The 1,153,433-nt window shown below is 40.8% G+C and overlaps 2 protein-coding genes, 1 long non-coding RNA gene and 3 pseudogenes across 10 annotated transcripts; 2 read left to right on the top strand and 4 right to left on the bottom strand.

Moving 5' to 3' along the window:
• Positions 1-25,486: 25,486 nt before the first annotated feature.
• MTNR1B (melatonin receptor 1B) lies at positions 25,487-46,093 on the bottom strand. Its single transcript, XM_057508188.1, is given in 8 exon segments — positions 25,487-25,724; positions 25,726-25,904; positions 25,907-26,002; positions 26,005-26,110; positions 26,112-26,218; positions 26,221-26,400; positions 38,972-39,253; positions 45,862-46,093. Coding segments are annotated over 8 exon segments (1,374 nt in total). The 3' UTR covers positions 25,487-25,532.
• Positions 46,094-72,115: 26,022 nt separating this feature from the next.
• LOC118931136 (elongation factor 1-alpha, oocyte form-like) lies at positions 72,116-74,645 on the top strand (annotated as a pseudogene).
• Positions 74,646-88,272: 13,627 nt separating this feature from the next.
• On the bottom strand, positions 88,273-691,621 carry FAT3 (FAT atypical cadherin 3). Of its 8 annotated transcripts, XM_036923269.2 has the most exons (29): positions 691,468-691,621; positions 561,586-564,894; positions 425,742-426,056; positions 278,099-278,160; positions 219,782-220,096; positions 217,500-217,710; positions 217,014-217,082; positions 208,712-208,851; positions 195,522-195,797; positions 192,933-193,143; positions 183,943-188,016; positions 180,538-180,734; positions 179,390-179,543; positions 177,261-177,494; positions 147,887-148,276; positions 144,721-144,935; positions 143,338-143,475; positions 142,222-142,365; positions 139,184-139,381; positions 135,658-136,456; positions 126,916-127,050; positions 124,954-125,111; positions 117,937-118,405; positions 104,920-105,073; positions 102,428-103,083; positions 99,192-99,305; positions 97,129-97,188; positions 96,516-96,551; positions 88,273-95,895 (listed from the first exon to the last, which is right to left on the bottom strand). In XM_036923269.2, exons 2-29 carry the CDS (start codon positions 564,875-564,877, stop codon positions 95,273-95,275), a joined length of 13,839 nt encoding a protein of 4,612 aa, XP_036779164.2. In that variant the 5' UTR covers positions 564,878-564,894; positions 691,468-691,621; the 3' UTR covers positions 88,273-95,272. The 8 variants fall into 8 exon arrangements, with proteins under 8 accessions (XP_036779164.2, XP_036779165.2, XP_036779166.2 ...); XM_036923270.2 differs by lacking the exon at positions 217,014-217,082 and having other exon boundaries at positions 88,274-95,895; XM_036923271.2 differs by lacking the exons at positions 96,516-96,551; positions 97,129-97,188 and having other exon boundaries at positions 88,274-95,895.
• LOC118931152 (U4 spliceosomal RNA) lies at positions 143,936-144,060 on the bottom strand (annotated as a pseudogene).
• A 192,788-nt stretch (positions 691,622-884,409) lies between the features above and the next one.
• LOC118931094 (6-pyruvoyl tetrahydrobiopterin synthase-like) lies at positions 884,410-884,974 on the top strand (annotated as a pseudogene).
• A 134,416-nt stretch (positions 884,975-1,019,390) lies between these two features.
• LOC130684708 (uncharacterized) lies at positions 1,019,391-1,038,025 on the bottom strand. Its single transcript, XR_008999072.1, has 2 exons — positions 1,037,792-1,038,025; positions 1,019,391-1,019,637 (listed from the first exon to the last, which is right to left on the bottom strand). It is a non-coding gene; the product is annotated as an uncharacterized LOC130684708 (long non-coding RNA).
• Between the last annotated feature and the right edge of the window lie 115,408 nt (positions 1,038,026-1,153,433).

Raw genomic sequence — 1,153,433 nt, forward strand, 5'->3', positions numbered from 1 at the left:
CTGGGGGAACAGAGGGATAAGGTTGTGTTTATTAAAATTTAGATGCTTGAAGAAGAGCCATAAGTTAGGCCTCTGAGGAGGGGGCGCTGCTCAGCCGGTTCTGGCATTGCTGCACTTAGCAGAGGGGCCCCACAGACCTGAGCCCCACACTTCCTAAGAGGAGGCCCTGGTTGACTGGTGCTGGAGTCTCTGAGGGGGTACAATCAGTCTGGCTCTATGAGTGCTGGAAAAGCTGCTGGTTCTGGAAAGAACTGTTACTCCTGGGCAAAAGAGGACACATGACTGGGGGGCCCTGGAAGGAAGGGACAACAGGCCATGAAGAATGGTGGTTACAAGAACCTGCTCTGGATTCAGAAGAACTGCTTTTGCAACTCAGCCCTGCCACTTCCTAGCTCTGTGACCTTGGGCAAGTTGGCCTCAGTTTTCCTGCACATAAAATGGGACTAGTATCCTTTATCTGATATACCTTATCTGACAATCAAAAGTGACAGTCTATATAAAGTGCTTGGCAAAGAACCTTGTATAAATTGCTCCTATTGCTACTAATAAATGCAGGGGCTCTAAATCAATGCCTCTCAATCTAGGATGGTTTTGTTCCCAAAGGGATTAAAAAAACCATATTTTTGATTGTTATGTTTTGGGGACAGTGCTGTGGCACCTAATGGGTAGAGGCTGAGGGTCCTGCTAACACTCTATAGTGCACAGGACAACACAGAATTATCTAGCCCAAAATGTCACCCGTGCTAAAGTTAAGAAACTCTGGTTTAACTAAAGACAAAAATTATGTTCTAGCAACTATGAAGGAACAGATTCAGAGGGAGGAGAGCCCAGGGAGGATCAGTCGTCTAGGCACACTGAGCACACTGCGGACGAGGGCCTGCAGGGGTGGATGGATTCCGCTTAGAGTGGGGCGAGGAGGGCGTTCTGGAACGGGAAAAACCTCCCACGATGAGGGGAGACAGATGAGGAGCTGCAGCTGCCTTTACAGAGTCCTGCCTTCTCAAGTCGTTTCTCTTCTAGAGACGTGATCACCTTCCAGGGCCACGGTCTTCCCAGGAAGCTCATCATTCTGGCTAAACCCAAGCTCGGCAAATCAGCTGGGCTTTGGACCCCATATTCCACCTCATGCAAATAACCTTACATAGTCACTATTTAAGAGACAATGATTGCAATGATTGAGTCTCACTTGTTTGTTTTTGGTGTCAAATCCAAAAAGTCATTGCCGAGACTGATGCCAAGTTGCTTACCCTCGATGGTTTTCATAGGAATTTTACTGTTTCAGGTCTTATGTTCAAGCTTTTAATCCATTTGAGTTGATTTTATCTGCACCCCCATGGTCACTGCATTCTTATTCACAATCACCAAGATAGGGAAACAACCTAAGTGTCAATGGAAAAATGGATAAAGAAAATGTGACGTGTATATATATATAACTGACTATTATTTTGACATGAGAAAGAAGGAAATTCTGCCATTGGCAACAACATAGTTAGAACTTGAGAGCATTATGCTAAGTGAAATAAGAAGACAGGGAAAATATGGCATTATATCACTTTTACATGGAATTCAAAAGAGCCAAATTTATAGAAACAGAGACTAGAATGGCAGTTACCAGAGTCTGGGGTGTAGGGGAAATGGGGAGATGTTTATCAAAGAATACAGACTTCCAGCTATACAGTGCATACATTTGGAGAACCTAATGTACAGCACAGTGATTATGGTTTGTTCCTGTATTATAGCTTGGAAGTTCCTAAGGGAGTAGATCTTGAATGTTCTCACCACAAAGAAGTAATGGTACTAATGTGACATGATAGATGTGTCAGTTAATGCTCTGGCAGTAATCATTTGGCAATACATAAGTTTATCAAATCTACACTTCATATCCCTTAAACATACATAGTGTTACATGTCAGTTATATCTCAATAAAGCTGGAGGGGGGCTGGGGGAACCCTCATCACAGTCAAGCCTGAGCCATAAATCAGTTGCCTGAGAGTTACTGTGTTTTAGAAGACCTGAGATGACACTCAACCAGGAGTCAAGGAATTGGGTTGAGGGTCCATCTCTGCTACCAATAAACAAGGTGATTTTTCTTGAAAAAGTCCATGCATATTTCATTTTCTTGGTTTCCTCACACTGAAAATAAGTTATTGGAAAAGGGCTTGCTCAGATTATTTCAGAGTGTGAATTTCTAAGGTTTTATCTTGCTATTGCTTTTTAGAAACTGAAATTCCCAGGTGTGGGGAAAATGGAAGTTCCTATGGCCAGGATCCTCACCTGCCCGTAAATTACCTGATGATGTAACTGGCCTGCTGCTAGTCTAATGCTTCCACACCCATAGACAATAAGCTATTATTGACTGAGTTGCTATACAAAGAGCTCTGCCCAGTATTTGGGCAGAGGCAGAGGCAGAGATGGATTACAGACTGCAGACTTCGGGATTCTAGTGCTCAACCTACCACTGTGAGGATAAAGTGAGGTACATATCTTTTTACCCCAAGAACATTCTATTGTCATTTTTTAGTCTCACTGAATCCATGGTGAACTGGCCTGTGACTGGAACCCTCTGGTGAGACACCAGGTCTTCTTTCCTAATGGTAGGAGACACTATGGAGCTGTGTGCTTTCATTTAGCCTCCTTTACCTGTTGGAGAGGAGACTCCACGAGAACAGGGGCTTACTGTTCATGGCTGCATCCTCAGTACTAGAGAAGTTCCTAGCTCACAGAAGGCAATCTGTAAATATCTGTTGAATGTTGAAAGATCTCAAGTCACTTATGGTCCAGTGGTAGAGATAGAAAAAGCAGGGAGGAAAAGAGAGAAAACAATAGCTGTTGGAGAATTCAGACTAGAGAGAGGGTAGGAAATAAGGGAAAGCTTAAAGATACGTTACTTGAGTGAGTCTTGTAGTATGAATAGGAGTTTGAATGGGAAAAAAGTGAGGGAGAAGCTTTTGGAACAGAGTATTAGACACACAATGGCTCAGAGGGCATGAAAATGTGAAGCTCTTTCCAAAAACTGCAGTTTGCCACAGCTTAGCTCTGGCTGGGCATAAGATTACAGAGGGCAGACATCAGGAGATGATCTGAGACCAAGGCCAAATAAGAGGGAGCCTTTTGCATCTGCTGGCTCTCATTTTCAAGGAATGGGGAGCAACCAACGGCTGTGATATGAAGAAACTGAGATGTGACAAAGCTTTCACTGATGGCCATGGGGCAACAGTTGGGGCCAAACCAGAGGTGGGTAGTGTGATTAGGCACAATGTCTGCTTGTGGCTAAGAGGGACATGGTAGAGAGCCGGTTAAGGTCTCTCCTGTCCACCAGATCTTCTGAATTAGGCTAGGTGAGTTAAAGTAACCATTCACCAGGGGTTTTTGCGCTTTTAAAGACAATATATAAAGTTCTCAAAACTCCTTGTCAGAGATTAATCATTGCGTGTATTCTGCTAAACTCAAGGGAGATATTAGTTGGCATTCCATCACTAACAGTTCCTTATTTGTGATATGTTGACTGGTTTTGACAGCAATGTGTTGACAGGCAGGTGCCTGTGTTTAGGTCATTTGATAAACGTTTCCTTGGAAATTTCAATAAGACATCCTTTTCATCATCATCAAATTATCTGGTAGGTTTTTATATAAGTATATGTGAATTGTTTTGAACTTTGAACTGATGATATAATTACTAGACTCTTTATTTCTGGAAAAATATTTGCAATATAATTATTTCTTACCAGGTAATATCAATATTATCAAATGTACTTAATAAAAACAATGAAGAAAAGGTTTCCTGTGTTCTCATTATTTTGAGATTGAACATGTTCTTATGGGCAAACAGATTCATGTTGCTTATTAAAACTTGATGTTTTCCTTTTTCTGTTGCAAATACACGCTTGCCCTTTTGAGGTCTCTATGTTCTTGCTTTGCCATGTAAGTTGTTTTTATCTTTCCATGTATACCTGTCTTCATATCAAAAAGGGAAGATTGACCATTAGGGCCCAGATACAAATCACATCGTTGGATTTATCATTCATTTTATGTAAGGTGTGGGGCAGGAAGTTTTTACCTTCCAAGACTCCTTCTGTATACACAGTTGTGATGTTTTCAAAATAAAAATGCCAAGACCCCTTTGTATTTAGCAGAACATATGCTCTTCCCCCATCACAGATGAAGCACAAAGAGCACCGCGGACTGGGTCACAATGAGGATCATGTCACAAGTGCTTAGTTACCTCATTATTGTTTCAGTCCTCCTATAATTACTTTCAGCTGCTGCTAATGAGCTTTGCCTGCCTAAAGAAACACACCCTTAACATCCTGAAGAACTTCACTTGCTCACCTTTTCAGGTCAGCAAGGGGACAGATTAGCAAGCTTCTTGGTAGTAGAAGTCATGGTGACTTTTTTCCTGTGGAAAAAATCATGTTGAACTTTTATCAAACTGATCGTTTTCACGTTACATTTTGGGCCTGGTTTTTACATGAGTTTTCTCTATCCAGGGGTGAGAAACCCTCAGTCGATAGCCTAATTTCAGTCTCCGTTTAATTTCATTCAGCTTACAGAAGTCCAAAGTTTTAGCCAAAAGAATAGTTTTTCTCCCTGGTGAGCATCTTCAGCTCACACATTCCAGATGATTGTGTAGATTCTTTACCGACTTGGTAAAGCATATAAAGAACTATCAACAGAGTTTGTGCCTCTAAAAATACCCCTTCTGTTCCATTCTTCAGACATCCCGAGTACTATATGCTTCATCACATCACATGGCTGCCGGAAAATTTTCAATGGTGCTCCGTTGCTTATAGAATAAAATCAAAACCTCTAAGCCTAGCATTCTAGGCGTTATAGGGTAGTTCTATTCCCATCTTCTCACCAACCTACTAACACACACACACACACACACACACATCTCCAAATATAAGTCTCCAAACATGAATATATTCCTTCTTTTGGACCTTTGCTCATGATCTGGCTACTGCCTAGAGTCTTCCTCCCAACCCTATAAATATGGCTCCTCACCATCCTTCATGGACATCCATTACAGGAAAGCCATGGTTTGCTGGTAAATATTTCACAACCAGCTCTCCACAAGGGAAACAAGCAAGCAAACTGATTTGTAGCATTTACTAATTTCCATAAATACTCCCACTGTAGCAAATTGCAATCTCCCAGCGTGGTGCTGTGAAGGGTTGGGAAGAGATGACCAGTAGCACACTATTGTAAAGTATTTCTATCATCACCTGTGATAAAGTCAAACGATCTCAGGAGCATAGTAAGAGAAAGTGAAATAATTAAGAAACTACGAGTCAAGTTTTAATCAGCTTTATTTTCAACATAGTTTAATTATAACTTCATTTAACTTAATTTTTAATAACGGCTATATTTAACAACTGCAAATTTGACAGCTGTCTCTTGGGAGCTGGTTTAAGCCAGTCCCAGCACAACCGTGGACGGACCTCACCATCACTTCTCTAGCCCACAGAAATCCCCCTCTGTATCCACGTACCGACTAGATAGCTGTTTCAACAATTTGTTCACGCAAATACATATTGAGTATCTACTCTGCACCAGTCATGCTCATTAAGGGATTCAGGCAAAAAGCACATAAGGAAATAAAAATACAATTTCGGGTGATCAGTTCCACCAAAATGACAGTAACTGGGAAGCGAGGGGTACCATTTATAAGGATGAGAGAGACTAACGGAGGTGAGATAGAGGAATAGAGGCTTGTTTTTAGGTATGTTAGGTGTCAGATGCCTGTTAGACATCCAATGAAGAGAAACAATTAGGCAATTTTTTATGTAGTTTCCATAACATTTAGAAAACAGGTGTTATAGGATGAACTGTTGACCCCAGAATTCTTATGCTGACGTTCTAAGCCCCAGTGCCTCAGAACGTGAGTGTATCTGAAGACAGGCTCTTTAAAGAGGTAATTAAGTTACAGTGAGGTCCTCTGGGTAGGTAGTTCTAATTCAATGGGAATGTGTCCGTGTAAGAAGGGGAGCTAGAACACACAAGCATGGGGAAATCACGCAAGGACGCTGGGAGAAGAAGCCTCAGAAGCAACCAGCCTTGCTGACACCTTGATCTCAAACTTCTTCCCTCCAAAACTGTGAGGAAGTAAATTTCTATTGTTTCCATTACCCAGTCTGTGGCCTTTTGTAATGGCAACCATAGCAATTTAATACACCAGGCAAAGACATGAACTATATTCTGCCTTCCATAAACTTTTCACATATGTACATCTTCTTCCCTCAGCTAAACTATAAGCTGCTTGAGGTCAGGAACCATGTACCCCCCAGTATCTGTCACACAGTAAGGCTCACCATGCTTGCCCTTGAAGTGGTTTAATTAGACCCCGTGACAGCAGAAGAGTGGCCGGAGCCCTTTATACAGCAGTGCCCAGGCATTCACACCATCTCTGCGGCACTGCGGCTGTGCCACAGGAACGTGGGAATGTCTTACATATGCATTTCATTTTATACTTACTGCCCTTTCCCCTGACCAACGGCCTGTGAGGCAGGCAGAGTAAGCATTATCACTAGATTCTGCAGCAGAGAAAGCAAGCCCAGAGCGGGGCAGGGGCCAGCTTAAGGCTAAGTCCCAGGCAGGTCCAGGAATCAAACTCAGCTTTCCTGTCCCCCTTCGTGCGTGGGGTACAAAGTCTGAGTCCTCAAGGGGTCCAAAAAGGTATCAAAAGTATCTTCAGGAGTGTATGGCGAAGACTTCCCCAGAGAACAAACAGCACTTAAACCGAGGAAGGAAAAAACAGTCTTGGTACTGAAATCAGAAGTAAACAAGCTTGTTAGGCATTATTCAAGTAGACATTCCACATCATGACCCATGACTTCCCTTTACTAGGCTGGGAATTGATCATGTTAATAATAGACTCAGGGTTTCTGAGGCAAGAACATTTCCTGCATTTGTAAACACAATGAAACTTCCTTTTGTTCAAAAATGACAGAAATGCAAGCTTTGGGTACCAACGAGGTAATTAACATCATTTGCTCATAGTCTTTTTCTCCAAGGACAAACCTGGAATGCATACTCTATTCTGACATTCTCTCTAAGCCCTTGTCTCTCCAGACACTTGAAAGAGTGAAGGCAGACCCATCCGCAGCGTAGTCAGCGAGCATAAATTGCTTTTTCATCTTTGCATTGCACAGAATGTAATCCTTACACAGCTGATGAACTCACAAGTGCCTATTTGTCCCTCCAATCAAGTCTCCCAACTCCCAGTACTCCGCTTCACAGGAAAGAGTACTGTTGCATTTAAAAATAAAAAGCAATTATTATACCAGAAAAAACAGGTTTATTCAGGAATAGCAGAGCATTGCAATTTGGGACATGCAAGCTACAGCAAAGCCATTGGCAACTGCAATGACGGGGAGGAACGCTGTTTCATGGAGAAGGAGGGGAGAGTCGGGTGGGTTGTTTGAATGGAAGTCCTTGGGAGAAAAGCAAGAGTTCAAGGTGCTGACGGTTTCTCATTGGCTGGGTTGCTGGGGTAGTGGATCTCTGGTAGGAGATGCAACATGCGTCTTTTCCTGTTCCCCTGCAACTCTTGATTCTTTCCTGTTGAAGGTTCTTCTGTTGGGGTTTGTAACGATTGACCTCAAGTGGGAGCGTCGGGGAGCGCCCCCTTCTGGCCACCCACTCCACTTTAAATGAGGTTTCCCTTTTATTAATTTCATTACCTAGCTACCTGGAAGCCAGAACCAGAAAATTTCTGCACATAAAACTGGTTTGACCATTTTAGAAAGAAACTGACTGGAGCATTAACTTTTTTGGTTTTTTTTTTAATTTTAAAGCCACATTAAGTTTGGTTTTGCTTATGGAAGTGATGAGCCTAGTCACCGAAAAGCTCTGTGGGATGCCTTGAAGAGGCCAAGCCTCACTAATCTCTGGAAATTTGTCTGTCACTTCCAGCAGTGCCTCTGTCCAACAGTATCCTCCAGTACAGCCAGGCCCTGCTCTGGCTTGGGACGGGTTCAACTGAGCATGGCCTGAACGCAGTAGGACACCAATATTAGCCTTCCAGTCCTCCACAAGGACAGGGCAGGAAAACATGTCCATTCCAGGGGATACAATTTGACCTTTTCCAGACAAAAGTATGCTCTTTAGTTCTGCAAAAATTATCATAATTAACCTGTGAGTGCATTTCATCTTATTCCTGGAAGTATTATAAACTCCAGCTATCAGAAAAGGGCACCATCCCACCCGCCTTTGAACTGCGGTGTAAGCAGGTAGCATTCATCCAAGCCCCTTACCCACACACTGTGAAGAGGAATCCTTGGGGTCCAGAGGCAGGCATAAAGCACGCTGCCTCAGCCAGCTGATCCTCAAGAGACACGCTCTGGAGGAAGTGACTGACCACAGTCCTGGTGTAAATCATCTCACAGGTCGCTCCAAACACAGCACTGTGGTCATCCCTCTGAAGCAGGGGAGGCAGCCATGGAAGAAAATAACCATTAAGTTCACAGGCCACTCTGGCTTCCATAATTGCGGCCCCCATTGCAGCAGGTGGGGCACCTGGACATGTCCACCTGGTGCTCTGATGTCTGATGACCAGGACGGAATCAGAACGCAGGAAGGAAGCAGAGTGGACGGGGAAACAGAGGCAATATTTGGTTACATAATGGTTGATGGTTTTCTGAAACTGATGAAAATCACCAATTCACAGATTTGGAACTCTAATTCCCAAGTAGGATAAACAAAACAAAATCCTATTAAATACACCTTAGTGATACTGCATACAGTTTTTTTTTTTTGAGAGGGCATCTCTCATATTTATTGATCAAATGGTTGTTATACAGTTTTTGAATATAAAGAATAATTATTAAAAGCAACTAGGAAAAAAAGATAGCTTACCTTCAAAAGAGCAATAGTTAGACCATGAGCTGACTGCTGAGGAATGTCTCTGGAAGCTGGGGACAGTGAAGTGAGGACTTCTGTTCTTTAAAAAAAAAAACACCATAAAGAGAATAAAAAGGCCAGCCACACAGAGAGGGAAAAAATATTAATATCACATCAATAAACTACGAGAATCCAGAATAGAGGGTAAACTCCCACAAATCAATAGGAAAAGACAGACAACAAACCAATAGAAAAATGGACAAAAATCTTGACTAGGTACCTTACAAAAGAGGAGCTCCAAAGCACGATAAGCATTGGGAAAAAGAGCTCAACATATTAATCATCGGGGGAATGCAAATTAGGGCGATAACATGCATGTCCTCCTGTTTGGCCAATTAAAGCATCTCACACTATCAAATGGTGGCCAGGAGAGGAAGTAGAAGTTGACACCAAGTGGGCATTATTCAGTCAACTTGATGATGCATGTAACCTAAAACCTAATAGGTCCACTCGTAGGAATATTCTCTAGCAAACCAGGTGCTGTGCACCAGGACACCAGGATGTTTCTGGCATGGAAGAACACATACATTATGATTCCTCTGCATCAAATGCAAAAACAGGTAAAACTAAGAAGTGTTATTGGGGCCACACACGTGGGTTATAAAATAATAAAGAAAAGCAAGGAAATGATTACTACACAATTTGAGGCAGTCGTTGACTCTTTAAGGGGTGGAGAGGTTTGTGATGGAGAAGGGGCACATGGCAGGCTTCTGGAGCATTGACAATATTCTCTTTCTTGACTGGAGTAGTAATTACCTGGGTATTTGTTCTAGAATTGTCACTCAATCATACATACACGCTTTATGTACTATTTTGTGTGTAGTACATTTCACAATTGAAAAAAGAAGCAGAGCACGTGATGTATTGATTTTGAGTAAGCGCTTTGTTGCTCCTGATTAGTCTCCTAATGCGCTCCTGCGCTGGGCTCCTGTGATCACCAGCAGATAAATAGTCCCTGATTTTCTCTTTCTCATTTGCCAAGAAGGGCAACAAACATCCCAACAACTGGATTCTTCAAATACTTACTTCAACAAAATCATTTTCCTGATGCACTATTGTAGTAACATAGTTCCTTTTAATAATTTCAAGGTCTAATTCAAACTTTGAGCTTATTTAATGCCGTGTAGTAGATGCTCAAATTTGTCCAATGAACGCATTCCCATGTGTACCGTTCTTTTCACTAAGAAGAATTATCTCTTTGTTCCTTCTAGGAAGTATCCCCCCCTTGACTCCATGTTGCACAATAAAGCCTCTCTAGGGACTTGTAAAAGTTGTTAAAACAACTCGTAAAAGTCGATTCCAATTTTCCTAAGGGGGAAGAAAGTGGATTTTACAAGCCTCCAACAGATAAGGATGAGGTCAATTCCAAGCAAGATTCTGGGAAGGGTTGAATGTGAGCATAAAGATTTGCTTTTAGTACATTTCATAAAACAGAGTACTAACATTTTCTTTTAGAACTAAATAGTAGAAAAGGCTTTTTTCCTACAAAGTACCCAGCATGAACTTTTTTTTCCATTTTGGTAAGAATTGATAAGAAAATGTACTGTCTCAAATTTTGCTCTCAGCTGCTGGGAAACAGCTTCGGACTCAATCATACCAATTATGAAAACCTTTATAGTCTGCCTAATTGGATTCTATTTTCCACGCTGGTCATTCTTCCTATTCTGATTTAAAACTTCTTGATCGTGCTAAATAGCGCTTGGTTGTGCTTTACCATTGTATCGTATGTCTTCCCTGTAAGACATGTCAAGTCCTTAGGAAGACAAGGCAAGGGCAGCAGGAAGAGAAAGCAGGGCAGGCGACATAAACCTGGAAGAGGAAGAAGCTATGGTGATAAGTGTCAGCATTGTTTCCTTAAGGACAAAGTCACGGTGCACAACTGAATTTCCTTCTTTAATAAAGGAGTTAGGTTGGACCAATCGACCAGGAAGATAGGAGGACATATACCTCTGTTTGGGCAAGATGCTACATGAACTGCCATGATACCTTTGTAGTCAGCATGCAGAAATCTGGCTTAATAGCAGGTGCCGGGAGAACTCAGGCATTCAGCCAGGAAGGTGACCCAGGGGAGGCTCCCGAGTGGCAGTCCTTGCGTTTGGGCCCAGGTCCTGGCCTCAGCACAGCATCTTCATCAGGTCTTGGGTGAAGACCTCAAGAGCAGCCTCATCTAAGTTGCTCATGCAGCATATTGTAACCTGGACAAGGAATGGGCTTCACTATAGTGAAAAAACTGGTTTCAAATTGCACCTCTGCCCACGTGGTGATGTGTCATGGATGCGCCTGAGTTTCATGACCTATGAAGTGGGGATGTTAGTAATACCCTCAGGCTTGCTCTGAAATTAAAGGCAATCTACAAAGTACCTGGTGAGTAGTTGATGCTCAATAAATGTAGAATATTTTATTGCATGATGAAAAGGAAAAATCAGGCAAGCTGGAGGGATGCATGAAATTTAATAAAATGTTGCAGGATGGTTTTATTTATAATTTTGAATTTGGTGAAAACAAGTAAAAAAATAAATGAACTAAAGTAAATTCCAAACGTCCAGGGAGGGGGCGCTATGGCAGCGGCTGTCTCTACAAACCTGTCTGCACTGGACTCTGACAGGCTCACTTTGGGTCCATCTTTTAGCCAAAGCAGAGCCATTGAGGAAACTGGGAGCTTTCAGTCAAAAGCAGGTTCCCTGCATGTCAGTTTGCGTGGGCTTGGCCCACCCCAGTGATGCAGGCTGGTGGCTCTTCTCCCGGGAAGCCTCTGCCTGGTCACACCCCAGGGACGGTGCCCACAGATCCTCCCTCACTCACTGACAGCCCCCAGGGCAGCAAATGGGAAGCATTTGCTAAGTGGCATCTCTCTCACTCTGTGTTTCCTAACTCCATGTCTTCTCTGCTTTCAGCACAGCCTAGGACAGGCCCTCCATAGAATTCAGAGGCAAAATTTATCCTTGGTGAGGATCAGAGATATTTTGGGTTATTATCTTATCTGGAGCAATTAACAACAGCTCCCACTTCATAGAGAAAAGCACAAAACATAACCTCATAAATTTCTTTTGGTGCCTGAAAAGATCAGGAGGGACGAGAGCTCTTCCTTAGCAGCTCCTTTCAACCAGGTCCGAGTAGAAACGTGAAGTTGGCCTTTACTCTTCAGACCAGCTAAACTAATCTGTTCATTCAACAGGATTTGGTGAGTAGCTACCACGTGTCATATCAGGAATACAGAATGAACAGTGGTCTCTCTTGGTGGTCCCCTTCCCTAGTCATGGCATGATCTTGCCAGTGCCCACAAACGTCCCTTAAAATGTTACCGCTCATCACCAATTCTGGCTCAGTTCCTTTAAGTTCATCTTCCCTTCATCCACTGAGACATCAATATCAGTTCTCGGAGTTTCCCCACCTGCTTGCTTACCTCCTCATCTATTCTCACTTGATTGGCATCTTTGTCTCGAGCTGTTACCCAGGCTCAGACCCGAAGCCCACAGAAGGCTGCATCTAGTCTTTGCCTCTCCACCCCATGTCCTATTTCACAGGTAAGTCAAACCCGGGCCAGGGTCACTGCAGGCCTTGCTGGCAGCTCCCTGCACCCTCCCCACTCAGGCAGGGAGAAAGGGCGAACTCAGTGGATCTGTCAACCTGCAAGGCCTTCCTTACCCACCTGCCCATCCTACAGCCAGCCCAGCTTGAAGGCCTACCTCCCCAAGAACCCCCAAGTGCAAGCTGGTAGTCTCTGAATTCTCCTTGGGAAATAATCTGTGCAAATGCAGTTATTTAATGGTGATGTTCATGGTGTTCCTGGAACCTGAATGGGAGAGAAAACCTGGATCTCTGGTTGCTTCATCTGTTGCCCGATGGATGACAACCGTGCACCTGCTTCAAAGGCAGCCTCACCTCTGCTCCTGATGCCCCATGGCCTGGCTGCTCAGCCAACTGACAGGCCACCCGGCTGGGCCCCGGCTTCCAGGGGACTTCGGCTGTCAGCAAGTTGCAGCAGCATATGTTCGCGCTGGAATTAACGAGCCCATCATAGAAGCCCAAACCGTGACTGCATTCACAGCAATGTATCTCTTCTCTTCTCTGTCATTAACCTATATCATCAAAAATGAGAGTGTTATTACCCAGGCTTGAAGGGGCTGGCATGTGTCTGTGAAGAGGAATTGTGTAGCGTAGCCAGAATAACTCTGGAGCAAGGGGAGAAAATGAAAATTTATTGGGTGCCTACTATTTCCCAGTACTTACTCTTCATCACGATTCAGTTAGCTAAATACTTTTGTCTCCATAATCCTGACGAGGAAACTGCGAGATTCAGACAATGAAGTAACTTGCCCTTCTATTACATATTAACCATGTGTCCTTCTCATGACATGATGATTATGAGTCATGGGAACCGTGGGTTTTTTTGCATGGCTTTCCGATTGATAGACATCCTGAAATGAACAATGCAAATTCAGTAGGGAAGAGGTGAAGGGCACACAGGGTATGAACTCCTTGAGGGCAAAAGCTCTTATTTTCTATGTATTGTGATTACCTTATACAATGTTGGACAAATAATAGGTACTTAATAAATGTGTGGTGAATAAATGAAAGAACAAAACAAAAAAGGAAAGAGAGCAGGAGTAGTACAGAGGTTCTTTCTCATTTATAAAAACCTAGAAACCAAAATAGTACCTTCCACCAATACCAATGAGGAAGTCCCCGGGAATTTTGTCCCCTCCCATTCCCTATCCCTGTAGGCCCTGCTGCAAGGCTCTGGCTCCAGAAAGTCACATCCCTGCTCTGCTTAGGAAGCACACTGCATTCTAAACCGACTTCTCCTTTCCTCTACCACGACGATGAACTGCCTGCGTGACATCTGGAGCCTTGCTCGATCACTTAGTCACTCCTCGGAGTACAGAGTAATGATCTTCTCCTAATGGCAGGGGCCAGAGTAACTGGAACGGCCGGTGCTAGTCTAAGTGCCTTTCCTGTGCAGCATTTTCATCTCACATCCAATTCCATTTTCTCATCTCACATCCAATTCCATTTTCGATTCATTTTCTCTGTGCCACATTGATTCATGAGACCTCCCTTTGTGTTGCATGAAACTGTGGCAATGTTTCCCCTGGTGAACAAAATAATTAAAATGATGGGTCTCGTTTTTGAGCTAACTTTTCTAGTGTAGAAAAAGGATGGGGAAAAGCACCAGGCATCATGGAGTCGATGGAGTTAAACGCCTCCTCTTCACGCTGCCTCGGGGAGTGCCGTTACCCAGCTAAGCCGGGTCAGTGGAAAATGACCTGCTTAGATGTTTTCTTTCTCTGATCCGTGCATATACATGCAAGAACTGAGCAGCCAGAACACAGTAGAAAGAAGAAGGGGAAAGGAAGGAGGAAGAGAGAGGAATTTATTTACTGAGAACCTACTGTGGCCAGAACTGGGCCAGACACTGTCCCCAAGCCACCTCTCCTGAGTGGTAGGTGAGCTGAAGGACGTTAATAGCTTGTTCAAGGCCGTAGGCAGCCAGGAAATGTCAGGCGGGATTTGTAGGTCTTTCTGCGACCAAAGCCAGTACCCTGAATGCCACACGGTCGTGCCTCTGTTCCTAAGCTGGATAAAAAAGACTTTCACCTCCAACCTCTCAGGGCTCACCTCCCACAACTCTACCTTTCCAGCACATTCAGTTTCAGGCACAGTAGACTATTCCCTAAACAAATCATACACTTTAAAGTTACTGGAGGCTACATATCCAAAGAAAATGAAATCTGGATCTTGAAGAGATAGCCATACCCTCATGTTCATCGAAGTGTTCTTCACAACAGCTAAGTTATGGAAACAATTTAAATGCCCACTGGTGGATGAGCAGATAAGAAAAATGTGGCATACATACACAATGGAATATTACTCAGCATTAAAAAAAAAAAGGATATCCTGCCATTTGCAACAACATGGATGAATCTAGAGGACATTATGCTGAGGAAAATAAGCCAGACACAGAAAGACAAATACTTGTATGTGGAATCTTAAATAGTCAAACTCAGAGAAGCAGAGAGTAAAATGGTGGTTGCCAGAGCTAGGGGGAGGGACCAGTGGGGAGCTGTTGGTCAAGGGGGACAGAGTTTCAGTTTTGCACACATGTGACTATAATTAGCAATACTGCACTGTATACTCAAAATTTGCTAATAATTTGTTAAGTGTTCTCCACAAGAAGAGAAGGAGGAGGGGGAGGAAATGGGAAATGTGAAACCATTTCCACAGTGTATATCAAAACAGCAAATGGTGCACCTTCAATATATACAATTTTTATTTGTCAATTATACTTCAACAAAGCTGAGGGAAAAATGAACCATTTGACAAGTAATACAGTTATATTTAAAAAGTACATTGTGAATATCCTTCTGTCCACTCCTGCACCTGGCCTCCCACTTTCCCTCCTTTGAGGCAACACATTGATAAGTTTCTGGTGCCTTTTCAGAGACATTTTATGCATACGTTCTGAATATGTTTATTCTTTATTCTATAAAGAATATTCTTTATGTTCCTTTGTCCATTTGATTTACACAAATAGTAGTCCTCCATAACTGCTGTTCTGCACCTTGCGTTTTTCCGTGGTAATATATCTTGGAGGTCATTCCACCTCAGATGACAAAGAAACTCCCCAATCTTGTATGGCACCACAGTGTTGCATTGTGAGACCATCCTGATGTCTACTTGCCCAGTCCCCTGTGACAGACACTTAATGTTTCCAGTATTTTGCTATCAAAAACTATGCTGCAATGATTAACGTAACAGAGTCAGCACAAGGATGTGTCTCTAGAACAACGTCCTAAAAGAGGAATTGCTAGATGACACATTAGTACATCAGTAATCATGAGATCTGCCAGATGGCCTTCAGCAACCAGCAACACATGGGAGGGCTTGTTTCTAACACTGTTGCCTGCACAGTATCACCAGCATTCTTTGATCACTGACAATCTGATAGGTTAAAAAAGATCAGACTCTACATTTCATGCCTCTAATGCCTTTGCTTCTATAATTCCCTCTGCCTCACATGCCCTTCTCCTCTGACCTGCTCTCTCCTCTGCCCAAGGCCATTCTCTCTGTGAGGACATCTCCAATTCTTACGAGCTTATGAAATCCTCCCACAGCATGTTGTTCTTTCTCTGTTATTGCACCTCCCATATTATTTGTTTAGGCATCTATCTTCCTGATGGTTACTTTCTCCAAGAGAGGGATCTTGACTTATGCACCCTGGTGTCCTCAGCACCCAACATTAGACTTTGTAGATATGTGTTCATTTAATGAGTTTTTAAAATACTGATTGCATATCAGATGGTGACAAAATGAGCAAACTATAGTTTGGTAGTTTGAAGTAATTTCTCTTCTCTGACTTACTTGGGCAATGCCCTGCCACACCGGAAGCTCTCTAGGTCAGGATCCTTCTCTGCTCTGCCACGGAGCGCCTGTTCCTTGCGGAGAATGGGGAGATGGCGACTGGGAAGGAACGGTGGAGCTGATCCTCAGACCTGACTCCATACTTCCTGGGTTGGTTTGGCTTTAACTTCTGAATGTGTGTGAGCAAAGCTGGAAATATACCATATCCTTTCTGCTGTCATGTGTGCCAGGCTTGATGGGTGCTTATTCCATCCAAGACTTAACTGGAAAGATATAATGGCTTTACTATTTCAGCTGTTGACAATTTCCCTCAATTTTCTTTGCAAATCTGTGTTGCTAAAAATAAAGGTTATTTTATTGCCAGACCAAACAAGCCAGATTGCTTTAAAATGAAACATGGAACTAGTTTGTACACTAAATATGAATTTTAGGTTCATAAGAACAAGCCCTGACTACTCTGAGAAGGAAATGAATGCAAATTTATCACCGACTCTGCCCAGTTTTCTCATTGATGCAATGCATTTTTCTCCTGCCCCACCTCTCAGCTGGGTTGAATGAAGAGGAATGAAGATATATCATATCTACTTACCTTAATTGTACTGTCTCTCATCATAAGCAGTTTATATGAGGACTGACATAAAGTAATTCCAACTTCATGTAACAGGTCGTTCAACATTTAATCTAGTCCCAAGCATCAGATGAAAATGTAGTATTCTGAATTTTAGAGTCCTTACCTTGAGTGAAAAAGGAGGTCATAAATCTAAGGCAGTGTTGTGTCTTTTCCTTTTCCCTGTTGTTCCATCAACCACAAGTAGATAATGACTGCAGGTAAGTTCGGGAAAGAGAACCATCAAGATCAATGGGTGTAACCCCAACGTGGGATTGCATGTGACCATGATCAGTTCCTTGAGTCCTAAGGATCCTCAAAATAAGAAGCCTTTTCTGAGGCCTTCACTTTGAGCCGATAGCACTTCTAATATTCCTTTAGGGTGTGTGTGAATTCCTGCCTTTGAACCACAATCTAGACTATTCAGAAGACATCTTAACACATTTGGAGACCCAACCAAGAGGCCAAGGTCTGGGGCACTTTCTTAGTTACCCCAAATGGCACCAATGCCTGCCTGTTTCCCCTACAGCCTTCTTAGAGCTCAGAACACCTGACCCTCAAATGCAGGCTTGGCCCAGCCCCACACACTGGTCAGTGGTCATGGTTTAAGTGAATGGCTGTCTTAGCACTGTTCTACAACTGGGGTCCACCTTTCTCTTTATGGATGCCTAGCTCAGCCCTGACCTTCTCTCTCATTCTAGTTTATGTGTTCTCAGAAGGTTCTCCTCTGCTCCACCCTGAGGCCTGAGGCCCATCCCTGCATTTGAGGCTTTTGGCTAGGCCTCTGATTCCTGCTGCCAACTACATTCCAGCCCCCTTTCCTAATCAGCCACCTGAGAGTGGGGATGTCCTGTAAATCTCTGGGACCATGGGCACTGGCTCCTTACCTTGATCTGTTACCTCTCACCATTTTCCCGGAATACCTGCTCCTACAGTTGGATATACTTCCCAGCCTTGTTAATGAATCGATGTCTGCCTCACCCCACACCCCTGTTAGTACTGGTAGACTCAGAAGGGTCATCCAGACCCCACTCTGTCTGTCCCTTTGTGCTGTGGTTAAACCATCCTTGCCCAACGATATCACAATAGATGACAAGAGTCCTGGTACACCTAAAAAAAAATGTTAATCTTTGTTATTTCCAAAAATAAGGCATGCTCAAGTTGCAAAAAGTAATAACAAAGAAATAGATAAAGACTGAGCATCTCTCACCAAACATAGTCCATCCCTTTCCCCAAAAGTAAAATTTTGGTTACTACATCTCCAAACTTTTTATTATAATAAATAGACACAATTCCATGCTAGCATACAAACCTAACTTATGCTTTTGAACACCTACATAGTATTCCATAGTTTATATCAACTGTTTTCTTTTAAGTCACGATCTGTTTATATATACTTTAGCTGAATTGACCTGAATTCAATTTTTCAGCACTACAAATCATGAGGCAATATACATCCTCATACCAAATTGTGCAAATATCGCCACAATTTAAATTGCCAGGTATATACATTTAAAATTTTGATGAGCACAAAAAAATTACTTTCCAAACATTTTGTAGACACTTGCACTTCTATAATAGCGAGTGATGAGGTTCAGATCCTTGCCAGTAATGAGTATCTTCAATCTTACAAGTTTGCCAATCTGGTGAATGAAAAAATGATATCACATTAATTGGCATTTCTGTGATTTTTAATTGAGTATCTTTTCAGAATTTAATAGTCATTTCTATTTATTCCTCTGCTCATTGTCTATTTGACTTTTTTTACATTTTTTATTGTAACTTTTAAAGAAACCGTAACTTAGCTATTATTTTTGATGTGTTGCAAATATTTTGTCCTAGTCTGTTGTTTGCTTTTTAAACTTAATTTGTTATATTTTGCTAAGTAGTGGTTTTAAGATTTTATATAGTGAAGACTGTTGATTTTTCCCTTGAAGGCTTCTGGATTTTTTGCCATTCTTAGAAAGGCCTCCCCTAACCCAAGATTATAAAAACATTCTACTTTATTTACTTTGGTACTCTCATAGTTTCATTTTATATGTTTAACTCTATAATTTATTTGTGTGTGAAATGAATAAGGGCTCTTACTTCACTTTCTCCAAAATGAAGAGACAGTTATCCAAGAACAATTTACTAGATACTCTCTTATTTCCTTACTGATTTGTAGTAACAGTTTTTGTATACTAAATTCCCAATATATATGGCAGTCCTTGGAGTCATTTCTGGCCCACTGATCTACTTGTATATTACTTTCATGTGCGTTATGTGAACCTAGTATTAAATGGCTCATTCTATATTAAGGGTGAATGGTGGCCCGTAATTTATATTTGTATACCAAAGAATACAAGTTTAGTGTTCTGTGAAATTTTTAAAAAGAGGATTTGAAGTGGTTTTCTTTAACACTGCTCCCTCGAGGTCTATACTAGCTTTAGAAGAACATAAGGAAAAGATTCTGGGAATCTGAAATTTGAGACAATTTAAGATTCATTCTCTAGATTCCATTCCTTATAGCCCATCAAAAGATCCTCAAGACTTCTGCTCATCCATTCAGTTTACATATATCGCACACTTACTGTATGCTGGGTATTAGGCATAGGAAAGACAAAAATGATTAAGACCCAGATCTTGACCCCAAACAATTACATTACAGCCACATTAAGGAGACAGAAACATAAACAAGTATGGTTTAAAAGCTATGATGAAGATAGGTAGAAGATAGAGTGGGGACCTAAAGTAGAGATAAATGTTACACCTGAAACCAATATACTATTGTATCTCAAATATACTTCAATTTAAAGAAGAAACCAAAGTGGGTATAGATGAGCTCAGGGAAGGGAGTAGATAATTAGCTGGGTACTAAAGGATGAAGATGAGCTCACCAGGTGGAAGAAGGCAGGCCAGGCAGGCCAGCAGCACCAGCACTCACAAAGGCCAGGCCAGAGTCAGCCCGGAGCACTGAGGTAACGATGAGGGCTTCCAGGGGCTGGAGGTAGAGAAGGGCCCACAGGAGCAGCTGATGGTGCAGTTGGAGAGAAAAGTAAAGAAAAATCATGAAAGCTTCGGAATTTCATAAATGTGAAGAGAGAATGATTTTCTTAGGAAGATGAAACTACCATTTTTGCATTTGGAACAATCTCCTTGGCTGGGGTAAGGAAAATCAATTAAAAGAGAGTGACATTAGAGCCATTGAGACATTTAAGGGATTGTTGTAATATCTTGGCTGTTGTGATAGACAGAGAGAAATGTCACACATCATATAATAGCTTAAACAGCCACTTGTTTTCCCTTCAAGCTACATTAATAATGATTCATCATTTAAAGATGCAAAATAATTAACCCACATGTACAGTGATAGCCTATTAAGAGATTTTTATCGGTAATGGGAGTAAACCAGGCAACAGAGTATGAACTCGAAAGTTGCCCACAAATAAACTCCTAGAAAGATTTTTATGACTCATTAAAATAAAGGAGACTTTATTCCGGACTACATTTTAAATTCCATCCAATCTAATCTCCCTCACTGAAAGTTTGAGAGAGGACCTCCGTCTTTTTGAGGTCTAAAACATGACTTTAAGTCCAACCGTTCCAAACAACCTGACTGTGTGACTGGTAAGGTGGGCAGTACTGTTTGTGTGATCTTGAGAGGGGCTCCAGTGATGGCGGGAGCGGGCATCCCCCCGTCAGCAGCAGAGACCTGGAAGCCAAAGGGCTTGGAAAATAGTTCTTCCCCCCTTGTCCCCCAGGATCCAACCCACTGTCTCTCTGTTTCTTTATGGAATAAAAAAAAATATTCATTTCGCTTTGTCTTAGAAATATTCACCTTTGTCTTTATCCAAATACATTTACTATCAAGTTGATCAGTTAATATTTGGAAAGAATTCAAAGAAACACCTCCTATCTGGTCCTAACATGTAGAATAAAGCCCAGACCGAACTGGGAAGTTTCCAGTGATCCATGGGCAGGCGTCTTCTATCTCATGGTCCTAAAGCTCCCAGAAGAGAATTAGACGGGAAAGGTGAGGCTACATTGAATGTGAGAGTCACTGGGCAGGTGTGTATCTTCTGTCTTTCTTGATAATGGCTCTGCCACTTATCATAGGATGCGGTTGTTATGGTAACAAAGTAGAGGAGAAGGGGGTAGAGTGGGTGAACTCTGCCAATAGAGTGGATTGTGGCAAGGCGAAAGAGCTGTGGGCATGTTGGTTTGTACTTATTTGCCCTTGTTACAGTACTTAGACATCCGTAGCCTGCTGCCATGATGGGTCCAAGAAGGTCCAGCACTGGTTCCTATCCTCCCCGTCTGGGCACTCAGGCATTCTTGCTGAGTCTGTCCCACTGTGCCTGATTCATTTTACTCATGTTTGATGATTTTTCTCTCAAGGTTTCTGTCATCCCCTGATGCTATCATGCTTCCATCAAGACCATGAGGGCAATCCATCAATCGGTGTCTGTTTATGCCTAAGCTTTCATTAGAAACAGGGTACCTGTGCAAAATAGGAACGTGTCTAGATACTGGTGACATGTGGTCACCTGTTTCCCATGGCCGTGCATCCAAACCTGAGCTCCACCCAGGTAGGTCCCCACTACATGCATAATGCACCCAGCACAGTGCTGGGGACACCTTTCCAGTAGGCTTTATAGTAAGAGAAAAAAGTAGACAAACATCTCAAAACACCACACCAAAGATACAAGACAGAAGAAAGAAGACTGCTGTAATAACAGGACAAGACAGCCCCAGGAGACCTAAGCTGATGTGTCTATTTTATAATGCCAAATACAATTCTGAATTAGATATCTTACTCTTAGAATTTTCCTTATGGGAAAAAAATAAGGATTTTTACCTTCCCTTTGGCCTCTCCTCCAATGCCTTGGGAATCTTTAATAGCACTTTTAGAATGAGCTTGTTAAGCCCTGGTTATGAGCAAGGCACGGTGTTGGCATCTTTACCTGAAATACAGCTGGCTCTGCAAACAGCAAAACAGCTCTAATATTTTTCTCTTTTGTTCTGTTAATATTATAAATTACACTGACAGATTTTCAAATGTAAAGTCAACTTTATATTCTTTGGGAACATCTGCCCCCACAAACCTTGGTCTTGATGTATTATCCTTTTTTTTGTATATTTTTGGAACTGATTTGCTAATATATCATTATGGATTTTTGCATCTTTGTTCATGAGGCGTATAAGTTTTTTCTTGCATGTAATTTTTTAAAATGACATTATAATGCTACAAGCGTTATTAAGCTGGTCTCACAAAATACACTGGAAGTATTTTCTTTTCCTTTGTCTTGAGAGTGTGTGTAAAGTTGGTATTATTTCTCTCTTAAATGTTTGATAGAATCACAAGTTAAACTACATGGTCCAATGGTTTTCTCTGTGGGAAGATTTTTTTGTGGTAAATCCAATTTATTTAATATATACAGAATTATTCAAATTTCTTATTTCACTCATCACTTTTGGTAATCTCTGGCTTTCATGAAATTTATCCATTGCATCTAAGTTGTTAAATTTATTGGCACAAAGTTGTTCATAAAAGCCCTGGACACTCAGGTCCAGGCAAGGTCTGCTGGTAACAGCACTTCACATGCATATCACAAATCGTGGCTGGAATAATTGCTTTCTGTGTGGCTCTACTAGGAGAGGATTCTTGGCAGTTAGCCCCTCTTTTTCTCCAGGTTTTCCCCCATGCTTCCTTTCCTCCACCAAATTGTTCTGTTTCCTTTTCTTTGCACTGTCCAATTTCTGTTCATCCCTTCAAATAAACTTTTTGTATCTGATATCATATTTTTTAAAATTTCAATATTCCTGCATTACAACATTACCTTTTGAGGCATAGTTTTCATTTCCATGCTAAAATTCCCCATCACACATGTTGTTCACCCTTTTCACTACCTTCTTTAATATACTTTTCCTGGTTATTTTAAAGTCTTTATCTTCTAATTCCAACATTTGCACCGTCTATGGGTCTCCTTCCACTGAAGATTCTTCTCCTGTCCAGGATTGCATTTCCTTGCCTGTTTGCATGTTGTATCATTTATTAATATTATTTTATTATTGTGTGCTGGCCACTTTGTGAAAAGCACAGTCAAAACTGAAGAAAGGCCATTTATCTGTAGAAAAGGGCACACCTCTTCTGTCAGGCCTCAAGTGTGTGTGGGGGGCCTGCCTCAACCCATCTGCAGTTAACCTGGGCCTAGTCCTTGCTGCAGCTTTAGTTAGATTCTGTGAACACCGACTTTAAACATTTTGGAGGTAGGAACAGGACTTCCCTTGATTAAGCCACCCCCTCAATATACTTTCTCATGGTGATCCCAGCAAACTAACACAGATGGGAGGGTGTTGCAAGGTGGTGCCTTTGACCAGATTGCCCAGAGGGAAGGAGGCAGAAGATGTACAGAGTTCCCACACTATTGCTGCAGAATCATCTTTATTTGAAATCTGGCCCATGGCATGAGACCATTCCACATGAGCATGTACACGGCCCTGGGTTTTCTCTGCGCCCCTCATTCTCTCGGCTCCTGGATCGTCACCAAAACCTATGGAAATGAGAAGTCCCAGTCAGTGGCCTGTCAGTGCTGAGCCCTGGCAGACCTGGTAACTGTGGACCCAGTAAAGACAGCTTTTGTTCTTCAGCCCGTGATACTGAACCTGTGCTGGGCATCAGCTCAGACCTAAAAGACTGGGATAAGACGAGCAGGGACACCCCTTGGCCCTCAAGTGAGGGGTGAAGGGCAAAGCCCTATAGTGGTGCCTGGGGGAGGAGGCAGAAGATAGAGGGCAAACTTGTGCCCGACCCAGTCGGTTCCCGCTCTGCCTAGAGCCCAAAAGGTCTGCAGCTCAGGGAGAAGCCCAAGGCCTTGTGTGTTTCTCAGAATTGGGCGAGACTCTCTCCACACCACCAAACCGGGTCCCAGTCAGTAACCAGGGAACACCTACACTCCTAAAGGTTTGGACCCGGACCTCAAGGGTCAGAATTAGATTCCTGGAGCCTGCCCCCGATCTCAACAATCAAAGCCTTCTCGGTGGGGCCCAGCATGTTGGCATGTTTAACAAGCTCCCAGGTGAGCAGGTGGCTCGGCTGCTCCCACTGAGTTCCTCACATTCCAAGGGCCTGGAGAGCATCTGGCCAGGTGCTGCGAGGTCAGCATCTGGCTCTTCGCTCCACAAAGCGGCCGAATGGCTGAGGTAACTTCTCTTCCTGGAGCCCCAGGCACCTTATGTACTTGGGGTACTTACTCCACCCCACTTTGTTCCTGCCACACATTCAAAGGTGTATGTATGGGTTGGGGCAGAAGTGGGGTGCTGCCAGCAGAGACTTGAGCTCCACCTAGCTTTGAACTCAACAGCTCCACAGACTTGGGAAATCATTTCATTTCTTTGAGTTTTTTCTTAGTATTAATATGGGTAACAATACCTTTTCAAGGAGTTCTGTAAGGATTAACTGAGATAATGCCCATCAAGCGCTCACCACAGTGCCTGATACAAACCAAACACCCCATCAATGTCTGCTGATGCTGCTTATTAACCAACCATGACCTCCTGATGGACAGGCCACCTGCCTTTTCTTTCCCCTGCTGGACCTGGCTCACAAAGGGCACCCAGTTCATGTGGGTGGCATTGAAGAAGGAAACCCCACCTGCTGGTGCCAGATGAAGGCCTGGGGTGTCTGGAAATATAAGGCCCATAAGTACACACAACCGTCGGTGAGAGACGGGATGGGGCTGCCCTCCCCACTCCATACCCCCCTTCCTGTCCTATCTCTCCCTGTCTTTCTGTGTCATTTCTTCTCTCCTTCAAGGTCATCTTTCATTTTGTGTCTTTAGAACAATAAAAGCTAATTATTACAAAGTGCTAGCCATGTGTCAAGTGTTGTTGTCAGCTCTGCAGCTGTATTACCTCAGAGAGTCCTCAACCCTGGGAGGACTGATCGCCATGTTCAGGGGAGTAAGTGCGGAAGCAGAGCTTAGGGGACCTGCCCCAAGATGCACAACCTGAGCACGGTGGAACCAGAAAAGGAAGCCAGGCTGAGTCTGCGGTCCGGATGCCTGAGGAGTGTGTATGTGTGTGTGTGTGTGTATAGTGCATATGTGGTGGAGTGTGTGTGTGCATACGCATGCACGTATGCAGAGGGAAGATCAAGGACGAGGGTGTAGAATGCTCAGCTCTGCCACGCTAGCTCTCGGGGCCCCTGCAGTTACCCGCCTTCCCGTCCTGCAGGATTTGCTCTTTCACCCTTGCTAACAGGGAAGATGCCCATTCTGGGGCCCCTCAGGGGAAAGAGAAAGCAGCGAGGAGGCCGAAGCAGGAGGGTGAGAAGACGGCTCCTGGGGAGGAACCGTCCTCTCCTGGCCCAGGCCTTTCCTCATTCTGCTCCTTCCTGGGTCCTTGCACGCCCCAAGCCCAGCGCCCCACTCATTCAGAGTCTGCCAGGCCGGTGCTGTGCTCACCGGGATGTGGTGCCCAGCATCTGCAGGCATCCCCTGATCAGCCTCAACCCCGGGTGCTGACGGGCTTCTTGTCCACAGGATGAAGTTCCACCAGCCATGTACAGTCACGTGAACAAGACAGGGTGGCCCAGCAGCTGCCTGAGCGCACCCTCGGAGCAGCGTCACTCCTACCGTTTCATGCGTCTGCTGCCCAGCAGGTGAACCCCACATCTAGCTACAGGCTAGATGGCCCCTGCCTGGACAGGGTGCTGGGCATCAAGAACATCTGGGGCTTGGCTGTGAGGCCCATGCCCTTGGAAGCCTCCTGAAAGCCGATCCGAGGGTTCCAAAGGGCAGAGACGGTCCTCTTGCATTCCCTGCAGAAGTTCCGGTTCAGGAGCCCATAGACGATGGCACTTGCGGCGGTTGTTGAACTAAACCAGGAAGCAGCTTGTGACAAGGAGCCCCTCTGGGACCTGCGGAGCCATTTCTTCTGGGTCAATGGCCACAGCGAGGCCGATGCAGTTCAGCGGGGCCCAGCAGATGGCAAAGACCACGAGCGCCGTGAACGTGGTTAGAAAGCTCTGGCGTCCCTGGGCCACAGGCAGGGCTTGCCCTCTGACCTGGCCTTCCGACGGGCCGGGAACGCCAGAACCCAGAGGGGCAGGTAACAGAAGCACACGACAGTGATGGGCAGGAGGAAGCAGTGAGCGCCACTGCCACCGGGTACCTGGTGTCTGCCATCTGGAGGAAGGTGCAGGAGTAGATGCATGGGTGGTGCTCCAGGGACCGCAGGAAGGAGCTGGGCGACAGAGCTCCTCACTCCTGTGGGGAGGAGCCAGGGGCGGCAGGTGTAGACGCGGGTGTACCAGGGCCGGCGGACCAGGCGGTAGGCCTCGCTGCGGCCGATGTAGCAGTACGGGTAAGGGCCCTGATGGAGAAGACAGAGCCGATGACGCTCAGGCCCATCACGGAGGCTCGGGCCTTGCAGGGCGCCTCCCCCAGCGCCCAGCCGTTGTGGGAGATGGCCACGAGGATCAGAGGGCAGGGGTACAAGGCCACCACCAGGTCAGCCAGTGCCAGACTCACCAAGAACAAATTACCTGGAACAGGAAATAGGGAGCAAGAGTCAGCGCACGATGCCGTGTGTCTACAGACTATCCTGTCCTTTAATCAGTTGCTTACAAGGAACTGGGTTGCTGTTAGCTTTGAGAATGGCAACCTGGTGGCTTTTAGAGACAGAGTTCAGGGGTCAGACTGCATGTGTGCTGCTCAGTCCCTACACGACTGAGGCAAGTGACTCAGTTGCTTCCAGCCGCACTGCTCTCATTCACGGAATGGGAATAAGGGCGTCTGTTTGCACTAGAGCTGTGAGAATGTAATGACGATGTCAAGTGCTGGCGCACAGAGAGGGTGCTGACAAATGACTGCTATTTTCATGACAGGCACAGATGCTCAGTGGCTTTGCATCATTTCAGCTCTGGCAAGGATTCTGGGGGAAGAGAACCTGATAATCAGGAATGTGGGTTTACCACCCACCCTCCCCACTTCGTACCCCCACCTCCCAGCATATCTCTAACTCTCTTCTTTTGCATCTTCTCCCCACTGGTTAACAGACTACTTTCAAAGTGTCTTTAGTTCATTTTTCTAAATGTGAATTGCATTTTGTAGGTGGGACAGGAAAAGGGTTTTGAGAGTGGGAACCATGTGTTCTGTCTCCCATCTGTCTTGTCTTGGGCCTGCACGCACGGCCACATGGCCATGTGGGCATGCTGGCAGACAGCTGGCATGCTGGCACAGAGTCCAGTCCTGTGGAGCACGGGGGAGCTGTGGGTGTGGCCATCTCGCAGCCTCCAGGGGCCTCCCTGCTTGGCCTGCACACTCCCAGCTTCCTGAACCGCCTTCCTCTTCCGAACGGAGCTTTCTCCAGCATCACCCACCTCAGTCAGCCTGAGAGAGTCCCAGGAAACCCAAACAGCCACTGACTGATGCGTCATGCATGTTCTGGGCCAGAGTCCCAGGGAGGAGACAGGGTTAAATGCAAAACGAACACAGTCTCTGGTCCTAAAGCATTCGCATTCTAAAACCAACACTGACTCATGAATAAAACACCAAGAACCTGAAAATTTAGGCAAATGAAGCTCAAGGCATGAGCAGCTCCATTCCTCGTGCCATTTGTTTCATTCACTAAGTGTTGGACTTTTTGAGCACCTACTGTATGCTCAAAAGATACTCTTCCACCAACAGAGGCCCTCTGGGACAGAGTGGGCTCCAGACACAGTCTTCCAAGTCTTCTGGCCTCTTGTCACATGGTGAAGTACAAGCTGGCAGCTTTAGAGCAGCTGCACAGAGAGGGCAAATGGAAGGGATTCGCGGGCCGGACTCTCCAAGAGGCAAGGACACTGCCCCTCACCACCACCATGCATCTGTCCTGCACACTAGAGAGGCTGATGTGCCCACCTCAGGGCTGCACAGCATCAGTGGACGCAGGGTCCAGAAGTCACAGCAATCCGAGAGGCCAAGTCGTGGTGTGGCTTCAGGGGAGTGTGGACAAAAGGGAGGTGGTGGCTTGGAGTCATCCCAGCTGGGAGTTCTGGGGCACACCCTTAGGAGAGCAGACTCCTCATTTGCAGTTATAAACCCACAGGGAGAAAAAGGACTGTTTCCATCCCCTGTCCCGACACACATTCTCACCCACCCCAGCTCAAAGACAATTGCCCAGGACGGGCTCTGGGTGGGGCTGGGAGCCTGGAAGGCCCACAGACAGCCTTCTTGAAGTGCCTGCTTTGGCCTCGGAGGCTTGGAGTTGACAGCACTTAGAACCGACAGAAAAGAAGTCTGTTAGTTCCCAGGGAGTTCTTAGGGCCTAAGTGTTCCTGAGTTCAGAGCTGGGCTGAGGGAGACAGGATGCTACTGAACAGGAAGACAGCTTAGATGGAGCACTTTCAAGGTGCCGAGCCTCCCTGCCTCTTGAGGCATTCAGGTCAAGGGAAGATGGGAAAGGAATCCTGCTAGATTCCTTCCTGTCCTACTATTTTGAGGATCTATTTACTTACTGGGATCAAGCCCCCTCATATTCTTTCCAGTCGGTACTATAAAACAAGAGATGCACATCTGAGGACCTGTTTGGGATGTGGAGGGAGTCTCCTACTTTTCTACGGAATTCCCAGCCTGTTTATTGTCTCCACTGGTGGACTTCAGTCTCTGACTGTCCTGGGCAGCCCTAACTTGGTCCCAGGAGAGTAAGGGATTTCCTCTCCCAAATTTCTACTTTTCAGCTAAATCAGGAGCCCTCATTTCTTCCCAGAATTTTAAGTGTCCTTTTGATATTTGGCGGTGGTGCTGGAGGTTAGAGTGACTTGGAATAATCTCATTTCTGCCTCTTTGAACTTGGCAGGTTACTGAACTTCTTTCTCCATGATTATTCCTTCCTTGGTTCCCTGCGTTTCTTTGGAGCCCTTCTTCCCTTTCCTCGAACACATTCCACATGGCTTCCTTGGTGAAGAAAATCACTTCTTTCCAACATCGGAATGTTGGTCTGTGCAGGGCCCACCGGGCTCCTGGCTGAGCGGCAAACACGCTTCCGGCACTTGCAAGGCATGTGTAAAGTCAAGAGCTGCTGGGAGCCGGTGCCAGCTTGGCCAGCTGTTTGCCCAGGAAAGCGAGTCAAGCTCTGCCGTATTAATGTGGCTCATCCCCTGATAACGCCCCAGAGGCTGGCAAACAGCTTGTAAATAGTGGTAAGAACACATTCAACTCCACGTGGGAAGTGGTTCAATTACTCTCCCCTATTACTCCGGCTGTTACTAAAAGGCTGAAATCAACCAGTTTCTGCTGCAGATTCATCGGCCCAGACATCATTCTATCTCCTAGACTTCTTGACACATTCCCAAATTAGGCAAATAAAATTCTGACATTGTCTCCCATCTGCAAGAAGTCAGACCCTGCCTGGGTGCTAGTCAAGGGGAGATCCAGTTCTCTATCTACTCCTTCCCCAGACAGGTCGGGAACATGAGGACTCCCCACGCACTGATCATCACCTTGTGCACAGGCTCCCGATGAATATTTATAACACAAGTCCTGGTGTGACATGTGTCCATGTGCCTCCATTCAGACAGGGTGTATTAGTGGAGACAGGCTTCAACTTCAGGGCTCTATGCACTAATATGGAATTCCTTCCTGATATTCATATGCAAAGCACATCCTCTCCTCGGCCTTTCTGGGAGTTCTATTTCTTAACAAGAATCTGATCATCTGGAAAAAAGCCAACAAGTGTTGAGTTATCTGGCATTCATCAGGAGGGTCAAAGCTACCTCTATCCATTTACCCCCTGCCCGGTGCCCACCCTGCATCCCCAGGAGGAGTTTGTTAGATTTAAACTGTCCTTGGTCATTGAGCTAAAAGGTAACGCTGAAATAGACAGCCATTGAGGCATTTACTCAACAAATGTTGTAGAGTATGCCCTAGCTACCATGCTGGGCTGCAGAAAGCATGGTGAGCAACACAGACACAGTTCCGCCCCTTGCAAAGCCTGTGGCCTCAGAGAGGAGACAACTAAATCAAAACAAGATGTGATGAGGGAGGGTTATGATTGGGAGGTCAACGGACGATCTATCATTTCTATCAGGGTTAAACTTCCTGTGTCTGGGGTCCTCTCCCCCTCTCCACCCATTCAAACATGTCATATATTTATTGAGGGCCCAGGATGCTCAGGCAGTGCACGGTGATGGATGAAAGACACATGGCACCTGCCTTTGGGATGCCAAAGGGGACATGGAAAAAGTAGTCCTTTGTATGGAGAGAGCCGGGAGGGAGGCCAGAATAAGGTGGTGGGAGCAGTGGGGAAGACCTTAGTTGGCTTAAGAAAGAGCAAGAAAGAATGAGAAATAGGAGGAAACAAGGAAAAAGGGGCCAGGGCAGTGGCCAGGGACGGGCTGACTAGGCAGGACAATTCACCAAGGCCCTTACAACAGTCCGTCTCCATCCCAAATGGCTGTCTTCCTCAAATGGGACCTTGTAAAGGAAAGGGTTTAAGAAATAATAATCTCCAAATGATTGTGAGTTACTTTTACAAGTTACTTCTAGTGATAGGCATTCTGAAGTCTTTGAACAGATCATTTATTAAAAACTTGACTTCCTTACAAATACTAAAAGAAGGCACTTTTATATTAGTGTAAGATCCAAATTCAATTCCTAAATTATTTGAGGACAGGGATTGTTTTTCCTCCAAAATTACATTATTTATGAAAATCCCTGGAGTATGTGGATGAATCCTATAAGGGCTGAGTTGAAATTTAACTTTGCTTTAATTAAAAAAGAAAAGGATTGCCAAGCAAGCTAATAGTGTAAACAAATAGAGAATGGGGGTATTTCAACCATTTAAAAATAGAAAATTGTATTTAAGATCATCGGCATCCATTTTTTAAAATAGTGAGTTGCTTACTACAAAACATCAGAAGGGATCCCGCAGAGACTCTTGGGAAGCATTTTATTGCTTTAATTACACAGATTATCACATCAAAATAGTATAGCCATCTTAAAGTTTGTAATGTCCATTTACATAAATTGGCTCAATTGTTTCTCACAAGAATCCCTCGGGCTGATAGCGTGATTTCCATTTTACAGATCAAGAAACCAACACTTGGCTTATGTGAGTTGCTAATAGCCACAGCAGAGAAAGAATGATGAGAAAACAGGGGAGAAACAGTAGGAAACCAGGAAAAAGAAATGTCAGGTGAACTAGGGGTGGTGGTGTAGAGTTTCTTGGTCATCCACAAAAGTGAGAAAGAACAGAAAAATGCCCATTTAAACTTGGCTGTTAGGAGGCCAGCGGTGATTCGGCGAGGGCGATTTCCGTTGTTGCTGGAGGATGAACTTCTGCACTGCAGGTTGCCCTCCCAGTCAGCTTTGCCTTCAGGAGAGAAACGCAGCAGTGCTTGGAAAGAGATCCTTTGATGGAGCACAGTGTAGGTTTTCTTTCTCTTTTCTCTCTCTCTCCTCTTTTAAGTGAGAGAGACTTGTGTCTGACACATGATAAGCAGAGTAACATTAGTCATTGTTTCTAGTTGTTTTTATAGTATTATTAGCTGCAGAGAAAGAACAGGAAAGAGATTCATAACTGTTGGACTAGGATCCCTGGGAAATAAGATGGGAGAGGAGAAGTGGTGGTGGGATGAGGCCAGTGAAGAAGGTAGGATGTTGCCCCTAGGGTGTAAACTCCCTAAGAACTGGGACTTGACTTCCCAACCCCCTATTCTTTCAGCAATAAGCACTTTTTTAATGTATTTATTTTTTACGGATGTGCATTTGGCATGCTACTATATTAGTTTTAGGTGTACAATAGAGTGATTGGGCAGTTGCAAAGGTTTCTAAATGCTCAACATGATTAGTGTAGCAACCATCTGTCACCATACAAAGTTATAACAATATTATTGACTATATTCCCATGCTGTACTATCATCCCTGTGACTTAATTTTTTTTATCACTGGAAGTTTGTGCCTTTTGATCCCCTTTACCTATTTTGTCCAGCCCCCCACCCTTCTCCCCTCTGGCAACCACCAGTTTGTTCTCTGTATTTATAAACCCGTTCTGGGATTTTGTTTGATTGATTGTTTTTTATACAGATTTGATGCAATCCCTATCAAATTACCAACATTCTTCAACGAACTGGAACAAATAGTTCAAAAATTCATATGGAAACACCAAAGACCCCGAATAGCCAAAGCAATCCTAAGAAAGAAGAACAAAGTGGTGGGGATCTCACTCCCCAACTTCAAGCTCTACTACAAAGCCATAGTAATCAAGACAATTTGGTACTGGCACAAGAACAGAGCCACAGACCAGTGGAACAGATTAGAGACTCCAGACATTAACCCAAACATATATGGTCAATTAATATTCGATAAAGGAGCCATGGACATACAATGGGAAAATGACAGTCTCTTCAACAGATGGTGCTAGCAAAACTGGACAGCTACATGTAGGAGAATGAATCTGGATCATTGTCTAACCCCATATACAAAAGTAAACTCAAAATGTATCAAAGACCTGAATGTAAGTCACGAAACCATTAAACTCTTGGAAGAAAACATAGGCAAAAATCTCTTGGATGTGAACATTAGCGACTTCTTCATGAATATATCTCCCTGGGCAAGGAAAACAAAAGCAAAAATGATCAAGTGGGACTATATCAAGCTGAAAATCTTCTGTACAGCAAAGGACACCATCAATAGAACAAAAAGGTACCCTACAGTATGGGAGAATATATTCGTAAATGACAAATCTGATAAAGGCCTGACATCCAAAATATATAAAGAGCTCACGCACCTCAACAAACAAAAGGCAAATAATCCAATTAAAAAATGGCCAGAGGAGCTGAACAGACAATTCTCCAAAGAAGAAATTCAGATGGCCAACAGACACATGAAAAGATGCTCCACATCGCTAGTTATCAGAGAAATGCAAATTAAAACCACAATGAGATATCACCTCACACCAGTAAGGATCACCACCATCCAAAAGACAAACAACAACAAATGTTGGTGAGGTTGCGGAGAAAGGGGAACCCTCCTACACTGCTGGTGGGAATGTAAATCAGTTCAACCATTGTGGAAAGCAATATAGAGGTTCCTCAAAATGCTCAAAATAGACTTACCATTTGACCCAGGAATTCCACTTCTAGGAATTTACCCTAAGGATGCAGCAGCCCAGTTTGAAAAAGACAGATGCACCCCTATGTTTATTGCAGCACTATTTACAATAGCCAAGAAATGGAAGCAACCTAAGTGTCCATCAGTAGATAAATGGATAAAGAAGATGTGGTACATATACACAATGGAATATTATTCAGCCAAAAGAAGAAAACAAATCCTACCATTTGCAACAACATGGATGGAGCTGGAGGGTATTATGCTCAGTGAAATAAGCCAGGCAGAGAAAGACAAATACCAAATGATTTCACTCATCTGTGGAGTATAAGAACAAAATTAAAACTGAAGGAACAAAACAGCAACAGAATCACAGAACCCAAGAATGAACTAACAGTTACCAAAGGGAAAAAGACTGGGGAGAATGGGAGGGTATGGAGGGATAAGGGCAGGGAAGAAGAAAGGAGGTATTATGATTAGCATGTATAATGTTGGGGGTGGGGGAAAGGGGAGGGCTCTGCAACACAGAGAAGACAAGTAGTGATTCTACAGCATCTTGCTATGCTGATGGACAGTGACTGTAATGGGGTTTGTGGGGGGGACTTGGGGTAGGGGAGAGCCTAGTAAACATAATGTTCTTCCAAAAAATTAGAATAAATAAATTTAAAAAAAAATTTCACATAGAAGTGAAATCATATGGTATTTGTCTTTTTCTGACTTACTTCACATGGCATAATGCCCTCTAGGTCTATCCACATTGTCACAAATGGCAGGATTTCATTGCTTTTTTAAGCTAATATTCCATTGTGTGTGTGTATATATATATATATATATTATCCATTCATCTACTGATGGACACTTAGGTTGCTCCATAGCTTAGCTATTATTGTAAATAAACAGTGCATATATCTTTTTGAATTAGTTATTTTCATTTTCTTGGAGTAAACACATGAAAGTGGAATTGCTGGATTGTATGGTATTTCTATTTTTAATTTTTAAAGGAATCTCCACGTTGTTTTCCTTAATGGCTGCACCAGTTTAACAGCAATAAGCATTTAAAATTTTAAGATCTACTAGCGGCACCAGTATCTTCAGAGTTTTGTGTGGTATATCATGCTAAATACTGAAACCAACTTTCTGTAAAAAGGGCAATCCGACATGAAAGTCTTCATATCCCTGAGCTACTGAGAGCTCCATGGAGGAATTCAAGAGGGCTGTGAGCTGTCTTGATGGCTAAAGACTTAACTATGGAATTTACAATGTGTTCATGTTTGCTTGGTCAGGAGATAATAAGGTATTCAGAGCTGAGACCTGAAGCTGAAAAGCTCCAGCAACATCAAGGGACGGAGTCCACAGTAGCCCAGTTTGGTCTTTGCTGATAAGCACTCCAGACCCCACAGGCTCAGTGGGTCAAAGACACCTGCCACCAAGTGGCATGTCCGTGAGTGATGGGTGGCAGGAAGCCTGGATGAAGGGGACTCCACCTCACCCCCTAACGCCTGGCAGACAAGGACTGTGGGTCTGGCAAGTGTTTCCTCCAGGCCTTCCAAGAGCCTCGTCCAGGGCCAGCCTGTTTATTCATTTATCATTTACCCACTCGATTTACAGGTATACGGAGAAGGGACCACATGGTGGGCTCTCCTCTCATCAATCCAGTTGGGGATGCAAAACACCTGCCAGGCTGAATATTTCATCAGGAAATGTGCAGTCACAGCTTCTGGGGAAGAGATGATGCGACTGAGTCTCTGGGTGCCTGGAAGAGGAGCAGCCTTGCTGGGAAGAACAGAGAGCCAGACCCTGGACAAGGACCTGCATGCCCAGCACTGAAATCCTCCATGTCTCCCTGGGCTACCCCAGTGTCAGATATTTCATATCCTTCCTCCTGACATATCACAGAAATGTCCTAGAAATGGCCATGCATCCCGTCCCTCATGACATCCCCTGACAGCCTCTTTAATCCTGTTGCAGCACAAGGATATGGGCTCCTGGCTGCTGCTTGGGAAATCAGGGTCACCGCACCCGTGGGCAGCAGGCATAACCAGTCTGGTGAGCTTCCCCTCTGCTCATGGAGGTTATCTCCCTGTGACAAGAAGGATACAAGGATATGTTTCTCTCAGCTCTCCTCTGTGTGGCTGACTGGGTGGTACACATAATGGCAAGAGGCTCACATTTTACAGGGTGGGGGTGGCGGTCCACCTCAGGCCAGATGAGCAAGGGACAAACTCCCTATGGAGCCACTCCCTGAAGGACGCATGGCCCCACCACTGCGGGAGCCACTGCATAGCTGGAGCTCGCTAACTGTACAGCTGCAATCAGGGAGCAGGCTCACACGGGCAGCCTCTGTGCAGATGGTGCCATCTGTGTTCAAGGACAAAAGTGAGGTGTACTTTGGGTTTTTAGCATCCAAAGCCTTTCAGTTCCCTGAGATTTGCACTGACTGCGTGACCAGTGCTGAGTCCTTCACTGGTTCCTGAGGAGGAACACCCCCCCTCACAAAGCACAGCAAGCTCCTTCTGTCCCACGGCTTTCCTGGTATCTTGTCCATTTTCAATTTGTTTCAACAGACTTGTATTCAGGTCTTCCCTGAAAATGTACCTGGCTCTGTGGAGAGAAATGGAATAAAAGTCCCTGCTCTCAACAAATTCATGGTCCAGTGGGAAGTGAGAGAAAACCTAACCACAATACTGCGGGGTGGGTGCGGTGTGGGGAGGGCACGTGGCCGCCCAGGAGGGAGACAGTGGCTATGCCTCTCGTGGCATTAATAATAAACATCAACCTCTCTTGGGGGCATGGAGGAAGGGGCTTTGCAGAGGTATTTGCCCGCAGAAAAGAGGGACAGAGCTTCCGAGGACGAGGGGAGTGCATCAGAGGGCACAGACTACATGCAGGGTGGTAGCAGCCCCTGCCGAGGGTGAGAGGAGAGAGACGGGCTGTGGCATTAGGTGGGTTCGGCCGGCCACGAAGGGCAGGCTGTGCTCTGGAGCTGGGCATTGTGTAGCTAGGGGACAGCCACTGAAAGCAGGGGGGACTCTGGCAGTGGTAAGAGCCCCTGGGGGAGGGAGCAGAGAAAGCCATCTGGAGGCTATGGCCATAGTTGGCTCAAGAGACAGTAAGGGTGTAAATTGGGGCAGCAAGAGTGGGAAGGGTAGGAAGGGGGCAAATTGTGAAACACTGTAAGGCAAAAATCATGAGGACTTGGGGGAATGAAGGAACCAAAAATGAATCCCAGGGAGTCTGGGAGAACAAGAGAGGAAGGAGATCCAAAAACCAGCATCGGGTAAGCCAAGGGAATGCCAGGCCCCAAGGATGGAGTGGCTCCCCGTGTCACACACAGAGGGGCACCCCCCAGTGGCTTAATAATAAGCCAGACCCCGAAGGGCTGAGGGGGAAATGGGGAGCAATGAAGTAGTCAGTGGTCACAAACTGTTATGTTAAAATGTCTGGCTGAGAAGGGAAGGAGAGAGGTGGCCATGAAGTTAGGAGGAGACATACAGTCAATAAAAGATTGTGTGTGTGTGTATGTGTGTGTGTGTGTGTGTGTGTGTGTGTGTGTGTAGGCTAAAGGGAAAGAGACAGATACTGAAAATACAGAAGAGAGAGAAGAACTTGATGGAGGAAGGTTCCAGAAGAGCAGGAAGAGAGAGAGATTAAAAAAAAAAACAGACAGGTGATTATTGGCAAGGTCTAGACCAGGGCTAAGAGTGACAGTCATGGGCACAAGGAAAAATCCTCAGACACTGTCAGGAGAGTCCAAAGTGTGGCAGGTCCCCAAGAAGCCCAGACTGAGAAGAATGTAATGCCACCCAGTGCCAAATGTGGGCAAGGCTGTGGGAACAGCAAAGACTGAAACACACCCCTGGCCTTCCTTTCTAAGTTGGGTCAGTGCCCTGAATCCATCTCCCACCCGTCCTTCATCCCTCCCTGTCTGCCTTTCTCTTAGCACCATCTCTGAAAAGTCCACCCAGTGAATATGCAGCAACAGACATTGCAGACAGGGTGGTCCCGGGAAACAGCTAATCTACTGCTTCCCCTGCATCAGAAACATCCCTGCTATGGATGACAAGGGTTTGCCCCACAGAGAAACTGGGTTTGTCTCAGTCAAGAAAGGAGTAAGGATGTCTGCTAAAAAAGGTGCTATGACCTGAACATGGGCCAAGCGCCTTCGTTATTGGAAATATATGTGTTCTCATTGTCCCTGTCTTCTTAAAGCTGATAAATTAAGGAATCAGACTTAATTCCAGAAAGGTCTGAGATAAGTTTCCTCAAGTAAATCCAAACTCTTCAGTAAAAAAAGACCTGATTAATAGTGTAATGGGCGCTCAATGGTCAAATAAGAACTGGCTCAATTGCATGACCAGAGCAGCCACCAATATGTCAGGAATTCATGTCATTTAGATAGAGTGTTGATTTTTTATTTTCTTTCTGGTGCCAGGAGGCAGAAGACTCAACAAGAGGTAGGAAGGATAAATAGAGCATGCACCAGTAGTTTGACATGCTCCTTACCCACCCTGGCCACCCTCCCGAATCAGGACGGTTTCTCTGAGCCCTGCTAAAGCCCAGAAGAGGCCAGGCCTCAGCAGGACTGCCAAGGGAGAAGATGCTTGTTGGCCTCAGGCAAAAGGAAGCAGCACCCTGCTCCCTCTCCCACAGTGGGCAGTCCAAATTACTGAGCCTTGGACCACAGCCACCAGGTCTTTAAACACCTGATTAGCCAGGGAGGGAAGCGGCCATGTCAGAACCTGGAAGCCCTGCCTCTCTGTGCAGGAAATGAACGTTTGCAGCTGCTGCAAAGACACAATTGGATTAAAAATACTAAATACAGCTTTCCAATCATAAGCTGCTCTTTCCTAATAGATACACGCTTTTTCTCAAATGACACACCATCTTGGAAAAGGTATTCCAAGATAACCTTAGCCACCTCTACTAAGATAACAGAGTTAGAAAGCTTCTTTTTTCTTAATAATAAGTTTCATGTATTATGGATAAAAACTCACATTTGTTTGTTTGTTCTTAGATAAGAATCCTGGAGTTACAAGGCCACACAAAATATATGCAACCATTTACTAGAAATGGCCTTACTAAATGGGCTGGCTCCTCAGCATGCTTAAGCTATGCAATTGGCTTTCTGCTGTTATCTTTCCATTTTAATTCATTCTAATATTTGGTTGCCCCTGAGGCCCAAACTGGGGAATTACAAGTTGACAAAAAGGTTATTGAACTTCTTCCCAAGTAGAAATAGCCAGCATGCTCCAAGGACCCCTCAGGACAGAGTGCAGAGACCCCTTCCCTCTGGAGTTGTCCCTTGCAGACCCGAGTATGGGAAAACCGAAATGAGAGCAAATTGAAAGCGGGAACATATTTTCAGGATTGAACACTTTTTTGCCAAATCATTGTTTTACTCTTCATTTAATACCGGGAACTCCCCGTCTTCAGAAAAGACCACATTATCTCAAAGCAATGTAGTTGAATCCAAGCGGAGCCTGCGTATTCCTGTACTCTCCGGTTTGGAAACGTGCCTTCAGAGGATCTGGAGATCAGTTTCTGATACAACATCCACCGGAGGGCTTCCATTTATTCACTTAGTCTCAGCAAATGTTTTCTAAGCCCTAATGCTGGGGCACAGGGCTTGGCAGGGGAAGGTGAGGGTGTTAAGGATCGGGACAGTTCTGTGGCCAGGTTTCCACGGCACCATCTGGCCTGGTTGGAGCGCCCCGGGTGGCGATGGCTTCCAGCCGCGTGGGTCCCGCAGCGCTGACGCCCTGCCAATAAGGGCGCCAGGAAAACTGCCTGTTTCACGCTGGCCTCGGGTGCCGAGTGCGTAGCTGCAAAGGGACAGCGCCGGGGCCGCACGTCGGGGGAAGCCAGCATCTCGGCCTCACTTTAGAGCTCAGGACCAAACCTGGGGACTAGGTTAGTGAGAAGGGAACCCGGCGCACGGGAATGAGGAGCGAGTGGCCGGCGGATCTGGGGTCAGGGTCCAGACTAGCCTGGGAAGGGTCCGACCCCAGCTGCGGGCATGGCTGTCGCCTGCGTTCCAGGGCTTGCGGTTCCTGAGCACCGAGAGGATGACCAGGAGATTGCCCACGACGTCCACCACGGCGGTGGTGGCCATGGGCCCGGGGTACAGCACGGGAGCCTCCCAGGGGGGCCAGGGGTCTCGGAGGACCGCCCGCTTCTGGCCAGCCGTCACCCCTCGCAGCAGTTGGCGAGGGAGCCGTTCTCGGGCATCGGGGGCCTTGTGCCGCCCACGGTGCTGCCCACGGTGCCAACCCCTGTGCCGCGGGACACCCTTCCCTGTCCGGGCCGTGCCTGGTGAGGGAGGCGGCCAGTGGGGAGGGACCTGGAGGAGAGAATTAATTAGCCTGGGCAGGGGGCGCAGAAAATGTAGGAACGGGAGGGAGGAAGGCTTGGAGAGCAGACGCTGCCAAAAGCAGGAAGTCCCTGGGTAGCTTGCTCAGAAGCAGTAGCGACAGCGCAGCGACAGCCGAGCACGTGCCTGGCTAAGGCCTCGGTTCCCGCCATGCCCAAGACCCCAGATTTCCCCCCAGAGAAGCTGTGCCCAGGAAGGGACCCTCAGGCTTGTGGACCGGAGAGGGCGCTGGGGGTGGGAACCTGCTGATCCTTTGTCAGAGGGCGAGGTTTGAAGGTCCCATGGAACTGTGCAGCCCCTAGAGAGAGCCTCACCGCCAGGGGACAGGGCAGATCAGAGCAGGGTAGGGTAGGGGTTACATTCCGTGTGAACCTGTACTGTTCATTGAGCACTTGACGTTTATTGTGGAAGGCTTTGGTGATGTCTCTGCACTGTCCTCTTTATAAAGCCGGGACAACATTTTAAGAGACTGATGGATATCGATTTAAGCATGATCATACTTAAACAGATGTATGGTCAATACTGGTTTTTGGAGTGGTAGAACAAAAAGAAGTGAGATATGATTACAGGGGAAAAGGAATTAGATGCCCATTATTTAAAATGTGTGAGTACTTACTCTGGCCGTAACAATAGCTAACCTCTTTCAAAGGCTAATTTTATGCCAAGCAGTGTCCTAAGTAAGCACTTGTCACACCACTAAAATCAAAAAGCTGAAAACCCTAAACATGGGGAGGAGGTGAAGCACCTGGAACTCTCATTCACTGCTTTTATGAGAATGCAAAGAGGTACAGCCACTTTAAAGAGCTGTTTGGTAGTTTCAAACGGAGTTAAACAGATATCACCCTATGACCAGAAATGAAACAAAGAAATATGTGTCCACAAAAATGCCTGTGCAAGAATGTCCAGAGCAGGGGATTTACAGCAACCCAAACCTAGAAACAGCCCAAATATTCATCAAGTAAACAAACTGTGGTGTTCCATACAATGGAATGCTACTCAGCCATAAAAGCTACTGATATATACAACAACATGGATTAATCTAAAAAATATTATATTGAACAAAACAAGCCAGATACAAAGGAGTACATACTATATAATCCCATTTACATGAAGTCCAAAAATGGAAAAAATTAATCTACGGTGCTTGGAATCAGAACAATGGTTGCCTCTAGAACAGAGCATAAAATTCCACTGACTGGAACAGAGCACAAAATAAATTTCCAGGGTGTGATTTGTGTGTGTATTATTTTATGTAAATTATACTCTCTCACTTCCATTGCACCCCCCACCCCCCAAAAAAAGGAAGAGTGCAGTGGCTATGGAGAGACTCTAATGACATATGATGCAGGAGAAGGAGATGATTATTAGAACAATGAACTCCTTGAGAGGTGAGCCCACCCAGAGCCCAGGGAAGGTATTGTTAGGAGAGACAGGCTTTCTCCCTTACTGTTGAAAGGAAGCAAATTCAGAAGTGTTTCTGGATGGCGTAAATTGATGAGGGGTTCCTCTCTGGCTGCTCCATTCTTAGGGAGTTTGAAGCTTCCTCATTATCCAGGATTCAGGGGAAGAGAGTGTGAGAAGTTTGAAGGCAGGGGAAGGTATGCCATGTCAGAAAATGGGAACATTAACTAGGGAAAGCATGGCAGGTTGCCAGGATGTCCCTGTATAGCCTGAGATCATGGCTTTAAAGGAAGCTAGTCAGTCTCTTTGGGAGGTTGTTAATTGAGGAGGAACTGAGAACACATCCCGGAAAGAGTGAGCTCAGGGCCAAGAAGCCAGATTGGGCTGGAGGTATGGGCAGGAACTGGTCCAGAGAGGTCTCAAGGTCACCTTGCAGATTCTGGACTTGATCCCCAAGGCAGTGGAATCTGTGGAGGGGTTTGTCAGACATCTGTACCCTGCTCCACTTTTGCAGGCTTCTTTCCAGTGCAGAGGGTGTCTACCACAGAAAGCAATTCCCAGGGTGACATACTAGCATAGAAGAATCACGATTGCTTCCGGTGTGCCAGGCTGATGGCCTCTTCATGTGAAAGGATTCTTTTCACAGTAGGTGAAAGCAATAGTGGCTGTAGGCTATGAAGTTACATGGGAGGAAAAATCAAACCCCGAAGAAGGAATGGGAGAGAGACAAAGCAGAGAAGTTCGAGATTCCTAGCTGATTTCTTAATAAAATAAATCAACGTTTTGAATACCTACAGAGTGTCCTAGGGTTACAAAATGAGCAGACTAGTGTTCCTTATACCTGCTTCCAGGTTCAAAGACAAATCAAAATGTGTTCACAGGAGCTCAGCTTCCCACATCCCAGCAATAACACCTTTCACTCTGGATGGTACTTGAAACTTTTCCAAACCACTTTTACGCAGGCCATGTTATGTCTCTCTTCAACACATTTGTGAGGCCCGGGAGGTAGGTCCAGCTGGACAAGAAAGGAACAGACACAGAGATAATTTGCCAAAACTGGTGGCTGGTGAGTGGCCAAGAAGAGTCTGTAACCCAGCTGTCTAACAGAATCCATTTCTTTTATTGAATGTATAATGGCTTTCGCTCCCTCTGTATGAAATATACAATGAATATAATCAAAATTTTCTTTTACTAATCAATTTGCAACATGACTAAAATAACCACGTGCCTTTTCAATAATACTATAAACAATAATAAGAGCAGCCACTGCTAATATTGAGTGTTTATTATGTGCTAGGCATATGAGACATATGGATGCTTTCATTGAACCCTCGTGTCTCTATGAGATGGATATGATTAACATGTACTGTGAACAAACTGAGATTCAGAGAGGTTAAGAAATCTTCCCAAGTTTGCACAGCTTGTGAGTCCAGAGCTAGGATCAGAGCCTATGCAGATTCCCAAAACCTGGTGCAGTTTTGCTCCTGCGTTGGGGAATATTAAAACCTCTGGACTCTTCTCCACTTCGAGAGAAGGAAAAGAAAGCTCGTTGACATTGGGCATGTTGAGTCCCAGGAGAAAATTGTTCTGTCAGTTTTGAAAAAGCTGATTGTTATATAAATCACTTAGAAGACATACTACTGCCTGGCATCATGACACTGCCTTAATTTTTCTCTGAAATGAAGAATAGTTTGGAAAGAGGGATATTGTATGACAAAAGAATAAAAACAAAACAAAACAAAGAAGCCCACCTTCTGGGCAGTCTTCGCCCTGTTTTGCAGCACAGGCCCCAGCAGAGTCAGCACAGTGACCCAGGGCTTCGCCAAGCTGGGCAGAGTCAGTGCAACAAATTCTCTCCACTGCTGGGTGCATGATCTTTACCTTTTCTGACTTTTTCTTTCCCTTCAGGGGAACCATCAAAATGAGAGTTATTGCCCTGTTTATTTCAGGTTTGCATCTAATCTAACAGCTCAACATTCAAGCAGAAGGGGCTGACCCTTCCCTCCAAGTCCATTGAACCCCAGGTCAGTGCTAATCAATTATCATACACTGTCTATAATGAGTATTTAGCCAAAAAATTAAAAATAAAAATAAACATACAAATAATTGAAATGGTTTAATCTTTGCCTTATCACAAGAGTTTTATTTATAGCTTCCAGTTTTCCAGAACAGTATACTTTCCCAGTAAAGATAAATTCTAAGCTGAAGATCATAAGTAGATTCAAGGGAAGGGGTGACCCCAGTGTTATGATGGTTTTGATTTCTACAGAAGGAAACTTACATTGGAATCTTAATGCTTGGGGATGAGAGGGCCCAGTCAGAGGAGAATCACTCAAAGGAGACACTGCTAGGGAAGTGAGGCTCTGGCAAGAACAGTATGGTCGGGCGATCAGTGTGAGTTCTGTCTCCCCGGGCAGAGGATGCTCACATGTGATCCTGGAGCCTCGGTTGGACAGGGTGTGCATCCACCTTGCTGTCTCTCTGGGGCACATTTGTTGCAGAAGAATACCGGCGCCATGCAGAGATACTGTTACAGCCCAGGCCTCTTCCCCAGAGACTGGCTATTATCAGCTCACAAGGACCTCCGTCAATAATGTTGCACTTTTGCCTCCCAGGCCAGCAAGAAGTCAGCCCTGGGTATTCTTTATAACATGAATTTTAATATGAGTGACTTGCTCTAGGTTCTCCCTGTGGTTGCATAAGTAGAGCTAATTTTTTTCCAGTGAAGGTAACCTGCCAGGGCCTGGCCTGATCCCCAAACTAATGTCTACAGCCAAGCGGAAGGCTTCTTTATTATAGAGATTTGACTGAGCTCCTCTGCTTGGAGAAGCAGCCCTCAGTAACACCCCATGGGAATATCTGTATCTTTGGCCCCAAAGCCACCTGTCCCCAGCAAGCCTCACGGGCCACTGAAGACATGGATTAAATGTGCAGCCTTAGCTTGTTTGCAGGCAGGCCATCACCTGACCATCAGGCATGGGGCAGACCACTGACACCCATCAGAGGGTCACTTGGCTCCTTCCAACCAGCCCCTGAGGACATGGATGGTTTGATCTGGAAAATGGTCTATCCTAAGAGGAGACCGTACTCTTCATCCAGTCCTGGGGACGTCTGGGAGTAGATGAGCTCTCGGCCGGAGTTCTGAGAATTCACTGCTGATACACACTTGTCAGCCCAGTGGGTTCCACCTCCAATCCTATACACAGGTGCCTTCTAGCATCCAGGACTTACCCACCCCCTTAGGAGAGAGAAAAAATCAGGACGGTCCTCTCTTGGGGTATAATCCCCAGACCTCTCACTGTCACCGCCACTTCTATACCTCTTCTTTTTCCTTCTGCACCCACATTCCCTGATCAGGGCTACATCTAATAATAATAGTTGTTAATGGAGCATATCCAGATATGTGTTACCACCTCCTATTCATTACCTATCAACAACCCTGGGAGGCAGATAAATTCATTCTCCATATTTTACCAGTGAAGAAACTGAGGCACAGAGACATTAACTTTCCCAGGCCACAGGGCTAAGAACCGGCAGGTCCGGTTTATCTGATTCTAAAGCTGGCCTCTCAGACCAGCAGGAAGTAAACTCTTGACCATGACCGTGTCCCTCCTGGTTAACAATATTGCCGAGGTATACAGTGTGGTAGTTAACTCTGGAACCAGACAAGTAGATGTGTGACCCAGGGCAGGCTATATGAATTCTGTGCTTTAGTTTCCTCATGTGTAAAACAGGCACAGTGATGCTCATATCACCAAGATGTGAGGGTGAAATGGAGTGGTATGGTGCCTGGCTCACAGGCAGCGCTAAGGCACTGTTAGCTATGATAGCTACATTTTCAAGGGCTTCACATCTTATCTCATTTAATCTTCACATGCAGAGCCAGGAATGTCCTTTTATATTGAGGTCCCTGGAGGTTGGTTGGCCTGCTCAGGACTGGACAGCCAGTGGGGAAGCCAGGGCAGGAGCCAGACCTCCGGACCCCTCCACTGCACCTCTCCCCTCCCCCGCCGCTAGTGCACAGAGATGGACAGGCTCCAAAGCATCTCCACAGGAGCCAGTCCTGTGAGTGCCCTTCACACAGGCAATGGATTCGGCAAAACTGGCCAGCTCTTGCTTTGAATATCTGGACCCACATTCCACAGGCACAAGAAAGTATAACCAGCGAATTCAGACACCCACTGTATGCATCAAAATATTTCTAAAATCCAAACTTTGGGGCGACTATGTCTGACAGTCTGGTCTCTAAGGACATGATGGTGAGGGTCTAACTTGCAGTTTTTTGACACATTGAGGGTGAGGGAACAGATGAGCAGCCTTGACCAGACTTTATGCTAAACTAAACTACAGCTGGTTAGGACCCAGGTCCCCCTTTCTAACATTAAAAGGAGACATTTTCTCAGCCTAAAGCTCCCTCCTCATCCCACACACCTGCCCAGCTGGGATGCACCAGGGCCGCCCTCACCTCCCCACTTCTCAGCGAACGCTCTGCCCTCCTGTTGCTAGGACGGCCAATCCTAGGACCCAGATTTTTCATGACATTTTTATAGTCAAATGCCTTATTGTCAGGCCTTGGGTCCCTCCCGTTCTTGGTTAGCACATCTTGGGTCCTTACTGCTTTTCAGCAGCACAACCCAACATGCCAGCCTGGTTGTCTCAGTCTTATCTCAAAGCAAACACATGTATGACTACAAACACACTGAAGAACATTCTGTTTTTTTTTAAGCCTTGGGTGTCCAGAGCAAGGTATTATGGATATACCACACGGTGAAGTATTTTACGGTCCCTTTAAGCTGCTGTTTCTTTTCTTAAAGTTGCTCTTCCTTCAGCAACTGCCGCGAGTCTCTCCTGCCTTCTACCCCTCGCCGCAGCCTTTCTCCTCCTCTCGCAGTTCTCTGTTCCGCGCCCATTCCTGAGCAGGGAAACGTAGCCTCTACTAACTTCCGTATCGTCACCCTCACTAGCACACGAACACCCAGTTTCTTTTCCTGCCCACTGTCCTTCTCGAGCTAGAGAATCGAATTCCCCTTCCTTTAGAAAGGAGTAGGAAAGAAAGGAAAACTTATCATGGATTTTTTTTGCCCTATCACACCAATATTGTTTTATATCGGGAAAGGGAAGAAGAGGTTGAACATATACTGAAAACCTATATCCTCATCCCGGAAGCAAGTCTGGCCCTCACAGGATGACTGGTAGACCTCATCTCCAGCCTCAGATGGCAAAGGCTTCCACGTCATGTGCAGAGTGGCAGAGGAGATGAACCACACGGACACCTCTCGTGGGGGGGTGTTGGCAGTGCACCTGAGTGGGAGCGGCCTGATGTACGGGGGTTCAGAGTTAAGGCCAGGTTGACCTCTGCTGACTTCCGTGGTGCCCATGATATGGGTGTCACCATTGGGACACCCACACATGTGGTCCCACGCAGAACAAGGCTTTAGACCAGGTGGTCAGGTCCTCCCGCATTCCTGTACCTCAGACACTTGGGTTGAACTTCACCCACTGCCCCCGAGTGATGGGTGTGACCATGAACTTGCTTCCTGACCCACCCCCTCTGTCTGGGTGGAGGCTCCAGCAGTGACCTCAGTCAGAGACTCAGGATCACCATCCCCAAGGCTGGCCTGAGCCCTTGTCCGCATGCAGGCAACACAGACAGGCCTGTCTTTATGTGACCTCCACTCAAGGGCACTTAAGGAGCACATGGGCAGGTACATTTTCAGTTTAGCAACACATGCCACTGAAACCCAGACTACCCCCAGGCTCAGCCGTAGAGAGCATGGCTGTGCTGTGCCTTGACTCCTGTTGCCAGGATCCTGTAAAACACGGTCTGCAAACGTGTTCACACGACAAGCACAGTGACCAAACACAGGAGAGAGGGAGCTCAGAGGAGGGAGATGCCGGGACCCTGGTGGGCAGCAGCCAGCATCCCTGAAGCAGAAGATGCTAAATCAGGAGACAGGGCCTCAGCCGGGGTGGGGCCCAGCACCTCTGCCCTGACTTGCACTTACACGCAGAAAGGGGCGTGGCCTGCCCCTGCCTTGTCACCCAGGCCTACCGCAGGGCCAGGTGGGCCTAGAGTGTCCGAGCTCCTGGCTGGGATCGGCCTTTTCCACTTCCCCCAAGGACCTGTACGGGTGACATCACTTTTTCTGTCAGAGCAGTTGGGGAGAGCAGTTTCCTAGAACCTGGATGGCCACCCCTCCCCCACCTAACTGACCTGCCCTTTGATAGGGCACCTGCTAACCTTAGTGACAGAGCCCTGCAAGGTTCTGAGTGGTCCCTTGTGGCCGCAGACACTGGCAATAGGAGGCAGAGCGGTGGAGCCCCCACAGCCACCGAGGGCCTGCTGCCTGTGCCGGGCCCATGTGCCAGCTGATCCTGGAGCGCCTGTGCGGGGCTCTCCTGGTGATCGCTGAGAGCTGGGGACGCACCACTGGACTCAGTGGGTTTCCCTGGGGGACACTGGTATGTTGTGCGGGGCTTCTTTTCATAGTAAGCAGAGGAGGGAATTCACGAAGCACCAAGGCCTGGGCAGAAGCTGTGCTGCCTGCCATGAAGGACCTGGAAACCGTGGTGATCTTGCAGAACGAATGACTCCAACCGATGACACTGACAGGCCACCTGCAGGGGAGGCCAGTCCTCCCATCCTACAAAGCCTGAGCTTGGTGGCAGTGACCACACACCTGAGGCTCTCCCTTCAGGACACTCATGGCCTTCTGGCAAAGGGATGGGGGAGCCAGCCTCCTACCCTTCCCAAGGCCACTGATGAGAAACCGACCCTCGGTGCATCACAGGAGGATGGAGAACAATTTGGGAAGAAAATGCTGGATGACTGGGATGGAAACACTCCTTTTCCAGAAAGGGCAAAAGTGCTCGCCCAGGACATTGCAAGATACAGGAAGAGGCTGAAGGAAAAGAAGGAGGAGAAGGAAGACCTGTTGCAGTTAAACGCATGTGGGGAGCAGGTCCTGAAAGAGGGGTCAGCCAGCTACTGTCACTGGCTGAGACAGACCCCACTCCATGCCGTCCCCATGCTTGAGCCCTGAGACATCTCCTGGGTGGCAGGAGCTGGGAAGTCAAGCAGAAGGGGGAAGCGGGAAACTGCAGATGCCATGCCCCCAGTTCAGAAGTGGCAAGGACAGCTGGCATGTGTGATGCTGACTCCCCAGTGTCCCCTCAGAGTCCCGAGAGAGTCAGATTACTGAGGGAACAAAAGCAAGTGAATGAAGAGCTAACAAAACAAACAGTCGCCCTCCAGGCAGAGGAAACATCTCTGAAGTGGGAAATCCTTCAGCTGGAAGAGAGACTCAACTACTTCAGCTGCAGCTCCAGATTCTGCCTGAACTACACCACGAACGCATCATGCAACTTCAGAGCCAAATCTTTGAGGAGGAAAGGCAGCGCATAGAGATCGAGAAGAAACTGGCCAACTAGTGCAGAAACTGGAACTCTGAGTATCCGATTTGCCAGGTGTACAAGAAGATAGCCGAAGACATGAGCAAAGAATTGGAGAGAACCAGGTCCTTCTACCAAAAGAAGATTTTCTTGCATGAGAAAAGGGCTCAAGAAAGCTGGAAGGCAGCTGTGCTGAATGGGAGAAAGCACGAGGAGCTAAGAAAAGAAGGTGACCGCATCAGGCGGGTGCTGGCCGATGCCCAGGCCCACCTGCAGTCTTTCCCCAGTGGCCTGTCCTCTCCTGTTGCTCCACCTGCAGCCCACAGAGGCCACGACCTGTCATGGGACCTCCTGCATCCTCAGGTCCCCCCAAAAGGAGGAGGGTGTCACCGTGAGAGCCCAAGGATCTGGGGTGACCTGCAGGTGTGACTCAGCTCCAGGCAGCCGGGTCCCGACCACCCACAGCCATGGCACAGCTCTGCAGGTGTTTCTGTCTTTAAACTAATTTTGAATTATCTTTTAGGTTTAGCTACTGTTGTTTAACTGATACTACAATTCTCTTATCCTAGTAGATACAGCTTTATAGTTTTAAGAGTAGTTTTCAAATAAAGTTTCATTTAATATATTAAAAGAAACACTGTGTGTCAGAGAAATTCTTATTCCATGCTCAAGTTAGTATGTGTCATTCATTCAGGAATATGGCGACTTACTTAAGGGCAGTATCCATTCCTCAGGGAATAAAATCAGTCTTCCTTGGCCACAGAATTATGGCTCAGAGGGTATCCTCTCTATATTTTAATCAGATGTCAACACTTTTTTATGAGCCTGGGTCCTGTAAGCCTTTGCATCTGTAAGCCCACTTTACCGAGAAGTACTTCTTTTCTAGATGCTCATGGTGCTGGTGCCATTGTGTGGCAGGTATCCCACAATTCCCAGTGGATGGGGAACAAGTGGAATAAATCCCATAGGAAGCCTCACTGTTTAATGGCTTCTCTGCTGAGCTCTCCCTCCCAAGCCCCTGCCCTGGCCCAAGTTAGTAGTAGCCCCCCTCCTCAGTCCCTAGACAGAACCTGGCGTGCCCTTTGGGGCCAGTTAGTCCCATTATCTTCTGAAACATCAATGACTCTAAAAGCAGGAGAAATACTTCAAAACTATCTTAGCAGCACTTATCAATAAACCATGTCAGGGAGGAAGCCAAGTCTGAATTAGAAATGAACAGCCCACAGTTCTGTGAATCAGCCAGTGTGATATCCACAGACTCATTTATCATCTTTTAACCACTCAGTTTCGGCCCCCTTTCTCAAGAGGATAGACCAAATTTTGGCAGTCATGCCAACGGAGAACAGGGAAGGCATTGATAGAGCAGCAAATGATATTACAAGACAGCCATCTTTCAGATTTTTCAGTACACCTAATTGTACCTTTTTCAATAAAGACAATTTGTTCATTAGTTAAAAGTGATCTAATTGTTATGCCTTTGTAATTCTTTGCATATAAATACTTTCTAGAATGAGGGAGAAAATATTCATTGTCACACCATCTAGCCAGATATTTTGCCTTAGAAAATATGATAGTGGGTGATAGAGGTGAGGGAGGGAAAATGAGAATGTTTGATATCTCGGTCTGGGTGATGGTTACATGAGTGTAAGTATACACATGTCAAAATTCATCGGGCTGTATGCTAAGATTTATGCATTTTATAGTATGTACCTCAAAAAAAATTGTAAATAAAGAGGTTGAAAATATGATAGCTAAAACAATATAGCCCTTTTGCAATAAAATTGATGCTTCCTGGGGAAAGACAGAGAATCCTGAGGCTGCAGTGAAGGCTGAGGTTAGGGTGAGGAAATGAGGTAGCCCTCCAGTGCCCTCGGAGGAGTGGTGGAGACTTTTATTTACAGGGAGCTGACCTCTCTCTAGAGGCAACTTAGCCTTTATTTTATACCCATGTGGCTCCCTACTGCTTTTGAATAAATGTTTCTCTCCCTTTTTAGACCAAAAGAGTTTGAGGATAGACTGTACTTTCTTTTCCCTTTTTTGGCTTTATTAGTGCCTGACAAGTACTGAGCATTTCCATGTACTTTAAAATGCTCCTTGGATGAACAAACTGTTTTTTCTGTTGAGCGGACACTCTGCCCCTTCCCACAGTTCTCCCTCATCGACCCCCTGCTCAGCGTTGAGGGAGGCTCTGAGTGGGGTGGGGGCCTTGGAAGGAAGAAGCCAGAACCAAGCCTGCCTCCAGTTTTTCCCATTTTATTCAGTCTAGAGGACTCATAAGAACTAGAATTTTCCCCAAATTGAGAAGGAAGACCTCCAAGGCAGTTGCTGTGGGGCACGGATGGGCATCACTGCGTCAGTATTTCCAGGCATGTGTGGCAGGGTGTGCTCACCAGGAGGGCCAGCCAGTGACCAGGCCCCTGAGTGCAGAGTGCTGCCCACTGTGCAGGACTGCCCAGCCGTTTTGATGGACACCCTCAAAGATCCTCACACCATACCTCAAAACAACCCACTGACACTTTATCCTTAATGTTTTAAATATGAATTTACCATAGCTGTTCACAAACCTGCTGGTTCTCTTTCATTTTCTAAGAAGATCTACGTATTCATTCAAGCCTTTCCATTTGCTTCTTTCATCCTGTAGGATATAGGATGACAACGACATGAGCCTCTGATTAGTCCCCCTGTTCCTGCCATTTTCCGTGCAGCAGCCAGCATCCCTTGCTTACCTCCAACCCATTTTCCATAGAGCAGCCTGGGCTATTTTCAAAAAATTTATATCAGCTAACTCCCATCTCAGAACTCTCCAATGGTTCCCCTTCACACTCAGAATACAAATTCCCATGGCTGCATGATCTGACTTCATTTCCTACCAGTGTCACCTTCTTTCTCTACATTCCAGTCTCATGGGCCTCCTCACCAGCAGTCCCCATCACCCCCAAGCACACAGATTTCCAAATACATTGTTTCAGGTTGAGCCTCTCCTTTGGTCAGAGGATTTCTAAAAGCTATAGTTGTATTCATGAACCCTTTACTCTCAGATTAATATCAGCAACCTTCTTCATCAGCAAAAAGATGAAAGAATTATTGTTCATTGTTTTAGATATGACAAAGGTATGGTGGTTATGTATCTAAAAGTCTTAATCTTTTAGAGATACATATTAAAATATTTAATACTTATGACTGAAATGATATGATGGCTGAGAAGGGCTTTAAAACACATCAGGATCAGGCAATGGGGGATGGGAAGGGGTAGGAGTGTTACGAATTGGCTCTAAGTCGACACTGAGGAATGCATGCATGGGAGTTCATTATCCTAGTCTTTCTACTTTTGCATATGTTTCAAATTTCCTATAACAGAAAGTAAGAAAGAAAAAAATTCTTGCAGCATTTTCAGAAACCTGTCCTAGACCGAAAGCCTCTTTCATATAGACAGAGACCCACTGTCTGCATTTCAGATCACGCCAGCTCAAGCTCATCCTTGGATTGGGCCATGAACATCTCCTTTTGGTCAGCCAAGATCCACTCTGCCACCCCAGGATGCAGGCCCATGAGGATAAGGAGCTGATGTATGGTGTTTGTGGATGTATTCCAAGCTGCCAGACCAGTGCCTGGGATAAAACATGCATTCCATAAACACTGTTAAACACATGAATAAATGCCCCATTTCAGCTAATGTCGTCCTTATCTTGCCAGTCACTCAGATCACAACCTCAGGGTCACCACACCCTCTCACACAGTTCCCTTCTGTTAATCCCCAGCGTCAGAATGTTTCATCTCTGCTCATCTCTACCTTGCGACACCAGGTGGTCCCTTTCTTCCAGCGCCACCCCTCAAGCATACTTTAAGCATGACCAGAGAGCTCTTTCTAAAGCATGCTGAAGATCGGCTTGAAAAGTTCCCCTGGTTCTTCAATCAGCCTCTTAGTAGTAATCAGCATATTTTATATTTTCACCATATCTTACAGGAGGTGAAGCTCTCTCACATATGCCGCTTGATTTAATCATCATGAAATTCAAGGCAGAAATTTCTCTCTCCATTTTGGACATGAAGAAATTGAGACTCAAAGACCCAAAATGAGACAGCTAGTGAGTGACAGAGCTTGGACAGAATTGAGTGCTCTACAGAACAAGGACTTAGTAGAGAGAGATGGGACTTGGCTGGGGTGTGGGGTGGGGTGGGAAGTAGGTAGGGTGCCTTAGGTTGTTCACAGCTGTTGTGGATTCTTGTTTTATTTTTTGGTTATGAGTTAGAGGTTTTCACTTGAGAACACACTTGAATCCCAGGAGGACCTGGTCTGTTAGCACAGCTGCTAGGGCAGGAGGCCAAATACACTTCCCTGCAGGTGGACCGGCAGGACCTGGGGAGGCTGGGAGGGCGGCGCACTGCATGGCAGTGACAGCCTGGGCACCTCTCAGCAGGGAGCTGTGTCTGCAGAGCCTTCAGGATGGCAATTGCTGTGTGCTGGACTATGTGAGTTCTTCCACGGCTCCTCTGGACAACCCAGAGTAAGAGGCCCGTGGGCCAGGTGCTATTGGCAGCTGTGATCTTTTGGAAGTGTTAAAAAGATTCTGAGCCAGCATTTACTAATGTCCAGAGTCTCTGTGGCTTCACAGTGGGAACTCTGGCATCCACAGCCCGTCTCCCAGCACGACCACCCTGGGCTGAGTCTGAGAAAGGCTGTGTCTCAGGCCTGACCTGAGTGGATTCACTTCTCCATCATGTCTGCCTGGCTCCTGCAAGCACTTGCATTTGGCCCCTAAAGCTTGAAGAGATTTGGAGCAAATGCCACCCTCACATGCAACCATGAGGTTGCAGAGCTCTTCAGTTATTGAATCTTTTCAATGAGAAGATATTATCTGCATGTAAAATTCATGTGTATAAGGTGAAAAATAAGCAACCAGTACTCTCTCCACCAGTCCACAACTGCCTGGCCTGAGCTCCCACTCTATGTCCCAGTACATATCCCATGGCTCACAGACTGTACCCATCCACTCCCTGTGTCCCTGTCTCTGGGTCCATGCTGTCACCAAGAACATCCTTCTTGCCTCCCGAAAGCCCACAAAAGCTAGGACCAGGTTGGCTTCAACCTTATATCCTTTAAGTAATTGCCCACTCATTTACAAACATATTCACATACGGTTCTTTTTAACCTAAAAGGATCCATGTTAGATTGAAAAGAACTTAACCTATAAGTGCTCAATAAATATTTGCTCTATGAGTAAATTGAATAGGTAAATTTGTTTTCTTGCTTATAATGTCTTGGAGATCTTTCCGGGCCAGTATGTATGAGATCTATTGAATTATTTTGAATGGCTCCATAGCAGTCCATGGTATCAGTGTGTGTAATGAACGCCTCCATGGTATTAATGTTCTTCCTAATTTTTCAGTATTTTAAATAGTATTGTGATTATCATCTCTGTGTACTTATGCTAGCAATTTTTGAAGAAATAATTCCCAGAAGTGGACTTTAGGAGGTCAAAGGGTATGTATTTTTAAAGTTTTGACATACAGCCACATGGTGCTCTTAAAAGGCTACACTAGCAGAGTATAAAAGGGTCTTTTTCTCTATGCCTAGCATTCAATCAAAGGCAGAGACAAGATTTAACCACCTTCTTCTGATTCAGCCCCATTTGCTTTCCCCTTGGGTCTGCACAGTTAGTAAACTACCCTGGAGTCAAATGTGGGAAGCACATCAGAGACTTTTCAGTGATCTTTTCCAACATGACACCTTCAAAATATCAGGAGGGCCGGTCATGCTGACATGGCTCTGAGGAGGAGAAAATGGTTATTATGCATAGAGCTTCTGAGTGTGCCCTTGACTCAAATGTGTCATATCCCTAACAGTGCAGAGCCTCTGGAATGATCATTGCCATCAATAAAATGATTACAGGCAGCCCTCAGATGCAAGGACTTCTCAACCTGAGGTCCAGTTCTAACACAAAATATAAGAGAAAACTAAAAACAGTTGACAAGGTTATATTCTCAAGGGCAAAAATAATTTTATTTACCTTTGTCTTGCCAATGCCTGGCACGGGGCATAGCACATAGAAGGAGCTTAAATATCTGTTGGATAATTACAGCGATAACATGCTCATATATAAAAACATAAAAAGCAATTACCTTCTCTGGAGTTGCTGAAGAGGAACATAAATATTTGCATAAAGATTCCTGCATAGGCTCAGAGCCCCTGCATTTTCTGAGAGGCATGGATGTTAATCATTAATCATTAAGAGCAGTGACTTCAAAGCCCAGATTCCTACAAAAAGTCTGTTCAAGGTAATTTAGAATTCTCTACCCCTCTCCACAAAATCCTTCTGCGCGCCATCTACTGCCTACGCTTCCACATTTATAGGCATTTTTTACAACCATACCCTAATTTCAGGCGCCAAAATCTGTATTAGTTGCCTGTTGCTGTCTAGCAATTTTATCATAAAATTAGCATCTTAAAATGACAATCATTTATCATCTCACAGTTCTGGGGGTCAGGAATCCAGTGCGGTTAGCTGGGTGTCCCTGATTCAGGGTTTCTCACAAGACTGCAATCAACATGTTGGCTGGGGCTGCAGCATGTCAAGGCTCCTGGGGGAAGCCCCACGTCCAGCCTCCCCCACACGGCTGCCGGCAGGATCCGGGTCTCCTCTAGCTGTTGGCCAGAGCATCAGCCCCTCGCCACAGGGCCCTCCCAGGGGAGCAGCTCACAGCTTGGCGGGTGGCTTCCCTCAAAGCCGCAGAATCAGAGAGCAGGAAAGCGTGCTCAGGACAGAAGCTACGGCCATTTTGTTGCCTCCTCTTGGAAGTGACACCCACCACTCTTGCCATATTCCACCTACTAGAAGTGAGTCACTAGAGGTTACACAAGGGGTGGGGGGTCACGCAAGGCCACAGGGACCTGGAGATGGGAATCACTGGGGGCCCTGCACCACGTACACCGTCAGACTGCACATACCGTCCAGTCTTTCCCCTGCCTCCTCATTCCCTCTCTATCTCCTCCTAGCACTTACCGTGGGTCTTCCAGGGCCCTTCCAGGAGCTGCCCCAGGCACTGGGAAGACAAAGCCTGAGACCACGGAGGTTCCCAGCCTGGTGGAGGAGGAGGACCAATAAAATCTCTGTTTCCCAAGCTTCAGGCACTCACGCTTTATGTTGTACAAGGACTTCCTAAATGTCTTACTATTCATTTTTCTTTAAGTTGATTCGCCTCTAAAGTATGACCTCATCCTAAGCCAGTTCCTAACCCTGTGCCCATTAGCAGCACATACGGAGGCTATTTGGCCTGGAGGTGAAGGAAATATGTGGTGACCCTTGGGCAGTTCCTTTCGCTGCCCGCACTTGTTTTACCACCCAGCCCAGGGGTCACTCCAGGCCCTGAGAGGAGAGCCCTCTTCTGCGCTACATCTCCAAGCTCCACCCCTTTATTATTGCCCCTCCCCACCCCCACTCATCCACACTGACCCTAGCTCTTACCCCTTTCATCAACAAAGGGGCAGAAGGACATCGCTTCAGGGAGGCATGGCTCTCACAAAAAAGAAACGGCTTTGCTTTCTTAATAAGAGATGGAGCATTATTGTGAGACTTGCGACCCCCAGTGGTAGACACGGGAAAATACATGTGGTGAAGTCTGGGAGGAAGCATCTCTCCATGTTCTGTGCCTCCACTGAAACTATGCAAAATAGCGTCTTCAGGGGGCGAAAGCAACACGCACTCAATGATAAAACACCACCTCTCACCTCGCGTTCTGAGCAGTGTTACTCACATCTAAGCAATCAGCACCTCCCCCGGCACCAAATGGCCAGAAGATAGAAATGCCCCTGCTGGATGGGCATCCTGTCCCTAGGATTTTGGAGCGTGATGTAGGAGGAGCTTCTCAGATCCCCAAGTAACGCAATGGCTAAGAGGACTAATCGAGATCCCTGGGAGTCTGGGGGGATAGTCCTAAGCTGCAGTAGCAAAAACAAAATTGTTTTAAAATTCCATGTTTCACTGTAAAAACTCATCGCAAAGCTGCATTCCAAAGCACTAATACATCATTACCTTTACCATAAATGTGGTATTTTGCTCAGATCTCTGAATAAAATCAGCTCTGAAGAAAGATGCATCATCTTTATGCAGGGCACCTTACCCATCATCGCTGGGCCTGTGGGGCCCCAGTATGAAGGGCAGAGACACGAGGCCGACCACTGTGGGGCAAGGCTCAGCTGGTTCCCAGCTCTCCCACTTCCTATCCGAGCGACGCTGGCAAATAAGGTCACTGCTCCAGTTTTCTTATGTGTAAAAGCAGTGTGAAACTCTGAGCTCCAGAGAGAGGCAGAACTGCTGAGCAGGGGATACCACCGTCAGTACCGTGTTTCACAAATCACCAGGCATTTCCACGTGTCACCTTATTTCAAGGTAGCACCTTGAAGGAAGAGAACAGGTTCTGGAAGCCTTAAACCTCGGCTTGTGCCCAGTTCTGCCACAAAGTGGCTCTGTGCTCTCGGCAAGGGACTTAACCTTCGAGAGCGTCCACAGCCTGCTGCCTGGAAGAGGTGTGGTAATGACGTTGCCGGCTATTGGCTAAGTAAGCATAGCACACCTGCCGGGTGGGGGAAGCCTCATCTGTAAGGGAAGCAGAGACTCAAAGAAGTTCCCCTCCAGTAGCCTGGCTTCACTTCCCCAAGGGGAAGATCTAGGATTTGAACCCAGATTATGACGCCAGATCCAGTAGTTTTTTCACTGCAAGTAGGGCTTGCTGCAAGCAGAGGCTGGGCATGCTACAGTAATTCGTCGGCCACTGGAAGCTTCAAATCCCTGGGGAAGACCCGCATTGGCCAATGCATACACAGTATTCCCAAATATAAACAGAAAAGGTGCTCTGGCTAATTACCTCTAGCTCATGACATACTACATTATTGCAACTGAAGAGATTGGAAAATAGTCAAAAGCCCTGTGTCTAATGGAATTTTTCTCTGGGACTAAGCAACTCTCTCAGTTACTTTAAGATGCTGCAGGGAGCAACTGCATCATTCTGATACTGACCTGGGTCCAACAGAGGTACAAATGTCAAAGAAAACAAGATTACAGATTATGATCATTTCTCCAAATAGACAAAGGAAATTGAAGTCCATAGAACTCAGACCCCTGACCCATACTCTTGTATTTGTTTAAATCCATTCGGTGTAATAACCAGAGACTCCTTCATTTGGTGCCCCCGAACATGCTCCCCCACATATTAACCCTGTCACCACCCACCCTCTGACACTCCGTGTCCAAAATTTCAAGTCTTCTCTTTTCCCTGCAAAGCTCCCAACCACCCTCCCTGCCTTGCTCTCCCCCAGCCCATGACCTCCCTCCTACTTGCTCTGTAACCTCCACAGATGCACCCACCATTACACCATCTGCTTGCCATCCCCAGAGAAGAGGGTCTCTTGCCATGCCATGTCTGGGTGCCATGCCAGCCTGCCTTCTTAAGAAACTTGACGCTTTTCCTTGCTTTCTCATAAATCTCCCACATCTTCTGCTGGCTCCTTCCAATCAGCATTTGCAGTTGGTTCTGTCTCTCCCATCTTAAAAAACCAGTGAAAACCTTCCCTGCCCTTACACCTCCCTCCAGCTACTCTTTTATCTTCTCTTCCCCTTGGCAGCCAGTTTTCTCCAACATGCTCTGAACTCACAGCACTCTGATTGTTCACCTCTTATCCTCCACAGCCCCCTGACTACACAGTCAACATATCATCAAGGTCACCAATGAATGACCTCTGTGTCAATGCATTCATAGCAAACATTCCTGTCCTCATGCAGCTTAGCAGCTGGTCCTGTGAGAGGGCAAAGGTCATGTAGGCGTGCAAAAGTCTTCGGTCTTCATTATGCTTCATGTTCGACAGAAGCTGATGGCTCACTTATTTTTGAAATAGCTTTTGTCATGCTTGTCATTTTTCTTGGATGGCTGATCCATCTCAGTTGCCTTTGTCAACTTACTATCCTACCTGACTTTTTAATTTTCTCATTCATTTTTTTCATTCAGCATAATTTATGAAGACCGAGTATGGGCCAGGCACTCATCTAAGTGCTGGGAAATAACATTGACGAGTAGGAAGATAAAAATCTCTGCCCTTAGGAAGCTTACAGTTTAGTGGGAAGGTGGACTGAGTGCCCCTTGTGAGCAAGGGTTATGTCAGGTGCTCAGAGTTGCGTCACTGAGAAGGTGACGTGGAGCTAAGGAAGCAAAAGCCATGCAACATTCAAAGGAAAAGCATTACAGGCAGAGAGACCATCTGGTGCAAATGCGCCGATACAGGATAAGAGGCGAAGAGTTGACAAGAGGGTCAGAGGGGTAATGGGGCAGAGGGAGTGTGCGCTGAATCGTACAGGGCCTTGTGGTCCTCCACGGGGCTCTGGCTTCTCTGCTGAGAGAGCAGAGACTATTGCAGGGATTCAGCTGAGAAGGGACATGCTCTGACATGTGTTCTTAAAGGATCACTCTGACTGCCCTGTGGGGAACAGGGATGATGGCAGCTTGGACCAGGGTGATGGAGGCGGAAGGCTGAGCAGTCAAGGAGGCCAGCAGAACATGTGAGACTCCCCAGGGCTCAGCCAATCCTGGCCTCTTCTCCCTGAGGCGAGAGCCCCGTATTGAATGTCATGTAGGTGACCCCTTCTCCTCCCACTGCCTCCTACTGGCTTCCAAGTCCAGCCCCTGCACCTTCTCTGAGTCCCTCTCAGTGTTTGCACCTGGTTTCTCAGTCACCTAAAACTCAGCAAGTCTTGCCCTTACTCGATAGGCCCCTGCCCGCCAGTCGCTAAGCCAGACACTGGGAAATTCATCTTTGGCACCTCCCCCTGCTGCACCTCCATGCTCATCTAGCCTTGGAGTCATCCAGTTCTGCACATTCTCTCTAAGCCCGCATCATGTCTGCACCAGCCTCCCAACTACCCAACTAGAGGCCCACTGCCCACTGCTGTGCCCCCTCACCCCACCCCTTCCCTAAGCTGCAGGCAAAGAGAACTTTAAAACAATGCAGATCCCATCAAAGCATATTTAAAAGCCCTCCCTTTGCTCCTAGATAAATCCTTACAAAACAAAGTTCCTATCATGCCCTGAAGTATCTCAGCCTTCCTTCCCCAGGCGCTCTCTTTTTTTGCACATGATGCTGCTTTTGCCTGGAAGACTCTTATACCATCTTCACCTTCCATGTCCTCCAGGTCTCAGCTCATGTAGCTTTCTCAGAAAAATCTCCCACAAACCGCAGAGGAGTTCAGAATTCTCTCTCCACATGCTCACACCACCCTGTATTTCTCTTTCATGGCATCATCTCAATGAGGGTGAATTATGGCTTTAAGCAGTTGTTTGATGCTCTTCATATGACATGCTCCATCCCATGTGTGTGTGCTCGCTGTGGTATCTCCGGTGCCCAGGACAGTGTAGGCAACAAAGACAGGGCTTAAAAGTGGTGTTCTCTTTAGATACAAACAAGGAGGTCCCTGCTCTGGCTCATGCTCCCGCCCTCCTCCAGCTGTGCCTCTTCCCATGGGGTAAGGAGTCGACAGGGCCAAGGAATTGTCTACCTGAGGATAGGCTGTGCTGCAGTGCCCAGGAAGTATCTACTCAAAGGCCCAAGATCACTTCCATTGCCTATATGCATCTGGTACCGGGGTCTGTTCTCACAAGGGCAGGTGAGGCCTTCAGGGTGAGCACCCCTAGGCCTGGGGTGGGTGAAGGTGTGCCTGCTGCTGAGACATGCAAACTAGAATGTCCACGTGCCTGTGGGCAAGGATGCAGAGTGCAGAACTGAGCTGGGGGGAAAGAGGGTGTGAGGCCCTTCAGGGGAGGAGCCGGGCAGGGCCAGCAATCCTTGTACTGCCACACTTGGGCACAGAACTGGGAGAGTTCCAAAAATTCTTAATTCAAGTCTGGCTTTCCAAGTCATCTTGCAAGTGAATTTGTCACTGTAAGATGAATCATTTTACGTCATGATTTGTCCGGTGCCCAGGACAGTGTAGGCAACAAAGACAGGGCTTAAAAGTGGTGTTCTCTTTAGATACAAACAAGGAGGTCCCTGCTCTGGCTCATGCTCCCGCCCTCCTCCAGCCGTGCCTCTTCCCATGGGGTAAGGAGTCGACAGGGCCAAGGAGTTGTCTACCCAAGGATAGGCTGTGCTGCAGTGCCCAGGAAGTATCTACTCAAAGGCCCAAGATCACTTCCATTGCCTATATGCATCTGGTACCGGGGTCTGTTCTCACAAGGGCAGGTGAGGCCTTCAGGGTGAGCACCCCTAGGCCTGGGGTGGGTGAAGGTGTGCCTGCTGCTGAGACATGCAAACTAGAATGTCCACGTGCCTGTGGGCAAGGATGCAGAGTGCAGAACTGAGCTGGGGGGAAAGAGGGTGTGAGGCCCTTCAGGGGAGGAGCCGGGCAGGGCCAGCAATCCTTGTACTGCCACACTTGGGCACAGAACTGGGAGAGTTCCAAAAATTCTTAATTCAAGTCTGGCTTTCCAGGTCATCTTGCAAGTGAATTTGTCACTGTAAGATGAATCATTTTACGTCATGATTTGTTAGCTGCATTTATAATTATTAAATATTTAGACACATGCTATGTGGACCCCTACTTGTATTCTAACTCAAAGCCTGATAATGAGTGTTTATTAAATGAATAAATAAATGAATGGATTTTATCCCTGGATTTCAGCATTTCCCACATGGAGTGACTGCATGAAAAATGTATGAATGGTTCATGCACATCAACCCCTTCAATGGCAAATGCATTTTATTTATTTAAAGTGGAGACCCAGCTGCTGAGGCTAGTCTGTCTATGAAGGGTGACATATTTTGTCAGAGCAGATCTGCCTTGGATGTTTCCTTTCTGTAATTCAATGACAAGTGTAAGTAATCACAATAGCTAACATTTACTGGGCACCTACATTCAGACACTGTTTCAAATCCTTTACATGGATTAATTCACTTAATAGTCACAGTCCTAAGAAATTAATACTGTTATCATTCTCATTTTACAGATGATAAAACTGAGACTCAGAAAGGTTCGCTGACTTGCCCAAGGCCACAGGGCTGGGAAGCAGCAAAGCTAGAACTAAGTCCCCAGGCAGCCTGTGCTCTGTACGTTGCGTTACGGTATGTGCAGAAGCCCAAGCCCTCTGGTGCCTCCCCTCGTTATCAATTCCTGGGAGTGCAGGGAGTCTAGGTCAGGATCTACAGCTGTCAGGGTGACACTCCCTACAATGGCAGGTTGCCTCTGCAGTGGGTGAGAAATGACAAGCGATTACACTTGGAGTTTCAGCAGCAGCATGACTAATACCCCTACGGGGAGGCATTCTGTCTAACGTCTACCTAAGGTCTCCTCCCATAGGCTTAGAGAAATGCAGAGATAAGACAAAGAGCATCTTGTAGTAAAGAAAGTCACTGGATTTTCATTTACTAATCATGACATCAAGGGGCCTGGATGTTAAGCATGGGTCTTTAAAGGTCCCTTTTTCCCAGGGATATTCAGAAGCCACTGGAAGAATATAGGGTAGTTTCAGTGTTAATCTACAATTTAGATACATATTTAGATACATTTAGATACAATTTAGATACATATTTTTGCATGACAATTGTTTTTAATTTCAGTATTATTCTCTATAGCATTATTTATAATAGCAAACAATGGGGAACACCTTTTGAATTTTGTGACTGGCACTCAACTAATGTCAATTCCCATCCATTCCTAGTCTCATCCAGGTCTCCACCTTCCAAACTTACACACCTGTATTTCATAGTGCTGTTATGAGAATAAAATAGGATAAAACATTTATCCGCTCAACACAATTCCCATTTACTAGTAACCACAGTTCATTGCAATGACATAATATAAAAGTTCCCAACATATAGTAAACATTTAACACATTTGCTAAAACAAAATTAAGTAAAACAAATAAAAAATGGTTGGAAAATGGCTAAACTTAAAGGGACAACACTCTCCCCTTCCAAGCTTCCATGGACGTGTCCCAAATCAGAATGATGGAAATAAACCAGACTGGAAACTTGGGATGTTCCCCATGATTTCAAGGCAGGTAACAAAATCCAGGCTTTGGCATCAGTTTTCCTAAAATACAAACAGCACAAGTTCTCAAAAAAGTAACTTCCAGTCCATAAAGAAATTGCCTATAATCTCAAATGTCATTCGGAAGTTCCATTTGTTGCCTACCAGCAAGTACTTCAAGTTTCCCCTCCTAGCGGTCGTCTCTGACTGAATCTGGTCTACTCCTTGGGACAGTCACCTTGCCTTTCCCCTCCGCTCAGGCGTTTCTTCCCTGTTGTCACACAGCCTCCTTCTGTAGGTCACATAGGCCTGGATGAAAGCCTGGAAGTAGGTTCTGACCTTGCCCTGACCCTGCTTTACCAGCTGCCTGCACCAAGTCATTGGCCTCTCTGAATGTCTGTATCTTCTGTACAGTAGTGATGGAGACGGTCTGGTGTGCTTCTTACTGTGTGGTTGTGTTCGAGGGCCTTTTTCCTGAAAACTTAACTGAACACCACTCCCTTCCACAAGTTAGGCCCTGCCCTAGTCCTGTATTCATCTAAAGCACTTTGGATGTTGCAAGTTTCATCTTTTTACCCTGCCTCCCTGGATCTTAGTCTCCTTATTGCCCATACACAATTGTGCTCAAGAATATTTGACGAATGAATGAATGGGAAAATGCTAAAAAGCACAACACTGTAAATCAGGCAGACGTACCTATAAAATTCCAGATAGCTGCCATCAGGCTTTCTGAGGCTGCTGGACCTCGTCAGCTATGCTGGTGCAGCTCCGGAGCAGCCAGTGACGTATGTAAAGGAGTGGATGTGGCTGTGTTCCAATTAAACTTAATTCATGGACATGGAAATCTGAACTTCGTCCAGTGTTCACATACCATATGCTATCATTCTTCCTTTTATTTTTTGCAATCATTTCACAATGTAAAAATTCTTTGCACATGGGCTCCACAAAGCTGGTGGTCTCTTTCCTTTCACATTCACAGATAGTGAGATCTGCCAAGTGTCCTCCCACCGAAAGGGTAGCTCCTTTTGCTCCTGCTGCCCCTCCTTCCTGAGAGTCCGACCAGCTGCCTTCCCCTCCCTTTGTTCCATCAAAGGCTCTGTGGCCCTCCTGTCCTGGGGGTGGCTGGGCTGATTTTCAGCACACATAGGTCATCTGCTCAGCAGTGGGTCACATGGGAGCTGCCCCTACTTCTGTGGAAAGGGGCTTACAAGGGTTCTGGTATTCTTTAGACATGCAATTTTTTTCAGAGTTGGAGTGTAAGGGAGGAGGTCTAATTTACCTCAGTCCTTTCTTATCCATTGTGCAGTTATAAATACCGATTCATATCACAACACCTGTCATTTATTGAGCACTTCCCATGGCTCAGCACTTAGGGATTTTTCACATCTTACCTCATTTATAACATGATTTTAAAGTAGAATCAGTTTCTCCATCACCACAATTGGCTTCTCTCTCTTTCAAGACCTATGTAACAGGGGCAGGTTGGTAGAGACCATTTTTGGAAGTGTAAACAGATTTTTTGAGAAGGGAGGTATAATACAACTGTCACTTATTGAGAGTTTAATATACCAGGCACCACTTTATGGAATCTGCCGTGAAAGCATCAAGTAAATGTAAGGGGCTAGACAGCAGTGTTATTTCCATTTTATGGTGCAAGCACAGGCTTATGAAGTTTTCCCTAGTTTCAAGTCATTTAGTTAGTGAGCAGGAGAGTGAAGTTTTGGCCCAGGTGGTCTGATCTAGGGCCTCATCCTAACTTTAACCATTCTGTCGCACAGTCTTGAAGTCACAAGTACATTTCACCATTTTCCCGCCATTATTGTAAAGTACGAAGTCCCCTCATCACCTTCCTTGTTATTTTTTATACTCTGTATTTTTCCATAGTCACTTAAAAATTCCTTTTTCTCTCACCACCATCAGCTTCCCTGTCTCTCATTATGACTTTGAACTTGAAAGCTGCAGTCATTTCATCAAGTCTCCACAGACTGATAAAGGTATTGAAGAGGAATTTTTGGTTGTAGAAGTTGACCTGGTGATGTCCATCTCAAGCTCAAGGAATCTTTTAAAGCTCCTTTTGCTTAGAGTCTTGGCCTTCTTATTACAATTGAAAATACCAAAGGTTCTTTCATAGGCCAAGGAAATTCCACCTCTCTCATAAAGACCCAGGAATAATAAAAGACATTTACATTGTATCAGGAAAACAATATTCCAATGGGATTTCTGTATCTTGTATCTCAGTAGCCTCAGCTGTGAAACAGAGGTTATAACAGTGCCCAGCCTGCAGGGCTATAGTAAGATGAAATGAAGCAATCCATGCAACCTGCTCAAAACTGAGTCAGAAGGCAACACATACACTTACTGATTCTTGTTATTTTACAGATAAGCGAGTTGTTGGCATGGCAATTGTAGGACTGATCTTTGCATTTTGCACAGTCAGGCTCTCGTTTGTTCAGCCACCATCAAAATGTGTTAAAAGCGTTAGTCTTTTATCTTCCCAGCCCAGACCCGAGATGGCTCTATGGTGTAAGGGACTCACAGATCTGCCTAGGCAGAGCGCACACGGAGCCCATGGGCACAGACAGGGCACTGTTTTGTGTTTCAATGGTGTGAAAAAATGGTAGTAATAGCTTTAATGAAAAGACTTTCTTCACATGTTTATAGAATCAGTAATGGTGGGTGGGGTCGCTTAAATGTCCCATTAATAGTCATATCACATTCTATGGAAGAAATGCTATGCTACAGGTGGTATTTGGACATCTTTGTGATTAAGTGCCGAAGATACACAGGAGTATGATTTGTTTCTTCATGAGAAATATGACCACGATGGGACTGCTCTTCTGTCCTGTTTTTCTATGCTCTACACCAGTATTTTTCAAACTGCTCCATGAGTGGTTAATAGTGCACCTCTTAAAAAACAGTTCCCCAATCAAACATGTAGTGAACTCCAGGGTGAGTTTTCTTTCTATAAAACAGGATTCCTGTAGAAGCCAAAGCGTGGATTGCTGTGTTCACACCACTGATGAGGCTGCTGCTGTATCCACGATAATGAAGACACGAGTCTCCCGAGATTACATTTTTATTGGCTTCTCAGGCACTTAAAGCATACAGATTATTGCTCAGTTGGGGTTACTTCTCCAGAACATTAACCTCACCAATTACTAGTGAATTTTCTCATCATTTCTTCATTTTTAGTTTCATTTTGCAAGAGTTAGAAAAATAGATTCCTTCCATATGCTGATGATATCCTCAACGCCTCAGCCCTTGTTCTGTTTGCCTCCTTCCATTTTTGCCAAGTCTTTTGACTTCTTTCGTGCTTCACCAAATGTTCTGACCTTGACCTTTTCTAATTCATGACCATGCTTCTCCCCACCTTCATTCTCTGCGTGCAGGCTACTAATGTTTATGGGCTGTCTTAACATGCCTCCTCATTTATTCATTCAACTGAATGAACATTGAAGACCTATTATGAGCTGGGGAATGTTGTAGGAGCTGATGGGAAGGATCAGTGGAGGGATGGTTGTACTCACCTCTGGGAGCTGAGAAAATCTGTTAAATAATGCATGGCTAGGTATGTTTATCTTTTAGGGAGAAGAGTGCTCTATAAATCAGGGAACTGTTATAATATTTACTTGTTGGTCCCATGAAAAAGTGATATAAGCAATTTTCACTATAATATGAATCCCAATCATTTGCATTTACATAGCACATTATTGGCACAACTTTGTCCCTTTGAGTAGCTTCATTTAAAGTGGTTTTGCTTTAATGATCTCTCACAGAGCAACTATAAAATAATTGTAAAACAATTTGCAAGTATATGTGTTACCCATAAATGCTAAATAACAGTTAAATTATACACACTCTGCAGTGGAATCTGACATTTCTCAGGATAATGTTTTTAGTTTTCACCTGAGATACTGTCAGTCCCAAAGCATTCACATCTGAATTAGTACAGATGTGGGTCTGGGGCGGTAAGGGGGAGAGTGTACTTGCCTTAGGAGCATCCCAGGGGAAGGAGTACCTTGTTTTACCTTCTGATTTTTTTCTGTATCTTACTATCTCTCAGTAGACCAAATGAAAATTATATCCAAAGGAAATCAAGGTATTCATAAAACATGTGTGTTCACAGGCTAACAGCATGGGTTCATATGTTTAAAGTGCTGTAAATATAAACTAATGAATGGACACTTAATAACATCTGAGCACTTCCTTTGATCCTTCGTTAATGGACTGTGCAGATCACACTGTGAATGGCATCTTGGAAACAATGAGTAAGTCTGTATTATCCCCAGCATCCATCAAACAAAGGAAGCCCCAGGTGATATTTACATAATCACATTTCTCCTCCAGTGCTGTGGGCATAACATGTATTTTTGCCAGCACTGCAGAGTTAAGTATAAAGCTCTCAATCTCTACTCACTTTGAGGATAGTTGCTCTGTGCAACCCTCGGGGAGTGATCGTTCTGCTTCCAACCCATTACCAGATTCCTTTAAGGACTGGTAGAGGGGCAAGGTTCTACAAATGGAGGGCTTATAATTCAGAGTATCGATGGCTTATCAAAGTTACACAGTAATCGATGAGAGGTAGAACCTGAACTTTGATTTACAGAATCAAAGGAGGGAAGGGTGCTCACAAATATGAGCTATCAACAAACTGATTGTCCCTACATCTTATGCTTCACAGTGAAAAAAGTTAGAATTGGAAATATTTACTTTCCCATTGGTACATGAACGAATGAAAGAATGAATGACTCAATGGGCAGCTCTGGGCTGACATCCCCTACTGACTTCTCAGGAGTTCTATGCTGACATCTTTGTCTTGAAAAGGAACATTTAATCAGGTACCTCTACTGGAGTATTTAACTTTATCTGTGTCCTCAGCATGCCTCGTACACCACATCCTCCTCATCTGACCTCCTTCTCTATCCTTGTCCAAACAGTGGGCAGGAGCCTCTCCCTTTGCTCCTGTTCTTCCCCGAGATATTTCTCCGAGCAGGCCCTGCAAGTGGAGGAGGGCCAGCCTTGATAATTTCAGCCTCCATTTTTCCTACAATAAGCTCTGGAACTTAAAGGAAAGGACCCCCTCCCTTGGTTCCTGTTCCCCTCCTGAGCAAGAGTTACTTGGGCAGAAACTCACTAATTCAGAGTCACTACAAAATCAAGGCCTTTGTCTCTTTCAGGGCTTGGACTGCAGCTCCTGGGTGCCTATGGGTGAGCCTGTCCTTGCTTTCCCCATAGACTAGTGACTCAGTAAGAGCAACCATCATGGTCTGCCTCCTGCATCAAGACTGACTCATCAAAGATGCTCTCTAAATATTTGTTGCTAATATCTTGTTCCAATTTAGGATTTCATTTCCTATTTCTGCAGGTCTGCAAACAGTATCTCCTTACTCAGGCAATCAGAATCAGAAAAGGTTGGTTTTCTGTACTTGTTCACACATTTGATATTGGACTGAACTAAGTCAAAACAACTCTTTGGCTGGAAAAACCCCATTTTATGAATTAAAATACAAGAAGCTTGGTGGATAGAAGGAACCAAAGAGGGAGTCTTCCACATGACCACTCCAACCTAACCCCTCCTGGAAGACACCCAGAATCTAACCTAAACTTCCCTAAAACAGCATGGGTTTATACCTACCAGGGACACAGAAGGTAGGTCTGCAGAGCCAGAACTCCAGCACTTTGTTTCAATTAGGTCTCTTTGCATGGTCTCCTGGAAACAAACTGCTGTGGCTCTTCTCACTTCTTGGTATTAGGTGTTGAGCCTTTATCTTTAAAGTTCCCATTACAAACTCCAGTTTGTTTGGTTTTGTTTGTTCTAAAATATACGGGTGTTGTTGTGCAGAATCAGTCTATATCTGCAATGGATTCTGTGTCTAGGAACTTGGATTAAGTTGGGGAATCTAATAGCTACCCCTGTTCATCATCAATGATAGCCACCAAAGGGCTGTGATTAATAGTTCTAGATAATTAATTGATAGACATAGTTCATATGCCAAAATTGGTGACATCATCTAGTCCTTTAGAAATTAGGTTTTATTAATTCCTCCCTGTTTGGCTTTTACTAGAAAGTCACTGTATTACACAGTTGCCAGCAAGCATATCTTGACCATGTAACTTTGTTTATCCCACTGACTTCTCATTAACAATTTCAGCCCCCATGTCCGTCTAAATGATTTTATTTAATTCTGTCTGAAGTCTGCATTATAGTCACTATAGATTGATTTCTAATTCTTAGCCATCTCATTCCAGAAACTCTGAGGACTTTTCATGTATGAATTGTAAATAAATTTCCAATAAATTGATAATGAATTGTCAGGGCCCTTCATATTTGTAAATAATGGAAATATTTCCCTAGCAACAGCCAATTACATACAGGTTGGGAAAATTCTGTCGGGAAACTTACCCTTCAGCTTATTTCAATGTCAGAAAACCTCTTAATTCTGATTATTTCCTTCAGGTCTGTATTAGCCAAGACCGCAGAGTTACTATGTAAATGGCTCAAACAGAAGAAGAGTAATAGTGATTCTTAATGAGGAGACAGGCTGTCTCAGAAGCCTGGAAATCCACAGACTGAGAAATATCATCCTGTTTCTTATTTAATGTATTCTGTGACCTTGGGCAACACATTTTGTCTGTATTTGAGCACTCCACCTCCCAGTGAGTGGAGTCTGGCAATACAAGACAGGAGAGGAAGACAGGGCAATACTAGATGCCAGTTAGTGACCGCTTGTCAGGTGCCAGGCATTACCTAAATGTTCATCAATTCATCAACAGATAAGTGGATAAAAAAGATGTGCTGTTGTGGGTAAAATTGCAATATTTCCAGAATCTCTTCCTTGGCCTTAGTGCATCTCCACAGCAGTAGGTGTTTCCAAGGGTGGAGAGAAGTAGTCATCGCCATATCAATAGGTGATTACAAGGGGGAGGAAAGGCATATCTGGACTAGGGAGGTAGGTGGGGTCCCTTTTGTAGCCGGGTCACGAGAGACACAGGCAAGAAGTGGACAACTGCTTGTTAGCAATAAATGGGTTTTTCCCACTTTATTTCTCCCCTCAACTGATTTTGGTTTCAAAGGTATTTTGCCCCAGACTGGGAAAATATTTTCCCCCTAGAGTTACAGGTAAACACACACACACACACACACACACACACACACACACACAATGGAATAGGGAATATTACTCAGCCATAAAAAAGAATGAGATCTTGCCATTTGTGACAAAACGGATGGACCTAGAGGGTATTAAATGAAAGAAATCAGCAAAGAAAATGCCATATGATTTCACTTATAAGTGGAATCTAGAAAGCAAAACAGGTAAACAAACAAAACTGAAAGAGACTCATAAACACAGAGAACAGACTTGTGGTTGTCATAGGGGAGGGGAAATAGGTAAAGGAAAAAAATTAGAATATTTGATGTTTTGATCTGGGTGATGGTTGCTTGAGTGTAGGCACATGTCAAGATTCACCAAGCTGTACACTAAGACTTGTGCATTTTATGACATGTACCTCAATATAAAAATTTTTAAATAAAAAAAATAAGAAAAAGAAAAGCAGAAGGTAAGTAGTAACCCCCTTTTCACAGAAAAGGAAACTGAAGCTCATAGATACTCAGTTCATGTAGCTGGAAAAAGAAGGGGCAGGGTTTACTCAGGTCTGACTCTGAAGTGAAATTGTCCTATATACTTAATTTGCCTCTGTGCTGTTACAGAGACTGAAATGAGATGGCATTAGAGTTTCATGTAAAAACTGAGGAATTTCAGGCCCAGCGAAGGGAGTGACCTGCTCAGTTGCACTGGGTGGATGGGCTGCCTAGTCAGGAAGGTGCCTAGATTCTGACCCTTTAGAGTTCACAGTACAGTCCTTGGGAGCTGCTCAAGCCTGACCCCGGGATGGGGGACACGCTGACGAAGTTTGTTCCCCTTCCTCATGGCAAGCGCTCCCACGGTCTCCCCTCCCCCTTTCTATTTATGTCGAATGCGCATCACCAGCACTGCTTGGCACTGCTTGGCTGAGGCCCCATCACCTCCTTGCAGGCCTCCTGGGGTGGCCTCCTAAGGGGCTCCCTGCCTCAGCATCTCAGAGTGTCTCACCTTGCAGTGAACAGAGTAATTTTCCCCCTGAGGGCAATACAGAGTAATCAAGAGATTTAAGCAAGGGGATTACATAATTAGATTTACAGTTTAGGAAAATTAAACTCTGACGAGTTGATGCATAATGATCTTTCCCTCCTCATCTCTTTAGCCACCGTTTTCCTGCCATCTATTCCCTGTCCTCCAGGCAAATCAAGACAGGCCTGTGCTCAGCCGATTCTTCGGCCAGGCAAGCCCCTAGTTCCTGTGGCCCCTGAGATGCTCACTATCTTGAAGACCTAATAAGGTTTCCCCTCCTTTCCCCACACACCTGGGGATCCGCCAGATGACTGTCTTTCACAGCCCTCCTGACAAATTCATTACTTTCAAATTGTTTTCCTGTCGTCTGTCTCCCTTACCAGAGTGTGGACCCCTCGAATACAGAGCCTGTATCACTCACACGTGTACCCACAGCTCCCAGAGCAGAGCCAAGCCGAGGTCCCACCACATGGAAGTAGAATGAATACATGGCCTCCGTAGCAAGGCCTCTTCTACTAGAAGGCGACTGGATGAGGAGACGTACGGATGGTGGGGAACAGGAAGTCGGTGAATCTTTGGATAATCATTTTACCACCTGAGACCTCAGATTCTTCTGTAAAGTGGGGGAAGGGAGGCATTCAATGCTCACCTGTCTGACATTCTAGTTTCTTGGTTCTTTCAGGGCAGAGTGGAATATGGCTTAAGAATGAGAAGGGGTTAGTGCTCAGAAGGTGAGCCCCAGTGGGGCCAGAAACCCCAAAAGTCCAGACCACCCTCGGGCCTCCTGTCCTCCTGGGGCCCAAGCATGGGCTTGGGGGAGGGGCTGGGAATGAAGTGAGCTTCGACTCCGTGTGAGACTGAGCTCTGCCCAGGACTCCCCTGGGGAAGGAGGAGGACACCCTTGGCCCCGGAGAAGGCTCCAAACGGCCAGTATCAGCTCAGTCCAGGCAGCTCTCCCTCTAAGCAATCCTGGTTTGCTGACTTGGAGGAGACCAGCAGAGCCTGAGAACTTCTCAGAAGGGCAGCCATGGCGGCGTCCTGATTTGGGGTCCTTGTCCTCCTGCTCAGTGCGGGGCTCTGGACCCCTCAATAAATGCCCAACAAATGAGTGAAGAGCCGTAACCATTCTGCACCTTCGTCCCACAGGTCCCCTGCACCAAGTCTGGGACCGCTCACATTCAGTCTATGCGTCCAGTCCTTTCCTTCCCCCAACTCCACACACACAGCAGTTCTACTTAAAAAAAGTATTAGTGAGCCTCACCCACGCTCTCTTCAACCAAACATACAATCCGTCAAGCTAGAAAAGTCTTCGAAACCGAGCCTGGGGTTAGGGAGTGGAGTTTTCCAACCCGTTTCAGATTGGCTGGAAGCAGAAGGTAGGTACCTTCCAGGTTTGTAAGAGCAGGAGGCATAAAGGGGGGTGGTGGTCTGTCTTCACAGTTGGTGTAGCTCGTGCTGATTTCTGTGTCATGTTTGCTTCATATTCTTCAGAGGTAAGGACTTTCAGGGGACCAGCTCCAAACTCCAGAGCAGCAGGGTCTCTTGTACTAGAAATGAGCAGGGCACAGGGGGATTGGAGCAATGGGGGTTGCTAGGCAAGTCACATGCTCCAGGCAAGGCCCACACAGGGGAAAGGATGAGTTAGGGCTGGCGGAAATACCTGCTTCAGCCCCGGGATCGATCCCAGGGTGTGAGTCTGAACAAGTCCCTTTCCCTTTGTAGTTTACACCTACCATGTCTGGGACTCTGGGTAAGGCACTGAAGTGGGGAGGGGATGCTGGACAGGAGCAGAGTGGAGGGGAATAGAGGAAGGACGCAGGCTTGGAATGCTTTGGCCTCAGTTGCCCACACTGGCCTTTCCAGCACTAACTCTGGTGGACACACCACCATGGGCAAGGAGAAAACCTTTATCAATATAGTCATCATCGGCCGTGTGGACTCTGATGAGTCCACCGCTACCAGGCATCTCATCTACAAGTGTGAGGGCATAGACTAGAGAACCACTGAGAAGTGTGAGACGGAGCAGCAGAGGTAAGGTATCGAAGCGCAGTGGGGAGTCGGGGGGTGCCCTTCTGGAGGGTCTAGGCAGAGGCAGAAAGCAGGGAGCACACTGAAGGTCTAAGGTGCTGCTGAAGCTCCTGTGATAGGCCTGTCCACCCTCCATGCACCCTGCCCCCCACGCCTCCCAGCAGGCAAGGGCTCCTTCAAATGTGCCTGGGTGCTGGACAAGCTGAAGGCAGAAAGAGAGCATGGCATCACCACTGACATGTCCCTGTGGAAGTTTGAGACGAGCAAATACTACCCCACCGTCATCAATGCCCCAGGCCATAGGACTTCATCACTGCCGCGTCTTAGTAAAGCAGTCCATACCCCAGGGGCTCCCATTTGCGGGGTGGGAGGCAGTGCTAAGGCTTTATATCTTGGGTTTGGGGGAGAATGGTGGAACAGGTTTGGAAGGGTTTTCCTCACTCACATCATTAATTCTGAAAGAGGACAGAGTTGAGAGTCCCATCACCAGAGAGGCTGAGACACTGTGCCCCTTCAGGGCTGGGTTGAGGACCAAGATTTCTGACATCCAGACAGCAGATCTCTTGGGTCCAGGGGAAAGAACTGAAAGTCCATTTATGGGACTAGATGAGAGTTTAACTGGGAATCAAGACCCCTGTCCATGGCAGCCAGGGCTCCCTGAATCTGAATGGGCCATTTGTAAGTTTCTGGGGTACAACCTTCAGCTTTACGAAGGGAGCTGGGCCTGCCCAAAGCACTAGCCGGCTTCCTGCCCTGGTCATGCCATGTCCCCGCCATGCAGGCCGGCTGTGCGGTGCTCAGCATGGTGGCATCTCCAGGCGCAGCACACACTGCTGGCCTACACGCTGGGCATCAAGCAGCTGGTCATGGACATCAGCAAGACGGACTCCACCGAGCCCGCCTACAGCGCCGTGAGCTTCCAAGAATCGCCAAAGAAGTCAGCACCTCCATCAAGAAGATCAGCTACAACCCAGCTGCAGTGGCCCTTGTGGCCACCCCCAGGCTCAGTTCAGCTCTACATCCCCACAGACGCCCTGGTTCAAGGGCTGGAAGGTGGAGAGGACGGAGGGAAACGCCACCGGGGTGACTCCGCTGGAAGCTCTGGACGCCATCCTCCAGCTACTCACCTAGTCAACAAGCCCCAGAGGCTGCCTCTGTAAGATGCATACAGGATTGGGGGTGACTCATGCTGGGCAGATGTAGGGGAGACTGCTCATCAGGAGTTAAGGAGTTAAGAATGAGCTCCAGTGTCTCAGTGGCCAGGGTTCAAACCCTGACTTGAATCCACAGCCTCTGAGTGAGGATACAGAATGCAAAAGCACCCAACACTTGAAACTCATGCAGTCAGAGTTAACTGGCCAGCACCCACCCAGTCCTTCCTAGTTCTGTGGGTGGCCCCTGTCCTTGAATGCAGAACCAAGGGACCCCGCCCCCGAGGAAGCCAGTTCTCACTGGGTGGCTTGGCAATGACTCTGCAGCCCTTTTCTTGTTGGACAAGTATTGGCACTGTGCCCGTGGGCCAGGTGGAGACTGGCTTCCTGAAACCAGGGGTGGTGGTCACTTTTGCCCCCACCAACTTCACCCCAGAGGTCGTCTGTGGAGATGCACCATGAGGTCCTGCTAGAGGCCCTGCCTGGTGACAGCGTGAGCTTCAGTGTGAAGACTGTGTCTGTGAAGGACATACGTTGTGGAAATGTGGCTGGAAACAGCAAGAACGACCCCCCATGGAGGCTGGCAGCTTCATGGCACAGGTCTGTCCATGCCCAGGAAGCAAAAGCCTTAGTGGTGCTGTGGTGATGGAGTCGCTGCTTAGGAACTGCCCTGATTTTGATGGGGGCCCCAGGTTCATGACGGTGTGGCCTCACAACACATGTGCCATCTATCTTTAATTTCGTTCTGCTCCCCTGCCAGGTGATTGTCTTAAACCACCCTGGGCAGATCCACGCTGGCTATGCCCCTGTGCTGGACTGCCATACACCCCCAGGCTCCTGCAAGTTGACTGAACTGAGGGAGAAGATTGACTGGATCTGGGCCAGAAGCTGGAGGACAACCCCAAGGCTTTGAAGTCCGGGGACACAGCCATTGTGCAGATGGTCCCTGGCAAGGCCATGCGGGTGGAGACATTCTCTGAGTACCCACCTCTAGGTAAGCTGGGGATTGCTACCAAGTCATGGGAAGAAAACCCACCATCTCCTGTGTGACAGACGCATAGGCTAAGGAGCATCACCCTGTGCCACTTTCCAGAAATCTCCTTCATTCCTCTTCCAGGCCATTTTGCCATGTGAGACATGAGGCAAACAGTAGCCATTGGCATCATCAAGGCCGTGGATAAGAAGTCATTCACTGATGGCAAGATCACCAGGCCAACAGTAAAGGCCAGTAAGAAATGAAGCATGTCTTGTAGTTTGCTTAGCAATCTCTGCTACAGGAATAACTGACATTTTATGTATTTACTGAATGAAATTAATAAAACTTACCTTGCTGTCCTGGTTTCTTCCAAGGAGGAAAGCATGAGGTGATGGGGATCCTCTAGGTGGACAAATGTAGTTTAGAGCCCAAAGGCTTTGAAGTGTTTATGCTCCTGGTTGTGAAGATGATTCAGGGTCCTCTCCCAAGTTCTATTTACAAACTTGGCAAGTTCTTAAAGATTGCACATGGGCTATGAGGAAGAGGAGTCAAAGGTGACACCTAGGCTTTTGGCCTGAGTTAGAAGAATGGGGTTTCTACCGTGAGAGGTCAGGGGGGATTGACAGCTAATAGAGATGCTGTCTGGAGAGGAGAGAAACCTGGGCTAAGATAATCAAGAGTAATTCAAACAAGCAGGTGGAATTCCTTGCCCGTAAGCATCTGCTGGGAGGAGCTAAGACAGGCACGTAGACCCTCCTGGAAAGAAATTAATCATCTGCACAATTGGTATCAGCTCCTCATTAGAAAAATCATTAGTCTTCAAACATTGAGAGTGCTATGAAAATGTGTCCAAGCCTGGGAGGACTGTTGGAGTCCTTTCTGAAGCCAGGTTGGGAATGTCACTTTCGGCCTATTCCTGAGACTTTGATGTCTAAGGCTTAGACTGGCAGTGCAGGGGCCTATTTTTCCTCTTGATCAGTCACACTGCCTGTTCCTGCTGCCAACTTGGCTTTTTCTCAGGTTCAAGTATCCAGAGAAACCCCAGACCCAGCACAAACCTAGAAATAATAGCAGGATCAGCTGTCACGGCACCAGATAATAAGAAGCTCACCTGTTTGTGGTTGGAAGCCTGTCAAGTTCCAGCTGTTGTCAGCATGAATCTGCCTAACAGGACCTGGACCAAGCTTTGGAGCATCTCAAGCCTGTCAACGTCACGAGAAGCCATCCAGGCAGGTTCAGAAGCTCTGGCAGGGACAGAATGCATGCCTGTCATATTCCCTGCCACCTCCTGTAGCCTCTGCCAAATGGCTAGTCCTTTTTGTCCCTCAAAACACTTAGCATTCTAGAAATAACAGCTACAGCTTTGCTTAAGATGATTGGGGAACTAAGCTTCTAACTTAGGAGTGTCTGGGTCCCTAACATGTGCTCAATTAATATTTGTTGAATAGTGAGTAAGTGTTGACATGTTTATTGAAATAAGTGAATGACAACATGCCAATTTATTTGCAATTCTCAAGAATAGTCAAAGTTTTGACACTCAGTTCTTAAGAATGCCTTAAAAAATTCAGTTTGAAAACTTAAAATTTCAGTTATTTCTCCCAAGTGCCCTATTTTCTACTCAGGAGGTCCTCACTGAGGTGGGAGCAAATGTTTCTGGCAGTTGAATCTTCTCTCACTGGAGCATTTCTCCCAAGAGCATTTCTGCACAGCATTGCAAGGAGCTGCCAGAATTGGCCAAAGTCTTGTACCAAAGCCTGGTTATTGACAGTTCAGATTAGTATGCGAGAGCTCTGACATTTTACCCGGGCAGATCCTACTGGTCCAAGGCTCCACATTTAGTCCTAAACATAATGTTGCAAATTGATCTAAGGCGCCTTGTTCGCAGTTATTCGGTTCTTTGTTAGAATGTTAGAGGCCCTGCCTTGATAGAGCTCCCCGTGCCCGCCCCTGAGACCAGAGGCTGCAATAATGGGAGTCTTGGGCTGACTCCTCCCACAGGCTTCTTTTAGCAGGCAGAGAAGTCACGTGTCTGTTGCAGTTGCAGTCTCAGCAGTCCGTCCTGTCAGTCTCTGACAAGCACCTTGTACGCAGGTAGATGACAGAACCTGGCAGTAGGCTTCAACTGGCCTTTTAGTGGGGGACAGATCCCCTGAAAATGGCAGCACAGCAGGGACCTGTGGGCTTGGATGCCACTTCAAAGGGTAGAGGCTGCTTGTATGTCAACTCATATGTCAACTCTATACACATTTCACTGCTGGGAAATCTTAACTAATATCCCTATGACAACAATCGCCCTGGTGCTAGCTAGCAGGATGATAAGGTGGAGGCTTGCCGGCTGTAATAGGTACTTCCTTCCCCCATTCAACTCCCTACTCCATCCAACCCATAGGGGTTGGGGGGGCTTCTGATTACTCTTTTGAATGCTAAGTGATCATAGAGTGCATAGTCCTGATTAGGGTTCCTCAAATGTTAAACAACCACTCCTGCCGTTTAGAATAAAAATATCCTATAGACCATAGATCACATTAGAGCACTTCATGAAGTCCTTGGGCCCACTCTTTCCAGAAAAGGTCTGCTGCCTGACCCAGTGTCCTCACCCACTTCCGGGAAGTCCTGACGTGCTTTCCCTCTGGTCTTACACCAGAAAGTTTTCCTGCAGTCGCTAGATCACCTTGTCAGGTGGAAGCCTGCTGAGCCCTATAGTTGCATGTGTTCCCAACAGTTCCTGGCTGCAGAGCTGACCTGTCTCAGACCCAAAAGGAAGCTCCACGCTCCCAGATTTCCATCTGTCCCTCTGTCAGACTCCAGGGCTCTAAAAAGCTTGCTGTCTCGTCAGCTGCAAGCCTTTCTCCTTGGGGTGATTCAGAGGCTCTGCCGCTCCCAGCCTAGTCCCTGGGGTGGTCTGTGCTATGTGAAGGGAGTCGGTCTGGGCTGACACTCAAGAGCTCACTGGGCAACGGCTGCTGAGCACCCCCAGCTGCAGCTGCAATCCCGGATCCTGCAGAATCACTGCAGGTACACTGAGCACCCCACCTGACTGAGGTCAGGACAACTGGGAGTCAGTTTTCACTCGTTCATTCATACCCTCTCCTACCAGATGTTCATTGATAACAAGCATGGTTGAGCTAGATTGAACACTTAAGAGCAGCCCACTCAGACCTCACAGTCTGGCATGAGAGATAGGCAAGTAAGTAGAAAATTATATGATGTGAGAAATGCTGTGATAAGGTTAACTGCATGCAGGAGGCTGTGGAAGAACATAAAAGGGACAATAAAAAAGATGGAGGAATCAGAAAACTTCTTGGAAATATCAACCTCTCAAAAAAGCATGTACAAAAGCCCAAAGTGGAGCCGGAGTCAGGAGGGCAGTGAGGCTAGCCTGCAGATGGGAATGTCAGGAATGGGGCAGGTCTTTGAAGGGCTTTGATGTCAAGCTAGGGGGTCTGGGACTTGGTGGTGAGGTCAGCGAGGGACCCTGGAATGTTCGTGTGAATGCCTTTCCTCTAAGTGAGAAGGGCAGGCTTCGAGCGATCTCCAAAACTTAATTTGGGCCCTAACGCCAAAACCCCCGACCTGATAATTTCATTTGCTGCCAGGTGGTCAGAGTACCCCCGCCCACTTTCAAGAGAGCCGAGCCGTGAGGGCATCCATAACACCGACAGGGAGATAAATCATCAAGATGCTACTAGACTGAGAGGGTCCCTTCCCTGGGTAGAAGTGACACTGAAATTCTAAAATCACTCCATTGTCATTTGTCTGAATACAACTGATTTCTTCTTGCTCTATTAAACCAAGTCCCAGATTCCAGAAACAGAAACCCAGGCTTCGACTGCCCATTCATATAAACAATTGGTATTGTGGCCTTGTAGGGAGAAACACCAGCTCATGTTTACAGAGCTGTTTGCATTTGATGATGACAACATAATACAACCGAGAAAAGTCACCCTATGGAAAAATCTGTTTTCCTTTCGTTCTGAAAAGAAAAATCCTACCATATCAGACAGAATAGCATGTCCCTCATTCACAGATAACAGGAGACTAACATCCTTGAAAAGGAATCTGCCTCCCCCTCCTGTTTACCTACAGGCCAACTGGGGGCTGGAAATATTTTCCGAGAAAAACTTCATACCTCACTTTCTCACATTCCCATTTCCTGAAATTAGCCAAGTCCTAATTATTCCTTATATTGTCTCTGCGGCATTCGTTTTGTGAGACAATAGTGGGTAAGACAATGGTGCATAACTCAAACACAGGGCCAATCTAAATGAGAAACTGGCAGAGGGCTCATGGGATGACTGCATTATTCATGAAAAGACATCAGAACAATTGGAGGATAACATTAGATTTTAAATCACAGCGGCAATTACAAGACAATTATCCAAAATGGTGTAATTGCCACAGCTACAGGGTGTGTGGCAGAACCTACGGCCTTTGTGCCACTTTCTTTTAATGCCGTGATGAAAACTGGTCTGTACATTGTAAGAGTAAATTCTACAGAGGAAAACATTTGTACTCCCTCCCTCTATGCCCCATACAGCTAGCAACCAGAGCCTAAGTAAAAACTGGAGCCCCAGGCCGTGCTAAAGTCTTTCAGGAACCCTTGCCTCCTTACTCCATAAGGTGTTCCAGTCAGGTCTATGATCCCTCACTGTGTGAATTTCAGTCCAAGCATACAAGCTGAATTCCACTTCTTCAAGAAGTTGTTCCTCAGCCAAGCATCCCCCTAGGGGGCAGTGGGAAGTCACTTGCTTTCCAGGCAGCCAATGGGGGTTTATGCACCATTCCGATACTTACTGACAGTGTAATTTAGTATCTGCTGCTATAAAGGCAGCTATCAGGTACTTAATGCATAAGACATGCAATATACTTTTCCTAGCTTATCTTATTTTCCCTTCAAGGCAGTGGGCCTTGGTTTTCTTTGTATCACTTATTCAACAAACATTTATCTATCCAGCATCTTCTCTCATCAGGCTCTGGTCTAAGAGCTTAGGTTGCATCAGTGGCAAAACAGAGACCTGCCAAAATGCGAATCAAAACCACCTCTCACCAGTCAGAATGGCCACAATCCAAAAGATGAGAAATAATAAGTGCTGGCAAGGATGTGGAGAAAAGGGGGCCCTCCGATATTGCTGGTGGTAATGTAAATTGGTGCAGACGCTATCGAAGGCAGTATGGAGGTTCCTCAGAAAACTAAAAATAGAAATACCATATGACCCAGTAACTCCACTTCTAGGAATTTACCCAAAGGAAAAAAATCTGATTCAAAAAGATATATGCACCCCTATGTTTATTGCCATATTATTTACAATAGCCAAGATATGGAAGCAAGCAAAGTGTTCATTAATAGATGAGTGGATAAAGAAGATGGACATATACAAAATGGAATATTATTCAGTCATTTAAAAAAAACCTGCCATTTGCAATAATATGGGTGGACCTAGAGGGTATTATGCTAAATGAAATGAGCCAGGTAGGGAAAGACAAATGCCTATGATTCACTTATATGTGAAATCTAAAAACAAAAAAGACAGAGTGAACAAAGCAGCAGTAGACTCGCAGAAGCTGAGAAGTGCCTGGTGGTTTCCACGGTGGAGGAGTTGGGGTGGTAAGTGGGGTGGGTGAGGGGGCTAAAGAGGCACAAAATTCTCAATCATAATATTAGTTGGTTGTGGTAGGAAGCCAAGGAGACAAAGTTTCTGTTGAGGCTTCAGGAATGTAGAGGAATCACAAGGTACTTGGGTGCCTGAGATTGAAATAATGTAACAATGTATTTCCCCTCCACCAGGACTCAGTGGTATGGAAGAGCTTGTTGATCATAGTCATGGAAGCCCATTTGTTTATAATAGGGTATCTGGGTAACCTTTGCAGAGATAGATTAAAATATAACTAGCATCCTGAATACACCTATAGTGACCTAATAGCTCCCACTGCAACGGTTCCTGGGTGCTGACTCCCCCCAACCTTGTACTGAATGTATAAAAGGCATGGCCCTGCTGTACTCAGGGCTCGGCCTTTGGATAGGAATCTGGTGAGCTAGTGCCGGCACTAATAAATGCTGCTTCTTGCCAAATATCTCGGTGTCCTGACTGCTTGTTCGTAGTCCCCATCGTTCCTGAAATATGGTCACAGAGATGGTAGTACAGCAGGGAGAATACAGCCAATGGCTCTGTAACATCTTCCTATGTTGACAGATAGTAACTGCACTAATGGGGTGAGGATTTGGTAATGTGGGTAACTGGTGAACCACTGGGTTGCATACTTGAAACCAACATAATATATATATATCAACTATACTTTAATAAAAAACAATACCAACCTTCCTCTCCCACCCCCCACCCCTGAAACAAACAAACAAAAACACAGAGCCTTGCCTTTTGGGAGCTTAGCTCATGGGAGTCATTTTGCATAAACCCTCACAGATACAATGTACTCTCTACAGCTCTGGCAGAGTCAAAAGCAAATCTATCAGAACATGCTCTACCTCTCTCCTAATCTCTCTTTTTTTTTCTTTCTTTCCCCTTGCTTTACTCTCTCCTTCCCTTCTCTGCTGTCTTTATTTTAGAACTCGGAGTCTTTTCAAATCAACTCAGCAAACATTTCTTAAGCATCTGTTAACTTCACAATATATAGCAATATTTAAAATTTGAGCTAACAATTTCACTAATAGATCGTTATCTTATAATATGCTTGCATAGGATTGCTAAAATATGTTTAGTGATATACATTGCAGCGTTGTCTGTGATAGTCCCAAACTGGCAACAATGCAAAATATCCATCATAAGGGGACTATTAAATAAATTAAAGTGCACCCATACAGCAGGATATTATGCAACTCCTAAAGGAATGTACTGATTATGGGAAGATGTCCAGGGACTCCTGTGAAATAAAAAGGGTAAGATTCAGAACCGCGTGTACAGTTGGATCTCATGTTTGTAAAAAAAAATTTCACATATTTACATTTCATTATAGAGAAAAGACTGAAAGGATGTGCCTCAAATTATTATATGGGGGTGCCTCTGGGGAATAAGTTGGGGACAGGAAAGATTTGAGCTTTCTGCTTCTCTGCTTCACTTGTCTTCTGATTTAAAATGTGTATAGATTATTTTTATAGTTAAAATAAAAATACATGAAGACTCTGGATCCTCTCCGCAGCCCTGGGCACTGGACAGTCAGAGATGGCTAAGAGGATCTGGCCTCCTGCCCTGGAGGAGTGTGATGGTTATTTGTCAATTTGGCTGGACCAAGGTGCCCAGATATTTGATCAAACATTCCTTACAATGACTGGTCAAAAATTACTTTCTGAAGGGTTTTGTTTTTTGATGAGATTAACATTTAAGTCAGGGGACTTCAAGTAAAGCAGATTACTCTTCATAACAGGGGTCGTCAGCCTCATCTAATCAGCTGAAGGCCTTAACAGAACAAAGACTGGTTGCCCTAAAGCAAGAAGGAATTCTGCCAGCAGACTGCCTTTGGACCCGACCTGCGACTCTTCCTTGAATGTCCGGACTGCTGGCCTATTCTACCCCATCAGAGTTTGGACCTGAGAAACTGCCACCACCATGTGAGTCAATTTCTTAAAATTAATCTCTCTCTAGTGAGGTGGTTCTTCCAGGCAGCCCCTGAGCGGAATGTGTCATCAGTGGGCACACTGAGGGGTGACTTGGGGGGTGTTTCGGAGTTCCACAATCTCCATCAGTCACCCCAAATAAACTTGAAGGCTGAGTATGCTTGCTCTGCAGAAGCAGCTTCCAGAAAATCCTCATAGGAACTTGCAGCAATTGCCTTTGGAGAACAAGGTATGAACTTTGGAGAAACACCCATTCCTGTGACCAGCAGGGTGCTGGGGCCAGGCCTCAACGTCTTCCAAGGCCTCTTGGCAGCAACCACATCTCCAAGGACTCCCATTCCTGAACACGAGACAACCCCCCTCCACCCCAGTGGACAGGCCCACAGTCTGGGGATGTGCGGGGGAAGGGTTCCCACTGATGGCAGCATCGGACGGTTAGGGTCTCTTTTCATCTCCTGCCCCCCAAGTTCTCCCAGCTTGGAAACTCCACCTGTCCTCCCAGATTCACCCACAGACCCCAAATGTAGAGAAGGCAAATCATTAACCCTTAAAATATGATGACTTTGTAAAATTATTTGAATACACAAAGTGAAAAATAGAATATAAAATTATGTCAATAATGTGAAAAATCATGCAAATGAACGAAAGGTGTAAAGTAACAATGTAAAATAAAAACAGAAATAGGTAGGGTGGTGGAAGTGTGGCGAGTTCTCCTCCCCACCAAAAAAGCTTATTTAGTGTTGCTTTTGTTGCTTGTCAAAGTCTCAGTAGGATGGAAGAATGGACGCATCCTGTTGCCTGAGGAGAGTGGGGTTGGTCATCTCTACTGGGCTTGTTTCTTCTAGAACTCTCTGAACTAGAAACTAGAATCTAGCACGTGCCAAATACCTACGTAGTGTTTGCACCTATAAGCAGCATCTCATTTAACACCCCCCCCCCAATTTGTTACATGTCTTTAAAGTCCAGGTGTCAGCAAGATTGGTTCCTTCTGGAGTTTCTGAGGGAGAATCTGTTTCAAGTTTCTGGTGGTTGACGACAGTCTTTGCTTTTCCTTGGCCTGAGACTCATCCCTTGAACCTCTGTCTTCACATGGCATTCTCCCCCGTGTGTGTGTGTGTCTCTTTTCATCTTATAAGGACAATAGTTGTATTGGATTAGGGCGCATAAAATGACCTTATTTTAACTCCCTTACACCTGTAACGACTCTGTTTCCAAACCAGGTCCCTCTCAGGCACGGGGGGCTATGACTTCCACTTACATTTTTATCAAACAGAGGAAGTCAAACCCACGTTTCTCTGAAACCAAAGCTATGCTTTGGGTGGGTTGGGATCCTTGGAAATCTCAACAGTACAATTAAAGTAGGGATTTTATAGGTACAAAATAACGCAACAGACTTCGGAAAATCATTGTAACAGTCTTGAAAATGCACGTTGGATAGCCAATACATTAATGAAAAGTACTGCGAGTACCCTTGGAAATATTTTAAAAAGCAGTGACTGAAATAATGTGAAAAATGGGTAATCCAAGCACAGTAAATTGGGGCACATCTTCTGTGAGTGCTGCCTTCACCAAAAAGTGAATTTTGTTCTTACTTTTTAACTCTCTGCATACTAATTGGAGACTAAATAATGCTGACAGCTTCTTCCTGTCGAGGAAAGCGAGTGTGATTCGCTGGTAACTCTACACACTTCCATTATATGTAGGGATCATTTATTCACTCCCCTTTGTCCCAGTACAAAACATCAAATCATAAAACCGATTTACACACACACACACACACACACACACACTGAAATTACAAAGGGAGACACACGGGCAGCTTAGAGTTTAGGAAGACTCGAGATTCAATTGTAATTTGTATATTTTTCTCACAAGTATGTTTGAGCTTTGACAATCATTTTCATGATTTAGTTTCAGTCATCTGACCCTGATTTTTTTGCTGGAAAATCAAAATCAAAGAAATAATTAAATTTACTGACTGCACAGTGTGAACATTTCTCTTTACATTATCCAAATTTAAAATCTATGCCCTATGATTGGTAATTAAATTTTCTCATTGTTAGAAATGATCAGGTTATGGTTTCTCTAATTACTTTGTATCCTGAATTCTTAATTAATTATATTCAGAGACAAGAAAAAGTCCCTTTGTGCTCAGAGCCCATCCTAAGCAGTTTTCTGTTCCAGGTGAATTATTTACACAGTAAATCTTATCACTGCACTTCAGTTTTGTCCCTGAAGTTTCTGCCCTTTTGGTCATTTTAATCTCATTCCTCTCAGAGTCAATTCCAGACCATTTAGAACAAGCATCCAGACCGCTAGCCTTCCCACATACCAAGATCTCATCACCTGTCACTGAATTACTCTGTGACCTAGTTAAATGCTGTTTCTTTCTGGGTCACAGAAATGATACAGCCTTAAAATCTGTGCCTCAAGAAGTAGCTCCTGAAATTGATCAGGGACTCAGCTTCATTAGAAAAAGACTAAGTGAGAGAGGCGATGAGCCTCGACTCAGATATGCAGCCACCTCAACAGCCCAGTCCTATCTGCGCAAAACACATTTATTTAAATAAGATGCTCGGTAATGCTCCAAAGAACTTTCTCAAAATGCATGGCTCCTGAGAACACCTGAGCCTTAACGCAAAGGATTTCCCTTTTTTATTAATAGTTCTAATCATTATGAAATGAACTGGTTTCTCCAGCAGCTGGACTAGATGGGACCCCTGGAAATGATTAAGGCCCTTTCTATGCAGTGGAACCTGGATGAAAATTAAGACAAATTTTATGAGGTTACCATTTGAATGCTTATTATTTGTCAGACGCTGTACTGAGCTCTTTGCACTGTTTGCATCACTGTCTTCTTGTAAGCTACTGATCTTATGGACTAAGCCCTTGACGTACAATGTAACTAAGTAACTCAAGTTCACGTGACTGCTATGATTCAGAGTTCAAAAATCCAACAGTGTTTCTCAGACATTAATGTGCATACCTATGAATCGCCTAGAGAACTTAACATACAGATTCTGCTTCAGTGGGTCTGGGATTCTCTACTTTTAGCATGTTTCCTGGTGAGGTCAATGTAGCTAGTCCATGGACGGTGATATGAGGAGCAAGGTGGCAGATGTTTGGACACTCCACAGCCTCTGAAGCAGTATATTAAGGTACCCCTCAACCTTTTTCATTTCCAACTGACGGAAAGTCATATGGAAATTTACTTTTCAAGCATTCCTTGGTGTTTTTCTAGATCATGGAGCTAAACAAGCTCAAGGTTAAAGGCTATGGAATAATGGTTGTTCAGACATGGCCTGATGTTATGAGAACATTAGCATTCAAGCTCTGTAGAATCTGCTTGTGTTTTTGTCTATAGAATCTATCTTGCCTGGACCCTCCTGTTCAAATGTATACCCTGAGAGCTGGGCATTTAGTGTTTCTGAGAGAACGAGCTCTTGGTGGTTCTACCAGCTGCCTGGCTCTCCTCTGTCAGCCCCAGAGAAGAGTAACACAGGTGGCTGTGTTTATAGAAGTGGAGTCTTAAAGCATCAGTTCTCATGGTGGGGACAAGTTGCCACAGCTGTCCCCAGCTCAGAGCCTCTTAAGAATCGAGAGCAGCAGTGTGGCTCCTGGAATACGGGGCCAGCTCCGTGCAGTTGCTGGGGAGAGTGAGTTATATAGGTCGCTACATACTGTATGTAACTACTGGAGGTAGAGGTGGCATGGGAATGTCAGTAGCAAAGTGAAGGGGGCCTTCTGGTGGGGTGTAACCATTCTGAAGGCAATTATAATAGGAGAAATGCTCAGATTGAAAAATGGACATACTCCTTGACCTAGAAGTTCTGCTTCCAGAAATCTAAACTTCAGAAATCCTAACACATGTACACATGGGCACACAGCTGTCCATGAGAGCATTGTCTGACGTATCCCAACATTAAAACAGACCGTCAATAAGGGCATGACTAAATACATTCTGGAATAACCATGACATGGGAAACAATTCAGCCATTAAGAAGAATCCAGCACTGACCTGCAAAGATGTCTAAGATAGCTTGTCAAGCGAATGCAGCAAGTTTCGGGATGATATATAAAACAGGATCTGTTTACGTAACTCCTTCTTATCCACATATGTATACTTGCACATATCCATGGAGTCTTCATTTTCTGAACCCCTCACTGTGAGGTGGTTGAATGGGGAAGCAAAGGCATTCACATTAAGAAAATATTCACCAATAAAGGGAAAACCTGTACAAAACAGTCTCTCCTCTGTCTCTCCTTGCTTAGTCCTGGAGTCAAAATTGGTGCTGCTCTGGCTCTCGCTGACTGTTGGCTCCTGAAGGCAGCACCCATTCTATGCAACTGACTGTCAAAAAGAAAGGACACATCTAGCAAACGATGTAGGATTTCATAAGGCTGGAGAAAATGCCTGGGAAAGCTGTTTGCGTCTTATGGAATCTCTAGGCCAAAGGGGGCTGGAAGATGGAAAACATGCAAAAATGAAATCATCAAGGAAGATCACAAAACAGCACTTGATAGAGAATGAATTGTATATAAAGGCTTTAAAAAGAAATGCCCCACATCGCTTGTCATCAGAGAAATGGATTAAAACCACAATGAGATACTACCTCACATCAATAAGGATCACCACCATCCAAAAGACAAACAACAAATGTTGGCGAGGTTGTGGAGAAAGGGGAACCCTCCTACACTGCTGGTGGGAATTTAAACTAGTTCAACCATTGTGGAAGGCAGTATGAACGTTCCTCAAAAAGCTCAAAATAGAAATACCATTGGACCCACGAATTCCACTTCTAGGAATTTACCCTAAGAATGCAGCAGCCCCATTTGAAAAAGACAGATGCACCCCTATGTTTATCGCAGCACTATTTACAATAGCCAAGAAATGGAAGCAACCTAAGTGTCCATCAGTAGATGAATGGATAAAGAAGATGTGGTACATATACACAATGGGATATTATTCAGCCATAAGAAGAAAACAAATCCTACCATTTGCAACAACATGGATGGAGCTAGAGGGTATTATGCTCAGTGAAATAAGCCAGGCGGAGAAAGACAAGTACAATATGATTTCACACATATGTGGAGTATTAGAACAAAAGAAAACTGAAGGAACAAAACAGCAGCAGAAGCACAGAACCCAAGAATGGACCAACAGTTACCAAAGGGAAAGGGACTGGGGAGGATGGGTGGGAAGGGAGGCATAAGGGGGGGAAAGAAAGGGAGCATTCTGATTAGCATGTATAATGTGGGGGGGCATGGGGAGGGCTGTGCACAGGGAAGACAAGTAGTGATTCTACAGCATCTTACTACGCTGATGGACAGGGACTGTAATGGGGTTTTTTGGGGGGGCTTGGTTATTGGAGGAGTCTAGTAAATATAATGTTCCTCATGTAATCGTAGATTAATGATACCAAAAAAAAAAAAAGAAATGCCCCATATTGTTAAAGAAGTGCTCCTGTTTATCTTGGAGGTAGAGGTGGCATGGGAATGTCAGTAGCAAAGTGAAGGGGGCCTTTCATGCTTTGATTTGGGTGTCTCTGTATTGCTGCTGTCATTTGATGAGCAAATAGTCATCTAGTACTTGGAGAAATAGTTTAAAAAATTTCAAAAAGTATATTCATAAAGGTTCTCCTTTAAAAAATACATTTCTGTACATCTACATAGAAAATGGCCTGAAAGAATACATTCTGATGTAATACAAGTGATCATGTGGGAGACATATAGGGGTTCTTTATGATCTTCTTCTGACTGTCTTCATTTTCTCATTTTTGTAATGAACTTGGCACTGGTTTGGAAGAAAGAAGAAAAGAAAGGAAGGAAGAAAGGAAGAAAGGAAAGAAAAAGAGAGAGAAAGAAAGGAAAGAAGAGAAAAGATAAGAAAGAGAAAGAGCAGTAGTACAAAAAATAAAAGGCACACTTTAAAAAGTTTTAAAGTTTTTTATTTTTAAGCTACTTACTCCTGTTCAGCTTGTTAGGATGTTTTAATTTTTGTGCCAGTTTGTCCCAAGTTATCATTTATTGCTAGATATGAAGTTGTTCTAAATCTCCTTTATGAAAAAACAATATGGAGCAAGCACAACTGGCTGAAAATTAATTAAAATTTAAAAGCAAAAGATGGGAGACAAAAATGGAAGAATTTTGAGAACTGGTACAAAATGCTTTATGAAGAATATTTAAGGTTAGAAAACTGCCCTGTTGCACAGCAAAACTAGAAGTTATCCAAAATTAGTGACTAGAGATGACAATTTTTGCTCAAATCACTATTGAATAGTGTCATCCTATTGAGTAGCTTGCATTTACCCAGAATGTGTTTGGCTGAATTGTGTTGGTTGATGGTTTGTTTACACAGAAAAGGGCAGATAAAGACCTGAAGAATAATACAGTGCAGGTCACATGGAGGGTCCCATGGAAAATGGAAATTGTTAATTGCTAGGAGTTTGGACAAACAGAGGAGTATCCATTTGGTAGAAATTCCAGAGGAACTCTGCAGGGACTAGCAGGCCTCATGCTATCTGCTGACAGGCCTGCTTACAAGGTCGGTCCTGGGTTCTTGTCTGGGAATGCGCATTTCAAGAGGGCTACTCACCATTCAGTATCATTTATGCTGATCACCTGCAGTCCTTCCGGAAGTCTGGAATTTCAGTCAACCTGGCCAATGGACCCAGCCTCTAATGAGATTGTGAGCACTGAGTATTTACTGAGCCCCACTGGTTGGCAATATTTCATAGCCATGAGCACAACTATATGCTGAGTCTTGGTCCTCAGTCCTCTAGGGAGCCATCAAAACTGGGCATGGTCTGGACACACCTGACCGATTTCCAAGTTAGGAACCAGCCCTTTTATCTCAAAGAACCAGCAGAGAATGAAGACAGACATAAAAAGTCTTTTTCTTTTCCTCTTTTTTCACCAGACCAATATTATTTCTTGACTGACATCTCTGGGTTGGTTGCTCTACCATTTTGGTGGTTTGAGTGGAGATTTAAACAAATCCTCTTTCTGCTAAAGGTGGCCCCATGAAAGACATGGACATGAATCTTTTCCTGGTGCTTGATTCGAGAACACTCACCATGCTGTTGAGGAGAAAAGCAGGAGACTTGGAGCACGGCAATACTTGCCTCTTTGGAATCCTCGCTGCAGTTACTAAATTCACCAAAAGGAGGAAGGATCTGTGAGGTCAAGGGGATTTAGCTAGAGGTACCACTGATTAAATTTGCAATCAGAAGCATTTAACGAGGGTCAGTACTGTACTGGGAACCAGACAGTGGATGTGACCACCCTCAAGCAGCCTATGGTCCAGTGGGGAGCAGGTAATGTGCTGGACTTGGCTAATACAGCCTTACAAGACTCTCAGGGATGGGTGGCCAGTTCACATTACCTTGAGATCAGCCAGGACTGAAGTAGTTATACTATGGGAGTAGGCAAATGCAACTAATTGGTGCCCCCTCTCTTGTATCCAGCAGCACCCCTAACCCTGCCAGCCTGGTCAGGATTTCAGAGGAGAAATGAAATGCCTAGCCAGGGACCATTCTATGGAGAGTGGCTTCAGGATCCTGGTCAGGGAGGGGCAGGTGGAGCGGCGCTGCTGGCACAGAAAGGTCCTACTCCAGTCAACCTGGGGCTGGGCTGTTCTCACCACTGGCCCTGGCCTCTCACCACTTGCCTCCCAAGGCAAGGCAGAGGCTGGGCCTCCCCTGCTCCAGAAGACTGCCCTTCCCAGTTGGTCTCAGCTAAATTCTTGTCATATCACTCTCTTCAAAAGACCCGTCTGTCCCTCCTCCTCATTTCTCTTGTATATATTTTTACTTTTATGCTGCATAGAAATTTTTCTAGAGCTCTTCAGAGGAAAACAAAAGGGCTAATGATGCCCCAAACTTCTGGATTTTCTTTTTTTTTTTTTTTAAGGGATCCGAGGACTGGAGAAGCTTCTGTGAAGGTGTGGGATGTGGTGAGATTTCTGCAGAGGTGGGTCTCAATGCCCCTTATTTGTCCAAGCCTCCAGTGCTGTTTCCATTCCAGAAAATTCTCATTCCAGAAAAACCCAAAAGGGCATGTGCCCAGTAAGAAGCTACTTAAGATTCCAACAGGTGCACCAGAACCAATGGAAATGTTTCTGGAGGTAGAGCCTCTGAAAGAGCCCCTTATCCTCTGCAAAACATGACCATGACCACCTAAGTGTCCTGTGAGCAGTCAATGAAAGACAAATTACAGGAAACATGTAAGAAGGGTACACACAATTGTTAGGTTCCTTTTTTTTCTTTTTACTCAAAAACTTGTTTTAACCATCAAATTTTTGGCAGTTACAAACCTGTACACTGTCGGGGTTTTTTGTGTTTTTTTTTTGCTGTCATTTTTTGTTTTTTGTTGGTTTTTCTTTTGTTTTCTAGAAAAAGAACACAAGACTGAATACTGCCAACAGCAATATATGCAGAAATGATCCATTTCCATAAGGGACAAGGTTCACTTGTAGTGCTCACTCTCCCCTTGCATAAGTTTGGTGTGTGATGTGTGTGCAAGTTCAGGTGGGTTCACAGGTGTGTGAAGAAATGATACATGCCATCTGAATCTGAAATGGCATACAAATCAGGTTCTTGGTAACTGGGCAGAACACACTTGTTAAAAAAAAATGTCAATAAAAACATTTTCTTGGAAACAGAGTGACGTGAAAACAGAAGAAACCAAAGAAAGGTTTCAGTACATTTTGAAATGACTAAAAAAACACCATTTTCAAATAAAAAATTCTTGGTGCATGTGTGTGTAGTTACCTCAGAAGTTTGCAGACCAACAGCATGGATGACTTAGAATTCTATTTGATCCCCCCACCCCCAAATCAAAGCATCCTGATAGGCATCAAATACAGTCAGTTATCTACAAAAGCCTGGAAAATCAAAACCATTATATACAATTTTATAAACATTTTAAACACCAAAAACATACATCTTTTACAAACCAGCCTGTTTGTAACAGGTAAATTTACAAGACAATCTCTCTGATACAGTGCTTAAAAAGAACTGTTTCCATTTCTGAACACATCTGTCACCTCCCAAAATGCAGTAGTATGGGCTCATAAAGTTGTTAATAGTAGCGATTCAGGTTTTTGTTTGCTGGAAGGGCACTACAGTACATACAAATGGGTTCAAACAAGCTCCACATAACTCTACGCTTCTCTAGTGCATCCTAAACATTGGAAGAGACTAATTATGGCCTTTGCGTAATATTACATACTTGTAATTATTGCTTTTCATTATTACATAAGGAAAGAAAACCGTATTCTTTTACCATCTCTTAGCCAGCTGGCTAAATATTAACTGATGCCAGACCCACAAATGGTGACTTTAAACCCTAGAACGATCCAACCAGAAGCTTAAAGACATTGTGGATTTTCACCAGCATCGTGTGCAGTTGATTATTGCAGGACAAACCCCAGCAAGAACACATAACCACCTTCTCATAGACCACACAAAATGATGACTCTGAAGAAATGCCTCTTCAAATCTCCACTTCTCATGGTTTGAAAGGAGAAAACAGAAAACAGAAAAGCCTAACCAGTTCAGCAATATCCGGACACTGGGAGGGTAGCAGAGTGAAGAAACCAGACCATTAGCTGGGCAACCCCTGCAAAATGAACACTAGGTCTCTGGGAATGATTTCACGTGGGAGTGTTTCCTGGGTCTTCAATGATTTATTTTGATAATCTCTTTTCTCAGTTCCCCTGACTTTGATTATTATGTAGACACAGCATTATTGGGGGCGGCGAGTCAGCAGGACTTGGCCAATGGTATGTGTATTTTACTTGCTTTTTTTTCCCCAGATGGTGCTAGTGATTCCCAAGGGCAGTGCTAGGTAAGTTCCAGGAATGCATCATAAATCCTCTTTCCAGGCCTTCACACTGTCTGACTGGGTAAACCTCAGATGCACAGACTTAACCTGTTCCTGTTCCTATTATACAGGGGCATTTCATGAAGGGACAGGATGTGAGTACATGGAAAGCTAGCATGGACTGGAACTCAGCAACAAAATACTTGTAGAAGAAAGCCAATAAATTAAACTCCTACTTTTTTCATCTTATACAGCCCCAAAGCTTCTGTTACTGTATGACGAATGTCAACAGTCCGGCTGCTGTCAGCCTGACCATAATGTGTGCAAGACAAGTAAAGTGCCTACAAACAGGCTATGGAAAATGGCTTCCAGGAGGTAGCATATAAGTGCTAGGAAAAAGGCAACGACACTAATTGGCTAAAATATTTTTCACATGGCTCAACATGATCGAGGGGGTAGGAACAAACACCAGGATCAGAAGGGGAAAAAAGCCAAAAATGCACCCAAAAAGTGATCTTTCAATCATTGTTGCACTATAATTGATGACTGGTCTGAGTTCCATTCTGTAATTATCATTACATCCTTATTTTAGAAAACATTCACTTGGCAAAAGCAGCACTTTCATGAATGTCCAAAGAAATGCATGAATTCTGTAACTGCATTTTTCCTACAGGGACGGCAGAGAAACATGAGATCGTGAGGCTTCTGGAGAAATATTCTCCCTGAGATCTCTTTTCTGGCATATTTCAAAGCAGGAATGGTGGGAATCAGAAGGTCTAGCAGAAGCAGACAGGTACCATGCCCCACACAGTTTAGTGGTGAGCAATGTTGTATAGAAAGAATATTGGCCAAAAGGATGGGCTCTATTCCTTATTCAGCTACTTAAGTTCCTGTGTGAGCTTGGGCAAGTCCCTTCCCCAATCTGGCCATGTTTCTTCTTCATAAAAGAAGGGGATTGGGCAAGCAGATCTTAAGGATCTTTTGGCTCTGAATCTGTGGCCATCCCACTTTTTGGCCTGCAAGATTACTGCAAACCATTTTGTAATCTATAGGGAAATCTAATTATTCAAAAAGTGACAAGGTATCATGTGTTTGAAGGTACTGTATCAAAACATAACACATGCTTGTCTGGTATACATTTAGCTGCAGAGCTATTCTGTAGAAAACCAGGGGAAGATATCCTGAAGAAAGAGGTATTTTTTTTTATAGGTCAGAGCAAAGAGTGGGTAACATTTCTTGGGTGACTTCACAACCACATTAGAATCTATTTATTCCTTCATTTGTGTCAGCCAGGCATTGCACCTCACGGAGATGCTGTGTAAGCAGCAGTGACTCATCGGCATTAATCTCATCCTGCTATTTCCTGGGGGCAAGAAATGAATTGTTGGTTTTACTTTGATGGTTTTTATGTCATTGCATTAATAAAAGCATAGCTGTGATTCTCTTCTAGACCATTAGTTCGCCATTTTCTCTGTGATTCCTGCAAGTGTGCTTCTTATATAAGAAAAATACCAAAGACTTTATTCTCAAAAGCAGCCTTAGTGAAATTCATTTATTTCAAGATCACAGTGCGGATAATGCTTCCATGAGTAGGTCCGACCAAGAGACAGGAAGCAGAGAAATGCTGAAAAATCAGTGAAGTGTATCCTTGTACTCGGGAAGCTTAGGAATGAAAAGGAATTTCTTCACGACAGACTTGAGAAACACTGACTCTGACAATGAAGTGTATTAAACACAACTGAAACAACTAAAAATATGTCTGAGTGGACAATACACAGGCTCAAGACAGTACAATTTATACACCAATGCCATATCAGAAACTGTGGACACAGAGATTTGCTCATGAAGCAGATAGTGCAAATATGCATTTATTTACCATGGCCACTGTGCACACGGCCATAATGTGATTGAAGCAAAAGAGCAAAGTCACTCAACCTGTCAGCTTTAAGCTTTGAGTATTGGGTTACTGTATTTCCAGTGGACTGATTTCCCTGTCAATTTTGGAAACTTACGGTCAAAGCCCACTTGTCAGATGAGAGGAGAACCCTAGGGTGTAATTAAGCATTACACATTTTTCAAATAAGAGTTTAGTTCTGGAAAACTGTAACAAAATATTATTTTTTAAAAAGTACAGTTTTGCTTTATGTTAATATAAATGGCAGTACCAAAATAAAGTTAACTGAACCGGAGTAAAATATGGCATCTGGTGTTTCTCTATCATCATAGAGATCAGAGAAATTGGAAGTTCTGCCTCACTGGCAGGATTTTCAACACAGTCCATATCCTAAAACCTTTACGTTAGCCTTCCTCAAGAGCAGCCTTACGGAGTGCAAGCACGTATTTGTACATAGGCCCAGACATACACACTATCATAATTTATACACAAGAACTAATCTACTTCTTGCTTTTTTAAAATGTAATTGCATTTATAGTGATGAGGCTACCAGTTTAGAATAACAGTCAAATTTTATCTGCATTATCAAGAATTGTGATTATCTGGCTGAAAACTTTTAACATATTACATTTTCTATTTTTATCGGAGTTTGTGAATTCTTAAACCTCCAAAACACTTCATTTTAGAGAACAATGTACGAAAATACTACTATATATTTTTTTTTCTTTTCATTTCCTGATTCTTAGAACAAAGGCCTATTTCTGCAGCAATGATAAATTGTAGCTACAGCAAGAATATTTGCTGGGAAACATGAAAACAGATAATCACATTCTTTTTACTGTTGGAACAATGTTAACTTTCTCCCCAACCCACAAAATGGAATCCAAATATCCTCACATTCCTCTTCATTGATACCCTTCTCAAAGATCTTAAGATCCAACTATACTATATTGGATGCTTAACACAAACAAACAAAAATAACTAGGCTACTAACCATGTTACCCAAATCTAGTTTTATAGCTGAAAATTGGGCAGCTTACTAAAAAATAATAATAATAATAAAATAAGAGTTGATTTTAAAGGCATTAGCCTATTTTCTTATTTGTTTTATAATATTTCTCTTTTCTTTCGCCTACAAGACTATACTTTTCCAACAATCATAACTACTATTTTCATTTCCCCCACAATGGCTCAAACTTACATGCAACAATGCCTCTCTGCCTGTTGCTGGTTATTAATACTGTAAGAACTGATGCTGTAACACTTTTCAGGGCACGATACTGCAGAAAGCCACACAAGATAGACTGTGTAACTCAGTGGGTGAAATTTATTCCCCCCTTTAAAAACTCAGCACGCATTCTTGGTCCTGAACCCAGGGACGTGTTGCAAGGGTTATCTGTCACCTCCCAGAGACCATTTCTGAGCTTTTCCTTGTCACCCAACTGGAGTCGAGCTTGCTTGTGACCGTATGACTTGTGAAGTGGTTCCTGGTGGAAAATACCGTCTTTCCTCCTGGCTCAACATGCTCCTCCCTATGGAGACGTGAGCCCAGCCAGTCTCCTGCTTCCCCTAACAAACAGGGCAAAGCTCCCTGCGTGCCCCCTCTACACCTGGGTCTGGTGCTGGGTCTCGATGAAGGGAATGTGCAGGCTGGCGAGGCTGAGCTCTCCCACACCCTCGTAGTCACTCATGGCCACTTCGGAGTCATCAAAGCCGCAGTTAGCTGACACATCCAGGGACGATGTGCCTCTGGAATTGTGCAAGGAGAGGGACACACTGCCTGCTGGGTTTGTTGCCTCGGGGCCCTGGTTCACGCTCACGGCAAAAGTACTAAATTCACAGCCAGCAGGCGGGCCCACCAGGTCCGTTTCGTTGGGGAATGGGTGGGGAGGGAGGTACTGGCTGGGGTGGAACTGCGGCCGTCTCCTGCAGTCTGGGCTCAGGGTGCTGGCCAGGGAGACAGGCTGGGAGGGCGGCAGGGCCTCGTATTGGTCTGGGAAGTCCTCCGGCAGGGGCGGGGGCAGCTGGTCCTGATTCAGGAACTCCTCTTCCGGAGGCGGTGGGTACTCGCTGTCGATGTCATAGCCGCCCAGGTAGTAATCACTCTCCAGCTCGCGTGTGCTGCCCTGGGGCACAGAGTTCCCTTCCTGGTTCTCATAGTTGGGCACTTCCTCTATGTCTGACAGACGGGCGCCCGGCATCCAGTCAGAGGTGTCCCAGTGATAGGCTGTGGGAGAGAAGCCGCGACAGTCAATTCCCTCCAGACTGAGTTGGGGCAGGGCTCAGAAAGCAGCAGCCAAGGTACCTGACATGCAATTAACATCCAGGGACCCTAAGAAGCCAGGGTCACGTGCAAGCTCTCTATAAGGATCTATCAGGGGCCAGCCATGCTCTGGTTCCGGGAAAACACGGTGATGAAGACTGAGGGATGGCGCCTTGAGGCTGCAGAGCCTCACCCCCAGCCGTGCCAGTGCCCTAAGAGATGGCCAGCCAGGGTATGCTGAGGAAAGAGTTCTAAGGCCCCCTCCCCACATTCTCTCTTCCTGTCCCTACATGGGTTGGCCACATGCTCGCAGAGAGAGATGCAGAGATGAGCTGTACTGTGGCCCACAGAAGGCTGGGCGATGTGCACACAGATGAGTGAATCACAGGTGAAGGAGCGGGAGTGACAGAAGGGACACTGGCATGGTGTTTGCCTCCCGTACCGAGCACATAAAACACCTGGAACATGCAAAATTCAGATCAAAGTATCTCTGAAAGGATGGAGGGAAAGGGGCAGGGTAAGAATCAACTCAGCAATTCGAAATGCCTAAGTAAAATGCTATGCTGGGGTCGTGGCAGAGTCACCTCGGTTGTAGTTCTGTCCTTGATCCATGATAGTCACTGTTTAAATACAAAGTGAAAAGTCAAACTGACAATCCAAGCCAGGTGAAGAGGTGAAACAGAACATTTTAGATGACTTGAAAAAAACATGCTCCTATTTCTTTCCATTGTTATTTAGGAAATACAATGATAAAACCCACCTATGCTAGCCCTAATGGTATTAAGTCACTAATAAAAGTTACCTGATTGAAATCAGTCCCCATAATATTACAGCTTTGAACAATTTCCTAAGTATTCCTAGCTCATTGTAAGTGCTCAATGAATATGCTGAATATAAGAATAAACTTAGCATTAGTCTGGATTCCAATTAATTGGGTCTTCTCTTGGAAGGGATTTTATTTTAAAAAGTACCACACATATTTAAAAAACTATGAACTGGATTATTTTTTTTCAAAATTGTAAAATTTACTCCGCTCCCTAGAGAAACATCCAGTGTCTCCTTTGAAATTGCCTGTTACTGACCCCTCTGTTGCCTGCTGATGAAAATCACCCCTAGTCCAAAGTCACATGGAAGAAATATTTCCCCAAGGGTAACTCTTTTACACAAAGAAATGCCATGGAAGAAAAAAACAAATACCTTCATTCTCTATAGTGTCAACTACATTGTTGACAAGCTGAATGACAGTCACTATGGATGCTTGTGGCCAGAAAAAGAAGACAGGAGGGAGGGGGAAGGACAGCTTCAGGTTAGTTACGTATTTCAAGTACACGTTAACTTCTCTTAACAAAAGCAGCAACAATAAAGGCACAGCATGCAAACACCCTCCCCACAGTGGACACTTGAATCTGGGAGCCCTGGGGGCACTTGGAATGGAAGAGAAGAGGCAGCCAACTCTGGGTCAGTCCTCCTGGGACTGCTGGGTCATAATTTACACCTCACGGACCCAGGAAAGTCAGTCTACGAAGGCAGGGGTTCACCACATTTATGCTGTTTTCTCATTAGTCACTCCCAAAGGCTCCCAGAGGAAAGGCTTCACTATTCTCAGGATAATGATCTGTTGGACAGCCGTGCTGCTCTGAACCCAAGCTGGTGATGGAGGATAACCTTTGCAGGACTGATGGCTTCATGTTTACATGATACCACTGGTAGTGCAGAATGACCCGAAGCCCAGCTTCCGCTGGGTAGAGTGTGGACAGACATTAGCATTTGGCAGAATCTGAGAGGGAGATTTCCGAGCTCTGTGGGTTGACTTAGCACCTGATACCAGCAGCTTGCAGAGAGGGGGTCAGGTTTAAAACTAGTTGGTTGAAAATTCCTACCATCACCTGCTTTAGGCAGGACCAACACAGAGTGTTAAGCATGAAAGGTCAAGTGTGTGACCCTAAGGGCATGCACAGCAGAGCCCAAGGCTGCTGCCTGGAGTTTGGAAACTATCTGTTCCTGGGAGCTTCTATACAAAGTGCAAACCACCATTTCTTTTCTTCTGGTTGGAGAGGAGGAAAGGAGGAAGGGTCTGGAGGCATCCAACCTTCTGAGAATGATCAGAAGTCCACTGTTACATGGTCTGCTATCCCAGCGGTTAGGTACACTGCCACTTCTGTACCTCTCAGGACTGCCAGGTATTGGGGTAGAGGAGACCGGTTGGTGTGCGTGCTGAAAGAAGGCTATTTCACTTCTGTGATTGCTTCTGTGGCCTTGGAGCTCACCTGTTCCTATTTTTAACTGGGGGTCGGGGGTGGGGGGCAAAGGCTGTGTTGTTTTCATTTTGTACTTCTGGGTACAAAATGCCCAGCATAGGGCTCATCACAAAGGAGAAACTCAGCAAAGGTTTATGGGCTGAACAATTACCTAAGTCAATAAATATTCAATTTTTGCCAATTGTGTAAAATGGGAAAATGGCATATGCTATAGACTAAACTAAGGCTAACTCTCTGTGGATGACTATTTGAAACTACTCTTGGTTCACTGCCATTGAGTCAGCTCTCACTGTTTTATGACCATTTGTGCTTCCCTCCCTTGCCCTGGGGAGAGCAACCCGTCCTCCAAAGCTGGTTCCTTAACTCAGAAAACCCAGTCTAGCATTTGTACCTTCTCCATAAATTTAAGTTCACAAGAGGTCAAAATAGTAGCTTTGGAGCGTCCATGAGGTCCACGAATCATATGGAATTACATTCAACAGTTTGGGTGTATGTGCATTTTTCTAAGGAGCTGATCCATAGTACTCAGTAGATTCTGCAAAGGTCCATGACCCCAAATGATTATAAGGCATTTCACCGAGTAAGATTTCACTTCTATGGGAAAGGAGGTCTTGCCTCTGATCAAATTCCTAATGATGGCAACGTTGAATGCACATTGATGAGTGAAGAGATATGGTTAGTTAAAAAAGCAGAAAGAAACCACAGTTTGCTAAAATATCATTTGGAATGAGAGAGTTCCATCATGAACCAAACTGAAGAGGACGCATCAGTGGAGTCCCAGGACATTCGTCAACCTCTGTCACAGATCCCCGGGCCTGCTCAGCTGCAGCTCTATAGATGCCCTGTGACCAGTGACACCAATGGGTCAACCTAAGAAGCTGTTGAACACGCTCAAAAGCCCATGATCAGGTCACGAAACTGGTCCCACAACCTCCTCTCAACTACTGACTGGCAGCACAGGCAAAAGAACCCAGCCCGGGAACAAATCCCAGAACTTCTTACCATTGTCGTCACCAGAATCCGACTGGAAGGAGCTCAGGGACTGAACTTCAGAGTTGCTGCCTTTATGACTGCCTGCAAAGCAGGTCACTTCTCCCGGGTCATCAACCCCTTTGTCTTCACAGACAGCAAGAAGAGAGCAGAAATGACACCAGTTACCTTGTGCATAATTCCAGCCTGGCCAACCCCAGAGTTCACTTCTTAGGCTTTTTCATTTGCTTAGAGAAAATAATTTAGCTCCACAACAGAAAATGGATGGTGCTATGGGGGGGCAAAAGTCTGTCAATCAAGTGATTTACATTATGGATTCAAAACCCTTAACCCGTGGTAAATGAGCTTCCAAATAGCTGACAGCTGAAAGTAGCTGTTCCCTCCTCAAAGTGAAACAAGTGAAGAGGGAGATGAGGATGAAGTGTCTGGCTTGCTCTTTGCCATTCAGAGTTAATTCAAATCATTTACATGAACCGATGTGGTGTCAACACCGGGTTAAATGGGATTACTTTTAAAATAGGGGTATAAATATTTTATAGGCAAGAACACCATTACATTTATCTGAACTTCCATCTCTGGGGAATGGAGTTCTCAGCTCTGCCTCCTAGAGGGCAGCGTGACATCATATTTGGAAATGACGGTGTTACGCACTCTGGCAGGAGGGCAGTCAGTGGTGTGGAAGTGCTTGTATCCACATACTTCCTCCCTCTTTGCCATACAAAGCCTGAACACACACACACACACACACACACACACACACACACACACACACACACACACACACACACCACAGGGCTACTTTCTTATTTGATGGACTAAAGGAAGCAATAAAAACAACTCATATCTTGAAGTTGTCAAGTGTAAAATGAATTAGTAGCCTAGAGATTGTCTCACCAGCTAACTCTGCCTTGCTTAACAAAGAACGGAATGTATTCAATAAAAACCCAACAATACTTTGGGGGAAAATGTGAGTTTTGGCCTGAGGTAGATTCTGGAAATAAAGCTGTCACATTACGAAGTGAGTGGAGGGAAATGATCACCAGGAAAAGCTGCAAATCATCATGTAACGTGATGGTATGAAGAGGCAGTGATGTGTGATTAAGGGAACAGTTGTTCCTCTTCGAGGCTAGAGAAATCGCTGTTTCTTCCACAAAGGGTGATGTCAGCAGCAGGCACTGTGGCTCTGCATCTGCTGTTGGACACCGAAGCCACAGCAGAAAGATGAGCTGGATAAATAACTGATATAGGTGGAGAGAGACACCAGGTAGAAATTTACTTCCCAGCAGCCATGCTGCAGAAAATAGGAAGATGGGCCTCGGAAAAGTGCAAGGTTTTTCCCAGAACACAAGGCAGGAAATGACCCCAGATCTGCCCTGGTAAATACAGTGCTTTGCATAAAATTCCTTTCTGCAGCCCTCCATTTACTCAAACCCGCTTTTGAAAAATTGTGGGGAAAAAAAAGTCTCTCCATTAGCAAGTGGGTTGGCAAGGTATTAGAAAAGTCTAACTCTACAGATAATTTGAGAGGGAATATATTCATGGTTAAAATCCAAGGGCAGGACTTAAAATTTAAGTGTGACTACAGAAAGACAGACTTAGCAGATGGTGTGGGTGGGACGGCCCTAGAAAAGATCAGAGGTGTCCTGGGTCATCAAGAAACCCTGCTGGCTCCTATCCTTTTCCCCCCTTTCTGCTAAAGCTCCCACAAGAAGCGCTGGTAAGAGCACAGGCTTTGGACCCAGCTCCATCCGCACCTCTCCTTTTACCAGTGACTTGCCCTGTATTTAATATTTAATTTTAATTTGTGTCCTTGACAACTTATTGGAGGGCTCAGCTTCTGCACAGCAGCTCTGTCCTCTCTCCCTGCTCTTCCTGTTGGCAAGGGTTTGTCTTCCTTCCTGCCCACCTCCCATGTGCAGGCCTCTCCAAGGTTCTTCTGGAGGCCCGGCTTGACCATCTTCCCTCGGCTCTTGCTCCCTCAGGAGCTCACCCTTCGAGAGGTTCAACTATCCTGCAGAGACAGGATGTCCAAACTCTCACCTCCAGCTTCACCTTTCTCCTGATCAACAGAGCCGGATTCCCCTCAGGTAATCAACCCTTCAGTTCTTGTGCCACTCATAGTGATCAAACTGCCTCATGCTTCTGGAAGGCCCTCTAAATAGTTTCCTACCAAAATCTTACTTAGGCTTAAAAACACCAGGAGGAATGCCCCATGCCTCCATGAAGACACCCTTGATCTCCTTGACTGCACATGCTCTCTAGCTCCATTTGAAACCAGCCTCCCCCCCCACCCCCTACCCTGACATGTATCATAGTCCTAGGACCCCCTGGGAACACCTGCCACCCAGGGTGTCTCTGCTGCTGGCACATCAAGCATTTGGCCTGATGAGAAGCCATAGGTTATGCTGGAGCCTGCTTTAGTTTCATCCTGACTGGTGTTAGTTCATAGGACCCCGTAGTCAAATAGACCAGGGAAAGCAATCACCTTCTCTCACTTAGATCTTCACAGAAGCTATCTGGTCTTTCTGCTTTCTCCCTCATTGGTCCTGTTCAGTCTCTTCTCCATGCATCAGACAGAGCCATCATTCAAAAATGTAAATTAGACCATGCCAGTCACCTGCTGAAAAATCTGCACAAATGTTGCTGTTAAAACGTGTCCACTTACTGACAAATGGTGCACTATTGTGAGAAGATCATGGGTTTTTAGAGTCTGGCAGCCTGAACTGGCATATCCTCTACCTGCCTGGGTGTTGGGCACCACTGCGGGGCACAGCTTGCAGCCACAGGTGCAAAGGCTCCAGGGTGGAAAAGACCTTGACTTGCTGAAGAACACAGAGGAGGTGAATGGAGTTGGTGATTGGTGAGCAACAAAGGAAAGTAGATGCATTTTAATAGCAACACTCTTGTAGGTTTTTAAGCAGGTGAGCAGCATGATCTAATGTACATTTTTGAAAAATGACTCCGACACCAGTCCATGTAGAAGAGACTGAACAGGACCAAACAGGGAAGCTGAGGTGCCCTTGGGCACCTTGTGCGTGCTCTCTATCCAACTGTCGGCAGGTAGGGTTAAGAGCCCCAGCAATCTTTCAGGGCTGGTGTGAACATTCAATGCCAGAACAGGTCAGAATGAGTGCTCTGTCCAGGCGGGTTCTCTTTCCCTTCCCTGATTTCCTCCCATAGTGTCAGGCACACTGAAGGTTCCCAGTAAACACCAGTGGAATCTAGACACACTACTACTTCCCACTCACTTTCAGTTCCCGCGTCCCAGCCATTCTTCCGGATGGAATCGCAGTCTGAGCGGCAGGGTGACACGGCGGGAAGGTTGGGGGCCACACTGCACACGACTACACCCCGCCTGGCCGTCAGGATGCGGGGCGACTCCGGGTGAAACGTGGTCATCTCCTGGTGCTCGCCCCCAAGCCCGTCCATGATCTTGTCCAGGTTGCTCCTGGAGTCGCTCTGGAAGCATGGGGTGTAGGCCATGGGGCGCACGGGCACCTGCGGGGGCCCCACCTCCTGGTAGACGTTGCGGCCATCCCCGCTGCCCCGCAGGCTCCGGAACGGAACGCCGTTGCTCTTGTGCAGCAGCGCGGCGGTGGCGGGGTCCTGCACCAGTGTGATGTTGTTGCGCGAGTAGCTCTTGCGGAAGACCTTCTTGCGGAAGACGATGAACAGGACGATGAGGGCGAAGATGACAAAGAGGACCACGGCGATGCCGATGAGCTCCTCCTTGCCCACGTACGCGTGGCCGGCCTGGATGTTGGGCACCACGACTGGGCGCAGCCCGCAGTACTGGCCCACGAAGCCGGGTGTGCAGTTACACACGAAGGAGCCGAACACGTTGACGCACGCGCCACCGTTCTCGCACTCCTCGTGCTCACACTCGTTCAAGTCTTCCTCGCACCTTTGCCACAAAACACACAAAAGCACCCACTCAAACATCAGGCCCTCTACAAAGTGCAGGCATGCATCCTGGAGCTGATGCAACTGACTTCTTGCAAGGAAAACTACACCCCTCAGGGATACGGGAAGCATGACACGAATGGGGTGATGGTGTGCATGTGCACGGGCAGTAGGCAGGGGTCCCTCTGCCCTGTGCGTGTGCATGGGCAGTAAGTGTGAATTAAGGGGTTCCTCCCGGATAGTCTGACCCTATTCAGGTGGGAGCTGGGTAAAGACTGATGGGTGGGCAGGGAGGGAGCAGAAAGAGAAAGAACAGACGCCGTGAAGGGGGACTGGTCTCCAAATCCTTGGGGCCAGATGCATTTCAGAATTTATAATGTTGCAAGTTTAGAAATGACATAACAATACATAGCTCTCATGTTATGTAAAATACCCACCCCACCGCAGGAATTGGTGCTGGCATAGGACCCTGTAGTCAAATAGACCAGTGTTTCTACAGTAAAACATATGGATCTTCACACTAAACAAGAGAAACAAAGACTAGAAATAGTCTCAGAGCAGTTTTGTTTGGTTTTGCCGCTGAATTAGTTTACCACTAATTTATCCTCAACCCTTCGAGTTCTCAGAGCTTTTGGGATTTTAAGAGCAATTGTAGAATTGCAAATTGAACCTATATACTCTACACAGAGTTTCTTTCAAGGGAAAAAAATCTTTGGTTCTGACATTTTCCTCTAATGGTTACAGTAATTTTTGGTCTCTGGGCTGTGAGGGTGAACAGGATGTAGGTAGGTGGGTAAAGGACTACATATCTACGTATCTTCCTAAGTCTATGCTTATGTTAAAGGTTAATGCTAATGCTGCAGATTATCAGGAAAAGGTGATCAAACATTCTAATGGAAAATAATTCAGTTCTATTCTCTTCAAAGCAATCCATGACTTGCTTTGAGTATAATTATAAGGCAAACATTTACGTCTTACTCTTTCTTACATTATTTGAGAACACAGACCTTCTTTCCTTCACTTCTCTCTACCCTGCAATTGTTCTGATGTGTCCATTTAAAAGGACTGGTTACCTATATTTCTGATAGTTCACCTTTTAAAATGTAATCCAACTTCCCTAATTTGAACAGATTGAGGCCAGGTCAGTCGGAAATTAGAATCACAGAGTATTTTATTACTTCACATTACATCGAGTGATTCAGAGTCGGCTAAGTATTTCCTGGTAAGGTCCTCGGGAGATTTGCTTTAATGAAAACAGAAGACTGATCTGTAATTAGAATATCACTTGCTTGAGATTACATGTATATGCTTCTAAAATGATCAAGGATGATTGAAAATGGCATTTTTACTAAGAACTTAAAACATTCCCTTTCCATTTGGCTAGCACTTTTATTTCCCTCATTTCTTGGAGGAAAAGTGGTTTGTAAAGGAAAGGTAAGTTTTAGTTTACTCAGAATGATCATAAAACGCTAGGCAGTAGAGTCCAGTTAATGAGATCTGCGGAAATGAGGAGTATGTTTGTCTCAGAATTTTACTGGAAATATTAGGAGTCATAGATGATTTTCCTTAAAAGAATTGTTTTCTTTATAACAGAACACATAGTAAAATTTTGAAAATACAGGGAAGTAAAAATAAAAACTATAAATAAAAACTAACTCCACTACCCAGAAACAATCCCTGTTAACATGTTAGTCACTCATAAGCACTTTTTATGTAAAGATATTAATCCTTTGCCTGTGCTATTAGCGGTAAATATATTATCCTAGTTAGTTGCCTACTGTTTTGTGCTCTGAGCAACAAGAAGCAGCATGGAGGACTTCAGCACAATCTCACTTACGTGACTCCAGTGAGCCCAGCTTTGCAGCTGCAGATGAACGTGTTTCCTATGGGGTCGCAGGAACCTCCATTCTGGCAGGGGTTGGGGAAGCAGGCTGTGATCTCTGATTCACAGTTTCTCCCGGTGAACTGTGAGAGACAGGTACACTGATAGCCTGGAGAAACAGAGGACGTTATGAGCCACGAATGCCACGGAGGGCATGGGCTCGGCCGGAACGTGCCCTGCTCACCCCTTCTGAACCATATCTTAGGGCCCAGACAACAAAGGTGATTAGCAAATTGGTTATTTTGAACTTGGAACACAACTTGTCACAAAAATGCCAAGTAACAATTTGGATTCCCTGCCAGTCCACAAAAACTTACTGAATTGCCCACATACATGAATGTTAGTGAGAATGGCATAGGGCACCCAAGAGACAGATTCCCAGAGCAGACACCAAGATGCTACCCTGCTACCCTAAAAGACAGGACGTTGCCAGAGAGGGGCGGTTAACTCCGGGACTGGTGCTGCCTCGTTTCCTGAACAGCCCCGCCCCCCGCCCCTTCTCCTTAGCTGAGGACCAACTCCCCATTCCGGGAGGAAGTGAAAGGAAGGCAGGTAAAATGAGGATATTTATTGACTCAAATGAACCTCAGTTTGAATACGCACAGGGTAATGGAAGAATTCCAGCCTACCCGCTGCTCCCCTATTTGGATCCTGATTTTCACATCTTTTCCCCTTTTCTACTCATGAACCTACCGTGAGAAAATGTAATGTGCCTACTGCAAAGAATCTTAAATATCAGAGTAGGTGAGATTCTAAGAGGACGAAGCATTATTTACCTCTCAGAGATGGAAGGGATAAATAATTAGTGAGGCTTTTCTTTTTCCCTACTTAGAAAAACAATTTAAGCTATTTTAAAAGAAGGTATGCATGCACATAGTTCAGTCAGATGGTCAGGTGAGTCTTGTTTATCTGCCTTGTTTCCCATTTACACCTCCTCAGAAGGGACCTGGACATCCCTTTTAGTATTTTGGAATGTCTTCCTTGGTATTTTACTACTTTGTGATTATTTTAGTTTTAGGCATTACCTATAGGCTTTCCACTATGTCTTCTATTTCAAACCCTCTGCCCAAGCACATAGGGATACTCTTCTTTGGTCCTCTACCTCCCAATACTGTGATTTTGGTAAAATCAATCACCAGTGTTTGCATTATTATGACTATGAAATGCTATTTGCAGTTATGCCACATAGCGAACTCCGACTGTTTTTATTTTCATGCACAACTTTTTGTTTTCTCTGGAGATAAAAATTGCCCTGTGTTGGGGAGCTCGCTTATTTTCTCAATCCTTATTGTTAATTCAACACCAAACTCCTCATGGACTAGTTCTCTCTGTGGTTCATTGCTATATCTGGTGTTGTGTGTTTTCACCCAGATGCAGTCTTTCCTGTGGCCTTGGACTGGCTCCATCCTGAATATCACCCTCTCCTGCTGTAGGGGTGCCATCCTGGAAATGCCCACCCTGCTCTTCTGGGTTGGATCTTGTGTTTTCTTGTATTGCCTGTTTTCCTAATTTTTTGGGCTACCCTCTCCTTTCATTAGAACATATAGTATAGTAGCTTCCTGAGAATGGGTCTATAGAAGGTGAGTGTTAGTAGACCCTGCATAGCCACACGTCTTCACTCCTTCTGACTCCTCTTTGAAGGCTAAGTACAGAATTGTAAGCAATTCCCTCCATGTTGCTTTTTAGAAATCCCAAGTCCTTTAGGTTCCTGAAGTTAAGTTTGTATGTGACCTGGTTTCTTTTCCTTGGCTACAGCTTTCAGGATTTTCTCTTTGCTCCCAATTTTCTGAAATTTCACAAGGATGTACTTTATTTCAACCAATACTGGGCAAACAGTGGGCTCCTGCAATCTGGGAATACTTGTCCTTTAAATTTGGGAACATTTAAAAAGATGATTTCGTTGATGATTTCTTGTCCTTTGTTTTCCCTGTTCTGTCTTAATGGAACTTTTATGGTTTGGATCTCAGATTTCCTGGACCTTCCTCTAATTTTCTTCCTTATATTACATCTCTGTGGGTTTTTGCTTTACTTTTTGATAGATCCTCATCTTTTGAAGCTTATATTGAAATTTTCATTTATGTTGCCATTTTCTAACGGGTTTTTTTTGTGATTTTTTTTCTTTTTATTAACACATAGTATCCTGCTCCTATTTTGTGGTTACAATGTCTTCTCTTATCTCTCTGAAGATATTAATAATATTTTTATGAAGTTTTCTCGCTGTAGTTTCCTCCAAGTTGCTTTTTCTCTGTTTGTTTTGATTTCTGTGATGGTTAAATTTTGTGTGTCAACTTGACTAGATTATGGTGCCTGGTTGTTGGTCAATATCAGTTTAGATTTTGCTTTGTGAAGGTGTTTGTGGATGTGATTAACATGAACAATCAGTTGACTGTAAGTAAAGCAGATTACCCTCCATGAAGTGGGTGGATTTTTCCATCCAGGCGACTGGCCTTCAGGAGGAGGAATTTTGCCTCAAGATTGTAATGTGCACATTTTGCCTGAGTTTTTATCCACACTGCTGGCCTGCTCTGTGGATTTCAAATTCGAGACTGAAATCAACTCTTGCATGAATTCCCAGCCTAATGGCCTGCCATATAGATTTCCGACTTGCCAGCCCCCACAGTCATGTGAGCCAGTCCTTAAAATAAAACTACCTATCTATCTATCGTCTACCTATCTAATCATCTATCATTTATCCTGTTGGTTCTGTTTCTTTGGAGAACCTTAATATGTTTTCTTATCTTCCAAATTAGATGATATCCTTCCTTGTCTGGCAATCCTCACTTACCAGCTCTGACTGCAGAGTCGGGTGGTAGAAATCTAGTCTGATGGGATGCTCTGAGCAAACCAGTGCGTTTGTCAACTGTGATACTGTGTCAGTTCCTTTGCATTGGTCAATCTCCCTAGCAATGACCCTTGTCACCTGCTCAGAGGGAGGGTGAAGGCCTGGTCTCTAACATTCGGGGGATTGGGTGGTGGTGGAGGAGAGGCGGCTGCGGGCCTCAGCACCCAGTGGGCACATCAGATGTCCATAACCTGTGCCGCTCCACCACCATGCAAGGCAGTGCCAGGTGCTCTCCAGTCTTGACACCCTGCATCTCACCATCCCCTTTGCCAGGTGTGGGGGTAGCAGTTTGCCTGGCTGTGTAAAGATGGGACTCTGGGGTTCTGACTGCCTCTTAGACTTCTGATGCTTTCTTATTTGAAGCCCTCTCCCCAGTACTTCCTCTCCAGAAGTGATTGATGCCTCCATTCCTGAGCCTTTTGGGGATTCGATGCCCAGATTTCCCTTCTTCTGGTTAGTGTTCAGGTTGCTCCAAGCTTCTCTTCTCTTTTCTCTTCCTTCCCCACCTACCCACATGCCTTCCGCCTCCAAACTTGTGCTGGTGTTGCCTCCTTTCCAATTCCCCTCACTTCTGTGGGCTTAGGACTTATTAAAGATGCCTTCACTTACACAGTCATGGGGTTGGGGCTGTGACAGCAAGCTGCCTCCATTACCTTATGGTGACCAATGAGATTCTCCTCACTTCTAAGATTTGTTGTAAATACTGTAAATAACCATCCTCAGTCATATTCAAAGGGCTCTTGGGCTAATCTCTGCTCACTAAGGGTCCATGATTGATGTTGGGATTTTATAGATTAATCACTATAGGTAGAAGACGCTTAAAAGTGTATAGATATAAAGAGTGTATGCTGTCATGGATGCTTTACTGAATCCACGCTCAAGGAACTCACACACAGAGGACATTATGATTGGGTGAGGGTGTTTGAAGGTCCAGAAAAAGAAAGATTCACCTTCAGGAGGCAGATACAGGAGGCAAGAGAGAAATCTTAACATTCCCTAGAGGAGGGAACTGTGTAGCCCCAGCCTCCCTGGCATCAGGAAACACAGCGGGCCAGAGACTGAGGCTCAGAGAGAGACACCCTGCTTTTGAATGCACCACCAGTAATATGCCAGGGAACTGACTCGGAAGGAAAGACCACTGTTGATGCAAACTGTGCCCCAACACGGCCAGCCTGAAGCCTGTGGGCGGGATGCAGCCGTCTGAGGTATGCTTGCTTTAAACTATGCCAACTTGGGGTTTGTTTTTTGTTTTTTCTCCAATTTGGGAAGTTGCTCACCATGATAGGATTGGGGGTTGCTGAAAGCAGTTGGGATTTGGAAAAAATGCTTCTTTGTGTCATCTGGCCAGTCCTTGGCCAGGATGGCATGCCACTTAGAGGTAGCATAACTTGTGAGGGTGCATCAGATTGCTTTGGTGTAAATATTCCCATGTGGGCAACATGCCCATGTGAACAGGGGCAGCCACAGTTCAGGCCTTTGGAAAAGCACGTCAGTGATGAGGTGGGAGGGACGTCAGGCAGGAGGAATCTAAGGCAAGGTCGGTCAGCTCACCTGACCCTCCTCTCTCTCCAGCTCCTACTTGGTGAGCTTCTGACAGTTTCTGAAACAGGGCTGTTGCAGAAGAAGTAGTGGGTTGGGGGAGGAGGCACAAAGAGAGACTATCCTGAAATAAGGGACATTTGAACCATTATCATGGAAACTGGATTCCAACTAGGGTCATGGGTTTGATTGCTTTGATGTGATGTTTCTGTGCCTTGGAAAATCAGAATTTAAAATGAGGTACTACCTCAGATGCACTATTTCACTCCCACGCATTTCCTTCTGCATTTTGTGATTTTCATTATCTTCTGTGGGATATCTCATGCTACTTGATGCAGCCACCAGCCTGACTGAATAAACTGGTCACTGACTGAGTGCCTAAGCAAGAGGCAGAGGTGGCCAGAGGAAGCCCACCCAGCAGGGTGGGAGCTGACCTCTCAAGAATCAGGACTTCTGGCAGGCTGGTTATTAAACCACTGGTAGACCAACCACAGCCACATGGGAATATTTACACCATAGAAATCAGCAAACACTACAGATCAGGGCTTTTATTTTTAGAGAGCTGGCTATCAGCACACCTTGGAATGGGGACTATGGCAGGCACTGGGGATGCAATGACAGAAAAACGCCCAACTACAAGCAGAGAGGATACTCAGAGTAACCATGAGAGCAGGCACAAGGTGACGGGAACGGAGAGCGAGGACCCTGGACTGAGGCGGGAGCGAACCATGCAGGACCCAGGAGCGTTGCTCTCCATCTGAGAATATGTGCCGTCCGTGTGGAAGATGATGATGACAGTTAACATTTACATGATATTATATGCCATGAACAGTTCTATGCTCTCTACAAGTATTAACTCATTTAATTCTCAAAACAAACCTATGACGGAGGTACTATTAGCATTATTCCCATTTTATAGATGAAGAAATGGGGGGGGGGGTACAGAGAAATTGAAACGTGTGGATTTCAATCCTGGCAGTCTGGCTCCAGTATCCCTCAAATGGTCAGCATTATCCTGATCATATTTTTAACAACCACAGTTAATTATACTCTCTACCTGTATTTCTCTGTTCATCAAAAAGAGAAGCCAACTCTCTAGGATCTGCTTTCATGATCTTAACTCCATGGGGCAAAGGAGGCAGAGACTCCTTGAAAGAAATACTGCTTTTAAACTTCAAACTTGAAGTTGTTATGTTAAACATTATGAGAGGGAAAAGGAAACAGATTATTTCTTAAACTGGTGAGATCTTGTTTAAAGTGCCAGCAAAGCGGTGCCTATTGTTAGTCTCTATGAAAGAGACTTGTTGATCAAAATTAACCTGTTCTCACAATGCATTACTTACGATCTAATTATCCTGGCCTGGGTACTATTAAAATTTTTAAATAATTCTTCCATAATAGTATTAAGTAATCTAATGCTTTAGTGGTTGAAAACCACTTTTAATCATTCTATGAAGTACTTCAATAATCCTGTGAAGGAAACATTAGTGGCCCCTTTAACATACCAATTCCATGGGGGTGCTGGAGAGGTTAGTGGCTTGTTCAAGTACAGATAGCTGGTAAGTGATTGAGTTCGAACTTGAATCCAGGCTTTCAGATCTCAAATCTTTCTACAAGACTGTTTTGGCACTGGAACTTGTCAAGTGAGCCAGAACTCATTGCTTGCTAGGAATACAAAGGAAGGGCTCGTAGTTATTCCCTACAACTCTCCAGGGAACCAATGAGATACAGTGAGATGGACAACATCAGACACTCTTCTGGGAGCCAAATAATCATTGAATAATAAATGTAATAGCACAATAAAGTTTCTGCTCTTCCCAAGCATTACCATATGTTGACATAAAACATGAATACAGGGGACAGAATATCAAGAGCTATCCATCCAGTCATTAGTTGATCACAGATATTTTAACCCTTGGTAAATGTAAAGGAAAAACAAAATTCAGTGGATACTCTCAAAGTCATTAAAAAGAGTAGGCTTTTTTTATGAGTTGGGGGAGAATGTCAAATAAGGAAATCATTAGCAAGAACTGTAGCTTATTATATGCTAGGAAAAATGCTAGGAACTTTCTATGCATTATCTCATTTAATCCTTGACAATTCCCCTATTCCAGCAGTACTATTATTATAGTTACTTTACAAATGTGGAAACTGAGGCTTAAATAAAATGATTTCCCAGAGTTAGTCAGTAAGGGGCAGACACACTTTGTATCAGTTCTCAGATTTAAAAAAGATAATCATTATATTAGCATTGAGATGTATGTTAAAAAAAATCATGATATCACATTACTGAAATCCTGGCAAAATGAGAAGTGTCTTTTAAGCCTTGCATCAAAACTGTGCTGTTGTTTACAATACTTCCAGTTAAAGCAGATGCAGATGGTTTTGAAATCTGCACCCAAACAAACTTAAAATGTGCCGTCCTTTCCTTGTTCAAAGAACATCGCAAAACCTATTAAATGCAAAAACAGAAATGGTTTAAGCCATTACCACGTGAATTTGGGCTGTGTGGGCAAATAATATCATTCCTATCCTACCCTTTTGATGTATTAGTCGTTTCCCAACCTGATTCTTCCCAGTAATAGCCTCGCCTCAACCCCTGGCCTGCTCACCAGTGTAGGTGAACATGGTTCTGATCAGTTTGGCTGCCTTGATAAGGAAACATCTGCCTGTGGTACACAGGTAGAAATAATGACAAATGTACGACTAGCACTTGGGGTCTGAGTCAGCATTACCCTCCATGCTAGCTGAATTATAGGGCTCATTTAGAAACTCCGAGAACTTCCAAGATGCAGGACCCAGCTGCGATGTGGCTGTGTGGTCCTGGATACAAGTCTATATCCTGGCTGTTACCACGGACTGCGTGTGGTCACACCCAGCCATCTGATCTCTGGGAGCCTCCCAATTTTTATCTGATAATTGATCCTCACTAATACCCACATCATAGAGGATCATAAGGTTTCTGGATTCATCAGCCATAACATGGCACACATATATTAGGTGCTTTTTTGTTGTAATGACTATAATTACTGTGGATTTGGAAATCAGTTTCATTTCTGTGTTGCTCATAAACCAAACAACTGACAGCCATAGGTGATTTTTACTCCCACTTTTAGGCTGAATATCTGGGAATAGTGAAACTTATAGTCCGTGTGATTCTCAATTAGTATGAGAAAACTGTTGGACAAATTATTACATGAGATCTTAATCATGTGGGGTGAGTTGAACTGCAGATCATGTCCTCTGTCATTACTTCACTTCACTGTCATTACTTCACCGTTTCATCTTGTAGTCACTTTAACTTTTAACTTTCATCAAGCAGGGTATACTACCTTTAGATCTTGTAAAATAAAAACCTTTGAAGTGACCTGTAACTTTCCCCAGGAAAGAAAGCTGGCTCACATTTACATCATATATTGTATTACTGGGCTGAGCCTCTAATATTTTCTTTGAGGATCTGGAAACATTTAAAGTGTTAACAACACTAGGCACACAGTAAATTCTCACCTTCTAGCACGTTCTTTTGTGTCTGCACAAAACCTGGTTGCCTTAGGATTTTGAGTTTTTATATTAGTAACTATATTATTAATGTGTTACTGTGAGGTTTTTCTAAAGTACCAAAAAAACATAAACTCAGTATTCAGAAGAAAGTCACCCAGGAAAAACATTTTCCCCCCCATAAGCTGCAAAGCTCAGTCAAATTATATTCACAGTATATTTACCAGGAGCTGGCTTCTCCATTCTCTGTCCCTCTGTGCTCAGTGGGCTAGTGGGCTAACTACATACAGGAACACTGTTCAATTCTCTTAAGCCAGCTGTGAGGGGAAGTAGATCACACAGTGAAATCGATTGGTCACAGAAACAGCAATGGGACCCCAGAATTTAATACAGAACTCAGCACAGATCAGGCACTTAAAAGTTTGAAGGACTGAATGATCTAGACCTTTATAAGTTAGTGACACAAAGTACTCAGCAAAACATCACCTAAAGAAGGATGGGTAGCTATTTTGCTGAAAATACTTCTTTGCTCAATTGTTTGCAATATACAAGAACTTGGTGCTTCATACAACTAGCTTAGAGGGAGTCACTAGACACCACTATTTCTATCTTTGAAGGGGATCTCAGAGTGACCCCAAACTCCTATATGCTCTGGGGAACAAAGTTCAGTCTTTATACTAAAACAATGATAAAAAATGCAGGCTATGCACCTGCCATTCAATTCTTAGAACTGTCTGCTATGTCTGCTTGCTCTCCTAGCATTCACTGACTCACATTCCTGCAAATAGAGTTTATTGGGATTCCCAAATGTCAGCAAATCTCAAATTCTTATGTGCAGAGCACTGCCATGGAGGCTTGCTAAAATTCACGGATACCTGAATCTTATTCTTGCAGATTCTAAGATTCTGATTCATCGGTTTTGGTCTTTTTCCTTTTTTCACCTCCAAACTTTTCACTGAGACTTTTTTTTTTTGGTAGTAAGTTCAGGAATTTGCAAATACAATTCAGGGACCTAGCCGACATTTCACCTGACATGGACAGTGAGTGATGGCAGCAAGTACATAGCTCCTCCTTTTTCCTGAATAATCAAGAGACTCTTCTCTAAAGAGGCTTCATTTTAATAAGGTCCTCAGGTGAGGTAGATGCATGTTGGAGTTGGAAAACCACTATATAGAACATGCAAAAACAAAAAAGAACTCGTTTTCTTAGGTTTCAGGACAGTTTGGAGACACAGAGAGAAATCAGGCTATCATCTTGGGATCTTGTTAAAATACAGATTCTGATTCGCTGGATTTGGGGTAGGAACTGAGATGCTGTGTTTCTGACATTTCCAGTGGTGCTGATGGTGCTCATCCCCAGAACATACTTTGAGTGACAAGGGTAAGAACATAGGCTGGGGGTTCCACAAACCCAGGTCAAGTCCACTTTACCAGCTGTGTGATGCTGGGCTACTTACTTAACCTCTCTGGCCTGTTTCTTTATATGTAAAATGGGGAGGGGTGAAGGAAGGGAAGAATAGTATTGATCCCAGAGTAGCAGTATGAGAATCCAGTGTCACTGTGCATTGTTAGCACTTGCAAGGTAAGCACGTAGCCCAGTACTGAGCACACAGGAAGTATCTAATAAATGGTAATTCTTACCCTTTAAGAACTTACCAACTTTTAGTTTTAGGCATTAGACTTGCAGACTCATGCAAAGCTATCTGAATGACTATTTCTGGCCTGGTGATGGCCTGGCTTGCTGTATTGCTTCACCAAATTATAGCTTAGCCTTAATTAGTTTTCAGGTAATGGTCTTGCGCTGAGCAGGATGAGGCACGGAGAGCCGAGGACTCCTTATTCAGACTGTTGGCTCTCACAGGGCTGCTCCCTATCCACCAGGTCTGGAAATGCAGGGGTTAGGATGGGACTAGGCCATTTCTTCTCCACGGTGGTTGCTATTTCCAGTTCATGTTTATGAAATACATATAATTCTAAGGCTTGACCACGGCAGCTTTCCCTTTGTGGTTGATTTACAGAGTCATATTTACACTCTTATTACAAGTCAGTGTTCTGAGCCCTGACTCCCCTGAGGTTTCTATGATTTGCTCCCGGGACACCCAGAGTTATAACATGGTCAAACTTGCTGAGCACGCTGTTCCCAGCTCGCAGATGCGGCTTCCTTACCCCTCATGCCAAGGGTTTGATTGGGTGTGGAGGTGCTTGGAGCAGAGTCCTGCTTCTCTGAAAGAATATTCTTGCTGTGGCTTAAAAACTCTGCTTTAAAACTCTGAATGCTCTGGAACCATGTACTAGACAGCCACACTTTGAGAGTGGAGACTGTCCCCGTGGGAGCCAATTACCCCTGGAGTATGGGCCAGCATTCTTCAGTGGTCAGGGGGATGATTATGCTAAAATGTGCCCTTCAATTTTAGAGAAACACCGGGTTCCAATGACAGTAAGATACTCAAATAATTCACTTCTGTTATCAGCATTCTCATGTTCGTGGACTCACATTTGAAGCACCTCACTCTACTTTCTCTAGCCCAAATTTCTTCTTTGGATACCACATGCATCCTAGCCTTTGATCTGGAGAAGCAAGACTCCCTCCCTGAGATTAGATATCCCTGGCATCCAGAGGCAATTCCTCAAGGCCTGCATATTCTTTCGTGAATGACTCAGTCTCATTGTTCTTTTTAAACCAACACTAAAGTCGAAGGTGATTTTTTTCTTCATTTTAAATAACCTTATAACTCACTACATAGTTTCACAGATAGGCATTGAAGGCCACATTGTTGGTTCTCTTTTCTTGTTTTTCCTGTCTTACTATTCGGCACTAATTTAAGGGATTTGGAGACTGGATACAGGGAGCTAGAAAAAATTCCTCTAGTAGGAACAGATACAAGAAAATGGGTTCCCTCTTCTGGGATTTCCTGGTGAATGGTGGGGGGTTTGCTGTGCTGGTCCTAGGCTCAGTACTGCTGTGCATGAGAGTCCCAGGTCACCACATTGTGGCCATGCCCTTGGAGGTTCCTGAGATAAGGACCAGTGGGACCCTCAACTAATCAGAGGTAAGTATTGAAGGAAGGGATTTGTATAGAAAGAGGGGAGCAAAGATAATTTGTTTTAAGAAAACATAAGCCTCCAGGTATGAAGGAGTGAGTTATAAAAGACTCTATCATCTTGGAAGAAAAGCATGTTTTAGAATCCAATCCCTTGCTTAATCACAGGGTGAAGTGTAGAGGTGGGGACAAAGAGGAGTTTGAGAGACCCTACAACCTGCAGGCAAGGGTGGGCCCCTGGAGAAGGAAAGCAAGCTCTTCAGACCATGCAAAAAGTATATGGCAGGTGGGTCCTCAGTGGAGAAGTCTGGTTAAACTAAATGAGATTAAAAATAGAGGAAAATGCCTATTTCTGATGTGGGTCATAATCATTTAATTAATATACCTGCACTGAATACTTGGCTCAAGGATTTCATGGTAATTAACCAAAAATTAAAATGCACCCTGAAGAGCAAGATGCCATTAGTCTTTTCTCCAATACAATGATTATTATTATTTTAAAAAGATAACCCATTGGGGGAGCCCATAGCTTTGCCAGGAAAAACGACATTCTGCCATCCTTAAAAGTATGTTACAATTTGTGGCTGTGTATACCCAGCATTTGACATGGAGTGGTGTTCTATTTCAACCCAATTTAATTATATGCTCCTTTTATATATCGTAGATGGCTCACACTAGCAGAATTGTTTTGCCTGGTGGAAAACTGGCCATGACTTGTCATAATGGGCTGGTTTATAGAACCACTGAAGTATAGTTACTGCCCATCATTCGGGAATTATGGCACCATAACAACCCTTTATTTACATATACTGCTGAGACAGTAAAAACAGCAAATAGATTTCTTAAATCGAGAAGGCAGAAATTTTCCCCCAGGGCACTTGGCCCTCGTTGTGGCGGTAACATATGCAAGTCTAAATAACTTTGGTGTCTGTATTTTGGCAGTGCATCATTTCGTGGACAGTTTATAACATGCTAATAATAAAATGCACTCTAAATTTGGAGTTGGGCTTCACGAACATTAGATGGTAATGCGAACGGCAGAATCTCTAAGTGATTTGCGAGGAAGGTTTAAATTTGCTAATCACACTACTTCTGAGAGACTGAAAGGGGCTGAAGTGGAAACAGTGGTTGGCCTGTTGGGAGGTGGCAAAGCCTTCAGCCAGGAGAGTGCCTGACCTAGTTTACCTTAACACAGAACCTGTATCTGGGTGAAGTCAGATTCTTTCATCTTCAGCCTCCTGGGCCTTAATCTTGGCATTTCCGTCAAACAATAAAAACCCATTATACATCTCCCCTCCTCTCTTTTGGTCACCCTGTTCTTTCTTTCTTCTTCCTGATGAATTTTTTGGGAAAAAAATTGTATTGGGGGTAAAGCATTATGCTCTCATTGTTTATCTGTCCTGAGATTTCATGTAAGTTAGCCTCTCCTTGTTTTTGACTTCCTACTCCTTTAGAGGGTTGCCATCAATTTTCAATGCACACAACTTAAAAGTATGCTCCAAAATATCTCCACTATATTTCTATTCCTTGGGTGATGAGTTTGCCCCCCCGGCCCCCCGCTCACCTCGCCACACCCCACCCCTACCCCCGCCACATCCTTTAGCTTTTAGTAAAGTTAGATGTCCACATTGAAAGGATTGTGCACAGACGTCGTAACTCAGACTGCTACCGGTCATTCAGTAATGACATGCAGGTAACTCAAGAGTGCACATACTTTAGAGGGTCCAAGCTGTTGAGGCTTGGAAAGATTCGGAATGGGCAGGGGAGGGGGCTGCTATGATGGCATCTCTGGGCTCACTGTGCCTGAAGGATGCTGCAAAATGGGTTGGCGAAATTGGACACTCCTCAAATTGTCAAGCTCTGTGACTTCCCAAAGGGGATCAAGAAGCTTAGAGGCTGGCATCTTGGAGGAACGCTCCTCTCCGGGAAAGCATTTCGGTTGCTTATGTAGGCAGAGCTCGGCCCCTCCAGATCTGGTCCTCGCCAGCCGCGCCCCGCCCCTTTCCCCCGCCCCGCCCCGCCGGCCTGGCGCCCAGGGCGCAGGCGCACTCACCCCCGGAGGGCAGGCCGGCGCAGCTGCCTCCGTGCAGGCACGGGCTGCGCTCGCAGGCGTCCGGGTACAGTACGCAGCCCAGCTTCAGCTCGGTCAGGCCCACCACCTCGGCGAAGCTGCTGCGCTTGTTCTGCAGCGGCAGTTCGTTGTTATTCAGCACCACCGAGTCCAGGCAGCCCTGGAAGCCGCTCAGCACCTGCGTGACCCGCGTGTCCGTCAGGCTGCGGATGTTATCCGCCTGCACCAGCGCCCCGAAGTAGATGGTACTCTCGGCGCTCAGCGTCTGGAAGTAGAGGGGCGCCCTGCGCCGTTCCACGTAGCTGTCGTCCAGGGACAGGCTTGTGAAATTGCGGTTGAGTTCCAGGAAGACCGAGTGCCAGCTCCCGTCGTTGACCGCGCGGCCCGAGATACCCAAGATACCCGGGCCGCTGCCGCAGTCCAGCTGGAACCACAGCTTGCCGTCCGCGATCTGTGTGGGGAACGGACACCGGAGCACTTTTTAATATGCATCTGGCAATATATTCTGTACACCTTGTTCCCAGCCAGCCCAGAGGCTTCACGGGAAAGCTCTGGGATGGGCTTTGCTTTTGCTCCAGTCATAAATCTGCTGTGGTCTGATTTTTAATGACTGCTCTCATTATGTGCCATGCGAATGCATGCCTCATAGTTCACAGATCTTCTAATTAGTAATAGGAGCACAGCTTCAAAACGCCACGATCATATTTAAGAATGTCCCTATTCTTTGGGTCTTCACCTTTTAAAAATTCACAGCAATACTATGTTTAGGGGTTTGTTCATTCTCTGCACCCCTCTTAGCTGTGACCACCATGCAAATGATTTCTGTCAACTCATTAAATTTATTTACAAATATTTATGAACATCTATGTGCTAAGCAGTGTGCTAGGTGTTATGGAGACCACTGTGAACAAAAAGTTATCATCTCTGCTCTCATGGGACTTATATTTTAGTGAGGGGATGGCTTTAATCAAGTAAGCCAGAAATACATATATACTCAAGTAAGTGTGTATGATGGTTATAGGGGAGAGAAAAAGGCCAGGTAGAAATAAAAAGATTTCCTACTTCCCAGCTTCATGCATATTTAAGATTTTAAAAAAAAACCTGAAAATGAACACTAGAATATTCGAAACAATTCTTTAGGACTGCTGGTTGTTATTTAGGTTAAGGTTATGTCACAAAGTGCTCAAGGCTTGGCTATTTGCATAGAATGTGTGTGTGTGTATAGTGATATCTGGCCTTCCAGGAGGATCTTCTGGTTAACTGTTCACACTTTGTAGATACTCCCACCCCTGGTCTGGGGTCTGCTTCTCTGACTGGACCTGTGCAGTGAGGGCATTCAAGTCCCCCCAGGAGACCACCCTGAGGAACGCATGGCATTCAACTTTGGAAGAAAGCATGTGCTGCTGAAAGATAGCGGCTGCTGAGAGCTGTGCAGGGTCTGGCCCTCCATGGGGACCCATGCTCAGCTGCTGCTGAGGAGACAGGCTGGCCTTTGAATCCTGCCATGCAGCCTCATCTACATTTCTCAGAAATGAAGGCGGTTTGGGTATCCAGAGAGTAAGGACCAGACCCCGAGTAGCCAACAGATTGATAGTGGGCCATAAAGGGATTCAGAACTAGAAACGGAAACAAAAGCTACTTTTCTGGCCTTTGTCTGTGCCCCAGCAAAAGGATTTTGCAGAGGCAGCATCTGAGTCAGGCAAGGGCAGCCGGCCTTCACTTAGGATCTGCTGACATTTGTAGTCCTGTCCCAAAACCTGGGTAGAGAACTCGAACTAGTGGAGAGGGGAAAGGGGAAGAGCAAGGGAAGACAGACCTTCTGGGTCACCAAGAGCTTAGGAAGTATAAATGTCAAATGAATTCATAGAAATAGACCCAGTCCTTTCTAAAATGGGTTTGACTCAGGATAGACCTCTTAGGGAGCAGTGCAGCTCCGCTCTACCTCACAAACCGAGTGTTTCTCCATCTGTGCTTCAGTGTGTTCCACAGAGGACTAATTCTTAGGGACTCTCCTTTCTGCCTCTCTGGCTCCCTGGATTCTCTGGCACCCTTTCTTCCTGAATATACAATTTATTTCACATAAACGTGGATGTGGAAGGCAGGGGCCTTTGTGAACCAGGCAGAGCCCTGGGAGTTTAGGAATGAGGAATCTAATTCAGGCTTTTTCATGTATCACCCAGCTCACTTAGAGAGAACTGGTTGCCCAATCTGGGTTTGGGACCCCTTATGTAGAAGGTAGAGGCAACTACTGTGGTTTATTTTACAGGGAGACTGTGTAAGAATGGTTAGCCACATCGTACACAGTACCTACGTGCTCCACTCTGAAATGAAAATGTATGAATGTAAAAAGATTGGAGAAAAATATTTATTTTCTTGACAGAGAGCTTTCATGTATAATCTATGCTGCTTGCCTTTGTCATTTTTTTGGTTCAACAAAGTGGACTGAATATTGTAAATCATACCAGAAAACTTGCTCAGTGACAACTCCTGGATAATATCCATAGTTTTATTTCCATGTAAGTAATAAAATGATCAAATGTGACTTTGGGGACTTTCTTCTTCTGGCACAGCCCATCTGCTGTTATGCTCCATGGCTACAAAGAGGTGTCCCAATCTATTAAGGGAAATCTGACAGGGAGGGTGCCATTCATCTAAGGTTTTGCGAACGGATGTATTCAATTTACATATTCTGTGGTCCATTCCCCTCCCCATTCCAACTCCCTACCTCTCAGGGATAATAATCAAATTGCAAATTCATCAGGGGAACTGATGTGGCTCTGATAATACTCACACATATGCAAGTTCTATAACTAAGGAACATAAAATTATTCCATCCTAACAATGAGCACAGTTAAATTTCCTTTTCCACTGGAAAAAAATAAATAACAGCAGACACTGCTGAAAGAACAGGAAGCCAGATGCCTACACGATCCTCTGCCTTTTGAAAACAAAAAAGATTTGTATCTTCAAAATTCTAGGAGTTTGGAATTATAAGCCTTGTTCAGATGACAAACTAGAATGCTGATGCCAAAGCTCCTTTGGAAAAAGTTAGTCTCTTGCTATTTCATAAGAATATTATGCTAGGGAGAGAAAAGAACCCTTTCGTATCTGAGTCCTCTCTTACTGGAAAATTATCCTCTGATCATTCTCAGTTTTTATGTCTTCAGAATAGGGTTTACCCAGTTTTAAAGGACCTCTTTTAAGAGGACAAAAGCTTTCTCAAGTCAGAGGCAATCTATTTTAGTAGAAACCAAGGTGTGCATGAACTGCCACAAGTCTATGGCAATGATCTGAAATGATGAGCTGGGGTGGGGCAGGTAGGCAATTTGTTCGATAAAGTGTGCAATTCAGACAGTATGGCCTTAATTTTACAAAACATTTAGTTCCTCAGGGTTGCTTGAAATTAGTGCTTTAACCCTGAGCTTCAGTGGCATGGGGCTTGGAGATAAGATATTAGAGTTATAAGAAGTCATCTTGTAGGAAAGCAGTATTTTGAGTGAAAGTGTAAATTATGGCACAAAGTCTTACTGCTTCAGATCTTTGGAGTGTGGCTGTAGCAAATGCACCATAATTATAATACAGATAAGAGGGTTACTAAATATGCTTTGAGAAGGGGATTTTTTTGAAAACCTATTTTCAATGCTGCCATTGTTAATCGTTATCTGGCATACAGTAAGGGCTCAAAAAAATATACTTGGAATGAATAAATGAATGAATCAATTATCATTCCAGCCCTCTGAATCTCTTCTTTTGATAAAATCTGTAGTACTCCCAATTGCTTGCCTCTGACTTTCGGCCAGATCCGGTATTGAGTAGTTATTATTTTGGACAAGTCCCTGAGTCTCTCTGAACCTCAGTTTTCTCACAGGCAAAAGAGCAGGCACACATATCTATGCACAGAAGAGTGAGGATAAAAATATATGCATGTGAAAATACTTTGTAAACTCTTAGGCATTTTATTACTGCTATTGTTACATGTAATGTTATAAACTAACTCACTCTCAGAGATACTGTTGTACAGATCATTGAAACTCTGAAATCTTGTGGGTGCTGCCGTGTGACTTTTCTGATCTGCATTGGAAAGATCTGGCAATTCCAATTTTTAAACCAAATGAGCTTTCCCTGACCATTTTCCTTTCAGTCCTGGGGTCTGGAGTCCAGGTCTGAAAATCATCCAAATGAAGCCATGTGTTATCAGTATCTACCCCCCCAAATAAAATATATGATATTTCCAGATTGACAAAAGCAAGGTTTTCTTGTGTTTCTGCTAAAATATGGGACCTGAAAGACTGACATAGGTAAAAAGTTACTTGTGCCTGGCAAATGTCTTCTGGTAATCTGACATGTTTCTTTTATGGGTTCAAGGAGAGCTGCAGAACCTATCCCAACATTTTCATTCTTGCCAGGAAATTGAGAGTTATGGTTTGTGTCCAACCAGGTAGGAACCTTTGGTCTAGATTTCTCAGTAATGATATTCTGCACTTCTCAATTCATTGGTTGGGTCTTTAACCTTTTGTTTTCATCTTAATGGTAATTTGATTTTATTGCATTTGGGTGTTTATGGTGAGCCTGGAATCTCTTTCGGAGAAGGCAGGGTATCCATGGTAAACAGAAGAATGAGCACCTTTATTGCTGTTAAGAGACAGTGGTGCTCCTTGTCTATGAACCTTTTCACTTCTTGAGGTTTCCATGCAATTCAACTGTCTGCCCTTCACCCCCTTGATTGTCATAAGTACTTTTTAGAGATTGTGATCTAACTGGGAAAATATACAGAACCAAGAGGTGCAATTTAAACAAAGCATTTCAGTATAGTCGTTGAGCTAAAGTACAAGCCACATACTGTACCTACAGCCAGTGAAATTAAATCTTGCACGAGGCTGGAAATGTTAAGCAAACAGATTCAAATCCCCTAAGTGGATATTCCTGGCGACTACAGGAGAGTATCTGCCATAGTTCAGTACAGCTGTGTCCTGCTTTAGGCAAACTCAATATATGAAAAGCAAACTTACAGAACAGACAGATTGGTGGCGGTTTTTCACATCACAAAGGGATTAATGGAAGGGTGCCTCTGAATAGCAACCTTCCCTCGTTTATTAGAATTCCATTTACAGAGATCGAATTTACACAACTTTCAGGAACACGCTTCTTTCATGAAATACAATATACCTTAGGAGTTAGACCTGCCTAAAAGGTTTAATTCTTCTTCTTCTCCATCCCCAGGGATCTGCACATTTTAGACGTTTGCCGGTGAAGCATCAAATAACAAGCTCCCTTTTAGGATCAAGCCATTCAGGTCCCATATTTTTGTTCTCCCTCAAACTTCACACGATATAAGATATTTGCTAAGAAGTATTTAGTTCATAAGGATGTCTTGGCACCACCAGCCCTGTTAGAGTCTGAAGGAGGAGAAAGGAAGGTCAGCGACACCCAAGCAGAGCCCAGGGGACCTGGTACCTCTGAATGGGCAGAGCACTTCCCCTGCACCCCTCCTCTCAGGGATGTTTAGAAAAGTGATCTTTTGATCCAAGGCAGGTTGCTTTAGGGGTCAGAGGTTATAAAAACAGGACTCAGGTTTTATTTAACTTTTTTCTTCTACCATGAATATTTGATTTGAATTCATTGTTCCCTAAAACTTTGCATCCAGAGTGCCTCCCTTGTTTTCTTTTAAAAACCTGGCTCTCTTTTCCAGAGCTGAAATTATTCTCTGAGTTGGATGAGTAAGGATAGAGATTCCCCATGAAAGGAGCTGACTATTAAGAGTCCAATTCCCTGCTCACTCCCGCTGGCCACCAAGTTCTGTTGGCAATACCAGAGCCGGTAAGTAAAATATGTGATGGGAGAAGCTAAAGGCACTTAATGTCCTACATACTTTTCTCTCAGCCACCTAATCAACTTGGATGTGATGTATCAAACAATCCAAGGACAGAGGCTGGAAAAGCCCATCATGATCCAAGTTAAGCCTAGTGATAGAACTCTAGAAGAGAAGAAATTGCCAGCCATTTCTACTTGAACGGGCATTTCCTACGGGGCCAACAGTGTTTCTGAAGGCACTTACAGTGGGCTAGCATAGCAACTTGTTGAGAATAGTGTTAGATTAAACATGCCTCTCTCCTTCTTCTCCTTTCTTCTCCCATACCGGAAGGCTTAATCTGGTCTGCAGATGCCAGAATGCGATTTCTGATAAAATGGGTTGTGGTGTCAAGCCTGAAAGTTAGGGAGAACATGGAGATTGGGAGCATGGCGTGAGAGGGACCGAATGTGGGCCCAGGCCTTGCCACTTATTTGCTGTACAAACTTGGTTAAATAACTTAACCTCTTCAAACCTCTGTTCTCTCCTTGATCAAAAAGGATGATCGCATATATTTATCATACTAACTCTACAATAAAAATCAAATGAGGCATGTAAAACTGTTAGCATTATCACTGTTATTTTCATGAAGGCACTAGAAGCTCTGGGCTGAATACAAATGCTAGACTTGCTCTAAGGAAATCTGGCTGCCTCCGGTGGGTTTCTGAGACTGGGGATGATTTACAAATTGGGCTAGTTGGGCCGTGATAGGACATATGGAATCTTGTACACCCCAGGTCTCCAACTTCCTCCCTGAGCAAGAACAGAAGTCACCTTCAGGGTTCAAAAGGAATAGGCCCATGTGGTCAAAGAGGATACAGCCAATCTTTTTTAAAGGACCACCCCTGCCATGGAATTGATTAGGAAATACATTCTAATGAGCTGTTGAGTGATTACAGCTCAAAGGAGGCCGGCTCTTGAACCTACTCTAGAGAGAGATGCCCCAATCGCCAAAGAGCCGATTTTGAAGCTAAACGCACAGAAGGAGGTGGGGTGTTGGCATACTTCCCAGGTCTGCTGCTGTTCCCCTTTGCCCTAAAATTGACTTCTGGTTTTCTGAACTTAAAAGAAAATGATTTCAGTCCCCAATCCCAGAGCCAAAATACTAACATGAGCCCTGACTGCAGGAAAAGATAACCTGTTTTAATTACCTTCAGAATCATGCAGGGATTTGCTCTGGTGTACATTATAATCCCATTGCTTTGCAGGGTCCGCAGACGCAGAGCTAGCTTAATGTCCTCTTCTTTGCTGTTTTCAGAAAGCCGGTATTTGATGTAACTGTTTCCAGCAAAGCTGAGAGAAGTGTGCCCTGAGAAGACCATTACGAGAAGACAGATATGCTTTTTAACATCCCAGAGATGAGCAGGGACATATGAAATCACCCAACGACTACCAAGGAAGTTGACCAAAGCCCATGGGGAGTTAATGAAAGCATTGCGGAGAGACCATTTTTGATTAAAAACTGATTCTCCATTTCAGGCCACACTCTAATGTCAAAGTGAAAAAAAATTAACTAGTTAGAGGCCCCAAAATCTTAGCTGTCTCATGCCAAGGGCACCTTGGTAATTTCTATAACTTGAATTTTCTTAGTGTCAGTTAATTCCCACTTTCTAAAATTAGTACTATTAAAAGATACCCCTTCTTGCCCACCACCATCATTTAGACACTCAAAAACTTGTAATTCCCTGAAACAAAGAAAAGACAAAACCATATCCTAATGCCAAACAGCCAACTTATGTCATTTGCACTAATGTTGAAAAAAGGCAGTTCATGTCTTGGACAGTCACAGCTCTACCTTTGGAACACTGATTTCAAGCTCTCTCTTTCTAGAAGGTTCAGTCCTACCCACATCCCCCAATTCTGAGTTCATCCTCTTTTTTTAGTGCCTCCAACTTTATGTTTTAACAAGCAAAGTAATGGCTGAAAAGCTGTCTTGCTAGGGTGATACGTGGAAAGTGTGGAAATGTAACAAATGGGTGATAACCACGGACAATCAAAAGTTTTCTAGATTGGAAGGAGAAGGGAGATGGACAGAAAGAGACATTGTGAAGAAATTCGGCTCTCTGGTCACCCTACATACCCACCTTCTGTGTGCACAACTGGTGTGTTGGGGTGGAGCAGCATAAGTATCTTTTAAATCTAAGCTTCAGATTACTTGAAAGGCAAGTATGCTGGTGATCCCTTCACTTCACAGGCTGCTCTGTTCTTGAAATCAACTACGAGGGAGCGCGGGCTTCCATGTTTAAGAACACAGCTTCTCTTTGCAAACACTGTATTTCTAGAGCCCAATGCTTAGCAGTTGTCTTGCACATATTAGGCACAATTATTTTTTATTCCCGCCATAATGACTTTGATAATCATCATTCAATAAATCTTTCTTGGATTCCAAAATTGATACCAGAACTGTCTGGTACACCAAAAAGAGGGTTCTATTGGTACCAAAAATGAACAATACTCTTTATAGAGGAAAGAAGTGGTAGAGAATACGTGAATCAAACGAGGTACTGAAACTGAGTGAAGGTCAGAAGAGGAGGATTATTTGGATTGAAATAGCACAAATACTCATTTTTTTTCTTTCTTTAAGAAACAGAGGGGGAACACTTCCCCTGTTGGGAGCATGCAATGCAGTTTGTTATACATTTCCAGTGGGGAGTTGGCTTCCTTTGGGCTCTGGGCTGGTCTTACCTATAGAAGGTCAACTGCACTGGCTTAGCTTTACCTTCCATTCCGCTGACCTCTGTTTTGTGGCTATGGGCTCGTGCAGCCCTCCAGACATCAAAGGCAAGGCCACAGATACTCTGACTTCTCTGTTGAAATGACAGCCTTCTACTGTCTATAATTTCAGCCCTAATATCCATGCAACACAAATGAAAACACACGCTATGGTCTCCCCATTGTATAAGGAGTCCACCATCATTGTGTATTTTCTTAGCACAGACAGCAGCTGTAATACATCCCAAGTACATTTGAGGGTCGCTATGGTGTGTTTTGAAGGAAAATGTTGCATGCAGACAGAAATGTCTTCTGGAAGGGCTGGGGCAGGGTCATTTACTCAAGGGCACGTGCTTCAGGAATAGGGACTTAAACCCTTGTCATTCCACCCCACTCTGCACCTGAGCACTCTCCGAGCTTCCCTGGTGGACACTGGCAGAGAAACGGTCTCCTGCTGGCTTCATAACCGACACACTGCATGTCCCCTGGACACGGCTTCTCCATGCAAGGATCGTTGGACCCTGGGCACAGTCCTCCTGTGACAAAGGGAGACACGCATGATCAGTACACAGGGTATCGCCTTACATTCCAGGATTCACAAAAATGGTTCCAGAACTGGGCTCTACAGGCTCTGAGCTGTGAGACAAAGAGGGTGCCTAGAATCAGGAGTGTCTGAATGGGCTTCACTTGGTGTGGGTGCCCATCCAGCACCCTTGCATTTCAAAAGCTCACTGCCAGACTGAAGTAGGTCAGGTACAAAGAGTGAATGGAGCTCCTCCTTTGAGGCTAAAATATGCTGAGGTTGTGAATGGGCCAACTTCAGCTAAAACCAGATCACATTACATGGGCTCTGAGGTTTCTGCATATTGGTGGCCACTGAAATGTACCACTTGAGCTTTGATTTCTACACCCATCTCAGCCCTGAAAAACTTAGAGGTAAACTTCAGAAGATGTTAACTGTTGTTTTCAGAGGGGTGGGGGGAAGCCTTTTCTGAAGGACAGTGTGAGTCAGTCTAAATTGTGCAAGCAGAACTCACATTATTTCCTAATCCCTTCTGCTCCCTGCTGTTGTACTGATGAGCTATAGGTGTGCCCCGCCGCCTATCAGAAATAGTCCAGTTATCCTTAGCAAAGGAAGGCTTCCTTTCACAGCATAGTTAGAGGTGAGGTCAATCCCTCAGAAAGGAAATCCTGGAAAGCAGATTCACTGAAGAAGGCCGAGTTCAGGACCCAAGGGAGTTATCTCAGAACTATGGCGAGGACAAGTACGGGACCCCGGATGGCAGGGCACTTTCCCAAGGTCATGGACAGTTCAAATGTAATTAGGCCACTTTCAACCTGGCAAGAGTTTGAGCGGTAACAGGACTACAGAAAAGGAGACCCAGGGCTGGGTTAGCAGTGGCCTAAAGGGTCACCTCATCTCTGTGAACCAGGAACATGCCAGACAATCAGCAACCTCTTTCCTTAGAAGATCTTTCCATGCTCTTTCCTCCTCATTAAGCATATTGTCCCATTACACAGTCATTTCTTTGTCTAGGATAAAGCAGACATTTAATGCTAACTGCATATAAACATTTTAAGAACTGCAGTCCTTGGGAGCAATGTGAGTAGGACCAGCAAATTCAGAATTCCTGAACCCCATTTCCCTCTGGTTTAGAGCTCAGCCAGGAAAGGCACTCTTTTAGCACTGATCCTGCTGGCAAAGTCTTAGAAGATGAAAGGATTTGTAACTAAAAATTTGGAATGACCTCTAGAAATGGTGCAAAAAGACCTAAGTGTCCCAAACATATCTTCCTATTTTTGTCCCAAGAAATTCTTATTCTTGCCATGTATTTATCAGTATTTTTGGAACTTCAAACAACTGTTCAGCCACCTTATGATCTGTTTCAAGAGGCTTTTGATGACCAGTTTTTAAGTAACTTTTGGTCCATTCATTCAACAAATAATTTTTAGGTCCATTGAGGTGACAGGCCTGAGCATATAAAGATGAAAGGAAATGATCCCACGTCTCCCCCCTACCCTTCCAGGGAAACTACAGGCAAACACAATAAGGTATAATACAATAAGGTAACTGCTTTGCTAGAGATATGTGAGTGCAATAGTGTACCAGAGTGAAACAGTGTGCGTAATGGTGTAACGTGTGTGCCAGAGAAGGAACAATTGTTTCCTGGGAGAATGTCAGACGTCCTCTCAAAGGGAGAGAGCATTTTAAACTCAGGCTTAAAGCATGAGATCCTCTGAGTAACAAGCAACTGTGTTTCATGGAAAAGAACCTACCACAGCCAGTGGCTTAGCAGCATGCACGTGTTACTGTTTATTCACGGGAAGCTCATGACTCTACCATCTGACTCTGCTGTCTGCATGAGTGGCTTCGTTTCAGTTTCTGATGGCCTGCGCACTTCTCGGTTGCTCCTAACTGTGGTCAAGTTAGTATATGCTCAAAAATGCAAACTGACCCCAGTGCTAATCTCAGCCACGTGGCAGAGTGCATCAGTGAATCACAAAATGCATCCCCTCAAAGGGATGTAACTCTGCATTACCTGGGCATTGCTTTCCAATTAGACACAGAAAGAGTGATTTCTGTATTTAGGAAATGATACTTTCCATTCCATGGGCATGTTTTTTCCATGTCTCTATGTCAGCCAGCCTAATGATAATCCTTTCCATAAATTTCTCTTTCTGAGATACAGCTATATATACTTAATTCATAGTATTTTCTGCTCTGATGCAATGGCTACCTGGCTAAGAAAACTTGCATTATCAAAAATCTAGTTTAAAAGCCACTGTTTCAATGGAGAGAAGATGGCTAGATAATTTCAGGCCCCATGACAGTAAAGTTATTTTCTCCTGTAGGAATTATAGTAACATGTAAAAAAAAAAAAAACACCTTGTAAGTGTATATAAAATAAAAGCTGAACATTGCATTTCAGAATAACACAGCAATTTAATACTTCTCTCTTTTATTTGCATGTTTTGACCTCATCTTTCATCATCAGCCCTGCCTTGGTGGGCTTCTCACTTCTTTAACACCCACGTCTCTTATGTTGGGTTAAAGCCACTTAGACCAGCCACTGGAGTTTAAAGCCACATCTCCATTTCTTATTTCCTTAAGTCATAACCATAGAAGCCATATAATTAAATCCACTAAATTACTGGGTTATGTTAGATCCAATACCCATAATGAAGACTCCATCTGGAGGAAATATAAAATATATATTAATATAAATATTAAAATACATGAATTTCAAAATTAATAATATCAATATGAGATAGGCATAATAATGTATATTGCTAATCATTCTAACAGCCATTGACTTTAATAGGTTATTTTTCTTTCTTTTTCTCCTTAATAGGATTTCTTAAGGCAAAGGGGGACAGTTCTTGGTGAGCCATCTGTCTCTTGATGCTTTAAAAATCCTCCAGGGCCTCTCCTCTTGGAGTCCCAGCCCTGGGCGGGAGAGACCCATAAACAGTCAGGCTCCAGCCGAGGCTGTCTGTTCACTCTGCTCACGTTCTGCTCTCTTGTGGCTCAAGGAAATATGAAGGCAGATTAGCGTCTGGAGGTGAGTATAAATGTAGCGTTCTCCTTAGCTGGGGACAGATGTGAGTGTGTGCACCAAATGCAGTCCGTTCCAAGTAGAGAAAGACTTTCTTTCAGTCACTGAAAACAGTTTTCCAGAATGAAATACGCTTCCTCAGCAATACTGTTGTTCTTTCCTCTCTATCACTCTAAGAGCATAGGCGCTTCCTGAATTACATATTGTCAGAGGGACTCAACCTTTGTGCACCAGCCCTCAGCCATGTCATGTGCCCCTCAACCTCAGATGTGCCCAGGTCTTGGTCCGGGGGACACTCTCCTGATAATAACAACCCTCCTTCCAACCAAAGCTGTGAACTCTAGCAACACAAAATCCAGTATGCTTTGAATGGGTGCTGAGGGGTTAAGTTGTTTTTAGAAATCATGTGTCTGCACCATCCCCTTTTTAGCAAGTATATACACCTACTATTGTTTAGTGTCTTAAAGACCCTCTCTCTGGTGGCAGAAAGTACCTCATCGGCTCACCAGTTAAGAGCCAACCAAGTCAGCTCCCATTGGCTTCTGGGAGGAAGTTTATCTTAGCAACTATCATTAAATAACCCAGATTTAATTAACTTGTGTTGCCATCAATGACAGCTTGGGGGGTGGGGGCTCCAGACCCACATGTTCTGCATCTCCAGGCCTCCATCCATTTGGTGCCAGAGTGAGCATGAAGGGAGAGGGGCCCTGCAGTAGCAAACCAACTGATGCAATCTGTTGTATGTCAGGGCTGGACAGAAAGATCAGATGTTTTTAGCAATTCTTGGAACAGAAAGCAGGCAGAGAAAGCTCTTTCCCCATTCCTGGGTCCCCTCAGGAAGCTGGGGGAGTATAACAGGAAAGGATGCTGCCGATAAATAGCAGACTTGGCTGTGGGCCTTAGGCATGCCACTTATTTACTGTGTGGCTCTGAACAAGTCACTTGACTTCTCTGGGTCTTGATTTCCTTTTCTGAAAAATGAAGACAAGGATTCTTCACAGAGTTATGATCATTAAATGGGCTAATACGTGTGAAAGTAACTTGTACAGAACAAAACTTAACAGCAAAAACTAATTACTACAAGGTCTCCAAATGGGAGACATGAGCTTGACTCAGAAACATGGCAGAAACCTGAACTCAAGTGCCATCTTTTTCTTGTTGCCTTGTCCTTTTTGGGTCAAAATCATGATTTGTAAATTGATAGATGATATGAAATATCTTATACCATGTATAAGATAAGGCCAGGAGCTTTGTGTTAATCAGCGTCCCAGGCCACGTGCTGCCCCTTCACCACCTTGCCTCGGGTGGAAGTGTTCTTTCTGTATAGCCTCTCTGCCAGAGACATGTGCATGCAGTGTGGCTATTCTTGAAGAGGTTTTCCACCTTCTGGAGCTTTGCTCAGGTGGACATGTAGGTCACTTTCCATGGAGCTGATGGCATGCAATTCACTTGAGCAGAAGCTTCAGAGCTTCGGAAACTGTAGGGAGGGGAAAGGTGATCTTCTTGAGGTTGTAGAAGGGTCTTGCTTCCATACTGATGACTCCTCTCCTCATCTCCCCAGCATCCCCACAGCCCCCTGGATTAAGTCCATGCCGTTAGCTAATTCATCAGAATGTAGCTGTGGTTATTATTGCGGCCACTTTGAGCTGACTCCACCTCTTGGTACTGCAAATCCCGTAATGAATGGTACACATACTACCTCCTGAATTCACACACTTAACCAAGATGCCACATTTTGGCAAAGGTCATGGAAGTCAATAACCATCCCTCTTAATTACTGGCCTGCATGCATGAAGTTTTAAAACATATTCTCTTAAGGTCTCCTGGCTTTGAAGTGGTTTCCTGTGGTTCTGCCAAAAGCACAGAGTCACCTGCAGTGGGGTTTGCTGGGCTCAGCCATATTTTCTATTGATTTTGCTAAAGGCTGAGCACAGTTTCATTCAAGGTACCCTCTCTGGGGCAGTTGGGCATGAGTGGAATATATACAGGAATATCCACATGCTGAGAAGCTGGTGCCACCTCCAAACCTCTCCTGGCACTTTGGGGCTTGCATACTGGAGATGAGAGATTTGCAGAGACACAGCTGTTAGGAGTGAAAAATGGAAACTTCCCAGTTTGAAGGGGGAACCTGGTTAAGATTCAGAGACAACACTGGAGGTTATCTGAAACCACTGGGATGGTTGGCTTAAACCCCAGCCCAAGTGTAAACCCAATCTCCTATTTTTCTCTTTGTAAAAAACTCAAGGCTAAGTTTGAAGTGTCACCCTACTTCACAGAAGCCATCACCATTTTATTTATCGTGCTTATGAGAAATGCATTACCATGGCTGCCTATCACACACAGGCTCTGTTTACCTGTCCTACAGTCCTGCCTCCCTCCCTACCACCCAGTCCTACTGAGCATCTTGTTGTTCACATTCCAACAGGATAGGAAGCACGTCAGCCTCACTTCCTACAGTATCTCCAGCACCCTGCCCTGGCCTTGGAGTCAATGAGCAATGCAAGGGTGCCCCAAGCCTCAGGGCCTTTCTCCTCACTGCTGGCTCTGCTTACAGTGCATTTCACACCTGGTGATGATGCAATGGGACCAGCTTCATTGCTTCCAGTGCCTTTGCTGGACTACTCCAAGGAGGCCTGAGGACTCCCTCCATTATGCCCCAACTATACCACCTACAACTCTTTGTAGATCCTATTTGTTTATAGCCAGGGAGCAAAGGAACGTCTGCTCTTTTTCTAAGAAAAGAGGATTCAAGGAGTCATAACAACTATCTTTTGCTCTCTGTAGGGCAGATCGTCTGGGAGAAATCAGCCTGGATACTGTGTGGCTCTAAAGGACAGAACTGGGTGAGTTCTGATGCAGTGCAAGGGAAAAGATCATCTCAGGTCCGTCTTGTGAGGTTGTGAGCACCTGGCACTGGTGTGCAAACCTTGGCTGAATTACTGTTCCAGGAATACAGCAAACAGGTGACTTTCAAATTCCTTCCAAACTAGTGCAGTGGTAGTAGGTTACAGTGGCTAAAATGGCCAGGTGTGAATCCTGGCTCAGCCATCTGCTTCGCTTGGTGACTTTGAGCAAGTCAAGTGACCTCTCCAAGTGTTAGTTTCCCTAACTTTTGAGGTCTGAGATACCCTCGGAGATGGTATTGGGTGGCTGGTAATCAGTCTGTTGGGAAAAAAAGGCGTTAGTTGAGTCATCTTACATAGCACATAGCACTGAGATTATGGCTCACAAAAATGAAGACGACTTTCTGCCCTTAAGGTGTATAAAGCAATAGGAGCCCAAGGAGCCTTTACGGAGTCAGCAGGCCACTCTCACGGCTGCATGGCCCTGGGCAAGGCACGGAGCTGCCCCATGTACAAAATGAAGATTATCCTGCCTCACCTGCTGAAGACAGGATAGGGCCAGATGAACTCTGCAGGTCCTTTGACCATTCAAACCCAGTTTCCATATTACGGCTTAATTATAAGAGTGACTTGAAAGTAAGAAGCTACGTGGTGGGCCTGAATCTGCACAAAGCCTGGTTGAGGAAATACTTTTCAAACCTTATGCATTGCCTCGGGGGCCAACTGACAAAACCTTCCAGCATTCTGGGTTTACTTGGAGAAGGACCCACAGGGGCTAGAGAACAGGTGTCCTTGCAAAGACACCACCTTGAAACTCACTGGTTTCATGCAAAATGTGGAGTAAGCTCCCCTCTCTCCAACAAAAATCACCCTCAAATTCCTCTTCTAAAGAAATTCTGCCACATTTGTTTTCCTCTGGCTATTCTTGATGAACTCCTACTCATCCCTCAAGACCCAGCATGTAGTGGGGTCTCTGGTTTACAAATGTCACAGAAGGCTTTTCTCTGGCCACAGCATCGACTCTGTCCTTTCTACGACCTAGCATTTATTATAACAGCATTACTGCAAACAGGTACTTGCAAGCTGACCTCACCACAGCCAGCTCCTAAGGGCAGGGGCTATATTTCCAATCTTCAGTATCTTGGAGATTGCTGGTGCCACAGATTTTTGCTGGAATAAATTGAGTTCTCAGAGCACAGAACTAATTAGCTGGTTTAGTTTCTCCTGCAGGGTCTGCCCTGTCCTGTCGTGAACCTCCTGTCACGAACTTCTTTTGAACCCTGCTGTGAATCGCTGCATGAAGGCCCTAGCACAGTTTTGGTGTATAAATCAGCTTGCCTACAAAGGGAAACTAGGTAAAGTCGGGACAGCTGGCATTCATAAATCCTGCATGTTGGTAGCATTTTCCAGAAATGCATCTCACCTAGTATGTATGCTTTGAGTTACTTTGGAGCTAATTTATATATCCAAAAGGTCAGACATCCCTGTATCTACCTGATGAAAACACCAGCAGAATTCACTGAGTACTGCAGAGTGAGTGGCTGGCACTCTCCCAGGCTGCTTGGAGGCTGTCCAAGTGTGGAGGGGGTTGGGATCTCTGGGCCTTCCTCTGATGAGCTTATTTTTCAAATTGCAACCAAGAACTTTCTACAAGGGATGAGGCCAGAGGCTCTGTCTGTCCCCAGTTAATGAAAGGAATGTTCAACAAATGGCCTCTCTTCTGGCCACAATCCTCTGGGCCAAGTTCGTGCTGGCTAGAAAAACTCTGGGTGCAATTTTCTTAGAAGAGGGCATTGAATTTATGTCCCCCCATGTCAGAGAGAGGAAAAGAGGGAGAGAGCCATGCTTTTTGCTGACCACTCTGGGCACATGGCTCTGTGTAGCTATGGCTTCTGACCAGGGAAGGTCAAGGTTCAGTGACTCCAGTTACATCAACAGGCAGGAACCACTCCATCTCTGCCACTTCAAGGGCTGAACCCACCTCTAGTCTGTGCTCCTGTACATCTGGCCCGTTTTTCACTGAAGCAAATCTAACTGCTCTTACTCCCTACAACAACTCACTAACTTGTTTCCTGGCCTCTGGCCTGGCCCCATCTAATCCATTCCCCTCTGCAGCCAGCATGCCCTTTGTGACAGATCCGACCCCATCCCTTCTTCACTTCAAATCAGCCAATGGTTCCCACTGCCTCGGGGTAATTTCTAGAATTTTCATCTTAGCTGACAGCCCTTGTGTGATCACTGGGCCTGCTCACATGCAGTGTCACTCCTTTGCTCTTTCCAGCTTCAGAAATCTCTTTCAATCCTCCCAGTGTAGGCTTCTTTCTTGCCCTTAAGCCTTCCTCCTACAAGCTGCCCCTCTACCCAGAAGGTTCTCCCTTCCCTACCTGTCTTCACACTCCTAATTCCTACTTATGTTTTCTGTCAACCTAGAGATACATCCTGCAGGAAACCTTCCCTCTGATCGGGGCCTCCCACAGGACTTTGTATTTCCCCTAACAGTACTTAACATGGGCCCTGCTGATCTGTGTGTATATCTGGGCTGCTTGGTAAGCTCTAAGTTTTACGGGAGTAGGGGCTGAGCTTGCCTGTTGACCCCTGTAGCTGGGAGCAATGACTGGGCACACAGTAGGTGGTCAGTGACTACTTTGTTGAATGAGTGAATGCAGCAAAGCATGCTTATGGGAACAGAAGCCCAGGGTACTCACACCTCTGGAGGTGGGAAGGAACTCTAAACTGCACTCACCGTTACATGTGCAGCGCACGTTCCTGTAGAAACGCGGGCACACAAAGCTGATGCGAGCCGTGCTGTAGGTCATGAGTGCGTGGGAATCCAGCGACAAGCCCTGCTCACAGTGCTGCTCCTGACAGTCCAGCCCTGAGCAGTTCTTCTCCAGGATGGCAGAGATGCGCATGACGTTCTCCAGGTGTCTCCTGGCATTGGACAGCTTCTGGATCAGGTAGGCTGGCTTGTAGAACTCACTGCTGTGCATCTCCACAGCAAACAGCATGTCCAACTGGTTGGTGCCCGTGACAGGCTGGATGCTGATGATGTGCAGGTTGTCCTGCTTCTGGGTGAGGACGGCAGCCCGCAGGGTGCGCCGGAACCCATGCATGTGCAGCCCCACGAAGTCCTCGGGGGACACGTTCTCAAAGCGGATGGTGACTGTGTTCTGCAGCATCTCGTGCACCAGCTGCTCTACGTGCACAACCACATCAATGGGCACCTGGAAGCGGCCGTCACTCACAGACACATTCAGGATGTACTTGCCACTGTCCAGGCCTCCCAGGGCGATGATTTTCCCATCGTGACTGTTGACTTTAAACAAGCTCTTCTGCTCTGATTTCAGGGCAAACGTGAGCACATCATACATGTCTTGATCTGTGGCATGGATCTTCCCAATGACCCCACCAGGAAAGTCATCCTCCATGGTAACAATGAAAATTTCCAGGGGAATGGCTGTGGGCTTGTGGATACTTTCCTCGATGACCCTCACACGAATGTAGGAGTGAGAAACCTGCTGAGGTTTGCCTGAGTCTTTTGCCTACAACAGCCAAGTTGGGGAAAGGCAAGAACTAAGAAAAAATCTTAATATTTAAAAAAAAAAGAACAAAACTCAGATAGAAGACATCTGTTCCTTTAATCACATTTGCTTCTTCCTCTATCCCCTGCCATTATTCTGCAAAATGCTGAAGATGTGCATTTAAGTTAGAAGAGTGATTTATCATCTCCAGTCCCCATGTATACACTCTGTTATGGACAATAAAATGTGTCAACACAATAAAGCCTTTGGGGGTGAATAGGGAAGGCGGATAGAGGGTGCTAGGAGATCCAACGTACCCACAGCAGGCTGGCCTGGCTTTAATTTTGGACAGAAGCCACAGGGGACCCTCAGAAAGTAACATGTCCACTTGGAAGAGAAATCTTTGTTCTTTTCAGACCCCTTCCTTTTGACTGGACCGGAGAGCAACTTTCAACACATTTAAGAAATAACATTCTTTAACTGGGAATTACGTGATATTAAGATTTAGAGTAAAAAATGGTACACCAAAGGGAAAAACAGGTAGTCTAGGAAAAACCTTTCTGTTTTCCTTATTTATATAAGAATTGACAGAGCCACCATTGACAACAGATTTTTACTCAGTACCTGCCATGCACAATATTGTAGGGCTTCAGAAAAGGGCAGACTCCCATGGGCTGGGTCCCCCGGGGCAGGTGTTTGAAGATGTGGGGCTACACTGCAGGCCAGGTGGGATCTGGACAGATGTGTCCTTGGAAGGCAGGTAAAAGCAGGGGCTCAGGCCTCACACAGCCCTGATTTCCAGTCCTGGCTCTGCCACTCACTATATGTCTGGCCATGAATAAATTACTTAACTTCTCTGAGCTTCCAGTTTGTATCTTTAATAATGAGTAAAACAGTGGTTTTACCTCACAGGATTCTTATATTGTGAGGATTGAGAGCCGAGGTGGTTGCAAAGTGCTTAACAGAGGCCTGATCCACAGAAGTACTATGTGAAAGTTAATGTGAGTGCTGGCTACTTCTATGATTACCGTCACCACATGCTTTATTTGATGGACAGGCGAGGTTGAATTTGAAGTCAAACCATGGAATATTTCAAAGGAAGGTAAGAGTTTGGACTCTATAGGCCAGAGGTTGCCTGTTCAAATGTCAAAGGCCAGAAAGATGAGGGGAAGGCATAAAGCCACTGAATGTAAGGTGACAGACGAGTGGGCCTGTGGCCTGAAAAAGACTGAAGAGACGAGTCTGCTCAAGAAGAAATTAGGCAGACCTAAATCCAAATCTGAAAGAGTCTGGGGCCGGAATTCAGCCTGCAGGCCTCAAGTTTTCAAGCACTGGGGAGCCACAAATGGTTTTACCTTAGGGCAGGGCTTTTAGCTTAGCTTATACCTTTTCCGTAAAAGGCTAGATAAGAAATAGTTTAGGCTTTGGGGGTTATATGATGTCTATAAACTACTCACCAGTGGTTTCAGCATGGAAGCTGCCACAGGGCATATGTATCTGTATGGGGAAGGCTGTGTTCCAATTAAGCTTTATTCATAAACACAGGCTGAGGGCAGGATGTGGTCCAGGGACGGTAGTTTGCTGACCTCTATTTTAGGGGACTGACATAATCAACGGGGATGATTAATCTGGAAGGGGTAAGGGAGGCGGCAGAAAAGAGTAACGCTGAAGCCAGACGAGTTACCTGGGAGGCTCGTGTAACATGAGTACAGGGAGATAGAGGATCGGGCAAGGCCAAAGGATGCGTAACTGCCCCGACAGGGTCCCGGTGAAGGCAGAAACTCAGCGCTCGGTGGTAGTTTAATGTAAGGGACTAGGAGGGGAAAGCTCTCTCTGGTGTTTCCAAAGTCTGCAATGTGAAGTCTGTTCTCTCACAGGTGAAGCCTCGGGCATGCAAAGCACCGTCCTGGCTTCTGTGAGCGAGCACTGGAAACCCCTCCTTGCCCTGGTAGGAGATTCCCCTGTACTGTGGTGTAAAACCACTTGCATGACACAAGGGGGAGTAGGTGAACGGAAGCATCTGTCGACATGCTCTGGGCCAAAAGTCATTTAGTTTGTGAGATTTCATGGAGCAGGGCAAGCCATAACTTACCAAAAGATATGATGTACACAATTGAATGCCATACAATTATAAAGAATTCCTATTCTTGCTATAGCCACCATTAATAATGATTTCAGGTGCCCTCAGGGAACTTTCTGGCATGCTCTCATTTCCTGCTCCTACCCACACCCTTTCCATTCCTGCCACTTTGAGCCATTTCATTTTACACAGGCCTCTGACCTGGAGGTAGCAGAAATCTTGAGAAGCCACTGCCATCTGGGTGCTTGGTCCCCTCCTGCCTCACCGGGAAAGCTTACTAAGCAGAGCCCTCGACCAAAGCCGAGGCTGTGTTATGACTCAGTCCCAGTAGGACAAAGACAGGTCGCTTTGATCAGTGATTGTCTCTGTGGGTCCATTAGAATCCCGGGAGTTTTTAGAATGCAGATTTAGGCCCAGGGACTGTCTGCCCCTGCACAGCCCTAAAGGAAATGTCCCTTCTGAACAATGATGCTTCCTTTCCTTCCTGTTCAATTTCACACAAGGAGACCGCTTTTATTGGTGTGAAATTGAATTTGAGATTAAAAGAGGAATATTTCTGCATGCTCATGAATTATGTTGACTTGCCCCACAAAGAAAAACCAACCAACGGGCCCAGAAACAAGCAGAGGAGAAAGCTGGCCAGAGGCGGGCAGGGAACAAGGCCGTACCTGGACACACAGCACGTATTCCGGGGAGCCCGTGTGCTGGAAGACCACGGCTGACCGCAGGATCCCATGAGAGTCCAAGAGGAACTCCTCCTCTTCATTTCCCGACAAGATAGAGAACGAGAAGGGAGGCCCGTTGTGAAAGGAGTCTCTGTCTGTCACCACCAGCTGCAAAATGCTGGTGCCGACTGGCTTATTTTCCTGCATAAAAGAGTATATTGAAAAGGAAGATAAAATTACACCTCTGTTAACATTAAAAAAACCCATCATTACTGGCTGAGGGTGCTGTGCTAGAAGACAGGGCTTCTTGCAGAGAGGACTCCCTGGGATATTATCTTGTCTTCTGAAAAAATGCTTGGCTGCCACCCCACAACTGCCCTGTGAGCCAGTAAGCACAGGGGAAGCACACGAGGACTTCGCTTGGAAGGCATCTGTGGCTTCCATGGATGGTGCCAGCTCCACCTTGTCTTTGATGGGCTGGAAATGTCCTGCATCCACCTGAGCAGCTTTGGGGGTACAGGATGCTCACCGGTCTCTGTGGCTATCCTGGAAATCCTTTCGGGCCAAGAAAACACCAACCTATTGGGATGGGAAGGCACTTTCTCACACTTGTCCCAACACACTTGTGCTGAGGCCCAACACTGTGACACAACATCACAACATCAAACTTTTTTGGGGGGGCATCCTGGCACCTTCCCCATAAATATACACAGGCTTATGCCAGGTGGAGAATGGAGCTTTACTCCCCCACCCTCCCTGAACAGTTTTGCCATGTTTCTTAAGGAGAAGAGAAGGGGATAAGGTATTTCCCAACTTGAGAATGAAGAGAAAGGACATCCTTCACTTCCTGAGTGTTTTTGGACACCCTGATGTTATTAAGCAAGTGTTCGTTCCCAGAACCTCTCTGCATTTTCCCCAGAATGGCAACGCAAAGGCTCTCCGCCACTCCCTCCTGGGACGGAGGTTCTCCTCACGGTGGAAACGCCAACTTGAATTCCTCTGTAGCGCAGGCTCTGGTTTCCCCGCCCCGCGCGGTTTGGACTTCAGCGTCACAACAGCCTGGGCCTGAAGTCGGTCTCATTAGTTCAGGTCTCCTGATGACATCGACTCAGGATGAAGTGAGTTTGGGTGACAGAGATGAAGACAGTGCTACACTGCCGACTGAAGGCAAGCCATGCATGGGGCAGGCTTGCTAGTTTTATGCGCTGGAATTAGTCTTATGAAAACCATGTGTTGGGAAAAAGGAGGGACACTTTTTGAAGGAGAAAGAGAAAAGGACCTCAAAGCCCTCTCCTTTTGATCCTTCTCTCAAGAGGCCTTCCGGCCACCAAGAATTAGACACCGTCTCACTCAGGAATCTGTCTTGGAATCTCCTCAGCCCGGTGAAGATTTACTATTTCACACTGACAGCATACTCAGCACCACACAAAACGGAAGATTTATTGATTTGTTTGTTCACTCCTATACAGGCCATTTCCCTCCCAGAAGAGAGAGAGAAAGAGAGAGAGAGAGAGAGAGACGGAGAGAGAATGTGCGCCCTAGGGGTCACCGTCTGAGAAAGAAAGGTGGACAATAACACGGGTAGGCGCTGGAGCTGCCGAGGGGCGCTAGGGTCACGCTCACGGGCTGGGGTTCTTGGCTCTTTCACGCTGACTTCCTGCTGTGCATGTGAAAACAGCCTGTCTAGCTGATCGATGTGTGTCATAAAACCGAACGTTGAGTCGGCAAAGCCTGTTTTGTTTTGGGACGAGCACACAGAGGTGGTGAGAGCCAGAGCGCCACTGTGGGTGACATCTGGAGAAGAGCCATCTGAGAGAAACGGAGGAAGGCGCAGCCCCCGGGTGAAGCTCTGTGGAAGCAGCAGAGCGAGAAGAATGCACAGCTGCTGGAGGAAGCCTCACAGGGGAGCGGAAAACCAAAATACCCCCAGTGAAGGCATTGGATTTCGCTGACAAAGGGGCAGGAATGAAGCAGAGAGCCGCTTGCTGTGTGACCGCCTCTCAGTCTGACCGCTGGACAGCTCAGCGGTGAGGTGGGAGCCGGCTACGGATGGCCAGACTCAAAAGTCTTGCAAATCATTCCTTAGGGGCCCCTCAAGACCTGGCTCACTCTTACCTTACCTTCTACCCGCAAAGCCCTGGGAACCCACGGGATGTGATTCTGAGGCTAAACTGGATCAGGCAAGAGCAATTAATTCTCTAGAATATGTGTGATCCTCCTGCCCCCCGAGGACATGTATATCAATCCCTGTCCCCTCTAAGTACTCCACACTGACGGTATTCCTGGGCTGGATTCCCCAATTCTCCTGAGGTTGGGCTTCCAGCTTCTAGAAATACTGGGAAGAGGAGGTAGCTTGGTGGTGCCTCCTACCGTGCTCATGAACTCTCCTTTGAATAAAAAAATAGAGGGGAAAAAGAGTCGTTCTCTCTGATAGCAGAGTACAGCAGTAAGTTACTCCATCCTGCTGGTGCATTTTAAAGAGCAGGGGCATTTAACGAGCTAGACAAACTGCCTATGGAAGACTGATTTCAAAGAGTAGCAGCTCTATTCCGATGCCCAGTCTCCCTTTGACAGATGGGATGGTTTGCATCTGTCTCCCTCCCCTGCCAGAATAGCAGAGTGGCTTATGGGCAGCCTGTCACTGTGGAAAGAGAAGAGCTGCTGCAGAAGACAGACCCGAGTTCAAGTCTTGCCTCTGCCACTTGCCAGCTGCATGACCTTGGGTGAGCACCCAATCCTCCGGTCCTTAGCTCCTTCACTGTCCAATGGGGGCTGACCCACCACCCCAAATCACGGGGGTGTGCCAGGGGCAGATGGTGTATGTAAAGCACCTGACCCCTCAAAGACCCCAACCAGTGAGAGCACTTACCAACGTTTATTAATCAGTTGCAGTAGAAGAATCAGGCTCTTTTCTTACCAACCCTATGATGGGATGAGTTGATATTAGGTAAAAACGGTAACACACCACAAGGAGTAAACCACAGCACAGGAAGACGGCTGAGTTCGTCAGGACAAGTGTCTGTCAGGCTGGGTTTGCTCACCTGAATCACAGCGGTGTAGTTAGCAGGTGTAAAGAGTGGGCTGTTGTCATTCACATCAGAAATATCAATGTTGACAGTGGCAGTTGATGACATCGTGGGAATGCCACTGTCTGCTGCCTGGACCAGCAGGGAGTATCCAGACACCTGCCAGAGCACGAAGGGCAGACAGTAAAGAAATGCAGCACCTCCTTCCCGATGTGTGCACAGAGTTGCTGAAGGCTCTGTTGTACTTTGCTGAAGACCCACCAGCTTCACTTTGGTCCTCTAGACCAGGGTCTCTCAACCTAGGCACTCATGTGGGGTCAGCATGATCCTTTGTTGGGGAGCTGCTCTGTGCACTGTAGAATCGTCAGAATCAGCCCTGGTTTCTACCCACCAGAAACCAGTACCACCCACCTCCTACCCATTCATGGCAACCCCCACCAATGTCTCCAAACACGGCCAGATGTCCCCTGGGAGGCACAACTGCCCCTGGTTAGACCCGCAACTCTCGGCCTTTGTTCCAAACTAAGTGCTGTCCCCGTCCATCTGCCTTATTGATCAGTTCTGATACTTCAGGAGGTAGGGGACGTATCACCCAGGGAGCTCCTCCAGCTTTTCAGCACCACCACAGTGACATCTTCTCCCATATCTAATTCCACTTTGAAGACACATGTTTTTGGTCAAAAAGACAATGTTTAGTAACTTAGTTTAACCTTGAACAGGGGAATTTTCTGGATCATTCTTTCTGACTTAGATCCCTTCAGGTGATCCTTTTGTATCTGCTCACCTATAGCAACAGCTGCTTATGAAACCAGGACCACCGGATCCTAATGCTGAAGGCATTTTTTTTTTTGCCTTTTTGCTCTAGGAAGAACCAAAATTCAAAACATCTAGAAGACACATATTTGCTTTTTTTCCCAAACATCCATAACTAAGAACTGTAAGCATCTCTTGGCAGAGAATTCTTTCAATTCTTTCAAAAGTCTAATCCAAATACACTGTGCTGCATTTTAGCCCATTCCTGGTTACTCTCGTTATTTCAGGTAGAGACTGTTCTACACTCATGGCACCTGTGCCTGATTCCAGTGAAGGCATGGGTGTGGATGGGAAGGGGGCTGGCTTAAACTAGCTTACCCGTTCCCGGTCTAATTTCTTCTTAACCTTCACAAGTCCCAAGACAGGATCCACAGCAAATTCGTTGTCCCGATCTCCATTCACAATGGAAAAATGAATCTGTCCGTTGGGCTGGCTGTCTGCATCTTCTGCTATTAGCTTCCCGGGACACAGCAAAACAAAGGAAAAGCATGACATGAGACAGAGAAAAGGGTTACTCACAGTGCCCCAGGTCTGTGCAAATGGGCAGAGCTCTGACATTCCCTCAGGTGCTATGGTCGCCAAGGTCAGTGGTCATGTCCCCTGGAAGGGAGGATGGTTCAGCTCAAGGAGGAAAGTGCCACCGATGGGGCTGCTGTTTCACTTGTGCTAATTTTTACCTGCCTACAGCCTGATGCTGATTAGGCCTGATATTTTCCAGGCCTTGAGCCAGTAAGGACTGAGCCAACACTTAGTGACAGGGATGCCTTATGATCCTTTCCCAATTCTGCAGAACACGGGTCTCTGCCACTGAGCCGGGCGTTCGTTAAACCTGTGCGTTTCCACATTAAGGAGACCAAGAAAATTTCCTTCCCCTCATGGCAAACACACTGCCCCATTGGTGATGTTGGGATTGATATGTATGAAAACATTTTCATAACATCCAGGAAGGACAGAGGGAAGTCTGCCTTTGATGTTTTCAATTAGCAATAATTGCACCTCAGATAAACCTCATTGGCTACGATGCTGCCACTATGCAAAGCTAGTCTGCCTTTGATATGTACAGAAGGCACACCTACCACCTGGTGCTACAGGGGCCGGAGAACAGGGTGGCCGGAAGGGACCTGCCCAACCTAGGAATGGTGAGGATGGTAAGGCTGGAACTGAGTTTCCAAAACGTAATAATTAATTCTTAGAGAACCTGTATTCTCCTAGTGCATGGCTTGTATTGGGAAAAAATCTTCCAGAAAGAGCTTCTCTAAGAGTGGTCAATCAATCTTAAGCCTGTTTCCATAGTTGCCTCACTCTGTGTATGTGTGAGCGTGTGCATGCATGTGCACACACAAGGGGTTGGGGAAGGATTTTATTCTACCCTTAACCACAAAATAACTTATCATTTAAGATCACAAACTAGTAGGAGCTCTTATTAGAAATTCACTCCATTACCTGTTTTATTTTCTCGAAGAACATACAGTCTTGGGAGAAAAGTGATTCATTATTGGTCACTTACAGCTTGATATAAATGAATTATCAGACCCTTTTGAATATGCAAGCTGGAGAAGAAGTTGAAGGACTGGTGCCTAACTAGAGCTCCTGGGCACAAAAGGACTCTGAAAGGAGAGAATTCCAGATAGACCTTGCTCACTTTGTCACCCTGTTGAGGATTATTAATCCTACACATCTGAACCTCCCACTGGCACCTACCGAAATAACAGAGTCTCCGACCAATGCGTCCTCACTTATAACAGCACTGTAGACATCTTGGCTGAACTTCGGGGGGTTGTCATTCACATCTGTGAGGTTGATGCTGACAGTGGTCACAGCACTGAGAGCTGGGGTGCCCCCATCTTTGGCTTCCACCACCAGGTAAAACTTTTTGCATAGTTCATAGTCCAGGACTTCAGAGACAGAAATACCCCCTTTGAGGAAAAATGGAGAGCTTTAGATATGTTGGAAAAAATCACTGGTCAGCAGTTCCATAATCATGATAACATCTGTAACACCATCTCCAGCCGGTAATTTTAGATATTCAGGCAGTTTATTAAATACCCTGCTAAAAGCATCCCAGGTGTGTGATTACTGCTGTCAGTTAAAACATGGCTATCCTTCAGACATAACACTGAAGAAATTAAGTCTATCTGTCTCTGCAATAGTTCCTGAACTTCCCGGGCATTACTCACCCATATGTAACTAGGAAGTAGGGGCAGGGACGAGTATTCCCAATGAGTGTCTCTTGGTGATTCCTCAGACAGACTTGAGAATGAGCCTTGCTGTATGGATGCAGTTTGTGGAATAAGTGAAGGTTCCTGTGGCCAGGATTCTCATCTGGCCCTGGTTGGTTAGCTCACTACACACGTGTGGGCAATGTGTTGTTATTGACTCTATATAAAGAGCTCCATCCAGTGCTCTGGGCGACACGGTGGCATGGCTGCAAGACTGCAGAAGAGCAGAGCAGGGGCTGAGGTGGTGGCAGCACTGAGGACAGAGGCCCAAAGGACAGCTGTGGGGGAAGAGGGGCCCAGAGGCAGAGACTGGCTTGCTGTGTGCAGACTCGCTCTGAGTGAATGGGATTCTGCCACAATCACAAACTGAGTGATTGACCTGCCACAGTGGAAATAAAGTTGGGTATAACCCTTTCACCCCAAGAATGTTCTACTGTCATTTCTTTGGTCACATTGAATCCATAGTGAACTTGCCCGGGGCTGAAACCCATTGGCAAGACAGGTTGTATGACACCACCCTCTGTCAGCAGACTTAATTGAATTAGCCACTAAGGTGTCTTGCCAAATTATAATGTGCTTATTCGAAACTGTTATGACCCAAATTGGGCAAAGGTGTCAGAAGTCTCAAGGTATAATGACATAATGGAAAAGGAAATACCTGGGAATCAGTGGCCAAATAGGAAATGTGAGTATACGGTCCACAACTCCAGAACAGAGACAACGCCCAGGCTGCAGTTATTTAAATGAAGCAAGCAGAACAGGTGAAGGCAGCTGGCTGGGTGCCACCCTGCGGAGGCGCTCTGTGAGCTATTTCCCTCCCATCCACCTCCCAATCCTGCATTCCGCACTTGGCCGCTGGTCATTGTGCTGCCTACGAGTGGTTCTCAAGTGCATGTACCTGTCTCCCACTTGGAAAATTATCATTGGACCAACGGGACTCTATCACATCCATTCAAATTTCCAAACAGGCAACTTTTCTAGCTGTTAAGGCTGCCTTTCTACTTAGGTGAGAAACAGAACTCATACCTATAACAAGAGCCTCTTTCTCCCCATAATTAAGTTTTCTTAGCAATCACCACCCTTAGTGCTTTATTTTGCATCCCAGTCTCGTTATCCAGTGCCAGATTTAAACAGTACTTAATCATTTCCCCATGGTGTTCATACACAATGGCCATAACTACACAGCCTAAGACTAACCCATATTTAAATGAGGAAATTCCCCATACATTTTAATTTGACATAATGACCTTAATAAACAGAGTTACTGCTGGGAGAAGCTGCTAATACAATTCCTCTGTCAATATTTCTACCTTCCTAAACTTAAGGGCAGAGAGGATGTCTCCCTTGTTTTTTGCCACCCTCCCAACCCCCTACCCCCCAGCGTAGCAGTGTTGAATAGAGGTTAGAGCGTGTACTGTAGAGTGAGAAGATCCGAGTTCACATCCTGGATCTCCCGCTTACTCACAGTGGACATTGGGGAAATCATTTAACCTCTCTGAAGCTGTTCTCATATGGAGAATGTGAGAAATAACTAATGATTAAATTCAGAACCTGGCGTACTCACAAGGTTAAATAAACATTGCTGATTATAGTAGCTTTCTTGGGTGTTAACTGGACTATGCAAAGGGGAGCGAACCTCACTGGCCCCCTTGCTCAGCAAATGCATCCTTGAGTGATGAGGGAATCATGCCCAGTGGCCGGGAGGTGCTAGAGTCTCAGCTTTCTCATCTGAACACTAGGGCTGCTTTGTCTATTCATAGGAGATTAGCTAAACCAATGAGAATAGCCACGGAAAGTGCTTTGAAAATATTATTAGAAACACTATGAGAATACAAGGGTGAATATGTTTACATCTCAAAGAACATCCAAACTTGTTTTCTGAATTACCATCTTGAAACTGGCCCCTAACAGTGCCCCTAATACTCCCTGACGAAGAGAAAGGCCTAGGGTTCCTCTTTTTGTTCTCCTGGTTTCTTCCTAGATCTCTTTTCCCCAGGTGTTGGATGTCACACCCTAGCATATGAACAGGGTGTCCTGAGAAGAAACAACACCATTCCCACCAGGACTGATGGAAACTGTATGCGGTGCCAGGTCCAGCTGACAGGGGTGCCAGGCTGAGAAGCCTGCAGGTCCCGTGCAGACCACGTTCCAATGTCTGCCTTGCTGCGTGACCAGACAGTGGCAGCCGGAGTGTGCGTGTGGACAGTGGCAAGTGGTTGCTCATCTCCAGGGGCACTTCCAAACACAGAAACATATTATCCAAGAAAAAACAAGCAAACAAACAAACAGCAGGAAAGAGAAAAACAAACAAACCCTTTTGTGCTCAGTATGCAAATACTACTTCCTCTCCTCACCTAGGAACCATATTACCACCCCCAAGCCTGCCTGTGAGAAATCTGGGAGCCAGCCTGGGGGGCCAGGATTTGGGGAAGGAGTCCACAGCTTGGGACTTACAATGAAGCAGGGGCATCGTGAGCCGCAGAGTGTCACAGGCACCCTGGGGGCTGCATGCAGGCCCTGCTCTGAGACTTGTTTCTATTACGAGGGAGGCAGGAGGAGGCAAAGAGCCCACCCAGGAGGGCACTGGAGAGGTAAGAGAAGCAGGATATACTGAAGCTTGAATTCTAAGAAGGGTGCTGTTTACCCACCTGTCTTTGGGTTGATTCTAAATTTCCCTTGCTCATTCCCGGACCGGATGAGGTATGTAATCTCAGCATTTGTGCCGATATCTTTGCTGGTGGCAAAGACAGCAAGGACCTGGGTGCCAGGGGAGGTGTCCTCAGGCACTGTCACCAGGTAGTCCCTCCTCTCAAACACAGGCGGGTTGTCATTAATGTCCAGGACAGTGATGGTGACGGTGGCAAGAGAGGACAGGGCCCGTCCTGGGCTCTGGTCGGCGGCCTGCACGCTGATGTTGTAGGAGGACTGCTGTTCTCGGTCCAGTGGCTGCTCCAGGACGATGATGCCAGAAGAGCCGTCAATGGAGAAGAAGCCGTCGGCTGAGCTGGTGAGGGAGTACACGAGCTTCCTGTTGATGCCTGCGGGGAGGGGAGAACGGGAGCACAGAACATGGCCTGATGCTCTGCATGAGAATGCTACGGCTTTGTTGGCTAACGGAGAACAGTAATTACAGAAACTAACACATTTGACCCAACAGAAACGTGAAAAATATACAACTGAATTCAACGGTAAACAAACAGAAAATATCGGTAACAAATTTTATAAGTAATTGGTTATTCTTAATGTATGAAATATCTCCACACATCTTTAAGGAAAACTCTAAGATGCCTGAAGGTGGGTAAAGACAGGCCACCAAAAGAGAAATATGAAATAACCAGTTAATCACTTCAACAAATATTTATCTGGAATCTATCAGGCACTATTCTAGGTGCTAGAGAGTCTGGCGATGGAGAAAACTCAAGCATTATTCCCTGGGCAAATTTTTACATTATAGTAGGAGTAAACAAGAAATTAATAATAACAAAGAATTAGTGAGATAAATGACATGCTAAGGGGTAAAAAAGGGAGAGAAATAATGCCATAACGGGGGATCAGGAGTGTTGCAGGGAGAGGAAGTTGGGGAGATGGAGGGAAGGGTGCTAATGGTGAATAAGGTAGTCAAGAAAGGCCTTGATGTTTGAGTAAAAACCCAAAGGAAGGGAGGGCCTGCAGCTACCAACATGAGGGAGGAATACTCCAGGCAGAGGGACCCACAGGGCAGAGACCCTGAAGGGGGCCCACCTGGAGGGCTTGAGGAGCACTGCCGGGAAGACCACTGTGACTGCAGTCAAGGAAAGAAGCATTAGATGAGATCAGGGTGACAGTGTTTGGGAGCAGATGGTGTGGTGTCGCGGTAGCAGGGTGGGAAGACACTGCAGGCTCTGGGAGCGCACAGTCCTGTGGTGTGACTTAGATTTTAACAGGAGCACACAGGCTGTTGGTGGTGCATAAAGAACAGCAAGAGAGGAAGCAGAGCGGCTGGCCGACTCTCACAGGAAAATAGGCATGCGAAACGGGGTGATGGTGATGGAAGTGGGGAGAAGTGGTTGGGTTCCAAGTCTACTCTGAACACATGGACAGTGAGTGCAGAGGGGGTCCTGGATGTGTTCTGAACTTGGAGGTGGTGAGAAGAGATTGGTTTCTGACCATGGATCTGGCAGGATATGGGATGTGAGAGAAAGAGAAGATCCCAGGATGACTCGAAGATTTTGGCTGAAAAGAGGGAGCTGCCATCAGCTGAGATGGAGAGCGCTGTGTGAGGGCTAGGATTTGGATGACAGGTCAGGGACCCTGTTTTGGGCAGATTAGGATTGAGATGGGCATTTTTTATTGAAGTGGAGGTTCAAGTAGGAAGTTAGTACGGGAGCCTGGAGATCAGAGGAGAGGTCCCAGCTGGAGCTATACATCTGAGGTCATCAGAGTTCACATGGCATACGTTGCCATGAGAATGGATGAGGACTAGGGGATATAAAGAGGAAGAATAAATCTGGTGACCAGTGAGCCTGGAGCACTCTATCAAAGAAGGGAGAAGCTTTGTCAGCAGGTCATCTCCAGCTCTATGATTTAAAGGAATGTACTTAGTTACCAAAATACCATTTTACCATAATACATATTAAAGCTAACATGTATCAACCAGGAAATCTCCACTAACAGCGAACAAATTAGTTAAGGATTGTTGGATTGACTTCTGGTTCTGAAGACTGATTTCATCAGAGGATCTCAGTACTTCAACATGGTTTGTGCACCTCAAATTCACTAGGAATTAACATTTATAAGAAGCAAAATGCAACAAGTTCGTAGGCTGGAAAAACATCATTTTGATTCTAAATGCCCTTACTGAAGGCAGTCATTAGTCAGGGGTCTAGCTGTGACAACCACCTAGAAATCTCTTCTGTGAATCATGGGTCCCTAGAATATAAGCTCTCAGAGGGGTGGGCGGAAACCCGTGTTGTTTTCTATTATGAACACTTCAACAAGGGACATTTGGCAGTAATAAGAGTTAAATGTATTTACCCCTCCCCCCAAAGTACAATTTCCCTTAAGCCAAAATTCCCAGCAAACCAATAACGTCATATATCTGGAGAGAATGACATAAATTGCATTATGTGGCTTTAACCAAAAGGTCAACACTGAGAGCTAGTTCTTGGTTGCATTCCAGAGAGTCCATTTTTTTCCAAAGTTTCATCATTTACTTTTATTTATCCTTCAAAACAACCACCCGGTGACATATAAACATCAACCTCTGATTTTATTGGTGCTGGGGTCAAAAACAAGAAGGCTTTCCTCTTTCCTTGCTGCCCCTTGAAATAAGGCCCCAGAGCAGAGCTTTTACGGAGAGCTTCCGGCTATTTTTGAAGTGGCGGCAAGATTAAATTCTTCGACATAAATCCCTGGGGTGAACATGCAGAGTGGAAAGTGATCAGGCTTGTGCCTGAGAAACAGTAACCCTGCCTGGGTGTCAGAGGGGGTTGCATGCCCCAGAAGCTGCCTTGATTGATTGGATGGTCTCAGGACACCTCCCAACATGTGCATTTATGGAAACACATCAGCGATCAGCATAAACACACCAAATCGGTTGCAAACCATGCACATTCCCTGTAGGTTGGACTGCCACCCTCAGCCCACGGAATGCCACTCTTTCCAACAGTAAGAGGGGGCAGGAAATTCACACAGGGTTTTGATCTGAGCATCTGCTGACAACAGCAAAAGCCACCTCGCTGACGCCAAAACCAGGGGCTGATGGGCTCGCCTGCTGCCGCTGGCATTTCTACATAGGTGCAAGCGGTGGAGTCCCATTTTCCTAGGCTATTTGCTCAATCCCCTTTAGGGTTTCTCGAGATCTGCTCCTGGACATGCTTCCTCTTCAGGCCTGCAGATCATTTAGGAAGAAGGTAATTCTGCCTCACTGTTCTGAAAGCCACAGTGCTTCCACCAGCAGAGCTTGGAGAGGCAGGGGGTGCACTTGCACACGGCCTCTCCCTGGGACCAAGGCCAGAGGAAGGGTGCTTTCACGGCTGTGTTTCCTTCACTGGGACAGACAGCTGAAATCTAATTAAAAATATCCCCTGTGCTCTGGTCTGCAGTTTTCTCTTCCCTTCCAGTCCTACTCAGAGGCTCTGCTCAGATCCCCAAGCAGGAGATGCTGTGTTCTGGGAGATTCCTGCTCAGCGGGCTAGCTCTGTTGTTGAAGCACTGCATTTACGAGGCTGATATTAATCAGCCCCACAAAGACCACGGCTCCCCTCTGAGCAGATTCTGTTCATTTAAACTTGGTGACAGGGCTTTTCTGCTTTACCACAGCAGAAAACCATCCCCTCCCCACTGAGTTGCTGACCCAACTCCCTCCAGCCCCCACCTTCCCATACATTCTGCTTCTGACACTATCTTGAGCATTTGCACCAGGAGGAACTGGGAGATTTATTGTTTCCCTCTCCTGTTACCAATCAGACTGATTTGAAAGCAAGAGCAGAAAAGGGGGAGAAAAAAAACCCCAAACCAATAAGCCTGCTAAATGGCATCACTTATGATTTGGTAGCTCTAGGAAAAGGGCAGCATAAATTTTTGGAATGTATTAAAATTCCAGTTTAGACACAGTGCAATGATCTCAGTGATTTCTAGAAATTAAGTCAGATCCGTAAGTGCCAATCTGGAGACAGTACTTTTGGTGTGGCATTTGGGTCTTTGCTGTGTTGCCAGGCGATGTGTGTTATCTGTGTTAAATGAACGTGGGTCATGTCACTAAAAGGGAAACTTTCTATGCAAGGGTGTATGATAAATGCCATCCTTCAAATCACCCTCCCTTTGCTACACACCCAGCAGAAAAGAGGAACCTGATTAGAAGACTCGTTTGCTAATTGGTCACATGTTCTTACTGCACATCACGATGTGTTATATTTAATCCATCATTTTGTATCAGTGTTTTTAACTATGTAATTCTCGTCTCCAATTTGTGCCTAATTTAATGAGGACAGAGCTACTTAGCTTCTTAAAATGCTGAAATGACAGGTTACCAAGAGAAGTATGACTTTCATTGCAAGTGAAGTTCCTGCAGGTTAATGGTAGCAAATGGAACAGGCAGGCCTTCAGAGGATTAAGATCAAGTAAAAAGAGAATGATTAAAATCTCTGTTGGCTCAAAGGAAGTAATAGGTAGTGGTACTTTGTGGAGTGACGTTGGACTACCAAAATAGCACATAAAAATTCCCAGGAGGGAAGGCTGTGGAGTTGTGGGGTGGGTTGCCAAGAGTATTCAGATTCTCTCCCTCAGAAGGTCTCTAAATGGAGGCTAGGTTCCTCTCAATTCAGCCAGATGGAAAGATGGACTTTTTAACGGCAAGAGCTGTACATAAAAGTCAAAGTTTCGAATGCTTTAAGGTGAAGGCCATGGGGTCCATTCCTGGAAGATAGGAGATCTTGCTTCTAGTCCATGGTCTGTCCAAAGTACACAACTGTACTTGGACAAGTCACTTAAACACTGGATCTCAGGTTTCTTCATTTTTTAAATGACAGAACTGAGGTCAGTTGAGGTCTAAGATGATCTTCCAGCATTGTGCTTCATTTCCAAGTTAAACCAATGGAGCTAGTTCCGTTTATATTTCCAAAGCACTGCTCTCCCCATCCCCCACAGCTGCTCATTAAGTTGCCAGACCTGAGCATAAGTGGGCCGCCTTGCCAAAGGGGAAGTCCAAATTAAGCCTGATCATGACGTGCTATTGGAATCTTCTGGATGGGGAGAAAGTGCAACACAGCTCATACTGCTCAGAGGTCACACACACAGCTTACAGCAAGGCTTTCACAGCTCAGTAAGAAATAATGCCGGCTCCTAGGATCGTCCCCAGGGATCTAACCCAGGCCCAGAACTCCGCTTTCTATCTGATATTGTTGCAGGGGTTAGGATCAGCACCCAAACTGGATGGTGAACAGGCCAACACAGAGATGTTTTTAACCTGGTCTTGAAAAAATGTTCTCCCCCTTCCTCCTAAGCTTAAGTAATCCACAGGAGCTTTGTTTTGCTTGCTTTAGGGTTTTATGTTGGCAGCTGCTTTGACCCTGTCTGGGCAAGACTTTGTCTGAGGTAGTCACACTATACGCTCCAGCAAATGTACAGCAGCTGGCCCGCAGGGGGCACACGGAACACGTGGGCTGTAGAAAATTACTGCAAACTGGTTTTCATAAAGGGACTGAATTCATACAGAATAGATACATGGGGAAGAAAAATTTATAAATAATCTCAATCATCATTCGCTAATACTTTTAATTTTGGTTCTAAGCACCTTTTAAAAAAATCAACTTTACTGATATATTGAGGTGTCATAATTCATGTACAATCGCATGAACACATTTTAAGTGTCCAGCTCATAAATTCTTTAAACGTGTATATCCCCCTGGAACCATGGCCTTCATCATGATATAGAATATTTCAATCTCCCCCTTAAAGTTCCATATTGTCCCACTATAGTCAGTCCCGATCCCACGCTCCAGGCAATGTAGTAACTGGTTTTTGAACCCACACTTCTCCTGCCTTCATTAATTCCTATCTGTCAGTCCTTGAAATCCCACAAGCGCATTTAGATTTCACAGTCGTTATGATCCAGGCTTGATGATTAAGGCACTCTTTTATCTAAGCTATAAGGATTATCCTTTGAAGAAAAACGATAAAGAAAGCTTTGGTTCTTGAGTATGTCCTTGTGTTCCCTTGTGACAGCCTTAACCTTAAAAGAGGGTAGTTACTTTTGAGAAGTGCCAGGATTCTGCTCTGTCACAGCGGATACTGGCTATGACCCTGCTATTTAATAAGGATTTGCCAAGTGCCACATGCTTGACCACTCAAGGCATTGTGTCCAGGGCAAGTGGAGCCCAAAAGACATGAGCCATAACTGAAGGAGTTTACCAACTTGATGAGGAATTACTTAAAACAGAATTAGAGTTCCCTGCATGTCTCTGGCCCCGTTTCCCTTTCCCCTTAGAATCAGAGACACCTCTTCAATGTCTCATGGGCAGGTCCCGCGGGCACGTGACGCTCCCATCCTTTCTCGACTAGACCACTGCAAGAGACTCCTAACTGCAAACTGCCTGAGATGCCCCTCCTGGCCAAGCCTAACCAGTGTTAAGTTCTTAAAACTCTGGCTCCAGTCAGGCCTCAGCTGCTCAAGATTGTAACCAACTTCTCACCTCTTACAATCAGACGTAAAAATGAGTGAGAGTGGCTTTCCGGTCCCTCACCACCTGCCCCAGCCCACCTTTTCAGGGTGCTCTCCTGCCCGACTTCCATCATGTACTGTCTACTCCAGCTGCTCCTGAGCACACCGTGCACATTTACACTTCCAGGCCTTTGCTCATGCTTTTCCTTCTACTCGGTATGTTTTCTTTCCCTTCTTCCCTTGTCAAAATCTGACATATTCTTTGCAGAGTCTCCTCTGGGACAGCTTCCTTAATTTCCCCAGTCACACCCTTCTGTTTTCTCTTAACATTATTTTTGCATCATTATTAGTTACACTTACACTCTCTCTCCCACTAGATTAATATATCTTTTAGTCAGAGGGACTGTGTCTTACTAGCTTTGTACCCTAGTACTGACCACAAGGCTGGGCACACAGAGAATAATGAGCATTGAATGGCAGAAGAAAAAACTAGGGACCAACCCAAGTGCATGAGCGTGTGAAGGCACTAAGTGTAGGTGATACGCACCCTGTATACATATGCCTGCTGCAAAAACAAGTATTAAAAGAATTGAAGAAACTCAAAAGGATGCAACACAGAGAAGTCAGGAATATTTATTATTAAAAATGTACATAAAACATTCAGAGATATATAAAAAACTATGGCTAGATAGATATTTGCATTTGCGAAATAAAAACTGGTAACTACCCAACTTCCCAAGAATGAGGACTGGTTGAATAAATCATAGTATACTCATATCACAGAATACTATATATATCATCATATAAAAGTGCCAAAGAATGCATACAGTGATACGGAAATGTGTTTGCAAGTCAGTGAATAAAGGAGGTTACCAAAAACTGTCATTTATGAATCCACGTTTGTAACGAGGAAAGGCAAAAGGGACTCCTATCAAATTGCAACAGAGGGTAGCATTGACTCGTTTTTTCCTTTTTGCCTATATTTCTAGATTTTACACAGCAGACACAGATCATGTTTGTAAAAAGTGAAACAACTAGTATGAAAATCAAGTACATGGAAAATAATTCTTTAATACCAATTTTGGAGAGCAAATTTCCATGTTGTTTTCCAGTGACTTTAATTATTGACATACATACCATTTGAAATAACTGTAGAAAAAGATACTTACCTATTGTATAAGGAATCTTTTTCTGAATATTTCTATTGCTCATTTTAGTTTGTGCTCAGAGAGTCACTAAGTTTACTTAGAAAATTATTTTTTTGTCAAAAATCTCAAGGTATTTCAAGGGATACATTTTAAAACTATTTGTTGAAGAGGGGCGGAAGATGGCGGCGTGAGTAGAGCAGCGGAAATCTCCTCCCAAAACCACATATATCTATGAAAATATAACAAAGACAACCCTTCCTAGAATAAAGACCAGAGGACACAGGACAATATCCAGACCACATCCGCACCTGAGAGAACCCAGCGCCTCGCGAAGGGGGTAAGATACAAGCCCCGGCCCCGCGGGAGCCGAGCGCCCCTCCCCCCAGCTCCCGGCGGGAGAAGAGCAGGCAGAGCGGGAGGGAGACGGAGCCCAGGACTGCCGAACACCCAGCCCCAGCCATCCGGGCCAGACTGCAGACACAGTGCGTGCCCAGGGGGCCCTGGATGCTAGGGAAACAGGGCAGCAAGAACAGTGAGGGGGCACCGGAAGCCGGGCGCCGGACGACACCACAAAAGCGAGCGACCATTTTTTTTTGTTTTTTTTTTCTGTTTTGCTCTGGCGAGCGCTTTTTGGAACTCTTAAAGGGACAGGGACCCCAATACTAGGGAAACAGGGCAGCAAGACCGGTGAGCAGATGCCTGAGGCTGGTGCCGGAGAATAAAGAAAAACGAGTGACCACCTTTTTTTTTTCTCTTTTTTTTTTGTGGTCATTGTTTTGTTTTGGCGGGTGCTTTTTGGAAGTCTTAAAGGGGCAGGGCAGGACACTTAATCCAGAGGTAGGGAATCCGGGGATCTCTGGGCACCCTAACCCCTGGGCTGCAGGGAGCAGGGAGGCCCCTTACGGAGATAAATAGCCTCCCAGCAGCTCCTGCTCCAACGCGACTCCACCATTTTGGAGTAGCTGCCCGAGCCAGGCCACGCCCACAGCAACAGCGGAGATTAACTCCATAGCAGCCGGGCAGGAAGCAGGAACCTTGTCTGCGCGCAGCTGCGCAGCACAAACCACTAGAGGTCGCTGTTCTCCCAGGAGAGGAGGGCCACAAACCAACAAGAAAGGAAGTCCTTCCAGCCGTCACTCGTCCCAGTTCTGCAGACTATTCCTATCACCATGAAAAGGCAAAGCTACAGGCAGACAAAAATCACAGAGACAACACCAGAGGAGACAGACCTAACCAGTCTTCCTGACATAGAATTCAAAATAAGAATCATAAACATGCTGACAGAGATGCACAGAAATACGCAAGAGAAATGGGATGAAGTCCGGAGGGAGATCACAGATGCCAGAAAGGAGATCACAGAAATGAAACAAACTCTGGAAGGGTTTATAAGCAGAATGGATAGAATGCAAGAGGCCATTGATGGAATTGAAACCAGAGAACAGGAACGCACAGAAGCTGACATAGAGAGAGATAAAAGGATCTCCAGGAATGAAACAATGTTAAGAGAACTGTGTGACCAATCCAAAAGGAACAATATCTGTATTATAGGGGTTCCAGAAGAAGAAGAGAGAGGAAAAGAGATGGAAAGTATCTTAGAAGAAATAATTGCTGAAAACTTCCGCAAACTGGGGGAGGAAATAATCAAACAGACCACAGAAATACACAGAAACCCCAACAGAAAGGATCCAAGGAGGACAACACCAAGACATATAATAATTTAAATGGCAAAGATCAAGGACAAAGAAAGAATTTTAAAGGCAGCCACAGAGAAAAAGGTCACCTATAAAGGAAAACCCATCAGGCTAACATCAGATTTCTCAACAGAAACCCTACAGGCCAGAAGAGAATGGCATGATATATTTAATACAATGAAACAGAAGGGCCTTGAACCAAGGATACTGTATCCAGCACGACTATCATTCAAATATGATGGTGGGATTAAACAATTCCCAGACAAACAAAAGCTGAGGGAATTTGCTTCCCACAAACCACCTCTACAGAACATCTTACAGGGACTGCTCTAGATGGGAGCACTCCTAGAAAGAGCACAGCACAAAACACCCAACATATGAAAAATGGAGGAGGAGGAATAAGAAGGGAGAGAAGAAAAGAATCTCCAGACAGTGTATATAACAGCTCAATAAGCAAGCTAAGTTAGGCAGTAAGATACTAAAGAGGCTAACCTTGAACCTTTGGTAACCACGAATTTAAAGCCTGCAATGGCAATAAGTACATATCTTTCAATAGTCACCCTAAATGTTAATGGGCTGAATGCACCAATCAAAAGACATAGAGTAATAGAATGGATAAAAAAGCAAGACCCATCTATATGCTGCTTACAAGAAACTAACCTCAAACCCAAAGACATGTACAGACTAAAAGTCAAGGGATGGAAAAACATATTTCAAGCAAACAACAGCGAGAAGAAAGCAGGGGTTGCAGTACTAATATCAGACAAAATAGACTTCAAAACAAAGAAAGTAACAAGAGATAAAGAAGGACACTACATAATGATAAAGGGCTCAGTCCAACAAGAGGATATAACCATTCTAAATATATATGCACCCAACACAGGAGCACCAGCATATGTGGAACAAATACTAACAGAACTAAAGGGGGAAATAGACTGCAGTGCATTCATTCTAGGAGGCTTCAACACTCCACTCACTCCAAAGGACAGATCCACTGGGCAGAAAATAAGTAAGGACACGGAAGCACTGAACAACACAGTAGAGCAGATGGACCTAATAGACATCTACAGAACTCTACCTCCAAAAGCAACAGGATATACATTCTTCTCAAGTGCACATGGAACATTCTCCAGAATAGACCACATACTAGGCCACAAAAAAAGCCTCAGAAAATTCCAAAAGATTGAAATCCTACAAACCAACTTTTCAGACCACAAAGGCATAAAACTAGAAATAAACTGTACAAAGAAAGCGAAGAGGCTCACAAACACATGGAGGCTTAACAACATGCTCCTAAATAATCAATGGATCAATGACCAAATCAAAATGGAGATCCAGCAATATATGGAAACAAATGACAACAACAACACCAAGCCCCAACTTCTGTGGGACACAGCAAAAGCAGTCTTAAGAGGAAAGTATATAGCAATCCAAGCATATTTAAAAAAGGAAGAACAATCCCAAATGAACAGTCTAATGTCACAATTATTGAAATTGGAAAAAGAAGAACAAATGGGGCCTAAGGTCAGCAGAAGGAGGGACATAATAAAGATCAGAGAAGAAATAAATAAAATTGAGAAGAATAAAACAATAGCAAAAATCAATGAAAGCAAGAGCTGGTTCTTCGAGAAAATAAACAAAATAGATAAGCCTCTAGCCAGACTTATTAAGAAGAAAAGAGAGTCAACACAAATCAACAGTATCAGAAACGAGAAAGGAAAAATCACGACGGACCCCACAGAAATACAAAGAATTATTAGAGAAGACTATGAAAACCTATATGCTAACAAGCTGGGAAACCTAGGAGAAATGGACAACTTCCTAGAAAAATACAACCTTCCAAGATTGACCCAGAAAGAAACAGAAAATCTAAACAGACCAATTACCAGCAACGAAACTGAAGCGGTAATCAAAAAACTCCCAAAGAACAAAACCCCCGGGTCAGATGGATTTACTTCGGAATTTTATCAGACATACAGGGAAGACATAATACCCATTCTCCTTAGAGTTTTCCAAAAAATAGAGGAGGAGGGGATACTCCCAAACTCATTCTATGAAGCTAACATCACCCTAATACCAAAACCAGGCAAAGACCCCACCAAAAAAGAAAACTACAGACCAATATCCCTGATGAACGTAGATGCAAAAATACTCAACAAAATATTAGCAAACCGAATTCAAAAATACATCAAAAGGATCGTACACCATGAACAAGTGGGATTCATCCCAGGGATGCAAGGATGGTACAACATTCGAAAGTCCATCAACATCATCCACCACATCAACAAAAAGAAAGACAAAAACCACATGATCATCTCCATAGATGCTGAAAAAGCATTTGACAAAGTTCAACATCCATTCATGATAAAAACTCTCAGCAAAATGGGAATAGAGGGCAAGTACCTCAACATAATAAAGGCCATCTATGATAAACCCACAGCCAACATTATATTGAACAGCGAGAAGCTGAAAGCATTTCCTCTGAGATCGGGAACTAGACAGGGATGCCCACTCTCTCCACTGTTATTTAACATAGTACTGGAGGTCCTAGCCACGGCAATCAGACAAAACAAAGAAATACAAGGAATCCAGATTGGTAAAGAAGAAGTCAAACTGTCACTATTTGCAGATGACATGATACTGTACATAAAAAACCCTAAAGACTCCACCCTAAAACTACTAGAACTGATATCGGAATACAGCAAAGTTGCAGAATACAAAATCAACACACAGAAATCTGTGGCTTTTCTATACACTAACAATGAACCAACAGAAAGAGAAATCAGGAAAACAACTCCATTCACAATTGCATCAAAAAAAATAAAATACCTAGGAATAAACCTAACCAAGGAAGTGAAAGACTTATACTCTGAAAACTACAAGTCACTCTTAAGAGAAATTAAAGGGGACACTAACAGATGGAAAGTCATCCCATGCTCGTGGCTAGGAAGAATTAATATCGTCAAAATGGCCATCCTGCCCAAAGCAATATACAGATTTGATGCAATCCCTATGAAACTACCAGCAACATTCTTCAATGAACTGGAACAAATAATTCAAAAATTCATATGGAAACACCAAAGACCCCGAATAGCCAAAGCAATCCTGAGAAAGAAGAATAAAGTAGGGGGGATCTCACTCCCCAACTTCAAGCTCTACTATAAAGCCATAGTAATCAAGACAATTTGGTACTGGCACAAGAGCAGAGCCACAGACCAATGGAACAGACTAGAGAATCCAGACATTAACCCAGACATATATGGTCAATTAATATTTGATAAAGGAGCCATGGACATACAATGGCGAAATGACAGTCTCTTCAACAGGTGGTGCTGGCAAAACTGGACAGCTACATGTAGGAGAATGAAACTGGACCATTGTCTAACCCCATATACAAAAGTAAACTCAAAATGGATCAAAGACCTGAATGTAAATCATGAAACCATTAACTCTTGGAAGAAAACATAGGCAAAAACCTCTTAGACATAAACATGAGTGACCTCTTCTTGAACATATCTCCCCGGGCAAGGAAAACAACAGCAAAAATGAGTTAAGTGGGACTATATTAAGCTGAAAAGCTTCTGTACAACAAAAGACGCCATCAATAGAACAAAAAGGATCCCTACAGTATGGGAGAATATATTTGAAAATGACACATCCGATAAAGGCTTGACGTCCAGAATATATAAAGAGCTCACACGCCTCAACAAACAAAAAACAAATAACCCAATTAAAAAATGGGCAGAGGAACTGAACAGACAGTTCTCCAAAAAAGAAATACAGATGGCCAACAGACACATGAAAAGATGCTCCACATCTCTAATTATCAGAGAAATTCAAATTAAAACTACAATGAGGTATCACCTCACACCAGTAAGGATGGCTGCCATCCAAAAGACAAACAACAACAAATGTTGGCGAGGCTGTGGAGAAAGGAGAACCCTCCTACACTGCTGGTGGGAATGTAAGTTAGTTCAACCATTGTGGAAAGCAGTATGGAGGTACATCAAAATGCTCAAAACAGACTTACCATTTGACCCAGGATTTGCACTCCTAGGAATTTACCCTAAGAATGCAGCAATCAAGTATGAGAAAGATCAGTGCACCCCTATGTTTATCGCAGCACTATTTACAATAGCCAGGAATTGGAAGCAACCTAAATGTCCATCGATAGATGAATGGATAAAGAAGATGTGGTACATATACACAATGGAATACTACTCAGCCATAAGAAAAGGGCAAATCCAACCATTTGCAGCAACTTGGATGGAGCTGGAGGGCATTATGCTCAGTGAAACAAGCCAAGCAGAGAAAGAGAAATACCAAATGATTTCACTCATCTGTGGAATATAAGAACAAAGGAAAAACTGAAGGAACAAAACAGCAACAGAATCAGAGAACTCAAGAATGGACTAACAGGTACCAAAGGGAAAGGGACTGGGGAGGATGGGTGGGTAGGGAGGGATAAGGTGGGGAGAAAAAGAGGGGTATTAAGATTAGCATCCATAGCGGGGTGGGAGAAAGGGGAGGGCTGTACAACACAGAGAAGACAAGTAGTGATTCTACAACAGTTTGCTACGCTGATGGACAGTGACTGTAAAGGGGTTTATAGGGGGGACCTGGTATAGGGGAGAGCCTAGTAAACATAATATTCATCATGTAAGTGTAGATTAGTGATACCAAAAAAAAAAAAAAAAGGGCAGTTCCTGTGTGGTAACCTCCAATGAGTTCTACACAAGAGTATAAAGGGCATATAAAAGTGTAGGCAAAGGGTCTGTTTGTGTTTATACAGAGGATCAAAGCCTAATTGGGCTACCCTGAAAATGAACTAAGATACGATATGAAAAAGAACTTCCAACATCAGCACTCTCTGGAAGACTCATGCCAGAAGATGATCATCAAAAAACCCCAACAAAGATCCACGCACTGCTACAGGTGTAGATGCACTCATCCCACCAGTTCCTGGACTTGCCATGGGAATGAGGAAGGAGATATCTAAGCTGGCCTGTGCATACAGTAAAACAACAAATTTGACTGGATCTATACTGTTGGAACTCAATCAAGAATTAGGAGAAGTGCAAATTGTAGCGCTCCAAAGTCTTACAACTACAGACTATTTACTGTTAAAAGAACATAAGGGATGTGAACATTCCCCAGGAATGGGTTGTTTTAATTTGTCTGATTTCTCTCAGAGTGTTCAAGTTCAATTGGACAATATCCACCATATCATAGATAAGTTTTCACAAATGCGTAAGGTGCCTAACTGGTTTTCTTGGTTTCACTGGAGATGGCCGGTAATTACAGGTATGCTTTGGTTATGTAACTATGCTCCTATTATGTTAATGTGTGTGCGCAATTTAAGTAGTAGCTTAAAACCTATACATGCTGAAGTTACTCTACAAGAAGATATGTCAAAGAAATAATCAATCTTCCCATGTTTTCTTCCGCCTGCTACTTCTATAGCTTTTCTCCTTCCTTCCTAATTACAACCCTTAAATAGAATTCGTGCCTCATATCAAATTTACCGAGTATCATAATTCTTCCAAGTGGTAAAGATACCTCAAGACAAATGCTGGGCATAGAAGCTACAGGGCATAAATATGCAAAGAAATAAAAAGCTAACCATTTCAAACAATAAGGCTTCCCTCTCACTTACCAACTTTACATTTCCCTGTATGGCCCCGGAAGATGACTGGTTAGCCAGAGACGGGTAAGATTCCTCAAGGGAGGAACAACCTAAGACAGGCACAGTCACAGGGGGGTCATCAGGTGAGAAATTGGGGATCAACAGAGGTGTGGCTTAGAACCTCACCCCCCCGTTCTGAGAGAAATCTTCTGCATACGTGGATGTTTTATTGCCCTGGTCTAGCTTGGATTAACACATAGTCTACAGGCACACACCTGATCATCTACATTTGCTCTCTTACAACACTAAACTTTGTTTTCTACCTTTATCTTGTATCTACCTACCACTTCAGCATTTTATTAAAAATAATAATAATAAAGAGAGAAATGTGGTATCCACATATAAATCAAGTATAAATGAGTATTCATATTGGAACTGACTGTTTATAGTTCATAATGCATGAGCAAAACCGAAGGTTTCTGTGATGACTGCCCTTGTACTGTTCACTATGTAACTTATTCATTATGTAAGAATTTGTTCTCCATGTAAGAACTTGTTTGTTATGCCTCAGAAGATTGGAGACTGACGAAAATTAGGCTTGGGGTGGATTAATGATTGTGCATTGAGCATTGACTCCCCTATACAGAATTTTATTGTTGTTAACAACCATGTGATAAATAAATATGAGAGATGCCCTCACAAAAAAAAAAAAAAAAAAGAAAGTATACACTTCCAATGGTAAAATAATATGTAACCGGGATGTAATGAATATAGTCAAGATATTGTAACAGCTTGGTATGGTGATAGCTGGTACCTAGAACTGTCATGTATATAAATGTTGAATCACTGTGTTGTACACCTGAAACTAATGTAATGTAATACTGTGTGTCAACTACCCTTCAATAATTTAAAAAAAAAAACAAAAAACTATTTGTTACACTTAAGCTATAGAAGAAAATGGCTAGCCTAAAATTCTTTTCTCATTGTCTGTGGCAGGCAAGTAAAATCCCATAACAGCGAAAGAGCTCAAACTGACTGCTCTTTTCCATCTTTAAAATATTCTTTCAGATGATTTGGAATAAAACAGAAAGTTACTGTGAGGTGCATGAGATTGTAATTACTTTTCAAGTTAGACTTTTAAATAGATTCTCTAATTACTTCTGTTTTAACTGCCTCTTAAAAGGTTTTCACTGGGTGATGACTGACCCTAGCACATTCTCATGGGCAAAATACCAATTCTGGGGGTTAGTAGTCCTGTGGCTTTTTGAATTGTCAAAAAAAAAGATTGGAGATAGCACCAAGCAGAGACAGGGAGATCCTCAATAAACCATAAACTTCCTGGGGCTCACCAGTTGGGCTGGCTATCCTTCTAGATTTTACACAGCACCGGAGCCATGATTATGAGGTCCTATGCAAGTTACAGATGCCGGGCCCCTTGTTTAGAAAATGTTGAGAAGTCAGTACAGCCATAGCAGAGCATTAAACCAACATGCAGCCCTTTTAAGCAAGGGGCCCTGCGCCACTGCAAAGTCTGCACACCTATAAAACTGACCCCATTGGTAAAGGAGAGCATCTTCTGTGATATATGAAAGGCCGCAGCTCAGCTTGGTATAAACTCTTTAACCACTTATGGTTTGGAGCTTTGTTAAGCCAAGGATAGTCAAGTATAAGTAAATTGATTAATTAAGTACTCAAAACTCTCTCTATTGGTGCATAGAACTTCTATGCCAGACTGCTACCCAAAAATAATACTAAAAATGTTTCTTAAGTGGGTTATTAAGTATGACCACGGGATTGATTTCATTCATTCATCCAATAAATACTCACAGGACTTCTGCCCATAGAGCAGGCATCAGGGATGCAAAGAATAGGTCACTGTACCTTGGCCCTCAAACGCCTTCCATTTTTCAGAAAAGAAATGCACATGGTAGATGGTTGGAGATGGGTGGCCAAGGGAAGCTTCCCAGAGAAGAAAAGAACCGAATGGAGTCATGAAGGAAAGAAAGGAGTTGTCAGGTGCACCAATGTGGAAAACTAACAGGAAGAAAGAGTATTTCCTGTGATGTGAGCACATGTGAAGTTAGGAGTGACAACACTGCAGGTGTGCTCAGACTAGGGTAAAGGGTTCAGTGTTGCTAAACGGTAAGTTTAGAATGGCAGGAGCTGAAGCTGTTTTCAGAGCCACTAGCCAAATGGCACACAATTATAGTCAGAGTGAGCCAAAACTGGGCAGAAGTTAATGGGTAAATCAGCAGACAGAGAAGAAGGAAGATTGGAAGGAGTGAGATGGAGAGGGTGTGCGAGTGGGAGGCCTTCTGTGGTGGGAGGACTTAGTCCTGGAGCTCCCCTCAGATGACAGACAACGTAATTGTTCCTATCAAGCAGGCGTCGCGAGGTGACACAATGGCATGCATCTGGCAGCAAAGCTGGTGAGCACACTCCCACTGAGCCTCAACAAACCCTGCAGAAGCCTGAAGCCAAAGCTGGAGGTCCTCAGATTCCACACAAAAGGCGGAGGGAAAGGTGCAAACTCCCTCGGGCTCCCTAGCACTGCCTTAAACCATCCTCCACATGGCTGGGTGCTGGATCAGGATTGACCCAACGGCGCAGCTCAGATGCCTGCTACTGACCTGTGGCATCTACGGATGAGGCAGTGTGTGAATGGGTGAGCTTGTGGGAATGATCGCTACAATCAGCTGTTAGGAATCAGAACTCCCTGCACAAGGGTGATTGTGTTGAACCATTTCATTAAGAAATCCCTTTCTGAAAGGAATGAGCTGCTTCCTTTGACAACTAGCATTTTGACCCCCTGCTTGGAAGAAATTGGGGCTTTAAGAAGAGTGATAATATCAACTTATATGTGCCAGATGCAAAGACCCCTGAACCAGGCAGGGCATCACAGTCCACCAGGGGAAAAACAGACACGCTGAGCCCATCCAGACTTTCTGAATCAGAGTTCGGAGATGGAGCCTTTGTCTCTTCGTATGTTTTTGCCTGTTTATTTTTAAAAGCTCCCAAGGGGACTCTGATGCACAGCTAGGCTGATAACGAGTTGGTCTGACTTTTTTGTGCATTATTTTATCTTTGCTGTTGGGTCCTGGAATTCGGAATGGGATGGTTCATGGGCACTAATCGGCTGCAGGATCCCATTATCTTGGACAGAGAGGGTCACTTCATATTCCCAAATTAAGCCCTTGTGACAGAAAGGCATTCACATTATCTCCAGTGAACCTGGGGAGGCGAATCTCCAGCCTATGGGGATTCTGACGCAAGGGAGCTCAGGCGACATGGGTGAAAGTTGCTGGTAGAAGGAATCCACATATGCACTAGACATGACATTAGGGAATTCACATGGAATGTCTATCTTAGTTCTTCCAACAACTTGGTAGTTCGACAGACATGAATTGAGCTCATACTAGGTTGCTGGTCACTGGCCAGTGCTGGCGACCAAGGCAAACAGGCTGGTAGTGCAGTCCTCCAGGAGCTCATGGTCTTAGGGGGAAAACACAGAATTAATATGTCCATTTTGCCAGGGAGGAAGTGAAGTTTAGAGATGTTGGGGAACTTATTTAAGGTCAGACAGTTAGTAATGCTTGGAAGTAGGATATTCAATTGGGTCTCATCCCAAAGCCACTGTATGATGTCACTTCCCAAAATGACAGGGAAATGTGACACAGAGGTGATGGGGTGTCCGATGTGCCATGTAGCCGAATGTACTGTGGAAGACGTGCTGATGCCAAACAAGGTGAAGATTCAGAGAGGGGTTACAGGGCCCTGAAGCCCTTTACTCAGGACCACTGTTCATTTAACAGATGCCTTGGGAGGAGCCACTTAACCTTTTTGAACCTCAGTTTCTCCACCTGCAGATGAGTGCCAAGATCTGTCATGCTGTAGCAAGATTACATGTGTAAGTGTTTGGGGCTCTCTGGAGAAAGGTTTCAAGCATAAAATTATATTGATATTTACAACAGACAAGGGGCCTCTGGCACAACGTGCTCCAGAGAATGGCTCATGTCTCTCTAGCTTGAAGGGGATTTAATTTTTATGGACATTTTAAGAGTCCCTCCACCACCTTCAAATATTTAATACTTCAGATGAAAGCAGTTTTGGGGAGGAAAAACCAAAAACGAAAACATGTTAAATCACTGACCAAGGGAGCTTAGAGGTAACAATCTAAGGTGGTAGGAAAGACATAGAATTCATGATACTTAAGAGCAAACAGGCTGAAATCAGAACCTAATCCCTCTTGAAACACCTTCACGTAGAAATTACTGGAGTACAGAAAAGAGCACTGGACTGAGGTGTCAGGATACCCTCCCTCGAGATCCAGCTCTGCCACTAAGGAGGTCAGCTTGGGTAGACTTTTCCTCTGAGCCTTTGTCTCCTTTTCAGGAAAAGAAGGGACTTGACTGGGTTTATCTCAGGGCCTTTCCAGTGTAACATCCCAAGATCTAGAGGACAACGATTCACAGAGGAGGTGGGCCTAGTGCCCCAGGGAAAATCCACGAATCCCCAAGAGCAGCAATAAGGACAGCCAATGGCTGTTATGCCATCACTCACCCCTTGCTCATGTCAAGACAGCCACGTTCCCAACTTGGCTGAACTTTCTCTTCGAGGGTGGGCTCTGTTTTGATTGCCACTGACCTGCACAGGAGCCCTTCTTCCTTATAGAGTGGAGGCTGTGGAGGGATAAAAGCTATGGTAGGGCATTCCTAAGCATACATGGGTAGAATCCAGGATGCCCGTGAACTTGCATTAGTGTGTTTTCTATTGCTTCATGCCAAATTAACCCAGAACTTTACAGCATAAAATGATAAATATATAGTATCTCATGGTCTCTGAGGGGCAGGAATCCAGGCACAGCTTAGCTGGCTGCCTGTGGCTCAAGGTTTCTCAGGAGGTTTCAGTCAAGCTTTTGGGTGGGGCTGCAGTGTCATCTGAAGACTCAAATGGGTGTGGGCCCTCTGAAGTTCGCTTATGTAGTTGGTAGGCCCTCACCAGGTGGGCTTCCCACAGGGCTGCCTCACAGCATTGCGGCTCCCTTCCCCAGATGAATGATTCAAGAGAGAGAGGCACAGAGTGCTCTGTGATGAATTGTGTCCCCCCACCAATTCTTATGTTGAAGCCTTAACTCCAATGTGACTGTACTTGGAGACAGGGCTTTTAGGAGTTACTAACATCAAATGAAGTCATAAGGATATGGTCTCGATCTGGTAAGACTGGTGGGCTATCAGAAGAAGACAAGAGAGAGCTCTCTATCTCTCCACCACACACACTGAGGAAAGGCCACGTGAGCACGTGGTGAGAAGGTGGCTACCTACACCCAGGAACTCAACCGCACCAGAACCTGACCACACTGGCACCCTGAACTCGGACGTGCAGCTTCCAGGACCGTAAGAAAATTAATTTCTGTTGTTTAAGCCTCTCCTTCTACAGCATTTTGTTTTGTCAGCTCAAGCAGAGTGACACAGACAGCATACCTAAGGTGGTAGCCCGTCTTTTTGTAATCTAATCTCAGAAATGATACTACCACTTCTGCCATAGTCTATCCACCACCATCGAGTAAGTCCAGCCCACCCTCAGAAAGAGAGGTGTGAAAACCAGGAGATGTAGGTCACTGGGAGTCATCTCAGCGGCTGCCTACGTACAACAGAAGGGGAAAAATTTACATCTATATTATCATTAGCCTCTAACTGGATTTAACATCATGTTCAATTATAAATGTAGGCAATAGATCCCTATAGTAAGAACAGCACCTGTGATTTTTGTAACCAGTAAAAATCACAGCTATTTTCAGATTATTTTACAGTTGTTGCATATACCTCTGTTTATCGCTATTCCCTAAAACAGAAGTTACTAGATCTCCTGTGCTAGATTTTGTTATTTAATATTTTAAAGCAGAAATTCATATTACTATCTAACAACTTAAAATATTTGCATACATCTACTTCATTTGTAACCTGTATTTTATTTTATGAATTATACATGATTCTGAGAAATGATCTGTCGGTGTCATCAAACTGTCCAAGTACTTGTGACACAAAATGATTAAGAATTCTTAAACCAGTGGCTCTCAAAGCACAGTCCTTGGAATAGCGGCATTGACATCTCTCGGGAATTACTCTGATATGCAAGTGATCAGGTCCCCTCCCAGACCCACTGAATCAGAAGCTGTGGGGGTGGGTCTAGCAATCCCTGCTTTAAGAAGCCCTCTAGGTAACCTTGATGAGCACAACAGTTTGAGATCCACTCCTCTAGAGTCTCTTTTTCAGAGTATACATTCCCAACAAGCTCATACTGTTGGTCCAGGGACCCCTTTTGGATCACTGCCCTTAACTAAAACATAGCTATTAGCTGGATATCTGTCAACCAAACCTCTTTTGGCCCTGCTACTAACATTTTGTAGCTTGGGGCAAGTTCACCCCTCAGAGTTTACTCATATGTTTAATAGAACAACAACAAAAATTTATGCCAAGCTGCTATGATTGTTGTGAAAGTGGAAATAACGTATCTAGAGTCTTTGCCACAGTGCTTGGCATGTAGAAGCTCCAAAAGAAAACATTGTTGGCCATATTATGACTATTATCATTTAAAATCTTTGCTAGGCACAAATCTTGCCTTGGAGGGTTTAAGAGTAGTAGAGAAGAGGCATGCAAGCAATTTCATGTCAGGATAATCCCAAGGGGGTGTGGGAGCTCAGAGCAGGGTGATCTAACTGCAAAGACAGCAAACATGGCCTTATGCAGTTCATGCCTTTCCATTCATGTGGGTGAGCCTCACACTCACCCTTCAAGGTTGGCAAAGCAAACATTACTACTGCATTCTAACATTATAGGAGAGGAAACTGGGTCTGAGAGAAGTCAATGACTGGCCCATGGTCACACAGCTTGCACCCAGGACTGGACATTAATCATCCATGGCTTTCCCCATGCCCATGTGGCCTCTTGATCAATGTGGTTACTAGGAGATGTTTCCCTGAGGGACACTTGGGGACATCCCCATGGCTTGATCTGCAGGGTCCAGAGGAAGCCAGGGGTGCTGGCTCAGCTGAGGTATGAGCCTACAAAGAAGCTGTCTACTTGGGAAGACCTAAAAGGGGAAAATGGCAGGCTATGTGCATGCCTCCACTGTGGTATACATGGATACAGCCAACTTGCCCTAAGTCCAGAAACCGTCCTTCTTTTCTGTCCCACATGCCCAGGTGCTGCCAAAGGCAGTGAAAAAAGATGCTGCAGAACCTACCTGCTCTGTCAGGTATGTTTTTTTTTCCTTTTGCTTTTGGGCTCCTGTGCAAAGGTAATATTTTCAGCTAAGTTCTTCAGAGAGTACAAAAAAAAAAGTTTATTTGTTTTCCTCCATGAGACCAGAAGGTGATGGAAGATATAAACTAAACACCATTTCAAGGACCTCCATGAGGTCAGAGGGTAATGAGAGAAGATGTAAAATCTAACACCATCCCAAGGACTTGAACCTTTGCTTTGGCCAACAGTTGTGAAGCTACGTGAGAGCTCCGGGTGTAGACAAGCAGTTCTGATTCTTACAGACTGGTGTGAATGGCGGTCCCTGGGTTTCATCCTAGCAAGACACAGGAAATCGCTGACCGAGTCCTTTTCTGTCATGGCTCCAGAACCTGGTCCACAGCCCTTCGTGGGAGACTTACCTCATCTCTCGGCTTTTCCTGCCAAGTCTCTTTGCATAGCTGTCAATAAGTGGCAGACACACAAGGCTAGGATGAGTCAGAAGGGGCAAGGAACAACTGGATGGATTCATTTAAAGTGGTTTGGTCAGAACGAGGTCCATTTAACCACCCTCAGTGGTTATTTTCAGGAATACTCCTCTCAGATAAATAATTTTCTTCTTCATAAACAGCTATGCTCTCAGAGAAAATGGCATTCCAAGATACTGGGCTGGCCCTTTGCTTCCTCTGACAAGATAGGTACTTTGGAAAATGAAGTTTGTTCCATTTTCTGCCCCACAAGACCAGGGTGCAGGGGTCAGGATGCCATTTCTCTCATGTACTCAGAAAATGAATCCGTAGCATGGACAGAAAGCATTCATTTTCACAGTGAATGACAGTGCAAAATTAAGGATGCTGAGGACCTGGAAAAACCCTCATGGAAAAGTGGAAAAGGTTCTGTCATGAGATAAATTTTCAGTCTCTTCCCTGTCCTCTGATAACATGAGCATCTAATAGTGCACTATAGAAGGAAAGGTGTCATTCTGGAAGACTCTGAGAGAGAGTTTCTCATATTTTCCATCAGTGTCATTCATTCTTTTGACTGGGTGCGCTCATTTATGTAACCAGGCACTGCAGAGGCTGATGGGAGAGACATTTCTCTTCCTCATTTCTCAGTGACTCCCTTGCACATTTCCTCTAGCCCCTGAAACAAACTCCTTGCACTCTCCTCAGATCACCCAGCCCCGCGCTGCCATGTTGGTCTCCTTAGTGACAGAACCTGTTACTATACGGAGGTGTCTGAGGGCAGACGTGTGCCTCCCACTGGGTCATCCTCAGCATCTCCCTCTTAGTTTCTTCCTTTGAGTTTCTGTTTTTTTTTTCTTCTTTCTGTTTCTCTCCCTCCTTGCATTTCTAAAGTCTCTCTACGTTGCCGAGGCTAACCCTCCCTCCTCATATTAGTAATGTCACCCTCTGTTGCCTCTTTGGGACCTGCTGGAGCAGCTGACTCTCCTGCTTCCATCATTGTGGCCGAGACAAGTGCTCATGCCCAATACATCCCATGGCCTCCCCTACATTTCCCAGCCTCCTCTGGTTAGTTCCGGGCAATGCACAGACAGAATGACGAGGGTCTCTCCCAGGCTGAGGCAGGTGAGGGCTGGTGTGCTTCCTACATCCCTCTCTTCTCCTGCTGTGGTGACCTTGGGACACAAAAGTCAAGGCGGTAGAGCTGGTAGGATGGAGGGACCAGGTCTCTGCATCCCTGGAGGGGCTCGTGTCAACCTGCACTTCACATGGGCAAGAATTAATCTTCTGCTGTGCCAAGCCACTGAGACTTCAAAAGTCTAGTCAAGCCTATCTTGGCTAACACAATCCTCATCTCTCTCTTTCTTCTGCTTCTGGAACCTTCCCTTCTTCCTGCTGACCCAAGATCAAGCCATAATCTTTAAATCTTATCCTAAATGCTAACACCACTTTGTGAAGCCTTCCTGAGTTGCCCCACTTGAAAATTCATTGCTCGTATTTTAATGTTCCCCCAGGGACCTGTGCTAGCATTTTACATGTGTTAGCTGACTAATGCTTACAAAATCCTTACTTTCATGGATGCAACTCTATTATAACACATATTACATTTTTTTTGTTCATTTGTGCATACCTTGCTTCCCACTTTTACTGCATACCCCTTGAAGGCAAGACCGTCCTACTTTGTCATGTTAGCAAACTTGTTATCTTTATGCCTGGCTGTTTCGGAAGGACTGTATTTTAATTCCCAACATGCCTCCACATTTTCATCTTTCTCTGTACACCGGGCCCTCCTTCAGGCTGCCGATGCTGTTTCTGTTCATGCAACACCTTCGCCCTGAGCCCAAGTTTGAAATCTTGTCTAGCCTGCCTGTCTTGCCTTCAATCCACTCAGCTGCCAAAAATTGACAGATTTCACATCTGAAATTATTTCTCTTGCACCTGTTCCTTCCTTCTAAGCCCAAAGCCCCTACTCTAATTTTGGCCCTTGTGGTCTTGCCCAATACCCAGCTATGAGCTTTCCTCATCCGTATTTTAGAGACTGATATCAGATTTGCAGTTCCAAAACCCCAAAACTGATGATTTCTTTCCTCAAAAGTGTACAGCAGTTCTTTCTCACCTACTGGCTTAAGGATACGATTCCTGGCCTTCAAGAACCACCAGTCAGGCCCTGGACTACTTTTCTCATCTCATTTACATCTCCATCCTGGGTGACGATGTTCTCCTGACTGTTCAGTTGGTTCCACACTTCCCCAGCTTTATGACTATGTCCTCCTGTTGCCTGCCTTCCTACTTCTGTCCATTGAAATCCTATTCATCCTGGAGCTCTGCTTTTTATTAAAGGTATGCGTGCTGCAGAAGGCCTGAGGCCTGTCACTGCACAGTCATCATCCTTGAGAATGTTGCAGTTCCTTGTGTAGGAACTGCTACCTAGCTACTCATTTAGTTATTTGCTAAGTAGAATGGAGAATAACTAATGTGTGTTATGAGCCTCCACATGAGATCCTTGAAAGAAGTTCCAAACCTTGCTTGACATATTTTACAGGAAAGGAATAAGTGAATTGCTCATTAGAACACTTCCTTGCTCTATGTTCCCTATCCATAAGAGGAAGAAATATGTCCCCTTATATCTCAAATATCTGGAAATTGGCCTTCCAATAATCATGGACTATAGTATATTTTTCTGTTTACATATTACTTTCAACTCACTTTGCCTAAAGTGGTAGCAGATTTTAGCTCCAATCTTCATCACTGTGTATTTCCTTGGCTGGCTTAAGAAACCCTTAGAATTGGGATCCTGGACACAAATGGTACCTCTAATAGGTACACTAAGTAGCTAGATGTTAACCTCAAAGAGGCAGTAAACAAAAAGTCTCCTAATCTTTACTGAAAGGATTAAATTTGTACAGATATTAAGTTATGAAGTCATGGGAAAGCTAATAATTTAATGCTAAAATCTAGACAGTTGCCATGCTACTTCTTAGAACTCAAAATGGTTTTGCCTTCCTGTTTTGATTTCATTCCTGACCTAGGTAGTTACTCTAATGTTAGTTTTGGTTCCTTATGAATAATGAATTTGGCATAGGAAGGAGCTGTTTTGTTAAAAGCAGTAATACTTTTTAAAATTAGAAAGCCAGGATAGGAAAAGTAAGCAAGTCACTGCAGCAACTTTGATATTCTGAATCTATGGAATCAGATTCGATTGCCTTTTCTCTGCAACTTATAGTGACTTAGAATATGCTGGAACCAAATGCTGATGAAATCATTTATAACTTCAGGTAAAGGAATATACTTAGCAGAAGAAGCTTCGTGAACCAAACAGTCATTTACACAAACAGAGCTGATGTTCTTCACTAGGATCAAAAACCAACTAGACAACTTGGATGGATCCCAAGGGGATGATGATACTGAGTGGAAAAAGCCAATCTTGAAAGGCTACGAATGATATAATTCCATTTAAATAACATTTTTGAAATAAAATTAAAGATATGGAGATCTGTGGTGGCCAAGGGTCAGAGATGGGGAGGAGGTCTGTGGTTCAGGGACAGCAATAGGGAGCCTGGTGGTGGATGAATTTGGTGGTAGTGGTCACACGAAGCTGCACAGGTCATAAAACTGCATAGAACCACACGCACACACATTCAAATCTGATAGTGTCCTACAGTTACACAAGATATTATCATTGAGGGAAAGTGCTGGGTGAAAGGTGTGTGTGTTCTCCTACAAATTATTTTTTGCAACTTCCTCTGAGCCCATAATTATTTCAGAATAAAAAGTTTTAAAAACATCAGACATTTTCTTGTCACTTCAGAGAAGGGGCCTGTGAGGTCAGGCGGTGACATAAATAAGTTACGTGGCTGGGAAGCGGGAGGGTGAGAACTGGCTGAAATATCAGGGAGGCAGATGCTAGTCAGCTCCTACCTTTGTGGGACTGTGTGCCTGGAACTGCTGATTCTTCTGAGCGCTGTTGCTGTTTTACAAAATGCCAGAAATCAAAATTGCAAATGAACATCTCTTGACTTTTATCGACAACTAATTTAAATTTCTTTGAACGCTGCCTATAGGCCAAAATGAAGACACTATTCCTAGAGGGCTGGATTCAGTCAAATGATTGCAAATAATTCAGTCTGATGTGTGCAAACTCAGCTTCAGGCTAGAGGTTCGGTTTGGCCCTGTTAGGCTGGAGGAAGGAAAAACAAGGACATGCAAACAGAACAGAGAGATGCCACAGGGGGAGAACAGACCAGACCCCAAGGTCCTTGCCTTACTTGGAAAGGGGACAGCTCTTCCTGAATTCCATCCTTCTGATGTGCCAACTAAGACCCGGATGTCAGCCTCCTCCCTCTTGGAAGGAAAAAAGTTTCTAGTTGTCTATTATGTCAACTTTAGTCAATCATACCTGTCCACACCCCCTAGGATAGCTTGCCCACTCCTCCCCCTCCTAACCCCTTATAAGCCCCCACCTCCCTGACCGGGTGTGACTTCCCCGGCCTGTGATAGCCAGACCGCAGAACATCACCTGGGAGTTGCACTCAAATAAACTATCTGGCCCTTTGTTGTCTCTCTTCGCCTGCTTATTTCGGCTAAAATTTATCTTACAGGCCCCAAGATGAATTGTCCACTCGATAGCCTGGTTATCTCAGTATGTAGTTCATGCTTGTCTGTGGTTCCTTAGAAAAGATGGAGAAATGGGTGCTCCTGAGAAAGTAAGTGCTCTGATCAGGCCTCTCGTGAAAATGGCATAAGTCTTCAGTCACTGACACCTGGGGAGAATGTCGGGCTGGTCACAGCTCAGACTGAGTGCTGCTGCTTCTGGAACCGCCCTGCGAGCTCTGTCCAAGACATTCTCAACCACTTCCTCAGCATGGTGCCTGGGACCCAGTAGGTGCTGTGTTTTCAGAAGTGTTCATTTGTTCTTCTCCAGCTGCCTCAGTTCTTTTCATTTCTTAAAGCTGAGTTCTACCATAACTGAGAAAATGAACTGGCATCTGGTATCCTGTGCTAGAGTTTCCTTGCGGTTGACAGAATGGCCTGGTGAATGTACTTTACGTGAGCAGCATGCCTAAGCTGTGTCTGTTTGAACTCTGAACGTCAGCCTTGTGCTAATTACCGCAAATGAGCAGAGGGAGGTGCCGAGGAGGTCATTATTCTGGTTTTAGTCCCTTAAAGGCTTTATTATCTCTGCCCTGCTAAATGCCTGGAGTCCAGTCATCCCATCTCCCCCAACTTCCAACCCAATGCTGACTTTTCAAAGTGAGAAGGAGGACAGAGCTAACTGCATATTCTTCGCCATTACCACATCTGTGAGTTAATTTCACCTCCCAGCTCTCCACTGTCTGAAACATCATGTGCTGTATGCTCACTAGACTCCTGTTGTCAATCTCTAGTAGACAGAGCACACCCGATTGCTTCAGGAAGGAAAGGAGTAGAAAATTTCCAATTTTAATAAAAAAAATGACATCTCACCTCTGTCCCACTTATACATTCTCAGTCAAATTTAAATTATTAAAAGATTTATTTGCAAGAGAGTTTTGTCCTCTTTTCCCCAAAGATCTGCTAATAAGAAACCTGGAGAAAGTTTTCTAATCCTCCTTTAGAAAAAGTATTTGCAGGTATTATATAATTATAAATCAATATAAGAGTCTTTTTCTGTTAACTACTTTTTTTTTTAACTAAGCTTTAAAATATGCAGACTTTTAAAGGGTTGGTTCTTGGTCTCAAAAATTATGCTAATCAGGTAGGAGCAGTAATTCAAAGTGTAGCCACTAATTTTTCTAAGGGGAAGTATGCAGAGACCCTGGGCTTCACGTTTGTTTTCAACTAATTATCATGTATTTACATTTCCATTAGTCCAATAATTTTTCTTTCAATTCAGCATTAAGCAATAAGACACTGAATTATATAAAGGCCTGTTTAACATAGCAGACACACCCCATCATTCCCTAGTCCTCTGACTTACAGCTTTTAAAATGCACAACCAAGAGACTGTCTATATGCCTTTTTGTATTTATACCCCATTATGCAGACACCCCAATAACTTATGCATTCTCAAAAGGACTACTTAGCGATTAATTCCAGTCTTTCCTAACTCACCATCTCATTATGTAAAGTGGACTTGAACACAAACTTTATTAGCAACTTTTAGTTCGAATCCTTCTTATCTTCCCTACCCTCACCTTACCTAGTACTGTCAGTTTATATGTGACCAGAATACTCTGGAAAACGGCAGTTTAAAAAAATCCACATTGGACTGGCAGCCCATTTAGTAATTGGTCTTTGCACTGTGGGGCACTGCCATAAATCGAGACTGTCAGATTTCAACTGAAGCATGTGATGCAATTCTTTATAAAGATGGAAATGAATTCTCCCTGCCACACAACACAGCATTTTAACTATGTCCAGGAGGAATGGGCAAGTAAGGAAGCTATTATTTTTATTCTAAAGGTTTAAATAAAACAAAACAAACCCAAAGCTCTCTGTTAAAAGGTAAAGGGATTTATAACATGACTTCTCCAAACCCCAGAAAGAGGAAGGAGGACACTTTGCAGAGTTCTCCTGTGCATTCGAAGCACATCGGCGGAAGAGCTGAAACGTCATATAATGTACATGTTCTCATGGGAAGGAAACAAGGTGGGCTAATGAAACCAAATGAAAGGCAGCAGCTGAAGATGCGTCAAATGCGTGAACAGAGGGACATCTCATCAGTGCATCTGACTTACCAACATCGGGATCCACGGCTTGGACTCTGGTCAGCAGGGCCTTGGGGGCCGTGTTCTCATAGACACAGGTGTTGTAGTGGTCAGAAGAAAACACAGGGGGGTTATCATTCACGTCTTCCAGGATCAGGAGGATGCTGGATTGGCAAAACCTGCCACCCCCGTCGGTGGCCCTGGCGATCAGGCTGTATGCAGGCACCCTCTCCCGGTCCAACAGAGCCAACGTTTTTAACTCACCTGTGAAAATAATGGCCTGGCTTTTCAAAAACCATCCTTCTTTGAAGAACAGAGAGTCAATTATATAAAGAATCCCCAATGCAGGAAGGACCAATGATACTCAAGTGTCTCATACTTTGAAAAACAGCAAATTCAATTTTAAGCACCAGGGACACATTTATGGGATTCTGGACACAGCAACAGGCCAACTGCACGGCCTTCAAATTAATTAATCTCACTGCGAAATTGCTGCTGTCAGGGGTTGTTCCGTTTAGCTACCTGGAGAAGCACCGTACCTCTTTAAGCCTCTCAAGCCCTGCTGTGGGGATCAGCTATATCTCTGGCTTTCTGAAATATCTCCAGAAAGAGCAGAGAGAATATACTCATATCCTTAGTTCTTGGATGGTCAGTCATGCCAATAATCTGTAGACCCAGAAGGGGAAGTCTCACTGCTTGCAGATACTCAGCATCGTTTTACTCCATCTTTTGGAGAAAGCAAGCAAAACGGAGGGTTAGCAGACAGAGGTCTGGAGGGAGTCCTACTGTGACAGCATGAACCCTACTTGCTGGATTGCAGAAGCACCCGTGGTTGCTGGGCAAGGGTTCCAGGGGCAGGATGCCTGAGGAACATGGATCAGGAACTACTCAGCAACCAACATGGAGTAGGTTACGTTCTACCCTGGAACAGCTGTGCTGGTGCCGCCATCAGCCCCTGCGGAGACCCTCCACACTCTGGTTGGAAATTACCTTTCCCACCACTTCTCTCATAAGCTGTTCTCTAGCTCCTCTTGGAGTAACAGTGTGCACAGCATTCCCTGGAGCAGCCATGCTCTCTGCTCATGCTGCCCCCAAGGTCTGCCATGTCCTGCTTTAGCTACTACTTCCTCTGTGCCCACATATAACTCCCCTGATATCACTCCAAGGCACGACTTTCACTCTGCCTTTCATTATTATTACTGCTATTGTTATTATTACTGTTGGCTTACTGGTCTGTTCCCCTCTGGGTTGCAATATCTTGGCAATAATATGTTTTGCTCATCTTGGCATCTACCACAAATATCCCATAAAATGCTGTTATGCCTACTAGTTACTCAATAAATGTTCACTATTGAATAAAGTACAGACAGGCCTATATAGCCCAGTATCCTATTCGTATGCAGCTAGGTGCTTCCCAGTCAGATACAGGTGACACAGGAGAGGGGCGTGAGGGGCCACACCTTTTAGACACTCAGTGTTAGTTACTGCTCATTAGGACCAACACAACACTGGGAACAGGCAAATTATTTGATCTTCATGCTTCCTTTAAAAATTACCATTGGGTGGACTATTGAATACACAACACTGAAATAATTTACCTCCATAGAAAACATCTTTTCCATTAGCTCTGACCTCCAATGCAGGCATCTGCCTTGGGCACAAGTAAACTTTCACCTTATAATTCTTACCTGAATATATAAGCAAATCTGAGGACTCATAGCTTTGGGGAAACTAGACAGAAATGTTTAATAAAAACCGGACAAGTATGTTAATAAGCACCCAGAAGGGATTTCAGCAGGGTAGACTCTCCTTGCTAGGCTGTCTGGTGTGCATGGCCACCTGAGTTTGTGATATGACTATTCATACTCCTTACAGGGCAGATGCTTTAACTCACAGACAGGAGACACAGGAGAAGGAAACAGACCCATCTGACTACTTGATGCTAACAAACGGGGGTAAAGATGGGGGAAGTTTTATAACCTAAATAAGCTGTGAGCTCTAGAGCACCCATGTTCGGACACCAGGTGCAACCAGTACAGCAGAGCGTCACTCAAGGCTCTTGTATACTAACTACCCACTAGTGATAAGACCACAGGGGTGTTTAACTTTTCTCATAGATTAAACAGTGTCATTTACCCAAAGACTAAATTTCACCTTACCATTTTCTGGGTCTAGAAAAAATTCATCATCTCCAGGTCCATAGAGTGAGTACTGTATATCTCCATTGGATCCGATATCAGCATCTCTGGCACTGACCTTCAGGATTATTTTATTTGATGGGATGTCTTCAGGAAACAATGCTGTATATGCAACCTGTGCAAAAGTAAAAAAAAAGGGAATAAAATTGTTAGTATTTGTGGGGCAACTGCCACACTGAACATTACAAATGATTTCTTTAAAAAATGCATTAATGTAATTTACCTTTGGCTACTTTTTTACTTCACCACAGAACCATCTTACAATATATGACATGTTATAATATCTCTTGCCCTGCCCCTCACATGCATATTCATTAAAAAAATACTGATTGAGCACCTACTATGTGCTAGGTACCATGTAGAAGCTAGGAGTACAATGGGGAAGAAAACAGAGAACAATCCCTGCCCTGTCGAATCATGACACACATCACGTACTGATAATGGGTCTCTTTCTCTGTTAAGCACCAGTGGCTCCTTGAGACCCTGTAACTCTTTAAAGAGCCACTATTAACCTTTAGCATTAGTATGAGAGATTAAATCTATTTGCAACACTTTTCTAAGCTACAGAACACCAATATTGTCTGCTGCTCCAGATGTCAAGGAAAAGGTAAATTAATAGTGATTTAACTTCAGTAAGAAAAAAAAAAATCTAGTACTGGCACTTTGCATTTGCTGTCATGCTTTTTAGTATGGTGGACAGGCTACTTCATGAATAGCCTGGAGACCTGGATTCAATACCACCACCGCCACTAACCAGCTGTGTAATTTAGGCTATCAAGTGCTCCATTTCTCCTTTATGAGATCAGTGATTTAGACCGTAAGTCATAAGATCCTTTATGATTCCTTAAAAATCATTTAATTTTAAGACTCATGGTTTTTGTTTTTTGTTTTTTGGTGGGCAAACTTAGGTACCTGATTATGCTGCCTATAGTCTTTCTGTGTTTATTCATCCTAGACTCTACCTCCTACCCTCTGATATCCAACTGGAGCTCACTAGTTAAGGAGATAGAACAGAAATTAGCCCGCTTTAGGAAGAAAAGTGAAATGGGTTTTCATTCTGTTTTAGAGAAACAGAGCGTGAAATGCAGCACTATATCCACAAATCTTACCTGGTCACACACTGGGCTATTGTCATTCACATCACTGACAGTCACTTCCACCATGGCCTGTGTGACAAAAAGCCCATCGGTGGCAGTGATATTGAGGAAGTAAATATCTTGTTCTTCTCTATCTAGAGGTCTCTTCACATAGACCTTCCACTCGCTCTGCACCAGGCCCAGAGCAAACCTTCCCCGGGGGTTCCCTCCTGCAGTGCAAAAAGAATTTCTGAGATGCGCAATGAAAGGCTTTGATCTGCACCTACAGCGGGAGGCCTGTGTGGGGTCGACCAGGTGCCTTTCAAACTGTATCATTTCCAATACTTTTGATTCTCCTGCAACAAAGCATGATATTTATATGCTTGGCTTGCGTGGAAAGAAAAACAGCAACTTTCCAAGAGAATAAAATGCACTTGGAGAAGCTGGAGGTGATCTGTTGTTTAGTTCCCCTTAAGGACAATCAAATTCAAACTGTGAACAATCAATCCTCTTCTCAGGATGACACAATTGTCTTTCCACTTTGTCTCAAGAGAGGATGTCTAACAAGAGCTGTAATACACTACAGCTCTTATTACCAAGACAATTTTATTTCTGTAGATTACACAATCAAGGAAAGGCAGTCAGTTCTACTAAGGGGTCTTTGAATAAAGGCTTATCATACAGCTGTGCACTTCATGTAAGGACTGGAATTTGGGGGAGAAAAGTTTGCATGACAGAGGAAGACCCACTAGCACTCAACAGCCCTAAGGAGGGGTCCGTTTAAGGAGAAGTTCAAAGATAAGCACTGCAATTAGATCAAATTTATCAGAGTCAAGCTGGTGAAAGCAGAAAAGTAGAAGAGGTGAACTGGAACAGCTTTGATGCTGCTGCAACACTGCCGGTGGTCCAGCAATATTACTTTCCCATATCCTGAAATTACACAGAGACAAAAGCATCTTGGAGAAGATGGGAAGAGGAAGGAAGAAGAAAATCACTTTCGCCCTCTAATCCTGAGGAGGAAAATAACGTCACTTCAAACACAGAGGATGTCAGGACAAGACAGCTGGTGAGCAGCCCTGGAGCCCACTTAGATCACCTCCGTCTCATTTGTTGGGGCATTCAACCGTCACTTGTCGCCTGCACTGGGCCAGGCACTGTTCTGGGCAGTAGGGCTATAGCAGCGGACAAGATAGAGAAAAATCCCTGCTCCCATGATGGAGATCACATTCTAGAGGAGAAGACTGACAACAATTAAATAAGCAAGGAAAGCGTGCCGACTGCTACTTCATTGAAAAAGTAGAGCCACTTCCACCGTCTTACAATGAATCTTTCAAAGAGCAAAAGGTCCTGCCAGAGGGATTGAATGAAAGCAGTGAAACTTTGAGGGCCAGACCTCACTTCGGATTATAAGGCATGGGACGATCAGTCCAGGGGCCTCAGCAGTGTGGGACAAACCACGGGATAAATGGGCATACTGGGCAGACAGAGCAGAACAGGTGAGGGCTGCCCAGTCCTCTAGGGCAGTGTTATCAACTGGGAGTGAGAACCTGCCCCCGACTCCCTGGGGACATCTGTCCATGTCTGGAGGCATTTTTGGATGTCACAAGGTGGGTGGAGGGTGCTATTGGAACCTTCTGGGTAGAGGCCAGAGATGCTGTCAGTCACCCTGCAGTGCACAGAAGGGCCATCTCCTGCAGAGACTGAGCCAGCCCCAAATGTCACAGTGTTGAGGTTGACAGGTCTGCTCTGGTGGGACTCGGGGGTCTCCCTGGCCTATCACTTTCCTCACCACTGGCTAGGATTCAATTATGCTACAGCTGGATATTATTTCAGTATGAATGAATTCACGCTCACTGTTCATGCTTCCGGAGCAGCCCCGTATCTTTTGTTAAATAAAATGATTAATGGTCCTTCGTGAATCTGTGACAGCATAGCCAAGTTGTGTTACATCAAGAGCAAAAGTGAAATCTAATTAAAATAAGTTGGTGGTTGGCACTGCTAACACTAACAGTAGCTTGAAGCTACTCTGTTCTCATTACTTTGCTGAAGTCGACAGGATGGTCCCTTTAAGTCATCCATTGAGAACGCAGAGACAATGTAGGCATAATTAAAGCTGAAAATTTAACAGCTCTCCCAGATAGAAAAGTGTCCCTCCGGAATGACTGAGAAGCTTTTTATTTGACACTGAATGTAAATAAATGGAAGTGACGCTTCTCACCTTTCCTGAGCACTATTGCTCATGTCTTTGAAATGCAGAACTACAGAAATAACGCATTAGGGGAAAAAAAATGGAGGCTACCGGATAAAGCACCAATGCATAAAGAGCTTTGAACAGAAAACACTTCCAGAAAACAGTTCCACAAAGAGAAGGAAGATAATGCGGAAGAGGAGCACAGCAACCCCGATGCTGACGCATGCGCCCTCCTGTGGACCTTATTCTGTGATGATTAATTAACTTTCCCACTAACGTACTTAAGCAGATTCTGCATCCTGAGGGCATTCTAATTAATTCATTTCTCACTTTGAATAATGGAGTTTTTCTAAAGGGAAGCCACCTGACCCACAAGTATTGATGGATTCTTTAAAATCTTTTGGCACTTTGCTTATGTTCAGCCTTTGAATGTCACAACATCAAAATATTAGCCTTAAAGCTCTTGAAGAGTTTTTTTGGGAGAACTGCTCCCACACCATCCCCCCTTTCCTTTGCAGTTTAGGGCCAGCAACCTCCAGAAGTTTACCCCTGATCAGTGACCCTGTTCTTCACTCTGACATGAAATTCTCTACCCCTCGGAGCATTGGTGACATTTTGTGTGCACTCTAGATGACATCACTTGTTAATCTTGGCTTTGCCATCGAAATGCTACTTACTGTTAGGAAAGACAGAAAAGGGATCCAAGAAAATTGAGCTGTCAGAAGAATATACCCTTTGGCTTGGGGTTTTAACTTCAGATTTTTCAGCAGAAGTTCAGACACTGCATTCTAATTTGAATATGTGTGCACGTGTGCGTGCGTATGAGTTTTCATTACCAGGAGAAACTTGTAAGTGAGGCTTACTGGGATCAAGCTATTTATTTTCTTACCACTACAAAAAGAAACAGGAATATGGTTAAACACATATCCCTCCACCAAAAAGAGCAGCTATTTGCTTTTTCTCAGCTGAGATGTTTGGCTGGATTCCATTTTAAGTGATAAGAAGTGACTCAAGGACCGGGTACTAACCTGGGTAATCTGTCATAGGCAAACCAATATACTACAAACTAAGGCTGGGTTAGCAAACAACTGACCACTGGAAAACCACGTCGGCTCAGAGATCTTTTACTCAGCCCCACAGAGGTTTTATTACTCCCACTCCCTCATTTCCTCTTCCTTCTCTCCTGCTCTTACCCCTGCCACCTTTCACCTTTAGGAAGCAGAGCAAATTGAGGGCGGTAGACTCACCTGTAATATGGTAGCTCACTTGGCGATTAATGTCGGAGGTGTCTCTGTCCCAGGTGCTGAGGACAGCTACCACCTCGCCCGGAGGGTCGCTCTCCTTCACGTCCCCTCGGTAAACCTCATGGGCAAAGACTGGAGCGTTGTCATTTATATCTGTCACCCTGACAGAGACCAGAGCTGTGGAGGAAAGGGAGAAGGCTTCTCCCAGGTCAGAGGCCACCACAGAGAAGGTGAAAGAAGGGTCTGTCTCATGATCCAGGTCCTTCAAGGTACTGATCCAGCCTGTGTTGCTGTCAATATTGAACGCTTCCATTATCTTTTCGGGCTGGGAATCCGAGTGGAGGGAATAAGTGACCTGCCCATTGGCTCCCCAGTCTGTATCAATGGCTCGCACCTGGGTGAGCTTGGTGCCAACGGGCATCCCTTCCATGAAGATGGCCTCGTAGCTTGAAGTTTCAAAGACTGGCTTATTGTCATTCAAATCCAACACCTTGATATCTATGTCCACAGTAAACACAATGTCCACCTTGTCCAGGGGTATAGTGGCTGCTACTTTAAAGTGGAAAGCTGGGCTGATTTCATGATCAAGACGTTTGTCGAGCTTGATTGTGCCCGTTTCCTGTTCTATGATGAAGACACCTGCTTTGTTATTTTCTGGCCGTTCCCCATTCACTGTGGTGAACCTGACATTCTGGCTGGGCAAAATCCTCAGGGTGTCTACTGTGCTCCCAATGGCTGTATCTTCTGAAATGGTGAAAGAATACTGAGACTGGGTGAATGAAGGCAGGAATGTTTCCGGGGGCACGACATGGATATAGACAGGAATGAGAGAGTGCTTTACTGGAATGCCTCCATCTATGGCTTTGACAAAGAAGGACAACACTGTGTTCTTCAGCTGGTTAAAATTGCCCTTTGTGACCATCCAGCCATTGTCAGGATCAATTTCTAGGAGGTCAGCCACCGAAACCGAGGCCTCACTATACAGGGAATAAGTAATCCTTGAATTTGCTCCATCGTCTGGATCCATGGCTTGAACCTGAGTGACCAGGTGGCCCCTTCCCACATCGGCCCTGACGCTGGCTCTGTATTCCACGGTCGCGAACTGGGGAGCATTATCATTTTCATCCACAACGATCACCCTCACAGTGCAGAAAGTTGTTCTCCCTCCACCATCGAGGGCCCTCAAAAAAATACTAATGTCTCCTTCCAGAGGGTTTTCCCGGTCAAGCTTTTCTGTAGTGATGACCTGTCCATTGCTATCTATGAGGAATCGATCCTTAGCGAAGTCATTGATGATGGTGTAGCTGATCTGCCCATACATCCCTGGATCCCCGTCTGAGGTGCGGACATGAATTACCTTTGTCCCAATGGCCGCATTCTCTCTCACCTCTGCTACGTAGGTGCTTTGTGAAAAGGCAGGGCTGTACAGGTTAGCCCCGAGGACTCTGATATGCACCTGTGCTGTGCTGGTGAACAACCCATCAGAGACTGACACATTGAGGCTGTACAGAGGTTCCATCCGCTGCTTCCGGTGGTTGGACAGTGTGATGACCCCATTCCTACTGTCCATCAGAAAGCTCGTCCGGTCATTCCCAGATAAAATGTTATATTCTAAGCGGTCAAAATCAGAGCTGTCTGCATCAGAGGCTTGCACACAAGTTACAAAATGGCCCCGGGGGGCTAATTCACTCACATACGACTCATAAATGAGCTGATTAAAAACTGGAGAGTTGTCATTTATGTCTGAGATGTAGATATGAACCAAGACCTCGCTGCTCAGTGATGGGAAGCCATTATCTGTGGCTCTGACTTTCAAGGTGCAGTGCTGCACTAACTCATGGTCCAGCATCCGTGCTGTCAAGATTAAGCCACTTGTGCTATCTATGTGAAAATAATCTGTGCTGTTGTAAGTATCTTGCACAATCTGATAATGTACCAGTTTATTATTTTCTGAATCTGCATCAGCAGAGACAACTTGCAGAACAGGTGTCCCAATAAGAGATGCTTCTGATAATGTTGTATTATATGTGGGTTGATCGAAAACAGGGGGGTTGTCATTTATATCATTAACTAACAAGTCGATGGTGACTTCAGCCCTGGCACCAGTAAGGGCATCACTGGCTCTTACTGTCAACTTGTAAGCAGATATAATTTCATAATCCAAAGGGCTCACGACTTTCAGGACCCCAGTGTCAAAGTCAATGTTAAACTGTTTATAAAGATCCCCATCAATAATGATATATATGATACCTTGGCCTTCTGGACTGGTGGCATTGATGCTAAGAATTGGGGTGTCCATTCCAATGTCTTCATCGACGGAAGCTGTATAAAAGGGTTTGTCAAACACAGGCATTGCTTTGTTGACAACAGTGATAGGAAGTTCCACAGATGTGGACAAGGGGGGTTTTCCACCATCCTTGGCTAGGATGGTGACTCCATACTCAATGTTGGACAAGTCGGAGTTGAACGCTTCTTTTAATATAACGTTCCCTGAATTAGGGTTAATTTCAAAGTGGCCGTAGTCATCCTGTAGGACATAGGTCACTTCTCCATTTGCACCTTTATCTTTGTCAATGGCTGTCACCTGGTAAATCAGAGTCCCAGGCTCAGCATCAACTTGTACAGCAGCATAGTAAGGGAGGCCCACAAAGACTGGAGAATTGTCATTTATGTCTTCGATATTAACCCTGACCACCACCCGAGCCACCCGCAGATGGTCTAGCTCGCGGCTAGCTTCCACCACCAGCTCGAATAACTCCTGTTCTTCACGGTCAAAGGGCACTCCAGTGGTCTGAATGACTCCTGAGGTAGATTTTATCTTGAACTTATTTCCTGGATTTAAGATGCTGTATTTTAAGGGCTCATTAAGGCGATTTCCAACGGCATTGACAATAGCAACTTTGGTTATGTTAGTGTTGTTCTCTGAGATTGAGGTGGAGTAAAAGTTTTGTGTAAAGTGGAGGCCACTGTCCATGGCTTCTTTAACCAAGATGGTGACCACAGACGTACTGTAGAACTTTCCATCAGACACTTTAGCTATCAGCATGTAGTGATCTTTGGAGAGGTTGTTGTTTTTTATGGTGAGTACTCCACTATTTGAATCAATTAGAAAATGATCCAAGCTGCCTTCCATTAGGCTGTATGTCAGTTCAGGGGGCACCTCGGAGTCAGGATCTGTAGCACTAACTTTCAGAACCTCCACTCCAACATAGGTAGGTAGAAGCAAGACAGTCTCAAACACAGCCTGTGTGAAAACAGGCGGGTTATCGTTCACGTCTGTCACTTCTATGTTGACTTCAACGGGACTCTCTGCAGTCAGCTGGGGGCTACCACTGTCTCTCACATGCACATGAAAATGGAAATGGGCAATGGTTTCATGGTCCAGGTTCGCAATTGTTCTGATTGCACCCGTACTGGAGTCCACTGTGAAGAACTTCTTGGCCATGGACTCCACAATCTGATACACAAGCAGAGCATTCCGGTTGCTGTCAGCATCAGTGGCACGAATCACCAGTGGGCTATTATCCAAGCTCCTGACAATGCTGTTGACTGGGGCAGCCTCACTTAGGCTGCCCGAATATTGAGAAAAGAGAAAAACAGGGGCATTATCATTTTCATCAACAATCTGAACATTGACTGTGGCATTGGAAGCCATTCCTGCCATGTTAGTGGCCTGCACGATGAGCTGATAAGAGGATGCACGCTCATAATCCAGTGCCTTCCGAGTGGTGATAACTCCAGAGTATGGATTTACCGTAAAGATCCCATTGGTATTTCCATCTTTGATGTCATAAATGAGGGTAGACTGGCTGATGGCAGAGATTAGTATGACTGATGTCCCAATATCCACATTTTCATTTACTTCTGCTTGGTAGTCTTTGTGCATGAACTTGGGCTGAGAATTATCTGACATGGTGACAGAAATGCGCACAATTGCAGTGGCAGACATTGGCGGGGATCCCTGATCCGTGACTTTGACAGACAGCACAAACTGACCCATTGTTGCCATGTCTGGTTCTTTGGAAACAGTGATGATGCCCAGGACCGGTTCGATCTTAAACGTGTTCCCCGTGTTCCCTACAATATAGAAATCAATGGGGAAATGAGTTACCAGTCAGTTTTTGAAGATGAACTCTTCATCTAAAGGCTTCTCTATGCAACGTGGTAGGTGGTAAGCAATTATTTGTATTCATTCCATTTTATTCTGGAATAAAATGAGAGACTTCTTGTTCCTGGGTATTCAAAAGCAATTGAAATGAGTCTTTCAGTAACATTGTGAATTTCAGATCAGTTAATCCACATCGACCACAACAATAACGCAATACTGTGGACACTGAAGCTGTAAATAAGAGTTTGTAGGAGAGGCTTTCTGTTAAGAATGTTTAGGACTTACGTTTTCCCAGCCTTGTTAGAAGGGGAGTGGATTGGGCTGGCTTATGCAGATGTCACTGGTAAGAAGATATTTATACTAAACCAGTGCCAAATTCTGTGTTCAATATTATGAGAAAGAGGGCTGTAGCAATTGGTAATAGAACTCTGTAACATAGTCATTTGGTTTCAGATTATCCCAAAGTTAAGCTTTGGTGCATGGTATTAGGATTACTTCATCCTACTGAAATTGACTTCATCCTCAAAACTACTTTGGTGAGGGGGTGTTGTTCAGGCATGAGGAATTCTTCCCAAGCCCGGTTTGCTTTATAAGATGTGAGGATGTTTTCTGGCTACCCTTCTACACCTGCCCACATCCCAACATGCACACATGCACAAACAGGCGTAAAACTAAACATATAAAAAAAATTACACAGTGGTTGCTTTAATCTGTAACCATTCTACGCATCAAGCATTTGTAAGGCTTCTGGTGAACTCAGAAACTATTGATAATATGAACTGGCACTGAAACCAAGAACTTGATGCATAGCCTTTATGAAATTGAGAAACTGGTATCCCACATTGACACAGCCAAAACGAGAAGGGCTATGACCTGTGACACGAGGAGTTTAGAGCTCTGCCTTTGAGATGTGTGGGATCTGGGGTGGTCTAGATTCTTTTAAATCAAAAGTCAGAAATTTTGGCTATTCAATTATATTTGGACTTTTCTTTCTTTTTGAACTACCTTAGTATGGCAGACATGTAGACAGTTTACATGTTAAATTATCATTAAGATAAGATCCAAATTGAGAGGGAGGGCAGTTATAGGTGTCTGTTAGAATATACAGCAAATACACAGACTTCTCACTACATACTTTTTAAGTGAACTTTTCCATGTCTGTAAACAAAAGAGTCATGTTCCTATAAAATCTATTTCTATAAAATACATGCTTATTTTTAAAGTGGAAGTAAGCTTAATAAAGAGGTATGGATTTTATTCCAGCCCCAAAATGTGAGTACTAAGCAATGTTATAAAGTCAGAGAAAGAAAATACTGTATGATCTCACTTATACGTGGAATCTAAACAAAACAAAATCAACCCTCTCCCACCACAGGCCCCCAACCAAACTTACAGAAAAAGAGATCAGACTTGTGGTTACCAGAGATGGGGGAAAGGAGAAGGAGGAATCAGAGGCAGGTACTCAAAAGGTATAAACTTCCAGGTATAAGATAAGTAAGTACTAGGGATCTAACATACAACATGACGGCTACAGTTATCAAGGCTGCATGACATACAGGGAAGTTGTTAAGAGAGCAGATCCTAACACTTCTTGTCACAAGGCCAAAAATTTCTTTCCTATTCCTTTCTTTCCTTTTCTTTTTATTGTATTTACATAAGAACATCTTATATTAGCTGAGCCTATAGTGCTAATCATTTCACAATGTATGTAAATCAAACCATCATGCTGTATGCCTTAAACTTAAATACAGTGGTGTATGCCAATTATTGCTCAACAAATCTGGGAGGAAATAAATACAAACAATGATGTCTTTGATGTCAGTATGATTTTCCACTTTGCCTCCTAAACATGACCACTTTTGTGATCACAACAACAAGAAATTCCATGATCTCATAAGCAAGCTTGTAAATTTTTAATAGCACCATGGAATTGAGTCTGAATCCAAGATTTGATTCATAGACCCTTGCAAGGAGGCAGGAATATTTCACATCAACATCTCAGAGGAGGAAAATAGAGAGACATCTGAGCAATGGTCACCTTCCAGTAATGATACCAACATGCAACTCTGAATGGTGACTGCCATAGAGCCAAGTCTCTCTGGGGTCACTGATTCTGGTGCCCTACAGCAGAGTTTGGAGCTAAGTCCTTTCTCACTCTAGGCTCAGCGTATTTCTTAATACCCAGCAAGTCATACACATCAGCGATGAAGGGGAGTCAGCTTCTGACCTCGAACAGAACTTCATAACCCAGCTGTCCCATGGCTGCTCACAAGCTTACTGCACCCTTCCAGGAGGCTGTGCTTATATTCAGGTCCCAGGTGGGCTTTTTGATGCTTTCCTTCTTCAACAACACCATCCCATTTTCTTAGAACCCAGTTCCTGTTCATTCTCTCCTGCTACACTTGAGTCCTTGGAAATTAACCTCTGCTTGTTTTCTTGGAATCTATGGCTTCATTCCAGACTTCTGGCAGCTGAGCAAAAGCTGTGCTCATCTTACTTATCATTATTTATCTAGTACTCAGCACAGTCCTGGTACAAAGAGGGTGCTCAATAAATATCTGTTGAATGATTGACAGGAGAGAGAGAGCTAAAAAATAAAAAAGATTTTTAATTCTCTATCTGTGTGCATCTTAGCATCTGACATGCCCCCATCCTAACTCAGTTCCTAGTCCTGGTCTTTCCTGTCCTGTCCTGTCTCAGAGCCATCCAGGAGCTACTGTTGGTATAAAACATACACCTGAACTAAATGTAAGACCTGAGGTTCTGCATTAGAATTCCACCTCAGCCCTTTGGGCCAAAATAAGAAGCTTCAGCAGTTATAGGAGAGGCCAGGAAGGAGACAGAAAATTTATGGCCCACCCACAAACAGAGTAAAATCTTGCTTATCTGAGGTTTGTGAGAGAACTTAAGTGATATATACTTTCCACAACCACTTTTCATTTGCTACGAAATGCTGATGCCTGTGGGATCCACCTCTCCTTTCACCATCTGGGAAGAAACTGGCTTTGCTAGGACCTATCCAGGCCTAGGGTAGGTCTGTCTGTCCATGAAGAGACCCAGGGACCACCTGAGATTTACTGTCTACACTGAAACCTCATTAGCTTTTTGCACATACACTCAAAAGTCATTTTTCAGGATACCAGTGGGTTTCTGGAAATTCGAGTTTTCTCCATAAAAGATGTTTTAAGGCAATAACTTTTCTCTCTAGTTTTTGTCAACTACTAAAGAATAATTGGCTCCCTTCTCTATGTCCAGCACCATGCTGTATTCTGTGGAAGTTAAAAGATAATGGAGCCAGTGTTTTCATATGGTTTTCAAATTACTCTTACTCTTTGCCAACCTCTAAGTTGGTTCAAAAACTATCTGTCTATATAAGAGACAAAGGACAAATATAAAAAGCAAGTAGACACACAGATAAATGCTTAGAAAATGTTAAGTTAGAAAGGTAGAAATAAAACCCTATATGGAAATAATAAAAACAAAATGAAACAATGTATATGCATAAATGAATATGGGGAAAAGAAAAAAACGTGATTAGGAAAAAAATGTAGAAAGAATATGAAGAGTTGTTGGATTAGGTGATATTTTCTTTAATGTTATTTAAATATTTGTTTTCGTAAAAGAAGGTTCCTTATGTTATTTGTGGAACTAGAAGAACACTGATTATATAATTAAGAAAAATGTCCTGTGATAAGCAAAAGATGCAAAAAGCATTTTTTAAAAAGTACTGGTCGGGCATTAGGTTGAAAGGAAATTACATGGAAATCCAGAAAACAAATGAACTAATTTGCTTAGGGTATCTGGCTGCTAGGAACCAACACCTTTTCTTTCTTTCTTTTTTTTGTATAGACCTTAGCTTAGACTTATATAAAATGTGGATGTCTAAGGTAGGAAATAGTTTGATTATTATTTGATGGAGCAGCTTAAAAAAAAAGGTTGTTGGCTTTTCTTTTTCTAATATTTTTTTTGGTCCTAAAACTGTCATTCTAGCATTCATATTTTAATTCAACCACTTACAAAAATGCTCCACATTTAAATCACAGGAAAGAAGGCTTTCCAGCGCTGGCATGAGAGGAGACAGCATTTGGCTTTATGCACGACAGACATAATGTTGCAGAACATTTTGGAAATATGTGGCTTGAATATTCAAAAAAGACAGAAGAAGGGAAGGGAAAATAGAGCAGATAAAAGATATTTTGTAATTTTGGGGCTCACAGTCCTATCCCTTGCTTGGACACTCATCTCTGCTTTCATAAATATATTCCACCTGTGCATCTTCAAATCATCAGGAAAGTACGGTCTTGCCTTGTAGATATTCAAATTGATTTTTAAAAAGCCCAAGTTTAACAAGAGTATATATTTATTCATCTGCAGGTGAAGCAGGCAGTTCACTCCCTACCGAGTACTCGGCTGCTCTGATGGCCTCCAGTGAAGTGAACTTGTACAAATTGTCGGGGTGTAGGAATTTCTGAAGTCTACAGCTCCCTCACTGGCAAGTAAATAAAGACCTATATGATGCAATTCACAGAAGAGTCTGGCAGCCCTCAAACGATGGCAGACTCTGGTTATTTTAGTCTGAGGCCATGGCTTGTGGACTCATAGGTCAAAGCCAGTGAGTTTATCAGCCATTTCTTCTCTCTTCTCCATGCCAGAAAAATCTGCAAATGACACAGTAGAACAAAACTCTTTCCTCACTGTCAGTGATGGCAAGCATACTACAGAAACGCCACGAACTTTATATACCATTCTCACGCCAAGAGGGCAGCTGCTTGGCCAAAATACTCATCTGGGGACATTCCAGCGGTAACTGCAAATTTGACACGGTCATAAATACTAGTGGGGGTTGAATGCCATGCATCACGCTGCGGTCTGCGACGGCTCTCACCTGCCTCAATGGAGTAGATGAGCTCTGCATTCTCCCCTCTGTCTTTGTCCAGAGCCGTCACTTGCAGCACAGCTGATCCCAGAGCCGCCGATTCAAACACGGATGCTTCATAGAGGGGGTTGGTGAAATAAGGACTGTGATCATTAGCATCTTCCACGTTCACAATGACTCGAGCCAAGTTTCTTCTATAAGGAAACTCCTGATCTCTGACCTTTAGGCAAAACACAAGAAGTGACAGGACTAAAATCTTTTACTGCAAAGAAACTTACTCGACTATGTCTGTGGTGAAAACAAAATGAAATAACTCACACGGAGTGCTTGACCCAGTCCCAGGCACACAGTAGGTGCTCAATAAATGGTGGTGTTGTCATGGGAGGGCAAGGACTGAACACAGTGAGAGTAGAGGCCATATCTTTCTTGCTCAGCATTATGCAGGGCTGATGCTGCTCAGTCTGTGTCTATGTAACTGATGCCTGGACATCAGAGACCCAGCACTTTCCCCTGTCCTCCCTGCTGCCTCCCACCTTCCCCCAGTGCCTCAGCCACTATCTCCTTGGTATCTGTGTATATACAGCTGCTAATAGAATGGGGGCTGGAGGCTCTTCTGAAGGAGAAACTAACAAGTGGAATTAACGAATGCAATGCAGAAACTGCCATTCATTCATTCATTCAACAAACATTTATTGCCACCCATTATCTGTCAAGTCCCTGGCTTGACTCTGGAGGTCCAGCAGGGGATAGACCTGCAGCCCTTGCCCTGGAGAAGCTAATAGTTGGTTGGGGAACATAAACCAGTAAATTGAGATGTATAAGGCCTGGTGGTTAAGGGCTAGGATGGGAGTGAGTAGTGAGAAGAACCTAACATTCAGCTTCTTGGAAGTGGTGACAAATAAGTAGAAGTGGTAAAATGGTGGTAGTGGTGGTGTGGGACACACAGTTCAGGCAAAAAGAGCCAGTATGTGCAAAGGCTCAGGACTGAGGATGAGCTCTGATTACTGGGAAGGTGAGGAACTGAATCTTAATTTATGAAATGAGAGGCCCTCATTGTGACAGAACCTTGCCTGAATGCTTTGAAGTTTCCCCTGGTGTGCATATGGCAGGAGCTTGCAAATAATTGATTTGTTAGCTCTGACCACATGATTTTGCTCTAATTTTAGGTAGTACTAATCAAATGTGTACTTTTCATTTGTACAATTTTAGGCTCCATGACTTCAGAGAGAAGCGAAGACATTAGAAAATGTATTGAGAAGAGCCATCAAAGGGAAAAGGCTTTTCAGAAACAGGACCTGGAAGGATGCACAAAATGACTGCAATGGCTTCGCTTGGAGAAAGGCATCAAAAAGGACTTGTTTGCCCTGAATATGCGGTTACATAAATGGTAAGTGGTACAGGGTGACCAAACTCAAGGCTGTTAAGGAAAGAATGAACAGAAATGATGTGAAGAATTGTGAGAACAGAGTTAGTTGCTGGCATTAGGTCTGTGGGGGTGTTAACTCCCTGTCTGCAGACTGGCCTGCTGCACCCAAGCACAAAGCCGAACGCTGTCCTCTGGGTTCATGGAAACTGAGGACTGTCTAAGGGTGCAGGGACTGTGTCTCCTTTATCTCCTCAGTTCCTGGAACAGTACTTGGCACATAGTATGTGCTGGAGAAGTATCTGTTAAATGATGTTTGGACCTGATGTCTGCTCTCTGGAGCCTCCCCTGCAAACCACAGTAGCCAGCATGGTACTCAGAGTCCTCTGGCCCAGGAAGGTTACTAGACTTGGGAAGGAAGGGGAGCACTTAGTGAAACATTACTTTCACCTTCTTGGGAATTGTTGGCCTCTTAGTATGTCTTAAAGTCAGTCAGTACACAAGATGAAGTGTCCGGCATCCTGCCTGGTCTTAAGGAACGCAAGGGGTTTGTTAGGCTGCAACTGTGCAGCTGCCCACAGGGTTCTCGGATGGTTAAAGGGACAGACTTTGGGCCATAAACTAATCAGGGATGTTTCTCATTCATCTCTCTTTCCCAATTAGGTGACCTAGGCAAACTTCACTCTAAAACTAAAGCAACTTTTATATAATTTGGAGGCCCCATGAACCCAAATTTATCTGTAATGTTCCCTGCAGGCTTCAGTGTATTTTGAGATCTCTTCTGTGTGTCACCATTTATTACTGGGACTGGGGACAGCGAAATAAGTAGCAAACCAGTTCTCTAAACGTTTCTAAGGACTGAGTATTGCATAGGCTGAGCAAATCACTACCCTTGTGATTAACTTCTCAAGGAACCTCTTTTAAGCTTTTCCCCAAAATCTTCTGGATATGACCTGATACTATAACCTGGGAGATGTATGGAAACAGGGCCGGCTCCTTCCCTCACAGTCAGTCTATCAGCAGTTTTTACTGAGCAGCCAGAACTCATTTCATCTTTCAGTTTGGCAAAAACAAGGAGTCACTATCTGAAAAATCAACACAATCCTGCTGTGGAAAGACCAAATTCATGGCTACTTACAAAATGTGAGGGCCCTGGACTTCTGAAGACTATAATGTGTCAGTCCTCAAATGGTCAATGATTCTGCCAGGAGAGCAGGTGAGCAGTTTGGACCTACCATTATGTTGAGAATGTGCTTGTCCTGGGCCTCATGGTCCAGTCTCTCCGCCGTGTAGAGCACTCCAGTGCTGGGGTCGATCCGGAATTTTCTCATGCTGATGGAGTCGATGCTGCTGTGCACAGTATAGCTCAGCTTGTGCTTCTCGTCTCTGTCCGTGGCTTCAATCTGCAATATCTCTGTATCTGGAAGCACATCCTCGGAAATCGTCACGTCGTAATTCGGCTGGGAAAATTCTGGGCCATTATCATTATTATCCAGCACCTTGATGAATACCTATTGTTAAAAGAAGACAAGAGTGACGACTAATACCAGTTCATTCATTGCTAACAGAGGTCCGCTCCCTCTCTCTTCCCTCCATGTCCTCGGATCCCAGCTTCCAGCAGCTATCTCAGTATGTAGGAAGATCTCAAGAGAAAACACTCTGTAATTAGAGGTTGATAATTAACCAGTACTTCACACTAGCAGGAACACAAACTATGAGCTGATCAATATTCTCACTATTAATTGAACAGCTGAGATGGCACCCTGGGGGGGGATAATTCCACAGGACTATTTGAGGACAGTTTAAGAGATCACAAGGTGACCTTAGCATGTTAAGTTCCTATTATCTTAAGTTCTTGTTATGGGCCTAGAGTGGACTTAATGTGGAGGCAGTGACAGGGTGGGAAGAGTAACAAGAGGCACAGGAAAGGGAGGAATGAGCCTATGGGTGGTATCTTCAGAGGAAGCAGAGCTTCTCAGCTGCGGTGTCCATGCACAGCGCTGCCCTGCAGGTGCCAGGAGCCTATCAAAGATCCCGGTACTAGTGATAGCTAAAATATGACATTCCCAGGTTGATTTCTTTTACAGAGTATTTTACTATACAAAACTTGAGGCAGATATAAATAATATAAATCACAGTAAGAAAATAAGTAATAAAGAACCCTCACATATTCGCCACTCAGCTTTGACAACGATCAATTATGGCTTATCTTGATTCATCCATGTGCCTGTTGTCCCCATCTGCTCCCCGTATTACTTTGAAGCAAATTTCAGCCATCATATAATTTCACTACATATCTGTAAAAGGTAGGGACTCTGTTTAAACTATACACACACACTATACTAATATTGCACCTAACACAGAGAAAACAATTCCTTAATATTAAATGTTCAGTTGGTGTTCATATTTCTGGAATTTTTTTAAAAGTGTGTTACATATATTTGTAAAAAGAAAGCTAGTTTCCTTTAATCAGGATATGCAAATAATGTCCAAACATTGCACTTAGTTGATATGTCTTTTAATTATCTTTTAAGTTTTAGGCTCTCCCCTTATCTTCTTGCAACCTTTGCGTTGCTATTGTTGGCACTGAAGAAACTGCCATTTTCTCTAAGTGCTGCGGTTTGAATTTTGCTCATTGCCTCCCCACGGTTTTGTTCTGCATGTTCCTCTTTTCCCTGTATTTCTTCTAAGTTGATAGTTTGATCTAGGAGACTTGATTAGATTCAATTCCATTCCCTTTTTTTCTTCTTCTTTTTCTTTCCCGACAAAAATCCCTCATGAATGACAGAGTGCATGTCCATCTGGAGATGCACAGAATCTGGTTCTCTTGTTATGTGATATTGATGATCATTACACAGATAACTTTAATTCATGGAAACTGCAAAATGATCATCCTTTAATTCTCTGATTTCATCCTCATTTATTAGCTAGAATAGTTCTAAGAAGAAACTTCAGTTAATTTGGTTACAGTGAAGTATGTTTCATGTAGGAAAGACAGAATAAATACTAAATTATTTCCCTTTGTTGGTTCAAAATAATGTCTTGGTTCTCTAGCTCTTCCTGAAGTGATCAATGAGGTATTAATTAGAAGCATCACTATGAGCTCATGAGTTTATTCCAATGTGATTATGTATCTACTCCTACTTACTGATGCATAAGTGGTCTTCCCTTAGCTAGAGGGAGCCTCTTCAAAGTTGGCTCTTGAGATCTTTGGACACAATCGTAATGGTCTTTGGTAGCTTCTTGGCTTTCTACTAATTGCTATTGGTAATTTTTTCCAGGTTCACCTTACACATTTCCTGTCCCAGTCCTGAATTACCCATTTCTTCAAAAAGCATGGGTTTCTTTTAGCTAGAAATGGGGCTAGGGATCCTTAGGCCTATTGGGTTTGCTAATATGGCTAGATTTTTCCCAGTGGACAGAGTCAGCAAAGATTTTTGTTGTTATTATTTCATGAATTCATGCTGATACTCCCAATTCACAATTAGGTTTTACTTAATCTCATTCTTTTTACGTTTGTGCCCCAGCTAAAACCCCAGGCTGAAATCCCACATGCTCAATGATGTATAATAATCAACCATTGCTTTATCTGAAATACATGCACAGAAGTCTCAGAATAACAAACTAACATTGTCATTATAATTACCTCACAATTATGAGCATCCAAAACAATTTAATATTTAATATTTTTAGTTCTTTTGGTCCTTGGGATTTATCCCAGTGGGGACACGCAGCCAAATTAGTATGTTTTAAGTCACCTAGTATTTTTCTCTATGTAGATATGCTACCAACTGGATACATACACAAGTTCATTTGCTCCCATTTACCTCTCAAATTTGAAACTTGACTTTTTAACATTTAATTTGTTTTATATTATATGTAAGAGTACCAATGTCAACTTCACTAAAAAGGTATGAAGAAGTATAGCTTCTGTATCTTTCTACTTCCCACTATTCTCTCCTTCTTCTACAGGTAAGGATTTAAAAAAATTAAGGCTATGTTTTACCCATCTGTTACATTAATGTAAATATATTGTATACAATTTCCCCCAACATGCTATTCCACTTAACACTGTATCAATGGTTCTCAACTGGGCATGACTTTGTCCCCCCAGAGGACATATGGCAGTGTCTGGAGACATTTGGGGGTTGTCACAGCCACGGGTTGAGGGAGTCTTGGCATCTAGTGGGTAGGGGGCCAGGGATGCTGCTGAAAATCCCGCAATGCACAGGGCGGCCCCCTGCATCGAGGAGCTATCTGACCCAAAATGTCAACAGTGTTGTTGTTGAGGAACTGCATTATAACCAGAGGCCACTCCACAGCAGTACAGCGATCTTCTTCCATGGGGAAGATGCATCATAGTTAATCCAACCAGTCCTCCCCTGAGGTTCTTTTAAGGTGCTTCCAGTTTTTGCTCTTAGAGTGTGTGGTGAAGAGCTGTGTGCCCATGTCTTTACCTATTTTTGCTATCATGTATTTGGGTCCCTAGAATTCAGATTGCTGAATCAAAGGACCAGTGTTCATACAGTTTTGCTAGGTATTTCCACATTCTCCTCCCCAAAAGTTTTATCAACTTGCATTCTCACAGCAACAAATGAGATTGACTGTGTTCCCAGAGCCTTGCCAACAGAGTATGTAGTCGAACTTAAATTTTTTTGCCAATTTGATAAGAAATGGCATCTCAGTGTATTTTTTTTTTCCCTCTGACTACGAGTGAAGGTGAGCATCTTTTCAGATGTGTAAGAGACATTTGAATTTCTTTTTCTGTTAAAACTATTTATATCAACTCCTTCTTCTATGGGTTAGATGGCCTTTTCCTTCTTTATTTTTGGAAGCATGGTGACACAAATTGCAAGTTTGTTTTCAATTTTGTCATTTATCTTTATTTTGCTCAAGGTGGTGATTTTTTTTCCAGGCAAAAAGCTTTTATTTTTTTATTTTCATGTAATTGAATATATCAATCTTTTCCTTGATTGTTTCTGGATGCTAAGTCATAGTTTTAGAACATTTTCTACACTTCTCGATTATAGGTGAACACATTCATTTAAAAAAAAATAGCATTTACATATTTCTTTTTCTTCTATCTCTAATCCACTTGGAATTTTTCCTGGTATATTTTGTGATGAATGGATCCAGTTATATTTTTTTCCACATGGCTTTCAATGTCACTTTCTAGAAGACCATCGTTTCTCCACGAATTTGAGAGGCCACTTTTATTGTATGCTAAAGTTAATATGCAAATAGTGCATCTCTGCCTTTTCTATTCTGTTCCATTGGCTTATCAGTCTTTTCCTACAACAATGTCAACATGTTCGAATTACAGAGGCTTTATGGTGCATTTCCACTGCTTGACAAAGTTAGAGCCTCTCTGTTCTTTTCCAGGGCTTCCTGGCTCTTGCTTGTTCTTCCAAATGAACTTTATAATCAATTTGTATAGCACTTGACAAAAATGTGTGGCATTTTAAATTGGGATCATGCCCAAAGTATAGGTTAACTAAGGAAGAAATGATTTTTTTTAATGATGGAGCCTCCCTATCCAAGAACACAGTTCATCTTTTTTCATTTGTGCAAATGTACTGTTTTGTTTTTTAGGGGTGTTTTAGTTTTCCTCAAGTAGGTTTTGATCACTTACTACCATTTATATATGTGCTATTCTAAATGAGGTCTCCTTTTTCCATTATATATTTTCACCGTGAGTCTTTTTTTTTGGAGGGGGTTCTGTATTTGGGCTATTGGTTACTGTATGTTAAATTTATAACCTGTTATTTTACTAAATTTTCCTACCCCTTGAAGTAGTTTCTCCATTCATTCTTTTAAGCTTTTCAAATAGGTAATTCTACCATATGCAAATAGAGATTGCTTTACCTTCTTCCCTTACAATTCTTATCACACAAATTGCTTTATCTTATCTACTTGCTTTAGCTAATACATAAAGAGCAATGTTCAACAGTCTTGGAAATGATGATATTCTTGTCTTATTCCTGACTAATAGGGAACATTATTCTCCATAAAAAATATGCAGGCATTTGGCTGCATTCTAGAAAACTACTTACTATTTAAAAATAAACGGGACCAGACTCTAGTTGTTCTTATAAATAGCTGCACCATCCCTCACCTTGGTGCAGATGTGCTGCTTTGAGGGAGAGGAAAATGGCAGTGCTATGACCTCTATTCCAGGATAATTTGCCCGGGGGAATAAGCCTGACATGGGGATAAGCTTTGCCTACAATGAATGGTAGGAAAAGGTTGAGGAGTGTGCGTATAGAGTTTTGCATTGCCTTATATTGCTTTCATCTTCACTGCATTTGGAAAGCCATACTAGATTCTCTGAATGCCAATTCTTTCCTTTAAAAAGTTCATGTTAACTTAGTCAAGATGTTAAAATATTTGTGTTCACAGAGCAGTTATATTAATGGGATAAAAAAGCCTTTCCAGGCCAGCAAGGCTGCCCTGACCTTCATGAAGTTTTAAAGTTGATGTGCTCTTGAAAAGCTTGCCTCTTTCTGCTAAGCCTAATCTACAGTCGGAACAAGGGTTTCTCTGTAAAAGACTTCCTTTTCCTCGTTTACTTTTTATTTCCCACAGTTGGTGCTATTTGTGAGTTCCTGAACTAACAAACAAAGCAAAGTAACTCTCAAAGATGTTGTGTTCAAAATGGTAATTGAAAGGCCTTAGGAAGTACAATGGAATCAAAGCAGAGGAAACCTGAATGGAGGAAGTCTCTTCAGCGCTGGTTTCAGTGCTGCCCACCACAAACACTTGGGGTTTTGCCGGCTTGTCTAAGCTGAGTCTGGGTAGGTGCCAAGCTCAGCCTCACAAAAGCTCATGGCATGAAGTGTCCATGGGGCACGTTGTGGGGTAAAGCCTCTGTCTTTTATTAGAACCAATTAAGTCCTAAATTACTGAAATTCTGTTCTGCCTCTGTTGGCATTTCAAAACCCTGTTTAAAACATCCTAGAGTCGTGATTTCAAGGGTGGGCTTGCTTACAACTTCTGCTTTTGAATGTAACAGTAGAAAAATTATGTTAGCTTGTGCTTGTTTTACAGTTTATAAACCTGTATCATATCTGCTTCTTAAATTTTATCCTCTGTAGTTTACCAGTGGGGAAATGAGAATCAGAGAAGTTAAGGGATGTGCCCAAAATCACAATGGCAAAGCCAGACTCAAACCTAGGTCTATATTCTATATTCATTCCATTATAGTCATTCTATATTTATTCCATTATATTATTTCCATATGCACTTAGACTATATACACATTGTTAAGGTACATAACATATATGTGAACAAATATGTGTGCGAATGTTGTATACCTTGCTATACAGAAATCCTACACAAAATAGATCACTGACATGACCATCCTCATTTTGGGAATGTTCACCATAGGATTATTCTAAACAGAAAGTTCACCACTGCCTTTCAAATTGGAATCCACTTTCAACAATTGATTTACTCATGCTGTCAGTCACAGATCAATTGCAAACAGTGAAATTTTATCTTTTTTTTTTAATAGTATGTCTCCCATTGCAGTGGCTGCTGTCTTATTTTATCTCTATATAATTGCCCTTGTTCCAGAATTTTCTTAACCTGAATACACAAGGAAGTTTTGAGCCAATTGCATGTTTACCTGCTAAGAGGGACCTGACATTTTAAGGAAAGGAAAGAAAACCCTTGATGAGGGGAGTGTCCTGTGGGAGACCCTTGATCTAGGGAATCATGAAGAGCTTTAGCAAAAGTGATTTACTTGTTCCTACCACCCCACTGCCTTTTAAGCAGGTGCAAGGTGGAGGGAAAGGATAAGATAAGAAGTCCAAATCTTCAAGGTAAAATGTGCTTTTTAAGAGAGGAGGCCAGTTAGGAACTCCCAACACATCACTTAGAGACAAAAGAGGGATGCAATGCTCAAGACTGGGGAGGGCCACGCTAACCTTCCAAATACAGGTCTCAGACTTCCCACACCCAGTGAATATAGATGCCCTGGCAGAAGGATCTGTGGCCAGTCTCAATTAACTGACTTCGTGGGGCTTAAGAATTGTGGAGATTACCTGAAAGAGATATTTAATCTCAGATTTGGCTGTGGTGCATACAAACACAAGCTGATTTTCACCATCTTTATAAATCAAAGCAGGACTTGAATAAGAAATGCATATTAAAATCACGAAGTACATATCATGAATCCCTGAATCAAATCAATGCAACTTCTAGATTATTATTTGGACATGGATATCTCTGCTGTCTTTCATGAATAACAATAAAAGTCACGCACATAGTATTTTATAGCGATCAGACGTCTTATTCCAAATGTAAGTTGAGAACAAAACTGTGATAATAAAATCTGCACGTGTCCAGCATGTCACAGATCTGAAGATGTCTCATAATATTTTATGCTTACAGTAACCCATGAGGTATGTAAGGTATTAGCCCTGTAATACGGAAGAAATGGAGTCTCACAGAGACAGATGTACCTTCTGTGGTGACACAGATAGCAATCAGTTAAAGTGAAGACTTGACTTTAGGTCACATGATTCAGGGTCAGTGCTGCCCCTAATGAATTCAATGAATGCCTCGTATATACAGATGTGCGCGGGAAAGTTCCTGAGGTGGTATCTGATTTTGAAAAGGAAGAATGGGTTTGTACCTTTGCACTGGTGTGTGCACTAAGGGGGTTTGCCTAACCAGTCTGTGCCTCAGTTTCTCCCCGGAAAAATGAGTGTAATGAAGACACTTGATTTAACTACTCCTGGGTGGCAGGGAAATAAGGCTTAAGAACGAGGCTTGCTCAGCTGTTACGCTATATCAGGTGTTACACGTTACTATAGATTTTTTGTCCACTGCTCCTTTGGAGGAGCCAAGCTCTCGAAGGGTTTACATTTGTTGCAAAGATGCTGCACAGCTCAAATGGGTTTGGTAGATGTATGGGAAGGTTGTTAAAGCTCATAATTTCTCATTCTTGGTAATGTGTGTCTTTGCAGCACATAAGTTCACTGGATTGAAGCGAAGGCTATGATGGGGTTGGGGGATTTTGCTCTCTTTGCAGCATGTATGGCTGGCTATGAGACATTTTAATGGCCACAGGTGGTCCCCTGTTCCCCAGGAAGCCATCTTAAAAGTGTCTTTCTCACAGCTAGCCTATTTCTATTTCTCTCTCTCTCTCTCTCTATATATATATATATATATTTTTTTTTTTAAAGGAGCTAACCTCCTATTTGCTACCCAGAACCTCAATAGACAAATATAGTCTCTTTCTAATCCCAGAACAACAGTGCTTTGAAACACCAGTGCATGTTGACATTTAAACCAGAGTTTCTTGAGTAATGAAAGTTTGAGGAGTTTATCTTAAAGACTTTTAGGCCACTCATTTGAAAACATGGTAAATACTAAGCATCTAGTCTCTAAAAACATACATGCACAACAAAACTTATCAACAATTTCATGAACTTTAAGGACCTCTCAGGATCTGAAAATCTCTTGAAGAGTTTAATTTGTTTGTACAACCAGGTCCTGATTTACATTGGCTTGTTGAAGGCAGTTGGATTTGGAGATTGGGCAGAGATCTAGACAGGAAGGCACATAACTGGAACCAAGGTGTCAGTTTTAAATCTCTCTGTTTAGTACTATTCATTCTTTGGTCTAAGGCAATGCTATTTTGGGGGGCCAGTAATGAACTATTTGCTGCTGTTCCCTGAAATTATATGTGTAGAAATTGGGAATAAGCTTTTAAAAACTTGGGATAATTATTGGAATACAAAAACCACTCAAAAATATTAGCTGGTGCTTGGCAAACAGAAGACTGTCAAAGACCCATGAAATGTGACCATCCTGTGCCCACTCTCACCACTTATTCAACATAGTATTGGAGGTCCCAGCCACAGCAATCAGACAAGGAAAAGAAATAGAAAGCATCCAAAAGGTAAGAAAAAAGTCAAATTGTCACTATTTTTGCAGATGATACGATACTATATGTGAAAAGCCCTAAAGACCACTAAAAAGCTCTAAAACTAATAAATTAATTCAGTAAAAGTGCAAGATACAAAATCAATATCCAGAAATCTGTTTTACATTTCTATATAATAATGAACTAGTAAAGAAGAAATTAAGAAAACTATTTACAACTGCATCAGAAAGAATAAAATACCTAGGAATAAATTTTAACAGGTCTTTAAAAAGACCTATACTGAAAACTTTAGGACATTGATGAAAAAAACTGAAGATGACACAAGTAAATGGAAAGATATACCATGCCCATGGATTTGAAAAATTAGTAGTGTTAAAGTGACCATATTATCCAAAGCAATCTATAGAATTAATGCAATCCCTATCAAAATACCAATAGAAGTTTTCACAGAGCTAGCACAAATAATCCTAAAATTTGTATGGAACCACAAAAGACCCTAAATAGCCAAAGCAATCTTGACAAAGAAGAACAAAGTTGGAGGAATCACATTCCCTGATTTCAAACTATATTACAAAGCTACAGTAATCAAAAGAGTATGATACTGACATGAAAATAGAAACATAGATCAATGGAACAGAATAGAGAGCCCAGAAATAAATCCACACTTGTATGATTACTTAATCCATGACAAAGGAGGCAAGAAAATACAAAGGGGAAAAGACAGACTCTTTAACTAAATAATGTCTTTTAAATAGTGTTGACAGCTACATGTAAAAGAATGAGACTATCTTGTACCACACATAAAAATAAACTCAAAATAGATAAAAGATCTAAATGTGAGACCTGAAACCATAAAACTAAAAGAAAACATAGGCAGTAAACTCTTAGACATTGGCCTTAGCTATTGTGTTTCTGGTTATGTCTCCCTAGGCAAGGGAAACAAAAGCAAAAGTAAACAAATGGGACTCCATCAAACCGAAAAGGTTCTGTACAGCAAAGGACACCATCACCAGAACAAAAAGGCAACCTATCAAATGGAAGAATGTATTTGCAAATGACCTATCTGACAAGGGTTTAATCCAAAACAGATAAAGGACTCATAAAAATTAACACCAAAAAAACAAATTACCCTATTTAAAATGGGAAGAGGACTTGAACAGACATTTTTCTAAAGGAGAAATACAGATGGCCAACAGACAGGAAAAGCTGCTCCATATCATGAATCATCAGGGAAATGCAAATCAAAATCACAATGAAATACCACCTCACACCAGTCAGAATGGCTGTTACCACACTGATAAGAAGTAACAAGTGTTGGCGAGGATGGGGAGAAAGGGGAACCCCTGCACTGTTGGTGGGAATGTAAATTGGTGCAGCTACTGTGGAAAACAGTACAGAGGTTCCTCAAAAACCTAAGAATAGAAATACATATGACCTAGCTATTTTACACAGAGGCCCTTGTCCATCTTGCCAGCAGATTTTGTAAATGCTAGGATGGTTTGTCTTGCATGTAGTACATTTGAAGCCTTATAACTTGAAATCCATAGAACTTTTTTACATTCTCTATGCATTCTAAGGAATTTCAGTGAGGAAAAGGATGTTTATTCATCACCAGATATGGCTCTGAGGCCCAAGAATCCTGTGAGTTGGGAAAACAGGACAAAACTACAGATTGAAGGAAGGGTTTTCATGCAGACACATAGATCCCTGAGGCTCTGATTTATTTGACATTTGTGAAGTAAAATGCAACATGCTGTTGCTGACTGATTTGAAGCCTGTGTCACACCATGTTTTATGATTCCAAACGAACAAAGTAAAGAAAAGTTCCCATGGGAAAACGGAACAGGTGTTTTTGGGCTACAGGACATTTATTTAGTTATATGGTGAAGGATATTTGTTTGATGGTGGAATCATCAAGTAGCCTAAGGTCATTGGTTGGCGTGCTTTAATAGTTCCTAAAAGAAAACTAGAGTACCTTTTCTTTCCCAAAACATCCTTTTGGACAATGTCCTTGACATCGAATGCTTTGACTAGTTCAGAGAACTGCTCTGGTCACTACTGCCAGAAGAGCTGTGGTTGGTGTGAGCAGAGGCCTGGACTGGCAGAGGCTGGTGGGGTATTTAGGCTAAAACTCTGCCCTATGGACAGAGTAATGGTTTTCTGATGCTAACCATAATGACGGGCAAGTTAGCACTTTGGAAACTGTTAGTTCTCACTTCGGAGAAAGTGATGGCCCTGGAGGCACAGAATGACTTTGAAGCTTTTAACACGAAAATCTCTTGACACCCTTTGTTAACCTACTTAGCTTGGCCTTGCCAAGGAGAACTTCCAAGTTCAACCCCAATCTCTAAACTCCTTCCCAGCTGCTCTGGAGGTAAGTCTAACTGTACATGAGTCTGAAATAAAATCCACGAGAGCAAGGCTTGCACATGTGTGTATTCAAAATCTTGTAATAGAGGCTTCCACGTTAATTAAAAAAAACTCAATCATCTGGCTTAAAAACTGCATGAGTGTGACCTCGGGCATCTCGTATAGCTCCTGGCACCTGGCATGAACTCAAGAAATATTTGTGGAATAAATACTGGTAAATCATTTCTCATCTGGCCCTAATGAAATTCCAAAATAACAGTTTCATTGATAATTTTTTTTCTTCAATTAATGTGAATCAGTTGTGAACTCTGTAGATCCAGCCACCTGCCGTACAGGCCTTGATGGGTGTGTACCTACTATCCATTGACTCAATCTAAAAATATTTAATATGTATCTGTAACATTCTGGGTACACCAAATTACCATTTAATTCAACTGTTATAAAGTCCTGGTGAAAGGTGTGGAAACGAATATGGTTCCATGCTTTATTTGAATTTTACTCAACTATATCTTGTGTTTCTAAGTGGTGCTAAAAAGTTACGGTTGGACGTTCTAATACAGGGCTAATTTACCAACAGAATTAGCACTAAAGACTTAGCAATAGTGCAGGTGGGCTGTTTTGTATTAGTCTTTGGGGCTTGCTTCTAGATTGTGTGATTCCCAGGGGATCTGCACCGTGATGTCCTTTCCAGGTGTCAATAGTACTCTGGAGGTTCTGAAAGTACTCTGGAGCAGTACAGAGAAGATAGGGCGACTGGGTAATTGGGGCAATTCTAAGAGTGGATGGTACATTATTAATAATTACACCCACGTAACAGGTATAAACGGGCCTCTCTCAGGGAAATGGGGTCCTACAGTCATCCCAGGAAAGGACACTTTTGAAGGATCAGGAGTCGTCTCACGCTGACTTCCTTATTGTGTGCATGTCACTCCCTCTTTCTGGGTTTCAGTTAATTCAAATGAGAAGTAAAAGGGTTCTATTAAAACAAATCCTTTTGTTTTCTTAAAATTCCACCCTTCTATGATTATGAACAGAATCAAAGGAAAGAGTCTCATCATATTTTTGAAACAGTTTCAAACTAAGAGGCAGCACATAATTCCTCCTCCTTTTCCCCTTTTTAAAATGACATAATTACAAAAGCTTACATCACATTTTAGATAAATCAACACTTAAAATATTTCATCTGCACTACCTGAGGCATTGTGTTGAGAAGGATTCTGAGGACACATCTGGGCTCAGCAGAAAAAGGATCTTCATCAATTAGTGATGCCTTCTGGGGTCATGAGAACCGTAGAGAGAACAGGGGAGGGAGGGAGGGACTACAGGAAATGAGTGTGCCAGTCCTCTGCCATTACTAGCCTATGGTCCCTGGGGCTATGATATAAAAGAAAAAAAAATCTCATATTTAGGGTATATCTGCCCATATTGATATATATGATATATATGATTGTGTTAGGCTCACCCAGAGATTTTTCTCCTTGTTCTTAATGCCTTTTCCTAAGCACTCAAGTAGCAGAGTATACCCTGGCTGCATGTTGGAATCAGGTAGGATTTCTGGGGGTGGGGCCCAGGTTCAGTGGTTTTACCACCACCTGCCCCCCACGAATAGGGGATTCTACTCCACAGTCAGGATAAAGAACCATTGGGGAAGAGGCTAGAATGGGAGATGAGAGTCAGCACACCTAGATCTCAGTACTTATTCTTTATTTAGGACTGTTGGACCTTGGATATGTCACTCATCTTACGGTAGTTTCTGAAATGTATTAAATTTGGACTCTTCAGTATTTTCTAGCTCTAACTTTCTGTGACTAACCAATGAGGTGAAGGGTATCATGGTGTGCAAACTCAGACAAATATAGATGTCCTTCTCTTTGTAAATTCAAGGAAAGCTGACTTTGTTGTTAAAGAAACAGCATATGATCAGGAATCAAATACACATAACTTGTCCATGCATGAACGATCATGATTTCTTAAAAACAGGCAGCTAAGTTACATTATACTGTAGATAAGAGTCCTTTCTCTAGGTTGTTCTCTCATATGATGTTTCTTTACACACTAGAACTTCATGATCATAATTTACTATTTCCAACATATTTTTTAACTGCTTGCACCTCTGACTTGAACCTTTCAGCATTCCTGTTTAGTGATTTAACCTCTTACCTGAGTGACAGCAACATTTGTCCCATCGGTGACCTCTACACTCATATTATAGATGGACCTCTGCTCTGCATCCAAAGGTTTTGCAATGACAATGGTCCCAACACCCTTCTCTGCGTCAAAGGAGCTGTCAAAATTCCCCCCTGATGATTTCACAAAAACAACACAAAATTAGCATATCTGAGAAGTTACTACATATAGCTTTCAAGCTCTTATATAGAAATATATTTTTTTGACAGACATCCCTATGGCTCAATTTCATACATCTTAAATGGGACTTCTTATTTCCACCTTAATTCATATTTCAAAACACAGCTTCTGCAATGCATAACAAATGTCACAAAAAAGGAATGTACTGCAAAGAGAAACCTCAGCACTAATGTTAGAGTAGTGAAGCATAAACTGACTCCATAAAATATTTAGAGAGCTAAAAGCCCTTAAACTCCTTGTAGCTTCTGTGCTAGGAATTTCTAGGCTCTTTTTCTCTTTCAAAGTAGATTAAATTCTAAGTAAACAAAGTCTAAATATTATTTACAAAAATGAGTAGAGCCGCAAATCTATTTCAGGATTGATGGTAAACATTTGGTTGGTAGAGTTCAGATTCCCTCAAGTAGATATCAATTCAATGTCAGAAATGAGATGATAAATACTAGAAAATAGGAAAAAGCAAAAATGTTTTAATTTCATATAAAAATTTTTTATCTGCAAGTTGGGATATTTGTAGAAATACTTTTTTGCCATCTTGACAGTGTGAATTATACATATTTAGGGTACATATGGGTGAATTATATTTCTCCCAAAAAAGTAGAAAGTCTATGGGTGATTTACAAAATGAAATCTGGAAAAAAGTAGAGGAAAACATTGGCTTTTGTAACTTACAAAACAATTAATATGGAAGTTTAGAAAATGTTATCCCACCCCCAACCCATAAAAGATATAAAAAATAATCTGTGAATAATGTGCCTAAACTAAGATAACATAGGCCTTGTTGATGTTGCCGTAGCTGTTTCCATCTTTGGGACTCTAAGTGTAGTTTCTGATCTTTCCCAAAATGAAAATTTTTTTTAAGGGGAGGGAACATCAATGCTGCAATGATTTTAATTAAATATCAGTATATATTCACAAGCTCTATTTATTTCAGCCTGAAATTTCATGATGTCAATTAATTTTGTTCTTGGACAGTAATTTAACATCAGCACATCAGGTAATGCCTTTATTGAGTTTCATATTTTAGAAAAGAGATCTCGGTTTCTCTTATATCCAACCCTCTTTGCATTTCATTTTGCTGATCAATGAGCAATATCATGCACAGTTTCTGTGATATTACAATTGCAAATGGGCAGGTGGGTTAAGGGAAAGGAGAATTTTACCTGAATTACTGGAGTTTGATGTACAGTGACACAAAATAAATAGTACGTTTTACTTAAAAAAAAACCCTCATCATATATATTTCAAATACTTATTGCTTGCAGCTGTCATATACACTTAAGATTATTTAATTGCTAGAGAGAATGTTAATTGCCCTTGACATTTAATTAAAGTTATGAAGACAGGAGGTACCAGAGAATTGCTTGGAGATGATATATTTTTCAAAAATTTCATCTGAAAAGAGACTTATCTTTCAATTAATATCTTTAATTGATTTACTGAGGAGGGGTAAATGTTATCTCCCAAAAAAGTCTTTTGAAGAACAGGATAAGGAGAAAGGAGAGGAAATCCAGGCTGAAAAGGGAAGTCACTCGGAAGCCACCGTGTCTCTTGCAAAGGGAAAGCTTTAGGTTGAGAATGGCCTGAGCGAAAATGGAAGGCTGATGCAGGTGTCTTGAATAACCATCCTAATGAGCAAAGGAAAATCATTTGCTATCAAGTGGTACATGCTGAAAAATATTTTGCCATGGAAACTTTCAAAGGAAGGACAGAAAAGATTAGTACGCAACTTCTCAAGCTCTTTCTGGTGGGTATTATATCGTATTTTAAATCACATTTGAAATCATTTTCAGAATGTTTTCCTGACTAGGATGTTTACTTTCTTAATTCTGAAGACCATGATTTTTTTTTTTTTTGTGGGCGGGGGAAGAAGTCATCTTTCAATGTCAATGATTTTTTAGAAGGTGGAAATTTGGAGGTCAAGTCAAAACAGAAATGATAAAACCTTGGTTGGCTCTGGGTTATGAATGAAATGATGAACGAAAAGGAAATTTAGAGACCAGGCAAGCAACGATTTCCAGTTTCAGTTACTGTGTAAATGGGGCAATCCTATCCCATGCTGCCTGAGACTGTCATTTGCCCCAGGGCCCCCTGCAGAAACACATATTTATTTCATGTGCTTAGTGGCATAAAATCTACATATTTTATGTATAGCATATAGGTTGTGTGCTTTCTTATTAGTCAATGTTCATGTCAAAAAAAAACAGTTTTGGATGTTTTTATGGTTGTAATGTTGTTACGGTTCTCTCTCTTCCAGCGTGTGCATGTGTGTGTGTGTGTGTGTGTCCATCATTCAACTTTACTGTTTTAAATACTCTGGACCAGAAACCATAAACGGTAGGGGAGATAGATAAATAGGAAGCAGGTCAAGGAGCATTTTAGAGAGACTGTGCCATATCTCTCAGCCCATCAAGATGGTCAGTAGCCTCCAATAATCACTGCCGGGGCATCCGCTCCTAGTTAAACCAAGATTTCATGTGAAACAAGGGTCCCCAAACCTTCCCTCAGTTATGAAATGAATTTCTGACAAGGGACACAGAATCTAGACCAGCAGTTCACCATCAAGCCTCACGCAATTTAATAACCTACCACTTAAGCTTCCCATTTCGTAAACGACTCCGTATCTCTCCCCCAGGGCTCATTTTTCAGGCTCCCTTTTAGCCTGAAGGGTGATTTCATTTCATAGGCAACCATGTCCAATTCATCTGGGGTGAAACTATCCAGTGGAGCCCTTTCTCACTAGCAGCATTCCCTTTAAACAAGGTGTGCTTCCTCAGAGCCAGTAACACAACATGCAAAGCCAGGAGAGCTGGTGCAGCAGCGTTTGGCTAAACAAAAGGTGGGGAGAAGGGAGGACACTGCCGAGCTGGTCTGAGTTTCGACAAAGTGGGAAATAAGAGGAGTCACAGCCTGAGTGAGCATTGCTGTCCGGTGTGCGGCAGAGGTGGTTAAAAGCAAGGTTGTGAACAGCCCACACAACAGACAATTCATGTCAGGGACATTTCTCTGTGACCAGTGCCGGTCATGACAGGTGCAACAGAGTAAACACAGAGCAGAAGAGGAGGGCTGGGTTTCTACCAGATATTAAAGTTAAATGTAGCACTGGGGAATGTCCTCAAATGCTTTAAAAATGGGACTAGAATGAAAACATTTTGAGCCAGTGGCTACTGCTTGACGGTGCTGGGCAGCAGGGTGTTAGGCCATGTTTTAGTCTAGATATTCTTCAAAGGAGGGTACAGAGCATCAGTATCTGTCCATGGGCGCCAGAGGTGCATATCACAGCACTTCCCCTTTAGAGAAGCTTCCAGGCATCTCCCCTAGCATATGATTCCCTTCCACTTTGTGCATAATTGTAAAAGTACCAACCCAAATCTAGTCGTCACCGAGAGGGAAGTGTTACGTGAGGAGCTTCAAAGACGTTGAGCTGTGAATCTCAATGAATTAAGGGAGTCGTTCACAAGCTGTTCATTCAAGTTCAGCGCATACACTGAACTTAAGGAAAAATGCTAAACAGCAGTTATGGTTCGATCACGAATAATTTTCTGCCTTGGAATGAAGCAAGCACAGTACGGGGCTGGAATGGCTATATTTACGTGGAAAGCAGGAGACACAGGGTGGAGGTCTGGGAACAGTGGTTGGAAGGAAAATCCCTTCTGGAATCTGGCTTAAAATTCATTTCCTTAAAACAATTAATTTATAAAGTGTTGTTTAAGTTTATTATTTTCCTAAAATCTCTTCCTATGTGCTCCTATGGACGGTTGAGTTGCTATGGAGAAAAGAGGATTATTTGGGATCAAATTAGGGACAGAATTCAGAACAGGGGCAAAGGAAGGTGTTTGATGTCAATCGAGCGACTCTGGGTAAGTGTCAGCTCGATGGAGGAACAGCTGTATGTGGAATAGTACACACACACACACACACACACACGGCTTCTCCCAGGAGGGGTGGGGAAGAGTTTTCTGATCAAGAAACATGGCCACTTGGTTAGAGAAGACCCGGACAAGTCCACGCTCTAGTCAGAGAACAGGGCTGCGGCTAGTGCTATCAAAGAATTTAACTTGCCCACTGGTCCAACCCTGATAAGGGATGGCTGCACTGGGGACAAGGTCCAAGAAGGGCAGGAGTGAGCTTCTGGGACAGAAGGAACCAAGAACCCAAGTCTGCAGGAATCTGTGACTAAGCAAGGGCCAAGGTGGTGTTTATGTACCTACCACACAGAAAGGTATTTCAGTTCGAGCTGGACCTTTGCACTAGCTTGCACCATCAGAGAATTACTTTCAAAGAAAATGAAGGTATTTTAGGTGCTTATTATCTACAAGAAAAACTATATTTCTAGTCTAAATATGGGATGAAAAGCTAGAAAATTGAGTGGCAGCTTCCCCCCAAGCCCCGCCCCCGCCCAGCCAAACACTGAGTGAAGAGGAATTGTTTGAAGTGTGTAATGATGGTGGTCTTTACAATACAAATATTTGCCACTGGGATAAAGATGCAGGGAATGAACTGCGAACCAGATTGCATGCACACTGGAGAGTATGTAAATCAAGGAGCTCTGAGTTGAAATCGTAACCTCCTGAGAAGTGTGGAGATATGTGATAAAGCCACAAAGGATTATGGGTTATTTTTGTTCCCGTCGTTTCCTCTCCCTTTTAACACAGAGAAGGAACATGCTGAGCGTTGGGCTGTTTTTTAAACACAGAACAGCTGAACTTTATTATGTTTCCTTTTAATTACCGCTTCCTTAACTGGGTTACAAGGAGGGCTTCTGTTCCTGGAAGCTGAAGAGAGTCTCGCTATGTGATATCATAAGTAGGGGTCTCTTTGGAGGTACAAGAAAGTGACTGGCAGATCCTTGCTGCAGGGGTCCAGACTTGGGAACGAATTCTTGAGTGCCACATGGTTTTTGTGTATTCATATTATGGTGGGAGGAAAAGGAATGCAGTTAAACAAGAATTGGGTAGATTTGGAAATATGGAAATGAGGGACTATACTCTCAGTGGAAAAAGTGTGCTGAAAAATGATGTCTGCTTACTTGTGGAGAATTCATTTGTTACCATATTTGTAAGCTGTAAGTATTAGGCTAGGATGTTATCCTCCGTAACCTCAAGTGCCTGTGTAAGTGTCTGAATGCACTCGGTCTGAAATGGAAACAAATCCTCACTCCCTTTGGAACAGCTAGAGTGTATTTACCTAGGCAAGACCTCTGCTTACACCTGAGGCCCCATTTGTGATCCATGCCAACATTACATGCCTCGTGTGTCTTCCCAGCATTGAACTACAGTATATTGCTAAGTTTCTTGGCATTGAGAAGCATTGTTCCCTGTCTTTGGCTTGGCCAAAGAGGATGCTTAAGTAAGGAGGTAGGGGAGAGAAAGAGGAGAATTTTGATGGCCAAGGATAAAAAAGCAAGAAATCTTGGAAGTGAGAAACATCTGAATATGATAGAGAAAACAATAGTTTTTTTAGAGAAGGGGAAAGATGTCAGCAGATTGAAAAACAAAAAAAAAGATTCTGTTAGATTAGGAAGAATTTTTCAAAAGGGAGATTTGGTGGAAGGCGTAACATTATCAATATTGCAAGTAACTGGCACTTGGTGAAAATATTTCACTTTTGTAGTGAAATAAAGAGTTGCTGTTTCAAGATGTTGCTGATTGGATGTGGGGATGGAAATAAAATCTTGTTCTGTTTGGGTATCTGGCCCAGTAAGTTCAATCTGGAGGAGAAGCACAACTAGATGTTATAAGATCTACAATCTCTGTCATGGAAGCATTTGGAATAGAGGTCTTCACTAAGAACATCTCAGCACCCTGAAACAGAAGAGGGTAGCATTTAGAAGCACAAAGATGGAGAAATGTGGAAATGGGTGCTATGTTTTTGATAATAATTCCTGGAGGTGTATTGGGGGCAGCCTAAGGGGACTTCCTCCAGGGGATCTCATTTGTAAATGGCCCCTCTCTTCTTGGCTAGTTCTCATTTTGTCAAAGGTGTGGTGGTTGCTGTGGCTGGGAGTACAATGGAAAGTCACTCTGACTCTGGATTGGTCTCCGGAGGCATCAAGGGTTAACGCATTGGCTGCCTGGAGCATCTCCATCAGTCACCGTAATTTATTCCACTCATCCCAGGTGAACACCAACAGAAGCATTGGCAGGAGGAAGGAAGGAGGAGACAAAAAGGCCTTGACCTTGAGGGTTAAGAATGGAGATAGGATCAAAACAAATGAAAATGTACAACAGCATTAATAATGCCAACTTGGAAAGCATGCACGTAAGGTTACACACAGTTTATGAGGCATGCTTACCTACATGCAATCCCACATCCACACACACACACACACACACATGCAAGAATGCTGAATAACTGCACAACTGACGTGGATAACTGGGAGCAGATGGCTGGTCAGACTGAGTGCCAGAGAAAGATGTGCTTGGAGAATTTTTGGAATGGGGTACAGGCAAGGGCTTCCTGGTACAGTGGGGGTGGTAGTGGCATGTGCCTTGGCTTGGGAGCTTGTACGTGGGGATCATGCATGAGAGAGAAGCAGTGCGTTGGGGTTGTTGAGGTGCTTGCAAACTGGAGTGTCCAGTGGGGAGGGAGATAAACTGGTGGCTGATGAGAGAGGAGAACTCTTCGCAACGCTTGGGACAGCACAGCAGGAGCCCTCTTGCTTATTGTATTTCAAATATACTCTTCTTTGGGCTGTTTGCAGGAAAACACTACTGCACATGCCCCTGGAGGCCTGGCATCAGGACACATGTTGTGACTACAACTAGGGTGGCAGTGAAGGAATGATCAAGGTGACAGCGAAGACCAACAGGTGATACACATGTGCCATCCCCTTTCACCAAGAAAGAAGAAATTGCATAAGATCATAACTTAATGAGCTGAAAATTATTGAGAAGATGCAGAAACAAGAGGCATCTTTCATGGATCAGAAGAGGTCCCATTCCAGATGCATGATGTGCAGATGGGGAAGGAGTTTAAAGCTTGGAATGAGGATGGTCATGTACAGGGATGGTGTGATTAATGCCAATTAAGTAAAACAAAGATGTTCTACTGGCATTCCATAACATGAAGTTTGAGAAGAGAAGCCCGTTCTTTTTGGGAGTTCAGAGGAGTCTCTACTGAGGTTTGATAGGGGGTCATGGGAAATTCTTTTTCTGTGCCTCATTAAAACAGATGTGGAGTGTTCTAAATGGTTTCCCCAGATCCAGCCATTCCTGGGAAGAGAGTGGGCTCCTGCCCATCCTATGCAGGCAGTGACATGAGGAAGGAAATGATTCCTCCAGACCAGCGCTCTAGATTCCCTGCCTCCCACACAGAACCGTGGGAAGTCGGCTCTAGCTCAACCCGGTGTCCAGTCCGGGGCTGGCACATACCCTCCCCTCTCTCCTCTTAGTAACAGGCCATTTTGTTTCCCCATTCTCACACTTATTTCCTCTCCACTGCCTCTCCCTGCCAGTTTGTAGAGGGCAGTTGTGCTGCTCTGCCCTCTCCTTCTGCAGCCCGGTGTGCTTGCTTTCTTTCAAGGAATTTAAAGGTTGGCCCCCAATGCCTATTCCGCCTGCTTCCATCTGCTTTCTCTATTCAGCTCTCGCAGGAAGCTCTCACTGGCTGTATATCCAGGTTCCATTTCCTGCCCTTCCTTTTGTGGATGGCAGCCAGGGGACTCTCCTGGTGGGGCCTTTTGGTTTATGAATGGCCCTAGTCCTGCAAAAGAGAGGGCTTAGGATATATTGGAAGGGATATATTCTAATTTAATTTTCAATTCAAAAACGCCCAGTGAAATAAACCAACCTACCAGAAGATAAAAACAAAAAACAACAAAAAGCCCACATACCTCAAAAGCAAAGAAACAAATTTAGAAAATAAATCAAAACAACCCCCTGTCCCAAATCCAAGCCCCAGCAAACCTCAAACAAAGGAGTCACTGGATATGAGTAATGCAATAGCTGTTAGAGGCATGTATGAAATCTGTGGGCTGCACTTCAGCCTGTCACAGGCAGTTATGAAAGATGTAATTTAATTTGCTTAAAAAAAAAAAAACCCGTAAAAGGCAGATTGGATAGCTGTATTTTAGCAAATGTGTTTGCACTAAGGGTACCTTCTGTTGAACAGTTCTGCCCACAAGCTGTCTGTAGAATATAGAACATCTCTCGAGCATGCTTGCCACCTTGAAGCAGGGCAGTCGGGAGCAGAAAAAAAAAAAAGAACAGAATGCAGAAAAAAGGTGAAGAAAAAGAGAGAAATGAAGGACAGCAAGTCTAGTACCATCAATACATTTAGAAATGAGATTAGCCAAGTGTGACAATAGAATTTAAATGACACACAGAAGGACATTAAGATTGCAGTAAATAACATACTATGGAAAAACCAGCCAGAGAGCACTTTCTGTTCAGCTTAGCTACAGAGTCGGAACGAAAGCACAGGTCGATTACTCATTTTACTGGCTCTTTTGCATTCCAGATCTATACATCTTTTAATCTTAGTGTTAATCGTTAGTGTGATTTTTTTTTTTTTTTTTTTAGCTGCTGCTCCAAACAGTCAATGATTACATTGCCTAATACTGTTCTGGAAGTCTCAAACTTACCAACTATGTCAAACCACAGAGGGGTGTTAGCTGGCTGCACAGACACCACACCCACAATCTCAGTGACTCTATCGCTTTCCATGACTGTGAAGTTATAAAACGGCTCATCGAAGGTCAACGGTATAGGTGAAGGGGGTGGTTTCTTAATCCATTCAATATGGAGGCGGGCCGTGGAGGATTTCTGTGGGCGCCCGTTGTCCACTGCCTTTATCTACTCACACATGGAAAGAACACAGAAAGATGTCTTAGAGCTCAGATCCTTACAGAAATTTGGATCTGTCACTCCTATATTGTTAGGCCAAGAACCCAACCTCATCACAGTGTCAGCAAGGGGAAGAAGAGAGTGGAGATCTGGGGAGAATGGGCTTAGGAACTGGGGTGTAGTAACTTCATCACATGGGGGGCCCTACACCACATTCACAAGGTGATTTGAACCATCACCAACTTAAAGATGTGGAAAACTTGAAAAACAAATGTGCTTAGAATTTTCAGTGTTTTATAGGCATGAATCATAGTTATATTAGTAGGAATATCTACTTTGATTCCTTTAAACTTTGGTGATGATGCTTGAAAGGGAATAAAGTGTATTGTGAATCTTTACTTCAGCATAAATATTGTGTGTAAGTGTGTGTGTGTGTGTGTGTGTGTGTGTTAAGTCCAAAAAATAAAAAACACTGACAGAAAATAAAAATATCAAAATTAAAAAATCCACATTAAAGAAAGGATTTAAAAATAGAACATCCTAAAAATGACACTTATAGGTGCATGGCTAATGGTTATAGCCTTTAAAAACAGAGATAACTCGTAGCACCCAAATGCTATATGTTCATGAATTATTACTTTGCCCTAGAAAATTCCTGTGAGATGGAGGACATTTGCAGACACACATCTTAGGTCAGGATTCCTGGAAGCAGAGCCTGAGGCAGGGATTTCAGTACAAATGATTTTGGGGGTGTGGGAAGTATTCTTAGGAGAAAGGGACTGAAGAAAGTGGGATGGACAGAGAAAGATGCCAAATAAGGGTGTGGTCTCAGCTGAGGGCCACCATCAGCCTGATCCCACCGGGAACTCTGATTCATTAACTGTACCACAGGGTTGGCTCCACCTGGAGGCAAGGGGGTTTGGACTTTTGTATCCGGTGTCGATCTATCATTGGCTATGGGCTACTGGGCTGGGATTGGGAATGTGGAAATTCTTGGGCCAAGAAGCTCAGTCAAGGATGACTCTCTGGAGAAGGGAGCACAGCAGTTGGGGGATAGCTGCACAGTCTGGCAAAGGATATCTGGGTGGGGCAATAACAGTATCCACTGCAGTCCATCTGGTCCGCAAAGAATCCCATCAGCAAGTCTCACACAACTGCAACAGCACATATTACACCAGAGCTGCTAATGGTAAAAACAGTGCTACTTTTCTCTTTTCTCCCACTGTTCTGGATATGTTACTGAGCAGGGAAAGGAACCTAAGTCCAGACCAAAGGAGTGAAATGATAAACCAAGGGACTCAGACAATTATTTACAATAGTTAAGGACTGACTGCCTACAGCAGAGAAGGCTGTGGACTAAGAGAAGGATGGCAGATGGCACTAACTCCTGAGTGTTGTTGGGACCCTGGGAAGCACCCATCACTTGTATGGATTACCAGTCCCCTTTCTGGCCTAAAAGCCATCTGTCTAAGGTGATTGGGGGTGTGGAGAGCAGGCTTGCACCTTAGATATGGGGGTTTAAGTCTCCATTTGAGATGGTGCTCATGTTGGCTTTTATTTTATTTATATTATTTCATTACTAAACAATGAAAATTTAGTCACTTTTTACTTAAGTTTTTTCACTTACAAAATAAGCATAGCTGTGATTTGTGCCTCAAATTTACAAAACAAAAGTCATGTTCTATCACACTGTCAACAATTACAAGAGTTGTTTTCTTTGGGAAGTCTTGTGGTAATATGTCATGTGGTGGTATATTATGTGGTGGATAGAATATGTCACCATGGTGTTCCCCTATTTTCAGTTTATATCTATGCTCAGTACTTTGAAATGATTTAGGGCTGCACAAAGTGTAGTTGAGTATGTGATGGAGCAGGCTGTGTACTGAGAATGGGAGATATTTGCTGATAGGACACAACTGAAGAAAATGGTCTCATTATTTAAGAGTATCACTGAAACAGAAAGTAGCTTCCAAAGTTGAGTGGCTGTACTTTTTACTCTAAAGATTTATTGTGCAAAAGAAGAGAGTAAGAATGTAACTCCTTCTCCCATTAATGTTGTTGAGGTTCATAAAAATCTTACCGTTAGGATGTCATAACTCCCTGCTGTAAATTGCTTTCTGGAAGAAACCATGCCAGTTTTAGGGTCAATAAAGAACTTTCCATCATCATTGCCATCCACGATACTGTAGGAGATTTCTGCATTGGGGCCCTCATCTCTATCAAATGCAAAAGCCCTGTAAATGGGTTCTCCTCTCTTCTTTCGGTCACGTTCTGGCAGCTTGATCTGGTAGACCTTCTCTGGGAACTGGGGCTTATTGTCATTTTCATCCAGAACCTGTACCACCACCCAGATGGTCGACTGTTTTGGAGAGGAACCACCATCTGTTATGGTCACCTGAGTTAAAAAGAGAAAGCATTTTGCAATCAGTAGGGAGAATAATTTTCTCCCCACCCCTCCACTTACCCATCCCACAAGAGGTCTATTCTAGGACTTAAGGCATCTCAACTTTTCTTATTCCTGTAGTTCATGACAAATGCATAATTTTTTTATAGTTAATCCATAAAAGCAGGGTAATGCCCTAAATTCAGTACTGGAAACCATTGCTGAAAGTCTACAAGTGAGGCAGGGCTTTTGTGTGGAATAGAGAGGGAGAAAGAAAAGAAATAACTCTATAAATTGTGCCAGCTTATATAAACTTAGTGGACCTAAAACTATGCTCCTCTTAACAGACACAAAAAACAATACAACCATTATTATGCATTAATCCATGGGTGCTTCTTCTAATCCTGGGACAATGTGATCATTATCCTTATTCTTTCAGTATTTGTTTCTTTTCTTTCTTTTCCATCTTCATGTAAAATTTGTGACCTTTATCACTGCCCAGAAGGAAAACTGTGATATTTGTTAGGTACATTTGACAGTTAAAATATGTTTTTAGCAGCCACAAAATATTTTTTCCCCTCTCTGGGAAATTCATGGGGGATGGACAGCCCTTCCCATATCAATGAGATGCTATTCTTATGTGTGTTTGTGAAAACTGAGAGCAATGAAGAGCATGTGCATATACAGAATTTGCAAGGAAGATACAAGAAGTCTGAGTTGTGTTGTGAATAATCTTCTTGGTCATTGTGATGATGATACTATCATATTACTATTTAACATGTAGATGGTGACACAGTTTATAAAGCCCCCTTCCATGCATTCTCATTCTCTTTCCAAAACAACCTCTTTAGTACATGGAGAAGGTTTATTTATTCCCATTGTATAGATGAGTAAACAGAGGCTCAGAGGTCCCATTGCTAAATCCAGGTGTTGAACTTTGGGCAAGTCTCAATGTTCTGTTTAACCACAAAACCTGGAAGAAGCCTATATTTAATCTTTAAGTCATTACCCTGAACAAGAAAGCTTATTGCCTCAAAATATATATTTGGAGGCTGGAAGGATCATAAAGATGTACTCTGCATCGATTGGAAAAAAACACAACAGTGAATTCCAGCAACTGGTCATTTAGTTTTTCACCTAATAAAGCAACCTGACAGAAATAATGGGGAAAAAAGGGCCAAAAATGTGGGAAAACAAATTAAAAGCTTCTTGCAAAATGGAACAAGAATCTACTTTAGTTTCTCTTACAAGCTGCCTAGGAGGATAGTTTTAATAGACTTAAGATAAATTTTCATAGGAGTTCTTGCTTTCTTTGAAAAATCAATCAAGTTTCCTTCTAAAGTTATTTCTCCAATTGGTTTGTTATGTTTCACAAAAGACACATCATGGCCAATATGTGCCAAGGCTGGATTTTGACTCAAGCTGATTCTGAAGAGGCACATTCTGCTGCGGCCCATCTAAAACGTTATACTGCCAGGAGACTTGTGTTGACCAAAACACATTGATTTCTTGGCTGCCGACAGCTCTGCCTCCTTTTTATGCTTCAAGAGCCTCTTTCCAAATCCAGACAATGTTCACTGTCTTTACTGTGCACGAAATCACCTCCCCATTGCTTGTCAACAAATGCCCTGCAGGGGGACCTCGCGGGGCTCCAAGATGGAGCTCTGGTGCTGCTTCAGGGCCAGGCAGCTGCCAAGGAAAGGAGGGACCCTCCTGGCTGTGGTTTTCCGCTCACCGAAGACTCCTGCTGCTGTTAAAATGCTATCTTTCAGAGTAGTCCTGGATTGACCAACCCAGGTCCTCAAGGCATCTGCTTACAGGCAGGGAAGGGTGAGGCAGCTCCTAGGTGTGCCAAGGGGAGGAGGTCACCTATGTCACCATCTCACCTTACACACCCAGCTCTCTTGCTCCCTCAGGCCACGCAGGCATCTTCAGATTCTGGAACAACAGTCTCTTCTCCCTCAGGGCATTTGCACATGTCATCCTCTCTCCCTGGAGTGCTCTCTCATCCCTTTTCCTGGATCTCGCCTCCTCATCCTTTAGGTCCAGCTGAAAGGTCATCCCCAGGGATGGCTTCCTGAGCCACAGATCAAGTGCAAGTCCCATCCTATCCCCTTCCTGAGTTATGTACTCTTAAATTACCCCATACTTTTTTTTCAGTAGCACTTATTGTTGTGGAAGTTCATCAAATACATGATTCTCCACCTAAGGGGTGAAGCTGCGTAAGGGCAAAACCAGACTGCCTGTTGTGTTCATTGCTCTCTTCCCTGTGTCAGGCCACACAGACAGAACACACTCCACAAAGTCTTATTTAATGGATTAGACTCCAATTCAGTTCCTGCTTGGGTAAGCTCTTTAGCTGAAGCAGTGTCACATTGTAAAACCTTTATCAATCATTCCAGGCCCTTTGCCACGTAGCCCTAAGCTGCCTTTCCTGTATTTTTGCCCGTAACTCTTCCATCTCCTTACCCATGGCTTCAACTACCACCTATGTGCTAATAATTCCCCAAGGTGTGCATTTGTGCCCAAGCCTTATTCGCAGACTCCAAAACAACATCTTGAGCCACTTTGATCTTCTATGGACCTCGCACATGCACCCAACACCCCAAGAGACACAGACTGAAATCCATACTCTCAAACCTCCTCCCCCTGTTTTCACTGTCTCAGTGAGTGACAGCCACACCTACTCGCATACAGTTTGTGCCAGAATCCTGGGCATCCACTAAGAGTCCCCGCTCTGTCTATATCCAACCAAACTTGGAGGCCAGCAGGTATCTCTCATGTGCACCTCCTCTGCAACACTGCCCTAGGATGGGCCTCATTTGCACCTTGCTTGGATCGCCACAACAGCCTCCAGGTCTCCCTGCTTCCAGCCTTCACCTTTGCTGTAAAGTGTTATTTCTTCCTTAAAAATCCGATCATATCACCGACCTGTATAACACCATTCAGGGGCTCCTTGAGAACGAGGATCTGGTTGGGCTTGATTATCACCATGTGCTATCTGCTCCTTTCCTGCCCTCTACACCTTACATCATGTGCTGGGGACGTCCTGAGTGCGTCTCGCTCTTCGTTACACCTCCATTCCATTGCAGAGTCATTTGTCTCTATGGAATGCCTTCTCTTGGGAATATACCTGACTCATTCTAGAAGCTTCAACCCAAACACTTCTTTGAAGCCATCCCTGCCTCCTGCAGACTGACGGAGGTGCCCTCACCATGCTCCCACTCCACTGCATCCATGACCCCAGGATATTCATCACCATCCTGTATTTCTAAGTGCCTGCTTACCTGTTGGTCTCCACTCAATTGTTCCAGACCATGAGCAACCTAAAGTCAGGGGCTCTCTCTTATGCACCATTATGTTCTGGTGCCTGGTACACCTCTAAGTGCCAATAAATGTTGTTGAGTGAAATTAAGAATCAATTGACCCAAAACTCTTCCCTTTGATAATTAGTGGGGAAAATATTCAGACGCTGAGGAGTTTTGCTTCTTCATCTGAAAGAAATGAAGAGACTCAGAATATATGGATTTCCTAGGGCTTCTTGCTCTAAGATTCTATGAGTTGGGGTCAGATGGAGGTGGATACAATCTCAACCCTGTACTCTGGAGTTCACAGGCACCTTCCATCACAGAGAACACTACCAATCTCATGACTGCTCATTTGATGGCTAGCTGCTTCCAAAACCAGGCTGGCCACTGTGGACACTTACTTACAATCTACAAAAGTGATCTATTCCTTGTTTGGCTCCTTCAGTATACTGTGAGCTACCAGAGGCAGGGACCTTGTTTTTTCATCTTTCCTGGAACCGGAAATACTCTCAATAAATGTTTGCTGAACTGAACTATGTCTTTGCTAACCTCCAAGTCTTCATTACCATTTTTATTTCTCTAGACCCACTCATGTGTCTGGCTGTGTTCATACCTGTACTATTAATCATGGATGATTCCATCAGATTCTTAGACTTCGTATTTCATGTTGCCCTAGGCCTCAACCCACCAGCTGGGATTAGTCTATATGAAAAGAGTAGCTGTACAGGAGATTGAAGCAAAACTAATTGAGATAAATCCCCATTATCTCCTCCTCTGCATCGTTTTTCACTAACCATGCAAGGAATTAGCTATTGTTTAGAAACTATCCATACGGCCTCTTGCTCTGCCACAATCCAACAAAAGAAAACTGAGCCTTCCTAACCTAGATTTTCTGCTGTCATCATTGATCAATAATCAGTGGTTCAGCAATTAATCAGAGACTGAAAGATTAATTTCTTCAGGTGCTTATAGCTAGCAACTAACAAAAGGACCACAATTAGTTCAGTACCACTGAAGGGACAGTACAGTCCATTTCATCTTCCTATGGTACCCTTGGGGTCTATGACTACCAGGCAGAACCAGAGGTGACCGATGTGACTCAGTAGATTATGATGACAAAATTACCAAGAGGAACAGGTTTATAAGTCTATTCTTGGAAGATGCAAGAGCTTTACAGAACCAAAAATGGATGGACATTGAGGATTCTGGAGTTACGGTAGCTGGTGGAAAGCCACACTTCTTACTCACTGAAATTGCCTGATGCATTTATATTGTTGTCTCTCTTCCTGCAATAGTTTGCATGTAAGCAACCTGAATGCTGAGACATCGTGTCTACCCACTGCCTTGTCACCAATGATTCTAAGAGTATCTGAGAATATATTCAATATTTATAAAGTGGAGAGTTCAGTTGTAGCATCCTCCTCAACCATTAACTCATCATCAATGGCTATTTCCAGGGCATTACACTTAGAATTGTAAACCCCTCTTCAGGGATTCCACATCTCCCTTCCCTATTTCATATTTACTCTTGACACTCTTCATTATCATTACATTTATCATTTTTTAACTTTTATGCTTGTTTATTGCATATCTGCTGCTATTAGAATATGAGCTCCATAAATGCAGATTTTCATCAATTTTGTTCACAGATGTATTTCTAGCATTTACAACAGTGTATGTAGTAAACATTGAATAAATATTTGTCAAATGAATGAAATATTCATCTAGTGCCTTCTAGTTATAAAACTCTTTCTGATGCAACTTGGGAGATAAACCAACCACTTAACCAACCAATGACAACCAAAAAAGAATCCCATGAATTCCTACTAAACTGACCCCTCCCCATGCCCCATATCCTCTGTAATATTCCAGACCAGCAATCACCTGGCCTCAGTTTAGATATTTTCAGTACGATGAATTCAATGCCTTATGAAGCAGCCCATTCATTGTTTGAGAGTTTCAATTTTCACAAAGCTCTTCTTAACGCTCAACCTGAATTTACATGCCTTATAATTAGTCTAGACTGCCTGCAGCTTCCCATAGACTATTTTTGTTCTTTGTAACTATACAGAAAAAGTCAAATTCCTCTTCTACATTACCCCAGTTATATGCTGCTGTGTAATTAAAACCAGGTAGCTTAAAATAACCACCATCCTGTTATCTGTCCTGGTTCTAGAGGTCCAAAGGGGGAGTTCTTGGAGTCTCATGCAACTGCCATTGTAGGTAGCCAGGTCTAGAGTCATTGGACATCTCTGTTGGTTGATGGTGGCCACTGGCCAGGACCTCAGCTGGAGCTGAGGTCAAAAGCCCCTATACCTACAAGCAGCTCCTCTGTGTGGCCTGTGCTTCCTCACAGCATGGTGGTTGGGTTCTAAGAGCAAGTAGGCTAAAGGACAGAAAGTGGCAGGTGACAGCTTCCTAAGGCCTGGGCCCAGAACCTGGCACAGCGTCGCTTGATCTATATTCTATGGGTCAGTAGTCCCAGAACCTAGATTCAAGGGGAGGGGTTGTAAACCCAACCGATAGATGAGAAGAGGGTTAAGTAATTTGGAGGGGGGGAGGCACATTTCAAACTATCCATACTCATAAAATCCTTAAGGATATTAGAAAACCCTCACCCAGATTGAAAAACTCTAATTCATGTATCACCTCTCAAGTTATTCATTTTATTTAATGAGTTGCTATTCATTATATTGGTTATCCCTTTCAGGATGTTTTCTTTATACCAGCTTCCTTCTTATGATACAATGGCCAGGACAAAACCACAAAACAATAGCACATCGAACTTAGTCAAACCTTCACAAACTACCCTCACTGTACTAGAGGCAATGTTATGTCTATTTACTCTGAGACCATGCACAATCTGGGTGACAGCCCTGTCACACCGTTTTATGATACAAATGAATTAAACCACTTAGGTATTTTTTCCTGTGAAAAGCAGTTAAACGTAAGTGCACAGTTTTCTTTTGGGAGCCTAACTGTAGGATTTTACATTTGTTCCTATTAAATTTTTTCTTACTGGAAATTTTGGTTCCTTATTCTAGGCTACTAGGATAATCATAATGAAGGCAGGTAACATATCAAAAGCTTAAAGCTTATTATGTATCAAGGATTCACTGAGAGAGGACAGCCCTTACTCCTTTAATTATTCCTCTACTTGTTGAATTATTAAAACAATCTCATGAGATAGGTACTATTATTACACCTATTTGATAGATAAACAGACTGAATTTAATAACTTTCCCTAGGTCACAGTGCTCATAAATGGTAGAGCTTTATTTTAATCCTGGCAGTTCGGTTCTAAACCAAATAGGGATCAGCAAACTGTAACCCTTGGGCCAAATTTGGCCCCTTGTTTTCTTAAAGTTTTATTGGGATGCACCCACACCCAGAATTAACATGCTATCTGTGGCTGCTCTCCTGCTGTAAAGGTATAGGCCACTATATGGGCCCCGTAGTCTAAAATATTTTTTGGTCCTTTCCAGAAGATGTTTGCTGACCTCTGTTCTAAACCTTACGTTTTGTGACTTCTTTTGTTATAGTGACATCATTTTTCCATGCCTTCTTTGTCAGTCCTGGACAAGATGATTTACATTGTCACTATTTTTCACAGGTGCCCTGTAGATACTGCCATTTCATTCTACATCTGGAGACAATGAGGTTCAGAAGTAACATTTGCAAGGCCACTCCGTCAGCAAGTGACAAAATATGGGTTTGCAAGGGAGTTAATTTGGAGTCAGCTCATGCTCTTTTCCTTACTCTGCACAGCCCATGTAGAAGCATCTGTTAACCATCTTGTGGGTAAAATTGCAGTATTTCCAGAATCTTTCCCCTGGCTTTAGTGCATCTCCATATCAATAGGTGTTTCCAAGGGGTGGAAAGGAGTAGTTCATCTCCATATCAATAGGTAATTACATGAGCCAGTGAGGGAGGTTGGGTGGGGCCTCTTCTGCTGCAGCCCGGTGGTGAGAGAGACATGGTGGAATGCTTGTAAGAAATGAACGAGTTTCTCCCACTTCATTTCTCCCTTTGACCGATTTTGGTTTCAAAGTATTTTGCCTCAGGATTTTCCCTCCAAAGTTACACATCTGTTTAAAATCCCCTCCTCAAATGTGGCTATGAAGCAACATCCTGCTTGTATCTGTGCTTCTAGAATCAAGTTTTCCCCTCCTTGATGACTGGACCATCTTTGTCTCCAGTCTTGTGGAATCTTGCCTGTTCTCCTCAACTGCTTAAAAAATTTACTAGGCAGTGGGTTGCAGCTGCAAGAATTCCCCCTCAGCTAAGATTTGAGACCCAAACTTCCTCAGTGCGGCTACATCTCCTCATTCTATTTTGTTACACCTCTACCCCTTAGCTTCCTTTCACAAAATTTGCTGTATGCTTCTCCTTGATAAAGGAGTTGGGAGGAAGTGGGGCCTGGGAGGTCTCAGTTTCTCTCTTATTTATCATGCATTTAGTATTTACTCTGTGTTGGGATTCTTCTAAGTGCTTAACAGATCTGTAATTAACTCATTTATCCTCACATCAGACCTGGGAGGAAATATGATGATTATCCCCATACTGCAGATTAGAAGCAGGCAGGGAAAGAGGAAGTAAAGTCGATTCAACCTGGTCCAGGCTATGTATCCCTGGCCTCTGCTCTGTGCTGCTTCTCACCTACATGCCTGACCCAACCAGGGGTAAGGCCACCTTCTCCTCCCTCTGAACACAGTTTGAACGTGCCCCATCAGTGACCACAGCACCACAGTTTCAGCACACCCTGAGCGAGATCTGACAATTCACTCCTCACACTGCAGGTGGGATATGGCCATGGACTCAGATGGAGCTCTGCAGGGCACTGTTGCTACCAGCTAATCTGCCGCTGTCTAGGCTGAATGCAGCTCATATACCAAGCATCTCTGCATTTGCACTTGGCTGCCACAAAACTTCTCCCTATTTTGACAACACCCCTTCTGCTTCCCAAGGACTCTGTGCCCTCATCCTGAGTCTCCTGATTGCTATGGGCTATTTCAGCACCTGATACTCTTCTAGAGCAGAAGACAAAGCTCAAGCTTTTCCATTCTCCATCTCATTTTCCAGTCTTAGGGCCCAGCTAATAGATATTGTGCAAGGAAGAAATCTAAAGATAAAGCCATTTTAATTAAGGCAGAGCTTCTGACTACATGCAACAAGAAGGTTTCAGATATGCTGCAATACTGATTCTCCTAACTCTTGGTAGATGAGTGTGATCCCATATCACTGGACCCTAGGATCACCTCTGGCTGGGGTTAGCCTTTCACTTTACTTAAAATATTGCACTAATATTGCCATCTTCTATGTGCACCATAATGGGACAAAGATTAGGAAGCCCTGTAATAAACTATGAATAGTGTGTTACCCTCTCTTGGATCTGATTGCATTTTAAAACAATACGCCCAAAGTGGTCACTGCGATCTACAGGACACTCTCTCTATGGATAGGATTTTAAATGCTGTGACTGTTGAAAATTAAATCCAGTGAGAATGCCTAGGTATTTTCGCTATTTTGTTACAAGACCAGTTGTGGCTAGCACACCTAGCCATTTATATGCCCTTGGGTGTCTCCATTCTTGGTTACTACACAGGTAGAAGAAGGGACCCACTGAACTGGGTGTTTTCTTACCCCTATTGTGTTCTCGTGTGTACAGAAGAACCTCTGAGTAAAGAGACACTGCCTTTTCTTACCTCTGCTACACACAGGAAAGCACGGACGCACTAGATGTTAAGAGAACTCAAGAGTAAGCGGGAGTTTAGACATTATTCTCTGTCAGCCCACTTGTTTTACAGACAAGGAAACAGGCCGAGACAGATGAGCTTCGTAGCCCAACATCACATGACCAGCAATAACCTCGATCTTTCCAAGACTTTGGTTCCACTATTCCCAGCTGTCCTTTGAGCTTCAAAGGAGGCCTATAATCACAAATTCTCATCTGTGTTTTTCAATATTGTAGAGGTTTTAATTTAGGTTATTTTTCAGAGTGCTGAACTATTAAAAAAAAGATGTTAGAGTCGATGTTATGTTTACTTTTTATCTTCAAAATGTTTCACAAACATTAAACACTTAATCCTCCCAAGATAGCAGAGGTTGAAAATAACTTTATCTCTTCTTCACAAATGGAGAAGCAGGGAAAGGACCTCCTTAAAGAATACCCAGAGGTCGGTATAAGGTGAGGACTAGAATTCAGGCCTGTCGGTCTACGGGCTCAGTCTGTGGCATTGCTGGGAAGACAAGTGCTTCCTGCCATTTCTGGAACGGCAACTATGCCCAAACAGTAAATCAAAAGGTAGGTCTCTGAGGAGGAGCAACTCTTGAAGACAAAGTTTTTGAAAGGTGAAATCATTCAAATAAAATCAACCTGTATGGTCATCCATCTTTTCATGGGGGAAAAGAAATAACAAGTGAGCCTTAAACCAACTGCCCTTGGTTTCAATACATGGGATTTCCCTTATTTGACCAACAATTTGGCACAAAGAAGTCAGCTGGAGATGGGGCGGTGCTCTGTTCACCCCCCTAATCTGTGTTGTACCTAATGGTAGGTACATCTAAGGGACATACTCCCTGGGCTCTGGACTGTTCGTGTCCCTGCTAATTCCAGTTCCAGTATGTCCGATATTTCAGGCGGTGTACACTAACTAGTCGAATCAATTTATGGAGTGACTTATTTTGTAAGGGAAAAGTCTTCATTTGAAATAAGGGAAAGAAAGGAAGTGAGGACGGAAAATGCAAAGGAGAAAACCATGTAAAGTAGGGGGTGAGTCAGGGAAGAGACAAAGACACGGGCAAGAGACAAGAAGGGCAGGCAGGTAGGCAATCCTTCAGGAGAGACGAACCTGGGAGGCATGCAGCCACTTTCTGAACAGAATGGGGTGTATTTCTTCCCAAACAAAGGAATCAAAACAAGAAAATCCTTTCCCTAAATGGATTTCTTTACGAAGAATGGATTCCTTCTTTACAAAGGCATGGAAACAATAAAATCCATTCACTAGATGCTAGAACTGCCCGTCTCAAAGACGGGCAGTCTCTTTGCCCAAAGACGCCACATTATTTGGGAACCCCAAGACAAAAACCTGCTCACAACCCTCCCAGAGACCACTTTTGGGCACGTGTGGTCTGTCTTCTGTAAGACATTGGTTCCTACAAGTCCGAGAGCCACCCCAGGGGCTAGCACAGTGCTAGCACATAGCTGGTCCTCAGTAAATGCATGTGCCCTGGCATCTCAGGACTTCACGGCAACTGTTCCTTGCCGTGTTTGGATTTAGCAACTGCCAAACGGCAGTGTTTTTCTGAAAGCTCTTTGACCAGTTCACTTTGGCAGAGGCTGCTAAGATTACAGCTTTGTCCAAATCTCTTCTTTGCACTTCAGGAAATAGAGTGTTTCCCAGCCTGACTTCTCCTAAAGCTTTTTTCCCCCTGCAGAGAGGTATACATCAGCTACTAATCTCATCACATTTCCATTTCCTTCCAGGCTCGTCAGCTCATCATTTTCTATTCATAAAACTTGCTTGATTCTAATCTTCCCTATCAGCAGGAACTAAACACCTCCTCAAAGTTTCTTTAGAGTGATGGTGATTACCACACATGTGCTAACTCCCTGTTTCAAACAGATGGGTCCAATCTATGTGCTCACATGTGGGCCATTAAGAGAGTTCTGCCATGAACTGAGATGTGACATCATATTAGCCCGCGGACTAAATCCCCCCGCACTGTTCACAATTCCCCTGACACGGAGGCCTTAGTCAGTATACTATTCCACATTCTCCTCTCTGTGAAGCAGAATCCACCAGGTATGAATTACAATGGGAAATGTAGATTGGTAGCTTCCTCCTATTTCATAGCACCGGACCTCACACTTCATGTTACTTCTATCTTGGCAGAGTCTCCTGTCTTAGCTCCACCAATGATGCTATTTGGATTTAAGCACTAATACTTCCACCAGGCACCAGATTTTCGGTCTTCCTTCCCACAGTAAAGACTTAGAGCAAAAATAAAGATACTGTTCTAATTACTAGTTCAGGAAACACAGTTTTTCTCCTCTCACTCAGCAATTCAACATGGGTCTCAGGGCAACTTAGCAAGTCCTTTCCACACCTTGTCTTCCCCAAAATATGAATTTTAAATCTATCAACTTAAAAAAATTAGGCCCATGTGTGTACATGATAACACCTCTGGACTAAGGTAGAAATCATGATCTGGTGGTCCAGAATAATGGTATTTTTTTGGCCTGTACTGTGTACAGTAAAAAATTTCTGCCAACATTTAAACATGGAGGGGTTTCACAAAAAAAATTCAAATTCCCAGCTTCTTCCGGAAAATCAGAACAACTGGCCCACCACGCTCTATCGTGTTCCTAGCACTGTAGCCATGCCAGTTGCCATTTATCATTATTACGCAGACATTTTTCTTGAAATTGAGAAATACTTCTCACTATCCATATTCCTATCAAAAATGGTTGTAAAAAATAGATGGAGAGGTCTGCATATTCAAAGACAAAGGGGAGAGGGCATATTTCTTTTTGTAAGTGCAGTCCATTCCGGTAAGCTTAATATGCAAACAGCCTGCTATACGCTCATTTGTGATGCCTGAGTGGGCTCTGTAGATATTTGCATTTGTAACCCTTGGTTCGAGGTCTTGGTAAAAATCTCTCTGTAATGATAGGATGTGTATTTTAATGTGTGGTAGAGATACAACTGTAGCTCTTGGCAGAAGTCGTTCAGGATAGTAGAGTTGCACATTTATTGTTCCTTCTCTAGGTATTATTATTTCAGATACTATAGTTTTAGAAGAATTAAAAGAAGCTTGAAAAAAAAAATGAAGGCATCTTGAGCCATACAATCATTTAAACAAGAAATCTGAGTCATCTTGAACACTGCTCACTGCTCTTGTTTTCCTCCCACATCTCATCGGTCATTACTAGGGACACTGCCGGCTGGGAAGCAAACAGGTGGCCTTCCTCAGGAATGGAAGCAGCACTGTGCCTGGACACGCAGCTCAGTAACGAAGAGTGTGGGCCAGACGCAGTGCCTGTGACCTCGGGGAGTTGTTCCTGAGCAGCGGACAACCTATATAACCCTGATGACAGTCCTGACAAGTTCTACCTCTGAAACGTCATGTGTATCTCTCGGTTCTTTCTTCTGTCTTCTTGGGGTCAGCTCTCATTATCTGCTGCCTAAATTGTTGCCCGTGTCTCCAACTTGGTCTCTCTGCTTCTGGTCTTGCTTCACCTCAGTCCATTCTTTAGAAGACCAGAGAATCTTCTAAGATGAAATTCAGAGGAAGTCCATTCCCTGCTGAGAGGTCTTTAATGGTTCCCCATTGCTTAGAGCATTTTTCATAAAATGTGTCCTGGAGAACACCAGTCCTGCCAGGTGCTTGCCTTAAATAAAAGAGAGGGTCCAGGATCCTAAAAGTTTGAAGAACGCTGCCGATCTTTCTTGGAGATTCACAATACACACAGAGTAAAGGCCCAGAGACAGTCAGAGAAGCTTGTTTAACTTTGTTTACACCAGTATTTCCCAAACTTTTTTGGGAACCCTTTTGTGGTGTGCTGCTTATTAACATTCTTGAGATTTCATATTTCCCACATCAAAATTTCAAAATTATTTTGGAAGTGCTGAATTACACAATACAGTCCACACCGTTCAATACTAACCTAACACGATTCTTTAGAATTGATATAGCCTATCCACCGGGCTATTCTCAGCCTTTAGATTCTATCTGTGTTATACCTAAAGTTTTCATCACACAATCAGATCATTTAATTCAACACACATACACTAGTGCTTACAATGTGCAGTGTTTTAGACACGGGGTATACAGTGGTGATCAAGCTGGGCTCCCTCCCCTTCCGGGCTCACAGTCTACTTGTTCTTGGAACACAGAGCATGTATTTCAACACCCTCGCAGCTTAGATTGGGGTTTTCATTGCATGGAATCCCCTTTACGTCCTTACTCTGCAGTTCTTTCAAAATCCTCCAAGGCCTGATGCAAATGTCTGCTCCTTTATGATGCTTTCTCAGAGCCCACAGTCAGGTAGAATTGTTAGGTAGAACAACAGACATGAGCAGTTGTGGAAGAGGAAATAAGGTTCAAGGAAAAAACACCCATGGAGGGGGTCCCACTTGAAGACAACAAAGGCTTTGCAGGGAGATTACTTCCTTACTTATCCCTACCAGGCCAAACTGGTCCCAGCCAGGTCCCAATGCCAGTAAAACAGAATACAACTAAGAAACGGCCAAACCACACCTCTTCATAATCTCATTAAAATAAAATTACTGTTTTAGTCCCCTGACTCTCTGCCCCAACCCCCGCCACCTCACCCCCCAGGCATTTTGGGAAAAGATACACACGGAAACGACAGGTGTGTAACTATAGCTGTCAATCAAATGACCTCACCCTGTCAATCAAACAGGCACCTCCCGGCTAGGACACAATAAATAGACCCTCCCCTGAAAGATAGGAGCCATTGTCTACCTTGACTCCGGCTCACTTCTCCTTTGGAGTGTATTCAAATAAAACTTCTGCTTCTCTTTTGTGTCTCTGCCTTTCAATTCTTTGTTTCGGCTGGGAAAAGGACCGAGAACAAACTTGACTGGCAACAGAATTACTCCTTTTTATGATTCCTTTGACTTTATTCATATACTGACACGTTATTGATCACATATCTAATCATTATATGTCTTCCTCTTTAACATTCCTGCACGGAACTAGCTTGTAAGCTCCTTTGTCAAGACAAAGCCGTATCAATCACTATATTGGCAGCACCTAGCAGGATGTCCTGATATATAATAAAAGCCAAACTAACACCAGTTCCTTTTGGTTTTCTAACAAGAATCAGGAATAAGGCCCTGCACTGGTGAAGGAATTATTTACACTGCTTCGTCTTCCTTCTTATAAATGGCATGCTATTTTAATTTTGAGTCATAGAAAGGATCTTAGATTGTTAATAAATTAGGATAAATTAGGTAGATTTCCTGTTGGTTAGAAACAAACATTATTCATTATCTCATTAACAGAGCTATTAAAAAAATCCTTTGTACTCTTGCATTCATCACACAACAGGTACAGCTTGTTCTTTACACATGCCAATGTTAATATCCCTTGGGAAACATGTCTCAGGATACAGCTACTAAAAGAGAAAGATGGTTCATCTTAGATATTTAAAGTATCTTAATTACTTTCAGAAGACAAAAGGGAGTATATATAAATTTTAAACAAAGATCCATTCAGTAGACTTAAACAGACTGAAAAAGATGAACTCAAGGTTGAGCATTATGATCAATATGCAATATCTAGGAGGTATTTATCATGAATCTAAATTCACTAAATTATTAAATGTATATTTATATTCATCCAGTTCTTGCCTTCCCAAGAGAATGTAAGACACACCCAGTTTCAGGTCTAAATTATGTTTCTTTTCTAGGTTCCTTCAGAACTTATGCTCATTTCTAACAAACACCCATAAGCCTGCCTTGAAACTGTTTGTCTGAGTTCCATGAGGGCGGAAACTGTATTCAATCTTGCCATTCATTCTCAGTCCCTAGAAGAGGATGAATGAAAGCAATATATGGAAAAGGAAACGACCAGAGATATAAAAACTCAGACATGAAAAATATTACCACTGAAACAGCTCCACACTGTATCCAGAAAAGGAAAACAATCACAAATACAAGATATAAAACCTATTTATCAAATGAAGAGCCTGGAAATATTAATATTGTAATGAAAAATATTCAAAAAAATACCACATGGAGGCTCTAGCACCCCTTTTGTTATAAATTCTTGAGAATTTGAATGACTCTTGCAAAATCAAGAATGCAAGCTTTCTTTTTAAGCATGTACACATTTTTTAAAAAGTCTCTTGGCCCAAGCATAGGGAAGAAAAAAGCCTAATTATCTTTGACCATGAAATCAAATAGATTCAGAAATCCAATAACCTAAGAGAATGAATAATCACCTGAAATTTTTTATTTAAAAGGCCTAAACTTTCACTCTGTTCCCAGTCAACACCCATCTGTTTGAATTCTACTTAAAGCCTCAAATGATTCTTTACTTTTCACTTTTTCAGCTCTACTCCAGTGGAGGCAGAGGGTTGTATAGACATTTTCATCATGATGCCTCAGGCGGCCCTTCCCATCAGACTTAAGTGATGCAAAAACGTGGCTGGTGAACTTTCTGCCCATGTCAAAAGCAAAATAGATTAAATATGTTCAATCATGGAAGATAAACAAAAGTCACACTGCCCCAGGAGTCAATTAAAAACATGTAACTCAGTTGTGCATCTGTAAACTTTAGAAATAGTCTTTTGGTCCAGCCAGAAATATTCAAAAGGCATTTGAAACAAGACCTCCAATAAGTACCCCGTTTCTGTGCTGGGTGGAATATAATACAGTAGTTTTCAGAGATGATGCTAGGCAATCCTGAATTCTATTCTCAGGGTTATGATGATGATCATGAGAAAGGGACCATGAGCTTAGACAGAATAGGATGAAGGCTCCGGAAAAAGCGGAAAAAGCAAGGCAGTATATTTACAGTCAGAGCAATGTAACTACATGCAAAGAAACCCCCTAACAAAACTCTGTGTTGAACATTAAGCTCTAGAGTCATTCTTCATTGAGATCAGTTAATATTCCCCAGATAAAGAATAGTGGTACATTTTTACTACGCTAATCATTTGTTATTATGTGTCAGATTCACCTTTGCATGCTAAAGGCCCAGGCCTATGTGCAGTCTTTCCTCCTTCAGATCTGATGAGGTGATTCTGCAAATTGGCAACTAATTTAGCATGCAGACTCAGTTTTAAACAACATAAGAAAAGGCAGGAAGGATTCCACCTTAGAGATAAGATTGCATTTTAACACCCAGGAAGTTTAAGAAGTAAGATTCTTAACTTACTCTTTAGCATACAGACAATACCTCAGCCCACCTTGGGGGCTGGGCAGGTGGCCTTTTGATATGCTCCTAGACCAAGAAGCCAGCATCCCACGGAGAAATCAGAGCAGTAAATTTCTTGTGTTAAGTTAATTTTTAATATTCAGGGACCACTTAACAAGTCCACAGCCCTAAGCCTTTATCCAGTTCCCAAAAATCCTCAGCTGCCTATAAAACCCCTAGACAACGCACCACTATGGGCTCTCTTGTCCCCAGCTGGCTCACGCAAGGAGCTCTGTCTGTCCTCTCACTGTATCTCTCAATAAAAGTCTCCCTGGCTTTCCTACCTTGGGTGTTTGCTAAGTTCATTCTTCAACTCCGCAAACAAGAACCCTGGCGTCAATCAGACATGAATCCGTTGATTACTAAATTCATGCCAGCCAGAGCTGTCCCTGTACTTAACAGATACACTCTCTGCATTTGTTTTGTAAGCCAAGGCATGACATTGCCAATTCTACTTTCTCTATTTTCACCCCAAACTTTCTTTTCAAGAAGATCAGGTCCACAGGTGCCCATGTGTGAACCCTTCTGGGGTCCCTGGTGGGTAGCATGGGCAAAAAGTGAGTAATAATAATGAATGTCTCTTTGTAAGAACTGTGTTTGGTGGGCAGCTGAAACTATTTTTACTTTATGGCAAAAGCACTCTGGGAGAAATATTCTCAAACCATGCTTCAGAATGCGTCAGACGCTGTAGAGACTGCCAAGCACTGGGAGAGATTTCACACACACAGCACACTCACAGGAAGTTGAGTTATTTGCTCCAGCTGTCCTGAAAAAAAAATCTCATTTCAGACTTAAACATGTAACTGTGTGCATGAGCATCTCTTTCCCTTCTGGTTTTGTCAAAGCAGTACGTGAGATTCCAGTAATTTGACCAACATAAGAAAAACGAATTCACTAGAATATATGGAGAATGTCCTAGAAAATCTTGCAGTAGTACAGTAAGAAGAACCACCTTATGAAGCTTCTAAACGAATTAGATTTTTACTAGAATACAAAGCTCAGCAGAAAACTTATGATAAAAATGATACTGGAATAGACTAAAGGCAATGGGGATATCTGTGGGTCATAAAGAGTTATCAGATTCCATGCTCCAATGATTAAGTCTGTTACCATCATATACCAGCTGACAACCTTCCCTGGAAATCTTCCAAAATTATACAAACAAAAAGGTCACACAAGGCATTAGGTCACTGTGCTGGCAGCAGTTGAAGGCTACTGGGAATGATACATGGCTTTTAGCCAGGTTCTGGGCCTTTTAGTTTTGAAATCTCATGGTCAGGGCCCAGGACACATCACTGCAATCTAGGGAACGCTGAGTTGGAGACGGCCTGTCCTCCCATACAGTTGCTCCCCTGACACACTTCATATCTGCAAGCCAGCTAAAGGCTTAGTTGCCTTTCTTGATGCTTTTGAGTTTGGTGGGTCTGCCACCAGGGTGATTTATTAGTGAAAACCACAGGGTGATGGACCCATCATGTTCTGGGTCCCCTAAACCACGACAATAATAATATTGAGGCCACTTCATTCATACCATCCCTTCAGAGGACTTTCCTATCTGTCATCTCCTTTGATGCTCCCAATGAATTGACTAGGAGTGTTGGTCAAATAATATTAATTCCATTTGATAGGAGGTGGAAGACCTAGGAAGGTAAAAAAGTTTGCCTAAAGTCACTCAGCCTGTGGATGGGATGATAGCATGGTCTCCCAAGACAGGGCACTTAGTGACATCAAAGCTGGTGTTATGACACACTCACGGATTCGCAGGGCATCCAATTGAATTCATATACATTCCTAGGAAAAATCGGCTGAGAGTGAGGAAGTATTGGGTCTTCATATATGAAGGTGTTGCATTATGTCAAAATGCTATGAATTCACTGTTCTCTGACATACATATTGTGTATTCATTAATTACTTGTTTGGGACCCGAAATGTGAAAGAATTCTGGGGAAGAGAGAAATGAGATGAATGAGAATGTGATCTCTGCCTTTAAGTGAGCTTTCCATCTAGAAGGGTCAACAGGCATGTTGATTTTGTTTTGTTTTGTTTTTATATTTCACAAATAAGTGAAAAATATGGTATTTGTCTTTCTCCACTCAGCTTATTTCACTAAGCATAATACCCTCTAGTTCATATTGTTGCAAATGTCAGGATTTCTTTCATTTTCATGACTCAATAATATTCCATGGTGTGTATATATCACCTCTTCTTTATCCATTCATTTACTGATGGACACTTTAGTTGCTTCCATATCTTGGCTATTGTAAATAATGTGGCAATAAATATATGGGTACATAAATTTTCTGAATCAGGCATTTTGTTTCCTCAGGTAAATTCATAAAAGTGGAATTACTGGGTTGTATGTATTTCTAGTTTTAGTTTTTTGAGGAACCTATAGTACCTTCCACAAGGTTGCACCAACTGATATTCCCACGGACAGTGTAAGAGGGTTCCCTTTTTCTCCACATCCTTGCCAACACTTGTTATTTCTTGTCTTCTGGATAGTAGGCCATTCTAACTGGTGGGAGGTGATATCTCATTGTGGTTTTGATTTGCATTTCCCTGATTTTTAGTCATGTGGAGCATTTTTTTATGTGCCTATTGACATATTCGTATATCAGTTGATGTGATACACCAATTAAAAAAATTTTGGTAAAATGTCTTTTTAGACCCTCCACCAATTTTTTAATTGGGTTATTTCTTTTTTGGTGTTGATTTGTATGAGTTGTTTATATACTTTGGATGTTAACTCTTTCTCCGATGAATTGTTTATGAATATATTCTTCCATACTATAGGTTGCCCTTTTGTTCTGTTGACAGTGTCCTTTGCTGTACAGAAGCTTTTTAGTTTGATGCAGTCCCATTTGTTCTTTTTGATTTTGTTTCCCTTGCTTCAGGAAATGTGTCCAGGAAAAAATTTCTCATGCTTATGTTCAAGAGATTTTTGCCTATGTTTTCTTCTAAGAGTTTTATGGTTTCATGTCTTATATTTAGATCTTTAATCTATTTTGAGTTTACTTTTGTATATGGAGTTAAACAATAATCCAGTTTCATTCTCATGCATGTAGCTGTCCAGTTTTCCCAACACCAGTTACTGAAGACTGTCTTTTTCTGTTTGTGTATTCATGGCTACTTTATTATATATATAATTGACCATATATGTGAGGGTTTATGTCTAGGCTTTCTACTCTGTTCTATTGATCTACAGGTCTGATCTTGTGCCAGTAGCATACTGTTTTGATTACTGTATCTTCGTAGTATAGTTTCAAGTGAAAGAGCAAAATATACTGAGCTTTGTTCTTCTTTCTCAGGATTGCTTTGTCTATTTGGGGTATTTTGGGGTTCCAAATGAATTTTAGGACTCTCTGCTCTAGTTCACTGAAAAATGCAATTGTTATTTTGATAGAGATTGTATTGAAACTATAAACTGCTTTGGGCAAGATGGACATTTTGACAATTTTAATTCTTCATATTTATGATCATGGATACACTTCCATTTATTTGTGTTTAATTTCTCTCATCAGTGTCTTATAGTTTTCAGACTACAGGTCTCTCAGCTTCTTGGTTAGGTTTATTCATAGGTATTTTATTTTTAATGCAATAGTAAATGGAATTGTTTTCTTGATTTCTCTTTCTGCTAGTTCATTGTTACTATATGAACATATTAATTTCTGTGTATTAATTTTATAACCTGAAACTTTGTTGAATCCATTTATTAGTTCTAATAGTTTTTTAGGTGGAGTCTGTAGGGTTTTTGACATATTTCCTTTGCCAATAGTGACAGTTTTACTTCTTCCTTACCTATTTGGATGCCATTTATCTCCTTATCTTGTCTGATTGCTGTGGCTAAGACCTCCAGTACTCTGTTGAGAGTGGTCCTCCTTGTCTTGTTCCTGATCTCAGAGGAAAAGCTTTCAGCTTTTGGCCATTGAGTGTGATGTTATAGGTTTGTCATATATGGCCTTTATTATGTTGAGGTACGTACCCTCTATACTCATTTTGCTGAGAGTTTTAATCATGAATGAGTTTAATTTTGTCAAATGATTTTCAGCATCAGTTGAGATGATCATGTGGTTTCCATCCTTTTTGTTCATTGGTGTATCACTTCAACTGATATATGAATATTGTACCATCCTTGCGTCCCTGAAATAAATCCCACTTGGTCATGATGGATGATCCTTTTGATGTATTTTTGAATTAAGTTTGCTAATATTTTGTTGAGTATTTTTGCATCTATGTTCATCATGGATATTGGTCTATAATTTTCTTTTTTTGTAGTGTCTTTGTCAGGTTTTTGTATTAGAGTGATGCTGGCTTCAAGAATGAGTTTGGAAGTATTCCCTCCTCTTCTACTTTTTGGAATACTTTAACAAGGATGGGTATTAGCTCTTCTTTAAATGTCTGGTAGAATTCAGCTGTGAAGCCATTTGGTCCTGGACTTTTGTTTGTTGAGAGTTTTGTGATTACCAATTCAATTTTGCTACTGGTAGTTGGTCTGATCAGATTTTCTGTTTCTTCCTGGGTTATTCTTGGAAGCTGTACTTTTCTAGAATTTGTTCATTACTTCTAGGTTGTCCAATTTATTGGCATATAACTTGTCATAGACTTATCTATAATTCTTTGTACTTCTGTGGTATCAATTTTGACTATTCCTTTTTTGTTTCTGATTTTGTTTACTTGTGTACTCTTTTTTTCTTGATAAGCCTTGCTAGGGGTTTGCTATATTGTTTATCTTCTCAAAGAACCAGCTCTTAGTTTCATTGATTTTTTTCTACTGCTTTATGCTTCTCTATTTTATTTATTTCTGCTCTTATATTTATTATGTCCTTCCTTCTACTACCTTTGGGTTTCACTTGTTATTTTTTTCCAGTTTCATTAATTGTGAGTTTAAACTGTTTATGTGGGATTGTTCTTGTTAACTGAAGTAAGCCTGTATTTCTATGTATTTTTCTCTTAGACCCACTTTTGCAGCATCCCTCATATTTTAGACTCTTGAATTTTTGTTTTCATTTGTCTCCATGTATTGTTTGATTTCCATTTTGATTTGTTCATTGATCCATTGACTATATAAAGGCATGTTGTTTAGCCTCCATGTGTTTGAGGGCCTTTTTGTTTTCTTCATGTAGTTTATTTCTAATTTCATATCACTGTGGTCTGAGAAGTTGCTTGATACATTTTAATCTTTTTGAATTTATCAAGGCTCTTTTTGTGGCCTCGTATGTGATCTATTCTGGAGAACTTTTCACGGACACTTGAGAAGAATGTGTATCCTGCTGATTTGGGGTTGAATGTCCGGTAGATATCTTTTAAGTCCATGTGATCTCTTGTGTTGTTCAGTGCCTCTGTCTCCTTATTTATTTTCTGTCTGGTTGATCTGTCCATTGATGTAAATGGAGTGTTAAAGTCACCTACTATGAATGAGTTGCAGTCTATTTTCCACTTTAATTCTGTTAGTATTTATTTTACATATTTAGGTGCTCCTATGTTGGGTGCATAGATATTTAAAATGGTTATATTCTCTTGTTAGATTGATCCTTTTTTCATTTTGCAATGTCCTTCTTTGTCTCTTGTTACTGTCTTTGTTTTGAAGTCTATTTTGTCTGATAAAAGTGTTGCTACTCTTGCCTTGTTCTTGCATAAATATCTTTTTCCATCCCTTCACTTTCAGTCTGTATATGTCTTTGGGTCTGAAATGAGTTTCTTGTAGACAGCATATAGATAGTTTTTGTTCCTTTATCTATTCTGCCACTCTATGTCTTTTGATTGGTGCATTCAGTTCATTTCCATTTAAGGTAATCATTAATAGGTATGTACTTATTGTCACTTTATTATTTGTTTTTTGGTTGTTTTTGTAGTTCCTCTCTGCTTCTTTGTTCCTCTCTTATACTCTTCTCTTGTTATTTGATAGTTTTCTTTAGCACAATTGGATTTCTTTTTAATTTTGTGTGTATATGTTATAGGGTTTAGCTTTGAGGTCACCGTAAGGCTCGTGGATAGTTTCCTAAATATATAACAGTGTATATTAAGTTGATGATTGCTCTATTTCAAATGCCATCTAAACATATTTTTCTTCTCCCTCTTCCACACTTTATGTATTAGATGTCATAATTTGCACTTCTTGTGTATCCCTTGACAGATTTTGTGTATAGTTGGTTTTACTTTTGTTTTTTTCGATGTTGTATTTCCTTGGTACGTAATTGGTGTACTACCTTTAGGTGGGTTTATTTTCACTGCTAAGAAGTAGGCTTCAGAACATTTCCATCTATAGAAGTCTCTTTAACATATCCTGTAATGCTGGGTTTAGTGGTTGCAAATTCCTTCAGCCATTGTTTATCTGGGAAATATTTAATCTCTCCTTCAAATTTGAATGATAATCGTGCTGGGTGGAGAATTCTTGGTTGAAGGTCCTTCTGTTTCAAGACATTACAAAATTCATGCCACTCCTTTCTGGTCTGTAAAGTTTCTGCTGAGAAGTCTGCTGATAGCCTGATGGGATTTCTCTTATAAATGATCTTTTTTTCTCTCTCTGGCTGCTTTCAATACCTTCTCCTTATACTTTATCTTTGTCATTTAAATTATTATATGTCTTGGTGTTTTCTTCTGGGGGTACCTTTTTAAGGGATTCTATGCACTTCCAGGACCTGGGTGTCTATTTCCTTCCCCAGATTAGGAAGCTTTTCAGCAATTATTTCCTCAAAGATAATTTCTATCCCTTTGTCTCCCTCTTCTCATTCTTGTAACCTTATTATCTGAATATTGTTTCATTCAGAGTTGTCACACAGCTCTCTTAGCGTTCTCTCATTTCTAGAAATTTTCTCTGTTCTTCAGCTTTGTTGTGTTCCTGTTCTCTAATTTCCATCTCACTGATTATCTCCTTAACTTGCAGCAATCCATTATTCATTCCCTCCACTGGATATTTCATTTCAGTTAATGTATTCTTCAGCTCTGCATGGCTCTTTTTCAACTCTTCATTTTGTTGAAGTCCTCCCTGAGATGAATACTTTTCCACTGATCAGTAAACATATTTATGACTATTATTTTGAAATCTTTATCAAGAAGATTGGTGATTTCTGTTTCACTTAGCCCTCTTTCTGGTGTCTTATCTTCTGTTTTTGTTTTGAACATATTCCTCTGCCTCCTCATTTTATCAGGGTTTCTGTGTCTCTTCCTCTTTATTAGATGGATTTGTATGCCTCATCATCTAGAGAGTTGTGGGTTTATGAGGAAGGCATCCTGTGGTGCCCAGAAACTCAAGACACTTTACTCTCTAGTGCCTGCTTCTCCACTGTGGTGGAGCCCCAGTTGCTGTTGGTGGGCTATGGGTGGGGTCCACTTTTCCGTGTATCTGCCTGCAGTGGTCTCTCTGTCCATAGCAGATGGTACCTTGCTTCAGCTATCTCTTTGTGAGCTGAGTAGAAGTGCTTCTGCTGGATTGTTGTGGGCAGGGCTACCTTTTGCCTGCCCTATGGTGCTGCTGGTTTAAAGGGGTGGTTGGAATGGATGCACAGCTGTGGGGCAGGAGCAGGGTGGTGGGGTTCACAATCATGCAGCCGCCGGGCACACAGGTAGTGGTGCACGTGGGCATGCACTGCCAGGCTAGGACACCTGTGAGGAGGAAGGAGTGCTAGGAGCTGCTCCTGCAGGTGCCTCCTCAGTTGGGCTGAGAGAGTCAAGAGAGCTGGGAAAGCCTCCCTCTGCCTGCCAGGCAGCAAATTCCAATGCTGCTGGGCTGAGCGAATGGATGGGCAGGCAGGTGCACAGGGAAGTGCCACAGGCCTGAGCCACAAGCTAGATGGATGGTCTGGGGCTCTCATGAGCACCCAACCTGTTGGGCTAAGGGATGGCTGAGGAAGTGTCACCCACCTGCCCTTTCTCCTATGGATTGAGTTCCATCCAACTCTTGCCCCTCTGGCACCCTTCCCATTGCTGATAAATCTTTCATACTGTTACCTCTGTGTTGGGCTTTCACAGGACTGTGGAGCATGCCTGTCCTCTACAAGAAGCAGGAGTCTCAGCCTCCTAGAGTCCTCCAACTCTCCCTGGTGTCCAGCCCCACTAATCACCAAAGCCCAATGCAGTGTGGACTCGTGTTCCCACAGCAGGTCTCCAGCATCAGGTGTACAGAGTTCCTGCACATTTATCCCCACCCTGCTCCATTCCTCTTCCTCCTGCTTGTTGGTTAGGATGGGGGAATGGCTGGGATCCCAACTGGTCATGGCTCTGCCACTTGACCTTTCTCTGTGTGGTCTTCGCTTCTTCCCAAGGTGTGGGTGGTCTGTCTGCACGGTCTACAGATTGTTTTCAGGGTTAGTTGTATTTACTGTAGCTGCTTTCTTGGTGTGTGTGTGTGGGAGGAGGTTTCCACCTTGCCCTCCTACTCAACCATCTTTTTCCCCTCCCTAAAGTGGAATGTTTTAAATCTATTTCAAGCGACGCATTTGTGTTGTTTTGCAGGGCTGCCCAGAGTTATTTCTCAAGGTCCTGCTTATCCTTGAGACCTATACTTCTCACAAATACGATAGAAGAAAAGATTACATCTTTTTATACATCTTCCTATGGGTTTACAGGACACCAAATTTATTTGCTATTGATTCTCAATACCCCTCCCTCCAAATCTCAGTGTCAATGTCAATTTAGGAAATAAGTACTTCTGGTTGTTTCTGGTAGCCTTCTCAGAACCAAGAGGGGTGGAAGTTTCTGGATGACTTGACAGCAAGGACAGCAGGGCAGAATGAGGTTTCTTAGCATTGTTACAGCTGAGCAATTCCTAACACTGCATGTGCTCCTGGACTCCTGTGAGTTATGTGAATAATGCATGTTCTGATTTAAAGCAAAGTTTATTGTGCCCAAATTTCAGTAACTAATCCCACTGAATTTAGGAAGAGCTGACTGAAATATACTGAGAATTCTAACTGCTTAGTTTTAGTTATTGTATGTAAAACTTAAACCAACAGGCAATTCTTATTCAATGGCTGGTTTTCCAGTTTTTGTTATTCACATGAGTATATCACGTATTCCTTTATGAACAAACTTTCATACATACACACTGATGTAGACATACACCCTTTAAGTGTGGCTTAGGAAGATGCCTTGGGTGAGGTCCTTAACGTGCCTTTGGCTTGCTGTAAGTAGGGATTAGGATCAAATTATTTGTATCTGAAATCATCACATTAAAATAGAACAAATGCTCTTGGCTATTCTCTAGACCCTAAATACTCTGGCTACCCAGAGAGGAATCCTGTTCCTAATGAAAGGACCCCAGATGAATGGAAATCAGAGACTAACATCAAGGGCTGGCATATCCCTTTTGTTACAGAGAGTAATCAGTAGACGAGGCAGATTACTTGAAATTCCAATTTCTTCCTGTCTGCTGACTGTACACTTCATCTTATGCTTTTCCAAACATTTTGAATTGGGACTGAGAATTCTGTGAAGTATTACTGTTTTAGTCTTCTGAAAGTTGCAATTAAATACACTCTAAGTAGATGTCACCTTGCCACCTTTTTGGAAAGGTATAAGAGGAAAAAAATTAGCCATCAGAGGAAAAGAATTCATAGTTAAGGCTCTTTCTTCTTCCTTAAGCACATTCTGTTGTCTCTTTATGGCAACAAAGGTCTGCAATCAGAGCCTGGTTCAGTCTTTCTAAAGACTTCAGTGAGATGCGCAGGGGTGGGAGGATCGTATCTCCTTTTTTACATGTATGAAAGGAGGGAAAAAAAGACCACCTTAGAAGTGACTAACATTGCATCTGAGGGACAGAACTTTTAAATAAATGGATCTGATTCTGACTTTATAGCTCCAATATTAGGAATCTTTTTTTTTTTCCAAAAGGGTATAGCTGTTGCTATATTAATGACTTTCTTCATGAAGACAGAATTTTTACTCTATCAGCAGTTAAATGAGGCCTGAGGACTTGGAGAGTTTGGCAGGACAATGCTAATGGCTTCTGGCAACAGGGATTCAGAAAGAAAGTGCAGGTCTCTTAAAACGAAAAACGAATTTGTTCTTTTAGTGGTCTTAAGTGGGTCTGAGCAAACACCTAAAGGGTCAATTGTCATCACCATTTTCTATTACTTAACAATTCTGCCTCCAAATGCCATTCTTCTACTCCCTTTCACTCTTTTGCAGTGTAATTGGGCCCTACCGAGTCAATGGGAATTATTTTCATGGTTATCTGAACGCAGCCTGATGGCCTGTGAGTGAGAAATTATGCTGTGCTCTGAGGAGGGTGCACATCTGGGCTTAGTGAGCATCTTGCAAACTGGGATCATGAAAGTCATTATCTTGTTCATTTCATGAAGCTAGTGGGATAGGGCCACTTCAGCTCCAGTTCTCTGCTGGTGCTTCTCACACGGCAGCTCCAGATGGAGATATGAAATGTCTGCATCAGCACAAAGAAGTCGGTCGACAATGAGGATGAGACATCTCCACCACCTAAAAGAGCAACCCGGTTCCCAATTAGGGACCTGTGCATAAAGCTCAAGCAGGATCACACAAGACCTTGAAAGAGGCAGGTCCACACAGTGGAGAGAACCACACAGATTCTGGATCATGTAGGGGGCTGTTTGATTCCCAGTTTTCCACTGCTTCTGAGCTGAACTAGCCAAGTTATTTAAATTATGCCTCAATAATGATATGTATCTCACAGAACTTTTATTAGAATTAAACGAAATATTATGTTAATTATCCAGCAAACATTTTTAGAACACCAGCTACCTGACAGGTAGGCACTGGGGATCTGCTGCTTCTGTCCTCCAAGAGTTTTTTCTCCCCTATTGCAAAATGATTTTACCGTCATAGCTGAACATCCCAATTGCATCACATTCTTACCATTTCTCTTTTTGTGGTGAGAACAGTTAAGATTTATCCTCTAAGCAACTTGCAAGCATATGATACAGTATTTCCAAAGAAGACATACAGAAAGCCAACAGGTACACGAAAAGGTACTAATCAACAGGAAAATGCAAATCAAAGCCACATGTGCTGTCACCTTACACCTGTGAGAATGGCTACCATCAAAAAGACAAGGGTTATCAAGTGCTGGCAAGGATGTGGAGAAAACGGTACCTGTGTGCAATGTGGAGAAAACTTAGTCCATAGGCTCTGTTGGTGGGAATGTAAATTGTTACAGTTGGGAGCTTTGAGAGCTTTGCATTTAATAGTGTATTGTTTCCAAAACAGTGCCTAGCATGTAGCTTATGTTTAATATATGTATGCTCCTTTTTTTTTCTAAATCATTTACCTTTAAAACTTTAAAAAATTATCTTCAAATTGTTCTTAAATTTTATTATTTTTATGAATTTCCTTTAAAATTATTAACAGGTTCATGGAACTAGAGCACTAACTGCAATCCTTAATTTCTATTTGTCTATCTATCTGTCTCTGTCTATGTCCATCCATCCATCCTTCTAATCATTCATTGATGTGCAGTCTGTGCCTGTCAATTTAACACACACACACATCTGGACTGAACGAAGGATTTGGTATTCAGTGGAACTCTGGGGTGGCTAAGAATTTGAGAGCAAAAGCTGTATAAATAATGACTTTCATGACACTGGCCTCATGGAACTGTCTTACGGCAAATGACTTTGTCCTAAGATAATGAAATCCTCTTCCAGGAAAGACCCCTGTGTGAACTCTAATGATTATTCTTTCAGAACGGCAATTCAGTTTCACAATGATGAAAAAGGCTGTGATTAGCCCCCTAGTGACCTGAAGGGTTAATGCTACTTCCCAAAGTGTCAAGCAAACAGTCAAGAAGAACATGGGTGCTGGAAAAATCAGGCTTCTCATTCAGCACAAGGTGGGGTCAGCTAGGCGTGCTCCAAGTCAGATGAGATTTGTTCAGACTCCACTGGGAGTTCTGGATTGCTGGCATTCAAGAATCCTCGCCTGTTTATTCACACATTCTACTGGCCACCAAGTTCTGTTCATTGTACTGTCCAAATCTACCTAAAACCCACCTCCTTCATCCCTACCTTAGTTCAGATCCCAGCCATTCTCCTCTACACCAGGGCAGTAGCCTCCTCCTTGTCTCTTTTAATCTAGTCTTGCTCTGGCTCTAATCCAGGCTCCCCACTGAAGACGCAGGGATCATTTTGTAAAGCAAAGATGGTCATTTGCTCATCAACATTTTCAGCATGATATCCCAACAAACCCGGCCACCATGCCCACTCTTCCTCTGTCTGTGCTTTCTTTGTACACATGCCCTATTCCTTCTTTCTGGAATAAATGCACCTTATTCTTTTTTTCTCTTTGCTTACCTGGCAAACTTTTTCTCTCACTTTTGAGCACCATGTTCCAAATGTGTTGCTTCTTTAAAATACAATATACTTTATTTCTTGAGAGCAGCCCAGAAAAATACAGAGTATTTGATTTGGAAAGTAGAGATTTCACATACTCCCTTGTCTCCAGTTCCCCCTATTATTTGTATCTTATATTAGTGAGGTGCTTTTATTACAGTGGATGAGCCAATATTCATATATTACTATAAACTAAAGTCTCTAGTTTACTCTGGGGTTCACTCTATGCATTGTACATTCTATGGGCTGACAAGTGAATAATGATATGTGTCCACCATTACAGAATCATATAGTTTAGTTTCAGTTCCTTAAAAATCCCCTGTGCTCTACCCAGTCATCCCTCTGTACCTCCAACCCCTGCAAAAGCGTGGCAATCGCTGAACTTTATAGGGTCTCAGAAGTTTTGCATTTTCTAGAGTGCCCTATAATTAGAATCAATTAACTATAACCTTTTCAGATTGGCTTCTTACATTTAGCAATGCGCTTTTCCCCCAAGTTTACTCCATGTGTTTTTGTAGCTTGATAGCTCATTTCTTTTTACCATTGAATAATATTCCTCTGTATGGATGCACCATACAAAATTTGTTTATCCATGCATCTACTGAAGGACACACTGATCTCTTCAGAGTTTGGGCAATGATGAATAAAGCTGCTATAAACATCCCTGTGCAGGTTTTTGTGTGAATCTCAGTTTCCAACTCACTTGGGTAAATACTAAGGTGCATAACTGCTGAATCCTATGTTTAATTTTGTAAGAAACTTCCAAACAGTCTTCCAAAGTAGCTGTACCATTCTGCATTCCTACTAGCAATGAATGAGAGTTCCAGTTGCTCCACATCCTCATGAGCAATCACTGTTGTCAGTGTTTGGAATCTTGGTCATTCTGATAGGTGTGCAGTGTGTATCTTATTGATATTCACCTCTTTTGTTTTTGAGCTTCACTGTTCTACCTTTGTAATGCCCTCAGAATCTCCTATACCAAGTGTCAGTGTTCTTGAACTAGAACTTCTATGATGACTATGATTTTTAGAAATCTGCATGCAATGCAACCACCATGTTATGTGCTTAATGAATGTTCTGTTAATCATAACATTGTCAAACAAGTTAGATAAACAAATTTATGAAATAAACTCAATGGATATAGTTGAGATTTGACACCAGCAACAACTGCAGCACCTCTTACTCTTCAGTTTCACATACAGCTCTGGGATCATCTCTTCCTACCCTTCCAGCCTACCTCCTCTGGGACATCTGCTCAGATAACACTGCTACTCATAGACCCAGAGCCACTGGCCTTTGCACCTGTTCACTACTCATTCCGCACCTCCCTCAGCTCCCTCTCCTCTCAGCTTGGACTCCCCTCTAGCCTACTCAAGGCCTTTGCTTTGCAATTTTCTCTTCTATCTCCTGGATCACTATTTTTGATTCCTTCTGTCCTGTTCATTCATTTAGGAACAAAAACATGCCTTCATAGTAGTCACCTTAAAAACAAACAAACAAACTGAACTGCACCACACCAACCAAAACCTTCTTTAACTCAAACTTTTTTGTTATTTGTGTGGCCTCATTTCTTCACTCTTCTGCACAGCAAAAGCCCCCCAAAGAGCTGCCACTACTTGCTATCTCTACTTCCTAACATCCCCCTCCCATTCAACTGGCCGTTTGTCTCCACAATTCCATGGAAACGTCATAGCAGTCCCGATGCCCTACACTAGCAAAGCCCTTGGTTCATTCTGTCTTCATATGACTTCCTGGACTTCTCCCTACTTCTGACACCTCCAACCTCAGCCATTTCGAAACACTGTCTCCTCTGGGCTTCCAAGGCACTACTCCTTGCATGCCTTCCATCTGCCTTCACTGCCTCCAATGTTGGAGTCTTAATTAAGATGTTGGGCTGCCTGAAGCATTTAGCTCTTTATTCTATTCTGTCTACATTCTCTGTCACATGGCTTCACAAATGACCCATACAGTGTTGGCTGCCAACTTAGATCTCCAGCCTGGCATCTTTCCTTAGAGTTCCAATTCCAGTATAAATCATTTAATGCCTTCCCATTCCATTTGGAGCAAAATCCAATTTTTTTTTAACCACAGCATTTGAATTTTTCTTAGCCATGTCTTGTAAGACCCCTACTTCCAGTCCCCTGACCACTTCCCCAACCCCATCACTTGCTGTCTTACCCATTTATTTGGTTCCAGCCTCTCAGAGTGGCCTTCATTCTGCCTCTGAAACATCCCAATTCCTTCCTATTTAAGGCTTGTGTTGACTCAGGTTGTGAATCTTATCCCCTCCCTCCCTTCTTCTTTTCACTTAGGTCTTAACTCAGATGGGACCTTTTCAGAGGCCATTTGCAGACTCCATGTGATAAAGCAACTCCCAATAATGCAGTCACTCCACTGCATTATTCTACTTCTAACTTGTTTCTTGTCTCTCTTGTCCTACTTTAACACAAGCTACATGAGGACAGGCTCTGTGACTGTCTCATCTCTGCTCCACCCTCAGTACCCAAACAGTGCCTGCCACAGACTGGATGCCAGCTGACATGATCTCATTTAACTGCTGGAGCAATGGTACGTAGCCTTTAGGGTTCATTCAAGTGATTGATTTTTCTGCCTACTTCCCCAGGCAAGGTGAGCCCCTACTTCCTCTCATGCTTTTATAATCATAGGTATAGACTTCCACTTGATCCCTGAGCCAGCTCACTGTAGTTGTTTGCCTAATTTGTTCCAGTAAGAGCTTGTATCCCCAGTGATTAATCCAGTGCCTGATACATATTAAGCACTCAAACAGGTGGGGGTCCCGCTGAATAAATGACACCAAACTGAACTGCAGTTTGCTTCTCTCTCCTCACCTGAGAGAATTATTTTCCCAGAAGAAACAGGTAGACTCCCATACACAGAGTCTGGTTATTAAGAACTCTCACTGTAATGAACTAGTGATGCTCCCCTTTGTACTAAAACATCAGACACTCATAGAATGCTTTGGGGGCTGGACAATTTCACAAAAACATCAGGAAAATTAATTTCCAAAGGTGTCAATTTATCACAAAGGAGTTATAGAACATGCTGGCTTATAAAGTGTTAGCACCCATTAAACAGAAAAGTATGCTTACAAGCGTTGCTGTATTAATCAAATGTCAGACAACAGCAACTATTAAACACTAGAAATACTTCTTTCAAAACTGACACAAAGAACATGAAGATGCATTTACTCGCTCTTAAAACAATTATCTATGCTTTGATGATTCTGGAATCTGTACCTCCAGCTTCACTGTCATACACCTGCTTTTGCCATTTGTATCTAAGTTCCCAATGGGAAGTCTCACTTTTTTGGTTCCCTTGCATCTAAAACATAATGTGCCAAATTCAACTCACCATCTTTTGTCTCCAACCACGTCTGACTGCTGCACCCAGGAACCACCACCCTTTCACTTGCCTAAGCTTATAGCTGTAGGCTGTGCCTTCTCCATTTCATACTGTCAGTGCCTCCTTCCAGAAGACCGCTATCCACCTCTTCATTTCTGTTTCTATTGCTCTCCCCTAGATCTGGTCTATAATCTGATAACTTGTAACAATCACATAACCGGTATTCAAATTTGAAGTCCTTTTTCTCATCTAGGACACTGTACACACAGTGCTAAGACACTCTATCACTTTGCAGAGCAAAGACCACCAAGATTACCCAATTCCATCATAGTCTTGCCTCAGCCTACTTTTGCAAATTGGCTTCCTGAACTTCCAAACATGAGCCTTGGGCTCGTAACCCTAGCATATGCAAAGTTCATTTGAGTCTTCACTCATAACTTTGTGGAACACAGGATTCTTTTACTCATCTTTTAAGTGGTTACCAAGCTGTTTCTTCCCGTGACTTCCAGTTGTATCCAAATTCTCTCATAAGGCTCACACAGCCTGCTGACGTCCAGCTTTGCTCCTCAATCTCTGCTATTTGTGTGTTCCCACCATCCCTGCCCCTTTCTCCACTCTGTTTCCCCTTCTTCTAGGTTCCAGTCAACTATCTACTCCTCAGCAAACCTGCTATTTTCTATGTCTGGCACACTCTGCTCGGTATTTTTCTGCTTAGTAACTTCCTATCATTTTAAACATGAAGTTCAGTGCTTTCCTCCTCTGGGAGGCTGTCCTTTATTGCCTCTGTGCCCTCCAAATCAAGCAAACCTGCTCTGCGGTCCTTGGATGGAACCTAGCAAACTCTCTGGGAAGATTTCTGGCTGTGCATTTTTCCCCCTCACCAAATCATGATATATGCTTACTGAATGAGTGAGTGAGTAATGGGTGAAAAAATACCTAGTGAAATCCCATCTGACTTTCAGGAGCACAGACTGAGTCCATTTGCTTCCACAAGCCCCTCCTCTAGGGCTCCAATTCCATTTCGATCTCTCACTGAATAGACCCCCTAGGGCATCCAGCATTCTCTATTATAATCAAGCATATATTGCCTTTACTCAAGTCTTGCTTCTTCATTCTTGAAAAACTGGTGTCTTACACCTTTCTGGGAATGCTACAGGCATCTACCATGAGAAATAGTTAGTATATTGATGAATGAACTAACTGGGTGGAAAACAGACCCTCAGATGACAAAAATAAAACCCATGGAAAAAGTAAAGCTGAATTCAGAAGGCAGGAAACTATAGGCAACTGAAATTTATGATCTATAAGTTGAATATGAAACTCTAACCACTACAATTGAACTCATTTTGTCCAACAACTATTATGAGATTTTTAGGTGCTACCATTATGCTAGGCAGTGGCATTTTGTCCTAATTTAATACACTGAGGTGACCAAGGATACCACACTTAAATTATAAAAAACCCTGCCAAAGCCCTATTCTACTAAAGATATAAAGATAAGACACAGATGAAGGAGCAACCAACTGTGCTCTTGAGGGTCTTCTTACTGTCCTAAATGTTTTTTTTTCCTCAAAAAAATGAAGCTAAGGGCTTCATGGAAACCCTTAGGCCACCATAGAGCAAGCCACTCTCATTACTCTAGATTTGAGATGATAGGAAATCCATTTGCTATGCAAAGGTCACTGAGAAGGAGTAGGCATGAGTCTGGATCACCAGCATGATGCTGGACCTCCCAGTTTAAATACACATTTTATAAATCCTGCTTCTCTGTGCCCTTCAGGCGAAAAGATAAATGAAGGTAAAAACACTGGTGATCTCACATCTAGACTCTGACAATCCTTAGATTTCTCTTAAGGATTGCCTGGGAGTAAACACTCTAAAATGCAGCAGCAACATAAAAAACACTCCTGAAAAGTGTCAGAGACCCAAAGGCCTAATGGACTTGAGGTGTTCATTCCTCTTGTAGAAACGCATGGGAATTCCATTACCAGCCAGCAGGTTCTCTCAAAGACTAAGAACTCTGAGAAGAGCAGCAATGACAGAGAACTGCAAGAATAAAAATAAAGAAGAAAAGGAAAGGGAACTGGGGGAGCCAGCCTCAATGGTCCCAGAACTGACAGCCACAGGCAATAAGGAGCCAGGCCTCTACGGGTGGGTGAGAGATCAGACAGACACACTGGGAAGTTTGGATGTCGTCTTAAGGACACGGATCATCTCTAGGGAGTATGAGAAAGCAGAAAGGGCCCTACCCAAGATGAACGCTGGAGACGTTAAAGAAAGTCAATCTTGCTGCCCTTGTCAGCTCCCATGGCCCTAGGTCTGTGCCTGTCCCTGCAACCCAACCACATGGCCCACAACACCTGATGCACTGATGATGCTTCACTGTATTCCTCTAGTCTGTTTCAGCAGGCAGGGACCTCATTTTTTTTTTACAAAATTTTGAGTTCTAAGCCAAGTAAAAATAAAAAGTTGTACTACCGAGTCCTCCTCTCAGACACTCAAATTTCACATCATGCCCCCCCCACTTTTTTAAAGCACTTATTACAACTCTAGCTGAATAATTATTTGCGTAACTTATTACATATTTGTCTTCTGTAATACACTATAACTCCCATAAGTTTAGGGATAATTTTTAGGTCACCACTGTCTACCCAATTTCTTAGCCAGTGATTTTGGGCACTTGATATTTATTTAAAAAACTGAGTCCTTGGTTTTCCAGTTTGTTCTCTGAGGGCACCAGATATCAGAAGAAAGCCAAACTGCTAAAAATCAATATGCTGAAATAAACAATGTACAGAACAAGCTGTTTGCCCAAGCCAATTTGCCAAAAATCAATGTGCTAAATTTACCAAAACTCTTCTTGTAACTGTTTACAGAGCTAATGCAAGTTCATATCACACTGGGTGGTTTTAATAGCTTCCAAAGATTTTTAAGGCAACATTAGGTGACTATTTTTTTCATTTGGTCTTAAAAGCAGCATGTTTGTGAATGTTCACTTGATTGAGAGTTAAGAACCAGACTGATTTAGACCTCCATTGAATAGATTTAATATTAAGATAAATTTGATAAAGTCCTGATCTTTGAGTAATTCCATCCTTATTTCCTTCCTACTGCATTGGACTGTGCTCATGTTTCACTGTTGAATCTGTCTGCCCACTGCTACCAAGTTGACGTACCCCATTTATTATATGCCCCAGTTACTACATAACAGCAGATGAGATTATCATTTGAGATGGAATGGTTTTAGACATTTTAGATTTCCTTCACTGCTCCTGAATGTCATTTTCTTTTGTTTTTCAAGTTCAACTGTTCTGTACTTTCAACCAGAGTGACTTATCAGCCTTAATTTGATGTGTCTAGCAACTCACTTGTTAAATTTTATCAAATCATCTGCAAAGAAATTGTTGCAGGCATCTGAGTGTCTTCCATTCTCCAAAGTTCAAAAGATTGCAAGTTTTAGGCATTTTATCTTTCTTTTACTAATGACACAAAGGGTGTATCAGCTTAAGATCTACATTTCTAACAACAGGTAACCAAACTTTCACCATTTCCTATTGATATGGTTACTCTGGGTCTTTCCTCAGCAAATTCATATTTATGATGAATATAAGGGAAACGTGTCATCTTAAAATTGTAGTTGTTGACTCTAAGATAAACCTTTCTGGAGATTAAACATACTGATAAGAAAATTAAGCCACATGTGATCCTTAGTTTCTGAGAAATTAAATATCCTTAAAATGCTTGATATAGAAAAGACAAACTCCAAGCTAGAATATCCAAGAAATTTTCAAAACTAGTACAACAATTCCATCCAATGTGCTGTTCTGAAAACTTAATAGTTGGTATTTTAGTAAATTTGATGAAGTGACTTAAAGCCCTAGCTAGCAGAGTTATTTTGGTAACTGATTAATTTAAACATCTTTTAAATTAGAAAATTAAAAAAAATTTAAAAATTAAAAAAAGTGGATTGAGGAGTATTCTGTTTAGTACACATGGTGTGGGGATCACGGGGAGAACAGTGTAGCACAGAGAAGGCACATAGTGGATCTGTGGCATCTTGCTGCACTGATGGACAGTGACTGCATTGGGGTATGGGTGGGGACTTGATAATATGGGTAAATGTAGTCACCACATTGTTTTTTCATGTGAAACCTTCATAAGAGTGTATAACAATAATACCTTAATAAAAAATAAAAATAAGAAATAAATAATCTACTTGTAGAAGGATATAATGAGAGGTGGAAAATCTCCGGCGGGGCATCTTGACATGGCTTTTGCCACTATTCCACTCTTGACTCAGTGGACAGAAATGCTGAAAATGAGTCTCTATACAAATGTATTTAGCCTGAGGATTATAGTAAAGAGAAGGATCTCTTTTTGAAGAAGAAAAACCACAAAGCTCTTTACACCCCTGAGTTACTGCCACTAAGAAACTTACCTAGAGCTTTTATTAGAAAAATCTCAACTGTATCAGAGGCAACTGATTACAGGAAGAAAATGGCCACTTAGGATACTTTGCAAGATGACATACCCTATAGAGTCAGTTAAAAAAAAAAAGAATTAAAGTAAGAAGATTCTTTTTTTCTTCTCCTATCACATAGCTCAGAAGCAGGTATTTACTTGGACATCATCACACTGGGAGCTGTGTCTGTAGAAAATGAATGCCTGGGGATCGGAAATCAAACTGAACACTGCCTTTGATTAGGTAGTAGGGGGATGCATTTTTCTGTTTGAGACTCAAGCTTGAACCTGAAAAAGATTTTCAGAGATCGACTGCAAAAAATTTTAATAGCAGTGGACAAAGGTCTTTGGTTCTGATGTAATGTTAAATGCTGTGAAGTTGAATGGTTTTCCTGGCTAGACCCAGGCATTCTGCCCTTCACCTGTAAGGAGGAGGCCTCCCTCTACAATTGGTCGTGGGATGATGATTTCACAGCTTTAACAAGGTTGTGAGATTATATTTAATATAATTTCTCACTACCTGCTGCTGATTTTCCTCTTGATGGCTAGCTTAACCAAGAGTGTGGATTTTATTAATTTCTTTACTAACAATAGTCAGTAGGATTTAGGGTGTTATTTCCCATTCTTGTCTTGTTGCTGTTGTGTGTTCACGTGAATGCTTTGGTCTACTCCTGACCTTTTCCCATTGCCGTGAGACCAGTGCCAGCTGGCAAAAGAACAGAATCAAAACAGAAATCATAATATAGTCAGTCCTCCACATTCAGTGTGTACTAACAATAGCATAATTTGAATCCCACCCTGGGTTCCCCCTGCTCCTCTGGCTATAGGGTTCTATTTAATGGTGTGAAATTTAGGAACACAAAGAAATCTTTCTGCTAGATGAATCTGTGGCAAAATTCAAAAGCAAAATTTAAACAGTTTGAGCAATAGCTGCCATTACCCCACTTCCAATGGGGTGATTAACCAAAATTCAATACACATGTAATATATTTAACAATACCCCAGGACCAAATCACCTTCATCATGAGATTTAGTTTAATTAAAATGGAAAGGATAAACTGGATTAGAAACCAGATTCATCTAGATTGTTGTGGTGGATTGTAAAAATGGCCACAACATTTTACAGCTCCTCACATCAACACACAAATTCTATTTCTCTACCTTTTGAATCTGGGCTGGCCTGGTATTCTACCCTGCATGTTTGTATTCCCCGCCCCCACCCCAAATTCCTATGTTGAAATCTAACCCCCAATGTGATGTTCTTAGGAGGCGGGGCTTTGGGAGGTCATAGGGTCATGAGGGTGGAAACTTCATGAATGGGATTAGTGCCATTATGAGAAGAGATCAGAGAGCTAGTTAGCTCTTTCCTTTCTGTGAGAATAAAATGAGAAGTTGGCTGTCTGCAAACTGGAAGAGGGCTCTCACCAGACCCCAACCCTGCTGGCACCCTGATCTTGGAGTCTATAACCAACCTGTGGCACTTTATCACAGCAGCCCAAACTGACCAAGGTATTTGGTGATTTGTGTTGACCAATAAAATACAGTGGAAGCGGTACTGTGCAAATTCCAATCCTGAGCTTCAAGAGGTTTTGTGGCTTCTGCTCTTGCTACACTTAACATCCTGAGATTATTATGTGACCAAGCTAGCAGGTGAGAGGTCATGTGGAGGAGAACTGAGCACCTCGGATGCCAGCCTGCCAGCTGCCAGACACGTGAGTTCAACTCTCACTCAACCAGCCTTCTTATCAGCTGACCACAATCTCTTGAATAAGCCCTGTAAAGTTCAGCTGAGCCAGCTCAAAACAAGCAGAACAACCTAACGGGCTACAACATGGTGAGCTAGATAAAATGGTTGTTGTCTTAAGCCACTAAGTTTCGTTACACTGCAACAGGTAATGGATGCAATTGTGTCTTCTATTTTATACCTTTGGCTCTCCAGGAGAAGCCTTATCACAGTGAAACTCTAAATATTAAACACCTGCCAACTGGTATGAGCATCAAGGATACAGCATTTCTATGTCATAGGGCCATGGACAAGATGGAACTTTCAGAACATTCCTTAGGCAGCTGACGTTTCCACCTTTAATGCTGCAATTACTGTTTGTTTCAACTGAAGACTTATTAGGATCACTGATGCTTTTATAAGTATATGTAAATGAAACCACTACTTCATTCCTTCATCAGGACTCAGCTTTTTCAAGATATCAACTTTATTGAATACAATTTATATGCTGTAAAGTTCACCTGTTCATAAAGTGTGCCATTAAGTGGCTTTTAGTATATTTACAGAGTTGAGCAATACCAAAATCTAGCTTTGGAACATTCTCATCACCCCAAAAGGGACAGAGCCTTTCACTTCGTATTTTCTATTATTGATAGCTGATAAGACACTTTAACATTCCATTTAATTTGTAATAACATATTTCCTGCATTAGCTATGTTAGCCCATGTTGCAACTCATGCCATGTGCCTTGTTCTTATAACAATGCTATGGCATTTGGAGTCCTGGACTACCACACAGAAATCCTAGGAGGATAATAAATGCTGAGTGCAAATATTACTGGCATAAAATAGTTTATTTAACAGATTTCAAAGATGAAATCCTGGTGCATTTAACAATAATTCAGTTTTTTAAAATGCAAAAAAAAAAATTAAGCACATTGAGATGGCTATGAAGACACTTCAAATTACTATTAACAAGATGGAGAAGAGTTAATTAAGTTCCAGACACTGGACTGTGGAATCTGGAAATGGGGATGAAGGCGATGGGACAGAGGAACAGAGCTGAGGTATGTTGCAGACTTCTAGAGGTATTAGGGAAAACTTCCACCACTCCCTTAGCCAGTGTGCACACCGCCAAGTTAAAGGTCCTTTCTTCACCAAATGCTTCACAGGTCAGCATCTCAAGACATTTTTTTTAATGAAAAAAAAAAACAAAAAAACGGCAGGAAAATAGATTCATTTTATAGAAACTAACTTTATCACTCACCTATGTGTATCCCTCTATTTCCTAAAGGTCAACTGGGTTGTATTTTCAAAGCATCTTAAATTACAGGTTAAAACAACTGTTACTGGCAGTGACTTCTTGTTTCATTTTCAGTGTCTCAAGCTCGAGGCAGAAGAGATAATCAATCCCAGAGTTTAAAATATATTAAAGTGCTTCTAAAGATCAATCAGTCATTATTCCACAACAGTGTTGGGAACCTCTGAGTCAGGCACAATGTTAAGCAGTGAGAGGATATATATGGAAATCAACCTCTTATTCCACCTAAAAGATACCCTCTGGGATTCCTCTGGAAAGTAGGTGTATTTCAAAATCCAGATCCCTATATTCTACAAGTTCTGGTCATAGATGACATTAACTAAGCCCCCATGATATGGAAAAAACCTCAAGAGAGTGGAATACAACACACATTTGTCACCCACTTAAAATGGGCTGTGGGAGACATACGGTGACTGACCTCTATGCCTGATGGAGTAACTTGACAGCGCTACACTCAACCTTTCCCCATGCACTAGGTTCCCTGACACAGAAGAAGGACAATGGGAAGTGCAGGATCACTTTTTCCCAGTGTTTCAGGAGTAAGCATCCATTTATTTCAATTACTACTATACTTCCAAAGAAGGTGTGAGCTTTAATAGGAAAAGTCTGTGCGTGTGTCATTAAAATTATATATACACATAAGCATATGCAACTATTGAATTACATATTTAAAGAAAGGGACAATCACAGGAGCTGGATGTGGTAGGATAATAACATGAGAAAATGTAAAGGAAGGGAAGCTGCTACTGGGTAGCACAACAGTTTTATAGTAAGTGGCCAAACTCATCTACTAGAGGAGGGAACGCCTGGCCCAGACTATAAACTCTGAGATCCTGCTATATGGGCCTTCCCTAGGGAACAGCACGTGACCTAGAGAACAGTGTTCTGAGCAGCACGTTTATAAAATAGTCAGAGATGGGAGGGGACATTGTTGTGTAGTGTAATAACTTCAATAAACAAGCACATTATGCTGTAGAATATGTCCGTGGGAAGCCAGAGTAACCACAATCCAGGGATAGAGTGTCTGACAATCAGACTTGAGTCAAGAGCGTATAGCTCAAAGCACAGAGGACAGCCAAAGGTGAACACTTCTCGACAATTCCTTCGGGGGATCAGACACTTATAGGGGATGCAGAGCACTGCTGAGTCAGTCACTCACACTTAAGATCATTAGAATCACCGGTGGTGCGACTGTTCTCTGACAGCACTCTAAGCAGCAAGACTGGATAACCAGAAACTAATGTTCGCTTGTAGTTCACCCATACACAAATATTCGCCGGGCACCTGCTGTGTCAAGTGCTAACACAGAGGCTGGCGATTTGGTGGAGAACAGTATAGACTTGGCCCCAGCCATGAGTTAGTTTATAATCTGTAAAAAGTGGAGAAACTAATAATAAATGAGTAATTAAAAAAATATTATTTCAGCTGAAACCACTTGCAAGCTGTTAAGAAAGCTCAGGCACTTTCATCTTTGGTGCCAGCAAGAAGTTCAAACCCTGTCTGCCCCAGCTTGGCAGCAGGAAAACCTCACCCCAGCCACAAGCACAATATACCCCAAGCCAGTCTCCTTTCCCTGCTTTCTCAAGCCATTTTGGGACCAGCTTGGGAGCTCATCCTGCTCTCCCCAGGAAGCACATTATCTGAGTAATGGACTGTTTTACATCCTCGTGGTGTGTGTGGGTCATCATGAGTCTTGATATTCAAACTATTGTTTGGACAGAGGGTCCGTCTCATCTCTGAGGATATGGAAACAGGGCAAGTCTCAAGATTACAATTACATTAAGAACAGAAGCAACGTCTCTTGGGGCTGGGCTCAGAAATCGTATATCACTTCTGGATACTACTGATATAGCAAGTCACCAAGTCAAGTCTCCTGATAGGAGGAGCTGCAATAATATGTAGCCATTTTTATAGTTCACTGTGACCATCTAGCTGAATTCAGTCTGGCACCATCCAATTTACTCCTTTCATTATAGTGTGAGTAAAGATCTCTTGATGAATATCATGACTGGTATTTTGTCCTGATGAAGGAAGGGCTTCTATATTCTGCAAAAGGAGGCAGCTGGGGTCCCAGTGGACCAAGTCTTATTCACCTTATGTCCCTATCATACTGAGCACAGAACCTGCCTGTCCCAGGCACTGAAGAAATTGTTGTAGAAGTGAGCTAAAATAAATTTCAAGTTAAGAAAAATATAATAGCTAAAACACAAGGGTGAAAGGGAAAAAGAAGTCTGTCATAAGAAATTTTGAGAAAAATCTTCCATATATGTTCATACATCATCTCATATATCATTCACATTTTTCAGTCATTTTGAACAGAGCAGTATCAAACTTAGGTCTCTTGTTAGGTGGGTGACAAATCCATTCCAGAAACTTCTGACATTTTAATAATATAATTAGCCACCTGATGTGTAGGAAGTGAGTCATCACGAGCCTCCTGACAGCTCTGCAAGGTGGGATCAAATGGCTCACCTTTGGAAGTGCAATGCACCCACCCACCATTATAGGGATGCACACTAACTCAAGTGCAGAATTTGGCTTTGGCTTCCCCACTGGAAGGCAAATGGGCATATTTGACTATGGACATCACTTCTTTCCTTAGTCCTCAAACTGCCCTTCTGCTTTTGCATCCGTTGAGCAAACTACTGATTATGCTAGGACTGGGCTAGGCATTCAGAACAGTGACACATGCAGCAGGGTTTTTGCCTGAAAGAAGGAAACTTGTTGATCTGTTGCTATATGCAAGGCATTCTGCTGATCTGTCTACAGAATGCTTTCCACAACAGCACTTACAGCAACCTGAAGAGGTGGTTGTTAATATCCCTATTTTACAACTGAGGACATTAAACGACCATAGATTATGGGTTTGCTCTAGTTCATTCAGCGAATGTATGCCAGAAAACCCTGGTCAGCATGAACCTACACCTAGGCCCTTTCCAGCCTATAACAACAGGTTTTGTCCAACTATGTGAATGCTCCACTGGTTCTGTTCTCTGTTCGAACAAAGGACTATTACAGTTACACAAGGGAAACCTCCGTCCATTCTCCCACTGAATCTCTCTCTAGATTCCATCTCTGCATCACTGCATTTCAGTTTGGATGATGGGTTCATCAAAGTGGACATGGTGAGTGAGTTGCCTACTGCTTGGGGTCAAATCCCAAGTACACGTGCAGTGACTAAGAGAGTTAAAATTCTTGGACCCAAAGAGCTAACTCACCTGTGCTAGAAACACTGCAGTTGCCAGAGTGCTTGCAACATGCAGAGCTAAGAACTTTGTGGAAGTGAGTAAAACTAAAACACATGTAAATTTACAAAAAAAACAGAGAAGACATTATTTTTCTATATTTTTTCAGCAAATGCTTATGAAAGGCTTCTTTTTGCACAAGAAAGGAGCATATCAATCCTGAGATCACATTCTGATGGTAACTGAGGAGGGGCCAATTAAGCAGGTAGCAGCTGGCATGATGGCACATTTCTTCCTCTAAAGGAGAAGAAACACAAATGAAGCCAACCACCCTCATGATGTCTACACAGGTCTACAGAATACCAGCTGCTGACAACTGGAAAACAATTACCCTGGCTAGTAACTTAAGTTTCCCATTCAATCCCCAAGTTTTGGCCATTTTCCCATGTCTCTTTTAATCTAACTGATATCCCCACCTGTGACTGGGTAGCAATCCCTTTATGCCTGGACCTGCCTCTTCTTAACAGGCCAGCCTGATCCCAGTCTCTTTCTTACCCCAAAGTCTGCTTTTACCAGACAAAAAAATCTTTGTCTACGTCTTTCATCATGTCACTATTTTGCTCAAGAACTTTTCATTGCTTTGTACTTCCTCATGTTTCTTATCAAAACTACTACCTTGGTCTCCCCACTCCAGTACTCCCCAAAACCACTTCCCTTGGCATTTAGGCTACCCTTGCCATAGTCTTCCAAGGGTGCCGTATCTATCCCTCTCTCTGTTTGCACCTGGATCATGCATGTTCTCTTCTTTTACATTGCTCCTCTGCTTATTCAAAGCCCATGTCAAGTCTCCTGTCTTCCATGAAGTCCTCCCTAATAAATCCAGCCCTTAATTCTTACAGGACAAACAAACTGCTTCTCACAATTGGGCAACATAATTTTACTATGTACTGTCCTATAGCTAAGTATTGCTTACTTGCATTATTCTGGTATTCCCAGTAGTTTTAGGCGAACCTTGAGTGGAATTATCATGTTTATCTATTGCAAGTATTCATGTGTGTGCATGCACACGTGTGTCTATAGTTATTATCTATTGCATTAACAAGAGATTGTTAACTAGATCTCACGCCAAATATTTGTATATTCTCACAAATGATAATTTACATAGATTTAACATCAACTTAAATATTCCAGAGCATTCAATTACATTTATTGATAAATTAGATTCTTACAAAGTAGTCTAGTTGTCCTTTAAGACCCAAATGAGATACAAGAGAAAGTTAAGGATTTTTTTCAGACAACCCCAACAGTTTTTGCCTTCTCAAGAAGCAGTAAAACCCCAAGCCTGGAGTTTCTAGAATAGTTAGGAATTTCCCTTTATGTGTGATTCATTCATTCATTCAACTGAATAGCTCCAGAATGCCTATTAGATGCCAAGCACAGTGTCAGATATTAAGGACATCATTGACATCAAAACTATCTGTGGATAGTTTCTTTTAATTCAAAAGGAAAATGCAATTTCATGAGAGAAAATATGTGGTTGCTATTCCAAAGCCTAGTGATAGCTGAATTAGGCTGAGAGACAAACTTGGTTGTCCTGATTAAAAAGCTCGCTCCAGCTCCATTTGGTTCACATTTCAATCTCTACCATTTGGTTGAGGTTGGTTAGAGCCATTTAATTGTCATAGATCTACTCAAATTTTCTCTATTTCTCTCCTTTTTTGTGTGTTGGGGGATTAAGATGTGAATGGCTTGGAGGGTGAAGATTGGAAAAGACAGTACACTGGGCCTCTGAATTTTAGTGTGGGAAGTAAAGTTTCTTTGCTCTATAGTGAATTCTTGGACAACCCAATGGCTTTCCTCCAAAAATGTCCTGCTGGAGATGAGGATTATCTCACGGGGGTCATTACACTTCTAAGATTTAAGCCTCAGAATGAGCATTAAATTAAAATTCCCTGCACCTAGTAGGCAGAACATTGTGACACTCAAAAGATGTGGAATTGCTAAATGAACTCTGAGCAATGATATTATCACCACTGTATATTTATTGAGTTCAACAAGGTGCTAAGTACTGTACAGACAGATAATATAGCTGCCTATGCAAAAAAAGCAACGGCAATAGTCTTATAAGAACTCTTCCACTCAACTGCTTTAGGAATAGACAGTGTAACTAGACTTGTTAGAGAGGCTCCTCTTTTCAAAAGCATCCTTAAAGTTCTCTCTGCTTTTGTTTGATTTGAAAGTGGCCAATTTTCTACAGTTACCATTTATGAATGTGGTTAAGTCTCCCAATCTCAAAATTAGCATAAGAATGCTACAAGCATTAAACTGAAAAACTTCACCCCCTTGAAACTTGGATTTTCTGGGAAATCTTAAATAAAACAGTTGTAAAATATGACATATATATACCATTGTGCTTTTTATTTAACTGGGGAAATAGGCATTTTCAAAATTAATAATATTGCTCTTTTTAACTAGCCTTCAATTTTCTGGGGGAAAAAAGTGCATACATTTGAATGCCCAAGGAATTCAAACAGTTTAGTCTAAAATTTGGATGCACATACTCAAATTTAAAGCATGAAGCAAATTTCCTCTATTTAACAAATCGACAGAAAAATAGAGGAAAAGTTCAAGTACAATGTACCCAAAGCGTATGTGCAAGAACGAATATGCACATGGATGAGCACAAAGAATAACTTTGCATATACAGAAACTAATTGAATTTCAGAATCCTGACTTTCTTTATTTAAATGCCAGCCCATCAGGGTTATAAGGAAAAAAAAATTAAGCACTTTAGAGAAAATGGGTTATAAACTGTCACTGTTGAGTTTAGTGTTCTGACAACTTTGAAAGTAACTAAAATGTAATTTTCCAAGTTGGTAGCTAAAATAATGGAACATCTGGATGCCATTGAAATGTATGACAATCAAGGAGAGAACAGAAAAGCAGTAGGAACAATGCTTTTCCTTTGTTTATGATTCTTTGTGGTTTTGAACTCTTGCTCCAAACCTCGATTACGGCAGTCAAGGGCAGCTCCCTTCTCAAAGATTCATCTCTGGTTCCTGATATGTGGGTCTATCTCTGGTCCCACTTATCCCTTCCAGTAGCTACACTTCCCACTGGCTTTCTTTCTTCATCTGTGGTCAGATCCTGTGCCTGAACACCCGTGTGAAGTGGTAAGCCGTGAGCAGGGTCATATGTAAACTGTTCAGAGTGCTGACTGCAACCTCGGATGCTGCGTCTGGCCTTTGGAAAGGCAGACATCTCCAGATAATACCTTAGTAAGTGGCTGTACTTTTTTTTAACTTCAGTAAGAGACCACCGAGTTCAGCACATTCTGTCCTTCCGGGGATAAGTGACCTTCTCGTGGATGATCTAATGAAGTTTAACTGTAGAGACGACTGATCCAGATACATTTGTCTTACCAACTAGCAACCTCTTAGCTAATGCTTCCTTCTATGGTTTCTGGACTGGCCTTGCCATTTGTCAGACATCTAAATTTACATGTTATGTCTTTGGAAAGATCTAGGCACAAGGTCTTAGACAGCTAACACTCCTCCTGGATAAGAACTAATTGTAACTGAGTTGATATTCATTTTCTCCTTCCTCTGTCTGCCCACAATAAAAAGGAGGAGGAAAGAACTTTTTTTTTTCCAATTCAATTCACTTACTTTGAGTCTCATAAATACAACCTCAGTGCCAGGGGGAAAGCAAAAATAGTCATTAAGGACTTTTTGTGATCTATACTCTCACAACATAATCATGAATTATATAATTCTTTACATTTTTACCCTCAGAAAGGGATATTTCAGAGAAGTTTATTATCTTTCCTGCCTTTCCTTACTAAAAACCACATCTCAAGGTTGTCTGAAAGTGGAGTCTGAGTACAGAGATGACTTATTTTTGGCATGAACACCAGAGTCTTTCCAGAGTCCCTTCTACTTAACAGCCCCGAGTTGGACCTGCCGTGGCACGTGTAAGGGCTGCCCTTCTCTCTGCTGGTTCTACTTCCAACCCCCGATTGGATTTTGCTTTTAAACACGGGAAGCCGTACGTGCCCTCTCAAAGACATGTCAAGGCTCAGCTACGGTTTGGTTTGGGTCCTTTCCCTTTTCTTATACCACGATTTGTCACCAGTAGAAAAAGCAGACATCTATTCCAAATGTGAATGTCGCTTGCATGCCCACGTTTGGCAAATGTTTACCCAGATCTTTAATTTGGGATTTAAACAGCTCATCATCTAGTAGATGATTTCTAAGGTACTATTTAGCACTGAAATTTTATGATTCTGTGGGATTTATTTGCACTCTTGTAAAAAGATGCTTGTGATATGTCATTCTGCCTTCAATGAGAAAATGTCGTAAGGTAGAATATTAATCTGCAGTAGAAGAGAGGGAGTTACCCATACTGGTGGGTAAAATGTTCAGATGTCTAAAGTTACACATTTAGGTTACATGTTCAGGTTTCTGATATGATTTCCCAAATGGCATGAGTTACTATGCAGTAGTCTCCTTTTTTTCTCCAAATGTTGCAGAGACATTGATGTAAAAATTTTCTTACACTGTATAATTTTTCCTTTAATAAGTAAATGCTATAAGGTAGAATATCACAACTTTAGCCAAAGGAAAGATTTTAGCTCATATTTGTGTGCAGTCTGGTCGAATGCCTAAAACAATTTGCTAAATGACATTAGATCATGTCCAGGGTCTGTCTTTCACCTGATCCTCAGGCACAAGGGAGGGTAAGTAAATGCCTGCCTGAAAGTGGACCCTAAACTAACACTACAATGTATGAATAGCAGGGCTAGCAGCTGGGGTGTATCCATGCAGTCTTCCAAAGAAAGGGCCATCACTTAGGTCATTAAAAACCCAGCTACAGACGGCAGTTTAATGTTATCTCACACAACTGAAAAAAATATATATTGAACGTGAATATGTTAATACAGGAGAAAGCCCACAGTAAGTTGGTAAATGCAAAAAGGGGTTCCAAAACAATATGTATAACATTATGTCAATCTTCCTAACAAATTTTATGGAGGCTTATGTGTGTATGTATATACATATTGTATATATATGTAATGTGTATCTGTATATACACACACACATAGTGCCTGTGTATCTATGTGTGTTTATATATATACACACACATACCCCCCCAAAAAAAAGTCCTGAAGGCTTATACTGCAAAATATAAAAAGTGGTTATCATTGTGTAGAGAAATTATGAGTGTTAAATTTTTCTTCTTTTTGCTTATCTTTATGTCTCTCTCTCTCTCTCTTTACAATGAACATGTATTACAGATTACATGTTTCTGGTACATACTGTTACATATTTCTAATTGTTAGAAATAACTGTATTCTTAAAACTATTACTACAGGCACTATGTAATTTCTAAAAGAAGAGTTTTGAAACAAACTCTAATTTTCTCCCTTTCATTGAAGTGTAGATACTTTAACCCATTAGAAATTGAGTTCACCCTTCCTTTCGTACTGATGTCCTTTGATATGACAGGAACTTTTAAATGAGTTACTCCTGGAAGCATCATTTTTGAAGATGGGTAAATGGTTTTGTGCATGTATCAAAGCACATATCATGGGCCCGTCACGGCCTGTACAGAGAGACATACAAGTCTTCATCCCGAGGTGGAAAAAGCATGTCCCGGCTTCCTCTGATAGACACAGAACATCTCTTGCTGTAAAAATGTTAAATAAAACCCCCATCATATTCTCTTGCTGAAACCAAATAAACACAGCTCTGACTCCTGCCTTCCACGAGAGTCTGTCTACCGCAGCCCTGTCTTCCTACTAGAAAGGCTATCACGTTGCTTTAAATTTAACTGCAGACTTTTGGCTTCTCTTTCAGCCAATGAGAAGAGATCTAAGGCCATCAGAGGGGAATGATGGAACACGGTAAGGTGAGACTTTGTCAAACTTTTTCTCCAGTGGCAAAGAGGCTGTCCCCATACTATGAAGAGAAAGATTCAGTCATTTGGTGATCTACGGGACCCTGAAAGCTGCTTTCACAGCATTTTAGTTAGAAATAAGACAAGAACAAACAAAATCCCTCTCTATATGGAGAAATGGAGAAGACATTCTGCCTGATTGTCAGAAGCCCCTTGCTCTGTGGCACCAGTGGCCTAATCAATGGGTCTTCATGAAGCTTCTTAAGGAGGCTATTAATGAGCACGCATACATTTTCTAAAAATATTTAGCTTTTTCTCTTTTACCTGAAATTAGTATCCTGAAAGTATATTTTACCTCAGTTACATAATAGCAAAGTACACATTAGCATGGAGCTTAGCCCCACATCCCATTTTAAGATTTATCAGCATCTTTAAAAGTGTATAGTGACAAGCCAGGAATTATAACAGGGTATCTCATGAAAAATCTATGCTCTTCCTTCTGAATTATATATTTATGCCCTCCTGGGGAATGATAGATTTCAGGTAGGTAAATGTGATTTAGGAACTGCCTCTAGGCTCCAAACATGCGCTGGGGTTGCTGGTGGCCTTTGTACTGATGGGGATGCAGGGGAGTGAAGCTGTCCCCTTCCTGTAAGTCAGATGGCACCAAGGGAGGTCTGCAAACCTCTGGCTTAGGCACCTACTTTCTGTGGATTTGTGGGCAGTACAGGTCACTGTCTACCAGGAGGCATGGCTTATCTGATTTGTGGGTTACCTGGACCCCCAAACGTACAATTTAACCAACATCCACTGAGTGCTTTGGGTTGTCCCAGGAATTGTTCTAGATGCTGAAGTACAAAGAGCGGTACTCCTTAGTTCTGGCCCTCCATCCTACCACTGATCTTCACCAAAGGGAGGGCCAGGAAGAGAGAGGATGCAGAATCTCTGGGGAGCCCATCGTGTAGCTTGCTAACAGAGCTGAGGATGGCCTGAAGGAGAGAGAGAGCTTGAAATGACTAAGGGCGATGCTGTTTGAATTATGGCATCGGTCACTGGGTAATAACCATGCAATGGATTACCTCCATTGAGACTCTCCTGACTACTCATAACTGGTTTATTATTTCCCCACAAAGGAGGTGTTGCCATCTGAATGAAACTGAAGAAAGTTCTCATCATGTGTTTAAATATTGGACACAACTACGGCATTAACAACTAAACATAATTTAAGACCTTAAAGTGGCTATAATTCTGGGGAAAGCTTGGGAGTTAGTGATGAGACTGGGTAGGCCTAGAGAAGGCTAACCTGGGGAAATTAGCTATCCACCCCCGGCCAGTCTGAAGAATAATTACTTTATGGAGTCCTTGGATTCTTGGGAATGTGACAGCTCTGCCATTTGAGCATGGATGCCTTAGCCTCCAGCTCAGATTCTGACCCAGAAAGCCAAGGGGACTGCAGATCCTCCAGGGGAGGCCCAGTGACCTTCATGACCAGACCAGACCCATAGCTGACTTTCACATTCAGCTGACTTTTCACAGGGTCACAACCCATTTAAGTGCATCCTGGCAAATGGACGAGGATACATCTCTGAAACTTTGGGCTCTTCTTCAGAAACGTACGCAAGTAAGAAATTAACACTCTTTTGAGTCCATACCATGCTCTCAAACAAATCTAGGTACCTTTAGAGATGCCAGCTCATAAAGTACCACACGTACATTCTACCCCTCTGAGCCAAACTATAAATAAAATGCATAATATAATGCACTGTGTTCTGAATTCTGCCATAAGAAGACTGCATCAGGAATCACAAGGAAAAACTGTAAGTTTCTAATCATAATGGCTGATATATACTAAATGATAAATATGTATAATATATATACAACACGGCAATCCTCACAAAATCTTATGAAGTTATTTTTATTATTATTGTCCCACTTTTACAGGTGAGGAAACCGAGGCTGCATAATGAAAGGTAATAGAGCTAGCAAGTACCTTTGTCTATCTCCAAATCCTATTCTTTAACCATCTCTGTCTATATTTTTAGTACAAGATTAGTCTGATATAAACTTTAAAAGAACTCTAATAATTAGGACATTGTTTTACAAGCAGTGTTTTACTTCTTACTTATAGTCAGATTAAATAATTGTATAAAATACATACAGTACTACATCCCCAAAGAGGAAATAACCAAATTTATTGTAGGTTTTCTCCATTTTAAAGGAACTGATGGTATTTGCCCCAATGTCCCAATCTATTTTCCTTGGCTTCGACGTTTGAATCTCTGACTTAACTTCCCTAAAGCAATCCGTATCCTGCTGCCAACCCTCTCAGCATGCCACTGAACCCATCTTGCCACAGAATAGATGAGGTTGGTAGTCTCTGATTTGCTACAAAAGAAAGTCATTTGAAAGTTCTTGAAACAACAGCTCATTTGAACAAAAGCTTCTGCAGCAAGCCAGAAACAGGCCAAAGCAGTTTTCCCTTTTTATTAAGAGAGGCACTTGAGTTAGAATCTCACGTTCTCAACTTGCTGCCATTACCATTTTTATTTACCCACAGATTTAAGGTGCTCAACTGAGTCATACACATCTGATGTTTAGGCACAAACTGGGTATGGTTTCTCAAGAGCCCAGATGAAATCAGACTGGACAGATCATTCCAACGCTCAGAATGTGCAGCAGAAAATAAACTAGGAAAGCAACACAATGGAAAAAGAGGGAAAAGGAACTTTGGAAGCATGGGACAGAGGCTAATTTACTGCCACTGCACTAGTGGGGGGATGTCAGCCTGGGCTTCCGGGTTGTGTGATTCGAGGTGGGGAATTCTCACCATTGTTCAGAGCCATGCAGGGAAATCTGAACCGCTTCTCTGAGAGGGGATAAGCCATGTATGTGACAGCAGACTGCAGGGTAAGGGCCCCTCCCCAACAAGACCCATGCAGGGATTGCCTAAGAAGGCTTGAAGGAAGCAGCGTCAGAGCATCGGAAACCATCCACACGGGAAAACTAAAGCAGAGCCTTAGCTCGCAGCAACCTGTGCGTGCAGCTCAACGTGCTGGGAGCGCCTGCAGCAATTATCGGCCTGCACAGCAACGGGGAGAAGAGTGCATAGGCGGCTCATTTCCATTTCCAAGGGGAGCCACTGGGTGGAAAGACCATCCCAGATCCAAGGAAACGGGTTTCATTTACGGTTGTTCTGTTAATTACTACTGTACAGGTTTAAGGGGGAACAAAACAAATGCAGCCTTTCACAAACAGGTAAATTGGAGGTGCTTATGTATGGAAGCAAGGATGTATTACAGACAACTCTCCCAGTGCACGTAAGGGTTTGACTGTACGTTATGAACTTGGAGGCTAACCAGGGACAAGAGGGGCCAAGAAAAGAAGTGAAGAACTGCAGGTGTAGACAAAGCAGACACGATACCGACGACTCTATGTCATCACGGACTCAGAGCAACCCACCCACCACTTCCTCTGTCCAAACACGGGTGGCAAGGTGGCCCTCAGCTGAGATCCTAACCAGGCTTTTAAGACAGGAAGAAAAAGCAGAGAAAGATTCCATTCACTTTTCTGAAGTTGATAAAACACGAATCTGAACAACGGAGGCTTGAGAAGCAGAGAATGGGAAGGGAGGGTGCCTGTGCTTTTTGGGAGCTCTGGAAAACAGAAGCCATGACAACTCTCCCAAGGCCAGTGCCCGCTACAGGCGCTCTTTTCTGTGCACAGATACACCATCTTTCCCGAGGGCCTGCTGGGACTTGCTGCAAAGTTTTCTGAGGGTGGCAGAAAGAGGAGCCCAGTGAGAGAAACTTCCATTTCTCCTGCAGTTAAATTATGAAAACATGGGCTGCCTAGTGGGCTGAAATAGGCCTGCCATTCTTCACCACCAAAAATTGCGATCATTCTGGAAGCAGAAGCTTACCACAGTAAGACACTGCCAAGGATAAGCACTCACTGAAAAGATCCATTTGCATCCTAAGGGGCAAGAGGAAACGTGATAAAAACTTAGCAAAGAGCAGTATATTTTTCTCTCAGAAAACAAAACTATAGAAAGGAATGGGAATTTTAGACAGCAAGAAAAAGTAGTCACATGAGGTCTACCTTCCAGTGAAGGATGGATGAATATGTAAAAGAGAGAGATACTAAATAACTTACATTCCTGCAGATCTAGCTTTTCCTCGGCAATGTGTTTTGTTATTTATACCAACTGTACTATAACATCTCACCACATTCTCTGGGCTACTTTAACTTACATGAGCACACAACATAATTTCTCACCTTCTGTCTTTATCCTGGTTACTGGCCTTGTCATCTTTTGTGATTTGCAAATAAAATACTCTCTGTTTTCTTTGGGAGACTTTTATCAGAACCATGCAGCCCTGAACAGAGAAGCATTTCAAGATTAAAAGGGAGGCAAAATAATACTCTTTCAGCAAGCAAGATAAAGATGCACACATAAGTAAGCTAGGACTGTCGGATTATTTAAGTGCATGTATCTTTTAAGAATAATTGAACTGCTATAAGCTATTCAAACTATTGGGGCCATTACTGAAAAAGAAAGGGGATTGACTCACATTAGTGGAAGACAAGGGGAGAAAGGAGGGGAAGGGAAAGAGGGAGGGACAGACAAGGGTTTAGCAGTGCCAGTGTGTGCCAGGCACTCGGTGTAGGTCACTGTTGAGATGGGATCATTAACCCCATTTTACAGACAAGGGGATGGAGGACTGAAGTTAAGCTGACTCTGCAAAGCAGATGGAAAGAGGCAGAGGTTCCATTCCTTCTGCCTCTGAGTCCATTCACTTCACCACATGCTCATACCTGCCTCATGATATCATCTAGGGATGAAATAAAGGTCTCAGAAAAAGCATCCATTCCCATTTGTAAATAAGGGACATTTATTGAGTTCCCTGTTTCCTAGGCACTGGACTAGATGCTTTGAATACAGAGATAAGTAAGCACTTCAGTGCTGACAACAGCCACCCTGTGCTTGGACCACTTACTGTCTCACAGACAGTGTTCTGAGCACTTGTCCCCTTCGTGTTATATGCTATACCGCCCCTATGTTAGGAAGTGTGATTCCTTCTTTACAGATGAGGGGAAGGGGGTATAGACTGGTTCAAAAGCCTTTCTAGGCTCTGTGAGCAGTCCCCACATAGACCCTCAGGCCTGCCTGAATGTAACACACAACCTTCCCCACACCACTCCCATTCACTATCTTGATAAATCAAGTTCCATACCCACCAGGAGTTTAAATCTGGGAGGTGAGAAAATGACTATCCAAGTGATGATAATATAAGAAAGAATTAGTGCACTTATTCTTCTTATTTCACAGCTGTTTTCTCTGATTATGAGGTAATCAGGGCTAAAGTCACAACCATTAAGCTAAAACATTAATTCACTATTTAGTTTATGCATCCATTATCAACTTTCTGTATCTTGCTGGAATGTTTGCTGGAATAAGCCTTTTACCTCTGCTACAATCATAACCAGCTCTCAAGGAACATATACGACTTTGAACAGGTGAGCTGGAAATTCCATATTTCTGCATTTTATGATAAGGAGAGGCCACTATTTTCACATAGACTTAAATAAGGCAATAGTTAGCATTTGGAATTCATCAAAGAACTATAAGCTGTACTTCAATTTCTCTACAGTTCTTCACTGCTTGTTTCTTAGCAAATCCCTTTGATTCTGGTAATGATAACTTTCCTCTTGTAGTCAGAGATTTAAGGTGAATGCTTGCAGACTAAAAAACCCTTACAAGGTCAAGCTAAATATCTTAAATCAGTGTATAGGCAGAGTACCAGCAGTGCACGATTAAAGAGTTTTCTATCATGGGCATAGCAAACTATAAACAAATCATTAATGTCTTCCTGGTTGCCTATTCAGGTATGTACCTGCCAGGTCAGCTTCTAAATGGGGTCCTTCAAATAGAGTCAATTTCATTTTATTGGGAAGGAGAGATATGAAATAGAGCCAGGAGGTTAATATGAATTTAAGAGGAGTGTAGGGTTATCTTTGCAATTAAAAGGTCCTGCAGGAGGTTGATTATCCATACCCAGTACTTACACTCACAGAATGTATCAGCAGTTACAAAAATTTGTGTATCCATTCTGTACTGTGAATGGTATTATTTTACTCATATTTTGCAGGGCTGAGTTCATCCAATATTCTTCCCATGACCCATTCAGGAAAAAAAACAAATGAAAAAATGAAAGTCATTCAAGCTCACTGCAATGCTGCATAGAAAAAAAAATGTGGCCAAGAATTGTACAGTGTAGAGAGTGAGAGCAAGACAGTGTGTGAGAGAGAGAGAAAGACAGAGATGGAGGGCGACAGATGCAGATTGAGATTCAACCGGGTTTTGAAGACCTCAGCAAGAGGGTCTGCTAAATGAAGGAGCAGATATGATGGGTGTTCCTGGGAGGCGGGCAGAGCAGTCAGGCATGCTAGAGGGCACACTGGTATGCTTCTAATGACCTACAGCTTTTAAAATCTCTATGCAGAAAACTTCAGAGAAGCCAGTTTGCTGCTTGTTGGCCAGAATCATGATGGGATTTGTATTAGACAACAGTCCTTTTGACCCATTGCCTTCACTCTGTTGAAAGAGATTCCCAGGCCCGGGATGGAACAGCTCCTGTCCAGAGTGCACATCAGCAAACTGAGCCTTAGACAACTTTCATGTCCTTGTAACTCCTCTGCTTGACCAGAAACAAGGTATATTCAGCCATCCAATCTCTAAATGCCCAGCCAGCTCTGGGATCTATACTTATGTCCCCGTTTCTTTTTACCCTAAACAAAACTGACTCCAGCTGATCATATGTTTTCTATTTTTCTCATCCTTGATCTTTATTCTTTATCCTATAGTAGTTTCCTGCCTTCCTGTCCCATGTTGCAATTTTCTGAATGGAATCTGCTTCATGAAGTGTTAAATAAAGATTGTTTCTATCACCTAAATTGTTTCCTTTAATCATTTTTTAACAACCCTCATCCAAACTACCCTCACCTGTCTAACTACCATCATACCTTTAAAAGCCCCTCGTGGTCTCCCCACCACTTGTGCCCTGTCCAGCAGAGCAGCCAGAAATCTCTTATACTGGCAATCACATCATGTCACTCAGGAAATGGCTTTCCCTACACTCAGGAGAAACAACTCAGAATCCTTACTTCAGCCCTGTTTGCCTTTTCCAACTTGATTTTCTACCATCATTACCTCCTCCATCATTAGACCCTTAAACACACTGGCCTTGGGGATCCTCCTGACCTTGAGCAGAATCTTGGCTTCATGTCACCAGATGTCACCTACTCAAAGAGGCCCTCCTAAGCAGTCTATTGAATGTTGTCTACCCCTCCCCACTCTCAGGCATTATCACAGAACCTTCTGTGAGTGGCCTCAGAGAGCTTGCATCTGAAGTTACAGCATTTAACCATTTATCATGTGCCTCCTCATCCTTCCTGTCCCTCTGCCTGCTCAGCACTTAGGGCAGTGCCCGGGACCCAGCTGGTCAGAGCTTGCAGCTCCTTCTGCAAGTGAGTTGCCTGGAACTACACTCTGTCTTGGAGTGTGGAGATGAAGTCGGATCTTTACGAGTGTTCAGGTATTATGACACTGTATGACTATTAAAACTGCAATGATTTTAGCCACACTTTACTGAGCACCTGCTTAGCACCAGGTATTGTCCTGGATGTTGTCCACATACTTCATGCTTTAATCTCCCAACAATCCTGTGAGGTTACCTGTTCTGCTACATTACTTCCCTAGGCAGGTTATACCAGCTACTGAGAAATGTTCCAGATATGTCTGTGTTAGTCTTTTAAAGAATGAAAATGTTTGATAAGTATTAATGTAAGTCTGTAAAGGATGTGAAACTGTTAAGGAATCTTTTGGGAAGTGAATTCAAACACCTAGAATAAACACTCTGGCCGCTTTGCCTAGTCACATGGCACCACGCCCTCCACCCCAACCCCAGGCGAAGATACCACATTTCCAGGGACAGGCAGTAAGCTATCCCAGGCAGATTCTGCAGCTAATGAGACACCCTTCCTTTTCTCTGCTGGGAGGTAATGGCTTCAACTGTCCCAGAACACAGCCTCCCTGGGAGCCCTGGAGTCTCCGCTGGGCAGGAAAGGCGCACATAAATATAATATAAGGTGTTATTAGTCTGGCAAAAGTACTCTAATTCTGGACCAAGTATGTAGTGCAGCCCATTAGTATGATTTTGAAAAAAGAATTATAATAATTATTTTTGGCAGCCTGGAGTCTTTCATCTTTATGAGATGATAGCAGTGTTTTAAGAGGATTATCATAGTGCTGCATGATGATAATAATAATAATCCTTTATTAGGGTAATGCTTTAAAAGTTTTAAAAATACTTTGCTGTAAGATATGAGGATTGATCCTAATAGTGATCCTTTGAGGTATATGGAATAGTAATTATTTGCCACCACATTTCACAGTAGGGGAAACTGAGGCCACAGGCAATTAAACAGCAAGCCATGGACAAGCACTTCAAGCTAAGCATGGCAGGGCAGCGCTGGGACCCAGCAGCACCGATTCCTAGTCCAGTGTTCTTTAAATAAGTCGTTACTCATTAAAAGATTTAAAAGAGAACACCAGAAAAGATTTGTGGGGCATGAATGTGTGTGTGCATGTGTGTGTATGTGTGTGTGTGTGTATGTGTAAGGAAGACCTGTGGATTCCATTAAATAATTCTTTGGGACTAAAAGACCATTTCAGAAGCGTGGACACATTATAAAACCTCAACAAAGCCCTGGGTGCAAACTTCCAAGCATTCTCATTGTTCTGTCAGACTGTCACACTTAAATCACGGTATCATAAAACCACCCAGACTTCAAGCTTCCCAATAAAAATACTCGATATGTATAGAAGAATGTTCCATGAAGCTCTTTCATATTTATTTTCTCACCCTTTGCCTTATGGTGCTTTTCTCCCCCTCCAGAAATAATGCTCTTATAGTTTATATTGCTGCTGTTTCTGTCTTAATGAATTATAGGGGTACATTTTATGGTTTCAGAAACATTTCTCTCAGGCAGTGAATCAACTAGCAGCCTTCTCCTCCTTAACCCTCTCCCAAGAAAGGAAATGAGGAGCAAAGACAGAACCCTTCTGCACAGAGGAGGTACTTCACTTAAACTGGAGCACTTGGAGTTGTTCTCCTTTTACATCCGAGGCTGCAGAGGCCCAGGAGTCTCCAAGAAACTTGCTTTTCTTGTTACTGGAAAAGGGGTTTGAAGTCAAGGGAGAGATGGTGATATACCTGCTTGTTCTCAGCAGAGGGCAAAGGCTGCACCCCCATCCTTGCAGCCCAAGAACTGCACTCAGAGTAATGCACCAGAAATCACCAAACGCTCTACCCATCAGCCCAAGACAAATCGCTTCCTCTTGGAGCCCACTGTTTCAATACATTTAATTTCTAGCTTATACAGAAGGTTAGAGAAGTTTAGCGAAAAGCAGTTTTAATGAACGCCAGTTCTTTCTATGTACTCACCTCCAGAAAATGCTCCGCCTGCTGTTCGCGATCCAGTTTCCTTGAAGTTGTGGTAATCAGACCTGTGTAGAAATTAGAATATTTGACTTTTAAATATTTGGGCAAGTAGCTTACTGAGCAAGTCCAGTTAAAGGAAAAGCAAAAGTAATGGGGAACAGTAACTCTCCAATCCCCAGGGACAACCAGAGGGTCTCAGAATTATTCTTACAACAAAATAAAATTTACAAAGCAAACCTGAGATATATGGTCCATTTCTGCTTACCTCAGTTAGGTACTGTAATCACTCTGGGGATGTGACAATTCACCAGAGAACCACTCTTTTTCTGATAATGAGGAATTTCAATGATTCATTTGCATATGACTGAAATTCTACCTTAGGAGTCTCATTAAAGATTTGCACGCTCTTGAACCATTAATAGGTTGTTGACGCTGGATGTAGATTCAGGCTATGAAACAGCATCTTCTTATTTAACGTTTTTATGTGAATATAATTTTTTTGGTTATACATGATAAAGAAGGTTCTTTCTGTAATAACTACGTGTAGACATAATTATTTCAAATTTAGTAACTCTTATGCACAGAAGATCTCATACTGTAATTTTATCGTTGTGTGTGATTAAATCTTTACACAGAATAAGTTCCGCCTGGGAAATATCACTGTATCTTTCCTTCCAATGGTGTTTCTCGTAAATAAATCACCCCTTTGAGTATAAAGACAAAAGGCAATCGGAAGAAAACACTGTCGTGGATGCCCAGCTTATGGCACCCATTTGGCTGCTGTGTGTTTTATTATTATTATTGTCAAGAAGCAATTAGGAGGTCAAATTTACATTGCGTTTCTTGACTCTACAATGTCCCTGAAGACAGAGACTGTGGGTTGGGCTGCTTTCATGAACATACGCTGATTGACAGGGAAGAGCAGAGAAAATCAGAGAAAAGCTCACTCCCAACACTGATGAGGTGTGTGAAATACGGAAAAGATATTTTACTATAAGCTCTGCTGAGGAGCTCATGACCTCCAGCTTTTGTTTTACACAGAACTGATGGGCAGATTAAGCGGATTTCAGGGAAAGCCAAGAAGAGGCCACACGAGGCTCAATGGTCTTCAGAGTAAAATCTCCCTGGAGGCTCGAGCACGGCTGTTCCCAAGTCGGCCCCACTCTCATCTGCTCTCCTCTGCCCAGCCCCCACCCACCATGGGAGGGAAACCTATCCTCCCACTGCACAAATCATCTCCCTTTCCACAAATTCTTTGTGGAATATGCCCCAACCCGCCGCTTAACTCACGGGTTTTTCAAATTGCGCTCAGGTGTTGGAGAGGTGACCACTCTACCTGGTTAGGTGCCCACCTACCACGTCCCGACATAGCCAGTATATCCCACTACCGTGGTTCTTTGCCCTCTGCTATAATCCTTTGCTCACATGCCTATATGTTCCCACTAGACAAGTTGAAAAAATTCCTGCAAGGGAAGGGCTAGCCTTTTCATTCTGCAGCCCTGGGGCCTACCTAGTCTCTGGACCGAAAGAAAGAATAGGAGCTTTATTAATGTTCAGTTCACAGAAGTTGCTGTAGAAGAGATGGATGACATCCTAATCTTTAGTTTTGCCATAGATTTAAAATGTGTTTGTTTAGGAAGCTGTTATTTTATATGTAGGGACAGTATTTGTGGGTAGGTAGGGGGTGTGCCTCTAATACTCATTTGAAACAACTTGGTATTCACTTGAAGACCACTGAGCTCCTCTTTGTGACAGATGCAGGGCTCAGTGCTCTTGGGATTCAAAGAAGAACCAGGGTCTGAGATGATGGAGAGAAGACTGCCATCAAGGGTTGTACATGAGAATCGGCAACTTCTCTCCCTAACTGCCCATCAGAACCTTTGGAAACTCGAAAAACAGATTCTGTGGCCCACTCCATCCCTCATTTACTGCATCCAAGTCTCCTGGGATGATGCCTGAGTCGGTCCTCTGATTCTAAGAGAAGGCTCTATGCAATTCCACCAACCTCTGTTGAATCTTGCTGTGACTTTTTGTTGACAGGAATTTTTTTGCCCAGCTGCATCCAAGAATGAAATAAGCTGAGCTGCTTTAGCAACTGGATCTGAACGTCAGGCTCCACATGTGGGGTGCACCGGGGGGGAGAGGGAGATGATGGGTGAGGGCACAGATCAGGGACGATCAGAGAGGGATAAAAGAGAGCACAGGGCTCTGACTCATACTGACCAAGGGCCACCGCGGTCACACCAGGGGTGTCTAGCACACAAATCTGCTGCCTTCATTTTCAGGTCTTTCTATCTTGACAAGGTCATAAGTCAAGGAGGCTCTTTCCAAGGGAGAAGTAACCACCTTCTCAATGGGGGCAGGAGGCTTTCCTGAACCTCACCACCTTTTCAGGGTACAATCCTCAGTGAGAGGTCACAATGAGAATGAGTAACCCTTATTATACTGAAGCTATGAATGGATGAAAGAGCTGTAAACCTCCACTCTGCTGTCCACCTGCTGCTCTTCCAGGCACAAAAGACCAGGAGCCCTTTTGCCTTTTGTCACCCTGGGGACATTCCTGTCATTTCAGGTCCTCCTGGCCGGGGTCACGCAGTCACAGCCCACTGTGGTGTAAGTACATGGGGAAGGGGCCGGCTTCCTCTCCTGATTATTCTTGGGGTGATGTTTAAGGAAAGTTACTTATTTTCACAGTGCCCATGTGTCACTGAGAGAGCAGTGTGGCTCCCCTTCCATCCGTACACCTTCCGTAGGATGTATTTTTCACGTATTTATCAGCTAAAAGAGAAAGAGAGTGGCTTCCTGGAACGTCTGAAACAATATACACACCGGTGAACGTGGAGCTGTGGGAAGCCAAGCAGCTTCTGTTCCTTTAAGAAAAGCAGGAAAACCTTTGTAGGCTTCAGTTCTCTGGGTTTCTATCACCTTTATTTTCACAGATGTGAGGTAGAAGGCAGGTAAAAACAACTCTAAGTCAAAAGTGAAAATTGGTAGGAAATCAGATGAGGTGAGGTGGGGGCAGGTGAGTGACTGAGAATGGGAACAAGGATTTTTTTTTTGTGGTGATGAAAATGGTCTAAAATTATAGACTAGAGTGCTGGTGGTGCAGTTTATTAAGTATTCTGAAAACCATTGAACCGTACACTTTAAATGGGTAAGCATTGTATGCAAATTATACAATCATGTGAGTAAAGAGTTTAAAATCAGTAGGAGATGATAAACTTCGCGTTTTAGATTTTAGTAAGTTTTTTCTCATGTTCGGAGACGACAGACATTTAAAAAATACTTGAATGAATAAGTTTGTTTAGGAATTACACATGAAGAGCTGTTGGAATGAATAGAGTGATCAGGCTTGTCTAAGGAGAATCTGGAACATAAAAATAATGACCAGAACATTTTGGGTTAAAGCCACAGCTGCTAGTTATTTGTACCAAAATAATAACCTTGTTATCAAGCCAAGGCCAGCTAAACCAAGAAGGGGCAAAAGAGCTTTCTTCCTGCTAAAAGTACATACTTAGGGTGAGCTACCGTGCTCCAGTAGCACTATGTTATTTACTGTCAGAAAGGAATGCAATGAGCCATCGCTCACAGTCCAGAGGAATTAGTCAAAATTGCCAATGCGGCATCTTCATTTTTTGCAACTCTGTTGCAGCTGAAGTAGCTTGGGCCTTAGAATAGGAAAAAGAATAAAACAGAGCAACCTCCCTCTTCACCACCCAGATCCATCACTGTGGCAGGCGGCCTCATTGTGCAATCTCTGCGGGAAAGAGGCGTGCACATCACACATGTAACTGTAGACCCACTGGGCACAGCAAATTGGGGACTGAAGTGACGAAATTGAATTTCAAAGATAAGTCAGACTTGAGCTTTTGAATGTGGTTTGGAGATATAAACAAACACATCATTTGCTATAATTACATATGCAAACCTCCAATTTAGGAGGGGAATCACACCGGTCCTAAGGGAATGATACTCAGTAAAGAGTGGGGAGAGCATATGGCTAGAACCATGCAATTACTTTAAAAATGGCTACTTCTGATTTTTTGTTGTGGAGACGGGGGAATCTGACAATCTCTGAGAAATGGCCCGAGAACAAGAATGTTGCTGCCTGTTCAAAATACAAACTCAAACTGTTCTCAATAGTTACAGCCCAGGAGTGATACTTGTAAGGATGACACCTTTTCCTTACTTTTCCTCCCTGCGGGTGTCCCAGGTCACAGCTGTGTAATCTGCTGCCATGACATTCACATTTTCTGTAAGTGCTACTTGACACAGCATAGGTTTTGGGAGTTTCAGCATCATTTTCCAGGACTGTTTGAAGCTCAGTTTGGTATTACAAATGCAACAAGAATTATCAGCCCTGGGAGCTACAATTAGCACTGACTCTGTCATTTTCATATCCCGTTTCTTCTGCTTACCATTCCTCCATGCCTACCCCTAGCTACCTGGTAAACCCCTCACCATCCTTTCAGACAGTTCAAATGTCACCTCCTCCTCGAAGCCTTCTCTGACCTCGCCTCCTCTAGCATGTTGCATGCAACTCATCTACTGTCTGCAGGTCACATCTGCAGATCTACCTACACATCCGCCCTGCAGCTCACAGTTCCAGGAAGGCCGGATTTGGGGTAGTTCACTAGCTGAACTCAGGAACTTAGATCAGTGCCTGTCACATTCGTTGAATGTATATTGGATGATCAAATTAAGGAAGAGGTGGCTGGAAATCTACATTACAATATATGGATGGGTCTTAGAGATGTCTGGGAAGCATAGCCAGCTCCCAATATTTGCCTCTAATTGTTCATTAAAGAGCCAATATTGCCTAATAGGATACACGAAAAAAGGGCAGTGAATAGATCATCCTGTGTACTTGGTGTATAACACAGAAGCTGATACGCTGCAGGAATGATGCGAAACTTGTTTGAATGCGGGTGCCATGGATGCGGTCCTCCAGAATTTTCAATATTGTTTTATACAGAGTTTGTATAAAACACTTAAGGGGCCTCAACCGTGGGAGTTAAAAGGTACCTGAATATTCTCTTTCATTTTTTGAATTATTTAATGTTTTCCCAGTTTTGGAACACTATCTTCCATGCTGATCGTCGGAGTTCATTAGAACAATTCCTGATAACCTTTTTGTTTCCAGTTGCTAATTAGAGATTTTAATCTTTAATATTATGTACAGGGGCTTTGTGGCCACCCCATGATTATCACACATCTTGGATAAAGTTTAATTTATGGAGAGAGGTAAACAAATAATAATATACTAGTGTCCAACATTTACCGAGTACTCTGTGTGCCAGTCATGGTACTAAACAATTCACATATACCATCTCATTTAATCTCACAGTCGTTTGGAAAAATAGGAACTGTTTTGAGTCCATTTACAGGAGGCAACTGAGTTAATGTGCCCAAGGCCACCCATGACTGAGCCATGATTCCAACCGAAGACTAATACACAGTGGTGGCAAAGCCTCATGCCTAGGAGCCCGGAGACCTGCGTCTGGTCTCAGCTGTGTCAGTACTCAGTTATGAGATTCCAGGCAATAACATCTTTTTTCTCATCTAGGAATGTGTCAAGTCTCTTTTCAGTGTGAAAATCTGTAAAAGAATAAATACATTAAAAGAAGATCATTCCCTGCTTTCCCACCTGACCCCACTTTTTTCCTGATGGCCCCCGAGTCTAGCTGTGTAGGACCTGCGCAGGTCATCCAAGCAAGAACAAGAGCAGCCCTGTTCTGGTTTTTATTTATCCATAAAATCAACACCTAAACACCCTTATGGATAATTCTCAAAAGGAGGGAAGTAAAATTGTTAGTTAACTATGAGTGTGTGTTTTTAAGTAGGAAAAAAAAAGCCTCAGTTATCCCCATTTATTGTTGCCTCCACAAGATTCTTACTCCTAGACCCTCTGTTTCCACCTCTCATTTCTGCCATTGAGGATGTCTTAAAACATTCCCTGCAGTGTTTACACATGGACATAAAACATGCACTGAATTTGGAGAGAATGAAATGGATATACAGTAAATACAAAATTCAGAATTTTAGGAAAAACTGAAGTTGGAGTGATGGCAAATATTAGGCTTTCTTTTTTTAAAACTACGTAATGTGTGTTCTTAGACTATATGATATTTCATTGAAAAGAATAACCAGAAGGAAAACAATACACCAGAGCTACAACATCAGTTATGATGGGGTTTAAAATAAAGGATTCTGGGAACTGGCCCCATCAGACCAGCTTTAAGTAAGGGCTATTTCCTCAGGTGTAAAGATTTGGAGTTGCTCCATTGAGCATGCAGTGCTGCTATTACTTTTCTTAAGAAAATCTGACAGGGGAAACCACTGATGGAGCTTAAGCCAGAAACTTGGGCCTTTCCTTATAAAGAGAGATTTTCAGATGCCAATAGAAGCTTTAAAACTGGGTAAGTGAGGATGCATCTTAAACCAAAGTATGGAGACCTGGTGGGTCAAATGGGGTTCCTGGCTGTTAGTTTTCTGTAACAGAGAAGCTTCATTTTCTTTCTTTTTAGCCAATGGGTGGCATTTCTCAATTCTGCTTTAGCAGCTGGGAAACTGCAGGCAGCATTCTCCTGCCAAAAGTACTTTCCCCTTTGGATAAGGATTCTGTCATTGCCACAGGTAGCAAAGCGAAAAGGATTATGCTGGCGCACATGCTGCCCCTTCCCTCCGGGCCTAGTTGACAGATGCAGTTGCCCACAGCCTGGAGGGAGAGTTCGGAGGTTCAGGCAAGTCTTGTACCCTCGCTGTATCACTCATTAGAGACAAAATCGGTTCAGGGATCTGGGTCAAGAGGACTTGTCATCAGGGTGCAGGAGAGGGTGCAGCCAAGAAGGAAGTAATGAAGATGTTGTATGGTGGAGAACCTTTCCTAAGGCCTTCCCTGAATAACCCTCTTGGACTGAGTAGTTCTGTCACACACACACACACATATGTGCGTGCACACACACACACCCCTAAGATGAAAGGTGTTGTGTGTGAGTCGACTTGTGCCCGAATACCTGGATAGTTACCCCCATGTGTTTTCCCCTCAATTCCTCTCCTCAGCACCAATCTGCATGGTTCTCCCCCCACAATCACACATAGCCCTCCAGTTCTGCCTTCCCAGCCTAGATAAAGAGGTATTTATGTACCTGCAGAAGTCTCCAGGCAATTCAGCTAAACTTTGAATGCCATATTGGACTTCTTCAGAGAAATGTTAAGCTGCAGATGGCGAACCAATATTAAGGATGTCATATGAAATGATGTAATCTTTAGGTGCCATTAACAGACCACTGATGTGTGTGCTCAGATGTGCAATATGGGGCACCTCTCCCCCTTTCTCTCTCTCTGCCAAGATTTTCTTTTCTGTATAATTCTGAATATTGGATGATCAAAATAAGGGAGAAGTGGCTGGAAATTTAAATGACATTATATGATGGGTCTTAGAAATGATCTTGTGTGGGAAGTGTCATGGTATACTGATTAGTGGTACACTAATCAGGTCTCCGACTCTGGCATCAGACTGTCTGGCTTTGCATAGAAGTTCTATCCCAAGGCAACAGTCCATTCTTCGGCAAGTTATTTAGCTTCACTAAACAGCAGTCTCCTCATCTGTTTAATGAGGCTTGCCAAATTAAAAATTGATTTAAAGTGCTTAGTTTGGATTTTGGTGCATATAAATGCTCAAATAATGTTACTTTTATTATTAGCTCCACGAATAATTCCTGGAGCATTCTATGTATTCAGTTGTCTAATATTGCCTCCTTCGCATCTTGAGATTCCCCTCAAATGTGTCTATTCAAATTGTTAATCTAATTGTTATTAACAATAAAATGTTAAATGTCTATTACTTGCCCCTGACAGATAAGGAAAGGCACGCTCACAGCTTAAATAACTTGTTCAGACTTAATTATTATTAAATCCTTCACCGATCCATGCACTGTTTAATTTTATTGAGATGATAGTATGTATCCTTGCTACTTAAAGTGTGGTGTGGATGAGAAGTGTCAGCAGCATCCAGGAGCTATGTGGAAATGCACACCTGCAGGCTCCTCCCACACCTAGGTGATCTGTACGTCCACTAAATTTTGAGAAGCCTGGCTCTAAGCCATTGCTGGCTTTCAAACCTGGCTGTGCACTGGGATCACCTGGGAGCTTTAAAACATTCTGATAACAGGGTCCCACATCCAGACACTCTGAATTATTTTGTATGGGCGGAGGCCTAGGCATAGGGATTTTTAAAAAGCTCCAGGTGACTCTAACAGTCAGTCAAGGCTGAGAATCATTGTACATAAAGTTGTTCTTTCTGGGTGAAGCAGTTACGGTAACTAATTTTTTGGCTTATTTAAATGGTCTAGTTTTCCCCCAATGAACAACACTCAGTGTTATCATACAAAGTAACTTAAAGGCCCATAAAATGGGGCACCTGGGTCCTCATCTGGATTCCACAAAGTTCTATTCTGAATCCTCCCAGTGAAGGACAAAGCGATGTGGTTGGCAGGTGTGTTTGGACTTTAGATCTGACACATTCCTTATGTCTTTCCCCAGTACACTGGCTTATCACAGCTACAGCTGACTTCTTCATTCTGGAATATTTTCTTGTACCGTGTCACACCTCTCCTAGCTCCATTTGGTGCCAGGGTCCTCACAGCAGAGGTAAAACACCACTCTTCCCCACAAGAGCCTATTTGGACACAAAGAACATTGGAAGAGCAAAGAGGAGACAATGATGAGTCACCTCATTTGCCCACCTGGCACAAATGATTCAGTAAGGTACAGGGACACCTATGCAAATAACTGATACATAGTGTGACCGAATGTACATGCTGGACAACTCGGGGTGCCCTGAAGAAGGAAAGATGAATGGTGAACTGTTCAATTGGAAAAGATAAGGGAATAAATTGAATGCTGAATTTGTACTGGGCCTTTAATGGTGAAAAAGATTCCAATAGATAGGGAAGTTGGAAAAAGTTAAAATATCAAAACTGCAGCTGAGAATAATGAGAACAAAGTTTAACAGAAAAGGTAAATCTGGTTTAAATCCTGGCTCTCCTATTTCTTTTTTTTTTAAATAAAATAATTTATTAAGGCATGATTGGCATGATACTATATTGGTTTTAGGTGTACAACAGTGATTTGACATTTATATTTATATTTATGGAAATATATTTTTATTTATATTTAAATGCTCACCACGGTAAGTGTAGTTACAATCTGTCACCATACAAAGTTATTACAATATTATTGACTATATTTCCTATGCTGTCCTTTTCATTCCTGGAATTTCATACCTCTTAACTGGAAGTTTGTACCTCTTAATTTATTCTATAACTTAAAGTTTGTACTTCTTAATTCCTTTCACCTATTTTGCCTATCTTCCCATCCACCTCCCCTCTGGTAACTACGAGTTTATTGTCTGTATCAGTCTGTTTCTGGGCTTTGATTCATTTGTTTGTTTTGTTTTTTATTCATTTGTTTGTTTTGTTTCTTAGATTCTACATATAAGTGAAATTACACGGTATTTGTCTTTCTCTGCCTGACTTAGCATAATACCTTCTAGGTCTATGCATGTTGATGCAAATGGTAAAATTTCATTCTTTTTTATGGTAGAGTATATTCCACCATTTATATGTACTACATTTTTTAATCCATTCATTTATTGACGGACACTTAGGTTGTTTTCATATCTTGGCTATGGTAAATAATGCCGCAATAAACACAGGTGCATATATCTTTTTGAATTTGTGCTTTTGTTTTTCAGGTAAATAGAAGTGGAACTGCTGGATCATATGGTATTTCTGTTATTTATTTATTTTTTGAGGAACCTCCATACTGTTTTCCACAATGGCTGCACCAGTTTGCATTTCTACCGGAGGGTTCCCTTTCTCCACATCTTCAACACTTGTTATGTCTTGTCTTACTGATATTGACCATTCTGACTGGTATGAGGTGATATCTCATTGTGGTTTTGACTTGCATTTCCCTGATGATTAGTGACGTTGAGCATCTTTCCATGTGTTTGTTGGCCATCTCTATGTCTTTTTTGGAAAAATGCCTATTCAGGTTCTTTTTCCATTTGTTAAGCACATTATTTGGGGTTTTTTTGAGTTGTATGAGTTCTTTGTATATTTTGGGTATTAGCCCTGTATGGGATATACCATATGCAAATATATCCTCCTATTCAGTCGGCTGCCTTTTCATTTTTGCTGTGCAGAGCTTTTTAGTTTGATATAGCTCCATATGTTTATTTTTGCTTTTGTTTCCCTGGCAGGGGAAAAAATTATCCAGAAAAAATATTACTAAAGCTGATGTCCAAGAGTTTACTGCTTATGTTTCCTTTTAGGAATTTTAAGGTTTAAGGTCTTACATTTAGGTTTTTAATTCATTTTGAGTCCATCTGTGTGCATGGCGCGAGAAAGTGGTCCAACTTCATTCTTTTGCAAAAAGCTGTTCAATTTTCCTAACACAACTTATTGAAGAGACTGTCTTTTCCCCATTGTACATTCTTGCCTTCTTTGTCATAGATTAATTAACCATATAGGTGTAGGTTTCTTTCTGGGCTCTTCATTCTGTTCCATTTTCCATGTGCCTATTTTTGTGCCAATATATATACTGTTTTGATTATTATGGTTTTATAGTATAGTTTGAAATCAAGGAATATGATACCTCCAGCTTTGTTCACCATTTTTCAAGATTGCTTTGGGGTCTTTTATGGTTGCATATAAATTTTAGGATTATTTGTTCTAGTTTTGTGAAAAATGCCATTGTATTTTAGTAGGGATTGCACTGAATCGGTACATTGCTTTGAGTAGTATGGATTTTTTAATAATATTAATTCTTCCAATCCATGATCATGGTGTATCTTTCTACTTATTTGTATCATCTTCAATTTCTTCCATTAATGTCTCATAGTTTTCAAAGTATAGGTCTTTTACCTCCTTGGTTAAAATTTATTCCTAGCTATTTTATTCTTTTTAATGCAATTTAAATGGGATTATTTTCTTACTTGTTTCTACTAGTTCACTATTTGGATATGGAAACCAACAGACTTCTATGTATTGAGTTTGTATCTTACAACTTTACTAAATTGGTTTATGAGTTTTAATAGATTTTTGGTGGACTCTTCAGGGTTTTCTACATATACTATCATGTCATCTGTAAATAGTGACAATTTTATTTCTTCCTTACCAATATGGATGAATATTTCTTTTCTGGCCCTCCTATTCTTAGCTGCATAACCATGGACAAGTTACACAGCTTCTTTGATCTCAGGCTAGTCATCTCTGAGGTATGGCTAGTAATACCTTCTTCATAGGCTCTTGGTAACAAACAATACAGATGAAGCAACCGGCATAGTGGCTTGTACTTACTACATGTTATTTAAAAAACAAAAGCAGCATCCATAAAAAGCAGTGCATTTTCTTTTTTTCTTAATAAGCACTAGGATGCAATTTCTGTTTACATTTGAAAGGGAAACATTATTGTCTCTAGATTGGTCACCTCTGATAATGTCTGAAAATTTAATAAACAGACACTGAAAGTTTAAGTTTCCTTCTGTTTATTTGAATGAACATTATAAAGTTTTTTAATTCCTACATGCTTTGGAGGTGTGAAAACAACCATTGCATTCCCTTTAGAAATGATTTCACTGCAAATAATTTGTTTTTACATGTTTTCACGTGATATAAAATCAGGAGCATGGATAAAGTGCAAATTACTCAGAGGATGTGTGAAGTGTTGAAAATACATATGTGCTTTGTAGGTGTGCACTTCTTTAAGATCAATTTTGCTCTATGATTTATGCAAGGTCTTAGGAACAGTATTTTGAAACCCAATTTTTTAAAAATCTGGGAGAAATATCACTTGTTATGGGGAGTTTTAAACGTTTTCAGTAGACTGACAACCCTTTTTTAAAAAAAAAATCACACATTTTCCAGTCAATTTTCACATAATTCAATCCTTTCCTTTCTCATAAATTTATATATACACTGTAAAACCTCATTATTTTTCATTCCACCTATCTGAGAATTTGTAATAGTTCTGTGGCTGGTTGAAGTTTACCTTTGTACTACCTAGGTAAATGAATAGGGAGGAAAGGTCTCAGGGGAATATTTAATGTACTCAAGTCAAACCATTTGCAAAGCACTTTAATTTTAACAACCACCATTTTGATGTTCTAATTGCAAAACAGCTTATGTAACTATTCATTAGAGTCCTGTCCAAGCAGGTTTTTGTTTGGCAACACTTTGTTAATAGTAGCATTAACCTTATGTGAGTTTACTTGAAAGCAATACATTTATGTTGCCTGAAATATTCCAGAATTTGCATTTTTAACTCGGGTAAAAATCCTTCTCCATGAGAGCCTGAATTAATGGAATTTCATGGTCTCTCTGTTCTTTGGGAAAAAGTACTATCTCTTGGAAGAATGATGAAATTTGTGCTAAATCATTTGTCAATGTAGCAACTTAGCACAAGTCTTTAAAATGTGTGTGCTTTAGTTTCTTCCTCTGTAACATAGTAATGATTTAATGGGGGAGAAATTAACTTCTTTCTCACTAGGGGCAACAAACAATTTTTTTTCCTTTATAAATATAAGTGGAAATAAAGGAGGGGATAGATCTTTTATAACTCCTTGGGAACAATGCAGTCATTTCAAGGAAGAGTTGTATACTCCTGCTTTTTTGTAGGGGACTTTATAAACAATTCCATTATAGCTTTATCACTTGTATTCTGTTTGCATGTTTATTTTCTTCAAGAGTTTGTGGCCTTTCCAGGGCAATCATGTTTTTACTCATTTAATGTTCATTAAAGGAATACCTTTTGAGAGTCTAGGCTGACTTTTGTATCATTCACGTTTAACGTAGTGTCTGCACATGGATGGTTATCAATGAGTATTGGTCTATTGGATGAATAAGTGATACTACTGAAAATGCATATGGAACTATGTGTGAGTGCATACACATGCATGTACTGCCACCTCAAGCAGGTAATGGTCCATATATGTGGGAATGATCACTCAGCATTTATGTTGCAGCTTGTGAAAGATTCCATGCCTTTTGGGAACAGCTTCCAAATAAATTATAAATGGAATTATATGCTGTGATAATTATTATTTTGGGTTTTTCACACAAAATGTTACAAGTTCATAAGGCCATGTTTTTTGTATCGTATGTCAGAGTCTGCAGTCTGTGTGGTTAATTGAGGTTAGTGGGGGGAAATGGCAGATTGCCAATGCTAATGAGTTTTTCTTGACTCTTTCTAATACGTATTTTATGTCTCTTTTGCCTTTACTTTTTGTTTAACTAAATTATGTTATTTATCCAAGAATCTGTCACGTATAAATTGGGATTGCTAACCTGTCAGAGAGGGCTCAGCCTACATTTCATTTCCCAAAGAACATTAAAACTGTGGGGGAAGGGTGGTAGCCAACAGGAAGGGGTGGTTTGCACAAAGCAGCCTGCCTCTGATTTCTCCAGGTCCACAAGGCCCTACACGGTGAAGGTCAAAATGGAGGACGAGTCAGAGGGTCTTGCAGGATCACACTCCCAGCTGGAGTCTGATGAATTAATTCTTCCGAAATGCATCTACTGATCTAGTAAGGAGTGTGCTTAACTTAAGGGGGCACCTGGGCCATGTCTTATTAAAAGAGTGACTCAGGTGGCATTTAAATTTCTTGTTCAGAAAAACGAAAAAAGAAATTACTGGCAAGGAAGTGAGAGAATTGTTGAAAGAGTTAGTAAAGCTGGGGAAAAATCAGACAGCAGCAAATGCTGCCTGTGTGGGATTGGGGGGAGGTGGGCAGCGTCAAAAACCACCACAGCATCTGTCTCGATCTTGTTTATTCCATATTTATCCAGAGAATCAGCATAAGTACATATCATTTATCGAGAGTTACATTGCCAAGTAGCCAGCTCTGTGTGACTCCTAAATTTGTGCCCTTAGCTAGCATACTGTAATTATTTGCTTGGTTTTTCTTTTACTGGTTCCCTGTAGAGGGTGCAGAAGCTTGTTTAGGTTGTCCCCCTATTTCAGAGATGAGAACAGTGATGGCAGACCTGAAATGAGACACATGCTCTAGCAAACTGACAATTAAGGGGTGCGGCTGCTGGTGGGTCCACTGGGCACTCACGTTCAGATACTTTGGACTCCCATGCAATCCAGCAAAGGCCCAGAAGCACAGTTGCAAAATGCTCCTGTTATCTAGCTTTCCCTCTTTGGCACGGACAGTTTTTCTTGGGTGGGTACACAAGAGGTACCTAATGAAAAACCAACTAGCCAATGAACATGCCACCTACATTAAGACACGATGGCATCTTCTTTGTCAGCACTCTGAGCAATTCAGTATCTACTGAACAAATGGCTGTGCATACAGAGTCTGAGAGTGGATTTTTAAACCATTCACAGCACTGTGTCACTACTTTCTTCTCAGCAAAAATGAGCTCAATTCTACTGTGGTTGTAATTAGTGGATAATTAGTACTTGTACATGTCGATGCTACGTGGCATGGAACAGGCGCCTGGTTTAGCATCCATTCAAGAAGATTATTTAATTTTGCTACAATTTTAATTCTTTTGAGTCACACCAGTGCCCTGGCACTAGAAAACTTGGGACTCAAGCTTGAAAGACTAAGGTTTGAAATTATACTAATGGGTTCCATTTTTCCCATGGAAAAGAAAATTATTGGAAGGTTTTGCACTAACAAACCGAAGCAGCAGACAGGACAGAGGGCAGGATGCATTCCAGAGCCTCATTAGCCGTCAGGGCACTGGATTTCTAATATAGCACAAAGGACAGTTCCAGCCCCATCACTGGCTTGGCACCAGGTATCAGAGAATGCTGAGAGTAATGGGGGAACAGGCAGTAAATAAATAATTATAGACAGCTGTTAAATGCTCAGGTAGAAGTATGCAAAAGAAAACACGGGGGCACAGAGGAGTCAGCCTTGGACTCCACCTGGAGATGCAGGGAAAGGCTTCCTATGATGGTGTCTCTTGGGTTGGGATGAGGAGAAGTCTGTCAGGAAGACAAGGAGGAGAAGGGTCTTTCGTCATATTCTGATGGGACGACGACATGCAGGCAAGGACCTCAACTGTCCCAAAGTTACTTCAGGAGACCTTAGGGGAAACCCTGGAATTTTGTATTATTTATTATTGGAAATAGAGAGGAAATAACACCTTTCCCCTATGGACACTTGGTCAGTCAGCACAGCAAGGTGCTCTCTTAAATTTTAACATGGAAGAGTTTTTACATTTTTAGTCTGAAATAATTGTAGGTGACAGTGGGAGAAGTTTGCTCTCCATTCCCGTCAGGCTCAGAATATAAAGGGGCTGAGACCACATGATAAGCAAGTACCTGGGCCTAAAAAAGTGACAGGTAGGGGATGGTAGTACAAGGACGGTCAGAATCTATTTAAACGGAGCTTCCTTGCCATTCGCTTCATGTCCTCTTGGAAGCAACATTTCTGTAGGGTGAGGAACCATCCCAGTTGGCAGAGACAATCCCAATTTTAGCATCTTCAGGTTAAGACACTACACTTGCTTCCCACTGGGCTTGGAGCCACATCAAACCTTCTTACTAAAATAGTGTTTCAGCAAAAATGCATATCTGACGTGTGGGCATTGTTTTTGTGTTAAGCCACTGAACGGTTGTAGGATTGAGAAACCTCTCAGTCTTGCACAAACCAGAATGGTAGTCATGTTAGTTTTAGACCACACAGAATGCCAGGCCTCTCTCACTAACAAATCAAACAGTAGATTTTCCAGGCTGGACACACGTAAGAACACTTACTATCTTGCCCTGGCACTCATTTCAGTTGGCAGATGGAGAAACCAAGGTCCAGGGAGGGGCAGTGCCTCGTCAGAGTCCACAATGCTTAGCTTTAATTATGTAAAGTCCCTGCTCAAAAACACTCAGAATTGCTTTATGACTTCCTTTTGCCTTTCTCACATAATCACACATTCCTAAAAACTTCCCACAGCTTCTCCCTAACACAGCTAACAACTGTTACTATTTTCTGATTATTCCCTATGAAGCCGGTGGTATGCTGAGCACTTCACATGCAACGGTTCATTTAATCCTCATAACAATTCTAAATTACCGTTACTGAATTGCTAAATACTGTATCATCCCCATTTCGCAGATGAATTGATGTGAATCTTACCAAGACCAAGTGTGGGGAAAATGGATTGTTTCTTGCCAGGATTGCCCCTTGGCCTTAATATCACCCATTGTCCATATATATGAGCCAGTTTGCACATCTATGGGATTTTTACTGCGGGCAGAGCGCTCATCGGTCACGGGACTGCCCGCCCAGAGTAGGGGTGAAGAGGAAACACCCATTCTCTCCCCTCCATTCCTGGTACGTAATTGGTCAGGCATCTGTCAATCACCAGGGACCCGCCCAGTGAATTTGTCCCAGCACAAGGGTCAGAAGAAGGAGACAGTGCCCAGGAAGAGGGAGCTTCCGAGCAGGGGAGAGAGAACCAGGCAGCCGGGAGTTTGGGGCCTTGAGAACTGGGAGGGAGCTGAGAGAGCCACTGGTACAAGTAAGGAGAGACGGAGCCTTGAGAATAAACCCCTTTAACTACCGATTTCTTGGCCTTGCCTTTATTTGGTCTTACTGATTTCACAGAGAATTTGCTCAAGGTGAGGACCCCCTCTTCCCATAGCTACACCAAGAAACTCGCCAGAGGTTACACAGGGAGAGAGATTTGAAACTCAATTACGTTTTCTGACTCTAGTATTGCCTCAGAAAAGTGCAAATTTGATGTGTGGACAGTGTTTTTGTCTTAAGCCATTGAGTTATTGTAGATTCAATCCCATTATATCTCCTTAGGGGTCCTCCTCATTAACTGAAAGACACCCTACAAGGATCCCAACACCATGCTTCTTTTAAAAACTGCCAAGATGTTCACCATTTGTATCTCCTACATATTCTCTGAGGTTTTCTCTACTTAGCTGTGTCATCTTCTAGCTCTCTCCTCTCTTGCTAACCTTATTTTTGAAAGCAAGTCTTCATACTTACCAAATTCAACTCAGTTCACTAAAGTATTGATAGCTTATCACTAGGTTCCAGCTACTCTGCAATCTTTCCTGTTCCTTGAACATGCAAAGGACTTATTTCTGCTTTAAGCCTCAGTCTTTGCCTTTACCTTGGTCAGTGTCCCTCCCTCATCCCCTGTCCCCATATCTGCATAGCTGATTCTTTATCACACAGACCCCAGTTCAAATATTACCTCTCCAGAGAACACTTCCCTTCTACAATCACCCTGCTCAAAGTCTTCTCCTCCTGGTTTTATTTTCTTATAATCCTATCTGTCAGAAATTATCCAGTTTCCATACTTGTTCACTTATGCATTGTCTTTCTCCTTGTCCAGAATGTAAGCCTTACCAAGTAGAAGCTTCACATCTGTCTTACATTCTGCCATTACTGCAGTGCCTTGACAGATGCCTGGCACAGAACAGGCTCTCAATAAATGACTGCTGAAAGAAGGAAGGAATGCCTCTATGCAAAATACTTATCAACGTTGCGGAAGTCCTCCTGTCCTTGCCTTCAAATATTGCACGTGCTTTTTGTTAAACTATAATTTCATAGCAAATGTTTTCAGTATTGGTTTTAACTCTATGTCTGAAAGTTTCTGAATGCTTTCCATCTGGCAATTAGCCTGAAGGACACTGAATGGGAGCCAAGAAAGATCCAGGTTGGGTTCCAAGCCTCCCCACTTCTCAGCTAAATGATCTTGAGTAAGGGACTCAAACTCTTTGAGGTTCAGTTTCCTATGATGGGAATGCTTACATCTTCCACGTGGGACCACTGTGAGCACAACAGGGAATGAGGTGTGCAACACTACCTGCCACAAACAGGTGTGCCATGTTTTCCTTACTCCCTTTTAAGTAGTTATTAAGTATAGTCGACTTGTGTAATTTTACCCATCTACCTGTAAATACTGAACAACTAAATTATTAATTTTGAAAATAGAGAGCTTGGAATATATGGAACTTCAGGAAGCCCTGAGAATTCTCTATTCCTTTACAAAAACCCAGGAACCTTAATTGTCTGGGTCAATTGTCAGGAAAGGTCAGAAATCTGTTTCATAGCAATGCCTGGAGGTAAGCACCTTGTGGGCAGGAAATTCAAGATGGCTGTACCTTTTACCATCAGACCAAAGAGGTCACTGCAAAGGCAAAAAAATGTAATCTCCTTTGAGTCAATGGACTGAATTCAAATCTCAGGGTTGACTTTAATCTCTTTCAAATGAAATCATCACCATGGCTCTCTGCTCCTCCGGGCAAGCATCGCTCTTTTCTATATCCTTTTTGCTCAGTTGTTTTCTTCTACTTGGATAAATGGGGCTCTTTTGTGGCAAGTCCATAGTTAGAAGTTTCAAGCTCTCTCTTTCTTTTTATTCTGCCCTTGTTATTTTGGCTAAGGGCATTTACGGCCTTTGGTAAGAAAGAGTACAGAAGACAGTGGAGAAGGCTCCAGAATGCAGAGAACAAGGCTATATTAGACACTGTGAGCTTATACAAGTCACCTAAGCATCTGTGACTTTGAGTCTGTTCCTGTAATGGGTTAGTAATTGTTCTAAACACTCAACCCATCGATTTATCATCATCTATAACTTCCCTCCCACCATGTCATCATAGCTTATTGAGTAAAACCCCAACTTAATCTGATGTTCAGGTCCTCCTGTGATCTGATCCCAGCCTTCTTCTAGCCTGAACGCTCCTCTGCCCCATGCCTAGATGTATTGCTTTCATGAATACCAGTTGAGAGGATGAATGAAAATGAGAGGATCCAGATAAGATGACTTTCAAGGAGCTATTTCAAGTAAAAAGTATTATTTCAACACAAATAGGACAGTGATTAAAGCCTCTCAATGTTTCAGGCCTTGGTGCAGAGGTGGGAATAAAAAAGGATGTGTAATGATAAACTCCCCAGCCATTCCATAGTGCAACAGTCGTGCTTGAGGTAAGATCTACTTCTCAACCTAACCTATTCCAAAACCCAATTTCAGTTTCATCCCATTCATTCATTCACTCCACCACCAGGTATAGAATGCTTTCAGGGCACCAGCGACCATTACCTCCAGGGGGTTTTCATGTGTGGCCTTTGGGCAGGGCCGTTTTATGTGTCTAAGTGTGAAATGCCTCATGGCAATCACGCTGACCTCAGCTAAATGAAGACCAGAATCAAACAGACTGGATTCCAGTCCAAGTTTGCTATTTGCTTTCCAGGTGACATTGGGCAGACTCTCTTTCTTCATCTGTTAGGTAGGGAATAATATCAACCTTATGTGCTTATTAAAAATACAAATTACGATCATACACATAAAAGCATGTAGCATGAGGGCTGGAACAAAGTAGGTGGTGAGCCCATGTGAATACCTGCCTTAGCCTGGGCCTTGGTTAGACCAAAACTAAACCATTCTCATTTGAAGTAGTCTTTATCTTGGTGAAATGCACTGTATTCCAGCAAAGGTAACAACAATTATCATAAGCCAGAACAGGTTTTTGCTGCTCGGTTCTTCGCAGGCATTCCCTATTTCTTTTTTTCTGGCCCTTGTGGCCTCAACATTTGCTCTCATTGCCCCCCTTCTCCTGTTACTATGCCCTGGAAGGGAATCTCACAAAAGGCTGCTCCTGTCAAGTGGTCTCAGGATGAAAACCAAAAAGATCAGAGCATCCAGACAGCAGCCTCCCCTATATAACTTTCTCACCCGTGCAAGTGAGAGGCTGGATGCATCACCCCAAATCCCTCAATCGACCTAAAGGGAGATCATTTTTTTGTCTCTTGCAAAAACCTTAAACAGGGGATAATATGAGAGAATTGAATCTTGTGTTTTACTCCTCTAGGAATGGTTCTTAGTGGAGAACATGATCAAGTGAAATTTAAGTTCAGTTTGACCCAAGTTCTCGTAAAATAAACACACCTCAAATGGAGGGTGATGGGAACCTCATTACTTGGAACTGGGCAAATAACCTAAGGCAGTATGATTATAACCTGGCGGCAGCAACGGTTTGCTCGGCAAACTGCCTGAACCTCCACTGGGAACATTTAGCACCACTTGTATTTTGAAATCACAGGCTACATCTACAGGCAATAAAGACTGTTATCTCCCCAATTCATTGCAGTTGCACAAACACCCAGTTAATTTGACTCTAACACATCTGCCCAGAGAAATATTTACTTTTGGAGCCTCCCGGGTATGCTTTAAATTTATCCTAATTGCTACCCATTGAGTTCCAAGTGTAAGTGCTGTTGGGATGGACTTAGGTCCTTAGTTTGTACTCAGAAGTGCACCACTATACAAATGCAAAGAGCACAGTATCAAATGACCTAGCTGTGCATTTAGGAATGGTTGCCCTCCTGCTACTGCACAGATGAGATTCTCTCTGAACCTAAGAACACGAGTTTTCTTACTGCTCATTTGGCTTCTCAGTAATGTGAACGGATGATAAATGTTTCTGAAGGATCACCGAGAGTTAACATTCATGCCTCCTGCTTGAGAATTAGATTTACCAACTACTCAAACTATATGGAATGAATCCTCAGGTCGCCTCTTTAAGTTGTGAGGCTAACAAGCATTCTTATCCCACTAAAATGATAAGGAAACTGAGTCAGAGGAAGAACAATTTCAGAGGAGAAACTAATTATGATGACAGTTCAATGAATGTAGCTTACTTATCTTGCTTGCTTCTTCCCAAACCCTAATTATGTATGTATTTTCTAGATCCTTTTGTGCTTTTAAGAAGCAAGGTGAAATTACATGATTCAGAGCCAAGATGCAGGGTTGGGGTGGGTAGGGGAGAAATCGGGGGTAGTAAGATATTGACCCCAGGCTTGCAATGTTTTTGCACTAAGATTCACATTTTTCTGTGCACCATAACACTCGCCCATAAATCTCTTCCTCTCTTACCTTGTCCTAAACCTCAGGAGCTCCCAGTCACAGGGCTCTGTCTGCTACATCTCCAAATTCCTCATCACTTCCCAGATCGCATCCAGACCACAGGAAGTGTTTCTATTGATAAATGTGGAAGAGGCCAGGAGAGGTCAAGGAGGACTTCTCACTCACCTGGTTTCATATCAGTCTTCAGATTTGGGACTATCTCCATCCCAGACTCCAAAGATTTTCTTTTTTATTTCAGGACTGGAGTTCAGACTAGGTTTAAAGGTAATATATAGCAATCACATCATAGCTAAGGAAATCAGAGGACAGTCCAACATGTAAAGAACACAACATTTCATGAACACTTAGGTATCTGCTGGACACCAACATAGCAATTTAACTGAAGACTCTTGGAGGAGAGAAAACGGTGATTCATCCTTCTTTTCACGAGTGCAGAGCAGCTAAATCTCCACCTGGAAAACTCGCCAAGCCCTCACTCTCCGCCAGGATGACTTATGAAGCCTTCTACGTACTCACATGGTGCCATATGCAAATGTCTATCATGATATTCACTGGGACTATTATTACTGATGTATGTCTGAACCTGACCATGAGTTCCTGGTGACAAGATCGATATTTTCAGTGTCTAATACAGTCTGGTCCATAGTGAATATGCAATAAAGGTTTGTTGGAAATATATATATGAGAGATGTTCATTGGTGTCTGTTGAATAAAACTGGATGCTTAACACTAAAAATATAAATAAAAATGACACTTGGAAAAAGCCTTTTAATTTATAACTTCTTTGCTGAATACCTAGAACAAGTTGGCTGTGTAAAATTGAAGAAATAATCTAATTTCAATGTAATTCTCCTTTTAAGTCAACTTGGAAAATTAGCCTAACCTTTTGATCCCAAGGCCTGAAATAAAGTGACCTACATCCAAAGCCAAATTAAACTAATGAATTGTTTTTAATAATAACTCCAAGAATAATAAGAATTATTAACTCCCGAAGTTGGAAAGAGCTTTAGAGTTCATGTCAGAATTGATATGTGAATACTTTTTTGCAATATCCCTACCAGATGGTCAGTCCACAAGGGTCCCTAAGTTCCACCTTATAGTGGCTGAAATGTGTATCATTAACATGTTCACCTAAGTTGGCCTTCCAGCAAAATATAGGAAAATCTGTTGTACATGGCACCTCCCTGAACACTTAATGACAACCATCGGATTTCTCCTTTGTCTTTCAAGAATAATCATTATGCCTCAGTTCCTCGCTCAGATTCCAGCATTTCAGGTCACGATCCATCTTGGTCACCCCCCCTCTAAACAAGTTCTCCAAGCTGCATTTTTGGTGAGATTACAGTGAGGCAAAGAGGTGGGGACAACTGTGCAGGCTGATAACTTTGTGTATGAGTGTGATTCAAACTGGTACTGAGACTTGCCCTCATTCTGCCAGGTATGTCTGTCACCAGGGACTAAACAATGTGGTTCCCAGAGACTTTCCATCATGAATCACAACCATTTAAAATAAAGGGCAGTCTACAGCAGTATTTACTTCAAGGTTTCCAATGTTTAGAAACATTGCAAAATCCATTCCTGCTATAAAGATGCTTCTGTTAGCTTTTCCTGCCCATCCAACAACAGGCAAGCTGCAGACCATATGGATGGAGTGCCTGATTCTAAATGGGTCTCTCAAAGGTGTTAGTGAAGCCAGGGTGCCTGGTCAAGTGACCCATGATTAGATGGATGGATGAGTCTGGGGATGAGAAAGCACTGTGCATTTTGTCCCACTGGCTTAGCAGTTAACCCTGCCAAAGACCTAATTCATTCCTTAATTCACTGCAGACATTGTCTAGTAAGCCACTACTACTATACATACTATACTCAGAGATAAAAAGGATATAATGAAGAGCAAAAATTCCAACCCCTGCCCTCATGGAAATTATAGTCTAGCACAAAAGACAAATAGTAAACAAGTCAGTATGCAAATACAGGATTGGAAACTATAGTAAGTACTTTGAAGGAACACCAATGAAATAAATGGATAAAAGGGGACCAAATTTAGATTGGCAAGTACAGGGAACACCAGCTGGAGCAAGAGACCTTAAAGGTGAGTCCTGGGGATGGGCAGTTTGGTCAACCTGAGTAGGGAGAAAACCCTGTAGCCAGTAACCAGCACATGGCAACAACCTGGGGTGGGAAAATGCTGAGTGAATTAGTAGAAATGAAAGGAGGCCAGTGTAGCTTCAGAAGAGTGGGCCAAGAAGTAATGGGGTAGGAGGAGGTTGGAGGGGCAGGTAGGGGCTTTGCATGTGGAGTTTAAGATTTTTTTAAAATTCATTCTTACAGTAATGGAAATCTACTTAAGGGTTTTTGAGGAAGGGAGTGACATGACTGACTATCAGCATGGGATCTGGCGGCTTCCTGAGCTTTTCCCTTGTCCTACAAGGATGCTCCCACTAGACATGAAGCATTTCTGTGTCCAGACATTTTGTCCACCTTAACCTGTCTCACTTCCTGCCACAGGTGTGACCCATTTATAAAATGCTTTTTCTCTTTTGAAAGTCAAGCCATTTCTTTTGCAGATGTTACCACTGTGTAAATAATCTAGTTCCCACTTTGCTACAGAAAATTTAAGGTGGTAGAATTCAGGAAACTTGGGTCATGAAACACTGGCCCCAATTCCCAGGCACCTGGGCATGCTGGCTCAAAAGGACACCTGATATGTCAACAAACCTCAGCCCGCTAAACAAAGCGGTTCAGCTCATTAACAAAGTACTTCCTCCCAGAGGTAATCTGAGGATCCTTTAAAAGGATGAGATTTGCTGTGTTTCATTAGTAAGGAAACATGCAGTGAGGTGTCAGATCCATATCTAGAAAAGGCTGCACAGTGGTTTTGTCTTATTGGGGAGGCAGAGACACTGGTTTTGGTCTGATCAGCACTCAGTCAGTGGAAATCTGGGAGCAGGAAGTCTGCTTTTAAGGAACACTCCAGAATGGAAAGCAGTTATTTCAACCAAAAGGACTGAAACTGCCCCATCACATACTCACTGAAGATAAACTGGAGGATGGCTGTGCCTCAAAAACATGACTTTAAAGCAAGTGCCAAGTCATCGAGAATGAAAGCCATCTCTGGGCTGCACCAAAGAGAGTAATTAGAGCATTAACAGAAACGAGAACATCACTTCTATGCTATCTCTTTTTAGCCAGGAATCACCACAATGGTGGACCCGTATGAGAAGAATCATTATGTATTTTAACAGCTAAGGTAACAGACAGGGGTTAAGTGGCTCCTCTTTAGTCATCTAGCCAACTGTTGTCTAAATTGCATTTTTGACTTCTGATCCATTTTCCCTCCATAGTCCATGCTGCCTGTCTGAACGACAGTAATACCAGCTGCCCTGTGGCCCACTTCCATGCCATCATATGGTCTTCACAATCACTCTGAAAAGTAGACATGATTATCCCCATTTTATGGATTAGGAACAGGGCTAAATGATCCACTCCAGGGACTATATAGCCAGTAAGTGACTGGGCTGGAACTGGAAGCCAGAGTTGCCTGTTCCCAGAGGCACGTGACCTTAATGCTGTCATATTGCCACCCAGCCTTTCAATAAGAAGGCTAACCATGTTATCTGACCCCAGGATGGACAAGTGGGCCATAACAAAGACACACAAAGTACTGAGGAACTGGGGATTGATGTGTCCAAGGTGCAAATTCTGTGTTGGACAGACCAGGTCTGGGAGCAATAGACCCAAGAATGGATTGACCAAACAAAATCTGTACATTCACAATGGCATGGACACAACAAACACAGGCTTGCCTGTGAAATTAAGAAGGGTAGGGCATGAGTGACTTCATTTAATTTGCACAACCGTGCAGTGTAGACTGTGGGGTCACCACTCCGGCGGCTCAGCACACTGAATGGCTGTGTGAGCTAACTGAGCTAGAAAACTTTGAGGCTGGGATCCATCTGAAACTGAGCCCAAGCTCTAAAGGTGAGAGAATTAGTTCCACAACAAGTTTAAAAAAAAAGTATTACTTGAGAGGGCAAAAGTCATCTCAGTTTTATCCCAGGGTGAAACCATGAGAAAGCTAAAAAAGAAGCTAGATAAATCACAGTGGTTGGTACTACAAAAGGTGTCTTGGAAAGCCAGCGATGTTTTACAGGACCCCCTACAGTCTCATAAATAAAATCACCCAGGACAACTCTGTCCTCACCCAGGCAGCCTCCATGCTACAGCCTCAGTGCCCCGCTTGGGGCTCCTCTTCCACCTTCACCGAGTCAAGGGGCTCCTTCCCTGGCTGGGGAGCAATTCATGTTGCTTGGACACACCCCACTCTGGAGGCCAACACCAATGCCAGCAGAGCACTGAGGAACCGCAAAGCTTAGAAGGTCATCTGGTCCAACCCCCACATTTTACAGATGAGACTGAAGAAACAGGCCTGGTGCCCAGACAGACCCCATTTTACTAAGCAGTTTACATTCTGCCAGGCACAGTGCCAGGAGCTTGCCTTTATTCTAAATCTCACAATGATCCTAGAGGAAGGGACTATTTTCCTTGTTTTACAGTGAATGCAAATCCAGGTTCAGGAAAGTTAGGTGACTTGATTAATGTCATGCAGCTTATAGGCAGTAGAGTCCAGATTCAAATGCACATGGTGTGTGTCCAAACCCCATGCTCTTTTTCCATCCCTCTGCAATCTCTGTTTCTACACAGGAGGCCCAGACACACTAGCCAGCAGCCAATCTTACAACGTCTTCTTGGTGTCCTCTGTCTTATGTGCCGAGTATTGGAAGGTACTGAGGATACGTCTTTGTAACAGGCTCCCTCGCTACTGTAACAGGCTTGAGAGCTATCGATTTAGGTTGCGTTCTGCCAACCTCAATCCTGATACAGAGATTCCGCATGGCAACTTTCTGTAAGATTTCCTAGTGAATTCTTTCAGCTCTGCTATCCTGCCATCCAGTCATGAAGACATGCTGTGCTCTCAAAGCAGAGACAAAAAGGTGAAATATCAACCCACCATTCAGTGCAGATTTCACGTTCCCTGATGAACTTTCTTAATGGGGAGCCTACAGCAGGCTCCTATCCCACCACCCTGCCCCGAGGTGGGTCCACTTCTATTTGTACAAGGAAAGCACACATCACTGTGCTGCTGTTGCAAAGACCTCGGTGGCAAAAGTTGCTCATGATCCACTTTTATATGAGAGCCTGACATCTGGGCAGCAGAAGAAAAGAAAATTAGTTCAAGCCAATGACATTTCTATGGGAAAGGCCCCAGCTTCACAAAAGAGCGAGTTAACCCTGTGACCACCTTATTGTTCCTCATTCATGACCGGGAACACTAGGAGCTTCCCGAGGAGGGCACAGAGAAAGAGGGCGGCCACCTGTTGCTAGGATGACATCACCGCCCCAAGAAAAAGCCAGCATTCTCCAGGCAGCTTGTGTGTGTACGTGGCTAATCAGCCCTGGCTCCTCTGCAGGCCCCTTATCTAAGGTCTCAACTGTTGGTGCTCTAGCTCCAGAATCCCAAACAGATCTGCCAAGTGCCTGGCCTCCATCCGAAAGGGAGTTGGCCTGTTTGCAAAATTACCTCGGGGAGTGCGGCGGGGAGGGTGGCGTGGTGATGTTCTCCATTGTATTTTTTGTTTCTGTTGTGTTTATTTACAAGCCAGCTGGGGCTAAGTTGGAGAGAGGACAGGGGAGAAAGGGCTCAGGGTGCAGAGCAAGAAAAGACCATGGTGTCCATGTGGAAGGGATGGGGAAGAGGTCAGATGGAACACTTCCTATAGCCCACTTCTCACCAGGTTTTTAAATATTGGGCAATCCCTCTAAGAATTCACTACAAAGGGTGTAGCAGAATCAGATCTGCTACTGAGTTGGAATTGTAGATGTCAGAGTTACAAGTGGAATCTCAGGCGTCACCCCTTCATCTTACATGTGGGTGAATGGATCCCCAGAGATTATGTGCCTTGGCGCTGGTCCTGCGTTGGCAAGAGCTAGCTGCTCACCCTGCTGGTTTCCCTTCCTCCTGGGCATACCACTGGGCTAGACTTCCCAGCAACCCTTGCAGCTGGATGTGGCCATGTGACTGATTCCAGCCAATGGAATGTGAGGACACGGGATGTGGGCCCCTCTCCATGCCCACATGTCCTTCCGTGCCCCAGCTTCATGCTTGTTCCCCTCTCGCTGATTAGTGGCGTCAGTGATAAGGCTGGCCTACAGCTCAGCTCACCTCCCATCCCCCTTCTCTCCTCAGTGCTGGGTCATGCTGCCATCTCTCACCTTAGCACAACAGTTTACCCCGGCAACCTTCCCCTTAAAGATATATTTTAAATGCCCTTCAAATTCATCCTTAATTATGGATCCTTAATAAAATCTGGATAAATGAATCTGTCAAGTACCCTCTGTTCCTAGCCAAATTCACATCTTTAACAACTCAATGACCAAACACAGATGTGTTGCCCAGGCTTGTCTCAGGTGCCATGTTCCTATCCTAGTTCACTATTTTTACTACTTTCATCACTCAACCTTTTTTAAGCCTCTTTTTACCAGAAAATTGCCAACAGGCAATGTCATGAAATTTACATCCAATGAGGCAGAGAAGGTGTTCCAGAAGGGAGTACTAAATGGGAAAAGATGAGCTTAGGGTGCAAGAGATTTCAAAGTAGCAGGAAGACCCAAGCAGAGCAGTCTGCATTCTCCATGACGGAAAACGTCAGCATCCTTGTGAGACCATGACCGCACAGGAGGAGCAACGGAATGGCTCTCAAGGCAGCCTGGTGGGGAAGAACAGAGACGGGAAGGACCGTAACAAGGTGGAACGGAGAGTGTGGGCAGTCGATGCCTCACTTCCCTCACCTACCCAGAGCTTGGTGTCGAGACCGAGAAGTGGTGGTGACTGAGTTCACTCTTGATTGAACTCCAGTCATCCTCTTAAGTTTGAGGGCTTCGGTGACCTGCAATTTAGGTGACAATACTTCGTTTACCATTCAGTTCAGGAAAGTCACAGAAATCCTGGAAGAACTCTTTTCAGGGGCTCTTTGAGAAATATACTTATGGCTATCACTCATCTTTCCTATTGTATTTTCTTTCCTCTCTTTTATTAATTAGAAAGAGAAACCTTGCTGTCAGTAGAACCAGATGAACATAGCTACAGTTGGTACTTGTTACATTTTCCAAAATCTGTTATTTTTACTGGAGTCGTTCTTCCATACTTCACAGCATCACACTGAGAGGTGCATCTGGTCAACCATTCATTCCTGGCAACAGCCCAACAGACACGATGTGAGGTCGGGTATGACGGGGCCGTGGCACTCAAACCAAATGCCAGCATTCAGTTGTGGAGGTACCTGAGGAATCTTAATTTATTTTTGAGGCAAAAAGAGACTCTTTTGAGCTCTTCTGCGTCCCAGTACCAAAATGATTTTGACTGTAGAACATAATTGCATAAAAATGACCTAACAAGCTTGGAAAAGTCTGAGCACAGATCAGCATGGTGACTGTCATGGATGAGACAAATACGACTCCTTGAGGAAGATTTTTAGGGTAGAAATTTCAGACCCAGCATATGACCACATTAAAATTGTTCCTTCTTCATTAAATCTAATACTGCAAACAAAATTCAAAACAAATAACCAAACCACTTTTGTTGGTAGTGAAGGGGTGACTAACTGGTGGAAGAGGAATTAATAAAAGCAGCCCCTTTAAGTGGCAAATAAATAATCTAGTATTTGCATATTTTATGTAAGGAAGATATTTTCCTCAGTAATCAAAAGTTAATCTAATGTTTAAAATTCTGGGACAAAAGTATTTGTCCCACTTCATTACATAGTTCATGTTCTCTTTCACAGAACTATGGAATGTTGCTCTGTCATTATTATTCGTTCAAGAAATGTAAATGATCTCTTAAAACACATAAGTGTGAGTGTGTGTGTGTGTGTGTGTGTGTGTGTGTGTGTGTGTGTGTGTGTGTGTGTTGGTGGGAATACCACATTCACCAAGCACAGACAATACATTAGATGCTAACTCATTTTATAAAAGAATAAAAAGTTCATTTAAAGGAGATTTGAGAGCCTGGCACATCAATAAATCAGTTGCACACCAAGGTTTTGACGGTAGTCATCTTGTCCTTCATTCATTCCACTGACATTGATTACTGTCTCCTGTGTATCAAGTGACACCAGGAGAACTTGTGTCCATCAAACTAAGTCACTACCTTCAAGCAGCTCACAGCCTGGTGGGAGAGGCAGATATGGGAAGACAGTTTGGTAAAATGCCACAGATTCAAGGTACTGAATTCTTCACTCTATGCACTTAGCAGGACTGGAGCACAGAGTAGTGAACTGACCATTGTGCAAAGGGAACAAAGGAAGGAAACCAGTTGGGTTTGGAAGGAAGGATGAGTATTGCCAATCAGGGAAAGCACATGCCATGCTGAGCATGTGCTTTGTGTAAAAGTGTGGAGAGAATAAGCATGTGCATTTGGAAACCCTGAGCCCAGACATGTAGAGAGAAAGAGAGAGAGAGACAGAGAGAGAGAGAATGTGTATGTGTGCGTGTGTATGCGTGTGTGTGTGTGTGTGTGTGTTGGTGGTGGTTGGGTAGGGGTTAGGAGTAGAGGAGAAAAGGTAATAGGAAGCCAAAATGTGATTTTTAAAAAAATATATTCTAAGAAGCACAGTTTTATCCTTGGGTAGTGGAGAGTCAGGTGATTTTAGCATCTCAAGTTACAAGAGCTTATCTTTATCTTTGTTAGGCTGACTGGGCCTGCTTCCCCACAGAGGGGTGGCAACGCCTGGGAGGAGGTGAACGGATTTGTGAAGGAGGAGTGAGGATCTAACAGATGTGATGACCCGTCTGATGTGGGAAGTGGCAGACAAGACAATTAGGGATGACAAGGTATTTATTTTTACTTTGACCAACAGAGTGGGTGGATGCTTCTCAAAAAGGAACAGTAAGTTTAGGTTGGTAGGACCTGCTGGATACAAGATTTTCTGTGGGAAATCCAGACAGAGCAGCTGCAGAGGCAGTTAGATATTCCGGTCTCAAGCTCAGGAGAGAAGGCAGGGGTGGGAGAGGTGGATCTCACACCAGCGTCACTCTCCTGCAGGAACCTCCTCGAGCTGCTCCACTGGCCGTGCCATCAGAGGCAGATGCCTTCTCCTAGTCTTAAAAGGCCACGGTGATTTGGTCTCAACCACTCTCTAGCCTGGCTTCCTCAACCTGGATGCTCACGCCAAGTAAACCACTCATTGTCTCCTGAGCACAGCCTTAGGGATTTGCTACTGTTTCCCCAGCTTAGCATTCGCTTTCTGTCCCCTGGTTGACATCGGATGCGTTTCCAGTTGCATATGCCAAACCCCATCATGGCCTTATAAAGTGTTCCCCCAATGACACCCCACAAGGGTAACCTCTTCTTCTGGGCTCCAAACACACAGTTTACACTTTGATGCATGGTCTCACCTCCTCTATCCTGCCACATCATCGTCCTCACAAGTCCCTCTCCAACACTGGACTGGGAGTCGGTCGGGAGCAGGGCCATCCCATAAGACGTGCTAAATAAAGGTGTGCTGAGCAGAATGACTCCTTGGGCTTAAAGTGTGTAAAATCCTTTGCTCGGCTCTTGGGAGCACAGAGTCTTGCTGTCACATCAGAGGCTGAAAGCTTCAGGGCTGATCATCTAGGCCCCAGCGGGGAATAGTGAACTCAGATGATGCGATGAAACACGACAAATGACTCACTGAACTGACAAAATTGCAAAGATTAGACTTTCCATCTTCTTTGGCGTTCATCCAGCTTCTCTTCTTGTCATGACCCTTCCTGCCAAGCCCAAATACATCAAAACTTCTGTGTGCAGAGCTCAAGAAGAGGGGAGGTGTGTTTTCTTTGGCAATTTAGTTGTGAGGTTTGTATGTTTATATACTCATTAGATTTTTAAAAATGATTATTACTCCTTGCATGAAAACAGAAGCATCTGTGACCCTGGCTATGGCTAAATTCAGGCTGTAACCTCAGCTGTCAACGGTTTAATATCCTTCCAGGAAAACAACATAACTCGACCTCTAATTATAAGGGAATCATTCTAGAAAGCAATCAGGTTAAACAGGAGTGGATCTCAGAGCAGAGATGGCCTCTCCTTTGTAAATTCTCTTACCACCCACGAGTTAGGGGTGCAGAAACAAGTAGGAAGATACACCCCCCCACCCCAATTGCTTGCCTCTAGTTTCTGCTGTTTGCAAGGCTGATGTCACACTTGTGCCTGCTCTTGATAATGGTTGCTGGCATAAGATGCCCTGTTCTCACTCCATATTAGTTGCCAAGACACTAGCAACTTGGATTTGGAGTGTCAACAGGGATGGATACATCCTTAGATTCTGCTCATAAAATATAGCCCCTTCCATATTTATACCTGCCAGGCATGTTAATGTCATTCTAATAATTACAGTAACAGCAATAATAATATTAATATAGAGAGAAGAGAAACACGATCATCTGCTTGGCTACCAAGAGAGACACTTTTCTGTATGATAATAATCACTCACATTCACAGATGTGTATGGCATGCATCCTACATCTGCTTGAAGATCCTCTGGCTGTCACACTACAAAGATTCTTTGTATCTCTCCATCTTCTAATTCTTTTCTCACAGTCTTGGCCTGGACTATATATAGTCAGTGCTTATTTTAGTACACAATCAGATGCTGATTTATTGATCATTTGTAAAATGCCTCTCCCCTCTCTCCAGTTCTTTCTGAAACATCTGTTTTTTTTCAATTTCTAAAGACAAATTAGTCTCCCCCACTCTGCCCCATGAATTTCTTGATGCCTCCAAACAGATCAGCAGAGATGGGAGTTTTTATTTATTTGAGTGGACATGTGTCAACATGCTCTAAAAGAAAAAAGATGCCAATGTGACAGAAGAGCTTTGCTAACCACACACTTCCACACCCATCCGTTATGCCTCAGAATCCATGTGTGAAACTGTCCTCATGACTCTAGGGGGTCCTTGGAGGCAGGACGTGGGTCTTAGAATTGAATTCATTTCAAGGTTTCACAACATATGGTAACAGCATATCCCCTCAGAGCTGTGGGGCAGTTCCGGACACATCATGGCCCCTGGCCAGGATTCAAAAGACTGCACGCCTTTCTGTCTCCTTAACATGACCACATTTTATCAAGTTTATCCCATAAATATTTCCTCCTACCCTTGACTCAGATGCAATGGCATGTTAGACGTGAACTCGGACAATCCGTGTCTGAGTAGCTTACCACACAGGCCCTCTCTGGAGAGCCACCCAACGTATTCACCCATGCCTGCTGTCCATCTCCACCAGTTCCTCTATGGTTTTCAGCCCTTTCCCATACCACTCAACACATTTCTTTGGCTCTATCCCAGGACTATTTCAGCTTCATTATCAAAGGCTTACATAATGAAGTGCCCAGATTAAAATATTTATGTGTGGATAGATAGAGAAGTAAAATAATACTTTTTAAAAGAGTTACTAGGCCTGTTGATACTACTTGTGTTGTTATTGGACCTAAACGTTGAGAAGCCCCACTGTGAAGACAGCTGTTGCTGCTTAAGACAATCTAGGACAAGATATATTTTATGTGTTTCTGATGCTTACAAAATTTTCAATGAAAGATATATGATGAAAATCTTTTAGCCTATGAGGTCAGTGACAGGCTGACTCTGTTTTTTACCTTTGTCTCAAAAGCATGAAATCTAGAGTGAGGAAAGGCTAAGTCCACAGTGTAAGACCACAATTTAAATCACACCATAAGAGACCCAGACTTCTTCCCTGTTCTTACCATCACTCTCAAGAAGTGTCCACCATGGGACACCTTCCTGCCAAGCTTAAAACAAAATTTAATTAGCAAGTGGGACGTGGTCTGGGCCAAGCATTGCTGTTCTCTGGTGTAGGACTCGTAATTGCCTTTAAACACCTTCGTGGACAAACCTCTGCTCTGAACCTCGAAAGGACAATGCTTGTTTATCTCCTTACTCACCCCTGCTGGCTGCTGCCACCCGTGCCCAGGGTCCCCACCACTTGGTAAGTTGTCAGTGAAAGTGAAATGCTCAGGATATCTTTATTCAGCTGGGACTCTAATGTTAAATTTAGGAAATCACCTCTTTCATGGATTTAGACACACCTTTATAAACCCTCCCCTCTCCACCCACAGCACAAATGTTCATGTATTTTAAATCAGCACTTTGCTCTTAGGTCAGGTGCTAAAACACTTTGAATGGATGGATAGCTAGGTAGATAGATAGCAGTAGTAATCCAATGAGTTATTTGGGTTTTAATTATATTATGTTCAGACGTCCACAGAGCTCCCTACAGCTTATTAGACCAAAACAAAAATCCTAAGTGGTGCATATCACTGCTACACCAAGTCCTCCCTAATTTTCCTCTTATGTTTTTATTATATGCCACCTGGAAAGTACCACCACATTCTCACAAGGTTGCTAAGTGAAAGTCCCAAGATAGGGCTCTAAATCTTGGCTGTGGTTTCTGTTTTTTTGCCTGGTACCTTCCCAATCTTCCTCAAAGAGTTATTATGTAACAGCAGCACATGCACAGGGCTGGTGCCCACGCACACAGGAGGGCCAGTCTGAGATGCCTGAGGGGCTCCATCATCTCTCCCGCTTGGCTTCTCCCTTCAGCATGTCTTCATCACTGCCAGTAAGCACCTGTCACTCACGTTTTGGGAACTAGGCCATTTCTACATCAACTTCACACATTTTATTTTCTGTTATGCTCCTGGCTTTACAACAGTGAGCCTGAACCTAGGCAGCAGCCCTCCTGGGATATTATTTCTCCAGAAACCAATATTCCTACACTAACACACGACTATTTTTCCTCTCAGAAACATCCTGAATTTCTCATTGGCAAAAGCGGGATAATTATGAGGCAACTGTGAGGGAAGTCACAATATTTGTGAGAATTCTTAGCAAGAGAAGGTGGATGTAGAATCCCTAACTTGATGCTCAGGGGCAGGGCTTTATACCAAAGGGGTAGAGAGGTAGTTTTTCTCATCAGCTTTGTGGTGTAATTACTGCAGCCTCATTTGGAAGGAGAAACTCAATGTACCACCCAGCAGTGTTGCAATGAAGACTTGCGGGGTCCTTATTCTCCCCGAGTGCTGTTCCCCAGTAGGACTGAAGAGCAAAAGTCACGTGGACGTGCAAGCCAGGCCCCGGCTGGATTTGCATCTGAGCCCTGCTGTGCGCCCTTGGGCGTGATAGTTAACCTCTGAATTTCAGTCTTCTCCACACAGAAGGGGTGGGGGAACTCAACAGGCTTTCCTCTGTGGGGGTTATGTAAGAAGGCCTAGCACATTTTAGTTTCTTTTCTCTTTTCCATAAACTCCACCATTCGATAGGTGTTAAGAGAACCTAGTTTTGCCTACCCACAAACAGGAGTGTCAGTTGGATAACGCGGGTCTGAGGGACTGAAAGGAGGAAAGAGAAGATGTCAAGGCCGAGGGTGCTGGTGACAAGGACGAGAGTGGGCAAGAGGATGAAGACAACTACCTTTTGGATTCTTTACCCGAAAGGCACTTCCAACTCATTCACCAGGGTGTCGCCTCAGCTGACGTGACGGGCTGAGCCAGCTGTCCCTCCAAGACAGGGTTTATCTATTCAGAAAATGCAACGGGTCCTCGAGGAGCTATAAGCAGGTCTACCTTCAGAGCAGGACTTGAGAAAACAGGTGACACAGGAACCACACAAAGACTACAACTGCTCAGGCCTTGTTTTCTTAAGTGAAGATGAGTCAGCAGCTTTCTGAGAAGGCAGCAGGGTATCAGGGAGGGGTCGCTGGACGGAGGCTTTGCAAAAGTGGACGAACTCAGAGCAAGGCAGAGGTCATGCAGTCCGGCGCCCCCACTGCGTCCCTGATGGGTGCCAAGCAACTCCTTGGGCCCTGCCTCCTGCACGGGATTGAGACGCTGCCCCGTCATGATGCCCACACTGGGAAGGACCCTGAATCCGGCCCTCGCTGTCCCCATGCCAGCCACCTCCTCACACGGCTCCCGAGCACAGCAAATGTGCCCAGTGCCGCTGAGGAGCTGACTTTAAAATTCCGCTGTATCTTAAATAGTCCAAATTTCAATTTAAAAACGGATACTCGATTCTGTTTTTGGAAAACGCTTAGGCATGTTTGGAACAAAGTGGATATGTGAATCTGTTTTTTCAACTCTGAAGTTTTATGAAGTATAAATACAGATGATAAAAATAAATATAGGTTTTCTCATGACAACAGCATTCAAATTAAAATGTGTCATTATGTAAAATGACACTGGATTTTGAAGGCTTGGTATGAAAAAGAAGGTAAAATACTTAATGTTTTATATTCATTCCGTATTAAAATTATGTTTTGTGCATATTAACTTAAATAAAATACATTATTAAAATTAAATTTGCCTGTATGTTTTTACCTTAATATAGCTAGTAGAAAAATTTTAATTATATACGTTATATTTCTGTTTGACAGCACTGGTCTATAGACTCCCAGAAATGGACATAAAATTTCAGATGCTATCTGACTGCTAAATATGTGCTGGGACTATCGTATCCTTTGTAAGGGATTTGTCAGGTATAATAGGGCACAAGCTTTGGAGCCAAGAGCTGAATCTGAATCTGGCTTCTACTAATTTAGTCATCGTCAGCCTGTTACTGTTCTCGCGGATGCCTCCCTGAACACTGATGCAATATCCAAGAGTATTTGCTTTCCCTTTTATCTTTATGATCTCTGAAAATTTGAAAAATATGCCTTCTGCTATTTGGTCGAGTGACAAAATGTTGTGGAATTCATCTGGGAGGGCTCCAAAGATGTGTGAGTTCCACAGTACACTACAGCTTCCCACCATCATTCGTAACCACGAAGATGTCTCTCTTCACAACCCCGCGGAAAGGCTCCTCTGTACTCTATGCGTTGATTTCACAGCCTCGCCATAAACTTGGCTACCTCAAGGCCCATGGCTGCGCCCACGACTTCCTTTCTACGTGCCTATGGCGCACATAATAATTACATGCTGCCTACTAAACATCTGCCTTCAAAATGATCACCCAAGAAACATGAATGCATTTCCTCATCTTGATTATCTTTGTTCAACAAAATTTGCTCACTCTAAATTTACTGGGTACATGTCTGGAAGCACTACAGATGTATTTCGCGGGTGGCCAACCGTTCTGTGTAATAAGGGAATCGGCAGTCTCCTTTTGGGAGTGGGGGTGGGTCTTTGGTGACCATTGGGAAACAGCATGCTTCAGACAAACAGATCTGAAACATGCATAACAATGTGACTTGTCCATGGAAACATAATCCCTTCTTTCAACCCAACCCTCTCCTCTCCTAGAGCAGGTTAATTCTCCAGCTTAATTCTTGGTGGTGGTCATGAAGTTTTCTTTTGTGGCCATAGCTATTCCCCACCTTTTCTCTCTTGCCATGCTACACAGACACACACACACACACAGACACACACACACACACAGACACACACACACACTGCAGTCTGCAAGCCAGGTGTTTAGGAGGAAGGAACATGTGGTAAAATGAGCAGTGGAGGAGCTGACAGAGAAATAAATGATAAAAGAAGGATCCAAGGGGCAAGTCTGAGTCAATCTGTTTCAGTTCCTCCATCTAGAAATTCCACTTTAGGCTGATAACGGCTTTCACCCTGGGATGCTGTATTTATTGGTGAATTCATGATTATAACTCACTCTTAAAAACCCAAAGAATGCCATTAATGTTAAGCATTTTTTAAAAAAATACAGAAACCATTTAAAGTAATTAGCCAAACTATGGTTGCTCTGAATTACAAAGTAAATTTAAATTTGAGAATCCATGACTGTGATGGCAAAAGGAAGGGGAGCTAATGGTAGTCAAAGCCATCATCGTGGGAATTCTACGTCTGTGACTGGTGGTTTGGTTGCATCATTACATCAAAAAGATGGGCTACCTGCAATGAGCAGGTGGCCTGGGTTATAAAAACAAATATGTAAGGAAAAAAAATGCATGCATGCAGGTGCAAAGAATGAAGTAGAAAAGAAGGCAGCTGTATGTTGGAGGCTGATGAACCCAGCCCAGGGCAAGGAAGCACTTCTGAGTCCCCAGGTCACTAGAACAGCACAGGGGTGGATTTTAATGGAAAAAAATCAAATTCATCAGCAGAAAGCTATCTATTTCTATTGTTGAGACAAAGGGAAATCTAACAAACAGCCTCATCTTCACACTCTGAACTCTATATAATTTTGTCTCCGTACCCAAGATGACCTAGTGATCATAGTTCCCAGTAGAAACATTTGTCAAAAAGGTGAAGAGCCAGTGACTTGAATTAAATATGGGGTCAAGCAACCCAATTCCAGAGACTCATGAACACCAAATTCAAAGGTCTGAGGCCTTTGCTAGTATGTGGGCAAAGGTTTCAAGTATCTCACAGCCCAGCTCTTCCTGTGTCCCCAAGAAACGCAGTGATGGGCAGGATGGAATGGGTTTAGTTCATTTTAGTAGCTTCAGATTCAGTTAAAGTAGTTCACTCACCTGTTTATTCAATATATATGAAATGAGGACTAAATGCAAGGTGCAAAGCTGAACAGTGAGAGGTTACAAAGCTGAATCAGATGTAGACCTACTCTGGCATACCCCCTATTCAAGCTCTGGAAATAAACCAATAACACCTAAAAAAATACATATATTTTGTGCCCAGAACAATGCTCAGTACCTTGTGGGCAATAAAGAATGCTGAATACCTAACACAAGGTAGAGAGAGGGGTGAGTGTCATGTTCAAGGTAAATACTCTGGGAGGTCAGAGTTAGAGTTTAGCCTGAACAATCTGGGGTAGACAGTTGAGATAATGAGAAAATAAAATGTATAGAGAAATAACAGGGAAAGCAAACATTTCTTATTGCTATTTTGCTAAAAGGTTTATATAATTATTACACTTTGACCTGACAACATCCCATTTACAGATAAAGAAATGAATTAGAAGAATTAAGCAATATATCCATTGACACAAAATGATAGAGTGAGGGTTCCTTCATGTAGTCAATCATTCATTCATTCATTCATTCATTCATCGAATATTTACTGAGCATCTACAAAGTGCCAAAAATAGTTCTAGGTGCTAGCAATACAGAGCTTACTAAAACCGATACTGTTGGCTGCTATCCTCACAGTGGATTGGGATTCTGAAGGAAATGTATAATGAATTTGTCTCTTATCAGTTTAGCTCCTGAATGCTGCAGATGATACAATATCTAAAGTCCCTTATGTAAGTGGGATTCCTCCATCACCGGCAAAGAAAAATTTTCAGATCAACGTGAAAATTTGCCACAGGAAAATAAAGAAATAATGGTCCAAAATGGAGTGATTTAGAAATTTGTAAGTAAGTTTTAAAACAAAATACCCAAAGGCTTAGAAATATTGCAGTATCTCCATGAGATTTATGGAGAACTGAGAAGTGGTGGACAGTATGCATAGGACATGTATGTTGTTCTACAGACATGAGGGGCTTTTAGAGGCAGCACAAATCATCTATTCTATTGAAAAATAAAAAAGGAAAGGGGATATATTTAAAATTCACTGAAGAATTAATGCTAATTAGGCCCATACTCTGGCAGCCAAAAAGAGAAGATGCAATTTGTTAGGTTCACGGCAGGAAGGAATACCAAGTAACTGGACTTTTCAACTGCAATATGTGGAAACAGTGACCAGTGTAATGATTTAAGACCAATTTTGAATGAGACCCCTTTGTTTCTTAATACTGCCAGAGCAACCAATTGCTTCAGGAAAGGGAGTTCTGGCTGCTTCCCAGTGCATTTATATTTTAATACATTTTCAGAAAGCAGAGATCTGATTTGATAGCCTTTACTGAGCTCTAACATATGCAAAGTATCACTTTGGTGAGATGGTGGGCTGTGTAGATGTTTCTGGACTTTTGCATCCCAAGAGCTTATTTATCAGCTTAGCCAGAGTAGGGTTCAGGAAGTCAGGTACACCCCCAATTTGTAATGCCACAAGGCAGGGGATGAGGGCCACTTGAATGGTAGAAAGGGCCACGTGAACAAAAACAGGTTCAGTGAACTCTGGCTTAGAGATGAAAATAGGCTTTGTGAAGGAGGAACATTTCAGATGGATATGGAAGGACACGTGCACACACACACATACACACAATTCTGACAAGCAGAAAGGTGGCAGCACTACAAGGGGCATCTTCCCAACTTCCGTATTTAAGGGGAAGGCTCAAAATGGTTACACTAACACAGGTATGCAGATGGTTACACCAATACACACATGTACAAAGGGATGGCAATTGTTTCCCAGCCACGTGCCTACAGATTGCTCCCTCCCCTTTCTCCTTTTTCTTTTCTGTTTCTGAGGAGCAATTAAAGCAAAGAGAAACATTCATGTGAAGAAGACAGGATCCTGGGGAATGGGAGCAAACAGGGGAAGCACAGTGTTCGGAGGCTGTAAGCTACTGGTGCCTGAGCTACTGGTTCATCAAAGCCTCATTTGTGGCTCAGAGGAACACAGGACTGACTGGCTTTATGGGGAAATGTGGGCCAGAGTTTTGCATGTTTATCTCTTCAAAGTGGCTTAGTAAATTCTTGAAAGCAAAGTCAGTTTGATAGACTTTAAAGCACAGAGAAATAAAATAGTTAACAATTATGTTAATTGGAATATCTGACCTCCTTCACTGGAAGGCAGATGTCTGTATATACTTACAGCTTTAATGAGAACCAAGCTCCTGACAGGCTGAACCCCAGCAGCAAGAGGCAATGCCCTGGCCAAGAGTGGTTGGTGATGGGAGCACAGGCGTAGGGAGCAGGACTTTGGAGTTAGGTGGCCCTGATTTTACCCCATGAACTACAGAGTACCGGGAGCCAGAAACCCTGTGCTTCAGGACAGACATAAGAGGCTTCATAGCAGCTGCCTCACAGGACTGCCAGGATGATGACAGTGAGTCTGTGTCAGCTACGTCAATCATGTCAGCTCTCCTTGGGGGCCAGGCATACAAGAGGGAGTTCCTTACTCTCCAAGTGTTTATAGTCCAGACAGGAAGACAGACAATTAAAATGAATATGTTATGCAAATGAACAAATTAATTTCCATTTCTTTATACTAAAGCATCCCCTGGATGTCAGGCACAATGTTCAAACTCTCAGAAATTCAGGAGATGGATAGGAAATACCTGACAAGGACAGGTTTGACATTGCCTGAGGGAGCCAAATGCTGACCTGCTAGGTACTCACTCATTCTCCACACCATCCAGAAAGGTAAATAGGTTGGAGGAAACCTGGGGAGCACGGAAGTATGCAGTGGGTCACCTACTCTTTCGGCAGATGCATCTGCTGCCATCATCAGCTTCATTTCAGAGTATTAGTGTGTGCCTCTTGATTTCGACTGGCCGAGATGGAACTCTGTGGGGTAGGGGGAGTGTGATTTTATTCTGAGACAAAAGGGTGTCTCAACTCACATTTAAAGGTACAGATTACTCATGAGACTCCAGTCTAAAGTGATACTCAGTTTTAGAAGGGATTAGGAGGGCAACGGACCTTTTTCACTCTATCCTGAGACAGGGTTCTCACACCAAAAAAAAATATTTCACACTTTGCCTGTCTCTAAAGCTGGGTATCTCAACCAAGCCCGGCAGCCCTTTTGGGAACAATCACCCTGCGTCACCAGTAGCGTTGCCCTGCTTATTTACATCAGCCCAGATGGCTTCACAGCTCTGTGTTACTAGTAGCCATGTCTGTCTCCTTCCACTAGACCACAAACTGCTTGAGCAATGTCTAGACAGTCTCAGGTATTTCCATTCACAATATCTGGCATGGCATACTCTTTTGTGAAAAGCAGGCATCTAGGAACCAGCAATTGGATATTAAACAAATAGGATGATGGAGCTGTAAGGGATGAGCATGTTACATACATTTTCTAAACCAAAGGAGGTCAGTCCCTTTCCACAGCTGAAACCAACATCTTGAGCTGGGTTGGTTTATACTGGAAAGTTTACCAGAAGTATTGCTTAACTCCAGAGAGAGAGCTGGGTTATGGGTGAGATTAAGTTGCTGGTATACCTAGCTGACTAGGTGTCCCTCACTGAATGGTAACTATGATCCTTCTGCTAAGCTAAATTCTATATATGAAATATCATTGATCCTCACAATGACCCTTTAGAGCAATTATTTTCATATTAATCCCATTTCACATGCAAGGGAGGTGAGACTTAGAGAGGGTAAGCAATGTTCCCCAGGGCTGGCAGTCCTAGGTCAATGGCGGTACCAGCTCCTGACCACCAATTGTGCTCTCATCTTTTCCTAACTCTGTGTTCAGTAATTTCACTCTGGTAGCTTGAACTTGGCCACAGTGGGAGTTATTTACACCATGGGAATCAGCAAGCACTATAAATCAGGTGTGTGTGTGTGTGCACATGCACATGTGTTTGTGTGCCAGTTCTTCCCAGCACGTCTACTGCCCAGGGCTGTCTGATCCCCAAATGTCTGTGCTAATGAACCACAACTCCAAATATAATCAGTTATTAATAGCACATGGACTCGGCAATAGTTGCATGTTGAAATGAAAAGGGCAATGTGTACTGAAGAATGCAAACAGAAGGACAGGGGTATGTAGGAAGACTGGAGAAAAGAACACCAAGTATTAACGATTTGTCAGAAATTTCCCAGCACACAGAGACAAACACTGTTATCTGAAGACCCAACCCACTAGGAATTATATTTTTGTAAAGCAGAAGGAATAATTCACTCATTTCTACCATACACTGAAACAAATATCTTTCAATATCATCCAGTGCCCTTTCTCTGATTCCTAGCAGCCTTCTGCTATCTGGGACGAAGAGCACACACTAGCATTCTGGTAGTTAGAAAGGTGTACAATCCATTACAATGATAGAAAATGACATTTCCATCAGCTCCTTGTGGACTTGGTGCCTAGTTCCCTAATGTTTGATCCTCCTGGGCAGACTCGTCTTCTCTATACATAAGACAGAACCCTGCAGTCCCCATGGAAGGGCCAGACTTCTTCATTATTTCCTACAGAAATAAAGTAAAAAGGAAGAAAGAAGAGGGAGAGAAAGAGAAAGAGAAGATCACGTATATAAAAGTGGTACAACGTGGGTGTTCATTCAATCAATACTTGCTGCATGAATAAGAAAAGATAATAAAGAAAGGAGGCACACCTATGATTTCATTTTGATCTCTAACCATCTAATGTCTAGATGTCTGACATCAAGTTACTTAATACAGACCAAACTGACTTCACTGGGACACAAAGCCCATTTCCCTTGATTTGGTATCGCTTGCATTACATGAAAATCTGTGTGGCCCTCTGGGATGAGGGTCTAACAAAGCACTCAGCCAAGACGGCGATGCCTGCTCTGTAGCTTTGGAAAGGATCTTTCCAAAACATGGGTGAGGGATGTCCAGAACAGGTACCTACTGGCCCTACAACAAGGAGACAGTCCTCCACAACAGGTAAGAGAAAGGGGAGTGAAGGCAGAAAACAGCCAATTTTAGGAAAGTTCTAGAACTCCTCATTCAACTTAGTAGTAGCTCTGCCTCAATCAGGTCAGTATAACAAAAGATGATTGGGAGATATTTGCAGATAAAGCACAAGCAATTTTTTAAGTCTTAAACTCTCTGACAAGCATCCAAAGCTGATTTTTTTGGTACTCTCTGGGGTGTTGCTTGCTATAAAACACCATCCTAAGGTAGCTATAGCTGTGGGCTTCCATTTTAAGATTCATAACTCCACGCAAGTTAATGGAAATCAATAGATCCAGCGACCCTATATTCTTCATAATTAGTGAGAAATGCCTGTCTTCATCACAGTCCAGGGTGAGACCTGTTTCATCCTGTGCCCAGACACGTTCCAACACTAGATATGAAAGACAAATATCACCATTTATGCCTCACTGGGCAGGCACACGAAGCCGAATTACAAAGACAAATAGAGGTGGAGGGACTCTGCACAGGGCTGTGGAGAAAAGGGGAGAGAAACGTGAGAGGCGAAACCGTACTCTATTCCCAGAGGTCTTGCAGTGTTCCTGGGTGAGCCCTGTGGTTTTGTGACAGCTTCACACTCTGGGGCTGTCACGGGCCTTATTGAAATGTGTATCGTCACGCCTGCCGTGAGTCCCTGGCAAAAAGGATGGGCTCCACCACTGTCTGATGGATCCTGGTCGTGGAACATCATTTTGAAGACAGTCCACGTCTGGGGCTTAGGTGCCCCAGGAAGCAGACTGCAGGAAGTTGACCGGGGAGCACAGTGGGGCTGTGGTAGGGGCAGGGTTAGGCAGAGGGAGGAACTAAAATGAATCAAAGCCTCCTCTGATCCAGGGAGAGCTCTGGGGCTAGGATGAGCCTGCAGAGTTCTTCTATCCTGAGGGAGGCAGGCCCTTGGATACCCTTGGGTGTGGACCGCCCCTGGAGAGGACACGTGGCTCTCTTCAGCTAAGACTATTCAGAGAGATGGAACCAGCTGAGAGGCACCAGCGGCCAGCACTCCCAGAAGCAGGCGGACTGGTGTCGCAGCCCCGCAGGAGGGTCCCGCAGCACGCCTCGGCCCCTACTGCAGGTGTGGTGAAGGCCAGTCACCGCCGCCACTGCGGGAACAGCCACAGCTACTGAAGCGCTTGTCTGCATTTCAGTGGTTACGCTTCCAGGAACCATGTTCACGGACCTTCTTTGCAGACAGTCTCATTCCTCCAAACTAAACCGTGGCACTATGAATCACCTGCTGTTGACTCCACAATGCAGGAAGAACTTCACTTACTTCCCTCCCCCATTCACCACTCCCCTGGCCAGAGCAGAGTATGACAGTCCGACCCATCAGAACGAAGAGGAAAACGCCTGCTCTATCTCCAGGATCCCTGGTCTCTCTGCGGCTTTCCTCCCCCTGGGACACAGCCGGGTGAATTCCTACTGACCTCTCCATGCAGGCCGTGTTCTGTCCCTGGGAGCAGAGAGTGCCCGACTGAAGTCCGGGTGTCCTGGGCCTATTTTTTTTCACATAGGGAATGTACAGTGTGGGAAACAAGCACTCGACCATTTCATTTGTAGATTTCCTGTTCTGTACATTTAACATTTATTCAGAAACGCTGCCCGGGCTGGAGCAGTCTGTATTATAAAGAATACAGTAGAAATGTCTACTATTTGCTGTGTTTCTTGTTTAGAAAGCTAGAGGAATTAAGATGCAGAAATATGAGAAGAGGAAATACAGCTCATTTGATAGGCCTGCTGGTTGCTAATAAGCTCAAGTGTTGTCTCCCCAACTCTCCTAAAAGCTTGCTGGGAGTACAAAATGTACTTTACCACTCCTGACATCTCCCAGGGCCCCCAGCAGGGGCTAGTTGCTCAATGTGGGCCCTCAATGCTGATGAACCGAAACATGTTAGAAGAGTTCTCTCTCTGAATTAGGAAACAATTTAGAAGGTACCCATGAAAAATGCAACTGCTTGAGAAAAGTACATGTTGTATCAATTTGAAATACTTTGTCTTATTGACATCAGACTTTTCCAATTTTCCAGTTCAGCATTCAAGGACTCAGCCAGGTTCCACAGCTCACCTTGTTCATCTTGCTATTTCTGGAAATGACCTCATTTGAAGCCCATTCCTCAAATTTGCTGTTGTTCTTATCCTCCTGTACCCTCCTGGGTCCTAAGCTAAACTGTATATTCTCTTTAAATAAGGATGTATTTGTTCATAAATCTTTATGTATATCTTTTTCTAACTCTAAGGATTAGTGTAAGTGCCCAATACATGTTCACTCAATTTATTTTGCAGACCAGGTAGATTAAAGTAAAAACTTCAAACCATGAGCAAGCAAAACAGAAAGAAATTCAAAATATTAGGATCAAAGGAAATGCTGCAAAAATGTTCAACATAGTTGTTTAAGGTCTGAGCCTCCCAGAAGCCAAAAGGAAAAAGAAAATAGGAATTGTCCTAGTTTTTATCAGAAAGAAGAAAGCAGAGCAGGTCTAACAAAGCCTATTCTTAGCATGATTCTGAATGGTAACTCTCAATAAGGGATTCTATATGGAGGGATGCAATCAGCATTTTAGACAGGCAGTATGTTGTTTCCTATAGGGCCTTTCCCAAAATGGTGATGGTCGTGTCCTTTTATCTCCAACTTAGTTCAAACTGACAGCTGCTGGATAAATGTTGTCAGTGTTGACAATCCTGGTTCTACACCTATATTAAGCAAAAAGTTCCTTCTTTGGGAATAACCCTCCCCTCTGTTATCTTCATGTTTTGAAACTTAACTCTTTTACCCAGGCTCAGTTCAAAACTCATGCATGGCCTCCAGGAAACCCTCCTTCTTCATGCTAACTTTCTTACTCTGTATACTTGTGGTAGTTACATACATTCCTGTCTAAATTATTGTTTCAAGTTTGTCCAGTAAGCATGCCTTTCCTTTCAATTAGTTGGTGAGGTGGATTAAAGATGGCCGTGATTATTTTTGTTACTTCTCCCACTGAGAGGAGGAGTCAATTACCCTCCCACTGAATCAGGGTTGGTCCTAGTGACATGCTTAAACAATAAAATATGGTGGAAGTGATGTGAGGCCTCTCCTCTCAGACAACCGGCAACTTCTGTCCTGTTCTCTTGGAACCTAATGCCATGGTGTAGGAAGCCTAAGCCACATGGAAAGGCCACATAGGTGCTCTTATCAATAGTCCAAGTTGAGCCCAGCCTTCTGTGCATCCCAGTCATGGGCTAGGCATGTGATAAGCTGTCTAGGACCCTCTCCACCAGTTTGTCTGCCACCTGAACATCACCAACTATCAACACCACGCAGCACAAAAGAATTCCCAGTGGAGTCCAGCTCAAATTCCTAGCCAACAAAATCGTGAGGTTCAGTGAAATGTATTTTAGCCACTTAATTTCAGGGGTGGTTTCTTATGTAACAATTGATAGCAAATCATAAGCAGCCTGGGGCTAAAATCATGTACTCGACTTCATTTATTCATTTACTCCACCAAATAACATGGAGCGTTCACTGTGTAGGCACCACTGCAGGAGCTGGAGATACAATGAGGAAGACAAAATCTCTGCCCTTGGTAAGCTGACACGCTAGTGGGAGAGACAACAAACACAAAACCAAATAATGTCACGTCTGTAATATCCAAATTGCCACGCACAGAGCTCACGATAAAAAGTGACTAGTGAGTGCTACATTTCTGTGCACATACAACACAGCTAAGTGGTCATTCTCAATTGTACCTAAAAAAAAAAACAAAAACAAAAACACAATCCCTAATGGAACCCAAACATTTGGAAGCCTAAGTTATAATGAGACAAGTCAGATAAGCCAGAGAAGTTTCTAAACAATGTATTTCTGGAACAATGGGAATAGTGAAAAGATGTTGACCTGTTTTTCAAAAACTATCTCTTTTGCCTGTGGAGTCCTAAAACTTTTATTAGTAAAAAGAGGGCAAACCCCTGGGTTTTCAGAAATGTAGGTTATTCCCTAACCAGGATAGAATGTATTGCTCCATAAAATGTCAACATCAAAACAATATAGAAAAAATAATTACAGACAGTGTTAGTGTTGTAAGCTGATAAGGACCAGATGGTCTTTTGTATTTATGGTTTTCCTTGTGCATACAAATGCTTTGGGGATCTAATTAGCCTTCTACAAAACTCAAACTGGGTAATTACTATCATTATCCCCTTTTCAAATAAATCTGACGTCTAAACTGCAATTATGTTTTTTATCTTACATTGGGTATTCACACATCTTAGGAACTGTTCTTTGCCATCTACTCAGGAAACTTCTTAATGTGGACTGAAGTAAATAAAGTGCAAGAGGATTATAAGAAACTCTTAAAAAACGGATCGCTCTCCTAGGGGAAAGTGCTGACAGCCACTGAAACCCCTCCTCAGTGAGAGTCCCGTTTCTGTCACGTTTTCCCTCCAATCAAGAATCAAGCTCCTGTTCTCCGAGACTTCATATTTCCACTTAGGCTTTGCACAGCAAAAGAGAAGAATTTCTATGTGGAGACATAACCAGTCACGCATGTTAGAGGAAGGATTCTCTGCGAGATGTAATGTGGCAGCCATTTCAATTAACTTCTGACTGTGCTCCCAAAGTGTAATACCTGGGCTGGCAATGAGCTACGGAAAAGCAGCCACACACTTAACAAGACTGGTATGTCATCGTTATTGGATTTTTGGCCCCGGGACAGTCAAGTCACATGGTAACAACACCTCTGTTCTGCACTGCAAAGCAGATGTAATCATGTGCGCCAGTAAACTCATAATAGAGAATTCATCAAAATCAAGCTCCAGCGAGAAGTTCGTGAGAAGGGGTGTTAGCAAGCAGTCGTTTTATTTCAGAGGCAAAGCCAAGGATTAGAGGTTATTGGTGTGCATGTGTCTTCCTGGATAGGACAAAACATGGATAGTGACAGGTGGTGGGAAGCGCTGCAACAGATCCCAGGGAGGAGGTTCAGGGATATTCAGAATGTACGGCTGACATCTCAAAGTTTAGCATCATGATTCCTGGTCCAGAGGGCAAAACCCAAAAATAGTTGGCAGAGGGAAGAATCTAGATGAGGAACTGGAACTGAGATGGAGGCTCTTCTACCACAGGGAGATGCTGTATGTCAACGCAGGCTCAGAGGTGGTGCCCTGGCCTGCTTGACAGGAGGATGGCTCTGGGGCTGCCACTTAGGCCCTCTGCTCCAGCGACTGCCCTGGGAAGCCCTGGCAGGCAGCAGCTAGCCAGCCATTGGTAAGGATGGTGCGAGGTCAGCACCTTATTCTGATTTGATGGCAGGAACCTGGCGGTTCACTGAAAAGCATCTTGAAGGCATGCATTCATTTTCCCATTCATTCAACCAATGTTCACTACTTGGTGTTATGAGGTGGTTACTGTAAGTTCAGGTGCTAGTAAAACACTGGCTTCACACACTGTCATCAGGCTCCCATAATAAAGGGTGTGAGAGATCCAGCCCAACACTGTGGCAGAGTCGAAGTGCACAGATGGCCCAGGCGTGTGTGCACAAGCAGTGTGTGGCCTTGGTGTCTGGGCTTCTGTGCCAGCCTGGTGTGTTCATAGCTGTGATCATGATGACGGGGTTTATAATGCAAGGGGCTGTCTGTCTGTCTATGGGTTCATCCATCTCCTTGTAACAGCACTTTAACATCTGTCAGCTATTTTTACAGTGTATCTTTACCACCATCATCCATCCCTCTTGCTGAAGCATGACAGGTGGTATTATTCCAATCTTACAGACCCGCAGGATGGATCTGAGGCATTAAGGGACTTGCGCAAAGCTATACAGCAAGTCAGAAGCCTAGGCAGGATTCACACTCAGGTCTTCTCGTTACCCATCCAGACTTCCCAGAGGCTGCATTGTCTGATGGGGACCTCCGTTGGAACCCCTACACAGCAGTCTGAGTGCCGGGGCAGCTCCCTGCAGGGCTGTCTGAGCAGCCTGCTGGGCTGACTTAGGCTGCTTGGCACCTTGAATGTCCCTCTTGCTTGTGAGGTTGCAGGTCCAGAGCCCAAAGGAATTGGAAGCTGGGCAGGACCAGGGCATCTGCATTGATTAAGATGCAATCTGATAGAGCTGAAAGAGCAAAGATTTTCAGCAGGCATAGTTTCAGCATTAGCCCGGCCCAAAGGAGCTTCATCAAGTGACTTGAGCTCCTTGGGACTCGGCTTTCACCGGTACTCATTCCTGTGGGTATGAAGTAATCGACAGTGCACCACAGGCACCCTGAAGCAAACGTGTACGCTACAGTGCGTATTTATTCATTTGGATCATCTCACTGGGTTCCTATGGGGATGGAATGGGATAATGTGGACAGTGCTCAGGTACAGAGCCTGGCACAGAGTAAGGGTTAGTTCTGTTTCTCTCCCCATCAGACTCTCTGGGGGTTTTGTTCTACTTTGTAAAGGGGAGGAGAGTGTTCTTAAAGTCTCCCACCCAGAACTGCAGGCATCTAGGGAAAGTTGTTTTGGCCAAATGTCAGGGAGGAAGCCCAAGGGCAGTGCCAGGCATGACAGTTTGCTGTCTTCTAAGAGCTGTTAGGAGAGAAGCCATGTCCCACTGCTTTTCAGATATGTTCAGCCAATCCTCAAATAGGCATCTTCACTGCCGGCCCTTTTTTAAGGGAAAAAGAAGTAACACCTACTGTGACATCACAAGCATTTCTTGCTGATTTCAGTACAGTTTCAGTTGTCTGGTTAGGATGAAATCCAAATGACCTTCCAACATCCACTTAGCAGAGTAGGCATCCTGCCAGTCAAACGGTTGTGTGGGGCCTGGATAATAATTGAGATGACAGTCCAGTTTTGAATCAGAGGTTAAAATGTCAAATTGTATCAGCTCTGTGTCCCCATGGCGATTTACCCTGTCAACTTGCTGGGCTCTGCTAGTGACAGGTTGGCCACGCTCCTGCACGAGGGCATCTGAATCATGGTGCTCAGGAACCCAAAGGCAATCACTGCACAGGGTGAAGACAGGAAAGAGGATGAGGCTTAAGGCCAAGACGGATCTGGCAGGAACTGTGTCTCCCTGCTTCCATGCCTGCCTTGGCTCAGTTCCTTGGGCTTCTTCACAAAGGCAAATCACAAACGAAGGTTCCCAAGTCCCTGTTTCGGATACACGCACCTCGTGACTATACCACAGCTGCTCCCATTTGGGGGGATAACATGTGGCCCCAGCTGGACCAGTGCCTTTCATAAGAACTCAGCCTTCTTCAAAGGGCTCCCACGGTGTGCTTTGTGGTCTCCTTCAACCCCACTATCTACAGATCTCAGCATCTTAGTAGTAGCCAGTATGTTGAAACAATTTTTCAGCTAACCTAACAGCTACTACTTTTATTTGTGTTTTAAAGTTATAATAATAAACTTTACCTCCAAACTTAATGTCAGTGGTAGAGTAACAGAATAGGTGTAAGAAATACACAAAATGACTATAATGTGTTGGAGTGGGTTGAATGGTAGCGCCTGAAAGATAAGGCCACATTGTGGCCCTCAGAACCGGTCCATGTGATCTTAGGTGGAAAGAGGATCATCACAGATGTAATTAAGTTAAGGATCTAGAGATGAGGCCATCCTGGGTTATCTGGGTTGTTTTGCAATTCCATGCTCTTATTTTTATGTGTATGCCTTTAGAGTAAAATGTTCTTATATGTTTCTAACTTGTTCTATAAATGACAAAATCACCATCATAATGGCTCTAATTAATAGTTACTGAGCACTTATTACGATTCAGGCACCAAGTTAAACCAGTTATGTGCATTATCTTGTTTAATAGGTCCATACAGGATTCCCCTGAGGAATGTATCATTGTATCTGTTTTTCAAATGAAAAAGCAAACATTATGTTCAGCAAGATGAAGTCACTCACCCAAGCGGTTGGTTGTTCTAACAGGCAGGAGGCTAGGCCTCTGCCTCTCAGCTGTTTGGCTCTAAAGCTCCTGAACCCTAATAAGTATGTAATAGGCTGGGGGCAGGCAGAATCTGAAATCTGTTGTGGGCTTCTCTTAAATACTCATAATCAAGGATAGGACTCTGATGTGGCCTCTCCAAACTTCCCACCCCAATTTACTTGAAGACAGAAAAGGAAGAAAAAAAAGTGATATTAAAATGAAGACTTCCAGGAACTGGGAGGTACTAAAAAGATGAGTAGGGCTTGGATTTGGGTGGAGAGAGCCAGGGAATGGGCATTCTAGGGAGGCGGGATATGGAGATGGAATGTGCTGGCATGTTCAGAAGTCTGGCCTGACAGTGACCATGGAAGCCCTCCAACACCACACCCAAGAGTCTGAGTGTAGCGAAAGCCCTTTCCTGTAAGGTGATCAAATACATTTCCAGTCTAGAAAACACTTCTGAAGTGGCTAAGGGTGAGTAAAACCCAGGTAGTTCATAAGACAAAGTGGTAATTCTCAACAGCAACAGAGTCTACCTGGGAGTGAAAGGTTCCCAGAGACCCTCCAACTCATGCTCCTCACTGGCTGAGCAGATTCATACAACTCGTATACATTGCTGCTGCAGGAGTATTTCTATACTCAGGTATCCTGTCAAACATGCTCCAACATCAAATGGCTACCAGCAGAGTGGACAGGCCAGGTGGGTTAGGAATGAGAGAGAGACACACACACAGAGAAGTGATACTGATTTGTCACAACCACATTGCACTAATATTTGCTGACATCTATAGGATGTTGTGATCCCTGAGCTGCAGGAAGAGGTGTCTGGCTCTCTGGGTATTCATGACCCTTATGGTATAACTTACTAGACTAGAGAAATCAGGCTTATTTGTAGCCTAACATGAGGAGAATGGGGGAAACATCAAAGACAGTGTCAGGGAATCTGGTTCTAGAATGGCAGGTACTAAATCTGAACCCGGGATCCTGTGATGGCACTGTTGTTATTACCTCTCCCCTCTGACATGTATGGGCTGATTCAAATATTAAGAAGGGGCTAGAGGGCTGATTCCAGGGTGCAAGGAAATTTGATTGGAAGGCATCCTGACTTAATTCATCTGTCTGTGCCTCAGGCTATTAGCACTGATATACTTATCGTATTATAATAACTAATCACTAGTATGGGCACTAAGAGGTTAATAAAGAACCAAGGGACAAGTACCATTATAGCCTGAAGCATACAATATCACTACCAGGCCAATCACCACTGACTTCCTGTACTGTAACAGGTTGAACATTTGGAAGAAGGCATTAATGAGTACTGGAAACCAGGTATGCTGCACACTTGGCCAGGTTTCACTTACTCTTTCATGTATGTAACCCAGAAAAGAAAAATTCACACCAGAATGTCTTAATAACTTCTGAAAACTATTGTTGACACTGACATTTGCTGTGATGCAGACTAAGTTACCAATTCAGTTGTGAAATCCACCGCGGGTCCAAATGTGTGGCGAGAAGTGGAAGAAACCACATTTCAAAATTCATATTCATTTAGATTTAAGTACCATTGAACCGAAGATTGCTTTCCCCATTTATAAAACTGGGACTCCATAAAGTCTGAATTCCTGATACAGCATAGCATACTCAATTCACTTAAAGGGTGAATCAGAGAGATGCCATTAAAGACTGACATCATGATGGATATGCTCGAGATCTTAGCTAAGGCACACTGACATGGCAAGAAGAATAAAGAATGCTCAAGAAGAAGAGTCCTTTAGTAGGACTCTGACTGCTTTATTGCACTTGAGTTAAGATCACATTCAACAGATTATGAAAAGACACAGGACATTACATATATACTTTCATTCACATGCTTATTCACTGTCCATATTATTTCACACAACTTAAATTTAATATGAAGTAGTCTCCCTATCACCCAGTCCAATGAGTACTTGTCAATCTTTTTGAAAGGCACTTTAGTGAGCTGTATTTATTGCAAATTAAACTAAATATGCATGGTGAGATTTACATTTCCACATGACTGTGATCCATGCCAGTGGATGTGCCAAACATGACATGAAGTACGTGGGCTTCTCAAACCTCAACAGTGCCTATCTCCTGAAGGAGATATGCTCAATTCATTCAGGCAAAAAAGGTAATAGTCACACAATATGAAGCTTTTGCTGAGAGTCAAATTTATTTCTAATTGCTGCCTATGCCTGACATGCTCATTCATTTATTTTAAAAACGAAAGCCCCATGTATAATGAGGAGATCCAGACACATGATAAAGAATTATTTCCACAGATCCAAAAATATTCAGACACTCAGCAAGGTAAGATAAGCCCCATTATTTACAGGTACCTTGCTCTTGTTGGGAGATTTTCATAACCACATGGTGGCAAACACTCACAAAGTGCCTGCAGTTCGTAACAGATGAGAATGCCCGACCATAAGTTACTTGAACTATTCAGGGAAGATGAAAATTGTGTTGCTATTTGTCAAGCCCTGCTGGGAGGAATGCACTGGGGACTTCAGTGCCATTAATGATGGAGGTATCATATAGTTACCATTATTCTTTGTAGTGATTCATGGAAACAACGAAAGAACGTAACAATGTTTTCAGCAATACAGGAGGCAGGCTACGTTGTCTGTATTTTCTTGTTAGTGAAACAAATGGTGTAAAACCAGGGTTCATCCTTCCTAACCCCTGTTGGCTATACTCTCTTCTAAGATGATAGGAAAAAAGATCTGCCCAGGGCTCTAGAAAGGGATATGCAAGAAGCTTAGCACTTTTTCTTAAACAAATATTTGATGGAACACTGGCTTTTCAATCACTCACCCCATGCTCACAGCACCCCCATAACAGGCTGTCAGCTTCATGAGAGCAAAGACTGTCTCTTCCTTTTTTGTGTGTCTTCAGTTCCCCAGTCTTTGGTGGTCCTGACTCTCCCAACATAAAGCCTGGCACTGAATATTTACTCAGGCAAGTTTTGCTGTAGTTGAATGAGGAATCCTTTGAATGCTGACAGAATTGGCCAAGTTGGATGAGGGTGAAGAAACCACTCTGAGCAGAAACTGTGAGTGGTTTGTACATGATGAGTTTGCAGTGACTGCCGGACCCCTGTGGACCCATGTAGAGCGGGCGTACAGGACCAGCCCGTGAGTCCTGGGTGACACTCATCTTTGTAGCCGAGATAACCTAATTTTACTTAGGACTGGTCATTCGGTCATTTGTAGAGAGAAACACAGCTGAGGTGGACAATAAAGAGAACATAGCTGGATCATCACCATGGTTCTTCTGACAGATAGATGCAGGAATCCAAATTGTGCTCTCAATAGAAAGTCCAATAGCTGTTATGAATCTTGCTGACTTTATTATTTTTTGCAACACATTGATTTCTCCTTTATTGTCGGCTCTTTGTTTCTCAGAGACTAGTAAATGTCCAAGGCTGTTTTTGAGAGCTGTGAGAACTCACAGCCCAACAACTGGGATGCTCTAATTTGTCTAAATTCTACCTAAACTCCCAAGCCATACTTGCCCCTGATGCAGCAAGTCCTTTAAGAAGATGTATGACTGAAAAGAATTGCAATTTCTGAAGAGCTCTGACAGGACAATGGATTATGGATAAGGTAATGACAAGTGTCTGATTTATAGAAAGAGGAGTCCCTGGTATAACTTTAGCATCACCTTCATCTACTCAGTCATATATCATAACCAAAGTCAAAGGACACATTTGCATCTCTGAAGAATAAAGAACCCTATGGGAACTGCTTAACATCTATATCCAAGGCTTTGTTACTGAACACCCAATGACCCAGTATACTTCTCTCAAGAAATTACAGCCACTTCATATTGAAATATTTATTTGGAGTTGTAAGACAGAACACTTTTCTCCTATGCTTTAATTTCCCCTTAACACAAAAGACTGTAAGTATTTAAGCTGCTCCAGTTACATCAAAAGAGAATCATCAGTTTCTGTTCAGTACTAGCTGAGTTAAATAGCAGCTCTGTTTCCAGAAAGATAATAATGTCAAAAATTAGAGAGAAAACAGCAGGCATTCTGGGGAATTTAACTGTTGAACAAATGGCTGGAAGGTGCTTCAAAGTCAATTTAAATAATTTTTTTAAAATTATACCCTGACTTGAAGCCTAAGAATGCCTTTTCTCTATATATAATTAAAACATAATGCTGAAGACGTCTTCAGACAGTGATTCCTGATATTTTAATAATAAAGTAGAATGCCCTCATGATATGGCTTATTAAATATATTTGAATGTACTACAGATTAAATCAATTCCAGGGGAAGCTAACTACAGCATACAGTAAAAGCCTGGTTCAACAAACTCTTCTGTATAATGGATTCCTCACTCTCAGTAACATGAACATGCCCTGCTGGAAACTGTCTTAAATATTCTACTGGAAAGCAGGTCAGAATCGAGGCACAGAGGGGCGGTACCAGGCATGCCCAGGAACTGCCCTGTGTTCATCCACTCAGGCTGCCGTAATAAACAACCACAGCCTGGTGGCTCACACAACAGAAGTTTATTTTCTCACAGTTCTGGAAGCTGAAGTCTGAGATCAAGGTGCTGGCATGGCCAGTGTCTGGTGAGGACTCTCTACCTGGCGTGTAGAGGGCCATTTTCTTGCTGTGTCCTCACATGGCCTTTCCTCAGTGCATGTGGATGGCGAGAGACAGTGGCTTCCTGGTGTCTATTTTACAAGGACATTCATGAATCCTGTGAGATCAGAGCCCTGCTCTTACGACCTCATTTAACTGTAACTGCTTCCTTAGAGGCCCTTTCTCCAAATGCAATCATATTGGAGATTAGGGCTTCCACGTATGAATCTGAGGAGGATGCAAACATAACACTGTTCATTAACACTGTTCATCTCATTCCTGTTCTGCATGGGGTGCCAGGACCTCACAGGTGCATGACTGGCCCTGGCGCAGTGTCTGGGAATGACCTCACCACTTCTGCTTGCTGAGGCCCTGCAAGAAGTCCTCTACTTTCTGGAGCTGATGAGCAGTACATGATTCACAGATTAGAAAGTGAAATTTATGAAGCAAGATCAAAGGAACAAGAATTGTATAGCTGAGAGAAGAGAAGATGGAGGCGACTTAATCTTTAATAGTGTTGGAGCGATTAGGCACAGATTTCTGATCAGCTGTTCCCTATCCCACCGGGGCCACTCAGGAGAAAATGGGATTATGTTATAACACTGGGAGAGATTTCAGTGCGACATAAATGGATAGACTTCTTGTCCCCTCACCATGAAGATTGAGAGATAGGGAAACAGATTACAGAGGAACTTGGGCTCCCAGGAGCTATAAGAAATAGGCAGGGGTCCAAATGGTGGGAAGGAACAGGGATAGGGCAGAATCAAAGTGCTGAGTCTTCCATACCAGGCTTTGTTGTGTTTGAAATGCTGCCCATTGAAGACTTTACTGCTGGAATCTCTGCATTTCTGAATCTGTACTGGGCTATTCAGGGCTGCCAGACAAGAAGATGGCTGTTAAACCCAACAGTCTAGTAAGCAGGGGACAGAAAGCCTCAATCCCTTGGCATAAAGAATGCCAAGTTATGGGTATGCCATGAGGATTGCATGCTCGTGTACCTGTCTCTGCTCTGGTTTCAGTTCCCTGAGAGAAAGAAGAGTTCATTTAATGCCAGCATCGGTAGCACCCAGTACAGTACTCACGACAGACAGACCAGAATAAGGGCATCGCTTCTTTTTGGAGTAAAAGTAATGACTCCTGTAGGCAGGTGATGAGCTGATGAACACAGCTGACCCCTGACATGTTCAATTTCACTGTAACTTCAACTACCCTTAATGAAGATCTCTGAGGAGAAACATGTTGGCAGGATCAACAGTGATCAGACTCATACTTATCAAGTGATTTCTTTCCTTCCCCACTTTACCTCCAAGGATAATATGCAGCCTGACAGAACTTGGTTTGCTGACCAATGTATTGCTTAAAAGAGGGCGTTCATTGGCTTCATCTTTATGCCTGAATATCTTGTTCTCCTTTCCCCATGTCAATCTCCTGAGTTTGAGGACACAGAGAAGGAATGACATTCAAGTCTGTTGACTATGCTAACCACCTCCCATCAGACATTGATATGTATAGTGTTCACAGGGGCATTATCCTGATTTTCAGGATATTGGCAAATGAAGAATGCGATTAAAGTCACTTTCTGACAACACATTTGGCCTGTTTTAGCCCAGAAAATGTAACCATCAAATTCACTGTTACCCAGAAACACCGATTAGACAAGACATGGCTGGCTGAACCCATGTGCAGCCAAGACTCCCTTATACCAAACCTGGGAAAGCTCTCTCTTTTCTGTTAAGAAGTACTGACCCATGAGGGATTCAAACCCCTTCAAGGGCAGTCCTCTCCTGAGTGATAAAGCTCCTTTTGTCTGCAAAGTTATTTTTGCATAAATAGAATCAGTGATGTTTAGTCAACCCACAAATGTGTCATGAAGTATGAGAGAACTCAGGAAAAATAACCAGAAGCATACAGCTACTGTACCAGAGGAGACAGTAAATTGTAAAACAAAGCTTTCAGTCAATTATTGTCAGGAAAAGTAGTGGGTGCAGTATAAGGAAAAACAAGTAGAGAATATGTATACGTAGCAATGTCTCTAAAACACAAGACCCTTTTTCAGAGGCAGTAAAAATTACTAAACACACTTGCCAGCCCATTGGTCCCACGGGCTCCAGGACATATTTCTCCAAAGACTGAGGCATGAAGCAAGGTGCAGAATAGGAATTTTTATCTGATTACACATCCACAGTAAAATTTGGAAGAATAAATTTACAGGTGAAACCCCTTCGATGCTTCTCTGCCTCCCACCTCTGAATCTGTAGCACGAGGAACTTCCCTTATGACACTGATTGGGGGCTGTGTTTTCTTACAGGAGTTTGTGTGCAATTTTGTCTGTCTCGTTTACCTTCCCAACCTCTCTCGCATCTCCTTGAACAGAACTACGCTCTGAGGAGGCCTTGGTTAATGCTTGTAGAATAGAAGTGATTGCCTACCCTTCAGGAGCCGTCAAGATGAGTTTAATAATGCTTTTTGAAGGTGATTTCAGGAGCTGATTATCCAGTTGTTGCCTCAGCTCATCTCCTAGCTACAGTTCCTTCTTCAGTAGCCTGCCTGCCTCTTGGCCATTTGCCTCTCATTAGTGCCTTTCATGAAAGCATACTGGGAAGGAAGAGGATGTGAAATTCAAATGAAATGACTGCTAGTTTGACAGCAGGAAAAGACAGAGAAATACTGAGTGACTCAAGATTTTATATTATCTGTAGATTTAAATTATCCAAACCATGCCTAGTCCTCATTAGGATGGATAGTCAAGGTCTTGCCAGAATGGTTACATTTACTACATGGCAGTTATGCAGCAAACTATCTTACAAGCCTTTGCAGATGTTCTACGTTGATCTTTCATAAAGAGTGGCTGAAGCAAAGAAAAATACTGCAGATGTAATCCTAAAAACAGTAGCTATAAACACGGACTTTCAAATGTCACCTATCACCCACGGCTGTACTAAGCACCACTTACATAAGTTGACAGTTTTCCTGCAAGGAACAACAAATGCTCTTTATGCATAATGGGGTTATCCAGTGAAGGGCCAGATAAACCAGCAGATTTTTACAGAGGGAGATGTGGAATCAGAGGGAAGCCGAGTGGCTTCCATAATGTCAAAGAAGAAGATGGAAGCTTTCAGTTCTCTCAAGCCACCAGCTGACTGGACAAATGCTTCCTGAGTTGAGTTGTGCTTTCTGCCTATGCATGATGTGCTGGGGAAAAAAGGAATGACAGGCTTTCATTTTTCAATGATATTTTATTGCAGCAAATATTCCCACTTTGTGACACAGATCCAACAGGGAGATCAGACTTAATGAGGAGACAGTGGCCCTTTGTGACAGAGAGAAGACCCAAGCCACACTGGCCATGCCTGTGGTTTTCTGCTAAGCTGAATAGGTCAGAAAAGAATATACCAGTCTGAGCAATTCACTGTCAAGTTGAGATCTGTGGCAATGAAAACTAGAGAAAAGTCACTTTCAGAAGAAATAGCTGGCTTTCCCAGTGTGAGGGAGAGAAAAATTCCTATTCTGCACCTTGCTTCATGCCTCAGTCTTTGGAGAAATATGTCCTGGAGCCCGTGGGACCAATGGGCTGGCAAGTGTGTTTAGTAATTTTTACTGCCTCTGAAAAAGGGTCTTGTGTTTTAGAGACATTGCTATGTATGCATATTCTCTACTTGTTTTTCCTTATGCTGCACCCACTACTTTTCCTGACAATAATTGACTGAAAGCTTTGTTTTACAATTTACTGTCTCCTCTGGTACAGTAGCTGTATGCTTCTGGTTATTTTTCCTGAGTTCTCTCATACTTCATGACACATTTGTGGGTTGACTAGTTTGGTGCTGAGGACCTGCAGGAAGAAAATGAATTGCAAAATTCACGAGTTAATCCCAATGCCAATCTGGTTGCTGGCAATTTGGGGTTTAAACACTCTAGCCCTCAAACCCATCATTTTATATGTTTAATCTGTAAGCAGGAATTTCCAAAGAAGCTGTGTGTTGGATGGCTCAGGCTTTCCTTTATCTAACTCTATCGATCACTGCCAGTCATTCAGCGAGATGCTGGGAATGCAGCAGGAAGAAGCTATATTTTCTGACTTTATGGAGCTAACCATCCAACAGAGGTGTTGAGAACATAAATGAATGCTAGATACCTGGGGGAACCTGCTGGAAGGCTGAAGCAAGGGGTAATGAAGGTGTGAGGCTGGGAAAGTATCCAACACAATCAAGAAATATTTAAGAGAAAAACTGGAAGCATTTGGTAAAGTTTAATGCAGGGGGGTAAGAAAAATTGAACTTCAAGATTTTGGCTTGATTGACAGTGGGATGAGAGAGATGGAGCAGGAACCTGATTTAGAGGGAGTGGGAAGCAGAGATCCACACTGGAGAAACTTGAGCCTATTTATGGGTTTGGTGTCAGGGAAAAAGGAATAATAGGTCAAGGTTTCAGCAGAGAAAAGGCAGGAGGATCCTGGGAATGTTACTGCTTATCACATAAAAATAATTCAATAAATGTGAGTCCTCTCTCTTTTCATTTTCAGAATGAAATTTCTAGCACAGTTATGAGTAATTGAATTCTCTCACTGCTAGTGTATCTTGATTCACCCCCAGTTACACTGAATAATCAGGAATGACCAGCTTGTAGGGAAAGATCTAGGTGTGTGCCACAAATTAACTGGCTCTGCTATAGAGCTTTGCAGTGTGAGGTAGTAGCTATGTAAAAAATGGTGTACATCCTCCTTTCTTTCGTCACTATTCTAATCCTGAATGACTGAGAAGATAGGCTGTCTGTGAGCACAATATAACTTTGACTAAATTATGAAAAGAAAATCTGATGCACTTTTCCCTTCAAGAAATCTGTGATAGGATAATTTCAAGGAAGGATTCCTGCAGCTCTGTGTGTGTGTGTGTGCGCCTGTGTGCGCACGCACCCTTGTTTTAGAAGCTCCAGCTCCTAAATTACCATCTTAAATAACAATCCCACACACATGACATCATAGCAGTCTCCACAGCAACTGTGAATGATACTACAAACCTGTCAGGGACTTAATGGGAAAGATAAGCAAGAAGACAAGAGTGGACAGTCTCCGAAGCAACAAATGCGCTTTTTCCATGGAAACACTGCCTTGTGGAAAAGAAAAGGAAGCACAGATAATAGACATAGGTACACAATAGTTCCTAAATACAGCATTTCACTAAGCACTCTGTCAATTGCAATTTAAACACCATTCAACCTATGAGAATGATGGCTGGAAGAAAAGCTTCCCCCGGTTTCAGGTTTCAAGAGAGGATGGCAGAGGCATTTTTCTTGAAGTCAGTCGCCACCTATCATCACAGCTGCTCACAAAAGAGGACAAATGTGAATGGAGCAAGATACTAGTAAACTTTCAGGTTTGCTCTACCTGAAGAAAACACCAAAGAAGAAAAGCTAAACTTGGGCCAGATAAATTACCAGTAGATAATTAGCATTATAAAAATCCCCTTATGGAAATGAATAAAGGCATATGGAAGAAACTGCAGGAGAAATTTGCCCACAGGAATCCTGGGGAGAAGCATAAGGCCTGTACTGGGTCCTTTTCTCGCCCATGTACCCAAGTGTGGAGTCTTGGACATTGCCGTCATAAATCAAACTGCCCTGATTTCCAAAAAAAATTCCCTTATGAGGAAAAGCTAGATTCATTTGAAGTACCAAGCTCTGTAATGAGTGTATGATAACATTTACATTATTAAGCAATTTAGGAGAATATTTGCTACCCATGCCAATGATACAGTGCACATATACATTCCTTGGAAGTCAGGGGCCCCTTACTGATGGCTCACTACGGGCAGACACCCATGCTATGTCCTGGACATCCCATTATCTGAACTCTCATCCATAACCAAATGAGAAAGACTGTATCATCCTGTGGTGGGTCAGATGAGGAAACGGTGGTGGCTGCTGCAGGCATAAAGCCCCCCAGGACACACAGTGGATGTCAAGCTATGACTCAGACCTATTTCCCAACTCCAAAGTTTGTTCACTGGGCTCTGTCATCTCCCTGCACAGACTCCAGCATTTACAAAGCTCCGACCCTACCTTTTCCTGTAATCCTTCTATGATTAATGCACTCATCCTTATGATGCCATCACCCTATTTATCAATGGCAAGCACACTTTGCTGTCTATGTTATAATCATCGACTGTTAGAGGAAATGGAGAATTCAAGAGAACCTGTTCAAGAACGCATTTTATTCTGAGGGAAACCGAAGTCCAAAGTGAATTCCTTCCACAGAAATGAGAGCTGAGTCAGTCTCCCCTGGCTCTGGAATCCCAGCTTCTCCCTACCCCACACCCTTTCTGACCTAACTCTGGTTATTTGTTGTTGATAAATTATTTTCCCACGGGGGACATCTCTATCCTCTCTTCCTTCCCCTCTCTTTGTTCCTTTCAACATTCTTGGAGATTCAAGAGCCATTTTATATGATAAAAGTTTAAGTTCCAAGGAATGGTTTCACAAAAGACTCCCTTCCACTCGGTTAACTGCTAAAAAGGATACCTTCGGAGGAGATGATTGCCGTTCTCCATCCCTCCTCAGCCCATTGTCAAGTTGTATTCCCTAAAGTGGTGTGTGTCTTCTCTAAGGTAACAAACTTCACCTATGAATCAAGCCATCGACCCTATTGGCTCACAGAGGGCCACTGAAATTACTGCCTGTGTTCCCCTTATTAACCTTTATATAAAAGAGGTCTCTCTCTCATTAATTTGTGACAGAAACTGACTAATAGGAACATGAGTTACATGCATATCAAAGAAGATTCCAATGATTCGACAACATTCAATTTTCTTGGAAGGTCTTTAAGAAGTGAGACATCTCTAAATTATCCATCACTAATAAATGTGAAATTGCAGGCTGATTAAGATTCACAGGGTGAGGAAATCTATGTCTAGTTCAACAATGTTGCAGCTTTATTAGGAAAATCCACTCATTCTTTTCTCAAGTACAGGTCACTGGCTGGAATAAAAGCATAGTTATATCAAATGGCTCTTACGGGGATGAACAGCATTAGTGATGGGGGGCCTGCATAGCAGGACAAGTTCCACACATAGTTCATGAGAAGTGAAATAAGCAACCTTCAAAGCTAGCAGAGCCAGTGGAGAGGAGCGTCTCTGCCTTGACAGCCATCCCATTCACTCCACACTCTCCTTAACTCTCGGGGGTTAGGGAGAAAATCTAAGCGTCACAATCATCCCAGTTCCTCATAGAAACTGATTTCATTTCTCCATCAAGACAAAGTTTTAGAACTACTTTCCATTTGTTCTGGAGTTGGCATTTATGAGAAATTTTAGTGTCTTTTGGGATATAATAATTGACCCAAGAAAAGACTCAAGCAAGGATCAGAAACAGAAGCCACTGGCATTTGACAAATGAACTTATTAAGGAAAACATCAGGTTCTTTTATCAAAGAAAAAAATATTGGGATATGCCATTTAACCTCAAAGATAAAAACAGCCAGTTATTTTACCAGCAAAATGGGTTTATTCAGGATTAGCAAAGAATTGCAGTTCGGGACATGCAAAATCATGGGCAAATCACACAAATTAAGGAGAGGAACAATAGTTTAAGGGGGAAGGAGGAAGTTAAGAGGAGTTGCTCTGAATGAAAATCTGTTGGAGAAAAGCAAGAGCTCAGGGTGAGGAGAACAGTTTCTCATTGGCTCGTGGAGTTGATTTCTTACAGGAGATGCAATCTACATCTTTGCCTGCTGGGCCTATAACTGATGATTCTTTTCTGTTAAGAATTCTGTTGAGGTCTGAACTTGACAATTCTTCCTATAATTGACATTGAACAGTACTGGCTCCGCCTTCCACCCTCTGGACTCCACTTCAGTGAGGTTTCCCTTTATGCATTTTCACAGCCATGACAATGTCAAACTTCCTTTTCCTTGATCTAAAAAACAAAAAATCTTTCTGCTTAGCCAACAAAATAATGGACATGAATGCTTTTCTTGGACCTCTCTAACCTCAAAAGTCCCAGGATGTTTTTTTTCTCTTAATTCCCTGATTAAAGCATGGAATCAATCTGCCTATCAAATTAAATCTCAACCTCTGAAACTATTATCTCAATGGTCCTCCTTTAAAATTAACTCTCCATAACAGTAATTCAGGCAAATACAATTCCAGTGCCTTTCCTCAGTTAGGAAGAAACACAACCTTGGGTAAATGCAAAGTCAGGTTTCAGGCCTTTTCCAGGGGCTGTAAGAGAAGGAGTTTTCCAGAAAAATACTTGGTGGTTTTCCAAACCTCAGGCATCTTCCAGCTAATCCTTCATTAGGATGTCATTTGTTTGGTTCACTTCAAAGCTCTGGCTACTTTCTTGCATTTTTCTAAAAACAAGGAGATCTGTGGAAATCATTTTGTCGAGAAATTTGGCAAGTCCCTCACCATCCTTGTGAATTATTAATTAAACTCAGGAAGTCCCTCTGCCCAGTGTGTTTCTCCTTTCTGGTTCACAACTCATCTCTGCCTTTAGCAGGACTCAGTGTTTCAAAGTGACAAAGGGAGAGGAATCTCAGGTCTGGAGTTAGCTATGTATGTCTTAGGATTTGGGCAATGTTGACTATCCTGCTTTAAAAAATATATTGAAGGATAGATACTAAGTTTACTGACATAGGGACTGACATTCTACCTACCCTACCTCACCCCACAGAGCATTGAATGACCACAGCCAATGACAACTTTGGGGAAATACAGAGGCAGTGAGGTGTCTGAGTATATTTAGCTGGTACATTTGACGGCCACATCTTCGATCTCTGGGCTATTGCTGCGAGTTTTGAAGGGGGCTCTAGCTGACAAAACGATTGTGGAAAGCTTCTAGAGGCTGGTTTTGCTGGCCTGAGGTGTCATTCTCAGCGATGACAGCCACTATCTTGAGGAGGGGGGAGTTGAAACACGGATTAATGTCATCCAAGAAGAATGTCTTCAATGCCACAGAATTTGACAGCCTGTCTATAGGCTGGACAGCCCATGGTTTCTCCATGGTACTACTCCCTTGGGAACTGTCAGGAGACTAAACCAATAAAGCAAGATAAACACAGAAATAAAGGGGCTGCATAGGCATAAAATCAAAGTCAAGAAAGAAGCAGCTTATATGGTCATAATACTATATTTAAGCAAAATGTGGCATGTGCAGCTTAGCATGAAACCAATTTCATCCTCTTACCCCTGCATCCACCAAGCCCTCTTCTGTGTTCCTATGTAAATAGCCCCTCACTCACTTTTATGGGTTGAAGTGTCCTTCCCAAATCATGTATGTTGGAGTTCTAACCCCCAGCACCTCAGAATGTGATGTGGAGGTAGGGTCTTTATAGAGGTTAGCAAGTTAAGATGAGGTTATTAGGGCGGTCCCTAATTCAGGAGGACTGGTGCTCTTAAAAAGGGGAAAATTTGGACACAGAGGGAAAATTATGTGACGAGGCAAAGGGAGAAGATGGCCATTTACAAGCCAAGGAGAGAGGCAGTGAACAGACCCTTCCCTGAGAGCTCTGCTGACCCCCAGAGTTCAGACTTCTGGCCTCCAGAACTACCAGCCAATGTATTTCTGCTGAAGCCATCCAGACAGTGGTACTTTACACAGCGGCCCCAGCAAACTGGAACACCAGACCCTGACATTTCCCCTTTGTGTCTCTGTCTCTCTCAACCAATAGCCAAGCAGTATTTGGTCCTACTACTTCTATCTACTTAATATTTTCAGAATCTGTTCACTCTTCTCTACCCCATCATTAGATTTTAGTTCAGACCACCATCATCTTTCATGAGGATCCCCACCCGAAGTCTCCAGCTGTCGGCTGGCCTTGAACCCTGTCATCTCATAATTCTCACTGATGCCTTTCTACAATGCAAATCCATTTCTAAACCTTCAGTGCACACCTCCTGTCATCAGAGTGGAGAAAGTCTACACATGCCAGCCCTTCAGGATCTGACCCAGCCAACTTCTAACTTTTTTCTTGTTAATTTCCCCTTCCTCAAACCCATGGTTCCAGGGTTACCTGGTTTTGTAAACCTGCCAGGTTTGCCCATCTCGACATGTTTCTTTCCGTTACTCTCTGCAGGGAACATCCTTCCCCTTGCTCTTCACCTGGCAAAATACTGCCAACCACTGCCAGTTGTCATCACTTCCAAGGGATTGTCTGGGAAGCTTTCTCTGACCCCAGTTGGGCATAGTCCCTTTCCTGAACTGCTTCCATAGTACCTGTGCATGGCTCTGTCCAAAGACTTTTGCCTGTAAGCAATTTGGGAGCAGGCGCCATGTCTGTTTTGCTTACTTTTGTATCCTTGTTTTTGTATCCAGCACAGTGCTGGGCACACAGTAAGAGCTTCATACATCTTGTTGAATGGGGTGAAAAGCCTTAATATTCAAAAGCAGATGATACTAATTCTATAATACTGAAATAAATGCTATAACTTAAAAACAACCACAGGATCTTTTTTTCATAATTTAGTATGTCTTATAAAGCAGAGATCACTTGATGCATTATCTTGCCCTTGTACAACATTAGCGTGAAACCAATTTCATCCTCTTACCCTTCATCTACCATTCTCTTTTTGGTACACAATGTCTCCATCATAACATAAATTACAGGGGTGAAAATACAGTGTAGAAATATAGTTGATATACAATATTATATTGGTTCCAAGTATACAACTTAGTGATCCAACAGTCATATACATTATTAAATCCTTACCCCAACTAGTGTGGTCACTACCTGTCAACATAGAAAGATGGTACAGAACTACTGACTACATGCGGTCCCATTCTCTTTTTGGTACACATAACAAAAAAACATGAGTTCACATATCCTCTGACAATCCATCTGATTTAAGACTAATTAAGATCAATCTGACTTAAGTCAATTATGCAGTTCTAACAAGCACATATGTACTGTGAGAACTGCTGAACGTTGTACGTTAACTAAGGCAGTGGCGGGGGTGGGAGTGAAAAAGGCAGGTGGCGTGGAGAAGATAGAAAATAATAAAATGAGTAAGACAAGGTCTCTATCTTGAATAAACTCACAGATCATAGGGCAAAGCACACCTCCTCTGCAATATTTAATTAGGCTGCTCCATGGAACTAGGGTGGATCTACATAACAGAAACGTTTTGCATTCAGGTTCTTTTCTAAATTTTTAAGATGATGTCAGGGCTGAACCCCAGGGCTGTCAAGAGCAAGGAATGAAAGACACTTACAGACATCCCTGAGGTCAGCCTCCTTATGGGAGGTTTCCTGAATCCAAACTTGCTGGGAGGACACTCTGGGGGCATTGTCAGTCAGCCCGTGACTGATTTATTGTACTGGAACCACCCGAAAACATGGCCGTAATTCTTGGAGAGGAAGCTGGTTCACACAGCAGAGGCAGACATGAGGCTGCTTTGGCAGCCAAGTTTCTCACAGGGAGTCTCAGGGAAGAAGAACATCATTTCAGGCAGAAGATTTAAACTGCTTTTTATTAACCTCTGTGGCTTCGCTAAGAAACCAGTGGAGCTCAGCGGAGAACTCTAAGTGACCCTGTACTTGAGAATCCCTTCTCCCTCTCCTTTGAGCTGGTTTTCCATTATTTCTCCGTAAAATTTCATGAAAACAGGTCACGCGTGACTACTGAAGTGTGATGCTTCTGCTTGAAGGTTGATATAGAAATACACACAGCATGCCTGTTGCCCATCACAAGGGGAAACCTCGGATGCTCCCCAGGCGTGAAGGCTGAGGAAGCAGCAGTGATGGGTTCATCGTCAAATCTCCCTCAGGTTTGATCTCACCCTCTGCCTCTCTGTCTCTTTGTTTGGGTAAACACTTGGTGGTGTACCCACTCTATGGCCTCCAAAGAATTGCTCAGCAAGGGATTATTGGGGATACCATGTATGATCAATAAATAATACTTAACACAAAAAAGAAGTGCATTAATAAGAGAGACCGATCTCAGAAACATTCTTAATTATGTGCTACCAAATTTCTTAAGATGCTGGGAGAAAACTAACTAGGGACTAATGGTGAAGACAGTTATTGGTGCCTACAATGGAGCTGCTACTCAACAAACCCTTATAAATCAGTGGATCTAAAATTTCAAGACATTAGAATTATGTGGGTTGTTAAAATGCAGATTCCTTGGCTGCAACCCAGAGCTACTGTGTCAAAACCTGTTTTTTTTTCCTTTTTCTCTGATATATTTTTTTAAATGATGTATAGTTGATATACAATATTATACTGGTTCTAAGTATACAACCTAGTGATTCAACAGTTACATACATTATTAAATCCTTACCCCAACTAGTGTGGTCACTATCTGTCAACAAAGAAAGATGGTACAGAACTACTTGACTATAATTTCTACACTGTACTTTCACCCCCATGAGTAATTTATGTTATGATAGAGACAAAATCTGATTTTTAAACAAGCATCCCAGGGGTTTCTGATAGAGGGGTTCTGTTGACCAAGCCATGAGTATCAACACCGTGGATGTTCATTCAGGTGGGCTTTCATTATAGGTTCATACAACTCTAATGCCATTCCCATTTCTGGAACTCAAGCAACTCAAAGGACAGACCTAAGGCATCAGAAGTCACAAAGAACAGCCTGAGTTAAAAGGATATGCCTTTATAGTACAAGAGCAAGTAGAAGAACATCCTGATCACTAACAGTGGAAGAAACAAGACGGTCATGAGCTACATATGCCGTGGAAACTAACGATGTCACAGCGGACTTCGGAGGAGTGAGCCAGGTTGCACGGTGAACCTCTGCCAGGGTCTTTGTGGGACACTTGATTAACCTTCTCCATCTCCCCAAAAGAACTGATCTGGTTGAATGAGCTTCAGCGTCTCAAGGAGGAGGATTTGAGAATGAAATATAAGCCTTAAGAATCAGCAAGAAGTATTGGTGATTTAATCCATGGGGAAAAAGTTATTTTTTGAAGATCTTACAACTAATTTTTATTTTCTTCGGACTTCTTGCACAAGGCAAAGTACCCATTCTTTCTGTTTCTGTTGTTTGCATACTCTGGACTCCCTGAAAAATCTAGAGCATATGTAAATGCATTCCCTGCTTGACTGGGAAGGAGGAGGCTTTGCAGGCAGATTTTGGAATCAAATCAGGAGGTAGTTTTCAAATCAAGCCTTCACTGAGGATGGCAGTTGTTACAGGCTGCATGTTCACTTCCCCTCAAATTGTATTTTGAACCTTAATGCCCATTGTAACATTTGGAGATGAGGCCTTTGGGAAGCAATTAGGTCATGAGGATGGAACCTTCATGATGGGATTAGTATACTAATAAAAGTAGAGATAAAAGAGCTTACTTCCTCTCTCTCTTGCCTCCACCTTGTGAGGAAAAACAATCAGGAGATGGCTATCTGCAAACCACGAAGAGAGTTCTCACTGGACACTGGATCGTCAGCACCTTGATCTTGAATTTACCAGCTACCAAAACTGTGAGAAATAAATGTTTGTTTTTTTCAGCCATCCAGTTAATGGCATTTTGTTATAGCAGCCCCAAAATGATTAAGGCAGTGATGGAAGGAACAATAAAAGCAAGAAAAAAAAAATCAGAATCAAGTAAAAGAATATTTGATGAAAATAAATTCAGTGGATTCAATCTTCAATAAAAAATAGAAATTGCAAAAAAGATGTTAAAAGTAATGAGAGGACGTTAAAAGTATGACAGTGTACTGAATTTAAAAAGAACTAAAATTTTCTCTAATTAGCTTAGGAGATACTATGATTGAAATTTGGTTTAAAAAAAGGTAAGATTTTTGCTATAGGAAGCCACCAGAAATAAAGGTGGAAAGAAGAAATAGACTACTTAAATAAACCAATAACAAGTGGAGAGATTAATAATAATAACTTTTTAAAAACCTTCCCACAAATAAAATCCCAAAATTCAGATGGCTTCACTGATGAATTCTACCAAACACTTAAAGATAAATTAATACCGATTTTCCTGACTCTTCCAAAAAGTATGGGAGAAAGGAATACTTCCCAACTCATTCTATAACAGTAGTATTACCCTGACACCAAAACCATCACATGAAAAGAAAATTACAGACCCACATCTGTTATGAATATATATGCAAAAATCCTCAACAAAATCCTTGGCAAAATAATTCAGCAAAGTATAAAAGGAATTACACAACAGGTCAAACTGGGATTTATCCCAAGAATATAAGGTTAGTTTAACATCTGATAATCAATTAATATAATACTCTATTTCGACAGTCTAAAGAACAAAAACCACATGACCAGCCTAATACACTCAGAAAAGTGAAAAATCCAACATGACTTTCATGATTAAAACATTGAAGAAATTAGGAATAGAAGAGGACTTCCTCAACTTGGAAGAGGGCATCTATAAAAAACCCATAGCTAAAATAATACTTAATGGTGAAATACTGGGTTCTTTCTCTCTTAATTCAGGAATAAGACAAGGATGTATGCTCTTGCCACTTCAATTTGATGCTATATTGGAAGTTTAGCCAGAAAAATTAGTGAAAAAAAAAAATCAATGTAGGAAAAGAAGAAGTATAACTATCTCTAGTGTAGATGGCATGATCTTATATATAGGAAACCTTAAGGAATCTACAAAACAATATCAGAGTTAATAAATGAGTTCAAGCAAGGTTATAGGATACAAGATCAATATATAAAAAAGTCAACTGTATTTATATGTACTAGCAATGAACAATCCAAAGGAATGTAAGAAAGTAATTCCATCTGTGATAGTATCAAAAAGAGTAAAATCCTCCTTGTGATATGACTGCCCTTGCACTGTTCACCATGTAAGAACTTATTCACTATGTAAGAACTTGTTCACCATGTAAGAACTTGTCCGTTATGCTTCAGAAGATTGGATACTGTTGAGAATTAGGCTTGGGGTTGATTAATGATAGTGCATTGAGTTCCCCTATACAGAATTTTATTGTTATTAACAACCATTTGATCAATAAATATGAGAGATGCCCTCTCAAAAAAAAAAAAGAGTAAAATCCTTCAGAATTAATTTCACAAATAAGTGCATGACTTATACTCTGAAAACTACAAAATGTTGTAGAAAGAAATTAAAGAAGACAAATAAATAGAAAGCTATCCCTTGTTCATAGATCAGCAGGCTAAATAGTGTTATGATGGCAATATGCCTAAATTTACCTAAAGATTCACCCAATACCTAGCAAGAATCCCAGCTGGCTTATTTATTTATTTATTTGTTTTAGAAATTAACAAGTTAATCTTAAAATTCATATAGAAACACAAGGGACAATATAGCCAAAACTATCTTGAAAGCAAAGAACAGAGTTGGGTGAGTCATTTTTGCTTATTTCAAAGCTTACTACAGAGCTACAGTAAACAAAACAGCATGGTACTAGCATTAGGATAGACATACAGTTCTATGGAATACAATTCATAGTCCAGAAATAAACCCTTATATTTATGATCAACTGATTTTCAACAAAGGCACCAAGACAATTCAATGGACACAGAACAGTTTATACAACAAACGACTCTGGGACAACTGGATTTCCACATGCAAATGAATAAAGTTGGATCTCTATTCACCCCATATAAAAACAAAACAAAACAAAACAAACCTCAAAATGACTCACAGACCTAAAACTATGTAATTTGCATAAGAAAATAAATATAGGATTAAGTGCCCATGACCTGAACTGGGCAAAGCTTTCTTAGAAATGACTTCAAAAGCACATGTGACAAATGATAAACAATAAGAGTTCATAATAATTTTATTCTTATAACACTATTATAACACTATTTAGTCTGCTGATCTATGAACAAGGAATAGTTCATAACTTTTGTTCTTTAAACAACACCATCAAGAAAGTGAAAAGATAAACCCACTGATTTGGAAGGAAGCACTCATAAATCATGTATCTGATAAAGGACTTGTATCCAGAATACTTAAAGAACTCTCACAACTCAATAATAAAACAACAAACAACTCACTTAAAAATGGTAAAGAAACTAAATAAACATTTCTCCAAGGAAAAAATACATATGGTCAATGAACATGTAGAAAAATACCTCACATTGCATTAGGGAAATGCAAATAAAAACCACAAATGACACTGCTTTAAACTCAGATGGCTAGGATCAAAATAAACAGAAAATGACAAGTGTTGGTGAGGATGTAGGGAATTGGAATACTCATATGTTGCTTGTAGGAATGTAAAATGGAATAGCACCTTCGGAAAATAGTCTAGCAGTTACTCAAAATGTTTAAACACAGAGCAGCTATATGACCACATCCACTTCGTGGTATATAAATAAAGAAGTAAAAATATATTTTCAAAAAAACTATGGATTATTCATACTAACCAAAAAGTGGAAACAATTCAAATGTCCATCAACCAGTGAATGGGCAGATAAAATACTCCATACAAATGGAATATTACAATAAAAAGAAAGGAAAAACTGATACATACTACAACATGGATAACCCTCGAAAACATTACGGTAAGTGAGAAAGGCCAGTCAGACACACAAAAAGTATTGCATGATTCCAGTTATATAAAATGCCTAGAGTAGGCAGATGTATAAAGACAGAAAGTAGATACATGGTTGCTGAAGATGAGTGATTTCAAGGAGACGGAGAGTGACTGATAACAGGCATGGAATTCTTTTTTAAAGTGATGAAAATATTTTAAAATTGATTGTGGTGATGGGTGTACAAATCTGAATACACTAAAAACAAAATGAACTGTACAATTTAAAAAACAAGCAAAGGAGGCACATACTCCATCACTCACTTAATGCCCAGTATGACAACTGTCAGCTTCTCAGGAAAGCTGTCCGATACTTCAATGAAGAAAATAATCAGTTACCTTATTTTCCTTGATCACTTCCCAAATACAGGCTGAAAGGTGGGGTTTGGAGAGTAAACCCAAAGAAATAAGGAGAGAGGAGAGCTGGGGGGTAATGAAATATGAGTATAGGAGAGAGAGAGAGAGAGAGAGTGTGTGTGTGTGTGTGTGTGTGTGTGTGCGCGCACTCACAGAATTTTAAAATACGAATACTGAGAAACAGTGATTACAAGTGTCAGAACTATTTTTTCTTCTCTCATTGCTTCTTAAATTAACCCAAAATTGGTTTAGAAATTCATTGCATTATTTTTTAAAATCGATTCACTTTTGAACTCAATATTTCCACCCTCGATAATGGTGTTTTAAAATAAACTCTCTGTTTTTTTTAAGTTCTAAATAGAATAGCTGTAATGATTTCTAAATCCCACAAACAAGGAGAAGGGAAGAGGTTAGAGGTAACAATTATGAATGACTTAGTCTGGTGAGTTCCAAAGTCTTCCTTACCAAAGGAAGCCAAGAGATCTTATTCCAAAAAAACAACAACAACAAAACACCCATTGACACCGGCAGGATAGAAAAGTTGTACCTAGAGACCCTACTGTACTCCCTACGTGAGCTGCAGAAAACTCCTGCCTTAGAATTGAAGGTGATCCTTGAGTTTGATAGAGCTGTGCTTTTCATTTGAAGAAGTTTGAGGACCCAAATTTAGGAGACACTTTCACTATGGTAAGATTTCCTCTATGACCCCATCTTACTCTTTTACCTTTACTACTCAGTCTCCCTTTTCAACACCTGCATAGTATACAGTCACACTTAATGGAAGCATCACCACGTCTCACACATCTTCCCATCTTCGTGCCTTTGCTCATACAATGCCCTCTGTCTGTAGTGCCCTCTCAGGGTTTTATCTTTAGCTGTCAAACCTGCATCCATCATTCAAGGCCCGTCTTCAATGCCACTATCTTTCAGGAAGCTTCTCCTGATTTTTCCAACCAGAGCCACCTCTCCCACTTGAGAACTTCACACAGCATTTCCTTTGAACATGTCTTATTTAATTTGGTGTTACAAAAGGTATACACCTAAATTGTGCCTTCACTAGAATTTAAGCCAGCAAGGTTTGGTGGAGAGCAGCATCACAGATATTTGTGAAGTGGGAAAGAACACCATCAGTTCCCTCAGCACCATCTCTGTCATTTCTCTCCAATCCACCTTGATCAATTCAGTTCTCCGTATTAAGACAGGTGTTCTGACAGAACTGTATCTAAATTCTGCCTTTCTTCAGATAAGAGACTTGCCACCTATTTTTTCTTCCTGTTTTTCTTAACCTGCCTGTCTCTCTCTGTTCCCCAATTAATCAGCACTTAAAGCCCCATTATAATCTCCAACTTATTCCCATTCCTTTGAGAAAAAAAATCCATGAGGAAAACTGATAAAATGATTTCTTATCATTCTCATGATCAGATGTGGATCCCGAGTCAGTTCACAAAACGGGGGCTTTCTGTGTGGGTGGGGTGGGGAGATAAGTAACCAGCTGTCATTTCGGTGGTTATTCTTGGACAAAGAGAAAAAAATTATTTCATAAAAAATTGAAATGATTTTGTAAAGAAGAACACTATAAGGAGTAAAACAATGGAAGAAAAATGTGGAGATGCTCTCACCTGGGTTAACTCCAAGTACAGAAAAACAATAAAAGGGCTCATATTCATTGAGTGCCCCCCACGTGCTCACTAAGCATTTTTCATGTATTATGCCTTTTAATCTTTTAATAACCCTATTAAGTAAGTCCTTTTTTTTTTTCCATTTTGATGAGGTCCATTTTGAGGATAAGATAAAACTGAGGCACAGAGAAGTTAAGAAACAGGTCAAGGGTCACAAAGCAAAAGCAAACATGCTCTCATGTTTTCTTATACATCTCAAAGCCTCCTCCATTCTTCTTTCTCATGAGGTATGCTGGCCTTAGGAGCCTCTTCACCATCTTCTCCAAATTACTTCTACTAAGAACACTGCAATTTGCTGACTTCCATCCCCAAACTATTCCTATGGCACTGGAGAAGAGCAAGAAATAGAAAGAAGACCGTCACTCAATAATCTTTCTGTTAGGCTGTTTGCTCATTTGCCCTTGAATTTCAGAAGATCAGATGTTTTTGAAGCACAGAAACCAAAAGGAGCTGGCACCATAGGACATATCAGAGATTCAAAGTCAAAAAGACAAACTGAACTTGACTTAATTTATCCTTAATCTTGGGTTTTGAAATATTCTCCTAACTGATGTGCTTGAACAAGAATGTCTCATGTGAAGGAGACACAGGATAAGCCTTCTGTTAAGTGTGAGGCACCGTCAGTGAGCAAGATAAACACGGTCTATTCTGTGATGCTTTTAGGACAGAGGGGGGATGCACTAAAGAAATATCTTTAATTATGTAAATTCAATCATGTTCAGTGCTATAAGGAAACACAGGGTGTGTTGAGATCATAAAGAAGAGAACCCAACCTGACCTGAGAAGCTAAAGAAAGCTTCCCTGAGGACGAGACACTTACACCGACTTTATAGGTCAAATTCTGAAGCAAATTCTGAAGCCTATAACTTAAAAGGAAAAATGAAAACAGACACTAAAAAGCTTAAAGAGAAGTTGGGCCTAAATATTGGCTGAAATATAGAAATTATTGAACTCTAGAATATTTTTTATAAGTGTAACAATGCTTTTCTAATATACATTATAGTATAAATAATTGTTATTGAAGTGCTTTCAGAGACGATACCAATTTATCTTAAAGACTAGATAGAACTCATCAGAATTATTCTACAGAGTCCCACTAGTCAGAAACCTAAAACTATAATGTCCTTAAGAAGACTCCATAGCTGACAAAAGCTGTACGAAGACTAGATGCTCAAAAACTACTTCCTGAAAAAGTGGCTGAAATACTCCTTCTCTAAGGTTTGTATTCTTATGTGGTGCAAAAGTTTAGTTAGCAATCTTTTTTGTACTGGTACCATAGTAAATGTCAGTTCAAACAAAATGAAATTACCTCACAGTTTCCACTTAATATCAACTTACCAAAGTTTCTATTAAAGGAGGAAAAACATTCAAAAGGAATCTGCTTAAAAATGCTTTGTGCACTATTAATGTAGGCAAATGAGAAGCCTGAATGGAAATTTATTTCCAGAACTACTAACAAAGTTTCAAACTTAATAAATAATTCTGTATTGCATTACTAACTAGAAGAGACAACTTTAATCTGCCAATTTTAAGTAGTTCAATGTCAATTATCCAATGCCTGAACCCACAAACTGATAACAAATGATATAGCTTTCAGGCCCATGTGCAACTAAAAAGGTATCAATAGGAAATGGTATGCTTAATTTGTACACACACACACACACACATACACACACACACAACTTCCTTCCATTCCACCCTTTTATTCACAAGATTAATAAACTATTTGCAGCCCTGATAATTGTGGGTTTTCAGTTGTGTATCTGATCTCATTTTTTTTAAGCCCCAAACAAGCTTTGAAACCAAAATATATTGTTTTGCTCACTTAATTCAGCTTAGACAATAACTGAGCTATAATGAGCTCTGCGTGCACTTGTTTTTCATGAATTCATGATGCAAATCCAAAATCAGATTCCATCAGGGATTTTGTGTAGTACACATTTAAAACACAGGTTAACATGAAAACTCATGTGTATTTCCCCAAACATACATATACTCCCACATGTATGAAGCAAATACATATATGGGTACCTACAAATTCCAAAGAGGTTTCAACCAACACTGATATTAACTGCACTAACTAGAAACTATCCCACCTCCAATTTGTGCCTCTGTGTTTTGCTACTATCAAAGAACTACTTAAAAGTTCATTTCTATTATGGAAGTGGCAGAGAGACACCGCCGAGCAAAAGGCATACGTAGTGCATTAGAGTTCTGAGAACCTAACGGCTCGTAGTCAATTATTCAGCAATCACGAATAAATATCAGTGGGAAAGAAGGGACCTCTTTGCTCAATAAGCACTCAAGGATACATCGCTGTAAATGTATGCAAAACAAAGCAGCTGCGTTCATAAACAGCAGCATTAATACACCGCAGCCCCCAAAAATAAAAAATTAGGAAGTATCTCTGGGAAGGGGTCCCATGAATCTTATTGCTCTCCCTTCTTTGCCCTGTGTCACGAAGCTGCAGCCGCAGAAAGTCTGGGACATGGCAACAGTTGGCTTCTCATCTTTCCAAAAGGCTCCTGCAAAGGAGAGGTTCAGGGGGCCCCGGGCTGGCCGGCTGGTGGGCTGAGGTTACCACCACCCTCCCTGGTGGACACGCTTCTCCCTAGGCACTGATAGCTGCACTAAGTCACTGCCGCCTTGGAGATGAGGTTTTTTTATTGCTGAACTCATGACTGTATCTTCACAGAGAACATTATCTCATCATCAGGCTCTTTTTAATTCTCTGGTTCTTACAGGCATAATTGCCCAGGAATACTACTATGCAATCAGCTAGCCCATTCTCAAAGCTGTATCTTCTGTTTCATTATGCTGTCAGGAGAGAGGAGATAGACTGGAGACGTTTTGAGGGACGAGGCAAGAAATAACAGGCAGAAAAATCTGTAACCTGCAAATCCACATATTTCATATCCAAGCAGGATTTTTCCATTTAGTTTTCTATTAAAAGCTGAGTAATTGCAATATGAAAGCATGAACACAAGATTGAAAAGTAACAACTAAAAGCGTATCATCCCGTAAGGAGCTGAAAATGAAAAGTAAGTTAACTGTGCGTCGGCCAGTATCAATACCCTCATAATATTAAACTCATCAGAATTCGTGTGTGTAATGTTGCTTCAAACAACTCCCTGGAAATGGAAATAAAATGCATTAACTCAACATTTGAAGGTTTTAAGGTCAGGGTATTGGGGTTTACTCACAGCAAAAAGGCAGTGGTGACTCAGCTTTTTCAGACACCTGTGAAATTTGTTACACTTATCATCTGTGTATCATTGTCTCATGGTTCCTACTTTTTAATTTCCTGAACACACTTAAAACCTCAACTGCAATGTTAGATGACGTGGTATTTCATTTTAAGGTGAAAAAAAAAAGTTCAAAAATGGAAGGTATTCTGTTTACTTGACCACATATCTAAGGAAATTTAGGTAGATATGACAGACGCAGGTCCAAAGTCTTATTGGGATAAAGGAAATTGGACAGGGCTTTTGGAAAGTGGAAACCAGTAATAAGTCCGTAAGGGGACCAAACCCACACTCATGTCCACTCACAGGCATACAGAGACCTTCCCTCAAAAAATGAATCAGCAAGAAAAGTAAATTCTTGCCTTTTCCATTTTAAAGGTAAATGAGAAATGGGAAATACCTTTTGATGAAATAACATGACTCATGTGTAAAGGAAAGCTTATAATAATAAAGGGTACATGAAATATGGGGACACTCTAACTCCCATTGTATTCCCGAGGATTCTCAACATGTGAATTATTTACCTTACAGTTAACTATGTGTTTGAAATATAGTTCTGCTTGGGTAATTTGTTTTAAGACTGAAGAGCAAAACAATAATTATCCCTTCATAGAAGCAAGAAATTCCTAAACATTTGCTTCAAAGCTGGTTTGAAAACAGTGGGGGAAAAAACAGATAAAGTTCCCTAAGGAAACTTTCCCTAAGGCAAAATATTCTGTTAGGAACCAAATGTTGTATTAGAATTTCCCTAGAAGTTGATTTTAAAAATCAGTGTAATTGCTGCCATGTTTCTTTGACAAATGTATGATAGAGTGAATGCGCCAGCTGCACGCCTTGGGGCTGGTCATTCCCCCTGCTGCCTTTGGCCTCCTCTGATGGCAGCCGCCCCGCCCTGCAGGCCAGCGCGGTGCAGGAAGAGTTGACACAGTGCAAGAGAAAGAATGAGTCTCCGCGGGAAAAATCATGAGGTGAAGTCCAGCCAGGACTCTCACTGGTCACATCCCAAATTTCCAAACACAGAAAACTCACATCTTCCAAAAATACTAAGTGGGATCCCAACTGAAATCTTTCAACCCAGAGGTACAAAAAAGATGACAGACTACTCAGGTGCAAACTGAGGAGGTCAGTGGGAGGTGATGGTTAGGGTATGCTTCCTCACGGCTGTGGCGGCGTGGCTTAGAACCAGAGGATGAAGATGCGAGCAGCTGCTGATGCTGCTTTATAATCTGATGTGTCAGGGTTGCTACACACCCTCTGCTTCTCCCATGTAAACTGATTAAAGACCAGGTGTTTTTGTTTTTGTTTTTTTTGGCTGGGCAGGGGGCTGTGGGCTGTGGATGGGATGGATTCAGACAGAGCCAGGTTTGAGTTGTGAACAAATCAGTCGATCACGTTGAATCTCAGCCTCCTCAACTCTAAAATGTGATTTAATAATAGCTTCAGAATATTATGGCAAAGATAAATTAAACCATGCACATAAAGCAGTCAGCAGAATGACTGGCACAGGGAAAGCACTCCACAGATGAAAATGTTCTTATCACTGCTGATCTTCGGCACATGGAGATGTTTACTCATCGGTGAGCTGGGAAGAGGTGGGAGGGTGGGAGCAGGGTGGGAGCAGGGTGGGAACAGCCCAAAGCAGATCATCTCTCCCACATGCCAGAGCTCCAGGCAATGCCGAGGTACTGGGTGTACTGGGCGCCCGGACCCTGACATAGAGAGGTTTCCGTTCTCGTGCAAGGACATGCATGTTGCACTTCAGTCCTGGCAGGAGGAGGGATGACTGCAAACTGGATGAGCTGGAAGGGATGCTGGGAGTTCATACCAAATGAGAACAGAATCTTCTGCTTAGTAATTTCTAAAAAAAATTTCCTCATTAGGAAATTCCTGGGACAGAATTATGAGGCACAGACACTGCAGTAACAGAAATCTCCTAACTTGTTTGGCTGAGTAAACACGATGATGTTTTCTTGACTTTACAGAAATAAGTAGAGAACAGGACAGAGTTGAGGATTGGGAATCTGTCACCAGTTGTTGATGGCCTAATGAGGGAAGAAGCAGAAGCTTTATCACATGACTTACTCATTCAGCTTGTAAATGAGGAAAGAACATGAGTTTTGGGTTAAAGGATGACATTCCGTGCTCACTGAATTTCCCGTCGGCCCCACTCCAGCACGCTTCCCTGGCTGGTCACCCTTTCCAACACTGACCGTTGCAGGTGATGTGGCAAAGGGACCCCAGCAAGGAGTCCAACAAATGGATCACCAAACTCCAGGCCCAGGACTCTGGGTGCACTTGGTGGCAGTCCAGGCTCTGCCCCTTCATAGGGCTTGCCTTCGGTAAGAATCCCTCTCCCTGAGTTTCTCATTTGTAAAAAGGGGATAGTAGTAGCTACTTGACGGTATTATTTTGAAGTTTAACTTTTGGGATGTGTACAGAATACACAAAATAATCTGCAAGTCGTTTCAATTATTATTATGCCATTTGCACTGTTCGGAGGGGATCTCCCTGAATTTCCAGGGCATATTAGTACCCTCCTCCCTTATTCTGTCTCATGGCACCCTCTTTTTTTCCTCCATATATACCGGTGTGTGTTTACCAAGCACCTTTGCTCCCAGATAAGCTGTCTGAGGGCAGACCTCATGCCTGTTTCGTTCATCACTGCTCTCCAGGGCACCCCCACAGATGGCCAAGAGTGAGCTCCCAGGACATACTGTGGGTGAGGGCCGCTCAGCCGCAGGCACTGCACAGCCTGCCAGAAGCCAGAGGAGGAGGATCGTACGTGTGCCAGGAGGGCCTTCTGCGGCACACTGCCCTTTGCACCCTTGGCAGGACTGCTTCTGTCACAGAGACAAATGCCAGCAAGCATTTGTCAGGCCCCTCCTGTCTCTCAGACTAGGTGGCAAGTGCGAATTCAAAAGATAATGAAATTCAGGCTCTTGCTTCATAGGAAGCCCATGACTCAGGCCCATAAACTACCCACCTTGTGCACTAATCATGATGCTGGAGACAAGGCCCTGTTGGAGATGTGTGCCTGGGCACCTGTGCAGGGCCAGGTGCTGTGTCTGCTGCTTTACAGTCTTACCTCATGCCCATCTCTGCAAACATCTCGCAGGTGGCACTACATTTACGGATGAGGAAAACCAAGTTCAAGATTGTTCATGGGCACTCAGCTAGGATATAACAGAGCCAGGCCTGCCTGCCACATCTTTTCCTTCAACCATTGCTGCACGTCACCTCCTCCTGGGCTTGTCTGAGGAGTCAAGGTGCCATGCCAATGAGGGGTGCAGGGAAGCAGAGACCAGCCCTCCTGGAGTCCCTGCATGGCTGCTGGGAGCAAAGAGCGACCATGGAGGATGGTCAATTACTGAAAAGCAGTGAATGCCAAAATCTCCACATCAAGCTGAACTAGTGGAAGGAAATTCTTGGAACAGAGTTTGGTCACGAGGTAGAGCACGGTTTGGCTCAAGAGAAAGAGTGTGGGACTGGAGACCACCCAAGGATGCTTGTACACAAATCATCTGCAGAAAGGACAATTCTTGTGTCATTTCTTCAGGATTCCCAGCCTAGCACTGGAGATACAGAAGATATTAAAGTACAATCAAGTGTAATTAAGTTTATAAGGTTATTCCAAACTCTTCAAGCACAAATTCCTAAGAAAAATGAAGAAGATGATCCTTACCCAGCAAATTGGTCCATGCATATTAACATCTGCTTTTCTACAAAGCATTTTTTGAATATTTTACTATCTGTTCTGCAGTGTTAGGAGGGAGATGTACTTTCAGGGAGCTCCCCCTCTGGGTGCGAATATTGAAAACTCATCAGCATAGCTGATGGGCACTCACAGAACCAAACTGAATCCTTCACATACAGATACTGAGGGCAAATGCAAGAAAATATGTATATGACATGCATTTCATTATAAATGAAAACTGTGTTGGCCTTCTCCATATAGGGACATTCTGATGCATATCACAGCATTTAAAAAAATATATAAGTGGTTGGGAGGATATTCTAGACTGAGCATTAAGGGAAAGATGAAGTGTGTATTTCTGGTTGTTTTCAGGATGCAGATATAAGAATCCATGTGAAAACAGAGATCTTGGAATGACTAAAAGTCAGGAAGAAAAACATATTTTAAAAGCATAAACTACGCTGCTTTTTTGTACCATATTTCCAATGCTAGTTACTGTAAGCAAAGTCTGGTGAACTGCTCAGAGTTGTTGCATTTCACAAACATGTAGAGATATGTACTGTGTCCAAAGCTTGTATGTGTAGAATGTATATTGTCCCCCCCAGTGAGGGTTCTGAGGGGAAAAATTAACAGCATTCATTTCAAAGAGCTAATGATTTAAATGGAATCTATACCTTATGAGCAATGTGGAACTTCTGAAATCCCACCTCCTTGTTGAAATCAAGGCACAGTTTTCTGTCATGGGCTCTATAAAAAGCAAAAGCCTTTTACTGAAATAACCAACCAATTAACCTTGAGAGTTGCAGATGAACAAACACAGTTCATAATTCTCTTGTCGTTTAGACTCTGGTGAGTTGAGGGCTCTTGGTCCAACTCATTTATAGACAATCTAGTCATTTGGAAGGAAGCAGAAATTACTATGGAATTGTGGCCCTGGAAATGCTTTTCCCAGGACAGCACGTGACAGGCATACCTACTGCGGAGGTAAACTGGGCAGCAGCAGAGAGCTGCAGAGAGCCTGCAATTCTCACTAATGACTTGGAAGCCCAGTGAAGCTTACCAAATTTCACGAATACTGAGAAAACATAAGTCAACGCAACATGACTTCTGTACATTTATTCTGATTAGTGAAGTTTGGGTTAAATGATTTATCAAGCTATCTCAAGGTATGCATACTGAAAGTATTGAAGTCTTTGCAATCTGAACCTTCCTTACAGTGTCAGGGTATTAAATCTTTGTTGAAAAGCATGTCCAAGCTGCCAGAATGATTACTTTTATGTTTTGGCTGATGCCTGGCAGAGCCAACTAATCAATGAAATGGAAATTCACCAACTCCCAGTGTACTGAGTCTCTGTTCAAGGGCTCAGAAAGCTTGCTCTGTGTTCTTTTTTTTAAAAAAAAATAAACCCAACAATAAACATCTACCATCTTTTTATCAAGGAAGAAGCCACTTTGGGGCTGGAGTGTATGATAGTAGCTGTTTAATGAGCAGATGAGGGGTGAGCTGAATAGCAAGCTCTTTGCAAACTCTCAGATTTGCCACGTGCTCCACCCACGCCTATATCCCTAAGCATTCTCGCGGGAACATTGCATCGGCCACTGAGTCCTGAGGGAGGCAGAATGGGGAACAGCACAGACTCCGAGTCAGGCTGCCTGAGCTCAAGCTCTGATGCCACCTCTCATTATCTGTTACCTTCAACAAGCTCATTAGCCAACTGTGCCTCTCTCTTTATCTGTGGAATTAGGATAAGAGGGGATGTGAACATCAAATGAGGTTATACACACAAGCACATAGGACTGTGCTTTGCGCACAATATGAACTACACAAAGCCAGCTATTATTATTCTTACTAAGGGGGAAGAAGAATCAGATGTGTTCTAAATACTTGGCTGGAATGGTCCCAGATTCACATAGGGTGCATGCCAGCCGAGTTTAAGGACTAGCTATTTTGGAATGAAGAAGTAGGTGCCGTGTAATTTGTTTTACGTGAACTTTCAGAGGCAATCAAGTCTTGGCGCTAATGGTGTGAATACCAAGCCTAAGCTGTTTTGCAGAAGGATAAACAGAGAAATGTAGCCCTCTCAGCCACAGAGAGCTGCTCTGTATGTAATAGATTCCATTCAAAGGTACCCCACACTTAGCCTGTCCCTCCAACTTCCCATCCTTCACCAGTCTCCTCAGGCTCTCTCCTCACAAACCCCCCTCCGCCCCTCTCACACACCTTGTGTTCCGTGCTTTTCTCTTTGAAGATGCCTGCTTGGAGTGGCTTTCTCCGTCCTTACGCTCATCTCCACTCCTGCCCCAACACCCACCTCCTCTCACAGCAGCCAGGCAACCTTTTAAAAAACAGTTGGTTCACATCACTCCCCACTTAAAGCCTTCTGGCTTTCTGTTGCACTTACAAGAAAATCTAAACACCTCTGTGCTTCCGCCTGCCTCCCTCTCCCATGACATCTCCCACCCTCCCTGGCTTTTGTCTCTGTGGCTTTTTCTCTGGTCCTAGATGTTGCTAAGCTTGCTCCAGCCTGAAGGGCTTTGCATTTTGGTTCCCTTTACTGGACTTCTGCTTCTCTCCTCTTCCCGTGGCTACATCTTTCTTACCATACAAATTTCAGCTAAAACCTCACTTCCACTGTGGCCTTTCCCAGTCATCTGCCCTAGAGTGTCCCCTGGTGTCCTCACTCGATCAGTCTCTATCATTCTCTTTCCTATTTTTCTATCTTATTTGTTTCCAGCAATTATTTGGAAATATATGCTCTCGTTTTTCTTTTTTGTTTTCTTGTCTATTGCCTTTTTATCCTCACATATTTGTTCCATGAGAACAGAAACCTTGCTTGGCCTATTTATTCCATGTTCTGCACCCACAATGCAACTTTGCCCATAATAGGCACTCCATAAACATTTACTGAACAAATGAATGAAGCAAGTGAATACAAAACTCTAAGTAGTTATTTGAAATCTAGCTTAAGTTGCCCTTATTCTATAAAGCCTTCCTTAAGGGCTTCACCTAATCTGAACTCCTTGTGCACTTATTATCACAATTAAGACCACCTCCTTACAAACATCCTTGTCCTTTCCTCTTTTGAAATGTAAGTCTTCTCTTTCCAACATACCCATAAAATGAGAGTAAGTACATCCACACTCTCTCCCTCAGACTTGTGTGAATTTCAGATGATTCCCTTAGTTGCCTTGGAAACTTTTCTGTGGCCTAAAAAAGTAAGTTTTATTTATCTGATTATGCAGATGATTATGATGGGAACACCCACATAGCACATTAAAAAGAATTAAATAAATAAAATGTATCTTTCTCAAACCTAAGAAACCCATTTAAAAAAGGAACATGCTATCTAGCCTTCACACAACAAGTTCACGTTTGGTTATTTTCCCCCATCAGATCCTTCAATATGGATTTTGCAATTGTTCTCCAACCACGAGCATGTAGGAAAACGTTATCCTTCAGAGATTGTTATCTTAGGAAACACCAAATAAAACACAGATCTTTTAAATGAATGAGGCCATTTGTATTCCCATGGGTTAGTAATGCATTTTTTTTTCGCTTTACTATTTCAAATATTTTCCCAAAGGCTTTTCTCCTTTTGATTCATATCAGTCTGGCATGTTGGACATAGTTACAAACTTGAGACTAGTCATGCATCCCTGGGTCATTTAGTTTTGTATCCTGTTATCAATAATATATAATGGCAGCTACTTCAAAAGAAAAGCCTATATTTCTCAGAATAGACTTTGAGTCAACATTTTCGACAGTCTCCCAGAGAGGTAAGGAATATGCCAGACCTTTTACTCCTATTCTCCTTGCCAATGAGCAGCTAAAGAATAATTGCTTGAGAAATGGTTAAAGGAGTTTGCAAAAACCAAGAATGCTCCATCCTGAAGGGGCTTCCTTAACACAAATGGTAGGGTTTGTCTAAAGCCATGGAGACTAGAGTGGTAAGACATGGTTCTGTTCCTTCATCTGCAATGGGAGTCCAAGGAAGAGACTTAAACTCTGAGTTCCAGTCTCTTCAGCTAGAAAATGATAATCATCATCATATCTTCAACATTGCCTGTCACCTCTAAGTGCTCAATAAAATGTTAGAAAAAGAAGGAGGGCTATTATTTTGAAAAGATGTGATGGGTCACTGTGTAAAGGTTATCAGTTAAGCTTCGGCTTCATACGCAGCTGTAAGAGAAGCACCCTCGAGAGTCTATTTCTAACCAGGATACTGCCCATAAGTGATCCATTTATATATGACTTCAGACAGGTTTTTAACAATTGAGCTAATTTATGAAAACACTCTGTATACCATTAGTACATCCAAGGGGATGTACTGAGACAGGTTTAAGAAGAAAGAATACTGAGTGGGTGTGGGAGGTGATGGAGGGGACAGAGAGAAGTAAAGAACAGGCACAGAGAAGAAAAGAAGAGCTAAACTAGTGAAAGGAACAAAATCCACACAAATGTCATGGTCAGTCATTCAAGTGAGAAAGGGGAGGAGCATGGGAAAACAGCTCAAAAAGCTTAGTAACACAGGATGGGCACAGCAGCGGGGATCTACAGGGTGGCTGCAAACAAGCCCATGGGAACTCAGTTGGCCTTACTGGGGGTGAAGGTCGCCAGCACCTGATAGCACTGTGACAGGCTGGATGTCTGACAGTACTGAAGCCTGATGTAGGCTGTTGAGTGACACCATTCTGATAATCATGGTCACTAGGAAGTTGGGAGGAAAGCACATTTGTTGTTCTTATAATTGGACAACAAAGAACATGGTACTGATGCAATAGAATATAGAAAGAAGCTCATTCTCACCGTACCCATGGCTTGTCTTTTGCACTATGCATGGGAGAGTCAATAGCTAGACGGCTCCCTCTCCCATCAGAGATTGGGTACCAGGGGCCCGGTACCCTGGAGCATGGTATCCATATCTGCAGACCCCCTGATTCAGAAGGCTACATACATCACCACACATGGTCAGCCCCAGGGTCACCTCGAATGTACATGCAATCTGAACAATCATGTTGGTTCTGAAGATGTGGTCCAAGGCAAGTCCCTGGAGTCCCTGTCAATATGACTGTTCCCCTAAACCCACATGCACAGAAATTCTAGAGCTGCTGCTGGTATTTCTCAGAAAGTGAGGCTTGGAGGGTGGGAGGAAGGTGGTGGAGTTAGGTTCTACGGGTCACTCAGTGCGTAAGGCCTCACCGACTGTGTACTGACTCAACATGGCTGGGCTCTTTCCACAAAGTCTTACAAGTTGAATATACATAAAATGTAGCATACTTCTTACCAAAATGGTGGTTGCCCTGTGGGCATGTGTTTTGATAAGGACGACCTGGGAAATATCACTCTCACAATCCTTCCTCTCACATCATCGATGCTGCCCCAATCTTTCCTGGGCAAGGCACACATACTGCCCACCCCTTGATCTGGGTTAAAATAAAAACCAGATGTCAAGGACCCACCAAGCCCCTGCATCTCAAGCATGACAACGCGGGAATGGGGGTGGGGAGCTAGGCTAGGGAGTGTGAGCAACACTGTTATGATATAACATTAGCAGCATTTGGGAACGTGCCTGCATGGGCATAAGGTGTCAGTCTCAGGGGTGAAACTCCATGTGAATGAGATCACATTTATTTATTCTGTCTAATGCCTAATACACTACCAATGAGTCCTTAAAATCCTTCCTAATGAGAAAGTATGTCCTGTTACCTTGGAATAAGATGTGGGAATAAGCCTGCCTTTATAAAGGACTTAATTATTACTTTTTTATTTGAGTTACAAAGGTCTTGTTCTTTTCTTTCTTAGTTCACAAACCAACAAAAGAGAGACCAAATTCAACAACCATGGAAATCCTGGGCCAGGAAGTACCACCACAATGTTCGGGAAGAAAAGCATTTGTGTTGTGGACAGAATGCATTTCTCTCCCATTATAACCGCAGCCTGTTAAAAGCCTGTCAGGAAATAAAGAAAACACTTTTTGTTCAGTTGCCCACATCCCTGTACTTAATTCAACAGATTCCAGCCTTCTCAGAAATGCAGTCTAAGGTGGAACCAAAGAGGACACGCAAGTGGGGTGAGGGGAAGTGCCCCCAAAGAGCCTTGAAAGGGATGCTGACTCTCCAGTACTTGCCTCACCAGAGGCTGTGCCTCCACCACCCTCTTCTGAACGCACACACTGTTCAAATCAGATTCAACCAAGAGGTTCATGTCTCTGTCAAGCCCCACTCTTCCTGGCAAAGAGGAGTGTTCATCTTACAAAGGGAAAGAGGCAGTGAAATTTAAAAGCCCACATGGTTTATGTTCAGGAAGGTGGACATCAAGATGATGGTTATTCCTGGATCCAAAGGAATAACATATATATAAATGAGTGATTTAATATGTATGCTTTTCCTAACACTCTATTTTAAGTGAAACCCGCTACATTTTTTTTTTTCCTGTAAGCAATCTACCTCATACCCATTTAGAAGCACTACAAAAACAGAGAGCATTCTGAAGCACTCTGGATTTTGGCAGCAAATATTAAAGGTGGGGAAGAGAGGGCTGGGTTTTATGGTACAGCAATCTGGGGCATTATTGCAAAATGTATCATTAATCTTTCCACAAAGAGCATCTGTCTTATGGATAACCCATAAATACCAACAGACCCATCCATGAGTTCAGAAACTAAGGTATCTTTTTCAACCCCATATACTCCATGCCTACCACAGTGCCCAACGCACACTAAGTATTGAAAACATGTGTTCAAGACAAGTCTGACCCACTAAGTGAAGAATGCCTTAGGTATGAGGGGCATTAGTACATGGAGGTAAAAAGTGGCCTTGATTTTCTGGTTCTGAACGCCTAGGGAAAAAGGAAGAGCATTAAATCATTGTCCTGTGCAAATGTGCAAGGTAATGCGTGGATATTCAGAAGCTGTGCAGTGCACACCCAGCCCCAGCTCCCTGGATCCTCCCTCTGCAGTCCTTCTGGTTGGAGTGCTGAGCCCTCACTGTGACACCTACCACTGCTTGTAAGTGGGTGAAAGGCAAGTCAGGGAGAAAGAGTCCCTGCTCCTCCTGCTTTTGTTAAGGGTATGCATGCAGCACAGAGTAAGGATCTTATGTTTCTGACATCACGACCTGGAAGTGGGAACATACATGCTTGAAACAATGCCTTACAAGGAAAACCTAGCATATTCAGTTATCTTTTTTTTTGCTTCAGTAGGGTTTGCAGGTCTGGCAAGGAAATCCAATTATGTGTTATAATGGAATGTGCTCCAATAAGAGATGTAAATACATTTTAAATATAATCTACCCATAATCTTAGGACTCCTTTCATGTGAAGTCTTGAGACAGGGTGCTGCATCTTACAACAGGGTCAGTGTTGCAGACCCTTAACCTTAAGTGACGGTTCTAGAATGAAGGAGGGATGGAATGCACCCGAGTGTTAGCTAATGCCACGAGGTAACTGCTGATCAGTCAACTGAGTATAAAGGAAACACTGTCAGGGCTCAGTACAACCTAGCCCAGGGTCCTTTACCCAGTAGGCATTCCATAAACACTTGCTAAATGGCTAATTAACCAAATTAGCCCACCTCACACCCATTAGGATGGCTACTATCAAAAGAGAGAAAATAACAATCATTGGCGAGGATGTGGAAAAACCCTAATGGACCATTAGTGGTTATGTAAAATGGTGCAGGTGCTGTTGGACACAGGATGGGGGTTCCTCAGAAAAGTGAAAATGGAATTACCAAGTGATCCAAAAGTCCCGCTTTGAGTATATACTTAAGATAATTAAAAGCAGGGTCTCAAAGAGATATTTGTACATCCATGTTCACAGGAGCAAAACGGTGGGAGCAACTCAAGTGTCCATCACTGAATGGACAACCAAATATGGTTTACAGAAACAAATGGAATTATTACTCAGCCTTAAAGAGGAAGGAGATTTGGACGCATGCCACCACATGGGTGTATTTTGAGGACGTTATGCTATATGAAATAAGCCAGTCAGGAAAAGACAAATACGGTGACTCCACTTACATAAGGAGCCTAGACTAGTCAAATTCCCAGAGACAAAAAGCAGAACAGTGGCCACCAAGGGCCTGTGGGAGGGGGGAATGAGGAGATGTTTAGTGGGTCTAGACTTCCAGTTCTTCAAGATGGAAAGAGGTCTGGAGATTGGCTGTCAAATCTGTATGCCCTGAACACTACCGAAATGCCCACTCGAAAACAGTTAAGATGGTAACATTTCTGTTACTGCATTTTTGGCACAGTTAAATTAAAAAAAAAAATCCACAGAAATGAACAAAAAAGATTTCCTCACTACCTAAAGAAATATCATTCCTTAATATCATCAAATATCTATCAGTAGTCAAATGTCCAAGTGGTCCATACATGTAAGAAATGATTTAAATAGAGTTTATTTTAATCAGTACCCAGAAATGGTTCATACTCTAAAAAAAAGAATGACAAGATTCCTGATCTATCATTGGGCAATAGCGTCATCCACAAAAGAGTTGGTGACTAGACAAGTTTAAAAATGATACATATTCCTTGACCGCGAGACTGTGAAGGATTTGAGGGCAGGGGCTGTGTTGATTTACTCTGTATCCTCAAAGCCTAAGAAAGAATACTGAATAAATGGCCAGATAGTGCACTCGCTCAGTTTAACTGCTATTGAAACAAGACAGGTCCAAAAACACAGATAGAAAATGTTCATTTTCCTTTGCAACAATTCATATGGCAGAAGCTAGATGCTTACTATTCTGCCTGCAGCTAAAATGATAAAATTCTATGTCTTTTTAGGAGTAAAATTATTTTAAGCTTCTTCTATGAGCTTTGTAAAACAGCTAGTATGCTTATAATTTAGCGAAAATTGGCTTGGTATTCCTACTAGTTTCTGTGATAGTGAAATTGCATCAAATATCTAAAAAATAATAATAATAATAACACCACCCTTTCTGAGAAGGTAACATTATAGGTGAAACAAAGAGATGAAGAGTTATGTAATTAACACACTGAATGTCCCAGCTCTGTGCTTTTGCTATTTTGATGTGATTGTTTATGTTAAACTAATGTATTCTTTGGATGGACAGAGATACATAAATACATTCCACAACGTGCCTGAATACTTCCCAAATCCCCTCAGAATGCCCCTCTTACAGTTCTTTATAAATGGAAGGCTTGTTCTGTGGAATGGAAACCAACCCAATGCAGAAGCCCATTAGGAACCAGAAGCTATTCTGGCACTTACTTCCAAGAAGAGGGATATTAAACTTCATGCTAAGAGGATATGAGATCACCAAAGCCATATTTTCCAAGCCAGAAGGCCATCCTAAGTACTTTAAGTAGACTTAATTGTTTTGTTCCTAGGGCAGGTAAATTTATATTTGACTTGGTAATAGAATTCACTCAAAGAGTCTTGAATTTAAATTAGCATTTTGGAGACTGCCGTAAAATGTCCAGACTATTGGCTTCCCTCTTTGATTTGATTTAGAACACACACAGGGGGCAGCCTCGTCGGGCTTGTGGTTATCTGTCCAATAGTAGAAATGGGTTGTGTGGACTTCTTCTCAATTTCTAGCCCTCTCTCCTTTGTGACCAGCTTAGCACAGCCCAGACTCTGTGTCAAAGACCTCGCTCCTATGACCACATAAACCGAGATACAGAGAGGGATTGTTATTACAACATGAAGTCAAAGAAAGGATATAGGGAAAAAGCAATCATTATCTCCTTTTTTTTAAAACCTCTATCTCAGTATTCTGTGCCAGGCATAGAGTGAATGCTAATAAACAATTATTACAGTGAGGTTTCAATAAGCAGATGTTTTTTAACCATTTGCACCTGACCAAACTAGGAGATTATTGTACAACACCGAGGACTATTTTGTGGATAAATAAACATTAGTTTTTGACTCTTTTCTTTAACCTTTTTTACATACACTCAGCTATTTGTAGGGTATAACAGAGGCTATGACAACTAGTTAAAATCCAAGTTTGATTTTATGATGAGAAACTGTATTTTTGTGAGCCTGACTACTTTCTGTCACCCAACTTCTCAGATACTGCTCCGTCCACAATTTGGCCTATATGACCTACACAGGCAGTTTATTGTTTTTCTTTTTTTTTTTACTTACTCTCCAGGCCCCCCCAAACACATTGGTGTACTCTCTTTCTAGATATTTCCATCCCTGTAGCTCAGCTCTTCTTCCTGCCAGGCAAAGCCTTCTTAGCATATGTGCCCATCTACGGTTTAAAGGCCAAGTTCAAATGTTCTTTTTGTGAAGAAGCATCTGCCACACTTTTCTCATCTTGAGTTCCTCTGCCCTTCCCCCATACTCCTAGAGTATACTATTTTTACCTTGATTATACCACTTATGAGTTAAGTTCCCTGGACTACAATAACTTTTCTATGTATCAGCCTTCACATTCTAAACACTTGAATCATAGCAGCCACTTACAGAATATTCATTGAAGTGATATTAAGTGACACCAACAGAAAACAATGAGTAAATGGCAAGAAGTTTGTTCCAACTTAAAAGTCTACTGAAATTTAACTTGGGGTAAATATGCACATCCAGGCATCCATTTATATTGGTCTGATGTAGCAGGCTGGTACTCCATGGGCTTATGGATGGTACAAGATTGATTTCTTGTACTTAAGAATCCTTTTATGACAAACGGCACTTGATACAGAAGTAGACAGCAGCCTCACAATATGAATAGCCTCAATTAGGTCTCAGTTGTATGTGTCACATCCCTGCTATCGAGATCTGAAGGGGAGGAATGCCGTGTATGTGGCCAGAGAGAAAGAGACCCTACACATCATTCAAAAAGATAAGCTTCCACAGGTAAAGCAAATATACATCCACTTTGCTGACAAAGTGAGCAAGTTTAGGCTTAAGCAAGCAGTGCAATTAAATTAGGAGGAGAAAACTGTGCCTCGCTGGTATATTTATACATGGAGAGGGGTCAGGACTGGAATCTGTAGATTTGAATCTGTCATACTTCTTCATACAACCAACTCATTCAATGGAAACATACTGAGTGCCTACAAGTGCTAGTTTTATGCCATTTGATGAAACTTTCAATAGTAGAGAAGTGCCATACAGATGAACCTGCAGTGGAGACAACCACTTGCCTGTCAGTATCTGATGTCTTCCTTTACAGTAATGAAAATCATGACCACTCAGCTCAAAACCACATACATTTCTCAGCCTACTTTACAGCTGGGTATGGCTAGTTCAGGTCAATGGAATGCAACTTCCAAGCCATCTCCAACATGAAAGTCAAGCCATATGCCCCGAATTCCTTTCTTTCGTTTTTCTTTCATTTTTCACGTGAGCCAGAACATGGACATGCCTATAGCTTAACTTTAACCATGGAAATAAAGAATACTCAAGGAGATGGTGGGGCCTTAAGACAGAAAATTCCCAGTCCTTGACTGATAACATGGAAAAGAGTCCCCCATTTGCCTGGACTGACACCTCATAACTGTTACATTAAAGAGAAATAAACTATCTTCATTATGCCATTGTACTTTGGGAGTTTGTTATAACAGCTTATTTTTATCCTAATGTGTTCCTCATTAATTCTCTTCTATAAATTACCCCAGAACTATTGGAAAGTGGCTGTATTCAGCTTTTCCATCTAGATTCCAAATCTAGATTTCCATTATAGATTTTATCTATAATGACCATATTTTGTGGGAAAGGTGCCACATGCTATTTGCTCACGTATGGATCTTTGTATGGCTCTCCTGTCTACCTTCACTCCACACCCAAACTCATCTGGCTGATGTCTAGAAAAAGAATAGCTGATTTCTTTCTCATCCCATCTGATGGGTACCAGTGACTTGCTGAATGGTCTGGAACAAATCTCTCCACCTTTTTCATCTATGACAGAATAAATACCCATTTTCCTCCGTGGAGTGTTCCGTTAATTAATGTCAGTAGAGCAGAGTGTTCCAAAGCAGGACTATTATTGTAAGCCTCCTTTACTCCAACTGCATAAGCAACACTGGAACTAATCAGTCAGGAAGTAAAATCAGTAGGAAGTTGTCAAGAGGGTCAGCCTGCAATTAATCAATGAGGTCACTGCCAATAACAATAGTACATTCTGTTACACGTGTAACTGCATTAATGGTTGTACCACACTAGCAAGTTACTGGAAAAAGAAAACATTCCACCTCTGCCCTGGAACAGCATCTTATTGCAAAAAGCAAATGAAAAATCTGTGAGTCATGCCAAAATGCAATAAAAAGGAATAACAACACAGGCCATTGTTGGAAACACTGTTGTTAGAAAAATTGACTCAAGGTAAATGGTGGGAAAAGGATACCACTGTTGCAAACATGCATGTTCTCCAAGTCTGCAAGTCTCAAGCATAAATCTATTGGAAAAGGGCTGTGCGTGGAGATCCATAGACCTGTATGGTCATCCTCTTGAAGGTAAAAGCAAAGTGGGAGGCTGACTGCCTAAAGTCTTGGGAGTCTTTAGGTTACTCAGAGAAGTGGTGAAAGATTTTACAACAGACTTTGTGTAAATGGAAGGCTGTTAACACTGCTGGCCAACTTTGCTCTAATTCCACCGTTGAGAAAAAATGAACAAATTTGTTCCTTGTTGAGATTTTACTTTACACAAACATAGGAGAGGATATAAAATGGAAAGGGGGAGATTTTGCCTCTAATGTTAAGCCTATACCTAGAAATGCAAAAAATTGGTGGAAAAAAAAAATGACAAGTATTTCTTAAAGGAGGGAGTATGGAATCCCCCATGAGCTCTTCAATGCACACTTCAGGGGTTAGGAGCTTACAATCCCATCTGTTAGGCCCCCCTAGGAATGAGAAGTTCTGTTTTCTAGTACCATGGTGTGGTCTGGGTCAACACTAGCTATTCTAAGAACACGATGCAAGATTCAAAATCAAGGTTTTATTTTGGTAAGTTAAATATGCCATACTTCAGTATTTTTAATATTAAAAATAACTTAGTTAAAATGAGTGAAGGGCATTTGGTTTGTATGACTACAGATGACAATTTAGCCTAAAAAAATATGCATTTCTTCTACCTGCCAAGTCTGTTTCTAGAAATTTATTCTAAGAGGAAAATGAAAACACTTAAGAAAGATGTTGATCACAGCGCCTTTTCAATAATAGTAAAAAATGAAAAACAGCTCTTCCCTGGCTATTAGAGATAGTAGAAAAGGTGGTATATGGTACCTGCTGTAATGAAGTTACACTAGTACCAGTTTAGTATAATTGAATATCCCACTTTGTGCAGATCAAGGTCCCTGTCTTGAGGATCCTAAATACAATTTAATAAATTCTTTTGAATTTAAGAGGATTGTAAAATTGGGACCAATTTAACAACAAACAAAAAACCCTTAGAAAATATCATATTGGTATTTTCCAATTCCTGGAAGAAAGTAAAGAGAAGAAAACCAACTGTAAGAAAATCCTCATAGCTACGAATCCAGGTAAATGTACACTAAAAGGATCTAAGTTATGTAGCTTTGTACCTTTCATTTCTGCCATGTCTCTTGCATTTGAAATTATTCTGAGACAAGGAAAACACCTTTCCTTTAATTACCTGGAACCAGTGTTTTTAAAAACCTCTCCAATGAGTATTATTCAGAAACATGGTTTTACAAAAGCAATTCAGGGGGGAAGCCCATTTCCTAAAAGCAAGGAATTTCAGTAAATCAAAGTAGTTCCCAAAAGAGAACATAGAAAAATATAGCCATTATTCCTACTCATTATTTGTAATTAACAGAAACTGGCTTTAATACACAATTAGCAGAGTTTAATAATCTCTGATTCTGCGGACTTGGTTAAATCCCAAAATTTTAAATTTATTGACAAGAAGAACTAGAAAACAATAAGACAATTGTCATTCTGGCCATTATCTTTTTTTCTTTCACTTTTTATTTCAAAATAATTTCAGAAAAACTGCAAGAAGAGTACAAAGAACTTGCATATATCCTTCATGCAGACAGCCCATTCAAACTGACTAGTTGTCCCAGTAATTTCCTTTACAGTAAAAGGATCCAATCTACATTCACATGTGATACTTACAGTCCTGTCTCTTCAGTCTTCTTCAATCAGGAAGACATTCTTTAGTCCTGCTTGATGGTCATAACCTTATCATTTTTGACAATGCAGGCAGGGTTCAGGTATGCTTATGCTACTGAGTCATTTCTACCCTCAGGCCTTTTAACTGGACAGAGCTAAGAAATATCTGTATATAAACACACAAATACACACCACACCTTGTATCTATATTTCTAAGCTAACTATATACCTTGAAAACATACCAATACCTCTAATGCCAATCTAACACAATAGAGCCAGTCTAGACTTCCTCTTTTCCTATTTGCAACACCCTCTGACAGTAAAAAAAAGTCTGGCTTCCATGACCTACTTACCTATTTGCTCAACACCCTATGTGTCACCGGCCTCATCTACTGAGTCGACCAGCCACTGATCTCAGCACCTGCCTTCCTCCATCTCTAATCCCAGTGGGACTTTCTGCTCAGGAAACTCCACCCAGTCATCCCCCCTTGGCTTGGGCTTTTTTTTAGACTGAAACAAAAAGGAGGGAAAAAGGAGGGAAGGAAGAAATTTTGTATTTTTTTGTAGTAGTAGGTATGGGGCATTTAATGGGAGAAAAAAAAGGAAAATAAAAAAGGAGGAAGAAGAGAAGAGGCAACAGAGAATAATGATTAAAGTTGTGGGTTCTTGAATCCAATTTCCTGGACTGGAATCTTTAATCTGCTACTTACTAGCTGTGAAAATTTGGGCAATTCACTTTATCTCTTTGGGCCCCTGTTTTTCCCATCTTTAAAATGGGAACCATGTCCCTGTGTGACAGGACTAACATATTCATACATATAAAGCATTTAGAACAGCACCTGGTTCTTTGTAAGAGCAACTGAATGCCATTTTAATACTTATCTATAAAAATTCATAATTCCTCTCTTTAAGGTAGTACCCTAAGAGATATCACGGAGACACCACCATTTTAAGTCAGAAATGAGTTCAATCAAGCTTGATATCTTACGAGGTCCTGGCAAAAAGGCTGATGATGGAAACTAGAGAAGGATGGTGCAAAATAAAACTTACAGTCACCGGAATTTGAAACACTGGAAATGAAACTCATTCTCATAACTATCCCTAACTTAGTCCTGTTCCTAATCTTTTATTTCTATAGAATGTCCACATCATAAGAACAGAGTTTGGATTGTCTTGATTATCGAAGATTTGTAAATATTAATTACTCTCCCATTAACTTCATTCTCAATGACTTCTATTATCATTGTCATCATTTTTATTCCCACAGGATGTTAGAGAAGGTATTTTTTCAGCAGTTGGCATTCCTAAGACAAAAGTCTCTACATAAATATAAAGGGGTATCATTTTAAATTACAAATCTTTAGCTCAAATAATCTAAGTGAATTCCACAGGCTATTCAAAACACAGAGCAAGGCAAAATACTGTCCTCCAGCTGAACTAATCCTAATTTTCCAATTAGTCTTTTTTTTCAATAGACTGAAAATGTTGCTCAGCATGTTTAGAAAATGAAGGGGTCCCTAAGAAATATTCTAATTTATAAATAGTTAGGACATGCTCCTCTGTGAGGATCACAGACTATCAAAGAATTAAAATACATTCATTCCCACTCTTCTGTAACACTTTCCTTTTTTCCACCATCACCACGGTGTTAATAGCCTGCTGAAGACTTGTTTCAACATCTTTTTATATTCCTGGGCCTGTTTCACAAATTGATGGCACTAACGTGACTACAAAATGAAACACTAACTCATCATATGCTCTCACCCTTGGCTCTAAAAATGGGTTCAGGGGCTGCTATTAACTGTGTCCCCCCTCACAGTCTTATGTTGAAACCTAATCCCCAATGTGATGGTGTTCGGTGGGGGGTGCCTTTCGTAGGTGATTAGGTTATGAGGGCAGAGATCTCATGAATGGGATTAGTGACCTAATGTCAGGACACATGAGAGAGGTCCCTTGCTCTTTCCCCCATGTCAGGTGATGGCAGAAAGATGGCTGTCGATGGGGAAGTGGGGTCTCACCAGATACCAAATCTGCCTGCACCATGACCTTAGCATTCCCACATTTATTTCCTCTAAACTAGGAGAAATGAGTATCTGTTGTTTATAAGTCACCCAGTCAACGTTGTTTTGTTGTAGTAGCCTGAATGGACTAAGACAGGTGCATTTAGGGAAGATGAGGTCAAAAAGCACCCCCAAAGATACTGCTTAGCCTTCAGGAGTAGATGTAGCTAATGTTATGGCAAAAAAAGCTTTCTGTACAATTAAAAACCACTTCAATCAACTCCATGACTCATAGTTAAATCAATTTTTTTTTTAATGACCGAAAACACAAAGATTGGGTCCTTGTAGAATCCAGGGACCTCCTCTACCATCACCAATGACTTCGTGAAAGGAAAGTCACTGTGCCCTGCGAGGGAGCTGCTGAGCCTGTGGGCTAAGGGCTGCTGGGGTGAGTGGCACACCTGATCCCCCAAATAGCTATCTTTTATGGAGATTCAAAAGGAGCCAAACCATGTAGTTTCCTTTAATTTTCTCAGAAATCCAGAAAAGCAGCTATATTTTAATTGCAATTTTTTAGACAAAGAAAAAGAGAACCAAAGAGCTTATGAAACTTGCCTGAAGCTACCCAAGTAGCAAAGGGCAGAGCTGGAATTCAAACCCTTGTCTATCTAAGGGTGCTCCTTGCAAGAATTGCACTTTTCAGGGCTTTGTACCAAAAAGAACTTTGTATAACTTCGATGCCTCAATTAAAATATTTCATCTACTGTCTCTCTGATTTTCTATATGCTGTTTGAAACCATATTCTGTAGTTGAGTAGAGTCAGGCAACCTCACTTCTAAAATTCCTTGTAATTAAAAATAAAATACAGAAAGAAAGAAACAGAGAGAGAGAGAGGGAGGGAGGGAGAATTTTCAAATGTTGAGCTCCCTGGGAATAATTAAACTTTTAGGCAAATTAAGCCGAACATGAGCTTCAGATATGGCTGATAACAGTGACAGAGGGGGTGTGACCTGAGGTTGAAGAGTACATGAGGTTCCGTTTGGGGCTTCAGTGATAGGACTGGGTAAATTGGCTAACTTTCCAGACAAAGCTCATCATCAGAGATGTTAGCAAAACCAGGGAGAGCGAAGGGAGAAAGACTCAGAAGGCAAGGCAAGAAGGCCAAAAAGATGATCATTTATGTTTTGCATTTGGTCAAAGATCCTACCAGCAAACCATGAGTCAGATGTACATCACCTTATGTTGGTCACATCCGAGCTAATACAGTCGTATCTTAGGTTGAGAGACGACAGACCTTTGTTTTCCTCTATTAAGTCTGGTTGCCACAGACTAGCCCAGAACAAAGCTTTTCAACAAATTCCTAGCTTCACACAACAGAAAGGAGGGAGAGACAAAGAAATGAGCAGGCTGTCTTGCAAAGTGCTCTAGACTTTTCCCCTGCTCTTCTTGATTAATAGAGAAAAGAGTTTCTTTATCCAAGAGGAATATTCTAAGCCCCCTCCCTTAATGGGAAAGGTCTGTGCAATGCTAATTAGATCCGCTAAATGCAGAGATATTTTCTTTTAGACAAGAGAGCCTGAATTAAATTTAACTTAATTTAATTGTAGAAGATGGGTGGTTTAAAAAAAAAATTCAGCAAAGTGCTACTGTGATTTCACTGTAATAACAGTCAAATAAAGAAAACCAATATTTACAGGGAAGTGTATTAAGTGATACATGAAATTATTTAAGAGTATTTGAAAGGTACCTTATTATGTACAATAAATTTTATCTCCACAGCTTTCTACAGTACCTACTGTGGCTAAGTTTTGGACAAAGGTTTTCCTTTCATGTTCACAAAGTCTATCCCCATCTGAAGATAGTATTTAGAGAAACGTGTTTTCCAATTTCTGAAGAGAACTTTTATCTTCACAACAAAAGATCTGAAGATGATCGAGAGTATATATAATTCACTCCTTTAAGACAAAGTGCAATTTAGGTTATCCTAAGAGTGTTGTGTAATTTTATGCTCCTTCAAATTATTTCCCATTCACTAAGCTAAGAGTAGTGCTTAGGGATCACAGCTTGGAACCAATGAATTTCATCTGAAGTCTAGTTTGGGGGAAATTACAACATGTCAAGGAATTTCAGTTTCCTCACTTACAGAATAATGGATGTAATAAGTAAGGATCTCTTAGGTATGCTGTGTAAAGGGTGCTAGAATTGGCAAATTAAAATACAGGATGCTCAGTTAAATTTGAGTATCAAATAAACAACAAATAATATTTAACATATTTATTTAGTACATTACAGGTTTCAATATCTGCATTCCATATTTTATCAGGCAACCCAAGTGGTATAGATGAAGTTAAATAATTCATGTAGAGCATGTAGTATCATGCCTAGTACATACCAATATGTATGTGTATGCACACATACATATACATAATTCCAATCATATTTTCTTAGCAAAGTACAATGGCAAATGAGAAGTTTATGGCATCATCTCCCCCTTGGTAGACTTTATTAACTGGCTGATAAGATGAGATGCTCATTCCTGGAACAAACAGGATGATAATCATAAATACAATATGTGGGTGAGGATCAGGGAAAAAATCAGATGTTATGAATTGTTGGAATGAGAGTAAGGAGAGTATTTTAGTGGAGAGGCCATTTCAGTGTGAGCAAATGCTCCAAGGGGGAGGGAACCTATAGTCCTTAAGAGTCACCAGGAACAGCCCAGGCAGAGGAAGAGGCTGTTTGACAGGACATGACCAAGAAGCTTGCCTACAGAGGGTGAGAACAGGTTACGTAGCATTTTGGAAGCTGGTATAAGAAGTTGGCTTGCTTGCTCCACAGGGGCTGAAATTCCCCTGACTACAAGGAGGATACAAACCTCTGTGCCCCTGCTAAGATCTGGGGAATGCTGCATGGTGACTTGCAGTTGGACTGAAACAAATGCAGGGAAAGTAGAGCCAAGAGCCAGTTCCTTGGCAGAACTGAAATGGAAAACAAAGCCAAGAGTTGTCCAGCAGAGGCAATGACATGATGGTGTTGGCTGGAATGGCCAAAGTCAAGCATGTGGAAACAACTTAGAGACTAGGAACCTCAAAGCAAACACAGGAAGATGGACTAGAATGAAGGCAATGGTTGGAAAAGTTCCCTAAGCTACTGAATTGTAGCTGTAGGGAGTCCCAAAGCTTGGCAGGAGAGGGAAGAGACTACCAAGGAATCCAAACAGGCTCAGTTGAGGTATCTGGGGCAGGAATTCGGCTCTGAACCACCAACACCACGACAGCAAGAGTGAGAATGGCCAGCAGATATTCAGTTCCAAGGCATAAAGAGCAGGACTGTAGAGACTGCGGATGAAGAGGAAGCAGGAAGGGAAGCAGGTTCAACAGACAGTTAGTAAGCATCCAGTACGTGCAAGGTAATGTTCTAGGCTTTGCAAAAAAAGGCAAAGATGAGTAAGCATTGCTGTCTTCAAAATGCTGCTGATCCAAAGGTTTGAGGATAAGATAGAGAACAATAAACAGCCAGATTCTGATAAGGCCAATAGAGGGCAGAGCTTGCCTTGGCTGGGCTTAAGGCAGGAACCGGTTTTACCAAATTGGAGGTGAGAAGGGTATTGGAAAAAGGTTTTTTGAGTTGGATTTTAAAGAATTTAAAGAACACATAGAGTTTCAACAGGGGCAGCTGGTGCTTGGGGAAGAGCATTTTGAACAAAGGTGACATTAAAATGTCATGGCAGTGTCCCTGGTTGAAATGACACATTAGCTCCAGGACATACTGAGACATCTAAGTATGTTCTGGAATTGGCTGGAAAAACAAAACTACAGTGAAGGTGAAAAGAACGAATCTCAATAAGAGGTCTGAGTCATTATTCATCCTGATCTAATCTTTTTGTCAACATAAAAAAATGCTTTTATTTTTAATTTTCTTTCATGTTTACAAAAATAACAACAGATTATAACCCAGGCTGCTTCACACCCCTTGAGCAATTCAAGCAGCCATTGGGCATATAATGTGCCCTGGACAGCTATACTGATGTAATAATAAAACCAACTCTTTTTTTACCCAAACTACTAGAGTGCTTACAGCATATCAATTATGTTGAAATATACAGAAATGATATAATCACTGTTTTTTATAAACTTATGATAATTTTCAAAAAAGGCATCCAATACTCTATTTGGGGAACAGAAGTGTTTCATAAGGTGATGGAGGGTGGCCAGTCCCATAATTTCCAACATCCTTCCATAACAGGCACTGTTATAAGGAGAGTTCTCTGACGCCATTGTTAAAGATAGTCAGAATTTTGTAGTTCTAAGAAGGAGGAACTGAATTATTTTTTCTTGAAAATGGAACAAGGTCATTAACTTAATATGCCAAGTAGCATTTGATTGGCATCCTGAAATACTACCCTCTTCTCATGACAGACTCTACCTACTGAAGTACTCTGTCCCCAAATTTAATTATCTTAGGGCATAACCGCACTATATGATAGAATGTACCCTTTTATCCACAGCCCCTAGCAATTTGCTGAGATGGAAAGGTGGGCTTTTTATTAAATATATCTCAAAAAAAAAAAAGAGAGAGAGAGAGAGAGAGAGATTCCATAAATTCAATCCATAGAACATTCCAGTAGCTTACAACCTTCAGATGCATCAGGGTTTCCCTTGGACACTACCTATAATCCTCTGGTCATAATTTAAACCGATTTCTTTTCATTTTGTCCTCTAGCCACCATCCGCCTCTCATATTTCTTCATCCTTCAGCCTGTCTTCTATTTTATTCTCTTCCTCCAGCCTTTCTCCAACAGGTTCTGTTTCCTAATTCTCAAATCATTTTCACTAATTCATTCCTGACCTTTTCCAAATATTTCCTTTGTTGTAGGGTCCTGAAATAGCAGTTTAAAAAAGAACAGACCACTGATCTTTATATTACAAATTTTACTCCCAGATTAGGCTGGATTTTAGCTTACAACCCAATTAATGGAGCTATAGATATTCATCTGGTTTTTAATAAAGAACACCTTACTGAACCACAGCCTCAGAAGTGCCCTTATAAGGTAAAACCATTCCAGTCACCAAGATAACTATTTTTATTTTCATCAGTTTTTCATTCCTTTCAACTACTCTGTCAAAGCCACATACTTAATTACCTTTCCAGCATTGGTTTTTATGACATATCAGATGATTATGGTGAAAAATGTGACTTTGCCATGTCCTTTTCTTCTAAAGAACATAAAGCTTCTTTCATAAGTGATCTAATGCGTCTTTACAACACTCATCCCTGAGAAATGGAAGGTTTTATCACTCCTTGTTTTATAAACAGGGAAAGTGAGGCCTCGGAAGAAGATTACATGATTAAAGTTCGACACAGTGCTCGAACCGGATGAGGACTGGGGCTGCATAGCCTGGGTGCTCTGCTGCCTAATGCAGCTGGAAGATAGCACTGTGTAATAACGCTCTCAAATTTGCAGTCCATTATCAAAAGAGGAAATATTTCCAAAGCTGTGTAGCTATGTTGTGGGCACCACTGCCTGGTGGAGAGCCCACGTGGTCGGCAGTCTGGAGGCGCAGGTCACTGCTCCACAGGTGTGCCCCTGAGTAGATCCCTTATGCTCTCTGGGTTTTTGTTTTGTAAAATGGTCTTGACAACAGTCTGTGCCCCACAGGGTCAGTCAGGGAATACACACAGCACAGTGAACTAGGCTCAGACATTACCAACACGAATGAGCCAGCAAACCACCCTCAAACTCTTGAATTTCAAATGCGTCGTGTAATCATTTCAAATGACTTAGCACACTCACAGTCTGTTACGAAAGAGAACCAAGTAATTCTCTGAATACTGCTAGTCAGTGCTGGTGAAGTAATCAGTGCTAGTCGAGTTACTATTTTTCCTTTTTTCTTACCCTTAACATTTAATGTACAGATCAGTTATTTTACGGCAACTACTTCAGCATCTCTTTGAGTCAGTAATTTGTGAGCCTACACATAATTTTTAAACACAAAGCTTAGAGGTTTCAGACTAGCTGTGCTTCCCATCACACACAATGGTGATTAATTTTTAATACATGTCTAACTTTCAAATGCTTTGCTTGTCAGGGTGTGTCTTCTCTAATTCCGTGTTCTGTCCTCTGCTTCTTTCTTTTTGTCTGCAATTTCTTTCTCTCCCAGGTTTCCCACAAGACACAACTGAAAGAAATAAGACAATCTAAAAATTATATCACTAAAAGAAAAAAACTGTGTATCACAAATAGGTCTGCAATTTTCTTGGGAAATGGCTGGTGATCTCTCAACACTCTGATGACCTGCCAGTTTCTTTGTCAAACTCGAGGTGGTCTGCCTTCAGGAATCTCAGTGCCTCATAGCCATTTTTTTCTAAAACATCTTTCTTTCTTGAAGAAGTTACAGTTTTTATTGTAATGAGCCTACTGCTTCTTTCTCGGTGGTTTCAAAACAAAATCAAAGTTACAGAAGACAGTCTTCTTGATTTTTGTTTTTTTGAAAAAAGCTGGGTTTTCTTTCCCCACGTGCAGGAAAGGTATGGTTCTTCGTATCTTTCTCCCTCCTCCATGTGACAACGCAGGGGAGCTTTTTGCCTTGATGTTACTACCAGCTTTAAGAGGAGGGATTCCTCAGAATATGCAAACTCAGTGAGCTTCCCCCAGTCTGCAGTTTTCAGCATTGGATCACAGAGGCTAGAATTTGAGGGGATTATCCCAAAGGCGTAAAAGTGTTTCATGGACTGTACTTACTGAATTAAGGACAGTGTATACATCCTGCTGGGAATGAACACTTGATCTATAACAGAAATATAAACTCTCCTCTTGGGCTGAAGATTTATACATTTGCTTGTGATACAATCCACCTGTTTGTAAAAATGGCCCAAGGACCGCACGGCAAGATGCTATTTAATGATACAGGCAAGGTCATATTAAGGTTGAAGCCAACAACTAATTGAAACCAAATCAACTAACTAAATATTCTCTAGGAGTTACTTTTAGGGAGTCCCCCATCACCAGAGACAAGGGATGCAGCTCTGCTAAAACTGGCACCTGGGAAGCAAGTACCACTCCCTGAGCTTCACCATTTAAAGGACCAGAAGTCTTTCCTCTGGATAATGTGCATATGCTGCAGGAGCCAATCCCCAGTCTAAGCAATTATCTGCATTGGCAGAGACCATACTTAGATCAGCACACATTTCTAAACTCCCAATTTATAATTCATTTTACGACAGCTAACTGTTACAGTAAAGTAATTAGTATATAAACCTTAAACTAAGTATGGCACATTTTAGTATAACTGAAAAGGCAAGCTAAGCTCTCTGATACTCTCGTATCTTCTACTACAAACTCTTAACTTTCCAGTTCTAGTCTCAAAGGTTTTAAATGAGTCCTGAGGAAGAGGCTTCTTCCTTCTGCTTAGTAACACATTTGGATTATAAAACAATTAAAAAATAAGAAGACGCTCTCAAGGAAGAAGAGAGGAAACGCGGCAAGTAACATTTACTCATATTATTATGACAACTGCACCAGTTAGAAGTTTCAAGCATGGAGTAAGCATTTGCTCTTATCACTAAATTATAATGATAGGCCCATTTTACAGGTAAGGGAAATGAGGCTAAACAAAGGAAAAGAAATGTTACTATTGTCAGAGAGAGAAACCCTCCATTCACCCTCCCCCCAAAAAGAACAATTCTTTTATAATGTCTTTATGAGAGCTTTACATATTTTATACTTAGATAATAGAAGTGTGGCAGACAAAACATAGCAATGGCGTTTGAATGCAAATTTGATTCATTTTAGGATATCTGATTACAGACTCACATACAATGTATTATTATTATTGTTTCTGCCAAAATTATTTGCAATCAATTTATTGTGTTGCCTGAAAAGTAGAAAGAAATAGCAAGGGAAACTGAAATGTGGGTGTTGGCGGTGGTTGGCACTGAATGGGAAGCCACAGGGACAGCGATTATTATCTCCCTTTGATGTGCTAGAACTGGGTTAGAGTTTACCTACATTATCTATAGTATTACTTACATCACCTGGATTAGTCTTACATATTGTCCCTCAAAATCCATGAAGTAGTTAAAAGATATACATGAAAAACAATAGTACAAATAGTTAATAAATGACAAAATCAGGGCAAAGAGATACCAATGATACGATAGTTTGTGGAAAGCAAATTATAGGCATTATACTAATAAGTTCTTCTGTGTGTGGTTGGAAGCTTGGGCTCTGAGACCACCAGGAGAGACAAGCAACTCCCTTCCTTAATAGTGGTGGGACCTTGAGTTAATGTCAGAAACACTCAAAGCATCAGTTTCCTTTTCCATGAAGTGGAGATTGTGAGAGCCCCACTACCCACACACAGGGTTGCTATGAGACATAAAATCAAGAATATATGTTATATACAGTTCTTAGCACACTGCCTAAAATGAAGCAATGCTCCACAAACATTAGACATCAAGACTAACTTAAGCACACAACACACAGTACACAAGGAGGTGTGTCAAAGACCCAGGACACTGACTAGTACCACACACAGTACACAGGGAGGTGTGTTGAAGACCCAGAACATTGACTAGGACAACACACACTACACAAGGAGGTGTGTCAAAGACCCAGGACATTGACTAGTACCACACACAGTATACAGGGAGGTGTGTTGAAGACCCAGAACATTGACTAGGACAACACACACTACACAAGGAGGTGTGTCAAAGACCCAGGACATTGACTAGGACAACACACAGTACACAAGGAGGTGTGTCAAAGACCCAGGACATTAACTAGGACAACACACACTATACAAGGAGGTGTGTCGAAGACCCAGGACATTGACTAGGAGCTCACCGTGATTTGGCTCCATCTCAAACCTATTAGAGTAACAGGAAAAAAGATCTGCTTCAAGATTTACAGGTTGTATTAGAAAAAAACAAATCAACCCCTGAGGAGGAATATAGCTGCTTTCCCCTCCTGTGAAGGAGGCTGATGAACTATGTCGTCTGTGGTGGGCATGTGCATCCCTATTTTGCGGACAAAGAAACGAAGCTCTGCAAAGTTGAACTCCAGGTTCTAAGGAGTTTAAAGGTCAGGCAGGACGGTGCTCATTCCATTTGAGCCTGCTTCAGGTAAAGGTGTTTGCGGTCCGCTGAGATCTGGGGCAACACCATCATGGCAGCAGGCACGCACTTCTGTCATCTCTGGCACGTACCATAAACACACCTCAAATTCTCTTCTAAGTTTGATGTGAGCATGGGGAGTTTGGGTGGGGATTTTCATTTCCTCAGGCTCTGTTGATGCAGGACCATCTCAGACATTTGTGTTCACCTGTGGCCCCCCAGAGGCCATAACGCTTCTAACAGGTGTGTGGCACTGCTCTGTGACAACCAGCCTCACCCACTACTCCACTATTTGCAGCCAGCATGGAGACATGAATCAAATCTCTCCTTTCTCTGAAGGCCCCTGAGGTGTTTTTAGGCATATCAGGCATGTGAAAATAAGTGTTTGCTCTTTCATTAAACTTGCCTAAGAGGTACACACCAGTTACGTGTTGCAATTGAATGGAGAACTTTTAATGTAGGTGATTTCAATTTTCTTTATGAGTGTGTTCTAATTGAAAAACGAATTCTAGGTTTTTAGCTTCTAGGGCTACTATAACAAATTATCACAACCTTGGAGGCTTAAAACAACAGAACTTTATTCTTTCACAGTTCTGGGGCTACAATTTCAAAATTAAGGGTTGGTTTCCCATGGGGGCATTAACTTCAGTCTCTGCCTCTGTCTTCACATGGCTTTTTTCTCTCCAGTTGTCTCTATGTCTTCTCCCTTTCTGTTTCTCAGAAGGACACTTGCCCCTGGACTTACAGCACAACCTAAATCCAGTTTGATCTCATCTAAATCCGTAATGGCATCTGCAAACACCCTATTTCCCAACAAGGTCACGCTCGGAGGTACTGGGGTCAGAATTTAGACCTATCTTGTTGGGGCCACTATGTAACCTACTACAACCTGTAATGACTGTGGTTGTCTGTGTCCACTTCTACCAAAAGAGAAAGCAGAAGGAAGTTTCTAGAAGTCTGGGAGAGTCTTCCTGCTGGGATAAGGTCTGATCTCTTTGGGAAACTTCTCTGATCCCCACCAGCACAGTCACCCCTAGGGCCAGGGAGGGGAGGCAGAGATAGCCACTCCTTCACCGTCCTCCCACAGCACATCTGTTTAAACATTTATGACCCAAGATAGTGATTTAACGGATGCTTCCCCACTAGTTTGTTGGCTTTTGAGAAGCAGGGACCTCCCTTTTCATCTCTGTACCTTGAACAAAGGTCCTAGAGCATACTAATTAACACAGTTAAGCTACAGGGAAGGTTGGGCAAAATAAAAGGAATTGGAATAGAAGATAGAACATAAAACAGCTTCAGTTTTGTACAATTCATCACTGTTGCCTAAATCATGCCATGTCATTTCTCAATTTTGACATGAATCTGTTTCCAACAAGCTGCCTTCTCTTTTCACTTGCATTCTAGGTGCCATGACCGCATGGCATCAGTTTCTTAATTAGGCTAGCAAGATAGTGCATGTCCATGGGTTAACTCCTGAGGATCTCAAATACTTACATTGTAAGTACTGAAAACTCACGTATATTTTGATAGAGGGAGGGTTCCGTTGTCATAGTAACTGAACAGGCTGAACAAGGACAGCACACATTCAGCAATTATTACTACTAGTTAACTAGTTAAAAACACTTCAATGTACACAGTCATTTTAATTCTTTATTCCTGAATTTTTATACCTGACATGTTAGGAGTTATAATGATGTATCACCACATGCTGTCTCTCATTTAGCTATATTGTTAAGATTGCCATATTGACTGACATTTGAAAACTATGGTCAGATATTAATACTCTGCCCGAATGGCACAGAGAGCAGCATTCTTTAAAAGAATCCTTGACATTTAGTGGGTAGGTAAGAAAAGGCTGAACTATCTGTAGGGCTTATTTCATTTTATTTTTGTCATCAGATGCTCAGGGCTATCATTTCATTCTGACCGGCTTTGGGCTGAATCTCATTTCAGAATTTATCAGCTTCTGAATAAAATTCACCCTTGAATCTGGTCGACAGAATGATACAAGTAACTTTAGTAAATAATATCTTTGAAAGTATAGGTCTCCAATCAAATCACTCCATTTATTGAACAATGAATGATGTCTTTGAGGGACACTATATTTGACCATAATATACCCTGGGCAGTGAGCCCCATGAAGGCAGGGGCTGTATCTCCTTCATGCCCACGTGCATCTCCAGTGCTGGGGCCTGAGGGGACACTTGGCTAACACTGCCTGAAAGAATAAGTGAATTTTTGGTCAGGTACCTACTGAGGTCATAAGAGCCAAATGTCAACTTAAGGGTGAGACTTCAAGCACTCCTTCCATTCCCAAAGATGTGACAGGCAATGCTCAGGTTCTCAGACATGTTTGGACATGCAAAAATGCTATATCCCTAAAGACTTTTGCACTGTCACCCAAGAATAAAACCAGGAGGCAACAGGAAGAGGGACAGTGAGAGACAAAGAAAGGATCAAATGCAGAAGCAAATCAAAATGGGAAAGGAGCAAAAAAAGAGAAGTGAGATTTCAAGAGAGAAAGACAACCAGGAACCTGTGAAGAAGAGCTAAGTACTGAAGGAGAAGGGAAGAGAGAAATGGAGGTCGAGAGAGAGACAGAGTGCTCATGGCTGTGCTAGACTTACAGGGCTTGAGCACAAGCCTCATTCATGAGTTCACAATGTGATCACATATTCAAATTTTAGGCCTTAAGTACCATTTCACAACATTTATCTTAAATGATGGTAAAAAATGCAAAGAGAAGGGAGGTGCTTCTGGAGAGTGGTGGCAGTCACTCTACAGGAGAGCAGCCTTTAAGGTGGTCTCCACGGGCTGAACTTAGTTGGATTACAGAAGGAAGGAACCAGCAGGTGCTTAGCATTTGGGTACAGGGAACTTGGGCTGCGGCTGCCCCGGTCACTGACTCGAGCCCAAGAGATGCCATGGGCCACTCTTGCCTCTTGTACCGAGCAGCACAGGCTTGGAGCAGGGGGATACGTCCTCAAGGAGCTGGGGCAGGAATCCTCAGGAAGCCTGCCTGCAAGTACATTTAGCTTGTTCATCCAGTTCCTTTTCCTGTGTCCCCGTCTTTATCTCCTTCTCTGTCTTTCATTCTTCCTTTTTAGGCTTTCTTGACAGAGTCTTACAGATTCTAATGTTTCTAGCTAGAGAGTGTTACAGAGTGCTAAGAAGAAGTTCACTTCTTATTTTTAATTTGAGTACTCAGTACAGTCCCTGACATAAAATAATTGTTAAGTGGTAATTGACAACCTTTACTGAACACTCAATAGAGGAAAAGTACATCATCCTCAGAGAATAAATGAATGAATGAATGAACAGATTAACAAGCTTCCATGCTCTGACACTGAAATTACAGCTTGCTGGTAGTTGAATTTGACTACCTATTAAACAATGAGCATCTTGATAAATCCTGGAGAAGACCAGTTCTGTGTGGTCCAAACAGGGTACAAAAAGATGCTTCTTTCAACCAGTGGCATTAAACTGACATGCAGAGCTTGCTCTTAGCGAATACCCCCACCTGGCCAACAATGCTAAATAAGTTGTGTCTTTATTTAACTTACTGAATTGTCTACACATAAGTGTCAAAATCTTTCCTATGTGATTTCTTAAAATAGTCTGATGGGCAAAAGGATAAAAAAGATTGGCAGAGGGGTGATGGCTGTTGACACTAGAGGGTGGGTACACAGAGTTCATTATATAATTTTCTTTCCTTTTGTGTATGTGTGCTGATTTTAATGATCAAAAAATGTATGAAAATTTCCCAAGATAACATAGCTCATGATCATCCATCACCATGCTTAGATTCTGACACACGCAGTCCATCAGACAATAACTGGAGGGTACTGTGTGCTGAGACTGCTTTCTGTGCAAGCACAGGGCTGACCAAGGACCGGGCCTGCCCTCAGGGAGCTTACAATCTACAGCAGAGACACAAACTGAGCATCTACTATTATTATTGTCATCATTACATAGTAGAGGCTGAAAAGCATGGCTAGTGAATATACAGCAAACAGTGATTTTGACATAAATCAATTAGAGTTGTTCGTTCTAGCCAACTATTGCATGTTTGTTTCGTCCTCTACTCACAACCAAGACCCGATTCTACTACGTGGTGCCAAAACAACTATTCAGGGCACCCTGCCCACAATTCTCATCACGAAGCAAAATCAAGGATTTCAGCTACCTTGCTATCAGAGACATTAAGGGAGCACATATAGCCAGACAAAAGAGAGAAATAACACATCACAGGCTGACAAGGAGGCCTGTGGTGAGATGAAACGTTCAGCTGCAGCTCCAGATAGCACGAGCTGTTGGAAATCACTTTTCCAACCAATTATTACGATGAGCCACTGAGATGGTAAAGGCTTGCAATTCCCACAGCCTACACCAGGCTCCTAATGAGGCAGCGCGTATTCTAGCTTTATTAAACATGCAAAAATGATCAAATTAAAGGGGGAACTTGAACAAGGATATGTCTGATAAATTTCTCATGAATACAATAGGATGTATAGCAGAGTTAACCACTTCTCCTGGGGGGAAAAAAACATTAAGAACAATGACAACAAAAATTATACGAACAGCGGTGTTTCTGCTAAATTTCCCATGTGGACAATAGGAAATCTATCTACCTAACCTACCACTTTCTCTTAGGAAAATGGGTGCAAAGTGCTTTTGGTGCCCTGGTCTCATCATTCATTACTCTTCTTCATGTGGTTGATATTCCCTTCCTGCCTTCACCACATCAAACTTAATCAAAACAAGCAAGAACACAGAGCCATAAATGATAAGTCCTTTATACTTTGACTGAAGCCTTCATCTATCTTCACGTGTATGTGCAGTGACTTTCCATTTGCACAACAGTAGCTATGCATACTGAATGTTTTCAGGTTTTAATTATTATCACACTCCTCCTGTCTCACAATCATGGTATGAAATAGGTATGCTTGTTATCTTCATTCCTATTTTACAGAAAAGGGAACTGGGACACACATAGAAGTTAAGTAACCTAAGATCATGGAGCTACTGCATGCAGGGACTCTTCCCAGGCTGACTGACACATCCCTGAGCCCTTGGGTCATCTGCTCCCTGAGAGTTTCTACTTTATTTGCAAACAGAGGACTTGGATATCTGCTGAGTGAAGGGCAGGCATGTGGCAGCTGATGCGGTAGATGCAAAAAGAAGACCCTTTAGGTCCTGAAAATCCACTTATACCCAGAATGTCCTGGAAGCAAACTACTTTAGTTTTCAAGAGGACAGGGTGGTACCACTGGTGCACAGTTTAGCAAGGGAAGGAGAAAAGTAAAAACAATTAAAATACAGTGACCTGAGGGTCAACAGGCATCCAGGTAGAGATGCCACCGAAGGTCAGAGTACAGTGTGAGTAACTGTCTGGAGGCATCCCGGGTGACTTCACAGGGGGGATGATCTTTCAGCAGGGTTTTGAAGGATGAATTAGAAACTGTCAGGTAAAGAGGGTGAGGAGGACATTCAAGGCGTGTACAAAAGTAAAAAAAAATTAAAAAGTTAAGACTTTAAAGCAGACAGAGGCCAGCTGGAAGGATCCTGTATGCCAGGCCAAGGAGCATGGACTTCATCTGTGTAGAGGCTTTCAAGGGTTTTAACTCTACTGTTAAGATCAGTACAGTCACAGTGATCTAACTGCGCCTAAGGTTTTGTTACAGTTTTGTGTATCTGGGCCTAATCATGGACATATTTTCTGTTGTCTGACTCGCTAGTGTTAATCACAGCAAAGCACTATCACACACAATTTTTGGCTCTTTCTAAATCATATACACAATATAAAAATTGCTTAATAGTCCATTCCATGAGTATCTGATGATGCCTTCTGGATATTGTGAGTACTACACTTGGTGGTGGGTCACCACCTAACTCATGGGTAAGGGGCAGAGCCAATGTTCATCCACATATTAAATATCATTAAAATTTCAATTCTTCTCATCTGGGGTGGTTTCAAATAAATGTATTTAGAAATAACAAAATGTATTTTGCTTGCGCCTATTCTGCTGCTCCACAACTAACAGATTGGTTTACATGAGGACAGCAAAAACATTATGTGTTTCTCTGTGTTCTCAGTAACTAGAATAGTGCCGGGCAGCCAAACAGGCATTTAGTAATATTGCATATTGACTCAATGGGGTGAATTTTAAACTGGGTTTCAAGGCAGGTTAGGTTGAGGGAAAGTCGGTCTCAAGAATTTCTTGAATTTCTCGGTGAAAATGACTAATTTACCACGATGCTAATCTTTATTCTTATCTCTTGGCTGAAACTTAAAGAACCCTGAGACTTTTTTATTACTGTTAATAATAACAAAAATACATCTGGTTAGCCCTTTCGTTTTTGAAGTTGCATCATTTGGAGTTTTCAATCACTCAAAAAATACTGGGGTGCTTGCTCAAAAATGTTTTGCTGATAGGGGTACATGATCAGAAAGCTGGATGACCACTGTGTTAGCAAGTCACCAAGATTACTTCCAGCCCTCCCTCTTTCTCGCATACTTTCTGATGCTTACATCTAGCTAATATGCACAGAGAATTCTCCTTATATTCCAGAGAATAAAGCAGCTGCCCACAAACCAAGTAGAAATGCTTTCTGAGCAGTTACTCCATAGGTGATGTTGGACTTGGGAAAGAAGAATCTGTGGGTGGAAGAAACAAACAGAAAAGGAAGAGATAGAAACCCCATTCTCCAGCTCTTTCCAAATACAGTCCAAAAATCAAAGCTATTCATAAAAATTATCTCAATTCATGCTTCTTATAGCAATGTTAAGTATGTCTGTTTTACAGGTAATATGACTGAAACACAGCAAGGGTAAATCATTTATACCAGAGTAGCTGGGAGAACATGAGTTAAAATAATAAGGACAGATTTATGTCAACCTTCCATATGCAAAGGGTTATTCTAAAAAATATGTGAAGTGCAGAAGGAGAGAGCAGACAGCAGACAGACACAGGATAGTTTCCATAAAGAATTTCCAATTTTGTACTGTTTATTTAGCTACCTTTTTTTTTTTCATTTAAAAAAATTTATTTTTCCTTTTGGCAATTGCCAACTTGAAATTTTTTTTTTTTTTGAGAGGACATCTCTCATATTTATTGATCAAATGGTTGTTAACAACAATAAAATTCTGTATAGGTGACTCAATGCTCAATGCACAATCATTAATCCACCCCAAGCCTAATTCTCGTCAGTCTCCAACCTTCTGAAGCATAACGAACAAGTTCTTACATGGTGAACAAATTCTTACATAATGAATAAGTTCTTACATGGTGAACAGTACAAGGGCAGCCATCACAAAAACTTTCGGTTTTGATCACGCATTATGAACTATAAACAATCAGGTCAAATATGAATATTCGTTTGATTTTTATACTTGATTTATATGTGAATCCCACATTTCTCCCTTATTATTATTATTATTATTATTATTATTATTAATAAAATGCTGAAGTGGTAGGTAGATGCAAGATAAAGGTAGAAAACATAGTTTAGTGTTGTAAGAGAGCACATGTAGATGATCAGGTATGTGCCTGTAGACTATGTGTTAATCCAAGGGCAATAAAACATCCACGGATGTAGAAGATGTAGAAGATTTCTCTCAAAACAGGGGGGGTGAGGTTCTAAGCCTCACCTCTGTTGATCCCCAATTTCTCACCTGATGGCCCCCCTGCGACTGTGCTATTTAGCTACCTTTTATAGGAGGTAGCCACCAATATACAACACATATGATTATAAATATCCAAGTGTGGACTCACATATATAAAGAATTAATGTTAGTTGGTGAAAGGCTGAAAAGAGATAATCAGAGATAAACAAGAGGCAGGTAAGGAATCAGTTAATACTGCTGGTGGGACAGGAAAGCATCAAGCCATAGGGAAAGAAGGCAGGGGATTAATTACCCAATTTAGTGACTGAATATAGACAATATTGAAATCAACATTCAACATCCCCCAAAACTCTGCCTTTATGGGCAAGAAACATTTAAAATTATCAAGTGGTTGACCTCAATTTGAAGCAAATTGACTCCTCCTATCGAGAAAACAAAAGAAGAAAGTTATAGGAACTATGAAAGACAAGATCTTTTATGGAGTTGGATAAAGTTCTACATGTAAAGACATATATTTCAGCACTCTTAAGTACTTTTAACTGCATGGATTTGGGTGGAAATTTTATTATTATCAAACAAATAAATAAATGACTTGTGTAAATGCTATACTTTCCTTCAAAGAGCTCTCAGGATATTATTAATACATAAGGCAGATAGCATTATTAATATCTATAAGGCAGATAAAAGTCATAGTGGAGCCACACACACACAATAGGAGGATTTGAAAGACTGTTGCCACAGTCTACAGAAAGACCATCCTATGAAGGAAAATAGCTATGAATGTGTTAGGAATGCTCTCTACACTTGGGTACTGTAGTGACAAAAACATGGGCGAAATTTGCAGAATGTTCCTTGCAAGTGCTTAAAATAGGCTATTAAATAACTGAAAGAGAAACTTCTTTCCTACTGAGAAGTGCTGCCTAACCAGTCTTAAATTGCCTTTTAAATACACTGTAAAAAAGTTGATAATATAAGAAGGTAATGCATTGAAAGTATTCCTCTTTTTTCAAAAAGCTTCCCTTAGAATTTTTAATGTGTGAAAAAGTTTTTGCAATAAACACTCCAATATTTCTACAGAAGCATTTATAAGGCCACTTTTTGAGAGCAATAGAATAATAGCAAAGAAGGATAAATAACAGATAAAACACGGGTGTTGAAATATTTAACTCACTCACAAATTGACCGAGGAACAATAGCAAAGCCCCAATCAGAGGCTGCCCAGTCCCTAAAATGAACAAAAATGACGTTTCACTGGGAGAAAAGAGACTTTTAGCAAGCCCAAGGCTAAAATTGGAAGAAGTTGCTATGATCATGCACAGCAAAATAGTATTTTTCAACAAATTCCAGTATTCTAGAGCCAGGGAATATACCCCTGCAAAGGAAAATATGTGTTAGAACAATAAAGTCAGTAGGAAAACATGGAGTAAATTTTTGTGACTTTGGATTGGGCAGTGGACTCTTAGATTTGACACTGACCGCACAAGAATCAAAAGGAAAAATAAGCTGGTTTTCATCAAAATTAAAAACTGTCATTCTTCAAAGTACACTATTAAGAAAGTGAAAGACAATCCATGGAATGGGAGAAAAATAGTTGCACATCACATACCTGATAAGAAACTTGTATCCAGAATATATAAAGAACTCTTACAAACAAATGACAAAAAGAAAATGACCCCATTTAATAGTGGGCAAAGGACTTGGAAGAGAAGACACACAAAAAGGCCAGAAGCCCACAAGAAGATACTCAATGTCATTAGCCATTAGGTACATGTAAATCAAAACCTCCATGAGACACCGCTTAGCCACCTACCTGGATGGCTACAAACAGTTAGAAGACACTTCACATACTGCTGGTGGGAATATAAAAACATTCCAAATAGCCACTTTGGATGACAGTAGGGAGTTCCTCAAAAAGTGACAGAGTAACCATACGACCTAGCAATTATATTCCTAGTTATCATCCTAAGAGAACCAAAAATATATATCCACACAAAAACTTGTACAAGGGTATTCATAGAAGCATTGTTCATAACAGCTATACTAACCCAAATGTCCATCCAAGGATGAATGGATAAACAAAATGTGGTATATATGTATTTAATATTTGCCCATAAAAAGTAAGGAAATACGGATACCTATCACAACATTAATGAACCTTGGAAACATACTCAGTGAAAGAAGTCACAAAGACTACATAGTATATGATTTAATTAATATGAGATGTCCAGAATAAGTGAATCTAGAGAGACAGAAATAGGTCACTTGTTGCTTCAGATGGGAGCACAGGGGGCGGGAGGATGAGAGTTGTGGGGAACAGGGTTTCCTCTTGAAATGATGTAAATCTTCTAAAATTGATTGTGATGATAGTTGCAAGACTATGACTACACCAAAAAACACTGGTTGTATGTTTTAAAAAGGTACATCATACGTTATGTGACTTATATCCCAATAAAGCTCTTACCTCCTCCCCTCCACCAAAAAATGTTAATTTGGATGTTGCCAGGGGCTGAGGGTCAGGGTGCAAAGAGACACGGTATCACAGAAATGGGGGCCATATAGCCCCAACAGGGTTGTGAGGCAGACAAACACTGGCTTGAATTCCTATGATAATACTTTTTAACTGAATGATTTGGGGAAAGTTACTTATTCTCTTAAGCCTCATTTATCTTTTGAAAAAAGGTAGTAACAATTACACCAAACTTACAGAATTATAATGAAGAGTGCTGTATTTCTATTTCCAATTTGTATTGAAAATTAAGAATTATCAGGTTTGAGTGATTTATACTATCCTCTGGCAACCACCAGCAAACGTGGAATATTAACAGCCTACAGCTTCCTCAAGAGGAGCAGGTGTTTGCTGATCAGCTACAATCCTAACCTATGGTCCCAGGCCCTGTACAGCATTCGGTTTGCTGCTCCTGGGACAGTGACTGAGATCTTAGGGTTAGGAGAAAGTACTCTTAAAAGGAAAATCAGCTTTCAAATACTATGTTACAACGTCTCAACTTCTTCAGCTCTGGAATGGAGAATAATAGCAGTAGTGACTTCACTGGTTGTTATGAGGAATAAATAAGATGTATGAAGAGAACTGAGCAAAACACCTAGCATTCTCTGAAGGATTTCTTTTAAATCACTGGCAGAAGCCAGAAAATTGTGCTGGAAAATGAGAGCTCTGGCTCATGTTACTACGCACCAAAGACTGTGTACTGATATGTGTTCTAATACCCTCTGAAACCCTCCTTGACCCCCATTAAATGGGGGTTGGAGGCATGTGAAGGTGAAGGTATAGACCTTGGAAGGTTTCCCAAAGTCAGCGCTTTGTCATTGAGGACAGCAGTTTCTCAGCCAGGTGCAAAGCATCTATTTGGAAAGGCTCCTAAAAAATTCTTCTTTGGGTAATCGAAAATATAAAAACACCGCACAGACAATTTCGCCCCTGTATTATTAATTACCTTTCAGGACAGAAATAAAACAAAACAAATTACCCCTGCTGAGCAGCATGATAACCAGCGACGGCACCAGATGAGCTAAGCCTGTTTCATGCCAGAGACAAATAGGGCTTGCGTGGTGCCAGAGATAAATTGGACAGACTCATCTCCTACAGAAATAACCCTCCGAATACAAAAGCAGATTTAAGCACTCTGGAGCTTAAACACACACACACACGCATGCATGCACACCGCACTCATACATACTTACACAATCACACTCCGCACTCCCACTCTGGTTTCTGAGAGACCGTTTGAAATGTAATTTAATGCTGGTTAAGCAAGAGCTTATCTTCAGGAAGGGACAATTCTCTCTTACCTAAACAAACCTTTCGTGAGTTATTAAAATAAATTCCTATCGTGGTTAGTAATTATGCTCCCTGGAAATAAGCACCTTGACAACCTCTGAGGGGACAGAAAATAGTCCCTTATCTTTCGGAGATCCAAGTGCCATGCATAACTGGCAAGCCCAGGCCCATCCCAGAGAATGACGGCACTTTATAGGGGACTTTATATCTCAAAGCATTTCTCACAAGCCAGAGGTTGGCAGCAAATGCCTGAAATGATAGCATGAAATATCTACCCTGGCCAAATAAAAGAAGCCATTCCAAAATAAGGGCCATAAAATATGTGGCAAGAGCCTTCGGGCCTATGAAAATTTCACATTTTGTCAAAGGCAATACTAGTGAATCTTTACCCCCAAATAAGTCACCCTTCAGGAAAACAGGATGGCTCTTTTATTTTCCTTATTAAATTTGGAACATTTCTAGGTTCCTACAATATCAGAGGTCAAGATTTCAAGACATTTTGAGGCATCATATGATCCCATTTTCCTCCCTTCCAAACTAGGACAGCCTTACTGAAGCACAAGTTTTATTATCCCCTCCACTACTGAGGAATTTTAAAAGGCTCCTTGCAGTGCCCCTGGTGCAGAGAGCTACAGGCTGTTACCACACGGTGGCTGGATTCAGGGTGGGCTGGCCATCAACACCAGTGTTTATCAAGAGTGGGCTAATACCATCTTGGAAAGGTCAGGGCTGCAGAAATAAGGGGTTGCGGCTAAATAGGAGAGAAGTCGGGGCTGACTCCTGTTTAAGGGCTGGTCATATCCCACAAGGCTCCAAAGGCAGTGAAGTACCAAGTGCGGACCCTCAATGCCAAGAACTTTAATCAGTGTAAGGTCAGTACTCCGGATAGCTCCTTTGGCAGGACTCTTTTAACAGCTAAATTCAACAAACTTCCTTGGGCCTCTGCTCTTTCAGAGGCCATGAACCTCCACATTGCAGGAAGCACAGGGAGGAAGAGTGGCCCCCAATTCCTCCCATTGCTTCACATAATGGGTGTAGTGGGGTACAGTGAAGATAGAAGCAATTTTAAGGAAAGTCAAGGGAACTCACATACGGCAGCATTAATTAACACCCTTGATAAAATTTGAGCTAAATTCTTCTACAGAAAGTGAAGAAGGCAGAGTGGAGGGTGCAGAGCAGTGGAAAAATTTGGAAGAAAAACTGGGAAGAATATGTTAGAGAGTAAAAAAGAGATGAAAAAATAGATTTGCCATGCAACAATTAGAGACTAATTATGAAGTTGAAAGTGAGAAATCCATTAAGTGACATGAATTCAACAAATATTAATTGAAACAACACTCTAGGACAAGTTTGGATCGGGGCACAGACACATATAAAACAGTATATGGGCTCAGAGTTTAGTTGGGAAACAAATAATAGGAAGTTACAATCAGTGTATGATGAGTGCTCTGATCAGGGGGCATTTACAAATAATAATCTGTAATGGAGCTAATTAGCAATGCCTTAATTTTTTTCTTCCTCTAGTGGAGCTTGACAGCCTAAAAGTAGCAGAAAGAACAGAGGACTTTAGTGGCACCAGGGTTATAGAGTGATAAATCGTGTGTGGAAACAGCATGTCCATGAAATGATGATGCTCGTTCTTGTGTTTCAGCACCACGGAGAGTACCAGGCTCAAAGTAGGACCTCGAAATATTTTATTTTGCAATTAGAAGATGAATACATGAGTTAGTAATAAGCCGCCATGGCTCTTTACTGAGTAGGGAGGCATATGAACAGATAAAGAAGACATAGGGATTATGAGAATGCAGTTTCAGGGGTGCGACTTGGTGAAAACATACTAGTTTTGCAATGTAAATGAGCTGAAGAGTAGAGACATGGTTTTGTTTGAAATTACAAACTCTTTTGGTAATCACCCAGGAAGGCGCTGTAGGCTCTGAGAATAACAGTGAGGCCAGGACAGAAGAGGTGATGGTAAGCAAGGTACAAAGCACACATCTGTAGGAAAACAACCGAGAGGCTGGGAGATAACAGCTAAAGAAATGGAAAGAATTTAGGGTAAGCGACTGATTTTAAGTTACTTTTGAGTCCTCCTCTCCCATGTTATACAGAATAGGAGAATAATCTCTATTTAAGGTAGTTTCCAGAAGAGTGAACTCCTCTTAAGTTAGCTGAGCTGACTATTGGGAAACTCAAAAAAACAGTAATAATTAGCTAACATTTATTTTGTACTTATTATATCCTGGGTGCTGAATTAACCACTGTACATGCATTACCTCACTGAATCCTCACCATAGCCCAGCACACACAGGACTATTATTAGTGTCATTTTTAAAATGAGCAGACTGAAGCTTTCAGGGTTTATGTTCAACTTTCCTGGACACAAGACAATGGCAGCAGGACAAAGATGTCAACACTAAGTGCATTCTCTAAACCAACAGGCTACAAAAAGGGATGCAAAAGGATAGGATTTGGGGGTGAGTGTGGTGATATGTGTGTTGTTGATTAGAAACATGCCTTAAAGTTCTCAAAAGGAATCTGTGAATACTGCTGATTCTACCAAAGACTGAGCTGGGTCTTGCTCTGGACCTGAAGAGGTTGTGTGGCTTCCAGGATTAGACAACACAGGCCACTGCTCTCTGTTTCTGCTCCCAACACAAGGCACAAAGGGGCAGTGATAAGGGAACAACTTCCCTGCTTGGCTGGGCTCTGGGTGTTAGCAGAGAATGAACTGACCGGCAGGTGGCTGAGACATGCCTGAATGAACAAAGCAATACAAGCCTTAAAGAAAACACAAATTTGTCCCAGGAGTTAAAAGTATAGTATACAAACTGCTATCCCAGACAGCACTTGGTTTAAATAAAAAAAGAAAATACCTTCAAATAACCACAGCTTCCCATTTCCATTTAAAGCTAATTTTATGGCATGCAGTTCAAGTCATTTCCAATGGAAAGTAGCATAAAAATATTATTCCTAACTATAGCCAAAGGAAATATATTTTGTCATTTCACACTCAACTACTTAAATCATTAATGCTGCAGTACAACCCCTATTACATGGTGCAGTAACAATCACAGAATCTCAGAATCATCTCATCAAATCATCTTGTTTTCCAGGAAGAGAAAATGTATGATATCTTAACAGACTGCCAATTTAAAGCTCAACTAGTTCTAGATATGATGGGAAAAACCTGAAATAATTTTTTTATCTCAAAGTTTTTGATATGACCACAGATTGAGAAGCAAGCCTCAGTAATACTAGATATTCTCTTTCTAGATACTAGTGAATTAGCATAGTCAGATGAATAAATGATAAGGCATTACCAGCTCTCTAATCCCCAGTGGCATCATTCCCCTAAATTATGAGCTTCTGTGCAGCAGACATATCAGAGTCAGGTATGGAAAAGATGGTTCACACGGTCTCCAATGACAGCCATGGGGGTGCACATGGCTAGCAAAGAGACTGGCAAAAACACACCATGACTCATGGTTCCTCTTAGGAAAGGGGATTTGCCTCCTAGCCAGCATGCATGGGCCAGAGGAAATAAAAATCCTGGCACAAAAGCAGAGCCCAGGAGGACATATTACTTGACTTTTATGTTATGTTTACAGGAAGTAGGATCAAGGATTGGGATTAGAGTTAGGTTGTAAATGTGACAAGCACTGATTTCATCCCCTAAACCAGTCATCACTTCATTCTTCTTTTACTGTATTTCCTCATTTAGTTATGGGTTTGAAATAGACAATTAATGTTGCCAGTCTCTCCATTTTTTTCTTTCCCACACCACCTCTCAAATAGTGGATTCTTGGATGTATGTCCTCAATTTCCCCATTAGTACTTCTCTAGAGCTTACTCCTATTCCTAGTGTGGCAAAAATCCCAGCTTCATTCATTGTTTGGCACACAGACCTCTGGTTTTCATGTGTAACATCAGCCTTTCCACATTCTAGAGCTGAACAGGTGTCTGGTAACACCAGTGCCAGAGTGTTCCTGCCACGAATTCCTTCTTTCTGGAAGAGAAATCTCCAAACTCGAAGTTATATGAAGCCAAAACTTACGGCTCATTCATTTTTGTATCTCACAAAGCTCTTGGCACAAAGTAGTGAACTCCACAAACATCATTATTATTTCCAAAAAAAAAGGTGAAAAACATCTTGGTATATGGGACAAGCTCTAGCCTTTGTCCTCAGCATAAAGAGGTGATTCCTATAGCTGCAAAAATATAACTGGAATGTTAATTTTTAGCCACAATATTTTATAATGTCATAAGGTAGTAATATTTTTTCCTTTAAGATGGGAATTTTTTCTGCTTCTTTCTCTGTCTGCCTCCATCCTCTTCTATACCTCTCCACATTTTCAATTCCTTTTTTCTCCCTTTCTTCAATAAATTTTTAGCAAAACATAATGAGAGTGTTAGGGACCATGCTAGACACTGTGTAAAGAAAACAGTAGCCTCTACAGCAAAAATACCAAGAAATCCTGAGACTTTAAGATTAAAGGATTTGCTTCAAGTTATTTATTGTATAAACAGCAAACTATGGACTTGAATCCAGAACTCATTAATCTAAAACCTGAACTCATTTCACCATATGATTCTGCCTCTCCCTCTCTCTCAACAGGAAATGAAGTACATTCCTTATATTTATTGGCAATAGGAGAGGCTAATGCTATCCCTCATTTTGAAAACAGAAAATGGAATATTTTGTTTTTCTCTTTGTAAGAATCTTAAAGTGAGCTGGCATTTGTTAATATGATTCTTAAATTTGACTTTTTCTATTTGAGTGTGTGACTTGTTATAAAAAGAGACACTCAAATATAAGTCATTTAAGATTTAATTATTCAAGTTATAATTAGTCACACACACATTATTGTGTTAGAGAAAGAAACAGTGTCCATTTAAGCGATTTTGCCATGCTTTTCTACTGTAATTCAATAACTGTGTGATGCTGAGAAGGCTGAATTTTTCATTTGAATTCTTACATTTACATTTTTACATCACTGCCTGAATCCCCAAGGTATGGGCAACTTGTGATGTTAGCAATTCTTTAGATGCTGAATATTAAAATCTACTTTTGTATTTCAAGGGTTATTTCTAATTACATGCACAATTGCTGATCCATCTGCCTACTACATAGATATCTGTGGTTATACATACTTGAATAGTTATTGAAAATTAAATAACATTATAAACAGTCAAATTAATTTCTTTGAGCATACCAAAGGCAGGAAGGCTGTGCTAAGACAGATACGATTTGCCCTGAGAAATGTAAAGACAAGATTATCTCACACCTCACTGAATTTGTGAATTCTATTCTTACTTGATAGAGCTTTTTTTTTAAAAAAAAAAAACAACAACACAAAACAATCCTAAAATCTGAAGCAAATAACACCTGAGACATATTACTGAATAGCAACAAGCCTGAGCTGGATGAGTCATTTACACTTTAGTCTGAAGATGTTCCACTGTCACAACAACAGGCCATAAAATGTTTGCTGGAATAACAGGATCAGTGTAGCAGTTTCAGTAAGAAATGGTTTCCCTGGGTGTTTCAATGTGATAGAGAATCAGAGAAGAAAAATTTCGGGCCTGCCTTCTGTTTCTATAATAATAGGCAGTCATTGTAAAGTATGCAAAATATGGAAAGCTAGACTGCAGGCTCTGTAAAAATTATGTTTATCCCAGTTTTAGCAAAGAGGCTGAGGTGCGTGCATGTGTGTACACATACACACACACACACACACACACACAAGGGACAAAGATCACCTAGGCAAGTTACAATAGTGAGTCAGGTCAGGTAAGGTGGGAGGAAGCCAAAGGAATAGGTCTCCCTGTTTTAAGTATGGAAGGCAGAGGAGAATTAGACCCCATGTTTTGAAGTTAGCTGAGAGGCTTGTTATTAGTGAAATAATTTTCCTAGAGTAGAGAGATTTAGAAAATCCCAAAGAATACATATCTGAACTTTGTATTCCCACTAAAGGTTCTTTCACAGGGTGACCCCAGACTGGCCCCAGATATATGCTGAAGTTGAGGGTATTTGCTGGCCTCCAGTTGGTTTGTAGAAACCACTGGGGCTTAACTCTGCCCCAGAGAAATCAGATTGGAGATACAGAAAAAGATTATGGGTGGACAGGTAAACACACCTTGTCTAAGGTTCAGCTTCATCTGGGCCAAAGAAGTTCAGATCCTGGAGGCTGGGTCCCACTCAGGGACTGAGGTTGGTATGATTCCCAGGAGGGAGGCCAGAGGTCATTTCAGAATGGTAGATCAGTCACCAGGAGAAGAGAGGAAGCAAGTGCTGGTTCATGGAGCAGGTCACAAGCAATAGGCAAAGACAGGTAGGCACCTCAGAGCCAAAGCAGCAGCGTAGCTGGGATGCTGCCAAGGGGGGCCAGAGGGGCAAGCAAGAGGTGTGCTGGGTACAAGGAGATCGACAATGAGCTCTGAGCCAACCAGCGGCACCCTCCAGCGCCCAGAGGTCCCCGGTCAGTAGGCACATTGATACATCAAGTCGTGTTTAAAACCATGCTTTAAATGTTAAGTCAATTCCTTCTCCGTAGTCGGTTTTGCTCTACATTATACAGATGTAAGTTAGAGTCCTGCTTCTCCACCTGTTGGCTATGTGATCTTGGGCAAGTCAGCTGACTTCTGTTAACAATACACATACTACTTAGCACTGTAACAATTAGAGCATGGAAAGTGTTTAGCACAGCGTCTAGCACATGGTTCTTTCCCAGACCTTCTATATTCTCTTCCTTTTTATCCTGGCTCCTTCCCAGAACACACCTCCATTGGTATATACAAACCCAACCCCAAGCCCCTGGAATTTAGCTTCAGTGTCCCCCCAACACTGCCTCTCCACAGACCCCTATCTCATCAGAGTACTTATCACACTGTGCTGTTCCTCCTCACCTATCTGTGTGGCCCACTGGACCCTGAGCCCATAACATCAGCAAGCCACATACACATTATTTCCTGGGCTATCCTCAAAGTCTAGGAAGTGAATGGCACATAGAAAGCATTTAGTACCTCTTTACTGAGTTAACAGATGAGTGAATGGGTTCAGGATCTAGATCTGCTGTGATGTCTCAGACCAGTTTTCTCAACTAAATTAACTATTCCCCATGATAATACTTTATTTCTTAATTATGCCCATATTAATGCTGTTTATGTCCTGCATGCAAATATATATATGTATAAATATCCTGCATAAAAATATTTTTAATGTTTTATCACCTCGATACCACCCCTTCCATATGTAGCAGAGTCAATGAACATCCAATGAATTAAATCAGGTTATGACCTTTGGTGAATCTATTACCTCTGCGTTTCCTCCTCTGTGAAATAAGAAGTCTGGGTAGCATGAGCTCTGAGTACCTTTGATTCTATGTTTGTATTGAAAGGAAAAATCAGGTCTGACTTATCACTCACCACGGAGATACACAGCAATCTACCCTCATAATTTTCAGTTAAGGTGCCAATAAGGTATCAAGATGCGGAGGACTTCCCAGGCAAATCACAAACCCTAAGAAACAAATGCATCTCACGGGTAAGATTCCTCAAGGGAGGAACAACCTAAGACAGGCACAGTCGCAGGGGGGTCATCAGGTGAGAAACTGGGGATCAACAGAGGTGAGGCTTAGAACCTCACCCCCCCTGTTCTGAGAGAAATCTTCTGCATACGTGGATGTTTTATTGCCCTGGTCTAGCTTGGATTAACACATAGTCTACAGGCACACACCTGATCATCTACATTTGCTCTCTTACAACACTAAACTATGTTTTCTACCTTTATCTTGTATCTACCTACCACTTCAGCATTTTATTAAAAATAATAATAATAGAGAAATGTGGTATCCACATATAAATCAAGTTTAAAAATCAAATGAATATTCATATTTGAACTGACTGTTTAGAGTTCATAATGCATGAGCAAAACCGAAAGTTTCTGTGATGACTGCCCTTGCACTGTTCACCATGTAACTTATTCACTATGTAAGAATTTGTTCTCCATGTAAGAACTTGTTTGTTATGCCTCAGAAGATTGGAGACTGACGAAAATTAGGCGTGGGGTGGATTAATGATTGTGCATTGAGTATTGACCCCCCTATACAGAAATTTATTGTTGTTAACAACTATTTGATCAATAAATATGAGAGATGCCCTCACACACACACACAAATATATATATATATATATATATATATATATATATATATATATATATATATAAACACACTTCCAATGGTAAAATAAATAAGTAACCGGGATGTAATGTATAGCATAAGGAATATAGTCAAAATATTGTAACAACTTGGTATGGTGATAGCTGGTACCTAGAATTATCATGTATATAAATGTTGAATCACTGTGTTGTACACCCAAAACTAATGTGATGTAATACTGTTGTCAACTACCCTTCAATGAAAAAAAAAAAAAAAAAAGAAAGAAACAAATGCGTCTCAGTACGAAGGCCATTCGTTTTGCCAAGCACCTGTAAAAACCCAGACACAAGCATGGTGTCTGGGTTGGACAGTTGCAGTACAAAACCTATAAAGTAACATACTTGCACACACAAAGCCTATTTTTTTTTAAGCGGGAAATGTGGCAACCAGGTGAAAGAAACAAGGTAATTTCCAAAGTCCTAGCTTTCTCTTGGCAGGGGATTTAGGTAATAGCTTGCCAATTGCTGGTTACTGCTGCCAAGGACCAGGACTGCTGTGTTCAAAATTGCTGGCAATGGCCACCTATTGTTTGCGAATTTCTGTCTTAGCAGGGACTCTGAAGAGAGGCTACTCAGGTCAGCAGGAACAGATTCAGCCAGTATTCCCAGGGGTCATCACTGCAGAATGCAGAGAAATTGCAAGGGAGCAACTTGAGCACGAGGACACCTATGACAATTTCTTGGAAAAACTCACTGAATCTTCCGCCAGCATTTACATAGACACACACACAAATGGATTTGGCTTCTGCAAAATAAATCATGAAATAATATTAATAATTATTCACTCTAATCACTGAACGTTTACAAAACCACAGCTTGCATCCTGCTGGCTCCTCTAGCTTGGCGGGCGGTCTTTTCCTTTAAGCTGGGTGGTAATGCAACGAACAATAGCTCAGACAACTGGAAACAAAGACCCATTGGGGAACTTTTGTTCAGTGAACTCAAATATAAACACTTTGGTGTCTCTTTTATGGTTTAATTCTCTAGTGTTATCTGTTCAATACCATAGAAAGTGATTCAAAACAAAAACTGGCTTTTAATACTTGAAGGTTTCTCCCCCTTGTGGAAAAAAAAATGCTTTATAGAGGCTCTGGAGCAAATCCCAGCCCTTGTATTCACAACCTGTGTGATCTGGGCACCTTTGTAGAACTCTCTGAGCTTCAGTGTCCTCATCTTTAAAATGCAGCTAAATATAATACCCTCCCTCTGGCTTGTTAGAATGAAATGAAATGAGAGCATATGTGGAAGCAGTCCCTATTACTAAAAACTGTTGGCTATCACTTATCTTTCTATCTATGGCATACTGGGCAAAATTACAAGCTCTTGAGTGGGCAACTGTGGCCCTGAGTCCTGATCTTGCTATTAGTAGAGTGATTCTGGCAAGTTAGATAGTGGGGACAATGCCTAAGGTAAGAAAAATGTGAATTTTTTGTGAAGAAAGTAGTGAAGAGGTAGGTAGCCAATAATATCTGTTACCCTTCCAAGAAGAAGTGTCAATTATGACATTTTTAGGCATTTGGAACTATTCTGCACAGAAAAGAAACATTCTGTAATGGGTTGTTCAGGCTTGTACACCCTTAGAACTAGAGAGTTAGTATTATGATCCTGGCAGGCTATTAGCCAGATACTCTTTTTTAAACAATTGGCCTAATACACTAAATAAGAGAGAATGTAGGCTTGATGCCAACATTCAACGGCTGTCTCTGTTGGCCAACGAAAACTGCAAATGCCAACTCCTCTAACTTCGGTATTAAATTCTAAATTCCATACTGAATAGCCACTCTTAACATTTAAGAAAATCTTTGGTCTAAATTGTGTTTAAAATATTTTCTTCTTAGTAAAGAAACCATCTCTCCTTCTCTTCTTCCTTCCTAAAACAAAAACAAAAGGTCTTTAAAAAGATCTCTTACTGAGGTGATTTATAAAAGTAACATGGGTCTCAACTTCCAGGGATATGTAGGCAAGAATCTTTGTACTGAGTCCTGGGAAAAATTAATTTTAGAAATTACCCACAGCTTTAAAAATGGTTATAAGGAACCTAAAAGTTGAAAGTTATCACCATCAGATTCAGAGAAAAGATAGGAACTTCTTTTGTGTTTAAACATCATTGTTTTGCAAATTTCCCTGCTGTGTTGTTCTTTTGCTCATGGAAAAGCAAATGGATAGTTGAAAGGCTGGTAAGGTAGGCCAAATTGCCCTTGCATTTAATCAGAAGAACTTAAGCAAATAACTGGCTAAGAAAGAGAGAGTTATATGGAATGGATGTTCCCTAAGGCAATGTTCTGTTAGGATGAACCAGTATTCAAAGGTCTCAATCGTAATTGGTTAGAAAGGCCCTTGATATGCCAGAATAAAATTTATTTCATCTTTTTCAGATGGGTGAGGGATGTCTGACTAAGCATGTACTGCCTCTCATAAGCCACCATCCTCCTTTATAAACTGAGGCTTTGGGACGAATAAAATGATCTCTACAATCTCATCAGGAACAAGATTCTACAGATCACAGGCCCAAACACGGCCCTTAGATTCCAGGGACAGGGGCCTCGGCCCCCACAACGCAGAAGGCTCCCCGCTGCCCCTTTTGCTGCCATGCTTCTTGCCGCAAGACCAGGAATCTGAGGAACCAAGGAGATGTGCCACTTAAACATGGTCCTCGGCACACATGCTAATGTCTGGTTTCTAGATCAAGCTCTGGTTCCTGGCATTCTGGAATCCTCTGCTCAGACGGCCACCTCGTCTGTTTCCAGGGCCTGGGCAGGGTTCTTCACTGGCCCCATTCTCTAGGGCAGCCTTGCCTTCCCAGTGCCCAGAACTGAGGACTGATCAAGAGGAAGCTGTTCACAGCAGGTGGAGGGGCCATGGTGGGACATCAGAGCTTGGACACGTGCCTGGAGTGTTCACAAGCCAGGGTTGAGAAAGGGAGGGGGCGGAGGAGGGGGTGGGCAGGGCCTGCTCTCTGCCCTCATCTTGCACTCACAGGACTTAGAGGACTCTGGTTTCCAATCAGGCCTTTGGGATTTGAATGTTGGAGGATGACATATATTTTATTTAAAGTTTTGCTAGTTTGATTTATTACTTTCAAATATTTGTACTTAGTAGTATGGGGCCTCTATTTGTTCTCTTTTTGATCTCAGACCTGCAAATGTGAAGGCCATAGGCATGTTTCGTTAGGCTGGTTAGAATGACTGCTTCTTTTGGATTTGAACTAACATTGCATCACAGTCAGGGGATTCTGCATGAAAACAGCAGTTAGCAATGTCTCTCGAAGGAGGGAAACGGGCCAGGCCACTGCAACAGACTAGGCTCAGTCATCCAGTGGGATTAAACAGCAGCATCCCACTTCTAGAAAGGGTGGGACTGTCTATTTGGCCACCTTCCATGGTTGCAGGTAAAGCTTCCAGCTGGACCTGAATAGCTAATGCCCCATTTTCCACACAGCTCTTGGACCAGGCCCATTCCGCTTCCTTATATTACTTATCTGTCCCCCACAGGCATCTGAACACAAGACCCCTGGTCCACGGGAACTGTAAGGTACTAGCTGACTCACCTCACATTATCTTCCATGGAAATTAATCCAATCGAGCTTGTTTTGTGAACAAGTGTCATGTGGTGTGACTGAAGCTTGAACCTCTGGTCTCATGACTCTCTCACTTAAGACAAGAACATGCAATAAGGGCTTAATTTGGGAGAGAAGCCTCTATAACTGTCTGCCTTCAGTTCAGAGCACTCCAGACAAGCAGCTAGTTAAGGAGCTCCTTCCTGACTGTGATCACAGAAAGACAATTACCCCCTTAAAAAGCCTTCTTGAAAAATACTGAATCCAAACAATGAGACTATCATTTGTATCCTCATTTTGGACCCTTCATCTTTAAAAGCAAGGCAGTGTGATTTGTGCTTCACTGTGTACAATAATTTTTTTTCTTAATATTGAAAACTCCACGGTGGCTTTAATTTCAGTTAAGATCAGAAAGCACCAGCATATGGTGCATGAAAGCAAAATTAATTATGGCCTCAACATCCCTTCTTAGTTCTTTCTCTTCATCATGCATTAATCTCCTGGGTCCTGTTCTACATGTTAAAGTACGGAGTATGAATTGTTGTTAATATGCTGTTGCCAGGTTAAAGTCCTAGAGAATGTGAAGATGTCAGAAAACAAATCCCAGAGAGAAATGAAACACTGTTTTCCTTAGCTTATGATTACCATACAAATAGACTCCTTCTGAATTTAAATTACAATGACGTAAAAAAAACACATCCTTTACATTCACTTAAATACACTGACAAGGATGGAAGGGCAGCTGATCTGCAGTACAGGGTTCTTTTCACCATTTCTACGGTTTCACATGCAAAAAACACAATCAGACAACACGCTCTCACTTTGAAACTTGGAAAGTATCGTGTTGCAAAACATTACAGCAGACGACATTTCTTGAATTAAAAGCAAAAATCTGTTATCTTCAACCACAGGGAAAAGTTATTATAAACAACGTATGGAAAAATCTAACGAGCACGTGGAGTGGGGTAAAAAAATGACTATTTCTCTAAGTCGAGCTGTGAATGTTTCCAGGATCAAAAGCTTAATTTCAGAAATGTCTGGTCACATTTAACTATCAGTTATAATCTCAGTGAGGAAAGGTTATTTTCTAAGCAATAACACGTCCAGAGGTGGCTATGAAATGGCATTAGTATATAGCATGAAACACCCATGACTGAGCTGGGAAAAGTGCTGTCTTTAAATAGATGCTTGGAGAGGCCAATTCCCAGACAATCCTAGGAGGGTGGAGAAAGGGATGTGCCTGGCTATCTTTGTTTACACACCTTTCTTGTACTTTGTCTTTTCTCTCCTTGACGAACTGGACAATACCTGTACATTTTTAAAGATTGAGTTCATATTTTGCCTGCTCCCTGGCCTCTTGGTGTGGAGGGTTAATGCCTGGCCTCTAGATAGAATGGGTCTCCTTTGGACCTCATTGCTTATAATCTCTCAGAGTGAGAATTCTGGCAAATTTACTCTTTCACTAACTCATCCATCCATTCATTTATTCAACTGGTATATACTAAATACCTACCATTTGCCAGTCACTGTTCAAGGCAGAAAACACAATGGCCAACAGAGAGACAAAAGTCCTGTCTTTGTGGAGATTCCATTCTACGGGGGGAAGTAAAGAATGAGCAAATAAATAGGTTTTATATATATATCGTTAGATAGGAATGAGAGCTAAAGAGAAATGGAATTGCAGTATCAGATGGGATGACCACGGAAGGTGGTGTGAGCGGGTGACACGCAAGGAAGGCCCTGAAGGGAGGGAGTGAGCCGGTTACGTGAGGATCAAGGGAAAGAGCCTTCCAGGCAGCAGGCCCAGCAGGGACTGGAGCCAAGAGATGCCCCAGTGTGCAGGTAGCATAAGGAGGGGAGTAAGGTGTGGACAGGGGACAATGAGGCCTGTCCTTTGCAGCTGAGGGGAGAACTTGGGCTTTGGCAGAGTGAGATGGAACTTCTTTGAGCATCCGTAGAATGGTGAACATTAATTACAGTGCACACCTCTGATGTTGTGAGGATTCACTAAGACCCTGGCATGTATCAGTCTCAAAACCAGTCAGGAGAGCATCAGTACCCTTGTGGCAACAATGCCTAACCACACACATGGTCACCCACGCGTGGACAGGAGCACCCTGGAGAGCCAAGGTGGCCCCACAGCAGAGCACGGCTCTCTGGAAGCACCAGGAGGCTGTCAATGCGAAGACATTTCCTGGTTGGGGACGGGGCTGTGGGCACCCCTACTAAGGATGATCCTGTTAAAAGTCTGGCTTTCACAGTGTGATTTATGTTCTAGGTTGGGAGAGGCAGGTCAGGCGACAACAGACACGGTTTGTCCCTGTCATGTTTGATTAGTGGTTATAACAGATTGGTGGTTCTACATTGATTTTTGAAAAGCAGCCAGCTTCTCTCCACCAACATCCTTTTAGAAATATACATTTTCATGCACAAAACATTGAAAATACTGGGTTGCGTGTGTGTTTGGGGGAGTTGGTCTGTATTGTGGTCTGAAACAGACAAGCTGAGGTTCTTCTCTGCACTAAAGGGCCTGACAGTGGGGTTTGCTTCACCCACAGAGAAGCTCCCTTAGTGCAGTGATGTGTTGGTTTATGATCATTCTTGTCTTGCCAAAGAACCCGGGATACAGGGGAAATTAAAGCTATAAAGGGTAAGGAGCCGTTTGGTCCATAGAGATCAATAAAAATGAAATGAAGTACTGCAAAAATTGTTACAAAAGTCCACAGGAAGAAGTGAGCTGTGACAGACAGCCCCTGCCTACCTTGAGGGATGACTTCTTACTCCTTTGGTACCCCCAGGGCCTAGCACAGTGCCTGACACAGAGTATGTTTTTCAGATATACTTGTTGAGTTAATTAATTCATAACTAATACATAAGACAAGGCATAATAATATCAACTCATTAAAGGCTAGAGAAAGTGAATTTATTTCTGATGAGCTCACAATACAGACCAACTCCCCCAAACACACACGCAACCCAGTATTTTCAATGTTTTGTTTTTAATAAGGTTCATAGACAACTGGCCCTACTTTTATCATCACCCCTCCCTTTATTTTAACTATCAATACAATGGATAGCGTTCCTCAAAAATAAAGGATCTAAGTAGGGTAGTTTAGTGACCTAAATTTGCCTGTTGTTTTTGATTTTGAGGTATAAAATTCTAATTTCAGAGAAATTTTATATAGGTTCCCTAGATAGACTTTTAAACCTATTATAGATAAAGTATGTGAGAGTTTTAATCCTGTGAAGCATCATATAAATTACGATTATAATTATTATTATGATGTCTATTAGCAAAGACCAACTCCCATACTGTTTCTGTTTATGAAAGTAGAAGGCATTTCCCAAATAATTACCTGCATACCCCGCCCATATATCAAATCACATTAAAATCAAACACAACAGAAGGACAGTGTCACAGAGGTAGAAGGTCACTGAGACATTGTCTTAACCATCCCTCTACCTTTAACCACTTCAGTTAATGTTAAATAAGACCTGATCCAGAATTGGTGCTGCAATTCCCAAGCCCTTTGAGCACCTTGGATAAAGTGATTTACCAAGCAACTCATGAGCACTTTGTTTTCCTTTATGAACCTTAGGAAATTTCCAGTGTTATGTATATTCTGACTACTTGCAGACTACGTCAACATAAAATTTCTTTCAATTCCTCAGAGGCAAGTGAATCCAGAGATGACATTTTGAAAATAGTTCAGATGTCAAATGGGAGTTTAAACAAAAGCAATTAGGCAAGAGAATTTCACCCACGGTTGGTTTTTCAGAAAGGTGTCAGCACTTTTTGCCACAAAAGGAGTTCAGAAATCCTTGTGCTATACTAATAAATGATACATATTATCCAAAGCATGTATTCATTTGTTCATTCATTCATTCATGGTCTTTAGAGCATCTTTGATGTGTAAAGCACTGTTCTTGGAATGGAATACAATTGTCTTATTCTCCACTGTAGCCTGGTGTCTGGTATGCAGTAAATGATCAATAAACAACACTGAACGTTGAATACATGAATGAGTAAATAGATGAATGGAAAGAAACAAACCTTTCTCTGCTCTGAAGAATCTTATTTTCTTGTAATAGAAATGCCAGTCCATTTCCTATACTATGAATGGTCTGAAAATTAACAACAGAACTTGGTTTTGTCTTGTTTTGTTTCCTTTTGCTGCAGATACTGTGGATGTTGGAGACCAGAAAAGGACAACAGAAGAAGTCTAGAAATCACTGCAGAGAGAAAACCTCCCCCTTTCTTTAGCTGACAGGAGTCTAAGTAGACAGTGACAAAGGAAGTTGTATAACTGAAGGGAAAACTTAGCCAAAGAGGTACGCCCATGGTTTACTTCAGGGTAAGAGGGTGCCAAGCAAGAATGTTACTTTGAAGGTATGTGGACAACTTGAAGGGACATTAATTACTGGCATCCGAATGATTGTCTAGTGGGCAACAGTGAAACCTTCACAGTTTAAACAATTTATGTAACAGGAGTCTTATTAAAAGAAACCTCACTTATCTGTTTACTGTCTATGATGAATTTGGGGGGAAAAGTGGGCTTTTTAAATAGTTGGTCTACAACAATGTTCCCTTAACAGAAATGGGCCAGAACTGCACGGCCCTACCCGGCGTTATACAGAGCCAGCCTCTGCACCAGGACAACGGGCCTACGAGGGGAGCAAGAATGGTCTGTGGTCACTGAAATAAATGCCATAAAGCCCAGCTACTGATGCCGGGGCCTTTTTACTCTGTGGGAGGAGTCCTCAAGGTCAGCCTGCAGAGCCTAGTGATTCTCAACCTATTTACTATTCTCATACCTTATTTATATGTTTCAGGAGATGAGAAGCAGCAAACGAGAAGGCAGAGCCCTGGCAGAGAGAGGCCCACTGATGACAGAAGTGAGTGCTGGCAAGCTGAGCTCGAGTGAGGAGGTGTGAAAAGTACTGCATTTGATGGCCTCGGACAATAATGAACAGTCCAAACGGAAACCTCGTATCCCTGACAGGTGACATAATTTGCAGGGCCCAGTGCAAACCGAAAATGCCAAGCCCCTTGTTCAAAAGCTATTAAGAATTTCCAGACAATGATGGCAGAGCATTAAACCAAGCATGTGGCCCTTCTGAGCACGGGCCCTGTAGGACTGCGAAGGTGGCAGGCCCGGGAAATGAGACCTGCTTGTATCATTATGTTCAGTATACTATGCTCCAAAATTGAAAGATTCATTTAATACACTTTGGAAAGTGATGCAGGAATATAGGTTTTGTTAGTTATTGTTGTTTGGGCACTTCAAAAATCACACTTGAGTTACCTGGGAAAACCACTATGTATACTTTCTCCATCTCAGGAGATACTAGGTATCACTAAAATTCCAACAGACAGCAGCTTCAAAACCAAGCTCAGGATTCACCCTCAAACACAGGCTTTTTCTTTTATGGAAGTTGTGTTGGTCCTATAAACAGCCTGTTTGTTCTTTAAGGCCTGAGATGTTTCCTATTTCTTCGGGCTCCTCCCACACTGAGGCACAGAATCCAAAATCCATACAGGTTTATTAAATCAGAGAGGCGAAAGTACAAAACTATTTAAGTCATTTGCTTGTTATAACAGCCCAGCAATGCACTGATAGAGACCTACTAAAAACATCTCCAGTATTTCAAAACATACGCATGTAAACAGAAACCCACCAACCATGATTTGATTAAGTCTACAGTGAGATCTTAGAGACTCTTGATTATCACAGCCCACTTTACACTGAAAGTCATTTCATTGGGCACTGAAAAATACTTAAATACTAAAATTACAGAAATATGTCTAAATCTAGTTTTGCAATAAACCATTTTAACAAATATCCCTCTTTCCCGTGCGTGAACATCATTTCTTCAGAGGAGAACATTTCTCACTGTGACAGAAAACAATTTAACTAAGTAAAAAAATGAATACTTTAGTATGTACATAGCCAAGATGAAGTATGTCTTTATAAAATAGGAAATTTTACCGAGAAGAGAAATTAACTTAAGTGGTAGGAGGTAAAATTGGATTTGTCTGGCTTAACTGAAGTATTGGCATCGGTGACATATTTAAAAATGGTGCACTGGTGAAGGTGCAGCATTTACTGCCTGTAATAGTCTGTTTCTCATGTGATGGATTTATTTTACATCTCCTCACTCCTGTTCTCAGATGTTTTCCTTTCTAGGACAACCAATAAACATTATAACCATTTATTATTGCCAGAAAAAAAAATCCCATGTAAATGTTAATATTATTTACTTAATCTTTTCATTTTAAAGCTGTGTGACAGTGGCAATAAATGACAGTTGCTGGTGAAATAATTTGGACTGTAAGATCTTGAAGTGTAGGGTCTTTGTTGAGTCATCCTTAGACCTCCTAAGCCTAGCACAGTTCCTGTTATACAGTACGTACTCATAAAACAGGAACGTGTAGTATACATCTGAGACCTTCAAAGTATTTTTATCAGATTTAAGAAAGGATTATTTATAAGCAAATTCTGTTGAAAGGCAAGAGTATTGAATTTAATATTAATGGCAAAAATTAATATTTGTTGAGCACTTCATATGTACAAGGCTAAACTAAGTGCTTTATAAAATACATTATTCCATATCATCCTCATAACAACTCAATTAGTATCCCCATTTTTCTGATGGGAAATCTGTGCTATTAAGAAAAATTAAGAACTTGTCCATTGCCATATGGTGAGTATGTGAATGAGATTGGGCTCTAACTGAGGAGGAATCCATGCAAAATTCCTAGAGGACAGGTGGCTGTCATGCACATCTTGTTCAACGGGTTAAGGATACACAGAATTGTCTATAAGAGGATAATTCACTTTAGACAAAATGGTTGGAAAATTTTCCTATGGAACCCTGAAGATAAAATTTAAACCAGTAAATATCCATCTAAGCACTTTTAATAAAGAGAGACAGGGCTTAATTCCAGGGCATGCCAGAGACCACAAATATTTTAGGTCCCGACCTATAGAATTTCACAAATGAAGATAAAAAGTGGTGGTCAACATTCAAGCTAACGTAGATGGAAATTCCCAGCAATAATGTGACTGATAAAGACAAATACCTTTCACTGATCCCTCCCCATTTACCAAATCTAAAGGCTTCTCCTAGCCTTTAACCTTTGTACAGCAAATAACATTTGGGAACATTTCTTCTTTCTTAGGTTTCTCTCCTGACTTGGTTTCTATAATGGTCTGTTAAGAAAAAGCCATTTCAAACTTTGATGGCAAAATTATGTATTATTACTACACGGTATTTTAGACTCTCTGAGCAAAGAGCTAAGTTTCAGTAATGCCTGGACCAGCTACTAGAAAGTCTTCAGGGTTAAGCCTATCAGAGCCTGTCTCTCAGTTGCTTCATGCATACAATCAGTGTTAGTCCACTGGGATTGCTATAACAATAACACAGACTGGGTGGCTTATAAAACACCAGAAACTTATTTTTCACAGTTCTGGGGGTTGAAAGTTTAAGGTCAAGAGGCCAATAGATTCAGGGGCTGGTAAAGACCCATTTCCTGGTTGATAGACTACGTCCTCTAGCTGAGTCCACACATGGTTGAAGGGGTGAAAGAGCTCTTTGGGTCTCTTTTATAACAGCATTAATGAAGTCCTGAGGACTTCAGCCACAACTTTATTATTTCCCAAAGGCCGATCTTCAAATACCATCACATGGGGCACTAGGTTTCAACATAATGAATTTCAGAAGGATGCAAACATTCACATACAGTTCTCAGGTTTACTATTCCTCAATTCCACCACAGCTAGAGATTATCTCTGAATCCTAATAACAAACTCCTGGAAGAAAGAATCTTGATCCCAGTGTCAGGGAGAGAAGGACCTGGGAGCAGTACTCACAGAAAAAGGATGGTGGGGTGAGCTGGGCAAATATTTCCAATGTTTTTTATGAAAAATTATCTTCTCTGTGAGATCTGAGCCTGGCACTCCTTTTCATTACCCCATGAAGACAGTTTTCACCTCTCATGTCCATCTCTCCTCAGAATCACCAAGTCCTGGTTAACTATTTCTATAAAGTTTTCACTCTTTGATGCCACTGTCATTTATAGACTCAAAGACTATCAGAAGTAGAGATGGTCTCAGGGCCTTCGGTGGCAAATAAATATTTCTCATAGCAGTTCTCCATCAGTGTTAGGTTGAAATGCATGCCAAGTATGGGCATAATATGAAAGGCTGTTATAATCGATTGATGATGTCTGGCATGGGAGCAGGAAATGAAGTATCGGCACACGTGTCAGGTATTGATGTTCTGAGTCTTGTTCAAATGGTATAATTTACAGGTGATGATTCTGAGGCCTATACAAATGAGATAAACATGTCCATTGTTTTAAGAATAGTTAGTGGCAGGGTCTGGATTAAAATCTAGATAATCCAACTACTTCCACTGGTGCTTTTCCCAATACATCTTACTACTTTATTCTTGGGAAGTAGATATATCCAAAATAGAGAGAGAGGTTTCTGGGAGCCGATGAGTGACCATTCTCTTATCAAAGTCTACTTTTCAGCCACAGCCGAATTTAGATGACCACGTTTATGGAAGTCCATATGGCAGATGGACACAGTCTTATAAGACGGGAATTAGTGGATCTGTAGGTAAAGTGCTATACACATTTGTAGTTTGAAAATGGCCTAAGGCCTTACTTGTACAATGTGGATGCTGAGTTAGCAAAAAAAACAAAACCCAAAAAAACCTCTCCATGTGAAGACAGTATCATTTAATGATCATTTAATGTTTATTGAGAGGTTACTACATGCCAAGTATTTCTTAGAGTACTTTACATATTTTAAGTCATTTAATCTTGGTGGAAAGCCAATTCGTTACTGTAATTATTCCCATTTTCACAGAAGAGGAAACTGAAGCTCACAGAGGTTAAGCAACATGTCCAATATCACACAGCTTAGAAGTGGTCAAGCTGAGAGTCAATGGCAAAGACATCTAATTCTAGTGTCCAAGCTCTTGAATACTACTCCACGATGTTTCATGCCTGCCCACAGTTAATACGAAGCCCAGCTATGACTACACATGGCGAAGTACTAACATACACAGACTGCTTTCAGTAACTCTCTACATGTTGGTTTTGTAATTTGGTTAGCCTTCCACAGACTTTCCTAGAAGAGTCAACCTTGATGTGAATAAAACCTACAAGTTTCTGAAACACTTGTATATTTTTAAAAGAATGTCCAGAAGCTAGGAAATCATTCAAAGAAGGTAGAGAATGATAAAACCAGAGTATAAAGTGGTAGCAATACAGAACTAGACTTCAGGCTCTTAAGGTTAATGGTGAAACTATGCTTCATCCTGTAGTAACTTTCCAGGTAGAAACTTGCAGTGCTGTGAAAGAAAAGTGCTTCTAGAGAATCAGCTTGAAAAGGCCAAGAAATGAGCGAGACTCTGACGAGATCCTGATATTTGAAGCACACTGAGTGCCAGTTAATAGTGACATCCAAAGGGTCTCATATGGCTTGTGTGAAAACCGCAGTCAGCCCCCTGGGACATGAAAGCACCATATGCGCGTCATGTTCCCCAAATCCTGAAATGATTACAGTGATTCAATGCCTCGCAAATCTTTCATCAAAATGTCCACCCCTTTTAGAACTACCCAAATAATTAAACTTAACGAGATCACAAGTGCTGCAAAACAAGCAAATAAAAAAACTGTGTAACTAAAGCCAGGTGGCTAGTGCAAAAGTGGCCAAGTGTTAACAGGTCTAGTAAGAAGACTGCATAGGAGTCAGGGGCCTCTGGTTCTGCAGCTCCCTTCACTCCTTTAGGAGAGTTCAGTCTTCCCATATGTACCCCGAGACTGCACCTTATATGGGTTTCCTAGGGCTGTCATAACAATGTACCTCCAACTGGATGGCCTTAAACAATATAGATATATTCTCATCCAGTTCTGGAAGCTACACATCCAAAATCAGGGTGTCAGCAAGGCCACACTCCCTCTGAAAACTTTAGGGGAAGGTCTCCCTGACTTTTCCCAGCTTCCTGTGGTTGCTGGTAGTCCCTTGGCCTCACTTGGTTTGTGGGAGCATGACTCCAACCTCTGCCTCCGTCTTCACCCAACCATCCTCCCTCTGTTTATGTCTCTGTGTCCAAATTTCTGGCTTCTAGTAAGTATACCGGGCACTGAATTAGGGTCCTACCTCATCCACTATGACCAAATTGTAAGTTGATCGCATCGGCAAAGACTCTATTTCCAAATAAGGTCACATTCGTGGGTATGGGGAATTAAGACCTTAACATGTCTTTTGGGGGGACACCTCAACTCACAATATAATTCTTCTTACAAAGAGCGTGCATACAATCATCTGGAAGATTTTCCTGAGCTCCAAATTTCTAGGACCATGAATGTGTTTACTGAACCTGCTCACATTTTTCAAATTTGGTAGCATTTGTCCTTAGCATTATGGAGCATTAATCAGACCAACCATAGCTCTGTGTTGACCAGCTGGGTGACCTTGGGCAAGTCACCTACGTGCCCAGAGCCTCAGTTTCTTTCCGGGATTGTGGTGAGAGCTGAAAGAGCTAATATGTGAAAATACCCACATAACTCAGGGTCCAGGGTGCACTTGCACCCTGGGTTAGCGCTCCTCTTACCACCTTCCTGTTGCATCCTGCACACTCCAGGAGGCTCCCTAACAATGGTGTGGAAGAATGAAGAGAGGAGGGCAGTGGTTTCAATTAAAATTCACTGTTCTCTCACAACAGAAGAAAGTAATAAACCAATGCTGTAAATTACTGTTGTGGAATTAATGCCCAGACAGAAGAAAGAAAAGAGAAATTTATGACCTTAATCAATCTCTTTACACACACACACACACACACACACACACGCACCCTCCATCATTGGCTTTATTTACGTGACTCTATCACCCTCCCAAATAATTCTTGGTAATCAGCAGCTACGCCAGCAGCTGAGCCCCAGGGGCAGGCTGGGTATCTAGGAACACCACCCCTCCTCCCCACCCCTATTCAGTGAGTGAGCAGGATGCAGGGGCAGCAGAGACAACCAAGCCACACTGCAAGGCTCACAGAACACCCAGCACCCCACTCCCGGGAGGCACCTCTGAGCCATCTACGCGTTCAGTGTAGGTTCCTAGCCGGGCAGTGGCATCATTTCTCTTCTCCCAGCTTCTGCCAGCTCCACCCTCTCTCTCTTTTACCAAAGAGTTCCTCACCCCTGCTTGTAATTCATTTCTGTACATCAATAACTGGAAGTTTTTTTTCCAAGTAACAGTCATATTAACTCAAAGATCTGGATCCCATAGACAGGATAAAACACATGCTATTGCCTAACTAGTAGCCCTGTGCATTGAAATTTGACTTAATGCGAGGGTCAAATGTTTCCTTCCTATTACGGATGGTGGCACCAGTTCCCACTTAGCTAGGTTTTTACAATCCTGTGATGGACCCAAAGACAGGCATCTTGGACTCTCAGTGCTCATAAACCTACCGGCTCCCCTGGGCGTGTAAAGTGAGCACTTAAGACAAATACCAGAAACCTCCAAGGGCCTTAATCTGGATACATGACTGCGGAATCCCACACTGAGGTCAAATGGATTCCTTTTTTCTTTTTTCATCTACCTTTATTCCAGGGCAGAAAGAATCCCACATATTCATCTGTCAGAAGGCTGATGATGTTCAGCAGGAACAGATTTGGAGCTGCTTAAGCATTTCAAAGGACTAAACCCTGGAACCCTCCAAACACTCCATGCTGTCTTCCGGAGAACTCTGTTCAAAACTGCCTCTCATGAGAATTTTGTTACCAGACAAATTCTCTCCAAATACTAGGGATCATTTCATCTGCACTGATTCTGTTCAAAGTTTTGTTACAGTTTTGTTGTTTTTTTTTTCCTGATGGTTTGATTTCAAGTATTCATAAAGCCTTTAAAATACAAAGAACATGGAGTCCGAGGAAAGTGGGAGGCAGTTTTGAATTTCCTCCCTTTTTATTTCACTTTATTATTACCACCTTCCTGTCGCATCCTGCACACTCCAGGAGGCTCCCTAACAATGGTGTGGAAGAATGGAGAGGAGGGCAATGTATGTATGTGTGTGTATATATATATATACACACACACACACATATATATCTGTATGTCGATATAGATGTCTTACACACATATTTTCTTAAGTTAGCAATACCATTACATCTCCATAAACAGTTATTCATCTTGTCCAGGGTGCTTCAGTAAGGACTATATGGAATACAGTCCTACAAATATTCCACCTTATTTCAGTAGATCTCAATGGAAGCAGTTTTACCCTCTCCCCCACCCAGGGGACATTCGACAGTGTCTAAAGATATTTTGGCCATCACAACTAGGGGAATGGGTACTATTGGCATCGAGTAGAGGCCACAGGCATTGCTAAATGCCTCAATAATGCCCCTGCAACAAAGGACACCTCCCCAGAACAAAGACTTATCCAGTCCAAAATGGCCACAGTCTTGAAGTTCAGAAACTCTGAAACTGATACTTACATTTGCAATCAGCATCCAACACAATCAAGCCACAGGGAAGAGAGCCAGCATCCGCATGAGGAAAAAGCTATTGTCCTTTGCGATGGCCTGCATGGACCAAGCCCTCTCTGCACTCCGGGGGCCCGCCCCCCATTCCCCTCCCACACCTCCTCCCACGTTTGTGAGCTGATCAACTGGGGAAACACACAGCCTCCCAGGGAACATAATGATAGTGCAGAAAAGTTCCCTTTGTCCTTGCTCATTTGGAACACATTCACAGGGATGCAAAGGTCACCGCTGAATTTAAATAACCCCTTGTGATACATCCGCATGAGCCCGATTTGTGCTATTGGACTTGCTGGATTAAATGAACACAACTTAATGTTCTACAGGACAAGGCCTCCTTTCATGGCTGAAAGAGGGAGCGAGGGTGATTTACAGTTTCATACATACTCATTCGCCACATTATCTGCTTTGTGCCTGTACTTATGAATATCAACTCATCATCCAGGGGCCATCTCTACCCATTCAGGAGGATTTAGCTTTCCATTAGGATGGAATAAGGAATAAGGACAGTAACAAGAGATTTCTATAACGTTCACTCCGAAGAAAAAGCACCAGTATTTGTACCCTGGTCCCTCACCTTGTATTTTTTCTTCTTAATCCTGGATTTTATACATAAAGTAAGGTTCCCTTCTGTTTTCCAGGAAAAGGTACTTCTCTAAACAGATTACCACCAAAGAGGGCTGTGCATAAACACAGGGCTTAGCATACTTACCATATCAAGTTATTTTTAAGTACTGTCTTATGAGCTAATGCTTTTGTTATAATGATATACTAATATCAAATGTTTGTTTATTCATTAAAGCATGTATGAATTCCACTTAGTAACAAATTCTGCTTAATTCTATGTATTTAGAAATAATACAAGTGTATCCAAACATTTTATAACTCAGATTTGTATTAACCACAAGTCTTAGGAATCAGCAATGTTTTGCTCATGGATGATTAAAGAGAAAGCATTTTCATTTTGCTCCACTTCATGAAACAGAAAGGATATGAGAGTTGATTTTTGGGGAAGGCAGAGAAAACACTGTATTCACAGCCTAATCTCAAAATTAAAGCACTGTAAGGTAAGGGTGTGTGGATAAATTATAAAGTTGGCCACCTCGTCCTCAGGTGTACTACTCAGCACTGTGTTACCACCCCCCTCTTTTCTTTCTTTTTGGATACTGAAGTCTAGAGCCCAGCTGACCAGGATCTCCAGGGAAACAAGATCAGCATCACCTGGAAACCTGCTGGAAATGCAAGTTATTGGGCTCTACCCTGGGAATCTGTAGTCTAATAAGCTGGACCAGTGATTACTGTCAGGCTAAAGTGTAGACTAGATTTCTCTCTCTATTTGTATCCCCCTGCTGATAGTTACCTACTATGTCTTCTACCATATACCAAAAGGCATGCTGATAATATTTGGAGTTGATGAAAAAAAACTAAGGACAGCCACTCTTTTAATAAGCTACCCCTCCAATTTTAATGGGGAACAAGGTCTCAATCCAATGATACTAATAGATATGGGTAGAATTTGAGGTGTTCTTGCAGTAGACACAGGTTTGAAAAAAATCTCCTCTTCTCAGCCCACCTGGTGGGGAGGGCAGCTGGTCTACCTACACATATAGTACATTTTGGTCAGGTATCTGAGGATGCTCACAGTAAACAACAGAAGGCTGAGCATCACCTCCAATCAAATACAGGTGGAGATGCCCTTGACCGCAGAGTGGGCCAGAGGGAGCTGTACAAGTGCAAGAAGGAATACTGGAAGCCCAGGCCCTGGATAATCAATTGGCCAAAGATCTGGAGTAAGCAAGGATCACTTTCATAGACACAAGCTCTCCACACAAGATATGCTAACACTGGATCTATGGTTAACAGTGGCAAAGGAAAGAATAAAGGAATCCCTCTTATGTATGCTTTGTCCCTCTAAAATAATTATTTTCAGTAGGCTTCTCAGAAGAAGGACCTAAAACCCAAGATATTTTAAAATGTAAACATCACCAAACCAAAAAGCAAAAGAAAAGAGATGTGCATATTTGCAACTTCCAATAGTTTACAATACTCCAGACATTTTTAAGTCATTTAAAATTCTTATTCTAATGGTATAATGTCTCTCAAACTAGCTCAAGAAGCAAAGAATGGCCTTTCAAGGTCAATTCAATTTGTTCACATTCCCTGGATGGCTTTCTGGCTTCTCTCTCTGCTGATGGATTCCTCTTCTTGGACCCACTTTAAGTCTGGGAAGCCCTTGCCCCAGCCCCCCTCTGAATGGTTACTCTGTTCACAGCTGATATTCCACAGAGTTTGACCATTTAATTTTTTTATAAACTGCTTTACATTCTTGCTAAAGCACAGTGGATGTGCGATGGCCCTATTTCTCCCATGAGACTAAATTTCCTGAAAGCAGAAATTGTCTTATACTCCTGTTGTATCACCCATTCTGCCTACACCGGGGGTCTAGAACAGCAACAGGACATAGCAGTGCACAATCCACTTTGTTAAACTTAATGGAAGGTTCCAGCACTACAGACCAACCAGTGAGAAAAGACCTTGCTGCCTTTCAAAGTATGCCTCCCTTAAAGATGGGGTATCAACATCGGTTGCCGAGTTTCAGTGTGGTTCTGCAAATCTCAACTTGCAACTCATATTCTTGCCACTCACAGAAACTCTGTTCTAGTGGCGGATACAGGATGATTAACAGGAACAAGTAACACTTTCTGAAATCTACTAAATGCGGGCATGCTGGAACCACAGTAAGTGGTTCCATGCTATAGACACGTCTAAAAGAAATATTCTGAACTTCCCACACCTGCTCCCCAGGGCAGCGGGGATGACCAATGACCAATCAGCTTCAGTTTTGTGACAAGTGTTAGACAGAAGCCTCTGAGCTCCTGCTCACCCACAGAGGCGAACGAACACCAGTCTGTTGCCTTAGAACACGTGGACAGGGCTCCAGTTACTGACGAGCTGGGGCACGCATGTGCAAAGAAGCTACATTTGATTGAGTTCAACTGCTCGGCCTGGAATTAATCAAGAGTTCTCTGTACAGGCCAGAGAGGACTGCAGAGCAATATAGCTTTTGTTTTTCTTCTAAAGCCCCAGAAATTACTGAAGAAGGCCCACAGACTACTGATTCTATGTGAGTTTAGGTCTGATAGGAAAAAAACAAACAAACATATTTTTCAAGAAGAGAATAGAGAAATCTCTCTCCCTTCCTGGGTCCAGGACATCTGTTATCTGCTGCAAGCTGTGGACCATAAGTATTGACATTATTTGGGTTTGCATAAATCATTTTAATCTTTATTTATTACATAGCACGTTGCCAAAACAAAACAAAACTCTATACATTTCAGCTCTACCACAGAGGAAGGAATAAAGAAAGGTCAGCTGACAGGAGTCCACATCCAGTTGAAAAAAATCTAAAACATAAATCAGTCCTAAATATACTGGTTAGGTACACCTCCTGCTCCGTTACTCAAAAATGTTCCATGAACATAACTGTTTCAGGCAAATGACTTTATAGAGAGACAGGAAGAAATGCCAAAAATTAAAGTGTCTCTTTAGAGAGTGTGTTGAGCTGGCTGACGATGGTTCCATAGGCAGCATTATACTTAGAGCAACAAGCTTAACAAGAATTACACTGGGCTTGTGGTTCTGCAAATCTCAATAGAAACAGACAGACTAATAATATGATTAGTATAGATAGAGCTTCGTAGTTTACTAACAGCTTTAAAACACATTATGACATTCAGTGTTCCTGAAACCCCTGTGGAGTAAGCAAGGCCACTTTCATTTTTCAGGTACAAATCTGAGGTCCACCGGGAGATTAAATAATGTGGCTGCAGTCGGAGTTAAGGAAGTCAGGATGGGCTATCGACTTCGGCTGCCGAGTTTCACTGTGCCAGGCACTGTGCTAAGCATTTCACACACTGGGACTCCTATACTCCTTGCAACAATCCTTTCTCACTAAGAACTGAAGGTCAGACTGGTTCCGTAACTTGCCCAGATTCACAAAATTGCTGAGGCCTAGAGAGTCTGATTTAGGCTATGTTTCCCCTGCTGTGGTCGATGGTGTTTCCCAGTCAGGAAACAGAGAGCAAAGATGTGCAAACCGAAACTTCTAATCCCCAAGTGCTACCTTTTCCATGAAGTACTCTCTGACCACCATCTTCACCAGCCTCACACTGAGTGAAATCTTCTACCATAATCAGTTACCACACTCTCACTGTATCACCAGTATTTGCTGTTTTGTTAATTTCACATATCTTTGGGTGCCTGAAAGACTTGGACCATATCTTAAGTTCATAACTCTATTTAATGGATTTTGTTTGAAACCAGTGGGCACAATGAATGCTTGGCGAGTGAATCCATAGATGGGCAAAATCCAGTGTTTTCTTATCTTGACTCTTGAGAATTATAATGTATGCTACATATTTCTTTTAAACAATTAGAGAAATTAGTCCAAAATGTCATTCCTGGCACAAATGCTTTTTAAAAATCGATGGCAAAGACAGAGAAATTATAAATATGATTAAGGCTCTTATGATGCAACATGGGCCAAACTGTGGTGACACAGGATTTTCTGAAAACTCATGTGCAAACTTTTAAAATTGATGTGTACAAGACAGCTTTTGTTACATGATTCTACACATTCTCCTCTGCACATAATGTGCAGGCTATACTCTTCACATCCCACCCAAATTCTTCCCTGTGACATTTACTCTTTCTTTTCAGTCATAAGTGGAGAAAAAGAGCAACTGAAACTGCCCTTCTGCAGTCTTTTAACTTATCAAAAAGAGAACGTGGGACTCATAGTTAATGACTCAAGTGGCAACGGAATCAAGACTGAAGGCACAGACCTGACCAGGGGTGTTTCAGATTCCAAAGGAGCTGGTAAACGTGAGGATGTCTGTTCCATCAGCTTCTTTACCGTGACCTTTTTGGGTCTTTGCTCTCTCTCTATATATATTTTCTTAAGTATCTGAATCCATTTCTCTGCACCATATCCACAAAGCTCTTTGCTATCGTGAGAAAGTAAATCAGGAGGGGCTTCTCAGCACAGCCCAGGGGATCCTCAGATGCATGGGGACAGTGTCCTACTTAACAGGATTCAGAAGGGCTGTGAAGGGCTCTGAACCTTTGAGTCTTCTCCTTCAGTGCCAAGCAGGCCTCAGTCAGACATGGACAGCTGATGACCACTCTGTCTAATAATGAAGGGCAAGTCAAATCCTCAATCAATGCTCTTCCAATGCTAAAATCTGATTAACCCATAATTGGAGAAAAATTGGTAGTTTCACAAACAACTTGGCATTCTCTTCTAATTATGTTAACGGGAATCTGACATTTATAAAACATTTGTGCTTAGCTGTATGTTTCTACTCTATCAACAACAGGCAGAAGAAAACAACCTATCAGCCCTGTCAGTAGTTTGTTAGGGAAGCCGAGTATGCGCCCACCAACTGGCATCAACCTAGTCTAACATTTGATCAGTATGAATTCACTTGCCCGGAGTGAAACGCTAATAGCATCTTTTTCATACTTTCCTAAATTTCAATATATTCACACTCTACCCATCGCAGCTCTCATGGTGTACTGGATTCCCTTGTTCAGGTTTCAAAAAGGTAAATCACAAGAAAGCAAGGGTCCTCTGAGGTCTCCTTGGTAAAGCCTTTTTCCAGTGTGTATAGTTGTCTCAGAACGCATCCAGCCAACCTTCACACTTACCCTTTCTGATCCTTAGTCAACAAATGAGTTTTCAGAACACTCTCTAGAGACTTTTAGAGCAAAACACCAAAAATGTAAAATTCCATATATTTTAGGGAAAGATAGAGAAACTGGAAGTTCTTATAAACATCGACACTTTCACTGATGGTAACACAGGAAAGACAAAGCAACTGGGGCTTAAACTTAAGGCTTTAAGAAAATCGTTTACAAGAAGCTGAACTAAGGTCAAGCAAAGGAGTAGCTACCGAAGTAGAAGTGTCATATGGCCAACTCACCCATAGAACCCAGCAGGGGCTGATGACTCTCTCTCAGGAAAGAGAGAGGGGGCAGTAGCCCTCTGAGCTGCTTTTTATTACTGTGAGTAAAGCAAATATAAGGCTTTCTCTAAAAGCCTCCAATATCCATTAGCTCACTTCACCTGGGTATCAGCTGAAATTAAAACATTCCAACAAGACAGGTAGATCACTCACCTGTTCAGAAACTATGCCCGAAAAGGAGGATGCTGTTCTCCACACAATAAGGTAAAAAACATGGGATACATAAAATAATATAAACAAGCGTCAGGCCGATGGATTTGAAAACCGTAGTACCAATTTTCGAAGTCATTATGAGCATTCCCTTACCTGTTTTGGTATTGATGGTGAAAAAATTCTGAGGATTGCCACTTGTAATTCTGTATGTCAGTTTCTCATTGGAACTAGAATCAGGATCCTCGGCCTGGATCTGAATGACAGATACATCCTTTGGGGAGTTTTCCATGATGACAGGGTAATAAATAGGATCCGAGGTCAGCGGGGCATTGTCATTCACATCTTCAATTTCAATGTAGACCTCAATGGAGGAATAGAGTGGCACAACGCCCCGATCTGTGGCGTACACTGTCAGCCAGTATGACCCCGCTGTCTCTCGATCAAGAATGTCTGCCGTAGAGATGACCCCTAAGAGAGAATAGAGAGACGGTGACTGCTCAGCAAAAATGGGAGAGTGTGAGCAAGCCATCCCAAATTCAGGAGGGCTACACTTAGCCATCTTAGTATATGGGAAAAAAAAAAGTCCATAATATGAGATTAAATTAAGATGTTTCTTCTCTTGACAAAAGAAAATTATCTTCTGCAAAACTATATTAAATTGTTCTTCTATAGTTTGAGAACATAATTACATTCACAAAGACTTTATTTGATTTATTTGGGGATAGACATATCTTAACACACACACAGAAGAGACAATAAGGGGCAAAGGGAAGAGAGTGGGGCAGACATGCAAACACTTTCCAAGTTGCACGGGACATTAGCAAGCTACCAAGTCAAGCTCTCCATTTGATTGGATATTGAATTGACTTTCCATGCAACAAAGAGATATCCCAAGGTAAACTATTTTATTTGTTCATTCATAAAAATGAAGAAGAACTTTCAAATGTTTCTTTGCCTGCGAGGATGGAAAACACTTTGCATGCAGAGACGGAAGCCTCCTTCATAATGTTCCCCTGAAAATCAAATATCACAGTCATTCCAAGAGAATCAGAGAAGGAGCCATACCAACACTTCCTGAATGAGCTCGAGCCCCCTTAAGAACACGACAGAGGACCCTAAATGAACTCTGAGCCACTTCGAGAGACACTCATGGACAATCATTCTAATTTAAGACCAGAAAAATGCCCTATCCGCTCCCTCCCACTTTCCCATTTCATGGCTGAAACAAATGCCACAAGGGAAATCAGATGTCTGCAGAAAAGCCAAAAGCACAGGGCTCTTGAATATCTTTACAGCCCTCACCCCAATCCCCAGGCTACAGAAACTTGACTACAGGGACTCTTAAGCACTTTCCTTGGTGATGGAAGACTCTGGGGCTCAGCTTATAAAAACCCTAAAAGGAGTCAGAATACTCACAAAAGGCATGTAATGCATATAAATCGTTATGCCTAAAATACACCCATGGAAGGAATCAGGAACAGGCCTCTGGCCTGAATCCTCTATCTGCCATGCTCCTGTCAGCCTGTTGACTGTGTTGGGTACATGCGGCCTGCACAGGTAAGATGCCAGGGCCTGGGAGGGGGCAGAGCATCTCCCAGGAACAGGCTGAAATACTCAAACTTGCTTAAAATTCAGAACAGGTAAACTATGCAAAGGGAGATAACCCAATTCATGAAGTTTCACCTCCAAAGTTATTCATACAAAGAAGTGCATAGTGTTATGCCATGTGACAAAGGAAAATCTTAAATATTTTCAGTAGAAATATGTTAACTACAATGAGTTTCTGTAGACTCATGAATGATACCTACAAGTCAGAACAGAAATGCTGACATGGCATTAGAAGAGTAGATACCAAATAATGGGTTGGGAAGAAAGACAGGAAGAGTAGAACATGGTTATAGACATAATGCTATGTGTCCACAGACTGAATGAATAACAGGCAGCCTTATAAACTAGGCTGAGACAGGGTACCATGTCAACATGACATCAAGGCTCTGAGGGCTGGAGACCTGGCCAGGCGTAAGCAGTGCACAGGCCTGTCACAGACACCAAGGCACACACAGCGCTCACAGCTATGAGGCGCCATGCAGACATGGGGGCTTCCTGCTAACCAGGGGAACTGCAGCTCTTCAAGTCAGAGGATGGCCAAGTGACATGAAATCAAGCAGTCTATGGCAAAGTGACAAAGAATTGGCAGGCAGGCTCTCACATGCAGACTATAGTTTGCATAAAATGCTCTAAAGATGCCAGAAAGCAGCTCTTGCATGAGGCCTGTCAGTTCAATTCAGAAGCATCTATTGGACCTTGTATTGGACACTGGAGGAACAGAGGTAAATGAGAGGATCTCTATCTTCAGGGGACTAGCCATCTTGCTGAGAAGACAAGTCTCTAATGAGAAGATCTGCACCGAGGGGATAACTGTGCAGCCAACAGCCAAGACTACTTATGTCATCCAACTTAGACTGATATACTGGGAAGGGCAAAGAATCCAGAACCAGAAGGGATCAGGTTTGTTTGCACCTTGCCTGATGGCCCACTTTACACACAAGCATGAACATGCACATACACACACACAGAGAATTGCTCTATGATCCCTGAAAGTCACTTAATACTCTTACTTGCACCTGTTGAACTTGAAGATGGTATATCACAGGCTTTGGTCATTAAGTGATTTTGAGAAAGCCTTGGATTAAAGGTATCCACTAATACCAATTAAAATATACGGGTAGAATTTTACTCTATTTTTTAATGAAAGATCAGACATGTCCTCTAGAAATTAGAATTCTCTCTCACTAAAATAAAATATGTCTGTGGCTGTATTTACTCACTAATTAGAAGTGTGAATGAATATCTTGGAACACAGTGTTCAGATATTAGTCTTATGATCCAAAAACTTAAGGACAAAAGGGAAAGAATGACTCTGAAATGTGTTGATAATTACAAGGTTCATCCAATGCTCCTTAGTAACCACATTAATACAACCAGTGATAGCATTTCTTTGCTTCCTACTATGCTCTTGTAGCCAATTACAATCCATATGGTCACAACTGAAAATGTAAATCCACATGACCTTTTCTATCAAGTAACAACTCACTTTTGAGGTAGCCCAAGGATAGCAAAAATCATGTGTCATGAGCCCTTATCTTTGAGACAACTTCAATGCATTATTACTTTTTGTAAAAATTGAGGTATAACTGACATACAGTAAACTATGCATATGACAAGTAAACAATCTGGTAGGTTTTGATACCCATGAAACCATTATCATAGTCGAGATAACAAATAGAACCATCATCCCCAAAAGCATTCTCCTTCCCATTTTTAATCCAAATTAAGAATGTTTCCCAATCCTCCCCACCCTCAGGCAACTAGATTAGCTTTCTGTCACTATAGATTTAGCATTTTCTAGAATTTTATAGATATGGAATTATAAAGTATATACTTTTTGTCTGACTTATTTCACTCAGATTATTTTGAGTCCTCCATGCTGTTGAGTATGTAACAATGCAGCACTCCTTTTATTTTTGATTATTATTTGATTATATGGGTCTATCATGATTTTCTTAACCATTGAGTTGTTGATGGATATCTAGGTTGCTAGAAGTTTTATCATATTACAAATAAAGTTGTAAGAACATGCATACACAAGTTTTGTGTGTTAAGTACTTTCATTACTCTTGAGTGAGTACCTAAGAGTATAATAAGTATGTCATAGCAGGTGCATGTACTACTTTACATTCCTACTAACAGTAAATGTGAAGCCTACATTGCTCCACATCTCACTTGTGGTGTATTTGGCACAGCCAGTTGCCTTAATTTTTGATATTCCAGTGGATATGTATTCATAGGTTACAGTTTTATTTTGCCTTTTCCTAATGATATTGAGCACCTTGAAAATTTTTATTTTCAATCTGCATATCTTACGTGGTTAAATGTTCAAATTGTTCATCCATTTTTAAGATTGGGGTGCTTGTTTCTCTATTATTATGTGTGTGTATATGTATGTATTCTTTATCAGAATTGTGATTTACAAATAATTTCACTAGCTTGTATCTTGTTTTGCATTCTCTTAATATCTTCAAGAAGAGAAATAGTTCATTTTGATGATATTCAATTTATCCATTTTTCTTTCATAAATCATATTCTCATAAATAACATATATCTAAGAAATCTTTGCCCCAAGCTCACAAAGATATTCTCCGCCATTTTTTTCTAGAATTTAATAGTCTTAAGTTTTATATCTATGAACAGCTGTTAGTTGATATTTGTATATGGTGCAAGGTATGGCTCTAAGTTCATTTACTTTTCTGTATGTAGATTTTCATTGTCCCAGCTCTATTTGTTGAAAAGATTATCTTTCCTCCATTGAACTGCCTTTACATCTTTGTCAAAGATCAACTGATCATGCATGTGAGTCTATTTCTGGACTTGGCATTCTGTTCCATTGATCTCTTTGTCTATATTTGCATCAGTATCACATTGTCTTAATTAATGTAGCTTCATAAGTTTTGAAATCAGGAAGTATACATATTAGTATTTTGCTCCTCTTTTTCAGAGATTTTTAGCTATTTCAGATAACTTGTGTTTCCTTGTGAATTGTAGGATCAGGGTTAGGATCCATATAAAATTTAGAAAGACTTCCTAGGAATTTTTAACTGGGACTGTGTTGACTCTATAGATCATTTTGAAAAAAAACTGGCATTTCAACAACTTAGAGTCTACTGATCCATGAAAATGGTGTATCTCTCCATTTATTTATGTCTTCTTTTATTTCTCTAAGCAATGCCTTCTATACCTTCAGAATGCTATCTCGCACATCTTTTGTCAAACTTATCCCTATGTATTTCATATTTTTCATGCTACTGTAATGACATTATTTTAATTTCAATTTCAACTGTTTGCGAATAGTGTCAGTACATGAAATATGATTGATTGTGTATGTTGATCTTATATTCTGCAACCTTGTTAAAACTCACTAGTTGTAACAGTTTTTACAAATTATATAGGGTTTTCTACATAGATGATCATAACCTCTCCAAATAGAAGCAGTTAGAAGGGAAAGTTGGGGATTCAAAAAGATATATGCACCCCTACGTTTACTGCCACATTATTTACAATAGCCAAGATATAGAAGTAACCTAACTTTCCATCAATAGATGAGTGGATAAGGAAGATGTGGTACATATCCACAACGGAATATTATTCAGCCATATGAAAGAAAGAAAGCCTGCCATTTGTGACAAGATCTGTGGACCTACAGCGAATTATTTTCAGTGAAATAAGCCAGGCAGAGAAACACAAGTACCATATGATATCACTTATTTGTGGAATCTAAAAACGAGACAAAACAAAATGAACAAAATAGCAGCAGACTCGGGGACACTGAGAAGTGACTGGTAGTTACCATGGGGTAGGAGCTGGGGTAGGTAAGCAGGGAGGGTGAGAGGGATAAAGGGGCACAAAAATTTACATTCATAATATAAGTTGTTCACACGGATGACAGTACAGCATGAAGAATGCAGCCAATGATTCTGTAGCATGGCCCTACGTTGACAGATAGTAACTATATTAGTTGGGGTGAGGATTTAATAATGTGGGCAACTCTTGAAGCACTGTGCTGTATATTTGAAACAACATAAGACTGTGTATCAACCATACTTCAAAAAAAAAATCCACATGAGCTTCTAGCATATTCCAGGTGCTGCTGTTCAGTGGAAAGGGCACAGGTGGAACATCCCAGACAGGGATGCACCTTATCCCTTACATTTTTTCCTATCATGGAAATGCTCAAAGTGGTTTCAATTGAGATGCTCAGATTTTAGGCTGACATTTGTGAAATGCCACATTTATTTGAAATGTACTTGGAATTTTTTTACTCTTTATTGTTGAGATACATGCTTATGTTTATTAAAATTTTCTTTTCCCATTTCATCTTTACTTGCTGTATAAAAAAGGCAGTAGCAGACCAGAAATCTTTGGGCATCTTAATATTTAATTGCATAAGCTGATACACACACAGGATTGACTGATTGACTGATAATGCTGCAGGACTGTGCACAGCTTGAACTGGAACTTTGTGACCACAGCATGAAGCACATGTTAGCTATAACTGCTCTTTTTTATTCACAAATATTAGGAAAGTATATGTATATTGTTCTCATTGAATAATTTCTAAATATTTGAGATAAAAGGAACAAGTGTATGGAGTTATTCAGAATCAAATGACTTCTACAGGCTAGGTTACCCCCCATCCCCATCTACTTTTCAGCCATATCCCCATATGCCGCATCCCAGGTCTCAAATGACATCTTGCCCCCAAAGAATCACACCCAAACACCCAGAATAGTTCTAAAACAACCTGTCAATAGATGGTTCAGAATACGCTCTGGGGATCATGTGCTTATAACAGGATGAAAACCACTCTGAGATACGCGTTATAGATTCTGAGGCCATTAAAGAAAAAAAAAAAAGACAAGGCCAAAGGTACTGTGTTGGCATGTTTGTTGTAGAAGCCCTTAAGAAAGTCTATTCGTACACATATATTTGTTATTTCTCATCGGTCAAAATCTGAACTCCCAACTCAGTGCATTTAAAATTTTGTTAACTTTTAATTTTGAAGTAATTATTGATTTACAGGAAGGTGCAAAGAAATGTCCATGCACCCTTTACCCAGCCTCCCTCAATGTTAACACCCAGGTGCATTTCTAAGTTGCTTATTTCTTCAAGAATCAAAACTCTTACTACATTTACCTCTGAGAGCAGGTGGAATTTCCTTCATGGGCTCCATAACCACTATTAGCTAACCCTTGCCTGCCTTCAGCAAGGAACACACAGATGCTATTTTTCTTGCATTTCCTATTCAGCCCTGGACTTGTAATAGGTTCTTAATGCCTTAACAGGGATCATTGTTCTGAGCAGAGTGTGGTCATAAGGAAGAATAGCGGTTTTATCCTCATACGCCCAACCAGAGTCACTCCGTGCAGCCCTGCGGTCCTACCTGTATTTGCTTCCAGTCTAAAATACATGATGCAGCTGAAAGGGGATGGGCCAAAATGGGTGGAGAGTTAACTTAGATGCTTCCAAGGCTCCCCATATATTTTAGTGCATACATACTATATAGGCATAGACTTTCATATACCTTACATCACATATTCAAAATTAAATATATTTAAATATATTCTTCAATGTGCTTTTTAAACTGGGGACTTCAAGTGAATCTCCCAGCCAATCAAGTGGCAAAGTCAGGCCTAGAATCTGGAACACCGAATGGGAGTCATATCCTCTTTTCATTGCAGGAGCTGCCCGCTGATCTAGCCACATGTGTCCATTACCATGCAAAGAAGGCAATTCCATGCCTGTGCACTCCTCACAGTGGGTTGGTATCAGCTCTTTGGTAATAGGAAATTCAATAGTTTCATTACTTCACTCAATTTCTAAAAGTTGCTAGCAGTATAGCATTCTGAAGCCATTTTTCTATCCTCTCAGAAGACTCTCAGATGTTGGATTGGTTTTAGACCAGGCATGCCAGAAGCTTGAACCTTCCTTATATATCCATCGCTCTTCTGCTCCTCCAGTCCCTGCCACCCCAAACTGCCTTCTCTGTTCTCAAGTGTCAGCAAGGTTTCTGATTCAGAGAGCAAGCACCTCTCACTCAGTCTCCCCAGGGGACTTACCCTTCCACCTTTCTCTTAGCACCTCATTTTTGCCCTTCTATCATTCTCCTGTGAGCTCCCTATGGGTAGGGACCATTCTGTCTTTATTCCTCTGTCCTAGGATTGTGTATGGCTATTTGGAACACTATAAATGTTGAATAAACAAATAAAAGATAGCATTTGGTAAATTTGGGCAAGTTGAGATATCTAGCTCTTCACAGACAAGCACCTTGACAAATAGCAACACTACACAACAAACAAAAAACAAACTAAAGTCAACTAGACATTTTGTTATCATGTGATCACTAGGAAAAAAAAAAGGAGTAAATTGAGCTTGCCATTGATTTTAGATTTCTCTAATACATACGTAGAACTAATAGTCAACTGGCTCTGAAATTCAATTCTCCATCTGTGGATTATCCTATTTCGTAAGACAAATTCTCTTTAAAACTATGGCCAGTTTTGGGTTGTCCTTTTGCTACTGGAATGCAGATGGCGTCATGGTAATATCCTTCAGACCTGAAGCAAAGACAAAGCTTGATGAAGACATTGGCTGATTTTATCATGCCCTTGAATGATGCACTGCTCATAGTTACACACTGCAGGCGGTTGGAATTGATGCCTCTGGGCTCCAAGATAAAACACCAGCACGGCTCTGTGGGCTCTCATCCATGGATTTGCAACCACCCTGGACACTATTGTTCTACTTTGTTCCCTCCTCTTCATGCCAACTCCTATTGATTAAACATCTTTCATCTTTGCAGAAAAAGAAAAACTCAAAACACAGTTGTTGGGAACAATTATGTACTGAAACGCAAGTCGCCTTCATTCTGCATTACTTCACAAGGCTGCAAACTAGAGTGCTGCAAATAAGATGAAGGCCAAGGGTTGCAGGCTGAATTCACACTTTTATTTGGAGTTAATGAAAATGGACAGGGCTCCTTGTCTGTTTGGGACCCAGGAATTCTAAAACTCAGCTGTCTGCTCCAACGCCTGCCTGGCTGCGTGGTTCTGTAGGCTCAGTGAACATAACTTGGTACTTGATTTTCTTCAAAACATACTTCCCAGGGCCAGTTTTGAATGGACTAAAATGTATACCTGTTTTCTCTCTACAGCAATCCTAGTATGTGTAGCTGGCACCAGGCACCAAGAGCCTGAGAACAGGAGGCAGACTGAGTATCGGGCTGTTAGAACACATCCAGCTTGCGTTCAGTTCTTTTTCTTTCTTGTCACCCAGCTAATTCCCAGCCTCAAATCCTTTCTGAGATATGTGCTAATCTGCATACCCACCATATGCAGTAAATGACACGGATCCACAGAGCTGAACAAAAAGGAAGGTTGATATCTAAAGCAACAGAAAAAATGCTCTCAGGCAATATATGAACCAGAGTCAAGCAGTCGTTTTGTTAAGTGTCTGAAAACATGGAGGTTATTACATAAAGGGCCAGTAATTAGCTGGGTTCTGTTTCTTTAGAAGAAGAAATAGATTTTGGTTCACTATCCAGAAATGTTTTGTGATAGCAGTGATAGGCAAAGGAATAGTTATCTTAGGGATGCTGAAATATTATTTTCTATTCCCATATTTCAGTGATAGATGGGCAGATTGGAGGGAGGGAAGAAGGGGGATGGAGGAAAGAAGAGAGGATGGAACCTTTGGTCTAGCAGGAAGGTTTAGAGCATTTGGATTCAAAACTAGGAAAATCTTTGTGCTTAAAACATTTTAAGACTGTTATAGAAGAAAATATGCAGTAAAAAAGGTGAAAAAAAAACACCCCACTCATCATCTCATAGCCCAGAAAATAACTATTAATATCCTTGGTGTATTTCCTTTGTTCCATATTATTGTCACCCCCAAAGCAGCATATTTCTCTGTAATTGTAGATCCTCAATTACCATTGTGTACTGAACATCTTTCCACATCAATATTTATAGTTCGATATGATTCACTTTTAATGACTGCGTAGTAATGCCCATTTACACTCTAGCCTACTAACACAATAAAACATAAACTCCTTATATGCATGAATTTTCCCTGTTACATCATTGTTTTATATCCTAGAGGAGCAGCTAGTACACACTAGATGCTCAAAAAATATTTGCTGAAATACTTTTATGAGGTTTACCATTTATTTAATGAAGCCCCTCTTGGTAGGCAATTTTTAAGATTATATTTTGTTTTTCACTACTACAACTCATGCTTAGATAAAACCTTGTAACTATATCTTTGGTTCTATTATTTCTTTAGGATGTACATGTGTTGAAGTGATGTACCTTTTCAAAAGCCCTTAACAACTGTCTTCCAGAAAGGCTGTGCCAATTATATGCCCACCAGCAGATTCTGATCATATTTGTTAACTAAAACTTCATAAGATTTGTATTATTATTGGGAAAAAAATATGTATATGTATATATATATATATATTATAATTTACCATATACAGAGATAACAGTTCACCTTATAAATAAAAATCTTTAAACCATTTCTCGTATTTTAACCATTTCAAGGACAAACTGCCATGATTCTTGGCAAGACAAAACATTGTTGACAGAGAGGTGGTACTGAAAAGAAAGATCCTGTGTACGTGAGGCATAACTTTAATGAAATTAAAATTTGCCCACAAAACCAAATTCTCCAGCCTTGAGAAATGCTATGGATTTTTTAAGTGACATGTCAAACATGATGTCTAGCTCTTCAAATAAGAACACTTCCAGGTGAATATACTGTCAGATATTAGTCCTACTTTAATCCCATATTTAAAATGATTTACTACCAACTCTAACTAAGCACCGAGTGTATGAGAGTCTCTGAGCAGACCAGCTATCTTAGACTTTTCATTTGGACTTGCACTTCCAAGCCTTTTCACTTTCAGTAAGTTGAAGAGATTCCCTACAAGGAAACGACTGGGGCCAACGCTTTGGAGTGTTAGGTGCACTCACTTAGTCACACAAGCACATGCGTCTACTCGGTAAGCAACGCGGGATGGTACAGAGTCCGCTCTTAAATCGAAGTGGTCCACTGGAACTTCTCTCTCTGAAACTCTGCGGAAATTTTCCTTTCTGGGTAACTTTTTCTGCAACGCGAAGGGAACACTTTCTCTTTTGTTGGACTTCTCCCCTATCAGAATATGAACACTGTAAGGAGAGCCGGATCTACCCAGATACAAAACTACCGACCACCTGGCCAAGAAGCCGCAGCCTTCTTTTAACTTCCTAATAAAATGGTGAAAGCATACAGCTCACTGTTCTTTACTCAAGCGCATGCTCTCTGACTTTCACAGCGGATTCGATGGTTACCGAGGAAATATTTTTTACTGAGGTTGCCCAGATAACTGCAGATGATACACCAAAATAGCTGGACTTACTCCCTCGGCAAAGCACATTCGAGGTGATGGAAGTGAAACACAGTCCAGACAAAGGAAGATGGATCGGGGTCTAAGTTTAGCAATGTTGTTGTCTTTTTCCTGTGTGACCTAAAACTCCTAACTGTTTATTATGACAAGTTTAGAAAAGCTTACCGTGGGAAAACTACCCTACAGACCTTCAGCTTTCTGTCATCCTTTTAGGTTAAATCTCACTAAATTGCTTTTTCCTTCGACCAGTGTTATCAAAATCACTTAGACAATGCCATACTTTGGTAATTAAGTCAGGATGACTAGGTCATAGGGACTATACATAAGCATTAGTGCACATGAATTAAATCCTTGAAACCGCCCTACCTTTCTTCACAATGGAAACAATAAACTCTCTTGCTTTCCTATTTATAACCAAATAAGCAGCTACAAAAGCAGAAGAAACGGGGGCCCAGAAGGAGGAAAGTGTATGGTTTTCTCTAATTGAGTTTCTTCTGTCCTCATCTTCTATAGATTTCTCAGATTGTTTTCCAATTTTCATTCTCACTTATCCTATTAAGTGGCTCTGACCTCTGACACATGCACACTGCCCTGTATTCATCTTCTATCCATAACTGAGATGAAATGTGCCCACTTGCTCTGTGCACAGTACCAGAGGTGCTGCCAGGACACAGAGAAATACTAAGTCCCTCCGTTAGTCCAGGTTTTGACAGGAAAACAAAAAGAAGAATCCTCATCTAGTTACAGTCTTTAAAATCGGTGAGCATACGAATAAGGCTTCCATTTTTGGTAAATATGTAACTGTGGACTTGCAGTCAAAAGGTAAAAGAGGGGAAAATATGCCCCTAGAAGACCAGTCTGTTGTTATCATGCTGTTTTTATGCTGCAGATAGGAAAGCTCTTTCAAATGTCTATATTTAAATGCGCTTAGTGATTCTAAGCTGTATAAATAGCAATAGAGGTAGAGGTGATGTTAGGTTTTTTAGAACGAATTAGAGATTTGTGAACAAATTGCTAAGATATACCTCAAGACGAAAATGAAAAACCATGTTGATTTTTCTCCTCTTTCTAAGAACATTAATTTAGACACTGCCCATAGCATGATGCAAGTAATAATGCATAGACTCAGAAACAACTATTTTAAGATCTCTTTTAAAAAAAAGATGCTAATAGTGTGACATCTGTATTACTGTGAAAGTTGAAGATAATATGAAAAATTACAGTATGCTACATATACTGTTTAAAACAGGTGTGAATGGCTCAAGTGAAGGGCTCTGGTGCTAGGTATAGACAGTGTGTGCACATGATTGATACACATCCGTTTTCCAAAGGAGAGTTGTTTCATTGAAATAAAAACATGTGAGACTCGTATTTGGGGGGTATCAGTCAACATATGCAGCTCCAGGTTAAACATTGGATTGTTCCTTGGTCAGACAATATGGAAAAGTTAGGATCAAAGAAAAAAAAGGACAAATGGTCAGAAAGGAGGGCCCCCTGGTTCTCCTGGAAATCATTGCATCACCTTCCTCCTTGCATGCAACCACATTTTGGAGTCCAACAGAGGTGAAATTCCAGGTACCAATGGAAGGTTGCAACAGAAAGGAACAAATTGAGAAATGTGGTGTTAAGAGAAAGTGCAGAGGTTAGCTCTGGAGTTCAAGAGGTTATTCTGGACTGTATGGTGCATGGGGAATTTTTGGTTTTAGGGTCACTTCTGACCAGCTGCCTGTTCAAAATCTTAGGCATGCTCTATAGCCATAGAAATATTGTCCTGTCTTTCTGAGGGGAGGGTTTCATTGCATGTTACCTTCATTATAGGATTGCCTGTCTCCCTTGGTAGATTATAACACCTCCCAAAGCAGAGGATGCTGTCTTAATTAACACAGACCCAGCACCTACAAAGCACACATCTGTGCACAAAGTACCTGAACAATAATGTTTGTTTAATGAGTGAGTGATTTTTCTGCTTTCAATAGAGTTTTGATGACTACAGGAGAGCCCAGCTGAGAATTATAATAATTTGTTATACCCATGAACAGTGTCCAACATGTGGCAAGGAGTTGAAAGGCAAAAATAAAAATAAAAATAAACCCCCAAACAAAAAGCCAACCAAACATACAAAAACAGAAAGTACCTAGTCTGCCCCAGAAGAGTGAAAATGGGAAGAACTGCTAAAAGCAAAGTTTAATTTTAAAAAGGCAGGAAGCCCAGCTGAGAAAATCTAGGCTTCCCACCAGTTGGCACAGTCCTCAGGTAACCCATGCAGAGCTGCAGTAGGTCCAGCTCTGCGACCTCAGCCCAGGGCGGAGACGGCCCAGAGAGGGAGGTGAACACCCCAGAGGCACACTTGAGCTTTCCGCTGCAGCTCCTCCGACACTCGTCTGCTGCACGATCAGCAGTTGATACCAGAGATGTAAACAGACACGCGAAGTCATGAATCAGAGTAATGTCTGCTCAGTCTCCAACGGACATCCTCGGCAAGTCTAAGGACAATTACAGAGGGAGAGCCAGCCAGAGCCATTCTCCTCGGCAGACACCTGAGAGCCATTGCTCAGAAAAATCTGGCCTGTATATGATCTGATGGATGTGCAGCATCCACAGTGGATTCAAGGGAAGAAGCAAGTGGAACTGGATGACTTCCAGTAGACACCCACGGCTGTCTCAGGGATGCTCCTACTCTTTTCTCCAACCTCCCCCCAACTCCCTGTCCCGTCGTCCACCTGGATACTCCAGACGCCAGGACTGCTCCATGTCATTTCAGTCTGCCTGGAGGAACCACCCCTCCCCAACCTTAAGACACAAATTGAGCACTTCTTGCTTTGTGACGCCATTAACCCCCCCAAACAGACTTGGCCACTAATGTCACTGCTCTGTTTATATCTATCCAATATTATGGCATTTAACACACTAGATTGCAATGAGTGTCTTAAAGGGGACCAATGTCTTATACATCTTCTGTGTGCCACGGATTACCACTCAGGGTATGTGTATGGGCTGAGAGGGAATTGTTCCTGAACTGCAGCCATTCACAGAAATGTCCTGCCAGGGAGCATGCCAACAGGTAAGTCTTCGCAGGAAAATCAAAGCCCACCAGGATAACTGTCTGTGTAAAAAGAGAAAGGGGAGGCAAAAGTGTAATATATTTACCAGTTATATCATAACCAGTTTAAAGAATGTTTCAAAGGCATGGCCAAGACAGGATTTTTAAATCAGCTATAAGAATGCTTTATTTTTAGTGGGTAGAGCTAATAAGCCATTTGCGTGACTTCCTGCAGAGAACCAATATTAAACTCCTGAGTAACTGTTGTTTGCAACCAATGGACGTTTGGAATACCTTACTTCTGTTTCTGCTATCAGACCCAAGCCCTGAGCAGAGACCAGAAAGGTTTCAAATGCCCCTTAAGCAAACAGGCGTAGTCACTGGGAAGCATCCAAAAGAGACAGGTGGGAAAAAAACTCAGTAAAATAAGTTAGACCTGTTCCCTCAGTGCCCAGGTCTACGCACTCACCTCCCAAGAAGTCTGGATCGTTCATGCAAGCTGTGTGGCCCTCTGGCTCTCACACTATTTTTCATGGCAAACTTGGCTTTTGTGTATGATCTGGATCTGACAGCAATGGCTGTTCTAAAATGAAAAACTACAGCTATTTAGCTTCCGTTACATAATAATTCACATCTCTGATGGAAATATTCTAGTCGCTTAGGACTCTGATTTGGAACAATGTATCTGTTTTAATTCAGATGATAGCAGTAACTCATTTGGACATGATTCATATAATGTGCTTCTCCTTCCCATAATCTCTGCCATTATGAAATGACACTGTTTATGGGACCATCTAAAAAGAGTACGAAGCAAATCCTTTTACATAAGTGAGTACTTTAATTTATCCAATGTATAGAATTTTTATGCCTACAGGAAGAGAAAGAACAAGTGTGCATTATTTTTTAAATTATAATTAGTAATGATCACACGGGAAGGTGTGAAATCAATTTACCAGGTCTGACCTGTGTGTTTTCTTTAAGTGGAGTATACAACAGAACCGAAAAATCAGAGTGTGTTATGTGTAACAAGGATAGTGTTTTGTAAAACGTGTGTGAGAATGAGAGAACAGCACGTCTGCAAGGGAACAAGTACAGGGAGTGTGTTGTGATAAAAAAAAAAAAGGTATTTAAATGTATTTCTTATAGAGGATCATAGCCAAAAAAGGTGGAAAATGGCTGATGAACTCATTATAAAGGACTGATTCTTGAGTCAGAAAGGACAATGAAAATCCTAATTTTATTGCTATCATTTATTAGTGATGTACCCTTGTTGCAAGTAACAACTCTGTTTCCTTAGCTAGAAAATAGGGATGGCACTTCATAACCTTACTTGAGGTTCAAAGAAGACAGTGTGTTTAATTCACCTATTACAATGATTATGGTAGGAAAAATGGACAGTTTACGATGTAAGATGCTTTAGCCTGGTGCCTGGCACATAATAAGCACTCATTAAATGTTAGCAGTTATTGCTTGTAGTATTATTATTGTTATTGCTATTGTTTTATAAGGCAATATGTGTTTTATAATCAGATATTTTCCTAAAATGCAAGAACAAGTATTAGTTCCAAGTTCTGTGGGCAGAACCAAGCAAAGCAGATTGGAACTTGTTTGGGTTGCCATACTTCTTGATACAAACTGCTTGAGGTTCAGCGAAGAATGAAACCCTGGCTAATAATACCAAGGACATGTGAGCTGAGCACCACATCAGGATTTCACAGACTTAAGCTCACTTCTCAGATTAAGCAAAGAAGGAAGCGTGGGTATGTAAAGTTAGAGTAATCACAACTACCTTTTACTGAATGCTTACTACACTGTACCTCTAGGCACTGTATTAAAACCATTTCAAAGATGAGAAAACAGGTATAAAATTTGAACTTTTCAATGTCACATTATTAATAAGTGATAGAATCAAGCTTTGTTTTCAAGTCCATGTGGCAGATCTTGAGAACTGCAACATGTTAAGTACAACATGATCATCAAATCCAAACATCCATCTATGGCAGACCTCAGCTTCTAGCATCCTTCTCGTCGGGGGCTGAGGTCCCTGATAGTCACGAACTCACTACTTCCCAGAGCCTTTCTACTCTACCAGTAGGCAGTTGTGATCATTAGAAAGTTCTTCTTAAATCCAGATGATATATTTGCTTGCCTACGATTTCTAACCATTGAAACAGCACAGAATAGAAATTCAGCCTCTTCTATACCACCACACATCTTAAAACAATGAATGCATCTATCTCCTCTATTTTTTCTTCTCTGGAGGCAGCATTCCAAGATGTCTTCAGACGTCTCCCCAATGAGATGGCTCTTACCCATTGTTTCCCATACTGTTCATCTCCTCCTAGAAGATAGTCAGTCTGAAAATAGCCCATAATGCAAGAGTCCTGAGACATGTCACCTGCTCAGAGTACCGGAGAACTGGTTCATTAAAAACACACATCTGTCTACTGCTGTCCTTAGAGGCTGCATTAGGCTCCTTGGAAACAAAACTACTTCAGACCCTGCTTCATCTCCAGGTTTTGGTCACCTACAACACCAAGGTATTTTTCAAGTGAACTGCTTGCTGGGCCATATTTCCATCCCCCTGCATTTCTACAGCCACATTTTTGAACCTCAACTGAAGATTTATTATTATCCCTGTCATACTTCCTTGCCCTGCTCTTGGCCCAGCTTCCCAGCCTAGAGAGGTCATTTTAATTCTTAATTCTGTCTTCCATAAAATTAACTATTATCCTCAGGAGTATATCACATGCAAATGTAAAAAGCATGCGGTTACATTAAACTGTAATAAGTTGACACACTACTAGAGACAGTTGGAAATATATACACAGACACAAAAGCACACATTTTTGCTTCTCATTAAATTCTAAGCTCCTCGAGTTCATGAGCACTACATCCTTCCCCTTTTAGTATATCATGTGGGCACAAAGGTCACCATATTCATTTTGACTGAATGATTATTAATTTGCACATGTCAAAATTCACTGCTAGAATTGATGATAAGCCAAGAGGCAGGAGAGGAAATAAAAAACCACACATCTGAAGTGCAGGTTCAAAGGCAACGACTGGCACGTGTTGTTTCCCTGAACCCAATCAATCATAGAGTTGACAGAAAATAGGAATTTGTATTAGACAAGAACCCACCAGAAAGACAAAGAGGAGAGAGCGAGACAGGAAGAAAACACACCTGTGCACATGCACATGCACATACACACACACACACACTTACACTCTCACATACAAAACCGACTGGTGAAATTCCTTCAAGTAGTTACTAGAAGTCTTCCACACATGAATACTGCCATTTAGTGGCATTAGGTCCTTGACTTTGTATAACTATTAATAGACAGCCTATTAGGGCATTGCTATTTACAGGCTTCCACAAGACAACATGATTTCCCAGTAGTCCTTTACCATTAATTGGTAAAAGGCACTCTAGGAATACCAGTCTGAGACAATAGCTCAGCCACAATTAAAACAGAATTGCATTTGCTGACCTAGACGACAAAGCAAAGTGTGCCTGGGAAATTCTCTGCAATACTTTACATACTCAACTAATTAAGGATCACATTCCCCACACAGCCAGAAAGCAAACATGAGAAATATCCCCAGCTGAAGACTTTCTAGTTTGATGGCTACAATAATGAGTTCACTCCCAAAGGTACAAGACAATAGAAAGCAGCTTCTGTCTGAAGGTTGTGGAATGAAACGGACTTCCCTTAATTTTGGAACAATTCCTTCTTGCCAAGGATCAGCCCCATCCAAAGGCCACATTCCAATTTTTTTGCAAAGAACACAGGGAAGGTAGGGGGGACACCGAGCTCATTCTGGCCTGCTAAATTTCCTTAACAGATTAAAAGTTGACAAAGATTAAGAATAGCATATCATCATTGCCAGCCTGTCTGCTGGATGAACTTCATTTATTAACTTAGGAGAGTCTTCCCTCATCTAAAGCAGACAGCAGTCTAAAAATGTTTTTACTGTATGATTAAAGGATCTTTACACAGGCAGCCCTAGGCGCCCCAAGTTATTGCTCTATAGCCTGGAGGTAAATTAAGGTGATACTTCTCCTTTCCCCATCTCTAATAGGATTGTACATTCTGCTGCTGGCAAAACCAATTACACTATTACCTACTGCAAAAACCTCATTCCTGAATGCTGATGTGTGTTCTGTCACATTTGGCTTGAAAAAAATTACTTCTTACTACTTTGTTCTGATAAGGGCGGAGGGACCTGAAGGGAAGATGTTTGCAGGGAGAGAGGAACCATAAAGGAAATATGCACATTAGCCATGGAATGTGAGTTAACAGGTGTCACTATTTTGAAACATTTCATCTTATTTTCCTCCTTCAAATTTCTTTTACAATCGGTCTAGTCACATTGGCCAGCATTTTAAAGCATTAGTGCTGTCTGTCCTAACAGGAACAAGTATATCTCATCTCTAACACAAATCTCTTCCCAGAAGGAAAAAATACCCTGTAGGTAACAAGAGATCTAAAATTTAACTAAACAAAATCATAACTTAATTTAAAGTAAAGCTCTATGGCCCAATACAAATCGTTGGGAATAGATCCTTAAAGAAAAAACACAGATACATAATGTGTGTGATGAGTCTTAACATTTTAATATCCAAAAACTTTTTTAAAATTCCAGTCAACAAATACTTATTGAGCATCTACTACATTATGGACACTTTTACAGTCTGTGGATACAGTGTGGATTGTCAAAGTGCAAGAAAATCTAAAAGCATTTTGAAGTTTAGAGCATTATTTGTCATGGCTATTACAGCATATTCTTAGGCTTCGGTACAGTCCCAATCCAAATTCTCTGTATCTATCAGACGCCAACATTCATAAAGAGAATGGATATTCTGAACTAATAGCCAAGTCTCAGATGCTGTTACAGATTCTTCTATTTCTATCATGTTTCTGAGAAAAGATATTTTTCTGCATCCTCTTCCAGCACCAGTTAACTGACTTTCAAGGTTTAATATTTCAAATGGGGTCTTTTGTAACAAAACGATCAGGACTCTGCCTGAGTATAAGATGGCTCAAGATGGTACAGAGAACAACACGGCCAAGTTCAGCTGTGACTGCTGGGCAGGCAGTCAGCTAGACTCACTCCCTCTATGAATTCTTTGCTTCCAACATAGCATTCTGAAGCCACGTGATTAAATGTGGATTCTCAGCAAAATCAGGAACTGCTCCTATCGCTCCTATCAGGCACCCTTAAAGTAGTTATTGAATAATTAAAGCCACTGATGTTGAATCCATGAATACTGATGGTATACTCTGCTGGGTACCACTTAGCAAAGTTTCATTCCGTTATCCCTTGAAATTAACATGTGAATAGTAAATGACAGTTGCAGTTTATATTTTGTGATCAAATACAGAATCTTGAGCTACCACTCAATGAACTTAATGGTTGGGCCAGCTCCCACCATACGGCGACTTAGCCCCTTCCTTTCCTCCCTCCCCCAGCAGGATTAGTCACTCCCCCACGAGACTTCCCAAACAAACTCGGGCACCACGGCTAAGGCATTACAGGCTATACAGCAATTTTCCCGTGTAATGTATCTAAGGTCACAGGCCGTGTAGTCATCACATCCGTATTAAGAAGACAGGAGATCTTCCAACAAGTGTTGGCTACATGACATCAAATAGCACATAATGGACAAATGCGATATAAATATAAAAGGAACAGCACAGACAACTACTCTATAACCATGGGAAATTTAAAGTTATTTTTTTAAGATCAAGTTATTCAGGTACAGTAAGTAAAATACCAGAGGGTAAGTCTTCGAGGGCGGGAGGATGTCTGGCTCTCCCAGCCCCACAGGGGCACCCCCAGGGCTTCACGTACCGCCCCTGGCACAAGATGGACTCCTCATAAACAGCTGCAGAATGAACTTAACAGTACTGAATGAGATCTCAAAACCGGATTCTCTTGCGTGTATGTGAGTTTTACCTGTAGAATTAAGCCTCCTTTGTAAGTACACGACCTGTTTTAAGGATTACAAGTCATGCAAAGTTGCAGGAAGCTGCATCACAGATGGAGGAGGGGAAAGCCTTTTATTGCACCTTTTGCTTTTAAGCAAGACCTTATAAAAATGACCACACATTGGATTCCTTTATATAGTATCCTTGTCCTATTGATGGATGGCTTCTGACCAATTTAAGCTGTGTCACCTCACTAATTACCAGATGATGTCATGTCATAAAATCTGGAGACAGGCGTGGGTCAAGGTCTGACTCTGTCACTAACCAGTTGTCTGACCTCCAGCCAGTGATTAAATTTCTCAAGATCCTCAGTTTCCTCCTTCATAAAGCTGAGATGAGAATGGCACCTCGCAGAGGAGTTAAGAAAGAAACATATGTGCAAGAGCTGTCTCCCCTTTAGTTTTCATTTGTGTAAAATTTCCCATGCTAACGTACTATTTTCCAACCAAAAGCTCTACATGAGGCATCTGTCAGTGGTATTTAAAATGCACAGACATTAAACTGTGATTTAAAACCTCTATGCAAAAAATAACCCTCTGAATACAGATTCATTTTTTTTAAATCTAATAAGACTGCTCACACCTTAAGTGCCAGGCACAAGAGTTGGCCATGGTGCCTTCGCTGATGTACTGAAAAGGCTAAGGGGGGTGGGGGAGGATGCAGAAAGTAAATAGGCCACTGTGGCAAAGTACAGTAAAGTCTGACAGTAGTTGCACACTCAATTCATTATGGAAGGGGAAGCCTCAGAATCAATGGAAATAAGTACCAGAGAGACCCAAACTAGGCTACAGAATTTCAGATAAAATCTAGACAAATGTTACTGAAGTCCAACACCAAAGTCAAGTTCAGGGCCAAACATGCTCAAGTGAGAAGGCTAAGCAAAGGCCAGCCTGTGGCATGTAAGTGTTAAAGTCATCACTGTGAAGGGTGTGGAGTTCAGAGGGCATGCGAATCAGTTTCATGACTGCCCCTGAGAAAGCTAGGCAGAATCTTTCATGCTTCAGACCTTTGCAGGATGGCCTTTAGAGCTCTCTTAAGGCTCTCTCCAAACTTACAGGGGGGACTCTTCAAACTCTACTCCCAGATTTTGAAACTTAATCCCCTTCTTCTTTTTTCAAGTTATTTGCAAGTCGAATACCTTTGGGCTGAGTGCAGCACTGCTTCCGTCCTCCAACCCAACAAGGAAATAGCAAGTGTCAAGTGTGCGCACCAATGCCTGAGAGACAGAGCTCTAAGCACAAGTAAAACAGAGGCCCTATCCTCGTGGTACAACCCAGAACTCAGAGCTACCATAGAGACGGGTAATGAAGTATGTCATATATGACCATGGAGGTGTGTGCAGGGGGGAAAAGGGAGGCACAAAAGAGAGGTGCTCTCTGACTTGGGCAGGTGTCACAGAAGGTCCCACAGGAGAAGAACATGTGATCTGGATTCATAGGATGAAGAGATGGCCAGGCAGGACAGAGGCTGCAGGAAAGAGGTTTTCAAGAAGTGGTAGAAAGGATGGTGTGCTTGTAAAGGAGGGCACCAGGGTTAGAAGCAGGGCACAGGGCAGCAGTGGTGAGGTGGAGAGGCAGATGTAGCAGATGACCAAGGTCCAAGACAGTACACTGCATTCATGCCACAAATATTTACTGCCTACTGTGTGCCAGGCAGTGGGAACAGAATCAGAAGCGACACTTCACCTTAGCCTGACTATTCTCTAAGCAAACTGCTACGTATGCTGTAAAATCCACTGGCTTTTACTGACTGCCCACTGGGTAGGTGGGACAGCTGACAGGCTGGTTATATGCTGGTAGAATGACCCTAATCCAAGCCTTCACCCATCCTGTGCACAACAGATTTAACCAATCAACAGTCCCCTAGGTTTTGGCCTGAAAACTGTCAGTGCTCATCTTTTGGATGGGATCAACACCAGAGAGAATGCACGTCTAATGAAGATTTTACAGATTACCAAAATAAATAGCTAAGACTTGGAAATGTCTCTCGAACTCTGATTTAAACCAGCTGATACGGGTTCAAATAGCTAAGCACTAGGGACCAAAATCATCCCCAGCCTATGGGCCTCTAACTACAAAGAACTCAGTTAAACTGTTCTATCAGAGGTCTGCAAAAATAGTAGCCTGCATACATAGTTGTATTACTTTCTCAGGACCTTCTAGTGGATGTTATGTCTCAGGAGTCACCTGGTTGGATGGGCATCCTTTCCAATCCGATCCTGGACTCTACTGTACCCACCCCAGCAAGATTATTCCCAGAGATGCCCAAGGAAAAGAGAGTGTGTTTAGCCACAGACCAAAACAGCAAACTTTGCTGCTCTGAAAACTTTTTAGGTGTCTGAGGAAACACCTTTGAAAACTGATCAATGGTTGCTTTCTGCTTCTTTCCTGCATGCCGGCAAACTGGAGATAATGTGCTCCTAAGCTACTCTAGAGAAACAATGGGAATAATAGTGAAAAATATCTCCAATTGTCCTGCGCCAAATCAGCCAGGCAACATGGGTTGATGATTCACTGTGTAAAATCATTGCAGCGGGCTGATGCCACTGAAACAGGCATTTGGGAGAAGACACATGCAGAGCCGAGACAGCTCTGTAACTCATCACTAAGTGACCCTGGATACTTCACCCTCGCTAAGAGAAGCCACCTCATCTAGTCACAGAGAACAATGTCCTTTGCCCTGCCTACCTTGCCAGGTTGCTATGAGAGATTAAATGAGACAAGTTTCAAAAGCACTTTGGAAAGTATGATTTGCTAGCCAAATACAATTTTTTATTATTAAACAGAAGATGCCATCTATCCTCATGGAGGTGATGGACCAGCAGTAAAGCAAAACATACTAGAATGTTAATTATTTTTTTTCATGGCAAAATCAGCATCGATTTCTTTTAACCTGAGAACTTTCTGGACAGACATCAAAAATCCATCTCCTAAACCTGTTTTCATGCTGCCCCTAAAATACATTCAGTGGTCTCATCATTTAAGCATATTGCTTATGTATTAGGGTCATTAATGTAATAGGATGATGTGGTTCATTCCCAAGTAAGTTTTGGGACTTGAAATACAGTGTTTAATAAGGTAGAAATTGCATTTCTGCTGTGTTCTGTTAAGGCTCCCATAGTCAGGACGGCCTCACAGAGGTGTTTCCTGACACTGGGAAATAAGACCAAGGGGAGTGGCAAGATGCCAAGGTTCTGTGGTGGGACTGGCTGGCTTTAAATCCCGATAACTAATTATTGGAAATATTGGGCACTTCGCCTGCATTCTCTAATCCCATTTCCTCATCTACATAATACACATAGCAATAGAACTTCTTATCTTACAAGATTACTGGAGAAAAACACTAAATGAGAGAAGTTATGGAAAGTGCCCACTAAATGTAGGTCATTGATCATGAGGATGCACGATGGAGTCAATGCAGTGTACTCAGAACGTGCAGCAGGACATGCCGGGAACACCCTGAAGCCACTCTCACAACTGGGTATGTTAGTAATGGCATTCGTTGCCTGCCTACTGTGGGCCAAAAAGCATTATCTCTAAGTGGATGATACTAACCACCGTTTTAACCCAAACTGAGACTTAGCGTCAGACAGCTGAAACAGTTTGCATGAGATCAGAGAGTTACTAAGTGGTGGAGTGAAGATTTGCCCCCAGGTCTGTGTGGCTCCTGCTAATGCACTAGGCCATTCTCCCAGCCCGTTGCTGATTCCTGCTCAGCCTCTAAAAATCCTGGACATCTTAGTATCTTCGTTTCCCGTAAGGTCAGGTCCTAGTAGCACCAAGGGAGAATGAAGCGGCAGGATCTATAGCATAGTCCCATTCCTGCCACAACCTTTAGCCTGCCTGGAAGTTCTTTTTGCTTCCCTCCCTGTCTCCTTGATTAGAGGCCCTGAGTCACATCCACACTATGCTTGCTTTATACCAGGGGTTACGGTTTCAGGGAAGTTTCATTTTCTATGGCCCCTCAAAATCGTGCTGGGACCACACATGAAACTACCAGTGCAATGTAAGTATTATAATAAAGATGATGTCAATGCTCTGTGCTAAGAGGAGGGGGCAAAATTCTCTGCATCGAGGCTTAGAAATGACAGTCATGCCCAGCTTTGAGGGTGGAAAGGGAAATCAGTCAGAATGAACGTTAACATTAACATATTCAAGGAAGAGCAAGTGGTGTAAGGAGTATAAAGAAATAACAAAAGATTGAGGAGAAGCTTACTTAAGAAACCTGAACTCCAAGTGATGTTCCCTGGGCCAGGAAACTCTAAGGGCTTGAGGCAGGAAACTACATACCATCGGTTAAGTGCCAGCCCAGAGGAAGGCCAGGAGTCACAGAGCAGGAGCTCAGGGTATAGACAGGAGAATGCCGCCCACCTCTTCTGGGTCCAGTGCGAACAGGGCACAAGTGACTGAGTCAGAGAAGAAATTGTAGGAGTTCAATCTGGGACTAGGGGGAGTGTAACCAAGAGATTGGTGCAAGATAGGGTTGAGACATCTCCATCCAAGGTCAAAGTTACCTATGAGAAATGTCTAGAGATGTCCAGCGATTAAAGCAGGAAAATAAATTGCACCTTGGAGAATGACAGGTCATCTGGAAGGCTTGAGAGAGAAGAATCTCTGTGTATTTCGCAAAACTTAAAGAACACAAAGCCAAAAAAAACAAAAACTCTGTGATTCCCCTCATTTTCACCCCTGACTTTTATTTAACCTCATTTGTTTTCGCCAGCAGTAAAATCCACAGAACATCTTGATGATGACTGCCTCAGGGAGCAGGGAACCAGCATTTGTTCGGCGTCTACTGTGTGCCAAGAATTTTAAATGGTTTATTTCATTTAGTTCTCACAAATCACCCAGTGATGCTCAGAGAAGTTAAATAACTTACCCAAGGTCACAAGTCTCAGGCTCTGACTGCTGCTACAGGGTTGGTACCAGACTGTGGTGGTGCGAATATACAGTAATAATTGCTGTGGGCTGAGAGGGAACTTTCAGGATGAGCTCCATAAGATAGCAACGCATCTTATTAACCTTGGTATCCTCCAAACCACAGATCAAAATGCTTTAAAAGTTGGTATCGTCGTTGTCATAATCACAGAGAATAATAAAGCTAATATTTATTTAGCCTGTCTATTATCACTGTAGCAGATTCTTTGCATAGTATCTCTTATCCTGAATGCAACCTTGCTAAGTGCTATGATACCCGTTTAGGTGTGGAAATCGACAACTATAGATGTGAAGGTATTTGCCAGAAGGCACACAGCAAAAGCCAAAGCCAGGATTCAAACCAAGGTTTTTCACCAGCACAAACACAGACACATGCACGCACACACGCATGCATCACATATACACACAGAGCTGATGAATACACTGAATGGAATTGACTTAGACCAAACTGTGGTGTAATACAAAGGAGGGAAATCTTCTGTGGTATGAGTATATACATAACGACAAATTGGTTCAAAAGCTCACAAGGCCAGCAAATTGCATTGGCTAGAGATTTGCAACCCTGTGTCACTGCGTGAGAACATTCTGAGCACCACCTCTGCGTGCTGCCCCATCAAATGTCCTGGATTTAGACCACACATGACACACTGTACCAGGGGCTGTGGGTACAAAAGCCAGGAAAGAATTGTTCAGCTCAGGGGTTCCAGTGTTCACCTCCATGTGATTCCATTCTTACAGACACCCACCCAGGGGGAATATGCACGGGTTTGTGAAGACCTGAGGCTGGGCTTGACTATCTGCCTGAATCATTACTGTAGAGTAGCCTCCACGTGCTCCCCTTAAGAACTGGTGATGGCATTTCACAGGCTGGCTGGCAGAAAAATTATCCTCAGGAACAAAATCCAACTTTTAATGTGAAATTACTGCTGGAAAAAAGAGACTTAACACACTGTTCTAGTGTCATCCCAGTACTTATCCTCCACGAAATGCTACAACAATGTGCCATGAGTTCAAAACTTCCTACACAGGAGGCACGATTTCAGTCCTCTGTACTTCTGTAGATGTCATGCCCTTTGTCTGGAATGTCCTTTACTTTCCTTGTTTTAATTACCTTTTAACCCTAGTTATGGTGTCACTTCCTCCAGGAAGCCTTCCCTGACTGCTCCAGCAGAAGTAAGGCTTTTTGACCTTGGCATTACTGACATTTTGGGCTATATAATTGTTTGTTGTGAATTCTTTGTTCTGCACCTTACAGGGTGTTTGGTGGTATCCCTGCTCTCTAACCACTTAGGTGTCAATAACACCTGTTACAATAATAAAGGATGTCTCCAATATAGTCAAATGTGGGGGGCAGAGGCAGGATGTGATGGTCACCAGCTGAGAACCACTGAGTCAGAGTATTTTGGTATTGGGTCTGAATACCAGCTCAGCTTTAGATCTAAGTAGAAGAATAAATCATTGAAGGTCCCCTCTAGTTCCATGTTTCTCCGCTAACATAAATGCAAGCTAACATTTTTAAAAACCTAATGTGCACAATAGTCCACTCTGGCAAACTCAATGCCCCTTTCTGTAGTATTTTCAGTCTTCTTCACAGAAAAGAACTATACCAGGAGGACAAGAGAATGATGAATTATAAAGACCTAAATTCTTTATAACCTTGGGCCCTTATCCCAAGTTTTCTTGTCTAAAAAGTGGAGCTAATTTTAGCTTCCTCACAAGATTTCGGGATGAAGTGAAATATATCCCTCAAGCTGCCTAGCTCACCTTTCCCCTCCCACCAGAAGGTTAGGAATGAGTTAATGTATGAGAAAATGCTTTATAAATTGTAAGCAATTACTATCTGATTTTTAAAAATCAGTAATAAACATTGAGCTTTCTTTTCCAAATGTAGCATTCAAATAAACTTTTTAAAGCACAATAAAGATATGAATTAGAAATAATAATCACTATAGTAAAGAACACTTCACAGTTTATAAAGTCCTTTCACACACATGCTATGTCTCAGATGGTCCCCACTGCTCAGGACCATGAAAGTGTCTGGAAAGGTGAGGGGACAGTCTAAGGGGACTGAAGACTCTCCCCATATCTCCAGAGCTGGAAAGTAGAGGCTCAAATTCAGTTTGCAAAAACAGACCCCCTTCCAGAGAACACTGAAGTAATATTTTAAACACAGAACAAAGAGCCATTCAGCCCAGCCTTTCTGAAACTGGAATTACATTCCTATATGCAAAACTAGGTAGACAGCTGAGACCATTAGAACTGATTATGTCGATGGCTATCATCATTAGCTGCGTTTAAGCCAGCATTAAGGATTTGCAGACATAAAAAAGAGCTATTCCTTTCGTCAAAAGCAATTATAATTAATTCTCAAAAAATGTGTATGTTCAACTCAAATCAGATGAAGGAATAAACCAAAGGGAGAGATGGTCTCCTTCCATAGCTGCATGCAAAAACTCTTAATTAAACCCAGACATTCAAAAGTAGTTTCAGAAGAAAGGTTAATGAATGGTGTAGGGAGGGAGAACATCTCCAGAGAACCTTGCCGACTCTAGTTTTCTGGGCCAGCTCTTTTGTTGCTCTCAGGATAAAGTTTAAAGAAAAATCTACAAACTGCGTTTCTCCTTCTGGAATCAAGTATGGAACAAAGCTACTCTCCGGCACACTGCAAAGAGGGCTGAAATGTTTTGTGATGTCCTTTCCAGCACTCTGACCACCCCTGATTAAGAATAGCTGAGCTCTGGACACAACGACATGTGAACTCAGAGAGATGCTCATATAGTTTGGTTTAGAGCAGTGATGTCTTGTTAGCATCTGGTAGATGTTACAGCTTTGGAAAGACATTAAACTAAGAGGGAAACATCTCAAGAAGCCAAGATGCTCAAGTGTTTGACCCAAGTACAGACTCTGATGGTACAGAGTCCTGGGCTCAAGGTCAAGCACCAGCCTTACAGACTCTCCACATGATCTCACCAGAGCCCAGTGGGTGAAGGGTGGGGCTCAATGACTGGTACAGTTAGGGGCTGAAAGACATAGGAAACTGCATTCCACCCAAGTGGAAAAAATACATTTTGATCTGGGAATAGGCCCCCTGGAATAGGGTTCTGGCCATGTTCCCATCCATTCATCAAATATACATCGTATCTTTTGCCTGTTCATGCTTCACCAGCTATTGCATAAAGTACGGGGGCTCGCGTGAGAGGCAAGAGTGCTCATGGATCCCACTCTCGTGGTCTTTAAAATCTAGAGGTGGGAGACAGACGTTTGTATTAACAAGTGCAAGATTTCAAACAGTGGAGTAAATGACTATGGCTCTAAAGGACACCCCAAAAGGAATCACAACGCGAGAGGCAGCCACCACCTCGTTTACTGAGAGCATGCTGAGGCCCAGGCATGGTTCTAAGCATTTAACACATTTGGTTCTTCTAACTTGATGAACTAACCTGCATCATCACTTCATTTTAATGTGGGAGATGTTAATTTTTCCTAATTTGATGAAGTAGTTACACTCATTACTTTAGTGTTGAAAAAAATGGAGACATGCAAAGGTTAACTAATTTGTTCAAGGTTGCACAGCTAGTCAATGGTGGAGCTGAGAGGCAAACCCAGATGGGGTTCAGAGCCCATACTTCTAATGCCCAAGTTAGAGGATACCAAGGATCCCTCATCCAGGCTGAGGGTGCAGAAGGCTTTGCTGAGGAGGTAATACTTGAGTTGGAAGGTGAGTATGAGTTCATCTAAAGAGAGAAAAGTTCATCTGGGGGTAGGGGGTGGTTCCAAGCAGAGGAGGAAAACAGGAATGACAAAGAGGCCCGTGTGCCTAGGGTTGGGTGAGGGGAGGTGGGAAGATGGGCTTGAGTGGCTGTGGGGGCAGAGCAAGCACCTTGCAGGGCAGGGTAAGAATTTGGGTCTTTATCTTAAAGCAATGGGAAGTTGCTGAAAGGTTTTCAGGAAGCAGTTATTTGATGTTTTAAGAAATTATCTGGCTGTAGTGTAGAAAATGGATCAGAGAGGTGCAGAGAGTATATGGAGAGAACAAGTATAATGCAACAGTCTAGGGTCTAGGCTGGTGATTCTTCCAGAGCATTCTCTGGACCAGCAGCATTATGGTCTCCAGGGAATTTCTTATAATTCAGATTCTTAGGACCTACCCCAGACCTATTAAATCAGAAACTCTAGTTACGTATTAGCCATCTATTGCTGTATAAAAAACTACCACAAACTTAGCAGCTTAAAACAGGTTATACTTATTATTTCATAGTTCCCACAGGTCAGGAGTCTGGGCACTGCTCAGGTGCATCCTCCACTCAGGGTCTCATAAAGTTGCAATTACGGTGTTGGATAAGCTGTATTCTCATCTGAAGGCTCAAATGGGGGAAACTCTGTTTCCAAGCTTGTTGAGTTTGTTGGCAGAATTAATTTAGTTGGGATTGTAGAACAGAGGGCCCCAGCTTCTTGCTAACTCTTATCTGGAAGCTGCTCTCAGGAGGCCTCCCACAGCACCAAGAGGCTGCCATAGTTCCTTGCCACATGAATTTGCTCAACATGGTTGCTAACTTCATCAATCCAGCAGTGTCTCCAGAGCAAATCTGTTAGCAAGACAGAGCATTAAATTATAACCAATGAAATAGAAGTGACACCCAGCACTGTTGTCACAGTCTGCTGGTGAGAAGCAAGTCACAGGTCCCTTGCACAAAGGAAGGGGATTGCAGGTAGACATGAACACCAGGAGGCAGGGACTTTGGGGGGCCACCTCAGACTCTGTCCACACAGACCTTATACTCAAAGTTTTCCAGATACCTATGATGCATGCTCAAGTTAAAAGAATCACTGGTCCAGACTGTGGATTTGAGAGATATTTGAAAGGCAAGATCAAAGAATGAGGACCTATAATTGGCTGTATTACACAGTGCAGTTTAGCACTGTGGTCATGAGCCTGTGCTTTTGCAGCAGTTAATATCTAGTTTCAAATCTCTGTGGCTTTAGCAACTTATAGAACCTAATACAGCTTTAGTTTCTTTATCTATATCATAGCACTCCCACGGAGTCTACTTCTTAGAGTTTAGGGTTATCATGAATGATAGTCAATGTAAACTCTGTCTGGACATCTGACACAAAGGATGTGCTCAGTAAATACAGGTTATAGTTGTTACTAACATCTGTAGGGTTCAATTTCTTCGGTAAAGTGAGATTAGACAGTATAATATGTAAGGCTCCTGATTTCAGAATTCAAATATTATAGATGAAAAATCATAATTTTGAGAAGAGCGTATTTTTTTTTCCTGACATCTAGAACAGTAATAGCAATACCCAAACCATGTATTTTTTTTTTCTTTTAATCAACTATGTTAGTAAAAGTAAGCCACTACCAGTACCCTTTTGTTTTCTTGGAAAACATCTTCTGTGTGGAACTTCCTGCATGTTCAGTATACCCTCCAGGGACCAGTTCCTATACTTGCCTCCCTTGAAATAAATAATAACAGATTAAACCAAGTCATACAAACAACCCTCAGCAAAGTTTCTAAAGAATTATTAAGTGGGGATCCTATTCCATTGTGCTTCCGGCACCTATCACATAATACTGTACTTATGGACTTGCTTTACTGTCTCCCTTATTAGACTGAAAATTCCTTGGAGACAGGGACCATAACTCACTGTCCCAGATAGGGGAGGAAGCAGTGTCTTTCAGAATGGGGCAATGAGTCTTTTATAGTCTACCCTTCTCCCTTCCCTGTTTTCTCCTGTGCCCTTCCTGTTCTCCATTCAAGGCTACACTCCCCGACATTTGGGCAAAACTTTGCACTTAAAAGAATGCCTGATAGTAGGGATCAGACAGGCAAGATTTTGGTAGACTATAAGGGAAAACTAATTCCAAACCCTCTTCTAGTTCTCTGTGCCCATAAAGGTAAAGTTCAGAGTCCACCCTTGCGGAAAGAAAGCTATTTTGCCTAGGAAAATCTCTTGAATGGGCTTTTAGCCATGCAAAGGTAAAATAAAGATTTAGAGAATAGAAATAAGGACATATTAGAGGAAGACATGAGAAAACTTCTGGAGGAAACCAAATTCACAGTTACTGGCTGTGGAGTTCTGGGTCACGTTATTTGGGTAGGGAAAGGAGGAAAGATAGAATATCTAGGATTATTCTTTTACTGTACTTGATTACAGCATCTGGCACAAAGAATGTGCTTAATAAATGCTTACAGAATAAAGAGAGAAAGAATGAAATCAAATTCCAAATTCTTTTCCCTGTGCTTTGTAATCTGATCTCTCATTATTGATCAATGACACAGGAGATATACATGGCCCCAACAAACAGCAGAATCATGGGTTAAAAAAAAAATCACAATAAAACGTCCCTCCAAAACAGGCACCACCATCTGCCAAGGCTGGAAAGTATAATTTAGTAAAGAAACAGGCAGAACACGTAGTTCAGAGAATGTTAATACACAGTCAATAAAGTAACTAACCAATCCGTAGTAACAGCCCCCCAAAGGACAATTCTAGAGTGTTTTATTCTGAAAGCAAATTAAAGGAAAACAAAGATGAGTCTACCAAAAAAAACAGCAGACTCTCCTCTATTTCACAGATGAGTCCTTAGAGGAATTCATGGAAATTGTCCATATCTTTCCCATCTCTCCTACCTGCAGTATACAGTATCTACCTAAAAACCCTTTTGTTCAAGTACAGCTACATGGTATGAATTTGGGACTCAGGGCTTTACTCTCTTCTATTCCCTGCCTGCAAGAACATGTTCAGAATTAACTATTCATGAGCAGTTTTAATCTAGGAACAGATTCAGTTTTGATAAGGTTGCAATTAGCCAGTTACCCAATCATAAGTCCTTTTATCAAATCCTTAATGGTTATTTGAAAACAGCACAATTCTTAGGGTACATAAAAGCTGGTATTTTATCCTTTGCAATTGAGAACTAATTCCATGCCTTTCTGGTTTGCTCCAGCAGCAGACAAGTATTCCCACAGGACCTGTGGTGGTTTAGTATATATGAATTTGAGCGCTTGTGTATATGGGGGTGGCAGGATGGGGACAAATGTTTTCATTCACGCAATATATACATGACCATAGAATTAGCTGTTCAGATGCTGATTTGGTGTGCAGACCCTTTCATTTCTGCACAATCTATTGGATTTGGTGTCCTCATTAAGGTGATTAAAATGAGCCAGTCTATCAGTGTGGGGCCCAATCATTTCAATGGTCTAAACACAGCTTTAGTCTGGTTGTTTTCAGTCTCTAGAGAAGCATGACTTTTGGGGATCACTTTTTTGGACTTTCCTCAGGACATGTGGGGTCCTGCAATTTCCCTTACACCTTCCAGAATGAAATCTGTCAAGGAGCAGAACAGGTGGAGGGGAGACAAGTCCACTTCTTCAGTTTTTAACATTTATTAATACCTAATACATAGAGTTTCCAAGCAGTAAGGAGGGGGCACACATATAACCAACACTGGGATTTCAAGGACATTAAATGGCATTTTCATTACATTAATGACACGTGCAAGCTTCTTTTTAATTTGAAAAATTATTTTACTTGAAGTCAACTGGGATTTAAAATGACCTGATTTTTCTTAGAGGAGTCCACATAAAAGCTTGTTCTTTAACTTAAAATCTTGTTTCCCAAAAACTGTACACCAAGTAGACTATTAGGTGTATATACACGTATATAAATACTCACTCCTTGTTCACCAACACACATTTCCAAAGATGTTCCTCAAAAATTACTTATCCAATTAACTTCTTTATGAATAAATAAATTCAGTTCACCTACAGACGAGCTACAGTGACAGGCTAGCAACCTGGGTGCCTGATTTCAGAATATTATTAACAGTGATTATTAGCTGAAGAAGCAATACAGAAGTGAATATACAGGGTGAAATTTACAGTTATTGCTCTGCAGTGAGATAGCACGAATGACTCAGTCCTTCTAATTTATCTTACATGCAATAAGCTGTGGGTTTTAGATTAAACGATTTGATTTTTTCCCCTTAGTAATTTACATTATATAAAACTGATCCATTTTTATTGTCAGCTTCCATTCATGCAACATTTTAAATCTTTGATGTTCCTTCTCTGAGGGGGCCTAATGAAGGTTATAGTCCATTGTTCTCAAGTGATTTTCATTTGCTCCCTTTCCAGGGTCTGTATCTGTTTTAGTTAATTGCTATATCTGGATCTATCCACTGAGTCCAAATAGGCACCCCTGTCAACAACATTCTTTAAGCAGTAGTTTCCAGAGGTTTCTTTTTCTTCTACTAGTCAAACACTGTGAAACCTCTAAACATGAGTAAAATTTACCCAACCTGAGAATCTACTTTATAGTAATAGTGTTAGCATTAGAAAGTGAATAAAATTTAAAACAAAAGAAAAAACATCAAACTGCTAGGGGGAAATACCACGGTGGAATTTGTAAAATTAAGAATTATTTTTGTATATTACATAACATAGACATAGGGCCAATTTGGGGGCTTCAGGCCAAGAAGACATTCCTTGGGACAGAAGATAATCTTTTAGAAAATTGCTGCAGTTGTTCACATTGAAAAAGTCAAAGGACCATAGTTCTTGACCACCTATCTGTGTCCCATGCTAATTTTTAAGCTCATCGACACTGATTATGACATGTGACACAGCATCTCAGCTTACCTGGGCTGGCTAGGTAGGAATTGCCTCATGTCAACAGGCAATCACAACTTGAGTTCTATTTATGAGTGGACAAGTCAGTTAGTAACCCTGAGAATCAGTTTCTTTTATCTGGAAGGATTTAACAACTAAATGTAGTAAGTAAGCATTTATTGAGTGTCTTCTCTACTACATAGTCAGTACTGTGAAAGCATCTGGGTTTTCCAGTACTGAAAATCAGATGATGAGCCTGGTAAACGAAGAGGCTGCATCTTCCACACACATCATCGCACCTCTAGGGGAATGATGTGTTTGGCAGTACGTGATACAGAAGAGGTGCTTAATAAGCTGGGATGGGAGAAAGGAAGCAAAAGAAGGTAGAGGGAAATGCAGGGGAGGATAAGAAATAATAGGATTCGTACATACACAGATCTTGCAATCTAATAGACACAGGGTCACCTAAATAAATGTCAGAAAACAACTTTGTTTAGACATAACAAAAAAAAATACAACATAGAAAAAGAAGAGTTTGATGTGGACAGTGGGGCAAAATTAAGAAAGGAATTGGATTATGGTGGACATACAGATAACGTCCAGACAAATGTACTCCTCTCACACAACACCCAGAGGTCATTCAACTACTGCATCATCTTTACACTGTAGGTCATGCTGCTCGTCGGAGCATCAGCACTGGAGGGTGGTGAGTTTTGCAATGTGAGTTTTACCAAAGGACATGCCAATACCTCCCAGTTCATTTATTTGGCTGCTCCCGCTACCTCGGTTCTACCAGTGTTACTTCAAAGCACCAGAAAGCATCTATGATTCTTTCTGTTTTGTACATGCAGTACTTTTTCTTTCCTTTTCTCTCCTGATTTATGATGACAGGTGCTCTTTGTAACTGCTTCTGAGACTGCTGGTCAGCTGCAATCTGTTGGCTGACAGCAAAGGTGTTATAAATCCAGGAAACCTAGAGGGAATTCTCTCTCTCTCTCTCTCTCTTAGATTAAGTAGGCTGCGCCTTCTACCAGGAATGCAGTCTCAGCAATAGAGGTGGACATGCAGTTAAGGAAGGATCTGGGCACACAGGAGGGAGGAACTGATGGCTCAGGCCAGTCTCTAGATGTAAAGGCCAAAGGAGAGGTCTTGAAGGTTTCCACTGGGCTACCACGACAGCAGAGAGATGAGGAATCTGGAACAGAATCTCAAGTGGAGAAGAGTAGATTTGGATGCAGAAACTCCAGTGTTGATGTAGGCATGGCAATGGGGTCAGAAGGACACTTGTGGGCTGTATGATCCAGACAACCTGGGTTTAAATCCAAATTCTGGTTCTCATTTGCTAGGTGACTTTGGGAAGGTGTTAAATCCCTTTAAGTCTTAGTTACCTCAGCTGAAAAATGGGAAAACATAAAAGAACCAGCCCAGTAGGATTGCTGCCGGGCTGAGAAGGAAACACTGCGCATTCCCAGCACGAGACCTAGCACACAGTGAGGACCCAGGAGTTACCAATGAGAATTTTAGTTCACAGAAATACTCTCGTAAGTGGAAAAGACTACCCAATGGGAAACAGTCTGAATATTCCCTGACAAAAACAGTAACAAACTTACTGTATTAAAATGAATGAGAATATGGCAAATGTATAATTAAATTAAGAAGACCAAGCTCAACAATACATACAGTATCATCCCATTTCTCTAAGTAAAATTCATTTTTAAACACATAAGCATCGAGTTATTGAAAGGACTTTTCTCTGTGGAATGAAATTAAAGGAGCCTTGAATGTTCTCAATTATGCTTTGCATATTTGTATGTTTTAATAAAAATGTATTCATTTTGCAATAATAACTTTTAATTATTTTTTTTCAAGCAACAGATTTTGAGATGGCTGAGCTTTTTCTTAATAGTCTTATTCCTAATAGTCTGTTTGCTACCTGGCATCGCACTGGGCACTAGAATAAACAATATCTACTGTTTTTTTCCTTCCTAGTAAGCGACTGAAAGCCTCCTCTGCTCTAAAATCTCACAAAGGAAAGAAATCAAAAAGGTGCAGTAATTGAAAAAACAAAAGCAGCAAGCATGAAACACTTATATTTAAGATGCCTCTTACTTCATTAAGTCAATTTGCTTCTCAAAAGCCTGAGAAATGATCAGAACAAATGCAGCACTTCTCTATAGCTTTCCTTGAATAATACTTCATGAAAAAATCCAAATCCATCTTTAATTAGAAACACTTTTCAAAACAATTTTCTAAACAAAATAAACTGGTTTATGTACAAATGCACTAAACTAGGTAATATACCATTCCCTTAAATTTGTAAGTTTTCTATATCCTTCTAGCTTATGTTGATGTATTTTTCAAAGCATTGGGATTTGATTTCTGAAGCAACAGTGCAAAGCTAAAAACATTACTAGAATACTAATATGAAGAGGTATATATTCTACACAGACATCATTTTTCAAACTATATATAATTTAAATATCATCATTGCCCAGATACTTTCTTTGGATGAGCAAGGAGTGAGAATAGCATGATTGCAGTTAGTAATTGGAATAATTTAGTATTTTTCTTAGCATGCATACTCACGACAGGACATCAACTCAACAAATGCTAAAATGAAGCAAATATTACATGGACAATCCAAGTCTCCTTCCTGACCATCAGTTTGGTCTCTTATAAATGAGGCACTCTTATCCATCTTTTTCAAGGAAGAAACTACTAAGTTTGCAACCACAGGAATGAACAAAAGGGATGTGATATAAAAGCAAATAAGTAACTTCCCTAAGCTCCATTCACACAACAAATGTTTGCAGGAACTTCCTTAAATATGTTCTCTTACCACTTCATCCATGAAGTCATAATTTCATGCCACACAATTTATTTATTTGTATCTTTTGGTTATTCAGCATTCAAGGAAAGTATTTTATGAAAGCCAAAATCAGTAACTGGTTGACTCCCCTTGTGCTTAAAACTAAGCATTTGCATTCACTTACAGTCACAATAAAATGTGCACAACTTGCATTTACAGGACTCCAGAGCCTTTCTGATCTCCCAGGAAAATCCACATACATCATATAATGCTATGGAAAGGGAACATACAGGGGATGAAGTGTCTTTTGCTGGTAATCGTTGAGGAAACTAGAAAATCTGTTTCATGCAAACTTACCAAGGAAGCAAAGCACAAAGTCAGTTATTCTCTTGCCTTCCATCCTGTAGGTTGCATCCCCTCCCACCAAAAACAAAACAAAACAAAACTCACCAGTGCAATTTTGGTATTGGAAGCCCTTCGATGCAAATGCTTTCTTTAATTCTAGGGTAAAAATTCTAGTATTACTTTACTCCATAATTCAAGGTATGCAGAGGCAACTGAGTCCAAAATAGATTAACTCTTTGAACTTAACACCTATTAAAATTAGTCTCCTTGGTCCTGTTTTCATGGTCTCCTGGTCATCTTTTGTTAAGAGAAAGATTCCTATCCTGAGGTCACAGGGATGGCTGAACACGCAACACTTAACATTAGACAGATGAGATCAACAGACGTTTATTGGTCACGTATATTCACGGTCCAGGAAAGCAGGATGCTGTAGGCCACACAGGGCCACACGGCGGGTCACCCTTGGGAACAAAGGAACCAACCATAGCTATGGATGCAGGCTTTGTGGTCCCAAGAGAGTAGAGTGTCCCCAGTTTCTCACAGGATGAATATGATTGGCTTGTTTGAATAATTCTGCAGGCTGGCAGGGATAAGCAGAAGCTGTGCCTGGTCCCTTTGATAACAGGGGATGTTTGACCTGGGGACCTTATCTGCAGAAGCAGAGAGTGGGGAGGAGAACTTGCAATTAGGCCATTCAAGGCCTTCCTGATTTTACCAGATGTTACTGGGGCAGCACATAATACTGAGCCTTAATTTTAGGTCTTATATCAATCAGAGGCACCTAGGAAACACTCATAAATATTTGCTAAATGACTGAGTAGGTGAATGAATGTGTTGAAACTGGGAGCATTCTAAAACTCTGGAGTGTGCCATGACCTTGGGCAAGATGCTGGACATCTCCGCTGCCTGGCAGTCCTTAATAAGATCTATCAAAAATGGGAATTGTGCTATCATATCTGCTTATCTCAGGAGGTTGAGCAAATAAAATCATTAATAAAGGTGGATCACATCCCAGCCCCTTGAAGCCTGAAAGGTTCCCCACATACTCTCTGTCACAGTGGACCCCCAGCTTCCTCATATTGCGGTCACACTGGCCTTCTTTCAATAGATGGTTCCACAGCTTTCATCCATGGGCGACAGAAAGTGACATTCTCTTTATACGCTTTCAAAACACCCCAAATTTCTTCTACAACTCAAGTTCAAGTTGTTTGACGTATGTCTCCTGAATGCCTGACACACAGTACGTGTTCAACAAATGTTCAAGGATGGAATAAAGAAACAGAAGGTGACAAGAGCTTTGAAAGCATTTGCGGGAGTTAAAAGCATTGCACACAATTTAAAGGGCAAAATTACCATGACTTTCGCCTCCCTTTCAATTGTGGGGAGAGTCCACCACACCCTGCTCCAGCCTGCCTCCCCTCTCCCAGCCGCGAGGGTGTGGAGGCACCTGCCTTGCAGAATGGTAAGCCTTAATCTGGGCCGGTGCGTCCTAGAGCTCAGGCCTTTACCGTCCCCTCCTCAAGAGCTGGCTTCTGCCAAAGCAGTCACACTGATCACTCACACAGCAAGGGGGAAACTTCCAGTATCCGTAGATGACTATTCTCTCACAGCTAAAGGGGGATGGGGCATGATCAGAAAAGTCGGTAAGAAACCAGGTCTCCCAGCTGTTGTAGATCACAAAGTACCATGAAAATTTCTCAATATTTTTAAGAGTTCTACATAAATGGAAGCACCTTATCAGTGACAGGGGCTGTGGAAGTCATCCGGCCTAATCATTTTGTTTTTAAGATGAAGAACAGAGGGTCAGAAACGACCAAAGTTACACCGCTAGCCGGCAACTAAGCCGGAGTGAAACGCAGGTCTCCAGCCACATGCTCCGCCCTGCATTCTCTCCAGTGCTCTTTTCTTTTCATGTGTGTATGCATGTGTATGTGCACGCATGTGTGTAACAATGCTGTGAATGGCAGGCATCCGCACTGACATGCAAGAAAATGAACTGAAACAAAGGAATATAATTTTTTCAAACTCCACTGGTAGGAGTTTAATTATGCCTATGTTCTTTTTTTTTAAATTAAGGTATCATTGATATACAATCTTATGAAGGTTTTTCACATGAGCGACATTGTGGTTTTAACATTCCCTCCTACTTTTAAGTCCCTGACCACCCCATTGCAGTCACTGTCCAACAGTATAGTAAGATGCTCTAGAGTCACTACTTGTCTTCTCTGTGCTGTACTGCCTTCCCCATAACCCCCCTACATTATGCATGGTAATCACAATGCCCTTTAATCCCGCTCTCCCTCTCTCCCCACCCATCCTTCCCCACCCCACCCCTTTGGTAACCCCTAGTCCCTCTTTGGAATCTGTGAGTCTGCTGCTGTTTTGTTCCTTCAGTTTTGCTTTGTTGTTATACTCCACAAATGAGTGAAATCATTTGGCACCTGTCTTTCTCCATCTGATGATGCCTACAGTCTTACACGTTTGCAGGTAATTTTTGCCACCAAAGGGGTAAAAACCTTTTCCTCAAGGGAGGCTCTTCCCACTGAAATTAAATGAGTGGGAAATTTTTAAAACATACAGTTTTAATTATGAACCAAACAACCAGCATATACTGTTTGGCTCTTACTAGGTTGAACCACAGAAATTGCCATTTGGGGAGCTCAAAAACAATCTAATATAATCTAGTTCAACTGGTTCATGTGCTACATGTGAACGGAAGTAGAACGAACATCCAGGTTCTGTCTTCAAGAAGTTTACATCTTCTTGAGAAAAAAGCCAAAAATCTATGAAACAGAAAACTAACAATCCAGAGCAGTAGATCTGTGTGGGCTAAACTGTGAAAAGTATTACAGATGTAATGTCAGGTGTTTACATTTCAGTGGGGAATAAATAAAATTAATCAATTTTTTGAATAAGTATGCCCTCTCAAGTCACTATTTCCTGACCCTTTATGACATGGTTGAGCCAATTACACTGACGTACAATTATTATACTTGGGCCAGTCTTATCACCATTGTTTTTCCAACATTATCTTATTTAAAAATCCTGCCATTTCCATGCGTTAGATATTACTGACCTGAATTTTCATTGGAAAAAAATCTGAGGCTCTGAGAAGTTAGACATACCCATGAGCCCTCAGCTGGTATATGGAAAAACTCCAGTTTCGCATGCTGCCTCCTATGGAGGGAGGCTGGGTGCTGAAGAACAACAATAGCAAAACTGGAAGAGAGAGATGGACACCAAGCACCACGTGGAGGGTAAACGTACAGAACTTGGCACCTGACCAAATAAGGAGGTCCAGGAAGAAACTGTTTAAAAGGAGAAAAAAAAGGACTTCACTACATCAAGTCTGGGTGACTGAGAAAATGGTGTCATCTGTAAAAATTTTAGAGTCAAGAGTAAAAACTGGTTTGAGAGACAGCCAAGGGGATGAGCTCAGTTACCAACTCAGGACATTCTCTTTGAAATAAATATCTAAAGAATACAGAAACCAGTAATTTCCAGGCCTAGGAATGCATTTTATTTTGAAAACGTTTGCCTGGCCTCACATAGCCAGTGTTTAACCTAAGCCTATCATGATCTGCCTTCAGTAACTTTTCTACACTACAGTTTTTCCACCAAGGACACTTCAGGAAAGTAATGTGCTTTGCTAGCTTCCTTGCAGGTATACAAAGGCCTCCCGGCTTCTATACTGAAGGCTCTTACCAGGGACAGTATTGCTTCTAATGAGCCATGTGGCTTCACAGACCCATGCCAGACTGCCATTGTGACAGACCCCCAGAGCATGCTCTTGTAAGTTAACCAAGGTCAAGACTGATTATGACTTGCATACCCTGAGCTGTCTAACTGATCTCATGTTCTAATTCAGACATAGAAAAATTCAGTGAACCTTGAAAAAACTCAATGCTATGCATTTACTGGGCATCTGCTTTGGGGTCAGGTACCAGCTGTGTTAAGTGTAAGAGCTTCAAAGCTGAATAACATGTTTTCTGCCTTCAAGAAGCACACATCCAAGCCTGAACATAGACAATATAATTAATAAGTACATGAGCACACATTTAGTATTTGAGGAGATAGAGATATAAGGTCTGAGAAAACAGTTGATTCCAGGGAGATAATAAGTCTATTTTTATAAATAAATAAATCTGTAGCATACGGTGGAACATTTAACATAAAGACATGTCTGTGAGAACAAGTGCTTACAAAAGGAGAATCGTAAGCTAGAAGAATTACCCAGAAGAGAGAAGAGCCACCCTCGGCTTTGGGGATTAGGCTGCATATCTTATTTTGTACCTATGCCCTTAACTAGAAGTCTGACAGTTTGTATTTTTAGAATACTGTATTAGCCACCTACCTAAAGCCTGAGTCCATGGACAAAAATATACTTCACACCAGAAGCCCTCAGATAGTGAAATCTCCATTGTCATCTGCTATACAGAACAAACAGTCTCCTGTTACCATAGAAATTCCACTTTCTGCTGTGGGAAAGTATTTTAAGTAAAGCTGTCAGACAGTCTCAATTAAAAATAATAAATGAAAAACCAATTATGGTCCCTTTGGATTCACTAATAAAGTTCATCAATGAATTTCCCTTCAGGTATTCAGGAGCAAAAAAGGTAGCCAACGGAGGAATTTTCAGCGCAGTTCAAGTCTACCATTTACATTTTGCATGACCACCTTTGGCTGCTAGCAGTCTGAACAGATTTAAGTAACTGGTTACACAAAAGGCCTTATGTGGTGGTCAAGGTGGCAGAAGAAATAAACAAGGAGAGGAGAAAGTCACAGCAAATACACTTGATATGGGCAATTTCCTACAGTGTTCCAGAACAAACTTAATTCATTTAAAGCCTTTGTGTACCACTTCCTTCAACTTGATCCTCCAGCACAGGACACTCATTTAGCAAGTGTGAGTTTCCCTTCTCCATCCATGATTTGCATCCCTGAGCTCTCTGGGTGTCCTAGTTTATAAAGCTTACGGGCTTCATGAGGGCAGGGGTCAGCTTTTCATTCTCATAGAGCTCAGGACCTAACACACAGCCCACACAATGTGTTCCAAAAGGGCGAGTACATTTAAATGCCTTCCATGCCACTCCAACTGAACTGCTAACCCATTTGCTCTCCACATCTGCAGTTATCTTATGTTACCGCCTCGTTTTGTGCATTCTGCATGCCTACATGCAGGGAGCATGTGGTGTATGCATGTGCTACTCTACTGGCAAGTCCCATACAATTCTTAACCCTCCCCTGTCTCCGCAAGAAGAGAGAGTAGCCTCTGGAGGACACAGGCAAACTTGATTTTGATGTGACTTTTCTTAGGATCTAAATGTACTCAGATGGCCTCTATGAATGGTTTTGAAATTGGGGTACGCAAGGGAGAAATATCGTCAGTCTGACATTTCCAGTGGGGCCAGTTGCTTTCAGCTGAGCTGGTCAGGTGGCTTCAACAAAAAGATGGGTGACCCAACCAATGCAAAACAAGGTAAAGGCTGCCCTCTTGATAGGTGTCTTCCAACTCATACTCTCAGTATTTTGTAGACACCTCTTCATTGCCCTCTCACCCCATCCGGGAACCCTCTCCCATACTCCAGACGCATATACACTTGAATACATGCAGTCACTAACTTACTGCTGGCCAACCCGGTGCCTCGAACCAGTCAAGGTTCCATGTGAATCATGAAAGGCAGTTGCTCCCTCAGTTGAGCTGTCTTGTAAATCACTTAAACTTCTTCCTTTGTTCTGCATTAACCTTTGGTCTTCAGTTTCTTCCTTTCCACTGGATTTTATGACCTGCTCTCTCAATAAAGCCTTTTTATACAGATCTATATGGAGATGACTCCCTAAAAATAAATTTCAATTTGTATTTCACTATGATGATGTGGGTCCGTAACTTTAGATTTAGAGTAGCACGCTTCAAACACATATACATAAATAAATGAACTAATAATAATCAAAACTCTTGGCATATTCTCTTGTATATTTTTGGTTCTGCTAAGGGCTGTTTGTTTATTTGTTTTGCCTTCTGGCCAGCAAATAATTGCTGAAAAACCAACAAAGAATATGCGTATTTTGTAAAGTGAGGAAGGGAAAACTTTTACCCCTCAGAGTGAGAATTGTAAGGCTTTGTCTCTGGATTGGAAGTGAGGGGTGCAGGGGGTGGGGGAACCAGCCAGTTTTTCCCATGCATATATAGGTTCTTTCTGAACTGCTTCACCTCCTCCCTGACCTTGGGTTGCCCCAATGAACCACAGTCCAGAGCAACCTCTTAGGGTATGTCCATGTCTATTGTTCATCAGTGACCCAAAGACAAAAAATAGACAGCTCGAACAAGCAGAACAATTAGTTTGGCTTTAGTGGCTCAAGGCTTTCATGGGAGTAAACTTATTCTTCATTATTCTTTTATTTTATATATGCTCTTTTTAGGGAATCTAGTTATATATCTCCTCTATTGTATCTCCGCCTGGTAATAAATTTCGATAAAGAAATACGTCACTGGCACAATCACTCTTCACTAGCAAGGAGATTCCTCTAGCTAATTAACAGGGCTGGGAGCCCCCACTATGTAAAATGACCCTGCACTTGTGCTGAGAAAACCAGAGAAGTGAGCCTTACTACAGGGTTTGGAAGAAACCGTTGGGGCAGCCCAGAAGACTCTCTTTCATTTAAAGACTCCTTCATCTTCCGACAATCAAACATGTTCTCCAGTTTGATTTCGCATGACTGAAGGACCAGGTCGCCATGCAATGTCTGTGATTCCCAGCTTTGCAAGCATGCTGGCAGCAGAGGTGTCCTGCAAAGAGCCTAACAAGACAGAAGATATAAAAAAATCCACGGATGCCTAAGGAGGTCACTTCTTTAATAGTCTTTCTATACATAAGATCCACGATGAACCCAAATCATTCTGGGCTAGAACAGCAGGAATGGCGTGTTTTTTTATCTATGTGAGAAAAAATCCGAGTTTCTTGCCAGTCCCACAGTTGACACAGTGTTTTCTCCATGAGAGGACTGCTTACCCACGTTCTCTCATCCCCCGCATGAGGCATAAAATACATGATTACTGAGGTCCCCGGCGTTAGGAGTTAGTATGTAATTTCAGTGCAAAACCAATGAAAGCAAAAGTCTCAGAAGCACTTGGAGAGATTTACCATGTTTTCTCATAGGAGTAAGTCCTAAATGGAATTTATGTCTGTTTGCATTGATGCCTAAGATGAAGACATCGAAGACGTGCTTACTAAATTTGCAAGTGAAACTAAATTAGGTGACATTCTGATGCAATAAATGCCTGGATAAAACTTCGAAATAATTGTCATCAACCAAAAAAAGGATCTTAAAAGAAAAAAGGTGAAATGCAGAAGATGGGTGGAAGGGGTGAAAATACAGTAAGATGGTGACTGATTGATGGGATCTCCCTCTCCCTCTCCCCGCACCTGCCGGCACCTCCTCCTTTTCACATACACACAAATGAGATTATTGCTAATTCCAAGTAAGTTAACAAACATTGACTGAGTACCTGCTCTATGGTAAGTACTGTGCCAATTAAGTACACAAACATGAGGAACATACTCTCTGACTCTAAGAAGCTTATAAGCCTAATTAGGGAGATAGATACACACTCCAAGAGTCACAAGTGAGGGGCCAAAGTGTGCAGATGCTGATACACACAGGGACCCAGATGCACACGGGAAGGACTGAGGATCAGGGAAGACTTTCCCCAGGAATTTACATTTAAGCTAAATCTTAGAGGATAAGTGAGGTTTGCCAAGAAGATGAAGAGCAGAAGAAAAACCAGAATATGAAGAAGAGCTGGAAGTCACGGATGAATGGAAGAGCAAGCAGCCCTCCAAGACCCACAGTAGAGCCGGCAGAGTTTGGAAGCTGGTAGGACAGTGGGGTGAGCTTAGATGATGCAAGGCCTCCGGTGCTGTCAAAGGCCAAGCTAAGAAGCTCAACTTCATCTAGCTTCTTCAGAAGCAACAGTGCGGGGCTACCTAAGGTTTTTACAAAGACTCTTCTAGTCACTAACAAAGACCCTTCTGGCTGCTGGATAAAGGGGCAGCAAACTGGGGGTGTTCAGGAGGCCATGAAAATTATGTTGCATTTACACTGACAAGTGGATTCAGACTCTGAAAGGATGTTAGCAGTTCAGTATTTAGGTAGAAAATTCAGTTGTACAGGGGGCTCAGGGCACTTTACATGGCATGTGGTAGACACTCAAAAACACGTGTTCACTTGAACTATTAGCTTAGCTGGGAGTCTATAAAGGCCAAGTGGATGTTTTACAGAGAAAAATCTGTTCCACTGTCTTAGAAAATACCCTTGACTCTTGTCAGTATCTTTAAAATGCTTCTTAATTATAACAAGGCAGACTAGAGTGTGGATCTATCAATCAGTTCAAACCTCTCATGACTGGTAGAACAAATATTCAAAATTAATCTATGGAAACAAGGTTCAGAAATAGGACGGTCAGGGTTAGAAAGGGTGGGGGAATGGATGATCACTAATAGTGCTGGCTGAAGTCAAAATTGTTCATTTATATTCAGAACACAAACAAATGTAGAAGAGTAATTTAATGTACACTTGTCCTGTTCATTTAGCTTAGCTAAAACTTTATAGATATAATTGCATGTGTGGACCTTCCATTCCATTACCCTCCATATGTCACTACTGGGGACGTCTATTCTCATGCATGCTTTTTAATATATTTGCTCCATTTGAATTTTGACAAAAATAATATATAATGATATCTTGTATATTTTTAAAATTATTTAAGTGATATACATAAAATCAAAAAAGTAGACTTTTCTGAGGCCTCTTTTTTCTCCCAACAATATGTTTTCTGAGGTTTACTTGGTCTGATAAATTTATTCAGATAATTAGTGTTCAACTGTGTAACATACAATACTATGTTTATACCTTCTTGCAGCGATGGGCCTTTCAGAGGTTCCCAGGGTCTTGCTATGAGAAGCATCACTGTAATCAACTTCAGTGCCCTTTAAGGAGAGTTTTCTCCAGTACCGATTAGCCTAAGTGCATTTTCAGCTCTCTTTTACTAGATATTATTGAACTGTTTTCAAAGTTGTTGGAACATTTTATACCAATGGGTGAATCTCTTTGGCTTCGCAGACTCAAAACCACCTGGTTAGAGCCAAACTGAATTTTTGCCACTCTGACGAGTGTGAAATGCTTCAAGAATTTTCATTTGTCTCCCTGATGACTAGTGAAGGTGAGCATCTTTCCATGGTTACTGACCATTCTGGTAGACTCTTGAGTAAAATGTTTAAGCCAAGACATTTGCCCATTTTTCTATTAAACTATTTTTTGTAGGATTTCTTTTTATATATTAATACTCATCCTTTATTAAAAATTTTGTAGAAAACAAATTATTTGTATACATGAAGAGCGTTAAAAATGCACATACCTTTTTACTGAAAAATTACTCATAATGAATTAAAACTAAGAAAGGAATAAAAAATCATGTTTAAAGATCTAGGCTCCAAGCATGCTTGCTCATCAAAGTATTGTTTATTGTAACAACTATTACAAGCAGCAATAACCATAAAAAGCCAAAATATGAAATTATCCAACCAGAAAAAAGGATTGGCATATCCATAAAATGGACTGCTTTACAGACATTAAAACTGACAGTTATAGAAGAATGCTTAATGTATAGAAGAATATTAAAAATATATTAAATGTTAAAAGCAAGTTGCGAATAATTCTCAAGGAAAAATATGACACAGTGCAATTATTGCTAGTTTATGAGATTATAAGTTTATTTTCTTTTTCATTTTTCTTCTAAAATTTTTATAAAGGATACAAAATACTTTTTAAAAGTTAGGTGTGTAAATATTATTGGGAGACTCTTTCACAATTGGACTATCAGGGGAAAAGTTAATCTAGGAGACAGAATTTTGCAAAGCACCAGATTGCAAGGAGAATTGAAAGCTACCAATAAGTCCAGTGGGTACGCAAAGGCAGGACTTCCGTTCCCAAGGCTGGATTTTTCAGCCAAATCCACAGAAAATGATCACTCTTGGATTGCTGCTGCCTCACCTAATGAAAAATAATAACGGGGGCAGTACTGCGGGTTACCCGTACAGCAGGGCTCAGGGTTTCCCAGAAGGCTCACAATCTAAGTGAGACAGATGACACAATTAAGACAGACAGGGAATGGGAAAAGCAATCTGTACCCCAGTCGTGGAGTGGGCATATGGTTTCTGTGTCTATGCTTACATTTCAGGACAGTTTAAGGAGAGTCAAGCCAGATCTGAAAACACAGAGCTAGAACTGGATTCTGAGAGTTATAAAATAAGAAATACATTTTATGCAGCTGATGGTAGACGACATCGACTTGGAATGAGAAGACTGATTTTAAAACACCTTGAGCTCAGAGTTGTATGGTCTGGACTGTATTAACTGTTTTTAGCTTGTGAAATATTTTCTTAACCAAAATTTTGAAAGAGTCAAGGTCAACTGTGGGATAGAAGATGGAGGGCATCCTTCAGAGTCAGACAGACCAAAGGGTCAGCTTTGGGCACAATTCTCAAATCACTTAAGCCTCATTCCTCATCTTCACAAAGGGAATAACAGCACAGTATCAACCTTGCATGGCTATTGGACCTTTAGAAATAATGAAAATAAACACTATGTGTGGCATATTGGAGCCACTCAATAAATGGAAAATATTAATCCCAGGAAGATGGTGGTTTCTTCTCCATGGGGAATTGGATCATCATTGGAGAATATGTACCAGATATTTAACTGCTACGATATGTAAACTAAGTGACACTCTGAAAACGTTGATTAAAAGCTCACCAGCAACACCATTTTCTATCTGGAGCATATTTTTTTCTTCAATAATGACAAGGCAGAACAATTTAAAAGATACTTTATAAGAAGTCATCTATAATCAAAGGCAAATACTAGCTCCTCCTTTTTCTTGCTCATGTAAAAGATACAGTTAATATTTTAATTTAGCTCCTAAAATGGTATCTAACCATTTCTGCTCTGTTTCACCAAGAAAAGACAGATGGTGAATCAGCTTATAAATCAGCCCCCAAAATTCTTGAAGGCAAATAAGTGCTTTATAAATCAGGGTTTTAAAAAGGGCTCATTTTTATAATTACTTTGAAGCAATCTTTCCCTAATTATCTTCATAAACATTAAACAGGACTAATTTATGAGTTCCTGAACAATTTTGGGTTTTTGAATGAAACAATCAAGTCCCCACATGCCTGCCTTTTCTGTTTCAATCATCATTAACATATACAATGACCTTGTTCGGCCTTATGGTTCGTTAAGCTATGACCCTAATAGACAGTAAAACCTGCTGAGAAATTATTATTCAGCTTTAACACTCAGAATACATTTGAAAATGACTTTGGGATGACAAGACACCTTGGTAGTATGGCTGTGGCCTGACATTCAGGAGAAAAAAATGATCAAAGGAAAAAGATGATTTATAAAGATTGGCACAAAGCCTCCGTCCCCACCCCCACCCCCTCAAAGCCCCCTCCAAACTTTGTTTGCATTTGTGCTGACCCTACTTCAGTTTCTCACAGAGAGGAAGAGGGGCATTAAGTACACCTCTCTTCTGAATATCCTGGGAGCCAGGGCATTGTAGATACTGAAAGAGAAGGGGCAGAACTTCCTAAGCATTCCATCAAGTGTATAAAGCACCAAGTTAAGCCAACCATATTCTAATTTGGTGTATTTTATTATAAGAAAATGTACACTGTTTTCTAATTACGGAATAGAAAATCTGATTTCTATAACAAGACACATGGCATGGAGAGCTAATTTAGTGATTCTTCTCTTATTACAGGGCTACCAGCCCTGATCTATCCACAGCTCTAAAATCCCAAAAGCTCGGAAAACTCATTTAACTGCAAAACCTGATCTAACCAGAAACCATTTCATGGTTAAACCCAACCTGGCCTAATATGAGGCTATTATACTAAGCCCAGCAGTGTGACTCTCCATATGTTTTGCTGCTGAAATATTAAAATATTTACAAGCTACTGCCCTAGAACCTGCTAAGGATATAATGCATATGTTACAGTATATACCCCTACCCTATTGCCTTTCAGAAATTCTAGAGTATTCTGAATTCTGAAACACATCTGGCCCCGCGGGTTTTGACACAGAACGATGGACCTGTGTTAACATTTGTTATTTTCTTTTCTTCTTCTAACAGGGAAAATGAAGGAAGTTAATGCTACAGCCGTAGGGCTGGAGAAACAGTGAGATCTCAGGCAAGTGTTCAAAATGGTGATGCTGTGGCCTCCAGATTAGAGGGCAAGGTGGTAAGGTCAGCCCTCAAGCACACTCATCTAGTGAGCGGTGCATTGTGGGTACACGACACCGGCGTGGAATGAAGGAACTGGCAATGAACGACAGACCAACACTGAGGAACGGATGTACAACTACTGAGCCCCAGTTATGATTGATTAAAGCACATATACCCCAGGGGAACAAAGGCACCGAGGCCCGTGAGTGAGGCCATCGTGGGTAGGCATCTTTACACAGAGTGAGAAGTGAAGGTGAGAAAATGGCTCTTCTGATTAACCCAAGGAAGGGAAGGAGTGATGGAAGAAACAAGACTACAATTAAAGGGTCTCCAGTGTGCGCACCTGTGTGTGTGTGTGTGTGTGTATGTGTGTGTGTGTGTGCTCATGAAAAGAGATTTGAAGAACTACTGTACATGTTGAAAGGCATTAGGAAAGGGGTCAGAGAGGTGGCCATTTGGCCAGGCCAAGTGGGCAGGCCTGATGGGGACACAGTGAGAAAGGTTGAATGCAGAAGTGATAGATTTGAATTAGTTTGAGAACCAAGAGATAAGACTCTAGTAACTCAACACCCAGAAACAACTGTCTTCATATATATATATATATATATCTCTCAATTTTAGGTTTTTGATTTTCCATTTTCCCTCCCCACTCTCTGGTTTAACTGTATAATTGATAACAGTAATGAACATCTATAAATACAATATAGATAGTACTCTACAATTTAAAAAATACTTTTACAACACGATTTTTTTTTGAGACAGTGATCCAAGGACAGGTATTAATAGGCCTGAAAATGAAATTTAGAGAGTCAGAGAGTCAGTTCAAATTATGGTTTGATCATTCCTACCTTGGATAAATTAATTAGGTTAATAAAGTCTTGGTTTCCTCATCTGGAAGATGAGAAAACTAATGCCTACTGTAGAAATTTACTAATAGAATTAAATAAGGCAATATACATGACATTTCAACCCTGCTTAAACCCTGTAACTACTGTTCGTGACTCTTACATGTGTACTTAGCTCATGCTGTACTCTTAAAAATTACCTGCCTTTTTTTCTCTCCTCTTCCCCTATGCCACAGTTTATTTTTGAAGGCAGTGCTTTATAACATAGCCAAAATCAGTGTTAGGAAGCTTCAATTCAATTTTCACCTTAAAAATAATGCTGCTAATTACATTGGCTTAAGATGAACTTTCTGGCATAAAGCAAACTCTCTTCTAGCAAGGCACTCAATGTTTAAAATGCAACTCCATTAGCTTCGATTAGTAGTTTTCACACGTACAGGAAGAATAAATTGATTTAGCACCTTTCTCCTGTCCACAGTAATACTGAAGATTTTTTTTCCTTGCTATTATTGTACCCCAGCTGCAAATATTAGTTACCCTAACTGCGCATCGCATAAAGCAAATAAATGCTTCTCCCTTTCCCCTCCTCCCATAATCACACCAGCAGCTGCTCCAGCATGTTTCAATGGCCATCCACTGGAACTCATTAAGAAAGCATTATGTATAGTAAATTAAAATGCAAGGTCTATGATCTGCAGACAAAAAGATGACAAAGCCCATCAAATGTATGCTTTGGCCTTCTCATTAGCTCTCAGGGTCTAAATGGCATTGTCCTCTCAAACAGGTCCTAGAGCACTTTTATTTGTTATGAGCAGAGCAAAGTCAGATGAGCTTTATATGCTAGGGATATTTCGGCTTTCTAAAGAAATACTTTCAAACAGAATTTGGAGCCTTAAATTAAGGCTTGGAGTCATTCAAGGAACTGATCAGAAGCACTTTATTTTTCCTATTCATCTTTTCAATGTTGTCCCACAATAACCAAATCCATCTGCTTTAGCATTTCTGGTCAATCTGTGATGACCAGATGCAAAGGTATTGTTTCATATGAGAAAGAATTCACACGTAGGCCTTTTAAGGTGCCCTACGTGCACATTTGCTGAGGCTCCCAGGCCGGGATGGCTGTCCCCTGAATGTCCCTCATGGCTGATAGGACTCCTCCTAATGGAAGCAGAATATAAGCAAAGGGAAGCCCCAAATTATCATCCATGAGAAATAACTGAAGCAGCTGGGAATGCTGACTTGGAAAAATAAAACCAGGGGGAATATTACATCTACTTCGAGATATGTCAAGATGGCAACTTCAACCAAGGATGAGACTCCCCAGGCAGGGACCCAGAGGGATGTATATGCAAAGACCAGTAATTAGAATTGACAAGAGCACCTGTGACAGAGATGTGTGCCATTTAGACCACCACCACATTCAGGGAATGTTCATGTAATAATCCCTTTACCCTGTGGAACTAAGTGATCTGCTATTCTTCATTAAAGCCTGTGGGTAAAATTGCAATATTTCCAGAATCTCTTGTTGGCCTTAGTGCATCTCCACATCAATAGGTGTTTCCAAGGTGTGGAGAGAAGTAGGGCATCTCCAGATCAATAGGTGATTACATGGGGGAGTGAGGGCATAGCTGGACCTCAGAGGTTGGGTGGGGCCCCTTCTTGAAGCTGGGTCATGAGAGACACAGGCGAGCAGAAGTGGACAACTGCTTATAAGCAATAAACGAGTTTCTCCCACCGTATTTCTCCCTTTGACTGATTTTGGTTTCAAAGATAATTTGCCCCAGGCTGGAAACTTATTTTCCCCTGGAGTTACAAAGCTCTAGTCACCTTTTACACTTCTGACTGCAAACTCTGAAGATGACTATTATCTTCCCTTCCCTCCATCTAACACAGTGGGTGGCATGTACTCATGAGGCCAGAGCCCATGCTTTACTGAGCACTTACTATGTGGTAAGTGCTAAGTATTCAACATTCATTTTGTCACCATACTCATGTGATTTCGCCAAATACCTAATAGGTATTATTTCTATTTTACAAGTTAGGAAACAGAGTGTCAGAGAATTTAGGTTATTGTCCAAAGTCACACAGATAGAAAGACATGTTTTGTTAACTGTAAAGTCCAAACATCCTTTGCAGCCATGTTACTGAAAAACCCCAGCACAGATACGGATATCAGAGTGCCTGTGTATTACTAACCAAGGGTGATTGTTGAAACAGATTCTAGAAACTACCTAGAAAAGTGAATTGAGTCTCAGTGGGACCCAAGAGCTAGAATTTTAAACAAAATCCCCAAGCCAATCCTAACACTAATAAAAATAGCTACCATTTATTGAGCGCTGATTAATTGCCAGTTACTACACTAAGTGCTTTACATGGACCACCTCATTTATTTTCACAGGGATTCTGTAAGGCAGCTTCTAGTATGGTCCCCATTTTACAGACAAGGAACCTGAACTTGGAGCAGTTCAGAGCCTTCCCCAAGGCCACACATGCTGTCAGCTATTGGTATACAGGCCATTCTGTCCCATAACTAGTACTCTTAACCACCGTGCTACATTATTTTCCAATAAACACACCAAATGATTCAACAGTTTGCTAAAGAATAGTAGCCACTAATTCGTTCAAAAAAGGCTGATATAAACAGAACATTTCAGAGACTATATTTAGAAACAGTTTATAAATTTGGTCAGCCTTACACAATTGTTGGGCGTCTTTGGCCTTCAAGGTTCATCCATGTTGTCACAAATGTCAGGGTTTCCTTCTTTTTTGTGGATGTATAATATCCATTGTATGTACATACAGTACATTTTTTTAATCCATCATTCTTTGTTAGTTATCAACAGACACTTAGTTGTTTCCACGTCCTGGCTTTTATAAAGCACTATTCTTAATGAAAAAGATTAACAAAGGAGAATCAGTCACTGCATTAGAATGGTAAAACTGAAAGCTAATTAATAATTTAGATTTTGAACTCTCTGGGATGAGCAAAGGAATGACTCTGGGTAAAACATTCACCAAGCATCCTAGGTTTTCTGGAGAATAAAAAGGGAGGAGACTGTGCTTTGCGGAAGTTCTGTGAGTGGCTCTCCACTTGCCCCTGGGTACCTGCTTCCTCTTGCGTTTGCTCTTGGCCTTCACCTTTCTCTGCCATTTAGAAACACAGAAGGAAGGTGAACCCACTGTAACACTCCTCATAAAATCTCCTCCAAGTGAGAAGAGCGGGCATGTTCTTTGTAAGCCGAGGGAAAGAGAATTAACTAAAGAAAACATATACATACAAAAATACTCATATTTAGAGTATAGGATTCTGGTCCTAGGACACCAGTGATGCAGCAAAGCTTTCCTGAGTCCCAAAGCCCTTTGGGGGGCAGATTGCTACTCTCAGTTCCAAAAGATGGGGGTCTCATCCAGGCACTGCATGCTTTTTCTCAGCTGACTACCACCACGTCTTCCTGGACACTAAGGATTAGCTTGAGTCACAGTATTTATTGACCCTGTGCTAGACAAAAGAAATACACACGAACATTCAAGACATATTTCTTGTCCTGTGGAATTTTCAGACTGGAAAGGGCTTCAAACATACACACAAGCATTTCCTACACTGTAAGTACCTTGACAGAGGAAGGTGTAAGTGGTCAAAGGTGGGCGAGAGGGACAGGAAACATCTCTCACAGAAGATGACTTCTAAGCTTCATCACGACCCTGTCTACCCTTCTGACCTTAACCTTCAAAGGCCTCCCTTATCTGGCCCCTGCCTCGGACTCCAGCCCCCTCTCCCATGGGTCACCGTCTTCACTACAGCCCTGCCCCATTTGCCACTCGTTTGCTGAAACATCCAACCTGTTTTTCCCCTGCAACTCTGGCTCTTCACTCATGCAGTGCCCTCTGCTTGGAGTTCTCACTCCTGTCTCATCCCCTGGGCAGCTTCCTCCCATCAGGCATCGCCCTGAGCAGCAGCTCCTCCGTGTGGCTGCCTCTAACTACTCTGAGGACAGTTCTCCGTCACTGTATCTCCCATGATTTTGCCCATCAGCAAAGTGTTCTTTTCTTTCTTTTATGGTGCTATGCAATTTGCAAAAAATAAATAAAATTATGTACACGAGTTTACTCTAATTTTTATAAACGTGTTTATGTGATTTTATAAATGTGCTTACTTTGACTTTGTCATCACTTCCAGACCATTAAACTCCATGAATGTGGGGACCACATCTGATTTAGTGACTATCACATAACCAGGCATAGTGGGGAGGGGAGAAGGGGGTGCTAAGCAGCAGGGGCAGCTTAAGTGAAGCTCCCAGCTCTGACCTCTCATCTCACAGAGGAACACAAAGGGACCTCTGAGGGACTGGGACTAGAGTGAGGCAAGTAAGGTATCTGTCCTAGGTGCAAAACTTAAAATGTACCAGAAACTTCCACGATCTAGATAATACCCTGATGCAACATTTAACGAAATAAAAATTGCAAATCCACAATAAACAAACTAACAACATTTTAAATAAAGACAGGATCGGTATTACTGATTATTCCTTTAGCCACGGGCTCCAATATGGCTAGGCATGGCATGGTCGTGCAAACATTCCCCTCATTCATACAGCTCAGAACAAGAACGATCTGCTATTTGGTTTCTGGTTGACTTCACAACATACCTGTGGGGCAGTGGTGATGGCTTCTCAGGAGAGGAGTTCCCTTCTCAACTCACAAAAAAACCTCCTGTATCATAAAGCTTCCCGTTACATGTCCACAATATACTTCAGTTATATGACATCTGTAACATGCATCTAATGAGAGAAGAGGTACCGGGTACATGTGCTGTGGGTGTGAATGAGTGTGTTTGTGCAAGGTACAAAGGTCACCGCCTTGCAGCCTGATTCTAAATCTCATCTATTTGTCTTACAAGCAATAACGGCTTTAGGCTGGTAGCAAGCTCTGTATCACTGGACCACGAGCATGTACAGCTATACTTTCTAATGCTGTTTTCAGAAAATTTCCAATTGCCCATGAATGCTCTCTTGCCTGCTGAGCTACGACTGTTAGGGAGTGGAATCCGAACCAACAATCACTGTCACAGACAAGGAAGCAGCCCTCCCAGTCCGTTCATTTGTGTGATTCTGACAGCTGCGCAATTAGTCCAGCCCCCGCCTCTCGCCAGTGAGTTCGAGCCGGAAGTGGGCGCAACAGGACGATGCAGGGCCTGCTGCTGGGCTTCGGCAAAGCTCTGATTTCCCACATGGCACCTCCCCTCGAAAAACATCCCTCATTCACGAGGAAATAAAAACACATCAACAAGCTGCCAGGGACCAGACAAGAGCTTAATTATCTACCCTCCCTTTCATATGTGGCTTCAATATTTACACTTCCATTTCTCAAACTTCTGATAGAGATACAAAATCTATTTCCCAGGACTCACCTTACAGAGCATTGCTAAAATTAAGCTGTGCCCAAATGTCCAAGGCAGGCATCACTGGAGGAAGAAAGAAGTCAGAGAACAGCTGTTTTTTAAAGCTGGCTAATAAATAGGTCTCTGGCAGCAATAAACCCTGGGCTAAAGACAAAACAAAGGAAAACGTATTTTCTTCTTTGCCTTGCACTAACCATAGCTGCTCTTGTTTTAATGTTACACTTTGAAGGATGCCCAGGCATGCAGACAAAGCATCCAAAGCAAAGTTAAAGATTAGCTAGCATCTGAAGCAACTGAGTCAAAACCATATCATGTCCGGCGACAGCCAGAGTCCCATTCTTGACCCCCAGGAAAACGTGGATGTTTGGCCAGATAGATGCATGGTGACATCAAACCCTGTTGGCTATTCCCCCAATTATGCAAGTGAGGCAACTGCTCTACCCTCAGATGAGCAGGAAGTGAGCAAGACCACATCTGCCAGATTATCCATGTAGTACTGAATGGATACCATCAAATACTTCAGAGCACATTTTCTGCTCCAGGCATGGACAGTAAAGTTAAGAAAGTTTCGAAGAACGTGAAGAGCTTATTTAATGGACCCTGACGATAGTCTGGAAGATAGGCAAGAATGGAGTATTATTACTATAATATGGACGAGAACTCTGAGGCTAGAGATGCTTTGAGATTTACCCAAGCCTCAAAGCCAACAAGGAGCAGAGCCAGGCACCAAAAACTGCTCCTTCATTTTCCTTCATCCTGTGCTCTTTGGCCCCCTGAGCGCTAAAGGAGCAGCTCTCAGTGGTAACTAGAAGGTCCCTAGGTTAAAGGGATGCACCAGGTGTCTGAGATGGTTTCTAGCAGGTTCTCTGACACATGCACCGAAGGTGAGCATCCATTCTACTGAACTTACGAGTGCCAGCACCACTGCATCCCAGCGCCCACTGTTCCTAGGCTGGATTCTGATGGTCCCTGTACTGCTAAGGGGCGATGGACGACAGACACCTCAGCAGCCTGCGCTGCAGTCACGGTCAAAGGATCATAGCACAGAACTGCCTGCATTTCAGTGCTGTCAGCGGATGCCTTCTCCTTATGGGAAAATATAATCCACAGTCAACACAGTATAATAAATAGATGAAAATTGTACCTAAAGTCAAATTTAGCAAACTTATCAAGGGCCTATGCCTGGCCCCTGGAACGCATGTCATACAATATTGGCTCATGAGTCTTTTTGAATGAAGGCTACGAGCTCAACACTGGTGAAAGGAAAGCAAGAACTTGCATGTTCTCCGTAGTGCTGAGCCCAGCTCGGCCTCCCAGGCAACTCAGAGTCAGACAAAAGGGTACTACCTCTTGTCACTTCTCTCCATGGTGTATCACACATTATAAAACACTTAGAGAAGCCCACAAAAAGCCATCTATCCTTAAAACAATGGCCACAAAGGCCTGTACCCCTGTGGAAATGGAGCAGGTATGGAACATAAACGATAAAAAGGTCACTGTGCCACGGCTGGGAACTGGGGGGTGGCAGAAAAAAGGGGGTGCAGATAACAGCCCTGCAATTCTTCAGGTTTCATGCAAATTACAGAAAACAAATTGGACCTCATTCTTAGATGAACATTCTTCGCTGCTGAGTAAATGGAGAAGAAAAACATGCTATGGGTTTGGGAAATAAAAAGAAAACGTTTCCATGGAAAGTACTGCTATATAAACCAACATACATAGGGGCAAAGAGCACAAGTAAATGTCAGAACCAGGAAAGAGCAGGGGAACACTGCTTCCAAATATAGATTAATGGGCATTACGGCATTTATTATTTATCAGTTAGCCCTGCACGGTTCTATCCAGTGCTTCAAGTCCCTGGGGCAAAAATACAATAAAATTCCATTAGTTAAAATATTTAAAACAACTAAGCTGGAATACCACTGTCTCATTTTAGTACTATTTACCATAAAAGAGAAAAAATGGAAATCACCTAGCAAGAGGTGGTGTTTGGGGAAAACTAGAGATTTTCTTCTGGTTATCAGTAAGAGGCCCTGAAGAGGAGCAGAAAGGCCTGGTGAGAGATGCGCTGTGGGCTTAATTCTGACCCTGTGGTCTTGGAGGTTTACGTTTGCTTATTTTAAGGTATAATTAGATTAAATAGAGACTTTTTCTGGGAGATGAGGGTGATTTGGATGAGGTTACCGTTGATGGACTTTTTTAAGGCAAGGCTATCCACTGATATTCACAGATGAGCTTTCTTCCCATTTTTCTGGGCCCCGAAGTGGGACCAGGGCTGTTTTCCCAGAGCAACTCGCAGGCAGTCCCGGAGGCTCCCCAGATCGATCGCTGCCATGAACGCACACGGCTGGCTTCTCAGGGCTCTCGGATCCGCACCGGACCGGACCTGCCCTTCTCCCATCGGAAGCACGCTTACATTTCCTCTCAGCCTCTTTGTGTTTATTGCCCTTCTGCTTCAAAAAGGTTTTCTAGCTATGCAAACTCAGAGAGCTTTTGGCCCGTCTCTGACCTCCGAGGGCAGAGGCTCAAAGGCCCAAAGGGACGGGGCTCCGGGGACCCGCACTGCTGGAAGGGTCTTTCCCTCTCGTGGAGGTTTTCTCATCTGTACCCACCTGACCTGCAGGCTCTGTTTTGCACGCCTTGCCCGCTCTTCCCTATGTCATATTTTAGTGTCCATCTGCCCTCCACTCTCCGTTCTGCTGCTTGAGAATGCTTTGCTCCTGCATCTGGGGAGTGAACCACGGTTCCATCTTGGCCCTTGGCTTCTAACCTCAGACCCATGACCACCCTCTTTACTCAGAAGCTTAGGTCAGGCAAAACAATGGTAATGCGAGGCACGCCACTTAGCTACAAGATCGTCTCAAAATGTTGTGCTGCTGGCCATGGCACACAAGTACACACACACACAAAGGAAGGCACCTAAATGCCCAGCAGTGGGAATGGGGTGAATGAATTACAGTGCAACATGAAATAGATTTAGTCATTTAAAAAGTTTTCTGTCGAGAAACATTTATTAACAGGTAAAAATATTCATAATTGACTATTATGTTCAAAAATAGTTACACCAACGATGAATAATGTAACTCCATTTTAAACAACTTTATACACACACACACAGATATTGAAAAGTTATATACATCCAGGAATTCACCACAGTTATCTCTGAATGGTGTGATTATGGGCCTCATTTTTTCCCCTGCTTTGCTTATCGATATTTTAAAATTTATATCCAATGTACTGTCACTGTTTTAAAAAACAGTTTCTGCGTTTTCATTTGGCTTTGCGTTTTAACTGTCATTTGAGGAGGGAATGGTAAGGAGGTATGTAGGGGCAAAAAGGTCGGAAATCACTGTTTTTGACTCTAAGTTATGCCACACATATGGCAATGACTCATAGCTTATTTATTCCTTTGTGTGCTAAGTCTGCCTCTCTAGTCAAACTATTCCAGAAGTAATATTATTATTATAAATAATTACTAATTTCTCCTGCCTCTCCAGTCAAACTATTGCAGAAGTAATATTACCATTATTATAAATAATTGCTGAGTGCTCCTGAGTAGTCATGAGCCAGACACTGCTTCAGGTGTTAGATATGATTTATTTATGTTATCCCCGCAGTGACCCTATGAAGTAGATACTATTATTATCTGCAGTTATATAGGTGAAGATACCAAGTGGTTGAGTTAACTTGCGCAAGGTCACTGAGATAAGAAGTACCAGAGCCAAGGTTCCAGTCCCCGACCTTCAGAAATCACACCACATAGAACTGAAAAGCAAAAATCTCATTTGCAGATTCTCAGGCCTCAAGGGTCCAAGCCACACCAGACCACACATGGAGCTTGCTCCCCCATCGGAAGCATCCTTCTATCTTTCATTATTTATTCACTCTCACCATCCAAAGCTGAATTAGAGTACAATTTTCTCCAAGAAGCTTTACCACGTTGCTAAGTAAAAGGTTGGCTGGCATTGATTGATGGTTGCTAAAAAATAATAATAGAAGTTAATATTTATTATTTATTAGTGTAAGAATTTGCAACTTTTAATGCTGGCTCTATTATTCCATCATGCAGATAAGGACTCTGAGAGGTTAAGTAATGCCAAGATCCCAAAGTAAGGTGTGGAGCTAGGATTCGGGTCATGTGAAATCTCACTCAAGAGTTCATGTTTTATACCACCGTTCAGTAAGAGAATTTCTGCTGAGTAGTGGCCTGATGAAAAAAGATCCCATTCACCAAATGGCATTCTTTCCACCCAAAAATATGTCATATAAACCAAGCTAGTAGAAGCAGACAATTGTCGAAGTTTCCTTTGCCTCCTTGATCTGATTTCCCAGATCACAACCTACAGGAAGCCTTGCTTCAGTCTGGAAAACATCAGCCCATGAATTAACAACATAACTACCGTATGATATCAGCAGACACCGCACAGCAGTGAACAGGTGTCCTAGTAGACTGATTAATGAAGTCACTGCAGCGAGAGCCTGTCAGAGCCACAACTTCTGGAAACAGAGAGAGCCATCATGTTGTAAGTGCGGAGCCTGGATAAACTGAAGCTATACCCAAGGCAAATAATTTTGACTCTGTACGATTAGCTTCAAACTACATCCCAATTTTTGAAATAGAAATGTTATAATCTTCACACTCACAGAAATAAAGATAGCATTTGAACACCATCCTAGTGTCAAGGATATATGGAGATATTTCCCCAAAAGTCACCTTCTGACATAGTGGAAAGTCTACAGTCATTTCATGCAACTGTGCCCGATCTTAGCTGATCCCAGAGGGCAGAGGATTCTTGGATACAGGGCACATGGGAACCCCATGTTCTATAAGAGCATGGGCTCTGGCACTGAACAGAGCTGACAACTGTGGAAACTTAGGCAAGTTTTTTTAAAGTGCCTAGTTCTTATTTTCCTCATCTATCTAATGAGGCAATTCATAGAATTGTAAGGATTAAAAGAGATGATATATATTAAATAGAGCTTGGCACTAAGGAAATGTTAAGTATTACTGTTATTGTCTATGTCCTAATAAACACATGCATGCCTGTCTACACTAATTACACTGCATCTGAAAATTGTTGGCCCTGGTCAATCTAATGTTCCATCTAATATCTCAATCTTCTTTTTTTTTTCTTTTTTTGCCACATCAACATGCCTATCAGGGTTCCAACACACAGAAAGTCAACACAAAGACCTACCCTAAATAAAAGTAAATTTTATCCTGATGGAGCTAAATGAGATTTCTGGATGCCTTCCTGCTGGCTTCCACCAATGGTGTTCCCCCCTCATTGGGCAAACTTGACCCTGGAGCTGAATGAAACAGAAACATCAAAAAAGTATAAATATTGTGTGCCTAAATGTCATACTAACCAATTTGCAGGGGGTGGCCTAATGCCAGATGATGTTTGGATTAAATGAGAACTAGTTACATTACACTTCTGGAAGGAAGGAAGAGACTGTCCCATGGGGGGTCATCTTTATATGGACCTGCACTGTCCAGAATTGTAGCCACTAGTCCACATATAGTTAGTGGGCACTTAAAATAGAGCTAGTCTTAATTGAGGTGTGTTGTGAGTGTCAAATATGCCCTGGATTTTAAAGACCTAGGAAAAAAACAAAAAGTATCTTATTAACAACTTCCTAAATTTTGGATATAGTGGGTTATTAGAATATATTATTTTCACCTGGGTTTTTTGCCCATTTTACTGGAAAATTTAAAATTATATATGCAGTTGGCATTATATATGTATAGGACAGTGATGATTTAGACCAGGGGGTCCACAAGTCATGCATGGGTATGTGACATTTTGTTTTCCTGAAATGGGCATTTATGGGATGGTTTCACATGTCACTGAGATAGTATGTGTTACAGTAAAACAAAACAGGGAGAGGCAATAAAATTAGCCTCAGTAAATGTGAGCTATTTATATATGGTTTTTATCATGTTAAATATAGTTACTCAAAGGCTATATTTAAATAAAGCAAAGTTCTTCAGTCCAGGAATTCTCAGAGCTATTATTCTGTGTTTATATGGAATCTGATTTCAAAGAAGTTAAGTAGTCAGTGTTTCTCAGATCATACCAAGAAACATTTTATCATACATCATTTCCATTTTTATTTTTCCTTTGAGCACCTTGTAGATCTGATTTTTTATTTTCAGCAGTTCTAATCTTAATTTGGAATCTGGAGAGATACAAAAAGACAAGTTCTCTGACTTGAAGTGTGACTAGAACAATAAAAGGACCCAAAGAAAAAGAAATGGAGCACTTGGCCCAGTCTACTGTACATAGTACATAACAGTACATGAAAAATATTTAACTTACATATGAAGCACTTGGTTTTATTGACAAACAGTATGAAAAGCAGCATTTGAGCAATAATCTTTCTTATTATGACACATTCACTGAACCCAGGCCCTGAGAACACTTTTTGGTTAATTTCTTAACATTCAAATCTTCACAACACTGATTTACTCTGGGAGGGAAGAGGAACTAATCAACAACGAGGTGAGCTGTAGTGGGTAGAGATCAACAACAAAAATAAGGATATCAATTTAAGGTTGACATGATGAATGTGTATAGAGCACTGAATCCCCTTGTCTTCATTTTAGTGATTTCTATCAAAGAACTAATATGTGCTTGTTCTATTTAGCACTAATTGAATCACAGCATACAAGGTCATTACAGTACCATCCCTATGTATCCCCATCATAGTATGGAAAATCTCTTCTGTGCTATATTCTTTAGCAACCATTACTTGTAAGTTACTGATTAACCCCTCCTCATTGGTGAATATGTTTATGATGCTCTTCACCATTACAAAGGTCTCCCATCAATTTCTAACTGCCTCTTGGTCTCTATTATTGGATGCCTGGATCATTTCCTTGAAGGAATCTGAAGTCACTGTTAAATGCATGTTTTTACAGCTAGAATGAAACTCTTTTCTCTTTATAGACAGTCAGACACTATCCCTTGCATACTTTTTGGCATTAGTTCTAACAACATGGAAAAAAGTCCAGAATGAGTCCAGAGGAAGAACACACCATTTCAAGAGCTCACCACCAGAGAGCATTTACAGATGGAATGCTAATGTTCATTGGCTGAGAGGGTATCAACTGTCCGCTCTTTTAACTCCTATTGGCTGAAATCAAACACTATACTCAGAGCAATCAACAGATCAATAGCACTATATCCTAATGGATTATCTCTTCCCTCTCTCATTTATCAACACATTTATGTACACTTAAAGAAAATTTCAGAGAAACAGTGCTATAAAGAACCAGAGTTGTTTACATACGTGTTTAAAAAGATATACACTGAAAAACATTTCTTGCACAGTTTTTTAGGCATGTACTTGTGACCAGTTTATGCGAGGTGCTGTCACAACTTAGGAACTTAGAATGCACGTACACAACAACTGTAATCTAACAACTGTTTTTGCTGCAAAAAAGTTCATGTGGCCTGCAACTGTTTTCTCCTCTATGAAGGAGCTGTCAGTTCTCACCCCTGTTCATGAATTGGGTTACCAGTTATTCACTTCCTTCGGTTTCACACGATAGGTGCTACCAAGAACAATAAAAGGAAAATCTATTATTAAGTTTCAGAGAAATATCTCTGTGCATATGACAAGGAACACCCAAATCCTGCCATGCTCACATAACTGATGTTCATTTCCCCTCACTCAAACAGGTTTGCTTCATTCCCCCTTTAATGTCTTTCATAAATTTGGTCTTCAGGGACTGCTGGCCGCTGTTAACTATGCATATCAAGTCCTGCTGTGCCAGAGGAAATTTAATTATTCTAATTGTCAAGGTCACAGAAATATCCAAAGGTGCCAGTTTGACAGTCCGAAGACTAACACTCACTCAAGGGAGCTGGAGACAGGCTTGCTATGGAAGGCTGGTTACAACCTTACCCGTGGTTGTGCTGAAAGTTCACTAGCTTCACAACCCAAATTAAATTGCTTATGACAAGCTGCCCCAGAGTGACCGGCCAATGACCCTGGTCATAAATAGGAAACACTTCTTTGCCCCACGAGGGGAGGGTAATTCTGTTTCCAGCTGCTTTGAGATAGGTATGTACTTCCAAAGTCACTTTACAAAACCCCTTAAACCTTTCCTTATCTAGTAAGGTTTTCACCATAAGGTCAGGAAAGAGAAAAGGCAAGAAAGGAAATGATTTGTAGAATTTTTAGTAAATGCTATTCTTCAGTTTCTGCAGGGTAATGATGATCTGCAGGGTAAATTTCAAGAGACTGACCAGCAAGGATCAGGGCTCTATTTTAAAACTTCTTGATTTCTTGAAGAGTCCATGTCTGGAAGACCGAGTTCAGAGGATTTTCAGCATTGCAACTAAAATGGGCAGTACTGAAAGACAAGTTGCTAAACAATGTAAACATACCTACTTAATAATATTTTAAGAGATCATAATGTATAAAGTGTCCACACTATCAGTTTAGCATAGCCACAAAGGCAAAGGATATTTCAGGCTCCTAAAATTACTTTCTAAGAGGTAAGTAGACTTCATGGCTTCTGGAATGTAAGTTCTGACTTCCTGGAAGGAGGTACAATTCCAAATTCTCATGTCTAACTCTGGGCACAAAATATACCTCTTTCTTTCTTCCTACTTCCCAAATCTTGCTGCTGCTAACGGTTTGCAGTTTTGCCTAGTTCATAAAGCTCTGTGGGAACCAAAGGCTATGGTACTATGTCTCCTTCAGGCCCTCTATGTAACTCATTCATAAAGATCTTCCAGGAAGCCTCCCAGTGGAATTGTACCCATAACTCCCTCCACACCCCCAGGATCTACCCCCCTGCACACAGACCCAGCCACAAGGAAGCCTAGCTCTGAACAGGAATGCAAGGTGAGAGCCGGGTCACGCCCCTGCAGGAAAGTTATGCAAGCCGCACTTGAAGACGTTGCTCAGCCATCCACTGCCAAATGTTTAAAAATGCAATTACAGATTTTAAATATTAAACATCATCATAATCACAGTTGAAAGAAAGGGGCTGTTTTAAGAACCAGGCCTCAGCTAGCCTGCCAATGCTGAGCACATTGGGTCAGGCCCGCGGTAGTCATAGCCCACGGGTGCTGGGGCAGTATTTGCCTCTGGCTCAGGAGGTAGTTACAGCTGGGCAAGATGACACATGGGGATGGAAGCTGATTTCCAAAGAGTCTGTCGTTGCAAAAGCAAGTTTCTCAGACGTGGGCTTTGGTGTACGAGATCAGAGTCCATTCCAGAAGGAAGAAGTCTGGTGGCGAGAGTTATCTTCATGAGAAGGAAGCAACCTATACTGTGAAAGGTAAGGCCACCAGAATTTTCTCCAGAGTTAACAGCAGAAGGACAGAGGTAGCAAACCTAAGGGAGAAAAGACCCCTACCTATCATCCTTGGATACTTATATAAAAATCACGTTTTGGATTCTAGAGAATGAATGACCTTTCATAGCTCTTTCCTATGTCAAAATCTCAACTTTTCCATTTGGAGGAAAGCTTGAACTCCGCCTACGAAGGAAGAGTGGAAAAATTGTACTCAGAGTTCAGCTCCCCTGCCAAGAAGCTGTTGAAGATATTTGCAAGTTTCTGAGTTTTTCTGTGCCTGGGTTGCCTCATCTGAACTTTACTCCACACTGGTTTTCACAAGGACTTATTTTCCCTGGCTTCTCTCCAACACTTGACCCATTCCGTTCATCTCTAGGAGGGATGACTCAATAATTGTAGAATGAATAACACTTGGGAAGAATAACAAGGTGCACACCGCTCAGCCCTACACTTCTTCTAGGGATGGAGCTGTCCATAATGAAGCCCAATTTAACTGCCTCTCCCAGGGCTTGGATGCTGCTGGGGTCAGGGGGCCAGGAAGCTTCCATTGCTGTTGGAACTGGTGTGTACATCTGCCTCATTCTAGGATTTCATCTTTGCAAGCTCCTTTGACTCAAAACACTAACCTACATCAACCAACCTACAATAAAGATGATACTTTTGGCCTCTGTCTTTGCTGTTCTGCTTTAGTTCTCAAATTTTTCAAAACTCAGGACGAGAAGAGTGATGCTTTTCATCGGTCTCCCTCAGGCACCGCCAACAATCTCCAGAATAGGGATCCAACCGTGGTGAGGAGTGAATGAGGGGGTCCCTGGAGCCACCCAGCGCCGAGCCTTGTCCAGCATAAGACTTCACTAAATGTTGACTGAATGGGAATCTTGCACCTGCTGCTGAACTGGTGACATAAAGGGAGGCTAACGGCAAGTGCCAGCCAGCCACACACAGGTCTCTGGGCTCAAGCAAGAGGCTGGCAGCTGAGCAGCCCCACTCTGCCCTTCGCAACTACCTTGGTAGCAACATCTGTGAGCCTTGCACTATATTTTAGAGTAACAGCATGAAAGAGTTAACAGCAGAATTCAGAGATCAGTGGCTCTAAACTGGGCTTCGTGACAAGTCAAATCCCTGAGACTCTGAATGCCAAAGAACAGAGAGAGAAGAAGTGTGAGAGCACAGATCTGTTTTCCCAGCACACTTTCAGCAGGTAACTGGGACAATAAATTAATGAAGGTGGACGGAGTCCAGACCTACCAAACCTCCAGCTATGGTGAGAGGAATTTATCACAGGGTACAAGGAATGCAACTGGAATCCTGAGCAAATACCTTTGCTGAAACCTAATTCATGTTCTAACTCCAGAAATGTGTAGACTGTTTATAGAGGTTGAATTCTGCCTGAAAATGTATCTGTGTTACCCATGTTTATCAGACTATAGATTTTGCATCTTAGAGATGAAAAGGATGATAAACAATTCTGAATATATAAAGTAACTGTTTCCATGACTTTAATAACAGAACAGGCTCAGGAATTATAATTCATAAAGCTATACATTTATCCAGAAAATCAGAAACCTTGAAGAGTTACCTCTTAAATAGAAATGCACATAAATCAAGTGTGAACATGAAAAAAAGGAGGTAGGGGGGGAATATTGGGCAAGAGAAAACCTGACCATTCAGCCCTGGGGAGGGAGGCAGATTGTGACACTATCATTTACTGAATGCTTCCATTTTGCCATATATCATCCCAGGCACTTTCATAAATTGATTTACTTGATCTTCACAATAACCCTGGAAGGTAAGTGACATTTTTATCTCTACTTTCCAACTAAGGGAAATGGCCATAGAAAAGTCAGAAGACTTGTCCAAGGTCACACAACTAGTAAGTGGCTGAATCATCTGATTTAGAGTGATTTGTCCACCTCCCACAAGCCCTTCCTCCGCCCTAGAGTGAACTTTTAAAACTTCAAGTCGATTTGAACCTAATTATGAATCCTGCCTTCCTGTCATTGTGTTTGCAAGACTGTATCCACACACACCTTTCAGCGAAGATACTAGTGGCCAGACAAGTCTGAATACCTTCCCTTCTTACACTCACGGGATTAGCCTTGGATAAAAGGAGCCATTCCAGTTTTTTTCTTTCCACTTTTCCTCCAGAAATGTTCCCACATCCCTGATTATTGGTCCTGGCTCATAGCAAGAGATGGATACGCTTCCATAAAGACAATTGTTTGTTCTGGCTACATACCCAGGGAACCTCGCCCAGATTGAGCCAAAGAAGTACATTTCTGTCTCTTCACATATAAGGTTAGGGAGTCATCACTCTGTGACTTACTCTCATTGTACTTCTATATACATGTGGCCTTGCTTTGTACAATTACTATATTTCCAATTAGGGTAAAGGAAATTTTCATTATAACACTGTTCAGCTGTTACTGGGCATTTAGTGAGCCAGGCTGGCCCACCTTGGGGAGCTCCACCTTTATTCTATTATTTAATCTTCACCTACAGTAGATATTATTGCCCTCACTTATAGAAAAGAAAATTGAGACTCAAAAAGGTTAACTTCCCCAAAGTGACTCAGGGAGTGAAGACATTAGTCCAAGGCAGTCTAATCCTGAAACATGTGCTTGGAACCACTACACATACACACACACACACACACACACACACACACAATGTACAGTATTTTCAGTTGGTCTTACTAGAGGATATGTTAATAACAATTATTAGGCTACATTTAATCGACATTTATTGCCTAAGAAATTTGTTCTGTAATACTCTGTAGCTTTAGAGATGAATTTTAGACAGGGTAGTCAACTTCAAAGAGCTTACAATCCAGGTGATTTAAGCGATAGGCAGTGTTGAAAATGCTAAGATACAAGAGTGCCAATCCAGTTATATAAACTCAAAGGACCATTTGCAGATATTTATTTTGATGACTACCCAGAACTACTTGAAACTACAGGAAATGTCTTTGCATAGGTAAAAATCTGAGTATGAAAAATATATATGTCCATTTGCCATGGTACAAAAACACCAGTAGGTCAAAGACAGGAAGTTGGTAAGCAACAAGAAAATAGTTTCTACACTGGGATGGGATTATACCTATAGCCTAGAGACATATGGATATCTTTACAGCTAACACATGAGACGATCATTACAGAAACCTACTATATTCAAGAAAGACGGTATACTACTTTTTTGTGAGTGAAAATAAGATAATTGTATAAAAGGACCAATCAACCTAAAAACAGCTATTTCATAATATTTGGTCTTGGTATTTTGAGTGGGAAGCTTGCTCTAATCTGATATTGGTTAGGAAACCTAAAATCCAAGCTTGCTAGAATTAGATCTAAGTGACAATGGGAGACAGAAAAGGCTCACGGAGTTGTTGATGGGTGTTAGGTCAGGAGAGAGTAATACTGTTGGTCCTGGAGTCAAAACTGCCTCTGTCACTTCCCAGCTGGGGGACTTTGGCTGTCTCACAGACATCTCTGACCTGGCTTCAATTTCCTCATCTGTAAAATGGGGACAGGAGCACACCAAACAGGGTTGTTATGGGATTATGAATATAATCACTTAGTATTACTCATGACACATGTCAGTGATGACTTTGACATCTACTTTGACATTCCGTAGGTTTTTCTTCTTCTTCCAACCTGATGTTAACTTGTTTGGCTGGCGATCAGTGACGTTAAGTCAATGAAATGTCACATGTATATATGACTACATGACTGGTAAATTCCCCAAAGAGGCTGATTAGTGTGTTCATAAGGAGGGGTGATTAGCAGACAAATGAATTAGGAGTTCAATTTACACTTCAATTGTGAATGACATAATTTGCTAGCATCAGATCTTTTGTCCTAACAGCAGGTTTTAGAAAGAGAAAATACTGATTAACCTAAGGTCATTACTACAAACACCAAACCATGAAATTCTACATCTCCTTGTGAAACTCACTCCCTTAACGCCCTCATCATTGAAATGTTTAATGAAGGAAAAAGACCCAGGATACAAACACAGACCAGACATGAGAAAAGGCTCCTTGCTGGTGGAATTATAGGCAATTTTTCCTTGTTGAAGACAATACATACACACACACATAAAAATAAGCATCGTTTATAGACTGTCTTTATATAAAAACTCTTGCCCCTTCCCCCGGGCTCCAAAAACTTGTGAATCAGAATTTCTATGGATCTGAGCATCAAAGAGATGCTCAGATAATTCTAAGGACCAGCCAGGTTGGACTACTACTGGTCCATGTGGTATGTCTTCCTTTACTCTGCAAATAATGAGCTTCAACAGCCCTGACAGTGGAGGAAAGATCTGTTTTCCCTCCGTAAAAGAACCAAATGGGGGCTCCTCTGGGAAGACAATGTACATCAGTGCTTCTCGATCTAAACTGTAACAGAATCTCCTGGGAAATTTTGGAAAACGTAGCCATCCAGGCCTCATCCCCAACCATTCTGACACCACTGCTCTGGGATGGTGCCCTAAGCATCCATGTTGTTGAAAAAATTAAGTGATTCTAAAAGGCAGGCAGTTCAAGATCTACTGGCTAAAACCATGTATTAGTTTACTAAGGCAGCTGCAACCAACTGCCACAGGCTGGGTGGCTTAAACAATAAGTTTTATTTTCTCACTGTTCTGGGGGATGTGAGGACAAGATCAAAGTGTCAGGAGGGGCTGGTTTCTTCAGAAGCCTCTCTTCTTGGCTTGTAGATGACCGTGTTTTCACATGGTCTTCCCTCCGGGTGCCTAAATGTCCCTTCTCTATAGACCTAAGTCAGACTGCAGCAGGGCCCATCTTACTGACTCCGTTTTAATTTCATTAGCTCTAAAAACACTATCTCTGAATTCAGTCACATTCTGATTTAAAGTCTGGTAGGACTTCAACGTATGAACTGGGGGATGGGGGCAGGGCATAATTCAGTCCATAAGTTTGTGAGGTTTGAATTTTATTATGTGCCATCAAAATGACAGAGCCTTTTCCTTCTAAGACAGGAGTCACTGCAAGGGTACAGTCATTACATTTCAATTTATGCAGTTTCTGCTAATTTCCTGTTGATGTATCTTTGAGAAAGGGAAGGGCTTGTACTGCTGCCACAGTCAGATACACTGAGCATTCTTACCTGACTTCTATGAAACCAAGCCATCCATTCTTGAAAATCACTGTGCTTCTAAGAAAATAACATAAACTACATTTTGCATTACTTTTTTCCCATTAATATTCATTAACATCATTAGAGTGTTTTCCTTCTTGGGAAATGGGTGGACATTTTCCCCCTACATCTGAGATAGACTCTAACAATTATTTATGCTTCATTCTTCCTTCTCATAACACAATTTGTATTTCATTTATCACATTTCAACATAGCCCTCTCTCTTTGCAGGACACTAGTTGAAGTCTTCTTACAATAGAGTGGCTCACACTGTAAACTCCATGTTGTGCATACAGAACTATGCACGCAGATATGGAATCAATTGTTTGGTAGGAAAAAATGGCAGACTTTGAATCAGAAATTCAAGCTCTAGCTCTATCAGTTTTTAACTATATGATGTAGAGGAAATAATGTTACAAAAAAAATGAGGTCTCCTTACTTGTGACATCAACTATCTCACTGGGGTGTTTTAAAAGTGTTAAATTAGATGCTGACACATAAAATCACTTTGTAAATTATTTTAAAAAACAACGTGAAGGACATCATCATGATCTCTTACTCTGTCTCCTCTTTTCCCTAATTCCTCCTTTTTTTTCTTCTCATTCTTCTTCTTTATCTCCTTCTTATTATACCACCACCAACAGCATACTTTGGAACAAGTGATTAAGAGTAAGGAACTCATTGAGACATAGCCATCTATCCACATACAATGGATTGGTTTCTTGCAAAAGCCCTTCAGGAAATGTCTCAAAATGTAATGTTTTGGAATGAAAATAAAATACATGATTCCTGCTGGACTGGCCTTGGTGACTTGAAATATTAACTGGACAATTCTCCTGTGTAAGAGACCACATGGCTATTCATCTTTGGTTTTCAACTTCTGTTCTCAGGGCCAACTCAAGGCTTAAATCACATACTGGCAATGGTTCAAAAGAATACTGGAGAACCTGAACATTTCTATAAAAACAAAATGAAAAAAAAAGCATGCTGTGTTAAGTTGTTAGAACAGAACACATATGCCAGGAATTTTCTCAGTAGCTCTGCAAGCATTTGACAATACACTGAACGGTGCATTTGGGGACTTTCAGCTACTGACATCCCATTCCTGGTCCCCAACAGCTGTGCCAAATCAGGAAAGCTTATTTTTAGAAACAGTAAACTGGGAAGAACTGCTCCTCTCCCCAAAGACTGGTTTGCTGACTTGATTTTTCTCTCACTTATTAAGTAGATTTCAAATTGTAGCTCTAGGTTTGACAACACAAAGTCGTACAAATATCCATGTATGAAAACATTTCTTGACTGAACCTTTTAAATAGTTCTGCTTAAAATTACAATATAACCAAAAGAAACATAGAAGAGGAAACAACTTTGGCACATAATCAACAGTCAGCCCCTTATTTATGTTTGCATATCACTGTGGAGTTTTCAAAGTGATTGAGATATATATATATGTATATGCATGTGTGCATATACATATATATATATATACACACACACACACCACTGTTTCATTTGTTATTAGAAACACTTTTTTGAAAATAGGAAGTTTCATCTCCACCATAGAGGATGCTAAGGCTCAGTGAAGTCAAGCTCCTCAGCTCACGTATCTCAGCTAATAGGTAGCATGAAAAAACTGAGCCTTAGGTCTTTAAAGATACAGTTTGGGGTTCTTTTTACTATACAAGACAAGAACAATTACCTATCAAGCAGGTACTCTGCTTTTTTGACCAAGTGCTGTGAAAATATGGCTTCCCTGGGTACCAGAGCACCAGGCAGATATAAACAAATTAAATCATATGAAATACAGGCAGATGCCCATAGTGAAGGAGCTTGAACAGTGTCATATCCTGATTCCCTTTGCCATCAGCTTCTCAGGACACTGTTTGTACCTGGCTGCTGCTTTTTAAGTGCATTGAGTCTACATCTGTCAAGTAGTTTTTAAGTTTCTTTAAGACAAAGAGAGTATAGATGTACTTGCTTATTTGTTTATTATTTGGGGGATAATACCGTTCAGTAAGCTGAATACCCTGGGTGTGCAAATATGTTTAAATTTTGCATCGAAAAAAAAGCCAATCATTTATTTCAAGACTTCAGTATCTTACAGAGTGCCTGATTAAAACGGTGCATTAACTTTTAAAACATCTAATTTCTAGAGTTAACTCCTGGGCCATGAATGTGCCCCTAGAAGGTGGGTAGTTGAAGATAAGAGTAACTTTCTAAGGATCTTTCTATAGTTTACTCAAGTAGTACTCATGCCCAGAAAATTGATACGGTTTTGGATAAAATACATCCCTAGGAGTTTCCCTGTCTGTGGTGGCTGGATCTAGAAGTAATTTCGTTGTTACTATTTTATATTTCAAATCCTAACCCAAGTCCATTTGAATCTCCTGTCTGTTGGTCAAGGAGACAAAGACTGTTTCATGGTGGTTTAAGCACAGACTCCCCTACTTAGCATGAGACGCCATTTTTAGTTTTCAATTAGCAAGACAGCAGATTCTCTGGGTTCTAATAGGGAACATTGAAATGAATCAAGCAGCTGAAGACTGGTGCTTAAGGCTGGCGCCCACCACATACTTCCAATTGGTCAGACTTACCCCTCCCTATCCGTGGGTCAGCTGTAATTCATAGTCAGTGCTAAAATGCCTTAAGAAGTATTTATTATCTTCTAGACACAATTTACTGCTTTTGATTATTCATTTTTCATTACTATGGAAAGCAAGATTAAATTGTTTCAGAAGCAACTGCTTATATTAATCTTTCAAACACATGCTCCATGTAAAACTCTCTGTCAGGAAAACAGATGTAATTCCTGCTACCAAAACATCCATAGGTAAAAGCAAACTAATACTAAATAAAAATAATTCTAGAATCCAAGATGAAGTAGAAGAACAGGAGCAGACAGAGAAGTGACAAAGTGAAGGGCTTGGATGACAGGCAGGGTTTGGAGAGTAATGCTTGAGAGTTCATTTATTAGGCCCAGCAAATTTATTCTGTGCACACTTTAATTACAAAAATAATTTAAGTTAGTTCTTTTCTTAATTGTGAAATTAGATTACTTTTCTGTTTAACAGGCAATACATTTACGAACTTAATAAATGAGAGGGAGAGAGGTAGGAGTCATATACCACATCTTTGAATCCATATAAATTGCATCTTATTGCTGGGAGAGACTGGAAACAACCACCTCGTTTTATACAACAGGAGCCTGAGACCCAGAAAGGTTAAGGGGTGTACCAGAGGTCAAACAGCTAGCTAACAGCAGAGACAGAACTAGAACCAACTAACAGAGCAGGCCTATTCCACTATACCACCTGGGTTAGTGAACATTAGGATAGTTTGGGGTTTGAAAGCACAATTATTACTATACCTCGGTAAGATATTACTTTCCTTATAACTCTCTTTCTTACTGAAACTCTCTCTCACCAACTTCCAAGACACTGAATGGCAATCTACTTTGTCTCTGTTCTCAGTTTCTTCGATTAACACCTCCACCACTGATCACTTGTGAAATGGGGGCACCTCAACATTCTATTCTCTTTCTTCACATGCTGAAGGCTCTAATTACAACAATCACTGAACATCACTGACTGACACCTTTCTATTCTAGTCACAGAAGTATACCCCACCTGTGCAGGGAGCAAGCCAGAAGGGCCAGCATCAAGACCCCTGGAAGCAATCCTCAACCAACAGTGGTCCAAGAGCTGTGGACAGGGGCTTCCTTGGCTCTCAATTGGGATAAATCTCAGGTGTGTTACAAGCTGTTTCCCAGAGCCCCACTATGGGGCTGAGTTCCACTGGCCCACAGTGGTCACTGGTTTCATGATCTACTCTTAACTGCCTTCTTTCCCTTCCTGGCCTTACTTCCTCACCTTCCAACTAGTGTTTCCTGGGACCACCCCCTAATAAAGCACTTGTGTTCAAATCCTTGCCTGCAATTGTTCTTCTCCGGGGAACTCAAGATAAGACCTTACCCAAACACAATGCTGTACATCTCTTCACTCTGACTTGGGCCATTCTCTCCATCAGCACATACCTCTTGTACATATCCACTTTGTCAAAGTTACCCACCCTTCAAGGATCACCCCTACCAATACCCCTTCGGAAGAATCCACCCATCCCAAGAACTATGTACCTCTCAATAATACACTCCAACAGATCTCATATGAAGATGTTTGCATGTGCATTTCCTTGGACTACAATCCAGGAACTAAATTATGAGCTCCTGGAAGGCAGACACCCTATCATATCCATACTCACCTCCACTAGGGCAATGGTGCTGCTATGCAGTAGACATTTGTTCAATGTCTGATGAAAAAGGTGGACTTTAGAAGTATCCCCAAATAAAACCAGGTGTTTCTTATTGAAGGATTCTTCCTCATGGAGTTATTTTCTTATGTTACGGGGAGAACTGGCTTTCATATTGTAAAATAAATATGCCTAGTAAGACAGAGTATATGAGAGAAAAATGTTAAATACTTTTAATTCTCTGCTTCAGTTCACAAAGCACTGGAACCTTCCTGCTGCAGAAAATTAAAAAAAAAACCACACACACATCAATGGATAGATCATCCAGACAGAAAATCAATAAGGAAACATTGGCCTTAAACAACACATTAAACCAGAGAACTTAACAGGTATTTACAGAATATTCTACCAAAAGCAACAGAATACATATTCTTAAGTGCACATAGAACACTTTTTAAGATAGATCATATGTGTTAGACAAAGATAATTTTAGACAATTATAAGACAAAACAAGTCTTAAATATAAAAGGACTGCAAACATATCAGGTATCTTTTTGGCCACAGTGCTATGACACGAGAAATTAATTTCCCAAAGAAAACTGGAAAATTCATGAATATGTGGAGATTAAACAAATGCTACTGAACAAACCAATGGGTAGAAGGAGAAAAGAGAAATCAAAATATACCTTAAGACAATGAAAATAGAGATGTAACATGCAAAATTTATGGGATGTAGCAAAAGCAGTTCTAAAGGGAAGTTCATAGAGATAAATGCCTGCCTCAAGAAACAAGAAAATTCTCATATAAACAACCTAACTTTACATTTCAAGGAACTATAACAAGAAGGATAAACAAAGCACAACACTAGAAGATGTAAGGAAATAACAAAGATCAGAGCAGTAATAAATTAATGGGAAAGATCAATGAAAATAAGAATTGGTTCTTCGAAAAGGTAAAGGAAATTGAAAAACTTCTAGATTCACCAAGAAAAAAAAAAGAGAGGATTTGAATAAATAAAACTAAAAATAAAGGAGGAGACGATTGCAACTGACAGCACAAAAATACAAAGGACTCTAAGAGACTACTATGAAAAAGTATTCACCAACAAATTGGACACTCTAGAAGAAACTGATAAATTCTTAGAAACATGCAACCTATCAAGACTGAGTCATGATGAAATACAAAATCTGAATAGACCAAAAACTAACTAGTAAGGAGACTGAATCATAATCAAAACCTTCCAACAACTGTAAGTCCAGGACCAGATGACTTCTCAGGTGAATTGTACCAAACATTCAAAGGAGAATGAATGCCAATCCTTCTCAAACTCTTCCAAAAAAAAATAAGAGGTGGGAATACTTCTAAACTCATTGTAAGAGGACAGGAACACCCTTATACTAAACCCAGACAAGAAAATTACAGACCAGTATCCCTGATGAGCATAGATATAAAAATCCTCAGCAAAATACCGGCAAACTGAATTCAACAATACATTGAAAGAATCATACACCATGACCAAAAAGGATTTATATTCCAGGGGTACAGGGATGGTTCAACACCCCTGCTCATGGGATGGAAGAATTAATATTGTTAAAACATCCCTGCTCACTTGCTGCACTGATGGACAGTGACTGCATTGGGGTATGGGTGGGGACTTGATAATATGGGTTGTAGTAACCACATTGTTTTTTCATGTGAAACCTTCATAAGAGTGTATGTCAATCATACCTTAATAAAAAAAAATCCCTGCTCAAGGGATAGAAGAATTAATTTTGTTAAAATGTCCATACTACTGAAAGCCAGATAGAGATTCAATGCAATCCCCATCAAAATACCACTATATCACAAAGCTACAGTAATTAAAACAGCATGGTATTGGTATAAAAACAGACATGTAGATCAATAGAAAATTCATACAATACATAACAGTATGAAGAATAAAGGGAACAAAATATCACCTATACTTCAGAGAGGAAAAATGGAGATGGTCACACAATAGTAATCCACTTAAAAAATGGTTAAATGGTGAATTTTATGTTATATATATTTTATTACAATTTAAAAAATCACCTATGACACAACCACCCAAAGATAACTACTGTTTATATTTTGGTTTAAATCCTTTCTGGACTTTTATGAATGAAGGCATAGGCCTTCACACATACACATATAATTTTTAAATGAGATTAACACTAACATAATATTTTATAACTTCAAAATCATTTTATCACTATCTTGGTGATCTATGTTGATAAATAAGATAATTTTTCATGGCTAGATAATACTAAGTGGTATAGATATGTCATTACCTAACCAAATCCCCATTATTAGATATTTAGGTCATTAGTTTTGACCATTGTTTCTGCATACTTCTCTAAAATCAGAATGACCAAGCCAGAGGGAACACATTTGTAACTTTTGAACATACATTGCCAGACATACAGTTTTTTAAAAAGAAAGCCTTCCCCTCCTATATATCATCACATAATGCCTCTCCCAAGGTCTAATCATTTTTCTGCATATCTTTTTCTCTATAAATTTCTATCTTCTTTCTCCTAATACACACCAATTAAAGCCATCTAGTAACCTTCTCCTCCCCTGCCCAGAAATTAATTAATGATTGAAGGTTAAATTCCACATTTGTCATGTAAGACCATCCATGATCAGGTTTCAACTACCTTTTCAGAGTTTGTCTCTCCCTTCTTGCATACATGCGTTACACAGCAGAGCTAAGCTGGATTACCCCCAGTGTTCCCATTCAGACCCTCAATTCCCTGCCTTTGTGTCTTTCCTTCCGGGAATAGCCTCACTCACCACTAACACCTGTTGAAAATGTATTCTTTTTTTTGCAGAACAGCTCAGTGTGGTGAGGTTCCCAACCTTCTCCACATTCCATCATAATAACAGCTAATGTTTACTGAAGTGTCCTAACAAGTGGTGAGCTTATCTCGTTGAACTTAAAACAGCTCTACAAGCTAGAATGGAGATAATCACCACCACCCCTTTCATTAGATGAGGACAGTATAGCTTGGAGAGGTTAAATAACCTACCCAAGGTCATACAGTTAATAAAAGGGAGAGATGGTTTCCAATCCAGTCCCTCTGCCTCCAATAAATCACTGTGTAATTAACACTGGGCAAAACTTCAACTTGGTTTTAAGTTTTCTCACTGTTAAAATGAGTGAGGGTTGGTCAAATAATGAAGAAACTAGTTTCAATTTAATATGCCATGAGATTTAGAGTTTCTTAAATATTTCATCTATCTGTTTTCAAGCCTTTTGTACCCTTCAGAATAAGGATGAGAGTTTATTTGCTGCCTACTCAGAACACCATTTAGGTAAATAAGGTTTTGTCCTCTAAGTTCACTGGAAGCAGGAATGAAAATCACAACACACTGAATAAATGCTGCTGTTATTACTACTTCTCAGTGATCAATCCACTGATGGAAATGGAGCCATAAATATGAACCAAAAAATGTGAAGGCAGGACTCCAGATAGCACTGGAAAACTAGGGTAGTAAAACCACTTTTCATTCAATACTGAAATTTCCAGATGCTTCCACAGCAAGTGCAAAAATATGCATTCCTTAGATTTTTCTCATCTGAGGGCTGTTGGGTGACACATCGCATTCTCCTGACTTGTGCTCATGAAGCAAAACAACACAGAACAGGAATCAGATTTATGGCAGTGGACCTGTCAGAAATTGGGAACTCAGGGGCTGAGATGGAACAGATGGACCTCAAAGCTGTCTTAGGGCATCAAGCCAGAGGCTGGTCTTGTCAGGCCCTTGCTCCAGGATCTGAAAAGCAGATTTTCATCTGTGCCCATATGAAGAGTGGTACCTGATGCCAGCCCAACCACTCAGGAAACTACAAACTGGGCCAGGTTGTGAAGTTATGCTAAGCTGATAACATCCAAACTCTGACAGGTGGGAACCCACTCCTTTAAGAACTATTCTTATCAAAGCAGAGATAACTTTAGGTATGAAATTAAGTGTAGGATCAAGAGCCCTTCAGAACTAAATCATTAGGGTGCATGATAGGTGAATGAAAGCATCATTAGGTGAGCTTTAATTTATGCCTTTATATCTGAGTAATCTGGAAACCACTGGATCACAAAGATGACATGGGGTCACAAAGGGTTTTTTATACAACTTAAAATCCTCAGCACTATCACAGTACTAGAGACAGCAAAGATAATGAAAATATAAGAAAACATGAAGGGAGAAAGAGTCCTTAAATATAAAGTCCTTAAGAGCTGTGTTGTCACTCCTGCTATTTCTTGTGATTCCAGAGTCAGTCAGTACCAGTCCCAGAATAGACACCGGGGAGGAACTCATTGTGGCATTGAAATTTCATATGTGAGGACACTGATTTAGAGACCATGTGAGCCATCCGTGGCTAAAAACAAAAACAGTTTCATTTAGTGAATATGTACCATATGCCAAGGAGCAGGTGAACTGCTGAAGTACATTATGCTTAGCCATCCTGAAAACAATTCTGAGAAGTAGATGTTACATATGCAGGCTACACAGGAGCCAGCAGAGGCCAGGGGGTCAGGCAGCTTGGGTTACACACCTGATCAACAGTGGAGTCTTACTTTAAGTCGAGATTTATCTGGCTCTAGAACCAGTGCTAGGAACCAGCATCAAAGTCTCTAGAATGGCAGAACCATTTATTTAACTTCCACATTTTTTACTGTGATGCTCATTTGGCAATATGCCACATGAATACCAAGCCATTATGTTGTATACCTGAAACTAATACAATGTGCTATGTCCATTATGCCTCAATTGAAGAAAAAAAAAAAGGAGGAGAGACTCCAAGTCCCTAAAACCTCCTTGGATTCTCTCCGCCTTGCATCCTGATCAAGGGCTGCTAGAGGGGCAGTTCCTCTCTGGGTGACTTTAAAGCTCACCTGACCATATTGTATGCAGAAATAAGATACTCTGAGGGTTCTTTAGCCTTGCTACTGATGAATATTATATTCACTGCTGATTTATTTCAAAGAGTAAAAAGAACTACTTAAGACCTGAGCCCTCGGTGTGCTTTGGCTGCCTGCAGAAATGAGGTGCATGTGAGATTCTAAGAGAGCTGCAATCCCCCTCCATCCTCCCTGCTAAACCTTACATTCCTGACTCACCTGCGGGGAGGAACATGAGCATTCCCAGCAAAGCAATTTCCACTGCACTACTGCCTTACTTTCTAGGACTCTGAGTTCTTCGAGCACTGGACTCACCAGCCTCCATCAATCCTTTGCAAGGTGAGATACCCTCAGATAGAGAGTGCCTCTCCCCTGACCAGCATTCTCAGAAGTTCAAACTGATCACCCACATCAATGGCTCCCCTTCTGAAGTAACCTCTAGTTGTCACTTACCAAGCGGCTCAGCCCTCCTGGAAGGTCACCAAGGATGCTGGGGGTTGGGCTTTCTCTGGCCAACCTCAGGACCTAAAGCAATCAGGGCTTAGTAATAATGCTCTAATATGCTCAATAATCAAAAAGAAATCTTTAAAAAAAATCCCCCAACCAGAAAAGCTTCATTCACAAAGCTGTTCATTACATCATTATTCATAACAACAGAAAAAAATTGGAAAATAATTTGGAGATCCAGCAGGGAACACTCTACAAGCTAAATATGACATGTCTACATGACGAAATATATGCAGACTCTGAACATCATGCTTGTAAAGTATTTATTATTATTATTATTATTATTATTATTATTATTATTGGAAAGTGTTACCTCATTAAGTCATCTGACAAAAACACAAGACATGGAAGTATATGATCAATGCAATCTTAGTTAAACAAGTCCACAAGTAAAAAGATGGAAGAAAAATATTCAAAAATTAATGATCACACTACAAGATGATCAGAAATATACATTTGCAGCTTCTCCTCTGTTTTCATACTTCTTCAATAGTTTCCAAATTTCCTATAATTAACAAGCAGTCCTGAAACTAGAAAAAAAGCAAAACTTAAGGAATTTAGCATTAGGTTGACTATCAGGGCAAAGCTGAAGGGATAAGAGCTTCATTTTGACATTTTTCAGTACGGCACTCTGCGGAATTCCTTCTCCTTCAAAGATAAAGCAAGGCCAAGTTTCTGCTAAGGGTTACCAGCTACTCTGTTGCCGGCAAAGCGGCCTAGTGGTTAGTTTCTGCCACTTGGCAAGAAGCAAAGCTTTCCTGGATTCTTTGGACACCTTGCAATGGACTGTTTTATATTTTATAATGTGCCATTTCAAATGCTCTCTGCAACCCACTAACTTCATTGCATGATCCATAGAGGGGATCATAACTCAGCTGGAAAAGCACTGACTTAGAGGAATTCAGGGCTGACTGGCATGCAGGGTTCATGATTATCTCCACACACACTGGTGACAGGGAGGTGGGAAAAGAGAGGCACGTGTCTCAGAGATATGACTTTGCCTTTGCTCCATACAGTCTTTGGTATTATTTTTCCTAAATACAAATGAAGCAATAGTAAATGTAAACACATCAAAGAGGAATATGATTGTAGAGCCTTGTCCTTGAGTGCGTCTCCAGTTTCCTATGAATGCTACACACAGAGAAGAGGGAGAAGCAGTGATACCAGCATCCTGTTGGGTTGCACCACCTCTAGTTCAACGTTCCTCCAGTCCAGGGAACTTCACTGGCAGAGGCCCCATAAAGTCCAGATGCAATCACTGGCCATTCCATAAGTATCTTCCAACCGCCTGTGCTTCCCTTGCCACTAAATCCCAGCAGCTCTTAGCTCCAAACAGAACAAACTCCAAATCCCATGTGTATACACAGGCTCCATAGCCCAGCATCAGGCTCCTTTTCAGCCTTTTGCCTCTCTCTCTACACACCCTTCCAGGCCCAGCACAAGCACGCTCACCCACACATATGTCCTTTGCCCCTACCATGTCTCTCCTGCCAGAGCCTCTGAGCGAGCTCTCTCCCCTGCCACATGCCCTGCCAAGGTTCTCTTCTTGAAAGGCCCATTCACACCACATCCCCTTCATAGGGCCCTCCAGATGCTGCCAGTGACAGGATAGGTCCCATGGCTTCAAAATGGGATTTCCTAGACCCGAGTTTGACACCAGCACTCTCCCATCAAAAGTTGCCCTTAGGAGCTGAGATAGAGAAGGAGGGTCAGGGAAGCACAAGCAAGAGATAGGGCAGGAACGGACTGGAAGTGGCCAGCAAAGGGGGCAGGAAAGACCACGTGCAAATCAGGAGTGAATGGGCAGCCCTCCAACAGGAGGAGATACGCTGTGGGAAATGGCTATGAAGGAGAACTAGGGGACTCTCTCCATGGCAGAGATTTGACCACAGCCCAAAGAAAATACGTCATAGAGGTTTGCTGCCGGTGGGCAATGGGCAAAGGGGCAGCTAAGAGCCTTTACTGACCATTAGATGTGCATTCATAACTTTGTTTGGGTACACTTGCTGGGTGACTAAGACACAGGGCACCTCACCCTCAAAATCTCTTCAGCTGTCAAACAGGGAGGAAAAAACAGCGAGTGAGCAGAGAAGCTGTGAGGACCTAGAGCCCCGCTCCCCGCGGGCGCCCCACAGGAGGGCTGCTGCCGTAAACATTGTCACCCCTCCTTTGCTTTTCACTCACCCACCTTACAGATGGAAAGTTGCTCTGTCTTCAAGAGAACAAAAACACAGGATGTGGCTAAGAGAACGGGGAAATACATCTTCAATGTTTTGAGGTACACTGTCACTCAATAAAATGCAAAATATATTTTTAACCAAAAGACAGGAAAAAGCTTCCTCTTCAAGTCTGTTTAGTGACAAAAACTTAAGCACTCCAAAAGTTGCTGATGCAAATGCTGTAAACCCATGTAAGCGCACAATTGCTCAATTACCATAGACATGGTCACTTGCCAATAAAACAGGAGGAAGCTAAAAAAAATGTGGATGCCTTATGCAGCTCTAGATCGCTTCAGCAGCAGACAGACTCAACAGAGAATCAGACATCAAACGGAAACCTACTAACACAGAACCAGACATCGCTTCCAATTAATTTTGTAGACAAGAGCTGAATAAATGAAAACTGAATGTTTTCTAATCTAAAAATTAAAAAATGAATTTTTTTAATGTCTAGGCTCTCAGCAATAAAAGCCTACTAAATAGCAAGCCACACAAATTAATACAAATTATAGTCAAAGTGATATGCAGAGTGGTATCTGCGTTACAACGTTACGAGTGAAATGGGGCAAACCAAACCTGAAGAATTATTCTTGAAGGTATATTCAGATAAGATCATATTACGCAAACCTTAAAGGGTGTTTTGTTTGTTCTTTTGAAAGACACATTTATATTGAGTTAGGCAATATCAAAAGGCAGGAGAATTATGTGAGACAGGAAAACGTCAGTTAATGGAAAATGAGGAAGTTAATAAACGAAGCCACACTGGATAGTTTATGAGCACTACTGGAAATACAATTCAGAGAAGAAAAATACCATCGTTATGACTGAGCACAATAAACCGATTACTTGTCTTAAAGGCTATGTGTGATAGAAATCATTTAAATCAATTGAGTGACTGTTTCTTAGCAATTTGATAAAAAGGAAACATAGGGTAATTGGGAATCAAGTGCTCCTCTGGGAGCTTAAAAACAAGCCAGCTGGGTTTGTAAGTGCACTTTAATCTGGTTATGTATTTTGCCCTTCTTTTAAAAAAAGGGAAAAACAGGAAAGACTGAGTCAAACTGCCCAAGTACTGGAATTTGTAGAATTTAAATTATTCGCAAGGATTAGGTTATGACGGATAGTTCTCTCCGCCCCCCAAGCCCCATCGGAGAGTTGAAAGGCTGATCAGAGCTTACTGTAGCCATGTCTTCTGGAACGGCTGAATCCTTCAGGACCTCTCCATATGACCCTGGGTTGTGACAGGGCCTCCAGGATATCTCCCTGGAGAATAAGCTAGCCAGCTAGCCACATGCAATTTTGGTTCGGCCTTTCCCACTCTGGCATCCCTTTTGAGTGTTCAAAACAATTTCAGACCTTTAGGAAAGCAGGAACCATAATGCATGGACTTATCAACAAGACTCCCCTTTTTTTTTTTTGCAACTTACAATCATCAGCTAAATTTTCCTAATAAATATTAAGCACCAGTAATACTCTAAAGCAAAGTTTGGCAAACTTTTTCTATAAAGCGTCTGATGGTAATTTTAGGCTTTATGGTTCAGAGAGTTTCTGTGGCAACCACTTTACTCTGTCCTTGGCTGACAGAAGCTCACCCATTAAAACTTTACTTATGAAATCATATGGCCAGCCTGTAGGCTGGACTTTGTTGATCCCTGCTCTTACAATCAACTATAAAAATCAGAATGGACTAAAATCTAAATGACGTGTTCTGCCTGGGAAAACCCTGAAGGAAATGATCTTTCATATACAACAAGTTTATCACCTTTCTTACAGATTCTAAGAGGTTATTCTCAAAAGATGGCAAGTACCCGTTGAGCCAATGTATGATTTGTCACTTAGCCAGAAGGATGGCTTGAAGTCTTTACAATAAATTAAAAAGAGTATGACTGAAATGACTTGATAGCTCTAGACTGTCACGTATCTCATTTAAGACTGGTCAGGGTCCTTGGCTTTAGTGTCAGGTGCAAAGCTGGAGATGAACAAGTATACAACAATAACACTACTCATAAATATAAAGTATTGGAAAGGTAGAAATCAGAAATTCAAAATTCCTCTTATACCTCGCTGATCCAATCGTGATGATAAGCATTACCCCAATACACCCGTAGATTAAAGAAATCCGAGGTCTAAAAGAAATGCAAGATGCCATCCTCCTATCTCAGCTTTACATCTTACAATTAATCTTCTGGGGATCTTCAATTTTTTTCAAGCCCCAAACTGTCTGCTAGGGCCTCATGAATTTCCTGGATCTTTGTAGGTCAATATAAATGCCTACCACTTGCAACCTCTTACAAGGTTTTCTAGAAACCAGGTCAATTTAGATATGCAGGCGTTCCTTAAGCCATTTTGAAGAATGCTTCATAGCGATGAAAATAGCACGTGAGCACACCACCATAAAACAGAAGAAAATTTAACAGCATCAGAAACATTAAGCTTTAATGAAAGCTGACTTCTGATGGGAATGCTTACATAAGGAAAATAAAATCTAGAGGTCCAATAACAGTTAAGGTTTCCAAAGAAATTTCCATAAAGAGCTCTACTCATTTCAGATGAAAGTAACTGGGGAGATGCGGACAAGAAGCTTGTCCTCAGGGAGGAGTCTTGTGGACAGGGGACCAGGGAAAGGATGACACCCCTTCTGAAAACTCCTTTGCTTTGTTGGTAATTTTGAGAAGACTAGATTGATGTTTGGAAAACAGCTTTTTGAAACAGAAATTTGATTCAAAAAAGAACCCAAGCAAATTCCCTAGGCAAACTACATTGTGCATCTGTCACTGCAGGCAGGGATGAGCGATCCTGGCTGGAGCGGGCCCCGCAGCAGTAGGGTCAATAAGCACCTCAGATGGGTCCCAGGACCTTCATGCACCTGGAGCGGGGCGGACTTGCTCTAAGTCTTCTCCTTGCCCAAGGTACTCGCTGCCTTTTGATGACTTGGCATTCAGACTCACACCTGGAGGGTGACAGTGAGGATCGCAGTGAGGCGCAGAGTCTAACAGATGCCTGGTGGTTTATGGTGGATGTTTGTTTTCTCTTTTGGGGGGACAGGAGGCTGTTTAACTCTTTCACTGAAGTTTATTGTTCTTATAATTGTTCCTAAATGTTATTTTTAAAATTTCTTCTCGAGCTTAGTAAAAGCTGGCTTTTTCAGGGTATGAGGTTACTATTGCATCAAATATACTGACGAAGTGATAGATTTATTAAGTGATGTAGAATAATACTTCAGTTATCCAGTGTGGGGTAAATGGAAGTTTTCACCCAGACTTTCCAGAATTTTCCTCCTGGCCTTAGTCCATTCACATACCAAGGGATATTTACCACAGCAGAGCCTCCAGTGGATCAGGGGGCAAGGGGTGGAGAGAAATCAGCCATTCTCTCTGCCCCTCCTTTCCTGACAACTAATAATTAGTCTGGTGCCCGGCAGTCACCACAGACCCACCCATGGAATTCCTGCTGGAAGGGGTGGGTTGGGGGAGAGCACATGTGTGGCTGGAGGGGACTGACGGGGTGAGGGCTGGCTAGCCAACCAAGCGAGCTATAAGCAATAAGAACTCTTTCTTCCAACCTGCCCTTCCCTTTGTCATCCTTCAGTTTCTTCGAATTCACAGAGAACTTGCCCCGGGCAGGGAAACCTCCTTACTCCTGGAGCAACATCCAGTATGAGGGAATTTTCTAGAGACATGAATTATTCTCTTTCATGTGCCAAAATTTATTAAAAGATGTTTGATAAGCAATAGCATCAGAGTTGGAAGAGAATTTAGATATTACACATATAAACAGCTCATTCTGATCGAGAGGCAAGTGAGTCTCTGCCAAGTGCCATGCTTACAACTACAGCCCCAGTCAGTGACTGACTGAAAGGCTAGAACCTCAGCATCCCCCAGGCACCCACTCAACAGCTACTTGCTCAGCACCTGTTGCTTTCAGGGAAAAACATCTTCCAAACCTAGTTTCCTCTCCTAAATTTAAGGAAGATGGGTCTAACCTAAGTTTAAGAACAGCTAGTGTTTAAGACCCACAGGGAGCACCAAAAGTGCTACATGCCATTATTAGTAAAGTCAGAGTCGATTATATTAGTTGTTCATTTTATTTTTTAATACTCTGAAAGTCTAATCTTTCCCATCAAGAGTGGTTTACGATTAAGGTTCATAGAAACCTCTTCTATCCAACTTTACCCATGCCATGCCTCTGTATAGTAACCTCTCCGCTGTGAATCATTTCCCTTTCCAGTGAATTCCTATCCACCCATCAAATCACTTCGGACATCACTTCCTCTCTGAAGACTTCCCCAATTCACCCACTCTTCCAACTAAGTTAACCATAACCTATTCCTTCCACTTTCTATGTTACATTATTTCTGTGGCTATACTCACTCTTGTTCCATTACTGCATTGTACTTGATTGAATCATCTTATTGTATTGTAGTTTTTGGTTATTACATATCTTTCTTCCTACTATATGATACATTCTAAGAGAACAAAGTCCATTTCTTCTCATTTTGCTATGCCCAGAATCCAGCCTAGTACCTAGGGGGTACCCAATATGTATTGTCTTGTTAAATTGAATTTGAGAGCGTACAATTCAAACTCCTGTCCCTGAAATGGGTTTCATTATCTAATGAGAAACACAACCCTGTTACCAGCTGACAGTGAACTCTTCCCCACAGCTAATTTAGAAATAACTTTCATAATATTTTAGCATTTTTATAGTAGGAGCTGAACAACAAAATCATGATGGATTCTTAAGAACTGTCAAAATAGCAAGCTGTCTACAAACAATGATACCAAAAGTTCATTTCTAAACCCAAAAACAAAGCCCATAGAACCAGACAATTGCCTCAATATGCTTTTGTTATCCTCCATTCTCTTGCTCCAGCCCTATGATCATTCTGCATGGCTGCTATTTTCCAAGGCACACATTCAAGCTTCCTTGGCCAGCTTTCTCTGGACACGAACTCCAGCATCTGTCCTGGTGCCCAACGGAAGGTCAGACACATCAATCTTTCTCAGCAGGCTGTGGACAGCACTGCCCCTGTAAAGGATGCGAGAGGAGCCATCCAGAGAGGGGCCTGTCAGTTTCTGTGTCTGCCCTCTGACCTGGACCTACTAACCAAGAAGGGCATCTCACAGGTACCCTCACAAATATCTCATCCATCAGGCAAAGTTTCTGGGGTGATTTGCTAAAATGTTAGCAGTGAGATTTCAAGGGACTGTTAGCAGTGACAACATTTTGTGTGAACTGTTTACATCTCATGCCAAGTCAGTGTGCTAGAGTGGAAAAAGCACTGACAAAATTTAGAAATAATCTGATCCAGGTGGTCCTGCCAGTGGTTTCCTACATTATACTTCAGAAAACACAGCATATCGATTTTCCCTATTAGACAAAAATGCATTAAAAAGACTACCTCAAGTGTCATTTAAATTAATTAGCAGTTATGTTAACATGGTAAGTTTTTTTTTTAAGGCTTCAAGGAGTCCTGTCTGAGTGGAGATGGTCTGCTGTGAATTTTAAGGAACAGGGTTCAAAACAAAGCAAAAACTCCTATACTGGAAAAGGAATACATTTACCTGTGTGATTATTCACACCCTTTCTCACCTGTTTAGTGGTACAATCTATGACAAAGCTTATTTCAGGGGCCAATTTGGACCTAGAAAAGCCAACAGTACCAGGGAAAACCTAAAGGTTATTCCTAGACTTCAGATACTTTGTGCCATCTGCCAGCACACGGATTTGTGCCTACTGGTATTTTTGTTCCTTCCTCATACTATAGATGGTTTTTTATTTTTCATCTATGACAATCCAGTGTCTTCCCAAGCCACCGCCATTGATATCTGAGGCATGGAGGTAGAACATAGCCTAGTGAGACTCCGTTCTTAAACTGTGGCCAACATGAGGTGAATAAAATGCACTGTGTCACAGGAGGACAGATGAGCTAATGGCCTGGGGCATCTGTTCCCACTCCAAGGATTTTGATTCTCTGCCGATCCCAATTCAGATATGCCAAGAACATACAAACGCCTAGGAGTGCAGTACCCAAGGAATGCAGCGAACCAAGGGGCTGCTCGATCTGTGGAATGCCATCAGCACTCATTGCTGAATAAATCAGATCAAATGAGAATGCATTTTAAATCGTGAAATGGCAGGGTTATCCTAGGCTCATAACTTATGGAGAGAATGAGTTAAACATGCACCATGGTTGTACACGTTGCAATTGGCAGGAGAAATATATTTTTTTCCTGAGGAAAAGGAAAGTTTTGTATTTTTCAATTGGGAATGTTCTGAGGCAAAAATGTCATTGCAAAAATATTAACATAGAAGCCAACTTTAACTAAGTGAGTGAATATTTAGATATTTTTAAAGCCCAGTTGCAAGAGGATAGTATGTTTTATTCTCCTGCTGAGAAAATTATGCTATTATTATATGCAGCTTTGTCCAGCATGCTTCCAAGAAAGAAAATCATGTAAGCCCACATGTTGTATTTCTCATAGGCCAAGAGGTAGCAGAGAAATACAAAACTGATGCAATGCCTTATAAAGGCAACGTTGGGAAAGACAGGTTAAAGCTAAAATAAAATTATTTGAAAGAAACTACATTTTATTTTACAAGGAAAGCAACCAATGCCAGGATTGACAAAAGGGAAATCACAGAGGACATCTAACTTTTTAGTCAACTTCAAGCATCCTGTATTGGCCAGATCACCAAACCTATGGAGGATTTTTCTGGCTGTCTCTTTCAACACTGGACTCTCCCTTGTTCACTCATTTCTGGGGCAGTCTTAGTTTCAGAAGAGTTCCTAACTTTCCTGCTCATGAGCTGGGGAAACGGGGGATGATAATGTCTCCCAGCTTGGTTTTAGATAGGTGATTTTTGTTGTAAACAAAAATAAAGCAAAGCTTAAGGATAGAAGACAAAGAGAAAAGGCAAAGATAGGGAAGAATATTCTGGCATGCAGAACAAGAAGAAATCACAAAAACTGAGCACCACTCACTGATCAGTGACTCATCAAAGAAGCACACATACCAGGGCATTCTCAGACCTCACACAAAATGCAAAGAGGATGGATGGTAGGTGTGGCATCATCTGTTTCCATAGCAACAACTGAAAGGCCAGCCTATGCCAGCATCACCACCAGATACACCTCCCAGAGTTAGAGGAAGATTGGGCCAATGAAAACTGCATCTCCTTCGTGAGAGGCCCCACTGAAACCAGCCACACCTTCATCTCAGCTCTGCTAAGAATCTTTATTTAGTCTTCAACACTTTGCAGACTCCTGGGTCAGATAGCTTCCTCTCCTGCCTGTCAACAGATACAGAAATAATGTTCTTGGCGGAAACTCAAATGGTTATACAGAAAAGTGTCTTAAATTTTCAACAAACCTACCCCATGTTATTTCTCTTTTATTGCTCTCAGTGCAAACAGGAAAAGCTGAAATTCTAGACATCCAGTGGAGTATGAAGGGACCTCTCATGGCAAGATAGAACACAGGGAAGGCCAATTAAGGCTGAGAAAACTCTCAGCATGGAACCTTTCCTCTACCCGCTATGTACAGAACCTTAAACCCAAAAAGTGCTAAGAGCACAGAGATGTAGCAAGATGTAAATGTGGTTCTATTTGACAGATACCATCTACATACTCTAGGGCTAGCTGGACAAGTAATCATTGTGAATTAAAAGGCACATGTGAGACAAAATGGTCAATATACATATAACTACCATTTGCTAAATATCTACTATGTTCTTTTACATACAGTAATCACTTTATCACCATAATCACTATCATGAAAGATGGATACTTTTCTCCCTATTTTACAGATGAGGACAGACCACAGTGCCCACTATCTGGCCTATTGCCCCAATGAATGTCTTTCAAATGTACAAATGTTCTTTTGTTAACATTAGAAATTGCACAGATTCCCACTATGAAAGTTGGATTTTTACTCTGTGAAGAAGATAAGAAAATAAAACAAGAGCTTTTTAATTTTACTAATCCCTATTATAGCTAAATACATTAAGGAAAAAAGAAGTGGATTTATATGGGAATCATGATAGTTAATCAGTCTCCAGACAATGGCTGGTACCTACATGGATCTAAGATTCCCATGTTAACACCTTCCAGTTCATGAGTCCAAGGACAACATGCTCAAAATACTACCTTATACTTTTCTACTTCTCTAGGTAAATTCTCATTGCAAAAAATAATATGTGGGCGCTAAGCTATTCATTCATTCTGCCTGCAGGGGCAAAGATCTTAACAGCACCAGGCTTAGTTTGGGTCTGTAACTTTGAAGAAATATGGAAAATTTGGGGAAGGCCCAGATAAGAGCAATGAAAATGATGAAAGGGCTAGAAGGTAAGGGAAAAGGCTGACAAATGAGGATTAATTAGCCTGGAGAAGGGAAGACAGTGGGGAACTTAATATTCTCCTTGAAATAGAGCAAAGGCTATTAAACAAAATATGATCACCATGATTCACTATTCCACCAAGAATGAAAACACAGGAAACAGCCTTACGGAAAAGTATGATGAATTTAGATTAAATATAAAATAAATCTTTCATCCTAAGAGTTGGAGGCCCTAAAATGGGTTGCAGCTTAAGGACTTTGCAAACTTTGCTTTCCTGCAGTGCCTGGGTCTTCTAGTTCTTCCTGCCACAATTAAAACACCACCTACTCCAAGAACCCCTGGATTCTATCTTTACACAATGAACACAGCCAGCATTTCTCAAACTTCAGGAAGCATATCAAAATACAGATTCTTGGACTCCACCCCCAGGACAAGTTCAGGAGAGGAGCCCATGACTGCATTTCCAACAAGCAATAAGTCTGCAGATGCATTTTCAGGAGCAATGAGCTAGACACTTACCTACTCTTACCTCTCATAAAAATACACCTGTACTTCTCTGGACATTTGTCATTGTTCTTATGCTACAGCAGTTATGCACTTTCCTCCTAGACTTTGGTCTCATTTGATTTTGACGTTGCTACAGTGCCTAGCACAATGCCAATAACATGCAGGGCTTAAGAAACATCATCCACTACTTATACCCTTAAAAGTGGGTCATTCTAACTTGCCTAGAGGTTTTCACGGGCTTTATCATTTCTCATGTATTTATTTATTTATCCTGTTTCCTTGCCCAAGCGACTTCACAGCTTTAAGACCATCTAATCTATGCATATGAAGTTGTCACATAAATTAACTGTACCTAACATTCAAAATTAGGGAAAAAAATTTAGTGTGATATATGAAAATTTCCTTCCCATAAGGTTTGTTTTCCCTCATTTAGGGAGAGTTTTGGCTTATGTCCCCAAGACTATATTCTAAGAAAATGGTAGGAAAAGAGCCACATATTTTAATTTATTGTTTATTTTTCCTGGTTCCGGCAGGGAGGGCAGGGAGGTTAATGAATAAATGAGCACCTGGCATGTCTGAAATCTTAGTGGTTGCAGCTGAGGTCTGGTCCAGAAAATGATCTGGAAATTATTCAGGAAACTCACCCTTCCTTCTCATCAGCCACCAAGCTTGCTAACTGGCTAAGAACTAAAAGCAAAGAAATGACACAAAAATTTACACAACAGCAAAAACAAGGACTCCCTAATAGAAAAACAGAGGAAAAGCCTTCAAGTTAACTCAAGGTGACTCAACAAAGGTATTTGTCAAATTGTATGCCCAGCCCTGGGACATCATATCATAATCACTCAGATGTCTCAAAAACATGGTTCAGGCTGCACTCTCCCCACAAATTAGTCCCAGAGTGATTATTCTCTCACTCTCTCTCTTTTTCTCTATCACACAGACACACACACATACACACAAGTACAGTTATATTTTAAATGGCCACCAAATGCAATTTGCATGCATTCAGATGACACCAGGGTAGAAAACAGTACCAAGGAATTCTGGATTTGTGGAATTCAAAACATCTGATTAAAAAAAAAAATCACCAACCACTTTACACAAAGCAGGTATAGTCATAATCCTAAAAAATCTTCAGGTAAAAGAAATCTAAAAAGGGGCCTTTTGTAAAATTCCTAACCTTTTTACCTTGTTTATTCCATGCAATGTTTTCCTTTTCCCAGACTCAAACAATGCTCGCTCTTTGCTACCTCTTCTCACAAAGAAGCAGATGACCTAATGCACCAGCACAATCAGCACTCAAAAAGATCATGTCCATCCCACTACACTCTACCGGGGAAAATTAAAGGTCTGCTATTTCAACCGCCACTGCAGAACACTGTCTGATGCTGGAAAACCACAAAAGGAAATAAAAAATACGAGGACACTTCATCTAGAAACCCTAACAAGAAGTGACTGTGAGCTGTTAGCCCTACCCTACAATCACACTAGCTCATAATGGTGAAATATGGTCATTATCTTATGGAACTGATCTAATTTTGTACTCAATGACCTAAAATAAAGGGTTTCTTCTGAATATCAACTACAAGAACTGGGACAAAAAATAAAAGAAAGAAAAAAAATGGAGAGTAATTTGACAGCCCCTTAAAGGATGGCTTATTTTCCTCCCTCCTGTCACACTAAATAGCAGCAACTGACAACTAACTCCACAGGCTGGATGAATGAAAGAAGACACATTTGCTGAGCTGAGAAAATGCCACACTGCAGATAAACTGTAGTGGAGGACTGATATTAGCTCATTAGAGGGTTTAATACACGAGGCACAAACAGCATATTTAACTAAAATCTACAAAGGTATTAGAATGCAATTGGAAATAACGGAGGATGAAATTACCTTCTTCAGCACAAAGGAAGGGAGAAAAAAAGTACACTCATCTCTTCAGGTGTCAATATTCAGGCTGTACTGATGTGTATATGTATTTATATTTATATGTATTTGAGAACTTCATTAATTCAGGTTAATAAAGAAAGCAAATATACTGTGGGTGACATTTATTAACATCTGTGCTACAATCATGAATAAGGATTATATATCGCACTTGGCCGGGGGAGTTTAATTGGAAATACCACAAGGAGAAAACCTAGAGAAAATGTAGCATCTTTTCTCAGGAGACTTATTTGCAGGGCAGGAAATAAAAACAACACTTCTATACATAATGTTTAATTCATTAAGAGTTGACAGGATTATTAAAGGAAAATATTTAAAGATGGGCACAACTTTAAAAACGAATTCTGCTGAAAATGATTCCATTTTATTTTCTCATCAAAGAAAGCCCGACACTTAATCCTGTAATTTGAAAGACTAGAATTAAGGTCACTCCCTCATTTACTCAAAACATTAAAAATGCCTTCCTCGGCGTCACTATTCCATAGTGTCCGCTGAGCTAATGTGCTGGCTAATCCTCTCATTTTCTCAGCACCACGAATTATTGAGATAGTCACACATTTCATATTTGATCCACACGTCTGAAGATTTTTCTGCCCTCCTAGAATATGATCCACTAATCACTGAAAGGGGCATCAATACCAAGAAAGTGCCTGCAAGCCCAGAGCCCCATCTAATCGCACTAGGGAGGACAAACCCAACCAGGCACAGTAGGGGAAGGAGAAAGTGGAAGGCTGGCATTTGGTGAGCGTCCACCATGTGCCCTGCTTTGGGTGAGATCTTTCATACACTTCTTTAATTCACTGTAATTTCCCAACTCAGGCTGCCATTATTATTCTCATGGTATAGGTAGTTAAGGGAACTAAGACTCGAGAGCCTAGGGCAGAGTCAAATAGCTCTGCAGAGAAAGAACTGGGGTCTAAACATGCTGTCCCACTGCTATGGACTCAAATTCATATGCTGAAGTGTATGACTGTATTTGGAGATGGGGCCTCTAAGGAGGTCATTAGGATTAAATGAGGTCATACTGGTGGGGCCCTGATCTGGCAGGACCAGTGTTCTTATAAAATGAGATGTGAAAGCTCCTTGCTTCTCTCCTTTCTCTCTCTCTCCTCTCCTCCTGTCTTTCTCTCTCTGTCTCCCCCAACTCTGTGCACTCAGAGGAGAAAGCTAGGTGAGGGAAGAGGGCTCTCACCAGAAACTGCATCCTTCCAGAACCTTCATCCTAGACTTTCTAATGTTCAGAACTGTGACCAACTAAGCGTCTGCTGCGTCAGCCCTCCAATCAGCCACACTTTGTTAGGGCAGCCCAGCTAAGACAACCACTCTCAAGCTCTTCCCTGCCATTCTGCCTCATGGGATGGGAAGGTTCATTCCCCCTCAATTTCTGCAGCAAAAGCCTTTTTCTGATCTTCCTGCTCTTTCATTGTCTCCTTATTAGCCACATACATATGAATGAAACGTATGGTTCTGCGGGAGGCTCATCATAATTTAGCAGGAATTAATGTCCTCTTATTAGAAAGGACCCTATGAGCTGCTGCTTAACAGTCAGCAACAACTAGAATTAATTCGTGTCAGATGAACATCAAGAAAAATCCATTTATGACCCCAAAAGTCATGAAATTTAGCATAATTACACATGCTCTGTTTCGGTAATTTTTTACTCTCCTCATTAAATTAGGTGCCTACATTAGATTTCAATCTGATCAGCCCTGACTATAATCAAGGGCATTTCCTCTCAAATCAGCCCAGGGTTATCCAGGCAAGCTGCAGTAAATGCACATACCCAAGCTAAGGAAAAGTGCTTGAAAACCTTGGAAAATAACGTGCTGCTATCACAGAAATTACTTCTTAATATTTATTCCTGCTTTCCCTCAATAAACATCTGTTGAGTACCTACTATGCGCCAGTTTTCTAGGTGTTTGGAGGTGCATGCAATAATAACGTATGAGCCTCATTTTAAGAAGCTCTTTGAGAGCCATGCCTGCCTTTCTTCTCGCCATTTATTCCCAGCTCCTCGCACGGTGCCCGGCAGTTGGTAATTTGTTCCATCACCACTGGGAATGAATGAACAGATTTTCTCAAAAAATATCCTGTAATTGCTGTTAGTCCATTTCCATCTCCCTATCTTTCTCTCTTAAATACACAGTCTGCCTCTCATACTCTCTTTAAATAGCTCCTAAATAATTTTTCTATCAAATAAAATCACCTGGTTGATGCCTGAGCAGAGAAAGTCCCCATGAGACTGGTCCCTGGAGGCGACAATGATTTTCAGCTTCCTGAAAGTTCAGTCTTCCATAGTCCCTCTCTCTGGTTCTCTCCACAAGTCAGGCCTTCTAAGATACTAAGAGAAACTTTTTTAAAGTCACTGACTTGACAGTGTAATGAAGAAACAGAGACGTCTGCAGGCTCGGAGGGATGGGCTGCTCAGCTGGGCAGGAAATAAGGCGCCAACCTGATGGCATCTGTTGGTCCCTAAGGATGCGTCTATCGAATCCACATGGGAGATTGCAGTCACTTGGATTCCAGAGGGCCCTGCAGTCTTCACACTGGGGAACCATGTGCTAGTGCCGGTTCCTGGAAGGGGGCTGAAAGCAAAGTGTTCCTCCAAGTCAGGATCATGTGGAGCACATGACTGGAAGGACTCGATGTAAGTCATCTTTCCCATTAGAAACAGTTTGGAAGTCCACTGCAATCTGTACAGCTTCCGGGCCAGCAAATTAATCGTGCTCACAAAGCCAAGCCATCAGATTATGTGTGGGGAAATGAGGTGCTGTTTCCTTGGTTACTCTAATTTAGGAGACACTAAGGTACTTATTTAGGAAAGGAAACAATTAGTTACAAGATTTTTTAAGGATCCTGTATGTGCAAAAATACAATTAGAGAGGAAATATATAAACTGCTCCTAACATATGGTTTTATCAGGGACTAGGGCAACACAAGGAGCCAGAAATAAAATAGCTTCTGTTCTCTAGACTACTAACTCCTAAAACAGTTTATTTCTCAAAGAACAAGATCATCTGCACAGAAACTTTAAGACAAAGGCATAGAATATATGGCCCAAATGGTAAAAGAGAATCCTTTTTAAGATTCTGTTGCTGTCAGATTAAAACCCCAAAATGGAACTCTCAGTGGAGACCAGGCAGGGGACATGGCAGTGCTACTATATAAATCAGGAACATGTGCCCATGAACTTTTTTTTTATCTCTCACAATAAGCAGATGTATTTCAACTATCAAGAATGTGTCTTGAAATATTCAAAGTTTCAAAATGTCCATGGGTTTAACTAGGAATGTAGGCAAAGTTCAAAACAAACAATTCTGCTAAAAAAAAAAAAAAAAGAGCAAAATGTCAATAGTCAATAGAAATTTTAAATTTCTGAAAATTGTCCAAGGATACGAAATGTCGAGCTACTCTCGTTTCCCACTTTACTCTCAAGTACATACTTTTCTAGACGTTCTCCCGCTGATCAATGCATACTAATGCATAAACGAGAGCCCCATTGTATGCCATCCTCAGATACGACTCAAAAAAGTATCTGATGAAATCATGTTACTATGCAACAAGTTCTTGCCAAGTAATGAACCTCTCTGGCTTGGACAAGGGGCTTGTGAGAGATGAGAGGGTGTGCAACAATGACTTCTATCTACATCACAGCAGGCACTGTTCTGACTGTGCTCCCGTGCACACCCTCAGGGGTCCCTCTGCCTCTCCAGAGTGTCAGAAAGGGCATCCTCCATGATCAGAACAAAGGGGAAAACAGAAGCAACCTCTGTACCTGGAAGTAAAATATCTGTCAAATAGGACAGCTCTGCTTACGGAGAAATAGGAAGAAAAACACAGGAACAGGCAATGTTTTGGAACAACTGCTGATAAGCCAGCTTCACGCACCTGCCATCCTGGACTCTGATGCCAGGACCCACACTCAGTAGGGTCAGGCTGTGACCAAACACAGATGGAAGACCACCAACATCCACTGATTCCCCCAGTAAGATACACCATCTACTCCAAGTTATCCAGGGTAGTTTTCCTGGGGTTATATTCCTCTAATTCTTTGCTATTCTTCCTCCTACCTGACAGAATTAATCACTCCTTCTTCAGGGCCTCCCATACCCAGTCATACATTCTGCCAGAAGAGCACCTGTCACGGCGTTTTACTTACACAAGGATCTGTCTCTCTAGTTGCAAAGCTCCTTGGAAGCAGGAATTATGTCCTTTTAACACTTGTCCTAGGGACGCGCATAGATTACAACATTTATTGAATGGACAAATGAACTATGAACAACATAGACGAAGTTCCAAAACCTTTACTTGTTTCTCTTTATGGCATAGAATCCATAACAAACCTTTTCCATACTGACCTTCCAAATCTCCTCAATGCAAGTTTTTCCTTCCAGCTGGAGCAGACTGCCCAGACCATTGCCGTGAACAATGCCGTTGTTATGTTAACAACACCGGTGCCCTGGCCTGTGGTCAGCTCTACCTCTGCAAATGGGGACTCCAAATTTTAAGGGCTAGTTCAGATCTAACTCCTCCATTTCATCTTCCTAGACCATATCCCCAGCTTTCATCTCTAAAACTTCTACTGTCCTTACAGTCTATAAGGCGCACATGACAATTACATGGTACAGTGATTTGTATATAACTTACTTTTTCTGAGAGTCTTCTCTGTGTTCCAAAGGACAACCCTCCTTTTTAATGGAATAAGAAGGAACAGGACTGACTCAGGGGAACACAGCCAGTCAGTGAGAAACTGAGGAATGAGACAATTTAAGAAGACACTGAGGGCTAGAAGATTGGGGCAAATCAAGAGAAGAAACAAAATCCCAAAGAGAAGATCAGAGTTTTGAGACATCTTTTCTGGCTACCAGTCTTCTTCACTTGCCATTACAGCTTTGCTTGTTCCCCAGCCTCAACTTTGTGTCTTTTCTCAGGGACAGGATAGTGGATAAGAGCTTAGGCTCTGGAGTGGGCCAGCTGAAATCGTAATTCTACCAATTAATAGCTATATGACTGAGCAAATTCAATAGCTAACAGACCTCTTTTTTTAATTCCGTTCACCAGGTTTTTTTTTTTAATTGACACAATTCTTAATGTCAAACTGTTTCCTAGAAGAAATCAAGCTTGGATGTAATGTATTTTTTTTTTAAGACTACATTGCTGGATTTAGTTGCTAATATTTTATTTGAGCTTTTCACATTTATATCTGCAAGTGGAATTGCCTACAGTTTTCTTAGCCTATGCTTGTCCAGTTTTAAGAAAAAGGTTAAGCCTTATAAAACAAATTGTGTAGTTTCCTTCCTTCCCCTTCCCCCTTTTATACATCCCCTGGCCAACTTTGTATGAAACAGAAATCATGTACTTTTTGAAAGTTCGGTAAACTTGCATGTAAAACTTAGGGATCTGGTATCTAGCCCATGAGGGAGGCTCAGTGGGGCAAAAATGGGAAGAGAGTGGTGGAGTTTTGACTTCTCATTCCACTTCATGTGGACCCCCACTCTGACTCACTTCCTTTACGATCTTCTCTTTGTCTTTGGTTTCCTGCAGTTTGAATATGTCATGTGTAAGTATGGGTTTTGGTAATTGTTTGGTTGATTGGTTTGGTTTTATTTGGTATCCTTGGATCTGTGGTTTTGTATCTGTCATTGATCTTGGAAATTTCTCAATATTTCTTCTGCTCTGTTCTCTTTCTTCTTTTCCCCATATAAGATACGTTACATCTTTTACACTGTGCCATGGTTCTTGCAACATCAAAGACATTCTTTATTTCTGTTACTGTGTTTTTTTTATTGCTATCATTTCCTTTTGATTCTTTTTTAGGGTTTCCGCCTCTTGGTTTACATTACCCACAGAAGCTTTGTAGACTATGTTTCCATTAGAGACTTTAACATAGTAGCCATAATTGTTTAAAACTCTCTCTCTGATAACTATAAAATCTCAGTCATATTTAGGTCTGGTTCTGATGATTGCTTTATACCTTTAGACCACGTGTGTGTGTGTGTGTGTGTGTGTGTGTGTGTGTGTGTTTGCTTGTACATGTGAGGCTTTTTTCCTATCTTTGGCATGCCTTGAAATTTCCTACTAAAAGTCAGACACATATAGGAGAACAGGTACTGAAGTACATAGGCCTTTAGTGTGAGAATTTATATTAATCTGGCTGGGAGATGAGCTCTGACCCAGAGTTTGCCATAGCTATTGGTACCCCAGTGCTTCAAATTCCTGTCGTGGGCTTCTTGCTCCTCCCCTCTTGGCTTTAGGAGTCCCTTTGTACAGCTTCTCAGAGAGTCTGTGTTTTGAAGCGCTTTCAGCTGTACTCATTTACACTACCCATAGAAGCTTTGTAGTTATTATTATTACTAGAGGCTTGTTAGTGTAGCAGGGTGTGAGGGACCGGGTTGTTCTCAAATCCTCTAATTCAGCCTCAGTCTCAGGGAGCGTGTGTCTCAAAGGCATGGCGTTCAGAGCATTTTATCCCCCTCCAGGGGTAGAGCTTGACTTCTGTCCTGCCCCAGAGCCCCTTCCCTGGATAGAATTCCCACTATATTTCCTTGAGGCACTTTTCCCTGTTGACTCTGGTTTATTTCCCCTCTTAGGTGAGACAGGAAGGTTGGAGGCAGCTGGTGTCGAGCCCAGTATCCCTCAGCTGGGATGGGATTTCAGAACTGTCGTCTGGAGAGGTCCTCCCAACCCCCACCCCTCCCACCCCCGAGACTAGGGTCTGAGAGGGTTTCCTGGGGGCCGTACACCCCACGCCCTACCAGAAGTGTAGCTGGTAAAACAGTGGTGACCCACCTGGACCTGGCCTCCAGGGGCTTTTCAGTCTCCCACTGGCCTCACTCAGGCTCCAGCAATTCACCAAAACTACCATGGAAATGTTCCTACCAATTACTATATACTACCAGCATCTGGTGACCAGGTAACCAAATTTCAAAATGAAAAAGGTCCATTTCCACTTTGTCCAGATTTCTTGGTATAGTTACATTGGGAGTACCGACTTCCAAACTGTTTAGAGGTCAGAGCTGGTGCTATAAAATCTCCCTTTTATGGTGTTAATCTTGCCAAGCATTCTGTTTCTTCTTGAGTCAATTTCAGTCATCTATACATGTTCCAGATTTTTGTCTATTTCATTTAGATATAAAGGATCCTATGTCATTTCATTGAGATGAAACATACTGCTCATTTTTACTTTTTTTTAAATTGTATTAACAAGTACCTTCTCATATTTTCTTAAGTCTCCCTATAATTCTGTCAAGAAGGGATTATACCCTCCATTTTAAAGGATGAAACTGAAAATCAGAGAGCCAGGGTTGCAACTCATTTAGAACGATTGTCCTAAGCAGTATTTTCAATTGACGTGTAATCAATTTAATGAGAAGCAACTAAAAATTTTTAATAGGAGAATAGAGTAGACATTAAGGCATTATTTAAGGATTAGTTTTTGTTTTGGGTTGAATTGTGTCCCCCACAAAGAGATGGTGGTATCCTAACTGGGAGTACTCTCCCCCCACCACAAAACACTCCTGTATCTTAGAACGTGACCTTTCTTGGATTTACTGTCATTCCAGAGGTCAAGTGAAAAAGAAATTACTAAAGTGAGCCTTAATCCAGTCTTATGAAAAGGGGAAATCTGACAACAGGCACGGATAGGCACAGGCGGAAACCAATGTGAGAACCAAGGGAGAAAGCAGCCAAGTGACCGGTACAGAGCCGAGGAGCAGCAAGGACCACCACCAAGCATCAGCAGCTAGCAAGGGGCAGAGGGTCCCCCTCCAGGCATCAGGGAGCACGGCGGAGCCCACCTCATGGCAGATCTGGCCTCCACAACTGTAAGACAGTGAATTTCTGCTGTTTTAAGCTGCCCAGTTTTTGGTATGCTGTTACGGTAGCCACAGGACATGAACAGGATATCATTTTGTGAAAGCCTCTGGGGGGTGTGGGGGGTGTTTATTCTGGGTCACAATGTAAATTTAATTCTTACCGTGCGTTGTGGTCAAAAAAGTGTGTAAAACCCTGTTCCATAGAACAGGCAATCTGTCACTGAAATCTACCTGGACAGTCCCTTTAAGATAGGAGGCAGGAAAAAAATACATACATACATATATATATATATATATATATATATATTTATATTTATATTCTGGGAAAGAGAAGTCAGGTGGGGAGTTTATGGGAGGGTTTATAGGGTAGGGGATGGAGGGTGGTTCCTGAACAAAAGCAGCTTCTCTGGGAGTCAACATATCACTCCCACTTTAACATTATACTCAGTATTCCATGTCTCTGGTTCCTCAGGAATAAAATGGACTGATGATCATACTCATCTCACAGAGCTTTTGAGAATTAAATGAGATGGTGACTGTAAGATGCATGCCTCATGGATGTTCTCCATTCCCCTCCAACTTCTTCTCTGCAGCTCCAGTTTAAACTTAAACCTTTGTATGTGAGGGAAGCTATCACCCATTCCTTGCATAAACACTTACAGTGCCTCGAATGTGCTGGGGCCTGAGCAGGTGCTGGGAGTGGCTGGCTGTCAACGTAGGGAGACAGAGAAGGGTACAAACAAAGGTGAAAAAGCTAATTTTGATACAATTCAGTGGAGTAGCTGATGATTGGATAATATCCTGCAGGAGGCTGGCCATGTGTCACTTGCAAGAGAAAACAAAAATAGCCATTTTTTGGCAGGTATTTGGGGAAAAGGTTTTGGCCAATCCACTTTGCATATGTAAAAGTGATTTAACCCCGGCCAAGCTTCAAAAGAATCTATGTGAGGCGTGTTAATGATATTGAAAACTCTATCCAGACAGGGAGAAAATCAGAGTAATGGAAAAGCAGACCTTAAGGGACCCATGCGCTGTTGACAGCAGACGGCAGAAGATTGCTTAATATTCTTACACAATTAAACTAATTCCCTTTAAGCTTCCTTCACATACCATAAACAAGATCTCCCCATCCCTTAGAAATTAACTTTTAACATCTGGGCCAATGCATTGGTTAATGCCCAAATCCCAAAAATCCCAGTTAATTTTTTCTTCCTTTTTTTTTTTTTACAGAGGCCAAACCAAAACACACTCTGTGAACAGTTTTAGCCTTGCCGCAATGCACATTGTGACACAAGTGGCATAAAATTCCTACAATACAGGATCCTATTATCATTAACTGAGAAAAACTGTATTATTACAAAACCTATTTATAAATGTTTGTGGTCAATAAAGTGTCAAAGGTACAGCAAAGTGAAGCCAAAGGACCTATTATTCTGTCACTAACAGGATGATGAGACAGGAAAACCTAACACCACTCCTCAGGAGCTACAATTTCTCATGTAATCACAGTACTTCCACAGGGTCCAGGATGGGAGCAAACATGGCACCTCCACACCCAATACCCCCTGGCAACCAGCCACTTCATGGTGCTTTCCCCACATAGAAACTGGATCTCCGATTGCCAGTCTGCATGGGAACAAGCACACCCCATCTCTCTGGGTTGTGACCCTCTGACCCAAATAAAATTCCTGTATATGAGACAGTGGGCAGCAGAGCAATAAAAGTGAAACAAGTTTAGATAAGTCAACGTATCACTCCCACTTTAACATTATACTCAGTATTCCATGTCTCTGGTTCCTCAGGAATAAAATGGACTGATGATTATACTCATCTCACAGAGTTTTTGAGAATTAAATGAGATGGTGACTGACTGTAAGATGCATGTCTCATGGATGTTCTCCATTCCCCTCCAACTTTTTCTCTGCAGCTCCAGTTTAAACTTAAACCTTTGTATGTGAGGGAAGCTATCACCCATTCCTTGCATAAACACTTACAGTGCCTTGAATGTGCTAGGGCCTGAGCAGGTGCTGGGAGTGGCTGGCTATCAAGGCAGGGAGACAGAGAAGGGTACAAACAAGGGTGAAAAAGCTAGTTTAGCTGGGATGCAAGCTTAAACATCTAAGGGAGAGACACCCAGGTGAGCGTATATACAGAACAGCAGGTTAATTTTGAGCACGAAGGAGAAACAAGGAATCAATGATGTCCACAACCAGAGAAGGTGACATTGAATCTGGGTCATAAGGATGCAAAGGAAGGAGGAAGAGGAAGGCAGGAGAAAAAAGCATTTGCATAGAACATCAAGAAATATAGTGAAATGAGGTGAAGCTGGAATGCGAGACTCTTGATAGACAATATTAAGAGATAAAACTAGTATGACACACCTGGGCCTGTGTGTAGTCTTATTTTATAAAAGACAATGAAGAAAAAAAAAGCCAATGAGCAAAAAGGTGGCCTTCTATAGAAGGGAACTGAGTCAATCAGGCGGGCTGCAATGTTTCAGTAGATAGTTCCTGAGCACCCACCACGTGGCAGGTGCAACTCTAAGTGCTGAATGGTGTCAATAATGTCAAACGACTCAAGTGTCTATTTAAACCCTAAGTCTTTAGTTTTCCAGAGACCAAACAACAAATTGGTAAAGGACAAATAGGGCATATATCAAAGGGAACTGTAAATAAAAAGTATTTAATACTTCTGAAAATATTTTAATTTTAACTTAAAATACTGAAAATATTTTAAACTGAAAAAATGGTAGAAAAATTATTTATACCACTTTCAACCCAGTTTGAAAGGATTTGGGGTTCAGTCATTCATTTAGCAAATACTCAATTACAGACAAATATCCTAATGGGAGCTGAGTTCTAGGGAATGTGTTTTAATTTTAAAAGTTAGAGAAAAGAAGGAAAATACCAAAAAGTTTTACCCCTTTTAAAGATGCCAATAGTCTTCACCTGTGCAGGCGGCTATAAATACTCAATGGCATATATAGTCAGAATAAAAATATGTTTCCTATTAATTGCAGATTGTCCAAGAAACTCTAGAAAGATTGGGAATCTGATTTGAGATAAAAGAGTTTTCGGCTTTAATTCTTGCTGAATGTAGGTCATTCAACAGATGCTTAAATTTTTACAATCTGTTGGTGACTTAACCTGGCTACCTGGCTGAACTGTGTCCTAAATAAATCTTATTTGTCAATGTTTTTCTTTCACAGAGTAATTTTTTGAGCACCTGCCCCATGCCCAGTGCTGTAGAGGGTTTCTAGGAGTAGAAAGGAATAGAAGATATAGCCATGCCCTTAATAGGCTTATCATTTCCTTTGGAGGTAGAGGAGGTGAAAAATAAAACATATGCATCTGAAATTAAAAAAAGGAAGCATTCAAATGCAACTCCTGAGATATTGTGAGACCTCAAGTCAATAGCCTATCAAATTCATGCCTCAATGTCCAAAGAGAGTGGAAGTCTCCCAACCAGAAGTTCAGAAACTCTCCTGCCACTTAGGAAAACAACTGCTTCCAAGCAAAGCCCTTCATGCGGTTCTGTTTAATGATGCTTCCCACTAACGAGCCAGTAGATGAGGCCTTGGAAAAATACTGCACTCTTTGTAATGAATTAATCCCTTAATTAGACTGTCGGTTATCGTGGATCAGAAGTAAATTTAACATTAGTTTTAATACCTATTGTTTCTGAAATCAAAATTATAAAGCAGCCCCTCCCCTCCCCAGGGTTATCAAAGCCAAGCACAACCTGTGCTCATCCCGGCTGGGATGCTGGTCGTGGATCTAGGATGCCTCCGCCCAACAGACTTGGAGATGTGGGTATTACTGCTGATGAGAACATATGGTTTGGGTGGTTTGGCAGGCGAACTCCTGGCAGAAGATCCTCAGAGCAGCAGCAGATGCTGCCATAGACAGACATCCAAATGGTGGCACGAGCACCACTGCCGCTTCAACACCACATGTTTCACTCCGATGACAGCAAGGCCTTTCCCTGAGAGGCGGTGGGAAAACAGGCCCCCTCTCTAATCCCCACAGTCACACGTGTGTGAACACAGGCACCCCCACACACACGAAATCAGGGGAGGTCAGCCTGCCATAGATCTCTTTCATTTGGCCTAAAATAGTGTAACGCCAGCTGGAAAGGGAACAGCAACTGGACATGGATTTTATTCTTTACTTCCTTTACTCTGACCTTTAGGTTTCACTCAGAAAACAGGAAGTTACCACCAGCCTCTCACCAAACTCACAAGCAAAGAATAGATGGCCTGTGAGCAAATCAGGGGTAGGAGCAGAGCCCCGTGGTCCCCTGGAAAACCTGAGGCACTGCCAGGTTGTGGAAGCTCTTGTTACAGATTGCTCAGATTCATCTTCATCAGACTTAGTCAGTCAACAAATATTTATTGACCACCTGCTATGGGCTAAGAGGGGAGGGGGCTTCAAGAGCCACAACCTCAATATGGCCAAGGGGCACTGGGTGTATTCTCCTTCCATACCTGCCAAGTCACTTTCAGTCACTCATGCCACCTTTCTTGAGGAGTGACAACCAAACACTATTCTCAGCCTGGAAACACAACACCAAACAGAACAGATGTGGTCCCCAGCTCCAGCAACAGAACCAACCAGGTAAGCCCACCCACACTGGCGCACCTTGTCTTCTGGAGCTTCACTTTAATGCACTCTGCAGATACCGCAGTTTTTACAAGGTGTGGGTACAGATGTAATGGGGAAAGTAACTGCAGAGTTGGTGGAAAGAGTAAGAGGACTAGAATTAATTTGAGATCTAGTTCGAGCCTGTAGATGGGACAGAATTGCTGCATCTCATGAGAAAACAGATGACGACTTACGGCTTACAGATGAGCAAAGAAAGGGGTTTCTTGAGATGAAATCTACTGCTGGTGAAGATGCCGTGAAGATTGTTGAAATGACAGCAAAGGATTTGAAGTATTACATGAACTTAGCTGGTAAAGCAGCCACAGAGGGTGAGAGGATTGGCTCCAACTCGGAGAAAGGTTCCACTGTGAACAGAACGCTCTTAAGCAGCATGGCATGCTACAGAGAAATCATTCAGGAAAGGAAGAATCAACCAATCAGTGCAGCGAACTGCACGTTGTCTCAGTAAAAGAAATGGCACAACCACCCCAGCCTTCAGAGGCCACCACCCAGGTCAGTCAGCAGCCATCAACATGGAGGCAAGATCCTCTTTCACCAGATGACAAATGTTGAAAGATAAAGACTGTTGAAAGCCCAGATGACGGTTAGCAGTTTTTAGCAATAAAGTGTTCCTAATTAAGCTATGCACGTTGTGTTTTGTTTAAGGCATAATGCTATCACATCAGACTATGGTATAATGTAAACATAACTTCGACATACACTGGGAAACCAAAACCTTCCTTTGGCTGGCTCTGTGACAATACCTGCTTGATTGGGGTGGCCTGGAACTGCCCCCGCAGTAGGCCCAGGTTGCCTGTACAGTGCAGTGGGCATCGAGCTACAGTAAGGAAAGGCTGCCATGGAGCCCCTGGGGCGTGTGTGTGTGTGGTTGGAAGGAGGTGGGGAGGCAGCACACGGAATCCCAAAGAGAAACTAGTCAGCCCGGTTGCTAGGGAGGAGCACAGCCGAGGCAGAGGGAGCAGCTTAGAGTCAGGCAGAGATGCGTTCTGGCTCATCACATGCTCCAAGCCTTCGCTCTTCGTCTCTTCCACGGTTAAGCAGTAATGCTAAATGAGAACACACAAGTAAAGAACTTAAGACTCAATCATTTATAACCATCATTGTCATGACTATGGTTATTATTATTGATAATAACAGTAATAGCATCATCTGTGGATGTGTAGAGATAAGAAAACACATGCAACATCATGGAAAATGAACATGGTGCTTCAATTTAGGTAGAATGCACTGTGTATTTGTGATGTGTGTGTGTGTGTGTGTGTGTGTGTGTGTGCATGAGAAAGAGATAGAGGAAGGGACAGAGAAGAGGGAGGTTATCTGATAGTAAAAGTCCTGGTTGCTTCCTTGTTCAGCATGATGCTGCAGACCAATGAATGGACACATTCCAAGCAACCACCTCCCTCCACCGGACAGCAGGTAGCTTCTGTGTATGTAGATTCCTTACCTATGCAGAGAGCACCAGGACACTTGTCACGCCTGTCACAAAGAACTGTTGATGTTAATGGATTCCATTCCTAACCCCTAGGTGCCGAGTAAAACTCCAGAGAGGAGAAGAACAAGTAAGAGGAACCGTGGCCACTGTCACGCTAATTTAGATAAATCTCCGAACTGGAGTGGGTAAATGATCTAAAAGCACCAAACTGCGGAGCTGTCTGCTCTGAATGTCAAACATCTGCAGAGCCCACATTTGTCATTAACTGAATGAAAAGCAGACAAATTAATGAGCTGACAGAATACAGATCTACACCACATATAAATAATAAGAACTCGGTTAAGCATACAAATGGTCCTCCCTCAACAGAGGAGCTAAGTTACTCTGAAGAAGTGAGAATAAAAAATTACATACTGATCTTTTACAAAGCACAGATCCAAGAACTAAGGTGTCCAGATGAAAAACGATTTGCCTAGAGCCTTGGGGCCAGAACTTTTGGGCGACTGACACTGACTTCACTTTTCAGTCAAAACAGACATTAGGAGAATGAAGAGCCACACAACCTGGAACAACAAGGCTAGAAAAGCTTTTGAAGGATGGGAGTGTTAGGGACTTATGCTCATGTGCAAGGATACGGGATCACGTTGGCATTTTCAACAGTCCATCCCCTTAGATGTGGGTCTGGGGTCTGACTACTCTGGAACTGAGCACCACCGGGGTGCAAGAGGGGCCGAGGGACCACTTTGGAGAGTCGGAAGAACAACAGTTTTGTCTCACACAGACGGACCCAGAGTTCAGGCTTGCTGGGTTCTACCTCTTCTCAGTTATGCAGCCTTAAGCCAATCGCTTAGCTTCTCTGAAATTGTTTTGGAAGAGTAAGTGAGTCATCTGTCTGTGCGAAATGCTTGATAGAGGATCACATCAAGTCACTCTAAAGATCAACAAACACCCAAACAAAAGACAGCTTCAACTACTCCCCAGCACCCACAGGTTAAAGTCGACACTCTCATTTCCCATTCAAGACCCCCAAGCCAGGTACCCTGACCTGGAACCACAGGGTTTTGGTACTTCCATGGCACTGACCATGCCTTCCCAGGCCGCTCCTCAAAGGCTTCTTTTAGCACCTCAGTTCTCCCAGCTCCCACTCATCCCTCAAAGTCCTGCATTGGACACCATCTCTGAGCCCTCTTCCTTTCTCCTTTTGAAATATAATCAGTCCTGCCCAGGTAAGAACTGACTTCCTTCCCCAGGCTTGCAGTACCCTGGGCCATAGCATGGGGAGTGCCAGACTGGTGGTTCCCATCAGCGCTCAGTAGAATCTCAGGGTGCAGGCAGGAAATATCAGTTCTTGGGGATGATGCATAAGCTGTGCGGAGACAGCCACCAGCAGGAGGCCTGGTAAGCAACACGAGCAGCTGCGGTAGCTCCTTGACGCAGGCGACCTTGGTGCCCACTCCAAAGGTGAAGGAGAGGTTTCTGGCTGGGCTCCCAGGATAGCATGGCCAGCACCTGGCACACTCCACACTCGGCTTTGCTGCTCTCTTTGGAGGTTAGCTTAGGTCGGGCCCCACCACTGCAGACCCGCAGCCCTCCTCCCTGTCAGAGTCCCAGCTCTCCTTCTCTGCTAGCCCCTGGATCCTCAGCTAGTCTCAGGAGGATTGGGTGGGGGAAGGGAAGCTTCTAAATCTTCGTCTAGCCTCTTTCCAATCCGTTACTATGGCATAAACTCTACGGCCCGCTTTTCCGGAGACCTTCAGTTTTTATTCTCAGGAGCCCTTTCTCCTCCCAACAAAACTTAGCTCTTAGGATCAAAAACTTTGCTTTTAAAACTATCATATTTGATGCAGGCTTTTGAAGTGTGCCACCCCCAAAAGAGCTTCTTTTTTTCTTTTCTTCCTTTGCTTTTCTATGGCCCTTTCTCCTGCTTACCCTGCTCCCTGCCTGGAATGCCCCTAATTCTCCACCAGGCAATGTGAAGACCACCAACTGATTAGAAAGAGTGTACACAAGACAGCATGGAAAAGAAAAGCTCAAAGTTCCGTATCTCAGGTTGTCATTTCATAGTATTTAAGAGAATAAGCACTGGGAACAAATAGTCCTGACATTTACTCTGATACTAACAGGTGATCACTGGCAATAAATTCTCTGTGCTGATTTTATCATTAGTATAAAGGGAAAGTAAGAGTACTCACTTTTAACTGCTACTGTGAAGATCAAATCACTAGAAGGTGCTTTACTAAGATTGCTACATCCATACCACTCAATAAAAAGTAGCTTCTATTATGTACCATGCATTTGACAATTGACTATGCCTTAAGGTATATCTAATAACATTAGTCGTTATGATTTAAATCAATTTTTATTTCACTTTCCTTGCATGTTTTCTCTCTCCAGGTAGATTTTAAGTTTGCCCACTGTTTCCTCATCTGTAAAACAAGAATAATTTGCCTAGTGAAGTTGCAAGCATTAATGGGGGTGGTTATGAGTACTGAGTCCCATTCCAGGACAGAGACCAGCAGCCGTTACTGCTATCTACATCCCCTGTGGGCAAAAGTCAAGTGCCCAGGAAACTTACCTAGGAGCTGGGATCCATTCAAGGAAGGTGGTAGGCATAAGAAATATACTGACAGTGCCCCACTGGTAGCCTAGTGACTTTGCCATTTCAGGATATGCTCTAGATGACTCCCCACAGCACCTCTGGGTCTGAGGTTTTTTTCTAGAACTAATTAAGGCCGTTCTGCCCACCTCACAGCAGGCTGAATATGCCAGGGAATTAATCTTCCCCAATCCCCCAGCAATCCCCAACCAATGACTGAAAGAACATGGCGCCTCATTACCTCAGCACCCTCACCCCTAGAAACCAAATAATTCTAAAATGTGTTTTATACCATTTCTCAGAGTTTCTCCATGCATTCAGCTCTAGGCATTCACTGCCATAAATAGCTAATAATGTCCTTTATTGGCTGCCTTCCTTTCTTGACCTTCTTTCTCTCTCCCCTCTGCCAGCACTCTTTGGTCCCTGCAAATAATCTCCCTAAATTCAAATTCTGAAAGCCCAAGCTAAGACAGCAGGGGCTCCTGTGTGTACTGGTCCACCAGTCACAGAGCCTCCGCAGGGGTGCAGCCCCACACCTTTCTCCAAGTATGGTGATACTAGCGATAGGGCAGGTTAGTGAAGAGAGCCTGGGGGTTCATGTCAGAAGGTCTGGATTGGGTTGATTTTACTCCACTAGCTGTGAGACCTTGTGCTATGGACTGAATGTTTGTTTCTCCCTAAAATTCATATGTTGACAGCCTAAGCCTCAACGTGATGGCATCTGGCTATGGGGCCTTTGGGAGGTAATTAATTAGGTCATGAGGGTGGAGCCCTCACAATGGGATTAGGTGCCACTGTAAGAGGCAGGAGAGAATGGGCTTCCTCTATGTCCCTTCCCAGTCCCCCAGCCAGCCCCCGCCATATAAGGACACAGAGATGACCACTACCTACAAACTAGGAAGAGGGCTGTTCCCACAACCTGAACGTGCTGGCACCCTGATCTCAAATCTCCATCCTTAAGAACTATGAGAAAATAAATTTCTGTTGTGTAAGCCACTCAGTCTATGGTATTTTGTTAAAGTAGCCCAAGCTGTCTAAGACACATTGAAAAGAGTTTCAACGCTCTGGATTTTAGCTTTCTTATCTGTGAAAATGGGACTAACAATAACATCTGTGCCACAGTGTCATTCTGGGAATAAAATGAGAAATTTCATGTGTTACCATGGCAGGTGCTGGGCATGGGAGGGAACAGGAAGTTCAACAGACAGAGGTCTTGCCCCTCAGATGTTCCAGGATGAGGAAGGAGCAAAAATTCATACTTAAGAAACAGCAGGTCAAAGCCAAAGCAGCACATGCACTTGAAGGCAGATAAAATGTAAAGAAAGTTCAGTTGAGGGAAAGGACATGACCTTCAATCAGTTCTCCATCTAGTTCAAACAAGGTCAACAAACCTGCAGACTGCCTAAGTAGCATTCTTCCTGTAAACCATTTCTTAGCACTCTCCAGGCAGGTACGCTCCAAAACCCCATACTATTTTGGATATATTTATATCACAGTACTTTTTTCATTGCTTTGCATTTGTTTATTTGGAAACCCATCTTCCCTAGGTAGTTAATAAGCTTCTCCAGGTCAGGACTATTAAGCCCTGTTGTGTTATATATGCAAACCCCTCATCCCCTGAACCAGGAAGCTTACCACAATACCTGGTACACAGCAGTAAGTCCTAAATAAATGCTGTTGAAACATGAACCCAATTTTCTATCCTGCCATATATGAAATATGTAACTTCGGATCAGTTAAGAAATGAATTACAGCCATGTCTTCATTTTCCTGAATATTGCTCCCCCACCATTCTCTTCTAAGAACTATCTTGACCTGAGGCATTGAGCACTGTGAAACAAATGGGCAGTATTACCTTTCACCCCTTGGTGATGGTCAGGAGATCAGGTGGTACCTCAACTAAAAAGTATATTAAAATGACCTGACCAAGTGCTGCAGGGAAGAGGGCAGCGCCAGGTCCAGACTCAGCCACAAGATGAGGGCACAGCTCCCTCTAAGAATCAGTATTTCCTTCACTCTCCAAAAACCAGATGAATAATTGTGACATGTCCACAAAACTATGCTGAAATCATAAAAATTTCATTACTTTATCAGCTTGGAGCCAAAGCATCAAACACTATAATCGTGCTAATCTACTTCTGTCTGCATCTAAGTGCTGCCTCAGAGAGTCTGGCATAAAGCCCAAAAACAGAAATTAGTTGTTCAGATTAATTCCCTTCACCAGAAAATATCTTTGTACTGTATTTAAAACAAGGACAGCGCACCATGGCTCTTTATTGACAGGACAATTACTCTAAGAAGACAGAACTTCATATAAGCCGGTACTTCCTGAAGCTAGTTAATGAGGAAAAATCAAGAGATATGTATTGATCCAGCTAGAAGAAGATAATCTGCATGACGAAACCCATGCATCCCAGCGTCACCTCCTACGGTAGTCCCTCCTCGGAGCCACTCCCTCCTACTGGAAAGCTCCCAAGTCTTATTAAAATGCACTGGGATGTTATATTTCCACATTAACTTTCACCTCTCTTCTACGTGTTGAATCAAGATAAAAGGTCTCACCATTCCATGCACACCATGACAAGCCCGAACTTGAGAACCACCATTAATTTCTCCTTAATCACCCTACCACTACCCTTCTCCCCAACACAGTCACATCCACTGGGGGCTACATTCTGTGAGTTTTCCCACCTTAATTATTTTGCAAATCAATTCCTTTGCCTCATCCCTGCTGCCCCATCCTGATTCCAGCCCCTTACTGTTGTATTTCCTATAACTTGACTGGCTCCAGGCCACTCCCAATTCCATGCACATGTGGCTCTGGCTAGCTTTCCAAAATGCAGCTCTAATCACGTCACTCCCTGCTTCAAATTCAGTCAATGACAATCACCTCCATTCAGCATTAAACTTACGACTCATACCTCACCTCACCCTAGACATCTAGCCATAGTGAACTCGGATGATCACTCATCTTGCCAGGCTTCTCTCTCTCCTCAATCCTTGCAAAGGCTGTTCTTGTGTCCTTGGTTTATAATGAGCCCCATGCACCGTGTGAAGCTAACACCTAGCTCCTTATTGGGGGGCTTGGGTCTAACTGGACCCCAGACGTTTTTAGGCAAAGGATGCTCTGATACCCACCCCTCTCCAACACAGGCATACCCCCGCACACCATGCACACACATCAGCTTCCGCAGCCCCAGGGCACTGGTGGCTTACAGCATATAGCACAGTACACTGTGATTCCCCTTTGGGTCACAGGTTCCCCTAACAACACGGTGAGCTCTGCAAATGTCTTTGGAGCTCCAGAATTTGACCTAGTTCCTGGCACTCAGTAAGCATTCTGGAAATTCTTGTTGAAAAAGAAAATGAAAAAGTTGAATGAATGAAGCCACAGCCTATTTCCCATTCTGCAATAATAAGATGATCTGGTCCAGATCTATTACTCAGGAACCATCAGGCTCTAATGGGAGCAGTTTAATCAACTGAACACACAAAAGAAACCTCCCAAATAAAACAGCCCTCAAGGAGCTCTCCCCTCAAACTGGGTACCAAGTGGCTCACAGTGTGTTTATTGTATCATGAACCTTCTCTTGTCTTCTCGCTCAGGTGCCAAGGGCAGTGATAGGCACCCATTCACTCAGTGATATCAGACAAACACTAACAATGTGCCAGGCAATAATAACTAACTCTGCAGCACTTATTGTGCATGCACAGGATTACCCAAGGTCCGTTATGTTTTTAGAGTTGCTCTGTGCAATGGACGAGGGACCAGATACATAAAATGACTTTCTACTGCACAGAGAACATTTCAGCTAAGCATTCATTCAGTGTCTTTTCCAACAAATATTTATTAGACGTTCACTATGTTCAAAGTCTTTTTTAAGTGTATCAAGGCATTTCCTTGACATAGGCATCACTATTTTATCAAAGAAAAAACTGAAATACACAGAGATCAATTAATTTCCCCAAACCCCAAGGCTGAGAAGTGGCAGAGCTGGGATTTCAATCCAGATGGTTTCAGAGCCCTTTTTAAAGCATTAAACAAAACCACCTCTTGCTCATTGCCTCAAAATAATATGAATGGTTATCTCTGAGGTTATCTCTGAGGGATGGCAGTTAAGAATGAGTTTTCTCACTTTCTAATTTTCCTTTCTTTCTTTTCTTTTTTTTTTTTTTTTTTGCTTATTCATGTTGTCTAGTTTTCCTACATTGAGCCATGCAATCTTGAACATCACTGATCACAGAAAACATTGGCTGACCATGCAGTGAAAACAGTTGCTACATTATAGAGAAAATGTGCAGAGAGATAATCAAATGCTAATGTAATGAGCTGTCTAAAATCAGTGTGAGTCCACCTGCAGACGCTCTACTGATAGACAGTCAGGGACACCAGCCCACTTCCTGTGCGGCCAGCTATCCCAGCCTTTGCCACAGCTAATAAAGATGTTAGCATAATTTAACCGCTTAAAAGATCTGTCCAGGAATTTCAACAGAGATGTGATGAAGAATAAACAGGAGGACTAGGTAGCTGGTACTGTTTTCTTACGAGGAAACTACAACATGATTTCCAAGCAACAACATTCAAGTTCAAGCTCTGCTGTCAGCACATGGAGTGGACTAGCTGTACCCCACGCTGTGCTGGGCAGCCTGGAGCTGGCAGATCTCTCTCTGCTCCATCTTCAGGATGTCTGCAGAAATCTAGGTCACTCCAACACATGACTGACCCACATTTACAGAAATCCAGCCTTCCCATCCTGTTAGAGAGACAGTAGCTCTGTGGAAGCGAGCTTTATGAATTACTAAATTTATAGATAAGCCTGTTTTAATTAGCTACAGAAGAGGAACCCCACTTATTCTTCCAGACAAAGCCAATACTGATTTTTCTACACTGCCACATCTGTAAACATCTCCGGGTCTCTTGCACTGCACTGATTAATCTACTTTAAATTCTTTTTGAATATCATTAATTTGCTTCCTGCACTTTTTTATTCTGTACATCAGAAGGGCAGTGCTGTTGAACCATCAGTTTCTGGGGGATGATGGCAGTCAGTGCAGGATCTCTCAGATGCCTGGTATCCCCGCTTGCGTATGCACTGCGTATGCATATTGTGTATGCAACCGGCTTGCTTCAGATTTTCACAGTGAATCACTGCATCATGGGCTGGGAGGCTGGGGGAGGAATTGGCTTAAACAAGTTGTGAGTAAAAGTTCTTTTCTGAAGTTCCATGGCCAGAATTCTGAGATATACACACATTCCTACTATTCTCTTTCCTTTATAGGAATAAACCCACTAAGAAATACAGTCATGCCATTCAAGTGTGCTATCAGACTTTGTCTTTTGGGCAGCAGCCCTCTACTTGTTTCCTCCCCGATACACAAGAGAAACAGACAAATTTTTCAGGGCCTTTTAGAAATAATGGGAGAAGAGGGCATGCAAATAGAAAGCGAAGGATGAACAGTTTGAAGCTCTGGAGATTTTTACAGTGGATGCACATTTCTACACCCGTCCCAAAAAGCACTGTTTCAGGGTTAAAAGATCCCCACCCCCCACTTTCCATCACACAAAGAGGGAGGCTGGTATTAACGACTTATCACACGTACGTCTGCACACATTCCTGAAACCGCTCTGTAAAACGCATATGGATTTCTTTGTTAGTCTAGAGTGATTCCTGGGAAGTACATCTTACAATCTGAATGTTATGGATAAAATAACCAAAAAAAATTTTGGGGGGTTCAAATTTACATCTTTGGATCAACAATAAAAGCGATGGTATGCCAACTTAGTCTCATTTTGCTTTTCTTATTTTAAATTTTATTTTCTCTTCTTGTTTCTTTCTTTTTTAGAAGTATGTTTGCTAAACTGGTGGATCGGGGAAATTCTGTAGATCTAGCACAGCTGCCTGTCAGCAAGGCATTTGACAAAATCTCTCATGAGATCCCAGAGGACAAGATGGGGAAAATGTGGGCTGGATGACAAGCCAGGACAGGGGTTTAAAACTGATTGAATTTCAGCATACATAACACAGTGTCAACCTGGAAGGCAGTCTCCACTGGCCTGCCTCAGGGCTCTGAACTCAGTCCTGTATCTGTCAACATTTTTTCTAATGACTGGGATTAGGCAAATTTTCACATGACTCAAAACCAAGAGGGACAACAAATACACTGGATGACAAAGCAAGGCCCTCATGACTTAAATAGGATGGTGTTTCTTACTGTGGTCTGCACATGACCTGCATCAGAATCCTCTGATGCTAAAATGAATCCTCTGGTTTAAAACACAGATGGTTGGACCAGCCCACACCTACTGACTCGTGGCAGACCATGCTTTAGGCAACACTAAACCAGAATACAGTCACTTGAAACAGTAGATCCCAACCCATAATCTGATGTGTCTGTGAACATCCCTCCCGGGACATATGTGAGAAAGGCCATCAGACTATGACTATCTCAAAGTTAACAAAACCCAAGGGAGGGAGAAACCTACGTAAAACTTTGATTTGTTTGTTTTCTAATCCAGGGAAAAAGAGTACCTCTTGTAATTAATTCAAGTTGGAAGCTGACAGGCATCTAGGTGGTGGCAGAAGTTTCAAAGCCAGGGGACACTCCAGGAGAAAGGAGAAATGGTCCAGTTCCACCCTTAGGGGGACCCTCTTGTAAAGCAGGACGTCATAATGATCTCCCCTCACTACATGAAAGCTTTGGTCCAGAGGACTTCCTGGGAGAGCACACCTCAGCAGGTAATTCCATTAGCTTTGTCACTTTAATAGCAACCAGATTAGCCAAATGGAAACCGAAGAAAATACTGAACAAAGGGCCATATAAACATTGCCTGTTTCTGAGAATGACTCTGCAGCTGACCCCCCCCCCCACTAAGAGTTTCTGTGATGTGTATTTTTCAAACATTAACTCTAACATCTACTTCGAAGGGTCAATTTAAGACTCATGTAACTTTCAAACTTGAGGAAATTAAAAATACATGTAAAGCCATGTCTTTTCACTATTAAATACTGGAAGTCAATGTTAAAATCTGGAATCAAAGGAAAACCCAGCTCCTGTCCCTTAACATGAAGCATTTTCAAGAAGTCTGCTATCTCCTAACATAACGCCCAATTGATTGGAGCCAAAGGCTTCAATTTTCTCTTTGATATTTTAGCATTTTATGAAATCTACTCCTCTGAAGGTAAATAATACTGCAACGAAAAAGCAACAAAAACTCATAAAGCAAAAACTCTATGGAAAGGACACAAACAACCCTCCAGTGTTTGAGAGAAAGACAGCATCTCATGTTTCCTTTAGTCTCTTTAAAATGCCTGCTATACTCATCTTCCCTAAAGAATACTTGATGTTTCAAAATGATTTCCCTTTAAGAAAAAAAAAATGGACTTGGGTACTTAAAATGGGAGAATGATCCATTAATTTCCTAGACTGTTACTAGGATTCTCCAACCAACCAGCCAACAAATCAATAAATACAACTTAAAATTTTAAAATTCATCAGTTAAGTATCTTTTAGTTTGCTGGCTATCTGCTTTAACAAAATATATGGGTTTACTCCTTAAAAGTCAGATGAAAAAGGTGCTTTAGAAAATGAACATCTTGCTTTTTTTAACTAAAGGAATAGTAAAGGAAAGTACAGTTTTATTCTTGAAACTCAAGTTCTGGATTTATGGTAACATAAGAGAAATCCCAGTCCTAAGATTCCACTTTCTCTGTTAACACTGGGATAAATGAAGCGGGTTGCATCCCAGTCTTTGATATGGCTACACTCTACGCTCTCGAAAAACAGACACAGAAGACAGAAATGGACTGGTACGTGCCAGGTGTTGAGGAGAGACGGGAAGGGCAGTGATCACTTCATGGGCATAGGGTTTGCAACTAGACAGAGGTGGTAGCTATAAACAGTGTGAATCTACTAAATGCCCCTGAACACTTTAAAATGGTTAGTCTGTGGTTAATATGTGAATTTCACATTAATAAAACGAAACAAAAAAACAAGGAAAATTCCAAGGTTTTCCAAAGGATATCATCCCATCAGCCCCTCAATGACAGAAAGGTCAAGTTGGGGGCAAAAGGGCATGGAGTGGGAAGTCTATATTGCAGCATCTACTCAACAGGAATGGGACCCTGTTTCTTTCCCAACTCACAGAATAATTCTAGCTACTTGGCCAAAGACTACCACCAAGAAGTTCTCTCTCAACAGAGAGTTGGCAGAAGGGTGAAAGGATATCTGGGTTTTGCCTCAGCTCTATGAAGAGAGCTAAACAATACAGTGTTTCCTTACCTCTGAAGTGTGGATAGTTATGCCCCACAGGATGGCTGTGAAGGTCACATGGGCACCTGGTGACTTCCTCCAAATGTCCTTCCAGTTAGTGCCCTAACCAGCCACTCTCAGCTGGCCTTTGACCTCACCTAACCTCATAGCCCCATTCTGGGACACCAGTCTTCTGGAAACTGGTCTGCCTCCTTGTTGGGCTTCTTCCTTCCTTTATGGATAGAACCAAGAAGGCCGCATTCTTCTACTCCAAAGACCCTATTCTAGTCATTTTATCAAATCCAAAATAGTGAAAAGGGTAAAGTTCAAGCCCAAATTAAAAAAAGTTTTATTTTCATTATGTTACTTACAATGTTTTTGATCACATCCATTTAGCCCTGAATGAGGAAGCCAAAGCTAAGAGCCGATCTGAAAATATTTCTCTCATTTGTTCATAAAGTCTTCCAGCTACCAGAAAATGAATGGTCCCCATCCAAAGTTGTAGGCTATTTTCTCATCTACAGTCCAGCAAAGTGAGTTTGGTGAAGGCAAAGACAGAATAATCTGCCTTGGTCAGGGTTCTCAACAAATAGCCTTAGAACCACATAGTTGGTACAAAAGATGATTTCCTGCAAATGGTGTTGTTCTCCTGTCTCCACGAGACAGTGTAACAACATCAAAAGTACTGAATGCTACCTGCCAGGTGGAAAAAGAAGCTATGGTGTGGTAAATGCAAAAATGTTTGATAATGGAAGGCTTTTCTGTTTCAAATGTATGGAGGTCTGATGGCATAGGGGCAGGTGCCACTGAGCACCAGTAATGCCTATTACATTCCTTTTGGAATGAGGAAGGCTCAAATAAATGTACAAGGAATCTAGACGTTGTGTTCGTGCTGTATGTAAAATAACTCTTTTAGTATATAGTACAAAATCAGCTGTGAAGCCATCTTAAAACTATGCTTTCCCAAGGAGAAAGATTGACTCTCTCACTGAAAAAGAAGATGGAATGAAGTAGAAGCTAGAATATTTTTAAAGAAGCCAGAGAAGTATTGCTTACAAAAAGCATGTGGATGGGAGGGAGGTCAGGGAGGGACAAGACCAAAGACCTAACTTGGAAAAACACTACAGAACTTTTGCAAAGAAATGACAAGAGAGGCCAACGCATATAAAAAAAGAAGTGGAGAGACTTGAAGATGAAGATATGCAAAAATACCTTTCAGTGAAATCTGAGACCCTTGGCACAGTGGAAATAGCATGGAACATCTTACATAAAAACTGATGCCTGAAATGAATCCATAATTTCAACTGTGAGTGACAGCACCTGTGGAAGGGAAGCAGGGGTGTGGTGTGAAGGGGCTTGGTGAGCTGAAGTTGCCAATAACAGGTTTCTGGGGTCTTATTGAAAGAAAAAGAAAGGAGAAGAAAGATAATAAAAGACTTATGTTGAGGAGAAAGTCCTCCAGATATTAGAAATATAAAGACTCAGCCTAAGAACTATCCAAGAGAGCATTAAACACACTACAAGCAGAACAAGCCAGGTGACAAGAAAGCGCTGGAAATCTGAGATGTTTGCATTTGTAAGAACGTGATGAACAAGATCTGTGGACATTTTGTTGGCTCTGTTGAGGTAAGGAGAAAGAAGCCATAAATATAAGCTAGAAACCCTACTGGAGTCACTAAGATGAAGTGAAAATTACCAAAAACTGTACTTTTTTTTTAAGGAAGTTTAATTCATTATTTTTGACACTACCTTAAAAGGCTGGGGAAAAAATAAGCCACCAACTCCAACTCTTCAGAGATCAACCACATCTCAATTTTGTCTACATATACATTATTCAAAGTTTTGAACCACAGAAGAACAAAGAGTCTCCTGGAACAAATTCCACATGTTCAGAAGTGAAGCCCATGGCTGGAAAACATGTGTCCTTCATCTAATCCCACTTTTGGAAAGGAATGAGACAGAGACACAGAACTGCCCTTAGTTATACACAGCCAGCTCTTCTCTTCCTTTCCTTCCAAAAATACTTAGTGAACAATGACCATATCCTAAGCTCTGAATGGACAACACAGGACAGGATGGTGCATCAGAAATAAATCCCACCTTCAAGGAGCTTACAGTCAAGCAGAAGGAATAAAACACTACCCAGCTGACACTACACCAAGATAAGCAATGCCCGTGGGTGTAAGTTCAAGCTGAGACTGTAAACCAACATCTTGGGCAAGCTCAGCAATTCTACCAAGCCCAGCTGATGTCACAGAGCTAGTCAGAAATAGTTAGATACTTTGGTAGTATAAAGATCAACTGGAAAAGTTCTATCATATTGCTCTCTGAACAGCTGAACAGAATCTCAATACAGACAGAATACAGAACACATAATCTAAATTTATTGATTTGAAATAACTGGACAACAGCTTTTATTTCCTAAATATATGTGGAGCACAGTTGGATTTTTTTTTAATTATCCTGTATAAATAAGTAATTTTAACCACCAGCAATAACTCTTGTTCCTAGTTGAATGTTCCCAAAAGAACAATATAATCAGACTTTGAAGACAGACTGCTCAAGCTGCTAGTCCTAAAACTCACACATTTATAAACATAAGAAGAGGCGGCATGATATTTTATAAAGATGAAGTATTTGGGCAAGAGCCTAAAATCCTCTGTGGCTCAGCTTTCTCAGTTGTAAAATGGGGAGAGGGTAGATAACTCACAGAATAACTGTAAATATAAAATAAGATGACACAAGCAACCCTATTTTTAAAACTTTAAACCATGATACTATTATATGCTTTTCTTCAAGTCGCTAGATGTACCTACAGATGATGGTCATAAGCATTTCTTCCTACACATGAGCTCTTGCTGGGTCTCACTCCTGTCTTCATATCCATACATGGACAGAATGCACAGGTTTAAAAAATCTGTAACCTCAATATTCTTAAGCCTTTAAAGCTGCTTCCAATTGAAATCAGCTTTTTAATGTCCACTGAAGGGAATTCACACTGTATTTATAGCCTGGACATAATCGTTACCTTCCAATAAAAATGGCTCATTAAATAAAAAGCAATTTTCACCCATGAGCACTTAGGATATATCTGCTTACTTATGGAAACCCAACAGCCTCTTGCTCAATATTTTCTGCATTTCTCAGTACAATTATTTGGGAGAAATTTGGGGCTCATATGTCTGTTCAAGATTTGCCAAATCAGAGTAACTGAAAAACCCTAAAAGACAGAAAACAATAGCATCAAACACCCCAGTGAACAAAAACACACTATCTAAAGTGAAAGTCTAGGATCTGTTGGAGAGGGACAGAGAACTTCTGATCTTTATTCGGCTTCTGGTTAGAAGCCAAAACACAGCAGGGCTGGTGTTTCCAACAACTTTATTAAGAATCCCATGTGCCCACTAGGAAATACTCCCTTGCAGCAGAGAGAAATCTTGAGAGTGACAGGCCACCTACTCAAACCTGGGTACCAACCTCTACATATTAAGGGACATCCAAGGTCCCCAGCAGGATTAACTATTCGTCCAAAAGCTGACCACACATGTCGTGTTCACACTGTAACTTGGTCTGCCTGCAACCAGGGCTGGTATTAGACAAAGCAGACAATTTAATTTTACTGAAGGGCTGGTAATTCCACCTCACCACTGTAGAAACTGCACTGGTTTGATCAAAACAAAAGAATGCAGAAGCCTCTCTGTCCCACCCACCCCTAGCAAAGTGGTCTGGCCAGTCAGTCCCGGTAAAGGACCTCCCACATCCCAGTGTTCTTACAGGGGAAGCTGGAGTATGGAGGGGGCATCGTTCTGCTTAACATGCACTGCCAGGAGCCACAGGGAGATGGTTTGAATTTGTTTGTGTTTTTCATAGCTCCCAAATATTTCATAACGACAATGCTACTGTTTCTCATTTTAATGTCTAGTGTTTTAATGTTGGGCTTATTTATCTTACCCCAAACAACACCATAACTGCAGAGTAGAAAACCACTTTGGGAACAAGAGTGTTTGCATATGCTAACAGTTTAGAGTCCTGTGGCTGAAAACTGAGGGGGGTTGTGTGATTAAAAAAAAAAAGTGCTTTCCTCTTTGCTTCAAATGCTACATATGATGTTTTTAGGTCAATAAACAACAGAATGCAAAATGCTAAGTTGAGAAATACCAGAGTGGATGGTCACCTAAAAAAATGTCATGCCATTCTAGTTAAAAGGTGATGTCTGCTTACAGCCAAGTCAGTAACTCCTCTTGTCAGGAATGAATATGGCTAATGAGGCCAACCTTAGACATCAAAAGCATTTTCTGAATCAAGACAGCTCTGAGCAAAATAGTGCCCACAATTACAAGTCCTGGACCAGCTGTGAGGCCATGTGAAAGTCACTGCATCTCAAAAGTGACCCCTTTCTCAAAGATCAACTCAGGGCACTGGGCTAACTGTGCTCCAAAAAATCATCAGAGTTTTAAAAATTTAGTTCCATTATAATTTCAGCAGAAAGTACATTAAATTAATTCTTTGAAAATTAGTAATTTAGGTATGGGGATGTGTGTATGCATGTGTTTATTAAACAGGACAACACACTTCGACATTTCCTACCTGCCTGCCTTATCCTTGCAACCAGAACATCACAGCTGACACAGACCAACCAGCTTAAACACAATACAAATGACAATAACACAAGTACAGCTGCTGCAGAACAGTATAAGAAAATGGGATCCAGAAGGAAGATGGGAAATATGTATATAATTTACAAGGAGGAAGTAGTGAGAAGGCTTTTCCTGATACAGTGTGGACATGCTGGAGTCAAAGGAAATTCAAGATCAGGTAAAATTACATTGAGACTTGATTCATTGAAAAATACTTGTAAACAGGATGCTTCTATGTCTAACAAATCTACATTGACAATACTGGTGTCTGTCTTTAAATTTTTATTCTTCCTATAGTTCACCGTATTTTTCTTTTAACCATAAAGAGTAGTTAGAATCTGAGTTTATCCATAGCAATCAATCAAGTTTGCTTCCCATCTTTCCTGCTTTCCTCCAGGTTGAAATAACCAGTTTATAAATCTAAAGTTCCTTCAGGACTTGATCCTGAGGTGGTCTTCTTAGTGAAATACTGTTCGGAACTCATTAACACCTGTAAACTTTCTTTCTCCCTTACTTGCATTCTTTCTGCTTAGCACTTACACCCACTAACATATTACATCTTACATACTGCACATTACACCTATCTTGACTATTATTTACTCCCCTGCTAGAATTATTATCTATTTTACCATTATTACAAGGATAAGGACTTTGCCCGCTTTGACCCACTGGTCTAACTCAGTGCCCAGAACAATGCTTGGAACAAAGTAGGTCTGTTCAATATATAATACATATAACATACTACATTATGATCTCAAATATACAACATATTATAACATGTATAATGATATAATACTGTATGATGTGTATGATAGTTTTTTATGTTTTATTATCATTGTATCATGATTATATACTTGGATTTAATATATATAGCCTATATTATATGTTCACTATATTCTATATTAAATGATATAATATGCAATGTGTATTATAATGAATGATTGAATCCTGCAAATATTCCCTTAAGCTCTAGCAACAAAGGCACGTGAGAAAATGGGATGCCCTGAGTAGGACGGAGTAGTGTTTTTCTGAGTGGACCTAAACACGTGGGCCCCAGCAGCAGTGTGCGATCCGGACAAGAGGGAGGGCTGGCGAGTTAGACGGTCTGAGTTGAAGCCTTGGTTGTTACTTACTTGCTGTGTGAAATTGGGCAAGTTATTTAACCTCACTAAGCTTCAGTCCCACACCAGTAATCTGGGGTAACAAGAGCACCTGCCTCATAAGTTTAATGTGAGGACTGAGTGAGCCCAGATGCACGGGACAGCGTGCAGAGTACGTCACAGACAGCAGCTCTCCTTAAGTGTGGACAGCGATGGAGACGGTGCTGTGGAGGGTAACAAAGACCTTATTACACCGTGATGAGCCCCGCTCTGCATTTCTAGCCCATGAATTCAAGGACGTACATTTGATAAAATAGCACTCAGATGTCCAATGGTCGCAAGAAAGGAGGGGGAGGAAAAAGCCATTCTTGCTCAGATCAGTCAAAGCACATGAACTGCAGATGCTTTTTCCCTTTTAGTTCTAAACATCCAGGGTCCAGAGAAGCAGGGATCATAATACTTTGACAAATTGCAGCCTTTGGGAAATGTGCTGTTGTCCGTAGTCGAGTCCTCTAAGTAGTTGAGCATCTGCCTGGGTAGCATTTTGCTTTGCTAATGTTCTGCTGTTTTGATGAAGTCTTTCCCGAATACCTTGCAATTCTCAGCCCAACCCGATTTGTGCACCCCCAAGCTCACTCAGCCCAGCCTGCTGCTCCCCTACCCCCAGGCCCCAGCTGTTCACTAGCTTTGGGATAGGAACTCCCGCTGCTGTAACAGATAAAATAGCTCCTCACAGCACCCCAGGACCCATAAGAGAGACTGTAACTCAGGAACACCCACTAAGCATGGGCTTCCCTACCATTTGCCTGGGCACACCGCATGCATTCCAGAAGAGTCAGGGGGTCAATACCTCAGGTGGTAGATGTGACTAATAAGAGGTCAAAAATGGGAAAGAACGAACAGAAAAACTGCTTACCCTTCTCTCCGACCCCAGACCTAACAGCCTAATATGCAGCGGTTCTGTGCAGCCTCCCTGGAGACATGTAGGTGACAGAGGCACAGGCTGGGTGCAGTTGTGAAGCTGTGACCCATCTAGTAACATACCAGTTTATATTTGGTCTCCCTCCCTTCCAGCCTGGCTTCCTTTTTCCCCCCTCACTCTTGCTATCCTGGGATGGCATCCTTAATAAAACATTAGCATGTATTGTAACTTCTCCCCAGGCTCTGTTTTCCAGAAAATCTGCCCCTCTAACAATGATTGGGACTCTGTTATAATGATCAGCTAGTACACTGTGTGGTAATGAAGAGATGGACTCCCTTTGGGTTTCAGCCCTTAAGAAGATACTTAGCACTGTTTATCCAGAAAGTGTCTGAAGTGTAGTGATTAAGAGCTCAGATTTGGGTGCTGGTCTGCCTCTTTCAAACCCAGCTGCCCTCATCTATAAGTAGATAATAAGAGTACCTGCCTCACAGAATCCTTGTGAACAGTAAATTAGTTAATACTTATTTAATACCTGGCACATAATAAACACACAATGGGGGTTATTTATATCTCTTGCTGCCTGATTAACCAGGTTAGTTCTCATTGTCAGTATGCGTATGTATAGTAATCTCTGCTCTGAAATGTCTATAATACTGTAGGATTCTATGTCAGGAAGCCGAGCTTATTAGAATTATATGCCAAGTACAATTAAATAAGGTCTGGGTAAAAGCACAGGAGTTCATGTGTACTGGTGCAGATTATTTTTAAAGGCTACTTACAAGGCTCCTAACAGCACTTTTTGCTTACAACCTGGTTCTTGAGAGCATCCGACCAAATTATGAAGTTCTGAATTAGCTCACGTATTACACATGCTCAAGTCACACTGTATGACTGCAGAATATATAATTCTGAATTAGCATTAACACTCTGGAGTGCCTACACTATCCTGCCTGTGAAACACAAGAATTTAGTGACCATAAATGGAACTCTTACTCATGCCAATTCTGATCATTTGCCCTCTAGGATAAAACTACAGACAGATAGAGAGGCTAACCCTCCACTTTTAGCAGCTAGAACAATATTTAATGAAATGGCTCTCTGAAACTTAATCACTGTGCTTTCAGTTCAAGGATCAAGCAGTGTAACCATGTAATAAATATTCTTTAGTAGCATCCTCAAGCGGTGAGAAATACACATTGGTACGGGGAGAGATGCACAATATGCATGAGGGCAGGGGATCCACATAAGGGGAACGAGGCTTCAGCTTTACTGTTCATCTCTATAGTCGCCAGTCTCTTTCAGGATCTCCCAGCCTCATACTGGCTCAAGCAGGTATGATATCCCAAGCACAAAGTTCCTTATCAAAGCTGACCTCAAGTCAATGTTTATTTTTAATAACCACAGGGCTTTATCAAGATTCCAGTCAATGAAATCAGAGACATGGGAGCAATGCCAGCAGCCCACAGGGCTAGAAATTGCCGATTGTGAGATGTGATGCTGATATGTACATTCTAATGGTAATAAATTAGATTATCTGTAATATATTTTAATAGCAATGTGGAAATTATCATTCAGTGAAATCCCTTGTGAGTTAGAAGAAACTCCCAAGTCAAGCTTTCAGGATACAGATCATAAGTCTATGAAAAAGAACTCAGCTACAAAACTATGACTGTGACAGCTCTCAGAGGCCATCTTCATTAGTGTCCAGATCTTGGTATTTTCTTACCTATTCCCAAACAGGTGTTCTAAAAGAGTGGGTCCCTTGAAACAATGCAATTCTCTCATCAGGCCACTGCTCTGAAAGGGCAGTGAGCCCAAGACTCTGTATTTCTTGGATATGTAGATTTTTACTCTTCCAGTGCTGCTTTGGTGAGAGAACTTCCAGAGCACCTCCTTGAGATACTCAGAGACATCAAGGAGGCAGATACTTTCACATGCAACCTTGATGTTATATTTTTTGCACTGTGTGTCTGCTGGTTCAATAATACATATGAGTGACAGAACTCTACAGTCTGGTCTAGCTAGATGTCCACTGGCACCAGTCTACAAGTCAGGACTAGCCTGGGTGCCTGGTCCAGCTCAGGCTGGACCTCTGATGACCATGAGGACTTACTTCTTTCAGAGAAAAGGTTCATTTCCAAACATTGCTAGGCAAACACAGATCCAACATGATGCTATCCAAGTCAAAGCCCCAGGGAGAGCCCTAGCAGTGCTTCACATGGTTAGACATTTTTATACACTTCTGCAAAAGTAATATATGTTAACCACAACAATTCAGAACTTCTTCGACATTTCCCTCCAACTTCTCTTACATTTTGCATCATCAGGTAGAATGGGTGGAGACTTCTTGGGAATCTAAGGGAGAATTCAGTTGAGGCTACATTTAGTTTGCATTTAGTGACATACATTTACAGGGTTCACGATCAACTCCACTTGGAAACAAATTGTTGTTCGCTTTCCCAGTGTAGGAATAGATTCCAAAAATATTCCTACCGTCTACCGCAATAAGACACCCAGCATGGTAGCATGGAAGTGAAGGACTAGAACTTGAATCACTATATGAACATATCCTACAATTATGGCTGTGGGGGAGGGGAAACTAGGCTCAAAATGTACAGAGTCAGGAACTCCTCTCTGAAAAATTCCCCAACCATTAGACATGAGCACGTGTAATTGGAAGATTTGGTTCTTGCCTACAGAGTCAAATAAAAAGTTCTCTCCTGGAAGGAAGCACACAAATTACAAATGCACCATGATTTTTTCCTTTTGTTGATTAATCCTCAAAATGGAAATTACTAGACTTTTCTTGTTTACAGAGCACAGACCTGTGGCAGTATAACAGCAAATATATCTATTATAGCTCATATAAGAAAGAAACTTGAGAGTACTTTTTTTTCAAATTTGACACTCATGTAGAAAAGTTACACAGTCTTTCCAGTAGCAATTTGTGACTATAAAGAAACATTTCTGAACTCTGAATAACAAAAAAACAAATTTCAATCACCCACACTGGAGGAAAACTAAATAATCTTTCTATACCTTCTATAGAGACAATTACAAAATTGTTATCCTATGAAGAGGCAATCAAATAAAAATGCAACCAAAAAATGTAGGGGGACAAAAGTATTAGATGTGTCAGGCATTTAATCAACAAAAATTTTATATTATTTTTTCGAGTTTTGGGATATTTGCGGTGTTTGCTTTCAAATGAATGAGTTACTGTGATTTATTTTGTTGTTCCAAACAAATTCAATAATTTTGCAGGCAGAACTTTTCACTTTTTCTCAAAGCAGGCACCCAAAATCATATGACGTATGAGCTTCAAGTCTCACAAAACCTGGATCCTTTCCTTGACAATTAAGTCTTGCTTATATATCATCAACTCACTTTAGTGTTTTAGTTATCTCTCATACTGTCTTGTCTCCAATTGGAATTTGTAAAAATCATTCCCACAATGCGAAAGGGTGATGCTAAGGCCACAGTGAACATGATGAATGGCTGGCACAAGGCACTCATTACAGTGTCACTTACACGTCACATGGTTTACAATTACATGCCTTTCTGTCTCTACTACTAGTCCTTGACTTAATTATCATGTGTTCTTCTCAGTGCAAAGCACTGTGCCTACAGGGAATTGGTGCACTGTAAATGTGGGAATGAGGTAAGGAAGAGGAAGCAGAAAGGGAGAAGAGGCATACCTTTAAGAAGATGAGTAGAGAAAAAACTATGAAAATTGTTTAAGCTCCATTTTATAGATCTTGGGGGTAAAGCACAAAGCCTTTATGTTTTTACCATAATACCTGTGTGTGTATGTGTGTGTGTATAACTCAAATTGTTAGCTTAGTGGTTTCAACTTTTATTCACTTTTTGACTAAGGACACTTCATATTCAATGCTATTTTAATTCAGTATTATCTACCTGAGTACTGCTTCTTAAAAGCAACTAGAATATGAACTATGCTATGCAAATGAAAATCTGTGAATTTAATCACAAAGAGTGGCCCTAGAGAAGCCAGTAAATCTTCCCAAACTCCAATAAAATTTGGGGAGTCCTATTATATTCAATAATTTGTATACCAATGCCCAGAATTTAATATAAATGGAATTGAAACCTACACATAACTCTTTGTAGGTTCTGTCTGTTGATAAGACATGCTTTCATAAAAACTGGCAAGCTAAAAATACAGACTACAGCCCATTTTCATTTCTTCTTTTCAATGAAACATTGTGACCATAGCTGCATCGCATAAATATTTATAAAACTGCATAATTCTTCCAAATGTAATGATAAATGAAAGTATCCTTTAATGTGCATACAAAACACCTGCAAAAAAAATGTTCTCAGAAAACGGAAATGAGATGCAAGCTATCCGAGGTCATGGAGGGTAATAAATTTATTCCACTCCTTCCTAGAAAGCCACTAATATATGAAGCAATCATTTGATAGTTTTTGTAACCTCTGTTTACTATTTCTCTGAAATTCTGGCCTTTGTTAATTGAAGAAAAGAAATAATTCAGTATCACTTGGCCCTGGAGAAACAATGACCCTGATATGAAGGTCCAGATAAGTCATTGAAAATATCCATGACTAGTATGAAAGGAAGACTGATTTCAGATAAAAGACCACCCAAGTCTCCAGGTTGTTGGCTGGCCACCTTATTTGGATCTCTTCCTTATGGGGGTCATTATTTTTATCATTTGCTAGTTACACAGGGACAGTAGCAGCCTAAACTTGATACACAATGCAAACATAATTACAGATTTGAACCAACAGTCGTCTATTAAAACCTAAATTGCCTTCAGCCAACAGTTAAGAAAAGGTCAAAAAGAAGGCACCTGCTGAAAAGAGTAATAAAAACATGCTGTTCATTATTTTCTAGAAGCTTCTAATCCTCTCTCCCACCTGGCGTACATGACAATACTGAGTTCATCTGAATGTTGTGGAGCATTCAGGGCTCCTCCGGGAAACATTATTTTTCTCTCAAATAATAATGATCAAAAAGTCTAGAGCTAAGGTTAAAAATCCAGAGCCAAGGAAAGTTTTTTGCTGTCACTTGATCATAACTTCATTCCTCTCCTTTGTTCGCTCTGGTCCCAAGGGAAAGTTTTAAGGACTTGAGCCAAAATTCAATGAGTCTCTTTGAACTTGGGTGGGTGGAGAGAAAACTATCCTCTCAAAAAAAAAGAACAAGAATGGGGAATGTTATTTAGTCTGCAATTGTCATGAATTGCACCAAAGCCGCCAAGGAACATTTGTCTTACTCCTCAACTTGTCAAAGAGGAGTTAACGGGCATGTTTGGGGAAAAGAAGTTGGAAAGAGTAACAGTGATCCTTAAGATAAATTATGATTTCTGGTGCCTCTGAACATAAAAGGAAGCTGATATTTTATTACATTATGTCAGAGACATGATACTATGGGAATCACCCACCCCTTTAAATATCTGGGCTCAAACTAATGGTTTCTGTAATGGCAAAAGCTCCCCATATTTCCAAAACTACAGATACTTGTTTTCTTAGTTTTCATCCACCCATCTTGACTGTCTGACAATTAGAGGGATCAGAAAAAGAGTATAGACTCAGCAGTGGCAGTGAGTAAACAGTCCTTCAGCTGAACTAAGTAAAAGCTATTCAGTTCTATGTCTTTATTTTTTCTTTGGCCACCATTTTCAATGTATCCTTCCCCCTGTAGAAAATCAAAGTACAACATCACAACATTTGAGAGCATGAAAGATCCTGGTACCACACCATCCAGCCCAAATTCTCTTCTTCTTATACAAGACAGGGTCTTCACAAAGCAAAAATTGTCTTTTCATCATAGAAAAGATATAGCAAGCATAAACTATATGGGCAGTCAGTCCTCTAGTTTCACTTTCTTTCCTTGTAAACTGAAAGCATTGGATAATTATGATCTCTACTGTTTCTCCACGCTTTGAATGAAATGTGCCAACACACAGAGCAGCATTACGGAAACTACAGTTAACTGGATTTGCTGGAAAACATCAGCCTTAGAAATATTGTTAAACTTGAAATCTGTTTGAGAAATATTTATGTCAGAAAAATATTTTACCAGTCAGGATCCTGGCAGAAAACAGATGGCACACTCAAATGGGGGAAATGAGAAGCATTTAATAGAGCCTATTTACAAAGGTGTGGACAGAGTTTAGGGAAAATTACAAAAAAAAATGGATGCAGTATCCAGCAGGGAGCTGTTTCCACTCTCAATAGAGAGATGCAGCCAGATCAAGAATCCAGTGTGGAAAGAGCAAAGGGATAAACGCTCTGACCTCTCTCCCTTTCTATTCCCACTGGCAGAACCAACAGATGTCAAGGAGCAAAGGAGCCCATCAGCCAAGCTGCTCAGGCACCTGGACATAACGTAGATCCGGAAAGGCAAGTGGGAAAGAGCTAGCTCCATAAAAGTTCAGATTATGAACACAATTATAAAGTTATAATTACTGTTGAAATAGTTTGTTCACAAAAAATAACACTTAGTTTTACCCAGCTTAAGAAGCACAAGATACCTCTTTCGGTGTCCCTTTGAATCTAAGTGAATATTAGGTATCCTTAGCCTCTACTGATTCTATCAAAACATTTGGAATAAAGACACATTCTAGACTTGCCTAAATTGGAGAAATGCTGCCTACAGCCTCCATTTAAAGAAAGGTAACTAGAAATACTTGTGTTGTATAATGGAATATTTTTTAGAAATAGAAAGAAAAGAAATCCTCCCATTTGCAACTACATGGATGGAGCTAGAGGGTATTATGCTCAGTGAAATAAGCCAGGTGGAGAAAGACAAATACCATATGATTTCACTTATTTGTGGAATATAAAAACAAAGGCAAAACAGAAGGAAAAAAATAGCAGTAGACTCACAGACACTGAGAAGTAACTAGTAATTACTAAGGGAGAGGGACTGAGGTGAGGGGCGAGAGGGTGAAGGGGATGGGCACAATAATTAGCAGTCACAATATAAGCTGGTCTGGGGGATGGTAGTACAGCATGGAGAATATAGTCAATGATTCTGCAACATCTTTCCGTGTTGATAGATAGTAACTGCACTAGAGGGGGTGAGAATTTAATAATATGTGTAACTGTTGAAACACTGTGTTGCATATTTGAAACCAACCTAAGATTGTATATCAATGATACTTCAATTAAAAAAATACATATGTGTTTTGCATGTGAGCTCTTTCTCTTAAAACACCAGATATGTAAAAATAAGGAAGCTACTGCCCCTACCTCAAGGGACAAATGAATGAGATCATCCGCATAAAGCACTGTACACAGAAGTTGGCACAGATGGTGCCAGTAAATATTAATGGCTGTAGCCATCACCACCAGCATCACCTGCAGCTGCATTCTGACCTCTAGACAGACTGAGAAATCTCCCACCATGAAGATCTGGTGTTATACCTGCGGCTCTTTGTGTCCTGAGTGCCTGGCCCAGTGCCTTACCTATACATAGCACCCAACGAATGTCAGATTATGAAGACAATAGAGGGAATTGTCATATGCTATGTCAGACTATATTATTCACATTATGATACCTAAAGTGCACTGAGGATAAATACTGATTCCCTTCCCCACCTCCCTCTGTAAGAGGAGTATCCTCAACAATGGTGAGCTTGGCCTCGTGACCTGCATTGGCTGGTGGAATGTGGGCCAGTTTTGAACAGAGGCCTTAAGAGGCACTGCAAGCTTCCATCAGCCTTCATGTGCTCCCAACCTCCACTTTGAGAACATCACATCCCAGATGGTGGATACTCCTTCAACCTGGGTCCTGGAGTGGGAAGATGTGGGACAGATCGTAACTCCATTCACAGCCCACAACACTGCTGCTTCAACTGGTCACCCAGACTCAGGAGCAAGACAGAAAGTCTGTTTCTATAAGCTACTAACGATTGTTACGTAGCAATGAGACAGAAAAATATGACTAATACATTTGCTTGACAAGCTGACTGTGGCATGCTGAAGTGGCAAAGAGGGGAACTAACATGAGATTTGGACCCATTGCACTGGAGCTCCAGTCTCAGATGCATGACCCTGACTTGGCAGGCATTTACCCCCATCTTGCTAGACTACCGTGACAATGAGAAATAGTCCCCACAAAGCACCCAGCACAGTGCCTGACACATAACAGAGACGTGACAAATGAAAGAAGTAATATAATTAGCAATAACATATGGCACAAGTATCTTCCCAATTACCCACGATGAATGTGCTGAACTGGAAATTATCTATCCCAACTAAATATTTCTTTAACCTCAGATGAATAAAACAAATGAAGTTGTTGCTCCAGTTTACAGCTCACAAAAGAATCCAATAGAAAGTCAGATTTAAAAAAATGCAATGTAATCTTACTACGCTGATGGACAGTGACTGTAATAGGGTATGTCGTGTGGACTTGGTAATAGGGGGAGTCTAGTAACCATAATGTTGTTCAAGTAATTATGCATTAACGATACCAAAATAAAAAAACCAAAATGCAATGTGTTCTTTCTAAACCATCTAAAACTTCCAACTAGTGAAGAGTATGAATTCCTGTTGTGTCAAAGAATAAGAATGCATTCTTTGTGAAAGGAAAAATGATTAAAGTGCATCTTCCAGACTAGTAATTTAAATTGTGACCAAATCCACTCTAGTCAAGACCCCCCAGTCAATCCATTTACTGTGAACATTATTAAACATTTATTAAATGCTGTGCAGGGTAAAGAATTTCAAAGGTATGGTTTTGCTTGCTGAGCTCCAAAAAAACCAAGCACATAAAACTACTAAATGGATCAACAAATTCCAGCAAATGTGGTTTCACCAAACAGGAGCACTGCAATTTCTGAGGCCCAGGAATAGATTTTTGATCCATCGGGAAGGCATTCAGAAAACTATCACCACTAATGAATAATAGAAAATGTATTTGGATTGTAAAATTTGACTTGAAAAGGCATTTATTTAAAATATGGGCTCAGTTCCCCTCCTTTCCAAAGAATGAGGAAAAGGACTTTACAGAAAAATATATAATCTGGTAGACATGCTGTAAAATGCCCATGTAAATTTAGGGCAGTGTTTCCAAACCACATACAGAAGGGGTAGAGGGCTTAATGAAGATTCCTGGGCTCGGACCCCAGACTACTGAAACAGAATCTCTGGGCGCTGGGCCTGGGAATCCACACTGTTAACAGAGTCTGCAGCTGATTCATGCGCACTCCCGAGTGTGAGAGCCACTAAGCAACGCAAGCCGTTAAGTAACCTTTGGCAGCTGACTTAAAGGTTCTTGAAAGACAAAAATCCAAACAAGTTTAGTACATTCTATGCCCAAGGGTCAAATGAAGACAACAGAGCCTGGACTTGAGACAGTAACAGCTGCAGGGCTGCACAGCCATTCATTCTGTCAGCAGCACAATCCATGACTTTTAGTACTTGGAGGCCAAGAGCTGATGGATCCTTCAAGCATTATGCAAACCCCACAGCACCCTGGTGACTTCTCCTGTTGGACATGCATCTGCCAAGCTTCTCCTCTCCCCTAGCATCCCCCTGGCATGAGTCCTGGCAATCATTCTTCATCAGTGTCTTGGGCTTGGATGTTAGTATCTCCAAGGGGTGAGAGGGGAGGAAGTAAGATGGTTAAGAATGGTTATTGTGTGGAAATTCTAAAATTCATAAAATATTTCAACATCCTGTCCAAACTGTTTTTCCTCTAATATAAGAAAAAAAAAACCAGAACTTTACTTTCCAAAAGAAGGGAAAGAAATGAAATGAAAAGGAGCAAAAGAAATTGCTACTATACTTTTTTAAATTAAAAATCCTCTGGGAAAAAAATGAGAATGTGTAATGAATGCAAAGAAAAGAGCACGAGTTAGGACTGAGAAGAGACAAAGGTTCTAGATCCAGCTATAGCCTCTAATGGGTATGTGACCTTACACAATTCGCTTAGCTACTCTTTAACCCAAAAGAGGTAATGTCTATAAGAAAGAGCCTTTTAAGTCACAACATAATATCAAAATGTAAGTGCCATTAATTTCATCCATGTCAAAATTTATTTTACACAGTCCAGAATCTAACAGAAAAATGCAGAGCACCGAGTTGTTTTCTTAAAAAGAAACAAAGTTATCAACCTCTTGGGGTCAAGAATTATAAGAACATCCCTATCATCAGATGAAACTATACACACATTTTTCTGACATAGCACCTAAAATGAGAACAAAGAAACATAGTACAAATAGGGAACATCTAGGCCACTCTCACCAAATTGTTCCTGCTCCTCCCTGCATCGAGGTACACCAAGACGAAACCTCCAAATAAAAACAGCTCAGGGTTCGATGTAGTCATCTAGCTAGCAGTGGATAATGATTCAGCCCAACACCTTCCTGTTGACCTATCTACTCCCATCCACCTGAGTCCCAAGGAAAAGCTTCTCTCACTGGACAGCCACACAAACAATGGAACTGTAAAGAAAAGGGAAGCATTATTAATGGCCAGTACCAACAGTCAATGAGCACAGGGCTGTAAGGACTTTGAAAACTGTTTAACACTTAACTGCCTTACAGACTTTAGACCAACACCCAATTCAAGGGCATCTAGGAACACGCAAGGAAACCCTGTCTTGTTCTCAGATGAGAGAGAGCATAGTATACTGCAGTTACTGAGAGCTAAATTTGAAAACTAGGCTCCAAGTTATCTATCTTCTCTGAATGTCAGTTCATGAGTTGATGATTATTAGGAGACTCACAGGACTGTTGAGAGAATCAAATACAACCCGAATGTAAACCCTTCCTACAATGTGTTGCCCATAGTAAGTACTCAATGAAGTCAGTAGTAGTAGTAATCAAGTATTAGCACAAAGCAGACACTCAATAAAGTTTACTTCCCTTTTTCCTCATTTTGTACTTCAAAAGTGAAAATACATTCCAATTGAATGACAAGTTATATATGGTAGGCTAGAGTATGTGGCTAAATCAGAACCCAATTTTGTTGACATTTATGTTTTCTTTCATTATGGCTCTGGAGACTAATTTTACAATTCACATTGGCCATAACTAGAGCTCATGTATACAAAAATTATAGTTTAAATTTGTGATGGTACATACAGTTTTGTAACTCATACCCAGTATTTAATAGTTTCTCAAATCCTTTTCCTAGTATTATGATGCATAGTATCCCTACTATAAGCACCTGTGAGTGTTGTACAAAATGATTTAACATATATAAATGCACCCTGAAAACTTTAAAGCGCTAATATTACCATTTACACAAGCCTAGAGAAGACACAGTCCCTATCTTAAGATGACTACAGTCTAAAGACTAGAAAATACACACTGCTAATCAAGAAACACAAACACATATGCATGTATCCAGGCACATGTATATTTTAAGACAAACAATGACAATACCAAGAACAGAAAAAATATATATATATCTGTATCTATGATGGAGAGTAAATAAGTAGGTAGAGGACATTGAAAATGTTGGGACAATTTTGCCCCATATTTAAAAATGTCTCTATAAAAAAATTAATTCTTACACACAAATAAAATCTTAAAATCAGTGTTTTATAAGTAAAATCTACAACATGCCTCCTGTAGTCTATCATGAAAACATCTGTAGATGCATACCCTCATATGTTAGTAGAGGATACACAGTGCAAATGCCTGTCATTCAAGGGCCAGATGTGCCTGTGAAATCTGAAAGACCAACTAATGCAATATCGCTTTAGCAAAGCATTACCGTAAAGGGAAAGACTGGTATACAAGATCCATTTGAAAATCTTCACGCTTCTAATTTAGAGCCAAATCAAATGTAATTTACTTTATCAGGGCCCTTCATTTAGTAAGGGTCAGAAGTGCAATCAACAGAGGTGACAATTACTTATGCTTATCCAAAAATACCCCGGTAATAATAGCGCTGAACAGGATAAACACAGAACAGGGACTCCCGCTGAAAACCATAGCTACTACTGTACGAACAGTTCTCCTTACAAACCAAAACATTCCGAGAAAAAGCTTTTACTGTGTCATCTCTGCACTAAATGCATCTTCATTTGTCATTCTACTTTAATGTGAGAAAATATCCTTACTTTCCCAATGTTTATGATCTCTGTCATGAGAGGTGAAACCCTTTGGCACAAAATATTAAACTTACCACTCTCGTCATCTATATTGAACCTTCCGAGGCCACTGCCATCCCTGATGGAGTACTGGACCTCTCCATCCCTCCCGGTGTCCTCATCTCGGGCAGTCACCTTCAGCACACTTGTTCCAAGACGCGAGTTTTCTTTTACAGATCCAACAACAGCGAAGTCTGGGAAATAGGGACTATGGAGGTTTTCATTAACATCCACTACTTCCACCTCAACAAAGGAAACAGATGACAGAGAGACAGGTCGCCCTTTATCTTTGGCCCGAACAGTGAGATTATAGAGCTGCTGCTTTTCATAGTCAAGCTCTTTGCTCAAGCGAATGGCACCACTTGCTTTATCTATTTCAAATCTCCCGTTATAGTCATTGACCAGAGAATAGCGCACTTGACCCCCTAGTCCAAGATCTGGATCATGGGTCTCCAGCCAAGCGATGACAGTGCCCACTGGGAGATCTTCTAGAACCTTCACACTATAGCTACTGGGGATGAAAGCTGGGGAGCAGTCATTGACGTCATCCAAAAAAACCTTAAGAGTGACAACTGAAAATAGCTGCTGGCCGCTTTCTGCCTTGTCTCTGGCTTCTATTTTTAAAGAGTAGTTTGCTTTAGTTTCCCGGTCCAGTTGGTCAGCTACATAAACGATTCCAGTTGAGCTATTGATGGCAAACTGCTGTGTGTCTGTCAAGACTGAATAGGTCACTTCACCATTAGAACCCAAGTCTTTGTCTCTGGCTTCCACTTGAATAATCTCAGTACCAATACTTGAGCTTTCAAGAATGTTAACTGAGTAACTGTCCTGAAGGAAAATCGGGCTATTATCATTAGCATCCTCCACATTGATGGTCAGCAACCTCCATGATGACTTCTGTGGATTACCTAAGTCATAGATGGTGATATTAAGAAGATAGAGGTCTGTGTGCTCTCGATCCATAGGCATAAGGACTTTGAGCTGCCCAGTCTCCATATCAATATTAAAGCAACTATCTGTATTTCCATCAGATATTGTAAATAACACCTTTCCATTGAAACCAGAGTCTGCATCATAGACTTTGATCTTTAGGATGTTAGCTCCAACTGGCAGATTCTCCTTCACAGCAACATCAGAAGGAAATGACTTGTCAAAATGTGGTCCTTGCCTATTAATTGAATAAAAGTCAAGAAATCCATCTTCCAGATTCAGTTTTCCATTTGCTTTTGCTTTAATGAGTAGTTTCTCTGCCAGCTTCTGAGCCACACGAGTTTCTCTGCAACTGAAGCTCTTTGAAGACACCTTCCCATGTAGGACCGAAATGTTAACAGACATAGGATCTGCAAAATTCTCTCCATCGGTTGCTGTAATTCTAAGGGCAAAATTACCATTTTTAATGCCAGAATTCATCAGTGACTTTTTAAGCTGTAAAACACCAGAATCTGGGTTTAAATAAAAGAAACCAAGTTCATTTCCAGAGATGATTTTATACTTTACAAGTTCAAGTTCATCGATATCAATCGCTGAGACAGCTGTGATGTGACCCCCAACTGGAAAGTCATATGAAATAACTCCTTGGCAAGCCACTTTTTCAAAGAGAGGGCTGTTGTCATTGACATTTCCTATTCGAATAGTCACATTCACCTCACTTTCATGGCGGTATGGTGAACCCCAGTCAGAGGCTCTTACGATAAACCTGTAAATTTCTGGTGAGGATTCAAAATCCAGTTCTTCAGTTGTGCTAATAACACCTGTAAACTGGTTAATGGCAAATGGTAACAAATTCAGGCTGGCAATACTATAGGTGATGTATCCATTTTCTCCTTTATCTTTATCAGAAGCTGAAACCGTCAGAACACTCGTGCCCACTGGAACACTTTCATTTACAAAAGCATCATACAGCAGCTGCTGAAATTCTGGGGTGTGGTCATTCGCATCTTCTATGCCGATGGTGACTTGTGCTTTTAAATCTCCTTCCTTGTTTGTCACCACCAGTTTATAAACCTCCTTTTTAACAGTATTCAGTGGCTGTGCTGTGACAATCAGACCGGACCGGGGATTAATTTTGAAGAACTGTGCATCCTCCCCAGGAGATAATTTGTATTCCACATCTAATGGTTCAGGACTTAATTTTACTATAGCAACCACGACACCAGGAGGGGAAAATTCACTAATGCTCACATCGTATGTTTCTTTTTCAAATCTAATTGGGACAGTGTCTCTTTTGGGGTTGGCAATGTGGACTATCTTTACGGCTGAAAATTTCTGAGGCGACCCTTTGTCTTTGGCTTGAAGAGTGAGATTGTAGCCATAGGGAAAGCCCTCCCAGTCTACCTGCTTTCTCTCCTTAATTCTGTACTCGTTCATCCACTTCCCTTCCTTGGCCAGGAGGAACTGATCGAAAGGATCCCCAGCCACAATGGAAACAGATTCAATCTCTCCATTGGCCCCCTCATCTAGGTCATTGACTGTCACCACTGCATACGTCGGCTCTCTGTCCAGCAGGAAAGGAATGTGTGTGACAACATGGAGAGTTGGGGTGTGCTCATTTATACGTTCAATGTGAACATAGAGCTTTGCTGTACTGCTCACTCCATTGTTCCCATAGAGTTTCATCCCCCGATCCACAGCCAAAATTTCCAGGTCATATCTATTCTTTTCATCATAATTTAACCGTCCACTTAAGGAGATGACACCACTTGTGGGGTGAACTGAAAAGAGATCAACTTTGTTTTTAAAGTAGTAGTAGAATTCTCCATTGGAACCGATATCTGCGTCCGTAGCTGTCACCTGGGCAACACTAGTCCTTAAAGGTGTGCTTTCTGCTATTGTAACAGAGTATGTTGTGGGGGAAAATAAAGGCCTCAGGTCATTCATATCTAAAACCTGTATATTCACTTTGGTCCACGCTTCCAAATCCTCTCCTCTGACAGAACCTTTTACTATTAATAAATAATTGTCCTGAATTTCCCTGTTGAGTATGGCAGAATTGCCACCTTTAGTTCTTATTCTGAGAAAACAGAAATCTGCAATGATGACTTCCTCTGCTTTGAAAAAGCCTTCCTCGTCTCCAGACACTATTCTATATTTGATATCCCAGGACAGATCTATTAAGGTGATGCCCATTCTACTTTGGCTGTTGACGTAGGTCCTTGCTGCTGAGTTCTCATACACGGTAGCATTGTAAACGGACTGTGTGAAGTGGAAGCCCAGGGGCCCAGTCCCCGGCAGCCCCTGGGAGACAGTGGCCAACAGCTTGAGAAGCAGGAGGATGAGGCAAGAAGGAGGAGGCCGTGTACCCACACAGCATCCCATAGTTACATCCATCACATTATACTTCCATCCTGGAGGGGGACAAAAGAGAGACAGAAAAGAGAAAATTAATCTAGAGGAAAGCAGGAGATGGAATGGGAAATAACTCTTATGAAACAGTGCTTTTTCAAAACTTTACTATGAAATCCTTTTACTAAAACATTAATACAAGAAAAAAATTAGAAACCTCACTATACTAGATGACAAGGAATTCAAAATCACTAGGATTAGCCATATTTTGATTTTTTAAAAATAACACTTTTACACTGTGGATGGAATTGTTCATTGGTACAAGACCTCTTATATTCTGAAAGTCAATTTAAAATATGTACTGGAAGTCTTAAAAAGTCCATTTACTTTTGACTTAGACTTACCTGCTAAGCAATTATCCTATGGCAATAATTAGACAAGTGTACATTTACAGCACAATTTAAAATGCAAAAACATTGAAGAAATATTGACTGCCTGCCTATCAAAAGAGAATCAATTATGTGGCACATTCATAAAATGAAATAACATGCAGCCATTAAAAACAATGATTTTAAAGTACATGTATTTTCAAATGTGGTAAGATACAATGCTAAGTGGAAAAATAATCACAAAACCATGTATGTGGTATGATTCTATTATTATTTAACATTTATATATACAACTGCATTTTTACACTTAGAGAAGGATTAACTATATTGCAGGATTTAGGGGCCATACCTGCATTTTCTAGTATTTCTCCCATTAACATTGTTCAATAATGGCTACATAATTACTTTTATAGTTATGATCTTTTAAAGACATGCTTCCAAGATAGTACCTATTTTCTTGTGACCTGATCAAGATTTAACCTAATACCATGAGGATGAACAAAACATCATGTAACAAACAGATATGACAGTCCCTGAGGAGGTGCATGATCTAAGTGATACCCATGAGTGGATGTGCTATTCAGAACAAGAGAGGTAAGAAAAATTCTGTGTGAGAAAAATTTAATGAATTACGAGAGATTTATTTTATTAAGCATAATTTACTTCCAATTATTTTTAGTCACTATTAAATTTCCATAGTCACCCCACCTCTGGAACTATGCGGATTCAAAGATAAAACCATTTTCCTATTCCAACCAGTACAGTCTATCAAGTATTTAAATAGAGGGAGGATAAATGGGCTATTTAACAAGGAACGGCTAAGTCTATTTGTACTCTAATAACTCAGATGTTTAGAAGCCCCCAGATTATGAGTTCTCCCACAGAAGACATACTGTGCAGGACCCTCACTTTCCCATTCCCTTCCTCCTCACCAGTGAGTGTGGAGATAAGAGGGGATGGGAAATGAATCCCTTTGCACACTATGACCTAGGCATTGCATCAGGCATTTTCCCACTTTATTCTATTTAATCTTCACAACAACCCTAAGTAATAGATACTATTTTACCCAACTACAGGTTAGAAAACTGAGTATTACAGTGAAATAAGCCAGGTGGAAAAAGACAAATATCAAATGATTTCACTCATCTGTGGAATGTAACAACAAAGCAAAAACTGAAGGAACAAAACAGCAGCAGACTCATAGAACCCAAGAATGGACTAACAGTTACCAATGGGAAAGGGACTGGGGAGGGTGGGTGGGAAGGGAGGGATAAGAGGATTAAGGGGCATTATGTTTAGCACACATAATATAGGGGGAGCATGGGGAAGGTATAGCACAGAGAAGCTTACTATGCTGATGGACAGTGACTGTAATGGGGTATGTGGTGGGGACTTGATAATAGGGGGAATGTAGTAACCACGATGTTGCTCAAGTGAATTCTGAGCATAAGATTGTATATCAACGATACCTTAATAAAGAAAAAAAGAAAGAAAACTGAGTAGTAGAGAAGTTTATCTGGTTGGAGCATTAGGGCAGCCCCGTCTCCAAACTGGTACATAGTAGAGCAGGATCTCAACCACTGGTCTGTTTTACTCTAAAACCTGCTCTTCCCCCACATCACTTCACCATTCTCTCTAAATTATTTTTAACCAAGAATGAAATAATGAAGTCTTCCTAGCTGCACGTATGACATAGTTTCATCCTATGGAACTAGTCAACATTTATCATCAATGGAAAACCAAGCCAGCAACTCTTACTTGGTTATCTCCTTTCTGGTTTTAAACCTGTTTTGATTTCTGGCCATAAGTTGAAAAGTCCCCCTTGGAAATTTAACATATTAAATCACAAATTATTTTTGTAGTTTATAAAACCCTTTCATATCCAGGGCTGGCAAGGCACATATTATTTATCCTTTCCTTAGATGAGAACATCAAACTTCATTTTGCTAATAGCAGAGTCTGGATTAGAACTTGGGCTCTCTCCACACCCCACAAGACTTTTTCATTTCTTTTTTTCCAACTCTGCCTTACAGGAAGACTCTCATAAAGTGAAATTTGGGGCATGCATTTGCTTGGTTCCAACCGGGGATCAAATATTCCTTGCTGCTGTCATCTGCTGATGTATCTAGCAAACACTAAGTAGGCCAACAGGAAGAGTACTGTTTTACATAGGGATTTCATAAGCAGAAGAGACAGTGAAAATAAAAAGCAGGAAGATGGTATCACTTTTTATAAAAGAACTTAATTTCACATGCAATTCCTCTGTCTGGCTGTCCTTTGGAAATGCCTCGTGTGCCAAGTGTGTGAAGCAGTAACTTGGATGCCATAGGCCTGAATAGCCTCCCAGGAGAACAGGGAACCCCATGGGACCGCGGCGATCGCAGCTGCCTTTCTGTGGAGCACAGTCACTGGCCCATGGAAGCGACAGAGCTCTTTTTTCAGGGATCACAGATACAAACCAGCAGGAGCTTTAATAATGCCCATAGAACTCAATCCTAGGCTCTTTAATTTCATCATCTGAGAATGCTCCAAAGCAGACGAGGTATTTTTAGGTTCACTATGAACACAGTAGAATGAGACAAGGCTCTGATGAGGGAATGAGCTAAGGCCATGCACGCTCTCAAAGCAGAACATCGGGGTGGCTCCAGGAAATACAGACTCAAGCTAGGCGTCATTGCCCAGTCACTATTCTACCCAGAGCGCCCTGCACGTGAATGCAGGTTCAGTGACTCTTCATCCAAGGAATCTGCGCTCTATGACCGTCAGAGATCACCTCCCCAAGGATAAATTCAGTTCCGCGGAACTTTTCTTAGTCTGTCCCTGCCCCGCCCCACCTAAGCCCCGATTGGATGACGCCTGATGGGAGGAGCCCTATTTGTGCAACCTTCCGTTCCCAGCACAAAGCACATCAAAGGAACACAGTTCTGATTTGCGGAATAAACATTAAGGTACAGAGATAACCAGAGACCCAGAGCCCTTTAACATGCTCAGTTTACAAATCCCTCCGAACAAGCGCATCTTACTTCAGGAAACAGAATCAATAAATTACAGACTCAAAGGAGACTTAAAGATCATCTGGTTTGATCTCCTGCGTTTACCAGTGAGGAAACTGAGACCCATAAAGAAAAGAGATTCCCTAACTCAGGTCTCCCAGGTTCAGAGCTGATACCGAACTGGAACGTGTGCCAACAGGAGACCCTTTGTGTCTGAGTCCCGTAACTGGTTTAGCGCCGCACTTAATCACTACTTTTCCGTCATCTTTGTCTTCTGACACCTTATAGCTCTCACTACAGAGGAGGGAGCTACTCGCTCCTCTGAATAGTTAACTGTTTATAAGAAAACAGTTACATGCCCTGGGGGACAGTTGGTTTTCCAAACTCCTCTGGTGAATCCTTCAAAGCAGAGAATGTTGTCATAATATGAAAAAAACATCATTCAGTTTAATGATTTGAAAATTGGTACTTCTGCATACTGAGTATTTTGGCAAGATACAGTACTGGAATTATTTTTCTTGTAAGCCAGAATCAATGGTCTTAAATGTAAATAGAAAATACTTACAAACCACCCTGAAATAGAAGAGTGTTACTGCATACTGAAATTTGGACTGAACTCCAAAAACCTGAGCGGGACTAAGCTTTTCAGCACCGGTTGTTGAAACCAAAATATCTCATACGATTTTTATATCTTCATTTTTGAAAAAAGTAAAAATAGAGAACAGCCCTTTCTGGTACAAATTAATTTAAAAACTTCGTGGTTCTCCATTGATTTAGAAAATTGAATGAATGCTGGAAGTGAGGAATTCTGTGAAATTCTGCGAAGTAAATAGTAGAATAAGATTTTGGCTTCCTGTGTTTTTTTTAGCATGCTAAGACTGTTCAGCTACTTAAAAAAAAGGACTCGTTTTTCCCACACTGGGGCCAAGCTATTTGTGAAACCAGGATGGTGGTTATAGTGTTTTAGATGCTCCATACATTGATTTATTCTACTGCCTCTGGATTATTTTAAAGACAGCACTTAGTTCCCCACCTCAGAACCTATTTTCTACAACTTACTAACATAATCAATAATATTTGATATCATCTTCAAAGAGATCATCAAGCCATCAATCTTGGAGACATTTAGTTTTCAGAGGCACTCTGGCAGGCCTTCCCATCCTTCTCTGCCTGCTCAGATAGAGTGGATCTTAGCATAGGAGTTAGAAAGGCACACAGATTTTTCTGAGGTTAAATAAATACCAGAGATCTCAGGGGCGGCGAACGCTCTTACAAAGGCCACCTCTCTGGCCTGCCTTGGCCCAGTGGCATGGTTCTGCTTCCTTTGGTAACCTGGTAAAGCTGTTTCCTGCCATCATTAAACTGGCCTCCCTACATAGCTGAGATTTCTGATCAGCAGGAAAGGCATTTTAGAAAAGCATTCTATTTGCATCCACCTCTGCCTGTGGTATGTATTTTTAAAGGGTTTTATTAGCCAGATAGAGATAGTTTGTGGGAAACATACACTGGTAGGCTGTGAGGCAAAAGAACAAACTTGATATAGGAAGGGTGTCCCCTCTGCAGGCAGCCTTGCTGAGGGTGACTTGTATTAGAACTGCAAATGGAAGGACAGCCACCACTCAGGTGTGTGTGCTGGGACTGAGATGGAGACCTACAAAGGATGCAGGTGGTATGGTTCCAAACACATGATTTGGCACCTGACTGCTGACTTTGAGTCTCACTTCTACCATTTACTAGCTAGTTATTTACCTTCCATGTCTCAGTTCCTTCTACTATAAAATGGGAATGATGGTGCCTACCAAACAGGATTTGAGCTAACAAATATGAAGCACTTAAAACAGTTCATGTCATAAGTATACAATTGTTAGCTGTGAAAGTCATCAACTAAGGCAGTTTTCAGAGAAGACAAAATCTGTGAGTCACAAGATAGAGATGGGGAGGAAATTCACAGACTATTTTGGCATTTTCTTTTCCAGTAGGAAAAACTGCCTCAAAGGTAAAGGAAAGGATGTCTTTTCTTTATTAAAAGCAAAAGATAACACTCTCAGACCCAAAAGCTAGAGAAACCTGACTTGAATTCTGGCTTTACCACTCACTGGCTGGGTGACCTTGGGGTAATACTTAACAAAGCTTTTTAAGTCTCAGTTGCCTTATCTTTAAAATAGGGATTATAAGAGTTCCCACTGTCGTGTAACAGGCTTACAAGTGTGTTCAACACACAGTAAATGTTCCATAAATATTAACTTACATTAGTACTATTAAGGTGTACAGAAATAGGGATACAAAATGGAAAACAAGTGAGAACTGGGTTGAGGATAAAGGGTCAAGAGAGAAACCATCCCTGGGACAGCCCATTCCTAACATGAAAGCCATCCCTTCAGACCCCAAACTCCTGCCGTGGGCTGGGGTCAGTGCCAGAGAGGGGGCCTTTGCATGGTGGCAGGGGCCACGGGCTAGTGCCACAGCTCTGTGGCTTATTCCAACTCCTGCACGCATGCTTTCTAAGTCAGGAAACCGTAAAACAGCATCAGGGAGGTACTCAGACCTGGCATTTAATTCCTGAGGAGTTCTAGCAGGATTTCTCTGTGTGATGATGAGTCCCAGAACAGCTAGACACTGCTAAACCCTACCTTTCAGAGCAACCTATTTGATGCTGCTCAAATTACAAGCCTGATGGCACTTCTTTATGTTCTGGGTTCTTGCTCCCAAAATCAGTTGTAGACTGTATGACACACTTGGGAATAAAGCTTTACTCTTTGGCTGATGCTAATAGCTGTCTGAAAAGAAGAAAAAATGTTTACTGTATAGGCTTCTTAATACAAGCCATTGTAGTTAGAGAGCATACAGAATAATACACTAGGCTTTTCGATCATAGATAATTCATGTCATGCCATTACTCAGATCATATCATGATACTGAACAAGAACCATGTAAACTCAAAGAGTTTTACAGTCAAAAGGATCATAAAACTGTCTAGTCTAACACTCTAGTTTTAAAGTTGAGGAAGCACATTGAGAAAGGTTGAGTGATTTGGACAAGGTCACACAGCTTGCCAGTGGAAAAACTAAAACTGGACCTCAGATCTCTTCCGTGCATTTGACTCACTGCTATTGCCTCTTCAGGAATACATGTCTCTAGTTGTTCATCTCTACAAGTTTTAACTCATCTTCTTAGATAAAGCTAAAAGGCTGCCTATTCTATGAAGCAATCCCAGAGAGTCCCCATTCAACAGTGAGTTCCATTTCTAAAGCTGTGATCCTTTTTTTTTCTTAACCCTAACCCACAGAATCTTGGGTTACCACCAGTTACCACAGTACACTGGTGGTTTTAAGCTGCTAAGTTGTAGGGTGACTTGTGACACAGTGTAGTAACCAGCACACCTACGCTTTCCCTCCCTGCCTGCCCACAGGCTGAAGCCCAGGTGTGGTGATGGTGATGATGGGCCACCTTCCGTCACAGAGATGAGGGCTTGGGAAGCTACAAAATAGGATGGGTTTTTGCATGCCTTCATGGAAGGAAGCTGCCCATGCCCCAGATGCCCATCACATTTTATGTGAGAGAGAAATAAACTTCTATCTGGGTTAAGTCACTGTTAATTCTGTCTCTATTTAAAAAGTCAAATCAATATTCTAGCAATATTTGTGTAAAATAAATAGTTCAGTGTCTAGCACGTTTTTTTTGGATATCATTAATGTACAGTTACTTGAACATTATGATTACTAGACTCCCCCTATTGTCTAGTCCCCCCCACATACCCTATTACAGTCACTGTCCATCAGCGTAGTAAGATATAAAGCTGTGATTCTTAAACTTGATCAGTATCAGAGTCATGGTAGGGTTTCTTAAAGCTCCCATTGCTAGGCTCCAGCCGAGTTTCTGGATTGGTTGGTCTAGGGTCCTGCTGAGGATTTACAGTTCTAGCATGTTCCCAGAAGATAATGATCCTGGGTCCCACTCTGAGAACCATAGCTCTTAACTTTGTATTTTGTCTGTATGTACCTCTCTGATAGCACTTTGTTCCTTGTATTAAAGTTCATTATGTGTGTTTTTAAATTACAGACTGCAGGTAAGTTCCCTTATTCCTTCTTCTTACAGTATCTAACAAAGTGCCTCAAAAAGACAAAAATTCTATCAATTTTTGTTGCGTGAAACTTGTCTAGTCAGCATACACCATAATTTCACAACATGCTCCAGGGGGAAGATGAAAATGAGCATTCAACAAATCAGGAATTATAATCATAACATGTATAGACCCTAGGGAAATAGCTAGTCCACCATTTCCCAAACTGTGCTTCCAGACACAATATTCTACAACATGTGAGTAGGTGTTCAACTAAAAAACTTTTTAGGAAATGTTGGTTGAACAAAGTTAAACAGCTTTCTTAATTTAGAATTTCTTTGAGCCTTCAATTTGCTTCAAATAAACTTTCCCCATATCTCATCCTTACTGATCTCTAATAATTTACCATGCTTTGTTATCTCCTTATGAAAGCACAATCTATACTTATTGTCTATCTCCACTCACAGAAGTTCCCTAGGACATTGTCAGAATTCAGTAAATACTTGTTGCACATTCAAACATCCTATGTAAATTGTGCTTCCAAGGGATATTATATGTACTGTTTCTAAAATCTATCTGATCATGAATCTCTTCCTTATCCCCTCCCTACCAACATCACTACTCAAAGGAAACGAAAAAAGCATTTTGTAGAGTATAGTTGGGGAAACTGATCGAATCCAGGCTCAGATAGTGTGGCTCAGACAGGTTAAACAGCTGCCTGGGAAGTTTTGGAGGTGGGGTGTAATCCCAGGATTCTTGAGACTAGTTCATTATTCTTCCTACACCATATCACGGGGTGCAAATTCTCATTTCAACCAAGCTGAGAATTATCCCTGAAGAAACTGCTTCAATACTTGTCACATAAACACATCTCCATGTTCCAACCAAAGAATGAGATGGTTGTCCCATAATTGGCTGTGCTATTTTCTTTCTCATTAAAAAAAAAAAAAGAAACTACAAATTTTCCATCTTATGAACTTCAAAGACTAGCATGAAGAAAATAACTTTATTAATGTTAAATAATCACTCCTATATTTTCATAGTTTTCATTATCTATTTTTATTGGTCAATGGCCAAAAGCAGTCTTGCCAAATCAAAAACATTCTGAGATGCAAAACCTAAAAGCAAGTTCATCATTTTTCTCTGGAAAATTCTACTTATCTGCTTGAACCCCATGTCTAAGCAGGGCTTTATAACAAGGAAGAGCATTTCATTAATGAGGATATGTGATCACCTTCTGTCTTCCTAAACAAGGACAAAATTCCCAAACCAAAGCCTCCAATTGGTTCTGCCAACCAGCCAAGCAGATCATCACCCAAACCCAATCTTTTGCATTTAGAATAATAATACTGTAAATTCTAATTTTTTTTCCAGTGGTGCAAATCTTTCTAAAATGGTCTAAAAGTAGTCTCCCAGGAGAAAAGTCAGTCAGCATGAAGAAAGTGTAATTCAACTTGGTTTGAGAGAAATGGAAGATGCAGCCGCACAGTGGCAGTGTTATGAATACCCTCCTTTATTTCCTCCCCAGGTGCTAGAAATATTTCCATACAACACTGCTTAATGTCAAGTATCATTTCATCAGTAAATGCTTCAAATTCTGGGGTAATTCAACCAGGGGAGATCAGAAGGAAAGATTAGCATGTTGTTCGAGCCTTTTAAAAATCACTTCTCTCTCCAGAGAAAGAAATTCATCATGGGGTAAGAGGAAAAAAAAATGTATGGGAGCATATAATTTGCTCCTATGTATGGCTGTCTGAGGAAATGTTCCAGAAAAATGCATGATTTCAATTCTTCTCTGGTGGACCTTGCTGACAGAAACCAAACGGTAAATATGTTAGTATTCCCTTACGCTCAAGATTCTAAAGAAAGAAGAAAAGATAGAGGAAAAAACCCTTTCCAAGTAACAGCAGCATTTAGTCTGGAATAATGGCCTGAAGGAGAAAAGAACTGAGTAACTGTAAATGGAACAATGTCCTTAAATAGTATTTATTCTAATAGTTAGGAGGCAAAATGCAGTTGAGAGGGGAAGGTGCTCTCTGAGCCCTCTGCTTGCTACATTCTGACAACATCCATTTTTACTGATGCTATGTTGTGTCCCTGGGGTCCCATTTCCCAAACTTAACATCCTGTTAGCCATCCCAATTGCTGTTCTCCTTTAAAAGTGAAAGAGTGTTTTACATAGGAAAATCAGGAAGCAAGAAAGCAGAATACAGGGGAGCTTCCTGCCATACCACCCCTCCTGCTGGGATAAGTGGTGGCAATGTTGGCGCAGAGGGAAGACAGTGCATCTATGGGAAGGATGGGGGTGTGAAGTACGCAGAGCTGTGGGACCTAAGTAAGGTAAAAGCAGGTATTCAGCCTCTCTTTCCAAGAGATCTCAAACACCGAAGGAAGAAGTCATAAGTAAAAACATCCTAAAGACTGGAGGACTTCGGGGAGAATAGAATTCAATTCCAAATTTTTCCAAGGCTACACATGAGATCAGATCTTACTCTGGACATAGCAGACCACAAGGTCCAGATGGCAGTTCTGGGAATGCCTGCATGTTTGACCAAAATATAGGGCAGTATCACAGAGCCCTACATAATGTGCACATACAGAACTGCTAAATGAATCTAATAAGAAAAGAGATACACACTCAATTCTCTCCAACAGAGTGATGTTATATATATCATCTCATGAAGGTGGGGGGAGCCAGCAGACATGGGTGTGCAAGATATAAAGAAAAAATGTATCAGGAAATTGGTGAGAATCTAAAAAAGTCTCTTATGCAGCAATCCTGAGAAACTCAAAAGGGAGAAGAGAAAACACAGTTTAACATATGGAAGAGAGGTAGGAATTATATTATAGGAGGCAAAGATTATTTGGGACTAAGCAATGGTAAAAACTGCCAGGGTTTAAAAGAGCTCACACGTGGGTCAAGAAATGCATTCTAGAAGTTAGCTGACAATCCAGAAAGCCTGTCGGTCATGTCTCCTTGTATTGCCATCGCTGACAACTGTGTCTTTGGAAATGAGGTAGAAATGCAAATTTGGTTACACCAGCTTTCCCACACTCCCTATTAAGGTTATTTATTATCGACTGATGGGTTTACACTTAGGATGTTGCCTGGACTAGTACAGGGTGCTAATAAGACCAGGGTCACAGGTTCAATCCCCGCATGGGACTACCCACAGGATCTTCCTAAGAACAGGTCAACAAGGACAATTGGGCATCAACTACTCTCCATCTCAATGAAAAAGCCCAAGGCTGCAGAATCATGCGTCTGTGAGGTCCAGCTGTTCACTTAAGGCAACATATTTCTCTAGAGGGGCAAGAAATTTGTAGGTGTTTCTGCAGACACAGGTGGAAGGAATTGTCAAAGAACCTCCCACCACCTCATTAGTAATTTTCAGCCTAAACAACCTTAGCCTAACATATTAGGTCCAGAACAGGCTTATAATCCCAAAGCAGCCATAACGGGCTAAGTAAGGGTAAAAGAGTGAGGCTCAGGGCTGGCAGGACAAGAACTCTGCCCGCTAGAGGCGCAGCCTTGGAGGAGAAGGGAAGGGCGAAGGGCAGGTCTGGAGGAGAGAAACCACTAAGCAGCACCCGGACAAGGCTGGCCACTGGCGCTCACCCAGAAGTTAACTAAGTTCTGCAACTCAGCAAACCTTACTGCACGTCACAATTTTGGAAGCATTAGGACCCAGGGTGGTGCATGTGGCTAATGAAGTGAATTCCTGGGACACCTGGCATCATTTTTTGAAACTGAAAGCCACAAGTGGGAAAGCAGCTAAATATAGTAAGTTCAGGAAAAATGACGGCCTTGGAGACACAGCAGTCAAAGTTCATGGCTGATGAGGAGACCAAAGGTTGCACTGAGGGCTGCGCGCCCGCCGCCTGTGTGAGAGCTGACAGCAGCCCTCTGGCCTCAGCCCCGGCTAGCCTGGCACATCACCCTCACCCCCTCCAAAGCATTCTTGCTCCAACCAGCCAGTCAAACTTACAACCTGAGCATATCCTACCTTTATGCCTTGAAGTATGGAAACACTTCAATACTTTCACTCTGCCTTCAGGATAATGAAGATCAAAACTGTCATCATGGTTGAAGGGGTTCTGCCAAGTTTGGCCCGGAGTTCCTTTCTGAACTCCTCACTAACTGAACTGCTGTCCAGCCGCACTGGCCTTTTTTCTGTCCCTGGCAGATCACCTCGTGCCCGGGTGTTTTGTTTTGCTCAAGTAGTTGCACTCGAATGCAACCATCTTCCCACACCATCCCTCATTCCCCAGTTCGGAAACACATGCACACTGTCCCTTAGCTCAGTTTCTGAATCCTTCAGGGCACATTTCTCTGATCCCCAAGACTAGCTGTGGCCTCTTGTTAGATGTCCTCAGAGCACCCAGAATATTTCCTTTATAAAACTTACTGCCATTTTAATTATATTTTATTAAGACTATTTGATTGATATCTGTCATTTCAACTCGACTATGAACTAGAAGAAAGATGGGGCTCTCTCTCATGCTCATCATTGTTGCCCCACACCAACAGCCTAAATGGCCTAAAATGTCAATAATGCTGAACTTGCAACTGGATTTGGAACAAGGATTGTTACATTGAGAAGTAAATAGAAATAAACAGCCCCTGAAAAGAATGGTTCATAGCAGAAGCATTGCAGAGAGCTCTTCCACTGCCATTGAAATGTTGCCTGGACAATGCCCCCAGGAGATCAGCTCTGGGTATCTGGTGCTGAGAACTGGGGTCCCCCCTTGTTAGGGCTGGGATGACTTCCATCCCCACAATATGAATCTGGTTGGGTTCTGAGTTTGCCGCACACAACACAGAATGAAGTAGCCTTCATGTCTCAGCGGTAGGACTGTCTGACTTGAATTCTCCAGTAAGTATTCACGTGTGGCAAGGCCATCAGTCACGCTGACAGCTAGCATCTCCATTTGCTCCCAAGGACTGATGTTCTCCAGTTTTCCACCAACCTGACCTGGATCTCACTCTTCACAGCAGCATTTATTCTGCCAACAGAATCAAGACTCTGGAAGATTGATCTTTCCAGGGCAATAGAGGGCCAGCTCTCCACAGGTTTACATGATTTTCTCTGCATGACCACTAAGATGGCAGCCTCCCGAGCATTTAAGAAGCCTCATCTTCCCATGGCTGTAGGGCAGTCACTTTGCTCTGCAGCACAGTGTACAAGCCAGAGCCATCCAACTCTGCTCTGGGTTGAGAGACCAATTCTACCCCAAGCTACAAGAACCTAAACAGATTTTTTAAACACCCTTTAATACCAACAGCTGCTGGAAAGTGAATGGGATTGTTACTCCAATAAGCCTTGGAAACCAAGTACTCTCATTCCACGTAAAGAGTTTTCTTCTAGTCCACCCCTGAGTATATGTAGTTAAAAACCAAGTACACACTTTGCCACTAATTATGTATTACAAATAAATAGTTTACACAAGCATATGTAAACTGTGAAAGGGAGGAAGCAGAGGTTCGAATAATCCACAGCAGATGTTTAGGGACAGCTGTTTGGGGAAGATGACATGAATTTAGATGAAATTTATTTTTAAGTCCCACAAGAGTGAGAGAAGGTTTGTTTAACCTTTACCAAGCCATTTCCACCTAAGGGGTTCAGATTTGAATTTTCCTTTAGAACCGATTTCTATTGTGTTTAACATGCCTTTCTCACTTCCTCTTTTTTCTTTTTAACTAAAGAAGGAAACTCTAGGGGTTTGTCCATTAGGAGCAAATGTCATTCAGTCATTACACATGTAAGCCCAGGAGCTTGCTTTTCGATGTCTGTTAGTGTTATTAATAAATTCTAACAGACAAGAGTAAAGATTATTAATAAAAAATTTAGCAACAGAAAAGTCTGTATACCGAGAAATTTCAGTTCTGAGCCTCAAGAATCCGCTAGGCTACACTGTTGTTTTTAAGAGCTCTCTGTCTTCTGAGTCATAAGAAAGATCAACTCTCAGCCTTGTGAGGCACTAATACCATCCTTCCATTATGTGTTTTTAGAAGAAGGAAAAAATGAGGTGATTAGTGAAAAATTACTTAGATTAAATATCCCCAGAACTTAGGCATCAACTACCTTTCACCTCACATATATTCTGCAAGATCAAATGCCGGTCATTCAATAAATCTTTGTCGAACTGAGAAGCAGTAACAGCAGCTCACCCAGAATGACTGCTTACCGTGTTGGCAGACCCTGAGCGCTGCTTTGTTATCTAAGAACTTGAAGGTCGGTGTTTCCAGAGTTAGGAAGGTTAAGAAGAAGGAATTTCAAAGGCCATTTGGTCAACAGCCTTGCTCTGGAGGTAGAATGACAGCACATAGAACTCATGGCTCGTCACACTGGCTAGCTGATAGCAGGGCCAGGATGAGAACCCAACCTCCACACCAAAAATAAACACTTATTCTATTATCTATCATATTTTAAAATAATTGTCTAGAAACACAAAGAGAATGCTTATTTACCATATTCTTACAATCGCACATGAAAGCTGTATAGTTTATGAATCTAGCTCTCCCACTTATGAGTTTACTTGGGGTAGGGTGGGGGTGGGGGTGGGGTTCAACATGTCCCTAGGGAAACAGTCAAGAAACATTATTGGGTAGTTTAAGATGATTTGATTTAGCAATCAATTACTGGTTATTTCATTTGATTAAAAATGACAAAGAAAATCAGTTTAGTTTTAGATCACCAGGATGTTGAACTCCCCGCTAAATAAAAGTGAAAAGTGGATAAATTATTTGTATAAACTTACCCTTCACAGTTCACATAAAGATTATATAGAATATATACCCATAGGATTCAACACATACCAATTTGCTTTGAAACTTTGGTTTTATTGTGTCTATCTGACCATGGGGGTCATTTTGGAATGACCTTGTTCTTTTAGTTTCTCCTTCCTTCTCCATCGATTCAACATTAATTTCAGTTCCGAAAATTATTTTTACAACATGTTGACGATCAATGTGACACACTGTGTCTGCTTGATTCTGTGAGGACCACCCTAAAACCATGAGCCTACCATTGGAAAACAATATGCATACACTTAACCTACTGAACCGTACACTTAAAAATATATAAAATAGTGAGTCTTATGCTACATGTTACATTTTTTAAATCAGAATTTGAAAAAAAAATTTTTTTAATTAGACTTCTTCAAGGCCAGGGCTTTCAATGTTTTTTATATCAGATGTATATGCTGACATAAAAGGTAGAACATCTGAGATTTTCAGTAGAAGCACAATTTTTATTTGGCAAGTGGGGTGGGAGGCAGTAGTTACTATAGACTACATGACTGCAAATCATCGCCTTATTCAAACCCAAGGAAGTACACAAGAACTCTACAGTCCATCATCCGATCAACTGTCACACCCTGTCAAGAAAGCTGAAATCACCTACTTAAACCTAAATAAAAAGTCAAAGGAGTGAAACCTTCAATTTCAAGTCATTTCAGAATTTTGCATACATTCCGTGCCTGAGTCAGGGGAGAAAGACATGGGACTACTTTTTGCCTTTTTTAACAAAAACTAATATTTATGTTCCATACATAGATCAACAGAAGATGGATCTAACACACGGCATAGGAGGAAATGGGTGAAGGTAACTCCCGGAATATTCAAAGTAAGCAGATGACAGAGACGGCTTTGTGTCTAATGTTTCCGCTGCGGCATCATCAGACATTTAACGTGGGAAGCACTTATCCTTTGTAATATATGCAGGATTCATCAAGATCCTGGCACATGGTCCCTTCAGGATAAGAATTACCATGGGTCTAATCAATGGTGAACATACAGGGCAGTCCCTCCAGCTTGACATTCCGTCACGTAAGCCTAATTTAATTGTGACCAATTCTTATCTGAGTCAGCTCCTCACTGACAGAAGAGAGGAGCTCTGAACAGCTTTCACAAATGCTGGCCTGGAGCTGTTTCAAAGTCTCTCCATAATTGAAGCAGCTATCTCTTCTCCTCAAGGTAGTGTTTTCATATTCTACCAGGGAAAGAATTATAAGCTAGACATGGATGATATTATTCAAATGTAGGATGTGCCCTCCTAATTCACAGAAACAATTGTTCCTTTATCAACCACACTCTCTGGAAGCCCTCTGTAGATGACTAAAATTAAATAAAGAAAGAAAATCATAGGCAATAGATTAGCCACTTACATGGGAATATAAAATAAGTCCCGATAAAAGTGGATCCTGACAAAGTCCTAAGGTATTACCAAGATATTTTTCAGAATCTGCAGAATATAATGGTGTTACTCCCTTGAAGTTATGGCTCTCCTTTCTCCATGATATCACTCTAAATGAGAAGAAAAGGCAATATGTGAATAACGGAATACTAGTCATCTACTTGGCTCAGAAATCAATTTTCACCCTCAGTCTCTTACCAATTGGGATCTACTGCACTGGGTGCAAAAAAGAAAAAAGTGTTTCTCCCCTTTCACTTTTTTTTTTGGGGGGGGAGGGATTAGCAGAAGCCATGATTAAAGAATGCTTTGTAGCTTGAGTGCGTGGGACAGAACTGGGGAGGGCCCCTAACACCTTGTCCTTCCATCAAATGTGCTTGGCTGCTGCCTTAATGGAGGAAAAAAAAAACCTTTTAAATGAAGACATATATTTAAGGGGCAGAAATAGGGAGGATGATAATCTGAACATGATTAAAGGTTGAAAGAAACTTTAGTGGTCTTTCTTTGACACTTCAAGACAAAAATCTAGAGAATTCTGATTATGTTCCAGCACTCGTGGCTCCAAACTCCCCACCAGATAAGCAGATCTGGAGAGAAAACTCATATGTACAGAGAAGAGGAGGAGAGGTGCAGAATGGCAGCCAAACACAGAATTCACTGCACCTCCCACGTGGCCACAGGCCACCAGAGCCAGGGGCTGTGATACTTGTCCACTTGACTCTCTTATAACGTGATTTCAGTGATTCAGGTAAGATGATTATTATGATTAATAAAAAGTTAGCACTGCTAATATGATTTAACAAAAATCAAAGACACAGAGAAGTCACTATTACAATAAAAATCTGTTTTTTACAATGGGTGCAGATCCAACTAGTGATGCCCAAGTCCAAATACCCAAATACCTTCCATCAGCTATTTGACCTCTTCAGTCCTCCCCAGCTACTTATAGTTTAAATATCTGGCCTTCACTTTTCAGCTCAATTTCTAGTTATTATACCATACAAATATGATTCTGGGGTTTGGGGCATGACCTAGGAATTATTAATTATTTAAAGGTCCCATTTCTTTCATAGTGACATCATGCAAACCTCACTATTATTAAGTACACAGGTTCAGCAACACAACTTAATTCAGTGACATCTGTGAAACACCTAGCAGTGATAGTTCAGGCTTAAGGGAAGGAAAATAGGAACAAAACATGGCAAACAGTACAGAGTTAAGGATACAAACAGTTATGAGAAGGCAGAGAGGAGGAGAATGACTATATGGGAGGAGGAAGACAAATTCCACAGATTAGGAAACATTGAATAATATTGTACTAAGTGCTACTAAATGCCACGTAGTGTGATCATATATGCCTTCCATATTTTATTAATTCTCACAATAAATTCATGAGGTATCATCATGCCCATTTTACAGATGATGAAACTGAGTTCTGGAGACTTTAAGGTTCTTGCCCTTGTGCTCACTCACGCACGACAGATGCAATTACAAGTGGGGTGCATCTGACTTCAATGCCCAGGACCTCACCCGCCATGGTTTCCTACTCTCATCTGAGGAGGGTCGCAGAGGGCAGAAAGAATTCTAATGATTGTGAGGAACCTTTCTGGTCCCAACTGCAGAGCATAGGAAGTAAAAGCACAGATGTGTGGGAAAGTGCAAGGCCACTGAAAGAATCAGTGACCCAATCTAGCTGGACTGGGGAAACACTAGGTTACAAGGAGCAAAGGGGTATATAAAGCTTCAAAGGTAGAGCAACGAGCCTTAAATATCAAACTGAAGGCCATGAACTTCAACTTAGAGGCAATTCTGGAACCCCCTCCCCGCCTTGTTTTTGACAATCAGGCAAGCATCTTTATGGAAAAGATGCTTCAGGAAAATGATAGCCCTGTAGCCTGTGGGATATAACTCAGTGGACAGAAAGATAAGAGGGTGGGGTCTGATAAGGCACACTAACCTAGGGAAAGGCTCTCTTAAGAAAACATAATGGCCCTGTGTTAAATAAATTCATCTCACCTTTAGTATTTTCTATATGCATTACTGTTTCTGTATTGTTTTTCCACTTATCAATCCTTGTTACATGTCAATACAATCATTATTCAAAAAAATTTTTTTAAATGACTGAGTCTCAAGAATGTAGTATGGGAAACTCCATCTTTTTTAAAGCATAGTTCAAATTCAGTTTTTCATTCACTCTAGGTTTCACGGGATCATGAATTTCACAAAGCTGAAGACAAGAAAGTTACTCTCTCACTCTTGCAGCATCTCAGTCCAAGATCATGGCAAACAAGTGCAGGATGTAGTTTTACAGCCACTTTGGTTTAAAAGAACATCAGCTGCTTCTGAAGCCCTGTGACAGAGAGCCTTTAATAAGGAAGGATTTACTGCTAAAATAACCCTCTGCACCTGCCCTGTGGGGCCATGTCCAGGGCTCTTTTACCATTATCTGCATTTCATGTGCCTCTTCCACAAGCCCTTATTTTGTTAAACAAACCATAATATAGGACCTGCCTGAAAAGAAAATATTTATTCAGATCGGAGAAGGACTTTTAATATCTGAGAGGTTTCAGTGGAACTCCCATTTAGAAAAAAGGGTGAAAAGAAAACATGCCTTATGTGCACTGCATTTCATTATCCATTCAACCACAGAGAATGTTTAACTGTGCAATAGGAGTGCTAAATAATGTTAAAGTACTCTTGATCTACTACACCTAGAGGTAGGCTGAAAACTTATCTCAAAGAGCACTACATAGTACACATTTTATTTGACATGATAAAGTATTTCATTACAGGTTTTATTTTCTTAATATTTATTTACACAACTGTGTATAGCATTCAATAACAACATGTGAAAGCTGTAAATGTAGTTTGTAGATGTTCTATACACACACATACACACAGACGTCGCACTCTTGTCAGATTCACTAGCAAGAAATCCCTTAACTTCATTACCATAATTTGCAAATGGAAGTCAACGGAAACTCATTAAAATACTTCACATTATTCAATATTTGCTATGTTTATCAGATATTTAAAGTCTTTCCTTCCAAAGTGCTAATGTTCTCAGTAATAAAACAATTACACATTTTGGAGGCATAACAGCAACATTCCAATGAATATTTACTCAAATAAGTAACAATGAAGCAATAAAGTACTCCATTTATTTGCATATTTTTGTCCATTACCCAATGTAACGTCTTCTTTTTTTTATAGTTTGTTTTACAGCCCAAATAAGCAGTGGAGCTGAAGAAACTGGATGTGGAAAGTGAATGTGCGTTATACTCCTTCTTGCCTCATAACCCAGAGCAAAATATTTCACCTCTCGTTTATTTATTTATTTTTGCTTTTATTACTTTTGCTTTTGGAGTCAGGTCAAAAATGTCATCACCAAGACAGATGACAAGCAGCTTATCATGTATGTTGTCTACATCAAATTAAAAAGCTTCTGTACAGCAAAGAAAAAGGTCAACAAAATGGAAAAGCAACCTACTGAATGAGAGAAAATATCTGCAAATCATATGTCTCATCAGAGATTAACATCCAAAACATATAAAGAATGCATACATCTCAGTAGCCAAAAAACAGTATGATTAAAAATGGGCAGAGGATCTACAAAGACATTTTCCCAAAGAAGACATACAGATGGCCAAAAGACACACAGAGATGCTCGGTATCACTAACCATCAGGGAAATGCAAATCCAAACCACGATAAGAAAACACATCACATCTGTTAGAATGGCTATTATTAAAAGGACAAGATATAACAAACATTGGCAAGGATGTGGAGGAAAAGAACCCTCCTGTGCACTGTTGATGGGAATGTAAATTGGTGCAGCCACTATGGAAATAGTATGGAAATTCCTCAAATAATAAAAAATAGAACTACCACATGATCTAGCAATTCTACTACTTGATATTTATATGAAGAAAATGAAAACATTAATTCAAAAAAGTTATATGCACCAAAGTGTCCATCGGTGGATGAATGGATAAAGAAGATGTGGCTTATACAGACAAACACAGACAATGAAATACTACTCAGCCATTAAAAAGAATAACATCTTGCCATTTGTCACAACATGGGTGGACCTTGAGGGAATTATGCAAGGTAAAATAAGAGAGATAAGACAAATACCATATGATTCAACTTATATGTGGAAATTAATAAACAAAACAAATGAACAACAAAAAAAGCAAAGCCAATAGATAACAGAGAGCAAAATGGTGGTTGCTTGGGGTGGAGGACAAACCGGTGAAGGGAGGATCAAGAGGTACAAATTTCAGTTATAAAATATGTCATGGGGATGTAATGCACAACATGGCGGCTATAGTCAATAATGCCATAGTGCATACTTGAAAGTTGCCAAGAATTCTCATCCTAATAGTTCTTATCACATGAAGAAAACAATGTATAACTTTGTATGATGACTGATGATATATTTCTGTGGTGATCTTTTGGCAGAGTATATAAAACCATTATGTTGTACATGTGAAACTAAAGTTTTATGTCAATTATACCTCAGAAAAAAAAGTCAACTCTGATCTCATGGAGCTATAATGAAAGCATGTATTTGAAAGTACAGTGAAATTTAATGCATAAACTCTCTCATTATTCTCATAAGGAAGCCAAGGACAAGAGAAAAGCAATGTTTTGCCCAGAGTAAAATAAAGTCAGAGGGCAACTGACAGACTCACGACTCTTAGGACATCAGCAAAGCAAAGAGGGGGAGAGGGAGGGCAGCTTCCATGAATCTATGCCAAAATCTGCAATTATACAATCTAGAAATATATTATTTATGTCAGCGTACACACAGCCTTGTGACATTTGCAAAAAAAAACACAGCATTATATTTCTATTTACATATGGGCAATATACCATAATCTTCCCATGTTTGGGGTAACTAAAGGCCTTAAATGATCTTTAGGAAAATAATTCAGGTCTCCTACATTTTCTTCCAGTTCTCTTTCCTCTATACTACAACTGCTTTGGGTGTGTCTGTTAAGTTTTCTTCTCAAGTGAAGAATTTGCAACCTTTGCTTTAAAACATTAAAAGTACAAATCCATTTTAATGGCTTGACTTTAGGAACATGCCCAATTTCTACCAACTGCGAAAAATACATTCAAATGAGGCTAAAGTTTATTAAGCACAGGTAAGAGCTTCCTATGAAATCAGTAAGTGTGCAAGTTTCAATCCTACCCGACAGTTCATTACTGCAGAAACTGTCAAGGTTCTGACTTATTGATAGGTAAGGCTCACAAAGGTTTGGAAAACCTACTCACCAGCTAGAATAGGGGAGGTTTTGTTCTTTGTTTTGGTTGTTTTTGTTTTGATTGTGTCATTCAGCAAGAGCCTCACTTTTGTGACCTCTTCAGAACTCCTTGCATGAAGCTCCCAGGCTACCACAAAAGAACTGGATGCTTAAGCAGCCACCACCCTCTGTTTACTGTCTCAGACAAGAAACAAAGAAAGATAGGTGCTCAGCAACGGAAGTGCAATGGGAAGAATTTCAGTTGGCCCCAGCTGTCAGACGCTGAAGTTAAAACAAGTCAGCAAACACAGGCAGTTTTCCCCCCAGCAACTCCTTGAATTCTCTAGGCTCAGCTGGCTGGAGGTTTTAACTGTCAAGATTATGTTAGGTGCAAACAACTCTTAAGGATGTATGAAAGCAGAAAGCAGAGACACAAGTGCCTGTTCACAAACTGTCTGCCAAGATCCAGTTCCCATAGAGTACTCCAAGGTCTGGTTTTTGGAAATGTGAGCTCTGGAGTGAATCAGAAGTTGTAAGGTCTGTGTGGCAGGTAGGTGAGAACGTAGCCAAAGATGGAATGGATGCTTTAATGTCAGTCTTTCATCTCCCCAAAATGAGAGTGGGGGGATGTCTGACAATCCATCTGGAATTCCAGCATTTAATCTGAGATGGTACAAAAGCAATAGAGAAACACTATGAGATTCTAAAGAGACAATGATACCCCAACTCTCCATATCACAGGACAACTTGGAGCATAGTTCAGTGGTGACCTGGGATCATCACCAAACCTCTAGGTAGAGTCTTCTATGTAACATTAAACAAGGACCACTATATTGGTGAGATACTGAGGGATAAACTAGACAATGTAATCTTTGCCCTACAAGGCTTACCTCACCACACCCTCCTTTACAGTGCAGAAAATGCAATTCAGATTTCCCTTCTAATGTCACATTTCTTAAAAATGTATTTATAATGACAAAGGCTTGAGGACATATGAGTCAAGATAAAAATTTTACTGGCATCAGAAGACACCTGACCTGTACCAGGAAGATGTCCAAAGAAAGGTTCACGATCATTTATAGCTCTAGTACATTTTATGATCTATCTGCACAGGGTTTTCCAAATTATTCAGGTAAGTTCTGTCTGCACTAGCTAGATTTTCTTCACAGCAACCCTCTGAAGGGGGCATTATTTCTCATTTTACAGGTGTGGAAGTTGAGGCTCAGAGATGTTAAGTGACAAGCGAATCGATGAGCTTGTAGAACCCAGAACAAGGACTAAAATTGCAGGTTCCTGGTTCAAAGTGGCCTCGATCATTAGAGATCGACTTTAGAACAGAGAAGAGAAGCATCAATTTATGACAGGCATTTGTTTCTCCTCAGTAGATTTTTAAGTTATAATTGGCTTAGTGAAATTTTAATATTGGGAAATGTGTCTTAAGAAAAATTTCAAATGCGCTTTGGGGATGTGTGGCTCCTCTGTGTCGGGTGTTCCACTCCGGCAGAGGCACAGCAAGGCTCAGAGTCTGGGCCAAGTTCCTGGTTTCCTCCCTGTTCTAACCTCTGACCTTTGGGATGACATCCTTCATATCCTGATATCCTTTTCTGCTCCCCTTCATGATCTAAACTTATCTTCAAGGAGAAGATGACTCAAAATAGACCAAAATATCACAAGTGATGCTCAACTGCCTTGACGTCCATCATCCTAACCTAAGATCTTGTTTCAGTGTTTCCAAGAAAGATTTGTTGAAGATAAACTTCCTTCTGCTTGCATTTTTTTCTTGACCTTTATTACCTCTCAAGCAATTCTCTAAGCCAATTATCTACGTATATATTCCCTAAGCCCCTCGAGCACTCATTATTTATAGGAACACATTTGCCATGCATTCTGCTGGCTTCCTATGCTGTATCATCAACAGTGCATCTATTTAATGAAGGGATTCTCTTCTAGATTAAATGAAGTGTAAATTCTGTAATCCAGCCTGAATGCAGGTCTTCAGGTACTGCACTAAACTCTCCCCTTCATTTCAAGAGATTTCCTCTACAAGTATGTTCTTGGTCATCAAGTCTAGTCTTTTGCACTATCTACAAGGAACCAATTCAAATGACTGACTCACTATTTCTCAGCCACCAATCTTGGTGGACTGGTCCTAAAACGTGGCAGCATAGATTTAAAATAGCAACAGGTGATAGGTTACAGCTTCTAAGATCTTGGGGGGGCGAATTACCTTGTGAGTTGTATGGACCCCTAACTCTACCCTGAATGCTTCTCCACATCCTGGACCATAGGGCTCCACTGTGTTTTCTGGTGACTTTTATATCTTATTTTCTTTCCTAAAATAATTATCAATTTTTAGGACTTCAAAATAAAATTAGAAGTTTCCCTGGAGTCATATATGAATCAGGAATCTATATGCTAAAACAAACAAACAAAACTTTAGAAGTACTAGAAAAAATATTTTATATTTCCAAAATCTTAGCAAGGTGAAGTCCTCTTGACAGATGACACAATGCTTAGAAGCCATAAAGGAAAAGTTTAACACATTCGACCACATATAAATTAAAAACTTCTGAGCAGAAAAAGATGCTGTAAGCACAATGAAAAGACTAACAACAGACCAGGAAGATCTCTTACTTATCCCTGAAAGGAAGGCAAATACCTCAAAAGAATTTGGAACAAGGATATGGTACCAGCCCTTCACAGCAGAGACATATATAGAGCAAAAAACAGCTATAAAAAAGATGTACAACCTTCAAAATGACCAGGGAAATATAAATTCAAGTGAGTGTACTTTTATCAAACTGGCAAAAACCAAACACGTTTTTGTTTCCCAATGTTGTTGGAGAAGTAGGGAGTCAGGCACACACAAACACTGCCAGGAGAAAAGTAATTTGGGAGGAGAGTTTTGGAGGATAATTGAATAGCTTATTAAAATCTTAAGCTTATTAAAATGCTTTCATAATACTTTTTGCAATGCTATAATAGTGATGAACTGAAAACAGCTTAAATGTCTTTTAGTAAGGGAAAGGTAAATACCTTCCATTGAGTCCATCCAGTGAGTTTCAGGTATCCGCTAAGAAGAATCAAGTGAGTCTCTTTTTCCGACAGGGAAATTTTTTTTTTTTTAATAAAAAACAACTATCTATGAATCATTTTTTAAAAAGATATCTATATATACATATATTTGCATGGTATAGAAAAAGGTCTCAAAGAATACACACTCAAAAGGAACCCAAAAGAGGAATGAGAATGGGGCAGGAAAGAGATTTTAACTTTATCTGGCATTCTTTATTGTGTGAAGACTGAAGAATTGTTTGCAGAACATTATTCAAAGTATGAAAAACTACCATTTATTATTTGGTGATTTAAGCACAGTCGTCTAAGGCATGAAAACAGATGGTGGCCCCGTACAGCCCCCAGGAACTGTCCTGTGTCATGTTAAGTACTGTCACCAGGTGGACAACTGCCTGAGTTGTGGTATAAGATATCCCCGCTCTCTATGCCAACACAATGCAACACTTGTCTTCGCTGAATCCACTCGTAAAAGGCAGGGAAAGCCGGAAAGCAGGTGGTAGTAAATGTTTTACGGCTGCAGAGCTGAGCTACGTCTAAGTCACCTGTTGTCTTCTAAAGTCAGCATGTCACTTAAATTCACGGTGGTCCTGTAGCCAGGGCACTTGACTCCACAGGGAAAAGAAAGATGAGGAATAGGTCACGGAACTTGTGAAGAGGAGGCTTTCAAGGAAGCAGCCAGAGAACTAGATGGGGAGACTGGTACAAGGCCTTGATTTCTCCTTTTTTCAGTCGGATGGCTTTGAACAGTTCCTGCTCAAACTGAGTCTCAGCTGTTAAAATGAAATAAAATCCCTGAGGGATATCACTCATTAGATCATTTGCCTGGTAGGAAGATTACGATTAACGTGGTGATTAATGGGGAGGCCTTTTGCAGTGGATAAAGCATCATACAGGGTGTTATTCTCATCTCCTCCCCATATTCTACCAACTGGAGATCCTTTTCAGGGGTACATGATGCTCTTTACAAGCACAAGTATCTCTGAAATTCAGCATCATTGGACAACCTAAAGGCCATGACTTTTGTCAAATCACCTGGCCAACTGGCTGGGTCTGGTTTTGTGTTCACAGTGGAGAAGTGGAGGGGAGTGAGGAGTGGCATTTTGAAGAGGGCAAGTCCAGGTGGGGTATGGGAGCCCAAAGCTTTTAATCTCCAACAAAACTGAGAAAAAGGGAGAGGAAGCAATGTCCCTAAATCCCAGATGGAGGGACAGCAAGAACAGGACAGGGGCTAGAGCCCATGCCACATTCAGAGCTGTTCTGGAAGGCTAAAACCACAGTCTACCCCAGTACCACCCTGTCCTTTTAATGGGAAAGGAGAGAAGGGAGAGACAGGGACCCGTGGAAACTTCCATTATCTTCTCTTCCCATTTTTACTGTTTGGGTTCAGAGCAGTATTCCAAGATGTGTGGCAAACTGCAGAATTTCCAGAATCTCCCACCCAGTCTTAGTTCATTTAAGTATCAGTAGGTGTTTACCACTGCAGAACCTCCCATTGTTCTGGGGGAAGGGGTGGAGAGAGAACAGCCATTGTCTCCTCCCCTCCATTCCTGGTACATAATCGGTCTGGTGTCCACCAGTCCCAAGGAGCGGTCAGTGGAGTTCCTCCTAGAAGGGGCAGATGGAAAGTAGAGAGTGTGTCATGAGTACTGGCAGGAGGAGATGGTCACGGCTGGGCCTAGTTAGTGAATTTGAGCAAGTCATGAGCAAAAAAAAAAAATTTCTCCCAACCTATCCTTTCCCTTGACTTATTTCAGTTTCACTGGCTTCATAGGGGATTCACCATGGGCTGGGAACACCCTTCCCCAGGAAGAGACACAAGAATTTCCAGGCTATCTTGCAATTGCATATCCCAAAGTCAGAGCAACACTCTGAGTTTAAAACTGAAGGTCAAACAGACCCATTGTTCTGCTGGTGGGAACTTTCTCAGATTAAGTGACTTCCTCAAAGTCACTGCCAAATGGCTAGTTACTGGCAAAACTGGTGGCTAGGACTCACAACTCTCAGCTAAAGCAAATAATAATATTGCTTCCTTTCCTGAGCATGTGGGGAGCTGGTGATGCCTGAAAATCATTCCACAGCCACATGCAATGGGAGAGACACGTTTAACCCACCTTCTAACAATCCTGGGAAAAGCCACTTGTCTTTTCTTGACAAATGATTAAGGAAAATTGCCAAATAACTTCCTTTTACTAGAAAAAAAAAAAAACCATACAGACTAGTAAGTGCTTTTTAAGTGTTTTACAGGCTGCCATACACTATAAATCCTGGCTTCTGACTTTTCTGAAATACTCTCCCCCAAAATAAGAATCCATCAGAGTCTGACCACTCCCAGAAAGTCCTCATTGTCCTGGCCTTTAAAACACAATGCGACCTATTTCTTTGCATTCCCTGCTACCTCGGCTTGAACTATAAAGAAACTTGAATGCTGTGGTTCCATAGTTCTGACTCCGGCTTTGCAAGTAGAAAAAAATGGTAATAAAAGAAAATCTTCCACTCAGCTGAGGTGTCTTTTAAGAGAAAGCCTACAGAAGTCTTATTATTCTTTTCCGTTTTAAGCAGAAAAGAAAAAGTCAGAAACAAGGTACATGATAAGCAAAAGCAACTCTGTATCTTTTCATAAATATTGTTGAAAAGCTATCTACACTGCCTAAGAATATCTTAAAGTTCTGGTTATGTGACTGAGCTAAGGAAAGGGAATTTCAGGTTTGCTTTTCAAATGCAATACAAGGATAAGAAAGCAGTTACTTTGTACTGGGCTAGTGAATATGGACTCTAGGAAAGCTTTAGTCCCTAGAATTATTACAGAATTATTCAACATTGACTCTAGATAATAATCAGTTGGGATAATAATCTAGATACTAATTGAGTCAATAGAGGTCCCTATTTCTAAGTGAGTCTTGAGAGTAAATAAGCCAATAGGAGATAAGCCCTCAGTTTCTGATTTAGTAGAGTAGGGGTGTGGGATGGAGAAAGGCAGGTCAGGAACTACAGGCTTCATGCTTGTTTGTTTGGATGGTGGGCACCCAACTGTGGTCAAACCTGGTCCAACACAAAATCCATTATATCCACCATTAGCCACAACCATCCTGATGGATATAATGAAGGGAAGAGAAACTGTCCTATAGCAAAGCATGGAGATTGGTGCAGGCAACTGGCTGGTTCAAATGTTCCTTCTCTGCCATTGCACCTAATTAATAATACAGACATTAAGCGTATTCAAATCACATGAAGGAAGGTTACAGGATTAGGTCAACAGTTTCACCTGGTGTTTAAATCCTCTAATTGAGAAGGCAGCTTACACAAAAAGTATGTTTGGGTCTGCAATATTGTGGGAGATAATTTTTGCCTACCCATATTCGTTCTCCCATTGTTGTTTAAATAACATCCTATTTCTTTAGAGAGCAAATATGTCCAATCCCACATGATGATCGTAGTTGGTCCCCTTTGCAGCTAAAATGTGATTTAGGTTAGGTCAATGAAACTAGCAGAAAGATGAATAAGGGAGAGGGTGTGTGAATATTTAGCTTTTCAGGAATTAGGTGGTAGGCTGCATGGCCCTTCCCTGTTTTTCCCTTCTTCCTGCCTTGAATAGGGATGTGATGTCTGGAATTCAGTACCCATTTTGCAACCAGGTGGGGGATAAAAAAAAAATGGAGGATATCTATAAGAATCACAGAAACATTGCCCCTAGTATTATTGAAGCCCTGAACCAAAACAAGCAGCCACCCATCTCTGGACTGCTTGTTAAGTTAGAAAGATACCTCTATTTCTTTAAGCTTCTGTAATTGGGCTTTTATGACTTGGTGCCCAATGTATTTCTAAACATACAAATATTTTCTACCTTCTTACAAAATTGGACATTAGATAGGAATATGTATACATATTTATACACAACTAAGAGGGGAAAGGACTCTAACAATAGCCAATGTATAAAAGAGAAGTTAAGGAATACTTTTTAAATTAAGAATATGAGCCCTCCAGGAATCTGAAGCTTGATGATGCAACAAGTGCCAATCTCTTTATTCTGTTTTCGCTCATAGCCAAGGTAATTTCCTGGGAGCAGAGATGCATTAATTCAGAAATTCTATTCCACATTCATATCCATATCATTTATCACTTAGACTTTCAAGGAGAGACCCCTGTTTTCCAAGAAGATATAAGACACATATATTTTATGTTAGCAATTGATGCCAAACAAGTACAGTACCATTTATAAAGTATTTCCCACATACCTGACGCTGGTAAGTGTTTTAAATCACTGTCTCATTTCACCTTAAGCCAACCCTATGAAGTAGTTTTCATCAGCTACTTTTCACAGATGGGCAGATGGGGAAACTAAGGCTTAGAAAACAAACTACTGTGTTCTAAATCACACAGCTAGCTAAGTGGGTCCTGGGTCACCCCAGCGTCAGTGTTCGTAGCAATGTTTTAAACTACTTTGCCAAAAGTAGATATGGCTTGGGAGCCACACCCTAGGTTGGAAAGGCTTAAGGCTGCATAAAAAAATGCACCATCCCCACAAATAAAGAATGACCCTTAATCCACGTCACTCCAGCCGCTTCAGGCTTGCCGCCATCCTGCATCCCAAGAGCACAGACACCATTTTAGCCACATGTCAAATAAGAGCTGAGGTAAGGAGTTATACCTGTCAGAGTGAGAAAATGCCTGCTTTCATTAAAGCACAAGAGAAAAAAAGCAGAGAGAAAAAAGAAAAAGATGGGGAGAATTATACCCACTCTGTACACCTGGGGAGTCATCGATAACAGGGCCTAGGTTTCTTAATAGCAACTGTCAACCTGAGGGCCTTCCACCTTTTCTCAGCAAAAAACCCTTTCACACAGCTTTAGCCACAGGGAGCAGAATATTCTCACTGTTTGCTTTAAGGAACCAGAGAAGAAGCGTCTCCGGGTCCCTACCAACTGTCTGGAGCTGTCAAGGCTGGCAGGCAAATCACAAAGGATCAAGTCAAGCTTGTCATAATTGCACCTTAATGACTTCACAAGCTGTAGGACTCTCACCTGCTCCGAATGTCAAACAACGATCCCCAGAGAATGTTCAGATTCCAGAGATCTCTCCCCAGAGCCTTGACATAATTTGCCTAACATGCTTAAAATGGGTTTTAAATGTTATCAGATTAAAAAGGTCCTGGTTCCTAGAATATATCTACGAAAATCAGGTTCAAATTCCTGGTGGCAGTCTTCAGTTAGTCACATCAGAGATAATTGGTCTTTTCTTCGAAGTATCTTTGCGTCAGTTATAATTGTCACAAAAACGGTTACAGGCCACCACTCATGTACAATTAAGGAGCTTTGTTATTTTACATCCACATGGTCTCCTTGGGCCTTAAGACAAAGCCTATATCTAACCCAAGTCTGCAATTCAGCAATGAAGGTGTTGTTGATGACTATACAAAAATGGTCAAAGTCCTTTCATCCATTTATAACCTCAAAGGTACAGTTGCTTGAACAAAAGTGGTGATGTGGTTTATGCTTCCTTAAGAATGAAGCAAGTAAGCAGAAACTCAAATATGAGATTACTAAAAACAGTTTCCCACACAGAAGGATAACCAAAATGAACAGAAGTCTGTACTTAGATTTAAACCAATGCTAATAGCTGCGATCAGGGTTAACTATTACAGCTTCTTACCTCCACTCAAGATACCCAGGGCACAGACATGACGTTGTGCCTGTCCACATAGAGCCTGAAGGTCTGTAGTAGACTCGTCTTCACAGCTTGACCCTGAAGCATGGCATCAGAGTGTTTAAGAAGGGGAGTTAAGCCTCTATGGAGAGTTTTCTCACTTGATTTTTTTTCCTCAGAAAAATAACCTTTTTCAGGACCAGTATTTTTTGCATTGTATTTGTCTAATTATATCACTTTAATTATGCCACTATAACTCCACTCAACATAATAAATTAAAAATCTAAAAAAATAAAACTTTTCACTCTCTCCTCTCTTTGAAGACTTATCTCCTTTAAGCCAAGACCTTAACAAGTTTGCTTTAATTACAACATTTCCTGTCTCTGAGGACTTGGGTTTTATAAGTCAAACAAACAACTTTAACTATTGCTCCCTAGCAAAGTGAGAGAACAAAGTTGCCTATATATTACATTCAACCAATGTAGGAATGACTGCTGCAAAAAAAGGAAAAAAAAGAGTCTAAGGATAATGCAATGAAACAAGTACCATTTTAAAAAACAGTAAATAACACATCAATGTGGGCAAGAAAAATGGTCTTGATCTTTAGTGCTGTCTGAACCACCATCACATACAAAATATATAACCCAAAGGAAGGCCCCAAACCAATAAACTCACTAATGATCACTTTTTTCTTTAAGCCTTTAGGAAGAGAATGCATAGGCCAGCATTTTCTAAACTGTTAGTCCCATGAATGTCAATGTATGTTTCTTGAAGAAAGGGTTTCTGCTGTTAAATAAGTTAGGGTGGACTGCATTCTGCATGACAATTGGGTCTTGGACAGCTGCCAACATAGACTAACTCAATGCCTAAAAGGTGTTTTAAATAAAAATCCTCAGTTCCCACCTCCCAAAATTTTGATTCAGTGAGACTATGGGGCCCAGGAGTTTGTGATTATGATGCCAAATTTGGGAACTACTGCTACATCCCATGTTTTAGATTCACGATGCCCATCAGCAACATGCAGGGGTATGGGAAGCCCGCATAAGAAAAACCTGCTTCCTTCCTTAGCCCAATGTTTGCCAAACTTATTTGACCATGGAAACACCTTCTGTCCTCCCCATTTCTCCCCTCCCCATAATTACTAACATTTTTCCACCAAATCAAGTTGACAGAACACCAATAAAAGCAAATCCAGTGAGTTCATAACCCTCGCATTCTTGGAATCTACTTTCAATATATACTGGACTAGAAATGTTAAGTGACACTAACAGACAAGTTTATAGCACAATAGGAAAGGACTCCCCTGCCTCTTCACTGGGGGGTTCACATTCAGAGTTTGGGTTCCCTTTGTGCTACACACCTACGAAGTGACGCAAGAAAAAATGACTTTCAGAAGTTCATTTCCGTAATACTTTCAACTCCTCCATTTCATAAGCCCTTAAGAGTGGGGATCATTTCTTACTCATTTTTGTATCCGCAACACTTGGCACGGGGTGTTAAATAAATCGATGTTAGTTGCTCGAGCTGTTTGGAATGAAGATTCACACTAGTACACTTACTGAACAGAAGGAGGGATTAAAGCAGTTTATAAAGACTTTTTTAAACACATGAATTGAAGGAAAAATGGCTTATTATTGCCTAAAATCTCAGGCAGAGTCTATGACTTTGCATTTTCCCGATCACTTCGTGTTGCTCACCAAGTACATATTGCTCACTCGCTGCCACCTCGACTCCCTCCAGACTATTAACCAGCTCTGCCCTCATCAGGGAAGGTAGGACGGCAAACGCACACTCAGAGGAAGGCTTCTGTGAGGGTCCGCCTCTGCTTTGTGAAATGTACTGGTTAAAAGGGAGCAGAGATCCTGTTCTCCTTGCCTTTCAGAGGTGTCCAATAATCACCAGGACTGTATCTTTTTTTAGATTGTGCCTATGTGTGCATATAAGCAAGTGGCCAAAGTTCTCCCACTAGAATGAAGGGCCTGTGAAAGGAGGATATTTTGTTTTGTTTGCTGATGTGGCTGCCCCAGTTCTAGACCATGCCAAGCATACTGCTCCATAAATTCTTGTGAATGGATGAGTGGGTCACTGAATTCCATGCTAAGCTTAGACACTTCATGGCGATGACGCTGCAGAACTTCCACATTCACCTCGTGGGGGATGCTGTCACCGCCTTCTTTTCCTGGCTGATCAAGATTTAGATCTTCTCCTGGTCCATCAAAACCCTACCAATTCCCCCCACAGTGTCCCCAAACACTGAACTGCAACTGAGATTTCCCAGAGCTTGTATTAATTCAGGAAAGACCTCTGCAGTGGTCAGGAGTATTGAATAAGAAAAAGAATGCTTTTACTCTATTTCACTGTATGGATATTTCAATTCCAAGACACTACAATGCCTTCATTCTCCAAGCAAAGGAATTTCTCTCAATAAGCTGGAGTTTTTCTTCAATGGTTTTTGTCTCCAAGGAGTTTGAGGAGCAAAGGGGAAACAGATAATCAGGGCTAAATAAACAATCTGAAAAAGAGAAGGAACCATCTCTTAGAACTGTACACGACCTAAATTACATATCTCACTGAATTAAAACTCTCCCCATTTCTTCCTCTCCCCATATATCCCTTCTTTTCAAAATAAACCACCATTGCTAAGAATAATACTCATACTGGTAGAGTTGCAAAAATGAGAGAATGCTTTGAAATAATTAAGTGGAAAAAAAACCCCAAAAACTTGAAGACACAAAATACCATGTCTTCATTCCTGGGGAAACAGTAACTTCTCTTCTGCAAACTCAGAGAGTCAACTGCTTCGTACCTCACCAGCAAGGAGAGGATCCCATCCCATCACAGGATGGGATAATTAAGGCAATCCCATCACCCATCTGTACCTCAGTTTGCCCATTTCTAGAAATCAGTACCTGGTACAGTGTCTTCCCTTTACTATAGGATGCTATGTAAGTTAAGATCTGCAAGGTACTTTATAAAGTATCTTCAAAGGAAAGGCAAATAAGTTCTGTTAAAGAACAAGCACTCCAACTAGGGGCAGATGATTTGTAATAACTTTCACTGCAGTCACTTTGGGTCCTCTTCTATCACAGGTGGGGGCTTTTATATTGAATCAATGCAAACAGGAAAATAAGGAGTCTTAGAAGCAAAGCACCCTATTTTAAAGCTTCATGAGGCTGAGGTCACTTAGGGAAAGGGAAATACTCAAGGGCAGCCGATTAAGCAGACTGATTGCATCCAAAGGCTAGTCTCCTGACACTGGTCAGAACACTTTCTTCCACCATATCCTCCTAAAAATCATATATTCCTAGGAGTTTGAAACAGTTGTGATCACTAAAAAGGGGTAAGGCATCACTCCTTAGCCTCAAGCATACACTTACTGACAATCCCATAGAAGCCGCAGACACTTCCTATAGACTTCACTCCAACCCAGCAAAGAGAACTGGATATTCAGCCATACCTGAGGGCATGGGTTTATGTCCTATTGCTCAAGACTATCTAGCTCTCTGAATTTTTTAAGAACAATCTCTGGCCCCAACCACCAAGACCTCCCTCTTTCTGCAAGGCTATCTTAGCCACCTACAAAAGGCAGCCTTCCTTTCTGATGTTAATGACTTTCAAAAACAACCAAATGCTTTGATTTTCAAGGTAAACTGCCCCATCTAAGGTCACTCAGATGTATCAGGCAAAACTGAAAGAACTTACATTAAAAAAAAAAATTCACTTTCACATTCTTCAGATAAAAGAATACAAGGAAAGGAGAGGCAGATCTTACCTGCATCTCTTTGCCCACATGATTGCCTGCTCCTTCCTTCTTTCCTCCCATCTACCTATTTACTTTCAAAATCATCAGTCCTCAAGTTCCAATTCCTCATCTGTCCCCTCCTTGGTGGCACAGCTAATATGTTCCATATGTCCTAGGATTACTTGGGAGGGTGACTGATTAATTCCTTCTTTGATCAAATTAAACCATGTTTTTTTTTTTAATTTTCCCAAGGAGCCTGGCTCCAGAGTGGAGAAAGATTGGAATGTGGGAAATCATTGCCTGAAACCTCCAATGAGGTTACCAAACCGTTTCCTCAGCTCAGCACATAGCAGCAGAGTCCCACAGACCTTCCCAACCTAGTCCTCTGATCAGAGAGTTGACTGGAATAGAATGATTACAAAGTGTTATTTAATCATTTCCCTCCCTCTGAGAAGAGGAGGGTACTTAAGAATCACAGCTGCAATGTACTTCACATGCATTTTTTCAGCTTAATTTTGCAGAGACATTAGAAAAGAGATCGACCATTAGGTTGTGCCGTTTGCCAAGACTAACTAAAGCAGTTACTTGTGAAGTACTCAAGAGGTAAACCATATCCAATTCAACTTGTTAAGCGTGGATAGCCGGGGGCATATTTTTGGCATGGTATTAAGAGGACCATTGTGAATGGAAAAAACAGACACTTAGATTAGTTTTGTTTTTAATCAAAGCAACTACTAAATATGTATTTTGTATGTGTTTCTTCAAGAACCAACAGTTATACTGGTGCCAAGGAGTCTGTTATCTTAGGGTGCAGATTGTGTCTGAGAACTGAAATCTCACTCTCTTCCAGCTAAATGAGACCTTCCATACTTACTGAGCTCCACGTGAAGTGTCTTCTTTATACCACCTACATAATTGCTTCCTCCTAGCCATCTTTGTATTCCTAATTCTGCTGTGTTGAAGGCACAGCAGAGAACTGTCGAATCTACAGAGGCCTATGGGGATCTTTCAGCCTAGCATTGTCTGTTCATTCTTTACTTGGGAATCCTTTCTTCATCGTAATGCATAATCACTGGGAAACCCCTTAGGAAATCTTTTAATCATTTCATCCTTTTTGCATGGCATACAATAAGGGATTTAAAATAAAGCATTCCATTTGAGATCAATACATTATTAAAGATTTTTATCATGAAATTCACAGAATACAATTTCAATAATTTTCATTATGTATGAACACATTTCAACCTTTCCCCATTTAAGAAGTGATGTGTGCCATTAAAGTTTATAAGAAAAATAATGATTTGCCTGCTATTTAAATTTAAAAGAACACATAACATCATAACATTACATCAGGTTTTATTTTAGTATCAAGCACCTCTGAACGTGTGCACTGAGGTTTAACTATGCAGCAGTATCAAAAAATCAACTAACCTTTTTGTCTGATGGTTGAAATGTTTGCATCATATGCTTAAACAACTTTCTGGGGGTATTTTCAAGGTTTTAGATTTCTATTTGTGTGTACATCTCGACAAATAACCATATAATGAATATGGATTGTTCTCAATCTCATAAATGAAGAGACAAAGTAGATGGAGCAGGAGGCACTGTTTTATACTGTTAACACCTGATATGCCACATAAGAATATCAACTCAGCTTGAGAATCTATCTGCTCAGGATTATCTCAAGGTTATTAGCAAGATTACCATTTTCATGCTCATCAACCTATTTGTATTTCAACATGAATGTTTTTTATGTTGCCTTTCTTCGACCAGAACCATTTCCTAACCTCTAAACATTAAGGTAAAAAATTAAACTATGTTTATGCATTAGTCTGCTAGGGCTGCGATAACAAAACACCACCAGCTGGGGGGCTTAAACAACAGGCATTTCTTTCTCACAGTTCTGGGGGATGGGAAGCCAAAGATCAAAGAGCTGGCTGTTAAATTCCTGGTGAGAAGTCTCTTCCCTGCTTGCAGACATCTTTTCACTGTGTCCTCACAACGAGGAAGAGGGACCTCTTGGTGTCTCTTCCTCATCTTACAAGGACACAAATCCTACTGGATCAGGGCCCCATCCTTATGACTGCAGTTAACATTTATCATCTCTTCACAGGCCCTATCTCCACAAGTAGTAGTTACATTGCCAGTTAGCGCTCCATCATATGAATTTTGGGGTACAGAGTCAGTCCCTAACAATGTGTTCAAGAGTAAAAATGGGTTAAGTATATCTACTGTGCAAGGCATATGCCCTCTAGTCAAGGAAGTTCTGACCAAAGTTCTCTGATCTTCCTTAACTACCTGGATAGGCCCAGGAAGCTTTCAAATGGCTGCACTTTACATGAAAAAACCGTAGTGATGGAGCAGAAGAGAAGTTCCATTTCACAAGTCAAGACAAAAGAGCCCGGCCACATGGCCTGACACATAACACAGCTAAAAACCCGTGAGTGATCCTAGGACAACTCAAGGGCCCCCAATTATAGGTTCAAACTCTAGCCCAGTCATACTCAATTCCCTGGAGAAGTTCTGCAAAGTCCCAGGGGGCAAGTTCATTGGTGAAAGAAACATTAACCCAGCAACGAGTTACACCCAGAGCAGAGAATACACCCAGAGCAGCATCAGGCTGTAATTGCTTGTGGCCTAAAGTCAGAACCTGGAGAGAATCAGAAAACCCAAACTCCAATTCCCAAGCCCACAATGAGCAGACACTAAAAACAAACAAGCCTGCAGAATATACAACCTCTCTATCACTTCCAAAGATGAAAAGCCCCCTCCTTTCTATGAAACCAGACTAACATTATTCCTTATTTCATACCATGAAGAGTTTACTGATATTTTGTTAAGTGTAAACATCATCAAATTTGGGTTTTCTAATAAAGTTTTATACCAGAAGTATGATATTATCTCCATGTTTTAATCTGAAACTTAGAGTGTGTTTAAAGTTACATAATCCAATGACTTTAATTATTAATTAGTGAAAACAACAAAACTCTTCTTATTGCTAGGATTGGGCCAATTATCTAATCATCTTACAGTGGTCTTTACTTTTGAGAATGTTATACAACTTTCCCTGATGTTTGGAGGTTTGAAAATGTTTATTCTGAGACCATCCTAAAGAGCCACTGTGGGGAAAAATAATGCAAAGTAGGAAAAAGAATGATAAGTTGACCACATTCATAAAAACAAAGTTAGGACATGCTAGATGTCCTCAGCACCTGGGCTCTAAGAATTTTATTACACCAAAATCCATTATAGTCCATGCTGCTACACAAAAATATCTTGGCTATGCAAATAGTGCAGTAAAAACCACAGGGCTTAGGGGAACACAGTGTTAGGGGTGCGGCACCAAAATGGTATCAGTAACATTAAAAAAAAAAAAAGCAGGAGCTCAGTTTAAAAAGTGGCAGTTTTACACATGTTAAATGGTTAATGCATAAATACAACTGATACAGCATTTTACCTCATAAAAAAACTTAGAATTTGCCTTAAATTGGGTGTGAGGAAGGACGCAGCTTGCGAATTATGGTGATGACTGGCATTCTGAAATCAGAAGGAAAGTTGTAACACCAAATGTGGGTGGGCAGGGCTCATAACAGAGGTCAACTGAGGCAGTAGATGACTGGGATGTGTACCTGTGTGCATGCTGGACAGTCCTAAGTGGCATTTAGCGAGCTGCAGTTCTCTGCATTCACTTAATGCTTCTCTCACAGGAAGCTGGCACATATGCAAACACAACATTTTGCTCCATGTTTGCTCTGTACTATATCAATTGTTGTGCAACTAATTCTCATTTTTAAAACAAGTGTTATAGCAAAACTGACTCTACTGAGAACTGATTACACCTATAAAAGAAATAAAGACTAAAATTCAGATATTAGAAATCTGGGAATGATTTAAGGATCATCTATTCCAATTCAAGTCCTCATAGATATTTAGATATCAGTATCTTGTTTGAACTTTTTTTTTTAAGAGTCTTGCTCCTATAGCTTAGGGACTCTCATAATTTTTCAAGACTCATTCTAAAATAGAGAAGATACTGGAGGATAAGAGGTTTGTTAGGAAAGGCAAATGTTTAGGTCAAAGACCGGTTCCAGGTCCATGAATCTATAATGTCTAACCAGGTGCCTTAAGAGTTGTTTGGGAAACACATAATAATTATTATCTAAGAAAAACATTCCTCCTGATTAGAGGGAGAAGATATATCTAACCCAAAAATATACCTGTGGGGAAAAAAAACGTTTTCAGTTTGTTGGGTTCTTTCCATTATATCGTCTTGAGATTCATGAGAAGAGTCGTGGAACTGAGGCACACAGTAATTTCTAGAAGAGTTGTCATTTTAATATTACTACAGGAGTAACTTTGTTTCGTGTGGTGGAGATGATTAGAGGGTTCTACTGGCCTTTTAAGGGTGATTTATCTACTATCAGAGGTTTAAAAATGCTTGTAAGAGAAGCATCCTTTCAAAATAAGCCCTGTTTTTCTCAGTATACAGATAGGAAGCATAGAAGTCAGGAAGGGCCCTTCTTTAAATCCAACCAAAGAGGAAGAGGAAAGGATTTGCAGTGAAAGACTCATACAGTGTGGCCCGTTAGAATCCAATTTGAAAACATTTCAGTAGTTAACATGCAGTGACTATCACCAAATGCCTGCCACGTACCAGGCATGGATGCAGACGTCCAGAACAAACTCCCTGGAAGTGGCAGCCAGAGCCTGCATTCCTTAACTACTCTACGGGTGAGTCCTTTGAATACCCCCAGGTTGGAGGTCGCTGATTTAGCACATGAAAAGGTATCACATTTTACACAAGGGATAAACCCAGGTCAGGTATTGGGAAATAAAGTTTGAAAAGTTGGAAGGGTAGGAAAATTGCAGAGGAAGAAGTATCCAGGGTTTTGTTTTGTTTTTTTATCTGTATTAAGGAGATATTTGGGATAAGACATGACAGGGAAAACTTTTAAGGTCTTCATGACTATTAGCAGATCTGAGCCATCTCCTGTTGATTGGCAAGGAAGGTAAGGCCATCCTGCTGACACATTAAAGAAACAGGTGGGACTTAATGACAAAGACACAGGACAACCAGGATGGGAGTGAGGGATAGCTATGGGAGAGAAACAGACTGAAATCTAGGCCCTACTCTACTAGGACTCAATCTCCAGCAGTCCCAGGAGGGAATCTGGAGTCAGGGTCAGAGAAATAAAACTTTCCCCTTTAGAGATAGCATCTTCCCTTCATTACTTCTTGTCTCTTCTCAAAGTCTTATCACTAAAGAAATCTAGTTTGTTTTGCTAGTACCTCTAGGTTGTTTAAGCGGATGCCCCAATATATCCTTTGGAGGAAACATTTCCCACATGCTCCTCAGCTCAAATTTTATAAAGCAATAAATAAAATAAGTTGACTTATATTGGGTATCCAAATATGCACCTCTTCCTTCATTTATAGCTCATCGGACAGATTGATGAATAGAGCCAGACTACAACACATACCACATGCCCTGAGTAGCAACCATAAAGGAAAATAATCATTAAAGGGATCGCCATCTCCAATAAAATACATCCTACACTCCTACCAAAGGGTCTTCATAAATCACCAGCACTTAAGAAAATAAGGTGTAATCATTTTTTTTTCAATAAAGCTCAGTTGGTCTCCAACTGTATAAATTCCATAGTGATGCACAGTATGTTTTGAAAGTATGCTTCTTAACCAAAGGTAAGTTTTTCCCAGAGATAAGAGGCAATTGATATCCTAGTTTCAATTACTTTAAGTAGGTAAGGTTAAAACATATCCTGAAGGCCTATATATTTTTATAATAGTTCTTATTACTAAGATTCTTTCGCCTGTAGTTCAATTCATTCTGAATTCTGAATATACACAGAAAATTTCTCTAAAAATACATAAAACAAGAAGCTTTTTCATTAGTGACTTATATTTATCAGTATGTATTTATCCACACTAAAGTTATTGACCAATCAGTGTTAATGTTAACTGCTCATTTAAATAGTCTGTAACTTTTCTCACTCTGATTACTCAAATGCATGGCAATTTTTAATTGGTAAAAGAGCAATCTGCTGAGTTAAAATATTCTTAACTTGGAATAAGACCACAACTCCTATTCCCAAAGTTAACAGAAATCATTTAAATCATTGACTAGATAGACACCACATCTCATCATAGGTAAATGAAAAGTTTTCAATAAAAAGAAACATCATGGAATCAAAAGTTTTTCTTTTTCCAAAACAGACATTCTATCAACAGCCTAAGACTGCCAAGATTATTTTTCCTTCTGATATTCAAAAAATCAGAGTGATCTAACAGGATAAGCTGCAGAAGTCAAGCATAAACTCTCTCTCATTCCAATCTTCCTTCAAGAGCCAATTAGTTGAAGGCCTTGGAAATAGAACAATGCACCAATTCTTTGCAGCAGCAAATTACAGAAGCCCTTACCTTTTAGTTAGAATAAGTGACAGATAACCAGCATAATAAACTCAGCAGGCATGCCCACAATGCACATTTCACAGTGGACTCCTTCTGCAGCCCCCAAAGAACTGGGCAGAAAACCCCAGCCTGCCGGCTCCATCCTTCACTGTCTGAGATCCTCGCTACCAGGGTAACAAGAAAGGGCCAAAAGAAGCAGCAATCTTAGTTTCTTAAAAACCTTTGTCCTGGAAAAAGAGAGGGGAAAAGAGCAAGGGGTGGGAAGAGGGAAAGCGGGAAAGGAACAGAATAATTACTTTCCCAAAGGTGAAGTGGTGTTTGCCATAAACTAAATGCACAGCAACCAGCTTTTTAAGTTTGAAAGGCTCTCTGCTCGCAAGCTCCTGAAAGAATCTGCCCCTACCTCTGCTTCTTGAGGGGAAGACAGTGTTGTGTGTGCATGTGTGTGTGTAAAAGAGAGACCGAGAGACTAAGGGGAGGAGAGAGAGAGAGGAGAGGGCGCACTAATGAGGGTGAGCGCGGTGCGCGCATAGGAAGGGAAAGGATGACTGCTAGAGGGATGGGGGAGGAGAAGGGGGAGCGCTAGGATGTGACCCACATATGGAATGAGCATTAGAACAATGAGGACAGGACAGCCAAACCACAGGACAGCCACTCCGGGGCAGCAGTTTTCAAAACAAGGTTTCACAGCTTTGCAGGAATGGGGGGTGTGGGGAAACATAACACAAACAAGCTAATTGAAATAAGCAACTGGATACAAAATGAGCTGGCCAAATCACTAGCAACTGGGACACTGTGGGCTCCTGGATTTCATTTTTATGCAGGCTGTGGGTTTTTTCCCCTCCTTACTCCAAAACTCAGTCCCGAGGGTTTAGAATTCCAGAGGACCCAATTAACACCATATTTGGCTAGCTCCCTGGTATGATCAACATGAAGTGAGCTGCCTTTTAGCATCTTCATAAAATAAAACAGCCCGGAAACTGTGTGGGCTGCTTTTTTATTTCCTCTGTAGAGTGGCAGCCTAATTGGGAGGGTGAGGGATGGGGGTAGGGAGGGTAGGGGGCACACAGACATCAGACATTTAGTGAGAATAGAAAGGGCATGATGACTTGGTGGAACATATTTAAGAACCTAAAGTCTAAAAGGGTTTTGAAGTCAATGAAATCATCTCTCCTGTATCCTCAGGTCTTTGATGGCTAGCAGGCTGTTTCACACCGGAGGTTCTCTGACCTTCAACTCACAAGGGCCTCTAATGATTGCTGGCCCCCTCACAAAGAAATACTGGCATTTTGGCAAATAATGCATTCATACACATTTTAGAGAAACCTCTTGGGAAACCTAACTTGGTTCCCCCATTATCTCAATATCTTCCTTAAAAATGGTATTCTCTCTGGTTCTGATTTCCTTTTATTATCAAACAACTGGTTGTTTTATCAAAGCCTAGAGATACAGTGATACCAAAAAGACAACATGGCTAGATTTAAGTATTTCATTTAAAAAAAAAAAGGAACCATGCTCAAGGCAGGCTTCCATCATGGCAACTAGTCTTTCACCAATATTTTATTTCTAGTGCGACTAGTTTGATTTGTGATTTCAAACCACTTTTACATTCTGTCCTCTGCTTATAATAGAGGTATTCTGGGAACACAGATATTCAACCAACCTGGGAAAGAAAGAGTCGGCAGTAAAACTCCAAAACTACACATATGCAAACCTGTAAAAGTCAGGCAAGGACAGGGCAACTTCAAAACGAATGCAGTGTTTCTTGTGTTGTAATTCTAATCTTCAGAAGGTGTGTGACCAGAAAAATAAAATGTCCCATGGTAAATTCAGGGCTAGCATAGCTAGGTTTACAGCTTCCAAAAAACCCATTCTGATAAAAGTTATTCAAGATCAAATTTCCGTAAGAATAAGCTCAATTTAAAACGTTCAGAGAGAGAGAGAGATCATTACTTCCCATGTAGTTACAAAAGGCCTTAAAGAGTTAAATCACAGACTATGAACCTGTGTTTAAATAATTTTTAGGCAATGACACAAGCTGAGCAGGGAAATAAAATTAGTAAGTGACAGGAATGAGGGGCTGTCAACACCAACTCCAAATTTCATGCTCCTTGGCTTGATCCTGTATTTTATTTAACACAGATTTCTGCATATGAAGAATAATCTGCCTCTTCGTGTGAGGTCTGGTATTTTAAAACCTAAGGCTAAAGAACCTGGGGCTGTGAACTTATCTGAGAGACAGAATGAAGTGGAATAAAGGGGTGGCCTGGCTGGGGATGGTGGTTGCAAGCATTAGTCGGTGTTTACAGATACTTCAAGTCCTAGTCTTAAATAATGTGGCTCCCAAGTATCCAAAGTGTGTGCCTCTGGGCAGTCATCTCTTGGATGGGGCAAAGCTGATCTTCTGACTAAATGTGCTCATTTTAGACTGTTGACAAGGTTTCTCTCCATTTGCATTTACTTTTCTTTTACGGGATTGTAATTTTGCCTAGCCAGGTAACAAACCAAATCAAAGGCAAACTTGAAATATTCTATTCCAGCTTCGACTTGATATTGTTTTCTTCTCTGCTGTTTTGAAACATGAGTCAGGAAGTAAATCAGTTGTGCTGTCTTGTATGGGGCTGCCTCAGGTGAAATATTCTAGGTAAGTAAGAACATTAGAAGTATTGTGTGGTCTGAAGCTTACACCATTTCGAAGATCTTTTACAGAAGAGTATAAAATTAGGCATTCAAAATCAAGTAGAGAACCTTGGAAGAGACCCTGAGAATGAAGGGTTCCAAAGCGTGGGCTTCAATAACTTCACAGTAAATATGCCTCCACCATCAATGGGACCCTCATTAAGAACACCTCAAGGATGGGAAGCCCCAGGTACTGAGGAAGGTTGGAATATCTTTCCGCCTACAGCAGAACTGGAATATCTTTCCTTATTGGCGATGATAAGAGGAGAGAGTAGCTTTGAGAAACCAAAAAAATTCAGTCTGAATATTCAAGTAAAATGTGACATCAAAGGGAAGTCTCTGTGTGCATTTATTTTCTTTGAAGGGTGACTGTGTGTGCACAGAGACAAGATACAGGGGAGCTAATAAAATCATTAACTCAGGGGAACTAAATGTCTCCTAAAGAAGGGAGAGTTCTCCCTCTTTAAAAACAATTTCATATTTACAAAAAAACCTGAGAAACTAGTTCAGAGAGTTCCCATATACCTGTCATTCAGCTTTCCCGGATGTTAACATCTTATATAACCACATAACAATGAAAGGAAATGAACATTTTAATGCTATACTGTTAACTACCCAACAGGCTACTCAGTTTTTACCACCCGTCACAGGTACATCCTTTCACTGGACCAGCATCCGAGTCGGGAAACCACACTGCATTTAGCTGCCATTGTCCCCTTAGGCTTCCCGAATCTGTGACATTTCCTCAACCTTCCTTGGTCTTCTATAACCTTAACATTTAAGAGTACCAGCTAGTTATTTTGTTGGAAGTCTCTCAATTTGGGGTTTATTGGACATCTCATGATTAATTCAGGGTGGATATTTTTGGAAAAAATATCCCAGAAGTGATGTTCTTTCTCCTGTATCACTGATATGTCTCAGTGTTGGTGCCATTAACTTTGATCATTTGGTTAAGGTGGTGGTTGCTAGGTTTCTCCACTGCAAAATTACCGCTTTCCCTTTTTAACTTATAAATTTCTTGTGGGGAGATATTTTGAGGCTTTGCAAACATCCTGTTTCTCATCACCTTGTCACTCGCTAATTTTAGCACCCACTGATGATCCTTACCTGTGACAATTACTGCTGTGGTGCTCCCCCAAGTGATGATTATCCATTTCCATTATTCCTTCTACATTTACTAATTAAAATTCTACTGTAAGATGGAGCTGTCCCTTCTAGAATAGGGACTGTGGAAAGAAAATACTATAAAAATGGAATTACCTCAAAACCAACAAGTTGGCTTATCTATAAAAGATCATCTCTCTGGGCCACCTGGGTTTGATGATGGGGAACTAACTCTGAAGCCTTCCCTTTCAACCTTCTGCTGGCATTTCCAGATTCTTCAGCAGCTCTATGACAGTGGATCAGAGGCAGAAGCAAAAAGAAGGCTGAAATGCCATCAGTTTGCCATTAGAAACTATGGCTTATCACGAGGGAATTTGGAAACAAATGGACAACTGCTCTTCTGCTTATTAAGCAATATACCCCATCTAGGTCCTTTTCCTGGTCCAGACTTGAATTCAGCAAGGCAAGCTGCACATAGTTGTCATTCCTTGGCTGGTCTGATCCATTTAAAGGATCACCCCTACCTGGCCTGATTGATGCATGTGCCCTGCCAAGAGGACCTAAAGGATGGCTGACATGCCGCACCTCACTTCTGCTGACCACAAGCGCCCCATCCACTCCTGAGCTCCATGTCTGTGCTTCCTTTGGTCCTGCCTCACCTTAACCCTCCAGCTCCAAGAAAGATCTGGTTTCACCAGTCCCAGACTGATGCTATACTCTTAACTTTCATTCTTCAAACAATGTCCTCCCAGTTAGAATGGGACAGACTTTATCTTTCCCACCCGAGTGTGTTCTGATCCAAACAGGACCCACCTTTGCCACTCTGTATCTGCAAACAACAGAGAGTCAACCGCAGATCTCGCTGAATGTACTATCAGATTGAAATCACAGTCATGAGAATACATTGGTAAACATAAACTCGGTGAAGAGGAGATTCTATGGGGGCAAGGGTAGTATTCACTCCAGAAAGAGATGACCACTCTGTTGCTAAGGCATTTTCACCCATAGTCCAAGTTCTTACTAGTTCCTAGACATACAGGCCCTGAGGTTTGGCCCTGTACCACCAGAAAAGGCAAGAAGAGGTCTGAGAAGCAAAACACTAGCTTAATCACCTTCTAGAGAAATCAGTCTGAAACTGACATCTAGACCCAGGAGGGACCCTAATTTAGTATGTAAGAAGAAAGCCGGAAGCTAGCAAGTGAGCTACCAAGACCCCTTCGGAGCGCCTGCACAGAGGTATACCAAGGCACTCTTCAACTGGCAGAGGACCAGAAGACCACCCAGAGAGGATTAAGGAGGGACAAAGTCTATGAGGAAAAAGAAAGTGGCTGGAAGGCCACACTACATAACTCCCTTTTTTCCAGTCATATACTCTACAAACATCCTTTAAAATCACTAAACCACCAAACAGAATATGCCATCAATGCCCACGGGCTTTCAGCAGAAATCTTTACATGACCTACAGTCCCTAAAACAGGGTTCTATATTTATTATTGGAATCAAGACCCTTCTAAATTGCATTTTAATAGTCTGTCAACGTTTTCTCAAAGTTTGCAACACCAGCTGCTAAATTTTCATCAAAAATGAAATGATGAGGAGATGAGGTGAATCCACCCCACTTCCTGTTATGATGTCATTGTTTGAATATCAAGCCCAAGATACTATATGTCATGCAGGAAAGAAATTAGAAAGGTAGTTCAGCACCTAAGCTCTGTTCCTGGAGCTCTGAGCTAACCAATAAATTATTGTTCTTCATTTTTATGGCCAGAATTTCAAGACAGTCTAGACTCTTAATAAGAGCAAAATACTGAAGCAATGCCTACCACTTGGTTCAAAATACAGGACTCAATTCTTCAAATCCTAGGGTGATCAAGACTATGTTAGTCTCTCAGAGTGTAAAATATACAGATGGTACTTTTAAGAGTTGGAAAACTAAGTATTTTCAGATGTGAAGCTTGGAAAAACACTCACCAGACATAGCCACGAGGGCTGGTATAAGAGATGGAGATGTCTATTCTGACAAATGAGTAAATAACCCCTATCATCAAGAAATGAAGAGGAGAAAAACGTTAGCCTTAACAATGCATCAGATTTTAAAAGCTAGTCCCAACAGACCAATCCTGATTTTAAAAATTAAAATTACCTCCAAATTTATAAATAAACTCGTTGGAAAACTAATTTCTGCTCAAAGGGGTTTCCTCATCTGTGCATTAAGAATTAGCACAAATTTAAAATTAGACAGGAGCTCTCAATCTCCCTCATTAATTTGTATTTGAGCAAGCATCCATGGACATATCACATTGTTGTAGAACCGAAGTATCTTTGATCCAAACTGCAAACATTCTAATGAGGCCAGAACTCAACCCCAAAGTAGCTATACCAACCTATTTTTCCCACAAGCACCCGCTCTGTTCACTAGCTAGGCACTAAAATGGAAGATGAGAAGGGCCTCGATCTGTGCTTATTTCCATAGATGTTATTAAGTAAATACCATTTTGGTGAATAAAATTAAACTAAAACTACATACATGAAATGACTTCTTTCCCTTCCTTGAAATCTTATTAACACATGCTGCCAGGAAATTAATCAACTCCATACAATTGTTAAATGATTAATAAAAACAGTGATTATAATAATAAATTCCAACTTGAGACTATTTCTCATTCAAAATAGGTCTATCAGTTCTGTTTGGATTTTCCTGCCAGCATGAAAAAAAAGTTTATAAATGTAGAGACTATTTGTAAATGCAGAGCCTTCTATGCTACTATAGAGGTTAGACAATATTCCACAAAGGGGTGATTTCAACAATTGGTTTTAGCAATTTTTCTTGTTTTCTCTAAATTAAACTTTATGTACACATAACATAAATGGTGCCAAGCCTATAAGGAAGAAAAAAAAACTTAAGAAATAAAGCAACCTTTTCAATAACAAGCTTCACAGGAGGAAAGGTTAGATAGATAATTACAATTTACATCTATAAAATAAACTGCCATAGTTTTTCAAATGACTTAATGCTACTGTAGTTGATTATGTAGCCATGCTACAAAGACCATTTTATTCCCTTAGAATTTCAGTTTCTATGACATAAAACCACCAGGAGGTGTAAATATTATTTAACAGTGTGTTAAAACTTTATAAAGAATAATTTTCATCTTTTGTTTGGCAGTTTCTACCACTTATGCTCATCATCACCAATGAAAAATAATGCAACCATATTCTCTTGCAGCAGAGAGGATTGTAGTATGTACATACATATATATATGTCTGTGTATGTGTGTATGCATTTCCACCCCAAAGCAGAGTCTAGAGGGGTTAACACCCTGATTTCACTGGGATATGCTTGTAAAATTCTAGGAGTTTCTCCAGTTAGGCTGTGGACTGAATGATCCAGGGCTTCTCTGAGCCCTTGGAAAACAGATAAGGAGGGATTTTATGGGTGCTTGCACTTATAGCTTAGCCTAAGACATGCACACACACACACACACACACACACACACACACTCTTACAACATCTAACACTTCAATCATTGTGATTCCCCTGCTCCCCTGAAATAACTGTGCAACAAATTATAAACTTACTTGGAATACAGAGACAACACTAACAGCTGAACTGGCTGTCCTGAGTCCACAGGTTGAAAACAATAGGTAGAGGCCCTGATGAGTGGTGCTGGGCCTGCCAGCCAGCCAAGCTGCTAGTTCTGTGCCCCGGACTCCATCGCCCACCTCTAGTCTACACCGGAGAGCATGCTCAGAGTGAGGCTGACTGGCTGGCAGAGAGCTGCAGGCCCAGAATTGAGGCATTCTTTGCTTATTTCCACTTCCTCCCTGCAGGAGGAGAAACAGACTCTACAGGGGAAGGGAGAGAGGCGCTGGCCCAGCACTCCTGGCGGCCTCCAGCCAAATGAGCAGGGCCTCTGCACTCAGAACGCTCATGTGCTGAGGCCCCAGGGCTTCCCAGTGACTTCCCTGCAGTCCTCTCCCTCCTTGCTGCCTACCTGGCCTCTTCCTGCAATGCCATGTCCTTAGTCCCTAGGGCACAGTCAACAGTTGTTAAGAAAAGAAGAGAAAAAAAAGCCACTCTCTTCCCTCTTAAATGTAGCTCATAGGTCAGGGTGGACCAGCTGACTTGATGGAGACAAACAGCTGAGCCAGACAAAGGAGAGGAGAAAGCAAACCCTGCCCACGGGCTGCCAGCCACCCAGAGCAGAGGAGTGGAGAGTTAGGGCCTCCACGATTCAGAAAGTACTCATTTCTGTGCAACATCTGCCGAGGAAAACCCCAGGCAGATCAGCGGCGCGGAGCCAACTGTGGGCAAAAGAGAAACACAGTCCTGCGGCTGTTATCAAGGCACCGGGAAATCTCAAGCCCGGAGAGAGAAGAAAACACTATGAAAAAGTGTGAGGAGCTCATTTTTCAATAATAAAAGCGAGTGCCACACCAGAAACATACACCTGGTAAACAGGGAACCGCATGCCTCCACGTATTAGACAAACACATACTGGAGGCTTTCTACGGGTTGGGCCCTGTTCTGGGGAAGAGCAGTCCAGCAGCGACCCAGACAAACTAGGTCTCCACTGTTACAGAGTTGATGTCTGGGAACCTGAGACAAAAGCAGGTGAGAAAGCAGTTCACGTAGTGATGTGTGCTGTGGAGACCACACAGCACACCTGGACAAAGCGATAGAGAGAAACCTGGATGAAGAGAAGGGAGTATGTTAGACAAGGCAGCCAGGGAGGCCTCTCTGAGACTGAGTTATTACTTCAAAGCTCTGGGGAAAAGTATTCTGTTCACAGGGCACAGCAATTGCAATGTTTCTGCCACAGGCCTGCCTGCATCCCTGTGACCTTTCTTTCCCTCAGCTACTGCTCTTCACAGAAGTGAACACGACTAACCCCTTGCTGTTGACATCCCCATGTGTAGTGGGGAACGAGACCCAGTGACACATCCAGGGCAACCAAACCCCACCCAAACTTTATGCAAAGAGTCTCTAAGAATTTCTACAAAGTCACCTTCAAGCATGAACTTGACTCAAGAGTTGGCTTTTGCTGCAAGACTTATTAACAACAGCATTCTGGGCACAGGAAGTACAATGAACAAAGGGACAGTGGCATGAAAGTGTATGGCGTGTCTATGAATCATGTTTGTACCCTCCAGAAGTTACTCTTCTAACATTTAAGCATTTAAGTATATGGATTTGTTTCATGTTTTCCTCCATTACTAGAATGCACATTCTTTGACACCAGGAAACTTACTCATTTTGAACCTGGACTTTCTCACACAATGCCTGGCACACAGAGTCAGTGACTGTTGGATTTATGGGATGAGGAGTAAGAAGACAGGCTAGTGGCAGTCTACAAAGTTTGGAATGTGCCAGGCTGTGAAACTGGACGTCTTTCTGTAGACAGGAGGGCCATAAAAGGTTTTACAGTTCACAGGAAACCTGCAGGAAGACAAAAATGAACTTAACCTACCACTGAACCCGCAAGCCATCCCTATAAAGCCTACAGTGGCAGTGCTGACAGCTGCTGATGTTGTCTGAATGAAGACGTGGCTCTGTGTTTCCTTCAGTGAAGAGACATATATTAATTGCAGCGCTTTTAAGACATGAAACGTGGTTTTAAAAGCTTGATAATCACCTCTACTAAAGGTTTCCTGCCGTGATTGTCAAATATAAGTCTTCACCCAGCTCTGGCTACCTACCTCCCCACCATTCCCCACTCCACATTGATCAGTCAATCCTTTGTATCTATCGTCTGCCTCCTCTGTGCACAGCAAGGAGAGCTGTGTGAAGTAACATTTCCTACACACATCAGAATCATAAAGTGGCCTTAATGGCCTTGGAAAGGGCAAGAAAGTCAACGGAATTTTTTTTGGCCCTACCATACTATAGCATCTAGTCCAACCATTTCGCATCTCATCTTAAAGATTAAGTTCAACCCACGTAATGGGGCTGCCTCCTGGAAGGGGTCTGATGATAACCTGGTTTTGATGGCTTCGGGTCATCAGGGACCATACCTTGTCCTCCTTGGGTGCTTCCAAGGATGCCTAACACAAGTTCTTGACATTTCCAAAGCTCAGCGCCTTCCCTCAGATTAATTAACTCATGCAGCACCTCGCCATTATAACTGCTCTCATTTCTGTACCTCTGTACCCCAGTGTACCTCTCCAACCTCTACTCCCTTTTCAGACCTCAGCCAGATGCCAGGGAAGCTTGGAAGTCACAGAGAGCCGGCCCCCTAATGTGGAGCTCCATTCACCAGCAGGAACTCCGGCGTTCCAATAGATGCACCACTTTGTCAGCCAGAAATAACACAGATGCCGCCACACATCTCAAGACATACAAAACACAAAGACTAGCTAAGTGTCTTAATTGCAACAAGAATGAAGCAGAGGTAGTGGAAGCCCAGCTGATAAATAGATCCATTCCTTTAAGAGACACACCCCACTCATAGAAAGGAGCCAGGGAGCCCCATCGGTCAGGTTCAGATACACACTGGACATGCTGAGTTTCCCAATCTCACTCACTCACAACCTGCCAAGTTCAAAATACTCAACTTTGTTGAGACTAGAAAATTTCAGTGGCTTAGGCTGTATGGCGGTTGTCTGTCTTAGACCAAAAAAAAAGAAGTAATTTAGTGACTACCTTTAATAGTATGATGGGTTATTATGAGGAAGATAATAAAGGTAGCTGTCCAGCTCAAAGATGTTGAACCAAAAATCATCGGAGAAAGCATGAGACTTCAACAAGTATGATAAATGTCCCTTCCAGCATGCTACTATTTTTAATTCATGTTACTTGCTACTGATCTAATATTACTACATTTTACAAAATACTAGTTTGGAAATTAAAAAACTGAGACACATAAAGGAGACATTGTATACACAGAGAGACCATAAACCCATCAAGAGGGAGGGAGACGATTCTTCTCTAAAAGAATCAGACCCATGGGAAAGGATGGCATATTCTAAGTAAACTAACAAATAAAAAACTTCTCCAATAGTCTGTGAATTTCCATTTACTATGCACTGAGTCATTTCCTTAAGCAAAATGCATTTATCTCTCCAAGAGAGAAAAACCATAATTTAATTAGAGTTAAACTTAAAAGATTTGCTACATTATTAGATCCCTTTGAAAGAGTTAAATGTTTCCAAGCTCAGATCTCCTCTCTTCCTGTGCTTCAAGATAAGTGTTGGGAGATTTATGTGCCATGAATTTCCAATTACCCATCTTTACCAGCTGGGCTGTCAATCACCACTTGTCTTATCCTGGATGTCTTCACCACCCCCATTTCCTTGTTGTGCACAGAGAAACAAGCTTTTTCTTCCAAAAAAAATTACCACCAGGCAGGCAGATGCTGGTTTTTTATGTCCAGCTCAAATTACTGCCATCCCATCGTCTCAACATATTTAAATACAGCAAGCTACCATAGATTGTGGACAATTTAAGATTTCAAAAGAGAACTTATATCATGTACCTTCCCAGCGTCCACTGAAGCAGAGTTGATGAGCTCTCAAGAGCAATCTACCTCCCCCCTTTGACATCTGGAAGCAGGTGGGAGAATTCTAAATGATAACTACACTCAGACAACCAGCAGAACACAGACAACAGTATGCTTGCAAATGCATGCTTATTTAAGTTGTGAATTTGGAGGGGAAAAAAATCAGTGGTGGAAGCTGTTCACTGCTCTTGGCCACGAGTTTTTTTCTGGAGAATGGACGTTAAAATACTGAGGCATCAAAGTCTTAAAAGGAGTCTAAAAGGTCTGAATATCAGTACTGCAACTAAATATCTGAAAAATAAATGACAGTTGTCATCCAATGGTCAAGACTATACTGATGAGTCTTGATGGCATAGATTCATTTCTTATGATTGTGCCCAAAGCATGTTATCTCTTTAGTTGAGAAACATTGAGTGCTTACTATTTAAAATTCTCTTTGTTAGATGTTGAGGGGGGGTACAAAAATAACTAGTGTAAGGTCTCCCCTGTAAGAAGCTTGTACAACTACGTGCACAAATATTTTTTAATAAAAGAAAAAAAATCGGCATCACAGTGAAACACTGAGAATTTAGATGAGGCAAGATCTTGCATCTGGCTGGAGGAAGACAGGAATTGAAGGAGAGCTTCTTGAAGGAAAGGACTTCACCAGTGATGTACTAAGTCCAATCAACTACAGTGTCCCAGTGCTGTGGACCACCTAGGCCTTTGGTTGCTCCTCTTCCTGCTGTTATACTTTATTTTGCTTGTTTCAGGGCAAAAGCAAAATAAACAACATTCAAGCTCTCATTTTGTTGCCTCTTTGAAGTTTGGGTAGCTTCAATGTATACAAAGTCTTTAGTTACTAAAACAAAATCTAGGGATCACTTAATATTCACTGCTCTGGATCACTGAATGGCCTAAAGAGCACAGGAGGCACATTCAAACACAGGAAGGAAGTCAGGCCCTCTCTCCGGGTTCTGAGCCTGGAGAACGCTACAGCATCAGGGCTGTCATGATTCAGGGCAGCATGTGCGATGGAGCCCATCCTGGCAAGTGGGGAGGTCAGGGATGAGACAGAAGAGGCAGGCTAACCGCTCAGAGCAGCTTCTTTCGTTCTAGACTTTGAAACACCTATTAAATAGTTCATCCATTTACTCCACTGATTGTCAAAACTCCATGAAACACATGGGCATGACAATTTGGCCCGATGTGCAGTCAGCCACAGTGGCTTCCTTCACTGGCTTTCCACTCCTAGATCATTAGACTGATGGTAGTTCCCCAGCACTGCTGGTGCTCTGGTGATACTCGTGGCCCAGGGTCTGTGGTTGACACTCACACTAGATCACAGTTACCATCATAGCTAATGTTTAGTGAGCAACCCCCATCTCTACCCAGTATGATAAAGTGCTTTGGACACAGTCTTATTTTACCATGAAACAATCCTTAAAGGAATGTTATTAGTCTACCATTTTCTTGTGGCAGAAACTCAGCCATGGTAACATTAAGTAACTTGCTTAAGGCCACATACCTTATAAGTACAAAAGCCTGGATCTGAATTCAGTTCTAACTCCGAAGCCTGTGGTCTTAACTATGTGCTCTTAGCCATGACTCTGTATTGCTTCCCTAAGATTGCATGGAAATTCGAGTTGAATTCTGAGAGTTTAACCCAGGGGATACCATCAAGATTATGGGTCTAGAACTGGACAAAAATATCTCAGGCATATTTATGTATTCTGAGTGTGTCCATGACCGCTGAACAAGGAGAGACTGCTAGCTGACCCAGCCTCCTCCCTCTTCTCCTCATGTCCTAACCCCCATTCATGAGGAGTAGCTATGACAGACAGTCACCCAACCAGCCAAAACTTGATGGAGACTGAACCTAACCTGGTACCTCGGTGGCTCTCAACCCTGGCTGCACTTGAGAACCTCAGGCCTGGCTGCTACCCAGAGATTCTACTGGTCTGAGGTGTGACACAGGTTTTTTTTTGAAATACCCAAAGTGATTCTACTGCGTATCCAAAAATGAGAATGATTGTGTTAAAAGAAAAAAAGTCAAAGGTTTGAGGCACCTTCTTTCCCCAGTCAACAGAGCAGCTGGTTTCTTCTCACTCTTTTGTTGGAGCAAATTAATATATTCCTGCTGACAAAGGACTGCTCTCTCAAGAAGAGAACAACTTCCTGACTGTAATCTAAATTTCAGAAGGGAGAGAAAGAAAAGCAATGGAGGAAAGACTTTCTAGAAAACTAAAATTTCTAATCAAAATTTAAACATAATATAACTGATCATGGTGGGAGACTACTTTTTTTTCCCAACTGAGAAGATGCATATTTTTACAAATAATTCAGTGGAAGAACTGTATTCAGCTATAAACCAGCCTAAGATGGCAACTGTATAATTTGCAAGCCACCAATTCCCTTTCCCTCGACTTCCTGCCCCCCATCCACAGTGGCCCCCATTAATCCAGCAGCCTGCTGGCCATATCTGAATGTAGCCACAGAAACCTTTAGCAGCCTCTGTGCATCAAGTTTGTGTAAGAGCTGAAAAGTATTTTCCACCCCTGTGCTAGCCTACATGCCTCCCCAAAAGAATGATTTGACTCGTTTTACCTAGGAGAGATTATTGCAAGTAGTAAATGCTCGGGAAATGTGAGCTGAATGTATAAATAAGACAGCAACATGGGAAATGCTTTTTACAGAAAACCTCTAGCTCTCTCATGGTTTTTTCTTAGCAAACTAAGATTTCAGGTGAGGAGAAAGACAAGGTGAGGAGAAAGACCTTGAGAGAAGAAGCCATGCCTATGGCCACTATAAAGCGAGTGTACTTCACTATGAGAGATCCACAGGGATTGAAAGAGATTATGCAAAATTTTTCAATCTTTCAAAATCTCTTTAAAAAGACAATATTTAAAAGAGAGAAACAGAGGAATACATACCTGGAATTAACATCATGACTACCGCCTGACTCCCACGCTCTGCGTTTTATTTTATTTATTCACATTCTACTTTTCAAAAACAGGGCAGGGATGGGATATAGGATTTCCATGATTTACAAAATTTCATACAATCTAGCAAGATGACGTTAAATAGAACGAGAAAGAAAATGCAAAAATATGTTCTTTATCCTGTGCTATGGGTAGACAGCAACATAGTCAACCCTTAATTGCCATCCCCTCTTCTGTCTGACGTCTACTTGTCTCTCAAGGTATAACTCGTATGTCACTTCCCAGGGGATATAGTCCCATCTGGGTTCCCACTTAACTCCACTGTAGCATAACACGGCAATTGCTTATGGCTATGTCTCTACCCTTGAGCCTCCTTAGCAATCCAACAGTCAGTAGGCACCTAATAATGTTTACTGTAACAAGTGTTACAGCTTGAATGTCATATCACCTCATATTCATATGCTGAAGCTCTACCCCTCACTGTGGCTTGTATTTGGAGATGGGGCTTCTAAGAAAGTAAGGTTAAATGACACCATAAGGGCAGGGTCATGATCCAATCGAATTAGTGTTCTTATATGAAAAGACATCAGAGAACTCAATTTCTGTCTCTGTCACTCTCTCCCTTTCTCACTGGCCCTCCCCTGTCCGCACCCCTGCCCCCTTCACCTTCTCCTGCCCAGGTACCAAGGAAAGGTCATGTGAGGACAAAGTAAGAAGGCAGCTGTCTGCAAGCCAGGAAGATGACTCTCACCAGAAAATGAATTACATGAAACCCTCACCTTTGATTTCTGCTGTTTAAACCACCAGTCTATGGTATTTTGTTATGGCAGCCCAAGCTGATGAAGACAAGAAATTGATAAATTTGATAACATTGTAGAGAAGCCACCTCATTAGAAATCTGATCTTTATCCAACTGTACTGAAAAGTGTCTTTAGCCCAATACCTCATTCCTCATCTCTAATATGAACAAAATAAAACCTCCTTTATTTACTCTTAGTGATACTACAAGTATCAGAGAACCTCTGAAAAAGAGCTTTAAGAACAAAAGGCTGTGTGGCATTATTATTCATTATAAACAGAGCTGTGGAACTCTCCTGCCTGCTCTGATAAGCAGTCTCCAGGGGCCATGAGCACTAGACCACCTCAAGATCTCCTTTAGGCCTCACTCAGCCCCCACAGCCACTTTCTTTCCAAGAAGTTATAAAAGGGTTTTTAACAATGTTTCTCCCCTAATATAGTTAGAAATCATTGTAATCCATCACCATAAAAGTTAAAGTATATGGGTTGATGGTTTGATTTAAATATATTGTATAATGCTTACTATAATAGGTTGAGCTAAAGTCTCTCTCATAGAGATACAAGAAAAGATAAGAAAAAGAAAAAAATGAAAAAAGGTTTCTCTTTATGACGAAAACTGAAAACTCTTAGGAATTACTCTCTTAACTTTGCTTTCTATGATACAGCAATATTAGCAGAGTCATCATGCCATACTGAGCCATACTACTTATTTATCTTAAAACTGGAAGTTTGTACATTTTGACCACCTTCCTCAAATTTGCCCTTCCTCTCACCCTCCGCCTTTGGGCACCACAAGTCTGACCTCTTTTCCTATGAGTTTGTTTTGTTTTTGTTTTTGATTCCATAGAGAAGAGATCATACATTATTTGTCTTTCTCTGTCCTATTTCACTTAGCATAATGCCTTCAAAGTCCATCTGTGCTGTTTCAAGTGGCACGATTTTGATTTTTATGGCAGAATAGTATTCCACTGTATGTGTAGGTACCATATCTGTTTTACCCATCATCCACTGATGGACATCTAAGTGTGTCTTCATGTCTTGGCTGTTGTAAATAATGCTGCTTATAAACATGGAGGTGAAGATATTTTTTAGAGTTAATGTTTGCATTTTCTTTGATTATATTCACATGAGTGGAACTACTGGAAAAATTTTGCTGAAATTGTTGAAAAAAAGAAGCAACTGATTTCCATAGTGGCTGTCCCAATTCCATTCCCACCCAACAATGCACAACAGTATCCCCTTCCTCAGCATCCATGCCAGCACTTGTTACCTACCTCTTGCCTTTTTGATGATGGCCATTCTAACAGCCGTGAGGTAATACCTCATTGTGTTTGCATTTCCCTTATGATGAGTGATTTTGAGCATCTCTTCTTGTACCTGTTTGGCATATCATATATCTTCTGGGAGAAATGTCTATTCAGGTCCTTTGTCTATTTTTTAATTGGGCTATTTGATTTCTTCACTACGGACTTCTATAGAAGAGTTCTGTTTATATATTTTAGATACCAACCCTTATCAAATATATGGTTTGCAATTTTTTTTTCCATTCTGTAGGTTGTCGTTTCACTTTGTCAGTGGTTTCTTTTGCTGGATGAAAGCTTTTTGGTTCTGATGTAGTCCTGCTTGTTTATTTTTTTATTTTGTTGCTTATGCTTTAGGTGTTACATCAAAAAAAAATCAATATGAAGACCAGTGTCAAGAAACCTTATTCCTATGTTTTCTTTTAGGATTTTCATGGTTTCAGGTCTTACCTTTAAATCTTTACCTCATTTTGAATTAATGTTTGTGAGTAGTTTAAGATATGGTTCCCATTTCATTCTTTTACATGAGACTATTCAGTTGTCCCAGAATCATTTACTGAAGAGACTGTTTTGTCTCCACTTAGTATTCTTGGCTCCCTTGTCAAATATTAGTTGACTGTATATGTTTGGGTGTATTTCTGGGCTCTCAATTTTGTTCCATTGGTCTATGTATCTGTTTTTATGTGAATAGAATACTGTACTGGTTCCTTAGCTTAATGGTATTGCTTGAAATAAGGAAGTGTGATGCCTCCTGCTTTGATCTTGCTTAGGATTTATTTTGTTATTCTGGGTTTTCTGTGGTTACAAATTTTAGCAGTATTTTTTCTACTTCTGTAGGAAATGCAACTGGAACCCTGACAGAGATTACATTGAAACCATGAAGAGTTTTTGGTAATATTGACATTTTAACAATATCAGTTGTCCCAATCCATGAACATGGGATACCTTTCAATTAGTTTCTGTCTTCTTTGATTTCTTTCATCCATGTCTTATAATTTTCAAAGTAGAGATCTTTCATGTCCTTAAATTTATTCCAAAATATTGCTTTTGATGTTATTGTAAATAGGATCAAGGTACTTCTTTTTCAGAAAATTCAGTGTAGTGTATAGAAACATCACTGATTTTTATGTTAATTTTTTATCCTACAACTCTACTGAATTCAGTTTTTCTGCTGAGTCTTTAGGATTTTCTCTATATAAAATCATGTCATCTGCAAACAGTGACAATTTTACTTCCTTCCAATTCTGATAATTTTTATCTCTTTTTCTTGCTTATTTCTCTGACTAGGACTGCCAGTGCTATGTTGAATAGTAACACTGAGAGTGAGTACCCTTGTGTTAGTCCTGATCTTAAAGGAAAAAGTTCCATCCTTTTCACCACTGAGAATGATGTTAGCTGTAAGCTTATCATATATGGCCTTCATATGTTGAGATATAGTCCTTTGATACTTAATTTGTTAAGAGTTTTTATCATGAATGGGTGTTGAATTTTGTGAAGTGCCTTCACTATGCTATTGAGATGATCATATGATTATTTTCGTTTTATTAATATGTCATATCACATTGATTTACTTGCATTATGTTGAACCATTCTTGTATCACTGGTATAAACCTTACTCCATCAAGGTGAATGATCCTTTTGAGGTACTGAATTCAGTTTGCTAGTTTTTTACTGTGAATTTTTACCTCTATACTCATCAGATATACTAGCCTGTAGTTTTCTAGTAGTGTCCTTTTCTGGTTTTGCTGTCAGGATAATATATCATTTACTGGCCTTGTAAAATGAGTTTGGGAATGTTCCCTCCTCTTTGGTATTTTGGAAGAGTTTGAAAAGTCATCTGGTCCTGGGTTTTTCTTCATTGGGAAATTTTTTATTACTAATTCAATTCCTTACTAGTAATTGGTCTATTCAGATCTTCTATTTCTTCCTGATTTAGTCTTGATAAGTTATACATTTTGAAGAAAAATTTCATTTCTTCTAGGGTGTCCAGTTTGTTGGCTTCTAGTTGTTCATGGTGGTATCTTATAATCCTTTGAAATTCTGCAGCCATAATATCTCCTATTTCATTTGTAATTTTCTTAATGGATCCTTTCTTTCCTCAGCCTAGTTGAAAGGTTGTCAATTTAGTTAATCTTTTCAAAGAACAAATATTTTAGTTTGGTTAACCTTTTCTATTGTTTTTCTGTTCTCTTTTTCATTTATTTCTGCTCTGACCTTTATCATTTCCTTTCCTCTGCTAACTTTGGGCTCGGTTTGTTCTTTGTCTAATTCCTTAATGCATAGTCAGGTTGTTTACCTGGGTTCATTTGTAGGCATTTATTGCTGTGAATTTTCCTCCTGAGACTGCTTTATTGCATCCCGTAACTTCTGATATGTTTTCATTTTCATTTTTTCAAGACACTTTTTATTTCCCCTATAACTGCTTCTTTCATCCATTGGTTGTTCAGGAGAGTGTTGTTTAATTTCCATGTGTTGAGTTTTCCAGTTTTCCTCTTGTGGATTTCTATTTTCATGCCACTGTGGTCAAAGATACTTATGATTTCAATCTTAAATTCTTAAGACTTGTTTTCTGGCCTAACATATGGTCTACCCTAGAAAATGTTCTATGTGCACTTGGGAAGAATGTGTATTCTGCTATTGTTGGATAGAATGTTCTGCATATGTCCATTAGGTCCACTGGGTCCATAGTATTGATCAAATCTACTGATTCTTTTCTGATTCTCTGGATGATCTGTCCCTTGTTAACAGTGAGATATTAAAGTCCCTAACTTCTATCATATTAATGTTTCTTCTTTTAGCTGTTAGTTTTTGCTTTATGTGTTTAGGTGGTCTGATGTTGGGCAAATAAATATTTATACTTGTTAAATCTTTTTGATGTACGGATTACTTTGCCATTATATAGTGACCTTCTTTGTCCTTTTTTTCCCACCATTTTTAGTTTAAAATCCATTTGTCTGATAAAAGTACAGCTACCTGTGCTTTTTAACCATTTGCTTGAAATGTCTTTTTCCATCCCTTCACTCTCAGTCTATGTGTGTCTTTAAGACTAAAGTGAGTCTTTTGCAAGCACCATTTCTTTTTATCCACTCAGCTATTCTACATCTTTTAATTGGAGAATTTCATCTTTACATTTAAAGTATTTATTGATAGTTAAGGACTTACTATTGCCATTTTGTTAATTGTTTTCTGGTTGTTTTATAGATACACTGCTCCTTGTTTCTTATCCTCCTCTCTTTGTGGTTTGATATCTCTGGATATCAATATGCTCTGTCTTCTTTATTATATTCTTTTGTGGAGTTAATACAGGATTTTCCCTTGTGATTACCATGAATCTTATATAAAATATCTTAAACTTATAACACCCTATTTTAAACTCATAACAACTTAACTTCAATAGAATTCATAAATTTTACTTTTACTATTCCTTACCCTCACATTTTAAGTTACTGCTGCTATAATTTACATGTTTTTTATATTTTGAAACTAATAGCAGATTTTTGCAGTTACAGTTTTTTTTTACTTTTAGAGTTGTTAAATGAATTATGCACCACTATTACCATATTGCAGAATATAACTATAAAAATATACTTACCATAACCTGTGAGATTTACACTACTTTTTATGTTTTTATGTTGTTAATTAGAGTTCTTTTACTTCTACTCAAAGAATTCCCTTTAGCATTTGCTGTAAGGTAGGCCTGGTGGAAATAAACTCATGAGCTTTTGTTTCCTCAGGAAAGTCTTAAATTTTTTTAATTGAAGTATAGTTGATATACAATCTTATATTGGTTTCAAGTATACAACACAGTATTAACAGTTACCCATATATTTAATTACTCACCCCTGCTAGTGCAATTACTATCTGTCAACATAGAAAGATGTTACAGAATCATTGGCTATATTCTCCATGTTATATTACCATCCCTGTGACCAACTTATATTATGATTTGAGAATTTTTGTGCTCCTTTATTCCCCTCCACCTCCCCATGGAAACACACCAGTTACTTCTCAGGGTCTGAGTCTACTGCTATTTTGTTCATTTTGTTTTGTTTTTATATTACAGAAATAAGTGAAATCATATGGTACTTGTCTTTCCCCACCTGGCTTATTTCACTGAGCATAATAACCTCTAGGTCCATCCATGTTGTTGCAAATGGCAGGATTCTTTCATTTCTATGGCTGAATGATAGTCCATTCTATGTATGTACCACCTCTTCTTTATTCTTCATTTATTGATGGACACTATGGTTGCCTCCATATCTTTGCTACTATAAATTGTGTGGTGATAAATATAGGGTTGCATATACCTTTTCAAATCAGGGGTTTTGTTTTCTTTGGGTAAAGTCCTAAAGTAGAATTACTTGGTGGAATGGTATTTCTATTTTTAGTTTTCTGAGGAACATCCATACTGGCTACAGTGGCTACACCAATTTACATTCCCACCAACAGTGTAGGAGGGTTCCCATTTCTCCATATCCTCACCAACACTTGTTATTTCTTGTCTTTTGAATAGTGGCCATTCTAACTGGTGTGAGGTGATATCTCATTGTGGTTTTAATTTGCATTTCCCTGATAGTTAGCAATGTGGAGCATCTTTTCATGGGCCTATTAGCCATCTGTATTTTTTCTTTAGAAAAATATCTGTTCAGATCTTCTGCCTGTTTTTTAATTGGGATATTCATTCTTTTGGTGTTGATTCATATGGGTTCTTTATATTTTTTCAATGTTAACCCCTTTTGGATAATTATTTTACAAATATATTTTCTCATACTACAGGTTGCCTTTTTCTGTTGATGGTATCATTTGCTGTACAGAAGCTTTTTAGTTTGATGTAGTTCGATTTGTTCATTTTTTAATTTTCTTTCCCTTATCTGAGGAGATGTGTCCAGTAAAAACTGCTCATGCTTATGTTCAAGAGATTTTTGCCTTTGTTTTCTTCTAAGAGTTTAATGGTTTCATGACTTACATTGGAGCCTGTAATCCACTCTGAGTTCACTTTTTTGTATAGAGTTAGACAGTAATTCAGTTTTATTTTCTTGCATATAGCTGTCCAATATTCCCATTCCCAAAAAGAGGCTGTCTTTTTTCCCATTGTATATTCGTGGCTCCTTTATTGTATATTAATTGATCATATATGCATGGGTTTATATCTGGGCTCTCTATTCTGCTCCATTGTTCTATGGGTCTTTGCTTATGCTGGTACCATACTGTTTTAGTTACTGTAGCTTTGTAGTATAGTTTGAGGTCAGGGAGCATAATACCCTCAGTTTTGTTATTCTTTCTCGGGATTGCTTTGGTTACTGAGGGTCTTGTGTGGTTCCATATTGTCCAGGAAAGTCTTTATGCCTCTTTCATTTCTGAAGGATAGTTTTGCCAGATACAGAATTCTTGGTTGATAGTTATTTTCCTACAATGTTTTGAATATATCATCCCATTCTTTCTTGGCCTGAAAAGTTTCTGTTGAGAAATCCACATACAATCTTATGAGGATTCCCTTGTATGTAACTTCTCTCTTCTTTCTGCTCTTAAAATTCTTTGTCTTTGTCATTGACTTCTGAAAATTGACTTATAATGTATCTCAGTGTTGCCCAACTCAGATGCAACCTGTTTGAAGTCCTTTGGGCCTCATGGTTTTGGATGTGCATTTCTCTCCCCTGGTTCAGGAAGTTTTCTCCCATATTGCTTTAAGCATATTACTATCCTCTTTCTCTTCTCCTGCAATTTCCATAATGCAAGTATTGTTTCTTTTCATTATATCCCATAATCCCCTTGGGCTTTCTTCACTTTTTCTTTTTTCTTTTTGCTCCTCTGGGTAATTTCTAACATCCTATCCTCCAGGTTACTAATTCTTTCTTCTTCAGAGCCAAGTCTACTTTTAAACACTCTGGTGAATTCTTCAGTTCAATTATTATATTTTCAACTCCAAGTTTTCCATTCAGTCTTTCCTTATGGTTGCTGTTTTCTTGTCGAACATCTTTTTTTTGTTGACCTATTGTTTTCTTAATTTTGTTTATTGATTGATTGTCTGTGTTTTCTTATAGTTCACTAAACTTCCATAAGAGGGTTATTCTGAATTCTTTGACAGTTCATAGATCTCCATTTCTTTCTTTAGCATCAGTTATTGGAGCTTTATTAGTTTCCTTTGATAGTGTCATATTTCCCTGATTTTTTATGATCCTTGATTTATTATATTTGTACATACACATTTGAGTAACAGGGTTCCTCTTCCAGACTGTTTGCCTTGGCAGAATGGTTCTTCAACAGTCAGCATCTGTTTGGCTTTCTGAGTGTCTTCTAGGTATGTCCTTGGGCAGGTAGGACCTGATATGGTTTATTTTTGGGCTAGGCAACTGTTCAAACTCTGAGGACAGGGATGAGGTTTTGTACCTCTGGTTGAGAACAGGTGGATAGAACTGCTGGCTTGGTTCCCTAAGAAAACTGATGGCCAGCATGTTAAGGCAAGTTGACTGAGGAAAATACTGTTTATGTAACATCTGAGTCTCCACTTAAAGATGATAATGGTGGTTATATCAAGGTCATGTGATTATAATTTCTTTAAATTCTCAACAGATAATTTCATTATTTTTTGAATTAAGGGAAAGTAAAACACCAAACAGGGTATAGGCTACTGACTTTTCTAAAGAAAAAGATTGATATCCTGCCCAACAGGGTCACAACTGCCCCCTCCTTCCTGCAAGAAGAGAGAAGAGGGCAGGCCATGGCCCAGGGGGAAGCCCTCATCCCTCATCCATGGCTATACCCTCATCTCTGCCTTCCAGTCCCACCTCCTCTCAGGAAACCAAAAGGTCTTGGGAGATCACCTGCCACAGTTCCCAAATTGCTGTTCTCCTGAATCAGTTCACATCACTGGAAGCTGATTTTATCCTGAAGTGTTTAGCATGTTCCAATCCCTTCATCAGACCTTCTTTACTTCTGTTCTCAGAGTTCAGTAGAAAATGCTTACGCACAAAGCACACACCTAGCCCACTTCAAGGCACACAGAAATTTCTCAAGAAATATCAGTTCCCTTCCTTCCTACTGGGCCCCACTTAAATGCCCCATTTAAATAAAAGTGTAATTTCAGGTGCAAAAATATTTGGCATATGTAGTACAATGTAAAGCTTTTTATACACAGCCATAGAGATATGCAGGGATATAAACTGGATTTGCTTAATAAATACTGTAGCATCTCCATTCTGTGTTTTAAAACTACACATGCTAATTTTCTGGAAGACAGAAGGCAAGTGTCACACAAATTAAGTTTCCTCACAGACAAAAGCAGCTGTCTCACCTCACTTACCATCCCCACGGTCATGTTCAACAGCACTGGCTTTGAAACTACTGCTAGAAGTATGTTTAAATTTGAGGAAAAATACAGTTCTGGACATCTGGAATCATTAAAAAATAACCTAATCCCTTCCCTCCCTAAGGATAGTCATGATAGACCCACATAATATAGTCACATACTTACGCTAAAGATAAACACTTAGCATATTTTAAAAATTATTCTTCTGTTTATCATTAACCTAAGAATACATTTTAGCCAACAGGCTGTGCCTTGATTACAGGGCCATCAATATCCATTAATAAATATACTTGTTTGGGGTTCACATCTATGGTTACATTTTTGCCTTGTAATAGATAAGAGGGGTTAAAAAATCAACCAAACTATCATATACTAACAGCCACGTGTACTACTACTTACACAAATTCACATTTTGTTTCATGGAATACACTGCAAACATAAAAGCAAATCATGATAATGCTAATGGACCTTACTTTCTCTTGAAAATATATTTGCAAATTTTCAGTTGTATTGTCTCCCCTAAGCTGAGTCTGAAAGCATAAGTAGAGTAGGGCAGATAAACATGGAAGGAAGGTTTAACAGGAGGTGGGGCATAGCACGCAAAGGTCCAGGGTGGAGAAGAGAACCCTGGGGTGGAGAAAGCACACATTTTCCCAGAGCACGCATGATAAGTGGCGTACAATCTCTAAACTCCATTTCAGCTCTGAAATCCTCTGGTTTTGATGAACCGAATATAATGGGTTTTCTCTGTGCCTCAGACCTAGGAAAGCAGAAATAACTTTTGGCCAGCAGAGTGGGACATGCATGTAGACCAAATCTCTTGGTCCAGAGATTGGTAGGAGGTACACAGTGTATTTTTCTGTCCAGCAGAGATGAAAACTCTGGGCTTGTCTTTTGAGCTGAGTTTCTAAGTAGCTAATCTTCCTCCCCTTCTCAGCCTGAATCACAGAGCTGGACCCCAAAACTGAGGACATGGATTGGATAGGGGCCTAGGGCTCGAGGAAGGGATATATACCACTCTCACCCCACTCTCGCTCTACCCTGCCAGTGGGACCTCATGTCATGGGTGCAGGGCCTGACTTTGCTGCCCACTAACTTTTGTACTTGACAAGTTACTTGAGCTCTTCAAACCTTAGGGTCTCCTTGTGTAAACAGAGAAAATACCTCCCTCAAAGGGTGTATGCGTGTATGTAGAGAGAGATAATAAAAAGCATTTGGCAGGGTATAACCCAGAGTAAATGCTCAGCAGGTGTTAGTTATGTTTGCTGCAGTTCCTTAAAAAGACAGCTGAGGGACATTGAGCATCTCATGTATCTTTGCAAGTCCAAAATTTTCAAGATAATATTTATAATATCACTACAATAATTATGTGAAAATTCCCTAATTATATAGACAAGACATTAGTGTCCCAAAGTGGCTGCTATATAGCTAAAGAAAGCCATATAAACCAAATCCATTCCTTCTGCTAGTAAGCAAGGATGATCTCTTATTAAATATTAACATCACAGAAAACAGAACCTTTGGGCCATGAAAAGGCAGATTTTGCTGGAAAGCATTCATTCATTTACTCAATGTCCTGATGGCTTATTATGGGTCAGGCATCATTAAGGAGCTAGTGAGACAGGCTCAGACAAAAAACAGATGATAACCTTTACCCCTGAGGGGTTTACATTCTAGTGGAGGGAGACGGAAATGAAGAAAATAACTGAACATACGATGAGGGTTACGGAAAGAAAGCAGGAGGAGGACAGGCGGCACTGTGAGCAGGTTCCCATTGGCCATCAGGCATTCAGGGAAACGTGAAGGAACATATGCAGGAAGTAAGGGAGTGAGCCGCGAAAACACGTCAGGGAAGGTCAGGGAAGAGCTGGCAGGGCTGGTGCAGTGAAGTAAGGGCCCTCAGAGGGGAGCACGCCTGGTGAGCTGGGGAAACAGGAGTCCGGGCCGTAGAGAATGGTAAAGACAAAGTCCCAGAGAAGCAAGGGACCAGATTCTGTAGAGTGTGAAGTTTATTCTCGGTTAGTTAGTGTTTGAGCAGAAGGAAGATATGATCTGACCGATATTTATCAATATTACTATACTGAGGTGTTAAAAATAGAAGAGTAGCAGCAAGGAAACCAGTTAATTATATTTATAATGTATAATAACTATTCAGAGTTAATCATTACATAATATATATAATTACACAAAGTTAATTATATATTTAATCATTTTGAATATATTTTATTATGTATTATATTTTAATATATATTATATTATATATTAATATATACTGTATTATATATTCTGTCATGGGACTCCATGCTGGAAGGTTGACAGAGCTACCAAAATGAAATGAAGATACCAGAGGAGATGAGTTTGGGGGGCAGAGACTGGGAGAGCCCAGAGTCTGCAATGGACACACTAAATTTTAGATGCCCTTTATCCCATTCGGATGCCGAATAAACCACTGAATATACGAGCCTAGAGTATGAGGGAGGGTCAGGCTGGAGCTCCACATTCGGAATGTACAGGTGCATTAACAGCCGTGAGCAGAGATCCCTCTGCGGGTGAGTCCTGCTCCGGCGGGCACACCAGCGCAGCGTAAGAAGGGAAACCAGGAGGCTGGGAAAGACGGGGCAGAGCGGTGGGAGGAAAGCCTGTATGCGTGTCTCTAGGAAGAGGGAAGGGATGACTGGGAGGCCAGATGAGAAGAGGGCCACAGTCTCCCCCCTGGTTCTAACAAGGGTCACTGATGACACTGCCAATGGTTTCAGTGGTGTGATGAGGACAAAAAATCTGATTGGGTTGGAGCTGAGAGTATGGATGGAAGGAAAGCAAGTGACAGAAATCAGAATAAGCAACTCTTTCAAAGAGTTTTACTGAAAAGGGGAGCATAAAATAGGGCAGCATCTGGAGGGAGATGTGAAATCAAATGAAGGGTTGTTGTTTTTTATGATGAGAGGGATTATGACATACACGCATGCCATAAAGAAATAATAGGAAGCAGAGAAGCATGCACAAGAGAGGGAGAGAGGCAGTGCCACAGGAATTTCCATTCAAAGTCAAGGAGGCCACAAATGGATCCCAAACCTGAGCCTGGAACAAAACACCAAGAGGCAAGGAAAGCGGATCGAGGACCTCCATCCTAGATAAGCACTGGAGTCAGACCTGAGGGATTAACCCTTCAAACACTGGAGGTTTCCAAACTGCGCACCTGTGCGACTAAAATCACCAGAGTTCATTTAGACCACAAAGGGGTTACCTATGATTGTCCTCCCAGCGCTGCGCCTCTCTGCCGCAGACCTGCCCAGGCCCTCTGGCCCCCAAGCCCTACAAGCATGGCCGGCAGCTCACAGCAGAATATTGTTCAGGCTCCAGCAGTTCTGGGGCGGAGCTGTCAGCACATTCACAAGGTATAGAAAGCAGGGTGTGACATGGGGAACCTTTCTTTTTCTAGATCAGGCTTAACTATTCTGCACCAAAGAGCTAACCGAGTGTGGTCCAGCAAACCTGGAAGATAAAAATTGCAAATATTTGATTTATGATGCTCATTCCCTAGCTACATTTTTTGAATACTCTCAGGCACATAACTGAATTTTAGGTCTATGAATTTGTTTTAGTTTAAACAAGGTCCTTGTCTTCAGGCAACTCCAAACTGGGGTGGGGGGAGGGGTTGGGGGCACAGGGAGAGGCAAGCAAGACAGGCAAACATGTACAGATTTATTATATGGATAAACAGATTGATAGGAATGAGCATGTTAAAACACAGAATGCATAAATTCATTCACTCAATTATATGCTGCCTTGTTCAAAGAAAGATCTAAGATGAAGAAACACATAAGGAAGCCTGTATTTAAGAGATAAAGAACAGGAGATGTAAGAAGCCGTCCATCTCAAGTACTAATTCACTGATTGGCGCCAATGCACGGGGGATGTCCTTCAGTCATTATGAGCCACAGTTTCCAGATGACCTCTGGGCCTCCTCTACCTTAACACTTTTCTGACTTTACAGTTCACCTTATTTCCCAAAAGGTTTTTCTTGGACCAGCAGTGACTTCTGCTTTACAAAAGCATGCCTCCATGCACACCCCTGTATCATATAACAACTCATTTGCTCTGCAACTCTTCTGTGCCTGCCAAACGGCACCAAACGTGGGCCACTTTAACAAATGCCCCAATTCCACGGCCATTCCAACACATTCAGTTCACAGCAGACACATTCTAGAAGAGCTGTCCCCAAGACATGTGGCACTTCTGAGCTGGCCAGCTCTTTCCAAGCCAGCGCCACAATAGCTCAAGAAGCTGGGAGGGATCACAAAAATCAGCCACTTAAAAATCCAACGTGACAAGGCAACTCATGGAGAACAGAGCCTGCTTCTTAAATAAATATCGCATCTCCTAGTTGTAGATTAAAAGCAAGAAAACTATGGGGATCACTTAGGAGCAATAAGTATCTAGAAGGGTCGGTGGAGATCCTGACCGATTAGAAAAGAAACGTGTAAGAGAAGATTTGGAAGGTTTGGGACTTGCTTACTATTTCTGCACATAAGTCTGCTTCTTGAGAGTGGCATTTCTGAGTCCCACAGCAAGATGGGAAACCCAGGTCCAAAATAGAAGCTAAATATGGCTGGAGTACAAAACAGTCACAAAGGGCCCAGAGGGCTGCTGAACAAGTTTCTCAGCTGCCCTGTACAGGTGCTATCTCAGACATCACAGCAGGTTTCACTCCAAGTCATCAAACGCCACTTAAACGATCTTCTCCCCAAAGAATTAAATCACCATTTATAGCCAATTTGTCTATTAAAAATTAATGAATTTACTGGCTCCTAGGATGGAGGCCTTCATTTGTTTTATAACGGAAAAAAAGCTTTGATCGGCAATTCTCCAAGGCCGATTGTTTTTATTCTTCAATTCTTCTCATTAAAAATAAATACCTCCATTCTCCAAGAAACACCTGCAAAGCACTTAAAACACCCATTTGAACAATAGGAAACCTATTTTCGTCTCCCAGCAAAAGAATCTACTGTTTAAAGTGCTTCTGCCCTGGGAAAAGCACTTTTCTTCAGTACCCAGGCACCATTCTGGGTGGTGAAGGACTGAAATTGAAGGTTTGCAACTGATCAGTATTTACAGAGAGAGCTCAAAGGGCAACTTCTTAAAACCGAAGAGCTGAGCTATAATCAGAATTCCTCACATATTGTCTTTTGCTCAAGAGGGAATAATGAGCCGAGTTGAAGTCACAGTTTGATTCATTGATTACTTCAAGCTACACCCCCTAATGCAGTCCGAGCTACCAGGAGCGGCTCTGCTCTAAAAGATGCCACACAAGCCTTAATAGCAAAAGGCAAATGAGCTAAAAAAAAAATGGCTGGCAATAGCTAGGGTTTTTCTCGTGTGCGATCACTACAGCAAAGTGCTCATAACTGGGCCCTAAGTGTTGTATGTATTATTAAGACAAGGGAATGGTGAGGCTTTTCTAAATGAACTAGTTATCAGAGACTATTGCTAATAATTTAAGTGTGGTCATTCAGGAAAACAGCTACACCAAAAAGCCATTCCATTTTTGAACAGCATAGCCCATTCCACTCCAGGAACGATTTGCTGATTACATAAAGGACTGAATGAGCAAACGGTGAGTTCCCTCTGTGTGGATAAGGGAAGGTTTCTCAAAGCTATTACCAGAACTGGGCATTCATATCCATTACTCACCGCTAGATTATCCAGGCTGCTGCGACATGAAATGTAGAATAATCAAAAACCGTGGACTGATCCTGTCACTGGCTGTGATTGCCTGCCTTCAAGTCAATAAAATAGACTTGAACCCTGAATTTTTCCACTCCACAGACACTGCATACTGAGTCTCTGCAATAAATCAGCTGCTGGAATGACAGAGTATCACCAGCAATGTGTGTGTCCGCTGCCAAAACCAGGGAGAGTTTCCCATTAGGACCCGTCTCTGATGGAAAACCTCGAGCCAGCAGCAAAGGGAGGCAGTCGGTCTCCAGGGAGAGGCGGGGAGTTCAGCAGCAGTTTCTGCCAACACTCCCATCTTGGGGGAGAGCATTAGCACTGGTACTCAAGAGTGCTGCCAAACTGTTTACCCACTGCTTGCCATCCTGCCTGCCATACCGCATTATCCTCTGAGGACAGGCACAGAAGCAAGGTGGAACATTCTAGAAAACAAAACAGACTCCCCGAAATAAGCTACCCTGCCATTTCCACCCTCTACTGCCTCAAGTAAACACAAATACAAAAATACGTATATGACTAAAGAGACATTTTCTTTATTTTGGCACTGAATTAATATGCAAACGCCTCCTCCTAGGAGGTATGCTGACATGCACAACAGAACCAGATATAAGATTTTTCTGCCAAAATGACTGCTTTTCCCTTAGTATAAAGGAAATAATTTTGACTTTGGCTAAGACATATTATTTCATAAAAACAAGAGACCAACCTGCCTGTTCCCAGATGTCACCCAGATGATCAAATAGCCATTTGAGTAGACTCCTTGAATGAATCACACTGGAGCTGCAAGAAGGGGATGACCCTCTGAACAGAACACGTCCAGCACTTCACAGTCTCTAATGTATATTGCTTCTTCCCAGCATCCTAACCCTTTCACACCCCTATAAACAGAAAAGTGTGAACCACAGTCAATTTACTTCAATTCTAGAAAGCCTATTTCACAAAACAGTAATAATAATAATAAATAATACCCACAACAGCACATGAATAGATGACAGCTTGTCCTTTGTAAAAACTGGATGTGCATATAAATGTGTATCTAATTGGAAAAACAAATAGACTGGGTATGTTTTCAGAGGTTGTCGTCTTAGCTGGGCATATGCAACTCATAAGCCGAGCTCACAGAGCTGTCTTAAATACTCTGCAGTCTCATTCCCCTCCTATTAAAAGTGGGAGACACCAGTCTCTGACTTCGCTATGTAACCTCAACTTTCCTGAACACTCCCTAATTCATGTTCCACATATAACCACTGATTTGATGACAGTCCCATTCCCACTGCATAAAGAAAACAGGGAGATAATACCTGTAATGTCATTTTCCTAATAAAAAATTCTATCACCTATGAGCTATGATTATCTAATTCCAACCTAGATGAAAACTGCTGTTTCTGATGTCCCCAAGGTGAGTAATACTATCTTTGGCTGTATGTCAGCAATTCAGTTCCACTCAGATGATATTTATAGAGAATCTCCCATGTGCCAGCACTGCACTCAATCTGAGGAATCGAAGGAGCATTGGCTGGATTCAGCCATCTGTAGAGAAGACTGACCTACAAGCATTCTGAGGACAGTATCTGAGGTACTATTTTGGAAGCACGTGCAAAGAGTGTGTGAAATCCATTGCAGAGCAATGAAGTCCCCCTAGCGCTCAGCGTCTGTGAAGTTCATCTAAAAAAATCCAACACAGGTTTGTTCAAACACAGCATGCCCCAAGACTGACAAACGAAAACAACATGCAAGAACTCTAGGGTGGAATGGGTCCATTCCAAGAGCCCTGGCTACCTTCCCATCCTAGCCCTACTCAGTCCTGAGCTCCATGAAGAATTTGACAAGCTCTAATCCTCATAAAATGATGCTCCCATGACCTCCTTACCTTTACGTTTAACTTAAAAGACAGAGTCTCTAGACCTGGTGCAAGTCAGTGAGCAGCAAGGTGATTGGCTATTCATTGCCTCCTCTGGAAAACCCATATTGGACCTCAAGCCCCTCTTCCAACATTATTTACACTTTCCTACCTTTGTAAACCCCACAGTCCACCCAAAAGGAATTCCTTCGAAATCCCAGAGGCTTTAAGTTTTCCCATTTCCGTATCTTTGATTTGCTGTCATGGCTTCTCTCCCTTTCTACATGTCCAACCTTCAAAGCCACCACAAATGCCATCTCCCCTACCATCTTCCCAATGCAAGTGTATGCTATTTTGCACTTAATTTTCCTATTATTCATTTACCACATGTTTATTAAGCAAACATACTGTGCTGTATCTGATACTAGGGAGGCAGAGATGAATGAGTAGAATTTGCTCCAAGTCCTCAGGGAAACTCACAAGACATGCACATAAAGAAATGCAATATAATGAGACACTTAATAAAGTCCCAAGAAACCTTTTGTGTCCCAAAATACAAAGGAAAAAATATCACCGGCTTGGATAGGTCAGCAAAGGCTTCAAAAAGAAGTGTTATCAGCCTGTCCAGACTTTAGGCTATAGGGCAAGGTCAATGTCTGGTTCATATCTCTCAAGGTGCACTAGCCCAATAAACTGTTTGTAGACAAAGGAATAAATGCATGTATGAATGAATGACATATCAAGTTCACCCTGCAGCTCTCACTTTATGCAAGACCATTTTAATAAATACTTCAGAAAGCACCAGAATTCTATTTTCACTGAGAAGGGGCAGAAGGGTATCACTTAGCTGTTCCTGAATTGAGGGTGAGACCTGAAGTTTACTCCAGTAATTAGGCCATCATTAACTGTAAAAGCTGCAAAAGAAACTAGATTCAACACTTGGGCATTCACTAAACTGCTAGCTAAAAAAAGTCCCTGAAACCCAAACCTTGAAAACTAATGAGTAGAGAATCTAGGAGGTGTTACAGAGCCAGGGTCCTGATAGATCCAGGCTTACCTGACTGTCACAGCACATTTTGCTTCAGAGAATGATTTCAGCTTTAACTCTTGAGGTGGCAACTCAGTGCCAAAAATTTTCATGGATGAACTTTTCTAATACTGCAACCTATGTGTCAAGTAAAAAACCTGAATGCCTCTCAACTCAGGAGCAAAGCTTGTCACTGGTAAGTCTCAGATTTGATTTTTCTTTAATGGGAACAACATCATTAGTGGTCTGAGCTTTTCTGAGGATGTAACACCAAGAACATAGAGGAAAATCTTCCAGGGAATCGGTCTGAGTTACAGACAGAACACTGAACTTAGCAATTTGCACAGGAGTAGGGATTCTGAAGATCATGTTCCAGTACCAGTCCCATAACTTAACGGTTTTGTGACTATGGGGATATCATTCAATTTCTATACCATAGTTTTCTCATCTACAAAACAAGGATAAGAATACTTACGTCAAAGGCTTATTTTGCAAAAGTTAAATCAGACTGTAATTTTCTGATAAACACAGTGGATAAGAGAGCTGGTGGTTACTGACATCTCATCCAAGCTGCAATTACCAGCATTCAGTTCACAAAGGTTAATTCTGAACACAGATTAATTTATATTTTCTAAACAGCCTCATTAGACTAGGCCAATGAGAATTACTATTTTTGTTCTACAAATGAGGAAACAGAGTAAGAAGCTGAATTCTACCGTATCTATGTTCAAAATGTCTCTTTGCACCACTCTACATTGTAAACGCTCAAGCCCCATGGATGTAACACCCACTGCCATTCAAACCCAGCCTGCTCACATTACGGAATTTCAGGAGATTCCTAACTAATCTCTCCATGTTCTATACCTCCCCACTCGAGTTCTTCCTCACTGAAAACTGCCTTTCCCATGATTACTACAACACTGCCTTGCTCAGTATCCCTGGGGAAGCTCAGGTCCGTAAGTGAAATTCCAAACTGCTTCCTCTGCCATTCCCTTCAATTCCCTTCTTTTAAACTGAGACAAATGACCTCTTTACTCCTCAAAGTTCATTTTGTCATCTACCACTTTGGATTCGCATTCCAGCCATTCCCACTGTCTTGTATTTTCTCTACTATTCTCCAGATCTTTCTCCATGTTTCAAGACTCGACTCCTATTTTAACTTTCTCCTAAAAGCCTCTATACAAACACCTCATAGAAATCAAGTCTTCTATCCCTTAAACTCCCCCTGGACACTGTCACTATTCATATCATTGTCCTTATCAAAGTTCATGCTGTATCATGTCTAGATAGAGTCTCCTATGTGAGACTTAGAAATAATTCTCTGGGACAGAAGCCATGCTTGTCATTTTTGATATATCGGCAATTCTTCTCATAGTGCTTTACAAATAGTAAGCATTTAATACCTACTTGTTGAAGTAAATGGGATTGAATTTATTTATCCTTCACTATTTATTCTACAAATATTTACTGAGCACCTTCTATGTGTCAGGCACTGTCATACGCTCTAGGAATATAGCTGTGAACAAAACTAATACTCATTTCTGCTATCTGTTGGAGGTTACAGATAAATAAGGAAATTAATATGTCTGATGGTGATGATCACTATAGAGCAAAATAAAATAAAAACTGGATGTCTTTTTCAAACTGGGCTGCTGCATTCTTAGGGTAAATTCCTAAGAGTAGAATTCCTGGGTCAAATGGTATTTCTATTTTGAGTTTTTTGAGGAACTTCCATACTGCTTTCCACAATGGTTGAACTAATTTACATTCCCACCAGCAGTGTAGAAGGGTTCCCCTTTCTCCACATCCTCACCAACATTTGTTGTTGTTTGTCTTTTGAATGTTGGCCACTATTTACAATAGCCTAGAAATGGAAGCAACCTAAGTGTCCATCAGTAGATGAATGGATAAAGAAGATGTGGTACATATACACAATGGAATATTATTCAGCCACAAGAAGAAAACAAATCCTACCATTTGCAACAACATGGATGGAGCTAGAGGGTATTATGCTCAGTGAAATAAGCCAGGCAGAGAAAGACAAATATCTAATGATTTCACTCATATGTGGAGCATAACAATAAAGAAAAAACTGAAGGAATAAAATAGCAGCAGACTCATAGAACCAAAGAATGGACTAACAGTTACCAAAGGGAAAGGGACTGGGGAGGACGGTTGGGAAGGGAGGGATAAGGGGGAAAATGGGGCATTACGATTAGCACACATAATGTAGGGGGTTGGGACATGGGGAAGGCAGTATATACAAAGAAGACAAGTAATGATTCTATAGCATCTTACTACATTGATGGACAGTGACTGTAATGGGGTATGTGGGGGGGACTTGATAATAGGGGGAGTCTAGTAACCATAATGTTGTTCAAGTAATTGTACATTAACAATATCAAAATCAAAAAATTTAAAAAATGAAAAATGAAAAAAAAACTAGATGAGAGAGGCATGTGAAGTTCCATGGCAAAGAAAGTTTCCAATTGTAAGTTGACTGGTCAGGGAAGGCCCAGGTGATATAAAAATCATAAAGCAGAATTGGTGATGCAAGGGAACAGTCATTTACAGAGCACCAGCTGTGTACACACACATCACTGGGCACTGCTAAGGACTGACGTCTAAGCAAGACACGCTTCATATCTTTGAGATCCTTAAAGTCTCATGACAGAATAACATGCAGACAAAAATAATGAAGACAAGGCAGGAGACCAAAGTGCTAATGAAGAGATTTAAAATTTCTGCTTGGATAGAGACATCAGGTAGAGCTTCAAGGAGCTGGTGGCATTTGAATAAGACCTGGACGACAGGGAGCGGTTTGTACAGGTCTGAGGGTGGGGGAGGGGGAGGACGCTTGGATATGAGGCCTCTAGTCTAGGATCAATGGAAAACAATCATTTCTTCCAGGTCTCAGTGCTCTCCAGGTCTACTGTTATCTCACAGTGGGCCAGTGGGTGACTGGGACGGCTGCCTAACTCCAGGAGTTATTGTTTCAGTTCTAGTTTATTGATTTGCGCACTCACCTTAGGGCAGCTACTCTGCTAGGCTCTGAGGAACTTATTTCAGACCTGTGCCTGCCCTGCAGAATGGTGCAGTCCAGGATCGGGGAGAGACAAATTCTTCTGTGATTAGCATGCAGTGCCACAGAGGCATAACTGAAGTCAAGCCCAGGGCCCACGGAAGTGCAGGAGGAAGGCATCACGATCCGCAGGGGGGTTGGTGGAAGACTTCCCAGGCTAGCAGATCCTTGAACTCATTTGCATGTGTTTAATGAGAAGTCATTTCCTTGACTATAAAATGCACATACAATTGTGGAAACTTGGAAAACATAATAAATAATAATTTAAAGAGAAAACAAAATCACCTACAATCCTACTACCGAGAGCTTCCATCAATCTTAAGATATTTCCTTCCAGTTCTATTTTGCAATCTCTCTTCCCTTCCTCACTAGAGTAGCAGACACTGAAACATATAAATGAGAATGCTTATATATGTGTATGTGTTTTGTACTCTTTTAATTTAACATTACAGAGCTTTTCTTATGTTATCAAACATCTATCAAAATATACGTGGAATGGCTATACAAAACTATATAGTATTTATTAAACCATTTCCCGACTATTGGATATTCCAATTGCTTCAAATACAGTATTTTTGCTATTACAAATAGTAGCCATAAACATACTTGCACATAAATATTTGTTTCATCAAAAAAAACTCTTAGAAGTGGAATTACTATTAGGTCAAAGAGAACATGCATATTTTAAATGGGTTGAGTTTTGAAGAACACACAGAAGTAAAGTACTAGGAACAGGAAGATCAGTGTGGCACGAAGAATAGTGTGTATGAAGGCAAAAGGACATGATAAGTTTCAGAAACCTCAGTTTGGAAGGCGGGATCGAAGGGGTGTGCGCTGCGATGAGGGAGTGGCCAGAGATGAAGCTTAAGAAACGGCCCAGGACCAAACTGTAACATAAATCGTCTTGGGAGCTGAGTTACAGGGAAAAACTCTACCATTAAGTTAGTTCTGAAAAACACTGAAATATTTTAAGGAAAAGAAGAACATGATTATATTTGTGATTCAGTGAGGCCACCCTTGTGGCAATGACCTTTTCCATTGAAAAGGGAGAGGGTGGCATGGATTAATGTATATTCTAGTGGAATCTACATGTCCCTCGCATTAAATACGCTCCTCAGACTCTCTCCGAAATCTTCCCTTGGTCAACATTCCTTCCGGGTTCCTGCTTACTCCTCGCAGATGAGATGTCCTCAGCACCTTAGAGCTTGGTCTCCGACCTGCACTACACCTGCTCTCTGTTGGTGAGGGAGGAGACAGCAGCCTCAAGAGCAGTCAGAAGGAGAAGTCGAGTCACACATCAGGGTGGATCACATCAAGGCGGAGGCAGGTAGGCCCTGGCAGTTATTTAGACAAACCTGCATACTCTAAGGTCATCTTGTGTCCAGTATTAAGGGTTTAGTCCTCCATACAAGATAGAGTAGTGTGATTGTCAATGATGTTACTTTCCATTGGACCCACCTTTGCACTACTCAGGCTAGGATTTCATCCACTCAGTACGGACATTTCCTAATTTGGGGAGATTGTTTTCCTTTCCTCTTCTCTTGGTATTGCTATGGTCTTTAGACTACAGCAGTGCCACCACAGAGGATGAGAAGCCACCCACAATGTACACACGCATGAGTAAACAGAGCACGCTTAATCAACAAACCATGTACTTTTCATACTTTAGATAGACTGTTTCCCAGGATGGCTGGTCTCCAGAAAGCCATCCCTCACACTATCTCTGTGTCTTTTCCATATCTTTTCCAACCGGCACTCGTGGTAGGAGACCTAACATGAATCAGTGCATGTTGCAAATTAACTTTGTACAAACAGGATTCAAAACTAAAGAGCCGAATCACATTTGTTCCTATTCTTACATTTACTTTGACAGTTGTTTATAATTTGCTTATATAGGAAAATCATATATGTGTATAATTTATGAAGTATTTATATGCATACACATGTATTATGTACTTTATAATACATATGTAAATATATGTGTGTACATATATATATATATATATACCTGTCTACCCACCACAGCATCCAGCTTTTGTTAGTACATATTCTCTAAGAATATTTCTAGATTAAATCCAAAAATATGACCTTTAAAACTGCAACTGGGAAATCCAAAGAGGCCCAGCAAATTCTATGTGGAATATCCAAATACATGCCGACCTATGAGAAGAACTATTACAATGAAGCACAAACATGAGGAATATAGCCAAAATTTTTCATGAATGTCCCAATACTTTTTTACAGGGAGAAAATTCCAGTGAAATATCCCTAACAAAGATATAACAAAGATGCTCCCTAATCCAGTAGTTGGTCAATTAATCAAAAAGGTAACTGAAGTAAAAAATCATGCCTTAATGATGTAATTTTAACATCAAACACATAAATGTTAAGTTCATCGACCAATTGTTCGAGAAGCATACACAGGACTTTGCCTATGATTTCTATTTAGGCATTCTTTAAAATTGAGGAATAATTTAGGGAGACTTACAAAGCAACTTCTAGGTGTTACCGTTTTTTCCATTCTCAGGCAGTTATCTCACCTGCCTAATTTGACAGAAAAATCTTCAGAAACTAGCCTTTCCCAACATGTAACTTGGGTTTCCCAGCAGCAACTATCTTTACAGACATACTCCATTAATTTATATAATATTTTAATTAAGCCATATAAGAACAGCTGGTATCAGCAACTTTGAGCACAACTAAAACTTCCTCTTATAAGTACCTAACAGTCACTGGGAGCAGAAGTACGTGGGCACACGGATGAGTAAGCTACCAGCTTCAAGGGGTCAATGACTGATGAGCATCAATCACACTGTTTCACGGTGCAAAGGCAGTGTCTATTATTCCAGAAAAGAACTGAAGTGGGTTAGTTAGGAAAGTTTCCACCAGAAAAAGAAACTATTTAGTAACAAATGCAGTTGTCCTATGAGACTATATCAATTATCTATCCCCACATAATGCTCCATAACAAACTACCCAAGTTCAAAGGCATACAACAATAGGCATTTTATTCTCATGCTCACGGGTCCCCAAGTCAGCTGTGACTTAAACAGGTCAGCACCTCTGCTTCAAACTGTGGGTCAGCTGAACTTCATTCACTGCAGAGGTCAGGGACTACTCTACACATATGGATTCAGGAGCTAAGCTGAAGGGACAGTAGTTACCCAGGGTGAGTTCTGATCATGACAGTGGCAAAGCACAGGGAACCTTTCAAACCTGTTCCTGTATCATGAATGCTAAGACCTCACTAGCCAAAGGATTGCATGGCCACACTACACTCTACCAACCTTCTGGTCAAAACAAGTCCTCGGGCCAAGTTCAAGATCCCAGAGTGAGAAAATATACTTCTCCCCTCAAGATGCGAAGAGCGTTAAATATTTTCATCCATGATCTAATCTATCACACAGACCAAAGTAAAATGCTTGCTTGAGGTCTTGAATTAACCAAAATTCTGGTTAAACTGATTTTCAGATTTGCTTTCTGCTTTATCATTCTATGCTGTTAGAATTTTGTAACTATTTTGCTAAAAATGTATTGCTAGACTAATTCATGATGTTCATAGAAACAAAAAGAATTAGTGTTTTACACATTGTTCCATTAACAGTTGAGCTAAAGAAACATTTTTGTTCAGGACTAGCTGCCCATGGAGATCCAGGCACAGAGAGCTGCAATGTAGCAGAAAACATATTCTATCATATGATAGCACAGCAGCCCCCTTTTGCATTCAAAACTTGATTTAATGAGATGTGGGATTCTTATAAAATGCCGTTATATGTATCACAGATATATGATATCATGAACATATGATAAACTATGCCTTCTTAAACCTGATTTAAATTCTATAAAGATGAGATATCTAATCAATTCCTTCAATTTGTAGGCTAGGAAAAGTTGCTGGGAAACTGGAATTGTTCAATATAAAAGGTTGTGATTTATAAGCCTAAATGTACATAAGTGTCAAATTTAACATTCATTATCATCAACATGAAGGTTTGGACAGGTTTCTTATTTTACACAGAACATGTGCTCCTGAAAAGTAAACCAATCAATTAGTAGTTAAATGGTAAATTGGTGGTGCAGACTTAAGAGCTGTCTTCCCAAGTGAGGAAAATCAGTGATTTGGGGTACATGATGAAAGTAAGAATCAAGATGGACTGTGAAGGATAAATAGGTTTTGATTAAATGAAGGAGAGTAAGAAAATACGTTCTGGGAAAGCTGGGGAAAGGGAGTCAGAACTGATGCCATGTATATAAGAAACAGTATGTATGTTTGCCAATCAGTGGAACCAGAAATGAACAGAGGGACATACGGGCATTTAGGAAAAAACATTGAATGCAGAGATTAAGGCAAATTATTATAGCATTTGAAATTCAGACACAGTAGTTTCACTTTGATATGGTGAGGAAGTGACATGTTGAAAGTGGTGGAAAGTGGGAAGTTTCATGCATGGATTGTTAGAGAGAAAGACAAAAAGGAAGTCTTAGAGGGAAAGGGCTATGGCCTCACCCAGCGTAAGCTAAGGAGGTGAGGGTCTGGCCTAGCATCACAGAGTCATGGAAAGGGGGAGAGAACGGAGGGGCTCCCACTTGCAGGGTGGTGCTTGGGAAGACTGCCCAATGAGGGCTCAGAGTTTATGGCCAGTCCTGCAGAAATCCCCTGTTATGGTTGCTATGTTTATTCATACTGCATTAAATACCTGACATACACAACTAATACATGAAAGTTACCAACATGTATGTGTGCAGATGGGTCCTTGTTTGAAAAATGTGTTTTAACAATCCCCATTTACAAAATCACTGTTCTTTCAGATGGATCTAAGGGTTTCTAACAGCTGGGTAAAGCTCTTTATATTAGCATTCATAAAAGCAAATAGCACAGCAAAATAAATATATAAGAAAGGCTAGATCAATGTGGGTACCCAGAGAGTCATAGGAAAGGTCAAGAATGCTGTGCTCTATTTTCCTCCGGGTTTAAGAAAATGGGTAAAATGAGACTATGAAGATGATATTAAGAACCATATCCTATAGTTCTGTCCCTCAACTGGTAAAGAAAGCACAAAAATATATTGAAAGAACATAAAGCTTTTCACCAAGTATAAAATATTTTTAAAGGTTTAAAAATATAAGTACACTCTAAACCAAAATATTTTCTAAAAGAACAAGGCCTGTGTAGTTTAATTATTTGAGAATACTTTACACTGACAGATCACATTCACAGATGAGATGTAAAAATCAATCTGAAGCGGTCGCATCATATTAATACTTCTAAAGTGCTCAAAAATCTGGGTCTCTAAATTTAAACCTAACATGTGCAATCTATTTAATTGCAATTAATTGTTATATTATTTCTTAGAAACCCCCCTTTCTATCAATAATGTGAAATCAAATAGAAATCAAATATCAGTGACCCTCCAAGTTCTTAGAAATTTTTAATTAAAGACCAAATCAAGAAGGCTTTACAGTATCATTACAGTAATAAAAAGAGGAGTGCTTTGTGAACTAACAGAAAACATACACGTTGGTCTCTGCTCCAGGTTCCTGGCCCAGGGCTCCTATGACCCTGGCAATTTTCTAAGAGCACTAGGAGTATCTTTTGCCCTATTATTTGGTCTTTGATCCTGGTTCCTGACACAGAACTTCTAAATCCCTTGGAATTTCCTGAGCGATAAGAGTGTCTTTTGTTTTAATGAGGAAGCTCTTGCCAGGGCTACTGATTGGCTTCAGGATGGGGGCTGGTCACCAGAAAGACAAAGCCTTGAGTAGAAGTTTGGAACTTACCACCCCACCGCCATTCACCAGAAAGGGGAGAGGGACTGGAAATTGAGTGAATGATCCGGTTTAGGCCTATGTGAGGAAGTCTCTATAAAAATCCCCAAAGTATGGGGTTCGGAGAGCTCCCAGATTGATGAACACATGGAGGTGCTGGGAGCGGGGGTGAATGGAAACTCCACACCCTCCCACAACCTGACCTTATGCATCTCTTCCATGAGATACTCAGCTGTATCCTTTATGATAGCCTTTGTTATAAAATAGACCAGTAATCGTAAGTAAATATTTCCCTGAGTTCTTTCAGTCATTCTAAGAAATTAAAGAACCCAAGAGGAGGGACATGGGAACCCTGATTTATAGTCGGTCAATTAGAAGTACAGGTGACAACCTGAGTTTTGTGACAGGTGCCTGTCGTGGGGTACTCTTGTGGGACTGAATCCCTAACCTGCGGGATCTTATGCTAACTCCAAGCAGACAGTGTCCGAACTGCACTGAATTGTAGGCCACCCAACTGGTGTCACAAGGATTGCTTGGTAAGCGGAAAACCCAAGCATCTGCTGTCAGAAGTGATGTGTTGTAGCATGACAGTAAAGGAAAACACAGGAGCGTGTTTGTCCAACTTACACTATTTTCCCCCAAAAAAGATAGATGAATCGTAATCATGCTCAACCATTTCTCTCTAATCATGTGCTCAATTATGCATGTAGGGAAAGAATACTAAAGAAAATGTGGAATTTAAATAAATTTAGTGCCCAAGAAAGATAATGGAAGTACAAGCTGATTAAAGTAATAATGAAAGTTTTAGAAATATTAAGACCTGATTTTTTAATAAGGAAGCTGAGAAATGCCATAATTCTCATTAAATTTTTGATAACAGTAGACATTTCATTATGAGCTATAAAAACCCATGTGTTGAGCTATGCACTAAACTTGCAACCTGCTAATAGCAGTCCCCTCATAAAGCTGGTTATTACACCCGAGGTGTTCTAATAAACATAATAATGTCCTACAAATCAAGTAACTTTGGTGCTAACTTACATCAACTCAGAAGAATTAATGGTGAAAGCAAATGAGAGGATGAGGACATCATTTATTACTTTCTGTCAAATAACAGGATCCAAGAAACTCAGAGTTAAGACATTAACTCAATTCTCAAAAATCTATTCTGGCTACAGAGCTTTACAGTGTTCCCTTCATTTAGTCCTAGAGGCCTTTTTGCACCTCCTCCTTCACCATCTTCTAGAGTCTCTGACTTCCATTTCATTTCACACAGAGCCTCCATAACAGCTTTGTTTGCCAGCTTTTAAATTATTTTGATAAAGTGTATGATATTATATAAAGTTATTACAACGAGGACCGCAAGAAACATTACCAGATCGATATCACCATCTCCCATTAAATGGTGATTCAATGTGTTGGTAATTTCCTTTCATTGCACTTCAAATCCTAAAATACCCAAGATCTTTTTTATTATGTCCTCTACAATCCCTGCAGGCTTAGAATGTTACAGAATCTAGACAGGAGGGGGGATGACGGGAGTGGAGAGGGAGAGAAAGAAGAAAGACGTGATAGAACTGTTGCAAAGATGTTGAAAGAAGTCATTTTATTTTTCCCCAAAAGCAAAAATAATTTTAAAGGCAGAAGATGTAAGGTCTCTATAAACAGATTCAGCACCACTTGTATAAAACACATGAGATGAATATAGGTGGTATATAATTTGGGAAAGCATATACCTGGTACATCAGACTTATGATTTCAGATACTATTGTTTAGGATGAGATTTGGGTTTATTTCAGTAAAACAGAGGGTTGATTTAAAGAAAAACATGAGGTAAGTAGTGGTACAGGGGGTACCGAGCAGTGGCATGTCAGTAGAGGGTGATGTATGAAAATCTGACCTATGGGAAGCCCAGCCCTCCAGGTCTGTGGGGTGGGCTCCCCCGGTTTCCCTGAGACAGACACAACACTGGACAGCTGCAGTGTCAGATCTTCTAACAGTCAGACAGCAGTTTTGCAGATGAGTAGTTCATTTGGCTTAACCTGTATTACTTTTGCAAAAGATCTAGCAGGTTTCCTTGGCAATCCTTTGCTTAACAAGGTTGTCCAAGGTCATAGATAAGAACAGAAGTGAAGGATGCTTGAGGATTACCCTTGCTTTAATATTTCAGTCATTTGGGGCTATTTTTCCGAGGTTGCCCCACCACATACCACATGGGGATCCTCAAACGGCCCCTCTTCCACACAGCTTTCCCTCTCCATTCTCTCCCATCCTCCCTCTAACCCACACGTGACACCCCCAGATCCCACCTTTAAATGCCCATTGCATTTTCTTTCTTTCTTTCTTCTGGCCCAAATCATAGTTTGCCTCTTATGTTGGTTATTTTCATATTCATTAAGAGCTCCTCAGGCACATGAAGCAGGTCTTGTTCATCTTTCCGACCACTACCACCACCACTGCTCAGGAACTCACAAAACGTTACACATTTCTCGGAGCTCAGAATGTAGCTGCTTTAAAGTGCCACAGGAATGCACGGTTTATACTGGAACAGAGAATCCTTAACCAGAAAGTTGGCATAACCCACTCAGCATTATGTGCTGGACTTCCCTCCTGCTGGGTAATCTGCAATCAGGTGCCACACCCACAGAAGTAGGGAACAATGAACAACAGTAGCCATCTCCTCAATTTCCCCTCCAATGCCTTTCAGTGGCTTCACTGATCCTTCTCATCATCATCTCTATATCTGATGAGTGCAGGAATTTCGAAACGGCAATAAAGAAGCTCTCTTTGATTAATAAGCCAGGGATTTTTCCTTCTGCAACCCCAGAGCAGTAAAGTGGAGGACAGGGACTGCTTGGGAAGGATGATCTAAATTCTTATATAGTCATATAATGAAAAAGATGCCATCTCATGGCAAACCACTCCCGACCCAAGAGAGAGAAGTGAAAGGAAGCAATAAATTCTTCTTCCCAGTGGTGTCGTGCACAGGTTTAAAAAAATGGGACAACTGTTTTGCAACACAAAATAAATCCACTTCCAAAATGGGATTCCTAGAGGAAGACAGCAAAAGCAAGTTACATTAAGAAGATTAATGGGATCTTGGCAAGATAGTTTGTTCAGACAAATGGGGCAAATCCAATTTACTCAGGCCAGCATACCAAAGGGAATTGCTGCCTCTCTTGTTAAAGGATAAATCAAAAGGGCTACAGAAAAGAAGCAGCAAATGTAGTCAACTAGTGTTTATTGAGTGGTTACTATGGACCAAGCACTGTTCTGGGGACTGAGAGTACAGAAGTGAACCCAACAGATTTTCCCAGCCCCAAGGACAGGAAGTTCTTGTGGTAGACGACAGAGAGTAGAACATATAAACGTGATCACTTCAAGTACTGAAATGTACTGGGAAGAAAAGGAAATAGGATCATCCTAAAGAAAGGGAAACTAAGCAGCAGAGATGAAGGTCATGGGCCAGGACATTTGGGAGGTTGGGAGGTTGCGTTGTGATATCCAGGAGCTTGGGCGAGGGTTTTAACAACAGAGATGGTGAGAAGTGGTTAGGTTTAGGATATATTTAAGAAGTAAAACAGACAGGATTTGCTAATGGATTGGATATGGTAAATGAGGAAAACAAAGAAATTGAGAGTGACTCCTATGTTTTTAGCCTGAAGAATTGGGTGGATGGTGGTACCATTTATAGAGACTGGAAAGACAAGGATGAAAGTGGGTTTCAGGATGGGGACAGAGAGAATACCAATCCTCTTCGGCTGTGTATGTATGTCACATCTCTTAGATATCCAAGTGGGAGGTCAACTGGATATATAAGTTTAAAGATAGTTAACCTATAGATGATATTTAAAACCACTGAACTAAATGATATCATTAGAGATGAGGAAGAAGATGTAGATAAATAGATAAAAAGGATCCAAGTTCAATCCTTGAGACACTCAATATTTAGAGGCTGGTGGGAGGGTCAATAAAGGAGACCAAGAAGGAATGGCTGGTGAGGTGGGGAAAAAGCCAGGACAAAGTAATATAATTGAAGGCCAGAAATCAGAGTGTTTCAAGATGAAGGAAGTGGTCACTTATACCAAATGCTGCTGAGAAATCTCAACCCCTCAGGCAGCTTAAAATCTTAAAATACAGATCAGCAAGATGTCATCAATCACCTGGAGAGAAAGAGCCTTAATGGGGAGAAGGGTGGTCACAGCCCAAATACTGAGTGACATGTTATTCCTCAGATGGCTTCCTAATCAATTATTTCTAGAGTGTCCAAACTAATAACAATGCATGTTTAAAAAAAAGTGAACTTCAACAGAAAATGCATTCGTGGTGGCTCTAGAGGATGTAGGGTAGAACACTTCCCAAAGCCCAACTTTTCAGATGGTCTATAGAATGGGAAGACGAAATGGGGCATAGTGGGTAGACTGGTGTCAACAGAATAGGGCTCTTGGGGTTTTATTCTCTAAATCATCTTCACTTGTAACATGGTGATGTTCAACACTGAGTACCCTCTTGATACACATGAATTAGGAAGAAGATGGGTAAATATTTTATTGCCCAAGAGCACATGCAGGTACTGCCATTGTCCTTTGTTTTGCCATCCTCCCTCATGGGAAATCCATTTGAGTTTCCATTTTAGGACTTCAAGCCACAGGCTCTTGCGACAAATGACTTATAGATGAACTGAAGAGTAGTCAATTGTTTGTTCCAATTATATGGCCCAGATTCATGTTTTCATGGGATGTGGATAAAACCAGGAAAGTGAAAATAAACCAACAGCATAATTTTCACTCGCGCCTAAATATTTTGTGACGAGAACTAGTGGGGGGTCTCACCCAGGACACACTTGGCTTACAGATCTTAACACAGACCTAAATGACTTCAATTCAGGCACTGCTAACAGGCTGGGAAACGAACTGGCCAGGCAACAAGTGTTTCTAGCCAGAGAAGAACCCACATCTCTCAGCTCCTGCAGCCTTTCTGGAATCTGTCAACATCGTGAGTCATATCCTAACGATAAGGAAATGTTTTTAACTTAACTTCTGACCTTCAGTCTAATGAATCCTCTAATTCTGCTAGTTCCAACTGTTGAATAATTCAACAAACAGCATTCTGACCCAAGGCGACTGAAGACAGGGTGATATTTTTGCTCTGAGATGAAGGGGAGAAAAGAGCTGATTCTGCTTTCCATGCCAGCTCCTCGTGTTAACAATACCTTAATACAGCCATGTTTTAATATTTCCTATGCAAAGTAAAAGGCTGAAACAGAATAAATAATGGTCTCAAGCCATAGTCTCTCTTTACTGAAACCAGAATCTCCCTTGAAAATGTTTCCTTTCCCCCCTTCCTTAAAAGGAAGAAAATTGTAAGCTGGAACACCACTTACCAAGGGGTATATTTTGTACATGGTTCTAAATGCCAAGTGTTCTGAAGCCAAGGGTAACTTATATTTTACTCAATTCTCTATGAATGCCCCGGGAAATATGTAAAACATTAATCAGGGTAACCACAATTGCACACTTATCATCTGAACAGAAAAGAAATACAGAAGAGTGACCAGAGATTAAAATTAGGTTAGTGATGCATCTCAAAGCTCAAAAATGTAAAGAACCAAACTTGCAAAAAAGAAAAAAACAGAGGGAGGAGTGTGAAATTAATATCCAGGAAAATTATTTTTTACTTTTCAAAAATCTGAGAAAAGGAATTCTATATTAATCTCTTTACAATTGGCATACATGTTCAAATTCTTCCAAATTAAGTAGTATAATGTATTGCAAAGATCACGGTTTAGGGGACTAAAATATCTGCGTTCTAGGCCATTCTCTTTATCAGTTACTAGTGAATGGTTTTGACTTGGGGTAGTGGAAACAACTTGGGCATTGGCACTAGGCAGATCTAAGGTTAAAAACTCATCTTTGTGGCTGTGTTTCCTTGGGCAAGCTCCTTAACCTCTCTGAGTATCAATTTCCCCACATGTGAAATGAGGATAACAGCTATCACTCAAGACTAAGATTAAAGACATTAATGATCTAAAACTGAGTAGCACAGAGCTTGTACCATGGTTTGTCTTCCTTCCCTTTTTTTCTCTGAGCTGATTAGTGTATTTTTTAAATGAGGGATCTAGGACAGATAACTAAATTCCACTTGTACTCTCAAAGCTTACACAGAAGGAAGAACCACCTCAGTTTTCCATAATCTAAGCACTGGCATGAGGAAATGCCACTTCATTGGATCTGAAGAACCATCACCCCAGATCCTAACAAGTAAGTGCTCACACATCATTCCGCAAGACATGTCCTTATGCAATTCCATAAAGGATTTTCACAGACACAGATTGCTTAAGAATTTCAGGATGCTAGCCTAAAAATGGAGTATTTCCAAATACATAATACTAACTAACAGCTCCTGCTGAGAACTGTCAGAATTACACATTCCTTTTAATTACACATTCCTTTTTTTAAAAAATTTCTTTCAATACACTTCCAGGTAAAATTATGTTTTAGCCACTTAATCAGAATATATAACAAATGGACAGAAAGTAAGAGGTCTAACTGGTAAATCTATTTCTTTGAGATCACTTCCCATCACCATCACTGCTTTTTTCCATACTTCCAAACCCTTTAGATGCTCCTTCCTAAAATCAACTATTCCCAAGCTGTCGCTCTTGGCCCAAGGACCCTCCCAAACTCTGTGCACCTTCTAGGTTGCAGAGGGGACCTCCAGCTTCTGCGTTCTCATTTCCTGTCCCCAGTCAAAACCTATCCATCATTTCTTCTTATACTTAAAGTTAACTAATTATAACTAATGAACTAATTAGATTTCTAGTAGGAGGTTTACTAGAATTCAATTACAAATTCTTTACAAACTTGAAGGAATGTGACTATAAGGAGCAATCTCCACATTGTTTTCATCTTTAAGGACTGTAGGTGCATACAAAAAAGAATTCATTTTCTATCCCATTTCTTCTGTCTTGAATTAACAAGTAATCTGATAAACACGTAATATCAAGTAGGTTTCTTTGCCAGTAAATGTTTTCAATAAATAAGTTAGTACGTAGAGTTAGCATTATGGGGATTTAGGGAGCAATGGCTGGTGGCAGGCAACCTTTCAGTGTCCTTCCATATCAGAGTGGAGTAGTGTGGCAAAGTGCAAAGTTCTTCCAGAAGATTCATACTAGCACAGGGCAGCACGCAGATAGGTACTAGTGAGCCACTTGCTTGTGGAATGTCACTCTATGGATGATATACCAGAATTAACTGAGAATTATGGAGCATAGATCACAAAGAATGAAAACCATCAGCTGAAATTGGGAACAAACACCCAAAAAGCATACCCAAATTTTCAGATGGTGTTTCCATAACACCTGTGGGAAAATAGTTACCCAGCAAATAGAAGATACACTTTCTCTGCAAAACAGAGAGACACTGTAAACAATTCCAGATACCCCCACACAGAGGGCTTTCAAGCCAAAGGTTGAAAGGGTGGGCAAAAGATTTTCCCAGCCACAACCACCAGACAGAGCAATCTGAGGCTGCTAGACTGGAAAAGAACATGCATTTCTCCAAGGCAGAAAAGTTGTACTAAATTCCCTAATATAAAATATCTCCACTAGAGTTAATAAAGGAATGAAAGCACCCTAGATTACAGTTAATTTTCTGACACAGACAGTGATGAAAGCTGAAAAGTACCTATCAGCCGAGGCCACACAGCTCAATACACCTCCCTAATGACATTTTATCGAGGAGGATTTGTACGTGTCACACGTGGAATAAATAGCATTTTGGTTCTGAAGACACTTTAGTTCCTGCCCATACTAAAGAGAAGATACAGTTTCAAGGATATTTAGACATAATTTTTCATTGTGAGGCCAGGTTCTCAAACTAGAAAATGAAATCTATAGCATGAATTGCTCAGAGAGCTACTCTGATGAATTTCAAAAAGAAATGCAGCTTATTTATGACCCCTTTCTCATAATGAAAAACTAGCCGGTATTTCTTTACAAGAGGCATTCAGAACCTGAGAGAAATCTCCTTCCAGGTTAAAGACTCAGGAAATTCTTGTAGATCGTGTCTTATGTTTAATAATGAAAAGCAGTTATTGAAACCATAATTTCAGCTGGGATAAAAACTAAAGTTAATCTCACAGTACAGGAAGAAATGATGGAGACTGGGAAGAAAGAAACGAAGGGAGGGGAAGGAAGCCTGGGGCCTCCTGCCTCTTCTCCCTTGAAGCCATTCTCAGGAGGAGTCCCAGCTCCTGCGGCCTCAGGGTTTCCCTTGCCCCTCAGACAGTGCTGAGCACCACACTCTATTCTCCCATTTACTCATGTCTTCCCCATGAGACAGGGGCTCTATGAAGACAGGGAAAGAGGTCGGCCCCACTCACCATTTTCTCTGCAGCTTCCAACACAGTGTGTGGCACTCAGCCAACATGGGAGGGTGGAGAAGGAAGGAGAAAAAGAGAAGCCTATAGTGGAGGGAGTGGATAGAAGAAGAAAGTACGAGGTGGCAGAGCTGTTTTTCTTTAATATCCTAAACAGTTTTCGTGGTTAGCCTAATGGAGCATAAGGAACAGCGTTCTATCTTTCACATTACACAGGGTTGCAGCTCCTGGATAACTCAGAAATTGCTGAGCCATCTATAGCTCTTTGCTTCTTCAGCGGTCCTCTTACCTGGTACTGTGAGTCCCCATAAAGGGATCCCAAGACAAAAAGCCCCAGGGGGCCTGTGGAAATTTCTAGACTGTTGACTTAGCAATTGTTTTTCTTTCTCCTTTCTTCTACATTTTTTTTCTTTACTGAATGCCAAGAAAGTACCCCACAGAACATAGGAAGAATTAAGTCCTGACAATTGAAAAAGGTGGGCATGGAATATCTCACAATTACCCAAGGAGATTTAAATTTTTAATTCCAAGTTGAAATAAATGCATGTTAAATCTTTTAATGATTACAGTAAGGAAAATGTCTGATCTCTCACTCTAACTGCTCTTAAGAAAAGATGTCAGCACAGCCCAGGGACAGCCACGATGAGCTCCAGAATCCCCCCTCTTGAAGCTGGGAGTGAAAGAGAAACAATTGCATAACTCTGAAGAAGCATGGCTAGTGTCTTCCTCACTTCTTTGTCTTCATAACACGAAGTCAGCAAAGATAAATATAAAATGCAAACTTAAGCAATACTCAAGCTTTGTGTGTTTATACGCTAAAAACCAGAAAATGAAAATATTTCCATTGTCATAGCAACTTCGATTCACCCACAGTAAGTGTGTGGTATGTGACAGCGGTCAGTCTGAATTACTGGTTAGGCTCCCTCGAAATGCATAGTTTGTTTTACTGGGCAGGGGGCAAAGATGGCTTCAGTGTCCTTAAAACAACCCAAGACTCCTTTCTACAATTCAAACCTTTCAATGCACATTTCACTCACACTGTAGATAATCATTTTTATGTTCTGTTCTTCGGGTGTGGAGACCAAAGCAATCAGCCCCTCCATCCTGAAACGTGCACAAGAAAACAGTGCTTACAAGCAACACGTGTTGGCAAGGATGTGGAGAAGAGGAAGCCCTCATGCACTGGTGGTGGGAATGTAAACTGGTGCAGCCACGACAGAAAGCAGTATAGAGGTGTCTCAAAAATTTAAAAATAGAACTGCCACATGATTCAACAATTCCACTTCTGGCCATTTAACGAAAGAATATGAAAACACTAATTCAAAAAGACACATTCACTCCTATGTTCACTGCAACATTATTTATAGTCAAGATATGAAAGCAACCTGAGCATCCATCTATATACAAATGGCTGAAGAAGATGTGGTACATATATACAAAGGACTATTACTCAACCATCAAAAAAAATGAAATCTTGCCATTTGTGACAACATGGATGGACCTTAAGGGTATTTTGCTAAGTGAAGTTAAGCCAGACAGAGAAGGACAAATACTGTATCATTTCACTTATATGTAGAATCTTAAAAACCAAACAAACAAAAGAAAGTAAAACCAGACTCTGAGATACAGGGAACAGACTGATGGTTGTCAGAGGAGAAGGCGTTTAGGGTATGGACAAAACTGGTGAAGGGGTTCAAGAGGTACAAATTTCATTATAAAATAAGTCATGAGGATGTATTATACATTACAGGAAATATAGACAATAATATTATATTACCTTTGTATGGTAACATTGGCAACTAAACTTATTATGGAAATCATTTTTTAATATGTATAAATGTCAAATCACTATGTTATACACTTGAAATATAATACTGTTAAGTACACTTGAAACTTCAATTAAAAAGAACGAGGCTCCAAAGTTGAGTCTCAAGTTGTTTCAGATTCAAATTTGAAGTAAATATCAGCATTAGTATAAATGTCCCGTGGCTTGTCATGAGACAAAGAAAGTATCATATTATGGTTTCTCTTATTTATCATTTCTATAATTAAACTAGCCAAATTCAACAAAATGACACCTAGGATACACACGACAGAGGAGGCATAATGGTAAAATTGAAATGAGGCAGTAGGCTTGCAAGTGATTGGCAAGTAGCTCAAACATAACTATGTTCTTAAAGTGCTTAGTTAGTTTGCAAGTCAGTTTCTTAATCTGTAAAACTGAGGTAATTACAGCTACGTTATAGCACATCTCTGAGCTCTTCATTGCCAGCACAACGCCTAGAACACAATGGTAGGTAGGTATCAGCTTTCTTTAACCCTAAGAGCTGATATATGCAGATCCCTGTTGGTGGGGGTCCTAAAAGTGTAGCTAGAAAAGTCAGTCACGATGGAAAACAAAGAGATTAAAAACAATGCAAAGTAGGATATGATCAATGCTGATAGAGATGCACTGGGGAAATATTTCATCATTGGTTCGTTTTTTAGCTTTTAGAAGTAAAAATAAAAATTATAACATGCATATATACTTACACACAAATACCACACTTCCCCTACCACATTTTAGAAAAAAAATATAGTTTTACTTAGCAGATTCCATCTTCACAACTTATATAGGTATAAGGAAGGGAATTTTAGAGGAAGGAAGAACAGTCTTTTGTAAACCTTTAAAGTCTTTATAAAGCAGCAATGTTACTGCTCCCGTAGCACTGATGATATGAAATCTTTTTTCAAGAAATCAATTTCCTATTTACAACTGTCTGATGCGACATATAGACAAACATTATATATATAATATATATTTTATATATATATATATATATAAAATTCCAGACTGTGATATGACACAAAAACCCTGAGGAAAACCAGGCTAAATGAGTTGAAAAAGAAAATGATATGCAGAACCCTGAGAAGTTTGAACACCAAATGCTGGAGGGGTTGACAGAGAAGTGACCCGCCACCCAGACAGTCAGCTCTTCACTGTCCTGTGAACACCGGGGCCAACGCAACGAGGATTCCCAGTGAGGATGGCCAATATTCTATTTACTAGAATAAACAATGTAGGGCATAGTAAGCAGCTACCAAGTGAGGGGGAATAAAGAAGGAAAGGAAGAAAAAGATGAGAGACATCATCACAGGGGCACAGAGCCCACGGAGGACACCTGCCTTCCAGTAGCTACTTGGACCAGAGTAAGTGCCTCTATTGCCCTATGCTTCTGTTACTCTGGGTTTTTTGTATGGGGGGCAGAACTGGCAGTCATCCCTCAGAAGCATGTACAGTCACTTGCATTTGGGCCTTGCGTTGTGGATTCAGCAACAGGGATGCTGCCACCCCCCACTTTTTTCTGGGAATGTTTCCTAGTCCTGGTCTTCTCACAGTCCCATGTGGAATCTTATAATTTCCTCAAGAAGCCTATGTGCTGAGTTCCCCAGTAATTCTCAAAATAAAACTTGTTTCAATTCTTTCATTAAATTATTTATCATACTCTGCCCTACTCATAAAGGACCAGGAAAAATCCCATTGGATGGGGAAAGGGATTTGTCTAATTCGTTAAGATTCTGGCTTTATCTTTAAAGGGTCTGATGATCTTTTCTCTGTCCAACAAGAAGCACAAGGCCAAAGATGCCCTAAAAGTATCTCATAGTGGTTCAGCAACTGGACTCTCCAGATTCTGAGCTAAGGTTTCTTCAACTGATGGAGAGAGCTTGGTATGTTAAATGACTCTTCTGAGTTCAGTAAAAGTGAGTATAGACTTGTTCCTTTATCCAGTACTCAAAAGTCCATTGAAACCACTTCTTGACATGTACTTACAGTAAAATATAGGATATAGGAGAGAGAAAGATGAGGAATTCTGAAGGCTATTAAAATCACCCATGAGCAGTTACTACTAATTAAGTCTATTTCATGATCTGTTCAATAGTAGAATTTCCAATTAAATATCCTTTTCAGGATGTTCTTATTACTACTCTGTCATTTTCAGATGCCTCTGGTAAGCAAAAGCTAATCTAATATGGAGGCCTTTGTGCAAGTTTCTTGAGGTCACATGGAAGCAAAATAATGCCCGAATCCATTTACTCTTCTAGAGATTTTAAGCATTAAAAAAAAAAAAAAGAAAAAAAAGTAATGTATTAAAAAGATATGATACTAGGAATAAGAAAACCTTGACTTCAGGGGAAAGAGGATAGAATAAACTTAACTGGGTAATTAATTAGAAGACATTAACTTGGAGAATCCTTAATAAAAGGAATGGCTACAATCCCTTGGCATCCAGCCAGCACGAGTAGGTACCAAAGTAGGTTTGGAGATGCAAAGTACGCAGCACTTAATTCTCAGTTGTGACATTCTGCTTGTAGAAAGAAATACCTTGAGGAATCAAGTATTAAAACATAAGTTGCATAGCCACCAAGGGGTTGGAAAAATACAAAGGTTTGAAAGCTACAAGGCTCTTAGATTGACTGCTATACTGAACTGGGTCCAATCAATGGCTGTGATTTTGCTGTGTTATGAGCTGGGCTAACATGTCACACAGTAGGATTTTTTAACATAAATTCCATAATAAGAGAATAGCCAAATAAAAGACAGAAAAAGAACAAGAGCAAACCAAAGCTTTGTTTCTTAAAATACCTCACCTTGGAGCATGATTTTTAACCCTTGTATGAAGCCTTTTTAATGCCCCCAAAATAGGGGGAATACAGTTTTTATTTATTTCATCTACAGACAATGCAGTCTGTCGCATGCTCCAATTACCCAGAAGTCTGAGGTCTGAGATTGAGAGAGCTGCTTTGAGGTAGGTTTGAACTGGGCATATTCCTCCCTACCTTTTCTTTTAATGATATCAACTCATTAAACGGCTTTCTTGCTTGAATGAATTCTTCCTTACATTCTAAAATTCCTCCCATGAAGAAACTGAAATAATTTCACCTCTGAAAATACTATCTGTTCAAAAATCCCCTGTGTGGAGGAATTTGGGATGATTTACGGGAACAACGTTCATCTGAAATAGCACATTGTCACAGCATTTTTTAACAGGAGTAATGATATAGCTCTTTCTCTTTCTGTAACTCTGCCCTATTATAAACTATCACCACACTACCCACAGATAATGATATAACAATATTATTCCAAGTCATTCATTCTGTTTAATATGTGCAGACAGAAAACGAATAAGATACCCACTACTTAAGTCCTTTTGCTGTCTATCTGATGTCCTATGTACCCAGTCAGCTTGCATCTAAAATCTTCTCAACTCTTCTATTAAAGGATGTTCTAACATTCATTTTCACTGATCAAAAACAGACCATCTACCACAAATACCCCCCTTAGATACAAGCTACAGTGCTAACTACACTATCTCAACTTCAGGATAGACGAGGGACTAGGTGGTATATTAACTTTACAATCTATTACAGATACATAAAATAGGCTTTCAGTTCTAGATCTTGGGTCCTGAATTAGTTTATGGCCTATTTCCTGTTAAATGCCTGGATGCGAGCTTGTTACACTAATGCATTTACCCACAGGGCCTTGAAGGTCCTAAAAGAACTATTCAGAGTGGAAATTTACACAGACTTGAAGGAAACTGTCAGCAAAATTCAACTAAAGGAGGTAAGTCTAGCTATTTTTATGCCATCTGTTCCAATTTCATGCCTTACCACTTTTACAGCCAAGTAAGAAAACTGATAAGATTTCTGCTCTTCCTTTTCCCTATAGGGCAAAATTTCCAGAACTCTGCGTCAAATTTGTTTGATATGTGACTCCTGAAAGACAAATAGGAGTCTGAGTTCAGGCCCACAAATGAATACCTTAAAGCACACACAGGCACACATACACATACACACATGTGTGTGCATGTACACACAGGTCACTTCTAAGCTGCTAAATCTGGAACATTCCTAACAAGAAACAAAAACAAAACTGATGAAAAAAGAAGGCCAGCAGGGAAAAAGGCTACAGCCAAGGGCTGCATCTGCCCAAGAAACACAGTCACACTGACAGGTTTTATAAACTGGGTGCTTAGAATTCTGCATGACAGCTGTACACAGCTCTTTAGCTTCACTCTCCTGCCTTAAAGATAGCAGATGCTCAGGGTGTAGCAGATCCTATCCCTGGGAAATAAAACTATCTTATCCTTGAAAGACTTGAGTCCATCTCAAAAACACCTCAATCTCGTCTTCTGCTACCCATTACTTACATGAAAAATGCTCAAAGAGGTGATGAAAGCAGGTTGAAAACCTTCTTCCTTAAAACCTGGGGAGGTCATTTAGGTCCCCTCCAGCATTTAGGAAAGCTCAAGACATTCGTTTTCAATGATAGGTCAGGTTCCTTTCCAATTCATTTCAACTCAACAAAATTTCAAGTAATAGAAGCCACAGATGATTTGCAAGTTGTTAGATGGAGAGAAAGATTTCAGTTCTTTCTGTAGAATTGAGTTTTGAGTACTAAATACACCTATACCAAATACACCTGTACCACCACCCCAAGATGGAGGTCTTCTTGTGTCATCGGCTATATATAAAGGTAAGACAGGGACTTAAAGGCACTTTTTTTTTTAGCTTGTAATAATCATTATATGCGCATGTCCATTAGTGTAGTCCCTTGGCAAATTTCAACCCATTTCCTATTACCACCGCACAATTAGCCTTGATACAAACGTGGCCAGTTTAGGTGCCATCTCAAGTGTCAGAGGTGGAAACTTCCTCACTTCCTCTTCATCAACTATGTAGCATATCCTGCCGTCATTCATCTGCTTTGGAGGTCAAGAGTTTAAATCCTACGCAGCAGCAGAAAATTCAGAAGATTTCCATATTGTATTTCTTGTTCTTCCCTTTTCTTACTTTCTGAGAACTAATTGAACCATTCCATTCTCCTACTTTTCTTACACAAATAACATTTGGGATAATGAGTCATAAGAATTAGAGATGTATTTTACAGATGCAGAGAAGCATGCTCAGAGGGGTGAAACCACTTGCCCGGCTAAGGCAGTATCAGATCAGGTTCTGAAAGGCGGCCAGCCTGGCCACAGTTCTTTCCTGTCCAACAATCCCCCCGACACACACACACACACACACACACACACACACACCGCACATTCCTCCTTCCCCATCTAATTCTGTTAACGTCGCCATCTTTCTCTTTGTTATCCAAACTCTAATGCTTCCACTTTCCTGCTCCCCCAGATCGAGTCAGTGGTTCCACTGCTGGTTCTCCCCCCAGTAGTATTTGGTCTCTGGTCCCCCTCTCCATCTCACCTCCTCTAGGCCCACCCCTTATCACCCTCATCCTTACTCACCCACCTGTTCTGTGTCCGTCTCTCTCCACCCCACGTCCTTCCAAACCACTGTGTACACTCCACTCTGCCTCCAGATAACTCTACCCTCATCATGGTTCTCATAACAATGCCAAGAGGCGCACATTTTTTTTAGCGAGGCCCCACTGCCTAATGAATAAAAGTCCAAACTCCCTCCCTGACATCCAGGACTGTTCAAACTCTTGCCCAGTTTTCTCTCCCACTACCGTCCTCCACACAACCAATACTCCAATCAAATGAAACCTGCCAGTCACCTCTGTGTTCCCAGTCCTGGGCCTCTGCTCATGTTGCTGAGCCAGCTGGCACATCCCTTCTTGGGACTAGTTCAGACTGTAGCTAATTCAAATGATCTCTCCCATGATCCCTCGAGCCAAGGAGAAACCTCCCTTGTCTGAACGTCACAGCGCTATGATCCCTGAGTGGTCTTGCCCCAAGTATACCTGGTGGTTTCATTTTTTTCTGTAAATGACTTACTTCTCCCCATCTAGAAAGCAGTAAGTCAGCGTTTGTTTCACTGTGGGTCCATCTCAGTCTTAACACAACATTAGGCACAAAGTAAACACTCACATGGTTCCAACGAAAGTATCTGGGATCATAGAGGCTTGCTCCCACTTGGTGCGCATATTTATTCCCAGAGCAAACCATAGCCTTACAGACCTCAGCCAATAATAAACAGGAAGTAGAACAGTGAATAAACAATGTCAGCCTGGGACAACCTGAGTAATAAGATATGTTAAAACAGGAAAGGTACTGGGATATATCAAGGAGGGGCAGGGAACTGGCTTTAATATTCCCGGTTCCAGATACAATTTCTAAGCAAGACGGGGATAAAGTGTGGGGGTGTGTTCTGGGTGAAAACCAATTATGTAATGAGCCCTTTTAACAAGGAAACCCCCATATGCAAACAGCTAAGCACTCAACAAATACCTTTAGAGCCCATGGAAAAATAAAATGCTCAATCATAATTAGGTTATATTGTTCATTAAAATACAGTCCCAGCTGCACCCAAAGCCATCTTGAATGGAGCTGAATCTCAGCTTCCAGCAATGAGTTTGAAGGGGGAAACAGGGCTACATAATCCGTTGAGTTTTCAGTCACACATCAATCTGATTTCTCTTCCACATCTTCCCCTTGGTTCTTCATCCCTGTACACACCCCTTCTTCAAAGGCAAGATAAGAGGGCAGGAGTTTACAGCCCCAAAGAGAAACTGGAAGAGGTGGCGGTTCCACTTCTCTGTGGTTATTTCTTTTAAAGACAATTTTTTTTCCTTCCTCAAAATTTGAGAGATGGAAAATCCATTAGGTAATTATGACCAGCCCAAGAGACCAATTCAAGATTGTTCCCTACCATTCATTCTCCAGCAATTTTCCAGTCCACTTCCCTGGGGAAATGTTAAAGTTCTCTCCCCCACAGTTACTTTCAAATTCAGCCTGAACCTGGTACCACTGTAAAGCTTTAAATGTAAACTTTATAACAAGACCTGAGCTGAAATTGCAAACAGCTACAAAAACTAGCATCTCTGGTTTTTTGCAAGGGGGCAAAACACCCCTAGGCACAAATGGAAAAGACAGGTTATAGATTAATCTCACCATGTTCTGCCCGGCAAGGCTCAACATACGGCAAGTTCTTTTCTTGGTGCTGTCATCCTCGGAAGTGACAACTTCTAACCTAGGGCACAGGGCTTTCATTTGGAATTTTTCTTTGACACCAAAATGGTCAAAAGTGGGCAACGGGCTTCTAAAGGACTCAAAAATATTAGTAAGGGAGAGAAGCAAGGTTTGCTCACCAACCTAGGACCTGATTTTTTAATAATACAAGACGGCTGCCAATAGATTCCAAATGCCAACTTTCCTTCTTTCTCCCTGGCTCTTATACATGCCTAGGAAGTGGATGAGTTCCTATAAAGATTCACCAGGATAACACGTCATAAAATGATTTCCCCAGTCATAAAATCACATGTAGGTCTCTACTCTCTAGCCTGGCACCCAGTGTGGAGTTTATCTCGGACTCCTCCCTGCCTAATGATTTGAAATCATAACACAGAGAAAATTTTAATAACTATGCCCTATTTTTCTCAGTGCTCAGCGGAAAGGGTTAATATTTCCAGCCAGCAAGATCTTAATTGTTTGAAATTTCTTTTTTACATTTTGTGTTTTAAAATCTTTCTAAAAGGCATTAATACAATATTTTATCTTAGAGTCCGGCGACTAGAATAAAACTCATCTCTGATTAACTCAGGCTCTTGGATCCTTCTTCGAGATTCTCAGGGTATCAACATTTCCTAAATCTTGTCTCATTGACCATATTTGGATGTGGAGAATAAGGCTCTTGGTGTGGAAGAAGCAAGCAGTGTAGTTTTAATAGATGACAGAGAGAAGGCAGTTGCTGGATTTGTACTCTGCCTCCACCTTCTATCTTTTAGCAAGAAGTGCAGCAGACCAGGTAGAGAGGATGAGGGGCTAATGTAAAACCCATTAACCCAGAGTTCACCAGAGTATGGGACCCTCTCCCCCTGCAACCAGAGGAGCTTTCCATTCATCTATTTCAAATCCGAAGCTTCCACGGAGGATTTCAATGTCAAGAAAGGACACCATTCTGTTTAAAAAAGTTAAAGAATTACTGACACTTGATTTGAATTAGTTCAACTCTTCAAATCCAAATGAAGTAAATCTCAGAGTGATGTAGGAATTTGCAGTGTGTTCTTTTCAGTCCAGAATTCATCAACAGTCTAAGATTCGAAATCTTTTCTAAATCCTTTCCAACCTGAGATTCTATAACTCAGTGAATCTGCTGTCAGCTTGGACCACTTACCTTGGACGTTTCTGCAATAAACATATACCTCACAAACATGGACTTTCTTAAAATTTGCTCTTAAAAAGTACTAGGACGAAAAATATGGCTGAATCACAGTTATAATTTCTTCTAAGAACGGAAGTACTTTTCATTAAAAGAAACCTGAATTACTGCGAAGAAATACTCTCTATAAATCCCAAGTACTGAATAGCTATCCCTAAACTTTCCAGTTGGTATCCTTCCCAAAGAGCTAATAAATACGTCCTTGGTAAATGAAAGCACCAAGTTCCATTCCGTGGAGGAAAAGCTCAGAGCAGAAACCGAGGACATGAGCAGGAAGGGCAAGCAAGCAAGCGGGAAGGGCACAGTTGTAAACGACGGAGACCGTGTCTCACACGGCACGTTTACACCGAAGAGAAGACAGACCATCTGAAGAGCCCCCCTCAGAAAGAAGGGACCAATCTGAAGTGCACTGGTAGGGCGAAGGGAAGCAGAAGCTGTCCAGAGGATGGGGGAGGGAAAGAAGGGAGGAGGCCCTATCATGGAGGGATGGACCAATTCTTCTTCCTCTGAGTGGATGTATTACCCAGATCCCCTCTTGGCAACAGGGACCAGGAAGAACCAGCTTCAGCAGTACAGCAAGAAACTTGGCCAGTCGTGTGAAGGTCCTGCTCAAGGCCTCCCACCCCGGCCCCAGGGGAAGATAAGATACACCGCACAGCTACTCCCTGGGCAAGGGGGAGAGCTGACTGAGTCAGTAAGGGCCCAGGCTCCTGCAAAACACAGCCTGACTCAGGCAGAAGGCAGCGGCAGAAGAAAAGTATGACAGCAGTTTGAGAAGGAGCAAGAGAGAGGTACTTGGGCTTCCCTGCTGATCTCAGAGAGACAGTCGAGTTTCCTGGGGAAAGCAGCATGGAATATTTGTGACTTACCCCTCCCTCCCCAAAGTTCTATAGGGCCAAGGGAAGGAGGGGACGAGGGGCTCTGGGGCAGAGATGCCTTTCCAGCAGATTTGTGGTGGGGCTTCAGAGAGAAGTAAGTACTGGCTGCTATTAGAGGAAGGCTTACCAACACTCACCTGCTTATTCTCTGCCAAGTAAGGGGCCTAAGTCAACAGGAGCTAGGAATCCATATTTACAGCTCCTTGGATCCTCGTAACTGGAACCGCACCTTAGGAAATAGCTTTTACACTAGCACACGACGGTTGGGAAAGACGAAAGAGGATAGAATCGGGAAACAGTAGAAAAAGGAAAAGAAATGACACAGGGTTCCAATGCAATGCTTGCAGCCATGTAAATTCTTTGAGGCATTTCACTGACATGATTTAGAGGAAGACCACTCTCCCTTGATGTCACCTCAAAGAAGAGCCATAAGTACAGGATTCCTGGAAAATGGTCATAAAGTTCTAGTCCTAGCTCTGCGACTGCTTAACCATGTCACTTCAGGGCAATCCAGGGCAATTGGCTAGGATGCTGGCCATGGTCACAGAGGACACCTGAACCGACAGGATTTCACTCTATTTATTCCATTTCACTGACCCTGCACTGACATAGACACACAGGTAAATAGAAAGAACTCTCAGTTCCGGAGACTGCACAGAAAGCTGGCCTTAGGCAAAGCTGCTGAATTTATTTTCTGCATTCTTCCCTCTGGCACTTCATCCTTCTCAGATGTGTGGTTCCTGAGTCCCTAGGGCCTCTCCAGGAGCCCCACTCAGCCAAGCGGCTTCTGATCACTGGTCACACTTCTGATCGGTTCCAGGCCCTCAAAGTCTTGACATTTCATAAAGTGGTAATTGTGAAAAATGGAGTATTATATGACCTCAGACAATCTAACCAGATGTGTAAAAGTAACCAATGAGTTACTTGAGGAGAGCTCTCAAGTTGGGTAAAGCAAAATAGGAGAGACGATACTGTTTTCCCAGTAAACCAAGAGTACTTTCAACACATCGGTGTGTTCACAGGGTCTTTCCAGATCATAAGTAATTGAAAAATGGATAAAAGCAAATCAGATCTTCTTTATTAGCTCTTTCCCCCTAAAAACCGTAAGTTTCATGAGGGTAGGACCTTGCCTATCTTATCCCCCACATACCCCTTGTAAGCTTTGGAAAACCTGGTGCAAAGTAGGCACCCACATTTATTTATTTAACAAATTATTGAAAAAGTCATGTGCAATCATGGAATGAATTTGTGGGCCTTTCTTCACCCAGCAGATATATCTTTTAAAAATTAGACTTCTATTCAGTTAATACTAAAACCAATATGAATTCTTTAAGCACATAACTGGAGAAATGAGAGGTAAGGAAAACTAGGAAAGGAAAGTCATCTATCTGGTTGTAGAAAGTCTACAATCCGATCACTAAGACGTAATTTTATTTCAATTAACTTTATCTCATTTTCCACTGTTTTAAGAATTAAGTACCTGCTTTTTCATTTAAATGTAACATTCTCAATGTTCCTAAAGAAAAAAGTGGATGACAAATGAAGACAAATAACTGGATGAATTCAATTAGTATAACATGATAGCTACCATAGTTTTTAAAGAAGAGCTATCATCTTCAACACAGTTGGGTTCCATCACTGATCATGTGTGGGATCAAGTTCGCCGGCCTCCCTCTGCCTCAGGTTCCTCATCTGTGAGAGGGAAGGACAGCACCCACATCCAAGGCCACAGGTAAGGAAACTTATCTAAGACTATCTCTATAGTAGGCAACACGGTACCAGCTTTCAGTTAAGAGCCATGCTTACTACTGCAACTGCACTTGAAATGTGTTACACTGGAGTTTTCTGGATTCCGGTTTAAGAGGAATTTCTCTGGATATGTGTGCATGAAGTGTCTCAAGAAAACACCACATGTACTGTAGAAATCGACTGATCCACAGTAAATACGGCTATCTTTATCACATCACTTCATTGATTTGACTTTCTGTAGCAACATTGTGAGAGTTAAACGTCACTTTACCAAACTAGTGCAAAAGACAAACTTATGCCTGGAAGTTCTGTTTGCAAACTCGGCGAAGAAATGACAGCTCTTCCCGGAACATTTCCAGTCCTCCTCCTGCCTTACCCTCACAGAGAAAATGTAAGCAATGGCTCTGAATCATTCCAGTGGAAATTGGTTCAGAGACCCTCTTCTCAAGCCTAGATTGTTCTGTTCTTTCAAAGAACTGTCCCTTCAGAGTAAGTCACTTCGCAGATGTAAGGGTTTAGCAGTCTGGAGATCTTCAGAACTCAGCTCTATTAATTACAGACAACCTCAAATGCAGTTTTTCACTCTCTTTTTCCCTTTTGATGTATTAAACTCACTGTCAGAAATTAATTCAGAAAGGAATGGCTGAATTATCTCCAAATTAAATCAGCTGTTAAAGACTGCCAGGAATATGATTTTTTGTGGCTAATAATGGACCAGCAAACTATAAAGTTGACTTGTTATTTAAGAGGACAATGGGTATTAATATGGTACAACTGCACAGGCCTTTCCATAAAAAGTCCCATAAACTGGTTTATATTATAATAAAAGATGCTTAGTTGCCAAAAAAAGAAAACTACCCCCCCCAACAGTGTTCATATACCAGTTTGTAAACAGAGAAAAAAAAAATGAAATGTTTTAGGATTCAACTATAAAACAAGAATTAAAAATGTCATATAACTGGTTTATATTATAACCAAGAACACTAAGATGTTAAAAATGGAAAAATACCCTTGCAGAGTTTATGTATCAGTTTGTAGCCGGAAACAATAAGAAATGAATGTTTTAGGATTCATCCATAAAATAGGAATTTAAAATGGTGTTGCACAGAGAACAATGAAGGTTTTATCATCAAAATAATAACAAACTTCATTGCCTGAGTCTTATGTGTTCAGAAAATTTTAGGAGCAGAAGAGATCATAGGCATCAACTCATACATTATTCCACTGCAGGCAATATAAAATGTATCCCCCCAAGACAGATGAAAACCTATTCTATCCTATACAGGGATTATAGATTTGCCATCAGGCAATAATATCTGTCATCACTTGAAAGGGTGGCATCTCACCATATAATTAACATTCGGTTCGCTTCTTGGTTGTAAAGTCTCTCCAGCTCTCTCCAATGACTTCCATGTGCGCAAGGCAAGCGCTTCCATCAAACCGAGGGGTGGGGGTGGGGGCTGCTAGCGCACGTGCCCAGGTTTTTATAAGGTGTTTGCACTACTTTTAAATCTGTTTCATCCTAATGACACTGCCTTTTGATGCTTCACTCTTACATATGAAGCTGAAGAGGGAAGATGAAGTCCTTTGTTACTGTGATTCAAGTATCAATCTTTTCCAGTATTCTCAGTCTACACACACAAAAGCCAAGAAGCCTCTTAAAAGAAGGTGATTTATGAACTTGTAAAACCCAAGAAGTCAATCAATATGTAATGAAGTAAAGAGAAAAAGAAAGACAAGCAGGCAGGTGTGACAGAGCGCATGGTCGATGGCAATTACTGACACGCCTAGATTGAAAGCATTCAGTTCACTTACTAAGACCTCCAACTCTGATAAACACCTATTGGTGAGTGGGCGACACATTTCAGATTGCACGTGCTTCTGTTGTTTTCACGTCTCCCGTGTCACAGGTGGTGGGTCTGCACTCACAAACACAGGCTGACTGGCTACGATCTCCTGTTCTCCCTCTGATCATTGCTTTCATTGAAATCACTCCCTGCAAGTTCATCCAAGGTGATGATGTTTGTTTCCAAAGTGACGTAGCTGCCAAAACGTTCCCATATTCTATGAGCAAAATGCAGGTACTTTAACTTACTTTTAAACCACAAATAAGTCTTTAAAAATGCCGTCTACAACTTTAAAATTCAGCTTTAAATGCTGAAATGTTTAAATCTAGATGGTCAATTCACGATGGAGCACAGAATCCAGATTTTAGAATTTCGGATTCTAGCCCCTCACTAGGTCCCTAGTTAGCTACATGATCCTGGGCAATGCATTCATCCTCTCCGAACCTCAGTTCACTTGCAAAAAATGGAAGATTAAATCAGATGCACTGTAAAGTTTCTTCCAGTCCTAACACTCCACGATTCCTATATCTTTTCAGGAACAATAATGTAGTGTTGCTGGAATTTGTCCTACCCTTCAGAAACTGTCTATCTATAACAGGTTATTTAAACACCAAACTATATGCCTTACCAAAATATATGTGGAAATGCCACTGCCACGCAATAAGGTTTGAAATACTATGTTTGACGGTCAAATACTAGTCCAAACAGTTGTTTCTTTTTTTTTCCCAATATCTATTACTTCCCACAATGACAATATAAAGTTGGGCTAGTTTTAAAAGAAATTTTCAAATTTATTTTTAATGTTTCAGTTCTCAAAATTCTGCTGAATATCAAGTACAAGGTAAAATTTTCTGCACAGATTTAGTCAAAGGGTAAACTTTTATACATCCCAGCAAAATGGATAGGGTATTCATAACATTTGAGAGCTATTCTAATAATCTTTCTCCAACATTCATTACCATTCATATTTACATCTTTGGCAATTCCAAACGGGAGAGAAAAATCTGCCGAGGGAAATGCCATCTGTATGATTATGAAATCTAGTACGAGATGTGTTGATTCAAATACTAAAAAATGATACACTCTTCCAATTCATTTTCCCTGATTTTTCCACTGATACATGAGTATGAGACATAAATCAAGCCTTTCCTATGAAAAAGGAAAAGCTTCAAAGGCAAAGACAAACTTAAAACACAGTCCTCTTTCCTGTAGGTGAAAAGGAAATAGTTGTATAGTAAGAGAGAGAGGAAAACAAGGAAAGACTGGGGCCATGGGGAGATGCTCTTTTTGAAGCATGGATCCTCAATGGTGGAACCATTTTAGCTATTTGTTTTAACCCCCTCTTAAATTTTAATTTAAGTGTTATTCTTATTTAATTTATTTAATTAATTAAAGTTATCATCCACATGAGCTTGCATTTTTTAGTTGAAAGGGATCCAGGTCATTTTCAGAAGATAATCTGAAATCAGAAGCTTGAATATAAAAGAAAACTGAGCCCAAATATTTTACAACAGGCTTCCTCAAAGAAGTCAGCCATAAAACAGATCCAGAGTTACCAGTAAATGCTCAGCAATGCCTAATAATGTGGAATGCTTGGTGGGGAGGAAGACCTGATGTCTCTTATAGAGGGACAAGGAAAATGCCTCCCTTTTGATTTGGAAAGGATCGTCACAGAAATTCACGTTACCAACAGAGAGGCACCTTAGGTGTCTGTAATGTCTTTCTGTGCTTCTGGCAGGCGGGGAAAATGAGGAAGTGAAAACATGTAGTGAATTACCTCAGCAGTCCCAGAAAGAGGTCAGTCACACCTGTCAAGGGCAGGGACAGAATAAATGAGCAAGGACTGGGGGGCCCTACAAAACTTGAAAGAGAAGACAGGGTTTTGAGGCTCAGCCAAGTACCAAAGATGAAGGCAGATGGAGGATCAGGTCGTCAGGCTATAGCGAGAGCCTGCCCCTCTCCTGCCGTCATCTTACATGGCTACAAGGTCTACCCTGCTAACCTACCTGACTTACGCAACTCAATTCCTGACAACACTTCTCTCAACTCTACTTCAGAGCCGTATTCTGCAGCCACACCCCAGGCCCTTGTCATTCCTCAGAGAGTCACATCTCTGAAATCACTAAGGACTCTTACCAGCTCCAATAATTTGCAGCCCTCTCCAACTCCCTTACGTCTCTCTCTAAACCTGTTCTTCCTCTTCACCAAGACTTCAACCCGGGACACGTGTTCCACTCTTGGTTTCATTTCCTTCTCTACTTAGCTTTCCCTAATATGCCCATTCCTGAGCATCTTAAATTCTACCGCTTCATGTCCTTCCAACCCATATCTTTTGTAAGCCTGCAATTCTCAAGTCTCCCCTCCGTCTCTGTTTTTTTCTGCAGCTCCCAGGCTGCTACAGAATACAGGAAAGTTCCGTATAACAAGGTGATGTACATGCCCTAATAAATGACCTTGAACCCCAGCAGAGTCCTCAGTGCTGCCTGTTAAGCTTGTTGCTTATCTTTGAAGTATTCTTCACTTCATTATCTACTCCAAACTTTCACCAATTTCATTAAAATCACTACAATCCCTGCTTTCTCTTCACTCTAGCCTAGCTCCTAAGTTTCCAAGGAAATAGGCCATGAGTAGAGAACCCCCTTACATTCCTGCTTCTGAATGGAGGGACCCTCACCCACTGTTGTCCCTTTCTCCATTCCAAGGTGTGGTCCCTGCCGGCTGTCCTAACCCTTCCCATCCTGTATCTTTTGAGAACTTTATTTCCACTAATTCTCTCTCCTCTCCTGTACTCTCACCTGTCCCTTTTCAGTACCTGTACAACGCCTAGGGCACCGGTTTCTTAAGAGACAATGTTGGCAGCCCAAGCCTGTTGCTACTGGCCCTTTCCTCTCTGCCTGTAAACATACTTGTCTTTCTCTTATCCTCAAAAACCTTCCTGAACCCAACTTCCTCCTTAGGCTTCAGCCCCCGCCCCCTCCTTTCCTTCACTGCCAAACTTCTTGAAAGAGTATTTAAGATTTGCTGCCTCCACCTCTCCCTTCACTTGAGCCCACTGCCATCTGGCAGGCATCCCTCCCCACCACTCTATTCAAACTGCTCAGTCAAGATCAGCATTACATCCTAACTGCCAAATTCAATGGCCTCTTTCAGCGTTCAACCACTCCTGCATCCTTAACTGCCCTGTGACACAGAGGACAGCGACTCGTGCTTTCATTCTTGAAAATCTCTGGTTCCTTGGCTGTGGGGATACTCTCCTCTCCTGGGTTTTCCATCACTGCTTAGATTGCTCTTCCCTGGTTCCTTTTTCTCTGCTCATTTCTTAAACCTGGATGTCCTCAACTCACCTTTTCACTCCCTAGAGCAGCAGTTGCAAACTATGACCACCCCGTGGGCCAAATCAGGCCAGTCACCTGGAATAAAGTTTTACTGAACGAACACAGCCATCCCCCCATTCATTTTCTACATCACCTATGGCTGTTTTCAAGCTACAAAGGCAAAATTGAGTAGTTGTAACACAGACAGCATGGCCCATAAAGCCTAAAATATTTACTATCTGGCCCTTTACACAAAACATTTGCCAATCCCTCCCTAGAAAGTCTACACAGTGACTCTCAAAGTGTGGTCCCAAACCAGCAGCAGTGACGTTAACAGGGAATATGTTAGAAATGCATTCATGAGCCCTGCTTCAAGCCTAATAAATCAGAAATTATGGAGTAGGGCACAGGAATCTATGCTATATAAACCCTACAGGTGGTTCTGATGCTCACTGTAACTCAGGAACCATTGATCTGCACAGTGACCCTGAACAACCTCCAGAGTGGCAAGTACCATCCATGCATGTGACAGCAACTCTCCAATCAAGCTCCACTGTCCTTTAAATTAGCATTTGCAGTTAACTAGGGGATATTTCCACCTGGAGACTCATTTAGTCATTCAACAAACCCTTTCTCAACAACCTCTACAGGATAAGGTATGATCTGTGCAGGAGTTAGGTTGCCAGATAAAAATATGTCTCATGCAGTATTTGGGACACAATTTTGCTAAAGAATTGTTCACTGTTTATCTGAAGTTCAAATATAACTGGAGATTTGTGGGTTTTTTTATTTTTTTAAACTGAGGTGCATACAGTAAAATGCACACATCTTAGTGTACAGCTTGATACATTTTGACATGTGTATACATCACTCATGTAACCATCACCCAGTAGAGATATGTATTTTTTATTTATTTAATGTAGCAATCCTAAGCAGGGGCTATCAAGTGAACATGAAAGCATTTTTACCCAAAAGTAGCATGGAGTCCAATCAGAGATCCAAAGATATAAACACAGTACAAAACAATATAATAGCCCCAAAATCCCACATTTCAAAAATCTCCCTCTGCCTTTTCCCACGTCAGTTCACAGCTGTGAGGTCTTTGGGGGTTAAGCTACTTCAAAGGCCCCTTCTAAATACCCAAAGAAAAGGGGATTCTGACCCTGGTGGTGAGGAAAAAGTTGGAAGGCAGAAAAGAGTATTCTAATCAAGTGCGTGTATGAGAAAAGGATTGCAATCTGAGCCATAATAGAATGATAAGAAAGACATTAAATATACTTGGATGCACATTTCTTTAAGCTTTGACTTTTATCAATCATTACACATAATGAGCAGTAGCATAGTTGAAGCTTACAATTTTAAGGTGTTTCAATAAAGATTGGGTACATGGTTTAAAAAATGATACCCAGTGAAAAGCTCATGATCAGTGAAAAGTCTGGATCTAAAATGAAAGTCCTAGGTTTATGCTCCAGTCCACAAACCAAAGCACCATGATTCTCCTGGTAGCATCTGACCCTGTTAGCAGGCCAAGGATCCAGGAAGAACTCTTTCAACGCTGAGTTTGCAAACACTGATAAACAAAGGGTGAGTGTAAAGCATTCCATCAACCAGCATCCTTTGTAATAAGAAAGTAGATTTTTAGAACAATGCATTTAGGTAGGACACAAATGTTTCACCTAATTTTTTTTTTAATTTTTTGATAGTTTTCTATTAGAAAAAAAGGGACAATTTTCTAAAACATAGAATGAGGAAATTTTTTGTAATCAAGGCATCTGGCAAAGAACATTCCCATCTAACTCTAAGCAAACTCACTTTCAAAACTTTTCCCAAAAGTCCCCAAAGAAAACTTACTGCTACTATAAATTCACCCATGCCTGAACACATTCTACAGAATCATGTGCGGTAATAGAAACAATGACAGCAGAGACAAATGAAATTCAGACCTTATCTCATTTCAGCTGATACATACTCTTTGTCTCCTCTTTTCATTCTAATCAATATTGATTGGTGGCGATTCAAGAATCTTGCACTCAACATCTGGTTCAAGTGGAAAAAGAAAGACAACAGGATAGAGGCAGCTGCCAGGCACCAAAATAATCTGCAAATTGAATACAACTATCCCCTGATTTTAAATTTCCAACACTGTTTTAATAAATCCAGGTCTACAACTCATAAATTATATTTGTTTCTTTGCAAAAGAATAACTTACTGTGCTTCTTTAAGTGAGAAGATTTCATCACAATTTTTTTTTGTAAACACACCTCTGAAAATTATACATTCTTGTTTCCCAGAACACCCCTACTAAATAAAGTGAGATTTCCTCTTAATCATTCCTTGAATAAATAAGAATTGCCAGGACAGAGGAGGAGAATCAGGCTGAGAACCTGGACTTCTCAAGTGGATAACAAGCCACACTTAGATCCTGCAGCAAGATGTGCTAGCAATGAACAGTCCTCTGAAAGGACTCACCAATTCCCCAGTGAGTTCAGACAGGACCCTTCCATGTCTGAACCAGCAGAGCACATCCACAGGATACTACTTTCTACTCCTTGATGGTCACCTGTGGGCCTTACTATACCCGAACACCTCAAATTCCTTAAGGTCAAGCACAGTATGGTATGCATCTCCTTGACCATCCCAGGAGCCAGCCCTCAAGATGCCACAGGATAACAGGCTCCCCGTGAATATTTATGAGCTAGTATAGAACAGGATTGGAGGTAGGGAACCACACAAAAGGTTGGTTCTAAGCTTTCACTTTGAACTTGCACTTAACCGGCCCTTCCAATATCATTCCACTATTTTAACTACCAGTAGTTTTCTACTTTCCTTGATCAAAATCAGAAGGAGTAATGCCTCTCTCAGCAGAATTCAAGATAACCTGTTCTTACCAGATGTCTGAGTAGTCCTTCACACCAATGGGTGGTCAGATAAGATACTTTTAGTAAGGTACTGATTTATAGAAGGCCCAAGTGGCATCTTTTAAAAAAACTTGCTTCGGATTCACTATCTTAATCGAGAAACGCCTTCTCAGTCCTTGTAGAGAGTCAAATCCTCATTCTGGAATTCTCAATATTAAACCAAAGTTACTCAAACCATCCCTCCCATCAATGCCATCATTCTAATTCTTAACGTGTAGGAGTCACTAGGGTAAGATGAATATTCCTCTCCACAATTCCTAAGTCTTCTACACTAAGTGTAAGGAGTGCGTTGAGTTAGCGATTATTTTAAGCAAAATCTCAGAACACAGTGTCTAGATAGCTCTGTGTCTGCTGGTATGTAGAGAAAATCCACTGCACTGAAATAATCGCTAAGAGAACAATTACTTAATGAGTTAACCACTTAAATGTGGCCAGTTGCTCAAGTGCAAAAGGCTCGTTTAAAACTGGAATTATAATAGAAATGGATATTTTTATAACCATAGTTTTAAAAAAACCTATCAGACTAGTGAGTTATTAAAAAAAAAAAAACCCATAGCCAAGCAAACGGAAGAGCGGCAATAATCTGTACTCATTAAAGGTAGTTTGTTCTTACTAAATTAAAATCAGATTTCTCCACTTTCATTAACTACTTACTATTAACACATCTGGTATATCAGATGAAATCCAATCTGAACTGCCAACTATTAATTTTAAAATAAGTATTGGATGCACATTTACCACCAGAGACTCACATTTCTCTATGAAATATCTGCAAAAACTTGTCACAGATGCAAGTGAACAAAACATCTATCTAAAAATACGGTATTGAGCAATGATAAAAATACTTCAGACAGCAACGGAAACACATCACAAAGGAGCTTTTACAATGCCGTCTTGGCAAACAAACAAGCGTATCTTGCAAGTATGAGTATTGGGTTTCCTGAGGTGCCCACACTGCTGAGAAGCAAAGAGAGATACAAGGAGGTTCCTGAAATTAACACATTCGGAAACTGTTAAGTTCAGAATCCTCAAATACCAGGTTCAAAGCCAGCAAAGAGTTAAACACCTAGGCTAGCTCAGTAATGAAAGCTTAGTAAGTTTGGCCAACGAATATCAAGTAGATACCAGGGCTAGAGCAACTGCTAAAGGGATGACCTCTTTGAATCTCATTTGCATAGCAATGAGATATCACAAAGGCATTAAGTCTGAAACTGCAATGGTGTTTCTAGTCCATGCTTTATGTTGTTATGACATTAAGCAAACTGCTTTTTAAAGTAAAACAGAAATGATTCCAGCAACGAAGGATTGGAGGGTGGCAGGGAAAGGGGAACAAGTAGATTATAAAATAGACCAGAAAACAGCTAGTCACTCAGGGAGCAAAACCAGCTGAAAAGAACAATAAAATAATAACTTTCAAAGATATTTCCAAAATGAGACAGACCAGGTAAGTACACTGCTGGCTTTTGTCAATTGATATATGTTAGTTGGGCCAAGAATAATAATGCATGTCTATTCACAACAGACAAAACAGTATGTCAATAAAATGAGCCAAACTCTTTCAAAGTCTATCTGTTACAGCCTTAGGCTATTTCCTCTAATGATGCAAAAACCTTCAATTACAGTTTGGGTTTATTTTTGTTTTAAGGAAGTCTGCTTACAAGTATTAGTATCATTAGCTACTGCTAAGGAAGATTGGAGGGTTTTTTCCTCTACCATTGAGAAATGTAACTTTTTCATACACTGGATTAAATTACACATACAGCCAAGGCTACAAAAGAAAAACAAAACAAAACAAAAACCCAGCATTGAAGTCAAACTTTTGTGCTGTAACAGTTAGAAACTCAAAGAGCATGCAACAAAATCTTCAATACCCAAGCTCTGCCCGCATTTTTTAAAGGAAAATACTTCGAAGCTTCAAATGCCGCAAGTTCATTTCTCTCCCAGAGTCTTATGCATCAAATTCAAACCCAGTCACGGGGCAATTAGATGAAAACACAACAGAACAAAAAAACCTGCTCCATGATGCCTTGAGCATACAGCTCATTCAGGTACAGTTGTTTCCCTGCAGAAATCACTGAAGAACACAAAGATTTTTATTTATATCTGTCATAGAGACAGGCAAAATGAAAGTAAAGTTTGAGCTGCCTATTAGATTCCTGGACCACCTTTCCAAAGACATAAAAAAAAAAAAACTTACTTTGTGATTTTGACAGAACCTCAAGTTAGCCTCCAAATCATAGTAATCTACTTTGGACAATGAAATTAGTATTTCAGTAAGTCATCCACGAAACAGCAAGCCTTTTAGTAACGACCTTGAACCAGATAATAGGAAAGGCAAGAAAAGCAGGGTCCAAAACCAGAGGGTAATTGTGATTCAAAGGTTCTTTTATGCAAATAAGACCCCTAATCATGCTAATGTAATTTTCTGTATTTTATCTTCCATCTTTTTATGTACATTCAGCTGAGAAGCCAAAATCAGGAAATAGATTTCCATCTTCTCGAGCCAACCAGTCCTTTCCTAGCACAGCCATGAAAAACTACAAGACACTCACTGGGATTCTAACAGCCCCACTCCCGGGAATGACATGACAGAACTCAGAACATCCCAACAATTCTCAAGTTACAGCAAGCAGTGAATGGACTCGAGCATAGTGCAAGAATCCACAGTAAGTACTGAGCACTAGTTAGCTTTTCCATTTCCTTTTGTGTTATCACTAGCCCGGAAGGAAAAGTCACTTCCAAAAGGGAGAGACTGCACTGCTGCCATGACTCTCTGGAGGCACTCAGTTTGCTTCCTGCTGACCCGGGTATGTGCACTATTAAGCTGTAGAAACTCAAACCGGACTTGCCAGGTACAGAGATGTTTTCAGCGATACTGTAGTCGGGAGAAGCCTGGACGCTTCCACAGGATTACTATAGGGTCACTATGTGTAAGACTGAGGACAGGCCAGGAACTCAGAACTTCAAGGAGGGAAATAGCTCATGGCTCAGCAGAGGAGTAGAGAGCACAGGTTGTAAATTTAGGCAAAACCAACTTAGCATTCTGACCCTGATACCTCCAGAAACGTCACCTTGGCCAAGTCCCTTATCATCTTTGTGCCTCAATTTCTTCATCTGTAAAGTATAAAAGATACCAGACTTTGCATAACAGAGCTGTTGGGGGATGAATGAGATAATATATGTGCACTTCCCATCAATGTTAATGGTTATTAACAAATGTAAAAATGAACGAAAAAAATTGCAAATCAACATATGCGGTTAACTATGAATATTGTCAAGAATTCCTTTTTAGTAGTCCCCTATCAATTCAATACCTGCTGACCAGCAGGAAGTTTAGGAGTGTTCTGTTTTCCAGGATTCTTTATCTACATTCTCTTTTTCTCAAGTTTCTCCCATAAACTTTATCATCCATACAGTAAAACTGGACTAATGAAACGGCCCTTTGTAATTAACGATATGCATAGTATTTATTATTGTCATCTTTTTTATTATTCAAATAATGCAGGGCAGTATGGTTCCCTGCCTGCTTCTCAAACTTTGATTAACAGCAGTTACATCAATGCATTTAAAGCTCCTGGATAAACAAGGAAGATACCTTGGAAGTTTAGCACCTTCCTCATCTCTACCAGCCCCAGGCTGCTGCCAATAAGCCTGCAAGCTAAGTAAAAAACAAAATTGCTACAGAAACAGAATTCCAAGATAGATACCTCCCCAAACGCCAGTCTTTCTTCCAACCAACTGCCACCTCTGACTCTACATGAAAATGCCAGAGGTGTCCTAGAAGCAACTTTTAATTAAAGATTGGAGTGAGAAAATTTAAGGACTTTGATAACTAAGTAATTTAAAATATTATTTCATGATTAAGCAAACACATTATGGAATGGTAAAATTTACATAAATTATTAGAGAAAAATACTCAGCTGTCAAAAACATCCCACTGACGCTCATGGCCTGCCTTTGGGCTCCACCACCACGCTCTGAGTAGAAGACCACCTTCCCCTTGCAGTACAGGGATTTGTGTGGCTACATTTGAGAAGCCCTCGTTATCCACAAGAGCGGTGGGTTCAAATCCAGACCATGTCAGCTAAGGTCTGTGACCTTGGTTTAGTTCCTAACCAGATCTTTGTCACCTGTGAAAGGGTGTTGCTAACAGCCACCTCCTAGAACACCGTTGATGCTGGGACAAAAGTATTTATGCGAAGAACCTGGTGCAGCAGATTCTCAAGAATTCTTAGCCATGGTTTTCTCTCCCACCCCATTCTCCTTTTCCTACTTGTTTTTTGGGATCACAGATCAAAATGATGCTTAGAAGTCCACCAAGCATCATCTATAATCTCTCTTGAAGAGGTTAACTCATTCCAACATCCAAACACCTATAGAGCATGGTGTTGGTTCATCCATTTGGCAAATACTCATTGAACATCTACTTGGTGGCAGAAGTTCTCTATGAGTGAAAGAACTCAGCAGGCAAGAAAGGGTGTGCAAATAGCTATTCCAGGCCATCATTTCACAGACGGAGTGTTTTCCAAGACACCAAATGACTACAAAGCCTTCTCAGTTAGGGACAGAGGGAAGTAATGACAAAGCATGCTGCAATTCCAGGTAATTCCACTGTAGTTTAATGGTCCCACTCCTGTGCACTAGGATACTGGGGGCCCAGTTCAGTTCTCTTCAGGGATATTAATAATAACCAAAAGCTATTAGTGAGGCCAAGAAAAAGGAATGAAAAGCCCCCGACCCAAACAAAGAAGAGGGCTTCCAGCTGCAAAGGGCCACTGAGAAGAAACTGCTGGAACCTGGTCACCAGCGCTTCATCTGTGCAGCTTGCTCTTTTACTCGCTTTCCAGGTCAGCAGGGACAGCAATCACACCATGCACATTCAGTACTCACAGATTGCTCCAGGCTGCCCAGAAATCTGCATGGAGGCAAAAGATCAAAATGCCTTTTCATCTAAATAACTGTGAATTAACTCTCTGCCTTTTTAATTACTCTCAATTACTTTCCCATTATTTATAAGGATTTTTCTTTGCATAACAAAATCCAACTCTAATCAATATATGCAGTATATCCCAGCTGATTAGCGTAATTCTTGCTCCACCATGATGCTGGAGTTGTGCCAGCCTTACCTAGCACACAATTAAATGTCTGGTAATGCCTGCTGCTACCCAGCAGGCCTCGTGAGTTAATAGGGAAAAAAACGGGATTCACATTTGCCTCTACCAGCCCGGAAGTGCCCTGGCTCTCTCTCATCTGCTTGTAGACACGTACAAAGTGTGCCTGGAAAAATAAAGGCCTGGAACAATCAAACAAACCTAAAAGGCACAGGAGCCTAAGAAAAGGATCTCCCAAGTCTAACTCATCATCTTGTCATTGCAGAAAATCCTTCCAGAAATAAGATATCACTCTTCCCACCTCCTATTCCAATAAGTAACTGTGTGTACACTCTTAAGTACAGAAAAAACTCAGGTATCTAAATAGCCAGGTATCACCTAAACCCAATATTATGAATTATGTTCAGTGTACCTTCAAACCAATCTCCAATAAACACAAATCACCTAATAAGACATCAAAAGCATTACACATTTCTCACGCTCAAGGATCTGGTGTTAATGACATTTTGTTTGCTAAGCTCCCAGAATACAAACTGTCTAAAAGATAGACACGGCCTTTTCCAGTTGCCATTCATTCAAGAAATAGTCAGATATTTTTGGTAATATGACATTCCCAAGACACACACCTGTTCACAGGTTGATTTTACCAGACTGCCTTTTAAATATTGCTTTAGTGAAGTGTAATTGGGAGGAAAAAAACCAAACAAGATACTTGGAATGTCACAAGACTTGCATTTTAATCTGTCCTATCACTAACTGCCAGGTAACTCTGTATATTCATTTATATACACACACAAGCTTAATTATATGCCAGACACTCTAAATTCAACCCCAAAAGCAAGATTCTCTTGTCCAAAAAGACCTGGGAAAGATGGGCAGTTTTGACAGATGAGCCAATCAAGACCCTGGGTGTATATGCCTGGAGGATCTTTCCTTCAACTAGAAAATGTGGACCTCAAATATACAATATCTCACCAGGACCAGAATCATTACAGTCCTAAAGCCTCAGGGATATTTTTCAATATTTGGTCATAGATGGTCCATTGTGAAAGTCAATGATATACTGTTCAATTTGAACATAAACAAATGCAGTCATTCAGTTTTAAAGATAAACACCAGAGAGATCCAGCAATAATAAGAGTCAGGGATCAAGGATTAATGTTATGCCACTGAGCCCTGAGAATGATCTGTAGGCAGGAAGAGACACCAGCACAGGTAATTTCATTACAAGGCAGATGGCATTAGATGTCGTAACGGTGATACAAACTGTAGTGGCAACCTGAGAGCAGAAATATGAAGAAAGCAATATAGGAGGTAGGGTGTAAGCAGACCTTGAGGATGGCATAGGGCTTCCACTAGGACTGTAGGAACTGGGGAAAGTAGGGGAATGTAAAGGGACTACCAGGTAGAGAAAAAAGTAGGTGGGAACAATGCAGAAGGTGAGACACACTGAGTGAGACACACTGAGTGAAAAGGGACACTTCCCTGGATTTCCCAAAGTCTGGAAACGGGAGTGATCCTTTTTTAGTATCTTCACAAAACAGTGGATACTGTTAGAAGTGTAATTCTGGGTGGGACAGGCGCACTGCCAGCAAACTCGTCAGCTTTAACATTTCCCCAACCTCTCCATAAACAAGGTGGTCATTTCTATCCTAATGCCAGTCCCAGTCTATCTTCCCTTTTTAGCTTCCCCTCTGATGCTTCTCCACAAAGCAGTGCTGAGGGAGGTCAGCCTTTAACTTTCAGTTCATCATATATTTAAAGAAAATATATTTCCCATATGTATACATCCTTACCTCTTTAAGAAATTTGATATGCAAAAATGTGAAGTCAAAAAACAGACAAATTAAGAGGAAACAAAATATCCTTTACTTTATATAAGAATGCACTGCAGGATCTGCTTAGTGAGTCCTCCCTAACTGAATGCATTTAAAATGTGATTTGCTTTGAAAAATGTGATTTACACTCACATTAAAAAATATGTCTATTGTATAAGAGCAATCTAGGCTTATTCACTTTGATTATTATAATAAGCACTGATGAGCTGTATGAAGTAGCAAATCTTATAAAATACCTGAATCTTCCTCTCTCTCTCTTTGGAGATGTTATTAATCCTACTATTTAGCAGAAATATAAGAGTACGAGTACAAATTGAACTGACTGTATGCACTGCTGAATAAAACTTGGGAAGAAAATGATTACAGCAAATGATTACACTTACAAAATCTACACTTACAAAACAAAAGATTACCTAATTATTGGATAATTCAAGGAGATCTAGGAAATTGATCTGGCAATATAATATGTTTTCATCTTACATTTCCCAATCAATTGCCTAGATTGCATAAATTCCAGATTGTAGCAGTTGCCTCCTGAATGTAAATGGAAGGCATTATTGTACCACTGTTAAGTGAAGGACTTCCAAGCATATAATGTCACTTAATAAAAGATGCTGGTACCATCTTCCATGACTTGGGGCACACATGCAATATGTCCTTTTCTGGGCCTATCCAGATAAATGTGATTATCTAAAGCTAAAACATCTTTCTCAAAGAAAGCTAAGTTTTGGACAGTCAGGCACCAGATTTGTTTTCTATGTTCCATGCAAAATCAGTTCAAGGTAATAAGGGCACTCAATATATTTTTGCTGACAATGACATGGATTTGAGGAACCCAGCACAGGCCATCAGCAAGACTAACAATGTAATGTGGACTTAACTCACCCAGACTGTGAATGATCTGCTATGTCTACAGGAAAGATGGAATGCTAGATTACTTTAAATAGCTCCTACTTAGAGAACATACCTATGAAGATGAGGAATTAATATATCTTACAAAACTAGCTGTTCACATTCATACCAGTAGAGGAAGCAGCTAAAATCTAAATTGTGAACAGGGAGTGACAAGTCCTCAAGGATTTAGGGAGCCATGTCTCTCCCTTCCTCACTTGTTGTCAACATCCCCAAATTATTTCTTTACTAACTGCAGTACTTCAAGCATTTATAATCATCAAACACAGTTCAAAAAGAAATAAATCCCACAGCAAGCTATTAAAAAAATAAAAGAATTTTCCCATCTTCTGTATGATTGGAAAGTTTTCTGTGCCTATAATCTGGAGTAGAAAGGCTTTATACCACTAAATCATCAAACATAAAGCTGAAAAGGACAGAGAGAAATGAGTATTTAAATGTAAACTCTGCTATCAGAACACAGAAGAGCTAATCGTTATATAGAATAAATTAATCTCACAAATTACTTTTAAGCTATTCCAGCAAAAATGTCATTATAATAGTTTTGTTTCTCAATCCTTGATTTCAAATGGTACAAAGTCATGCCTGATGTTCTGTTGACACTTCATAACATCAGGAAATATCAGGGACTCACTCCGTAGGAATGGTCTTCAATGGGAGAAGCAAAATCATCCTCATCAGCTGCAAAGTCAAAAAAAGCACACATCACTGAAGTCAAGAAGCACAAAATGGCAAATGATCAAGTTCCAACAGCTAAAAAGATCCAAGATATTATGAGCTTTTAATGAGTGAAACATGCCATGAGAAAGGGACCTTCTGTCAATAAATCTACATCCTGGTTCACTAATTAAACCATCTATACACAGTGTCTGAATATGTAGACACCAGACTTCAACATTTCTTAATTATATTCAATTCCAGGCATCTTTTTCCATTTAATTGACATTCTGAAATGTCTATACAGTCCTATCAGATAGGTACCAAATTCTCAAAGGAGGTTAACTACACCCTTCTGAATTCTGAGTCATCTGATTAAAATTGTTATTATGAAACTTTGTTTTCAAAATGTGGGTTAAGAATCACACCGTACTCTGTCCATAACTACAGCAATATTAAAGTCATCTGCATTTGGTCCATTCTAGTGGGGACATTTCTTTACAGTAAGGCTCTCGACAGCCAGGGCAACCTGATGAAACCACAGCTACGACATCCAGCCTGGTCTAAGACCCATGCCACAGGAATCACATGACATACTGCTCAGCCAATCACAGCACGTACTGCCATCATTCAGCACCTCTTAAGAGCCAAACAGAGAATTGCAAACCACAGTCTTAAAAAAAAACTTCAGATCCCCCAAATATGAATTGTATACTTAACACTTCAAAAATAATCAATAAAATGTCATCTTTAATAGGCGCTCTAGGTTTCAAAAAAGACCAAGCTACCCCTCCTCCCGAGATATAGCTTCATTCTGCTTTTAAAGAAAAGCACCCAGTGTTTATCTGATAGAAAAAGTGACATTTATACTGTCATTAAGCACGTTTGTCACTGATCTGTAGTATCTGGCATGCTTTCAGATGTTTACAAGTGTTAAGTAATATTCAATGATATTTTGTAGCATTAAATTTGGGGTTTACTTCAAAACGTGAATGTAATAGCTGCTCCAGCGTGCTCACTTTTTAACCTTCCACAGTACTGAAAAGACTGTAATTTTTATCAGATTGTTTGGAATTTAATTTAGTTGAAGTCCTGAAGTTACAATTAAACTTCCAGTTAACCTTTCACATCTGTGCCTCATTCAACAGCTGTGCTTATCTCTGACATCTCAAAAAAGAAACGAAATAAGGAAGAGCAGAAATATTATTTGCAACTGCTTTGCAAAGTACAAGTATCAGCAAATCATGGTAAACCTCCAAGGTAACAGTTCCAGCCTTTTCACCCACATTCCGGAGGTGTACCATTTACTTTTTTTTTATAAAGTTAAAAAGCAAGCATCAGACCTGAATGCTGAATTCCTAAAGAACGGAACACTTCAGAGTTCCCTCTGCTAAAGCTAACTGAGATTCTTAACTAAACCTCAAATAGAGGAAAACAGGGAACTAAGAATACACCATGGCCACCAGTGTGGTTTCTCCCTGGCACTTGCCAGAAGCATGCCTGCCAAACTTAGTAGGCTCTTTCCCCCTCCAACACTAAGTAGTCTGTGATTTTTTTCCTTAAGTATACACATCTTTAGCCACAATTAGACTGAAACCTTCTTGAGGACATGATTTTTTTAAATGCACTGCATCTCTTGTAATTCCTACACATAAAAGGAGAATTGAGCAAATATTGATGGATTACATTGAATTCGTTCCCTGAATTCAAAATTACATAAAGAACAGACTCCACAGCAAGTGTCTAATGTGGAAAGGAAGAATTTGTTCCCGGAGAAACCTTCCAAAATTCATTTATCAGTGCTGGAGCACACTATGATTACCATGTGGAGAAGGAAGTGAAGCAAACTATAGTGAAATTGAGGACAAATACACATTCGGCGACAGAACTGGCGAAAGTGAGAACCAAAAAATGCAGGAGGATGGAAGCCATGTGCCTACCCAGCCACCTTTTTCAGGGCTAGTCCAGCTCAATGACAACTCAGTAGAGAGTCCCAGGGGTTCCATTCACAGCAGGAGGATGCCGAGCACATGTTCTTAATTTTCATTCAAATTCCCTGAGGTCTAGGTGCTCTGGGCAGGGGTGAACTCTGACCTCCTGACCTGAGGCATCACTGTGGTTTCTCTGCAACACTGCAGTTCTCCCACCTCGGCTCCCAGCAGATTTTGATGCCTCGGTCCTACCCCTGCAGATTCTGACTTAAATGGTCTGGAAGCACCTTGTCCATCAGTTGTTTTAAAAGCTTTGAGTGATTCCAAAGTGCGGTCAAGGTTGCAAACTGCTGCTTTCCGATGACTCTGGGAGCTGGAGGAGGGGTGTGAGAAGCCCTCAGAATTAACTGCTGAATTACGGTGTCATAAGCAACCCATTAAATTTTATGAGAACAGCAAAAATGAGTGACTTTTTAAAGGCTCCCCTCAAAGGCAGATTATCCTCACCAATATTTTTTTAGAGACTAACAGTCAACCAAAATAACCCAGAGTTGGTGATGTGTTCTTTAGGAAGTCACCATGAGTATACATCAGAGAAGAAACAGGGGCATGCGCGTGCACCTTGCATGCAGGCACATTTAAAATCTGTAAAAGTCCTCTTTGAAACTGGGGGTGGAGTGGGGATGAGGACCACAAAAGGATAATGGAGAAAAGGACCTGAATAAATTCTAGTGTCTTCCCAAAACGTTCAGTAATATTCCAACAGCCCACTTGGATTATTCCATGGGTGTGTTTTTCCAAAAGGGAGCTCTTTCCTAAACAAATGAATTCATTGATTTTGTAGTATCTTGCCTACATTAGGCTTTTACCAAGAATTATTAAATTGGATTTTATTCACCACATACCTCTAAATGTCTACTTTAGGTCATATTAATCTCTCCTTCCTCCTCTAGGACCCTGTTCAGTGACACTGTTTTGTCAAATAACAATTATGGCCTTGTGTTGATTTCTACTTTGCACACATGGGTATCCCCCATTTTCCCAACAAGACAGTAAGCATACAGAAGCAAAGGATATAGTTTACATTTACAAAGAATATATTTGAATCCTGCCCACTGCCTTGCAAAGGGAGGTAGGTTCAGTAATTACTGGGGATAAAAAACTAAAAGAAATGAAATTTTTAAAGAGGGAAAGGAAGCAAAAAATAAAACAGGAAAAAAAAAGTGCAACTTTTTTTAAAGGAAACAACTTAAAATTCTATAAAGTATGACTTCATAGAATGAAAACAAAGGGTTCAATTTAAGACATACAAGGGCAAGAGTTAATTAAACAAATTTCCTTTATTAAATGGGGATTGTAATCCACAGTCTTGGAACCCTCAAAGACCAAAAAGATGAAACACGACAATCTGCCCAAGGGTCCCTTTCTCAGCAGCCCCTGTATGACTTTTGTCCAGTTAAGGCAACACTCCTAAAGCATTGTGTAAAGAAAGGACAATCCTTGATTATAAGAATAATTTAATCATTAGGATTTGAAATCTGTCTTCTATTTTCTCTATCATCATGCCAGTTCCATTCTCAAATTTTCATCCTTTCTACTTAATATATAAATATCTCAGTCCTAGAACTGGCTAAAACTAAGACTGAGCTGGCAGTGCCATTCCAGTCCCAAACTACTCCAACGGTCATTTGTCACTGTTACATGTAGCTGACAGCCTATTTTGGTAGACCAGTGACTGGCTGGAAGCCACTAGACAAGTGTCAAATATGTTCTCAATAAATTCAGTCTGTGGCATTAAGCTGAATCTATTTGTTTTTCTTTCTTTAAGGAAAGGCAAGCTTTCCTATAATTATTCTTGGAAAGAAATTTGGGGGAAAGGAGGCACTGTAGGCACAGAAGGAAAAGAGCTTATTAAAGGAGTAAATGCTCTTCAATTGACAAAAAAAAATCAGTATGTTTGAGAAAGTCTATAGAATCAAATTGTCCAAAACACAGAAAAGAAATTTACCTTCAGGGTCTTCACAGAGGAAGTCACGTAAGCCCCAAGTATGTATTGGGCCACTAGGCCCTGTGGTCACCCTCAAGAAGACAGACTATAAAGCACAGACATAACCCTCACAATGCGGCAGGAAAGAGGTTCGTAAGGGCATATTCGACAATTAGAGATTGAAAAGTACTTCAGAAAAATCAACAAACAAACCAATATATATACAGGGGTTGTGTCTCTTCCTTTACTTTTTTAAGCTTATGCCTATCTGTGGGAAACTAGAGGCTCCCCTATGCGCAGGGAGGAGGAGGGCAGGAGACATGTCCTTCCCTCCAAGTCTGTCCTGTCAGATCCCTTTTTTTATTTTCATTCCTCCCTGGGGTTTGTCACAATCAGCAAAGACAAGGGTTCATCAATAGTTCTTCCTCAACAATCAAAGGAAATCAATCTGAATGGACAGGCCCAGCTGATCCCATCAGAAGATACCACTCAGTGCTCGGGCAGAAGGCAAAAACCTGGGAATGATCCCCGAGGGAAGAAACAAAACACCCCCTATATTAGCCTTTCCCTCCTACCCCACAGGAAAAAGTCAACCCACCTATCAACTGGACCGATGTGGGGTACCATGGAATGTCACAACCAACTCTGCCAATGGTAAGGTGAAGCCACGTTGGTCCTATTTGTTTTATGAGCTATTTAAAAGCATAACAGGATAGCCAGGGGGAACACTCCTGGAACTAGCTGGTAATGATGAAATATCCTCTCCCCCCTCATAATTGCCTATTTCTTTGTATTTGACATAACGCATCAGCCAGATTAGAGCAGGTCACCACCCAGCAGTATATGAGGCAAGCAAGGATGATAACATAACCTGACACATCAAAATGTTCTTCTGAGAGCAGCCTGAAGAGCCGCGGCTTTATAAAAAGCTGTGAGCTGGCAAAATAACCAGACAGCATCCAGGTCAGTGGGCATCCACTCTGTTGATGGGTACTCATTTCATTTTTGAGTAGCTCAGCACAACTGTAATTGCTAGTTAACAGATAGACTGGATCTTGACTATTCAAGAAAAAAATTCCCAAAATGACTCTAGCCAGGAACCAGAATAAAATTTGAAGGAAAAAAAAAAAAAAAGGCAGGGGAGAGAGGGGAACTTGAGAGCCAGCCCCTGGTTAGCAAACACTGGCTGTGAAAATTGTGGAGCTAGAAGATGCAGCCCGCCCCAGCAGCCAACCCGTTTGTGATATCTGAGCCAGCAGCCTTTCATGTGGAGTTCTGTGTGGTTCAGATATGAAGACATTATAACCGAACAGTTCTGGTAACTTTCTCATCCCAGCACCATTCATTGTCCAAATTCCAGCAAGCCAGCAGCAAGGCTTCATGATTGTCCATCAGCATTCAGTTTAATTTTGAAAGACAACTTTTCTCCGCGTAAAATGTTTCTAAAAAAAAACCCTTCCCCCACTACAACCTTATTAGAAAAAAAGCACATCAAAGCGCTAAAGTTAATGCATTTTCTGTCTTTGTCTCTTGGCGCCCGGGTTTTCGTAGCTGTTCTTTATTCTCTCGCTGCTCAGCTGCTCCAATTTAGGGGTAAGAACTCAAAAAAGAAAAAGCAGGAGCAGTTGGCTCTGTGCAATTTCCAGGATTCTGCATAATCTCAATCTCTCCATCTCTTCTCTCTCCGTGTCTCCCTGCTATCCCTTCCCTTCCTTTCCTTCTCAGATTCAGATCTCCAAGTCACAAACAAGAACATCATTTAGGCGTTCGATAAGCGGTAAGAGAAGTTCAGGGTCTGCTGGTGGAGAAATCTGGGTTCTCTCTGATCGATATTGAGAAGGGGGCACCTCGGTCCTCAGTTCCTAGATGGCGGGCTTCCCCATTCCGCCACCTGAATTTGCTGCCTGGATCAGGGGCAAAGGCAGCTGCAGTCAGTTTTCAGTCTGTGCATGTATTTTAACTCAGCCCGGGGGCAATCAGAAAATCTAACCCTAGCAACAAAGCCAGGAGCACAAACCCACCGTGATGAACTGGTCCGCCTGCTTCTCCCGCCCTCTTCCTCCTACCACCCCCGACTCGCCTTTGAAAAGACAAGCGCTGGGACCAGAAAATTAATACGTCCGAGGCGAAGAAGGGGGAAAGCGGCGGAATACAAGTGGCCAGGAGTGGTTTGCATTTCGTTGTTTGTTTACGGGTATCTTTTTAAACATCAAGGACCCATGAATGTGAACCCAAGCTGGCCAAACCCCCGCGGGAGCGTCGCACGGCCCCAGGCGCTGCCCAGACAGCTCGCCCCCCGCCCCTCTCCCGTCTGGATGCGGCCGGGGTGAGTGGGGGAGGTTCGCGCGGGTTTGTCTGACACTTGTAAAAGGGAGAGGGCTCCAACTTGGAAAACAAATGCGCCGGAGTCCGAGGGCGGGAGGAGGGGCAACAGAAAAGACTCTTCAGTCATTTGCGCGGTCGGTGCTTCCCTCCCTCTGTCGCTCCCGCCGCGGCTGTCGCAGGCTTGCCCAGCCCAGAAGCCAGTCCGGGTGTGCGCACGGCAGCGGCAGCGAGACAGGGCTGGGGACCCAAGCGGGTTGAGTCGGCCAGACGCCGCCGGCCCCCGCCACCCATCGCCCACGCTCCTGGCCGCAGGCGCCTCTCCCTCCCGGGAGGCTCTCCTAACCCCCAAGGCGACCTCATCCGGTCTCTGCAGGCTCGCTCCCCCTCTTCCTTATGTACACTGGCCACTCTCTTCCACCGCCTGGTTGTGCCCCCATTATTACACGCTGCTGCAGCCGCAGGACGCCACCACCATCACCACACACACACATCCCGGAGCGCCTCGTTTCCTGTTGTCGCAGGCTACCCAAGAGGCGCTCTTAGGGCCAAGCCAAACTCCCGCCACCCCCGCAGTCTGGAACCCCGCGCACACCCCGCCTACGACAGCAGGGCACGGGGAAAGTCAGCAAAAGTTGCTTTCCACGAAGCCTAATCGTGGTCATTGTTTAACCATCCCGCAAAGCACACGCGACAAAAGTCAGTGTGAGACTGCAGGGATAAATACCGACCACAGCAAGGCTAAAAATACCCGGGCTAGCCACCTCGCGCAAGCCCGGGGACCAGATGCACTTTAGCTCAGCGACCCCCACTGGCGGAATTCGGGCGCGCACCCGGAGCCGCGCGAAGACAGTCCTGGCCATCTCGGCTACCTCCCTCTTCCACCCCTCAGACCCCCACCCCGCCCCACACCCACACGAGTTTCAGCAAGGGGGTCCATCCAGAACCCACCAGGAAGGGGCTTTGAGATAGAAACTGGCGCGCCTTCGCGTTCCCGCCCCCAGACCCATAGAGGGCTGTAACGCCCCACCAGGACCTACAGACCCGCACCGCTTTCTTTTCAAAGATAAGCAACACACACTCCCGCCCGCCAAAAATCATTCACTCTCCCAAGGCACTCCGTTTGCCTAGAAGAAAATAGTAGGAAAAGTCCCTCCTCCCGCTACCCGGTAAAAGGATGTCGCCCCAGTCCGAGAGCCGCTGCCATTCAAGTATATTCCATCCTGCCCATGACCCCCCAAGCCCGAGTGAAGCGTGGAGCAGACCAATACACTGTTTAGTAACCCCTTCTCCTGCCTGGCGAAAGTGGAGTCTGGACTCCCGGCTCTGCTCGGCGCCTCTCCAAGCGACGACCCAACTTGCTCCTCTGGGTTCCCCAAGTGCATCCATGGACCTCTGAACATTCCCACTGCGCCCGCCAGGCACCAGCTGCCAAACGTGCTCGCCCGCCTGGTCCCTCACATCCACCTGCATCGGGCCGACGAGGCTCTGGGGGCCCGGGGATGGGTGTTCCGATCCGCAAGCCCTCTCGCGCCTCTTCCCCAAATCTTCAACCCCAAACTTGGCCAACTCCTTGCGAACCCGGCTACTGCCGCAAGACCCAGCCTCCTTCTTGCAGTGTCAGCGACCGCGGCTCGGAGCCGTGCGGAGGCAGGAACTTTCAAAGGTGAAAAGTTTCCCCCATGCGCTCCGCCGGCTCTCGCCTCCCAGAGCCCACCTCGCAGCCGGGTTTCCTCCTGGAGGCGCGCTCCGGCCGGTGAACCGGCAGCCAGATCACCACGCTAAAAATCCCACGCACCCTTGCCTCCACCGGCGATCCACAGCTCCAGCAGGCGTTTCCCCGTGGTCTTCCTCTCCGGGAGCTCCAGCCCAGGGCGAGCCGGCCACCCGGCCGCTGCCGCCGCAGTGCCCGCCGCGCGCTCTCCGGGACTGGATCCGCGAGCAGAGGCGCTCGGCGCACCGGACGCCGCCGCCGCCGCCGCCGCCGCCGCCGCCGCGGGGGCTCGCAGGCGGAGGAGGGGAGCCGGGAGGAGGAGAACGGCAGCAGGAGGCGGGGGACGGGGGCGCGAGATCCCAATCCGCAGCCCAGATCACAGCGCAGCCTGCCGGTTTGAGTGCTGGCTCTCGCGTCTGCTCCGAGCTGCCGCCGCAGCCGCTACTGCTCGCCGCCTCGCTGCTCCCAGCTCCCCATCGCAGCCGACGCCGACGCACGGCCAAGCCCCTCTCTCCTCTCGCTTTTCTCTCGCTGTCTCCTCCTCCCAAACCGCGAGCGAAAAGGGCGAGGGGGAGAGAAGCACCGGCGTCCGGAATGACTGGCGGTCTCCGAGCTCCGCGCGCCCGGGAGAGGGGGCGGGCGAGAGGGGGTGGGGGAGGCGCGGCGAGCTGGCCAGCGCTCCCAGCGCGGGGCCTGGAAGCTGAACTAATTTTAGAGCTGGAGTCGTCCTCCACCAGTCTCCCGGGGCTCGAGGGTAACACCAACGTGCCTTCCTGCCACGGGTAGAGCGTGGTGCCGGCTCCGGAGACCTCACACGCGCCACTTCCAGTCCGAGCAGCACTACAGCTCCGCGCAGAAGTCGAGCACGTGTTCTTTCCTAGGGCAGATGATCAACTGAGGCACCTGGAGGTTAAAATGGCCTATCTAAGACCCAAGCTTAGTTTGTGGTGTAAAGATGAAACCATCAAATGTTGTGCGTCTTGATTTCAACTGTGCTTCCCAGACAAAGCTCCTACTACTTTTTCACACGTTTTTGAATGCTGGGGTCATCTTTCCTTGTGGAGCCGGGGTGAAATGTTTGTTTAAAAAGGCAACGGCGCATTCTCTTCCCTCCTTCCCTAACTTCAAATCGTTTGAAACGTTTTTGCCCAAATGGAGAGGTACCCTGAAGGGAATGAGTGACTAATTTGGGGCTTGATGATTTGCAACTCCAACCTGTCAGTTTGCCTGTTCCAGTAACTTGTGCTCCGACACCCCCCCCACACACACACTCCTCGCCCCCCGCCCCCCACATTCTGCTGCAGCTGAGGCTCCACTAGTCCCCTCTGCTGTGTATCCTCACGCTTCTGCCTTTCTTCCCCTCAAAGCAGTCTTAACACCGCCACCCCCACGCACCCCTCACTCACGCAGCACCGCACATCTGTCCCTAAAGCAGGCGTACAAGCGGGCGATTGCCTCGGATACTCTCTCCCGGCGACTTCTCCCCAACTCCAACACTGGCACCAGGGAAGAGGCGCCCCGAGGCCTGCAAGTCTATTCCCCAGAAGAAATCACTACTTTTTTTGAACCACAGAATTTTCTTTGGGGAGCCAGGTAGGGGTCGCCACTGGGGGACTTCGTGCTCAGTCACTAGAGCGAATCCTTTGAAGAGCCAACTGAGTTTACTTTTCTGCCCTTCTAGCTAGCAGCCTGGGGCCTCTGCCCTACAGCAGCTACACAATGGCGCCGCTGCGCCCCACAGGTGGAAAGTTCCCCCTGAAAGCCCCCAGCAGCCTCGCTGCCTTGACAGCCCCATAAAGTACTGACGTACTCTTGGTCACTCTGCTCTTGGTTTAATGTGAATCCTAAAGGACAGTGACAGCTCCCCATACATCAGCTAATTCAAAGATAATCAGCCTGATGTTACACAGGGCTTCATTGTCACCGAAGGCCAGAAGATGGGAAAGCTGACAGGAGGGAAACCAACGGGGCTGGGAAGACTTCCCCGCCCTCCAAAATCTTGTCATTTGAATAATTTTGTTTTCATTTCATTTTTACTTCAGCAGCATTCTAAGGCGTTGAAAGTTTATTACCATATAAATATGTCCCTGACATGGCATCTTCCTGGTGACCAACAGTGCAGCTAACAGTGCCTCAGAGATTTTAATGACTCAGTATATTTCCCACCTGAGTGCTTCTGCGGACGTGCTCAAACAAGCTGGCTCCGGAAACCAGGCACCTTGGGTAGAGTCGGCGGGTGGTTGGCTGGCCACTGGGATTCTCCAGGAAAGCGTGCTGGCCGTGAAACAGCACATCTTCCACCTTCTGCCTGGGAAGAGTGCCAGGTGAGCGTAGGTGCGGCCCCTGCTGCGTCTGGTGGTGCTCATGCATTCCAGCTCCTCAGAATGTTCTCTTAGGCCTCAGAGGCACCTTACACATAAGTACAGAAATTTGTCTAAATTTCAGCCTCCCCTATCCCTAGGCAGTGCATTGATAATAAAGTAAACAGCCTTTACTCCCAGGGCAGATATAAGCCATTATAGCCTGTGGGTAAACGACTTCCTGCAAGTATGATGGAGTGGTGTATCTAGTAGGACACCCCTCCAGGCATTGAAGATTTGCCCAGCACTTAATACTCGTTTAATACTGACTGTATTAGACTTCTTTATTTCTTTAAAAAGTGCCTATTGTGTGCTAGCACTGTGGTAGGCACAGAGCTGATAACGCTGTAAGCTCTGTAACAGCAGAGACTTTGTTGATCATGTTTACATTTTTATCCCCAATTCCCTACACCAGGCCTGACATATTCAATGAATATTAGTAAATACTCAATAAACTTCCAAGACTAAACAGATATTGAAAGCCTGAGAATCTTTTGTTCCACACAATGAATATAATATACAGGACATTGACATCCTTATAGGAAAGGAGACCAAAAAATGAAAAACTGAATCTATAAGAAAGCATGTCACTTGCTATAACATACGTCCCAGGCAGCACTTCGGATCCTCTGGGCCTCACTGTCCCTTTTAGCCACTGCAAGAGCAACCAGTTTGAAACAGGCTCCAGCCAGCCAGCTTCACACGGCTACAATCTGGCTGTGCCTGACGCTCAGCCTCCTTTACATCTCTCCTCCCATCTGAGGTCTTCTTGGCTGACATTTCAGTGCAGACTACGCATGAGAAATTAAACACTCTGTGGTCAGTCTTTGACCAAATGGGACCTGGGAGCCCATGGACAAATGGTCCCTTTGCCATTTTCCAACAAAGGATATTGAAAAGTGTTACACAGAGCTTCTCAGATGGTCTTGCTGATTTCAGCAGTCAGTTACCTGAAGCAGTGGCCAGCTTGCTAACACATCCTCGTCCTGGCTCCCCATCCTTTACCATTCCTTTCCTGGGATCCATAATAAAGTACTTTCAGTAAGTCCTTGTATCAGATTCTGTTTTTGGCAATCTCAGGCTAAACAACTGCCACCACCAATCTTAAATATTGTCATCAAGGAATAATCAAATGATTTTTCACCATGCTTTTCACCAAATGAGGATAAATATGTCCCTCATATATACTACATACACACACACACACACACACACACACACACACTGGCTCCTCTTTGTGGTCAATTATATCCTGCCCAAATCTGCTCTTATTAATCCAATCACTTTATTTCTGTGTTCATAGCATCAATGATCGAGTGTGACATTTGAGGCAGTACTACCTGACTCTTAACCTGCCATAAGCACTCAATAATGGTTTCCTTTAAATAGAGTCATTTGTTACCACCATGGACCTTTGAAGAAAGTAGTGGAATTTTCTTCCCTGGAAGTATTTAATCAAAGGATAGAGGTTTATCAACTTGGGATAGGAGTGTATCTGTCAAGAAACTCTGGTAATATGGTTTTTTTGGAAATGCATGAAATCAAGTTATATTATGACAAGGGGGTAGTGGTAAAGTGAGCAGGTTCTAGAGGGAGACTGACTGACAGAATTCTCACTTTCCACCTTCAAGTTGAATTATTTGGATAAATTACCTTATTTCCCTAGGTCTAGTTCCTTCATATGTAATATAGACCTATAATGGTATCTATCTGATAAGATTATTGTAAGAATAAATGAGATAATTGATAAAAGCATGTGTTCAACATATAGTAAGCATCCAAGAAATTTTAGCAGTTATTCTTCTTTTTGAGACAAGTCATGGAGCAACGATTTTATATCTTCTGAGCGTAAAGTCAGGGCTAGAAGCCAGATCAAAGTTCAGACTCTTCTGTGCTAAAATTCTATGATTCTAACTCCATTTCTGGAATGACCTCTTGTTATCCATATAGCTGTGAGAGGCCAAACTTGTACTTAAATACAGCAAAATGATGATGCTCCAGATACTCCATATCATGCAATCCATAACATTTATATATATAAACTGTAAAGGGTCACTATGGATGGGAACACTTATTTGTATCCATCTTTGCCCTTTATTAATAACCCTCCTTAGATTTCAACTTCACCTTTTGCAAATCCTATTTTATAACTGAGAATGGCATATGCATATACTTCATAAATGACTATAATAGTAATGCAAATATTTTCATAGAAAAACGTCTCCTCATTTGATTTCATGTATTATAAAACATCAAAGAATATAAAATAGACATTGGATACATTTTATCCCTGGAGGTCTTTATGATTTTTGGATCACAGACCTCTTTGATCAAACTTATGGAATTGCTTTTAAAAAATACACATATAACACATACAAACATTTTTTGCATTCTATGTCACCAATTTCAGAGGCCCTCTAATGTTCCTCTATAGAACCCAGAGTACAGAAAACGTGCATGAAAATATTTCATCCAGAACTGAAGTTCTGCTTCTTCAAATTTTAGTTAGCATTAGGTTTTAATGAAATTGCATTTCAAATCTCTCCTTTAAAGGAAGATGTACTACCTCAGGGGTTGGAGGCACAAAGTGTACCTGAAATGAACTCTGATAATTCCAGACTCTTAAGAACTTACTCTTAAAGCAAAAATGCCACCAAGGCCACTTGTGTTGGGGACTCACTATACAACCAGAAGTTCTCTGAGTTAACTTCCACTTAGACTACAAAGCTTATTAAAAGTAATTAAAATGTGCTAATTTGGAGCTTACAAACTCCAAATTAAAATTCAGCATTAATTAAAACAACAGTAACTGTTGAAATCTTTTAGAACTTAGACCAAAAAAAACTTGTTACAGAGGAGTATTTTATCACTGATGTTTTCTAAAATTGCAGGTATATAGTAATACTAAAAAGCAGACTAAGCTTTTCACTTTAAATTTTCTTTTTAAATTCTCACAGATAGTGCTTCTACCCAACCCATTGCTTGCAACTATGCAGATCTCTCCTGCTGGCCCACCCTTGGTATGCACTTCACTGATTATACTTACACAGGGCCTTCTTTGCCACTTAACTATCCTAAGGTTGATCAATCCCAATCCACCTTATTTTGAAACAACAACCAAACAAAACTTGGACAGACCTAACACTTGGTTTCTACCAAGTAAATTGTCTTATCAACTGTCCTTATCATTGAGAAAATTATTTTTGTATTATGTATTTTATATTATTATAAAAATCTTTTTATACCTTTGTCTTTGGCTATGAATTTCCATCTTTGGCTGCACAGAGCTTAATGATAAATATAAATTTCAGACACTCATTTTTAACATACCTACAATTCTGTATTCTTTAAACCACTCCTTTGTCTTTTCTTTTTTATTTACTGCTTTTAAATATTTTTGAGCAGCTCTGTACTTGGCTCTCTCCTAAGTGCTGCGGATATAATGGTTAACAAAAACCTGAGATGTCTCCCCTCTTTTGGACTGACCAATGGGAAGTCACTACAAATGATCATATAAAGAAATGTAATAGTGAGAAGGGCTAAAAACAAATTGCTTCAGGTTGTGGGTTTATTTTGATCACCACCACTTCAGAGGGGAGGATTTTTCATTCCTTTTTCTACTTTACTTATAAACTAACATTCAGCACTAACCATGACGAATAAGTAAATGGGATATTTAGTGCTATAGGATATTTTTGACATACTATAAATGACAAATGTCATCAAATATTAAGGTATTACTAGTTTCAGGATCCCACATTAACATCTTCACCAAAAGTTTTCATGTACCCTATTGACCTCTAATTAATCCTTCTTTTCCTTAAGTATCCTGAGATGAAATTTTAAGAGTTTCTCATTCAAAATCGCTGCTTTTAAAATTATTTATAAATTATGGGTGCTCATGGTCTGCCCCTACATTTCAGTACAACAGATAAATTATATTATGAACAAAATATGCTTCTGTGGGCTAAACTAGTTAGACCACAATTTATAACATATTTCTGTGGGAAAAGCATTCCAAGTTTAAAACAACTGGCTTACAGACATTTGGAACATGACTTGTTTGTATAGTAAGATGTTCCTTTACCAATCAAAGGGAAAGTTGCTATGTAAAAGTGAGGTAATCATTTATTATAAGTTCCATAAAATCTTAGAGTTAGAAAAATAGAGTTTATATATATATACCACACTTTTAATTTGCCTACATGTCATTTCTGCTTATCGCTTCAGTCTTTATTTACTTCTCTAGGGCACCTTCAAAAAATTGCCAAGGCACAGAATGAAGATTTTTACTTGCTAAAAGGAAGAGATATGTGATCATCTACCTAATTCTTTGACTAATGCAGAAAGGAAAATTAAAAAGAAGTCCATCTAAACTAAGGAGCCCTGAAACCAAAGAAAAGGAAAAGGCCTTTCTGAGGGGTTGGCAAACAAATTATAGCAATTGATTTTCTTTTTAACCTGATGTTAATTAAATCAGTAAAGTATTATTGAAAATAAATACTGGCATATTGCTTTAAGTTAAGGAACATAGACCCCCTTCTCATTTTAAATTCAAGGAAAGGTCTATTTACCCTTAACTTTTGAATACTTTAGCTGAACAAGTTAATACCTGTTTCATTTTATGAGGCCAAATGTTAGCAATGAATGTCAGTGTAATTTTTCAAAAGTGAGCTGCATCAAACTATTTGCATAAAAAAATGTCACTGTGAGCCATACCTTGTTGCCCATGGCCCTTGTCAAAGGAAGCTGGAAGAACATCATCTGTTTTTATGTCTAATAACTTGGTTCACCAAAAAATAACTATTGACCAAATACAGTGGATTTTCAGTAGAGTGAAAAATTGCCAGTTATGAGAAAGTAGCAGGTTCAAGGAGTTGATAATAAGATTCAGTTTTTTTCATTTCAAGATCTGCTAGTCCAAATTCAAACCAGATTTGGGATGGTTAAAAGTTCTTTTCCTCTGGCTCAGATTCAGGAGTGAATTTGAAACATCCTACTTCTCTTAGTACATTTTCTATTGGGGAGGCCTGGTCATTGTACAATATTTGCTAGTATCTTGCATGAGTTTCAGCCCTGGGCAAGTTCACTGTGGATTCAGTGAGACTAGGAAATGACAACAGAATATTCTTGGCTTAAAAAAGTTTATACCCTGCTTTATTCTCACAGGAGATAGGTTGAAAACTAGAATCATATCTGCATCCATCAGTCTGAAGATATGTAATCCATCCCCATCTCTGCCCCCACCCAGAGTCCTGGGCAGAGCTCCTTATAGTGCCTCAGTCAATAATAGCTCATTGCCAATGGGTGTGGGAGCATTAGCCTAGCAGTAGGCCAACTACATCATCAAGTAGTTTAGGGCCAGGTGAGGATCCTGGCTATAGGAAATTTCATTTTCCCCACAGCTAGTCACTGACATCCATTCATTCATAAACTGAAAACCTACTGTGTGCAGTGGAGGCAGATGTTGGAGATATTTATGGTATGGCATAAATAGTCCCTGATTTCAGGAAGCTTACTGTCTTGCTGGAGCTTTCAGTCCTGGGAAAGTTCACTTTAGGTTCACCAAGACTGAATCACAACGATGGAACATCAGAGGTAAAAGGGCTTATACTAAGCTTTACTCCCATGGTGGCAGGTTAAATGCTAGAATCCCATCCGCCTCTGGGGCAGTCTGCATGCAGCAAGCCAGTCTGCCTCCAGGCCTCTCCACCTCTTTAGCCGTCTCAGTCTCTGTCCTTGGCGCTGCCACCACTCCAGCCTCTGCTCTCCTTTAGCCATGCAGCCCAGAGCACTGGGCAGAGCTCTTTATATACAGTCAATAATGACTCAGTGACCACATGTGTGCAAGCATACAACTGTGAGCACTGCACCTGCGCAGTGGGCTAGTATCTAAGGGCCAGGTGAAAATCCTGGCCATAGTAACTTCCATTTTACCCACACTTATCCGTGACAACCACCCGAATAAAGCACTGTCCTTGGACTCAGTAACACTGATTCTTACGAATGTCAACAGACTTGTCAACCTTAATACCTTTAAGTTTTTTGTTACTGCACCAGGGCCAGGACTTTTCCTGATGGCCTCTGGTCAGAGTGGAACTACCGTGTTCCCGATGGAACCAAGTCTTCACCTCTGTGATACCGCTTCTCAAACTGCCTCATCATCTTCCTCTGGTTGTGTATCTGTCTCTCCTCTTTAGCCTCTTGAGCATACAGGCTGGTCTTTAATCTCTGTATCACTGAAGTGAGCATCTGTGGAGAAAGCAAAGGTTCCTATGGCCAGGATTCTCACCTGGCCCTGGTCAGCTTGCTTACTACACATATGCAGGCAATACATTGTACTGACTCTATATAAAGAGCTCCAGCCAGTGCTCTGGGCTGCCGCAGAGCTGCAGGAGAGCAGAGGCTGCAGTAGTGGCAGTGCCAAGGACAGAGACTGAGACTTCTGTTGGGCTGGAGAGGCCCAGAGGCAGAGATGAAGGAGGATTTCAGACCTGCAGACTGTTGGATGCAGACATAATTCTAGTGCCTGATCTATTGCCGGGAGAACAAGTGGGGTAATAAACTCTTTCACCCCAAGAACATTCCTTTGCCATTCCTCAATCTCACTGAATCCATAGTGAACTTGCTGGGGGCTGAAACCCATCTGCAAGACAGCATCACATTGTGGGTAATCAACAAAATGTTTGCTTATTGAATGAATAAATATATCTCAGCCTTATTTGTTTGGGTTTTCAAAAGATGGAAGAGAATGGAATTACCATAGGAAGCCTCACATTGTTTTTCTTTTCCTGAGGGAGAGAAAACCCTAAATCATTGGTTCTCAAAATGTGGTCCCTGGAGCAGTGCATCTGGTGGAAACTTGTTAAAAATGCGCATTCCTAGGTCCTCCACCAGATATAATGAATCTGAAATTCTGAAGGTGGAGCCCAGCAATTTGACTTTTAAATTGTTTAAAACTCATAGTGTTTTTGTTAAGATGTAAGGTTAAGATGTGAAAACCAACTGGCCTAGACCTTCCTACTCATAACACACAGGTATGCTCACAGTTCAAAGCCCACGTGAAGCCCAGTCTTGTGTTCTCAAGGATGGGAGCGCCACACCTCTTTAACTCAACCTGTAAATCAATGCGCAGGATGTCAGTTAACCTGGCTAATTTGGCAGAAACTCCAAATTATCCTCTTTGCTCCACATGGGGAGGTGTTTCGGCTTGAATTGCCAGGTAATTACTTCAATTAACCGATTCATTTTGCTTAGGTAAGCACAGCTGGTTATAAAGCCCTCCCCGGTATCCTAAAGGTGTTCCAGCTTATTCTCCTCATGTTGAAGCCAACTAGGGATCCGCTAAGGAGGGAAAATTAACCACTTGAGGGAACAAAGCCAGTGTCTGTGTCTACTCTGCCCTGTTCACGAGTTTCTTTTACACCCTGGCTCGTACAATGTTATGCTACCAAGGTCTGACTGACTGAGTGATGGAAGGAAGTACTTTCTGATTCAGTACCAAGTACACTTTGGGTACATTTCCCCCATCCTTAGAATCATAATAGGAGAAGTGGATTAGACTAGGGAAAGTTCTGCAGCCTATTGCCTCAGTAGTTCCGATTTTCTTGTCAATGGTAAGGATAGTTTTGCATGGATATGAGCTGGAATTTAAGCCTGTGCACCTTTGGAACATTGTCGCTATCAGAGTCAGGGGCACACAATTTCTGAACCCTTGAGATTGGAATTCTGAGGCAAGTAACTACAAGCAGTCTCAGTTGGTTTTAATAAATGATCAGATTTTTTACATAAATTACACACCTCAAAAGATGAAAGAATGCATGAGGCATTAGGTGGAAAGTATCTTCCTAAAATCAGCTGGAAAGTTGCACCTAAAATCCGTATAACTTTTTTTTTTCCTGTCACGTTGCAAGTATTACTTCCCCTGAGATATTTGAAACCTGGTGCCTGTAACTTTTTATTTGCCTTTAAGACAAAATTGACTCACTTGATGGAGCCTTCTATCTTTATGAGTTGGCTGGCTTAGGAGAAGAAATGTCTGAAGAAAATTTCATTTCTCAGTACATATTTCTGGGCTTGTTTGGGAGTGACAGTGATGGCATTACAAGGTATTGAAGTGCTTCTCCTGGAAGTCAGTGGAGTGGCCAGAGCCATGTGAAAATGTCCTGCAAAACTGTGGAGCATCCTCCAGCTCCGGAAGGTAGCACAGAGTGCTCGTATTAGTGGTCATAGTTAAGGAAGTGACCCAGCCTTGATAGAAATATCCTTGGCAGATAACATTTAGAGACCACATCATAATTTTTTGTTTAGGGTGTTTTTTTTAGTGGGGGCAGAATGTTTATTTATTTATTTTAACTCTTGAGTAAATAGGCATGCTTTAACCCATTATGGTTAGAGTATTGGGAAGCTATAGAGAATTCAGGAAACATCAGGTTTTAAGTACTGTAGATTGGGGTGTTATTTATAGTTGAGGATTTGCAATAATATTCTGATAACCTTGGACTAATGTACTCAATAAGAAGCAAGACAGAAAAAGACCGCTACTTGTATTCATTTATTAGCCCATTTATTTGCCTGTGTAAGCATAAATGCATTCCATATATGCTCCTAAGTGTCTATTATGTTCCAGAAGCAGAGGGCCTGGAGGTTAACATGACATGGTTCCTTCCTCATAGCGCTTGCATCCTACTCTAGTTACGTACACTCACCTTTACTGTGCCCTAGAAGGCAAGTCATCAGTGATTTTAATTCAGTGTAATGCTTACACTTGCTTCCTTTCCAGAATGCCTGTACATCTGGAGTATCTCTAAGTCCCCAACTTGCTTTTTTTTGCATGTGACCTTTTATTGAGAAAAAAAGGAAACCATTTTTTTAAGTGAACGGCTATTTGTAAACATTTCCAGAGTATCTGCTAGGATCTTGGATGTGTGTCTGGTTCCTGAACAGTCCCCAGGGGATTGTTGCCTGTCGAATTTTCTCTTGGACCAACTAGATTCCTCTGGGAATCATAACAGCTGCTGATGGGGAGATTGCTCAGCAGAAATCATTCTCTTACCCCAAAAGGATTAAAGACCCCTTCTGAGAAGGGACTCATTGTAGTGGCATGCGCCAGCACAGGAAGCCAACAGCTTCTCCCCACCTCCCCTCTAACATGGTATTTGCTTGGTCAAATTTGTTAGCATGGCCCTAAGAATTGATTAATTTGGAAGGAACAATAGTATTTAGTCTGAATGATCCTTCCATCCTAAGTATAAGAAGTGGATCACTGTGACTTTTGCATCAACAAGGGTTGATAAATAACAATCTTCCCTAATTCTTGCCTTTCACTCACAGCACCCATCCCTAACTTGGCCTGGTGAATTGGTGGGTCCCCATCATGTCCCAGTTGAAGTCACTGAGAAACTGCATCAGCAGTAATCTTGCAGCAAAATCTGCCATTCAAAAGTCCAGAGCTCGTGAATGGAGCCAGTTTGAAATCTTGGCCAGGATGTTTGAACTCCGGCCCAGCCTCAAGGCTGATGTGACCCTGCGTTTGCCCCACAGTAGGCTTTCTCCCAGCACTGGGAGTCTCTGCCCTGCTGCAGAGACACACAAGGACCCTCCCAACAGAAAAGGGCAAGAAGGCAAAGAGGAAAGGGAAGGGACATTTTACAGTATTGAATTATGAGAGTTAGCCTTTTTTCCCCCTTAATCAATCACCTCATATATATATTTTCAATATATGCCATCTAGCTAGCTGAAGATAAAATACTTAGTTGCATTAACCATTCAACCAGTAATTCTTATACACTAGATACAGTGTTTTGTTTGCTTCTGGCCATGTTCCTTGCTCTCAGTATGCTTACGCACTAGTTGTAGACATGCGTTATACTCCTACAAAGACCAGTAATCATAAGGAACATCATCTTACTGCTTAGAGGCCTAGACAGTAGGGTACATAATGATAGATTTGTAATTTATGGGAAATGAGAAAGTATTGCATGCTGAGGTAGTCAGAAAAGCTTCATTGAAGCACTGCAACTTGGGCTGAATCCTGAAGGATGGCAGGGGATCCAGAGAGACAGGCCAAATGAATTGGTAACGTCAAATGACACATGTAAAACGAATAATATAGAGAGCAGAAATGCCCAAGATCTATTCCAGGGATAGCAGGAGTACTGGGCTAGGGCTTTTCTGCGGGAGCTTAAGAGGAAAACAATAATATGAAGACCAGATTTCAAAGGTCCTGAAATGCTAGACAAGGGAGTCTGTCATTCTAAAGCAGCTGAGAGGCATCAAGGATTTTCAGTTGAGAAATGACAAGTTGCAGACAGTGTTTTAGGACACTCATGGTGGTAATGCTTTGAAAAGGGAGGAGCCAAGAGACCCAGAAACCAGTAAGAGTGCTGATGCTGAGGGCAGTGTCTGTGAGGGCGGGATTTGGGATTTGATGAATCTGGGCTCCGGTCTCCACCCAGCCATTTCCTATCTTGTGCAGGTCACTTAACCCTTCTGAATTCCAGGCTTGGGTAATATTTCCTATCTTCTTCATACACTCAGCAAAAACTACTGAGAATCTGCTCTTCCAGACACTGTGTAGGAACTGGAGATACAGTCAAAGCAAAATGAACAAACTCTCTACCCTGAGTTCCAGTTCTCCATGTATACAGAATTGGGAGGATTAAATAAGGTAGTATACATACAGGCTGTGGCATCCTAAATGGTGCCTGGAAAGTCTGCTCAAAAAATGAAATAGAAAATTCCAACAACATGGTTTTCCAGAACCATTAATTGCCAGAGAACAAGCACAGGTACACATTCCAGTGTATGGATTCCAACCCACTGGCTCTTGCTGCAAGGAGCCTCTGTCATCTGTTCTGATTTAGCTGGACTTCAATAACGTGAACCTTTCATGCCTGCATGGACTTACCATGCTTGTCACAGATTCACTGAGCCAGACTTGGGTGATCCAAGAACCCTTTCTGCCTTCCCAGATGCCTGGGCGGCAGAGCTGGTCCCAGGCCTCTCCCAGGGCTGAAGCAAAAAGCCTCCCCTTTCCTTAGCCAATCCCATCACCACCTGACAAGGTAATGAGAGCTTGAATTATCTTCTCAACATCTTTGCGCTCAGGCCAGCTCTGCCAAAGCAAAAGGTGTCCTTGAATGATCACTATCTCAGAACTTAATTTTTATCGCCAGATGGCTAACCAAGAGAACAAAGGCTGTTTGCTATCTTTAATATTCTCCAAAGCACAGCCGAACAAAGCCTTGAAACACATTTTATTTTTATTACACATTAGCAACTCTAGAAGTTGACGTGGAGTCTGCTGCCATTTAGCTACTCAACAGTATTTACTGACTATCCATTACATGCACGATGTTGTGCTAGATGTTAGGGCTGACAGTCTGCAGCTAGCATCCACACTCTTCACTGCTATACCTCAAAGGAAATATCACTAGATGGGAAGACAGAAAGCTAGGGTTCTAGTCCTGGCTGTGGTATCTGATCCTGAGCAATGCATTTACATTCACTGTGAAATCAGAACAATATAAAAACCGTTAATATTCTTTGAATTATTATATGCTTGGCAATGTACTAAGTGCTCTACATATATTATTTATTTTCAAAAAAACCAATCAAGTCCATAGTATCATTGTTTTCTTTTATACAGGAGTGAAGTGGGGCTTGGAAGCCCCCACCAACCCCACCCCTTTAGTGGGAAAATCAAAGTTGAAACGTCACTTCTCTTAATCTAGACCCCCAAAGCTGAACTGCATTCCCTAGGGTTATTATAAATACCTAGTTAATATATATACAGGTATACTCTGAGCTTGTAAAAAACACAGAAAATGCTCTTTTTTCAACTGTAAAATCTTTGAAATAAAGGGTTGTATCTGATTCTTGTGTGTATCTATTCATGTAGTATCTGTTGGACAAAATGCCTGTGTACTTGTGTTACCTCATTCCCAGCATCACTGCCACATCGAATCAATCTCCATGTCCACTAAACTGTTCAAAATGTTGCTATTTACAGAATGGGGATTTATTATTTACATATTGAAATGGAGTGCCCCAGCTCTAAAACTCTGCTTTAAAGTACTTCACAGTTTTGGGTATGTCCGTGTATATAAAATACTAAGCGGTCATATTTAAGAATTTCTGCCCTGTTAAACTGAAAGTCCATCCTACAGTACTGTCATGACTGTGGGATGAAGAAACACGAAAATGCTGAGGAAGCACAAGGCAGACGACGCTCGTTCAGGGGAAATGGAGAGAGAAAGGCATCCCAGAGAGGTTATTTTTAGGATTTTGAAGGAAGGGAATGGCAGGCACTGTGACTGTTCTCCTAGGATATGCTACCCCTGGTTTTCGTCTCTCTTCTCTTAGTTACCTTAGTATTGTAAATGTTTTCTTTCAAGCAACATTTACTGGTTGGTTGGTTTGTCTGTTTTGGTCTTGTTTTGTGTTTTAAACAGTCACAAAGGTGCAGATGCAGAGTAGACAGGCACCGTATCAAACGTCCTGTTCCCACCACTTCAACTCTGCCTGTCTCTCCCGGCTGCCACGCTTCACCAGCTCCCACCACTTCATGCAGACCCAGCCTAACTATGTCTTGCCTCAGGCCAGTGACAAGGGACTCCACCTGGTGTCCATGTGTGAGCAACCCCAAAGTGCAGGAAAATCAACACTGTTGTGTGTCTGTCCAACTGGAGATGGGTGCGTGTGGATAAAGCCTCTCCCTCCCACTTGCCTATGGTTGATCTCGATGTTCTGATTATCCATCTTCCTGGACACTATTGCGGCGGCCAGTTTGACAATGAATTCTATCAGGTCTCCTTCCTTTCCAGCTTCTCGCCCCTTGTCCCCCAACTCCTGCTTCCCTGAACTGTGTGTCCAATAAATTAATAGCACACCTACCCTTTGTTACAGGCTCTGCTTTCCGGGAGATGTAGATTACCACAACACTGAGAATAGTAAGTCAACATCTTAGCAACAAAGATCCTTAGAATGAGGTCTTGATTTTTTGACTCATGGGCACCAAGCATAACAACAAGAGATATCAAAGTGAGAAGGTTTCAATCTATTTGTTGATTAGCCCAGAGGCATAAAAATCATGTTCCTCAAGAATATTTAATAAAAATATAAACTGGGTTAATGCCCACAATATTAAAGGTGAATAAAAGTAAGCCACCTAGTCTCTGTGATCTAATTTTATGTAAATAAGTATTTACGTATATGTGTGACATGAAAAAAAAACACTATCATGTTGACTATGATTATGTTAGGATGGTGGTGTTACAGATGATCTTTATTCTTTTTTAAAATTTCTTTTTGGAATTTTCCTGATTGTCTACGACTATGTTTTTCTTTTAAAATTAGGAAAAAAAAGGTGAAGTTATTAGAAGTAATTCTAAAGAGTCATTTATTCCTTCTTTAAAATGCTTTTCTCCATGAAAGCAAAAGTGTGTTCCTGCCTGATGAAGCACAGTACCACTCAGATCCTTGTTTTTTCTCACAGATCAAGAGAGAGTATGGTTGATGTTGTAATTCAAGTGCCAATAGAAGCCCAAAGAGGGCTTCGCACGTCAGGTCCGTGGGAGCTGCTGTGGCGGTGAGGCTGAGTACACATTTGCTAGTGGGAGGAGGATGTTAATGACAGTAATGATGGGAGAAGAGAACTGAGTGAGCATGGACAGCATAGAGATGTTGTCAGAGCAGAGGTGGACAGTCCCAAGGTCGAGAATCAACCTCCATTTCTAAGGTATCCTGACAGCCCTTAGCACTACTTTCCCAATTGTTGACAACTTATAAGGAGAAATAGGTACAGAGTCTTTTCTAGTACTCCATAGCATCATAATTGCTTGACATACAGGTAAAGTAGGTGACTGCCGAGGTAGGGCAGCCAGAAGATTGCGTCTAACCCCACAGTCTGCCAGAGATGCCTGAAATTCCACTGTTATTACCTCACTGTGATGGATTAAGTAATATCCACCACCAGGGTAGGCAGAGTCCCTCAGTGTATTCTTGGGAAGATATTCTATTATACCATTTCCTGTCCTTATCCTTTTATATTGCATATCATATTGTTCCTTCTCTGAGAACAAATTAAGAGCAGATTAAAAGGAAAAGGAGTAAAGAGAGGAGAAAATTTGTCTTCAGACCCTCTACAAGAGCAATCTATTGCTTACTTTAAAGAAAGTGAAGTGGCTATCTACTATCAAAATAATAATTTTGTCTTTGTCTATTGATCAACTGATTGATTAATCTGTCCATCCATCCATCCATCCATCTATCTATCAATCCATCCTATATTTGCTTCTTTTGCTATATGACTTTACAGTCATTCCCTCTAAACTTTGAGCTTGGCCATGAGTCTTGCTTTGACCAACCATGTATGAACTCAAGTGACAACCCTTGCTTATTTCCATTTGTTCCCCTGTTCCTCTGCCACTAATCATGAGAAGAACACACCCCAGCTGGCCCACAGATCCAAGGTGGATGAGAGATACTTGAAGCAGAGCCTTCCCAGATGAATGCAGACTAGATCACTTGGCCCCCAGCTGGCCCACAGATGCATGGTCAGTAATTAATGATTGATATTTTAACCACCAAGTTTGTATTGATTAATTACAGAGCAATGGTTGAATGATACAATGCTCTGTTTCTACATCCTAAATTCATTGTATTGTAGCTCAAGTGATGTTGAGCATCTTGTGCACAGAAACTATTTTTTCTCCAGCACAATGTTTGGCACATGATACGGGATTGGTAATTTTTGTTCAATGTATGATTTCGTGCAATAGTTCACAACCTACCTTTTCAGTCTTTACTCTATGCTATGGGTTAAGTTGGGTTCCCCAAAAAGATATGTTCAAGTTCTAACACCCCAGTACCTCATAATGTAAACTATTTGAAAACAGGGTCTTTATAGTAGTAATCAAGTTAAAATGAAATATCAGGGTGCACCCTAACCTAAGATGACTGATATCCTGAAAAGGGTTTATTTGGGCAGATAGACAGACACACACAGAAGGAAGACAAAGTAAAGACTCAGGGAGCAGCTGGCCATGTGACTGGGTGAAATATCTGCAAGTCAAGGAACACCAAGGACTGCCTGCAACCACTAGAGGCTAGGAAAATGCAGGGAGGGATTCTCTCCTACAGCCTCAAGAGAGAGTGTGGTACTGCCAACACGTTGATTTCAGACTTCTGGACTCCAGAACTGTGGAACAAGACCTTGTTTGGTACTTCATTAGGGCAGCCACAGGAAACCAGTTTACTCCACTACTAGTCTTCTTCCTCTCTACTCCAGCCAAGCCTAGCCACTCTTGCCCATTTATTCTGCTCTTATACACACAATTCCTCTTTTCTAAAATTTTCTCTGCCCTTATACACACAATTCCTCTTTTCTAAAATTCTCTTTCTTCCTTTCCTCAGGTATTTAACTTCCTATTCAACTTTTAAAACCCAGTAGAAAACTCAGCTCCTCTGAGAAGCCTGATCAAGTACCACAGTGAGATTCCTTTCCTCAGTCTACTGTGATTTCACTTCCTTTGCTTCATAACTCTCAGTGAGTATTTGTCACATTTGTAGTTAATTACCTGTTTGGATGCCTGTCCCCTCCCCACTCCTGTGGGGCTGTACACTCCTGGAGGGCAGGTGCTGTGTATTATTTATCCCTCTTTATATCCACCTTTCATTTCTGCTACAGTTCCTGGCCGATACAGGTCCTTGATGAATACTTAGTGACTGATCATGGAGGTGTAAAGAATGAGGCTTTCTTTTGGGAATAAAGACCTGAGAGGTGGCCAGGGGATACCTGGATAATAGGAAGAGGGCATTGGTGTCTGTGGGGAGAAGGCATTCCAGGGGCTGGAGAAGTGAACTGACAGGAGGCTGCAGGGTAGCCATTATCAATTTCTCATAGGAAAGTCCAGCTCTCCCTGTGGCAGTGATGGAAGTTAGAGTACACTTCTGGTTCTAGTCCACACACTGAGCATCTGCTTATGAGCTTTAAAGTTCATAACTGAAAAGAAAAGAACAACAATAACTGAACACCTCCTTCCAACCGTGCCACTGAGAGTCCTCATATTAGACAATAAGGATCTGTGGGACCTTTGAGGTCACAGACTCAGGTTGGGATTTCCCTTGTATCACTTGTTTACAGTGTGACCATGGGAAAGTTCTTTTACCTCTTTGAGCCTTTGTTTCATCATTTATAAAAAGGAGATGAAACTTTCTGCTTCATAAGGCTGTTGAAAGGATCAAATGATACACATGATATGAAAGAGATTGGAGCACAGTAGGCATTCTTGAATGTCAGCCTCCCTGCTTTAGGCCTAAACAACTAATAATTCAACCCACAACCGAATGTTGGTTTTTTTTTGCAACACAGACAAATGAGAAAATTCCATTCTTCAGATCACACTGGTTTATCCCACGGTTATCACAGTAAAATATATGAACATGATTAAAGGGCAGAAAAAATTAGTGCATACCCTACAACTCTGAAGAATTGATATCAAGTTCAACCCTTTATGCAGTTTTATAGATGAAACACTTACAAAATCACATTAAAATGAAGGTGGACAGACTCTTAACTCAAGCAGTAAAAGGGGTCTCTTTTGTAATGATAAAAGTACTGTAACTCTTGGTTAAATTTATCAGGGTTCACGGATTTTTTAACTGTTGGATAAAAATCAAAGTATGGTACCTGGATTCAAGAAAGAATACAAATAATATATTTATAAATGTCAACAATTTTGTGGTCTCATTTCATACCTGTCACCTTACATTAGGAAATACGTCTTTCTGTGGGTATTCAAACACACCAACCTCCCTTTCATCTTTAGAACTGTTTTAATTTCCATTATTAAAGCCAGTTCAGAGGCAACTTCTTGTTCTTGAAAATTGCAATACATGAAAATTATCTTCAAACTGAGCAAAATTATTTCCACAGATCTGCTTCCTTCATGTATTTACTTTTATGTACTTTTATTTATTAGAAGAGACTTTTTGGTAGCCAAACATAGGTTCAGCAACAGGTTGGCAGGCATGCTGGGTGCTTGACACAGCTGTTCTCACAGCTTTGGGTTAGCCTCTACTCAAAGGGCCACCCCCGAGGACACCTCCTAGATGGAGGTTCTTCTCAGGCTCAAAAAGGGAGTAGAGACAGATAGAACTTTGCCTTACAGTGAATACAAATATATTTAAAATATATTTACCCCTGGAGCTTTAAGGTATAGTGTGTGTAAAAAAAAAGGAATTAAATTTTAGTGCCTTTCCTAACCAAGTTCTCCTATTAAATTCTTTAAGTTACATATGAGAAAAATAAAATTAAAGAAAAGCCACATAAATAACCAAATTGTAGAGGATGTATAATAAACACTTCTAAATCAGAAGGGCTCATAAAAACAATATTTTGAAGTCTTTGCTAATAATATTAAAAAATGAATATTCACAGAGCTCCCCTTTTCCCTACCAAGATGCTGAAAGCGCTTCACTTGGCCAACCTTTAGCACATGCTATGGGTTCTGGGAAGCACATTTATTCTTCCTGGTGTGTACAGAGAGACCAGATCACAGGGAGGTTAACTAAGTCTCCTGATTACTAAACCCCTCATTAAGGGTTTAGGATTATACTTTTTCAAATTCTTTTACATAGTGTGTTTCATTTTATTCTAACCCAGAAGATCTGGCTTTAGCCTTCTGTAAACCTGGGCCATGGGGGGATTCAGCTATGGGCATGTTCACTCTGGTTTCGATGAAACTGAAAAATGACAATAGAATGTTGTGGGTAAAAAGGGCTTCATACCAAGCTTTATTCTCACAGTGGCAGGTCAAGCACTAGAATCACATCCCCTCTGGGGCAGTCTGCAAGTAGCAAGTCCGTCTCAGGTGCTGCCTTTGCTCATGTCTCTCTTAGCACTGGATGGAGCTCTATTTATAGCAACACAGGCAATAATGGTTTATTGCCAGTGGGTGTGCAAGCACACGTCTGAGCAGTAGCTAAGTATTACATCATTGCACATTCACAGTGGGCGGTAGATTAGGATCAGGTAAGGATCCTGGCCATGGAACTTCCATTTTCCCTACACCTTTCTACATTGCCTTCTCCCATCCCAGAGACAAGAGGCTTCCTTCCTATGTCTGTTGTTCACACCTCCCTTCACTGGGCTCCTCTCCCCAGATCTGCCCTGAGTCAGAGGCAAGCTCAGATTAGGGCTGTTTTGTACAATCTTCTTCTCCTCACAGACTCCTGTTTATGCATCATACATGCCTCAGGGCACTAGCTCAGATGAAACCTAGCTGAAAAATACAAAAACCAAAGGCAAGAGTCAGTCCCAACCACTTTAAGCCTGAAGACGGTCCTGCATGGTAGACATCATTTTCTTCTTGAGTGGAGTCCTGCCTGTCTGCATTGACTTACTGATCCTTTGTGAATAAACTGTGCTCATTACTTGGAATACAAAGATAAGAGACCTCATGCCCAGACAATGTTGTAAATTGTGCATTTAAGCACCACTTTATCCTCCAGATAGAAACCAACCAACCAACCAACCAACCAACCAACCAACCAAAACATTGAATGAGAAATTTTAAAAGAGATTTTATGCTTTAAAACATGTATCTCCATGAACGAGAGTGAACATGTAAATGAAAGTAGGGAGCAAAGCTGAGACAGTGTCCTGTGGACCTCTTGGCCTCCTGTTCAGAAATAGGCAGAGTCATCCAGGAGTCTAGTTTATGCAGGATAACTGGATTGAAAGTGTGTCTCCAAGAGGTGGGGACCTGAGCCAGGCTCACTGTTTGAAACCAGTGCATCTCCCACTAATGAAGTGATGTGGAAAAGTATTGCTAACTGCTTTTGAGACAGGAGTTCATATGTAGAGCTGTGAAAGCTGGAGGGCATCATCCCACCCTTAGGACCAAGACTGAGCTGAGCTGGCTACCAGTTCTGCTAAAGGTTGAGTGAAAGCAAATTACAAAAATGTAACAGGGAGGGATGGGAATTGGAGGAGGGAGAGGGAACAAGACAAGGCGTAGAAGGAGAGGTTGCAAGCCTCCAAAGGTCACCTTCTCACTTGGAGTAAAAGCTCAAGTCTTTGTGATGATCTAAATGGCCCTAAGTGATCTCCTTGGCCTCACCTCCTCCTGCTCTCCCCCTTCCTCACTGTATTAATTTCCTATTGTTACTGTAGCAAATTACCACAAACTTAATGGCTTGAACAATACAAATTTATGACCTTACAGTTCCGGAGCTCAGAGGTTTCTCTGGGCTAAAATCAGTGTTGGTAGGATTGCCTTCCCTCTAGAGACTCTAGAGAAGAATCCATCGTTGCCTTTTCCTGCTTCTGGAAGCTGCCTGCCTGACATGTCTCTGACTGCTCTTGCAGCGATCGCATCATTCTGACCTCTGCTTTTGTCTTCACATCTGGCCTCTCCTGGTGCCCTCATCCCCTTATAAGGATCACTGTGATGACCTGGGGCATGCCCTGCTAATCCCAGAAAATTTCAAGATACCTAACTTGATCGCATCTATAAAATCCCCTTTGCCATGTAAAGTAATATATTCACAGACTCCTGGGGTTAGGATGTGGATATGGTTTGGGGGCCATTATTCTGCCCTCCGTGTTCACTGGGCTGCAACTGTGTGGCTCCTTGCTGGTCCTTAGGCATCCTGCTCATGAGCCTGCCTCATGACTTTTGCTGCTCCTTTTACCCAGAATGCTTTCCCCTGAAATATCCTGTGGCTCACTCACCCAACTCCTCTAGCCTTCATTCAAATGTTCCCTGTCAGTGAGGCCTTCTCTGACCACCCTATTTAAAATTACACCTTCAGAATGCTCTAACCCCCCATTTCCCTGATGTATTTTTTTTCCTACAGCATTTATCACCTTTAAACATATTATAGAATTTAACTTATTATGTATTAAATATATTGTCTTTCTTCCCCCAGAAAGGGCAAGGATATTTGTCTGTTTTATTCACTAGTATATCCTTGGTGCTTAGAATAGTGCTTTGTCCCTGCTTGGTGCTGAATAAGTATTTGTTGAATGAGTGAATAAATGAATGAATGGATAGATGGATGGATATACACATAATACACAGATGAGGCATTATAAAATTGTTAAGTGTAAGTCCAGGGAGAGGAAATCCTGGGGCAAAATACCTCTAAAAATCAAAATCAGTCAAAGGGAGATATAAAGTTTAAAAGCCGTTTATTACTTACAAACTGCAGTCTGGGCCCTTCTCTCTTTCCTGCTCCAGCAGCAGCAAAACTGCCCTCCCCCTCACCTCTCCTGGTACAGATAAGACCTTCTTGCCCAGGTAATTACCCATTGATATGGAGATGAACTTCTCTCCATCCCTAAGGAATGATGCAAATGCACTAAAGCCATACTTCTTTCCACCTCTAAACGCTGATTGATATGCAGATGTACTAAAGCCAGGTGAGATATTCTGGAAATACTACAATTTTACCCACAGTAAGACTAATATGGGATCAGAAATCCTACTACCTGGGTTCATATCCCAGCTCTATCACTTGCTAGCTGTGTGACCTGAGCCAAGTTAATCAACCTCTCAATGCCTTTCAACATTCACCTCTTAGGTTTCTTGTGAGGATTAAACAATAAGGGTAAAGCATTTACATCAGCATTTGGTTATTTATTATTATTACAAGAGGGAGCCTTCTGGATTGAATTGAAGAAAACATGGTCCTTGCCCTCCCGGAGCTTGTCCAGACTAGGGATCCTCTGAAGTCACATGCAGGTATCATCAGGTTGGGCAAGATCATCAAATAAGATCAGAAATCTCATTTACATTTTTTTTTTTTTTTAGAAAAGGAAATACACTAGGCCATACAGTGCTGTGGGGACTCTCCCTGGGCCCTCAGTCTGTCACACAGAGAGAGAGGTGTGTACTTTGAGGAGAGCAGTAGTTCCACAATCTGCAAAGGCCAGGAGGGTTTCCCTGTGATTTACTTGCTGCCTATCCCTTCCATTTCCTCTTTCACGTGGGAGTCTGTTAGGTGGATTTATGAGTATCTCACCTTCACAGATTGGAGAAGTGGCTTTAAAAGATCCCTTCAAAGAATGAATGGACTAAAGATAGTACTAATAACACAAACACAAGCAAACAACAAAACAAATGAAAAAAAAATGGCAAAGAAGACATTTTTTTCTTTTCAGCTGTATTAGGAAAGAAAATAGTGCCAAACTAATCAGATCTGCTGAAAAGCCATACAAAATAGTATCAAGATGACTATTTAAAATATTGATTTACTTTCATTTCCTTGCATGATGAACCTTACTCTAAGTATAAAGTGTATCCTGAATGATTAGCAATATGGTAGTCAGCAGACATAATTCACAAGATATCAAGTGTATCATTAAAAAAAGTTTTTTTTATTAAACTTTTTGTATTTTTCTTTATGATTTACAATACACATTATATATATCAAAACAGTACTGATATGGTTTATAAATAATTATACGTATATTGGTAGAACGTGTTTAATATGCATTAGACACAGTTCACTGACAGGATGCTGGGATCAAATAAATGTGGAGATCACGCAAGGGAGGAAATGCCTACAGCGTCTTCTGGTGAGGCACTTGGTAGAGGTGAGCACAGAGGCTTACAGGAGCTTATTTGAAGGGGAGGTAGTACAGCCTGGAGGAAATCAGGGCTGAAGGGCAGATAACCCTTAGCTAAGCACAGAGTGGGTGGGAGGGCATTCTGGAAGAAAGGAACAAAGAACATAAGGGCAGGGCAGACTTAGAGAACTGCAGATTGTATAGAAGGAGGTTATTGGTGACTCTGAGATCCCAGTCCACAGGGCTAATAAATAGCTAAAAGAGGTTTTAACTCAAGCCTTCTGATGTCAAACTTCCAGCATTTCCCTTGGGAAACGGTAAGATGTACAGGTTAGACAAATAAAAAGGAAAAAAACCCAGGTTTTGGGGTCAGACAGAGGTTTGAGTCCATGCAATACTTGTTCTGTGACCCTAAGTTGCTTCTTTTTTATAACCATGAACTCCTCATCTGCTAATGATAATAATACCTATTTGATAGGATCACGATGAGGTCCACCCAAGATGGTGTGCTCTACTTGGCACAGTGGCCGGCCTATGGTAAACAGTCAATTACTGCTGTAAGGTAAAGATTTTATACGAAAGATTAGTACAGGGAGAGGCATTGGTCCAGAAGCCCCACGGGCAGCCTGCATATGTGTTGGGAGTGACTACGTGTTTTGCTTGCATATTTGACACTGCTTCCAGCCGAGGCAAGGGAAGGAAGTCCCTGAAACTGTGTATGTAACAGATTAAGAAAATGAGAGGCAAGGAGAAGACCTTTACAATGAGTCATGTTGGAATGGGACAAAGTATTAAAGCAGATAAGAAAAAGCATATAGAAACTCCCTGCAGAAAGAGCTTTTAGAAGGAGCGTTCCGAGCAGGGGGAAAGAAATGACCCTTCTCTTTGGAAGGAAAATCTGACATAAACTGCTGCCCTGCTCTGTTGTCAGGGCTTGGCTGGGGCTGGGAACTGGTTGAAGGTTCCACTGGTTTACTCCAGTTGTGTGGCTTCGGCAACATCTGAGGAAGGCAGGGAAGCACATTGAGAAGAATCTTAGACAAAGCAATGTCTGGAAAGAATTTCTATCACCAAGAGAAGAAAGGGAACCAAAAGAGACAAGAGAAATAGAGCTATGTGTGTGTAGGTGTGTTTAGAAGGGAGGATGTTTTGCTTTTATATTTTGAAGAACTCAGAAGAATATTTCATCATTTTAAGTCAGGAAAAATTAACCCAAGAGAATGACACTGGAAATTAGAATAGGAGGCAGAGCTGTTCTCAGCTTCGTGGGAAACCCCACAGTGTGTTTTAATTCAATCAAAGCATTTGTCACAGTTTCCGGTGCTACTGTTCTTTAGTCCACGTGACCATCTTGATCACTGGATTGGCAGCTTCTTGAGGGCACAGGCTGAAAGACACAGGGAATACCCACTAGCCTGGATTTGCATTAAGTCCCTATTGCAACATTTAGGGTCTTGCCCCACCACATGTATCTGGTGACATAACCTACAGTTAGACTATGGCAGTTCTTGTTACAACTGTGGAGGGCACATTTCAAGGCAATGCTGTCTCTCTTCTAGGCAGCCAGGGCTAGACTTGGCTTCTCTCTAATTCTGCTCTCACCACAGGAACACCCGTCTTTATTGTCGGTGGGGGGAAAGGTTGCTCCAGGCACTGCAGAGTTTTCACCTCCATGGAGATTACCATGTGGTGTGATGGAAAGAGTCCTTTCCATTCCTGCCCTGCCAATTACTGGGAATTTGGTTTGGGGCAAGTTACTTAACTTTTCTGAACCTCATATTTCTTATCTACAAAGGGGAAGATAATACTCATCTCAAAAAAATTGTTACTAAGACTGAATAAGATCATATGTTTCAAGTATCAAGCTCAGGGCCTGGCACATGCTATGAAAGCAACAAATGCTAATTTCTTTATTTATTAGAAGTTAAGGGAATTCCCTGTCAAGGGTCCCTCCACGTGGTGTTGAGGATGACCTGAACTGTCCTCACTGCTAGTCATCCCAGACAAGAGGGTAACCTCCCTTTTAGCATCAAGATCAATCTCCAGGGAACAATTATCAGCCCTGGTTGAGGGCTATCCCATGTCCCGTGTCCACCCTCAGGCCAGGATGGCACCCAGAGGAATGGCCACTCCTACAGAGGGAAGGGTGGAGGGGTGAAAGCAGCAATGGCACAAAGGTTCTCATTATTCAAACGTAAAAGATGAGGAGTGCTACAGATGAGAGACACTCACAATGGAAACTTTGCTAAACTGCATGCTACTTTTAATGAGAGCTCTGACTTCTTAATCTGTAAGGATTCCCATTCTTTAATCCCACAATTCTAAAACAACTGGCCATTTGTTCTAAAAATACACCAGATAGAAATATTGTATATGTAGTGCTAAGAAGAATGAATGGAAAAATATTCAATGAATGAAGGAAAAGTAAATTATCAGGAATAACATTCTCCAGGTGACTGTGAGATGAGAACCTGAGAAACAATCATTTATTGGGCTTTATAAAAAATCTAACTGCTCAAAATCTGAGATTTGCTACATGGATACCTGTAGTGGGCTATAAACCCTATCTCTAATTTCCATGAGGGGGCCAGAGAAACCTGGAGAAGACTGGATGAAGCAACAGGAAAGAAGTCATAGAAGCGAAGAGGGTTAATGGAAATGCCTGACATAGAATGATGAGACACAGAGTGAAGATGTACCTTGAGAATGCACCGCCAGGCAGGCACAGAGCTGAAATCAAATTTTCAAAGCCAACATGTATAACAGTAATAATAAAAGAGCAACATAGCTCTAGTGTCTACTGTGCACCTGCTCTAAGCACACCATACATCATTTAAACCTCACAAGAGTTTTATGAGGTAAAGATGTGATATTGATCTCATTTGGACACCAATTAGAAGTAACAAAAATAATGAGAGGGTAAAAGGCCACTTATTAAAAGAAGTAACATTTTCCCTGGAGAACTGCAACCTTTTTTTACCTATAGGAATGCCAATTTGACACTATCTTCATGTGGCGTACTAATTATCTATAAATTTGCCATTGATTTATTTTATGCAAAACTGTATGGGAGAAATCAAGTGTCATTATAATAGAAGAGACCCTCTGCATTTATCAGGGGCAGTTTAGGACCCATATCTCCTGGTGGTATATCTGGAAATTTTATGTGTTACTTTTGTTTGCCTTGTAAAATGAACAACTTTATATCTCTGTTGCTATGGAGTGCAAAATACCTGATTTATAAGGCTGCCAGGTTAGGAAATAAAGCACTTTCTGTAATTAACAATCATTAGAATGTATTTCTTATCTTTCCAATTAATGGCAGAGATGACACTTTGGAGAATTAATGAAGGATTGTCCAGAGACAGATCATAGATATTTCAAGCATCAGATTTGGCAAAGTGTGTCAGCTGACCACCAAGGAAACGTAATAGATTTATATATAGTTTAGTTTACCTCTCGTATTTCTATAATATAGAGTGTTCTTTGCTCAATCTATCATTCTTTAATAAACTGTTGTGACAAGCTACTGTATTGCTTATTCATCATGGCTACCTGGTGAGCCAGTTTCCTATTTTATTCCTTAGAGATGAGAAACAGAATCAGTAAGGCCAAAATATTTAACCCATGTTAGTCACAAGTTGAGAGCTAGACTTCAAGTCTTCTGAATCTGCATATTTCTTAATTCTCTGAGCCAAGTGATTCTCTTTAAAATCATGTATTTTTGTTTCTACATTTTCAAGATAATGAAAAATCTTTAAAATAAAGGAAAAAAGACCTACTATTCTATATTTCATGATTCTTATCTTTCTCTAGTCCCTGCCTATGTGCATATATATCTTTTATGTAAGTGTAACACAGATGTACCTGATAGTCCCAGGCTTAGGCATTACTCTCACTTTTGAATCCCAAATACCAATATTTGGAGTCCTCATCCTAGTCTATTTGCAGGAAGGGCAGTGTGTTATTAGGTTCTCCTTTCCAAAAGTTTTATGTATGTCAAAGAGCGCTTAGTGTTTTACAAGTTCTTTTCTGCTACAGAAATGGCCTAGACCCAGTGCTGATTTAACAACTGGCTGTCTGGAAGAAAAACAAAAATACAAATGTGGTTTGTGTCTGTATATATGTTTATTACTTTACTGATATGAAGGATGTGTAACATATAATTTACAATAATAATAAAATATGCAATATTTTTTATAGAAAATTCCATATAGCAGTTGATTCTTACAGAATTGTTTCATTGATTTTTTTTCAGAACTTTCATGCCCATAGACAACATATAGTTGCAATTGACAAGTGTGATTCTGACATAACTGCTGGTTGATATTTTGGTTTATAATAAAGGAATGTAGTAAAAGTGAGATGATAAATGTGTCAGCGATTCACTCATTCGGTTTTTGGCATGTTTTGTGCTATTCACAATGTGACGGCTATAGTCATGACACAATTTAAATTTAATTTGGATTTTTAACATTTTCTGTATCACTTTAATTCTAGAAAGTTACACAAAACAATAAATCAAGTCCTATTTTGTAGCAGTTGCTGATTTCCATGGTGAATACAGGCACCATGACTGATTTCAAGCTATCAGTGAAACATCAAACATGAAGTTGGGAAGAGCTGTGCAACAGTAGCATTCCATTACACAATATTTCCACAAATGCAAGAGATGTAAATAACTTGAAGAGCATAGGTGATAGTAAAATATAATAAGATAGGAAGTGATGAGTTTCGAGTATTTGTTACCTTTATTTTTAATAAAGTGTATTTAATTATAATATTATACAACGAATTTTTAATGTATGCATTTAACAATGATCTCATAAAACTCCTGAAAATTTATGAACTGGGTCTTAGCATCATGAGCTGCCTTCAGCACACTATTTCCTAGTGCATGCTTCTTCACAGAGTTCCAGTCCCAGGCTCTTTGAGAGACCTTCCCCACCACTGATACCAGCTGGGGAGAAGAGGAGGGTAGGCCCTGGAGGTTTCCAAAAAGGGAAGAAAATTTGCAGAGATGCACCTTTCTTTACATTGAAGAAATACTCATTATTATGCAGAGCACTTAAGTTCCATAAGTCTTCCTATTCCAGAAAAGGATTTTTTGCTTCACTCAGTGTATGTACCCAAAAGGGCCACCAAAACATTCCTTTCCAAACAAAGGAATGATCTTCTCCAAAGACAAACACAAGTTTCCACCTCAGAAGGCAGGGCCTGCCTAAACCATTTTCAATAGATCTTCCTCTCCTTGTAACCAGGACTGGTTTTAAAAAATATGCGAGTCTACTCTATGTTCTAATGGGCTCAACTGTATTGTAAATATTATATATATCTACAACATACACATATTGTAAATATTGCATTAATCATATTGTAAATGTTATTACAACTGTATTTCATGTAACATTTCCTATTTTGCTTTTCCCACATAATATATTGTAAACATTTCCCTATTGTATTTGTAATTTCCATTTTACTGGCTGCACATTAACAGAATATTTCCTACTGACGATAGTAATTTTTACTTAACTTTATTTATTCATTTAACAAAAGCTTATGGAGAACCTACATGCCAGGCATTTTGGTATAGGCAGATGACGAACGACACATAAAACCATCAGGTTCCCACTTCATGTAACTAATGGTCTAGTCGGGGAGAGAAACATTACACCAAACACACAAACACTTACAAATTGGGAGGAAAGCTGAGTGGAAAGGTCAGCATATGATTGGAGGGATAAGCAGAGGCAACACCATATAGGGTCTTGTTGGCCATTTAAGAAGATTAGGTTTTATTCTGAGCATACTGGGAAGCCTTTGAAGATTTTAAATAGAGGGGCATGGAATGCAGTTTACATTTTTAATCGCTCTCTGTGGCTGTTATTTAGAGAACGGATTGGGATGGGGCAAGAAGAGAAGTGAAGGGTTCACTGTGCAGGTTGGGAAGCTGCTGGTGGGTTGAACCACGGTGGTTCTGTGGTGGCAGAGGTAAACTGATGCATCTGAGAGGCCTTTGGTGTTAGAACTGACGGGATGTGCAGGTGGTTTGATGGAAGGCTTTGAACAACTAGGTGGATGGAGCCATTCATAGCTCAGAGAGGAGAAGCAGGCTTCAGGGATTGGTGAGTGCTTGGCGGTGGAGGGTCAAGGGCTCACAGTGTTTTTTTTTTTTTTTTAATTTAAATATATTCAGCACTTCAAAGTGCAGTAAAATGAGTTTAATCTCTCTACTTATTTTCTTTTCTGGTGACTCACATAAAAAGTAAACTTAATGTCCCAGAGAGCAAATTAAAGGACATCTGATAGGCAACAATATATACAAGAAACAAAAGAGTCTTGGAAACTACCAGAGGGAAGAAAGAGGGAAAATTCAAGAGTTTCTGTCAAATCATAAAGAACCACTGAAAATATACCACATTATGAAATTCTTCAAGGACTAGCTAGTTATTGGCATAAAATGAATGAAAGCTTCTAAGCTTCAATATGTGATTTTTTTTCTTACTTATTAAAAATGGCTTTTGCTTAAACCATGAAAGAGGCTGGGGTTAAACAGTGTCATAAATGGGGGAAAAAACCTGGTTATAAGTGATTTAGCTTATATTGAAGTTATATCTTAGAATATCTGAGTTATGAGGTCTCTGAATAAGTTGCAAAGATACTTTCAGTTTCTTTTCCAAAAATAAAAGTCTTTTTGCAATGTGACACCACAAATATGGACAGAGCAGGTTTAGTTACTCTCTGGTTGCTGTTGTTCTAATGTGCACTGGGCTCCAGAACCCTGGTGGTGATTGTCATGTGGGTCCCACAAATTCAGAGTCTTCACTTTAACGACATGTTAAAATGTTCTTTATGGGGGACTTAAAGGAGGACAGCCAATAAATAAATACATATATTTATCACTCCACACATCATATGGAGGTATGTCCTTGGAAATGATGCTTAGCCTCTCTGAGCCTTGGTTTCCTTACAGGAGTTACAGGGACAGTAATTCTTATTGCCTAAGGTTGCTTGAGGATTAAGAGATTCTGTTTAAAAAGTGTTTCTCATTGTGTTTGGCATAGAATAAACACTTAATAACTAGTAACTATTATTATTCAGTGTGTCAGTGTTGTTGTTCTGTTATTTATCCCTAATCTTCCCTAATAGGGATTGGTAGAAATCCTTATTTTCTATGCCTTAGTAGATTTTATCTTTTTATCACTGTATTCCATAGTGTCTGCTTATCTTGTATTGGGAATTTCTCCCACACAAATTGCTGCCTGACTAGCATTTATTGAGTTTCTACTATGGGTTACAGGGTGTTTAAAAAGGACTTTTCCTGCCTCAGTTTTGGCTGAGGCCCCAGATTAGCAGGTGCAAGGACTCTTCTATAATGGAATGAGGTACCAGGTCATCTATGCAAAATCTGCTAAGGAGTTTCCTTTTCTTTTTAGCCCTGGTTTCTTCTTTGTTTCTTTTTTTTTTATTAAAGTATCACTGATATACAATCATGTCGGTTTCAAATGCACAACACAGTGGTTCAACATTTACCCATATTATTCAATCCTCACCCCCTCTAGGGCGGTTACTATTTATCAATGAAGAAAGATGTTTCAGAATCATTGACTACATTCTCTATGCTGCACTACCATCCTGGAGACCAGCTTATATTGTCATTGTGAATTACTGTGCACCTTTATCTCCTTCACCCTCCCCGGCAACTGGTCCCAACCCCTCCCCCATGGTAACCACTAGACATATCTCAGTGTCTATGAGTCTACTGCTGTTTTGTTCCTTCTGTTTTGTTTTGCTTTTATATTCCACACATAAGTGAAATCATATGGCATTTGTCTTTCTCTGCTAAGGAATTTTCAAACTCCAGTTCTGTAAGCCAGCACCACCTTTAGAGGAATGATGAGGTGGCAGTTAGAGAGCGTACGTGGAGAAGCTGTCGGAGCACTGGGACATCCCCTCTTACATCGCCCTCCTCCCAGCCCCTACCCCTTTATCCACATTCACCTCAAGTTGAGTGAGAACTGCTTCAAGAAAACTTCTCAGGAAGACTGACCTGGGTCTTCTGCAGGCCTCAGGTCCAGCCTGAGGAAGAACACTCCCCCGGGGATGGGCTTGAAAGGCCTAAAGTTATGAGGCTGTGGTTGGTTAGTTGTGTCTTTGGCAGAGTGAGGAGAGGTAGTGATGTTAGGGAAATGAGAACCCCCTAGGGTTTCGCTGACCAAAAGATGGGTGAGGGCTGCCTGATGAGCAGATATGGGGCAATAAAAGAGAAGAGCTGCCCCCGGGGCGGTTTTAAAATAACTTTCTCCAAGAGAAGGAAGAGTGATGGTCCCCCAAAAGATGTCTGTGCGGCATGGACACTCAAACGGCAGGGACTTTGAGGGAGCAGGTAGAGGACGCCTTCCTCTGGTTAGGACAGCGCAGGGGAAAATCCCAGTGATGACGCTGTTTGCCAAGGGCCCAGCGAAGAGTCTAAACCTTTGCCAAACCCAAAGGGACTTAGTTTTAAGCTTGCAACAATCCAGGAAACCAAGGGTAGATTAGTAATGTCAGGTAAGCTAACAACTCTCCGACCCCTTACCTCTTTTCTCTTCCTTGTTTTCTATCCTGGAAGAGCCTACGGAGCTCAGGGCAGGTAGAAAAGAGGTGAGAAAGTAAGAAGTTGCTCCCCCCATTTTTAGGGGAGGCTCCTCCAGACTCAGTGACTGCTGCTGGACCCCAGCTGGGCCTGGGTGATGAGAGGCTCCTCATTGTCCGCATCTCCCCCCACTCCTGGAATGCAGGTTCCGTGCACCCCTTTCCTGCAGCTGGAGCCATTTCAAGGATGCAACCTGGAGAGAGCAATGTGTTGTTGAGACCATCTGGATGTTACGTGTGACTGAACTGCTTAAAATCTCTACATAAACGTTTAAGATTCTGCCAGGTGGGTGTGGAGATCTATTTCTCTTGCTGCCACCCAAGATAAGCCTCCTAAGTAAGTTTTCTTCCTTATTAAACCTGCCATCTACCAATCCCGAGTGGCCTGCCTCTTTCTTCGGACTCTCCTTGCCCTCCACATACAGAGGCCAATTTCAAATTTCACCCCAGAACTCCTGAGGTTTCATCCATCTTCCTGATCAAGGAGGGGAGAAGCTCTCACTTTGAGAGACTTTGTCATACAGAAATGGACATCAAATACTGAGACAAGACTGTTTTTCTGGATTGATAATGACCAGGGTATGTGTGTGTCATCTACGAGGGAATGCATGGATTATGGAGAGTGCCCGAGGTTTCCTCTAATGGCAGGGGAAGACCGAACCCCAAAGGATGGGTTTGATGCCCGTCGGAGGGCAGTTGCCCCTGTTTGAGTTCTGTTTAGTCAATCTACTGGTTGGTTACATATGTTCCTGGCACTGTACCAAGTGTTTGAACATTAACCATATGCCAGACACATCATGTTCCATGTGGCTTCAGCACACTTCTCCTGTGCTCTTCTTCTTGTCATATTCATTATTATACATCTACCATCCATCAAAATAAGATTCCCTTATTTTCTGTTCCCCCAAACCCCTGAAATTCCCCAATCTAGTACTTCTTATATTTCTTTCTTTAAATAATTCCTTGTCTAATTGTCCATCTTCTCCAATAGGCTGTAAAATGTGAGGACCTGTTCTGGTGTGATGACTGACACTCAGGTAATTTCAGAATTTTCTCAATTAACATAATAATCTAAGGTATTATTTTGAAGGTGAGGAATGTAAAGTTCAGAGATAATCATGTGCCTGAATCCAATCAGCTGGTGGCTAGTAGAGTTAGAATGGGTTGGAGCTGTTCTCTCTCTCACTTCAGGGAGTGTGGGAATTTGTATGACCCACTCTCTGCTAATAGAAACAGCTTGGTTGCTCTCTTAAAACATCTTTTGTCACTAAAAAACTCAAGATTATAAACAATGAAAAAAATAATGATAAAGGATTCTACCCATGGATTGCATTATGTGACCTGAAATTGTAACAGGATCCCAGTAAAGTGTTCTTAAAAAATTAAGTGTACTTCATATTAAGTGTGAATTTAATAACTTGGTTATTATGTTTGTTTATTATCTCTTTATTAAAGAGCTAAATGTTTTAATGTCTTGTACCCTTTAAGGCAATAAATAGAACTTACATTCATTCCTCATTTTGTAACAAAATCCCATGGGGTTTTGCAACAACATGGATGGATCTACAGGGTATTACGCTCAGTGAAATAAGCCAGGTGGGGGAAGACAAATACTACATGATTTCACGTATTTGTGAAATATAATTACAAAGCAAAACAGAATGAACAGAACAGCAGTGGACTCATAGATATTAAGAAGGAACTGGTGGTTACCATGGGGGAGGGCTTGAGGTGGGTGGGTGGGGAGGTTGAGGGGGTAAAGGGGCACAAAATTTCTGAATCATAATGTAGGTTGGTCACGGGGATAATAGTACAGCACGGAGAATATAGCTAATGATTCTGTAACATCGTCCTATGCTGACAGAGAGTAACTGCATTAGTTGGGGTGAGGATTTAATAATATGGGTAACTGTTGAACCACTGTGTTGTATACTTGAAAATAATATAAGATTGTATATCAATGATACTTCAATAAATAAATAAGTAAGTAAAACCTAAAAGAAAAAAAAATCCCGTGGAGTTCTTTTATGTATTAGCATGGCTATCAAAACTGCAGTCACTATAAAAGAAAAGTAAATGCTACTCCAAGTTTTCTCTGCTAAATTCTCATGATTTGAACATTACACATCAACCAATACTTAAAGTGAAAATTGTTTAGACTAAATTTGATTTAGAACTCATTTTATCAGTGCCATTCACATTCAAGCCATGATGCTAGGTACTGTAGGGGACAAAAAGGCAGGTAATCTGTGGATTCTGCCCTTAAGAAGTTTACAGTTCGGTGAAGATAACAAAAAAGTGAAGTTTTGCAATGAGAGATAATAGAGTTCAGAAGGTGAGAGGAGGAAGTCATAAAAGAAACCAAAAACAAAACTTCCCAGGATTGAACTGGGGGACAAGTCTTTCAATTGCAAGAACCCACTCAGTACAGAGAATGAAAAGTGAAATGAAAGGCATCATACTTGATGGGTGGTTACCTTTCCTTTGTCTCTCTACCTTCACTCTTCATCATTTGCCACTTTTGAAGGTGGTGGGTTATGTCATCTGGTCTGCATTCCCTGGGCCTCTGGTGGGACTGGCCAATGGCAGTTGTACTAAGAGATGGAGGGAGGTAGAAGGGTGGGCTCAAGGTGTTTACCCCCAGGTCCCTCTCTGTGGACTCTCTTTAGAGTGATTGTGTCCCTCAAACACAAATCTTTGCTGCTATTAAGATTTAAGATGGTCTTCTGTGTATGACTCCTGGGGGCACCCCATCTTCCCCTGTCCCTTTGGGCTTAGTAACAGCCAAACTTACAGTAACAGCTCTGCAGTGACTAATTCTGAGTTATGTATGGCATTGTCCCTTGTGGTTCTTCTATTCCTCCCACCCCCTAACACCCTTGTAAATAAACTCCATATTAAGTCTTCCTCAACAATTTTATTAATCTGAGTGTGCTATCATTGGAGGAGGTCATCGAAAGGACCTGGTGGACTCTAGAAATGAACCTGGTCAGTGAGAGGCTCCTTACCCCCACCCCTGTCAGTGGAATGTCCCTTCCATCCATGGCTTCCACAGCCAGAGCCATTTCAAGCTTACCACCCTGGGAGAGTAATGTGTTGTTGAGAACATCTGGGTGGTACACATGACTGGACCCAGTTAAATCCTCTACATAAACATTTATGATTCTGGTGGGTAGGTGCAGAAATTTACTTGTCTTCTAATGGCCACCCAACATAAGCCTCCCATGTAAGTCCCCTTCCTTATTAAACCTGCCACCTGGCAAACTGGGAAGGTTTGTGTCTTTCTCCTTGCCCTCCATGTATGCGGGATGGGGCGTGGTTTCAGAATTTTACCTGGGGAACTCTTTTTTTTTTTTAACTCTTCATACTTCAGGTTTATTTGGCATTGAATTTGCTGGATCCTTCTAATTCTTTAGTTGGGAGTTTTCTTTGGGTATCTCATTGTTTGTAAACTTTTTCCAAGTGTTTCTTCTCAATCCCCTTCTTGGTCCTCTTCTTTTCTTCTGGGTGTTCTTGGTGTAAGAACTCAGGATCTTTTCAACCTCATGCTGTTTCTCTTCTCATCTTAGAGAACAGCCTCCTGAGTATGTTGGTTCAGAACTTTGCAGTCATTTTTGCTTCTCTCTTCTTTCTTTCTTCACTCTCTCCAGGTAGTGAGCTGCCAAATCCTGATATTTTACCTAAACTGTTTTCTGAATCTCTCTATTATCTTTACCTGGGGAACTCTTAAGGTTGTAAATCAACATCCATCTATTCTTATGGGGATCCTGACTCATTAACAGAGTAAATTATCATAAAATTTCAAAGTTTCAAGGAAAAAGAGAAGCACAAAGGAATGAGAGCCAAATTAGCAGAAATTCTGTTCAAAAACACTGGCTGACAGAAAACAACAGAATGATGCCTTAAATATTTTTCTAAGGGGAAACTATTTTGAATCTGGAATTCCATTCCCAGCCAAGCTATTTTGAGGGCAAAATAAAAACATTTCATACACGGAAGAATAATACCCTTCTTGCCACATCTCTGATGTGCCTTTTCTAAGAATGGGACTCCAGCAAAATTTTGGTGAAAATCCAGAAGATAAAGAATTTAAGAAATTGTGGGAATAAACCAAGAGTATGATTAAAATATATCCTGTAATGATAACTACTGCAGAGATCAAAAAAAAAAAAACTGTTGTACATTGTGAAAGACAGAAGGCTCTATGAAGAAAGCCCCCATGAAAAAAAAATGGAGTGGATTATAGGCAGTTGAGAGAATAACCAGAAGGCTGAAAATTGGTAATGTTAGTGAAATAATATTATTTTTGTCAAGAAGAGAAGCAATTACAAATTTCTGGAAAAATGAAGTAAGAAGTTAGTTCAGAAATTATGGTCCAAATATGAAGGAAATAAAAGGTATTGTAAGAGTTAACACTCTATAGGGTTAAACACTAGGGAATCAATCTGATCTTCACGGTAGAAGCATCCTCCTCGGGAGGGGCGAGAAGTGGAATTAAAGTATCTTCAGTACTATCTTCTCTAGTATCTTCAGTGTACGTAACTTGGAGTCAGAGTGTACTTCCTAAAGTTGATGAAACAAGATTAGTAAATATAAAAAAATGGGAGGGGATTAATAATATGGAAAACAGGGTAAATAAGTTGAAATTAATTTTTTTATAGCAGGAGCCAAGGTTATAATACCTTACGTTTATAACTCAAAAAATAAAATAGCTAATGTCTGTAAGTGCTAGTATCTACAAATTATTAAAAATTGTTACCTTTAGGGAGTGAGACAGCTTGGGGGGTGCCTAACCATACAAAGGGGGAGAGAGATTGTTGCTTTAGATGACTCCTTTTGTATGATATATTTAATCATTCTTATAAGCTTATTAACCTCTGGTTATATTATCTTGACACTCAATATAATAAAAACCTCCAAAAGGTGCATACAAATGCATATAATAAGAGACATGATATCGGTAAGTAGTATGTGTAAAAGACAAATGACAAAGTATACTTAGGGAATACAAGAGGGAGAAATCATTCTGGGCTAAGAGAACTAGAGAAACATTATGAAGGAGGTGATTTTTAAATCAAATTATATTTTTGACAAGAAAAAATTAAGAATAAGTCATTTTAGTTGTGTGTGTGTGTGTGTGTGTGTGTGTGTGTGTACTGTGAGATGTGTATGTTAATTACACTAATGAGAGGTATTGACTTAAAAAAAATAAACAATGCATTTTCCTTTGGTCAGAGACAACTATAAAAGTCAAATGAAATTAAACAGTAGTCAAATAATTATAGGTGATTATTTCTGTACCTCTAACTCCTAGCAGGTTGAGTGACACACAGTAGACATTTGGTAAATGCAGGGAGGTAATTAGTTAATAAATGAGTCAATGAATTGTGAGTGATTAAGTGGTTACTTAAAGAGAGCATGCACATATGCAAAAGGAAAGTTATGGCTTGATATATGGAATACATCAATATGCAATATGACAAATATGTCATATAGTGGACAAAGCTCCCACATAAAAGTACCACAGCTACAGGTCAAGGCCACTCCACTGTTAGGCTGCACCATCAAGTATACATGGGGCCCAGTAAAAACGACATATGTGATGAACTGATCATCTCTGGCCTTCCTCACATCATTTGAGATACTACTTGGACAGAGGTTTACAGTAACAAGCAACCGTGGTGAGGAAGTCCAGGATTAGTACCCGAGACTCAAAAACAAAACAAAACAAAAATGAGCAGAACTGAATTCTAGGTACAGGTGGTCCGTTAGAATTTGGCTGACTTTTCATGATCATGGCTACCTGAGGTTTTCCTGGACACAGTAATTAAAATAAATCAGGAAGTATTGCTCTCTGTATTTCTACTTTCCTAGCCATTGACTTTGCATTTGGAGAAAGTAATGCTCATTTTTATACCTTTATCCGGGTCTCTGCCAGGCTGGAAATATATGTACCTGTTCAGTGTCATATTTCCATGCCTATGCAGCCCTCAGTCCAGAGTAGGTGATTTCTTGATATTTTATTGCAAGGAAGGAAACAATTCTGACTTACTCTGACTTAAGTTCAGACTTCTTAAGTCACTACAGAATTAATCTGTGTTCTCTGCTTCAGCGCTTCAGTGAGGACAGATTCACACTGGTTGTGAAAAGGCTCTTCCATTTGTAGATGGGGGTACATGGCTCATATCCTTCCTACCACCTGAATTACAGGCCCTGATGTAATCCCAGGAGTACAGAATGACAGGGTACTTCTCCCTGCCTTGTTCTGAATTGTATGTGTCTGTGAAGAGTTCATTGACTTTTTGGTCAATTATGGTCAAGAGGGTAAAAAAATGCCAAGGTGTTTATTCACATCGGATGTACAGTTATTTCTTGTATTTTCTACATGAGTGTATATTAAACAGTATCTTCTTTATTTCTATTTATGAATTTTGTGAACCAAATAAAATATTTTATAGTTATCCCTATTGTATTTTGGGAGGGGGATTTTTTCCATTTAAAAAATTTATGTATAATTTTCTTGCTATTTGTGACAATATAGATGGACTTGAGGGCATTATGCTAAGTGAAATAAGTCATACAGTGAAACACAAATACCATATGATTTCACTTATATGTGGAACTAAAAAAATAAAACAAACAAACAAAATGGAAATTCTTATAAACACAGAGAACAGACCATAGCAGAGGGGGATGTGGTGATAGGTGAAATAGGTGAAAGGGATAATAGACATACAAACTTCCAATTATAAAATAAATTAGTACAGCAAAAACCAATATTTATATATAATTTTCATACAGTAATATTTGCTCTTTTAATAGTATATTTCTGTGAGTTTTGAAAAAATTACATAGCCACGTAACCACAGCCACAATCAAGATAAAGAACAGTTTTATTTCTCAAAATATTCCCTACTGCAATTTTGTATCCAACCAGTCTCCTGTTCTCACAGCTGCCAACCACTGATCAGTCTTATGTTCCTACAGTTTTGACATTTACAAGAATGTCACTTCAGTGAAATCATACAATATATAGGCTTTTGAATATGATTTTTTCATTCTGCATAATGCATTGGAAATTCAATTATATGGTTGCACATACCAGGTGTTTGTTCCTTTTTACTGCTGAGTACTATTCCACCATACATCTATACTATAATCAGGTTTATCCATTCCCCAGTTGAGAGACTCTTGTGCTTTCTAGATTTTAGCAATTGTAGGTAAAGCTCCTATAAACGTTTTTGTATATCTCTTTGTTTGAAAATAGGTTTTCATTCACTTAGATAAATATCTGCTGGTAGCATTTTTAATTTATATGGTAAGAGTATATTGAAATTTATGAGGAATTGCCAAAATGCTTCCCCAAAGTGGCTGTATAATTTGGATTCCTCCCAGTAATGTATGAGAGTTCCAGTGGCTTTGCATCATTGCTAGCACTTGGTATTGTCAGGTACATTTCTGTGAGTTTTGAAAAATTTACAAAGCCACGTAATCACAGCCACAATTAATTAAGTTTGATTCTAGTAGGTATAAAAACTGTATCTTTCTGACGTTTTAATTTGCATGCCTCTTGTGACTATTGATATCATCTTTTTATATATTTATTTAAAATCTTTATATCTTCTTTGATGAAGTGTCTGTGAAATATCTCCTCCATTTTAATTGGCTATTTGTTTTATTATTGAATCCTCAGAGTTCTTTATATAATCTGAATATAAGATTTTTACTATAAATGTGATATGCAAAAATTCTCTCCATGTCTGTGGCTTGTCTTTCCATTCTCCTGACACTGTCTTTGGGGGAGTAAATGTTCTTAATTTTGATGAAGTTTAAATTGCCAAATGTTTTTTTATGGGTTATGCTTTGGGTGTTATATCTAAAAATTCATTGTTTAACTCAAGGACACAAATATTTTCTTTTTTAAGTTTCATAGTTCTATTCTAGGTTTTACATTTAGGTCTATGATCCATCTTTAGTTTTTGTATAGTGTGAGTGGTATGGATTGAGTTTTATTTAAAAAATGAATGCATTTTTGTCCAGTTTCCCCCCACTGTTATCCAATTGTGTCAGCACCATGTGTTGAAATGACTTTCCTTTCTCCATTAAATTTCCATTGCAATATCAGAAAAAAACTGATACCATAAATGTATGTCTATTTCTGGACTCTCTGTTTTCTTCCATTTACTTTTATGTACATCCTTTCTCCATCAGACTATCTTCATTTCGATAATGTGATATTTTGACTTAAAAGAAATATATATTTCTAAGAAATATGTATTTGTTCTTTTGGCTCACAGTTCTGAAAACCCTTGGTATTTCCTAAGTGTAGAGTGTGATAAAGGGTCTTTTGTTATGTTAATGAGGTAACTTTTGGAGTGTTCCTAGGTTATCTAAGGATGAGGATTGGTCACCAGAGGAACCAACCATGTGAATAGAGGGTTGGAACTTTCTGTTCTTCTCCCTGACATTGGGATGGAGAAGGGTCTGGATACTGAGTTCAATAACCAAGGATTAATGATTTAATTGATCATGCCTAGGTAATGAAGCCTTCATAAAAGCCCAGAAGAACGGGTTCAGAAAGCTTCCAGGTTGGTGAACACATGGAGGTGCTGACAGAATTGCACCCTAGAGAGGGCAAAGTAGCCCCATGCCCTTTCCCTACTACACCCTGCCCTATGCATCTCTTCCATCTGGTTGTTCCTGAGTTATATCCTTTCATAGTAAACTGGTGATCTAGTCAGTGAAATGTTTCTCCAAGTTCTGTGAGTGCTCTAACAAACTGACTGAACCTGAGGAAGGGGGCCTTGGGAACATGTGACACCCAAGCAGTCAGAAGAACAAGGAACAACCTGGGCTAGCAACTGGTATCTGAAGAGAGGGAGGCACACAGTCTGTAGGACTGGTCCCCTAGCCTGTACATCTCATGGTGTCCCTGGAAAAAGAAAAGTTAATTTTTCTCTTGCATCTTTATTATATTTTTTCTTTTTTCTCTTTAGCCTAATGTTTTAGCCTGTCAAGAACTTTGGAATCATGAAACTGTCACCTAGTTTTTTAACTGTTGATCAAAAAGTTCACCAATTGGGTTAAAGTTTATCAGAATTGAGTTAAATTGGAGGACACCCAGATGGTCTCAGAGCACTGTTTGTTGTATGTGTGGGGACTCACTATATCCACATTGGAATTAGTATCAGAACCTAAAGACACAGTTTTATATTAAATTTGCAAATTAGGAAATATGAAACTTCCAACTTTGTTCTCTTTTTTCAAAATTGTTATGATTATTCTAGTTTATTTATCTACTACATAAATTTTAGAATGAGTCTGTTGCTTTCTAAAAAAAATCAAAATCTTCCTGTGATTTTGATTAGGAATATATTGAATTCATAGATTAATTTGGGGATAATTGCCATATTAACAATTTCAGTCTTCCAGTCTGTGGACTGATATCCTTCCATTTATTTAGATCTTCTTTGATTTCTTTTATCAATGTTTTATAGTTTTTAGCATACAGCTCTTGCATGTATTTCATAAGATTTGTACATAAATATTTCATTTTTTTGGTGCTATTGAGAACGATACTTCAAAACATTTTAAATTTCTGATTACTTATTGCTAGTATATAGAAATGATTAAATTTTATATTGACACTGTATTCCTCAATCTTGCTATTCACTAATTAGCTTTAATAGCTTTTTTGAAGCTTGTAGTTATTTTCTACATAGACAATCATGTCATTTGCAAGTAGAGACAGTTATATCTTCCTTTCCAACATGTATGCCTTTTATTTCTTTTTTCTTGCATTTCTATTATATATTGTTTCTTTTTTTCTTTAGCCTATTGTTCTAGCCTGTCAAGAACTTTGGAATCTGAAGCTGTCACCTAGTTTTTTCACTGTTGATCAAAAAGTTTACCAATTCCTCATCCTATTTTTATTTAAAAGTACTGAGCCAGATAGATTTTGTAAAAAATAAAAACCAAACCTGAACCACTTCTTATAAGGAGAAATTTCAGACACATATAGATGTCAAAAATAGTATAATGAATACCTTGCACCCATCACACAGCTTCAAAAGTCAACAACTCACAGCCCATTTTGTTTCCTCTGTACTTCCCCTGACTCCTTCTTTGTGTCCCACCACTGGGTTATCTTAAAGTATGTTCCAATAACATATTATTTTTAGATAGAGGTTTGATAGCAAACTCCTCCACTGTGCTGTAAGGTATGCAAAGGTGGAATGGTGTCTTATTTATAATTTTATATTCACTGCGCATCTCAGCGTCTTGCACATGGAATATATGATCAAGAAATTTTTGTTGGACTACATTTTTATGCAACCCCTCACTTCACTATAAACTTAGAAATCCTTTCACTCTTTGCTTATTGAAAATCAGTCTAGCTTACTTTGAGGTCCTTTTCTGTATTTAGGTTATATAATCTTCTTTTTGGAGACATTTTATTTAACACATAGGATAAGATATGAGCAATCCCTGTGTAGTGTCAAAGTATAGTAATGCCATGTATAGTCCATACCCAGTTTAACAATCAGAATTTCACCAAATCACGGAAGCTGCTGGGCTTCTTTCAAATCATATGCTCCCTATTTCTTTCTAGAAGTAATCTCTATTGTGAAATTTATCATTCCTATTTTAAGTAGTTGTATACATATATAGCTATACAGCCTTTAGAATAATATCATTTAGATTTGTTCATTTTGGGGGTGTATAAAAATGCTGTGATATAGTTAAGTTTTCAGCGAATTACCATTTTTTAAAGTAGAACATTCACACATTTTACATTTTATGTAATTTTATTGATATGGTTTGGTTTAAATATACTGTGACTTTCTGTTTGACCTGTTCTTTATTTCTTTTTCCTGCTTTTTCTGACTTATTTTGAATTAACTGAATACTTTTGGGATCTATTTCATTTCCACTTGTTTTTTTTTTTTATTTTAGTTAAATATCCTTTATCATTTTTTTCATGATTCATCTAAGGTGTACAATATATGTCTTTAACTCATAGTCTCTCTATATTATATCACTTCATATGGATTGTATATACCTTAAAATACTCCTATTTCTTCCCTTCCACCCTTTATACTATTATTGTCACATATTTTACTCCTCTAATGTTATAAAATCTGCAATACATTGTTAAATTTATGCTTTAGATAACCTATTTTCCTTTGAAGTAATTAAAAATATGAAAAAATATATGTTTACTCTTATTTTTACCATTTTTGATGTTTTACATTTCTTCACACAGATCCAAATTTGTATTTGATATCATCCTCCTTATGCCTCAAGAACTTTAGGCAGTCCAGATTTGCCGGAAATATATTATTTTAGCTTGTTTGTCTGAAAAAGTCTTTGTTCTCCTTTCCTTTTTAATGAATATGTTTGCTGAGTATAGAATTCTGGGCTGACAGTTTTTTACTTTAAGCCCTTTAATTACAAAGTCCCATTGTTTTCTAGCTTCCAAAAATCTCTGATGAGAATTCTGCCTTACTCATTTGGAACTCCAGCTACATATATGTTAGACTATTTGATATTGTACCACAGCTCTTGGGTGCTCTGTTTTGACTCTTTTTCTCTTTTTCCGCCACCCTGTCTCTCTCTCACAGCTTTAATTTCAAGTTTGGTTAATTTACATTGAACCTATCCTCAAGTTCACCGATTCTTTCCTCAGCCATATGCAGTCTACTGATATGTCTGTTGAAAGAATTATCTCTGATACCAAGTTTTTATAGTTTTTCTATTTGACATTTTAACTACCATATCTCTGCTGAAATTCCCCATCTTTTTATGCATGTTGTCATCCTTTTCCGTTCAATCCTTTAGCATAATTAATCATAATTAATCATAGTTTTAACACCTAAATTATCTCTGGGTCTGATTCTGTTTATTGCTTTATCTCTTGAAATTTCTTTTCTTGCCTTTTTTGGGTTTGTCTCAATTTTTGATTGAGTGTGGTATACCATTTGTAGATAGTAGAGATGGGAGTAAATAGCATTTGTATCTGGAAATGGACACGTCTCTTAGACTGTTACTTTGAGGGTTATGACAGTCTAGTCACTAGTTCTGCTGAGTTTCTGTTTTGTCATCGCCACAGTTACTTTCAGTGTAGGCTTCACGTTTCTCTAGCGGTGAACAGCCATTACCTTAATCTTACTATCGGTCCCGGAGTACTGGAGGGTGTTCTCTGTGCTCCTGCTCTACCCTCAGCTTTCAGGAGTCCGTTTGCCTGTGCTGCAAGGTTCTCCTTCCACACTCCTCTTTCTCAGGGGAAGACTGCTTTCGTGTGCTACTTGCTGCTAGGTATGTTATGGAACCAGGGAACGTTTTGGTTCTGCTGTGCCAGTTTAGCCAAGACCTATACACCTGGGCCTTGGGGATAGGGTGCTCTTAGTGCTCCTGCTAATTTTACTCATGGCAACCAAACTCTGTCTTGTATTTGTGGCAGTTACTGGGCAAAAAGGTTTCCTCACCCTTCTCCAGGGTAACTGACTACTAGCTTTGTATTGGTGCAGGACCCTAGGGCACAGAGGTTTTCCTTTCTGTCTCCTGGGGGAAACAACTTTGTTTCTACCTTTTCCATTCTGGTAGAAGGAAGGGGAGTGTCCTATTCTTTTGTCAGAGGGAGATGGGTTTTGCTTCTATCTCTTCCCCCAGGACCCTGGGAAATAGAGGGTTGGCTGTCCTTCCCCAAGTGGCTTAAAGATTTATTTGAAAGAAAGATGGATCTAGCGACATGGATTTTATTTTGTGCCTGAGTCCAAGAAGATGTGGCTATTTACCTTCTGCATACCTATACCTCTGAAATGAGATCTCTCTGGTCTGCTGTCTGCCCCTAATCTTTCTTGAGAGCACTTTTGGATCCCTATGGAGAAGAAGAGCTAGTGTGTGAGTATGAATACCTGTGTCTGGGCCCCTAGTTTTCTAAACTTACATAACCAGCCCACTTTTGGCCTTTAGGGATTTGTTAAAATTTTAGCTGATTTCTTCTTGCTTTCTTCTGGAGTGACCCTCATTTCTTTTGTGCTCTGGCTTGTCTCTCCCTGGAGGGACTTGCCTCTTTTGGAAGTTCAGTTTTTGTTGTTGCCTTTGGACCTTCGTTCTTCAATGGGTTCAAGGAAAGTTGTGATTTTTGTATTACTATCTGGCTTTATTTTTTTTTTGGTTAATAGGATGGGAACAACATTCTCTTGCAGCTTTCCACAGCTTAAGTGGAAACAGAATTTATATAGCTTATGTCACTCAGCATTACAGTTTTAAGATTCATTTATGATGTTGTATGTAGCTGCAGTTCATTTATTTCCTCTGACATATAATAATCTATTACATGTATATAGCATAATTTATCCATTTTCCTGTAAATAGGCATTTGGGTTTTTTCTGGTTATTTATTTTTGTGGACAACCCTGCTTTGAACACTCTTATGCATATCTATTGGCTCACGTTTTTAAGTTTTTCTAGTTTATGTATCTAAAAGCGTTGTTGCTGGATTGTAAGGTATGTATGCTAATATGCAACTTTACAAAATAATGCTTTGGCCTTGATTTTTAATTTATACCTCCACACCTTCCAAACAATAAAGAAAACCTGCCCATGTCACTATTACATGTTCTCTTTCCTCTGGTCATCACTTGTGTCTATTCTTGGGTTCTAGCTCCTTCTGTTTTTTTTTGTTTTTTTGGATTTTGGCTTTATCTGTGGTTCATGACCCAGATCCTGTTCTCTGGTCTTGATGCTATTACTTCATTTGCTTGATTTTTGACTCTTACTGCTCCCTAAAATCTTATGACTTGGAATTTCTACTACCTTTTATAGTTTTGATCTATAGACTATAACATCCCTTACTTTATTCGCCCCTCAATCCCTTTCCAGTTCTGGCTAATTGAACTAGCATTCTGACTGGATATTCACTCCTTGACTTACTGTGTGTATGTGTGTTACTATTTGAATACTTGAGGTTGAAAGAACTCCAGAACTCCATCAACCATTGTCCTTTAGGTAGACTGAATTTCACTCTAGAAACTGGTTTAAGTAGTTAATTAGTCACAACTCCAAGCCACGTTTCTCTGCTCTGTCTTTAAGGATATTAAGACAGATAAAGTCAAGATTTAAATACATAGTTTAGGATACATTGATCTATTTTGTGCCCTTAGACTAGATGTGTCTTGGAGAACTGGCTTCATAAGGCAAAATTTAAGTTTTTTCTTTCTGCTTTGGTCTCCTGGCAGTAAATCTATGAGCCAGAATTAGAGTGCTCACAGAAAGACTTAAATACTTGGACCATAATATGTATGAAGACAAACTTACTGAAAGACTCAATATTTATGCTCTTAACACACAATTGTCTGAGAATATATTTTATAATAACAGAACAAAATAGAAGTTATGGGAGGAACTAAATAAAGAAACCCTTATTATTATTATTATTATTATTATTTTTATATGCTACGAGTTTCATTTTCCCTAGGGAAGTACTGATTCAAAGTAGCTATGAACTGCATAGAATTCTCTCCCCTTGACAGTTATAAAATTAGGAGAAAACACAGTCTGTGCTTTCAAGGAGATGAGAATTTAACAAAGATTAGTATGCCAGCCAATACCAATGAATGCACCAATAAACACATGGTGGAAACACATATAAATAAGTAAAATGCTTAAAAAGGATATAACTCAGTATTAAGAAATAGTTGGATCAGAATAGGCTAGGCAAGGACAGTTCAAGAATGAGCAGCCTCATCAAAAAGAGAATGTGGCATGAATACATATGTCCTTATCCAGAGGTATATTTTTTAAAAAGTCTGTATCTGACCATGCTGCAAACTTGTCAAAGTCCTGGATGCTATTGAGACCCTGCTAAGATACCCTGTACCAGGTCAGTGCATCAGGCCTCTAGTTGTGCGTGTTGGCTACAGAGGGCTCACAGCTGCCTCTCTGTAGGAGAATTGTCTGAGCTCAGTGATCTCAAAGAATGGTTCCCCCGAAAGGAGCAATAACTTCCCCTGGAAACTTGCCACAGATAAAAATTCTCAGATTCTACCCCAGAACTACTGAATCAGATGCTCTAGAGGTGAGGCACAGAAATCTGTATTTTCTAGAACTCCATGTGATTCTGATTCACAGAGAAGTTTGAGAACTACTCTCCTCATTTATGGGAACTCCTGCACCTGGTGGTTAGGCATCACCTTCACCCCAACCCACATCTGATGACTGACTGATACAGTGTACAAAAGGCCAAACTCCTTGTGTCTGGGGTGGGGAGAAAGCAGCATCTCTGTAATATGATTTACTCTCTAGACAAGGAGTCTTCAAGCCATGGACCTGGGCCAAATGTGGTTCACTGATTTTGCAAATAAAGTTTAATTGCAACAAAGCCAGGCTTATTGGCTCATGTATTTGATTGTCTGTGGCTGTTTTAATGCTGCAATGGCAGAGCTGAATGGTTGCAAGGGAGACGATCTGGCCCTTTACAGAAAGAACCTTCTGACTTTTGTTCTAGAGTTTCTCCTGTTGCCGATGCATCAAGCCAACACTAGGCTTCACTCGACACCATGTCCTTGCTGGGTTCTCTCTCCTTTGCTGTTCTGCTTCCTTCCTCTCCTACAGATTACATTCAAATCTCTGCCTCAGGCTCTGCTTGCTGACAAGAAACCTGTCAAATACACTTACATGCCTCTTTACTTTTTTGCTACCTTTTCTGCGTTTGCATTGGCTTTAAGGGAGCTGTGAATTTTCTGACTGATGTGCCCAATGGGCTAAACAGCCAGTCCCTTCCTAGTTGCTCTTTTGGATCAGAGCTGCTCTTAGAAAAGGATGATGCCTCTCATCTCTGCAACCCCAACTTTTCCTTCTACCACTTGTCTAACAGAGTGTCAGTGACCGCCTGAGTATCTTTGTTACCCTGGCTCAAAGGTCACATGTTATTATTATTTCATTTGTATTTATAATTTAGAGAAGATCAGAAGCTTCTGTGACATTTCTCACTGATGACGTGATCTAGATGTTGCCCACTGAAAATACAAGTAAGGGTAAGATAAAAATATTGCAACTACCAGGGATAATAAAGTATGGGCAAGGGTTAGGTGAGGATATTATTGCAATTCAGTAAGTTAAAAATAAGATAGAGGAAATATTTTGCCTACAGTTTTCTAAATGTCCTACTGAAGGAATTAAGCTTTATTTAAAAAGTACCCAGTCCTGCAATCTACTTCCTGAGTTGTTTACCTTCCTAAGAATGAAGCAGCACCAGAATCTTTCCATTATAGTGATGTTTTCATTGTGCTATTCTTGCAGTTGATGCTTAGAAAAACATTCATGATTTTTAATGATGTTTTAAAATATTTTCTTGGTGACAAGCTAAAGGAAGTAGGACTAACACACAGAATGAAAAATAAAATTAGTATCAAGAACTGAAATAGCAAAAATCATTTCCCAGGAGGATAAAGAGCTGGGGATGAGAAGAAGGACAGACCTGTTAATAAAATAGCATCACACATGAAGAGGCTGCACTTTAACATTGGCTGAGGATTTGGGCTGGGGTGAATATGGAAGCGACTGTTATTTTGTGTGTTTAGAGATGGTTGATCATTTCATAAAGTCTGGGGCTGTTTCTCAGGACATAGGAAAGGAATGGTTTCTCTATCCTTCTTTGAAATACCTGTTTGCAGGGCAGAGGACTACTGTAGGATGTCAAATGTATAGTTTCATATGGCTAGCAGGAGGCACTATGTGTATGGTGTGAGAATAATTTATTTAGCAGAACAGGAATTCTAGGAGCTGAAGTTTAATTTAGAATGTTGTGTGCTGAGGAACTTCAGTAAAGTATTTTATACCTGAGGGACTTTTACCAAAGCCATTTTTAGCTTTCCATGTGATTAAAAATCAGTTTTGAGTTCTAATAAATAGTGGAACACTCAAGATTTAGAATTACATACTCACATATACCATTAGATTCTAATATAGTAATTCAAACCTTACAATGATCAATTTAAAAATTCTTTCAAAACGCTTTCATGTTTTTAATTTCACTTTACCTTCACAACAATACTGTAAAAGGGAATAGATATTTAATCAACTTAATAAGCTTGAAATGAGCTTATTAATTAGAAATTAATGTTTAATAGACATACAGTAGAGTCATAAGTAGAGGCATATGCTTTGGACAAAAGCAGAAAAGATCTGGGTTCAATGATCAGCCCTAACTCTTATTAGCTTCGTGACACTGATTACGTTATTTGGCATATCTGAGCCTCATCTTTAATAAATCATATAATGTTACTGAATAACACTTAAGGTTTTATGTGTAAACTACCTGGCACAGAGTAAATGTTCAGTGAATTTTGGTTCCTTTTCTACTTAGCCTCAGGTATATGCCTCCAAAATTTGTAAACAACAGAAAGTAGCTTCCAAGTTAAATATCATTTAAAATGGGTAGTTAATGATTGGACAAAAGAAACACTATCTAATAAAAACATAAAAAATGGATAGATGATGCCATAAACCTGAGGTGAGTTAATTTCTAAGGTATGTATGAATTTAGCTCTGAGTTTCCTAACATTTAAAACAAAACCTCACTAGTCACCTAATAATGTTCACTCTAGACAAAAGAAAGCATACACATTTTACAGACAGAAACAAACAGTTTCTTGGAATTAAGTTAAATGAGATGAATTTCTATGGGCCCTCTTAAAACTGATATTTGTAAGCACAGTGAACACTACCTGGCTGCAGCTTTAGAAAAACAATAGAAATACTGATGAGAAAGTTTTCATATCGACCCTCAGTAAAGGCTCAGGGCAAAACCTACTATCAACAATCAGCTAAGGCGTTTCTATGGAGAACTAAGATAATTTGGTCCAAGTACATCACTTCTTGATGATCTAACTTAAAATGCAGCAAACTTAGGGAATCTAGAAGAAAGGGTATTCAGCAGACCCAGTACTGTCTTTTTCAAATATCAGATGTCTTAAGCCAGCTGTCAGCAGGTGATGGCTTACAGACAATTCATGATTGAACTCTAACTATCCATGACACAGCTATTTTACAATAGTGGCTAATGTGAAAGGCTTGTGCTTTAGAGACTAGACATGAGGGACGGAGAGTTATCATGATGTTATGAAAGTGAAGAGCTTTACTTATACTTTTTGCCAAGTCAGAAGGCTGACCCATTTCAGGAGAGCCTTGGGTAGCAGGAGTATTTTTAGGTATTGTTGCTATTTCTCTTACGAAACAACTCTAACTTTTCTTGAGTGCCTTTAGGAAATCCCTGGTTGCATTCTTCAAGTTCTGTGCCTTGTAATGCATGAGGGCGGGTATCATCTATGGAAAACAGAGGTGAAGTGTCTTTCCTGAGGCTGCAGTTGGCAGCACAGGCATTACGAGAGTTTTTGTTCTCGGAGCTCTTGGATCAGAGAGGTTTACTCACTGCCTAAGCTACTAAAACAACCTAATCATGATTCTACCTCAGCATATTGCTTCTGCCATTCCTTCTGGTTCAATCCATAACAGATTAAACTGTCAGTAATCTTGTTTCATGTCATGGAACTCTGTTGGATTTGTGTTTGGATGTGGGTTGCCACAGATGAGATTTTTCATACTTAGCTAGTTTCCCTGATAATGTATGTTTTCAAGGACTTTGGCCCAGTCATGCAGAGTGGACCTGATTAAAAAGAAAAAAGAAAAAAAAAACCAATTTCACATTATTTATATTGCTTTTACAATTATTCCCATGTATTTTTATGGTTCTTTTAAGAGGCTGTAATTGCAAATTTTGGAGAACAGAATGTACTTTGGAAGTTTAAAGGCAGTCACCCTGTTCACTAATTTGCCTCATAAATGGAGTGTCAGTGTAGGTGGTATTTCTTTGAGGGATTAAACTGATGTTTGTGCAATATCTTTGCACTTCTTTTTAGGATTCTTTTACTGCGGTGAATGCAGCTTCCATATGCTGTATCTCTGACACCCACAGTAGTGAAGGGGTTTATGGTAATAAGAAATGAGCTTAATTTTTCAATCCAGTGGTGCACCTGGATTCTTAGTTAATGTAGTATTTCTTTATCATTAGCTGTCTTTTGTAAGAGAAAATTTCCCAGACATGGGAAATATATCAGATTCTCCAGGTCTCATCATAGAATTAAAATTTGGCAGCTATAGCCTCCATCTTTATTGTATTTTTTATTACAAAAAAGGAACTCTAAGTTCTGAAATGTTCAAAGTGAAAAATGGAATTTGCTTTTACTGCAATACTATTCCCTTGGGGTTACCCAAGCAAATACTTGTTAGGCATCCCTTTTGAAAAAATTTGATTGACATTTAGTCTCAACAATTTAAAGGTCTATCCCAAAAAGAATTTGTTCATAACTATATTGACTCAACAGGTTGCATAAAAAAATTTATCCTGGGGACAGTGACAGCTGTTTATAGAGAGAGGTATTCTAAAATGAGCAGGTCTCTGCACATTAGGCTGTGATTAAGAGCCAGTAAAACAAATTAAAATAACATTAAAACTCTTCTTCAGGAAAACATGGAATATCTCCATTCGAACAACTCTCCATTCTAGAACCTAAGAACCTATCAGTAAAGTTACTGATAAATAATTTTTATTCTTCATTGTTCCAGCTTCACTCAATCAGGCACAAGTATATGCAGGTTTCTGGCTGGGGAGAAACAAAGACTTTTATGCCTCAGAAATTGAGAGTTTTGTGGACTTTATGAAAAATATCTTCAGTAACACATTTGCATGAATGAAACATTTGCGTGTTTTTATTGACTCTGTAAGCACTTCAGCTGCGATGAGGGTTCATTTAGCATGTCTGCCTCCCAAACGTGAGCCAGCTACATCTAGCCTCGCTCTGTGCCTCTGCCACATGTGTCCATTTCTCACAGGAGAGGATCACCAGGATCTATGCAGTACAAAATGAATGCACAGGGGCATGCAACAAAAGTCTGAGTTAACTAAGGGCAAATGCAAGATAGGGTCCCTAAATCCTTTTCTAATTCCTTCAATATTGAGTGGAGAAGTTAGCCTGAGGAGATTTCCTGATCCCTCAGGCCTGGGTTACCTGTCCCACCTATGTTTCCATGGTACCCTGTACACATGGAATATTCTATTATAATTTCTGGTTACCTGAATTTCTAAATGCTAAACCCTTTAGGTTAGGGATTATATCTTATTCACAACTGTCTCCCCATGTCCTAACACATATTCTGGCACAGTGGTCTTTCCATAAATGTTCATTGAGTGAATAAATACATAAACATACCAACAACATTTACCAAATTCTCCATCCCCATCAAAGTCTTCTAAACTCCAGCTTTAGGGCTTTGTTAACTGTCAACCCTAGAAACACACACTCCAGAAAGCTAGTGTGCTCTTTTCTGAGGCATGGCTTGGTTGGCACTTCTTTTGTGATTCTTAGAGAGCAGAGCTTTGTTCGGAGCTATGCACTGAGTTGAAACAGGGCCTGATAACTCTTGACACTCTTCTCAAGTACATTTAGGAATTTGAGGGGGCGCCTCCCATTTGAATCTCACCTTGATCTATCCCAAGAGCTGAACACTTTTTTAAAAAATTTTCTTTTTTTTATTTTGGTATCATTAATCTACAATTACATGAAGAACATTACGTTTACCAGGCTCCCCCCTTCACCAAGTCCCCCCCACATACCCCTTCACAGTCACTGTCCATCTGCATAGTAAGATGCTGTAAAATCACTACTTGTCTTCTCTGTGTTGCACAGCCCTTCCCGTGCCCCCCACACACTATACATGCTAATCGTAATGCCCTCTTTCTTTCTCCCTGCCCTTGCCCCTCCCCTCCCATCCATCCTCCCCAGTCCCTTTCCCTTTGGTTAGTCCATTCTTGGGTTCTGTGATTCTGCTGCTGTTTTGTTCCTTCAGTTTTCTTTTGTTCTTATACTCCACATATGAGTGAAATCATTTGGTACTTGTCTTTCTCCACCTGGCTTATTTCACTGAGCATAATACTCTCTAGCTCCATCCATGTTGTTGCAAATGGTAGGATCTGTTTTTTTCTTGTAGTTGAGTAATATTCCATGGTGTATATGTACCACATCTTCTTTATCCATTCATCTACTAATGGAGACTTAGGTTGCTTCCATATCTTGGCTATTGTAAATAGTGCAGCGATAAACAGGGGTGTATCTGTCTTTTTCAAACTGGAGTGCTGCATTCTTAGGGTAAATTCCTAGAAGTGGAATTCCTGGGTCAAATGGTATTTCTATTTTGAGCATTCTGAGGAACCTCCATACTGCTTTCCACAATGGTTGAACTAATTTACATTTCCAAGCTGAACACTTTTATAGGTAATGCTATTAAGACAGTGTCTGTACCTACCTTATTTTGCTTTGCAGTTGGAGAGCTAAAACACACCTGCTGATCACTGCCAGGGCACTGGTGGGCATTCCCTGCACTGGGCAGAGCGGGGAGCACAGCATTAGAATGTGTGTGTGTGTGAGGTCACTTCTGGAGATAATTCATGGATCTTCTGCACTTCAGTTTCCTGTCCTTTGACCCCAGGTGTAAAAGTAACTCTCTGATGAGAGTTATAACATTTTCCACAATGTTCTACATGTGGAATAACATGTATACAAGCATCTAATATACAGACTACCCCTCCTCATGTAGAATGTTAGTTCCCTGGTTTCTTATTTCTTCACAAATCTGAAAACCCCTTGAAGACAGGATTATAACCTGTTCATCGTTGTGTTACAGCTCCTGGTACATTAAAGCAATACAGGAAGTAATGTAGAGATAATTCTTTTTGCTCTGTGGGGGAGATTTCTTAGGTAGTATTAAAGTTGGAAGTTATATTGGGAAGATCAGGCAGCCAAGAATGTGTTTCTGGTCCTCCTTCCTTCCACAACTAAGCAGGGAGGGAGGTGAGCCTCATGTTCTTGCAGTGCACACACATATCCACTTAGCAAATAAATACAAGCATGTTTAAAGCTTTAGAAACGGACATAATAAAAGCCGTCCTGAAATGGTTAATTTCCGGAATTAGTTTTAAAACCATAAAAAAAAAAGGAGAGGAGAAAAGTATAATTATGGGAATAATTATGGTGAAATAAATGAACAGGGCAGAAAAGAATGAAGCAAGACCAGGTCAGAGAGCTTTAAGCTCAGTCACCCTTGCCTAAGGATTGAGCCCTCCTAGCTTTGTATTGGGCATGCGAAGGTCTCCCACTTTCTGTCCTGTTCTCCTACCTTACCTGCCAGCTCCGGTGCTAGCAGAGTACTGGAGACACCACAGGTCCTTCTCTAGCTTCAGCTCTTCTTCCAACTTCCTAACTTGAGCTTCAGTCCAGTTAGAGGTGTGCATGGGTGGCCAGCCGAACTGCCCGCAGTGGAGGCCTGCCCACTGGGGCAGCCACTCTCCTCCCTTCTCTAACCCAGTGCCCTGTGCACAGTTCCTCAAGCAAGTTCATCAAGCTAGCCGGTTTTCCATGTGGTACTCACGCAGTGGTCCGCAAGCATCTAAGATACAGGCCACCCCTCCCCACGTAGAGATCAAGGGCCAACTTGCCATATCCCCTGTGGCCCTCTGTTTCCCAAGGCCTGTTCGTTCGATCTCCTGGCTGGCTCGCCAGCTGTCGGCTTGCAGACTGGCCTCCTACACGGAGGGCAAGGAGAGACCAAGGAAGAGGCAGGCCACTCCCGGCTGGTAGGTGGCAGGTTTAGTAAGCAGGGGACCTTACTTAGGAGGCTTGTCCCGGCGGCCGCAAGACGGCTGGCTCTCCACACCCTCCTGGCAGAATCTTAAACGTTTAAATAGAGGCTTTAATGGGGCCCAGTCAGCCACTCTCCTCCCTAACATCCAGATGTTCTTAAGTTCCTCTCTCAAGGTTGCATCCTTGAAATGCCTCCGGCTGCGGGAGCACGGACAGGCGGAACGCACGTTCTGAGCCGCGGGAGCCGGGAGGAGCCTCTGCTTGCCACGGTCCAGCTCGGGGTCAGCAGGAGGCCATGGCCTGTCCGTGAACTCCGCCCACAAGAGGCAAAACCAGAAAACAATTCAGCAGCAAGAATAGTGCTGGATATAAGTACAAGGTATCAAAGAATGCATGAAAGGAGAACTTTAGAGACGAGGCAAGGCCTTTTACCGAAGGCCATCTGTGAGTTTCGTCTTGAAATCTTGAGGGCTGAAGTGAGGAAGTTCTGGGTAAAGGCCCCGGGGCTTAAGCGCTCCAAAAAAGCAAACCAAACGAATGCCGTTCACCATGCTTTACGTAAAGGACTGTACGTACTTCGGTGTTTTGAAATGTAAAAAGCAAGACGTGGAGCTATTGGCGATGAGACTGGAAGGAAGCGGGTCACTTTATTACTGTGTGAAGGAACTTGGACCTGTGTAAGTAATGTGGCGTCTTGGAAGGGTTTGAAACCCAGGAAACGCTTTAATTTTATATGCACCTTGGTGGCAACGGGCTGGAGGGTGGATTCCAGAGAGAAAAGTCCAGGAGTTGTGTGAGTGGACCAGAAGAGACAGGGTGAGGATGTGAACCAGGGACGAAGTTGTAGGGATAGAACAAAAGATTTTCCTCCCGGGAACATTTAGGAGGGCAAGCTGGAGTGATTTCCTATTTTGTGTATTGTAGGGGGGAGAGGGAAAGGTCCGTGTATGGATGACTTCTGCTACTTCAGTGGGTACATGTTGACGAGAACAGAGGGCTATAGAAGGAGCAGAGGCTGCAAAGTAAAATTTTGTGGTTGTTCAGTTAATGATAATTTTGAAGTTCCAGCTGAATATATGGGTATAATAGTAACAGGAGGAAAATAAAATGCAGATACGAATTTATAGTTGTCATCAGTATTGGCTTGAAAGCACCGGAAGAACCTCATTGTACATTTATAAATATAATATATAAATACTTAATGTATTTATATATTAAATGAACATAAAGCACTAAGTGAATATATTAAATGTATTTATATATATTAAATTTATAAATAATACGTACTAAGTTAATATGTTAAATATGAATGTTAATAAATTATATAAATATATATTTATAAATATATCGTATTTAAATATAAATGATATATGAAATTAAATATATGATATATATTTAATATACACCAGTATTATACTAAAACATGGATTTATGTATTATATAAATATAAAATTATATGAATATATATTTATATACCAACTTATGTAAATATTTATATATTAAATATTATAAAATATTTAGATATTTGTACTTTTATTTCAGCTGTTTTGTTGATGGAGCATGTTTCAGAAGGTAATTATACTGTATTCCAAAAGTAAGTGGTCATTGGCACTTATGATTTATTTCTAATACTTCTGTGGTCAAGAATGAAGGACTGGGTTTAGTGGCTTTGAGTGTAGTAAATATTAACTTTTTCTCTAGTGCACAAAAACCTGATATTTTCAGGACTAAGCAGTTGTCTGTGAAATTCAAGGCCACCGAGGTTTTTTGTTTCTGAATGCAATGAAGAAATGCATTATGTTTGAAAATTAGAATTGTAACCATTCCAGAGTAATCAAATGAATCCTCTTTTAATTTACTAGACCACTCTGTGCGAAGAGTCTCCAAAAAGAATCAATAATCTTAATAGGCATTTTAGCTGTATAACATAAACAGGATTTAACATCCACGCAATCCTATTCTAACACTATTAACCAAGGAGTATGCAAATCAACTCCATTCTGGTCTGTGCTGTCACTTTGTTAACACTTCATTAAGAAGAGTAGCTCTCCCTGCTTGAGGTTGTGCCAGAGAAAGAGTATTTCTTTTCCTTGAAATCCACATAGGTTTCCCCAAAGCCACAGAGCTTCTTGGAATATCTATTAATATTTATATATATTTCAGTTGTAATTCAATAAAAATTATGTCTTCTGCTAACATCCCTAAACTTCACAGAGGGCCAGCAAGTCTCAGAGTGACCCTCTGAGGATTAACTTTAGATCCGACGTGAACCTGGTGTCACTTGAGGATGCTTTTCCTGACAGGTGACCCTTGTGGTGGTGGGTTATGAAACAGTCTAGGATGGTGGGTTTATTCCATTCAACAATGATTTTATTCATTCAGTATTTATTAAGCACTTACTGTATTCTCAGTACTCTGTGAGGCTTTGTGGATAACAGATAAATAGGCTTTGGTTCCTATTCTTGAGGGATTCATTGATTACTTGGGGAACCTGAAGGTAAATACAGGCATATCTCCTTATATTGTGCTTCACAGATGCTGCATTTTATTTTCAAAGTGACGGTTTGTGGTATCCCTGTGTGGAGCAAATCTGTTTTTCCAACAGCATTTGCTGACATTGTGCCTCTTTGCTACATTTTGGTAAATCTCTCAGTATTTCAACCTTTTTCTTTATCATTATATTTATCATGGTGATCTGTGATCAGTAATCTGTGGTGTTACCACTGTAATTATTGTGGGGGTACCTCGAATCATGCCCATGTAAGATGGCAAACTTAATAAATGTGCGTGTTCTGACTGGATGTGGTGGAAGCAGCAAGAGAACTAGTATTAGAAGTGGAGCCTGTAGATGGGACTGAATTGCTGCATCTCATGATAAAACTTGAAGCGATGAGGAGTTGCTTCTGATGGATGAGCAAGAAAATGATTTCTTGTGGTGGAATCTACTGCTGGTGAAGATGCTGCAAAGATTGTTGAAATGACAATAAAGGATTTAGAATATTACAGAACCTTAATTGATAAAGCAGCCGCAGGATTTGAGAGAACTGACTGCATTTGTTTTCCAGATTATATCATATGAAGTGTTCAGATATTTTTGCCTGATTCTTTCCCTCCAAGAACAGAGGGAAGAAAAGTTTCTCTGATCTCTCCATCCCATCTTGGACTCCTGGTACCAAATGCCTTTGCTGCCAGGCTTCCTTACAGGTGCCCATCATGTCTCTCAGGTTCAGAGACTCCAGGAAAATGGGACAGAGAGTGGCGACAGCCCTCTGGTCTCCTACCGTAGCCACATGCAGATTCAATGTTTGTCTGACCATATCACTGTATCCACGAGGCAACTAAAGTCCTCCCATTGACTCCAGTTTTAAAAGAAGCTCTACTGTGTGATAAATGCTATCAAACAGCATCCTAAGCTACAGAGAAATAATTTATGAAAGGAGGAGTCAATCCGTGTGGTACACTTCCTGTCTTATTTTAAGAAACTGCCACATTCACCCATCCTTCAGCAGCTAGCACCCTGTCAGTTAGCAGCCATCAACATCGAAGCAAGACCCTCCACCAGCAAAAAGATGATCACTCACTGAAAGTGCAGATGATGGTGAGCACTTTTTAGCAATAAACTTTTTCAATTAAGGTGTGTACATTGCTTTTTTTGACGTAATGCTGTATACACTTAACAGCTGACACTATAGTATAAGTATAACTTTTGTATTCGTGAGGAAACCAGCAAATCCATTTGACTCATGTTATTACTTGATTTGTCTTGTTGAGGTGGTCTGGCAGTGACCCTGAAATATCTTTGAGGTATGCCTGTACACATCCTAAACTGTAAAGTGTTAAATTTCAAAACGGAATTATGAACAGCACGCATTGGGATCTGCCTCTAGGATATTAATACAGAGGAATGCATATTTGGTCTGAGCACTTCAGGATAATTAATAATTTTCCATATGAGGAAAAGTATGTGTGTGTGTTCGTGGTGGTGCAGATGGGATGGGGATTGATAAAGCCCAACTGTGTCCTGAAGTACAAGAGGGAATGATATATTCAAGATAAGTACTAATGGAGCATAGGGTATTTGGACATAGAAACAGGCCCACCCTAGGAAATTTTAAGTGGGCAGTTAGACCTGGAGCCCAATTGGAAGGCCTGATGAAATTTCCAATATATAAGGCTACAGCATCCTGAGCAATACCTTAAGCTCTGAGTCTGAAACATCTGTGACCTGAGACTGTTGAGGACCCACGCTGAAGCTCAGTGGAGGTCCCCAGTTTTTACTTAAGTCACTTTAGGTGCTAGGATTTGTGTGGTAGATGCATGATCTATTGCTCATTACTTTTAGGCTTCTGTTCATCTGCAGCCCAAAGCAGACTCATTTGTTGCTGCTTCTTTGTATGACTGTAATGTTACCCAGAAAGAGAGGCAAACTAAATGTCAACATCTGCATCCTTAGCATAGTGAGTGGGGCCTGCGTACACTTGTAGTAAGGTATGTGAGTGCTCCTTGCAGCCGATGTTTTGAAACAAAGTGTCACTTTGATAGGAAGAGATGAAAAATGTTCCCCGTGTTTAAATAGTGACATTTCTGGAGTATTGAGTTAGTTTCACGAGGAACTGATCATTTTTTCATCATCAGTTAACCACTGCTGAGCTCCTACTATGGATTAAATTCTGGATGAGATGGGTTTTCCTTATAGAAAGCATTCCGACTGGCAAAATCTTTCAGTCTTTTTAAGATCTTGGAGACAGACTATTATCTCCTTGAGGGCAGTGGCCATATCAGCCATGTTCATTATTTCCCTGGCAACTACAAAAATATTTATTACTAATTGTTTCTTGATAGTGTTATGTAATTTTTTTCTTAGGTATTGTTGAAGTTCTGTTTGTAAGTCTTTAAATTTGGAGGGTAAGAAAAAGCAATGTAGGTATCAGTGTGTATATTGCGATTTTTCTTGTGTATTTTTACATCTTCCCTTGGAAACAAAGAATAACAGAAGTCATATAGTCAATAGTATTTAGAATTGAGATACTGTGTCTTGACTTAAAATTAATATAATGAGAAAACCCAGATTTATTCATATTAGCATGACCCAGCAGAAAAATGTGTCAGCTTATTATATTGCTCTAGTTAAGTGACACAGAGCAGGTGAGCTAATAGTACGAAGACCTCGTTTTGCCCTAAGTTTCAGAGGGTATTACAGTAAGGGGAAAGTCCCCATGTCGGACGCAATATCCTTGGGGGAGAGAGACCACCTAAGTCAGGGGGTGGGAGAGGAGGTGGTGAATGAGCCCTCCGTGAAGCCCTACACCCTTGTCACAGCCTGGGGCTGATGTCCCCGACTGTCATGACATTCATTTCAGATGATTTTTGGAGACCCAACCCTACATCTCCATTTCTGCCCAGAACAGGAAAAGCCAGGCAGCACATCTGGTCCAGAAGGAGTCATCAAGGCTGCATCTGCTTTAGCTGTATCTACCCTGAGGGCATTATGCTTTATAGGGAGAGTTTTATAGGGTTACCATGTGGCGAGCCTGCTGCAAGAGCCGTTTCTTTTGCTGACCATTGAGGCATTATCTAGTCTTATGCAGTGAGCAGTGTGGCCCTGAGGTGGCCCTGATATTCCTTGCTGGGTGTAAGATGGGAGACATGGGGGCCAGGGAGCTGGTACAACTTCCCTCTTTGTTCGCAATTCCAAATAATAAGCCTCTTCCCCCCTTTTGAAAAATATATGCTTGATACATTGCTTACATTGTCTGAAATAGACAGGTAAATTAGAGACAGCAGAAAGAGACTATCTATAAATAACTCAATTTGTACAGTAGTCTTTCTGTGATTCCATTAGAAATAACTACTTATAGGGTAAGAAGAATAAGTGCCTCACTTACATCAGCCAAATGCCAACAAGAGGGGTTAATTGACTTTTTCATCTTTATTTTAATCGTCTATCAATTACTTAGCATTGTCTGTAAGCCATAAACTGTGCTTATAATATATTACCTCTTTCTGGAGGAAGGTGCTCATCATCATTGCTCCAAAACAAAGCTTGTTACCTTCTTTACTTCTCTTTCTTGCAGAGTTTTGTGTTTAAAGGAATTATAAGCTGACATTTAAAAAAGGGAAAACAATCTAGTAGTTCTGGTCTTAGCATTGGGGGCTTAATTAGGGATGTGCAACTGATAAATAAATATCCTAGTTTGAAAATTATACCCCATGCATTACTGACCTGCCATCTGTGATCAGTGGCTGTATGTTGGTGATATATTGGCAGGACAGTTGGTTTCAGAGCTAGACTAGTCCTTTGTTCTTAGTAAAACAAAGTTTCTGTCACACATAGCTTCAGACATCATAATTCCTAGAACAAGAACCAGCATTTCCAAGGAAATTTCTGACAATTGCTTGGAGAAGGTTAAGGCTAGGTACAAGGTTAATATTTGTTTCCTTTGATACAGTTGCAAAGAAAAGTTGTAGCCTCATAGGATGATCTTTGTGGATATTTGCAAAAAAATCATTATCCCAATAAATGACGACAGTTTTGTGTGTTTTTATCTACATACTGTTTCAGAATGTTGATGTGTGGTAAAAAAATATGAATTCTGTTTTCTGTTAGGTGAAAGAATTTCTGAAGAAGCAGCTTATTTATTTGAGGCCTTTGATTTACTGTTAATAAAATCAGGATATAACGGATTCACCTCATGCAGCAGTTGAGCAGCTTATAGATAGAAAGACTGTAAGGAATCCTGTGAATATTTTAGTGGCATAGAAATGCTTATTATCAATAATAATAGTAATACGCAGTGAGGATTCAATTGAAGAAGTCAAAGGCAAGACATTGTCACACTGTTTTCTTAAGATTAAAAAAAACTTCGGCTTTCTTGAGCATGTGACACTTTCAATTGTGTTGGAGAGAATAAGAGCTCTAAATGTAGTACTTAGTTGTCTAAGGAATTCTTGATGGAGACAGACTTCAGAAGAAGTCTAAATTGTGTCACTCACTGTCTGGGTTTTAGCATTAAAATTTTTAGAAGATAATTTGTTTATTCTTAATGTAATCCCAGGCTGAATTCTCTTAGGTTATCATAGAAGAAATGTTGCCTGAAAGTAGAAAATATCCCTGAGATGCTTCAGGCTGGAACATATTTTTTTCTTGTCAAAAAATGAAGTCCAAATTTGGAAGTTACCAGTATTTGCATACGCACCTCTATTCTTTCAGGTTCCCAGGGACTAAAGGACGAGCTGACTAGAAGTGGGAGGAAAGGAGATTATTTACATTGAAAAATACTATAAAATGGTTGATAGTATTTTCCAAGACTGTGAATACTAAAGATCTCTGTGTACCTGCTGAATCTATCCCTGAGTCTCTGCCCAGAAAGGACATAAGCTCTTAGCTATATGGACTGGATCCCAGAGTAATAGCTTATATTCAAATCCTTTTTACCATTATATCAGATTATTTTAAGGAATACGTACTTTTTCAGTATATATGAAATTACATGTGAAATTATTGCAAAGGACAAATTAATGCTCTTTTAGTTATATAGTGTTTTTTTTTTCCATGTGGAAATTAGAAAGGCAACCTTCACAGTAAATTCATTTGACTCAGCAGTGTTCTTTCACTCATGGAAAGCAGCCTTGGTATGCATTTTGGATAATTAGAAAGAAAGGGGCAAGGGAACAGAGCCTGGTGAGCTGCCACGAGGGTGTGACGCAAAGCCCCACCTTTTACCTCTGAGCAGAAGGAGAAGTAGGTTTGCATTCTGTGATTACAGTGTGGGACTTGATAAAGCTCTGATGAGTGCAGGAGTCCAAGACATTTCTTGATGAAGATCAGAAATCAAGTTACCCTAGAGGAATTTTGTTTTTGTTTCTAAGCAGATGTTCATAGGACTGCAATCTTTATTAAACAATGGCACCAGGGAAATGTTACAGACAGGAATGCTTCCTCTCCATCACAATTTAGATTGGTTTGGCAAAGGATTACTAATGACTTGGAAAATTCCAGAGCTAGTTTGATGTAAGGTTGTTAGAAACACTTCATGTTGAGGCCAGAAAGGTGACTTTGAACTCTTATGGGTAGTTAATTACTCAACCAAACCACAGATATTTTATTCAAGACACTATCCTAGGCCTTTAGAGGGGCTCAGAAAGAATTATAAAACAAAGTCTCTGTTCCAAAAGAGCTTGCGTTCAGTTGTGGAAAAACTCAGAGCTGTATGAAAATTTAGCGGGATAAAGAAATACATGTAAAGTGTCCAGTGAAAGACAGGGAAAGTAAACATTAAAAGGGAGAATGTGTATGGATTAGGGTTCTTTGATTAAAACAAACAATAATGCTGTCAACAATTTAAGCAAAACAGAACTTATTTGAAGACTTTTTAGGAACTCATAGACTTGCCCAGAAGTCTTGAGTGTCTGAGGTGGTGGGGAAACATCACGTTTTAGAGGACTTTAGAAAGCAGGCTTGCAGGAGCCATCCAAAAGTGTGAGGTGCCCTCAGTCCTAAGAGTTGAAGAAATTAGTAAGTGTTAAGATCATTCCAAGTTGTGGCCATTATTGGACACATTTTTATATTCTACAGTAGATGTAGAGATGGTGTTATAGCACACCTGGATTAATGCATATGTCCTCCTGCTTATGCATGAGGAAAGAGATCAAGTTGGGAAAGTAAGTGGGAACCAGATTATGAATTGCCTTGCTAAAATTATCTTACTGGCAGTGGAGAACTCTGGAATGTTTAGCAAGAGTGTAGCATGATAAAAATAGCAATGTTTTAACTCTGTTTTTTACAGTGGTATGATTTCAAAGAAAAATAGCCACTCCTTTGTTTATGCCTTAGGTTTTTGAATTCAGCCTGGGGCAGGTTTGTTCCTGAACTGCTGCTTTTCCTTGCAGCAGTCTTTATCATGCTTTCTCAAAAGAGCATACAAAGGCTACCTGCATCAGAAATGACTCAGGGGGTTTGTTAAACATGCACCTTCTTAGGGCCCTACTGAATTAGAAGATTTGGAAGTAGGGGCAAGAATCTGCATCTTCAACAAATTCCTCTGAGTGATTCTTCTGCTGCACTGACTTTCAAAGAACCCCTGCCTTGAGGGATGCTTAAACGGACCAGATAGGCACAGAGCAAAGGTCACGACCCTTCCTTCCCACCTTTCTTCATCTTCAACTCTTCCTCCTCCTTTCATTCTCCAAGGTTAGCTCCTCCTCTGTCTTCTCTCTGTCTCACCTAATAAACACTGTACTCAATGTGTGCAAAACACTGCTGGATGCCTTAAGGAACACTGGAGATTTAAAGACATACTTGAGAAGCTTAAAATATATGTCTGTTCAAAATATGCATTGGCAGAAAATCAGTGCTATTTCAGGGTGAGCCTTGTATGGGAAAGATGTTTAGCATTTGGTTTAAGTAAGGTTGACTTTGATTTGCAAGCTTGGATTTTCAGCTCTTGATAAAAGCATAGGGGCCCATGAAATCTGATGGCAGGCATCAGGGTAAGAGGCTCTTCCAGATCCACTCAGAACATCACTGAGAGTATAGAATCAGCGACTAATGCTTGGGCTGATTCTCTATCCCCTTATCCACCTCTCTGAGATATCAAAAAGAGAAGCAACATTTATTTAGCCCACCTAATGCTTTATAGGTAACATCTCATTTACTTTTTATACGAACCCAGTTCCTAGAACAAGACCTAGCACAAGTAGGCTTTGGGTAAATATTATTGTTGGTTCATGCATTCAGTAAATACCCGGCAATGTTCTGGGCATGGGAGATGCAGCACTGAAAAAAAAAGCAAGAACCCTAACCTCATATAACTTACATTCTAGTGTTGCGTGCTAGTTTACATCCATCTTATTAGGGAGATAACACAATTCCCATTTTACAGATGAGAAACCAGTGCTTGAACAAGTTGACTTGCTTGCTCTCAGGCAGCAAGGAATTCCTAAAGTTTAGTTGTAGAAAATGGACTCCCACAAATGTTTGGCTTCCAAACCATGTTTTCCATGACATTATTACAGCTTCAGGCATATTTTGTAACAAAAAGCTATCTTCCTTCCTCTGGATAGATAGGTCATCCTCTGGAACTGAAGTGAATTTTCTAGAGAACAGCCTTTACTCCACAAGATGCTAAGGAGAGTTGACAAGACCCCAAACAATCCATTGCCCCCATCTCTTGTACCCTGTGCAGAAATCAAAAGGCTCCACTTAAATCCCTGTAGACTGATTCTGGAAACTGGAAGCTTACATGACGTTTGGAAATGTCACATATCTGAAGTTATGCTCTGGCTTCTGGTATTTCAGCCCCTTACTCTCAGGAAGGGCATTGTGCTCCTGCCGATTCAGAGGTCATCAGCTGCTCCATGTTAATAGTCTTGTGCATTGGTGAAGTAGTTAAAGGTTAGTTTACATGCCTCTCACCCATGTGCATATTCCTTCTCATCCTATTGCTCCTTTTCCATGCAGGCCCAGTGTGCTCACATTCCCGGAGCCTGCCAGACACAGCTGAAAATAATCTGAAAGAAAAGACTATGTCAGAGACGTAATACCTTCCTCTTTCAGGAAGAAGCATGTGCGTTTCAGAAGGCACTGCTTAACCCAAAATGGTGATGCCCCATTAGGATGGCTTAAAGAAGATGCTGTCTCTGAGGCTCACTCAAATTCCCCTTCCCCTCTGCAGATTTCCTTCTCTTCTCAAGCAGAATTAATTACCTTTTCCTTTGAATCCATTACATTTTGCTAATACGTCTTTTATAATGCTTATAACAATCTAAACTGTTTGTTAACTAGCTATTACTGTGGCCTTGTAAGACAGGACAACCTGCATCTTGAAAACAGTTGTATGCCTGCAGTTCCTAGAACAGCCTTTGCACTCTGCAGGAGCTCCATAATGATTTGGTGCATTGAGTGAATTTGAAGGAGTTATTCCAGGAGAGGGCAAATTAAAAGAGTACAGTGTGTACTTTCACTTTGAATCCATTCCAAATAATTTACCAGAGTGGAAATAGGTGTAGGGAGATGAGATGGGCACACCGAGTTGTTCTCTAAAGGGACCAATGAAGTACCGCTTGTTCAGTCTCAACTATACACTTAAACACTACAATTTGGTTACCATCTGTCACTTACTAATTGCATGGTGACCTTGGACAATTTGCTTTCTCATTAACCCAATTTCTTCATCTATTAAATTATATTTATTGTAAGGATTCAGTAAGATTACACCTGTGAACTATTGAGCATACTCCTAGTACATAGTAACTCCTCACTAAATATTATATTTTATTATTTTTCTTAAAATTTGAAATTCATGATACCTCTATTTTACAGATAAAATAATAACAACTATCGTGTATTGGGTGTAATCTTCCATTCCATTTTTACAGCGAGCTCATGGGGAGGTACCATTATCATCCCCACTTTTACAAAGAGGAACTGGGCTGTATTTGGGGTCATCCACCTTCGTAACTAGTGAAGCTGGGATTCAAACTTAGCTCTGATGAACTTCCGAGGTTTCATTCTTTCCACTATGACAAGCTGCCTGTAAGGAATGATTGCCACTTCAGAATTGCACTCAGCCTTCTTAAAATATTTCTTCAAATGAAATACCTCATGTCAGTTCTAAGTCTGTAATACTTTGGGAATTGGAGCCTCATCCTATGTAATGCTGCAGTGTGCTGTCTGCACTGCGGAAACCTCAGACACAAGGGTTTTCACCCCCGAGGCACCTGCCTTTCACTTGTGAACGGCTGATCTTTATGCCATCTAGGAGGTGCTTTGAGAGCCCTCTGGATAAAGGAGGCTTGTAAATGTAAGCCACTGTTCCTGCACAAGACATATTTGTTTCCACTACTGAATATATTAGTTCATTATACTTTCCCCAATTAATTAGAAAGCATGTGCAGTGAGCATTATAGAATGCATACATTTCAAACCCTGGGCTGGCATTCTACAGCATGTGAGTTTTAACAATCGTTAGACTGTTAGATTCTATAGCATGTGAGTTCTAACAATTGTTCCCTGCCAGAGGTAAATGATGGCAGAATAAAAATTGTTGAATATAATTTCAACATTCAAATGTGAATGGATAGGGCTGAAACAAAATCTTCTGATTGGAAACTGAACACTTGCCAGCTCTCGAGCTCTGGGAAAGATCTGAGATCTGGGGAAAAAAATAGGCAAGTTATAAAATATGATTTCTTTTTGCTTTCACTTTGTTTCTTCAAATGTATCATTCCCATGGAGGCCTTAGTTATGTCTGATCACATCAAAGCTAACTTAGATACATCTCTGAAACACTCAAAACATTTTTCTAAGTAATGTAGAGAGGTCATTTACACTTTAGTGTGAATAAAATCAACATCTTTTGGAAATGATTGCTAAGCATTTTTTTTGAAAAAATTTTCACAAATCTTTAGCAAAGAGTGAAAAATGAAGAGTGATGTCATATATTTTCCATGAAGCTAAATTCATTCAGTTGTAGGTGCTGAACCTCTATTTTGAGATTTGATCATTGCAAAACTTTCTGTGTTGCAATATCCCTTTTATTATGAAATGGTGGCAATAGTAGACTGAAGCTTTTATATTTAATGCTTTTTGGCACTATCTAAAGTAGCTAGCTATATTTCTGTTTGCCAACTTTTTGTTCGTTTTTAATTTACTGCCCTGTGTAAGTCTGGGAACCACTGGTGTAGTAAAAAGAGCACTTTGAAATCAGCAGCCCCTAAATTCCCTTCCTTGCTGCATCTGCTACAAGCCAGGTGAGCTAGGCCCTTACTGGTCCTCTTTAAATCTCAGTTTCTCCATTCGTAATGTAAAGGCAACAGGGTGTTGAGACAATTAAATGTGATCACATACTCAAAATGTATAGCTCAAAATCCCTGATAAACAATAATCTCTCCTCTTTATATTTTCCTTCTAGGAGTGCAATTCACAAGGAGAAGAAGAAGAGGTATGATCGTTGGTTGAGATTTGGGAGAGGAGCAGACAAAGCAGACAAATCACAAAATAGAGAGAGCAGAGGTTCCAAAGGAAGGTTGTGTTGGAGGTAAGTCTTTCTTCTATATAACATTTTCTGATATTGAAGAAAGTCTTGGAGGGCAGGGATGTGTCTTCTTGCTTTTGATGCCCCAGCATCTGGCACAGGGCAGGCTCAGAGAAGCACTGCTACAGGTGGTGTGACCTGGGACATGGACCCTGATTTGGCTGTTTGCATGCAGGACATTTATTGGGGTGTATTTTCCAGTTGTACTGCTGTAGGGGAAGTGAAGGAAGATGGCCTGGCAGAGATCTCTGCCAATACTACAAGAAGTTTTGGGGATGCAGAGTTGTCCTGAATTGGGGCAGTAGGTCCTGGCCTTTGTACTCCCTTCACTGATCTTTCATAGGATGTGGGTTGATAAGGAAAGGGGGCATGACTTGGAAGAGGTGGCTGTGCAGCTGAGGGCAATGTCAGGGGGTGCTTTAGCTGTAAGCTCTCCTTTGCTATTATGCGTAGAATTGTGTCACTCTAAAAGCTATTGTAGTATCTCTTGATACCTGTGAATATGACATTATTTGGAAATAGGGCCATTGAAGATGGTCGAGTTAAAATGGATTAGGGTAGGTCCTAATCCAATATAACTGTGTCCTAATAAAAAGGGGGAAATTTGGACACAGCACTAGACATGTGTAGCGGGAGCAAAATGTGAGGATGCAGGGAGGATGCCATCTACAAACCAAGGAACACCTAAGGCTGTTAGAGGCATTGACCAGATTTTCCCTTACAGACCTCAGAAGGAAGCAAGCCTGCTAACACCTTAATTCGGGAAGCCAGAACTTGGACACAATACATTTCTGTTGTTTAAGCCATCCAGTTTGTGGTACTTTGTAGCAGCAGCTCTGGGAAAGTGGTAGAGTTGCTAATACTCTAAGCAGTGGTACCGCGTGTGCCTGACTTCTGAAGTGGGGACGGCCCATGGAGTTATGCCAGACTCCACAATGTCTGTCAGATGAAGGGGAGGTCATGTCCCAGCTTGGAACAATGGTGGGTCATGTTTCTCCCCAAAAGAATTCTACTAATTAAGCAATGGATTCATTCTTTCATCTAATGATGTCCACGTGCCTCACTGCAATGAAATAACTAGTCATCTAAGGCTGTGTTGAGGCTAACTGACCAGAAAATGATGAAAGAAGAGGGAACTACACATGCTCAGAACACACTGTGAATCTGAGGTGCCCTACGAACCAGGTGTATTTATGGAATTGGGTCTTAAGATAGACTAGGACTGTTCTGGGTATATTGCTGTCCTTGCATTGTCAGCTTGAGGAGCTTGTTTAAGGAAAAGGTATTTTAAAGTCCATCAATAGTCCTGGATTTGGAGAAGGACTGAGATATCAAAAAATGAAGATAAGGAATCGTTATGTCACAGTATTGCTTAGAGTGAATGCTAATGAGCAATTCTTTCAGGATAGAAGTGGGAACAGATTTACCGCATTTTAGATTGATATTTGCTGGTACTACATGTTTCTATATTACCTTTGGAGTTTGTTCAGATGATCAAAGCAGGGACTGTGTCTTCTTCATTTCTGTGGTTTCAGCACTGGGCAAAGTAGACAATGATAGGGATTGAATGTGTGTTTAGAGCTGGGGGTATATGAAATTGGCCTTTGTTATCCTCTTGTCTACTTCCTGCAATTGTGGGTGTGAGCTATATTCTCCTTCCATCAGTAGAGCCGTGGGAGAGGAGGAATGCATTATCTCAGTCATGCCAACAACTAAGCTGTCATCAGAGTTTGCATTGCAAAATTATTATTTCTGGTCACAGGCAGGAAGAAAGTAATTTACTTTCTACTGAACACCAGGTAAGTACTCAGAGCTTGAGGTTGAAAGAGGTAACCATTGAATGCATATTGAGAACATAATTAAAGCCCTTCAAAACTTGCAAGTTTTGTGAGAGCCCAGCATCCCCTGCTTCAGGCTGGAGAGCTCTGAGGGTACTTTTGTTAAAGGATGTTTAGGTTGTGTCCAAATCTTGGATGTTGTAAATAATGCTGCAATGAACATGGTGCATATATTTTTTGAGTGACAGTTTTTCTTTCTTCAGATAAATACCCAGCAGTGGAACTGCTGGATCATATGGTAGTTCCATTTTTATTTTATTTTACTTTTTGAGTAACCTCCATACCATTTTCCATAGTGACTGCACCATTTTACATTCCCACCACCAGTGCATGAGGGCTCCCCCTTTTCTCTGAATCCTTACCAACACTTGTTTTTTCTTGTCTTACTGATAATGGCCATTCTAACAGGTGTGAGGTAATATCTCATTGTGGTTTTGATTTGCATTTCCCCAATGGTTAATGAATACATCTTTGCATGTACCTGTTGACCACCCATATGTCTTCTCTGGGCAAATGTCTATCCAGGTCCTTTGCCCAGTCACAGCCTCTGTGATAGAGGGTGAAGGCCCTGATTGGGATCCAGGGGTGGGACACAAGGCCGTGCCAGCACTCCTTGGAGACAGCAGGTCACAGCTGCAATTAGAACTCCACGGGGTGGGGCAGAGTTGTAGGAGCATAGCCTGTGGTGGTGTGTCAAAGCTTCGACTTAGACCCCAGGGGACAGCAGTTAGACAATAGCAGCAATGTGGCCCGAGGGAGGCCTGTTAAAGCCTCCTGTCAGGACCCAGAGGCTAGGGTACAGAGCAATGGCAGCTTGGTCCAAACACATATGTGGTACCTACTAGGCATTACGGTTACCTTGATTTCCCTCCTCCTCCCTCTGTCTCTCCTTAACCCCTCCTTTCTACTGCAGACTCACCTGTCATCGCAGCCTCAGCACTAAGCCCAATGCTGCATTCCTTTCTTCTGCATTCCTTTCTCTAATGTTTCCTTCTTCCTCCACCTTTTCTCCCATAGCCTCTGTCTTTATCAAATCCATTCTCCCTTTTCTATTCTTCCCTTCTATTCAACATTCTGCCCAACCTGAACTTTTCTTCTTTTTTCAAGTTAACATGAACACCTAGTCGGTCTACCTACCAAAAAATAGATCATCGAGACTGTGCTCTTTAGTCAGAGCCAAATACTAGTTCTCAAGCTGTCTGCAGGTAAAAAAGACTCTTTGTGGAGCTTGACTTCTGCTCCTTACTGAGACAAAAAGGCTTCCCTAGCCCATGTAGCCCCAGTGCTGAAATATTAATAGGAAAAGACAGCAAGTCAAGGGCCCGGCAGTTTGGGTGCGAGACCAGCAGGTCTTCTGGAGCTGTCTTCCTGGTGGCGCCCACGGAAGGGCTGACATTCAGCCTGCCTCCACATGGAGATGCAGATGGCTGCTAAGCCTATTTCAGTGAGCCTGCAAGGAAGGGGGTGGGAGAGGCTGGCAGAACAGAGCCACAAATCCTATCCATGGCATCAAGATGCCAAGATCTGAAGACAATTAAAAATGGATAACTTGAAGGAAGGTGCTCAGGGAGACAGTTTGAGCCTTATTAAAATGCATTGAAAAACTTCTTTTGGAAAAAGGAGGAAAAATAATTGTGGTTTGTTTTAAAGTTTAAAAAAAATAAATGTCCCTCAAGATTGGCCTCTTCTAAATAGGGTTGGTAGGGGCATGGCTATGTAAAAATAAATCCAATTGAACTTCCCACAGTATTTTCCTTAAAAAAGATGCCAATAAATTTGTAATACTGCCAAGATCCAAAAGAACAGATTGAAATACCCAAGATTAAAAATTCAAATTGTTTCCCATTTAAGTGGCATTTTGAGTTCCTTCTCTAGAATACCCTGGGTGGGTGGCGGGGTGGCGGGGGGCAGGGAATGCAGTGTCATTGTCTTTAGATGCTTTCTTGTTTTCTTTATCTTTTCTTTGAGTGGTAGGTTCTAGTTGAAAGAGGTACAACTACTTAGGTAGATTTGATTAGAAATTGCTTTCAGATTCCTTAGTAAAACCCCAAAATGGGGAGAGTGTCTCTATACATGAAGATGACAAAACTGTTAACTAAATGTAGTTTATTATTTTATATGCATTTAGGGCCAGGCAGTTTCATCTATATGTTGCAAATGAGACTTGCATTTATAAAAGTATGCTGTTCTTTTATTGTTGACCCTTTCTTCACCATTATGAAGTTGACTAGTTCATCTTTATAGTATAGGCTTAAGAACTTTAGCTCAAGACCTGGACTTCATTTTGGGTACTGTCTCACCCTCCATTTGCTAGTTGAGTGATTTGGGGCAATTTCCTCATTGCTTTGAGCTTTGGCATTATCCATAGGATGGGGATGATAATTAATACCTGTCCCTTAATAAGGTCTTTGAGAATGACATAAGACTCAGCATGTAAAGCACTGAGCACACTGCACCTGGCTTGAGTGCCAGGAGTCAATATTTCATGATCTAGTATTATTATTTCTGCTGCCTGAAGAGTTTGTATTATTGACATGATAACTTCTTATATTTTCATAGCACTTTGCAGATTTTAAAGCATTTCCACTTACATTATACCATGCATCCTGTGAGTTTGGTAGGACAAGAATAACCTAATCCTACTCAACATATTCTATTTAACCCCTTACCCAGACTCATGCAGTTAGAAAGCATTTGGTCAGGGCTTGAACTTATGTGCTTTTTAGTCCATTGCTGTATCTCTGAAATATTAATAATACATTTAAAATTTAGTGAGCCGTTACAATGACTTAGGCACTGCTGTAAGTGATTTACATGAATGATCTCATTTAATCGTCATAGTATTATAAGGTAAGTACTATCATTCCCCCACTTTACAGGTGAGCAAACTAATGTTTAAACAGTAACACTGGCCCTCTTAGCATTACAGCCATCTTTTAGTTAAAAACACTCAGGACTACCTTACGTATGCCTAAATTTTCAGCTTTTTGCTCTTGGGTAAAATCATTGAATTTTTCTGCATTCTTGTTTCCTGATCTATAAATTGGGAATAACAATTCAAACCCATTTCCCAGAATTGTAAGGACAAAATAAGACATTTGAATGTCCTTTGAAAAAATAGCATGCAGGTACTAATTATTATTAATTTGTTAGTAAGTCAGTTAAGTGGATCTGTGTAGCTAAAATTATGACTGTAAAATGCTGTGTTGGCAATATGTAGACAGAGATATAAAAGGAGCTCACTAGGAGCTCCTCAACCTAATCATCACAGTTACAACAACTGTGCTTGCTTTAAGAAACAGCTAAATTAGTAACATTCCCACAGCTCAGGTAAGTTGACTTTCTAAGCCCAAACTATCTGCAGGAGGATCTCTGTTGGTGCCAGTACTTCCAGTTCATAGCTTCTGGACCAGCAGCCAGTGGATTCGGGACAGCACTCTTTATTGGATTAGAGTAATTCTAAATTCATGGAAGGTGTTTTAATATTTGCACAGGTAACCCATATGGACTCTGCAACTGCAATTGATTTTGGCTGTTCATTCCTCAACTCGAAGTTCACTTAATGTAATTGTTTGAGGAATGGTGTCTGAGTAAACATCTGTGTGGACAGATCTGGGATCCTCTTCACCAGTGTTGCTTACCTGATTATTATTAAAAAAAAAAACAGTGGTGAATTGAAAGATAAGCCAACAAGTTACTGTGCTGTCTTCTCTGAGCTGGTGTGCAGACTCCTGGGATGTCATGTCTTCCTAAATGTGATAATATGACTAAAGCCCTGATACAGGAACACCCAATAAATGATAGTTCTTGCCCCTTTTCTGTCATTTGCGTTTCCCTTAGAGCCTGGCACAGAACACTACATATGTGAGGGGCTTAAGAATGTGATGTTAGCTTCCCACTACCCAAAGGTGGAGGGGTGGAATGGAAAGAACCTTGCAACCTAGCACTGTGGGGGAACTTCTGACTCTAGAATGCATGAAAGCTGAAGACTTGAGTAAGTTCCTCAATCTTCCCAGCCCTCTTGTCCTTATCTGTAAAATGGGTCTAATAATAGGCATAGGTTTAGACTGAGGATAGTGAATACAATATAGGTGAAAGTACATATATACTGTATAAAAGTAATCATTACTCTTCTGTGAGTTCTCTACCACTTAACCCTCCTCACAGTAAATTCTAAATAAAAGGCCTTCTGAAAAAGGGTCTTAGAAGGTGGGACCTTCAATGTGAGGTGCTTTACACTCCTTATTTTGTTTATCTCCACAGAATCCCCTGAGGTAGCAACTATCATCTTTACCTTCCAGGTAAGAAAGTGAGCACATAGAGAGATTAAGTCAAGTGTCAAAAATGACCCATTTAATAGGTAAAAGATTCAGGATTTACACCCTGTGTTCTATATTGAACAAAATACTGGATTGGAGTCAGGTGACTTGTTCAAATGACAATAATAAAGCTAATATTAACTGAGTCTTCATCATATACCAGACCTGTGGTAAACAATTCCAAAGTTGCTATAGTCTTAACAATGTTACCCCCATTTTGCATAAGTAAACCGTGAGGTTACCTGGCTTGCTGCATCTCAGCAAGTAAGTAGCAGAGTCAGGATTTGGCCCCAGGCAACCTGGTTAGAAAACCTCTGCTCTCTGTTCTGTACAATATTATCTGGGGCTAGGTTCACCTTTGCCACTCTCAAGCATGACACTTCTCTGCTCTGGGTCTTAGCTTGTTAATTGGTAAAATGAGGAAGTCATTTAAGTAAACCATAAAATTCCTTCCATGAATCTACCCAATAGAGCGAATCAATGTTGTCATAATAAAAATCACATAAAGGCATGTCCTGCAGGTCAGACCCACACTCACTGCTGAATCATGAAGTGTGGGCATCTCAGTGAATAACAAGGACTGTGTGCCTTTCTCTCTTTCCGTGAGCTGTTGACATGGAACTGAGGTTTATTGGATTCCAGGGAAATGTTATCTATACAGTTGGATTTGTCTTCCTTTGGAGGCTATTCCTCTGTTCTCCTTGTAATTTTCTTCCCAAATTTGAAGACGTTCTCTCACTGAAGTTAGAATCAAGAAATGTGTGGCAAAGGAATGTATCCTTAGGGGGCTGTGGCAGCCACCAGGCAGACCTCATTTTAGATGGAGCACAGGTGAAGTCTCAAGTCTCTTCAGGTACTTTGGTCTCCTTTTCTCCATTAGAGGACTAGCCCTGTGAAATTTCAGTCTAAAACTTGTATGCTGTATAGTAGAATAACAGGTGCAGTTTCTATTCTCTAGAGTTTTTATTTCAATCTTCTCTTACAGAAATTTAATCAACACATTTCAAAACAGTACAAGGAAAGCCCAGCCATGAAGTATGTGGGGAGAGAGGGGAGTTCCCAGCGAGGAATTTCTGCTTCTCTCAGGAGGACCCCTTCTTTCTCACTTAATTCTGTTTATAGCACAGACCCTTTGGAGAATATGCTGAAGGCTATGGACTGGTTTCCTAGCCAAAAAACACATTCCCATTCTCACAGAATTTTGCATACAAATTCAGGGGTTCATAAGCACCCCAATCCTGTCCATGGTCAATGACTTTAGCTAAGTCTTCCCTAGGGCTTTCATTGTTTTGTTTTTCTCTCAGTCTTTCTTTCTCCACCCCATTCATTCTCCTAACTCCTTTTCTCTGCATTGAAGTGCAGTAATAGCATCTTGAATGTGACAGGGACCTCAAAGCCCAGTGGACCTATTCTTGCTGGCTCCAAATGGCCAGCCATTGCAGATTATATCACTCTAGTGATAAGAATTCACCCCATACAAGTGACTGCTCATTAGAATTTAAAATTAATTAATGAATGACTAAATAATTCTGTTAGGAGCTTTTACATTTTGTTGAACAGCATCCTACTTTCCTGTATAGAGGGTGCTGTTGGGTCCCGCCTTGATCCACTTTACCTACTGGTGCACCCACCCCCCAGCTGCTGTGAGGGTTGGCTGATTACAGTCTACAGCTGTTCTCTCCCTAGAGCATTACTATGGGCTGCATGTAAGCTGCAATTGCTATGCACCTCCCGCCTTACCTACTTCAGACTTTGGACAGTGACAGACTGGCACAGTTGTATAAGAGGCCAGCCCACTAGCCTCAAGGTGGGACTGATTCTGGGTGTAGTCTGTGGTCCAGAGTGTGCCTGTGGGACCAGTCTATGCTTGTTTTCAGCTGAGGTCACATTCTTTCTCAGCATTTGTCCCATCCCTGGCCCTACTTCCCTTGCTTTCCTCCTAAGAGCACTCCCATTTTTCCTCTCAGGCTCTATTTCTAGACCTAAGTCTGTTGGTACACATACGGCCCTGGGGTGGGCTTCTGGATTTGGACGACTCACGGACAAGATGGCAGTGAAGGCCCCGTCACTGTGGTAAGCAAGGCTCTGGCATACAGTAGCCGTGCAATTGCTCAGACATTCTCCGGAGGTGAACTGGGATGGGATATGTGTGGAAGAGATGCTGCAGCTGGTGCGATGTCTTGTGTTTTGGAGTTGTGTGTGGATTATGGGATTAGATAGCTGTTGGAAGCATCATCAGTTTCATTCAGGAGAGAAAACAACAGTCTCATATCTAGCTTTTAACCATTTAAAGCTAAGGGAGAGGCAGAGAACTTTATGGAAGGTTTTAAAAAGAGTTCTCATCCCCTACAGCTAGAGGGAATGCACATTGGAGGGTCATGAACAGGACTTACTCAGAAGAGGACAGAACTTGGGAGAAACTTGAAATTTCAGTGTAGGCAAGTCTTCTAAGCCAAAATCAAGGCCCTCATAGGGAATAGGTGAACTATGAGACTTAGGATGGGGATAGCAGGTAGGTGCTAAATTTAGAATCACCAAATTCCTTGGAGCCTTCTGGGCCTGGCCGAAGTAGTTTCCTTCACTTTGCTGGCAATAGAGTCTTGCTCCTCTACTCACCTTGTTGAAGACCATTAGAGGCTTCAAATGAGACAGGAGGCTTACAAGACACCTCAGGATCCATCCTACCTCTTCTGGTCCCCATATGCATAATTAAAGTCAAATAGCAACATAACCTACTCCTCCTACAATAGGACAGGGACTGTTTGCTGAAATAGCTGCAGAACTAAGCTAACATGCACTGGCAAGAACTGGAGAGTGTATCTGTGAGTGGATTCTAACGATGCTAGATGAAGAGGGTGAAATAAAAATCTTGATAAGAGAGAGTTTATCTGTATTCAGGGCATTCTCTTGTGACATGGTATTTAGCACCATGATGAGGACCCTCTGTGCTGGGATGGCTCTCAGGAGTGTGGAAATAAGTGGTGGCCTGCGTAGACAAAATAGAGACGCCAGAACTGCTGTGTAAAACTGGAGGGGGCGGGGAGTAAAAATGCTTGCAGGATTGGATATGCTGGAACAGAACTTCTATAGAAGACTGGAAAGTCTACCAGCTGACCATATTCCTCACAAAAACCCAGAGGACACTGATTATCAGGTGCTAAGGAATGTGTTGGTGAGGGGCACTAATCTCTTAGTGGCTGGTTTCTGAGAACTGGGATGGGGAACAGAAAATCCTGTTACAGAACCGAGTCCCCCCACCTCACAGTGTAGATGGTAGGATCATGGTGTAACCAAGGGCAGGTGGTGGCACTTAATGAGAAGTGATGTAAGTATAATTGCTCTCATGGGAAGCAAGTTGGAATGCCAACCAGATGAACTGACCCAGAGGTATATATGGATGATCTAAAGGCATGACACCTGGGCAGCCTACAAATGTATTGTGTAAGGTATATATTTAAGAGATCACACATGAGTGAGCAAAAGGCTGAGACCAGCTGCTCCAAAGGGTAGTCATAATATCTTACCCAGTGTCTATGCCTGATACAGTTCTCAGACTCAGAGGTCATCAGTTTAAGGAGATGGGTCTCCATGGTGAAGGACTCAGAAACACCATGGTAAGTGTACACAGCACTAACTCCTACAGTCCTTCCCCAAAGGCTGCTTACTTGAATATGTATTGGTTGGGGAAGAACACCTAGATCTTTTGTGAACTTTTAGGTAGAGAAGCTGAGTTGATACTGACTCTGATGGCTTCTCTGATAGAGTAGGGATGTAGTGGATGTTGGTTAACAAATAGGTTCCCTGGGGCTACAGACCTACCTGATCATTTCCCTGGTTCCCAAATGCTTAATTGGAGTAGACATACTTGGCCATTGACAGAACCCTCATATTGGTTCCTAGTTCTGTGCAGTTAAAACTACTGTAAGCCAGGCCAGGTTGAAGCTCCCAAACTGCCCCCTCAAGTGAATAAAAATAGCACATCTGGAATGTTGATAAGGAATGCCAACTTCAGGGTTGGTGGTCTCTACCATTTTCTTATTTATTTCATCAGTCTGGACCCTGCAGAATACAAGTAGATCATGGTGGGTGACAGAGGACCACCCAAAGATAACCAACTATTAAGCCAGTTGTGAACTGATATGGTAGCTTTACCAGAGCAGATTGACACAAACTTAGGTACGTGGTATGAATCTGGCTGATACATTGTGTTCCATACTCATCAAGAAGGCAGATTAAAGGCAGTTTACACTGACAAGAGGCAAGTAAGAGTATATATTCATAGTCTAGTGCCATGTACCAGGCCTGTGTGTGAATTCTCATGTTCCCTGTCATATCTGGACTATTCAGAACATCACATTAGCCTACAAAATTCATCACCTCATATTAATTTGACATGATAAACATTTAGTGGCATTTAGTACTCTGGATGCTTTGGAAAGATACATGCACTACAGAAGGTGGGTGATAAATCTTACAAGGACCCAAGGACTACCACACTGGAGGTTTCAGGGACACAGTGGTCTTGGGCATGCCAGGACATCTTTTTCAAGGTAAAGGACAAATTATTTCACCTTGATCCTTCTACAACTTTGAAAGAAGTACAGCGCTTGATAGCACTCTTTGGATTTGGGAACCAGCATATTCCATCCATGAGAAACTGTTGTAACCCATTTATCAGGTGATGCAGGAGGCATCTAGCTTTGGTTGGGGATAGAGCTGAGAAAGACACAATGTGGAATCTCTGGCAAGATCCAGTAGGAAAGTCATAGAGCATGATCAGGTGGTTCTGGAACAAGGGCTTGCATCTGCAGCAGAGCACTATACACCATTCCAAAATCTCTCCTGACATGCTTTTGGGCCTTGCCTGAAACTGATCCTCTGACTATGGGTTTTCAAGTGATCATGTGTCTAGAACTGTAGATCGAGTGATGTGTTTTGCCAAACCCAGCAAGGCATAAGGTGAGAAAGCCCAGTGGTAATTCATTATCCAGTAGATGTGGTACATTTAGGGTCAGGCTTGAGAAGGCCCAGAGGGACCAAGTAAATTACAAAGAAAAGGCCTAGACCCAAATATCATTCTTATACTGTTGCCTTTCCCTCAACTCATGTCTAGACCCTCATGGTAGGGGTTCCACATGACCAAATGATAAAGAGAGAAAAAGCCTGAGTTGGCTCATGAATGGGCTGGCTTTGTATGTAGGTACAAGTCATTATATGGACTGCTGAGCACTACAGCCTCACTGAGAAGAGTGCCTCTAAAAGACAGTGGCAGGTGGAAATGCTTCCAATTCATTATATTTGAAGGAAATGAATGAGTGAAAAGGAGAGAGGTAGGGGAGAGGGTGAGAAGGAAGGGAAAGGAGAAGGAGAGAGAAAAGGCATAAAAATCCTGAAATGTCACTGAAAATTAGACAGACTTCCCATTTGCTTTACATTGTATGTGCATGCAATGACAGTACCATTTATGGGCAGAGCCTTGGCCATTGAACTGGTCGTCCACTTCGTGTGGAGAGAGCAGTGGTTTGGAGCGAGGGTGCACACAGTTTATGGGCAGTAGTGACTAGTGTGGTTGGTCAGAAATGAACTTTGGAAGGAGGAAGATTGGGTACTGGAGACAAGGACAAGGAGTCCTAGGAAAGAGCCATGTGGATACTCCCATGGAAGTGGAAAAACTGTGCGAGGGTCTTGTATCACATGCCATTGCTTATCAGCAAACATGGTAGGAGAAGTTTAAACACCCAAGTGGACAAGCTAATACAGGCAGCAGAGGTAAATAAATCAGCCTCTGTCCTCAGCTGTGCTAGTGGCCATGATGGTAGAGATAGAGGCTGTGCGTGGACTCACCCGGTCTGATTTAGCTACTACTATGCTGGATACCCAACCTGTCAGCAGCAGAGACCCTGATTTCTTAAGAGAGACCAAAAAGTAGCAACTTGATAGATTGGACCTCTTCCACCTTCGAAAGACCAGTAATTCTTGTTCGCTGGGATTGATATATAATCTAGAAATGGATGTGCCTTTGCTTGCCTGCAGTGCCTCGGCCAGTACCACTGTCCAAGACTTCACAGACTATCTGATCTACCAACAGGAATCCCATATAGCATTCCTTGGATCCACTGTACAGCAAAGGAGGTGGGGCTGTGAACACATGGCTACGGCATCCATTAGTCCTACCTCATGTCATACCATCCAGAGGTTTACAGCTTAGGAGAACAATGAAAATAAACTCTTGCTGCCACAGCTGAAGCACCAGCTTTGGCACTATGCAAAGATGTTGTGCTATCAGTATGCATCACAGTCCATTAAGCATTATATGATACTATGTTCCCAATGGTAGAATACATGGGCCTGAGAATCAAGGAGTGGAAATAGAGATGGCACCATTCTTCTAACTCTCTGTAACCCATTTATGCAATTTGTGCAAATTTGGGTTGTTTTTAGAGGTTTTAGGTACCAGAAGGGGATGCTTCCATAGGAGAAACACAGTGCTTTTACTCTAAAGTATGGCTGCCATATGGTCACTTTGGGATCCTCAAGCTAGCTGGCCATCAGCCAAAGACAGGAGTTACCACTGTGGCATAGGCATTGAACCCTGATTTTAATGATGGGATAGGTCTGTTAATGGGGAAGACAAGGAGGAATATATCTAACAGAGGTAATCCACTTAGGCATTTCTTGGTACTTTCATGACCATTTGTAATTTCAAATTGATGAATAGAGCAACCATGGCCCAATAAGAGCATGGTAACCAGGGTTTCTGACCCCCTAGGGATAAGAATTTGTGGCAGCTGATCAGGCAATCCACACCCTAGTAGAAGTGCTGTCCCAAAGGGAGGGAAATGGCTATTCAAAGCTAAGGATGATAAGTATCAGTTATGCCTCAGGAACACAGAGGGTGTAGTTCATCCCAATTAACCATCCTCTTGTATGTTCTCCAAGAAATTGCAATGAGTGACAATCCTGAGAAGCTTCATTTGGAAGGAGTGGACTTAATGTAAGAAAGAAATGGATCGAAGTGGTGCAAGGGGTCAACTGCTGAGTGCATGTTCTTGGTGCCTTGACCAGATGGTTTTAGAGAACCCAGTATACCCATAGCCCACCTGCTCCGAGTGTTGGCTGACAATAGTTCATAACTGTCCCTTTCTTGGGAGAATTGCCTTAGACTAAAAATGAGCACCTCACCTTGGAGGCTATCACTCCTTCTCACTTTTGGGGCAAAAGTCCCACTGGCATGGTTGTATCAAAGTCCACCCACTTGCCTCAAGGTGGGACCAGGTATGTGGTGCAATATGTTCTTTAGAGCCTCCCTGTGATATTTGAATGAACCTAGTCTCTAAATGAAATGATCTGGCTTTCCCCCTTTGCCTTATATGCTTCACATACTCCCTTCTCCTGAGAATGTTTCCTGAATAAAGCACTTAAATAAAATTTTAGGGAACCTTCTATAACATCCCCTAGAGCTTTCACTCCTTAGCTCTTTTATGGCCATGGTTCTTTGTACAATACAATGGCTAAAAGGTAAGGGGAAAGAATAAAGCATGATGTGGTAATGATAAATGATCTAAGGTCTGTCTCTTTGCTTTTACAAACTCCACAACTGAGGCTTCTTGCTAACCACCTCTAAGCTCATTTCCCCCCCAGTCCCTGAGAACAATCTTGGCTTTATTCCCTGATGGTTTGAAGCAGGCTAGCTAAGAAGCTGCTAAGGCATGTCATCACATTTCACATTTCGAGGGCTTCCTGCTTTTCATTAGGCATTGTTCTGATTTGACCTCTTCATATCACTGTCTCTCATCCAATCTCACTGTACTTACTTGAGTTCCTGCATTGCTATCATGCCTGGCACTCAAGTTCCTTCAAGACTGAGACTTGTCATTGTTTGGATGAGCCCTGTTAGGATCTATAGTCCTGGCTCGGAATCTTATTTCAGCAGTTGGGATCTTGCTTCATGCTGCCAGACCTAACTGACACTAACTGCCTGCATGTTTATCTGGATTTCCCATTTCATCTGCTCTAAAACTGGGCATTGTATCTCTCCCTGGGCCATCTTCTCACTAACCCATATTTTCCTGAATCATGTGTCCCTACCTGCCTGCTTGGACTTCCTCCAGGCACATTCTTCAAGGTATGGCCCATCCCTATTGGCTCTGCTTAGATTTCAGAAACGCTTTACTTTCCCTCAGCTTTTCAACTTAGCTTCCATGTGACCTTGTGGAAGTTACTTGATATCTGTGTTCCCAAAATCCTCATCTAATATATGAGACTAATAATTTCTTATGAGGATTAAACAAGAAAACACTCATAAAGCATTTGGAAGAGTGCCTAGCAAACAGTATCATTCAATAATGTGAGTTCGCTGTTATAGTTGGCCATGCAGATCTGTCAGGAAAACAGAAACCACTTTAGGAATTTCAGAGAGGAAGGAATTTAACACAGGAAGAGGTTTACACAACTTGGATGGACCCGAGGCAAGAAGACTAGGAAGGTTGCTGCTAGATTTCAGAACACTCAGAAATTCAGGAATAACAGGGAAACCATTGCCTGTAATTTCAGCTGCAGCATCTTGTAAGTGGGTGATTGTCAGGTATTTGCCAAAAAGCTTCTGGAAAAATGCTCTACCTGTCAATGCCCATATGCCTACACATAGCTGAAAATAATGACTTCCTTTTTCTTTTGTGCTTTACAAATCTAGTACAAGTACTTTCCTGGTTATGTATAAATTTTAGAGGAAGAGGAGTATTGAAAATATAGGTTCCAGGCTTTCAGTCTTTGCAGTAGAGGGGGGAGCTTAAAAATGCAGGATGGTTCTGAGTATCAGTAATCACAGTTTATCGTCATCATTATATATATGCTACAGTTATTGTTACTACTATGGTTGCTGTGCCGGCTTTCTTCTGTTAGGACTCATGTAGAGGGAAATCTGAGAGGGAAGTCAGAGGATATGATACTTGAAGTTGGGCACCACAGTATTCCTGGAGAATTTTGAGTTGGCTGCTTAGTTGGATGATCTACAGAGAGGAATGGACAGGCTCCAAAACAGAGTTCAAATGGTTGACTTTAATAAAAACATGCCAAAGACTTGGTCACAGACATTTTTGGGCAATTTATTTCTAAGCCTTTCAAGCAGCTAAGAAAACAGTCAGAAATAGAGATGTACTTGGAGGAAGGGACATTTACTTTGCTTTTATTGCTGATTCTTTATCCCATTTCATCTCAGCACACGTGGCCCCAACAGTGATGCTTCTCTCTCTTGCATTCGTGAATGAACTCTCTTAGTCCTGGTGTTGTCTACATAGAGACTGAGACACACACTATCATCAAACGCAACACTAATGCTGGGAACTAGGTAAAGGAAGGACTGATTGCAAGTAGCTTCTGTATTTCTAGTAGTTTTCACTGTGCCTGTCATGTAGAAAGTGCAACACTATAGTTCGTTCAATAAATGAAACAATATGTACTCCACCTACTTCACTTCAATGACAAGAGCCCTCGCCTCACAGAGGCAGCTCATTCCACTGAGAGTTCTGATTACTCAGAAGAAAACTCCAAATGGCAATACAAGGTTTCATGGACTGTGGATTGTAGGGAACATTGAGTTGGGAGCCCCATGGAGTCACTTGGGCAGTTTTCAGGCAGTCTACCTTTCCTGAAAAAAAAGTGAATTGAGTTTACTGTACATATGCTGAGCAAATAAATGACTTGAGGGGCTTTCTAGTTTCTAAGGAAGAAGAAAATGCCCTTTGGGAATGCTGAAAGATAAGCTGAGTGCTTTTCATGATACGCCAAGAGAATGCGAGCTAAACCTACAGGATCCTTGGACTATGTCTACTCTGGACAGAGGATAAGCAAACAAATCCCCTTCATACATCCTCACTCACAGAATCTCAGAGTCATACTCTTACCTGGTCATTGAATTTCTTTTTTATAATTTCAAAAAGTTATTGTCCAGCAGTTATTTTAATCCTTCCATGGACAGGGAGCTCACTGCCTTGCTACTTATTTTATGTCCTGTTTTCATTGACTGGAATCTGACTTCTCCCCCACAGTCACCAGTGTTTCAGTTTATTACTCCACGGAACCTCACCTCTATTTCTTTCCCTTCCTATATCTCAGCTAAAGAAGACCTGTTGTCCAATCCACTTGCAGTAGCCCATGCAATTAACAATTAAGATCACCCTAGGATACCAGGATTGTTTGACACCCAGGCCCGGGCTCTTAACCATTATATTATAGTGTTAGGCAAACACACGCAGATATATGCTCACATAAATGCAGTTGTACATCTTTGCATCAGAATCAGTGCTTCTAGTTACCTTTTGGCCCCCACAAACATCCTTCACATCAGCTTTACGGAGAAGTGGTAGTTACCTAAAGAGCTCTCAGACCCCCAGGAGGGCTGCTTGTGTGGAGCTTTACCTTCCCTGTAGACCCATTAAGTAGACATCTGAGTCAAAAGGGGCCTTGGTGAGGGTCAGATAAAACTTTCATTTTATTAAAGGGGAATGTAAGGACCACAGTGTGAGGTACTGGTTCAAGTTCTCTCAACTACTAGCCTTGAACCTCAGGGCTCCAAGATCTTGCTTGTATGAGCAGCAATGCCTAGGAGTGTGCTTGTCAGAGTGCTTTTTCTGAGAGCAAATCACATAGATTGAAAGACTGAAAAACTGATGTGTATGTGTGTGTGTGTGTGTGTGTGTGTGTGTGTGTGTGTGTGTGTGTGTGTATGTATACATTTAAATGTCTATAGCTTAGTTTTTAACCTTCTTGGAAACCTAGACTAATATATCACTACAATTTCCTGTTGTTCTTTTGGTTTAACAGCTGACACCATTCATAGTTATCTGTGAACATAAACACTTGCCAAACAAGAGAGCAGAGGTGGAGAAGTAGATACAGGGATCCCTGGTACTAATGGAAGACAACACAGACCCAGGGTTAGATCTATGCTTCTTTTATGCCAAGAGACCAGACCCACCCATGGTCTCAGAAAGTTAGTAGGTGACAGAAATAAAAGCCATGCAGATCTGTGTTCAAATCTCACTTCTAGAACTTTCTGGCTATGTGCCCTTGGATGAGTTTTCTACTTCCAGTGACTTCTAGTGGAACTTTAGGTTTTGAGGTCCAGATGGTCTCTATGACAACTACTCACTGTCACTGTGGTGTAAAAGTAGCATAGACTATGTAAACCAATAAGAGTGCCAATAAGACTTTATTTGCAGAAACAGGCATTGGGTTGGATTTGGCCAGGGGGCCATGATTTGCCAAACCCTGGTCTAGATACATCTTCACTACTCCTGATCCTAGAAGTCACTTCCTCTGATTATCAGGGCTGAGAATAAAAAATACCATCTTTCTTCCCCTATTGTGACAACAAGTTCTTGTGAATTTTACACATTCATTCAACAGAAAACGATTGAACACTTACTTTATGGGAAAAGAACAAAGGGCAAAATAAGCTGTAATAATAATAAGAGAGCATGATATCTGTTGATCACTTACTATATCCTAGTTATAAGGAAAGTACTTTTATGTATATGTTTTTCATCCTTACAAAGCCCCTTTTTACTGCTAAGGAAAGTAAGGCCCAGCAGAAGTAGAAAACATTTATAGACCCTTTACAGAAAAAATGTGTTGGCTCTTGATCTAAACAGATATGAACAGTTGGATACATGATGGAGATCTCAGAATGGCCACATCTGTGAGCTGAAAGTTTGTGAAGGACAAAAAAACCAAACAGGGTGATTGGACTGCGTGGTTCAGTAGAGTGACTGTAAACTTAAAATTAGGAGGCTTGGGGATGTTTCAACCTTACTAGGAGTTAGCTGAGTGACCTTGGGTAATCACTCCTCCCAGCCTGCTTCTTTATCTGGGAAATGAAGGAGCCGGATTAAATCAACCCTATGGTCATTTTATCACTAGCATCCTATGATTCTTTGGAAACTAAGGTGAGGGCAGAGAGGAGGCATAACTTAGACTGACAATTACTTTATAAATTTAAAGTCTGTTCAGTCTCTTTAGGATGTAGGAAAGGCTGGGATGGATCCTGGAATGATATAACAGGGATAGACTAGAATTCAGGAAGAATTGCAAAATATACTTCACATCCCCAAAAAACTGGAAGTAAAATATAAACTTTATTGACTTCCAAATTCTAAGGAGAATAAAGAGGCTCCATTTTGTAAAGCTATTTTTGGCTTTTGTCAACTGTAATAACCACATGGTTCAGAAATTAGAGACAAACACTAAAAGCCCTAGATGAAATTCCTTTCCACAAAGCATTGCTAACATGAGATTATGGCAACAGAGCAATCAGGTTGTAAAGTTTATAAAGCCTTTAGAAAGTTTCTTGGGAGAAATATATTTTAGCATTTAAAAATTTCATACATATATATGTTTTTTTCCTCAATATATCATTACTTGGCTCCTACGTTGACAGTAGTAGTTGAATAAATACTTTTGAATGAATGAATAAAATCCATTGAAGCCTCTACATTATACTATTCTTTCAGTTCAATAAACATATATTCCATGGCTGTTATGTGGATTATTGGGTCCTTTTTCAGGGGTTGCCACCTTGCAAAGAGTAAAGAGTTACTTTTAAAATTCCAGATGTTACTAATAATGTCTCTCAGATGAAATCCAAGGAAGAAATCCCAGAGTCATATTTTTAGAACTGACAAGAGCTAGATGAGCCCTTTGCTCTTAGAAGTACTCTTCCTCAGTCTCTTTTCCAAGGTCCCAGGTCTAGTTAAAGGCATTTAGGACTAAAACCTGTTCTTTAGATTCCTAGTTCAATGTTTTTTCAAATGCAGTATATCAACTCATATTTTAGAATTTTATAATGCAATTCTAATGTAGAGTGTCCTAGAACATGGCAAGGAGTTTGGGTGTAATGGTTAAGGGCAAAATGCTTCATTTATCCCTTCATTCACTTCTTTAACAAGTATTTATTAAACACCAACTGTATCTGTTGCAATATACTATGTGCTCTCATGAATGGAAAGGAATGAGACATAGCCTCTTCCTTTAACTCAGTGGTCTCCTGCAGGAAGATTTCCCTGAACCTTTTTTGCTGCCCACCAGGCTCCCCTCCAGAACTGCACCAACCATATATAGTGGAATGTCCTGTTAACAATCTATCCATTAATCTGTAAGATGCTTGAGGGCAGAAATGATGTCTTACTGTCACTGGGCATATCCTGCCCCCTCTCCTCAAAAAGTTATCTGAACTGCATTAACGTGATCTCATGATATATTTAAAGTAGAAAGTGAATAATATTAGCTTGTTAGTTTAACACATGTGTTATGGACTGAATGTTTCTGTTCCCTGTCCCCTCCCATTTGCATGTTGACGCCCTAACCCCCAATGTGATGGTAGTCAGAGATGGGGCCTTTGAGGCACAACAGGGATAGAAGCCATGAGGATGACTGGTCTGGTCTGATGGGATTATAAGTATCCTTATAAAAAGAGACACCAGGGAGCTTCTTTCTCTCTCACATGGTACTGAGGAAAGGGCATGCAAGAGCATGGCAAGAAAGAGGCTGTCTGTCAACTAGAAACAAAGTCTTCACCAGAATCTGACCATTTTGGCATCCTGATCTCAGACTTTCAGCCTCGAGAATTGTGAGAAAGTAAATTTCTGTTTTTTAAGTCATCCAGTTTATGGTATTTTGTTTTGGCAGCCTGAGTTGACTAATACAATATGCTATACAATGTTTTTTACATTACAGTTATACTGAAAATCACAAAGTCATTTTTAAAATTGCAACATGCAAAACTTTGTGGTCTTTTTGGATTTTTGTAAACTTTCCTAGTGAACCAAAGCATAATTGGTTAAAAGTGACTGCTAATAGAATGCTGGCGAACTGGAGAGGCTTTCCTTGGGTAAGAATCATGATTGTATTAGTTTCCTGTGGCTGCTATAACAAGGTACCAGAAACCAGGTGGCTCAAAATAACAGAAATGTATTCTTTCACAATTCCAGAGGCCAGAAGTCTGAAATCAAGATGTTAGCTGGACTACATTCCCTCCAAAGCCTCTATGGGTTGATCCTTTGCCCTTTTCCAGCTTCCGGCATCCTCCGGGACTTCGGAACTCCAGTATTTGCCTCCAGCTTCACATTGTCATCCTCTCTATGTGTCTCTTTATCATCTTCCCTCTGTGCATGTCTCTCTCTGTGTTTCTCATAAGGAGTCCAGTTATACTAGATTAGGGCCCACCCTAATGACCTCATGCTAAATTCATTATATCTGCTAAGAGTCTGTTTCCAAATAGAATCACTGACACTAGATATTAGGACCTCAGCATATAGTTTTGGGGAGACACAATTCAACCCATAACAATGACCTAGCCCAAAGTCCTTTTTCTTCTCTTCTTCACAGTAATAGCATTGACTTCTGCCATTTCTGACCATGCATTACATGCCAATCATGGTGCTAGACATTTAATGACATTTTATATTCTCAACAAGCCTGAGAGGTGGGCAGTGTTTGCATCATTAACAGCTGTGAAACTGAGACTCAGGGGAGTTGAAGTCCCCCCACTAGGTGCTATACTAACTGGTGGAGCCAGGATTTAATTCAGATCTCACTGATAAGAAGATCAAAGTTCTTAACTACAATGCAAGAGTTTCTTTTTTTAAATACTCATGAGGCTTTCAGCCATTTTAGGATTCCCTATGTTTTCAAACTTTAGAAACTCTTTCCCTAATGTTTGCATTGAACATTGCCCTATCATATATTCAGCCATAAGTTAATGAGGCTGGACATATAGGTCTATGTATGCTGCTGTCTGGTTAATTTTTTTAAAACTCTATTTCATCTCTTCAGGTCAACTCATCTGTCAGTATCTCTTGTCTTTCCCTTTGTCCTGGTAATCAGCCCTGAAGCCATTTTTAAATGCTAGCTCAGGTCCCAAAAAGAAACTCAATGCTTCTTGTTTAAGCTGTGTTATTCCAACCTTAGCCTGAAGTCAGTTTCTGTATCGAGAGATCCTAACCTTCATAAGTTGTGTTTAGTCACTGCACCTTCAGAATTGACCTCAGATTGGAGTTCAGTCAATTCACCCTGGATTTGAAACTCCACCCTGCACCCTGCTGCCTTCCTCATCTTTTCCTGTTTCTCAGCTCCAGCCAGAGGCACTTCCATGTACCAGCTCCACTTAACTCTGCATGGATTTTCCCAAGGTGCTTGGAAAGGCCATCAAATTATTTGAAGTTGTATTTCTGCAGTTCGCGGCTGTTTGAAAAATTCCAGATTGATTTTCAGCAGAGCAATGCAGCCTCAATCCTAATAGGATTCAAGCACTGAAAAAGTACAGCAATGAACCATTGATTAAGTTGACACTGCAATCTATTTTCCCTGCCCCTGGTAGGCTGAACTGGCTGCTTACACTTGCATTTGTTAAGAGTTCCAGGCTTTTGCCTTTGTGAATAATCTTATCTGAAACCAGAAATGATCCTTTGCTTGGTTCCTCTGTCTGGGTATCTGTCAGTGCCTCTTTTCAGGGATGTGAAAGTGAAAGCTGAGGAAATTAAGGGAAGTGCAGAGGGAATTCACCAATCTAAAAACCTAGTGTCCTGCTTTGCTACTGTGCACAGTCCCAGTTTTAGAGCTGAGAAGGAAGAATGGTTGGAAAATGAATGTGTCCATGGGGAAATAACACAGCAGGAATGTGCACTACTGACTGAGTGTCAAGTTTAGAGCATGAATGGCCTTTCCACATTAGGCAAGTCTCCCTAGACAGTGGCAGTTGTGGCAAACATAAATCACTAAGATATACAACATCAGATCCTCTTCTCTCCATCCTAATTCATCTACTTTCCCAGCTTCTTTGAAATGATGGGCTTTATATGAATCAGTCTTGAAGCTTACCTGCTGTGTGATCTTTGGAAAGCTCTTATCTCAGCTTTAATATCCCCATCTCTAAAATGGGTGTATTACAGGTGCTGCCTTTGTAGAGTACTGTCATGATCAAATAAAATGATGGATATAGTAAGCCTAGCATACAGTATCATACAGTAAGCAATAATAATGAAGCAAGTTTCAATTTGAGACAGATAAAAGCATGTTGACAATCTATATCAACAAAGATTGTTCTTTTAATTACACTGGTTTCTACATGGGTTGATAAAAAAAGGTGGACTGGTTCGTTCCCACAATGGCAATGGGTGGGAGAAAGCACCTTGACAATCAGAGAGATCTCCCCGATGGAGTGACAGCCAGACTCACAATGCCACAGCGATGAGTCTCTCCATCCGCAGTGATAGGATGGGAAAAACATGACCAGACAAAAGGCATATTGCTTAGAAGCTGCACCTCCCCCCACCTCTCCGTCCCCCACTTCTGTGCCACCTTCCCTGCTTTCCTTCCTTCAGAGTGATTTCTAGTCACATCATAGTTGCTCTTGTATGGTAAACATTTGAGCTTTCAAAGCTAATGTAGATGAATTTTAAACATACACATAGAGTAAATATATACATACATCTATACATATATATTACCTTCAATGAATGTTTATGGAGACGTATAAATGATTCACACACAATCCCATACATCCTAGGAGAAGAATGGAGAGATACTCTGTATTTTGACCTGACCCCTCAACCCCATCAGAATGCAAATTACCTCACCCTGGACATGTAATTGCTCAAATAACGCAGGTCCTAGAGAGCTGATTCTCATGTGCAGCAGTCATATTCGAGACATGTTCATCAGCCCCACTCCTTCACCACAGTCCCCCAGACATTTCCTACCAGCTCTGTGCCTGCGTAGATTAGTCTGAAAAATTGCAGCAGTCATGTTTGTGTATTTTAAAACATAGATGTATGCCGAGAGAAGCTTCATTCAGACTCTTGATAAGGTTGTTACCTTACATGCTGGGGACAGAAGGAGGATTTTCAATGAGCTCTGTCCAGGAGAACTTTCTTGGAGGATGGGAATGTTCTATATCCGTGCCATCCAGTAGTAGCCATTAGCCACATGTAGCTGTTGGGCACTAGAAATGGGGAAAATAAGAATGAGGTATTGAATTTTAATTTAATGTTCACTAAGAACTAAATAACTTAACAAAGTGTTTAATAGACGCTTGTTATTAGAGGCTACAGTACTGAAAAGCCCAGCATTAAAATATAGGCAGCCTGATCTTCTGCTTTTCAGGAGATGAACAGGAATAGGATGGATTGGAGAAAAGCTGACCAGTTAAATCCGATTTTCTCTTCTGCCTAAAACAATCTCTAAATACTCTAGATTTGCTAGCATGAGGAAACTGAAGATGTAAAGATGACTTAATTTGTCAATTTCTCAGTCATTTACTGAGAGCTTTTATATCATTATACAAGGAACTAAAGAAATTAATAATGAAGAAATAAATAAAATTAAAACAACACAGCCTTTGCCCATCTTCTGTATATTCAGAACATCAGCCAAGCACACATCAGAATGAACTTTTGTAGTGTATGGTAGGTAAAAAAAAGGCCATGAAAAATAACACGTTGAGAGATTAAATTATGATTGGTGTCAACAATTCAAATTCATAATGGTCTTGGAGAAATATGAAATACAGCTTCATGTAGTGATATATATATATTTTTAAATGATAATCAAACATGGACCATTGTTTCTGTTTTGGTTGTTATTCTGACAAGTGTGTGAGTTGCCTCAACTCTCTGACTAAGGTCAGCTCTACAGAAAGCTGTGCTTTGTGGGGTAGACTGGTTTCAGAAGCCTGGGGTGTTTGGGGGTCAGGTAAATAATCCAGGAGCGGATTCCCTGCATAGCTCTGGACTGTCACCACATTGTTATTATTTACAAACCAAACAAATATGCAGGAGTGAATCCAGCTGTGTACTCAGCCTGCCTTCTTTAAGATCAATCAGAACTCTAAATATTTATTGATATATCACCCTTCAATCTCTGCTTCTTGGTAACAACAGTCTACCGCTGCCGCCTGCCACAGGGAATGGATCATTCTGCTTTTCGGGCTGGTGACTTTTCCTAAGTCAGAGACCCTCTTTCCTTCCCTACTGCCTCATTTTTATCCTCTAGAGTCATTGGGGTTCAGTGTTTGACATGCATACTATAAATTGCTGGGGGTGCGAAAATAAGTAAAATTAAGTCTCAGTGTCTTCATTTGCAGAGTGAGCGGTGTCTCCTCGTGGTTAGGATTACAGGCTTTGCTGTAGGTGGGCTCAGCATTAACTACCTGTGTGATCCTGAGAAGACTAGTTCACCCCTTTGTACTTTAGTTTCTGCCATGAAATGAGGGGAGGGAAGCCTGTATTTTAAAGAGTTACTCTGATGGTTAAGTAGGTAATGTGTGTACAGCACCGAGCGCCTTATCACGGTGAGTGCCCAGTAAATGTTAGTCTATACTTGTGGTTATTACCACAATTAACTTCTCAGGAAATTTCTTTTTGTATATTATGTTGAATTAGACAATGTTTTTGAAAGCACTACATGTGCTCCATACTTTCGTTTCAATTCAGCGTATTTTTCATACATTACAGCACTTAATATGTTTCTGCCTACTACTATTTATATGACAACCCCCCAAATGCACAATGTGCTGCTTGAAGGGGCTTGCATCTTAAGGCATTCATCTGTATTTAACAACACCGTGTCTGGTCCTTAGTGCTTCAGAGGTATTTATTGAATTGTTTGGGAATCTTAAGGGGGGATACACGTTTATAACCTATTTTAGTGACACTGGGCATGCAGAACCACCTTCTCCTCTCTCCTTGGAAGTGAGATGCCCAATGGAGACATACATTCCTTTTAGTTCTCCACAGGAGACATGCTCCCTACCAGAGCTGCTGGGACCTGTGTGGGTAAGTTGGAACATTTCACAAGTTCAGTATGCAACTCAGTTTCTCCTTCCAAACTCATTGATCAAGTGGGTCACCCCATCTGCCTGAGGTGGATTGAAAGAAGTTGGAGAGAGAGGCCTGGATTGACATGTTCATAGAGCTACTTTGACACGGAATCAGGGTTGGAGAAGACCAATTACTCCTAACAGGAATGATTAAAATATCCACTTTAGAGATAATAAATCTTAGAGTTTAAGAACTTGCTGGAGCTGAAAAGTGGCAGATCTAGAATGTGAACTTATACTGAGAGAATCCTGAACTATTACAGGAAAGAGCTATATTATATTCATCTTTGCATCAGTAACTCCTTAATTCATAGGCCAAATATTTATTGAATTGTGTACTGTGTGTCAGTCACTTTCATAATGTACAGGAAAACTTGCAGAAAAAGGAATAGTCTCTGGGGTTCTGTCAAGATGTGTAACCCCATCCCTCCCAGGTCCTCTGTCTTACAACTAAAAAAAAAAAACCCTGGTCCAGGAAGAATTTGAAAAATAGAAGGAAGAAGGTAGGCTGCCTAGGGACTTTGGGCCTTGAGAACAGCATAGTGGTAAGCCCCCTGGGATTCCTTATTGCCTCCAATAAATCCTTAAGAGAGTGCCTAAGAAGCCTCCATTCTAGAACTACTAACAGGCTTGGACAAAAATCTCCAAGAAAGGCCTGTTCCCCCTAGCCAAACAACTAAAAAAAGGGTAGCCCAATAGAAAATCTTTTTGACAATATCCACTTTACTCCAGTCAAACATGAACAGAAAACGCATAACACCTCTTCCCCACAGTTTCAGTGTGCCAGAGAGATGGTGATCTTTTGTTCTACTCCTCAGGCCCTTTCCTGCTGAAACAGATATTGTACACTAATTCCACGCTGGTTACTATCAGCTTGAGTGGAGGAGGGACATTCTGTTTCACTCCCTGCTTGTCAGAGGCAGGTGGCAGTACTCCAACTCCCCACCAGATGGCGTCAGTGGGCTGGGTGGTCAGCTGGTCTCTGCCCCACCCCGCAGAATGAGGCAGTGCTTTGATTTTCCCACCAGGTTAGTGTCATTGGGGTCTATCAATGAGATGAGCCTTCACCCCTGTCTGGCATCAATGAGACTGAACAAGGTGGTGCAAGAGAAGGGTGATAAGCTCTTCATTCTCCCCAATCCCCACTGCATGTCAGTGGCACCTGCTGGGGAGCTGAATCCCCACCTCCACTTTGTATCAACAAAGTGCCATGAGTCAACCATCTGCTTATCCCCTACTTGGCATCAGAGCCCAGAGTTGGGTCTTAATCTTTACTCTCACTAGGAGACAATAAGGCAGTGTAGCCATTGGTATCTCACTTTGAAGGTAAGGTGTCCTGAGAGCCAAAGGGGGACTGAACAGCTGCTCTGCTGATCTGTCATGGGCAGTGAGAGCCAGTGCACCTCTTCTGCAGGATGGTCTGGGTCAGGCCCATTATCTCTCATGTTACACCTCAATAGTGGGACTGATTATTAAAAAAAAAAAAAGGAAAGAAGATTAAATAGGATCCAGAATCTCATGATAGAATATCTGGTATGTTGTTCAGGATGCAATAGAAAATCACTTGTCATACCAAGAACCAGGAAAATCACAGCATGAATGACAGAAGACTGTCAACAGACACCAATACCAAGGTGAGTCAGATGTTAGAATTATCTGACAAAGATTTTAAAGCAGCAACAAGTGCTACAATCATCTTGAAGTAGACCCCCAAAATAGAAAATCTCAGAGAAGAAATTAAAGTTATAAAAAAGATCCAAATGGAAATTAGACAACTGAAATATACAGTAAATGAAATTAAAAAAACAAAACAACTCACTGGGTAGGTTAAAAAAGGACATGGAGATGACAGGGATCTGCGGGGCAGTAACAAACCTACTAACATTTATGTCATGTCATTGGAGTTCCAGGAGAAGAGGAAAGAGTGGAACTAAAGAAGTATTTTAAGAAATAATGACTGAAAGCTTCTCAAGTTTGGTAAAAGACAAAAGCCTGCATATTCAAGATAAGCAACCCCCAAATAGGAGAACCCTAAGGAAATTGATGCAAAGGCACAACACAATTAAACTTCTGAATCTAAAAATACAAAAACAAACAAAGAACTCCAGAAAATAAAAAAAGAAAGAAATCGGGGAGAGATACATTACTTACAATTACAGGGGAATACCAATTAAAATGACCGTAGATTTGTCACCTGAAACCATGGAGGCCGGAAGGAAGTGGTGCGACAGTCTTTGAATACTGAAAGGAAAGAACTGCCATGCGCGAGTTCAGTGAGAATATCCTTCAGGAATAAAGGGGAAAGAGACATTTTCAGATGAAGGATAATGATGAGAATTTGTTGTTGGGAAACCTCTTTTTGAACAATGGTTAAAGGAATTCTCTAAACAGACAGAAAATGATCGCAGAGTGCTTGTAAATTCAGAAAGAGAAAAGAATGTGAGAATGGGCACAAAAATATAACAGATTTCTCATGAGATTTTCTTAAATGGTATTTAATGATTGAAGCAAAATTATAAACATCTGTTGTGGTTCTCAGTGTATATAGAGGAAATACTTATGACAACTTAAAAAGTGGGAAATGTGAAGAGACCTATATGGAAATAGATTTCTACATTTCACTTGAAGTGGTAAAACACTGATACCAGCAAACCATGATAAATTATGTTTGTATGTTTTAATACCTAGAACAAACACTAAAAAAAAACACACGAAGTGCTATACTCAAAAACAGTAAAAATAAATCAAGCTGGCATCCTAAAAAATGTTCAGATAACACATAGGAACGTAGACAAAGGACACAGGAATGAAGAACAAAAGAAATAAAGAGAAAAAAAATAAGGCAGACTTAAACCCTACATATCAATAATGACTGTAAATAGTTTTAATTTAATTAAAAGACAAAAATTGCCAGACTGGATAAAAAATGCAATCCAACAATCTGCAGTCTACAATAAATTCACTTCAAACACATAGGTAGGTTAAAAGTGAAAGAATGGAAATTTACACCAAGCAAACATTGATTAAAAACAATAATCAGGAGCCGTACTGATATCCAGTAAAGTAGACTTTAGAACAAAGGAACAGTCTTTGCCCTCAGAAAGCTTGACACTTTACATGTTATTTGAATATTACATTTTCAATTTTTAGAAGGAAAATATAGTAACTGCCACCAAAGCCAGATCATAGGCTTGGAGATACAGTTAAGCAGTGATTTCAAAGGTAACTTCCCTTCCAATATTGTCAGCCCACAGTGTTGATTTCTAATGTGTAGCAAGCATTATATGCGTTAGAAATTCTTAGGTGATGCAGCTGATGGGGAGATTCCATGTCAAACGTGGTATAATGGATTTGAGTGGTTTCTGAGGTCTAGGGAAGGGATCTCTTGAATGTCAAACTCTTTTCAGTTGATTTATGAGGCATAGATGAGGAAGACAGAAATGGACTGAGTACTCATAGAGTTTAGGGTAAGGTGGATTAGGCAGTGATGAACTTGCAGAGCTGGGAAAATGGGGTAATGGTGAGGTCAGATTAAAGGGAGTTAGGAAAGGGCCTGGTAAAGGCTGACCCTTTACCCTGATTTTGTCTCTTGCCAAGTTCATAGTGAGAACTGAGTATATTAAATGATGGAATCTTCTTGTACTAACAGCTCAATCTTGGCAATGGTGATTCTTTAGAAACATGTCAGCAGTTTATCTTATAATATTAAGTAAAATAGAACCATTTTTTTTTCCTGTACTGTAGTTATCACTATGTAAAAAAACATTCATGCCTAAGAACAAAGACTGAAAGGGAGATCAGACTTACGAACACAGCTAATCTCCTGAGGTGGTGGATGGAGGGTGATTTGTGATTCATTCTAAGTGACCTTTATTGATATAATATAATCACTAGAATAAGTAGAAATCAGCAGGAAATAGGTATGCAGAACAGAAGACTCGTGAGTTCTGCTGTAAGTGTGTGGGGGGTGAAATCTGAAGGCTGGCAGGAGAGCAGTGGGTCTCTCCTCACCACTGGCACTGATGCTTGGCTGATGCCTACTGGGGATGTGGCTTTACTGGTAGAGCCTGTCATTGGGAGGTTTATGCTTTAGGGCCTCCTTTCTGAGGCATGCAGATTGGTCTGTCTTCCACTCCATTTATCAAAAAGACAGGTATAATACTAAAGATGCTTCATATTTGTGCATTTCCAAGGTTTTTTTATGTCATTGTCAATCTTTATCAGAATTCTGGGAGGTAGGCATTGAAAGAAGTAATGTCTACATTTAGCAGACAATGAATCAGACATACAAAGACTCCACCATTTAGTAACTGTGGAACCTTTGGTAGTAAACCTTCTGCATCTCAGTTTTCTCATGTATAAAGTAATGATTGATGATACTCCTTTAATCATAGGTGAATTTTGTAATTAAAAAAATTATATATAATTTACTCTGAACAAAGTCTGGCACACAGTAAAGGCTCAACAAATATTAGCTATTGTTATTAGTAAGTATTAGTATTATTGTTATATTACTTAACTTTCAGTGTTTATTTAATCCCCTGGTGCAGTTAGGACTACAACCCTGTTTTCCAGCTTTTCTACATCTTATACTTCTGAAGAAAGTATCATGGTGAAGAAGGGAAAAAAATGTGGGCTTTGCAGCTGAGGAAACAAATCCTTTCAAACCCTAAGTTTTTCACTAAGTTGTGAGTTGTTGGAAAACTCTATGAATCTTAGTTTCCTCTTGTTTAAAATGAAGAGAGTGATGATAATATGAATGGTTTTGGTCTTAGCCTAGGTTCTCTAAAATTCAGAGCCTGAGTAAAGGATTAATTATTAATGTTTTATTAGGGAGACACCATCCCAGGGCATTGAGAGTGAAAAAGGAAGTGTAGCAGGTATAAAAGGGAGATCGTGTAACAGGATGTAGTCACTGTGGTGTGATCCACACAGACACAGGTCGTCGCTTGGCAGGTGTACCAGTTTGGCCCTACAGGATGTTGCCAGGCAAATAATACTGTGCTTCCAGACTGACCATTAGTTGGAGGAGTGGGGAGGGACCTTATCTGCTGGTTCCCTCCTGTGTCCTATCTACAATTGGTCACGATTTGTTCCACAGGAAATTAGCTTTGGTAGCTGCTCAGAAAGCCAGATCCCATATCCTGTTGTCTGGTAGTTTTTGTGAGAGTTTGGAGGTAGAAGAGGTAGGAGGAGTTAGCAAGTATAGGAATGAAGTTAGTCAGTTTCTGGAGGCAGAACCTCCCAGATATGTGCAGTTGTTTTTGCCACGGCAGTGCCGAGTGACAGCAAACTGCCAGGAGCCGGGAATCCGAGGAGGTCTGTAAGATGTGCCTGTAATAGAGGACGGAATATGATACAGGGCCTGTCTTAGTTCTGGCTGCTGTATGAGAATACCAACAGACTGGGTGACTTATAAACAACTCATACTTAGTTTTTGCAATTTTGGAAGCTTTGAAGTCCAAGACTGAGGCTTCAGTAGATTTGGTGTTTTGTGACGGCCTGTTTCCTGTCTTCTTGCTGTGTGCTCATGTGGTGAAAGAGTCAAGGGAACTCTCTGGAGTCTCTAGATGGGCACCAAGCCCATTCATGAGCACTCAACCTCATCACCTAATTGCCTCCCAATGGCCCCATCTCCTAATGCCATCACACTGGGGATTGGATTTCAACATATGAATTTGGGGGAGACACAAACATATAGTCTATATCTGGGCTGTATTAATATTACTTATTGAATTTTGTATTGAATAGTGGTGGCAATAGGGAGATGGTGCTGCTGTGTGAAACTCTAGAAGGCACTTCTAAAACCACAACAGACCACATGTATCAGATATTCTGGGACACAACCATGTCTACCAACGTGCCTCCCAACAGCCAGGCCATAGCGAGTGTTCAGTGGCATCTAGTGGTCTGGCACAAAAGGAGCAGTAACTAGTAGCTGTTATCAAGAACATAAACATTTTCTATTATTTAAAAAATGCTTATTAGTTTAGAAATCTCTGTCTCCTATAGTGCAGATTGTATTTTTCTATGATTGCCACACGTGTATGTGTATGTGTGTATATATAATATCTTTTACTAGATGATCTACTAACCATGTGGCATTGATGCTCCTCCATAAGGAGGTACAGCCCATGTTCCCATCCCTTAAAACTGGGGGAAACTTTGTAATACCTCAACCAATAGAATGCAGTGGAAGAAATGCTGCCTTTTTCCAAGACCGGGTCATAAAGGGCAGAATAGCTTCCCCCTGGCTCTCCCTCTTGGGACATGAACTTCAAGAGCCTGAGCTACTGAAGAGAAAGAGAGAGATGCCAGAGCTGTGTAGCTGTTTCTGCCCCAGCTGTTGGGGTCTCCCAGCCCAGTGCTAGACTCATGAGTGAAGTCTGAGATGCGCTAACACCAGCCACATCTGACTGCAGCCTCATGAGAGAGCAACCACACAGCCGAGCCATACCAGATTCCCAGCCCACAGAAACCCTAAGTGAAGATAAATGAGTATTGTTTTAAGTTGCTAAGTTTTGAAATAATTTGTTTGCAGCTATAAAAACTGGAATGCCTGTGGAATCCCAGGTACTTTGATTTGAAGGCTGTCACAACAGTGGTTTTAAAATTGTTCTTTTCCCTTTCATTTTGTTTACAATTGTTAACCCTAATCATTTTGTTAATAATTAAAATATTTATTGAGGGCCTACGCATTGCCCAAACTGATGAGCAGTAATAATCCCTGACTCCCTGGGTGCTCAGAGGGGAGGGGAGGCCCACGTGTATACGAGAAAGAACTGAGGATTAAGATGCCAGCTAACAACGTGATGCAGAGATGCCATACACTTCTTCAAAAGTATTCTTTTGTCTTTGGGGAAAAACAAAACATTTCTGTTCCAGGCAGACGCTGATTCACATTAAACTAATGAAACTTAAGCTTCAGAGCCTTTACTTTCAATGGCCTCGCTGCAGTCACCTGGACACATATATAGAGAAGAGTATGGTTCAGAAAAGGAAGCTGTTTAACTAATTGTGACCTGTGTCTCTTTCTGCTCCGGTTTCCCCTCCATCATCCCTCCCCTCCTGTCCAGTGGCCTTGCAGGGGCCATGATGTTTTTGGTATCTGGCTAAAAGGAGGTTAAGTTGAGTATATCTTTAGTTTGAATTAGTGGTTTTTATATATACATTATATTCATAGTATACATTATGTTCATAGTTAATCATCTGTAAAGTTATTGCTAGTTATCCTGATGTGGAAACAGTTTCCCAGAATATTCCTGCAGGCTGTGTGGACTCAACTGGTGTCATGAAAACAAAAGGTCAGAAGAATTTGCCTTGTGATTAAGGGCACAACCTGTATACCCAGCACCTACCAATGGAAGTATATGGGGAATGAGAGAAACAAGCTTTAACATGCAGGGAGCCAGGGGCTGGTGTGCAGAAAATTTTTCTAAACATAAGGCATAAGACATTGTTAATGAATGATTCTGTTCTGACTGAAACGTTGTCAAAGGAGAAGTCCTCTTTTATCAGGAGAATTCTCAATAATGCAGTGTATACAATTTTAAACACAAATGATTAGAAGCTGACAAATGGCTCAAGCATTCTAAAATCCAGAAAAACAGCAAGAGAGTTTTATTACCTAAGTATAAAACCAGCAAGAAATTAAGATCTTTTGCCAATGTTTTCATATAATTCACTCATCTTCATTAATCGGACTGTCAAACAACCCATGTCTATTTGTTACTGTTATTCAAAATGCATCTCTTCCTCTTAATAAATTATTTCCTTGAATATGATCTGAAAAAAATTATTGTTACAATTTTCCTGAGTCAAAACAGTTTCTGTTCATTCCAGTGCTGATCTTGTTTGCTTTCCTTTCATAGTTTATTAACTTTTAATTTTATTTTTCTCCATTCTTTAATAAGTAAATATAAGACAACAAAGAAGGTATGCTTCTGTGTTGATCAAATTGTATGTGATTTCTCACTTGCTTTACATTTATAGTGATTGTGATTTTCTTCTCATTGTAAATAAATATTTACATTTATGCCTAATTTCTATACTTTTATTAAAGAAGAAAATCCAAACTGTACAAATGCCATGACTCATCCACCTGGCTGTCTTCCTGACTAGAGATTGCGGAGACATGGAGGGACCTACTGAAGCCTGCCTTCTTTTGGGACTTCCGTCCTCATACCCCAGGCCTGAGTTAGGCACTCCCTTGATTCCCAGAATGTCCTGTGCTGATCTCTGGAGCTCATGGTGTTGAACCAGGTGCATAGTTTTTCTCTTAAAGCTTACGGCAACCCTATGAGGTACCATGATAGTCAATTTTTATGTGTCAGTTGCCTAAGATATGATGCCTAGTTGTTTGGTCAGATACTAGTCTAGATGTCACTGTGAAGGTATTTTGTAGATATGCTTGGCATCTATAATCAGTTGACTTAACGTAAAGAAGAATGCCCTCACTAGTGTGAGTGGACCTCATCCAATCAGTTGCATGCTTTAGGAGCAAAACTGAAGTTTCTTGGAGATGAAGGAATTGCGAGTCAAGAGTATAACATAATAATTCTGCCTGCATTTTCAGCCTGCTGGCCTGTCCTGTGGATTTAGGACTTGAAGGCTCCCACAGTTGTATGAATCAATTAATTAAAATAAATTCCTCTGTCTCACATTTTACACATATACACACAGACACACACATACCCTGTTTCCCTGTTGGTTGTGTTTCTCTGGAGTACCCTGACTGGAAAAGGTAGCTGCTATCAGCATTTTATGAAAAATAAGCTAAGCCAGTCAGTTATCTCAGGACACACAGCTGGTATGTGCCAGACCAGATCTAGGACAGACCATGCTGTTCCTACTCTGCAGCTCCTTCTGGAGTCAAAAAATCTTTCTAGTCCAGGTTTGTCTCTGGCTTGAGTGACCATGGACGTTTGTGCTCACCCTCTGTTAGTTTCTCCTCCCTTATGTGTCAACTGTGGCAACAGTGGATCTTGACCTACATACCTCATGGAACTATTGGAGGTTCAAATAGAGTGTAGGTGAAAGCAAAGCAACTATACAAATATGATATGTTAAGTAAGGAATTAACTTCATGACCTTTCCCAAAGAAAAGGACAGGCATTAATTTCTCCCTCTTTTCCCACCCCCTCTTTCTCCCACTTCATGGCTCCTTCTCCTTTTCAGAGGTAACTACACTAAAACCATCGTACTCTCACATATAATACTTTATTTAATCATCAGGGCACACTTGGTTAGGTAAATATCATACCCATTTGACAGATGAGCAATTGACACATAGAGGTTCCTAAAGTAATAAGGCCAGATGACTGTAGAGTTGCAGCAGTCTCCCACAATATCAAAGTGGAAGAAAAGAATGCTATAAAATTTTAATCAGTTTGAAAACCCTCAGACAATTGCCATGAAAAAAGAATGTCTTACTTTGTAGGGAGAAATTTCTTTAATTCAGGTACCCTTCCTGCCTTAAAGCGAACACATTACAATTTTAGTGATTAAGCTTTTAGAGTCAGTATTTCCATTGGAAGATTGTGTCTGCTTCACCTGCCAGTACAAAACTGAAGCTATTAAGCATTTGGTGCCCAGCTGGCTGAGGAAGGTGAAACTCCAGAAGGTATTTAAATAAAATTTAAATAATTCATAATTTGCCTCCCTCTGAATAGCAAGGCATCTCCAGTACAAGTGTAAGAAGTAGCAGTGAAGTCTTTGATTGAAGGCTGGAGTTATGGAGGGAAGAACATCTGGGATCCGATTTTCTCTGTAGATTGTGGCAGATAAAGGGGAGTTGATGCCTTTTTTCATAAATCTCCAAATGAGTTAGTCTTAAAAACTACTTTAGTTTAAAAATAATGTGCACAGATAATGCAGTTTCTAATGAGACTATAATTTGGTTGCCATATTTTCAGGGGAATATTGACAAACCAGAGCAAAGTTTAGGGTTATGAAGAGACTGCTGTACAAGAAAACAGTTGAGTTTCTGGGGATGCTAAGCTCTTATGAAGGCTTAAAGGAAAATGCGATATTGTATTTGAAGGGTAGATGTTTAGCTCCAGAAGGCTAATGGGTGGAGTATAAAGAAAAGCAGATTAAAACCCTTTGTAACAAAGGAATGCTGTCCAAACAGAATGGAATGAATATGGTGCCTACTTCATATGGCTTTTGGTTTGAGATGGTGCCTGGAAAAAAGTGTTGAGTGCCTGGCACATAATACTTTCCCAGTAAGTGTTCACCATTATTATTGTTGTTGTATGTAAATTTATTCTGCCTTATAACCTGGTGAGGTTGATGATGTCATCTGATTTTTAGAAATAAGTCATCAGAGGCCTCATTCAAGTGAATTGCTTGAATTCCCATAGTTGAAAAGATGTGGCAATGGAAGTCGAACCCGTGCCTTGCTCATACCAAAGCTATAACAATTTCTTTAGTATTCTATGTGGCCATAGAGCCCTTTCTTGTTTTCCCAGACATTTGCTGTGAAAGTGACCCCGTTGTTTAATTTTTATGTTTAATCATTCCAAGTTCCAATGGAAACAAAACTGTGGTTTTGTGTTACATGCACACACACACATACGCACTAACACATACAGCCTCAGTGACTAGAGTAGAAACTGTTGGTATCAACATGACTCTATTATTTGAAACATCATTCACTGATGGCTCCAGCAAAGCTTTTGATCATGCCAAGCTGTGTGGCTCAATGAAATCCATGTATAGAATCCTATCTGGATGCAGAAAGATTGCATCAGAGAGGGCTGAATGGTTCAATTGCTGTTATTCTAAAGCCAACATTCTGGGGAGAGCATTAGTATTCACAAACATCAAAAGAGTCGCTAGAATGGAAATTGACCCTGTCTTGTAATATAAACAGGTCAGCTGTTTGAGAGTTTTCAAAGACAGTTATGATGTAATAGCCTATATACAGTACTCACAGTCTAATCTGATTTAAGCTTCTCCTCTGGCATCTCTCTTTCCCAGGAATGAAATAAAAGGAAAAGTGAATACAGATAAAGAAGAGAGCTCATCCCTTTTGCCATTTAAGAAATGGCCTATTGTCCAGCCTCCGTAGGGATATGGCATTGCTAGTAAATTCAATATTTACATCACTGGGGCTGTTTTCTCAGAGACTTTCTTTTCATGTGAGATGTTATCATCTTGTGATTTATGATCTATGCATCTCTGCTGATGTTTTTTTCTAAAGTTTCCATTGTTCATAAATGTACATGACACCAGGCAAATAGCTAATACTGATAGAGTCAGTTGCAGGTACAGCAGACATTCTAAATAAAAGTACATTTAAATGGAAATCTGAATTCTAGCCAGCAGGATGTTAACAATAATAGAGTACACTGGGGTGCCCTGCAGTATCGATCCTGCGGTGTCTCTACAAGCAATGGCTCAGGGTGCATTTGCCTCCGAAAGATGTATGTGTCTCAGCAGGGCCGTCTCCCACTCAGTGGGGTAGGGAGAAGGAGGACCTAGGTTGAGGCAGTCCATGTAGATGTTTTTTTCTGAGGATAAAATTATACTTTGTTTTATTTAGGTTCTCTTTTCCCTTTAAATGTGCTGATTTAACTCGTTTCTTGACACTCTCTTCCCCCTAAATCCTATAACAATTATCGGTGAATATAAAAATTAAGAGTGAAGAATTAATTTACACTGAAAAATATAAAATCACAGTTTTCCCCAAAGTGACTTTTTCTAAAATTAAAGGTGAAAAGTCACCAAGAAATTTCAATTGGCAGAAATGCAGACTGATTTAACTCATTTCTATAAAGGCATTAAAGTTGAATACATAGCTCTAACATTATGTGTGTTGTACCCAAGCCAGTCTTTTTTGGCGCATGTTTGATCTTTAAGACTGCAAGAGAAAATAGTACCTTACTCTGTTTTTTTTTCCAATTATTATATATATGTATAAGAAATGGCATTTGTCAGCAAGCATATTCTCCCAGATTAAATATCCATCAGCCATCCTTTAAAGTTAGAGCATTCTGTGATCAACAAGTCCTGAAACCACTGCCCTTTCTCCTAAATCCCCTTAGTCTCCCCAGCTGCCCACTGGCAAGTCCAAGACTCCCATCAGAGCCTCTGACCCACACTAAGGTGTGCTGCATCGTTCCTGTATTCTGTCCCAGGGCACCCCTCCCCCTTGCACAGCTCCATTCTGTCAAGACAAAGCAGCACAAAAAGAGCTGCTAATCAGAGAAACCAAACCCTGAATCCCAGCTCTGCTGATTTCTTTTTGCATTTGTCCAGTTATTTATCTCCTTTGAGTTTTGGGTTCTTATCTGTAAATAAACACCTCACAGAGTTGTGACTATTAAATGAGAAAATGTGTGTAAACTGCCCTCATACAATACCTAGGGTGTAGATGCTGCTCAATAAATACTGGTTTGCTTTTCATCTGCACAGAAAAATGAAAGAGATGTGTTGAATCACTTAATGTTTTGCTTCCCCTGACATGAATTACTTGCATTCTTAAAGGGATCCCTCTTTGACCCAAAGGAATTAAAAACTGATGGTAGAATTTTAGAGAGTGGGGAAGAGTGGTGTGAGAGTTATTTTTAACAAAGGAGACTTTCTAGTTCTAAATCTCACAGTGAGGACACTTAGTCCATCCATGTCTGTGTTAACACAGAAATAAGAGCATCTTCATGAAATTGCATTAAATAATGCCACTCAGATAGTCAGTGATCCTGATTTTAGGAAATTAAGCATCATTATTATTTGATCGAATTTAATTAAACAGAACCCACCACCTTAGAGCCCCTAGGCTTCTATAAAGAGAATATGAATGCAATGATTAAATTAAGTCACAGCCAATAAAGATTCTCATCAGGAAAGAAAATGGAAGGAATTATCTGATTGAGAAGCCTAAGTCAATTATATGCCTTGGGTATTTCATGAAAAGTCATCAAAATTTACCTGTGCTGAAATGGAGAAGAGACCACTTAGCAAATGCTACTCATTTTTTAATCCATCCATTCATTCATCCCATATTTATCAAGCCTCTTCTCTGTGGTGTACACTGTGTTGCAATCTTGTGGGAAATGTAAGGATAAATGAGATGCATTTCCTGTGCTGCCCCCTTTCCCCCAGAATTTGCAGCAGGGTGTACTCCCAAGAGAATACAATCCATACACCTTGGATGAGAAAAGTATATCAGGTTTGATCTGAAAAGATCAGGAAAATACTCTTTGAATAGATGATATTGACTCTAGACCTTAGAGTTCAGGTGGTTCAACAAAAGTAGTTCACCCATTTTTCATTAGATTCTTAACATATGTCAAAAGCTATCCTGAGTACCAGAGATACAGTTTCAGATGGGAATGGGATTATGTCCCAGCTGTGCTATTTTCTAACTGTGATCTGTAATAGAAGTGATTTAATCTCTCAAATGCTCAGTTTCCTCAACCCATATATGCTTTGACCTCATAGGCAAATATTGGGAGAAATAATGCACGTAAAGATAATTATGTGCTCAATAAAAGTTAGCTATGTTATTATAATATTCCATTGATCTCTTCTCTTGCATTGTATTTCTCCAAACTCTCCTATTTTTGTCAGTTTCAATCTCATTAAGCAAAACTTTAATCAAGAAAATCTAAGCAAAAACTTGGTAGCTTTACAGCATCTCTTGAGAAATTCTAAATAAACACTTAGGTTTTGTATTCAGGGTGTTTTATGATCTGCATCTAATGGTTCTATCATATGTACTGTCTAATTTCTGGATAAACTAGGTTCCAGGACATTGTGAAAATGTGCCTTGATGCTGCTGCCTTTGTGTTTTTACTTATCTTTGAGGGAAAGGTCTTTGACTTTCCTTCAATTAATATTCTTATTTTCTGAAGTAGTGTTTAAGACCCAGCTCAAGTACTTCCTCTATTAAGCCCTCCCTAGTTCTCCCAGCTCATTACCTTTCTTTGAATATAGTGTTGATCATGTTAAGATACTGATCAAGAACTTTGTTGGCTTTTCATTCTCTGATGAATGAAGTCTAAACATTTTAGTGTCATATGCCCTTTGTAGTCAAATCATCTACATGATTCCCAAACATACTATGTACGTTTGTGCTTTTCTTATGCTGTGTTGTCTACATGGAATGTCCTAACCTGCTCTAAAGTCATGGACCTTTTTATGGCCAGATCTGTGAAGCCTATTTGGACTGCTTCAATTGGAAACGACCTCCCCATCCTTTAGGTTGCCTTACCACCCTGTGTACATTCTATGATAGCGGTCAGCAACGTCTCACCCTACAGAGCTAGCGGTATGTTCCTATCTTGCTTAAAAAGAGTATGAGTTCCTTAAGACTCGGACTAATTTTTATTTGCCATAAAATGTCCTGTTTGTATCATAGTGCCTGATGGATAGTAGGCCTCCAATATTAACTGAATGGCAGAGAGAACATAGATTGTCCCAGGGCCAGAATAGACTGGATGTGCTCATTTTGCTGGATGCAAGGAGTGGCTCGTTTGGGGTTCTGGCCTTCATTTTGGTATTGTAACCATGTGGAAGGAATTCCTCTTGGATTCCTTTAATTCAGAATGAGGACTCTTGTTAGATGTTTACATAAGTTGTTTTGCTTGCAGTGGGCTTTTAAAACAGGAGACATCGGGGCCCCATGAGGTGGCTGACACCAGTTGGTCTGACTGGTCCCTGCAGACGCTCAGCATTGGAGAGCACTTCAGTAACTAAGCGGATTCTTGGGTTTTGGCTCAAAGCCTAGGCTTCAGTTCCACCCTCTCAGTTTAGCCATTGACATTGTGAGGACTGAATGGTGATGGGTCTGGCACAGGGCCTGGCATATTATAGTTTTTCAGTAAAAATGAGTCTAATTTCTCTATCCTTTTCCTCCACTCAAACAGTTTAGGACTATTTAATGTAACATAAAAAAATCTCCCTTTCTCAAAACAAATGAAATCTTGACTCAGTACAGCACATTGGTGCCATAGCTCAGGGCCTTCTCTGTGTGCTCTGGCAGGCCCTGCCCTGCATCCACTTAAGGCCTCCTCTCAAGGGCAGTGGCTGGATTACATTCGGTTTTCTGAACAGTGGCACTCAAATGATCGGCAGTCACAGCCTGATACCTTCTCTTTCTTGGATACATTTTAGAGGGGAGTGAGTTACCTGCTTGATTTTCTTGAGGATATATGGCGCTTTTTAGTGTTTGCTAATCAGCTGCCTTACCTGATTGTTTGGGCCCTTCAGTACTTGAGGTAGAAAGAGGGTCTAATGGCATTTCTGCCTTTTCTATCTAGTCCCTAACACTTTGCTGAGAGGATAGGGATAATGATGAAAAGGGAGAATGAGGAATAATGACAACAGTAACATTAATGACACAGTTGATAAGAGGTAAAACTACTGTTAAAATCTAGACCCAAATTTACTCTGTATTTTGGTTGCATGAATCCTGAAATAGAGAATGAAATTCAAGTCATTATTTTCTATGTAGTAAGCTTCTCATTAAAGGTGGTATTGAAATGAAGACTAGATGATTGCTCTTGACGGAGAGACACCAAATTTCATGTTTGGTTTTCTCTCAACTTAGAGACGCTATATTTCTATAAAAAGATGACCTCATGTCCCATAAGCCTCTACATCTGCAGACATCGCTTCACCAGTGTAATAAGGACTCGAGAGCTCCAAATGGTATCATGTTGCTGCCCAAGGGCTGCAAAGTCCATTGCCTATGATGGGTACCTGTAGTCATTATTTTGGCTAAGGAAGTCAGTTTAAATCTCAGAATCTACTTCTCTATGCTGGTCTTTCCGATTTCTGCTGAATGAGTAAAATGACTGAACATTCTGGGCCCAAAAAAGGGCCTTGAGGAAAATCAAAGCCTCTTTTTCTGCCTTCTCCCTTCCCTGGCAGGTTTCGAGTGGCAAGGGTGGGAGGTAGGGGATGAAGGAAGGGCTCTGGTTCCTGAGAAAGAGTGAAGGTCGGAAGGATCTTAGTGTCCTTTCAGTTTTAATCTTTCAAGCTCTCCCAACTGATGAAGTTAGTGAAAACTAGGATGGAAACATCAAGAGATTAGAGTTAGTTTCACATTGAGAGTAGATGTGCCTTTTTCAAAATACAGTTTTTCCTGGTAATCCTGAAAGGATTTGAGCATTGATGTTGCAAAAACAGGTACACTCACTGTAGGCAAAGGGTTTAAAAAACTGCAAGCAAAAAGTCATAGATGTTTGATCAAATAACGTAAGGTCCTCCTTTTTGTTTTCAGTTCTGTCTGATCTCATCCTGTGACATCCCCAGACCAGTTTAAAATGGGTGGCACTGCTGAAGATGTGGGCTCTTGAGGAAACCTAATGAATGAATGTCTAATTCTGTAAACAGCAGTGACAAGTCTGAAGGACCTGCAATTCTTAAAAGTCACAAAGTCACAGAGTGTTTTAGTCACAAAATGTCTGCACTAATTTGTAATCAGTCCTTTACCTTTTTGAAGATAAACAATAATACTTTTAAGATACAGTCCAAAATATGATGTGGATAATAAAGTTGGTGGATCCCATCACTAAAGGAAGTAAAATACTTTAAATGTTATTTTTAAATAAAAGCTCTACTGAGATATAATTCACATACTGTAAAATTTACCCTTTTAAGGTGTGAAATTAGAGTGTTTTTTGGTATACTTGCAAAGTTGTGCAACCATCAGCACTATCTAATTTTAATATGTTTTCATCTCCCCAAAAAGAAACACATACCTATTTGCAGTCATCCCCCATTTCCTCTCCCTCCAGTCCCTAGCAACCATGAATATACTTTCTTTCTCTGTGGAATTACCAAGTCTGGACATCATGGAATCATATAATATATGTGTGACTGTATCTAGTTTTTTTCAATTAACATAATATTTTTAAAGTTTATCAGTGTGTAGCATATATGGTGCATTTTTCCTTTGTATGGCTAAAATTTGTTTCTGTGTATTATATACAACATTTAAAAAATCTATCCACCAGTTGATGGACATCTGAATCTCCCTCCCCCTGCACATACTTTTTAGCTATTTGAATAATGCTTTTATGAACATATGTATATATGTTTTTGTGTGGATATTTGCTTTCAGTTATCTTGCTAGATACTTAGGAGTGGAATTACTGGGTCATATGATAACTCTACTTTTAACCTTTTGTGAGATTGACACTGTTTTTCAAAGTGGTTGCACCATTTTACGTAAATAATGTCTTTTTAATCGCCAGTGTCCATGAAGAAGCTTATCCTGCCCTGGAGACTGTGTTGTCCCTATAGTTGTAGTTTTTTAAAAAATCCATCACATTCTGAGGATATTAAATCTTAACCATCTTGACTCTTTTCCTTCTGCCTTGGCAAGGTCCCCTTTGTGAACATTTATAGGCATCTGATTATAAAGAGAAAAGACCTATGCCAGGGAGTGAGGCAAGACCTTGGGCTACTATATGCCATTCAACCTTGGAATTCTTTCCCACATTCTCTGTCCGTTGGGAAGTCACTGATCCCTTTATCACATTTGCACTACCTAATTTCAATAGCAATAAGAACATAGGATAACTGATCACCTACTTAATACCATGTACTATATTTATTCCTGGAGAGAGTACAAAGTTTGACATAAAACCACCATTCAAAGGTTGCACGATTCCCCACAGGAACTACTAAGTGCTTCAATAGAGATGAAAGAAAAAGTATATGTTTTTCAAATGCAGAATGGTGTAGAGCAGTCTATCAATTGCAGTAGTATTATTTTGGGCCTGATAATTCTTCTGTGAGTGGCTGTCCTATGCATTGTAGCATGTACATCAGTATCCACCCAAGTGTGACATCAAAAGTGTCTCCAAACACTTCCAAATATTCCCCTGGTGGCAATATTCCCAATTGACTCTGGTTGAGAATCACTGGTCTAATTGGTTTGGGCCTAAGCTTAGGTAGGATCTAGGTTTTAGGATGTTGGCAAGATAGCTAAATCTTTCTATTTCTTATCTTCATAAGTAGGAATAATAATAATAATAGCTACCTTATAGGATTGGTGTATGGATTAAATAATATCATGTACACAGAATCCCCTAACTAAAATAGAGTCTTAGAAAAACTAATCAGACAGCAGCATATATAGACCTATATGTCCAGCCTCATTAACTTATGGCTGAATATATGACAGGGCAATGTTCAATGCAAACATTAGGGAAAGAGTTTCTATAGTTTAAAGACAATAGGGAATCCTAAAATGGTATTAAAAAAAGAAGCTCTTGCATTGTAGTTAAGAACTTTGATCTTATCAGTGAGATTTGAATTAAATCCTGGCTCTGCCAGTTAGTATAGCACCTAGTGGGGGGACCTCATCTCCCCTGAGTCTCAATTTCACAGCTGTTAATGATGCAAACACTGCCCACCTCTCAGGCTTGTTGACAATATTAAATGTAATTCAATGTCTAGCACCATGATTGGTATGTAATGTATGGTCCCAAATGGCAGAAGTTGATGCTATTATTGTGAAGAAGAGACAAAACAGGACTTTGGGCTAGGTCATTGTTATGGGTTGAATTGTGCTTGGGACACTTCTTTCCTACATTATGATGGCAGCATTGCAGAAGCTTCGGATTTTAGTTTATTGGAGATGACGGCTGGTTTTTTTTTCTCAAATTTTTCCATTTTCATTAAACCTGAATTTTAAAAAAGCAAACTGGGAGAAGGGAAAAGGAATAAGCAAGTGGGATTTGAGATCATATCCTTGTGTAAATGAATGGCTACAATGCTGGATGATTATGTAACTGAATCTAAGCTCTGACCTGTCTCAGGAGTGATACACACTTGCTGGACAGGTTGTCTAAGGTTGACGAGTGAGTGTCCTCTGATCATAGGACTGAGGGTGAGAAGGCACTGGGAGAAAGTGGACAGTGAAGTCCAGTCTTCTGCTAGAGTTGGGCCTAAAAGCATCTTAGAACAGGACTGCCATCTTTACTGCAAAGTGCTTTGAGGACTTGGACTATGAAATAAAGATCCTACATTTGCTGCCCAGCTGATATGTGCCCTCTTTTTTCTTTATAGCATTTAAAGCTAAACTCCTTCTTTACCACCTTTTTGTCTTTTGCCTTAGGGAGCAGTGATTTTTTAATTCTTGAACATAGATTTCTGTGTAAAACAGCTTTTCCTGCTCTAGTCAGGGGTTAGGTTGGCACTTCCCTGGAGGCCTGTGAGTCTGTGGGGTGAAGGCAACTATAAGCAAATCTCTGAAGTCATATGCAGCATCATATTTAGAGGTATCATCTGTGGGTGGGCTCACACTCATTTTGTTATTCACAACACTTGTTTGTACAGACTCGTTTTGTTATTCACAACACTTGTTTGCACAGTGGTCTCAGTAATTAAACCAAAATGTCACTACATCCATATGCCTTTCCATATCCTACATCCATGTTGAAAGGTTTATCCCATAGGAAGTACCCCAGATTCAGTCAAGTTCTGGTTTTGCCTTGGGTTAAAAAGACACACACACAAAACAACTTGCCTTTTCAAACTTTATACTTAAACTGTAGAACAATTAAAATTATTTATGTACAACCATGCCATTGAAGTAATGAGATGATTGAAATAGTCTTAATGAGTTTGCATTTTCCAATTGTTTGACTTGATATAATAATACATATTTATGATTTTAATGATTGTTTTGGCCTTAGAAAATGTCTGTAATTTTTAAAGATCAGCAGGGTTCATGAGAGAGTTGATATGTTGACTGTTGACTTCTTGATTCTTTCCTTAGACTATTAGCAATTAGAATAATATGCTGTGGTAGGAAAATAATTTAACAATTTTATTTAAAGATTTTACTGGCTTTAATATTCTAAATATGCTGTGTTGAGAAAATAATTTAACAATTTTGTTTAAAGATTTTACTGGCTTTAAAAAACTATAATGCTAAAGTCTCTTCTTTTTCCTTTTTTAAAGTCATCTTTAAGCTCACAGCGTTTGGTGAGTAATAGCACAATCCCTTAACATTTAGAGGCAGTTAACTGGTAGAATGGGGGAAGAGCCTCACCTGCCTCCTCTCCTCCTTTATCTCATTCTCATCTTGGCAGGTGAGAAAGGGCCGTTCCAGATTCTGGGCTCTGGAACCTGGTTTCCCCCAGAGACTCACTTCATGAGTTACTCTTCTCCTCCTTCTTTAACTTTGCCACTTATTTTCTCTCAGCCTAAGAAATACTCCTGTCCCCACCCATGAGTATAAAACACAATCATAAGAAAATCCTTCCTTCACTTTACTTAGCTAATCCTTTACCTCTTGCCCGCTCTCTCTTCCTGCACTTCTAAGTTGTCTTCTTCTTCTCACTGATTGTTTGTTCTTCAACTTGCAGCCATCTGCTTTTCTCCCCATTTGTCCATGGAAAAGGCCCTCCCAGGACACAGTGGTCTGCATTCCACTCAATCCAATGGAGGCTTGTCAGTCCTTATGTTGCTGTTTTCTGTGGCAACAGCCCTGCTGAAATCCCGACCTCTTAACATCAGTGAGACACATCTTCCTGGTCTACCTGCCCTTCTTTTCATTAGAGGCCTTGAGTATAGGTGTTCTCCAGGATTCTGACTTAATGCCTTCTTCTCCTTTTCCCACTTAATATATAATAGATGATTTAATCATGGTAAGAGTCCCTCCTGGTCTTGATAGCATGGCTGGGATCCAGGGTGTTTGGGAAAAAGTAGTAACACATGGAGCCACGTCCATCTGAATTTGAATACTGGTTCTACCATTTACAAACCTAGTGTAGATTTATCAGCTATAATTAGCTTTATTCTGTTCTGACAGCTTCCAGTATCTTTATTCTATAATGTTCTCCTGAAATCTAGCTGTGCATAGTTCACATTGGAAATCTCCAGTAAAATGACCCATAGGCACGTAATCTCAATTTAAATGAACCAGTACCGGATTCTTGGTCCAACTCCACCTCTTCTCTTTATGAAGGGCACTATCACAGGTTTTGGAACTGTGTTGGCCATCTTTCTCTCTGCCTTTGCTAATTTTATATGTTCTTAATCAGTATGACCATTCCTGTCCATCTTCATCTCCATTTTAGGTCATCTTCACCACTTTAGTTCAATCCTCATTAATCAACCCTGGAATTCCAGTGTGTGTGTGTGTGTGTGTGTGTGTGTGTGTGTACGGGATGGGGGGGAGGGCTTTCCCATGCACAACACCAAGCAACACTTGAATACCAGCAGGGGGTCTGAGAACTCAATTCTGATGCTGTCTGTCCAGAGACAGCACCAGATTTCTCAGGTTAAGTGCTCTGTCCTATAAGACTACCCTTCACCCCCTACTCCAGACACTGGTCATGAGCTCCAGGCAGTTATTTGTGCTTCTGACCAACCAGCTCCAGATTGGAGGTTCCAATAATCTTCCTATTACGTTAGATTAATATGCTAGAGTGGCTCACAGAACTCAGAAAAACACTTAACATTTACCAGTTTAATAAAGGATACTGTAAAGGATATAAGTTAACAGCCAGATAAAGAGATACGTAGAGCAAGGTACCAAATAAAAAAGCTTCAATCCTTGTGGAGCTTGGGGTCTGCCTTGGTGGCACATGGAAGCGTTCTGTTTCTCCAAGAATGAAAGCTTCTCCAACTGAGAAGCAAGATTCCAGAGAGAGATATGCACTTCTCTTGGGGTTTTGTAAGGGCTTCATTACACAGTCATGATTGACTAAATCATGGGCCATTGGCTGATTTAACCTCCAGCTCTGGTCCTTGGCTGGGGTCCAAAAAGTTTCTCATTAACATGAAAAGATACTCATTTCTCCTTTAAGGCTCTGAAGTGTTTTCAGGAACTGTGGATAAAGAACAAATATACCTGGGAAATAACATATTTGGTTATCTAAATGTCCAAATATATATTTCTGATGACTCATTGTATCACAAGTATTCACAAAAGTTTACCTGCCTATATTTGAGGTTTCCCTCCATTCTTTTCTCAAGAAAATTGAAAAAATAATGCTTCTGAAGCACACATCCTTAAAAAAACTCTTACTACTTTGCAGAAATAATTTAAGCTCATTAGTAAGAACACAACACTGTGAATGCTCTTTCTTTTTATACAGCGTTTTCTTAACTGATACCTGGTGGTGATCATCTATATTGAATTCCATGTTTTTCCAATAATTTCCCATACTATCTGTCATCTTTGTAATTTTACATTGAGATCTCTATTTGCAAAGAATATCCTCTCATTCCTTCTTCACCTGTATAATTCTTGCTTGTATTTCAAAACTTTGTCACTGTATGGGAATGTAAGATGTTGTAGCCTCAATGGAATAAAGTTTGATAGGTTAACAAATAGTTAAACATAGAATTACCATGTGACCTAGCAATTCCATTCCTAGGTGTGTACACACAAAAAAAATGAAAACAGGGACTCAGATACTTGTGGAGATATGTTCATTGCATTATTACTCACAATAACCAAAAGGTGTAAACAGCCCAAGTGTCCATCAGTAGACTAATGCACAAACTAAGTGTGGTATATCCATACAATGGAATATTATTCAGCCACAAAGAGAGTGAAGGTCTGATACATGCTGCAGCATGGGTGAACCCTGAAAACATTATGCTAAGTAAGATACCCTAAGCACAGAAGGATAAATGTATATATCTAGAATAAGCAAATTCAAAGAGATAGAAAGTAGATTAGAATTTACCAGGGGCAGGGGGTGGGGGAAATAAGAAGTTATTGCTTAATGGGTACAGAGTTTCTGTTTGGGGTGATGAGAAATTTTGGAAATAGTGGTTTTTGATGATTGCACACATTGTGGGTGTAATTAATGACACTGAATTTTAGGAAGACTTATTTCCTAGAAACTCTCATTCATTACTACTAGGAATGCAAAATGGTATAGCCACTTTGCAAGACACTTTGGCAGTTTCTTACAAAAGTTAGCATACTCTTACCATATGATCCAGCAATTGTGTTCTTTGACTCAAATGAGTTGAAAACTTGTGTCCACATGAATATTTGTACGTAAATGTTAATTGCAGCTTCATTCATAATTGCCAGAACTTGAAGCAACCAAGATGTCTTACAGAAGATGAATGGATAAATAAGCTATAGTACATCCAGACAATGAAATATTATTTATCACTAAAAAAACATGAGTTATCAAACCATGAAAAGACATGGAAAAGCCTTAAATGCATATTCCTAAGTGAAAGAGGTCAGCCTGAAAAGGCTGTGTCCCTTATGGGTCCTGTTATATGACATTCTGGAGACACTAAAGGATTGGTGGTGGCCAGGGTTTATGGGGGAGGGAGTGGTGAATGGGCAGAGCACAGAGGAATTTTAGAGCAGTGAAATCACTGTGTATGATACAAGAATCATGGATGCATGTTACTGACATTTGCTAAAAGCCATAGGATGTACAACACCAAGAGTGAACCCTGTGTAAACTATGGACTTTGCATGATACCGATGCACCACTGCAGGTTCATGAGTTGTAACAAATGTACCACTCTGTTTCGGGATTTTGGTAGTGAGGGAGCCTTTGGACATGTAGAGAGCAGGGAGTATGTGGAAAATCTCTGTACCTTCTCGGTATTGCTATGAAACTAAAACTTTTCTAGAAAATAAAGTCTATTTTTAAAAACTTTCCTCCTTTCAGCCTCTGCCCTATGCCTCTAGACTAGCTCCTTCTCTCCAACTACAATCTCCTTGGTTTTCTGCCAGCCCAGTAAAACAAGTCAGTGAAAGTCTGCTCTCTTGTGTCTTTAATTCCTTCTACTACTATCCTATCTCACTTCCCTATGCCAGCATCTTAGAAATGTGAGTCTGTGCTTTCTTTTAAATCCCAGGTCATCAGCAAGGTGGCTTCCATCCTTACCTGCACTGACAGTGCAGGCAACAATGACTTTATGTTGTGAAATGTTACGGACATACTTTGGTCCTTATCTTATTTCCCTGCCTGCGAACACTGGCGCTTTGCACTAATGTTTGAATTCTTTTTGCTTTGTTTTTTGTGGGCCCTTCTCTTCCCTGACTCATCAACTCTTCCTTTGCAGTGTTCCTCCGTTTCTGGCTGGTGTTGCTGCCCCACCTGTCCAGACTCTGTCTCTACCCCAAGTTTCTTCACACTACATATTTTGCCTGAATTAGCAATACTTGAGCATAATTTTTAAGGAATTCTTATATACACGGTATTTTCAAATCTACATCTTTGCCCCTAATTTCTCCTCTCAATGCAAGACTCCAGTTTCTTCCTGATGGTGAACCTCTCCATCTGGAGGCTGTATTTACTTGAATTCAACATGTTTAAAACTGATTTCAGTGTTTGCTCTTCCCATCCAGCCTGTTCACCTTTCTTTTATTCACTGTTTCCTAACTTCTCAGTGTCACCCTGGCTCATAAGCTTGTTGTGAAGTTTAGTGAGTAAATATGTGAACATGTTTAGCATAGGTCCTGAGAAATATTTCGATCTCAAGAAATTTTTGCTGTTATTACTATTGTTTGTTATTCTTATCTCAGCTAAATGGTATCACTGGACCATGTACCCAGGCCAAAATATTGAGTCATCACAAATCTCACCAATTGCTCCAAGCCCCTCCTTTTCCTCCATGCCCCTATGCCTAGAGTGATTTTCCTTCCTTTCTTTACCTGTTTTATTTTCTGTTGACTCTTCACACTCAGGTCGACATCATCTCCAGGGAATGTCCATTGCCTCTCAGTCCTTACTGGGAGTTGGATGCCTGTGCCCTGATTTAACACGGTGCTCTATGCTTTCCCGTAGCACACACTGCCTTCCTTACTGGAATACAAGTTTCAAGGACTATGTCTTACCTTTGTTTTCTTTTTGCTCATGGAGTATCTAGCATAGAGCATGCATGCAGTAAGTATTGGTTGAATTAAGCTAAATGGTTGATTCAATGATTAGCCATTGAATAATAACAACCTCCAAACATTACGCTGTGTCTTCCATGTTTTACAATCCAACCAAATTCCCATTACATCTTATTCATGTTAGATCCCATGTGTCAATTTGAAATTTTTTTGAAAATTAAGGAGGGGGCCCTTTTAGACACTGATCTTGCCATTTTTAGCTTGATGACCAAGGCATCAAAATACATGTTAACCTGGTGCAAAATTTGACAAATTCTAGAACAGAGTCTCCAGAATCCAAATATTCACTTAATCAGTAAGTACTATTGGGTGTAGCCTCTTTATATATATATATATATATATTTAAAAAAGGTTTGTAACATTTCCCTAATTACAGCTGTAGTAAAGCTCAATATGGTGACATTAGAAAGCATGTAAATTTACAGAGAAAGAAAACAAAAGCTCCCTGTAATACTGCCACCAAAGATAACTGCTGTTAAAATTTGGTTTATGATCTGCCAGGATTTTTCATAGTTTTTCTTTACAAAAATACCACAAGGTCAGTACTTTTTTAAGGTCTGTCTTATTTTCTCTTAGCAATATAAGAAAAAATATTTTTCCATGTCAATAAAGATTTGCTTCTAATGCTTTTTAAAATTTCTGCTTGGGATTTTATTGTGTGGATGTAGTCCTTTATTATTATTATTATTATTATTATTTTTTAGATAATTATTATTTATTGAAAGGTAGTTGACACACAGTATTACATTACATTAGTTTCAAGTGTACAACACAGTGATAAAACATTTATATACATAATTCTAGTTTCCAGCTATCACCCTACCAAGCTGTTACAATATCTTGACTATATTCCTTATGCTATACATTACATCCCGGTTACTTATTTATTTTACCATTGGAAGTCTGTCCTTTTTTTTTTTTTTTTTTTTTTTTTTGTGAGGGCATCTCTCATATTTATTGATCAAATGGTTGTTAACAACAGTAAAATTCTGTATAGGGGAGTCAATGCTCAATGCACAATCATTAATCCACCCCAAGCCTAATTTTCATCAGTCTCCAATCTTCTGAGGCATAACAAACAAGTTCTTACATGGAGAACAAATTCTTACATAATGAATAAGTTACATAGTGAACAGTACAAGGGCAGTCATCACAGAAACTTTCGGTTTTGCTCATGCATTATGAACTATAAACAGTCAGTTCAAATATGAATACTCATTTGGTTTTTATACTTGATTTATATGTGGATACCACATTTTTCTCTTTATTATTATTATTTTTAATAAAATGCTGAAGTGGTAGGTAGATACAAGATAAAGGTAGAAAACATAGTTTAGTGTTGTAAGAGAGCAAATGTAGATGATCAGGTGTGTGCCTGCAGACTATGTGTTAATCCAAGCTAGACAAGGGCAATAAAACATCCACGTATGCAGAAGATTTCTCTCAGAACAGGGGGGTGAGGTTCTAAGCCTCACCTCTGTTGATCCCCAATTTCTCACCTGATGACCCCCCTGCGACTGTGCCTGTCTTAGGTTGTTCCTCCCTTGAGGAATCTTATCCGTCTCTGGCTAACCAGTCATCTTCCGGGGCCATACAGGGAAATGTGAAGTTGGTAAGTGAGAGAGAAGCCTTATTGTTTGAAATGGTTAGCTTTTTATTTCTTTGCATATTTATGCCCTGTAGCTTCTATGCCCAGCATTTGTCTTGAGGTATCTTTACCACTTGGAAGAATTATGATACTCAGTAAATTTGATATGAGGCACGAATTCTACTTAAGGGTTGTAATTAGGAAGGAAGAAGAAAAGCTATAGAAGTAGGAGGTGGCAGAAAACCTGGGAAGATTGATTATTTCTTTGACATATCTTCTAGTAGAGTAACTTCAGCATGTAAAGGTTTTAAGCTACTACTTAAATTGCGCACACACATTAACATAATAGGAGCATAGTTACATAACCAAAGCATATCTGTAATTACCAGCCATCTCCAGTGAAACCAAGAAAACCAGTTAGGCACCATAGGCATTTGTGAAAACTTATCTATGATATGGTGGATATTGTCCAACTGAACTTGAACAGTCTGAGAGAAATCAGACAAATTAAAACAACCCATTCCTGGGGAATGTTCACGTCCCTTATGTTCTTTTAACAGTAAATAGTCTGTAGTTGTAAGATTTTGGAGCGCTAGAACTTGCACTTCTCCTAATTCTTGGTTGAGTTCCAACAGTGTAGATCCAGTCAAATTTGTTGTTTTACTGTATGCACAGGCCAGCTTAGATATCTCCTTCATTCCCATGGCAAGTCCAGGAGCTGGTGGGATGAGGGCATCTACAGCTGTAGCAGTGCGTGGATCTTTGTTGGGGTTTTTTGATGATCATCTTCTGGCATGAGTCTTCCAGAGAGTGCAGATGTTGGAAGTTCTCTTTCATATCGTATCTTAGTTCATTTTCGGGGTAGCCCAATTAGGCTTTGATCTTCTGTATAAACGCAAACAGACCCTTTGCCTACACTTTTATATGCCCTTTATACCCTTGTGTAGAACTCATTGGAGGTTACCACACAGGAACTGCCCTTTTTTTGTTTGTTTGTTTGTTTTTGGTATCACTAATCCACACTTACATGACGAATATTATGTTTACTAGGCTCTCCCCTATACCAGGTTCCCACTACAAACCCCTTTACAGTCACTGTCCATCAGCATAGCAAAATGTTGTAGAATCAGTACTTGCCTTCTCTGTGTTGTACAGCCCTCCCTTTTCTCCTACCCCCCCATGCATGTTAATCTTAATATCCCCCTACTTCTCCCCCCGCCTTATCCCTCCCTACCCACCCATCCTCCCCAGTCCCTTTCCCTTTGGTACCTGTTAGTCCATTCTTGAGTTCTGTGATTCTGCTGCTGTGTTGTTCCTTCAGTTTTTCCTTTGTTCTTATATTCCACAGATGAGTGAAATCATTTGGTATTTCTCTTTCTCCGCTTGGCTTGTTTCACTGAGCATAATACCCTCCAGCTCCATCCATGTTGCTACAAATGGTAGGATTTGCCCTTTTCTTATGGCTGAGTAGTATTCCATTGTGTATATGTACCACATCTTTATCCATTCATCTATCAATGGACATTTAGGTTGCTTCCAATTCTTGGCTATTGTAAATAATGCTGCAATAAACATAGGGGTGCACTGATCTTTCTCATAGTTGATTGCTGCATTCTTTGGGTAAATTCCTAGGAGTGCAATTCCTGGGTCAAATGGTAAGTCTGTTTTGAGCATTTTGATGTACCTCCATACTGCTTTCCACAATGGTTGAACTAACTTACATTCCCACCAGCAGTGTAGGAGGGTTCCCCTTTCTCCACAGACTCGCCAACATTTGTTGTTGTTTGTCTTTTGGATGGCAGCCATCCTTACTGGTGTGAGGTGATACCTCATTGTAGTTTTAATTTGCATTTCTCTGATAATTAGCGATGTGGAGCATCTTTTCATGTGTCTGTTGGCCATCTGTATTTCTTTTTTGGAGAACTGTCTGTTCAGTTCCTCTGCCCATTTTTTAATTGGGTTATTTGTTTTTTGTTTGTTGAGGCGTGTGAGCTCTTTATATAATCTGGACGTCAAGCCTTTATCGGATGTGTCATTTTCAAACATATTCTCCCATACTGTAGGGATCCTTTTTGTTCTATTGATGGTGTCTTTTGCTGTATAGAAAGAAGCTTTTCAGCTTATTATAGTCCCACTTACTCGTTTTTGCTGTTGTTTTCCTTGCCCGGGGAGATATGTTCAAGAAGAGGTCACTCATGTTTATGTCTAAGAGGTTTTTGCCTATGTTTTCTTCCAAGAGTTTAATGGTTTCATGGCTTACATTCAGGTCTTTGATCCATTTTGAGTTTACTTTTGTATATGGGGTTAGACAATGGTCCAGTTTCATTCTCCTACATGTAGCTGTCCAGTTTTGCCAGCACCACCTGTTGAAGAGACTGTCATTTTGCCATTGTATGTCCATGGCTCCTTTATCAAATATTAATTGACCATATATGTCTGGGTTAATGTCTGGATTCTCTAGTCTGTTCCATTGGTCTGTGGCTCTGCTCTTGTGCCAGTACCAAATTGTCTTGATTACTATGGCTTTATAATAGAGCTTGAAGTTGGGGAGTGAGATCCCCCTACTTTATTCTTCTTTCTCAGGGTTGCTTTGGCTATTCAGGGTCTTTGGTGTTTCCATATGAATTTTTGAATTATTTGTTCCAGTTCATTGAAGAATGTTGCCGGTAGTTTCATAGGGATTGCATCAAATCTGTATATTGCTTTGGGCAGGATGGCCATTTTGACGATATTAATTCTTCCTAGCCACGAGCATGGGATGAGTTTCCATCTGTTAGTGTCCCCTTTAATTTCTCTTAAGAGTGACTTGTAGTTTTCAGAGTATAAGTCTTTCACTTCCTTGGTTAGGTTTATTCCTAGGTATTTTTTTTTTTGATACAATTGTGAATGGAGTTGTTTTCCTGATTTCTCTTTCTGTTGGTTCATTGTTAGTATATAGGAAAGCCACAGATTTCTGTGTGTTGATTTTGTATCCTGCAACTTTGCTGTATTCCGATATCAGTTCTAGTAGTTTTGGGGTAGAGTCTTTAGGGTTTTTTATGTACAGTATCATGTCATCTGCAAATAGTGACAGTTTAACTTCTTCTTTACCAATCTGGATTCCTTTTATTTCTTTGTTTTGTCTGATTGCCGTGGCTAGGACCTCCAGTACTATGTTAAATAACAGTGGAGAGAGTGGGCATCCCTGTCTAGTTCCCGATCTCAGAGGAAATGCTTTCAGCTTCTCGCTGTTCAATATAATGTTGGCTGTGGGTTTATCATAGATGGCCTTTATTATGTTGAGGTACTTGCCCTCTATTCCCATTTTGCTGAGAGTTTTTATCATGAATGGATGTTGAACTTTGTCAAATGCTTTTTCAGCATCTATGGAGATGATCATGTGGTTTTTGTCTTTCTTTTTGTTGATGTGGTGGATGATGTTGATGGACTTTTGAATGTTGTACCATCCTTGCATCCCTGGGATGAATCCCACTTGGTCATGGTGTATGATCCTTTTGATGTATTTTTGAATTCGGTTTGCTAATATTTTGTTGAGTATTTTTGCATCTACGTTCATCAGGGATATTGGTCTGTAGTTTTCTTTTTTGGTGGGGTCTTTGCCTGGTTTTGGTATTAGGGTGATGTTAGCTTCGTAGAATGAGTTTGGGCGTATCCCCTCCTCCTCTATTTTTTGGAAAACTTTAAGGAGAATGGGTATTATGTCTTCTCTGTGTGTCTGATAAAATTCCGAGGTAAATCCCTCTGGCCTGGGGGTTTTGTTCTTTGGTAGTTTTTTGATTACCGCTGAAATTTCGTTGCTGGTAATTGGTCTGTTTAGATTTTCTGTTTCTTCCTGGGTCAATCTTGGAAGGTTGTATTTTTCTAGGAAGTTGTCCATTTCTCCTAGGATTCCCAGCTTGTTAGCATGTAGGTTTTCATAGTATTCTCTAATAATTCTTTGTATTTCTGTGGGTTCCGTCGTGATTTTTCCTTTCTCATTTCTGATACTGTTGATTTGTGCTGACTCTCTTTTCTTCTTAATAAGTCTGGCTAGAGGCTTATCTATTTTGTTTATTTTCTCAAAGAACCAGCTCTTGGTTTCATTAATTTTTGCTATTGTTTTATTCTTCTCAATTTTATTTATTTCTTCTCTGATCTTTATTATGTCCCTCCTTCTGCTGACCTTAGGCCTCATCTGTTCTTCTTTTTCCAATTTCAATAATTGTGACTTTAGACCATTCATTTGGGATTGCTCTTCCTTTTTTAAATATGCTTGGATTGCTACATTCTTTCCTCTTAAGACTGCTTTTGCTGTGTCCCACAGAAGTTGGGGCTTAGTGTTGTTGTTGTCATTTGTTTCCATATATTGCTGGATCTCCATTTTGATTTGGTCATTGATCCATTGATTATTTAGGAGCGTGTTGTTAAGCCTCCATGTGTTTGTGAGCCTCTTTGCTTTCTTTGTACAGTTTATTTCTAGTTTTATGCCTTTGTGGTCTGAAAAGTTGGTTGGTAGGATTTCAATCTTTTGGAATTTTCTGAGGCTCTTTTTGTGGCCTAGTATGTGGTCTATTCTGGAGAATGTTCCATGTGCACTTGAGAAGAATGTATATCCCGCTGCTTTTGGATGTAGAGTTCTATAGATGTCTATTAGGTCCATGTGCTCTACTGTGTTGTTCAGTGCTTCCGTGTCCTTATTTATTTTCTGCCCGGTGGATCTATCCTTTGGGGTGAGTGGTGTGTTGAAGTCTCCTAGAATGAATGCATTGCAGTCTATATCCCCCTTTAGTTCTGTTAGTATTTGTTTCACATATGCTGGTGCTCCTGTGTTGGGTGCATATATATTTAGAATGGTTATATCCTCTTGTTGCACTGAGCCCTTTATCATTATGTAGTGTCCTTCTTTATCTCTTGTTACTTTCTTTGTTTTGAAGTCTATTTTGTCTGATATTAGTACTGCAACCCCTGCTTTCTTCTCACTGTTGTTTGCTTGAAATATGTTTTTCCATCCCTTGACTTTTAGTCTGTACATGTCTTTGGGTTTGAGGTGAGTTTCTTGGAAGCAGCATATAGATGGGTCTTGCTTTTTTATCCATTCTGTTACTCTGTGTCTTTTGATTGGTGCATTCAACCCATTAACATTTAGGGTGACTATTGAAAGATATGTACTTATTGCCATTGCAGGCTTTAAATTTGTGGTTACCAAAGGTTCAAGGTTAGCCTCTTTAGTATCTTACTGCCTAACTTAGCTCGCTTATTGAGCTGTTATATACACTGTCTGGAGATTCTTTTCTTCTCTCCCTTTTGTTCCTCCTCCTCGATTCTTCATATGTTGGGTGTTTTGTGCTGTGCTCTTTCTAGGAGTGCTCCCATCTAGAGCAGTCCCTGTAAGATGTTCTGTAGAGGTGGTTTGTGGAAAGCAAATTCCCTCAGCTTTTGCTTGTCTGGGAATTGTTTAATGCCACCATCATATTTGAATGATAGTCGTGCTGGATACAGTATCCTTGGTTCAACGCCCTTCTGTTTCATTGTATTAAATATATCATGCCATTCTCTTCTGGCCTGTAGGGTTTTTGTTGAGAAATCTGACGTTAGCCTGATGGGTTTCCCTTTATAGGTGACCTTTTTCTCTCTAGCTGCCTTTAACACTCTTTCCTTGTCCTTGATCTTTGCCATTTTAATTATGATGTGTCTTGGTGTTGTCCTTCTTGGATCCTTTCTGTTGGGGGTTCTGTGTATTTCCGTGATCTGTTCGATTATTTCTTCCCCCAGTTTGGGGAAGTTTTCAGCAATTATTTCTTCTAAGATACTTTCCATCTCTTTTCCTCTCTCTTCTTCTTCTGGGACCCCTATAATACGGATATTGTTCCTTTTGGATTGGTCACACAGTTCTCTTAATATTGTTTCATTCCTGGAGATCCTTTTGTCTCTCTCTATGTCAGCTTCTATGCGTTCCTGTTCTCTGATTTCAATTCCATCAATGGCCTCTTGCATTCTATCCATTCTGCTTATAAACCCTTCCAGAGTTTGTTTCATTTCTGCGATCTCCTTTCTGGCATCTGTGATCTCTTTCTGGACTTCATCCCATTTTTCTTGCGTATTTTTCTGCATCTCTGTCAGCATGTTTATGATTCTTATTTTGAATTCTTTGTCAGGAAGACTGGTTAGGTCTGTCTCCTTCTCTGGTGTTGTCTCTGTGATCTTTGTCTGCCTGTAGCTTTGCCTTTTCATGGTGATAGGAATAGTCTGCAGAACTGGGACGAGTGACGGCTGGAAGGACTTCCCTTCTTGTTGGTTTGTGGCCCTCCTCTCCTGGGAGAACAGCGACCTCTAGTGGCTTGTGCTGCGCAGCTGCGCGCAGACAGGGCTTCTGCTTCCTGCCCGGCTGCTATGGAGTTTATCTCTGCTGTTGCTGTGGGCGTGGCCTGACTCAGGCAGCTACTCCAAAATGGTGGAGTCGCGTTGGAGCAGGAGCGGCTGGGAGGCTATTTATCTCCGTAAGGGGCCTCCCTGCTCCCTGCAGCCCAGGGATTAGGGTGCCAGAGATCCCCGGATTCCCTACCTCTGGATTAAGTGACTCGCCCTGCCCCTTTAAGACTTCCAAAAAGCACCCCCTAAAACAAAACAACGACCACCCAAAAAAAAAAAAGAAAAAAATTTTTAAATTAAAAAAAAAAATTTTTTTTTAATTAAAAAAAAAAGGTGGTTGCTCGTTTTTCTTTATTTTCCGGTGCCAGCCTCAGGCCTCTGCTCACCGGTCTTGCTGCCCTGTTTCCCTAGTATTGGGGTCCCTATCCCTTTAAGACTTCCAAAAAGCGGTCGCCAAAGCAAAACAGCAAAAAAGCAAAAAAAAAAAAAAAAATGGTTGTGCGCTTTTCTCATGTCCTCCGACACTCGGCCTCCAGTTCCCGCTCACTGTTCTTGCTGCCCTGTTTTCCTAGTATCGAGGGCCCTGCACTCTGGCCCGGATGGCTGGGGCTGGGTGTTCGGCAGTCCTGGGCTCCGTCTCCCTCCCGTTCTGCCTGCTCTTCTCCCGCCGGGAGCTGGGCGGAGGGGCGCTCGGCTCCCGCCGGGCCGGTGCTTGTATCTTATCCCCTTCGTGAGGAGCTGGGTTCTCTCAGGTGCGGATGTGGTCTGGATATTGTCCTGTGTCCTCTGGTCTTTATTCTAGGAAGGGTTGTCTTTGTTATATTTTCATAGATATATGTTGTTTTGGGAGGAGATTTCCGCTGCTCTACTCACGCCACCATCTTCCGCCCCTCTGCTCTCCTTTATTATTAAGCATTAAAATTTTTTCCAAAAGTTGTAATGAGAAATTTTATGCAAATGTCTTTGCTATATTATCTCTTTATGTATTGTTTGTGTGATATGGTATTTATATGCATATGGGAGCATAGAGTTTAACCATATAAATACATTTTAGAATGCTATCTTGTTTATGTGGATATGTCTTTTTGGAACATTGACAAAAAAGGGCTGTAGTGATTCATGTCTTCCAGTTTTGTAGCTGAGGTGAAAATAATACTTTTTTGTATATTTCTGGTGCTAGTCTGCAAGTGATTTATTTGTGTGGGATTGGTAAGACATGTAACTCTAAGTGCCTCAATGTTTTACCCATAAAATGGAACTAATAATACTTAAAGCCCCTAGAAGAATGATGCCAAATGTAGTTTTCATGGTTATTATTTTCTAATTTTCTCATTATTCTTCCTTATTGTGATTTTGTTTGGTATTGTGACTCCCCTCACACTCTTATCTGAATGAATGATGACTCTTAGGTCCATTTTCCTTTTTGTTTGTGTGTGTTGTGTGGGTCTCTTTCTTTTTCATAAAGCAATATTTTGTACTGCACAGAAACACATATTAAACATATTTGTAAATTACATTTCAAAATGAGCTATTGTTACAAAGTGAACTTTAAAATATGGGAAATCTCTAAAGTGTAGGAAAAGATGAAACGGATGGCTTAAATGAGATGTGGCCACCACAGGGGACATCCTACTTCATAGAAGTCCCAGAAATCTCAATGAAATTGCTGCATAATTTATGCACGTTCATAAATAATCCATCTCAACCTTTTCTCTTAAGGCTCCAGTTTTCAAGTGCATAAACTAAGAAATCCTGGTAACCCACCTCCAGCGTGAAATGGGGGAAATATATTTCAAGTTCAAAAAAATGGCTTCATGGGTTGTGGTTAATGGAATATTTGCCAGTTTTTTATCGAGGCCAAAGGGACATTAGAAAATGCATACCCTCTGATTATTTATTAATGCATCATGCTCTGTGCCTGTTAAAATAATTTGTGCAGTCGGGAATTTGCTCATGAGAATGGAAGAAGCTTGAGAGGATGGCTGAACTGTACTTTGAAAAGTGCTTTTGCCATGCCGACTGAACGGTGCTACACAATCCTGGTCCGTGCTATAATTAGACACAGGTATCACCATTACAACTCCAGTTTTATGAGAGGGATAAATAGCAGTAGAAGAGACAGAGAGTAGTGTTTTGTTCCTTGAATGGTTCAGAGTCTGCAGAAGGAGAGGGAACCTTAGGGTCTGATGCAGAACCCTAGCTGTCTCACCATCCTGCATTCCAAGCCTCAGAAGTAACTTTCAGCATTAAAGAATAAAGATTTCCCTTCATTGATGAATGAGGGTCCCGCCTGAGCCAGGATGGGAGCCTCAGATGCATCTGAAAACTGGGGATTAGCCCTGTGGTGACAAGTCATGCTCATCCCTATCTTCCTTGAGAGTCCGTGGGTGAATAGGTCATTCATCATCGGTGAAAACACAATTCTCTTCCATCTCCTAACACACGGGATTGGTTTCCCAAATGCGCACATCTGGAAATCTTATCTGGGTCTGCATAATGACCAGTGTTTAAGCCTAATCTGTGTATAAGTGAATTCAGCTGAGAGGGAGTCGGCCTTCCAGCTTTTGCTGTCTGAAGCCTTGGCACTACTGAGCTCTCTTCCGTTTCGTTTTATTGTCTGCACAAGAAAATTAATAGGAGCTGGACAAGAGACTCCAAACTGATGACTTTACAAAGAATAAGGCTGTGTTTCATGTCATTAAATTGTATAAACTGTATAGCATGACTGGATAGCTCAGCAGTTTCCAAGGTTGTGAGTCAGCTTTTGTGGTCTATTCGATTAGAATGTCTTGTGATTTCAGGGGCACGTGGCTATGAGGAAGTGTGGGTATTGCATGAGGGCCCAGAATTTGTGTTTTTGTGTATTATGGGCAAAGGGTGTTCCAGCTATATTGTGTAGGTTATCTCAGTTAATCCCTATAGAGTCTTGAGAGGGCATTATTGTCCAGATTTAAGATGACACCCCTGATATTCAAAGGTGAAGTGACACGCGTGGAAAGTGGTGTAGCAGAGACTGATGTCCACCTCTAATTCCTTACAGTTTCTCTCCCAAGCATTATGTGTGGAGTTCAGGCTCCACCAATGGGCAATTGTTGATTTTTTTCTTTTGTTAAACTGCTAGAGAAAGTGATTGGAAAGCCCTCCCTGCTGATGGAGAGAAATCCCAGGGGCAGCTGCTGGCTTGCCTAGTGGTAAATGATGTCATTGAGGATCCAGGCTGAAGGAATCACGCACTTCTATGCCTTCATCTTGGTTTCCAGGAGGCCCCCATGTGAATGGGCTTCGGTGACCTTATCATTGTTTGGAACAGAGCTGTGGGTGGTTGCATCACAAGCCTTTCCAACCAGAGCTGCTTATATTCACATCTGCGGTTTTGCAGAGGTCCTGCGTCTTTACTGAAGCGCAGAGTCCCTGAATAATGACAGGTGAAAGTGGAAAGAAATATCCCTTCAGGAGGGAACATGCTACTTCTTTCTGTCTCTGCACCTTTTAGAAAACTGAGACTATTTTAGTTTTATCAGGATGTTATTCAGTGTATTACTTTAGTTTAAGAGCTTAGGCTCTGCAGCCAGGCAGATCTGTGTTTGAATTGTGGGTGTGCCACGTCTAAGCTCTGTGACAATGGCAAGCTGTTTAACCTTCTTGAACTTGTTCCTTTATCTGTAAATGGAGACATTCATAATTCCTTACCTTACAGGATTATGTTGAAGGTCAAATAAAAGAGTGATGGTGGTAAAGCACTTATCACAGTGCCTGGCAGTGTTGATGTTGATAGTTATTTTAATTTTAAAATACTAATTCAAGTGATTCCAGGAAACATTTGTGAAAATATAAAGCAAAAATAACAACGTGATGTCCACTATCATTGAAACATATAAAAATATGAATAACTACAAGTGGAGGCAGAATAGTTCAGCCATTTGGACCTTGGCCTTTAAAGTCTGACAGGCCTGGATTCAAAAGTGTGATCTTGAGGATATTTTTTCTTAACCATTCTAAGCCTCAGTTTCTTGTAAAATTGAGTTAATTATAGTTCTAGTGTCCTCAGGATGCTTTAAAGAATAAATAAGATAGGTCCTATAGAGTTCTTAGCACAGTGCTTGACACATAGTAAGAGATCAGTGCATGTTAAATAATGCAAAGCCATGAAATAAATATAGTTGTGCCCATGTGATGAGATTTTCAGCATTTTAATTTAAACAAAATTTCTCTAATACTATTTTTACACATGTTACCCAGTATAAATGTGGGAACCCTTCCCCAGAATCAATGCAATCCAAATCTTTCCTTAGAGTTAGTATTCAAAATGATATTTATGATTTCAATATTTACATTCCCTGATTCTTGTGAGCATTTTTAGTGACTGTGGCCTCAGAATATCCAAGGAAGTCTATCTCATGACAACCCAGACTGAAGATGACAAATCAAAGGAAGCAAAAAGAGGAAATCAATTATTCTTTGTACATATGGAAACATGATTGGTATTTGGGAATATACTTTTCCAGATGAGGAAGTTGAGTTATAATGAGAACCTCATTCAGTTCCCTGTGGGAAGAGGGGTGAAAGGGCCATCCTCGTGAGTGGAAAAGTGAAGGAGGGAGGGTGATGATCCCAGTAATGTCAACACTGTCAGTTAGGCCCACAGAGGTCCTGTGAGATGTGTGTGATTCTCTGTCTCCAAGCCTGTCACATGGAATCTGTGTGTCAGGGCCAGGAGTGAGTGACCTTAGCACACACCTTGCTAAACCTTCTCATTTACAGAGTGGTAAAGTGAACTGCTCCTTTACGCAGCTGATAAGTGGAGTAACCTTCCTCTCACAGCTCTGAGGATAGCCCTCTTTCTACTCTGCAGGGGTTTCCCTGCTCTGGGCAGGTTTGCAGAAATTACTTTATGGAGGGAGGCACAATCAATAAACAAATAAAAGTAGTATAGGAACCTAGGAAAGTTCCTTTTCTTTCTCTAAATTTCAGTTGCCTCAGCTGCTCTGGGATGAAAGAATTAAATTAAATAAGAGCTTTATAACAATAAAAGTTAACAAATGTTGAGCACCTACTATCATGGACCAGGTATTACTCCATATGCTATCTTACGTAAGTATCTCATCTAAGCTTCACAATGACCCTGAAACATAGACTTGTCGTTATTTTCCTGTACTGTAACCAAAGCTAAAGAGGTAAAATTAATTTCCCAGAGTCATATATTAGAAGGTGGTGGAGCAAAATTTTATAGGGGTTCTGGCTCCAAAGTCCACATTTCCAATAACTGTGAAGTTCTGCCTCCCCCACTGGTTCTCTGGACATGGAAGCCACTGCTATCATGAGCAGCCTCACACTAAGGTAGTTTGACAGTCTCAATGGTAATGCCATTGCTTTATGGTAGGGGCTTGGTCGGTATCTCAGATGTAGTCAAGACAGGAAGAGTGATGTCTAATGCTTACCAGAAAAGTCTCCCTGGTCCCTGGTTGTTTGGGTAGTTAATGTAAATCTTAATCACTGGGTGACGGCAAAAATGGCTCTGGATGAATAGGGAGGAGAAGGCTCCAAATTAAGGGTCAGCCTAGCAAGAGCTGCTTCCCCTGTCAGAAGGGAGAGAAGGCAAAGACACCGTGAAGTGCCAACTTTTGGCCAAGTACTTTGCTCCCTGATTTGCATAGTTCTCTCAAATAAACTTGCCATAACTCATGACATTATATGCAATCGTTCTGTTTCTCAGATAACTTCACTTAAACTGAGAAGAGCAACCTGCCCAAGGTCACATGACAAAGTAAATGCTAGAGGAAGATTTAAGTTCAAGTCTGCTGGTCACCAAGGTTCCCATATCCCACTACCTTCATGACATGTTCGTTTTTAGCTTTTTAACCTTTCTTAACCACAGTGAGACTAACTTGCACCCATCATGGCACACACACACACACACACACACACACACACACACACATATACACACACTCACACACTGCTCCCCACTCACATGCACCCTGCCTATCAGCTCTCCCATATCACCTCCTGTGGTCTTTCACTTTGGCTGGGTCCTGTGCTGAGTCCTTTGCTTCTTCACCATGATAATTGGATTGATTCTTAGGAACTGATGAGGCTGGAGAGACAGCTTGTGCTAATGGAGGTTCCAAATCACAGCACTAATGAAGTACAGCACTTATTCGTCTACACTGATCTGTAGACTAGATAAGCATTGAAATAAAGCAGTGATTTCTTGTAATAAAACCCAGATGAGGTTAAAGAGTGTACTAGGGTCAACTGGGCATTTAGATTCTGAGGCAAGTGTCAAGGCTGCCCTTTGAACAGGTGCTGCAACTGAGCACTGGGGGAATTACATGAAGGCACTGAATTCACCCAGGAGACTGTGGGTATCCCAGGAAGTAAATAGGAGCTTCTTCATCAGTCTGGGACTGACTCTCAGGCCCACTCTCTAGCCTTAGGTCATCAGACTGAGAAAGAAAGACCTGGCTTGTAATTTGCATTGAGGTACATGAATATGCCACTGTTGGTTTATTCATTTAGTCATTCATTCATTTCTTCAACAAGTATTGAAAATCCACTGTATGAAGACACTGTGTTAGGTGCTGAGCTTACTCTGGTGAACCGGAGACAGATCCGGGGCTTGTATACAAAACTGGCAGTTGAGATGCAATGCTCTTTGTTCACTTTTTTATCTGTTGTGACTCTGTGCTGGACAATTTTATGCATAACGCTGATTGCCATTGCTCTACCTCTTTGCATAATCAGAATTATCTAGTGGGTTATAACACTCAGGGCAAGGAGGGCTGGCAGATTAGTACACATGGTCCATCTGTTATCAGTCAAACTCTTTCATTCACTTCCTAGTGAAGGATCCTATATTAAGTTTTTGAGTTACTCAAGCCACTTGGCTGTCTTTTTTTTGCTATAGCCAATTCAGTCAACTTACCATGTTTATCCTCTAAAGCAAGAGTTCCCCTTCCCAGAAGCTCAGACACTGTTCACACACAGCTTAATATTTACACCTTTAATGGGAGGCCATATGGTTCAATAGAAGGAACCAAGCTCTGAGATCAGAAATCTGGGTATGTGTCCTGGGCCTGCCACATATTAGCAGGTGGTGAGGGACAATTCCTTAGCCACAGAGCCTCTGTTGCTTCCTCTACTGAAGAGGGTAACAATGTCTGCCTCTGAGGTCTGCTGGAAGAATTAGGTGAGATAAATGGTATAAATGTGTGTTCCCTATGCCCCAAGCAATTACTTAGTTTCACATCAGTCCTTTTAATACCTAGAAAAGCATATTTAGATATATGTGACTTGTGGTGTAAAAATCCTCCAGAATTGGGTCCAGTTTGCTTTCCAGCTTTGTGTATAGACAGTGAGTGGCTATCTCAGTACAATACATTGGGTATTGTATACATCTAACTCTGTCCACCAGACTGGGACCCACTTGAGGGCTGGAGTCACGGCCAATTTACTTTTGTATCTCCCAAATCTAGATCAGCTCTGTCCTGCCACGTTGTGAGCACTTAATAAATGCTTGTTAAATTAAAGGAAGTCTCAGTCTCCAAACGCTATTACTATGTGCCAAGAACCTCAATGCTTTATCTTTATGATGACATTTGAATCTCTTTGCCATCAGATGAGATGTTTTCTCCTGAGCATCTTCCTTTTCCAGAGATTCTACTTAAAAAAAAAAAAAATTTAGAAAGACTTTGTATTAAGAATGCCTTTTTAAAACTACTTGACACTCTTGGGTTATAGCCATTTGAACAGCTAAAGGTGATACTGTGAAATCTTGCAGTTTGCTGGGAAAACCTATAAACCTAATACTTGATTATAAAATCAAGTTTGCCACAATTGGAGCAGAGCTTATGTCAGCAAAGTTTCTTTAATGAGAAGGTAATTTTATCTGAAATATCTGCATTATTTGGTTTACTTAAGGTCTAAGTGTGCAACTGTTCCTTCAGGCTTCATTCAGTCACATTACACATTTACTGTAAAGCATCTAATTCAAACACAGCATTTAAAAAAATTTAGTGAGTTCCAAGTGCCTGGAAATAAGTATTGTTCCATTAATCTTATGTTAGGGATAGGAAAACTGAGGCTAATATTAAAATGAGTGCAGGTCAAAGAAAAGCCCATGAGTCAATACAACACTATTTAGGATTAGCCTGGGGAAAAGCCCATGTAAATTAGTGAAAAATATGACTAATTGTAAAAATATAGTAGTATTATTTTTGATGACATAAAATTATACAAAGGAAATGTTTCCTTAATATGTTCTACATTGAAAATTATTTGATAATAAGAAAGAGGGATTTAAAATTGATTTGTTTTTATGTAACATTGATCCTATAAGTGAGAACAGTCACTAAAATCATAAAATATATAGATAAGCTAAACTCAGTTACCCCCATATCATAGAAATTAAGAATAGGAGACACAGAGTTGATTAATAATTACAACAGATATTGAAATAGTAGTGTGATGTGATTATGGTGGTCTGAGGCCAGACACCAAGGATCACATGACCTCCGCTTTGGTCCAGCCTTGCTTCCATGGTGTGCAGTCTCTGAGGGAAGTCCATGACAAAGAAATCAAAGTAGAGCACACCAGCCCTTTATTACTTAGGGCTGTGGTCCAGTAAGTTAAGCTGGACCACAAGGAGGGCTGCTTCTTTCCTAAGCTGGTTATATGTAGGTAGCCTGGAAATAAAACAGTGCAAGAGCTGTTCTTGCTACTTTCCCCAAGCCCAAGCCAGAGCTTTCTATCTTTTCTATCTTTCTCTTTAGTGGAGGAAAGAGACCCAGAGCAAGTCAGGCAGAAATAGGAAGTGATGCTAAAGACAAATCCAGAAATTGGCTCCCCAGTGCCTAGGGCTGAGCTGGCCTAGGCCATTCCCTCACCTTTGCCATGCGTTGAGGAGAATGGGGGTTGTGGTATTAGGGAGTGAGATTAGGGGAAATAAGATGATTAAGAGAGTAAGAATGAGAAAGAGATTGGAAAAAAGGGAGAGGGAGAGAAGAAATAGGAGAGAGAGAGAATAGAGGGAACAAATAAACACTGGGTATTCTGCCCACCCAGATGAAATGGAAGAAATAAAGAAGAGAATGAGGTCAAACTAGAAGCAAGGATTACTTAGTTCTACTACATGATTCCACTCAATGGCTCAGTGCCAAAAATAATAAAAAAAATAACAAATATGTTGTATACCTGATCTAACTACAGTGGGTTTCCTTTCTCTTGGCATGCAATAAAGGGTGGGGGTGGGGGGTTCATAGAATACCCCCTAAGGCCACAGAACAATTTATAGGCATTTTCTCACCAGATATATAATGGGTACTATTATCAGATCCATTTTGTAGGTGGGTAAACTGAGTCTCAAGGAATTCAGGAAATTTGCCCAATTCAACAAGTTAGTAAAGCATGGAGAGTCTAATACAAGTCTGTCTGACTCCAGACTTCCAGAATCAGATCTGGCAACAGTTACAGTGCCACGAAGTATTCTTTGCGTAACCTCCAGCCAACCAGGCAAATAAATAGTTGCTGAATGAATAAGTCCCCAGATGAAGCTATCTGGTTTCCCAGCCCCAAGATAATTAATCCCTATTTTTCAGGGTTGCTGTAAAGATTAAATGAGATAGTTAAATGATAAAGTGTAGATGAAAATATAATAAGACTCTTTAAGGGCTAAAAAAAGTGCTGTTGAATTACAAAGAGGAGCTTAATTTATAACCTTTAAGGTAGATGCCAGAAGGAACAAGTGTCCTTTCACTGTTAGGGACCTAATGAAGAGTACCTAGGCATTCTTTTTGAGTTGACTGTGACTACTCTGATATTCTTATGTTAATATACAAATGGGTGTTTTTAAAGAGCTTGGAAGGACTTTGTTCCCTAAAGAAATACAAAAATTCTTCCTTATTATCTTATGCCCATGATTATTTTACCTTCCTGATTCTTTTCTTTACTAAGTGCGAAGATACCAATTCAAAGATGAATAATCACACTTTAAAAATAAGTAAAGAATTGGTGAATTTTCATTTATTTGGTAAATGCAAAGCTACCCAGTAGGCACTTGAACACAAAAGACGTGATCCCTGGATGAAACACCACAGACCCTCTGAATTGTTCCAGAGGTCAGGTTGATCTCAAGTGAAACTTCTTGTGTATGAAACCTCAGTGCAGTCCTTGGCAAGGGTCAGTCAGTGTCTGCTTGCTTTGAACCCTTTCAGTAAGACGTGGTGCCTTTTGAAATTGCTAGCTTCTTTGTAATGTTTAAATTATGACTCAATTTTCGAGATTTGGCAGAAATGTTTACAGCTTCATCAAGGCTTACCTAGATAATTCAACCCAAGAGTCTAAACAAACATATTCTGTACATTAAACCTAATGCTCTCCCTTTATATGAGGAAATACGTCACTTTTTTCTCTACCCACCACATATAATCCCAACAAATTACCTCATATTTTCTATGCTTCTCTCTCTAACTAAGCTAAGAATAAATCTTGGTCCTAAGAAGAATTTGATTTTAACCAAAATATCCTCTCTTTTACTTGCCATACTTTTGCCTCTTGAAAAGACCTATTATATCTTCACTTTTTTCTTATCTTCTGCTCCAAGAGACACCTCCATTTTCACAGCTGAACTCTGAGAAAACAGAAAAATTAACACATTTTATTTGAATCCAACTGATAACAACGCCAACAGAATTCAACCAAAAGTGCTGATCTCCTCTTCTCTCCTTTTTAAGTCAGTGTCATCCTTCATCTGTGTCATAAAAGGTGGGAGCACCACCTTTGAGAGCATATTTAGTTTGCAGACTTGAGAACTTTTTAACTTGCAATCCCGATTCCCATATTTTATTCATGATTTTGATACTCCTAGTCATTATTTCAGTAACCTTCCATTCAAGGTAGCCATGTTAATTTGTGTGATAAATGTGTCTGCTAATGGCTCTAACAATTGACTGGTATGGCCAGGGTAGTCTCTGGCAAACAATATTAGGCTCTTCTTGGTTGGAGATGCAATTGTATATATATAGACTAATTCAAAGGGACTTAAATTCTTTGAGGGAAAGTGTTCAACCAAATTACACTTCTAAAATGTGAATTTTTAAGGATCATAATTAAGTTCCCTTTAAACATCGTAGTTCATAACCTTACTTTTGTAGTATTTTGGATGGATGGATGTGAATTCACTTTATTGAGATTCTTACATTCTTAGGTATAAAACATTGAACTGCAATCACTGGACTGAAGACTTATATCAGACTCAGTTATGCCAGTAATTATCTGTGTGACCTTAATTAATTTTATTAATTTATTTGGGTCTTAGTTTCCTGATGATGGCATGCAAACTTTGATAACAGATACACAGCAAGTACTGTTGAGTGAATGTGTGTAACTCAGTGGAGAGGAAATTCCAGGGCAAAATACCTCTAAAACGGAAATCAGTCAAAGGGAGAAATAAAGTTTAAAAACTGTTTATTGCTTACAAACTGCAGTCCCCGGCTGTCTCTTGCCTGCTCTGGCAGAAGCAAGCAAGACCTCCCGCTAACCTCTCAGGTTCAGATAAGCCCTGGTTGCCCAGGTAATACCCATTGATATGGAGATGAACTATGGTTACCCACCCCTGAGGACCACCTGTTGATATGCATATGCACTAAAGCCAGGTGAGATATTCTGGAAATATTACAATTTTGCTCACAGTGTCTTAGAATTTAAAATCCCCTGTGCAGCCAAAATTCTATCTGGCAATGATCCAAACTTGTAGAATCTCTCTAGTCTGTTCTAATTATTTCTGTTCTCATTCTTTTAATTCAGCCCATCATTTCTCTCCAAGATTATATCAACAGTTGCCTGTTTTCTTGTTTCTGATCTTAGCCCTCTATTAGTGTCCTCTTCACAGTGCTATGAGAGGGATCTTTCTAAAATATGCATTTGATTGTTTACTTTCAGGCTTAATGTTTCTGTCATAGACCAAATATTTGTGTTGCCCCCAATTTCATATGATGTAACCTTAACCCCCAAGGTGGTGATATTTGGATCTGGAGTTTCAGGGAGGTGATTAGGCCCTGAAGGTAGAGCCCTTCTGGACGGGACCCCAGAGAGCTCTCTCACCCCTTGTGAGGTTACAGTGAGGAGTTATTTATGAAACAGGAAGCAGGCCCTTACCAAACACCAAATCTATAGGTGCCTTAATCTTGGACTTCCCTGTCTCTAGAACTGTGAGAATAAATATTTGTTGTTTAAACCATCCAGTCTATGGTACTTCTGTCATGTCCTTACTATGAAATGCAGGTTCTTTGCCATCCTGTAGAACTGACTTCAGTTTACTTCTTCAACTTTATTTCCTCAATACTCCTTTCCTCTTTAAATGCTTTGTACTTCTAGGTACTTCTTTAAAAATGTTTTTTCACCTCTGGGTCTTTGCATATCACATTCCTTCTCCTTAAAACTATTCTTTCCTACCTGAAAATCTGTCTCTTCCTCCTCATCCTTCAGATTATAACCTTGCAAGTTGCTTGCTCTACAAGGCCTTTGTTGACATGCTGAATTTAGCATTCCTATGACCCTCTATTCCTCACCTGTCTCAGCAGGTTTTAGATTGGAGTATATTAGTTTTCTTTGTAACTTTCCCTGGATTAAGTTGTACTGAGGGACAGAGACCACAACTGCCTTGGCCACTGTTGAATCACCATTCCCAAAGTACTTGGCACATTATGTATGTTTGTTAAATATATTAGTAAATGCAATAAATGAAGGGATTTTCATTAGGTTCTTTCAGTCTTTTTCTATAGAACATGGAGGTGAATTTGTTACTATGCTCTGTTTTCAGTGGTCTTACCCCTATTTGATGAAAAATGTGTTTCATACATACAGAGAAAACAGGAAACAAGAAAGAGAAAATAGATGAATATGGAAGTATTAAGAGATGGTAACAAATAATTTCTTTCTAATTACCATGCAGGCACACCAAACTAAAAATGGAATGTCCTTGATTATCCTCACATACCTTAAATTGTAATAATAGGCTCTCTCGAGTGCCAAATGAATAGTATTATGCTCTTCTGGGGAAAAAGGGATTCAGTTTCTAATAATGAACTAGCTGTGAGACATTAGCATCTGCGGAGAATGAAATTCAGAAAAAATTAAGCAGAGATTAACCCAAAACATAATTTTCTTTTTTAAATATGTTCAGGGATGAAACTAAAAAACAATAGATTTTTATGGTTATGCAGATTGGTTAATAGGTTCATTACGTGGTACAAAAATCCATGTGAGAATGAGCATGGGTGATACTTAAACTATATTTCGGTATAGAGAACTGTGTCCTTTTTTCCCTGTAGATATTTCTGGAATGATTGATTCTCTGGATTAATATTTTGAATTTAGAGCCAAAAAATTTGGCTGACTAATTGGATGTGGGAGTCAGAGAAAGAAATTAGTCAAAAGAGCCTGTAAGTTCAGAGTAAATGGACAGATGGCATGGCTAATGACAAGGAGAGAGAAGGCTGAAGATAAAATAGATATGGGGGAGCAGATCAGAAATTTAGCTGTAGACGTGATAAGTGTGACATTTTTATTAAACACATGCACCTGGAGATGTTAAGTAGGCAGGGGAAAGATTGGTCTGGATTTTGGGGAAGAGTCTGTGCCATGCGTGCAATGTTTGTACATGTTTGAGACTCACTGGCATGCAGGCCGTACATAAAGCTCTGAGATCAGCGAGGGAGTGAGTGTAGATAGAGAAGGGAGAGGAGCAAGGGCTGAGAGGCTGGCAGAGGGAAGGAGCCAGCAAAGGAGAATGAGGAGGTGAGACCAGTGGGGGAGAAGGATCAGTAAGAATCTAATCAATGCTCAGGAGAGAGTGGGGTCTAGGAAGCGGAGTGAAGAAAGTATATCAGGGAGGAGAAAGTGATGAGCTGTGCCTACTACTCTTGGTAGATCCTTAAGATGAAGACTGAGAATTGACTGTTAGATATAGAAACATGGAGGACATTGGTGGCTTTAAGAATGGGGGAGGACAGAGCAAGACCCCAAGTGGCTTGGGTTCAAGAGACTGGAAGGAGAGGGATTGCAGGGAAAGTATAGCCACCCTCTGTAATCAGTGTATCACATATTTAAAATAATTTCTGATGTAATTCTGAATGAGCCTTTTCTGGGATTTTTGCCTATTAAAAATTCTGTGAAACTAGAGTGGCTTTCCTTCAATGAAAAAAGTTTCCTAGTAACAAAAATACAGTGTACATGAGCAGCAGTAAGGAAGCATATGGACTTGAGTGATTGCTAAGAATACTGCAACCCACCTACATGCTTCTTATTTTAAGAAGAATTTGCTATGAATGTACAGACAGAAGAAACTATCAGGTGTCTTCATGAAGATTGTAGTTCTCTTACTTTCCCTAGTCTATTTCCATTGAAATCTGGTAACTAACTGCTTTGTTCTATGTCAGTTCAACAATTTAAATACATTATACATTTAAAAAATGGCTCCCTTTTGCTCAGTGGGTTTAGAGAAGACAACATGGACTGTTGCATGAATGGAAAATGTTGTGAGTTTTGTTAGCTGTTGTGGCAGTTCTGAAATAGGCATGCATTTTTATTAGCCAGTCTGTTCAGAAAGTTTATTTGACCTAGGGCTGGGACTGCATCCTTAGATTATTATTATAATTACCAATCCCTGTCTATTATAGCTTTCATTAGCTGCCCAAAGTAAATTATCTGGAAATAGTCTGCAGCCCTCATTTCCATTATATGTGGTCCTTGGAAATAATCTAAACCCATGAATACCTCTGTAAATACTAACTCCCCTCCATGTGGGTCCAGTTTGTTTAATGGACTACTCTGTTATCTCTCCTGTTCCATGCTGAAATGGTAGCTTGGTCTACTCGTTCTCAAGGAAAGGATTCAGCAAGGAGACAGGAATAAATCTTTTTTACTTCCTCTAGTTCTCTTATTCTGATTAAAGGCCAGAGCAGTTAAAGGTACTCCTGTTGGGACCTTATTACATGAATTGATTCATCTTTGTGTGTCGGTTACTTTTGTGATTGAGTTCATAATCAAAAGACCACAAAGATACATATGTAAGTCAAAATACAGTATGCTAAAAACTGTGAAAGGGTTTGTGTGTGAAAATGCTCTGGGAGCATAGGGAAGGTAACACTTTGCTGTCAGGCATTCGAATTAGATACTAAAGCAAGACTAGGAGATAACCAGGTAGACAGGAGGCACAGTAGCACGTCTGGCAATAGGACCAGCAGCTAACATGAATGAAGGTCTGGAGAGCAAGACAAGCGCATGTGCTTGAGCAATGTAAATGCTCAGTGTTGCTGGAAAATGGGGTGGAACATGGGTCATAGCAGCAAACCACGAGGATCCTACAATGGATTAATTCTGAACAAGACCCATATCTGGTTGAGACTTGCGTGGTCACTTCATGAAACCTTTGTTCTCCGTTAACTATTTCAGTAAGAAACTAATCAATTTCGAGCATCAGTCAGTAAAGTACTGTGTCTCAGGGAGGATGAGGTGACACCATGCCTGACACTTGGTAGCTAAGGTCCGACCTGGCATAATCAGTGAGGAGGGAGGCTGGTGCTCAGTCTTGCGGTCAGACTTCCACCCCCCAGTGTTGGTCCGTGCCTCTGTGACCACGACTACATGTGTAATTTAAATATGAAGGGTGACAGATGACCTCTATCTAACATGAGCTCAGTTCCAATGGGAGAAACTCCCAGTACAGTGCCCTGTCTTCCCACAGAATGTCTAACTTTACTGTTTCTCTGACCTGGCTCTGTCCCTGGCTCTGATATAGCACATTTTTCCTGTGTAGTCAGAGAGCAAGAGGGAATAGGGTTCCAAAGATGTGAAATTTTTGACTCAGTGTCCTCCTTTTTTCCTAGGACAGAGCTGTAGAAACTTTTCTCTGTCTTCCAACTTAGATTCCTGTCTCTTACTCCAGTGTCTTATCTTCTTTTACTTAAAACCTGAATTTTGTTGTTATTAAATTGTATTTTAGAAGGGTCCAATAAGAACTAGTAATAAATAAGAGAAGATTTTCCTTTGCCTGTATTCCTAGAGAATATCTTATTTTTAAAATATTTATTACTTTCTGGAAAATGAGTCAATGTGACTAACTTTGAGTATAGCTTTTTATCTCCAGTTTGAAATTTATGATATAATTAGGTCATGGTTTTCTATGTTGATAATTCTGATAGCTGATGGTTTAATTGAATTTCCTTGTGTCTGGAACAGATGCTATAAGCTACTCCTCCATCAAAGAAGAAATGTCATGAAAATTTAGAAAAGTGCTCTCTCATTGTTTGTTCCTACATTTCAGGGTATAGCTGATTTAACAATCGACTCATTTAACCACAAACATTGACATTATTGAGAGGAGTTGTGTGTTTGATTATAAGTGGTCACCAAAAGAGATGCTTCAAAAAAAAGATTCAAACCAAGGGTATAATGTAAACTGCTTTTTAAAATTGTTTTCCAGAAGCAAAAGATAGAGAAGAAAAGTAACTATGTGTTTCATTATCCTATGCACTTAAAAAAAAGAAAAAATTTCAGCATGCCAAAAATTATTTTGCTCTTTCTCTTGATTAATGTCAGAGCATACTGTGTGTATTTTTGATTTAATGACTGAAATTTTGGGGAAAACAGATGCACGCATCACGAGGACCTGAAATAACATTACCATGAGTTCTATGATAACATACAAAACACCTAGAATTTATAGTAATTACATATAAACTTATAAATAATGGAAGAGACTTAATCACGTTGACCTTGCTCAATCATAAATAACAAGGCTGCCTTAAACTCACTCTAATTGCCCCCTCATTATACAGAAACCCTTCAACCTCTTCCAGTCATGGGAACCTGTTTAACAAGCTCCGCGCTCCTTTGGGGAGTTGGGTTTCTTTTGAGAAATTATCCTTCAGTTCTGCCATTTTCCCTGAGCCCCCTCCATTCTTTGTGCTCCTCCCATTGATGTCTGCACCTTACTGATAAGTGACTCTGCACGTGCCCCACGCAGCTCTAGGCGAGATTTAGCCGACACTTTCTACCTTTAAGAAGTGGCACGGTTTTCGGTACCGAGTGCAGAATTTTGGTACTGAGATCACCTCTGCTGTGTAGGCAATTATGGGAATGGTTTTCTTCCTCCATGTTGTTAAATAATGCCTTTTGAGAAACAAGATATGGAACTGATGTGAGGGTGAACTCTTTCTTTAGAAAAACAAAACTGCATGTATTTGGGGGCTCCTTTGGGGAGTTGTGTTTCTTTTGAGAAATTATCCTTAATAATGTAGTATTAAAGGGACCTAATAAAATTCCATTGCATTATTTACACAATAAGGAGAATAAACATGAAGAAAGAGCAACGTTTTAGAAAATGTGAGTAGAAAAATGATACTCTCTGAGTCTCCAGTCATGCGGTCGGAAGATATGACCAGAATATGCTACATGGAGAAAAATTTTTCTTAAAATTGCATGATGTGAATACAATTACATGATAGGCACACGCACATACACATATATATGCATATACATGTGTATGTGGAAAACAAACCTCAGATATTTTTCTTAAAAGGCTTCAATATATTAAAATACTAAGAGTTAGTAATTGTTTGAGGGATGTAAAACAATAGAAACTTTAATGTTTTTTTTCTATTTTAAATATTTCTTCAATAACAACCTGGGATACAAACCCTGGCAACTAGTTTGAACTGAGTTATACTGTATATCTATTGATTCCAATAATGTGGACATTAGAAATCAGAAACTCTTTGCTCTGATCCCCACACCTGTATGCTCCGGAGGAGGATTCACTAAATCTAGTTACCAAACTCCCCTTTGTTTGCTTCACATAGAACATTTATGGGGGTGAATGGTAAAGAAAGCAATGGCACAATCACCATAAAAGATTGCCATTCTGGTGTTAATGGTTAGTATTTTTCATCCCTGTGTCTTGGGCATGAATAATAATGGATAGTCATATTGTTTTTCACTCTCTGTGACTTTGTTGTGAGCTTGCCATTCTTATCAGTGTAATAAATTGATAAGTGCCTGGAACACAGGCTGCAGCATGAACAATGTGAGCTGGATCCACATTAGTTTCATCTGCTACTCTGGCCGGCTTGTAAGGTTTGTCCTGCGAAGAGTCCCTGGGCTTGCTACTAGCCACTGAACAGATATTTCTGGTTAACAGCAAAATTCATCAATAAGCAAATGGAAAACAAATCAGCTTAGTAATAAAGTTGAAAAATAATCACAGCCTCGTAAGAGGAACCTGCAAGGTGACTTTACGGTAAGAGTGATAGCAAAATTGCTGGGATGTGACTCGAATTTACCCTGCAAATGACTGTCATGGGGCCATACCGTGGAATGCCAAACGATGGTGATGTGATTGCTGTGCAAAAACATATTTGTGCTTTCCAGTTACAGACAAGAATATCAAGAGCTTTCTGAAAGTAGAACCTCTGAGTACTTTGCCATGTGCTGTTTCAGGGTAGAAGGAGTGTCCTGTCCTTCAGGGACTCACACTGTATAACCAGAGAGCAAATGCCATCTTCTTCCCGAGTGGCTTCCTGAGCATTTGATGAAGATGATGAGAAAAATAGCTACATTTTTGCATGCTTCCTCCATGCCAAGCATTGTGTTAATGGTTTTAATTGACCTTGTTTACTGACCACGATCCCTGTCACCTCTTTGGCACTTGCCCAGGTGTCTCATTGTCACGGGACTTACTGTTATAGATACATGCTTTATTCTTATTATTTGATTGATGGCCCTGACCTTCTGGTTCTCCTTCTCGGTTCTTATGTCTCACATGATTTCCCTCTCCTGTACTTAATGCTCTCAAGGCTTGTATAATAATAATGATAGGAAAGACTTTAAACACTTACTATATGGCAGCAGGCACTATCCTTCTCTCTCTGTCATTTATCATCAGTGCCCTTCAGCGAAGACCACAGGAACACCAGAAGTTGAGCAAGTAGAGTTTATCAGCTGAGACTGAGAACACACAAGAACAGATGAGAAGGGAACTGTGGATGTCTCAGTAATAGAATTTTGGAAAAAAACTTACTAAAGGGTTTAAGATCTAATAGAGGGATTTTTGGAAAGGATTAGGATTCAGGAATTTCTTCTAAATTGGATGCCATCAAAAAGCAGGGGCAGTTTTATGATCTCCTATCTCATTGAATCTTATCCTTAGGGAGGGGAGACTAGAGCCAAAATAAAGCTGTCATTGGTAAAGAAGTAGCAGTCCCTCACTTTAGCCAAGGCTGGATGGTGTTTAGCATTTTCTGGGCAGTGCAGTGACTTTGTTTTTGTCTGTTCTTAGACAAAATTGTGAAATTGCTCTGCTTTTTCTTACCTTTTCAGTGGTCTTGAGGTAAGTGTGCCTGAGGTTGGCTAGTCTGTGAGATTTTTTATGTCCAAAAGGAGAATAACCTGGCTTAGCTGTCAGTGCCAGGCCAGCTTCTAGATGTTAAAGACTATTCTTTTTTATTGTCTGTCCATCTGTCTATCTATCTGTATACTTACCTACCAATCATGTATATATTTATGCTTATTTAATACAACTCTATGGGATAGGTATTACAGTTATGTCCATTTTACACATGACAAAACTGAGGAACAGAGAGAAATAATGTGCTCAAAACGTTAATGTTACTAAATAAAGATATGGGATTCAAACGCAGGCAGTCTGACTCCATGGACCATGCTATCCATTACTATACTCTACTGGTTGACAATGAACCAGTCTATTAAGTAGCCCATCCTTCCATCACAGATAACATGGACCTTTTAATAGTGGTGACCTTCTACATAGTTGCATCAGTGAAGGAATTATAGAATATTGAACCAGTTAGGAGGAGAGCGTGCTGGCACTGCAGCCTGGTGGGCAGAGATTTTTATGGAGATGTTTGAGGGTATCTACATTTCATCTTGAGGATGGGCACCTACATCACCCATGCATAGTTCTGAATAGGGCAAACAGCCTAAGGGATGTAAGCAACAGAGATCCAGAAAGGGACCTGCATCCGCCTGTGAGTCCCAGCCTCCTGAGAGGAGAGAAGTGTCTGAGAAGAGGAGGACAGACACAGTCATTCTGGCCAGGAGGAAGAAACGAAACGAAGACAGCATGAAAAAGCAGGGCAGGGAGGAGAGGGGCAGGGGACATGGAAGGAGGAAAAAGGGGAATCATGTTCAGGCACTTGCCTCTTTGCCCTGGGGTTCTAAGAGCAGGAGAACCCACAGAGTGCAGGAGCAGGGCAGGAAGAGAGATGGGCAGAATGTGCCTTGTGTTCTGGTACTGCTTTGGCTCATGCAGGTGTGAAAGGCTTGCCCAGGAAAGGCTGATCACTGTGCTCCTACTGAAGGTTCTTCCCCCTGGTAACATGGGCCTGTCTTCATCCTTGGTGCAAAGAGAAGAGATGATGTGAGTAGAAGAATAGAGAGAAGCCCAAGTCCTGCTGGAGGGGAACAGCAGGAGGGGCAGAAATATCACATTCATGATGTCTGCCCTCAGCCTTAATCTAAAAGAAAATCTCTTAACATCTAACTTCCAATCTCTCCAGTTAGACAAGTTGGAAAGTCAAAGCAGGAAGAAAAAAAATCTGAATCCTAGTTAAATAGAAATAAGGGGCTAACGAGGCACAAAATCTCAAACATAATATAAATTAGTCACAGGGACGAAAGTACAGGATAAAGAATACAGTCGGTAGTTCTGTAACATTTTTCAGCGTTGACAGATAATATCTACACTAGTTGGGGGTGAGTACTTAATAATATAGGTAACTGTCAAAATCACTGTTGTATACTTGAAACCAATATAATATTGTGTTTCAATTATACTTCAATTAAAAAAAGAAAGAAATGACATACAGCACATGTTGATGATAACTTTGGGTTTAATTTATTGTACTTACCATTTTTTTTTCCTTCATTCATCACATTTTTATTAAGAGTCTACTGTGTGTCAGGCACAGTGCCAGATTTGGGCACAGATGATTAATGAGACATTCAGGATCTCTGCTGGTCACAAAGTAGGCCCCAGACACTAGGTCATACCACTGATTCAAAGACAAGAAGCCTCAGAATCTTAAATGTATTCTGAGAGCGTACATGAATTTGAGTTCTAATGTGTTAGATTTCCACAAATCAGGCTTCTGTATGGTAGCCAGGTTTTCTACTTGGAAGAAAAGTAATTTGAATTTTGAATTTCTACCCTGGGTCATTTATGCTTCTTGCCTCTTCAGGAAGTAGACAAAAGCCTGGCCCTCCATGGCTTACCCAGGGTGCCTACATGATTAGGTAGATTGGATTCGCATGTTCCCATCTTTCTCTGTCTTTGCTTTCTGCCTTTTTGTCTATGATTTGGGAGCTGAAATCTCAGTTGGGTCAGTGCTTGATCAGCCTAGTGGAGTGCAGTTGCTTAGTAAATGAAAATAGGATATTATCAAGGAAAAACAACCTCTGAACCCAGTTGAATAGCACTTCCTAAGTGCTGTGTATTAGTGTTCACTCTCTCCTTCCTTTGTGCTCTCCCCGAGGGAGGATGGGTTAGCTGACAGGTCCCAACCTTTCCCACCTGAATTGAGTCTTCTAAATAGCCACATAAAGCAATTCCCCTAAGCCTCCTGAAATGGCCAATAAGTCCAGTCACAAAAGAGTATTCAGGGATTTTGTTTCTCACTCTAGAGAAAGAATGGGGAAAAAAATCTCTCTGATACTATCACTCGTTTAACTTTAATTTCTCATTAGAGAGATATTTCAGAAAGTCCGAAGAAAGCTTTCAATAGCCTGACATCTTGTGAATACAAGTTATTGTACTGCTAAAGTGTCTGTTCTTGTCAGAAAACACGAGGAATGGGTGCGTTTGTCCTGTCGATCCATTCAGAGATCTTTTCAGTGTCTCTACGAAACCTTTCATCACAGACCTTTTACCTTTGCCCTCCCAGGGGAGTTGTGGAGAAGTTAAGCTTAAAATGTAGCTCATTTTCTGGAAAAAAATTAGTCATCTGGTTCAGTTTTAACTTTTTGTCCTTTCTAAGTTGACAGATATGTAGAGGATTGGTACATGAGAAATGCTGAGGGACACCACCTCCTGGAGGTGGACGTGAGATTTCTGAGAAAAAAACTACATCCTCAGCAAACCAAAACCAAAATCAAAACAAAAAACACACTGCAATGAAAAGAAACAGGGGAGCAAGACCAAAACAAATCCCAATTTAAAAGTTAAATGGTTTATAAAAGGCAATTTTAATCTTTTATTAGGCAAAGATCTTCATGAAACCATATGCAATCCACTCACAAATTTACCTACCTTAAAATACAGAGATCAGGACACGTCCTTATAATGTCTGAGATTGCAACTCAAAGTGTGCAAAGTCAGGATGGCAAAATTGTGGGAAATCAGCAATTCATGAGCCATTCATGCAAGTAACATCTGTGGAGTTAGCAAAGAAATGGACTCCTATATTTGTTTTTATTTGGCTTTGATGGGCTGTGTTCTTTTGGTGAGAGAAGAGAGGGTGAGAATGAGGTACTATAGAATTATCACTAGCTACTACAGGGGATGGTGTAGTGTTTCTTCCTGCCTATTCTTATACCATCTGTTCTCTCATGTGATCAAAATTCCAAATACTGCGGCTTCAAATCTGATCATGTCTTTCATAAATGGTCTAAGCAGAGGGTGGCCTAACCTCATGAATAGGATCCTGTGAGGTATGGCTCCAAGATTTCCTGGCCAAGGATGTGCTTCCTCCCAGATATCACACTGGGATCCTACCATTCTCAATGATTTCTTTGGAAATGGTTTAATGAATCATGTCCACTACTTTTACCTTCCACTTCAGGTACTAAGCTCTTTGTAGGCTTGTTAATAGCTGTATGTCTAGACCTTTGCCCAGTGGTGCCTGGTGCATTGCTGGTGCTCAATGCTTATTTATCAACCAAGAATAAATGAACAAATCAATGAAGGAATAAATGGATTTGAAAGGTTGTTAGTCTTTGAATTCCTCATTTTGGTGTAGATGGAGTCATATCTTGCATACGTTTGAGCATACTTTTTTCAGAAGTATGAAATGAGGTGGTAGGGTAAAGTTTGTGACACCAACAGGTGCTCCACAAAGGTCAGCTCTCTTTCCCAGCATGTACTGGGGTGGGAGCTTGTTTAGAGTCTGAAGAGAGGAGGAGGATCTTGAAGGATATGGAGTAGGACAAGCCTTGACTACTGGAAGGGCAGAGAGGGTTTTTATAAAGGGAAGATACCAAAATCATACTTTACCAAACTCACAGTTATTCTTGCACAGTGCCTGAAAGACTACCAAATGCCAATATTCCCTCCTACTCAGGGATCCTGACTCAATAAACTACCTTTGTTAGAACTTCCACTAAATGATGCCAGGATTTCTTGGATAATAATGTTTAAATTTCCGTGTATGACCTTACATCATGTATAAAAATTAACTCGAAATGAATCAAAGACCTAAATGTAAGACCTAAAACTACAAGTCTTTTAGACGAAATCAGAGGGAAAAACTTCATGACATTGGATTTGGCAATGCTTTCTTGGATCTGACATCAAAAGCACAGGCAATAAAACAGAAATATAGATATATTGGACTACATCAAAATTTCTCTTTGTAGTATGTCTGAATGCCTCCAAGTGGTACTGTTTCATATGTGAGATTTAAGAACAGCTGGGGCTTGTGCCTTGTAAGGATGGATAGATTTACTTATGGATTTTCCCCCATGTTAAGGGCGCAGTAGAAAATAAATCTGAATAACACTTGTTGCCACAAGTCTTACAGTTGATTGAAATAATCCCTCTCAGCACTACAAGGTTGGGGTATCACTGCATTTTTGTTTTTGGGTGTTTGTTTTGGTTTTGATTTCTAGCAACAGAAACCTTTTCTGGCTAATTTAAACAAAGAAGTTATTTAATGAAAGTGTATGAGTTGACCCAGAACCAAAGAAACATTTGAGGAACCACAGTGGGTAGGGTTTGTAAATAAGGGAGCTCATGGGAAATCAGTAGCAAGAGTTAATCACAGTCTCATCAGATAGCCCTGCAGGATGAGTCAGCCCCAGCCATCTTTTCAAGTCCTGTGTCTTTACACCTAGTGTCTTCTCAGCCAAACTTGGAATCATGAACCCCCCAGCTTCCCCTTCAAGAAAGAAATAATATCTCTATTTGGGATCCACCATGACTGCAGAAAGTTAAAGAGCTGATTCTACCAAAGGAAACGGGGTACTCCTTCCAGAGAAAGGGAACATGCTATTCAGCATATAAACACAACAAATCAACAAACCAAGAGTTCACATACTGTGAATTTGCTATTATCACCCACTCATGGGGGGAACCTGAGGTCCAAGAACCTGAAGAGTGGTAAAGCTACTATTGAAGTCATCATTTCTCTACCTGAATTGTATTCCTATGTTAACCTCCTTGAGCTGTACTGCAACAGTCAAGGATGTTGGAGTTAATGAAAAATTGTTTCTCATTACAGAACAGTCATTCAGTCCTTAATTGCATTTGACTCTCCTGTTTCAGGTTTATGGCCATCTTTGTCAAACAAAGATGATGAATTCCAATTGTATATTAGGAATTTGAAACTGGAATGTAGCCTGATGGCATCAAATCTTGCTCTCTCCTCGAGGTAAAGTCTTAATTTCTGTAGGAAAATAAATATGGTTTCCCAAAGATTCCTTAGCCTGATTATTGCTCTGCTGCTCCCCTGGCTCATGCTTCAGATACCACTGGGTAGTAACACAGCTTTGCAGCCCCTTGCAGAGCCTCCTGAATTGCTCTCCTATCCATAGTTGTACCAGCCCTTCTGTACTTACAAAGTGGTTCTTGCTAATAGCTCACATGTTCATAATGTATTTTCATAGATGCTTTCTCAATTAATTCTCATTAAGAATCTGAGAAGATAGAGATTTATCATTCTCATTTTACTGATGAGGAAAATGAGGCTGAAATTGCCCATATCCTTAACCAAAATCACCAAACAAGTTCAAGTAAATGGTAAGACCAGATTTTCTGCCTCCAAACTGCAATAGGGAGCAATTGTTGAGGATCATTTTTTTTCTATTGCTTTATTATAACTTTAAAAAATTTCTGATACCATGTAGTACAATATTGGATATAAAGATGTTACTTTTACTAAATGCAGAGGGCAGAACAGGTTTTCTCTCCTTCTGGTGTTTATTTTTCCTCTCATTTGCTTTTTTTCCCTTCATTCTTCTTATAACTTGCTCTACTTGTAGATAATTTCTCATCTCCAGCCATTATTCTCCTATTTGCTCATATACTTTAAAAACTGGAGAGCAGAGTGATATCTATATTTGTGTAGCACCTTGTTATTTATAAGGGACATTTATCTGTATCAGCTCATCTGATTCTCTTTTTAACAATTCTGTGAGGTAATCTAGTTGTTATTATTATTAACTAGTACTAATCTAGCTGTAATTATTCTGTTTCCAGGTGAGGAGAAAAAGAGTTCAGAGAGCCTATTTACCTTCACATAGCTAGTGAGACCTGGAATAGGTTATGTAACTGAGATTTGAATCCAGATGTTTTTAAAACTCTATACTCTGTTATTTTTCTATTGTTCACATTGTCTCTCAGCAGCCCATCAAAATGTAAGACATGACATACCAGGGACTGCAGTCTGTAGACCCATTTATCCATCTGCCTGCTAGTGAGGATATTTTCTCACTGAGAAATTATTAAATTGTGTTATCAGTGATAATTAATGGAAGATGATTTTTTTCATGATTCCAAACAATACTATTGACTAGATGTTTCCTAAATATAATATTTCCTTAGTCTAATTTTATCATGGAACAGTGCCCTGTGCTGTGAAAAGATGCAGTCTAACATTTTTATAGCTCTTGATTTGATTCAGATTTGCTTTGCCGAGGACTTTCTCTAAATGAAATGCCTATCTAAGAATAAATGAGTTCTCTAACACTTGGAACAGTCAAATAATGGATGGAGAGCCAGTTAGTGATGTTATAGAAAGGAATCGTCTTTCATGTCTGGAGTTAGGTTTGATTAGACCGAAGGTTCCTTTCCATAAGCTTTACTGATGTTGTGGTTGACCAGTTTGTACAGATTAGGGATAAAAATTGATATGAAGAGTGAGTGTGTTGTAGAGTGAAAAATGTATTTTTTAAAATGTGGTTTAATTTGATTACTGGTAATCTATATGGAGTGGATATATCAGCATAATGGATAAGAGTTTTGGAGTGAATTGGACTTGCTTTAGTGGTCCTAGGAAAGCAGTTAACCTCTGTGAGCCTCAACTTCTCATGTCTAAGTTGGGAATCATAATAAAATCTTTTTCAGAGTAGTTTCCAGTTAGAGATAATTCCTGCAAAGGTCTGATACCAGTCATATATATTGGTATATGACCATGATAATTGTAAATGACAAATAAATAAACCACAGAAACCATTTATGACTTTCTAAATTTCTAGATTTTCTAAACCATTAAGTTTTTTCAGAAAATTTTCCTTTCATAAAGCCAAATTCTTCTTGATTTCTTCCTGGGTACACTGTTAGACAGGGCCAGTTTTATGAATGTGCAACCTGTAGAGTTTCATTGTATACCGTGCTCAGAGGGTCTTGTGTTTGGTTTAATGCCCTGCTGTAATTGTCCTAAAATTTCTTAACAGAGTTTTTATTTTTGATCTCACGCTTTGTAGGTAAAGCCCAATGGGACAACAGAGCATGTGCATGAGCAGGGGAGCTACACACACATGCTCATCCACTGGCCCATTTGCACATGGCATTCGAATGCCTTATGAGCACAGAATCTGGTGACCCACCATGTGTGGGAGCTCAGTGAGACTCAAAGAGAGTACAGTACAAATGTGTTACGTCTGTGACTAAAGAAGCAGGGTTACTGATAGCCTTGAGAGACCCTTTGAACCTGAACTTGCTTTGAGAGCAGCAGCAATGATGTTCTAAGAAACATACATGACCAGGAATCACTATCATATCCTTTCTTACTCATGTTACTTACTTGTGTTAGCTAATCACTTACACTAACAGTGGTGACATAAAAAGGAACAGGGAAGATAGGGTAACTCAGTCTCTTTTCCTTTCAGTTCTTCCTTGCTAATGAGTAAGCTGAAGATAGAGAGTGTCAAGAAGTGAAATAAAAAAAGTTGAGTTTGTTTGGTGCAGTGTTTCCACTGTTCTTGTAAGAACAAAATACACATACATATACAAGGTACAAAAAATTCTGAATTTTAGTGATTCCACGTATGGATTAGATACTCATATTTGCATCAAAAGCTGGCATTGCAGTATAAAAGTGAATGGCAAAATTCATGCTAATAATTTAAAATTATAATTCTTTACTTAGACCAGCATTCAATACTGAACTTAAAAAAAACATGGCATTGATACAGAGACAACAGAAGAAAGGTAAAAGTTTTAAATTTTAGTATCTTTAACAATACTTTTCCCCTGATTTTTGAACAAGGATTTCCACACTTTCATTTTGAACAAGGTTCTGTTAATTATGTATTAGTCCAGTCCTGTGTTAAAATACATTTCTTAAGTCTGATTGTAGTTAATTACAGCTATGTGACTGAGTTCTAGTCAGTAGAATGTGATATAAATTGATGTGTGCCACTTCCAGATTCATAAAACTATTGCACATATGAAACTCCCTTCCACTATGGCATGTCAAAGTCCAAGGGGATGTAGGAAAATATGTATTGAAGATAACAAAGCCTCTAGATGTCTGGATTCCTAAGTGCCTGTGTGGTAATGAGTCCTCCAACTGATCTGGAAACTCTTTGGACTGCAGATGTTAATAATAATTATACTCATTTGTGTTTCAGCCCAAGTACAATTTTGGGTTTATGTGTTGACTTATAGTAACCATCTGGCTTACAATGCTCCTGGCCTTTCTCTTAAGAGGTATCTTAGACCATTTTTTGTCCCTACCACAAAGTTGGAAAGTACTAGATAAAATCTTCTATTGTTATTTGATTTTTGTATTTCTCTTATCCCCACCTAGAGTAGCTGAGGAAGAGAGACTGTCTCTAGTGCCCTTTGGCACTCACCATTCCTATTCACTCCAACCCAACATTGAGCTGGTCTCCTATACTGATGACATTAAGTTAATCTGACTTGGTGAGTAGGCAGTGGCAAGCAGAATGAATTCCCTTGTAAGGCACCAGAATGTGGAAGATAAGCCTTATAATGTTTCAGGAGGCTGCACATCAGAAAAGTAGTCTGTGGCAAATCAGGACATCCTTTTCAAGATAAAGTTATGGGTCCTTTGCCTTCCATCACTAGGAGGGACAAGGTATAGAAGCCTAGAGCACTTTTGGATTTTAGAAACAGCACACGCCATACTTGAAAATACTGTTCCAGCCTATTTAGAAAATGACTCAGAAGGCTCTTAATTCTGAGTCAGACCCAGAGTGAAAGATGGCTTTACAACTGGGTGAGAGCAGTTCTGCCTTTTGGATGATAAATCCTAGTAGATCTGATGGCACTAAATGTGTCTGCCTTAGATGAGAAAGTGGAGTGGAATCTCTGGCAAGGCCTGAGTGGAAGTCATAGTACTCAGTACATAGTACACACTGCTGAGTTCTACAGCAAGACATGCCATCTACAGCAAGATCCAATCATTGTTCAAAAGGTAATTCCTGCTGTGCTGTGGGGTCTTAATAGAAGCCAAGTGCTTGACCATGGGACATCAAGTGACTATGTAGCTGCAGATGCCCATTAAGAGTACTGTCAGACAGGACAAGTCATACTTTTGGGAAGGAAGAGTAGCAATCTATTATATGATGGAAATGATAATTAGGGATAAGGCTTGAGCAGGTCTAGAGGGTCTAATATTCAGGTAAATTCAAGTCTAATTTACCTGAATAGATTGTTTGGAATCCCAAATTACATCTGTTGCACTGGCATCTCTCCCTCAGATCACACCTATAAGACCGTTGGTGGGCCTGATGGAAAATTGAGAAACCCAGGCTTTACACATTATCCCCATGGGACTTGAAGGCAGGAGGAACATTATGTTGATGCTCATGTTGCTTGCTGGGCCTTGAGGGATAAAGTACTTTGTTTCTAGTCAAGGAACTATGTGTCTTCTGCCGGTATCCATGAAACAGCCCTAGTGGACAAATCAAACAATATGTAAATATAAATGAATGAATGAATGAGTGAATGAATGAATGAATGAAAAAATGAGTGAATGAATGAATAAATAAATAAATAAGTATATATGTATACCAGATCCAACAATATATATATAATACAGTATGTTTACATATTTGAATATGTATATATTATATATTTATATATTTGTATAAGTGTACAAATAGACATGATTATCTTCAGAAGACAGTGTCACAAGAAATAATTTACTTTGTTTTCCATTTTTACAATTGACATATTGTTTGCAATCAGGAATAAAGCAATAAATACACTTTTAAAACAAAAACAAAACCCCAAATCCCAAAACAAAACCTGGGCCTGGATCATGAATAGGTTAGCTTAATATGTTAATATGAGCTGAAAATAGAGTGTTTTGCTCCCACTCAGAGGAGGAAAACAATGGTGAAGGGAACTCTTCCTAGTGGGCAGAACTTTGAAGAGTTACCTGGTCATCATTTTTCGGTAAGAGATAATGGTAATGATGTACTTATTCCTGGGAAGTAGCAAAGGGTCCAGCTGGTTGGTCAGCGGCCTGGGAGGAACAGTATTGGAAAGGAAGAGTCGAGCAGGTCTGGGAAGGGGCAAGTGGATGAATCTGTAAGAGTGGGCATGAAATGTGTGGACCTCTGTGTCTCATAAAAATTCCTTTGGGGTTTGCATCAGGCAGTGTCTAAGGTGGCCCCAGTGATGCTTGCTCCAGTGCAGTCCTCTTTATTGTGGGCTGGCTTAGCTCTTGCAGCTAGCCGATATATTTTGGCAAAGATGACGCAATTTTACTTCCAGCCTATGTCACATTAGACAGTTACTTCCATCTTGCTAGCAGTTTCTCTTTTTCCCTCCTTTTCTCTCTCTTTCTCTTTCTGGCTTTGATGAAGCAAACCGTAGTGGGGAGGCCCATATGGCAAGGAACTGAACCCCGTCTCTAACCAACAGCCAGCAAGGAACTGGGATTCTCAGTGTAACAGCCTGCAAGGAATTGAGTCCTGCCAACAACCACTTGAGCTTGGAAGGAGATCCTTCCCCAGTTGAGCCTTCAGATGAGATTCCTGCCCCGGTAGACACCTTGTTGCAGCTTCATGAGATACTTGAAGCAGATGGTCCATATAAGCAGTACCCAGATACCTAAGCTGCAGAAGCTGAAATAATAAATGTGTATTGTTTCAAATTGCTAAGTTTTGGAGTAATTTGTTTTGCACAGTCAGTGATTAATACAGAAGGCATGCATCAACAGGAAGCATTTAAAAACTGGGTGGATAGGCTAAGTCATCCAGGTAATGACAGCCAGATTTTCTTCTCAGTCACCTCAAAAGTGCACAATAGGTCAAGGACAGAGTGGTCAGGGTGGCACAGATGGAAACTATGCATGAGCTCCACAGGATGGGCTCTCTCTCACCAAGGCTATCCTCACTATTGCTGGATGTCTGACCTGTTACAGCAGAAAAAATGCTGAGCCTTCAATATGGGACCATTCTTAAAGGAGTTTAAATAGCTTCTCAAGCCATCTAGCTCAGTGCTGAATTACATACCCATGCCTTGCATCCAAGGTTTTTAAGTCAAAGACTATGAGTAATTTCTATAAAATTTAGCTAATAGCAAGACTAATGATTAAGTATGCTTCCTACTTATTATATCTATCCTTTGTTCCCTGAAACTTTGCAATTATGATGTTTTGGCCTCTTAACTTTTACTGACAGACTGGCCCTATAATTGGAATCACTTTCCTAAAGGCATCAGAAAATTGAAATTCCCCCAATTTAGTTAAGCAACTATGAAAACCCAGCATCTCTCATCAAGCAGGAATAAAAATACAACTATTTGGAAGGAAAGAACCTAGGAGAATTGATAGAATGTGTTTTTGTCATGTTCATACAGACCTCTCTAGAAAGTTAGACTAGTGATTTATTCTGTTCAGTAAAGAGCAATACTTTGCTCTTTTGTGAACATTACCCTAAAGCAAAACCCTTTTGAAACCAGGTCATTTCTATGTCCAGGTAATTTCTGATTCTAAAGCTGAAGAATCTAACTTTCTAAGTCCCATGTTAGAGGCCAAAGGCTATATATATAATTCTAGAGCTGAAAATAGATGATAGGAGTCTGGTTCCTTGCTGTATCCATCAGTCACATTGTTTTCACCCTCAATTTATTCACCATGAATTCCCATTGATGTGGGCACTGTACAAACCATACATCAAAATGGGAGCCTGTTCTCAAGGACCTACCTTGGCAGCATGTAGAATATATATCAAATTAATTGTAGGAGTGATTTTCCGTATTATCTAGGTCCTCAGGCTATGTTCATTTTTAAAATTTCTTTGTACTTCTTAACAAGGGAAATAACCATCTCAAATGCTTTTAGAAATAGAGTATTAAAAATTACTTAAAAAAATAACCTTAGTAGTGAGCCTGGAACCAAGTTAGTTCACCATTTGTTCTTTTGATAATGATTAATGCCTATGATTTACAAAACACTATGTTAGCAGTAAGTGAAACATGAAATCTTCCCTCAAGAAAATTTTAGTAAACAATCTAATGACATAGAAGACAGGATGAGGTAGGCTCTGCCATAATCACTATCCAGAAGCTCTGGAAAACAGAGAAATGACAGATGGATTACAGACCACAGAACATGAGAACCGAGATGGAACTAGAGAGTGCTTTGACTAGTCATACACATGAAGTACAACGATGTACTTTATTATATGTTTTCTTTTTCCCCAGCTCACCTTTTGGAAAAAAAACAAGAACTGTCTTTCAAGCAGAGTAATTTACAAATGATTAATGAATGCAGTATCATTGTTTGGCTATTAAGTACTGTTAAGCAAAGCTTACCTGCACACATGGGTTAATGTTTGGAAGCCAAGCAGGAGAAGTGAACATGGAAGACAGTGAAGTCATGAGAGAGAGAGAGAAAGAAAGAAACGGTGGTTAAGGAGACAAGGTCCCCTGGGAAATGAGAGGGATTTTAAATGATGGTCAGGAGTAAAGATTCTTCTGAGAGTTGGTCCTTTTGGGAAAGTGGAGAGAAGGAAGCATGTTGTCAGGATGAGGGAGATGAGGTGGGAAGGATGGGACTTAGGAGAGTGTCTCTGCCAGGGCAGAGAGAGGGAGGTTGAGGATGCTCTAGTTGGATGGTACAATCTTTTTGTGCAGGAGGCAATTCTATTTGAGAGAATGAAGGAGGAAGGGTGTAAGCTAGGGACTCACACCAAGTGGATAAGGTCCAGGCAGGCTGTTGAGAAGCACTTGGTATAAAAGCATTTAGGAAAAGAAAAGGACCAGTGGATCCAATTACAAGTCCAGAAGAAATGGGATATTATTTTTCTGGAGCCAGTAACTGAGTAAGTTGATCTTTGTCAACAGCCCTGAACATTCTGGGGGTAGAACTGGAAGATCAGCTGCCTGGGGCCTGGGGAAACAGCAGTTGCTGAATGCTAAGGATTATGCTAAATGCATGCAGGAAATTGCGTGGGTCTTGGGACCATGCTAGTGGCACAGCATGAGAGAAGAGTTGACAGATTAGGATGACAAAGAGGTGACAAGGAATGGGAATTCACCGTTGTGGTAAAGACTGGGTTCACAGAGTAGAAGTAGGAGAACTGGCTGTTGGGGGTATTTATGGTGGAAAAGTCCTGTCTGACAGGGCCGTGTGTAGGTAGGTGGCTGGCATCAGGTGGATGGGGAAATGTTGGGAGTTCAGCAAGTTCATGTATTTTGAGATTAGGATGCTTTGGAGGATCATTTATAGGGATGCTGAGGTTGCTCAGGGGGATGGCAAGAGAGAGACACAAATGGGTATCTTTTCTCTACTGCAGAGTGATTTGCTGGAAATACTCTTAAGCCCGAGTCCTACACACTTGATGTTGGTCCTGATTCTACCATAGACCAGGCCTGTAACTTCTGATAAAGGCCTTTTTCTCCTTTCCTAAAAGAAAACATTTTATTTTAGAACAGTTTTAAGTTTTCAGAAAAAACTATAAAGTAGTACAGAGTTACCGTATACCCTGCATCATATTTCCCATATTATCAATATCTTAAATTAATATGATGCATTTCTCACAATTAATGAACCGATCTTGATACATTATTATTAACTGAAGTCCGTACTTTATTTAGATTTCTTTAGTTTGTACCTTATGTCATGTATATTTCTGTTCTAGGATTCTATGCAGGACAGCACATTACATTCAGTCATCCTGTCTCCTTAGACTCCTCTTGTCTGTGACAATTCCTCTGACCTCCCTTGTTTTTAAACACCCTGACATTTTTGAGGACTACTGATGAAGTATTTTGCAAAATATCCCTTTATTGGGATTTGTCTGATGGCTTTTTTTTCATGATTACAATGGGGATCTGGGTTTTTGTAAGGAAGACCACAGAGCCATTCTTATCCCATCGTGTCTCGGTCCATGCTGTCAATATGTCTTATGTCTGTCAGCGTTGACCCTGATCACCGTGCTAAGGTAATGTTTGTCAGGTTGCTACTCTGTGAAGCTTTTCATTTCCCCCTTTCCATCCTGGACTCTTGAGAAGGACTTCACTGTGGGCAGCTCACTCTTAAGGAACAGCAGTTCAGCTCCAGTGGAGGCACAGTGTCTGCATAAATTGTTAGGAATTTTTCTGTGCAGGAAGATTTGCCTATTCTCTCCATTTATTCATTTATTTATTAAATCATGTATTTATATCAGCATGCATTCATGGATATCTATTCTGTATTTTGTATTACAATCCACTGACACTTTATTCATTGTTTTGCTCAAATTGTTCCAGCCTTGGCCGCTGGGAGCTCCTTCAGTTGGCTCCTGTGTCCCTTGGACATCCCTCCATCAGTGTTATTTTTTGTCTGGCTGGTTTTGTGTTTGAGCACTTCCTTACTTCCTGCCACTACATTATGCCACAGGTTCTCCTTGTATATTTCCCACCCCAGTCCCTTCTCCAAGGACCCCTGGTTCCTTTTATTAGTGAATGGTGTTAGAATCCAAGATCTGTGTGCTACGTGGACTTGTTCCTACTGAGGGTAAAAATGGTCACCACGCTGGGTATGGGCTTCCTTGTACAAACTGGGTGTGTCTTCTCTCTGGCTGCATTGAGCCTCTCAGCTGCTCCTTGGGCTCAGCCTTGCTGGCCCTGGTTCTCTTTACTAGAGCTTCATTGCCATTGCCTTTGCTCCTTAACTGTCTTTGCCTTGCTAATTCCTGCTCATTCCTCAGATATTCCTTTTCAGGGAAGCCTTCCAGAACACCCACATCAACCCAAATTAGACTAAGGCTCTCGAAAATATACTTTCATAATCCCTTGTGTTTTTCCTCAGTGTTGCTTATCACATTTTGCAGCTACATATTAATTTGTGTAACTGTTTTATTAGTGTCTGCCTAAACCAGTAAGCTGTAAGGTACTGTGTCTGTGCCCTCACCATTAAAGCTCCAGCATCACACACATTGCATAGTACATAGTAAGTGTAGCCTCAGTAGTTGAAAATAAATGAAATACCTGAAGAGCTAGTTTGTGGGGGAGAGCTAGAGAAAATCTTTTCTTTCTCTTTAGGACAGAACAATAGAATCTATAAGATAAGTTTAAAGGAGGATAGCCATTGATTCCAAACAAATAAATTTCTTCTTACTATCCAATTTGGAAATAGTCCAGATTATGGAGTAGTGAGCACCTTATTACCAAAAATGTTTAAATAGAAAATAGAAAACCATGTGTCATTAGTGCCTGCACAGGAACTTGTCACATTGATGTAAATGTTGGATTGGGACATCATCACGTACCCTTTCAACAGTGTAATATGGTTGAAAGCAACAGACCAAGGAGCCAAATGGACCTAGTTGTAGCTTTCTACTGTTTCTTGCTCTGTAACCTTGGACAAGTGCCTTATCTTTCCTGAGTCTCAGATTTCTCATTTGGAAATCGGGGATGATAACTTTATTCATAGTTGGGACAATGAAGGTTGAATTACATGGTATGTGTATAATGTGTAGCACAATGCACACAGGCAAGCTTTCAACGAAGAGAAGCTATTATTATGAAGCATATAGACCCTAGTAAATAGCACAGGATTTGGAGACAGACAATTGTGAGTTTAAATTTCTACTGCTTTTTATCAGCTATACCATTTTGGCCAAGTTACATGTGCTCTTTGACCCTCAGTTTCCTTAGCTATAAAGATAGTATTTATTATTTTGAAATGTTGTTTGCAGGAAGGTGTATAGAAACAGGTATAGAGAACCTGGCCCTAATATGTACTCAAAGGATGCTTGCAGGGCCAGATGACTTAGATATTCTAGGGCATGCCCAAGGAATACAGATGTTTGTTGGTGATTTCTGCTTTGCTTAATGGGGCAGCAAACTGAGGGTAAAAAGTGAATGGCAGTAGAGGGGATGCATTCTAGAGGCTGAAGAAGGGATGGAGAAGAGCAGAGTCAGGGAGATGAGTATTTTGGTACAACTATATTTTTTGATTATCAAGAAATAGCCCATAGCATCTATATTATTGACCAATATTTTGGAATTTGGAATTTTTGTTGAAAGAGGAGCAAAGTGGTGAGTCTGGCCTCAAGGTGGACTCAAAGCGAGCAGGGATTGCCCACCAGGATTGCACTAGATTTTCTCTCCTTCCCCTTCTAATTCTTGGGTTCTGAGTTTCTAATCCCTGTTCTGACACATTGATTACTATGAGAATGAGATGAAATAAAGATATGTGGAAAAATAATTACAATATACATATAAATCATTAAAATCTAAGTGATTAAAATATATATAAATAAATAATTCTCAGAACCAGAAAATTCAGAATCATGTAATACTGATAGATCACAGTAAAAACATTATGAAATTTTCAGACTCCCTCATTTGAACTGCATCTGCTTCAAATCAGTTTTCCCAACCATCCTCCTAACATTAGATCCTTATGAGGGTAAAACAGTGCCATTCACTCAGTTGATCAACAAATATTGAGTGCCTGCTATATGGCAAGAACCAGTCTAGTGGCCAGGGAGTTAATGAGAAGCAGGACATGCAGAATGTCGATGGAGTTTCCATTCTAGTGTTTGCTGTGGTGGTGGTGGTGGTGGTGAGTGGGGTCAGCCAGGCAACAACCAGAGACAAATGGGCAAGAAAATACAGATTCCTAATCATAGCTATGGCTCATACATTAACACATTCCTTAACACATATGTCTAGTACCCACGATGAGTGGGTACTCAGTAATTATCTGCAAACTAAAATGTACACATTAATATCTGGAAACTCATTTCCTCCTAGATTAACATTTTTCTTTTTCTGACGGATAACTCACTTTAGCTAAAGTGCTTTTTCACAAATGTGCATCTTAACAATAGTTTTTTGGTTAATTCTGAAACAGAAGACACTGAAATGGAGCAAAGCCAATGAAAAGCTGTTTGGGGATCAGAAGCTATGGGTCACTTTTTAGCTTACACATATAGCATCTCCTCTTTTTGAGCTCAGAGTCCATTTTTCAAGCAGATGAGGTAATACAGTATTAGTAATAAGTGAAGGAAAGTATAAGCTTCTTTTATGATAGCTAATCTGAATTGTATGAACATCATTCATGTCATTATTTGATCTCTTTAACACAAGCTTGTTGAAGATTCAATTCAACTATGTTGACAACTTAAATGACTTATTTGCTTAAATGATTGCTAAGTGAGATTGTAAAAATAAAACCTTAAGGACCTCTTGAGAGGATCAGATATTTTATAAAGAACTAAGATTTTTCATAAAGGATGTAATTCTTTATAAAATCTCCATGGGTTCAAATAATTAACTATTTTCTAAGACTGTAACTCAATATAATACTATGCAGTGGTCAGGAGTGGACAGGAAAAACAAATGGTTTCAGAAAGATGCATCTCTTTTCTGCTGTTTTTGTACCATAATATGACTGCTCAATTTTTATAAAAGCTATAATTGGCTATAAAGGATAACGTAATAAAATTTAATCTAGTACTTGCTTAATTGACAGTTTAATGATAGAGCATAAGGATAATTGGAAAATAATTATAATTTTTAGAAAGATAACATCATGTGTTTATTTTGAGTATTTTTACAGCACTATTTATTTCAGTACACTCTGAGTTCTGAGGGAAGAGGGAATAGAGAGTGTATGGCACATGGAACTGGGAGTCAGGTGATACCACTCTTCCAGTCACAAGCTATGTTGCCTTTGGCAAATGCAAAAGTTACTTAACTTTTCTGACTCTCCTTTCTAAAGTTGTAAAATATGAGGATTGGAAAAAATGATACTTTCCTTCCAATTTTAATACTGGGTGATTTTTTTAATGCTTGATTTTAATGTTTTAATTGGGTAACTAAGCAAGAACCATTTCTTTAATATCCAAGTAAGAACTTCTGATAAATTAACCACAATAATTTATCAATTTCTGATAAATTAACCACAAGATTTAAATCAACTGTACTTAAAATATTCTGACTTAATTTAAGCTTTTTCCTCCTCAATGATATGCATGCAGTTTGTCTTCTGGCTATTAAATACCAATTTAAGTTAGAGAGTTCTCATTTTTTAAATACCTATGAGTTAATTATGATTTTCTTAATAAATTATTGGAAAGTAAAGTAATGAGTCAGAAATATAAAAACAGGTCTAAATTATCCATATAAATTCTCTAGCTTAGCATTTTTCCAAAATTATGCAGGATGAGATTTTTGCTGCTGGCCATGAAGGAGAAACTGATATGGGACTTACCATTCTACTGTGACACTTAAAGCATTGGGCAAAATCCATGAAAAAATTGTGCTCAGACATTGAGCAAGAAGGAGGCTGCACAGTCTGTGAGCTTTTAGAGAAGGGGGCCATATTGGGTGTGTCCTATGATTGCTTAAGTGTTCCTCCTGTAGGCAATTTATGGGCCATGGAATAGGGAGGGAGACAGGTAAAGCACGGTCTTGCTAAGTTGTGAGATGAAAAGTTTAGTGGATGGACTTAATAGAAGATTATATTCTACAGAAGAAAATGTTGCTGAACTGGAAATTAGAGCAATAGAAAACATCCCAAATGCAGCATAGAGAGAAAAAAGATTGAAAAAAATTTTAAGAGCACCTTAGTAGCCTGATTGAAAATATCAAAGGGTTTAACTTTGCCAATGTGTATTTGAAATCCAGGGAGGAGAGGAGCAGAAAAAATTTAAAACAAATAGCTGAAAAATTTCCATATTTCAATAAAATGTTAAGACATAAATCCAAGAATTTCAATGACCACCCCCATATCCCAAGCAGAATATACTGCAGAAAACCAAAGACAAATTATACAAAGGAGAAAAAAAGAATTTCTATCTAAAACAAAGGAAGCCAGAAAACAATAGAAAGACATTTTTAAAGCAATTAAAGAAGAAAAATTTCAACCTACAAATCTATGCCCAGAGTTACTATATTCAAAAATGAAGGGAAAACAAAAACTTCAGACAACCAAAGTGGAAAGAATCTATTACTGGCAGGCCTCATCTATGAAAATATTAAAGGAAGTTCTTCAGACAGATGGAAGATAATGCCAGATGGAAACATAAATCTATAGAAAATAATGAAAATCAACAGAAATATAAATATTAGGAATTCTTTTTATTTTCTAGAAAAGATAATTCACTATTTACTGCAAAATATAAACAATATATGAGAAGATTTATAAGTGGGAATGAAATATGTGAAAATAATAACAAAGAAAAGGAGGAAGGGGTGATGAACATTTTAACATTATATGTAATATGGTATAATATTTGATAGGTTAAGAATGTAAATGGAATGTTCATGAAAAAAAGATGTATAGCTAATAAGCCAATAACAGAGAAATAATGAAGTGATAAATATGTTCCTTTAATTCGGACAAAGACAGAAAAGAGAAAAGGAATAAACACAAGGAATAAATGGAAAACAAATAATAGGATTATAGATTGAAATAAACCATATTGGTAATTATGTTACCTGTATATTATCTAAGCATAACACTTAAAAGCAGAGATTAAATGACTGGATAAAAAAACCATACTGTCCACACCACCACTCCATTAAACATGAATTCACAGATGAATTAAAAGTGAATGAAAGCAAACATGAATCAAAATAAAATAGGAATAGCTGTATTAGTATCAGACCAAGTATTCTCCAAAATAGAGAATATTATTTGTATTAATGAGGGAATTTCCTAAGGATTATAAGGTTCAATCATAATGAAGACCTAATGAATTTCAGTGCACATTATAACAGAGCTTCAAAATACATGATGCAAAAACAGATGGAGCTGAAAGGTGAAATAAATTAAAGCTAACCTATTTAAAGGTTTCAAAGTCCACTCTCAGTAAGTGATAGCTAAAATGTAGAGATAACATCAGAAAGAATTATGGACTTAAACTATCAGTCAACTTGACATTTATAGAATACTCCACCCAGCGTGAACAGAATACATATTCTGGGCAATTGTGTAAGGAATAATCACCAAAACAGATTATATGCTGGTCTATAAAACAAGTTTCAGTTAATTTAAAAGGTTTGAAATCTTATAGAGTCTGATTTATCATGGAAACAATTCAATTAGAAATCAATAGAACAATGCATGACAAAACTCTTAATGAAACAACATACAACTCTAAAATATAAAAAGACTGTCTAAACCAACTGTTGGTGAAGATGTGGAGCGAGTAGAACACTCATGCATGTAAAATGTAAAGGAGTATAAATAAAATGGTTCAACCTACTTTGGAAACAATATGCTAGTCTCTTTTAAAGTTAAACATACCTATATATGAGTCAGTAATTCTACTCCCAGGTATTTATTCAGGGAAATTGAAAGAATATGTCTACACAAAATCATATACACAAATATATAACTATTAATAATAATCCCAAATTGGTAACAGCACAAATATCTACTTAATGGTGAATGGATAAATAAATTCTAGTATATCTATATGATGGAATACTATTCAGCAATAAAGGAAGGAATGAACTACGGATACATATAAAATCATGAATGAATCTTGAAAATATTATGCTCAGTAAAAGATACCGGAAACAAAAAAGTATATACTATATGGTTTCATTTACGTGTAAGAAATTACACAAAAGAGAAATTTGATCATAGGCCTGGGGTTATAGGTCTTTAGGGACTGGGAGGAAAGGGGCACAAGACAATTTTTGGGGTGATGGAAATATTCTCTGTCTTTATTTTGGTGGAGCTTACAATGAGTGTATGTATTTGTCAGAGCTAATAAAACCTTTATATTTTATATAGCTGCCTTTATTGTATTAGGGAGATTTATTCCTTAATACATTTGATTAAGAAAAGGGCTAGATTTGAAAAACTTCTATAGGATGTTTCCAAGTGTGACCTGAGAAGAATAATTTTGCGATCAAATGTATTAAAGAATTTCAATAAAATCTTAATGAATTCAAACAATTTTAAGTAAGAATTCTTAGAGTCTTTAGCAGGCTATTTTTAATTTGAAATCTCAGAGGCATTCTCATGTTTTTAGCCATTCCCTTACTTTTAAGTGGAGCATCTTTCTGGAGTAGTTCTCTTTTTATGTTTGAAAAATACTCCCCTATTTCAACTAGGTATTCTGCTAAATGTGAAGTGATTTTTTCTCTTCATTCCTCAGTTTCATGATAGTGACAATGAGAGCTTTTTTATTTCATTCTGGTCAAGAATTGAGAGGGATTATAAGGAAGAGATGTTATAGGTAAATGGATGAATAAAATGTGGTCCATTCAGATAATGGAACATTATTCTCTGCTAAAAAGAGGTGAGCTATCAAGCTTTGGAAAGACCTGGAAGAACCTTAAATACATATTGCTAAGTGAAAGAAACCAGACTGAAAGGGAACATACTGCATAATTCCAACTAGATGACATTCTGGAAATGTCAAAACTATGGAGACAGTAAAAACATCAGCAGTTGCCAGTGGCTGGGAAGGGGAAGGGATGAATAGGTGGAGCACAGAGGATTTTTAGGGCAGTGAAAATACTCTGTATGATACTATAATAATGGATACATGTCATTATGCATTTGTCCAAACACACAGAATGTACACCAAGAGTGAGCCCTAAGGGAAACTGTGGTTTTTGGGTGATTATGGTGTGTCAGTGTAGGCTCATCAGTTGATGTACCACTCAGGTGAGGGATGTTTCTAATGAGGGAGGCTATGCATGTGCACTGGGGAGGGGGTATATGGGAAATATGCATACTTTGCTTTTTCTTTTTAATTTTTCTTTGAACCTAAAAAATACAATCTTTTTTGAAAAAAAGATTGTAAGCATTTAGAAAAGGAAGCAACAATTATTGTTAGACTTAATGAGCTCACCAAGAATAAATCATCCATGGTAGAATCATGTCCTTCTTGGTGGGTTAGATAAACAGAGCATGTTTGGATTTCAACATGATGTCAGAGTCTCCCAATACATCTTTGTGAGTAGGTGGAACTCTATGAGGATAATTTAATATAAATAGAGTGAGTCACAGGAGAGCCATAGGCTAGATTTAAAAGGTCAGTGTTTATCTGAACAGTGATATTTTTAGAGCCATAGCACTCTTCTTTCAACCTTTTGTGTATATGTATAGTTTTTATTTTTTACATTATAAACAATGCCATGTTTTCAAAAACAAGTTCTTACTTTTTTTGAAAAGATGTGAAACAATGACATGCCATTCAAGTATATTTTAAATATTATACTGATCAGAATTTTATGTGGTTCAAAATTTAGAAAAATGGTTAAAATACTTGATGTTATAATTGTTACCATAAAGAATTTAAGTGACCTTGAAATAACAGATACACATTTGAAAGAAAGAAAGGTAAATACCTAAAGATAAATTTATGCCATTGGATTCAGAATAAAATAATTGTACTAGTGAAATGTGATATATAAGAGGATTTAAGGACTTTAGGATGATTGTAAGTGGAATGTAGATTAACTATTGACATGCCTCACCAAAATATCTAAATTAATAATGGCTTTATTTTATCAAATGTCTACTATGTCCCAGGCATTGTTAGGAACTTTACATACATTTATCTGTCTCATGTCCATCTTTAATTTTTAGGTTTAATTTTTGCCATTTGATAAATTGAAGTTTTAAGCTCAGAAAGGTTAAATAATTTGCTAACGCAGTTAATAAGAGTTGGGGCTAGATTACTAACCTCAGATCCTCTTATCACAAGATCCATATTCTTTTTCTTCTTCTGCCTCATTGGTGTGATCTGAGCATGCATGAAGAAAAAATAACTAACATGAAAGATGTCATAGGCACATTTTAATCTAAGCTATTCAGAGTCCCATTTGGAGTTTCCACTTGATTAAGAACACCACAGTTTAAGAGCAAAACTGGAGTACTTTTAGAGCATAGGTGATCATATGGAGAAGAGATTTAAACTCATTTTGTATAAAGTGGAGTTAAAAAAAAAAATCTAAGGATTTTTGACCTGGACAACTGAGGATTCTGTTGGCCTATGGTAGCTGTCTTCAACATTTGGATAACTGTTGTTTGAAAGAGGTGTTACATTTTCCTTTGTGACTCCACAGAGTGAAACTAGGACTAGTACATGAAAAATCGTGAAACCAGCTTGGCTTAACACAGGCAAAATAAGCAGAGAGTAGTTGATCACTTACTTGGATACCAGCACAGAATCACTGGCAGTCTCAGCTGACTTTAAGGTTCCTTACAATACTTGGAGTCTTTAACTTTATAGAAACAGCAGTATATTAACTGTGTGGAAGTTAGCATGCATTTCTTAAAGAGTGATTTTATTGAACACCTTTATTTTGAAACCAGATTAAAACTGAAACGACCCACAGCAACACACCTGCTCATTAAAGCAAGCGGGCAGCTGCTGGTGCTGAGAGAACGGGGCCCGTGCTGTTTCATCCACTGTTCTAAACACCTGCCAGACAGTAATTATTTACTTTCGGACAAGGATCCTTGGTGCGTATTTTCAACATTCTTTAAGGGATCTGACTGCTAAATGTTTTCATCTCCCAAGTATGAGGCTTTGGGTCCTGGCAAAGGAAGAGGCCAAGAGAACCTTCACTCTTCAGAAGGTGAATGTTTTTGGCTGTGATGGAAATAACTCAGCAGTTATGTGGGACTCATTCTTTCCATCTCATATGTCAAAAAGACCTACTGGGATGAGCCACCAAGACATCCAAGGTCCATGTGGCCTCAGCAAGCAGCCCTCAGGACACTTTGTGGATGGCATGGCCTTCATGCAGATCTCACAGAAGGTAAGACATATTCCATCCCTCTCCCCACCCTTGTGCCCCTAAATCCTCCATTGACAGTTTTCTTTATTGACCTACTAAATTTTCACCAACTCTCTCAAAGTATTTTGAAGATCTTTTTTGCAGTTTATACCCTTGATACTCAAAGTGTGGTCTGTGGACCCACACTAGCACCTGTCACTGGGAGCTGGTTAGAAATGTGGGTTCTTGGCCCTCACACAAGGTCTATCCAACCAGAATCCACTTTTTAATATAATTCCTAAGGGATTTGTAGGCACATGAAATTTTGAGAAGCACTATTTTAGACGACCTGCTCATAATCTTACAAATTTTATAAACATACTGGGTGGTTTAGTACTTCCTCGCATTGGTCAAATTTTACTTTTTCATATCTTAAAATGTATCCTTTAGTTTGAGAATAATGAACTTTCTGGGACTATTGCCTAAACTAGAATCTTCCACTAATCCTTTACTCTCAGTCCTCATAACCCAATTGGCCACCCATCACGGAACTTTAAATGCTATCTCCAACCTGTCTCCCTGCCACCTGCCGCAAGAGACCTGGATCGGGCTCCATCATTTCAGTCTGGACTATGCTTAAGCTTCTGGCTTCTCTCTACTCTCATTTAGTCTCCAAACTATGGGAAAAGGTAATTTGTATTGAAAACACCCTTGTTCTAGGACAATTTTCTTTCTCTCTCTTTTTTTTATTAAAGTATCATTGATACGCAATCTTATGATGGTTTCAAATATACAACTTGGTGGTTCAGCAGTTACCCGTATTATTAAATCCTCATCCCCTCTAGTGCGGTTACTATCTGTCTTTGTAGAAGGATGTTACAGAATCACTGACTGTATTCTCCATGCTGTACTACTGTACCAGTGACCACCTCATATTGTGATTGTGAATTATTGTGCCCCTTTATCCTTCTCACCCTTCCCCCCACGCCCCAACCCCTGCCCCTTGGTAACTACTGACAATTTTCTAGCTTCCTAGTTTGCATTCAAATTCTTCTCTAATCAGTCTCCAGTATATTTTAGCTTTTTCCATTGCCACGTTCCTGCAAAACACCTTAATTCTAGTTAAAAACTATACTGGCCATTCCTGCATTTCCATTTTCCTGAAAGCTTACCTTCACACTTTCTCCTACTCTTCTTTCTTTCTAGACTTATACTGAAAATAAAGCCTTCCCCAGTCTCCCCAGATAGAATGAGTTGCTTCTTCCTCTACTAATGTAGCACAGTTTACACGTGTGTGCTGCCATGTTCCAGTGTTACTTATTTTCTTGTTTCTATACACTGCTACATTATGAGTGCCTGCAAGCATTGATAAGGGAGGCATAATAATGTTTAGTTAAAAATAATATGTTCTGGAGTAAAAAACTATGTCAAATTCCTTACTACTGCGTGACCCTAGGTGAGTGACCCCTCTAAGCTTCAGCTTCCTTGTCTGTAATATGGGGATAATCACACCTGTCTTGAATGGAGTTTGTGGGGATTAAAATAAAATATGGTTTCATTTACATGATAATAACTCAGTTTTGTTCTAGAAGGAAAGGGTATTTTAGGTGGTAATCAGTGTAGGGGCAGGGGCAAGAACTTAACCATGGAAAATGATATGAATCCAAATTCTTGAATTAGAAGGTAAGGTGCAGTGTGGCTTCATCATAGGTAGAAGAAAGAAGCCCACGAACTTGAACTAAGATACAGGATGAGAGGCATCACAGTGACCTGCCTTAATGCTGAGTTCCCTGGACTGACTTCCTGAGTACTGACCTTAGTGGATCCACGAGGGTGGGCACAGGTGGTGCGGAGCTAGAGAGCAAACCATCACCTATAAAGTGACGTGTAGTCACCTGTCTAAAGTGTGGGGTCATGTTCTCCACTTTGTTTCTACTCCTTCCTGATAACTTCTAACATTTTGTAGGGCTTGGTATGTGATGTCCATCTTTCATTCCTCACTGTCTTTCTGTCCCTCCTGCAGTCTTTTTCTCTCTCTCTCTCTTCCTCCCCCACCACTTCTCCCTCCCTCCCTCTCTCCCTCCCTCCCTTCCTTCCTTCCTTTTTATTCTTTCAGGCAGAGTTACTTTAGTGACAAAGAGTATTTGTTCAATATACACGCAATTAAAACCAACAGAGCACACAGAGTTGGAGACAGTTGCTTGTCGTTATCAGTGCAGACAGGTTTGAACTAAAATCCTAGAATGGAAAGAGTACCACTTTCTATGAGTCAAATGCAGTGATTCTGATTAAAGAAGACAGTGTTAAATAGGAGATATAATCCATATGGTAAAAAAACAAATCTTAAATCTTAATTCCAAACATGTGCACTGAAAACACTTTATTCTTGGGAGTACTTTCTTACAATACAACAAATTCTCATTCACTTTTAAGGGAAGCAGGAAACAAGAAAGAGGTGCATTTCCTGGAATCCAGCCTGTGCACCTAGGATTCAGACATTGGGACTTTAGGGTGGAAGAGCAGGAACTGCCCGTGTAGACTCTGATCTTCCTGGAGCCTATAGCAGACTGAGCCACTGGCAGGCTGCTCATAGCCATGTGCCAGGTTGCTTTCAAAGGTGTGCCACTAGTTTTTAATTAATGCACATTAATTGTTGCTACAGCTGAGTGTATATACTGTTTTAAGAAGTCAGGGACTGTGGTATAGAGTGAGTTCAATTTGTTGCAAGCAAGAAGTAAGAGGCAGAGTGTGAGGCCAAGCGGGTGCCAAAAGAAAGTGGTGTTGGCTGGGCCTTGTGAGAACTCGGTGGTTTAACTGTGAGAGGAGCAGAGTTAGGACTGTCCGCATTTCTACTCATACAGGTACATGGTGCGGAAGGACAGATGACAGCATTAATAAATCCTGTGATAACCATCGATGTTTTTATGTGGATTTTTAGTGCTAGAGTAGTGACTATGTTGTATTTTAGTTTATAGCTCTAGCCTTGTTTTGAATTTTTTATTTCTTTCAAGCTTGACCCACAATTCAAGGATTTAAGTGTGCTGGAAAAAAAAAAGTTAATAACCATGACAACAGTGCTGTTATTGCCTTTTGTGCTTTTCTCAAATTCTTAAGAAGTAGGGGGAAAAATTTAATTCTTGCTGCATGGCTACTGTGTGCCAGGCTGTGCCAGGCTTTTTACCCATGTTGTTTCATTAAATTCTCCAAATCATTATGGAAGGAGTTAACATTCCCATCTTTTAGATAAGGACACCAAAGTTTCAAAAGATTGAGTAAGATTTTTCAAGAGCATGAAGCAAATGAAGATAAGATTTAAATCCACATCACTTAGCTTTAAATTCTAGGTCTTTCCTTATTATTATATGTTTACTTAATGTTATCAACCCTTTTACACGGAAATAATAAATATAATATTATCTCACATATGTACTGATCTGCCTATTCATCTATGTATCTATGTATCTATCTGCATATGTGTGTATCTATTGTCTGATGGATATATACTGCTGTTTCTATGGCTCTTAGATTACAAGACCCAGAGTCTCATATCCTGAGACAGATACAGGCCTGGACTTTGTTACTGTTACCACTACTTGCTGTGTGACCTTAAACAAATCCTCCAGTGACTCAGTTTCCTAATCTGTAAAATTAGAGGATTTGGAGCCTTTGCTTTCAGTAACCCTTTCAAGCACTAATCTCTTTGTCCACACAAAGACTATGTACAAGAATTTACACTGAAATTCTATTTGGGTACAAACAAGAAAAGTAAATAGAAATTTGAGTGGCACTAGAGAAATCCTTTAGGGAGCAGGGTTCATGGCTTAGTTGGAACATCATGCGCTTCCTGGTGGATAAGTGGGAATGGGGATGGTTTAATTAGGAATAATTCCTGTTGAGCCAGTGTTAGTAAAGTAGAATAATTCCTGTTGAGACAATTTTAGTAAAGTATGGGTTTTGGAACAACAGATACCTGAATTTGAATAATGATGTGATCAATTATTAGTTGCATAACCTTCGCATAATTCTGAGTCTCAATTTCTCCTCTGTAAATTGGGAGTAATTGTGGGCTTGGGGGACTGAAATGAGATAATAGGAACTAACTACTTAACACATGGCATAGAACATGGTTGGTATTCAGTATGTGGTAGGTTCCTCCTTTTCTCTCCTCTGTGTGTGATGTTGGTAAAAACATGGCAAAATAAAAAATCTGAGATATGTCAGTACAAAGTTCCCCTGAGAACATTTCTGGACCATCAAACAATTCCAGGAAGATCAGAATTGAAAAGTCTAGACTGACTCCATTCCGACTTCCTGTACCAGAAGAACCACACTATCCTTTTCCTTTTTTAAAGTCCCCGAGTAAACCCTTTTGCATTTTTGAGGAAAGTTTGATGTGTGCAGAGCTGGAGGCCTGGCCGCACACCATGGATATTTGATTTTTCCTTCTCCCTCCTTTTCCACCATCTCTCATGAGGAAACCTCAGTGGGAGTGCTTGCCAGGTGATGAGGTCTCCACATTCCTTCCAGCAGCTGCTATGTATGTACGGTGTCTGGTGGTGTTTTAACACCTGGTTCAATATTTACCTGAGAGGGCTTCACTTTGCTCCCTGGCCTTATTCACAGAATGGAGCTGTCCAGAAATGATACCTTGGGGATTGCTATTAAATATCCCCAAAGCTGACCATTCCGTATTCACCTGTCTTTCCAGAAACTCTCTTCCAGCTAGCAAGTTCTGAAGTGGACTCTGCTGCCATCTTTCTTTGGCCCTTTGAAGCTGTGAGCACCAGGAACATGAGGAATTAATTAAAAGAAGCACATCCCAAGTTTGTGGGTAACTAAAAGAAAGAAGGGAATCAAGTGTTTGATTTACCTTCACTGTACCGTCTTATGAGGGAAGAAAAGAAATAAAAGAAAACTCTCACTTCTTAAACTTCTTCAGCTGCAATGCTCACTTGTAAAGTCATATTCATACAGCACCTAGCCATAGTGTTTTTAGATCCATTATTTCTTTCCAGCAACCCCATGTCAGCATGTGGCTGGTGTTATTATCACCACTTATAAATGGAAAATGGAGGCTTAGAGCATTTAGGTAACTTGTCAAAACATTTCACATCCCCTGTGGAATGAAATGGGGAATGCTTAGGCAAAATAAAACATATGTACAAAGAAACACATAAGACTAGTTAACAACCAGACGTTATGATGGGTGTTACCATTAACCTATTTCAGAGATAAGAACGCATGGCTATCAGTTATGTCTTCACATGCCCAATTGTATCAAACACTTTGCAGAATGATGAAGAGTGCATTTATACATTGTTAAAATAAAAGATATTATGGTAGGAAGTATGTCATCGAGGTGGGAGCATGAACGTGGATCCAGATAAGCCTGTCTTTGAATCTTTGTTCCACTGTGGGCAAGTGGCTTAACTCTTCTAGTTGATCTAGTTGCTAATCACTCTGTAGCTCAGTTTCCTAATTTTTAAAGTGCAAATGAATACTTTCTGATTAGCGCCATTGTAAGAATTGCAGTCAGTAGCATGCCTGGTGTATGGTACAGACTCAGTGCTGGCTCACACACTGGAGAGCTTGTTGTCAGTGTTTGCTGTTCCAGGAAGGTGCTCACACCGTTTTGGTCTGTATCTACTTTTGTCTGGGCCTCTGGGACTTGAAGAGAGAGGGGAACTGGCTGGAAGCAAACTACCCATGCACATACATAGTCTGGCTTGCTGGCCAGATCTGTGTCCTGTGTAATTACAATGACATCTCAATATGTTCTCACATCGCAAGTAGTCTTGCATGTATCATATTTGCATTTGAAAGTTATAGCTCCGGAACCGTAAATGCTGAATGGTCTCCGGGTAACTTGATGCCATGCAGGGCAAAGAGCTCTCCTTCAAAATGCTGTCAGGGAGATTCACTTTTTTATAACAATTTTTATAGGAATTCCCATGGAGGAGAATTCTCAGGAGAAGAATTTGGCCTCTTGGTTTGAGGCACATCTGGTTCTTTGAGTTGTCAAAGAGCAAGTAGTCCATAACAATTGAGAGAATGAGGTAAATGTGAAATTGGAGCTGGACAAATTCAGGAGAAATTCAAATTACAGACAGCTTTATTTACCTTTCAAAACATCCTGCTGGTTCATAAATTAGAGGGAGATTCTTTAAATTAATCAAAAATGGGAAACCAGTGGAATCCCAATAGAACTGTGGTAATATAATTAATTCTCTTTATTCAGAGGCTACTTAACTAATTTGTGAATTTTCTGGGATTCTGGCTTTCCCCTTTCACACCCAACTGTGACACCTTTTGGTCCGTTCTTTGCATAACAGTATCCTCTGTAATGTGTGGGTAGAGAAGGCAAAAGGGAACCATTAAGTTAATTTTAAGTGTAATCTCATATGTTAGTCTCAGTCTTAATAGGCACTAAAGACATGTTTACTAGATGAAGGAAATCTGTGTATTAGCAGTTCTGGACCGACAGGGTTCTGGAGTTGCCATGAATTTTGTTAATCCATTTTACTCTCACTGTCTGTGTAATTGCTGACTGAGCCATCAGAAGTCATAATTAGAGGTTTTCCTCTAGGCTTAAGGGGTTCTTCCTATTTCCATGAGGTCCTGTGGGTTAGAGAAAATATTCATATGTGGAATTTTGTAAAAGTTCAATTGTAACCAAACCAGTAGTGATATCCAATTATCTCAGAAGAAATTTCTGTCTCCTGTGAACTCCTAAATAACAGCATTTGTGTGTCCCTGTGTGGCAGTTATCACATGCCTTGTGTCTTCTTTGCATACAGTCCCTTCTCTCCTACTAGACGGCAGTGCAGTCATCTGGAGGGTGTCTCTCTTCTCATCTGTATAATCTCCAGAGCAGTCCAAGAGAGTTAGAGTGTAAGCCACATTTTTAATTTATAATTTTCTAATCTATGTTAATAAAAATAAAGACAGAAAACCAAATGAAATTAGTTTTAATATATACTTAAGCCAGTGAACCCAAATTACCATTTTAATATGTAGGTGATATAAGAAGTTATTAGAGCTATTTTACACTTTTAAAAACATGAAGTCTTCAACATCTTGCATGTACTTTACACTTGTGGTACATTTCAGTTCATACAAGCTAGATTCAAGTTTTCAATAGCCCCATGTGGCTAGTGGCTCCCGTTTTGGACAGCCTGACTTGAGAACACTGGGTGGTGGGCGGTTATTCAGGGCTCTGCTCTCAGAGTGTAGAGGGTATGGGTTTAAATCCCTGCTATACTGATTCTCTAAGCCTCAACATCAAGAGCAATATTAATAATGAGAAAATAACTGGCATAAGGTATGTATTCAAAAGGTAGTTGTTAAGTGAAACAAAATATTTTTCATGGGGTTATTCGAGGGTTGAATGAGATAAGTGCATGTAAAGCCTTTAGCACAAAGTATGGCACGTGGAACTCCTTCAATTCAAATGCACTATTACTGTTATTAAGATGCTGTCTAGACACTAGGACATATTCAATTGGTACTTTCCCCTCATGTCTCCTAGCCAAACTTTATCCATCCTTTATAACACATCTCCTGAAGGGTTTTCTCTCTGAAGCCCTCTTCCCTCCCAACCAAGTCCATCTGAATCTTTTCTTTCTCTGTTCTTTCACAGAACTTGATTCATTCTTTTTAAAATTCCTTATTACAATGTAAGTATTTGTGTGTTTTCATTTTCCTTTAGATGATAAGCCCCCACATGTGGGGACATTGTTTATTTACCTCATTATACGCCACACATTAACTGGCACATAGTAAGTGCTAAGTACATTTTTAATATATAAGAAATGAACAAATCCTTTTCTTTGAACATGAGAGATTGAGATCTCTTCCAGAAGAAAGCTTCTTAGATTGTTTTTCTGGTCTGAAATGTTCTTAGAAATAAATAAATATGGTGTCAGCTTTGAGTTTCCTCTCAAGCATAATTGAGCTGATGGAGATTTCCTAGGATAGTAAAACTCATAGTTGGTTTTAATAGGATAGTTACAGACCCTGAGGAGAGGATAAGGTGTCTGTGATTGCTGGGTGATGGTATTTTGTAAAAAGCCACTGAAACTAATATAACTGACACATCTAAACTGAGGATGATACGTCCTTTTTTCATTGTGGGTCACAGCTGTGTAGGGCACCAGCTAATTCATGAAGGGTGTATAGTTACCCAGGATTTAAACTTAGATAAACTCCAAGTCTGTAGCTGCCAATCACAGAACATTCCCGTACTGGTCAGAGCGGAGCAGTCTTATGAGATTTCCTTTTGCTTCTAGGGCTTAGCCCTATGGGCACATCTGTATTATCCTTGTTCTGGCCCTAAGAAGCTTCTTTCTGAGGCTAGTGTTCATTCCTTAACTTCTATCAGATAACGTAGAGGTGGAGCTGAGGTCAGAATCACTGAAGTTAGGCCAGTCAATTTTATGTGTGGTAAGTCTGTATGGAAGACATTAAACTCTGTTTGTTTTGCTGTCCAGTATGCCTGCCCTTGGCTTCCATGACCGTTGCCTCAGCCTTCTGGTGTAGTCTAAGCAAAGGTGAACAGTTATTTCAATCAAGTGTTTGTTATTCCACTGAAATTGGTATTGGACATGGGTAAGGCACTGGGGTATGGACATGACTGGGAAGTGGCCTGTCCTCTGACACGTGGCAGGAGAGATAGACAGACATTCTGCTGTAAGAGAGAGGTGTAAGGGCAATGGTAGACATTTATGCAGATTGCTGTGGGAGTATAGAGTAGGGACAATTCATACTTGTATGTGTTAGGTAGATGTAAAACACAAAAATCACCTGGCTTTATATCTTCTTAGCCAGGTAACCATAAGTAGTGAAACTACCTACCTCAGCCTTGGTTTTTTTGAAACTGTTAAACAGAGAAAATTAAAGCACTTGTCTCTGTGGGTGGAGTTGACTGGGACCATATGAAGGATTGTCAAGCAGCAAGAGAACTGGATACATAAGCCAATGCATATGGGGCTCTTGGCACAGGGATAGAGTTGAATAAGTGTTTGCTGTTGCCATTATCTAAACATGAGGGAATCTTTTGAAGTGTATTGGTCCCTGCATTTTCTGTAATTAAACAAATTGTGACAGAATTTCACTTTATATTTAGATTCAAGGTATTCTGGTGACAGTATGAAAATTCATATGTGTGTTTTTTCAAATCAGGATTTTTCTAATTCAGTTATATCTAAATGGGAGAGTTATTTAGGGGGACTTGCTCTATCAGGAATAGGGTGAGGGGCCCTGCTCTGTCACTGTGAAGACTATAAAGACAAAACAATTTAAACCCTGTGATATTGGTGAAAGAGTAGTTGAACAGATCAATGAATAGAGTAGACATTTCAGAGGGAACTTTATTTTGTAGAACAAGTTTATTATGATGAAGGAAGAATCATAAGTTAATACAGAAGGAATGAAATACGTATTGCACTGTGCTGAGAAATTTGTTGTTTTGAAAAGAAAATCAACATATACCCCCTTTTCAAAGCCTATATAAAAGCACAGTCCTTGCGGATTAAGATTTAAAAATTAAACAGACATACACACAGATAACATGTATGACTAAATACTTACTCTTTGGTTGGAGAGATAACTTCCTGTTGCCCTTAGACCAAAGTCTAAAATTGTTACTATGGCTTGAGAAACTTGCTGGTCTCTGCCCAGTTCTCCCTTTTATCCAGAATCATCCCTCCTTCTGTGTTCCTCCTGTAGGGTACCACTCTCAGTTCCTTGAATGTGCTGTGCTCTTTCTTGCCTGCTGGACTTGGCTTTGTTACTACTTTGTCTGGATGGTCTCTCTCTCCTCTACACACTCACCCGCATTCCCCAACCCCTAAACCTTGTTCTGCCAGTTTAATCTTCACTTCTTATACTTTATATGATGCTAAATACCTTGAGGGTATGATTGCACAGCAGTATGAAGCTCTCCTTTGGTGACATCCTCACACGTGTAACTGCCAGTTAGATTCTGCCGCCTCCTTCACTGTAGGCCATGTGAGAGTGGAGCCCATGTCCTGGCTTACTGCTGTTACACTAGAATCTACCCAGTGCTTGGCGCACACTGAAAAACTATTGGATCAGTGAAGAAACCAAAGAAAACAGACAGTTGATTACATCAAAACTAAAGCAAAAATTTTTTTGTGCTGTTATAAATCATTGTAGAAGAGAAATGGTTTCATAGGGTTGGGATAAAGATGTTTCTACTTTTTTTCTCTACTCATAAATCACCCCCAAAGCAAGGATAACTAAAGGATGACACAGACATCATCTTTAGTGAAATTGTATGGTAAGTGAAGGAATGGTACATGAGTCCACGGCACAGAGGACAGTCAAAGCTAAATGCACACAGACTATGGAACCACTCTGAGTTGCCCCACAAACTTCAGTGAGGTCCTGGAATTGGAGGCAGTAAGCATAAATTAAGGATAAAGTGTGTGGGTGTGGTAGTGGGGGGAAGGAGGGACTTGCTAGAAAGAGGGGATGTGCTTGGAAGTCTTTTTAAGAAGCAATTAGATCCCTAGGTGATCACTCCCAACCCAGAATAAGCCAGTGATTCTGGTAGAGTGGAACCAGAGAGGCTAGAGGGAATGGCAGGCACAGAGAAATGGGGAGCAGAGGCCTCGGAGAGTAAACAGATGGAAGTACAAGTCTTCCTATTGAGAAATGTCCAGTTCCAGAGCTTGGCAGCCGACTGACTGAATTTTCACAGGAAGGAGCTGAGAGGAACCTTCCTTGGAAAACTGGTACCACCCCAGAGAAAACACCATCAGGTTGACCTTGGTCATTGGAAAGGGTGGCTGGCTGCCACATCACCTCACAGTGATATACTGGGGGACATGCCCAGGTTTACACCCTCGCCTGAACCTCCAGTCAGCATTTTGTGTCCCACTAGGAAAATGTAGACTGGCAAGGCTGTTAGCATTTGAGGAAGCCTGTGACATGAAACAAGGAGATTAAGGAGAGTAACATTAGCTAGCTAGCTAGCTATCTACCTACCTAACTAAATAGATAATGAAAGAGAAATTTGGAATGACAGAAATGCAGGAAGAGTAATGTTAAGAAAGAAAACATTACCATTAATATTTTTGAAGAGTCATGAATGTGTATTGCATTCCTAAAACCAGAGCAGGATACTGTAAAAAAAAAAAAGACCATTTAGCAAACAAAATAGGACTCCTAAAAATGGAAAATTTTAAGTTTTAAAGTAACATTTTCAATAAAACTGAAGGTCTCTTCATTTACTCAGCAGTCATGTATTGACTGTGTGTTGTGTGCTAGGCCCTGGTCTGGGCACTGATGGAATGAAAGGCTTTGCCCTCTGGTGGCTTACATTCCACTGGCACAGACACGTGCTAAGCAAGTACATGCACAGCACAAGTAAAACACAGACACTGTCATCTGGATGATGAGTGCTTTGGAGAAGGAAGATAGGGTCAGGGAGGGAACACTGGGTTTCTTTTTTATAAAAGGCAGTCAGGGAAGTTCTCACTGCTCACCTCCTATATTTTCCTGCAACTCAGTTAATCTATATATACTTTTTAAAAAATGCATGTAATTCCTTCAGAGTAAAATATGTGAGATATTTCTACAATATATGTAAACCCAGTATATAATTACCCCAGAAGACATAATGAAGTCATAAAATGCCTCACCTTTAGTCAGAAACCCCACGAATATGGCATAAAAATGCAGATTTATACAAATGTGATATAATAGTGATTCAAATATTGCAAGTGCCATCATCATTGGACATGACTTTGTGAAAAGACCAAAGTTCCAAATGCAGTGATGCGTAATGGCAGCGAGGACACCCGAAGGCACGCAGGGGCAAGGAGGTTCTTTCCCTGTGGCCGTCCCTGCGCTGCTCAGCTTCTCACGGGTCTGCCCTCCTCACTCGGTGGAGGAGAGTGCCTGCCCCTCACGGCGACAGCAAACCCCCTGGGGACTTTTACAGAAGGCCCCCTTCATTGCATTACCACCCTCTTTGAGAAACACTGACTGAGGGCCTTGAAAGCCATTTTCAGAGTTTTTGGCATCTTTGAAGAGTTATATGGAAAACCACTGGAAGTTTCACCACAGGAGTGGTATGATCTGCCTCATGTGCTGAAGAGACCTGTGTTGTACATAGGCTTCAGTGAGGAGGGGCAGAAGCAGAAGTTTTGTTAAGATGCTCTGCAGTCTGCCAGGGTGGCCATAGCTCAGGGTGCAGGTGAGAAGCATCTGGATTCTGGATACACTCGTTATGTAGCTGTAACAGGATTGGCTGATGAATTGCATGTGAAATGATAAAAAACTAAGGAGTCAAGAATAGCAAAGTTAGGCCTCAGGCTTCTCTGAGACTGTGCTCTCACACATTGCCATCATTCTTTGTGATGCTTTCTTGGCATGGAGGCCAGTCCAAAGTTGTCAGGTTTTGCAGAACTATGCTTTTGTTTGTTGCCAGCCTGCTAAGCTATAGGTCCCTCACTTTTGCCTTTCACTTGTCACCCAGAGCCATCAGTGGAGACCAGAGCCGTGACATCACATCAGAGTGGGCACTCCTCTAGAGCTCTATTAATGAAAGCACGTGCATAGTCCAGTACTGCACATCTCATTGACCTGATCAACATACAGCACTCTACTATTTGATCATCTTACCACTGCACAGCTGGAAACTGGAAAAAAAAAGAGGTGGAAGGAACTTTCTAGTCTCCAATGGAATAGAGTTGAAGCAACACAAAACCTCTGCTTTTCATGGATAAGTATTCTTCAAACCTAGAGGTTTATCAGTAAAGACAGAAGTCAAATTAAAAAACTAAGGAGAGTTATTGCAGGGTAGTTAGTGTTGCTGAAACTCTTAACATCTACAGCAATGAGAACCCGCTTGGCCCAGTGACTGGGTGAAAGAATCAAGGAGTGAAGCTAAAAATGACCTTCAGTGGGTACAAAACTTCCTTGAAATTATGTTTTTTTTAATAAAGTTCATTTGGATTTTGCCTTCTATTCAACATTATTTCTATGTTTTCTTAAACTAGAAAAGTAATATTTTAAAATGTATTTGCTATTAAGTAAAATTGATGTATTATTTTTATCTTGTGGCTTCCTATACCCATACTCCCATGTGTGCTACAAGGGTAATCGAAGGGCCTTTGTATTAGATTGGATCACAAAGATGACTCTGAGAAGTGGAGTGATTGAAGAGAGAACAGGGGAGGCAGTAGTTTAAATGGGGCTTGGCAGAGTTAAGGAAAATCAGTATAGAACAGTGTTTTCTATAGAAAACCAACAGACACTGCTGTGGGTTGAATGGTAACCTATATGTCACATGTCCACGTCCTAATCTCCAGAACTGTGAATATTACTGCATATAGCAGAGGAGTGAATATTACCTAATGAGATGGCAGGTATGACTATATGAAGGATACTGACATGAGGAAATTCCCTGGGATTGTTCAGGTGAGCCCTAAGTGCCTCTGCAAGTGTCCTTATCAGAAAGAGACAAAGGGAGATGACACAGAAGAGAGAGAGGGGATGTGAGGATGGAGGCAGAGACTGGAGGGGTAAAGCCGTGAAGTCTAGAGTCTTTGGAATATAAGCCAGCTGGCACCTTGATTTCAGATTCTGGCCTCTGAAACTGAGAAAATAAGTTTTGTTGTTTTAAGCCACCCATTCTCGGGGTAACATTGGGGAAGTCACAAGAAAGTAACATAGGCATCCTTGTGCTCACACCCTGTGTGCCGCTGGCCCCGTGAGGTCTGCAGGGTGAGGGCCGGGAGCGGCCGCCAGCGCCTGGAGCGAGCCGTGGCTGCAGCTCTAGCTGTGACCCCTGGAGAGCCCCTTGACAAGTGCCGTGGCCCCTGGTGGAGGAATGTTCCCCACGGACAGGGAGCCAGGCCTCTAGTCTCTCCCATCTTCTGGTGTTTTCTTTTTGACTCCCAGAGAATCCACCTGGAAGCTTGGCGTCAGGGCAGCCTGGCTGATCTATAGAAATCAGCTTCCCTGGAGAGAGCGGGATGGAGCAGGCTGGACAAGCGCCAACAGACCATGTCTAGCATGGTATTTGCAGTCCAGTTTGGTCTCCTCAGAATGGTGAAGAGATTATCGGCTTGAGAGTCAGGAGCCTTGGATTCTAGACTCTTCAGGTAGCTCTGGGTTTCATTTTTGGAACTATTAAAAAAAATGACACTTGTCTTGAAACTTTGGAAACTGGAGCTGTCTCAGGGGTCCTTGGCCACTAAGGCTTAGAAGGAGAATGAGACCCGCCTCTGCCACAGGACTGGCCAGGTCCAAGCAGCGATGCCAACTCGACTCTCATGTTTCAGTACTTGTGACGGTTTTCTAGGCTTTGTTGAAGAACCTATTGTTACACATTGAGAGAAGGGGGAAGTGATATGCAAGTATGGGTAAGTGAAAGAGAATTCCCTTGTTGGAGTGGGGGCTGTCATTTCCCCTGTTTTCTGGGAAATACCTTGTGACTTTCTGTGTCCTTGGACACATACCTGTGCCCTATGCCTTCAGTCCCTATCCTCTGCCCGACCTTAGCTCAGGCCTCAGACGAATCCATTTAAAAGTCTGTTCCTCAAGGATGCTTTTCCTGACCAAAGTAGATCTGATCTTAAAATCCTCAGGGCCACCGGCACACTGTACATTTCTCTGTTACTGCACGTAGCACACTGTATCGTGTTATGCTCTGTATGGGACTGTGCCTGCTGACAGTAAGCCCCTCGAGGGCAAGGAAAGTATTGTATTTCTCTTTATCTTCAGTTCTTAGCACAGTGCCTTGCACCTGGTGGATTTTTAGTATTACTAAATGAATGAATGAAATAGCTAAGAAATGCCCAAAGTTTTGTATGAGGAGCACTTCCTCAGAATCTAGATGTGTCCAACTGTTTGTACTTTGTGCCTAGATTCACTCTAAGATTCAAAAATAAACTTATTAATCGAGGCTGGCCTCTTGAACCATTGTCTTCCATCCATCAAAGTGTTCCCATAGCATCTGAGACAAACACCATTCTAAAATACATTGTAGTGCATGAAATTATCTCTTTGTGTAAGTGTCCCCCAGTGTATTGGGAGTCCCTGAGGATGGAAGCTATGTCTTGTTGTATTCCTAGCTCATATCACGATTGACACAGAATGATAAAGTTTTTATATAATATATATGTTCTATATATGAAATAAAGTTTATGTAATATAAAATTAACAAGTTTATTAAATTAGCTGAATGTTTACATAATTGAAGTTTATTATATTTTTAACAATTGTCACAGCATGTAAGTAATGATTGGATGGAGTTATACCATTTTCGATGGTACATTTGGAATTGTATGATGTAAATTAAAAACAATATGTATCACATGCAGATTTATTTTTGGAGGAGTCACAGGGAGCACCACAAAGAGTCATTCTCTGGAGTGGCTGAAACCGAGAGAATGAGGAGCCTGTGGGACTTTGGGCCCAGAGAGACATATGGCATACGTATGAGAAAACATACAGTGCTTTCAAACAGAGCTCTAAAGCAAAAGTCACTGGCGTAGATGATTTAAATAGTCAGCATTGATTTGTGTTGAGGCTGTTTTTCAATTGGGCATTTCTGTGTTGCTTGCTCCAGGGTGCCTAGCAGCAGGGATTTTTCAATATAACTGCAGGTAATGATTCTCTCCAGCAACAGGAGACAGCCAGTTAATCTTTATGATGGCAAGTGCTTTACAAGGACCTTTGTATACATTAGTCCATTTGCCCCTCCCAATAACTCTGTGAGGAAGTTATTTTCTCCTCAATTTGTATGAGGAAGCTGAGGCCCAGAAAGTTTAAGGGACTTGTCCAAGCTCACAGGACTAACAGATAGTCAGCTGGAGCACATACTACCATTTCCTGGCTACAAAGATAAAGATTATTTCACTAAGTCACACTGCCTTCCCCAGTAACAGTTGCTAAAGAAGGCCAGTATGGATTCAGTATTCCGAAGGATCTGGCCTTCCTTCTCCCTCCCACTGATAGATACAAATGCTAAGAGAAGGAAGCCTGAGTAACCCAGGGCTTAATCTCCTGCCTGACTGCTCCTCAGAGGTTTCTGATGAAGCCCTTTGTCTCAGCAAGTTTTTAATTTAGTCTTGTGATCAGGACTAAAGGCAGAAATTCAGAGAGAACCTCCGAAAGGAAGCTCAAAGAGAAGTTCTTTCTGAATGTGGCTGAGTCCTTAAAAAACTCCCCCTGCCTGTACTTATGTTAGACAATGAACTGGAACTAGAGTGAATGTGGGGGAAACTTAGATACTTAATGGTAGATGATGGAAATAATGGGGATCTATTGCATACTGTCAGGCAATGTGTCTTCCACTCTCAGCTTCTTGCCAGGGTTGGGCATTAATCAGTTGCCTCCTGGTTCTGAGTGTCTCTGACATATTAACTGTCTGTCAATCAGTCTCATTTGCTACCCGTTTCCTTCCCGACTGCCCTTTGTCCTGCCAAGTACCTTTGGAGTGACATTGAGTGATTCCAAATGGTAATTTTCCATTGATCCATTTGACTGTGTGGTTGAAGGAGGAATGAGGTGGTGGGCAAAGGTGATCAGCAAGAAGAGTTTGAGAAGACTAGGAGGAAAATCTGCTGTTTGGGTCTTTGCGAGTGAAATCACTGAGAATTTTGTCACCTCCAACTCTAAACTGGCCTGGGATTTTGATCTTTGTTATCTGGCTTAGCTCCTTTTAGGAACAACGCGGGATGACTCTTGATACTGCAGTGTGAATGTGATGCTCAAAATGCAGAAAAGCAGCGGGTGTGACTTTGAGAGGAGCCAGGAAGTGCAGTAAAAATAGCCTGTGGACCCTGTGCCTTCATGGTATTAGCTGGTAGCCACCAGCTTGTTCTGCAAAGATGGACCAAAATTCAAATCTCTACATTCTCATTTTATAGCTGTGTGGCTTTTGGAAAAATTATTTGTCTCTTTGAGTCTCTCTTTCTTCATGAGTAAAGTAGTAGTATTTGCCATGTGGAGTTGTGAGGATTAAAGGCTTTGCAATGTGGCAATGATTAGCACCTATAAGTGCTCATTAATACTAGCTTTTAACATATTATAGTCGCAACATTGGTTGCATATTAGAATTACCTGGGGAGCTTCTAAAAATTCCAATGTCCAGGGCACACCCCAAATCGATCAAATCTGAATCTCTGGTGCTGGGTACCAGTAATTTAAAAAAATCTCCTTTGGTGATTCTAATGTGTGGCCAAGGATAAGAGCCACTGTTAAAATATATTATTAACCATCCATAAATTGTCATCTTGTGCATATCCTATGTGGATAAAAATGAATGATGGATTGAAGTTTAATTCTGTTTAAGATCCATCATATGCAGGTATTTTCACATTATCCCCATTTTATGGGTGAGCAAACTGAGGAGCTGAGAGGTTTAGAGCAGTATGTAATGGAGCTGGGATTCCAGGGTGGGACTCAGTGCAGTTTCTGCTACATTTGGACCCCATACTTCCTAGGCTAGCCTGTGGCCTAGTGCTTAGGTTTAGTTCAGAATCTGTTCTTCCCGTTACGCTCTGGAATTAACCCTGCTGGAAGCAACCCTGGGAGCACTGTGAAGTACCGCTCCCTCTTTCCCCACCATTGCACAGCCAACGGGAGATTATAGCTGATAGTGGGTGGTTATCTGATTGGGCAGAGGCCTGGGAATCAGCTATGCAGACAGATCCTGTTCCTGCCCTCTGGTACCCAGGTGGTCTTAGGCAAGTCACATACCTTCTCTGAGCCTTCCACTCTGCATCTATAAAAGGGCAGTAGACTATGTACACACAAAAACCTGCATATAGGTATTTATAGCAGCTTTATTCATAATTGCCAAAACTTGGAAGCAACCAAAATGTCCTTTAGTAAGTGGATAAATAAACTGGGGTACATCCAGATAATAGAATATTATTCTTCAGTAGAATTAATGAGCTATCAAACCATGAAAAGACAAGGAAACTTAAATGCACATTATCAAGCAAAAGAACTGATATGAAAAGGCTTCATACTGTATAAATCCAAGTATATGATATTCCAGAAAAGACAAAATGATGGAGAAAATAAAAAGATCAGGGATTGTCAGGGATTTGGAGGGGAAGTAATGAATAGGTGGGCACAGAGGATTTTTATGGCAGTGAAATACTCTGTATGATATTACAATGGTAGATACATGTCATTATACATTTGTCCAAACCCATGGAAAGTACACCACCAAGAATGAATCCTATGGTAAACTGGGGACTCTGAGTGATGGTGTGTCAGTGTAGGTTCATCAGTTGTAACACTGAGGTCACAACAAATGTGCCACTCTGATGGGGTATGTGTGTGTGGGGGCAGGAGGTACCTGGGAAATCTCTGTATCTTCTGCTCAAAATTGCTGTAAACCTGAAACTATTCTAAAAAATAGAGGCTCTTAAGGGGAAAAAGCAATAGATTAAACAATTTTGATTATTTCTTCCTAATTTTTTAAAGGGGACATTAGTGGAGTGAAACCTCACGCAAGATTCCTCATAAGCTCTCTCACATCCTTCCCCAAACAAATCCAAGGTGAGGCAGATACAAATCAAGGAGAGCACTGAAAGGCAGTTTTCTCTGATCGTGATGGGCTAGGTCAGGTCTCCAAGGCCACAAAACTAAAAGATTGTTGAATAGAAAGCAGGGTATGGAAGGACATTTACTTCTTCTCTACTTGAGGCAGCCAAGAAGGGCTTAAGGTGGCCGGAGCCAAAGGCCCTTCTCTGTGGCCCACAGAGCCTTGTCAGTACCCCATGGCCATGGGATATGACCACTTTCTTTGTGGATCAAGCTATAAGGGTATGGTAAACACTCTTTGTCCTTTTTGTCCCCTCAGTCACCTCCACTGAGGTCTGTCGTGGTTGCCTGGCACTAAGGAGGTCCTGGGAAGAATCGTCAGCATTGCACTCTGTTATCAGGGGTGGCCCCAGGATTCTGGCATTCTGAGATGACTTAGCAGTGACCTTGGGAGCCCCTGAGGGCTGAGATGCTTTGAATTATGCTGACCCTGGAGCCCTTGTTCCAGGTGGTAACACCACTGCCAAAACACCTTAGTCCAGGCCCAGAGCCCCAGAGAATGCTATGGAAGATGGCAGTTTTTATAATCATAGTGGAGGTTTTTGTGCTGAAAACAACTTAGTACTGTGCAAAGAGAGACAACTGATCACTGGAGTTTCTACCCTTCTAAAGGAAAAGCATTACAATTTTTGATAGTTTCAGCCACATTGCAAAAGAATGTGGAGACCTTCAATTAACTGTACTAGAAATTAGCTTGAGAACTTTCAGTTCTAGCAAATGTTAAGACCATGAGTAAAGAGCTTGAAAGCTAAACATCTTCATTTTGTCTTAAAATGAATTATTGTAGAAAAGCATGGAAAGAGAAATCTGAATGTTTACAGGTTTGGCTGGTGACTGACATTATAGGTAAGACTCAGGCCTCAGATGACTCAACAAAGCAAGAGCAACATCAAATATTTGCAGCCAAAATATCCTTTAAAACCCATCAGAAAAATGGAGAACTGGTTTGGACAACATTAACAGAGGCTTTGGAAGAAATTTCTGATCATCAGAGAAGCATACAGGTGCTTTCACAAGAATCTCAAAAATGGTAGAAGAAAGTGGGCAAATTTATTAAAAGAGGAAAAAAATAATGTTTCAGAAAACCCTAAACTGCCTATGGAGTAAGTTCCCGGTAATAAAATCAGATCAAGCCTGTAGGTGAACCTTGCTAAAGATGAGCTACAGAACCGCTGCTTTTGGGGAAATACAACATGAACCATGGGAGCTTGGAATTGGATATACTGAATGCATGAAAATCTGTTACAAAATAAATCCCAGAGAGTTTTGAATGTGGTATAGTTACATATTTATTTACAACATTTCAAATAGAAAGTAACCAAATACACAAGAAATTAACTGGACTGGCTAAAATAATGGATCTACTGAAACATCATATGGAAAGTTTCCAAATCAAGAAACACTGGCTTCAGTTAGAAAACACCCAGTCAGAAAGCGAGAGCTAAAAGCTCCAACAGAAACATCAAGTTCTACTGCTTGTAGAAAAACAAATTTGTATCTCAAATCCAATTTACAGAGAATTTACCCTGTAAGAAAAAGAAGCATCTTTCCAAAAAAGATGCAAACATAAGCAAATCAGTGAATGCATGTGAAAACCTGTACACTTACAAAATTCCACTAGGAATTATTTCAGGAAAACTATGAAGAATCACTGGCTATTATCAAATCCCTCTGACTTCTCAGGAAAGGAAAGTTCATATTGTTGAGATGAGAGCTGTCAGCCGAGAAGTCTCAAGACCATACCAAAGGGAAAGGGACTGGGGAAGATGGGTGAGAAGGGAGGAACAAAGGCGGGGAAAAAGAAAGGGGGCATTACGATTAACATGTATAGTGTATGTGGGGGGGCACGGGGAGGGCTGCGCAACACAGAGAAGACGTGTAGTGATTTTACAGCATCTTACTATGCTGATGGACAGTGACTGTGAAGGGGTATGTGGAGGGGACTTGGTGAAAGGGGGAGCCTAGTAAACATAATGTTCTTTATGTAATTGTAGATTAATGATACCACACACAAAAAAAAGGAACATACCCAAAGAAAATTCAAATATCACTCAAGAATTGATTGAACTTAAAAGATCTGAAAGTATCCATTCCTGATGTTCCAAATGGTACATTTGTCAGAGGCCTTGAAAGAAATAGCAGGAATCATCTGGACAACCAGATCACAGAGGAAAGAAGGTCCTCAGGCTGTGATGAGGGGGAACAAAGGGCCCCGCTCCCGGTACTGGCCAGCTGCCTCTCCGGGGAGTGCCTCCCAGTTGACCACCTCCGTTCTGATTTGGCAGGCCCTCCACAAGAGAGAGGCACAGCTCGTCTTGGTGCTCCTCACGGAGACAGGAGCTCAATGGCTTCCTTTGGTTCAGCCCTCCCACGTGATAGACGAGCAGCTGGCACTGGCTCTGTGTACTTAGTGGAGTGAAACCTCCGCAGTGTCCTCCGGTCGGAGGTCAGATGTTGAAAAGGGTCGCAGGAGGAAGGTAATGAGCAGAGAAAACCCCGTCTTCCCCGGATTCTGGAAAGTGAGGACAAAGCTCCCCGAGTCCTCTCTGCAAAGGGCCCCGGATTGCTCTTCCCTGGCAATGAGCAGTGTCTCAGCACCAGCCGCTCGGTTTGCTCCTCCGCCCACAGTCTGGAAGCACAAGTGCATCGTATCTAAGTTGACCTGCCTTCCACCGAGGCTGCTTTGGAGAGCCGGAACAACAGCAAGATGTTTTTGTCTCTCCCTACCCAAGTCTCGTGTCTCTGTTAGTATTATTCTATTAAGGGACTGTACAAAAGCTCAATTTGAAACTGGATAGGGAATAATTGTTAACATAGTGTATTAGAGCTGTAGAATATAATAGGAATCTAATAGTTGAATTGATTTCATTTTACTCAATTCATAGATAGGTGTAATTAGAGTATTTTTGTCACTAACTAAAATATGCCAGACACACAGTTTATTTGATTTTGCTTAATGTCTCCCATAAGATCAACTGTAATAAGAGTTTTACATGAAATGTTTCACCAGTGGAACCATTTCAAACTCAAGGTTTCTTTTTATATAACAAGGGCTCATTATTCTCTGATAAGATTATTATTTACTGTTATAAAATTTGGTTAACAAACAAGCTTAAAGAAAAGGGAATGTACCTACATTCCTGAAGTTAACTTTTTCTTCTCATTGGTCATGTATATGAAAAATTGATTTCTAGTATTACTGAGTTATTGTGGAAATCTGTAGATTGGAAGTACATTGTAGAACGCCTCTCTATAAACTGTTTTTTTAATGATCTAGCCCTACTCCGTCGTTAGTATTGAAAATGTATCCCAGAGAAGTTTTATTTTGCCCAGAAAGACAGTAGTTTCATGTCAGGGGTGGGAATGTACCCAAGATTTCAATCCCAGTAGTGTTCTTTTTCATCTGTTTACCATTCATCATGGTGCCTACTAATCAGGAAATTTCCTATACTTAATATCATTATTAGCAACTAGACAATTAGCTCACAGTGGGCATACACATTTCTATAATTGGGAGATTCAGCATCGGTTGTGCTGTGTTCAGGGCATTTGCAGAGCACCAGCCTGGCAGATCACCTGAATCATTCTATTATACTTAATGGATTACGTAGTCAGTATTTCATTTGGTTTATATGAAGGTTATATAATTAATATTTGGTTTAGGTTGGGAAGAAAATACTGAAGTCAATGCTCTTCTGTACTCAAGCTCAGAACTTTGGATGATACTTGAGACATGAATAGGAAGGCTTGTAGAATATTTAATTGTAGGATTTGGGAATTTATAATGAAGTCATTTTATTTTCTCAGCTTAATGTGTCTGCAAGGTCAGTGATTGTTACTGAGCACTGCAATTTCTGATAATCCCTATGATTTGGCAGAGAATTCACTGCAGGGTGCATACCCATGCATGCCTTCAGAAGGAAATGGCTTGGCATGGATTTCTGTATGCGGGATGCGTGCCCAGGGACCTGGATTATTTCAGTGTGTATATGGAGGTTGAATGACTATACACTTACATGATACAGGGGCACTGTTTATCAGACATGTTGCAGTGCGTCAAACAGGACAGGGGCTTTGTGCTGAAGTGCAGTGGGTGCTCTCTCTGGAAAAGTCATATGAAGGGACTGAAAAGCTTAGTAACAGGAGTAGGAATTAGTAGAATGAGATTTAGTTTTGGCAGATGCAACTTGATACCTATGTGGCAAAATAATGTGAAATACAGACATTAAATGGATTAGAAAAACCTGGAAAGCACTGATGGTGAAAAAGACCTTGAAGTCTTGCTAGTGGAAGATAAATTAGATTTTGATTTGTAATTGGCAAGCAAAATAAGCTCCTGCTACTTTTGGCTATTGAAACAAAGTCAAGTATCATATTATTTGAGATATAAATCAGCTATCTTTAAAAAAAACCACACCATTATTCTTATCTTACCATTCCCTTTTCCCCAATTTATACAGCCTGCCTCCTCTGGATTCTTCTGTAGTGCTGGAAAGGTTGGTGGTTAAGTGGGAGACAGGTGTGAAGAGGGTGGGGTTTTACTTCTGGGACATCTCGTACCACAACTACAAATATTGTTTAATGAGATAGAAAGGACTTAATAGTTAACAAAAGTGAAAAAAGAAAGCAGATCCATCTTCTCTGAAATAAGCAATTTCTATTTTCCTACTTATTAGATTTGCAGAAATAACCTTATTTTAGATAAGAAAAGATGAATTTCTGTAGGAGGCGATTCAACATGAACCTGCCAGCATTACACATACATCTGAATGCCAGTTGGCAGCTAAGGTATTTTTAGGATTTTGTGGATATAGCTGTGACCAAAGGAGCTGAAAATCGTTGATGTAGTACTCTTGCCTGTCTTAAGGAATTTATGACTGGATTTAAAGAGCTGAGAGCTGGGTGATGAGCACTGTGGGCTCAGGCCGTCGCTGCAGGACGCGATTGTCCCTCCTCTTCTCCTTCAGTGCGATGCACTGGCTGCACAGCGGATCTCTGAGTAATGAAGAAAACAAGACGATTTGGGAAATGCAACAATCCACATGGCCACGGTCACAGTTACAAAGGTGAGGTGACAGTACACAGAGAGGTATGTGTTGAATGAAAATATCCGTGTGGTTTGTGCAGATGGCTGGGCCCTCTTTTCAGCCAACGTGATAGACTCTGTGTTGAAAAATTCTGCTCAAATCAGTATTGCTTCATTGTTGGTCTTTGTGCATGATTGATCCTATCAGGGATGGTAATGAATTTGATGGACCTCAAAGAGCATATGGAGGAGGTAATTATGAAGCCTATTGATCAGAAGAATCTGGACCTTGATGTGCCGTACTTTACAGACACTGTAAGCACGGCAGAAAATGTAATTGTGTATATCTGGGAAAGCCTCCAGAAATTATTTCCTGTGGGATTTCTTTATACAGTAAAAGTCTATGAAACTGACAATAATAGTGTGGTCTATAAGGGACAGTAACTGTTAGGGTTTAATGCTGTAGAGAGATTTAATTTCTTCCCATATTTGAAAAGGCCTTTATCCTCTTGGTCTACTCAGAAGTCATCCCATAATGGTTGCACCTCCACATTGTGTTCTGGAGTGCCTGAGCTACTAAAATCATTGTAAGATGTATTTTAAATTCAAACCTATTTCAAAACCAAATTTTTAATGTATCCTGCGTATCATTTAGAGTCTTTAATCTGTAGATTAAATATCACTTCATTTTCAATACAAAAAAATAGTAAAACTAAAAAGCTAACAGTCCAAATTCTGGTTTGACTAAAAGAATCCAGGTAATTCATTTGTCAGCTGTGCCCTGGTATCCATAGACTGCTTTTGATAATGGATTACTTATAAATGATTCTTTATTGGGCCCTTTCTGATGTACAATGTATAACAATAAATGTAGAAATCTTTCTCCAGAATCTGGAAGATTGATTGATGTACCTAAGTATAAGAATTCTGAATATAGTTTCCATAGGAAGATAAAAGATAACGAAGCAGTTGTAAACTGAATCCTTTTAAGGGCTAATTTTATTCAAGAAAAGTGACCACAGAGATCAAGTTTTGAATGATTAGAAAAATAGAGACCCAAAGGATGTATTGGCAGGAGAACCACCATTGCAGTAAAATAAGTTCTCTTCCCTTCACTTCTGTGTATAGTTACCATATATTCACCTATCACTACATTTGTGGAGTGTTTTTCACATAGGCACTGTTGTACTAGACACTGTGATGAATATAGAAAATATAAATCTGGTGTTTATACTCTGGAAGAAAAAGTAAGATACGAAGATGAAGATGCATGGACTAGTGGAAATAGCTCGCGTTTACTGGCACTCTGACCTTCGCAAGTTGTTTAATCTTTCCAAGATTCAGTTTCTTTATCTGTAAAATGGAATAGCAGTGTGTGCCAAATAAGAATTTTATTACAATTAAGTTTATGTGTCTGTATGTGCACCTAGTAAGGATTTAATAAATTTAAATCCTTTTTTTTCAAATGGCACTATGTGACTGTGTTGCTGGAGATGGGTCCTTGGTCTTGTTATGAGAAAGAATTCAAGAACAAACAGATGAGAAAAAGGAGCTGAGCCTTAAGAGTTTATTTGGATAATAAAGTTCAGAGAAAAATAAGAGTACATGCCCAGGGTGGGGGCACAGGCAGGCCCAGAGGGGGTTGTGCCAAGGGAACAACAGGGAGCCTTTTTTATATGAAGGAAGATGAATATTCACTAATAAGTAAGATTAGATTTCAAAGGGAACAGGTAGTCTTCTAGAGTTGAGCCTTACTCTACCTTAATGCCACGCTGGGGAGTTTTTTGACTACGTTTGCTTCTCCTCCAAACTGTCATGGCATGGGGAGGTGTGATTTGTACCAAGGGGAGTGAATTTTACTGTTAACGAGTGTATAATGTATCTGGAGGGGAAGTCAGTGTCTGCTTCTCCTCCATGTTGGAACCGACCCAATTTGGCTGGTTTATTATCTATACCCTCACTCCCCACTCGCTGTAACAGCTGGTACAAAATGTGTAGAATCTAAGCAAGCATTCAACCAAGTCACCCTCCTTCTCCCTGCTTATGTCTAATGACCTACCTACTCTAACAACAGTATGTGATAATTGGTGAAAGTGAAAACAAATGGAAACTTTAGGCCTACTGAAAAGACCCTGACAGGAGGTGAAGGTGGGCCTGCTTGTTCTTGAACTTGTATTGTCCTTACTTCCTACCCTGGGTATAGCCAGAGTCCTCAGGCTTGTCTAAGGAGGTTTATTATTATTATTATTATTATTATTATTATTATTATTTTCTTTAAACCAGTGCTACATTCATTTTAACTTTAGAGGGGAAAAGGCAATTTTCTTCAGTTAGTTCATCCCCACTTAATTATGTGTATACATTGAAAGTAAAAAATTTGCATACGTAATCTCTTTCAGCAAGTCTGTATCTGCTCAATGTACCGAACTGTGTGGATGGCATGGAAAAACATTGTAAAAGACTAGCAGCTTTTCACAGCAAGTTCTCAAGAATGTCCATATGCAAATTGATTCTAAGTTCATGCTACTCAGTCTGGGAGCATGCTTCACTGAAACTCAGCATGAACCTGAAAAAGTTCTTGGAAAAGAACGGCGCTTGATGAACCACACATTTGCAGCATTTAGAGGTTAAACTTGTTTAATTTTTATGCAGTTCCATGGTTGTGTTCCAGTTTGCAATGCAGTGCTAAGCACCAGAGCTCATTAATGTCTTTCATTGCTTTATCTTTACAACTGAATTGAATATCCATAAATGAGATGTTCGGACTCCTGTCCAGTAATGCGTTTCCTTTTCTCAACTTGCACAGACCCATAATCATGGTGCATCACAGATCTGTGATCTGTGAAAACTCCGTTGAGTACATAAATGCCTGATATTAAAAATCCTTGTGTGTATAAAGTTTTTCTAGATTCTTTTCAAACCATTTTCTTGATAGTGTGATATTTCTATAATTTGGAGACCATACAACATATGCTGAGATGCTTGTTACATAGACGTAATATTAACTAGTAATAAGCACTTCAAGTTTTTGCTATATAATACAAGCTCAAAGATCTGTCAAATTATTTGCAAAGATCATGTAATTCTTTAGGCATATGCATTTCAAAATATCATTCCATGGCTGCAAGGCAAAAATTCTGAGTCTTGTACTTGACTCATTTGAAAAAGTAAACTCCAGTATCTGCCTTACCATACAAGTACCAGGTAATTTATAATGGTAGCTTTCCCTTTATTATCAGTTGTCAGTTTCTTGTGAAGTGATGTTTAATTCAAGCTTAATGAGCAGATACTATGCAGATCCCAATTAGGAGCAGGAACAATAAACAAGTTATAGAGGAGCCAAAGCAGAATCCAGGGGACTGAAGATGCTGCTGACAGGTGGAGGGAACTGTGCTTCCCATTCCCTACTGGCAGGAGTGCCCTTGGTTGCATTGCTGACTTATATGTTCTTTGGAATTATACTGAACCCCTCTTTAAAATGTGTAAATATTATATTCTTTGAAATTATACTGAACCCCTCTTTAAAATGTGTAAAAAAATAAGAAATGTTGGACCTTGCCTTTTCATTAAAGATGTTCGACAATACTCCATTTCTCTTAGGATAAAAGGCAAACTGTAGCAAGGTGCTGTGGACCTAATTTTATCTCCCCAGCTCCTCAGGTTCATATGTTAAAGCCCTAATCCCCAGTGTGACATTTGGAGGGAGGATCTTTAGGAGGGAATTAAAATTAAATGAGGCCATAAGGGGAGGGCCTTCATCTGGTAGGACTGATGTCCTTATGAGACAATAGAGTTTGTTCAAAATGAAACCTATCTTGCCAACACTTTGAGTTTAGACTTCTCAGCCTCCAGAACTGTGAGAAATGCATTTCAGTTCTTTAAGACAACAGTCTGTGGTATTTTGTTGTGACAGCCCTAGCAGACTAACATAGATTTTGGTACCAAGAAGTGGGGTGCTAGAAAGAACTTTGGAACTGGATCATGTGTAGAGGCTGGAGGAGTTTTGAGGTACATGCTAGGAAAAGCCTATATTGCTAGCAACAGAATATTCCTATAAATAAGGATGCTAAGGCCATTCTGGTGAGATCTTAAGTGGAAGTGAGAAACAGTCTTTATTAGAAACTGTAGAAAAGGTGTTTCTTGTTACAAAGAACTTGGTTGAATTATGTTCTTGCGTTTTGTAGAAGGTAGAACCTGCAAGTAATGAAATTGGATATTTAGCTGAGGAGATTTCTAAGCAAAGTGTTGAAAGAGTGGCCTGGTTCCCCCTGATTGCTTGTAGTAAAATGTGAGAGGAGAGAGATGAATTGAAGAAGGAATTGTCAAGCAAAAAGGAACCAGAACTTACAGATTTGAAAAAATTGTTAGCCTATCCTTATTGCACAAAATGAAGAAGCTTGTTCTGGAGAGAACCCCAAGGATGTGGCTGGATGGTCATTCCAGAAAGAGGTTTCCCATGACCTAATCTCCTATCTCAGCAGAAGCCAGGAATAAATATGGGATTATAACAGCAGAGACACTGCCAGTTTGGACAAAAGGGGACAGAGAAATTGTGACAGAATGAAGGAAAGCTGTCAGACTTCTTGGATTGTACAGGACCAGATCAGAGAGCTGTCCTGCTATGATATGTGCTGTTCTTCAAGGAAAGAGAAGAATGACCCCAAAGTGGATGCTGAGATTGCCTGGGCAGCCACTCCTACCACAGGCCCTTGGGGCAAGGCTGTTCTTCTTGGGTTCAAGGGTGGCCATCACAAATTGCTGCGTAGGGTGACACTGCTACTGCAGTGAGCCTGGAAAGAGGGACATTGAGCCAAAGAGGATTATTTTTGAAGCTTAAGATCTAATAGAATTTGCCTTGTTAGGTTTTGGACTTGGTTGGGACTCATCACTCCTTTCTTGTTTCTTGTTTCTTCCTTTTGTAATGGGAACATCTATGCTATGCCTGTCCCATCATTGTATTTTGGAAGCACATAACCCATCTGTTTAACACATGAAGAATTTAGTCTCAGGATGAATTGTACCTCTAGTCTCAGCCGTATCTGATGATATTTGGATGAGACTTTGGACTTAGACTTTAGAGTTCATGCTGAAATAAATTAAGACTTTTGGGGCTGTAGGAATAGAATGAATGTATGCAACAAGGTTGTGAATTTTGGGGGACCAGGGACAAAATGCTATGGATTGACATGTCCCCCACAAATTCATATGTTAGAGCACTAAGCCCCAGTGAGTGACTTTGAGTCTCATAAGGACTCCGCTTTCTATTGTCCTTATAAGAGGAACAGAGACCAGATCTTTCTCTCTCTCTCCATCCTCACACACTGAAGAAAGGCGATATGAGCACATATTTTGAGAATGTCAAGAATGCGGCCATCTGTAAGCCAGAAAGAGTTTTCACCAGAATCTGAGCATGTTGGTACCCTAATCTTGACTTCTAGTGATGAACTGTGAGAAAATAAGTGAGGGTTGCTTAAGCCACCCAGTCCTTGGTAGTTTGTGTGGCAGCCCGAGCTAATGCAGATTGGGACCATTCAGCATCTGGCTACTTTTGTAGTCTTTCAAGCTTATCCTGTTGCCCTCTCCCATTCACCCAAAACCCCACTTCCAGGTTGCTGGATTCACCCATGCTGTTCCTCTTCTCTTTTGCTTATTCATACCTATTAGGAAAAGCACAACTGAAGAGGAACTTGGATTCAAAGTTTTCCCTTCTCACTGCAGACAGAGTTCTGATGTCTTGCATTTGTGTTCTCGTAGGATCTTTTATAAAACTCACATAATAGCCATTTTCACAGAGTTATAGAATTATTGATTCAAATATTTGAATCATGGCACTAATCCTGGAGGCAAAAACTTCATTCTATTGATAAATTCCTAGATCTAAGGAAGCACGGATCAGTGGTTAAGGTCTAGGACTTAAGAGTTGGCACCTACATACGTCACTTGTTCACTTGGACACATTACTCAACCTCTTAGTTTATTCATCTGTAAAATGGGGAAGATAAAAAGGTCAATTATGACTTAGGGTTTGTTGTTAAAATACAAATGGTTGGGCCATAGCAGAATTTCACATTTAGCAGGTCTGGGTGAGGTGGGGCAAAGGAATAATTCCATTTCTGACATGTTTGCAGGCAGTGCTGATGCTGCTGGTCAAGGAGCCACTGTGAGAATCACGGTAGTTTGAGATTCAAAAAAAGTGGTTGATACATTGACTTAACATATTTTTTAAGTGTCTTTATATGTCGAGTTCTGGATAGGCACTAGGGATACAAGAGTGAATAAGTCCAATATTTTCCTCAGAGAACTTAAAAATCTCTTTTGGAAACATATAAAGCAATAAATAATAAAAACTACAAAAGTAACTTCAGATGGTGATCAGTGTGAGAGTGGTAGGATAGAGAACTTTTTGAGGAGTCTTTAATTAGATTGGTGAGGGAAGGTCACTCTCGAGGTGATATTTGACATGAGACCTGCAGAAAGGAGGGAGTCTGTTATGTCAGAGCCTGAAAAGAGGTTTCTCGGCAGAGGGCAAAGCAAGTATAGAGTCTTAGAAGCAGGGAAGGTTCTGGCTTGTTCAAGGAGCAGAAAGGAAGCTTATTTGGCTTGAGGGTAGTATGTGCAAAGGAAATAAGAGATGAAGTGAGATAGTCAGGACCCAGATCACCTACTGTCTAATGGACTGTAAACTTTTTGAGTTTTCTTAAGAGGACAATGAGTTTAAGCAGAAGAGGGGTGACATCTACTTTATGTTTTAAAAGATGATTGGCTGCTGTGTGACAGGTAAAAGGTAAGAGTAAAAGCCAGTATTGGTCTTTGCAAAAGTTTAGGGGAGAAATGGGTGTGGCTGACATTAGCATTATGGAATGATATGAAGAGCAGCGGACAAGATTTGAGGAGTTTGAAAAGAAAATAGAGCTCAGAGGCCTTGGTGATGGATTAGGTGTGGTGATTAGGGGAAGAGTGTGTTCAATGGAAATTAGGTTTTCAATAAAAGAAGTGTAAATGATTGAAATGCCTTCAAAAATGCCTACTGGTTTCATGCCTGATGTTTAATTTATTAAAAATAGCAAGTCATCATGGATAGCAGATCTGTTTTCTTTTTCCCAGACAGAAAACTGCTGACTTAAGCTGCCAAGTTATTTCAGGCATTATATCTGAAGAAGTGGGCAAGCACATCAGGAGCACTGATGAGCTCACCGAAGAGGTTCTCATGGACTCTAGGTGAATGCATTGCTACCCTGAGTTCTTAATTGTGTAGCAGGTCAAGTCTCCAGTGGTAAGGATAGTGAGTTACCTTGAGGAGGGAGGGGCTGAGCATGGGCACTTCTTCTTGTGTCTTTGTATCTTCTCTCTATAAGCCCTGATTTCTAATCCTCTTAAAAGTCCCTTTTTGAACTTAAAAAATGATCATGAAAAAATGAGTAGCAACCTAAATGTCCAACAGGAGGAGATAGGTTAATCATATTTTGGTTCATGCATACAATGGAATACTACTGAAACCAGATGCCATTTGACATATGACCCAGTGCATTTCCTCTTCTTGGTTGTTTCTGCCCCTCCCCTTGCTCCATTGCTACCAGGCCTTCAGGTTGAGCTGATGACCCTTTGAACAACCTAGAGACATAAGATGTCATTGCTTTGAATTTCAAACAACTCCATTCTAAAATTAGCAGCTAGACTTTTAATTCAGATAGGTAGGATTTTTTTTTTTTTGAGAAGGCATCTCTCATATTTATTGATCAAATGGTTGTTAACAACAATAAAATTCTGTATAGGGGACTAAATGCACAATCATTAATCAACCCCAAGCCTAGTTCTCAACGGTCTCCAATCTTCTAAAGCATAATGAACAAGTTTTTACATGGTGAACAAATTCTTACATAGTGAATAAGTTCTTACATGGTGAAGAGTGCAAGGGCAGTCATCACAGAAACTTTCGGTTTTGATCACGCATTATGTACTATAAACAATCAGGTCAAATATGAATATTCGTTTGATTTTTATACTTGATTTATATGTGAATCCCACATTTCTCCCTTATTATTATTGTTATTATTATTATTATTATTTTTAATAAAATGCTGAAGTGGTAGGTAGATGCAAGATAAAGGTAGAAAACATAGTTAAGTGCTGTAAGAGGGCAAATGTAGATGATCAGGTATGTGCCTATAGACTAAGTATTAATCCAAGCTAGACAAGGGCAACAAAACATCCACGGATGCAGAAGATTTCTCTCAAAACAGGGGGGGTGGGGTTCTAAGCCTCACCTCTGTTGATCCCCAGTTTCTCACCTGATGGCCCCCCTGCGACTGTGCCTGTCTTAGGTTGTTCCTCCCTTGAGGAATCTTACCTGTCTCTGGCTAACCAGACATCTTCCGGGGCCATACAGGGAAATGTAAAGTTGGTAAGTGAGAGAGAAGCCATATTGTTTGAAAAGGTTAGCTTTTTACTTATTTGCATATTTATGCCCTGTGGCTTTTATGCCCAGCATTTGTCTTGAGGTATCTTTACCACTTGGAGGAATTATGATACTCGGTAATTTCGTTATGAGGCACGAATTCTACTTAAGGGTTGTAATTAGGAAGGAAGAAGAAAAGCTATAGAAGTAGCAGACGGAAGAAAACATGGGAAGATTGATTATTTCTTTGACATATCTTTTTGTAGAGTAACATAAGCATGTATAGGTTTTAAACTACTAATTAAATTGTGCACACACATTAACATAATAGAAATACAGCTACATAACCAAAGCAGACCTACAATTACCAGCCATCTCCAGTGAAACCAAGAAAAACAGGCACCCTAGGCATTTGTGAAAACTTATCAATGATATGATGGATATTGTCTAACTAAATTTGAATAGTTTGAGAAAAATCAGACAAATTAAAACAACACATTCCTGGGAACTGTTCACATCTCATATGTTCTTTTAACAGTAGATAGTCTGTAGTTGCAAGATTTTGGAGTGCTGCAACTTGCACTTCTCCTAATTCTTGGTTGAGTTCCAACAGTATAGATCCAGTCAAATTTGTTGTTTTACTGTATGCACAGGCCAGTTTAGATATCTCCTTCTTCATTCCCATGGCAAGTCCAGGAACCAGTGGAATGAATGCAGCTACAACTGCAACAGTGCCAGGATCTTTGTTGAAGTTTTTTGATGATCATCTTCTGGAATGACTCTTCCAGAGAATGTTGATGTTGGAAGTTCTTCTTCATATCATATCTTAATTCGTTTTTTGGGTAGCCAAATTAGGTTTTGATCCTCTGTATAAACACAAACAAATCCCTTGCCCACACTTTGATATGCCCTTTATATCATTGTGAAGAACTTATTGGAGATCACCACACAGGAACTGCTTTTTTTTTTTTTAAGAGAAAGGAATATTACCAGAAAAATGTACTTCCATAGCTGATCATCTGACACCCTTTAAATGATCAAAATTAAGGATATTTAAAGCATGCTTTAATCGTTGATTTAGTTAGTTTTATCCTATCAGGAGTAATCCCCCTTTTCCTTCCTTTTTTTTTTTTGTTATCATTAATCTACAATTACATGAAGAATATTATGTTTACTAGGCTCTTCCCTATACTAGGTCCCCCCCACAAATCCCTTTACAGTCCTGTCCATCAGCATAGCAAAATGTAGAGTCACTACTTGTCTTCTCTGTGTTGTACAGCCCTCCCCTATCTCTCACCCCCCCATTATGCATGCTAATCATAATACCCCCTTTCTTCTTCCCCCCTTATCCCTCCCTACCCACCCATCCTCCCCAGTCCCTTTCTCTTTGGTACCTGTTAGTCCATTCTTGGGTTCTGTGATTCTGCTGCTGTTTTGTTCCTTCAGTTTTTCCTTTGTTCTTATACACCATAGATGAGTGAAATCATTTGGTATTTCTCTTTCTCTGCTTGGCTTATTTCACTGAGCATAATACCCTCTAGCTCCATCCATGTTGTTGCAAATGGTAGGATTTGTTTTCTTCTTATAGCTGAGTAATATTCCATTGTGTATATGTACCACATCTTCTTTATCCAGTCATCTACTGATGGACACTTAGGTTGCTTCAAATTCTTGGCTATTGTAAATAGTGCTGCGATACATAGCGGTGCATCTGTCTTTTTCAACTTGAGTTCTGCGTTCTTAGGGAAAATTACTAGGAGTGGTATTCCTGGGTCAAATGGTAAGTCTATTTTGAGCATTTTGAGGAACCTCCATACTGCTTTCCACAATGGTTGAACTAGTTTACATTCCCACCAGCAGTGTAGGAGGGTTCCCCTTTCTCTACAACCTCACCAACATTTGTTGTTGTTTGTCTTTTGGATGGCAGCCATCCTTACTGGTGTGAGGTGATACCTCATTGTAGTTTTAATTTGCATTTCTCTGATAATTAGCGATGTGGAGCATCTTTTCATGTGTCTGTTGGCCATCTGTATTTCTCTTTTGGAGAACTGTCTGTTCAGTTCCTCTGCCCATTTTTTAATTGGGTTATTTGTTTTTTGTTTGTTGAGGTGTGTGAGCTCTTTATATATTTTGGGCATCAAGCCTTTATCGGATCTGTCATTTACAAATATATTCTCCCATACTGTAGGGTACCTTTTTGTTCTATTGATGGTGTCTTTTGCTGTACAGAAGCTTTTCAGCTTAATATAGACCCACTTGTCCATTTATGCTGTTGTTTTCCTTGCCCGGGGAGATATGTTCAAGAAGAGGTCACTCATGTTTATGTCTAAGAGGTTTTTGCCTATGTTTTTTTCTAAGAGTTTTATGGTTTCATGACTTCCATTCTGGTCTTTGATCCATTTTGAATTTACTTTTGTGTATGGGGTTAGACAATGGTCCAGTTTCATTCTCCTACATGTAGCTGTCCAGTTTTGCCAGCACCATCTGTTGAAGAGACTGTCATTTCACCATTGTATGTCCATGGCTCCTTTATCAAATATTAATTGACCATATATGTCTGGGTTAATGTCTGGATTCTCTAGTCTGTTCCACTGGTCTGTGGCTCTGTTCTTGTGCCAGTACCAAATTGTCTTTTTTACTCTGGCTTTGTAGTAGAGCTTGAAGTTGGGGAGTGAGATCCCCCCTACTTTATTCTTCTTTCTCAGGATTGCTTTGGCTATTCGGGGGTTTTGGTGTTTCCATATGAATTTTTGAATTATTTATTCCAGTTCGTTGAAGAATGTTGCTGGTAATTTGATAGGGATTGCATCGAATCTGTATATTGCTTTGGGCAGGATGGCCATTTTGACGATATTAATTCTTCCTAGCCACGAGCATGGGGTGGGTTTCCATTTGTTAGTGTCCCCTTTAATTTCTCTTAAGAGTGACTTGTAGTTTTCATAGTATAGGTCTTTCACTTCTTTGGTTAGGTTTATTCCTAGGTATTTTATTCTTTTTGATGCAATTGTGAATGGAATTGTTTTCCTGATTTCTCTTTCTATTGGTTCATTGTTAGTATATAGGAAAGCCACAGATTTCTGTGTGTTAATTTTGTATCCTGCAACTTTGCTGTATTCTGATATCAGTTCTAGTAGTTTTGGAGTGGAGTCTTTACGGTTTTTTATGTACAATATCATGTCTTCTGCAAATAGTGACAGTTTAACTTCTTTACCAATCTGGATTCCTTGTATTTCTTGTTTTGTCTGATTGCCGTGGCTAGGACCTCCAGTACTATGTTAAATAACAGTGGGGAGAGTGGGCATCCCTGTCTAGTTTCCGATCTCAGAGGAAAAGCTTTCAGCTTTTCGCTGTTCAGTATAATGTTGGCTGTGGGTTTATGATATATGGCCTTTATTATGTTGAGGTACTTGCCCTCTATACCCATTTTGCTGAGAGTTTTTATCATGAATGGATGTTGAATTTTGTCAAATGCTTTTTCAGCATCTATGGAGATGATCATGTGGTTTTTGTCTTTCTTTTTGTTGATGTGGTGGATGATGTTGATGGATTTTTGAATGTTGTACCATCCTTGCATCCCTGGGATGAATCCCACTTGGTCATGGTGTATGATCCTTTTGATATATTTTTGAATTCGGTTTGCTAATATTTTATTGAGTATTTTTGCATCTACGTTCATCAGGGATATTGGTCTGTAGTTTTTTTTTTTGGCGGGGTCTTTGCCTGGTTTTGTTATTAGGGTGATGTTGGCTTCATAGAATTAGTTTGGGAGTATTCCCTCCTCTTCTGTTTTTTGGAAAACTTTAAGGAGAATGGGTATTATGTCTTCTCTGTGTGTCTGATAAAATTCCAAGGTAAATCCATCCGGCCCTGGGGGTTTTGTTCTTGGGTAGTTTTTTGATTACCGTTTCAATTTCTTTGCTTGTAATTGGTTTGTTTAACTTTTGTGTTTCTTCCTTGGTCAGTCTTGGAAGGTTGTATTTTTCTAGGAAGTTGTCCATTTCTTCTAGGTTTTCCAGCTTGTTGGCATATAGGTTTTCATAGTAGTCTTTAATAATTCTTTGTATTTCTGTGGCGTCTGTCGTGATTTTTCCATTCTCATTTCTGATTCTGTTGATTTGTGTTGATTCTCTTTTTCTCTTAATAAATTTGGCTAGACGCTTATCTATTTTGTTTATTTTCTCAAAGAACCAGCTCTTGGTTTCATTGATTTTTGCTATTGTTTTATTCTTCTCAATTTTATTTATTTCTTCTCTGATCTTTATTATGTCCCTCCTTCTGCTGACTTTAGGCCTCATTTGTTCTTTTTTTTCCAGTTTCGATAATTGTGATGTTAGACTCTTCATTTGGGATTGTTCTTCCTTCTGCAAGTGTGCCTGGATCGCTATATATTTTCCTCTTAAGACTGCTTTTGGTGCGTCCCACAGAAGTTGGGGCTTTGTGTTGTTGTTGTCATTTGTTTCCATATATTCCTTGATCTCTATTTTAATTTGTTTGTTGATCCATTGATTATTAAGGAGCATGTTGTTAAGCCTCCATGTGTTTGTGAGCCTTTTTGTTTTCTTTGTAGAATTTATTTTTAGTTTTATACCTTTGTGGTCTGAAAAATTGGTTGGTAGAATTTCAATATTTTGGAATTTACCAAGGCTCTTTTTGTGGGCTAGTATGTGGTCTATTCTGGAGAATGTTCCATGTGCACTTGAGAAGAATGTATATCCTGTTGCTTTTGGATGTAGAGTTCTATAGATGTCTATTAGGTCCATCTGTTCTACTGTGTTGTTCAGTGCCTCCGTGTCCTTACTTATTTTCTGCCCGGTGGATCTATCCTTTGGGGTGAGTGGTGTGTTGAAGTCTCCTAAAATTGCAGTCTATTTCCCCCTTTAGTTCTGTTAGTATTTGTTTCACATATGCTGGTGCTCCTGTGTTGGGTGCATATATATTTTGAATGGTTATATCCTCTTGTTGGACTGAGCCCTTTATCATTATGTAGTGTCCTTCTTTATCTCTTGTTACTTTCTTTGTTTTGAAGTCTATTTAGTCTGATATTAGTACTGTAACCCCTGCTTTCTTCTCACTGTTGTTTGCCTGAAATATGTTTTTCATCCCTTGACTTTTAGTCTGTGCATGTCTTTGGGTTTGAGGTGAGTTTCTTGTAAGCAGCATATAGATGGGTCTTGCTTTCTTATCCATTCTATTACTCTGTGTCTTTTGATTGGTGCATTCAGTCCATTTACATTTAGGGTGACTATTGAGAGATATGTACTTATTGCCATTGCAGGCTTTAAATTCGTGGGTACCAAAGGTTCAAGGTTATCTTCTTTAGTATCTTACTGCCTAACTTAGCTCGCTTATTGAGCTGTTATATACACTGTCTTGAGATTCTTTTCCTCTCTCCCTTCTTATCCCTCCTCCTCCATTCTTCATATGTTGGGTGTTTCCTTCTGTGCTCTTTTTAGGAGTGCTCCCATCTAGAGCAGTCCCTGTAAGATTCCCTGAAGAGGTGGTTTGTGGGAGGCAAATTCCCTCAGCTTTTGCTTGTCTTGGAATTGTTTAATCCCTCCATCATATTTAAATGATAATCCTGCTGGATACAGTATCCTTGGTTCAAGGCCCTTCTGTTTCATTGCATTAAATATATCATGCCATTCTCTTCTGGCCCGTAGAGTTTCTGTCATGAAGTCTGATGATAGTCTGATGGGTTTTCCTTTATAGGTGACCTTTTTCTGTCTAGCTGCCTTTAAAACTCTTTCCTTGTCCTTGATCTTTGCCATTTTAATTATTATGTGTCTTGGTGTTGTCCTCCTTGGGTCCTTTCTGTTGGGAGTTCTGTGTATTTCCATGGTCTGTTCGATTATTTCCTCCCCCAGTTTGGGGAAGTTTTCAGCAATTATTCCTTCTAAGACACTTTCTATTCCTTTTCCTCTCTCTTCTTCTTCTGGTACCCCTATAATATGGATATTGTTCCTTTTGGATTGCTCACACAGTTCTCTTAATATTGTTTCATTGCTCACACAGTTCTCTTAATATTGTTTCATTCCTGGAGATCCTTTTGTCTCTCTCTATGTCAGCTTCTATGCGTTCCTGTTCTCTGGTTTCTATTCCATCAATGGCCTCTTGCATTCTATCCATTCTGCTTATAAACCCTTCCAGAGTTTGTTTCATTTCTGCGATCTCCTTTCTGGCATCTGTGATCTCCTTCTGGACTTCATCCCATTTCTCTTGCGTATTTCTCTGCATCTCCGTCAGCATGTTTATGATTTTTATTTTGAATTATTTTTCAGGAAGACTGGTTAGGTCTGTCTCCTTCTCTGGTGTTGTCTCTGTGATCTTTGTCTGCCTGTAGCTTTGCCTTTTCATGGTGATAGGAATAGTTTGCAGAACTGGGACGAGTGACGGCTGGAAGAACTTCCCTTCTTGTTGGTTTGTGGCCCTCCTCTCCTGGGGGAACAGCGACCTCTAGTGGCTTGTGCTGCGCAGCTGCGTGCAGACAGGGTTTCTGCTTCCTGCCCGGCTGCTATGGAGTTAATCTCCGCTGTTGCTGTGGGCGTGGCCTGGCTCGGGCAGCTACTCCAAAATGGTGGAGCCGAGTTGGACTGGGAGCGGCCGCGAGGCTATTTATCTCCGTGAGGGACCTCCCTGCTCCCTGCAGCCCAGGGGTTAGGGTGCTCAGAGATCCCCAGATTCCCTGCCTCTGGACTAAGTTTCCCACCCTATCCCTTTAAGACTTCCAAAAAGCACTCGCCAAAACAAAACAAGAAGAAAAAAATTAGATAAATAATCAAAAAAAAAAAAAAGCCGCTCGCTCTTCTTTGTCATTAGGCGCTGGCCTCAGGGACCCTCTCACCATACTTGCTGCCCTGTTTCCCTAGTATCCAGGGCCCCGCGCACACACTGTGTCTGCGCTCTGGTCCGGATGGCTGGGGCTGGGTGTTCAGCAGTCCTGGGCTCCGTCTCCCTCCCGCTCTGCCTCCTCTCCTCCCTCCGGGAGCTGGGGGGAGGGGCGCTCGGGTCCCACGGGGCCGGGGCTTGTATCTTACCCCCTTTCACCAGGCGCTGGGTTCTCACGGGTGTGGATGTGGTCTGGATATTGTCGTGTGTCCTCTGGTTTCTATTCTAGGAAGAGTTGTCTTTGTTATATTTTCATAAATATATGTGGTTTTGGGAGGAGATTTCTGCTGCTCTACTTACACACCATCTTAGCTCCGCCCCTCAGATAGGTAGGATTTTATCTATGGAGAACTAATGCCTTAGAGGATTGAGTATAGAGAAAATCTAAGGATAACACAGAGGAGGATGTGATAAAAAGAAGATTGGTGCTGCTTACTAAAGCGAAAATTTCTTCCTGGAATTGAGTGTGGGTAGGATAAAACCAAGAGAAAGAGGGAGAGAAGGTCAAAATAGGCAAATGTTGGCTTTTTTTCATAGTTGAATTCTTGTGGTGGAGGAAGAAACACTTGTAGTTACAGAGAATTCAAAGAACATCAGGCCTTCATATCCAGTTCCATAATGCCTAAATCCCCAGGATGGAGGCTTCTCAGATGCATTTACAACTCAACACCGGCTTTTCCAACAATCCACTGTAATGATAAGACAAAAGTGGCTGTGGGAGATACCCAGGCATGTGGGCCTGAGAAAATTTCACAGTATCTTGAACACTCCAGCATGAAGGAGAGTGAACAGCTGAGATTCTCAGGCTCCCTCTGAGATGCAGACATGCTCAGTGGACCAATAGAATTTTTGAATTTGGAACTGAGGCCTAGAAGGTCACAGCAGCATGGTGAGAGTGGAGCTAAGGGCAATGTCCACAGTTGCCAGCAGTGGATCATAGCATGACTCCCGAAGGCCAGATGGCATCAGCCATACACAAACAGATACTGGTGCAGGGCAGCTGGTAGCCAGTCAGTCTGCACCCTAATGAGTACTGCAAGGACCCTGAAGTCATCATGAGGCCCAGATGCCCCTATGAGAATTTGTGATACTGTCCTGGGAAAGGAGAATCCAAGAAAGGGAGGAGAAACCCTAAGAGGCAGAGGGTTTGCCCTGAAGTGAGTTTATACAGGAAGATCATGATATGCTCACTTGGCAAACGTAATCTGTGCTGCACCTTCCAGGTGCTTCAGGAGCCCTGCACTCTGATATTTGTTTGCCTGCTCAGCTCTGTGGGGCCAGTGGCCTGGGCTTGGGTTCTGCTTGTCTGTGCCGTGGTTGGGAAACTGTTCCTACCCAGGCAGAGAACAGTGTAGATCGGGGCTTACCTCTTTGGTTTCTCTTCTCACAAGAATTGCAGTGCTGCATTGTCCATTATACAATGCCTGAAAATAGCAGCTTGTGTATTCTGTCCAGTTTTTGTTTATGGCAGGGAGGTAAGTCTAGTACTGGTTAATCCAACATAGCAGGAAGTAGAAATCATTTAAGTAAGTACTATTTTTGATGACAGGAATATACATGAGTGTTATTAAAATCTACTTCATGTGCTGCTTTGTTATATGAACCTTGAGTTGCAAGGTAGGTAATTCAATGTTAGTTCAAAGATGTGGGACTTTTGCATAGTTAATGCTCAAAAATATCTGTGACTGATTGAATGAATATTTTTCATAGTTGATATAAATTTTGTTTCCAAATTCAGATCCTTTCTCTTATACTTCCATATTACACAATCATCTTTACTCTGTGACAAGAGATTTTCTCATGCACAATTCAGCATCAAGCCAGGAAATGGCCAGTATGTTTTGTCACATATCATAGAAAAATTTATTTCAGTTTGTTCATTGTGATGGCTAAGGAAAGAAAGAAAAGAGAAAATAGAATATGTTTTAAACTTCGGTTTAAACTGCCAGCCTATACAAACTAATCCTTTCCTTACCCTGTCTTGTTCTTTCTTTTTAACTCTTTTCTTTGTTATATATATTTAATTTTTATTTTGAGCTGTCTTTAATATGAATCATTGGATACACACTGGTGAAGAATTTGCTGTATTTCTCTTTGCTTTATGTATTCTATTCTACCTTTACCAGGTAGATCAAGGATATAACTAAAGAAATTTAAAAACATCTAAATCAGTTTATAAATTAGCTAAAATGTTCTTCTTTATGACAAAGTTATTTGAAGTTTCCATTTATTTAAGCCTCTAAGTCAGATCTAGAAAGCAATGCCTGGAAAAGGAAAAAAAAAGTGTGTTTATTTTAAAGTATTAAGCTATTCTTGATTATGCAGTTGACTTTCAAAGCATAGCACAGTATACCTATTTGTCGTCACTGATGGTCTGTTTTTTTTGGAGATTTATACAGAATTTTGCTCTTTTTGAAGTTAGTACTTGCTGTTTCATATTGTAATAGTTTGTATATTTGCCCATAAGTCTCTGGGTAAAGAGACATTGAAAAATAAAAGTCAAGAGTTAATAATTTTCATTTTTAATATAACTCTTTTGCCTCTAACATTTCTTAACCTACTGCCCAATCTGTTATTTCCCCCCATTCCTATAAGACAAATAACCCTAGGGTCCATCAACTGACATGCCAGCCAACCTTCCTGTTCTTCAGTGTTCCTGGAAGAAAAATCTATTCATTGTACACTGACTTAGCACTGCACCACTGATCATTCAGCTTCACAACTAAATTTTTCTCTCACATACACATTTTCATGTGTTATCAGTCATGCTCGATTTTAAATGGTGCTTGAAAGTTCTGATTCTATAAGGTACAGTGGTAAGTGCACTGAACATGGAATCAAACCTGGATTTGATTCTTGACTTCATTACTTGCAAGTTGTGGAAGTTCTTTGAATTACAGATTCCTCACTTATAAAATTCAAATCATAACTGTCAGTCACATGTACATCACAGGTAGGTAACTTACAGGGTTTATGAACTTAAGTAGTAGCTCTTTGCAAGTGTGTGGTATGTGTAATTCTTTATAAATTCCAGTTACCTAACTGTCAAAAAACCTGGAAGTAATGGGTTCTTTTTTCATCAGAGTTGACTTGTCAAACATTTATATATATTATATATATTTTTCAATGAGTTAATCTTGTCTTGAGGAGAGAGCTCCCACCACCTTTTAGGCAGCTGACGCGAGTGGCCTAACCCATATAGACCAAGTCACGTGGGAGCATAGGTGTTTGTGCCTTACCTGACAATGGATGTTTCTTAAGGGAAAAAAAAAAAAAGACTTGTTTTGCTAAAGTCCAAATTAGCTACCTTCTTTCCATATAGCTCATTTGAACTTCATGTCTTACTAGATTTTTTATTAAGCCATTTTTAAAGATAGACCACAGTTCCTGCAGCCTAAGAGAACTGAGTAAAAATCCCAGTGTTCCTACTTTCTAGCCATATGACATTGCTCAAGTTGCATATTCTTTATGAATCTTATCTTTCTTTCTCATTAAATGGGAATAACAACACTTACCTGTTATAGTATTTGTCATGATTAAGTATGATAGCCAGTGTAAAAAATGTTTAACTTTCGGCAATCATCAGTTTTTTTTTACTGAAGTGTAATTGATAAACAATATTCTATTGGTTTCAGGTGTACACAATGATTTGACAATTATGTGCATTATGAAATACTCACCATGATAAATAAGTCTAGTTACCATCTGCCAACATACCAAGATATTTCAGTATTATTGACTATATTCCCTATGCTGGGACTTTTCATCCCCATGGCTTATTTATTTTATAATTAGAAATTTCTACCTCTTTTATCTTCTCCACCATTTTGTCTGTTCCTCCAACCCTCTCTTCTAAGGCAACCATCAGTTTGTTCTTTGTGTTCAGGAATCTGTTTCTGTTTAGTTTGTTCATGAGTGTGCTTTAGTTTTTAGATTCCACATATGACTGAGATCATATGGAATTTATCTTTCTCTGTCTGACTTATTTCACTGAGTATAACGCCCTCTAGGTCCATCCATTGGTTGGTAATGGCAAGAGTTAATTCTTCTTTTATGGCAGAGGAGTATTCCATTGTTCATATATACCACATCTTCTTTATTGATGGACACTTAGGTTGCTTCCATATCATGGCTATTGTAAATAATGCTACAGGAAACACAGGGTGCATATGTCTTTTTAAATTAGTGATCTTGTTTCTTTTGGTGAAATTCCCATAAATGGAATTACTGGGTCATATGGTATTTCTATTTTTAATTTTTTGAGAAACCTCTACACTGTTTTACATAGTGGTTATCAGCAAACTATTAGCTCCCTTCCCACTTTTCCATTTTGTTCTGATATATGCTGTTGAATAATGACTTTAAAATTCTTCTGAATTTTAGAAGTGAATTTGACTCAGTCTTATGATGAAAAAAAGTTTACACTGTACTTTGGCCACTTGTGCCAGTCTAAAATACCATACAATTTCTAAATCTCGATCTCAGTATAAAGAGTTTTAGTATGAAGACATACATGATATTGAAATTGTACAGATAGCATAATTTTAAGTCATTTGGTATCTCAGAATTATTAAAAGGAATGCTTTCATTGATAGAATTGTGAAACCATGATTCCTTCACTTAGTTTGGTCACGAAGCTGGGATAACATGTCATAGCGAGATCTTTACACTGTATCAAGATGACTCTGTGATATGCATGATGGTGGCAGAGGGCCAAATTTTTGAGTCGGTAATGAGGAGAGACTGAAAAGAACTGTATTGGTATTAGGGCAACATCACCTTGCATCCCCTCCATTTATGTTGATAATTAAAATTAATGATATTAATGAATCATTTAAATAAGCTTAAACCATGATAAATACTTTGGTAAATGTACAGATATGAGATTATTGTGTGACTTCTTTGGAGTTCCAAAGACCAAACTATATCGTTAATCTTTCTAGAAGGAAGTGAATTTTAGAATGAAGAGTGAGGACTTAGGAGACAGGCTTTGTGAGGAAATATGAGAAAATCTTTCCCATTTCCCTGAGGCTGCAAGACAGTTTGGTCTAGATTCTGAGCAAGGGGATGACAGTGGGGTGGGGAAAATGCTCTCGGCTGCAGGGCTCAGTCAAGTTGGGGCAGGGAGATGGCCCTTTAAGGAGCGTAGGGAGTTGTCTGGAATCATGCATTTTGTTGTAAGTCATTCCGTGTCTTGCTGGCTGCCCTTCCATTATCTCTGGACCATCCATTAGCCCTCGTTAAGCATTATAAAATGATCTTTCCTGTTTTGTGAGAGATTAAGGGGAAGGACATCTTCTATACTTGGAACAACATGAAAAAAGGAATAGCTGTGCATTCTCTCCTGAGGCCAGAGTAGGGATCACGGCTGCGGAAACCAGCAAGGGCAGCTGGTACATCAAAACAGTGAGCCCTCAGTGGTTGGTGGCAGCAAAGGTAATCAATGGTGGCCCCTCAAGAGGGGTGGAGGAGCTGTGTCAGAAGAACATAGGGGAATTATTCTGAAGACGGTGCCCCGGGAGTCATTCTGACAAACCTGTAGACATGAACTCAAGAATCTAATTACCAGCAAAGAATCCGGTGAGAGCTTGTAGTTTGGAATTTGAATTACACATTGACTAAGTTTAATTCACTTATAGCCTGTTTTGAATGAACATTTTACTATTTATAGAAAGAAGGAAGAACTCAAATAATTCAGTTATAGGTATATAGGTATATAGGTGGACTTTCTTAAGCAAGGTCATAAAGATTTGTAATGCCTTGCCATTGAGAAGAAGAAATTATTTTCCAGATTGAGAAATTGAATGGAAGGTAGGAGTGGGGAAAAAAGAGAAAAGATGTAATGACAAAACCTTTGTTTCTGTGCAGGGAGCGTGGGCACTGTTGGGAGAGGAGATTCCAAAGCAGCTTTTTTGCGAAGGTCATAGAAGACAGTTTGTAAAGGTATTTGATCGGGAGAGCAGGTACATGTTTGAAGCATTTGAGTTGCATAATTAATATCACTTAAAGCAAAATTTGTTCATTCTCCTTTAAATAGTTTATTTTCTAGCCTTTTAAACAGTATTTCTCCAGCAACTATGCACTGCTTTATTTGACCAATATTGATTATTTTCCTCTCTTTCCAACAGAGCTTGAAATAAACATTTGTTTAGGACTCTTGAATATACTAAAGCATTGGGAAGTTAGCCATTTTTTACTTCTAGGATTTAACATTAAACCAGTGGAGAATTACAAAGACCACTCAATGTTCCATATTGTTACTGAAGAAAATATCTCACTTCATTAAGCCTCTTGTGTATATTGTCTCTTCTCTAGGTACAGACTTCAGATGGCTAAACATATAGTATTATAGTAAGGATACCATAACATTTTAGTTTTGGAAGTTATCTTAGATGTCATTTTATATGATCCTCTTAATCACTCAGGAATATTTCCTGCATTATCACTAATATTTCTTCTGTTTAAATGATCCACTTGTTATCCCTTATACATAACAAATTCCACTGGGGCAATTCTAGTTAAATTTAACCTTTGTAGGCACCTAAAAGTTAGGAACTTTCTGTGGTTGAAGTTGTTAATCTTCAACTTACCCATAGAGAAGGCCCTGATAAACTTTACCACCATCTTGCACCCTTTAGAGGCTCACCAATCTCTGAAAAACTATGAACTTTTCTCCTTTTTCAGGGATATTAAGCCCAGTGACCTCTAAGATCTCTACTAGCTCAAAATCTCTCTGGTTAATTGGAAACCTGTAGACCTTGGGCATTCTCAAACTTTGATCCTAGCCAGATCTCTGCTGTCACTATGTGAGCAGATCAGCCAATGTTGGGAGATTCTTACAGGCTAGTAAAGATCCAGAGCTTTTTCTTTATTATGGGATTCTGTGTTTGGGATGCTGCCTCAGTGGCATCTCCATGGCTGGTCAGAATTAAAATGAACAGAGAAAAATGTAGCTATACCTGTGCTTTAACTCGGCTGAGTTCTCAGAATGCAGGTGAAGGTGAACTGGGAGCTCTTATGAATAGCAGGGCTCCCGGCACCAGCAACAGAAAGCCCTAGGATCTTCAGTAAAATGAGGAAAGCTGCTACTCTTCTCCCATCTCTGTATCATCTCCACATCTCTGCTGCCTCTTTGGACCTGATGGGATTCTATATTAAACTATATATCAAACCCTTTGATGACTTGGTATCAGTGAGTTTCAGAATTGTGTGTCAATGGTACGTTCAGCACCTACTCATTGAATACCCACTGCTTCTGACACGGTGCCACATGCTTCACCTGCTTCATCCTATTGGTTTTCTCTTCATTAACCTGTAAAGTAGGAATTCTTATCTTCAATTTATAGATGAGAAGCCGAGGCACTGAGAAGGTTAAATAAGTGCCCAAATCACAAATCTAACGTGTGGCACAGCTGTACTTGAACATGGGCAAACCCCTGTTTTAGTTTCTGGGGCTGCCATAACTAATTACACAAACTTAGTGGTTTAAACAACAGAACTGATTATCTTGCAGCTCTATAGGTCAGAAATTCAACATGAATCCCGCTGGGGTAAAGTCAAGGTGTCCACAGAGCTTCTTAATTTTCTGAAGACTGCATGGGAGAACTGGTTTCCCTGCCTTTTCCAGCTTCTAGAGACTCCCTATGTTCCTTGAAATGTGGCCCCTTTATCTCCTAAGCTAGCAACACAGCAGCCCTCCTACCCTGCTTCATCACCACGTCTCTTTGTCTTCACAGCTGGAAAAGGGTTTTTAAGGTCCCAAGTCAGTAGATTGGGCCTGGGATAAGCTCTACACCTCAAAGTTCTTGATCATATCTGCAAAGTCCCTTTGGCTGCTAAGATAATATCATCACAAGTTCCTTTGTTTAAGACCTAAACATTTGAGGGAGGGGCATTATTCTGCCTACCACCCTCCTTTGGATTCTATTTCCATAGACCTATTGCTCGAGATCACATACTAACATTGCTTCATAAATTTTATGATATTTCAGGCGTCAAATCTATTCCTGAAAAATGCTGGACACTCTGTGTTTTTAGAGGAAATTAATAGATATAATAAAAGACCAGAATTTGGGGATATTGTTTCACTGCACACAAATGGACTAATAATGATTGATTCAAGGGGTAATTATTTGTAACATCATTCTAGACTCTTAAATTGGGAGATAAAGGTTAATCAGCTTCCTCAGAGGAGAAGAGATGTTTATTTGGCATGCAGCTGAAGCAAGAGGATGTGCTTCTGCTATGCAGCCCTGTTAATTAGTGGACAGCGTCACTAATGCATGTGTTACTGGGAGGATTATGGATGCAACTGATCTCTACCTGAAGGGTGATCCCTTTGGTCTGGAATCCTTCTGGGAAAAGGGCATTCAGAAGCTTCAATATGCTAAAAAATTCAAACAGAAAGCATTGATGAAGTTTCCCTTATGACAGGTTTTTTTGTTTGTTTCTGGTTTTTTTTGTTGGCCTGGTTCAAGTACAAAAGTGGTCTAAACAATTAGGATGCCAGAAAATGAAGACCCATGGATGCACATATTTGGAGTCAGTGGGAGTACTGTCGGAATGCCTCACTGAACTAAACTCTTGGTGTTACCTAGCAGAAGAGGGGACATATTAAAGCCTTTACAATTTGGGGAAAAATAAAGTGTCTCTAGTGTTAGGCCTCCTGGGCTGGGGGTGGGGAGGAAACCTGGAGGAGTCAGTGTGTGGGCTCCGTGGACTACCTGACGCAGTGCTAAGCCTGCAGGAGGGGGTTGGAGCCAGGAGGCCACCTCCATACAAGCAACTGCCATCGGTACTAAGGCAATCTTTAGACAAAGCGTGAGATTACATCAAGGACCACTTAGGGTACATAACGGAATAATACCTTGACCAGGGTTTGGCATCTTTACGTGACTAAGAAATCCCGTTCGAACAGGGAGTGTAAGATGGCACAGTGCCTTTGGCACGATTTCAAAATGCCTGATGTTTCTCTTTGGCTCTCCTCAAGTCTCCCCAGGGAGAGGTACCTATAGATACCACACAAACCCAAACAGGCGGCTGAGAAAGGCAGGCCGACTACCAAGGGGAGACGTGCGCCTTTAATGGAAAACCGGAGAACCGGAGGTGTAAATTTGGGCTTCCCAAAACGGACATAAATATATGCATTTCTCAGCAGCACTGAAAAATAACTGGGAGCATAACAGCAATGTCACTTCCCATTACTTACTGCTGTGTTAGGGGAGGCCAATGTTTTATTAATAAACAGGCGGTTAGAGCACTATTTGTTCCCAACTATCGGTCTAGGAGGGTAGGGGAGGCCAACTGAAACCTCCAACAAGAGAAATGATTTACTGATTTAATGTGACTGACAGACTTGGTGATGAAAAGGGACTTTACTGTGTAGCCTCAGGGAGTAGCTGAAGGGAGGTGGCCAGAGGGCTCTAGCCTTGGCGGGATGGAGAGCTTCCTCGCAGGAGTGAGACCCCGATGAGACTGATTAGTGTGGAGTGGTGTCAGGGAGAGAGAGAGGCAGATAGGGAGAGAGAAAGAGAGAGGGGGAGAGAGAGATTGAGAGGGAGAGAGAGGGAGTGGGAGGGAGAGACAGCAAGGGGGAGAGAGATAGACAGGGAGTTGGAGAGAGAGAGAGGAAGGGAGGGAGAGAGAGATGTGTCGCTTCATTTGGTGCAGAGTATAATTTAGGAACTGCACACTCATCTATCACGAGCTGGCTAATAACTAATCAATGATTGCAAAGCTCTTGGAAGGTAGTGGCTTTTATATAAATGCTAAATAACAAAAATGCTGGAATTTGGTTCAGGATTGCAGCCAAATCTAGCCTGCCAGTGGAAAGCTAGAAAGGGTTATTTGTTTGGAGAAGTGCTCTAACCGCCTGTTTATTAATAAGGAACATAGGGAGTCTCTAGAAGCTGGAAAAGGCAGGGAAACCAAGTCTCCCATGGAGTCTTCAGAAAATTAAGAAGCTCTGTGGACACCTTGACTTACATGCTCCCGTGTGTGTGGCCGAAGGGGGTGGTGAGGATCCCTGGGTGCAGTTTAACTTGCTCTAATTAGGGACATTGCACTCCAGGGGGCACTCCTTACTCTCTGACTCTGCCACTGCATTGAAACAGGCCTGCTGCAGGGGCGAGCTCACGTGACTCACTGGTACGAATGCAACTTCCTGATTAGGGGTTGCACTGATTGTGATTTATCAGTGTAGAGCTGTCATAACAAAGTCACTGTAAAGACGTCCAGCACTTACTACCAACTCCTGCAAAAGGCGCTGCCTGTCTGTAGACACGTGCCCTACCTTCCCCTAGGAACAAGACCCCCCAGTCTGGTAATTCTTTACCTTGTGACAGCTCTTGGAAGAGGAAAGCTTAATATACTTTTCTGATTCCCAAAACTCCTTTTGCATTTAGGATTTTTGTTTTTCTCCACTTGTAATTGTTAATATACTTGTTTTATTTGTTTTCAGGAAGATAGAAATAACTCCTCCCATTTAGGAAATTTAATTACTAGGGTATTAATCTGTCAATTTCAGGCTGCTCATTGAATTCTTATTGCAAAAACAGCTGTAGCCAACAATATTGCAATAGTGTATTCTTAAGCAAACAGCAATGTCTCTGGAATGTGTGTGCATAAATATTAATTAAGAAGAGAAACAAGACAGCAATGAAACCCTTTTTATTAATTATTTTGGCTGTTTTTCAAATTTGTTGCAGTTTATCTGACTTTCTTTTTCCAAGCTCTCAAAACAATCTGTCTTAGCCTATTTATGCAGGGAAGGTGTCTGAAAGTCAGTGACTAAATTTAGTGGTATGTCCTCCTGAGAAGAAAATTTTTTCTTCTTTGCTAATTTGGGCTCATGAGGAAGGCAGAAAGGAGTTACTTTGATTTCCCTTGGTTTGGCCAGATGATTCTTGTGGGCAAGCTGTGAGGGGATTCCCAGGACTTCTTGGTTCTAAATTGGGCCTGTTTCCCAACAATTGTTGACTTAAAACTTCCTAGAGTTTAGTGGTGCTTAAGAGCTCAGATAGTTCCCATTGGAAAGAACAAACCGAAGTGCAAATGCAGCAGTTTTGTAATCATTCAGATGAACTTGTTTGTAGTCAACACCTAGAACTCTTGAGTAGCCAAATGGGTGCCTACAGTGAATTTCAGAGTTAATTTTACATTTTATTTGGCAAAGTTCTAACAAGTTTCATTATGTTTCTATTTTTTCCAATCTCTCTATTTGAGCCCATGGCATTATTAGAAGATATCAGTGCACCTGCTAGAAATACGTAAGGATAGTAGAGAGAAGTCATGGCTGATGCAAAGTTAAGAGAGATTAAAATGAGCAAGCACAGCAAGTCTGAAAGCTAAACCATTGAGTACACGAACCTCCTCAACATCCCCTTCACCTTCAAAGACTTCTCCATAAAATATTCTACATTCTTAACCACAACATTGTATCATCAAGAACAGAATCAAAGTAATTCATAAAAGAATTGCAAATGGCCAATGAACAAATGAGAAACTGCTTAGCCACAGGTAATCAAAGAAATGGAAATTAAACATGAAAGTTATATTTATCTATCTGTCAAATTGGAAAAGATTTAAAAGCTAAGTGATATCTCATTGCCAAAGGGTCAAGGAAGCAAGCATTCTCAGCTGTCTTGAGCAGAGATAGTAATACAACCTTTCTAATGGGCACGTTTGCAGTGTCTGTAAAAAGCTTTAAAAATGTGTATACCCTTTGACCCAGCATTTCTAAATATAAGAATTTATTCCAAGGAAAATATTAAGTGTATTGTCATAAGGTGTCAAGAGTTTAGCCAAACTTTTTCATGTTATAGCTGCCTTGGTATCCATTTTGTTTGGTCACGTGGCCTGAGGGGGGCCTTAAACAGACACTTGCCCCTTTATGTAAGTTTGTGCTCTAGAAAGTAGCCCACAGAGTCACAAGCAGGTCTAAGTTGTGATAGGACTTCCCCAGTAGCCCTTGTGATCAGCAGTCTTCCCTATTTCTCAGCGTCTTCCCTTTGTGCACCTCTTAGGTCAGACCCCTGTGGAGCTGATCAAAACCCCACTCTCAGGAGTTTGCATTGACCAATCTGGCCCTTGCCCAGGAGCCCCAGGACTCTCCACCGACCCTAGGCCCTGCTGCTCTGCCTGCACCCTGCCTCACCTCCTTGTGTGGTCCCTGAGGCGTGCCCTGTACTTCCTCTGGGACCTGTGAGCAATAATCTTCTCTGTTTAAATTTCATATGGTCTTTTATTGAACCACAGCTCACCATCCAGCAGCCTGTGCTCCACTTGACAAATGTTAATTTAGCAAAATAATAATATAAGGATTTAATTTCAAAGATTGTTTGCAGAGAATTCTTAGTTATAAAAGAAAAAATTTATAAGAACAAATTATACCTTATCCGAGAAAATAATACCAGGTAGTCACCAAATATGATGTAGAAACTGTTTGTTGTTATGGAAGGATATTCCCAAATAAGTGGAAAAAACAAGCAGATTACAAAATTACCAGTATATCTCCATTTTTGCCTAAAAACACATAGAAAACAGAAAAATAAAGAAATACCACTACGAAGCTTTGAGTACTGGATTGTGGTCGGCTTTTATATTTTTTGATAATCATCATAATTCCTTTCCTGTTTACAAAACATATTACGTATCTGTTAACATGGAATAAAAGTTTTTAAAAATAAAAATTGTTGAAGAAATTCTACATATTTTCTAAGGAGGGTGTTATAGGTAGACTCTATATGAGCATATTCTAGTTTAAAATATAATAGGAAAGGGTGTAGCACATTTTAGAATTGTCTTCTTTTTATGACTTGCTCATTTATTCATTTATTAATTTTTCTAGCTGTATTTTCTGAGCATCTGCTATGGGCCAGGCACTGAGTATACAACAGGAATGACAAAATACTGTTCCCTTCAGGGGACCCAGTGTACAACATAGTGATCATAGTTAATAATACTGTGTGATATACTTGAAAGTTTCTGAAAGAGCACATTTTAAATGTTACCTTGAGAAATAGATTCCCCTTTCTCCAAAAAATTAATTACTCAAAGCAACTCACACAAAAAAGTCATCATGTGACTTGATGGAGGTGTTAGCTAATGCTGTGGTGGTAGTCATTTTGCAGTGTATAGGTGTATCAAACCAACAGGTCATATACCTTAAACTGACGTCATGTTATATGTCAGTTATATCTCCATAAAGCTGAGTAGAAAAAGTAGGTCTCTGAGGTAATGAAGCTTACAGTCTATTTGGGGAGATGGAGGGACAATCCTGTAGTTAAATATATTTCACAACTGGGACAAGTGTAGATGAGAGTCGCAGAGCCTGTCAGAGAGCCTTGGAGGGGGGACCTGGGGAGCGTGATGGACCAAGAGAGAAGGGCTCTGTGGATGGAGTGCCGCACGTGCGTGAGCTGTTAAGGCTCCAGGGGTAGGTGTGGGTGATGCACCTGCAGGATCTTGAAGTTCATTCTTATTTTGCCTTAATCCCTCTTAAGAACAATGGGGAGCTGTTGCCGCCCTCAGCATAGACACGGATGGTTTACCTTTTGTAAAGCTAAGTCTGGTATGTCTTGTGGAAGACATACCAGAGAAAGGCCTGAATGGATGCAGATGTACAAATTAGAATGTTATAAAAATAAAAGAAGCTGAGGGATAAGAGGGGAGGTTGCCTGGAAACACAGGGTGGTGTAGGTGGAGGTGGAGAAAGGAAACCTGTTTGAATATTATTCCCAAAGCGAATTAGATGATGGAGTGGGCTCGGGGCTGAGCAAGAGGGGAATCAAAGATGGTAAGTGCTTTGTTTGTGTCATGACTGGCAGGACGGTGCTACCATCCCTGGTGGTAACAAACAAGGATCAGCAGCCAAGCCTGGGGGGCACGATGGGATCTGGCAATAATCTTGTTTTGGACATGTTAGTGTGAAACATATTCAAGGCTCCTAAGGGGAAATGTCGAATGATAGGTGATAATCCTAGTGGAGAATTAAGAGAAAAGGGAGATATTGCAGAACTTAAAATAAAGCTGGTTCTTTATTGTCACCTTACCATGAGTCAAAAACTGTGCTATTTTTTTCTTTATTCTCCTCAGAATGACTTTTTCCATGGAGTTCATCTCCTTTGAGGGGGCATTGGCAGCATATCATAAAGTACAGTTATCACTCATGATCTGAAGTTTAGTAATTTCAGGGGCTGGAGTCCACAGTGGACACCCTCATGGGAGGTAATAGTGAGACGCGTGTTATGTCTGTTTTATTCTGTGTGGCTATTATGATCTCTGAGATCAGGTGGTGGACTTATACTGCTTCCATTTCTTGAATAGTGCCAAACACCATTGCTCTTATTTCAGTATATAGCTGGCAAATGCTTGCTCAGTAAGTAAATCAATGGGTAACTGGCCAAATAATCATGAATCAAATTTCATCAGTATTCATTGCTTAGTCACATGTGCCACACATTTGTCAGCTGCTACTGGTATTTCTGAAGAAGAGATGACTGTGAGGTTCTGGAACTCCAGTTGGTTCCAGTCCCTGCCTTGCTGCCTTGTGTGGTTCTTGCACACAGGTCTGGTAAATGCACTGTCGCTACTTAAGTTCAGTTTCCAAGCCTTAGCTGGCCTGGACCAGAAGACTTCTCCTGTTCCATCACCGTCAGAGCAGTGTGAAGGCATACTCTGAGGGCCCTTTCGTCGTTTTCTGCAAACTGCAATGATGGGACATTGTGGGAGGAAGGTGAGTCCACTTTGGTGGAGTAAAGAAGTACAACCAATAGCAGGGAATTTGTTTTTTTAAAGCTAAGTACCTTGAGCAGTCAATTCACACACATGAAAAGAAACATCTGTAAATATACATAAATGCCCCAACTTAAGTAAATGACCAAAACAATGTTATATTTTTTCTTATCAGCTATCCAGAAATTAAAATAATTGATAACATTTAGTACCGACAAGGGTATGGGGAATGAGGCATGTATGTGCATTGTTGACATAAATTGGTATAACCTTTGGGGAACATGGGGGTTTCCTTTAAAAGCACATGGCAAATTGTTAAATGCATATGGTCTTGGATCCAGCACTATCCCTTCTAGATATTCATCATCTTCCCAGTAATACCTAATATTTTTGAGCTCTGGCCATGTGCCAGGTATTACTTCATGCCCTCTACAGGTACTAAGCCATTTATTTTTCACAAAACTCTATGAGATAGTTTATATTGTTACTCAGCTTGTAGAGTTGAAGAAATTGAGTCATAGTGAGGTTAAGTACTTGTCAAGGTCACTGCTGATGAGCTACCGAAGTCAGATTCTGATCCAGGCAGTGTGGCTCCAGAGTTACTCATGTGTGCCTGTCTGTATTATTTCCTTGTACACATGGGTGGGATGTCTTGGGGCTGCAGAGTTCAAGCTCCCTGAAGGCTGCCTGACTTCCTTTTCTGTTCTAATCACAGACTCATTATTAGAATAGCACTAGCACCCCCATTCCACTGGACAGATAAGTGGGATTCAGACTCTGTCTGTGTGCAGACATCTTGACATTTCTGCATCCTTTCTGGTCCCTCTGACCCTGGTCTGCATGAGTTTCCAGGGTACTTGGAACTTCTGTCCACATCTCTATCAAATGCTAGTCCCAGGGATGGGTGTAGAGCAGGTTCTTGCCTGTGATTTCCCAGGGGAGAAAAACTGATACAAGCTCTTGGAGGTCCTTAAATAAAAAAGTTACATTTTTTCACTCTTTGCTTTGTAATAACAATGATTATGATGACACAAATGATAATAACAAAAATGAGAGTTGACTCACAAAATTAACCATTATATCCCTTTACCAGATATTCCTGGATAACATATTTCTAATGGTATGATAGTTGATCTACTGGCAAATCAAGAGGAGGAATTTCTAGTAAGGTGTTTTTCTACAAGCTCTTCCTGACCCATCTACTGTATGATTAATTACTTTTGCTTTTATTTCAGGAAAATGGCCTGTTTGGAGGCATCTTATCTTGCTAAAGCATCTGTCATCTAAAGAAGTCATTAATTTTCTTCTTAAAAGAGGGAGTGTATGGGCCATTGCTGAGTTCACATGCCAGAAAGCAATGTGCTTCGGCATCCTGAAGATAGGGCAGTTTCCTATTTGCTTCCTCATTTATTTCCTCAATCCCCAGAGCTAAGAGCTGACTGTCATGGTGTGGGCTACAATACAGCTTTCTCTGATGTTTCTCCGGGTCTCCCTAGAACTGGGAGATGTTTGCCTGCATCAGGAGCATCACTTCTGTGCCTGGGCTGATGAAGAATACATCACAGCTGCAGCCTCTGAGCACATACCGAGGGGAAATACCTGAGTAGATAAGAGGAAGAAATTGCCCACTTGCAATTCTTATCTAGTGGTATTCTCCATTTTATTCTGTAGAACGAAATGAGAGCCCTGGATTGTATAGCAGCCTAACACTGCAGCAGCTGTGGACGCCTACTCTTTGGTCTGGGAGCCTCTTGAAATTGGGCCTCCACCTCTGTGTGGGACGATCTGTAGGATGAGACCTGAGGTGCTTTTCCCCAGATTTGTAGATGTTGTCGCTGCCATGCCAAAGGTTTTGGCATTCTTACTAATATGAGTAAGATATTTAGGAAATTAAGGTGCTTTGGGGCCAAAGTGAATATTTAATAATATTCAGTTACAAGCCTTGGCAACTAGGAAGATGTCCTTGAACAGAATTCCAAACTCATGTGCCTACACGGAGGCAGAATGGTAGATAGATGTATACAGTGGAGGAAGTTGGCAAAATGCAGAGCTTATGCTTCCTTTAACAGAGGCGGCCACTACTCTGAGCAGTAGAGGAATGAGAGGCCAGCCTGGCTAATTCTTCATGCTTCTTTAAAAAATATGGTATAAATTTATATGTGATCTGTTCAGACAAGATGATAGGTGAGGGATCAAATTTAAAAATAGATGAGAACATAGTGTTATTGAGAAGACTAGATTTTTTTTTTCTTGAGGTATAATTGATATACAATCTAATGAAGGTTTCACATGGGCAACATTGTGGTTACCACATTCACCCATATTATCAAGTTCCCCCCCCACACACCCCACTGCAGTCACTGAGAAGACTAGAATTTTTTTAAAAAGATAAAACAATAAAGATCCCTAGTTTACTCTATTCACCAAAATAAATTATGGATACCTGTATGTTATTAGGCTTTAAAATTCATGGAAGGACCAGAAAACATTATAGATGAAGATTTATATGACACAGTGGGAAAGAATTTTCCTGGAACTATATCAAAGCCAGAACCAGAAACCACAGAGAAAACGATGGATATATTTGACTGCTAAAAAAAACTAAATCTTAAAAACACTGTCTCTAACAAAAAAAATATACCATTAACAAAATTATGAAATGATAGTAAACTATTTTTAGCATATAGGAGAGAGAAAAGGTTAATATCCTTATTGCATGATGAAGTATTTACAAGTATTTGACCTGAATAATGGTCAAAGGATATAAACATGGAGATCACAAAAATGCAAAAATGAGATATAATTATTCACCAACCAAATTGGAAATATTTAAACATGATAACTAGGACGCTGAGATAGTGGGAAATTAGGAATCATGTACATTACTGGGGGGGAATTAAATCAGGAAAAAATTGTAGAAGACAGTTTAACTAAATGTATTGAAAGCCCAAAAACCGGCTTACCATTTGACCCAAGAATTTCCCTTCTAGAAATCTATCCTAGGACGTGTATATAAGTCATATTCCAGTCCCTCTCGCTCTCCTCCATTCCCTTCCACACTAGAATATAAGCACCATAAGGTCAAGGGATTCTGTCAGTGTATTCCCTGTGCTTTTACGTGAGCCTTGAAAATTGTCTTCCATGTAGTATGTGATCCACAAATGTTTGTTGAATGGACTATTACTATTTTTTAAATGTTTACAAAGGACCTTGGAATCTTACAGCATGTCCAAAGAAGAATAACAAGGATGGGGGCAGATGTGAAATTTGATCATTAAAAAGCAGGAGAAAAAACTTGGAGGAGTTGAAAGCAAAGGATCTGATAATGGGCTTCAAACATTGAAATTATATGTGAGAATGACTTGACTCATTCTGTACAAGTTCTAAGTGCAGAAATAGATCAGTGGATGAACTTTGTAGAGGGCAATGTGGGGCTGTATTTAAAGAAGTACTGTCCAGCAACTAGAGCTGTCCAAAATGAAATCTGCCTTTTGAAGAAACAATTCCCTATGGCTAAAAATATTCAAGCACAGTACTTGTAGAAAGATCCATATGCAGAATAAGACCTTGACTAGTTAATAGCAAATTCCCTCCACTGGGAAAACCCAGCTCTTCCTTCCAATGTCACCTTCTGTGCTCTCTCTTCAGCCAGTCACTCCCACTTACTTTTCCAATGTCATCCTCTATTACCTCTCTGAAACCCTTCCCTGACTACTCATCCCAACAGAGTGGTGTTTGTTTATGTTTCTCACTGTCTCACTTGCCCCTTGTCACTTGCAGTACACTGTAATTTTCCTTTTGCCTGACTGTCCTCCACTAGGTCACAAACTTCATGGGGACAAGAACTGTTCTTTCTATCTTGTTCATCCTTGTATATCTAGTATCTACTACAGTGCCTGACACATAGTAAGATCAAATTAGACTTAACGAGGTGTGCATGAAGGTGGAAATAAGTATTTCATTCCTTTGGGAGCTAGGAGTCATTAAATCAGAGAAGCACATCTTTTTTCCATATTTTTATTCAGTGTCCACTTCCTCAGGGTTCTGTTCACCTTGTTGGGACCTAGGCCTGTGTATATACTTTAGGGGTGCTGGAGGGAGGACCTACAATGGCCTTCCTCCCTCCGTGCTCGTGCATACCTGCAGTCATCCCAGATGGATCCACTTAGTCATTACCTGCAGGTTCAACCCAACTCTAGTTGTTGGCCTAGATCTTTTACTGGGAAGATTGTACAAAGCTTGGTAAAATTCTCCAGTGTTTCGGCATGTTCATCTTTGATGTAAGCCTTTCTCAAATGTTGACTCAAGTTCTGAGGAGTGACCCTTTTATTTTCCCAAACTGGAATTTTGTTATGTCAAATATTGTTAATATTAAAAATTCAGATACAACAGGAAAAGGTAAAAAGTATAAAGGAGAAAATAAAATCAGCCATGATCCACTTGGAGATTAACTTTATCGACATTTTTTTTTTTAAATTAGCATTTTATGACAAAATACTTTCATAAGATAGAAACTATTTATATTATACTTTTTCATATAGTATATTGACAAATCCTCACCGGGTCAATAAATAAATATTTATACTATCATTTCATCATGCCTGTATTATATTCCAGAATATGAATATGCCACAATTTATTTAAATTATTTTGTTTTAGAATATTTAGGTTCTTTCATTTTTTCAAACTTGTGGACAATGATACAATAAACATTCTTTGTTGCATATCTAATTGCATATCTAATTATTACATTAGCATGAATTTGAAGATAAAATTATAGAATTAGGATTACTGTATCACAAGATACCTACAATAATTTAGCTTTTAGTATATATTGCTAAGTTGCACTCTAAAAGCATGTAGTAATTTCCACAGATCCAGTTAGCATAATGCCACTGATGTGACTAACCAGCTTGATATCCTGTGGGTTATTAAGATTATGAAGTTCCTTTCCACCTACATGATGGGAAACAGGAAAGTTGATACAGCCCTGAGGCAAGAGAATAAACATATATTGCTATCCTTGCCATGTGAAGGAAAGTCTTTTTGATTGTTTTTTAAAACTGATTGGGATAAGGAAAAATGCATTTATTAAGTTAAAAGTTGTTTACCCAATTCCAAATTCTGTGTTGATTTATTCACTACAATTTCACATTCAAAAACACACCTGTAATTGGCACCACTTCTTGAATGAAGCATCCAGTTTTCCCTTAGTTGAACAGACCCAGGTGTATGAGCAGGCTTACATCTGGAAATTGTGTGATATAGGCTATGAGTCCTCACTACTGATTCTTCAATTAGGTTTCTGTCCACCAGACCTCTATGTGTCAAACTGTAGCTTAGTGGGCTGCTTATCTATTTTATTTTCTTAGGAAACCTGTGATCACTAAGCTATTGGCACAGATCCCTGTGCATCAAAACACTCTGATTACCACTACTCCTTGTCTTACTGTGGTAATTGCATCCACCTTCACTCTGAGAATTAAATGTCACTCTCTGGTTTACCACTCTGTCACACCATTATTCCTTTCAAAGTCAGGGACCATCCAGTGTAGCAGTCTCTGCCATTCTCTCTAATCTACAGACACAGCTACGTAAAGTTCCTTACAAAAACTAGCACTCTCCCTCTCCCACCACCAGTGATATATTCTTCAAAACAGAAAGATGTCTCTTCTGGATCCTCCATTGAGATATATTTGGGGGGTGGATGAGCACACAACTGATTTATTCCATTGTTCTGTTCCTCTTTTCCTAAGGCTTGGTCTTCGTTCTGTAATGTACTGGAGGCTTTGTATTAATCAGGTATGATAATATGACAGACATGAGACAACTTCTTTGAAAGAGGAGTTTACTACTCACAGTTCCCAAGAGATGAAGGCATGCCACACCATGAAGGGCCACATGAAGAGGCACCTGGGTTAGTCAGGAGGCAGAAAGAGAGAAGTATAGAACCATTACTTTTTTTTTTTTTTTGAGGGAAGAAGTCGGCAAGATAGAGTAGGCATGCTGAATAAGGTTAGGCTTGACTAGTTTGAATATTTTCTGCAGTTTTGGGGCTATAGGGGTGGACTCTAGTTGTCAGGTACCTAGCTCTGGGATGATTTAGGACAAGGGGCATATTGGCTTGGTATGTCAGAGGTTGATAAAGCAGGTCATCGGAGTTATGTCCTGTGTATTGGTTGGTTTGCATATCAAAGGTATGCTTGAAGCTAAGTTGTTTGCTATCTTTAGGAATCACCTAACTGTGGGGAAGGGGAGTGGGGCGGGGGCGGGGGCAGGCAGCAGTCCCTTCCTGTGTCCGTAAGGCTTTACAATGTCAAAGCATCAAAATATATAAAAAAATTAAAGGAACATGATTAATACAGTCATCGTCCTCTTCTATATGTGAGGAAAGTTCTGGCATTTTGATCTTTGTAGCTGTAAACCAGTTTATTTAATGCCATTTCTACGAATTTGAGCTGACATGAAGTGAATAAACACATCTCGGTGAACTTGGGCTAATCATGACTTTAATTTTTCTGTCATTTAGTGAATTTAAAATCCATTCCCATAGCATAATTTCCAGGCTTATGGTGATACAGAATGTTCTATAAATCTTTCTTTTTATAGACTATTTAATTCCAGAGAAGGCCATATATTTTTTAGTCTGGACTCTATTGGGATTTAGCTCTTAAATATGGACATGGATGTAATAATGGGTGTGGTGTAGGGGCCCTCAGAAATATTGTCATCAGTTGGTGAGGTACTGTTCCAGATTTCATTATTGAACATGAAGGGGACTCTGGTTTCTTCACGGTGTATATGTGGGTCTCTTTTGTCAATAAAAATGATTGAAGCAGATTTAGGAGTTCAAAGTTCTCAGTGTCAGGGTCCTAGTTTTTTCAGTCAGTATATAAGAAATCTGGTGGAGTTCAACTCTAAATTGGAATGCTCTTTTGTGCCTCTTATGATTAAGCCCTTGGTTATCAGTAATAGCTGTTCTGCGTCTGCATACAGGACATGAGGATATCCTTCTATGCTGCCATAAGGCTTTATGATTTTCCCAACTGTGTTCTTAATTGAATAGCTTTCAATTTTATTTTCTCCATTTATTCCTTTGGCTCCCTAGGGCCATAAGAGGAAGATGGGTAACTCTGTTATCTCTGTAAGCACCATAGCAACTAAGCATTGTAGGTCACTTGATGTCCTCACCTTCTATTTGCATTTTATCCCATGCTACCACTGGAGATGATTTGAGTAATTTTTTTGCCACCAATATTGTGGATTACTCAAGTCCCAGTTGACCCCCAATTGGCAGTTGTTTATGTTTTCCTCAATTACGTAAGCAACCCCATCCCCAAATACCATATTTTGAATCTGATCATGATCCCAAATACCATACCAGTTAGGTTTCTAAGAGGAAATGGCACCCTAAAGTAAATTACCTGAAATTGGGTAATTTGAGTAAATTTTGATATAGACTATCAGTAAAGATAAGAGCAGAATGTGGGAAAAGGGCAAGGAATAAAGGAGTTCACAGAGCTCATAATAGTGGAGGCCGTCACCATCTTTAGGCCTGAAGGTGGAGGGGAGGACCTTTGGTTAAGCGACATAGCTAAGTGCCAAGGCTACTGGTAACAGCAGGAAGATAAGCATCTTCATCTCTTGCTTTGATCTCCTGTAGGTGCTCCGCATGGACTGAACTTAACTAAAAGACAAAGGGCTAGGGGTCCACTGATGTAGTTTGCACGGGTCAGCTCCCTGAAGCACAGGGCAATTTTCTTGGGTGGACTGTGCATATGGGATGGCTCAGTTTGTGCCTTGTGGTATATTCTAATTTTATTAGGGATAGGCTTGCTCTCTGGAAGGGCTGGTATCTAAGACCTGTCTCCAGCCATCTATCCATTTCGTGCTGTCACCTCGTGGGAAGCTGGAGGATAGGAATGGAGCCAGCTCCTGGCTGGAAGTGAGCACAACCACCCCTAGAACGTTAGGGCATTTGCTCTGTGTCGTGGGCTTAGGACCGAGCTTTAATCACTACAGCAGGGGCAGGGAAACCTCCTGCAAAGTTCCAGATAATAAATATTTTAGATTTTGCAGGTCATACTGTCTTTATCAACTGCTTAACTCTCATCATAGCTCAATAGCAGCCACACATAGTACCTAAGCAAATGGATGTGATTGGGTTCCTATCAAACCTTTTTTTTTAAAAAAAAGTAGGCTGAGGACAGTATTTGGCCCAGGGGCCATAGTTTGCAGACCCCTATGCTACAAAGAAGGAATAAGAAACTGGAAATAGATTTAGAAGCCCAATTATATAGACTGGACCAACCCAGCAGTAATTGGTGCATGCTGTTAATTGTCAACAATTTCATGCTCAGGTTTTCCCTGCAGGCAAACTGATATATAGTAGTGTGTCTATGACTGCAAGGTTAATTTCTGACCCCTTGCATTGGAGGGTTGAGCTAAAACTGCTAAAATGATGTTTTCTGGTTAAGTTTGGTTCAGGAACCCTGTGGGACCAAGGCTGTAGGTAGCAGGTACCCTTGACTTTTGAGAAAGATGAAGTCAGTTACCCTGTTCCCATGGGCTCGTAAGGTACCTGCATGAGCCTCACCTTCCTGCTAGACCCTTCCCTATACTTTCTTGCATTTAGGCCTCACCTGATGTTCTGAATTTCATTCCCCTGCTTGTTCCTGGGACTCAGAACAAAACTACACTCATCCTGTCCAGTGGGCCATCTCTCCAGATTCTATATTTTCTTTATCTGGCCAACTCTGGTTAGGCAGGACATAGATTAATATTGTCTTCCTTTCCAGCTTGTATTTTTGTGTGTTTTCGTTTACTTTGTATTTGGTTGTGTATTTTCTTGGTTATTTTTTAAATTGTCTTGGACTTGGTGCATGTAGTTTTAAGTCATTAAAAGGTTTAATTGGAGATTCAGGAATGGAATCCATTTGGTTCTCCTGATTTATTAGCCCCTGGGTCACACGCAGCAGAAACCGGAACATTGGTGAGTTCTCATTCAGATTTTCAGGTACTTCATTGTGGTTTCATCACAGAGAAGGCACAGTTCAGGGCTTTTAGGCCCAGATTCAGACACTTGATTGTAGAGAGATCTGGATTCCTTCCAAAAGTTCTGACATTTTAAAAAAGTTATGCACTTTTCTTTTATAGTGGAGGGAATGGATTTCCATGCATGTAACAACCTTCCTTAAATCCCTCACCTGTCAGCCGTTCTGACCAAGAGTGTGCAGTCGAGCAAATAGGGGTTGGCTTGAGAGTGTGGCTGCGGGGCAGAGCTGTGATGACCGGCCCATGAAGGATCGTGTGGAAGAACTTTGTTTTCACCTTGTTAATTGTACTAGGCAGACTAGTGGTCAGCCTGAAGTAATCTCTAAAGCAGACCTGCTCACCACATGTCTAGTTTAGTGGCCGTTTGCAACGTATAGGCAGGATGTGAAAACCAGCAGCTGTGGCTGCTCACTTCACCCTCCTGGAGGGCATCCAGAGCAGCTGGAGGGGAGCAGGGAGTGATGGGGGAGGTCCTGTTACATTTCTCTCAAGATGTCAAGACAGGATTACGGCTTCACATAATTCCAGCCACCAAGGAAGGCTCAGGAGAGTGGTAGAGGGGAGGTGCCTCTTCTTGGGGCCCAAGACAGTCATGTGCTTTCTGCTGAGCTTCAGAAGGCCTGAGGTTGAGCAAGATTGCAAATGAGAGAGCATCCTTGATGGATGAACAGGAAATCAGGATTCCAGTCCTAGCCCTGCCTTTAATTGCCATGTAAGTCAGGTCTAATCACCCAGCCTTTTCTGGGAGTTGGTTTTCTTATCTGTAAAGTAGGGATAATTAGTTCTGCCCTATCTCCCTTAACAAGTTGATGAGTACCAAATGAGAACATTAATGAATGTGAAAGAACTTCAACAATAATATGAAGTGCAAGAAAAAGACATTATCACTGCTGTCGATAAAATTGATTGACTCACTGGCAGTACCATGCTTTTTGTATCAAATGCAAACTCCTTGCCCAGGCTTCCTAGTCCTTTCCTCAGCTGAGCTCTAGGAGGTAATATCACAAACCCCTTCCTGGGACTCTGCTCCAGCTAAGCTCTTCTCACAGTATTTCTTCCCACATCACATTTTGCTCATTCCTCCCTTTGTGTTTTCTGTATTCTGTTTCTGGTTTCCACTCAACTCTTTCTCAGCTTTCTTCATGGCCTTCACCTGTCTCTTAAAGTTAGTTCCCTAAGAGCACCCTACTCAGCTCTCTTCTCCCTCAAAATAATCCTTGGGAGGTCCCATCTGCTCCTGTGGCATTAACTACCGTGTACACGCTGAGAAGTCCTTCTCATTACACACCCGATGACAGTACCATTCTCCCACAGGAAGTTAAGCAAGATGTATTCTTTTGCCTCTTCCTCATCCTTTCCTTCATAATCTGCATTTTCTTAGCCATCAGATCCTGTGGCATCCACCTCCTGAACCTCTGCATCATTGTCCTGCTTTACTTTGGGTCCAAATCTCTTGATAACTTGGATTATTGTCACAGTTTACTGATTAGATTCCCCATTTCCAGTCTGTTTTCCTGCCAGTATATCTTCTACTCTTCTGCCAAAGTGATATTTTTCAAACACAAATCGGATTATGCCATTTCCCTGCTTCTCATGCTTTAGGAACTCTCACGTTTTTCAGAATTAAGTCCAAACATAGCTCAGAAGCACACACTCCTCCTCACGATCTGGCTCCCACCTATCCCTCTCCTGACTGGGTAAAAATCCTTTTATGATCTTGAACTCATCTGAAAACATGAGGAAACAAAAATTTGGGGGCCCAGATTTGTAACCAAATGATTGTTTGCTCCTGGAGCCCATCCCTGCCACCCTTACAGGTCACCATCTTTGCAGGCTTTCTCCAAGTTCACTCCTTGTCATCTCCCCATGCAGATATTTGGCTCCAGACATGAGATTCTTGGAGTTCCCCAGTGATGTGACTTTTCATGCTTTGTGCACTGTGGGTAAAATTGCAGTATTTCCAGAATCTCTCGCCTATCTTTAGTGCATCTCCATATCAACAGGCGTTTCTGAGGGGTGGAGAGAAGTAGTTCGTCTCCACATCAGTGGGTAATTACCTGGGCAACAGAGGGCTTATCTGAACCTGAGAGGTTGGTAGGGGGGATTTTTTCTACTTGCTTCTGCCGCAGCAGGAGAGAGAGACGCAGGATGGCTTTTTTGTAAGCAATAAACAGGTTTTAAACTTTATTTCTCCCTTTGGCTGATTTTGGTTTCAGCTAGGTATTTTGCCCCAGTATTTCCTTTCCCCAGAGTTACATCTGGCAGCAGTCGGCAGGACCTCTGAACCCGAAATCTGTCTAAATGGGTGTGACCTTTGGGTGGGCTGCCCCTAGAGATAATGGGGAGATGCCCGGAACCCCCCCTGTGGAGGTCCCAGTGGATGCAGCAGTATAGGGTGCAGCTTCACCTGGGAGACCCCTATCTGGGGGGCTTCCCATTTGGGAGCCTGTAGTGGGAAATTAGTCTAGGATGATAGAGGGGTGGGGTCTTCCCCAGAACTGGGAAATGGTGACGACATCAGAAACTGCAGAATTAGCCCTCCGTGAGATAGAAGACTGCTTCGAGGCCCTGAGAGGCCATGTAGCAGCTGGAATGATAGAGTCTCTTTTCCTTGAGATAGTGGAAAATGTTATTAAGGAGAGAGAGAGGGTGATACAGGAGAGAGAGAGGACTATCAAGGAGAAAGAGGGTTATTGCAAGGGTTATCTAGGAGAGAGAGGGACTTTGGCAGGAGAGAGACACACTTCGGCACCACTCGGAGGAGCTGGGCGATGACCTATGGGATGCCCTTAAGGAAGGGAGACAGTTGTTGAGAAAATGATCGTGCTTTTGGAAGATTCCCTAGCAGCAGCTAGGAAGGAGGCAGAAGGAGAAGCCCCATTGCAGGAGGCCACGGGGGAGGGGGAGGAGAGAGTGGTGCCTTCAACCCTGGAAATGGTGGGGGTTGGGGGAGATGAGGAGGCGGGGCCATGGGTCATCTGCTGCTGAGGCCACTGCCCAAGCTACCAGCCTCTCCTGTATTAAAGGCCCGCCCTGCTATAATTAAAAAATAAAGACAAAACAACCGCGGGCTCCTCAGGGCAAGGAGCCACCCCCTCCCCAGGTTGTGGAGCACTCCATGCTCCGCCCCTATACCCAGGTTGAGCTGGTGGGTGTAAGCTTCCGGTATAGGCAGAAGGCATTGGAATCTCTGCCTATATGGCTTTTACATCTCTGGGATATGGGGGTGGAAAACATTGTTATGCTGGGTACTGAAATGAGTAGAATGGCTTCCCTGATGATTCACCCTTCCCTCCGGCAGCAGCTGCAAAATGCCCATCACGCCTCAGGGAGTCAGACAAATTCTGGAATGGCTGACAGCTGCCATCAGGGCAGTTACCCACATGCCCTCATACTTCCTATTCCCCCCTGCTGGGAAGTCCCTTCTTAATAAATTTGTCCAACTAAAGACCACTCATCCTTCAATACCTAGTTCAAACATTACTACTTCTGGAAAGGCTTCTCTGATTGTCTGTCTGGTTTACTTGTTTCCGGTCTGTGGCTCCAGAATAGCCTGAATGGTCTTCTCTCCTACCTTCCCTCCACAGAATTTTGATCCATTGTGTGTTTAATTGGTAGATTACTTGAAGGTAGATATCTTGTCTTAATTGACTGTACATTTCCAGCACACAGCATAATACTTGGTATATAAGAAGCATTTGATAAAACATTTGCTGAATGGAATTAAATTATTATCTAGAATATTCTTCTCCCGCCTTTTAACTAGCACACACTTTATAGTTCTCTTAAGGTTAATCACAATCTCTTTCTATAATATTGCTTTATTATTTCCAATTAATTAATGATCTTCTCTTTGAATTTCTTTATTGCTAATATGTGGTTTTAGTATTGCATGTTAATTTAGAGGTTGCTTTGAAGTATATCACCCCCAAACCATGACTATTCTTTAAGTGTAATGCACATTAGGGTAAAGTGTCCTGGAAAAGATGTCAGGAGAGCTTGTTCTTGTTGATTCTGCTATGAACTGAATTTGTGTCCCTGCGCAAGTTTATGATGTTTTCCCCTGGGGTTAGGTCTTCTTATTTTTAAAATGAGGGATCTGTACAGTCTCTAAGATATCTTCCTGTTAGTAGACTATATTAGTCTTTAATTCTTTCACATATTTATATAATTCACTTTTCCACTTACACTGTAATTTCTGCACACAAGATATATTTTGTGCTTTTTTATGTGTCACCGACTACACATCTATAGATACATAAAATGAACACTTAGTAGACTCGAAGCATCACCCTGGGATATTAAATGCAAAAGAATGATGTAACAACTGGTTAATAAAATTATCTTTTGCAACTTCACCTCTCAGTATTACTGCATGAATTAAATGTGGTTAATGTATATTGTGTATACATCTCTGAACTAAGCATATCCTTTAGAAGGAGGGACAGATTTGAATCTTGAAAACTTTCTGAAGTAGGAATTTCCTTCCATCTTGGGAAAAGATGTACTTTGATCCCAAGTGTGAAAATGAGCTTTTAAGAGACTCTTAAAGAATGTCAAAGGAATTTTTGGAATCTAAACTATGGAAGAAAATTAAGCAAAAATAAGTATGAAAAAATGTAAGTGTTTTTTCCTTGTTAGCTAAAGGAAAATGTGCTGTTTTGTAGTGTAGGCACCAAGGGAAGGCCTCCGCAAGCTGTGCCGTTGTGACATGCAAATCATTTCAGAGTTGAGAAAAATCAAGGCCCAAAAGACTCAGAAAGAAAGTGACCTTACACCACCCAACTGCATAAAAAGAATTTAGTTGGAGGACCTGCTCCAGGAGGAGAGCTGTCACCTTAGCTGTCACCTATATTATAATGTAAACTGGGTGTGGTAGACAAGGAGCCATGTGGCAACTCTGTTAAAATTCACCCACATTGTTTCTGCATGGTGCATCAAATATTTTATTTGCCAAACATTTGCTCTTTCCATCTTCCTGTGAGTTATTTCCTTTTTCCTTGAAGTCTCAGGCTCCCTACCCTCTTCTCCTTGGTTCGGGATGACATATATACCTCATTGTCCCTGACTCTCTTGGGACCCATGTCTATGGCTTTCCCATACATATGTAATTCAGCTTTTTTTCCTCTTCCTGTTAATCTGTCTCATGTCAATTTGATTTTTAGACCAGCTAGAAGAACATTGAAGGGCAGAAGAAATTTCTTCCTCCCCAACAGAAGACTATAATTTAGAATTTCACCAGACTATGAATTTTTGACTGGTGGTCAGAGACATCTTTCTGATTCCAAGGAAAGAGCAAAGGTTAGTGGCCTGGGTAATAAAGGATAGACAACATTCATTAGAGTCATACCCGCTCGGTTTTTGTTGTTGTTAACAGCTCTGTGCTCATCCAGCACTGGTGCTCTTCATCTCCTTTCACTTTAGCTTTCAAAACTCATCAGCATCCTCCTTCCGCAAAGGCCACGTATACAGAGGACTCAACGTTGGGTTGCAGATATCAAAAGAGTTGCAGTTGAAGCACTATGTATAGCTGAATAGTGTGGATCCTAAACCGAGCACTGTCTCCTAAAGAAGGAATAGTTCTTCCTTGACTAATTTGGGTTGACTCCATTGTTGAACTGTAGCAGTTGCTAAGTACTTAATCCATCTCAGTCACCTACTTCTTTTCGGTTGGCCGATGTGGATGGGAAATGGCCTTGATTTTCTAACTGAAAAGTCAAAATTGTAATAACCACACATTTATTGTAGGATTTGCATTTGTTATTATTTACTTTTATTTCTCCATGAGCAGCATATCTAGAGAACTTGGCACCTAGAGCAGATAAATTTTTAATCCTTCCCTGCTCTATACAATGAAATTATTTTCTGTAATGAAATTACTATTTTTTTGTAGTACTTGGTACATACACTGGACTGTGTCTTTTATTTCAATCTCCAGGTCTAGTACTTTGCTTGGTTTTTTAGTAGATGCTTAAGAATGTTTATGGAATGAATAGATGGATGGATGGATGGTTGGATGGACCATTATCTGTAGCATGGCCAAATGATTACTAAGTGACTTTTAGCATGCTAGAGAACTCAAACTGCATTAGACAGAGGTCTGCATTTTCCTTGGCATGCCTAGAAATGTCTACAAAATTCATTGAAGGAGTTATATAGGTTCTATCAATGGAAGCCTAAGGACTTGACTACAGGGTCCTATGTTCCAGTGTCAAGTCTGAGCTCTTCAACTCTTTCAAAACTATAGCTCCTGGCATTTCAAGTACTCCAGCCAGAGCCCCAAAGTGGGTCAGATGCTGAACTGTCATAGTTAATTTGCCCTTATGGTTGAAACTCTGTGTTGGATGTCAGAAATCACATACTTGTGTCTCCTGCCCTCTAAGTGTCACTCGATTTTCATTTTTTACACTCATTTTGTAAGCACTGAAGTACAAATTAAGTAGTAATGAGGGGATAAAAATTCATAACTATCTTATGCTTCAGCTTTCTGCACAATACCAGTTGCTGCATAGAATTTCTCAATACAGACACCAAACCAAGTACCCCATCCAAAGACTTTGAGGGCCCTGTCACTCTGAGGGTGATCCATTCTAAAATGACCTTTCTGCTAGGACTTCTGTTTCTCCATGGCTGCAAAAGCCATCAAGTAAGCAAGAATGCAAGCAATCTTTTAAAAAGTAACTCCTTTGCCAGTTTTACAACTTTAGCCTATAAAGCAGGAGGTCACATAAACGACTAAGATCTTCATTTGCTTTCCAAGTGATGGAGACTTTTTTCTACCTCACAAATGTAAATGCATTCGTTTGTCCCATTAGTAATATCTTAAGTCATATCCAGCATTATGAGTCAGGCAATGTGTTGTCTTCTAACACTGTTTGGAAACTCTTCAGTGTGGCCCAGTCATCAAGGTGGAACCAGGCTGGTGGAGGAGAATATGGACATTCTCTCCCTTGATTAGGGCCCTGGCAATTCAGAACCTTGCATCTGAGGCTTGGCCAGATGAAGATGTGGCAGAAGAAATTCTACTGGCCTAGAGTAATTCCTTTTGTTTTGTTTTGTTTTTAACATTTGTGGGACCTTTGTATTTGCCCGGCACTGTGCTAGGCACCCTTTCATGAATTATATAATTGACTATAATTCTCTCAATAACCCTATGAGGTGTCTTTGATTTCTCTTCCTTCACATCAGGCAACTGAGGTGGCCAGATGGTTAGCCTGATTTAAAATTAGGTTTTCTTATTTCATGCAGAATTCTCTCTATGATATAAAAGCAAGGAAGTGGGAAAGTGGTCAGTGGCTATTGGGTTATCTTTTCCTTTCTGGAGTCCTTTTTTGGTCCATGATTCATCAAAAAGAAGTTTTAAGTAAATGGATCATTTTTCTGTTTGTCAGACTTGCCATCCAGTCTCACACCTCCTGGCTTCGCATGGGTTATTCTTGGAGATCACTATTTCCTTTCTCTCTGTCTGACAAAATTCCCCCTACTGGAACCTTCATAAAGATTTTTACCACCTCTGGGGAGTCTGTGATTTCCTTTAGCATCTGGCACTTGTACAACTAGGGCCTTGATTACACTGTGTGCTGAGGCCCTGCTTATTGTCCTGCCCCTAGCTATTGACCCCGTGAAGCCATGGGAACCTGTGAGCAGCATCTAGCAAGGTGCCTGGGATCTAACAGGTACTCAGTGCATAACTGTTGACTGGCTGTCTTTTCCAGAATGCTCCCTGCTCCATGCATGTTCCAAATCCCACTGGCCACTGACAAAGTCTCTCATTGACTCTCTGCTGTGCAAGGTTCCCCTTTTCTAATTTTTGAGATGTTGTATATACCCCTCAGATGGTAATTCTTTGCAGGCCAGAGAGTTGGTGTGTGGAATCAAGGAGGTAAGACCCCGTTGAATCTGATTGTAATTTCTCTGTTTTCTCTTTAAAACCCCTACTCTAGAATGTACAAAGAAGGCTAACAATGGTTGTCCCTGGAGTGTGGGACTAGGAGCTAGGTAGAAAGGGGAGCGTGCTTTTCTTTGTATGCCACTGTTGTAAATATTTTACTCTGTTCATGCATTAACTTGTAAGTAAAATAAAAAAGTATTAAAAAGAGAAACAAAGACTCTGGCAGTACAGTTTTGAAAGCCTGTGCTTTTTTCCACAGCCTTTCTCTAAATTCTTTCTATGTGTTGGCAAACCAAGAGCTCTCAGCAGAATAACCGGTGGATCCATTGGTGAAGTGCTGGTGCGGGAGCTGGTCTCTGCCATTTGGCTCACGTGGGCACCCTGGCTGCGAACCACAGACCACTGGACACAACATAGAACACCGAAACTAGGTAGGAAAAGTTTTGGTATGTAAGGTTTATATACATATTTTTGATCTATAAAAAACTTTAATTTTCCCAAGAATACATTATATATTATAAATCACGTGGAGCTTGAAGAAAGCTAAGATATTTTGGCTGAAATGTAATAGGATATTCTCTTTTGATAAGAAAACAATATAAATGCACTAGATATGAATCAACTCTAATAAATAATCCAGGAGATTTTTAAGGTAGGAAAGAAAAGTTTTTCAAGGCTATAAATCCATAAAGGAATAGACTTCTAGAGAATATATTGAACCAACTGGGAGGCAAATTCCATTAAGAGAAGATTAAATTAAAAGCTCAGGATGACTTTGAAGTGCCCTTGTTTGTAGGGAAAATATGGAGAGAATCCCAAATGAAAATGGAATGTATAGCATTTCATAAATATAATCAATTTGTAAGGAGTACAAACTGAAATTATTTTAATTCAACAAATGCCTATTAATTGCCCTCTCTGGGAATGGAGTGGTGTCTTAGGTACTGCAAGAGGTACAGGATGGAAGGCCAGTTCTTCCCTTAAGGGGACTGACAACCTAAGATGGTGAATATGATGAAACAAGTATTCAAATAACCACAATAACTAGAAAATTAGAATTACCATCTGAGGAGTATATACAACATCCCAAAAAGTAGAAAAGGGGAACCTTGCACAGTAGAGAGTCAATGAGAGACTTTGTCGGTGGCCAGTGGGATTTGGGACATGCCTGGAGCAGGGGGCATTCTTGTAAGGAGGAGTAAGCACAAGCTTAGTCTTGGGGGGAGGGAACAGAGAGAAAGGAATGGTGGGGTCTGCTTTGGCTGTTGCAGTGGGTACTTAGAGGGAACCAGTGGGAGTAAAGCCTGAGAAACTATATCTGGGGATCGTTTTGGATGAACTTGCCTGCTGACTGGCATAAGAAAGACACTATAGAACTTGAAAAGACCAAAGTGCTGAGACTCAGAAAATCTGGGCTCAGGCTCTACCTCAAAATTTTGGCATGATATTTGCTTCAAAGGACAATTATTTAGTCCTTTGCAGGCCAGGGAGTTGGTGTGTGGAATCAATGAGGTAAGACCTTGTTAAGTATGAAGAAACGCAGCAATAAAAATCATTATTGCCATTGAAATGAGGGTCTCAGCTTTAGAAATTAAGCTGTGCTGTTCACCCAGGATTCATTCATGCATTTCTTGCCATTTTTTGAATCCTGCAATATATTTTCATGAGGGCCTAAAGATTTATCTGGAAAAGAACGTGTTCTCGAGGAAAGAGCTGAGACATCACCGGCAGTGTAAGTAGCGGATAAGGCACAATTTGTGATGTCAGACCTTGAGCTGAATCTTGACTTCTTAGCCCTGGTAAGCTGTGAAATTTCTCTAAATGATTGAGATAATGACTGACATAATGCATGCAAAGTGCTTGAAAGAATGCCTAGAAAATATCACAATTTTAATACATGATACCTATTATTATTACTTTCATTATTATCATTGTGTTTATCCTTGGTTTAAGGTTAGTGTGCCAGAGTCAGGGTGCAGAGGGGATTGGTCAGTTGTACTTTTTTGGTATTGCAGTTCCACTGAGTCATGCCTGAGACCTAGGGAGATGTGGGAAAAGAGTACAATGAGTGAAAATTAACAGAGCGAATTCATGAGGTGTGGGGAGCAGCGTTGTAGCCCGCAGGACAGACGGTGAGACACTTGAGTGTGAAGGCCATTGAAACCTGTTGAGCTCATCACACACACCGCAGTTGAAGCAAGGATAATGACATGATGCTGGGGCACCTTTATCATGGGGACAGGTGGTTCCCAAGGCAGCATCAGTTCAGAGATCTGGACAAGAAGGGGGTGGGGATGGTGAGAGGCAGATTGCTGAACAGGGAACTTGAGAGGTGACATGTAGGTCACTGCCTGAGGGCTTTGGGAACTTAAGGGAAGAATTTAGGGCAGGAGGGAACTACTAAGTCATTGTTTTGTGCCTCTTTTCCCCCTGCACTGTCCCCCACCCACAAGCCGGTGTGAGGTACAGAGGCACTGGTTACAGGGAGATGAGGAGGAACAGGGCTGTGCTTAGGGAGACAGTAGCATGCAGGGAACTGGTTGGGAGAAGCTGGTGCAGAGGGATTCCTCTAATACTTCAGTTTGTTCTCTCCACACCAGAGGGTGAGCAAGACAGTTCTTCATCAGAAGGAAAGAAAATATTAGAATTGCTTGGTCCATTTCTCTAACAGAAAACAAAAACAACCCAGCTAACACTTAAGTTTCTGACACTGGCTTCTCGAATTTATTTCTCGTAGCAAAGGTCAAGAATCCTAATTAAGGTTGACCACAGTAACTGTTAATCACTTTTAATTGGGCCTGGATAATACTATCTTGTGGTTCAATATATGAGTCCTTGGTTTGTTACACTTTTTGGCAATTAAAGTCTTTAGGTAACTTGTTATTTTAGCTTCTTGATAACACGTTGCTATTTCAACATTTACTTTAATATTTAGCCACACATGCCTGTGGTGCCCACATAATATTATTCTAATGTACCTTTGATTCCTCACCACCCCCATTTTCCTGAGGTAGTTATAAAATAGGTTTTCATTTCCACCTGCACGTGACTTTGAAGACATATAGCCATATGGTGCTACAGACATTATAATACATCCCCGCTTGTTTGCCAGATGTGGTTCTACTTTGCTAGGCAGTGATTCAGAGGCTCTGTGATGATTTTGCAAAATGCATCTTGCTAAATTGGGGAGTTTCAGTTGTCACATCCCATCTCATTATTATTGGCTGGGTATTTCAAACGTACAAGAAACACTAATAGTTAGAAATGAATCCATTAGATGTGTTAATGGCAGTGTTTCCTGCCTCCCAGGTGCCTGCCAGCCTTGTGTGTGACAGCATCACCCTTTCACAGAGTGGGAAATAGAGTCACAGTGCTCCGGGTGTGATGGACACAGTGACTTAGATGTAGACGGGCACTACCATGGGCTCATTCGAGGCGCTGGTGCTTCAAGCTTCTTTCAATGTTGTGCAGGTAGAGACAGACTTAGCCTTTCTCTAGGCTAAACGGCCAGGTGCTTACAGGGACTGATTTGAGAAGGGCCTGGAAGGCTCCTCATGGTCCCTTTATTCAGCAGTGTCCACGGTTCCACCATATTTGATTTCATATTCGAAGTAAGGAGATTTTTTCCACAGAATTTCTCTTTTAAATAGTCATCAGCTACAGGGGTGGGGCCGAGTTTGCAGTGTGCAGGGGCTAAAGCCAGTCACTTGCCTTTGGCCTCCTGTGTCCTATTTCCATCTTCAACCTGGTATTCCTAGTGACTGCTCAACACTCAATGGATGTTCACCGAATGAACATTTGAACAAAGGAACATGACCGGCCTCCATAGGAAGAACACTGGTGTGGAGTGTGTGCCTTGGCATGTGTAAATGGTGGAAAGGTGCTGGGGGTGGGAAGATAGTAAAATGGCAAGTCAGTTCACTACGTAAAGTGTCTTGGACTGCCTGCCAGTGCCCGTTTGGCAGAAAGACTTTCCCGCTAGATGTCCCCTCTGTAGAGTCACTGAGTGCAGCTTTTATGAGTGGTGAGTGTACCCACAATGCTGTGCTGAGCACAGCTGTTTCCTTGTTGGGAATGGGTCTTCTGCCCTCAGTGAGTGAGAAGGCTTTTTCTAGAGTGCTCTATACTGGTTGTGATACAGCACCAGGTTTTCACCCAGCTCAGGGTCACAGTCTGGCCAGTTCCCCTGCCACTGATGGAGCTGCCAGTCTGCCCGACGGCAGATCCATCACTGGCTTTCTGTCGGATGCTTGCTGTCCTCTGTTTTGGCAGCTGGACCACAGGCCTTTTCCTGGCAAAATACCAGATTCTTACAAAAATGCCTTTAACAGGGATAGCCCTGGAACCTGGAATGCATTTGAAGTCATTATAGCAGGGCATGGATTCATAGTCAGAGTTTGGTGTTCCCCGCCACAAAGGAAAAAGTCAGACACTGATGGATTTACGAGAGTCCAGAATGAAAAGTTAATTCAGAAAGGACGTCAAGCCAGAGCCGAAAAAAAAGACTGTTCCTCTGGGAGTAATGGCTTCAGTGAATAGCAACAGGACTATAGGACAGAGTTCACATTTTTGCTGTGTGGATTCAAACTGGTGAGAAAATGCTAAGATGTTATATTATAGGGGCTGGAAATTGTAAGGTTTGAAATTGCTGGTGCACTAAACAAGTTATTTGACTTCTTTCATTTCCTTTTAGAAGTAAATGGACAAAATTTCATATTGACAAGTATTTAATATATACGTGCCATGTAATAGCTGCTTGTCTTTATAAGCATGTGCTGAGCATAGTCATCCAATTTGTTTCTCATTTTGTTTTTCATTTTTCTTGATTCTCATTACACCCCTTGAAGTTGGTGTCATTAGGTCCATTGTATAGACAAAGGACCAGGCTTAGAGATGAAATGTGACTTGCTTAGGCTCGTACAGCTAGTAGATAGTAGATAGTAGATAGTAGACTTAAGAGTACATTTAGGTTTTAAAATCGGTTTTACTGTGCCTCTCCACCCCCACCCACTTTGTCAGGCTCTGTGGGAGCCTCGAGTGGCTGCGGTGCCCGTGTGGGTCCCTCTGACAGGCCTGCACACCCTTTTCCTGACTTCTGTGTTAGCTGCTAATGGCTTGCAGATGTTCTGACCCCTTCTCTTGGCTGCCTTGCCTTAGTTTCCTTATCTGAAAAGTGAAGCTGTAATAGTTACTCATCCCTTTCCACCACTCTGGCTCCTGAAGATGAATGCTTGAAGGCAGGCAACCCTGGGCTGTGGCTTATGCCTTAGGAATCCTTACCATTATGTAGAGGGCCAGGAATGTACTCGACTGGAGCCACTTTCATTTTCCTTTCTCATTCTCTTCCCTCTCACAGGTTCACCCTTAAGAGCATATTGTCAATAAATCACACCCACCTAAACGGCCACCTCAGGCTCTGCTTCTAGGCAATGTGGCCAATGAAGAGCTTCTTCTTGGAAGAATTTTCAAAATAGCTTGTGCCATTGAAAGATGGAATAAATTGTCTGGGTCAGTACTAAGTTCCCTCTTATAGCAAGTGTACATAATAGGCTCGGTACAAAGACCATTTGGGCAGGGTGCTGTATAGGGATTTCAGGCATGATCTAGGAGGAGGTACTAGATAAACTTTTAACTCCAAAGGCCAATGTTTCCATGAATTGAGATTTGTTAGTAATATTTTTATATGCATACTGTGCCTTATATTTTCTAAAGAGATGGTGTTATCTCTTGGTTAAGAATAGGGGTGCTATAGCCTGACTTCCTGGGTTCAAATCCTAGCTTTGTTATTTATTATTCATAGTATAACCTTGGACAAGTTTCTTTACCACTCTGTGCCTTAGTTTCCTTATCTGAAAAGTGAAGCTACAATAGTACCTAACTCAAACATTTGCCATGAGGATTAAATGAGTTGCTAACATGTGCAATGCCTAGAACAATATCTGGCATATAGCAAGTGCTCAATAAATATTACCTATTGCTTCATGTCTCTATATATGTATGACACAACTTGCTGATGCTTGTTATATTGAACAAAAATGTCTGTTTTGCATGATAAGCAGGGATTTATTTCTCTTTTCTGCCCACTGTGTTGTAAACTCCTTGATTAGAAGGAGCTCTGTCATTTAAAATATTTGAGATATAATTCATTTACAAGAAAATTCATTCTTTTGAAGTGAACATTTCTGTAGCTTTTAGTACATTCATAAGTTATGCAACTCTCACTACAAGATAATTGCATAACATTTCCACCATCCCCTAAAGAAACTCAGGCCCATTAATACTTAGTTTGCATTCCCCCCTGCTTCTGCCTCTGACAATCACTAATCTATATCATGTGTCTATGGATTTGACTATTTTGGAAATTTCATATAAATGGCTCAGACGAGATGTGGCCCTTTGTGACAGACTTCTTTCACTTAGCCTATTTCCAAGGTTCTTCTATATTATAACATTTATCAGTATGTCATTCCTTTTCATGGCTAGATACTATTCCATGTTTTGTTTATCTGCTCATCAGTTGGTAAACTTTTCTCCTCCATTTTTTGGTTGTTATGAATAATGCTACAAAAAATATTTGTGTACATAGTTTTGTGTAAATATACATTTTTAATTCTATGGGTAGATATCCAGTAATGGAGTTGTAGGGTCATATGATAACTTTATGTTTAACTCCTTGAGAAACTGCCAAGCCATTTTTCAAAATGTCTGCATCATTTTATATTCCTGCCATCAAGGTCTGATGGTTCCAGTTTCTCCACATCCTTGCCAGTAATTTTCATTGTCCATCTTTTTTATTATATTTATCCTAATGGGTATGAAACGGTATCTCATTGAGATTTTGATTTGCATTTTTATGACTACTAATGTTGAGAAGCTGTTCATATGCTATTGCCTGTTTGTGTATCTTCTATGGTGAAATGTCTATTCAAATCCTTTGTTCATTTTTAATTGGGTTATTTTTCACCTTATTATTGAATTACAATAGTTCATTATATATTTGAATTTAGGCTTTATCAGATATATGATAACTTGATATATATGCAAATATTTTCTTCTGTTTTTTGGGTTGTCTTTTCCTTTTTTATGCTAGAGTTCTTTGTAAAACAAAAGTGTTTAACTTTGATGAAGTCACTTTACCTATTGTACTCTCATGTCATATGTTATTCTTGTACTTTAATGATTATATCTAAGAAACCATTCCAAAGCTTGGTCAGGAAGATTTATACCCATGTGTTCTTTTTCTAACTTGTCTCTTTTGACTTAGGGTCCCTAATGAAAAGCATGAAGTCCAGAATATTGTAGAATTCCCCCCAAATGTTGAATAAATGACTAGATGTATTGGAATGACTGGTTGGATTGTGTGGGCATAGGTTGCAGGGTTTTATTATCTCTGATTTTCTACCCAACATTTGGCACTGCATTTGCGGTGTAGGTAGTGTTTTGAGTTTCCTGGACCCTTGGTTGATGACATCAGTAGGTCTTAAGAGAGTCTCACTACTAACTTGAGATTGAGGCACACGTGGTATTATCAACTCCATTTGTAGATGAGCAAACTGAGAACCAGAGATTGCGTTACTCAGACTAGTGGCCATTCAACTGTCTCCTTTTCAGGGCTTCCCCTTGCAGCTCATATATGTGGGCTCCTTTTTCTAGGCTTAGCAATCACCATGTTTTCCTGGCTGTTTTTACTTCAGTCCACATCTGTGACTTTCTCTGAGACTTCTGAAGGAATACCTGGCCCCATGTGCACTGAGTACACTGAAACTTGGTAAGTATTCAAACAAATAATTTTAGTCCTTATTCTTGTGTCCTCCTCTCTTTGCCTTTGCTAGTATTTGTTTCCTTCCTTTCCTCCTTATGGACAAATTTGACATAAGACCTGCAAAGCCTGTTCTCTTAGTACCATCAGTATTATATTGCCTGTGTCACACAATTCACCATTCAGTTACTATACCTGATGCCCTAGATTGTTCTTCAATTGTTTTTGATGTGTAGTTCTTTTCTACTCAGTTTAACTGTAAGGTCCTTGAACCCAGAGATTATACTCTGTTGTTTCTTACACCTGTTCACAGTAGCTGACAAAATGTATCCATTCTTCTGAGATTTTTACTACTCTACTTGTTTAATACTTCCATCCTGTTTGTCTATGCATTTGCTGAACATTGTTGAGTTTATCCACCACCTTCTCCAGGAATCCTTTGCCAAGTACTACCTTCTCCTGAATGAGAATGGCTACTGGTTTGAGTAGCTCATGTGTCATTTATCCCACACTGCTTTGTGGCATGCATATATGGTAATGCCTTATTTCTTTTACTACTACTATTACATTCTAAGGTTCTTGAGAAGGGCCACTACTTATTATCTAGGTCTATGCTTTTCTGTTTTCAAGACCAAGATCAGTGGCATCTTCATACAAAGGCTCACACAAATATATGCTTCTTGCGGTTTCCCCAAGTTGTGGAAAGTAGGTAGATTTGGAATCACAAGACTTAAGTAGAATTTCCGACTCTGTCATTGTGTGATCCCAATATGGTCTCTTCTTCTAAATGAAATTCAAATTCTTTATCTGTAATAATGCTTAGCTCAGATCAGAGTTGGAAGGTTTAAATAACATAATTCACAGGAAAACATAATGCAAAGTTAGTAAATGATAATAGTAGTTGCTTTTGTTGCCATTCTGAAATAACAGACAAGACTTGAGTTCATGGTCAATGAGCATTTGCTGCTTTGAGGCGTCTGGTCCCTACAAAGCCAGTACCAGATGCTGAAAATCAAATGAAGAGAAAGAGAACATCTCAGGAGGTTCCTAGGCATAGGTTCATTGCTCATTGCTCAGAGCTGTGCATTTTGGTGCTAGACAGTTTGCTTTTTCTTTAGAGTATCTCCATGCTTAACCATGTCTGTGCCTTTTTATATAATTCAGTTTGCAAGCCTGTCACTTGCTTAGTTATTCCATTGTTGACCAAGATAGTACAACAACTGAGAAGAAGAATGTGTTTATATGCAGTAAACTTTCTAGTTTACTGTTGATACCCAATGAAAGTTAATATTAGATACTTAAAATAGAGCAGCTTCTATATTAAGGAGAAAAAAGTTTCACAAAAGTCAGCCATTCTCTCTTCTTCTTAACATACAGACACCATTATTAAAGAACTGTTACTAAAAGGAATTCAGTGTCTTGAATGTTCTCTGGGAAGAGAAAGTGCACTTTAAAATGTTGGATAGTGTACATAGCACAGAGCTATGTTGATAACATTAAGGAGCCCTTTTCTATTCAGTTCATCATGCACATAAAAAATGAAACTAATAGGTGCCAGAACTCTCCGAGGTGCTGTAAGGGCAAGCCTAGTGATTGATCTGCCATTGAGCACATATATAAACATGGAGAATCAAATTGCTTTTCTTGGTTATTATTTTGTAAGCCAGGAAATGAGAGAGTGGAACACATTCAGGGCAAATGTAAGGCGATACTGGCCCTATCAGCCATTGTGTGGTAAGATGACTTTCTTTTAAGGCTGTGCCACCAGGATGTTCTTTCTGTGGTCTTGATAGGTGATCACTCTAGATCCCTTTGCAGCTTCTTTATACATTCCCATATCCAGGGTCTTTCATTGCAGAAGAGGAAAGGGGCAGACATGTAATGATCAGAAGTATATCAAAGGCACTTCATTTAAAGAGGAAATGAGGTGAATGCAGTTAGTTTTAGCAGTAGAAAGCCTCAAACCAATAATCAGTGGCAGACAAACTTGAAAAACCATGGAGAGATATTTATAGATCTCAGATGTATGTTAGAAATTGAGACACTGACTTCTTCATGATTGTTTTGAAGATTCTAGGTCCAGTCTGAACTATACGGAGAACAACTAGATATAGGTGAAAACTTCTGTCATTAGGGACATGCCACTCATTCTTCCAGGCTTTCACTCACAACCATTTCTAAATTATGTACCAAGTACCAAGTACTTGGGAAACTTTCCTTATTGTCTTATCCTTTTATAAAGGAATTCACAGCCTATGGTTAATCAAAAGAAATGGTATCTATCCTCAAGAAATTTACAATCTAGGAGAGAATATGAGTAGGAATATATGAAAGAGAACAACTAAGTGATAAACTTTGAGGGGTGACTCTAAAAAATGCAAACAAAATTTTTCTTAACCTTTTTGGACAAAAGGATCCTTTTGAGGCACTAATAAAAATAAAAATATCCACTAGAAAATGACACATGAACATTTACACATAAAAATTTGAATATAGTTTTAGGGAAGCTCTTAAACTCATTGATGACACGAAGGTTTGGAGTTATGCAAAGAGTATCTGGATAAAATAGATGCCAAAATAAAGTACTTTCTCCAAGGTAGGCTGCGTGGATGAACAGGGCTTGGATGAATGGAAGGAGAGAGAACACAAAATGAGATAATAGGTATTTTTAGTGAAATTCTAGAGGAGTATTACATTGCTAAAACAAGAAGAAAATTTGACAGGGATTCTGGCTAGGTCAGCCTGCTTGAACAAAAGCCTGGAGTTGGGGGTTAAGATTGGTGTGGGGGTACCAATTTACCATCCTGGAATGGAGATTCATGCTTGGAGTATTGAGACGCAAGGCTAGTGGGTGGGGAGACATGCATCTGAGAGTCCTTTTTGGCCTTGGAATAGGGACTCATTAAAAACTCAAGTTGTAAGAAATATTTGAGTTGATTGGCATCCCGACATCTCTGGTAAGTGGTCATTTAATCTGTGCTTGAACGCATTAGTGGGGAATCTTAATGTAACACACAAACTATTCCATTGTTGAATACCTCCAATTGACAGAAATTACTTCTTCATATCATGATTAATTTTTTTAATCCCATCTTTTCATGCCGTGTGGATCATCCTGATTTTGTTCTCTTAAAGCAAAATAAACCTAATCATTTTTTTCCCTTGACGTCCTGCAAGTACTTGAAAATAGCTATCATATCTCCCTTAAATATTCTCTTTATAGGCTATATATCATCAGAGTTCGATATTTTCTGATAAATATGATATTTTAAAAAATATTTGATAGGCTGGATTAGAGCAGGAATAAAAAAAACTAAAATTGGGGAGACTAGTTAGAATGCTATTGTAATAATGATAGTGAGAGAGAAGTGGAAAGAAAATGAAGAGGAAAGTGAAAGTTTTAGATGGAAGAATTGATAGTGCTGGGAGACAAATGGCTATAAGGGATGAAGAAGAGATGTGATTCAAAGATATCTCAAGAGTTCTAGCCTGAGACACTGGAAGAATGATTTTATGGTAGCCATCAGTTTTCAGGGAGGAAGTTTGGTATCTTTCTACTTAGTGGGAAGTGTTATGGTATAGTGGTCAAGAGCATGAACTCTAGTGGAAGTGTGAGTGGGGATGTTGAAAATCTGGGTTTATCACATGTGACATTGGGCAAATTACTTGACACATATTTATCTTGATATCATTACCCATAAAATGTAACATTATAATACATATAAAGGTTTTGGCTTGATTGGCAGAGAGGAAGCCCTAAGTAATAATATAATCTATTAATCCTCTGATGAGTTTAATTGGAGGTAGGAGGTCCAAATTAAGAATTTCAAGACAAACTATCTGGGAAGGAAACAATCAGGACCTGTGGTGAGGTCATATGTCAGGGTACAAATGAGGTTAGAACACACACAGAGCAGAGTCAGCTCCAAGGTCAGAAGCACTGGAGGTTTAGCACATGGAAATATAGATAACTCTGTTTTTTTCAAAGTACATTGCAGAAACAGTCAGGTTGGAAAAAGGGCTTCTCCAGCCCAGGAAAGTAGGCCTTACATTTTAAAAACATGTCTCCCTGGATACTGTTTTTCTTCACCTGATCCTGGCTCATGGGTTAATCCTTCTATACACAGATTACCTATTTCTCCAGGGTGAAGAGGTTAAGAAGGTCACTGGGCTGAGGATGTCAAACTCCAGGCAGTGGACAAACGTGCAAGTAGACAGATTTTATGGGCAGCTGGAAGTCGGCTGGAGATGTAGCCGGTGGCAAGTGAAGGTCAGTTTATAGGAGTGGCGGATGCTCGGAATGAGCCTGCCGTGTAGGAATGCGTTCTGGTGGCGATCTCTCCCCGGGATTCCCTCTTAGTTTCAGTATCTGCCTGTCCTGAAAAAAGCTCTTCCTATCCTTAGGAATTACAAGATGGTTTATAACCAAAGTTGATAAAGTACATGCAAGCTATGACAGGACAATACAGATGGTTTTAATCAGGGGTAAGGCAATTACCTTTCTGAACCTGTTTCTTCATTTGTAAAATGAGAATAATAATAACACTTACTTTGTACGGTTATTTTAAGGATCACATGAGATGGCATTGGTACGGTTTTCTTGCACAGCACCTGGCATTTGGAGGTCACCAAATATTAGTTGAAATGGATGATGACTATCTTCAATTATTTATAGAAATGCATCTTGTGAAAATATGTATGCAGTAATCTATGGTGGAAGCTATTTTCTGGGTCTAATTTACTTATTTTTTAATATGATTTTTATTTAATCCATCTAATTCTCACCTCTAAGTTTCTAGAAGCCAGGCAAATGTCACCACAGTTGTTTTTTTTTTTTTTTAATTGCTCTTGGCTCCAAATGCTGGACCAGAAAAATCATTCCATCTGTTTGTTCACCTTGAGAAGCTGAGTTTGCTGTATCCAATTTCCCTGTTTACTCTTCCCGTGCTAATGTGGCTGAGCATGTACAAATATCATTCTTTATCATTCCAAGTAGGTCTTGAGTTTCATTATAGATTACGAGGAATGCGCTGAATGTTTGAGCACTTCGGAGTCTGGTGAGACAGATTTGTTCAGAATAGTTAAAAGCATTTCATTCCTTTGGAAAAAAAAACAAAGTCTGGTGCAGCTCACTTGTGATTCATGAAAGATGAAGTGTGGCTGAAGGCGCGTGATGGGACCCAGACCGTCCCTCCCTCAGACTGATCCATGAGGACCTGTGTCACCTCCCACCCAGAGGCACACATGCACTCAGAGGCGCAGAGAATTGAAGGGACATGTGTGACCTCCTGGGAGGAGTCGTCAGCGTGGAGCCCTCTCCTCCAAGTCACCAAGGAGCTCTGAGGTTGTGGGAGTCGATCAGCAGCCATTTCCTGGCTTCTTCTGTCTGTGGGCCTCAGAGGCCGAGCTTATCAGGAGCTTCTCTTCCCTACACGGGGATTATGGCGCTGTGGAAAAGTTGCACTTTGTAAATAACTAAAAATATACTGGCTTAAATTAATATTTAGCCTCCTTCTGGAATAGGAGAACTGAGCAAAACTAAGAAGACAGGGAAAATATGGAAGTATTTAAAGAAAGCCACCATTGTGAATTAATTATAGGAATTCCAACTTTATAAAATAAGAGATTAGGCATTCCACTGAGAGAAATTGTACTTCTAATTAGAGAAAGGGAAAACCCAAATTCAGTCATTGCTTTATTCACTGTCTCATGCAGTGAATATTCCTTGAGTTCTCTGTAGTAGATACTGTGCTAGCCACAGAGGATGAAATGATGAGCAAGACAATCTTCTCCAGGCCTCAGAAGGCTCACAGTCCAGTGCAGGAGTCAGAGTTGAAGATGAGAGATCACAGCACAGGGTGAAGGATGCCATGACAGAAGGACCTCAGGGACACGGGCTACTGGAGAGCAGGGGAGAGGAAGTTCAGTCATTCTCAGGAATAGTCCATGGGTGTTCCCCAAGAAAGTGGTGGTGGAAGAGCAGGTAGCTAGCTGAAGAAGGGAGAGGAGGGACTTTCAGGTGCAGAAAAGAGCATGTGCAAGGGCTCTGGGCTGCTGGTCCCCCAGTGCAAGGGGTTCTGCAGTCATCCACATCAAAGGGTGTGATTCAGGAACTGCAAGAGATGATGCTGGCAGATACAGCAGCTAGTTGGTTTGCTAGAAGCTTTCCATGTTAAAGTCTTTGGGCAAAGATAACTATCATTTATGGCCCTCAGAAACTTCCTCCAAACCAGCTAAATCAAGCAAAACACATGTAAGAATCATGAGACTTTTGTTATAATCAACAGTGAATTCAGTTAATCTAAAATCCCCAAATCCTTCTTTCTCTCTCAGTAATACATGTTTTACTAGTTCAAGATCAATGCTTCGTCTTCCTATTTTATTCCCGTGCAACCAACAGCATCTTTGATTCTCAGCAGTGATGACTGGGGGAGGCTCCAGAAGCCTGGGGAGACCGCGGGTGATCAACAGTCCTGGCTAAATGGAAGGATGGTCTTGATTAGAAGCTAAAGCTGATGCTTCGGTGTCTGCTTTTGGCTCTAGCTTCTGAGCCACGTGGTGGCACAGGCAACTCAGCACAAACAGAAGTATAAGTGCTTGAGACTGAGGCACACTCCTGCCTCCCTGCAGTCCAGGGTCTCGCTGCAGCATCTGAGATATGCTTTAGAGCAGTCGTAAAACATGTCAGGCCCCTGGTCACTGGGGATTGGCTCAGGGAAATACTGTATATCAAAGGTAAATCCATAACTGAAATTAAAAGGGCATTGCAGAGAGCTGCATGCATTACTCTGCTACAGGCACATAGAGATAATTGAGATGCTTAACTGTTTTGTTGAAAATTCCAGGAATACCTGAGGTAGTGTTTTATAGTTGACCCTACCTATTAGAAAGGTCGTCAACTGGAGAACGGTGCACCATGGCTTAGGTAGGTCTGGGAGACCTAAAAAGGACAGTTACAATTTCCTGAAATGTAATGTTTGTGGACCCTTAAGCTATAAAAATTTCCAGCATGTTTTTGTGTATTGATTTTCACTTTTGCTTCAGATCTATGGTACTCAAAATTCTCCAGCTTTGATGTACTTAGTGTAAAATGTCATGAGGTTTGCTACTTAATTTAAATGGTTTGTTTTAAACATATACAGCCCAGCCTCATTATTCATAGATTATGTATTTGAAAACTTGCCTACTAGCTGAGGCAACACATAACCCTGAGACTAGCTCTTGTGGTGCTTTCATGATCATTTGTCTCATGCCTACAGGGCGATGAGAGGTTTGAATGACCTGACATGCATGTCCCCAGCTGAGGTCAAACAGGGCATCTCTCTGCCTTCTTGTTTTAGCTCTCAAGTCAGTGTAAACACGTGTCCTTTTCACAGTCTGTTTAGTGCCACATTTTCATATTCTTTGTGCTTTTTGTTGGTCCTACTTAAAATGGCCCCAAGCATAGTCCTGACGTGCTGTCTAGGGTTCCTAAAGGCAAGACGGCTGTGACGTGCCTTACAGAGAAACTAAACATGTGAGATGAACTTCCTCAGGCATGAGTTGCAGTGCTGTTGACCGTGAGTTCACTGGTACTGGATGTATGATAATATCAAAAAACGTGTCTTTAAGCAGGAATACACATGAAAAAAGGTTATTTATTGATTGGTTGATGAAAACATTGTGACCAGAGGTTCCCAGAAACCTAATTCTGTATTCCCCCTGAGAGCAGTGGTTCAGTATTCGCTGATTCAGTGTTTGCAGCAACTTTACAGAACACACGTTAATTCAAGCAATGTGAATTGACGGTACATGCACTGTACCCAGGTGCATGTGTATACATGCTGTACATACATACACACATGCACATGTATACACCCTCATATACAAATAACAGAAAGCAAAAGCAAGTGAGCACAAAGGGAATGTTAGTGACTGGGGGATCTAGGTACCAGATGCACGTGTGTTCATGGTACCATACATACAAAAAATATATATGTATTTTTACATTAGAAAGTTTTAAAAAAAGTTGATAAAATGATGCCATTTTGAGAGATTTCAGGATGGATGCAGACTTTTGGGGGTAAAGAATTTCACAGGTTCACAAAAATACAGAAATATAGGGCTTGGGCAACCTTAGTGACCAGCGGTTTTAGTGATCCTGCCTCAGCACTGACGCCATGTGTATGTGTAATCTTGGGGGGTCAACTGCCTCTCTGGGTCTCGACTCCCTTAGAGAAGGGAGATTAAGTTGCTTCATGAATCTCTTCAAGCTCCATTATTCTATCATTTTAAATGAGCCTCAGACACGTTAACATACCAATGTAATTTTACTTAGTAGAGAGTTAGCCGTAAAATCCAATCCAGTGCTAATTGTGTGATACTAAAATATAGGAATATAAAAAAAGCACTCATTAAACTGAAAGAACAATGGTAACTTGATTGGCAAATACTCAGGGAACAGAATTCCTCTATACAAAGTTAGGCATATTTAAAAAAACACACACAGAAACCTTCAAATAATATAGAAAGCCATTTAGTGACAAGATTACCTTGTCATTTGAATAGTGTATTGGTTCCCATTTCTGTTTAGGTCAAAAGAACTTATCATAGATAAAATTATTCATTTGGAAAATTTGTCTTATATCCATAGTCTTTCTTTAAGTGTCCTGAAGGCACCATTGTGCAATAAAAAGAACTTAGGGTTTGGAATAAATCGACCTGAATTCAAATGCTGGTTTCTCCAATATCCTGTTTGTGTGATCCTGGCAGAATTGTGTGTCTTCTTTGATCCCTAGTTTCCTTATCTGCAAAAAATGGTGATATTTTCCCTGCAAGGAAAAGATTATATGAGACAATTTTACAGAAGTATCTGGCAACAAGAGGTGTTAAAATGTTAGTTTTCCTTTTTCTCAACTGTAGTTAACCACATAGAAAGACTTAGGATAGACTCATTAAGAGTACAGTCTTTGGAGCCTAACTACCTATGTTCAAACCTCTACTCTGCTTTACCAGCTGGGGACTTAGAGCAGTTATTTAACCTCTTTGTGCCTTAGTTTCTTTGTAAAACAGAGACAATATTAATAGCACTTGCCTCATAGAGTTGCTGCATGGATTGAATTATTAATAAATTTAAGGGGTTTAGAACAGTATTGGGAACCATATTAGTGTTTGTTTTTTAAATTATTTCTAAGAATGGCAAGAAATCGTACATGTGCTAATAAAGGATGCAAAGAGTAATAGAGTCCTGAGTTGTATAAGGTGTGTGCATGAAGCTAACAGTAAAGGTAAACTTGATATTGCTCTTTAGACTGGCCAGAGGAAAGAGTAACCCTCGGTCATGATTGCTTGATTGAGTTGTACTGTACTATAGTGAAGTGATTGTATTTCAAAACCTTCACTCATGATTTCAAATCTTGGAATGCATCCCTAGTTCTTCCGTATTATATCCTCTCCTAGTAGAGTTGTTGAAATTCATACTTTTTATTCATAATAATGGCTACTTTTGTTGAGCAATTCCTAGGTGTCGGGCTTGGGATTTAACCCTACTTGTCAGTCTGTTTTATGAATGCTGAGATGACACAGCCTTCTGGAAGAGAGTCAGAGGACGTTTGGTACTAACGGTGCAGCAGGCAGCAGGCACCGTGTGCGTCAGCACAGTGGAGGTTCTCTTTGCCCTCTTCTCACCCCTCACGTCTCACAGGGACATGTGATAAAGGCCCTCGTGGATGCTATGCCCAGATTTCACTGCAGCCAAGGAAACCAAATTTGGGCAACTTACCATTTTGTAGCTGAAAGTAAACATGCGTGCTCTCATTCCCAGAGGGAGACCCTTCATCCTCAGGGCTGCTCACTACAAATACAAGTCAGATTTGCGTGGGTGAAGGGCCTTCAGGCTGTGCGTTCTTGGTATACCCAGCAAGGAGTGCAGGGCTCAGGGCCCAGGGCAGATTACCTCTCCCAACACTGGGTTCCAGGAACAATGCCAGCAGTTTAATTGGAGCATTTTTTACTGGTAGATCACTATGCAGCTAATATTCTGTGTACATTTTGCTCCCTATGGCTTCTAAAGGTTACATGGAGAGTAGAGCAGGGTTGCCTCCGGGCAGTATTACAGTTTGGGTACATTGTGTTTCCTGCACTCCATCTTCCTGTGGAAATCACTTTTCCTTAAGCATTCCCCCACATTCAAAACTTACGTTGTTAATGGGTCTGACCCAGTCTTTAACTGTCTTTCCTTGGCCTGCTCCCACGCCATGTTCTAGCTCTTGGCTTCTTCCTCTTTGCTCTGAATCAAGTCTTGCCTATTCTGTGTCCAATCTGTAGAGCCTGTCTCTCTTGTAAGAGAGTCACTGAGAGATAAATTGACATTAAAATATGTTAATGTAGAGAAAGTGAGTCACCAGACAAAATACAATTTTATCTTAAGAGAGACCTTTTGGAGACATGCTGCTTTAACCAGAGAATAACCTGAATGGCCTGAGTTTGGGATTTCAAAAAAATATGCATATATAAAACTCTCTATGCTTCCTGTGTGCAAGGTCAGCCTGGGTCTAAGGGATAAATTCAGTTTTGATTTTATATGAAGCGTTGATTTTGTGTTCTCTGAAAAAGAAAAAGAGAAAGAAAAAGAAAAAAAAAGAAAAAGAAAAAGAAAATTTTGAGGTATGGATTTAAATTCCATTTCCTCTGCACTCCCTATCGTCCATGGGTTATGAGATGTAGTTTTTGATCTTAGTGAAAGCTAAGAGCGGTTGTGACTAACTCTTTACAAGTCTTCATAATATCAGGAGTTGTTCTCCAACTAATAGGCAAACAAATTACCCAAACCGTACTTTTTAATGGTGGTGCTACCAAGGGAGTTCGCTCCAGCACATTGGAACGTGGAAAATGGAGCTGTACTTAGGCCACAAAGCAGCCGTTCCGTGACCTAACGCTTCTATTGGCACCTGCATTTTGGGTCTATAATGTTTTCCTAACTGTGCTTTCCAGACCCAAGTGATTTAAAATAGAAATGACTGCGTTCATAAAAATGGGAAATTGTAAACTAGCATAAATGTCAGTTTTTATGTTGATATTTACACTTATCCCAGGGGGAGACTGAATTGTTTAGTATTGTGATTCAATATTTGGAGTCAAATATTTTGCTAACATTTACAGATCAATAAATTAGACACATTCCATCTTAAATGATCAGAAAGAGTTTAGTTTCCCAATGTGAGACAAACTTAAATTTTCAGCAGGGAATGTTCCCTGCAGAATTGTTAATTTCACTGATGCCATAATAGTATTACATTTTAACTACAACTGTGTTAGATTTTTCAAGCATCTCAGAGGTTATAAACTAGTCATTAAAATTCATTCCTGTTGGCAATTTGGTCTGCAGAGCCTTTACCAGGAAAAGCACACTTCTAATATTTATGGGATTTCCATTTTAACAACTATTTGAGTTACTTGTAATACCATGGACTTTATAATGTGCTCCTTTTCTTATTCCTCTTGCATGAGCTTTCATTGTATTAACCTGTTAGGGGTGAGATTCCTGCACTAGAAAACTGATCTTCCTCCCTGTGGTCTCTCCTAGCAAGGGCCAGTGTGATGAAAGCATGTACCTTTGAATAATAACAGAAATGCCACTTTTACACTGTTCACGTGAAGGAACTGTGTAGGGGAAGATATAAGCTATGTGTAGTTCTTCAAAAGTGAGTATCAGTATAAATTTGGTATTATTCATTTTCAGGCCCTTAAAAAAATACTAGAGCAAGCAGTCAGCAGGGAACTGGCTTAAAGAAAACCAGGTTGTGCTTCCCAGGACATTGATTTGTCTCTCCTGGTCCACCTTGGTGTCTTTCCTCAAGTGTGGCTTTCCCTTTCTGTCTGGTCTGATGGTCATCCCCTCTCTCATTTCCCCTAACAGGGAGGATGTTGCTGAGACCCAGATCTATACATACACTCTATCCCTCTTCTTCTTAAGAATCTAATTTAGTGCCTAGCAGTTCTTAGATGCACCATAATGTGTAGTGTGTTTCTGTTCTTTTGGATAACTTGAGGCTTTAGCCCTAGGCTGGGCTTGATAATTTAATTCCAGTCTATTTGATTCAGTTGGACCCAGCTAAAATAAATTTATGGATTACCTATTTGAAAAATAAACTATTAAGTATTATAAGGATGGAAAATGTGACATGGTCTCTGTCTTCAAAAATTACACTTCATAGGGTGGGAGATAAGAAGATAAAGAGAAATGAAATACACCGCCTAAAGGTTCCAAGCCAAAACTCATGAACGTAGGAAGCTCATACCTAACTTACAAAGAATACATTCATGGAACATGGAACGTGATGTGTGACGTTTAAAATGAGGTGGTATACTTGGGATCACTTGGGATAATTTGGGATGAAAGGTTTTTGATTAGGAGAATGACTTGATGATATGTTGGGAAGCTTAATTTGGACGTGATGTAAGGACAGATTTTAGGAAGGATGGATTGGAGTGCAGTGGGATGAGAAGGAAGGAAAGAGATTAGGGGGCCAAAGATGTGGTTTAAACAGGAGGGAGGGGATGGTGTCCTAACCTTAATGTTATTTAGGAGGAGGGATGCTTAGGATGCAACAACTTTTGGAGGTGTTGTGGAAGCACATTTAGCAGGACTAGACCAGGAGGGATGTTGAGGATGATTTGGATTTTCGGCCTGCAGGACCTGGAAAAGAGAATTGGTGTCATTACCAGAGGTAAGGAAGGCGGGCTGATGAATGCCATAGGGAGGCCAGGACAGAGATATGGTGACACTGGATGTCAGTGTTTTTAGGTGTTTTGGACACTGTGACACCTCCCAGGTCCAATAAGTAGGAAGTTGTAATAAATTAGGCAGATATGGCTAACAAAGAAATACCATTAGTCTGATAGACAAGGGATCCTGTTAGTTGCCAGCTTTATGAGCCAAGCTAAGTTATCACTGGACCCTCTCTGGTTTTCATTTCTCTTGTCAGTGTAAGAGAGAACTGGCTTTTGTAAAAGCTTAACAGATGGAGGCACTCCACAACAGGTATGCAGTGATTTTGGAACCTATTGAGAGAATTCTCATGGGCCAAGGGAATGTACCCTGAATTCTCTACTCACTTGGATCAAAAGTATCCCACTATGGTCCCTTCCAAAACTTGGAGATTTGCTGTCACTGTGATGGGCAAGGCTGCCCAAGATGATGCTCATAAAGGCCACCAGGGCCTTCTTAGGACTCATGAAGTACAGGTGGTGAAAGGAGGCCTGCCTAAGATGTGTGCTGTCAGTTTTCCAAAAGCCTACTTCCACTAACAAAGGCATGCTCAACTTCTCTTTCTACCCCTTTTCTACCTTCTGACCAAAAATATAAAATGGAGAAAGATGGGAGAAATCACAGATTATCTTGTTCTGTGAGAAGTTCCTCATTGTAGGAATTGAGCCCTCAATATTCCCCTTTTAAGCACTGCATCATAATCCAACAACATTTGATTGATGTTGCTAATGTTCCGTCAGTGAATTAATCTCAAAATAGAGATAGAAAATGGTAAAAATGTTTCTCAGTGGATTCATCTGCATCAGATGAAAAAATTTGATTTTCTGCTTGGGATATTTTCTTATATAATTAGAAATGTGTAAGTTTGATATTTACTGCTGGGGATATTTCCCTGCTGGTTTTCAGTTCATTTTGTTTCTCATTAACCTTTATAAATATTCTAGCTGGAAATACCCTTCTATTTAGGATACAGTGCTTTCTTAGCCAAAGAATGAAATAATGCTTTAATATTGCTGTTATTTTCCTCTATCATCCATTCTGAGAGCACCATAGAGAAAGGCAGGGTGGGATTCTTGGAAAAGCATTTTGGAGTTACAAAGTCCTGAATTCTGTTCTGGCTCTGATTTACTAATTGTATGACCCAAGGCAAATTACTATCTAGCCTTTCTTGGTTTTAGTTTCTTCACTGGTGTGAGGGAATAATGTCTGTACATCCTGTTGCTGTTTGAGACCATCAGTTGGGACAATGGTGGCATGTGTTATAAGGTCCTGAAGCGCAGGGTTCTAGAATTACACTCCGTGGGCCCAAATCGTGGCTGTACTCTGGGTGAGATATTTTTCTTCTCTAAAATCCTTTCCTCATCCATAAAATGGGGATTATAATAGCATCTACTTTATAAGCTTCTTGTGATGATAAATGAGCAAATCAGTGAAAAACATGGTGACTAGGTAACATTAAATGTACAGGAAATATTAGTTATTTCAATTAGTACATAGTAGTGCTCAGTAGATGGAAGATTTTCTCATTTTCCTCCTTCATGTAGGTACTTAAATAGTCTGTCAGGGTTTCTCTTCCATATGTTAAGCAAAATAACTCTTAGAATTTTGGAGTAAACAATCCTTACATCTGTGCTGTTGATCTATAAAACAGAGGATCATTTGCTGATTTTAGCTAATGCCTTCCTTTGAATATAAAGCTTGGGAACTCCAAGCTGAAGGAAAATCTCCTTTCTTTCTAGTTATTGAGACCGTAAGCTACCCAGACTGTCCCCAGTCTATTGTCCCAACTTCAAAGACATTCTGAAGAACCCTCTGGGTGCTATCTTTCTTCTGTTATCCTTTGCCTTGCTTCCTTCTTTCTTAAGAGAGGCTCAGGCTCCCCAAGGCACTGATTTCTCTTATGGGAACTTTGAAACCTATAGGTTTATGTAGAGCACATTTTCTTTGGGTTAAAAAGCACTTTGGCTAGTAATGCAGCAGAATCCAAATGAAATGAATAAACAACTAGTTCTGCAGTTTCCTAAATCCTCCCTGAACAAATATGATACTGATTAGGTAGGAAACACTAAAATGAACAACAATTTCCCTGAATTCAGAACACAGAAGAATGATCAGAAGCCCCTAGCCGAGCACAGAATGATCTATTCCATGTTTATCCCTTGATTTGCTCAATCTCACACGGTACAGTTACTCAGTGCCTGATGTAGGCAGGTTATTGCTAAGAGCCGTAATGTTGTACTAGCAACAGTAATTGTTATGGCCTGAATTGTGTTCTCCCAAAATTCAAGTTGAAACCCTCATCCTCAGTGCTTCAGAATGTCTGTATTTGGAGATAAAGCCTTTAAAGAGGTTATTAAATTAAAACAAGGCTGTTAGCATGGGCCCTAATCTGGTAACCTTATGAGAAAATTTGATCACACAGAGAGAAAGCAAGAGTGAGCATGCACTGGGGAATGACCACGAATGCCTATGGGCTCAGTACGAGGTGTGCAGGCCAAGGAGAGAGGCCTCAGGAGAAATCACATCTGCTGACGCCTTGATCTTGGACTTCTGGCCTCTACCACTGTGATAAAATAAACTTCTGTTGTTTAAGTCACCTCATCTGTGGTATTTTGTTATAGTAGCTCTAGCAAACTAATACAGTAACATTTTAAACTTGTACTGCAGTTATATGTCTATAAAGACCAGCTGTTTCCACATAGTATAGCATACTGGCCATAGGCATTGAGTCTGAAGTCAGACCTCCTGGGTTCTAACCTACCACCTGGGTGAGCTTAGGCAAGTTACCCAGCCCCTCTGCTCAGTTTCCTCATCAATAACAAGGAAATTATTATAATTTTATCTGCTTCATAGGATTGCTACCTGGATTAAATGCTTTAATGTTTATAGGTCACTTTGATGGTACATGGCACATAGAAAGTTGAAAGAAGTATTCCTTAAATTAATAAATAAAAGGATGCCACAGTTCATCTTATTCTTCGTAAATCTTGTGAGCTGTAGAGAGAAGGGAAGTGACGTAAAATTTACTGAGTCTTTATTATGTAGTAGACAAGTGGCGACAATGCCACTCACATTTGCACATGTGAGATTAAATTATTGGCCATGTTTACATACTGCTAAGAAGTAGCAGGCTTGGGACATTCTCCCATATTGAATCTTAATGTATTGCTCTTTTTTCTATTCCACATTGCATCTCTATACCAGGAACAGTGGTATTATCTAAATAAAATGGGGAAAAAAATCATCAAACTGGATATTGTGCTAGTCAAAGTTCAATCAGAGAAGCAAAAATAGTAGTGTGTACATACACAGACATACACACACACCTACTTATCTATATCTACCTATAATTTATCTATCTATCTCTCTATCTATCTATCTATCTATCTATCTGTCTGTCTATCTATCTATCTACCTTATGTGTCATTTATCTAACAATACATGGGCATATGTAAGTAATTTTGGGGACTAACTAAGCAAATTTGAAGTCCATAGGGTAGTGAGGAAGGGAAGATTGTGAGTAGATCCCATGGGCACAAGCTGGAGTTTGTTATCCACACATAGGAGTGTCTGTCTGTCTGTCTGTCTGTCTGTCTCTCTCAGAAAACTGAGAACTCTTTGCAAGGGCTTCAAACTGATTAAGTGAGGCCCACCATGATAGTCTGTTTAATTTAAAGTCAGCTGATTAGAGACTTTAATTGCATCATTAACATGTCTTCACAGCAGCATCTAGAGTTTGATTCAATAATTGGAAGAGAGGTGTTTCTGTTACAAAATGGCTGCTACCTTCCATTCTCTTACTCCCCTGAGAAAAATATCTCTTGTAGCTCACCCTCTCTGGAGAGATACTAGGAGGGGAATTCTGCGGAATATAGTGTAGCTTAGTCAACTTGACACACCCCAAAGCCATTGCAAGCATATGAAGACAAAAGGACTAAAATTTAACTGTCCCTGGAACTGGGACACATTTTAAAATGAGTTTCATTTAACTATCAAAATAACTGTTAAAATATTATCATTTTATGAATGATAAAACAGAGGCTCTGATGATTTAAATAACTACCCCAAAGTCACAAGTGAAAAACTAAAATTAGAAACCAGAGTTGACTCTGAAGTCTATCATATTTAAGAACAACAGGAAATAACTTCAAACATGCACTGCATTTTGAGCAGGTAAAAACTGTGCATTAGCAGAGGAGAATCTACCATTTTTAGCCCCTGCATGGAGACCTGATTATAGGCTATTGAGATTTTCTTCTGGGGACAGCTGTGCATTTACAGGAAATAGGAATTACTATTTGCAGGTAGACGTGTGTGTGTGTGTGTGTGTGTGATATACTGCTCTAAGAAAGATAGCTTGGTAACTCCTCAGTGAGTCAGACATAACCTTTTCATAGTTCTGAGATAGATCATGTGATACTTGAAGTGGTGCTATTTATGACATAAAATTACAATGTTCGTAGTTAAATATTTGTTAATGATTGAGCCACTTGGGAACTGGCAAGTAGACTCACCGACATTATAATAATTCTTATTATTTTACAATGTGTCAAGAACTCTACTTTGAAGCTTTGTATACCATCCCTCATTTAAGTCTCACAACTCTATGAAATTTACTATAGACTCATTTCCCTAATGAAAAAAATGACGGCTTAGAAAAAGAAAAAGCAGCTTGCTGGAAGTTTACTACCTCCTGTGTGGAAGAGGTCAAGTGGGAACCCATCTGGTTACCTCCAGAGCCTGGATGCCTAGTTACTAAGCAAGCAAAATGTCCACAGAATGTTTTAGTGATACTTAATTTATTGAAGTTATAAAGTTGCCTTACTCTTTCTAAAATCATGACACAAGGATTTAAAAAGACAATTTTTGTAAAATTATTGTATTGACTTTAAGTAAATCAACCAAAGTAAAGTGTTGCAGGTGAACGATCCCTAATCATTTAATACATTTGTTTCGAAGTTCTGAATAACTTACCTTTGTGAATTTTGCTTCTACTATTCTTTGGTGAGAACAGTTCAGTTTTGAAGTCAGAAAGCCAGCTGCCCTTGGAACTCTGCCACAGATTCTTTTCCCCTTTTCTACTGATCCCTCATGATCAATTCTAATTCTGTAAGAATCTCTCCAGATACCCATTTGTTGACATACAATGGAAATCCAGGAGAATAACATTTTTTAGTAGGAGAATGTTCCGCAGTTGTAAGATCATTTGATTGTAGTCACAAGTGCCCATTAACTTTGGTGGTAACAGTCTGACCCCCTTTAGCATTAGGGCAGTGTCTGCAAACAGAACACATTTGTTAGAGCCTTAGTTTAGTTCTAGAGTTAAAAAGTAACTATTTGTCAAATTCAGTATAATCTTATGATTTTATAATAGCGATATAAAAATATATGAAAATTGTAAGGGAGGCTGGCCTTTGAGAAAATTAGGGCTGTACAATTTGTATGTGCTATGGAATTTCAACATATCACATCTCAGTGATAAGCTATAATGACTGTAATAAGCCAGGGAATATTCAGTCCAAATTTCGAAATGGAATTTTGGTTAACAATAGAAGTTTAAAGGTTACTCTAATTAATGAATGTGCTTGCAGTATTTTAAGTGTGTTCATTTAGGTTCAGTCATATATTATGAGGCATTTAAATCATTTTGGACATGCACTCAGAAACCACATCCATTGTATTTAATAGCTGAATATTATATTTTTACATGGAGAGTACAATTTATATCAGAGCTACCCATTGTGAAATCTCTTGGATATTAATAGTTTGAACACATAGTTCTAATGCTCTAAATCTCTTGGAGAAAAGGCATAATTTGGTTTTAGTGGGAATAAGGTAACACTATGGAGGCAAAAAAGGAGAAAAAGAAAACTTAAGCACACTGATCAATAAGCAATGATATTAAAGTTGGGCAACTCAACCCAGCTTCTAGGCATATATTTTCATGGAAATTTGATTTGATTTCTTTTCTTTATCAGCATAGGTTTCGATCCACAAAAAGTAATGTTAAGCAAAGGTGTCTTTCACAGTGTGGTTTTTTAAATTTTTTTAAATAAAAAGCAAGTATTTAAATATTTTCTCTAAAATAAGAAAGAATGAAAAAATAAATGACAACAGGACTCTCTCTGTAAGTCACCGTATTAATGAAATAGATGTAAACTCTGGCTCACGCCAAAGGAACACATTCTCTCTCTCTCTCTCTCTCTCTCTCTCTCTCTCTCTCTCACACACACACACACACACACACACACACACACACACACACACACAGCTCATGAACCTGTCGCTGTATTTAGGCTCAGACGTTACTGTTTATAAAGGGAACACATGAAAACTGTTTATTGACTCTTTATAAAGCCTTGTCTCATGTAAACAGAATGACAAGAAAAGCACAAAGCAAGCACCCAGGTTGAGATGGTTTTACTATCAGTGAGGCTTTTAACAATGTCTGAGCTGCTTCTGGGAGAGAGACAGACAGGGAGGGAGGAGGAGAGAAAAATAAGGGACTCACACCTTCATTTAAGTTGCAATTTACCACTAAAAGTAGAATTCCAGCCTAGTCCTCACATAAGTATCATGAGATTATCTGGGAATCTGGCTCTAATTAATGGGCTTGGATATAGCCGAATTGAGTGAAAGCAATAGCTTTTGTGAGCTGTTTATTACCTCAGCTGGGCTGCACTGCAACGAGAATGGTCAGAAAAGGAAGGCCCAGCCAGGGATTTCTTGGGAAATCCACTCTGTCATAGCCCACCTTTCACTCTGATTATTCAAATGATAATGTGCAGGAGGTGAGGAGGGAAGAGGTATCAGGATGACCCTCATTCCTATAATAAATGATATAAATGATACAGTGAATATATAATATTCTCTACAAACAGTCACGCTATTTATAAGGAGGAAGAATGAAACAAGGCAGATGAAAAAATGTGCCTGCATTTGGGCTATCTTTCTGGAATCATGTTCCATGACAGTTCATTTGCTTCTCATCTTTTTGCTTGCTCAGTATTCATAGAAGGAAGATGGGAAATAAAGCAAGAAATAGGACTGGCCCCCTGAAAACCCATTTTCCCCTTCCTCCTCCACTTACAATATAAGCTCCATCTCATTTGCAGTGGCACGGAAATACACTGAGGGTCTGCTGTTTGTGAGGCAGCATACCACCTGAGTGATACGTACAAAGATTGACACATAGGTCAGATTCTGGTAAGACCACTGGGTATGAACTCAAGCCCAGGATTTGAGTTCCAGGTCCTATTGCTAGCTTCATGACTGAGTGAATTACTTGATTTCTCTGAGCCTCAATTTCCTCATCTGTAAAGTGAGGTAATAATACTTGACATTGATCTCATTTTTGACATTCTCATAGCTCCTTTAAAAATTTTAAGTATCCTGAAAGCGAATATACGCAAAGAGATTTTATAAACTTAAAGGAGCTATGTAAGGTTGTTGTTTTTTATTATTAGTATTTTGAAGCCACCTTTGTCTCATCTCATGTGCTGTTCTACAAGTTGCTTCTCTATCAGTCAGCCCTTTCAGGGACTTCTCCACACTATAGACAAATGACAATGAACTAGATATGCAAAACCTAAAAATTATCCTTTTTGGAAGCCTCACTGTCTGGCTTGAAAATTCTCTCTTTCACCTGGAATGATTGTGTACTGCTTACGTGGAGATTATCAGTTGGATGTAATTGCTTTTGGCCTAGATGAGAGAAAATATGGTGATAAAAAGAATCCTCCTTTTGGCAATCAAATCTCAACTCATGTCTAGTCTAGCTTAATGTATAGTAGTGGAATCATGCTGCCTCAAATAACAGCCCCATAGTGACAATGAAGAGAGAAGATCATTGGGTAACTCTCCAAATAATACAGACCCGATGAATTTTATATTGGCTGGATAAAGTAGTTTTTTTTTTCTCACATTAGTTAATAAGCTAGCAAGTACAAAGGCATTCTTTTGAAATCCTGAGCACTCTGCCTGAGAGGTTGTATTTCCTGGTATTGAGGACCCTTGTAGACCAATAGCTGGACTGATAAGCTTCTGTTCTGGCAGAGTTATTTCGGTCATTTAACAAAAATAAGACATTGGATGGTTCAGTATAATATTTAAGAAACTGGATTTTGAAAGTAGACAGATCTGGGTTCAAGGCCATTTTAGGTATTTCATAGCTATGCAATTTTAGCCTTAACTATAATAGTTAATTTCACCAAGTACTTTCAACCTCATCAACAGTACTTTCATCAAGACTTCTTGAGAGGACAAATGTGATAATGGATAAAAATAAACTTTGGCAAAATTAATCATCAATTCAAAAATTGTATGTTATCTATTTCAGTGTAACAAATTACCTCAAACTTTAGTGGTTTAAAGCAATAAACATTTATTATTGCACAATTTCTGTAAATCATCTGTTGCACAGAATTCTGTAGAAATCAGGAATAGTTTATCTGAGTGTTTCTGGGGTGGGTCTCTGATGAGGTTGCAGTTATGATGTTGGCCAAGGTTCTAGGTATCTGAAAGCTTGACTGGGGTGGAAAATCCAGTTCGAAGATGGCTCTCTCATATGGCCATTGGCATGAGACCTTAGTTCTTTTTTGGCTGTTGGCAGGGGGCCTCAGCTCCTTGCCACATGGACCTCTCCACAGGGCTGCTTGAGTGTCCTCACAATATGGCAGCTAGCTTTGCCAGACCATGTGATCCAACAGACGGGAAGATATGAGCCACATTGTCTTTTATGACCTAGCCTTGAAAGTAACACTTCACCATTTCCCTGATATTCTGTTGTTTACAAAAGTTAGCCCTAATCAGTGTAGAGGAGAAGGACCACACCAAAGCAAGAATACTGTGAGGCAGGGATCACTAGGGACCATCTTGCAGACAGGCTACCATTCTGGTAAAATTGAGAACCTATTTTATATAGTGTATACAGTCCCTAAAGCAGAATATCCCTCAGCTGAAAACACTGAAAGGAAGTCTGAGGGCTACTGTGTGCGATGAAGAGTGACTTAAAGAAAGATGCAGGAAAAAGAGAGACCCTTCTCACAGGTACTGATGGAGATGGACCTTCATACTTCTTTTGTTCCAAATTTAGCATTTAATTAAACATTCCTAGTTCTCTTTGGGTAGAACAGGTCATGACCTAAACAGGTTTTTCTGAGCTGAAAAGTTTTTTTTTTCTTCCTTAAAATGTCTAAAAGTAAAGCCTGATAATTAAAAAAAATTCCTTCAACCTGAAAAAAAGAGAATTGTTACTTTTAAACAAATATCCTTGAGTTGAGTAAGTCCAGTCACACTCCACTGAAGATAGACTATGCAAGGTAGGGTGTAAGGCCCGTCCACAAGTCTGTTTTACCTGACAGTATCTTGAAGTATCTTCCTTATCAACTCTGCTTTTATTTCTTCCTTTTATAGTATTTTAATGAAATTTATGATATTGTGTTTTGGAAAGTGGTTAATGACAGAAGTTAGCAAGAGAGCCAAGGGCCTCAAGCAGGCCTCCCGTGGCATGTATGAGAAATCAAATGGTGTTTTTCTTCCCTTCATCTGTGTGTTATCTAAGCAATCATCCATTCAGTGTTCTATGGATCAGCAATGGCTGTAAGCCTGAAGGAGCAGATGCATGTCGACCTCGACTCACTCACCATTTTCTAGCTTTAAGGCCTTGAGCAAATTGCTGACCTCTTTGTACCTTAGTTCCCTCATCTGTACAATGTAAATAATGAAAGTTCTCTTAGGCTTTTGTAAAGATTAAATGAGCTAATACAGGTAAAGTATTAAGAATGGTTCTGGCATATGCTAATCATCATGCATTATTATTTTTACCTTACTAAAAAAGCATACACATACATGTATTTATATCCATTCCTTTCTCTCTTTCTATGTGTGTATGTTTGATTTTTAAATATATATTAAATACATACATACATACACATATATGTATTTTTTAAGTGTACTTAAGAGAGAATTCTTGAACTTTTAGTTAATTCTTTAAGCAAGATTTATATTCTTAACTTTAGTAAGGGTCATAGGGAGAAATTTAAATTAACCCACTCTTTTCTTTTTCATTAAATCTTGGCTCTACTATGTATACACTAGAAACTGTTGAAGGGGAAGGTCCTGGGGTAAAATCATACATACATACTACACATATGTGGAAATTTATAGCAGGAGATTAAAATCCAGTAGGAGAGAGGGGAAGATTGATTAACATCTCTAAAGCAGTGCTCATATCACAGTGTTATAGGAGTAAAAAAGTTCACACAATATGCAGTAGTTCTGTGAAGTGGAAAGCAGTCAGTTCCAAAAGGGAACTATGAGAGAGTCACCATAGAGGAAGGAGTTGCACCAGGGCTTAAAAATGAGTTGGTTCAGGGAGACAGAAAAAAAAGGAAAAGGAGAGACCCACTCCAGAGAGAAGACACAGCAAGAAAACCTTAATGGAAGAGAGAGAGTGCCCCGCTTGAATTGAGCATTCCTGGAACATGGGCTTCAAGGAGCATGAGTTAGAGGAAAAGACTTCTATTGAAAGCCTGCCTCCTCCTCATTTGTCTATAGATTAACTGTGAGGACTAATTTGGAGGCCCTCCAGGTCATTCCATGTTTGTGGTGTAAGAAGAGCCTTTTTATCTAAGGGAAGATGATTGTCTTTGAGTGCATTGCTGGGAATAATGACTTGTAAAGCGTGAGAAGGGAGAGGTCTTTGTCCAGTCATTAGGAATTGCTGAATGAATCCTGATGTTTTACACAGTGAAAGATGCTGTTCAAATTCTGTTGCTTGTGTTTTTTCTTCTACCAGCTTCTAGAGGAGGTGAAGTGCCTCCCCTGAGCCTCCACAGTGCTCAGCAGTTTCAGGTAGTGTGTGAGAGCAGAGACTCAGAGGTTAGACCTTCCTATGCCTCAGGTCTTCGCACATAAAATGGTGAATTTTGGGATAGCCTAACTGAACTAATATCTGAAAAGCCTTTATAATAATGCCAAGAATGTGCTCTAGACATTTTGGCTATTATTTTTAATGATCCCCGTGATGTACTGGTGATTGTGCACTCGACTGTTTATGCCCACTGGTAGACTCCAAGCAGATTTATTCTGAAGAATGTATCAAAAACAAGAATTACATCCCTAGAGAAACTGTAGGAAAGTGGAGACTCAAGATTCACTGCATCAAGTAGTGGTGAAGGCCCGTCATCCCCTCTGCAGGGAACAGTGCTCCGTGCCATAGAGATGAACTACAGTGACCTAACAAGGAACGGAGCCTGACGTGCTCCAACACCAAGCCGTGCCCAAGGCCTGACGTTAGCCCTTGAGTGGCTGGGTCTGTGCCAAGATCATCGGTGGTGACCAGGCCATAGCCAGTCAGGGCAGGAAGACTGTGTTGGGTGAATCTCCTTGAGCCCCTGACAAAGGAAACGTGGGACTGGTCAGAGAGCGTGGGAGAGAGGCTGGGAAATGAGCCTGCTGCGAGGGAGGGGAACACTGGACACATTCACCCACCTTACTGTTGCCCATCCAGCCAGTTCATAACGGCATCCACAGGTGTGTGATTCCTTGAGGTACATACTTTAAAAGCCATTGAGGTTTTTGAAAGTTATTTTTGGAATAACGGCTGTATGTATTCTAGATTCCGGGAAGTCTGAGTCAAAGTAGCTCCTGAGAACTGTAGGTTATGGAAATGTTTTATCTTCTGGGAAAGGTTTCATTATTTAGTAGCAATCCCCCCACTAGGTCCAGGGTCATCACAAAACTGCATTTCAATTATGCCCTTTTAATACTCAGAGCTGACCCTTAAACAAAGTTACTCTAGCCACCCAACCACTATTGGATTTAAACTTGGTGCTTTTCCCTTCCATTTGAACATGTGAGCAGAAAGCTAAGAGATGCGGTCCTCTGTATTGAATCTGAAAATGTTCATATCAAGCACTTATTTTTAGCTCTCTTTTCCTCTCCCTCACCTTATTTCTAGTTTCAGGTCGTATTAGCCATTGGATTTTTATTTATGTCATAACTTACAATAGTACATTCGGAAAATAAAGAACTATAAAAATAAAAATTTTAGTCAATCATAACAGTACACAAAGATACCTAATTCCTTATTTTTAGTTTCTTGGTGTTACAAATTATGTGGCTAACAACATTCTTGGACATGTTCTCTGGTGCAAGAAGTTCTCTGGGGTAGAGCAAGAGGTTCTATGGAGCAGTATTGATGGATCTCAGGGTATTAGAACTTCAAGTTTTGTAGCTTTTAACTTTAACTTTAGTCTGTAATTCTGAATTCCACTGTGGCTGAAAACATTTATACTCCTACCAGCAATTTAAGGGTTCTATTGTTCTTCATCCTCACTGACACTTGTCTCTTTAGACTTATACAATTTTCAGACTTTTTAGAATCTGTCAGATACTATTTAAAACATTTGCTTTCTAAAATTAATAGTGAGGTTTTTTTTGTTTGCTTATTTTGGCATGTCTTCATGATTTGAAACTTTATAACCTTTGTGCATTTTGTTTTTATATTTGTGGTAGCCTGCTTCCAAGGTAAGCGCTAATAATTCCTGCTTCCAAATATTCATACTTTTATGTAGACTCCTTCTGTGTTGTTTCAGGGTTTTGCTGTGTGGTAGGTAGAAAGTGGTAGAAGTGATTGTATACAATTTCCAATTCTAAGTAGTGAAACACAGTTTATGCCTTGGCCTCTTTCTTGGGTCACTCTCTAGGGGAAGCCAGCTGCCCTATTGTGACACTCAAGTAGCCCTAGGAGGTGCTTACATGGTAAGGAATTGAGGCCCTCTGTTAACCATCATGTGAATGAGCCATCTTGCAAGCGAATCCTCAGCCCCAGTCAAGCCTTCAAATGACTGCAGCCCCAGGTGGCACCTTGAGCACAGCCTTACGCAAGGCCTTAAGCCAGAGCCACCGAGCTCAGCCGCTCCCGAACTCCTAACCCACAGAAACTGTGAGATAATAAATACTTGCTGCTTAAGCTATAAGTTTCGGAATAATTTATGCAGCAATACATAACTAATACAATATTGATTTATCAAAGCATCTCATACATAAATGGTATATAAAAGCATTAAGGCCTTATTAATCATGTATGTTATAAAATTTTATCAGATTCTCATTTGAGTTGTATTCTGTATTTATACAAACTATCATTTGTCTTTTTAACTGAATTTTCTCTGCAATTTGACTAAAGCTGATTTTGATACATTAATCATACTTTAAAAAAATTTAAGTATAGTTGGCATACAGTATTATATTAGTTTTAGGTGTAAACATAGTGATTCAACAATTATATACATTATGAAATGCTCAGCACAATAAGTAGTTACCATCTGTCATCATATAAACTTATTACAATATTATTGACCAAACCACATTATTTTCTGTTTGTTTTTCTACTATATCTTTACCAAACCATATAATTAGAAACTTTTGTTGATTTTTGCTATTGTTATAATAGCATATGGTTGTTCTGAATGTAGTTTCAGATTGTTTTATAAGTATGGTGTTTAACCTATTTTCAACTATTTTAATCAAATGTGTTTTATTTGATTTTTACATTTTGACTTACACTTTCCATTATTTAGTGTTTCCTTGTTGACTCATTTCTTTTACTGAAATATATCCTACACATCTCTATAAAAAATTCTACTTCAAAGTTGTGTTTGTAAAGTAATACTTGAACCAAACCTACCTTTAATTATCAAGATCAAGAAAACACAATGTAAGATTGATCTTAAGTGTGAGTCACAACACAATAGTGGGTCATAAAATCCATTTAGTGCATTATGTTCCATCTTTTTAAACATGGCCTACATTGCAAATTCATTTAGCTCACAATCAAATGTATGTATATTTCTATCTACTTATCAAGATATTAGATTAAAAAGATACATATGTTTGTGTTGGATAGTAATGAAAAATGTATGTGATAATGTGGGTTATAAATCAGAACAATTTGAAAAACATTGTTCTAGTCTACTTAACTTTTTTGTATATAAAGTAAGGATGTTAACATGTTTTATTCTTGGTTTCCTTACCCACTTCCTAATTTTTGTTGCTAATAACGTGAGATTTTATATACAGTGGTTATTACTAATACATGATTTGTATGGGATACATCTTTCAATTTTTCATCTACATTCTATTTGTAGCCTCATATCAAATATACATTCTTCTTATATTTAATTGATTTAAATGCTTACCATCGGTCCTTTGTTCTCATAATAACACTGTTAACTGAATTTTTAAAATTAGATTCTTCTTCAGGTTTGTTATGGATGTTTTCTGAGTAATTTATTGAGGAAAATATTATTTTAATATGATTAAACCTGGGAACTAGAACATTTATTTCAAACTGGCTTGAGCAACTGATAAGAAAACTCCAATATCTTGTTTTTTACTAGCATGTTTTTCAAAACTATGCTGTCATTTTTAATAGGCCAAAATGCTTTTTTAAGACAACTCTCAAAAAGTATTTTAGGAATACCAGTTATTTGCCAGACATTATTATAGGCTCTGAGAATACAAAAGGAATATGACATCGATTTGTAAGTGGGTCATGAAAATATATGGTATGGATTCCATGTACAGAACTTAATACAATAATGTTGAAGAAGATGATGGTAGCAATAAAATCTTACTAAGCACTTAATATGTGTCCCTGATGCTATTCTAAGTTCTTTAGGAGTATCAAGATAATTAATGCTCAGAAAACTCTGAAGTGTAGGTACTCTTATTACCCCTATTTTATATTTGATGAAATGGTGGTATAGAAAGTTAAGTAATTCATTCAAGTTGAGTGAGCAAGTGGGAGAATAGCCGGGACCTAATATCAGGCATGTAGCTCCAGAATTTATGTTTTTAATTCATATTGAATTCAATATGATAAGGTCGAGTTTTTAAATTCTTTTAGAGTTCATTTCTGCTATTTTTTTATTAATAAAGAAAACTTTAATGGGCATCTTTTTATTCCAATATGGTAGGCTGAGCTAACAGAGACTACCCCACTACAGATACATAGGGATGCTGAATACAGCATAACCCCCAAAGAATACCTGAGCTCAAAAGGAAAAAGTAGACATTTTTGCATGCTGGAAACAAAGAGAGAATTTAAAACCAGACAAATACTTAAACTGGCAGCGTGGAGATGCTGGAGGAACCTTGCACAGGACAGAGTTGAGGCCCTGGAAAGGGAGGCCCTTATATGAAAAGATGACCAAAAAAAACACCACCTACCAGCCAAAGTAAAGCTGTTAAAAGCATGATTTTTGGCTCTGAATGGGAAAAAAACAATAATTACCATGAGCAATCCTAAATTCAAGGCTCCCTCATATGTGGATGTAGATTCCAACTCTTGCAGTACTGGTGTTATGAAATTAATGTCAGTCTGGAACGGCCTCCGAGAAAGCCTTAGTACTCTTGGCAGATGCACATGCAAAACCCATGGCAGGGATGCTCTCAGGATGCAGAGCAAATGGGCTGGACACAATGAAAGGCTCTGCTCAGAAGATAAGCTCACAATAAAAATTACTAACCACATGCTACACAATGACCTGGAGGATTAGCAACCCAAGAATTTCAGATAATGGCAAAACATGAAGGGCTATAAAAGCTTATGTTTAAAATAATTTTAGGAAGGGTAGAAAGAATAAAAAGCATGATGCAAAAACAGGTTACTATGAAGAATTCTAGATGGAGTGTAAAAAAATGAAAAAATCTTGATTAAATAAAACACATAGATGAATTTTATGGTATGCAAATAATACCTCCATAAAACTGTTGTTAAAAGATGTAAAGAGACAAAATTAAAAAAGAACACTGAATGGTTTAAATAGCATATTAGACACATCTGAAGAGAGTCAATAAAAAGTTACATGAGGAAATTATCCAGTATGAAGCAAAAAAAAAAAAAGGAAAAAAATATGAGTTTAAAAACAAGGAGAATATATTTGTTTATTTTGCAAAAATTATTGAGAACCTCTAGGCGTGTACACTTTATGGAGAGCACTAGAGAGCTAGTAAAGAACTTTGATAAGTAAAATACACAGCATTTCAGATAGTGGTAACTCGCCTGGGGAGAATATGAAGTAGCAACTGCGGCTGGGGTGCCAGTTGGTGGCACAGTTTCAATGGAGTGGTCAGGACATCATCACAAAAAACTGACATTGGAGCAAATGCCTGAGCAGGAAGTGAGTGTGCAGAGACCGTGGGGAAGAGGTTTCTAAGCGAAGCAACATGTATGGGAGCATCCTCTTCATGTTGAGGAACAAGATGGAAGTCAACGTGTTTGGAATGGATTGAGGTGCAGTAGGACAAGAAGGCTTAGATTTGGGACAAGAAACCCCAGAAAAGGGTGGGAATGGGGAGAATGTTCTAGTATCATATAGGATTATAAGGACTTTCACTTTTGCTTGGAGAGAAATAGTAAGCCATTGCAGGGTTTTGAGTTGGTGTTACATGATCTAAAAATATTTTATGAGGACTATTCTGGCCGCTGTTTTGAGAATGAACTGTGGGGAGAAAATGAAGAATTAGATCGATAAGGAAGCTGTTACAAAAACTTAGGGAGCAGACAATGATGATCTGGACCAGGGTGGAACAGCAGAAATCAAGGTAGGTAACCAGATTCTGGAGATATTTTTTAGGTTAGAGCAACATTTGCTTACAAATTTCATGTGGATGTTAGAGAAAGAGAGGGTAGGATGAAAGATTTTGTCTAAGAATTGTGCAGTCCAGATGGCAGAAATATTAATCCTCAGATTAAAGAAGCATACCAAAGCCTGAAGAGAGCATAACAAGGTAGTGAAATTGTAGAATATGAAAACGAAGAGAATTTCATCTAAGCAATCAAAGAGAAAAGGCTGTTAAGTGGCAGCAATGACCAGAAGGCTGAGAGCAGACCTCCGGCAGCAAAACAGGTGCTTGAAGATCATGGAATAGGATTGCCAGTGGTGCTGACAGATGCGTGCCTGTCAGTCCGGAGTCTGTGCACAAACAAACATACTTCTAGACACAAATAATTGAGAAAATATACCACTCAGTGAACACCACTGGAAGAACCTACCAAAAGATGTACTTCAGAAAAAAACAAGCACCTGGGAATAGTTCAGAATACCATAAGGCAAAAAAATTCATAAACATGCTGTTAGAACTAAATAAGCCCTAACTGGAATAACAACATCAATAGCAAACAATGTAGGATGATTACATATCAGGTGGATCTACCATCTCAAGAGAATGTTTTATGGAAAAGCGTGGCAGATTATAATCATGATGGAGAAGAAAGACAGAAATGACAAGAGCAAAGACTGGTAAGATAGAAACAAGCATAACAGAGAGGATCGATAAGTCAGAACTAGTGACTAATAAAATTGGTAAACTTTTGGAAAGACTTAAATCAAGAAATAAAGAAATAATATAATCAATACCTGGAATTAAAGGCATCTTTATAGACTACATTATAAGAGGTTTTTATGAGCAAGTTGCACCAAAATTTTCAGAGCTATAAAGTAGAGATATTACTAGGAAAACATAGCTTTATAAAGTAATAAAAGAAGGAACAGATAACTTGAATAGTCTAATGACTGCCAAAGAACTTGAATTCGTTATTAAAATCTTTTCCCCAATAAATTCCATGTCATCAGTAGTTTTACTGGTGAATTCTAGCAAAAGGGAAGAAGTAATGCTATTTTATACACACTTCTCCAGAGAATAGAAAAGATGAAACATCCTAACTGGTTTTATGAGGCTGGCACAATCTTGATACCTGTCTTAGTCCATTCAGGCTTCTATAACAAAATAACACAGAATGGGTAGCTTATAAACAACAGAAGTTTATTTCTTACAGTTCTGGAGACTGGAATTCCAAGATCAGGGTGCCGGCATGGTTGGGGGGCTGAGGCCCTTCTGGTCATATTCTCACATGGCAGAAGAGGGTAGGGAGGCTTTCTGGACTCTCTTTTATAAGGGCATTAATTTCATTCCTGAGGGTTGTACTCTCGTAGTCTAATCACGTCCCAGAGGCCCCACCTACCAATACCATCACATTGAGCATTAGGATCTCAAAAGAGTTTTGGGGGGTACAAACATTCATTGCATAGCAATACCCAAATCATAGCCACAATAAAAGAGAAAATCACTACCAGTCTCTAAAACATATGTAAAAATTATGAACAAAATACTAGCAGACTGAATCTAGCCATATGTAAAAAGAGGATCCCTCAAGACTAATTTGAGTTTATTGTAGGAAAGCAAGGTTGGTAACATTTAACTACAAATTTAAGATATCATAGTAACAGAATAAAAGATAAATGTCTTCTTAAAAATCTCAATAGATGCAGAAAAAGCATTTGATAAAATTCTGTATCGATTCCTAATAAATAAAATTGGAGAGTTTTCTAGATGAAGAAATGTGTGCATGAACGTGTGGCGGAGGAACTGTCGGGGTGGAAGAGGATATGAGGGAAGAGAGTTCAAGGAAGGCTGAAAGCAGGTGAGAGCTTGAGTGTTTGGAAGACTCTAAGTGGTTTTCTTCGAGGCAAGATATCCCAGAGGTTAGGAATTCAGCCTCCAGGTTTCCCCAGATAAGCGTTAACATCTGGCTTTATGAAATAGTTGATTTTGCTAAACCTTGCTTTTTTCATCAGAAACATGGGTGGGGTTATCAGCCATAGCATTTACCTCATAGGCAGTGTGCATTTACAGAGAAGCTAATTAAACTCATTTACAAGGGTTCCTTCCAAGGCCCTGGGAACAACTTTAGCAAAATATATATACAAGACTTTGTGTCCCTGTGGGTAGCAGAGGAGGAACAATGTTTGACAAATACGGAGTCAGAAGTCAGATTGGACTGTTACAGCTTGGACTTGAAAGGAACTTGATCCAGGTGTTCCCAAAATTGACAGCAATTCTACAAATTTTGCTGCTTAACAAAACCATTAACAGGTTTTGGAGATGCAAAAAAAGGTTGTCTAAATTATAAGTAATAAAATAAAATTTAATCAACTATGTCAGAAGAATGACTAAATTATCACTCTATCATCACCATCAAAAATGTTATTACAAAATTATTATTCCTTGAATAGGTGATCAAAGAATATGCAACCAAAACATGGATAAAAGTATTAAGAGATGTGTAATGAAGGTACTTAAGGAAAATACTGTTTTTTGGATCTTGTCATGTCTTTGGTTCATGTAAGTTTTCTAAACCCTGAAATTTATTGTGATTTCTTTTTGCATTATAAATATTTGATCATATAAATAAAAGAAATAAATATTTGCCTTGCATCTAGCTTTGGATTTGTGAAAGCATTGAGCCTGGCTTATTAAAAGCATACTGAATACTAATACTAAGGCCACTGTTGTAATATCATTGGCAGTTGATTTCCCCAAATTTGAGAAGTGGATGTTTATGTCATAATTCAGGTGTTAGAAAAAGTGGTCCCCAAAATGGGTGAAATGGCCAACTTGTTCAGCTGGCAGGTGATCCAGCAGCACAGAAACTGCCTGTTTATTCAGCAAGAATAATACAGAGAGAATTTCAATATCATATAGGAGGTTGGATTAACATATCTTTCATGTCGCTTCTAACGCTGTAGTGTCATGATGATGGGCTTTACAACTACACCTTCTTTTGGTCTGAAGAAATCCTCTCTGGTTTCAGGATTCTGGATCCACTTGGGTTTTGGAAATGGAATAAGTCACGACTTTCCACTGGGACCTCTGTGGGCAGGCATGGAGGGGCAACTTTGTGGTGGGTTTAAACTGTGTCATGAGAGGAAGATTGAAAATGCCTGATTCATTCATCTACAGATGGACACTTAGGTTGCTTCCATATCTTGGCTATTATAAAAAGTGCTGCGATGAACATAGGGGTGCATATGTCTTTTTGAATCTGAGAGGTTGTATTCTTTGGGTATATTCCAAGAAGTGGGATTCCGGGGTCAATTGGTATTTCTATTTTTAGTTTTTTGAGGAACCTCCACACTGCTTTCCACAATGGTTGACCTAGCTTACATTCCCACCAGCAGTGTGGGAGGGTTCCCCTTTCTCTGCATCCTCGCCAACATTTGTTTTTCTTAGTCTTTTCGATGCTGGCCATCCTTACTGGTGTGAGGTGATATCTCATTTTGGTTTTAATTTGCATTTCCCTGATGATTAGTGATATGGAGCATCTTTTCATGTGCCTGTTGGCCATCTGAATTTCTTCTTTGGAGAACCATCTCTTCATATCCTCTGCCCATTTGTTAATCGGGTTATTTGCTTTTTGGGTGTTGAGGTGTGTAAGTTCTTTATAAATTTTGGATGTTAACCCCTTGTTGGATATGTCATTTACAAATATATTCTCCCATACTGTAGGATGCCTTTTTGTTTTGTTGATGATGTCCTTTGCTATACAAAAACTCATTAGTTTGATGTAGTCCCATGAGTTCATTTTTGCTTTTGTTTCCCTTTCTCGAGGAGATGCGTTCAGGAAGAAGTTGCTCATGCTTATATTCAGGAGATGTTTGCCTATGTTGTCTTCTAAGAGTTTTATGGTTTCATGACTTACATTCAAGTCTTTAAACCATTTCGAGTTTACTTTTGTGTATGGGGTTAAACAATAATCCAGTTTCATTCTCTTGCATGTAGCTGTCCAGTTTTGCCAACACCAGCTGTTGAAGAGGCTGTCATTTCCCCATTGTATGTCCATGGCTCCTTTATCATATATTAATTGACCATATATGGTTGGGTTTATATCAGGGCTCTCTAATCTGTTCCATTGGGCTATGGGTCTGTTCTTGATTACTGTGGCTTTGTAGTAGAGCTTGAAGTTGGGGAGCATAATTCCCTCTGCTTTATTCTTCCTTCTCAGGATTGCTTTGGCTATTCGGGGTCTTTTGTGGTTCCATCTGAATTTTAGGACGATTTTCTCTAGTTCATTGAAGAATGCTGTTGGTATTTTGATAGGAATTGCATTGAATCTATAGATTGCATGGAGAAAGACAATGCCAAATGATTTCCCTCATTTGTGGAGTAAAACAATGAAGCAAAACTGAAGGAACAAAATGACAGCAGACCCAGAGACTCCAAGAAAGAACTAGTGGTTACCAAAGGGGAGGGGTGTGGAAGGGTGGGTGGGGAGGGAGGGAGGAAGGGATTGAGGGGTATTATGTTTAGTAGACATGGTGTGGGGGATCACGGGGAGAACAGTGTATCACAGAGAAGGGACCTAGTTGATCTCTGGCAACTTGCTACACTGATGGACAGTGACTGCATTGGGGTATGGGTGGGGACTTGAAAATATGGGTAAATGTAGTAACCACATTGCTTTTTCATGTGAAACCTTCATAAGAGTGTATATCAATCATACCTTAATAAAAAGGTTTTTAAAAAAAGAAAATGCCTGATTAAAACATTCTTTAAATTCTGAGACATACATACCTCAGATCTTACTTGATCAGAAATGGTTCCATCATTTCTTAAATGGCACTCTATGGCAGAATTTAATTATTTCAGCTAAATATCCATATAAAAATTATGAAGGCATTTTGCATGTTTTAATAAATCACAGAGCACAGCGATGTGTGCAGAGAACTCACTGTGGACCTGAGCGTGTGGTTTTCATGGGACTGTTCTATTTTTTTTCTCCTTCCAGGTACATGCCACCAAGAGAAATGCTCTTCTACATGATAATGAATTTCTGTCATTCCATAAGCATTAGTTTGATCAGAAATTAAAGTTAAATTTAGACTCAAAGGGAAAAAAGCAATACTTAACTTTGGAAGGGTACCTCTGCCTGTCAGCAGTTTGCAGCATGGCAGAGGAGCACTGCATTGTGCCCTTCTTCAGAGCGTTCCTTTGCAGGACTAGGTTGGACACTGCTTTGCTTTTCAGATTTGGGTCATTTATTTTTCGTCTTTTGGCCTTTGTCGTGTTTTTCCTTTGATTAACATGAATTCCGTAAGGCTCCTATATGAATTCCTGAATGTGGTGAAATGTATGTAGCCATGTGTTTGAACTCTTTCATACTGGAAACTAGGAGAAGCTGGCATATATAGAAGAGAAAGGTGAAAATAGCTCACCATAGAAGTGACTCCTGGCAACCTTGAGGATATTTTTTTCTGTACACTATAGCAGAAATAGGGCCTTCTCTTCCTAGCCTGTATTTCCCACATCATAAAAATAAGAAGTCCCCTTTTGTCAAGTTCACTTTATCACTGGTTCTCTGACTGTGTCCACACAAATCTAGAACAACCCACTGATTCACATATTCACTGACCAATCTGTCAAATTGCTCTAAAAAATTCTGACCCGTAATTTCGCAGAAACCCGTTTCAATAACTTTGCATAATTGGGCAGCATTGTGGTTTGTTGTCATAAGCTCAGCTTCCCATACTTGCCATTTTGCTAAGATAACATTTATTCCTTTATCAAATTTCCTGAGGCATTTGGGTGTCCCAATTATTGTGCGTGGAACCATGGGCGATATAAAGACGTATAAGACCTAATTCCTTCTCTCAGGAAGTTCACCTCAGTGAGGCAGACAGATGCATAAAGAGTTATTTTATACCATCTGATGAGGGTCAGTAGGTACGGGGTGCTAGGGGAGCCTACTTCAAACCTGCTGAGACATAGCTCACATACCAGCTGTAAGGAAATCACATAATTGGTTTAGGTCTGGACTCACAACATATGTGAGAAATATAGCTTAGCTTTTTTCTGTAACTTGACAATTGTTCAATGGCTGCTTTTTGGAGGGTGATGGAAAATTAGTTTCAGTCTATCTGGGGAGCACACACTGATGTTTCCCTGAACTTTATTATATCCCAGGGAGTTTATTTTGTAACAGAACATTAGAAGACAGGGCCCACTGGGTCCTCTTTGTCACATGATTGTGCAGGCACCTCTGAGACCCCTGTTGTATCCAGTGCTTGGCCAGAGGTACATACTGGAGTCCTTGGAGGTGTCTCCTATTTACATCTACACAGCCTTTCATATCTGGCCACTAGCTTTGCCACATTCCAGCCACACAGGGCATGCGTGTCATTTTCCTGTGCTGTATTTGGGGTATTGGCAAGTCTGTGAAGTTCTCTAAGTTCTATCTATCAGAACATATGCAGGCATGATGAAGTCATGCTTCTTTCCTGAAGATAAGCCCAGGATATGGGGCCCGGTTCTCCTCCAGAGCATATGCTGCACCCCGGAGCCCATCCTAGGCCCCTCCCTTTAGGACACACAGAATCACCTGAATGTCTATCTTTCCCTTCAGCAGAATGTCCTTGGGAGCAAAGTCTAGGCCAGGCTGCCTTGTTCTTGCTTTTTCTATTTTTGCCTAGTTTGTTGGCTTAGCTCTATGCCCTTCATATCTTTCCAAGTGCCTAAGTATTTAATGCATAAAAATTAAAGGGGAGACTTCCTCTCTCTCTCTCTCTCTGTCTCTTCTTGGGACTGTTAATTCATTTCTAAGTCCTTGAGGATGGAAAACTGACTGCTCTAATAGGGAAAAAGGCCAAATGGAAAAAAAAGAAAAAAATCAGAGAAAATTTTTAGTTATTTATAAAAATATTATATGACTATATTATTTGTTTTTATTAGAAGATCATTTGAGACACATAGAATAGGAAATAATTTCAAGGAATCAACATTATAGCCTCTCACCAAATATCAAGTCCACCTCTCCATGTAGGTGCTGTGCTTTCCAGGCTGGGAAGTTTTTATTTTGGAATAGAGGCTTCCCTGCTCATGATGGTTTAGTGCAGTCAGACATGGCTACCTGTTTGAACTTTACATAGATCTTATCATATAATTCCTCTGTTAAAAAGTGCCCCTTTGTCCTTATGTGTTTTCAGGACCTCATTTATCTTACTGGGATGAGTACAAGAAATTTGGAACTGGTCCCCTAGTTTTTACCCTTTTCTCCTCTAACTGTTGTAAATTCTGCTGCTAGATTAAGCTGTCTACATCATTCGAGGCTTCCCATGAAGCCCTAAGTGGGTTAGTTCCTGGTCAGTGAAGGGATAACTAAGCAGGTCTGAGTTGCTAAAACCATGCACATTCTAAAATAAGACTAGCTCTTGACAGTTTCTTGGAGATAACCTCTAAGCCCTTGGAATATGCTGCCTGATAAGAGTGCTTTTGTACAGCCTGGGGTCTTGGGGCAGGACGGATGGTCCATGCTAATAGTATGATTCATGGTGGGAGCTTTGGTCCCTGCTCTGTAAGTTTGACTTCTGGAGAGGCTGCAAACCAGGTAAATAAGGTTGGTCAGACAGGCACTCCAGCCCTATGTGACTGACCCCCCCAGTGAAAACCACAGACATCAAGGCTTAAGTGAGCTTCCCTGATGGCAATACTCCATACCTGTTTTCATAATATTGTTGCTGGGAGAATTAAATGCTGTCCCCAGGACTCACTGAGAGAGGATGACTGGAAGTTGACACCTTTCTCTCCAGGACTCTGCTCTACACACTTATCTTTGCTGATTTTAATCAGTTCCCTTTTGTTGTAGTAAACTGAAATCATGAGTATGAGTTTTGCTAGTCCCTCTATCTAACCAGGGAACATGAAGATGGTCTGGGGATCTGTAATATGGTCCCCAATGTCTTTTCAGCTTCACTATCACTTCTTTCCACATACTCAACTCTTCACCCACATGCAACAGTTTAGTTTTTGGCATGCTTATTCTGGGCTTCCCTATGCCAAAGTGTTTGTTCATCCTGTGTCTTCTCCATGGAACCCACCTAATGCTTACCAGGAATGAGAGAAGGCAGAACAATCAAAGGACAGCTATTTCAAACCCTAGGCTGCTCTACATCCTTAGACTTTTGAATTATGGTAGATCATCTCATGGGCCTACTCCCAAACTTCCACCAATTTCTCTACACTATTTTGAGCTCAACATCTCTTTCAGCTTTCCTTTTCATACAGCTTATCACCTGAGTGAAAGTGAATTCTGTCTAAGCAATTTACAATTGTTTTCCCTTCAGATTAGCAAATAGCTTTCTTCTGGCACCATGAGGGATTTTTTTCACCTTCATCTCAGATCCATGCACGTAACAACTATTTTTAAATACTAGACATTTTAGATGATTTGAAGAAGAAGGTTAAAGTCTTAGACCTAGCCACCTCTCTGACTATGCAAATTTGTAAGTGCAACCCCTTGAGCAACAAAATACATGCATATATCTCTGCATAGCTTCTTTCCGGTGAATAGAATCTAAAGTATTCTCTATACAACTGTGAATAATTGAGGGTTGGAAACTTGTATGTTTTATTCAAATGTATCTCATAGGAGAGATGTACAATTTTCTCTTCCAGAAAATCCCAATTGTTGGTAACAAGGTATACTAACATACCAAAGGCAAACAAGTAAATAACTTACATTCCTAAGTAGCAGAACCTGAAAATGTGCAGGTTTACATTGGACATTCTCTTGCAAAAGGAAACTGCATACATTATCAGTTGCTTTGTAAAGGTGTATGAGTGATAGCACTAGAGCATTAAAGATGAATAGTGATAGCTGGCCTGCACTGCTCATGTCAGGGATAAACTAGGGCTTCTCGCCTGTGGGCATCTGCACTGTTGTTAATGCTGTGAGCAGCCTTCTCTTGTTCTAGGGCAGCTTTTGTTTGTCAAGAATAGTCCCCCAGTTCAGGTGAAATTTGGAAGCAATCAGGTGGAAATATTTCTGGTTTTAAGTGGCATTGCAAACATCAAGATGATTCTCAATGACCTTGGAATTCATTGTTTCTCAGTCTTCTGTCTCTGGAGGTCCATTTCTGTCCTTGCCCACTTGATTGCTTGAGAAGTAGAATTTTTTAGAGAAATAGCATTTCCTCCCTCAAATCTTCCCTAAAGATTTGAAACTTATATGGTAAGGTTTCTTTTATAATCCTTCTTTTTTTCTTTTCTAAATATTATCAAATACCTTCTTTACCACCCAGTAGGCACAGTGGTGTATTCATGGGATGCAATATGAGGACGCAGTTACTATTTTGTGCAACCCCTGCCCATCCGTTTACCTGCTCTGCTTGTTCTGCTCACAGAGTGGGACTATGCTTTTGTAAAACCAGGAGTGTGGGGCCTAGATTGGCCGCTGCCCCGGGAACACAGGGCAGGACTCTCAGAGGAATTCCAGTTTGCAGGATTCAAGTAGCATTTAACCTGGAGCTCTGGAAAGGCACTTCTCAGAGCACATTTTACTTTCATGGGCTCAATCTATTTTGTGTTTTCTATTTTGGATTCTTCCAAATAGGATTTATTTTGACAGATCAAAGCTGGAAAGAAACAGCAGCTCTGGGACCAAAGAGAAGACTGTATTTCTGGTAGAAGGTAGCATATGTGTGAGAGAACATAAAGATGAAAAGACAGGGTATTTCCTTAAGAAGTTTGTAGTCTAGTTGTGAAACAAATACACAGTTAAATAAGGAGAAAGGTCCTCGGTGTATAAGGGCCACATGTAGCACATGTGATAAGGAGGGCGCTGAGGGTGGGGTAGGTGGAAGAAATATAAATTGGGCGATGGCTGGGGTTTGGAAAGAGATACAGGAAAGGCTTTATTGGGGAAGAAGATTGGAACAGATGCATATAGGTGCTTATTCGTAAAATGTCCAATAAAAATTATGGAATTCCTTGAGAGGAGAAGCCCTATCTATTGAAAACTTGATGAAATAAAGATAGTAGTGAAAGAAGAGATGAATTGAATTCCCCCCTTTAATTGTGGAGAAGCAAATAGGTAAGGACTCTCATACTACAGTCTGCACAGACTGGCAGAGACAGCTAGAGAGGGACGGGGAGGGGACCGTTCCGTTCCTAGGACTAGTGCCGGGGGAAGCTTTGTTGTCCTGTCCTTCTGAAGAAGTGTTCTCTGCTTCCTTATGCTGACAACTCTCTTGGCACCTTAAGCTAAACGTGGCTTTAAGTAGCACCAAGAGCATTTTTTTATATATGAATTTGAAGGAAGAGTGTTTGTGTGTGTATGTGTGTGTGTGTGTGTGTGTTGTGTAGTGTATGTGCATACATGCTTAGAGTGGCATAGGCAGAAGTGGGAGCTTAGAAAATGTCATTTTCAAAACAGTTTGCTATGCAATATTCAACAGATATTTTTTAAGCACTGATTGCCTACCAGGTATGGTGATAGGCTCTAGGGAATACAGTAATGTTCAAGGCATAGCTCTGTCTTCATTGAGTTTATAGTCTAGTCCCTATTCTAACAGGACTTCATGGCATATTCACAGTTATCTGGTGGGCTAAGCTAAAAGTTACATTTTCATAAAGAATCCCATTTATTTGCACTGAGATGGAGCACTAAGAATTTAGGCTAAGTCATAAACATGATCAGCACATCAAGCTGAACCAAGGCGCATAGTAATTGAGGCCACAGGGAAAGCTTAAAATGTCGCTGATTTATTGTGCGCACAGGCATCTCAAGACTCTGATATGATAAAGCAAAGCGGAGGCAGCCTGTAAGATGATGAGGCAAATCACATTCTGTGGGAAACCAGGAGCTCCTCAGAGATGGGGGTCTGAACTTGCACAGCTGCTTAGCGTTAGGCAGTTGGGTGAAATGTGGATTTGGATAAGGATGGTGATACGGGGGGAGGGAGGAGAACCCAGAGAGAGCCATGAAAACTTTTTCCCACCAGCAGTTGTATGGAAATCTGACACAGTGGTTTTTCCAGCTCTTGGGTCAGGTGAGGTAGGTGTTTCTTGGCCAAATTGTCCTATTAGAGCATGAAGTTACGTGTTGTCAGGCAGGAAGGGAGGGGTCTACTTGGCTGATTTTATGTCAATTCAGAGAGGTGGAGAAAGAACGAAATCAAAGACAGATTCCAGGGGCCCTTCCGTTCACAGCCTCAGAGGGCTTCAGGCGCCATGGGCCTGTGGCCACGGCAGTTAGGACTGTGAGTTTTATGACCTCCCTGTGCTAGTTATGCTGTGTTGTTCCCTGGATGCTTCCCCATAGTCACTGACAGTAAAACTTGAAATGAAGAGGTGTGTATTTTGCTTCGGAGGAAATAAGGATATTAAATCATCCTCTGTAGCCATAGTAACCCCTAACCCTTGAGGGGAAAAAAGGAATAGAGTGGGTGGCAGCTACGCTGGGAAGAAGGGCAGTCAGGTTGCATCCTTGGGTCTTTGTGTGGAAAAATTTGAACTGGATGCTGGCTCTGGGCTGAGCCTGTGTAAAAAACCCTGAAACTGGTATACTTGGTTCTAGGTTATATATATTTTTTCTCCTTTAACAATTTTATATGTTTGTATGCTTTAATTTTCCTTTTTGGACTATGCTCTCAACACACCAGATCCATCCTGTGCTTTTCTCTATCCTATTCTGTTCTATACCAGATGGCTGACACCTTCAAGTGTCACATAGACTCCTTTGCTATCTATAGATTCAGGATTCCAGCGGGATCTAGGTTATGGGAGGCAACAACTAGAGACTGGAGTGTGCGAGGAGAGAGGTCAAAGCATTTGCTCCCTCCGTCCACTTCCCCTGTGCTCTGGGCCACATCTTGTCGCACTGACGTGTCCCTCCAGGGCTACATCTCCTGCCGATGGTTTCACTGGGCCTTGTTGGTATTCTTGGGGCTCTCCGCCTTTTTAAATGCAGGGAGGGGTAGTGGTAGCCTTTCACTCTTGGTAGTTTCCAGGCTTTCCACCCTTCTTTCTTGTTCCTTTCCCTTTGCTCACGTCTCTCTAGGTCATCTCTTTATTAAAGGCCGAGTGGGATTCTGTTTCCTGCCGGGACCTTGAAAGATGTAGTTTGGAAGCCACTTAAAGGCAGGTACCGCATATAACTGTTGTTTTAATTGTTTTAAACTTTTTCTTTCCTTTGTGGGCTTCTATTTAATTTCTTAAAATTGAAAAAGATTATGAAAAATTTTTAACTTATTTTTTTGTGTGTGCTGGGCACTGAAGAGGTTAATAGATTCTTCTGTTTGCAAAGTTTTGCCACATCCACTATATCCGTAAGTCCAGTTAGTTCTACTCCAAAATATAATTTAAACCCAACACATTCTTTCCATCTCCAGTGTTATACTCAAGTGCAAGGGGTGTTAACTCTCTTCTGGATTCTGCAGTAGCCAGTAGCCTCCACCTGTTTCCTTTGCTTCTCTTAGATCCCATATTCTACTCTCTGCCCAGAAGCCAAAAGTGATCCTTTCAAAATTCTAATCAGATCGTGTCATTCTCTGCTCAAAAGTCTCCAATGGCTTCCCATTAATGGATTGGGCAACAAAGCTCTACATGATCTGGCCCTTGCTGTTCTCCTAGAGTTCATTTGCCTCTGCTCTCTCTTGTCACCAAGACCTTGTCACTCTGTCTTCCTTGAACATCTGCACATTGTACTCCTCTGCCCCAGACCTATATGGTTGACTCCTTTGGGTCATTCAGCTCTCAGCTCAGAAATGCTCAGAGTCTTTCTCTGGCCACTCTAATATAGCACTTGGTCCTCCCTAAGTCATTCTCTAGCACATTATGTCATTTTATTTTCTCATGGAACTCATTTCCATCTGACCTTAGAGTCTTTGTTTACTCTCTTCCTTGCATAGAGCTCATGAGAAGCAAAGACCCAATACCTTGTTTACCACTGCCTAGCTGGTGTGCAAGAATGTGCATGAATGCCTGGCCCATGGTAAGTGCTCAATACATACACACACAAACACAAACACCCAGCGAGAAAGAGTCAGTGTTTGGCATTCTTCTAAATGCTGTACATGGATTATTTACTTTAATCCTCACAACAACCTCAATCATCTGGAACTATTATTATCCTTGGTTTTATAAGTGAAGAAACTGAAACACAATAAAGTCAGACAACTTGCCAAAGGACATACCCAATTAGGAAATGGTAGAGCCAATATTTGAAATCTGGCTATCTGGCTTTAAGACTCCTGGCCTTAACTGCTGAACTATATGGCATACTAACATTTGTTCAATAAATTAACGGACACTTCCCATCAGTTTCTCCTATTTCTCACTTTGACTTTACAAAGAAAGAAGCTATCTAATTTTTAAATGTGGAAGCCTACCCTACCCCATGCTGAGGGGTTTTATACCCCTAAAAAAAGGATGCTCTGAGCCCAAGACAGGAAAAGCAGCACACATCTATTTCTTGAATATGAACCATTTGGGAAATGTCCCCAAAGAGCCTCAGAAGCACTGAGACTGTGGACTACCAGAAATGTGGGCTGGAACTTTACTGCAGGAATATTTTACCCCCAGTTTTTCATCATTAATTAATTCAGAAATCATTGAATAACCATGTGTTACAACACTAGTCGCTTGGGATACAGAGATGAGTAAGACAAGTTCCCAGGCCTTATATGAGCTTCCAGGCTACTGAAACATCAGCTTTGCTTCTGGACACACATTCTATTTGTTTAGCCATTTTTCTTGTATCAATTAAAAATGAGAAAATGGACCAGATGTTATCTGAACTAACTAATTCTGTCCCCAGATTGATGATGCAACCTTATCAGAAGGTTGAAGCTGGTCTCAGGTTCAGACTTATCCACCGAGGGGCTGTTTTCACAGTCTAGTCTACATCTGTGACTGTGATTCTTTTACTGCTTCCTTTGGCTGGCTGTGCCATGATTGCTGTTCATGTGGAAGTACTTGTCAACTTTTCAAACTGCCTTTTCTTCTCCCAGCCTTAGTCCCATTTTGACAAGCAACACCCAGCATAGACTTTTCTTCATTAGCACACATGCTGATGCTACACTCATTTTCATCTCCACTCCCCCTTGGCACTAGATGGGATTACCTACACGCATCCCTTCTCCTTTTCTTGTAATTCAATCACTCCTGTCCATTGATTGTTTCTGTTCCTTTCTTCCAATTGCCCCCCACTCCATCCCGCCCATTTGCCTATTTTATTCTATTACCCAAACACTTGAAAATCAAACTTTGTCTCCCACATGTCAGCTCCATATAGGGATCACCTGGTAGCCACGTGTGGTCATGCGCCTTAAAATGCAGCCAAGAAATGCACCCTGTTTTTAATTCTGCTTTACTACGCCATGAGCTTATGTTGAAGTGTCTAATATCACCTTCCTGTTCTTTTTCTTTTCTTTCTCTTGCTGGTGGTGTTGCTTTCCTGGTTTCTCCCTGGAAATTTAAATAGCTGTGTTTCAGGTTCCTTTCCTCCAGCTGTATTAGCTTTCAGGTCTCCGTGCTGAGGCTCATTTGGTAATTTCCTGCCCATATTTCTAAGCTCTGCAGCCCCTTCTGTTACCTGCCTGTCCTTAGTGATTTTGCTGTGCCTTTCATTTCAGCTTGATCTGCAAATTTAATTAGTAGGCTGCATGTCTTCCATTTTAAGGAGCACATAAGATAAAGGCAGTTCTCTGCAACAGCATGTGGATGATAGAAAAAAGGAAGGCAGGAGATTATACCCTAAACAACCCTTTGCAAAATAAGAAGTGTTGGGGTTGGGGGGAATTGGGTGAGGCATGAAAGATGTGGAAGACATGACACAACAGCTGGGAATGTGACCTTGCTGTAGCAAATACTCCCCAGACTTGCCAGATTGTTCTGTACATTGGTGGGGCAGCACCTACTGGTACAATTTCAAATGCAGGAATGCAAAGGGCAATTGAGGTAAAGAAGTGAGATCTCAGTTCAGAACATAGGGAGATGAGGCATCTGAATGAGTTTTGCAATTTAATCTCAAGGAATAAACTCCACATCTGTCTTAGGTCAGGTTTCTGGGAAACAGACTAGGATATGAGATTTTACTGAGGAGTGCTCTCAGAAGCAACACCTGTGAGGGGGTGAAGGCAGCAGGACCGGGCAGAAGGAGGAGTTGAACTGTCATGTGAATTCAGCGAGGACCTCAGCTGATGCTCATGGGGTTCTCCTGAGCTGGGTGCACCTTCAGAGGAGTCACGCTGTGAGGCAAGGACCCAAGTCTTTATATCCCCATATGGGCCAGTTAGTTACTTGGGCAGTTTCTAGACTGGGAGGATAAACTTGGGTGAGGCATCTCTTTTCTGAGGAAGGGAATTTCTAGAAAAGGACTTAGCTGGGAATCAACACAGCCCATGTTCCCAGCAGCTGGGAGAACGAGAACTTCAACCCTGAAGGCATCTGGGCAGCACCTGATGTCTCCTGCTGCAGCTCATGCACCACTGAGATCGCAGACACCTGGCACTGCTGAGCATTCCCTGCACTGCGAGAGCCTCTCTCTCTCTTGCCTTCTGTGAGTCAGTTGCCTTTTGGTCTCCTTGCCTCTTCCTTTCCAGTTGCTGCTCTGGTTCTTTCTCTTCTTTTCTTCCCATTTGCTTTTTAAGTACAGGCATAATCAACAAGTAATTATTAAGTACTCATTTTATTCCAGATCTCCTGTAATAGACTGACCCTGTTTCACCATTCTTTCTCCCTGGGAAACCTATCTGGAGTTGTTCCTTTTCCATCTCATGATTTCCAGCTCTTTAAAGTCAAACTTTAGCCTTATGGCTAAAACAACAATCTAGTTTCTAACTCTTGGCTGAGGTGCTTCACTCTGAGCATATCCAGTAATGGAGTCAGTATTTTCCCCTGATCCAAACACACCTCAGTTAATGAAACATCACTCAGCCAGCCTCACAAAGACGGCACACCTGGGTTGTCCCAGATCTTGGTACTCATGCACCAGCAGTTGGTTGGAAACTTAGAATCTTAGTCCCCACCTAGACCTGCTAAATCCAAAGCTCCATTTGTAACAAGACCAATGATTCCCAAGCATATCAAAATTTGAGAAGCACATATCTAAAACCTTCTCCCTCAAATTCCATATCCAGTGGATAACTAATGTGGTCTATTTTGCCTTTTGATCCCTCTTTCAGTGATATTATAATAATCTCCTAAGTGATCTTGCTGCTCCCAGTCTCTCCTTCATACTTAGGTATACTTACCACCCTAAAATCTATCTTTCACAAACTTTCCATTGCTTCCAGTGCCTAGAGGGTAAACTCAAAGTTGCAGTGTGGTGCTGATACACACCAGTGTCTTGTTTTTCCCCTTCACTGCCCCTTTCCACATACCCAGGCCCTAACCTTCCTGGTCTGCTCCTACCTGAACACACATGCACACCATTGCGTCATCCTTTGTGCTGTTTCTTCTGAGATGTCCTGCTGCTTCCTTCTTTGCCTATCAAAATCTTATTTAGCCTTAAAGACCCACCTTCAATGCTTCATGTTCCAACATGCCCTCTTACCTGAAGTAATCTCAAAACACATCAGTCATTTCCATTTTGCCGTACTTCAATACAACTTCGTGTGAAGCCTGAATCTTAGTACCTAGCAGACAGCTTAGCACGCAGTAATATATAATAATCAAACAAATCCATGAATGAAATACATGAACATCTGCCACCGGCAAAGTTTATACATACCATAATAGTCTGTGTGACTGGAAAATATGGGATCTCATGGGTTTGCCCAGCATAGTATCTAGATTTTCTGAGACAATAGTATTTCTGTCAATATTCCTATATTTTTTTATATTGGATAATTGAATTATAAATGTGGTCTCCAGTTTCATGGTCTCTAAGCTGTATCACTTAGCCACCTCTGAAATAGGCTTTGGGGGTGCTGTGTGGTTCCAAGTAGCGAGTGATGGGTCATGCTAAGTTTCCCAGGGCCGCTTCACTGAGGTTTCCCCATGATTTGCTGTAAGTCTGGATGTTTGCCTTAACATGTACACACGATGCCTCCCTTTTCTCTCCTTGCCGACCCTGGTTTCCTACTGCCAGAGTGGAAGGAGAAGCATCTATTTCTCTTCACTAACTCTGTCTGAAGTGACCGAGTTGATCAATGAGTTGCCGTGCCTGTCCAGCAAAGCCAGTTTGATTGTCCTCCTGTGGCCGGGCTGACAGCATTCAGCCTTTTATGAACTGAATAGTGAAGCACTCTTTGGAGCTAGGTTTTGCCTGTTTATGGTGGAGTCCGGCTGTATTTTTTATGTCTGCTGTTGTTACATTGTTGTCATTGGTATTAATCTCTGGCTAGTTTATTTGCTGTGGATTTATAATGACTTTACATCATAAAAGTAAAAAAGAGGGGAAGCAATAGGGCAAACTTTAGATGATGAGGAGATTCAAATGAAAGGGTGAAGATGCGAGCTGCTAATCAAGACCTACACAGCTTCATTATGTCTGGCTTTAATCATAACACTGCTCACACTTGTTAAAGGTGACGTAAGTTTTGCTGTAGCAGCAGAAAGGCTCATTCCTTCGATACATATACTGTTATAGGAATCCTTACATGAGGAGCAACACAGGAAACATCGCAGAGGGATGTGCCCTCTTTGGATCGGTAACTGTTTGATTTTTAATATCAGTGATATCAGGTTAAAAGAGTCCTTTCAAACAATTCTCTGCAAGGTCCTACAAGTTAAAGCTTAGGACAGTGGCTGCATTCTTGGAACTCCATGTTCTGTGATTTTTGTAGCAAAGTGTGTACTCCAGATTCCTCCATGCGTGACAGACCCTGTAATTTTCCTGGCACATGTTTTGCCTATAAGTGAATGCATTTGTCAAAGCAGGAAGATACCTGCGATAGGTGCCATGAAAAGAATTAGATAGATAATCTCCCTTTGATAGGTGAGCCATTAAAAAAATTAAATTTTAAAATATATCCAGGCTTCAATTTCATTAACATACTTTATTGAAGTGCTTTAAAATTCTTTTCTGAAAATTTGGAAGCGACAAATAAACTTTAGTGGGGAAGGTTTGTACCTCTGTTTTTGTCTTTTCCTGATGAGACTGCCCAGCTCTTAAGATCTTCATTTATGGAAAAGATACTTCTTATTATAGGAGCAGTTAAAAATAGGATTGAGATCCTTAAGAACCTTAAGACAAAGTTTCCACTGCCTGCAAACTCCTGCTAATTCTTTAAGCCTCAGATTTGTCTCTTCTTCGGTGAAGCCTTTATAATCAGTTCCACCTTCTCCTGCCAGCCCCAGGCAGAGCTGATTACTCTCTTTGTTACACTCCTGTCCTCTGATTCCTCTATTGTGGCACTTTTTCACACTGTAGAACAATAATTCAGTTATGTTGGTCATTCCTATAAGACTGCCAACTCCTTTTGCTGGAGGCATCATCCTCCTCCCCAACTTCACCGTTGTCATCGTCATCACCATCACCGTCATCACCGTCATCACCGTCACCATCACCATCACCATTGTCACTTCACCATAGCTAACATATCTTGAGTGCTTACCACCAGCCAGCCATTATTCTAAGCAATTATGTAAATTAATTCATTTCATCCCCACAAATGATTCTATGAGATTGGTACTTTTTAAATGGTCCTTTTAAGGTGAGGGGACCGAGACTCAGAGAGGTCTAATGAGTATTATTCACTTTTACAACCTCATTGCCTAGTAGTCTGATGGTGCAGAACAGGCACTGTTTGGTAACTGAATGTCTTCTAGATAACCTCTACCAATTTATTGTTTAGATATATTGTCTATAAGGTTAAATATAATGACCATGACTAGAAATGTTCTCCTGCTTGTTCAATTCAAATTTAATTCAACACATATATTTCATTCCCATGCTGGTTGATTTTGCTTCTTATTGTCAGAGATGGCCTAAAAGTTCCTTAAAAGATGCGTGTGTGCAACTGTAAAGACTTTAGGATATCAAGGTGAATCCTCTCAGGACTATGGACTCTAATGTGCATATACTCACCTCCCAGTACCCACCACAACTTTTGTGATCACGCCTGTGACCTTACTCATTCATTGTTTGATTTATTTGTTCATTCAACAAACTCTTGTGAAGCTTAGATACAGTGCTAGGCCCTAAGATACACAAATGAATATAGCAGAGAATAATTGCTCTCAAAATGCTTATAGCTCAGTGGAGAGAGGTAGATAAAGACAGAATGGAGGTTGATAAATACCACCAGAGAGGTTAACAAAGAAGAACACAGATGGTATCTATTCTTGTCTTATGACAATTCATAGAAGGCTTTCTTTTATATTAAGACCTGAAAAATAACTAGTTAGGAAGCAAAGAGAGTGCAGGAAGGTCATTCCAGGAATAGGCATATGCAAAGATCTTGATGAAGAACATGCCTGGGGATATGAAAGTAGTTCAGTGTGATTTGAACATGAAGTATGATTACAGACAAGGATCTGGAGAGAAACAGGCCAGATCATGAAGGCTTTTGTGTATGACATCTTTGAGTTTTCAGCGGCTTAAAGGCAATGAAAAAATATCGAAGTGTTATAAGGAGAGAGCAAAGTCAAGATTTTAACTTAGAATATGCAGGCTATAGCAATAGATACATTTTTCATCCTATAAATACTCATTCAGCACTTACTTTGTATCAAAACACATATATACACATATACCCTTCCACCCTGGGTGGATTGGAAGGACACTGTTGTGGAGGCAGGGAGATCAGTTGAGGAAGATTTTGGAATAAATATTAAGGAGATGAAAATAAAAGATTTATTTGTAGTCAGTCCATTTTTCTGATATTCCCCTCTAATTATCATACAGGAAAAATCACTTAAGTAAGAATTTATTGTTCAGAATGCTTAGACTTATCATTAAGTTAGAAGCTCTCCACTATGTTTATTTATCAGACCGACACCTCACTGGCTAGCTTGGCATATGGTTCATTGGGACAGTAAGTGCTGGGGAAACAGGTTCAAATTACAGCTCTGCTATTCTTTAATTGGGTGAAGGTGAGCACCTGTCTTGTGTAGGGTGTTATGATAGGCAACCTGCCCCCTTTTATTTCCTTCTAGACATCTCACCTTGACATGGATTTTATTTCCTTTTCATTGTCAAATGACAGTATTCTAGGCTAGTGATATCAAAAGAGGGTCAAGACTGAGTTATAGCTCAGAGCAAAGAATGAGCTATAACTCAAGGCATTGAGAGTGAAGCCTATTCTTTGAAGGGTAAGCTCCTTGGTCAAAATTTTTGCCTCATAAAATACCAGAAGTGTGTGTCTGTGGGTTGCCCTTTCCATTTTATGGTAGATTGTCAGAATACATATTTATTTAGTCTAATCCATTTTTATGCCACTTGTTTTTCAGGTAGTATGCTAAGTACTCTACATAAGTAATCTCATTCAATCCTTACCATGAACACATGGGATAGTTTTTATGTGTTCATTTTACAGATGAGAAAGCTTAAGCTCAGAGAGGCAGAAGGATGTGCCTCCAAAACGAATGAGAGAACTGAACCCCGTCCCTAAGCTCATGAAGCTCTAAAGCTCATGTTCCTTCCAGGACACACTGTGTCCTTTCCCTAGTAAGAAACATTCAAGGCGCAGAAAGGAAACTGTGGAGACGTAAAGTAATGGGCCTCCCTGCCTTCAGGAAATGTATCGTGTTACTACATTTAATACACAAATAGCTATGATAACTACCAACTTATCTATAGGTGTCACTGTGTTCCGTTGACACAGACTGATCCTGATGATCAGAGCGACAGTCTAACTTGTCCTTATCCTGCCTTATTCCCAGGAATGTAACGCTGTGACCCCTGCCATCTATCCTCCTGGGCCTTTTGGTGGAAAACAGCAGAGGCGTGAGGTGTGCCACATGAGGTGCCACTGTGGCAGTTCAGGCAATAACATGGCTCTGAACGAGTTAACAGCTCAGCCTGAGCTGGGATCCACGCTCTGAGCCGGAAGCGCTGATCCAAGCTGCGACTCCATCTCTGCTTTCAGGCTACTGAAGTGAATAGGCTTCTGGGCAATTCCTGCAGTGGCTCCTGCGGGAGGTTTGGCCAGCTTGGTTTGGTTGACCAGGCAGTATAATTAGCCAGGAATGTTCAGAAGTAAACACTGAAGGAGAAATAAAGCCATTACCCATGGCTGCATCTATCCTAGAAATGGCAGAAACTGCTCCTGGAATGCTTAAGTAGACTAAAAAAATGATAGGCCAGTAACTCTAGATGAGAATTTAAAGTCAGAAAGAGATTCAGTTTCTGTCTGTAGTGTTGGCTACTGGTCAACTGTTAAGTAAAGGTTGCCTCTTCCCAGCCTCTGGTTTCCATTAGAAAGGATTTTCCCTAAATGCTTCTGGCCGCTCTCCATCCTTTATTCACTCAGCACCCTGGGGAGGGACTGTGCCTAATCCAATTAGTAAATTTGTGAAGAATAAAGCTGTTTATCCACTCCTCTTGGGAACAAGTGCCCACAGGGAGCAGGGGCTCTTCACTGTCCCTCTGTTTTGCAAATCTTAACTGCACAGGCCTGCGCCTCGGAGGGAGGTGTAGAGACGGGCGCTTCTGACTTACTTCGAGGGTTAGTGTTAAGAAGCCTGTTATGTTTTCATACTAAGTTACATCTTTTACCTTAGCCATTATTAGTCACAAAGGGATATTTTGGCCACCATCTTTCACTCATTTTTCAATCTGTTCAGAACTCAGATTAGGGAAGAGGGTCATTATTCTGGCCTGCTCAGAGGTCCCAACACCCCCATGAAAATGAAAATGTAATAAATCAGATTATTAAGTCAACGTGAAAGCGGGGAAGTGGAGGCGTGCAGAAGCACATGTGGTCTTTATTTCCACTCAGGATAGAATGTCTGGAAAGGGGCTGGGCCTGCAGCAGGCGGGCCTATCTCATACCCACCTGTGGGAAAGCTCCCTGACGCCCTGGGTTACATGACCAGAGGAGGCCATTAATTACCAAAGTTTGGAATTGTCTCCCTGCGGATGCCCTTCAAAGTCTCATATATGTATGTGGGGAATTAAGTATAGGCAGTCCGTGATCGTTACTAAAGTTGGTTGAGCCGGTTAGCCAGAAAGCCTACACTGCTTCTGGTAATGGACGTGGCAGCTGCACTGACTCCCTCACCAAACAGAGCACCTATTACTCTATGGGGTACTTTCTTAGCTGAGGAGAGAAGTGAATCAGAACTCTAGTGTTGCAGAATCTTGCATTCATTTCAAAGAAGATGCTCCAAGGATCCCAGATAATATTCTGGAATTAATTTCATCTTATTATTTTCCTCTCCCCCACCTCATTATTCACCAACATCCTTACTCACCCAGCTGAGATCTGCACTTTAGCTCATTAATGTATTCTCTTCCAATAAACTGTAGTAGCTAGAGCCTGGACTGTAAGGATTTGTGAGGCCTCCGGAGAGGTGACAACAGAAGAAAGCAAGGTTGAGATCAGGTACTAATGTGCACTGATGAGGCTTGCTGGGTTGCGGGGAAGGGGGAGAAGGGGAGATGAAGAGTTTTGGAGAATGGGATGGAGAGTTTTGGGTTCTTGGGTTTAGTAGCAGGCATTCCCAGCAGCTTCTCCAGGGACTCCTCACTCCAGTTACAGCAACAATGTGCTTAAAGATCAACCTGAATGTGGCTCGAAGAATTCTTCCTGGTCTTTTCCTGTTGCTCTGCTGTTTTCCTGGGCCAGGCGCTCATGGAGCAGTTTTACTCTGGTGCTCTTGGGGGTGCTGTTGTTAGTTAAAAAAATTACTTTGCACACTCATTCTGTTACTCAGTGGGTATCCTAGAAGTATCTGCTGGGTGTCAGACACAGTCCTAAATTTTCCTAAATAGAAGGAAAAATTGGGGAAGTACATGGTGGCCAGGGAGGAGAGTACAATGTCCTGCCTGCCTGCTTGATGCTTTATAAATACTTACTGCCCCTGGTTAGCATTCTGTGGGTTGAATTAAATTAAACTGACTTGAATTCTCAACATACAGGGAAGATACATAAGAATAATGGATGTCCTCATAGTTCAAACAAAGAAAGACATCACCTTATTTTACACTGGGAGTCACAACAATTGCTCGAATCCTTCAATGAGCAAATGGCTCTCTGAGAGGTGGTGGGGGCAGGCAATAGTTTTGAGGAGAAAAGATTTGCAGGAATTCACTAGTGAAGTTGTGAAAATGTCAAAACACAGCTGAAGCATTAAAACATAACCAAGGGCATGGATTTGTAAAAGTGCCTTCTTTAAGAAAATGCCACAATATACGTATCTCATAGAACTAATCACTTTACAGTAGGAAAAATGGACCCTGGTTATAAATTCAAGGATGACTGTTTATAATCACTTTGGAGGGCCCTGTCCATCCTACCAACTGGCCAAAGCTTCCATAGAAATTTTATGAATTGGAATAAAGGAAGATGGATAGACGCTCTTCTCCCTCCTACAAGTAAAAAAGTCAGAGTTTTTATTAATGATGGTCATTTATCAAAGCTATCCATTTGAAAAGTGGATTTCCCAAAAGATATTCCAAATGGTAAACAATCCAGGACTCCACCAGCTCACCTGACTTCTGTGGGTGAATTAGCATACCCCTTTGGGGAGCTGCAAACCTTGGTGTTTCCACTGAGAATTCAACATGTCCCGAGGCCACAGAACATAACTTGGTGAATGGCAGATGGACATGGTAAACCTCAGCCCCCAGCTGTCCCTGTAGCTGCATACTCTTGTGCAGTGACCATTCAACACAGCTGCGTGGAAAGCCTTGTAGATAGCAAACCACATGGTTTGTGTATTTAAGTGCCAGGCAGAGAATCAGATTCATTGTAGGAGGAGACTACAACTATGGGGCCCTGTTAAGGTTAGGTGGGACAATATCCCATGTCGTTCCTAGGTCCTGGGTCCTTAGAATATCACCCTGGGTGATTTCTTCCCGTGTACCGGTCCCTGAGCGTCTCCAATGTTCCTGCCAGTGACTCTCCCTGGCCTGACCCACTTCAGTCATCTTCATCCAAGCTTCGAGGAGGGTGGAGAGAGGCTCCTCAGTCCCTTTGTGTAAATTCAAAAGAGATGAAGCCGTTCTTGGCCAACTCGCTTCTCTGTTCAAGCTGTGGGCATTCTTGTCAATAATGTGTAGAGTTTACACAAATAATTTTAAGGGTCTATTTTGGCTCCAAAGTCTGAGCTAAGCAAAGCCACATTTTCTATGATTACTTGCTTATATGAAAACTCCTAAATAAAATATAAACTGCTCGGAGAAACATTGGCACATTTGTTAACAATATTTTATTTATTGTGAAATGCGGCAAGAGGTTTTTGTTGTTGTACATTTCGTAAACTAAACTCTCCTCTAAAAATACTATTTCTATTTTTTGATTATTTTATAGGAATCCAAACTAAAAAGAAAAAGGCATACATTATTTAATTTCCAGTCAATTCTCAGAAGAGCCCATAGTTAAGACAACACACATAAACGTCCCTGTAAATTTTGGGGAGGTAACCCTCATGCTAGCCAAAAGTGAGTGAGTGGCCAGCTGGCCTAGGAGTCACATGTTAGAAAGTTCTGAAACAAGAAGTACTAGTTTTTAAATTGCAAGTTCGTTCTTTCAAGGTGGTTATTTAAGGAAACTACAGAGCGCTTGCCATACCAAATTCAGTAAAACATACAGTTTAAAATTTCTGGTTAACCACGAAGATTGGTCAAATAAGCAAGGACCAATTTTAGAATAAAGGGCTCCCCAAAAGGCAGGTTTTCTGATAACAATAATATGAAAAAAAATATTTTTATCTCATCCCAGGAAGTTCAATTTATTATACTCTGGGTAAAGTCAAATGAGTACATTTTCAGAGGAATACAATGAGATGCTGAACTCCACTTTGTGCTTGTCTAAACAGAGTAGTGGGCTAATAAAGGGATCTCAGAAACCTCAGATGGTACTAATATTTCACACTGTGTAAGAACATTAGTATGTATCTTTCAGAATAAAACATTCTAGATGAATTAATATCAAATGTAATAAATTATTTACTTGAGATTCTATTCCCTTGGCTCAATTTTGAATAAATGTCTGCAGTATTCTTACCAGGTCCTGGAAAATATCTGAGCAACCATGTTGAATTAATTATATTCTTCCAGCCATAAAATATGAAGGAAAAAGAGAAACCAAAGCAAAGGGCATTAAAAGGGGAATATATTTAGTGCAAAAATATTTAAACTGTTTTTTTTTTTTGGTTTCAAGTAGCATTTCTTAGAAAAGTGAAAATAACCATAGAGCTTCATGTGAGGGTAACAAAATGATAACTCTGTACAGATAAAAGAGGACATTAAGTATTGGGAGTCTTTGCTCTTCAGAAGCATGGGCGGCGAGGATTGAAAGGCAGGGCCAGGGAGAGGTAGCCATTCTGCTGGGAGCAGCCCCACCTCTTTCTGCTTTTCCCTCTGACTCCCCCCCATCTCCAATGTCCCCTTCTTGCTTCTTATCCACATACCCCAGTCATTGTCCTTGGTTCTCTGATGGCTCTTCTCTGTTTTTTATCTCTGAGGGATTCAGGAGGAAAAAAAGAAACCTGATTTGGATTGTGGGTTACCAAAAACTCAGTGTTTATCTTATTTTCTGTCTTTTAACGTTCTCTGTTTCGAAGAAAAGTGCCAGTGCCTCGGAGAGGACTTCTCTGGGCACTCTAAGACTGTATCCCTTTCCCCTTATCATCAGGGCCTCATTACTAAAATGTAGAGAAAGAGTTGAGCGGAGATGCCAGGCCCACTCTCCAGCCCAGGGACCCTGTAGGGAGGGAGTGGGGAGGAAGGACCCCCCACTCCTTTTTCATCGATTTCCCACCTCCTGCTCGAGTCTGTCCTCTTGGCAGAACCCCAGCTGGAGGAAGGGTGGGAAAAAGGGTGCAGAGTGGTCTGGAGGGAACAGCGATCTCCTTACACCTGCCTTCCTCTCTACCCCTGCCCCATTTTATTTCCTGGAGAGTCTTTGCTATTAAACTGAATACTGATGTCTGTTTGATGATTACTTTTATAGTAGAAGGAAACTTTATGGGAATAGTGACATTTCTTTGGATTCTCTCTAGTTTTTTAGAAGGTTGCTTGGTCCATAGAATACACTCATTAGAGTATTTGTGAAGGGAATGAGAAAAGAAAGGGAGGTAGAAAAACAGAAAGAAAATAAAAATAAAGAAAGGAAATAAGAACATTTCCTTATATGTAGGCTCTCAGGAAGATCTGTTTTCCCCTGAGGTGTATGAGATGATGTTACATAGCATGTGGATAACCATTTTTAATTTAGTTATTATGTACTTATTTTAATGATTGTTAGATGACTTTTTTCCTCATGACGGGTCTTGAGTAGGCAACAGGAACGATGTTACAGGAAGGTATTAGGTATATATTACTAAAAGTAAGACAATGCTATGTAAATAAATGAAGTTTGGGAAAAAGTGGAGTGAAATGTTCTCCATAACTCCATGTTTTTATAAACAACAATTATAAGCATAACCCTTTGTATTTTCATAGTGTTTATTGCTGCTGGTATATGTTTACCACCTATTATGGGCTCTCACAACAGCATTATTTGCCAGAAAGTTTGAAGGGTATTTTCCAGGGTCCTGCATTGAGTTGATGATAGATTTGGGAACATGGCTTGGGCATTCTGATGTGAGACTAGTTCTTTCATGTTGTGCTTAGCATTGAGCTCCCCCTGTGGATGAATAGTGAGTGTGCCATGGGCCATGCACATTCTACAGGATGGGGGTGCCAAATGCGCAGACTCTGAAGCCAGATCGCCTTGGCTTAGTCCCAGCTCCGACAGTCATGAGAGGCGACCTTGGTCCGTCACAGATCCTCTCCGCGCCTTGGTTTCTTCCTCTATAATGTCGTATAGTAACAACTCCTCAATTGGGTTTTTCCAAGGACTAAATTAATTAATGTAAACACCTAGAAAAGTGTCTGGGATATAGTAAGTGTGTTAGTTTTGTTAGTATGGGAATATTTCTAATCAGCTGCAATTATAGCCTGCTTTCTTCCCTTCTTTTCCCCTCACTGCTGTGTGTGCAGAGAAAGACTTGAGCAACAGACCCTAAACCAAAACTATATCTGTTTGTGGTGCCCAGCAATGATTTATAACTCTTGGAGGACTGACAAATGCATTGTAATAATTAAACTCTGAGTGAGGGGACATTTCGTAGATGTGGGAGATGACAAGATTATTTACTGAAATGATACAAAATGTCCATGCTATGACTACCAGCTCTGGGATACTGTGAAAAAATTTTTTGATGTGAGGCATGAATTCATTGTGTTAATAATAATGGGGTCTGCATTTTTACTTCTTCCAATGGGGGCATGCACTTTGATTTATTTGCAATATAGAATATCCTATCAGGTGCCATGCATTTGGTATTGGCTAAGCTTGCCTGAACCTTGTGTTGTATTTCATATATTTAAGTCATTTTTATAAATGTGTATAAATTTATACCCGGCTATAGGTAATCTCTGAACAGTGTTCCTAACTGACAGACATGCTATTTCCCTCCTCCCACTTTTAATAACTACCTCTTTGTTTACAATTCTTATTTCTTCTCCTGCACCTTTAGCCTACATTGAGAAGAAGATACAGAATAAAGCCAATTAGCAAACACAAAATCTTCTAGCTTTGGAATTTACTCAATGATCCTATGAGTTCCCACATATTTTTCAGCTACTTTTCTTAGACTAGACCGTGTGAATAGTAAGCAGGGAATTTTGATTGACAGACAAGCAAGCCCCTCTGCATACCTCCATGTAAGTAAGATAACTTCACTCTTCATCCTGATTGAAGGGGATGAATCCATAGTAAATGATGACATCTGTTAGAAAGAAAAAGTGAATACACAAAAAAAGCAGACAAACAGGAGTTCAAAGGGAACCAGACTTTTCTGAAAGAGAGCAATCTTAATGTTCCACAGGTGCTGTCTTGGTCTGATTAGACAGTAGAGTGGTGGTGTCTTCAGAGAAAGACAATATCAGAGTTGTTGAGGGTTTGGACACCAACTACATTACCTTTTGGTAGTTGAGAAAGAGACCCTTTTGGCCTCTTAAGATTATAGATAATGTCTCCATTTATGGATGACATTCTGCCTCTGTAAGAGATACTGTTCTATTTTTTTACTGGGGCCTGAGTGAGACTCTGCTCCATCTGGGTAAGTCTAATTGGATGCTTTTGAAAAAGGAGAATGCATAAAATTTAATCAGCTGATCATCTCTTGCTCATTATTTTTAATAGCAAAAATTTTCAAAACCTATGTGGTGAAAACAATCTTTATTTATCAAAATTCCTTTTGAACTTAGCAAGCACAGGGCTTTAAAAAATTACCCTACTAGGTCTCAAGCCTTCAGACATCCCTGAGTGTGGAGATTGGGAATGTTAACAACATGCCAACACAGATGATCAGCCTGGACTTTGGGCTGGATTGGATTAGGAGAGTCAGAGATTCTGAGCACACATGACCTAAACATGTCGAGGATCAGCACTGAACCAGCTAATCAAGTGGAATGGAGGACTGGTTGGCTGGGCCATCAGGAGTTGGACAGATTGAGGACCTAGGAGAGAATAAGTGGTCAAGAATTTGGCCACAGATAGAGCTGGAATTTTCTCATTCTCTTAGTGCGAATAATGGTAGCCCATATTTCATATGGCTGTTGTGAGAATGCACTAGGATAGTAAATATAAAGCTCTTAGCAAAGTGCCTGTAACTCAACAATAGCACCTTTACTTTTGTTTTTATAATAATAGTATGATAAATTAATATTATTACTATTGAGGCAGCACAGAGGAGGAAAACATCTTGCAAGTATTCCAAGAAGTCTTTTGTAACTTATTTAAGAGTCTTGCAGATATCAAATCTTGAATATCTGAGGGAGACTTAGGCAAATGGCAGAAGGGTTTTTTTTAATTTTATTTTTTATAGTACCACAGGTGAGTTGGGAGTGAAAAAGCAGACAGGATAACAGATGAAGAAGTTTCAATGAGTCAGAAAAATACAGCTCTGAGAGCTTCTCCAGTTTTATATGAGGGATGGTCTACATTTCTTCTCTAATTATTATTTTAGTCACATTGCAATGCTTTCCAAATGGTCTCATTAAAAAAGATGTCACTTGGCATATTCCCCTTACAAAACATAAAGTGAGTTAAGCTTCAAATCTGGTCCTTTGTTTCATTTTGTTTTGTCGATGAACGAGACAGTGACTATTGCTCTAAACTGGGTATCTGTAGAATGACTTAAGCACATCATTGCTGAAAGGCAGAGGCCCCTGAAGCCAGTAGCCCCAAAGCTGAGTAACATTTTGATGACAATATTTATAGTGATGTCCTGCTGTTATTGGCTAAACTGTGTCCTCTCAAAATTCATATGTAGAAGTTCCAAGCCTCAGTATCTCAGAATGTAACCATATTTGAAGATAGGGTATTTAAAGAAGTGATAAAGTAAAAATGAGGCCTTTAGGGTGGGGCCTTATAATCCCATTAATGTCCTTATAAGAAGAGGCAGAGGCACCAGGGCTGTGCACACAGAGGAAAGGCCAAGTGAGGATGCAGTGGGAAGGTGGCGTCTTCAAGGTGCAGAGAGAGGCTTCAGGAGAAACCAGACTTGCCAATGCCTTGACCGTGGACTTCTAGCCTCCAGAACCCTGAGAAAATGAATTTCTGTTGTTTATGCCATGCAGTCTGTACTATTTTGTGGGGGTAGCCCTAGCGAACTACTACACCTGCCTTTTCCTAGAACCTTCAGGCTGTCTTGCGCATTATGTGGAACCCAATGTTCAAGCAATACGAAGAGGATGGCTTATACTTGACTTCTTTGTTCAGGTTTAATAGGAACAACCATGGCAGAACAGTGGAGTCGTCTGTGGGTGACACATGTTAAAGTTCTGAGTGGTCCTCATGTTGAGATGCAGGTCACTGAAATAGATGATGCTACAGTGTAATTCCAACCCACAGAAATATTCTGGTGGAAAATGACATAGTTGTTTGGAAAGATCCTTAAATTTGCTGTCACCGATAAAGATATGCACGTGTGCATGTGTGCATGTACATACATATGTGCATATATTCATACAGATATGAAGTATACATAGATGTCCACATCTTTAGGGAAAAAAAACTCACACAGGGCTCAATCACTGCAACATTCTAGAGTCACAAGGAGTTATTATCCACCAGAAACAAGAGGAAGTAAGAGAAAACTGCCGGAATACCTGCATTCAATCTCTCTGTCTGCTTCTCTTTCTTTTTTCACTGGACTAATGCTAGTATGTGCGAGCATAATACTGCCAGATGCTACCACAGCCCTTGGCTTCTTCTTAGAATTGCAATTATTTTCTTCTAAAGCCTTAGGGGTGATTTGAAAAACTTTCTGTACAGCCTCACATTTACCAAAAAAAGTCACTGTACCTAGGACTTCCACTAGTTCTATCTTCCTGGAAATCCACCCAGTGGCTAGTGAAGCCTGCACTTACCTCCCTGCCCAGTCGCCACTGTGGTCCTGATGGCTGCTGGGCCCCAGGCTGGCAGAGAGTTGCCGGCCATGTGACACTGTCTATTGGGGAATGACTCTGAGTAACACTAAGTCAAGTGGGGCTCTCTGTCCAGAGTCTGGCCAGAAGTGCAGCTGGTCTTAGAAAAGAGCCTGGCACTTCATCACATGTTTCATTGCTATTAATGTGGTGAAACACAGTCAGCTCCTCTCTTAAATCACATAAGTAACAGCCAGCAACAGTTAATAGGGAATCCACATGTCAGCTCATCTGGGCTGTGTGCTGAGGAAGCCAGAAACAGCTCCGCTTTTCAATTAGGTGCGAGTGAGCTTGGTCTGAATGGTGTATTCTTCCACTCCAATGCCCGCCCGCCGTGCTTCTCTCATTAACGTAAGCTGGCAATTAAGACTCGGCACTCTCAAGATATAAATGCTTCTTCAGCCTAGGGAATGTCTATGTCTTTTCCTCCCTTTGCGGAAATGCTGCTGCCCATTTGAAACACCCAGAAATAAAGCTGTCATTTTAAGCACATTCAATCATGAAATGATGAGAACAAAGCCACTAACTAATCTTGAACCCCAATAACAAACCTCCAGAGGGACATCTTCCTGTCAGGGAAGCTCTTTCTGGAAGAGTCCACCTTTGAAAATATTTTGCGCTCTTGAAAGATGCATTAAATTTTATTAAGTCTAAATGAAGTTTATTTTACTTTGATGTGTTTTAATCTATATTTTAATGCAATGTGAGTTGTTATTGATGGACATATCTCACGTTTGAAGGTGAGCAAATGATGCAGTTTATTGAACAGGCCTCTTAAACATTTCCCACTAAAATGTTGAAGGCATCCGAACAGTAAAACCATCCGGCAGATATTTATGAATGCGAGGTTCTGTAGCAGTGATGTCCATGCACAGTTGAGCCATGGAGGGAGAAATTAAATCAAAAGGAATGATGTGTCTGGTGAAACTGATAAATGTACAAATGTCTAAGGAACATAAAAAGGTGGAGAGAGAAAAGGGAAGGGACAAATAAGAGATTACAAAGCATAGCAGATAGGCAGGCAATCATTTTGTTTATAAAAAGTCTTGCTTCCAAGGAGTTCAGCTGAAAGTTTAATCTGTCACTTATTTAATAAATATTTATAGTATACCTACTATGTGCCAGGCACACCCTAGGCACTTAGGATGTAATGATACACTCTGTGTTTGGGGTGTCACTATCCAGTGGGGAGTGAGACTCTGATTCACTCCCAAGGCTCTGTAAAGCTGTGGAGGGAAGCACGCTGGGGGGATGAAAAACCTGAGACTGGGGGTAGGTTCAGGTGCTGGAGATAGTGGAGAAAGGCTTCCCAAGTGCTTTAGTGACTATTATGGAGGGAAGAGTGTAAAGTAGAGGATGGACATACCTGGGACATGGCATGGAGGGGGAGCTGGGGAGCAGAAGCTTGGTTCTGGGTGGAGAGAAGGATTCACATAGAGGCAGCGAGACCAGAAAGGGCCTGACAGCACTGGAGTGGTGGAAGGCGCACGTGGCAGGAACATGCCGTGATACATGGGGCTGCACGGGAGGAGAGGAAGCGAAGCAGGTGGACACCGGGCTGGCCCATGCGGAGGCATTTGTACTGTACCTTACAGTCACGGCGAGCTCACCGAAGCTTTCGTGCAGACATAATCAGCTTTGTTCTCCTGCAAATCTATTCTGCTAAGCAGTGCGGAGGATGGGCTGAAGCAGGTAAATGGCACCCACTGGGAGATTTTACAATCGTTTGAACCAGCTTAACATCTTCCCTTTCCTTCCTTACCGAGCAGCACTGGTCTGCAGCTACACGTACTCTAACCCCTCAGTGAATAGGTCCAGGTTCCCACTTTAGGTTTGACCCTGCCTGCTCTTTCTGGCTCCTGCTTCGTTGGTTTAACTTGTGTGATTTTTCTCTGTCCTAAGTGCAGTGGCTCTGCAGATAGAAGAGCCAGATTTGAAACATTTCTGAGGCGTAGTCAACAAAGATATTTACTAGATTAGTCCACTCAGTCCACACAATGAGGATTGCTTTGGTAACCTACCTTTATTGTTTTCTTTTTCTTTTTCCTCCTCCACAACCAAAATCCTAGGGTTTTCATTTGGTCTGATGGTGTGGACACTTCTCCTGTCTGGGGGTGTTCAGATAGTTCACATCCTGACAGTTTAAGAATTCAAGTTTTTGCTCCTTCCCTAGCCAACTCTCTCCCCTAGGGTTCGTGTAATGATCATGTGACTATATTGTTCACCTAAAGAGGTCTTTGGAATGTAAAAGGAACAGATCCTATTACCCAACCTTATAGTGAAGATTTACCAGGCACTATTCTGAATGTTCAACATGAATTAACTCATTTAAGCCCATGGTATTAGGTACTTCACTTTTAATCCTTAAAAAAAAAAACCACGCCTCATGATGTAAGTATTATTGATCCCATTTTCTAGATTCAGAAATTGAGATCCTTTGTACTTTCAAGCAGATGAAAAAGATCTTTTATGCCGGGAACCTCCTTTATACTCTTCAAATCAGTCTTCAGCCAGCAAACTTCTATTAGAATCACAGATCTATGGAATTTGAGATTCTCAGAAGAAGGGGAATTTTATAAGTGATTTTTTCAGCCCCACAGACAAAGTATCAGTACGTGTTGTGGGGACTGAATACATGATTCCTTTAGTCATGCCTTCATTGACTCATTGTGGATGGATTATCGAGTCTTTGTCGAATATTCACCGCAGTTAAATGTGCTCTGCCTGTACTGTGTCCTTCTAGCCTCAGTTTCAGCACTTTTAGTAGACAGGAATTCATTACCCTCTCAAGCAGCTTATTCTGTTGTATATTGAGTTTGTGAGATTTCTTATATTGAGCCAAAACCTATTACCCTCCAACTTCCGGTGAAATGGTGAAATGGTCAGAACTTTATCTCATGAGACCATCTAGAAAAAGTTTACTCTTTCTTCCACATGACAGTCTTTGAACTCTTTGTAGATTCTGTGTGTGTGTGTGTGTGTGTGTGTGTGTGTGTGTGAATTTCCACTCCCCACCACCCAGTCTTCTCTGTCCTGGCTATGCATCCTTAGTTCTTCATGGGGCCCAGTTGCAATCTCCTTTCTATCTCAGTGACTCTCCGCAGGTCGCTCATGCCTAAACACATCCTGTTTCATCTCCATGAGCCTTTACATGGGTGCTCAGTGCTCCATCCAAGTCCCCAAGCCTTTGTTCTGAGAGGGGTAGAAAGGAGTTACCTCTTACTTCCCCTTTGTCTTTGATTAACTCATAACATTTGCAGTTACGTATTGTGTTAGTGTCTGTAACCTGTGCAGGATAGCAAGAGGGGGGAAAGGTCATGAAACAGTTTTGCTCCCAGCAGTATCCCCTGCCACGTGTCTGGTACTAGTAAGTATGCAATAACTGTTTGTGGCATGAATGAATGACTGATTGAATGAGTACACTGCTGCTAAAATACTGAACAAGAGCATGCTGGCTTTTCTAAATAGTGCAGAACTAGAGGTAACTCTAGAGACTCACTAGCTCAAGCAGCCCGTGTTCAGGAAAGAGAGCTGTGACCAGAGAGGTCAGTGATTTGCTTAAGGTCACACAGAACAGCTAAGACTAGAACTCAAGCCACTGACTCCCCCTTCAGAGCTGGTGGGTGACGGGGCAATTCCAGGTCTCAGTGGGGTGTGGCGGTGGTGGCAGTGGGCATGAGACAGCCACTTCACAGCGTCTGAAAGTCAGACGTCTTGGGCTCTTCTGGGGTGCAGGGCAACCACAGAGAAGTAGCCTTTGCGACCAGCCTCGCTTCTAGGTCAGAAGCTTGCTCAGTGGGACAGGGCAGCTTTGGGCCCCTGTTGTGTATTCAGCGCTTTTCGGGGCCCACATGAAGCTCAAATATTGATTCAGCATCTCTCCTCTAAGATCCCCTAAGCTGCACTGGGAAAGGACTGACAAATAAGAACCAGCCGAGGATATACCCAGAGAGTTATTCCAGGGAAATGAAATGAAGTGTTGGCAGTACAATGAAATAAATTCTCTTTCTGTTCCGCTCAAGCTCCCTGAAAGGAAGGAAGGAAGCTGAGGCCATTACTGTTCTTAGCAAACAAAGCAAACTTGGATGTCAGTTGCTGCTTTCTCCTGTAGGTGTTCATAGATGTGTCTGGCCTGATCACAGGAGAATTATGGCTCTCATACCATAAACAGCACTGATCCATATCCTCCCTCTGAGACTATGAGGGGGATTCTGCAATAGTATTTTATGACTTGAAACAATGTATAAAATAAGCCCCTAATCAGATGGTAATGGTGTAGTCTGTCACCCTATACGAGAGAAGTGCCAGTAACAGCATGAATAGTGCTTACTATCGTTAAGCTCTGGTTTTGCATGATTTCATTCATTCCTCATCATAGGTATTATCCCCATTTTATAGGTGAGGGAGTTGAGGTTCAGAGAGTGCTCATTTTGGAAACAGATCTATTACTTGAAGACACTGGTCTTAACACTGTGCTCAATCCTTGCATAAAGAGTTAGGAAAATTAATGCTAATCTGGGTGTGGTTCTCCTATGGTTTTAGGCACTTTCTCTTCAGGGTGTTCATACATTGCTATCTTTCTACCTTGAATGTTCTTACAACCCACCTCCAAATCCACCCAGTTCCTTCTCATCCTTTGGGATTCCATGCAGTGCCTTCTGGTCCAAGAAGCCCTCTCTGGCCCCTCCCTTTCATCTGAGTTTGTATAGCCTCTCCATCCTATTTCTGTGATTGCATTAATGACTCTATTTGCCTAATACCTTGTTTTCCCCACTGCTAGACTGTGAGCCCCTTGAGATCAAAGGCCTCAGGTCTGTGCCCCAGTACCTGGCATAAGTAAGTTCTCCTCATGCATTTCGTTTATTAAAGGAAAGACAGGCTCTGGAGCACCTGATAATCAATACGGCTGTGTTTTCTAATCACAAGATGGTAGGAGATAGTTTGAAAGATTAAATTCTCTAGGGGTGGAGCTTTTATTCTGTCAGTGTCCCTAGCAGAGGACCTGGCATGAGTAAATATGCAATCTTGTGAATGTAAAGGACCCAGAATATATCTTACCAAATTTTTACTGAACTAAAGAAAAGATAAACCTCAGAGGGTATAAAGGAGGTTATTCAAGGGGGAAAAACATATCAGCAATGATTTGGGACCCTGGAGTGAGAGACCTGGGTTCAAATCCCAGATCTTTACTTGCCTGGCAAATTAAGTATTATCTCTGAAACTCAAGTTTCTTCATCTGAAAACTAGGGATAATAATAGTTCCAATGCGTAAATCACCTGTGAGATTTACAATACTATGTGTAAGAGTTTTTGCACAAGCTCAGCATAATAGCATCAATAAATGGCAATGATTTTTATATAGCTCCATACTCCTCTCTTTTCCAAAAGAGATGTGAAGGTCTTAAAATATACTTTTCCTTGAAAAATGCTTTGCCATTGAGATCCATCCAGAATGTTGCTAGCCAGACATGGAGGTGGAGGTGATTAGATATCTATGATTCCACTTCAGAAGTGTTTAAAATATGGGACTTATTTTTTTCATGTTGAATTCTAGGCATATATCAACTCTTCCACATGCCATTCTCATAGTGGACTTTATCATTTATATTTTATGCTAATTTTATATTGTGTTTTCTTTCTATACTGTGTGGTACTTAGGGCAGGAATTGTCTCTGATTCACCTTTTCTTGGGCTTTTTATATAGTACAATGCCTGACATATAGTAGATATGTTCTTAAAAGCTTTTTTAAAGTATAATTATGTTTAATAAATGTCTCTCCTAAGAGGTTATGAGAATCAAGGAGGGTTAAAATGGGGAAAGAAGCTGCCTGGGTATTGGTACTTATTTAATTTTTTAATCTTCCTATATTGGGACCTCTGCAAAATAGCATTAAAAAAAATTTTTTTTTTTACCATAGCCCATTGGATTCAGTTACCCATCCACACCTACTGGTGCTCACACTCTTGGAAGAGCTGTTCTAGGGCGCGGGGTACAGATGTGCCTGCAGAGAGTCCCACAGGCTGTGCAGCCACTCACCATTACCTCCCCACTGTCTCCCACACTGTCAGGTAGGCAGCAAATACTCAAAAATGATGGCTCATGAATGCTCTCTATCACCAGATAGGCAGAGGAGAGTTCTGGGAAAGAATCCTTTGTTTCCAGCCACAGGTAGATGTGTCGCTTACCTTCTTCATAGATGGTTCTCAGGCCTCAGAGTGCATGAGATCATCCGAAAAGCTGGTAGGGTACAACGGGGGTTGGTGATAAGGATGGAGGATACACCTGTAGGGGCCGGCCTATGGCCGAGGCTGAGTCCCACTCTGGCTGACCAACGCCCTAAGATGGCGCCCGCTTCCTGGGCACCACCCTTCCTGGTTTGGTGGCATTAGCATAAGGAAGTTGCTCCTATAGGCTTGCCCCATGCTTCTGTGCTCGTGCTCAGCTCGTGCAGAGGGCATGCTACCAATCAGCTTAAAGGTCACGCATGATCTTGATCACCATAGGCCAGCTTCCTTTATATAAGGCATAAGCAGGAAAGAGAAGCATTCTCACTCTCTCTCTCTCTCCTCTCATTCTTCCTCTCACTCGCTCCCTCCGGCTGTTGCTTCTTCTCACTCACCTTCTCCCGACCTTCCGAGCAACAATAAACAACTGAAGTGAACCAGGTCTGTGTACGTATCGCTGTCATCACCGCCACAAGGGGCGAATGCGGTATACACCCATCAGTGCTGAGAGAAATTCCACCTATAGGAGAGCATGCATGCTAGTCCCGGGTAACTCTTAACAAAGCTGCAGAGCCTGGATGTGAGTCCAGCAGGCTCATGATGGGTCCCTGGGGAAGGCAGTCCCAGAATTCAGGCAGGTGAAAACATCAGCGCAGCCTGTTATCCTGTGTGGGTTCTAACCATGGGATTGGGCATGAGGAAAAGACTTGTGTCTCTGGGAGACAGGTTGACTGAAGCAAAGCAGAAAGTACCTGTCCTGGAGGTGCTGGGGTGCCAGGAGCGTTAATAAGACCAGGTTCAGAAGCAAGAATGAGCACTTGACATGGGGCCAGAGGCACTGCATCTTTCCTTTTCCTGAAGCATGCCCCTGCTGAAGTCTGCTCCTGCCTCTGGCCTGCAGTCATCATGCCGCATTGCCATGATCTGTTCATACGTCTGCCTCTCACTACTTGGTGAGCAACTTGAGAGCATGAGCCACGCATTATTATTATTATCATCATCTTCATTATCATTATTACTATTACTATTACTTGTCCTCATGTGTGCACTACTTAGTCAGAGCCTGGCACATGATATCTGTTCTTTAAAAGTCTACTGAATGATGGCGAGAGTGGATGGCTGGGTGGATTTGTGAATGACTCGTTTTTCTGCCTTCCCCTGACCCCAGCTTAGGAAAGAGGTGTTTAAATCCCTCTGGCAGGAAAGCAGGCCACTCCTACAAGCTGGAGCAGGTCTGAGACTGCATATGGGAATTGACTGGCCCCGGCTGTGGGGAAGGCGGACCAGAGAGGCACGGACGGGAAGAGGAGAAACTGGACGACTCGCCAGTAGTCACTGACACCTTGCTAATCTCTTTTTTATTGGGCAGCTTATCAGAAGGGTGAGAAAGGTGGGAAGAATGGAGATAATGTTTAAATTAATAGTGTATTTTATGCAGTTACTTTATTCATATTTTCATATTCATTTTATTCATATTTTGAAATATAAACTTTATAAGATTCTTATAATACAGATTTATTATTGCCCCTTTATAGAAAGAGGAACTGAAAAATTTGCTTAAGATCATAGCACTACTCCAGGGCAGCCTAGAGTGGGAGGCACCTACTGGTGAGTGCTACTTTAATTTGGGGCCTTGGGACTAGAAGAAGAATATTATGAATACACTGGATTCCTGTGGAAAAGGGGCTCTGGACTCATATTTCACTTCAATACCATTGACACACACAATGGGATTACCCAGACATGGAAAATCTCTTTCATCAATCCTCACTTTGTGTCTCACCAATAATTCTGGGTAATCCCAATGGTTTCTGTGTAGTTTTACTATATTGATTAATCTAATTATCAGCTGTAGGAAAAAATGGTATTCATTCAGGTAATTATCAGCATTTTGGGGGGACACATAGTTGGTGCCACTTGGCATTAGGGACACAAGAATAATAAAAATATAATTACTTCTAAGTATTTAGAACTATGCTACCATTTCCCACATATTCTCTTAAAGCGTCCTCACATGAACTCTAATAAGTAGATGCTGTTATCATAACGTACTGGCAGGTGAAGGAAAGAAGGCTCAAATGGTTAACTAACTGAGCTCTGCCACTTTCAAGTTCTGACATTAGATGATTCTTTCTGACTTTAACACCAGTGTTTTTATTATGACATGCATATATCAGGGGTTCATAACTCATTTGGGGAAACAGATTGCAAATGTATAATTAAATATAATAGTTGACATAAGGGTTTCATAGAAATTACAAAGCACTGGTGGGGCTAATGAATTTCTCAGTCAGAGAAGGCAGCAGTGTGGAGGTGATGTTCCCACTGGGCTTTAAATGAGCAATAGTTTGTAAAGGAAGTGCTCTTCTTGTGTATTAAAATTAGTTTAAATTCTCAACAGATAAACAGTTGGGAAAAAAAATGTGTTCAATGTCTGCAGCTTACCTTACACCGTCCGTCACGTCTATATGTCCTTGGGACTTTCTTTCTGCACAAAACTGTTGACTGCTGCACCTGGGTTCATGTTCATGGTTAAATTGATGGTCCATTTGTTCCCAATGAAAAGTACAAATATTCTGCTGCAAATCTTGAATATAGAACTGTCGCAAAGTTAAGGTAAAGCTGTCAAACATCTTCTCTTCTGAAGTCTAGAAGACACTTTTAGCAATGTGTTTGTGTAACTGTGTTATTCATGTCTGGTGGTGCAATCAAAAATATTTCATATTTCTTGCTGGTACTAGAGAAATTTGTGGATATAATATATGGGCAATCATTCCAGATATGAAGGAATATTCAGCATCTGAGGGTGGAATTTATGATTGACTCTTAAGACAGCACCATCTTCACAAGTATTTCCCCTCCTTTTCATTATATCTTTTCACTAATCTCTCTTCCTCTAATTAACCAAAATACGTTTGCAAGTATCTGTACTTTCTGCTTCCTTCCTCAGGTATTTTTCTAATTATCTCCTCAGACAATGTTGCAATTGTTTGTCCTGGGCTCCTTGACAGTGGCTCATTGTGTCAGCTTAGGGTTTTGGAGGCCTACAGCCTGGAATTATAGCTCCACAGTTTACCACCATGCAAACTCTTTAATACTAGTTTACCCATCTGTAAAATGGGGTGATGATAACACTGATTTTATTGAGTTGGTGTAACATTGAATAAGATGATGTTTATAGAAGGCTGATTATCATTTCTGGTACCTAGGAGATTTCCAGAAAATTTTAGTTATTATGATATTTTCTAGCACAGTTCTGGGCACATAGCAAATGCTCGAATATGTTTGGCAAACAGCAGAAGAAGATGCAAGTTATGGGGAGAATGAGTGACTTATTTAAGGACCCACAGTTAGTGGCAGAGCTGAACTATGGCCCACCTCTTTTAAACCAAGGACATTTGTTTTTTCTACCTGGTTAAACTTTCTTCTTTTAAAATTGCCTTTTGTCCACATTTTAATCTTTGAAAAGAGATTTGTATTATTTGTGTTTGCTTCTGTTACTATTTTTTTATGTTCCTAAATGCCTCCTACTTCCAAAAAAGTTTCATGAAAAGCCATAAAATATAGCATTGATCATCACTTAACAGATATTGAAAAGTAATCATGAAAAATAAAGCAAGAGGGGATAGGGAATTATATCCAAAGCCATAAACTGAAGCCAAGGAAAGTGCTTGAGCTCTGCGCTTGGCTTTGAGCTTCCTAGCAGTCAGGCATAGGGGCGTGTGTGCCCAGAGGACATCCTCTAGTGTTGAGCCACCGGAGGTCTATTGGAGCTCCTCCTAAAGTTCTAGTGAGGTATCCCTCACTGGTATTTCCACATTCCCTCTTGAAATGTTTAACACACCTAAACGATCAAACTCAAAGCCTGGGCAGCTGGCAGACAGTCCCTCAGCTGCTGAGATCCTGGTAAGCAGTGATGGTAAGACCCTGGTAAGCATACTTACTTTTCACCCAAGGAGCTTCTGAGTGAGAATGCAGCTGGACCACAGCACCATAAGCCCGTGTTCCATCCAGCTGGTACCCCAAAGGACAAGTTGGAGAACAGCCTGTCTGGTGTTTGAGCTGGGCATCCTTTAGACAGGCTGCAGGTAGTCTGTGATTTTAGCCTGTCAGATCGATCACTGCTTGCACTTTACAAAGCAATGGTCCAACCAAAGACACCTTTATTACCATACTTCATAACTACACTTTACACTCCGAGCTTCAGCATAATCACAAATAATTAGAAGCTAGCAGGGCAGCATGTAGATGCTATGATTCAGTTGTGTGTCCTGCCGACTGCAAAGTGGACCTCCCTAACTTTAAGTCAGCACTGAGAGTGATAACTGGCATTGCTATTTTTACAAGAAGTCTGGGGGGGCAAATCTGATTTGCACAAAAACAGCTTTTTTTAAACATAAGGAATAATAAGGTATTATTAATAAATTAAAAGCTTAATAAAACTAATAAATAATTAATAAAAGTAAAATGCTGTGGATTCTCTGGTTGTAGAAAGACAACTTTGAGCTGGAGGCTATCAAGGAAGGCTTCACACTGCAAGTGGGATTTATTTGGTTCTTAAGAAATGATCTAGTAGGCTTCATGCTAACAAAGCATGGAAACAGAGCACGTCTGGACACATTTATTTAAATGTGTCCAGAGCACAAAAAACATAATAAATTAGCCAACATTTATTGAGCACTGTCTATGTGCCATGACTTGTGCCAAATAATCTCTATCAGTTTCTCATTTAATTTCCACAACTACCCCATGAGACAAACATTTTCTCATTTCCATTTTACACATAGAGAAACTGAGGCACTGAGAGGTTGAATTATATGCCCAAGGTCACAAAGCTAGGAGGGTTTGAGCCGGACTTCTGACTCTGTCTGCCTGTCCAGGCTCTAAACCTCTGTACCATCTGTGCTACTCATCTTTTAGAGCACTTCTCCCAATGTATTATTATTTGGTTTCATTTTCTGTTTCTCCTACTAGACTGCAAAGTCTTTGAGAGAATAACCATGTCTTCCCTGGCTGCCAGTGATTCCCCAGGCTTGACATATAGTGAATTTTAAGTATTTACTGAACTGGATTGTGAAGCCCTATAAAAGGGTGTAGACATGGCCAGAAGGCTTTGCTGTGTATCTCTTAGTGTGAATGCAGTCAGGAAATATTAAGGTGTTCTTCTACTCCAGGTCCATATCACAAAAGGATTTCCCGGTCTTTGAGGGAAATCTGTGATATGCATGGGGGTGGGGTACATTCAGTCCAGCGGTCCCCATATGAAAGGACTACTCTAGCCAGGTCCCCTGTGTCCAAATAACACTACTGGCAGAGACTCTAAATTCCTTCTGCTGCTGTGTAGCTCTCCACAAAAGAAGGACACACTGCAATCCTGCTCAAAGATGCTCCTGAGACATTTGAAGGGCACCAGAATGCACCGCAGATGGCAGAGCTGCTTTGTCTTTTGGAAGGATGATCCCCCAATGGGAATTTTTGGAAAAAGAAACAAACCAGTCTCTTTTTGCTTCATAGCCAGGGTTTCCTAAGGAATAGATTTCCAGTTCATACCACTCCAGCTGGGGCAGAACTAGAGATGCTCCCTCTGCTGTGGAATGCAGCTCTTGCTGTACACACCTGGGTGGAAGCCTGGACTGAGAAGTGCAGGTCTGGGGAGAGGGCTGTGGTCGGGAGCAGCAGCTGGGAGGAGCCCGCCCTGCAGAGGGTATGCCAGCCCGGGTGACAGACAGTCATGCTGACCGCGGCGGCAGGCTGATCGGTAAAAGGGTTGCACACCACACACCAGGAAGAAAAGGTATGTTAGATTTTGAAGTGAAGAAACACCCTAAGGATTTGCATGGAGGGGCACAAATCCCTAAACGAGTGTTTGTATGATAAACCTGGCAACCATCTACAATGTGTGTGCTCACACATGCACACAGGTGCACATGCACACAAGCACAGCAGAATGTGAGAGGACAGAAGGGAGATGAACATAAAAGAAGAGAGGAAAAATTACCCAGTTAAAAGGATGGGTCTGCTTCTAGTTTATGTACTTTCATACCCAGAAACCTCCAATGTTTTCCCTTTTTAAAAGATTTAAAAAATCTCCATTCTCCAAACTTTCTGTATTCCAACTCTTCCCTATGGTTTGTGTCTATCCTCCACTACATCAGCCCATGCCTGTGCACACAGCTTACACTACACGGAGCAGAATTCATTCACAGTCCCATTTCCTGCCTCGGGATCTTCACTCGGTGTCTCCCTAACATGGATATTCAGTTTTATTTCTTCCATTTAGAACTTCCCTCTGTAAAGCCTAACATAAGCCAACATCACTGATTCATTTGTGCTTTCATTTCTTAGAACAATATTTGTTGGGAACTTTTTCTGACAGCACAGAAAACATTCACTGTCTCTTCCTGTTATTTTTCTATCTGTCACAGTTACCCTATCTGACTGTGATGGCTGCAGCTTTGTTTTTTTGCATAAATGATGCCCTGGCTGGAGCCTATTTGTGTGAGAATATTTTGCCATTTAAAACTAAACTCATAAAGTATGTTTGCAATTAACCAAAATGTTTAACTATTTGGTAGAATTTGCGAGGGTTTATGCACAATGTGGGACTTGAGTCTTTGGAAAAAATTCTCACTTTCTTGCTATTCAACCCACCTTAGCCATTCCATCTGTCTGGACTAATGATCCCTGACACCAACATCATGCATCCTATTCCCCTAGTTGACTCTTATTTATCTTTTATAAAACCTATTCCCTACCTACTGCCTAAGTCTGAGATTTTGTTTATATAGCTTCTATATATTCTCTAGTGTAGCATGTCTCACACTGCTTTTTCATTGCCTACTTATTTTTATCTAAACCCCATGAAACTGAAGATTCACAAGGACAAGGATCATGTCTGTCTTGTGCACCAATTCACACAATTGTCTAAACCAGATAGTACTTAGAGAATAGTTGTTGAATTCAGTTTAATGGAGTCTCATGAAGGAAACTAATAGGACACCTATTCTATAAAAATATGTTCTTGAATAATATTGGTACTTTCTCATTTAATATCATTAAACTGGTTACCTAGAGGAAATGCAATGACCCTTCTAGAGTCTTTTATACTTTCACCTAATTGACTAAGAGAAAGAGGAAATACCCTACAAAAAGAAAAGCCCCACCTGTTTCCAGAGACCACTCTCAGGCCGGAAGTGCCTTGCAAAGGCTGGTATTGGCAAGCCTGCCACCCTTAGTAAAACAACAGTAGTCTGTATTGTGGAGTGTGTGTGGATAAAATGAGGGTTCCTGTGGCCAGAATTCTCACCTGGCCCTGGTTGGCTAGCTCACTACACACGTGTGAGCAATGAGTTGTTGTTGACCCCTATATAAGGGACTCCGCCCAGTGCTCTGGGTTGACACGGTGTCGTGGCTGCAAGGCTGCAGGAGAGTAGAGCAGAGGCTAGAGTGGTGGCAGTGCCAAGGACAGAGGCCCAGAGGACGGCTGTGTGGGGCCCAGAAGCCCAGAGGCAGGGACCGGCTTGCTGCATGCAAACTTGCTCTGAGTGGACGAGATTTTAGTGACTGACCTGCCACCGTAGAAGTAAAGTTGGGTATAACCCTTTTACCCCAAGAACGTTTTACTGTCATTTCTTTGGTCACACTGAATCCATGGTGAGCTTGCCTGGTGCTGAAACCCATTGGCAAGACAAGTAAGTGCCTTTGATGTAACAGCAGCTTTTCATATACATTTTTTGTTCTTTTTATGCTCAGAACTACCCCGTAAAGCAGCAGCATCCTCATTCCTTTATGTGAGGAAGCTGAGCTCAGTGTACATAACTTGCCCCAGGATTCCAGGGTTGTTAAGTCACAGAGCCAAAATTCAATCAGAGCTGTTCTTATTCCAGAGCCTTTGCTCTTCGGAGTTCATTGCAGGGTCTCTCGAAAGGCTTCCCTCTGCCTGCAGGTTGGGAATGGGGCAGAGCCTGGGAAAACTTGCCTGAGCAGACTTAGGGAATACTGAGTTGCTCCTAGTAACAGAATGCTGGAAAAATAAGTCTATCTACCTCAGTTATCCTTGTTCAAAAATAAATCGGCACTTCTGCAAACCCACTCTTTCGGTGAGGATAAAGAATAAATGATTTTTTGAGAAGTTATAAAGGCAGATGAAAGTCTTTTACTTCAAACTCTGTATTCACCAACACCCACTTAGCAACCAGCTCTGAAGCCCAATGAAGGGCCCATCAGGGCGGCAAGCAGAGCCACTGCAAACAGCTGTTCATTATGAGCTCCAAAGTGTCCGTGATATTAAAATAAATCCTTGTCTCTCTGAACTGTGACAGATTCGGTCATCCAAGAGACAGCTCCTGAGATACATCTCAACAAGCTGCATGAAGAAACAGAGCTTCCTGATAGAGCTGATACCAAATGGGAAACTTCTTCTTAATCTAAGGTATATTATGCTAAATGACCAGTGATTTTTTTTATTGATTTTCAGTGTTATTAGAAAGTCCTGGGTACATAATCCTCACTGATCTTGTGGTGGGTCCTTGGAAATGACAGCTAAAGACAGCAGCTGGCTTAGTGGAAGAGTGAGCTGAAAACAGCAATACCTCTTCTGCTGCATTATTCATATAGCAGGCCCATTCACTAACGGCCATGCAGGACTGTGGATAAAGTGAAGGTTCCTGTGGCCAGGATTCTCACGTGGCCCTGGTTGGCTAGCTCACTGCACACGTGTGGGCAATGCATCGTTACTGACTCTATATAAAGAGCCCTGCCCAGTGCTCTGGGCGACATGGGGGCATGGCTGCAAGGCTGCAGGAGAGCAGAGCAGAGGCTGGAGTGGTGGCAGTGCCGAGGACAGAGACCCAGAGGTTGGTTGTGTGGGCAGAGAGGCCCGGAGGCAGAGACCGACTCGGCTTTCTGCATGCAGACTCGCTCTGAGTGAATGGGATTTTAGAGACTGACCTGCCACCGTGGAAATAAAGTAGGGTATAAACTCTTTCACCCCAAGAATGTTCTGCTGCCATTTCTTGGGTCACACTGAATCCATAGTGAACTTGCCTGAGGCTGAAACCCATTGGCAAGACAAGGATTCCTATTAACTTTTGGTGCTTAGTAAAGACAACTGAGGATCAAAGTCTTAGCAATACTGCGAGTATGAAGTTATGTGAACATGTCAATAATTTTTTAGGTATTTTATTTCCATAGCTTAAGGCTTTAAATTCTGAATTTGAGAAAGATAGGCTCATGTCCATGACAATTTCAACTCCCTTGGTCTGTAAGAGTATGTACCACATCTTACCTCAAAAATATCTGTGGTTTGGGTAAATGAGTGACTAAATCATTCAGCTCATTTAGGGGAACTTCCAGAAACTTACCTATACTCATTTCTTTGATTTAACTTAATAGACAGTTTATTCATATGGTTTATGCACTTTTAAAATATACAAAAAATATATAATGAAAGTATCTTTCCCATCTGTCACCCACCTTCCCAATTCCCGCCCACTGCCACCTAGGCAGCTGCTGTTTTTAGTTTCTTGTGTGTCCTTGAATTGCTTATGCACATACCAGCACATAAAAGATCTCTCCTTATTTATATTCACCTTATGAAAAATAGTACTGTTCTGCACTTTGCTCTTTTCTTCTTTAACTTAATAATATATCTTGGAAATCATTTTATACCAGCGTGTGCAGAGTGCCTCCTTCTATATCATAGCTGCATAGTATTTCTTTATAGGCTTTACCATATTTACTGAACCATTCCAAGCTGATGGATAATGTGATTGCTCTTTATTTTTTAATATTGCAAACCATGCTGCAAATTTGTACCTATATGTGCAGGAATATCTGTAGAAAGTATTTGCAAAAGTGAAATTGCTAGGTCAAAAGGTACACTTAATTGTAGTTTTGATAGGTATAACCTAGTTGCCCTTCATAGGCATTTTAAGCAATGACAGTTCCCTAGCATGGCATCAGCATTCTTCTTTCCCCCAGCATCTTCAAGAGTATATTATTTTTTCCACGTTCTTTCCATTTTTCTAGGTAAAAATTAGATCACAATGTAATTTTGATTTGTATGTTTTTGTGATGAGTGAGGAGCACCTTTTATTACTTAAAGGCCATTTGTATTCCTTTTCTGTAAACTGTTCATATCCTTTGCCTGTTTTTTTACATCTTTATTTCTAATAGGTTTTTAGGAGTTCCTCATATAACTGGCAATATTAGCTCTTTGCAATGTCATGCCAATTAAACACATCTTGCCCAGTTTTTCTTCCTTCTTTCCTCCTTCCCTCCATTCATTCCCTCCTTCTTTCATTTCTTTCCTTACGTTTTTTTTCTGCTATTTAGAAGTTTTTTTTGAATAACTTCTAGATTTCTAATCATAATCAGGAAGCATTTTCCTCTGCAAGATAATAAATGCGTTTCCCCCATTTTCCCCCCAGTTTTTCTAGGATTTTTATTTTACATTTAAATCTTAGATCCAATTGTAATTTATTCTGTTATGTGATATAATATATTCATTCAACTTAATCCCCCACCCCGAAAAGGCTATTCAGGTTTTTCCATAACATTTCCTGAATAGTCAGTCTTTTCCACAGTGATCTCAGAGGCTGTCTTTATCATCCACAAATTCACTTATGTATTTGGGTTCACTTTTGGTCTTTTAATTCTTTCTGATTTGTCTGTTCATGTGTCAGAATCATGCTGTTTTTTATTATCATGGTTTAATTGACTTATTGTTAGACTCGGTCTCCCTCATTGCTTTTTAAGTTGTTCCACTATTTTCATTCATTTATTTTTTAGTTACCTGTATTACCAACCTGTTCAATTCCTCTCCTCTGTTCCAAAGACAACAACAATAAAGCAAGCACGGTATTATTGATCTTGTTAAATGTATAAGAAACTTGGCTTCAGGAAACTAAACTTCATCATGTTTAGTCTTCTGATCCATTCCAAGAAACGCGGTTTGCCTTCGCTTGTTTTTCTTTTGTGTGCCTTAATAGCAACTTAAAATCTTCTTCACAAAGGTTCTGCGTATTTCTTGTTTTTTCTCTAGTGTTCTTTTTGTTGGTACTTTAAGTGGGATCTTCTTTTATATCTTCTAATAGATTGCATGGATAATGGCTATTGGTTTCTGTACATCATTTTTTACTCTTCCATCTTCCTGAAAACTCTTAATAGTTGTAGTAGTTTTTCAGATGATTCTCTTGGATTATTTTCTGTGTGCACCATCATATCATCTGGTTATAATTCCTTCTACTTGCCTAGATGCCTTGGCTGTTTCCTCTAGCACAATGTTAAATGAGATTCAAGATAATAGGCATCATGTTTTTATTCTTGGGCATTGTGTTAATTGTATCCATAGATGCTGATGTGTATTGATTTCAATAACTTTCTTTTCTAAAGATTCTTAAATTTTTGTTTTATTTCCAGTTTGAACCAAAACTTGCTTGTAACAGGATTGTAAAAAGTATCAGTGCTATTTAATTTTATTATTTTAAAAATTTTCATCGCACTGGTTTACAGTTTTATGAGTTTTAATACATTTCTGGGTTCTTGTAACCACCACACAATCCCCCCCAAATACTCTCTCATATTACCTCTTTATAGTGACACCTCCATCCCACCCATAACCCATGATCCATTTTCCATTGCTATTGTTTATCTTTCTCTTAATGTCAAACAAGTGAAATCATACCTGTGTAATCCTTTGAAATTTGTTTCTCTCACTAAGTATAATGTCTTTGAGATTCATCCAAGCTGTTGTCTGGATCACTAGTTTGTTCCTTTTGACAGCTGAGTAGTATTCTGTTGCTTGGATATACCAAGTCTGTTTATCCATTCACCTACAGGACAGTTTGATTGTTTGAAGGTGTTGGCTATCACAAATAAAGTTGCTAAGACATTGGAGTTTTGTGTGAATATAAGTTTGCATTTCTCAAGGGTAAATACCCAAGCAAGGAAATTGCTGAGTTATATGGTAAGTATGTTTAACTTTATAAGAAATTGCCTGTATTAGTTACAGTTCTCTAGAAAACAGAACCGAACCAACAGGATGTGTGCATACACAAACATAAACACAATGCATATATATATATATATATATATATATATACATATATATATATACATATATATATACACACACACACAAACACATACACATATGTATGCATACACGTGTGCATGTCTGTATATCTACCATCTATCATCTATCTATAGACAGAATTATTTTAAAGAATTGGCTCACATCTCGCATGATTGTGGAGGCGATGAGTCCAAAATTTGGTGGGATAGGCCAGCAGACGGGAGACCCAGGGAAGAAACGTAGTTTGAATCCAAAGGCAATCTGCTGGCCGAATTTCTTCTTGCTCTGGGTAGGGCAGACTATGTTCTAGTAAGGGTTTCAACTGATTGGATGAGGTACTCCTGCATTATGGAGAACAATCTGTTTTAGTCAAAGCCTACCAACTTAAACATGAATACCTTCCACATAACATCCTCAAGGAAATAATCCAGAGTAACGTTTGACCAACTGTTTGGGCACTAGGGCCCAGCCACATAGGGCCATAAATTAACCATCATCACACTACCACTCGTCACTTGGGCAACATCATTTTGCATTCCCACCAAAAATGTATGAAAGCTTCAGTTGTTCTGCATCCTTGTCAGAACTTGGTATTTTCAGTATTTTTATTTTGGCAATTCTAACAAGAGTATAGTGATTAAAACGGGTTTTAATTTGTAGTACCCTAATGTTACTGATTTTGAACTTTTTGGGTGCTTGTTTGCCATATTTTATATCCTCTTTTGTGAAGTTGAGGACCTTTGTCCATTTTATATGAGGCTGTTTTCTTGCTATTGAGTTTTAAGAATTCTTAAGATAGTCTGGATAAGGTTCATTGTTGGATATGGGAATTGCAAATATTTTCACCCAGTCTGTGTCTTGCCATTCTTTTCTAAGTATCTTTGGCAGCCCACAGAAGTTTCAGATTCTGGAAAAGCCGGTTTAGCACTTTTTTCTTTTATGGATTGTAATTTTGGTGCCAATTAAAAATCTCTTTGCCTAACTCCAAGTCTCAAAGATTTTTTTTCCTATTTTTTTTCTAAAAGGTATATAGTTTTATGTTTTGTATTTAGAACAATGATTTTAGTTAACCTTTATAACATGTATGAGGTTTAGGTCAAAGTTAATTTCTTGTCCATGGGTGACAATTTGTTCCGCACCATTTATTGAAGATGATCCTTTCTCAAGTGAATTATTTTGTACCTTTGTGAAAACGGCCATATTTGTATGGGTGTTTTCTCCCATTAATCTCTGTGACCATCTCTTTGCCAATACCAAAAAATATACTGTCTTGTCTTGATTTGATTACTGTAGCTTTATAATAAATCTTAATATCTCTGTGACCATCTCTTTGCCAATACCAAAAAATATACTGTCTTGTCTTGATTTGATTACTGTAGCTTTATAATAAGTCTTAATATCAGGTTGTATGGTTTCTCTAATTTTGTTTTTCTTTTTCAGAATAGCTCTCCTATTTCCTTTGTCTCTCCATATAAACCTACAGCTGCCCTATACCACATGTTCCAGCTATATTAGACGAATCCTTGTTTCAAGAAAATACCCTGTTTTCCGGTGCCTCTAGACCTTTGCTCAAGGTACCTCCTTTGCTTAGAATGTCTTTCCCTGCCATCTACTATCAAAATCCCACCCAGGTTTTAAGACACAGATCAAATTCTACGAAGTCTTTTGCCCTGTGTTTGCACCTAATATATAACACAGCATTGGGTGACGTGAACCATAGTGTGGTGCAGAGTAGATGAGAGAAGCAGAGACCCACTGCTCTCTGGGACTTTCTGCCTGGCCTTCAGGAGCTGAAGTGGAGTTTGCTTTTGCTGAACTCCAGTCAGTTTTGTCTCACAAATCCACTACTGATAAGATGAATAGACAGATGAAAATGCCTTCACAGATGTGTTTTCATTTCTGAGGACAACAAATAGTCAAAATTGCCAATGGAGGTTAAAGGTGGCATTTTGGAACAATGTCTTCCTTTAAAGTGCCAGGTGACAGTTTACCCCATGGTAGAGTTAGCATTTCCATAGCACTGTATCCATTCAGACTTCTTGAAGTACCCCAGGGTGAATACCAGATTTTTTTTTTCCCCCAAGAATGAAGCAGAGACAGAAAGTTGGATTTGCTTTCTCCACCTATCAGAAAGGGAAAAGGAAAGAAATTAGCCTTTTGTGAGTGCCCATTAACTAACAACCTCTACACCAGCTATTTCGTATACTGCAGTTACTACACAATAATCATTTGATTCTGTGCTTACTCCAACCTTTACAACCAAGACAGGTGTTCATATCTGTATTTTATAGGTAAGGAAACTAAATTTAAGGGACTCGCCTAGGGTTAGCCATTTAGGTAGAATGGAGCCTCTGCACACAGAGGGACACTTATGGACACACGCACGCACACACACACACACACACACACACACACCCCACACATTAAAGAAGAGGCATAAGTGAGAGGCATAGGATGTATGGAACATGAAAGAGGGACGCCATGTGCTGATGTCATTGAACTCTGAGCATACTGTACGTGGTTAAGAGCTCTTTCCTATTTTATATAATATCCTCAAGTTATTTAATAATGTAGATTATACTTGGGTTAATTTTGCTCAATTTATTTGTAAAGCACTTTTGCTCATTTTATCAATTGTCATGACATTTCCTTGAAGGCAGTTTCTCTCTCCAGGAGAGAAGCTGGTGTAGAAGGAATGTGGCTGAGAAGAATGTAGGTGACGTAGAGAGGAGAGGAGGCCAGAGTGCTCCACAGCTGTGCACAGCTGCCTGAGACATTATTGCTCCCGGTAATTGATAAAGATATATTTGGTTTTTAAGGTTTTTTTTTTTTACATTTTTAATACTTGGATTAAATTTGTTTTTTTAATTCAGAGATTAAGTTAGAGAATAAGGGAAAACACTCTTTAAGAAGGCTAATGGCTGTCAATTGAAAGTAGTGGAAAAATCTTACTCTCTTCTACTGCTGTTCATTGGGTAAAGCGCACAATCTTTAATGGTTAATGGGGCCCACAGGATAGGTACCCTACTTGTGTCCTTCACCTCCTCTTTTTTCCCTCTGCACTGCACACGCAGTGAGCTACTTTATGTACCTAAAAATGATTCCTGGTGTGGTTTACTCCAGTAACTACCACCTTTCATTTGTAAGACTAATTCCTATAATAATGGTAGGAATTTTATTAATTAGAACTTAATTTTTTTGACAGAATTTAATTAATTAAGTAATCTCATTTAGTAAGAAAGGAACCATGCTTTGCAGAGCTTACCACAAACTTTTTCCAGTCTGTTATAGCCATGGGTCTATTGGAACGATGTAGCATGGCTGGTAATAGAAGCAGAAATTACTATGGAACTTCCAGTCGTGTTGGAGATTGGAGTGTCGCTGGAGCCACTTAGACATGGAAGCAGATGTTGACACATCCACATAGAGAGCTTGATGTTGAGGCGAGGTTTTTTAAGTTAATATAACTCCGTACTGTGAGGTTGCAAAATTGGGAAGGACAGTGTAGTGTATTTTAAGAAGTGTGCTGTGCATAATCAATGAGACCATGTTGATGTTCTGTGAGAGTTGTAAGATTGGAACTCACTTTTAATCACTTTTCATCGATGTGCTGTGCTGTGTTACTATGTCTGATTGTGATTCCATGAAGAAAACGGACCATGTCAGGTTCCAATCTAAGTTAAGATCATAATCCTACTCATTCTTCATGTTTCAGCAAGGTCACATTCTCTGGAAAGCTTTTTTTGACCTCTACGTCTGCATTAGATTCATCTGCTGTACTCTATGCTTTCTTATCATAGCATTTACCCAGTTACAGTGTGAATGCTCCTTCAGTTGTCTGCTTCTGCCAGTATGCTGCAATTAATCTACACAGCCTAGGCCCATGTCTATCTTGTTAACCATTGTATTCTAGCACTTAGCATCTATAATAGAACACAGCACACATTCTAAATATTCAGAGCAGGAAAAAAGGGAAAGGAAATGATTATATTATGATTAAGTCATATAGTAATCACTTGGCACTGGATATCTTTTCTTTCTGTCTGTTGTATAGATGATCATTTAGTAAATAATATTTAATTTACTGTTATGGGCACCGGGATATAGCAAAAGTTGAGGAGACCAACCATGTCCTTGCCCTACAGAAGCATATACTCTAGACACTGAACAAGAAAGAGTTAAAAGTTAATTGAATTCCTATTTGGTTGTTCAAAGAAAGCATTTTTTTCATGGACTATTTATAATATTGAAGGATATTACTTTTTCAAATTATTTTTAGTACATGATGCACATCTAAAAATATGCCTGTACCACCCAAGAGAAGTCCCAGCAATGTCTTGATGGCAATACTTAGGCCAAGGGAGGCTCCTGAAAGGAAATAGAAAGCTTCACTAGAATGCAGTCTGAAAACTAACTTCTTAACCACAGTGGGGCTTCCTTTGAAGTATTTATGGGAATAAGGAAGAAAAGTCTGCAAGTATTTGTGTGTGTGAATTGTATCAAACTATGAGGAGAGTTTGGAGGTGAGCTTAGAGGAGGTGAGGATAACAAGAGTTGAGGTGCCTCAGGGAAGCTGAGAACCTCACATGAGGAAATGTATTTGTTATCATGTCTTGGTTGCAAATTTCCTTATTCACAGGAGGGATGAATTCTTAGTCTTATACTGCAATCAGCTCAGGCGCATGATCCCTGCAGTCAGGGGCTGCTGCCCATTCATTTCTCAGTCCACCATGCTTTATACTCTGTAGGTGCCCTAAAGTCTGGGCTCATAGAAGAAAGAACAAAGCAGATAGTTCAAAATAAGAAATAATTAGAGGATTACTGATTTTATTTCCTTTGGTGTTTTTGCCTTCCTTTTTATATTTTTCTCAAATAACTATTCAATAGGTTACTATTCCCATAAATGCAGCCTGATGCAGTGAAAAATTGAACTAGTGTTTCTTGACTCCATCCTATGTGACAGTGAATTTATATACCTTAGCTCAGTTAATCTTCACATCAGTCTTCTGCAGTAAACATTATGTATTAGCCCCATTTTGTACATAAAGAAACTCAACTTCAGGGAGGAAGACAGACTTGCCCAAGGATATACAGTTAATAAGACCCATAGCTGAGAGTCACATAGCAATGTCTGCTTTTAAAGCCTGTGCTGTTCTACCTGCTGCATCACCTAAAAAAGCCTGGAACTCCAGTTCGCCATTTACCAGGAGGTATGCGAATCACTCTCTGTCTGAATATGTTTTCTCTGTTTAGTGGGGGATAACAAATCCACCTGATTAGTAATAGATACTTACTATTGACAGGTTTATGAACATTCTCAATAATCCTCATTACAACCTTGAAACAGGAATTAACATCCCCACTTTACAAATGAGGAAACCACATTACAGAGATATTAAGGAACTGACCTCTACCACATAGATGGTAATGCCACAGCTGAGATTTGAACCCAGATGTGTCTGCTTCAAGCCAGTTCCTGTTCCACTAACCCAAGAGGCCAGATGGTAAATGTTTTGGCTTGCACATACAGATTATGGCTTTATTTATGCACTTAGTATATGTTCATTAGTCTAACAAACATTCATGGAGTGATGACTGTGTACACAACACTTTGCTAGACTTTGACCATTTAAGGTAAGAAGCACATGAGCCCTGCCTTTGAGGAGCTGGTGATTTAGAGGATTTAGGCATTTATATTAATTGCTATAATGCCACCAGATAAAATTAGTTGATTTATATGCATGCCAGCTACAACAAAATTCATAAAGGAAGGAGTGATAAACTTTTGTGGTGAGAAGAGAAGAGAGAAGGGTTTCCAGGGAGAAAGTGATGTTTGAGTGGAGTCTTATGTGATGAATGGGAGCTCAGCAGGAGTACAACCATGGAGGGAGAATAGTGCAGTGTAAGGCAGCCAGAGACAGTCCAGGCAGAGGGAAGAGCCCGAATAAAGGGCAGGACATATGGAAGCATGGCATGGTTTAAAAGGTGCATGGGGTGTATGTCTAGGGTCCACGGCGTTGTCATGGTGCTTCCCGAGCATTCACTGCATACCAGACATGATGTGAATGCATTGCATGCACAGCCTCTTATGGTCCTTATCATCTGGTTTGCCTCTGTTAGTGGCTGAATTGTTCCTTCCCCAACATATATATGTTGCGGTCCTATTAGAAAATAATTATTTTCTCTAATAGATGAAGGCTAATGTCTCCAGTATACCTAATTTCAACTGGGTATATATATATTAATACTTTATATACATACACACACGTATATAGTATTAATCGCTAACAAATAACAATATGTTTTTGTTTAAATCAAAAAGTGAGTATGTTGAAAAGTCCAGGGGTAAGACTGGCCTCATTCAAGTTTTATGTAGGAGCTCAAGTGGTGAAAACAGGATTTAGTTCATCCTGTGCTCCGTCTCTCAGGCCTACTTCCTCTGGGTTAGTTCACTTCTCTGGCAGGTTTTCCTTCATCTGGATGTGGGATGACAACGCGTGGTCCCAGCATCCCACTCAAGTTCAGATGTCCAAGCAGAATTCTCATTGGGTTTCAGAGGGTCTAATTGGCTTTTGTGCCCTTCCATGAACCGATCGGTTTTTTGAGGTCATATAATGTGCTGATTCTCTTATACCTCAAGTAAGGCTCATGTGTTCCGCTTTGATCACGTTTGGGTCCCATACTCTCTGTAAATTCAAGAAGGGTGTATCTGCAAATATGTGCTTCTACAAGATGCCAGATGAAGAGTGCATGAATGTTGAGTAGTTGAAAAGATACACACACGCATACATGCACATAATATAATCTGTTTCTATGTATACATATGTACAATTATAGGAAAATGCAATACAAGCTAAGAAAAGTCTTTAAGGCGCTCCCAATGCCGTTTTGTTTGTGTGTGTGAGAGAAGCAAGTAGAAGAGAAGAAAGTAGCTGAGCTCACACTGGTGTTTTAGTGTGGCAATTACACTGCACTAGGAAGATGGTTTTCTACAGGATGTTATGGGAATAAAGAATTAAGAAGGGTTATTTTGTGGGTTAATATTTTTAAATACTGTTCTGGAGACTCTTACTTAGAGCCAGCCAGCTGATAAGTATTAAATCCTATTACTATTTACAGAGAAAATTTAATTAACTAGAACTTTTAACAATTCCAATATAAGTAATTAAGCCTAGTATTAGATAAGGATGGTTGATTGGGGGCAGGGATAGTGTGTGGTGTGTGTGGTTTAACCTAAGGCCACTGGTGACACTGTATATAAAACCCACAGAAGTGTTGTAAGTTTTATGAGGGCTGCTGGCAGGATGAGGGAAGTCCTTGCACACTCTCAGGTAGTTGAGGAAATGCCCTCAGCATACCCACATGTGATAATTCTGCCTACAAAATGGTCTGGCATCAAAGAAAATGGGGAAAATTGCACTCAATTTTTTAAAATTTTTTCTTCTGGATCTCTCTGCTGCCCATATTTGCCCATCATCCATTGTGTTTTGCCTCATTTCCTGCCTCTCCCCACCTTACGGTGGTCCTTCCTCTGACGGGATTCTCCATACTGTTGCCAGCTCTGACGCATGCGTCTGTGCCACCAAGTCTAGCTCTGGAAGGGGCGTTGGCACTGTTTGGCCAATCCTTTCATTTCACAGCTGCCAAGCAGAGTGAGGGCCAGAGCCTGGGACCTGCCAAGGGCCGTATAACCAGTCAGTGTGTGGCTGGGAACCTGAGTCCAGGGCCTTGTCTGTGAGCCCTGTCACTCAGTGCGCCCTCATGCCACCCCTCACTGTTCTGCAGTCGCATACGATAAGGTCTCCAAGCTCCACTGTCCTCCGCTTTTCCCATGGTTACTTTCCTCTCTCTTGCCTCTCCACGGAGGGGGCTTCTTGTCATGACCAGTCTACTAGCTCCACCCTCTTCCTGCCCCTCAGCTTCAGCTTCACGTAGCAGTCGTGGGGCAGCAGCAGAAGTGGTAGTAGTGTAACATAATCAGGTGACACACATGAGTGCTCACAGTGTGCCATTCACTGACCATGCGACATCCATAACCTCATTTGATTCTCATGCTTTCTGTGAAGCAGGTACTTTTGTTTTCCTTACTCTGTAAACGGGACTCAGGGCAATGAAGTAACCTGCTGAAGCCACCCCGTTAGTAGTTAGAGGAAGCACGATCTGACCCACTGCCTGGTTCCAAAGGTGGAGCTCTCTTACCCGTCCGTGGTCCCTTGTCTGCTGTGCAGATGGCCCTGCATTTCAGGCCATGGCAGTGCAGCTGCATAGCTGAGGGGACCTCAGTGGCAAATGGGCGGTTACCTTGAAGCGGGGTCTCGAGTGAGCTATTCTCTGCTTTCGTATCATTTCTGCAATTCTAGCCCCAGTTAGACTACTCAGCTCCGAATGTTAATTTCAACTCTGACGTAGAAATTGGGGCAGAACGGAAAGGCCGACTGTGGTGAAGGAGAAGGGGAACAGCGAACAGGCATCCTTGCAGACGGGGAGGCAGGGGCCAGTGGGGCAGTAGAATGGTTTCAGTAAGGAACAAAAACATGAGCCTGACTTCCCTTGCGTTTCTGACCCAACTGATGATCTTTGTGCCCTGTCACCCTCCTGCTCGTTTTCTATTTCTTTACTGCCCTAGGATCTTAATGACAAAATATAATCTATTCGTCCAATGTGAAATCTGAGTCACCACAAAACCTCACCAAATCCCTGTAACAGATCCTGCAGGCAGCTGGCAGTGACGACAGAAGGACCCTGAAGGGCAGCTGAGTTCGAGCCAGTGGGAAGTATTTGTAGCTTGAGCTTATGATTTCCAATGAAGAAGAAATGTGCTGGCTGTAAGCAGCACAAGCATGTAATGACCCAGTCCCAATACACTTCAAAGTTGTTTTTATTGAACTCCAGCCATCTATCTAATTTGCTCTCCAGGGCATTCCCAGACAGTGAGTTTATGATACTTACTTTTAAAAAGATTGCTGTTTTCAATAGTTCAGATTTAATTTTTTTTCCTCAGTCGATTAGGAGTCACAAAGTCATGGCACTTTTAAGGCAACTGCCTTCAGTAGGCAAATTAAAAAAAAAGATTTAGTAAGTGAAAAGAGTGACTCAAAGTAGGAACAAAATTGTTTTGTGTTAGCTGGAGTTGTTAAAAGACAAAAGATAGCGGGAAATTCAATAGAGCTAGAGCTCATGAAGACTACACAAAGGAATTAAGACAGGTGATAGAGTTTCAGCAAAACTTTCTAAATCAGATTATGCTTACCCCAAACAAGGCAGTTCTTTCTGGTGAAGCTGAAAACAATCAGCTCAAAGAACTGCATCTGAGAACTGAAATGTCTGGGACTCACATTCCTTCACTCTCTTTGCTCTTGGGGTAAGACCATATGCTTAGGATACACTAAGGGGACAGTTTTAGTTAAACAGAGCAGGGCCATAGCCTTGACTCCCCTGGAGGCTTCCTGAAGAAGCAGTCTATCTAGCCTTGTGGTGATAACTCTCTGAGCCTGGACACTTCTTAGTTGTGTGACCTTGGGCAGGTTAGCCAACCTCTTGTTCCTCAGTTCTCTCATATATAAAATAAGGATAATCCTAATTCTCACCTCCAGATCTGCACCTGGAAAGGGCAAGTCAATACTTACCAAGGTACACAAATGTAATTAGTGATATACAGAGATAATCAATTTAATATTAGATTTAGAGAAGGACACCTGAGTCTATCACCTAGTCAGCCGGAGTCATCCTAAGAATAAGGCTTTCCTGGGGAGCACACAGCATTATTATCATGTCTGTGAGCCACATTATCAGTTAGAAAACTGACTTCACAGCATATTTGGTGTGTGTGTGCTGTTTGTTCAGAACCCCTATAGAGCTGGTCTCGGCTTTGCCTGCTTTTTGGTGTTTAAATGAAAGGAGGATTCTATTTTCAGAGCTCAATCTAAAAACTAAATTTAATTCTAAAAATTTGAGTAACATTTAACAAAAAGCTGGCTTCAATTCACTGAACTGATTTTAAGCCCCACTTATGGGTCATAATCCGCTGTTGAAAAGTCCTGATACTGATAATAATATCCAGTTACTCTAGGAAAACCCAGCCTCTGTGCACACAGCAGGTTCTGTACTTACTTTCCCAATATAAAAAGCTTCTGATGATTTCTGGGCAGAACACAGCAACCTAGAAGCATAGGATTTAGCCCATGTGGCTACTCTGCATGTGCTTTCTGCTCATAAAAGGATACTGGCTTCAGAGACCTTCCGTGGGACTGACCTCTCAGGGATGGGAATGACTAGCTTCCTTTTAAAGGAATAAGCAGGAACATGAAAATTGTTTGGGCTACTGCTTGCTTCCTCTCCTGGCTGGCTGAAATTCCAGCCAGGAAGGATGGGATGGGTGAGGGCGTGGAGTGTATGTATGGAGAGAATTAAGAGACCTCCAAGGCTTGGTTACTCCAATTATTTGTAGTTAAAGCATCATTATGAGCAATTAATGAGCAGCCATATGGCACATCTCTAACTCTAACCAATAACTAGCTATTATTCAGTAAGGCTGCTCACTTCACGTCCAGGTGGTAGTAAGTAATATAATCCCATTTGGGTGGCATTAAAAAGTGAAACAACAAAACAAAAAGCAACCACTTTCCACAGACACACACACCTCCCTTCAACAATGTCCTGGATTATTTCATTTATTGGATAGAGTTATGATATTGATAGTTTGAGTTACAACTAATATTTCCTTGGAATCTTTAATAAATCACTAGGATTCCTTGATGCAAGTTACAGATAATTTCTGGCTAATTTAAGCCAGAAAGAGATCATTAGAAGGTATAAAGGTAGCTGACAAATAAAAAAAAGCCTAAAAATCACAGCAGTCACAAAGCTGGAGCAGCTCCAACAGTCTCTCTGGAAAAAAACTCTACCTCTTACCTCTGTGTGTGTGTGTGCTGGATCATAAAAACTCGTGCATTTGTATCTGGATTAAAAAAGAATGGTCAAAAATTTAGTTCAATCCAACATATTTCATTGAATGCCCAACTGCATGTCAGGAATTTTTCTAGAGGCTCTGTGATATTATCAGTAGGCAAAACAAAGTTCTCTGCCTTCATGGGGCTTACATTTAGTGTTTTAATAAATCCATCCTAATGTGTGGCCTTAAGCGACGTTGATCATGGGGTAGTAAACTTCTTTGATATTCTTTTCTGGTGCAATGTTACTTAAGTGAAATGTAAGATCATCTACCTTTTGGATAGTAGAAAACAAATATTTGATACAGAAGCATATGTATATACATATGTTTATACTTTTAAATATATATATTACTTTTAGAAGGAGACAGGCTACCAAGCCATCCTAATTATTGAAAAATACACAGTAAACATATAACTGTTCTTGTATTTGCTTAAATGTTATACAAAAATAAGCTGTGATCCTAACCATCACCATGTTTATAATCTAAAGTTGTAAGATTTATAATCCAATGACTTCAGTTTGCTTAAAACTGTTCTCTATACCTAACATAACACTTTTTGGAAATATTAACCAAAATGTTAATAAATGTAACATTATTAAGTGACCTAACAGAACTCCCCAAAGTACTGATGGGATTAATACACTCAGTGGAAAAATGACCACAGTATATCTCAAAGTTTGCAAATCCTCTATGGAGCCTGAACACGGGATCTTCATATGTGCTTTGGGAGACTCAAGAAAAAAATATTTTTTTACTAGCTTCAAAACTAGTAAGTTTTAAGAGGGATAATACAGTTTAAAGGGTAACTTCCACATAAAAATTCTTCATTAAAATCAAAACAAGCAACATAGTGGAATAACAAAATTAACATAAGGCAACCTGCAAATTCTAGTAAGTAGTTCAAGTATATGGTAAAAAGTATATTAGTAATAATAATAATAATAATAAGGGAGAAATGTGGGATTCACATATAAATCAAGTATAAGAATCAAACGAATATTCATATCTGACCTGATTGTTTATAGTTCATAATGCGTGATCAAAACCGAAAGTTTCTGTGATGACTGCCCTTGCACTGTTCACCATGTAAGAACTTACTCACTATGTAAGAATTTGTTCACCATGTAAGAACTTGTTTGTTGTGCTTCAGAAGATCGGAGACTGATGAGAATTAGGCTTGGGGTGGATTAATGATTGTGCATTGAGTCCCCTGTACAGAATTTTATTGTTGTTAACTGTTAACTACCATTTGATCAATAAATATGAGAGATGCCCTCTCAAAAAAAAAAAAAAGTATATTAGAAATACTGGATTTAATTTAAATAAAAGAATTATTTCTCTTCCAGTGAATCATCAAAGGCTTCTTTTAAAACCAAGATAACCTGCAGGATAGTTAGATTTTGGAAATTTTATTTTGTGTCTTCCTCTTCCCCACTTGTCTCTGTGAAGAGTTGAATATCAGAAGAAAATGAGTCTTCTACATTTGGAAGCCTCTTCTCTCTCCTTTCTGGATTTAGCAAAAAAGGATTCCCTATTTATTTCTTCATCAGACCTACACACACACACCTGCATGCAGGCGGTGATGGTGCACTGCTGTTGTGGCTAATGCCACAGTGCCGGGCTCCTGCTGGTGGGCTGCAGGAAGAGGTCTTTAACGAACTGGCTGTTGCCAGAGCCCACGCTGTTTTCAGGTAGTCCAGAAGCAATGTTTAATGTAAACTTGGGACTTTGTAAGCAGGATTTCTCTTAGTCAGAAGCAAATGGTAATGGATGTCATAATTAAACAAGGAAGCATATCATGGTGGACTTTTCAATGAACAACCTAGCTTTTTGTCTTAATTACATAGAACGGCGAGGGAATACTTCTTCAGAAATGGAAACATACTTCCCAGCCACCTTGATTTTTGTGAATCTATTATTTTTGCTGCCTAATAAGGATCTTTGGGGAAGTGGAGCGCGGGTTGTGAATCATTGCAAAGCGTGAGCAGCCGTAATGACCTCCAGTAGCTCCTTCCATCCCATCCACCTGGGAAGCCAACCAATGAGTTCATTTGTTTGTCTCCACAAACAGAAAGGGGAGCATTATGTTTTATATTATGTTAGAATTTTTTTTCTACTATTTGTAAACTAGGTGCTCAGACTGCATTTCCTCTCAGAGAGTGGCATTCCTTCTGATATATTTGCAGTAGGAGGAACAGGCTCAAAATAATAAGCACACTCCCTCCCAGGCATATGTAAATGATACCTTGATGTTAACTGTCTGCTCATGAAAGATGATTTGGGATCAGATGCAGAAAGCACTGTGCTTCTAGAGTGAGAACAAAAGCCTGTGAGTCCGGCTTTTGAGCTGGAGAAGCCCTGAGACACCAGCTGCCATTGACCCAGTCACTCCCCCCACTTCCATTTCTTACGGAGTTTCTGCCCGTAAGCCCTAGAGATCACTTTTCTTGGGCACTTTGCAGCTGTATCATGGGAATTTGTATGGAGTTTCTTGAGTTATGGATTTGAAACAATAATGCGCTTCCGTAAACTAGAAAGGTGAGAAGGACAGGGCGGTATGGTGGTGAAAGCATGGTATCAGCAGTCAAAAGGCCTGAGTTTGACTCTGGACTTACTTGCTGAGTAATCATTTTAGAAATTATTTAACTTTTCTGAGATTATTTTCCTTATAACGACCATACTAAAAATTCTACTTTTTGGAAGCAATAGGCATTGTGGTTTAGAGAATACGGTGCAGGCATTGGAATCTCATTCTCTGCAAACACACAGATGTGGGACTCGTTACCTAACCTCCCTAAACCTCAGTTTCTTATTAGGTAGAAGGATACTTTTAGGATTATTTTTAAGTAATAAGTGAGAAAAGCCATACATAACTTTAGGGCTAGTGTTTCATACATAGCTACTGTTATCATTGCTATTATTATGGTTATAATTATTATTCCATGAAAGTCAAATGGAGTATTAGCTAAAAAGTGTCCTATAAACTCTAAAGTTTTGTATGCATAATTATTAAGTTGTAATTTGGTATTGATAGAACAATTTAGTCCATTGTCATTTAAGCCTAAAGAAATCTGTTAAAAAGGTAAAATTTTAATTTTTAATGAATGGACCTTCATATTGCATTGCTAGGAGTATATTCTACTTATCCTTTTATGAAGCTTATTTCAACAGGTTTTTAGTTTATGTTTAAAGAAATCATGTTATTTTCCAGGTAATGTCCACCTAGAATTTTACATAGGTAAAACCCTCAATCACTATTTTATTTAATAAGCAAATAAGTAGAATTTACACTGTAAATCTATGTCCTCAATGTCATAAAATTTAATTACCCAAATAAATACAGTGACATATCATTACAATCTCAGCATAATTTGGGGTAATAAAAGTGAAGTTTTTATGTAACTGAAGGCTTACCATTTAACCAAACTTTTCAACTGCTTTTGGAAAATAATCTTTCTACACTATTTAACTACTTTCTTTCTTGAAAGTGTAGGTTATAATGTGACATTTTCTCAAATGGCCCAAAATGAGCATTATGAAATAAATAATTGTCTAATAGGGTAGGTTTTGTTTTTCTCTCTTTCAGTGTCTAGCTGTCAACTGCCACTTCTGGGGTTTGTGTGCTTGCTTTGTATGGCCACCTGCCTTCTAACTTACTGTCTCTAATCTGTTAAGCTGTGAGAATTTACGAGATAAGACATTTAGTCTTGCGTGTAAATGAAGAGAATATTCTCCTATTCCACAAAATATTAAACTTTTAGTACAAGGGATTTGAGCAGTTATTTCAGGACTTAGAGGTTTCTTTATTTCCTGGTTTTCAACTGTTCTGACAATGATTGACATTTCCAGAGAAAAATGATTTCCTGATACATAAGGAACCAACTGACAGAAGAGTTGAGGGTACAGATACTCTCTGTTAATGAAGGCAGTTCTGAATTTCCTGATTATCAATAATATGATTTTATGAATTTTCCTAAAATAATAATAATATCTAGCATTAGTGAAGTTACTATGTGCCTTTCAAACTTTATGTATGTATTTTATTTAACTAATACTAAAAGCTGATTAATATGTAAAGCTTATAGACAAGATAGTCTACTAAACCATACACAAATATTAACTTATTAAGCGCCATGAATAGTTACATGCAAATACTTATTACTTCTCAAAACTATTATTGTTCTTGATTTATAGATGGGGAAACTGAGCCTCTGATAAGTTCTATAATTTGCTTGAAGTCTCACAGCTATTGAGTGGTAGAGCCAATATCTAAAGGCAAGGCTGTGCACCTCTAAGAATATGGTGTCATGCCATGAACATTCCAGGGGACACCAGCAATCAGCCTAGAGGCTGTTAACTCTGGGAATCTGAATCCAGTGTTATTCAGTCTAATGTCTCAGGACAAAAGCGGAATGAGCAAAACAAAATGGACTTTGAGAAACTTACATTTTAAAAGAAGAGGAGTGAGGTTGGAAGTTTTTATTATGAGCACAAAGCACACCACGTTCACCCTCTGATTTGCCTTGATCTAGCTTTAATCTGGGCTGGTTTTCTCAATACTTAATGTGAATCGAGAGCACAGGCTCTAGAATCAGATGACTTGGTTCAAATCTAGTTTCTACTGTCTGAGCTTGGAAAATGTCACTTATCTGACAGGTTTCCTCATTTGTGAATTGGTACAAGAATAGTTCCTACCTCATAGGATTATTTTGAGCATCAAATGAAATAATAGTTCTTAGCAAAGGGCATGGCATATGTTAATTGATGAATCAGTGCCTGTTATGATTATCACCATTTTGAAAATGCATTTCATGGGAAGCTGGCACTACAAATGGCTCACTGAGAAAAAGGCTGTCATATAAATTTGGCAAATAGTAATTTCTTTCATTCCCTCATGGAGAGCCACAATGCATATTATCATAGCAAAAACATTTTTAAAAGCCTGCTTTAGCAAACATGTTTGACTGTACTCAGCTCAATATTTCCTTAACTTGTTTGTCCAGACAAGTTGTGTAAATATGGTGTGTGCAGATGTGTGTGTGTAAAACGTCTAGCTTGTAGAATTAATGTTTCATGGAACACACTGCTGGGAAGAGCTGCTCCTCAGTGAAATCCCTGGAATGAGAGTGACTGGAAGTGGGTAGGGTGGAAGCTAATGTGGCGATGTCAGATCTCAGTCACATCAGTAAGGCTCAGATATCGGCATGCCAGCTCCTGGGGCAAAGGAACTTGGATTACATGAAGGAGACTTCCTGTGTTACTAGGAGAGACTCTTTGGTTTGCCATTCTGAACTTGAATCATTACTACCCTCATCCCCTTCATCATGTCATCATCCTCCTTACTGCATCATCAGTACCACCGAATGTTCTGTGGTTTGATGTATGTCAAGCACGGTGCTGAGTGATTTATGTGCATTAGTCATTTTTGTCCCTATAGCCACCATGTGCAGTAAGCATTACAACTATAATTTATGATGGAAATGGACTTAGTGAGATTGTGTACCTAAGATAAGGAACTAAATATAGAATATGCTCTCATACTCCTACCTGTCCTGGAAAGTAGCTAGATTTGTTACTAGTGAAACTAATTGCCCATGAGAAAGTTACAGCAGTAGCTCACCTGGGCGTGAGCCAGGATCTGTGTGACCAGGCATGCCCTCTCTGGAGGTGAGTTTTCTCAATGTCTGTACCTGGTGTGTGTGTCAGACAAATGCCCCTTCAAAGGCCCAGACTGCAGAGAAGCTGAAAGCCACAGGGGGAAGCATGGCCCACTTAACGGTGGGGATCACTTGGCTTCAGCAGAGCAAAGTTTTTCTTTTACATTTCTGAATAGCAGAGCTGAACTTCATCATGCTGCTAAAGTTAGGACTGTTACAGGTTTCACAGGGCAATGAAAGAACAAACTTACACCTGGGGAGCATCATTTAGTACAGTGTATGACAGGGACAGAATTATGTAGGACAGGGTCTTCACACTGTGGCCTATACAGCAAGTCTATCTTCTCACCTGTTTTTTATATGGCCTGAGAGCTGAGAATGGTTTTAATATTTTAAAACGATTATACAAGTACCTATTAATGTCTTTAAATTTTGTTTCTTGACGCATAAAGCCTAAAATATATTTACCGTGTGGGCTTAAACAATGGACAAAATAATTGCTGATCTCTGATTTAAGATATTAATTTCATAGAGTCTGCCAAATTGTGTCCTCATGTAAAAAAATAAAATCAAGCACCAACTTCACTTAACCATTATTATTGTAGGCTAGGTGCTATTGACTGAGAAAATGTGAGCTATGGAAGGAACCCCAGAGAATGGTCAATTCATGCTTAATTATAGGTTTAAGGCATGTACTTCAAACCTGGTAACCATGTGGGTTATAATTCTTCCTTCCCTCCCTTCCCTAAAGTTGATAGGAACTGGGGTGGACACATGACAAGTTCAAGTAACAGATATTTGTTCCCCTGCTGGATTAGAAATTTATGTTATAGTTAGCATCTGAGTGTGGCTAGATTTTAAGCACAAATACTCTTGCTCTGTGGGTGAGTCATTTTAAGCATGCACAGAGAGATCAGATGAAGTTGGTCCCAAAGGGAGAAGAATGTGAGCAGACAGCAGAAGAGAATCAGGCAGAGACTACTATGCGGTTACTGACATGTCTCTCTAGTTACTGGTTCCAGCTGCTCTCCAGTATGGTAGCCACTCCCCCCAGTAGCCACCAAGCTCCTGAAATGTGACTAGTCCAAACTGATTTGTATTGTATTGTGTAAAGTATATGCCACATTTCAAAAACTTTGTACAAAGAAAAAGTAAAATGCACCATAAATATTTTGTACCTATTCCATCTTGAAATGGTAATATTTTGGACATATTAGGTTAAAATTAATGTCACCTATTTCATTTTATTTTTTTTTAATGTGTCTACTAGAAAATTTAGAATGTGCTTCTATTGCACAGAGATGCTCAAGAGCTCCAGCTACTTTGATTCTAAGAAGTACTACTTACAAATTCTGCTCCTCCACCTCATCTCTTTTTTCTTTTGCTCAAGCTAGACCAAGTTGGCTTTAGTTAATGCAAACAAAAGATCCCTGATAAAATCGTGAGCCCTTTCAACATGCTCATCTTAAAATATCTCATGCACTGGAAAGATTTTACCCAATGAGGCAGTTTACCAGGACTAAAGGTCTTACCTGCCATTCCATAATACTGCATTGAATAATACTGAAAGCTACTATCTATTGGATATATACATTGAGTCATATGCCCTGTTCCATGCTATTTAATTTAAATTCAACTTCTCCCCATTTGCAAAAGAGAAAATCGAGGATTAACACTTGCACGATTTGTCCAAGACAACACAGTTTATAAGAGGGGGAGTTGGTTTCAGGATAAATCCTCTGCTCTTGGCCTTTAAATGATTATTATTGTTGTTTGTGTTGATTAGGTCATTGTTGATGTTTGTATCATTAATAGGTTGTGATGTGATTGTGTTTACTTTTTAAACACATACAAGGTATATCTTGGGCCAAGAGGGTTCTGCAACCCTCCTAGGAGAAGAAAGAAAAGTGAAAAGCTGGCTGAGAGAAAGAAAGGGAGAATCTGGTCCTTGTTTTCCCCTCTCCTACTGTGTGCTCAGATAATGCATCAGAAGATTATGTAGGATATAAAGTCTTTGCTCTTTTGAATGTACTACTCCTGGGAAACTGAGCTTTCTACAATCTCTGCAGTAAATATGAGAAAAATCTTGCCCACCAGGAGGCCTGGAGAGATCGCAGTACCTTTGGAATGTGCCAGAAGCCTGGCAGAGCTTCTGTGAGCAGCAGCAGACTGTGACTCCCTTTGGTTAAGGGTGGGCCTCACAATTTCCTGTTTTCTGGCAGCTGCCTCTGCTCCTGCACTCACACTAGGACGGACTCCCTAGAGATGAGCTCTTCCCAGGGTTTAGAATGGGACCCTGTTTTCTAAGAAAAGTTAATTCACATCATATGGGGGAAGAAATTACTCCCAGATAGTAGTTTATTTTCCTTGGCTCTTCGTAGGATCTGACCCAATAATAAAAATCTTAATGATGATAACAATGCTATAGAAATGCAAAGTCTTCAGATTGTTATTCTTGCAGAAGACCACTTAATAATCCTAATTTTACTGCATATTTCTGTTGGCCAGGCCATTGTTTAGTTTTCCCTCATCATATTCTTTTGTCATTGGTGTATTGAATTTCCAGATGTCTATTCTACTCTGTGCATAATTATCCACTAAAACAATTACATGAACTAGGCTATCACTTGAAATATAATGGAAAAAAGTTTTTAAAGTAAAAGAAGAGTGATAAAATTATATTGAGTGGCATTCTAAAATTTTTTGGAAATGCATGCTGAAATTGTTGGAGGACAAACTGAAACCATCACACACTCAAAAAATGAAGCAGAGGCAGTGAACTCACCCCTCCTGGTGCTGCATAAATGGTCCCATGAAGGACACACACATCTGTTATGTTAACCTTCTTAATCCAACCCACCATAATGATACTGAAATGGGAATGAAAAACCCTTCTTGAAACCAGGTAAAATTTGTAAGACGTGCCTCCAGAGCCTCCCCACACATCTGTTATATCTGCCTTGAGCACATATTAGCGAATATAATCCAAGAAAATCCTCAGCTACTCTAAGGAATGCCCTTTTATGCTCCTTTTTGCAGACCTGTCCTTCCAGCAACCATCAACTACTTTGGGTTGCTTTTAGTCCACTCCCTCTGGAAAACCATGAGACGAGGTCCTGCTTTATAACAGCTTAGACCCTTCTCCTCCAGTTCTGCAGGCAGAACCCATGTCTGTTTAACATACCAAGTGGGATCAGCCCTCTGAATCCCAAATGAATATCCAGTAATACCCACAGCACAATTTTGGGGGTTTCTGAATTTTCTGTTTTTTTTTCTCCATATCTGCATTCTTTTTAAGGCAGGTGTGGGGTAGGTGCGTTTAATCACTTTGCCGTGCTTAAGGGATTAAAGGCTTATAGACCCTTTCTTGCAGGCTGGAGCTCTGATCTCCATCTCTTTCTGTCTCCTCTCCTCCTCCCTCCCCCGCTACCCCAGCCCCCTGACCCCCGTGTCTGCCCCGGGGCCTCTGGCGCAGCGCTGTTGCTCTCTGATTTGACTTTCTCCTGGTAGCGAGTTAAAGTGTGAGTAGAGCCGGGCTCCATGTTTCCTCTCTTAAAAGTAAAATCAGACTCTGAAAAGTTAACGCACAAGAAAAAGAAACTTCAAAAGCCAGGGCTCACGTTCCACTAGCCTCGTGAGCTCTCATCTGCCCCCTCAACAACGCACCTGAAAGTGCAGTGTTCCGACAGGCCCCCGTGGAAGTGACTGGCAGCTTCAGCTTCTGAGTTGTATTCCTGCCAGAGGCCAGGAACTCTGGTCCCCTGCTATGGCTGGACAGCCACTCTCAGGGCCCGTTTAGGAGGCTTTGGCCTCTCCTGGAAAGAGTGGGCTTTGCAAAAATAAAGGTGGCTGAAAAAAACAAATGGTGTCTCAACAAGAGGGAAAGAAAGTCAGAGAGCTTAGCAGTGCTCATCTCTCTGCTCTGGGAAAAGGAGAAGAGGAGGATTTTCCAGTTTTAAGGTTCAGCCCACATCTATGAGGTTGGGAAATGTGGCTAATTTAAAGAAGATGTTCTGTTTTGCTTTTGTTTCCATCAGTGTATACTGGGTGTGGTTAACATCTGAGCGATATGTTTGGTCTCTTTTTCATGTCTCTTTGCTGAGTTAGATGCAATTTCCACATTGTTTATGTGGCCTGTTAGCTTTCCACCTTTGTTTGAACATATGCCTTACCCTTGGGTCATTAGCTTTTGCTAATGAATTACAAGATGCTTTGATATCTACAAATTGTTTAACGTAATTACAAGGAAATCTGCCAGCCTTGCTATTGAGTGTTTGGCCTTATAATAACAGTATGATTCATACTGAAATGGCCTCCACTGCCCGGCTGGGCATGCAGGGGCTACCATTTCACTTGACTGCCTAGAGAGCCCTGTTTCAGCCCCTCCTTATCCCCCCTGCAACATTCTTGTCTCTGAAACTTCCTCCTCCTATTATTCAAAACAACACCTGAAAGAGTATCTTTTTACACAGGCCTTTCTCAATAAATATTTATTGACCTGGCTGGTTAAAAAATTAGTTCTGTAGGAACTCACTCCTCACAGACAACAGATCTGCATTTTATTGGATCTTTCCATGCCTCAGTCTCATGGAGTGATTTATAGTGAGATCTTTATGGCCCATGAGAGCCCACTAGGAGAGTATCTTTGAGGCTGAAGAGGGCTTTCCACAGCCTGCAAAACATAGCAGAAAAGAAGTTTCCAATTCTTTTTCTTCAGAAGTGTTGTCCTACTTTTGTGGAATTCACTGTAACCTTGATCTTCAGTTTGTTAAAAGTTTATGATGTAATATCCACAGCACACCATTTTGTGTAGTTGATTTTAATGAACTAAACATGAAGTGACATATTATTCATATGATTTTGTATCAAACTCTTGGGCCACTGTCATTGGCCATCCTCACTGTGTAGCTCAGAATGGCTGACTCTCCAGTGATGAGGTCATGAAACACACACCCTGTACATCTCCGTCCAAAATCACGCTTCCTATAGCATTGGGTTGGCAGAGTGGATCGAGTGCCCTGTGATTGGGAGATTCTCAGATTGCTAAAACAATTCCCTATGTGCTGTAGGCATCTTGGAGAAAAGGAATAATATGTGGAAATTCTGAAGTAGAAGATAGAAACAGCAAAGCAAGGCATGTGTTGTTGTGTGTGTCTGTGTGAGTGACCCCAGATGCCATACATTGTGATTTTGAGATCCTTTTTTTCAAGTTTGAGAGTCTCAGAAATTGGGCTCCATCAGATAGTCACTGTGCAATGAAAGCACCCTGTCAGAACAATTATTGTTGATTTCCTAGGGGCACATAAAATAATGTGTGAATCTTTCAATGAAACAGAGTAGAAAGTACTGGAAGAGGGTGAAGGTCAGAGAGATGGCAGCAAGCTAGGTCCAAGAGAGAAGGCTGATAAAGGGACAGTCCTTGCCACCTGAGGCTCAAGCCCTTTGCTATTCTGTTGCCAAATCTGATTTATCTTCACACTCGAGCAGAAATGGTTACTCACCCACCACAAATTTTTTGATTTTTCAGTATCATAGGATTGTTGCAAGGTAATAGCAACCCAGGAGAAGGCCACAGTGCTGTCTCTGTGCCATCTCTATTGCCATCTCCATCGCCTCCTTACTTTCAGAAGATAACACATGATTTTTTTCCCCTTAGAATATGAGCACAAGTGATGATCTTATCCAGAAACAAGTTTTTAATAAGCAGGTGTAACTTCTCCACATCTCTCTTTTTTTCTTTCATCTGTTGGATGTGAATAATGATAACAAAACCCTAGGGGATCAGAGAACCAGCTGAGGGAAGGTGCTGGATGTTCATAACATCAAGTGTAGGAGAGCCAGCCAGGAACACCTACCTTGAACTGTTGCATGAGTGAGACATAAACTGTATTGGAGAAACTGTATATTTTTAAATCAATACTACAGCTGGTGTTACTAATATATTCACATTACTTCAGGATACAAATGCAAGATAGGAAATTAAAAGTTAGATGAAGATGGGAGTTGAGGAGGAGGCTTAATTTTTTTTCAATACTTAACCAAAAGAAGGGAAGAAGAACCTTTAAGAGGTCCTGATATGTCTAGAAGCATTTGAAAGGCAGACCTAAAGTAGAAGAGATGAGCATTTATGTGAATTCAGAGGGCTTACAATGAACAAGTGGAAGTTAGACAGGCAGGTCTCAACCTATCTTAATAAACCCATTCTAACCATTTCCTGTATTCCAAATGGCCTTGCCAAATAGCAGCTCCCTGACACTAAACCTCTCCAGGCAGAAGTTGGAGGAGCATCTAAAGGCATTCATGCTTCCGGCAGGGTGCGGGGGAGATTTTCTCTGAGGCAGCACTCCTCTCTGAGTGTCCACATGACGATGCCAGGCATTTGGCTGTGGTGGAAGGTATGTTAGGAGACAGGCAGTTTTGATAGCAGAGACCAAAATCTTCTGTATGGAAATATGCTGATAGATGAGCAACGGGAATAGATAGTTCTGTATTATCTTGACCAGATGGGTTCATTTCTAAGTTAGAAAAACACAATAGGAAATTATCATTAATAGGACATCATTCAGTCAACACACATTTGCTAAGCACTTGGTATGTGTCTGACACCACCTCATGCCAGTACAGGGCATGGCTCCTTTTCTCGAGGACTTTATGAACTATGAGGGGAGACAGAGTGGACTCCCTTTTGAATATTCATTATTATCTACTGTAAGATCACCAGGGCAAGTGGAACTAGCCAGGAAGACAGCATGCCGGAGGGGCATAAACTCAGCATTGGTAGTTAGAAGAGCAAGATTCCAGGTCCATTTCTGCCTCCTATTGGCTGTGAGAGCTTTAGCAACTCATCAGTTTTTCTGATGCTTGGTTTAAAAAAAGTTTTTTTCCATAAACTTAATGCATACTTATATTTTAAAATTTGGAAACGTTCACAATTTTATAACATTTAGTGAATACTAACCAGTACTTCTGAATTCAGAGAGCAATTGTTAATAATTTTAGGTATTCTTTTCAAAAAAAGTATTAGGAATATATAAACCAGGATATTTATAATGATTCCTACCCAAAAGATGAGGATTATAGGGCAGATGCATGGGAGGGTCAGGGCAATTATAGCCAGAGAGCAAGGAGAGGTTGTCTGGGCAGCAATCCTGGGCCACAAACAGTTCCCTGAGGAGCAAGCCTTGTGGGGAGAGGGTGGAGGATAAGCACTGCCTTGATTCTGTTTATGTTTAAAAAATTAAAAGATGAGAGAATGAATAAGTCTTTCAAAGAATCTTCAGCAGTCAGGAGGGAAATGTAAATGAAAAACTCAGTTTTCTACCTTCCTGTGCAGGGAAAAACCCAGTTGTTCCTTCATATGTCTTTCTCACGTGCTTCCTTTACCTTCAGAGAGTCCTGTGGTCACCCAATATGTGGGGGATTTTCCCACAACAACAAGCAAGCCTTCGACACCAGCTGGGTGTCCTGTGATTTAACGCAGTTCTGACACTGTCTACCTGGAGAGAGCTTCAGTGCTCACAGGTTAAGGGCTCAGTCCCACAGGATTGCCACCCCCCCTTTAGCGCCAGGTTATCACTTGTGCTTCTGACCACCAGCTACAGATTGGAGGTTCCAACAACTCCCTCCTCAGGTTTGATTAATTTGCTAGAGCAGCTCACAGAACTCAGGGAAACACTTACGTACGTTCACCAGTTTATTGAAGGGTATGATAAAAGGTACAGATGAATAGCCAGATGAAGAGATACAGAGGCTGAGGTCTGGAGGGGTCCTCTTTCCCTGTGGAGTTGGAGTATGTCACCCTCCCGGTGTGGAAGTGTTCAACCACTTGGAACTCACCAAACTCTGTACTTTGGGGATTTTATGGAGGCTTCATCATGTAGGCATGATGAGATTATTAACTCCATTCTAAGCCTTTCTCCCTTCTCAAGAGAACAGGGGGTGGAGCTACTAATCCAGTTAGAGGTGGGGCTTCTCATCATGACTTGGTCCTTCTGTGCCCAGTCCTCATCCAGCAGCCATCCAGGAGCCCATGAGAACCCAGAGTCACCGATTAGAACACAAGACACTCCTATCACCCAGGAGATTCCAAGGGTTTCAGAAACCACGTGTCAGGAGCAGGGATCAAATGCCAAATATTAGAACAGAAGATGCTCTGAGTGCTCTTATCACTTATCAAAGACAAAGATTTCAGGGGCTCTGTGCCAGGAACCACAGGCATATATATATATATATATATATATATATATATATATATATATATATATGTTTTTTTCTTTCTATTATCTCACAAGGAAGACAAACCAAAAACCAGTATTTTGAGTCTTTTCCTACATCATACCATCTAACCCTCACATGATCCTGTAAGGCTGATACTGTATTATTATTCCATTTAACGGATCAAAATATTGAGAAACAGATTTCATTCACCTTGTAAGTCCTGGAGGTTAGATTAGAAATGCCTTTGCATGACTCTCATCTTTCCTTTGCACCAACTTGACTCAGAGAACATCCTAAAATAGAAGAAAGGGTCTTCTTTTCCTATCTGACAAAATACATCAATCCTAAAAAGACTGAAGAAATTAATGAACAGTTTCCCTCTGTTACAAGCCTCTGTTACATATGTTTGCTTTGCAATTTGTGCATTTTGGCATTGGCTAAAATATTCAGTCACCTTTCCTTTCTCTCGTCCTACCTAAATAAGGGTTAAGGGGAAAAGTTCAGTCAGCCAAAGGAAGTTGACTTCTATGTATCTTCTTGGCATTGAAGGAACTACTTCTTTCGGGACTTGGAAGTAGAACCTAGGAGAGGGGATGGCCAGTAGGGCCAAAGACTCAGGACCTCACTGTATGGGGAAACATGCCTTTCATTTTCTTTTTTAGTGGCAAATTCGCATAAGGAGATGAATAAGGACTTCTCATAAGCTGATTGTAACCAGGGCTGTCCAATTTAGCAAATACAAATACAAAGAGCTCTGTTAAATTTGAATTTTGGGGAAACAGTAAATACTTTTTTAGTATATCCAAGCTATTCAGTACAGGTATGTTCTAAGTTGTATTCAAAAATTATTTGTTGTTTATCTGAAATTCATATTTGTCCAATATCCTATATTCCACCTGATGTCCGTAACTGTAGCTGGTAGCCTGCCACCTTGGCTAGCTAAATCTGAAGGTCAGAGGAAAAAGCTAAGGGTCGGGGACCTCAAATCTAAGCGCTGCCCAGGTCTCATTGCTGTCCCCTGCAGGGAGCCTGAACCTGGAACACAGCCTGGAATCCCAGCCTTAGGTTTATTGCTTAGGTCTGTTCAGCCCAAGCACCCTAATTAAAAATGTTCTTTGTGGTTATAGTTGAAGGGAGGAAATAATCACGCTCATAATTCAGTGTAAATAATAAAATCAATCTCTTAATTGTGCTCTCTGAGAGAAAATTTCAGTTTCCATCTCTGTGAATTTTATGTTTATTCATGATTCATAAGATACCGTATTGATAGCAGATTAGCGGACAGAATAGTTGTGCTTATCTGTGAGACAATGGAAACAAAGCATCTTGTTAATCAATCATCCTGCTAGCTAGCCATTTAGTCAGATTCTCCCCCAAGAGAATCTCTCCAGAGCTATGTCATTACTAAGAGAGAAAATAAAAACAAACAAACAAAAAAAGGATTTGTTATATATGGCCTCCCATTTGCTGTTCTCCCAAGGTCACAGCTGTTTGCAAAGTGAATGAAGTTTCAGGATTTGGTTCGTCACCCTCCCTCTGCTCCTTGTTAAAATACTAAATTACTGAGAATGAGCGAACATGTATGAAGCAGATAGTTGCAGCATCAGTTTCATTCTGTACTGATTTCCCCATCATGTTAAAGAGGATGGAATTTGCAATGCTTTGGGTAAATCTGGGATGCCATCTGGGAAAAGAAGTCGTCCTGAGGCCACAGGACGAGTGAGGGCTGTCAACACTGAACGCTTGTGCTGGAGAAATATTTCAGAAATTCTTTTACCATCTTAGTTTCTAAGCGGCCTACATCGTTTATATTCCTGATGCCCCCAAACCAAACTACCATACCTGGAGGCCAGGACTGACTGAGTTTGCTGTTGAGTTTAAATAAGATAAACAATACCAACAACTAACAACTTAGTAGCTTTTTACAGTTTACAAATACTTTCACATTGTGATGATGATCATATCTTTTGATCTTAGAGTAAAAAAAAAACTGTAATGCTACAATAGTAAAAAGAGCACAACTAACAGAGAAGTTACTACAGGTGCAGCCCTGTTTTAAGGACTGAGGTGGGTATGATTAATTAGAGAAGTGAAATAGGCTCTGAGAGGGGGGGGTAAATGTGCTCACATTTTCAGAACTAGAAAGAAGTGGAACCTGGATTTAAAACTAAACACTCCCAGAGCCTCAAGTTCTGCTAGGAACATTATTTTTACAATAGAAACATTTGTTGGAGGAAACATCTTTCTATGCCACAAACTTATTTGTTGAGTGTAACAGTTTCCAGAAACATTTCCCTATTTCCTTTTGCCTTCATTGCACAGATGTTTGTCTAGGGTCTTCTCCGTGAGACTCTGGGGATGCAGAGCTGAGTGGAACCACTAGGAAGAAGCACAGCGGAGCTGGGGAGTTGACACTTACGGACGGAGATACTTCAGCACAGCCCAAGGATGCTGCACTGGGATAGGGGGGCTCAGTGAGGGCACCCAGAGGACAGTCTGCTGTGTTGGAGGAGTGGGGTGGGAGGGAGCTCAGGAGAGATTGACAGAGGAGGTGACATGAACTGAGTCTGGAAGGAAGAAGCAAGTAGGAAAGTGTGGTCAAGGGTATTCCAAGCCAAGGGAGTGGCAAGTGTCAAAGGCACAGCTTTGGACACAGGGCAGGGACTAAAGACATCTCAGGGAGTTAGGTGTGAACTGCAGCTTGGCAGGCTGGGGGCGTGATGTGCAGGAGACAGTCACTGGGCAAGGGCTTGTGTGACATATGCTAACTTTCACCTTTTTGACAATAAGGAGATATCACAAGACCTTAAGTACGCAAACGACATAATTACATGAATTTTGGCACTAGAATCGCTGACAGAATAAATTTGGGGTGAGAGCAGGTAAAACTAAAGAAAAAAATCAGTTCTTTGAGTATCAGTTGTTAACTTCATTTATCATTCCTCCTTAATTCAAATTGATAGAAAAGTTATCAGAAAGCTTGACTTATGGATTTTTTTTTTTTGGTAGGCCAGTGCCTGGTTTTTCAGAGGTCCATCCTAATTTCTTATTATCAAATCTTGTTTGTTAACCTTTATCAAGAACTTATTATTGTATTGTGAACACTATGGCTATTTGTATTTTACAGAAAAAGGGATTGAGAGTTAGTGAGGTTTAGTATCTTATCCAAAGTCACACAGTTAATTAGTGATAAAGCTGAGTTTTAAACTGTGAGATTGTAGAGCCTTTGCTCTTTATGCTGTTTTTAAACTATATTGTCTTGATGCTGTCTGTGGATAAGACCTTGACTTGCATTTCACTTATACTATGGAGGCCGGAAGAGCACCTGCTCCCCCAAATAATCCACCTGTAGTTACTACCTAACCATGCTTTACGTGTGAAACTGAAGTCACCTTCTGTGTTTTAATGACCATTTTAAAGACACTGAATCTTCTTCTCCTTCCAGCTGCTAGCCAAGGTTGTTTCCAGCATTGACCCATGTCAACAAAAGGTTGAAAATTATAGAATAGAAATCAGATTTTACAGCCTGCAAATGTCACTGGGAGCAGTTACTCTAGCGTTACCCAGTATGAACTCTAAGACACAACATCACTGTGGGATCTTGATAGGTATTAACTGATAAAAGTCTTCTGTGGCCAAATAATAAGGAAAACATTGGATTAAACATAGTTGAACAGCTCTTTCCCCTCTTTGAGATTTCTTAGAATATTTAGAACAAAAGGGATTGTGCATGGCTTTCCACCCATTTCATCCCCAAAACTTTCTCTCTAAAACCAGCACATTTCACAAATGCTGCCCTACTTTTGTGCAAGGACACTGAAAAATCAGAGAAAGTGAGTGAGTTAGACAGCTCCAATCCTCCTACCTCCCAGCAAATTCTACCAGATTGTTCTATTAATACAGTGCTCATGAGATGCTTCCTTGAGTCCATTGCAGTCTAGGCATTGATTCTCCTCTTCAAAACAGTAAAAGAAGAGAAGAGACACACCATGACTTTCTTGACGTAGGCAATTTCCCACAGAGCCACAAAGCAAGAGGGTAATATCCCAGGAAGAGAGAGAAATTCCTATCAGCTTTTATATCCCAAATGAGTCACCTGTGAGTATACTGGGTCTAGAATCTAGGGTCTTGCTTTCCCCTCTCCATTCCAAAGCTTTTAAGTGGAATCTGCTTTGGACAATCCTGTTCATTCATTTTATTTTTAAAATTTTCATTCAGCAAATTTAATCCTCGAGCCTGGAACTCTCTGTATTTCTTGTTATGATGAGAATGAACAGCTGGTCCATTTTGTTGACTCTGTTGACAGTGTTCAGTTGTGTTTCCCAGCCCCCAGCCCCCTTCTTTTCCAGACAGTGCCTGGCTCACTTTGTCTGGCTACTGTCTGACATGTCAGCTGACACTACCTCAGCTCCCAGCTGTTCTTCTCTTTCTATGGATTGTTCTTTGCATTAGACTCAAACATGGTTTTGCACTTCCAGAGGGCTAACCTGTTTCCACAGCAACCTATAAAATGAGATAATTGGATGCAAGACCTGCCTAAAACTTTTTTGGCTGAAAGTTTTTGCATGTGTGTATAATACGCATGTGTACTTCCAGGCTAAGCACTGCTCTTTGAGAGTAATTTCACAAAAACCCTGGCTACATTTCCAATTAATAGCAGAGTTCTGTTGACTTTCTGGGTTTTTTAAACAATGCATTTTCATTAAATAAGAAAACTTCTTTTATGGACAATAGTTAGACTTAAAGTTCTAATTAGAAAATAAGGAAATATAGTGTCATTCAGGTCAATGTTATTATGACTGTATTTAATGGACAGTACCCAAAAACTTTTAACAAGAGAGTAATTGAAAATATGCTATATATAAAAGTTGCACTAGCTAATGTGACTATTTAGTTCTTAACTTGGATATTACCTTCTTATCTTTAATGTTGGATGGTTTTCCAGCAACATCATTTTTCTTTAGGTAACTTAAGCCAAAATTTCAAAGTTAGAGAAGTTAGTAAAACTATACTTTTTAATGGCCTCAACTACAGAAAATTCTGTTTTTGTTTAACACTTAATATAGATGGAATGCAGTAGTACCAGACTAAAATTCTAAAAATTAGGAAAGATCTTATGATATTTTGTGTTCCTTGAAAGCAGAACCTAAATCTTTTCATAAATAAAATATTCCTAGCTATTAGCACAATGTCTGAAACTTAGATACACTCCATAGATGCTTCTTTTTTATTTATTAATTTGCTTCTTAATAGGAAAGGAAACTAAATTGAAAATGTTTCTTTATGGAGTAGATGATATAAATATTCACAGTTATTCCTTCCCTCTTTCTCTGTATGGGTATGATTCCTATCCCAGTGATTTTAGTTGGCAGTGTGACTAGCTTTGGATAATCAAATATGAAAAGCTTTTAGAGATATGGTAACTTTCTACCAGTCCTCTTGTGTTTCTGCCCTTTCCCATGAGCCTGCATGTCCTTCAGCCTGTGTTCTAGATGAGAAGACACGTGAAATAGGTCTAAGTCCGTCTGCAGTCCAGAGCAGAGCTGCAGCCCACTTCTTGCAGCCCTCATGTAAGGTGAACAAGTGTAGGGAAAATGGAAGTTCCATTGCCAGGACCCTCACCTGATCCTAATCTAACTGCCCACTGTGTATGTGCAGTGATGCAATACTTAGCCTACTGCACGGGCCCGTGCTTGCACCCTTTGGCGATAAGCCATGCTGCCTATGTTGTTATAAAAAAAAAGAGCTCTGATCAGGGCTAATGGCAGAGGAGAGCAGAGGCTGGAGGTGAGAGCAGAGCTGGAGCAGAGACAGAACCTGGAGCAGAGGCAGAGACAGAGATGGTCTTGCTACTTGCAGACTGCCCTCGAGGCAGATGGGACTCCAGCACTCGACCTACCACCGTGAGAATAAAGCTTTGTATAAGCCCCTTTTTACCCCCAGTGTTCCCTTGTTGTGATTTGGTTTCACTGAATCCAGAGCACACTTGCCTGGAGATGAAACCCTCATCAGCCTGGAGCTACAGCAAGAAACAAATGTTAGTTTTTGTAAGTCATTGATATTTTAGAATTGATCGTTCCTGCAGCAAATACATAGATCAAACACACCGCTATGCTATTACATGTTGTATATAATATTATATACCTATACATATTTGCATATATACATATATTATTATATGTAATCTATACATTGTGTGTGTGTGTGTATTCCTAATCATAACTCTATGAGGTCAGTATTAGTCTCTGTTTCATAGAAGGGAAAACAGGATTAGAAGTTAGGAATTTCATCCAAAAATCACACAATTCTTAATAAAGAAGTGGGATTTAAGCACATGTCATTCCAGCCTCTTTTCTCAGGCCCACAAAATATGTTTGACATAAAGATTCAGATAAAGTCTCATTTATACTTATGTTTAAAGTTGCTTTCATACAGAATGAAAACATATTTTCTTCCCATTTATGTAATGTATTTTAATGCAAGTTAAGAAATATTTATTGAATATTTTCTATATGCCAGTCAGTGTGTCAATTCTTGGAGGAACTGAGATAAATCAGACTCAGTTCTCACCACCAAAGGGCTCATTATGTAAGACAATCTTATAGTCTGACAAGAATCTTAGAATCTAGTCATTAATATGCATTCATAAAAACAATATGATTGGATTGCTAACAGTAGAGTCTCAAACTTTTCCTTTTTAAAAACATTATAGTATAAGTTGATGAATTTCACCTGATCAATTCATGGCCTTTGCCATAGCCTAAGGCATAAATCAGAGTCACCCTATTACTGGGAGCAGTTTGACTAAACAGCTATTACAGCTACCAAATCTTAGAACTAGCTTGATGAGGAATATATTTTAAATAACAAAGCTAAGTGCTACACTTAGGATAATTTCCTCATAGATAAGATGCAGTCAGCCAGAACTTATTTCAGGATCAATAAAATTGCCTTCCTGTATTATTCACATTGTTCCACAGTAATAACAACAGTTGTTTATTGAGTACTTATATCTGTATCTGATCTGAGCTAATTTTTGGGTATATATCCTAAAGGGAAATATGTTTGGGAGAGGTATGCCAAAAAAAAAAAAAAGAGAGAGAGAGAGAGAGATGACTTTAGTGCTCAAGAAAATTAGTTTGGGAGTCAGAGAGGACTAGGATGAAATCTCGGCTCTGCCACTTGTATACTAGGGGACTCTGGAAAGATTACTTTTCATGCTTAATTCTTTCATGTATAAAACAAATATAATCCTTACTACGCAAGATAGCTGTGAGGATTGAGTAAGACTCATCATCTGCAAAGCAGGTAGCATGGTGCCTGTCACACACTCAGTGTTAAACGATGAGAGCCATTGCTGTAAGTGAAGTGCTGAAGACACTTAAGGGCCAACAGGAATGACAGATAGAGTATCTGAGGGCATAACCTCACCATGTGTCACCATGTTCAGATGTAGTCCCTTAATTAGCTGTGACAGCAGTTTTGTAGGGCAAGAGCAGTGTGGAGAGGTCCACTGGGGCCTGATGAAAGTTCATGATGTGGTGTCTACCCTGCTGCATCTCCTGCCACCAAGTTTCCAGTTCCTTGGTTGCTACACCATCATCAGCCAAGAACCACATTCTTGTTCTTGCTCCACCTCCGTGAGATTGCCCTGTAAATCAGTGGTTAACACAGGGCAGATGGGAAAGGTATTCTGGCTCCAATTAATTAAGCCAACAGACAGAGACCAAATTGTGGAAAACCTCAGTCCAGAAGGAGAAAATATCATTAAATGATTAGCATCAAAAAACAAAGTTTAAAATAAAAACCATCTTGCCTCCTAACCATGTCCTAACTTCTAAAATAGAAAGAAAAACAAATACAGAAGTGGCTTCTTGGAATCTGGTAAGCATTGATCAAAGAAGCTGACTCTCCTTCCCTGGATAAGTACCCACTGAGCCAGCAGGCATCTGAGTAGCTTTCTTTTCTCTTCTCTACGTGTCACTGAGCAGAAAAGCTCCACGTAGAAGTGCTGGACTGCCAGAGAATGATCTTGTTAGTGTGATTTGAAAGTCTAAGCAGAAATAACATCTTCCTTAATTAAAATAAAATTCAAACTCTCCAGAGATGGCACACCCTCTGGGCAAAGTGAGGATAGGGACAGTAGGGCATGGAACTGGTCTATTCCACTTTTAAGTTGAATCAAATATGAACCAAAACCCTCTTCATACATCCTGCATAGCCTAATTGTTAAAATGGGGGAAGGGCTAAGAATTTTTAACAAAAAAAGCATGCTAGTTAGGATGCCTTTAGTAGCAAGTAATGGAAAAACTTCTACTCAAATTGATGTAAGTTTATGGGACTATATTCAAAGTCCAGAGGAAGGCAGATCTCCAGCACTCTATGATCAGATTCAATCACGCCATCCAGTTTAATGATCATCCACTTAGAGTCACAAGATGACTACAGCAATTTCAGGAGTCATTTCCAGTTGTGATGATGTTCAAAGGAAGAAGAGGAGTACCTGTTTCATGTGTTCTCTTGAAAGAGTGGGGGAGTCTTTCCAAGAAGCCCTCAGACTTCCTTGTGTGTCTCATTCACCAGCACTGGATCTCATGCCTATACATGCACCAGGGACTGGTGACAGAAATGGAACTGCATCATTATTTTGGACTAATCAGGAGTCAATCTCAGAGACTTCCCTGAAACACAAGGCAGTGTGAGATGGGTCGGGTTATGTAACAAAATGAGATTTTTGTTAGGAAGGCAGAAGAGAGATGGAAAATGGATATTGCATAGGCAGAGTCAAAATGCAAAATTAAAAAATCTAGGAGATAACCCAAAGTCAGTAAATATAGAGTGTTAGAGATCTGGAAAATGTGAAAGACATTACATCTTATAACTTATTTTCTTGAGCTTGAAGTCTCGGTAACATCCATATGGAACCCTAGAAAAAAGGGAAATCTCTATATATCTCTCTCCCTATTCCCAGCTGGACTTCACCTAACAAACACCGTCCTAAAACATACCTTTTCTGATCATTTAGACCAGGCATGTCCCTGATTGTTTTCTTATATGCTAAATCTAATAAATACATGGCAGTTGCTCGAGTTGTTGCATGCAATAAGATTTGTTAATTCATATCTGAGCTTAGAGGGAAAGAGTGAATGTTAGATCAATTATGTCTTCCAAAGGCTGAAAAGATGTAAATGAGGGGCCATGTGCCAGGTACTTGCCATTATTGATAAATCCTTGGTCTATTCCCATGTCAACACAAGTGGAAAATTCATGGTTCCTCATGTTCTGTTTCCTACCCAATGACTCACCTCTTAAAAGATGATTGACGTTGGGGTAACCCTTCTTTGCAGGAAATCTTACACATTAACTATGAGATACAGACCAGTCCTTGCATGTCCCCACAGCACAGTAGTTACCACAGGATAACTTCATACAATGAAATACAAATTACAAAGAAGAGTCCTGTCTTTTTATTACAGATGCACTTAAGGAGGTGTCTTCTGTTGAAAACTATTTTCTTCTAAACATAAGCACTAAATTTCTCCTGAGGTGGAATTTACCCAAGTACTCTCCTGGTGTTTTCTGAGAGACCATGTTTTACATCTTTTGTTCATTATTAACAAATGAGTACAAGTAAATGAATCAGATCAGCTGATTCAATAACCTAAGAAGGATTAAAAAAAATAGACTGAAGGATTTGGTCCAAGAAATCCTTGCCTACTTCAAGGTCATGAAGATTTTCTCCTATGATTTCTTATAGAAACATCACTGGTTAAAGTTTTAAGTTTAGCTTAGCTTTTTTATCCATCCTAAATCAATTCTTGGGAGTGGAATGTGATCAAGATTGTTTCTTTTTTTTTTTCCTTTGTATGTCTGATTTTACTAGTAGTATTTGTTTAAAATCTTTTTTCTTTCCTCATTTAATTGACTGGGAGTATTCATGTGTGTCTAAATTTGGACTTTTTATGATGTCCCGTGATCTATGTTCTATCCTCATACTAAATATCCAACGTACTAAATAGTATACTGGTTGGATTACAGTGATTTTGTAGAAAATCTTAAAATAAGGGGATTTAGGTAATTTAAACTAGTTCTCCTATTTCAATATGAATCTGATACTTAAAGTTATGTGGCATTTTGTTATAAAACTTTAGAAATGACTTGTCAGTTTCTTCAAAAACTCCTACTATATTTTGTATGGGATTTCATTGAATCTACTGAACAATCTAGTTAACTGACATCTTAACAATATTCAGTCTTCCCATACATGAAGCTGGCATATCTCTCAGTGTTTATAGGTCTTCACAAAAAGTACTAACTGTAAAAGGAAAAAATTATAAATTTTTAACTTCAAAATTACAAATATTTGTTCATCAGTAAATACCAGTAAGAAAATGAATAGAAAAATCAGCCTGGGAAAAATATTTGCAGCATATATATCTGACAAGGGACCCACACTGAGACTATATACAGAACTTCTATAAGTCAGATATCAAAGGACAAGCAACATAATCAAAATGGGCAAGACTTGGGTACTCCATGACTGATAACATCTGAATGACTCCAAAGCACATGAAAAGTTGTCAACATCATAAGTTATCAGAGAAATGTGAATTGAAATTACAATGAAATACCTTGCACATTCGCTAGGCTGGCTAAAATTGAAAAGAATGACAGCACAAACAATTAATGAGGATGTGTAGCAACTGAAACTCTCACATTTCTGATGAGGTTGGCAATGGTACAACTACTTCGGAAGATTTTTAGCAGTATTTTATAAGATTAACCAAATACAAATTCCAATTCTTGTCTTTTACTGAGAGAAATTGAAACATTTGTCTACAAATCACTTGTATAAGAAAGTTCACAACATCCTTATTCTTAATAATCTCAAACAGTAAATAGCCCTTCATTAGAGTGCATACCTAAACTGTGGTGTATAATAGAATATGCTCAGCAAATAACAAGAGCAAACTATTATGTAACAAAAAGGATGAACCAACCATCATGTTGAGTAAAAATACTAATATTCAGAAAAATATATACCATTTATATGAAGTTCATAATGACAAAATGAATCTATAGATAGAAATCAGGACAATAATTGCCTTTTATGGGCAGATGGATAAAACTTGACAGAACAGTGTCAATGGGGAACTTTCCATTATGGTAAAAATAGACCATACCTACTTTGCTTGGATGTCTGCAACAATCAAATATTACAGAACAGAATACTTAATCATGAGATGTTATTGTATAAAAATTATAAGTTAATAAAACAATTATTTAAAAAATCCAGACATGATAAGCAATAATTAGTAGGGCTAATCAAACCTTCCCTTGTAAATTCTTTAATTTTAGCTACATACTGTTATATATATAAAAAAATCTTGTTAAGTTGCAGATGTCTATTAACCATTCTAGTAGAGATGTTGAGGAGGAAATTGAATATAGGAACCTATATTCTGGAGAAAAATTTTGGCTGTGATGTAAATTTAGAAATAGCGTACATATGGCATTTCAGCTGTGGGCCTACATGAGGTAACTAATGGAACAATTGTAGATGGTGAAGAGAAAGTATCCAATGATGGATTCCTCGGGGCTGCAACATTAGAAGCCAAAGAAAAGATGTAAGTCCGCCAAATAAGACCAGGAGGAAGCAATGAGTTGAGTAGGAGGAAAACCACAAAAATGTACTGTTTGGAAAAATGCATGAAATTGTACTAAAAAAGGTCTAATTAATAGTCATATATTTCTCTGAAAGTTGAACGAAGGGTTTAGTTATTTGGAAGTCATGTGGATCCTTGATGAAAGTAGTTTTTAGTAGAATAGTGGTAACAAAAGTCTGATTGGATTGTGTTTAAGAGAGCTTGGAAGGAGAGGAATTGAAGACAGTGACTATACACAACTTAGGTGTATGACTTAGAAGATGCAGAGACAACTTACTCTATATAAAAAGGCAGCAAGAGAGTTCAAGTCTTGAGAGGAAGGTCTTGGAGTGGAGACAGAGGCCATTGTGCCTGACTCTGTGAATGGGAATGATGAAGAGTTCTCAGGGACAGAGAACTTATTATCTACAAGAACTTGATAAAAGTGATGAGTAGAACAGGGATTTATAAAGTGTGTCATGGGTATTTCATAGAAATCTTTTCTATGAAACCTTCAAAAAATCTATATTGATTACTAACACATTTGTTGCAAATATATTCTTTCTGGAGAAGTTAAGGAGGAACTGAGTCTATGTACTAGTGTTTATTCAACCAAGATAGAGCCAGGTAGAGGAGCTATAGATGAACAAGTTATACCACCTACCTTCATGGAGCTTGTAATCGGACAGAGGAGATAAACACATGCATAAATAACTGTACCATATGAAAGGAATTGCTTTGTGTAAAACACTAGGGTATAAATAAAGTGCTATGGGAGAGAGCCTCTCAAAGTTAGGGAATCAAAGAGGAGATACCATTTGAACTGGAACTTGAAGAATAAGTAGGCTGAATTTGTAGAAATGAGGAACATTTGGCAGGAAGGAGAAACAAGAGCAAAGACAGGAAGACTTGAAGTATAGAGCTTATCTGGGGAAGACTGAGGAGGTTAGATAAGCTAAGGAGAAAAATAATAGATGGAACAATGGGCAATTATGTACCTTGAAGGCACTGGATAAGTGACAGGAACAGAAAGGAAGGGGAAGGCACAGAACAGGAAGAGAGGCAGGAAGATGAGCAATGTTTCAACACTTTATTCAGGACTCTTTTAAGGCTGCTGCTCATACATAGGGTACGCCAGGCATCAGGCCAGCAACCACACAGGAGAGGCTTCCTCACACTGAACCAGGGCCCCATGCTGCTGTATTGGGGACAACAAAAGGCGGTTTCTCAGCCAGAGAGAAGTGCTGCAATGGCACTACTACAGTGGCACAATGGAGGAACAAAGGATGTCTCAGTCCTTATGGCATGTAAGTGTGCATAGAAAACGACTGGGAAGAAGAAATTAAGATTTGTTATCATCGTTCCTAACCACTTGTTAGTATCATGAGAGGAACTGCTTGTACACAGGGAAAAGGAAGTAAAGTTGAGCTAAAGTGAAGATGTTAATATACATTTAATGTTTGCAACAGTGTTGGAATAATTTTCCCATAAAATATTAAATTCTGTGTGTTTTCCATAGAATGTGAGTCTGTGAGGTACTCTAGGGAAAGAAAATGTTCTGTGGTAAAGTAAATTTGGCAAATGTTATATATCATGTCCCCTCCTTGGAGATTTACCATTTATGTTGGTATTTTAAATTCTTTTAGAAGTCCCCCGCTAAATAAAACTGTTTTGACATTGTTTACTTAAGTGCTTTCTAAACTAATTTGACCACAGAATCTATTTTTACATCTAATTTTACAATCTGTTTTTATAATCTAATATTACATGACTATTTCACAAAATAAGTATTCCATGGAACCCACTTTGAATCATGTTGATTGTAGAAATCCGTAATGTAAGAAAGACTGAAGAAGTGTCAGAAGCCAGAGAATATTGTAGAAGTTGTCTCCCAGTTGAGAACAGATGGTCATGGATTATACTTTCTCATGAAGGGAGTCAGCCAGTCAGCAATTTTCCACTTAACATGTATTGCACACTTAGCACTATGTTAGGCACAGTGCATGTGGCTGTGGCCTCAAGGAATATGAGCCATTCAGAATTTCTGAAGGTAAAGCATATTAATAATGTGAAGAGTACTGTCAACAATGTAACAACCACTGATGAGACTGATTTACAGCCATATTGTTGATTTGTCCTTGGTTTAGAGGCTGAATCTTAATCATCCTTTATTGCTCAAGGTCTCCATTTGATCATTTACTAGTTGGAAATAAAAATCAGTTTCATCTTTCAATTCTACAAATCCTAGGATTTCTGGATTTTCTATTATCCCTTTAAGTGCTGCCTGGGAGCCAGCTATTTTTTTTTTTTTTTTTCCTGAGCTCATCATTTTCCTCTCAAAGGAATCATTTGTACCACTTGCCGTTATGGAGTGTATAGCCACATAGAAGAGTTGAAAATGCAACTGATTCATTTTCATTAATATTCTGTTGTTCAAGTTTGTTTCCTTAATGTCAAAAGTTTTTTAGATAAAATACTTATTCCAAAGTTATCTGTAGTGGTAGTCTTACCAAATATTCCCAAATTTATACATGTGTTGCCATCTTTTTACCCTTCCATGCCAGTTTTTGTATCTGTCATCTTGAGGTAACTTACACTGTAGTAACAAAAAATCCTCAAGTACTAGAGGTTTACAAACCCAAAGATTCCCTTCTGTCTTACATTATTGTCCATTACAGGTCTGTGGTTTGCTCCATGTCTTCATGCTGGAACCCAGGTTAAAGGTCAGCTTTCATCATGGACTTGCTGATCTCATGGAGGAAGGCAATGGATAAGCAGAACCATGCTCTTAAAACTTCTGACCATTTTACTTTCATCAGATTTCATTGACTAAAGTAAATCACATGTCCAACCCAAACTTAAATGTAGTAGTAAATATAATCTCCCTTCAGGGAAGCACCACTGAGGGAAGGTTCATGGGAGAAACAGCATATACATTATCTATATGCCTAAGATAATAGATAATACAAAATAGATGAGTTAGACTTTTAAACTTTAGAGGTTATTGAATCCAACTCTTCTATTTTATAAAAGAGGGAAGTGAAATTCAGTAAAAATAAATAACATCCAAGTTCCAATAGAATACTGGCTTCAAAATTAGAGCTGTTTCTTTGATTTTTAGATTTATTTATTCCCGTACAGTTTAAACTGTAATTTTAACCACGTTTTAATTTTTTTCATTAAAAAAATATTAAAATCACAAATAGCTCATCGTTGTCACAAAACATTTCAGAATTTACTTTGATGCTTTAGTTTGAAAAAATAAACATTCTGGCTTTTTAGGGAAAGATTCCTTATTTCTTTTTAAATCAATTCCCTCATCATCAAAAGGACTATTACATTTTAAATTTGTCAATATCCTATACAATAAACTGCATAAATCTAAGTTCTGAGTTATGACATGTATGAATTATGAAATTATTACTATAACCAAATAATGAACATGTTCATCAACTCTCTTCCTCACCCTCACCCTTGTCCACAGGCAATGACTGATCTGAATTCTATTAGTATAGATTAAATTGCATTTGCTGGAATTTTATATAGGTGGGATCATGCAATAGTGTGTGTGTAATTTTTTTTTTTGGTCTAATTTCTTTCATTGAGCATAACTATTTGAGATTCGTGTTGATGTGCATTGCATATCAATAGTCTGTTCCTTTATTGCAGAGTTCTATTTCATTGAATGGCTATACCATCCTTTGTTGATGAACATTTGGGTTGTTTCCACTTTTTGGCACTTAGCAGTAAAAAATGCATGTAAAAGTTCTCATAATGCTAAATGCCTTTATCTACTTAGGGTAAATACCTGGGAATGGAATAACCAGATTACATGGAAGATGTATTTAATTTTACAAGAAACTGCTAAAGTGTTTTACCAAGTGATTTAACTATTTTATATTTCTACCAAGGGTGTGTGAATTCTAGTTGCTCCACATCCTTACCAATACTTGATATGATCAGTCTTTTCAATTGTTGCCTTTCATGTGGATGTGTCCTAGTATCTTATTGTGGTTTTAATTTACATTTCTTTAAATGATTTTATGTACTTATTTCATCCATATATTTCTTTGGTGAAGGATCTTTTCAAATCTTATTAAGTAGTAGTAGTTTATTTTATATTCTAGATATAAGCCCTTTGTTGGTATATGTTTTGAAAATATTCCTACAAATTTTGGATTGCTTTTTCATTTATATGACAGTGTCTTTTGAAAAGCAAACCTCTTAAACCTTGATGAATCTTAATTTATGGATTTTTTAATGTTGTAGTTTAGGTTTTTTTGTGCCCCATTATAGAACTTCTGTAAAACCAATGCCCTCATATAATGTCATCTCTTATGTTTAAATCTATGATCTATTTCTAGTTAATTTTTGTATATGATACAAGGTAAGAGTTAACATTTATTTTATTTTTTTCATCACCATTTGTTGAAAATATTATCTCCCACTTAATTGCCTCGGCATCTTTGTCAATGATCATAACAATACTTACATGGGTGTATTTCAGTTCTGTTCTGTTGATCTATTTGTCTGCTTTTATACCACTACCACACTGTCTTATTGCTGTAGCTTTATGATAAATCTTGAAATCAGATTGTATAATTCCTCAGCATAGTTCTTTTTGTGAATATTGTATCAGGGAGGGCTAGTGCAGTAATTTTAAGTGAGATAGGAAAGGAAAAATTCATCACCCCAATTTTCCAGAACAAGAAGAGTCTTCAAGGAATTGACTGCCAGAAAGAATAAGAAATACTATGTTAGATCTTGAATGGTCTAAGATATTATGATACTTTAATTGGAAATTATGTTTCTTCAAGTTTAAAAGTAAAAGCAACTCTGTGGTTAATACTTTGGGTCAAATTGGTGGTCGCTACAGGATTGATTGTGAGAATAGTCCTGATGTGTTCATGTGTTCCTCTTAACATGCTTCTCAGTAGAGCTCTTCACACTAACTCTGGGGGTGACTATGTGGCTCGATTTGGCCAATAGACATTTCAGAATGTGATATAAGTAGGAGCTTGAAAAGCACTTGCACAGTGAGTCTTGTTTTCTTCCTCCTCTGGAACCATATTGCCACTCTGTGCATAAACTGGCTAACCTACTGTGTATCAACTGGGCATTGATAGACAATGTTAAGGAGAAACTACAGACCCCATTTGACAAATGGCAGCTGACCCCATAGGTCCTGGCTGAGGTGAACTCCCTTGACCCAGATCAGCTGAGCCTAGCCGGAATTGCATATTGACCAGATTGTGGGCTAAATATCTGGTTGTGAGTTAAGCCACTAACTTTCAGTGTGCTTTTATGCAGCAAAGCTAATTGGTATACTCTTCTAGCTGGTGTGACCTCCAGTGACATAGGAAACATTCCCTGGCTTCGTGTGTTTAGGCTAAGTCTGAAGAGTATTAGAATTATGTGTTAGTCTGTTAAGGCTGCTATAACAAAAATACCATAGACTGGATGACTTAAAAAGCAATTATTTATTTCTCATAGTTCTGGACATCAGAAAGTCCAAGATTAAGGCACAGCAAATATGGTATCTGGTTAGGACCCAGTTTCTGATCATAGCCAACTGTCTTCTTACTGTTGCCCTCACATGGCAGAAGGAGAAGGGTGCTCTAAGTGGTCTCTTTTATATGGGCACTAATCCCATTCATGAGGGCTCTGCTCCCATGACCTAATCACCTCCCAAGGTCTCACTTCCAAATAACACCACATTGGGGATTAGGTACCACCATATGAATTTAGGGGACACAACATTCAGTCTACAGCAATTTAGTTGAGTGCCTCCAATTGAGTTGCAGGTGCTTGAGGCATGTGGTATCCTATGTTTTGGTGCCTTCCTTAAAATATGAGAAAATGGGGTGAAGCATTATGTTTTCAATTTATTATAATTCAATGCTCTTTTTAACATGCTTTTCCCTTTATACCCAGCTATTCCACATTGATGCCAGTCATACACACCTAAGTCTCGATTAGCTCCTTCTCCACTGAAAACCTCCTGTGGCTTCCAGTGCAAAATCTAATTGGTTATCAATGTGAACATTTCTATGTTTTCCTCATAGCATCTATTTTCACTTTTTGTCTTTTAAATACCACCCTGAATTTTCCAGGCATGAGATTTGGAAGAAAGCCACCTTATGCTTGGCTCCTAGAATGAATTTTGATTGGTTTAAGCAAATTAGCATATCTGCAGATCCCTGCCACCTTGATTGGCTTAGGGATGGGCAGGTGTGCCAAGTTAAGACCTAGCCAAAAGACTTAATTCTATGACTTCACTTGAGCTATTGGAGAAGACTGTCTTATTCTCCACTGAGCATAATCCAGTGAGTACCTAATCATTGAAACAAGGCTGCTAAAAGGAGCCAACCTATGGAAATAGAGCTTGGAAAGAGAGAGCTACACTGGATGGCCACATCATTTGAATTCCAGATGTAGTGCCATTTTCAATCGTGTTTAGTCTGGTCTGTTCCCTCCGGTGAATTAGTTTCTCTCTCCCTCCCTCCTTCCTTCTGTTTCCCTCTGCACCTTACTTCTTCTCCTCTTCTTTTCTTTTTCAGTAGGTGTTTTGGAGTAAAACAGCCTAAGTATTTTTTTTTTTTCATATTTTTACCCAGGCATTTTCTCATGTTTTACTGACATCTTCTTATTCAATTCCCCTAAATAATCTACAGTAAGCAAATAATATCATAAGTAATCATTTAATTACATTTGTGCAACTGGAATAAGTGGTATAAAGGAAAAGTGTAGGATTCCAGGAAAATGTACAATGGGGGAGCCAACTCAAGTCTGGGTGTCAGGGAAGGCTTCTTGGAGGAAGAGTCACCTCAGTTGCGACCTAAAGTCCTGGGGATGCTTCCAGTCCTTGTCAGTTTTGCTGGAGGGAGGACTCTCCTTGTCTGTCCAGGCGTAGGGCTCAAGAGAAGGAGGAGTTCAGGGAGCGTGGACACCAAGCAGGCAGCCAGGGGTGGGGCATGTCAGGGAACACACCCAGGGACATGATGCCCAGACCCTGGGAAATGCTACTCTGAATGCCATGTTTTTCTCTCTGCTTATCAGTCCTTTGAAATTCTTTTAAGAAAAATCCCTTCTTTTCCCATTTTCTTTTTAGACTTCAGCTGCTATTTGGGGCTACAGTGGCGAGCCTTACCACCTTCAGTCACAAGCAGAAGGCAGTATGGTCTTCCCCTTTTCCAGTAGCTTCTTTTTAACATTGCAGTGCCTTCCTTGTTGGGGAGAATTCTTTGTCAGCACATTAAACTGATGGGAAAGTTCAGGTCTCAACAGGACATCTCCGTAAAACACATGGATAGGCAGTCTGGCTGTCATGGAAGCCTCCATCAGCTACTTACAGAAAATGGGGGGATGCCCTTTGGCAGGGAACTGAGAGCACAGTGTCACAGACTAGCTACTCTAACAAAGGATGTTAGAATTAAAAATAGAAACTTCAGCAAACTGTACCACTTTTAGCGAGTAGCAGTTAGCATCAGCCAGAACTGAATACAAATATGACTCCACTTGGTGAAAGCTTGTGGATGTGTCAGATTTGGAGGGCTCCTGTGTTAAGTTATGCACTAAATGTGGATGTTCTGGGAACATAGATTGGATTGTTCTAGGGGATTTGCCTTGGAGATAGCCAAATCTGAGTGGATGGCTCTAGTCTGCCAAATTCGGCTGAGAGCTTTCACATCTAAATCCATTTGGGAGATGCCTTTTTATTTCAGAATCATTTTGGCTTTCAAAATATTTTTGTCATTTCTTTCCATCCACTGAATAAAATAACTCTAAAAGACAGGAGGAAACACTGGCTATTCTGATTGCTTTCAGAATGAGAGAAACCAATGCTGAACTTTCTGTGTTTTATGATGTTTCTTTCTATCTTATTTTGATTCCCTGGAAATTTGGACCCAGTTGGCCTCAATATTTGAATCTGTTCTTTCAAGATATGCATGGTCTGCTTAGTGGCATAGAAAGCAACCCATAGGAGTTATTTATTTTTATGGTAACATTCATGAAAGAACTGGTGTTGGATATGAAGTCTGTCTCAGAACCACTGAGAAATGAGAAATACTGTATCTCTGTGGGCCATTTGTGTATAAGAAGAGACTTATTAATCTTATGGAAAGTGAGCAAACATAATCTTGGGTGTTTAATGATAGTCCATCAGACAAATAGGAAGGATGTTGTGTTCTTATTTCTGTCCTGAGGTTGGATATTACTAATTGGGGTAAGTAAGGAAGGCTTTTCCCTCACTTAGCTCTTGAAGTAGACATTGTAAAGCCACTTTGCTCTTATGATTATGTAAATTAATTGGGTTTGAAAGAATGAAGTGGTTCAAGGGATTTTCAAATTCCCTGGAAGAGTTTCTGTTATCCACAAATCTCTTGAAATTCTTTCTCAGACACATGGGAGGAGGTTCTCTCTCTTATTTGTTAAGATGTGTTTTAACTCTTCTGGTGGACTTATGTGGGCTAAGCTACTCAGTAGTATTGGGTTTAATAGGAATATTAAGGGCCTACCAAATTTTGGTGAGTCAACATGTAAAAGAAAATTCAGAAAAGCTCCATGTAATACTAGAAAACTCAAATTTTATTATGAAATTCTCATTGTCTAGGGAAAAAGAGTCATATTTTATGGCAGAACAGGACTTTGTTAGAATCAGTAAAGTGAGGAAATTTGAGGTGATTGTTACTAAAGTCAAGCCTTATTAATTTGGACTCACTGTAGTAGGAGCTTATTAAACTCATGTTTAGTAAAGCTTGGATGAACAAGTAAGTACATGAATAGATCAATTAAAGAATTAATTAAAAATATAAATTTAATTAGTGAAAATTGCATTATGGAAGATTTTGGTATAATTGTTTCATTATAGAAGCATGAAAAGTGTTCATAGAATTTTCTGTGAGTCAAAACCTTTTTACATTTGCTTTAATAAATTTAAAAAATTTATATTTAGCATACATTTCACACTTGGTATTTCATGCAGTACTATTAAAAATACTTGAAAAGAGTTTATTTTTTTTCTCTTCAGCAAGCAGATGTCTTGCACATGATTTACTTAGTTTATAAACATTTTTATCCTGTAGAAAGTACAAAGCCTAACATTATAGGATGGTCATAAATTACATGGATGATATTTAATTTTTTGAAAACATTCTCTTTTGAAGGGAATGTTCAGTAGGTTGGAAAGGAATAATTATCCTTTTTTTTTTTTTTTTTATTGAAGGGTAGTTGACAACAGCATTGCATTACATTAGTTTCAGGTGTACAACACAGTGATTCAACATTTATATACATGATAATTCTAGGTACCAGGTATCACCATACCAAGTTGTTACAATATTTTGACTATATTCCTTATGCTATACATTACATCCCGGTTACTTATTTATTTTACAATTGGAAGTGTGTTTATATATATATATATATATATATATTTTTTTTTTGTGAGGGCATCTCTCATATTTATTGATCAAATAGTTGTTAACCACAATAAATTTCTGTATAGGGGGGTCAATACTCAATGCACAATCATTAATCCACCCCAAGCCTAATTTTCGTCAGTCTCCAATCTTCTGATGCATAACGAACAAATTCTTACATAGTGAATAAGTTACATGGTGAACAGTGCAAGGGCAGTCATCACAGAAGCTTTCGGTTTTGTTCATGCATTATGAACTATACACAGTCAGTTCAAATATGAATATTCATTTGATTTTTAAACTTGATTTATATGTGGATACCACATTTCTCTATTATTATTATTTTTAATAAAATGCTGAAGTGGTAGGTAGATACAAGATAAAGGTAGAAAACAGAGTTTAGTGTTGTAAGAGAGCAAATGTAGATGATCAGGTGTGGGCCTGTAGACTATGTGTTAATCCGAGCTAGATGAGGGCAATAAACATCCATGTATGCCAAAGATTTCTCTCAGAACATGAGGGGGGAGGTTCTAAGCCTCACCTCTGCTGCTCCCCATTTTCTCACCAGATGGCCCCCTGCGACTGTGCCTGTCTTAGGTTGTTCCTCCCTTGAGGAATCTTACCCGTCTCTGGCTAACCAGTCATCTTCCAGGGCCATACAGGGAAATGTAAAGTTGGTAAGTGAGAGAGAAGCCTTATTGTTTGAAAAGGTTAGCTTTTTACTTCTTTGCATATTTATGCCCTGTGGCTTCTATGCCCAGCATTTGTCTTGAGGTGTCTTTACCACTTGGAAGAATTATGATACTCGGTAAATTCGACATGTGGCATGAGTTCTATTTAAAGGTTGTGATTAGGTAGGAAGAAGAAAAGCTATAGAAGTAGCAGGCAGAAGAAAACCTGGGAAGATTGATTATTTCTTTGACATATCTTCTTGTAGAGTAACTTCAGCATGGATAGGTTTTAAACGACTAATTAAATTGTGCACACACATTAACATAATAGGAATATAGTTACCTAACCAAAGCATACCTGTAATTACCAGCCATCTCCAGTGAAACCAAGAAAACCAGTTAGGCAGCTTAGGCATTTGTGAAAACTTATCTATGATATGGTGGATATTGTCCGACTGAACTTAAACAGTCTGAGAGAATTCAGATAAACTAGAACACCCCATTCCTGGGGACTGTTCATATCCCATATGTTCTTTTAACGATAAATAGTCTGTGGTTGTAAGATTTTGGAGTGCTACAATTTGCACTTCTCCTAATTCTTGGTTGAATTCCAACAGTATAGATCCAGTCCAATTTGTTGTTTTACTGTATGCACAGGCCAGCTTAGATATCTCCTTCATCTTTCCCATGGCAAGTCCAGGAACTGGTGGGATGAGTGCATCTACACCTGTGACAGGGCGTGGATCTTTGTTGGAGTTTTTTTTTTTTTTTCTGATCATCTTCTGTCATGAGTCTTCCCGAGAGTGCTGATGTTGGAAGTTCTTTTTCATATCGTATCTTAGTTCATTTTCGGGGTAGCCAAATTAGGCTTTTATCCTCTGTATAAACACAAACAGACCCTTTGCCTACACTTTTATATGTCCTTTATATCATTGTGTAGAACTCATTAGAGGTCACCACATAGGAACTGCATTTTTTTTTTTTAATCATTAATCTACACTTACATGATGAATACTTTGTTTACTAGGCTCTCCCCTATACCAGGTCCCCCCTATATACTCCTTTACAGTCACTGTCCATCAGCGTAGCAACCTGTTGTAGAATCACTACTTGCCTTCTCTGTGTTGTACAGCCCTCCCCTTTCTCCCACACCGCTATGGATGCTAATCTTAATACCCCTCTTTTTCTGCCCCCCCTTATCCCTCCCTACCCACCCATCCTCCCCAGTCTCTTTCCCTTTGGTACCTGTTAGTCCATTCTTGAGTTCTGTGATTCTGCTGCTGTTTTGTTCCTTCAGTTTTTCCTTTGTTCTTATATTCCACAGATGAGTGAAATCATTTGGTATTTCTCTTTCTCTGCTTGGCTTGTTTCACTGAGCAAAATACCCTCCAGCTCCATCCATGTTGCTGCAAATGGTTGGATTTGCCCTTTTCTTATGGCTGAGTAGTATTCCATTGTGTATATGTACCACATCTTCTTTATCCATTCATCTATCGATGGACATTTAGGTTGCTTCCAATTCCTGGCTATTGTAAATAGTGCTGCGATAAACATAGGGGTACATTGGTCTTTCTCATACTTGATTGCTGCATTCTTAGGGTAAATTCCTAGGAGTGCAATTCCTGGGTCAAAGGGTATGTCTGTTTTGAGCATTTTGATGTACCTCCATACTGCTTTCCACAATGGTTGAACAAGTTTACATTCCCACCAGCAGTGTAGGAGGGTTCCCCTTTCTCCACAGCCTCGCCAACATTTGTTGTTGTTTGTCTTTTGGATGGCAGCCATCCTTACTGGTGTGAGGTGATACCTCATTGTAGTTTTAATTTGCATTTCTCTGATAATTAGCGATGTGGAGCATCTTTTCATGTGTCTGTTGGCCATCTGTATTTCTTTTTTGGAGAACCGTCTGTTCAGTTCCTTTGCCCATTTTTTAATTGGGTTATTTGTTTTTTGTTTGTTGAGGCGTGTGAGCTCTTTATATAATCTGGACGTCAAGCCTTTATCGGATGTGTCATTTTCAAAGATATTCTCCCGTACTGTAGGGTTCCTTTTTGTTCTATTGATGGTGTCTTTTGCTGTACAGAAGCTTTTCAGCTTAATATAGTCCCACTTGTTCATTTTTGCTGTTGTTTTCCTTGCCCGGGGAGATATGTTCAAGAAGAGAGCACTCATGTTTATGTCTAAGAGGTTTGTGCCTATGTTTTCTTCCAAGAGTTTAATGGTTTCATGACTTACATTCAGGTCTTTGATCCATTTTGAGTTTACTTTTGTATATGGGGTTAGACAATGGTCCAGTTTCATTCTCCTACATGTAGCTGTCCAGTTTTGCCAGCACCACCTGTTGAAGAGACTGTCATTTCGCCATTGTATGTCCATGGCTCCTTTATCAAATATTGACCATATATGTCTGAGTTAATGTCTGGATTGTCTAGTCTGTTCCATTGGTCTGTGGCTCTGTTCTTGTGCCAGTACCAAATTGTCTTGATTACTATGGCTTTATAATAGAGCTTGAAGTTGGGGAGTGAGATCCCCCCTACTTTATTCTTCTTTCTCAGGATTGCTTTGGCTATTCGGGGTCTTTTGTGTTTCCATATGAATTTTTGAATTATTTGTTCCAGTTCATTGAAGAATGTTGCTGGTAGTTTCATAGGGATTGCATCAAATCTGTATATTGCTTTGGGCAGGATGGCCATTTTGACGATATTAATTCTTCCTAGCCATGAGCATGGGATGTGTTTCCATCTGTTAGTGTCCCCTTTAATTTCTTTTAAGAGTGACTTGTAGTTTTCAGAATATAAGTCTTTCACTTCTTTAGTTAGGTTTATTCCTAGGTATTTAATTTTTTTTGATGCAATTGTGAATGGAGTTGTTTTCCTGATTTCTCTTTCTGTTGGTTCATTGTTGGTATATAGGAAAGCCACAGATTTCTGTGTGTTGATTTTGTATCCTGCAACTTTGCTGTATTCCGATATCAGTTCTAGTAATTCTGGGGTGGAGTCTTTAGGGTTTTTTATGTACAGTATCATGTCATCTGCAAATAGTGACAGTTTGACTTCTTCTTTGCCAATCTGGATTCCTTGTATTTTTTTGTTTTGTCTGATTGCCGTGGCTAGGACCTCCAGTACTATGTTAAATAACAGTGGGGAGAGTGGGCATCCCTGTCTAGTTCCCGATCTCAGCGGAAATGCTTTCAGCTTCTCGCTATTCAATATAATGTTGGCTGTGGGTTTTTCATAGATGGCCTTTATTATGTTGAGGTACTTGCCCTCTATTCCCATTTTGCTGAGAGTTTTTATCATGAATGGATGTTGAACTTTGTCAAATGCTTTTTCAGCATCTATGGAGATGATCATGTGGTTTTTGTCTTTCTTTTTGTTGATGTGTTGGATGATATTGATGGACTTTCGAATGTTGTGCCATCCTTGCATCCCTGGGATGAATCCCACTTGGTCATGGTGTACGATGGTTTTGATGTCTTTTTGAATTCGGTTTGCTAAAATTTTGTTGAGTATTTTTGCGTCTACGTTCATCAGGGATATTGGTCTGTAGTTTTCTTTTTTGGTGGTGTCTTTGCCTGGTTTTGGTATTAGGGTGATGTTAGCTTCATAGAATGAGTTTGGGAGTATCCCCTCCTCTTCTATTTCTTGGAAAACTTTAAGGAGAATGGGTATTATGTCTTCCCTGTATGTCTGATAAAATTCCGAGGTAAATCCATCTGGCCCGGGGGTTTTGTTCTTTGGTAGTTTTTTGATTACCGCTTCAATTTCGTTGCTGGTAATTGGTCTGTTTAGATTTTCTGTTTCTTTTTGGGTCAGTCTTGGAAGGTTGTATTTTTCTAGGAAGTTGTCCATTTCTCCTAGGTTTCCCAGCTTGTTAGCATATAGGTTTTCATAGTAGTCTCTAATAATTCTTTGTATTTCTGCGGGATCCGTCGTGATTTTTCCTTTCTCATTTCTGATACTGTTGATTTGTGTTGACTCTCTTTTCCTCTTAATAAGTCTGGCTAGAGGCTTATCTATTTTGTTTATTTTCTCGAAGAACCAGCTCCTGGTTTCATTGATTTTTGCTATTGTTTTATTCTTCTCAATTTAATTTATTTCTTCTCTGATCTTTATGATGTCCCTCCTTCTGCTGACCTTAGGCCTCATTTGTTCTTCTTTTTCCAATTTCGATAGTTGTGACATTAGACCGTTCATTTGGGATTGCTCTTCCTTTTTTAAATATGCTTGGATTGCTATATACTTTCCTCTTAAGACTGCTTTTGCTGTGTCCCACAGAAGTTGGGGCTTAGTGTTGTTGTTGTCATTTGTTTCCATATATTGCTGGATCTCCATTTTGATTTGGTCATTGATCCATTGATTATTTAGGAGCGTGTTGTTTAGCCTCCATGTGTTTGTGAGCCTTTTTGCTTTCTTTGAACAGTTTATTTCTAGTTTAATGCCTTTGTGGTCTGAAAAGTTGTTTGGTAGGATTTCAATCTTTTGGAATTTTCTGAGGCTCTTTTTGTGTCCTAGTATGTGGTCTATTCTGGAGAATGTTCCATGTGCACTTGAGAAGAACGTGTATCCTGTTGCTTTTGGATGTAGAGTTCTGTAGATGTCTATTAGGTCCATCTGTTCTAATGTGTTGTTCAGTGCCTCTGTGTCCTTACTTATTTTCTGTCTGGTGAATCTGGCCTTTGGAGTGAGTGGTGTGTTGAAGTCTCCTAGAATGAATGCATTGCATTCTATTTCCTCCTTTTGTTCTGTTAATATTTGTTTCAGGTATGTTGGTGCTCCTGTATTGGGTGCATATATATTTATAATGGTTATATCCTCTTGATGGACTGAGCCCTTTATCATTATGTAATGTCCTTCTTTGTCTTTTGTTACTTTCTTTATTTTGAAGTCTGTTTTGTCTGATACCAGAATTGCAACACCTGCTTTCTTCTCTCTGTTGTTTGCTTGAAATATCTTTTTCCATCCCTTGACTTTAAGTCTGTGCGCGTCTTTGGGTTTGAGGTGAGTCTCTTGTAAGCAGCATATGGATGGATCTTGCTTTTTTATCCATTCTATTACTCTGTGTCTTTTGATTGGTGCATTCAGTCCATTTACATTTAGGGTGATTATTGAAAGGTATGAATTTATTGCCATTGCAGGCTTTAAGTTTGTGGTTACCAAAGGTTTAGGGTTAGCTTCTTTACTGTCTTACTGTCTAACTTAACTCACTTGTTGAGCTATTATAAACACAGTCTGATGATTCTTTATTTCTCTCCCTTCTTATTCCTCCTCCTCCTTTCTTCATATGTTGGGTGTTTTGTTGTGTGCTCTTTTTAGGAGTGCTCCCATCTAGAGCAGTCCCTGTAGGATGCCCTGTAGAGGTGGTTTGTGGGAGGCAAATTCCCTCAACTTTTGCTTGTCTGGGAATTGTTTAATCCCTCCTTCATATTTAAATGATATTCGTGCTGGATACAGTAGTCTTGGTTCGAGGCCCTTCTGTTTCATTGCATTAAGTATATCATGCCATTCTCTTCTGGCCTGTAGGGTTTCTGTTGAGAAGTCTGATGATAGCCTGATGGGTTTTCCTTTGTAGGTAACCTTTTTTTTCCTCTCTGGCTGCTTGTAATACTTTGTCCTTGTCTTTGATCTTTGCCATTTTAATTATTATGTGTCTTGCTGTTGCCCTCCTTGGATCCCTTGTCATGGGAGTTCTGTGTACCTCTGTGGTCTGAGAGGCCATTTCTTCCCCTAGTTTGGGGAAATTTTCAGCAATTATTTCTTCAAAGACATTTTCTATCCCCTTTTCTCTCTCTACTTCTTCTGGAATACCTATGATTCTTATGTTATTCCTTTTCGATTGATCACTCAGCTCTCTTAAAATTCTTTCATTCCTGGAGATCCTTTTATGTCTCTCTGCATCAGCTTCTCTGCGTTCCTGTTCTCTGTTTTCTAGTCCATTAATGGTCTCTTGCATCTCGTCCATTCTGTTTTGAAGTCCTTCCAGAGCTTGTTTTATTTCTGAATTCTCCTTCCTTAGTTCTTGCATATTTCTCTGCAAGTCCATCAGCATGGTTATGACTTTTGTTTTGAATTCTTTTTCAGGTAGACTGGCTAAATCTATCTCCCCAGATTCCTTCTCAGGGGAAGATGTAGCAGATGCCGAAGCTGTCTGGGTTAGTCTTGTCTGGATCATATTTTTTTGCCTTTTCATGTTGACAGGTGCTATTGACTGTCAGCTGGGAGGGCCAAAATTTTCACTTGCTACTGGCCTTTCTTTACTGGGACAACTGCGACCCCTAGTGGCTTGTGTTGGGTAATTGCGTGTAGAGTGGGTCTTTGTGTCTTGCCCGGCCGAAAGGGAGAAATTTCCCTTTCTGTGGGCGGAATTTGTCTCAGGCTGCTTCTCTGCTTTCGCAGCGCCCGGTGGGGTAATGGATGGGGGGGCTGCTTGACTGTTTGCCTCCGTGAGGGGTCTCAGAGCTGTTGCCCAGGGGGTTAGTGCGCCCGGTTTTCCCTGTAATTTCCAGCTGCTGTTCTGTGACCTGGGTTGTTTCCGTCAAGCTGTTAAGTCCCTGTCCCTTTAAGACTTTCAAAAAGTCCCCGCTTTTCTTTCTCTCAGGGGCATCAGCTTCGGCACCCGCTCAGTGGTCTTACTCCCTGTTCCCCCAGTATCCAGGGCCCCCTGGGCATGTACTGTGTCTGCGCTCTGGCCCGGATGGCTGGGGCTGGGTGTTCGGCAGTCCTGGGCTCCGTCTCCCTCCCGCTCTGCCTACTCTTCTCCCGGCCGGGAGCTGGGGGGAGGGGCGCTCGGGTCCCGCAGGGCCGGGGATTGTATCTTAACCCTTTCACCAGTCGCTGGGTTCTTGCTGGTGTAGCTGCAGTCTGGCCACTGTCCTGCGTCTTCTGGTCTCTCTTTTAGGGCTAGTTGTGTTTGTTGTATTTTCAAAAGTATATATGTTTTTGGGAGGAGATTCCCACTGTCCTACTCACGCCGCCATGTTTTCTCCGCCTCTCCAATAATTATCCTTTTTTAAGACAGGTTAGAAGGCACAGGGAATGCAGAGACGTTCCCAAAGACCCCTGTTCACCCACGCTCAAGCCAAGACTAGAATCCAGACCCTCCTGAACCCAAGCATAAAGGATGTCTGCTGTGAGTTCCCTCCTAATACAACCACCTGTATTTATTTGTTAATAGCATTTGTTCTTCTTTGGGGAACTGCTCCTCCCTAATTTTCCCCATATGGCCCCATAGTGGCTCCAAAACCCTTTCCATCACCTTCAAACCTGCCAGTGGCCTTGTGTAGTATTTCGCCAGTACAGTGTCAGGTCCAAGGACAGATACTCATTAGAGCCCTTCCCTACAATATTCTAATCTTGGTTACTGGTCATGTGGGGGTGTGTCCTTTCCACTCTAGTAGTGAAGGTGGGAGATTGCTTCTCCCTGCCCTCTGGGGGGCTGCGAGGGTGCAAGAGGAGAGGATGCAAGATTTTAGTGTAAGAGAAATTTCGATTTTATTTCCTGTCCTCTTTTCTATCTTTGTGGGGCATTGTTATATTCTTCCTTTGATTTGTGAGCACTCTAGTTTTATTCTCTTGAAAGGAAATTTAATAATGGTATAGTGATTAAAAGCTTGAGTTACTGTGTCAAACTGCCTTAATTTCCATCTCAAGCCATCACTTCCTCTGTGTGTGCAGACAAGAGCCGTGAGTTCTCTGAGCTTCATCTCCTCATCTGTCGGAAAAAGGAAAACAATGGTCCTTCCCCAATGGGATTGTTCTGAGAGCTGCTGTATGAGAAATACAAATGCCCAGAACATAGTAAATTCTCAATAAATGTTATTGCTTTTATCACTACTGTCATTTAAGATAGCTTCTATTAGATTTTTGCCACTTCCAACCAAAAGATGTGTATCACTTTAATCATTTGGTTTAGTTAAATATTTGGTATTGCTGTTACCTTCTATAAAAATGATAGATTCCTAAGATCTCAATTAATGGCATATTTTTCTATTGCACTTAATACTGTGTAAATTAACTTACAATTTTTCTCAAATGGAGATGTCATTGAGTGGCAATTCCTTTATTTCAAATCAAATAATGGGATTGAAAAGACATAAATTCTTCTAATTACTAATCTTTGATCTAAATGGGACATTAAAATTTAAGAAAAAGTAAACAGGATAATTTACTAATAGGCAAAATAGATATTTAGCATCTAGCCCTTCCATTTTGCAAAGTCTCTAGATGATACACTGCAATGGAATTGTATCACACTCAAGAGATGCTGTCTTCAGTCTGGTGGAACTGTAAAGTTGTCAATGCAGACATTGTGTTTATGTGAGTTTTCCCTCTGGGTCCACAGACACATGACATGTACATCACTGAAAGAGGAGGGAACAGAAATGACGGGAACATAAAACACTGAGCAGAGCTGCAAAGAGAATGAGAGTTCTCTTTGACACATATTGTATAACATTTCCAAAGTCTTGGGACTATTTTTGGTATATTTAACTGGAAAAAGATTTTTTAAAGGTCTGTTGTTCTTTCCTTTTTATCAGCAACAATAAATGTCTGGGCTGATGGTACTCTGCACACCTGTAGCTTTAATTACATGTCTGATATGTCTCCATCAGTCTGCATGTATCATTCCTATTTTTATGCTGGCTTGAGAAGTTCCTTAAAAATACTATTAAAAGATGGCATTTTAAAATCCTCTTCTGGTTCATGGAGTTAGTGATTTTATATATTTAAGTTTATCAAGGCAAAACGCTTTCCTACTTCATGGCAACATTACCCTTTTGCTTCTTTCTCTAATTGTATATTTGGGACATAGATTAAAAAATGGTGAAAGGACCAAGTCGTCAAGAAAGAATTACGATGCGGTTGAGCTGAGCCTTGGGAGAGATACTCTAATTTTTCTCTTAAAAGCTAATGCATACTGATATATACACAGCCAGAATAAAATAACAAGTTAATGATACAGAAAAGACAGGGCTAAATTAATCTAATGTGTTTATAATGGACTATTGGCTCTGCTCGAGGAGATGGGAAGGAGTAAGAGGGTGTGTGTGTGTGTTTGTGAAACTGTTTTGGGAAAAGAAACACAACCATATCGTTTATGTTTTCAAGTAGTTTCATTTTTTATTAAAGGAAAAAAGTAAACTTTTTTTGTGGATCTATTAACTTTTATGATCTGTTATAAAGCTTTGTAATGCTAGAGACTTAGGAAAGATGATTTACTAAATCATCTATGCAAGAGATGATTATTTGCCCTTCAGAATCATGAGTGTATCTAAAATTACAGAAGTCTGTTTAAAACAAGTCTAAAGTTTTGTGGTGAAATTCCAACTTGTTATTATTATTTTCCCTTTTCTGTGAAATGGAATAATAACATAAGTCAGTCATACAATTTCTTAGATAAACATTAAATAACATATTACCTTTAGTGATTTACCATCATTTTGGCACAGAACAAGCTAAATATAAGAAAGTGGAGGTTTTTAGAAAGCTTGAATTATGTAATTTTAGAAAATAAAGTATCTCTCACCTTGGCTTAACGTACATTTTTAGAAGTGACTCTGGCTGGACACATCAAGCACTGGGTCAAGATGCCAGAATCTACATTTGTTTAGAGTGTTAGGGAAAGAAATCTGACCAGCCTCCTTCCTCTTTTATCCCATGCTGAGGGGGGTTACTTAGTGGCCTTCTTCCCTTTATTCTTGGGCTTCTGTTTGACTACTAGTGCCCAAGGCTAGCTGGAGCCTGCTTCCTTTCCTGAGCACCTGATATGTGATTTCAGGCATGCTTAACACAATAAAGCCTTTAAAAGGTCCCAGGGGCTTACCACTCATCAAGAGTGCATTTTTAACAGATGGTTTCTTTACTTCCATTTTGGGGGTCTTTGCTTCAGCCATTATCTTCAGGTTTCTAGTCATTTCTTTGTGATTCTGTATCTTGAGCTCCATATGTAGGCTATCCCTTCAGATTTGTGCTTGTAGTTGAGTTGCAAAAGGCTTGTTTAAAGATTATCCAAACTTTCAATCATAGAGTTCTGGTTAGAATTTAGAACTTACTTTACTATAAAAAAACATGTTAAGTGGCTCTTAGATTAGCTTGGAGATCTTTGAAGGCCTTAGCACTAGATTAAGTTTGGAATTCTAAGAGCTGTTGTTTGTTTTATGCACAAGCAAAGAAGATGTAGGAGAAGGGTGCTTATTTTCTGACATAATTTTAATCACGGCCAAGAGTTTAATTACAAGGTTTAAATGTTCCTTGACACCATTCTGCATCTCACTCTGTACCTCTTCTTCTGGTGCCTTTACTTCCCAGCTCCTTATACCTTCTTTATGAACAAATACTCCTTCACTCTACATCATTCCAGATTTTCTTCTCTTCTTTCCTTCTATTAGATATCTCACCGCCTCAGTTAACTTATTAGAGACACGACAGAAGAAGAGTGAACTCATAACACTTGATCCACACTACTATCTTTACCAACACTTCAGGCATGGTTCTAAAGCAGCTTCTATTGACTACATCATTTAGTGCTACAGATATCCTATGGGGTATGTGCTGTTCTTATCAATATTTTACTAGTGAGCAAATGAACACAGAGTGAAATAAAATTTCATGTTTATATCATACAGCTTGCAAGAGTAGAATTGGGATTCAAACCCAGGTTGTTTAACCATTGTGTTATCTTGTATCGGGGTGAATGGGAGTGATTTTCATGAAGAACTATCATTTTAGGAATGTCTAGCAGTTTGGGGAAGACATTTTGGGGCAAGTGGACTAATGTGTGGTGGATCCAGCCTAGACCTAGACCTCAGGGTCAAGTCCCTTTTGGTGTTCCTGTTTTCATATCCTTTGTTTTCTACTAGTGAACTCAAAGAACTGCTCTTCACAAAGCTTGGGTGATGGATAAAAGCTAGGTAGGAACATAAGTTTGATGTGATTGAGAATAACAAATAAAGTACAATTACTTAGGTGCCTTGGGAGATTTTAGTTAGGAAATTGACATTTAAATTGCTACCTATCCTCAAGGAATGCATAGGCTGGTGTGGGACACAGACCAGGGAGCAATGACATATGATTCAGTTTGATGGGGATCACAAATCCATGCATCCGATGAGAGAGAAGAATGGAGGGAGCAACTATCTGTGCTCTGGAAAATCTTCACAGACCTCATAAATATTTAGTCTGGAACACAAAGGATAAGTAGGCATTTGCTGGGTGTAAATTATGTGTTCTTTATGATTTTGCTGATGTCAGAGAGTTCATGAAGCAGATATATACTGAGTTTTTCAGTGGATGCTATTGTTACCCAGACTGTCCACATCAGTCAAATGAGTCACTCTTTTGGAGATTCCCTGGCTGAAGAGAGCCTGTGTTCAGCAGCTAGTCAAGGGGAAGTACAAAAGGCCCAGTTCCCTTGCCTCAGTCTGAAGATTTCTCTGCAGAGGTGAAGGTTCATCCAGTTCCAGAGCTCTCTGTAGACTCTTTGATCAGCTAAGGCCTTAGTTGTGACTTCATTGCGATTCAGCTTGTCCCTCTGTCCAATCCTGTTTCCTTCACTCCCCCTCAGATGTTGATCTTCGATAAACTCCTGCAAATATCCATCACACGATTTGCTTCCAGGGAAATCAGCCTGTCCCCAGCCCTCAATACATATTGATTGGTTGCTTGACTGAGATATAGTCAAGAATAAAGAGAGCAGTAAGGCATACATTAATAATTATTATTGGCTTTTACAACTACTAGCTGTAACATTGTTAGGAATGAGACCCATATGCCCAGTAGCATTCTTCAGAGCAGTGTGCCTCTGCTGCACATTTTCTTACTGGTTTGAGTAAAGTTAGGCACCCCCGCCTCCGATCATTTGTAATGCTGATGTTTAAAGCTCATTGAAATGATTGACTTCCATCCGGTCCAGCTCCCACCCCACACTCTTGGGAAGAGTCTTGGAAGCAGCAAATGACAGACCCTTCTCTGATGGACAATTTAGTTGTATGTGTGAATCATTTCCATGATGCTGCTGAGGCATAAATGGAATTTACACTAAAGGGATCATCATGAACCTCAAGGCAACCTCCAAACCACCAAAACTCAAAAAAAGGAGAATCATCTCATTGTAGTTAGATGCAGGCACAGATACACTTTAGCAATTGGCTGCCATTCCTCTAAGTCTGTATTTTTCTGGAGACAGTCTCCTTTGTCATGATTTCGGGCTGTCAAATATCTTGAGTCTGTGAAATCCAGTTTTTAAATCATTGATATCCCATTGAAAGTTCTGGTTTCAGAGGTTTTACACTGAGTGGAAATGTTCGTGCTGATGCTTTTGATTGCATAATTAGAGACGCCTCCCCAAAGCATTGTTGTTTGACTTCCCTTTCCAGCCTTCTGGAGATTCTGAGAGAAGATGTCTAGGCTCCCCTAGGTGTGTCTATCAAACCCTGTTGATTGTTATTCAGTGTGAGACTGAGATGACTGATAAAATAAATGAGCAGAATAAACATCAGAATTAGTTTTTAATTTCCTTTTTCCCTTGATTGCTCACAGTGTGTGTTTGCAAAGGCATGAAATTACGGCACCTCTTTTGTATCAGAAATGCCAAGAGCTTGTTTAGTCTGCAGTGCTAAAAATTATGATTTTCAAGGCCCATTACAATGAAGGTAACGTGAAAGAGAAGCGTGTAAAGGGGAGAAATGAAAACGAAATGGTTTCAGTGTTGCTTTTCTTAAGCTTTCTTCTGTACACTCATCTTACATTTTTTTCTAATGAAAAATTTGTAATGACAGATGAGATGTGAATTCTACAAAAAGCCTTAGCAGTCGTCTGCTTCCTCCCCTTCTTCCTCCCCCATTCTTCTCTTTCTCCTCTTCCTCTTCCTCCTCTTCTTTTTCTTCCTTTTCTCGGTGGTATTTTAGACCTACCAGTGAATCTGGGGTAATGATGGTGTGATCAAGGGGATTGTGGACGTGCGTCTGGCAGGAAATACGCCATGCCTTCCCTTTTTCCTGGTTTATTTGATCTCAACTCATTCCTAATGTGTTCATGATGAGATTAGTCTGGACTCTGCTGGAAAAATTTTCTGGGTCCTTGATTTGGTCTTTTCTTTCTATTATATTAAGAGCCTTGGGCAAGTCACTTAGCTACAGATTAGCCACTTAACCATTATTAGTCTGGCAACCAACCACCCAGGTAGCAGACATTTTGGTATCACTGAGAAGAAGATGGTGAATGAAATAGCATGGCGCTTCCCTCACGGAAGGCGTAGTCCAGAGATCATGGAAAACGAGGGGTGGATTAACTAAAATGATGCCGGACAGATAGGAAGTGGCCTGGTTCTGTGGTGGTTTCAAGGCAGGTTAAGCAACTTTGCCTTTATTCTAAAAGGGTTGAGCAACCCTGGAAATATTAAGCATAAGCATGACATGATCGGATTTATGTTTTGCTTATACATGGCGTCTGGATTAGATAATGAACCATGAGAAGGCATATGACCAATAAAGAGTTACGATGAGAGATGATGGCAGTGTAGACTGGAGTCTGGCAGAAGTAGTGGTGAGGTTATTGAAGATGGAGTCAAATGCACAGATTTTAAAGATCTAACGTTAACATTGATGAAATTTGGTGAAGGAGAAGGGTGGTTAAAGAATAACTTAAAGATTCCTGCCTTGAGCATTGGGGTGGGTAGATGGTTCTGCTGTTTGTCAAGACTGAAAACAATGAATGAGAACTGTGTTTGATGACAAAGATGAGCTCAGTTCTCAGCATGTTAAATTTGAGATGCCACTGGGACATTCAAGTGGACATGCCAAGGAGACAAGCAGGACTCTAGGTCTGGGACTCAAAAGAAAGACCTGAGCTGGAGACATAAATTAGGAAGCTGATGACACATAGTAATTGATGCTTCGGGCATAGGTGAGACCATTTGGGAAGAGCATTGTATAGTATTCAGAAGGAAAGGGATGTAGGCAAGGGAATCTAGAGCCAAAGCCTGAGGCTCATGTGTGTGTGTGTGTGTGTGTGTGTGTGAGAGAGAGATGATTGTGTGAATTGAGATCAGGCTACCTATTAAAGGAAGAACAGAGAGATTCAGAAGAGCGAGAACAGAGGAGTTCTGAAATAGTTCTTGCAGAAAGTGAAACAAGTGCAGAAACACTTGTTCAGGTGTTTAGAAGACCTACTGAAGTTATTTGTCATAAATGTAAAGAGGTTTCAATCTACCCAGTTATGGAATTTTGTCAAAACAATGTTTGACTTTCTAGGTACAAGAATAGAGAAAACAGGTTTAAATGGGGGTGGTATTTTTCTAGATGAGTTTGATTAAAAATATAGAGGGGGTAATTAAGATCTGCTGGTTACTTTGCCAGGATTTAATTGGTTTCTAGGCATTACCTCCATTAACCTTACAATAAACTAAGGACATTATTACCCTCACATTAGGGCTGAGGAAACTAAAATCATAGGGAATGATAGATTAAAGCAAGGGTCTGTGTAAATGGTAACTACACTTACCATGGTGAAGATTTAGTAATGTATGATTGTCAAATCACTGTTATACACCCGAAAACAATATAATATTGTATATCGACAATATTTCAGTTAAAAATTGATAACAATAAGTGACTAGAAAACTAGAGAACTCTCAATCTTATCCATTATTGTATATCACCTATCAAAAGCTATTGCTAGATTGCTAGAATTAATTGTAGTTAGTAAATGTGAAAAACATGTGATTTTTAAGGCTCTAGAATGAATACAGATGTGAAAAAGTGCAAGGCACTGTTAATATCATGATTACTACTTGGCTTTTCCAAGCTAGCTTCTCCTTTTCTGTATGCTCAAGTAATCAAACCCATGCTTGGGTGAGCAAAATCATGGCCCATTAGTCTGCATACAGAACACGGGCTTTGGTCAAAACAAGTGGAGTACCTGAATTCATAGAGTCAGTGAGAGGGCCCCTTATATTCATCCCAGTGGTGTATTCACAGGCCTCATTCACGTTCTGGCCTTTTCTTGTGACACTGAGCTGGTGAAGGTTAACAGGCCTTGAGTTACAGAGAACATTTTCTCCCTTCTAACCAAATTAGCCTGAAAGGCACAGGTAACCTCTATGAAAAACTGAAAAACAATGAATTGCACCCAGTGTCCTTAAGCTGTAGCTACAACTGTGATGCAGAGATGGCAGGTCAATGTGGGAAGAGGTCAGGAAGGCTTCCTGAATAAGGTGGAGCTTAAGCTAGAACTTGAGTGGTGAGAAGGATTTAGGTAAGTCCTGAGAAGCAAAAGTGCTTTTAAGGCAATGTGCTCTGTCCTCTGTCATGGGGTATCCTTAGTATAGTCTTCCAGTTTATACCTGAACTGTAACAACTTCCTACAGAATATTCTAGATGTTCCCTAAGCTCTAGCATAGATTAAATAAATGACTAAAAGGCTGCATTTATGCATGAGAATAAGAACTAAACATTGTATCTACAGTTGTGTCCTTGGTTTAAATTGCATATGATAATGACATGTACAGATTTGAAAGTGGAGAATGGATATAGATGAGGTGAAGCAGTAGGCATTTTTTGGATCTATTCTCTGAAACTCTGGTTATATATTTTTTCTTCAGACCATCATGTAGGAGAGGAGATCTGAAGAGGGATCAGAAGAATGATCTGAGAAATAGGGAAGCGCATTCTTACCGATGATTGGCCCCATTTCTAGAAGAGCTTGGGTAAGTCCCATGACTTCCCTGTGTCTCAGGTTCTTCATGAACAGAATGAAAGATTAGATCTGGGCACACAATTCCCTGGTTTTAATTTTAAGTTAGAACATCTATGGGCCTCCTGTATTTGCCTCTTTCTGGACTGATGCTGAGAGGAAGCAATCTTTCTAATTGGTTTCCAATAATTTCCTGAGCATCTGGGATATTGAGCAAGGCATTTCTGAGAGAAATAAACATATGCATTCCCAGTGAGTAAATGCTCTTATTTAAGTCATGATTTGACTAAGGTGAACCTGCTGCTGGATTGACTTTCTGTATGGAAAAAATGCAGTCACTGTGACACTGTTTTGCTCTTTATTGAAAAGTCTCCTTTGTGCTTATAGAACAAGGCCACTGCTGATGCATGTTTGCAGCTTTATGGTGAGAATTATGCAAGGATTTCCATTACGTAGCTCATTTTTCAGGGGCTTAAACCTTTCAGTCAGGGTCTACTCTTGGCAAATCATGAGCTGGGCTCTCAGCTAAGGGTACTTAATTTTAGAATGCTGTCAGAAAGCCACATGGTGCTCTCACTTTCTCTCTCTCTCTCTTATACAACACACACACACATTCAAGTGCAAAACAAAGACATGAAACTACTCCTGATATAACAGCTAATACATGTGTGTACTATAGCTTCACAAGAATCTGAATTAAAATGAAATTTGCCAGACCCCTTACTCATGAACAGTTTTAATGATGATGGACATGCAAATGAATGCAACTTTTGAAGGATTCAAATTTGAACATTCAGAGGCTTCATTCTCTGAGCTGTTATTTCATTGGGATTTGAAGCATGAAACCTAAAAAACATGTTTCTTTCCCCTTGGAACCAAGAATGTAACTCCTATTAGCTCCAGAAGGAGGAATTATACATGAGAATGAGGACAAACAGTAGACAAATAAATATGCATGTTCAGTTACCAGCTTAACCCAATAGCCTATGATAGATCTTTGAGAGCCTTTATAGTCTATGAGATCAATAATCCATTATAGCTTATACTGGTGACTAAATGACTTTGGGGATTGGTAATGGCATCTGAAATATTTTACCTTTAAAGTCATGGCTCGTAATAAATCCTGAATTCCCCTCAGGCATCACTACCTGGTTGCAATAAGGGTATCTTAGATACAGTACCTCAAGGAGGGCCTGGCAAGTAATAGGCACTCACTACATATTTACTGAATGAAAAGATGAACAAAAAGAAAAAATATTCTGTCCTCCATACTCTGATCTACTCTGATCTTCACCTCTTCCTTTGGATTGACATATATGGGTTCTGTTTGACACCGAATACCCTTTTTCTCATCTCTGACCCACTGCTGGTTGTACCTGTTACTCTTCTTGTCTTACTTTAATCATGGTGTTTCTTCTGCGAAATCCTGTTAAATTTTATTTTCCATTGTACTTACTAATCAATGAGTGTTTTGGGGGAGAAAGGGTGTGAGGAGTTGAATCATTGTACTCTCTGCAAGCAGGGCATTGATAAGGGCTGCCAATCTTTGGACTCATCATTTCTAAAGAAAGGGGCAGAAGAGAGAAAAGGCAGGGTCCTCAGTGTCTAGCATGAAATCTGAAATATAGCAGATGTTCAAATACAGCTTGACAAATACACTGAATGAATAGAAACAGGAATAATGCAGTTAATGTATTTAGAACATCTACATGTGGCATGCTATTTAAAGTTATATTTACTTTTCTTGTTAAGTGCTCACAAGAATATTTTTTAAGATATGTCACCATTTTTAAATATATGAAAACTTGGAACAACACATGAAAACTTTCTCCAGATCACTTACCTCGTGTATCTCTGAATCAGAAATCTGTTTCAGGTCAGTCTGACACCATGCTATTTTTGCCACTGTTGTTGTATGTTTTTTCTCCTACTGTTTTTGTGTTCTGACCTTGGAACAGTGGTTACCCTGGCAACAAGAGGTGGTGTCTGAGCCTTAATTGTACTTTATAGTATTTATGATATCAGGCCCAAATTATACCAAGTAATAATGACAATGGCTAACTTGTTTAGAGAGAACATATTTATGAACTTAAATTGATATACTTTAACATACATGATGCCATCACTGGATCAAGCCTGTGAGGAGTAGGGGTACGGCATGCCTTTTTGGCCATCATCTTTTTCATAATTCGTGAGACAACACTGAGATCCTTAGCACTGACAATCAGAATCATCCCAAATCCATAATTTATATTAATGTTCCTTGTTGGTGTTGTAGTCTATGCATTTGGACAAATATACAGTGACACGAGTTCATCTTAAAAATATTGTACAGAATATTTTCACTGCCCTAAAAATCCTCTGTGCTCTGCCTGTTCATCCTTTGCCCCCAAACCCTGGCGACCTCTGCTTATTTATTTATTTTTTAGCATGGAAACAGAGAATACTTTCCAGAAGAGTACCTCTAAAAAGAAGGGAGCTATGAGTGATTAGGTCAATGACAGGCCTTTTGTTTTCTTTAAAATAAGAGAGGTTATTCTTTGCTTATATGCTGTAGGGAAAGAGTTTGAATGCAGAGATGATAGGTCAATTAAGGGACGGGAGTGAAGAAGTGAGAGGGAGTAGAATTCATATCAGGAGACTGGATCGCCCTTTATAAGGGATTTACTGTGAAAGAAGGATTTCTGTACTAGTCGCTTTCCAGACCCACCCGCTCCCCACACACACATAGGGTCACTTGGACCTTCTGTCTACACCGAACGTGACATTATGTTGCCAATTTGCTAATAACATCCAAAAGATTATTGACCTTTTGATCTCATTGCTCACAGTGCAATAGGACAAAGCTTGTTAACAGACATAGCTTCTAGCTTCGTACTCCATTTAATTGCTGTTGTTTGCAGAAAGTGATAGGTAATTCAGAGAGACTTATTAGGAACCTCTCTTGATAGATATATAGATAGGTATTGTATATCTGTTATACATATAAATATGATATATGCATAAATATTTTTTTCCTTCACCAAAGTAAAAGACAACCAACTGAATGTGAGAAAATATTTGAAAATCATATATCTAATAAAGGGCTAGCGTCTAAAATATATAAAGAACTTATAAAACTCAGCAGCAAAAAAAATCCAATTAAAAAATAAGCAGAAGATGTGCTTAGACATTTTTCCAAAGAAGACATACAAATGGCCAACAGGTAACTGAAAGATGCTTACCATTATTAATCATCAGGGGAATGCAAATCAAAACTGCAATGAGGTATCACCTCACACCTGTTAGAATAGCTGTTATCAAAAAGACAAGAAATTGTTGGCAAGGATGTGGAGAAAAGGAAACCCTGTCCATTGTTGATAGGGATGTAAACTGCAGCCACTATGGAAAATGTATGAGATACTCAAAAACTTAAAAATAGAATTACCATTTGATCCAGCAATTCCACTTCTGATTATTCAAAGAAAGCAAAAGCAGTAGCTTGAAAAGATAATTGTACCCCCATGTTCATTGAACATTATTTTCAATAGGCAAGATTTGGAAACAACTGAACTGTTCATTAATGGATAAACTGAAAAAGGGACACAATGGAATATTTTTCAGCCATTAGATAGAAGGAAATCCTTCCATTTAGGACAACATGAATGGCCCTTGATAGCATTATGCTCAATGAAATATGTCACATAGAGAAAGACAAATACTGTGTGGTCTCACTTATATGTGAATCTAAAAAAAGAAAAAAAAGAAGCAAGGTCATAGATACAGAGAACGGATTAGTGATTGCTAGAGAAAGAGGTTTTTGGGGGTGGAAGAAATGGGTGACTTTTCAGTTGAAATAATTGACTAAAACTAGATTTGAAAAATGTAAAAATAGCCACTGTAGAGAACTGTACATTTCTTATAAAGTGGAACATTTACCTACCATATGATGCAGCAATCCCACTCCCAGTCATTTTACTCAAGAGCAGTGACAACATATGTCCATACAAACACCAAAGACCTACATGTAAATGTGCAACTTTATTCATAACAGTAAAAATCACTGAATTTTACTCCATGAAAATGTAAACTGTTTACCATGTTGTGAGAAGTACCTGAAATGGAACTCAGACCATGACAAATGACTGTAACTGTTACAAATGACACATAACCACACTGAAAGGAGTGAGACAGAAAGGAACCAACCTACATAACTTTGGAAACACTGTTTTGACTTTAAACTGAAGGATAAAGACAAAAAGAACCGTCCACAAATGCTGTGCTCTGCTTGGTAAATTCATTTCCCAGAGGCGTGTGGTTAGCAATTCTGAGACTACTTTATATGTGTAGTAGGGCTGAACAAATAAGTAAATATGTTGCAGATAATAGCCATATTTCTGAGAAAAAAATTACAAATATGGAAAGGAGTGAAGGAAAGACTGAGTCCTGTGATGCTGAATCAGAATTGGAATTACCCACAAAATGCATGGGTATTTTAAAAAATATGTATGAGACAGTCAGAAATGAATATAGATATGTGTGGATGGATGGATGAGTTATTATCCATAATAAAGATCCTAGCTCTGTCCGCTGAGAGAACCTAGAAGCAGTCACTCCCCCAGTAGAGGTGAGCACTCCCAGTACCCAGACCATAGTTTCTAAGTACCCTTCTCCATTCCAAGGAATCAGGTCTCCTTGGCACATTGATTGACTCCTTGGAAGAAGCAGATTGAAGCCTCTTATGCACCCAGCAGTCAAAGGCAATCCTGAGTGGGTGTAGGTATGAAAAAAACAGACACCATAAAAACAACCAATCTGTTCTCTTTATGATTTTTTTATTCTTTCCATAGTTTTGAGTGTTCCAGAACATCATGTATTTGGAATCATAAAGATTGTATCCATTTCAAATTGGCTGCTTTGTCTTAATGATATGCACATACCTCCATATTTGTCATGGCTTGATAACTTTTGTTTTTTGAGTATTGAATAATAATATTCCATTTTGGGGATGTACTACAGTTTATCTAGCCATTCACCTACTGAAGGGCATTTTGGTTGCTTACAAGTTTTGGCAATTAGGAATAAGAATGTTAAAAACATTTGTGTGTAGGTTTTTGTGTGGACTTAAATTTTCAACTTCTTTGGGTAAATACTAAGGAGAATGATTTCTGTATGGTAAGAGTATGTTTAGTTTTGCAAGAAACAGGCAGACTCTCTCCAAAGTGACTACTGTTTTACATTCTTACCAACAATGCACAAGAGTTCTCATTGCTCTGCATCCCTGCCAACATTTGCTGTTCTCAGTATTCTAGGTTTGGCCATTTTAATAGGTGTTTAGTAGTCAGGGATTTTTTTTTTTAATCTGATATGTCAGAGCTAATAAGTGGTTTTCTGACATTAGTTCTTGTGCTTATTTTATTATACCAGACTATCCCCAGACAGTAATTGGCAGTACTGTACCTCTGAACACCCACCTATGCTACTTATTTGCACCCTCCTTTTTCTTCCTTCCATAATACAGAGTTTGAAATAATTTCTAAGTATCACATTGCTGGGAAAAGAATATAAAGTAAGTAGTTAGAAGACTAAATATGGCTCCAGGTCATGCAATAATAACCTGTAATTTATTTAAAGAAATAGAGGTCTTCTGGTCCTTATTTTTCCAATTTGCTAAAAAAAAAAAAAGAAGCATTTATTCCACCCAATGGGTGAGGCAAAGATAAAATGAGGCAAAATATGTAAATATGCCTTTAGTTACCGGAATCACCATGTGTATATAAAATACTGTCATATTTTGAAAGAACAAAGTCAGTGAAATGTCATTTTAAGGGATACTCAGTATGATTTCTTTGTTGGAATCCAGATTTCCTGCTCTTCCAGGCAAGGTCAGGATGTCCCAGGCCCAACCTACTGATGACTCCCAATGCCCAAGGATTTAAGTGGAGGGAATGTGTCTGATTCATGCTTTGCCCTGCTCCGAGTCTTACACAGAGAGAGAACTAGGTAAACGTCTGTGGAATGGAAGGAATTTGATTCTCTGGAGGCTAGTTCTATTTCTGCTAAGATAAAACAAATGTTTCTCCACTGGATTCTAATCCAGATAATGGGTGATGTAATAAAAAAAAAAAGGGAACGGGGAACTCTATGGAATAGAAATGGAGAAAAAATACAAAAGGAAATACTTTTGCCTTATGGAAATGTTAACATTTCCATATTCAATGCAATTCACTTGTTAAGGAATGATGGACCTAATGCACTCTATTTTCCTGTAGAAGGAGCTTTACACAATCTCAGAAACAGCCTTTGGATCCTAGACAGCTTATAATTTTTTTACAGAGATAAGATATGATCACATGGAAGTATGAAAAATAAAACCAACATAAATAAAATTGCTGGTTATTGTTCACTACTGATAAATACTGTATGAGCATTTATACATACATATACATGTATGTATACATAGTCATAAATTCTAAGGTAATTATCAAAGTAACCCTAGTTGAGATTGCAATTACCCTAATTATACAGTATAACTCTGGGGGAAAATATGTTCCCAACCCCGGGGCCAATAAACCTTTGAAGCTAAAATCAGTCAAAGGGAGAAATAAAGTGGCAGGAACCCATTGATTGCTTACGAACAGTCATCTACTCCTACTCACCCTTGTCTCTTGCAACCCGGCTATCAAGGCCCCAGCAAAACTCTCTGGTGCAGGTGCAGGCTCGGCGCTCTCTCTATACCCCTCGTAATCACCTATTGATATGGAGATGCACTAAGTCCAGGCCAGGGATTCTAGAGACAGAACAATTTTATCCACATACAAACACAGGAAAAATGGGTAAAATAAGTCAAGTTATTCATTCACAGTCACAAAACTAGAATATGGAAGACCTGAGATTTAAATCCAGGTCTGCTTTAGGCCAGCTATGCAAGTTCTGATGTAGTGAATAGGTGTCAAATGAGTTTCTGATTAAAATAACAATGACAGTACATGGTCTGGGCCATCAGTGAAGATTTTTAATTTAAATTTGTCCCTAAAGGAGTAATGTATTTTGGATAGATTGATAAACATTCATATTGTGGGGGAAGGTCATGAGAACATCTTTTTAGAAGAGAGATATTTGCCAGATTGTCCAAACATTTCCAAATATAAAGTACTTTTTCTAAATTTAAATGGTATCATGTGAGTTATGGCTTGCTTTCTTATTTAATATGTATCCATTCAATCATCAAAATCAAGTATTACCATGTACTAGCCATTGTACTATCATGTACCAGGCAGTATTCTAGGTGCCAATAAGTATAGCAGTGAATAAAACATAAGAATCCCTGCCCTGGATACCAGAAAAAGGCCTCACCTTGGAGGTGCATGTGTACTGGAAGTGATCAGCTGACTTTGGGAGACAGGTTAAAAAAAAAACACCTGCTTCCCTGACTCTTTACTCTTAAGAAACAACCTTAAGCCCTTGAGGGTAGGGGCGTTAACATCCTCTCACCCGCAACAGTCATTGGAGGAGGGACAGAAGCAAAACCCATATTCTGCTAGGGAGGGATAGGAAATCCTCCTATTTTATACACTATGTTACAGCTTTGCTAGTAATTTTGATAGAACAGATGTAGAGAGGTATTGGACTCATGCCTACAGGATTCATAGGTCTTATAGGTACGCCCCTCACCCCAAAGCCACTTTTAAAGGTGAAGTTACAGCTTAGGTGTTGTGCCAGCACCTTGTGGGACGGTGTCGTTCTCTCATATGCTGTTTATACTCAATGACCTATATAGAAACCTGTTTCTCCTACCACCAAAATATGAAAGCTGTTTACCTCTAGGAAACAAGAGGTAAAAGTGGGAGAGGCTGCTCTTTTATCCCTAACTGATCTACCTGCAAAGCTTTATTTCTGCCTTCATGGGATTTAAGGCTGTATTAGGAGAAACCATTATTCCCCAAAGGAATTGTAAATAGCTGTGTGATCAGCTTCATGAGTTTTTGGGGAGCTTCTTTGCCAAGATCCAGTATATCATTGGTGTTGTACACTGCTGGAACCCATGGTGGCTGCTTCTTGAGATTCTTGACATTTGCAGTGCCTTCCTGGACGATTTTTGAGAATTACCAGCTTTGGCTCTGTAGGCAACTAGGATCTTTGGTGGTGGTTCTTCTAACCTTTCTCTGAGCCCTTCCAGTGGCTGAATATGCCTTTAATTCTGTGTTAAACTCTTCTTCCTTGTAATACAAGCAGTGACTTCTGTTTTCTACAACCCTCTTGAGTGGGAGGATGGGCACTATTGTATGCCTGCTACAGATGATGAAACTGAGGCTTTGAACTGTAAGATTCATTTCCTTTACTTACTCATTGATGTAACAATGACAGTACATGGTCATTTTCTGTGTATCAGGCATTGTGTTAGATACCAATAATTAAAGAATGAACAAGACAAACAGGCTTCTCATTTATTGAAGAATACTGACATTACATAAGTGATTTTTAGTATGATAAATGCTTTTACAAAAAGGAAAGCAAAGTGTGCTATGGAGACCTCAACCTTAATGATACTCAGGGAAGGCCTCCTGGGAAGCTAATCCCTAAGCTTTCAAAGAGACCTGAAAAATGACTAAGCAGTGGTGCCTGACCCACTGTCATACAGGCATGAAGGGGAAAAATGGAATACAACTCAGGTCCCCTGACTTCTGCTCCAATGTTCTCTTTACTAGACAAGGCTGGGGTTATGACTCCTTTCCTGAACAAGAGAAGGGAATCTGTGCAGTATTTCTATCAATCTGAAAAATACTCTATTGGCCTCTATAGTTAGGCTGGTTTGGCTGTTGCTTCCTTAGAGAGTATAAATAGCAAGAGAATATTTAAAATCTCTGTGGTAGGGCCTAGCAGTCCTAATACTTCCTAAACACTCCTTTCTTTTCTAGGGTATGTAAAGGAGACTAAACTCTTTGGTTGAATCATATGGAATTGCTGACGTTTAAACATTTGACTTAAAAAATGATAGTTTCATGTGATTCTTAGATAATACTGAACTAATAAACCTGGTCCAGGGTTGGAGTGTTCTAAGTAATTCTTTTAACTCCTTTTACAAACACAAGGTATACCTCAGTAAAATGTAATTGTTGTAGATAAACAATGTCAGACCCAGATAAACAGGAAGTCTGAGAAAACACAACAGTTGGAAAGCTGCCATTATAGTTATGGAAAGAAAGCACTTTAAAAAAGTTGTCTAATTACGAATTGACTTGACCAGGTCAATAACTTGAGAACCAAGGAAGATCTATAAGATATCATTGACCATTCTAGTTGAGTCACATTGACTTAAAAACAGTCTAAATTATAGTGAGAACCATGACAACACTTAGAAGTATACTTTCTAAGTGCAAATTGCTTCAAAGTTTGAAATAAGGTTTGAAATAAATTTTGAGGAGGAAAATTTGATGACGTGTCCTAAAAACCAATGAATGTTTACACCATATACTTTGAACAGGAGTGAATGCTCTCACCTCCAAGAAGGAGACGTATTGGTGGTAGGGGGATATCTTATTCTTTTAATGCATAATATTATATAATGTAAAATATATATGCATGCAGATATACAGGCACTTGAACTATTAAAATTACATGAGGAGTATTAGGAAAAAAATATAAAAGGACCCCGTGGGCAAGTAATAATGAAATAAGTGTTGAGAAACACTGGCTTACATCCTTTGAGCCAATAGCTGACAAATAGAGGAGTTTTCAAAAATTATAGAAATTAAATTCTAAGGACAGTGTCTAAATGATGTGCAAGCATACGGATAGTAGAATATTCATAGGAATGTTATTTATAACATTGAGTAATTAGAAGGTACCCAAATTTCCAAAAATAGAGGATGATTGAAGCATGCTATGGTCCTACAACAGAGTGATATGCACTTACTGCAAATGTGGAAAAAATTTATATGGTACGGAATTTGTTCATATTTTTCCATAACTGAAAAAAAGTCTCATACTGTTATCACTTTGCCAAAATGTATATTAACATCTATACATAGAACAAAACTGACTGCAAGGATTCATACCACAATACTTTACAGTGATTATCAGTGAGTGAGAAATTACAAATAATTCTTTTTTTTTTCTTTCTCAACTGTATTTTCTTGTCTTTTAATTATTATTCTTATTAATACATTACCTCTGTATAACTTGAAATCTCAAATAATGCTAAATGGACTAAAATTTTTAAAAGATTGGCTTTCCTACCCTCTTATTTGACTTTCCTAAGGCAACAAATTTCAACTTTTTAAAGCTATTTTTCCTCATGGTTACCTCCATGTAACTTAGTTAACTTGCTTTTTTTTGACTTTTCACTTTTTTAATGATTCCAGGTATATTATATTGACTTCTTATATCATATGAGGGTTTGTCTTCTTTATGTTCCCCAAACACTTCCCCTTCCATCAAACATAGTAATATATTTATAGCATAAATTTAATTTTTTATATTGAAGTATATACAATAAAATGCACAAATCTTAATGTATAGCTTGATGAATTTTTGACATGTGTATCACTCATGTAAAATTCAGTATTCTGTTTATTATAGTTAAAAAATGTTTATGGTTAAACTGCATAGTTTACGATGATTACATTTCCTTTGTTCTTGTTTTTCTTGAAGCTAGTAGTTGTCATGTTTGTTTATTTTATTAGCTTTACATGAGCCTAATCTTTGTAAATCTTCTGAAAGAAGTATACAATTCCTCTCTATAGGATCAGATGGAATTGTATTCTGTTTTATTTTTTCCCTTGCAGATATCACTCTTAGCATCCTCCATCTTCCTGTATTGTTATTAACTTGTTAGGATTATTCATGGGTGTTATCTTGGAACTTCTCTTTATTGCTATCCAGGTAATTATCTTTATTTTCTCCTACTTTAATGAGTTAGTTTTCTTTTTCCTCTCCCTTTCTTGCTTTGCTGCTTTGTGCTAGTAAAACACAAGCTTTAGTGCCATGTCAAATGACACATAGGAGATAAAAATTTTTTAACTGTCCATATCTGACAATATTGTAATTCTGTTCATATACTTGATTGATAGTTTGGCTGGGCATAGAATTTCAGTGTTGATGTAATTTTCCTTCAGAAGTTTGAAGACTATGCTTAAGTGTCTTTCAACTTCCACTTTTGGGGTTGAAAAATTCAATGGCATTATAATTACAGATATGTTGCATATAGTCTTTTTTTTTTTTGCCTCAGTAATCTTTAGAATATGCTTTTTGTCTTCTATATTCTGAAATTTCACAATAATATACCTTGTTGAGAATCTTATTCTTTTCCATTTACTATGTTGGGTATTTAGCTTTTATTCTGAAAAAATATGTCCTGGTTATGGGAAATGTTCTTATTTCAATCTTGTCTCCTTCTAGAATTCTTGTTTGAGTTGGATGGTGGACCTCTTAAATGAGCCTCAAAATTTCTCATCTAGCTTCCATATATTTTTTTTTTCTGGTTTCTGGCAGGTTTCTTCAAGTTTATCTTCCAATCCTCTATGAACTATTTTAGTTTACTCTCATAATTCTTAACTCAAGAGCTTCCTTTTTTTATGTTATGTTCCTTTTTAAAAAGAGAGTATTTTCTTTTTATTTCATATATATGCATATATATGTATATATACTTCTGAAAATATACAGATTAATTTTTGAAATTATCTCCTGATTTCTATCTTGTCACTCTTTCGTCCTTTTTTCTTGTTCTTTTTGCTTCAGTCAGTCTTTACGGTTAGAGGCTTTCCTGAGATATTTAGGAAGTATGTCTTAATTTATAGATAAAATTGAGTTGCTAAATACAAAATTGTTGGCGTAAGATCTATGTTTTGACAGTTTCTTGATTGGATATTTCCTTGTACTGAGAAATAACTGGGCCTTCCACTTCCTGAGTTTTTCTAGTACTGAGGAGAGAAAAGTAACTTGTTTTTTGCTGGCTTCCTCCCCTGCTTGCACATAGCAGACCCAAGAAAGTGAAAAGCTAACTATGCACTGGTTCCACTTTTTTTCTTTCAAAATTTCATTGAAAATTTTGTTCTGCTGTTCTGTCCTTGTCTGCTGTCTTTACTTTGTGGGGTTATACCATTGTAGTTGCTTTATTGTAATTTTAGTGATGTTTATAAGGAAACAGATTAGATCCTGCGCTTAGTTTACATTTATCCTGAAGTTCCTCATAAGTATTTCCTTTAGTTATTTTTTTTAAGGAACATGTTTTACTTTGGTAATCATGATGATAATAAATATAAAGGAAGATAATCCTGTTTTACTTCTTATAGCACCACCACTACACCATAATATCTGTGAAGCTATAAATAAAGACATGGATCACCTCTGACTCTGGCCTCCATAATGGCCAGTCACTGTCTCCATCACGACTGGACCCTACTTCTTCACTCACCCATTGATTGGCCCCTATCTCATGTTTGTCTCTCCTACCAGAACTATGGATTATTCTTGATTTCTTATCAGGTCCAGTCTCTCTCCACCTCTCCTAACTCTCTGTTATTGCTGATCCTGTTATTGGCACCTACTATGACTTCCCTTTCATAACCTTTCCTACCCTCATCTTAGATACCTGCCTACTTCCCATAGCTCTGTCACTACCCATGCGTTGAGATAGGATTTGTATGCTGGTGAAATGTCCAGTGATATAGAGTGATAGGAGGCTAATGAGTATTATTACATCAACCTGGAATGTCAATTTTCCACGATGTATCAATGATGAGAACACTCATGCATCATTAAACTATTACTATGTTCAGGAAAGTATCATACTTACGTCATAAAACTTTGTATCATGTAAGTTGTCATATGTGCTACTCATTAAGATATAAAGGCATTTTGTGCATCTTTGCAGTACAGTTAAGAAGATGATTCATTCACCCACTTTTCATTATGGGAAAAAGCCTTGTTAGAAACAGTGATGAACTCAGTTTTATTAAATTGTTCTATTTTCCCAACATTGAAATATTAAGCTTTTTTCAGTGAGCTCAGCTGAACATCCCTCAAGTTTATATCTAAGGATTCCAAATACAAGAATATCTGTATCAGCTTAAGTTTAATAAAAAAAAAAAGAGAACTCACCGTAAGCCTTTCAAGTAAAAAGTAGTTTCAAAAGGTTGTTGGAAGGTCTTTCAGAAAATGAAAGATAGCCTCAGAGAATATGAAAGAAAAGGCAAGGTCACCAGCAGATTGAGGAAGTCAGGAAAGTCCAGGAATCAAAGGAAAGCTCCAGTAATTATTTCAGCTGATTACCGTATTGAAGAGGCTAATACACAGAAGGTGCCTGGAAGGCACTGACAAGACTCCACATCTTGTGAAGCCTACGAAACTGCTACTGTTGTCAGAGGAGCAAGAGCTTCTGTTTCCGGGTCTCTCTCAGGTCGCTCAGAGTGGTGGGGTTCTTAACCCCACAGAGTTCCATGTACCGCCCCAGGGAAGTTCCTGTTGTGCATGGTTTGGAAGTTTTCCAAAAACTTCCTTTTTACTGAATTTGTTTTAAATTTTTTCTAGTTTTATTGATATGTAGTTAGCACATAAAATTTTGTAAACTTAAGGTTTAAAACATGATGATTTGGTTACGTCGTATATTTTACAAATTGAATACTATTGTAAGGTTGGTTAATTCGTCCATACTTTCATACAATAACCATTTGTGTCTGTATGTGTGTATCAGGAGAACAGTTAAGATATACTCTCTTAGAAGATCTCAAGCATATATTACAATGTTATTAACTATAATCACCATCCTGTACATTAGATCCCCAGAGCTTACTCATCTTATAACTGAAAGTTTGTACCCTTTAACCAATATCTCACTATTTTTACCACTCTCTGGCCCCTGGTGACCACTGTTCTACCCTGTGTTTCTGTGAGTTTATCTTTTTTTAGATTCCACATGTAAGTGCGATCATACAATATTCGTTTTTCTTTATCTGACTTATTTATCTCAGCATAAAGCCCTCAAATTTCACCAGGTTGTCAAAAATGGCAGGATTTCCTTATTTCTCATGACTCAGTAATATTCCATTGCATATCTATACATTTTCTTTATTGATTCATCCATTGATGGACACTTAGGTTGTTTCCATTTTGGCTGTGAATAATGCTGCAGTGAACATGGGGGTGCAGATGTATCTTGAAGATAGTGATTTCATTTCCTTCAGTTATATACCCCAAGGTAGGATTGCTGGATATTCTGAAAGTTGCACTTTAAAATTTTGAGGAAACCCCACACTGTTTCCCTTAGTGGCTATAGTAATTTACATTCCTGTAAAATGTACACAGGTTCCCCTTTCTCCACCTCCTCACCAACACTGATCTCTTGTCTTTTTAGTAATAGCAATTCAAACAAACATGAGATGATATCTCATTATTATTTTGATTCTCATTTCTCTGATGTTGTAATATTGGGCATCTTTTCATATATTTGTTGGCCATTTGTATGCTTCCTTTTGAAAATCTCTATTCAGGTAGTTTGCCCTTTTTAAAATCAGATTGTTTGCTTCCTATATTGACTTATATGAGTATCTTATGTATTTTGAATATAAATTCCTTATCTGATACAGTTTAAAAATATTTTTTCCCATCTCTAGGATAATTTTTCATTTTGTTGAGTGTTTCTTTTACTGTGCACAAGCTTTTTTTTTTTTTGTAGATAATTATTTTTTATTGAAGGGTAGTTGACACACAGTATTACATTAGTTTCAGGTGTACAACACAGTGATTCAACATTTATATACATGATAATTCTAGGTACCAGCTATCACCATACCAAGTTGTTACAATATTTTGACTATATTCCTTATGCTATACATTACATCCCGGTTACTTATTTATTTTACAATTGGAAGTGTGTACTGTTTTTTTTTGTGTGTGTGTGAGGGCATCTCTCATATTTATTGATCAAATGGTTGTTAACAACAATAAAATTCTGTATAGGGGAGTCAATGCTCAATGCACAATCATTAATCCACCCCAAGCCTAATTCTCATCAGTCTCCAATCTTCTGAAGCATAACGAACAAGTTCGTACATGGAGAACAAATTCTTACATAGTGAATAAGTTACATGGTGAACAGTACAAGGGCAGTCATCACAGAAACTTTCGGTTTTGCTCATGCATTATGAACTATAAACAGTTCAATTATGAATACTCATTTGATTTTTATACTTGATTTATATGTGGATACCACATTTCTCTCTTTATTATTATTATTTTTAATAAAATGCTGAAGTGGTAGGTAGATACAAGATAAAGGTAGAAAACATAGTTTAGTGTTGTAAGGGAGCAAATGTAGATGATCAGGTGTGTGCCTGTAGACTATGTGTTAATCCAAGCTAGACATGGGCAATAAAACATCCACGGATGCAGAAGATTTCTCTCAGAACAGGGGGGGTGAGGTTCTAAGCCTCCCCTCTGTTGATCCCCAGTCTCTCACCTGATGGCCCCCCTGCGACTGTGCCTGTCTTAGGTTGTTCCTCCCTTGAGGAATCTTACACGTCTTTGTCTAACCAGTCATCTTCCGGGGCCATACAGGGAAATGTAAAGTTGGTAAGTGAGAGAGAAGCCTTATTGTTTGAAAAGGTTAGCTTTTTACTTCTTTGCATATTTATGCCCTGTGGCTTCTATGCCCAGCATTTGTCTTGAGGTATCTTTACCACTTGGAAGAATTATGACACTCAGTAAATTCGATACGAGGCACGAATTCTATTTAAGGGTTGTAATTAGGAAGGAAGAAGAAAAGCTATAGAAGTAGCAGGCGGCAGAAAACATGGGAAGATTGATTATTTCTTTGACATATCTTCTTGTAGAATAACTTCAGCATGTATAGGTTTTAAGCTACTACTTAAATTGCGCACACACATTAACATAATAGGAGTATAGTTACATAACCAAAGCATATCTGTAATTACCAGGCATCTCCAGTGAAACCAAGAAAACCAGTTAGGCACCTTAGGCATTTGTGAAAACTTATCTATGGTATGGTGGATATTGTCCTGTGCACAAGCTTTTAGCTTGCTGTAGTCCCTCATGTTGATTCTTTTGTTGACTGTGGTTTTGGTGTCATATGCAAAGACTGAGGTCAGTGAGATTTTCTCCTATTTATTTCCAGGAGTTTTATAGTTTCAGATCTTACACTTAAGTCTTTAATATATTTCAAGTTAATTTTTGTAAGTGATATAACATAAGGATCTAGTTTCATTCTTTTGCATGTGAATTTCCAGATTTCCCCGCACCATTTAATGAAGAGGCTTTTCCCCATTTTGTGTTCTCAGCTCCAGTGTCAAATATTCATTGACCATAAATGTGTAGGTTTATTTCTGGTCTCTCAATTCTGCTACATTGGTTATGGCAGTACTATATTGTTTGGATTTATGGCTTTGTAATATAGTTTGAAATCAGGAAGTATGATGTCTCCAGCTTTGTTCTTTCTCAGCATTGCTTTGTGTATTCAGGGTCTTTTGTGATTCCATATAAATTTTAGGATTTTTTTTTCTATTTATGTGAAAAATACCATTGGAATTTTGATAGGGATTATACTGAATCTATAGATGCCTTTGTGTAGTAAGGACATTTAAGTCTTAATTGTTTTCATCAATGTCTCATGTATAGATCTTTCACCTCCGCAGTTAAGTTTATTCCTAAGTATTATTGCTTATCGTGTTATTGTAAATAGGATGGCTTCTTTATTTCTTTTCAGATATCCATTGTTAATGTAAAAAAACACAACTGATTTTTGTATGCTGAATTGATATACTGAAATTTTACTGAATTTGATTCATCTAAAAGTTTATAGTGCAGTCTTCAGGATTTTATATATGTAAGACTATGTCATCTTTAAACACAGATGATTTTACTTCTTCCTTTGGATTTCAATACCTTTTATTTATTTTTTCTTCCTTAATTTCTCTGGATAGCACTTTCAGTACTATGCTGAATGTGAGAGTGGACACTCTGGTATTCCTAATCTCAGAAGAAGAGTATGTAATCCTTCACCATTGAATATGATGTTAGCTGTGTGCTTGTAATAAATGGCTTTTATTATGTTGAAGTATGTCCCTTCTATACCCAGTTTGTTGAGATTTTTATCATGAAAGGATGTTGAAGTTTTTCAAATGCTTTTTCCACATCTATTGAGATGATTTTATGGTTTTTATTTTACTGTTTTATTTTCTATCATTTATATTCCTATTTTATTAATGTGGTTTATGGTTTATTACATTTATTGATTTGTGTATGTTGAACTATCCTTGCACCCCAGGTATATACTCCACTTGATTGTGGTTTCTGATACTTTCAATGTGCTGTCAAATTCAGTTTTCTAGCATATTATTGAGACATTTTTTGTATATGCATCAGGGCTATTGACCTATAGTTTTCTTTCCTTGCAGTATCTCTGTCTGTCTTTGGTATCAGTAATTCAGGCCTCATTAAATGAGTTTGGGAGTAGTCCCTCCTCTTCAACTTTTTAGAAGAGTTTAAGAAGGATTGGCTTAATTTTTCTTAAAATGTTTGGTAGAATTCACCAGTAAATCCATCTGGTGGCTGGGATTTTCTTTGTTGGGTGATTTTTAATTACTGTCAATATCCTTACTCATTATTGTTCTGTTTTGATTTTCTTTTTCTTCATGATTCAGTCTTGTTAGACTGTATGTTCCTAGGAATTTAAAAAATTATTGTAGGTTATTCAATTTGATGGCATATAATTGTTCATAGTCTCTTAGGACTGTTTTGTAAAAAGGTACCAGTTGTAATGTCTCCTCTTTCATTTTTAATTTTGTTTGAGTCCTTTCTTTTTTGTTCTTGTTAAGTCTAGCTTAACTTTTGCCAATTTTGTTCATCTGTTCAAAAAATGAACTTTCAGTTTTGTTGATCTTTTCAATTGTTTCCCTATTTTTTGTTTCATTTATTTCTGCTGTGATCTTTGTTATTTCTTTTGTTCTGCTAAGTTTGGGCTTAGTTTTTTTTTAGTTCCTTGAGTTACAAAGTTAGGTTGTTTATTTTAGATATTTCTTTTTTCTGAAGGTAGAGCTTTATTACCGTAAACTTCACTGTTAGAACTGCTTTACTGCATCCCATAAGTTTTGGTATTTTGTGTTTTTATTTCATTTATTTTAAGTAAAAAATTTCTCTTTTTGTTTCTTCTTTGACCCATTGGTTGTTTGGTAATGTGTTATTTAATTGATACACATTTTTGAATTTCCTACTTTCCTCCTGTTATTGATTTCTAGTTTCATACCATTTTGATCAGAAAAGATGCTTGGGGTGGTTTCAGTCTTCTTAAACTTGCTAAGACTTATTTTGTGTTCTAACATATGATCTATCCTGTGGAATGTTCCATATACTCTTGAGAAGAAGTATATTTAGCTACTGTTGAAATGAATGTGCTGTTTATATCTGTTAGGTTTGTTTGGTCTAAAGTGTAATTCAAGTCCAGTGTTTACTTACTGATTTTCTGTTCAGACTATGTATTGTTGAAAGTGGGGTATTGAAGTCCCCCTCCATTATTTTATTTTGGAAGTTATTTTGCTCTTGGAACTTCCAGACAGAAGTAACACACATTATACCTCTTCCCGTTTCTTAGGTCAAAGAAAATCATGGCTATACTTAAGTTTGGGGTAGTGTACTGAGGTCAAATTCTATCTGAAGAGAAGTCTTAAAATGTTTAATAAAATACCTCAGAGTGTGTTCTACTCACCAAATATTTCACTTATTCTCCCTTACACAAGTCAAATTACTTAGCCTTTTTTCTAAAGGAGAAATGCAACATTGAGTTTGAATGCAGTGACTTGTAATCCAGAGGCCTGTATTAAAGACACAAGTAATTTATACCAGGTACAACTACTATGCAATATTGGACTATGTGCAGGATAACTGTAATAACCACTTCCAATTGGAGTTGATGAGAATGAAAGTTACATGGTAGTCACTGGTTCTTAGTAATTTTGAAATAACTTTTAACTGACATTTTGAAGGTCCTGTTTGGTAACCTGGAATGGTATCTGAAGTTAATTGTTCATGCTGACCCATGACTCTGCTCTCTGAGGGACACTTACTTTTCATTATCTTTTTGTTCACATATAGGGTGGGTATGAAAAATGTTCCTTCCATGGGGACTAAGCAGATTGTTTTTCTCACAGATAATTGAGATTATAAATGTAGTATTGAATCTTACACAAACATGTAATTTTAAAAATTTCAATATTCTGGTTTCTTTGCCTATAAAATGCTCTTAAATTATTTGAAGTCTTTTTATCAGTTTGGTTTCCACTAGCTCTTAAAGTGAAGATTAAACAAGATAATATATGTGAATGGTTTTAACATAGACTTGGTACCTAGTAGGTGCTCAACCAGAAGTTTGAATATATTCAAGCATTTATTCATCAACTATTTCTTGAGCTTTGCTGCTTGTCAGATGTTCTAGATGCTTGGAGTCATCAGTGAACAAAACAAAAAATAGCAATAATAACATTAAACAACATAATACCTAAGTAAATGATATAGTATATTGTAGGGTGGTAAGTGTTACAGAAAAAAGCAAAAGGTAACAGATATCTGGAAAGCTTCAGGTGGTCAAGTTGCAATATTAAGTATAAGTGGTCAGATTAAGCCTCATTAATGGTGAGATTCAGTCAGAGACTTGAAAAAGATGAGGAGGAAGCCAGGCAGCTATCTGGGGAAAGAGCATCCCAGGAAGAGGAAACAGATTTAACAAAGGTGTTAAGATGAAATTGTCTAGGATGATAGTTGAACAGCAAGAATGCCAGAGTGAGGAGGGAGTGCTGGACAATAGTAGATGTGGCTAGAGAAGTGACAGAGTTAGGGGGACGGGCTGGAGGGGCCGGAGTCAGGTCACACAGGGATTTTTAGGTTACTGTAAGAAATGGGAAACATTAGACTGACATAATATAATTTATGATTCGAATGATCTATGATTTATGGCTTAAGATTTAAAAGTAGAAGGTATCTTGTTTGCTGAGACTCTCTCATCATGTATATGCATATGTTCATATGCACATATGCATATTCATTACTCACAGTGGTCTCTGAAACCTTTAATGTACTGTTTTACCATATTGGCTAATTTTTTTTTTTTTTGGCCTTGGCCTTGGCCTTCTACACAACTATTGCCAGCATGCTCTGAGCACAGCTGTCCACACCTCTTAGGTTCAGTAGCATCATCATGTACCTGCTGTCAGTGGCTGCTTTTGGTAACAGAGTTTAGCAGTTTCAACATGGAATATAAAGTGCAGAGCTGAAAATATTTATTATCTGATCCAGTAAGAAAAAGTGTGCTGACTCCTAAACTAGAACCAAATGGTGGTCAGTCCTTGTTCTCAAAGCAAGAGCACTAGTAGTATAAATGCAAAGAAAAACAAGGAGTGGGTTGAGTTAGATTGAATGCCTGAGACAAGGTAGAGCTGAATTCATTAAGCAGATGAGTGTCCTGAAACACAATTCTATATAAGAATATGCCTAGGGATATGGTGATGTCCCAGACAGATGATAGGATGCTGCAGTGGGTTAGGGTATTTTTTTAGATGGCATCTGCAAACTCTGAGAGTGGTGGCTTGAAGGATTAGGTTAAGAGAAAGGGAGTTAGGGAAGGGACTGAAATGTGAAATTCAGAAGGTTTTGAAGAGTCTTCTGAAGGTGTATTTGCACATTTAAAACAGAGAAAGGCCCAATCAGGAGAAGTAACAGGAAGCTAAAGGAGATGGTGGAAGATTTACAGACTTCAGGCTGGAATCCTGGTGTTGACATTTACTAGCTTGAGACCTTGGGCAAGTCATTCAGCCTCACTGAATGTTCATGTACTCATCTTCAGAGTAAAAACACTGACATGTATTTCATCAGATTATGATGATGACTAAATGATATAAACGACCCATGAATTTCTTTCTTCTCCCATCCTGCCTCCATCCTTTACCACCCTCTCCTCTCCTCTCCTGCATCCTTCTTGCCTCTCTTTGTGTGTATACTTTTCCCCATCTGTTGGTGAGGGAAAGTGTAGACACCAAAGAGGTACAGAATGTTTTATGAAATGCAGATACAGAGGGGAGAGCAAGACAGAAGAGGGGCTGGAGGGAAAGAATAGCTGAACAGCCCACTACTGGGACCTCTCACTTCCCTGCAGCTCTGCAGTTCCTCCGAACTGACTTTCTGCAGGATCTGTGCTACCTTACTGCAAACTCCTTTCAGTTTGTTCCCCATTACTAACCCCAGGTTTTATTCCCTGATATTGTTTACAAGTTTCTTTACAGCAATTGACTAGCTCAGTTGTACGTCCCCCCAGGTACATAAACTCTCATCATTCGCCAAGTTGAATCTTGTTATATAAGGTTTGTTAAGGAGAAACTGTACATTCTGTCCTTTCTTAGATAAGTGGTTTCTCTTGCGGGACAGTATTTGGGGCCAAAACAGTATTTCAAATAAACAATCTTGCTATTTCTTCTGAATTTGGGCAACATCCAAATTTACAACTTTGTCACTGGACTGCAAAGAAACCAAAAGAGGGAACCTGGACCCGTGCTTCATCCTTTGGCAGTTTCTGCTGCATTTGCTAAGTGTGGTGGGCCTGGCTTAGTTGCAAAGACTTCCATTAGGATTTTGATGAGAATGGGGACCAGTGGATTATTTTTAGGAAATAAAATTAATTTAGTAATCAAATGATTATTGTTTTCAAAAACAATATTTAGAGTCACAGGAAGATACAAGAAAGGAAACATGTCCTCATTGTGTATTTACACGAAGTTAGAAATATGTATACAGAAGCAGCTTAGTTTTTTGGGATGTTTATGGAAAAATCCAGCACTACTCTTCTTTTTCAGCTATTTACTATGGGCTAACTTCAAAAACATTTTCTTTTCCCACAAACCCCACTAGGGAATTTTTTTTTTAAGTCCATAAAATAAAAGGATTGTTTTGGAGGATTCTGGCTTTTCTCTTTTAACATCTTCTTTTAATTTATCCATTACCAGATTACAGGCACGGCTCATTTACCCACTCAGTAAACAGCTTTTTTTTTTTAGTTTCTACTAAGTGCAGGGCAAGGTGGACACAGATCTCACTGTTGGAATGGTCTTAGTCTGGTTCAGCAGACAGACATTACACATATAATTCGTTATAAATATAGCCTAAGTATAGTAAATATGAAAGCACATAACAGGAGATCTATCTCTCTACTTTTCCTCTGATTGAAAGAAAACTTCCCTGAGGAAACAGGGTTGAAGCAGAGCCTCAAGGATAAGCCATTGCTAATTAGGACATTTGCTAGGAAGTTTCCGACATTTCCAAGCATGGGGAATAGTAATATGTTCACAGCCCCCTTGGGGGCCCGGTGGCTTGGGAGGGGCGGGAGGGGTGGCGAGGGAGAGGCCGGGGAGGCATGGAAGGCCAGGCAAAGAATTTGGATGGTTGTTATTTCATCATCACCTTTCACTTCTGTAGTGTTTTGTCATTTTCAAAGTACTTTCTGACAAAATGCCTCTTGGTTGACCTGATTTTGTGAGTTGAGAGCGACTAGAGGGCTATCCATATTGACAACATAGATTTAGTTGCTTGAAAGAACTTTTCCGTTGCCAATTTATTTTTAATACTGAAAGCCTGTTTTTTGAGAAATATGTAGAACCTAGTTTAGGTCCTAGATTAGTGCTCTATCCTCCATAATAATAGGTAACATTTATTCTAAGTATTTTATTTATATTAATGCATTGAATCTTATCTTTACAGGGAAGGTACCATTACTATCCAACATTTTGAAGAACAGAGAAAAAGAGACATGTTGTAAAACTGGTATGTTTCAGAGGTAGAATTTAAATACAGACCTTTGGCTCCAAAGCCCTCATTCTAAACTATAATGTGATACAGCTTTGCTTATGTTTTTGTTTTTGCTTCTGTCTAAACTCTGATGCTTTGTTTTTTGTAATAAGCCTTATCTTTATGTCTTCATAAGAACAAAGGATTATTCTAGGCACTTCTGTAAAGTTTCATATTTTCTTTGAAAATACATCTTTCGATTAACCCAAAGAAGGAAAAGTTGACATATGATGGATATAGGTACATATACATTCATATTAGTGTCAAGATGAATTATAGTTAATTTATCTGTTAAAGAGAAGATACTTTTTTAAAAAAATGTGATGGTTGAATAATAGAGGTCCATGCTTACAAATTAAAAAGTGATTCTTTTCTCTTTTGAATTTGTCTTTTATTATAGAAACATAATATTTTTCCTTTGTTTTAGGGGCCTCTGTGAGTCAGAGTTAAGTCAAATATTTCATGGATTTTCTATTTCAAGACACTTTAGAACATACTTCTAAATAATATAAATCCTTCTTCTCTACCTTCCAATTACTTATGACAAACCTGTCAATGGATAGTTATATAAAAGGATCAGCAGAATATAAATGTTTTTGTTAAAAGTTAACCAGATTAGAAAAAGGATGTAACTGAATCTCAGTGTAATTATGGGTCCTGGAATTATAGAAAATCTTTTATGTTTATGTGGTCAATCATTACTTGATCAATGGATATTTATTAAGCAGCTACTATGTTATAGATTATTATAAAGACAGTGGAGAATTAATGATGTACAAAATGTTTATGGTCTATCACTTTGTATAGATTCAAATTCAGTAGAAAGCATTTAATAAGCAATTATGAATATAATAACTAGTAAACAAGAATACAGGAACATAAAACACATTGAAATATTGAAACGTTTATCTTACCTTTTTTTACCTCTGACAGTCTATCATTCTATACCTCAGTTACACATGCACAAAAAGGTGTTCCTATCCTCAGTCTGTTAAGTATTTGTGTAACCTGAGGAAAGCAAGGGAATTATAATATTTAAGACATAAGGAATTAGAATACCTCTCTGTGCTTCATTTTCCCCTACTTTAAAAAAGCAAATAGCGAGGGTCGATGATGGCCTATATCAGTGGTTCTCAAACTTGAATGTACATCAGACTTACTTGGGAGAACATGAAAACATAGGTTGATGGATACCTTCCTCACAGATTCTGACTGAGTAAGTCTGGGGCTGCTAATATGCCTTTCTGACAAGTTCCCAGGTGGTGCTTATGGTGTTGGTCTTGGGACCACACTTCCTGAACCACTGAGAAACACTTTGATATCTGAAGTACTATGCACTACAAGAAGTAGAGCTATCTGAAGAAACTTTCAGAAGATAGTATTTTGGTAACTGCTTTCTTCTATGGAGTGCCTTTATTGTGAATTAAAAAAAATTAGTTACTTTATAATTCCATTCATATTTGAAACTACTGGGAATGATTACAGAAAGTCATAGAAACTATTGCAATAATATGTACCCCTCAAATTGTTGAGCCCACAGGGTCTTAAAGAAATATTTTGGAGGCAGTCTAGCTACAGAAAAGTCAACACAGATAAACTTAAAATATGAAAAGCTTAAGTCATAATCATTCATGCCAATGATAATGTACAAAAACACAACATCTGTCAACCTCAGGAGAGGAAAACTGTTAAATTAAGGAGCATTTTCAAGTTGATATAGAAAATAATTTTCAAAATTTTTGAATAAAAGTGTTTCCATTGTCCAGTTTTGAATCTACCCTAAAATGTATGCAAAGATACAGTAGTAAAAAATATGACAGATAAAGTAAATTCTTATCATGCAGAATATACAATTTGACTAAAATAATGAAAAGGGAGTTACACATCTACATAGGCCTAGGGTAAGACTTCTCTGGCCAGTTCTAGGTAAAATAAATAAAGGGTTAACATAGGCTTATCAGAAATATACTATTAAAAACAAATAATATGGTAAACTCCTCCTTCCTTGAGTTCTAATTTTCTGTTTCTAAAATGAAAAGTCTGGAATTGATGACTTCTAATACCTTTTCTGGCTTTAATTTCTACTATTCTTTGTGCTAGACATAAGAGCATTAATGGTTATTTATTGAGTTTTGTAATATTAGATGATAAGCCTGCTGGCCAGCAGCCTTTGAGTGAAATGTATTTGGCGAGAATACAGGTAACTGTACAAATTATTTTCAGTTGCCTTCTCCTACTGAGATAAAGGCATCATTTCTGCCCTTGTTTCCCTCACACTGAACTTTCTTTCCTCTGTTTCTACTTAGCCATTATATGATCCAAAGATTTTTTAGAACAGATCAAAATCCAAGTCAAATCTCAACTTGGATAGTTTGTGTGACTACGATGAAAGCCACAGTTGTAAAAATAACTGTTTCTTGTAATTTCAAAAGAACAACATGGATTTCTGATAACTCTTTTTTATTTTGGGAAATAGAATTACCTAGAATATCTGGACATTTATATTATTTCATAGTTTGGCAAAACACAAGGTAGTATAAATGGAGGACTTTGGCACAGTTCAAATCTAGGTAGAAAAGGTAGATGTTATAGAATGTCGGACTTGTAAGGGATATTAGGGATCATCTTAATAAAAACCTCATTATATATAAGTGAGGCAACTGAGGTTCATAAGGTGTTTATTACCTTTCTAGAAACATAATTATATCTTTTATTGAGTTAACTCGCCTCATCTATGTGCCGACAGGAGACAGAACTGTAATAGGTTAAATCATGCTAAGCAAAAAAGATGGTATAGCTCAATTAATATCCAGACAATAGCCTTTAAAGCAAAATAATTCCAAAGTATTTTATTACCATGAAATTATATCATTTTGAAATTATTAACACCAAATAATATAATTGCAAAATATATAAAGAAAAACTCGACAGATATAAACAGGGAAAATGGCAAGTCTACTACCATAATGTGAAATTTCAATGTACCTCTTAATAATTTATAAATCAAGAAGATAATAATCATTAATAAGAGTGAGGAAAAGTCAAACAAAATACCTTAATCAACAGAACATACAAAGAACAATTCGCCTAAGAATATTTTATGCATTTTTTCTCAAGTATAATAGAAAATTATATAAGTATGCCATCCACGTTCTATGCCACAATGAAGGCTCAACAAATATTTAAAGATTGCCATTTTAATACTTTCATTTTCTGACCTCAAAGCAATTAAGTTATGAATCAATATGAAAAGACGTTAACACAGAGCATCCATTGGAAAATTTTAAAAACATACCTCAAAATTACACATGGGTACAGAAGTTCTCTATTGAATTTTTAAGAAACAATTAATCTTAATGTAATACAAATACTTCTAGAGACTAGAAAAAGTAAGAACAGTATTCATATTTTATTAGGCTCATAAAACCTTCAGAACAAAACCAAACATTTAATGTCCAAGTATGAAAATTACAGATCAATTTCATCTAGCTAACATAGGTAGAAAATTACAAAAATAATAAAAATTAAAACACACCATTATATTGAGTTTATATAAGGAATGCAAGATTTAATAGAAAAATCTGTTATTTTAATTTTGTTATTCAATACTCTTGTCATCTTAATACATATAAAAAATAATCAACTCAACATCTATTAATAATTGAAAAACTCTTGATAAACTAGGGTAAGAAGGAAAAATCCTTATCTTTATAATAGGTATCTACTATCACCTATAGCAACCATCATATTCAGTGGTGAAATATAAGAAGCATTCTCTTTAAAATCAGAATGTGGCCTGCTATTACTACTGGTATTCATGGTAATGGAGAAACTAGGCATTGCAGTTAGACAAGAAAAATAAAAACATAGAACTGAAAGAAGAGACATAGTAGAATCTAAAAACAAACTTTAGAAATCCTTCAACATTGTTCCTGGTATAAGCTTATTATACAGGAATCAATGGCAGTACAGCACACCAGAAATAACCAATTAATTTATAGCAAGAAAAAACTCATTTATGCAAACAACAACAAAAGCCATGGAGTTAAGGAATTCATCTAACAAAGACACAGATTTAGTTGGGAGAAAGTTATAAGATACTACTATGAGTATTATTCTTTAATAAGAAGACAAAACAAAATGAAAAGGTAAATAATGTCAGTGGATGAGAACATTCAATATGTCAGAAGATGACAGTTCTCCCAACATTGGTCTATAAATCAATGCAATATAATGAAAACGTCAACAAAACAAGCCCTGTTTTTGTGGAACTAGGCAAAGTGATGCCAAAATCAGTATTGCTGAGAAAAAGGCCAAGAACAGGTCTTATTCGAGAAAAACAAGGAAGGGAAATGTGTCCTGTCAGACATTACTGCTTACACATTTTAGCATTTAAACCGTGTGGTGTATTTGTTAATATGTGTTCACTGATTGATAATTTATAAGTAGGACCAAATGGAGTAATGGATATGTACCAACCCAGGCCAGGGGTGCAGGGGGAGCAGTCCACCCTGGCAGTTAGGAGTATGTTGTGACTGACATTGTTTAGAATTGCTGGTGCATAATAGAAACAAAAAGAATAGGTGAGGGTCAGTTTTATTATTGTTTTAAATTTTTTCTACAGTTAGTGTATCTTCTCACTGTCTTCCCCTAAGGAAGGCTACACCCATTTTCTCACTCTTGGTATACATAGTATGCATGTGCAATGAAGTTTGGCATAAAATCAAAGAAAGCATTATGGATTGGTGCTAAAAGAATGGGTTAGTTTATAAATGGTGATGGGGCAATATTTTCATGTGAAAAATAAATTAAGTTCTAGAAAACATCTTTATAAATTCAGGGTTGGCAATACTTTTTATAAGCAAGACAAAAGCAAAAATTGTAAAGGAAAAGACTGACGCAGTTAACTCTATTAAGGAAAAAAAAATGTGTTATCACAAAAATAAGAATGGTAGGATATATTACCGATAAGATTAGTATCCAAAATACATAGGAAATTCCAATAAGGAAAAGATAAGCAATCTAGTATAAAAACCCACAAAACTAAATTTCTCAATTATTGACAAGTGTCAGTGCTCCAGCCATATTCTCTGGTCCTTGTAAGGTGAGTCAAAATATATTTAATGGAAATAATTATCTGAAAAAATAATTATTGCTTTTATGTTTCTACAATACTTTTCTATATCCTACTTTTTATCATTAATAGAATACTTAAAAATATTGAAAAGAACAGAAAATTACTCAGCATCCTCATTAACATATTGACATTTTATTATTTTTAATTCCAATTTAAACAATAGAAGAATATAGAAAATTTGAAGTTCCATCTACTTCCCTATTAATTTCCATTCTACTCCTTTTTTCCACAAAGGCAACTGCTTTTATTAATTTGGTATTAAATCTTCTACATGTATATATGCATATCCATAAGTAACAGGTAGCATTATCTTGCATGTCTTTAGTAATATAAATACTGTCATGTTGCAAGGTTCATATAAAAATGTGATGTTTTCACTTAGCATTGTATCTTCAAAATCTATCCATCAATCCGTTAATTTACCTATCTTTTTGTATCTATCATTCATTTATTTTAAACCAATGAACAATATTTTAGTATATGAATAAATGCTACATTACATGTTCAATTTTCTCTTGAAGAACTTTTAAGATGTTTTCAGAATTTGCTTTTACAAATGATGCTTCAATGGACATTATAGCCCTCTTCTATAATTATGGTCAATATGTTCTGTTTTTCTACTGTAGCATTTATCAAACCGTTAAACCCATCGTGGTGTCATCAAGTCAATTTCCTATTAAGAGCATCATTCTAAAAATGATAGAATAGGCTAGACCAGACTAGAATAAAGTAGAATGCCAGTGCTCATACGCTTAATGTTGCAGATTGTCGATACAGATGATCATCAACAATTCCTCCTGTCCTACTATTTTCATGTCCCTCCCCATCAAGAGGTGTGGTATCTGTTTCCCTCCCTTAAATACAGCCATTCTATATGACTTGCTTTTGCCGATAAAATAGGGTGAAATGTATTGTTCAAGTTCTGAAGCTTGAAGTTCTCCTAGAGACCTGAGCCACCATGTGACAGAAGCAATCCATTTACCCTCCTGGAGAGCCCCCATGGTGACAGAGGCCCAGCTGTTCCAGCCATTTCAAATGTGGTGCTGCACCTGGGAACAAAGCCAATTTTGATCAGTCACCTCAGTCTAACCTCCAGATAATGCTTTTCTATGACTGACCTGGGAGCCAAGAAATGACCTTCTCAGGTGGGTCCAGGCTAGAAGGGATTCATGGGCAAATGAATGGTTTTGTTGTAATATGCTAAGTGTTAGGTGGGTTGTGTTCGCCCTTGTCTTTAAGTAAGAGCAAGAATATTGTAATACTCAGTGTGGGTTATGTAATGCTGCAGGATCAAAACTTGCAAAATTTGCAGAAAGAACTAGGAAAAGATAAGGCTTCAAGTTCTTAGAAAGACAGGGGTCAAAAACAAGGAAGTCAATATTAGTTTTTAATCAGTGACTAAGTAAGGTGTCAGAAATGGGAGACAAAGCAATCACAAGCTTTGAAGCTGAGTAGGAAATGGATGGGTTAGAGTCAGAGCAATGTCAGAAACAAAGCTACACAGTCTTTAAGACTCCCTGGAAGGAGGACTCAGCTGCTCCGTGGGCAGGCGGGCCTGATGTAAAGATGCTGGGCTGGGGCAGGAGCACGCACCTAATACAGTGTTTGCAACCTGAGTCAAGTGGTTTCTGTCAGAATTTCTCAGGAATTTTTTGTTCAGCAACCACGTTGCCATTGAGGGAATAATTAAGATGGGTGCTGAGAGATTCTCATCATGTTCTGGGCTCTAAAAAAAGTGCCAATGATGCGATTTCCCCTCCAGACAAGACACAGGTTATGTGTTTCCATCAGACAGCCTTGGCGATAGAGAGTCGGGTAATCGTGTTAGTCTGTCAGCTGGCTCTTGCAGACTCTGAGACTCCACCTGTAAGCTTGCGGCTGCCTGTGCTTTCCTGACCTGTTTAGCCTTATTCCAAGCTAACAGGGAGGCCATTTAGTGAGGAGAAAATGAGGGAAGGCTGGAGGGAGAAGGGAAGTTGTCCACTCTCTCTCTCTCTCTCTCTCTCTCTCAAGATTCTGAGAATTATGTTGATCCCAAGAGGTGTGCCCAGGGGAACTGAATTACTGGTGAATTACCAATCAAGGTGAAGAAAGAAAATGTCAGGTAAATGTTATCTGTGTGTTATTTACTTAGATTTTTCCCTGAGGAAAGAGGGCTAAATCACTGAAATTGAGTGAGTGGCTTTGCAGGTCTGTAATTCTTCTCTGCTGACAATTGTCATTGTAACCTTGTATTTGACATTTAAAAAGCACAGTACTGGTGATACATATGAAGGTTCTAGAATGACTAGTGTTGCTTTGCCATACAGACAGACTGACTGACTCTACTTGAATTTATCACTAATGCACATTGTCTTTTTTTTGTGTGCTGTGATCCAAGTTTTTCCCAATTTGTGATTTTTTTTTCCTCCCATGATTTCTCATTCATGTTGTCTGTTGTTATTTTATTAAGGCATGAAGCCTCAAGTATGTTTTGTGAAGCAAAGTCACCATGTCCTTAATTCTTACTATCATTTTGGTGATAGTGGGGAGAGACAATTCCCTGCCAGTGGCAATCTATTTTCTATTTTGGTGGAAATATTAGTGGCTTAAATATCTGTCAGAACAAGTGTTGTGATCTATTTGTGGGTTTGTATATTCCAGTTCATTAATGTATTAATTGACGCAAATATTTATTCAAGATTTACTACATACTTCCCACAAGTGAGAATTTCATTGCAGTATGTACAGCCACTTGGTTTTCTGTAAAAAAATAAACACACACATGAAAACATTGAACTGTGTTTTACAACACATGGAATCTGTGGAGGAAAAGTGCTTAATGACTCTAGTTTGTAAGGCCTTGCAGAGGGTGAAAGGTGCTTTCACAAAGAGCTGATGCCTGGACTGCATGGAGCCTAGGAGAGGTTTGCACAGCATCTTTATGAGTTTTTAAACAATCTGACACAAGAAACTTCAGTTTCCAATAAGATGAAGTACCAGATAGACTGGCAAGGGGACAAGGGGACCCAAAGAACAACGTGGTGATGAGTTCTTTCAGTTTTCTGTTTGTCTCTTATATCAGACTTGGAGCTAAAGAAGCCATCACCCCAGAAACACCAAGGGGTGCAGGCACAAAGAGGCCCAATGAAATCCTGCTTTTCTAGACAAAGGGCGTCTTAGTAAAACAGAAAACTTCTAGACATTAACTTCCACTACAGTCAAACACCACAGAACAAACTTCTGCTCCCCCGACCTGTACCAGTGAAGAGTAGCAAACCTAGAGTTCCATCCTGCCCAGGCTGGTGATGCTATGGCTGAAAGGCTTTCATGGGTCTTTCCCTCTGGGGCTAGGTGTAGCTCCAGACTCATCGATGCAACACTTTCCTGTGATAATGAACTACCTCTCAAGAGGGTTAGTGGAGACCATAGGAAGAGCTTGGACTTTTATTCCCACCTGGAAGTAAGACTTGAGAAGTTTCTCTTTCTCCCTGCTTGGAAGGTGTCAGAAGAAACCTAGAGGAGAGTCGGGATTTTCACCAAAGTTCCAGTGGTAAAGATACATCAGTGGAGGCCACTGGGGGCACAGGAACAAGGCAGGCGGACCTCTCCAAGCTGTGGAGGGGCTGGCAATAGCCCTGTAGGGAGATGGACCTCCCGTGCAGCTCACGCACTGTACCAACGTCAGTTTCCAGGTTCTGAAATTGCACTGTAATTATGGGAGATGTATCCACTGAGCAAAAATGGGTGAAGAGTACCTACCACCTCTTGGTACTATTTTCCACCTTCATGTGAAGATGTTATTATTTCAAAACAAAAAGTTAAAAAAATAGAAATACATATATCAGAAATTTGAATTTTTGTTCTCAGTTTGGTTTCCAATAAATTATTTCCCTTTTTAAATGAAAAGTAAAGGCTGGCTTCACATTTAAATTTCAAGACAAATGCATATGCCTTTTTAAACCTGTTTTCTTTAATACTGGAACCTATATTAAAAGACTGGTGCAAAATATACACACGTAGGCAGGCACACAACAACTAGTTTGTGACCATTTCCAAGGAAGCATTTTGCAAGATTATTGACTTTTGTGGCAAAGTCTGGCTAGCTGTTTACTTAGCCCAAATTTCCTTTCCTTCTGGATCGTGCAGGTAGACCACATCTCTCAGCCACCTTGTAGTTATGTGTGATTATGTAACCGAGGTCTTGGCAAATGAAACATTATTGGAAGTGATGCATGTTCCGTACGAACCTGGCCCTTGAAAATCAAATCTCCCAGTTCATCCTTTGCTCTCCTTTTCCATCTGTAGGTGCAGGAAGAGCATTCCAGGCATCCTCCAGGAGGCCTGAACCTCAAGGTGGAGGGGCCTGTGTACCTGAAAGACACTAAGGAGGAAAGCATCCCTCTTTCCTTGCATCCAATTGGACATTAAGTGAGTGACTAATAAATTCCAGTTCTAGAAGCCAGTTAGACCTTGGGACCTCAGGGCTTATGTGTTACTGCATTTTCAGTGATGCCAAGAGGGGCCGTAGTGGTGTTTGGGGTTTTCTTTGTCTAGAGACCAAGGCTGAAATTCTAAATTATTTTTCACACGTGGTGTCTGACACCCGCTGAGTTCGCATGGAACTTAAGGCAGGGAACCAGGTTCTAGTCTAATCTATGTTGTTTCATCTTCAAAATGAGACTATCGGGAGAGGTCATCTCCCAAGTTTCAATTCCAGTTTTTGAACGTGTTCATTTACATGACATACAGCAAACACCGGGCACCCTTGTGCTTCATCCTCCTTCATTACCTATGAGAGGCATCGCTAAGAAATGACATGGGCCTTTCCCTCTGAGTCCAGATTTATTCTCAACTCCTCGATACAGGGCTGAAAAGCTGTTGCCACAAGCCGTACTGACGCAAGCGGTCACCCTACTGATCAGCACTACTTATCTATCAATCTAAGAACAGCTGTTGGTTTTAGTGCCTACATGGGTAGCCTCCTCTGGTACGTGCAGGATATATCTCCATGCTCCACTCTCTTTGTCAGTTTTTCACACCTATTCCCATTTGAAGTGATGGCATTCCTAAGTGGAACCATGTTTATCAGGGAAACTTAGAGATTTTAAAACACAAAGCTTGAGAATTCATGTCCTCGAGCACAGAGGGAGACACAATCTTTAGGAAAATCAGAATTAGGTAAATTTTTGTTTTTCTTTGTACAAATACAAAGAGATACCTTGTGTTTCATGTCTTCAATGGAGACTTTAGAGTGGGAAACTTGATTTGTGCATTTACTAAAAAATGTGTTGAGAGAGGCCCATGTTTCTTGATTGTTCTCTGACTCCTTTTGGGTTTATGAAACCTGTCCTAGGCTGTTTTGTGTGGCTAGCGGTACTCGTGCTTACAGTGTTGATTTCTTCCTCCCCTTCCTTACCAGCAGAAACAAAAATCTATTTGGGGTGTCAGATTAAAAATTCTCACCATGCTAGTCTTTCTTGAATGCAGCTTGCAGGATAGTTTTGGGAGGTACTCATACAATTAGCTCCAATAAGACATAAATGGGATTACAGTGTGATTTTCTGAGATTGATCTTCTTCACATGATGCTGTACCTTTTTCTTTCTCTTCTTGCTTTTAATACAGTCATGGAAGCCTAGTCTGCAGCAGCCGTTTAGAAGTCAAGATGGACAGGTCAAGAGAGTCACAGATACCTTTGCTCAAATACAGAGGCACTGAGCCAATGTAAGCAGCCGCCTGCCTCTAGCCTTTCATTTTATGAGAAAAACAAACCATAATTTTTTAAGCCAATGTAGTCAGGTTTTTTGTAGCTCACAGCCAGAGAATTTTAATCTAGCTCATCTTCTACCACCAGTTTCTTTATATTTTATATATTAACCACTCACATTCTCATTTATCCATCCTCATTTTTTATAGGCCTGTACCTTTGCAGTTGCTATTTTGTTTGTTATGCTCATAGTTTAAAATCTAAACTGGGTCTATCATAAATAGCCACAGGAGATTATCTTCTTTTCTAAACGAAAGAAGGACTTCTCACCTCAATAAGAATTAAGAAAAACTTTCCTAAGAGAAGTTCAAGAATATCATTATGAAATAGGAAGAAAGATCTAAGTCAGAAATTATTAGACTTACTCTGGAAGATAGAAATCATGTTACGTATATGAATCTATAACCCCTCTACCCACACCCACCCCCGCCACCCAGGAATGATTTTATAGGTGTTGTCACATTTTAAAGAGTTCTAGGTCTCAAGAAAAAGTGGGACTGAAAATGTGGGACTTTCTGGTATATGTCTCTGGAAATAACTATTCATTCAGTGCTAATTCTTATGATTAACACGTGAGCAGTATTTCCTGCCAGCACCGTGCTGGCTGTTGCATCCATCTACCATCTCATTTACTCCTCACAACAGTGCTGTGATGAAAGAATATTTTTACTCTTATCTAATAGGTAAGGAGACTGAGGCTTGAAGAGATTAAAGAACTTGCCCCAACCCTCAGACACCACCTGTTTTGTGTTATTCATATCATCTCCTCAACACCTAGACTGGTACCTGGTAAATACTAAGTAGTAGATATTTTCAGTGAATAATACGTACATACTGCTTAGGTACTTGCTCTACAGCTTACTGGGCATCTGTTTTTCTTTGGCCTCATTCTGAAGTCTTAAAGCATAAGATCTTTTTTCCCTTATCCTTAATAAAATGTCAGTTTAGTGCATAAAATTTCTTATAAACAGATAATTTGAATGCTATAAGCAACATTTCTTTTACTAACATCATCAAGGGCAAATTCATTGAGTTGGGGAATTTTAAACTATGAGCATAACAAACAAAATAACAACTGCAAAGGCACAGGCCTATAAAAAATGAGGATGGATAAATGAGGATGTGAGGGGTTAATATGTAAAATATAAAGAGTGGTGGTAGGAGATGAGCTAGATTTAAATTAAACTGTGAAGGGCACTCCGTAGCAAGCTAAGAAGTTGGGATTTTAGGATTTTATTCTATGGTTAGTAAGGAATTAACATGGATAGGTAAGCAGTGAAATAAAATGTCAAATTTGTTTTCAGCAGGAGAGATGGAAAACAAAATTGCTGTGGTTGTCTAGACATAAAGCTGACGGCATTTGTCTTGGGACTGACAGCGGCTAGACGAGGAAGAATCCTTAGGAGGGAGAGTACATGAAGCTCTGTGAAAAGTATAAGGAAATAAGAAAGGGTTCTTGGACACAGATCATAATAACTTTATTTATAATTATGTAATTGTATAGCATATAATTGATATGTAGTTATATATAATTGCAGTCTTCATTATTTGCAGTTTCTCCATTTGCAAATTTGCCTACTCACTAAATTCATTGCACCCCTAAAATCACAACATCCAGCACTTTTGAGTAAGTTACAGGCATGCACTGGGGCCAAAATTTTGAGTCACCCAACGTGTTCCAGCTGATGTGAAGCAAAGCGATGCTCTGTTTCTTGTTCCAGCTCTCATACTGTAAACAAGTGTCCTTTTCACAGTCTATTTAGTGCCACCTTCTTATATTTTATGTTTTAGTTGTTGATCACACTGTTTGAAATGGTACCCAAGCATCATGTGAAAGTTCTGTGTGGTGCCTTGAAGTGCAAGAGGGCTGTGATGTGATATGCCTTAGGGAGAAAATGTTTTAGATAAGCTTTGTTTCAACATGAATTTTAGTGCTTTTGGCCATGAATTCAATACTAATGAATCAATACTATCTATTAAATATGGTGTCCTTAAACAGAAACACGCATAAAACAAGGTTATGTATTGATAGGTAGGTCAACAAAAATGTTGTGACCAGAGGCTCTCAGGAACCTAACTGTGGTTTTCCCCTTGGAATAATGGTTCAGCGTTTGTTAATTTGTTGTTCACAGCAATTTTATAAAACATAACTACTAAGAATAATGAAAGTGGATTGTATATATCATAGGATGTTCAACCTTGGAGAGATATCTGAAATGATCAAGTTCAATGCCCTCACTGAACAGAAGAATCTGAAGTGCAAAGATAGAAAATAAAGATTGCGTACTTATTTATCACTGAGATCGTACCAAGAGTTAGGACCCTAATTTTTTCTTCAGTGGTTTTCCCACTTCTCAAAAATATAATCCTTTGAACAGAATACTGTCAACAGATGAACTATTTAAGCTAAAATATTAGGCGATAAGATTTCTTCTTTTTAATTGGAAGTGGTGGTGGTGGGGATCTGTGATGGACATACGTAATGAATCACACATGGGATGCATAGTTTCTGTTCCTCTTGCCTGTGTCCTCATCAGTGTTGATCCTAAACTTGTGTGACTCCAGTCTAAACCTTGGTAGACTGCGCATCAAAGAGCCTTTCACGCATGACTGGAAGGATCTCTCTTGCACGTACATTTGTTCAAAATGGGAATACCAGTCTCCTCACATCAGCCATCAATTTTCTTGGAGGTCATGATCTAACACAGAAGTCAACAAACTATAACCTGTAGGTCAAATATTTGTCCCACTGCTTTTTTAATAAAGTTTTTTTTTTTTTAACTCATCCATAGTTCCGTATTCTCTATGGCTGCTTTCATCTACAACTGTAGGGTTGGATAGTTGTAATAGAAATTGTATAGCCCTTTATATTTCCTATTTTGCCCTTTATAGAAAATGTTTGCTGACCCCTGGATTAACATATAGCATAAACTTTCCTGCCAGTTTTCCAGGTAGGATTGTCCACGATGACAGTGTTTGAAAATACTTTATCAACTGTTCCACCCTGAACGTACGGTTTAACATGTCACGTTGGGGAGCCTTGTCACAGTGTCTAGGTGGCATGAGAAGATTATCTTCTGCTCTTTGGTGTCATCCAAAATACAGAATCAGTTTAACAAAGTGATCCATAACTCATTTTAGCACTTACTGAATTATGTGTCAGTTACCCAAGTTTCTCAACTCAAGGACTGCAGTGGTAACATTTGGAATCTACAAAGCATCGCCTGCTCTGGCCCATCCTTACCAGCTGCCAACACTACCTGAGCCAACTGTTACTGTGGCTGTCAGAGCTGACATTCAAAATCAGAAACAGGACAGAATTAACTCCCCAAGTGTCTTTCCTGTTGCACAAGCATATGTAAGAAATGCTTTTATTTAGCTTAGTGACATTTGCTACACAAGCACTGACAAAACATTGTGTCTAAACAAATGTTGATTGCACAGATTCATCTTCCTATGATAATGAATGTTAAATGCATAGAGGTAATTATACGATAATCTCAAAACCACACACGGTGACTTTTGCTTAATGGAATTACTTGGGAAAGAGTGTTTTAATTTTGTAACCTGACACTTCAATGAAAAGAATACTGTGGTAAACATTTTGCAGAGCTTCTTCTTCTTTTTGTTGAAATAGGCATTGTCTGCCTGCAGGCTTCCTGAATTTTTAAAAATTTATTTTCTTAATTAGTGTATTATGGCTGAATTAACACATCCATTTCATTTTCTTGTTAATCTATAGACATCTTTACCAAAGAAGGTTTAGTGCCCCACTGGGTAGTTTATGAGAATTAAGAACTTTATAAAATCTTCGCCTAGAATCTGCTAGGTGTGGAGGAGAAACAAGTAATAGGGCTTGGGAGAATCAGAGAAAGTATGGATGATTGTGGTTCTTTCCTGGATATAGACCAGAGTATTATTTTCATAAGATTTTTTTCTAAGGGTAATAGGAAGAGTAGAGCAGGAATGAAAAGACAGTGATAACCATGGGTGAGGAATATAGAGAAAAAACAAATGTCTTGGATTTAAATTCCATTTTGAGGTAAGAATGACAAGGGCATGTATCAAGAATGAGGGTGAACATACACAAAAAATATGGGTTATGTATGTACATGACTCAATATGGGTTAAAGACTTGAATGTAAGACCTGGAACCATAAAACTCCTAAAAGAAAACATAGTGGGTAAGCTCCTTGACATTATTAGTTTTGACAATGACTTTTTAAATTCTACAACAAAAAGCAAAGGCAACAAGAGCAAAAATAAACAGGCAGGAATATGTCAAACTGAAAAGCTCCTGCACAACAAAGGAAACCACTAACTAACAAGATGGAAAACAACCTATGGAATGAGAGAAAATAACAAAATACATCGGCAACTCATACAGCCCAATAGCAAAAAGCAAATAACCCAATTGGTAAAATCAGCACAGATCTGAATAGACATTTTTCCAAAGACATATACACATGTCTGAGAGATACATGAGAAGGTGTTCAGCATCATAAATTGTCAGGGAAATGCAAATCAAAACCACAGTGAGCTATCACCTCACACCTGCCAGGTGTTATCAGAGACACAAGAGTTAAAAATAATGTTGAAGATACAGAGAAAAGGGAACCTTGTACACTGTTGGTGTGAATGTAAACTGGTACAGCCACACTGGAAAACTGTACAAGGTTTCCTTAAATTAAGAATAGAAGTGCCATATGAGACATCGATCCCACGCCTGGGTATATATCCAAAGGAAATGAAATAATTATCTTGAAGAGGTATCTGTACTCCCATGTTCAATGCAGCATTATTCACAATAGCCAAGGCATGTAAACAACCTAAGTGTTTATGGACAGATGAATGGATAAAGAAAATGTATATAAATACAGTAGAATATTACTCAGTCATAAAAAAAAATGAAGAGCCCTGTCATTTGCAATAGCATGGGTGAAACTGGAAGATATACTAAGGGAAATAAGCAAAGACAGTTGTTACATGATATCACTTACATGTGGAATCTAAAAGAAAGTCAAATTCATAGAAACAGAGTAGAAATATGGTTGCCAGGAGGTGAGGAAAATAGGGAGAGGTTATTAATGAGCACAAATTTCTTGCAAGATAAATCAGGCCTAAGAATCTAATGTATAACATGATGGTATGGTTGATAACACTGTATGGCATAACTGAAATTTTCTAAGAGAGTAGAATTTAAATATTCTCGCCAAAAAAAAATTAAATATCTGAGGTGAAGGAAATATTAATGTGATAAAGGTATGTGTATATTAAATCACCATGTACATTTTAAATGTCTTATAATTGTGTCAATTATATCCCAATAAAGCTTTTAAAAGAAAAGAATAAGGGTGAGGACCTAGGTATGAACCATGCTATACTTATGAAATACGTTGTGATGCGCAAAAAAATCATTTTTAACATGACATGTTTGAGAAATATAAGAGATTAAGTAAGGACACTAAAGACGCCTTGGCTTTGGGAATAGTGGGCTGCTTGAGAAGAAACACAAAATATGAAGAACGGGGTATCTAGATTATGAGACTCTAGACCTAGCTTCCACAATTTTATATTGGGTCAGTTGACCTACACTTATTCATAAATGATGAAAAGCAAAAATCACTATGAAATGCCTGAAGGTGTGTGTAGTGGCGATGAGAAAGCACTGTCTGCTCCAAAGCCATTCTTTGGTTTGTAGTCTCAGCTGATCTTAGCTGAGCCTAAACCTTTTCACCTATTCATAGGTGAGTTGGGAAACAAGTGGCAGTCCTGACAATGATCTGTGACGTGGGGCACATTAGCATCATGTATTTGACCATTCAAACTAAACAGCTCAGAGTATAAAGGGAAGGGTGTGCTGATCTTCTGAAGCTCCATTGCTCAGTACCTCACAGTGAGGACTTTAAAGTCAGAAGGATATGAATTTCATATCCAGCTTTGCCATTTATTAGGTGTGTGACTTTGGGCACTTAATTCCTTCCAAACTTTAACATTAAGTATATTAAGATGGAAATAATAATTTGCAGGTTTGGTATTTTGATTCAATGAAAGCAGACTAACATGTAAAGTACCTGGTCTATGATAAGCATTCTAACAAGTTGTTATATCAACATGTAATTTCACCTTTTGACTGTGATCATGGGCTATATTAAAGGCTAAGTGTTCCATATTCTATGAGCAAGTAATTGAAATAGGCAAAGAAGAACAGGACAGCCAAAATCTACCAAAGGGCTGTTTGAAGCCAGAATTGAACAAAAATTTCTTTCTTATAATTGAATAATAATTTGATGTTCTGGCTTTAGTAAAGATGCATTACTTATATACCAAAACATTCTACCAGATATAGTTTTTAAATCTACGGGAGGCCCAAATGATAGCTTTGCAAGGTGCAAAGAATCTCACATGGAATTTTTAAGTGTCTGCTTTAACTCTTTAGAAATAGAACGAGGCAGCAGCATCTGACATAGTGTTTTGTTCAGGAGAGCCTTAAAGCCCGCCGTATTCATCACCCCTTAAATGAGTGCTACCTGATATACTAATAAATAAATTTTATGACTGTTCCATTTGAGAAAACAAAATCTGTAGATTAAAGCTCAGCTGGAAGATTGTGACTCCATCTCATAAGTGTGATGTCTAAGAAGGAGCTCCTTTAGATAAAAATAGAAATAAGAGATTTTACAGTCAAGTATAGCCACCAATTTCTAGGGGATTAGAATTGTGCCTGGATGCTAAAGTGTTTTTTTTAGAAATTTCCCATATCTGCAACAAGTGAAAAACAACATCCACTTGGGCAGTCCCTTGCTGCTTTTATTCTTCTAGAGCTTCTTAATAATGCTGCCTTCCCTCTGCTTCCCTGAAGAAGAATCTTCTCCAAACCTTCCTGATTTGGTGAAATAAGCATTTCATTTAATTTTTAAAGAAGAGGAATCTTATAGTTTGAGGAAGATATCTTCCTGTTCTCTTCTATGGCAGAGATTCACCTGAACCAGGATTTTCAGAACTGACCTATATAGAACCTGAGCTGCTCCTTAATATGATCCATGAGAAAGGAGGTGGGATCATCAAATTTAAGTTAGAGATTCCTGTACATGCTCATAAAAATTGTAAGCTTCTTCATGGTAAACTTGTTCACCCCTATTGGTTTAATCCAGAGTTAACCCCAATTTTCCCAAACATATGTATATAACACACCCCTTTCCCCCCAGCTACAATATATTGTCATCCTATGGAACTATGGTTCTGTGGGATTCACTTTGGGAAACATTCATATGCCCATCAATAACAAATTATTGCAGAAATATGAGAATGGATGTTTAAATAATTATCTTATCACTTTTAAATGTGGTAGCCCCCTTAATTGAAGATGATTTTATGTTTACTTGTCATGTCAGTGATATCCTCCTTTCTGTGATACATGCTGTGCTTTCCAGGGGTGACCCTACAGAAAGGGCATGGCTTGTGCTGATGCTCCTCATAATAACCCTTTTCACTCAGGAAAACAGAGTTGAGTTCTTCCTTTAAGCTCTCTGCAGGCAATTATTCAGATCATTTCTATCCCCTCAAGATTTACCTCTTGTCTATTTTTTTTTTCTCCCATGAATTTCTCCAGATCCTTTTAAAGCAGATGATGAGGTACAGAACTCATGTTCTCTATTTTTTCAACATCAAGGCCCATCTAGATTATTTTATATATTGTATCCAATTCTATATTTAGATGGCTGTTCTTAGCTTCCAGAGTATATCATCTTATTCTTCCAGTCATTGACTATTAGCATGTTTGAGTAGAAAATTACTTTATCAAGTCTGCTTAGCATTCTTTCTTTTCTGGTTTAATTAAATTTGTATACAATTGTCACTTTCTGTAAACATAATGAAGGCATTCCCCATTTAAGACACTGATACGATTTTCAAGCAACTCAGATTTCAGATTTCTTTCTTATCTCCGCTCATGCTTCTAAAAAGTCTCCTCAAGGTAGCCCCACTCAGTCATTGACCAGTCTTTAGGGTTAATCTAAATACTGAGGTCCTTGAATAAAAGTTGTATTACTCCTTTTAGCACCTTAGATCCATGCGGTGTCTGTATGGTATCTTTTCAGTGAATGTCTATGCAAGGAGAACATTGCACCATTCAGTCAACCATATTAGAGTAGTATGATCTAGACCACAATTTCAGAAATTCATGGGAGAAAAACAAAATAGACAAGAGGTGAATCTTGAGAGGATAGAAATGATCTGAATAATTGCCTACAGAGAGCTTAAAGGAGGAACTCAACTCTGTTTTCCTGAGTAAAAAGGGTTATTATGAGGAGCATCAGCACTAGTAAAAATATCATTTGGTAACAAACAAATGCCTTACAAGATCCTGCAAATTAGATCTTTTGTTTCTTCCTTATTTACAGAGTTTGCTTTCCTATGATAATAAGAAATGAGTCTTTCACAATACTTCCATTTCCTAAAGTTATGTTATCTCAGTGCTGTGTACTTAGCTAGATGGCTGCTAGCTCACAGTTTTATAAACTTAAATTATTTTTTCATATTTTAACATTTCTGAAGTCAGGATGAATCTTAACAATTGATGGTGTCCTACCATTGTGTCAGAGTTTAATTGGAAGGCTTTTTCCTTTCTTAGTGCTGCATGTAATAATGATGAATGAGATTCAATCATGATGATGAAATAAAGTATTTTAATGTTCCCAGTATGCAGCTTGTCAACCAAGAAATCAAGCAAAGATCCGGATCTGATTAAAGTTTCATTCAGAGTTTGTTAGGACTGCAGCCTGGGAGACACAGATTCAAGATTCAAAATGAAGGAGCTTATAAAGGGAAAAACCACAAGGGTGAGGTACACTGCATAAGCTGTTTATCAAAAATATGATTGGTGCTGATGAGAGGAAAGGGTGCTTGTTGAGTGGGGATAGGTAACGGGAAATCTTAGAACTACAAAGTTACAGTTTGCAGTTGATATTTTGAAAAACCACAAGGTCACAGTCTGCAGAATACATATTGGTCCTTGAGAGATTGAGGTTCCACATTTTAAAGTTCAAGTTTGCCCTGGAGGGCAGATGTGTGTGGCCCTGTCCAATAATCTTCTCCTGACTCCATTTTGATGGTCCAACAAATGTGACTGCAACTTGATTTTTAAGTCAAAAATGTGTTTACAAGTACAGTGCACTGTGTCTGACATGGTGAGCTTCTTAGAGGAGGATTAGAATATATGTTAATCTATCTATTGCATCATGTTAGTAAAGAGTTCCCAGGTACGTTCTATCACTTGATTAACATAACAGCAGTGTAGTTATCATTATTAGCCTAAATTTATACCTGGAGGAAAAAAACCACACCTAATTGAGTTGCCCAAGGACATAGATCCAGCATGTTTATTTACAGAGCATAATATAGTGCTCAGCTTATAGTATGAACTTAATACATGTTTGTAGAATGGTGGAAGAATGAAATTATACTGGTTTAACATATTCTTATTTAAATACATTCCCTTCCCATTGTATCATTGAGCCATCTCTGTCACCTCTCTCCAGGACTTTACCTTCCCTCATAGGTGGTAAGTACTTTACTTACTCCTCATTAAGGGGTAAAACTAAGTAAAAACACAAATTAAAAAAAATCACAACAATATATAGAATATTTAGAGTTAGAAGGGATTTTAGAGGTTGCTTAGTCCTATCTCTTTAGCTAAAGAAAAGTAAAGCAAGGACCCAAGGGACTGACAGATTTCTTTAGGTTTATGTGACTAATACAAGGCAGACACTGGCGTTGAACCAGGTACCTGGCGCTTTGCATCACAGTACCACCATTTCCTTTATATGACTGACTGGTCCAAGAGTTAAGGCCAGCTAATCTCTTATCTCCAGGATTAGTCTGAACTTTTCTAACGCATGTGTCCAAATTGCTAGAACTCTCTACTTGAAGGCCTCACAGGGGCTTCAACCTCAAATTTTGCAAAACAGAACTTACTAGGCCCACTCAGCCTTGCTCTGTCTCCTGTTTCCCATCTGGGCTAATGGCAGCTGCATTTTCCAGTCAGTCTGGTGCAGATGCTTAAGAATCATCCTTGATTCCTCTTCTTTCTCACCCCTCAGATCATAGCTGATAAGTCTTGCTAATTTCATCACCTGTGCATTTCTGACATCTGTTTCCTCTCCCACCTACCACTGCCCTATTGTGAGTCATTGCCATCTCCCTACTAAAAAAATTGTAGTAGACCAGAGTGGGTCTCCTATCTTGGGTTTTGTGCATTGAAATCTATTCTATAAAGTGTAGTAAGAGTAAAAAATATATATATATATATGAATCTGATCTTGATTCTCTTCTGTTTAAAATCTTTTACTGGTTTCTTATCTTCAGATTTAAATCCAAGCCCTTAGTATGACCTACAAGTTCTTATAAAATCTGACTTCTCCCTAACTCTCTCCTCTGCTTCCCAGTTGAACTCATACTCTATAGTTATACCAGCCTTGACGCATAGTGGTTAAGAGCTTTGGCTCTGGAGTTTCACAGAAGCAAGTCCTTGCTCTAGTTTACTAAATGTTTAAGTTTATTTTAAGTGATTTCATTTACCGAAACTCAGTTGCTTCATTTGCAAAATGAGGCTAACATTAGTTCCAGTTTTATTGCATTGTTGTAGGGAATAAAGGAGATTATCTGTATAAAGTAATATATATTAGCTATTATTTTATAGTTTTGTGCCTTTATTCATGGAGATTAGCTTCCTAGAATGCAATTTCCTCTGTCTTAGCTTGGGACTTTCTTCCTCATATTTGAAGACTCAGTCCAGTCTTCATTCAACTTGGAAGACTTCCTTACCGTGCCTTCCCCAGGCAGGACTCTCTATCACTGTGCATCTCTTTGTTACTGCATCACTCGCGCTGTACTTGTATGTCTTTCCAACTGGACTAAGTTCCTTGTGGGCAACAAGCTGGGACTTTTAACTGCGTCCCAACAGTCTAGCATGGTGTCTGTGGTAGAGAAGGTACTTGATAAATATTTACTGAAATTATCTAAAGACTCAGAGGGCAGGTGCACTCCCTCAGGAACTCCCTTCACTTTCCTGAACCCGATTCCGATACATGCGTGTCGGGGGAGGGGGTCTTCCCACGCACAGTACCAAGCAGTTCTCCAACACCAACAGGATGTCCCAAAACAACTCAGTCTGATGCTGTCACATCCCTGGGAGTCCCCAGTTAAGGGCCCTGTCCTTAACGTCTGCCTTCCACCCCCCACTCCAGAACCAAGTTGCAAGCCCCAGGCTGTTAACTTGTGCCTCTGATCAACCGTCTACAGATTGGACGTTCCAGCAACCTCCCCCTTCGATTAATTTGCTAGAGAAGCTCACAGAACTCAGGACATGACATTTACTAGTTTAATAAAAGGTACAACTATGATCCCTTTTTTTTTAAATGTGTGTTTTGCTTAGTCTTCCCCCTTAGTGAGGGATAAACAGCCTACGTACCCTTTGAATGCACCACTCTTCCCTCTGACCAGAGTGTTCTCTGGGCCATGCTCTCAATCATTACTGTCCTGACTGTTGTCACCTCAGAGATTTCCCCGACTGCTCTGTCTACACAGGTTTCCCTTTATCATTTTCTATTACAACTCCTTTTCTTTTTTCCTTCATAAGCCCCACTGTACCGTGTGGTTATTTTACTTATTTGCCCTTGTTATTGGAGTTCTTGGTCTGTCTTGTTAAATAGAATATAAACTTCATATATTCTACTGAGAAAGAAACTCTGAAATAATAAGAAATATATATTTATATCGGCCTCAGTTCTAGCTGATATTTGGTCTTCAAACCTGGTTCCTGACAAAAAGTTCCTAAAAGCCTTGTGATTTTCCTAGTGATGTGGGTGCCTGATACACAGCTCCTGAATCCCTGGGAATTTCCTGGGGAATAGGAGCATCTTTTTTCTGATGAAGCAACACTTGGGGGGCTCCTGGATGGGAGCTGGTCACCAGAAGGGCTGAGCCATAATTAGAAGCTTGTAACTTTCATTCCCAACCCTCCTTTCTCCAGAAAGGGGAGAGGAACTGGAAATTGAATTCATAATAGATGATGCTTATATATGATAAAGCCTCCATAAAAATCCCCAAAGTACAGGGTTCGGAGGGCTTCTGGGTTGGAGAACATATCCATGTGTCACTAGAGTGGCACGCTTCAGCTCCACTGGGACCGAAGCTCCTGCTCACGGGACCCTTCCGGACCTTGTTCTATTATCTCTTCACCTGGCTGTTTGTCTGTCTCCATCATATCCTTTATTACATAATAAACTGCGAGGTGTGAGTATTTCATTGAGTTCTATGAGCTGTTCTAGCAAATTATTAAACCATAGAAGGGGGTTGTGGGAACCCTGATTTATAGCTGGTCAGTCAGAAGTATTGGAACAACCTGGGACTTCCAAATGGTACCTGAATGGGGGCCGGCTGTGGAAGTTGAGCCCTTAACTTGAGGACTCTGACACTAACTCCAGGTAGATAGTATCAGAACTGAACCGAGTTGCAGGACACTCAGCTGGTGTCAGGGAATTGGTAGTATGGATACTAGAAACTTTGTCTCCTGTACATTTACTGGTCAGAAGAGGTGAAAGCTGTAGTTGTAGTGTGAAGGACAATAGTGCATTTTCCCCTTTATAGGATCCATTTCTCTCCATTGTATTCCTAATGCCCAGCTTATAGTATAAGTTCAATAAGTAATACTTAATGTGCCGTGCACTGTTCCAAATACTTTGCATGTGTTAACTCATTTATTCTTACAACAACCCTATCAGGGGATATATTATTATTATTGCTATATTGCAGCTATGAAATTTGAGATACAAGAAGATCAAATAACTTATCCAGGGTCACAAAGCTAGTTTGTGCATTAGTTAGAATTCATATGTAGGAAGTCTGGCTCTGGAATACATGCTTTTAACGAATACAGTCACAAAGTTATAGATAAGAAGTTAAATGATAAAGAAAATGTTCTAATGCAATAGTAGGTGATGCACAGGAGTCATGGTGAAATGTCCCCAAATAACTTTGAAACACCAGCAATGATGTCCCTGAGTGTGTTCTGAAAAAGAATGATTTCCAGGCCAGCTACATGATACAGCTATAAGCATTAAGCTATTGTTAAGGTATTAACGCATGTAGACAAATAATGTGTCAATTATAAATGAGATTAGTTGCAGTGAAAATAAACAACACAAAAGGGGAAGTTAAAGAGGTGTTACTAAGCTAAAACCATTATCCTTCCCCCCTTTCTCCTCAGTGTTGGAGGAAAGATGGTAACTTGATCAGCACCTTACAGGTATTCTTTTGTGTGTGTTTGGTAAAATATACATAATGCCAAGTCAACATTTTAGCCATTTTTGAGTCCTCACTTTTAAAGCCTTAGTTGATATTTTATGTAGCTAATGAGCAGCCATTAGGATGTATATGCCTCAGCCACATGCCTATTTCTTAATTTCTTGTTATATGTAGATTTAAGTAGGCATCATTTGAAAGATGAAGGTGAGAGCAAGAAGTGGCTGTAGAGATGGAAGAAAGAAACAGACGGCTCTGCATTTCTGGGCATGAAAATCAGAAGAGTGAACTCCAGCATGGGCAGAGTGGTTTTGCAAATAATAGAAGAGTTAGCAACCTGTTTATCTTCCTAGAATGAATCCCTTTTTTTGGAGGGGGGGGTCATACATGTCCTATCCAACAATGAACTTTTGCAGAAATCATAAGGCATTTTAATAACCATGCTAGTATAGAGATCTTTAGAGTAAACATTAAAAAATGCATCATTAGTGGGCCTTGGAGTGAAATATCCTCACTAAACTAGCCTGCTTAGTGTGTTTGAGGTAAAACAACTGACTTGAAGAAACACACTACCAGGAAGGGAGGTGCGCAATGGATTCTGGACAAGAGGTGTTTCCTAAAAGTCGTTATGGGAGACCACACAGTTTTTAAAGAATAAGAGAGGATCCAAGGACAAGAAAGCAGGGTTAGGGGGGAAAATTATTTGACACACCATGCATCTTTGAATAGCATAGTTTTGCAAAAGGAAGTAAGAAAGAAATCCCAAAACAAATTGAGACCTGGCTCATCACCACCCTCCAGCCCCCAGGATTTTGAGGTAGCACACTGAGCAGGAATTTCAGGTCTTGAAAGGTATAGAAGAAAGCAACTAGAGAGGACATTTAACTCGAAAGCCAAGGGGATGACTTGGAGTAGATGGACTAAAAGCCATTCATAAATATTAGGGAAAGGGCTTTGAGGAGGAGGGCGTGACTCACATCGGGACTGTAGCCTTCCAAACATAGTCCAAGAAGAGGATATATATACCAACTGTCCGGATCCAGGGCAGGTGGATGAGGCTACAAGCTTTTAAACCGCAAACTGTGTCCTTTGTTTGAAGACTATGCTATACACGCAGACATCTGATTATTCATTTTCCTGTAGCTTGCTTATATAAAGAAAATATAATGCCAAAAGGTTTTTGTGTGTGGCCCACTTGGCAATTATAATTCTCTAACAATTACTAAACTGGTATACTGATAGTAATTTGGCTTTCTATGTGTCTGTTCTCTTTGGTTATTATAGTTCTCATTCCATAGTAATTAAGTATGATTTTCAGCATTAGTACATATGGATCTGGTTAATATGAGTCACCTCCTGAAAGATGATTCCATTCTCAATGTTCTGAATAATCTAGTTTCTGAGACAGAGGGTGAGGACAGACATGGACTGTGATTAATCTATCATCACCCTTGCTTTGGAGCCCTGGTAGTCAGTAAAATTGAGCTCCCCAGGTGAATTTCTTCCTGTTTTACATGACTTGCCATTTCTGTGAATCTTCTGCCTCTTATATGTTAGAAATATTGTGGGTGCGGTTTTATATTATGTTATTTACAGAAAGGTTTCCTGAACTATAGCAGCCTTTGAAAACCCATTTTCCAACATTTACAAACAAAACCATTGAGGCATACGGTGCTTCCTATCTAAGCTCTTGTGATTTTTTGGTGCCATGGAGTGGCCCTGAATGGGTTCGCTCCGTGGTGCCCACTAATGACATCTTTATCACAAAGGGTGTTCCAGATTTTGATGAAAGCAGAAAAATCTCACTGACCTCACTGATGTTAAGTAGGGGAGCTGTCCTCTCACCCCTCTTTCAAGCCAGTCTTTTTGCTCTGTCCCTGCAAGTTGTTGCCAGATTGTGTGACCCACATATAAAACTTCCTGCTATGAAACCTATACTCCTGTCACTGCCCTGAGCTAATGTCCATTTGAAATCGAATTTGAGAATATAGGAGTCAGGGGCCTAAAGTCTCATTCTTAGCTTTAAATTCTTTAGTCATTTTTCAGCCTTAGATAATTTATTTTCATAAAATCATTATGAGAGGGATATACTTTTCATGACTTTATATGTTAAACTTAGAGGAATAATATATAAAATAAAAATAGTGCTGATACACTTTGGGTATCTGCTGGTAGATTTGCTTATGACATTTGTGGGACAGAAAAATGTAGCAATTCCATTGACATTAATTGCATTCAAGTTAACTGCAGCTCTAATATCTTGTGGGCAGACAGCACAGTCATTTAATCATTAGTGTGAATTATCAATTCGGAATTTTTGAAAAATTGGGCTCTTCAATATTTTTTTGCAAGAGGTCCTTTATCTAACTTTGAAAAGATAAATGTACATGACCTGTGTAAGTGTATCACTCAGTGGTTTTATATGTAAAATTTATATATAAATAGGATATTTGGAGCAAGTATGCTGTGAGGTCCTGAGGTTAAGTTGGGACAAGAGTTATAAAAGGGAATGTGTTCCATCTAATTAGGAAAACTATTTTTTGGAAAGCATATGTTTAGAGCTCATGGCATAAATTCCTGCTTTGAATGAAGAAAATCTTGAAATGAGATAAAACAAATGTTTCTGGCACATTCTGTTAAATGCAGTATGCATGAGGAGGTCATAGAAAAACATCAGAACTGGTTGGATCCTATACAAAGGAGGGGACTCAGAACAAAAATGTCCCCTCACATTCCAGCTAGTGTTCCAGATAGTTATGTACCTGTTTTTTCTTCCTTATTAGTATTTTTGAGAGAAAACTGACCCTGCTTCTGATTTCTATGTCTTCCATAGAATCTAACAGTGCCTTTCACAGAGTTGGTTTGGAATCTATGACTATATCCATGGGATTATAAAGAACGTTGTGACTTTGTCAGTGCTAGCTTCAAGGCCCGGCTGGGGACGACACTCTGGGGATATTGGTACAGTGAGGTTCCATCTACTTTTAAAGTGGAATATTTCTTGTTATTAGCAGTAATTAAAATGAGGGAATAGTTCATGTCCAGCATGTTACCACAATTGAAAAACCTTCAGGTTGGTTTTCCATGTGAGGAAAACAAATTCTGATGACAGATCGTGTATCTGTATGAGCACTTGAATTAAATGAAAAACACTGGTCCCGGTTGGGTGTGGTCTCAGGCTGTGCTCCAGACTGGGCGATGCATCTGGCTGGGCTCCAGGCTCCGTAGGGCTGCAGGCAGGGCTTTGTGGGTGAATGGGGCCTTAGGTATCAGTCAGGTCCCCCAGCTGTGCCCAAAGTTGGGCAGGACTGCTGACTGGGCTTTGAGATCATGTAGGCCACTGGCTGTTCTCTACAGCTGGGGCAGGTTGCTGGCTGGTCTGTCTGGGCAGGAGGGACCTCCGGCTGTAACCTGCAGTTGGGTGGGGTAGAGATGGCGCTCTGCAGCAGGGCAGGGCTGCCGTCAGGGATCCCTGATTGGGTGGGGGCTACAGGCTATGCTCCATGTTTGGGCAGGGGCCCTGGCTGAGCTCCCTGCACACTTCCCCTCACATCTCCCCAAGCGCTTGCTCCATAAAGTATTTCCTTTCTCTTTCCCAGTTTCAGCTGCTCTCTCTGTCCATTAGCTTTCTGCCATAACATTGCTTCATTGTTTAGGCTCCAAAAAATATATCTCCCCTTCATTCAGTTCCTTTCTATGTCTAGAAAGCACAGGGACATTCAGATTATACCACAATTAAATATTACTGCCCGGCATCAAAATGACTATAATTATAAAGGTGAATAATATTAAATATTGATTAGTATATAAAGCAAAATGGACTCTCTGATATTGCTGGTGGTACATTCACATTGGAAAAATTGTTTTGCTTTATCTAAATCATTAAAGATAGATATACCCTATGACAATGTAATTCCATTCCTGAAAATGAATATACCCACAGAAATGTGTTTATATACTCATGGAGACAGAGGGAAAGTGATGTTATGGAAGCACTGTTTATAATAGTCACAAAACTGGAAAAAATTGAAAGTACCATCAATTTTAAAATAGGTAAACAAAGTGTGATTTCTTTTTATACTGGAGTGCCATGCCGTGACAGTTATACCACAGTATGGGTGATTGCCCCAAACATCTTGGGGAGCAAGAAAACAAGACTCAAAAGAATACAGGTGGCATAATTCCTTTTATATAGTTTGGAAAACAGAACTATATTATTCTCTTCAGGTATACACGATTTGGAGGCAAAATTACAAAAAAAAAGAAGGAACTGATTACCATTAAAATCAGGAGAGTGGTGACCTTTGGCAGGTAGATGAAAAAATTATTGGGAATGGACATCAGGGGCCTAGTTCTTAGTAGAAACAAATTAAATGGCAACTGTAAAAATAATTCCAGACAGTGAATAAGAATTTCATAATATATACAAGAATCTTGCTCATCTTAACTATCAGTGGGAGATCATAAGGTTCATGGCCATGCCTATCAGTGACCACCCTTCTGAGCAGCAGCCAGGGGCCTTTTGAAGGGTACCAGGGACTGATCTTCAATCTATGCTGGGCCAGGACACTGAAACTAAGCCAAATTGTTCTCCCCTGCTCCTCTGTGACCTCTTTTCCATTCTTATATCTTCAGTCACAATCTCTGATTCTCCTCTTATGAGGATGATTTTGGTTATATTAAACCCACCTGGGTAATCCAAAATAATCTCTTCAAGATCTTTTATGTAATTACATCTTCCAAGTCACTTTTACCTTAAATAAGGTACTATATTAACAGGATGGGGGATTAGGATATAGACATTTTTGGGAGAGGGTCATTATACAACTCCCCAAACCTCCATATACATTTTTTGGTGAAGTTTCTGCTCCAGTCTTTTGGTCACATTTTATATTGCATTGTTTGTTTTTTATTGTTCAGGTTTGAGAATTCTTTACATATTCTAGATACTAGTACTTTGTCACGTATGTGACTTGCAATTATTTTCTCCCAGTCTGTGCCTTGTCTCTCCATTCTTACAACTGTGTCTTTCACAAGCAAGTAAATTTGTCTATTTCTCCTCTCAGTTCTATAAAAATTCTGCGTCATGTGTTTAAAACCCAATTTTTGGGTTCATGTGTGTTTAGAATTTTATTTCTTGCTGCATATAACTTTAAAAAATCATTAAATAATGTCCCTGGCAATTTTCCTTGTTATGAAACCTAGTTTGTCTGATATTAATATAGCTATTGCGGCTTTCTTTTGATTAGTATTTGCACAGTCTTTTTCCATTCTCTTACTATTTATAACACTCATATCATCATATTTAAAGCATGTTTCTTTTAGGAAACATATAGTTGGGCATTCGATTTTTTTCCTGTCCAATATGATAATGACTTTTTGTTTAATTTGCGTTTTTAGATCATTACATTTAATGAAAAAAGGTTGAAGCATTTATTGCATCAATAAATGGTCAAATATAATTGGATTTTGGTCAACTATTTTATTTCTTTCTGTTCCTATGGTTTTGTTTCTCTTTCTCCCTTTCCTAACTTTTTGGATTATTTGAATGTTATAATATTCCTTTTCGATTTATCTACTGACATTTTAGTTATATCTCATGGTATTATTTTTTAGATTTTTTTCTAGAGATTAAAATATATATATATTACTTGTTACCATCTACTTAGAGTTAATATTTTATCACTTCAAAGAAAATATAGAAGCCTTACAACAATACTTCTTCAACTTCCTTGTTTTATGTTATAATTTATGTTATAAATACTTATTTAACTTCCTTGTATTAATGTCATAATACAATCATATGAGTGACTATTGAAATATTGAAAATATTGCAAATATGAATGGCTATTGAAAACCTTTTTGCTTTCAATAGTCATTCATATTTTAAAGAAAAAAGAGAACAATTTTCTTGCATTTGGCCACATCTTTACCTTTTCTTTTGTTCTTCCTTCATTCCTGAACTTTCAAGTTTCCCTTTGCCATTCCTTTCTGTCTTACAAACCTTCTTTCAGCATTTCATTTGGAACGAGTTTTGTAGCAACAAATTCTCTTAGTTTTCCTTTATTTGGAAATTTTTTTTCCCCTTATCCCATGGAAGATATTTCTATTGAGCATCAGATTCTCGGTTGACAGGTCTTTTCTTTTTTGTACTTTAAAGGTTCTGCCACTGTCTTCTGGTCTCCCTGGTTTTGGATGAGATGGGCATATACACTTGAATCATTGTTCCTACAATGTAATGTATTATTTTTCTGCATATATGTATTAAAAATTTATTTTCAGCAACTTAATCATGAGATATTTTATCATGGTCTTCTTTTATTCTATCCTGTTTGGTATTTACTGCCCTTTAAAAATGTATACATTTATATCTTTCATCAAATTTGGGAAGTTTTCAGCCATTATTTCTGTAAATACACACAAACATATGTATATATACTTATATTATCATAAAAATATGCTCCTCAAATGCACCAGTCTCTTCTATTTGGTGACTCCCGTGATATGAGCAGTAGACCTTTTGATATTTCTCACAAGTTCCTTAGGCTGTGTTCTCATTTTATATAAATACTTTTTCTCATTGATTTTTATATTGGATATTTCAATTTTTCTATTTTCAAGTACACAGATTCTTTTCTCTGACCTCTTCACTATTCTCTTGATCTCAGTGGATTTTTAAAGTTTCAGATGTTCTTTTTTCAGTTCTGAATTTTCTATTTGCTTCTTTTTATAGCTTTTATAAACTGCTATCTTCCAAATTCATGTCTAGAGTGTTTATTTTTTGTCATAGAGTATGCTTATAATAGCTGATTTAAAGTTTTATCTAGGTCATCTTAGGATTGGCATCTTTAGTTATCTTTTTAAATTTGTCATAGATTCCAGGTTCTTTATATACCAGTTCATTTTGTATTGTATACTAGATATTTTGAACATCGCCTGTCAAGTTCTGAGTCCTGTTAAAATCATCTGAAACATGTTTTATTTTTGTTTGTTTTAAAAGTCAATCATTAGATTTAAACAGCAGGTTCTATTTAACCTTCAGCATTAGTCTAGTTTTCAAATCCTTTGTTATTTGGTTCAGTTCTCTGCTGTGTGTGTGTGTCCCTCAGGTCTTAGTTAGGAATTGGGGGTTCATTTATATCACTGTTTAATTCATAGCTTTTGCTATGCTTCTTTGTGTCATTTCCATGCACACAGAGTTTGGGGATGAACCTGGGACTTGTTCAAATGCAGAATTAAGGGATCGTCTCTCCAGTGCTCATTTGTAGAACCTCCCCCCACCACCTTCCAGCATACATGGGGCCTCCTTTCCCAGTTTCACTGTTCAGAAAAGTGAAGTTTCTTTATAATTAGCCTCCTGCTCTGCCATACAGTTCTATGTAACTGTGGCAGTAGCAAGAGAAAAAAGAGGGAAAAATAACAGATTGTATTCACACTCTTTTTACACAGGTCCCATTTTCTGAGTTTCTGTGGACATTTTCTTTTTTCTTTTGGGATTTTAGATAGCTCTACTGATGCTGCAGCAGTGAAGCATGGAGACAGGGCCACCCATGGGCAGGGTATGGAGAGAAAACAAAAAAGGAAAAAAAATGTGGCTCCTTCTCACACTCTTCAGCTAATAGGGGATTGGTTCTTTTTGGTCTTCTGGTCAGAAAGTAGGAGTTTCTGATATTTTGCTCTGTGTAGTTGCTTCACTGTTCCACAACTGGGAACCTGTTATGTTCAAGCTGAAAGACAGAAGGGAACATATTTGGAAAAATATCTGCCTTATGGGTCCTCTTTTCACATTTTGACTTTTTTTCCTGCTCTTTCTGCTATTATTTATCTTTCAGTGTCCTCAGGTAGTTAAATTTTAAATTCTGTCTGCAGTTTTAAATTGTAGTCCATTGAAAGAAAAGGCTGTAGAGCACCTAGTGCCTTTTGGACTGTATGAAGCCCAATTACTCATATTTTGATCCTGCTTTCCTCATTTTCTTCTTAAAGAGGTAGCAGAATGTCGTGGTTATGAGTAGGTTCTAAGACCAGAAAGCCTTGCTTTGAATTATAGTTATGTTGCTTACTGTGTAAAGTAGGACTTAGCCGTTCTTTAATTTGCAAAATGGGTACACAGTAATCACTTCATGAGTTATTTAAGGATTAGATGAACTGACATATAAAAAGTGATTAAAACAGTACCTGACAGAGGGTCATGATGTTATACAATTCTAAAGGGCTCCATCTACAGTGTAGATGATCAGTGGGTGGTGAACTTGAATTTGTGCCATGTGGTGGGGGACCTGAGTCCGCTGTCACCGTCATTACCACGTCTTCTCTTAATTCCGGCACTGTTTTATACTTGCAGTTGAAAATTAAGCCTATCCTTATCTGTGTTTTTAAACAGTTGTCTCTGAAGTAAAAGGTAGAGATTGAATGGATGTGGTTGGAAAGATCATCTTCAATATGCTTTCTATTCTTATCTTTAACAACAAAAAATATATATAAACATTCTTCAACTAAATTAACTCTTATAAGCATATGACCAACTGATTCAATCACCAGCAAAGGAGGAAGAAATTATATGATTCTCCCCTTGATCTGAGGCTTCCTACCATGTTGGCTGAGTCAGACATTCTTTGGAAAGATGCTTCTATGGTGCTGCTTCTCATCACTAATTCTTTTCTCTTCCTAATGCGACTTTTCACCAATCATCCGTAAGTTTGAGCTGAGTCTCCGAGGAGGATTTAAATGCAGGTTCCCCAGGAGAATTTCATACCTCAGACATAATTACACATTGATCTGGTCATAAATCCTTATGTCAGTGCTCATTTCCATCTAAGATTCTTTCAAAACGCAGGAGAATTGCAGAGCTATGAAACACAGTGTTGATTTCTATTGGGAGTTCTTCTTAGATTAGAGAATGAAGAAATTTGAAATGTCTAATTCTAGAGATATTTTACATTTTTTGATCTTCAGGAAATGTTTATGTACCTATATACACACCATGGGCTTTTTGATGATTTCCTTCTTAACACTCCAGAATACAGTGCTGTGGCTAAGAATGCAAGTTTAAGGATCCTGGATTTGAATTCTGGCTCTTCCAATTACTAAGCATCACTTGTCCTTTTTGAATCTCAGTTGACTCATCTATAAAATGGGGATGATATGTTACTGTCCTCATAGGGCAGTTATAGTAATAAAATAATTTTTTGCATGGTTCAGAATAGGCTCCAATGTATAGATATGTGCTCCTGTTGTAGAGAAGAGGAAACTATAGCACAGAGAAGATAAGAAATTATTCACCTCTGTTCTGTGTGGTCTTTTCCATCCACATACTCATGGATTTCAACTGTGATGCTAATTAAATTTTCACTTTCTTGTCTTAGTGATTACATCATGAGAAAAGTGGTCTTTCAGGACAATTAGGCATTGATCTTTGCAATTTTTAGCAATACTCAAAGTGTGACAAAATGCCCTCATATTCAGTATTAACTTCCTCTTCCCCTCCCTTCCATTCATCCTTAAAAAGGCTGCAGGATAAAAAAGAAAATAAAGAGGGAACCAAAACTTTTGAAGAAAGTACTATTTGCAGCTGTAACCTTTTTAAAATGCTATGCTTAGAGAAATTGGACATCAACATCAGGAAGGCTTTTATTTAATTAATTCTTAAGTCACCTAAAACTTCTGAGATATCTTTTGTTAGCAAGAAATATAAATGATGTTTTTCACCAAAATTATGTTTCCTGAGATTTATTACTGCACTATTTGCAGTTCTAGTTAGAATGCTTAGTTAGCTGGAAGATTCTAAATAAAACAAATATTGCAGGGAAGGAATTCACCATTTCCTCACTGGATGGTGTTATTTAGGGTCCCATTCTCATCTCTTAAAGGCATCCTATAAATATGTCCATTTCTTCTTTCCTCTTGGACCTAGCCTTTGCTGGGAATGCAGTCAAGTGACTGAAAACTGTCTAAGCAGCAGGACTACTTGAACTTCAGCACCTCAACTGCTTCCCTTCCCCTGCCCCCATGCCAACTGGTGACCGTGAGGCAGGTCCCTAGAAGGAAATTGTTCTTTCTTACCTTGAGATGTTTCTATGCTTATTAACTTTTTTAAAGATAGCCCTGAGAGATTCTTAGCCTTTACTATTTTTAACTTGAACCTGCTGGTCATTTGTGTTACACAAAGCTGCCTGATCTCTACTGAGCCTGTATCAGAAAATAAAAATTAAAAATCCATGCCATTTTTCAGATGGGCTGTTTTTCCATGGCGATGTCACTGTTGTAATATTAGCCAACTAAGTAATGTTATTTAGTATTTGTTGTGGGCCATGAACTGTGCGAAGTGCTTTGTGGGCTTATTTAATACTATAATGAGTCTATGTGACAGGTGTTAATTATTATCATTATTGGTATTGTTATTGTTGTTATTATTATTATTCCCATTCACAGGTGAGAAAACAGCAGCAGGAGTGTTGAGTCACTGAGGAGACCCAGTTAATAAGTGCAGTGCTAGGGGATGAACTCATGTCTGACTCTAAAACCTATGCTTTAGCCCATAGGGCTTAGTTCCCCAGCTCGGCATCACCCTGCCCCTGCCTCCAGTTATTTTATTGTAACCTCAGGTGACATTATATATTATGAGTCACCTTTTAAGCCCACATATCTGACAGAAGAGCCCTGTGATAGAAGGTTCTTATAAAGTGTTGCTTTATGCTTTCCCTTCTATGAAATTTTCCTGTTTATATCTATAAATAACCTTAGAACAAAGTCTTTATGCATAAAACATTTCATGAATAATTGATATGATACGTAGGCAAATCCCAAAGCTACCTCTGGGGTCAGAGTATTTTAGTTATTTTTGAGAGTCTGAGGAAGATTAACTTTTCAATGAAAATTCCTAGATTCAGCCACACGTGTCTTGGTCATTATGCAGTCTTGGAGGTACATGCTTATGTCTGGCCATTGGCTTAGTTTGGTGGTACTATTATACTCTGCCTAATCTGGAGATTAAACACCAGTACAACACACGTGACTGCAATTCCAGTGGGTACCATTTGACATTCCTTTAAATCTGAAAGTCATGGGATTGTCAATGCTGTTATAAGCTTGGCAGTTTCTTTATTCTCTGGCATCCTCTGCAGGCAATATTCAGGGCTAGTACTAACTAAGCCAGGAGCTGATAGCCTGAGAAGTCATGTGTGTGTGTGTGTGTGTGTGTGTGTGTGTGTGTGTGTGTGTGTGGGTGTGTGGTGTGTAACTCTTACCATATCATTCAAGGACTTTGGAAATTATCTGCTCATTTATATTTAGAGGCCTTTTGAAGATCCAGTCAGTATTATTGTTTATCAGGAACTCATTGTACCTAGCTTTATACCTGCTGAACAAAATAAAAGGGAAAGGAAAATGCTTTTTGTCCAGATGAGGCATTGAATTTCAAAAGGGATTTTAAAGCATGCATTTTGCATAATATTGATTAATTATCTTCTGTTGCACCATTCTGTGTTGCAAAATACATAAAGTAACAGACGTAGATACCATTCAGGGCCACAACTTTCCAAAGGCATACCATATTTATTTGCCCACTTATTCATTCACTCATTTCATTTTCAACACGATATTGAGCTCAAATTAGATAACAGTGTGCTAGCTACTAGTGATGAAAAGATAAATAAGAGAAGATACTAGACTTTGAAGAGATTATAGTTTCATAAGAGACCAGACATGTAAAGAAACAATTGCAATGGGGTGGTGTGATTAATTACAATGCCTGTCTGTACAAGAAACACATGGCAACATTTTTCTCTTTCAGTATGAATATTTCATAAATGTCATTTTTGATGCTGGCATAATGTGCTTTTAAGTACATATTTCGTTGTATACCTGACCATTTTTAAACTTTGGTAATTTATGTTTCTACCCTAATGTTTTACTATTATGAACGGTGCTCCAGTGAATGTTTTTGTTTTTCCCCCTGCATTTTCCTTTACATAGTTAATTGGAAGTCATTGCTGAGTTAGTAGGTATCAAAATTTTAGACTCATGATGCTACATGCCATAAATCATTTATCTTAAATGTTATGAATGTATGCCCCTTTTGAAATACACGAATCTGCCCATTTCACAGAATCCTTGACCAACATAATGTAGTGTATTATTTATACTACATACCTTATTGTGATTTGGAAAAATCCTTGCAAATTAGATAAATAAAAATAGCATTTCATAGTGCTTCCTATTTCTTAGATTATTGGACTTTTCACATATTTTTGTTATCTGGCTATATTTCTGTTTCAGTGAATTGTCTGTCCTTTCCTATGGTATCAAAGTATTCATAATTCTCTTATTGATTGCACAAATTCTTTATGCATTAATGATATTAACCTTTGACCATCATGTGTGCTTCAAATGTGTTTTGTTTTCTGTGAACCCCCACAAAAAAAAAACCAACCAAAGCAAAATATTTATTTCATCCCTAAAATGTGCCAAGAATACAAAACAAAGTAAGGCCCATCCCCACATAGTGTCTTGCCTGGGGACAGCAGACCCACGTTAAAATGTGGTATGTAGTCATGAGAAAACAGTGTTTGGAGGGAGTAAAGGAAGAATGGCACTGCACTGTGTTGAAAATATGCTTTTGTATCAACATTCATAAATTTGGCTCAAATACTTCACCATTGAATGGTGTTCTTTGTGTGGATAGTGTGAGACTTAAAGGCGGATTCTTCATGTTTGAATAAGGCACAATTTTTGCCTGCCCACCATATGAATGCTGTTGTGTTTGGGGGATCCCTTATCTCTAAGTTAGGGTTGGGTGGGGAAGGAAGTGTACACTTTCCATTCAATATCCTTTCCATTTTACTCGCAGCTGAGCTGCGGCATCTCCCCCACGCATGGCCCCCTGAGCGCCTCCTACAGGAAGCTGCACGTCGGAGAAGCTCTCTGGGCCCCGGGGGCGGCAGCGGCCCCACGGTGCCCTCAGACCCAGCAGTGCTGTCCAACGTGCCCTGAGGGCAGAAGCACGGAGTCAGAGGGTCAGGGGTAGCAGCAGATTTTGTGGCATTATGTGGGCTAGTTCAGGTGTCACATCTCTTTCTTTTTTTGCCCTTTTTCTTACCTGGACCCTCTTATAATTCTGTTAGGTGACCAATATCCTTTGCTTAAGTTTATTTTCCTTTAATTTGAATTATCAAGTGTTGATTTTTGTTTCTTGCTATTAGGCATCTTGACCCATGCAGCTTTCGTTGTTAATTATGGATGTGAAGCAGACGGTAATTATGGATGTGAAGCAGACGGGACTCAGAAAACTTGCCCCATTGGAGAGGCTCGTAGGCCTCTCAGACCTGTTCTACGGAGATGGCAAGTGAGGTCCAGAAAAACTAGCTAGTAACCCAAAGATGCCCACGGTTACATCTGGCAGAGCCAGGCCTGGAACCCTTGCCACTTAATGGCCGATATTCTCCTTTGTACTTTTCCTTAGTGGTGGTACCCTGATTTTCTCTGACTGTTTTTCTCTGACTGATCCCTGTTTGCCTGTATCACATCGATCAGGTGCTGCCCTTCTCAGGGAGAACCCAGCCCTGTTTCCCCAGAGCGTGGTCCTGCACGGGAATGGGAATATGGAAGCTGCCTGGCTAAGCACCTGTGGCACTGAAGTGAAGCTCAATGGAGGGTGTGAAAAATAGGCATGGCTAACGTCAACTCAATTCAGTTAATCAAATCTATCATGTATTATACTAGTCCACAAAGATGAATATAACATCATTCCTGCGATTTCAGGAGAGAGAGAAACATCGAGGATATATATATACACACACATACACAGAAACACACACACACACATAATGTAGAGAGAGATATAAAGGTATCTACGTATCAATTATACACATCTCTCTACGTGTATATATATATATATATATATGTATATGCATATGTATATATGGCCTAACTTTTTTCTGTCAATCATCTATTTATATGACAGAAATAAGTAATCCTTACACGTAAAGCATTTAAATGATGAATGAAATCATTTGACTTTTTTTCTCTGATTTAGTAAACTCCACACTGGTTAGTTCATTAGTAGGTAGTGAGTCTGGCAAATTTCTTTATATTCCCTTTTTAAAAACCATTAAAAAATGATATATGATGCTTTTCAGAAAAAAATAAATCAAGCTTTTAATCATGCGATTGGATTGATATATTCAACATTTCTCTGGAAAGGTAACATTACCTCAATCTGACCAACCACCTGGGTAATAACTTAAACTGGGAAAATGGAGTACTAAGTTAATTATACACTTTTTCTACAGCTCTATAATTGCTTCATTCATTTTAATTTTGCATCCCTAGGGTAGCTTCTGGCGGTTTGAATCCCATGGGCTCCTACTGTGTGTCAGGAATTGCTCATACTTTGACTTTCCCTGGAGAAGCTGGCCCAGAATTCAAGCCCGGTAGGCATGCCAGGCCCCTGTGAGTACTTACTTGATTAATACTAAAGCTGAAGCACTTGGGAATTCTTTCTCTGAGAGTCCTGTCTGGCATTTTGTCCTTTTGTGGCTATGAAAATAGGTAATTTTTATTATAGATTTCAGTATTCCTATTATATGAAAATGTCAAATATGATTTGAAGATTGTTTTGGAGTATACAAAAATTACCTTATTCAGAAATTTAAAACTTTTATTTATTTATATTTTCCTTTTTATAACTTTAATATGTGAAATATGTTTGCACAAAATTTTAATAATATATGCCCTAAAATCTTTACACTTATGCTGTTATTTACAATCTTAATATTTGTTACTCTAAGTTCTGGATCAGATGTGAACTCATTTAAATGAGCTAATTGTGTTTCTTCTTGGTATGAAATTTCAATATACAGAGGAAATACAAGAGAGTATTACTTATTAATGGCTGTTAATGGCTCCTACCTGCACCATCTTTAGAGGAACAGTTACTGCCTTGTTTTGAAGTGTAAACATAAGATTATCCTTTCTTATGTAAATTGGCAGTTTCTGCTTGGACATGGGTTGTCCTTAATTTTTTGACACTCTGCAGTTTTCACTGGTCACAGGTCACTACACTGTGACTCAGTAGGCCAGCAGGCACTGTGCACATGAACTGACTTCAGACTGGTTGTTTCCTGACCGTGCATGTGATGGTGGTTTCCCCTGTTCAGTTCATTAGTAACACTTATGAGCCAAGGGCAGCAGCCAATTATCTCTATGGTTCTTTCCCTCTTGTCTCTTAGGTCTGTGTGTGCAAACAAGCATGTAAAAAGAAAGGGGTAAAAGGGAGAATGGCACCCAAAATCATCAGTCCAAGAAAAAGCACTTGTGTATAACCAGGAGATACTGTGCAACTATTAAAATGCTCAACTTACATTAAAAAATGACAGCTTAATGAGATGAACATCTGGTTTCCAAAGATGGCTTCTATAAAAGGACCAGTATTTACCTGGTTGTATAATTCAAGCACAGAACAGTGGTTATGAGTTCAGGCTCTGGAGTTAGATGGCCAAGGATGGAATCTTTGGCCCCACCATTTGCTTTCTGTGTGACCTTGGGAAAGTGACTTAATCACTCTGTGTCATGGCTTGCTCATCATATGACTCTCGTAAATATTGTCCCTAACTCACAGGCTGGTTGTAAAAATTAGATAAAGTATTCCATGCCAGTCCTCTGAAAACAACTTAGCTCAATAAACACTGATTTAATAATTTAATACCTTTATTGCATATAATATATCATCACTCAAAGTAACCATGTAAATGCCTTAATTTTTGGAAAATAATTGGATAATTGGAAAAAACAAATAAATTTAGAGATGGAAGCAACAAAGAGCTGTAATTACGGTTTGTTTTTATCTTTCCTTCTGTGTGTGGTACGTTGGAAAGAGAATGGAGTTTGCGTGTGATTCCTGGTTTCCTGGATTACGTACGTGCTTACTACCTGTGTGAACTTAACCTAATTACTTGACCTCTCTTAGCAAACCTCTCAGCTTCTTCATTTAGCTGCAATTATGAGCCTCCTTTTCTCAGTACATGGATGTGAAGTCCGACTGAGATAGCATATTCGATGTTTTTAGATCAGAATGGCAACTTGACAAATATTTTATCTTTTCTCTCTGGGTCAAAAATCAATGTAATTTGACTGTAGTTCGCAGAATAAATACCAAATTCTGCACCTTACTATGTGTACATAGTACATGCATGGACATGTGTCTTTTTTGTGCTTGAGCGATTTCCTACTTGTAAATTCTGAAAAGTGGAATTGCTACTTCAAGGTGGACACACAGTTTCTATCCTGCTGCAATTCCTTGTTGCTTATGTTTCTTGGATAATTAATGAGAGCAAACATTTTTATATCACAGGGAGAGGGTTTTCAGAAGGCATGAAGGACTGAGGCACCAGGACCACGTCCCATACTTAGTGTCCACATCCCCTGGTAGAGAATTGAAGGTGTTGTCTGGCTAAGAAGTTCGTAGAGTTTGTCTGATCCAAGGCAGGCTAAGGACAAATGACATCGTCTCTTTCTAATGTAGATGCTTGCTGCAAGTTCCACAGAAACAAAAAGAGGGCAACAGGAAAGATAACCCAGTAAAATGTTCTCAAGATGTTTTCAGATTTCCCTGAGTACCTTCAGTCTTTTTCAGGACAACCTGAAAAAAAAAATGAGAAAATTCCTTTTAGATTTCAATATCTCTATGAAGCTACTTCTTAACATTGATTTATTTCAGGAAACAAAGTCAAGGATTATGAATAATATACAGTTTATATCATATACTAGAACTATATATATGTTTTAAATAAAAGCTACTTATTGGGCCTTTATTATGTGAAATTAATTATAAATTTAATTCTCTCAACAATCCTTAAACAGGTTTTTTTTTCATATTTTACAGACAAAAAATTAAGGTTCCAGAGAGTCTAAATAACTTGACCAAACTCATAAGTGCTACAGCAACATTTTTATAGCACACAATATTTTCTCTTAATAAATTCCATATCATATTATTATATTAAATTCTGTGGATTGTTTATTTATCATCTATTTATAAAAGTTTATAATAACAGAGTTGATTAAATATAACATTTATAGTAATTTCTATTTTAAATTTTGCTATAGGAATTTGATATGGAATATAACCATTTCTATCTATCTTTTTAGGCAAAAGCAGATTCAACTGAAATCATTAGGAGTTATTTCTTCTCTTTGAGATATAGCCCAATCTGTGTGAAAGTGTAAAGGAAATTGTATCCATCTGTATGTGTACTTTTATGTTTTTAAATGAATATGTGTATGCACACATATTCATAAATAAATGATATCATTTAGGAAAATAACCCTAAGTTTTTATTTCACAGAAACGTAACTAGGTTTTTAGCCTACATATTAGGTAAGGATAGGAACACAAAATAATTGCTGAATAAATATATTGAATTAAACTGTCCAGCAAGGAAGTCCAAAAAATGAATTGTCAGAGTCGTCTTCCGTTCCCTATTAAGCTAAAGTTTAACCTTTAGCCACAAGATGTTAACTCTTAAAATTGCCCTTATTCTATTAAAAATGGTCTAATCTATAATGTGTAGAATTGAAAATCCCAAATGAAGCATTTGGAAAACTAAATTTCTGTAAGTTATCTGTAAGCAATTTATATAAAAATGAATTTGATTTCTATCTAAATCATGATACTCATTTATTCCCTGTCATTGATACTCCTATACTCATCATAACTTGTATGTAGTCATATGAGTGGTAGTAGAAGGGTACATGTGTGCTCTGGAGCTACCCTAGCTGGGTTCAAATCCTAGCCCTGCAGTGACCCACAGGCAGATTGCTTCTCCTCTCCACGGCCCATCTTCTCTTTAAAATTAAGGATAATAATAGCAATCACTCGGTAGGGTTACTCTGAGGATAAATGAGTTAATACAATAAAACACTTAGAACAGAGTTGGATCTAAAGGGCCAATAAAAATTAGTCTCTTTAAAAGACCTTCTTCCATTATTCCTCTTTTCCATACCCTCTAAACCTTTAATACTTGGTCTGTGGGACGCTTTCACAGTTAATGTTTTTCCTCCCTCTGCACACGAATAGAAATTTCTTTGCATTTTATTATTACTAAACATGTCTATGCCCTATTGAAAAAAGTTTGTTGCTCCTTATTTGCAGTTGCACTGCACCTTTAATTATGTTTTTATGTCAACGGCAGGCCATGCTCCTTGTTTCCTTTAATACTTGCAGGAAGTGAATTGTGATTCTTTGTGTCTCTAACTGGATCATGGACAGAACAATTACCTGTTTGCTGACTTCATTTCCCAGGTATCTTTGGACTACCTTCAAAACTGCTTCGGCACCATGGTCTGACAGGTGCAAACTGTGTGAGAGGACTGTCCCCTTTTAAAACTTAATTTTCCATACAGCCATGTAATGGAGACCAGCCTGAACTATGGCGACAGAAGTTTATCTCCATTTCTTCTAGAAGCTCTTCTGAATCACAATTGTAAAGCTGTTTGCTTTCCCAGAGCACTGGTCTAGCTTTATTCAGATGCTGGCCTCTAAATCTCTGTATCTGACATGCTAAAAGGAGCATATTGATCTGTACATTTGCCTGAGTAGCTGTAATTCCTGGAGGGTGTGTTGGTCTCCCAAGTTCATCTAAAAGAGGCTGGCTGTTTCCTTGAACACTGTGACTCAATTTTCACTACTTTTCTCATCCACTGTAATTTTATATTAGAACAACTTTTATAGGTAATCTTTCTGTAGTGTTTGTTTTTTCTGTAGGTTGTTTTTCAGAAAACCTTATGGAGGAAAGATGATCGTACTCTATATCCTTATCCTGAACCTGCTTTTTCTCTTGTTCAGTCTGATGAAATGTAATATCCAGTTACTTTGAAGTTGGTACACCTGGCAATGTCCATCTAGGAATGTTCTTGGAATAACAGCTGATGTAACCACTCATTCCAGGCCTCACATGTGTTTGTGTTAATACACCAGGGGACCTGTCTGCCTGAGGAAGGCTAATGACGCCTCCCTGTTCATGTTACACATGCAGTTTGTGTTCAGGGCCTGTCACTTTGGATCATTTTTGATCATTTTACAATAACTGTAACTGACTTTTTGGCTCAAATGTCCCAGACTCTTTCTCCTCTAAATTATTCTAATATATATCATGTAAACCAGGAAATTTTGGCGTTCACTAAGACGTGTCGCGCATTATATAAATGTTTATGTACTTTACCAATCCCATGTGATAGTATCATAGGGATTTCTCTGAAAGGACCTCTTAATAAGTATTGCATCAACCACATTTGTGTTATTAATAAGGAAACTAACACCCAGCAAAGTTAAATAACATGCCCAGATCATATTACCAGATGGTGGCAGACCCAGGTCTCTGTTACCTCCTGGTGAGTCTTCTTTGGCTGATATTTAAATGTACTCAGGGTAAGCTATGTGCCACCAGGGACTTCTCCAAAGCCCAGTGATTATGCTTCTTGTCTTCCTCAAAATGTCATGGACACTTTGCTATAGATTTTATGAAAGTGGGGTTGTGATCTCTGGAATTCTGACTTAAGGATATATGGGTCAACTCTGCACTAAACCCTTAGAATGCTGAAACTTATAAAAACATTTTTTCTGCACTTAAGAAGTTTCATGTAGTGAAAAAGACAGATATATAAGGGCCCATTCGTAATTTGTAACTTTTATTCAATATGGCCAATGGTATGTGTAAACTAGTTTGAGACACAGCTGATGAAAGAAAGTTAACTTGGCCTTCCCTGGGTTGGAGGATACACAACACTAAGAATAGGATATGAAATTGAAACTTGAGTCCGTGAGAAATGAATTGATTTACCAGTCTGGTTGACCTGGTAGGCACTGTGGAGAGCACAGCACACTTCAGATATAGGGCACAGTACAAATAAAGCAATTGAGGTTGGAAGCTTAAGGTTTTTCTTGAAGACAGATTAAATCTGAGGCTACCTTTTTTTTCTCCATATCACTTAGCATAATGCTAAAAACAAGGTAAGCACTCCAAATTTAAGAAGAAATGAAGCCATTTTTCTTAAATTGGCTTTTAAATAAAGATGAAGATCTACAGTTAGGAGGGTAAAGGAGCATTTATTAGTAAATGAGCAAATCCATTGATTATAGGGAAACAATTATTAACCCTGGATGCCAAGCCAAGAAAGCAAAAGGTTGTGCCAAATTAACAAATATGTTGCCTAATAAAGCTAAAAGAAGGTTAACTAAGTGCATTCAATAAAAGCCAGTAACTACTGAATAATTCAATTCAGCAGTTAATAAAAGCCAGTAGGCACTTTTTAGTCCAAAGCTAATGAAGAAACTGTTTATAAACAAAGAATCATAGATTTCAAGCATTTTTAAGTGCCATATGAGAGGTGGAGCGTAGACAAAAGGTGCTGGTCTCAAATTCAAAAGAGGATAAACAGAAAGAGGGAATAATAGAACTAAGATGGGAGTAAAGGAACAATGGAAAATACCAGAAGGGCCTCAGTGTGCCAGGAACCATGAGCCCAGGCAGCAGCTATGGCGCCAGAGTGGCAGGAATTTCCCGGTGGGTGAACTGTTGCCTCCTTGAGGAAGACAATGCTGCCTTTCATGTTGAAAAATACACCCCAGTGGATGGTCTTTGAATCAGGGTGAGGAATTCAATGACTGTTGAGAATTTACCACTGCATAAAATACATAGGTGTTCTTCTGAGGTTCTGGGAAAGGCAGTTGTACATAATACATAATTTTCATGGTAGCAAACAAAGGATTTGGATGTAACAAATTTGAACAAAGTTCCTAGTAGTCTGTTACTAAGCAACCAATGCTCAACTTTGCCTAGATTAAACCATGACTCAAAAACAAAAACAAAAAATATCAGGTTGGTTATACAGAAATATTCCAGATTCCACTCACTGGGCTATTTTGGTCAGCTATATAATTTTGGTCAGCTGTATATGTATGTATTTTTTATTTTGGTATCATTAATGTACAATTACTTGAACAACATTATGGTTACTAGACTCCCCCTATTATCAAGTCCCCACCACATACCCCGTTACAGTCACTGTCCATCAGTGTACTAAGATGCTATAGAATTATTAGTTGTCTTCTCTGTGTTAGCTGTATAATTTTTTTTATAGCACAAACCACAGATCTGGTAGCATAAAAGAAGGGGTTTGTTTGGTCACTACTAGATTATATTTATCATAACAAGTAAGAAGATCTTTATGGATACCTACACATAACCAAAAATGTTTTCTCAATGGAACTTCAGGCATATTTTCAAAGCTTGCTTTTTCTGTTTGTTAATATAATGCTCCCTTGAGTCAGACAGACTTATAGGTTCCCGAAGGATCTCTCTCACTTGCTTAATAGAAGGCATCTTATTCTTATAATCCAAGAAAGTTAAGGTGATACTATAAAATTATACTGAAGTTTTAGATTCCAGTGATAGTGTTGTATTGGGTTAAAACCATATAGTCATATCAAAGAAAGCAAATGTAAAAATACTTTGGTAACTTCTCAGAATTCTTTTAGAGCTGAGCCGAGTCACCTTTGCCTTATTCCTCATCCATTTTTTGTGTCTAGGCTGTCTTCCCCTCATGCTACTAGACCTGAGAGATTTTATTCTTTAGGCTGGACAGTTTAGCCGCACATGGTCTTAAGACAAAATGGTTTCAATACAAGATGCCCTGTGTTCAAATACAGAAAACTCTTTTGGATTTCAGAACCAGATGGAGTATGTAAAAATGGCTGTAAAAGATCTGGGGCTCCTAGTGAAAAACAATCTGGACATGAATTCTCATCACGCTGCCGCTGGTCAATTAAACTCCATCAAGATAGCTTGGCTATTCTTGATATTTCAACGAATGGAAACTTCCCTAAATGGCCTTTTGAACCAGAGAAGGCAATTCTTTCTGTGCTTTCCTAATATGACTCTGGATTATAATATGTTATGAATTCCTAATTTCTTTTAACGTGGGTCTTAAAAGAAGATAGAATTCGCTTGGAATTAAAAACAAAACAAAACTGTGGAACGACTTTTGGGCAGTTAGGAAATGTCTTTGAATGTTTGCATTTAAATAGAAGAGTGTTAAGAACAAAACCATTAATACACGAGCATTTAACTAGAAATGTTTATTTGAAATGAAGTACAGTATTTACTTCAACAGAAGAATGTTAAGTATGAAGCTGTTATTACATAAACATTTAACAAGAAATAGAGCAAGCCGCCCTCTACCTTTAAAATACATCGACAGCAGAGTAATCTCACATCTTAGAGTTTCAAGGTTTATGGGCTATGTAATGGAAAATCTGAAAAAATGAATTTGACCACTGGAGGGCTCTAACTTTAGTCAGGAACACAATAGAAATACAGCAGATGGCATAGGAATTTTAATTGTTGATAAGAGTTCATAGAAAATAAAAACAAAACTGTTAAGTATTAATTTATTAACTAATGCTTTCATTCAAAAATATTAATAATTGCCTTCTATGTATCAGACCTTGTGTTACTATAGGTATGTACCTACATATAGGAAGAAAGGAAACATTCAAGTGATAAATGAGGGTGTATATTTGTAAAATATTCACTTAGTTAGTTGAAAATTCTCCCCAAATATGAGGACATGACATTCCCAGTTACCTTGAGAAGAATTGTTTGTTATATTGCTAATTGCAGTCATTCTACAAATATGCATGAGGATTGATTATGAACTACACAGAATGCCAGTTCCCAAGAGTGTGCTGGGGGCCAAGACAGATAAACCCCAAGCCTTCACAGAGAAGGCAGTCTGACGGTGAAGACCCAGAATTAAACTAATAATTAAAACTATTTATAAGAGGGAGACCGCAGGGAAACTCAATGTGGTGGGAGAGGTCATAGCAGGGATATCTACCTGGGGATGCCAGGGAAAACTTTCCAGAGGAAGTGGAATATAACCTTCCAAATTAAGGAATTCTGCATCAAATGCTTTTACATCATGCTATATAGCTTGCTAAAACATTGCTCACATTGGTCTTCGTTGGTCTGTTCTGTTAAATATTGCCTAACAGAAAGAAATTAGCAGCCAACTCGTCTCTTTAGAGTAAATCACAAATTCAGGCCTAATACTGACGAGCAGAATCTGGTGTCATTGAGGCAGGAGGTACATCAATCACGAAGTCTCAGAGGAACTGGTGGTCTGTAGCATGTTCCATGGACTGAGATATCATGAACTAGATTGTGAAGTTATATATCTTAGATTTTATTTGCTAAGAAGTGATAGCATTAGCATTCTATATTGATGTGAACTAAGAGAGAGTCTAACACCCAGCACTGTACCCTGAACGTGTAATAGTCAGTTGATGACAGGAAAGAGAGAGAGTAGTGATCAGGAGGTATGTTATAAGGAAAAAAGCCCCGAAACCTCTATTTGATTTTTTGTATATTCCCCAAAGTAATGTCTAAGACACTTCTTCAAGGTATTTTGAACTCCTGAGGAAGGATTTATTAAACAACTTTAAATCTTTATCTATTCAGGCTCTATTCAGACTTCTTGCCTTGACTACAGCTCCTGGAGCATTCTAATTATGCAGGAAGGATAGTTGCTTGTTTTGGAAGTGTGTGGAATGTTGATTAGAGCCCTATCAAATATAAACTCAAGCTTGCAGTGACTCTCAGTGTCCTTTAAAAAAGCCACATCTGGCTCCTCATTTTATGCAGCTTGACATCCATGCCTCATTCTAAAGAGGTAAAAGGAAACTATATTTATTGATCACGTGCTAAATGGAAGCAGTATATACTTATGACCTTATTTCTTGCTCAAAAAAAATCCCATGAGACAAGTTGTCCTCATTTTACACAGTAGTTAATTGAGGTACAAGCAATCTAAATCATAGGCTCAAGTTTATTTACTCATCTTGCTAATACATTGAAGATCCTGGGTGTGAAGCCGGGAAAACCTGCATTCAGTATTTATGATTTTGCCTAACTTTGTGCTAAAAACTCATTTTATGTAATTATTATGAATAGGATTGTCGGTCGTGCTTGCATTACAAGGCACAGCATAGTTGATGATGTTTTATTTTATAATATGGTTAAAGGGATTTATACGTCGACTAGATACTACTGGTGCTTGAAATGCTCTTTTCTTCTTCTGTATTAGATATGATTGGAAATGCCAGTTCACTTAAGGCACTAGTGTGTGCTTTTGGGGCCACTAAAATACATATGAATCCTTTAGTTCTGTAAAATAAATTATCAATTCTAAATAATATGCTCCTATGATTTTTATGATTGCAAATTCAAACATTTTGTTGTTCTGCTTAGGGTAATGTGTGGTTAGATGCATATGAATATGCCTGTAAGTTTCATTATATAATTCACTATTTTCTAATTGTATTCTCATAGTTACCAGTTCTTTATGTTCAACAGTCGATGGGCTGCTCTAAAAATAGTCATTTAGTTATGGACAAATAATTAGTAGATACATTGATGTAGGAATTACTCTTATTGTGCCAGTTATGATACCTATAATTTGATTATAAATGTACATTAAAAATGTTTCTAAGCCACATGATTACCGGTAGCACCTAACAGGACAGTCTTGATTGAATTTCCCAGGCAACCATGACTATCTGCCAAAGACATGAGGGGTATAATTTGAATGGAGTGTGTGGGAAGTATTGTATCCTCAGATACTGAGTTAATAAATTACAGGATTTCTATGTCTCTAAATGCTGCTTTGAAGTTCACTCTGTACTTTCTTTCTTCTTCCATTGTATGATTGCATTTGAATGTCTGATTATGAGAGAAGTTTGGGAACAAGTATATGATGTTTGATTAGTTAAGGCCAAATCTCCCTTTGACATTGTCCCATCTCTCTCCCAGGTAAATTTTTTTGGTGAAGATCAGCCTTCGGAATTTGCAGCCTAATTGGCAGTGGCTAGTCAAATGAAAGCCATATTTATGTTCAGCTCAATGGTATTCCAGAGATGAGCTGCTTATGCAAGCAATGGACCTTAAAAAGAACAAAAGAATCCTTTTGAACACTTTTTTCAGAGTAAGTTATAAATACATGCTTTAAAAGGACTATTTGCATGACTGAAAAGCATGCCTTTGGCAGAATATCCAAAGCTTGATTTCATTTACAATGGCATCGTGTTTGTGACACTACATCTGATGCTAAAACATGCATTTTCAACAGAAAGTTGATATATTGTTCCTTATCCCTGCGACTTTATTTTTAATTCAGTTGAAAATGTGTTTGGTTTGAGAGAATGAAAATAGATTGGAGTAGTTTTAAAAGCTTTTCTTCTCTCTCCATTCTGGGAAGAAAAGATTGATTTTCAAAACCTATGTTATATCGTATAATAGAACATTTTGTTGTTTTTTTCCCTACATGCTCTCTACTGCAGGAAGATCACTCTTCAAATCAGTAACTGTGTATCTATAAAATCAATTTTACTTTGAAATTATACAGAAGCACCTGGATTCTGGGGTCCATCCATTTAGAATTGAGTCAAGAAATATTTAAAATTTCCAGAATTTGCTTATTGGGAGGTCTGCCCTTTTGACTTTATTCAGAAACAGTGGGTTTCTTTAACACAAGAGATTTGCTGCATCTCAGATGCTTTACATCAAAAAGGCCGTCCTGACTGCTTCCCATGAGTTGGTAGGAGAAAGGTGGCCAGATTTCGGCAACCCTAGAATGTTGGACTGTCTGTATACTGATGCCAATTGGTACCCCCACCATTCCCCACCTTTTTCAGCTTGTTTTAAAATTTTTCTCCAGGCATTCCAGCTTCAATCTCAGAAATGGATTAGAGAATAAAACTAGAAGAGGTGGAAAATAGAATAATAATTTTTCTTTCCTCGGAACCATCTGGAAGACACTGAGAATGAACATCAGGCAAATGGTCCTTTCGTATCTGTTCTTATTCCTTGCCCACCCAGCAGCTTAGTGAGGGGAATGGTTGTAGCTTCCCTCCATGTTCACTTCCTTCTCGAACGGGAACTTTGCTGGAAGTGTTGTGGATTTGGACAGTGTCTACAAGACTCAGGGGGAGATTGGATTGCTTATAAAGTAGTAACAACAATAGTAGTAACAACAGACACTGCTGTTATCTCAAATTTAATAATGAAGAAATAATGCTTTTTAAATTTGATAACTTACTCACAGTTACCCAAATTGTAAGAACAGGAATTTCAAACCCTGACAATCAAACGTAAAGTCTTTGTTTTAAGCTCTGTCCAAATTCTGATGCCAGACATCAAATCAAAATGTATCGAGGTCGAATTCCCTCTTTCTCTTCTTCATCCATTCAACAAATATTCAGCTTGTCCTGTAGGAGAAAGAGAGGCTCCTGCCTTCATAAGAGAAAATGATGGTAGAAAAAACAGTCAATACAAACAGGAATAAGCAACAAATAAACAAACAAAAAGCATTACTGAATTGTCATATGAACTATAAACAAAATTAACTGAGCAGTCTGATCTTAAATAAGGTGGTCAGAGAGGGCTTCTTTGAGGAATGACATTTAAGCTGACTTGAGTGATCAGAGGAAGCCGTTGATCAAAAAGACCAGGGAAAAATGTTAGAGGCCGAGGAAGCAAAAAGTGCAGAACTGATGGGAATGAACTTAGCATATTCTAGAAACTGTCTGAAGGTTACTATGAGCTGTGCA

Source organism: Manis pentadactyla, chromosome 9 (genome assembly GCF_030020395.1).
Source record: "Manis pentadactyla isolate mManPen7 chromosome 9, mManPen7.hap1, whole genome shotgun sequence".
Classification (NCBI taxonomy): domain Eukaryota; kingdom Metazoa; phylum Chordata; class Mammalia; order Pholidota; family Manidae; genus Manis; species Manis pentadactyla.

Excerpts from the sequence above, each read along its gene's own strand:
- FAT3 (XM_036923269.2), bottom strand. The coding sequence starts at position 564,877 with ATGGATGTAACTATGGGATGCTGTGTGGGTACACGGCCTCCTCCTTCT. Across the intron at positions 220,097-278,098 it reads AGGCGGAGCATTTTCTGGAG|GTGACCATAACAGATGGTGG; the intron begins GTGAGTACATAG and ends TTTTTAACTCAG. Across the intron at positions 179,544-180,537 it reads ATAGCCCAGTGTGTGACCAG|GTTGCATATACAGCATTGTT; the intron begins GTAAGATTTGTG and ends ACTTTTGCACAG.